At 47.3% G+C, this 1,153,433-nt stretch overlaps 13 protein-coding genes and 1 long non-coding RNA gene across 28 annotated transcripts; 7 read left to right on the top strand and 7 right to left on the bottom strand.

The window, feature by feature from the left end:
* Positions 1-226,784: 226,784 nt before the first annotated feature.
* On the bottom strand, positions 226,785-404,927 carry MORN1 (MORN repeat containing 1). Its single transcript, XM_075906074.2, is given in 15 exon segments — positions 226,785-227,730; positions 227,732-227,817; positions 249,357-249,430; positions 289,960-290,045; positions 292,723-292,856; positions 342,296-342,486; positions 344,318-344,441; positions 353,409-353,519; positions 367,067-367,163; positions 385,090-385,177; positions 393,388-393,478; positions 394,734-394,844; positions 396,700-396,798; positions 402,303-402,374; positions 404,529-404,927. Coding segments are annotated over 15 exon segments (1,536 nt in total). The 5' UTR covers positions 404,638-404,927; the 3' UTR covers positions 226,785-227,667.
* A 4,118-nt stretch (positions 404,928-409,045) lies between these two features.
* On the top strand, positions 409,046-422,725 carry RER1 (retention in endoplasmic reticulum sorting receptor 1). 3 transcript variants are annotated; one of them, XM_006124667.5, is made up of 7 exons: positions 409,046-409,195; positions 413,054-413,139; positions 415,985-416,089; positions 417,599-417,698; positions 419,158-419,236; positions 419,348-419,483; positions 421,609-422,725. In XM_006124667.5, exons 2-7 carry the CDS (start codon positions 413,059-413,061, stop codon positions 421,696-421,698), a joined length of 591 nt encoding a protein of 196 aa, XP_006124729.1. In that variant the 5' UTR covers positions 409,046-409,195; positions 413,054-413,058; the 3' UTR covers positions 421,699-422,725. The 3 variants fall into 3 exon arrangements, with proteins under 3 accessions (XP_006124729.1, XP_075762824.1, XP_006124730.1); XM_075906709.2 differs by lacking the exon at positions 409,046-409,195 and adding an exon at positions 409,272-409,292; XM_006124668.5 differs by lacking the exon at positions 409,046-409,195 and adding an exon at positions 409,461-409,657.
* Positions 422,726-427,085: 4,360 nt separating this feature from the next.
* PEX10 (peroxisomal biogenesis factor 10) lies at positions 427,086-443,949 on the bottom strand. Its single transcript, XM_025185450.3, has 6 exons — positions 443,670-443,949; positions 441,163-441,243; positions 438,617-439,014; positions 437,866-438,041; positions 436,890-437,025; positions 427,086-427,355 (listed from the first exon to the last, which is right to left on the bottom strand). The coding sequence occupies exons 1-6, from the start codon at positions 443,779-443,781 to the stop codon at positions 427,287-427,289; spliced, it is 972 nt and encodes a 323-aa protein (XP_025041235.2). The 5' UTR covers positions 443,782-443,949; the 3' UTR covers positions 427,086-427,286.
* A 19,512-nt stretch (positions 443,950-463,461) lies between these two features.
* On the top strand, positions 463,462-854,385 carry PLCH2 (phospholipase C eta 2). Its single transcript, XM_089773036.1, has 23 exons — positions 463,462-463,640; positions 508,903-509,278; positions 729,638-729,784; positions 738,296-738,541; positions 740,808-740,935; positions 760,364-760,534; positions 767,095-767,188; positions 777,708-777,911; positions 780,207-780,327; positions 787,043-787,214; positions 790,755-790,862; positions 794,767-794,925; positions 811,920-812,012; positions 812,672-812,772; positions 814,241-814,338; positions 815,824-816,006; positions 817,766-817,873; positions 821,978-822,102; positions 827,142-827,226; positions 827,894-828,040; positions 830,201-830,280; positions 844,559-844,898; positions 851,391-854,385. Exons 2-23 carry the CDS (start codon positions 509,173-509,175, stop codon positions 853,115-853,117), a joined length of 4,743 nt encoding a protein of 1,580 aa, XP_089629162.1. The 5' UTR covers positions 463,462-463,640; positions 508,903-509,172; the 3' UTR covers positions 853,118-854,385.
* A 5,667-nt stretch (positions 854,386-860,052) lies between these two features.
* LOC102453597 (putative glutamate receptor) lies at positions 860,053-884,779 on the top strand. 2 transcript variants are annotated; one of them, XM_075906667.2, is made up of 11 exons: positions 860,053-860,172; positions 863,071-863,179; positions 868,762-868,793; positions 872,612-872,674; positions 873,761-873,940; positions 875,345-875,571; positions 877,502-877,599; positions 878,156-878,373; positions 878,967-879,192; positions 881,064-881,311; positions 882,426-884,779. In XM_075906667.2, exons 2-11 carry the CDS (start codon positions 863,107-863,109, stop codon positions 882,516-882,518), a joined length of 1,458 nt encoding a protein of 485 aa, XP_075762782.2. In that variant the 5' UTR covers positions 860,053-860,172; positions 863,071-863,106; the 3' UTR covers positions 882,519-884,779. The 2 variants fall into 2 exon arrangements, with proteins under 2 accessions (XP_075762782.2, XP_075762783.2); XM_075906668.2 differs by having other exon boundaries at positions 860,054-860,172; positions 863,074-863,179.
* Positions 884,780-886,500: 1,721 nt separating this feature from the next.
* Positions 886,501-922,048, bottom strand: PANK4 (pantothenate kinase 4 (inactive)). Of its 2 annotated transcripts, XM_075906665.2 has the most exons (19): positions 921,893-922,048; positions 915,502-915,584; positions 912,403-912,611; positions 911,434-911,617; positions 909,708-909,800; positions 907,667-907,820; positions 905,603-905,784; positions 903,891-903,972; positions 902,365-902,465; positions 901,511-901,666; positions 898,910-899,022; positions 897,247-897,334; positions 896,383-896,534; positions 894,307-894,362; positions 893,178-893,227; positions 892,220-892,327; positions 890,661-890,761; positions 889,269-889,337; positions 886,501-886,915 (listed from the first exon to the last, which is right to left on the bottom strand). In XM_075906665.2, exons 1-19 carry the CDS (start codon positions 922,023-922,025, stop codon positions 886,702-886,704), a joined length of 2,328 nt encoding a protein of 775 aa, XP_075762780.2. In that variant the 5' UTR covers positions 922,026-922,048; the 3' UTR covers positions 886,501-886,701. The 2 variants fall into 2 exon arrangements, with proteins under 2 accessions (XP_075762780.2, XP_075762781.2); XM_075906666.2 differs by lacking the exons at positions 886,501-886,915; positions 889,269-889,337 and having other exon boundaries at positions 892,220-892,290.
* Positions 921,966-1,010,371, top strand: LOC102454721 (tumor necrosis factor receptor superfamily member 14). Of its 5 annotated transcripts, none has more exons than XM_089773215.1 (9): positions 921,966-921,999; positions 924,230-924,331; positions 996,301-996,406; positions 998,086-998,211; positions 999,549-999,704; positions 1,001,390-1,001,480; positions 1,003,445-1,003,629; positions 1,004,708-1,004,724; positions 1,007,028-1,010,371. In XM_089773215.1, the coding sequence occupies exons 2-9, from the start codon at positions 924,326-924,328 to the stop codon at positions 1,007,130-1,007,132; spliced, it is 792 nt and encodes a 263-aa protein (XP_089629341.1). In that variant the 5' UTR covers positions 921,966-921,999; positions 924,230-924,325; the 3' UTR covers positions 1,007,133-1,010,371. The 5 variants fall into 5 exon arrangements, with proteins under 5 accessions (XP_089629341.1, XP_075762794.2, XP_075762793.2 ...); XM_075906678.2 differs by lacking the exons at positions 921,966-921,999; positions 924,230-924,331 and adding exons at positions 985,468-986,386; positions 1,005,555-1,005,638; XM_075906679.2 differs by lacking the exons at positions 921,966-921,999; positions 924,230-924,331 and adding an exon at positions 968,082-968,497.
* Positions 924,325-927,557, bottom strand: HES5 (hes family bHLH transcription factor 5). Its single transcript, XM_006124675.5, has 3 exons — positions 927,475-927,557; positions 927,170-927,335; positions 924,325-927,053 (listed from the first exon to the last, which is right to left on the bottom strand). Exons 1-3 carry the CDS (start codon positions 927,526-927,528, stop codon positions 926,800-926,802), a joined length of 474 nt encoding a protein of 157 aa, XP_006124737.1. The 5' UTR covers positions 927,529-927,557; the 3' UTR covers positions 924,325-926,799.
* Positions 939,034-940,403, bottom strand: LOC102454225 (transcription factor HES-5-like). Its single transcript, XM_006124674.5, has 3 exons — positions 940,276-940,403; positions 939,548-939,728; positions 939,034-939,302 (listed from the first exon to the last, which is right to left on the bottom strand). The coding sequence occupies exons 1-3, from the start codon at positions 940,339-940,341 to the stop codon at positions 939,034-939,036; spliced, it is 516 nt and encodes a 171-aa protein (XP_006124736.2). The 5' UTR covers positions 940,342-940,403.
* On the top strand, positions 940,548-959,952 carry LOC102458752 (transcription factor HES-5). 2 transcript variants are annotated; one of them, XM_075906691.2, is made up of 3 exons: positions 940,548-941,715; positions 958,527-958,707; positions 958,823-959,952. In XM_075906691.2, the coding sequence occupies exons 1-3, from the start codon at positions 941,695-941,697 to the stop codon at positions 959,062-959,064; spliced, it is 444 nt and encodes a 147-aa protein (XP_075762806.1). In that variant the 5' UTR covers positions 940,548-941,694; the 3' UTR covers positions 959,065-959,952. The 2 variants fall into 2 exon arrangements, with proteins under 2 accessions (XP_075762806.1, XP_089629342.1); XM_089773216.1 differs by lacking the exon at positions 940,548-941,715 and adding an exon at positions 957,203-958,331.
* On the bottom strand, positions 980,437-986,001 carry LOC149521714 (uncharacterized). The gene is made up of 2 exons (XR_016347816.1): positions 985,886-986,001; positions 980,437-985,469 (listed from the first exon to the last, which is right to left on the bottom strand). It is a non-coding gene; the product is annotated as an uncharacterized LOC149521714 (long non-coding RNA).
* A 3,797-nt stretch (positions 1,010,372-1,014,168) lies between the features above and the next one.
* On the top strand, positions 1,014,169-1,035,929 carry LOC102455635 (tumor necrosis factor receptor superfamily member 14-like). 4 transcript variants are annotated; one of them, XM_075906673.2, is made up of 9 exons: positions 1,014,169-1,014,922; positions 1,015,291-1,015,402; positions 1,022,941-1,023,046; positions 1,025,049-1,025,174; positions 1,026,238-1,026,408; positions 1,027,700-1,027,790; positions 1,029,002-1,029,186; positions 1,030,265-1,030,281; positions 1,032,585-1,035,929. In XM_075906673.2, the coding sequence occupies exons 2-9, from the start codon at positions 1,015,394-1,015,396 to the stop codon at positions 1,032,687-1,032,689; spliced, it is 810 nt and encodes a 269-aa protein (XP_075762788.2). In that variant the 5' UTR covers positions 1,014,169-1,014,922; positions 1,015,291-1,015,393; the 3' UTR covers positions 1,032,690-1,035,929. The 4 variants fall into 4 exon arrangements, with proteins under 4 accessions (XP_075762788.2, XP_075762787.2, XP_075762785.2 ...); XM_075906672.2 differs by having other exon boundaries at positions 1,014,169-1,014,926; XM_075906670.2 differs by lacking the exons at positions 1,014,169-1,014,922; positions 1,015,291-1,015,402 and adding an exon at positions 1,031,112-1,031,195 and having other exon boundaries at positions 1,019,396-1,023,046.
* An 11,568-nt stretch (positions 1,035,930-1,047,497) lies between these two features.
* On the top strand, positions 1,047,498-1,061,279 carry PRXL2B (peroxiredoxin like 2B). The gene is made up of 7 exons (XM_006124682.5): positions 1,047,498-1,047,652; positions 1,049,023-1,049,227; positions 1,051,328-1,051,379; positions 1,053,064-1,053,127; positions 1,053,861-1,053,936; positions 1,056,813-1,056,931; positions 1,061,099-1,061,279. The coding sequence occupies exons 1-7, from the start codon at positions 1,047,590-1,047,592 to the stop codon at positions 1,061,123-1,061,125; spliced, it is 606 nt and encodes a 201-aa protein (XP_006124744.3). The 5' UTR covers positions 1,047,498-1,047,589; the 3' UTR covers positions 1,061,126-1,061,279.
* A 6,198-nt stretch (positions 1,061,280-1,067,477) lies between these two features.
* On the bottom strand, positions 1,067,478-1,142,848 carry MMEL1 (membrane metalloendopeptidase like 1). Of its 3 annotated transcripts, none has more exons than XM_075906222.2 (24): positions 1,142,521-1,142,848; positions 1,131,400-1,131,563; positions 1,113,402-1,113,542; positions 1,112,162-1,112,221; positions 1,110,740-1,110,901; positions 1,108,793-1,108,873; positions 1,106,374-1,106,469; positions 1,104,710-1,104,828; positions 1,103,867-1,103,932; positions 1,101,444-1,101,578; positions 1,098,580-1,098,669; positions 1,096,130-1,096,266; positions 1,095,574-1,095,667; positions 1,093,624-1,093,752; positions 1,090,999-1,091,097; positions 1,089,271-1,089,354; positions 1,088,591-1,088,694; positions 1,083,621-1,083,679; positions 1,079,019-1,079,138; positions 1,076,794-1,076,927; positions 1,074,900-1,074,965; positions 1,070,649-1,070,744; positions 1,070,076-1,070,152; positions 1,067,478-1,067,756 (listed from the first exon to the last, which is right to left on the bottom strand). In XM_075906222.2, exons 2-24 carry the CDS (start codon positions 1,131,551-1,131,553, stop codon positions 1,067,657-1,067,659), a joined length of 2,403 nt encoding a protein of 800 aa, XP_075762337.2. In that variant the 5' UTR covers positions 1,131,554-1,131,563; positions 1,142,521-1,142,848; the 3' UTR covers positions 1,067,478-1,067,656. The 3 variants fall into 3 exon arrangements, with proteins under 3 accessions (XP_075762337.2, XP_014429869.3, XP_075762339.2); XM_014574383.4 differs by lacking the exon at positions 1,142,521-1,142,848 and adding an exon at positions 1,131,723-1,132,405; XM_075906224.2 differs by lacking the exons at positions 1,113,402-1,113,542; positions 1,142,521-1,142,848 and adding an exon at positions 1,131,723-1,132,399.
* Positions 1,142,849-1,153,433: the final 10,585 nt, after the last annotated feature.

The following is a 1,153,433-nucleotide window of genomic DNA, read 5'->3' as shown; positions in this document are numbered from 1 at the left end:
TGATTCCCTGGGCAAGGATGTCAAAAATGGCTCATGATTCTGCATCCACAACTGGAGACAGTCACAAGAGTTTGAGTTTTCAAAGCGCAGTTGCTGGGCACTTCAAGAAAAACAGGTCCCTTTAAGTAGTCACATTTGTGCAGTAGATTTTATAGTCTTTTTCCTAGCTACAATATGTGCAGGGCTCACCACTCATTATATTACTTCAACACCTTCATTTGTGCAGAAAAACTGTGCTGCTAAAATACCAGACAAACAAAGGCCACGTGTATACTTGTGTGCTGGTGATTGATTTTCCGGTGTTTGATTTAGTGGGTCTAGTTAAGACATGCTAAATTGAATACTGAGGGCACCTCCAGTTGGTACTGGTACTCTTTGCAGTTGTGAGGAGTAAGGATATCTGACAGGAGTGTTTGTGTAATCCACAAACCTAGGCTACGTCTACACTGCAGAGTTTTTGTGCAAAAACAACCATTTTTGCGCAAAAACTTGTGGCGCGTCCATACTACAAGTGCGTTCTTGCGCAAGAAAAAGTACAGTAAATCATAAGAACACAGGGATTTTTGCACAAGAGTTATTCCTCTTTCTACAAGGAATAAGCCCTCTTGCGCAAGAGCTCTTGTGCAAAAAGGCATGTGTAGATGGGCAACAGGGGTTTCTTGCACAAGAGAGTGTCTACACTGCCATAGATGCTCTTGTGCAAAAGCACAGGGCAGTATGGATGCGCTCTTGCGCAACAATTTTTCTCTTGCTATAAGTGGTCTAAGTGCCACTACAGGGGACAGTGAACCACACTAGGGCTAGCCTATAGTAGCACTTAGCCCACTTATAGCAAGAGATAAGAACAGGGAGCTCTGTAGCCTAAACTGAGAGCCAGCTGGCTTTATAGCTCAAGCTGTAGTGACTCCTGCACTCCCAGGCTCAGAGCTGCCCAGTTGTGTTTACAAGTAGGGGCTTGTTCAGGATCTCAACTGGGTCTCTGAAGCTCCTGATGTGCTTCATCAGCCAGGGGAAGTATGTAACCCACACAGCTAGGCTATGTCTACACTGCTGGGTTTTGCGCAAGAACATCTTGTGTAAGCATTCTTGTGCAAGAACTCTTGCACAAGAACACATCCACACTGCCATGTACTTTTGCGCAAAAGCATCCATGGCAGTGTGGATGCGCTCTTGTGCAAGAAAGCTCTGATGACCATATTAGCCATAGGGTTTTCTTGCGCAAGAAACCCCCCACCGCGCGTCCACACTGCCCTCTTGCGCAAGAGCTCCTGCACAAGAGGGCTTACACCTGTTAGAAAAGAGCATAGCTCTTGTGCAAGAAGCACTCTGCTCCTATGCTGTACTGTAAATCTTTCACAAGAGCGGGTGGGCAGTGTGGACACTCTGCAGAAGAAAGGCCATTCTTGCACAAGAACCCACCAGTGTAGACATAGCCCCTGTGTGTTCACTGTCCCAGATGGTGGCATGTAGACTACTTATAGCGAGAGATAAGAACAAGGGAGCTCAAGCTGTAGTAGCTTCCATACTAAGCTCCAGAGGTCTCAAGTTTAAATCTGCCCAATGGCACTTACATTTGCTCCTGTCAGCCTCCAACTGTGAAGACAGAGCCAAGTTTGGCTTAAAGTACTTTGACTCCAGCTACACTATTTACGTAGCTGGAGTTATATACCTTAAGCCAACCTTCCCGGTCTAGTGTAGACCTGGCGTAAGTATACTCAAAGGAGAAAGCTGAACAAACTGACAATTTGTTACAAATTCCTTCAGTATTGGATGTAACAATGATTGGCGTGATGACTGGCGTGACGACATCTTTAAGCTGGAGTGGCAATGTAATTCCAGAGGAATTCCTGTGGTGCCTGAACACACTAAAACTGTCCTTGTGACCCTTGGAAGAGCCTGACTGCAGCCCAACATGGAACAAACCCAGAGTGACACACTGAGGAGCTGAGCCTTTTCGCCCACTCAAAGTCATTTTCTTTTGGTGAGCGCGTTGTCATACCGTCTTCTCCTCAGCAAAACCCAGCATTAGAGCCGCCATTCTGAGCAGTGTGATGGAGAATCCTGTTCTCTACCGCCTGTTCTCTAGAGTCCTCTTGAGACAACAACAAATATTCAGAAGGGCAGCCAGGAAAAAAAAATCATTGCTTCATGCTAACAACTAGGAAACCCACTGGGTGTAACTGAAGTTTGTGAGGGTCATGTTGCCCCATGCAAGCATTGTAGTGACGTGGTCAGCGAGGGGTTAACTAGATTACTCAGAGTAGCCACAGCCTCACTTCACTTTCCTACCTGTGTAATTTTCTCCTGTAGTGACTGCTGAGAGTCAGGAGTACACCTGGTTAGTTCCTTCCACATTGCAGTCCTCCGAAAGCGAAGAACGGGTGCCTCTTCCACCAGAACCAGGGAAGCGTGGAGCTCACCTTTGAAGGTGGGACTAATTTCTTAGCACCACGGGGACTCATCATCTCATGAAAGCAGCACTTCAGGCTGCGCTATCTCATGCCTTGCAAGGTATATTACATGCACTTCACCATGCAGCAAGCCCAAGAGGGCCCAATGAAATCAGGACCCCCCATTGTGCTAGGAGCTGTACAAACAATAGACGGGGGGATGTGCCTGACCCAAAGAGCTTACAGTCCAAATAGGCTTGATAAGAAAAAGGCAGAAGGGGAAACAGAGGCAGAGCGAGGTGAGGTGACTTGGCACAAGGTCACCTGGCTGGTCAATGGGGGAGCCAGGAATACACCCAAGGTTTCCTAAGTGCCAATGTCCAAGTCCTGGCTCCTACCCGCTAGATCAATGCTGTTCAGACACTGCTTAGTCCTTGGGGACTGAGGGGGGTTCAAGGGTGACACGCTATAAGATAATGTCTTCACACTCCTGAGATATCATTCGAGAAACTGATGGGCATCCCTCGACCCCCTGGATTATCTACTGCTAGACGTCAGTTCTGTCTTGCATGGTATCACTCAGCTCTTTCTGACAACCCATATGCTTATAGTCACCCCTTTGGCTTGTGGCGCAACACCCATCTTAGCAGCATCGTTCCAGCTTGCCAAAACTAGTAGGATAGCCTGTGGTACCACGGTGCCTCTGCAGCTGCACAGCTACAGTCCTGCCTGGGGCCCTGGCTATGTAGGCGACTGGCTAGCCTACGCCATTAACACGGCGACTCTGCTTGTAGCCCCTGCTCTTCACTAGCCCACCAGGCCGTTATTCAACACAGGGAAGCCTTGTGACTTTTTACACACGGCTGGGAGACTGGGCCTGAGGCTGCTTTGTGTGCTCTGCATTGTGCGTCAGGGCGTGTGCGCCTCACACCAGCCCCACTCAGACAAACCACCAGGAACAGGCGTTGTTCTGTAAAGAGCATAAAACAGGATTCCAGCCCAGCAGCCTCCTCTCTGCTTGCAGCCGCTGGGTTCCCCACGCAGTCCGTGCTGGGGGGCAACATAGATCCTGGCAGGAACCAGGAAATTCTCCCAACATGTCATAGTTTGTCATCCACAACTTGTAGGTCTCAGGGCTGCTCCTGAAGCCTAGTGGACCTTGGGCTACACAAGCGACCCTACTACAGTCCTGCTTGGGACCATGGCCATGTCGCTGACTGGCTAGCCTACCCCTTTAGCACTGCTAGTTTAGCAAGCTGGCTTGAGCAAAGGTAGTTAGGTATGGCTATGCTGTAGTCAGGGCTGTGGCATGTGTGGACAGATCCTAAGGCAGTGGTTCCCTTAAGGTATAAACCTTCTTTATAGCATGGCCAGCAAACCCATTCACAAACGTTTAGCGGTCCAGCAACATATTGTCATATTTGTGTATTCATAAAGCAAACTATGAATATGCAACTATGCAAATAAAATGTTGCTGGTCCGCCAAAAGCCCTAGCGCCCCCAGTGCCAGTTCCCCACCCCAGATGCTCCAGTGCCCCCCAATCTTAGCCCCCTGCCTCTTAGAGCCCCCACCGACTCCTTAGGGTTCCCCTGTACTAGTTCCACCTTCCCCCCCGAGTCCACCAGTATTAGCTTCACCACCAGTGCCAGCCCCCCCACCTCTTAGAACCCCCACTTGAGAGCTCCCCAGTACTAGCCCCACCCCCAGAGTCCACCAGTTTTAGCTTCGCCACCAGAGGAACCTAGTGCCAGCCCCTCCCCTCTTAGAGCCCCCACCCCCAGAGCTCCCAGTGCCTACCCTGCCCTCCTCACCTAAGCTCTGCTCTGCCTCCTTGCCCGGGGCATGGCTGCTCTGCCGGGCTCTGTGGCCTTCCCACTGCGCAGCAAACCACTCTTGCACCCAGGGAGGAGACCCTGCTACTGCCCAGCCTGAGAGGCTAGGTAGGATATGCCTTTCCCAACAGCTGCAGTGGGAGGGGTAGCGCTGGGCGGTGTACCCCAGCCCCCAGAGGCGCTGCGGCCTAGCAGCCAGCGGTTCTGAGTCACGGGCCAGCAGTTAGGAACCGCTGCCCTAAGGTACGGGGCGCTATGTATGAACTCGGGACGAGCTGGGTTCTTCTCAGTTACACTAGGGTATGTTTGGTGAATACGCCATGGTCAAGAACTCCCTGGCTGACTGATATGGAGTTATCCTGAATCTGCACCAGTCAGAGTGGAAGCAGAATTTGGCCCTGAAATAAAATGAATATGAAGAACTAGATGTTTTATTGCTTAAACCCACCCCCATGACTGATTATCATGGATTGCTCTAGGGCTGGAAAACCCCAGTCAGGATCGGAACCCCAGTGGTCTAGGTGCTGTACAAATGCAAGTGCCGATTGCTTGTCTTGGGCTGCTCCGTGTCTTCTGTAAAATCTGGGAAGGATTCCTCCACAACTTCCTCTGCTTCAGATCGTCCCAAACCCTGGGTAGGACCAAGGTGAGGAATCTTTTCTGGACTCTTCAATCTGAGACGCAATACAGGTCAAAGGGCGACCGCACAGGCATTTTTTAAGCTGCTGGTTCCAAGGCGTGGGCGAAGACCTGATTAACATGACTGACAGCACAGTGGACGGCAACAGCTGTGCAATCAAACAGTGATGCCAACTTATTACTATGGCTAGATCCTAGCGTGCTACATTTTCATCTTCAGGGTCATCCCCACAGCCACACCTGCATGGGCAGAGCACTGTGCCTATAGGGGAAAAAATCCCCAAAGAGCAGAATAGTTGTTAACATTATGGGAGCCCTTCTTACAGCCCCGGGCATCCAAACCACATTTTTCCCCCAACACCCGTGTACATCTGCTGCAAGGATATTAAAAGAAATACATTTTGGAACATCTGCAGGGAAGGGATAAAACTTGCCGAAGATGATAGAAAGCGGGGAAGCAGTAAAAACCCAGGAGTGTCAGAGTTAATGATGATATGTGAGTAATCCAGTTAAAAAGGCGCTGTCAGTGGGAAGGGAGCGCAAATATAATAAAACACAGCTGTGTGACGTACACTCCAGTGGAATTTTTATTAGATGGTTTATGTGCACTCTAAGTATACCTGACTGCAATGCAAATTCCCACAGACTTGCATTTGGGAGGAAAAATGTTTCCATGGGTCCCTGGATTTAACTGAGCTAGTCCAAGTGTTCTGGGCAGCATGGAAGTTTTGTTTGGCTGGTAGAGCATCAGGTTTGTTTATGCGTGCGTTTGCTGTTGAGTCCGCGCTGATCTGGGCCCTTGGGGACATCGCTCTTTCTTCTGAGTGTTCCCCGGAGCCCACCCCTGCCATAGTGCCTCCCAGTGTCTCTCTTCATCCCTACAGGGCTGCCCGAATTGTGGAAGGAAGGCAAAACCCGGAGGGGAGCGGGGGAGAAGGCAAATGGGAGAGGGGTTGCTATGCCACGTGGATGAAAAACAAATGTTTGCAATGACTCTCCACCCCCCACCTCCCAGTTAGAGGAACCAAAGGTGACTCACATGATTTGTCCCATGTTCTGCTTTGTTATTCCTGAAACCAAACAAGAAGGGAGACCGTTGACTGTGCTGGGAGAACACGTGGGTAATTCTTGTGTACAAGCTTCAATTCTGCTAACACTCGTCCCGCTAACAGTCACCAGCAGGGTTCAAGCTCAGGACCTTCAGCATCATTCTCTACAATGTCATCTAACAAGGTGTTGCCTTTAGCAGTAGTGGTGTGTTAGTCTTTGCACGCCCCAGGCCCTGGAGTGGGACCTGCTGCTCTAACATGGGTTGCACCCGCAAGGCTGATGGTCCCACACTTTGTATTTTAAGCCAGCTCACCCTTGTACAAGTGCCTTGTCTAGAACAGGGGCTCTCAGTTGGGGTCCGGGGCCACAAGCAGGTTTCAAGGTGTCCTCCACGCAGGGTTGGCATTAGACTTGCCTGGGGCCCAGAGCAAAAGCCGAAGTACCTCCGCCTGGAGCTGAAGCCAAAGCCAAAGCAGCTTAGTGAGAGCCCCCGTGGCCCTGAGCAATTGCCCTGCTTGCTACCTGCTGATGCGTGCCCTGGCTTTCCTATGCATATTGATGTGGCACAGGTGCACCATGGAGCTGTCATATCGGGTTGGGAGAGCCTTGTGAAGCGAGAGGTTGAGAACCCCTCCTCCTGCTGCTTGTCAGGCCCTGCCTCTTGGTCTTCTTTCATAGCCGGAGAAGCCAGCACCCTCTGACAGGCGTCTCCTGAGGTGACCTGGTGGCCTTTTCAGCACTGGTTCCAGAATCAGCAGGGGAATGTGTCATTTTGTAGACGGCCACTTTACAAAGTGCTCATAAATACCATTGCTTATCTACAGTCTGGATCTCGCCCGCACTTCATAAAAGAATTAGTCTCCTGCCGACAGAAAATTAGGATTTAATTACAGCCCCAACCAGCCCTTGACATAAAGAAGGTAGGTGGGGGAGGTAGCGATGAAACGGACCCACCAGCGGCTGCACCGGGAGCTGGGGTTTCCCTGCACACAGATTCCGTGGTGACGTGCATCATGCGACGGCTCTGACGCAGACGGATCCACGCGCCGCCTGCTCTCACCAAACTGCAAGTCAGTGAGATTCGGCCTCCTGCCGCACTGCGACGTTTTTTGACATGCTGGCCGCCGGGCGCCGTCCAGTCTGCAAAGGGCCTCAAGCCGGCTCGGACACATCGTTTGGGTATTTGCGCACCTGCTTACTTTCCCCTCTGGATGAAAGAGACATTCAAGGGGGGAGGGGGGAGGTAAAAAAGGGCAGTGCTCAACACAAGCCCCTGCTACCGTAACAGCAACAGCCAGAACCAAACCTGGCATCTCTGGAGCATAGTGCATAAGCCTCAACCATATGAGCTACAAGCCAGCTGGCTCTCAGTGAAACTCATTCTTGCTCTCTGTAAGTGGGCTAAGTGTCACTGCATGGGACAGCGAACCACACCCAGTAGGTGGGGGGGGGGGGGGGGGGGGGGTTACACTACCATAGCCTGAAAGGGCGCACACTGAGCAATGGGTCTGCACATGGAGTTCAGAGGTCCTGGACAAAATTCCAGCCCAGTGGTGAGGCTTAGGTGTTCCTGGTTATCTCGTGCACCAGTAAATTTGCCCCAGCAAACCTGTCTGGGGCCCTCTTCTGCAAAGGCCACAGACCACAGCTCCCCACTTAAGCAGCTACAAACTCCCTCCTCCATCCCAAAGCGGAGTCACAAGCCCCAGTACTCTCAGCCCCATGCAGCAGCGATGCCGGGGGCAGCTCTGGTTTGTGCTTCTCAGACAATCCCTCCCTGGCACAGTGATGCCCCTGGCTCCTCTCCTGGCATGTGCCCCCCGAGCTTTGGGCAGGTGTTTGGTTACTTCACTCTGCCAGGGCCTGCTGGCTGCAGCCTTTCTGTCTGGAGCTTCTGACACCCCCCCCCCACCATGTTGCCTTCCCCTCTCTCTGCCTCCCTCCCACACAGCACGTCCTCTCCCTAGACGAAATCAGCACTCCCCACCCCCTGTCATGAAAAAGATTTAAAGGGGCCACGTTCACTAAGCCCCAAAGAGGTGACACGTGGAACAAAAACATTCACGTAGGCCACAAAGCTTGTGGAGCCCCCCCCCCCCCCGGCAACACGTGTAGCCACAACCATGTCAAAAGTAGAGTGCTTCTGTTGGCACAGCAACCGTGCGCCAGGGAGGCACTGAACTCCGGCTTCCTGGTCTGCTGACACACAGGTGGGGGGAGCCCAAGGGGCCGGGCAATTCAAAGGGGTCGGAGGCACCTCAGTGATGCCGCAGCTGCTGCAGCAACAGCAGCAGCTGTAGCCCCGGGCCCTTTAAATTACTGCTGGAGCACTGTGCAGAGCGCTCCATCGGGCTCTGAGTGCTGGGGGAGGGGAGATGCAGCCAGAGGGCTGGCTGCCCTGGCCCCACCCCTTCCGCCTGAGGCCCCGCCCCTTCCAGGAGTGCCGAGTTTGCTTCCCCCCCCCACGCCTTGCCCAAGTGTCCACGGAGTCTGTTGCCCCCCCCCCACCTGCTTCTATCGGCATAGGCTGGTCTACAGTAGGGGGCTACACTGCCATAAGCTCAGTAGTGCAGACATGGCCTAACATGCTGTCAACACGCATGTAGCGTGGATGTACTCCACCGGTGTAACTCTTTGTGTGCTCAGGGGGGTTGGCAGCAAAGCTCTTGCTGTCAGGGATCGGCCCTGAGAGTCTGCCGCGTGAATATTGCCGGTGTCACTCTCATGCACCCCTCCTGTTCCCATCGCCACACTGTGGACCAGTAACCCAACAAAACTACTAAACCATCCCCCCAGAGGTGGGGAACCTGTTTTGGGTCTGGGGCCACTGACCCACAGAAAAATCAGTTGGGGGCTGGACACAAGTGAAAAGCAAAAAAAAAACCCTAAACGACCCCTCACTCTTGCGACCCCTAACTGGGAAGGAGAAAGACACTCCTCACATTCCCCTTGCACACTAGAGTCTAGGGGGCCCAGGCTAGTAGATTTTGTGCCCCCCCAGGCTCTGGGGTGGGGCCAAAAATAAGGGGTTCAGCATGTGGGTAGGGGCTGCTGGAAAGCACCTATGGGATGCAGGGTCTGGGCGGGCGGTGGGGTACAGGAATGAAGTGGGGGGTGGGGGGTTTGGGTGTGGGATGCAGGAGGGCCAGGGATTGGGAGGCGGTCTGGGTGGGAGATGGGATGCAGAAGCAAAGTGGAAGTCTGAGAGGAGAGGGGGTGCAGGAGTGAGCTGGGGTGCAGGGTTTGGGCAGGAGGTGGGGTGCAGAAGTGAAGTGGAGGGCTGAAAAGAGAGGGGGTGCAGGAGTGGGCTGGGGTGCAGGGTTTGGGCAGGAGGTGGGGTGCAGAAGCAAAGTGGAGGTCTGAGAAGAGAGGGGGTGCAGGAGTAGCCTGGGGGTGCAGGGTTTGGGCAGGAGGTGGGGTGCAGAAGCAAAGTGGAGATTTGAGGGGTGAGGGGGTGCAGGAATGGACAGGGAGTGTGGGGTCTGAGCAACGAAGGGGGGCGCTAACCTGGTGCAGCTCCTCCCAAACACACATGGCTCCGTGTCCCCTCCCACTCCCAGGCTCCATCCCCTGCTGCTCCTATTGGTTGCGATGATAGCCAATTGGAGCGGCAAGTGAATGACCTCTGGGCAGAACTTTGCTGTGCTGCCATTTCCCCAGCTGGGAGGCGGGGGAGTGGCAGCACGCGGAGCCGCTTCCTCCCCATGCCGGGCAGAGCCAGTGGGTCGGATCTAGTCCCAGATTCCCTGACTCCAGCCTGTGAGGCTCGGGTCTCCCCCATCCCCCGCATTAGCGAGCTGGCGCTGGCGCTCAAGACCCAGGGACCACAAGGCTGGGGTGCCAGTGCTGGTTCCCTGATGCTGGAAGGGGGCCCAAGCCTCAGGGGCCTTCCCCAGGCTGTAGTTTTCCCAGCCCTGTTTTACATTCCCAAAAGATTGTGGGCTCTGGTGCACAGCGAGGTGATGTTATGCTCCAATAATAACGATCTAGCGCATGGGTTCCCAAACTGGGGGGCGCGTGCCCCCCAGGGGTGTGTGAAGAAATACCAGTGGGGGTGCAAGGCGACCCAGCCTCTCCCCATCACGTTTTGCTGCCCCGCTCAGGGTATGTCTACACTACCCCGCTAGTTCGAACTAGCGGGGTAATGTATGCATACCGCACTTGCTAATGAAGCCCGGGATTTGAATTTCCCGGGCTTCATTAGCATAAGCGGGGAGCCGCCATTTTTAAATCCCCGCTGCTTCGAACCCCGTGTAGCGCGGCTACACGGGGCTCGAACTAGGTAGTTCGGACTAGGGTCCTATTCCGAACTACCGTTACTCCTCGTGAAACGAGGAGTAACGGTAGTTCGGAATAGGCACCCTAGTCCGAACTACCTAGTTCGAGCCCCGTGTAGCCGCGCTACACGGGGTTCGAAGCAGCGGGGATTTAAAAATGGCGGCTCCCCGCTTATGCTAATGAAGCCCGGGAAATTCAAATCCCGGGCTTCATTAGCAAGTGCGGTATGCATACATTACCCTTCTAGTTCGAACTAGGAGGGTAGTGTAGACATACCCTCAGTTCCTTTTTTTTCTCAACAAATTTTGCTGCTTTTTTTTGCTGGGGGGGGGGGGGGGGTGAGGGTTTTTTCAAAAAAATCAAGAAGTGGGGGCGTGATGCTGAAAAGTTTGGGAACCACTGAGCTAGTGGGACTGAAGAAAGGGAGCCTGCCCCCTGGAACCAAGACTTCGAGCTGGATGATTACAACAGACCCAGATCCTGCTTTCCTTTCCCTCCCCGCTGGGGTGCCTGGGAGTTTGGGGATGCTCAAGAAATGCAAAGGTGGGATCAGTGCGCAGGTAACCTGCCTCTCCGGTCAGCCGCGTGCTCTTCACGCGCATTCGTCCAGCTCTGACTTTCACAGTGCGAAAAGCAGGGATCCCATGCGGCTTCATTCAATCTGGCAGACAATGCTGGTGAAAGGCATTGATTTTCCCCCCCTCTTCTCCAGCCCTTTCCCCAGACAAGAGGCCTGTGGCTAGGTCCCTGCTGGTGACGGATGCCCTATAATTGCTTCCAGTGGATTATCACCCAGACATCTAGCAGGCATTGACAGTGCGGCAGCTGTAGTCAGATACAATGTCTGGCCAAGTGCAGGGACTCAGAGGAAGAGGTGGAGACAGCTGTTTCCGTTGCTTCTGCTTTGTCTCCCAGTTCTTTTTTTAATTCTAACTTAAATAAAAAGCCCATTTTATAAATAAATGTTATTTTGCAGGAGCATCCAGGGGCCTCCGCTCAGAGCAGGGCCCAGGGTGCTGGGTGGTTGCCCAAACCCGAGGGAAGAGTGTGTCTCTACTCAACGGAATTTGGAGCATCCAGGTGTTACCTGAAGACAAATAATAGTAATTTACACATGTGCAGAGCACAAAGGAGAAGTAAAATACTGCCTTGCTGAGCTGGTAGCATTTTACACCCATTTTGCAGAGGGGTAAGTAGCTGAGCATAGAGCCCAGAGAATCAGTCCCACAGAGTTTAAAACCACCACGACGATTCCTGGCAACAGCAAAAGACGGCTTTCTCACACAATTCCCCAAAAGACAGCTCCTCCTCCCCACCTCCTCAGGAAGATGATTAAACCAAGAGCTTGCCCAGTGCAAGATTTACATCCAGGTTACTTCTGCCACTGGTTACCAAGGCCAGGTCTCCACTAAAAGGGAACATGGAATTAAGATACACAACTCTAGCCATGTGAATTATGTAGCTGGAGTCAATGTACCTTGTTTCGAGTTTCCCTGCCGCCCCCCACAGCAGGAGGCCAACAGGAGCATGTTTTGAAGCTGCAGCAGCAAGGAGAGGGCGTGTGGCACATAGCAGGCCCTGTTCGCATCATGCCACGCAGCAGGACCCTGCACAGCCTGCCCTGCCGCCATGGCTGAGCCCACCGCTCCGGCCGAGCCGCCCACAGCTGCCAGCACTGCCTCTGGGCCGCTCCCAAGCCCCTGCCCGGGGCTGAAAGCGGAGGAGACCATCCTGGCCTGGTGCGGAGATCCTGGATCTCCTTGAGATCTGGGGGGAGGAGGAAAACCAGTGTGCGCTCTGCACCACAGGCGGGAATGCAGGCATTTATGGCCAGACGGCCGAAAGCCTGGCCACAAGGGCCACATGTGCTCCTAGGAGCAAGTGCTCATGAAGGTCCAAGAACTGTGCTTGGCCAGGGAGTGCAGCTCCCACTCAGGGGGGCACCCCAGACCTGCCCCTATTATGGGCAGCTCCAGCACAACCTGGGAGGAGAGGAAGCCCCATCCCTCCTTGTCGTGGATTCAGGGCTGGAGACGCCCATCATGAGCCACCTGGAGGGCCTGGCTGGGCACGAGGAGGAGGCGGAGGAGGCCAGCGTGGACATGATGCCCACCAGCCAGGAGGCCATCCTGGCCCTGGAGCCAGTACCCCCCCCCCTACACAAACACACCAGGAGATTGGCCAGGGATCAGATGATGGCAGGGAAGGCCCATCAGGTGAGTTCCATCACTTTCCCTAGACACACATGGGGGAGGCGGCGGGCAGCAAGGGGCTGCGAGCTCCTTGCTCAGCCAGCTCGGTCTAGGGATCGCATGCAGCAGCCCCTGCACGTGGGTGCACACCAATCCACAGCACACGGCCCCAGAAACCTGTCATAAAGGAACCGTGCGCTCCTGCTCACAGGGGTTCTGGAGAGGCCTGTCTTACCCCCGACTGGCACCTTCCCACCACAAGCCACCCCTGAGGAGGATGCGGTCATTGGACACACACAGCAGTGCCGCACACACCACACGGTCCTGCCTGCACTCCCAGGGCAGCATCCGCTCCTGGGCAATTGCGGTGAGGTGGAGGACACTGAGGCCCTGCATGGGAACCCGCCAGGGGGAAGGGCGTGGGGGGAACCCCCAGCAGCACTCTCCCTGCACCAAAACACCTGGCAGGAGCTGCTGCAGTGGGGCTGGGCCGTCTGTGCAGCTTTCACCATCACACTCAACCGCCTGGTGGCCACTCTTGCTTCTGCTCCCTCCCCAGCTCCTGACCCTCTGGCTTGTCCCACTTCCAGCCCCACCCCTGAGCCTCTCCTCCCCCTTCCACCTCCCTCCTCCCTCTCCCAGGTTCTTTCCCCAGTCCCTCCTCAGTTACATTTACCCCAATAAAAAAAACAGAGCTTATTGTTCCAAAACAAAAAGTGCGGTTTATTGTCTGTGCAGGAGAAGGGTGGGCGAGGAACGGAGGGATGTGGGAGGAAAGGCAAAGAGGGGCAATGCACAGGCCCCTTTGTGGGGAGGCCCAAGGGGGAGTATCACTGGGGTCCTTTTGTGAAACTCTCTTTCAGAGCCTCTCGGATACGCACCGCCCCGATGAGCCTGCTGGATAGCAGCCGTGTGTGGCTGCTCAAAGGCCCTGCCGAGACCTGTCAGCGTCTGCCCCCCACCCTGGCAGGAACGTCTCCCCTTTGTGTTCACAAACATTGTGGAGGACACAACAGGCTGCCACCATTTGGGGGACGTTCCGCTCGCTGACGTCCAGGCAGGAGAAGAGTCAGTGGAACCTCCCCTTCATATGGTCGAAGGTGCCCTCCACAACCATGTGGGCCCTGCTGAGCCTGGCATTAAAACGCTCCTTGGTGGGGGTCCAGGTGTCCAGTGTAGGGCTTCATTAGTCAGGGGAGCAGAGAGTAGGCTGCGTCCCCTACAATGCACATTGGCATGTCCACATCCCCAGCCCTGATGGTGCGGGTGGGGAAAAAGTGCTGATGTGCAGCTTCTGGAAGAGGCTGGAGTTTCGGAAAACGCGGGCGTCGTGCGCCTGTTCCGCCCACACGACGTAGATGTCAGTGAAGCGGCCTTGGTGGTCCATGAGGGCCTGCAGCACCGTGGAAAAGTACCCCTCCCAGTTGGTGTATCTAGATGCCCGGTGGTTGGGGACCTGGATGGGGTTGGGGGGCGCCATCAATGCCCTCCCCCCGCAGCTGGGGAAGCCCATGGCCACAAAGCTGGTGATGCTGGAGTCCATGTCGCCCAGGATGACGAGCCTGTGATGATGGCCCGCACCACCTGTAGAAGGAGACACGCAGAGACTCACAGGGTTGCCAGGGCCCTTGGGAGTTCCCCAAGCCCAACCTCCCCCCCACACACACACACCAGGAGCAACCCCAACCCCCAACAGCACTTTGTGAGGGCGGACTGGAAAACCTTCCAGGGAGGGAGCTTCTATCGCCCCACCACTTTGCTAGGGAACCCCATTCCAGCAATTCACCATGCTCCGGGAACAATAGCCCGAGAGCACCAGATCTGCATGTCCCCGACCCCGACAGTCGATCTCCCCACGTTGATTTGGCTCCCTACGGAGCAGTAGCCGTCTGGCATGGCCAGCTTCCAAATAGCAATGGCCACCTGCTTCTAGAGGGGGTTGGCAGGTTTTGTGGGTGTCTGGAGGGCAGGGGTGAGCCACTTGCACAGCTCCAGGAAGGTGTCTTTCTGCATGCAGCAATTCTGGAGCCACTGCTGGTCATCCCACCATGATGCTCTGGTCCTACCCATCAGAACTGGTGGCCAGTCTCCAGAAGCAGCAGTGCACGGTGTGCAGGGGAGGGCGGGTGGGGTCACGCTGCATGAGCAGTGCCTGGAGAAAGGCGATGCCCCGCAATGAGCTGAGGGTCCTTCTCCCGCAGAGCCATGAGGGCAGCCTGCAGAAACTGCATCATGAGACGTAAGAGCCGTCGACTGCTGGCAGCAGGTCCGGCTCCATGGCCCGAGTGCTGTGGTGTCCGCAAGGGCAACCAGAGCACACAGAGAAAAGGCTTTGCTTTCCCTCGAAGAGATAGGCGAAGGGGAAGAGCCTGAGACATGACTATACAGAGGGGTCTCTTGACGCATGAGCCTCAGGCCACAGCTACGGGAAATGACTGCTGTGATCACTTGCCTGAAGTGCTTCCAGGTGGCTGTAAATGTAATTCCGCGTGCAATGAGTGTGCACGCTCTATTTCGGAGTAGCTCATCACTGTTTCGATGGGCATTTGCTGTGCAGATGCGCTATTTTGAAACAAGCGACTTCGAAATATACATGCTGAAAGGGCTTACTTCAGAATAAGCAAGCAGTGTAGACATAACCTTGAAGATTCCCTGCTCTGTTCACTCCCTTTGGGGCACCTGGCATTGGCCTCTTTTGGAAGACAGGACACTGGACTAGATGGCTCTTTGGGCTGACCCAGTAGGGCTGTTACGTTAACGACTGCGACCATATCCACAAACTTCAGCCCCCTAACACGTTCTAATCAATTATCACCATAAAAGTCAATTTGCCCGTGAAACAATTTTAATCTAGCACAGCGTTTAAGCTCAAAACCGTCTCTACGACCTTCAAAAACAATGTGCGGTTTTAGTCACATGCTTAGATTGTCTGCAGGGCTGCACCAATTTTTGCCAGCAAAGGATCTGGCCCAGTATATCTGTATTGACTTGGCTAACACAGGGTTTATTGGGCCAAGAGATGCCAAGAGCCCTGGGCCGCAGCTGAAGGTTGCTTCTCCCTCTCCAGCCAGGCCTGGTATACACATGAACATTGATAAGATGCACAGGAAAGGGAGCAAGTGTTTTCAAAATGCAATAAAAGCAATTGGGTACAATACCGAGAACAGGGAGGAAGGGGACTTTGGATGTGGTAGCATGCATGTGCAGGATGACTCCACGGGACTTGTGCAAGTGGAAGATAAAGTGCTTTGCAGGTCATCAGCTTTTGAGCACTGTGTTATCTCACGGCCACATACACCTTGCTGTGTCTTTCGGCTCACTTATAGCTGATATGCAGTGTTATATGGCCTATCATTAGCCAGAGGAGGACAATTACCATTTAAGATTAAACTTTTTTTTCCTTTTTCCCCCCACAGCCAAGTCTATCCACAAGGACACTTTTCCCAAGAGAAGATTTGCATGTGCAGAACAAATCTGGTTATCTGCATGCCCCCATGATTTAGAATTCAGTCTTGTGCACTGGGGCATAGATATTGCAGGGAACATGTCAGAAAGCAGAGGACTAGGGACACTTACATGAGTAACCTTACACCAGGGGCAGGCAAGAATTGGTTTCTGGGCTGGAGGTGATTCACCAGGGTTCGCTCCTGGTAGGCCACCGGCACTTTATTTATTTGTGCGTCCACAGGCTCCCATTGGCTGTGGATCGCTGTTCCCAGCCAATGGGAGCTGCAGGAAGCGGTGTCTCGGTCTGTGCTGTTTCCCACAGCTCCCAATGGCCGGGGATGGTGATCAGCAGCCAACAGGAGCTGCAAGCAGCTTGTACCTGCAGACACTTACGTGAATAAAGCACCAGTCGCCCGCCAGGGGTGAACCTTGGTGAACCACCTCTGGCTGATTGCCCACCCCTGCCTTAGACAACGTTTAAGGCAGATAACTCATGATCTTCTACTGGGGAGAGTCCATTTTTGGTGGTATAACCACAGGCATCTCAGGCCCACCTCTCCTCCCATTCTTAAGTCCTCCCCAATCAATTCTCTTTCCATTGCTCCATCCTATCTCTCTCCTTTCCCTTCCTCCTCTCTCCTCCCTCTCCCCCCATTCTCTCAATTTCAGTACACCACCCAAGCAGTAAGGCCAGCAGCCAAGATCCTCAGGCATTACTATGTGTTGTTTCCAAACAATTGCTAGCTATGGCAATGGCTACTAGGAATGTAAAAATTGCCCAGAATAGTTAACTGGTTAAAGGATTTGTTTAACCGGTTAACCACTGGCTGTGGGGGCTGCTGCAGCCCTGCTTCTTTGTAGCCATGGGCAGCAGGGGCTGCTCTGGCCCTGGGTTGCTATTGGTGGTGGGGGCTGCTTCAGCCCTAGGTACTGGGGACAGGTCCAGCCCCGCCACCCACTGTAGCTGGGGTCCTGCTGGCTGGGCCATGATGGGGGAGGGCCTGGTACACATAGCTGGTACGTATGCTGGTAAGGCATATGCTCACCAGTTAACCTGTTAACTGGTTAACCTTTAACAGCCCCAAAGGCAACACCATAGAGCTTGCAGAGGTGCAGCTGCACTGACGAAGCTTCGCTTCCTCTAACACTGTTAATGCAGAGATGCTGAACTGCCAGGAGAGAGCTCTCCCATCATCTTAATTACTCCACCCCCGTGCACAGTGCTGAGTATGTCAGTGGGAGCAGCACACTGGTACTTAGGTTGGTGTAATTTACATCGCTCAAGGGGGTGGCGTATTCACACCTCGGAGTGACAGAACTTGTACTGGCTAACGCTGTATTGTGTACATAGCCTAGTTTATTTCAGTTGGTTAAGGGGGCTTATATAATGTGTCCATCGTTTCCTCGTCCTCCCTGCCCATCATGATGTGCTGCAGAAACTGGGCTTCAGTTTAGCAAATCACGGAAGCGTGTGCTTCATTTGAAAACTGTGTTTCAAGCCCATGTGAATGGCTCAGAAGCTGTGTCTACACATGGAAGGTTTGATGCCGAAAGTGCTGTCAACATGAAAAAGTCGCCTAAAGTGAAAACTGGTCAAACCATTTTTTCTGACTCCCTCTGTTGACATTTTGTGGCCACCATTGCTAGCATCCTGTCAACAGATAGATCAAAGCATTGTGGGGAAGCATCCCACTGTGCAGCGTTGAGGGAAGGCACAGCTGATCCCTGTGCTTCTTGGGTTCCCTCATAGCTCTGTGAGCTCTCCATGCTGCGGAATATCAAAGCAGCACAGCCGTCTTTCCAGCCTTCCCCCTGCAGCAGCAATCTGCCTGATCCTGTGTTCCTATCAGGGCAGAACAGGAGCAGTCCAATAATTTGTTCTTTATTTGTTCCCCACATGGAGCAGCTCACTCAGCTGTCAAATACTTCCCAGAGCTTTGAAAGGGGAGAGGTGCATGCCTGCTGGGCTGCAGAGATCACCAAACACTGAGCACAGCCATCAGGGCAGACATTGTGGGATAAGGGCAGAAGCCAGTTCTCTTGACAAAACAAACAGCAGAGTCCACACTGGCTCTTTGTTGACAATAAAAGGGAGGGGGAAAGACAAAAGTCTCGCGGGGTGGAAGATTTTTGTTGCCAAAACTGGGTGTTATTCCCAAAAAAAGTCATGTTGCAGTGTAAACACCCACTGTTTTATTGCAAATACCTAGAAGATTAACTACTAGCCACAATATTTTGCATTAAATTCCACCACAACAACCCAAAGAGAGACTTAACCATTGACCACGCCAATAAAGTATAAAGGCTGAATAATAATGCTGTTTCTGTAGCTCTGTTAAACATTTATGAGAGTCCCTTAGAGCAAGGAATTTAGTCTCTGAACATAAACATGATAATATACAGTGGCTCTGACTCCTGAGGTCAGAGGTCAGCAGTTTACCTCTCCTGTCCTGCAGTTTGTCAAATCCCATTTACCCAATCTGGCTCAGCGTGAGGATAGGGACACCATATAAACCTTTCAAAAAATGCCTTCTGATCTTTCACCTACAGTAGATTAAAAAGAGCACAGAGCAAAAGTGTTAGCATTTTGTCATCGCAATTTCTCTGTCAAATATGATAGATAACCAACCAATAGAGAGAAAGAGCCTAGAGACCAGATAATGAAAAAAAGCTGAAATATACCCACAAAAGCCAAGAAGTTCAGTCATGGTGGAAATCCCCATTTAGCTTACTCCACTGATCCCTGGTAAGGCAGCATGGAACCTGTGCCAAAACCCCTCCCATATTTAGACACTTTGGTCTTATTTTTATCTTGACGTACGGTGTGTACTTAAAGGCCAGGGCGTTCAGGACTCCTGGGTTCTGTCTTTGATTTTGCTGTTGCCTTGAGTGAGTTTGGATAAAACATTAAGGCCAATTTATTTTTTTAAGGCTGCTAATTTGGGGTGCCCACCATGAAACGAATTCCGCTTGGTTCAGGGAGCCCTCAGTGCTTCTGAAAAGCAGCCCCAAAATCCATCTGTAAAATATTCTAGCAATGCTTAGCTGCTCCCATCCTCCCCACCGCTACCAAAGGGATTGTGAGGTTAAAGTCCCTCAGGTCACCCTGAAGTTGCCATTGCTGTGCTGACTCTGCCAGTCTTGACCAGAGGTTTCAAAGCTCCCAGTGCTAAAGACCCTAATCTACGTTTACACTAAAGCAGGGACTCCCCCAAGAAAACAGACTGAGGCTAACGCTGGCAATTCCCGGCCACTCCTGAGCTAGTTTCAGAAGATTCAGAGATGGGATTGATTCAGATCCTACTTGAACTACGTTGAGTTGCTAATAGCGCTGGCTGGGACATTTTTCATGCACCAGATTTTCATCCGATAAGGCCTGTTTGTTGAAACTGAAACTTGGTGGCCAGGGCTCTCAGTTAGGATGTGGGAGACTTATGTTGCAGTCTGTAACCTGCCCGATTCAAACCAGGGACTGAAACCTGAGTCCGCCCCCTCCGACAGGCATGCCCTACCCATCGGGCAATGGGCAACCCTGGGGTTGGTTGGGCGGGTCTCAGCCTCTCCTGCTGGAGCTGTTCTACTTAATAGACAGTTAAATATTTATTACAGCAGGGATGTGAACCTTAGCCTGCCGCAGCCATGGTGAGTGCCTCACCCAGCAGGCTAGAGAGTCAATCTTGCTCCCTAGCTCACCGATCTATAATTATTTATTCAAAGTGAAACCACTTCACCAGGAGCTAGTGAGAGACAGCGGGACATAAGATAACTCTCTGGTTACAAATGATATTTTCCCCCATGATAAACATTTTTCCCTTCATGATTGAAATGAGTCATCACTCAGCCACACTACCATCTAGCGTGTGGTTAGAGCTAGGAAAGTGACTTGGTCAAAACGACAAGTGTGTGGTTCTTGTGTTTATTCCCTCTGTGAGGCAGATCCTACAACCCTACGCCTCCCTTTGAAGTCAATGGGAGTTTTGGTCATGAGTCAGAACTGAGTAAGGACACGGGAATCTGACCCTGTGCTTTTCACATTGCATCAGTTTTCCAAAGCAAATTGTTATGCGGAGGGGGCTGTGCCTGGATCCAGACAGCTGGGATCGTTTGTTATCTTCATCTGTAACAATGGCACCATTAGGAATTAGTTGACAGTTCTATGGGTGCTCAAGAAAGAATAAAATCCAAGGTGCTTGCCCCTACACTGCGAAATGCCTGGCCCACCTTTCGCTGTGGAGCAGGAAACATGAGCAGATCTGACTCAAGGACACTTGTATGTCTAGTATTTATGTTTACGTTTCTCCACTGGCTTTTGTGATGCCCGAGGGAGACGTTCGCAGGGCTGAAATAGTGTGGCCTTCTCATCGTCTTCTAATGTGGCCCTTCTTGTTTCCGTTCCTGGATGGGTGGAAACACCGTAAGAAGAAGCACATAGTTTCAGCCCCATAAATAGCCCTGAGGAAGGAAAAAAAAATCTGGTGAAAAAGAAAACGCAAGGATATTTGCGTTTCTTCAGATTTCGCTGAAGACTCAGCTGCCCTTTCTCCCTGAACTCGCATGGTTTTGTGCAGAAGCCGAGTGCCAAATCCTACATGCTCCCCTCGTTTGGGATAATCCCGATGCAGCTTTCAGCCTGTTTGGCTTTGCAGTGTTTTCTGGCTCCCGCTGCCATGTACAAAACTGTCTGTCATAGAGGAAGCTGTAATATCACATGCGGCGGTGGTGAGAGAGAACACATGAAAGGAAGGTACAGCTGCTAAACTTCACACCAGAACAGAATCCAAATGGAGACGGAGCAGATGCTTCAAGCCAGCCACAGAAGCATCATCAAACAGAGAATGGAAAATGAAATCAGCAGAGACCCGGGCTTGCGAGAAATATCACACACACCCTTTGCAACCTTGCTGGTTGTTTACATTAGGGTAGCACTCTCACAGCTGAGAGAAGGACTGCATTGTGCAAGGTGCTGTACAAACACAGAGCAAAAGACAAGCCTGGCACCAAAGGGTTTGCAAACTACACAGGCAAGATGTACAAAGAGTGGGAAGGGGAAGAGGTTTGACCAAGCAGATCAGTGGCAAAACCAGGCATAGCACCCAGGAGGTCAGTCCAGTGCCTACCTGTTGCACCTCACTTAATGGCCAGGCCATCACGATAGCCCTCATGGGCGCTCGTATTAGGTGTGTCCATTGTTCACAAGCACACACTGATTTTGCCAGCTGCTCTCTAGGTTTCTCAAAGTGGCCCTCAGACCCACCCAGAAAGCTGCTACAGGGCCACTCGGTTTTTTTACGTATTGGCTCCACAATCACGGAGAATCACAGCTGCCATTGGCTGCGGTTCGCCGTTTGCAGCCCAGGGGAGCTGCGGGAAGCAGCGGGTGAGGGTACACTGGTTCCTGCAGCTCCCCGTGGCTGCAAACTGCAGCCAGTGCGAGCACACTTTGAGAAACACAGCTCTGTGTTCAAAATATGCCACTCCATGAGCACAGCACCAATGCCTGCCTCATCACACTGTCAGCTTCCCTTCCCCAAGGCCCAGGGAGTCGAGTGGAGCTGGGATGGTCCCCTCTTCCAGCTCTCTGTTTTGAATCCGCGGTGCAAGTCCCTGCCTTCTTCCTTACTCTTGCCTCCCCCCATAGAACCCTTGCTCCTCAAAATCCCCAGCAGGTTTTCTTTCTGTTGCTCCCTTCTCCGCAGCACGGGTGTCCTTTCCTATATGCAGAAGACGCAACTGCGTAGGGCCCTCAAAAATGTGGGGCACCGCTGGGTCTTAACGTCCACCCACCTGCTTCTTTCTGTCCCTGATCTGTGGCTCTGCTTCCTCAGGAGAGGATTGGGTTAACTTAAGTGACAAAGCTGGCCCGAGCAATGAGCGGACACTGAACCTGTGAAAAAGCCATTGGAATGGTAATGAAGCCATTTCACAGACATTTGCCAGCCCCAGGTACATACTGTCGGTGTCTGAATTTACTGTGTCAGTCGTCAGGAGCAGAGTCTAAACTTTGCTTTGAAAATATTTCATTAGCGTGTGGCTTGAGATTAGAAAATCACATCTCCCCAAAAAAATCACCCTCACTCCCTTCCCGTCTGCCGTAGGGCAGAGAGGCACCAGTTTCATAGCACTGTGTAGGGCCTCGTAAGCCCCAAGGACGTCCCTGCTCAGCAGATCAGTGTGAAAGGTATTTGCCCCATCTCAATATCCCGGAGTTTGAGTCTCTATTATCCTGCCCCCTGGGGAGCCATTGAGACCACAGCAAAGCAGTTGCTAAATGCTACCAGGTCAGGATGGTATCGTTTTACACCCAATGTGCAGGAGTATGAATGACTGCACAAGATGCATGGAGGAAACGGAGTCAGGCCAAAGCTGTTAGTATGTATGGGCACCCTACTACTGGCGTGTGTGTGCCTGTGTTCTCTCTCCTTGGCCATACCATTTACTCTGCAACTGTTGAAAGAACAACATGGGTATGTCTACACTACACACTTAATTCGAACTAGCAGAGCGCTTAGTTCGAACTAGGTAAACCTCATTTCACGAGGACTAAGCCTAGTTCGAACTTACTAGTTCAAATTAAGGGCTGTGTAGCCCCTTAATTCGAACTAGTGGGAGGCTAGCCCTCCCCAGCTTTCCCTGGTGGCCACTCTGGCCAACACCAGGGAAACTCTATTGCCCCCCTCCCGGCCCCGGACTCCTTAAAGGGGCACGGGCTGGCTACGGTGCCCGTGCCAGGTGCAAGCCTGCCAGCACCCAGCCAGCAGACCCTGCACCTGGCACGGCTCAAGCCACCCACCCGATGCCCCCCAGCCCTCCCCCTCTTCCCGGGACCAGGCTGGCGGCTCCCGGGAGCTTGCCCAGGACCGCAAGAGGCGGGCACCCGCCTGGTCCAGTGCAGACATCGTGGACCTCATCCATGACCTCCGCACTAGGCACAGGAAAGCGGCCGTCTAGGGCAGGATAGCTGCCAGCCTGGCCACCCAGGAGCAGGTTTGCATGAAAATCAAGGTGGTCCACTGAGACCCCCGACCCTGAGCCCTGAGCTTAGAATGACCGTATTGGGTCAGACCAAAGGTCCATCTAGCCCAGTAGCCTGTCTGCCGACAGCGGCCAACCCTAGGGACCCTGGAGGGGATGGACCGAAGACAGTGACCAAGCCATTTGTCTCGTGCCATCCCTCTCCAGCCTTCCACAAACTTTGGGCAGGGACACCACTCCTAGCCCCTGGCTAATAGCACTCCATGGACCCAACCTCCATGACTTGATCTCACGTCCCTTTAAACTCTGTTCTAGTTCTAGCCTTCACAGCCTCCTGCAGCAAGGAGTTGCACAGGTTGACTATTTGCTTTGTGAAGAAGAACTTTCTGTTATTAGTTTGAAGCTTGCTATCCATTCCTTTCCTTTGGTGTTCTCTAGTCCTTCTATTATGGGAACTAATGAAGAACTTTTCTGTATGCACCCTCTCCACCCCACTCGTGCTTTTATAGACCTCTATCATATCCCCCCTCCATCTCCTCTTTTCTAAGCTGAAAAGTCCCAGTCTCTTTAGCCTCTCTTCATATGGGACCTGTTCCAAACCCCTCATCATTGTAGTTGCCCTCCCCTATCCCACCCACTCTCTTCCCCTCTCCCACCTCCTTTTCCCAGTCTCCCCCAGTTTTGTTCAATAAAGAGAGATTCTATTTTTGAACACAATTGTTCTTTATTTTGTACATCAGGAAGGGAGGCTAGGGAGGGGTAAGTGGAAGGAGGTGAGGGAGGAATGGGGTACAAGCCCCCAATGGGGAGGACTGGGCTAGCTCTGCGGGCTTCTGGGGGTGGAACCTCTCCTGCAGCCCCCCCCCAATTACCCCCTCTCCCCAGATGGCAGCCTGCGGCAAGTGCAGCCGGTCTGATGGCCGAGTGCTGTGATGTGCCCAGTGCGGGTACTCCGGGCAATCCAAGCCAGTACTGCTTTGCAAGCGGGGCACCCCTGAGAACTGTCTGTCCGGGGTGGGGGTCGGGTCCCTTTAAGCACAGCCCTTGGCTAGCCTGAGACAGCAGCTCCACGCTCTAAGTCCTCATCTGATGCCCTGCTGGCACTGCTTCCGGCCATCCTTAGCCCCGGTTCAGGGTCCACTCTGTGTGGACATGCTAGTTCGAATTAGCAAAATGCTAATTCGAACTAGTTTTATAGTCTGGATGCGCTAGTTCGAATTAGCTTAGTTTGAATTAACTAATTCGAACTAAGTTAGTTCGAATTAGCGCTGTAGTGTAGACATACCCCATGAGAGCTAGAAATAAACCCAAGCTGCTGAGCGTACCTCTAATTCCAGTCCGTACAATCTCCTCCTGGGCCCTTACCCTTCTCAGCATGCACGGCACCTCAGAGCAAAGGTGAAAGTGCTTATCAGCCCTGGCCCTGTGCCCCGACGCAAGCAATGAAACCAAGCACTAAAGCCAGACAATTGGTTCCTGGAAAGTTCCTCCACCCTTCTCACCACTGACCTGGTTTGTTTGTCCTCAAGAAGTTGAAATTCTGGGAAGCCGCCACTCCGCTGACCGCAAGCTACAGTACTCTGGCAGGAATCACCAAGGGATGTTTTCTGCTCGTTGTCAGGGGGCGTGACTTATTGCTGCTGTGGAAAGTCCTGGTCTTTTTTTCCCCCTTTCCCAGAGCAGCCTTGAATGGAAATTCAAAAATCCTGTAGCCAAGTTGTCCCCTCTCGGGGGCTGAGTGACTGTCGCCTCCGTGAGCGTGCGCCGTGTCAGAATTCCACCGTTGTTGGTTAGCTGTCTAGCTCAATTACATCAGCGATTAGAGAAATGCTGAGCGGTTCAGGCTGGAGGGCAGGGAACAGGTGACCTGCTGTTCCTTTTGCTAAGCATATGCCTGGCATGCTAATTGCACAGGCCACGTGGGCAGTGAGCCAGGGTGTCGTTCCTGGGCCTCCGCAACCCAAGACCCTTGTAAATAAGTAAAACAAATAAGCAATCAGATTTGAGGAAAAAAACCCTGATATGAATGTAGCGTTGCTTTGCCCCTTTTGTTAGTCAGTCCCCAGCATGAGGTCGGAGGGTGCATTTATGCCCCCCCAGCACGACTGTGTTAATCTGCCCAAAGCCTTTGTGCATCTTGGTGTTGGCTGGAAAATCTGGCCCTCAGCGATGTCTACCAAGCACAGGAGACACAAAATGGAAGCTAGGGGAGGCTAAGCCAAACCTCACACTTCCAGGGGTGGAGAGAGGAGGGTGAGGAAAAGTGGTGGATTTGGGGGCCCCTGGACAATCTCCCCATGCCACAGCTCCAGCCACAGGCCTGGAGACGCTCTTGTTCACTACTGCAGGCCCGGAGCCATGGCAGGGACACAGAGATTTTCCCATCTTGGGGCCACAGCCAAGGGACCTGGAAGGAGATGAAAGGGAATGGTGCTTCGGGGGGATGGAGCCGGGCTGGGGCTGCGGGTGGAACAGGGGTGGAGCCGTGGGAGTAGGGCAGAAACCGGGTGGGGCCACAGGTGGGCGGGGCAGAAGTGGGGAGCTCAGAGCTCTAGGGCAGAGAGCTCTGTTGCAATCCCAGCAGAGGCGAACCCTCAGCCCTGTGGCCTTGACTGAGCTTTCAGCCCCACATACTCCTGCCCTGGCTTATAGACCTGGGACCCCCAGGAGCCTTAAGCCAGTTGTACAGACGCAGCTGAGCCAGCCTAAGGACCTCGTGAGAGCACCCACCTGGTTTGACAGTCGTGCCCTATTTCTGTGTGGGCACAACTGCACACGTAGAGTCACTTGGGTTGCACACCTGGGGCCTGATCGGAGGAAGCACTTAAGCATATGCTTAACTTTAAGCATGTGAGTAGTTCCATTGCCGCCAGACAGGAATACACTTCCAATTAAGCATGGGCTTAAATGCTTTTCTGAGTAGTGGCCATGATAAATTTTAGTGGGTGAGCAATAATTTCTGATGCGGGAGCCACTCCAAGAATTTGTTAAGTGTTGGATCTGGGATGGAGGTTGGGTGCAGAAAGGTACTTGGGGTTAGGGACTGGGGTGCAGGAGGGGTTGTGCGATCTGGGAGGGCATTTGGGTGATGAGGGAGTTGTGACCTGGGCAAGGGACAGGGCTGCAGGTCTGGGAGTGGGTTGGTGACCTGGTGCAAGACTGGGTGCAAAGATTTGGATTGTCACCAGGGGCAGGACTTTGGGGTGCAGAATCCAGGAGGGGGTATAAGTGCAGAGGGTTTGGGTTACATGGGGTAGTGGTGCAGGAGGGAGGAAGAGGATGGGGGGAGGGAGTTGGGAAGGCAGAAGTAGGCTCTGGTTGGGAGATGCTTACCTGGGAGGCTCCTGGCCAGCAGCCCTGCTGGTTCCTCCCTGCCTGCCCCACCCCCGCACACCACTCAGGGCATTCAGTTGTGGGAGCTCTGAATGCTGTGGGGGGAGGGGGGGGAGGAGGAGAACTTTAGGTGCTGTCTGTCCTGCAAACAGACAGCTCCCATTGGCCACTTTCCAACCAATGACAGCTGGGAGATTGTGCTGGGGGCGGGGGTAGCGTGCAGAGGAGGACAAAGAGGAACTCTGGGGCTTCCGCTGGCCCTTGGGCTGAGTCCAGCTGCCCCCCTCTGATCCACAGCATCTAGACAAGGTAGGTAAGGCAATCTCTCCTTTTGTGGGTGAGAGAGACCAACAGACGTGGGTTCAATTGTCACGGGGTGTCTACCCCGCATGAGCCCTTTAAGGCTAAAACCCAGCCCTGGGAGAGAGGGCTGGGAGCAAAGCCCACAGCTCAGGCCGATATTGCTCATTAGGGCCCTGCTGTGGGCTGTGTAAATAAGGGCTCCGGGAGACAAAGAGGGACACACTTTTGCTGGGGAGCAGGAGGGACCTGGTTGCTAGGGAAGCTGGGGGCTTCCTGGGACAGAGCAGGGCTGGGGAAGCTCTAGCCAGGCAAGCTCCCAGGCTGCAGGGCCTGGAACAAGGTCTCAGAGTGCTAGGGCTGCCGGGAAGCAGCCTGGATAGGCAAAGGCAGCAGGTCATGAGTAGCTATGTGAGACTGCAGTTTGTGGCAGGGGCTAGATGAAGACCGGCAGTGGATCATCGAGGCAAACTGTGTGTAGGGAAATTGGGGGTTCCCTGGGAGGGGAGGAACCCAGAGTATGTAGATTGATAAACAACCCCCCCCACCCTGAAAGGGGCTAGGAGTCACAGGCATGGGCACTGCTGGAGGGCAGTGTCCTGAAGGGGACGCCGTAGTCTGGGAGTGACATGGGTCCGGAATGGAGAGTGTGGCGGGAGGACGCGTGGAGACACCAGCTAGAGGGAGGTGCCCTGCAGGCTAACGAGCTAATTCCCAGGGCTACCGAGGGCCGACTTATCCATTAGGCACAGTAGGCACAGTGCCTAGGGCCCACGATACTTTTAGGGGCCCACGAAAATGTTTTAATTTCTTTTAAAATCAGAAGAAAAAAATGAACTTTTAGGGTTGAAGAAAATGTTTTAATTTTTTTCTCACATCAGAAAAAAATGAAACTTTTAGGGCCCACGAAAATCTATTACATTTTGCCTAAAACAGAAAAAAAATAAAATGTTGCAGTATTTAAAGTTATATCAAAAATAATTTTTAATATTGATATTATTATGGTGGGAGGGGCCCTTGAAAGCAAAGGTGCCTAGGGCTCACGAAAGTCATAATGCGGCCCAGGGGCTACCGACAGGAGGTGCTGAGGTGGTGACACCAATAAAAGTGTTATCTCATCCACCTTTTCTCTCTGATATCCTGCTGGGACGCACACAGCTTCAGCCCCACTGCATATGGAGTAGCCAGGTCTTTTCTGTAGTTCAATGCAGCCCTGGAAACCCAAGGTTAGTGTCCAGAGGCACTCACGCATGTCAGTCTGATAAGGACCACCCTGCACAGGCTGCACGTGTCGAGGGAGACAGGGTGTAGTAAGTGGATGTGCTGGGGATATTGCTTATCTGACTGAGAACAAATGAAAATTCATCTCGACAAAGGACTCACTGCTGTAGTGATAAGAGCAAGCCCGGCCTTTTAGGCTGGATGCTAACAGTTGAGGCCCTCTGGAATACACGTCGGCAGCCTAAAATACAAATTCTGTATGGTCTATTTAGAGATTCCATGGCTTGATTTTGAGGTGCAATCTAAATGCTAATGTACTAAAAAAAATCCTGCCCTCTCCACACTAACTTTTCAAGAGCTGCTTAAATAAATTGATCCACAAATTGAGGCTTGGGGTGAGCAAAACATGGCCAATGTGGAGGAGGTTTATAAGTTCAGTTATAAACAGAATTGTTTTATGAAGCTGAAACACAACAGTTTTATGCCAGTGCATTGGTGCCCAGGAAATGAAACTGTACTAGCTGGGCTGGAATGCAGCTGCTCTGAAAATGTTTGACAGAACGTGTGAACAAAATTTGGTTCCGTCTGGGGAGAGGGTAGAGAGAAGACGAAACAAATTGTTTCAACTTTCTGGTTTTGTTTCAGAAGGGTAAAAATATTCCATTTCATTTTATGTATACTTTTATATTACAGTAAAATATTAATTTAATATTATATTTTATGTTATGTATTTAGTGTATTACATTTCATATTTCATTATAATATAAATGTCCAGCCAAAATCAATTACCAGTATTGAAATTAAATATTTGTACTTTATTAAGATTAAATGATTTGGCACTATCCAAATAAAATATTTAGACTGTCCCAAATTTTCATTCCATGGGAAATTTCAGCTTGTCATTCTGATTTGGAATATTTTTCCCATTTTGGAATTTCCCACAGAACTAAAATTTCACTTTCCAACCAGCTACTGGCTGGACTAGCCTGTTGCTAGCATTCTAGCTCCGCTGCAGCCTCACTACATGATGAAAGAAAAGTCCTTCCAGGAACATGTAAGAATCTGCTGTTTTGCAGTCCATGTTTGATGGAAACCACTATTCCTACCCTTAGATTTTTGCACCAGTCTTACAAGGTGCTGAGACACCTCAACCCTTATTTATTTAAACAGGAATTGAGGGCATCTAGGACTTTGTGATTCTTTTTAAGAGTTTAATATCCAATCGCTCCTGCATTTGGCTCTGTTTCTAGGTGTGGGTTTGGAGAAAAAAAATCCATAGGGCGCTGACAAACTGTGGCTGCTGTAATTGGAAAAGTGCCCTTGATTCTTTTCAGGGGCAGGCATGCACAGAGCATCTTGTGGGGGAGCAATTCATCACTGGAGGCAGCCTCAGAAAAGCAGGGGGCACGGCCGTCTCACTACAAGCAGTGCACAGGAAATCAATCACCGAGAGAAAACTGCCCTGCCAGCAGATGAGAGTGGCTTAGCTTCTTTGGCTGGCTGGGGATTTCTAGGCAAGGACCCTAGAGGAGATGAGAAAGGAAGGTAGGAAACCTGAAGGACTGAGTGTCTTGTTTTCTAACAAACCAACCTCCCCTCCCCCATTTCTTTCAAAACAACAAGACCCATTCAAAATAACACTGGCCTCCGGTGCTTACAGATTTCCACCTGGTATAAACCGATTGGGCCTCCTCCTCCTCAAACACTTACTGGTTCTGCGTGCGTGGGACTCACTTGCATGACTCCCGATTCACAATGGCGGGAGCGGAGACTCATAGCTCAGGTTCATGGAATTCATTGGGGTTGAGGGGAGATGTGGTGGGGTCTGTGGGTTCAGTTGGGCATCCCTGTCTCATCTGCTGTCGGGGCAGTTTTCCCTTAGGTACGTCTAAACTACATGGCTCCATCGACGGAGCCATGTAGATTTGTTGTTTTGGCAAAGGCAAATGAAGCCGCGATTTAAATGATCGCGGCTTCATTTACATTTACATGGCTGCCGCGCTGAGCCGACAAACAGCTGATCAGCTGTTTGTCCGCTCAGCACGCTAGTCTGGACGTTCCCCTTGTCGACATCAAAGCCCTTTGTCGGCAGCCCCGGTAAACCTCATCCCACGAGGAATAACGGGGCTGCCGACAAAGGGCTTTGATGTCGGCAGGGGAGTGTCCAGACTAGCGCGCTGAGCGGACAAACAGCTGATCAGCTGTTTGTCGGCTCAGCGCAGCAGCCATGTAAATTTAAATGAAGCCGCGATCATTTAAATCGCGGCTTCATTTGACTTTGCCTACAACCCTAATCTACATGCCTCTGACGACAGAGGCATGTAGTCTAGACACAGCCTTAGAGATTGCTTTCCCATGCACTGCTTGGCCAGCCGTGTCCCTGGCTTTTCTGAGGCTGCCTCCAACGATGATTAATTGGTCAGCGACAGGACGCACTCTGCTTCCCGGTGCCGGAAAAGACTCAAGGGTGCTTTGCCAATTAGAGCAGCCCCAGCAGGTCAATGGCAGATGGATTTTTTTGCTGTACTTCTCTCCAACACACGGACCCACGGCGTGCTACATTTAAATCAACCCTCACTCCCATTACACAGATGAGGAAACCGCCACGGATGGCAAGATTCCGTTACAGACCGCACAGAGCCATGCTCAGTTCGCTGGGGCTATGCTCTGTGCCCACCACAGAGTAAGGCAGATTGGTATTTAAAATCCCCGAGTGAGGAAGACCCTGGACGTGAATACATGCATCTGTAAGGGTCCGCCCTTGTGGTAAACCAAGGGAACAAAAAAGAGCTAGCTACTCGCAGAGGTGTGATGCCACAGAATGCCAGCTGTCTGCATGTCCCCACCCTGGTGCACTCTGTTTATTACCAGCCTTGGGAGCCTTGGGAAAGGCTCAACTGCCACAACTGGGCAGGGATACACATCAATGTTCCCCTTCATTTTTGTCCATCCTTGTGCAGAATAAATGTTGTTATGTGCTGCGAGGCACGTGCAGACGTGCACCACCAGTAGAAACACAGGCTGCTGGCTGTGGACGCTCTGTGGGGTGGCATTTCAATCTCTCCTGGCTGGCCATCCAAATGCTCAGCTTCCAGGGAACACTGCTATGCACCCCATCTATTCCTGGGCATGGTATTTCCGGCTTGGTACTTTTCTAAGCAGGGAGAGGCCCTTGTAAAAAAAAAATGCAGCAGGACACTGGGAATACCTGGCTGATGAGCCTGTGTAAAGCAAGAAAGGGTATTTTTTGTTGGTTTGGTTTTGGTTTGGTTTGTTTGCTGGGCACCAAAGGATTGGCTTTACAGGAAGCCAGCTGCTCTGGGAAAGCATGTGACCTCAGAGGTCTAGCCCTAGGCCACCAGTAAACCTACAATTAGAGCTAGCTTGTCCCTATTCCTTGCATGGATAAATGAAGCTTGTGCCTCCAGGGCACAGTCCTTATGGCTAGGGACTGCTACTTCCTAGCGCCCTGCGGGTTGCCAAATTTGCAGGGATACCTTCCTGGAGATTTCATCACTGACATGGTCTTTCATGAAAGGTTAATCTTTAATTCCTGGAGACTCCAGGGCAATCCTGGAAGAGTGGGTGCACATCCTCCCCAAGGGCAGGGAGAAGGAGCAGGGGGTGTAGACTGGAAGAGGTGGGGGAGTTGTCACTACCTTGCAGCCAAGGAAGAGGGGAGCACCACTCAAGTCAGAGAGGAAAGAGAGCTGCACCCCTTCCCTTAACGCTGGGAGAAGCAATGGGGCGCTAGCACCCTGGATAAGTTGCAATGGCCGGGGGAGCTGTGCTAGCCAGTGGAAAGGGCAGCCCATGTACTTCTCCCCAGAGCACCAGCACGGCTGCGGAGTGCCTCTCCCCAGGCAGGGTGACTCAGTACTGCTCTCCCCAGGTCTATGGCGCAGGCTGGCTCTTAACCTGCACTGCGCTCAAGGTGTGGCCCGCACAGCCAGAGATGTGGGCTGGACTGATAAAGGGAGCTGCAGAGAGGGGGCCTCTTGCTCCGGCACACCCTGGACGTGCAGAGCCCCCAGCACTGGTTCTCTGACCCCGCTTGCTATCTGAGGTGCGGCTGCCCCAGCTGCCAGGCTGCCGTCCGGCCGTGAGGCCCAGCAGGTGCGTGCTCAATCAGCAGCAGCATGGAAACTGCCGGTCTCACGTGGCTCTCGAAAGCAGGAGCAAGCCCCTGAGTTGTGACTGTCTCCCACGCTCCTGCCATGCTCCCCTGCCGTTATGGCTCCCTGCAAAAATAGCTTTGGTCACCTGTAGGGTGTGGCTGGAGGAGAGGGCTCAGAGCTTCCCTCTGGGCCTCGTGGCCTGGCTCAGGAACCGCAGGCTCGATACCGCATCACAGCACAGTTTGTGGGTCGCTGACTGAGAGTAAAGGGGCAAGGGGAGGGCTGGTTCCCCTCTTACTTTCCAAGTGAACGAGACAGCATCTGTAGCACGTGCAGGGAAAGCAGGGCAGGGCTGCATGGTAGGAGGGAGCTTCACCAGCAGAGGGTCAGTGCCTTCTGTGCCTCTCTTTCCCCTCTCCCAGCAACACTACCGAGAGGTGAGGTGGCATTTGAATTAATTACTGGTCTAATTTCTCCATGGAGGCCTCAGACACTGTCAGCCCCGCTCCTTGGCTTCCCCTTCCCCTCTGGCAGGTTGGTTCCTTTGCAGGGATTGGCTCCCTGCTGGCGTTTGCTGCTCTAGAGTCAGAGGTTTCTCACCGTGCTCTCCGCCCCCACCCCCATGTGTCCCAGAGAGCAGACGGAGGGGTGGAGAGCACATTCCGGTGCTGCCTTACTAAGTCCAAAGCCAAGGCATTTAATTTCAAAAAGGGGAATTACACAAAAATGAGGAGGTTTGTTAAACAGAAATTAAAAGGCACAGTGACTAGAGCCAAATCCCTGAAAGCTGCATGGAAACTTTTTAAAGACACCATAATAGAGGCCCAACTTAAATGTATACCCCAAATTAAAAAGCATAGCAAGAGACCTAAAAAAGAGTCACCGTGGCTTAACCACCATGTATAAGAAGCAGTGAGGGACAAAAAGGTATCTTTTAAGAAGTGGAAGTCCAATCCTAGTGAGATAAATAGAAAAGAACATAAACACTGTCAAATCAAGTGTAAAAATGTAATAAGAAAAGCAAAAAAGATTTTGAGGAACAGCTAGCCAAAAACTCAAAAAGAAATAACAAAATGTTTTTTAAGTACATTAGAAGCAGGAAGCCTGCTAAAAAACCTGTGGGTCCCCTAGATGATCGAGCTATAAAAGGAGCAATCAAGGACGATAAAGCCATTGCAGAGAAACTAAATTATTTCTTTGCTTCAGTCTTCACGGCTGAGGACGTTGGGGAGATTCCTGAATCTGCACCGTCCTTTGTGGGTGATGAATCTGAGGTACTGTCCCGGATTGAAGTGTCATTAGAGGAGGTTTTGGAACAAATAGAAAAACTTAATGTTAACAAATCTCCGGGACCGGATGGCATTCATCCAAGGGTTCTAAAAGAACTCAAATGGGAAATTGCTGAGCTATTATCTGTGGTTTGTAACCTATCCTTTAAATCGGCTTCCATACCTAATGACTGGAAGGTAGCCAACATGACACCAATATTTAAAAAGGGCTGTAGAGGCGATCCTGGCAATTACAGACCGGTAAGTCTAACTTCAGTACCAGGCAAATTAGTCGAAACAATAGTAAAGAATAAAATTATGAAGCATGTAGAAGAACATAATTTGTTGGACAAAAGTCAACATGGTTTCTGTAAAGGGAAATCCTGTCTTACTAATCTGTTAGGGTATGTCTACACTACCCTGCTAGTTCGAACTAGCGGGGTAATGTAGGCATACCGCAATTGCAAATGAAGCCCGGGATTTGAATTTCCCAGGCTTCATTTGCATAAGCGGGGCGCCGCCATTTTTAAATCCTGGCTGGTTCGAACCCCGTGCCGCGCAGCTACACGGGGCACGAACTAGGTAGTTCGAACTAGGCTTCTTAGTTCGAACTACCGTTACTCCTCGTTACCGTTAATCCCGGGGTTCGAACGAGCGGGGTTTTAAAAATGGCGGCGCCCCGCTTATGCAAATGAAGCCCGGGAAATTCAAATCCCGGGCTTCATTTGCAAGTGCGGTATGCCTACATTACCCTCCTAGTTCGAACTAGCGGGGTAGTGTAGACATACTCTCTGTCTCCTCTTTTCCAAACTGAAAACTCCAAGTCTTTTTAATCTCTCTTCATATGGGACCCGTTCCAAACCCCTAATCATTTTTGTTGCCCTTTTCTGAACCTTTTCCAATGCCAGTATATCTTTTTTGAGATGAGGCAACCACATTTGTATGCAGTATTCAAGATGCGGGCATACCAGGGTTTTATATAGAGAAGGGATACTCAACACATAGCCTGTGGTGCAGTTTGGGTTTACGCGGGGCTCAACACATGGCCTGTGGGTAGGAGCCAAAACAAGAATAGTCAATATAATGGTCTTCTGTTGATATGCATTTTAGTAGTTAAATTCCTGGACTGTCATTGCTCATTAAAAGTCCTGTCATATTGGGTGGAGATCGGGTAAATATTGCATTTTATTAACATCAGCAGAACTGACTTAAATGGGGCCTGTGTGTTATGTGGTCTTTCCTTAATCTTTGTATTCATGCCTGTCAGTGTGAAGGAAGCTATTTGCATATATCTGCATGTACATTTGCATGTATATGCAACCATACTTAATTTGTGGCCCTCGGCATGTGCTGTGAGTATCATTGTGGCCCCCAGGGCTTCCAAAGTTGAGAAGCCTTGATATAGAGGCAATAAGGTATTTTCTGCCTGATTCTCCAATCCTTTTTAAATGATTCCTAACATTCTGTTTGCTTTTTTGACTGCTGCTGCACACTGAGCGGGTGTTTTCAGAGAACTATCCGCAAAGAAATAAAAAGTGGGTTTTTTTAACATTAAGTGAAATGGATAGAGAAAATAACTGAAATAGGTAAGGAAGGGGATTAATTTAAGCCCTTTTGTTGTTTTTCTAAGGTGAGGAGTACCGTATATTCCGGCGTACAAGACGACCTCTGATGTTAAAAAACATCCCCCAAAAATCGGGGGTCGTCTTGTACGCCGGATGCCCCGCCGCCGGAGCCCCTCCGCGGCTTTGAAAGCCTCGGGGGAAGCCGGCGGGGGGGCATCCCAGGCGCGCATGGGCTGCGCCCCCGCCGGAGCCCCTCCGCGGCTTTGAAAGCCTCGGGGGAAGCCGGCGGGGGGGCAGCCCATGCGCGCCTGGGATGCCCCCCCGCCGGCTTCCCCCGAGGCTTTCAAAGCCGCGGAGGGGCTCCGGCGGGGGGGCAGCCCATGCGCGCCTGGGATGCCCCGCCGCCGGCTTCCCCCCAGGCTTTCAAAGCCGCGGAGGGGCTCCGGCGGGGGGGCAGCCCATGTGCGCCTGGGATGCCCCCCCGCCGGCTTCCCCCGAGGCTTTCAAAGCCGCGGAGGGGCTCCGGCGGGGGGGCAGCCCATGTGCGCCTGGGATGCCCCGCCGCCGGCTTCCCCCGAGGCTTTCAAAGCCGCGGAGGGGCTCCGGCGGGGGGGCAGCCCATGCGCGCCTGGGATGCCCCGCCGCCGGCTTCCCCCGAGGCTTTCAAAGCCGCGGAGGGGCTCCGGCGGGGGGGGGGGGGGGGGCAGCCCAGGCGCTCCTGGCGGCTTTGCTCCCGGTGCCTCTGGTCTGCTGGGGACCATCTCCAGCAGACCAGGGACACCGGGAGCAAAGGAGGCGGAGGGGCACTGGGGTATAAGATGAAACCCTATCTTTTAATTAAAAAGATAGGGGGTCGTCTTATACACCCAGTCGCCCTATACGCCGGAAAATACGGTAGCACTTCCTGAGAGCACTGTCAGCTACTGGGCCACTCATGCAGTCAACGGATGCCATGGCACCAGGCAGAAATCTCCAATCACTGGTGCGAGGATGCACCGACACAGCTGTAGTGGAGCACCCACAGGGACAGCTCTCGAAGGAGAACTACCATGAGACTCGTGGCAAAACCATGACAACGCTGCCGCAATAAATAAAGACTAGCAGCACTGGCTCGAGGCAGCAGCCCAAGACACTCAATAGCAATGCCTTTAATTCGGGAAGGGCCTGAGCTTGCAATACCATTGGGCTTGGCATTCTGAAGTGTTGGTTACCCACAGTTCCTGCTGAGATCAATGGGAGCTGCAGGAGCTAAGACCCCCTAACGATCAGGCTCCAGGTTGCTCAGGTGGGACACCCACCACAGTCCTGAAAAATTTCAGCCCATGTGTCTTTCTTTTCCCAAGCTCCAGAGCTCAGAAGAGGCAGCTGCCCCTGCTTTTCCATCCTGAGAGGGCCTCTCTGTGCTTGGGTACAAACTGCACTAACAAACGGCATCTATTACCTAGTGCAGTGGCGGGAAACCTTGTTTGGGTCAGGAGCCACAGACCCACAGAAAAATCAGTTGGGGAGGGGAGACAAGTGAGAAACAAAAAAACCTAAACAAACCCTTACTGATGTGGCCCCCAACTGGGAAGCAGAAAGACATTCCCCACATCCCCCTCGTATATCAGAGCTTGTGGGGATGGGGGGAGGAGAACTAGTAGATTTTGTGTGCTCCAGCCCCCTGGGAGATGGTGGTGGGGCTGGAGCACCAGCGCGGGCTCCCCAATGCTGGGGAGGAGCCCCAAGCCTTGGGGTCTGGATCCAGGCAGGTCAGAGGCCGCATCCGGCTCCTGGCCCTTCGGTTCTCCACCCCTGACTTAATGCAATACTGAACACCAGCCACTTCATTCCCCAGCACTGAGTTGCTTGCATTTGCTGTTTGATATTTCCCAGCAGAATGCACTGGGTTCAGTTCTCTGTGGGTTTGTCTCCCACTGCTGCGGTGAGCAAACCTGAACATTCAAAGCAAAACGTCTGTGATTTCTGAGGCGTTCCTCATGAAACAATTGCTATTCCCTCAGCATGTGCCCATCCGCACAGTATTCTCCTTAACCATGGCTAACATTTGTCTGAAAGGTTTGTAACACCTGGGGATCTGATCAGACTGAACTGGGCTACGATTTGGCTTCATAGCAAAACGAGGTAATTTTCTTCTGCTAGGTGTGGGCCTTTACTGCTTGGCAGTTTTCCTAACTCTTCCTGGAATGGGCCAGATTCTGTTCTCATGGCCTGAGAGGAGTCAAGGCCTACTGAAGGCACTGAAAAGATTCCCGTAGAGTTCAGAGTGCTGCAGATCTAACCCAAAGGGCATGTCTACATTAAAGCGAAAGGTTGACTTAAGATACGCAAGTCCAGCTATGTTAATTATGTACCTGGAGTCAACGTATCTTAAATTACCATCCACACTGTGGGAGGTCACTGGGAGCAAACACTCCTGTCGGCTTCCCTTACTCCTCGTGAGGAGCTTGAGTATCGGTGCTGGTGGGGGCGCCCTCTCCATTTAGCGGGTCTTCACTAGACCGGCTCAATCGAACCCTAGAAGATAGATCACAGCAGCATCGATCTGTGTCGCATAGACGTGGCCCTGAGTTATTTTGAAAGTGACCTGTTTTGCCTCGCACTCTGCACAGAAGTGTTTTGCGGGGAGGGCTTTCTGAGGGCAACTGTCTTCCCCTGTGCACAGATGTGACTGGGACAAGTTCCTACGAGGCTTCTGGAGCAGCAGCCATCTAGCAGCGCTTAAAGCTGCTCCTTCCTGTCAGAGGAGAGCAGAGTTAGCTCCCAAGTGGACTCTGGCATCTGACCCACCTCCTGCCTTTTTTTTTTTTTAACTAGGCCTGGTGTAATCACTGAGGTCACAGCATTAGCACAGGAGTGTAACAGTTGCCATGGAAACTGGCATCTGCTTGATGTCTTGTTTTGAAGGAGCCGAGAAGCAGCTTGTGCTCAGGGGGAGAGACCTCCCGCGAGCGTGCGGTTCCCATCATTAGAGCGTTTACCTCTCCAGTGTCTCAATTACACGTCCTGCTTCCCAGCCTTGCCCTATTATCGGAGCACCGTACTCTCTAAACACCACTGCCGGCCTTGTTTCCCAGAATCACTCAAACCCATTTGCTATCCCTCCCCTTCTTTGTTACTGGTTTTAAGATCACGCTAGAGATGGGCCTGAGCCAACTCCCCTGAAGCCAACCTGCCTCTCTTGGGATTCAAAGATGTGAAAGTCCCTCTCTAATTTATATTAACAAACCAAACAACCCCCTATCTATGATGGGAATTGTAAGAGGAGGTCAGCAAACAGCTGCCCTCTTGCATCCATGAAGCAATTATAGTCCAGGTAATAAATTAAACGTCATCCAAGAACACAGGCTTCCAACAGTTTGGAAATGTTTCACAACTGCAGGGCCTAGTGGATTCCTTCAGTCTTATTCTAAATCCTCCCTTGCCCCATTTTCTCATTGTCTCATAGACTTTAAGGTCAGAAGGGACCATTATGATCATCTAGTCTGGCCCCTTGCACAGTTCAGGCCACAGAATCTCACCCACCCCCTCCTAAAATAATCCTCTCACCTATATCTCAGATATTGAAGCCTTCAAATACTTGGAAGACCCCAAGATGCAGAGAATCCTCCAGCTGTGATCTGTACCCCATGCTACAGAGGAAGGCGAAAAACCTCCAGGGTCTCTGCCAATCTACCCTGGAGGAAAATTCCTTCCCAACCCCAGATATGGCGATCAGCTAAACCCTGAGCATGTGGGCAAGACTCACCAGCCAGGCACCCAGAAAGTTCTCTATAGAAATTCCTATCATCCCTCCATTGACCTATTTACCACTGATAATGAATAGTCATTTAGGCTGTGTCTAAACTACATGGCTCCATCGATGGAGCCATGTAGATTAGGCTGATCGGCAAAGGGAAATGAAGCCGTGATTTAAATAATCGTGGCTTCATTTAAATTGACATGGCTGCCGCGCTGAGCCGACAAACAGCTGATCAGCTGTTTGTTGGCTCAGCACTCTAGTCTGGACACTCCTGCACCGACCTGAAAGCCCTTTATCGACCTCCCTGTTACGCCTCGTAAGATGAGGTTTACCAGAGAGGTTGATAAAAGGCTTTCATGTCGGCAGGGGAGTGTCCAGACTAGCGCACTGAGCCAGCAAACAGCTGATCAGCTGTTTGCTAGCTCAGCACAGCAGCCATGTAAATTTAAATGAAGCTGCGATTATTTAAATCGCGGCTTCATTTCCCTTTGCCAAACAAACAAATCTACATGGCTCCATCGACGGAGCCATGTAGTTTAGACGTACCCTTAGTTACCAAGATCATGTTATCATCATTTACCAATGGCTGGATCTTGCAAATGGATCTGCCCGACATGTCCCTACACCTGCGTGGAACCCTATGCAAATGCAGGAGGTTGAGTTTAGATCAATTAATTTGTAGGAACTCGACTGTAAGATATTTTGGGGCACACAGTTGTTTTTTATTATGTGTGTGTACAGCACCTGACACAATGGGGGCCTGGTCCCTGACTACAGCCTGAAGGTGCTATAATACAAACAACAAACAATAGCATCACCAGCATAATGGAAAGATGCTGCTTTGCTATTGGATTGTTACATATATTTAAGATCCTGAAATGCATTTTATTCTTTGTCACTATGGGCAGAGCCTGAATGGCTGCTCTATAACACTCCAGTTTTCTTTGAAAGGCGTCTTCGTCGCTGAGACTATCGAAAGAAGTGCAACTGCATAGAAGATGTGCACATAACATTCACAAGGACATGTGAAATAATAGAGCATTCATGCTTTTTGCATTGCAAATCCAGAGGGGGAGGAGTTCTGTTTTCATGGCAGAGTCATTGCATTTGGATTATTTTCTGACTGAAGATCCCTTTTTCACATGTGTTTCAAAACCAGGATAAAATTCAAAAAGTAGTGGTGGAAAAAATAAATACAAACACCACCACAAAGATGGGAATATATATGAAATTAAATAAGAATGTAAGAACGGCCAGACTGGGTCAGACCAAAGGTCCATCTAGCCCAGTGTCCTGTCTTCCCACAGTGGCCAATGCCACATGCCCCAGAGAGGCAGTGAACAGAACAGGGAATCATCACGTGATGCCTCTCCTGTCACCCATTCCCAGCCTCTGACAAACAGAGGCTAGGGACACCATTCCCACACATCCTGGCTAATAGCCATCGATGGATCTCATCTCCATGAATGTATCTAGTTCTTTTTCGAACCCTGTTAAAGTCCTGGTCATCACAACATCCTTTGGCAAGGAATTCCCCAGGTTGACTTTGTGCTGCAGGAAGAAAAACTTCCTTTTGTTTGTTTTAAACCTGCTACCTATTAATTTCATTTGGTGACCCCCAGTTCTTATGTTATGGGAACAAGTAAATAACTTTTCCTTATTCACTTTTTCCACTCCAGTCATGATTTTATAGACCCCTATCATATCCCCCCCTTAGACTCCTTTTTTCTAAGCTGAAAAGTCCCAGTCTTTTTAATCTCTCTCCATATGGGACCCGTTCCAAACCCCTAATCATTTTTGATGCCCTTTGCTAAACCTTTTCCATTGCCAATATATCTTTTTTGAGATGAGGCAACGACATCTGTAAGCAGTATTCAAGATGTGGGCGTACCATGGATTTATGCAGAGGTAGTAAAATATTCTCTGTCTTACTCTCGATCCCTTTTTTAATGATTCCTAACATTCTGTTTGCTTTATATATTATGGAAGTTTCATTCACCAATTATTTTACTTTTATATATAAGTCACGCATACTCTGCCAGCTAAGGTGAGTGTGTACTATAGGTGCACTAGATAGTGTATTTATATTACAGTATAGATTATATGGGTGACTGATACAGGTTGAAACTCTCTTCTACAGCACCCTCAGGACTTGACTGGTGCTGGAGCAGAAAATTTGCAGAACCACACGAGGTCAATATTTTCTAGCAGCATTACCAATACTGCCACTGCTTACTGGGCTCTTAGAAGACTTTTAGGGGTAAATTAGAGCTATGTAACAGCACAGAACACTAAGAGCCAGGACTAGTGGCTGTAAACAAACTTTATGGCACTGTGGGAAATGTGGCCACACTCATGGTAAGTGGACATGTGGAGCTAAAAATCATGCTGGAGCATGGATGTTGCCAAATCCGAGAGTGGCGGATTAGAGAGGTTCCATTTGTAGTTTGTGTTTGAATTTGCAATGAATGGACGGCTGTTCCCCTTCATTTTAACCATTCTTCAGCAAGAACAGCAACATCAGTATGATTTCCCTTGATCTCATGCAGTGTCAGAGCATGCAACTGGGTGTGATTACCCCGGCATGAGAATCTATCTTTTAAAAAAAACACCTTGTATACAATCCAACTCAAGTCTGTTCCTCAGCATTATCACATACCTCAAAAATGAAGAAGGCATGAAGAGTGAGATGGGGAAGGTATTGAAGGCCTAGACTTACTAGGATTTCCTTTCACACTAAGAGAAAGATTTGCTGCTGCACCATTAGCTCCCCAGCAAAGGACATGTATTGATGTACAATGTCGGCCGAAGTACACCAGGAGGTGTACAAGCAAAAGTACCAACATACCACCAGAAAGGGATATCTTGATCCAGTTTAGAGCAAGAGGCATCCAAAAATCTCACCAAAAACCTGCTTGCACGAGAGTTCTAACCCAATTCACAAGCTATAAACAGCATAAAATAAACAATGTGATCTACTCCAGTGCTTGAGATAAACAGCCTGCAGGACAAATCCCAGCATTCTCAGCAGCACTGTGGGAATGTGCCTTCTCTAGAGTAAGACAGGGAAATCAAACCAGGAATTCATACTTACCCATGAGGAATAGCAGCAGCCAACTTTAAAATGGTCACTGGAGGGCTATAGCATCTTAGATCCACCAGATTTAGAATGCCAGGCTCAGAATGCCAAGCAAAAAGAAGGAACTCATGCATGGGGTTCTAGGCACAAAACTGTCACAGAATTACATGTAACATTCCTAAATAACAGGGCTAATCCTGGGCATAAAAGATCATCTAGTCTAGTGGATACAGATTTGGGTAATCTGAGCTCTTATTTTTAGTTAGCTGGGTGTCCACTTATCATGGGTGTGGCCAAGTTTCCCATAAAATTTATTTACAGCCGCCGGTCCTGGCTCTCAGTGTTCTGTGCTGCCATTTAGCTCTAATTTACCTATAAATGTCTCTAAGGGTACGTCTAGATTACATACCTCTGCCGACAGAGGCATGTAAAATAGGCTACCCGACATAGTCAATGAAGTGGGAATTTAAATATCCCTGGCTTTATTAAAATTAAAATGGCCGCCGTGCTGTGCTGGCTCAGCTGATCGTCGGCACAGCGCGCGAGTCAAGACGCGGATCGGTCGACAAGGGAAGCCTTTGTTGACCGATCCCTTATGCTTCGTGAAATGAGGTTTACAGGAGTGGTCGACAAAGGCGTTCCCTGTCGACTGATCCGCGTCTTGACTCGTGCGCTGTGCCGACAATCAGCTGAGCCAGCACAGAGTAGTGGCCATTTTTATTTTAATGAAGCCGGGGATATTTAAATCCCTGCTTCATTGACTATGTCGGGTAGCCTATTTTACATGCCTCTGTCGGCAGAGGCAGGTAATCTAGACACACCCTAAGAGCCCAGTAAGCAGTGGAAGTGCTGGTAATGCTGCTAGACATTAACCTCCCAAGGTTTGGCAAATTCTCTGGCCCAGCACTGGCCAGGTCCTGAGGGTGCTGGATTAGAGAGATTCAACCTGAATTCAATTACTTACTCTATGTCTACATGCTATGTCCAAGGAACGTGTCTGCTTTTCCAAAAAAAAATTCGGAAAAGCTGACACATTTTTTCAGCATCCCTGTAAACCGCATTCTATGAGGAAAAAGGGATGTTCTGAAAGAGGGTTTTTTTCCCTGATGTTTGGCCCCTGTGTAGACGGGTCAAAAGTCAGAAAAGCCTCTTTTGGAAGAAAAGTGGAAAAAGATACGCAAATTGCACTTCTCAATTTGTGTATCTTTTTCCGACTTTTCCCTGCAGTGTAGATATAGCCTTCATGTTCCCTGTGCTGTAAACAAATGAGGTTTACAGGATCTTGCACAAACGGTTTTTTTCCAACAAATGGCCCCCATCTACACAGGGCTTTTTAACGGCAAAACCTCTTCCGCAAAAAGGACCAGAAGAGGATATGCAAACAAGAGCGCGATATACGCTAATGAGTGCTTAATTTGCATATCTTTGGCAGAAAACCCCCCATAGTGTAGACATAGCCTCAGGTATATTGTTTATGAAGGTTACATAAGTACCCAGGTAGTAAAAAGTGGTAGAAGAACATAGTCCTGCTGCAAGAGTGAAGATTTTGTAGTTTTGTTGGTGCCCAGATAACAATGTGATGGGCACTTGGGAAGGAGAAAGGAGCAAAAGATAAAGATGCCCAACAGGCTCAGATGCACAGTATTTGGAGGCTTAGCCAACCCAAAGTGTTTGATGTTGGCCCTTCACTGCTCGTCAGATTAGCTGGGCCCTGTGCTGCTTCCTGAGCACTGCAGAGGTATTCTGAACGGACTGCCGAGAGTATGGGCCCCAGACCTTTCTACCTGCCATTATTCTGTAACCTCCATTGTCCCAGGTATTAGCCAGACATGGACGGAAATTACAAGCTTTCTGGGGCAGGGACTGTCCCCCTTGCTATTCATTTGTACAGCACCTAGCACAGCAGGGGAATCTTGGTCAGAGTTATTAGGCCCTCCTCTAATACGAATAAACTTTAGTACTGATAACACTGAGCTAAACCACCTTGAAGCCTGGAGCCTTCAGATAATGTGGCCTAGATCCAAACCATCTTCCTTCCTCGGGCAATAAGAGCCCACCTGCTGAAGTTCTGGGGCTAGGGAAGCACGCTTTGTTTCACCCCTCTGCTGTATTTGGAGCTATGGCTGATGATCATAGAATCACAGAACATTAGAACTGGAAGGGACTTTGACAGGTCATCAACTCCAGTCCCCTGCCCTCACTTCAGGACCAAACACTGTCTAGATAGACCATCCCTGACAGGTGCTCGTCTAACCAGCTCTTAAATATCTCCAGTGATGGAGATCCCACAACCTCCCTAGGCAATTGATTCCAGTGTTTAGCTGCCCTGACGGTTAGGAAGTTTTTCCTAATGTCCAACCTAAACCTCCCTTGCTGCAATTTAAATCCATTGGTTCTTGATGATCTTCCAGCAGCAGAGATCAGGAGCAAGCCTGCCCCAGGGGATGCTTAGCATAAAGGGATGGCTCCTCTTGCCTTTTTCACTTTCAAATGCAGTGGCTTTTTCTGGGATCTAATATTTCCTAGGAACAGAAATACTTCCTTACACTGACAACATTTTCAAGCATGCGCTGATGAGGCCATTAAGGTTTATTGTCTTGTCATGTTGAAAGTGTAAACGAGCAGCTAACTTTCACAGTACTACATTCCTTCCTGTCTTTTTTTTTGGGGGGGGGAGGGGAGTAGGGGAGGGAAATGTACCTGGCTAAACAAGCAGCAGTGGCTGTTAACACCGACAAGTGGAGGAGGGATGTGAGCAAGTCACTTGCAGTTCCCACCAAATCAGGGACTATTTTGTTGTTATTCCTGCGAGGAGCCAAAGTAAAACCACTAGCTGTGGCTGAGATAGCAGGAGGAGAGCCAATATTGGAAACAGAGTTACTGTACTGGCTTGGTCTGCGTGTGACTTGTCCACAGATCATCCCCAAGGGATGTAGCTCCTCCTAGGGAGGAAGGAGCCCTGATTTAGCGTGGGGGTCCTGGGAGGGAGGTGACGAGAGGGAAGTCAGCAGCACCAGCAGCAGGAGAGAGCTGCTTCTGTCCCCTCTTAAGGGATAGACACAGGTTCTGTTGTCACTGCGCTCCTGCCTGACTCACTGTGCCAGGGACTGTTCCTGTTTGTGCTAACCCACAAAAAAGGAGACTGTGGGATCACACAGCACAGTGCTCTGCCCATCCCATTTCCATCTCGAGCTTTCCACAAGCTGGTTAAGCCCATCAGCACCCCAGGCGGGGAGGGGGGCATGGTGAGCATCATTAACACTGCTTACAACAAGGACAATGGAGATGTTTTGGCCTTGCGGCTTGCAATGGGTGAAGCTGAACTGGTGCTAAACTTGATTTGTCTGCAAGAGTACACAAGGAAGGAGAAATCAGTTTTAGCATCATTTTGAAAACCAGCCCGGAGCAGACGGTTAATTTACCTGTGCAGTGAGCAGATACTACAGTGGTGGGCAATATAGAAAAACACTTAATAAATAAAGGGGAAGGACAGGCTTGTTGTTTGGATACTGCCTGGGTCTCAGAAGATTTAGCATCAAATCCTGGTTTTGCTACTTGTCCTTGTGCAAGTCTCTCAACCTCTCAATGCCCTCGTTCCACGAGGCGTAAAGATAGTTCGGAATGGCTTGCTAGTTCGAACTATCTAGCCTGTGCCGCGTGTAGCCACACGGCACGGGGTTCGAACAAGCCAGCATTTAAAAATGGCGCCGGCCGGCTTATGCAAATGAAGCCCGGGAAATTCAGATCCCAGGCTTCATTTGCAAGTGCGGTATGCCTACATTACCCCGCTAGTTCGAACTAGCGGGGTAGTGTAGACATACCCTACCATGGCACAGCTGCAGGGCTTCAGTGTAGATATGCACTACAGCAACAGGAAAGGTTCTCTCATCATCATCATTAACCCACCTCTCCAAAAGGCAGTTTTAAGTCGACAGAAGAACTGAATAACTCTGGCCATGTCTTCACTAAGCAGAAGAGCCACGCTGCTGTGATTGATTTTTCAGAATTTGATTTAGCAGGTCTAGATAAGCCTCTCTAAATTGAATTCAGAGGTCACCCCCGTCAGTGGCCGTACCGTTATTCCTGCTCTTGCCAGGAGTAAGGGAAGCTGATGTGAGCATTTATGGCAGGGAAACACAAATCAAAATATGCAGGGCTCGACAAAGCATTGAATCTACTCGACCGTGGCAAGTAGATTTCAGCCGGAAACAGAGTTACTGTACTGGCTCGGTCTGCGTGTGACCCGTTTGTTTTCGGCTCGCGCATGCGCAATACGGGTCTTGCACATGCGCAGTGCGGGGCTGGCGAGCGGCTTTCACCGCCGTTCATCAAGCCCTGAAGATATGTCAACTCCAGTTACGTAATTAATATAGCTGGAGTTGAATATCTTGATTCGACCTTCCTCTTTAGTATAGACCTGGCCTCTGTGGCTCAGGGGTGTGGACCTTTGAGCAGCTATGTCAATAGAATCTTTCTGCACAGGGGCTGCTTGTCTAGACTTGAAATGCCTGTAGCTCTTCAATGCAGAAAGCACTGTAGCTATGGGAGGGGTTCTCCCATTGTCACAGGTAATCCACCTACCTGAGAGGAGGTAACTAGATCAGTAGAAGATCTTTTTTGTTGTTGTTGAACTAGTTCTATCTACACTGTGGGTTAGGTTGGCTTACCTATGTCACTCAGGGTGTTCTTATTTAGACCAGGCCTTCACTAGCCCAACATAACTATGCCAGCAAGCCCCATTGGGTAGACACATCCTACACCAACAGAAGGGGGTTTTCTGTCAGAATAAGAATTCTCCCTGAATAAGAGCTACCTGAAAGGATGTATTTTCCATTGAGATAGCTGCATCTACACTGAGAATTAAGTTGGCATAGCTCCCTTGGGCCAAGGTGTGTTTCACACCCCTGGTGGAGATAGCTTAGCTGATATAACTTTCAAGAACAGACTAAGCCTGACACCCATGCTTCACTATAAGCATGTGCGTAGTCTCCCTGAAGTCAGCTAAAGTTAAGTGTGTGCCTAAGTGTTTGCAGGATCAGGGGCTTAGACTGTAAGTACTTAGGAGCACAATGAGCCTCTGATCCTGGCCTGGATGCCTAGGCATGACCCTAGTAACAACAGATGACACTAATCCGTGTGGGTTGATGGGGGAAGTTCAGCTATTCACGTCGTAACATGCTGTTATTTGATTTCATATTACAGGAAAATACGCACGGAGACTGTCCTTTCCTGTTACAGATCTGCACTTCTGGAGCTCATCCAATTTACCTTTTTATTGATGAGTGCCACATCTCCCCATGTGAGCTAAGCCCATTAATCAGCGAGGCGACCCTTTTCCTCAGCTGTCTATGACAGCGCACATCGTTGTGCAATTGATGGGACCCTTGTTAAGGGTCAGGAGTTAATACATTTCACTGGTTTTCTGTTCGCAGTGTATTTCAGGTTTATGAAGAGGTATCAGTTTGGTTAATCACTTAAGCTTTACTGTTGAGCATGAAGGAGATTAGGCTCCAGCCTGGAAAAAGATAATAATAAAAGAGACAACACAAAATCCAAGAAATGTACCCATATCAATATTGTCTTAATCATTTAAGGTTTGCCTTTGTTTTAATTTTCACGAGTTAGTGCAAACACAATTCTGTTGATTCAATTTGGGTGGGTTTTTTTTAGTGTATGTGAGGGATTACCAGGTAACAATTCTATTTCCACAAAGCACTTCTGTACCCTTTGCCAAAGGGGTACGCAGGTTCAGAAAGCGTGCAAAGAACACCATATTAAAAATGCAGTATTTGTCACTGCTCTAGTGAAAGAGACAGACCATAAACTTGTAATAATAATACCTAACTCTCATAGACTTCAGAATGCTTCACAAAGGAGTTCACTCACTTTATAGATGGGAACAATAAAAGCCCCAAAATGGAAAAGACATGGCCAAAGTCACCCAAGAGTAGAGCGGGTAAGAAAATGCTGGTCTCTTGAGTTCCAGTGTGGGTCCCTCGCCACCGGGCTACCGAGACAGTACAGGTATGTCTACACAGCAGAGCAAAAGTCGAATTAAGATATGCAACTTCAGCTACATCAATTGCGTAGCTGAAATCGCTTTTGGCGCTGTCTGCTCAACAGGAAGTTGAAGGAAAAACACTCTTCTCTTACTCCTCAGGATTGCAGGAGTTGGAGTAAGACATCCTTCAGCTTCACATGATTTCGAAATAATGGCTTGCTGTGTAGACACGCATTTTGTTATTTTGAAATAACGTCAGTTATTCCAAAATAGCACTGCTGTGTAGACATGCCCTACAGTAGCACTAACCTCAAGTATCCAAATTCTCAAATCAAGCTTCAAACCTTCCCAAGAGAATGGGTTAAATTTTAAACAAACAAACAAACAAACAAACAAACAAACAAATGTTGGTCCTTTTATTTGCCTTCTTGGCTTCTCAGCCTTCAGGCAACACTTGGGTCACATTTTAGTTGGCAACCACATTTTAAAAAAGAAAACAAGATTCTCATGACTCCAGGAGCCGGGCCTTTAGGCAAAGCACCAAATATCACGGACCTCGCAATAAGACTTGGGGACACTGCTTGAATGTGAGGTGGTGGAGTAGCATGGGCAAGTGGCGGAGGTAGCTGCTGTGTGAAGACACAATAAATAGTTTCCCACAAAATTGATTGTTTCTGGACTCAAACTAGTTTTACAGCGATTATTCCAGGAACTGAACAGCTGTGCTACCAGCTCAGTGAAGTGTGGTCTAGTGGTCTGAGCCATGGCCTGGAGTTTGGTGTTTGTCCTCATAGGGACTCTTAGGAAAACTAATCCAAATGAATTTATAAAGAGCATTAGTTAAACCACAGTTGACCCCCTGTTTTAATGTTCTTGTTCAGAATTCAAGTGGCCTTCATTTAATTCAATTTAATTTTAATTTAATTCACTTCTGACTGAATTGAATTCAGCAGGCCACTCTTTCATTCTAAATAAGAGCATCCACCACAGGCGTTCTCACGCGGTTTAATCAATACTTGTTAAATTCAGATCTTCAGTTAATTCAAATTCATTTTCTTGAGGCCAGGTCTACATGCAAACTGTAAGTCAACCAAGCTATGTGGCACAGGGAGTGAAAAATCCATGCCCCTGAGTGACATATGGGAGCTAACCTAACACTGGCGCGGACAGCTGTAGCATATCAAGTGTAGACAAGGCCTCAGGGTAGACAAACTCCTAGGTGCAATCTGCACTGTTGTGTGACTTATACCAGATCCTGCACTAGATTTCATGCAGACACATGGATGCAAGCACTAGATTAAAACTAAAGAGGTGGTTTGCGTGAATCTCTGACAACCGAATCCATCGTGTTTCAGGGTAATTGGAGATTAAGCCCCAAACTAAAATCTTGGATCCAGACACCATTCTCACTTGCGAGAAGTCAGCATTTTGATCCAAATGTCATCCATGGTGTTTATTCTGGGATGAGCTAAAAGACTGGATCTAAGCACCTTCCCAGGCTGTGGAAGTTCAGATCTGGACTTTGCTGCTCAGATCTATCTGTAAATTTAGTGCCTTGGACATTTGAATGTAAACACTAATGATTTGCCCCAAAATTGTTTTCATCTGCCTGGCATGCACACATTAGTTTGTTATTGTAGGCTTGTTTGTAGTATTATTAATAAGCAGCTCTAGGCTGCTGTTATTGGTACAGCTGATCTGATATCATTTTCCCAAAGGACATTTTCAACGAAAGTGAAATTTTCTATGGAAATTTTCTCATTTTGGGCTAAAACTCAAAAATCAAAATGTTAGGCTGAAAATGGATAGGTTTTGCCTGAAATATTTTGGTTTTGCCATAATATTTTGACCACCCCCATCCTAATCTTCCCCCCATGAAACGCAGACATGTTTAGTGAAAATTTCATTTTGACAAAATCAAATTTTTGATCGAAAAACAGGTTCAAGAGAAAATTTCAAACATCCCTATTCCTGGACTTTTCTGCTGTTGAACGTGTTAACAGTTTTAGTTTGTCTCTAATGCTACAAACAATTCCAGGGTCTCAGCAGAGGAGGATAAGGAAAAAAAAGATATATTGAAATCTGACCTAACTAGTAGTGTCAATGTCTCTTCACGTTAGGCTCTTGACATCACTGGAAAGTAGTTTGTTACTTATATCTAATAAGATACCCTAATAGTTTATGACAGAACATGGAAAATGGTCCTGTGATAGAGGAGTTAACATTTCCTACTGTGGGGATTTTCTTGCTCTTAAAAACTACTGGGAAAGTATCCTTCCTCAATTAGGAAAATATTCAAGACCAACATTTTGGCTCCATGGACCGAGGGGATCGTTTTTCATCTGGTTGGATTCTGGTGCCACTGGTCAGTGTGTAGATGTTGGGAGCGTGCCCCTCCCGCAGGCCCTGTTTGCGCTGGAATAAAAGAAGCCGGCAGTCAGGCCTCAGCAACAGATCATGCAGACATCTCCTGGAGCCACACATGGCTCCGGAGGCTGGACTTTGAAGGCAGGCTGACTGGCTGCAGCTGATCCACCAATATCATATTACAGCCCAGTCTGAACTGCAATGGAAAGGGAGGAGCGAGGAACTGGTGGGGGCAAACAGCTTAGGCAGAAAGACATTTTTATGGAGAGAGAGAGGCGGCTGGAGGGAGACCTTTTGGGCATCATGTATTTTGCAGCATTTGGGGTTTTTTTTAACCTTTTTTACAGACTGCAAGAGCTTTGCAAGCTCCCCAGCTACCTACTAAAATCTGCCTACCCTAGGAAGCGATTTGGAACAGGGCTGATCTGATCAATTCTGAGGCAAGATGAACGTGGAACTAGTGACCTGCACACAGCTCAGTTCCAGCCTTTGCCTGAGACTGCAAAGGAAAGGTTAACAGGCACAAACCAATCAGACACTCACAGCTACTTCATTCTCAGCACTCTTGGTGGGTGACTGCTGGCCCATTGCAACAAGGTGCTAGGATGCCAGCCACCAAGGTTAGAAATCGCAAAGGGTGCATGAAAGAACTAGGCCACTGTCTTGAACTTTGCGTCTTATTCTATTTTGAGAGCATAGAACATGAGAGAGGGAAAAGGCCTTTTAGACTATACATGTGAAATTCAGCAAAGGATGGAGGGTCTGACTGTCAACTGATGTAAAATGGCCAATTAAACTACATGGTTTTACACCAGATGAGAATCTGGCCTGGATTTGCTGTCAGTAGCAGCAGACACATTTCCTTTTTGCCCCCATTAGATAAGCTATCTATTTATGTTTATTGTCTGAGACAGATATATTTACACCACATAATCACCCAGTAAGACATGCTATATCGCTTGATATAAAGTCTCAGAGGGGGAGCCATGTTAGTCGGTAACTTTAAAAACAACGAGCAGTCCTCTGGCACCTTGGAGACTAATAAATATAGAGAGAATCATGAGCTTTTGTGGGCACTTCATCAGATGGGCTGGAGTGGAAAAAATATATAGTTATAGTTACCTATCAAGCTAATTTGCAACTAGTGCCTAGATAAAAATAAATAAATAAAAGGAATAAAAGCCATAAACAAAAAGCTTTGAATTTAAAACAAACCCAAACTAGGCAGACCTAAGAAGATGAATGTCCTGTAACTTCCCTCTTTGACTAGACTCATTGAAAATGACACAGCTAAACAACCACCTCCTGGTTCCAAATTAGAGAGGCATACCACACACTTTTTCCTAATTGTCCCTCTATGAAACCCCTAAATATCCGCTGACGTTATCATAAATCCTTCCTGCAAGTTAGCATTCCCCAGCCTCTACCATCTCATGCTTCCCCCACAAAAATGACAGACTGGTTCTAATCTCCCACCTGCATAAATCTCCTACAGACAACCACAAATATTCCAGCTATGCTGATTTATAGACGCACGAACAAGACTAAGCCAGAAGATCTATCCTGCATGCACTGTGATTGATGGCTCACTGCAGCTCTTTCCATTTAAAACATTGTCACTTGTGCAGTCCCATGGAGCAAAAAGAGAAAGGGAAGAACAGAAAACCCACAAAAAACAATGTGACATATAGCCGCTACGTGAAACCCTGATTTGCGTAACCTGATTTCTTACAAATTCCCCTGATTGTGATCCCTGTTTTTATCTGAAGCAACCTTAGCTAGGGCCGGGGACACAAGATGAGCTGCAAACGTCCTTCCCCTGCCTCATTATCCTTTTCTAGGTCTGGTCAACTGTAGCACAGTTGATTTACAGCCAGAAAAGTGCCAGGCATTAACATAGTGCCCCCGTTTCCATACCTATTGGTTGAACCAGATTCAGCTATAGACTAGCCAGCTTTCACAGTAGCAGGAAAGCATAAACAGGCCCCAGGCTTGCTCCATTGATGTCAATGCCGGTAATCCCCTTTGAATTCAGTGGGATGAGGTCCAGAGGTGCTGAGCATGTGTAGTGCCTGTTGACTTCAGGGGGAGGTGCACCAGCATCACTTCAGGATCTGGCCCAATTGTGGCAAGATTGGGCCCCTCACATTGACCTATAGGGAATAACCAAATAAAGACGGGGCTGTTTAGGCTGAGAGCATCTGGTCCAGTCTTTCTGAATATGGGACCCACGGAGACATGAGGGTTTGCAGGAGTTTGAAGCCAGTGAGTGGCTTGAAGGCAGAATGCTAAGACTGGCTTCCCTTTAGCATTTCTCACAAGGGCATCAACAGCTTTCCAGTAGGGGCAAATTATGCTGCAGCGGCAGCACATTATTCCTGAACGCCGAGAGCTCCAGCCTCAAACAGTTGGGCTGAGACCTGAAGTCACAGAGCAAATTAAAGAAGTTTCTGCATTCTTGGCTGCAGTAAAACCATTTTCCTTGCACTGTCCCCCCCCGCCCTCCCAATCTTCATGCCCCAGAGTAGGTCACATTCTCGCTCCTAGTCCCTGGAAAGCAGCAGAGTTTTCCCTGCTGTCACAGAGCCCCCTACTGAAAAGTCCGACTTAACAGCCCCGGCCCCCGGGGCTTCCTGTGCTAACGGGGCTAATCGCCTACCAAGAGAGGCCTTTTCCATAGCCAGCCTCCTCTGCAGGGTCTCTGAGCATTCAAGTCTGGAATTGTACTGGCTTGCCTAGAAACCCAGGATTCCCCCATTGCAAGGCACCGGTCATCCTCACTGGAGTGGGGGCACCAGCATTCCAGCTGAAAGAAGCAGCAAGGGGGATCAGTAATAAAGACGGCTTGCTAAGCCCTTTCAGCTGAGCACCGTCCCAACCGTGGAGGGACACGGGCTTATCTGCAATGAGATAGTCACCCCCCCAAGGCTTCCTGTGCAGCACAGTCCCTTAGGGAGAGAGCCGAACAGTGATTCAGGAGTCCCCTTCCCTTTCTCTACCGTTGTCTTTCTGCATCAGTAACACAAAGAAAATGGTACTTGCCTGTGTAATGCCCACCAAAGCCAGGACCTCTGGAGCTTAGTGCATGAGCCTCTAGTGCTTGAGCTACAAGCCAGCTGGCTCTCAACTCAGGTGCTAGAGCAGGAGCGGGGAACCTTTTCTGGGTCCAGGGCCACTGACCCACGGAAATTCAGTCGGGAATCACTGACAAAAGCCCCTCATGGATGTGGCCCCTGACTGAGAAGCGAGACACTGCTCACACTCCCCTCGCACACCAGAGCCTAGGGGGCCCAGCCTGGTAGATTTTGTGTGCTCCAGCCCTGTGGTGGGGCAGCAGGGAGGCCTGGACCACCAGCACAGGCTCCCCAATGCAGCGGGGGCCGTGAGCCTCAGGGGCCGGATCCAGGCAAGCTGGGGGCCACATCTGGCCCCCGGGCCTGAGGTTCCCCACCCCTGCTGTAATTCCTCATTTAACGCTGTAGATATGTTTCAGAGAATGATCGTGCTAAGTGAAAACGTGTTACGCAGAGTCAATTTTCCCATTGAAAATAATGGAAAAGGGTGGGGGTTGCATTTCAAGCGGTGGTGTCTGTTGGGACCAGGACATAAGGTTGGGGGAGCAAGGGGACTGGGTTACAGCAGGAAGGGGAGGTGTTTGGCTCTGGGGAAGGGAAGGGGAGGAGAGGGGAGGGGGATTGGGTTGGGAGCATGCCCCTGTGACGGGTCTGCCGGGACCCGCACTATGTCCGGCGAGGGGGGGTTGCTGGGGAATGGCGTGGCAAGCGGCGAACCCTCCGCTGCTTTGCAGGGAGGCAGGGGAAGTCCCGCGCAGCCGCCAGCAACGGGCCGGCTGGGGAAATCGTGTTATTCCGGGGATGGTCGTGTAACTCAAAAAACGTTCCCTAAAAAAAAAATCGTGCTATCGCGAAAACGTGTTAAGCGGGCATGTATTAAATGAGGAATTACTGTACCACTGCATGGGAAAGAGAGCAAGACCCAGTGTGGGTGACATCTGTGCTTAGTAAGGCACTTTGTAGAAAAGTGACATAAAAGAACCAATTTATCATTATTTATTATTATTATTATTATTATTATTATTGACTGGGAGTCAGGAATCCTGGGTCCCTTTCCCCATCAATGATTTAATCTCTGTCTGATTTAATCTTTCCCATCTGCCTAGTGAATACACTGATGCTTACCTGTCTCATACAGACATTAAAAACCAAGGAATAGTCTTGCAGCACCTTAGGGTACGTCTACACTAGCCCCCTAGATCGATCTAGGGAGGCTAATGAGGGCGACCGGAATTGCAAATCAAGCCCGAGATTTAAATATCCCACGCTTGATTTGCATGTTCCCGACGGGTCGCCATTTTAGAAATTGAGTAGCCCGAAGTAACTTCCGGCGTCTACACGCAGCAGTGAAACGGGCTTCCAATTTAAAGCCCCTAATTCAAATTAGGTGGTAAACCTCATTGCAGGAGGAATACCACCTAATTCAATTTAGGGCAGCAGCTGTAGAAACGAATGGGAAATCTTCATCGGAGATAGGAATAAAAGACAATTTAACAACCCCACCTGTCCTGACAGAGCCATAAGGCATTATTTGTAGTTGTGAGTGGATTTTCTGTTAGACATCACCTGGAATTAGACTCTCAAAAGGTCAGCAAAGATTCCACCAGTCTCCTTTGTTGTCTTCTTTCAGTACTGAAGTAGAGTGTGTGTTAAACAGAGACCCATCTGAGAAGACGGTATTAAAATCAAACATGGAAGAAGAGGAGGGGATTTCTCTGGGGAGAGGCAATAGTATGTAAAGACCCGGGCTCCTAGGCTAGCAGGATGTTCATCATACCACCTCCAGCTTGCCCCAGCCCAACTAGATATCTGTGAGCACAATTCTCCAGATTCAGGTCAGAATGGCAATGGGTGATCTCCACCAGGCATCAAGACCAGTATTGTTGTACTGGAGGGCCCAAAACTAGGCACCTAAATAAGCACAGTTTGATGTTTCCAAGCGGTGGGGTACATGCAGCCCCACTGAAATTAGTGGCTGAAAAGAATGCTCAAGAATTTTGAAAAATCAGACCACTGGTTAGGTCCCTAAATGTGGCTCTCCATGCCCCTTTCTAGACCCCATATTTCAACAAATTTGTCTTAATGTCTCAGTGTGTGCCAAGTCACTTACTGCCATTCCATAGAGTTGTCCATTCTGTAGAGGTCTAGCTCACTTGACCCTTCGAATACAAAAAACCAAAGACGTAGCCTAAGAGAAGCAAAGGTTGTCATTCACGTTATTCTCTGTCAAGTAGCTGCTGCCAGGAAAAAGTGAACAGAATTTTGGCTTAAGTACCCCAGGCATCAAAAAACAGCTCCAAAGAGGTCTGTGTAAAAAGCTTTATGGTAGCAACCAAAAGGAAAAAATAGTGAGGAGCTGGCCAAACCATGAAACATCAAGGAAACGGAAAGGAAGAAAAAAGAAACCAATGTTCTCTTACGCTTTATTATTGTTATTCTTCTTCTTCTTTTTGGATACAAGAACAATGACATCAAATCATTTTACATAATAGTGCTAAAGCCCTGGTCCGGTGTGTGAACTGCAACTCTGTGTTTTAGGATGATAGAAGGCCACTTTTCCTAGTGAGACCAGAAGATTATCTGTAGGTGACACACCCACACATAGAGTACAAATTGATGGTGAGGTTTCAGGGCATAGATCAAGAGCGGGGGAACCTCTTTTGGGTTGGGGGCCACTGACCCACTGGCTGCAAAAATTGGGAAGAAAAAAAACCTGAACAAAACAAAAAAAACCCAACCCCCCCCCCCAAAAAACCAAAACAAAAAAACCCTTACTGACGTGGCCCCTGACTGAGAAGGAACAAGACACTCCCCATATTCCCCTTGCACAGTAGAGCCTGGGGGGCAGCCTAGTAGATTTTGTCTGCTCTAGCCCCACGGGAGGATGGCGGGGGACTGGAGTGCCAGTGTGGGCTCCCCAATGCTGGGGGGAGCCTCAAGGGTCGGATCCAGGCAAGCTGGGGGCCACATCCGGCTCCTGGCCTTAGGTTCCCCACTCCTGGCACAGATGTTTAGATCCACATGAGGGACAGAACATCCACCCTGAAAATGTTAACGCCAACTTTTCAACTGAACTGCCCAAAAGAATGGCTTGAGGTGTCTAAGTAACCGTAATCCATGTGGGCCAATAGTTCTTAACCTTTCTATAGCACAATTTCCTTTTCCATACCTCCCTCTCAGAACCCCAGTTTCTGTTTGCCAGGATCTATCTAGGACTCCTTTCCCCTTCAGTAACAGGAGAAGGGGAGGTTGTTCCTGATGTCCCAGGAAGCCGGGAACTCGCAGACTGAAAATTCATGGTGTGGGTGATTCAAGCTGGGCTTCCAAAAATAGTGAGATGCCCAAATGTCAGAGGTCACGTGTGAAAATGCAGGCCTAAGATTTCACAGAAAGAAAAAAAAATCTGATCAATATGTTTTAAAAAGAACATCTTTGTAGAGCATGGATGCTTTCCATTAATTTTTAAAAAGTATTTCAAGTGGCCCAATCAAACCAGAAAAAATCATTTGCAAATAAAGATGTTTATTGCTTGATAGAAATGTGTTGAATTGTTATTGACCTTATAAATGAACATCCTCATTTTACTCATTATACAACAGTTTTACAGTCTAGTGTCTGTAATTTGCCATATGCCTCACACAACTTTAACTCCACAGTATTCGAGGATGTAGAGCAATTGGTCTCAATGATGGCATGAAGAGTAAAGTCTTCATCCTGCGCATCTGAAGCTATGTCTAGACTGCAGGCTTCTTTTGGAAGAAGCTTTCCTGAAAGAGATCTTCCGAAAAAACTTCTTCTGAAAGAGAGAGTCCACACTGCCACGGCGCATCGAAAAAGCAATCTGCTTTTTCGAAAGATAGCATCCACACTGAATGGACGCTATCTTGCATTGAAGCTGTGATTGTTATGGATGGAGTGGCCACCAAGGCCCCTATGCTTTTTCCTCTTTCCTCTTCTTTCGAAAGAACTCCCTCTTCCCTGTCCACACACGCCTTTTTCTGAAAGAGCTCTTTTGGAAAAAGGCTTCTTCCTCGTAGAAAGAGATTTACCAATGTCGGAAAAACCCCTCTGTTCTTTTGATTTTTTTCCGAAAGAATGCAATTGCAGTGTGGACGTAAGTGAAGTGTTTTCGGCTGTTATTCCGAAAAAAACTCTGTAGTGTAGACATAGCCTAACGCAGGTAAAACTCCCACCAACTTCCACAGGAGGTTTGTCTGAGCAAGGAGTTAGGACTCAGACTTGTTATGCTATCCCGAATGGAACTGCAGAAAGAGTCAGGTTTAAGGAAGGAAGCAGTTCAGCATAACTCCAGAGGGCCAGGGAATATACACAGAAGCCCAGTGAGCAGCTCCTATTATTACTGCTTGTATTGTGATAGTGCATAAGAACATTTATCATTGACCACTGTGCTAGGTGTTACACAAACACAGAACCAAAAGACAGTCCGTGCCCAGAGAGGCTCAGCATGTAACAGTGGCCACTTGGCATCTTTCTTACACCTCTGTTGGTCAGACATATCACTCATGACTAAGGAAACAGCGGCATCAATGTTTTCTGGTTTAAAATCAATTTGTCTATTAGGAAAGGAGATTTTCTGTTCAAACCCAGCCATCACGTTTGCCCCAAACTCAAACCCAATGTAAAGCTATTTTAGAGGTTCTGAAAAGTTTGGGGTAGAAACTGAATACATGAATAAATACTCATTCTGAAACTTCATGGACTGGTTCAACTATATCTGTCAGTGACAAAACCCGAAAAAGTCTCTCTGGGACCTGAGGAAGAGCTCTGTATAACCCTTGTCTCTCTCACTAACAGAAACTGTCCAATCCAAGGACAGTATTGTCCTCCACCTTGTCTCTCTAGGGGTATGTCTACACTACCCCGCTAGTTCGAACTAGCGGGGTAATGTATGCATACCGCACTTGCTAATGAAGCCCGGGATTTGAATTTCCCGGGCTTCATTAGCATAAGCGGGGAGCCGCCATTTTTAAATCCCCGCTGCTTCGAACCCCGTGTAGCGCGGCTACACGGGGCTCGAACTAGGTAGTTCGGACTAGGGTCCTATTCCGAACTACCGGTACTCCTCGTGAAACGAGGAGTACCGGTAGTTCGGAATAGGCACCCTAGTCCGAACTACCTAGTTCGAGCCCCGTGTAGCCGCGCTACACGGGGTTCGAAGCAGCGGGGATTTAAAAATGGCGGCTCCCCGCTTATGCTAATGAAGCCCGGGAAATTCAAATCCCGGGCTTCATTAGCAAGTGCGGTATGCATACATTACCCTCCTAGTTCGAACTAGGAGGGTAGTGTAGACATACCCTAATATCCTGAGCAGCTACATAGTGAAAATATGTAAAACAAAGCAGCTCTGGTGTATCTGCCTCATTTGGAACCAGGAGATGCTGAAGATCTCATGGGGTTTGTATGACTTCCAGGCCAAAGACATTTGGAGTCAGCCGGGGCTGCTTCAGATTACTTAGCTCTTCCAGGGATTTTTCCATCAATGATCAAAACGCATGAGAACAATCTACATTTTTAAAACACGAATGCAGTTTTTTTGCTGCCTATCTGCCATAAGGAGAATCACATTCCTTAAGTCACGGCATCTCATGGAGCATTCCTGCCTCTACTTGGGTGGAGCCCCTAGGAAATGGAGGGTGTTGCAGTCAGAGTCTGCCTTGTATGTCCATGCTGCACCAGTGGCAATACAAAACAAGGAGAGAAAGCAGAAATCATGAGACATGAGCAGAATCACAGGCCAGAGACAGACTGACATAGTGTAACCCACACACCTGCTGGGCGTGGTGCACTGTCCCATCGAATGTCACTGAGATCATTTACAGAGAGAACACGTCTGCTCTACAGCCTTTGCCACAGGCCAGCTGGCACTTAGCTCATGTACTAGAGGAACCTACATTTAAACTTCAGAAGGCCCAGGTTTGATTCTGGCCCTAACTGACAAGGATCAGAACACTCTTTCTCAGCCAGGGGAAGTCTGTAACCCACACACCTCCTGAGTGTGGTGCATCTGTCCTATCTAGTGGCACTGAGACCACATTCAGTGAGAATGAGTCTACTAGCCAGCTGGCTTTCGGCTCATATGGTAGAGGCCCATGCTCAAAAGTCCAGGGTCTGTCAATGTTACAATAGCTGCATTTAAGTCAATGCAATACAACCTACTTAGTGCAAGCTGGGCATAACTCCATAGATGTCGCTGGACCAGATACTCAGCTGGTGTCAGTGGATCTTTAAGATTTTGCCTTCCTGGAGTGACCTCTCTTAGGTAAGATGGTTGGTTGTTGTTTGGGTGGCTGTTCTGATTTTAGCAGAGCAAGCAACGAACTGAATTTATGTTGCATCCAGGCAGGCCATGCGAAGCCACGAGGAAGTAGCCAGTATCTCTACCATGCTGGGTGACAGAGTGATAAACCGAACGGCAGGTCTGCAGAGTCTTAGCAGTTCACAGGCTTGACCTACTTCAAAGAGGAAAAAAACCACCCTCAGGAAAAGGCATTGGCAGGTTCATGCTGTGAGGAAATCGTTGCTGCTCCAGCCTACGTCTCCTGATTGTAGGTCACTGCTGGGAGGTCACCTGTACAGAAACACTGGAGGATTGAAAGCTACAGAACTGACCTATTTTATGTCTGACATTGAAATGAGCAGCTAGGGGTGGTTCCTAGAGTAGAAACCGGTCCCTGGTTGCAATAGATCTTTGTGGCCTTCGCACAGCTCCAATGCCAGAGGCTCATGCCAGTGCAGCCACTAGTACAAAAAACCACATCCTCAGTGTAAGTCCTTACACCAGAGTAACCCAGATAAAAATCTGGGTCCGCTGGCCGCATGGAGCTTGTGAAATCCAGCAGCTGGCCACATGGCTGCCTAAAGGGTTTGGAGTCCATGTTCTGAATCAGACTATTGTTTCTTACCAACAATTTAAACTAGAACGTCCTTACCAATGCCTACCTGCCCCTGCAACATATGGGAATCCATATATCCAAGGGCACAGCACCACACTTGGGGCTGAATTTTCCCGTGCAGGTTCCTAAACGAGGGCTGGACTTTCTAAAGAGCCCTGGGCCCTGTGGCTCTCTGTGACCAGTATGCTGGAAGTGCTCTGGAAAATCTGACCCATCAAGTGCAAAGAGACCCTTTCAATAAGAACGGTTTATTTTAGGGTTAGGAGAACGGAAGCCTCTGTGCGAGGAACACATGCCTGCCATCCTATTGTTCATCCAGCTAAGCTTATGCTCTTGGTATTGTGGTGGGAAGCAGGGACATGCTGCCTGACTTCTTGACATGCTTTTCCTTACACCACCTGCCACTGCTTCTCTTCTTAGTCTTGGAATGTCTTTGTTGTCGCCTTTAAAATCAGCCCCATAGCATGTTTTACATATGGAGGAAGCAAGAAAACACCAAGGAGAGGCACCATGGCAAATACAGGGAGAAAAGACACATGCAGGGGAACAGCACGTTGTCTTGCACAGATGAGAAAACAGGTAATGTGAGCAGGCTCACAGACAGGTAAGGGGCATCTGCCGCAGGGCCCAGCAATTTAAAAGGACACGGGCCCTTTAAATGTCCGCCAGAGCTCCGAGCAGTGTACTCTGGACAACACGGAAGGGCTGTGTGGGGGAGGCTATCTCCTTCCACTCCTTCTGCCTAAAGGCGCTGCCCCTTCTGTCTGTTGGCCACCTTGGATGTGAACCAGGCTGGCTTGGAATCTGATGTTCTCCTCTGATGTTGACCCCTCTGCGGATATGCTCCAGGTGCACATGCCACATCCTCTAAGGAAGGCAGAAATGCAAGTATCAGCTACATGCACACCTGCCTGCTCTTCTCACTGTGAGCGGCAGAAAGAACTGGTGTTGGAATGGGCCGAATTCAAAGCTGCTCGTTCCTTTTAATAAGAGGGTGGGATGCTTCTGATCCTGAGGAAGCAAGACCCAAAGGCTAACGAACGCCCTGCAATACAGGAGCATTCAGCGTAAAAGCCTAGAGAATGTCCTTTTTGCCTGGCATTTCCCTGCTTTTCTGAAAAAGAATGGCTTAAAGGAGCCGATTTCAATAGGCATCATTAGTAAGAATGCTGTGACATAGCTCCAGGACAAACTGATCACTAGGATTGGTCAAACTGCTCCGGATACTGTAAGGCAGGGGTTCTCAAACCTTGTGATACTGTGATCCCCTTCTAAGTTGCTCATGACCCCCCCCCCCAAGTTGCTCGCTACCCCCCGTGGGGTCGGGACCCACAGTTTGAGAAACGTGGCTGCAAGGAATGACCCGACCTGATCTAAGAATACTGGCAGCTAGACCCTATTTCTGAATAAGAGCAATCAGTTCCACTCCAGCAGATTCATCGTGGGGGTATTTGAACGCCTGTGTGCCCGTGATAATGTTCACAAAGCCCAAACGCTTCATACATTTTAGCACTGACTGATATTTGTGTGGGAATTCATGACAGCACTTCATTAGGCACTTTCCAGTCATCCAGTCAAGGAGCAGAAACAAGACGTTTCTAGCGGAGAGTTTCAGAGCTGGTGCAAAAAAGAAAGACAATGTTCATTCATTTTTTTTGTTTTTACTTCCCAAATTTGTCAGTGAAATTTGAAAAATTCTGGCCATCTTTGGGACCATTTGCACACAGAAAAATGGCCAGAAATGATCAGCTGAAAGCCTGTGGGAGATACTTCTGGGCTGTGGGTGAAATACAAAACAAATAGCTCCACCAGTTTTTCAAGACGATAAATTCATCACAAACAACGAGGGAGGCCTGTCGTGGGTTTCCTTTTTGGCTTGGCTAAGTCTGATGCACCAGGCTGGCAGATGCCCTGCAGGGATACAGCATTACAGAAAGAAGACAAGGTTGGGGGCTATTTGATGAAACACCTCTTGTTAAAAATCAAGTGAAACCAAAGCCCTGCAGGGGCTTTGAGCAAGAAACTCCCATTAGCTCCAGTGGAGTGGCTGTTGGATTTGCAATATGCAGTTAAGGAGGCTGATCTCCCCTACATAAATAAAGGGCCAAAGCCCTGCCATTGTTTGGAGGAGCCACACAACGGTGGCTATTGGGAGTGGCGTGATGCTATGTCCTAGGCAGGATGGGGACCACTATGGCAGAGAGTGGGGAACATTTTTTGGGTTGGGGGCTGAACCTCAGGGCCAGACCCAGGCAAACCAGGGGCAGCATCTGGCCCCCAGGCTTCCCCACCCCTGCCCTATGGAGTGCTATTTATGGCATTTCTGAGAGGGAATGGCCTCTGGCTAATAGCCATTGACGGACCTCTCATTAGCGCCGGTTTAAATTTTTGTCTGTAGAATTCAATATAGAATAATTGTTTCCTTAGGCTTTTCAGAGCATCCTATAGAATTCACAAGAGAATTCTTTCCCTGTTATGGGGTTTTTGTTCTAACTAGGCCTATAGGGTGGATTTCATTCTCTATAAACTCCCATAGGGCTTCAAAGTAATATTGGTGGTGGGTCAAACTTAGGTTGTGGGCAGAGCTATCCAGACCCTTTTACATGTCTGTAGCATCCTGTTGGTTTCACCTCTAGTCAGTTCTTTAGTTCACAGCCATACAGAGAGAGATTTAGGGGTGGGGGACCCAAACAAAAAAATGCCTCTGAAATCTCTTAGTTTGTCAGGTTTGGGGTTCCTATGACTCAAATGCAGCTTTGTTGCTTTAATAGCTCATGTCTTGATCCTGGCAGAGTCACATAGGTAAATTTGCTCCAGCAGATAGCCCTCTTGACTTGCTGCCTGGAGTACATGCAAGTCTTTTTCAGGGTCAGGTGCCAATCTGCTGAAGGAGGGCTGTGGTGAGGATAGACGCTTTGTCTGTGCTGGAGGGGCAATGACAAGTGAACTCACTTGGAAAACACTAGATGGACAGCTTGAGTCGCATGTTTACCTACAGCGCTTATACGGCAGAAGCTGAGCAGGTTGGACAGACATCTCTCAGGGATGATCTAGACAGCGCTTGGTCCTGCCGAAAGGGCAGAGGACTGGACTTGATGACCTCTCAAGGTCCCTTCCAGTTCTAGTGTTCTATGATTCTGGCTTGAGCCAGCACAAACTGCTAAGAGCTGTCTACCATATGCACAATCAGGCTACGGGGCTAGCAACAGATCACGCCCCCTCGGGGTGATGGTACATGATCCAGAGCATGGCAGAATCTTTTGGAAACATCCCAAGATGACAGGATTGTACTCCCAGGCTGCGTCTAGACTGGCAAGTTTTTCTGCAAAAGCAGCCACTTTTGCGCAAAAACTTGCCAGCTGTCTACACTGGCCGCTTGATTTTGCTCAAAAGCACTGACATTCTACTGTCTGAAATCAGTGCTTCTTGCACAAATGCTTTGACGTTCCCATTCGGGCAAAAGCCCTTTTCCGGAAATGTTTTTGCGCAGGAGGGCCAGTGTAGAGAGCTAAAAACAGTTTTGCGCAAAAAAGCCCCGATGGTGAAAATGGCAATCGGGGCTTTCTTGCGCAAAACCGTGTCTAGATTAGCACGGACGCTTTTCCGCAAAAAATGCTTTTGCGGAAAAGCGTCCATACCAATCTAGACGCTCTTTTCCGCAAATGCTTTTAACGGAAAAACTTTTCCGTTAAAAGCATTTGCGGAAAATCATGCCAGTCTAGACGTAGCCCCAGTGTTTAGTTTATCAGCATCTTGTTCAGTCTACTCTTCACATGTTTACACATCTACTGGGGGCTTAGCTCGTGTGGGTTTTTAATGAACTCTTTGGTTAGTTCATCATTTTCAGCAGTCCATTGAGGGATAGTATGGGCCAGCATTTGACACACAAGCCTGGGGGACAGGATTCCTGGCTGTGATCTGTGATGTTGTTGCCAACTAGCTCTTGTAACGTTTGACAAGTCACCTATTCTGTGCCCCAGTTTCCATTGATAAAAGGGGTTTAGACTCTCCCTATGCCCAGTGGATGCTGAAGGATAGTTAATGCTTGTAGAGTGCTTGGAGATCCTTGGATGGAAGAAGGCCCGAGAGAAGAGAAAACAGTCACTCATTTGAGATGGGATTCAAAGCCATCTGACCTCACTGGAAAGACTCCTGATGGTCTCACTGGACTTTGGATCTGAGTCCTGGGTGCCACTGATATTGAGGTTTCTCATTATGGTGCTTGGGAAACTCGCTGAGCCAACGCACACGCTGTCCCTGTGTGGGGACCGAGGGCTTCTTCAGTCCCCAGGGCTGTCGGCATGGATGCAGCACTAACCTATGCTTTGAGCAGCTCCTGGCCCCATGGAACGTGGCAGCAAGAGGAGTTCTGGGCCTTTATTTGTCAGGTCTGCTGGCTGTGCACCATGCCAGCCAAAGCAAGGACACTAAGAATGGAGTGTGAGAGTGCAGAGGCTCTTCCTGTGCCCGGCAGACGGCTGGTGCACTCCTGCTGGCAATCATACTAATGAGCGTCATACTAATGAGCTCTCCATCACCTACGGCATTCTGCCTCGGCTCCTCAGCCTTCCAGCCAACTTGCACTGGGCTGCAGAGAATCCCAGGACCACAGCAATCTGCTAAGATCGGCCACGGCAGGATGGGGAACAGGTTCCTGGTGAGTTTTGGGGGGACAGAGATGAAGGTGCTGATGCTCTGTGCAAGGGACTAGCCCTGCCGCTTTCGTTACAGTCAGATTCAGAACAGTTGGCCAGTGGCAGCTTGCTGTGAGCGAAGATAACGAGTCTCATTCACAACGCGAGGAGAACAGACGGGTTCTGAAGAACGAACAGAGAGATCTGACGGTGAGATACCCATATTAAAAAGGTTGGGCCAAGTAACTTATGCCTGTCCAGTAATTCCTTCTGTCCTTATCTTCTCTGCTATGTAATACTGAGTGACTAATAGCTAGCCTCCTACTTCTTCAGCCTCGTCATTTCAACTGATATTTTAAAGTGTACCACATTGTGCGCTGACATGTCTCCACCCTCCACAGGCTTTCCTGTTCTGGAGAAAGAGAATGACTCATGCCCAGCTCCTACCACCCAGGCCTGTTCTGCAAATTCAAGGGAAAGTTTTAAAAGTGATCTTTTGGGTTGGGAATGCCTGGTTTGGGGGACTTTTATTTTTTTTAAAAACGTTTGTGCTGTGACTAATTCTAATTTCCCAATTCCCAAGAAGCAGAGACATTTCAGGAATCTACACATCTTTCTGACCCCTTCATCTCTTCCCCTTACTCAGCTGCATCTCAGAACACTTGGAAGCCCCCCTGTTGGCCCAGGCTCACGCAGGGCTAGAAAGGCACAAAGTGGGAATGTGGAATGAGATGCTGAGTGTCCTGTCTGGCTCTGGACTTGAGGGCTGTCTCAGAGGGTATGTCTACACTACCCCGCTAGTTCGAACTAGCGGGGTAATGTAGGCATACCGCACTTGCAAATGAAGCCTGGGATTTGAATTTCCCGGGCTTCATTTGCATAAGCCATCCGGCGCCATTTTTAAATGCCGGCTTGTTCGAACCCCGTGCTGCGCGGCTACACGCGGCACGGGCTAGATAGTTCGAACTAGCAAGCCATTCCGAACTATCTGTATGCCTCGTGGAATGAGGTGTACAGATAGTTCGGAATGGCTTGCTAGTTCGAACTATCTAGCCCGTGCCGCGTGTAGCCGCGCAGCACGGGGTTTGAACAAGCCGGCATTTAAAAATGGCGTCGGCCAGCTTATGCAAATGAAGCCCGGGAAATTCAAATCCCGGGCTTCATTTGCAAGTGCGGTATGCCTACATTACCACCCTAGTTCGAACTAGCGGGGTAGTGTAGACATACCCAGAGAGAAAGGAGTGACGGGAAGAAGTGGAATAGGGAAGATGCAGAGCTGAGAGACATTTCTTACCTGCTTCCAAGCCTAACCCACTTCCAAAGGCTGTGCACAGTGAAATAGAGCAGGTTCCACCAGTTTCGGATTGAATGCCGGGGGCGTTCATTCCAGATTTACATGCAAAGACCCTGCCCCAAGCTCTGGACACCTTGACAGTCCAGGCACACAATCCATGCAAGCAGCCAATCCCAGCCAACACAATACCCAGACCAGAGCGCTGACGAAGCCGTCACAAGCCGCTTCCAAGCAGCCTTCCAACAGACAGGTTGTGCAGCATGCCCTGAAGAGCAACAGATATGGCTCTTTTTAAATACCTCATGGGGAAATGGCCTGGCAGCAGCTTCCTTTTGCTGCTTCACCTGGAGCAGAACTGCAGTGGGATCACCCAGGGAAGGAGTTAGGTCATTCGGGTGGACAGATCCCAGGCTAAGTATGGTTTTAAAGGTGAACAATGACACCGTAAATTCAGGGACGCCTTTGGGATTTATGGGCCCCTATGCAGTCCTATTCAACGGGTGCCCCATGCCCAGTGGCAGTCGGGGAGGGGGGAATGATGGTTTTTTTAGAGATGTGATTTCAGAATCTTCAGCAACGCACCAATGAAATTATTTTAAAACACATTTTAAACTCAGGTCCTGTCGACTGACAGAGGACATTCAGAAACCGACAGTATGTACCTGGGCTGGCAAATGTCTGGGAAATGGCTTCATTACCACGTGAGTGGCTCTTTCACAGGTTCGGTGTTTTTCTGAGACAGGAGTGGGCAATAAAAAACTGACAGCCCACAGGGTTAGTCGTGGATGGGCCACCCCCACCATATTTACCTGCACCTCCCTGGGTATGGGAGGATTGCTGCTCTGATTGGCCATGAATCGCTGTTTGTGGCCAATGCAAGTGGCGGGAAGCATCACGGTCCGGGATGTTACTTCCTGCTGCTCACATTGGCCACGAACAGCGATTTGCAGCCAACCAGAGCTGCGATCCTCTGATACCTGTGGAGGCTCAGGTAAACATGGATTTGGGGGCCCACCAGGACTAACCCTGTGGAATTTGCCTCTGGCAAGCTTTTTTATTTTTAAGTGACCAATTCCTCTCTGGAGGAAGCAGAGCCATGAAACAGAGATAAGAAGAGGAGGGTAGGTGGATATTATGACCTAGCGGTGCCCACATTTTTGGGTGCAACTGTGTATTCTGCATATGTGACAACTCTGCTTAAATGTCACCTGAAACTCAAACCGGAGCCTGTGCAGATCCTGGAGTCTTGAGCCAGGTATCCATGGGGAGAAACAGCCAAACCACTGAATGAAGAAGGAATGTTTCTTCTAACACTGGCTGAGTTCTTGGTTCCTGAGCAATATTGGGCTTGTTCTTTTACTGTCTGGGGTCTCCCCTACTCTCAGTTTGGCCTGCTAATGACTCTACCCTTTATTGGGAAGGGAAAGGTGTAACAAATTGTGAAATCTCTCCATTGGGAGATAGAAAAATGTTCTTTAACTATAACTGTCAAAAGCAGCCTCTTAGGAACTGGAGATGAGAAGGACAGCACAGAGAGAACTTGGAAACCCCCCAAGTAAGGATATTGCATTGTTTTTGGAAGCTACCTCTCCAGGTGAAAGCATGATGAAAGTCAATAGGGAAATGGCCAGAAAAACAAATCAGTACTTGAATGTGCGATCTTTCACGTTGGCTCTTTCCTTCCAGGTCTTATCTTAACCTCAGACACACTCCACAGAGAAAGAACCTATATGGACAATAGTGGCTTGTAAGTCTGGTACATCATGCCTTTCCCATGAGGCTAAGTGCACTGAGCTGGCTTTGCCCCAGGAGCCCAGAGGTACATGGTGCTGGGGAATTTGAGCATCCCTAGGAAAGGTGGCACCTCTCTCATCAGCATCTCCCACCACGTTGCATAGGCAGGGCAATCACCTTGACAGCTTGTTTTTGTGCATCCCATTCTTTGCTACCTCTCTCATTTAGGGGAAGCCTCGGTATTTAATCCTGCCTTTGGGGACACCAGTGATTTTCCAAGGTGAGGTGTTGCAACGCTGAGTTTCCTTAACACCTCGGTCCCTGTGTGGCTCCAGCCTTACTGCCTACAGGGCCTGTTGTCTGTGGCTTGCAGCCCAGAACGTGGAGCTCAGACTGAGTCCTTGCAGGCCTGATTCCTCATCTGACCACTCTGTTGCTCTGAAGAATCCAGTCTTCATGCTAGGCCCTTGCCAGCTGGAGCCACCCGTAGAAGCAGTATTGCTATTGGCTTGGAGGTGGTAGGGGGGTTTGACCATCTCCACCCTGACTCTGCAGACCTCAAATGAAGTTCTCCATTCGTGGCTGGAGTTCCTTCACCATCTCTAGGGGCAAGAGAAGTGCTTCCATTTGAAGTTATTTCCATTCCAAGCTGCCTTTTTTGCAGGGAGCACTAGGGATGTCGAAGGTTAACAGGGGATGCTGAAGATCTCATGGGGTATGTTGCTCCATCAGTTGCTTACTGGTTCCAGTTAACCAGTAGGAGCTAGAGCAGCTCCCCAACTGCCCCAGCCCTGCAGGGCCCAGTGGAGCAGCCCCCAGCCGAGGCAGGCTCGGCCACCCCACCCCCTCAGCTGCAGGTTATACACAGGCTCCTGGGGAACCAGGTGCAGAGCCTGCAGCAAAGGCTCCCCAGGAGCAGGACCAGCAGGGGCTGCAACCACGTAACTGCGGAGATTTGTATCAGTTACACGGTTAGGTTTTTAAGCGCCTTTTTACATCCCTAGCGAGCACAAACTTCCCCAAATGCCTCCTATGCAGCCAAAGCTGGTGAAAAAGTTACCTCAGATTCACTTCATAGTCCTAGGCCCTTGGTGAGGGCAGCTTCCCCTCCCTGTGACAAGCACTAGGCTCTTAATCTCGTGGTCCGCGGCATTTTGCACTTCCCAAACTGCAGAGCAGCCCAGACAGTCCCAGCCTGGAAGTCTACAGAGAAATGAAACAGCCCTGAAGTGTGAGCATCTGAGTCAGCTGGCCCCGGGCCAGCTGTGAGTGTTATTTTGCTGTGTAGGCATGCCCCCAGTGGTCTGGTCTTTCTAGGTGAGGTGCTGAGCTGACTTGTCTGTGACTCATGCTGTGGCCTCTGCATATCTCTCTGCCTCTTGCCTTTTCAAGAGATCTCCAGCCTGATAAAGACTTCTAAAGAACAGAAAAGGAAGGGAGAAACCCTCCTTTCCAACCCCCAACTGCACAGGCCAAACCTTTTGTCTGAGCTGGGATGGGGATTTTTCTTTTAATCGCTTAGAAATTGCAGGTTCGACCGCAGTGTCTAGTCTGACGGCTGGCTGGGTAATTTGTCTCTCGGCTCAGGAAGAAATGATGGAAGTCAATTTGACAGCTGCGAGGCTCCCCGAGGATTCCAGGCCTGGAGTGCACAGAGCAGTGACAGACATGGCAGCGTACGGAATACCAATGAGGTTGTGCCTGGGAATAGTGCTGAGGCAATGCTCTTCGCACGCGTTGGGCCGGAGGATTAGCGTCATCATCGCTAATGATCAGTCGTATTATTTTTATTATTCCGGGGTAATGGGAGCCAGCAGCTCCTCTCTGTCTCGTAGGCAGTAGAAGAGACCCGAATGTTAGTTCCATTCTACCTCAAGTCACGATTGTGGGGGGGAGCCATTAGATATGGGGGAAAACCCCTCCCAAGTTTTCACCCCATATATTTTTCATAGCTCTATCTGCCCCACTTTTTGCTCCCCTCCAGACTTTGTAGGATATAATCCCACCTAACACTGTTTGTGTGGAGACAACCTTGCTGCCTCCTTCCTCCCCCCCCCCATCCCGAATTTTTTGGAAGTGACACCTGTGAGGAGAGAAACCTGAGCCATTATAGCGAGTGAGAGTTTTGCCACTGACAGGCTTGGGGCAGAGGTGAGGGAAGAATTTAGCTCATTCTGGGCTTGATTTGTCACTGTCTTTTACCTTGTGTCCTCCTTCGCTCCTGTGCAAAGTGAGTGTGAAAAGCTGCCACGTCCCTTCTGGCACCAGCCATAACCACTTTGCACAGCTGTAAATGACTAAACAACGGGCAAGACGAGGATGATCAGAACCTCAAGTGGGATTTCAGGGCCAAAATGTGCTGAGGTAAAGCCAGAGTGACAACATTCACCTTCATTGGATTTACCTCCAAACCCACTTCGTCCCTATCAGGTCTCAGGTGATAGCTCTAAAGAATTAAATCGAAGTCTTGACATTTGGGTCCTTGGCTGTTCAGAAGTTGGGAGCTGAAGGCTCCCAGCTGTTGCTAACTGACACAATAATAGACCTAAAGGCCAAACATAAAGTGCCTCCTTGTGCATGCTTTGCTTGACCCAACTCCTGCGCTTCCTTGGAAAGCTTTACTCCAGACTAAATCCTCAATCAATCTACTAAATATCAATCAGCATGACATTAATTCAGAATTTAACAGTTTTAGGGCAATGCCAGAGATATTCCTGTTTGCCAATTTAACAGACCCTGCTTAGACAGCAAATTTACTCTTGAAAATAGAACATTTTCAAGGAAAAACTAAGCCCAATGGTAATTATCAGTCCAATCATAAAACTAGAGTTGAAGCACAGTTGTTTGAATAAAACTATGGTAACTATCCAGATCCTAACATGCAATCCTGCTTTATTAAATCAAACCTCTAGTGAATCTGTTATCACCATAGTAACACTGTAGTATTATTGTCAGGAAACATGTTGAACTGTAGTTTGATATTTGCATCTGGTTAACATCTGCACAGCTACTTACTCACTTTACTGCAATTATAGCTGAAGCCGAGCAAGGCTTAAGAGAAACTGTGTCTTTAAGGGCAGATTCTAATCTCAGGTGTATCATATTTCAGATGCAGTGATAGCCCATGAGAGGCACCTCATATCTGGAATTAGAATTTTGATCTTGGTGTGGTTGTTAGAGATTAGTTTGGTTTGTATGTCTCCTAGGAAGCAAACACACACATACCCCGTGGTGGTAATGGCAGTAACTACGTAATAAATTGTAGCCCCACATGATAAATTGTGCTTGATCCCCTTAACAATACTCTGCCCTCCAATCCAGCTTTGCTCAGACTACGTCTAACAGTCCAAAACATGGAGGAGTTTCAAACAGTCACTGCTTTATTCTGATTTTTTTTAAAACCACCTGCCACAGCATTTTGCCTGTTGTCTCTAACAAAGTGTGAAACCTGAGTCACAAAACGACACTGACCTCGAGACAAAGTTGGGAACTATTTAGACCAAAGCCAGTGACAAATGTAAGGTCCCTAAACTGTGGCTCTGAGGGGAGAAGTGGAAGTGTATCACAAAGCTGCAAAGAGCCATTCCTGGTTTTCTAAAGATGGAAGGCTTTTGCTGAAAAATCGTGACCCCATGGCCCACGAAATGACAATATTATTCCTTATGCATAAACTATTTTGGGTTATTTTACAAGTTTCTAAAAATATCATGGTTATAATTTCCTCTCCCACTGAAGCCTGTACAATTGGACTTTTGATAATAAAGCAGCAGGGGTTATAGGCAAAAGGGTCTGGAAACAGAACCTGGAAACATTTTTCTAGCACCCTAAATGATTTCTAAAACATTTTACCCTTGCAACAACCTATTCACATCAGGGATCTGTCCTGCCTAGAGCCGCTGGCAGGTCAAGGCCCAAATCTTTGAATTAACCTATTCAGATGAATCAGTTTCCTGCCATTGTAGGTGCTTTAGGCTGTGGTGCATCTCAGGTCCTCCTGTTTTCTGCCTGTGGGATACGGCCGTTTGGTCTTTGGTGGGCGGTCATACTTTGGCCTAATCCCAGTGGTCGGGTGCAGTGTACGGCTGCTGGGTGTGGACTGTGGTACAGGAAGCCAGACTGGATGATACTTTCTGGCCTTCAGCTCTAGTGTTCTATGAAAATGACAAAATGTTTCTTTTTCCCTGGTTAGAGGCAGCCAAGGAAATTCTAACAGCCCCCATTGGGAGCTGTTCTTGGCACAGCCTCCCCGATCGATCTCCTTCCAAAGTACTTTGGGGCAGTAACACCGAGTGAGAAGCATCCATGTGTATTTCTCCACTCTGGTGAATGAAGTTTTAAGGGCCTTACCTTTAGCCCCATTTCTGCCAACCCTGAGCGCTCAAAAATCATGGGCCAGGCCTCCGGAAATCATGGGAGGAGGTTAACTTTTAATTACACACTTTGGGTTCTGTTTCTGTTCTTGCTTTTGAGCAGGGATCCAGGGGATGTAGATGCCTAACTGTCCCCAGACCTGCTGATGGAGGGGCGGGGGAGGGGACAAAGGAGGCAATTAAACCTGGGCCCAATGATTCTAAAGAGCCTGGGCCCCTGGCTGCTGTCTTTTCTACTGCCATGTGTGACGTAGTAGGGGTACCTTGCTGGCTGCTGGCTGTAGCATGGCCCAGCAGGGCAGGGGTGAGTCATTATGCAAAGGGGGCTCCAAACCTGTCTGACCAGCTTCCCCCCAGGGAGAGAAACAAAGGAAGGGGGAATGCCACCCCTGGCTGGGGGGCAGGGCTGGAAGAGAGTTAGTTAGTTTCTGTCTGGGGAGCAGAGGAGAAGGAGCTGGGGAGGGTGCTGGGATTTAGGGGCCCAGCCACCCCCCATGTCAAGGGGGGCACTGAGGCCTCCTAGCCCCAGTTCCTGTAACCGGATTACATCTGTGCTGTGCTGTATCCTGGAGAAGCAATAAGCTCCCTCTATTCTACTGGCTGGTGGAGTCTGTTCGTGCCATTACAGGGGAGCAGGAGACGGGAAAACCCCAACACGCCATCACACCATGGCAACAGTGGCCAGAGTCCTGGCCCTTTAAATCAACACCAGAGCACCACGCAGCATGCTCAGGGAGTCTCTGAGGGCGGGGAGGGGGGGCAGTGTGGCACATTCCCGGCAGCGCTGGGGACTGGCTGCCCCTGGCCCTGCCCCTTCTACTCACTTGAGGTCACAGCCCTTCTGGAAACACTGGGATGCCCCCTCCCTTGCCCAGGGATCCAGCGTGGCTGTCTGCTCCCCTGCCTGCCCATTTAGGTGCCTGAGTTCAAAATGCAAAATCAACCCTCTCTGTCCCCACTCAGCTGCTGGCACCGCCCAGTCCGGTAGGCATCTGAATTCCCCAGGCACCTGCATTTCCACTGGCATGTGCACGACCGCCTAAACCCTGATGCCCAGCACCCAACTCATCCTTCAGCCCCAGTGGGATTCATTGGGCATTCTCCCACTAGAATCAGGGCTAGAAATTTCCTTTGCTTTTCATGTGAAAGCTGATTTGCTGTGTCTTCCCATGACTCCGGGAGCTGGGGCTTTCAGAGAAACAGCAAATGAAAACCTTGTGATGAAGTTGCAAGAACTGGCGACACTATACGAGGCAGTCCTTATTTACAGGAATAAACCCACCAAAGTCAATGGGATTATGCAAGTGGGGAAGGGTTGCAGGCCAGGGCTTGAAATATTTCCTGAGTCACACAAGTAACATGACAAAGTGTGCCATAGCCGATGCCCATTGATTTATACCTACCATTGTATATTGTCCAGACACACCAGCTCTAGGCTTCTATCACCGGATTTTATATCATGGAAAGAGGGACTGAAAAACAGAAGTTGAAAGGCAGCATGGGTCACTAACCATAGTGATAATTTGCTGCTTTATAAGCCACCGGAAAAAGAAAACAGACGTTTTTTCATCTGCAGGGTCTAAGAGGTCTGCCCCTCACCCAGTTGGTTCATGTTTGAAAACATTGATGTCTAATATTGCTGGCTGCCAGTCTGTTACCACCTCCTGGTCTCTCCCAGACTCCTGTAGGCCCTCTCTGCAGGGAGACAGTCTGTCTGAAACAGAAAAACCCAGACAAGAAACCAGCAATCTCAGGACCATTTTGCAATCAGAGCAGACGGGCTGTCATCTTTCCCCTTAATAAACTCAAACTCTGATGGGTGAAAGGCTTAATTGCATAATGGTTGAATAGCAGGGCTAGATGAACAAGAGGAAAACCCAAAATATACTGCCCCCCCCTCGCAAAATATATAAAGAAATCTTTTCCCAAGACCAGGAATGCAAACAATGGGAAGGGATGGAAGCTCTTTCCGCTCCCAGCACAGAAATGTGTTGTCTGTTGCAGCATTTACTGTATGTTATTGTGCAATAGCGTTTATCATTTTTAGCACTTACACAAACATGTAAATAACATTAAAGAGAGGAAGTGTGTGGGCTGGGGAGAATATCAACATATTCTGAAGAATTTAAAAGTCTATTATAACCTGTTTGGTGAAATTATTTCTACATGGATCACACACCTGTCACTCGTAATGTCTTCAGGAAAGATGTTCAAATTGAGCGAAATTGAGAGTACACAAAGGTAATTCACAGCTACCCTGGCAAGCTGGTAGTGTAGCTGCAGAGCAGATTAGAGGGAGTGCTTGAACTAAAATAAGAGCTGGCTTGAAACTTCACATCTGAAAGCAAACCAGCAGGCTGACTGACTGACTGATTGATTGATTTAGGTGTGGGCCCCAGTTTTGCAATGCATTAAAGCAGGTGCTTGAAGTTAGCATAGGGCAGGTGATGCATGATTAAGGGCCAACTTTTTAAAGGTATCTATCTGAAGAAGATCTGCTCTGCAGCTACACTACCAACTAAAAATGCTTTGTTGAAAAGGAATGGGCTTGAGTACCTGCTTAAGTGCTTTGCTGAATCAGGGCCTTAAAAAATGTTGATGATGTTGGTTCAGGTTAGGACACAGAGGATACGTCTACACTGCAACACTATTTCAAAATCACTAGCACTATTCTGAAATAACTTAGTCCGTGTCTACACAGCGGGCAGTTATTTTGATATAGTGTCAAAATACTGTCAAGCTGGAGGATTTCTTACTCCGACTCCTGTAACCCTCATTGTACGCGGAGTAAGGGAAGTCGGAGGAAGAGTGCTCTATTTCCAAACAAGTGCTGTGTAAACGCTCCCTCTTTCAAAATAAGCTATTTCAAAATAAGATATGCAATTGACGTAGCTCAATTTGCGCAGCTTATTTCAAGTTAAGCCCTGCAATGTAGATGCACCCAAAGTAAAAAGATCAACGTGTCAAAGCGGGTGACGTAAGATCTCGTATTGGACCGATAATTGGACCAATGTTTCTGTCAGTGAGAGAGAGACAAGCTTTCCAGCTTACACAGAGCTCTTCTTCAGGTCTGGGAAATGTACTCAGTGTCACAGGAAAGAGAAGGTGAACAGACTGCTTAGCATAAGTCGTTAACACATATTTCAAAGGACCATTCATGGTGAAGTGGCCCATTAAAAGCTCTCCAGTCATAGTTGGAAAGGAGAAAAAAATGTAGGCTGGGGCTCCGAGGGGGCTATAGGTTGTTGTAATAAGACCAAGGTCTTTATTTAGTCCATAATTTCTGGTATCTAGCCAAATTAGAAATGTAAGATGTTCCTCATTTGAAGATATTTTTTCAGGTTTCCTTTGAGGATGAGGATTGTTTGATGATATCCTGTATGAGTTCCAGTGTGGGGGTAGCAGGTGACTACTGGAGGTGTGCTGGGTACATTCCCCAGTCCTGAAGAAGAGCTCTGTGTAAGCTCGAAAGATTCTCTCTCTTACCAGCAGAAGCTGATCCAATAAAAGATATCGCCTCCCCCACCTTGCCTCTCTAATATCCTGGGACCAACACAGCTCCAACAGCATTGCACACAACATGTCACAAGGTGCAGTATGGTCAGAGACGCGGGTCAGGGAATCGGGAAAACTTGGTTTGATTCCTGGCTGTTCCACTGATCTGCTTTGTGATCTTGGGGAAGTCCCTTCTGCTCTTGGTACCTCAGTTTTCCCATCTGTGTAATGGCAATAATGTTACGGATCCAGCTTTGTTATCTGTGGATGAGGGCTCACCCTTACAGTGAAGCCAGGAATAACTTCATGGATGTAAGTGGTAAAGTTAAGCATGTGCAACTGCAGGATTGGACCGCAAAAGGGAAGTATTATGATTGCCCTAATAATCATTCTTCTACATCCAGCACGAGAAATCACTGGACCTCTCCTATGGCAACTTGGTCATAGGAGGCCCACACTCAGAGAGGCACAGTTATGCTTAGGTGCTTACTAAGGAATCACAAATGAGGAAGACTTCTGAGATCATTCTGGTAATCTGTGGTTGTCCCTCCACCGTCTAGTGCAGCAAAGTGCCGAGTTGTTCAACGTTTAGTACTCTGTTGCAGCTCTCCTCTCTTGTCTAAGTCTATTTTGACGTGACCCAAGAAAGGGGGAATCTTGTGGAGCACTCCCACAGCCCAATCCGAACCAGACCTGGGGAATGGAGAGAGAAAACTTGGACCCAAACATCCCCATATCTTGCGGTGTTTTGGATCTGAGCCTTTTGGTCAGCTTGGAATAGAGCTCAGCAGTGACCACAAAAATCAGACCCAGAACTGGAAACGAACAAAGTTCAGGAGGCGTTTGAAGCTGTGTTTTTACTTCAGGCCATGTCTGGCTAAGGGTTTCTGCACTGCCAGAGCAATGAGTTTTTCCTGAGTTGCATAGTGGCTTTAATTCCTCTGACTTTAATGGGCTCAGCTCGCACATCTCCCTCCCCTTCCTTAGAAGTCTGGAAAAATGTGTTCACTTTTCCTCTTTCCTTGCTCACCACTAATGACCATCTGCACAACAATTTGGGCCTTTTCCAGTGTCTCCTACCACCTGTGGTTCAGTGGAGTTTATAATTGACGAGGACAGAGGAACACTCGAATCCATTAAATGTACAGCTGTGAAGCTTTCTGATCCTTCCAAACTGTGTCAGTTTACATGTTGTGCTTTAAAGTGGTTTCTCCAAATGCACATCGTCTTATATAAGGCAAGAGCATGGAACTGCAGCAGCTATACAAGCTCAGACGCGTCGGATGGAGTCATAGGTGTTGAGCGCAGACAGACAATTGTGATTGTCGAGTTTGACCGTCTGCATATATTAGCTCAGAGAATTTCACCCAGTAATTCTTGCTGGAGAGAGAATTTTTTTTTAAGTCCCAGCTTGACAAATCCCTGGCTGGGTTGATTTAGTTGGGATTGGTCCTGTCTTGGGCAGGGGGCTGGACTGGATGACCTCCTGAGGTCTCTTCCAGCTCTATGATTCTGTGATTCTGTAAGTGAATACCAATACTTGGTGTAATACCATTACTTGGTGTAATACCAATACTTGGTAGCAGGGATCATCGAGCCCTGGGTGGTTCTCATTGCTGGACACTGTTTTCAGGGCTGTCTGGATGTTTTTAGTGTCTAAAATGAATTGATTGACACCCTCTGGCAGGGACACAAACATTATCCTAACCCAGCTATATGCAAATGTAGTCCAAGGTCCAGGGTGCATCAGGAGCAACCCTTGGAACTTCAAGTTGTGTACTACAAACAAGCATGTTGGGAGAACTTCCTGGTTCCTGCCAGGATCTCCCCTGCCCCCCAGCAGGGTCTCAGCATGGAGACTGTAGGCTGCAAGCATTAAGGAGGCTGCTGGACTGAGATTCTTTTCTATGTTCTTTACAGAATAAATCCTGTTCCTGGTGGTTTGTCTGAGTGGGTCTGCTCTGAGGTTCACGCACCCAGACACACAACGCAGAGCACACAAAGGAGCCTAAGGCCCAGTCTCCCAGAGTTGTGTGAAAACTCACAAGGCTTCCCCTATGAACAGGAGGGGCTACACATAGAACCCTGCGTGGTTACAAAATTTGTAGCCGCATTCGCAAAAAAGGAGCCGTGGATGTCTGCATCCACATCCGCGGATGCGGGAACGTCCGGATATAAAGCAGATATCTTTGGATTTGCGGGGTTCTAGATCTGCATTATAAAGCCCACTGCAAGGGTCCAAGAAATGGAGACTCGGGGGTAGATTTAAAAAGGAAATAGAAAGTCAATGGGACTTGTGTGCCACTTAGAAGCACAAGTCCTATTCCATTGCCTTTGCAGGTCCCATAGATGGGCCCCTTTGAAAATTCCACCCTAATAAAATAAAACTTGGAATCCAACTGCTCTGCAAACCAACTGAGGCTATGTCTAGACTACATTCTTCTTTCGAAAGAGGAATATAGGTTAGACGTGTCCTGAGAGCACCGCTATGTAGGGAACGCAGGCCCTGAAGTCACCAAACCTAAGCAAGAGCCAGCGAGGAGTAATGTTCATTACACACTGGACATTAAAGCCAAGAGCTTTCACATCGAAATCAGAGAGTCAGCCTATCAGACCATGGAGGCTGATGCGTGAGAAATCAAGAAGGTAAAACAGCCCCTGGGGGAAGGTAAGTTCGAAGCTTGGATCCTTCCTCTGTTTGGTTCTGTCTCACATTTATGATTTTTGCTGTTGGGATCCTTCAGTGCAGGTCTCCAGGCCTTCCTGCATTGCTGTGGAGGAGTTGCGGGGCAGCAGAGCTGTGGGTTGGAAAGGAGGACAGTGGGCGGTGCAACCAAACCCAGCTCTGGGGCTGAGTCTCCTCTCTGTCACATGGCATGACCCCGGAGCAGCTCTGCGGAAGTCAGCAGAGTTACAGAGCTGTACGTCTGGTGCAAGAGGAGAGTCGGGCCTTTGGTTTTCACACTATGCTTGGGTTGGGCAATACACTGCAGTCACCTCGGGCAGCCAACGTCCTGTGGTTACCGAATGCTTACAGGCAAGCAAGGCATCTCATACAGGCTGCTCTCATGGGTCTTCTGCAACCATCATGTTAACCCCTGACCCGGCCTGCTGTACATGAGTCTCTAATGCTGAGAAATGATCGTCCCCTCTGTGCCTTATTCCTAGGGTTACCAGGTGGCTTAAAAAAAAATACCAGACACACTTGATCTCAGATGGGGTGGGGGACCGGCTGGGAGGGGAGTGGGGCTGGCTGGGAGGAGGTAGGGGCTGGGAGGAGGTGGGGTGGGGGAACCGGCCAGTGGGAAGCAGGGCTGGTGGGGGAGGAGGTAGGGGCAGCGGGGCTGGCCGGGGGAGATCGGGGGGAGGAGGAGGGACCGGCTGGCGGGAAGCAGGGCTGGGTGGGGAGGAGGAGGTAGGGGCAGCGGGGCTGGCCAGGGGAGATCGGGGGGAGGAGGAGGGACCTGCTGGTGGGAAGCAGGGCTGGGGGGGAGATTGGGAGCAGCAGAGCTGGCTGGGGGAGATGGGGCAGGGGCACTGGCCAGCGGGAAGCAGGGCTGGCATGGAAGAGGTCTGGGGGAGCGGGGCTGTCTGGCAGGGAGAGGGGGAGAGAATTGGCTGGCGGGGAGTGGGACTGACCTGAGCGCACACAGATCCCAGGGTGCTGCCCATCCCGCACAAGGTCCCAGCAAACCACGAGTGAGTCCAGCCCTGGGGATTCCCTCCCGCCCTGGCCCCGCCCCCCTCACGTAGTGGCGTATTGCTTGGCTGGTATAATAATAAATTTACCTAATTAGAAAATACTGGACATTTTATACGTCCAGTATTTTCTCCATTTGTTTCCCAGACAGATCCCTCAAATACCAGACTGTCCGGTTCAAAACCGGACACCTGGCAACCCTACGTTATTCCTGGTCATGTGCCGGACCCCCCCTCCTCCAGAGTTAGCTTTTGCTTTCCAGGAGAGGCTGCTGCTTCCAGCCCTCAGCTTCATAATCACCTGTAAGGGAACTTAATTGAAGTCAATTACCTGTGAGGCCTGACGAGCCACAAGCAATTACCCAGTTAGGAGATGACCTTGGGGTCCCTTCCTCCTTTCAGGAAAATGAGCTAAGTCTCTTCCTGTACCTAAAGGAAATCTTTTAAAGACAGAGCATTTAACAGAGCTCCTTAAAGGTGAGTGGCAAACATGCCGTTGAATTAAAGATGCTCTTCAAAGGGTTTAATAAGTGGGTGGGATTGGGCCATACTCTTCCTCCTCCTTCCCCTGGCCCCTCCCCCGTCATATATTTGAAAGGTCTGAATGCTGTTTTAAAACAAAATTTTGCTTTTAAAAATTCAGGTTTCATTGACTCCGTTTGCTTTGCAGATGGTAAGAACAGTAGCAGAGTCGTCATGACACTGCAATTACATCGATGTAGGGGCTGAACAGTCCCACCAACCAGGGAACAGAGGGGCATTTGACAAAGTGGCACATTTTAAATAACTTTTAAACATGTATCTCCTCTTGTTCCTTCCTGAAGAGGTCCCAGAAAGTGACACCTCAGGCCTGGTTGTTACCCGTGATGTTTGTGATGCCCCAGAAAGATGCATTCTGCAAAAGCTTCATTCAACCAGAATGGACTAAAAGGCTTTTGCAGTTGGGAACGAATTTTCTTCAAAGTTAGCTGCAGTTTCTTTCTGCAGGGATGGGCCCTGACTGCCTGATTACGGGGGACTGAAAGCAGAGAAACCAGGGATTAAATCAGGTTCTAGATCTGCTTAGAAGTTTGCCTCTAAGCTTTCTTGCTTACAATTAAACACACGGCAGTCGAGTCACTGGGGGCCTAGGATGGCGGTTATCTATGATGACAGCAGGGTTACAAATCAAACCCTGTTCCAACAACACAAAGCCTTCCCTGTGCAAGGAGAGCAGCCCTGCCAGAAGGTGTCTCGGGGACTCATAGTGACACTGTTCTGATTCCAGGTGGGAGAAATATTAACGCTCTAACATGTGTCTTCTGCACGTGCAGCACAAATGCACTTTAACCAACACTCCGGGAATTCTCCCAAGGCCTGAAGACCTTTTAGGCAGGGCCAAGCAGCATCCTGAGCAGAACAGAAAGAGCAGCCAAGTGGAAGTGGGCATATGCAAGTAACAACAACAAAAACATGGGCTGGACAGCAGCCTGATGGAAGAAGCGAGGAGGAATTCCACAATGCTGGTCCCCCACAGTTACACTCCCATGCAGCGCTATGCCTGCTCTGATGCAAGCCAGGTACCTATTTCCAATTCTGTTGGCATGTAAACAAGAAGATAAGCCCGCTGGGAGCATAAATAACAAGCCGCGGACCAGACAGGGAAGGGTACTGCATACACTGCCGTAGCAGCAGCCAAGGCAGAGCTGGAAGTGAACAACATGAAGTGGCATACCTGCAGTCTTCATTTTCTAGTGCACCTTTTAATTGACTCTGGATCAATTTCTTTAGCTAAAGGAATGAGCAGAAAAGGACCAGTGGAAGAAGTATGTTAATTATAAACCTCCTTCTCTGATGTTCCCGTCTAGTCACCCTTCACTCCCACGGCTTTACAAGACCCTCGTTGCAAAGAGCAGCTCATGGTAGTGGCGCTCTCCTATCACACATATATATGCACAGACACTGCTGAAATGGAGGCACGTCTCAGGTGGGGTTCTTGGAAACACCTGGCATACAACACCATGGCAGCCAACTCGAGTACCAATAGCTGGGAAACCATGGCACCTTGGCTGCACATGCCTGCCCAGAACCATGGAAATTACTTCGGCAGCTAGTTTGTGCTGATGCTATGGTGCAGTAGTTTCACTGCTCTGACACCTGGGATTGCTAGATCAAGCATAGCTGAGTTATATCTACTTGACCTGCAATCACTCCCTATGATAGGCGTGGGGATACACTCATTGTCAAAGTCAGTTCCATGGCATGGTAGACGCTCACACAGAAGCTCAGTTGTTGAGGTATCATCCGAAAGAGAGCCAAACAGCGCAGAATTCCATTTGAAAGCACAACAGTTTGTCTACACTAGACTTTTTGATTGCCCTAGGGTAAAAAAGAGGGGTAGCAACCCTTTGAGAAGCATCCACCATTGCTGTTACAAATGTGTTGTTTATCTTGAGTTAATTGGCAATCAATTAGCTTGTGGTTAAAAAAATTATAGTATAGACATCCCTCAACTTGTTCTTGCTGGGATGTAAGCCTGAAGTTCTAGGAGAATCAAAGACTTGCCCAATGCTGGGCCAGATCTTTAGCTGGTATAAACTGGTATAGCTGTGCAGACTTTAAAGGAGCCAGGCTGATTTACACCAGCTGAGAATCTGTTGTTCCCTGATGTTGAAATCCTTAGGTCATATTACCTACATAGCACTGTAAAGGGGCTCGTCATGAAAATTAGAGGGAAATACAAAGAAAGTGCCATAAAAACAACCCAAGGGTGCAACTTTGCAAAGTACCTAGTGTTCTAAACTCCCACCAAATTCACTGGGAGTTGAGGACACTCAAAACCTCAAAGAATTGGACTCCAACCCATAAGATGATCTGATGTGTGCAGAGAAACTGCTAGTTTAGTTTGTGCATGTGTGTGTGTATGTGTATATAGGACTAATGGATGTGTGGGAAAGTGGACACCACATACATACATGGTGTTAATAAGGAAGGAAAAGGCGTTGTTCCTCTCTAGCATCGGAGACAAACAAAGGAATAAAACAGAGACTCGAGATAGGAGTTAAAACACTGTGAAATAAAAGGAATAACACTGTGAATAAACTGTTAGGGCGAGGTGCCACCATTGCTTTTCCAGAGAGGTTTCATGGAAATCTATGCCAGTTTTGAGTGTAGGTGGATGAAAATAGTCTGGAGAATCAGCCAGCTGAAATCCACTGGAAACCAGCAGGATCTTCATCCCAGTAGCTAGCAAGGTGATGAGATGTCTTAACCCCAAGGCACCACCTTTCCATTCTCTGTAGTGAAGATGAGAGTGGGGAAATATTTCTCTGGTGCTTTAAGGTGTGTTCAGATTCTGACTGTCTCCTTAGAGCTCTCAGTGAAGCAAAGTCAAGTGGTCCTGTCACCTCAAGGATGCAAGAGGAGATGCTCTTACAGCCAGAAGAGTTCTCCAAGGCGCACTAGTAACCTGGAGAGAAGTCATTTCCATTCACTGGGTAAGTGACTATTGCTGAGAATCTTGATTTGTTTTGATCTCTTTTTAATCATCATTCAAAAACATCAGGCTTTTGACATTTCACATGGTGATATGGGAAGAGATTAACAATGAGACAGAGAGACATACAAAAGGAGAGGCTAGTTACTCAAGGGCTAGTGGAAGTGGTGGGCACGCTTTCAAAGATTTGCAGTTTGGGGTCATATCTGATTATATACTATCCTTCTCTAGCAACCTCCTGTGTGTGTGCATAGATGTCACATTTGAGTGCATTTATCCATAAAAGAAAATATGTTGATTTTTTTTTTTTTTTTTTACTCACAGAAAATGGAAGACTTTTCTTGGAAGAATTCCTAAAGCCCCGATCTACAGTAGGGAGTTATTTCAAAATAATCCCCCTTAGTTTGAAATAACAAGCAGAGTGTCCACACTCTCAAGCCTGTTATTTGAAAATAAGGGGCTGGCTGGTTATTTTGAAATAATAACTCCTGCTCTCCACAAGGAATAACTTTTATTTTAAAATAGTTATTTCGAAATAGCGGTAGTGTAGACACTCCACTGCTGCTATTTCAAAATAATCACTCCCCAGAGTCATTCAAAGTAATTACTCCCCTGTGCTTCCTGGGGCTCTAAGAGTGTGTCTAGACTACAGGGTTTTTTTCGAAAAAAAGGCCACTTTTTTTGAAAAAACTTCCCCTGCATCTAGACTGCTGCCGTGTTCTTTCGAAAGTAAATCGAAAGAACACGGCAGTTTTTTCAACCGTGGAAAACCTCATTTTATGAGGAATAATGCCTTTTTTTGAAAGTGCTCTTTCGAAAAAAGGCGCTATGCAATGCAAACTGTGCTTTTTCGAAAGAGAGCATCCAGACTGCCTGGGTGCTCTCTTTCGAAAAAGTGGCTTGCTTTTTCAAAAGTACTGATTGTAGTCTAGATGCTCTTTTTTGAAAGAGGCTTTTATGAAAGTATCTTTTGAAAAAGCCTCTTTTGAAAGAGGCTTGCAGTCTAGACATAGCCTAAGTTAAGGTAGCACGTCCACATTAATGGAGCCTGTCTTGGACTAATTTTGAGGCTTTTCTCTAGCACGGATATGCTATTTTGAAATAGTTGTTTCGGGAGTTATTATTTCGAAATAAGTTACTTTGAAATAATTTCCTAGTGTAGACGTATCCAAAGACTATCAGCTAGAACAAGTGCCATTCTCTGCATGCACCGGAACCAATCTTTATTAAATTGACTTTTCAAATTCCGTTTCTGTTTCCAGAGAAGTATGCTTTAAACAAGTTCAAAGCCACCACTATCTGTTGATCCATCTCTCCCAGAATCTTTTTGCTATGTCGAAGGATCTGAGCTTGTGAACCTGGTGTGAGTAAGGACTGCCCTCATACCTTCGGTGTGATAGCTTGTGTGGTAAGAGATTTGTCAGATAAGTTGCAGGAAAGGTCAGCTGTAGGAAACTGTCAGTTCAGATCAACGAGAGAGAAATTACACCCCCTAATGTAGTGAATTTTACAGTTCTGTAAAGCAACCTATTTCCATGGTAAAGCACTGAGGATTTTTGAGCAGTACAAATATGAGAGCTCGTTTGGCTCCTTCAGTGTAAGCAAGGTGCTTTTCTTCTGAAAACAGTAAAATATGTTGTTTAACAGCACAGATGTTCCCAGCAGCAAATGATTCCCATTAGCATCCTTTTAAAAGTTAAATTGCAATCCCATTAAAAGTCTTTTTAAAACAAGTGAAAAAAACGACAACTGATTTTTAGAATATTTCCCCCTATAGTCAGTGTAAAAAAGATGGAATATACGTTACTATGACTCATATTTTCAAGTTATTATATTAACTCGCTTTCTTGAAGAAATTTCACACGTCCATTTATTATTTACCCCGAGGACCCATGTTCATTCTTTACATAGGATGAGAAAGACATTAGCAAATCTGAAGCATGAATAACTTGCTCTATCATAGTTATCTAGTTAGAAAACAGTGAAAAGGTTTGGAGGAAAAAAAAGTTCTGTATAAAAAATTGTAATGAGCTGCTTAATGTATATGTGACTTTCTCCCCGTCCCCCACCCCCTTGGATGGACTTAACTGTGGGTTGCTATAAGGTCAAAGATTCTCCTTTTGCTCAAGTGATAGAGATCCATGCTTTTAAAGCAGCAAGATCCAAGTTCTAGCCCATGCCCAGCCAGGTAAAGTTCTAGATTGCTACTGGGTTCAGTATAGTGGTAGGATCCATGTAAAAGGACAGAGGATCGCTACTTGAGACTATGTCTAGACTATGGACTTTTCCCAGGATACCAGAAGTATCCCGGAAAAACTCCGCCACAGCCAGGGAATGCGTCTGTTCTTGCAACATTTTTTTGCGGAAGAGCAGGCATGCTCTTTCAGAAACCCTGTCTTCTTCATTCCAAGGGCTCTTCCAAAAGAGGAGGCTTTTCTGAAATTTTGCCCAGTGTAGACAGGCCAAATTTCAGAAAAGCCTCTTCCGACAAAACTATCGGTAAAAGGTATGCAATTTGTGTACCTTTTGCTGAAAAAAAGCAGCAGTCTAGACATAGTTTGAGTGTCCTGTCTTGGACAGTGCTCAGTATCACATGCTTCCATGGGAAGTGAACCGATAATAATTTCTGTGATTTGATAAGGAGCAATTAGGGAACAATCTTAGAGTTTGTCCCTAATCCCCAGACAAAAGGGGCTTTCTTAGGTCCTAAAGCATGAGGTTGACATTGCTTATTTTGAAAGTTTTCAACCCGTCTAATATATCTGAGTCTGTTCTCACTGTCATCCATACAAGTGTCTTATCTTTCCTGAACTCTACTGGGTCCTGTGCCTCGGTGGTATGTGGTGGTGAGGGGGAACACACACAGATTGAAACTAGAACACCCGCAGTAGAAAAAGGGATTGCGGAAGCCCCATGGAACAAACACCAGTGTTTGAGGGAGCTCCACATTAAGGATTACCCTGCTTGGCCAGGATGGTAGTCCCACTGCAATGTAGGGGGCGTAAAATGGATCTGAGCCGAGAACACTGGATAAACTCCTCAAAGTTCCACAGATATGAAGGGCAGAAGGGACCCTTGTAATAGCCTATCAGTGCATCCAACTCAGATGTGCATCCAACTCAGAACTTCTGGTTGAGCGAGAAAGTATATCCTGGGGGAACACTGGATCCAAGGTTTTGAGGTGTCCCTGTGGCGAGGGGAAGGCCAATTCTCAAAAGTACACAGGGCCAGCTTTTCAAGCCGAGGTGGGTGACATTTGTGGCAGATTTTTGTTTTGACACAAAAATGCAGATTCAATGACACTGACACAGTCCATGAATACGGGTCAGTTCCCCCAAACTGTGTGTGTTGAAAAAAGCAAAAACATAGTTTTTTAAAAAAGGACATTTTTCAATTTTTGGTTTGGAAATAAGGGGTGTTTTTTGCTTGGAAATGTCTGTGGATTCAAAATGGAGTGTTAAAAACGAGCACCATCTAAATGTTTTGTTCAATCTAAAATGATTTTTGTTGGCTTTTCGGAATTTCTAGCAGCCTGAAAAATCCATTATTCACCCAGTTCTATTTTCAGCGGGGACCAAGTTTCCAAATGGTACCGCATCCATCTGCTCCTACTGTGACATTTAGCAGAAGATGTTCAGCACACTCAACGTACGTCTACATGACAAGCAGAATCCCTGGCAGTGAGTTTCAGAGCTTGGGTTTACAGATTTGGACTTGTAGGGCTCATACGATGGAGCTAAAAATAGCTGTGTAGATATTTGGGTGTGGACTCTAACACCCAGAAAGAGGGGTGGCAGCTCAAACAACTGCATTTCTTTTATTTCACAGGATGGGGCATCTCCTTTCCATTCTAAGAGGGTACTAAAAAACCCAGCCCATTGTAACATGACCAGGGGGCTTTGCATGTCATCAGCAGAGCTGAAAAATGTCTCTACATTGGTCATGGTAAACACTCACATTTCCTAATTGGTCACAGATTAATAGGAAGGTCATTAAAGCTGAGCAAGCCATGTCCTTAACTCAATCACATGATTCTTCAACGGTATCATAAGTTGTGGGAAGAATAAGAGTGATTAAAAGTGAGCCTTACTCTGGGAATGGGTGACAGAGGGAGATAATAATTTGTGACCTGGGTGAGGGATCTATGCAGACCATGCTGCTTCTGCCCAATGTGCTGTTATGTTCCCAGTTTTATCCTTTGCCTCATGCTAGACTCAGCTCTCCATGGACCTGAGCAGTGGGATGTTTGCCTGAGATGGGGCATAGTTCTGTGCTGAGGTTTGGAGGACTGGTGACCAGTGAGTGGGTGGTTACATGGATCTCCACCTCAGTCAGTGAAAACAACTCAGCTATTAGAGGAATGTGCATGTCACTGGGGGTCAGGACTGCTGGGTGCTAGCTGTGGTCTCTCATTGGCTGTGAGCCCTTGGATAGACACTTCACCTCTCTGTGCCTCAACATGCCTCCCTTTGAAAACGAGGATGATAATTGTATGTTTCATCCTTCCATAGTGCTTTGAGTGTCTCATGCTGCATCTTTACCTCTCACTTTGGGTACATCTCCACTACAGAGAAGATCGAAGCTGACACTGTCGATCTTCCAGGTCTCCAATTAGCAGGTCTAGTGGAGATGCACTAATTCGAACTGAGAGGGGCGCTCAGGTCAATGCCGATAGTCCTGCTTCCACGAGGAGTAAGGGAAGTCGAAGGGAGAGTGTTCCCCCTTTGACTTCTTACAGTGTGGACAGCACCAAAAGCCGAGTTAAGGTACTTCGAATTCAGCTACACGATTTATGTAGCTGAAGTTGCATTGCTTAATTCAACCTTATCTCGCACTGTAGACGTACCTTTGAGTAGCAATGGGTTCCTCCCTCCCAGAGAAACAGCAGCAGGATAGCTGCTCAAGTAGATGCCTTAGCTGCACTTCTCTCCCACTAACTTCTCTGCTTCGTGAGGTTGGCAAGATCTTCCAGAAGAGTAGGCCTTGGTGTTAACACCCCCATTGAAATGAATGCCTCCCCCCAGAATTATTGTTTCGGGTGCTTCACAGACTTAGGCAAACACAACATATCGAGAGTACAAGGGTCATGTTTTCACATTACTCTTCTCAATGAGGAATACTAGAAACATACTTCAAAACAAAAAAACTGACAATCCCACCCCTCCCAGAAACTGATATCCTGAAGGAATTATGTGACTCAGGGAACCCTAGGCTATCATTACAGAGGCTCTATATGGGATAGTAGTGATGGGCATATTGCAAATACCTAAAATAAATAGCTAGCGTTGAAAATATGGGCTTGATCAGGATCAAGATGGCAGGCCACTGAGAGTTGAGGGCTCAGGGGAGTTTGCTGAAGGCTCAGAGGGTATGTCTACACTGCAACACTATTTCAAGATAACTTAGTCCGCGTCTACACAGTGGGCAGTTATTTCGACATAGCGTCAAAATACTGTCAAGTTGGAGGACTTATTTTGACTCCTGTAACCCTCATTGTACGAGGAATAAGGGAAGTCGGAGGAAGAGTGCTCAACTTCAGAATAAATGCTGTGTTGACGCTCTCTAATTCAAAATAAGCTATTTCGAAATAAGATATGCCATTGACGTAGCTCAATTTGCGTAGCTTATTTCAAGTTAAGCCCTGCAGTTAAGCCCTACACACGCCCTACACAAACTCTTCCTGGATAAGATCGTACATGTTTGGAAAGCCCAGGGTGCCATCTCCAGGTAGATGACATTAGTAAGTCCATTTGAAGTTTTATCAGGACATCCAAAATCTCCTGTTCACTGATCAACAACTTTTGAACAAATCCATATTGAGAGCAAAGTGTAATAAGGAGGAGGAGGGGCTAATTTAAGAATTTATATATACCTCCCCTTAAAAATTCATGAGTTTCCTTTCTCTGGGATTTGCCCAAAGGCCTTCAAGATGATAAATCAGGGAGCACGGAACTTTAGACTCTTTCCATGGAAAAGGAACACTGAGATAAAATAACTAGAACATGACGCTGTATTACGGGATATTCAGGGTCTTGTTTGTAAATCCTGAGAAGGAAAACAAAGCCAGACTAGAAGTACATAGAAAGCTTTAAGCAATTGATCTTAGTGGGAGGTTACATTGGGACCTTTTATCCTCCTGGTATCCAGATGTTTCAGAAAATGCCCAGAAGTGAAACACTTGTAAGTCTCTTGGCAGCAAAGTAGAGAATCACTCTCTTCTTTCCCTTCCAGACAGCTGTGAAGCCATCTATCTAGCCTCTATTACATGCTTAGGAGAGCGTTCTAATGCTGCACTTAGGCAGCTTCTGGCTTTTGATATTGGTTGCACATGACAAGCAGGGAAGTTGGGGTCGGTATTTAGAGGGTAGCTCCCCAGGGGGAAAAGGTGTTGCCAGACTCTTCCTGGATAAGATCGTGCTCTGGGGATGGTGTTCTGGGGAGGTGCGCTCTTCCCACTGAGTCAGCATTAATCCGCTACCCTGGGCTGAAGGCAGAGAGTGCGGTGGTTTTGAGTGAGATGTTAGACAGAGCAGCTTGACCACCTTTGAGCTTTGGAACACTAAAGACTACAGGCGTCAGATCCTTGGGTCTGATTACCCTTTCAAACTGCCTTTACAATGAGAGACAGGACTCTGATTCACTTCCTGTCCCAAACTTTTATGGAGCATTTTCAAGAGCTGTTAACCAGCTGTCATATCCTCGCTTTCTTCTCCGCCCCCAAACTCCTGAAGGGGCTGCACATCCCTGCTGGCTGCTGTCATTCCTCTACCGATTTAGGTCCAATCCCGTATCTGGATGTGCATATGCGAGCCCTGGCGCCTGTGTACTGCCCCATTGGCAGGGGAAGTCTGCTCACTATGGTCCAATTGCAAGATCCAGACCACACTCTGTAAAGCTTTACGAAAAGCACTAAGCTACAAATAACGACAGATTAGCAATGCTCCACTTGCATGATGTGCAAATCTCCTCTCCCTTTTCGATACAGTTTGCTTCTTCCAAAGAGAAATTCCCTTGCAAAAAACCCCCAACCCACCACCAACACTGGAGCATGCCTCTTTAAACTAGGCTATTTAGGCCACAGATGCTAAATGAATTCAGCAGACAGACGGAGTAATGGAATGTCAGCGTTCCAGTCTGCTGCCTGGAAGCAATAGCTTTTTTTTTATTATTAATTTCTCGTCTCATTTTCCAACGCTGCCTCTGGGCGCCATACTTTAGATGCTGTATTCTTGACAGTCTCCCTAACCTAATTTGGAAATAATTAAATTTTAAAATATTAAAGGGATTATATATACTTCCCCACCATACCCCCTTTCTTGCTGTCCATCTAAAACTGGTGAATTTTGCACCAGCATTTACAAAGAAAAAATCCCAAACTTGAAATACATTCCTAAAGAATCTGATTTGTTAGTGCAGTTTCCTTTCCAAAGGGTAGAGAGAAGTTGAAGGAAGAAAGCAGAGCTAATTCCAATCAGAGGTGATAAGGAGCCTTAAAAGGGCTTGTCTTCACTACACAGAAGATTGCCACTGCTGAGATTGATCTTCCGGAGTTTGATTTAGCGAGTCTAGTTAAGACTTTCTAAATTGAACTCAGAGGGTGCTCCTGCCAGTGTTCAGTACTCCTCCTTTTGCAAGGAGTAAGGGAAGCTGATGGGAGCATTTGTTCCTGTTGGCCTCCTGCAGTGGGGATGCTGCCAAGCTTGGCTTAAGGTAAGCCGACTCCAGGTACGTATTTTACATAGGTGGAGTTGTGTACCTTAAGCCAAACTGCTGGGTCTAGTGTAGCTCTGACATCTTAGAACCTGCTTCTGCTTTCATTGAAGTCAGTGGCAAAATTCCTAGACCTTTAAAATGAGAAGATTTTGGGTCATGTTTGAATCCTAATATCCACACGAGCAAAGAGCCATATTCCGCATAACTAGGTTTTGGTTTCCAATGTGCACCAGTGCCTTGAAGGGACATTGTCACCAACCCAAAATCCTGATACCACACATCACAATGCCGTGCTTCTCTCTGGCTCCAAGGTATGCCCTGCTATACCCAGTTTTTCCACCGAGGTTGATATCTTTCAACAAAGACTATCAATCAAACAGAAAATAGTTTAACTCAGTCCTGGACCAGCTGGCCCCATGGTTCTGGGCCACCCTGCCCAGGGTCTCTGGCACTCCTGCTCCTGGCAGCCTTCCCACTTTCGTAGGCTCTGCTCCCCTCCTGAAGTCGCCTCTGCAGGACAGCTGCCCTGAATCCCTTTTCCCAGGGGCAAGTTCTGCTCCCATGTGGCTTTTACTGCCCCAGGCACAGCCAGTCTCAGTCTTTCTTCCCCAGCTGCCCACTAGCAGCCTTTTATAGGCCCATGTGTTGCCCATCCCTGGTGAATTAACTGAACTGGGCTCATGTGCTTTGGTCCGTGCATGCTGGGCTCAGACTACCCACAGGGGTCAGCTACTTTGGGACAGACATAGATTCACTTGGAAACTGTGAGACTTCATAATGATATTTTGCTCTTGAGTAACATCCCAGAGTCACAGCACACTCTGCAGACATTGAATTTCAGCCCCACAAACCCTGGATGGGGCAAGTTCTTTACCCCTTACTGAGGCACAGGAGCGATGTGACATGCCCAGTGTCCCTGAGCAAATCAGTGGCAGGGTTGCAAATAGAACCCAGAAGTGCTGCCCTGCAGTGGCTGTTCAGATCCCCTGAAACATTCACCCCTTCCACGCATGGCAGCTTGTGACTTTTCCTGCAAACTATATAGCCCAGTGCGGTATCTTTGACAAGGCAGCATGAGGAAACGAAGGAGTCGTTCTGTTCACCTCTGAGTCGCTATGGTTTGATTCACAAGCGTCTTACTTAATTGGTGTTATCTGCCGTTTTCACCCATAGATCTGGAGGTACTTTACTGAGGGGTGGAAGAGTCAGACTCGTTCCATTTGACAGCCAGGGTAGCTAGGACCAGAATTCTCAAGCCAGCTCCTCAGCTGCAACTTGAGTGAATTCAAGAGCTCAGCCCTCGCTTGGCACCTGATTGAAAGGGCCGGCCGGTAAAAGTGTCTAGTCCCCAGCAGCTCCGACTGAGAACAGAGCATTTCTGCCCCACCACACTTATTGCGTACTCGGGAAGCTGCTGGATGTGATCTCTTTGGAAAAGCCAAGCATTTCTTTAGAGTAACAGATTTTCAGGCCAGAAGAGACAATTACGATAATCTAGTCTGACTTCCTGCACCGCGCAGCTCAGAGATTGTCACCCCTGTAATTTCGGCATCAAACCCATAGCTGTGTGAGCTCCAGCAGATCTTTTCAAAAGAGGTTGAGCCTGGTTTTCAAGACGCCTGGATGGAAGCCAAGTTCTCTGGGAAATACGGCCTGAGTTCTTCTGAGAGTCTGGCCCCACGGGCTGCAGCGAGGCAAAGTGACTCATCGAAGGTCACCCAGCAAGAGGGTCCAGCCAGAAGCAGAAGTTTGACACCCTCCTGGGTCCAACAGGCTGGACAGGACACGCAATCCACTTTGAAAAGGGACAGCCGAACCACTCCCCCCAAAACGGAGAGGAAGGTCTCCCCCGCCTGCCCAGCCCATTTAGTCCCACATTTCAGTCTCAAAGGCGTGCAGTCCAGAGACCCGTGCAGATCTGAAGCTAGTGGCTTGTTTCAACAACTGCGCTCCAGACCTCCCTTAAACCCAGCCAATCATCTTTGTTTATGGCTTCCATTTCCTGTAAGTCCTTCCCTCTGATTGCATTCCCCAGCACATGGCATATTTCAAATGGAAAATAAGAAGGGGAGGAGGGAAGAAAGGGGAACCCAGTGTGTCATGCACTTAGTGAGTCAGAAACCAGTTGAGGTTAACCAGCTCAGGAGATGGGCTCTCGAGGAACCCAAACTTCCTCCTGCTCTGCAGAGGAGCCAGTCGAATACAAAGTGCCCCTAATTTGTTTAATGAATCACATGCAGCAAATACTAATTGCCTTTAAACAAAGAAAGGATTATTCCAAAAACACTGGGAACACTTTAAAGATGGCAACTTTGTGGTCTTCCTGTGGGCAGGAAATTAGTTCATTTCAAGGGAAATTGAGACGTACTTAGTAAAGCGGCTACGTCAGAGTCCAGTTGCCGATGAGACTAGACACACAGACAGAGAGGTATGTTCATTTGCTCACTTTGTTTGAAGCTGCCCTTTGTATGGAGTTTATATGGAGTTTTTCAGAGAGGCTGAGAACCTAGAACTCCAGCTGATGTCATCATGCGTGCCGATGAACCAGCACCTCTGAAAACCGGGCCTTACGAGCTCATTGCCTCAGTTTCTCCACCACAAAGGGGGAAATTCTTTAATGTCCATGAGGTTCTCAGTTACTATGGCAACCTGGGCCACAGAAAAGCCATACATTCATAAAATATGTAGGATCCGGGGCATTCTATCCACGTTCCCGCGAAGATTCTTTGTCCGGAGTACCCACACGTCCATGTTTATTTTTGTAATTTCTAGATCCTCCTCCTCTGTGGCTAATAATCATTTGCACACAGGCGGCGATGTTCAGAGAAGTACACGCCCTGGTGAATCCTCCTCCCCGGTGGAGTTATTGCATGGCACAATTCAGATGAGAAATGAGCCTCAGAGAAAACAAAAGCAAAGGGCAGCAATTGGCAAAACAGGTAGACGGCACTTCAGACTATCTGTGGATCAAATACAGAAGGTGACCCTACGTAATACACACTCACCAATGGGTTACACTGGGGTTAAAAAAAAGAGAAGCTTTTAAAAGATGGCAAGAGGTGCAGTACATTTCCACTGCGGAGCAGGCTACGCAGGGAGTTGGGTAATTGGCTCCCACCAACCATCTGGAGAGAGACGTAGCTGAAAAGTAAGTGCTGAACCTGCTGTGCCAGACAAACGATGCCAATGAACCACTCACTTCTCTCTCTCTCTCCCCCTCCGTCTGTTTTCCTGTCTCTCACAGCAATAACTCCTTTAAAAAAATCTGGCTGCCAACTCCCAAACACCAGCTCCCGAACCCCTGCCTCCATCTGCAGAGTGCATGCCATTCCTCGGCCTCATGGACCAAATCCATCGATGGAGCGATGCCGATTCATCCCCCCCACAGGATCTGGTCCAAAGAGCGAGTGAAATGGCAAGAGAATCCGCAGCCCAGGGGACGTTTTTTCCTCTTTATCGAGCTCCTCGGTTCTCCTGTTACACCTCCGTCTCTGTTTCACATTTCCCTGATTTCTCTCCAAAGTTTAATGTCTCTTTTGACTCCCATTAAGAGCTTCCCCAGAGCTGAGGCCTTAGGAGCCCAGATAGCTCATTGACTTTGCCTTACGAAGTGTTAACATAAGTGCCAAGCAGGGGTTTTGCATCTCTGAAATCAAGCGAGCTCTCAACCGTGTTCCCATAAATTGCTTTGCTGCCTGTAGTCAGCAAGAATCAGGCTGGAGATTTTGGGTGCCGGAGGGTGTCAAGTGCTTTGTTTTTTCCTTCCGTCAAATCTATCCTTCAGTGACTTGCTTTCCACTGCAGGCAACTCGGGGATGCTCAGCAGATGCTAAATGGGGCACACGAGACATATCAAGCCTTTGGCATGTATATATATTTTTAATCAAACAGGCAGCTATGGGCAGAAGAATCTGTGCTGGCAAATTAAACACTCCCTAGTCAGCTACCTTGTCTTCAGTGATCTGGCCCCCCGTAGAGTTGGGAGATGTCTGAGTATCCGGAGTCTATACAGCTTGTGGCCAGATCCTACAAGACTCATGAATATTTTCTCCAGAAAACTCAGTGGGACTATCACGTTGTGTCTGTCCCATCTATGAATTTAGACCTGTGAAAGATTACCCTAGCTGGAGCACAAGCTAAGGAGAGGCAGAGCAGGGAGCTAGAGGTGATGTCCAGGCCAGCGACTTGTGCACATCAAGTGGGGAGCAGTAGTCACCAGTATATCGCCTGCCGCACACGGGGAGCCAGCAAAGAGGCTAAAAGACCTCGGCTGCTTGGGTCATGACTACATGTAGAAATGACGCTGGCTTGACTTGAATTGATTTAGTTAAGACCAGAGAGTTCACACACAAAAGTTGCACTGAACTGTCTCACGGGAAAGTTGCGTCCGTTTATTTAAATTGCGTATGACACCAATACAGTTAAAGTAGTGCAAGCCCTTGAGTGGATATTTATTTCACGCCAGGTCTATGCTAGGGGGATACACAACTCCAGCTACGAGAATAGCATCACTGGAGCTGACATACCTTAATTTGAATTTCCGTGGCATCCCCACTCGACTGGCAAAACTGTCCCATCAATTTCCTTTCTGCCCCACAAGCTGGTGGAGTACTGGAGTCGACAGGGGTGCAATCAGCAGTCAATTTAGTGGGTCCTTACTAGACCCACTAAATCGACCCCTGGGAGATGGATCTCTGCAGCGTTAATCTCCTGATAAGTGGAGACAAGGTTAGTGTAAGAATGGCTTATTGCATTTAACTTAAACCAGTTTCCAAGGCTACGTCTACACTGCACGGTTATTTCGGAATAAGCTATTCTGGAATAGTTATTCTGAAATACCTTATTTTGAAATAGCACATCTACACTGCAGGGAAGACTCAAAATTAGTTCAAGGCAGGGTCCCCGAATGTAAATGTGCTATCTCAATTTAGAGTCCCAGAAGGAATAACTTAAAATTGCCTTGGTGAGGGGCTATTTCTAAATAGCAGAAGCGAAGCATCTACACATGCCTTATTTCGAAATAGCTATTTTGGAATAGGTGTTATTCTTCATAGAACAAGGTTTACAGAAGCCGGAAAGAGCCATCCATTATTTCAAAATGATTTCAAAATAACGGAACTGCTGTGTAGACGCTCGCATAGATATTTTGGAATAATGGCCATTATTCTGAAATAATTTTGCTGTGTAGACACACCCTAAGTGACCTATGTTAAACCAAAACAGCCACTTTTATACTGAAATAAGAGCATCCACACAGAGGTTTGCACTGGCTTAACTATATTGGTTTAAATTCAAACCTTAGGGTAAACCAATGCAACTTCCTAGCATAGAGAAAGCCTCTTCTTATTGATTTTAAATGGGCCATATTGGTTACCTTTGTGTCTATATATTTACTGATGCTAGACACACTGATACAAGCCAGGTGTAAGCCAATATAAGTATCGTCACACATGTGAAAGAGATATAGCATAAAACCATTACACTGATATAACTGCATGAGTAGATCAGGCCTTAATCTTCCGAAAGCAGCTAGCAACAAGGAGGAGACACAGGCTCGGATGAGACTGTATACCTCTAGCTGCTAACTGATTGGCTGCAGCTCAGCTAACCCTTCTGAAAGTGCTCTGAGATGCAGTCAGAGAGGGAGAGGAAGCCCTGTTTGATTGAAGTGGGAGTCGCTAGTGTGGAAATGGCCCACATGAAGCCCGTGTTGCTGATGTTCACAATTCTCACGGAAGTCAGGCGCCAAAAAAAGCACCCGGTTAAAAAATGAAATACAATTCGACTTTTGTTCATTTGTCTTCTGATTTCAGAGCCTTTCTGGCACTCGCTGAAGCTGGGACCATGACAGCATCAGTCCGATTGAACAATTGAGGAGGAAGGATGGCTCAGTGGTTAGTGACTAGCCTGGGACTCAGGAAACCTACATTCAATTCCCTGCTCCACTGCAGACGCCTTGCATGATTCTGGGGAAGTTACTTGCCCCCTGGGCCTCTGTTCCCCATCTATAAAATGTAGACAGTAACAATGCCCTGCCTCATTGGAACAGAATACAGTACAGACAGGGAGGTGCTCAGATACTAAGATCGATAAATAAAGTTACTTGCATGAGATCACACAGTGAGTCAGTGCCAAAACGAAGACTCTAGAGCCCAGGGCTTGTGTTTAACATTTATGGCTCAAGAGCAGGGGTGGCAAAACTAAGGTCCAGGGGCAGATGTGGCCCCCGGCTTATCTGGATCAGGTCCCTGAATCTTGGGGCTCCCCCCCAGCATTGGGGAGCCCATACTGGTGCTCCAGCCCCCCTGCCATCCCTCCGTGGGGCTGGAGCACAAAGAATCTACTAGCCTGCCCCTCCCCCAGGCACTGGTGTGTGAGGGGAATGTGGGGAGTGTCTTTCTGCTTCCCAGTCAGGGCCACGCCAGTGAGGGTTGGTTTGGTTTTTTTGCTTCTTCCTTGTGTGCTGCCCCCGACTGACTTTTCTGTAGGTCAGAGACCCCCAACCTATAAAAGGTTCTCCAGCCCTGTTCTAGAGGCTGAAGGTCCCAACAGGTGAGGGTGTCCCTCTGGCAGAGATGCGGGCTGCTGTTTGGAACGGGCTCAGGACCAAACGGGTCCCGCCTGTAAGCGATGCCAGTAGAGCTACCTGCGTGACGCACTGGGGCCTCGCCACCCTGGCCTCTCGCTACTCAAACCCAGTGCGTGGCACAAACAGGGCCTGCTTCCTCTTTCGCTTCTACTCCATCCCCAGCCAAGGGTATGGACGTGTCTCGTGCGTGGGTGGGAACCACAGCAGCAAGGCGACAGTCCCTGCTGGCGGGCGGCTGCTGCAGGGTTTGGCTGGCTCCGCGGCTCAGCGACGTGAGTGATTCCTGTTAATAACACAGCATGTGCTGGTGGCACTGTGCCAGATGGCTCTCGCTGGCGCTGCGTGTTCCTAATTCCTCCTGGAGCCCCTTCTCCGAAAAGGGAACAAAGATCTCTGCGGAGCAAGCCCCTGTCTGGGCGGCTGAGACATGGAACGAGGCTGGTAATGAGCTAATGCCCCCGTTCTGATTCAGAGGGCAGCCTGGGAATCAGTCCAGGCTCTCCCGAGAGTTTGTTGCTGCTGCAGGGCTGTGTCAGTTCAGCCTTTCCTCTTCCTTCCCCTCCCCTCGCGCAGCACAGATGCTGCGCTTGTGGGCCCAGGTGTGCCCAGACACAGGAAACAGGGCCTTCAGTGTCTCAGCTGTCAGCCATCAGGAGGTCTCTATGGTGCTGAGGCTTGGGTTCCGAGTGAATCAGGAGAGAGAGAGGAGGGCAGACAAAGGCACTGGTTTATTTGGCAGTGCTGAGCAGTAGCAGTCGTCCTCAGCCCCTCAGGGTTACAATTCCTCTCAGTGCTGCATCTGGTGCCTGCCCAGGGAGGGTGGGTGTTAAGCAATTGACCCACGTCCCTGTCTGGCATGCGCGTCACTCCAGAAGCTCGACCTTTCGTCTTTGCCATGTGGAAAATCAGCTTAAAGGGAAAGAGGAACTCTAAAAAGTGTACAGGAAATGGGGGCATGGGAGAAGTGCAGCTTGGGGGAGGGAGGCTGGCCTGGGGAAATCCAGAACCTCAGTGCAACTCTTCACCAAAGTGTCCCGACTGAGACTTTACCCACCACTTACTCTAGCTAAATGCCCATTCAAGTCAATGGGAGTCTGCCTGTGTAAACGATGGTCACATGATACTTTTCCAAGGTGGGGAAACTCAGGCCAGATCCACACTACTGGGGAAGGTTGGCTGAAGGTACACAATAAGCTGGAATCAATGTACTTTAAGCCAAGATTTCATGCTGTCCTTACCGTGGGTGGTCAATGGGAGAAATGCTCCTGTTGACTTCCCTTACTCCTCATGAGTAGGAGTACCGATGCTGAAGGGGCCACCCTCAGTGTTTGATTTAGTGGGTCTTTACTAGATCCGCTAAATTGAACACCAGAAGATTGATCACTGCAGTATCAATCTTCCAGCAAGTGGAGACTTGGCCTAAGACACTGAGGTGAAGTGATTTGCCCAAGGTCATACAGTAAGGCAGTGGCAGATCACAGGTGTCCCAGTCCTGTGCATTAGCCATTAGAGCCTGCTACCTCTCATCATATCAATCTAATCACCTTTCCCCTCACACTGACCACACTGAGTGGTCTGACTGCTGCGTGTCCAGTCAGGAGGGACCGTAATGCTTATTCACTAGAAATCGGTTTCCACAGCTCCCCAGGGAGAACACAGCAGGAGACAAGAGGTGGTGGGGGAGACTGAGCTTGCTCCCTGCCGACACAGCCAGCAGCACAGTAGTTTTGCCTGGAAAATTAATCCTGGATTAGTGCTGGCAGGTCCTTTCAATCCCCACAGGAGAACAAGAGGCTGGCACAGACCTGAATGCTCCCCTGGCCTCAGGCAAATTGGCTACGCACAGAGATGCTGTCAGAGTGGCGCCAGGCAGCAAGAAATGGGTGAAACTGGGGCTGGTGGTTTGGGTTTTGCACAAATCTCCTCAGCAAAGTCTCAGGTTTGCAAGAGCAAAACAAGGGCCTGATCGTAGCCAAGCCTCATGGATCAGAATCTTCAGGAGACAGGACAAGTGCCCAGCAAAGAGTCAGAGCTGGGCCAAAAGCTTGAGTGCTTGACCCTGCGAGGTGTGAGCAGCTCTCCCTGTTGGACTGCGAACCCCTGAGGAGGTACCATGCGCCTGTCAGGATTGGGCCTGTGGAGGCCGACATGCTGTGGTACCAGTTAGCTCAGGCCTTCCGAGTGCTCCCGTTCCTCAGCGTCCTTAAACCCTCGTAACACCCCTGACATACATTGAATCATGTGTGGTCATTGCCCAAGGTCACACACTTTCGAAATTAGCTATTCCACAATAGTTATTCCAAATAGCACGTCTACACTGCAGGGAAGTCTCAAAATTAGTCCCAGGCAGGCTTCCCCAATGTGGACGTGCTACCCAATTTAGAACCGTATGAGGCACTGGGAAGGAATAACTTAGAATGGCCCCGGTGAGGAGCTATTTCAAAATAGCTGCAGTGGGGCGTCTACACCCACCTTATTTCGAAATAGCTATTTTGGAATAGGTGTTATTCCTTGTAGAATGAAGTTTACAGCTTTTGGAATATGTTGTCCGTTATTTCGAAATAATTTCGAAATAACGGAACGGCTGTGTAGACGCTCACATTGTTATTTCAAAATCACGCTAGTTATCTTGAAATAACGGTGCAGTGTAGACGCACCCGATGTGAGCCAGGGCCTGGAATTACAGCCTGGATTCCCACGTCCCTGCTGTTTTCCACCAGATCACACTGCTTTCCTCCCTCCCCTCACTCATTGCTTCCTCCATCATCAAAGGGCTTGGGGGGGATGTATTGTAACCAGCTTCCCATCAACCTCAGTGGGATGAGTCATGGAGCTAAGACCCCACGCAACACACGGAGGTAATTAGGGTCAGTCTCATTTTCCAGCAGCCAGCCGTCTACAGCCTTGTGTGCCTTCTACAACCGGCAACCGCCTGTGATGGCACAACCGCAGTAGCCTTCCAAGCCATAGGGTATGTTCCTGGAAGAGGACGGAGGATTGAGGAACAAGGGATTCACTGTTTTGCCTTGTTTAGCCAATCCCGCAGCGAGCACATGCGTGCTCAGAGACAGGTCGTCTAGAAATGCCCCCAGGAAATAAAGCAATCCCAGGGCACTAGAGCATGTCCCTCAGATCCACTGCTCTCCAGCTGCTGTGCATGGATGGGACTCGCCAGACGCAGACACTTCATCCTGGCTTCTCATCCTGCTGGAGGGAGGCTCCCAGGAAGGCTGCAATTCAATTACCAGACTATTAATTGGTTTATTTATAGTTACGGGGGTGCGGGAGAGAGAAGAAACCAATGTGGAAAACTGAGCGCCAAGTTTTTTGGAGCCTATAATTAGGCTGAGGTAGTCGTCTTAAGCCTGAAGGCTTTCCTAGGGGGAAGCTTTGGGCCAGGCCGGGCTGGGGTTTTAATTGTTCTCCTCTAGCAGACAAGAGCTGCAACCACAGATCTGCTGTCAGGAGTAAAGCAGAAGTGGGTGTGCTAGGGACGGAGCTTTCCAGCACTTCTGGCCCTGAGCCATCGGGCTTGGTTGGGCTTAGCCCTTGTCGTCTTGGGCAGACAACAAAGGCATGTCCCTGAGACAGGTGGCCAGGCTACTGCGGGGTAAACGGGAACAGAGGTATCTGAAGGCGGAACAAGCTGTGGCTTAGGACTGACCTCTCAGGCGGCTCCCCTCTCGAAACGTAGCCAGGCTCACGGCCACTTCCTTCCCTCTGGCTTCCGCTCACCCGCCAGTTGCAACATGGCGGCGATTGAGTCGCACAATGTGAAAATGACACGGCAAGGCAGTCCGGGCCAGTGGACAGAGCGGTGGCTGGAGACTCAGCCCTCCTGGAGCAAGTCTCTGCACCTCTGGGTCCTTTCCCACCTATTTTCTGGCTTGTAATCCCTTCAGGCCAGGGACTGTCTCCATATGTGTACGGCACCTGGCACAGCGTGGGCTCGGACCGCAATTGGGGCTCTTTGGGGCTAATATCAATGAAACGCAGAGAGTGGCACAGACTCGGCCAGTCTGTACTTTATATTACAGTGAGGTTGGGTGTTGGCTGTAGACTCTGCCCCGACCAGCGCTGTGGGAACGGCCTGGCAGAGGGACAATGGCTGTTTGGCTCTGTCTGACTAGAAAGTTTTGTTCTCAGGGCCTAATCCAGAGCTGCTGGATTTCCGCTGAAATCTTTCCGCCTGTCACTGAGTCGGTATTTCTGGACACACCCGAGGGACTGGGAGTCAGGACGCCTGGCTTCCTTTCCCAGCTCTTCCACTCGCTGAGTGACTCTGGAAACTCTCTGCAGGTCTGCGTGTCTCGGGGCCCCTCTAGAGACTCTGAAGAGCCCTCCCCTGCCTCCCGGGGCTGGGGAGGTTAATGAATGGACGGCCGTGGAAGTCCTAGCAGACGCGGCGCAAAGGCACTCAGGGACCGAACCCCAGGATGACGCAGGCAGAAGGAAATGGGTTGTTGTGCCAAATCAGTCACTGTGGATCAATTAACGGCAAAGTGCTTGGCCTGCAAACATGAAAGCGACGGAGGGCAGATAAGCCCGTCTCAGACTGACAGCCCGGGCTCTCACTTGGCCGGGGCCACAGCTGGGGCCGAGCCAAGGGAAAGCCCAGCCAGTGAGCCTGTTCTGGCATCACCTCTCAATAGTCAGTCACCGGTGCCCTTGCAAGGCCCGTCATTTCCTGGCACACATGCCTCCCTGCTCTGCCCCGGGATGCTCCCCATGCGGATGGGACATTCCAGCCCGGCGGGTTTTCATGCTGCCTTAGCTGTTAGACACAGGCAGTGCAAATCCTCTCTCCTGTGCCGTCGTGGTGGGCACAGAATCTCCGCAAGCGTGGCCGGGCGGGAGGGCTGGTTCTCTGGAGGAAGCCAGAATCTCTCCGTTCGGCTCTCCCTTGATTACTGTCCAGTCATCTGGTTGAGGTCCCTAACGACAACAGACACACACTGTTCATTGTTAGAGGCTGAGGCCGCCTTCATGCCAGTTTGCTGCTGTTTATCTTGCTCTGTGTCCCTGCTAGCGTCCTCTCAGCTGGGAGTTCTTGAACAGCCAGAGCCGACTGCGTTCCCCACGAGAAAAGCCTCCTCTCCCCTCGCTTTTCTATTGCAGCCAAGGCCAGGAAGGCTTTATTTGTCCGTTGCTTTCTGCACATCCTGTCCTGCTGCAAAACAAACTGAACGCCGTGCCAAGCTCTGGGCTGCCTCGCTTACTAAATGGATTGCTGGGGCAGGGCTGCGTGTAGCGCTGAGGTTCAGATGGCAGAGCCCCTCTCAGTGCCATCGATTTTCAGCGGAGAAGAGCAGGGGAGTTATTTGTGGCTGTTTACACTCTCTGTGAACAATGGCATCGGAATGGGAATGCCTCCTCCTAGAGAGGTTAGGAAATTGATGGAGGAAGTCAGGAGACCCGGAGGGTTACAGCGCTAACCCCTTCCTTTCCAGTAGCCTGGATCATTTGTGGGTCTCCTTGATGGGACTGGCAGTTGCGGGGACAGCGTAACTGCACCAGAAAAATCCCTGCCAGATGTAGCATCAGTGGCAGGCCGCATCCAAGGGGATCCCAAGCAGGATCACTGCAGATAGGGCTGAGGGCTGTGAGCAAGGTGCTCTGTGATAGGGACTGACGGGCCGAACCGCAGGGAGTGCTGTGGGCCCGGATCGAGGGGTCTGGGAATGGCTCCATGTGTGTGAGGTTTAAGGGAGATGTAAGCGCGGCATCATGGGGCTTAGGCGGTGCAGGACTGAGGCACAATGGAAGCTGCAGCTTCTGCCTACCTCACGGCGGATGCTTCTGACTATCTGTCCACCCCGCTCACGAGTAAATAAACCCAAATCAGGTCAGGGCTAAACGCGTCGTGTGTTGTCACCAGGGCAGTGGGGAAGTGTAGGGCTGAGGGAGACAAGCCCGCAGGCCCACCCCTTCCGCCCGAGGCCCCGCCCCACATGGGAACCAAGCCTCCCCTCTACCTCAGGGGCAAACCTTCAGCCCCCCATTGGGAGCGGCCCTGGACCCGGAGCACCATGGGGAAGGCGGGTGGCCCAAGTCTCCCCAGCTCTGGAGCACAAAGGAGGAAGGGTGGCTCACGGCCTGAGCCTCCTCGCTTGGAGCATCACGGAATGGCAGGCAGCGTGTGACCTGAGCCGGCCCAGTCCTGGCACAGCAGGCGTTCTGGGGGTGGAGAGAGGGTGGGGCCGTGCCTGGTTGCTGTACGCCCGGTTGTTCTCTCACAGTGGTTAGGCCAGAGGGACTCCAGACTTTGGGGGAGTTACTCTTCATTTACACCAGGGAGCTGGAGCCCAGTACCTCAGCCGCAAGTCCAGACCCATCTTCCTCCCGCTGATCGCCTCCCTTCTCCCTCAGCGAGCCACGTCCTCTCCCCCGAAGCCCGGCTCTTCCTTCGAAGATGGCAACCCGGAGTGAGAACGGCAGCAGCAGAATGGCAGGCCTCCTCCCAGGCTTCAGTCCCCATCTCCTTACCGGGAGAGCTGTGTGTTTTGTCTAGTGTTAATGAGCAGGGTTGTATTAGCGCTAATGTCATTTTCCAATTAAATTAGCAGGCACGGCTTTGCACAGACCGTGGGCGGGTGTTTGCGTGGAGATAGTAACGCCCTGGGAAGGAGGACGTCTTGGGTGCACAGATGAAACCTGCAAAGCTTTTCTGTCGGCCGCGGCTGCTGGGCGGGCTGGCGTCTCCCCAAGGGGAGAGTTTGCCTATGCATCACAAATTCGCTTTTTGGTTTCCCTTCCACCCATCCCTGAGCGGGGTTCTCTGCCAGCTTGGCTTCTCTATAAATCAAAGGGAAATATTCTCCCTCTTTTGTGTTTTTTTTCCCTTTTCCTGAACAGATTGGATGTCATTATGTGCAGCTGAGCTTGCTGACGCCTGAAGGGGGGGAGGGGGGAATAGGTGGAAAGACAGTTTTAGGGGGGAAAATATTTGCAGGCCAGGAGAGGGGGAAAACAGCTTCTCACAACATGTAACTAGCACTTCATCTGCATGCCAATTTACTGGGGTAACCCAGAAAACACGAATATTTAAAATATGGAGAAACAGCAGAAAGGCTGGAGGAGAAAAAGGAAAATCAGATGCAATTTCCTCTCTTCTTTGGAGCAAGCAGACAGGGTCCCGCTCTCCGCCCTGCCAGGAGCGTGTGGTCCTGATTGGGAGAACCCTTCTGAACGCCAGTCCCCAAAGCGTTTAGTCATGGGGAGCAGGCAGGGAGAGCACAGCCCATGTGCTACCTTCTTTCTTACTCCTGCTGCAGAAGGATTGGGAGTTCATCTGCTTGGGAAGTGAAGCCCCCCGCCGCCCCCAGTGCAGTGCAGACTGTCTCTGATCAGTGCGGAGAGGATAACGAGGCTGGATTAAGGCAGGGAAAGAGAGAGAGGAAAAGGGACGGAAGCCAGCCAAATGCATGGCATTCAAGAGAAGCAGCTTTCACAGGCTTTGGCTGAGATGCAGATCTGCAGACACGGTGGACCTATCATTCCCTGGCATACATAGCTTGCTGGAGGCGTCAATGCGCCCGAGATGCAGAATAAACAGCCGATAAAAGAAATGATCTTATGAATGCGCGTGACGACGAGGGGAGGAACTGTGCTCCCAGGCTGGCCCGTGCCCTGGAAGCTGAGCCCCAGGGAGGCAGGTCTGTGTTCAGTAGTTCTGAACGAATACGGGTGCCCTCAATAAGTGGGCGGTGGGGCGGTGACACAGTGAATAGAGACAGGGGACACGTGCCCGTCTACCCTGTCACCCATGTCTTCATCCAGGACAAACCGCAACTGAGCCTTTTCAGTGTAACTGTTTGTAGTAGTCACTTAGCCTGCCCAGCTGAGAGCAAGGCCCCATTGTGCCAGGCCCTGTACACACACCTAGCAACAGACAGCCCTCGCTCCAAAGAGCCGGCTCGCCGTACAGACAAGTCGGAGAGAAAGGAAGGGTTATTAACCTCATTTTTCAGCTGGCGAGACAAGGCACTAAGGGTATGTCTACATTACCACCCTAGTTCGAACTAGCGGGGTAGTGTAGACATACCCTAAGGGTATGTCATTTCGAAATAGGAGGGTAATGTAGGCATACCGCAATTGCAAATGAAGCCCGGGATTTGAATTTCCCGGGCTTCATTCGCATAAGCGGGGCGCCGCCATTTTTAAATCCCCGCTCGTCCGAACCCCGTGCCGCGCGGCTACACGCGGCACGAACTACCGTTACTCCTCGTGGAATGAGGAGTAACGGTAGTTCGAACTAGGAATCCTAGTTCGAACTACCTAGTTCGTGCCGCGTGTAGCAGTGCGGCACGGGGTTCAAACGAGCGGGGATTTAAAAATGGCGGCGCCCCGCTTATGCGAATGAAGCCCGGGAAATTCAAATCCCGGGCTTCATTTGCAATTGCGGTATGCCTACATTACCCCGCTAGTTCGAACTAGCGGGGTAGTGTAGACATACCCTAAGAGATTAAGGTGCAGATCCTCCAAGGTATTTAGGTGAGGGGGGGGGGGGGGAACAGTGTTAGTCTGTAACTTTAAAAACAATGAGTAGTCCTGTGTCACCTTACAGGCTAACAAAAAATATATACATAGTATCATGAGTATCATCTCATCTGAAGAAGTGGGCTGTGCCCACGAAAGCTCATGATACCATCTACATGTTTTGTTAATCTTTAAGGTGCTGCTAGACTATTAGTTGTTTTTCTCGTTTTTCTAGTTACAGACTAACTCGGCTACCTCCTGAAGCTTTTATATCTACATTTATTAGGCTCTCATGTGCCATAGGACCACTCGTTCTTTTAGGGGACTAACTCGGTTTTACCTCAGGGGGAGTTAGGCGCTGAAATACCTTGGAGGATCTGGATCCAAGTAACATGCCCAGGGTGACACAGGGAGTCTGTAGCAAAGTCAGGAATCTGAGTTCTGGTCTAGTGCGGTGACCAGAGAGCTACTTTCCTCCCTTTACTGGAAGTCCAACCCTACTTCTCTCCCTGCCTCTGATCCACTGGGTTGTTTTAGATTCATGGCCAGATTATAATGATCATTAACTTCATTAGCTTATTTTGTCAACAAAGTGCTTCCTATGGGCCATCAAGAACAATGCAGGTGTGACTGCCTCCCTTCATGTCTGTGGAGGGTGAGGTGAGGGGGGCGAGTTCTCCCCAAGGCTGCAGAGGGAGTCCGTGGCAGAGCGGGGGAACAGATCCTTACACTGGTGTGAAGTGGGTGTAAATTGCTACCATATCACCCTTCTCCCCCAGTCCGAAGGAGCACAGCATTTGCAAATGGCTCCTGCCGGTGCAATGGGGGATCCAGGCTGCAGTGCAGCGTCTCCAGGATCTGATGTACAAAAGGAAGGGACAATGCACATGCCAAAGGGTGGGCAATAGGCCAGCCAAAGCCCTGGGTTATGGCCCACCAGCTTACACAGTGGCCCATTCCACTCCGATTCTCAGAATAAAATCAGGTTGGTTCTCTGAGCCTCCCAGAGAGCCACATCAGCCCTCGAGGATTTCCCACCACTCGGGATGAGTAAGTGGAAAAGTTCTGACGTGTTTCAAAAGGCACTGCGGGGAAACGACTTCCCCCGTCTTAAAGAGACAGCCCCGTGACGGTGCCAGCTGTGGAAAATGCCATCGCTGACCGAGGAAACCGTGGGCGATGCTAGGGGCCAGAAAGGCTCCATGGAGCTGGCCCGTCATTCCAGCAATAGGCAGACTGCCCTGCGCACAAGATGCCATTTCACTCAGGAGATGTCACAGAAGTGGGGGAAGCCGCCGGGCGCTGCACCCCCCTCTGCAGCCAGAGGTGACTCTCAGCCAGCAGTAGAACAGAAGGTAGAACAGGCTTGTTAGCCTAGGAACCAGAAGAGGTTAGTTCAACCCATCTTGAGGATACAGGAGCCCCTCTCTGTATCCTAATGGAGCTGAGACTCGCTCACACACTCAGCAACCGGGCCCAGCCCGCCCCCCACCTCCTCCTTTGTGCTGCTTTCCAAGCAAAAGGTGTCACCTGGTTGCACCCCCCCCCCCACCTCAGCTCATGTTACAGAAAGCCTGCGACACTTGTACAGGAGAGTGAACCTCAGTGAAAGTCACACCCAAAATTCCCATCCCCATGTGGGCGCCCGTGCAGTGCCCAGGGAAACTGAGGCACACACACAGGATTACCACAGGACAGTAGACATCTCATGCAACAGAACAGAGTGAGCAGAGTGGAAACCATCCTCACTTCATCATAGGAGGCCACTAAAGCTATCACATGACATGCTGCCGTCTGTTGCTGGGAGGGGAGAGCGAGTCCGTGGGAGGTGCCGACGTTATTCTTGTTCTCCATCATGCTGGGGTTCCGGATGAACGGAGGAAGCTCCTGCACATGTCCCCCGCCAATTCCCAATGCCAGAGGGAACTTCTGCTATCCAGGGGCTTTTCCTTTTGCAGTGTCACTCATGAAATGTTGTTTTACTTGAAGGGCCATTTTATTAATGCAGCCTCTTGCTTCCTGCCCACTCTGTCTGCTTTGCGCTGCTCAGGAGAGGGCGGGAAGGGGGGGTTCCTCTGATTGAGGTGAGTCCCCGGGGGGAGGAAAGTTGCTACGTCTGGCTCTATGCTACCTGCTCCCAGCCCTGTCCCTCTGAGGGAGGAATGATGGGAGCAGGTCAGCCGTGGGAAGGGGTGCGTCAGGGGCACTGTGATCCCCAGCTGGCAGAAGAGTAAATACTGGCAGAATTTAGAGCAGATTTTAGTTGGATTGTTCCCTCGCCACTCCAGTCCAAAGGGTCAGGCCCATCCTTTTCCAGCAGCGGAAGAGCAGATTGCTCTATGGAAATGAGAGACAGGGTTCTGGCATGCACCATAGGTTCTGGCCTCAGAATCCCCCCCCCCCCCCCACACACACACAGCTTTTTACAAAGCATACAGCCACTCTGTTCAATTCTTTAGGGCAGGGAATGAGGGAGAATAAGAAAATCCAAATGGGAATGCAGAAGGAAAGCTCAAAGCAGTTATTAGACGTGTGAAACAGTAAGTGCCGTGAAGGTTTTACACCAGTGGCTCCTAGCCTTTTTGAGCATCATTTTCAATCTATTACAATTTTACAGACACCCCCCTCCCAATAATATAGCTGCATCTGCAGCCTGCATGTCCCTCGGCCCGCACTGTTTCCCAAGCCGCAGGAAGCAACGCATCTTGAAGGATATGCTGGCTGCAAGAGGCGCCATACGCTTATTTTAATTTCTATTTTAAACTTTCCCCGGATCCCCTACAGTACCGTCGCAGACCACCAGGGCCCGCGGAGCCCAGGTTGGGAACCACCGTGTGACATGATAGAAATATGCTACCAGAACTGGAGGAGAAAATCATTCTGAACTGTCGTTCTCACCTGCTCTGCAGGGAACGGAAAATGCCTAGCTATAAAAGGGGCCTTGATTCCTTCAGAAAATGACCATACATGTACACTAGATAGAGAGTTGCAAATCTGTCCCCGGGCATTAAAAATAGGCAGAGATCATGTACCACCGAGCAACAGCAATACACTGCTACCAAAATAGTTTACAGTATTTAAAAAAAGCTTAATCTAGAGATAGTTCTCTTGGCAGCACAAATCTTACTGGTGCCAAGTGAAAAATAATTTGCATCTCTGGTGTCAATGGTAATACTACCATGCTCCACATTTGCCTTTAGAAGCAGGGTCTCCCAGGATATGGAAAACAACATGGGGAGGAAAAAAAATCGCCTTCACAACTGCATGAGTAATGCATCCAGCGGCAGCATAGGATGAATCACTCTGCAGTTCAGGCATTTTTCAGATAAACATACAGGTCCAGGTGTTTTGTTGTTGCTGGTTTTTAATTAGTCAATTCCTTAACCAGACATGAAAGCGTTAAGTTTCCAAGAGGCTGGTTGCCTTGGTGATCAGAGACACCCAAGGAAAACCAGTACTTAGGTGCTTTTTTAAAAAAAGTATTCCCCACAGTAAAAGTGTAATTAATTAGCTTTCCCCTCCCCCCCAACTGAGCTGAGATTCACATAATCAGACCCTTGGGGACTCCCCCTTTTCTTTATCAGAGTCAGACAGTGACTAGCAACTGAATTATTCATTCAGTTGGAGGTGTAACACATCCACTTAAGTGATTTAAAGATTGAGCAGCCTGGCTGGCTTTTAGCAGGAGAAAAGTTCAGTGGAGAGAAGAGTGGAAAATAAATAAGGAGGAATTTGGAAAGTCCCCCTTCCTACCTTAAACAGTAGGTTAGATCAGATCTTCCAGTTATTTCCGACATCCACTCTTTCCATCGGTTTGGTGAACCTGATCTCAAAGGTCTACTGTGTGTAGGGGGTGTGGGTATTTTGTACACACACATACATTTGTACAAGTCTGTGACAACTAGGATATTATGTTTGCAACCACAAAGACTCAAACCCTAGAGAGTGTTCTCCTCATACCAACTACAGAGCCAGGGGAGCATTGGTTACCAAGCCAGGGAGAGGAGTATAGCTACACTGTAACTACACTGCATGTGATGGCCACTCACAATCGCAGGCAACAACAGAAATTGAGCTCAGATCTTTCTAGGAGCACAGGAGCCTGCAACTTGATCCAAAGGAGAGTCTGTTCGCTGCTAGCATGACACATGGCCGTACAATCCCTCTAGTCGAGGTTAGTCTTTATGCACATGAACCAGTGTCTTGTTATCACTTCTGGCTACGCAACAATCTGCCTTCTCCACCTCAACAGGGAAATACCCGTTGCAAGTGTAGAGACTTTATGCCAGGCACTGTCCTGACAGTCAGAGTTTCTGAAGGGGACTTCCATTCCTGGTGGAATAGTAATGATATACTAGAGTGACTCACAGGAAGATGCATGGAGGTGTCGTTCAGCTATCTGCAGGACTTCAGTGCAATATACAGTCTGTTGAACCAGGACTCACAAATGGTTCAGATACAGCCCATAGCGAGACTGACCAAGCCTGCAGGAAGGTGTTGGAAGTGACCATTGAATCACTCAGAGGGCACCTAGGGTTTGTGAAACTGCCCCTGCCCTCTAAATTGAGGGGGGAAGGTGGGACTATCTCTCTTGAAAGGCAGCTGGGGCTAGGAGCGGTGGTAGCCGCTCACCAGTGTCCACACCAGGAAAAAGAGGTGTGCGAGGTTAACCACATGTTAGTGAGCACGTTAAACCTTGTGTGGATGAGACAACAGTACTTTTCTCACATGTTGGCAGGTCGAGATAAATGGGGAGAACTTACGTTTATCGTAATCTGTTAATACTTGTGAAACTACCAACTTTAGGCCATTGGGTCTCAACTCACAGGTCACTTGTGGCCCAATCAGCAAACAGCTGTGGCCCATGTGACATCCTCAGGGCCAGATGGGTAGTATATATCTTGTGTGGATGTGGCCTCATAACACTCAGGGTATGTCTACACAGCAAAGTTATTTTGAAATAACAGCAGTTATTTTGAAATAATTTTACTAGTGTCTACACAGCCATTCCATTATTTCGAAATTAATTTGAAATAGCGGAGGGCTTATTTTGAAATTGGTAAACCTCATTTCATGAGGAATAGTGCCAATTTCGAAATTGCTATTTCCAAATAAACGCTTTGTAGACGCTTATTTCGAAATAGGGGGCCTCCAGCCCTTCTCAGGGTGCCCTGCTGGCCGCCTTGGCCACAAGGCAACTTCGGACCTGATGCCCTGGTGGAACTGTTTCCAACCAGCCTTAAATGCGATTCAACGTCCACTCAGTGTGGATGTGCTGTTTCGAAATAGAAAACCGCTATTTCGAAATGCATTTTGTGTGTAGACGTGTTATTTCGAAATAAGCTATTTCAAATTAACTATTCTGAAACAGTTTATTCCAAAATAACGCTGTAGTGTAGACATACCCTCAGAGTGCTGCATAGGTGGCCCACAATGGTAAATAGGCTGAGAACTGCTGCTTTAGACTTTAGCCACATTATCTAACGTGGTAAGAACACCCCTGTTTCTTCACATGAAACCAAGGTGAAGAGAGGAATCTGAACATGCAAAATCTGCGGCGAGAGTCCAGGCTGGAGGTTCTCTTTAGTTTCATCCCAGGAAGGAAATAACCTTTAATCTTGCACAAAGCCTGTGTAGCCTTTTTTGGGGGGCGGGGGGAGGGGAGGGATTGCACACCAATGCATAGCCCTTCCCTAATCAATCTGGGATGGTTATCAGATGCTCATATGCACCATTGTGAGCTCCGCAAATAGTTGGAAGACTCATTGGAATGAAATTTCATTGAGATCCCTAGTTATGATTTCTTCCAGCATGCCCAGAAATCTCTACAAAGAGCCTTCCAGGTAGTAGCTGAATACTACTACTGCCTGGACAGGACCGACCATGCAGAGGGCCCTGAAACTGAAGGTGGACACAGCTCTTCACCTGAGACTTCCTAGGACTTTGCAATGGGATTTGGGTTCAGACTTCTTTCTACCTGGAACGAGAAATAATGTGGAGAGGAGGAGGAACGTCTTCTTTTGAACCGCCCCAAAAGATTTTGCATAGGCATGATTGGTGTGATGGTGAAGCTTCCAGGCAACGAGTTTCTTATTGGGTCTGACCTGATTGGACATGAGTAGTACATGGCCCTGTGTGTAGGGGTGTCAGAAGATAGGATAAGTATTGACTTTGTGACGGATTCTGAAACACGACATTCTCATACCAGGGAAATATGGTGGAGATGGAAAGTGATCTTCAAATCTATAATCACAACAAATCTTTGGCCCTCAGCACTATGGTATGAGAATGCCTGAAATTGCATGTTTAACCAGGCAAGGAACTCTGGGTGTGAGCGTGTGTGTCTGTGTTGTGTGTGTGATGTGATACAAAGCTGTATTCAAAACAGCTCAGCTAGTGAGATGTGAATTCTGAATACTCTCAGTAAATGGCAGTGTCGCCAACTCTTGCAATTGTATTGCAAGGGCTGCAATAGTTGGTATTTCTACTGAAGTCCCAGCTGCTGGAATCATGTTATTCGAGGCGCTCAGGCATTTTGAAAAGAGTGTCCACGTTCCTTGTAGTTGCAACGTCAGACTTGTAACGGTGTCTCCAGCCCACAGTGCCAGAAGGCAGATAAAAGTAACCAAAAATGTATCTGTAAAATCATGTTCAAACCAGTCTCCTGACTCGGTGCACCTGACTCGTGATTTTTAAACAAAAGAGGCTGGTTATACTGGGCTCGTGTGAAGCTCACGGCTTGAAATGAGTCTGCCTCAACAATGTTTGAGTAAAGGAGAAATGAGTAAGAAATATGTGGTGGGATTCTCCTCCCACTGTGGCAGCATAAGTGGACAGTAACTGACTAATCCAGCTGGGGGTGAATTGCTGTGGGTCAGGAATGGAATATGGGTCTATGGAGGCGTGGTCCATCAATGGCTATTAGCTAGGATGGCCAGAGATGGTGTCCCTAGGCTCTGTTTGTCAGAGGCTGGGAATGGGTGACGGGGGAGGGATCACGTGACGATTCCTTGCTCTGTTCCCTCCCTCTGGGGCACCTGGCATTGGCCACTGTGGGCAGACAGGACACTGGGTGGATGGACCTTGGGTCTTATGGTCTTATGACAACAAGGCCCCAGCGGGAAGCTAGGGCAGGAAGGAAAAAGAGCGGGCAGTGGCAGATATCACTGCAGTAACTCTGCACATCTCATTTTGGGCTGCTGTAACTTAGGCAGGCCCGTGGGGCTATTTAAGGGCATCTGTTGGGTTCTCGGATGCAAAATGGCTCCTGGCATAAAAGGAGGTGCAAGCTACCCTCCTCCTCCCTCCACCTGTGCATCATTTGTTTGCACCAATCAGAAAAAGGCTCTATTCAGCCAATGAACAATGTTACTGATTATGTGCCCAGCATTCTTCAGCATCATCTTGTGTTGTCAAGGCCAAGAAAGTTCTTAGCCCTGCAATCTAACTGTAGAAACTTGGCTTTCCTAGCTACGATTCCATCATTCTCTAGCAATCTGAATTTGAGTGGCATCAGCCGCTCTCTCGTGCCTCAGAGCCCCTCTTCCCTGGAGTTGAGTTTTCCTGTTAGTTTTCTCTCTGTGAAATGCTCTATCAAAGGACTGTCATAACAAACTGTTTGCCAATTTGAAACCCAACAGTTTGTCTGGTGTAAGTGTTAAAAATGTTTTCTTGGCAGTTTTCTTGCATTCAGCAATTTAATTTTTCCCCCTATTTGCTTCCACAGTATGTCAAGCAAACTGGATCGTTTTAGTAATCACACCTGCTTTCCCCCTCCCCCTACAGCTAAAAAAATGTGTAAAACCAAAGAGTTTCTGAAGTCACCAGTGTGTCTCAAAGGGGGACAACACACCTTAAACACAACAAACCAATCCTGCAAAAAGAAGCATCACCATGCCTTACCAGAAACCTGTGTGGTTAACTAGTGACAAATAAAGAAGTGAATTGTTTTTAGAGTGCTAATTCAGGAAACACTTGCAAAATACATACTTAGGTTGTTTACCAAAGATTAAAGTCACCAACAAAGTTTCCCTTGGCTTTCATGGTGCAGGATCAGGACCTCAGGGCTGAAATAGTTAGTATTTATAAATCCTCTTTCACCTATTTTACCCTTTCATGCAGTTACCAATGAGAGATCACTTGCTTGCCCAATGATCTTAATTGGAAAATCACTGATAACATTATTATTATTACTATACTGATTAATTAATTAATGACACTTTGCACTGCTCTAGCTCCTTTCAGCCAAGGATGTTAAATCACTTTACACTAATTAATTAACAATTTCAGCTTTACAGTCCACCCAGAATGTTAAGTATTTGTATGCTCATTCTAACCTCACAATCTCTAAAAGGGTGTCTCCCATTTTCATTTTCACTCCCTTTCGGGTGCTGCAGAATGTTGACCTGAAGAGCATCAAGTCAGGGTTGTCAATTTGGTCAGGCAGTATTTTGACTTTAGAGCATGACTAGGAGCTAATTTGTCTTTAGGGTGGGCTTGGATGACCTGGAAAAGGTTATTTCTGTTATATGTTGTAGTTAATTCAGTGCAAAGCTGGGGTGGTTTTTCTGTGAAAAAACTCACAAACCACAGGGATTTATGCACACAAGCTTAATATTTTTAGATGTAAAAAACTAAAGTGTAGTTGGGTAAATAAAGCAAATTGGCAAAGTAACTTCCCAAGATGCCGCCTTAACTCAGTGGCAGAACTAGGAAAAGAATCCCGAAGTCCTGCCCAAGCCACTAGAAACACCCATTCTCACTGGCAGAAACAGAACCCAGGAGTCCTAACTCCCAGTAATACATTCTAACCACTAGGCACACTGGCTCTTCTAGATGTTCCGGTTATTTCCCTCCTTCAGCAGAACTGATAAAATATAGAAACAACAAAAAATGAACAAAAAGAAAAGGAAACAAACCTACGAAAACAGAAAAGTTGAAGATGCAATTCCAAAACCTCACAGAAGAAACTACAGCTTGAGGATTACATTCTTAAACTGAAAGTTAAAATTAACCTGGAACTCACACATAGTTTAGAGCCTGCGAGACCAAGGAGAGAATATTGTGTGGGCTACTGTGATAAAACAGGAGCAATTCACAGCTAATAATAACCAGCAAACAACCTCAGATAATAAAGAAGGAAGACAGCCCCCCCAGATGAATTAACTTAGGCAAGATTCTGAGCTTCATAGCACTCAGGAGAAGACAGCCACATGTGAAGATAAGTCAGGACAATTGGATGGCACAGGTCATCCGAAGAAGTGGGCGGTGTCCACGAAAGTTCATGATACCATCTATATGTTGTGTTAGTCTATAAAGTGCTACCAGACTGTTGGTTTTTTTTAGTTTATCCTGTACAAACTTACTCGGCTACCCCCTGAAGTTTCATTTTCATTAGTACAGGTTGAACCTCTCTAATCCGGCACCTTCGGGACCTGACTAGTGCCAGACTATAGGAGGTCCATCTTGTCTAGCAGCATTGCTAACACTCCCACTGCTTACTAGGCTCTCAGAAGACATTTAGGGGTAAATTAGAGCTAAATAGCAGCACAGAACACTGAGAGCCAGGATGGGTGGCTGTCAACAAACTTTATGCGACCATGGGAACCTTGGTCACACCCCTGATAAGTGGCCATCTGGCGAACTAAAGTCATGCCAGACCATGCATGTTGCCAGACCAGAGTGTGCCAGATGAGAGAGGTTCAACCTGTATTAAGGAAGGTTCAGATAAAACAGAAGTCCAGAAACCCAGCTCCATTTCTAGAACTGAGCTCCAAATGAGTTCTCTTATTAATATTCAACAGCAGAGCTGGGAATATCCCAGGGGAACATCAGAAGCACTGAGCACCATTCATGTCCCATTTTCACTGCCTCACATACAGGGCCATCCCTAGGCATATGCAAACTATGTGGCTGTGTAGGGCAACCTGAAAATTTGGGGCCCCAAATTTTCAGGTGCCCCTACGTGGCAGTGTGTGCTTGCATGCCCTTGGCTGGTGCAAGTCTTCTCCCTGCCCCCTCCCCCACATGTAACGTACAGCCAGCAGGGAGCTGGTTAATGAGGGCTCCCTGCTGCCAGACTGGGGGCAGAGAGGAGCCCGCAGCCTCTGTAGTTCTGCTCCAGCCCCAGGGGAGTCTCGGTAAGGTGCGAGTGTGTGTGTGTGTGGGGGGGGGGAAGCAGCATGGGATGGGCGGAGGGCAGGAGGGAAGCCCCAGCCCCTGGCAGGATCTGTGTGGGGGAAGAGGGGTGAGGGAAAGCCCCAGGAGCTGCACAAATGGAAAAGAGGGCAGGAAAGCACCAGGGCCCAGCAAAAGCGAGGGGGCGGGGTTTCAACTGAATAGAGCCCCATCCTTTATGGTGGCGGCCCTGCCCACGTACCAGGAGTAACTGCAATATTTCCCGAGAGCTAGAGATATCATGGTACCATAATGGCCATGCAGTATAATCATCACAAACTATCTGGGGTGAGCTGATCTGCACTTTTTTATGCTTCCACCCACAATGGAAAAACAGAGATTCCGTCTAAAAGCAATTTATTTTGTATCTGGGAAAAGGCACAATAGCGAATCCTCTAGAGGAGAGTGAAGCGTGCGGACCTCTTCACCGGACAGAAGCGACTCAGAACAAAATGGCCACTGAACTCTGCCTTCATGTGAAAGATTTACTGTTCCAAAACCAAGAGTGTCCTAGCGGCATATTCAACACACCAGAAACCTGAGCCTTTCTGGGGCTCCCCTGTCATGCACCGAATTGTATATCCCACTCTTTGCAACAAGGGCTGATTCTCCTCTCGCTCTCACAGGTCTAAATCTTCAGGAGCTCCCTGAAAGCCCACGGAAGATACACCAGCGTGAAACTTGTGTGAGGCAAGAGCCAGAGGTTTCTAGGGAATCACAGGCTTTGTTCTTCGCTACCTCGTACCTTGTATTATTACTTCTGAGCAAAATGGGGTTCTCCACTCACACCAGAGTAGTGCAGTGGAGCTGCACTCTTGGGGTACGTCTAGACTCCATGCCTCTGGCGACAGAGCCATGTAGATCAGGCTACCTGGCATAGGAAAATGAAACGGTGATTTAAATAATCGCCGCTTCATTTAAATTTAAATGGCTGCTGTGCTGTGCCGATCAGCTGTTTGTAAGCTCAGCGCGCTAGTCTGGACGCTCCGCGGTCAACATCAAAGGCATTTGTCGACCTCCCCGGTATGCCTCGTGGGATGAGGTTTACCAGGGAGATCGACAAATGCCTTTGATGTCGACCGTGGAGCGTCCAGACGACCGTGCTGAGCTGACAAACAGCTGATCGGCACAGCACGGCAGCCATTTAAATTTAAATGAAGCGGCGATTATTTAAATCACCGTTTCATTTTCCTATGCCGGGTAGCCTAATCTACATGGCTCTGTCGCCAGAGGCATGTAGTCTAGACATACCCTTGATGAGCCCTGAGGGACTATGTAGGCACTACCAAAATAAAGATCGGTAGTGTTATCTAGCTATCTCGGAACATGGAAGGAATCTAGGAACAATGTAGGCCGTACATATAGGATGGACACTCTGTCGTGGGAAGGAGGGACTGTGAAAAAAGTTTGGGGCTTTCTGCTGGATACACAGCTCCCAGTGCGGCACTGTGTCCAAACATAATCCTGAGATGCAGGGAGATCTTGACTAGGAGTCAAGAGGTTACTTCCCTTCTGATTTGGCTCTGGTGTGCCCGGTTCTGAGGCCCAGTAGTTAAGAAGACTTCAATGCATTGGAAAAAGTTCAGAAAAGAGCCATGCAAATGATTATAGGATTAGAACACTTGCCTTATGTGACAGTGCTAGACTCAAGGAGCTCAATCTATTTAACTCAGTGGTTCTCAAACTGCAGTCTGTGGACCACTAGTGGTCCACAACTGCCTTCCAGATGGTCCGTGGCTTGAGCTCAGCCCCCACTTCTTCCCTTCGTCCCCCCACAGCAGGGAGCCCGTGCTGGTGCTCCAGCCTTCCCCCCCTCCCTATGAGGTTGGAGCATCAGGGTTGGCTTCCCTCACCCCCTTCTGCACCCCACCTCCTGCCCAGATCCTGCACTCCCATACCTAACCCACTCACTGGCAGCCCTGTTACACACACTGATGCCCTCATTTTTGTCCCCACCCCAGATCCTAGGAGGGAGGCCACAAAATCCATAAACCCTGGAACTCCAGAAGAGTAAATCTGGCCAATGGGAAGCCCTGAACCTCAGTCCTTCCTCTCCCTTCCCATTGTCCTGTGGGGCTGGAGCGCCAGAGGAGTGAGGTATTTCAGTTGTGGGCACATCAGTGAGGGCAGAGGGTTTGGGAGGGTTTTTTTTTGCTTCTCACTTGTGTGGTCCCCAACTAATTTTCCTGTGGCTCAGCGGCCCCCAGTCCAAAAAAGGTTCCCCACCCCTGCCATGAATAAAGAAAACATTGAAATCCCTTGTGTTGGACATAAATTAATACTGTAGTTTATTTAAAATGAAGTGTGATAAACTAATGCTTGTCTCCCTCAGCCCTACCTTCACCCACCACCCATGGCTCTACAGATGATCACAGACCCTTCTGGTTTGAGACTCCACGTCTCTCTCTGTCAGGGCAGACGTGGTGCTGGGAATGAGGAGAAACGAGGCGAATGTTCTGAGTTGAATGGCCAAGCTCTGAGAACGGCACCTGAAGGCAGGCTCCTGCCACGTACGAGGTGATCTAACTTTAAAACCCACACAATCCCCTCGGCTGCAATCCAGCCCGGTGGCGAGGGCTCTTTTTGAATGGCGCTGCTGTCATTCTTCCTACCGTGGGGGTGGGAGCATGTGTGCTATTTTTTTTAAATGATTCATTACTCCCACTTCTCGCTTCATCTGCCTTTGTTTTCCTCTGCAGTGCGATGTGTCGGATACATGGCAAAACGTGCTGTGCTAATGCCAGCTCTGTGAGCTGTTATACATTAATGTCAAGGTAAAGACGTCGGCAGCTACAGCACAGTGATGTAAACAGGCTCGAGGGGACTCAGACTCAGCTCCACTGGCCTTGTGGAATTACACAAAGGAAGGACTCGAGCGCTTTCCCATTGAGCCCTTTTTCTACCGCTGCCTTCAGTGCAGGCTGTTTTCCCTGAGCGTCCTTCCAAATTAACCTTTACCACTTGCCTCTCCTACCCCCTCAGCAGCTCCCTGCCTGCCTTCACCATTACAATATCTGGGTCTTTTTTAGAATTTTTTTTCCCCAATCAGAAGATCTCAAAGCACTTTACGGAGGAGGTCAGTTTCATTAGCTTCATTTTACAGGTGGGGAAACTGAGGCATGGAGCAGTGAGATGACTTGGCCAAGGTCACCCAGCAGGCCAGTGGCAGAGCTGGCAACAAGACCCTAGCTCTCCTGAATCCCATCCCAGTGCTGTAGCCACTAGGCCACCCCACCTCCCTGTGAGCTGTTCAGCAACTTGGTGAGTTCTATGTGTATGTTTATGATTCAACTTTTGGCATGTTCTGGCAGCTTTTCTTTTCACGTTAACATGGTTGCAGGGCCCACCCCTGAGTTTCCTTTAGTAGATTTGTTCTGTAGCTATTTGTGTGGAAAACCAGCAATTTCTGCTCCACCTGCTCATAAACACAATGAGAAGGACAGAACACTGTGTTACAGCACAGGCCCTGCCTTAGCAACGGAGCACAGTCGCGGGAAAGCAAGGGAGGACTTCAGGGAGAGAGGAATGGCCTTCACCTCCTTGCAAAGCTCCAGGGGACACGCTCTGCTTTTAATTACGCTTCCTGCAGCGCGGCTGACTGCAAGAAGTCAGTGGGACTTCCAGGCAGAACGCAGTAGCAACGCACAGAACTAGCCCCTCGCCCTGCTACAGGCATGTGGGGTCTTGGGGGAAATGGGGCGCACAGAGGATGACCCAGAGGCACAGGGAGGGGGCATGGCGCCCCATTTAGCAATTAAAATTTTGGCAGCAGCCCAGGGGGGTGGGACGCACGAGTCAGTCACCGATGCCGGGGAAAGAAGATGGGGCGGGGCCACAGAGAGGTCGCGAGGCAAGCCGACGGGCCGGGGCCACGGTGGAAGTGACACAACCCACATTCTCGGGATGTTGCGGCTGCACACTACGCTGTGCGGACTCGCATTCCCCAGCCTGCGCTTGGGCAGCCCCACGGCAGTGTCCACCGGTGTGAGCAGCTGCTCCCGGCCCGGCCAGCCTGCCCCTGGTTCCCCCGGCAGACCTCCCCACTCGGGCCTGTGCCTCGACTTCTTGTGCCCGTGCCACAAAATGGCAGGGTCCACTCCCGGCTCAGCGTGGGACTCCAGCGCTGACCCCGCCCTTCTCAGGGGCCTAGGACTCAGGTTCTGAGTCGCTGTGAGCGACGGGCAGGTGGGAGAGGGGCGTGGACTGAAACCGGAGTCAGAGCCCAGGCTGAGTGCGCCGTGGTGCAGTGTAGACATACTCGTGGGCAGCGCTGAGGACAGGCGTTGGCAGATCTTCTGGAAGGGGCGTGGCCTTGGGTGGAAGGGGCGGGACCAGGGGATAGCTTCCTCCAGTCAGCTTTTCAGTGCTGCTGGGCGCACGCCACCCAGGGCTCCAGTAGAGATTTAAGGGGCCCAGAGCCGCGGCGGTTCCCATGGACGCAGTAGCAGCAGCAGGAGCCGCTGGGAGTCCCAGACCCTAAACTGCGGAGCCCTGGGGCAGCTGCAGCCTTTATCCCTCTCCCGCGTTGGCAGCCCTGCTGGGGATGCTCAGCCAGACCCTCTTAAATAATCAGTTGAACAATAACGGCTTGAGGAGTCGACGGGGCAGGCTGGCACATACAGAGACATGTTTTAAATCACAGGGGCGTGCACGTCTACAGATACCTGATTGTAAATTAACCTCCTTCCTCCCCCCTTTCTCCACAGGGCACTGGTCTGCCCTGACTGCATGCTCGCCACATCAGGGATCACTGCGGATGCGGGGCCTCGCTCCTAAATCGACGGAATCAAATCTGTCTCACAAGCAGCGGGCCTGTGGCCGCCGTGGCTTGGGGAGGGCCGTGGGCCTGCTCCCAAGGACATGGGAACTGCCTCACACAGAGATGTCACATGCTATGGATTTGCACAGGCAGCCTACATAGCCCAGCAAGTGCCATCTTTCTGGAGGAAGTCCCTCCTCTGACGCATTGCCGCCACCTGTCTCTTTACACTCGATGGCATCTGCTGGCATTTTTTTGTCTGCCAAAGCAAGACTGTCAGAACAGAGCCGAGAAGGAAGACACCAAGTTCCTGGGCACTTACAGATGCCAAAGGACCAGGCTGCAATGCTGTTGGGGACTGGGAAATTGAGTAGGACCCCTTGTGGAGGCACAACCCACACAGACTGGGGGGCTGAAGACCCATCACATGCCTGCTTCCACAAGCTGTCCAGCATCCAGACGTGTCACTGTGAAAGCCTAGGGGCCAGGTGGCGAAACACTATGCCATGGGGGCAGGGGAGCGGGGAGAGGGGGGAGGAAGAGCAAAAGGGCTGCTTTATAAAAACGGGAAAACTAAGCTGGTGGAAGGTACCAGATGGGCAATGATGAAATTCTTATGTGGTCCCCAGGAAAGGCTACAGCACACCACTTTCCCCTTCACTGATCAGTCAACATGCCCTGTGCCCAAGCATCAGCAGCCAAAGGGTCATTCCATCTCCAGATTTCTCATCCCTGGCCTCTGGAGGGACTTCTGATCACAGGGCTTTGCGACATAGACATCCGTCTACTGAGAAATGGGCTGAGACCCCAGAAACTCATTTCACCCAGAGCACCAAACTGCAGTCAGACAGTGGCCAACCTTTAGAAGAAACGTAAAAAACTTGTAAGCCCTTTTAAAAAAGAAACAAAATCGAAGTAGGAAAAAGTGAACCTACCCTGTAGAAAGCCGGTTCTAACGAATACCCTGAATGTTTTTATTCTAGTCTTCTTTTTTATAAAGGATGGGAAGGAGGCATTCCGAAACCTTAGCTGACCCTTCACCCAGAGACTCCAACTTGAACCAAATTTGCCTTGGAGGTTCCAAAATGTATGGCCAACTTTTGTTCTCATCATTCGTCCTGCGTACTTCCTGGTTTGGATGTGGTAGGTTTGCTCCAAAACTCACTGAAATCAACAGGAGTTTTTCCACTGACTTCAGCCTTCCTTAAGCAGTGACCTAATCTGAGAACAGCTCTTCTCCTGCCATTTCCAGCCTGGGTTAAGGCTTCAGCACCAGGAATCTGAAGAGAACATTGGTTCCCACAGATTTTCCAGGCTAGACCTGGGGGGTTGGATTATTCTTATGCGTTCCTGAGCTCTCTCAACTGATGCTGAGTTCTGAGGGTTTTGACGTTCACCAGTATTAAGGCCTTTATTTGTGGTGGGAAGAGGTTTACACCCCTCTCCTCTTTATCCTCATTTCTATGCCTGATCCAGCCCTTGCTTCCAGATAGATGCAGCTCAGAACTTGTGTTCCCCAGGATACACGAGGAAGGACCAAGGTACATGGGTGAGCTCCATGGAAGTCTGACTCCCTCACCTTTCGGCAGTGATTATTTTGCTGGATGTTTGCAATGTCACTCAGGGTGCATCAACCCTGCACCGTAACTTGAAACGAGACACGCCATTTGAGCTATGCAAATTGCGTATCTTATTTTGATGCTATTTTGAAATAGCTTCTGTCTCCCTGCCCCAGGTTCCTGTAATTCCCCAGGTCCCTCCCATCCACAGGGCAGTTGGGGCGGCTGCTGCAGGGCCCCCAAAAGTGCAGCCACTCTGATTTGTCCTGTGGATGGGATGGCTCTGAGTTTAATTGTTCTCTACCCTGCCCTATGCGCCACATTCCCATATCATGGGATGGCAGCGTCACTCCAGCTAATACAACCGATGTTTGCTGCTCTAGGCCAATAGCATCCACACAATTTTGTTAACATCGGACAAGATTTGCTCAAAGAGTGGGTGGCAGTTTTCCCAGGAGCAGAGAGCCTGGTTGCTTCCATGCTGCTAGCTCCTACTTGCACCAGGCAGGGCTGAATTGCATCGACCCAAGGGAGGTCTCAGATCATGACTTGCAAATGAGAGGTCTGAGAATGGTTTCGTTTCCACCACCATTGGTGTAAATTGGTCTCAGAAACAGGATCAATGTCAACTCTGGGAGCGTCCGGTCTACCCATCTGTCAGCACTCATTTGGGCACGGCCATTCCTAGCAGAGCTTTCGGAAAGCAACAGATTCGTTGATGAAAATGAATTAAACATAAAACTGGCCATGAATCTAGATTTGATTTGGTAAAATCTACCCTCTCTTGCTCGTGTTATTTTGCAGCCCCAGCTGCGTTGGAGTCCACCCTTTGCCTCAGGGCTGCACCTTCCCTTACTCCTTGTTCTTCAGATAGTTTGTTTACAGGAGAGTGAGCTGAGCATATTCAGCACCAACCTTTTTCAGAGCCCAGCCAGGTTTTAATGGTCAGCAGCCAAAAGCCATGAGCACTGGAAAGCCACGGTCTGCCCAGTGTGAAATCTGCTTGGTGGGTCTCAGTCCTATGCTTACTGGACAAGGGCCACTTAGGAAAAGAAACAGCACAGCTGGCTGTTTACGTGGCTCCCTAGCAGAGCGACCAAGGCCGTGGGGGATCGCCTGTAGCCTGGGGCGGCATGCAGCACATCGGGGTTCTAGGTGTGGCCCACAAGACTCTGGGTATGGCTACACTGTGGGTTTTTTTGAAGAAGGTATGCAAATTGTGCTCGCATTTGCATATCTTCTTCCGTTTTTTTTTCTGGAAGAGGATTTTCCGATATTTTGCCTGTCTACACTGGGCCAAATGTCAGGAAAAAACCCTTTTTTGGAAGTCCCCTGTACACCTTGTTTTACAAGGAAAAAGGGGGCTTCCAAAAGAGGGGTTTTTCCCAACATTTGGCCCTGTGTAGACGGGCCAAATAGTGGAAAATCCTCTTCCGGAGAAACCCCCCCCCAGAAGATATGCAAATGTGAGCACGATTTGCATACCTTGTCCGAAACCCCCTCCTCCCCGCCACAGTGTAGCCATACCCTCTGTGTTTACCATTGCCCACGTGCAGGGTTGCCACAGTCTGTGGCTTCTGTCCGTGTCGGGTTTTTTCCTAGTGGTATTTCTACAGTGACACACACCTAAAGTGCGGGCTCGTGAAGTGAGGTGTGCCGGGATTACAAACACCACTGACTGCAAGAGCCAGGCGCTCCCGCGGCGTCCAATCCCAGCACTGCTTCAGCTCAGTGTGCACCCCCCAAATTCTAGGCCCACAAGCGCAGCGATCAAAACTCCCCTTTCCTGGGAGACCACCTTGGTTGTGGTGAACTTGTGGCCCATTGAGTTGAAGGAGGCCTGCTCACTCGCTAGCCTCAGTTGCCCATCGCTGGAGGAGGGACTGAGGGTGACAGTCAGCAATGAAGATGGCCTGTGGTCCACGGAAGCCCACTGGTTCCTACACGTCGTGCCCAAGGCTGAACTCTTCAATGAATGGGTTACAGAGAGAGAACTGCTTTCTCATTCCCACCCCGCTCTGCCCCATCCCCTCAGTAGAGCAAAGAAGGGGGGGCAGCATGGGGAAATTTGCACTGAGATCCTTCTACAGAGAAGTAGAAGCCGCTGGGCTTTAGACATGCCGGCGTAGTTTCTTTCCACACTAAAATTTGCACACACAAAAGAACAGAAGAGGGAAACAGGCCTCACATGCCAGTTCCACCGGTCAAGCTGTCTTTGTGTGCAGCTGCATTAAGCACTGGGGGCAAGGACTGAAGGAGGATACACCAGTGCAGCCATTACACTGAAGGGGAGACCAGTGATGCTGTGGAACACGACAACGCTCTCCCGTTTTTGACTGGCAATCAGCTGACCCGCAGTCGGAAGCAGTGCTGCTACTTGGTATCTCCTGTGTGCGTAAGTTTTATAGTGCAAGATCAAACATGTCCGGGGCTTGATAGAAATGTAAACTGAGAGCACACGGTGGCAGCCAGAGGGACAGGATCCAGCTGGCGAGCGTAGATGAGGCCTGTTTATGTCAGGATAAAGCAGCTTACAACCCCAAGGCCTTGCTGGGAGATACTGCTGCATGGCCTGCTCTTAGCAAAGAGCTGATAAGTGAGAATGAAGTGTCCCTGGCAGGTGGTGACAGAGGCCACAGCTCAGTCAGCTCCTGGAAAGCAGACAGACAGACAGACAGACGCGTTGGCTGGGATTCATCGCTAGTGGGTGTCAGTGAAGTGGCGACGGTGGGGAACTGGTCTGAGAGGAGAATGGGGCTTCCTCGTCATTATCAGACGTGCAGCTACACTCAAAACACCTGGGGGACATGGCTGAACCCAGAAACAGGAGAACAATGGGGGTGCAGAGCAGCACCCTCCTTCTCTCTGTCTGTGTCATCACTGCCCCTTGGAACTGGGGCTGGCAGCAGGGCGGCAGCCAGGACCTCAGACCTACCAGCTGGGTGGGACCGTGGGATCCTGCATGTGGGGCTTGGTAGCAGGACCAGCAGCTGAGTGGGACCCGGGGCTGGCAGCTGAGCCCTTGTGCGAAGGGGCAGTAGCTGAGAGCAGACAACAGGCAGGGAACAGTGGGGCCGGTGGCCAGGAATCTGGGCAGCAGGGTCATGTGGACAGGAAGAATGGGGTGGTGGTGGGGGGGATTCAGTGCTTGCTAGCAAGATAGCAAAGGCAGTCGAGCTACTGAGGACACCCCCCTCAGCTGTGGGAGTTAATTCCTAACAGAACATGCTCATGCCTTTAGTCCTCCTATTGATTGCTGGGAGATACAGAGACAAGTGAGTAAACAGAGGGTCCCTGAGGTTGTCACAGTAATTTAAAAATTTAAAATATTGTGGAATCTCCATCATTGGAGATATTTAAGAGCAGGTTGGACAGACATCTCTCAGGGATGATCTAGATGGTGCTTGTCCCTGCCATGAGGGCAGCAGACTGGACTCGATGACCTCTCGAGGTCCCTTCCAGTCCTAGTGTTCTCTGATTCTATATGCACTATCGGATTGATTTGTACAAGAGGGATTCGCATGGCAGCATCTTTCCTTCTTTAGTGTAAGTTGTGCACAATTATGACTCACGGTGAGCAGTTCTGCCTGGGCACGTGCTTGAGCAAATAATGTGTCTTCTCTTCAGCTGCATCAGCTCAGTGTGTCCCACCAACACTACTCCATTGCAACAGGCTCCCTCCTGACCTGCCTAATGAGCAAGTATTTGATGCAGGAGTTGCACCAAGGGAGTGTCTATAGACAGGATTTCATTGGAATGATGCTATTTGGATACAGTGAGTTCATTATGCTTTGCACATCCTAAACACCCTGAAAGTGACTCATGCAGCACAAGCTACTCGCTACTAGTCAATGCAACTTCAATTCTGAGGTTGGCCACATGATTTGTTCTTGGCGAGAGCACTGTGTACGACTGGCCACAGCCTCTTGCCCTCAGGGTCACTGCTCAGCCAGTGGCGGGGCCCCCGAATGGTGGAAATCTCAGGTGGTTTCTGCCAGTCTCACAAGATCAGCCCCTCTCACAAACTTTCCGCCATGCATGGCATTGTCTGAGTAGGGTCTGGAAAGCAGGTCCCTTGCTGTTCTGCATGGATACAGAACTAGTGCTCACGAAGAGTTGGGATCCAAAGCCAGATTTCCCGAGTCCCAGCCCAGTTCCTTAACAGCAAACTCATTTCCCTCCCCTCAAATTATGTGATTGTATAACACAGGTTTTTTTTTTTTAAATCAACTAAGGGATCTGATATACAGTGTCTGTTTTTCAGTCAATTAACTACACCCAAACTACAGCATACATGATATTTGTTTACTCTTTCTGGGTAAAAGGTACATTCCAGTCAAGTTTCAGTCTCATAGGTCTTACCAGAACCCTTCCTAGATTTACTGCCTGAGAGCATACACTTGGGTGGGGTTTGTTTTCTACATTTACTGTTGTGAGCTGAAAAGCACAGGCGTTTCTGGCAGAGCTCAGACAGCTCACAGTGCAGGAAACAATGTTCTGTGCGAGGCAGCTTTCATCTATTCCCTGCAGACTGAGTGAAATCCTGTGAGCCCTTCGCTACATGGAATTCACCTCTCCAACTGTCTCAGGAGAGACTTATCTTCCATAAAACTGGCTAGGTTCCTACTGATTAAACCTGAAAGAAAAATATCCCTCGCAAGTCCATGTCCACCGCTGAAGGAATTACCAGACAGCCTGCTCTGGCTGGTACGCATGAGGCCTGCGTACATGATCTGAGCAATCCATTCCAGGGATGTAGGTGTTTCTTCAGTCCCCACAGCACGAGGTTCTGGATTGCACCTGGCTCCTCTGAGGTAACCATTACATCTAACACCACCCCCGGGCCCAATTCTAACTCCTGAATTAGTGCACTTCAGGGTAAAATAAAGAATTACAGCATAGACGCTGCACATCGCATTCTGCGGTCCTTGCTCCAGCCAGACTCCCATTCAGTTAGAGGTGGCCCACAAACAATAGTAATGGGACAAAGCTCCCTGTCCCAGATAGGGTCGCCAGATGGTTTCAACAAAAATACCGGACACACTTGACATGACATCACAATCTACGTTACATCTGAGTTAGAAAATACCGGACATGGATATTTTCTCATTAATATTTTCTTAACTTGTTTCCCGAACAGAAAGCTTAAATATTGGACTGTCCGGTTCAAAACTGGACACCTGCCAACCCAAGAGGGGCCCCCCCATGTGGTGGGGCATTACAGCAGCTTTGTTTCATTCTTCCCGTCGTCTTACACAACTCTACCCAGCTGCCAATGCCTTCTGGCCTGCTTCCATGACTTCACCCTCCAGCTACGTTACATTTACCAATGTCCACAGGCTTTCAGGCCTGTTAATACTTCATGCTTCCTTGTGTCAGGGCTGGGCCTGACACATTCTTTCTTCCTCTTGACTATAGAGGTCTTCTACAGCCCTTTCCCTAGGGTCTCTGCAAAGCCCTCCTAATTCCCCTGGGCCCTTAGATGCAGACAATAGTCCCAGTAAACCCTGGCCTCTGGACCTAGCCTTACACAGTTTCAAACAGGCCCACTGTTTTCAAGCTGTGAAATGGCTGGGTGCCATGAGGTAAGTACATCCTGTCACAGTGGGACATACCTTTTCATAGAATCCTGGAGTGTGTCTAGACTACAGGGTTTTGTCGACAAACGTGGACTTTTGTCGACAAAACTATACCTGCATCTACACTACTGCCGAGTTCTGTTGACATAACATCGAAAGAACTTGGCAGTTTTGTCGACGGTGATAAACCTCATTCTACGAGGAATAACGCCTTTTGTTGACAGAGTTCTGTCGACAGAAGACGTTATTGCATCTACACTGTCCTTTGCATCTACACTCTCATGTCGACTAAGTGGCTTGCTTTGTCAGCAGAATTGGATGCAGTCTAGACGCTCTTTGTCGACAGAAGCTTTGTCGACAATATCTGTCGACAAAGCCTTTGTCAACAAAAGCCTGTAGTCTAGACGTACCCCTAGGACTGGAAGAGACCTCAGGAGTCATCGAGTCCAGCCACCCACCCAAAGCAGGACCAACCCCAGCTAAATCATCTCAGCAGGGGCTTTGGCAAGCTGGGACTTAAAAACTTCTAGAAATGGAGATTCCACTACCTCCCTAGGTAACCGTCCCAGTACTTCACCACCCTCCTAGGCTACATCTAGACTGCAGCACTTTACCGAATACCAGAGGTATCCCAGAAAAGCAACACCGCGTCCAGAGAGCGCATCCGCTTTTTCGGAAAAAAATTCAAAAAAGCAGACGCGGTCTTTTGCCATCGCTGTAAACCTCATTTTATGAGGAAGAAGGGGTGTGTCAAAAGAAGACTTTTTTTCTGAGATTTGGTGCCGTGTAGACGTGCCAAATTTCGGAAAAGCCTCTTTCAACAGTAAAGCAGAAAAGGTACACAATTTGCGTACCACAAATTGCGTTTCTTTTTCTGATTTATCTTTGCATTGTAGACCTAGCCCTAGTGAAACAGTTTTTCTTAATATCCAACCTAGACCTCCCCACTGTAACTTGAGACCATTCTCCTTGTTCTGCCATCCGTCACTACTGAGAACAGCCTCTCTCCATCCTCTTTTCTTGCTTCTGTTTTTTTGACTGGAAAGTGCATTAATCCAGGAGAAAGGTGGTTTCTTGGTATTTCTGTGAAACTTAACAAAAACTGGGACTCACACACAAACTATGTGCTTGTGAGATTTCCAGTCTAACGTTACATACTCAAAAGGTGTAGAGAATTCACATCAGAATCCAAAGACATGGCTACTTTGCTGAGCTGATCCTGGATTTTGAAAGCAGAACCTGGATTCTCATCCTGGTGTGAGGGCATCTTTGACTCTCCACTGTATTTCTATGCCATAGGAATTTAATGATTCCTGTTACATCAATTTAAATCAGTAGAGTTAAATGGGTGTGAAACCAGTAGGAGATCAGAATATGTTCACCAACCACTAGTACACACATTTACACCCCTGCAGACAGGCACCCATACATAAATGCATGAGGGTCCCCCACAATATACTACTCCTAAATGTGCTCCAGTTTGCACTCCCCTATACCGATATGTACACTATTGTCCCAATACACAGCAATATCCATAATACCCTCTCCCAGCGGTGTAGGCACACATTGATATTTACAAGGGAAAATGTATTACAGACGGAAAACAAGGAAAAAACCCCACATTCTTTCCAACCGGTCCAATGTGAGATACTTATCGATGGGAAAAGCTTTACAAACTGAAAGTAAGGAGGGAACAGAGTGATATTTTCATAACACTTGAGAGGAAAAGCATCTAAATGGAAAATAGCTAAAGAAAAATAACCGCAGCCAGCAAGTTGAAGGAACTGTATTCACAGTGACACAGAGCAACAATAGAAGCTAATGCGAGTCATTTGTCGAAGGAAAAGTGAATAGCTGTGGCATATTTGCAAAGAATATATGGCAGGTTACCAAAGGCAAAGCTCCAAGGAATACCAGCTGGGGCATGAGAAGGGAGCTATCAAAGGAGGAGGGAGGTATAACAGCATCATGCAATGGGTTGGCACCATTTCCTTAAAGTGGTTCATGAAATGAGACGTAGCTGCTAGGAGACAGTAAATCAAGGTGTTGGCGTCACTGGCTGTAGATCATGGCAGTTGGCCAAGGAGCGTACCAAATAGAAATGCATTAGTAAGTAAGATTTGCGTGTGTGTGTGTGTGTGTGTGTGTGTGTGTGTGTGTTTGTGTGTGTGCATGTTTTATCTTGCCTAAATTGGCAAATCCACCATTTATTCAAGCAAAGCAGTGAATTAGGGAGGCAGAGCGAAACTCCAATTTCGATCAGAGGGAGTTTCTTTAAAATTGTGCTTCAGCATAATGAAAAAAGAAAAAAAATATTGCAAGCCGACCTCCCTCAGCAGAACACATTCCTTTAATGGAAAATTACATCCCATTTGCTTTGCACGTTGACCTTATTATCGCAAGTCTAGGACAGCCTATTGTTTTGTGCATCTTAGCAACACGCAGGGTCGAAAAGCTTAGTAAATAAGAAGGCATCCAAAATGCCATAGTAACATACCATTTATCCTGACGTTTGCACAAGGTTAATTTCCATGTTTGGATCTTTTACCCTTCTGGAAACTGCCTCTGAAATTAAAAAAAAATGCCCTAAATTAAAAAATTCAATATTTTTAACTAAATGCAGGATTTAATCAAAACAAGATAAAATGGACATCGTCTTAATGCCCCAGAATAGGATTAAAGTTGGATTCTTCACTGTCCTGTGTTGCAGTCAGGTGATTTGAATCCAAACATTTCCTACTGTATGTGATCACTCAGTGCCGGAAGGGGAAGGAAGGGCCCTACGCTGCATCATAAGGCAGTCAGAACAACCTTGCCCCAAGGCATTTCAGTATGACAATTATGACACTCTTCCCATTGCTCTGTCTGCATGGTTCTGTTCTGACCTTTCCAACGCCTGCATGAAGCCCCACTGGGAACTGAATTCTCTAATTGCTTGTGTGACCTTGTGCACACCAGACCCCCCCTTCCCCCACGCTAGTTTTCCCACCTAGGAAGAGGGGGAATCAGACATGCTCCTTTGTGACGCACTGTGCTAAAAATGCTCAATAAGAGCCAACTACGATTAAGATGATGAACAAGCATTGTACTAGAGGGGGGACTCTGTGAGGTAGGAAAGAGACAGGACTGGTCTACAGTGAATAAGAGGCTTCTTTATCGAGGCTGCTGCACATAGACCCTGTGCTTCTCTCTGGCTCGGGCTTTGTCTACACACAATTTGCTTCTGCTTCATTTCACTCCCTGGGTTTAACTAGGACCAACCTCTGCTTTGTTTCTGATTAGGCTAAGCTTGAGCCTAATCAACTGCATGGATCCAGTAAGAGTCCAAAGGGTGGGAAGGCAGCCTGCACACATGGTAGAGAAATCGCTAGGACCCATTTTTGTATCATGCACATTTTTTCATGGTAAATATAGAATCATAGAATCATAGGACTGGAAGGGACCTCGAGAGATCATCGAGTCCAGCCCCCCGCCCTCAAGGCAGGACCAAGCTCCGTCTACACCATCCCTGACAGATGTCTATCTAACCTGTTCTTAAATATCTCCAGAGAGGGAGATTCCACCACCTCCCTTGGCAATTTATTCCAATATTTGACCACCCTGACAGTTAGGAATTTTTTCCTAATGTCCAATCTAAACCTCCCCTGCTGCACTTTAAGCCCATTACTCCTTGTCCTGTCCTCAGAAACCAAGAGGAACAAATTTTCTCCTTCCTCCTTGTGACACCCTTTTAGATATTTGAAAACCGCTATCATGTCCCCCCTTAATCTTCTTTTTTCCAAACTAAACAAGCCCAGTTCATGAAGCCTGGCTTCATAGGTCATGTTCTCTAAACCTTTAATCATTCTTGTCGCTCTTCTCTGTACCCTTTCCAATTTCTCCACATCTTTCTTGAAATGTGGCGCCCAGAACTGAACACAGTACTCCAGCTGAGGCCTAACTAGTGCAGAGTAGAGCGGCAGAATGACTTCACGAGTTTTGCTTACAACACACCTGTTGATACAACCTAGAATCATATTTGCTTTTTTTGCAACAGCATCACACTGTTGACTCATATTCAACTTGTGGTCCACTATGACCCCTAGATCCCTTTCCGCCATGCTCCTTCCTAGACAGTCGCTTCCCATCTTGTATGTATGGAACTGATTGTTCCTTCCTAAGTGGAGCACTTTGCATTTCTCTTTATTAAACTTCATCCTGTTTACCTCTGACCATTTCTCTAACTTGCTAAGGTCATTTTGAATTATGTCCCTATCCTCCAAAGAAGTCGCAACCCCACCCAGTTTGGTATCATCTGCAAACTTAATAAGCGTACTCTCTATCCCAATATCTACATCATTGATGAAGATATTGAATATGTCCCAGAACCTTTTATACCAATCATATCTGCATGGAAGAGAGTTGGCCAAGGAATGTACTTTTTCCAATACGCAGTTCAGGGGCACTTTGTTGCTACCAAAAGTCAGAGATGAGCTTGGATCCTTCCAATAGATGATCTGCTTCATGACTGTACTTGCTTTCTATGAGCACTCGGGATTTGGGCTGGGAGTTTTTTTGGTGCACAATTCCACTGGAAGCATGAACCAGCCAAACACTCATGTGCATCCTGCACTAACACTGCTCCAATGAGGCTGACACTGATGGAAGACGAGTCAAATCTCTCTTGGAAGACAATTTAAATGACGTGGGGCCAGGCTGTGGTCAGGCAGGTGATTCCATCACTGGGAGCTCTCTGAATCTGCTGCTTTCAGGCCTTGTGGCCATAGGAGAGAGAAACAAGTTTGTGTGGAAGGATTGTCATGACTGTGGGCAATTGCAGCTCTGGCCTGGAGGTGTATAACCTGCTAGGCACAGAGCAATTCCACCAATGCTGAGGCGCCGATCTGAGGGGTGAGGACCAGCCCAGGCAAAGTCCCCTTGCTGAATCCTTCTCCACTCCACACCAAAACCCCTTCTGCTCTCCTGTAAGCCAGCCGCAGCACCTTTCCATTTCGCATTTTAAAGTGCTGCAAGCGGTGGGATTGAATCTGCCTCCTCCCAGCACCTCAGTTCTGCCATGACCACTTACAACATCTCCCTGGTGTGTGCCTGCTAGAAAGGGGCCACCGCACCGGCAGCTGTTCCCTTTCACTAGGCGTGCGTCAGGAAGCCATCCTCCCTGCACTGAATGCAGGCCCTGTCACACTGCACGAAGCAAGCTGTGCACATAGGGGTCGTTAAAAGTGGCAAAGGCAATTCTAGTTGGAGCGGGCAAGCTAACGGGCACAAGGTGATGAAAATGGGACAATGTCCAGAGCCAGAGACAGGGAAATAGCACGTCCCTTGCTAAGGCCCCCCTATGCCAACCGGTGAGGCTTTGAGAGCAGAGACGGGCTCCAGAGAAACCTCCCAGAACAATGGTGGCCCAGGGGTAGGAAAGACTCTCCTATGCCATCCCTCTCAGCCCTTGGGGAGTGGTCAGGGGAAGGAGGGTGATGTCACCGGTGCTTTGCTACAGATATTCCAGGTTATAGGACAGCCCTTGGGCAGCAGTGTGGATGCCACCAGAGCATACAGTCACCTCTAGGACTTCTCTAGCACATGTCAACAGCCGTCCCGATATGCCTCAGAATCTGGGAGACTCTGGAGGCACATCCCATGGTTCTGTGTACTGCAGTTAGCTGAGATGCTCTGTGGTTCTTTCCTAGTAAACTGTGGGTGAACTTGTCTCTTTTTCTGGTCCCCTGGGGAATTCAAAGACTCAGAGAACACTAGAACTGGAAGGGACCTTGAGAGATCATTGAGTCCAGTCCCCGGCCCTCTCAGCAGGACCAAGTATAATCTAGCTCATCCCTGATACAGCTCTATCTAATCTGCTCTTAAATATCTCCAGTGATGGAGATTCCACAACCCCTCGTAGGCAATTTATTCCAGTGCTTAATCACCCTGATAGTTTGGAAGTTTTTCCTAATGTCCAACCTAAACCTCCCTTGCTGCAATTTAAGCCTATTGCTTCTTGTTCTAATTGTGGGAACTAGGAAGGCACTGAAGGACTATTTGTATTGAAGTCTCAGAGGGGTAGCCACGTTAGTCTGTAACGTTAAAACAACAAGTAGTCCTGTGGCAGCTTAGAGACTAACAAAGATGATTTATAGAATCATGAGCTTTGGTGGGCAAAACCCACGTCCTCAGACGAGTGGAGAGAAAGAGACTTTTATTAGCATTTAAATGACTTTAGCCCCCATCCTCAGTGCAGTGGGTGTGTCACCAGCCCAAGTGAAAGAGGAAGCTACGCCCAGGCCAGCTAGCTTGGGATGAAAGCACCACCAAACTCAGGTAAGAGGGTTGTGTGTGTGGGACGGGAGAGTAGGCTGGGGCAACTCAAATTTCTTGCAGTGAAAACATTCCCTGAGGTGGTGACTCAAAGCCAGCCTGTCCTCTAATCCTCCAGGATTTTGCTTTCAATGTAACCCAGCACAGAAGCTGGCCCAGCAACCATAGTCACCAGAAATAAGGTAAGCCCTTATCAATTCCCAGTCCCTCCCACACAGCAAAGGTGGGGAGTTTCTACTCCATGACCTCAGCCTCACACAAATATTTCTTGCTGTCTCTTAAAGGGCTTTGGACTACTGCACTGTTTTTTCGTTCTAGTTTCATTAAGGGGCTAAAACGTTGCAACAAATGGTTTAGAAATGATAAAAAAGAATCCTGTCTCCCCATTTGTAGTAATTACGGATGCAGTTCAGCATAATGTGATAATTAGTCTCCTGGAAATCATTCCTCAAGTTCATACTGTGATATAGCGTGAAATAAATCTGAGCCAACCACACAGTTCTAATTCCAGTGCATGGCAGTCAACTGGTACGTTAATTCAATTAAAATGAGCTTGTTGGTACGAATAGACGTTTTAATGGTGGGGGGAGGAGAAAGGATAAATTCCATCAATATTAGTGGAATCCACTCCATATCCGCAGCTCTCTAAATTACAGATACAAGATCTTTGTTCAAATTACTGACAAGGTTACCAGCTGGGACTTTACACTCAATTCAATTATTTTATATTGTACCTTCAGGCTCTATTCCAAAGTGACTCTTAAAGAATAATCAGACTTACTCAATAGGCAATCAAAAGGAAATTACTTTATGTAAGTACAACAAGGTTACAGATTTGGTTGCAGTCTATAAGTTATATGCCTCTGATCTTCAGTGCTTTAAAATTTATACTCTGGGATACTGTGGTGTACAGGCTACAGCAGTGGAGATAGGGTTTCCTCTCATTTCCAGCTTAGCTCTTTTATTGGCACCACAATCACTCAGCAATGCATGTGGAAGGCAGCATGTTAGACTATAAATACATGCATAAAATACGTGGTAGTTATTGTGTCACATACAAAAGCACTTAGAGGCCCTCCCCGAGAAAGACACCTCATTGTGCTAAGCACCGTACAGTAGTGCTGCCATTGTTGTCTTGGGATTGCTTGCTTAATAAGCCAGCTGCTGGCAGAGGTGCAGGAACATTTTTAAGAGTGTGGGTACTGAAATCCAGCACCTTTACCCTGTCCACCCTCTCCCCCCAGCTCAAACTGAGAGAAAATCCCCGGTGCATGCGGCTGGTCCCCTGAAGGTGGGACAAACAGCAGAGCCCCTGATGCACACGGGCCGACAGCAGAGCCCCCAACGTGTGGGGCCAGCAGCTGAAGCATCCTCGGTGCCCCTAGTCCCAGTGCTTATGGCTGCTGGAGTCATGGATGTACATCAGGGTGTGTCTAGACTACAGGTTTTTTTTGAAAAAACTTCCCCTGCGTCTAGACTGCTGCTGCGTTCTTTCGAAAGTAAATCGAAAGAACGTAGCAGTTTTTTCAACGGTGGAAAACCTCATTTTACGAGGAAGACGCCTTTTTTCGAAAGAGCTCTATGTAATGCAGACTGTGCTTTTTCGAAAGGGAGCATCCAGACTGACTGGGTGCTCTCTTTCCAAAAAGCGGCTTGCTTTTTCGAAAGTACTGGTTGTAGTCTAAACTCGCTTTTTCGAAAGAGGCTTGCAGTCTAGACATTGCCTAAGAGTTTCAACTTTCATTAAAAATAAAATCAGTCTGAATGGTTCATGGAGAAAACCATGCAAATGCACCCCTGGTGCACTGTAAAGGCTCAGATACGAGAAGGCAAATCGAAACCCCAGTTTTTAAAAAGGAGCATGATTTGTCAGGGGCTCTGACGTGACTTTTCAAAGACTGGAGGCTGGCAATGGTGGGCTGCACACACAACAGGAGACAGTCTGTGCCTTTTGATCTTTGAAGCTGTTTCTTTGTAATCTCTATATCACAAAGAGTTTTGTGAGCACTCCCTCTTTCCTAGGAAGCTTTTCTGATTAAGCTGTGAGGGTCTCAGTTTTGCCACTCTCACAACTGAATGAAAAGTCTCGCAATACGTGGTGTTTTAAAACTCCCACGGCTGGGGTCATGTAATTATGTGAAAATTTCAGCTTTCACCTGCTTTATACTTGAAAGAGTTTGTCCGTGAGTGTGTCTGTCTGTATCTCTGTCTGTCCATCCATCTGTTTGTTCAAGACCTCCTTCCAAATGGTAAGAGCCAGGACCACCAAATTTGGTAGGCAACTTCCTCTTATAACTTGAAGCAAGGTCAGGGTTTGGTTGTGCCAGGACAATGGGATGTGCCGGAAATGGGATTGTTTCTCCTAAAATCATACAGAAAAGAGACCAAGCAGGTGAAAGGAGCTGGCTGGGGAGCCCTTTCTTCCTCTGGGACTGCCCCAGCCCTGAGCCTCCCGCCTGGCAGGTGTCCTTTAGGAATGGAGGGGTGTAGGGGCCGAAGCTCTCCCCCGAAATTCATTCAAGGATGAGTAAAATCATACAGAAAAGAGACAATCACCAGGCAGGTGAAAGGGGCTGGCGGGGGGAGTGTCTGAGCCTCCCACTACTGGGCACCCTTTAGCAAGGGCGGGGTGGCAAAAGCCCCCCTCCCACGATTTACATGGGAACATTGCTGGCTGTTCCCCTTTATCAGAGAGTCAGGGGCAAGTGTACCTGCATTCCTCCCTGTGGTTGGGGAGCGCAGGGGGCAGACAAACCTGGACATTCCCCAGCTGGGAGACATGCACTCCTCCCTCTGCTGAGCCCAAGGGAGCTGCAGCAGCCCTGGAGAAGCGCTTCTCACCTGACCCTAAGCTGCTGAGGTGAGAGAGGGCTGGGATTGTCCTCTCTCCCCAGGGCAGCCTGCATAGTCTCTGGTCCAGCACCCTTGGGACCTTACTGGTACCGAACGAGAGAATTTGCCGGACCAGAGGAGGTCCCCTGCTACCAGCTCCCCAGACCACCTTTCCTCCCCGCTGCTGGCCTCAGATGCCCCCTTGCTGGTCTGCTGGGCTGCTGCAGCCCCAGCAACCCCGACTGCCCTGTTCCCAGCCCTGCTATCGGGGCTACTGCAGCTGCTGCATGTCCAGCCCTGGCCCTGCTATCAGGGCTGCCGCGTCTCTGGCCCTGCCCTGCTACCACAGCTGCTACAACTGCCACGGCCCTGGCCCTGCTACTGGGGCTGCTGCGGTCTCTGCTGTGCTTCCAGGGCTCTAGTTCTGGTCCCCACTCCAGCCCCGCTGGGGTCTGTGCTGCCAGCCCTCTTGCTACAGGGCTCGCAGCCAGGACTGCCTGGTCCAGGAACACCCATGGTCCTGCTGGACCATGGATATTGCCAGATAAAGAGTCCCGGTTTTGGGAGGTCCAACCTGTACTATGATTTTGGGGCCTGACTTGTGTTTTTCAATATTTGGTGTTGGTAATACTGGGGTCTGATCCTAAGCTCACTGAAATCTATGGTAAAACTCTCTGTGACTTCAGAGTGCCAGGACCAGACCCTTAATGACATGCCCAGAGAAGGCTCCCTGAACAAATCTGTAACCTCTGCCACAGAAAAGGCTCAGACCCCAATATTATCTGGTTTGCATTTTCTGATACACACGGAACATTCCTACTATGATTTTACATATTAGGCCAATTGCTCTCTCTTCTGAGACACTTGGAGGGGAAGCCTCCAGCCCTAAATTCAATTTGTGAAATGTAGAGGAAATAAAGAAATAGGAGAAGGGAAAAAACAGTGGGAAACTAAAGCAATCCAAGCTTAACATGTGATCCATTGATAGTAACACCACTTGAGCCTGAAATGGATAACAAATAATACAAGAATCTATGTCTGAATTTGTTTAACTCTAAACTGAGCTTCACCGATCCTGGTTTCTTTCCAGTTCATTGTTATTTTAAATTATATATTCATTTTTATATGTCAATCCCTGGAAGCAGCTGCATGAGCTCCCTACCCCTTCTGGGCAGCTGTACCCATTTGCTGGGCAGAACCTCAGCTAGTGTAAGTCAACCCAGCTCCAGTGATTCCAATGTAGCTACGCTGATTTACACCAATTGAAGATCTGGCCTCACACTGTATCTCTGTCAGCCCTAGCCCGTTGCATCCCATTCAGCTTTTACATGAGCTAAGCTGTCATGCAATTTTGGCTGTTCACAGCAATGAGACTGGTGTTTGTCACAGGGCTAGCGGTGTATGGCTGAGTGGGAGCTGGAATCCTCCACACAGAGGCTTACCAGGGTCATATCACTGATTTCCATACTTGTGGCTTGGAAACCGCGTGAAGCGGGAATCACCTGCCCTTTCACTGTGAGAAGAAGGCTGCATTTAACATGCTGAGAGAATAGAACTTCTATGGTTTTTATCCAAAGCAACTCATGTACCTGAATCAGGCCCAGGGGACTCCATGCAAGACACATACACAAGGGGTGGCCAACCCGCAGCTCGCGAGCTGCATGCGGCTCTTCACCCCTGAAAGTGCGGCTCGCGAAGCCTCCCCCACAGCCGCCCCATGTGCCCCTACTAACAGCCCCCGTCTCCCTGTGCTCACCGGGTGCAGTGGATCCGTCTGGAGTGGCAAAATGGAGGAAGCAAGATGGTGGTGGCCGGCGAGAGCTTGATGTGGTTTTTAAAGGGGCAGCGTCCTTTTTTCTTTTTCTGTTTGGCTTAACAACTCTGGCTGGTGAGGAGCTCTTCCCTTTTTTTTTTGCTCAACAATTCTGGTGCTGCTCTTCACACTTTTCTGCTGCTGTGTCGGCTCTCTTTGTTTAATGGGTTGGTCACCCCTGACATAGACGATTAAGTGCAGCGCAGGAGTGATACCGGCTGGGATGAAAGTTCTCATGAAGTCCCCCATGCTGTATGTTTCATAACCCAGGAACGTGTCTCTCAGAAACACATCGGTTCCTAACCCGGATCAGCATTTCACAGATGGTTTCTATGGCTACACTGGACCATACCAAAATTGTGAGTCTGAACAACCCCCAACTCACCATACAGATGCTGGACATTCTGCCATCCTTGCAGCTCAGACCCTCTCTACTAAGCCAGCCAAGAGTCTGCCCTTTTCTAGCTCAGAGGCCATTCCCAGGTAACATTCTGCTTGGCCAGGGTGCCTGTGCATGTCTCCCTTGCATTTGGGAGTGAGCCTCCCAGGCTGGGTCCCCTGTTACAGCTGTGTGAGTAGCACTTCCACAGTGCGCCTTGGGAGGGAAAGTGGACTCTTTCGCCCCTCCCTCCCAGGCCCACAGTGGCTGCGCAGCTCTTTTCAGAGCACTAGCACAAGCGCTAGAAGCTTTATTGCCAGATGCAGCATAGAAATGTTCTCTGATCCTGGAGAGGCTCTGGTGCTGGCATCCCTCTCCTTACAGCTGTCATGGGTACGGGTACAGGTGGACAGGGACAGTTAAAACATGTGTGGTCATTACATCTCCGCTGGCTTTTCTCTTAAGAGCAATGTATATTTCCTTCTGCCTCAGGTGGTTCCGCTTCTGGAACAGACAGGTCCAAGTCTGATCTGAGCCCCACCAAATGCTTCAGATATTGGGACTCGGATACCAGGTGGGGCCCCTCATCTCTAACCCTAAAAGGCATGGCCGGGGGAGGGTGTTCTGGCGGAAAGCACCCAAACCTCCTGACTGCAGCACACATTGAGCGAATTAAACAGAGAGGGGGAAAAAATCTAAAGCTCACAAGCGTCGAGTATCTCGTTCACTGGAGCTTGCCGTCCTGGCAGTTTTTGCGGCAGCTCTCTCTACAGGAATGTAAACAGTTCTATTTGCAATGTCTATGTTATGTCTCCAGTTTGGTATAATTTCCTAAACAGTGCTGCTGCCAAGAGCACAAAGTGTGAAGCTATCAGTGAGGAGCGGCACTGACTGTAGGATCTGAACAGGCTCAGCGGGAGGCCAGGAGCACTAAACGTTCAGGACTCAAGCCCACAGGTAAAACGCAACTGTCTCTGCAGCTTTTATTTCCACGGTGAATTATGCTGAATGATGTGGGTGGTTGTTTTCAGGCTAGTGATTCTTAGATGCATTCTGGGCTGCGAGGAACCTCCTCTAATGAGGCAGAGCGCCTCTGTGCATGCTGTGCTAGTCATTTATTCATGGGGGGAGCGTTTGTTGCTGCCAGACTAGGCCATACTTCACCACGCAATCTCCGCCATGGGCTTTGGTGACTGAGTAGAGCGGTGCAAAAGTGGCAGATTTGCCTTTCAGAGCTAGACATGAATACAGGGCCCAGTTCTCCCTTGCTGGGCATTGTGGCTGTGTCTACACTACATGCCTCTGTCGGCAGAGGCATGTAGATTTGTTTGTTCAGCAAAGGCAAATGAAGCCGCGATTTAAATGATTGCGGCTTCATTTACATTTACATGGCTGCCGCGCTGAGCTGACAAACAGCTGATCAGCTGTTTGTCGGCTCGCCGCTAGTCTGGACGTTCCCACTGTCGACATCAAAGCCCTTTGTCGGCAGCCCCGTTATTCCTCGTGGAATGAGGTTTACCGGGGCTGCCGACAAAGGGCTTTGATGTCGACAGGGGGAACGTCCAGACTAGCGGCGAGCCGACAAACAGCTAATCAGCTGTTTGTCAGCTCAGCGCGGCAGCCATGTAAATGTAAATGAAGCCGCGATCATTTAAATCGCAGCTTCATTTGCCTTTGCTGAACAAACAAATCTACATGCCTCTGCCGACAGAGGCATGTAGTGTAGATGTACCCTGTGTGTCCCATCTGTGCCAAGGGGATGTGCCATACTACTCATACAGAATTTTGCATTCACTTTGCCTAGTGTATGTGGTTGCACAAGGCGCTGCACACAAGTAAGCCCCCTCCCTTTGGTTTCAGTCCCTGTGGAAGCACCTCCCTAAACTTTGCTGAGACTTCACAAGTTGAAAGAAACAGTCAAGCTCCCCCCAGATTCTCTTTGTTCTCCATGAAAATTATCATCTGGATCCAGATCCACTCCTGGTTCAGAGCCAGTTAATCTCTTTTAGGAGAAGTTCAGATCCAGATCCCATTACAATAGGGACCCACCTCTTCTCATCCAAGTTTCAGGGTGTTCAAATGCAACACTTGGATTGCTCATCTCTGAACCAGAAGAAAATATGAATGTCACATGATTTTAATCTACTGGAAATCACTGGTTCACATGGGGATGAAAACAGACCTGGAACCTCTTAGAGTGGTTGGCAAAGACGTTCTCTCTCCTTATCAAGCACTGTTCTCTTATGGCAAGCCAGCCACTGCAGTCTGGGATTTTAAATGCAAATGGGAGTGGGATTTGGACTTTCACTCTGTCCCAGTGCTGGGAATGACTGGCCAAGCGAGTCACTTTTGGAATAGTTCTCTCCATGAACGTTCCTCTTGAAAAAGGAGGGAATGTTCATTTATCGTGAGAATAGTCATGACTGGAAGTCAAGACTTACATTCCTGATCTAGGGGAGCAGTGGGGTTCTATGCTTACAGCATGTGTAAGGGGACTGTTACCCCTTACTAAAACTCTGTGGGAGTTTTTTGGTTTACCAGCTTCAGAAGGGGAAGGGTTCATGAGACTGACAGACCCCAGAGACAATGGAAAGCAGTCAACACTCCAGCTCAGCCTGACTGACAGGTTGTAAGTGGGGATTGTTCTGGCTCTCTCTCTGAGCAAACAGGGAGCTGAAAGAGCAGAGCGAGCTGTGTGCAGGAGAGGTCCTGCAAAGACAGAGAGCTGAAAGAGGAGTACAAGAAGAAGTCCTGCAGCGACAGAACCAGACACAGACAGGCCAAGCAGTGCAGACCCTGTGTTGAGCAGCAGACTGGCAGTGCTCAGAAAGCCAAAAGGAACAGAGAAGCAACACAAGGAGCTGGAACTGGCCAAGCAGCACAGCCTGCAGCTGGATGTGGTGAGCTACTGGGACCTGCAAAGTGTGGGGAAAGGCTCTGGACTGGGAGAGGGGTCTGGCCACTTAGAGACTGAGGCTGTGTGGTCACTGCCAGTGCAAGCGTGTCCAGCCTGCAGCCCCTTGCAGCACTTCCAGGGCTTCTAAGGAAGAGACTGTGAACTGTCCTTACACTCTGCAGACTGCTGTGTTGATGTCCCTGTGCTACAGAGCAGGGCTGTGTGTTCTCATTTAACCATTCTCATTGTTTCTTATTCTATTCTCTTTAATCAGTTGATGTTTAATAAATTGTATTTGCTTTGAACCTTATGAAGTGATCACTGGGCCAAGAAGGCCTGCAGTGCAAAGAGAGCACCTCGGAGTGGGGACACCCTAACTCCTGCCCCTAGTGACTACAAGGTCAGGGATTAAGCCCCAGGAAACCTGGGCCCAGCCTTGTTGGGGTTTCAAGGGCTCTGCTACTCAGGAGAGTGGAGGGGGAGCCCTCAGGATCAGGGAGCCGTGGGGTAAAGGAAGTGGGAGCGGGGACTCAGATCCTTTCGCTGGTTCATTTCACCGGGGTGTATAGAAGCCAGGAAAGTTCCCCACAAGAGCGGGACCATTCCCCCGCTTACACATGGATCCAAAACTCAGGAGTCTTTGATTCAGTTTCCAGCCTTGTTCAGTTTCAGTTTTTCACCTTGGCAGAGTCACCTGGTACTGTCCTTTACTCAAACATGGTATTTGAAGGGTACGGTGGGGATGATTCACCTTCCTCACACGTGTCTTCTATGGCCCAGTTAATTAAAATGTACAAAGTCATCTAAGATTTAATAAAGAAAGGTGCCAGCCCAATGCAAAGTTAGTAATTCAGAAATCGGTTAAAGAAATAACTGTGACTTTTCCAAGTCTTGGCAAGGATTAAATGGAGGAAACCTGCTTTCATAAAAGAGACGACGACGTACTTGAAGGGAGCAGAGACATCCCTGTTTGGATATGTACTGTGTGCCCTGTCCGCAACTGGGACAGTCTCAATCCCAGAATCCCTTGAACCTCCACAGCTCTTTGCAGAGTATGGTGCTTTGCCACACAACCTTGGGGAGCGTGGTTCTTCATGGGAGGAGAACAAAGAACACCCGCCTTAATGCTGCTGGGTGCTGCTACTGGGCCACGCCCGCGGGGTCTCTGGCAGGCAGAAGGAAAGAGCCATCATGAAATGAGCAGGAATCCTCTCTCTCTCATGCCTGCAGAGCACGGCGTGCAGGGTAATTGGAACCCAGAAGAGCAGAACACACTCCAGAGTGCTCCAACAACAATGCTGCTCAGCAGGCACTTAGCAGCCCAACCCCACTGCTGCTCATTCAGAGGGGGTGTCAGTAACCCAGCAGTAGGTCCGTGTGGCTGGGAGGGCAGATTGAAAGGGGGCGGAGCATATAAACAACAATCACATTTATAGTCCAGGAGGATAAGGAAAGCAGTTTGTTTTAATGGGGGGATAGGGTGGTACATACAGTAATGAGTAGAGATGGCTGGTGAAAATAGTGATTTCATAACTAGATCTTAAAGCGCTTCACCATCTTTTAATGTATTGATCCGTGGTCCTCCCATGTGAGGTGGGGAAGGATTGTTATCCCCATTGCACTGATGGGGAATCATAGAATCATAGAACACTGGGACTGGAAGGGACCTCAAGAGGCCATCGAGTTCAGTCCCTTGCCCTCATGGCAGGACCCAATACTGTCTAGACCATTCCTGATAGACATTTATCTAACCTGCTCTTAAATATCTCCAGAGATGGAGATTCCACAACCTCCCTGGGCAATTTATTCCAGGCTGCATCTAGACTGGCAACTGCTTTTGAGCAAAATCTTGCCGCCTGTCTACATTGGCCGCAAGTATTTGCGCAAGAACACTGACTTTGTAATGTACAAAATCAGTGGTTCTTGCGCAAATACTGCGATACTCCCGCTCAGGGATAAGCCCTCTTGTGCAAATATTCTTGCGCAGGAGGGCCAGTGTAGACAGCAACGTTAATTTCTTGCGCAAGAAAGCCCGATGGCTAAAATGGCCATCCGAGCTTTCTTGCGCAAGAGAGCGTCTACACTGGCACGGATGCTTTTGCGCAAAAGCAAATCTTTTGCTCCAAGGCACATGCCAGTATAGACACTCTCTTGTGCAAATACTTTTAACAGAAAAACTTTTCCGTTAAAAGTATTTGCACAAAATCATGCCAGTCTAGACGCAGCCCCAGTGTTTAAACACCCTGACAGTTAGGAAGTTTTTCCTAATGTCCAACCTAAACCTCCCTTGCTGCAGTTTGAGCTCATTGCTTCTTGTCCAATCCTCCGAGGCCAAGGAGAACAATTTTTCTCCCTCCTCCTTGTGACACCCTTTTAGATACCTGAAAAAGGAGCATCTAAAGGGAAAGGAGGCATAGAGAAGATAAGTAAGTTGCCCAAGATAGCACAGGGGACTGTTGCAGAGTAGGGAACGTAACATGAGTCTCCCATATCTTAAGCCAGCCCCCCAGCTATGAGACCATCTTTCCCTGCATAGAAAGTACTTCAGGCCTTCACTCTCCTCTTCCCTACATCACTATAATTCCCTTGATTTCAAAAGCTTTTTTCCTGATGTTCACCACTGAGAGAGAAGACTCAGGCCCCCTGCGTTTCCCAGTTCAGACATGAGTCAAAATGGCGTCTTTCGTCAGGGTTCTCGGGATCGTCCCCTCTGCCATTTTGCCACCTACTCAAACCAAGACTTCATGGCACTAGTAATACAGCAGGGATTTATTTTCAGCCATCCATAATCAATGCAAGGAATAGGGGAACAAAAAAAGAGGAATGGTAATTAACACTCACAAAGGAGAGCCTGCTATTTCTCACCTTTCTTGGCCTAACCAAGAGAAGGTTCAGGGGAGATACAACTGCTTTCTATTAACTCAGTAGTGCTGTGGATCCAATCTCTGCGGAGGCATTAACAGAAATCCACACGAGCAGAGGGACGATACCAGGGAGGGAAATGATTATTTAAATTCAGTGCCAATGTTAACAAAGAACAAATGGATATAAACTAGACGGTGCTTGGTCCTGCTGCAAGGGCAGGGGACAAACAGAACTGGAAAAAAAAATTAGAAAATACCAGACATTTCAGGTGTCCAGTATTTTCTGAATGTTTTTACCAGACAGGAGGCGAAAATACCGGACTGTTCGCATCAATAGCAGACACCTGGCAACCCTAGGTGCTGCATTCCTACCCTTCTTTGCTTCAAGCCCAGACACCTACTTCGCAGGCCTTAGAAAGGGTTCCCATGAACTGGGATCAGATCTCAATCTCAGAATTCCTTAGGTGGCTCAGTTGGTTTCCCCTCTGCGACCTAGGGCGTCGTGGGGGGTGAGAAGAAGTTTCCCCCATGCGTTGCAGAGAAGTAGGAGAGAGGGTGTCCACTTCCTGCTATAGCTTCATTCCTATGCCTCATGTCCCCCCCCAACTCCAGGGGAATAGCCAGTGTTATTCTACCAGTGATGCTACCACATGCCCCTTAGCTTGGCCTTTCCCTACCACATAACCTTCCTGGGTGGGGTGAGCCCACATGGAGTGTAACTTGATAGGACTCACCACCAGGGACACCCCCTGCTGGATGCTCTAGGAGTTAGCTTTTCAGCTCTGGAGCACCCCCTTTTGGCCTGGTATCTCACTTATGTTTTTCCTCCACCTCTGTGTCAGGACCCACATCCCTCCCAGACCATGGCGTCCTCCCCTCTGCATACTGCCCTGACACTGTGCCCCCACACTGTGGGGTCCTTCCCCTCCAAGAACCTCTAGTCCCCTATGCCTACCATACCTCAATAACCACTCTGAAACAGCCACTCATCATTGGCAAGGGGCTGTGGACCTGCTGCCTTTGCCTACCTTTGCTGCCTCCCTACAGTCCTAGTAGCCTCAGGCCTTGCTTCCAGCCCTGCAGCCTGAGAGCTTGCTTGGCCAGAGCTTCCCCAACCCTGCCTCCCTTTCCCAGCACCGCTCTAAGTCAGGAAGCCTCCAGCTTCCCTGGCAGCCAGATCCCTCCTGCTCCACTGCTAGCACAAGAGTGAGTTTGAATCCTTCTGCTGCTCCTGGAGCCTTTATTTATACTGCCCTCAGCTGGGCCCTAATTGGCTAATTCCTACCAGCTGCTGGCACCACGCTCCACTGCGTCAGCCCTTTCCCAGGGCTAGGTTTTAACCCTTAAAGGGCCAGTGCAGGGCAGATGCTCTGTCACATGGAGCTCCATGGGAATCTAGGGGTGTGCGCTCCCTGCCTAGGGTCTCCGCACCCTATCCTCACACATAGGACTAGTAAGGCCCCTGCAACCGTGGAGGAAGGGCTCTGCTGCCTGGGGGGAGGGTTTCAGATCTTCATTTCAGTGAAGAAGCCTGGCCACTGATGTTTCTCCACATTCATTTTTGTGGGTAGGAAGCGTGCAGGGGGTGCCACATGTCACTTGGGGGAATGGACACCTCTCTGCATGTTTCAGAACAAGCCTTGTGACTGTGGAGAATGTTGCTGCATTCTCAGTTCTCTCCTTGTTTCGAATGAGGAACCACAAAGTGGAGCCAGGCGAGCAAACAAACTGATAAAATGATTCTCACATCCATTATGTAAATGCATTAAAATCACAGACAACACAGCTAGATTTAGATTTACTGATTACTAAATTAGACACAAATCATATGCAATTCACTTGCTTACACACATACACCTGGAAATATGTAAACTTCATTCTTCATGCCGTTTTATTATTGATGTGTGTGTTTTATTCTTCAATATTTGGAATGGGCCTTACAGCAAATCATCTTATATTTCCAAGTATTGGCTTCAACCTTTACATTGAAGATTGCAAAAGAAACCCCACAGCAATTATTTTCCCTAAGAAGGCCTTTGGGTTGTTTTTTTCTTCAACATTTCCTACAATTTTTTTTAACACAAAATGAAACTGAAATACAAATGACATTACATTTTTCAAAAAGCATTTTTAGGAAAAAAATGGTTTTTTTTTACCAAAACCTAAGGGTTTTTTTTTTTTAAACTAAAAACAATATTGAGTTTTGTCTTCCAAAAGCCCAGAAAATTTCAATCAGAATAAAGGGGGAAAAAAGGTGTTTTGACAAAAAAAAAATTGAACATAAAACTGACTGGGAGGTGAAGTGATTAAAACAGTAAGTTTTTGAGGTACAAGTTGCAGGGTCCTTTGGAAACCATTATGAATAACTGCAAACATAATTAACATAAAATAAACCTGGAAGCTGCAAAAACCTATGAATCCCTTTTTAATGAGCAGAGAATATGGGTTCTTTCTTTCTGCCAGCCAACGCTACATACACAGCCAGCCTGTTTTCCACTCTAGTGCCTTCACATAAACAGAAAGCTGCAAAATAATGGGCAGCATGATTAGGGGCAGGGTCTCTTCATTCAAGCTATTAATTGACCCAAGTGTTAGTGCTTAACAGAGGAGCTCTTTGAGCCCCAATTCAGCTTCCTTAGGTGCAGTGGAAAGAAGTAATCTGAGTAATTGTAGCCAGTCACTAAGGCTTCCTGTTATCTGACAGGTGACTGGTGTCAGGCCTGGTTAACCTCCTGTGTGTCACACACTAACGACAGTCTTCTCTCTATGCAGTTTGAGTGACATTCAAGGACCCTAGTCATCCCGGAATGGAGAGGAGGGATAATGTTGCATACTGGAGCCTGATCTAGGGGCTGTCTGGAGCACAGATTCCTCTGGCTCTAGAAGAATCCCCTGAAAAGTGGGTTTGGTTTGAGGAGGGTGATAGAGCAGGAAATTCCACTAGGGATAACTGTAAAACTAGCTTCATCCATTGAGAGGGGAGAACGTGTGAGGGGGAGTGTGGATTCTACCCAGGATATCCCAGCTCACCTACTTCTCCAGGATGTGTAAAAGGTCCAGTTGCCGAGAAGGACTTTGGCTTTAGCATGGGTTTGGGGTGAGTTCAGCTCTGTAAAGCTGGTGGCGGCACAGGTTGAACCTCTCTCCTCGGGGATGCGCTGATCTGGCATTACCTGTATTCCAGCAGGACTGCGGATGTTGCTAGACCAGACAGCCCCAGCCTCAGAGGTTGTGAGCAGCTGGGAACGGAGCCCATCTTGTGGGCGGTAGCCTGCAGGGCCACTCACCTGGGGGCAGAGAGCCCCGGGAGCAGCTGCCACCTTGTGTGGGGCCGGGAGGCTGGGGGCAGAGAGCCCAGGGAGCGGGCTGGGGGCAGCAAAGCCAGGCAAGGGGGCCAGAGGAGGTCAGACCTCCGGGTTCTCCTGGGGTGGTGGCCAGAAGGGGAGCTCCGAGAGACCCTGGAGGCTTGACATTCCCTGGTCTGGCAAACTTCCTTGTTCGGGACCGCTCAGGTCCTGAGGGTGCTGCACCAGGGAGGCCAATCTGGAGTGCTACAAGGCAGTGCTCAGTGTCAAGTCTGATAGTGCTCTGCGCAAATGTTAAGTACACATGTTGGTGCATATTTAACTCTGGAGTCATATGAGCCTGTCCCAAGCATGCTCCAGCAGCAGGTTGCCCCATTACATCGCCCCGTTCACGAGCTGCCTCAAAACGTGGAGACTTTGGTGCCAAGACGTATTAACAGCAAAGATCCGCCGAGGAAACTTGCAAACCCGGAATGAGGGGTGGATGCCGGTTCAATTCTACGTAAAGCACTAAATGTCAAGGGTCCTCGTGCAAATCTTCCTCTCACTTGGCGTGTGCTGTTAGAAAAGGCAGGGTGGCCTAGTGCATAGAGAAGCAGACTGGGGATCAAGATGGTGCAGTTCCTAGATCTGCTCTGTCACCTTGAGTGAGTCTCTGTGTCTCCTCTCACCTTTGGTCTGCTTTTTAATGGAGATGATAAGGCTTTCGGAGCAGGGGCTGTTTCTTACCATGTGGATGTACTGCGCCGATCACCATGGGGCCCTGATCTTAGGCACTACTGTAATACAGGTTGGACCTCCCTGGTCCAGCACCAGTAGGACAGAATTTGCTGGACCAGGAGATGAGTCCCCTGCCATGGGCCCCGAGCCAGCTGGCTCCCCACCTCTGGTCCCCCCTACTTCTCCCCAGCCGGGCTGTCCACCCTGCTGCTGCTGGACCCAGATTGCCATGAGTGGCAGGGGCTGCTTCATGTGGCCAGATTTCCCCAGCCCTGAACTGCCCCAATCCCCATGCTGCCACAGGCTGTCAGGGTTCTTCGGCTCTGCTCTTTTGAGGGCATCCAGGTTTCTATGGCTCACAGCCCTGTGCTGCCACGGGCACCGGGGTGTTCTTAGCCCACAGCTCCACACCCTGTGTGGGCTGCCGGGATTCTCCAGCCCCTCACCCCAGCACTGCTGTGGGGCTTCTCTGGTCTTGCTTCCCTAGCCCTGGCCAGACTCCTGGCCCTCCTGCCATTAGGCTCTCGGGTTCTCTGGTGCAGGAGCATCTGTGGTCCTGCCGGAGCACGGATGTTACCAGACCAGAGAGTGCCGGTTTTCAGAGGTGCAACCTGGGCAACGTGAAATAACTGTAATGAGTCACCTGAGGAGGTGAGCAATACATGATTACTTTGTATTTAGCATCTGGCAAAAGTAGATGGTACAAGCTCTGTTATAGTCTGCCCCTTTCTGTGCTGCCTCCAAAATTAAATACAGCAGATGCCTAGGTTGGTTATAAATAAAGTATGCAGCTGTGGCTCTTGTGCTGAGTTACAGCACACTTGGCTTTGTTGGAACATTGTAAGATAAAACAGAATGGCAAGGTGGGTGAGATAATAGCTTTTACTGGACCAGCTTCTGTGGAAGAGAGAGACCAGCTTTCGAGCTACACAGAGCTCTGCTTCAGGTCTAGGACACTCACTGCTAAATACATTGGAGAACAGAGTTTTTAACGTAAGTAGTTAACACATATTTCAAGGGACCATTCAAGGTGAGGTCGGACCAATAAAAGAGATGATCTCAGCCATCTTGTCCCTTTGATATCCTGGGACCAACACAGCTACCATATCACTGCAAACGTTTTATAACCCAAGCACATTCTGGTATAAAACAAAAAACAGGACTATGCAGCACTTTAAAGACTAACAAGATGGTTACCATTAATGATGGTGGACTTGGTAAAGTCATTCATGCTTAAATTCGACACTTTACACTTAGGGTTAAACAAAGACATTAATTATCTTACCCATTACAAAGATAGCTCCCCTAATTATCACCTCTAATATCATTAGCTCACAGACATTTACCTTCCCCCCCCCATGCCCCTTCTCTTCTGAAATTTGATTTGTCCTTTTCACATGTGTTCATTTTTAAAAATTGTATCCTTTGGTATATATGGTTGTGACAATTTTCTTCCACTATTTGATCTGAGGAAGTGGGTCTGGCCCACGAAAGCTCATCACCTAATAAACCATCTTGTTAGTCTTTAAAGTGCTACATAGTCCTGTATTTTGTTCCAGCTACACCAGACTAACACGGCTACATTTCTATCTCTATTCTGGTATAAAACAGTAATGAAAGCCCCAGGGCTGAAGCAGACAAGGATGTGTTGAACCTCTGCCTCCAAGCAGCTCTGAATTTTGCAGCTCAGGCCTATTGCAGTGTTGAGGTCTGGGTTCAAAGGAGCTTCCTTAATGCCATATGTAAGGTATGAAGCAAATGTGCATCTGCATAAACAGGTCACGTTATGGATGGGGGCCCATTGTGTGGGCAAAATGCATATGTGAGAGCCGTTTAGGGTTCTACTCCTTTGCAAACCTGGCCTGTTTTTGTACTTGGAAAGAACGTCACGTATAGTTCTGAGCAAAAATATAGCAGTCTTTAAAAATCAGGGCATCCGATTCCCCCTCGTGGTGGCCAGCATCGTACCGTCAAACTGAGTGCAAGAACTGACCACCTCACCTCATCATTGGAGTCACTTTCCATCCAGATACCATCAGGGGAGCTTGCCTTCCCTCTACTGGACCGGGGTGGCATTGCACCCGCATAGACAATCTATGAGGATGGCTGGGTGCTGCTTGACCCTTCTGATTGTAGGGAGCTGATGTTTAAAAAAATGGTTGGGTCCCCAAATGAAGTTAGGCCTGGGGATGTCTCATTGCTGACTCTCTGCCTCATCGAGCTGTCCCCTCCAGCATGACTTTGAGACTGAACTCCAGTGGAGCCCAGGATGTGCAGCACAGGAAGCCAAAGACCACTGTGCCCTGCAGGAGTATGGACACTGATTTGAACTCCACATTTTAGGCCCATCTCCAGGGTGCCATCTCATTCACAACTCCTGCATGGTTCCAAGTACCCGGTCCTAGTTATCCTTCTCTTTAAGGAGTCCTGGAAACTGATTAGAATGTTATTGCCCCATTTTACAGATGGAGAAACTGACACACACAGTGGTGAAGTGACTCAGCTAAGACCACACAGTGAATCAGTGGCAGAGATGAGGACAGAATTAGCCCCTTGCTAAAGGATATTGGCATTTGAGAGGTGTTGTTATAGAAAGATCCTGAGAAGGATGGATGCAGAAGGTCACCAACGAGGAATTATATAGGAAGATACAGCCAAAAGAGAACCTACTGCAGAAGGTTATACAGTGGAAGCTACAGCTATTCAGGCATATCTGCAGAATGAATGACAAGCAAAAAGTCAAGACCTTGGTATTTGGCATAATGGATGGTTTGAATAGGAGAGGCAGACCCCACATAGAATCATAGAATCATAGAGCTGTAAGAGACCTCAGAAGGTCATCAAGTCCAGCCCCCTGCCGAAGGCAGGACCAATCCCAACCAAATCAACCCAGTTAGGGCTTTGTCAAGCCGAGACTTAAAAACCTCTAGGGATGGAGATTCCACCACCTCCCTGGGTAGATGATATAGTAGACTGGTGTGGAGCTAGTCTACAGGAACTAAGCCACTCTGCATTGGACAGGGAAGGATGGAAGGAAATAGTGAGGGAGGCATCGGACACCAATGGGCGTTGAGCCCATGGTTGTTGTTGATGATGGTGATGATAATGCTGCCTACCCATCAGGATGTGGGAAATGTACCATACATTTGTCCATGGGCTGGCTCAGACTGATGGAGAGTTGCCCACTAATCCCACATTGAAGCTAAAGAAGTTAGTTAAATGGAAATTTTGGTACAGCGCCAAAAGTCAGATCCGTGCAACCAGCATGGAAACTTTTTTTCTAAAGACACCATAATAGAGGCACAACTGAAATTTATATTCCAAGTTAAAAAACACAGGAAGAGAACCAATGCGGTACCCCCATGGGCTAAACAACAAAGTAGAAGAAGCAGTAGGAGACAAAAAAGAGTCCTTTAAAAAGTGGAACCAGAAAGTTGCAGCGCAGTAAAGTACCAGCGTAGACTTAGGCCTAGTGAGGAAAACAGAAAGGAGCATAAACTCTGTCAAATGAAGTATAAACATATAATTCAGAAGGCCAAAAAAGAATTTGAAGAACAGCAAGTCAAAGACTCAAAAAGCAATAGCAAACATGTTAAGTACCTCAGAAGCAGGCGACCAGCTAAACAATCTGTGGGGCCACTGGACGATCGAGATGCTAAAGGAGCACTAAAGAACAAAAAGGCCATGGTGGAAAAACTAAGTCTTCACAGCTGAGGATGTGAGGGAGATTCTCATATCTGAGCCATTCTTTTTAGGTTAAAAATATGAGGAACTGTCCCAGATTGAGGTGGCATTAGAGGAGATTTTGGAACAAGCTGATAAACTAAACAGTAATAAGTCACCAGGATCAGATGGTATTCACCTAAAAGTTCTGAAGGAATTCAAACTTGAAATTTCAGAACTACTAACCATAGTTTGTAACCTACCACTTAAATCAGCTTCTATACCAAATGACTGGAGAATAGCTAACGTGATGCCAATTATTCAAAAAAGGCTCCGGAATTGATCCTGGCATTTACAGCCTAGTAAGCACAATACTCCAAGGCTGCGTCTAGACTGGCAAGTTTTTCCGCAAAAGCACCTGCTTTTGCACAAAAACTTGCCAGCTGTCTACACTGGCCACTTGATTTTGCGCAAAAGCACTGATGTTCTACTGTCCGAAATCAGTGCTTCTTGCACAAATGCTTTGACATTCCCGTTCGAGCCAAAGCCCTTTTCTGGAAATGTTTTTGCGCAGGAGGGCCAGTGTAGACAGCTAAAAACTGTTTTGCGCAAAAAAGCCCCAATGGCGAAAATAGCGATTGGGGCTTTCTTATGCAAAACCACGTCTAGATTGGCACGGATGCTTTTCCGCAAAAAATGCTTTTGTGGAAAAGTGTCCGTGCCAATCTAGATGCTCTTTTCCGCAAATGCTTTTAACGGAAAAACTTTTCCATTAAAAGCATTTGCGGAAAATCATGCCAGTCTAGACGTAGCCCAACTGAAGCTTAATCAGCACAGAGTAGAGTGAAAGAATTACTTCTCGTGTCTTGCTCACAACACTCCTGTTAATGCATCCCAGAATGATGTTTCCTTTTTTTATTTTATTTTGCAATAGTGTCACACTGTTGACTCATATTGGAATAATTGTGGATAGTTCTCTGAAAACATCCACTCAATGTGCAGCAGCAGTCAAAAAAGCAAACAGAATGTTGGGAATAATTAAGAAATAAATAAATAATAAGACAGAAATTATCATATTGTCGCTATATAAATCCATGATATGCCCACATCTACATGCAGATGTGGTCACCCCATCTCAAAAAAGATATATTAGAATTGGAAGAGGCTCAGAAAAGGATAACAAAAATGATTAGGGGAATAGAATGACTGCCATATGAGGAGAGATTAATAATATTGGGACTTTTCAACTTAGAAAAGAGATTACCAAGGGGGAATATGATAGAGATAAATATAGATATAAAATCATGATTGGTATGGAGAAAGTAAATAAGAAAGGGTTATTTACTCTCTCTCTCATAACACAGGGTGTCATCAAATGATATTAATAGGCAGCAGATTTAAAACAAACAAAAGGAAGTATTTTTTCACACAACACACAGTCATCCTGTGGAACTCCTTGCCACATGATGTTGTGAAGACCAAGACAGTAACAGACTTTTAAAAAGATCTAGATACATTCACGGAGGATTGGTCCATCAGCATCTATTAGCCAAAATGGGCAGGAATGGTGTCCCTAGCCTCTGTTTGCCAGCAGCTGAGAATGGGCAACAGGGTATGGATCACCTGATGATTGTGTTTTCTGTTCATTCTCTCTGGGGAACCTGGCATTGGCCACTGTCAGAAGACAGGACACTGGGCTAGATGGACCTTTGCTCTGACCCTGTATGGCCTTAAGCATCCTACCAGCTTAGGTCTTGGTTTTGGAGCTGCTCCATGTGTGGCCCTACCCTGTTCCAAAGACGCACATTGCGTTCTCCACCTGTCTCCTCCCAAAGCAGGTGGCAGACTGTTTCATCTGGGATTGCAGACAAACACATGGCTCCTGCAAGTCTGGTTTTAACTTTTGTGAGTGTTAAACATGGAAATAGCAAGGAGCCAAACCACCCTCTCCAAAATACCCCCCAGCAAATCATGTGCTCTCTTTCCAGCTAAAGGCACAGTGAGGAGGAACCCATCCATTTTCCCTGTCCCTCTGCCATTGGAGGATGAGATGCGAGAATTCCCTGAGGTCTTTGCTGATTTTCTGTATTTCCACTGGTTGCGTCAGTCTGTCTTTATTTTGTTTCTCCCATACAAAAAGAGGAAAGTGACCTAGCAGGCTTTTCTAGTAGAAGAGCTCACAGATTTGCTTTAATCTCCCAGTGTCACTACAGTTAATTTCCATAGTGCAGTAACACGAAGAGTCCACATGACCCTAATGCATCTTTAGCCACTCTTCTGCAGGTCTTCACCAATTCCAGAAACAGTGCTTCTGCTGAGATCTTCTGGGAGCAGAGATGCAGAGAAGCACAGAACCTATGAACTCCCCAGCAGTTCGAGTTCAATGCTTTACACCCAGCAAGGAGCGACACTTCAGTTCACTTGTGACCCTGGCATAGAACATTGGGAGTCATGAGATGCGAGTGATAGTCCTGAGTTAGGCACTGCCCTGCTCTCCAGCTTTGGAATTTAACTTCACCTTTTGTATTCCCTCCCATCCCTCATTTGCCTTGTCTATTTGCTGTGCGTTGGTACAGCACCCAGTGCAATGGGGCTCTGTCCTGTGTGTTTGTCCAGCACCCAGTGCAATGGGGCTCTGTCCTGTGTGTTTGTCCAGCACCCAGTGCAATGGGGCTCTGTCCTGTGTGTTTGTCCAGCACCCAGTGCAATGGAGCTCTGTCCTATGCGTTGGTACAGCACCCAGCGCAATGGGGCTCTGTCCTATGGGTTGGTACAGCACCCAGCGCAATGGGGCTCTGTCCTGTGTGTTTGTCCAGCACCCAGTGCAATGGGGCTCTGTCCTGTGTGTTTGTCCAGCACCCAGTGCAATGGGGCTCTGTCCTGTGTGTTTGTCCAGCACCCAGTGCAATGGAGCTCTGTCCTATGCGTTGGTACAGCACCCAGCGCAATGGGGCTCTGTCCTATGGGTTGGTACAGCACCCAGCGCAATGGGGCTCTGTCCTGTGTGTTTGTCCAGCACCCAGTGCAATGGGGCTCTGTCCTGTGTGTTTGTCCAGCACCCAGTGCAATGGGGCTCTGTCCTGTGTGTTTGTCCAGCACCCAGTGCAATGGAGCTCTGTCCTATGCGTTGGTACAGCACCCAGCGCAATGGGGCTCTGTCCTGTGTGTTTGTCCAGCACCCAGCGCTATGGGGCTCTGTCCTGTGTGTTTGTCCAGCACCCAGTGCAATGGGGCTCTGTCCTGTGTGTTTGTCCAGCACCCAGTGCAATGGGGCTCTGTCCTATGCGTTGGTACAGCACCCAGCGCAATGGGGCTCTGTCCTGTGTGTTTGTCCAGCACCCAGCGCAATGGGGCTCTGTCCTGTGCGTTTGTCCAGCACCCAGCGCAATGGGGCTCTGTCCTGTGCGTTTGTCCAGCACCCAGCGCGATGGGGCTCTGTCCTGTGCGTTTGTCCAGCACCCAGCGTAATGGGGCTCTGTCCTGTGCGTTTGTCCAGCACCCAGCGTAATGGGGCTCTGTTCTGTGAGTTTGTCCAGCACCCAGCGTAATGGGGCTCTGTCCTGTGCGTTTGTCCAGCACCCAGCGCGATGGGGCTCTGTCCTGTGCGTTTGTCCAGCACCCAGCGCGATGGGGCTCTGTCCTGTGCGTTTGTCCAGCACCCAGCGCGATGGGGCTCTGTCCTGTGCGTTTGTCCAGCACCCAGCGCGATGGGGCTCTGTCCTGTGCCTTTGTCCAGCACCCAGCGCGATGGGGCTCTGTCCTGTGCGTTTGTCCAGCACCCAGTGCAATGGAGCTCTGTCCTGTGTGTTTGTCCAGCACCCAGCGCAATGGGGCTCTGTCCTGTGCGTTTGTCCAGCACCCAGCGTAATGGGGCTCTGTCCTGTGCGTTTGTCCAGCACCCAGCGCAATGCGGCTCTGTCCTGTGTGTTTGTCCAGCACCCAGCGCAATGGGGCTCTGTCCTGTGTGTTTGTACAGCACCCAGCGCGATGGGGCTCTGTCCTGTGTGTTTGTACAGCACCCAGCGCGATGGGGGCATTTAGTGCTATGAATTCTGCTGAATACTAAGCAGGTTTTTGCATAGCATTGTAAAGGTAAGTGCTATCATGTGATTGCTAAGATGGAGAAACTGAGGCCCTGAGAAGTGAGTGATCTCCCTAGGTCACACAGCCGATCCTGTGCAGAGTCTGGAGTAGATACTAGGTCTGCTGATTGGACAATGCAGCCTCTCCAGTACGTTAGCAAAAGAATCTTCCCTGACCCTCCATCAAACTGTGAGTTGTTTTCTAGGTGCAAAAACATTCCTCCTACTTGGATGATGATTATTTCCCTGCATTAAAGAAGCGCCCAGAGGCCAGTAGAATCATCAGCTTTTTGCTGAAACCCTTTATTGATGTATTGCTGAGACAAGAAGGACCAAAAGTCTCCCAAGAGAGCCCACTGACATGAGATTTCCAGTCCCCTTATACAGGTCAGGCCAGAGTTTAAAGTAAGGTAGGAGGGGGAGCTCCTCTTCCTCTCCATGGTCTGGCTGCAGTGCCTCTTCTTGGATAGGTAGTGCCACTTCCTCGCTGGCTGGCATGTGGACTTTCTGGCCACTTTCCATCTCCTTTGGAGCCTGGTACAGATCCACTAACTACAGAGGGTTTTGATAAGGTCTGGAGAAGCTCCCACATTTTGGGCCTTTCTCCAAATCAAACCCAATCGGCAAACCCAAGTGTGGGATGGAACACACTCCGCTGAACTGGTATCAAGCTGACAGCGGACCCAGCTGAGGCTGTGTGTTGGCCATCTCTGTTAGTTGCTGGCAGGAACTGCGCCACAAAAGCATTTGGGTAGAAGAAGAAAAGCAGTTAGATTTAAATAAAAGAAAATCCTTCATGCAGGGGCTCTTATATGATCCAGCCAATTGTGGAGCCCTTGTGCTATTGCTGTCAGCTCTCCAGCAAGCCAAGGGTTAATTTTGGTGTGGCTTTTGTTCTCGTGATTCTGAATAGGGCAGCTACCAGCTGCTCAGAAATAACTTTGGCTCTTCAAATTTCAAGACCAATACCATCATTGGCCATCCAAGCCCTCCCCTTTGGCCACTGCAGATAATGGGAATCACAGATCTTTAAACTGCTCTGGGGAATAGGGTACCCACAATTTGAGGGTGTTTTAAATGTTTTGTTCTTAACCCCAGTTGAGCCCATTTTGTACAAAATATAAAATGAAATTGCCACGATCTTAAACCTTTCTGCTTGGAAATCTTGGATTTTGGAGCACAAATGGTTTGATTATAAGTGAAAGATGGTTTTGAAATCTGAAATTAAATAGCTGGCATGTTTTCCCCTCCAACAGCATTGGGCAGGGAACAGAAATGCCTCTGCCATTTCTTCATCCTTTTCCCTCTGAGCTGGGGAGAAGGAAGGGATTATAGAGCTCAACCCAAGCTAGCCACATATGCAAGTGCAGGCTCTCAGCTAATTTGCAGCAGCGGGCGAAGACCAAACCATTGTTCCAATGCAACCCAGTGTGAGTCAATGGACGCAAGCTGAAACTGGCAGTCCAGAGACCTGCTTGTTGAGTGACTTGTTGAGTGACCTTGGGGGAGTCACTTAAGGCAAAATATTCAAAGCAGCCACTCGGTTTGGATTCCTTAATTTTCAGTGCTCGGAATGAGACTCTCGGGGGCCCGCATTGAAGAGGAGTTGAGCGCTGTGGGTGAGCAGGACCTAGGGATCTCAGGCAGGATGCTCAATATACCAGACAGGCTAACAGGCATCAGCATTGCTGAGTGTCGCAAGCGGACACTCTGAGATCTTTGCAAAAATGTCTCGTGGCTGTTATTACAATTATGAATCAGACGAGCCAGGAGATTGGCACCTGGCCTGGGGAGCTGCTCCTTGGGACTCCGGGCATGGTTCCTAATTAGCCCATCTCCTGTTGTGGTTTGCTGTGACTGGGGTTGTGTGCATGTTGCTAGTTCTGTCAAACCAGGCCGGATTAAGGAAAGGCTCTGTCAGGCTGGCAGCGCTACGGATGTCTGCCAAAAGTCAGGGGAATTCTCCCCCACCCCTCGAAGAAAAAATGGCTTTTCCAGGTTTTTGCTTTGCCTGCAAACCCGGCTTTCCTTCCATTCGGAAGCACCGATGCAAAAGCACACTGCTTGGGGAGATGACATTGGACCTTCCATGATGCAGAGAACAAGGCTGCCCCAGCTCCAGATTTTGATGCCAAAATGGTTCCTGCAAACCTGGAAGCCTCAGGGGTTTCTGTCTATGGCAAGGCAGCCTGGCTCCCAGTGAATAACCATAATGCAGTCTCCTCTGAGGACAGAGCCCTCTTTTTTATATTTATATATATACTTTTGTGCTTTTTAATGAATTGGACCCTGTGTTCATGCCAGGCATTTGGCCATTTGCCTTGCCTGGCTTTTACAAACCATTAGAGCTGGCTTTATTCTGCTTTCCTACAGTCCTGACATTGGAAAATGTGTATATTGAGAAAGGGCAAGGGAAGGGAAAGGAGAAAAGAAAGCAAAGCAAAGCAAAGAGTAAATTCACTTCCTCAAGTCTTGTCTTACAGTGATATCAGGGACAGGAGAGTTTTGCAAACCTAACCCCTTAACCTCAGGTGCTGGGATTAAAGAGAGAGAGAGAGAGAGAGAGTGTGTGTGTGTGTGTGTGTGTGGGGAGGGGGGGCTGTTTCCCTCCTTTTGATGGCGTAAATGAGGAAGCTGTGGACTTGCAGGGTACTGGAAAGACATATGTGCTTCATTATCTGGATTCCTTGTATTGTTTCAGCTTGTCATTGCTGGCTGGGAACATACAGCCTTGAGCTGTTCCCATTTTTAAAATGCACTTTTTCTGCCCCGGATTATTGCCAAGTGGAGATTTAAGAACACTATTACTTTTATGGGGGCTATTAAGGGTTATTAGATCCCATTAGAGCAAACTATGCTCTTTTGTAACAAGGAAAAAAAACCCTTTTCTAGATTTTTGAACAATCATACACACAGATTTAAACACGATGGCACGTTCCTATATACCCACACACATTTGCATTATATCTTAGTCCAATGGGAGTGTTCTTTGTTGTTTTTTAAAATGTCCTAATAGACTCCCTTAAAGATCATATTCTACTTGCATAACTTTAAAGCCAGTCCAAACGGTCCTTGAAAGCCAGGTGTGTTGGCTGTTATGACATGATGGTCTAACTAGGGATGATGGGGGGAAGGGATCTGAAATCCATAGAAAGCAATCCCTTTTTATTGGATTCAGATGAGTCCCCTAATGCGAGTCATTGTGAGCCCAAGGAAATCTCCTACAAAGTCAATGGAAGCCTTTATACAGGAGTTGAATAAGGCCCAATATTACCATAGGGGGGTTGCTTCATACTATAGGCAGAAGCTGCCAGTAATGATGGATGCAAACAATACCAGTTCCTGGCAGGCTCGGACTGCTTAAAGATAGGGTGAACCAGTTTGGATGAAAATGTAGACCTGGCTCACCCCCAAACCTTTGCCTTCGTTCAGCTCTAAACCTCACACCTTGCTCTATAATGTGCCGGACCAAAACCCCACATCTGGAGATGCCCCACATTTTGCAGAAATGCAGCTCCATGCCCCTCTGCTTTGCAGCTCAGACCCAGCCCTTCTCCAACCATTTTGCCCATTGCTTGTTTTCCTCACATTAAACTGAAAAGAAAAAAAGGAGACCAGAAAAGAGGTTAAAAAAATTTAAAATGAATGGAGATTGCCTATCTCCAAGAACTGGAAGGGTCCTTGAAAGGTCATCAAGTCTAGTCCCCTGCCTTCACAGCAGGACCAAGTACCATCCCTGACACATTTTTGCCCCAAATGGCCTATGCAAGAATTGAATTCATAACCCTGGGTTTAGCAGGCCAATGCTCAAACCACTGAGCTATCCCTCCCCCCTAGGTATCTCAACAGAGCAAAGAATTCTCCATTCTCCACTCTGAAAGCACTACCCCTACCTTGCTTCCTGCACCCCCACCTCTGCCCTGACTCCTGCACTCCCCATCCCCTGCCCTGACTCCCCCCCCCCCAACTCCTGCCTTAGAGAGAGGGAAGCTCCTCCATCACCCCATCAGCATCATGCCCTGCAACCAGCATTTCCAATAGCCCAGCCCTAGGACAGGTCAAAGGTGTCCTGAGCTGTGGTTTCTATGGTCTGTTTTAGGAACAATGGCATAGATCTTCCTGAAGAACATTGAGGGTTTTTTTTTTTTTGGCATCACCATGGGGAGATGACTAAGGGCTGCCACAGGAGAGGGAAAAACAAACAGAAAAGAATTAAAGGGGCCGGAGATGCAGTTCTAAAGCAAAAGGTATAAATCAGTCAGCCCTTCCCTTCCCCGGGCTGTCTTGCCGCCAGCACATGAACTACATTCCCTTTTAGGATAAGACTTTGGCATGGATGGCAGAATGCACTAATGCTCCATCGTGTTACTGCCACAGAGCATTGATTGGCAAGATGATACACCCTCAGGAAAACCTTGGAGGAAGTGAGTTGCATGCCATTGCTGGGTAGGAGGGTGGGAGGTGTCCTGGCCTGGGGAAGCTGTTTTGTGGGGAAGCATGCTAAAAATTGAGAGATTAATGAGTTCCCAGAGCATAAAACAAACCCAGAATTAGAGGTAATTGTTCAATATATATATATTCCTCAAGCAAGCTACCTGTAGGGGATTTGTGTAGGAAGGAATCCAGTTCCTTGATTTCCCCTCCCTTTGAAAGGCTGACTTAATAAAGCAATTAGCCACATGAAGAGGCAAAGAGCAGAATTCTTATGTATGTTGTTTGCTTTTCTTTTCTTGGAGACATGTGCCAGAGAAGGCAGTGGGAAGAGCAGGGTGGCTTTGCCTGGCTTTCATATCTGTGCTTGCTTAGCTCAGTAATTTTTGTTGTTGTTGTTGAACTCTGAAATTGTTGGGCCTTAGCTAGGGAAAATAGTGCCTTTTTCCAATTTTCAGCGTGGTCAAACCAGCTGAACTCAACTGAAAAGTAGTGTAGACATAGATGAATACCTTTTCCTCAATATTAGCAGGTGGAGTTAGAGCCAGGGTAGCTGGTTTGAGCTAGCTTGATAGAATAAAACAAGATTGAGGTGTGCGCTGAAGGCTTGTCTTCACTTACCTTGAGATCAGTGTTCTAGAGATGGATCTCCTGGGGTTTGATTTAGCAGGTCTAGTAAAGACCCATTAAATTGACCCCTGATGGCACCCTGTTGACCCTGGTACTCCAGTGGGTCATGAGGAGTAAGGGAAATCAATGGGAAAGTTTCTCCTGTCAACCTCCCATAGTGGGGATGCCACAGAAATTTGACCTTAGGTACATGCTACGCTATTCTTGTAGCTGTAGTTGTGTATCTTGGGTGGACTTTGTCCCATAGTGTAGACCTAGCCTGAGAAGAAAATAGGCATGAATGAGTAAGCTTCTTCCACACTCTCCAGCCCTGACATTGAGGAACCACTGAGAGGGAAGTCTAGTCTCTGTGGGCCATTCAACTTTGGCCTTTCTATCAGAGTGTCCAAGCACCATCATATTGACGGACTGATTATATTAGTGGTGTCAGTTCTGCTTGAATCCCAGTTTCAGGCCTAATCCTGCAGTTCCCCCAAACCCACTTAATGCAGTGGGATAAGCCTTCAGTTCATTGCTGGTTTTAATTGCGAAGTTCCCTCGTGAAAACTGACAAAATGGCTCTTGGAAACGTCAGGATTTTGCAGATTAATGACATACAGCAAACTGTATAATGCTGTATTTAAAAAGAACTAGAAAGCTGGCTGCTTGGACAGTAATTCTTTGCTTTCTTTTGGAAGAGAAATGTTTAGTTTTGAAGGAGCCTCTTTTTTTCTGGTGAAGCTTCCAAATATCTCCTGTCTCAAGCATGTCACTTTCTGATGTTCTCACACTCACTGCCTGGAGATTGTCTATCTTCGGCCTTCCAGCTCCACATTATATAAGGTCTCTCAGTTTCCAGTGAGACTGTTATGCAAACCTGATTGCTATAACTGGTTCAGCTTTATATCTTTATTACTGAAGCACTGGCAGTCGTGTATCCCTAAAGAAATAATTGCTCTTATTAAACTGGCTGAGTCATGACCTGAAGTAGGTGTAACCCACCGATCTTTGAATGTTATTTGTCTCCTCCTGCACCTTGGTCCACAGAGGACAGAAGTCAGGTACTGCTCTTGGCTTGACAGCTTTACTCTTTAGCTCAAACTAGAGAGACTCACGCTTTCAGCTTTGGAAGTAGGAACGAGGCATGGACGTTTCAGAAAAGGAGAGCAGGACTCAGAACTAGCAAAGGCAATCGGAGACATCAAGCAGAGATGTGGGCGGGGCAGAGTTCTGCAGGATATTGTGTATGATGAGGAGAAACTTGATCTTGATTTGGCTAGCAAGGGGAAGCCAATTAAGGGTTTGCCTTCACTACCTGCTGGATAAATGGGGCAGCAACTGATCCAAGTGAGGTTGATTTATTGAATTTGATATAGACATGATAAATCGACTGCCGATCACTCTCCCTTCAACTCTGGTTCTCCACCATAATGAGAACTGCAAAAGGAGTGGATGGGAGAATGTCTCCTGTTGATGCACCACAGTGAAGACACTGCAACAAGTAGACCTAAGTGCATTGACTTCAGCGACGCTATTCAGGTTGTTGAAGTTGTTGTAACTTTGACTGATCTCCCCCCCATACTGTAGACCTGCCCCAAGAGAGACAAATAGGGGAGTGACATGAGCTGCACTTGTGAATAGGAAAGAGGGAATGACTGACAGGTGGGACATGACAAAGGAGGTGGAAAAGAGACACGAGGCTTGGGAATGAGGGAGGCAATGAATAATTTCTTTATTTATAATGTGGTAATATCTAGAAGCCAGGACCCCATTGTCCAGGGTGCTTAGGTGACCACATGGGAAGTGTGAAAAACTGGGAAAGAAGGAGGGATAATAATTGCCTATATAAGGCAAAGCTCCTAATAGTGGCACAGTTCCAAGAATATCAGGATATCTGGTCACCCCAAGGGAACGGTACATATGTCTGTTATCTCTTCTCTTATACTTAGATTGTAAATTCCTTGAGGCAGGAGCCATTTTTAAATCTGTATCTTCTCAGTGCCTAGCACTGTGAAGTCCTGGCCTATCTCTATGGTCTACATAAGAACATAGGCACATGCCTATGCCTACATAAGAACGGCCATACTGGGTCAGACCAAAGGTCCATCTAGCCCAGTATCCTGTCTGCTGACAGTGGCCAATATCAGATGCCCCAGAGGGAGGGAACACAACAGGTGATCCTCATGTGATCCCTCTCCTATCATCCATTTCCATACAGAGACTAGGGACACCATTCCTACCCATCCTGGCCAATAGCCATTGATGGACCTAACCTCCAGGAATCTATTTAGCTCTTTTTTGAACCCTGTTAAAGTCCTAGTCTTCACCACATCCTCTGGCAAGGAGTTCCTCAGGTTCACTGTGCACCGAGTGAAGAAAAATTTCCTTTTGTTTGTTTTAAACCTGCTGCCTATTAATTTCATTTGGTGACCCCTAGTTCTTATATTGTGGGAATAAGTAAATAACTTTTCCTCATTCGCTTTTTCCACACCACTTATGATTTAGGAAAAACTTCCTAACTGTCAGGGTGGTTTAACACTGAAATAAGTTGCCTATGGAGATTGTGGAATCTCCATCTCTTGAGATATTTAAGAACAGGCTAGACAGACATCTATCAAGGATGGTCTAGATGGTACTGGGTCCTGCCATGGGGGCAGGGGACTGGACTCGATGAACCCCTCGAGGTCATTTATAGTTCTAGTGTTCTATAACTTCTCTGACTTGAAATTTTATAGACCTCTATCATACCCCCCCTTATTCTCCTCTTTTCTAAGCTGAAAAGTCCAAGTCTTTTTAATCTCTCTTCAGGGTTCCTAGGCCAGGGAAATACAAGTAAACAATAATAATAGTAATTACATCACAGAGAGACGGTCCTACCCCCAAAAACTTACAATCTAAAACTATAGATGAATGCAACAAACTCATGATGAGAGGCCAAGGGACCCTGAGAGTCTCTAACGCAGCAGACACCACTAATGCAAAATACTCCACAAGTTCCCAAAATGGTATACAAAAAGGGTTTAAAATCTCCCGTTCTACATGTTGGAAAAAATCCCCACTGCTGGCCAGTGTGTGAGCTGAGAGGAATAACAGCTGGGCAAGTCAGTGCACCCAGGAGCTGTAGCTGCTTTCACCCTGGAATGGAGCAAACTCCGGGAACCTCTCCCAGTGTTAATTGTGGTGGTTTTTTTTTCCAGGAATGGGAGGGGAATGGAAAACTGCACTGAGAAAAACCAACAAGGGCCTGAAATTCAAAGCTGAGGAAATTCGCAATGGGAAATCTAGTTGAGACAGCTGTGCTGAGGGTGACCTAACTCAGGGCTGACCGATCAACTTCCATTATGTAATATTTTGCTTTGATGGGCCATAAAAATGAATTTTTGGTCCAGTCCTTGCTCCTGACACCTGCTAAATCTGCGTCTTTCAAGGTGGAGCTGTCAAGGGCAGTGCGGCGTCGGATACTGTACAAACACATGTGGATTTAATTGTTGAGAACCAAGCAGATCCTGCACAGAAGCTGTATTTACGGAGGCCCTGACCGATTTTTCAGGATGTGTTTCTATGCATGTGCTAGGACAGTGTTAGAAAACGCAGCAGAATCATAGATGATCACCAGTTAATGCCAATTATGCCTAAAGCAATGGCTCTCAGCCTTTCCAGACGACTGTACCCCTTTCTGGAGCCTTATTTGTTTTGGTCACCCCCAAGTTACACCTCACTTAAAAACTACTCACTTACAAAATCAGACACCAGAATACAAGTGTCACAGCACCTTATTATTGAAAAATTGCCAGTGTCCTCATTTTTATCATATAATTATAAGCTAAATACATTTGAATGTCAATATTGTACTTATATTTCAGCATATGGTACACAGCGCTGTTGTTGTCTGTGTGAAATTTCAGTGTGTATCGATTATGCTAGTGCTTGCTATGTAGCCTATTGTAAAACTAGGCAAATATCTAGTTGAATTGATGTCCCCTCTAGAAGATGTCTATGTAGCTTCCAGGGGTACTGGTCTAAAGCACTGTAAAAGCTCACTTCTGACTCTGACTGTATCCTTCCACTCCCCAGAGTCATAGAAAATACCCCCTTTTAGATCAAAGCAGGAGGTGAGAAAAGGTTTCAGACAGTTTATTTTATTAAGAAGCCCCCAGGACAGAGCTTTGCCAATTTCATGCAGCGCACTACTGCCCACAGTACTCACACCAACCTGACCGACGGGGCCTGGACAATCCAGCTGCAAGGGCCCAGAATAAGACATGCATAGGCAAACGCTGTGCTGCACCTCCACTGAGCTGCCTGGATTTAGGGCCAGCAGGGGCCTGCTGTGGTCACTAGTGTAATTTAGAGCAGCCCTGAGGGCCATTTTAATGTATGGCAGCCGTTCCCAGTTCCCTGTGGGTTGTGCAATGCTTGGAATCAAGGGAGAATATAATGCTCGTTGCTATGGACACATCATCCTTACCCCTGACGTGGTCCTTCCCAGGATCCTGGCACAACTGGTATGCCGGGAGCTCCAAGAAGGGCAGCATAAAGCCATGTCTGGCAACTCTACGACACTCTCTTCTGATTCTTTATTGGTCCTGTATGTCTCTGAGACAATGTACAGGGGCTGGTACGAGAGCCAGACGTTGCTCCTCTACATATAAAGGCCTGGGTGAAATGACGTGCCCTCTAGGAAGGAATGAAGCAGCCGGTCTGAAACCTGAACCCTACAGAACAAATCTGGGGAAAGGCCTTCTCCAGTTTAAACTCCAGGGAGGGTTCTGAGGCGAGGAATCACAGGAGGTGTTTAAGAAAGGAGGAGGGGCAGCAGCCATAGGGGCACGATGCCAGGGTAACCCCCAGCACTCCAGAAAAGAGCCCCACTGCTTCTCACGGGGGGACATCACGCCAGGAACATCTCGTTCCCATAGCTGAACTCTAAAGGGCAGCACAGACCATTCAGCCAGTGCATTCAACCACCCATGTTCGTCTCTGAAGTGGCTGGTCAAAGGCAGGCCTGGCTTCGGGATTTTTTGCTTTGCAGGATCCAAACCCCTCAATTCTTGCTTCCCACCAAGCCAATCTCTTTAAATCCTCCTGCCTACCCAGATAATTCCTTGTAATCCACCTGCCCCCCCCACACCAAGTCCGTCACCTTTCTCCCCCCTCTTCCTCTCATTTCCAGTGCCTGAGAGAACAACTAGATTCCACCCATTTATCTCCTATCCCCATGCCCCCATGGTAATGGTGGGAGCATCCCAGGAATTTATAGTCTGCTCCAACTGGGTTTCAAGGTCCCATACCTGCCTCTAGTGGTCTGTACAGACCACACTACATGCTACTTGGTGTGGTCTGACTGGCAATGCTACATTCTTGTATTATCCATTGTTTCCTCCTCTCTCCTGACATAGGTCAGTTGTTTTGTACTTTAGCCTTTTAATGAAATGAAAAACAACTGGTAGTAAGGAGAACGGCCGGCTGCGACCAGTTTCCAGTGGAGGACTTGGAGAGCAGATCTTTGGAAAGGGAAGAGAGAACAAATAAAGTCATTCGGCTTGGGCAAGTAAATATTCTGCCACTGATACCCAGAAGGGATCAGCTTGTTTTAAATAAACTCACAAAGCTCCCTGAAATAAAACACAATGTTTTAAAATGGCGGAGATTAATTTTCTGACTTCAAAGTGGTATTAATGCAGGGTTTCACTACGGTTTCCTGTGCAAGTAGTTTCCCCCCCGAGCTATGATTTCAAGAATCCGCCTTGTTTTAAAGCTGGCATTTGCTGCAGCTGCAGACCTGGAGTATTTTCTATCCCCTCTGAGTGCTGGAACGCTATCCAACAATTAAACCACAACCCTGAAACAATCAAACATCTGTTTGGAGACAGGCTGCTCCGTGACTGACATCCTCCTGCCAGTGCAAACGCTGGCGCTGAGTGATTCCTGTCCTCTGTGTGTGGGTTTACATGTGTGTCTGTGCACACACGCACATGTGCATGCTGGGTGCATGTTTATTGATCTATGGGTATATATTGTCTATGCAAACATGTTTTTCTGGGAGTGTATGCTTGGAAGCATATTTGTTGATGTGTGAATCTGGACTGGATGTATGTTTAGCGGTTCATTTGTGGAAGTGTGTTTAAATGTCCAGGCTGTGTGTGCACATGTGCGTGCATGTGTTGGGTTAGCTTCGTTTGGGGAAGAGATGGTGTTTATGGATGTGTATGTGTCTAGACTATCATGCTGTGTATTTTGTGACGTGTTGGTCTGTCGATATGTCTGTATAGTTTGTGACAGGGTATGTGTGCTGTATTTGTGTGTGGCATCAAATTGTATGTTTCTGGAAGACTGTGTATTGGTGTGTTGGGAAGATGTCGTTTTTGTTTAGGCGGCATGCATGTTTGGATGTGTTTTGGAGGTGTGTGAGAGTTGGTGTTTCCGGGGGCATGTGCTTGTATCTGTCAGTGGATGACTGGGTGTATTTCCTGATATGTGGGCAATGCGAGCATGTGCAGGCGTCTGTCTGCAGAGCTGTGCGTGTTTTACCCCTGTGGTGGATATTGCATTTTGCAGTCATCATCCAGTTCCGCTCGTGATCCAATTTGTTCTCAGGACCAGAGGCCTTGCTCACTGTGGGTTTCAGGAACAGATGGCATACTGCTGGCAGCTAAGAACAAGAGCCAGGCTCGTCCCTAGTGTAACCCCTGTCTCTAGTGTATCCTCTGAGTGTGGGGGCGGGGATTTGGGCGAAGTAAGGTGGGCCAGGGAGCTCTGCCCACAGTAGGATAGCACTTCTGACTTGCTCCAGTACCTGGAACTAGCTCTGTCCTGACAGAGCTTAAAGTCCAGCCCAGCTGTAGCCAGTGGCGGTGATCCTCTCCCCCACTACAGACCGGGGTGGGTTGTTAGCTCTGGAGCTATATTCCTACTTTGAACAAGACAACCTGCCTGGCCACAGCACCGTGACAGCACCTGCCCATTGGTCTCTTTGAGTTTTGTCAGTCCCAAAGCAGAGCTTTTCAGCTGGCATTTCTCAACAAGCCTAGGGGAGTTAGGCACCCAAATCCCAGTCCAAAGGATCTAGGTGCATTATTTCCCCCTTTAGGCTCTTTTTACAATGCCAGTCTTAAGCATTTCTTCCTTGGCTCAGAGGCAGACAATGGGTTGTGCTTTGGCAGTGTTTGAGTGACTGACTATTTGGACGTGGCAGAGGTGTAACCACTGTGGGACAGAACATGCCTCTCCTCTCTCCTGGCACCGCTGAGCGAGAGACGGTAGGACTCACGCATTGGCCCATGCTATTCCTCCCATGTTTGTTGTGTGTGGACTGGGAACCAGAAGGCTCTGCTCAGAGACTTCCACCTTCCTGACAGGTAAGGAGTGAGGAGCTGAATTCAGCGCGACTTTGGAAAAGCACTTGCTCATGTAGTTATTCCCAGTGTGCCTGTCCATGGGCCTCACCGTGGTGCCTGTGATTTGCTGTCTGCCAGGTACGGAGTGGCTGCACTTTATGAGGTATGTGACAATGAGCTGACCAACACCTGATAGGCTACATTCACAGTGACACTTTTGATTGGCTGAGTTGGAACTGCTGCTAGTACTAATGTCCAGCATTCCCTATAAGCTGAGTGCATGGGTGACCACCCAGGAGAGATTTGGGTGCTGCCGAGCTGATTAGCTGGTTGCCCACAACTGCCCAAAGGCAAGTAGCATGTGTTTATCTTGGTGGTGCACATCTGCACTTGCCTTGGTGCACATAACAAAATTTCATCCACACAGCGATGGAAAAAATTTGAAGGAACACTGCTGAAGTCCAGTCCAAACAGAAAAAGGGGGGATCTTTCCCAGCAAAAGTCCACCATTCTAGAACTATCTTCTCCCCTCCACTGATCACATCCTTAGCATCCTTCAGTGCAAAGCTCAGGAAAAGATGAGTCTCCCTTAAATTGGGGCTCCATTGCATGCTGCAGGTTGCGTGTGTGCGGCGGGGTGTGGTGGATAATGAAAGACATATTGTTTCTTTTGCTCAGCTGCTGTTTGGGTTAGATACCATGGCACACTGCCTTGTATTTATAATTGTGCTTTATGTACATTTTGTGAAGGCATTGAGAGGCCCGTGGGTGCCAATCAATTAAAAACCGCCACTGCTGCTAATAACATTAATTAAGCTCGCCCTGGGCTCATAATAACCCTGGCAGATTTGTAGAACCTTTGAAGGAACCAGAAAGTCTCCTCTCTCAGCAGGTTTATTTCAATGCTGCTCATCCTATTTGCTCCTCTCCAGCTTTACCCTCTGCCTTGCAGGCACTGGTGAAAACTGCTCCTAGAGCTGTTCTGGTTCCCAATCCATTTTCCTGAACACCCCGGGATGTGCTGCCTTTTACTTGGAACTACAGTGATACACCCTGGGCACTGTAATATGTGAGCGTCTCACAGTTACTATCGGGTGCAGGCCCATATGCAGGAATTTCTGGGTGTGTTCGCTTTTTTTGTAAATATGGACTGCAAAGGTGTGAATACACCCCCAATGGGCCCCCCAAAAGAGCAGAGAAATCAGCCCCAGCCTTTCCCCGGCTGGCCAGAGCATGGGGGAGGGAGGCTTGGGCAGTGTGCCACTTCTGCCTTCCCCTGGCCAGTGGGGCATGCTTACTTGAGAGATCAGGGGGTGGGGGGCTTTTGCACCCTTTGCACACACACCGCATGGATGGGTCTGGGGTTTATCTTCCCAACACATCTGTGAAGTCGGGAAGGATTATCCCCACTTTACTGGTGGGAAATTGAGGCACAGAGCAAGAGAAGTGATATGCCCCAGTTCACAGAAGGCATCTGTGGCAGACACAAGAACAGACACCTCCTCCCCCCAATCTCCAGAATCAGTATCCACTGTCCTATGTGCTAGAGTAGACCAGTGTTTCTCAACCTTTGGATACCAGGGACTGGCTTGCTGCCTTCCTAAACTGTCAGGGAGATTTCAGGGATCGGTGTCAGTCCGCAGTCCAGCTGTTGGGAAACACTGAATCCCTTTTCATCTACACCACAGCCACATCATGGTCTAAGCACATCCACCCGCTCCATGTTCCTGCTGTGTACAAAAACCTGCACAGGAGGCACTTTCCAAGTTTCCACGCCTGAAATTCATTTGAATTGTCTTCTTTTGCTACAGAACTGGAATGCTACTTCACCTCCTAAACCCATACATGGCCTAAGAGGTGCCCAGAGGTTGGGCAGGGTAATGGAGCAAAACAGCTGCTTGCTCTGTCTCCCCCCACTGCAGGTTTGACCTCCAATGCGCTACCTTCAACTCTCCATATCAAAAGGGTGCATGTGGCCCCTTGTCGATATTACGATATTACGAGCTGCTCTTTTGCTAGACAACTTTTGGCACAAGACTAAAGAAGTGGAGGAATTGCTTATGAAGATACATGAGGTGGCAACTGGAAGCAAGCGGATGAAACAGAGCAATCGGAAAACTAACCTGAATACTGGGCAAAGTGCTATCTGTGGGACACTGGAATAATTTCCTAGTTGACATGGGGAAGCCCTGACACTTGGCTCACTAGGTGCAAATTAACAAAGGGTAGAAAACTCATGTCCATGCATGTGAGTTGTCCTTGCAAAAGAGGACCCAGCATTCAGAACACAGTTCCCGGGGCCAAGGAAAAGTACCTCCCAAAGGCAAGTTAAGGTATATGCTCAGCCAGGCACTTGCACACAGCCCCAGCCACTATTTCTCACTGTTAGTGCCGGAATATATCCCATAGGGACCTTCATACTGTAAGGCTGAGAGGGGGATTGTGCTGGGGGAAGGGCACGTGTGGTAGAGCAGCTGGTGGCATCATATTCTTTACATGGCGAGGAAGATGCAGAAAGTGGCTGATCAGCTCTGCATTTGGAGCAGGATTTGCCATGCAGGGTCCTGTCTAAGCTGACAGCAGAAGAGCCCTGCCTCCTGTTATTCTCCTCTGGAGGGGGGGGGGGGGCATCAAATCCTGACATCTGCTGTTCCAGTGCGCAGCTGTGCGAGGGTCCAGGCGAGAACCATCCTGCTTGTCCAGCTGCCCTTCCATTCACTGTCACTCGGCAAGTAGCTATTTCACAGTCCTTCCTGGAGACAATGGGACCTTTCAGGGATGAAATCAGATCCCTGACTCTGATAGTGAGGCAGCTGTGGGACACAAGCAGGCTTTTCCTTGCTGACTCTTCCTTGTCTCACAAGGGTCAGATTCAAAGGGCTGCACTGAAATATCCCCAGCCCTCTCCTCCCCCCCAAAGGTCATTGCTGCAGGGTTGGTTCTAGCAAAGGGATGGGGGGGACATTTGGTACCCGATGGATGGATGGATGGATGGATGGATAATGAGTGTGAATGGCAATAGATTAGATTAGATATTTTGAAGGAGGAACCAAAGAAGAGATTTGCAAAGAACACAATTGCACCAAAATAATCCCTTCCATTTTTAGTGCTCTGCTAATCCCAAAGGAAGGCACAGTGCTTTACAAGCTATATATAGAAGGTTTCTCTCATCACTGAAGTGCAGCCACCTCTGGAGTGGAAGGCAGCAGCTGCTTAATAGCCCTCAATAACACTACAGAACAGTTTGGCACAAGCTCCCTACAACACGCTCACAATCCCAGTGGACATTGGGTTCATTGCTGTCTGAAAAGGAAGAGTGTCACCTACTGAGTGACCACCCTTTTCCAAAACATTTCCCGCAGGTTTCCCACCCAGGTCCTGATCCAGCCTGACCCTGCTTAGCTTGCTAACAACCCAAACGTCAGGCCATTTACAGGGTCAAGGAGGAAACAGGCAGGTACAGCATAGAAAGTACTGATGGTGGCAGGGTTTTTTCTGGGAGGCACCTATGGATCAGTCAGACTGTGGGTCAGTCAAGGGCTCTTTCTCTTCAATATTGCCAAGAATTCATGGAATAGTCCACAAAATGGAGCAAACATACATGCTGGTACACACAGTTCTACAGCTGGCATTATGCTTGAGAGAGAGAGCAAGCAGAGAGACAAGGTCTGAATTCACTGCAACTTGGGCTGGGTTCCCGTCTGTATCATGGGACCAAACTAAGTCCAAATGTTCCTAGAATGAGGGGGAGTTTGGACCCCGAGGAGAATCTGAACAGCTAAAGGACTCTTTTCCAAGCCTTTAATCTTTAACCTGTTCTGGATCCCCCTGACCTCAGCAATGGGACAGCATGGTGCCTATGTAGCATCACACAAGTCCTTTCTATGAACATTCCCATCTGCTATCTTGTGGTGTGTTCCAACCCTCCAGCATTCCTTCACCTTAGGCGAATTCCTGCTGTCTTCCATGTTACACTCTGCCCTTCATTTCTCTTCTCCACTTACATTCCTTCCCTCTGCTTGCTTCCTCCTTTTGTCCTCTGCTCAACTGTCCCCAGTGGAATTAAACCCCACTCAAAACAAAACGGAAAGCCAGCCAAAACGAGCCAAAATATTCCCGGCACCAACCTGTTCTCTGCAAACCACCCATAGGCCATTCTGCTTGTATGTTATATCCCGTTCCCTTTATTTTCCAGGGCAGGGACTGTCTCTGACTCTCTGTTTGTACAGGGCCTAGCAGAATAGGGCCCCAGTGTGAGTTGGGATCATCAGGTGCTACCTTAAACAAATACAGAATACAATTAATAAAAATGATAATATTGTAATTAGCACGGAGCTCAGTCTCAAGAGCTGGGAAGAAGGCATCTTGCAGGCTTCAAATGTGATTTCTGAAGTTTATGTGGGTGCAGCTACAAGAAGGAAACTCCGCCTCAATCTGCCTATGCAAAGTTAAGAGCCACCCCCAAAAAATCATGACAGTAATTCCTCTATAAAAGCTGTACCACCCCTTATCCTTATAATACGTCCATACAGAAAAAAGCAAAATATGCACTTTCAGTGAGAAATGTCCTTCATTTCAGACTAAAGGAAATTATAAGAAAAAACAAAGTTTCCAAGAAAGAACATGGCATTTGCATCTTCTCTGTCTTTAGCAACTCTCAGAACATCACAAATTGCTAAGCTCTGCCCAGAATTTTAAAGATGTGTACGCAGAAAACAAAAGGCACGACAATTCCACAGTCACAGTGCTAACACATCTTCGAGGCTCGTGTTCCATCTTTAATTTTGGCTTTATTCTGCTTATTTAGAGAGGGCAGAAAGTCTTCAGTTAATGCCTCTAGCACGTTTATGAGCTGCTTGGTAAGGAGCATGCATCTCACAGTATAGTGATGAACAAATAATAGGAATTTCAAACATGTGACATGACAGATGCTTTCCTTATATGACACTTTTAAAGGTCTTGGATGCACTTCAGAGCAGCAGTAGATATGTTCTCCTTGTTTAGAATATTAGCCTGCCTATAACTAGTAGGTCATATTTCAAAGCTTATCCAGTGTAATGACAACCCTGAGCTGCGTTTACTCATTCTGGCTTCCTGTCTTCTACCACATCAAGTCCCAGATCCTCACCCACATCTTCAAGGCCTCTTATCTCTGCCCTATCCCAATCCTGCCTCCTAACTCCTCTCTTTGGGCCCAAAACTGAGTAACTCCACTCATTCCTCTGCTTGAGGGAAAACAAAAGGCCACACCCTGAATGTATTTACTGTTGTGAGTAACTTTACTCCCGTGAGCAGATATGTTGACACAGCATTTCTGTTGGCTACTCACAATGGTAAGTACATGCAGAGTGTGGCTTTTTGTTTTCCCCCAAGTCTCTATTTCATTTTTTCTTTTGGGGTTGCTTTTATGCTTAAAACAGATGCTGATTTCTAGCTCCTTTTCCCTCCCGAAAACCCATCTCTTTTATGTTATGTCACCGTCTACTTTTGTGGCTATTCCACAGAAGAGGATAATTAGGATACGTCTAGACTGCAAGGCTATTTTAGGATCCCGAAATAGCTACCCCGCGTCCAAGGAACGTGTCCGCTATTTTGAAATAACTTTCAAAATAACAGACGCGCTATTTCGGCATCCCTGTAAACCTCATTCCATGAGGAATATGGGATGTCTCGAAATAGTGCTTCATTTCAAAATAAAATACGCAATTTGCGTTGCACAAATTGCATATCTTATTTCGATTTCAGAGTGAAGTCTAGATGTGTCCTAAGAGTCTACAACCGGTAGTAGTTTGGGGTATGTCTACACTGCCACCCTAGTTCGAACTAGGGTGGCTAATGTAGGCATTCGAAGTTGCAAATGAAGCCCGGGATTTAAATATCCCGGGCTTCATTTGCATCTTGCCAGGCGCCGCCATTTTTAAATCCCCGTTAGTGCGGACTCCGTGCCCGCGGCTACACACGGCATGGAGTAGGTAGTTTCTAATTCGAACTACCATTACTCCTCGTTCCACGAAATAGTGGAACTTTTAAAGATTCCTTGAGGAGTAACAGTAGTTCGAATTAGAGAGCGTAATTCGAACTACCTACTCCATGCCGCGTGTAGCCACGGGCACGGAGTCCGCACTAAAGGGGATTTAAAAATGGCGGCATCCGGCAAGATGCAAATGAAGCCCGGGATATTTAAATCCTGGGCTTCGTTTGCAACTTCAAATGCCTACATTAACCACCCTAGTTCGAACGAGGGCAGCAGTGTAGACATACCCTGGGAGGTTATTCCTTTAGCTCATGAGGGAGGCTCATGCTTTTAGCACTAAACCTCCAGGTTTCAAACGCCATTGATGACGCAAGCGAGGGGCCCTTAGGCAGGGTCCCATCACTGATTTCCATCATGCCAATGTTGCCTTCTCACCATTACATATTTGAACTCTTATCCCACATATCAAATTTCTACTGAAGAATTACATTACAGATAGAAGGGGCGGTGTCACTGGAGAGTATGCAAAGTGCCGTGAAGACCCCTCTGGGGCCCTATAAATATTCATCAGTGCTCAACAATTAATAATAATAATTAAGGGATTTATAAGAATACATTCATGTGAGTATTTTTAATCCTCTCTTCTTCTCCTTCAGAACTTGATTAGCAATTTAATGGCTCGGGATTATTTATTTATTTATTGATTGATTGATGAGGGAAGGGCACCACAGATACTTTTTAAGTAGGTAACTCTTTCCATAGCAGAGATAAGAGAAAAAAAAACTTTGAACATGAGATACTATTATCTAGGAAGAACGTAATTACGAGCAGGTTAACTTTAATCCGTGGCTTTCCCCTTAATCCCAAAGGGTCGAGGCCCTTATATGGGAAGGTATTTAAGCATATGCTTCAGTTCCTTCTGGTTCAGGATAGCATTTCAACACGTGCTTCATGTTCAAACACACAAAGCACATGCTTAAGAGTTAATCACATGCTTAAATGTTGCTTAAATGTTAAAGGAAGGATGTTTTACTGAATTGCAGCCTGTGTCCTGTGTGTACCAAGCTTTAAAGGTCTCCTGATTCTGTCACAGGGCATAGTGCTTTGTTTTAACCCTGCCTTACTCTGCAACCTTTATGTTCCTTATCTGTGCTCACCTGCCTCCCAGTTAACACGCCCCTTGCTAAGGTACATGATGCCGATGTTCACACAGTCCTGGCGACATGAGTCCTGGCAAGTGCTGTGACTAGCACATGTGAACTTCCATCACTGCTGGAAAACTGGGGCAGACGTATCCCAACCGAGTGGCACATGTTGGGCTCAGCTGGAGGTTGATGCAATGAAAATCCAAGCCCATTTGGTGGACCTGTGGAGATGTGGGCTCCTGTTGGGATATTCATCGTAGCTATAACTCAAAAAGGCCCCCTCCAAAACCAATGGAAGGCTTCCTATGGATTTCAATGGACTTTGGATCAGGGCTAACATGCCTCAGGATCCCTTGGGCATGAAAGCTGCTAGAGAAAGCCAACTTACAGCCCTCGCAGATTGTTTCAAAGTGCCTTTGGATACAAAGGAAACAGCTCAGATTGTGTCTGATTAGAGACACTACATCTCTAAGAAAGAAGCTTTCTGGAAATCCGAAGCCAATGCACGAGTGTGTAATAAACTGGGACCCTCTGGGAGGCAGGGTTTGGCCAATAGGATTCTCTTTTATTATCATTGTTAAATAAATCACGGTTTGCACAGCAATTGAAGCTGCAGCTTATTTCTTCCATCCGGGCTCTGAGCTGGCACGTGGACTGGGCTCTATCCATCCGGAGGCCCCACTCCCAATGCTCTCATTTTGCAGGAATCCGTTGGTGCATCTCCTGTTGCTAGCAGAGTTGGCTGACATCTTCAGACCTCTCCAGCGATGAGATGATGCTGGATGATGCTGAAGTCTGACTGCTGTCTGCAGGCCTGCTCGCCACTCCCCACCCCTATACCTCCCCAGCAATTGTCTGGAGACTGGGAGGAGGCGACATTTATCTGCAGATAAGGCAATCTGATTTAGCAGTCTCCTCCCTTTCAATCTGATGGGTCTAGGGATTTTCCTCTGACTTTGGTTTTGAGAAGGGGTGAGCCGTTTTGGCTGTAACTCTGTTGGATTTCAATGCTGGGTGCCTAGAACGCATACCACACTGCTGCTGCAGGCCCTGCAGAGGGATTTTCATTCCATTGTTAGTGCATCATTGACGGGACGTGGCAATTCCAGGCCACATATGCTGCTTGTCTGGTCCTCCCTGTCATAGGTGTAGAATCTGTAACAAAGGGTGGGTAGGTTGGGGACAGTGTATGGAGGCTACTGGAGAGCTGGTGAATGGATTTTACAGACATCCTGCTGCATGCGCCTCTCTCTTGCAATTCATCCCATTCTCCATCACTCCAGGGCCTACGCTCGAGTGTGTGCATGCTAGAGCAGTGTTTCTGAAAGGACTCCGCGAAACCACTTTGAGAAACCCATTGACTGGCTGGCTTGGTTTGTTTATTTACTGACACCGCAGCCACAGAGCCTCGTGGCTCCCATTGGCTCCATTTCGTCCTTTGTGGCGAGCCGTGGAGAGTGGCATGGGCTTCCCGCTGCTCCGCTTGGCTGCAAAAAGCAAAACGGAGCCAATGGGAGCCCCGAGGCCACAGTGCCAGTAAATAAACAAACCAGGGCGGCCAGCTAACGTGTTTCTCAAAGTGGTTTCACGGAGCACTTTCAGAAACACTGCTCTCGAGTGTCTCTAAGCTGCTAGCTGCAGTTGTGATGATGGTACACCTACGTCCATTGCAAAGGACTTGTAGTGACCAGGCCTGTCACCGTCTCATCTTCAAGGAGATTTTCCTCTAGCCCAAGCTGCGTCTGCGTAGTCGATAGCTCTGGCTGCTTCCGCGCACAGCCCTGCCTTCTCCTTGCAGGCCACATCTACACAGCAGGGCTAATGTCGAATTAAGCAATGCAACTTCAGCTACGTCAACTGCGTAGCTTGAGTCGAAATAGCTTAATTCGGCTTTTGGCGCTGCCTACACAGCAGGGAGCCCGAGAAAGAGCACTCTTTCTCCAACTTCCCTCACTCCATGTACAATGAGAGTTACAGGAGTTGGAGTAAGAAACCCTCCAGCTCGACATTATGTCAAAATAACGGCTTGTTGTGTAGACAAGGACTATGTTATTTCGAAATGATGTCAGAAGCATAGGCTCTTCGGAGCAACACAGGAGAGTGGAACTTCTTTTCGCAGCAATCCTCCCACCATGGAAACTCACAGGCTGCTAACCTTCCTTTCAGGCTCACCTTAGCCCTTTTATTTGGGATAAGGGTCTGGACTGGAGTGCAGCAGTAGAAGACAGATGGTGGAGCAGTTCTGGGGCAAGTGGGTCTGCCAAGGCTGAGCCACATGCCTCCCTGTACTCTCAATGGCCTGTGCCCCTCACCCTAATAGGAGCATCTGTTATTTCCTTACCTTTTAAGAACTGGACCAAGACCTCACAAACTCATGTCACTTATGTGCCTGAACATCCGCGAGTGAAAGAGATGGCAAGAAGGTTCAGAGAAGCCAAGAGGTGAAGGATGCCGCCTAATAATCCTGGAAAGCTTCTCACCTCCCAGTCAGAGCAGAAGTGGAATGGCCACTGCGGGATGGATTTAAACTTGTACAGACAAGTATCCAAGTCACTCTCTGGAGCAACCTTTTGTTACCATCACTCGCATCCGTAGTGAGACCAAGATGAGCAGCTCACTCCTTTACTGGATGAAGTATAAATGGCCAGACTGGGTCACTCCCCGCTGGGGATTGGGGACTAAGAGGAGAATGGCTTGATTCAAGTGCTGAAGGGACTGGAGAGAGAATGGGCTGAAGGAGAGGAGAAAAAGATCTCAGAGTGTTCAGGAAAAGCTCTGCGATCCCGCACTACTTACTTACTTCCTCCACTTATATGGCATCTTGGGTGCTTTATGAAATGTACATCTGTGGCTCACACCAGATCTCAGAGCACTTTACTAGAGTGAGAGGGATCCCAGCCTGCCTGGTTCTAACTTGCAGAGCATTAGACCAGTTGGCCCTGGCTGTGAACCCCGGATCAGGAGATGAAGTTCTTCAAAACTGCAGGGGGCGAGTTCAACTCTAAAGCAGTAAATGTCAAAACAAAGAAGGACCAAGACTGCAGTCGAGCTGCCTCACAGGATGTGGACAGCACCCCATCAGATGAAAGTGAAATGGGGAATAGGGAAGAAAATTGGGAAGCAAATACCAAGACCAAGAGAGTCCCGGCCCAACTGGTGTGGGATAAGTATGTCAGTCTGAAGGGAACTGGTTCTACTGGGTCATTCCATCAACATGATCTATCTGTTAAATTTTTAGTCCTCACTCAACCGAGGGATGCAGAGCAGACCCCACCTCCAGCCAGCTGTCACTGCCAGATAGGGGCATACAGCCCAAGGTGACTGCTCTACCCTGCTCTTATTTGCAGTTGGATATGCTTAAATGTGAGCGGGTCCCATATTTCTCCAAGAGCCCTGATCTCCCGAGTTGGCTCAGCTTTCTCATGAAATATCCAGAACCTCGTGCTCTCTATCACATCAGAATGAACTTGAATGCAGTAGATTGGCATCACAGCCGATGGGCTGCGGCAGAACTCAGAAGCAAAAAGGGGGATGGAAATATATAGAAAAAACCCCAGGGGCTTTCAAGTTTTTATGTCCTCAACAAAGTTGCACTTGAGAGTCATTCTGAGTTTTTAATGAAAGGTTAGCCCAATTTCTATATTACTGGAACCATTTCACCCACCTCCAGTACAGATAAGATAATAGCATGATCACAAGACAAGCACCTTCTCCCTAATTTGATGGAAAGATTGTCTGTGTGTGCCGCTCAATGATGCTAGCAGGAGTGTTCTACCTGTGGGAAGTCCCTGCACTTTGTAATGAGAGTAGATCAATGACTGAGCAAGAATTTAGCAACTGCAAATATTTTCTTTCTTTGACTCAGATTGCAAAGGATGTACATCAGGATGGGATCTGAGCAGGGGAAAACTCAGAAAATAAGAAAGACCAGACCAAAGTCTTTTTCTAAAAAGATTCCAGTGGAGGGGGAGGCTCTGAGATTCTTTCAGCTCTGTAGCATGGAAACCAATCTCTTTATTTAAGGAAACTTATTCTGTTGCATTCTGAGTCATTTTCCATGGGAGAGAAAATTGGTTTCTTAAACAGGTCCTATAATGTTTTGCTAAACTCCAAAATTCCCCAGGTTGAGTTACTCCCATCCACCAAAAATACTGTTTTGGGGGCCAATGATTAGAGAAAAGAAAAGCTTCCAGGGAGCAGGTGATCATCCTTGCTTCCAGGTTGTCCCTGTCATGCCTGACTGCTGTACTAATTAAACACGACATTGGCCAGGTTTCATACCTCATTTTATTCCCTCCACCCTCAGCTTTTTGAAAAGTTTCCAAAAATATCAGGCAAGGAAATGAAATCTGCATCCCAAGGAAAAGATCCATTTCCAAACCATTAATCTTTTCTTATGACATGTTTTGGAATACAAATGTATCCAGAGGGGGGTTATTCAGCAATATGTTGTGTTCATGTAACTGATCAGATCGGGGTTTTATTATAGTGGTGCATATGTTAACAATAATTCAAACTTTTATTCACTCTGTTTCACCACCACAGCTGCTCTTGGTTTTCCTTATGGCCCCACCCGGTGACATTTGGAATGCAAACAGATACATGTATATATTACAGAGAGCTGATGTGTTTTACATTGTTATCCAAGAATTGGGCTTCCTTTTGCATGCTACAGTATTGTAACAAATTCAAGATCATGTAGGAACTGGCTGACTGTCACAATGCCACACACCATAACTACTCAGAACAGCAGGGCTTGAAGGCAGATCTAGGCCACTGTCACTTCCCACAAAAAGAATCTCTATTAACTCTTCACAGTATAGTGTCTATGAGACAATGTTGAACTATGCACATACCATCCAGCAGAGGATCTGCGCCACAAGCACAATACAAAAATGGGCCCTTAAAAAAATCATGTTACCAAAATGCACAGGGAAACACAGCAGGAAAATACTTAGTTCAACAGTGAGTAAGGGTAGTTGAAAAAATTCAAAAACATTTTCAATAAAACTAACTGGATTGAAAATTTCCATTTCAGTTCAGTTTTTTGGGGTTTTTTGCCCTCCCTCTTTTATCATAATAATGGGGAAGGAAAATAGAGAGCAGGATAAACAATGAAAAATTTCTATTTGTTTCCATAAATCAGGACAGGGCTGTCATACCAAGTGATCTGGATCACTTGATAAACTGGGCCCAGTGAAACAAAATGCATTTTAGTGCAGCCAAATTCAAAGTTACACATCTAGGAATGAGGAATGCAGGCCACTCCTATAGATGAGTGAGTGTATCCCAGAAAACAGTGACTCTGATAAGGATTTAGGGGTCATAATGGACAACTACCCATGCAATGCTGTGGCAAAAAGGGCAAATGTAAACCTTGGATGGATAAACAAGGGAATAATGAGTAGGAATAGGGAGATGATTTTACCTCTGTAGATGGCTTTAGAGATACAATATTAGAATACTGTGTATACATTTTTAAAAGAATGTTGAAAAATTGGAAAGGGTGCAGAAAAGGGCCACAAAAAATTATTCAAGGACTGGGGAAAATGGCTTACTATGCCTCCATTGGTTCCACTTAACTAAAAGAAGACTGAGAGGTGACTTGATTACAATGAATAGTACCATCCTGAGGTGAAAATATTGCATACTAACGGGCTTTTTTTATCTAGTAGAGAAAGAACATAAGAACAGATATACTGGGTCAGACCAACAGTCCATCCAGCCCAGTATCCTGTCTTCTGACAGTGGCTAATACCAGATGCCCCAGAGGGAGGGAACACAACAGGGAATCCTCACGTGATCACTCCCCTGTCACCCACCTCCAGAGAAACAGAGGTAAGGGACACCATTCCTAGCCATCCTGGCTAATAGCCATTGATGGGCTTAACCTCCATAAATCTATCTAGTTCTTTTTTGAACCCTGTTAAAATCCTATCCTTCACCACATCATCTGGCAAGGAGTTCCACAAGCTGACTGTGCGCGGAGTGAAGAAAAACCTCCTTTTGTTTGTTTTAAACCTGCTGCCTATTAATTTCACTTGGTGACCCCTAGTTCTTATATTGTGGGAATAAGCAAATAACTTTTCCTTATTCACTTTTTCCCCACCAGTCATGACTTTATAGACCTTTAATCTCCTCTTTATAGACGATATCCCCCCTTAATCGCCTCTTTTCTAAGATGAAAAGTCCAAGTCTTTTTAATCTTTTTTAATGTAAAAGATAGAACAAGAATCAATGGCTGGAAGTTGAAGCCAAACCAATTCAAGTTAGAAATAAGGGGCAAATTTTTAACAGTGAGAGTGATTAATCCCAGCAACAAACTACCAAGGGAAGTGCTGGGTTCTCTATCACAGGATGTCTTCAGATCAAAACTGGGTACCTTTTGGGAAGATATACTTTAGTCAAACGTAAATTATTAGACTACAGGAGTAAATGGCTGAAATGTAATGTTCACTGGAGATTATACTAGATGATCTAATGGTCCCGTCTGTGCTTAAACTCTGTAAATCTATATTTTTGTTTCCTTCAAGAGATCATATATTATTTGAAAAAAGTTTAAATTACATTTTTTACCAATACTATTCAATACAGGAGTTAGAATTACCCAAACCTAGTCTAAAAGTGACACCCACGAAGGAGAGTGCTGAGAGCCACAACAGAGGTACAATGGCCAGAGTTAGAATGGTAAGTACTTCAATAGCTATAATAGAAAAACTGGAAGTCCTCCTCCTTCCCTGCATGAGCCAGTCTCTAAGGAATGGGAATAGAAGGGACTTTCTCTGGAGACAGGTATTCATATAATTTCTTCTTGCCCCTTCTTTAGAAGCAGCTGGTGAGACGTGGGTATGGACTAGATGCTGGTCTGATCTGATCAGTTTGGCAATTCAACCATAATAATACCATTTGGGTGAAATTCAGCCCTGGCATAAATGGGGTGAAGACCCATTAGCTTCATTGGAATTGCTGCTGCTCCTGCCACAGCTGGATCTAAACCCTTATCTCTAGGGGCCAGGGATGCACATACCTTGTCCATGTGGTCCCACATGTTCATTCATTCCTGAGTTATGAGAACATGGTTAGCTGTGGACAACAGCTGCCTTCTCCTCTAATCTATGTCTAAAGAAGTGGGATGCTGAAGTTCTAGTGATGACCTTTTGCAGTCCTGTACCTGCTGTATTGAGAACCCACAGCTCGGATTCTATTGCTGGCTGAAGACTTGGCTATGACAACCCATTGGGATGCAACATTTGGCTGTTCTCTTACCCTTGCGTGCAATTTCAAGTTCAAACTTCCTCCTGCTGCCATTTCCTCAACTGGCAATTGTGTTTACCAAAGAGACATCAAAGGCACAGCATTCTTTCTCCTGATCAACCAGAAGGAGAGCCTCAAAGAGTGTTTGGTCTTTGGCTTAGAAAGAAAAAAAATTGAAGTCCCATTAAACATTGCCAATCATCTCCAGTTGTCTCCCATCTTTTCTGCATCCCCCCACCAACTTCTGCTTGCTGGATAAACTTCTCAGAATGCTTGAATTTCCTTTCCTTTCCTTTGCAGTCAACTAAAACCACCCAATCCATAATGCTAATGGCTCAGAGCTGGAATTCAGAAACCAGGCACCCCGCCAGCTGCTGGGTTGTCTTTAGTGCCGTTCATAAGATAAGGAGGCTGTGCTGAGCAACGCATGTGTGATGGCAGCAGCTCTTGTACAGAGCAAGCTTTTGTGCATAGGCCAGGGAATGTACCTTACTATGGCCTCAGTCCCACAAGTCCCTGTGCAAGGCACAGTAGAGAGCATGTAGCTCAAGGTTTCCCAACCTATGGGTCGGGACCCAAATATGGGTCGCCATGACATTTCAAAAGAGTTGCCAGGTGTCTCCCCAGGTGGCTCTTAAGGAGCCATTCACACATTTTTGAATTGCCCTGGGTCACCAAGTCTTCCTGAATTGTCAAAATGGGTCCCCATCTGGAAATGGTTGGGAACCGCTGATGTAGCTGCTGTGCTCCAGCAAAAGTGCAAGCGGAGAGGCAAAGCGTGGATGAAAGAAGTGTTAGACCTAGTCCTGCATATTTAGTCTCAAACTCCCCTGTCCCCACACTGCCTTGTACCTGTGCCCTCACTCACAAGAGCACAAGGTGAAACAAGAATGGGGTATGGATGGAGACAAGAGGGGCTCTGTAGAGGCATAGATTTAAATTAATGGAGATTGCCTATCTCCTAGAACTGGAAGGGACCTTGAAAGGTCATTGAGTCCAGTCCCCTGCCTTCACAGCAGGACTAGGTACCATCCCTGACAAATTTTTGCCCCAAATGGCCTCCGCAAGGATTGAACTCACAACCCTGGGTTTAGTAGGCCAAGGCTCAAACCACTGAGCTATCCCTCCCCCATTTAAACAACCCTCAGCTGAATTGCATTTAAGGCTGGCCAGAACCAGGTCCGGCAGGGCATCAGGTCAGGCGATACTCTGTATGGCTGCTGCCTGAGGCTATCCGAGGCCTCTGCTTAAAGGGACTTCCCCTGGACAGCCGGTTCTCAGCTTTCCCTGCTTGCTTGTCTACCTCGATGAGGGACAGCAAAGCATTTTGTCTGTGCGTGCTCTGGTTGCCCTCACTTGGGACACCACAGCACTCTGCAAAATGGAGCCAGAGCTGCCCCTGGGCACTCTGGTGTTTCTTGTGGACGTGTTGCTGGGAGCCTGGCTGCACTTTCTGCAGGCTGCCAGCCGGGAGGTCCATCGGGGGGATGTCAGTATCCAGGTGGCCCTGCGGGACAGCTTCCACCCTGAGGAGCACTAAGAGCCTCCCTGGTCTGCCCACTGGGGGTTTGTGCCTCATTCCTCCCTCACCTCCTTCCACTTCCCCTCCCTAACCTTCCTTCCTGATGTCAAATAAAATACACATATTTTCATGAACACAAACTCTCTTTATTTAACAAAACTGGGGTGGGAGGAGTGAAACTCTGATGAGACTGGGGAAAGGAGGCGGGAGAGGGGAAGAGAGAGGGTGGGAGAGGGGAGGGGGAAACCTGGGAGGAGGGATCTGGAAGGGGGAAGCAATGGGAAGAAGGGGGAGGGGAAGCTCAGGGCTCAGGGTTGGGGGTCTCGCAACTTGATTGTCATGCAAACCTGCTTCTGGGTTCACATGTGGCCTTTGGTGGCCAGGCTGGCAGCTATCCTGCCATGGACGGCCGTGTTCCTCTGTCTAGTGCAGAGATCATGGACATTGGGGGCATCCCCCCCAAACCTGAATAAGGTCCATGATCTCCACCCTGGATCAGGAAGGCACCCGCCTCTCTGGTCCCTGACAAGCTCCTGGGAGCTGGCAGACTGCTCCTGGGGAGTGGTGGAGGGCTGGCTGCCAGTGGCTTGCTGGCTCATGTTTTGGGGCCACTGGGTCAAGGGCAGTGACTGCTGGCTCTGGGCTGGCAGGCTTGGAGCTGGCACTGGCACTGTGGCCAGAATCAACCCCTTTAAGGGCCCTGGGAAAGGGGGAGGCAGAGGAGTGTTCTTGGTTGAGGCTAGAGTGGCCACCAGGGCATCCTGGGAAAGCTGGAGGCCCCCGATTTCGATATAAGTGTCTACACAGCACTTATTTCAAAACAGCTATTTCAAATTTGGCGTTATTCCTCGTGGAATGAGGTTTACCTAATTCAAAATAAGTGCTCTGCTATTTCGAATTACTTTTGAAATAGCAGTTTGGCTGTGTAGATGCTAGTAAAGTTATTTTGAAATAACGGCTGTTATTTCAAAATAACTTTGCTGTGTAGACATTCCCTGAGGGTATGTATACACTACCCTCCTAGTTCGAACTGGGAGGGTAATGTAGGCATACCGCACTTGCAAATGAAGCCCAGGATTTGAATTTCCTGGGCTTCATTTGCATAAGCGGCGAGCCGCCATTTTTAAAACCCCGCTGGTTCGAACCCCGTGCAGCGCGGCTACACGGGGCTCAAACTAGGTAGTTCGGACTAGGATTCCTATTCCGAACTACCAGTACACCTCGTTCCACGAGGAAAGGAGGCGGGAGGTGTACCGGTAGTTCGGAATAGGAATCCTAGTCCGAACTACCTGGTTCGAGCCCCGTGTAGCCGCGCTGCACGGGGTTCGAACCAGCGGGGTTTTAAAAATGGCGGCTCCCCGCTTATGCAAATGAAGCCCGGGAAATTCAAATCCCGGGCTTCATTTGCAAGTGCGGTATGCCTACATTACCCCGCTAGTCCGAACTAGCGGGGTAGTGTAGACATACCCTGAGAGAGGAAATAATAGCTTTCAAATACATACAAGGTTTACAAGGAGGAGCGAGAAAAAACATTCTCCTTAACTTCTGAGGATAGGATAAGAAGCAGTGGGCTTGCATCAAGGGAGGTTTAGGTTGGACATTAGGAAAAACTTCCTAACTGCCAGGGTGGTTAAACACTGGAATAAATTGCCTAGGGAGGTTGCTGAATCTCCATCATTGGAGATTTTTAAGAAGAGGTTAGACAAACACCTGTCAAGCATGGCCTAGCTGATGTTTGGTCTGTGAGCGCAGGGGACTGGACTTGAAGGCCTCTCACGGTCCCTTCTAGTTCTAGAATTCTATGATTCTATTCTATGAGGTAAGGTTAATTCCTTTGGGCGAACATTAGCGAAACAAAAAGGCTCATTATTAATGGTTCCACCTTGCAACATCTTCTTTGTCCCTTGGGCCAGCTTATCGTGTATCCCTTCAGGTGAAGGTATGGAGTCCTAGAGGCTGCTGGGAGAAAATTCCTTTCCCAAACCACTTCAGTCTGAGCAATTAAACAAAGACAAGTGAAAAAGCTACAGAAATGGACTAGAGTTTTCTGGGGCCTGTTTTTCCTTGATTGTTATTTTGACTTGTGGGTGTGGTGGTCTCCTCTGGCAGACCCTGTCTGTGAGCTCAGCAAGGGTGTTTATAGCACATACCAAAGCACAGACTAGTCTCTGGGCAGCCCTTTCTGTTTTCATTTCTGTAGCCACTTTAAGCAGCAGTAATACCACTTGATGTCACATCTCCTTGGTCCACACTCCCACTCATTGGACGGTGTTCTCCTCTCCCATGGATTTCCAAGGAATTACTCCTGATTTGCACAGGTGTTAGCAAGAGGAAATCCAGGCTTGTTCATTATGGGAGTGGGTATATTACAGATCTTAGGGAGCACAAAGGAAAAGCATAGGCTTGGATGGCTGAGAATGTGGCTTTGGCCAGCGGGTGCAATATTCATGCCTTTTCCGTGCACGGATATCATTTCACTAGCATGCGGGATAAGCTATCAATATGACCTCATCCTTGCGATTGGTCACACATTTTTGGGAGAGGGTTTTATATCTCACACGCTGAAGCCTCATCTCTTCTTCTCCCCTGGGAGGTTTCCTCTGTGACAGGCGTAATGAGAATGGGAGGGGGCAAAACAGAGGAAGCAAACACCTGGCCACCTTTTAAAGGCTCGTTCCCACCAACTCTGCAGTGCAGTAAATGACATTCCAGCTGAGCTAGACACTCGCAGGGCACGTCTACACTAGGAAATTATTTTGAAATTACTAATTTTGAAGTGACTGCTTTGGCTAAGAGCATTTAGATTGTGGCTCTGGGATGCTGAAGAGAGTGGAGTCAGAGATGTTCTCAACCTTAGACAACACTTTGCAGCAACAAGACTATCACAGTGCTCTGCATACAGTTCGTTAAGCCTTTTAGGTGAGAATTGCTGAGCGACGGTCAATTATGCCTGAAATCAGTGCACAGACTCTTGCTGACTTCAACAACAGCAGGACCAGGGCTAGGGTCAGGGTCAGGGTCAGGGTCAGGGTCAGGGTTAGGGTTAGGATCATTATCTCCATTTTACAGAGGGGAAACTGATCCACACACAGTGAAATGGCTGACTGCAGATCACCAAGGGGGTCAGCAGCAGAGCCAGAGCTGGAAGAACCCGTGTCTCCAAACACCCATTCCTCTGCTTTGGCCACAAGACCACCCCGTTTTCCCCTCCCACTCATTTCTGTGTACTTTAGAAAGGTATGATAAAAGCTCCATGTGTCCCTCTCATACTTTGAAGCACAGGTGACAAACAGGGATCATTTAAATATTTCGCTCTTGGACTGGGCTTGAAGGCGCTTTACTCCTTAAACCCATTTCTACAAGTCAGTTATTTTCCCCCTCCGAGTCCCACTGCATGGTCAGGATGTTATTTTTTGTTTATGTGCCTTGACATGCTCCTCACAGAACTGTGATGATATAAAACTTGGACAGGGAGACCGGGCTTATTTTTAATTGCCTTTGAAGGACCCCAATCAGATCTCCAAAGTGATGTCAGCATGGTAATGTTGAAACGTTATTCGATGGTGTTTATGTTACACAGAAGTAAATCAAGCTCTTGCATTTGTATTGGATCTATATTCTGAGTGCAAATGTAAGGGAGGATTGGGCCACAGCCTGCATTCCCAGAATGACCAAGATTAGATTGTGCAGAGTCCCCCTGTCCCCGGTTGCCTGACGCAGATCTCTTGGAATCGTTTACCTAGCTACAGAGTGTGCAGCTTTTCAAAACAGCTCTCTCCCCAGGTTGACAAAGCAGTGCCCCCGTTCTTTGATTTGAGTTCATGGCTTCAAAATGCTCCCATTTCCCATTCTCAATTGTGATCCCATTCTGGACCCTGAATATGGGGCACATCAGCAGAAATCTCTCAAATATGCATCCCCCCAGATAACGTACATCGGGTCAAGGGTACGATTATAGTATTATTATTTGTACTAACAGACGTACCCAGCATTGCCAGGGTTCTTCAGGCCAGGGGGCTGGCACTGGGGGAGGAGGTGCAGGAGTCAGGGCAGGGTCTTGAGATTGTGGGGGGCTCAGGGTAGGAGGCTGGAGGTGTGGCGGGGTACCAAAGTTAGAGCAGGGTTGAGGAGGGGCTCAGGGCAGAGAGTGGAGGTGCAGGAGTTAGGGCAGTGGGTTAGGAGGAGGAAATGGGGGGCTCAGGTCAGGTGTGGGCTCAGAACAGGGGGTGGCCATTGGCTTCTCCCTGGGGGTGGCCTGGGGCAGGGGAGGCTGTGCAATTTGCCTGCCAGCTTTTCCCTGGACTGGTGCTGAGGGTTGGGGGGAAAGGTTTGGGAAGGGGGACCATTTATCTGGGCCAGTGGCCAGCAAGATGGTGAGCTCCAGCCCCAGCAGGCCACCGTCTTCCATATGCAGCCACCCAACCCGCTCTCTGTGGTCATTCTGCAGTACAGCTGTCACTCCGATCAGCTCCCTTCCTTCCTATGTTATGGAAAACACTCCCATTCCAGGCACATCCTGTTTTCCTAGCACAACCAAACCCAAACTTTTCTTTAAGTTATGATAAGAGTAAGCGGCATACCAAATTTGGGAGGAGTTACCATTACCATTTCAAAGGAGTTCTTAAACAAATGAACTCACAGATAGACAGACGTACAAACCTTTTAATATGTATCTATAGATTATGGTAGCATGTAAGGGCACCATGCTGCTAGGTGTAATACAGACACAGAGTATGAGATAGTACCTGTCTTGAAGAGCTGACAGTCTACACCAGGGAACCTTTTTAGAGTTGGGGGGCACTGATCCACAGAAAAATCAGTCGGGAGCTGCACACAAGTGAGAAACAAAATAATCCTCACTGATGTGGCCCCCAACTAAGGAGAAAGACACTCTCTACATTTCCCTCACACACCAGAGCCTTGGGAGACCCAAGCTAGTAGTTTCTGTGTGCTCCAGCTCCATAAGATGTGTGTGGGAGGGAAGGGAGCTGGAGTGCCAGCTTGGGCTCTCCAGTGCTGGGGAGGAGTCCCAAGCCTTGGGGGGCTGGATCCAGGCAACCCGGAGGCCACATCTGGGCCCCAGACCTTAGGTCCCCCACCCTGATCTAAACCCACAAAGAGCAGGAGAAAGGGAGCATTAGCATCTCCAATTTAGAAGTGGGGAACTGAGGTACAGGGAGATGAAGTGACAACTTACCCAACATTGCCCCGGGAGTCTGTGCTAGGACTCACACCTATTACTTCTGATTCCCACACCAGGCACCTTATCAACAAGCTCTTGTTCACAAAGATTTGCCACCCTGAGCTGATTGCATTATTGTGGTACTGTGCAGAAGGTGGGCATGGCATTTCACAGGGGAATAAGATGTAGCAGGAGCTTGCCAGAGTTAGCAATCTCAGTGGTACTTAGTACTACTATATGGACCAGTATCCTATAGATAAAAATGACCGTTAATAACTAATGCTTCAAATACAGGTGAAAAAACTGCCTGACTCATTGTGGAATGGGAGGAAATCCCTTTCTGACCCTTGTGATTATTATGATTTATTGTTGAAGACTTGCACTGCTGTAGCGTCCAGAGGCCCCCAGAAAGGATGGAGAGAAACAGATCAACAGCTCATCACCAAATGCAAGCTACTGGAAGCAAGAAAAAAAGGGGAAATTGAGAGACCTCTGGGCCAAATACACAGGATTTTGTATAAATATTCTCTTCCGTCTCATCTGCTTCCCTATCAAAGTCCCGCTTTAAAGTGCCTCCAAGTAGCTGGGATTTGCTGCCTCCTGAACTAGAGCCAAAACATGCCATTTCCAGTGGGATGAGAATACAAAAATAAAGAGAACCAACGCGAATATTAATGAGAATTTCCACTCAGAGCCCTTTCTACTGCTCACTGTGGGGCTAGCCTCGATTTTACTTGACTTCTCGTGGTCTGAGATTTTCTTTTAAATAGTTCTAATTTCAGGGATGATTTTGGTTGGGGGATTTGTTTAGCTTGCAGCGTCTCCCTTTGTCAGTGGAGCTGCCTTGTAAGTAATTAAGCTGTTGTTCAGTCTCAGTGTAATTGCTGCTGTCTGCTGACAGGGCACTTCTGCCAACCAGATGTTTTTTATCTTGAAGAGCCTATCTGGTGTAACTATTTTTAATTGGTAAATAAAGAAGGAAAGGAAATACAGTTGCATTTTTTTCCCTTAGCACTATATCAGAGCATCATTCATATATTTGCTGCCAAACTGGGTTACTGGTTCTAAAGTTAAGCACGAAAGACTTATGCAATACTTAAGTCCCTTCTGGACTGGGGTGAATCTCCATTTGGGAATATGCAATGCCCTGATGGCATCTGTTCCTATTTAGGAAGCAAAACTGACATACCTGATGGGTGAAATTGTTTGATGGAAAGAGATTTGTCAGCGGTGGTAGTTATTTTTGGACACCGTGAACATGCAATATAATTAGAGATGATTAAACTTCAAAAGGTTCAGAGATTCAGATGCCAATAAACACCCAGTGACTTGAATGTTTCTCAAACCTTCTTTGAACATCTTTGTTCTGGACATCTTTGGACTTTCAGCTTCTCATGTGAGATATTATGCACATCTTGCTTTCAGCTTGAGCTATACATGAAGAGGAATTATTCTCTTCCATGCTATTGTAGAATTTCTGCTTCTGGTCCCAGACAATTCCATGAAGTGCAGACAACACAAAATGTTAACTGAAACCTTTTAAATCTTAAATGAATGATCATTAGTTTGATATTTAGCGAGAGTCAAAACAGGATGCAAAACTATGTCCTGCTTTGATACCAGCTGCTGAAACCCGCTGAGAATGTACGTTATTTTACATACACATTTTGCTATTTCAAAATACGATTTTATCAGCCCTGTTGCTTTATGAAAGATCCACATGAACAAGAGGGGAAACTGATGAACTACACAGGGACAATGATGAAGCCAATTGCATCTAAAGTTCTATTAAATGCAGAAAGGAAACACTGAAAAAAGAGAGAAAGAACTTTTTCTCTGAGATCTTTCTGCACAGCCCATGACCACAGCATCTACAGACTTGTCCAACTAAGCTCTCGGTTTGAGCCTCTTAGGTATTACTTGGTACAGTAATGGGTAAAAAATATCTTAGACACAAAGTCCATCTCCCTTCAACAAAGATTTGGCTTTGATTCAACTCAGGGTTTGGCTATGGGTGCAGGTCAATTCTTATTTTATCCAAACTGCTTGACTATCTTCTACCCCTATGCGTAGTCTCAATACACACTCTTTCTGTCTATGTGCCTTCCTCTTTTCTCTCCCAAACATATGCAAATGCCATGTAAAAGCACCTATATTTTTGATCCCCAACTTTTATCTGCAAATCCTAATATTTCCCTGAAATTTTGTCCATTAGATCCAGGTCAGAAATGGTGCCTTCTCCATCAATAAACATAATTACTTAAAAAAATATAACACGATTGACCCCAAACAAAATGGCAAGTTTCTGTCACTCAGTCCTGTTGGACACTCCTGTACTTCCTTTTCACATCTTTGCTCCATTGACCACTAAAGCCAATGCAATGACCTCCACTGACATCACTAAGTCTTGGATCTGGCCCCGAAGGCACAGCACAGGTCTTTTCAAGGGGTATGTCTACACAGCAAAGTTATTTTGAAATAACAGCAGTTATTTCAAAATAACTTTCCTAGCATCTACATAGCCATTCCGTTATTTCGAAATTAATTCAAAATAGTGGAGGGCTTATTTCAAAATTGGTAAACCTCATTCCACAAGGAATAGTGCCAATTTCGAAATTGCTATTTCGAAATAAGCGCTGTGTAGACACTTATTTCGAAATAGGGGTCCTCCAGCCCTTCCCAGGATGCCCTGCTTCTTACCTGATGCCCTCCCAGAACTGGTTCCAACCAGCCTTAAATGTGATTCAACATCCACTCAGTGTGGACATGCTATTTCGAAATAGAAAAACGCTATTTCAAAATGCATTTTCTGTGTAGACGCATTGTTTCGAAATAAGCTATTTTGAATTAACTATTTCGAGATTAGATATTTCAAAATAACGCTGTAGTGTAGACATACCCACAGTTACCAGAGTTACAGTCTGTGAATCTGTTCATTCCCATGCACTCCGTCAAACAGAGCCCACATGGATGAGCCATTCTGGAGTGTGATTCTGGCACTAAACACTCCTTCCAGCCTTGCCACCAGCACTCTCACAAGACCTGATACAGAGTGGGAGAACTTTAAATACATCTTGGTAACAACAAGAACAACAAGAACAACACGGAGAGCCTCGACAGTCCTCTGAGTCTCCAAAAGTGCTGCACAAACATTGTCTCACAAAGCAGTACAAACAGAGCACAGGTAAATGTGAAATGCTCTCCTGAAATTCAACATGGCACAAGCAGGGATCTTTTAGTCAAATAGAGGAGAAGAGGAAAAAGCTTTCTGATGGTAGTGGGGGTGCTAGCGCAGCGATACTTTATGTCTCTCACTAAACGCTGCAGACTGGTTTCAGCATTGGCGTTTCACGAGGAGTAACGGTAGTTCAGAATAGGAAGCCTAGTCCGAACTACCTAGTTCATGCCGCGTGTAGCCGCGCGGCACGGAGTCCGAACTAGCGGACATTTAAAAATGGCGGCGCCCAGCACGATGCAAATGAAGCCCGGGAAATTCAAATCCCGGGCTTCATTTGCAACTCCGGTTGACTACATTACCACCCTAGTTCTAACTAGGGTGGTAGTGTAGACATACCATAAGGGCATTAAAATAAAAACATCACAAACTCTTTCGAAAGCTCAAAATGGATCCAGTAAAGCTCTTGTTTGAGATTTGAAGGCAGACTTGGGTCTGTTATTTGATCTAAATCTCCATGCTATGGGGAATGCTTTGAGAAAGTTGTGACTTCTTGTAATTTAAAGCTACATGGAAGGTTTCCTCTTGACCTAGAGCCCTGAACGGCCATTGCATTCTTGCCATGATTGCTTAGATCAGTAGTTCTCAAAGGCTACGTCTACACTGGCATGATTTTCCGCAAATGCTTTTAATGGAAACATTTTCCGTTAAAAGCATTTGCGGAAAAGAGCGTCTAGATTGGCACGGACACTTTTCCGCAAAAGCACTTTTTGCGGAAAAGCATCCGTGCCAATCTAGATGCGCTGTTCCGCAAAAAAGCCCCGATCGCCATTTTCGCAATCAGGGCTTTTTTGCGCAAAACAAATCTGAGCTGACTACACTGGCCCTTTTGAGCAAAAGTTTTTGTGCAAAAGGACTTTTGCCCGAACAGGAGCAGCATAGTATTTCTGCAAGAAACACTGATTTCTTACATGAGATCGTCCGTGTTCTTGCGGAAATTCAAGTGGCCAGTGTAGACAGCTGGCAAGTTTTTCTGCAAAAGCAGGTGCTTTTGTGGAAAAACTTGCCAGTCTAGACACAGCCAAACTGTGAGTCCCCAAAGTGAGCCAGGACCTTATTTTAATGGGGTCACCAGGGCTGGCTTAGATTTGGTGGGGCTCAGGGCCCAAGCCTAAGCCCCACTGTCCTGGGCAGTAGGACTCAGGTTGTAAACCCCCAGCCTGGAGCCGAAGCCATCGGGTTTGGGCTTTGGGCCCTTGCTTGAGGCAGTGGGGCTTGGGCAGGCGCAGGCTCCTGCTCCCATGGCATGTAGTAATTGTTGTTGTCAGAACGGAGTCATGAAGCCATGACATTTGTGAACCCCTGGCCTAGATCCTGTGGCTGCAGCTGTTCCACAATAAAAGCCCTGGATGCCGGGCATGAGGTGGGCCTCAGAAGTGAGAAATTCTCAGTTCCCCAGACTAACAGAAACTTTCATTTAAATCAGGGGCGAGGAACCTTTTTTGGGTCGGAGGCTGCTGACCCACAGAAAAATCAGCCAGGGGCTGCAAAAAAACAACAAAAAACAAACAAACCCTCACTGACATGGCCCCTGGCTGAGGAGGAGACAGACACTCCCCACATTCCCGTCACACACTTTGTGTGCTCCAGGCCCACTGTGGAATGGCAGAGGATTGGAGCACCAGCGCCTGCTCTCCAATACTCGGGGTGAAGCCCTAAGCCTCAGGCGGCTGGAGCCAGGCAATCTGGGGCTGGATGCAGCCGCTGGGCCTTTGGTTCCCCACTCCTGATTTAAATTATTCAGGTGGGCCAACTGAACTTGGGCAGCCATTCTCAACTCCAGGTCCTGTGGAAGAAAACAATGACAACAATGAAAGCAATGAGAAAAGCTTCTGAAATGTCATCTCCCTTTAGGTGTCTCAAGTTGGGAACCTAAAATCGTAGGCACCCGACATCACTAGTAACTTCCAAAAATTTAGACCCTTATCTGCAATTTGAAAGAAGGTATAAAAGGGAGCAATTATTTTACCAGATCCAAACCCTGTTTGGAAACCATGAGTTCTAGATTAACAACCAAACTTGGAACACTTGAAGTCTGATCACCATCTGGCTCTGGCAGAAAGAATTCTGGGAATAACATCAAGTTTTCTTTTATTCCCTCATACAGCCTAGGAGGAGGGCAAAAGTCATTTCAAACTAAATTCTTTCTTTTTTGCAGAGTGCAGGCTCACATTCAGTTAGCAAGAAACTTTTTAATTTTAAATGTTTCTGGGAAAGCAATGGTTTAAATCAAGCGGTGTGCAGGGGAAATGTTCCATGGAAGGCAAAAAATGTTTAGTGAAACCCACAACTTGCAAAAAAGGCTCTAGAATTTGCATGAAATCCAAACTCCCAGTGAGATTGCCTGTTCCTCTTTTTTGGTAAAGAACAGCAATGGACTGAATAAATGTTGCAGAGAGACCTTTAAAAATAAACAACAATCCAGGACATTTAAAAACCTTAGAAACAATGGCTGGTAAGTAAATAGGTTGCTAATGAAAACCAGAGCAAACATCGTCAGAGTTGTTCATGGGAACAATCCGAGGATGTTTTAAACATGATGGAACTTGTCCTCCCTCCTGAGAATGAAAGGTTAAAGATGTCGGCTTCAGAGCAAGTAATGGCAGCAGAAGTGTTTTTCCATGTTTGAGCTCGTACAACATCAGGACAATCAGGAGGAAGCAAGCCCCAGGCTGAGTGTGTGGCAGATATTTTCTCAGCCTCTCCAAGTGCACAGGAAATGCTGGAAGGAGCTGGGGCTGTGCTGTGTGAGAAGGAATTATGGCAAGAGTCAGTGCTACTGTAGATTGTTGGGTTTAGTTTTTTTAATGCATCCACACACAAGAAAGACATTAATATCCTGGGCAGCTGAAGATGTGGAGGTGAGGTTTCCATCCTGAATTAGTGAGGAAAAGGCTCACAGGAAACCTTTTCTGCCTGGTCTCTTTAGACTGTAAGCTCTCTGGGATATGGACTGTGGGGCCCTGATCTTGTTTAGATTTGTTTAAGTGCTACTGTGATACAATTAATTAATCAATCAGAATGAACAACTTTCTCCAACAATCTCTGTGCTGGGGGGGGGGCTGTTTTTCAGTTCTTGCCCTCAGAGGGTACGTCTACACAGCAGCATTACTTTAGATTAGGGTTGCCAGATGGTTTAACCAAAAATACCAAACAACCCCTCCCCCCCAAAAAAAACACCGGTAAAAAAATTCTGCCGAGAAAAAAAAGGGGGAGACCAAAATTGTTGAGCAAAAAAAAAAGGGGGATCCCTGACAGCAGTTATTAAGCAAAAAACATTTTTTTTAAATTAAAAATCAGCACGGCCCCTTTAAGAAGAAACTTTTTTTGCTGGTGACCATTTTGTTTTTCTATTCCAGCCACAAGATAAGCCCATGCCGAACCAGGTAAGCAGGAGGGTGGGGAGGTCTGGGCCTGGTTGCTGACTGTGTCGTAGGGTTGCCAGGTGTCTGGTATTTTTGCTTCCTGGCAGGGAAAAAGAAATCAGAAAATACTGGACACTTGGCAACCCTACTTCAGAATAACTGACATTATTTCAAAATAGCAAAGTGCACATCTACACAGCAAGCCATTATTTCAAAATAATGTTGAGCTAGAGGACTTCTCACTTTGAGTCATGTAACCCTCATTTCACGAGAAGTAAAGGAAGTCAAAGGAGGAGGGCTCTTCCTTCGACTTCCTGCTGTGCAGACAGAGCCAAAAGCTGAATTAAGCTTTTTCAACTTCAGCTAAGCAGTTGATGTAGCTGAAGTTGTGTAGCTTAATTTGACTTTTGCCCTGAGGTGTAGACATGCCCAGAGAGGGTAGTGATGCCTGTGGAGCTCCGGGGGATGTTCAACCTGCTGGGTCTATCTATGAATATTTCCTTGACTGCATTCTCCAAATGAAAATGGATCGAGCATTTGATTAGTTACCATAAAGCTCCTTAAATCATCCTGGAGGCAATACTCCTATGAAGTATAAATGAGAACTGATGTGACAGGAGCATTTCTATTGCTCCTATGATGGCAGGCTGTTTACACTGCTCAAGCTGCAAGTCGGGAAAGACTTTTGATTTATGTAGATGCAGCCTTCTCTGCAGCTGCAGCTTCCAACCACAGGAGGGCCTCACCCCTACCCATGATTTCTATAGGCTCTCCTCCATTGCTGGTAAGCTCAGGCCTGCATACCCAGGCTCCCATTGAAATCAGTGTGTCCCCTTGCATGAGTAACAATTGCTTGTCTGAGGGAAGGCAGAATGCTCCCTAACAAATCTCGGTTTTGGGCCTGCCTCCCTTCAACTCATAATGGATACGTCTGTTCTGTAGTAAAAACACGAGGCGCCAAGTCTCAGAACCCAATCAACTAAGGCTCACGGGGCTAAAAATTGCAGTGTAGGCATTCAGGCTTGGGCTGGAGCTTATGCTGTGAGACTCGCCCCCCTCTTAGGGTGTCAGAGCTTGTGCTCCAGCCTGAGTCCAAATGTCTACACTGTAATTTTTAGCCCTGTGAGCCTGAGCCCAAGTGAGCTGACCTGGGCCAGAGGCATCTGTAACAAGGATCCTTTATTACACTGTAGACAAACAATGACTAAGGCTCCAAACCCTGATCTCATGAGACTTGATGGCAGAGCCCAACTACCAATTTTGTGCACACACCCATGGTGCACACTTGTGCTTTAGAGCACTAGCATGCCCTTGAGATAAAATAAATGATAAAGGTTAAACATGTAGCCAAAAAGCAAGCACAGGCCCTGTTATGCAGCACATCGTATTAGATGATCAGAGAGATGTCTTCTGGCCCTAAGATCTACAAATCTAGCACACTGAGATATAAGAGAGAATCTGAGTGGATTTGCAGCAGCAGAAAACTGGACTGGTGCATCGCTTACCGAGTGGGTGAAACTCTGTCTGCCCACAATGTCAGCTAATCTGATTTCTAGATCTAGTTACTAGATTTGATTTCCATTCCTAGTAAAAATCAAAGGCTTAGGGTCTATATAGACTACCACAGAGCCTCCCCATAAGAACATGAACATATGCTAAAGAATCTCAGTCTAAACATATGAACTAAGTTTGCTGACTAAGATATGAAGCAAACTCATCCAAAGGAATTGCACAATGACCTACATAAAGCATGTAGTCTGTCTAGTAACATTTGATGAGCTAAGATATCAAAAGCAGCCAATAGCTGTGAAAGCACAGAGATGAGAATCCCGCTGAGTGTGGGCGAGATTAGAAACGCTGAGGAGAGCAATGTCTTTGCTCCAAGAAAGAAGGGCTGAATCCATTATAAAGCTGATGATCATTTTGCTTTTGAGAATCAAGCTGACCAGTGTCATCTTCTTCTTTTTTAATTTTTTTAAAAGGAGCTGTTCTAGCAAAAGTAAGAAATAATGGAAATTGAGAAATAATTTGCAGTGATGACCTCTGGTAAATTCAGCCTCTTTTACAAGGGAGTTATCAAGGCAGATTTTAAGCTCCTTGGCAGTTTATCAGAAGTCACAGAAAGATTAACTGAGTGAGTGAAAAACCAGGCCAAGAAACTGAACACAGCTTTTCACAATTGAGGAAGGCCCAGGAGGGATTGAGTCTTAAAACATTTGGCAAAAAGTGTACAGATAATTTCACTTTAGCTCCCAACAAAGGGCTCGTTGAATCAAGAGGATTCAAAATTCCTTTCAGAGAGGCATAGGAATTTATTAAGCTCCTTGCTACATGTAGAGAAAGTGTGAAAACACAAGAGGGATCAAAGGAAAGTGACAGAGGAATGCTGCCTAGGAAGACTGCCACGTGTACTAGTGCCACCAGTGTATAGTACAGGAGAGCTAGTGTTACCCATATGTAGCAAAAAAATAGAGGGCTGGTTTCATGAAGAGACACTGAACTAGCTAGAACTGAGATCTGATTTCCATTCCTAGTTCCGCCACAGTCATTGGGCAAGTCTCTTAACTCTCTGTGCCTTAGTTCCATACCTGTAAAATAAGAATAATATCTCCTTTCTCCACAAATTCAAATTCCAGTTCTGCTACTGACTTCCTCTATGACCTTGAGCATGTCACTTATCCTTTCTACTTCCCCACCTGCAACAGTCATATAATATTAGATCTTCCTTGGAGTATGGAGAAGAGTAATTGCTTAATGTGTGCAAAGCACATTGAAGACAAAAGTGCCTCTTCAGAGCTAAGTATAATCCTTGCTTGGGGTAGGACATCAGTGATTTCCTATTGGAACACAACAAATGCCTGTGTGTGTCCTTGTTTAGGGTCTCACTGAGTACACCTGGCCTTCTGCAGTTTGCTGCTGTCATATGTACTAGATTTAAAAGAGAAAATGACATAATGACTTTTCTGAAGTGCTAGTAATAAAATTAGACAAAAACCATGTAATGACTTGGAGAAAAAGCTCAGATAAGGAAAGAGAACCTATATAAAACTGGTTGTGTACCTCGGACCTTCCATACAACCAACGTATGGGCAAAAATGTACGCTACCTCAAGATGCCGTCAGCCAATCAAAATGCAGAACTGCTGTCAGGGGTTCCTCAGTGATAAGGCTCTTGTGATGACTAAGTGATAGTGATGGGGATATTCTCACTGGTTGCTACATCACTCTCCACTCTGCTGGATTATAGGGCAAAAGGTCTGTCCATCTAGCAGTCGGGATGAGCTTGAAGACGGGAGTGCTGAAGAGGAAAGCTGAGCCCTGCCTGAGCCAGGCAGTAGCTAGAAAACAGCAGAAGGGGAAGTTGTCCCTGTCATTTATTCTTATGTCTGTTGTGATAGATTTTTATGAAACAAGCAAGGAGAAGTTCCTGGGAAGAGGGTGATGGGAGTGGAGCATCAAGACCTTGTCACACCAAACCTCTAAACAATCCAGTTACAGAACAGTCAGAGCTGGAGTGGGAGAGGAATTAGAGCAATGGAGAAAAGGGATGTGTGTTTAACAGAGTTTGGAAACACATGGGCAATTGACGAGGTTTCTCCTCCAGCTCAAGTGCAGCCACATTTTCCTTACAAATGACACCTGTTCTTCACCAGTCTCAACTACACTCATCCAAGTAGTATCGAAGGAACAGCTGAGAGTCTCATACTGATATTTCCAGACACACTCAATGTTCTCCCTAATCTATATTCCTACCAGCTTCATCTGTTGTCCCCGATCTGGGAACAAAGTTGCAACACTATCACACCCTAACAGTAAAGGTTTCCATGTGTGACAAAGAGAACACAAAGGTTGATTATAGTACAAAGTCATACCACGGAGAATTGCTAGACTCAAGCTCATCTGAAGAAGTGTGTTTTGTCCACAAAAGCTCATGATATATATATATTTATATATATATATTTGTTAGTTTCTAAGTCTGTGTCTAGACAGTGGCACTATTTCAGGATACTTCAGGTATCCTGAAAAAGCTATTCCGCATCTTTTAAACTAGCCCATTATTTCAGAATACCTTTCACAATAATGGGCTCACTATTCCATCGTCTGTGTCAACCTCATTCCATGAGCATTAAGGGATGTTTTGGAATAGTGCTTTATTTCAAAATTTGGTGCTGTTGTAGCTATTTTGAAATACACTAGAAATAAGCTACGCAATTTGCATAGCTCAAATTGCATAGCTTATTTTGAGCTATGGGTGCAGTGTAGATGCACCGTAAGGTGCCACAGGACTACTTCTTGTTTTTGAGAAATGCTAGAGCAGCTTCTGCTTTGGAGTCAATGGCCGTCAATCAGCCGACACTATATACATGTCATGCCACAAATTTTGCTACAGGCATGTGCCAAACAATTCCACAGTTATAATCTCATAAGCAATTTTTAAGGCTTCTTTAAAGTACTATTTCTAGGCAAAGTTTCTTTTCAAAATGACCTGACAGTACAATTGTGGTCCAAGGATATCACAGGATATGGCCTTGGCTTGCTTTGGGATGTTCTTCTGATGTTTAATTACAGGCAATGTATTTGCTGTTTCCCACTATTCCACTGCTGGCAGCCATTCTGCTTCTGATCATCCCACAAGTGCTCATTGCGAGGGTCTTACATCTTCCTTTGAAACATTGGGTGCTATTCAAAGATGTCACTCGGTAAGGTGGATCTTTGGGTCTTATCCAGACTGGTCATCTGTGTTCTAATTCAAAGCAGTCATCCATTGTTCCCAGTCCACTGGACTTCAGCACCACCCTGTTTGTACTTGGGTAGTTGTACAGGTCCAACCTCATCCCCATGACCCAGCATATTACATCAGGCAGGCCACTGTGTATTTCTCTTTGGTAAAGGCAACAGCTTAGAATGAGCCCAGATATGAACAGATTTTAGTTAAATCTATGGGTACATCTAGACTACATGCCTCTAGCGACAGAGGCATGTAGATTAGACTACCCGGCATAGGAAAATGAAGCGTCGATTTAAATAATCGTCGCTTCATTTAAATTTAAATGGCTGCCACGCTGAGCTGATCAGCTGTTTGTCGACTCAGCGTGGTAGTCTGGACCCTCCGCGGTCGACATCAAAGGCATTTGTCAACCTCCCAGGTATGCCTCCTGGGATGAGGAGGAGGTCGACAAATGCCTTTGATGTCGACCGCGGAGGGTCCAGACTACTGCCCTGAGTCGACAAACAGCTGATCAGCTCAGCGTGGCAGCCATTTAAATTTAAATGAAGCGACGATTATTTAAATCGCCGCTTCATTTTCCTATGCCGGGTAGTCTAATCTACATGCCTCTGTCGTCAGAGGCATGTAGTCTAGATGTACCCTTAAAGTATATGCATTCAACAAGCTTTTCTTTGCAAAACAGCTAGGGCTCGTCTACACTGGCCCCTTTTCCGGAAGGGGCATGTAAATTTCATGAGTCGTAGTAGGGAAATGCGCGGGGGATTTAAATATCCCCCGCGGCATTTAAATAAAAATGTCCGCCGCTTTTTTCCGGCTTTTAAAAAAGCCGGAAAAGAGCGTCTACACTGGCCCCGATCCTCCGGAAAAAGTGCCCTTTTCCAGAGGATCTTATTCCTACTTCGAAGTAGGAATAAGATCCTCTGGAAAAGGGCACTTTTTCCGGAGGATCGGGGCCAGTGTAGACGCTCTTTTCCGGCTTTTTTAAAAGCCGGAAAAAAGCGGCGGACATTTTTATTTAAATGCCGCGGGGGATATTTAAATCCCCCGCGCATTTCCCTACTACGACTCATGAAATTTACATGCCCCTTCCGGAAAAGGGGCCAGTGTAGACGTAGCCCTAGGCTTTGTCTACACTACAAGGTTTTTATGGTAGAGCGTATGCTAATGACGGACTCATTAGCATGAGTCATGATGTCATTAGCATATTTTTTGTTGATGCTTTTTGCACCAGGGGTTTTTGCGCAAAAAGCAGCAGTGTAGCTGCTTCCGTTTTGCGCAAACCTCCCCATTTGCGCAAGATCCTTATGCCTCCAGAGTTAGTTCTTGGATGGGAGGCCCCCAGGAATACCCTATACATTCAACGGGATATAAAACTCCTCGCTTCCTTTGCTAAACTGTTGTGTGTGCAATACAAAAGTTGCTGCCTATCACCCCATTCATGGCTGTTCATGCAGCTCTTCCATGCTTCCCAAAGGGGAGTTGTGAGCCCTAAAAGGTCACAAAATACTTTCGATTAAAACTGTGATAGCCTTGCTAAATATCATTACTGCCTGTCAGGAGTCCATGAATCTCAGTGCTATAGACAGATTCAAATCAAACTCCCACATCCCAATATATCCCCAAACTCTGGGGACATTCAGAGCTGAGGTTGGTGCCTGGGGCCCAGCTCTTTAGCTAAGAGTTTTTCTCTGTGGTGAGGGCGGGTGCAACCCAAATGTCAAAGAAACTTTGTCCTGCTTTTGAAAGATGAACGGGGGGGGGGGGGGGGGGGAGTGAAGCTAAAACCCCTTTGACTCTTTTTTTGGCTAGTTTCACACTGCAGGAATTCCCCAGTCATGAAAATGTTCTGCTTCAGCTAAGGAAACAATGTTGATTTTTTTTAAAGCTCCAGATGTTAACAATGTGGCGCTGAAAGCAATTTGGGGAAGGAGGGGAAGAAGGCATGGGAGGTGACCCCACCCTAGGCAGGAAGCACACAGAGCCCTGCACCCTCTCTGTGTTGGGATGCAGCCAAATGCTGAATTGCTTTCTCACACACTCACACTCCTTTCCCCTCTGGGCAGTCATTAGAGCTTTCCCAGTTTAACCCCATCAATCCTTCATGTCCTTTCTCATTTGCGCTCGGAGGTAAATGTGTGAGGGAGGTGGAATTAAAGTCTTGGAAGGAAGGAGTGAGAAATGCTTTTCTAGCTCGTAGACCACTCCCTCCCTCCCTCTCCTCAAATGCAAAGGGCTCTCCTGCCTCTCATTCTTGGTAATTGTGGGCAAAGCTGAAGCAGATGGACCAGTACAGAGAGGGTTAAAGTACAGACATTCCTGCAGGGGAGCAATGTTGGATTCCGTGGAGATAAGCGTCCAAGTGATTTACAAATCTGATTAATGAGGGTTAACCCCTTGCTGCTGTCACACACCACAGGAAGGAATAGGCCTGGGCAACCCTATGACTGTGGGGCAGGAGGAGCTGCCAAACTCACTCCTCCTGAGAGTCCTTGCGGCTGGGGTTTGGTCTGGACTCTCCCTGAATGGAGACAAGGCTCCATCAATCCGGTGTTTGTTCTTTGCCGCCTGTCAGACGCCCACTCCCCTTGCTCCGGTGTTGTGGGGAGAAGGAAGGGAATGGGAAGACATGAAAGGGCTGCAGCCCAGAGGGACTTGCTCTGCACGCCAGGACCTCCCTGTGTGGAGCTCAGGCCCGGAAAGTGGATTGCTCTAGACTGAGGGACCAGAGAAGGATAGAGGGAAATGGGCTCGGTTACATGCCAGGATCAGTGTCCAGGCTTGAGCTAGGGATATGCAATACTGTTTAATTAGTTAACTGGTTAAACGTTAAATTTAAATGGTTGAACTGATTAAATGGGGGCAGGCACTCTGTTATAACCAGGGTAAGAAAAATACCTTGGAGCCTCGGCTTCTTCCTGAATGGGACAAGAGTGTGAGAGAGGGGCTCTGCACGGCAGTGCCAGCTTAGCCTCACCTAATGTGTCACCTAAGGAGAGGTCTGCCCTATGCAACACTCCCTTGTAACCCCATGTCACTTGTTCCTGCCCCCAGCCCAGGGCGCCTTGTGCTCTCCCCATCCCCACCCCATGGCACCTTACCTGAGAAAGTCCAACAAGAAGGGGGTTAAATGCCTGGCTGCTGTGTGGGTTGCCCCTCGCTCACCTCACTGGGAGTCAGCGGGGGGCCTGGTCCAGGCGCCCTGCAGCCAGCAGGAACTGGCAATGGCCATAACCATGCCCACTCCAACTCACCCCCACCTGCATTTGCATGCTTATATTGCCATCGTTTGGGGCACCACAGCAGGTAAAAGTAGGTCAGCTCCTGCACACGTGCCCTATACAGTCGTGCATTCTGCGTACGCACAGAGATGGGGATGCCTGGCCTAAGTGCCATGCAGGGGATCTAGGATCAGGTGAGCCTGGAAGTTTGCAACAGAGAATCGTTTTAAAGGGTGGGTTGTGGATCAGCTTGTACTTGTGCCGCACACAAAGTCCTTGTGACTTTCTGGGCCTTTTCTCTTTGAGTGGAAAAAACATTCGTGAGGAAAGAAACTGACCTATTGCAGAAACGCAGGCTGGAACAAAGCACCTAGAACTAGCTCTCTCCTTTCAGATTTCCCTCCAGGAATCCCCAAGAACTCTCCTTGAGCCCACCAGCCCAAGAAACTCTTTTTTCTCCAGGTTCATGAAGACCGCATTTCCTTAGACCTTAGTATGGAAGTGTCTTTCAAAGCCTTCCGTACCCGCCAAGTGTTGCTGAAATGCTGAATAAGACTTTAAAGCTGTGACTTCTGACAATTGTGAGTTATGCACACACGGGCATGTGGAATGGTGGGGAATGCTGACCATCACCAGCTGCTCCACAGAGAGGAGAGCAGGCCCTGTAATTTGCAATGACTCAGTGGCCCTGAGACCCTTTCCATGAATGAATGACAGACAGAATGTGGGCAGCTCCTATTTCCTGTGCTCTGGAAGTTTAAAGGAGACTTTTGAAATCAAAGTAAAGAGACGGTGGTGCAGCATGAGCTATAGCAAGGGGAGGGTTTGAAGGGGGGTAATGGCACCACCAGGGAATTAAGCTGCTTAAAATCTAAAACACCAAATGGGGCCTGAGCCACAGGGCCAATCACTGAACCTCCAGGAGGTTGTTGATTCAGACCTGTTTCTCCTAAATCAAGGCAATCCTGTTGTGGATCCCAAATTCCTCATTTCTGAGTTTTGTCCCTCTTGATTAGTTGCAGACTTTTCCTTAGCTGTGTAAGGATTTGGGATGAACTCTGTGTTCAGAGCTTTGTTCCACAGAGAACCCTAGGAAGGAGATTATTATGCCCTATGCGGAGCTACCATGAAATGAAAAGAACCCAACTCTGCTGTGGAGTGTGAGTGAGCCACCATGTTGTTTCAGACCAAAATAATGATATTGATAGGCTCATTTAAGCCAAGACCTTTCATCCACTATAGAAACTGTCCATCTCTGACCCATCTCACACCACTAGTGTACTGCTAATGTCTGATCACTGAGGGGCTGCTTTTATGGGTTTTCTGCTCCCAGTTCATGACTGAGCATTCAGTTCCCCAACTATTGGCAACTGTTGTGTAGGAATGATACCTGATCTGGCAATTAACTCCTTCTGTGCCAGGGACCCTGCATCCAGTCATCTTCCGAGGTAAGGGCATTGCCTAGGTTTTTGTGTTGATGGGGTTTCTCATGCATCTGCTCTCTGTAAACTACACCAGACCTGCTCATGCCTGCCTTTGAAAAGTCATGTTCTTCTGGAAGGAAAACAGGATATGCGTATGCTGCAGTGGAAGGTTAATACAACTTCAATGAGTGGAACCTGATTTATTAGCTTAGGTCTTCAACATCTACACTCACTTGTAACCACAGCTGTGTCCTAAGCCAAACCTGGGGCTCCAAATTTGCACTGTGTTATGTGGGCCCGAGTCCATCCACCCATATCCCAGACTTCCTAGAATCGTCCATGGTGCAATGTAAAAAAACTTGGCCATCCAGAGGACAAGGAAAGTCAGCCTAGGATTGTGGAATAATTCTGGTAAGATACCCATTGCAAAGCTATAGGGCTTGAACCCTGGGTCCCAACTTGACTCAGGATTGGATCCTTCATCCCTGTGACGTCATTGGACTCAGAATCTGACCCCTGAGTTAGCATGATTTTTATGTTCTTTAAAGGAGGGTAGGCTTGAGCCTAACTTTACCTTGAGTTTACACTGCCATGTAGCCACACCCTCAGTCTCCTACATACAAGCAGATCACGTATTTAATAAATATTTGGAAATAAATCGCTGACCTGAACACCACTCTGCTCCTGTCCTAGAAGAAGGAAGGATGATCCATTTGGTGCTGTCTGTTTCACATCCTCTTTTCCACCCGGACAATAACAGTTGATCTTTGAAACATCTGCTGCAGTCCCCTCTATCCAGCAAGTCACTTACAAACTTAGGACAAGAAGCAATGGGCTTGAATTGCAGCAAGGGAGGTTTAGGTTGGACATTAAGAAAAACTTCCTTACTGTCAGGGTGGTTGAACACTGGAATACATTGCCCTAGGGAGGTTGTGGAATCTCCATCTCTGGAGATATTTAAGAGCAGGTTGGATAGACACCTATCAGGGATGATCTAGACAGTGCCATGAGGGCAGGGGACTGGACTCGATGACCTCTTGAGGTTCCTTCCAGATCTAATGTTCTATGATCTGGCACCCAGCCTGTTCCTCCTGAAGCACAAGCTACCATTAACTTCAATGAGAGAAGGATAAAGTCAAACATCCCCAAGATCTTTAGGGTAGATTCAGGGTTTCCCAACCTATGGGCCAGGACCCAAATATGGGTCACCATTACATTTCAAAATGGTTGCCAAGTGTCTCCCCAGGTGGCTCTGCCATCCCTCCTCCCCCTGTTTTTGAATTGCCTTGGGTCACCAACTCTTCCTGAATTGTCAAAATGGGTCCCCATCTGGAAAAGGTTGGGAACCGATGGTAAAAGCTGCAGTCAGGCAGATCAGCACCACACAGAACTTAAGTGGAGGGCCGGTTTTTGCCAAGGACATATGACAAATCTCACAAAAAGAGCCCGAGAGGATATTTAATGTCTGCATAGAGGATTAGCATCTGAGGCCAAAATTTTCATCTTGTTATTTTTGGATTTTGGACTTGCAATACCTTTAAGGGACTTGATTTCCATAGAGGAGCAGCCCCTTTCAGGCATCTCAGGTTGGACATCCCAAGAACAGAGGCACCTAAAAGCATCACCCCATTTTGAAAATTTGGTCCATATTTTAAGATGTCATCTCCAAGATCCTGACCTGGTAAACAGCACGTACTTGGCAAGGCTGAGCTAAATCCTGGTGAGATTTGATTCTGTGGCTTTCAGTTCCTATGCTTACACAATATTTAGTCTCCTCAAGACAGTGACTTGCTCTGTAGTGCACACACCTTTCACCCATGCTTATTTATTAGCAAGGTTCTCCTGCACTGCCCTGCAGACATCTCAACCACAGGGCCTCAGCATTCTGCCTAAATAATATGCTTTCCTTGCCATCTTCTTCACTCATCTACCTGTGGAACATGGCTTTGTAATTAGCAGCTATTGGAGAGAATTAGCAACTGGCATCACAGAGGTAGCCAGGCAAAAAGCCTCTCCCCTAACTCCCAAGTGGGTGGCAAGGACTGAGCATGTGTGCAGTCCATTTAGTACATGCGGCCTTCTAGAAATCAGCAGTGTGCAAGAATATAAACATGCAGCTCAATACAAGGGAAAATACGGAGGATTTAGTGCAGGGGAGCACTTGCACAAAGAGCAGGTGTCGACCAAAATACCCGCTGCTCCAAAAAGCAGAAATATTCAGGTAAACCCTACTTGAGGAATGACACTCTACAGAATTAGGCCTTTCATCACACTAAAGTTTGATGGAGATGGATGTTTCCAAATCCCAGCTGGATTAGGTAAATCCTGGAACAGGGTCCTAAATGCAGTTGCAATGACAAGTGCCCTTCTCTACCACCTTCCACTCAGGAATCTCACTGTGTTTTGCCAACATTAATAAACTCTACAAGAACCTGCCTCACACTATCCAAGAAATTAAGGAACCACCTGATAAGTATTTTATACAAGAAACAGAAAAACTTCAAGAATGACATTTCTAACTTAGGGTATGTCTACACTACCCTCCTAGTTCGAACTACCTAGTTCGTGCCCCGTGTAGCCGCGCTGCACGGGGTTCGAACCAGCGGGGTTTTAAAAATGGCGGCTCCCCGCTTATGCAAATGAAGCCCGGGAAATTCAAATCCCGGGCTTCATTTGCAAGTGCGGTATGCCTACATTACCCTGCTAGTTCGAACTAGGAGGGTAGTGTAGACATACCCTTAGAGAGTCTCATCTCAAGACAAACATCCACACCGACTAACACCTTGCAAGACTTCTGTTCCACCAGACAAGAAATCTACTATACACACTTCTATTCCCTACAACAAAGAAAAGACAATAAACTTTCTAAACTGCTCCACTCCACAGGCTACAACAGCAACTACCTCAACCCACCGGATAATATTGTTAACCTCTCCAGCTACAAACTCAATCCATCAGAAGATTCTGTCTTATCCCAGGGTCTCTCTTTCTGCCCCACGTCCCCCACAAACTGGATACAATTTTGTGGTGACCTTGAGGCTTTTTTTCGCTGCCTCCGCCTCTGAGAATATTTCCAAACCACCAATGAACCTCAGTCTGACCTACCAGATCCCCCCATCAACACCAAAGGAAAAATAATTCTATATGGACTCCCCCTGATGGTCGGAATTACAATCTGGATTTCTATATACAAAGCTTCTGCAACAACGCACAGACTGACATTATTCGCAAACGACAACAAGCGACACACAATCTCAGCCGCGCTGAACACCATGCCATACAGAGTCTCAAAAACAACCTGGACATTATAATCAAACCAGCTGACAAAGGGCGTGCTGTGGTCATTATGAATAAGGCCGACTATAACCAGGAGGCAACCAGACAACTCTCCAACACCTTATTTTACAAACCTCTCTCCTCTGATCCCACCTCGGAATACCAAAAGAAACTACACTGTCTCCTTAAAAGCCTCCCTACAGCTACTCGGGAACAAATCCACACAGAAACACCTTTTGACCCCCAACCAGGATTGTTCTATCTGCTTCCCAAAATCCATAAACCTGGACGTCCCATCATCTCAGGTATCTGCATGCTCACTACTGGTTTATCCAGCAATGTAGACTCTCTTCTCAAAACCTATGCAACCAACACCCCCAGCTATCTCCAAGATACTACTGACTTCCTAAGGAAACTACAAAACATCGATAACCTCCCCGATAACACCATCCTTGCCACCATGGACGTAAAAGCTCTATACACCAACATCCCACATGAAGACGGATTACAAGCAATTATAAACACTATCCCAGAGGACACCACTGCCAACCTGATAGCAGACCTATGTAACTTTGTTCTCACCCACAATTATTTCCAGTTTGAGAACAACTTATACCTCCAGATCAGCGGCACAGCCATGGGTACACGCATTGCCCCACAGTACGCTAATATCTTTATGGCTGACTTAGAACAATGTTTCCTCAACTCCCATCCCCTTTTACTCCTTCTCTACTTACACTACATCGATGACATCTTTATGATCTGGACGCATGGCCAAGAAACACTAGAGACATTCCACAGAGATTTTAACAACCTACACCCCACCATCAATCTCAGCCTGGACCATTCTACATGAGAGATCCATTTCCTGGACACCACAGTACAAATCACCAATGTAAAATTAGACACCACTCTCTGCAGAAAACCCACCGACTCATACAGTTACCTACATGCCTCCAGCTCCCATCCAGAACACACCATACGATCCATTGTCTATAGCCAAGCCCTTCAATACAACCGAATCTGCTCTAATCCCCCTGACAGAGACCAGAAACTTCAGGATCTCTACCAAGCATTTATAAACCTCAACTACCCACCTGGAGAAATAAAAAAGCAAATTGAAAGAGCCAGACGAATACCTAGAAACCATCTACTTCAAGACAGACCCAAGAAAGCCAACAATAGAACACCACTTGTCATCAGCTATAGCCCCCAACTTAAACCCGTCCAACACATTAGCAATAAACTACAGCCTATACTGGAACAGGATACTACACTCCGAGAGGCTCTGGGAGACAGACCCATAGTCTCCTACAGACAACCACCTAACCTCAATATGATTCTTACCAACTACCACACTAATACCAACCCTAGAACTTTTCCTTGCAACAAACCCTGTTGCCAGCTTTGTCCACATATTCACTCTGCTGATACCATTATTGGACCTAACCAAGTGAGTTATAAGATCAAGAACACATATTCCTGCTCATCCAGAAATATAATCTATGCTATCATGTGCCGAAAGTGTCCGTCTGCTATGTACATTGGACAAACGTCTCAGACACTTTGCCAAAGGATCAATGCCCACAAAACAGATATTAGACAGGATCACAAAGAAAAACAAGTTTCTTGCCATTTCAACCAGAAAGGACATTGTCTCAATGACTTGATTACCTGCATCCTGCTTCAAAGACCTTTTCAGACCACACTTGAAAGAGAATCCTCTGAACTGTCATTCATGCTTAAATTCGACACTTTTCACCTAAGTTTAAACAAAGACATTAATTATCTTACCCATTACAAAGATAGCTTCCCCAATTATCACCTCTAATATCATTAGCTCACAGACATTTACCTTCCCCCTTCCATCTCCCTTCTGTTCTGAAATTTGATTTGTCCTTTTCATATGTGTTCATTTTTAAAAATTGTATCTTTTGGTATATATGGTTGTGACAATTTTCTTCCACTATTTGATCTGAGGAAGTGGGTCTGGGCCACGAAAGCTCATCACCTAATAAACCATCTTGTTAGTCTTAAAAGTGCTACACAGTCCTGTTTTTTGTTTCAGCTAGACCAGACTAACACGGCTACATTTCTATCACTGGGTGAGGAAGTTAGCCTCAGTGTCATTCAACCCAACTGACAGCAGATAAAGTTTGTAAAATGAAGCACAGGTAAAACAACCTGCTCAGAGACCACAGCAGTAGAGCCAGGGTGAGAACCTGAATCTCCTGCACTAGATGCTGGACAGACTCCCCGCTCACTTCCCAAAACCAACACTCCTCCACTCAGGGCACAGAAAATACCAGATGACCTAGACGTCCAATCAAATTAATTTGTATTTCCCACCTGGAACACTCCCAAAGAACGGCTTGCAACTGAACCACAGATTAAGAATTTATCCTAGAAATGATTCCGCAAATTGCCAGTAAATCTGAGCTATTTGGAAGCAATTTGCAGACAGGTGAAATTTATTGAATAAACTGTTAGCTGACAGTTATTCACTCAGCTTTAGTTACCACAAACAGGAGGTATATAGCAGGTTTGCCTAATTACAAAGGCAATTTTCCTTATCACGTCTATTGTTATTATTAATATTTGCATTAGAGGAATATGAGTGGCTCAGCCAGGCCAGTTGAGCTATTTGCACATGCAGAAAGAAACTTGGGAAAGCCTCCTGTGGAAAGAGTTTAAGCCCTTTCACTACAGTTATTCAGAGCTAAGCTAGACAAACCACTGGAGAATATACTGCAGAGAGCAACTGTGAACTGGCAGGGGAAATGGACAAGATGACATAATGGTCTTTTCCACGCCTAATTTCTGTGATTCCATAACTCCAGCTTGGAGAAAAGTTGACAGTTCCATCTGTAGACTCTCTTGTAGAGATGTTGACTCTTTTCCATCATAGCTATTTTGTTCCTTTTGGATTTCTTTGCTCTGGGGAAAGTGTTCTCCACCCATGTAATGGAATGAAAAATCCAACAGGCAGAAGCATGTATGTTGAAAGTTTGGTTTGGGGTTAAAACTTGGGATGATAACATTTTTAAAAGGCTCGAAGTGTGAATGAAGTTTACAGTGAAAAGGAAGATCTTGCTTGGACTTGCAAAGACACAAGCTGGAGGGCGTGAAGAGAAAGGATGGCTTATTAAATGAAATTTATGGCTCACATGAAGCCACAACTAGGGGTTTTTTTCCTCATATTTTTCTTAGCATTAAAAAAAATTCCTTTCCAAGGTAGAGTTAGTTTCCAAAGATTTTTCAGGATTATTCAGCTCCTGCAGGTGTCCTTCTGTAATATATTTTTAAAAGTGTTTTTAATATTAAAATAATAAAAACTCTAATGGTGCTTTCTTGGCTATGGGAATCAGAACAGTTATGAAAGCGCAATAAAGCAGACCTTCTCTCTCTGCTGCCAACAACTCCAGGAACATGTTTGTTAGAACTTTGACCCTTTACGTACAAAACATTAAAACAACTGTAACCTGAGACTATTAACTGGTATTAGATTCAAAGTTTGGGAAGCCAAATGGCTTTTTTTATTATGTATTTCTTGGTAATTACACACTAATGGGAACACTCTGAAGTTCTGAAAGAATATATTTCAGATTGGCTCACTGTTACCTCATTTTTCAGAACAGTTTCTCTAGCAACTGCTTTTTGCCCTTAACTCTCTGCAGACAATTAAATGTAATAAGGGATGTAAGACAGACATAACAATTCTCATGGTGTGCACCTCGCAGGAAATCTTTTCAATCTGCCCACAGCTCTTCTTCAGAGTACATGTATCAGCAGTGGTAACATTTGAGATGTTATGGGGAAGGCTGCAATGTGCTTCTCAAGAATATCAGGAACACAGACATAACACTCCCCTTATAACAGCTTATTATTAGGATAGGGTTGCTGGGCTCAATCTTGACATAGGGGATTCCTCAAGTAGAACTTGCTGTATGCTATCTGCTTTCTCCTCCCTGGCATAGGCTTGATGGGGGCAGTTGGAAGTGGGTCGGGGGAATGGCTGATGGGGCCAGAGTGTATGGAACTCTTTTCAATCCTTCGTCCTCACAGCAGTCCCCATTCTACCTGGTATAACTAAGAGCAGCCTGTAGGCCAGAGGTGAGCAATAAGACAGCAGTGGTTTGCCAGGGTTGGCCCCTGGTGGTTTTCCACCACTATATTCACCTGTGCCTCTGCAGGTACGGGTGTTGGCCAGGGATCTCTGTTCCCAACCAATGAGAGCTTCAGGAAGTGGCATGGACCAGGACACCAATTCCCACAGCTCCCATTGGGTGGGAATGGTAATCCACAGTCAACAGGAGCTGCAATCACCAAAACCTGCGGAGGCACAGGTGAATATAGTGAGAGCAGCCTGCCAAGGGCTAACCAGAACCAGCCCTGGGCTGATATTTCCCCCCCACTGCTTTATACTGTTTGTAGCCCTAGAACTGGGAGAGGTAGAACGGTGGCTTAGGATGCACTATCTGAGGAATTTGGATAATGGATCTCCTGAGCTTTCCACCTCTAGTTCACCTCTTTAAAAGGAGCCAAATAACAGCCCAGGCTGATTGGTCACTGATGAATGTTCTGTGGCTCAATGGCTGTGATTTGGCGAACTGAGCCCATTTCCCAGTCAAGAGATGTTCCTGACACAGCTGACACTGACAGGGACTCTGAGTAGCCATCTCAGCAGCCAAGGTAAGGACTGAATGAGCTCTCTGGAGACCTTCCCTTGTAGCACATTGGTAAGGAAACATAGGGGCAAGCTTGCTCTATCACTTCCCATGATGAACCTATCTGATGGGTGAATGCAGATGAGCAATCTCCAGGGCTGTCACTCTGACTCTAAACTGACAAAGCCTGAAAGAGAGTCCAGCATTAGCGAGCACCCACCATAACACATGCGGGCAGGTCAATGCTTGTGGAGAGACATAAGAATTCATGTTTCATTTGTTGCCTCTCTTAGCTGATTTCTGGGCCCAGTTCATGTACTCGAGTAGTACTGGTTAACTTGGTTGGTGTTTTGCTGAAGGTCTGAATGTGGACCCAAAGTTGGGTGCATTTGAAAAAAACTGGAAAGAAGCAAATAAAAACAATCGCTAAAAGAACACAGCGCACAATGGTGGACACCGCACCCAGTCTTTCAGCATCCCAAGGGAACAACTAATTACCTTAATGACTTACACAGACACTGCAGAAAATGTGAGTAAAACTAGTTTGACTGAAACTAGTGTGAGTAAAACTAGTGTGCTCTGAGATATTCTAGTGCTACAGAATACTGTTGTGGAGATATTAATGAGGTCAGAATTTAGCCCCTTCACACCATTCTCACAAGTTTATCTATCTGTCCAGCTCATCATCCAGGGGAACTGACAGCCTCCGTGGACCCCTGGGCAAAGTGTGAGGGGCTGGCTGTGCACTCCTGGAAGGAGCAGGGCCTTGAGTGGAAGGAGCAGGGCCAGAGGCAACCAGCCCCACAGAACGCATGATGCTCCAGCAAATGATTTAAAGAGCCTAGGGCTCTAGCCGTCGCCGCTGCTGCTACAGCAGCAAGAGTGGCAGTTGAGAGTCCTGGGTCCCTTTGAATCACCAGGTCCTGGGGCAACTGGACCCTGCTGTCGGCGTGCCTGTTCTCATCCACCCATTTGACTGAACTCATTACCCTCACTCTTCACTCATCCCATGAACTTGCCTTTCTCCCTGCAGCAGGGGGTCCCTAGGAATTGCCCAGCTTTGCTTTCCTAACTTTTAAGAAACTTCCATTTCATAAGAGCAATGAGGCAGCCGAGGCAGCATGAGGTTACTGCCTCTGTGGAGCACAAAATTCTCCTCAGCTTTCTTGCACCATGCTCTGCTATAATCACCCAGAAACACAGAGGCTGTGTCTAGACTGGCCAGTTTTTCTGGAAAATCAGATGCTTTTCTGGAAAAACTTGCCAGCTGTCTACACTGGCCGCTTGAATTTCCGCAAAAGCACTGACTTCCTACTGTAAGAAATCAGTTCTTTTTGCGGAAATACTATGCTGCTCCCGTTCGGGCAAAAGTCCCTTTTGCGCAAAACTTTTGTGCAAAAGGGCCAGTGTAGACAGCTGAGATTTGTTTTCCGCAAAAAAGCCCCGACCACGAAAATGGCTATGGGGGCTTTTTTGCGCAAAAGCGCATCTAGATTGACCACGGGTGCTTTTCCGCAAAAAGTACTTTTGTGGAAAAGCGTCCGTGCCAATCTAGACACTCTGTTCTGAAAATGCTTTTAAAGGAAAACTTTTCCGTTAAAAGCATTTGCGGAAAATCATGCCAGTCTAGACGTAGCCAGAGTCTCAAGGAGCCAACAGACTCTGTGCCTTTTTGTTTGTCTTCAGGGTTATGCTGAGCTGTAGGAAATCTTTATATACTTAACCCTCTCCTCTAGCAGTATGATTTAGGATTTCTTACAATTATGGGCCAAATTCTGCTCAGCTACACCAGTCAATGGAATTGCTTTGGATTTACACCGGAATAAATGGAAAGAGAATCTGAGTACTTAGGAAATGCTACTAGAGAGAATCTGAGTACCTACTAGCCTTTATGTCAGAACCAGAATTTGTTCCAACAACCAACCCCAAAGAGTTAATTTTAGAGTCCAGCACTTGGACCAAAAGAGGACAGAACCTTGCCATCTGTGTTTCTCAGCGAGCATGTGTTTCATAGCAGGAATTCAAGTAATATCGAGCACTGTATATCACTCCTGTTGAGGCTGCCTGTATTGCAACGTCACACATTAAGTGGCTGGCTGGTTTTTTTAACTTCTCTCAAATGTACACGAGAATGATTAGACAAATGTTTCTGCCGTAACAAATAGTTTGTAAAACTCTGTGCAGATGTTGTAGTTCAGGCATCATTTGCAGAGGGGAAAATCTGAAATGCTCGTGAGTGACACAGGAAGACTTAGGTCCCAAAACATTTCCTGGGAGCAGTATATCTGCTGGGATTCTGGTTGTTCATTTTTCAGGATGCCATGTGGTAACAATGTAGGGAACCTCTCAGAGCAAGGACTGTACAGGTGTGATCTACAGGCCTCACCCTTGGCATCCTTTACTCACAATAATCACAATGAAATCAATGAAACAACTCAGAAAGACTGCAAGATCAGTCCAATACATATCTGGCACCCTAAACATATCAAACTCACTCAATTCAGAGCAAGATGACTAAAGATATGCTTTAGTCCTGCCAGCATTCCACAGAACACAGAGGCATTCCATGATACAACAAATTCATAACAACAACTTCATATCATAACCAGAATCTGTACATTGTACACAGCTAGATTCCCCAAATTGTGTCCTGACTCCTAGATCTTATCAAATATGCTGCCCTCCCTCTTGCCTTCAGACACTGTGAGGAAGTTGCAGGGGAAGGGAGGCAAAAAGACACAATTCTGGTTCATACTCTAGTAAAGGGATTTAAGGTCAGAGGACTCAGAGAGGTACCTAAGGGCAGCATTAACCTGAGAGTGGCCACAGAGACAAATTCTTCCATAATCATTCAGAGACAGGCCTGCTGGGTCTATTTAATTCACCATGTAAACAATCATATAACCCACCGTGGCCATGACATGAGCCTATGTGAAGTCTGACCAGAGTATCTCTCACTTACGTTCTTGGCCAATGACATGACTATTTATAGTATTCATAACAAAACATGTACCTTACCATGGCAACCACAGCACCCGTGTGCTACCACGGAGACAAAAAGCTTTGCCTTATAGAAAAACACTAACTGATGTCAACTTGTGCTTTTGGAACAATTTGTTTTCCAGTTTCTAAGCACATTTTCCTCCTGATTGATCATTATGGTGCATTATTTATCCATTTTCTCTACATTGCACATTTGTGTCTTGTTTTTATTTTCCTTATAATAATAAAAAAGAGCATTAGAGATGCAGGGAGATGGTTTCCATTTGGGGAGCCAATGGATCCAATCTGGGCACCATTTCTAGAGATGACTTAGGAAGATACCTGCATGAGGAAGCTTATTGGCTACGTCTACACTGGCCCCTCTTCCGGAAGGGGCATGTAAATTTCAAGAGTCGTCCTAGGGAAATCCGCGGGGGATTTAAATATCCCCCGCGGCATTTAAATAAAAATGTCCGCCGCTTTTTTCCGGCTTTTAAAAAAGCCGGAAAAGAGCGTCTAGACTGGCCCCGATCCTCCGGAAAAAGTGCCCTTTTCCGGAGGCTCTTATTCTTACTTCAAAGTAAGAATAAGAGCCTCCGGAAAAGGGCACTTTTTCCGGAGGATCGGGGCCAGTCTAGACGCTCTTTTCCGGCTTTTTTAAAAGCCGGAAAAAAGCGGCGGACATTTTTATTTAAATGCCGCGGGGGATATTTAAATCCCCCGCGGATTTCCCTACGACGACTCTTGAAATTTACATGCCCCTTCCGGAAGAGGGGCCAGTGTAGACGTAGCCATTGAGTTCTATTTTTCCAACTTTGGACCAGAACCTCAACTAGTGGAGCTATCTCTATTGAAATCAATAGAGCTATTATTAAGTCCTTTGCATTTATTATTTTTTCCACGTTGTGTTTTCTTCTGTTGTTTGTTTCCATGTCTTAGAATGTAAAAGTCAAAGCTGAGATAGTGTTTCTTGCTAATTAGTCACCATGCAGCTCCATATTATTATGTCGTTTTATCAGTCAAATGTTTGTGATTGATGCCTAAGATTTTGGTTCTTTCCTAATAGCATTAAAGTATCAGGTGAAAAGGAGTCAAACTCACAGCATTTTTTAGCCTTTATAATAGCCCTAACTAAATTGTGGAACAAACAGTCCTACTGAAATGTGTTTAATTACTTTTCATGGCTAGCACAGAAGACAGACCCAATTATTCTGAAATGCTGTGCTACTGCATATTAGTTAACATGCTATATTGTACAATGAACATCAGAAATCACTATGAAGACATAAATGCTACCAGGTTCTGAGTTGTTTCAAGAAAAGTGAACAGTGTAAACTATTAATTGGCATATGGGAACTCTCATCTCTGATTAAGTATTATTTACATATATATTTTAAAATGGTGGTGTGTTTAACACCCAGAAAATATTTAATCACACCTATGTCCCCCAGGCACACCCTTCTAGTCTCTTGAAGTTGCCTTCAATAGGATTTGTTTTGCAAGCTGAAGGAGTAATTTGTACAGACAAAAGTTATACAGGGACACAATCTGCCCTCAAATAGCATTCCAGGTCACCGTGGAATCTCACCTACTGTTTACACTCCTAGCACAGACTAAACTTGAAAGGTTCTAGGGAGAAAACTAAACACAACAATACCAACACTATGTTTCCTGGCAAATGCAGTGTCCAAATATTCTGCAGAAACTCCTCTTTGATGATGGAGTTGAGGCACAAGGAGACCTGGCAGGCCATGCTCTGTGGCCTAGTTTAACCACTGATAAGGCACTGTCTGCCTTTTATTAGTAGCTATCTGTTGGTACACCTTTCCCTCTATTCTTCAGCCTTGTGTCAGATAGGTGTGATTCAAACACTGGCCCGGGGTGAGGAATTTGGGTGAATAAAGACTGTTAGTAGTAAAAGGGAGGACTCTGGACCACTCCACGCTAGGAGAGTGGTAACAGTCTAATTATTTTACAGAACACAGACGTGCTGAAAACTAGCTATCCAGGTTTTATTTCATAGCTCCCCTATGCTTATTGTCCCATTGCCTAATCACAACGTTTAGTTTAAGGCCAGTTTAACATTATGTGAGAAAGTCAACCTAAGATACTCAACTCCAGCTACGAAAATCACATAGCTTGGGTTGGTATACCTTAATTTGAATTTCTGTAGTGTCCCCACTGTGGGAGGTCAATAGGAGAAACTCTCCCGTTGACCTCCCTTACTCCTTGCGATTCCGTGGAGTATTGGGGTCAACAGGGGTGCCATCAGCAGTCGATTTAGCAGGTCCTCATTGGTGAGCATCAGTGTTGTAACATACTAGTTACAGGACCATGAGAAATAATCATGTAATCTGTTCTTGGGTTATGAGGCACCCACAAAAATCATGTGTTTACCCTCTTGGAAAAAATACATCTGCTCAGTAATTCTTAGCAAAGTATTTCGTATTAACCATTCTATTTCATCAGCAATCTCTTCACAGTGCAATGCATTTCAATGGGGTTAAAGAAGCAACTCCTATGCCTGTCCTTCCCCACTACCCTGATGGTCGGAAACATACACAACAAATGACATGTTTAAAAGGCCTTGAGGAATTAGGCACCCAAATTTAATTAGCTTCTTTGGGTCTGTTTGAAAATGGCAGCCTACGTCTTCGCATAATACATCATAATCCACCTGAATGTAAGCTTTTTAGAGCAGGGAGCATCTCTTTCTTATCTGTTTGTGCAGGGTTTGGAATAATGGGGCCATTAGGCATTAACATAATACCTAGAAATAACAATAATAGTAATTGCACATAAAGCACAAAGGAAAATTGATTTTCACTAGATGTAAGGTACGGTAAGAAAGCTAGGAACCGTTCAGTTTTGCTCCATAAGTTTTAAGTAGATTTACAGATTTGTGTGGGAAAAAAAAAAGAAAAAGAAAAGAAAAGGCAGCAACAGCACAGAGAAGATGCTGTCATTTCCTGGCCTGGACTCCACTCCCGTCTGCTCAAAGATTCTGCTGAAAGGTTTTTTGGGTCCTCTGTTTATCTTGTTTAAAAGGGAGAATTGGTCTTGACACTATGTGATGATGATTTGTAGAAAATGTTCTCTCAGAATATTAAGGGAATCACCCTCAAAGATTTTTAAAACTTAGGGTTTATCCCTAGACCAGTGTCCAAATATCAGGCTTGGTAACCTGGGGCTCCCAAGGGAAGAGGGAAGTCCAAAGGTTTCTAAGGCAATTATTACGCTTAAGAAAGTCAAGCTCTCTCTGGTTATGGAACCATTGAAGGAAAATCTTGGACTGCCTGGTAAATGCCAGAGCTGCCCAAAAGCAAGGAAGAACTTTGTTGGTCTGGCAGAAGTTGAGCCAAGGGTTTAATGTCTTGAACTAACTGGCATGTGACTCGCATCTTGGTGAGTCTCTTTCAGACCAAGTGGTTCACTTCCTCTCCTCCAACCCTCTTCAGGGGCTCTGGTAAGCCATTCTTCCTCTCTCGCAGCTTTTGTTACCACACTGAGAGATTGCTGTGCCCTCCCTGCGCTTTCTGGAAAGGTCTTTTGGATGGCCACACCCAATCCTGCAGTAGCTGGGAAGGCAAATTCCTACTCCCACTGCTGCTGTTAGCAAACTGAACTCTTGTGCTGAGAGACTACCCAGAACCCGTGTGCTTGCATTAGTTAAATTCCAGGCCATTCATCTTCCAGGAGCTTGATCCTACAAGTTGGTAAGTGGCCTCACCTCCAGCTGAGTTCAACAGGATTTGAGGGTGCTATGTACTCTGTAGGACTGAACCCCAAATTACTCCTTATTCTTGTGTGATTATATGGTAAAAGAGGCGTCTGAAAATTTTATTCCTGTATACCTGCTTAATCCTTAACCCTTTATTGCTCTCTTCCTCTCCAGACTAAATAATTTTGGGGTTGTGCTCTCCAATTTTATAGGTAATTCCTGAATCCCCACAGGGCTAGCCCAAGATTAGACTAGTATAATTCCATTGACTATAATGGACTAATATTGTATCCTAAAACTAGGTTAACCCTGTCAGGAACCAGGCCTCCTGCCTTTAGAATATTTCCTATTTATAGTGTCCCACATGACAGATCATGGCTATGTCATGTGTTTCTGGTCTCCCCTAGTGAAACCTATAAAGTAGAATGGGAAACCACAACTGATGTGTCTGATAATATGAGCATAAAAGGCCATTAACTGCAGGAAACATTTACATTTGGGAAGAAAGAAAATCACATATCTCATGTGACACAAGTAGAAAACTTTAAATCAGTCTCCCATCAAAGAAAACCGAGTGCTGTCACATGCTGACCTTTACAAAGACAAGGGAGTTGCACACATTGCCAAGAGCCACTGAAAATCAATACACATGGGCTTCATTGTATGCTTTATGGGAGATTATTTCTGCCATTTCATTACAGTAGTTCATGCAGTTACTAGTTCTGTGGTATAGAATTTTTAGAACTGACACAAAATGCTGTTTGTGGATTTGCTTTGATAACAGACACTATCTGCTGCAGAACATGTTAAGTCTGATTGGATTTTTCATAGAACTTAGTAGAGGTGTGGGAAATACTCCTAACAAATGCTCACCTTACTAGCTGGAGTGTGACTGTGATGGGTCCTGTGGCCATGGGAAGACTCTCTATTCCTTTTTTCAGTTGTGGAGGGGTAGATCACCAAACAGGAGAGGCTGCGGCAGTGCTACATACACTCTTCCTGTTCTCCTCACCATACCTAAAGTTTGTGTGCATGGCAGAGATAGAAGATATTGCTCCTTTCTTGTTCCTTCACTCCTTTCTCTCCATCCCAGACTTACTGAAGTGTGGGGAATACTCATAAAAATGCAAAACTACTCAAAACTCAAGAGCATCTTTATCACTGTTTGCCTGTTAGGACCCTCGTCTCCTCTTACTATGAATCCATGTCTACTGCCAATAAAGGAAACACAGGTAAATGAAACACTGAGGTGTAACTGTGAGTACTTAAGGCACTATTCCAGAATACTGGACAGAACAGTGAGTTCATTACTTTTACTCAAGACTAAAGACAGACTGTTGTATCTTTCACAGCAGATTTCCATTAGAGCGGAGGTACTTGCTTTGTTGGAAATGAACCACCATCCAGTATCTGAGATGGATTAGGCTGGACAGCATCCAATTCAGTGCCAGATCTCTTTGCCATTTTGCTGGTTAACAGAGCACACTCTGTGCTGAGCCCATAAAATCAAACCAACTTATGTACTATAATTGAGGAAAAATGGAGAAGTCTAAAAAGAGAGAGAGAGAGAGCAACGGTGAAGGGTAACACTTCAATAGCATGAACGTATTAGTGGACATCTGTTTCATTTTTATGTGACCATTTTCATATTTTTCACTACTTGAATCATCCAAATATAATCACACATCTCCATCCTACTTTTATCACCTGAAATAATAATTAAAAATGAACAATTGTAGGTTATGTGTGAGCATGAAAAGTATGTAAGCCAGATCTTCAGCTAGTGTAAATCCGTGTAGCTCCACTGTCTTCACATACTTGTAGTTTATTAATGTTCACTGGGACCAAATTCTGGTTCCGTTGGAAACAAATATGAATTCTGCCACTGATTTCAAGAGATCTATGACAATTTACATCAGCTGGAATTTTGCCCTATCACTATATCTAAAATTTGGCGCACACAAAATCCTGAGGCTAGTTTCTCTACTAGAAGAATTTGGAATGTATATTTCAGTGGAGACAAAAAGAGAAAGCAAATTGCAATAGTGGTTGTGGATATAGAAACTGCACCTTCTCTCCAAAACTTCCCAACAGCCAATGAAAAAGAGCTAATTTTTAGTGAATATATTTTAGTTAATTTTCATAATTAAAAACACTCTTCATGTTGAATATATATAGTGTGTAGGGATAACAAACTGAACATTAAAAATAATTTATATTATTGCTTAGATGCCCCAGTTGATTACTGGAGCATCATTTTTCTAGGCACCGTACAAACACAGAGAAAATGATAGTTCCTGTCCCAAAGACGCAAACTAAATAGAAAAGATGGATAAAAGAAGAATTATCTCCATTTACAGAAGAGAGAGAAGATGGAGAGTGTTGGGAATATAAATATTAAATAATAATAGTAGTGAATCATGACACCGATTTTTGAAGTGCCTCCAGAAATGTGCTCTTGAGTTCTTGTTGGCAGACCTGTCTGTGTATTCAAAAGCTCACATTTGTCTGCAGAAAACAGGTTTGATATTTTTAATGACAAATCTATGGCCTGCAAAGCAATGGGCTTATCATATAAATGGAATTAATGCAAATATCTGGGACAACTTTAACATTGATTTCAATAGGATCTGAATTTGGCTCCAATATATATTAATAAAGCAAAATACATGGGGACACAATACAATTCACAACCTTTGTGGCAGGAGGATCTATATAACCAACACCTGACAAGGTAATACATTTGTCTTTTCTTTCAGAGAGAAAATGCAGCTACTATAACCTGCAATTTGTGAGGCAGTACCACCTACACGTGCTTTACAGGTATAAATTCCCATTTCATCAGTTGTGGTTTACTATTTTGCCATCATTCAGGGGAGGGGTGCGTTAATTGTCTAAAAGCGCTGTAATATAGGAAGGTCATTTATCTTAAAAACTTCCTGGAGATCATTTGTAGTACAACCCATCTGTTCTCATCACTGCCTGACAAGACAGAGCTAAACAAAGGAGGAAGAGAAAAAGAATACATATCTCTACGTAAATAAACTGTATCTATTTTGATTCAACTAGACCCATTGATTGCACCCTAAGACTGATCACTTAGGCCCACAACCTCAAAGGTAGTTAGGCATTTAACCCCCATTGAAGTCAAATGGCAATTAAATACCTAAAGACCTTTGCAGATTTCTGATGCCTTCTTACTGGTAGATTTCTGCTTGTCAGAACTCCCAGTGTTTTCTACTCCTGTTTCATGCTAAAACTATATGGTAATGTTCCATCCTGCTTTTCAGTTGGTTTAAGGATCAGAAGAACTTGCAGTTTGTAAACACTTTGCATTTATTTTAAACTTCAAAGTAAAAAATCTTCTTCTGATGTTAAAACCTGCAAAAATACCACACAAAATACAGTCCCAAGCAAGATAAAATCTTGTTTATGATCTCTAGCTTCTGCTGGTGCCATAAACAATGTTAAATTCACAATAATATGGCAACCAGCAGGAGATTCAGAAATGCCACTTTTAATTAAAACCTTTATTTTCAGGTACTGTTGACAGTTGGTAAATGCTTCTCACTAGGTGATCTCCTACTATATTTCTCTGAACAAAGTGAGGGAAGCTTTTCAAGGAAACAAAACCAAAACTTGTTGCTGGAAGTCTCTGTATGTTAGCAATTTTCCAAAGATGAATTACCCAGGGGACCATATGCCTTGAAAATTGCACACAGCAAGATCCTTCTGTGGCCTACACTATACGCTACATGTTGATGTTTGTTTAATGTATGACAGCGTGCCCAGTTTTCGTAGCAAGGACCTCCCTTTCTGAGGCAACTGTACAGACTCTCACTATGGAGGGTTTATATTTACATTTGGACAATTTGTCTGAGAACAAAGCCATTCTTAGATATATATGTGTTTATTTCCTGTAATGATCATAGGCAACCCAACCAGTCTTCTTAGGAAATGAAAAAAAGTGTAGTTTATTATCTCAAGGACTCCTGCTCACTGTAATAAGGATTGCAGTACAGTAGAAGATGGGATAATAATTTGATGAAAATTAGACTTTTAAACTGATTACTTCAAAAAGACAAAATCCTGATCTTTTATAAGGTTTATACTGTATAACTCTGACTTTGACAAGGAACATGATTTCAATGCCTGTAGATCTTTAGAGTTAGCTAATCCTGAATAACCTATCGTTAAATTTGCTTCAGTGCACAGAAAGCATAAGATCGATTCCTAGTAGTGAGAGATGTCATTAAATCAATAGCACATGTAGCTCATTGTTCTGATGTCTGACAAGAACTGCGAGTGGTCAGTTAACAAGATCTACTGACATGGAGACCTATCACACCAGGAATTTGTCCACTACAGAAGCATTCGGGGGTGGGGGAGAGGAAGGGGCGGCAGAGGAGAGAAAGATAACTAATTTGAGAGAAGCAAAAAGACTTATGACTGCATTGTTTGATATATCCTCTGGCTAGGCCCTGGCAGTAGATCATGTGTTTTATAAGGGATCCTCCATTATTCCTTTTTGGTTAATGGTAAAGAACTTGTCAGCCAGTTACCTGTATATGTATTTATATATAACAAAAGACAGATGGTAAATAAATGCTCTAGCTTTCTACTATAGGCTAAGGGAAGGGCAGGTTTAATGATTTAAGGGGCTTTTTCATGAATTCAGAAAGAAGATCTGTAAGAGCAGTTAGCACCCTATAACCACAAAGATAATAAGTACAGGGGTCTGAGTAAGTGAATTGAGTCAGGACTCCAGGTTTCTATTCCCAAGCTACCATTGACCCACTGTGTGGCTGTGCCGCAGTTACTCCTTCATGTCTCAGTTCTCCATTTGTAAAATGGAAATAACGACACTTCACAACTTTTATAGCAGGGATGGGAAACCTCATGCCCAGAGGCTGGATGTGGCCCCCTGCTTACATTTGCTTATCGGATAGTCAACTAGTTGATTAGTCTTTAACATCCCTAGTTATAACAAAGCACAGGACAGAAAATAAGGTTGGTCTTGTGAAGTAAAAGGGAATGAAGGATTTGAGTCAAGCAGCTCTGATGTGGTCTGAATGAAAGGAACAATCCTTAAGAAGTTACAGAAAGCTGTCATGATCCCTTGCAGCATATATTTATTGCCTCACCTATGTTCCCAAGATATTCATGGAAATATCTATCAAGCAGACACTCCTCAGGGTGAGCACTGCCTACCTGGTTTTGACCCTTTGATGGATCCTTCAGAAGTTAACAGAAGTTTTACCATTGACTTCAATGGAGGCAATTAAGATAAAATCCATAATATGATCTTGACTCAATATTGTGACAAGACTCTGAACTATTCCTATGGATTAAGTTTGTCTGCCTACCTTCAGATGTCATCAGGAGGGCACTAGACTTAACAGAGAAGATCCATACAATCCCTAGCTTACTTGTGATGTGAAACAATGAATGTCTTTTGGTCAGGAGATATCTGAACCTTCGAGTACGTGAGAGACAAGGTAAGTGAAATAATACCTTTTATTGGACTAGCTTCTGCTGGTGAAAGAGACAGAGGCTATGTCTACACTGCAGAGCTTTTCTGGGATACCAGAGTTTTCCCAGAAAAGCTCTGCCGCGTCCAAGGAATGCATCTGCTTTTCTGAAAAAAAATTTGGAAAAGCAGACGTGGTTTTTTGGCATCCCTATGAACCTCGTTCTACAAGGAAGAAGGGATTTTCTGAAAGAGGGTTTTTTTTCCAACATTTGGCCCCATGTAGATGGGCCAAATGTTGGAAAAGCCTCTTTCAGAAGAAAAGTGGAGAAAGATATGAAAATTGTGATTCACAATTTGCATATCTTTTTCCGACTTTTCTTTGTAGTGTAGACATAGCCAAAGTGTTGGCACTTACCCAGCTCAGTGCACAGTTTCCTCCTTTAATTCTCTCCGTATTCTGTAGTCAGTCAATGAACTTAATACAATGCTAAAAATCAGGCAAGGTTTTAACTATTTTTTAAAAAGTTAAGATGATTGAAATGGGAATTCTAAATTAACAAACAGACACATCAAAGACAATTTTCCATTTTCACTTTTACCATATTTCCCCCTTCTCTATTTTTCTGCTGAAGTTTTCATTTTAGATGTTGGCATTGGGTGGTGAATCACACTGATAGACCCTTGACAGATAGTAATGATTTTGTTTTTCTAGGAGCTCCTATTTAATGTTTTAAAATTTTTGATTTTTCTCTGATCCCATTTTACACTCAGAGCTCTGTTCTTTTCTTGTTGCATGGCAAACTTTCATGTGTTTTATGGGTATACCTTGAACTTTTCACCCAGTATGGGATTCTATATTACATCTCCAACAGTAGATGCCACTAAATACAAATATATTACAATTAGGTAAACATCACTGACCATCATTTATGGACTATTCAACAAAGACATTTTTTGAATAATTAACCCAGCTTTTATCCTCCTTAGTTTATCACAGGAACCAGTTTTAAGAGAGAAGATAGTAGCCTTGTTGCCATCTTGTAGTGGGCAGGTGTTTTTAATATGTAGTTAATGAACAAGACTTTATGCACAGACCAATATATTAGTAAACATGTCATTACAGAGGTGTTCATATACAAGTTAATTTGCTGTGAAGATTTTCTTCCATTAGGAGCCCGGCTGGTTCAACAGGTTGTATAGGATCATCATTATCTGATTAAATTGTTGCATATACTCCAGTTCATTTGAATGAAATTCTGTTAAAATACACACAGTTTACAAATAATAGAATCTCAGAGTTACGAACTTCAGAGTTACAAATTGACCAGTCCACAACATACCTCATTTGGAACTGGAAGTACATAATCAGGCAGCAGTAGCAGCAGCAGAGAGAAAGGGAAAAAATCAAATATGATACAGTGCTGTGTTAAATGTAAACTACTAACAAAATAAAGGTTATTTTCTTCTGCATAGCAAAGTTTCAAAACTATATTAAGTCAATGTACAGTTGTAAACTTTTAAATGAACAACCACAACATTTTGTTCAGAGTTATGAACATTTCAAAGTTACCACCTCCATTTCTGAAATCCTCATTCCGTGGCTCTACTATTCTGATGAAAAATAGATTTGATTAAAGTATTTTCCCTGCTTCTCATAATACAATCTGAAATATCTATTTGTCTTCTAAAATGTTACCAGACAGGACCAGTGTGAAATCAATTCCTTGTAGTCAATTATTTCTTTACTCTGATTTGTACACAATATTTAAACTTAAAGCTCAGTGTGTCACGAAGAACTGCATGGGCAAGACCAAGGCTCAAGAGCTCAATCCAACTTTCACTGCACTCAAAGGTAAAACGTCCACTGACTTCAGTGGGTGTTGGATAAGGCCCCTGACTCTTTACACATTTATGTACCTTTTTATATGGTGGTGGCTTGCACAGTTTCCTTTTTAATGTTCTTGATTTTGGTTCTCTCTGGAAAAAACCCTCAAGAGCTTGAAAGCAGGTAGGAGAGTCTGGCCCAAGAATGGAGGCATGGTCACTTCATGGACCATAATCACATACTGGCCTGGAAAAGTTAAGGGAAAGTTAGGAATTAAACATTTTACATGAAATAAAAAGCACAGAGAATTATGATACAAGTGCCCTTGTATCTAAATTCTTGCATCATCACGTTAATTCTCATATATGAAAAATAGAGGATAATGTTCACGAGAAAAAGAAAGCAAAACTTACTTTTTTATTGCTCTCTATTCTTGTTAAAGAGTATATCTAAAGAATGATTTCATAACTTACTGGCAAGTATGACTATCTATGCTGACATTTCAAAGTACTATAGATTAGCATATACAATGACTTCCCAAAGTAATACATAGTTAAAACATGAAAAAACTACCACCACAACGGTAATTTAGATGCTGCTTCATGATAATATACAATTTATAATCCAATTATGATATACAGTAATACTTTATATTTTTATAAGCTCTCAGAGAATGTAACAGACTATGACACTGGCTCTGCAAGCACTTGTGCAAATGCTGTTTTTATGCACATTTTTAATAGTACCATTGGTGTCAATGGGAATTCTCACATTGCACACATATACAGCTGAAATAGGACCTAAAAAATGCACCTCACCCCACAGAAAATCAGCCACCTCTGGGTAAGTGTACCAGAAACAAGGAGAACCTACCCACAGCACAAGGTGAATTGGGAGAAGAAAATGGGAAATTCTGACCCAGGACTCAGGGGCAGACCCTGCCTCTTATGAAAAGGTCCTTAGGATCTCTAATGTCCATGCAGAGTGAACAAGACGTATGGGTAAAAGTTTCCTTAAAGAAACTAACAAAGTATCTGCATGGAAGTCAATTTATCCACTTCTGAAAAATGGAGTTGACCCTGTAATCAACAAGTATGATGTCTTTTGTGAACTATGAAAATCAGTATCTGGAAAACCATGAAAATCATACTACCAAAATCACGTGAGTACTGCTTTCTACAGACTGTGGGACTAGAATGGACACACATTTTGGACTCAAAAGTTTCTTAGCTACTATAAATGTTGATTGGCAGCTGGGAAGGAAAGGACTCTCTATATACAGATTAATTGAGGTATGACCTTACAGTCCTTTCACGTGCAAATCTCTAGCTGACTTTAACAGAGATCCATGCATAGAGAAAGCAATACAGAAATTTCTAAGCCAGTTATACCAGCAACTTCTGTGACATAGACACTTGTCTTCTGGTAACTGGATTATGGCCACCAAACCAATTTCACACAGGCCACTACCTACTTGGGCAGAATTCCAAGTGAGGATTTATAGGGGACAGGCTCTATACACCATTAGTAACCTTCTGGGCTATGAACATGTGGTAAGTGAAGGTATTAAAATCACTGTATTTGCACAAGCAAACACACTCAGGATATCTAAGTGGAATCTAAGTGATATCTCATGGAATGAGGTGTAACAGTTTACTCGCACTAAGGACTTCGTTTGAGTTAACATCTGACTGCCACGTGTAGCCGCAGGCAGTAAGTTCGGACTAAGGGGATTTAAAAATGGCGCCCGGACAGGAAGATGCAAATAAAGCCCGGGATATTTAAATCCCAGGCTTCATTTGCAACTTCGAATGCCTATATTAGTCTCCCTAGTTCGAATTAGGGGGCTAGTGTAGACATACCCTAACTTACATCCAAAAGAGTGTCATATTCTGACTGATACCAGCAGCCCTCTTTTCCTTTCCATGGTGTGGATCTTCACTTCTCTCTTTTTCTTTATGCAAAAGAGGCACTAGATAGCAGGATCCAAGTAAAGTGTATTGTCCTGTGTCTTGTTTAAAATACCGGTTAGCTGGTCTTTCTGCTCTGTTATATTCATATGCCTAACTAGAGGTTTGCTTTTAAACATATCTGTGCTACTTATTGTGCTACTTATCATGCTGGGAACTAAAATTAACAAAGATAGCAGTTGTTGCTAGCAGTGGCCATGTATTCCAGTGAGGTAGACAGCAATGTGGTTTGCCTGTCTAGCTTTTTCACAGTAAGTGCAATATTTTGGAACTGTAAATAATAAAAAAAAAAGATTGTCTTATATTAAATAATTTCTCTAAAAATTAAGAAGGGGTTCCATGACTTCTTGGATCCTTAAGAAGTCTAATTAATTATTTCTGGATGTTGTAATCTGATAAGGCACAGAATCATTTCTTTACCCAGCTACCATGAGGTTTGCCTATAACTGGAGTATCTGGGAGTGTTGGCATTGCTGTCCTTCTCATTTTCTTTACTTCAAGTCCAAAATGTAGTCTTACAACACTAGAGGGCCTAGGATGAACTGTTAATAGCTCACTCTCTCTACCTCATCCTGCTGCCTCTACAACTACCAGATTCTCAGACACAGAAGTCTGAAGAGGCTGTACAAACCACTAAGGACTATATTATCCAGGATTAGTGAATATAATTTAAAGTGAATTATAGGAGGCTTGCCTTTGCTGATACTTTTCTGTACAAAAAATCCACATTTAGAATAGAATCATGGAAGTGCACAAGAAGCATACTAATGACAGGAGAAAGGAAGAAGAAATATGTTTCGCAGAGTTCATAAGTCATAACATAGTAATATTGAAGACTTGCAGTTATAAATGAAATACTCTGTTGATGTTTGAAAATATTATTCTGTACTAACATATGGGCGGACATTGGTGAGGTCTAGAGCTCACTAAAAGTGAAGACTTGGCACACATTTTGCAGAGATTTTGACCTTTCACCCTACCTATGGCAGCTCCCTTCACCTTGGCTTTACCTCAGAGATTGCAGCATTTTCAAAACATTGCTGTCCGCTTTCTCAAAATGTACAAATAAATCTGATCCCCATCACTCCTCACCCTCGGACAACACTCCTGGTACTCCATTCATTTTAGGGTTCAGTTCAATAGTAACTTTCTTTTCAGCATTCTCCATAGATTGTGTTTCAGTCTGCCTTAAAATCCCCACTTCTTCTCACTCCCCATTCCAGCAGCTCATCTAGCACAACCCTCCTCTTTGACCTTAAGACAACCACTCTTCTTTTACTGAGACAGTCTAATTCTGGCACTATTGCCATTTAGAACAAGCTTCCCATATAATGATGTCTTATTGACACAATGGGCCTGATTTTCATTTACACAGTAGAATGCAAAGGGACCCTAAAGTGGGTTGAAATGCAGTGCCCAGCAGTTTTAAGTGGCTTCAGTGTAAATGAGAATCAGGTTCAATCTGTTTTCAAATCTTAACTGAAAACTTCTCACTTATTCCTTGCCTATATCTGCAATTTTCTTTCCCCTTCTGTTAGTTATTTAACTTTGTATTATTTAACTTTTTTTACACCTTTTGGGAGAGACTTTGCTTGAAAAACACCATACAAAATGAAGTGCTGTGCTGTATAATTGGGATTAATAACCGTAATAAAATTGGTGTATGCTTTTACAGCAGTCACCAAGGTGCTGTGTAAACAGAGGGTAACTGCATCTGCCATTTAAGCAGTTACATTTTGGCTTAGATAAGAAACACCACAAATAAAAGACTTTCAGGAAAGAAAGTTATTTGCCCCTTTTATTGCCTGCAAAATGCCTGGAGAGTTTCAAAGCAACAAGAACTATTATAAAAGTGAGTGGGAAATGAAATAAAAACGTTTTGTTGCCTTAGAAACAGTCCTATTCTTCTTACTTTTTCTTTGTGACATATTAGCCTTCTGTATGTTTTGGCACCAGAAAACATATTAAAACAAGGCAGGGGGGAAGGGAAGTGTTAGTTCTTTTTGCAGAGACTGGGAATTTCTCTGCATATTGAAACTTATACCTGAAGGAATGAGTTACACTGTAAAAAAAAAAAAAAGAGCAAGAAAACAAAACGAAGATTCTTAAATATTCAAAGTAATTCTGCGTAGAGCAATTAATCCTGAAAATTTCCTACCATTGGAGAATGTAAAGACTCCAGAGCAGTTTTCTGGCTGCAGATGGAAGGGGTTCTCATTGATATCAATGGAAGTGCTATGCTTGGTGCATATCAAAAGCCAAAATATGGCTCCAAATGTATTCTTGCAAAACAGAACAAAGCCCACTGGGACCGCGGACAATGAATTTTTCTCTGCCCAGACAAATATTTCTTTAGGATATGAGAACTGTAAAATAAGTTTAAAATGGTTTCTGGACCAGTAAGTAGACAAAACTTTATCTGTATTACAAATTCATACAGAGATTGTATACACAAAGTAGTGGAATATTGCAATGTCTTTAAACTGGTGAGAAAATGGCACTGGCTGCCCTAGAAATGGAGCCGGCTCCCTCATGGGGAAGTCTGGATAAGGGCCACGGGGAAAGTAGGGAGGAAGGTTGGGTCCTGTGGTGGCTTAGGGGATAGGGTGTTTGCCTGGGGAACACAGGGTGGTAAAGTAGCACTTTAAAGACTAAATGATTACAAGAGGCTGAAGAGAACCATTAGTTTTCTCTTGGAAAGGAAGATGACCAACACCTGTTACAGACTCACTCAGCTATCCCTCTTAAGCTTATCTACTCACTGTCTCTTTTTTTTCTTCCTCCCCTCCATTTTTTTTCCTTCTTCCCCTTTCCCCCCATCCCTCCTTCCCTTATTTTGGATCTGGAATTCCAACACTCCTGTCATCTGAAGAAGTGGGCTGTGCCCACAAAAGCTCATGATACCATCTACATATTTTGTTAGTCTTTAAGATGCTACTAAACTATTTGTTGTTTTTTAAGTTTTTCCTGTTACAGACTAACTTGGCTACCTCTCTGAAGCTGATATAAAGTCACTTCTGGTGTGAAGTACAGAACCACACAATAATTTGGGGTTGGAAATGAAGAACACTCCATGAAATTCAAATTACAGGGGGAATTTAGGTAGGCAGGATGTTATTACCGACGCTGGAATGTGGCCAGGACACCTGGGTTAACACCCTATTCTCAGAAGTGCTGTGAGACTCTTAATAATCTATTCTAAAGATAAGAAACATTTTAAAAATCAAATTGACCAGTTCAGCACCTAAGCTATGGTTTTAATTATCCCTTTTAAGAATGAATCCATGCATGGAAAGAAAGATGTACTTATAACACAGAAAGTCAGGAAAAATGGCTTTCCAAACCAGTCCCCAGAAAGAAGTATAAAATACAGCACAGCACCATGTGGCAATGTAACACAGCATTAAAGAGTATTCTTCTAACACTGTGTGATCCTGAAACATGTGCACACAGATTTCCTATTACCTGGAAAGAAATGTCCTTTCACTTATATGTCAGAATGATTGTAGAAAGAGAGAGGCAAAGCAGCTGAAAGTATTTATGGAAAGAGAAAATTAGGGATGATGTTTTGGTAGGGGTCTTGTACTGACCACCAAATCAAGATGAGGAGGTGCATAAGACATTTTTGGAACAAATATCCAATTCACAAGACCTGGTAGCATGGAATGAAAGTAACTACCCAGACATCTATTGGAAAAGTAATATGACAAAACACAAAATTTCCAATAAGCTCTTGGAATACACTGAGGACAATCTTTTCTTTCAGAAAGCAGAGAAACTAACCAGGGGACCACCATTTTAGATTTCATTCTGACCAATGGGGAGGAATTGGTTTAGAATCTGAAGGTGGAAAGCAATTCAGATGAAAGTGATAATAGATTTCATGATTCTAAGGAAAGGAAGGAGCAAGAGCAGCAGAATAAGGATAATGGACTTCAAAAAAAGATTAGCAAACTTAGATGATAGGTAGCTAAGGTCCCCTGGCAAGAAAATCTAAGGAGTACAGGAGATTCTCAAGGAGGCAATACTGAAGACACAGCTGCAAATCCCAATGTGAAGTAAAGATAGGAAGTATATAATAAAAGGTCAATAGAACGCCATCAAGAGCTCCTTAATGACCTAAAAGTCATAATAGAGTCCACAAAAAGTGGAAAATTGACAAATTATTAAGGTGAAGTACAAAAGAATAACACAAGCATGTAATAACTCACACCTACCAAGGTACATAAAAGCCAATAAGAAGAGGTTCTTTAATACATAAAGAGAAAGATGAAGGAAAGTGTCTTCCACTCCTCTATTTAGTAGGGAAGGAGAGTGAACAGTTAATGACAAGATGACTGAGATGTTTAATGTCTGTTTTGCTTCAGTCTTCCGTAAAAAGGTTAATACTGACAAGATACTCAACATAATTAATACTAACAACAAAGGAGAATGAACATAAGCCACAACAGGTAAAGAACAGCTTAAAGAATAGTTAGATAAGTTAGATGTATTCAAGTTAGCAGGTCCTGATGAAATTCATCCGAGGGTACTTAAGAAACTAGCTGAAGCAATCTTGGAATCTTTAGCTACTGTCTTAATGAAATCATGGAGGACAGGTTAGGTCCCATAAGACTGGAGATGGGCAAACTTAGTGTCTATCTTTAAAAGGGTGAACAAAGAAAACTTGGGGAGTTTAGCCTAACTGATACCTGGGAAGATAATGGAGCAAATTATTAAACAATCTGTTAGGAAGCACCTGGCGGACACCAGGGTTAAAAGTAATAGCCAGAATGAATATTTTAAGCCATATCCAAAAGTACTGCTCCCTGCTGCCAAGTCATGGAACTCAGGGTACGTCTACAATAGCCCCCTAGTTCGAACTAGGGAGGCTAATAAGGGCGACCAAAATTGCTAATGAAGCATGGGATTTAAATATCCCGCGCTTGATTAGCATATTCCCGTCCGGTCGCCATTTTGGAAACTGACTAGCCCGAAGGTTAAACAGGTTAGTTTCCAGGTTAAACTAACCTGTTTAACAGTTAATTCACATTAAGGGGTTTATCTCGGAATTGCGCTTCTCTGCTGCGTGTAGATGCGGGCAGTTACTTCGGGCTAGTCAGTTTCCAAAATGGCGACCGGCTGGGAATATGCTAATCAAGCATGGGATATTTATATCCTGCACTTTATTAGCAATTTCGGTAGCCCTCATTAGCCTCCCTAGTTCGAACTAGGGGGCCAGTGTAGACGTACCCTCCAAGTCAGAACCCAACAAGCAGACATATGGTTACAAGGCAAAATAAAAAGAAGAAACAAACACAGCAACATACCCTCTCCCTTGCCTTAGAATTCAGTGTGATAAGCAACTATAAAGGCCAAGGCTTAGCAGCCAAACTTCAACCACCATATAATCAGGAGAAAATGCACAATCCTCTGATATTTTAGTTGCTTGGGCTGGGTCCTTCATAATGCAGATTTCTTATTTCCTTTATAGAAAAATTCACATTTAACACCAAAAGGTGAGGCAGTTGGGCATTTACATTAATAAAGAAGATTAAATTGTACCTTGCCCTGCAGTGTCATACTGAGGAGTGGAGAACACAGGAGGCTTACCCCGTATCCCAGGATATGCCCTTAGGTGCCATGTAGAATGCTGTCATAAGCACTCCCTGACAGATGGAGTGGCTGGCTAGAGTGCCAGTGGTATGCCAGGGACCTCAGCTAGGCTGGGCACAGTCAGGCCACACCCTAAGCACCTGCTACAGAGGAAAAGTTCTTCTTGCTGGTTTCCAGAAAACGTGTAAGAGCTGCTGTTATGTAAACTCCACTGGATGTCCCAGAATCATTCTTTCAGTGTCAGGGCAGGCGGTATGACTTGAACCTGTACTTGAACCTGTAGAGCTACTACTCTATCTTGGTCTTCAACATTCTTGCTAAAGTAGAAAACAGGATGTGGGCCTTTACTATGTTGATGGAAGTTATACACACAAATTTAGGAGAGAGAAAATACTTGTGTATTCTTGTGATGATGCAATGGGCAATCACTCATTGCCGAGTATGATCATCTTCCATGGGAGTTGAGGACCCTCAGATGGCTGATAAAGCCAGTCCTTGAACCACAAGTTCTATTACAGTGGGAACAGATATTTCCAGGTACAGCAGGGCTGTGTCTACATTGGCATTCCTTTCCGGAAAAGGGATGCTAATGAGACACTTCGGAATTGCAAATCCGCGGGGGATTTAAATATCCCCCGCGGCATTTGCATTTACATGGCTGCCGCTTTTTTCCGGCTCGGGGTTTTTGTCGGAGAAAAGCGCCAGTGTAGACGCGATTTTCCGGAAAATAAGCCCTTTTCCGGAAGATTCCTTATTCCTAGGGAAGTTGCTGATGGATGATCATTGTCTCAATACTGGTGGACTTTGCCTCTTCTAGAACACTGATGTTAGCATGCCTATCCTCCCTTTTGATCTTCAAGATCTTGCAGAGGCAGTGGTGGTGATAACTCTCAAGGACTTTCAAGTAATGTCCAGCTCAGACAATGTTAGATTTCTACATAAATATCTGCCTTGGATGACAGAAAACTTCCAAGGTAGAGAAAATGATTGACACTCTCCAGTATTTCTCCATTGATTTTAATAGATGGGTCACATAGTGCCTAATTTGGAGAGGGCTGATGGAACACTTTGGTTTTCTTGATGTTGAGGGTGAGACCAAGACATGTATAAGCATCAGCAAACACATTCAAGATAGCCTGAAGATCTTTCTCAGAGTGGGCAAACACTGCATTGTCATCATCATACTGAAGTTCCACTGCTAAGCCTAAACAGCTTTCCATCCATTCTGTACATGATTTCAATGCCAGCTGGGAGCTTCCCAGCAATTAGGTTGAAAGTGATGGCTATCAAGACTGCAAACATGGTTGGGGTGATGACACAGCCCTGTGTGACTCCTGCTTTTACTCTGAAAGGTTCACTCTGGGAGCCAGTGCTGCTCAGAACAGTCACTTTCATGTTATCATGAAGCAACTTTAGGACATTCATGTATTTATCAGGATATCCAAACTTCGAAAGTACAGTCCAAAGGGCACAGTGATTCATTGAGTCAAAGGCTTTAGTTAGATCAATAAAAGCCATGTACAGTGGTTGGTTTTGCTCCTGACACTCCTCTTGCAGCTGCAATGAAGATTATATCCGCAGTTCCGTGGCATGGTCAGAAGCCTCTCTGTGACTCTAGTAAAATTTCATCTGACAGGCAGAAGACTGGTTGCAAGGACCCATTCCAGAACTTTACCTGCAACAGCAAGGAGAGAGATACCATAATAATTTCCAAAGTCTGTTTTATCCCCCTTTTTAGAGGGTGACTATCAAGGCATCCCTCATTTCACTGGGTATCTCCTCCTTTATCCAGATTTTAAGGATAAAGGAGCTAAGCTTCCGAGTTAACTCTGGCCAATCATCTTTAAAGATTTTAGTGGGTATCCCATCTAGACTGGCTGCCTTGTTGTTCTTAATCTTCTTGATGGCATTGTATACCTCATACAAAATGGGAGGGTCTCCGAGTTCATCCCTAGAAGGTCATTAGGGGATTTGCTCAAGAACTTCATCATGGAATTATGATTAAGGGCGAAAATTAAGGGCTTCATTGTGCTTCAAAAGTGCGGTTCCATCCTTTGACCGAAGGGGGTTCATGCCATAACAAGCTGGCCTATAAACAGTCTTAATAGCACTAAAGAAACCATGTGTATTATGGGTATCCACAAAATGTTGGTGTTCTTGCACTGTCTCAGAACACCATTTGTTCTTGAGTCCTCTGGTTTTACGCTGGACTTCCGCCTTTGCCTTAGCATGGGATTCTCTCTTTGTCTTGCAATTTATATAATTCTGTCAAGCTCTAAATGCTATTCTCTTCTCATTCATGAGTTGCTCAACTTCAACATCATTCTCATCAAACCAGTCCTGATGCTGTCTGGTGTGGCAGCCAATGGTTTCCTCACAGGTATTGATGATTGCTGCTTTCAGCTGGCTCTAAAGTTCTGCAATTTTTTCTGGAAACTCTGATGGAAACTTTTCTTCTAAAACTGCTTGGAAGTGGTCACACTTAATGGGGTCCTTCAGATCTTGAATCTTCAGCTTGCACCTGATCTGTTTAGTTTGCAGCCTCCATTTGGGGGTGATCTTAATTTTAATTGCAGATTGAATGAGGCAATGATCAGCAATCATCAGCACTTGTCATTGCTCTTGTGAGTATTACGTAACTACGATCTTGAACACAAACTAAGACATAATTGAGAAGATGCCAGTGCTTTGAACATGGGTGTCTCTAAGATGTTTTGAACTTTTTGTTGAAAAAGGGTGTTTGTGATAAGTTCTTGTTCAGCACACTTGGTCAGGAGCTGGATTCCATCTTAGTTGCTTTTCCCAACTCCTTCTTTCCTGATTGTTCTTTTCCACAGGTCTGAGTCTCATCTAATGCATACATTGAAATCTCCCAGAAGAATGATCTTATCTTCTTTAGAGGTCTCTGATAAAATGATTTCCAGCTGAGAGTAGAAATCTTCCTTTACATCCTCACTGATGTCCATTGTTGGTGCATAGGTGCTCACAATGGTTACCTGTTGTTTTCTGGTGAGCCTCAGTCAGAGTATCATAAGCTGCTCATTGATGCTTACTGGCAGGTCAGAGAGGCACCTTACAAGCTTGTTCTTAATAGCAAAGCCTACTCCATACACTCGAGCTTCATCTAAAGATTTTCCCTTCCAGAAGTAGGTGTATCCTCCTTTCTCCTCCCTCACCTGTCCTTCATCAGCTCTTCTAGTTTCGGACAAGACAACAATATTGACGTTAAAACAATTCAATTCAGGAACAATGATAGCTGTATGTTGCTCTGGTCGGTCACTGTTTGAGTTGTCCATCAGGGTATGTATGTTCCAGGTTCCAAAGTTGAAACATTTCTTACATTTTGGATCACTGGGGTGGAGATTCTGTTTCATGTGGCTATCCAGCCAGGAGGAAAGAGGCAAGACTATTTGAGGGCACTTTTTCTAGCCCGCTCCCCATGTCGGGTGAGCAGAGTGGGTCCTAAAGAGGACTGCTCAGTCTTGAGTGCAGCAGCCGAGATGCTTGACCAGCCTCAGTCCTCGAGCAAGAAGACTGAATCACATACCTATTGCCTATGTGTTGGTCTGTGGCTAGGAACTTCTGGATCTCGCTGTCCTGTTCCCGTCACCACTCGCCGATTGCCACAGCTTTTTTGACTTGTACAAGTGTTGTTTTCCCCAAACCTGGAAGATGCCTATGCGGGACTTCTTTTAAAGTGGAGAGACTGGTGCACAACAGTCACCACACTGTCCTTGACAGAGAGAGGGCTTGAAACCAATAGCATGTACACTACAACGATTGGAGATCCAGTATCTGCAGCCTTCATCCGCCTTCACAGCCACTGTATCATTACAAAACAGTTTCAACTCCATTGTGCAGTTCTCCTCTGTCTGCTCTCCTGTTGAGGACTTCTTGGATCACACTTTATCTGGAACCTCGCCCATGACCATTCTGCCATGGGTGGCCCTAAGAAAGTACATGACTCCAGACAACGTTGCTTTCAGGGGTCACTGGAACATGCCTTTGTACCACTACATGATGATCCATGGAGATGGTATTCTTGTACTCTTAAAGCAGATGTAAGACTTGAGAGACCAAATTTTCAGCTTGGTTTCAAAGCAGCCGTTGTTCGTACAATACTCCACAGATGAACATGTAAAGCAGAAAATTAAGCATTTATAACAATTTGTTTACTTGCAGTATAATATTCAACTACAAGGGGTCTTTGTGTGACCCTGGTAAAGAAGAGAACACAATCTGTATGCAAGCCTATTTGTTTTGTCTGCATACTGGAATAAACAACCCTTGATTAGAAAGATCTGTGATGTAACGCTCCACAGTAGCCCCCACTTTTTTCATAGATTCCTAGGTTTCAAGGTCAGAAAGTACCACTGTGATAGAGGCCAGGTCTACATTAGATAAGCTGAAATTAAGATACACAACTCCAGCCATGCTAATTGCGTAGCTGGGGTCAATGTGTCTTGATTCGAACTTTGTTGCTGTCCCCGCAGTGGGAGGTCAACAGGAGAAATGCTCCTATTTACTTCCCTTACTCAATGTGAGGGTTAGGAATAATGGCACCTATTGGGGTATCTCCACTGTTCAATTTAGTGGGTCCTTGCTAGACCTACTAAATCAAATGCCAGAAGATTGATCTCCATAGCATCCATCTGTGTGTAACTATAGATGTGGTCCTAATCTGACCTCCACTATAACAAAGGCCAAGGGACCTCCACCCATGGCATAACTTTTGGAAAAACATCCAATCTTGATTTAAAAATACTCAGAGATGGAGAATCTACCATGACCTTTGATTAGTTGTACCAATGGTTAATTACTCTAACTGTTAAAAATTTAGGTCTTATTTCCAGTCTGAATTTGCTAGCTTCAACTTCCAGCCATTGGATTGTGATAGAGCTTTCTCTTCTAGAGGGAAGAGCCCATTATTAAATTTGTTTCCCATGTACATTCTTATAGGTACTGTAATCAGGTCACCCTTTAGCCTTCTCTTGGTTAAGACTGACCTCTTGGAGTCATTACAGAAGCACTTTTTTTTATCCTTTAATCATTCTTTTCTGAACCCTCTCTAATGAATCAACATCCTTCCTGAATTGTAGCCAATACTGAACATGGTAGCAGGCACACCAAAGGCAGATACAAAGGTAAAACAATCTCCTTACTCCTATTTAAAATGTTTATACATTCAATGATTATATTTGCCTTTTTGTAAGCACTGTTAAACTGGGAGCTCATGTCCAGTTGTTTATCCACCACAACTCCCAAATCTTATTCCAAGTCACTGTTTCCCAGGATAGACTCCCCCATTCTGTGTATGTGGCCTATGTTCTTTGTTCCTGGATGTGTGCATTTACATTTAACCATATTAAAACACATGTTGTTTGCTTGCACCCAGTATACAAAGTGATCCAGATCACTCTGTATCAGTGACCTGTCCTCCTCATAATTTACAACTCCCCCAGTTTTGGGGTCATTTGCTAACTTTATCTGTGATGATTTTATGTTTTCTTCCAGGTCATTTCTAAACAGTTAGAGACCATATCTAAAAATTCAGCTTTGAGTATTATAAAAACTTAGACTTGACAAAGAGACAGAAAGATAGAGTAGGTTCTCATGTGGTCTCCCATTCTGCATTATCAGGGTATCTTCCAAGAATTTAAAATTATCATTCCTATCTACCATGCTAAAATTAACATGTTAAATGCTTTTCCAATCTTATGCATCAATAAAAGTGTGTTCTCTCCAGTTATGGAGAAGCTGTAAAACTTTAATTCTGACAGTATATCTGTCAAAGTACACAAATATTTAATATTCCCCCCCAAATGCAGCAGTTCTGCTTTTAAATAACATGCATCATAGCTTGTCTCTAAAATAACATTTAAAATATCACTGAGGTTGTGATAGCTTTTAGAGCAATGTACAAATACCAAGAACTAGCATTTTACATGTTGAAGAACTACCCCAACACATTAAAAAAGTTTTTTAATTCAAGGAACAATCTTTAAATATTTAAAATTACACTTTAAAGCATCTTTTGTTATCCTCTCAGGATCTAGTATAAAGGAGTGATTCCTTAAAGACATGCTTAACTCTATGGCCCCATTGATTTCTATAGGGCTAGTCACCGTGCATAAAGTTAAGTATGTTCATAAGCCTTTACAGGATCTGGCTTAAGACTGCAGTACCAGTTGTTTTTTGTTTACTGAAACACAATTGTGCATTCAGCAAACTTCCAGCCACATTGTTTGAAATTCAGCTCTCATCAACTGAAGAAGCATAACAAATTTTCCGGGGAATTATTAATGTGTGTTGGGCCTCATTCCCCATCCTTCGCATATCCTAGAGTTGTATTGTATAGTCTTAGAATTGCATGCTATTTCTATGTGCATAACCATCAAAACACTGTTATTTTCAAAAACTGGAAAACTGTCCCTCTGTTTTCCTTAGTGTGGTATTAATTGTAAATGCATAACAGTGGACATTGAACAGCTAGAATGCATTTTTCCATGCTTAAGGAAGCTCTTAGATCAGTTATGTTTTGATCAAATATTTATTCCATATTTCTATTTGCAAATGTCATTAGTTCCCTCATATTGCTTATGTATACACATATAATGTACCTTTCACTCTTTCTCCTCCAAAAAAAATCTGCCTGTAAAGGGTCTCAAAAAGGTCCTCAGTATAGAGTCAGAAGAACAGACTGTATACTAAGGTTTACACCAAGTATCAAGGCTAAGGGAAATGGAATCCTCTACTCCAAGCTATACAACAATAGATCTACAAGCCCTGACTGTCCCTCCCCATCACTGCTCCAGAGTGCAGGAAGTCTCAGCAAACCACAGATCCAGAATTTGCAAAATTCTATGCTGGAGTCTACCATTTGGGACCCACACTAGTGCACCAGTTCCAGTGCTGCTATGGCCCTCTGTGACCCTGTGCAAAAAAAGAGCAGTTTGCTCTATTACAATCATTAGCATAACAGCAACAGTTTCTCCACAGACTTCCCCACAAACCTCAGTTCAAGTGTACTGAAATCTAACAGCTATGTGATGGATTGTTCACCCCAAACTTGCCTGGAAAGAGTTAATGTTAATGTATTGAGAAGGGAGCTAATTAAACTGGCAGGCCATAGGTGAGGGTAGTCAGGTGGCTAAGTAATCCCTTGAATGAGTGAGGGAGCCCACCTGATGATGAGCAAGGTGTGCTGGATTTATAAAGGCAGGAAATTGGCAAGAGGGGAGGAGGCTGGTGGGAAATGGGCTGCAGTCACTCCCTAGAAGAGGGAGGTGGGTGTTGGGACTACAGACAGAAGTAGTCTGCAGTTGCTCCCTAGCAGTGTGCCAGGTAGTAAGGAAAGGGCACAGGGAAAAGCAGTAAGGTCCAGGATGGAACAGGCTTTGACTTCTGGATAGAGGGTCCCTAAGAGTTGAGGTCAGGCCAGTCACTGAGGGAGACAGGATTGTTGAAGGAATCCTTTGGTACCCCAGAAGGTGAAAACACACTGGCTGTGTCTAGACTGGCAAGTTTTTCTGCAAAATCATCTGCTTTTGTGGAAAAACTTGCCAGCTGTCTACACTGGCCGTTTGAATTTCCGCAAGAACACTGACGATCTCATGTAAGATCGTCAGTGCTTCTTGCAGAAATACTGTGCTGCTCCCGTTCGGGCAAAAGCCCTCTTGTGCAAATCATTTGTGCAAGAGGGCCAGTGTAAACAGCACAGTACTGTTTTCCGCAAAAAAGCCCCGATCGCAAAAATGGCGATCAGGGCTTTTTTGCGGAAAACCGCATCTAGATTGGCCACGGACGCTTTTCCGCAAAAAGTGCTTTTGCAGAAAAGCATCCTGCCAATCTAGACGTGCTTTTCTGAAAATGCTTTTAACAGAAAACTTTTCCGTTAAAAGCATTTTCGGAAAATCATGCCAGTGTAGACGTAGCCATATAGTAACCTGGCTGGACGATCAAGTCACACAGAAGAGACTGCAGCACCCAAAGTGAGGGAGGGACTGAAGACTAGGGAGAGATGGCATGCAGCTGTGGGAGGGGGCATTGACTCTGTGAAGCTAAGCCCCAGACTGATCAGGAGGAGGTGCCATGATAGGGGTGAGTGGAGCACACCATCACAAGGTAGGATGAAACATCAGATATATGCAGAACTCTATGGAAACCAATGGCTAAAGTTGAGATTTTGTTATGGGTATTTTTAGTAAAAGTCAGGGAGAGTTTACAGGCAATATACAAAAATTCAATGGAAGCCTGGAACCAGCCCCTGACTTCTACTAAAAATACTAGAGGGAAGGGGAACTAACAAACAGGAGAGCCAATAATTGCTCCTGCCCTGGCATATAACCATTGGCTGCTGCTCCAGCCCCCCTGCTCTGGTGTGGGCTGAAGCCAAAGGAGTCATGGAGGTCAGTCAAACTCACAGAATCCACATGACCTCATGTGCAAATTGTATCTGTAGGAATGGCTGTCAAATATTTGAATTCTGTGATCAATTTGAATTCTGTGACATGCCACAGAGAGGGCAGGCTCCAGGTTTGGGGTGGAGGGCTCCTTACCCAGTCTGGTGGCAGGCAAGTTGGCAGAGCCCCAGCCCTGCTGCCCACTCTATTGGTGCTACAGCTGCCCCCAGTGGCCACCCTCAGTATTGTGTCCCTCCATTCTCTGCCCCCTCCCTTTCCATGTTATGCAGAACAGCCCCATTCCTGGCATTTCCCACTGTCCAGGCAAAACCCCGACCTTGATTTAAGTTAGGGTAAGAGGGAACTGCCTACCAAATTTGATGGTCCTAGCTCTTACGGTTTAGTTGGAGTTCTTGAACAAACGGATACACAGATGCACAGACAGACAAACACTCTAAAATATATATATAGAAAATGAAAGGCTGTTGTTGAATTTTGTGGTATACAAATCTTCCCTCCCCTATTTCTCTTCCCATCTGTTCTGAAAAATACAATGACATTCAAAATGGAAATAAGAATACAATATCACATCTATCTGGAATTTGGTTTTTTTAAAGCTCTGCAAAGCAGTACAGTATAAAATGCCTTTGCTACTTTTTAAAACCCATCTAAACATGGGGGGGTGGAGAAGGAATACAACAGGCGGCATACTCTGTAATATCATGCAAAATCAGCCTGATTCATTTGAATGGATTTCTGTATATGATTTATAAATGTTAGTGAGATGTTTCTTGACAACAATGTCAAGACAGGGCATTCTGTGTTGTGGAGTGTTTTCTTGACAACAGCGAAAACACAGAACCCTGAAATAAATATATATACACTGGATGTATAAAAAGTATGCATTTGCTATCTTAGCAATTTTTGTCCTTGAGATCTCTTTACATTATACTGTTTATCCTGTCTTGGAATGAGGTGATTATTTTTACAATGCATCAGTTAAGAACATTCCCTGGAATACAGATCTGTTTATAAGGATTAAGTTAGCTGCCTGGAACACCTTGCCTTATTCAAGGAAGAATTCCTACCAGGGAAAAATAAGTTGATTTTTTTCTCTTTGTGCTATGTGATGTAATTGGCCCTATACGCAGACCTGTGGGTTGTAATTCTAAAAGCTTTAAACAGCACAAGAAGCCTATTCTTGCAGTACTGTCAAATGATCCCTGAATAGACTGCACGAAGGGCTTTGTGGGGAGGGGTGCTCTCAGTTGCTTTCAGCTGCTTTCAGCTGCAGCTTTCTGAAGAGTAATTAAAATCAGCTCTGGGAAAGTGTTCTGCTCCAATCTTAAAATAAAAGATACAGTATTTTTGCAATAAACCACAAATGCAAGAAGACTGCTAATTACCAGTGAAGGACTGGTCAAAACTTTCTTATAAAACAGAGCCTAAGACCACTGGGTTGATTTTTACTGTAAAATATATCAACTGTTTATTTTCAGTTACCTAATTAAAAAAGCCTTTGGGTTTTTACTTGAGAAAACCTGAAGCAAGGTATTTTTTATTTAAATTCTGCTTTCTGAACATCTTACCAAGAGATCTTCTTTATTAGAAGCACCCATTCAACTTTTATTACTTCAGTGTAATTGCAGAGTAGCAGTCAAACTGAGCAGAGAATATGACCCATAGTAGCATTCAAATAACAAACAAAGGCCAGATCATGAGTATGATCAATGGGGAGAGTTTGGCTTAAAAATCAGCAGCACAGTCTGGCCCAAAAGGTGTAGTTTCAGTTACAGACCATCAGACACTTTAATTCATTCCATAGGAAAGTCTTGTATTCCTTTAGCTATGTCTTCACAGAATTAAGCTATTTACACTAAAGTTCACTCTTCTTGAGTTAGCCCAGCTTGACTGACAGTGACCATGCTGTGAAATAACTTTTGAGCAGAACAGAATGCTGGATTACTGTTCCAAGATTGTGTTAGTAGCTGACGAGTTGTACTAACTTGTGTGGTAGCCTGTGCCCCTTGACAGGGCAGCAAACCGAGATAAAAGCAGCACCATTCTTGAGTTAAGGGGTGTTGTTTGTTGAGAGGATTTAAATTAGGGACAACACTTGAATTATGATTTGAGTTAATTTTGCAATAAAGACAAATCCTCTATACTTGATGGAATATTTTTATATAACCAGTGTTAGCAATGCGACACTGTGTACTATTTTTTTAAAAAATGGAGTGCTTGTATTAAAATAGGGAAAAAATGTGAAGGGGAAAAACCCACCGCAATTCATTTCGGGCACATAGCAATTTTGCCATGTCAGTTTCTAATTTTTTATATAAATAAAGTTGAGGCCTTTACTAATAAAAATGCATGGAATTTAATTAATATAATATAACCTACATTTGAGTTAATGACGGTCTTTGTCATCTACAGCATCAACGACTGCAATTTGGCCCTTTGAGGATCACTCAGATCACTCAGAAGCTGCATCAACCTGCCTGCTTAGAGCAGCCAACTCTTGGAAGAATGGAATATCTGGACACACTGGACATTGTCCTAGTTCCCCGCTGAGTACAATGCCCTATCTGACGGAGACATGGCTGGGTAAAAGACTGTGGATGAAATCCTAACTTGATTGAAGTCAATGGCAAAACCCCCATTGATTTCAATGGGGCAGGTATTTAACCTTGCATCTGTCCCCGTGCACACTTCAACCTCTAAGGTTGAAAGGCAGGATATACTTATGGAGAGTCTTTGGCTGTGGAACACTCCTCACCTGGTGGTGCATCAGAAAGACCAAGTTATTTTGGTGTGATGCACAGCTCATTTTTTTTAGCCAACCTTTCCCTAGACCACATTAGAATCTCTATAGACACTTTCTTCTTTTGTTTTTTTCTTGCTTTTGGAAGAGTTGGATGGGACTCAGCAAATGATGACTCTTGTACGGGGTCCCTTGGCTGGAATCTGGAGTAGTGGTTGGGCCCAGTTTTCTGCCCCACTTGCTACTGAGGAAGTACCTGGACTGAGGGACTCTGACACTATCCCCTGGAACACGAGGTGAGGGAAAGGAGGAGGGACACTGAGTGTGACACAATGGGAGGATTGAGTCATGAAGACAATGCAGTAGTCCTGGGAGTGAGGTACGTCCCTAGAGCAGAATTGATGGTAGTTAGACATCACCAGAAGAGGGTGCACTGGCATACAGAGCAACCCCAGGACAGCCAGCAGGACCTGTCAGAGTAGTGATTCACAACCTATCACAAGCACTCAAGTCTTTATGCTGACAAGTACTTAAAGTCCATTTTAAATTTCTTTGTCACAAGTTTTTTTTCTCCCATTCTTAGTCTCCACTGATTCACTGTATGAGTGTGTGTGTATGCCATCTAATCCCTCATCGTACATTGGGCCAGAATAGAATAGTTTCTTACATCACATCTAGTAGTACTTTGCACTCCCGATCCTACAACAATATAAACATACACTCTTTTTCTTTCTTTGCATGAATAGTCCCATAGTTTTCAGTGGGGCTACTTTTATAAGTAAAGGTTATACATGTGAAATAGCATTTACTAGATCAGGTTCAGGTCAGGTCTACACTAAAGGGAAAGGTCGAGTCAATATACACAACTTCAGTTACGTTAATTACACAGCTGCAGTCGACATACCTTGATTTGAGTTTCCCGGCCGTCCCCACAGAGGGAAGACAATGGGAGTAAATGCTCCCATTGGCTTCCCTTACTCCTCACATGAGCAGGAGTACCAGCTGCTGACAGGAGAACCCTCTGAGTTCAATTTAGCAGATCTTAACTAGACCTGCTAAATCGAACTCCAGAAGATTGATCCTGGCAGTGTTGATCTTCCTTAGAGTGAAGAAGACATGGCCTCAAAAAACTGATTCCTAGTGTGTACCAACTGCTCTGAAAAGCCATTGATAATCAGATCAGGGAGGAATTGGTCCCAAACAAACTGAGTTTCTTCAGGTCAGTACAGATTAAAATATTTTCAAACCAGAAAGAAAATGAATGGAATTTATGAATGAATTATTGCAGATCCCCAAGAAATCATTTCAAAACATATATCTTTCCTTATACAGAATTAGTCTTGGTTTATAAAGACAGCCTTTGTAACCTTAATTTTTAATAGAGATTGCAACAATTACTACACGGTATTAAAGTACCTACAAATTAGGCTTTCTATGTGATTCCCTCTCTTTTCAATGGACATTTTTGGGGATCATAAATAACAGTAAAATTATCATAAAAACTAATACTACTGTACTTAAAGAAAATCATTATGTAAAGGTTTATGAATTTTTCAGCCATTAACAGACATAAGTTAATGGGCCATAGGCTTTCCAGAATATGATACCTGGTATTTTTCCATCAATGAAACTTTCAGAGATGCAAAAACCTTCAGAGGTCACTAACTTCAAAAGTAAAAAAGAAAGTTATAGTTTTATAGTAATGAGTTTAAAAATGAAATAGAATCAAGAAAGCAAGTATAGCAGATGACAATGATCCCCTGAATAGACCAGTCAAATTATGGCCTGCAATTTATCCCTTTAACAACAGTCAATAAAGACAGAAACGTAATATACAACATCAGTCACATACATTTTGAAACACCTATTTTTTGTGTATTTTTTAATTCACAATGCATAGATTTTAAGCAGGTGTACTTAAAGTTATGATCATATATTCTGACTTGGTGGAACTAAGCTAGAGAATAATTTAGACAGACATACAATCCAGGTTTAAGGACTCCAGGTGATGGAGAATTTACCACATCCCTTGGCAATCTGTTCCAATGGTTAATTGCCTTCACCATTAAAAATGCACATGTGTGATAACAGAATAGTAGTTAATAAAAATTGGTCTTCCACTTCATCACTGAGTCTGTGTGCTTGGGAAGCTTCAAGCATAGAAATGCAGAAATGTCTTTCACTTTCAGAAGAGTGAGAATACTACGCTAGCAGCAGTCTTTTTGATGAACACTCACAAGAATAGTTTTTATAAATGGATACAATAACAAGTTTTTAAAATGGAAAATGTAACAATCTACAATGTATGAAGAAAGTCTCTTCTAATCCCAGTAGGATATTTTTTTCAATCTCTCCCATCCAATCAGGAAATAGTAAAGTGCTGCCTCCCCCTACCAACACACCTTGGACATCAAGGGCTAACTCCATGGGTGATGTAAATATGTGTAGCTCAATTGATTCAACTCAGATACACTGATTTACATCAGCCAAGGTTCTAACCCCAAGAGATCATGAGATAGCAGAATACATTACTTATTCCTCTTAAGTGTGGTTGAAAGAGAAAACATCTTTTCAAATGCAGATTTCTTCCTCTCCCACCATGCTATTGCCACACCTCCACAATCACTAAAGATTTTTAAAGTAAGCTCCTACTATGAGAGCTCCCTTCCATGTTTCATTCTGTTTACTTTTTGGTGTCACTGAGAGTGTGAGGTTAAAAGGCTTCCATGTCCTTGCTTATAACCAGATCCAAGACAAATCATAAGGGTTGTGGAGGACACCAAACAAACAGTAATTTAAGAACAAGAGAATCATTACTTCAGAAGAACCTAAAACTATCATAATTTTGTGATACACAACATATTGAGGAAATAATGTGGTTTTGAAACAACACTCTAGGAAATTACGAGTAGCCTGTCACTTAATGGTGTGCAAACGTTATAAAAACAAGTGGTCATGATCATCATCATGGCCCAGTTATTCTAATCCTGAAATCATACTGTACTCAGCTTCTAAAACACTTCACTTGATATAACACAAACAGTTAGAAATAATTACCAGGCAATACCCTAAAGTTCTTCATGGAGTGCTGATCTTGTTTTGACTTGTACCCTTTAGCTGTCAATTCAGACCTGCAGAACAAAGGGGAAAAAAGGTCTAGTTATCGTAATACTTATACTAAAAATGATACTAATAGAAATTGGAGCTTGAGAGCCACCAATGTGACACACAGGACTTTACATTACAATATACTTTTTACTGCTTTATTCAGTTTCTAACTTTTCTATAGTATAACAGCATTTCAAACATCCACCCAAGTATCATACATGTTAAGTATGTTCACACACATGTGAACATATATATGAGAACATATACAGTCTCTACGCTAAAAGATAAATGGACACAAATCAAACATCAGGAAAGGTAACACATAAATCTGTAGAGGAACACTGAATAAAGATCTTAACTGATTAATGCATTAGAAAGGTAATGTCCCCCCTTGTGATATTCACATCACCACAATACTATGAATGAACCACATCCACCCTGACTTGATTAGTTTTATTAACCCAAATAACTTCTTTCTTTTGTTGCTCTTATGTATACCTCTGCGTCTGTAACGTCCACTCCAATTCACTGATAAAGTGGATTTTACCCACGATAGCTTGTGCTCTAATAAATCTGTTAAATCTCTAATGTGTCACAGGAGTCCTTGTTGTTTTCACATATAGAGTGATCAGAAAACCTATCAATCAAATTTACATTTCTTAACCACTTTTCAAAGAGACACTCCAAGACTTGGTAAAAAAAACATTAAAAGAATGAAAAAGCCCTAAAATTAATATGATTAGTTTTGCATACTCCAACTTGCCTGAGTATCATGACAGTACTGGCTAGAGGAAATCAGAAGCAAAGGTGTGCTTTACAGGTCCAACCCTGCTCCCACTGAAATAATTACCAAAAATTCCATAATGAAGGAACAAACCCCTATATACAGGCAGTCCCCGGTTTACGTACAAGATAGGGACTGTAGGTTTGTTCTTAAATTGAATCTGTATGTAAGTCGGAACTGGCATCCAGATTCAGCCGCTGCTGAAACTGATCAGTTTCAACAGCGGCTGAATCTGGACGCCAGTTCTGACTTACATACAGATTCAACTTAAGAACCCCAGGCATCCGCAAGTCAGCTGCTGCTGAAACTGATCAGCGGCTGATTCCAGGAAGCCCGGGGCAGGGGCTTCCTGTAGTCAGCCACTGGTCAGTTTCAGCAGCGGCTGACTTGGGGACGCCTGGGGCAGAGCAGCTGGGGTGCTGCTGGGTTGGTCCAGTCGCGCTGCCGCTCCTCGGCGCTACTGGACCAACCCAGCAGCACCCAAGCTGCTCTGCCCCAGGCGCCCTGATTCAGCCGCTGCTGAAACTGACCAGCAGTGGCTGAATCAGAACGCCTGGGGCAGAGCAGCTGGGGTGCTGCTGGGTTGGTCCAGTAGCGCCCAGAGCGGCGCTATGGGACCAACCGGCAGCGCCCCAGCTGCTGTACCACAGGCGTCCGAAGCAAAGCCGCGGAGCACGGGGGCAGCGGGACAGCCCAGACGCGCCATGGCTGTCCTGCTGCCCTCGGGCTCCGTGGCTTTGCTCTGCTTTGCTCCCCGTCTCCCTGGTCTGCAGACCAGGGGGACGGGGAGCAAAGCCGCGGAACACGTGGGCAGCGGACAGCCCAGACGCGTCTGGGCTGTCCGCTGCCCGCGTGCTCCGCCGCTTTGCTTCCTCTCCCTGGTCTGCTGGAGACCAGGGAGACGGCCCTGTTTGTAACTGCGGATCCGACATAAGTTGGATCCGCGTAACTCGGGGATTGCCTGTACTCACGTGCATGCTGATTTTCACAATGTTTTTACCACTTTATAGCTCTCTCCTAGCAGAGCTCATACCTGATACACTTGAATTTTTCAGTTTGTATTTGTTAGTATGTTACATTTTACTTTTTGCATTTTGCAAGATTAGTTTTAAAATGGATGATTTCAATATTTTATTAACCAAAGTAACTGAACTCAACAGCAGGATAAAGGTGCCTGAGCCTGATTATCTACTGCTCACAATGGCTATAAATAAATGCAATCATTTATACCTATGCAAAATGAGTGAAATATGAGCATATTGCACATTTTTAAATGACTGAATAAGGTTAAAGGCAGTATAAAATCAAATTAACACAACAGACCATCAGCTTGCACAAATAGGAATAGCTCCATTGATTTACACCACCTGAGAATCTGGCCCAGGTGTGCAAATGTATGTGATTCTTCATGTGTCCAGTCAGTAAAGAATTTAAGCACATGCTTAATTTTAAGCATATGGACCCTGATTGAGGAAAACATCACTATTCAGGAAAGCACGTAAATAGATGCTTAAAGTTAAGCAGGTGCATAAGTCTTATATTGAAGTCAATGAGACTATTCACATACTTAAGCATGTACTTTCTTGCTTTATTGAATCAGAGTCCTTATAGGAAGTCTGCACACGGACATGCTATATCCTGAAAAGAGAACAAAATGGGGTAACATAATGAAAAGACTTAAAACTAGCAACTAATTTATACCCTGATTCAGTAAAACATATAAGCATGTTTAAGTCACACCGAAGACAATGGGAATTTGTGTTGCTGAGTAGAGATTAATTTACATACATGCTTAAAAGTAAAGATATGATTAAGTGTTTTACTGAATCAGGGTCTTACCCACTAAATTTCCTACCAACTGCAAAAGTTGGCGAGTAGTAGAGGTTAAATCTCTCTAATTCGGCACTCTCTGGTCTGGCAACATCCATGGTCCGGCACGATTTCGTTAGCCGCATGTTCATTTATCATGAGTGTGGCCAAGTTTCCTGCAGTCCCATAAAGTTTGTTTACAGTCACCAGTCCTGGCTCTCAGTGTTCTGTGCTATTATTTAGCTCTAATTTACCCCTCAATGTCTTCTAAGAGCCCAGTAAGCAGTAGAAGTGTTGGTAATGCTACTACACAATATTGACCTCTCAAAGTCTGGCAAATTCTTTAGTTTGGCACTGGTCAGGTCCCAAGGGTGCCACACTAGAGGGGTTCAACCTCTAGCTAGAAGATTTGTAGCAAAGCACAGCAGTGATCAAGATGACAAAAATTTCATTATCCTAAAATACACAGCTCACCTCCAGCCTGAATTATGTAACCAAATGTAGCATATTTACATATATCATTGTTGCTAACTTCCAAACAAATCTCAGAATCCACACCAGTTTCAAAATCATCTAAAACAAGCTGCCATCAAAAACAAGCACTTCCAGAGAGACCTAAGATCTCTGCTTTAGAAACATATCAATGGTTTATCTGTGTTAGATGCCAGAATATTTTCATTAAGGTAAACAATACAAAAATGCCCCATTTCTTTCTGTTAGTCTGGACAATTTGTCTTTCTGCTTTGGAAGAATTCTTCAAATAATATACAGCTTGGCAATGCTTATTCTTACAGCCAAAAGGAGGTATTTTATTTTTTTGTCTGTGTTGCTCTTACATTCTTTACCTATATAGCACCAAAAATGCAAAGTACAATAATACAGTTCTTCAAAATATCAACCTAACAGGTTTTACACTGATCACAAGTGTAATATATAACTCTGCAGACTACAAAACTATCTATCTTAAAATGCTAAATATGTTATTTGTACTCTAGGAAGTATACTATATTCCTGTCTTCATGCACAAGGAGTTACATGCATTCAAATCCATCAGCATCTATGGTTAACTCTGAAAAATTGTTTTTAGTTTATAGTTATGTTTGTTTAATACAGGCAGTCCCCGGGATTCATGGATCCGACTTACATCGGATCCCTACTTACAAACGGGGTGAGGCAACCCCGCACTAGCTGCTTCCCCCCAGCAGACCAGGGAGATGCGAAGCTAGCGCCCCCCACAGCAGACCAGGGAGATGCAGAACAGCTTTTCTCAGCAGACACCTCAGCTTGAGAATAAAGGACTGAGGGAACTGAGGTGTGGGAGAATAGAACTGAGCTCTGGAGAAATGTTTGTCTAGAGTTTCCCCTACAATATGTACCAGTTCCGACTTACATACAAATTCAACTTAAGAACAAACCTACAGTCCCTATCTTGTACGTAACCTGGGGACTGCCTGTATTTTCTGTATTTCTTGCTACTATTTTTTCAATACTAGTAACATTTGCATGAAAGAAGATCTTTCCCGCTTCAAAGTTTGTGCTATTACTTCCCCACCAGAAATCATTAAGGCCCTCGTTCAGCAGTTGAGTAATACCATTCCTATTCAGCAGAGTACTTAAGTGTGTGCTTAAGTCCCAATAAAGTTCACTAACCACTTTCTAGTCCAGTGATATGCCCAAAACTATTATAGAGCTGTAACATTAGGTTCAGTAGGATGCTGGATTTAAAGGATCAAATGTATGTTCTGGCATGGTAAATCCTGTTTTACCTGTTGTATAGTATGTATACAATACGAATATACATACTATAAACAAAGACTTAGTAACTGTTTTTTTATTTGTGCCTTGTGGGGAAATAACCTTGGAACTGATCTAGCATACATTATAAAAGATAGTACTGGTGCCCTAAAAAAAATTCAACACCAGATACTACTGCTGCAGTGATTTCAGGTGGTGAACTAGCTGTCATAAACAAGTTAAATTTGAAATTGTCCTTTATGGAGTAAAGTTAGTCTACTGAAAATGACAATAAAATAAAATCCAGACACTGCACCTTTAAGATGCAAAGTTTGAATATCTAAGTATGTACAATCTTCATGATAAAAATTTAAAGACAAAAGATGAAAACTGCTTTTTTAAAATGGAAAAAAGGCCCCAGATATATCCCAAGAGTCAAGTTAAAGATTCAGAAGTCAGGGCTGGGAAGGAAAAGGAAGATAAATAATTTAGCACTAAGAATAACTAAAGCCTGTCAGTCTGCCAACTTTAAGAGAAATAAAAGGGTTTACAAGAATCCTAAGAGTTTTTACACAACCTCTAGGGCTTTGAAAAAATAAACCCAGAACAAGAAAAAAGTTCAGATGTATTGCGTGTACGTAGATTTTAAAGGCACTGATTAAAATATGAAAACAATGGTATATATGGATTCCATTAGCTCACAATTAGGCTGTTCCTTTGGCGTTTTGTTTTCCCTGCTGTAACTGTATACTGCAGCATCAACACTACTGTCTGTTTAACAGATGCATCTGCCTGTAAGAGGCTAAGAAGAATGTGATTAAGGAGTGGCCAAAACAAACTAGCCTATCATTTCAAGAGACATGGATAAGCTTATCTGGTATTATATGTATCGGCATTCAGCAATGCTCACTCCAGCAACCCATACTTTCATGTTCTAAAGGCAAAGAAAGATCAATTACAGTTGCCTTTGAGTAGAATGAATAATTTTTATGTGTTGCAGTGTCAATTTACATGGCTTAATATATCATACAACTATAGAAATAAAAACCTGAAGATGCCTCCTCCACTAGTTCTTCTGTTTGATTTCCTTCAGTATGATTTCCTTCTACTTGAGAATGTTTTTTGATTCAATCTAGTCTGGCAATGTGAGTAAACAGGGAGGCCTATTTGAGTTGCATTAAAATATGAGTTAAGTAAGAAAATGTACAGCTACATGAAGATTTTTTTTTCATTCTGCAATCACAAGGCTGTATTTTTTCAAACCTAGATGCAACCTTGTACTTTGCTGCTCAGACAACGTTAACTTTAAAAACAGAATTTCAGGGGAAAGTCAAGTTCATGTTTCAGCCATAAAACTCTTTTGAATTGCATTGATTATAGTGATCATTCTATCACTTCAATGTCATCTCTGCATGTATTAAAAAGACATGCATGTGACAGCCCATTGATCCTTAATGCTGGAGCAGAGGGAAAGAGCCTGTTAGCAATACAAGCTTATTTCTTTAATTAGAACTGGAGTATCATTTCCTTTGTTAAAACTAGCAGTAATATGTTGCATACAACATGGTAAAAATATTAGAATGAGTTAATGAGTTTTGTTAAAAACAACATAACTCAGGCATAGGAGAACTGTGCACATAAACGATGGACATGGGAGAGAACACGGTACAAATCTCTTGTAGCCCTGGCTCACTGTGGTTGAACAGAGAGTTCTTGTATGCAAAATGCTTTTTCTCTCTGGATTCTCTCATGAGCAAAAGCTAGGGCAGAAAGGATGAAGTCATTTCTGCCTCAGGTGCAGTCCTATATCTTGAGTTTGGTGATTAGAGAACTTTTCCAGTAAGTTTGCACTCAATTTTTAAATGAATTCACTTTGGCCACACACAGTTCTTTGGCATTAGCTTTGCTACTGCAAGCAATTCAGTAGTACTGGCTCAAACATTTGCTGAAAATGAATGGCAGAGTCATGTCTGGAAGGTATTTACTGACCCTGAATTTTATGAAAGAATTTGTGCTGAGAGTACTTCTCTCAGTATGTATTCAGAGAGCAGAAGCTAAGTCACATGATTTATCCAGCCAATCGTAACTAACGAACACAAAACAAAGAGGTAATTCTTAATAATCAATCTTCAGAAATATAAATAATTTTAGAAAAAATGTATGAATGTTTTGCTTTCAACTATCAGATACAAGTGAGAATCACAATCTGTGCTCACAGATATTCAATGAACAGACAAAGAGGTTGAGTTTGATGCATTACTCATTCTCATTGCAAACTCTGTTACATCTAGCAGGATTCTCTGTAGGTGTGAAGAAGCATGAAGCGAAAAGATTAAACCTGTGTATCACTTCTTTGGAAAACACCACTAATATAATCTATAGAATCTTTCTCCAAAGAAGAGGAATAATTGTACAGATAACCAGGGTATGTCTACACTACAGCGTTATTTCGAAATATCTAATTTCAAAATAGTTATTTCGAAATAGCTTATTTCAAAATAACGCGTCTACACACAAGATGCATTTCGAAATAGTGTTTTGCTATTTCAAAATAGTGCGTCCATGCTGAGTGGACGCTGAATCGCATTTAAGGCCGGCTGGAACCAGGTCCGGCAGGGCATCAGGTCAGGAGTTACTTTGTGTGGCTGCTGCCTGAGGCTATCTGAGGCCTGTGCTTAAAGAGACACTTCCCCCCCCCCCCACGCAGACAGCCGGTTCTCAGCTTTTCCTTCTTGCTTGTCTACCTCGATGAGGGACAGCAAAGCATTTTGTCTCTGCATGCTCTGGTTGCCCTCACTCGGGACACCACAGCACTTGGCAACATGTAGCCGGAGCTGCCCCTGGGCACTCTGGTGCTTCTCATGGACGCGTTGCTGCGAGTCTGGCTGCACTTTCTACAGCTGCCATCCGGGAGGTTCATTGGGGGGCTGTCAGTATCCATGAGGCCCTGCGGGAGAGCTTCCACCCTGAGGAGCACTGAGAGCCTCCCTGATCTGCCCCACTGGGGGCTTGTGCCTCCTTCCTCCCTCACTTCCCCTCCCTAACCTCCCTTCCTGATGTCAAATAAAATACACATATTTTCATGAACACAGACTCTCTTTATTTAACAAAACTGGGGTGGGGGAGGATGAAGCTCTGGTGAGACTGGGGAAAGGAGGTGGGAGGGGGAAGAGAGAAGGTGGGAGAGGGGAGGGTGAAACCTGGGAGGAGGGAGCTGGAAGTGGGAAGCAAGGGGAAGAAGGGAGAGGGGAAGCTCAGGCCTCAGTGTTGGGGGTCTCGCCGGACCAACTTGATTTTCATGCAAATCTGCTCCTGGGTTCACATGTGGCCTTCGGTGGCCAGGCTGGCAGCTATCCTGCCATGGACGGCCGTGTTCCTCTTTCTAGTGTGGAGATCATGGACATTGGGGGCATCCCTCCCAAACCTGAATAAGGTCCATGATCTCTACCCTGGACCAGGAAGGTGCCCGCCTCTCCAGGCCCTGGCAAGTTCCTGGGAGCTGGCAGACTGCTCTTGGGGAGCGGTGGAGGGCTGGCTGCCAGTGGTTTGCTGGCTCATGTTTTGGGGCCACTGGGTCAAGGGCAGTGACTGCTGGCTCTGGGCTGGCAGGCTTGGAGCTGGCACAGGCAGTGGGGCCAGAGTCAATCCCTTTAAGGGCTCCGGGGAGAGAGGAGGAAGAAGAGTGTTCTTGGTTGAGGCTGGAGTGGCCACCAGGGCACCCTGGGAAGGCTGGAGGCCCCCTATTTCGATATAAATGTCCACACAGCACTTATTTCAAAATAGCTATTTCGAATTGGGCATTATTGTTCGTGGAATAAAGTTTACCAAATTCAAAATAAGTGCTCTGCTATTTTGAATTAATTTCAAAATAGCGGTTTGGCTGTATAGACGCTAGTAATGTTATTTCGAAATAACAACTGTTCATGAATCACACTCTTACACCACGGATTTTACATCATTAATGTTACAAAAGTCTTTTGGGAAAACTTCTCAGGCCTCTTTATTTTAGGCTACGTCTAGACTACAGGGTTCTTTCGGAAGAAACTTTTTTTGGAAGAGATCTGCTTTTTTGAAAGAGAGTGTCCAGACTGAATAGACGCTCTCTCGCATGTAAATTGTGATTGTCACCCTTCTGCCGGGTAGGCCTGGCAGTAACCAGGGCTGGGTTCAATATCTTGGGGTCCATCTCACACAGAACCGGCTCAAGCCCCCATCCAGTAATCTGGGAAATTCACACACTCGTGGGTGCCTCTGAGAGGCAATGCTTCACCACTTGAAAACACTGAGACTGAGTGTAGGAAAGAAACATTTAATGAGACAGAGAGAAGTCATACGGCATTAACACAAACAGAGTTCATAACCCAAACATGAGCTAAGCCCCCCACCCCAGCCAAGAATCACCTGAAGTCCAAAGAGTCCGACACCCCAAAAGTCTGTCCCTGGTCCGTGCCAGCCAGAGTCCCAAAGTTCACCCACAGGGTTTCACCTCCCAACCTGGGTAGAAATGGGGGTGGGAGGATAGATAGGGGGCACCTTACAACACTCTGCCACGCTTCACCAACTGATTCTTCCCATGCCACAAGACGGCTCCGCTGGTCGCCACTCCTTGCCTGCTGCCACTCCACGCCACGCCGCTGGTCACCGCACCACATCGCTGGTCACCGCTCCTCGCCTGCCGCTGGTCCACACCACGCCGCTGGTCGCTGCTCCTCACCTGCCGCTGCTCCACACCACGCCACTGGTCGCTGCACCTTACCTGCCGCTGCTCCACACCATGCCGCTGGTCGCTGCTCCTCACCTGCCCCTGCTCCACACCTCGCCGCTGGTCGCTGCACCTCACCTGCCACTGCTCCACACCACACCGCTGGTCGCTGCACCTCACCTGCCACTGCTCCACACCACGCCGCTGGTCGCTGCTCTTCACCTGCCACTGCTCCACACCACGCCACTGGTCGCTGCACCTCACCTGCCGCTGCTCCACACCACGCCGCTGGTCACTGCACCTCACCTGCCACCGCTCCTACCAGCCACGGTACACCACCAGCCAGCGATTCCCACCAGCCACTCTGCTGGCCACCACTGCTTCACTGGCTGCAATGGGTCTGGCTCTCAGCCAAACCAGTGATTTCAGCTCTCTGATTTCAACTCTTTAGCCACCAGCTGGACTGGCAAAGGAATCCAGCTTCCACTAGGTTAGCAAAAGAAAAGACTCCTCAGGGAGTCTGCTTTAAGTCTGTCCTTAAAACAAAGGGGGGGGGGGGGCAAGGGCAGGTTGGGTCAGTTTTACAGCTCACACCTGGCAGGTGTGAAGCAGGCTGACTCAAGCCCTTTAAGCCTTCCCCCCAGCTCTGTTCACTCAACTCTGCAAGGGGGGAGGCTTGTTCCTCCTAGATCTCTAACCATGATGGTGGTGTCTCTCCTGCAAGTACTGGTGGCATGTTTTACAGTTCCCACATTTAGGGGTAGCATGATTAGTGACCCCCACAACAGTCCCAAATTATTTACAATTCTCCACATTCCATTCCAACACTGACCCTCCATCAGCCCTGGCTGAATGGGATTTACATAGACACACCTCATAGTCTCTCCTGAGCTGTATTTACATATCAACAGTTAACAGCTAATTACCTTGCAAAGCTAAACAATTGTAGCGGGCACACCCACCCCTCCTTTTAGCTAGCTGAAAGCAAGCAGCAGTTCAGCTCCTGCTTACATGATTGTTAAGAACGGAATGGTCTCCACAGCACCTGTGCTTTTTCTTCTTTCCTCTTCTTCGGAAAGAACTCCCTCTTCCCCGTTCACACATGCCTTTTTGCGAAAGAGCTCTTTTGCAAAAAGACTTCTTCCTCATCGAATGAGGTTTACCAATGCCAGAAAAAAACCCTCTGTCTGAGGAAGTGGGTCTGGCCCACGAAAGCTCATCATCTAATAAACCATCTTGTTAGTCTTTAAAGTGCTACATTGTCCTGCACTTTGCCTCTGTTCTTTCGATTTTCTTGGGGAAGAACACAATTACATTGTTGACGTTCCACAAGTTTTGTCAGAAAAACGGCTGTTTTCCCGACAAAACTCTGTATTATAGACATACCATTTCAAAGTAATGCACTTCCATCAGTTTGCTACAGAAAAGCAAGTCTCTCTAAATTCTGCAGAAGTGCAGAGTGTATGGTCCTGTTCTATTATCCTGTTGTCATCAATACACACTCCGAGAATCGAAGAAACCTTTGATATGTGGGTTTGAGAAGGTAAAGTTCATGTTCTGTTGCTTTCCCTGCAAGATGATAATGTGATTCTGAATAGCTTTCTTCTTAGTTCTTTTGATATAAGTTAAATTTTTGTAAGCACTCAGCATGTACAAATCACATCAACAATTGATAAGATAGAATCATAGATTCATTGAACACTAGAACTGGAAGGGACCTCGAAACATGATCAAACCCAGTCCCTTACCCTTATGGCAGGACCAAGCACCATCTAAACCAATCTGATAGATGTCTGTCTAACCTGCTCTTAAATATCTCCAGTGATGGAGATTCCACAACCTCCCTAGGCAATTTATTCCAGTGTTTTACCACCCTAACAGTTAGGAAGTTTTTCCTAATGTCCAACCTAAACTTCCCTTTCTGCAATTTAAGCCCATTGCTTCTTGTCCTATCCTCAAAGGCCAAGGAGAACAATTTTCCTCCCTCCTCCTTGTATCACCCTTTTAGATATTTGAAAATTGCTAACATGTCCCCTCTCAGTCTTCTCTTTTCTAAACTAAGCAAGCCCAGTTATTTCAGTCTTCCCTCATAGCTCATGTTTTCTAGGCCTTTAATCAATTTTGTTGCTCTTCTTGGGACCTCCTCCAATTTCTCCATATCTTTCTTGAAATATGGTGCCCAAAACTGAACACAATACTCCAACTGAGGCCTAATCAGTACAGAGTAGAGCAGAAGAATGACATCTCATGTCTTACTCACAACGCTCCTCTTAATATAGCCCAAAATCATGTTTGCTTTTTTTGCAACACTGTCACACTGTTGACTCATATTTAGCTTGTGGTCCACTATGACCCCTAGATCCCTTTCTACAGTACTCCTTCCTAGACAATTGCTTTCCACTCTGTTTGGAACCTCCCTTCAGGAAGTTGAAGGCTGCTATCAATCTTCTGCAGACTAAATAAGCCCAAATCCCACAGCCTCTCCTCATAGGTCATGTGCTCCAGCCCTTTAACATATAGTTATACTATTGCCACGCACTGCACTGAAAATGTATCCTTACCCTAAAATCTATTGGCAGATTTTGACCCAAAAACTACTGATTTTTGTTTGCTTGTTTCTAGTCCTTTGTGGGACTGCCTAGTTCAGTTTGAATTTATCCAGGACAAGTCCTTTTGGAGCTTAATAAGTGTTAAACATCAGGATCCCTGTTACCATAGGCAAGTGTTCTGATACTTTTCAAACATACTTTGGGTTCCCAAAAGGCTCAATTTTTGAACTATGCTCTTCATCATTTCAACCTGTCCTCTTGGTGTTTTAATTTGAAAGCATGATCTTAATTATCACTGTGATACAGAAAAACCCCCACTGGCTGCATGGGACCATCTTTGGCCTGCTATGGTGCTTTATCAGGAGAGATGTAAAACAGAATAATTTGAATACTGGCAGACTGTCAATACTTAACAGTTTTCCAAATGCTGTCTCCTGCTGAAAATGTCAGGCAGCAAATACTGCAAAAGCTGCAATTAATTTATAAAGTAGTTATCCACTGTGATATGGGAGCAAATTGAAAGGTGATAAAGATTCACTGTTAACTTTTGTTGGAACTGAATGCGAATTCAAACAAGCAAGCAGACCACACATCTTGATTTATTCAGATCACACTGCACAGATTGGTGCAGGCTATTGAGCTACATTACTACCCTTGCTGAACCTTTTAAAGGATGTGAAGGATTTTACTCTCTTAGCCAACTTGTAATTTTAATGTTAATTTTTCTTGAGTTTTTCCTTGTAGATAACATGGTTAAAGCTAAAAGTAATTGTTGAGTGTCAACTGCCCATTTCTTAGCTGGATGCATTATTTTGGTTTGTGTTTTGTAAAAATTCCAGATTAAATGATTATTTCTAACCACAGTTTGCTGGCCTCTTACATTACCTACATTTTTTGCTACAGTATGTAACCTTTACTAGGTACTTAAACTGCTGGGTACAAATAAACTCTACCAATAGCTCCTCATCTATTAATAAAAATAACTTAATTGGGCTGCTCTTGGATATTTAATTGTTTTTACCATGTTTGTACAGCACTTGCCTGTAAAGCTTTGAATAATATTGCCTTAACTCATCTGAGTAAACTATCAATTCCCTTACGACAACAGACAAAAATCTGCATTCCACTTTTAACTTTCCCTATGGTGCAAATTAAATCTTTCAGGGGGCAGGTTTTTATTTTGTTGTGACCTATCTCTCTGGCACTCCAAGCCCTCACAGATGATGGCTGTTGAGACACTTAGGGTAAATTTTCAACAGTGTGTTCAGGGAACAAGAGCTGTTCAAATTACTCCCTATACACTGGTTCAAAAATGTAACCCATAGAAATGCAGATTTCATTGGTTCTGATTATTCTCCATACTATCTAGGTTTCTGCTTTAATCAGACCCAAGAGGCCAGACCCTGAACTATTATAAATCAGCATGACTCCTCTGACTTCAATAGGGTTATGCTGATTTCCATCAGCTGATGGTCTGGCCCAACTTGTGTACAGCTGCTTGCAATGTGCTACTTTGGTGGATCACTGACCATTTTAAAATCAAGTTTGGATGTTTTTATAAAAGCTATGCTCCATAAATTATTTTGGGGAAGTTCACTATAGGAGGTCAGACTAGATGATCACAATTCTCTCTTCTGGCTTTAGAATCTATGTTGCTGTATGAGCTGCAAATTAATGGATTGGCTAATTGACTGTAAGCTGGGAAAAGGAATAAGCACATGTACAATACATTCAAATTCAAGGTGTTGGTTTTAGTCTATAAATTTAGGAATTACAAGTGGATCCCCACTTCAGATGATTTGAAATGGCAGTTCAGGGTTAGTTCAAGACAAGATTCTGAGTTTTTACGTTTTGTGATTTAATTTCAGTATACAGGCCCAGAGCTGCATAAAAGTGCACTTACAAATAAACAAAATCTAAAATAAATAATTCTAGCAAATGATAAGTTTTTACAGCTGTAACCTAAGGAAATGACACATCAGACTTGAGAAACAAGAAGAGTCTAGACTAGCATAACAGTTTGTTTAGTAATATAGTTTGATATCATCCTTAAAGATGATCACACAAAGGTCACAGAAATCAGAGAAGATGGATGATTTAGGACACAGCATATCTGGTTTCAGTTCCTGGCTCTGGCATTCACTCCCCATGTTCATCTTGGGCAAGCCATTTACTCTCTCTCAGCCTCTATTATCTACCAAATGTAGGTAATAATATCCTTTATCCCACCTTCAGTCTGTCCTGTCTACTGACACTCTTGGGGCCCTGTAGAGATGAGAGTCATTCATATTACGTGTATGTACAGGGCTCTGCATAGTTGTACACCAATTTTGGTTACTACTGCAATACAAATGATTTATAAAAAGCACATAGAATGTAAACTCACTTCTGAGTAATGTAGAATATTGAACCACTAGATTTCATCAGGCACGATGATCACCAATTTGAATCAGGCCAGGAGAAGAGAAGGTGAATTATATGCAGAGTCTTGTATTCCTTAATGCTTAACATTATAATCCAAGAAGCAAAGTAGTTTGTGATCTTGGTGCACTCCTAACTGAATATGCTCTGCCCTCCTCACAATATAGTTTCAGTCTCAAATTATTCATTTTCCCTAGGAAAGTTTGAATCTCCATTAGCATGGAGGTATTTGAGGAGTAATCCCTACAAGTCAGAGAGGATGTCAGTGAGAAAATGTAACTGCCTGGATCACGTTTGACCTGTGGATTAACAAAGCACTTTGGTTTCCACTGTGCAGATCATTTTTAGACTCTCTAAAAGAGACTTACCAGGAACTGAATTGCTTTCACTTCAGACTTTGGGCCAGATTCTTATCTCATCTTTGGAGTGTTCCTGCAGTGACGGCACTTTGGGTCAAAATGTAACTTTAGTTAAGTGACACAGGTGTAAATGGGAGGGCACTGCAAATAGTTCCTGTAAGGGATTAATTTAGATTTCCGTATCTAACCAAATGCAATAGTATCCATCACCTGTTCCACTCCTATCCCATGTGGAATTCATTATGTGTATCGTGGAAGTATCAATAACCTTTATGGCAATTTTTCCATCCTGGTGTAATGTAAAGCCTCTTTTGCACCTCCTAGCTAGAATGTAGATGTGTGCTTATCAGTATTCGTTCACAATACTAAAGCACTTGCCATCATGTTCAAAATGCCAAAACTTGTCACTGCCTGATTGTTGGGCAATATGTAAAGAATTCGTAATATAAAACTTTCTTTTCCACACACAGTGAGCTCAACTGCTGCCCTGGATAAGAATAAAAATGTGTGTGGATGACTAATATGACATAGTGTGTGTATTATGACACAATCCCCTTGATTCCCATCAGTGGCAGTTGTGAGTTAAGGCAGAGGTTCAAGATTGCAGAAAAGCTTTTAGGGCTGCAGAGATAGCTGCACTTCAGTGCTTGTAAGCTTTGAGATCCTGCACGAATGTAAGGTATACTAGCTATCAGAGTTGAGGGCCAAGTAACCCTAGAGAGGGGAAGGCAGGCCAGAGATCTTAGAAAGGGGTCATACATTTTTGATAACTGCAGTAACCTCTTTCTTTTAAAAGGCTATTTTGTGGCAGATAATTGAGGTAGAATTTCCTGAAAACATCAATCTGTTCTCATTGTCCTGGATAAAAATACCATGCATGTCTGTAGGAACAGAGTTAAGCCAATGCTAAGCACTTTTGAAAGCGCTGCTTTTAAAAAGAAGGCAAAAGTACAAAGAAACACATTCAGAACCAAGGGACAGCACAACCATCCACTGCACCTACTGGCCCTCATCCTCAAACAGCCTTTGGCATGAAGAAGGCCTTCCAATGAAAGGAAAAACACTGCTACAGATGCCCAGAACTGCAGCAATGCCAGCTCCAAATCATCAGGGGCAGAATCCTCCATTGTGGTGATCCTTAAAAGGTGACCTGTTAGTGCCTATAAAACTTCTGTCAGATCCCAAAAGCAGAAATTATTCAATGTAACCAATTCTGTCTAATTTACATTGTAAACAAGTACCATTTACTAAGAATCTTGAGATATTTGAGAGGGAGGATTTCCAAGGTAATGAGTGAAGTTAGGCATCTATCACCATTGGGCACCCAGTACCCCTTAAAGTTGTTGATAATCTCCTCTAACTTGTAAATGTTTTAGTTTTTCTGCCACAAAGAGTGACACCACACCAGCCGGGAACTTAACTTAGAACTGCCATTGCTGTTTCCAACAATATTTCCAACAATATTCCTTTACAGATTAACTTTCTTGCACCTAATCTTAGTTCAAAGGTGCATTTTCTGCCGAGAGAGTAGGGATAATGGTCTTGAAAGATTCACCTAAATTGGTTTCTCTTTTTTGAGTTACAGTATGAAACACATACATATGGGCTTTCAAAAAAGAATTACATCTAATGATTTAAAGCTCAACCTCTCCTTGAGGTAGGTATTTATTATATTATTATTTCCAGAAAGGGAAACTGAGAAAGAGAGGCCAAGTGACTTATGGTTGCACTGTAAACCAATAAACAAACCAAGGAATGGAGCATCTAGGAATCTTGGCTTCCAGGTCCCTGGCTCTAACAGCTAGTCACAACTGCTGTACAGAACCAATGATGTGTAGGGGAAAAAATTAGATGGCCTAATGTGCGCCATAACTCCAGAGACTATCATAGGATCACACTAATGCCATCTAATAATATCAGGATCACAGATGTCTGGAACAGGGCATCCAATTTTAGGTCCTCTTTATCTGCAGCTGTGTGAATGTATAATGAATTCTGGCTATTGGCTCCCTGTTATAAGCTGATGACTATGCAGTCTACAACAGCAGTTCCTACAATTTTCTTTTTGGCAGAATCTGCTTGGAAGCTCTGACAAAATTGTGAGGAGTAGAATGCCCTTCAAAATATTCTGCTTTGATCTACAGTTGGAGAGATTACCCCCCCCCCCCAAAAATCCTGCCAGAGTTCTGGGAACATAACAGACAAGAGGAAAAGAACCCAATCTCCAATTCTCAAGAGAAAGCATTCTTTGCAACTTTCTTAATAATTCTTTGCATTCACCTAACACATTTCACTCAAGGATTCAAAGCATTTTACAGACATAGAAATTAAACAACTATGGATTAGGCAAGTATTGTATTGTATCTGGTATTTTTACATAGAGTCCAAGAGATTGTCACTCCCACTTGCTCAAATGTATTTAGGCATCTGCCACAAGAGCTACTACTCATCACTGGTGGTGCCCCCTACTGGCCACATCTGGGGATTAGCTCTGTCAGCCCAACACCCTCTTCTTGCAGTTTTTCAGTCCATTGTCTCGCTCTTTTGAACTCTGTGGCTTAGCTCTCCAGTTAAGTCACAAAACCCCTCCCATTCCAGGGCACTATCATAGTCTTCCACACCTTCTCAGGAGGGCCCACTGCTCTCACAGAGCCACTCAGTCAGTGACTGGACAAATAGAGCCAGCATGTCTTCAAGTTCAGTACCCAGGCTGTGCCACTAACCCAGGTCTGCCCTCTACTCTGGGTGTCAGTCCAGGGGTTGTATCTCCAGCAGCTAAGATTTGTACTAGCACAAATCTTCTGGCCACTCCCCTGGACTACTTCCTACTTTGTCTACTGCAGGCCTGCATTTTCTAACCTTCTAACTAAACTCCTATTTCCTAGACTGCTAGCAAAACTTTTCCTGTTGGTTCCAAATCTCTTTTACCCCCTTGTCACAGGAAGTGTGACTGCAAAGCGCTGTCCTGCAGCCTCCTTTCTGTGGTCAGTTCCCTGGTTTTACAGCATCTTTGCCTGCTCCTGCACAAGTGAGCTTCCCTTAATTAGGGCTCCCCTTTTAGTCTAACTATCCCCCATCCCACAGCCTAATGGGTTAATTGGCCAATCTGGCCTACATTAATCCCTCCTGACAAGTGTGTGGAACAGACCCCATGACTTTAATAGGAGTTAGGGGCCTAACTCCTTTTGAGGATCTGGGATTCAATGACTTCCGAAGGTCACAAAAAGAGTCACTGGCAGATTCAGCAACAGGACCCAGGACTGGCTTTAACCATCAGACAGTCCTGACAATATCCTAATTCCATCCTCCCTTGCTCATCAGACACTGTGGTGGAGAGCACTGTATAAATGAGACAGAGACAGCGATGCCACATATTGCCTTTATCAACTTGTTATTGTCTCTGAGGCTAAAAATGTCAGGGCTTCATTTTCACAGAGATAGGCACTATACAAAAACACGAGCCAGACAAGATACTCCTTTTTTATACAGACCTTACCATCGTGAGCTAGAACTTTCTAACTGCAGCTAGATTGCTGCTTGATGTTACTGGTGAGATACATGTGGGAATTTCTAGTAGTTAAAATGTATTGGGCTTGTCCCTTGGGTGGAGTGAGCCATCCTAACATCATAATACTAGCCATGCCCTGCATTGGTTTCCTAATCACCTCTGGATGCACTTCAACATGTTGGTCACAATATAATAAACCTTAAGCCTTGGCTCCGAATATCAGAGAGTTTCCTCTCTCCCCAAGTACCACCATGATGGCTCTGATCGGCTCAGCTGCTCTTGCTACTCGTTCCTTGGACTGTGCTCTCCAGGGGAGGTGGCAGGGTGTTTTTGGTGGATGATCCAGTTCTCTGGAATCTGTTTCACCTAGCAGTGTGTCAGAGCCAGAGTCTGGCAAACTTTACGGCCCAGGGGGCATCCTATCTGTTTGTCCAAGCTTTTGACTGACAATTAGATAATTTTTAATAGCAGGGAGTAGAGTGTTTTTTATTGGGATTTACACTGTCGATGCAGTGGCTGTTTCCACTGGTAAGGTGGTGAGGCCATAAGGGGCCATTACACATTTTAAAATAAATAATACAAACACTGACATTAAAAAGATATTGTCCAACTGCAACACACAATACCACAGTGTTTCTACTGAGAACCGTTGAAGTATAAATGATATCTTTTCAGTCATCTTTTTTCCTTTTAGCGACCAATTCCTTATTGCAAACATTTACTCATTAAGAAATGGTAGCACATGCTGCAGAAGGTTACTGAGGTATGGAGGACGGAAGAGCAGGCTTTTAAGGAGTTAACTGTGGTTCCCTCCCTCCTTCCTCAGCCTTAGGAACCCCTCCATATGTTGTGTTCCATTTATTATTTCTGCATTGCATCAGGAGGGAAATATTCACACTGAGCCACAGGGATTAAAGACTGAAGCTCAAGAGAAGTCAGATCACATCCGTCATATCCAGCTGTTTCCAATTCCAACCCTTCACACCTGCTTTTATTTATTATTCCTTGCTTAGACAAGACAGGGCTCATTTTTCAATCTTTAAATCTTTTCTTAGGAAGAAGAAGAAGAAAAAACAAAGAAAAAGAAATCAATCTATTCCTTTTTCTTTTGTCTCTTTGAGAAAGCCCACCAAGAGGAGATTAAAACAAACTACTGATATGGTGAGGCTCTGACCTAATGGGAAGCCACACAAATTTTGAGGCTGGACAGCTCCCTAAACCATGTCTCCAGCATGGAGGGGACTTCATGATGGAGCAGAATCTGTATCAACTGCAAGTATTTACTGTTAATGGAGATTCCCGTTACAAGTTTTCTTATGCACATTTATACTAGTTTGTCAAGTTTTTGCTTCAGATATACAAATAACTACAAGGGGCTTAGGAAGAAGGGAGAGATCTCACTTTAGATGTTTCCTTGCTCCTATAGAACTCTCCACTTTTACTTATCCTAGGCTATCAGGACTTGTTTGGTCCTGCTGTGAGGGCAGGGGACTGGACTTGATGACCTCTTGAGGTCCCTTTCAGTTCTAGTACTCCATGATTCTATGATTATTCCATGCCCCATGATTGTATCTTGTTCACAATCCATTCCAACCACTCCCTTTTTCTCAGTTTGGACCCTTTCCTCTCCTCAGGACATGGACTGCTGTGCTCATTAAATAACTCTGCTGACTTTTCAGACAGTGACTGATGAACCTTTCTAGTGGAAACCCAACCTATGTTACCTCATCCTTTCATGGTCTTTTCAGTACATGTAGTCATTTTCATTAACTGTTCCTCACTTTCTAGTATGCAGAACTTCAAACATATACCAGATACACAAATGCACTCAGGCTTATTGCACAAACTCTTCAGATTCCCATCTGCAGTTGCTCTTGTAGCATACCCCTAACATACCAGCCTATCATTTCATGGTGCAAGTTTCTATCTTGCTGGCAATCCATAAAGTCACTTTGTGGGAGGAGATATGCCGATTATACTCCCTTCCCCCACACTGGTACTCTAGGCCTATTCACTAGTTGGACTGTCCCACTCACCAAATAACTGTGCTAATTGATCAATTATTTATGACCAAAAACTTAGAGTGGGGTTTTCAACAGCACCTAGGGGAATTAGAAACCTAACTGACACTGAAAGTCAAGAAGAGTTGTGGGGAGGGTCAACTTCCTTTAGTTGCTTTTGAAAAATCTCATGTCCAATTAACTTTGTTCTTCTTCATAAGCTGTATGACATATGAGGAGAAATTGTTTTCCAGGGTTTAGTAATTTCATTTTTCAGGGTTTGTTTTTAGCAATTTTTTAGTTTTGTGTAGATATAAAAAATAGGGGCTTTTCGCGACTCTGATACTATAATGAGAAAAAAAAAAGTATTTCCCAAAATTCTTGTGTAAATAGGATATATACTTAATATCTATCTATCTATCTGTTAAAAGTATAAATGTTTGTGTCAGCTTTGTATACGTGTTATTGAGTTCCTGGTTTAGCATTTGGTGCATTAATCATCTAGGGTGTTTTAACACAGAACTGTTTCAAACAGCACTGCATTACAGCACACTTGCAAATTTTTACTGCACACCAGTAGTGTCTACCTGTTCCAATTAATGTGTGACATATTAGTGAGCTTTAGAAATCACACCCTCAGTAGATCATATTATGCTCCATGTAGACAAGCTCAAAGGGTATGTCTAAAGCAAAATGCAGGACAATGTAGCACTTTAAAGACTAACAAGATGGTTTATTAGATGATGAGCTTTCGTGGGCCAGACCCACTTCCTCAGATCAAATAGTGGAAGAAAGTAGTCACAACCATATATACCAAAGGATACAATTAAAAAATGAACAAATATGAAAAGGGCAAATCACATTGCAGAACAGGAGGGGGATGCTGGGGGGGGGGGGGAAGGAAGGAAGGTAAGTGTCTGTGAATTGATGATATTAGAGGTAGGGAGAGTGGGATGTTTGTGAGTTAATGGTATTAGAGGTGATAATTGGGGAAACTATCTTGGTAATGGGTGAGATAGTTCAAGTGTTTGTTGAGTCCTTTTTGTCTACACAACAAAGTTAATTCGAACTAACATCTGTTAGTTCGAATTAACTTTGATAGGCGCTACACACGCGAACCACTAGTTCGAACTTAATTCAAACTAGGTAAACCTCATTCCACGAGGACTAACGGCTAGTTCGAATTAACTAGTTCGAATTAAGGGCTGTGTAGCCACTTAATTCGAACTAGTGGGAGGCTAGCCCTCCCCAGCTTTCCCTGGTGGCCACTCTGGGCACCACCAGGGAAACTCTTCTGCCCCTCTCCCGGCCCCGGAGCCCTTAAAGGGGCACGGGCTAGCTACGGTGCCCGTGCCAGGTGCAAGCCTGCCAGCACCCAGCCAGCAGACCCTGCACCTGGCACGGCTCGAGCCAGCCAACCGCTGCCACCCAGCCCTCCGCCTCTTCCACAAACAAAGGCCAGGGACACCATTTCTACCCCCTGGCTAATACCACTCTATGGACCCAACCTCCATGACTTTATCTCACTTCTCTTTAAACTCTGTTATAGTTCTAGCCTTCACAGCCTCCTGCAGCAAGGAGTTCCACAGGTTGACTATTTGCTTTGTGAAGAAGAACTTTCTGTTGTTAGTTTGAAGCCTGCTACCTATTCATTTCATTCGGTGTCCTCTAGTCCTTCTATTATGGGAACTAATGAAGAACTTTTCTTTATGCACCCTCTCCACACCACTCATGCTTTTAAACACCTCTATCATATCCCCCCTCAGTCTCCTCTTTTCTAAGCTGAAAAGTCCCAGTCTCCTTAGCCTCTCTTCATATGGGACCTGTTCCAAACCCCTGATCATTTTAGTTGCCCTCCCCTCTCCCACCCTCTCTCTTCCCCTCTCCCACCTCCTTTTCCCAGTCTCCCTGAGTTTTGTTCAATAAAGAGAGTTTCTATTTTTGAACACACGTGTCCTTTATTTTGTACATCAGGAAGGGGGGCTAGGGGGGGTAAGTGGAAGGAGGTGAGGGAGGAATGGGGTACGAGCCCCCGATGGGGAGGACTAGGCTGGCTCTGCAGGCTCCTCGGGGTGGAAGCTCTCCTGAAGCCCCTCAATTGACCCCCCCCCCCGGATGGCAGCCTGTGACAAGTGCAGCCGGGCTGATGGCCAAGTGCTGTGATGTGCCAAGTGTGGGCATTCAGGGCACTCCAAGCCAGGACTGCTTTGCTGTCCCTCATCGAATTAGACAAGTGAGCGGGGAACCCCTGAGAACTGTCTGTCCGGGGTGGGGGTCGGGTCCCTTTAAGCACAGCCCTCGGCTAGCCTGAGACAGCAGCTCCACGCTCTAAGTCCTAATCTGATGCCCTGCCGGCACTGCTTCCGGCCATCCTTAACCCCGGTTCAGGGTCCACTCAATGTGGACATGCTAGTTCGAATTAGCAAAATGCTAATTCAAACTAGTTTTTAGGTCTAGATGCACTAGTTCGAATTATCTTAGTTCGAATTAACTAATTCGAATTAAGTTAGTTCGAATTAGTGCTGTAGTGTAGACATACCCATAGGTACAAGCCAAGGAGAAGGGACATCATCTGTATGAACAAAATGCAGTGGGAAAGAGGTAAAACCAGCATGAACTGAGTAACCATTTCTGGTGTTTTTCCATTACTTGTTGGCTATATAGCTGTTTTTTATTGATTGATTGATTTTATTTGTACAAGTGTATTTTATCCATGTTTATCAGTGAAAATATAAAACCAGAAGCCCTATATCTGCTCTATAATTGGAGGTGCTGTATTGGTCTAAGCACTTACAAGTACACACAGAGTTCTAAAATGTCCATTATATACTTCTCCAGACAAAACAAAAACACACACTTATATGTGCTCTCCTTCCCCTCCACTACTGTGAGATTTCCATTGCCACTCCACTCCTGCCAGTCAGAGAAGCAGAAGTTCCAGCCCTTGGACCTTATGGATCTGCCGAGGCTAGACAATCTCTTCTCTCTCCTGCCGCAGGCTGTGCTGACAGTGCTCTGCCAGTCCTGGAACTCCCCTTCAGAACTGTATGAATACCTGAGCTGGTTTGGAAGCTGCCCAGTACTGTCTCTGGCTTGCGTATCACCTCATTGCCCCCTGGAGATGAATACAGGCCCTACAGAGAGACACGCTACACAATCTTGGGAAATGAGAAACAGGACAACTCATTCTCCTTTTTGAGTGGGTAAGAGAAGATCCATGCAAAGGTAAGAGGCATGGTGTGAATATTAGACTTCATGTGATGTATCCACTTTGGAATATTTCCTCATGCTTCGATCTGATAGCATTTCCCAGCTATACGAGCACACATTCAGTATAGATCAATGTTTCTCCAAGTGCTCCGTGGATCCACTCTGAGAAAGCTGCTATCAGGCCATGCAGGTTTGTTTACTTACTGGTTCTGCAGCCATGGAGCCTCGCAGCTCCCAGCTCCCATTGGCTGTGGTTCGCTGTTTGCAGCCTAGGGAAGCCATGGGAAGCAGTGGGACCCAGGCCGCTGCTTCCCGCAGCAGTCTAATATACCTTGACCCTTTATTTATGACTTTTTTTAAGTCTCATTTTTGGCATCTATATATTGAGAATATAACAGACATATGAGGAAATCTTAAATCTTTTTGTGTTTTTTTCCAAAGAGCAAGAACACAGTAGATTGATAAGAAGTTTGTGGATGATATCAAGCGAGGAGGAGTTGCAAATGCTTTGGAGGACATGATTATAATTCAAAATGATCTGGACAAATTGAAGAAATGGTCTGATGTAAATAGGATGAAATTGAATATGACAAATGCAAAATACTCCACTTAGGAAGGGTTAATTGTACTCATACAAAATGAGAAAGGATTGCATAAGAAGGAGTACAGAAAAAAGGGATTTGGGGATCATATCGGACCAAAAGTTAAATGAGTCAACAGTATAACACTGTTTCAAAAAGAGCAAACATCACTCTTTGATGTATAAGCAGTAGTGGTGTAAGAAATGAGAAGTAATTCTGCTTTATTTCATACTGATTAGGCCTCAAGTGGAGTATTATGACCAGTTCCAGATGCCATGTTTCAGGAAAGAATTAGACAAATTGGAAAAAATTCCAGAGAAGAGCAGCAAAAATTATTAAAAATCTAGAAAACAAGACCAATGGAGGAAGACAGAAAGAACTGGAGTTGTTTAATGTAGCAAAGAGAAAATTGAGAGGGGACATAATAACAGTTTTCAATACTGAAAAGGTTTTACAAGGAGGAAAAAGAAGGCCTTTCCTTGTATTCAAAACAGAGATGAGAACTGCCTACCATCAAAGAGCGTCACAAAGCTTAATTAATGGTCATGAAAGACTAAGATTCTTGCATAAAAGGTGTACCTACAGAAATGCAAAGTACTAGCTTTAGTAATAGTAACAACAACAACAAGCTACTGTATGCATTTGATTCAAGAGGTGACTATTCCACTAAGGCTAAGGGGACTAATGGATGAACCCTAAGAAGAAAATACACCACACTGAGCCTATATCTACACTCTAGCCCCAATCGATGCTCTCAGATCGTTACATCAGCAGTTGATTTTGTGGGTCTAGTTAAGACCCACCAAAATGACCACAGATCACTCTGCAGTCAACCCCTATATTCTATTCCATATGATAAGAGTAAGGGAAGTCGAAGGGAGTATTTCTCCCATCAACCGCCCGCAATGTAGACCCTGCTGTAAATACAATCTAACGCACATCCAGCTATGTTATTCACATAACTGGAGTTGCGTAACTTAGGTTGACTTTCTGCAGTAGCGTAGATGTAGCCTTAAATCACAGCTGGAGCTGTGCCCTGTAGTCTGGATATGTGCAATAAGAAATCCCTATATCAGCTGTACTACTGATACACTGTGGTGGCTACCCAGACTCTGTAAGAGTGACATACATTGACTAGATATACTGCAAAACAATTGCCATGATACAATGCTAAAAAATAGACTGTATGGTTTGCAGTAGCATCAAGTGTCTATTCAAGTGTAAAAAAAAATTAATTGACTCCATCTGTATTGGGCTAATGACTGATTAAATGACTAATCACGGAAGTCTTAATTAAAACCATTTTTCTGTACAGAAGAGGATGGGGGAGGTAGGTGCTCATTAATGTGTTACAATGTGTGTCAGATTCCGTTTGTGTAATTTACTAAGAGCCGTCAAATGAGTAATTATGCACAAGGTCATTTTGTGTAAACTTTTTGCATACATCATCAGACTGACTGGATTAGGTCTTGGTGCTCGACTGGGTTTTGCATGTGGCTGCATTTTTCTATCACAAAATAGACAATTAAGATTGCTGAGAATAACCAATAAAAGAGGTTGACATTTCTTCCACCTCCCTTTTCCCAGCCCCCAAGCCAGCCAAAACAGTCTTGCTAGACTTTCATGTATTGTTGGGTAAAGCCCCTATCCATGTTTACTAAATCAGGCCCATCCTCAGCAGCTGACACATTTTAAGATTATTCAGGAACTGACAGTGATATCTATCATATTATGAAATTCAGTAATATGCAAAGAATTTCTCTACATGAATCATATGACCAGGCTACTAAAAAAACAGTCCTTTTTAAGTAAAGGAAGATGGCAGTGTAAAATTAAGAGATTATTTTAGATTTTATTGGCCAGTCACTTGACTACCCTGATGCTTAGTGACCTTTGCTATGGAAAAATAACAAACTCCCTTTGCTTTGACAGCTGAGTGCAATCTATTTAAAACAATATATGAAAATATAAGTAATAGAATAAAAAAGGTACATCTTGAGCATTAAATAAGCCAACTTTCTATTTGCATGTAACTCTATCTATACTTTTTAATGAGAAGTGTTGCATATAAAATGCTACAGCTGTGTTAATGCAAGGGAGGAATATAAACTGAATAAACTGTAATATAGAAATACATTGTTTGCTCTGACGTCCTCCAGTTTCTAACAAGCCACTGCTTCAGCCACCAGAAAAAATGTTACATCATAGTTCTAACACAGCACTGCATGTCTTTTTTTTTTTGTAAAATAAAGCAATAAATACATTGTGTGGGTGTTTGTGTGTTTGTTTAAATAAGATAATGTGTTGACAGTTTCTTATTCAGCCATGTTACTACTGTAGCAATGTAAGTGCCCAGTCCCATACATTATTCCCATAAGTTTGGGAATGATGTCAAGTGTGGACTACTGTGACGGGGCGGCCCTGCCCCGCACTCAAGCCCAGGGAAACCACCTGGAGCAGGGGGTGGAGAGGGCCACACCCACACAGCCCTACTGGGCATGCTCCGAGGGGAGCCAAGATATAAAAGGCTGGACCCAGGTAAGCCGAACTATGCCCCGGACGGGGGTGGCAACCCCAAACCAATGGGGAGCCCTCTGACACATGGTGGAGAACGTGGGTACTCGACCCCGCCCCTGGGCAGAGGGGCTGACAAAGGGGGTTGGTAGACCAGGGCGAAAAAGGCCCCGGAGGTGGAGGGAGTGGTTACTGGCTTGGCAACAGCAGCAAGAGATGTGCCTCACCGGACTGCAGAGGCAGCTGGCGGGGTTACGGGACCGACAGGACTGCTGGGAGCAGAAGGTCTCGGGCCAGATGGGGGCCTGGGGAAAGGGGGGACCAGAAAGGGGGCCTGGAAAGGAGGAGCCCCTCATGGTTTGCCCCTTTGGAGCCTGGAATAGAGCCAATAGACCACATGCTGGTGAGACTCAGGGTAGAGGGGATCCCCATGGTGGCACTGGTGGACTCGCGGTGTAGCCAGACCCTGGTTAGGACAGACCTAATACCTGACCCCAAGCCAGCTGGGGCCACCATCTAGTTGTTGTGTGTCCACGGGGACGTACGGGCCTACCCGACAGCTTGGGTGCAGCTAGATGATGGCCAGGATGCCGGGGTCTACAGCGTGGGGTTGATCCCGACATTAGCCTACCCGGTGATATTAGGCCGAGACTGGAGAGGCGTAGGCCGGGTGCTGCGAGAGTGGGGTCAGCAGTCAGCACAAGGGGCCGGTCCCCCTTCACCCAACCTGAAGGAGGCCGGTCTCACCGCCAACCCACGGAAATGTCAGCTGGGACGCCCAGGAGGTGACCTACTTGGGGTACACTGTCGGGCAGGGGACGGTATGACCACTAATAGACAAGGTGAAAGCAGTGCAGGAATGTACAACACCTACGACAAAAAAACAGATACGCCAGTTCTTGGGACTAGCAGGATATTATCGCCGGTTCATTCCAGATTTTGCGAATATTGCAGCCCCCCTATCAGACCTCACTAAAAGTACCCAGCCAAATAAGGTGCGATGATCAGCAGAGTGCGAGGGGGCCTTCAGGGCCCTGAAGGACAGACTTACGAAAGCCCCTGTTTTGTTCCACCCGGATTTCTCAAAGCCTTTTCTGCTGCAGACAGATGCTTCTGCAAGGGGCTTAGGGGTGGTCTTATCCCAGCAAACAGAGGGGGGGAGCACCAGATAGTATACCTGAGCCGCAAGCTCTTCCCACGGGAACAGAACTATGCCACCATAGAAAAGGAGGCACTGGCAGTGAAGTGGGCTATAGATGCTCTCAGGTACTATTTATTGGGAAATACGTTTCAGGTGGTAACGGACCATGCCCCCCTGAGGTGGCTAAATAGCATGAAAGAGACTAACCCCCGTCTAATGCGATGGTACCTGTCTTTGCAGACTTACGACTTCAGTATAGCCCATCATCCGGGGAAGACCCACATGAATGTCGATTTCCTTTCCTGGGTGGGGGAAGAGGAGATGGGAACAAGCAAGGGGGCAGGTACCCACTAAGGGGGAGGCTGTGTGACGGGGCAGCCCCACCCTGCACTCAAGCCCAGGGAAACCACCTGGAGCCGGGGGTGGAGAGGGCCACACCCACACAGCCCTACTGGGCATGCTCCGAGGGGAGCCAAGATATAAAAGGCTGCTGGCCTGCTCAGAAGGGGCAGACCACGGCCCGAGTTGGAGCTAGCACCCAGCTGCCAGGACTGCTGAACGCGCTGCTGCCAGGCCCTAGCCGGGCTCGCCCCCAGTGACGGAGCCACCGGCTGGCCCCCCGTGACCCAGGCACCAGACTGGACGCTGCCGACCCCGATGCTGACTGGGGAAGTGTCGCTACAGCCACCCGACCAACGCCGACAGGTGGGACCGCGCTGGGCTGGGGGCCGGGGGTAGGAAGTGACCCAGGGCAGGGAGCTGGAAAAGCCCCTGAGGGCTCGGTGCGTTGCGGGGAGGAGCCAGTGGTGGGAGCCACCTGCCGCTCATAGGGCCCTGGGTCGGGGCCCGGTGGAGAGGGAGGGCCCAGGCCCCCCTACTCCTCCTGCCCTGAACCCCGGCGAGTGGGAAGCTCAGCCTGAGGACTAGGCCGCAGAGCCTGCATAGGCCAGTGGGCCGTATTCCCCCTGATACAGGGGCAGCCGACTTTGGGACTAGGCCAGTGGGCCATAGTCCCCCTGATACAGGGGCAGCCGACTTTGGGACTAGGCCAGTGGGCCATATTACTCCGAAAAGAGGGGCATTGCACTTTGGGGCTAGACCCAGGTGAGCCGAACTATACCCCGGATGGGGGCGGCAACCCCAAACCAGAGGAGAGCCCCCTGACAACTACTCAGGTAACTAGAGTTGAAGGACAAGATTTTAATTCAGTTCCTTGAGAATCAAACCAACCTGCTAATGTGGATTAAGACTTCTTCATAAATTACCACTTTTTTAAAAAAATCTGTTTTTCTGGCCAATAATGGTGATTGAGAGAAATGGGCAGTAACACATTTTGAGTGGCCAAGGGGATAGGGCATTTTCCTGGAGAGTACAGAGGAGTAGGTTCAAGTCTTAGCTGCCCTGAGAGCAGCTGGGCAGCCAACACTAAGATAATGACAATTTGTATAGAAGTGGCTCTGTGGGCTAGTTTTTTCCAGAGAAGAAGGATAGCTCAGTGGTTTGAGTATTGGCTTGCTAAATCCAGAGTTGTGAGTTCAATCCTTGAGGGGGCCATTTAGGGATCTGGGGCAAATCTGTTAGGGATGGTACTTAGTCCTAGCATGAGAACTGGACTTGATGACCTTGCAAGGTTCCTTCCAGTTCTATGAAATAGGTATATCTCTGTAATTAACCATTCACTACAAGCAAATTCTTCAGAGAAACTGTGGCATGATGTTTTAGAGCAGTGGTGTCTGCAAGCACCATGGTGCCCATGGGGGCATTTGTGTGCACCCGCCAAGTGCTCAGGGCTGGCCTGGCCCCAGGCACATGGTGCATGCATTGTGCCGGAGCCGGCGCTTGGCGCACTGTGACCGCCGGCCCCGGGAGTGCCACAAACTGACCGCCCGTGCTCTGGGCGCGCGGCGCATGGGGGGAGTGCTGGCCCCGGGCACGCAGTGCTTGGAGGGGGCGCCGGGCGCACGGCGAATTGGCCGCCCACGCTCCGGGCGTGTGGTTCTTGGGGGGGGGGGGCGCCAACCCTGGGCGTGCGGCCCTTAGAGGGGGCCCTGCCCCCGGGCACGCGGCTATGGGGGGGGCTCCCGCCCCCGGGTGCACAAGCGTCCCCACCCCCTGGCGCTTGGCAGACGAACGGCCATGCCCCCTGGCACCTGGCAGCCTCAAATGGTTGGAGACCACTGTTTTAGAGTATACCTAATGGAGTCCAGACTATTGCTCAGAATATTGATGAAAATATTACAGGGACAAAAAAGACGAAAAGAATCTTAGTCATGACTATGGAATTTCTGATTATACTTTTGGCTTCATTAAATGCTCTTCTGTCTAAACTCTTAAAATCGTGAAGGTTAGATGAAATGTGTATATATAAAGCATTATAGTTTGAGAGTCATTTGAGAAATTTAGCTGTAATACCAGCTTCAATGAAATCTCAAAAACAGAGTTTTAATTAATTAGACTGTAAAGTTTAGTCAAATTTCACTCAGCATACCAAGTAACTGAAGAAAAATAAAATCAGTTACCACATCCCTGATGATGCTTAACACTGTCATCATCTAAGAAAGAAAAGTTCATTTAGTAATAAACCAAGGTGTGGAATTTATTATAGGATATACTGAGGATGAATTCAGCTGTGGAGTAAGCAGGCATAACTCAGGGGTTAATCTGGCTTCCAATGCCCAAAATAATAACCAAACTCAAAGATGAAATATTTCCTAATTTTGCTGATAAACATAACTCCTGTTCATTAGAAGAAAAAACACTTTCATTTTTAAAAATATAAAATTCCTGTGAACTCCAAAAATAAGTAACCTATTAGTCAGAGATCTTTCAAAACCTGAAGTGAAATTTTATTTTAAAAAAATGGAACAATTCAGCATAATCTGCACTCCCCTTCTAATGCAAATGAAAAACTATTGCACAACTACTTAAATTACAGGGTGGTGTGTCATTCTTAATCTTCTTAGAAATGTAGGAGTTCCTGTTTCAATCACTTCTATTGTTTGAAATATACCAGATGATAATGGAGTGGCTGCCACTGTGGGCAGAGATTGATTCTTATGTGAAGCTAATAAATGAGTTAATATATAACTTGCTGTAGGTTATGAAGAATTACTAGACAGTGGAGAAGATCAATGTATGAGACAGCTGCAAGTACATTAGGTGACCTAATTGTCTGAAACTCCAGCATAGTGGATTATATAGGTTATTCATTAGCTTTGATAGTTTAAAAAAGAATTCAACCAAGTTAAAAGCATTAAGGGCTAAATTTATCCCTGGTGTACCTCCACTGAGTACTGCATCATGGTCAGGTTAGGAACTATGGCATACAATTTCTGATATTTTACAGTAATTATAACTTCACGAACAAACTTAATCAGTTCTTGAACAATAGTTATGGGACATGGTTACATAAATCTGATTGTGTATACAGGAAGTTGACTCAAAGGACAAGAATTAAGAGCACAAAAATCTGTACTAGTATTTACTATATTGAGCAAATACATAGCAATGAAGAGAACCTCTTAGCTGTTAAGTGACTGTGCACATTGGGAACAGAACCATTCTCGCCACAGAGAAAATAATTAAGAAGCATGATTCTGATAGTACTCTGCTTGGGAACCTACTGTCAACATGAAAAAACATAAACAAATGGTCCTGCAGCACTTTAGGATACATCTGTATAGCAGGGCTAAAGTTGAATTAAGCTACACAACTTCAGCTATGTCAATTGTGTAGCTAAAGTTAAAAACTTAATTCAGCTTTTGGCACTGTCTACAGCAGGAAGTCAAAGGAAGTCCACTTTTCCTTCGATTTCCCTTACTCCTTGTGAAATGAGGGTTACAATGAGTCAGAGTAAGAAGTCCTCCAGCTTGACATTATTTCGAAATAAAGGCTTGTAGTGTAGATGCGCACTATGTTATTTCAGAATAACATCTGTTATTTCAGAATAACAAGAGTTATTCCAAAATAATGCTGCTATATAGATGTACCCTTAGAGCAGTGGTCCCCAACGCGGTGCCCGCGGGCACCATGGCGCCCGCCGGGGCATTTGTGTGCGCCCGCCGACAACCTGGGCCGGCCCGGCGTGCGGCGCACTGGAGGCGCCGGCCCCAGGTGCGCGACACGCACCAGCACCTGGTGCGCAGCGCTCGGGCGGCCCCAGCTCCGGGGCACATGCGGGCGCGCGGTGCCACCCCAGGCGTGCGGCTCAGGCGGCGGCGCCGGCCCCGGGCTCACGGCACAAGGCGCTCGGGCGGCCCTGTCCTTGGGGCACATGCCGGCGCCGGGTGCAAGGGCATCCCCGCCCCCTGGGTGCCTGGTGCGTGAGTGGCCCCACCCCCGGGCGCCCGGGAGCCTCTAAAGGTTGGGGACCACTGCCTTAGACTAACAATAAATGTAGTATCATGGTGATACTACCACATGATGGAAGTTCAACCATATTTCAAAACAACATCAGACATAACTAAACCACACAGTGCGGACATGGGTAAAGAATTTCAGAAAATATCACAAACCAATTAAGTATGTTTGCCAAGAAGATGTGCATTCAAAAGATTTTTATGACTTCTCACTTAGTATGACATAGATTTGATATTCCCAGTCATTTCATTTTGCTCTCTGTTACATGCACTGCCATTGAACTCAAAAGGAAAACCGTCTGCTTTCAAGCTTAGTTTAACCATGATAAATACAACTGTGACTTTTTTACATTTATGAAAAATATCATGATAGTGTATTTTTCACTGAAATTTAAAAAGAAACAGGGAACAAGAAAATTGAATCTATTAAGTGTATTTCCTGCAACAACTTAGCCTACACATATATGTGAAAAACTGTTTTACAGATTTCTGCCTGTAAACATGTCTTAGATTGGAACAAAGCCTAAAGTTTATCGATTTACACTCCTCAAGAAGTGCAATACGACACAGCTTGGAATTCATAAGCATAGACATGGTCACAGTTAAAAACATATTTCTTAAGCTTTCTTTCCAAGCTTGTATACCATGTCTGATACACAAATTCTCTGAGGCTACATCTATACCGCAGTGCTATTTCGAGATACTGGAAGTATCCGGGATATCCTGAAATAGCTATCCTTTATCTTAACAGCAAGCCCATTATATTTCGAAATAACAGGCTTACTTATCTGACGTCCCTGTAAACCTCATTTCACGAGGAATAAGAGATGTTTCGGAATAGCAGGTTATTTTGAACTTTGGTGCAAGTTACAAAATAAGCTATTTTGAGACTGACTCGAAGTAAGCTGCACAATTTGCATAGCTGAAATTGCATAGCTTATTTTGAGCTACGGGCGAAGTGTAGACGCACCCATAGTGATCAATATAATAACTGCCCTTGTTTTTCATATTAAATGGGACATCCTAATTAACAAAACTGCAAGATCTACATTAGTAGAGTTTTAAGGATCACTGCCAATATGCTAATCACACTTTCAGAAAATAAATTCCAAAGATTCTGTTCCAGACAAGACAAACTATTTCTTGAATAAATATTATATTAACAATTAGAGAATACACAGGGGCTGATTTCATTTAATTTACCAGCTCTTCTGGGCAGAATTCTTCTTTCTGTTCTGTCCTTGTACATATCTTATGTAACGGGGACCTGGTTCATAAGTGGGGCTCCTAAATGTACCTCAACAGAAATAAATCATAGTAGCAATAATGCTCAGAGTTGCTGAGTACCAATGAGAATATAAGAACGGCCATATTGGGTCAGACCAAAGGTCCATCTAGCCCAGTATCCTGTCTTTCAACAGTGGCCAATGCCAGATGCCCCAGAGGGAGGGATCACAACAGGTAATTCTAACGTGATCCCTCCCCTGTCACCCACCTCCAGAGAAACAGAGGCTAGGTATACCTTTCCTACCCATCCTGGCTAATAGCGATTGATGGACCTAACCTCCATGAATCTATCTATCTCTTTATTTTAACCCTGTTAAAGTTCTAGCCTTCACCGCATCCTCTGGCAAGAAGTTCCACAGGTTGACTGTGTGCTGAATGAAGAAAAACTTCCTTTTGTTTTAAACCTACCTCCTTTGCCTATTAATTACATTTGATGACCCACTAGTTCTTTTATTGTGGGAATAAGTAAATAACTTTTCCTTATTCACTTTTTCCACACCAGTCATGACTTTATAGATCTCTATTATATTTCCCCTTAGTTTCCTCTTTTTTAAGCTGAAAAGTCCAAGTCTTTTTCATCTCTCTACATATGAGACCCATTCCAAACCCCAAATAATTTTTGTTGCCCTTTACTGAACCTCTTTTTTCCCTCTTTTTCCATCCATAAATGGAATGATTTTTGTAATATGCACCAAAGCATGTGCAGATGTGCACCACCAATAGAAACATATTCTGCCTGCTGTGGGTGTTCTGCTAATCAACCGGGCAGCATGTGAATCTCTTCTTAGTGGCTGCCCAAGCGCTGAGATTACAGGGAACACTGTTGAGCACTCACCACTCCTACTGACTTCAATTGCAATTATAATTGTGCAACATTTTAGAAAATCAGGTTCACAGTGGAAAAAAAAGAGAACTGGAAAAGCATATTTAAAACTATTGCCTGGTATTCCAGTTTCCTCCTTATGATCTTTAAATATTGATTTCTTATTTACATTTGTTCCTACACTCATTTATTGTTTCCTTATTCATCTCTCTAAGGCTATGTCTAGATTACATTAATCTTTTAGAAAAAGGTATGCAAATTGCGCTCCGCAATTTGCATACCTTTTTCCGTTAGCTTTTTCGGAAGAGGCTTTTCCGAAATTTGGTCCATCTACACTGGGCCAAATTTCAGAAAAACCTTCTCTTTCAGAAGAGCCCTTCTGCCTCATGAAATGAGGAAGACAGGGCTTCCGAAAGAGGGCATCTGCTCTTCCACAAAAAAAAGCGGAAGAGCAAATGCGTTCCCTGGATGCTGCAGTTTTTCCGGGATACCTCCAGTATCCCAGAAAAATCCCATAATGTAGACATAGCCTAAATATTTCTTGGGTGCCTTATGTGTCTGATACATTTTCTTAATGAGGTACATTTCTAAGCTAACTTTGATTACTAGCAAGATACGCATGTAGATTTCCCTCTTCTAGGTGATAGGTCTTCCAATGTGTTTTATCTTCCGATACTGCCTTATTCTTCCATGCAGGTTTTAAGGTTGATATATTTTTTTTTCACTTGTTCAGCTATGTTTTCATTTATCCTGATTTCTTTTTTGTATCTGTTGAGCATTATCTCCATTCAGCACATTTGCTGGCCCAGAATTTAGGTCCTCCATCAATTCTTGTAGCTCATTTATATTATCAGGAACTAGGACAATAGCTTATGCAAAATGGACGTGTTCTGGCAGCTCCTCTGTTTATGATGATACTTTTTTCTTTCCAAACCTATCTCTGGAAGACATTCTGTAGATACACTATAAAAAGCTTGGGAGAGCTTTGGTCTCCAAATCTTTCTGCATATCTAGGCATCCCGTGTGATACACATACAAAATCACTGACACTGAACATACAAAAGTCCGAACTCTAATGTCTGACATCAGCCATCATCTGAGGTCAGTTTGTCATTTTAAATCCTTTTGGCACAAGGCTTTCTTTTAATTTAGCCTTTACAAAGCTTTGGAAGTAAAAGCAGTTAATTTTTCTATTTCGCAGATGAACTTACGGGATTTTCATCTAGCTCTAGAAAGGAATCACTCAATGAATCTTCTCCCAGTACTTTCTCTTCCTCTTGGAATACTAGTTTGATTAGCCATAGAATGCAATGATGAAGACAATGAGATCAGATATTATTAGTCTGGATGTGCAAATCTGTCAGAAGGGCACATTTCCCACCTGAAAACTGAATTTCTGTGATTGAGACACTTGTATTTTGAAAGCAGAGGTGGGATGATTATAGGTTACTTTGTGTCCTAAGATACGGAAACTCTTTAAGCTCATCAATATACTGTACTCGTGCAATAATATATTTGGTAGTGGGAATAGAGGAGTTGCCATACTGGATAAGACCAGGTGTCCATCTAGTTTAGTCTTCTATATCTGATAATGTCAACATTAGATACTTCAAAGAAAGGCAAAAATCAGAGGTCTGCAAACTGTGAAGCTCCCTCTCTTGGCAGGGGGGAGAGAGGGAAGGCGCAAATGAACATTTGGGGGTGCAGCTGGGGAAGGGGGAGAGTGCCACCCAGCTCCATTCCTGACCCCAGCCACTGGCCCCATACCCAGAGTCCAGACTGTTGGGCCTTGGTCCCCAGGATCCAGCCTCAGCTCTACTTCCACCCATCCCCGAGTGTGGTGCCAGCCTCAGTCCCCTTATACTTGCCTGCATCCCCACTCCTGGAGCTGTAGCCCTGCTCCCAGTCCCAAGGTAATCACAGAAAGGATTAATATGGGAAAGAAGATCAAAAAATTGTGGCCCACTGGTGAATATGGAGAGTGAATAGTTATAGAAAATAACCAACCACAGGGGAATTTTCTTCTTAAGTACTAGTGAATGAGTTGGCATAAAACAGGAACCTGATTTACCTTCTCTATACTATTCAGAATTTTGCTTACCTCTGTTATGTCCCCTCTAAACAAAACAATCCCACATCTTTTTGATATCTCTCTATATGGAAGTCTGTCAATGCCTCTAATAGCTTTGGTTGCCCATGCTGCATTGCTTTGTGCATGACAAGACTGTCTTCTTTAACCAGTTTGAAAGGTCATGATGAGGTGCCTTGTTCAATATCTAGAGGCCACTGAAAATCACAAAGAGACTAATCCTGCAACTCTTATGGACACCAAAGTCAATGAAGCTGTTCATGTAATTAATATTTACTAGCATGAGCAGACAAAGCAAGATGGGATTCCATGATTGTTACTTTATGCTTTGCTATTATTCCGTAACAGAAAGAGGAAACGAGATTCTGTGCACCAGCAGATTTCCCTAATGTCAAGATTTCAAACAACTACATGTATATCACCTGTAAGCCCTTAAAGAGCTAGTAAATGACTGGAAATGAACAGGAAGATTATAGCTAATGTCACCTCCATCACGATCAAAATAGTGAAAAAGGTACACAGAGTATCGTAGTCTTGCAGATGACAACTCTACCATCTGCTCCAGAAGATGTCGCCTTAATCAGTTTGTTGGTAAGAAGAGATGCAAATTAGATATCACCCATTCTTCTATTTGTTTTGTACAGAGAGCATAAATTCTGCAAGAATGTCCAACTGTGTTCTCATCCTCTTTATGTCACAGCAACCTCATTTATCAGTCATTCTTCTCCATATGAAAAGATCTATAATGAGGAGTCTGTCATCGCCCAGCAACTCTGAGTCAGGAGTTTTCATTTTCCCTAATATTTGCTGCTTCTGCTGCAGTTTAATTTGCTGTTGTCTCATACCCCAGCATTTACGCAGTCACATCCGTGGACAGAATATGGAAAAGGCTTAGTGCTTGCCTTCAGGGTTACAAATGGATTAGATGGCACTGAGAAACCAGATTCATGATCTGTTACATTTTCAAAGGAACTCAAAAGAAAGTTTGATTCACTGTACTGAAATTACTGTGTAATTATTCTTGTGTAAGAAGTCATGGTATTTAAATATTGTTTTTCCAGGGGGTCAGCTGGGCAAGAACATCTGTAGTGTGAGGCTGTTGAAAGAAAATGAAGTCCAGAGCATATTACATTTTTTTCTTTTAAATGAAAATCTCAAAAAGGCAATATATTATCCATAAAATTGCTTTTGCTTGCACATGACAAATGTAACATTCTGGCACTCCTTTCAAAAATGCTATTTCTAGGGGCATAATATTATGCAAAAGCCAGAAATAGTAATTAAATTTCTTTCTTGTTTCACATCTAAGCAACAAGGAACAAACCTGTGACTTTGTATTCTGAAGATGACATTGTTATTTAATGAAAGCAATTTCTACTAGGGTCTCTAGATTTCAGCAAACATCTGAAGCAATTTCCACACACTGAGACAAACAATAATATAATGCCAGAATTCAATTGTACTGGAATGGATCACCTTGATCTAAGAAGAATGTAGGTGTCATGTGTTCTTTGCTAAGAGCCAGAATTTCAGTTATATAAATTCTACCATCACATTTTCAACTTTTAACATAATCACTACCCTACCTATTGATAATGCATACTAGAGAGAATGTCTATACTTTCAGCACCAAAAGCATAAGAGCTTTTCCTCTAACATACAGATAAAGGTTGCAGTTCTATCTGAAAAACATAGGCTGTGATTGCCTCTTTATATCTAAACAGAGACACACAGAAAATTAATGTAGCTATAAATTCTCCAAAGCTCTTCATAGCTTGTCTAGAGAATGTCTTCTAGAGTTAGAACAGGAAAGAAAAACACAATTATCATAAACACAAGGCTGCCAGCTATGAGTGACACAAACAGAAATAGGATCCTACTATGACTGCCTGAACAGATATATATTAAAATTGAAACTTTCACCCTTTTTTCTTTTCTGATTTTTCTGACAACTTCAAAACAGTTCCATGCTGATCAGAGAGGATAACCAATGGGACAGGGTAAAGGCTGGGGTATTCAGAGAAGAGATGTTCTAATAGGTACATAAGAACAGCCATGCTGGGTCAGACCAACGATCCAGCTAGCCCAGTATCCTGTCTTTTTAACAGTGGCCAATGCCAGGTGTCCCAGAGAGAATGAATAGAACAGGCTGGATCAAGTGATACATCCACTGTCTCTCATTCCCAGCTTGTAACAAACTGAAGCTAGGGACACAATCCCTGCCCATCCTGGCTAATAGCCATTGATGGAGCTATCCATTAATTTTTCTAATTCTTTTTTTCATCCCTGTTACAGTCTTGGTTTTCACAACATCTTATGGTAGGGGGTGCAAAATGTTGACAGTGTTGTATGAAGAAATATTTCCTTTTGATTGTTTTTAAACCTGCTGCTTATTAATTTCATTTGGTGGCCTCAAGTTCTTGTGTTATGGCAAGGAGTAAATAACTTTACATTTCATTTCTCCTATTTGTGTGTCTGTGACATTTACTTGGCAAAAAATGCATTTCTGGAGGGAAAGGTTGTTTTTCCTGATTAGAGGTCTGTTTTAGTCACTGAATCTCAGCTCTGATGAGACAAATGTTTTGGGGGCCAAATATAGGGTCTTTTATAACAAGTGCCCATCCCAAGAGAGGTTGAACCAGCAGAAATAAGACAGTGTATTGAAAAGGGAGGTGAGAGGGCACTGGTGAAGCTAGGGGACGAGGATGGCTGACAGGTGATTGTGCCTGCCAGCCAGGTATATTTAAATTCTGCTTGAGCTTTTCAAGGGCTGTTGGACCTATAGATGACGTGTCCTTCCTCCACTTAGTTGTAACACAGGAGCTGAATTTTTCTGGATGCTATGGGTCTGACCAATCACTTGTTTTGGGATCATAAAGGAATTTTTCCTGTTAAGCCACACTGACCTAGATTCAAGTGTGTGTGTGTGTGTGTGTGTGAAGATATCCTATACCTTCATGAAAGCCCAGTTGGATTGAAAGGAACAGAACTTGAAAATTTAATATTAGGAAATGTAAGACTGTTAAACTTATCACTACTTGTGGCCAGTATGGATAAAAGTTGAAATGGCCACCTCCAAATGCTGAGACCTGGGATTTCAGTGATGGATCTTGTGCCTCTAGGAGAAGGGGAAACCTGAAGTCTTTGAAGACTGAAGTCGCCCTTGTAGCTTTAGGGACGGGGGTCTCAGAAGTAAACTGAGACCTAGAGAGTAGACTGAGAGATTTTCACCAATTTATACATGTAACTTGACCACAATGGACCCTGTTAAATGCTGGGTATGTAACAGCAGGGGTTAGCAAACAGTGCCCCTAACCAATGATAATTTAATAAAGCTGAGGGCAGCCCGATGCCTAAAATCTGTCCCTTGTGGCTGTGGTTTCTTTGCTGCTGTGTTCCAATCAACAGCTTTTTCTCAGAACTGTCTACAGAGTCACCACTACAGGGGGTGGAAATAGTAGGCAGCCTCAACATTGTCACAGATGTTTCTATGACATAAATTGGAAAAAATTAACAGTTACTTCTGGATACTGTAAATATAGTAGAACTATACAATGATGAAACCAGTACAGCTACCATGGAATATCCATGTGACTGGGAGTCAATGAGATTGCTTGGTTTTCCCACCTTTTCCTTTAATATATGATGATGTATTTTTGCTGATTTTTCCTTTATGAAATCACAGTTATTTTAATTATGACAGAAAGCAGCTATCATCAGGGTTACATGTACTGTATGAGTCCCCAGCAGGCGAATCTACCACTTGTCTATCCTTTGCTGCAAAAAATTGGCTCCAGAATCTAGATTTACATGTGAAACACAATCTTTCTAGCCCTTTTTGGGTTATGAAGATAACCTGGAAATTGTGAAACAAATGTGAACTGGTGCACTGTCTGCCTGAAACAATAGCTCTGAGAAAAGTGCCACATTTCTTATCAAGCTGACAAATTAAACACCAATATTGTTAATTATTTCAACGCTGACCAAAGGAGGTAAGACAGGAAAACAACAATCATGTTTGGAAGACCTGTATGAGCAGAGTCTCAATTTGAAGTTCCATTTTGAATGATGGGAGTATTGTGCTTGAAAGAATACCTCTACTTTTCTTTTCCTGACTCCTCTCATGAGCCATGAAAAATATGATTTCTGCATGATCATTGATGGCCAAGCCAGCTCTGCAAAACTTTACTTTGCCACTTAGTCCAATGAGCCTTTTAAAAAAACATTATTTTTTTCCATTCTAACTATCATCACCACGACAAAGTGACAACATATCTGGCCTGGTAAATATGAAGCAATTTTAGAAGCATGGTCTAGTTCTCCTTAAGTATTTCTTTTCAAATTGTCATAAGAGTTTATTCTAAAAACAGTTTTGAAGTTAAAGCAAATATGTATACACACACTTCCTCTGCAACTTGCCCTGTTACATGCTCAGTTAATGATGAAATCCAAATCAAATTTGTACAGATATAAATGTCCAAAGTAAATTATAAAGGCACTAGAATATATTGATGTAAAGCCTGAAAGGCATTATTATATGATAGTTATGGCAGTTGTCAACCAAGAGAAAACAGAGCCATTTCACATTGTAGAAGCACCTGTTGCTTGCTTCCGGCAAGCAAACACTGCTTTAAGTGGAAAGCATCCTCCAGCTGAGCAGCCGAAATACTGATTCACACATACCTGCTGTCTACAATTTTCTCCTGTGAGACTGTCATCTTCTCAGCTTTCTCAGCAGATATCCTTCCACTTGGCTTTTTGCCTCCTTCCTACAGTGGAAAAAGGAAAATGAATTTCTATACTGCTCAAGGGACTGCCAAAAAATGAGATTGTAATTTATAATGTGCTAATGTTTTCCTTTGCGTTTATAACTGAAAATAACTACTAATGCAAAATCATCATCACTTGGATTTGATGGCTTTTGATTTGCATATATGCTCCAGATTCTGCTATACCTTCATATCACATATTCATTCTTGTAAGCAAAATCTGGCCTCCACACCTAAAACAATCAACATTCCTTACATTTCCTTTAGCCAAATCACAATAAGGGATATGATATTTTATAGAGCTCTGCATTTTTAAGAATCTAAGATAATTTGGATCATCTAGTCCAGTGGTTTTCAAACTCTGTTGCACTGTGAACCTTCTGACAACAAAAATTTCTATACAACCTCCAGGTTCAACTGAAGCCTGAGCCTGCCCAAATCCTGCCCCCCTCCCCACCCACCCAAGAAGGAAGACAAAAGCCCCAGCCCCACCACTTACAGCTGGAGTTCCCAAAGCCAAACCCCCAGGCTGCAGCAAGTATAATGCCAGGCGTGGCAACTCCCTTAAAACAGAGTTGTGACCCACTTTGAGGTCTTGACCCACAGTTTGACCCCTCTTAGCTGTTACTGCATTTTGTAGGATGCTGTCTACCTTATTCCCACTATGGTTCTATCTGAACAGTACATGACAGTTTGCAGTGATGGAGTTCCATTCACCTTCTCTGATGTAGTCTTCACCACAACAGTATTAATTATTAAATATCTTCTCCAGAACTTTTCTTTCTTTAGTTTCAGAGCCTTTAGTTCTTGTCCTACCATCTTTTGCAAGTATCTTATAAACTACAAGCCAAGTGCTACCTCACTGTGCAAACATACAGGTGTCATTTCACTTTTTAAATTAACGTCTTCCTTTCAGTTTCTCTATTAAAGCCATTGTGGCTGATCAAAGAATTCTGTTGTTGGTTTTTTGATTGGGCTGATATTTAAAAAATATCAACAGACTAGGATAAATTACTTTCAAATTATTTTTGGAATCAATCATTGTTTTAAATATTTTTCCACATTCACACTGTACTGTGTTGTAGAGCCTATTTGTACTGCTGTAGGTAATGTTGAATCTAACAAGCATGAGAGGTTGATCAGTTTCACATGTCTTTTTTTTTCTGATGCATTGCTCTGGGTCCCATCTTGCACTGATTTATTGCAAAACCCAGGAACTTACAATCAGCGGCATTACCTGAGTCAGATTTTTTTTTCTAGGAAAGATGTTATCTTGTATTTTTTTTATTGTTACAATCATTATAGCGAGCAACTGAATATTACAATTTTTTAAGGCTAGTTTACAGTCAATTAAATTTCAGGAACTGTCAGCATTATATCTTACTATGGCTCAAATCTTAAAATAACTTTTGACTGGTTAAAAAGCTATAATTTGGTAGTTACCTATTCAAAAAGAATACTGTTTGCATGAAAAACAAATGTTGTATTTATGCCATAGGTTTACTCAAATTTTTGACATGGAAGATTGGTCTTCCAGGCTCATGTCTGGTAATTTATTATATTATTTATTATTATTATTATTATTTCTATCATGGCAGTGCCTTGAAGTCCTGGCTGAGATGAATGTCCCATTGGAAAAGCACTTGCCCTGAAGAACTTATAACCTAAATGGGCAAGATGGGAAAAAAAGAGGGAGGAAAAAAAATTTTTCACTATTAATGTTAGAGGTAAAACTGAATCCAAATACCCTAAAACTCAGTCAAGCATCTTATTATCTTATTCATGAGATTATCCTCCTCAAACATACTCCCCAATTTCATACCACTAATATCCTATCAATACTATGGATAATTCATTTTGGCTCCATTGCTGCTGCTGCTGAATCAAGAATACTTCTGATAAGCTAGAGATTAGTGTTTTTGCTCATAATTTGAACATACAAAGCTATAGATATTGTTGTAATCTGTATGAACATCACACTAACTATGAAATCACTTGCAATGTCCTTTTCCCAAAAACTTGCAAAAGAACAACTATGTATTAGCCACTATAGAATATTGCAGGAAGTTATATGGACTTTCGAGAGGACTTAAAATCCTGTTTCAAATATGAGAGCAAACATGGGGTCACCACTATAGTCCTCACATTATTTCTTGTTCAACATGTAAGCGATTGTGTTTGAAATATCCTGGAATATCATCATTTGGAAAGTGTCACTGGAGATAGCGTGCAAACCCAGTCTCTCCCTGAATCTTGAGAAGTTGTCACTAAATTACTGGTTTATAAACAGGACAAATGTTTTTGGGTACCAGATTTCTGCAAGTTTCAGAAGAACTCAGTTGCTCTCTTCTCTTCCTGATTAATATAGGCACCTGGAGGGACAAAGATGCCAGGAACTGAAACCCTAACTAACCATGGACATTAGTTATTCTTGCCTTGGCAACTATGACTTGCTCAGGGCCAGTATTTTTTATGCGAGTGCAAAGCAGTTAATTTTTATTCTCATCGACATCACTACCATGAAAGAACAGATGTAGTAGTTGGGCTTGTATAATTATCCAATGATTTTGCATGGATGAGTTAACAGTATTGATTTATAGAAGGAACTCAGACAGCTCATAAAGTGTCCAGTTTGCTTGGGACAAATTTAAAATATTTTATAATAAAGTCTTCTTACTTTGTATAATTCATCCGAAAGCATGAATGTTGGATAATTAGCCAGAAGAGGCCCAAGCATGATGTTTCTGAAAACAGCACAGCCATGCTCCACTCTCTGATGGGCTGGAGGATGGAGATTTTCACCTTCAAATCCTGAGAAGTGAGAAAGAAAATACATTTAAGAATCCAGCAACAAAATGCTATGAGCATAATTAACGTAACAGTTGGTAATGCTTCCTTATGTGCCCCATTCTGCCACTCTTATTCACACTAATACTTTACTCCATACGTGACATCATCACTTCTTAAGAAGTGAAGATACTACTCAAAATAGATCTTAAGATCTAGAATTGGGCCATTGTATTTTTGCAAAGTAATATACTATAGATATTGTAGGAACTGTAGGAATTAAAAGTACTGTACGAAACGCAATTGTTTGCCTTTCATATAAGTATCAAATCTTGGTTTATTGGTATCTATATATCTAATACCCTACTGAAGACCTGTAATTCACTCAGCAGATGTGTTTTTATATTTGAGAGGGAGGGGAAATTTTTGTGACCATCTGCATCTTATAGAGATCAAGAGAGAAGATATTTTACATTGTTAATTTATAGTACTCATCATTTGGAATTGGCTGAAGTAGACATGATAAGGCCAGGCTATTGAAAAGTTCTTTGTTTGCTTAACCAAATAGTTATGCTCAGAAACAACAAGTGTTTTCTGCAGAATAGAAACAAACCAAATATTTCTAAAAAGCTAATATGGATTTATTATATGTATGTTTACTCCCTCTACGAAGAATGACAGCAAATAAAAACATATATTCAAGGGTGGTAAAACATTTTCCAGACCTTTAGTAAGTCACACCAAACCCCTGAAAAGTGATAAATATTATTAGGCTCATTTGCAGGGAGGTAAACTGCGGTACACAGGGGTTAACGAATAGAGAAAGGCAATGATATACCAACGGTATAGCTGGATTAGAACTCCTACATGATTCTCCATTCTACATGAACTCTGTTCAAGTACAGTGAAGAGGAGGCTGGCAGGGAGCTGATTGTGTTCCCTTAATTTAAACCATATTACACCCCCTCCCCCATCTCTTAGAGTAGCAAGGGAACAGCTGTAACTTACACTGGTGGCAATTGGACCCTCAGTTCTTATGTCAATGGAAGACTGGAATAGTAAAGATCTATGCTGCCATGCCCTGCCCCACCTCTATAATGCCATCTTCCTCTCATTACACTGAAGACTGGGGAAAGATAGTTGAAGGATGGAGACTGTCTCTGATAGCCATCTTAACTGATGCAGTGCAGAATGGATTTAGCATACCAGAGAATCCAGCCTCCTCTTCCCTAGGCTTCCAATCTATCAGATAACTCTGACTGAAAGACAAATGTACACCTTACACATTCCAACAATTAGGGCAAGTCTACACTAGACCTGGCATCTCAGATTAAGGTATGCAAGCCAAGCTACATGAAATATATAGCTGGAGCTATCTTACCTTTAAGCCGAGCGTGGTGGCATCACCACAGCAGATGCTCCCATCAGCTTCCCTTACTCCTTAAAGGAGGAGGAGTACCGGACGCCAACGGGGGCACCCTCTGAGTTCAATTTAGCAAGTCTTAAATAGACATGCTAAATTGAACTCTGGAAGATCAATCATGACAGCAGTGATCTTCTTTTAGTGTAAATAAGACCTGATTACAGTATACAAACTATACAGTATGCAAAAAAATTCAGTCTCTACTTAATTGTAACTCTTCTGACAAAATATTGACTCTACCAGGAATGCTATAGGGGAAAAAAATACCACCTGCTTGGCAGAAAAAAACCCAGAGATAGAAACAGAATAGGAGAAGACTAGTGGCAGTGTGCAAACCATACACACTACTGTATATTTACCTAAGAATATTACAGTAGATTTAATTCTGCAAGGCAGAGTGCCCTCCACTCCAAGTGACTTCAGTAGTACCTCTAGGACTTACTGAGCACCTTGCAGCATGCAGCTCTCTATGAAAACCAGATGTGCACCTGACAATTATTTCCCTTAGTTCTTCAACTTGCTTTGTTAATGGCTGAAATGACAGGTGGTTAACTGCTTAATGTTTTCAAGCAGTGATGCCTGTCATGTTTGCCTGGTTTAGCCTCTCATAAATTGTGTGTAAAATAGTGATCAAGTTAATCTAATTTGTATGGCTGCCTTTCTAGAATGGCCACCTCCACAGTAACAGCCAGGCAAGTATCAACATAGTCAGTCAGGCTGGGCATCAACATGTAGAAAAATAAGAAAGAAAGTTAGAATAAAAAAAAGCCACTAAAACGTACATGATGCATTCATTAGACTAGCATTGCAATGTTTATCATTTACAAACTGTCCTGAGACATGGAAAAATAGGAATTAAATGATCTCTGATCATATGTAGCATTTCAAAAGTTAACATTTTCATGAACAACATAAATATCTCAAATATTATTTTTAATTTGTGAAAGAGTTCCTGATGTATTTCCTATTTCTTCTAAATACTTTACACACAAACAAACATACATATTCATACTTGCATAGTTTCTTTTTTTCCACAAGTAACTAACAAATAACAAATCTAAACTATTTGGTGAAAATTTCTCCTTTTCTTCATTTATTCAACAGATTAGGGCTGATTCTAATCTCACACTACTACAGTTCAGCAGTACAACTGCACCAAAGTCAATGAATCATAGAATCATAGAATACTAGGACTGGAATGGACCTCAAGAGGCCATCGAGTCCAGTCCCCTGCCCTCATGCAGGACCAAATACTGTCTAGACCATCCCTGCTAGACATTTATCTAACCTACTCTTAAATATTTTCAGAGATGGGGATTCCACAACCTCCCTGGGCAATTTATTCCAGTGTTTGACTACCCTGACAGTTAGGAACTTTTTCCTAATGTCCAACCCAAACCTCCCTTGCTGCAGTTTAAGCCCATTGCTTCTTGTCCTATCCTCAGAGGCCAAGATGAACAAATTTTCTCACTCCTCCTTATGACACCCTTTTAGATACCTGAAAACTGCTATCATGTTCCCCCTCAATCTTCTCTTTTCTAAACTAAAGAAACCCAATTCCTTCAGCCTTCCTTGATAGGTCATGTTCTCTAGACCTTTAATCATTCTTGCTTCTCTTCTCTGGACCATCTCCAATTTCTCCACATCTTTCTTGAAATGCGGTGCCCAGAACTGGACACAATACTCCAATTGAGGCCTAACCAGCGCAGAGTAGAGTGGAAGAATGACTTCTCGTGTCTTGCTCACAACACACCTGTTAATGCATCCCAGAATCATGTTCGCTTTTTTTGCAACAGCATCACACTGCTGACTCATATTCAGCTGGTGGTCCACTATTACCCCTAGATCCCTTTCTGCCATACTCCTTCCTAGACAGTTGCTTCCCAGTCTGTATGTGAAACTGATTGTTCCTTCCTAAGTGAAGCACTTTGCATTTGTCTTTAGTAAACTTCATCCTGTTTACCTCAGACCATTTCTCCAATTTGTCCAGATCATTTTGAATTATGACCCTATCCTCCAGAGCAGTCGCAACCCCTCCCAGCTTGGTTTCATCTGCAAACTTAATAAGCGTACTTTCTATGCCAATAGCTAAATCGTTGATGAAGATATTGAAGAGAGCCGGTCCCAAAACAGACCCCTGCGCAACCCCACTAGTTATACCTTTCCAGCAGGATTATGAACCATTAATAACTACTCTCTGAGTACAGTTATCCAGCCAGTTATGCACCTACCTTATAGTAGCCCCATCTAAGTTGTATTTGCCTAGTTTATTGATAAGAATATCATGAGAGACCATATCAAATGCCTTACTAAAGTCTAGATTTGTCCTTTTCATATGTGTTCATTTTTTTAATTGTATCCTTTGGTATATATGGTTGTGACAATTTTCTTACACTGTTTGATCTGAGGAAGTGGGTCTGGCCCACGAAAGCTCATCACCTATTAAACCATCTTGTTAGTCTTTAAAGTGCTACACATTCCTGTTTTTTGTTTTTACTAAAGTCTAGGTGTACCACATCCACCGCTTCACCCTTATCCACAAGGCTTGTTGTCCTATCAAAGAAAGCTATCAGATTGGTTTGACATGATTTATTCTTTACAAATCCATGCTGGCTGTTCCCTATCACCTTGCCACCTTCCAAGTGTTTACAGATGATTTCCTTAATTACTTGCTCCATTATCTTCCCTGGCACAGAGGTTAAACTAACTGGTCGGTAGTTCCTGGGTTGTTCTTATTTCCCTTTTTATAAATGGGCACTATATTTGCTCTTTTCTAATCTTCTGGAATCTCTCCTGTCTCCCATGATTTTCCAAAGATGATAGCTAGAGGCTTAGATACCTCCTCTATCAGCTTCTTGATTATTCTAGGATGCATTTCATCAGGCCCTGGTGACTTGCAGGCATCTAACTTTTCTAGGTGATTTTTAACTTGTTCTTTTTAAATGTAGTTTTCTTTGTACATGGTTCTATATTGGTAAGTTTCACTTTTATGATAAAGAAATTGCATCACAGTACTTGTATCAAGTGAATTGAAAAATACTGTTTCTTTTGTTTTTACAGTGCAAATATTTGTAATAAAAAAAATGAAGTGAGCCCCATACACTCTGTATTCTGTGTTGTAATTGAAATCAATATATTTGAAAATGTAGAAAACATCCAAAATATTTAAGTAAATTTATTCTATTATTGTTTAACAGTGTGATTGATTGTGTGATTAATTATGCAGTTAATCACTATTAATTGTAATTGCTTGGCAGCCATTATCAAGCTTTAAGCTTTTTCTTTTACCACTTTATTTTTCTGATATTGATTCAATCATAGCTTCCCAAATAGTTTTGACTCCATTTTAATACATAAATTGTCTAAATGTTAGGGGTTTTGCAGCTGTCCTGGGGACTCTGAAGCAAGTCAAGGAAGATAATGCCACAACATGAAAGAGATATAAGAAGGTAAGAAGAGCCTAAGGAGGAAGGGGGAGGAGGTGGGAGGACTTGGTTATAGATAAGGAGGCAGTTGGAGTCATATAAAATATAGGCAAAGCGTGGTTAGTTATTTTATTTTTGTGTATTTAGTACCAAGCAGGAGAAGGGTTAGATGAAATAATAGTCTTTGTTGTTGTTGTTGTTCTAAGAGCTATTGTCCTTAGTCCTTTTGAAGCACTTTCTTTATGTGCTAACATTAAATAACCCTCAGATCCCTGGTTAGGCAAATCAGTACTATTACCCTGATTTAGAGATGAGGGAACTGAGGCACACAGGTTGAAATGACTTGCCCAAGGTCATTCAGCAAGTCCTTGCCTTCAGCCAGGATTAGAATTCAGGAGATGTTGGCTCTTCATCCTTGCCCAGACACAGTGTTGTGCATCCTGAGCCCTTAATTCATACCAAAAGGTGAAATGCATAATAAAGGATAATATTAGTTATTGGTAAACCTTATGTGGATTGATTCAAACACTCATGCAGAAGTTTGGAGGTTCATTCCCATTTGGGCCTTCTCCACTTCCTTCTCTGGAAGGTCACTATCACCTTTTACCTCCATATGATCCTTCATTATAAAAGGGGTAGGTTTGATGTAGACCAGTTATTTTTTTCCAAGATTTTTTCCCTAAGTTTCCCCATCCCTAATTAATATTATACCAGTTCTTCCATTAAAATGCAGTATTAAGGGTGCTTTTTCAGTGTTAGAAACTTTATTGAAAAATGTTATTGCACTACAGTTGTCAATAAAAGGCAATCAAATTTAATACAGAGTCTTTACTGAAACTATTAGTGCATTAAGAAATTGAAATTATGCTGCAAGCAGTGTAGTTCCCATTCATTGCCCAGAACATAAATACTGCTACTACAGCAAAAGCTAATGGAGAGAGATGTTAGTTAAAGAATGTCCTTGCAAAAGTAAAGCCTTAACTTTTTATAATGTCACGTAATGATAAAATTAAGGCACCACAGAGATAATTGCATCACTTGCTATTAGAGGTCCTTGTTTTAACATTTTCTTCTTAGGATGAAGGATAGTAGCTACAAAATAATTGTTTTCCTCCCTCTCCCAGAGAACTTGAGCCGAATTGTTCAGGAAATAAGACACAGGTCATCTTCTTCTCCTCCACCGTAAACACAGAACATGCAAATTATTCCTTCCAGGATGAGAAGTTACATGTGAGGCCACTCCCCAAGTCCTACACACCAGGCTGGACTGTCCCACCAGAGTTCTAGCCTGAGAGCAATCTGTCTACTGGTTTCAGGAGGAAGTGGGGTGTACTCAGAACAGGGTAGGAAGCCTCCTGTCCTGTTCTCCTTTCTAGCTACTGCTCTTTTCGTGTGCATGGAAGTATAAATGACTACCATTTGATTCTTTTTCATTTGAAGAGGAGGGAAACTGCTCTATAATTCATCTTCTTATGCTTTAGAAGACAATGACCATAATTTTCACACCTACAATTAGTCTTTTAAATCTGTAGTTAGGCACCTAAATAAGTATCTGATTTTCCACTTTGAAATCTTATGGCAATGAACTGGAGCTTGTAGGTGCTCAAATCATTTGGAAATCAGACTGATTTTATTTAGGTATCCAGATATACATTTAAGCAATATAATGTTAATCACTCAATTTTGAACACGTGTCTGAGTCTCCTCTCACCTAAGTTTTACATCATTTTAACTTCATGTAAATGATGGAAAACTTCCACAGGGGTCTGTTTTGGGACCAGCTCTCTTCAATATCTTCATCAACGATTTATATATTGGCATAGAAAGTACGCTTATTAAGTTTGCAGATGAAACCAAGCTGAGAGGGGTTGCGACTGCTCTGGAGGATAGGGTCATAATTCAAAATGATCTGGACAAATTGGAGAAATGGTCTGACGTAAACAGGATGAAGTTTACTAAAGACAAATGAAAAGTGCTTCACTTAGGAAGGAACAATCAGTTTCACACATACAGACTGGGAAGCAACTGTCTAAGAAGGAGTATGACAGAAAGGGATCTAGGGGTTATCGTGGACCACAAGCTGAATATGAGTCAGCAGTGTGATGCTGTTGCAAAAAAAGCGAACATGATTCTGGGATGCATTAACAGGTGTGTTGTGGGCAAGACACGAGAAGTCATTCTTCCGCTCTACTCTGCCCTGGTTAGGCCTCAGTTGGAGTATTGTGTCCAGTTCTGGGCACCGCATTTCAAGAAAGATGTGGAGAAATTGGAGAGGGTCCAGAGAAGAGAAGCAAGAATGATTAAAGGTCTAGAGAACATGACCTACCAAGGAAGGCTGAAAGAATTGGGTTCGTTTAGTTTAGAAAAGAGATGATTGAGGGGGAACATGATAGCTGTTTTCAGGTATCTAAAAGGGTGTCATAAGGAGGAGGGAGAAAACTTGTTCATCTTGGCCTCTGAGGATAGGACAAGAAGAAATGGGCTTACAGCAGCAAGGGAGGTTTAGGTTGGACATTAGGAAAAAGTTCCTAACTGTCAGGGTAGTCAAACACTGGAATAAATTGCCCAGGGAGGTTGTGGAATCCCCATCTCTGGAAATATTTAAGAGTAGGTTAGATAAATGACTATAAGAGATGGTCTAGACCAGTGGTCCCCAACGTTTTGGGGCTGCCAGGCACCTGGGAGCAGGGCCGCTCACGCGCCGCATGTCCGGGGCAGGGCCGCTCATAGGCCATGTGCCGGAGGCGGGGCCAAGCATGCGCCGCGCACCCAGGGCCGGCACTGGCATGTGCCGCGACCCTGGGCAAGGGTCACCCGGGTGCCGCGTGCCCGGGGCCAGCACCGGTATGTGCTGCAACCCCAGGCAGGGGCTGCCCAGGCGCTGTGCGCCCGGACGCTCTGCGCCTGAGGCCAGCACCGGCATGTGCCGTGCACCCGGGACCAGGGCTGGCACCAGAATGTTGTGCGACCCCGGGCAGAGGCCGCCCATGCGCCGCGTGCTCGGGGCCAGCACTGGCATGTGTCGCGACCCCGGGGCAGGGGCCGCCCATGCGCTTGGAGCTGGCACCTGCCGCACGCCCAGGGGCGGGGCCAGCCCAGATTGCTCTGCAGGTGCACATAAATGGCCCGGTGGGCGCTATGGCGCCCGCGGGCACCACGTTGGGAACCACTGGTCTAGACAGTATTTGGTCCTGCTATGAGGGCAGGGGACTGGACTTGATGACCTCTTGAGGTCCCTTCCAGTCCTAGTATTCTATGATTCTATGACTCTATAAAACAATGTAAAACTTTAGACTAGACCATAAAGTCCACTCAGTCCTATTTCTTGTTCAGCCAATCATTCAGGCAAACAAGTTTGGTTATAATTTGCAATTTGGTTATAATGCTGCCCCCATCTTGCTTATAATGGCACCTGAAAGTAAAAACAGGTGTATGGCATTACACCCCCATATTCTTTATGGAAATAATAGAATATGATTATGCCTGACTCAAATATGTTTTATGAAAAACGTAGCATGTAACATGTCATTGAAAAGTTTGTAAGATGCTGAATGTGTATATAACTCTAAAATATACAGCAGATAACATGCTTATATATCTAGATGTGCTAATAAAGGCCATTAGTAGTATTCAAGGAATTTAGTAGTCTGGTAGTCATACAATAATAGGTGAATAGTCTTGCTCTTCCTATAAGTATGGACTATGGTTGGTCCTGCCAAGAAATAAACCCAGATTACCTGATGCTGGAACCCATTTTGGATATGGTGCTTTCCCACAGGAATGTGGAAGGATTGAAACCGAACACAAAGGATTTCTGCCCTGGGCAAAATATATTTATAGGAAAGGAAACCAAAGAGATGGGGCATCTGCAAGACACCAGGACACCCCCTGCTTATCACTGAGATGACTGATGAAAACATCTAAGAAGGAATAGGCCTAAGTTGGGAGACTTTCCAGCTTGTGAGAAAAGATTATTAGAATTATTGTTAAAATAAGAAGTTGCATGTTACAAGTTGCTTAGACCTGGTCTACAGTAAAGGGGAAGTGACTTAAGATACACAACTCTAATTATGTGAATTAGGTAGATGGAGTCAATGTATCTTAAATCACTGTCTATACAACAGGAGGTCAATGGGAACAAATGCTCCTGTTGGCTTCCCTTATTCTCTTGAGGAGCAGGAGTACTAGTGCCAATGAGGGTGCTCTGTCAATTTGAATTAGTGGGTCCTCACTAGACCCATCAGAGATGGGCAATAATTTTCAAAAGGGGGCCACTTCATAAATTTCTGAAGTGGCCCTGGGCCACCCCGGAAGGGGCAGGGCCTTGGGTGGAAGGGGTGGGCCCAGGAGACTTCTTGTGCTCCCCATCAGTGACCCTGATTGGCCTGGGGGTGGAAGAGCACATGAAGTCCTCCGCCTGCCTAGAGAGAATTGCCAACTGATTTAAAACAGCTGGCGGTTCCCTTTAGGGTGCCGCAGTGGGAGGAGACCTTGTGTGCTCCCCCACCCCCAGACCAATCAGGGCCTGGAGGGTGGGGGAGCACATGAGGTCTCTTGCCCCCTGCCTCCACCCTGCCAGGGGTGTGCGATGGCTAGAGAGAAATACTGGCTGTTTAAAAACAGACGGCATTTCTCTCTAGCTGCTGCACACCCTTGCAGGGGGAGGAGGGGGAGACGGGAGAGGAGACTTTGTGCACTCCCCCGTCTCCAAGTTTCAATTGGTCTGGGGGCTGGGGATTGGCTGGGTGGGCACAGGCTGGATTCACCAGCTTGGTGGCCGGATACAGCCTGTGGAGGCTCCTTTGCCCACCCCTGCACTAAATCAAACTCTGGAAGGTCACTTGTGGAAGCGTTGACCTTCTGGGTAGTGTAGACATGGCCTTAGAGTATTACGCTTAGCTGGCATATTTTGTTTTATTTTCCTTAATAATTACTTTGATCTGTCTGTTATCACTTGCAGTCACTTAATTCCTACTTCTAATATTTAATAAAACACTTATTTATTATTAAACACAATGTAAATAATTGTTAATGGCTGGAGGGGAGGGACAACAGCTTTGCATATCTCTTTCATTGGTAAAGGGGGTGAACTTAGGAGCTCACTCTGTATAAACTTTATGCATAGGGAGATGGATTTATTTGGAGGTTTGGTTTGATTGGGGCTGTGCACCACGGTGCTGTGTCAAGTCCCTGTAACCAGTTCCCAGATCTGAGCTGCTCTCAGTGCCTGTGTTGCTCTAAGGGTTGTGACTCCAACTCTGTGCCTTCACTGTGGGAAACCAGAGGTCTGGCTTAGGAGGACAGGATGGTGCTGGGGCATCATCCAAGACTGATAACATACTATAACATGAAATATATGGCAGAATACAGGTAAAACAGAAAAGGAGACATACAATTCGCCCCCCAGGAGTTCAGTCACAAATTTAATTAATTTTTTTAATGAGCACCATCAGCATAGAAGCATATCCTCTGGAATGGTGGCCAAAGTATGAAGGGGCATATAAAAGTTTAGCAAATCTGGCACAAATATCTTGCAACATCGGCTACAAAAGTGCCATGCAAATGTCTGTTAGAACTTTCTAGTGATGCTGTAAATCAGAAGCAGGCAGCATTATACTCTGCAAATTGTAACCAAACTTGTTCGTCTTAGCGCTTGGCTGAAGAAGAGGTAGGACTGAGTGGGCTCTAAAGTTTTACTTTGTTTTAGTATTTTAGTACAATTATGTAGCAACAGGGGTAAAAATAAGTGCCTGGACTTACCGTTATGCTGGAGTCCTATGCAAGGTGGGAAGGCTGGTCTGGGCACCTAGAAGAGCGGAGCTTCAGGCAGAAGAGGTGGGGCTAGGGGACCAGAATCTCCCAGCCAGCCCTTTAAACTGCTGGACCCTGGGGCAGCTGCCCCTTTTGCTCACCCCACCCGTCAGCAGCCCTGCTAGCAGGGACTGGCAGTGCCACCAAAAAGAGGGAGCAAAAGGGGCAGTGACATGAAAGTGCTGTTGCGACAGTGCTTTAACATTGGCCGTGTATGGGATGGTTCCAGCAGCTTGCTTCTTACTGGTATGCTGCAATGGCCCATTTAATCTGGGGGGGGAGGGGGAGTAGGAATTCTACATTTGTAAGTTACACTTTCATGATAAAGAGAATGTACAACACTACTTCTATTAGCTGAATTAGAAATACTATTTTTTAAAATAATTTTCACTGTACACAGTGTATTCTGTGTTGTAATAGAAATCAATGTATTTTGAAAATGTAGAAAAACAATGAAAATATTTAATAAAATTCAATTGGTGTTCTCGTGTCCAACAGTGCAATTAATCACAATTAATTTTAATTGCAATTAAATTTTAATGACTTAATAATGTGAGTTAACTGCGATTAATCGATAGGTCTGATGATTTCAAATTGTCTGGCAGGATTCCACGTATTGGTTTGCTCAGAAACCTTGTGTCCTTGTTTATTTAGAGACATCTCCATTCATATCTTTGTAATACCAGATTACTGATAACACTACATAAAACAGGTATTGACAACAGAGGAAATACTGTCATAAAGGATGAATTAGAAAAACAGCAGGTAGAAAGACAGGCAAACTTTCTGTTAAGGTCTACAGATTCTGGTTTCTCATCCTTAAACAAAGCAAAGTGGAGCCAAAGCATCCAAACCATTCAAGTTACTCCTTTAAATCCTCCCTTCATGTCTACTTTAATTATGACAATTATGACTTGATCAGCAAGATAAAGGTCATCTTCTCACCTGGGGGGGGGGGGGGGAGGGGTTGAGAGTCAGCAGGATAACGGGGCTCATAATGACCACAGAAGATAGGGCAGCTTGACCTCTCTGGGAGTGAAATGTCAATTAATTATCTTTTTACAACCAACTCAATTATAGCATACTAATCACCTGTGTAGGACATCAAGCTAGAAGGTATGAGAGAGGGTGGGGGAGCAATCATCAGCAATAAGCACCCTTAGAGTGACAAGGGTGAAACTACAGATGTGACACCTGATAATGGGGCGTAAATAGTTATTAGCTGTTTATAGCACAATCTAAATGCCATAATAATTTCTTCATTTAAGTGAACGTTTTTAAAAATAAAATGTTATCGGTCCTAGGGGTAATAGACATTTCTGATTTAAAGGTGACCAGATACACTGCATTAGTCTTTAATGCTAGACTCAATTAACCAAGAAGTGTCGTTAATTAAAGAAAGGATTGGTCAGGGTTGAGGGAAAGGAAGAGAAAAGTTAAACACAAAACAAATCAAGTAACAAATATATGGAAGGATTTAGGAAAAACGATCAAGAAATAAAGCTTTATAATAACTAGTTACAACGGGGATTACCTCAATGTCACACTGAGCTCATGGAAAAAGTTTCTCTACAGTGTAGAGATTAATCAGTACAGCTGCTGCAGTAACTTTCCTATGGGCAGAACATACATTAATGTGGCTCATTTCCCTAAACATATGTACCACCCCATGATTTACCATATAAGACTATCTGAAAAATGATATATGCAAATTGTAAGAGCTACATTTATGATCCCCTTAACTACTGGAACCAAGTTATGCCTGTAAAGAATGTGTATGCATGTATACATAGGCAAATGCATATGCAAAATACACATAAATATTGTCACAAAAGTGCATATTTGTACATATAAGTGTGGTTTGTATGTGCACATACTCTGTAGGCACAACAAAGGCCCAATGTCCAAAAAGAAACAAAATAAACCACAATAAATTCAATATCACCTCTTTCTAACATTATACATAAAATGAAAAGAATTTGGCCGTTTTATGAGAATTTCTGTTAAATGAATGTCAGACAGTTTTGCTTTGTTTACTTCAACATAGATGTTAGAAAGAATAAGAAAACATTCTGAAGTTTTAGAGATGTAGCCGTATTAGTCTGTCTCAACAAAATCAAGGAGTCCAGTGGCACCTTAAAGACTAACAAATTTATTAGAGAATAAGCTTTCATAAGATACAACTCTCATCTTCAGATCCTCAGATTCTTGACTGATGAAGTGTGCATCGCCCCCGAAAGCTCAAGATATATTTGTTAATCTCTACGGTGCCACAGGACTTCTCATTGTTTTTAAAATTACAGACTAACTAACACGGCTACCCCCTCAGACATTTACCATTGATATGCCAAAGACAATAATATCAGGTCCAGTCCTGCAGGGCACTGAATTCCTCCTGGAACTTGCTGAGTGCCCTCAACCCCTACAACTTTGACAGTGCTCAGTACTAGGGATGTTAGATATTGTGTAATTGAATAGTCGAGTAATTTCATGAATTCTTAGTAGTTAGTCAACTCTTCTATAGTTCCCCGGGGCGTGGCCGGGAGCCAGTGCACTCCAGCCTCATTCCTGGGGAGCCCCTTGCCACCCTGCTGGTTGTTGAGGCAGCAGTGTATCAGAGACAGCAGTGTGGGGTGGCAGGCAAGGGCCAATCTATGAAGAGAACCAGTTTAAAAAGCAACTCCTCTCACAGACCAGCTGCCTGCCACCCCACACTGCTGCCTCTGATACAGAGGCAGCAGCACAAGGTAGCAGCAGTGCCTGTGCACAAGGTGTTCAAGCTCCTTGTGGACAGAGGCTGCTGGGGGAGAATGGGCAGGGGGGCTGCTGTGAAGCAACCACTGTCCAGAGCGGCCTGGACTGGCCACGGACAGAGGCTGCTCTGGCTCTGGCTCCCCCTGGACAGAGGCTTCTCCAGATAGAGGCAGCAGCATGAGGGGTGGGGGCAGGCAGCACCATGGAGCCAGTGCTTGGTGTAACCATCTTTTAAGTTGGCTTGGTTCCCCCTGCACTGGATTCTGCTCCCCACTCCTCTTGCTGCCTCTGATACAGCGGCAGCGGGGGGTGGGGGAGAAGAAGGAGGGGAAATGCAAGTAGTGAACTAGATTAACTGATAAGCCTAAGCTTACAGGTTAATCGTCTAGTCAACTACTCATTGACATCCCTACTCATCACCATGTAGGAGGCATTCAGTACTTGCAAGAATCAGGATCAGTGGGGAGAGCTTTGGCTTGAAGGAGTTAAAGGTTTAGGAATCTTAGCTCTGCAAACACAAATAAATCTGTAGCATTGCAAAAGACAGAAGGCAATCTTGATCTTTATTCTATTCTTTAGCACTGAGAGTACATTGTTTCTAAGGAGAGGCTTGTCACTGCACATGGCTCTTTATAGGTATTCTGAAAGGAAGAGCACTGTTTGTTCCACCTGCACTTTCAAGAGCATCCTGCTAAAACTTCCATTGTATTCTATATAGATTCTTATACCATAATATTCACTGTAGTGTCTAAGCGCCTTGCAGTAGTGCACTAAGCAATGTGACTAACATCTGTCACATGTTATTTCTTGAGTATTGCATTACTTTGGAGACACTGAGCTTTTAAAGAGTTGTTTAAAAAAAAACAGAATTGTACAAAAAACTGCACCTAACCCAGAGTTACCAATGCTCTCTTTTTCCAAGTTTATTCTGTATTTATATTTTGTTACTACCATAATAGTAAGCTGACTCATGCTTGCCTTATAGAGAGGGTTCTGATATGGCAGACGTGTAAATGGAACAAGCAACAAGAAAACACTTCTGCTGGTAAACCTCTTTATTCAGGTATATAATTAGGATCAGCCTCTGAATCAGAGGTACGGCATTGCGATTCAATCCAGAAAGCACAATGCCATGAACAAATACAGGCAACAGTTTTCTGACTCCCTTGCACTGCTTCCAGAAAGCCAGCCAAAATGGATTTTACGGAGCTTAACAATACACAGGTTTTATAAGTCATTTTAGATCACATTCCAGATTACCAACATCTAAAGGAAAGAACTAATGAACATTATCTTCTGGGTGGAGACCCGATCTGTAAAGAAGCTGAGTATATCGAATATCCATTGCAGCAAAGGGGAGTTAAGGATGATCAGCATCTTGCAGGAGTGGCTGAGCACCTTTCATGGCAAGGTCATGGCATCCACAATTTGATCTGAGGAAGTGGGTCTGGCCCACGAAAGCTCATCACCTAATAAACCATCTTGTTAGTCTTTAAAGTGCTACATAGTCCTGTCTTTTGTTTAAGGAAAAAACAGAGACTGTTCAGATTGTTAGGGATAATAAAAGCACTGGAGCAATATATGCATATCCATATCACTCACACATGGACATTTTCTTGAGAGTATGTTCTCTGTCAGTCATGAAGATATTATGTTCCATAAAATCCTAGGCTGTGTCTACACTGGGCCACTTATTCCGGAAAATCAGCCGCTTTTCCAGAATAAGCTGCGAGCTGTCTACACTGGCCCTTGAATTTCCAGAAAAGCAACGACGCTCTACTATACAAAATCAGCCACTATTCCGGAAAAGATACGCTGCTCCCGCTCGGGCATAAGTCCTTATTCCGGAACACTGTTCTGGAAAAGGGCCAGTGTAGACAGCCCAGTAGTCTTTTCCAGAAAAAAGCCCCGATCGCGAAAATGACGATCGGGGCTCTTTTCCGGAAAAGTGCGTCTACATTGGCCACAGATGCTTTTCCGGAAAAAGGGCTTTTCCGGAAAAGCAGCCTGCCAATGTAGACGCTCTTTTTCCGGAAATACTTATAACGAAAACTGTTCCGTTTTAAGTATTTCCAGAAATTCATGCCAGTGTAGACACAGCCCTACTGTCCTCCAACCCAGCGACTTAGCTCTGACTTCAAACTCCACAGTATAACATGCTACATGAGAGCCCTACAAAATTTTGGGACAACAGCACTCAACTTTTGCAATGGTGTTCTAGTATTAGGGAGGTTATTCCTTACCAGCGTATGTTAAACATTTGGCACCAATAAACTTTTAAACAAAAGTGAAAGATAAATAGTGATTATATTGGCTGTGGCTCTTATATCACAGTTTCAATAATGTCTCTGACCTTTGGCCATATTTCAAAGGCCTTCTTCTAACAAATCAGTTGCTATGTTTGCAATAGTATAATGGTGCTAGTAATGCCTTTGGGTTTAGATTAAGATGGTGTTTCCATTACACCCCCAATTGTAGTGTCAGATAACTTGATTATTCCTAATTGCACTGAGTGGAAAACATGCCAGTGGAAACCTAAGGAGACAACATTGTAAGTGTGAAAGACAATGGCAAAACTGTGCCAGTGGAAGCCTCTGGAGACCATATTAGAAACTGAAGGCAATAACCAAGAAATAATTTAGTATTTTACACATTGATCTGTAATATATATTAAATACAAACATTGTGTTTAAGCCAATGCTAAACAATGTCTGTAGCTATGCATGGTTGCTAACATATAGAATGCTAATGTCATTTGGGTCAAACAATGGAAAATACATGTACAGTATACACATTCAAATAAGTTTAAACTATTTAATTTTTTTAAAGTTGCTGTATTTTGCCAATGTTCTCAAATGGCAAGATCCCAAATACAGTTCAGCTGTAGATTTCTTCTGGGACAGATAACTGCTTGATACCTAGTGACCAAGTTTGTTAGTATAAGCTTTGAGAAATGACAAGTCTGTTTCTAGTTTAGTTTCCAGACAACAGTTTATATCAATCCAATATGATGCCACCAGAATAAAATTTGCACCTGGCACAAAAGATCCCTTAGTGGCTAATCACTGTCTGTTTTTTTCATTTGAAATGGCTCCATCTGGTGTAAATTGCACAGGACTAGTATCATTAGCTAGGACCCATGCCTAGTTTGCTGATACTGCTTAAACTGGTTTAATTTTGTTCATCATAAATCCTGTCTGGAAAGCTGTTGACGTAGCCAAACTGGTATTCTATTAATTAAAGTATATATAAAAATAAAAATATAATTAAGGTGAATTTATCTCTTGGTACTGCTTAAAAATAGAGTTGATGTTCAAATTGCCTATAATAAAAATGAGCCACACAGAACTAAACTGCCAGATTTTCCATAAGGAAAACACACTGCATGTTTCCAATAGCAAAACCCAAACTTCTCTAATGTAAAACACAGGCAGCAGATTTAACAAATAGTTTGCTTTCACTGCTGGCTCACAAACATGAAACAATGAAGACAGAAATTTCAACCAAGCATTAACTTATAAAATTATGTTCCATCTGAATCCTGCAAAACCAATATCGATTAACAAACAAAAACCCCTCTGATATGTCAAAGCCAGGTTGTAATTTAATTTGACAAAAGCTAAGAAATTAAGAGCTAAGGCTGCTACTCCATCTTTAATTCATTCTGTTGAGTTCGTGCTGTCTTGCCAGGGGCAAGGAGCTTATTGAATATATTGTATGTGTTGTAATACCTATGAACAAAGGTGGTGTTGGTGGAGGGGAAATATACCACTGACACTACTTCAATCTCAGTGGACATAAATAGGCGACTAGGCCCTGGTCTACACAAGGGAGTTATTTTTAAATAACTCCCCCTATTTCAAAGCGTCCACACTACCAAACCCGTTATTTTAAAATAACTCCCGCTTTCCATGAGGAATAAAGCTTATTTCAGAATAATTGTTTCAAAATAGTATTAGTGTGAATGCTCCACTGCTTCTATTTCGAAATAACTAATTCCCAGAGTCATTCAAAGTAATGACTCCCCAGTGCTTCTTGGGGATTTAAGTTGAGGTAGCGCATCCACATTTAATGAGCCTGCCTCGGATTAATTTTGAGGCTTCTCTGTAGTGTGGACATGCTATTTCGAAATAGTTATTTTGGGAGTTGTTATTTTGAAATAAATTCCTAGGGTAGACATACCCTAAGGGCCTGGCTCTGACAGTGAGAGCCGCAGGTGTTCAGTACTAAACAGGTTGAGGTCCAAAGACTGGATAGGTGTCATGACTGCATTGGAATTCTCTGAGTCAGGACATGCCTTGAGAATGATTTAAACTATAGGTTGGACCTTCCTGGTCCAACACCCTCAGGACCTGACTGGTCCCGGATGAAGGATTTTGCCAGAAAAGGGGAGGTCATTTCTGGATCCCTGCCACCGGCCCCCGAGCCTGCCCACTGGCCTCCAGGCTGGCTCCCCACCTCCTGCTGGCCCTGCTGAACCCATTGGTGCCATGGCTCTGGGACCCGCCATGCAGCCATGAGCACTGCGCTGGGGCTCCAGGACCTGCTGGGCAGCCTCATGCCGGGTCTCCCAACTCTGCTGGGCAGCCCTGCAACCATGCACTGGGCAGCCCCACCATCAGCTTGCTGCAGGCAGCCCACTGCCCTGTGATCCCTGAAGGGATCCATGCCGCTGGCACTCCACTAGGACTCTCTGGTCCTGCCACATCTGTGCCAGACCATGGATGTTGCTGGACCAGAGAATCCCAGTTAAGAGAGTTTCAACCTGTATGTTAAAGAGTTGGAACTTTAGTACAACTTTCTCATATGTAAGACCCATTTATCTACATGGGTTAAAAACATTCAGTTAAATTAGTGTAACCGCCATGTGTGGACAATCTTATTTTGATTTAAGAATGCCTTGCATCAAGTTAGCTTAAAATAATTGATTTAATACACTGTAAAACAGGTAGAACCCTGCATGAATACTAAATTGGTATCCGCATCTGCAAAAATGATCAGCACATATCTGCATCCACAGCCGTGGATATAAAGCAGATAGCTACAAATTTGCAGATACAAAATTTGTAGGCATGTCCCCAAAAATGAGCCATCGATTGCAGGGCTCTATAAATAGAAATAAGCATCCACACACGGAGTTGCACCAATTTAATACAATCTAAGGACAATGCTTTGGTGCACTATGACACATCTCTGAAATGCCACAACAGGGCTTGAAAAAGTGTTAAATAAATAGTCTTCCAGTGACTATAGTGACAACTGGCTGGAACAGGACCATATACTGCCATGCACTGCACAGAATAGGAGCTTGTGTTCAGTGGATCTGTGAACGTTTACTTCGGGCTGAGAATAATCTATTCTATTTCATAAAATACTCAGAAAAATTACTGCTTTTGCATCCTAACAGGAAATTAAAACATTTAATAAGAGCCAGCACAGGGTAAGTACACTCTATCACATATTGCTCCCCTCAAGACAGTAGGCACACAGAAGCCCCGTGGATTCCAGTTGCCTCATAAGCCCTGAGAAGTAGCAGAGGTCCTTCCCTATTGTCATCCTCTTCTCCCAACCTGGAGAAAAAAAATCTGCATTAGCTTAGTCTCTACCTGAACAATGCAACAAGCTGAGCTCATTAGGCTGGAGAGCACGATACCATCTCATAATCCATGCTTTCAAATCCTTCCTGGTATTGATCTGAAAAGGGCTCCTTAACAAGTATCATAGAATCATAGAACCATAGAGCTGGAAGAGACTTCAGAAGGTCATCAAGTCCAGCCCCCTGCCCTAGGCAGGACCAAGCCCAACTAAATCAACCCAGACAGGGCTTTGTCAAGCCGAGACTTAAAAATCTCTAGGGATGGAGACTCCACTACTTCCCTAGGTAACCCATCTCAGTGCTTCACCACTCTCCTAGTGAAATAGTGTTTCCTAATATCCAACCTGGACCTCTCCCACTGCAACTTGAGACCATTGTTGCTTGTTCTGCCATCTGTCACTACTGAGAACAGCCTCTCTCCATCCTCTTTGGAACCTCCCTTCAGGAAGTTGAAGGCTGCTATCAAATCCCCCCTCACTCTTCGCTTCTGGAGACTAAACAGACCCAACTCCCTCAGCCTCTCCTCGTAGGTCATATGCTCTAGCCCCCTAATCATTTTGGTTGCCCTCAGCTGGACCCTCTCCAATGTGTCCACATTCTTTTTGTAGTGGGGGCCCCAGAACTGGACACAATACTCCAGATGTGGCCTCACAAGAGGAATAAAGAGGAATAATCGCATCTCTGGATCTGCTGTCAATACTCCTCCTAATGCAACCTAATATGCCATTAGCCTTCTCGGCTACAAGAGCACACTGTTGACTCATATCCAGCTTCTCATCCACTGTAATCCCCAGGTCCTTTTCTGCAGAACTACTACTTAGCTGGTTGGTCCCCAGCTTGTAATAATGCTTGGGATTCTTTCTTCCCAAGTGCAGGACTCTGCACTTGTCCTTGTTGAACCTCATCAGACTTCTTGTGGCCCGATCCTCCAATTTGTCTAAGTCACTCTGGACCCTATCTCTGCCCTCGAGTGTATCTACCTCTCCCGCTAGCTTAGTGTCATCTGCAAAATTGCTGAGGGTGCAATCTATCCCCTTATCCAGGTCATTAATAAAGATATTGAACAAAACCGGTCCTAGAACCGAACCTTGGGGTTCTCTGCTAGAAACCAACCGCCATCCTGACATCAAGCTGTTGATCACTACCCGCTGGGCCCGACCTTCTAGCCAGCTTTCTATCCATCTTACCATCCATTTATCCAATCCACATTCCCTTAACTTGCTGGCAAGAATATTGTGGGAGACCGTTTCAAAAGCCTTGCTAAAGTCAAGGTATATCATGTCCACTGACTTTCCCATGTCTACAGAGCCAGTTACCTCATCATAGAAGCTAATCAGATTGGTCAGGCATGACTTGTCCTTTGCGAATCCATGCTGACTATTCTTGATCACTTTTCCTTCTTCCAAGTGCCTCAAAATGGATTCCTTAAGGATCCCCTCCATGATTGTTCCAGGGACCAAGGTAAGACTGACTGGCCTATAGTTTCCTGGATCGTCCTTCTTCCTTTTTTTGAAGATGGGCACTACATTTGCCTTTTTCCAATCATCCAGGATCTCTCCCGATCTCCACGACTTTTCAAAGATAACGGCCAAAGGCTCCTCAATGACATTTGCCAACTCCCTTAGTACCCTTGGATGCATTAAGTCCAGACCCATGGATTTGTGTACATTTCGCTTTTCTAAATAGTTCCTAACTTGTTCTTTACCCACCACGGGCTGTCCATCTTCATCCCGTCTTGCGTCACTTAGTGCGTTAGTCTGGGAGCTGACCTTGTCCGTGAAGACAGAGGCAAAGAAAGCATTGAGTACTTCAGCTTTCCCCACATTGTCTGTTGCTAGGGGTATGTCTACACTACAGCACTAATTCGAACTAAGCTAATTCGAACTAATGCATCCAGACTAAAAAACTAGTTCGAATTAGCGTTTTGCTAATTCGAACTAGCATGTCCACGTTGAGTGGACCCTGAACTGGGGTTAAGGATGGCCGGAAGCAGTGCCAGCAGGGCATCAGAGTAGGACTTAGAGCGTGGAGCTGCTGTCTCAGGCTAGCCGAGGGCTGTGCTTAAAGGGACCCGACCCCCACCCCGGACAGACAGTTTCAGGGGTGCCCCGCTTGCAAAGCAGTCCTGGCTTGGAGTACCTGGAGTACCCACACTGGGCACATCACAGCACTTGGCCATCAGACCGGCTGCACTTGCTGCAAGCTGCCATCTGGGGAGGGGACAATTGGGGGGCTGCAGGAGAGGTTCCACCCCCAGAAGCCCGCAGAGCCAGCCCAGTCCTCCCCATCGGGGGCTCGTACCCCATTCCTCCCTTACCTCCTTCCACTTACCCCTCTCTAGCTCCCCTTCCTGATGTACAAAATAAAGGACAATTGTGTTGAAAAATAGAATCTCTCTTTATTGAACAAAACTGGGGGAGACTGGGAAAAGGAGGTGGGAGAGGGGAAGAGAGAGGGTGGGAGAGGGAAGGGCAACTAAAATAATCAGAGGTTTGGAACAGGTCCCATATGAAGAGAGGCTAAAGAGACTGGGACTTTTCAGTTTAGAAAAGAGGAGACTGAGGGGGGATAGGATAGAGGTCTATAAAAGCATGAGTGGTGTGGAGAGGGTGCATAAAGAAAAGTTCTTCATTAGTTCCCATAATAGAAGGACTAGAGGACACCAAAGGAAAGGAATGGGTAGCAGGCTTCAAACTAGTAACAGAAAGTTGTTCTTCACAAAGCAAAGAGTCAACCTATGGAACTCATTGCTGCAGGAGGCTGTGAAGGCTAGAACTAGAACAGAGTTTAAAGAGAAGTGAGATAAAGTCATGGAGGTTGGGTCCATGGAGTGGTATTAGCCAGGGGGTAGGAGTGGTGTCCCTGCCCAAAGTTTGTGGAAGGCTGGAGAGGGATGGCACGAGACAAATGGCTTGGTCACTGTCTTCGGTCCATCCCCTCCAGGGTCCCTAGGGTTGGCCGCTGTCGGCAGACAGGCTACTGGGCTAGATAGACCTTTGGTCTGACCCAGTACGGCCATTGTAAGCTCAGGGTCGGGGGTCTCAGTGGACCACCTTGATTTTCATGCACACCTGCTCCTGGGTGACCAGGCTGGCAGCTTTCCTGCCCTAGATGGCCACTTTCCTGTGCCTAGTGCGGAGGTCGTGGACGAGGTCCACGATGTCTGCACTAGACCAGGCGGGTGCCCGCCTCTTGCGGTCCCGGGCAAGCTCCCAGGAGCCGCCAGCCTGGGTGGCTGGCTCGAGCCGGGCCAGGTGCAGGGTCTGCTAGCTGGGTGCTGGCAGGCTTGCACCTGGCATGGGCACCGTAGCCAGCCCGTGCCCCTTTAAGGGGGCCGGGACCGGGAGGGGGGCATACGAGTTTCCCTGGTGTTGGCCAGAGTGGCCACCAGGGAAAGCTGGGGAGGGCTAGCCTCCCACTAGTTCGAATTAAGGGGCTACACACCCCTTAATTCAAACTAGTAAGTTCGAACTAGGCTTAGTCCTCGTGAAATGAGGTTTACCTAGTTCGAACTAAGCGCTCCGCTAGTTCGAATTAAGTTTGAACTAGCGGAGCGCTAGTGTAGCGCCTATCAAAGTTAATTCAAACTAACGTTCGTTAGTTTGAATTAACTTTGTAGTGTAGACATACCCTAGGTTACCTCCTTCATCCAATAGGGGCCCCACACCCTCTCTGATCACCTTCTTCTTGCTAACAGGCCTGTAGAAACCTTTCTTGTTATCCTTCACATCCTTTGCCAGTTGCAATTCCAATTGTGCTTTTGCCTTCCTGATACCCCCCCGGCATTCTCAAGCTATACATTTATACCCTACCTGGTCATTTGTCCAAGTTTCCACTTTTTGTAAGCTTCCTTTTTGTGCTTAAGTTCACCAAGGATTTCCCCTGTAAGCCAATCCAGTCTCCTACCATGTTTGCTTCTCTTGCTACGCATCGGGATGGTTTCTTTCTGTGCCTTTAATAAGGCTTCTTTAAAATCCTGCCAGCTCTCCTGGACTCCTTTCCCCTTCAAGTTAGCATCCCAGGGGATTCTGCCCATCAGGTGTCTGAGGGAGTCAAAGTCTGCTTTTCTGAAGTCAAAGGTGTGTATTTTACTACTCTCTTTTCTTCCTTTGGTCAAGATCCTGAAATCTACCATCTCGTGATCACTGCTTCCGAGGTTGTCATCCACCTCTACTTCCCCTACTAGTTCCTCCCTGTTTGTGAGCAGAAGGTCAAACTGTGCATGGTCCGTGGTCAGATCCTTCAGCACTTGTACCAAGAAATTATCCCCAACATTCTCCAAAAACTTCCTGGATTGCCTGTGTACTGCTGTATTAGTCTCCCAACAGATGTCAAGTCGCCCCCGAGAACCAGGGCCTGCGATCTGGAAGCTTCTCTCAGTTGTCCAAAGAAAGCCTCATCTACCTCATCCAGCTGATTCGGTGGCCTGTAGTAGACACCAACCACAACATCACTGTTGTTGTTTGCACCTCTAAACTTAACCCATAGACTCTCAAAAAAAATAATTGCTGATGCGACTGAGGCGAACTGACGGCAGCCTTGGCCCATGGCGCACACAGACGTACTCTCCCCCTCCCAAAGGGTCCCCCAAGTAGTACCTTGGAACATCTTTTGCCCATTTTATTGCTGTCTAAATAAGTCCTTCTTCCTTCAGGACTGCTCTGAGATGTTGTAGGTGTTCTTTCCAGCTTGTGTTGTAGACCACAATATCAGCAACACAAGCTGCAACATATTGGAAGTGTGGCTGCAATAAGTAGTCCATCAATCGCTAGAACATAGCCACCACCCTATCCAACCCAAAGGGCATGGCAATGAAATGGTATAGGCAGAAAAGTGTTGGAAAGACTCTTTCCTTAGGAAGTCAGAGTTAGGGGTATTTGCCAGGCCCTTTGGTCAAATGCAGTGTCACTAAAAACAGCACTGCTCACCCATTCCAGCAGTTCTTCTACCTGTCACATCAGGTAGGTAACAAGGCAGAAGATGGCACTGACCCCCCCTAAAGTCTATACAAAACCTCACAGTCCCATTGGGCTTTGTGACCAGGACAATAGGGCTTGTCCATTCACTCCTCAACTCTTCTATTATCCACAGGGCTACCATTGCCTGGAGTTCTTTCTGGACCACGTCCCACATTTTCTGGAGAAGTGAGTGATGTTAGTGGTAGTCCTTTAGTCTGGGAACGGTGCCTCCGTGGTGGCTAGTATGCTAATCCTAAAACAGAGAAGAAGTCTTGGACCAACTGCTATAGGCTCGCTTGTTGCTTGTTGCAAGGCCTGCCCCAATATGATTAGTGTTGGGTCAGGGACCCCACTGGCCACCAATCCCAATTTAGGTTCTGGGAGAATATGGTGCAATTAGGAGGCTTTCCCAGGCCTTCCGGGTCTTCAGGAGCTTTACATGGTAGATACAGAAGGCCTTCCTTTGTCCAGGGAGTCTAACCCTCATAATTCACTGGTTCTGCAGGATCACAATTTGGCCTCTGCTGTAGTGGCGTTCTTGGGTCTGCTAGACCTGGAGAAAATTTTCCTAGGCAAATTTTCCAAGTTTCCACAGGCGTTCTCACAGCAGCAGGATACAAGAGACTGAACCTGTAACCTTTGACTCTTGTTACTCTCAGATCTCTCAGAGGAGGACTAGGAACCCCCTTTGGCTGTCTCCCATAAAGGAGCTCAAATAGGAAGAATCCTGTTGAAGCTTGGAGGATTTCATACACAATGAACAGTAGTGAGGGGAGCAACCTGTTGCAGTGTCATAGGTCATCATCCACAAACTTCCTAAGTATAGTCTTTAGGGTTCCATCAAATCTTTCTACTAACTTGCTGTTCTGAGGGTAATATACTTCTTCAGGACATGGATGTTTAAAAGATGACACAATTTGGCATCCCCCAGTCAGTCTGTATTTCTCTGGGTATCCCAACTCTGGCAAAAAAGTTAAGAAGCTCTACAGTTTTGACAGGTGCTATAGTGGTTCATAGCAGGCTGGCTTCTGGGTAACAAGTTGTGTAGTCAACTATTATTAAGATATACTGAAACCCAGAGGGATTCTTCTCCAATGGTCCCACTAAGTCTAGGCCAATCCATTCAAAGAATAATCCCACTACTGGGAGTGGAATCATAGGCACCTGCTACACCTCCTTTGAGCCGGCATGAAGCACAGAAGTCCCTCAACTCCTGGCAGAGTCATCCATCCTTAGGAGCAGCAGCAGGAAAGGGCCTGCAAGGGGGGATTGCCCTTGGTCCCACACATGAGGGACTGGGGGGGCAGGGCTGGTAGGGATGCCCCAGGCCCAACTTGAGATGGCCCTGCCTCCTGGTATATGCCAGGCCAGAAGAACCTCAGTACTAACCATTGCAGGGTTTTTTTTCACCCCATGTGTCCAGCCCAGAGCACCAGATGGGCCATAATAAATTGCAACAGAACCTCTTGGGAACCAGCAGTTGGCAGAGTTCCCTTCCAGTCTGTGGCATTTGGATTACCTAATAGCAGCAGTCATGGTGGACCTCAAAGCGAGGTCCCTGAGGTCAACTTGGATCGGATACCCCCCGGTCTTCTGCATCCTGGACTTGTTCCCAGGCTTGGGTTAAGGTTGGGTCTTCCCTCTGTTTCTGCAGGAAATCCCCGTCTAGCTACAGCCACTGTTGTCTGAATCATTCTATTGTCTTGGACCCTGTAGGGTGTGGCATAGAGTTTCTAATCTGGTTGGAGACACTCTTTTCTGGGTTGTCCTGCTACCCTTGGCCCAGTAACTCCTTCTGTACCAATCATGATCTCTCCTGTTTCAAAGTCCAATCCCCCTGTTTGCAGGACTTTCCTGAACCAGGGCCAGTCAGGCCAAAAGATCATCACATACGCCACCTCTCACTCTTCCTTATGTTGGCCTATCTCCAAGCACACCTTGGTGGTGGGTAATGGCTGCACATCGACATGGATGCACTGCCACCTGTGGATCTAGGGAGTCCACCAGTCTGACCCAGGTCAGCATCTGAATGCAGCCTTTGTCAATGAGAGCCATCACCAGGGTACCAACCACCTGCCATGGACACAAGGAGTTTGATCAGATACCTTTTTTAGGCCTAGTGGTCTGCTGTTCACAGATGACCATAGGCTCAGTCCATAAAAAGGCAGTCCCTCCAAAAGTGTCCCTCTTTGTCCATACTCAGAGCAGCACCTCCTAGAGCCTTCAGCCCCTGGGTTATGTCCTGGAGCCTCGAATGCAACTAGGGCTGTTCCTTTTCCCCACGGAGTTAAGCGTACAGCCCAGCTCCCCCGGTGATCTATGGGTTTCCTGCTAAGATGGGTTGACAGTGAAGTCTCCCCATTCCAGGTCTCAGTTGGCAGGCATCTGGGTTCCAGCCTCATCCCACTGGCCCATGTGATTTGGGGTATTGTCATTCTGCTCCTTCTGTGGCCAGGTAATCTTCCGTCAAAGAGACTGCTTCATTCAGGATTGTTGGGCAGTGGCGTTGCACCCACCCCTTCTCCGATGGTATGGCCTCCGCCAACTGGGGCCTGGTTAAATTCTCTGGATTCAGCCATTTCCAGCAAGAATCCTGCAAGCATTAGGCCACGGTCTTTGGCCAAGCTCCTGACAGGCAACATTCTTTGCAGAACCGCTGTCGGACATCTCCAGGCTAATGCCGGTGTGATCTAATACAGCTATTTTCACACAAAATGAATCCAAGGCCTCCCCAGATTGTGGTAGGCAATTTGTGCCTGGCTGATCAAACAGGGAGCCAATATGGTGGCTTAATGTTCTGGAAGTCAACAGGCAGCCATAGCGACCCATTCAAAGGGTGTCACCAGGCCTCCCTTGGTGAGGTGCACAGGTAGCCCTATCAGTGCATTTCCAGGCCCTGCCCCTGCAGAGATGGGCCTTGTCAATCCAACCACCTGTAATAGTGTCCCCCTCTGTTGGACCAAGCATTCCTTCTGGGTCTGGTGCTGGGCTGCCAACTCTTGTAGTTGTTCCTCCCTTACTACAGCTCCCAAGACCTGCCCTTCTCACACACACCCCAGAAACTGGGGGGTCCTGAGGCTCCTCAGGCAGCACAGATCCTGATGGTGCAGCCTCCTCCCAGGGTTTTTCAGGCAGCCTGGAATTCACTGGGGCCTCTGTGTGCCTTGCTCTGGGGCTGCTAATTGTTGCCAGTAGGGTATCCGCCATGGCCCCTTAGTAATTTAAACCCATTGAATTGTAATGCAGGTGCTGATAATTGCAGAACTGTTATTGTCTGACTGGCTGCAGCATATATGTTTCAAACAATTCCCTGGGGAGAGCCTACAGTTTGCACCTTCTCCTTTCAGCAGCCTGAGCCTGCCCAGAGTGAGTTGAGATGCTTCCTTTCATATCCTGTCTCCAGGCTGACCATGCCCAGCAGGAGCAAGGGGGGGGGGTGGCTTCCTCAGCCTGCAATGCACAGTTAACCCTTTCAGCACCAGGGCAGAGTAGGTCTATCCCATCACCCACCCATAGCAAAGCACTTTGTGAAAACGAGTATTCCACTTTGAGAAGGGTCAACAATCAATAATTACTTTATTTCACAATATATGGTTTCTTAGACTTAAACAACAGATCATTATACATTCAGCACTACTTCGAATATAGTTTCTTAATGTAAATGCCACCACAATCACATCTGAACTTGAGATACACAAAGCTGATACAAGAAATTAAAAATACTTAGTTCTTAATGGGCCTGATGCACAGTTCTGAAAGTATTTTAAAAAGGAATGTAAATATTGTTATTCCCACTTACATCTGGGAAAACGGGAAAAAGGAAGTAAAGTGATTTATCACAAGTCACAAAGAAGATCAGCAGCAGATCTGAGACTAAACCCCAGATTTCCCAACTCACACTTCTTTGCCTTATTTACTGGACTGGGCTGCTATACAAGACCTGATTACATTTTCCGGAAACTATTAGCTATAAATTCCAGTACATTTGTAACAGGAATGAACTAATAGGGAGGTTTTTTTTCATTACCTAATTGCTGTCAAACCCCTAGAAACTGTCATGCTGATGAATGCTTTAATGCCAAAATACTCCAAAATGTCTGTCTTACAGATGAGAAAGACAATTCTGGAATACAATTCCAGGTTCTTTTGTTGTTGTTGTTTTAAAATATAAACTTATCTTTAACTATGTGATTTTTTAAAATGTACTCAAATCCAATTTGCAGGGAATTGTTTGAAACATATATGCTGCAGCCAGTCAGACAATAACAGTTCCGCAATTATCAGCACCTGCATTACAATTCAATGGGTTTAAATTACTAAGGGGCCATGGCAGATACCCTACTGGCAACAATTAGCATAAAAATTGTTCTACAGTTTAAAGCTGTGGGTGGGAATTACAAAAGGTTAACAGACTAAATATAAAAATCTTTTTGAATATAAAATCAATGTGCTTTGTTACTAAAATCTGGGTGCTGTAATTTAACCAAAATAGGGTTTAGAGTATCTGGCAATCTTCCATATGTATGAGATAGGCTTTTCTTCAAAGCAAAATGCAGAGCAGCCAATCTGAAAGTTTTTTTTAAAAATGAAACAAAACCTAAACAATGAAAGTGTTTCACATCAATAAAATATTCTATTGTATAATGAATATGAAAGGAGGTCTCTTGAGAGATATCTTTATCTAATCTCACTCATTAACAATGTTTTCACTGGCCATTCAAAAAGAGGCACATTATAAGTGGTCACAGCACTGAAAGCTAGACATTTCAGGGTTCAACTCAGTACTACTACTAACTTTCGCTGGGACTTCAAGTCATAACAGGACAAATTTTTAAAAATGCCTATGTTTAAACATTCAAGGCCTTGTTTTTAACAACTACAGATCTCAGTGACTTGAACTGGAATTATGTACAGTAGGATAGATGCGAATGGAGAAGTTAAATTCTGATTATGAATATGACTGAAATATGTTATGTGAGACTCTGCCTCTTAGTTCGGTCCAGAATTATGGCGATGTTATACAGTAATTTGGTTTGATAGGACAACGATTGGTAGATAATTCTCCAGGAACTTGATCCTAAATTAGTGAGGACTTTGTCTATCAATAAGGAAACTTTGATTTCTTTTAAAAGGAGAGTCATTTCAACTATCATTGACTAGCATGCTCCTTCATGTGTCATGTCAGACACTGGTTGGTATACATTATCCTTCATCTCACCCATATTATAAGATGAATGTTGAGATCTTGTGCTGTAGTTTTCTTGTTACAGAAAACTGGATGGACTCTCAACAGAGATTCATTGGCTTAAGAGATCACTACTGGAGTAAACTGAGTAGATTAATTCCTAACCTCCCAACAATGCATGCATTAAGCATCTAGGGCATGTCTATATTAGGAAATTATTTCAAAATAACTGAATTTGAAATAACGCCCGCAATAATAAAATCAAAATAGCATGTCACCACTACAGGGAGCCTTGCAATTAGTATCAGGCGGCTTCGTTATTGTGGATGTGCTTCCTTGACTTAGAGCCCCAGAAAGCACTGGGGAATATTTACTTTGAATTACTCTGGGGAGTAGTTATTTTGAAATAACAGCAGAGCATCCACACAGCAGATATTCAAAATAACTATTTCTAAATAAGAGTTATTCCCCAAAGAAAGCACGAGTACAGATTTCGAAATAACAGGCTTGGTAGTGTGGATACTCCCCTTATTATTTCAAAATAAGTGATGTTATTTTGAAAAAACTCCCTAGTGTAGACTAGCGCCTATAGTGCTAAAGTGCAGGTTCTCTCAGAGAAGAAACCAAAAAAGAGAAGTGAGCCCACGTCCATCACTATAAGGCAGAGTATAAGGCATTATATAGGCTAACTCAAAACTTATTTCAGGAAAGTATGTATCATTATAAATTCTAACTCACCACACACACATTATATACTGTTTTCAGGACATAAATATTTTTAAAGTATCATTCTTATGTATAGTAACTCCTCACTTAACATTGTAGTTTTATATTCCTGAAAAAAATGTTAAGTGAATCCAATTTCCCCATAAGAATTGATGTAAATCGGGAAAAGGGTCTGGTTCCAGGGAATTTTTTTCAGCAGACAAAAGACAGTATATACATATACACTATACATTTTAAACAATTTTAAACAATTCACTACTGTACACAGCGATGATGATTGTGAAGCTTGGTTGAGGTGGGGAATCAGAGAGTGGAATATGTCCCCAGGAATGTCTCGCTACTAAATGATGAACTAGCACTTGGCTGAGCCCTCTAGAGCTAACACGTTGTCAATATAGCTCACACTCTAGATGCAGCATGGACCGAGGCAGGAGGGAGGAAACACAACAGACACACGGAAGTGGTTGCAAATATTTCCCTGCAGCAACTGAGGATGATGATGAACCCACACTATACTGCTGGAGCGCACTACTCTCTCCTCCGCAGCATGCATGGCTGCATGGTGCCAAGATGTGTGCATGTGTGCACGTGCACGCTAGTGCATTTGAGACATGCAGTGCCCCTTTAAATACACTGACCCCACTTCAAGTGCACTGTCCTTGTAAGTACACCACGAAGTCCAGACACGGGACTCGGTAGCTGTGATATCTTGCTTTGTGGAGATGGGGAATGGAATAGAGGGCTTGAGGGAAGGGGGAACATCCTGACATCAGCACCATGCTCCCACTTCCACCCCAGTCCCCTCCCTGCCGAGCAAGCAGGAGGCTCCTGGGAGCAGCTCCAAGTCAGAGGGTAGGAGCAATATAGCAGTGGGGGAGAGCAGCAGGGGAATTGCAGCTGCTCAGCCGCATACCTTACAGTGGGGCTGGGCATGATACGGCCCAGGGGCTGGATCCAGCCCACCTAACACTCTGAGCCGGCCCATGGACTGCATCTGGCTGCTTTCTATTTATATCCTGCTGCCCATGCTACTGAATTACCAGGTGGTGGTTCAGGCAGCAGGATCCTATTTAAATGGGCCCCGGTCACGGTGCTGTCCTGGCAGGGGCTGGAGCAGTGAGCCTTTTTTTAAATAGCAGCATAACCCCCAGTGGCTGCCAGGGAATGTGGTAGCGATGGAGCCACGAGCCCTTGCCCATGTTTTTAATTCAAAGCCTCTGATCTCAGATAACTCTAGGAGGAGGCTAGTCCCTAGTCCTGCCCCTTCCACCCCAGGCCCTACCCCTTAAGCGGGGGGGAGGGAAGCTGGCCCATGACTACATAGTAAAATTCATTAAGTGGTCCCCCTGGGAAACTTACTGCCCACCACTGACTTACAGGAAACTTAGAGAAGCTGATGGTTCCACACCCCCACAAGACCAGGCTGCTTTTCCAGATAATCCAGTAATGGACAAAACAGGCAGCCAAATCGTGTTATAAAGGAGTATTACACAGCTTTAAATGAACGTGTGATCTAATAGATAAGCAACATAACTTTGAAATGTTAACCAGGACAACCTTAAGTGAGGAGTTACTGTATAAAGGTAGCAATATAAGTGAAAGTGGAGAAGAAATTTGTATAGCAAGATTCTAATTCCAAAGTGATGCCTCATTAAACAGAGCTAATGGGGATGTGCTTAAGAAGCACCAAGACCCCTTTTATCACAATTAGTGCCATGTCTCTGGCACCCCCTGTTAATCTAATAGAATCAGCATGTTCAGGACTAGCCCAGGGTTTTTAATTGCAAAATTGGCAAACACATTAATCATCACTTTATAGCCTTGTTGTTATGGTGGAGAAATGAGATTGCAGAAGTGTATCCAAGGTCACAGACAGGGGAACTCTCACAAGCTTATTTAGACTTTTAGTCAAACAGAGAAAAGAAATATAGACACATCACTGATTACTGTAAGAGGCTTCTTTCTCTTCCACTCCACCTTCCCCCTTAATTCTTTTATACACATGTGGGCCCAGGTCACTGACTTCGCTATGCTTTCCAGATATAAACCTGTGCAAGCAGGATTTCTCTTCCTCTTTGGACAGATGGCGTGCCTGCCACAAAGGTTTTCTAACATTATAATGTACTTATTTTTAATAAATGTTAAGACTGAGCAAACCACAGATGGAGTGTGACCTCATAACCTCAAAAATCTTTAGGGGAGAAAGGAATAAAAAATGAATGCAGAAAAGTGTTAACCCCCTGAATTCAAGAACAGCAATTTACCATTTTCCCCCACTAGCAATGATTTCTGGTTAGATGGCCAAAACTTGGTTACATTTAAGTCAATCAACATTTTGCTAATATCTGAAATAGAACCAAGGTTAGCCCCAATCAGGATAACCTGACCCCTGGTCACAAAGAACTAGCATAATGCATTGAACTTTGAGCTCTCTCATGGTTGTAAAGCATGTTTCTATTCAGCCACTGCATCTGTTAGCTGATCAGACATTTTTCATAGACTCAAAGGCTACAGGCCAGATATGGTCTGCCTAGCACAGAGAGGTGCAAACTAGACCTCGCTGTTCTACAGAGGACCTGGGTGCTGGAAAGAAGATTCATCTTGAATCAAAGCAAGGAACATTTCTATTCTCTACCTGTTAATTTTTTGTATTCCTTAACAGCTCTGTGAACTCTGAGGTGGAGGGGTGGAGGTGGGGGCTGAATCTGATGTCACCTATGTAAGGTGAATGATTAATCCCTGAACTTAAATACCACTCAATTCTTTCAGGAACAGAAATAGAGCAAGTAGGGCATATACTACAATAACATAACCCTTTTTGTGCTGTTTTCTTGGCTGTGTAGCTGTCTAACAAAAGAATGGTGACATGCTATCTATACTGAGACAGAACAAAATTATCTTGCTGAAAAAATATAGTTGCATTTTATATTTGCCATTTAAAACTTTCCCCCGTCCCCTGATTACAAGGTGCCTCTGAAATACTTCAGTAATTACAATTTTGGGCTCTGATTACTCAGCTGCTCCCTTGAAGAAATGTTACTCTGAAATCTTACTTGCTAAAGTAAGGATTTAGAGCATCTTGGCTTTGTTTTGTTGATCTTTCCCAATCAGTAGGCAGGATTTTGTCAACTGAGTTTCTCATCTTTGGAATGGATTCCCCTTGACCATCTGTTATAGTAAAAGTCTGGGGGGCATTAGCGCAAGACTCATTTATTTCATTTAGTGCTTTTCTGCTGGGTCAGGTATTTCTCTCCCCAACAGCCAAGATACCAATTTTTGATAAAGAGCAGAGATGACAGTTTCTATTTATTTCCATCTCATATCATAATGCATGTAATTTGCGTGTTTTAATTTTTGCAATGTATACTGGTAGCTGCTAAAGTGATCAGTACTGTAACAAATAATAAAGTAAATAAAATCCGATATGAAAAGCATACTAATGTGTCGGTAACACACAGCAATAACATTTTAAAGAGAGGCAATAGGATTTAGTAGAAATAACAATGGTCTGGGATAGGGAGTAATAGTATAGTCGATAAACCAATAAGCAAAAGCTTAAAGGTTAATGCTATAGACTACGCGCATTTGCCCCCCACCCCTTGCCAGTAAATTTTTTAACAGACTGGCCAGCAGCCCAGCTCAGTCCTGGCTTGCACTGGGTCTGGGAGCTACCCCTGCTGCGGCTCTGAATTTAAAGGGTATTAGTAGCTGGGTGGGCAGGCAGCCCAGCTTAGTTCCAGCTTTCGCCACGTCTAAGAGCTCAGACACATACACCTCCCTCCCGCTGGACAGGGGCTGCTGCCATCCCATGCTTCTACCTCTGTATCAGAGGCAGCAGCGCAGGGTAGCAGGCAGTTGGCCCACGCGTTTTAAAACTGACTCCCCTCATGGACCAGCTCCAGCCTGGCACTTTGCGCTGCTATCTCTGATACAGAGGCAGCAGCGTAGGGTGGCAAGGGGCTCTCTGGGAGTGGGGCCGGAGCGCACTAGCTGCCAGCCCCACCCCCGAGGACTATAGACTAGCTGACTAACCGATAAGAATTAATGAGGCTAATCGACTATTCAATTAACCAATATTTAACATCCCTAGTCTGGGATACAAGATATCTAGTTTCTATTCCACCATGAACAAGTCCCTTCACTGCTCAGTGCCTCAGTTTCCCACATGTATAATAAAAACAATGATATTTACTTCTCTTGCGAAGAGTATTATTATTATAAAACAATTTTCTTCACAGTTCCATTTTTCCATAGCTTCTTTTAGGCACGCAAATATTTTCCCCTTGCAGATTATTTTTAATCTGCAAACACAGTTTTACTTGTGCACTAAATGGAATTGAAATGAACATGGTAATTTTTCTCTATGCATTCCTCCAACAAAACTTCTAATGTCAAAACTTCTTTATGTTTACATAAAACTGTGAGAATAAGAGCCTGGTATGAGAATAGCATTTTTCATATTTTGTTCCAGCTGCTGTAGAGGCAGTTGAGGGAGCATTCAACGTGTCCTTTGTGAGTCCAATAAAATAAGCCTTTTATAATTATTTCTGAGTGGCAGAGTTAAAAGCATAGAAACTTTGAATGCAGAAGATTTTCCCCAACTATTGTAATATTAAGATAAGTCAATTCTGGGGCTTATAAACCTTGACAGTGTCATTTTAAGCAATATTAAAAGAAATTATAGTGGAAAAAGCAAATGCTGTATTGCTATTACCAGTGTTACTGCAAAATCTCATGAGATTAACAATGAAATATTACAACAGCCACACTTCGCTCAAATGAGTATAACAGAGATAGAGTAAACCTCATGAGATATTGTGCAAAGGCTATGAAATTACACTCTAGTCCTTGTACACTCAAGAGTGGTAAATGTATCTCTTAATATTCATAGAGCTCATTTACGCTAGATCTGAATTTGGCTCTTAGGCCACCTGATTTCAGGCACAGGATAGTGAAAAACAAATGGAAAGATCAAAGATTCTTTGGAAGGTGCCATACAAAAATAGTATTAATAACTATGTGGATTTCAGCAGTTCCTCATTACCACAACCTTAATAAAGTTATTTAAACAACTTTCAAGAAGTAAGGAATGTACAGAGAATAAGATTATTGTAGGCATATTAGTTTCTCATCCTATTACCATTGTAAATCTTAGGTTTTGATAAATGCATCTTTCATTTACATGAAAGAAAAGTCCTAAGCCTAAAACTTCCAAGTTTCAGAGTGGAAAGAAATTTTTCTGGAGAAGTTAGATATAGTGACAATCTCTAAATCTAGTAAAGCTAAAATAACTAGTGAGTTTTCCTGGAGAACAGAATCCTAAAAGACAAAACCTTTAGAAAGCCTCAGTACTTATGGGCAAACTCTATATAGGGCTACATCTTGCTAGCTTCACATACACAGGGTGAAATTCTGGCCCTACTTAAGTAAGTGGGAGTTTTATTATTGAACTTAATGGTTCCAAGATTTCACCCATAAATTCTATTTCACTGGAAATGTTGTGAGAATAAAACAGATGGGATTTGGTCCACAGCAGTCATGGGAGAAAGGATGATTAAAAGAAAGTGCTGATATTTAAAAAACCAGGATTTTGCACACAAAATGTACCAGATTCACAGCGATGGAACCATACAAGAATCTAGGTAGACAAAAGCATAATCAAAATGGCAGTGAAAACTGGTTGGCCAAAATAAGTGGCAATTATTGGTTGAACAACAGAATTTGGGTAAAAACAAAGCTCTAAATAAAAGCCACAAATGAAAGAAAAGTTAAAAATATATCTGCAGGATGTAGAATTCTAAGCTTCTTCACAGGAAGAGATACCTAAGTACCATATTTCAAATCTAACTTCTTAAGAATTCTTTATTCACCATGACCCAAGGGAAATAGAGGGTGGAGTTGAAAAACTTTGCAGCAGAACATTTGTCTGTAGTGGAAATGAATATCATGTCTTCAAAGAAACATTTGATGATCCTCAGGCAACCTACATTGGTGATGTCAAAGAGTTTTAGCTCTGAGGACTTCAATGGCGGAGTGGGAAGCACTGATGGGGAGAAGTGGGCTTTGATGTTAGCTATGAGGATCTGGAAGCAGGCATTAAAGTAAGCAGATTAAGAGCCTGATCATGTTAATATAGAAGTCAAAGGTAAAACTCATGTTGACCTCAAATCTGAGCAGGATCCTCAATGGTAATTTTAAAGTAGCAGATTCAGCTCAATCTATTTTAGATTTAAAAAATCTTCACGGCAGATTTAGAAGGCTTCAGACTTTTTTTTTTAATATACATGTTTATAGTAGTGTCTGTCTGGTCACGTCTAGACAGAGAACTCCCAGCAGTGATTAGATGAGACACTCAAACAAGGTCTATTTAAAATAAAAGATAAACTTTTCTGTTATTTTTTCTAATAACGGTTAAGGAATGAAAAAAGTTTAGTCACCTAATCTGATTAGCAAAATTATAACTTGTTAAATGTCAATCTTAACATCAGCGAGAGAATGTGTTAGTTTTGCTAATTTTTTTAGTGAAAATACTACAGAAAGCATGAAACCGCATATATTTTCTTGGAGAAATGGTAAGTGAGTTGTTATAGTAACTATAATTTTTTATTGAATATCATGCAGAAAGCATCTATGTATCATCAGCTGCTTGTGTTGCAGTAAATTATGCATCTACTTCTGTCAAAACATTCTCAGAACATATTTCTTTATTAAATGTTCATTCTACCATTTTATGGTTTACTTTATCAGTTTAGAAATTACAACAGGTTGTACCTCCCTTACCCGGGACTCTCTGGTCTGGCAACATCTGAGGTCTGGCATGACCACAGATATTCCTGGAACACAGAGTCCAGGTATAGGGAGGTCTTGCCATGGGGCAGTAGCACGGTGGCGGGGGCAGGGACTCACCCAGGAGCCCCATGGTGTGTGTGGGGGGGGGGGACGGGTGGCACCGTGGGGAGATCTGGCCCCAGTAACTAAGCAGTAGCAGGGGGCTGGCAGTGGTTGCGCAGCTCTGGCCCTGGAGACAGCTAGGAAGCTCCAGCCCTGACCATGCAGCTCTGACTAACAGCAGCGGGGCCAGTGACAGGTGGAGAGTGTCAACCCAGGGAGTAACCGCTGGCCAGGCAGTGGCAGGGCAGACAGCGAGGGGGTGGAGGAAGCGGGTTAGCATGAGCCATTAGGGGAGGGATTTCCCCTGATCCAGCAAATCCCCTTGTCCAGGACTCATCAGGTCCCCGAGGGTGTTGGACCAAAGAGGTCCAACGTGTATAGCGTAAAAACAACTCTTCCCCCCTTTCCCAACACACTGACAATTCAAAAACTTCTACAAGTCAAACACAGTATAGTCAATTAAAAGGGCAAGATAAAAGTACCGTATTTTCCGGCGTATAAGGCAACTGGGAGTATAAGACGACCCCCTAATTTTTTAGTTAAAAGATAGGGTTTCGTCTTATACCCCAGCGCCCCTCCGCCTCCTTTGCTCCCGGTGTCCCTGGTCTGCTGGAGACGGTCCCCAGCAGACCAGAGGCACCGAGAGCAAAGCCGCAGCAGCGGCGGGGTCCTGCGCCTCTGAGGCTTTGCCAGAGCAAAGCCTCAGAAGCGCAGCACCCCACCGCCGCTTTGGCTTTGCTCCTGGTGCCTCTGGTCTGCTGGGGACCGTCTCCAGCAGACCAGGGACACCGGGAGCAAAGCCTCTGTGGACGCCCCGGAAGCGGGACAGCCCCGGCGCGCCTGGGCTGCCCCGCCGCCGGAGCCCCTCCGCAGCTTTGCAAAGCCTCGGGGAAAGCCGGTGGCTGGGCAGCCCAGGCGCGCCTGAGCTGCCCCGCCGCTGGAGCCCCTCCGCAGCTTTGCAAAGCCGCGGAGGGGCTCCGGTGGCGGGGCAGCTCAGACGTGCCTGGGATGCCCCGCCGCCAGCTTCCCCCGAGGCTTTGCAAAGCCGCGGAGGGGCTCCGGCGGCGGGGCAGCTCAGGCGCACCTGGGATACCCCGCCGCCGGCTTCCCTCGAGGCTTTGCAAGCCATACCCGGTGTAGAAGACAATCCCCGATTTTGGGGGGATGTTTTTTAACATCAGAAGTCGTCTTATACGCCGGAAAATACGGTATATTATGCTCCCCAGTTATTTCTTTAGTAGACAAAAGCATTCTTTATTGAATTACTGCCAAAGAAACTCTTTTGGTACTATTAAAACTGCTACAAAGAATGTACAGGCAGTCCCCGGGTTACGTACAAGATAGGGACTGTAGCCGCTGCTGAAACTGACCGCCAGTTCTGACTTACATACAGATTCAATTTAAGAACCCCAAGCTTCCCCAAGTCAGCTGCTGCTGAAACTGATCAGCAGCTGATTCCAGGAAGCCTGGGGCAGAGCAACTCTGCCTCGGGCTTCCTGTAGTCAGCGCTGGTCAGTTTCAGCAGCGGCTGACTTGGGGACGCCTGGGGCAGAGCAGCTGGGGTGCTGCTGGGTTGCTCCAGTAGCACCGCTCCTCGGCGCTACTGGACCAACCCAGCAGCACCCCAGCTGCTCTGCCCCAGGCGTCCTGATTCAGCCACTGCTGAAACTGACCAGCAGCGGCTGAATCAGGACCTGGGGTAGAGCAGCTAGGGTGCTGCCGGGTTGGTCCAGTAGTGCCTAGAAGGCGCTGCAGGACCAATTGGCAGCCCCAGCTGCTCTGCTCCAGGGTCCAAAACAAAAGCCTGGTCTGCTGGGGGGGGGGCACACTAGCCGTGCCCCCCCCCCCAGCAGGCCAGGGATACGGGAGCAGAGCCGCAGCGGCAGCGGGGTGCCGCGCCTCTGAGGCTTTGCTCTGGCAAAGCTTCAGAGGCGCAGGACCCCCCCGCGGCTGCGGCTTCAGTCCTGGTGCCTGTGGTCTGCTGGGGACGGTCCCCAGCAGACCACAGGCAGGGGACTGAAGCGGCAGCAGCGGGCGGGTTCCCCCGCTTCTGAGGCTTTGCCAAAGAAGCGGCAGCAGCGGCGGGCAAAGCCTCAGAAGCGCGGGAACCCGCCCGGTGCCCCTGGTCTGCTGGAGACGGTCTCCAGCAGACCAGGGGCACCGGAGCAGCTTACGAACAGGGCTTTCTCGCCCCGGAGCTCGCAGGTAGCAATCCGCTACCTCGACCTCCAGGGCGAGAAAGCCCCGTTCGTAAGTGCGGATCCGACATAAGTCGGATCCGCGTAAGTCGGGGACTGCCTGTATTTTAAATATAAAGATACATAAAATATCATATTTTACAGATTTGATAGTGAGATCTACTGTTTTGGGACCCAATTCCTCATAGCTATGTACATGTTCAAGTACTTTGCTGGACTAGAGTCTCAGACACTGTGAAATGAAAAGAAAAGTAGTTTGTTGTTGCTGTATTTGAATTTTGTTAATAAAAATAACATAGACTCACAAGAACTCCAATTGTTCGAATTCCCAGCTATATCATTTGTTGCTTTTGTATTCTGCATGTGAGGTAACTTTTATTTTAGCAGCATGTAGGATTTCTTTTTAAAAAGTTGAGTATAAGTGATGGCTCAGTAGATAATTTCTGTGACTTTTGTTTCCTATTTAAGTTTAATATATCACCAATTGAAATGACATTCTGGTGAAATGAGAAGAGAATCCAAGAGGATTCAAACCAAACCAAACCACTCTCCTTTTTGTGATTCAGCAGATTGAAGGACAGGATTGCACATTTAATGAAGTTAGTATGGTAAACCTTTAACAGCAGGCATGAATTAAGATGCAATAATTAAAACTGAATACTAATGGCATAAAAACAATCAGCAAGAAAGAGAGAGAGAGAACCGGAACTTTTTAAAGTGCCAATCTTCTAAACAATCAACCAGTGATACATTTGGGTTGGCTTGAATATGAAAACTTTACACATTCCTAGACCTGCTTTCAATTGAAAACTTGTTGCTCAGTCTTATAATTCCCCCAAATGTAAGACATATAACATAATAAATTGAGTTCTTCATTCCACAAATATGAGAAATATTTTAGCTGATACAGCAGAAAATGTGATGCTATAAACCAAATTTAAATCAGAGAGATTGAGAGAAGCTGGACAACCAGCAAAATCATGTTACTGTTATCAATGCTGTATAATCTCTTTCATAATACACGTTGAAGTCTTGTAAAAACATCAAGAACACAACAGGAATATTCTTCCTTAACATACATGCGTCACTTCCATTAGCGTTACATAAACTGAAATAAACAAACTACTATTGCTGCTCTGATTCCATTTGGTAATTTGTCTAGTGCTATTTTAAACAGCCATTATTAACTTTTCAAAAAGAGTCTTGGAAAATTATTCATAATTCAACATAAAACTGTTGCTACTATGACTGATGTTTAAGAAGAAAAACAAAACTAAAACCCAAAAAGACTCATTTTTACAAAACTAATTTATTTCTCTAACATCAGGAAACAGCTAGGAATGAATTGGTAAATCTGAGATATGTATAACTATACTGTTACTAAGGAGACTCTCTAAAGGAATTCCATCTAATCCATCTTTGCTAAGTTTGGATCTCATTACCTTTTTGAAATACGGGAAAATAGCCACATTTGAAATAAAAGGCTACATATGTGTTACTACTATACAACAGAACCTTTCAGAATTCTATTTCACTGACAGTTCATCAATAGTGGATAGAACTGCATGAATTTTCATTATTTCATTATTACATCCATACTCCAGACTGTGGTGCATGAAAGCCTCAAGGACCTCATAATTTACCCATCAACAGAAGTTATTCTTGAGGCATTTTGAGAGCTAGCCAGCATTTCTCTCAAAACCAGAGATGAAACCTGCTGAGAAGAACGAGAGTATAATCAATGAAACAATGGCCAGGAAAACGTCTCCATGGCTGAAAGTTGCAAACCTAATAGTCAAATGAATCTTTAGGAAGCAATAATCTACTACATATTTGAGAGAATATGTCCGTTTCTTCAAAATACCCCTTAAATGGTAAGAGTTACGACCACCAAATTCAGTATACAGCTTCCTCTATCATAACTTAAAGCAACAGAAGGGTTTGGTTGTGCCAGAAAATGGGATGTGCCTGGAATGGACTGCTAGTCATAAAACCATACAGAAAAGAGACAGAATCATCAGCCATGTGAAAGGGGCTGGCTACGGGTGCCCCACATCTGGAACAAGCCTAGCCCCAAGTACTCCACCCCCCCCCCCACTCTCCTTGATGGGGGGAAGGGGGTCTGAAGCCCTTTCCCTGATTCATACGGGGACATTACTGGCTGTTCCCCTTCACTAGGGAGTGAGGAGAAAGACAGTTTGCTGCATTCTTCACTCTAGCTGGGGAGTGCAGGAGGCAGACAAACTGTACGCTTTGCTCTCGCTGACAGGTACAGGAAGAGCAAGTGGAAGAGCAAGTAGCTCTGGTATGAATCTTGGGTGCCCTCCCTTCACACTCCCTACACGCACGTGCATGCACATACACATGGACAGCCCCTGCCCTGAGCCCCTCCTTAAGGACCCGAACAACTCAGGGTAAATGTGCTACTTCAAAATATAACAGCTGTGCTTTGACCCCTTTTCTTATTACATTCTCCATACCTGTCCACACAACAATGTTGCATATTATATGCCTTATTTATTTTGGGTGAAATTCACTGATAATACTAAGTAAGCTCTCTCCATTTGTTAAGTCCCACATAGGGCTGCACAAGGAAATACATGTGAAGACCCCTATACACTAAGCAAAGAGTCTCCACATCTTCATTATCCCCACAAAGACAAGCACAAAAGACACAACGATGCAGGCGAAAGAACAGGCTATTGGTTTGTGTTTTGACGGATCCAATTACTTTCAATATTCATGCAACTAGCATGGCAGAGCTGCAACAGTTATTCCAATCCACAGCAGCTATGGGAAAGGGTGGATTTCACTTCATCCCTTTCACACTCTACCTGCATAAAGCCTGAATGATCAACTCAGTAAATGATGACATGATAAAAAGAGTACAAAATTATGAAGAAATAATGTGATCTTCTATTTATCTCATAAGACAACAACAAAATGACAATTAGTAGAACTGAAGTGGAACAAATTCAAAACCAAGAAAAGGAAATACATTCCCACAAAAATGTATAATTAGACTGTGGCTCTGACTGCCACAATACACCATGGAAGCCAAGATCGGGTTTTAGACATTTAGGGTATGTCTACACTGCAGTTAAAGCCATGCAGCTGGCCCATAGCGGGGGTCAGGATAAGAGGCTGTTCAATTCTAGCATAGATGTTCAGGCTTAGGCTGGAATCTTAACTCTGAGACCCTCCCACCTTATCGGGTCTGGGGGCCTGAACATTTACATTGTAATTAAAACAGCCCCTTAAGCACAAGCACAAGTCAGCGTGAAGGGTCAGCTTCCAGTGTTAAGCCACAGTGCAGGTATGCCTTTATACGACTAACAAGAGTCACTCCTCTCCACCCATCAAACAAGAACAACAAACTTATCAAGACTTTTGGAAGGGACAAACACCCTCCTATTTCAGGACATAAAGCAGTCAAGAGGTGCACCACGACACACATGAGCATGACAATGTTTTCCTGCACACCAGGCTCCATGCTCATGCTGCTTTGGCACAGGGCAAACAGAGTAAAAAAAATAGGTGTGAGTGGACTACCTCTCGCTGATATCACACAAGGGGGGAGGGAGTAGACAAGTGCCTTCTGGGACACTGGCAATATGAGCGTCTGACCACCCGCTGCAGAGTTTTGGACCCAGTGGACACCATGAGCAGAGCCCAGAATGCACAGCTGCCCAAGTACCTCGTTCTCCAAGTTGACAGTAGTCTCCCTAATGGGGGCGCACTACTTTGGACTACATTTGATTCTTCCCCGCAGTGAGGACACGGCCCTTTTACTTTGCAAAATCAGATGGCAGAAAATTGACCATGCTAGATTCAACCTTATCTCTTAGTTAGATGTACCCTCTATTAGCAGTGCTAATTAGAAATAGTTACTGTTGGGCAGGCCCTGGGAAGCATGTGGAGCTTGCCTTGGATGAATTTCACTATGTGCTTCCCAGACATGTCCCTTTTTTAATAAACAAAGGGTCAGTCATTGGAGCATTTTTACACTAAACGTATTATTAATTACGTAGTATGTTGAGCTTACTTATCTCTTTCATGCTTTTTCTTCCTCCTCTTTCTCCTTGGCCTTCACTCCATTTTTTTTGTACCTTTCATACTGTTTATCTTGTTGCTTCTTTCCTGGATCATCTCTCTCATACTTAATTTATTGTATAATAATTGTTCCATCTCCTGCTATCACACTCTTCTGTTTTGTATATTGCCCTTCAATCTCACCTACTGTCCCGCCCTTTTCTTTTTTTCCCTCAATCTCTTTCCTCCTCTTCCTACTTTCTCCACACTTTCTCACCCCATCACTGACTCGCTTGTTAGTATTTCTTTCTTTTCTCATCTGTCACACACACTCACAACCCACTCACAGGTCTGTGAAATTATACCAGGGCCAAATGGTCTCATTGTTTGTCTTTGCTTCTGCACACTCAGGCAGATGGTACTGTACAGGGTCATATCCAGGAGGTGTTCTTCACAACCAGAAGAGTTAAAAATTCATTTTTCTTTTTAAATCAAAGTCAACATTCTGCAAATCCTGAGGGGGTCATCCAAAACATGCTGGTATACCAATTTATGCTCAGTCCAGCTACTCCATAAATGTGATCCCCACTTATTGTTAAAGAAGACTGGAAAGGAGAATTGTCAATTATGGGTATGCAGCAGGCAGAGGATTATACATTCATTACACATACTAGATGAAAAGGTTAGCTAATGGGAAAGTTACAAGTTTCTGGCCTGCACTAATGTCCTTCTACATTGCTCCAGAGGGCATGTCTGCACAGGGAAATTTTGGGTAAAAGGGAATGTTTAGAGAGGGACACCAGATTGAGTTGTGCTTCACAGAACCTCATTTCCGTAAAGCCCATTCAAAGGGACTATTACAAACTGGCACAATTAAAGCAACCTTTCGGCTGCTCCAATTTGAGCAGGGGCCCAAGAGCTGTCCCAGTACAAGGGGCCGGGTAGGGAGCAAAGGTTGTTCAGAGTCACATTTGTCTTGATTTGGCATGATAACCTCTGCTTCAGTGAAGCTGAGCATTTAGTCCTCCCTCTATAAAAAGATACTGAAATCAGCTGAACTAGATGCAAGACTTCCATCCCTTCTAGCTGAAAAGTGCTGTGTTCTATAGAGAATGAATAAGGAGTTAAAAATACAATATTGTTACTATTTACACTTACAAGGATGATCAGGAACCAGTCATCTCCCTGACACTTCTTTTGTGGTAACTAACACCCTGGATTATGGTTGTACCAGGAAAGGTGTTAGTTCCATATTGTAGTGGGGATTTCAACTCCAACCGTCATATTTTTATCTATAACCTAAAATATCACTAATCAAATGCGCTAGAGAGTGAGCCAGCAAAAGTGAGATACATTTGTTTAATAACCGTAATCTTGTGATGATAACTTGAGAGTTCCTTCATGTGGTACATATGGATTCTTCTTCATTATGAACATTTACTTTGATGAGTTAAAAAGGAAATGACAAATGACAAAAACATTTGCACAAACTCTTGAGTTTTTAAAACCATAAGTGTCACACAAGCTAGGGCTATCAAATAAACCTCTTTGCTTACTAAGGTGGATGGTATTTATTTTGTTTTTTCAACTAACTCATAACTGCCCCCAGCTTTGTTATTCCATTTACCATATTAAGATGCAAATCACGTATTTACACTGTATCAAGTTATATGGGAGGATTTAATATTGCTGTTCACAATAAACTGCTATGATTAAACTATGATTCAACTCCCAAGCTTCAGGATTAGACTCCCATGAATAATAGGGTGGTAAAGCAATGCTAGCATGTTTATAAAGAAAGTGTTAGTTCAATTGTTACTCCCTGTCCTGTAGGAATATGGAATAACAATCTAAGTATTGAATATGTACATAGGATGAGACTTACTGTGCTATAACTCCTTCAAAGAGTAATGAAATGGACAAAAGGACATTAAGACATTAGTGTAGGATGTAGGAGTTTAAATCCCTGATCCATCATAAACTTTGTGTGTGACCATGGGCAAGTCATGGAGCCTTTCTGTGTCTCAGGCTATGTCTATACTGCCGCCTCTTGCAAAAAAACATACAAATGAGACAAAGCGTGGAATATCACCACACCTCATTTGCATAATTAATGAGGCACTGTTTTTGTGCGAGAGGATTTTGCGCAAAAACGGAGCCTCATTAATAATGCAAATGAGGCATGGCAATATTCCATGCTTTGCCTCATTTGCATTTTTTTGCACAAGAGGGGGCAGTATAGATATAGCCTCAGGGTATGTCTACACAAGCCACGGGCGTGCTATTTCACCATCCTGGTAAGTCTTGTTGCACGACGGATACGGGACGGCTTGAAATAGAGTGTTATTTTGAAATCTGGCGCTTTATAGATATGCCATATTTCAAAATAAGCTATTTTGAAATAGATTTGAGATAAGATGTGCAATTTGCATATCTTATTTTGAGTTTAGGGTGCTGTGTAGATGCACCCTCAGACTCCTGCCCATTACAATAGGGATAACAACACTGAATATATGGAGATATACCTATCTCATAGAACTGGAAGGGATCTTGAGAGGTCATCCAGTCCAAACCCCTGCCCTCACAGCAGGACCAAGTACCATCCCTGACAGATTTGCCCCAGACCTGTAAATGGCCCCCTCAAGGACTGAACTCACAATGCTAGGTTTAACAGGCCAACGCTCAAACCACTGAGCTAAACCTCCCCCCACTGCCTGCCTCATGGGGTACTGTGAGAATAAGTATAGTAAAGAGTGTGATACTCTCAGATCCTGTGATAGTGGGTTCCACTTAAGTACTTTAAATAGGCGCCCTTTAACTCCAAAACCATACCTGATGTCACCAGCAGACTGTTCTGTAATTCCACATTTTCTTATTTTAATTTTATTTCATTTACAAACTTAATGTTTAAAAACAGTGTCAACAAGCAGCTTTTCCTCTCTGTATTCTAGGCATCTATACCTCCCAAATTCAGCTGAAATGGCTCCCCTCGAAATGAACACCTTGTCAGGGTATGTGACATGCCATCCACAAAAACGAGACCTTTTTCTCCCCCGAGTGAACCTCATGATTCATACACACATTCACAGATGAGAGCACACTACAGTGAACCATTTGTGATGCTTTTTACATAGGAAAATTTGTATTTTTTTTAATACAAAATTCTGATACATGAAATGCCCAGGAAAGAATGGCAACTCTGTTGTCAGATTTCCAACTTTGGTGATTTTATCATGAGTCTTCAGATATTTTATGATTTTCTAAAAGCCCTGACTCCAAGAACTGAGTGATTATGTGAAAATCTATTTTTACTTTCTAAAAAAGGAGAACATTCTAATCTTTATAACTTCAAGGTAAGGCTTGATGATGTGGACACCAATTTTTCAAACCCAATAGGCAAATAGAAAGATCCCAAATTTGCTCTTTTTAAAATCATATGACTTAACTAAATGGGATTGGGAATACTGGACTGTGGTTCCGTAACCTCAAAATAAGCCCACAAGCTAAAACTTGTTGGCCATTCCCTCAAAATTCATACACCAGATATTGCAAGCATCTGGAACAAAATGGAGAGGGGAAAAATTAAAGATATATTTCTGCTTTAAAAGTGTTTATCTTAAACTAAATTCAATTAATTAAAGAATATCTTAAAGGAACTAGAGGCTTTAGGATCCAACACCTCTATTCTTGCAGAAAATAGCACTTTCACTTTACTGAAGACACTGCACCAGCTACATTTGAAATTATAGCCTCTCGCAGAATGAAAGTTGTTACTAGAGACAGGCTGTATGTTGCTGGTGGGAGGGAGGTTCCAAATTCTGGATTAACATTTACATTTCAGGGTTTAGGCCCTTCTTTCATTCTACCACCAGTGAATACACAGCAGCATTATTTCGGAATAACTGACATTATTCAAAATAATAAAATGTGCATCAACACAGCAAGCCATTATTTCAAAATAATGTTGAGATGAAGGACTTCTTACTCCGGCTCCTCATTCCATGATGAGCAAGGGAAGCCGAAGGAAGAGTGTTCTTCCTTCGACTTCCTACTGTGTAGACAGCACCAAAAGCTGAATTAAGCTATTTCAACTTCAGCTACGCAATTGACATAGCTGAAGTTGCGTATCTTAATTCAACTTTTGCCCTGCTGTGTAGACATATCTTTAGGCTGTGTAAGTAATTCTTGCAGCTCCTTTGATCTAATTCAGTGTTTCCCAATTGGTGCTCCGCAGAACCCTGGGGTTCCGCAAAGCAAAAGTAGGGGTTCCATGAATAGCCGGCACTCCCCCGCCTCCTCTGAAAGAGAGAGCACCGGCTAGCTTGTTTCTAGTTCCTCCCTAGGGAGGCAGGGGCAGAAAGAACAGTTGCTTCTGGCCGGCACACTAGGGGGGTGCCAGAAAGGGGTGTCTCCATGTGACCCACAGCGGGAAGGGAAGCACTTCTGCTCCCCAAAGGAGCCGGCTCACGCTGCCTAAACAGCTGGGGCTATGGCACGCGGCAACCTAGTTCCGCCGCCATTCTGCACAGGGGTGGGGGGCAGGAGGACAGGAGGGCAGGAGACCCGGGTCTGTGCAGTTCCGACTGTGCAGGCAGCGCGCTTTGCCCTGGGACTCACTGCGTCCTCCCCCCCACAGGATGGCATCGCGGAAGTAAGTTGCTGGCACGCAAGAGCCCCTGCTGCTCAGGCAGCGTGCATGCCAGTTATTTGGGATGGGGAAGTGCAGTCGCACACTTCCTGGAACCCAGAGGTGCTGCAGGATTGCCAGATATTGGTCCCAGTTGCCCCTGTCCCCTGCCCAGACCCCCCCCCAAGTACCCTGTCCCCTGCCTCCACCAGCACTGTTCCTAGCACCCAGCAGCACCCTGTCCCCGGCCCCAGAACCCTGTCCCCAGTCCTAGCACCCAGCAGCACCCTGTCCCCGGCCCCAGAACCCTGTCCCCAGTCCCAGCACCCTGCCACTCACCCCAGGACCCTGTCCGTGGCCCCAGCACCCTGCCACTCACCCCAGCACCCAGCAGCACCCTGTCCCCAGCCCCAGCACTGTGCCATCCACCCTAGCACCCAGCACCACCCTGTTCCTTGTCCCAGCACCTTGCCACCAACCGCAGCACCCAGCACCACCCTGTTCCTTGTCCCAGCACTCTGCCACCCATCCCAGTGCCCAGCAGGACGATGTCCCTGACCCCAACATCCTGTCCCAGCACCCCACCACCTGTGCCAGCATCCTGCCACACAGCAGCACCCTCGCCCCGGCCCCAGCACCCACTAGCATCCTGTCCCCTGCCCACACCAGCACAGTTGGGACCACATTAGTTAGGATTGGGGAGGAGGGGTTTGCATCTCACTTGTGTTGTGCCAACTGACTTTTCTGTGGGTCAGTGACCCTTGGCTCAAAACAGGTTCCTTGCCCCTCTCAAAAATAAAGACAATGCTAAAACCTTTTGAGTTTGACATAATATTTTATTTAAAAATGAAGCATGGCCAACATGCCTCCAATTGGGGCCAAATCCCCATTTCACTGCAGCATCATAACACTCCTGCACCACCTGACCCCAAATCTGAGCCGATCATACACTGGAACGCTCTGTCCTGAGCCTCTTACATCCCCTAACTCCTGCATCCCCACATCCTCAGTCTTCTGCCACAACACTCCTGCACCATCCTCACATGGCAAATCTGTGTCCTGAGCCCATCATACTCCCAGCCTCCCTGCCCTGAGCCCCTCACATATCCAATCCAAACTCCTGCACCCTCACATCCACAAGCCTGTGACTTGCTCAGCACCCCAACCTTACACCTGAGCCCAACACTCCCCAGCCTGAAGCCCCCTCCCCGAGCCAGCACCCCCTTCTCTTGCATCCAAATTCCCTCCCAGAGCTTACACTTCTCTCCCCTTCCCAGACCCAAAACCCTCATTCCCACTCCAGAGCCCGCGCCTCCTGTCTCAGTCCAGTGAGAGTGTATAAAGGCTGGGGAAAGCAAGTGATGGAGAGGAACAGAGAGGATGGGGCCTCAAAAGGGGTGGGGTCTTGGGGAAGGATTGTAATTTTCATGCATTGGTGGGTTCCCCTCTTTTTTTTTTTGCTTGACAAACCTAGGGGTTCCTTGAAATTCTGAAAAGCTGAAAAGGGTTCCATGGCCAAATAAAATTGGGAAACACTGATCTAATTCATTGAGAACCAGTGTGTTTTGACTGAACAAAATAACTGAAGCAGAAGCTTTGGAGAGGAGGTAGTTTTTTATAAAATAGAAATTAAATATTTCTATGAAATTCATTCTATTTATTATAAGAAAGTCAGTGGAAATCACTTCTGCTGTTAAAATGCTTTGAGAGCCTCCTATTTGCATTACAAAAGCAGTCTCCTATTTTTTTGAGTTGTTTTACTGCTGTGTAAAGATACCTTTTGTTTCTCAGTTAACTAAGACGCTGAGCAGTTGACTAATCCATTATCTCTACTCACCATCCTCATTGCTTGGGGCATCTCCCATTCCATGCAGGGTGTCTGATCTGGATTCTGGCTCTGTATCTCCCTTAGGGATTGGTAAATCAGCCAGTGCAAATCCAGATTTACCAGATACAGGGGCAGCAGCTTTCAGTTCCCAGCTTCCAGACACTGCATCCATCAAAGGATAGCTAATACACTCAAATCCACTGTGAAAGAAAAGAGTTGACATTTTATTTTGTTGGCACTGATAGTTTTAAGGTGTTAATGAAATAATCAAGATATAATATGGAACTTCCCATCAGGGTCATAAAATATCCACTGTATGAAAGTTACAGTTGTGTATATATGTTGTCATGTATGGAACATAACATACAGTACAGATAAATTGGCTTATTTCCCATAATGTTAGTCTATCTGATTTTGTCAACAAACAGTGTAGTCCTAAACCTTTGTACACCAAATTTATTTGGATTACTTATCTCATGTCCGTCAGGTCCAGGTGAACTGGTGCACAAAGTCACAATGATGACCTGTCCTGATAATTATCATAAAATGATAATAACTGAGCAACTTGAAAGAGAATTTTTACTGTGGATTCCATTTCATGTGGTAGAGTGCTGCAGAGAGTAAAGATTTTTAATTGGTTGGCTAGATAAAAGTTATTGAGTAATATTTTCGCTGATGGTCAGCAATTATCCTTGAAAGAAAAAAGAAATATATTGAGCAATATGTTTCCAAAGGAGTTAAGGATTCAACCAACTTTAAATTTCAATGGGAGCTGGGTGCCAAATTCATTAGGCTCTGAAAATCCTAGGCACGAATCCTGATTTAGGATCCTAAATATGAAGGCTGATTTTCAAAAATACTGAACACTTAGCTGCTCCCATTAACTGCAATGGGAGCTGCTGGGTGACCATCACATTGAAAAAAATCATACAACTTTTTTTCTAAATTGAAATATACACTTTCAACTTTAAGGCTCTTGTTTTTAAAAATCTTAGCTGTTATATTTTCATAGTTAAGGAATCCCTTGATTGAGCAGCAATAATTTACTTTTTTTTTAAATCTTCTCAAAGGACTCCATGCCATGTTATGAAGGAAAATACTTAAACAACCATGAGCAACATTTTCAAGAACATAGCAATGTAAGGGGATTTATTTTTTTAAAGAAAGTACAGCACATACATGTTTATTGTAAACAATTAACTTACAGTGATTTACCAGTCTTTGCCAAAGACAACAGTCAAAGACTATTTTAAAAAATGACTATGGAAAACAAACTACCCAGTAATCAGAACATAGGCTCATTTTAAATCAAAATTATCATAAAGGATACAATTTTCATCACTGCCTAAAGTGATTTAGGAGCACAAGTCCTATTTTCAAAAGTGACTTACAAATAGAATTAAGGGTTTGTCTACATGGAACAATTTTACCAGTTATAACAGTAGAATTACACTAGTTAAGATAACATGGGCATAACTTTCCCATGTTTTAGCCTTTGAAGTGCCTAATCTATTTTTGAAAATGGGACTTAGGCTATCAAGTCACGTACTCAATATATTTTTGTACCTCACTGGTAATATCTGTAGAATATAATGACTGAAAAACAAAATGGCTTCTTTCAAAATACTATACCAAGGAGTCCTGAAAAGTGATTCAGATATAAAAGGGGAAAAAAAAGACTACAGAAGATCTACCATATGACTCTCACATTCAATGTCAATGAAGACTGCTGTAACTTAAGAGGAAATACAATCAGAGTTTATGAAAAGAATGTTAGCCTCTTTACCCAGTGTGTGAACCAAGGGCCACCGAAGACAATAGGTTTCCTTTTACTGATTTCAATGAAGTTCCTAGTATCTTCTGGAAGTCATGGACTTGGGAGGAAAGCAGAAACCAGTAGAAAGTAACTGGTGAGGGCACAAGAAAAATCCAAGAATCTGGCCTGAACTAGATGATAGGTCAAACACTACAAGGGAAAGTCAGGGAAAGTAAAAACACTTCATGAAATAGATTGTTCCACACATTACGTACAAAGGGGTTTTCACTGGCTTCCTCTCAGCTTCTTCAATTAACTTAAATAAACTGGTAGAAGAATTTGCTGGAATTTGCTTGGTTTTGACTCCACACCAGATCTCCAAAAGTCGACCATTCTCATCTTCCCATCAAAAGAGCAACCGGCAAAAAAAACAATTAAAAAGTCATAATTGTGTAGTAAAAAAATGAAATATTTTTTGCAAATGAAAAATATCATCTTAGGTAAAATAAACCACCTAGTAAAAACACTCATCATATTTGTAGCACAGAATATGATGAGTGATAGAATGATCCAGGGTTATTTTCTTGATTCTCTGTCATTGTAGCTAATTCAGTTATTATCTAAAATCTCTTTGATTAATACCCCTTTAAAACTTCTTACTCATTCACTTTAATTTTAATCCTTCATCTTATATTGTTTATTTAGCAATGCACTCAAATGGTATGTCTTTCCATCTCTCAGTTTAGTTTATCCTTTCAGTACTGTGGTTTCATTTTGTGATGTGCTGATAACAACTGTAAAAAAAGTTTTCTTGTGACAGAAAAAAATATATTGCCTGGTAAAAATTAGGACCCAATTCTCTGCTGGCTTAATTCCACAGAATTTGAAGCCAAATTCAAGTCCAGGACAAGATAGGAAAAATTATACTTTCTGTTGTTCAACATCCAAATAAAGCAGATAGAGAAAATTTAGGATCAGAGGAACCCCAGCAGTCGTTGAATCCCTTGCAAAATTTCAAAGAAAAATTAGCAAACATGCATAACTCTGCAGGGGCCTTTGGTACTTAAAGCTTCCAATCCTTGCTTCCCAAAAGTCTTCTTTTACTATGCCACGCGCACAACAGAGCTAACACTATCATTTCTACTTTGAGTTGGGAGATCACAATTGGAAAGCCAGCTTGTCTTCTCAGCAGGCTGGAACAGAGAGTTTGTATTCACTATTTCTAGTAAAGGCAAATATGGGGAATAAATATTTCAGTTTCCTTGAACATTTTCTACTCAAATTGTGAGGAAAAGAACAAAGACATACTTTAACCTTTCCAGAGGATTCATTTTAAATAACCTTCTCGGATTTGTACTTTGAAAAGATATAACGAAGCTGTCATGTTTTCTGAAATATGTATCTAGGTACATTCATTTAACTCCACAATGCTGTAGATAGCCTTGACTTCAACATAAATGATTTTAAACAGAGGTTACAAAGACCAAGTGAGTTTTAACTGTCAACAGGAAGCTTTTCTTTTCTGAATACAGAATTTAAATGAATGTACTGATTGTGAAAGGGCATAGATTGACAGCACTGGAAAATGACGTCTTCTCTCTCTCCAAATAACAAGTACAGTACAAACTTTCTCTCTTCTAGTCTATCCTAACACTGACCTAGAGAAAAAGCCTTCTACGGTTGAAAGGAGAGTTTTGTCTCTATTCAATCCCTTACCTTTCTGCTCTTTCGAAAGAGCGCGTCTAGACTGCACGCGGAACTTTCGAAAAAGCAAGCCGCTTTTTTGAAAGAAAGCACCCAGTGAGTCTGGATGCTCTCTTTCGAAGAAGCCCTATTTACATTCAAGAACGCCTTCTTTCGAAAGAGCACTTTCGAAAGAAGGCGTTCTTCCTCGTGAAATGAGGTTTACCACCGTCGAAAGAAAAGCCGCATTCTTTCGATTTAATTTCGAAAGAACGCGGCTGCAGTCTAGACGCAGGTGAAGTTTTTTCGAAAAAAGGCTACTTTTTTCGAAAAAAACCCTGAGTCTGGACACAGCCAAAGAGACCAGTTACTGTTCACTAAACATTAGACTGAGACCATCAACTCATGTACACATGCCACCAACAAGCTTTCAGGTGCTTATAATTTTTTATTATTAATGACCTGGACTTCACTGTGAAAAATTGCATTCCATTATTAATCTCCATAACATGGCAGTCCCACATTGTAAGTGCTTCTAACTATAAAGACTTTCCACTTTGAGATTTTGAAATTAAGACTAGCAAATTATGTGCATATATAATATTAAGCATGGAATTCAGAAAAAAAATAAAATTCATAAATGTTTAGGGATATTCCTAGATTTTTTGCTCAATTTATGAAGAAGAAGTTACTCACCTTGTGCAGTAACTATGGTTCTTCGAGGTGTGTGTCCCCGTGGGTGCTCCACTGTGGGTGTCGGGCTCGTCCCAGCACAGCAGTTCGGAGATGTTTCAGCTGTTGTTTGCTGGACCGCGCATGTGCGGCGACCATCTTGCTGCTTTTTGCGCCGTTTTGGTTCATGTGGTCCAGCTCCTGCCAGTTCCTCTTGATCGTCGAGATCTGCAAGACAAAATAACAGACTCCAAAAAGGGGAGGAGGGCGGGTCGTGGAGCACCCATGGGGGGACACACCTCGAAGAACCATCATTACTGCACAAGGTGAGTAACAACTTCTTCTTCGGGTAGTGTCCCCGTGAGTGCTCCACTGTGGGTAATTCCACAGCAATAGCCGACATAAGGCGGAGGGGTGGAGTCAATTTGTTGCCGCTGAAGAGAGGACCTCATTGGCTACTGCTGTGTCGGAGATGATGATCTTAGATAGTGCATAGTGGTTTGTGAACGTAAGCTCAGAAGACAACGTTGCCGCTCAGCAAATGTCTTTGATGGGAACCCCTTTAAGGAAGGCTGTTGAAGATGCTACTGCCCTGGGAGAGTGGGCTCTGACCATATGACGTAGTGTGACATTTCTTATTACATATCATTTAGTAATACATGAGACTATTATTTTCGATATTCGCTGAGATGATAATGGACAACCTTTAGAGCGGTCAAGTGAGATTAACAGATGTTGAGTTTTTCGTATATTGCGGGTCCTTTTAATATAGAATGCCAGAGCTCCCTGGATGTCTAGCAAATGAAGTACATGGTGTTTTGAGGAATGCGGTTTTGGGTAGAATACGGGTAAAAAGATAGGTTCATTTATGTGAAAGCTGGAGTTGACCTTGGGCAAAAACAATGGCTGTGGTCGTAGAATGACCACCTGTGGTGTGAAAATGGTGTAGGGAGGTGATGCCGACAAGGCTGCCAGTTCTCCTACCCTGCATGCAGATGTAATTGCTAACAGGAACACAACCTTCATGGTAAGAGAATTGAAGTCGGATGTAGACAAGGACTCTTAACGGTGGCCGCATAAGAGTATCTAGGACCAACTCCAGGTTCCAAGGATCTGGAGGTTGCTTGTGTTCAGGAAACAGGTTGGTCAGTCCTTTGAGGAATCTTCTTGTAGTGGGATGCGAGAAGATGGTATAGCCCTCAATTGGTCAGCAGAAAGCTGTGATAGCCGCTAAGTGCACCCTAAGAGACGATAGAGAAAGTCCACGGTGTTTGAGGTGTAAAACGTATTCTAGAATGGAACATAAGGGCTTTCCATGAGGATCTGAGCCTTTGTGTGTGCACCATTCAGTGAATCTTTTCGACTTATGCAGGTAAGTGTTTTGGGTCGAAGCTTTCGTACTATGTATAGAAGCAGATGGTCAACAGCTGCCAAACTACCTAGTCTTTCTAGTTGGCATGTGTCAGGAGCCAAGCGGTAAGGGAGAGGCAATCCAACTGCAGATGAAGTAGCCTCCCATGATCTTGAGTCAGAAGAAGCAGGCCGACTGGGAAGGTGATACGGGGGATGAGGCAACATATGGAGTAGGTAAGGGAACCAAGTTTGGAGTGGCCAGAATGGTGCAACTAGGATTAGTGTTGCTCTGTCCACTGCTGCTTTCTCTAGGACCTTGTGTATTAGGGGATAGGTGGGAATGCATACAGAAGCTGCCAACCCCAGTTGTATAGAAAGGCATCTCCCTTCGATGCGAAGCCTATGCCCGTTCTGGAGCAGTAGTGATCGCACTTTGCGTTGTACTGCGTGGTGAAAAGGTCCGTAGTTGGGTGACCCCAGTGACAGAATATGCTCTGTAAGACTTCAGGGTGTAGCTCCCATTCGTGTTGTTGCGCAAAGTGTCTGCTGAGCATATCTACTGTCGTGTTGTCGTCTCCCGGAAGATATGCTGCGGTGATTATGATATTGTGTCAGTTGCACCAATTCCACAAATACACGGCTTCCCTGCACAGTGTACAGGAGCGGGTTCCCCCCGTTTGTTTATGTAATAGACTGTTATCATATTGTCTGTGAGAATTTGCACCATCTGGTTGTGTATCCAGGGAGGGAAGTGGTTGCAAGAATTGCACACCGCTCGCAACTCAAGCAGATTAATATGGCAGAGCGATTCCTGGGCCAACCAACAGCCTTGAGCTTGTTTGCCCTGCATATAAGCCCCCAAATCAAGCAGGGAAGCGTCTGTTGTCACCTGGACAGTAGGTTGAGGAATGCAGAAGGGGATGCCCGCTGCAGTTGTGGGGGACGGTCCACCACTTCAGAGATTGCCTGACTGCTTGGTACAGTGACCATTCTGTGCACGTCATGCATGTGAGATGTGTATACTGTCAATATCCAGTGCTGAAGGCATCTGAAATGAAGGCAGGCGTGGGAAACGATGTATGTTGTCACTGCCATGTGCCCCATCAGTTGCAGACAGGTGAGCACTGGAACTGTGAGACTGGTAGTGAGAACCTGAATGAGATCTTGAATCATATGAAGTCTGGAAATGGATAGGTAAGCGCATGCTGTAACGGAATCAAGACAAGCGCCTATAAAGTCTATAGTCTGTTGAGGTACAAGGGACGACTTTTGGATATTGATTATAAGGCCTAAGGCAGGGGTGTCCAAACTTTTTTCAAAGAGGGCCAGATTTGAAGAAGTGAACATGCGTGAGGGCCGTCCCCGCACCCTCAGCCCCAAGGCGGAGGGCCCGCGGGGTCGGAGGCGGGCGGAGAGCGCAGGACACGCCGGCCTCACAGCGGCCCGGGGGCAGGGCGAACCCGCAGCCGAGCGGGGGAGCGGGGCTGCAGACGTGCCCTACAGGGCAGGCTCTAGGACCGCGGAGGCCATGGGCGGCGGCGGCGCGGCCAGAAGCAGCGCGCTGAGCACGCCAGTTCAAAAGAGCGCCGGGGAGCCAGGAGAGGGGGAGGAAGCGGGGGCCGTATTAAACCGGAACACGGGCCGCAATTGGCCCGCGGGCCGGACTTTGGACATGCCTGGCCTAAGGTATCGAAGAGCCATCTTGTTGTGGTGACCGCATTCGAGGCCCTGAGGAGGCAATCGTCCAGGTAAGGGAAGATAATGATCCCTAGGCAATGTAGAAAAGCTGCTACTACCGCCAGTGTCTTGGAAAACACCCTTGGGGCTGATGAAAGGCCGAATGGCAGCACCTTGTACTGGTAGTGCTCGGAGCCTACCAGGAAGCACAGGAAGCGCCTGTGGGCAGGATGCACTATGACATGGAAATAAGCATCTTGTAAACTGAGGGATGCAAACCAGTCTTCTTGCTCAAGCACCAGTATGATGGTTGTGAGGGTCACCATCTTGAATCGCTGCTTCCACACATAATAATTGAGACGACAGAGGTCTAGTATGGGCCTCCAACCGCCGGACTTTTTCTGTGTCAGAACATAGCAAGAGTAATACCCTCTCCTCTGAAAGGATTGCGGCACCCTCTCTATTGCTGCGATATTGAGGAGGTGATCTATATCTTGCTTGAGGAGGAGCTCATGAGATGGGTCCCTGAAAAGGGACGGGAGGGGAGGGGTGGTTGGAGGATGGGATGTGAAGGGGATTACGTAGCCCGTTGTTATGAGCTGCATGACCCATCTGTTGTTGTTATTGCAGCCCAATGATGTTGAAAGGGACGCAAGCGGGGGTGGAGAACTGCAGTGCTGGCAGTCGAGGCAGACAGTATTGGAATGGTTTGCAATCCCTCAATCAACACGTCAAACTTGCTGTTTGAATTGTGGCTGAGTTGTAGGTCTAGTGGCCTGGGGGCATCGTTTTTAAGGACGCTGCTTAGGGCGTTGTTGGTCATATTGCCGTGGCTGTGCGTAAGGGAACGGTCTCTGTCTTTGATAGGATGTATACTTTTTGCATCAGTATGGCAGCGTATACATTTCTAAGATACTTAGGGTGGTACGCGAATCCTTGCCAGAATGAAGCAACTGGTATGTTTTGTCTGCAAAGAGACCTTGTGTGTCGAATGGTAGGTCTTCAACCTTCGACTGAAGTTCCCTCAGAACAGCCACTTTGTGGAGCCACGAGGCCCTGCGCGTTACTACAGATGTCACTGTCGTTCTTGCTGCTGCATCTACTGTGTCAAGGGCAATGTTGAGCGCTGAACGAGAAGTGGTATAGCCTTCTTGAATAATAGCCTTGAGAAGCTGTCTTTTTGTGTCAGGCAGGTGTTCGAGCAGTTGGACTAACTTCGTGTAATTGTCGAAGTTATGATTGGCTAACAGCGCTGAGTAGTTGGCCATTTGGAGTATGGACGTGACTGAGGAGTACACATTCCTTCCAAAAAGGTCTAGGCCAGTGGTTCCGAAACTTTTCGGCATCATGCCCCCTTTTGATTTTTGAGAAACCCTCACGCCCCCTCCTCCAAGAAAAATAGCAGCAAAACTTGGGGTGGGATTGATGGGGGGGGTGAGGCTGGGTCGCCTTGTGTCCCCCTGGAATTTCTTCATCGCCCCCCCCGTTTGGGAACCCATGGTCTAGGCACTTATCATCTTTATCCCCAGCAGTCGCTTTGTACTGGAGGGTTTTAGCCCGTTGTTGCGCCGTGTGGACAACCAGCAAATTAGGTTGGGGATGGTTAAAGAAGAATTCCATCCCAGTGGCCAGGACAAAATACATTTTGTCAGCCTTCTTATTTGTCGGTGGGGCCATGGCAGGGGTCTGCCATACGCAGTTGGCGATTTCAAATATGGCCTCGTCCAGAGGAAGAGCGACTTTAGATGAATGGGAGGAAGGATGTAAATTTCTCAACAGACGGTGTTGTTTTTGTTGAACCTCCGTTGGCTTTACATTCTGTGTATCGGCTACCCGGCGGAAGAGGTCTTGGAATTCTTTGAGGTCATCAGATGGTGAAGTATCTCCGATAAGGATGGCATCGTCCGGTGAAGAGGAAGTTACATCCATGGGGGAGGCTTGTTGTGATGCCTCTACTTCTGAAGTTTGTGGTATCTCCATGGTGGGCTGTTCTGCTGGTGCCTGGTCACTGGATGGAGTTGGTGGTCTGAGTAGTGTCGGAGTGGAAGATCTGCTCCTGCAGTGAGTGGCCACTGATGGAGCTGGTGACGGTGAAGAGCAGATAAAGCAGGAATAACTGGCTTGGTGGCCATGGTGTGAACGCCAACAATCGCCATAGCTAGGATGGTATCTGTGCCTGTAGTCATCCCTGTATCTCGAACTCCTCGAGTAAGTGGGAGACCTTGGAGAGCTGGATCTGCAGTGAGAGCAGCAAGGAGATGGTGACCGGTAATAATGGTGGTAGTAGCGTCTTGGTGGAGGGGAGACACTACACTGTGGTCATCTTGAGTCATGTTTGGTTGAAGGTGGAGAAGGAGGTTCGGGGGATAAAGTCGCCAGTTCTGGGATTAGTGGTCCCTGACCGCGCGTGGATGAAGGAGAACATTTCATCAAAGGTGTAGGTGGAGTTGTGCCAGATGTTGAACTCCTCCAGGAGTATGGTGGTATTAGAGAAAAGCGAATCAGCATCAGTTGCTCCAGCGCCGTGTGCGTCAGTTCCGACTGTGTCCGTGACCGTGATATCAGCACCGATGCTGATGTTTGATGAGATGGCACAGCTCATTCCGGTGCCGAGGTTATCAGTGCTGGAGAGAGAGGTGCCTGTTGTATCGATGGTGTCTCTGGTGCCAGCATCGGTGCTGGGAGGCTGGGCACCGGAGAAGTGGGTGCCGCATGTGCCAGAGTCGGTGCCAGGAGATTGCATGCCGGAGGAGAAGGCGCCGACCTCGCCAATGTCAGTGCTGGGGGCGGTGCCGGCTTCGGTGCCAACTTGGTTCTTGGTGCCGTATTCACCGCTGAGCTCAGTGCCGATGTACTTCGCATCGGCTTCTCTTTATGCGGCTTTCAGGTTGCCGCTGTTCCAGAAGTGCCCAGTTTATCTACCGTGCTCACACTCAGCGCTGGCAAGGAACGAGACGGGGAACGACTCCTTCTGGAGCTTGTTGCTACTGGGGAGAGCCGACGAGCTGTGGCTGGGAGAGATGGCAGTTGAGCTGTGGTTTCCACCCGCAGACGAAGTGCCTTGTCAAATAGAAGCATTTTAAGCCGCATCTCCTGGTCGCAGCGTGCCCTTGCTTTCAACTTAGAGCAGTGCTGGCACTTCTGGGGGATGTGTCCCTTCCCAAGATACTTTATACATGAAGTGTGCCCGTCAGACACAGGCATTGAGTCCCAGCATGTTAGGCATTTTTTGAAGCCTGGTGAGCTAGGCATGGTGAAGGAACTTTTCTTTTTTTAAAGACGATAACTGACTGAACTAACTCTAACTACTATAAGAACTACAGAAACTGGCTAATTAACTAACTAATAAGCTATGTACAATACTCTCCTCTCTCAGTCCTGACAGGATTAACATGAGAGAGAGCTGTTTCTCCGTCTGCGCCCGAAGACGGTCAGGAAGAATGGCGAGAGCTGGACTGCGAGACCAGAAACGGTGCAAAAAGCCGCAAGATGGCCATTGCGCATGTGCGGTCCAGTGAACAACAGCTGAAACATGTCCGAACTGCAGCGCCGGGACGAGCCCGACACCCAAAGTGGAGCACCCACGGGGACACTACCCGAAGAAGAACTTTATTTCTTCAGATGCTACCAATATGATACCATTGCCTATTGCATAGATTACTTACATATTATTGTTTTCTGAAAGAAGGATGTGTGTACATTTGTACCTTTGGGTAATTCGCAATGACTTCTGATGCCTTGCAACAGAATTACAGAACATCCCAAATTTAAACGATTCTACAAACCATTTCCTTTGAGGTAGCAGCTATATATCTGAGTGGTACAAAGCAAAATTATAGGCACCATAAAAGGCCTGGAACAAAAACTATCATAAATGTAAAAGGAAAATATAATTTAATGACATATTTTGGTATTTTCATGCTCTATTTATAATTTTGAAACATTTTATATGGCAGAAAATATCTCTATACATGGTCTTACATTCTGAAACCTCTCCTTCTTCATTCTGTAGCTGGACATGAAGGGTGATAGCAGACCCTTGAATTACATCAATAACTTCTGGGCCCAAAATTACTATCTTCTTTGCTTGAGCTGCAACATGAAACATATCTGAATTATTCTCTAATTAGCAGAGAAAATGCTCCCACTCCTCCAAAGAAAGCGAAGTTAATCACCTTGGTGCAGTAACTGTCATTCTTCGAGATGTGTCCCCCCGTGGGTGCTCTACTGTGGGTCCTGGGCTTGCCCCGGTGCCACAGAATGGAGATGTTCAAAGCTGTACTTGACCGGACCGCGCATGCGCGGTAAGGCGTCTTGCGGCATTCGCTGTCTCCCGTGCTGCGCGATCTGATCCCAACCAGTTCCTTTGACCCGCCTCAGGATCTGCAATAAAGAGAAACAGACTCCAAGGTGGGGAGTCAGGTGGGTAGTGGAGCACCCACGGGGACACACATCTCGAAGTATGACAGTTACTGCACCAAAGTGAGTAACTTCGCTTTCTTCTTCGAGTGATGTCCCCGTGGGTGCTCCACTGTAGGTGACTGAGTAGCAGTACCCACCCATGGAAAGAAAGGTGGGGATCGGAGGCTACTTATTTATTATTGGAAGAAAGGACAGCATATGCTACGGAGGTAACCGGGAGCCATCTGCATTGAATGGTGTAATGTTTGACAAACGTGTCATGAGAAGCCAAAGTGGCTGCCCTACAAATATCAGAAAGAGGGACACTCTTTAAAAAATCAGTGAGCTCTACGGCGTAGTGAGAGTGGCACATTTCGTGCAGCATAGTGTTTGGTGATGCAGGAAACAATAATGTTGGAAATACACTGTGAAGACCGTCTCCATTGCTGAACGCTCAAAAGGGGAGCCCCTATTAATCTATCCGTCTTCCTAAGAGTCCTAGTGCATTCTATGTAAAAGGGTAGGGCCCTACAGACGTCAAGAGTGTGTGGTATGCAGGTAATCAAGTCGTTGAGACAATGCCCTTTCTGACTTAGAACAACGTTTCCTCAGATCCCGTCCCCTTTTACCGCTTCTCTACTTACGCTACATCGTTGACATCTTTATGATCTGGACCCATGGCCAAGAAACACTGCAGACATTCCACAGAGATTTTAACAACCTACACCCCACCATCAATCTCAGCCTGTACCATTCTACACTAGAGATCCATTTCCTGGATACCACAGTACAAATCACCAATGATAAATTAGACACCACTCTCTACAGAAAACCCACTGACTCATACAGTTACCTTCATGCCTCCAGCTCCCATCCAGAACACACCATACGATCCATCGTCGATAGCCAAGCCCTTCGATACAACCACATCTGCTCTAATCCCACTGACAGAGACCAGAAACTTCAGGATCTCTACCAAGCATTTATAAACCTCAATTACCCACCCGGAAAAATAAAAAAACAAATTGAAAGAGCCGGACGAATACCCAGAAACCATCTACTTCAAGACAGACCCAAGAAAGCCAACAATAGAACACCACTTGTCATCAGCTATAGCCCCCAACTTAAACCCGTCCAATACATTATCAATAAACTACAACCTATACTGGAACAGGATACTACACTCCGAGAGGCTCTGGGCGACAGACCCATAGTCTCCTACAGACAACCACCTAACCTCAAGATGATTCTTACCAACTATCACACTAATACCAACCCTGGAACTTTTCCTTGCAACAAACCCCGTTGCCAGCTTTGTCCACATATTTACTCTGCTGACACCATTATTGGATCTAACCAATTCAGTTATAAGATCAAGAACACATATTCCTGCTCATCCAGAAATATAATTTATGTCACCATGTGCCGACAGTGTCCGTCTGCTATGTACATTGGACAAATGTCTCAGACGCTTCGCCAAAGAATCAATGCACACAAAACGGATATCAGACAGTATCACAAAGAAAAAACAATTTCTTGCCATTTCAACCAGAAAGGGCATTGTCTCAACGACTTGATTACCTGCATACTACTTCAAAGGCATTTTAACACCAGACTTGAAAGAGAAACCTCTGAACTGTCATTCATGCTTAAATTTGACACTTTACGCTGGGGTCTTAATAAAGACGCTAATTATCTTACCCATTACAAAAATAGCTTCCCCAATTATCACCTCTAATATCATTAGCTCACAGACATTTACCTCCCCCCATCATGCACCCTCTGTTCTGAAATTTGATTTGTCCTTTTTATGTGTGTTCACTTTTTTTGATTGTATCCCTTTGGTATATATGGTCGTGCCAATTCTCTTCCAGAATTTGATCTGAGGAAGTGGGTCTGGCCCATGGAAGCTCATCACCTAATAAACCATCTTGTTAGTCTTTAAAGTGCTACATAGTCCTGTTTTTTTGTTTCAGCTGGACTAGACTAATACAGGTACATCTCTATTACTATTCTACATGCAAGAGTCTGTAAGAGTGTCTCATGTGGTGATGCATGAGGTTTGAGGAAAAAAACAGGTAGCACTACTGGTTCATTAAGGTTGAATTCTGAGGACCCCTTAGGGATGAATGCCAGGTGATGTTGGAGGATCACACTGTCTCTTTTGAAGGTGGTATACGGAGGTACTGCCATCAGAGCTGAAATCTCACTCGTTCGTCATGTGGAAGTTATGGCTATGAGGAAGACCAACTTCATTGTAAGAGTCTGGAGAGGAATCGTAGCTTGGGGCTCAAAGGGCGGTGCTGTAAGAGCCCAAAGGACCAAGTCTAGGCTCCAAAAGGGAGGGGCAGCCCGTGTGGGTGGATCTATGTTCATTAGGCCCTTAAGAAATCTCTTACTGAGAGGATGGGCAAACACCGAAGCACCGTCAATCGGGTGTCGAAAAGCTGTGAGTGCCACGAGATGAACTCTAAGAGATGCCAAGGTTAGTCCATTCTGTTTTAGGTGCATTATATAGTCCAGGATGACATGGATGGGGGCTGCATGAGGATCTATACGTTGCTGAGAACACCAAGAAGTAAAATCGTGTCCACTTTGCAAGGTAAGTAGATCACATGTTGTGCTTTCTGCTGTGAAGGAGAATGTTCTTTACTTAGAGCAAAGAGTCTCAGATTCATTTAGCCAACTAAGTACCATGCTGCAAGGTGCAGGGAGTGTAACTGCGGATACAGGAGAGAGCCCCGCTTCTGAGCGAGGAGGTGCAGGATTAACGGGAGATGGTACGGAGGGTATCGCACTAGTTGGAGGAGGAGTGGATACCAATGTTGGCGTGCCCACGCGGGGATATTAATATCATGGTTGCTTTGTCCATTTTTTTTGGAGGACTTTAGAGACAAGAGGCGTAGGTGGAAAAGCGTACATGAGGGGAACCCCCCCCCCAGTAGTGTAGGAAGACATCCCCCAGAGAATTGGGGCCGAGACCGACTCTGGAGCAATAACAGTGACACTTTTTGTTGGTATTCGTGGCGAATAAGTCCACTTGAGGGGTGCCCCATCGCCGAAATATGGAATGAAGGACTCCGTGGTGAATTTCCCATTCGTGGTCTGTTGCAAAATTCCTGCTGAGGGAGTCCACTATTGTGTTGGTGATGCCAGGTAAGTAGGATGCCACAAGGGCTATGCCATTGGCAATGCACCAATTCCATAATCGGATTGACTCTGCGCAGAGCGATTGGGATCGTGCACTGCCTTGATGATTTATGTAGTACATGGTTGCTATGTTGTCTGTGAAGATAGTGACCGTAGAATTGAGGAGGTGTACGTGAAAATGTCTGCAGGCATTGGTGACCACTCTGACCTCTAGAAGATTTATGTGTAGCAGAGACTCCTGTGGAGACCTGCAGCCTTGAAAGGAAAGATTGCCCATATGGGCCCTCCAGCCGATAAGAGACGCATCTGTAGTTATGTGGTATCGAGGTGGGGGCTGTCTAAACGGGGTACCAGAGAGCTAGCTGTTGTCCCTGGTCCACCAGTGGAGGGATGCTTTGATTGTTTCGGGAATAGTCATTGTTCGGTGCATATTGTGCCTTGTCGGATTGTAGATCTTTAGGAGCCAACGCTGTAGTGGTTGGAAGTGTAATCTGGCATAGGGTACAACTTATGTTGTTGAGGCCATATGGCCCATCAGCTTGAGCACTGTTATAACCTGGACGGATCATTTGTTTGTAGAGGAGCTCATCCAGCAGTGCTTGTATTGCCTGAAATCTGTCAGTAGGCAGGTAAACTCTTGCTGAAATGGAGTCCAGACGAGACCCTATGAATTCTATATTTTGGGTTGGTCGAAGAATGGATTTGTCATTGTTGATAAGGAAGCCTAAGAGAAGGAAGGTTTTGATTGTAACTCGCAGCATTTCTCATCCGTCAATGAGCATGCTTTGAGGAGGCAATCATCTAGGTAAGGGTATATTATTACCCCTTTGCGTCAAAGATGCACAGCAACAACTGCTTATGTCTTTGTGAAGACCCTGGGTGCGGAAGCAAGGCCAAAGGGCAAGACTCGGTACTGAAAGTGGTCTGTATCAACTGTGAATCATAGAAATCTCCTGTGGGTGGGATGAATTGTTACGTGAAAATAAGCGTCTCTGAAGTCGAGAGCGGCAAACCAATCGCCCCACTCCAATGTGGGAAGAATGGAGGCCACGGTCACCATCTTGAAGTGCTGTTTGCGGAGGTGTTTGTTTAGCTGTCAGAGGTCCAATATAGGTCTCTATTCACTGGTTTTCTTTTGAACTAGAAAGTAGTGGGAGTTGAATCCTCTCCCTTGGAATTCAGGAGGAACCTTTTCTATGGCACCGATATGAAGCAGGTGAGTAATTTCGGTGCGTAATAAGCCCTCGTGAGATGGGTCCCTGAAAAAGGACAGGGATGGTGGGTTTGTGGGAGGGAGAGATAAGAATGGGATGGCGTACCCTGACCAAATTATTTCGGGAACCCATCTGTTGGTGGTAATGTTGAGCCATTGATGGTAGAAAGGCCTCAGCCGGTGGTGAAACATATGGAGGTCTGATGGGGTTGCCTGCCTGCTCTCAAGCAACACCTCAAACGTGCTGCTTGTTGCTCAATTGAGTTTGCACACGGTTGGCCAGATTCCTATGTCTCAGAGGTCTCTGTTGGTGTGGGTGGCGTGGTTAATCGAATTGTTGTGGCTGATGCTGCCACTGCTGTCTGGTGTGAAAATAATCATAACATCTTTTAAATGGAGTATAACGTCTTCTCCTGAACGGTGGGGTGTACATTCCTAGTGATCTAGAATTGTTCTAGAGTCCTTACTGGACTGTAATACAGAATCTGTATGCTCACCAAATAATTTGTCTTTATCAAAGGTTAAGTCCTCTACTTTTGTTTGTAATTCTCTAGAAACTGCAGCTGACTATAGGAAAGAGGCCTTTCTCATCACCACAGCAGTGGCGGTGGTTCAAGCTGCAGTGTCGGCGACATCCATCGCTATTTGTAGGCTTGCTTGCGTGGATGTGTAACCCTGGACGATGGATTTGAGAAGCGGCCTTTTGGACTCTGGCAACGCTTCCATTAATGGAGTCAAGTTAGCATAATTGTCGAAATTATGGTTGGATAGGTGAGCAAGGTAATTCGCTATTCTTAGTAGTAGACTGGAGGAAGTGTATACCTTTCTATCGAATAAATCCAATCTTTTCACCTCTTTGATGGATTAGTTTTAAATTGAGGTACCTTTGCCCTCTGATGGGCTGCATCAACTACAAGGGAGCTGGGTTGTGGGTGAGAAAACAAGAACTCTGAGCCCTTAGTGGGGACAAAGTACTTTTTATTGGCATGCTTGTTGGTTGGGAGCATTGTTTGTAAATTTTTTAACAGGCGATGCTGTTTCTCTTTAATTTCTTGCAATTGTATTTGCTGTGAGGCCACAACTCTTTTAAAAAGATCTTGAAATGTCCTCACATCATCTGGTGGAGAAACACCACCAGGTATAACTGCCTCATCTGGTGAGGAGGACCGATTCACTGGGGATGCCTCCGGTGGCTGTGCATCCATCGTATTCGGTTGCATCTCACTCTGCTCAGATGGGGGAGGGTAGGTGGAAGGTGGATCCTGTTCAGAGAATACGGTAGCCGAGAGTGAAGAATGCGTGGAGGATGAATATCCCATCGTGGATCTCGGTGGGGATGCAGAAAGGTAACGAGGTGGGCAGTCCCTACAATGGCGATAAGAGTCATAGCGGTCTCTATGATGGCATGAGGACTGAGATAGACAACGCCTATATGGGTGGTAGCTGGTATAATCATGCCTGGAGTAAGATTTCCGAGAGTGAAGTGATGGAAACAGAGAATAAGATCGTCTAGGAAGAGGTGATGGAGAAGCAGAGGAACAATGACAGTCTCATGGCAGCCCTTGCATGCATTAAGAACGGTGATGGTAGTCTATCCGCTGAAGTATATATTCGGGAAAGCCATGGAGATCTTTTGCTCGTTGGTGATGGTGGAGAGGGCGATGGAGCCGGTGAGAATGTCAAAAGCGGCAATGGCGGTGATGGATTACGGAGATGATGGGTCTTCGCTCGTGCCTTAGCCGGTGCGGATGTTTGCGGCATCGAGGGTACTGGGTGTGCCGAAGCCGGTCCCATGTGTTCCGGCACTAAGAGGGGGACCGCGTGTTAATGAGGCCGAGGCGGTGCGTCTCGTCTCCGCTCCGTATCACGGCCGCAGGCCGATGGTGCCGCGGAGGAGTTAGTGGCTCACAGTTCCGCACTGTAGACGGTGCCATGTGGTCTCGAACTAGGGCAGGTTCCTCCAGTTCCGGTGCCGGCGTCTGGCTTGTTTGCTCCCATGCCCAAGTCGGTGCAGAATCCAGTTCTGGTGCTGGAGGAGCTCTGGTCGGTGCGATTGTGTTTGAGGTTCCACTGTTGCAGACGGTGCCGATGGCTGCGGTGCTGAAATTGTCGGTGCCGCTGTTGTGGAAGCAGCAGCTAAGTGACCCGATGTTCCAGGCAATTATGCCTTTTTGGAAACCTTAACAGAAGGCTGAGCAGTGCTAGAGGAGGCGGCTGACTTTGCTCCTGAACTAGGCTTGCCCTGAGATAAGGGCAACAATCTGGCTGGGGATGGCTTAGATTTCTTTGGGGGTACCCGAGTTGGGGAGGAAGCACTCCTCTTTTGCGGCTGTTGATTTGTGCTCAGTGGTGAGGGAGATCCCTGGGGCTGAAGGGCTTTGTCAAATAAAATCATCCTCAGCCACATTTCCCAGTCACGGCGAGCCCTGACTGTTAGCTTAGAGCAGTGCACGCATTTCTGCAGCACATGGCTCTCACCCAGGCAATGGATACATGACTTGTGGCCATCGGAGGCCGGCATGGCGTCGCAGCATTGGGAGCATTTTTTTAATCCAGGGGGTCCAGACATCTTAGGAGAGAGTGAAAGACTTGTGTTATTGTTTTTTTTTTTTTAAACTATATACAAGAACGGTAATGGGGGGAGAACAGAAACTTAGCCGTAGAGAGTTCAAATAAGATATATGAAGAAATTTTTTTTTTTAAACGTGAAGAAGAAGAAGAAGAAGAAGAAGAGTAATGGGAACAGGTATTAACTAAAGGTAAGTTGAAGAATTAACAGTTTTGTCTCACAAACAGTGGATAACAAGGAGAGAAGGTCTGCTCCATCTGCAGCCTGAGGCGGTTGAAGAGGAACTGGTTGGGACCGGATCACACAGCGCGGGAGACTGCGAATGCCGCGAGACACCCTGCCACGCATGTGCGGTCCGGTCGGGTACAGCTTTGAACATCTCCATCCTGCGGCACTGGGGTGCTACAGTGGAGCACCCACGGGGACATCACTCGAAGAAGAACCATTGGCCTAGGACAGCGGTGGCCAAGCCGAGGCTCATGAGCCACATGCCGCTTAAAAAAAAATAAAAAATTGCGGCTCCTGACGGAACCGGGATGGAGCCTGGACCTGCTCGGGTCAGCCGCTCTCACGGCTGGGCTGCTGTGAGCTGCATGCGTGCTCACAGCCTGCGCCATTCTGCTCACAGTCCCCAGCACACTACATCATATCCTGCACGTGCAGGTCGGGTTGCACCCAGTGTCCCAGCCTTCACGTGCTAGAGCTGGCTGCTAAGCACAGGCAGCGGCAGTGGCGAGGGCCTCAGGTGCAGAGGTGGCGCCAGCGGTGGCTCCAGGACCTGGGCATAAGGTTAGTGGGGGAGGGGAATTGGGCTAGAGCCAGGGGGGAGATGCCTGGCTCTGGAGAAGGGGAGGGGAAAGGAGAGGAGGGGGATTGGGTGTGAGGGATGTGCATGGCATCCCGGATGTGCATGGTGATAGCAGCAGCTCTGGCTCCAGGACCCAAGCATAAGGTTGCGGGACAGGGGGATTGGGTTACAGCGGGGAGGGGAGGTGTCTGGCTCTGGGGAAGGAGAGGGGGATTGGGTTGGGAAGATGCGTATGACGTGCTGGCTTCTCAGCGCAAGCACCCGAGTGCCTGGAGGGAGATGTACGGCTGTAGTGGCGACGGCAGCTCCGGGACCTGAGGATTAGGTTAGAGCGAGGAGGAAGGGGATTGGGTTAGAGTGGGGGAGGGGGGGGAGGTGCCTGGTTCTAGTCTGGGGAAGGGGAGGGGAGAGAGTTTGGGTTGAGGGGGGTTGCGCATGGCATCCCAGCCAGCATGTTTCAAGGCCAGCCACTCAGCGCACGCGCCCCAGCACCTGGAAGGAGACGCACATGGCTGTGGCAGCGGCGGCTCTGCCTACAGGACCTGAGAAGTAGGTTGGGGGGGGGGGATTGGGGCAGGGGCAGTGCTTGGCTCTGGGGAAGGGGAGGGAGATGGGTCTGAGGGGGGTCAGTGCCTGGCTCTGGGGAAGGGGAGGGGGATTGGGTTAGAGCAGGGGGTGCCTGGGGGAGGGGATGGGAGGAGAAGAGCAGCCAGTGCGCTTTCTGAGACCAACAAGTCCCCAAATTGGGGCCAAGCCCCCATCTGGCTGCAGCATCATAACACTCCTGCACCCCCCCCCCCCGACCCCAAACCTGAGCCTATCATACACTGGAACCCTGTCCTGAGCCTCTCACATCCCCAAACTCCTGCACCTCCACATCCTTAGTCTTCTGCCACTATACTCCTGCACCATCCACACACTGCAAATCTGTGTCCTGAGCCCATCATACTCCCAGTCTCCTTGCCCTGAGCCCCTCATGCACCCCAGGCCAAATTTTTGCACTCTCTCAGCCACAAGCCTGAGGCTTGGTCAGCACTCCAACCCTCCACCTGACCCCAACACTCTCCAGCCTGGAGCCCCCTCCCTGAGCCAGCATCCTCTTTCTACTTCCTCCTGCACCCAAATTCCCTCCCAGAGCTTTCACCACCTCTCACCCCTTCCCAGTGCTTTTTTTGTGATCGTATGCCCTGGGACGGTGTATCGGCACCCTAGGCGTGGGGTTTTTTTTCTCAACAACTCCACTCCCCCCCGGTATGTGGCTTTTCGCACTCTATCCACCACTATTTTGGCTCTTTGTCTCTAACGGGTTGGCCACCCCTGCTCTAGGAGCATCCTTTATGATTGTATCTCCCAACCAGATTAATGAATTGCTGGTAGTAGACCTCAGGCATCAATAGCCTTACAAGTTGCTTATACATCTTCTCATTGGCGGTTGGTAAAAGATCAGTCACGCCCTTTAGTGGACATAGGTCAAACAAAACGTGCAGAAATAGGGGTGGAGAGTGTCTTAGGTCCTAATATAACTCCTACTGAAGTCAATGGGAGTCTCTCTTCACTTGTTTTCATAGGAGGTGGATGAGATTTTTGGTGATTAAGAGGGATACCTAGATTCTCAACAGCCCCAACTTCAGGTCCCAAGGTGGTTAATTTAGCCCTTCATCCTTCAGAAATAGTTCCATTACATTTACTGTGTGTGATCATTTCAATTAGAACTTTGAAATTAAATGGTTTTATCCTTGTGACCCAAGTCAAAATTTATCTTCCCCACCTTCATTGAAGTATGCTTTATACTATTAAGTGCCCCCTTCCATCACAGAGATTAATCATTTTGGTAGTGCAGTTTGTTTACCATTTGGGGAGAAATTTTGGATTACGTGTAAAGTACAATTAAAAAGCAGTGTGATTTTTGCACTAGTGAAAAAACATGTCTGTCGATCAGATATCAGTCTGAAAACTGGAATGACAGTTGTCTAGACTCGGTTTTGTTTACAGTGCTTATTATTTTGCCATTCTCAGGCAAAAAAATCAAAATAAAACATAGATCTCAACATGAAACTGCTGATCTGGAATTCATATGCAAATTTGACACAGTCAGAAAGAATGGCTCTCTCATTACAATAAGTAATTTCCCCTTCATGTTTTCCCCTTCAGGTACGCTTAGGCTATTTCTAGACTATGGGGTTTTTCCGGGATGCGTCTAGGAAACACGTCTGCTCTACCGCTTTTTTTTGTGGATGAGCAAACGCATTCTTTTGAAGCCCTGTCTTCCTCTTTCCATAAGGAAGAAGGGCTCTACTGAAAGAGGAAGATTTTCTGAAATTTGGCCCAGTGTAAACAGGCCAAATTTCAGAAAAGCCTTTTCCGAAAAAACTATCAGAAAAAAGTATGCAAATTGCGGAGCGCATGTTGCGTGCCTTCTTCTGATAGATCAGTGTAATCTAGACATAGCCTTGCTTCCTCATCACTGTTGGAGGGGAGCCACATCCACGCTGATTTAATTAGCACTGATGGTACACTCCCATCTCTGTATCCTGGCCTTTCTTTCACTTCAAGCCTCTGAGGAAGTGAGCTGTATCTCACAAAAGTTTATGTCCTAATAAATTTGTTATTCTTTAAGGTGCCACCAGACTCCTCATTGTTTTGGCTGAAATAGACTAACATGGCTACCTCTCTGAATGCTTGTCAGGAAACGGTATCATAGGGAAGGAGGGGAATAAGCTAGTTGACCTTTATTGCTCTTTTGTACCTCTGATTTTTAGGACTGGATTAACCTTGTCTCAGTTTCAGATTCCTGGAAAAGTGAATGATATTAATGGGCATTTCACAGGGTGAGGGAATTAAATCAATCCTTTTCCAGCTTACATGCATCCAGGATTACCCTGGCTAGAGGTATTAAAATATATAGCTATGTCATATGAAAGGGACATATACACTATTTTTTCCTATCTATCCACACAACTAAAAATCTCATCCAAGCTTTTATCATATCAGGTCTTGATTGCAGCAACTTCCTTCTCTCTGGCCCTGACAAATGCAACCTTGCCCTGCTCAGATACACTCAGAATGGTGCTGCAAAGATCACTTTCCTACCCTGTTGTGTTGGCTGTCTTACTTCTTTCCACCCTTCCACTGGCTCTCCCAACTGTATGGCATCAAACATAAGCTACTCCTCTTCGTTTTCAGTGCACCCTGCATATCATCTCTCATTCACTACCACAAGATCAACTCTTGTCTCTGACTGACACAATATCGGTCTCTATCATTCACCAGGTAAATTTTCGAACAAGCACCTTACTGTCTTTTCCCATGCCTTCTTTTATGCCTGGGGGGCACCTCCCAGAAACACCTGAAATTCATTATCCTCCTTCAAAAAATTCTCCTTTTCCATAACGCCTACCAAAAAAACAAAAACCCAAACCTTGAGAACATTAGGCTGTTGGTGTGCTGAGACAATCATGCTGACTGATTCTGCCTCCTATTTTTCTTATATGCCTCGTTCTGTTGATTGTTATTTATGTATTGTCTCTTATCTCGTACTTAGATAATAATAGAGAGGTAGCTGTGTTAGTTTTTCCTTTTGTTTTAGCAAGATCAGACTATGTAGCACTTTAAAGACTAACAAGATGGTTTAATAGGTGATGAGCTTTGCCCACGAAAGCTCATCGCCTATTAAACCATCTTGTTAGTCTTTAAAGTGCTACATAGTTTTTCCTTTTACTTAGATGCCTAGGACAGCGGGGTCTGATTCATGACTATAGCTATACAAACAATAATAAATAATAATAATAATTCTACAAATTATAGTACCCACTTATTCTCTTCTACAACCCATTTCAGATTTCCTTCATGCTACTCCTAACACACATAGAACAACCTCCCCAAACAGCTCCAACAGGCCACTAAATTGTCCTCTTCTAGTCTTTGTTAAAATGTACTTCTTATATATTTCTAGCTAACACCAGAAGGGTTGAGGAGAAAACATGTATAAATTATGTGTATCTCTGAAACTGCTGAGAAGTCAAAGGTGCCGTAACTATGCTACACACAAGAGATTATTTCCTTTGCCCTAGATTTCTCCCCTTTCCATCAAATGAGGTATGAAAGCAATACTGAAACTCCTTCTAGAAGTTTGACACCATGAGCCATGTGCATTTTCTGTGTCAGATCCAGTCATCAGTTATAAGAGGAGGCTGGCTTGACTCAGGGCCCTTGAAAGAGGAAAATGGAAAAATTCTAGGGGTCTTCTCTTCCATCCAGCTTTAGCTATTTATTAGGTTTTCAGCAAATAAAACCTTTCCATATTGCAACTACTATTTCCAGGATGAAAACCATGATATATTATGTTCTAAAAGCTACCAGAATTTATTGGAAACATAGTACACTAGAAGATTTACCCAGCATTGCTTGGGTCCTTAACTCAAATAAGTTTTGTTTTTCTTCATTTAAACCATTGCTCATGGGTGGGGGTGGGAATGATCCTGGATGCAGACTGCCCCAGGGAGAGAGGACAATTACAGCTCTCTCTCAACGCAGCAGCTTGGGGCCAGATGAGGAGTGCCTGTTCATGGTTGCTACAGCTACAGCAGGTATATCCGAGGCAGGGGTACATGTCCCTCAGCTGGGGGACAGACAGACAAATTGTCTGAAATATCTAGTAGATAGCCATGCATTTCTCCACCCGTGTCCCCTGCTGGCCCTATGGAGTTATAACAGTCCCAGTCCCCATCTGTGGCCCCTTGCTGCCCCCTGTGGACATTCTGCAGTATAACTGTCCCACCTGTCAGACCTCTTCTTTTCCATTTTATGAGAAACAATCAAATTCCAAGCACATTCCATTGTCCTGGCAAAACCAACCCCTGACCTTGCTTTATGATAAAAGGAAGCTGCATACCAAATTTGGTGGTCCTGGCTCTTACTGTTTAGGAGGAGTTCTTGAGCAAACAGACTCACAGTCGGACATACAGACTACAGAGTGGCACATTTCTAAAACATGAAGTAAGATGATCTCTGAATTAATTTTTATCTAGGGTGGTTTGTGAAACAGTACAAAAAGCAGCTAGGAATATGCTGAAGAATGAAGTGTGGAAGAGATGAATTTCAATTTGCAACCTCTGCTTTCTAAGCAGGACAATTTAATACTTGTTTTTTAAAGTTACTCTATTATTAATTTTGTGAATAAGGTAATAGCCTTTAACTCCAAAAATGTATGCATGATTTGCTTTAAAATGAAAAGAGCACATTAGTCTTAAAAAAAAGATTCCAAAGCTACATTTTATACCATTGTGGTTCTACATTTAGTTCGAATTAATAGCTTTACCCCCACGAATGTGCCACTCAAATAGCTACCGCTTTTACTCTTATGAACTACATGTTCCAGTCAAACTGACTGCACAGAAGAGGCTAAAACTATAGCCAGATCATATTAATCAACAGAGAGACAGCCAAAGCATTATGTTGAGGTCTTGTTAATAACTGGATAGCATAATGAATGAACGTACCAGCAGGGAAGCCATTGATCCACAGTCCATCATAGATGACACCAGAACAATGAGTTATAATGCCCTGTCCATTGAATACATCATTTCTCCACTGTCCCTTGAAATAGAAACACATTGATTTCAAATTTGCAACACAGACTAATTTATATTGAAGGGATTATTCCAGAGGGTTCTCAATAGCAGGGTGGGTGGCCCTCCAGGTTCTTTATAAATACCCTTCCAACAGTTGTGTGGTCCCCCATTCAACATGTTCACACAACGGTCAAGGATTACATGGCACTCCATAGCACACCCTCTAAGGAAAATGGAGAATCAAGTATTTCTTGCTGAAGGTTTGTTACTGTGGGGCGTTATTATGAGAGGTGCTTCTGTGAAGATATTACATTGTACTTAAATTCAGAGAATGAGTTACCACTTGTCACACCATTTCCTACGCAAGTCTTAGAGACATTGTCGTGTTAGTCTGTAACTTTAAAAATGAAGAGCAGTGCTATGGCACCTTAGAGACTAACAAAAATATTAAGGCATGAAGCTTTCGTGGGTAAAACCCACTTCATCAGATGAGCTGGAGTGGAAATTACAGAATCCAGGGTCTATATAACAGCAAAACCAGTTACATGTCACTTGTAGAACCAGTGTTAATGAAGCTAATTAAGTCAGGCAGGATGTGTCCCATTCATAGCATTAACTCACCCTGACTTAATTAGCTTAATTAACACTGGTCCTACAATTAACACTAACTGCTTTTGCTGTTATTTAGACCCTGGATTCTGTAATTTCCACTCCAGCGCATCTGATGAAGTGGGTTTTACCCATGAAAGCTCATGACCTAATATTTTTGTTAGTCTCTAAGGTGCCACAGGACTGCTCATTATTTCCTTATACAGGCTGTGAAGAGTGGCTTACTAGGAAAAATTCAGTCCCAAAGATTTCAATGACTTACACCATTGCTGAATTTGGCCCAAGTTATATAATATTATACACAAAAAGAAAACCCTGTTTGCAAAATCAAACACTCAAAAGTTAGGGTATGCCAGAACTGAGTTGCGGCCCTGGGGTTCATTAAACTACAAGATCAGATTATTTTTCCATAGGACCTCTGCCTCTTTCAGCAACTGGAACCTTAAGATCCCCAGTATTAAACTATCACCTTCTGTTTGGATCAGTACTAGAGGGGTATGAGAGACATCCTTTTCCAGTCGGATTCACAGCTATTTGCAATAGAGGAATAGTGAGACAGTCTGTCATAGGCGGGGGAGCAGTAACTCACACTTGCAACACAACAAAGATGACCAAAAGTTCAAGTGTGGGAAGTGAAGTGATACTTCTATAATATTTGCCAATAGCTATATGTAGTGTTAAAAATATGTAGTGTTTCAGACTCTCTCGGTCTATGGCACTTACTCCATAAGTTTCACAAGGTGTGAGGAGCTGCAAAATAAAAACCTTCTAAAGTCTTACATGCTCTTACTTCTGCTATGCTGATCCACTGCAAATTAAAATTTATTTTATGGCAGGTTGTTCAATTTGTGACTCTACAGAAAACAAAGTGCTACAATAACTCAAAATTTATGTAAGCCACCTTAATATTCCAAATGGACTTAAAGGTAAGAATTCTTCAACTCTCTTTCCACCTTTAGCAACTAGTATCCAAATCAGAGAACACGAGTGAGTGAGCACAGGCAGTTAAAAACAGTTTTACAGAAATGTTTCTGTAGCAACTCACTTTAATTTTTCTATCATTATTTCCATGGAAATAATTTCAAAACAATTTGCTTCAGAATACAATTTTTACAAAACATGGAGTGAAAGGCTCATGATGGTCCAGAGAGCAGGCTCTTCTATTGTCCCACCCTCTTAGCAGGTGCTGAAACCCTGTAGGGCAATGCCAGTTTATTTTTATTGATTCATTGATGGCAGGTACAACTCATTAACTCCATGTGGGACAGAGAGGTGGGAGTAGCTCTTTGAGCAAAGATCTTGGTTTTAGGACAGAGGCCTTTCAGTGGAGAAACTACAGGGATAGTTATTCTTGGAGAGAAAGCTTAAGTTTATTTATTGGTTAATATTAGCTGAGTTACCAACAACTATAGATGTCAGGAAGGGAGTACATTTGGATGAAATATGATCTATGTATATAAATGGTATGTATGTTCTGTATAGAACAAGCTATACCCGCTTACTAGTTACAAACATAGTGGTTATTAAAGCTGTAATTTTGGACCTGATTCTAATTCCTTACTCACACTGAGTAACACCTTATTTCACAAATAGTCCCATTAATTTCAGTGGGACTATTTATGTAGTAAAGTACTATAGAATATGAGTTAAAATGTAACCTTTTGCTCTTGTATAACCAGTGCCTCTCTTCCTATGGTTAAAACAAGTACAGTAGTTCAAAGAAAAGATGTAGAACTCATTTTGAAAATACTGAATACGCCAAGTCCCCCAAATATGTCTTTGCATAATAACACTTGAAATGGTGCTCATAGGTCTAAACTTTCACTAAGAAGTATATGAAAGATATCACACAGATGTGAATTCAATCTGAGAAGCAGTTACTGGGGAAAAGCTAGTAACTTCAACACTGCTATGTTACTTTCAGTAGAGTTAAAGATCATGCTTAAAAGAACATCTAGAAAACAAGTGGTCATTCAATAACGACACAGGCCTGTGGAGATTTGGCAATAATTCTTTAGCTTTCAGAGGGAAAAATTATTATTACTATACTCTAAATGTATTGAAGAATAAATCATCTCAATTGTAAAAAAGTGTGTGTAGGGGATGAAGTTAGAGGAAAGAGAGAATACTATGCAGGGCACTCTTCTGAAAAAAATCCCACCGTTTCTACAGCAATGTAGTTTCAAACCAGGAAGTGATGATGGTAACTAGTATATACATACTGTAAGCAGACACTTCCATTTCCGCCACAGTGACATCTACACCTGCTCTGAAGAACATTAGATAACACAGTCATTAAAATGTCTGTCAGCCAGCCACCCCATGCTAGACTAACATAACTGCATCCACCAACAGAGCAGAACAGGTGACAAATCTGAATTTAAGACTTTTCACAGTGACTAGCGTAGATATCTACTTGGTATATTATGGTGTATTGAAAAAGAGGAGACTTTCATCTTTCTTTACTATATGCAATTGTGCCATTGTGATGGGGTATTCATCCCACACATGGTGGGAAAGAGTTAATATGAGAAACAATTAACCATCCTGCTCACACCTGAAGTGTGGGGCAGGCCAAATTAGAGACAGAGCCTAGCTGGAGGAGAATAGGGCTTATTTACATAAAGGCCAGGTTGGGAAAGGGCGAACTAAGTTCTTCCCTCTATGTAATAAGCACCGTGAAACAAGGCTGAGAAAGCAGCGGAATAGTCATGCTACTCCAGAGGTAAGCTAGAAGCCAGACAAGGGCCCAGAGAAGATCTAATTTGCCTCAATCCCAAGTGAGAAGAAGAGTGAGTGTGCCAGCACTTGGAGAGTGGAGCTCCTGAAGGCACAGGAACTTGATACAAGGCATTGGGGCAAGCTATAGTGGATTAGTTTCACTTATGAGGAAGAGGTGGACAGCTGAGTACAGCTTGTTTGAAGACTTTTTTTGTTTACATTTATTTTTGACTTTGGTAGAGGATTCTGTGGCCTGGAAAGGGGCATGACTGCAAAGTGATTTGGCTGGAAGACTTAGACAATCTTATGGTTGAAGTAGACCAAAGGGATAGTAATGAGGACACTGAGGCAAAACTTGCTGCAGTGCAACAGCCAACAGGAGGGAGTATTTTGGTGCAGCAACTTAACAACAGCCATAGAGTTCTACTCAGCATGCCTCTTTTTTCAGCAGCTATCAAGATGCAAGATTTCAAAACACTTAAAAAAGACAGTGAAAGTACCAAGATATGCAATCATTCTTATGGTCCATCATCCTCATCCATAAAAGTTCCTGTCCACCTTTTACCAACTGTCACGAGTGCTCTCTGTTTGGGTCACTTCCTCTGCAATATAATTAAGCCATCTCTTTCTCTGATTTGCCTTCAGCTTCTCCTTGGCATACTTCCTTGTATCATCCTCTCTTCCAGATGGCATAAGGATGGGGGATAAGCATTGCTAAAAGTTGCTTAGCAATGCAACACATGTAAGGCTTGGAAATGCTGACGTTCACAAAAGCACCATCCACACATCACGTGTTAATAAGGAAAGCCAAGAGCGTGAACAGCCGGAGCCACAGAAGGGCACTCCAGAAAACAGCCACCAGTCAGCCAGCCAGCAAGAAAAGGGAGGAAGAGGTGGAAAAAAAGAAACAGAACAAGTTTCCAGATACTGGCTATATCGTGCTCTTCAAGTAAAATCATTTATTGATCTTAATAGGTAGCTCTACTTTTTCAATATTTTTAAACAAAATAAAGCACAGCTGGTAGGTACCATTTTTGGTACCATTTCCATCAGCCTATGGAGACCAAAACCAAACAAAATAGTTCCTGATTAAGAGTAAAAGGAAGGATTTGTCAGTTAACTTTCAGGTAAAGGCCTTTATCCTACTTAGTCAGTAACCAGAATTACAATCTCATATGTTTATAATACCAACAGATTTTTTTAAAGTCCAAATTGAACGCATTCACATGAAATCTATTTTAAATACAAGTAACAAATGTTAGAATAAGAACATTTAGCATTTGCAGACAACAACTTTTCCACAGTGCCATATTATAGTATTAATTAATCCTTATCACATTCTTATGAAAAGGACGTTATCCCCGTTTTAAGAATAGGAAACTGAGAAACAGAGGGGTCAAGAGATCTACTAGAAGACACCATAACTCAGGGTGCGTCTACACGGCACCCGAAACTGGAAATAAGATGTGCAATTTGTATATCTTATTTCGAGTCTATTTTGAAATAGCTTATTTCGTTATTTGGTGCTGTCGATACAGTGCAAAATTTTGAAATAAAGCGCTATTTCGAGCCATCCCTTAATCCTCATAGAATGAGGTTTACAGGGATAGCGAAACACTGCGTCCGCTATATTTCAAAATAGTGGATGCATTCACAAGATGCGGGGTAGCTATTTCAGGATACCTCTGGTATCCCAAAATAACTGTGCTGTGTAGACATAACCTGAGAAACAACTATCTCCCACTCAATGAAACTTAATCAACAGAAGCATTATTACAAAAAACACTAATGCAATCTACTTGAGGCAGCTGAATGTTATACAACTTGCTCACTAACAGCACATTTTGATTAATATGCAGATTTTCTGTTTTAATGTAGGATTTTTAAAAAATTTTATACTAATTCTTTTCTGCAGTGGTGGGTGGTAAAAAGGTATGTGCTTATGAATAAAGAAAAGGTATTTTCAATGAATCGCAAAAAACAAGTACTTAACTTTTTTATTTCTGCAAGCAATTTCCAGTTAATTGATGGTGTTTCCATTTCTAAATGAGTAGCTATTATACTATTATTATAATTAATTTTGGTTACTTGAGTCTCATCTTGTATGTTACTGACAGTATATTATTTCCATATGCTCTAATTTGATTGATAAAAGCCCAAACATCTCCATTATCAAGCTTTAATCCATTGATCAGACTTGTTTTCATTTGTATTGGAGTTTTCTTATTTAGTAGGCTAATATTATTTCTGTCCTTCAAACAATGACTGAAGGATGCATTGCTTTAAAGAATCTGTCATTAGGAGCCAGATACTCAGATGGTGTAAATTAGTCAGTTACACTGAAGTATGTGGATCTACAGCAATTTATACCATTTGAATATCTGCCCCTTTATGTTTTAGCTATTTCATGACTTACTGTATATTTCTTCCTTTTCTTGCAAGCTGTCTGGCAAAATGTAATTTATCCGTAACAATTCCAATACCTAGACTCTTATTGGTAATTGATTAATGGTGAAAAGTTTACAACTTTTTATTTTCCTCACTGCACACCATCCTGGAAAATATTTAAGTTATATTAGTCTAACATAGATGATAAAACTGTACAATGTCCATTTACCAAGCAATACATCAAGACTTCAAGTGCATTTCACCCTTCCATGAAATAAAGCAATGTATATTCTTTGTATTTAAAAATCAATAAATAAGAAAAAAGTACTTCATTGACATCTTTCCTATAGAAATACATGGGGACCTGGCAGACTCCCTAGCTAGCTCTCAAAATAGAAAACATCTTAGTGTCCAAAACTCAATTCCCTTTCCTGGAGTTTTAACTTAAAAACATCTGCCATAACTATATCTTGAATATCCTCCTCAGTTGACTGTTCTCGAGGTTTTTCCCTGCCGGAGCACCTGTCTCACACCCTGGCTTCTATTTGACTTCAAAGACTCTCCACTGTTTATCTTCCTGAATTGGAACTAATGAGATGTGCCTAGCCTTGCTGATAGGTTGAGTAAGCAAAACAGGTAAAATATCCTGTCACAGTACAAAATAGTACCATAATGCCTTATCTTAACCTACTGTATGTTACACACAAATTTGAACTGAATGAAAAGAGTGAAGAAAGAATTTTGCATGCACAATTGGTCTGTGTTTTGACACAATTATTACTGGTTACACTCTCCTACGGTCTTCTTCTTGAAAATATTGTATTATGCACATGCCTTTGATTGTACCATAAGGTCACTGAGCACTAGAGAGAAGTATTAGAAAGACCACATATTCATATGTTTGGAAAGTGCCTAATACATTGTCAGCACTACAGGTTGGACCTCCCTGGTTCAGAACCCTCAGGATCTGACCAGTCCCAAAAGAGGGAGTTTGCCAGATCAGGGAAGGACAATTCCGGTCCTTCTGCTGATGGACTCCAGGCTCTCCTGGGATCCATTAGCAGACCTGGCTTGACTCCCCTCCTGGCCTCCAGACTCCACTGCCCCAGAGCAGCCGGGGCTTCGTAGATAGCTCCGGGACTGCTGGGGCTCTGCTGCCCCCAGCTTCCACAGGGCTCCTCCACCCCCCAGCCTCGAGGCACCCCAGCTCCCTGGCTAGCCCCAGCTGCTGGACTACCAGGTCCACTCCCTGCTGCCAGCCTCCTGGGGCACTCTGGGCCAGGTGCTCTCTTCTCCAGCAATATTCGTGATCCTATTGGCCCACAGATGTTGCTGGGAGGTTCAAGCTGTACTGGAATACAAATAATATAAACATTATATTCATGAGGGAAGCAACAGCCAGTGATGCTGTCATGGCCATGAGGGATGGCCAGCAGCCTGGGGACTAAGGTGTTAACTGTACCTAGCCATGTAGCAGTCAGCCAATAGAAATGCAGATAGGGATTTCAAACTGAGACAAAGGAATTTTGGGGTTTTCCCTCCTTTGTCTCTGAGCAGTTAACTCTCCAGATACTGAGGGGGACAGACAACATGTCCATCTCCAAGAAAAGACTCTTCACAATCTGTAAGTAGGGCAAAGTCTAGATAAATCCATTAGGTTTTATTGTTCTATGGTTTGAGAATGGGAATCTGATGTCTGTGCATTTAGAAATGAGTTTTCCTCTCTTTGATAACTAAGTTCTGTTCCCATGGGAAAATTCCCCATGAGTTTATTAATTGGCGGCTCTTAAAAACTAGCCAATCCAACTATGCTTGTAAAAGGACTATTGTTGTGATAATAAAAGTTTTTTCTTTTTCTTTATTAACCTGGTATTGGTTCAGTTCTGTGTCCTGAAAAATCTGTCTGTGGGATCTGCATGCCTCTGACTAGGGGACAGCAGCCACAGACTGCAATTTGTATTTTCCCTTTTCTTTTTCAAGCTCTTTAGAGAAAAGAGGTTGGGGTGCTCTGGAGTTGGTTTGAAGTGTCCACCCCTGTTTGTGGGTTCAAAAGCACTTGATGGTGGCAGCGGATTTTTATTCCCAAAATCTAGGTTTTTAAGATTTTGGGGGGAAGCTTTATACCAAAGCCTGGAAAAATAATGTTTTGGGGTACTTTTGCGGGCCCCCACTTCTGCATTCAGCCCCCTAATCATTTTCATTGCCCTCTGCTGGACCCTCTCATGCAACCACATCCTTGCTGTAATGGGGGAGGGCGGGAGGCTAGAATTGGACGCAATACTCCAGATGTGGCTTCTCCAATGCCAAATAAAGGGGAATCATTTCTCTAGATATGCTGGAAATGCTCCTCCTAATGCAACCTAATATGCCATTAGCCTTCATGGCTACAAGGGCACACTGTTGACTCATAGTCATCTTCTTATCCACTGTAATCCCCACATCCTTTTCTGGTGAACTGCTCCTTAGCAGTCAGTCCCCAGCCTGTAACAGTGCTTGGGATTCTTTTGTCCCAAGAGCAGGACTCTGCACTTGGCCTTGTTGAACCTCATCAGATTTCTTTTGGCCCAATCCTCCAATTTGTCTAGGTCACTCTGGACCCTATCCCTGCCTTTCAACATATCTTTCTCTCTCTGTAACTTAATGTCATCCACAAACTTGCTGAGGGTGCAATCCATTCCCTTATCTAAGTCATTAATAAAGATGTGGAACAAAACCAGTCCTAGAACCAATTCTTGGGGCACTCCGCTTAAAACCAACCACCAAGCAGACAATGAGCCGTTGATCACTACCTGTTGAGATGGACAATCTAGCCATCTTTCTATTTGCCTTAGAGTCTATTTATCCAATCCATACTTCCGAAATTGCTGGCAAGGATATTGTGGGAGACAGTATCAAAAGCTTTGCTAAAGTCAAGATATATCACACCCACCAACTTCCCCATGTCCACAGAGCCAGTTACTTCATCATAGAAGGCAATCAGGTTGGTGAGGCATGACTTGCCCTTCGTGAATCCATGTTGACTATTTCTGACCACTTTCCTCTCTTCCAAGAGCTTCAAAATGGATTTAGGTTGTTCTAACTGCACTCATCATCATGTTAACTTAGTGTCAAACTGGGGGTAAGTTTTACTGTATCTATACATTTTCAGTTTTCCAGTGGTATGAGGTATAAATCAGAACTACTGAAATCTGGTAACTTAAATATCAACCAATTAAACTTAAAGAATCTGCATAATTACTGAGACTATTACTCTTCAAAACAGATAACGAAACTCAAATGGATATTAGAAAAAACATTGCAGGTGAAAAAGCCCATAAGGCTAGCCACCTGTTTAGTGCAGTTAACAGGTGTATCAAACAGCAGGCCTTCCTCTGGGAAAGAAGACAAACTGAACTCAGCCAAAACACACAAAGCAGCAGCAACAGGGACAGAATGGAACACAGCATCTGCTTACTGGGATCTATGCAGCTACCAAAGAAGAGTAATCATAGGTAGGAAACAATTTTCAAGTGGAAAAATAAATGCTTTATTTTATTAATCTATGTAAACTTCACATGTATTTCATTATATTGTCTCCCAATATCAACTGTGTCTACACATTCACATGTTCACACTGATGTTGTAACAATATAGGTCAATTATGGGAGTTTTTATGCTTTGAAGCTTTCAATGCTCTAGTCTCATTATAGATTCCTCAGCACTCCAGTTTAGTTTCCATGCTCTTACCTCTTGGCAACATTCCTCCCACCAGTGTGAAATTAGTTTTTATGGTTAAGCAGATGATAACCTGAGTTATTTTGCCATTAACAGCATCCTCTGTTATTGTAATTTTGACTATTGCTTGTTGACCGGAAATTTAATCAAACTGTTAGTGAGAAACATTTTTGAAAAATCTAAACATGCTTTCAAAAGGTTGACCCAATCTACTTACTAATTTCTCTCTTTCTAAAAGTTGTCCTAAAAGGAAATCCAGCTCTAATATTATTGCAGCTCAGAAATGTAGAGCAGCTACATCAAATGTAACAGTGCCATTATTCAATCAGAAACAAAAGACAGGACTATGCAGCACTTTAAAGACTAACAAGATGGTTTATTAGGTGATGAGCTTTCGTGGGCCAGACACACTTCCTCAGATCAAATTGTGGAAGAAAACTGGCATGACCATATATACCAAAGGGATACAATAAAAAAGAGTGAACACATATAAAATTGACAAATCAGATTTTAGAATGGGTTCTAAAAACAGGGGTTCTAAAATCTGATTTGTCAATTTTATATGTGTTCACTCTTTTTGATTGTATCCCTTTGGTATATACGGTCATGCCAGTTTTCTTCCATAATTTGATCTGAGGAAGTGGGTCTGGCCACGAAAGCTCATCACCTAATAAACCATCTTGTTAGTCTTTAAAGTGCTACATAGTCCTGTCTTTTGTTTCAGCAAGACCAGACTAACACGGTTACATCTCTATTATTATTCGATCAGTCCTTTGACACCTTAGAAATACTGCTATGTAGAAGTGCCTCCTTTTGCATACAAAAAGTTTAAATATTTGTCCATGCCCTTATTTCTCTGAATTGGTTATTTTATGCCTTTGCTGATTTGGCTTCTTAGGTCCACTCACCACTCAGCTTTTTCAAAGTACTGTCTCAATAAGGACCATAACCATTCAAAAGCAACCTAGAAAGGTGCATCCAGCATCTTTCACATGCTTTTTTCATGAATAATGCTGCTGTGTGCGAATTAGGCAAAGCCCTAGCTAACTTGAAACAAAAAAGTGTGTTCATAAGTATTCTGAATGCACATACACTAAGCCAGGAAAATGTACATGAAAACTTTTACATGGGCAAAACAGAGAGTTGAGGATCTCTGTGCTTGATACAGATAACAAGATTTGTTCTAGCACCATGACTGGTTATGAATCTATTCATTGCCTATACACAATCTCTGATTAGGTTTCAAATTAGGTTTTCAAATTGTACTGCTCATTTTTACAAATTCACATCTTGTTGATTTTAATCGATAGTATCACAATACTATCTTCAACTGTTAGAGCACAACCTGCCTTTAGATATTTCCATGGTGTGAGAATAAATTTGACCTTAAGTTCTTCATTCCTTACTTCCAGCAGCAACTGAAAAACCTAGTCTTCAGATATTTTTGTATCTGTCTTTCTAAATTATCTTAACCATATTGTTGGAAGTTTTCTTCCTGCCAAAGCATTGAAATACATTGTGTAAGAGATGCTACATACATAAACATGATGACTAACTCATCTAAGAATATTCAACCCCCATAATTTTTAATGTAAATAACTACAAACTAATTTTGCATTAATAACTGCTTAAAATATTAAACAGCAGAAAAATATTTGCTACAGATTTTCTATACACCTCCAACAGAGTCTGTTAGAGGATTTTTTTAAAATCAATTTAGAGAAGAGATTTTCTTTGTATGATTAATTTGAATGTTCATCTCTAGTTTGCCTAGCCCCTGAAAAGTTAATTGTAATGTAGAATGAATGGGATAGAGGGGTTAGAGCAGAATGGAAAAAATGAGAGAAACCTCACAGTTTAACAAAACAGCACTGTAAGATGTACAGAGAGGCTTCTAGCTGGGACAGTTCCTATTGATTTGGCCAGTAGGGAAAATCTTTTCAGCTTGCCTGGAAGTGCCACTTAATATAAATCATAAGGGTCACTGAGTTGAAATGCGACTTGGATACATTACGATGTACTCACATAAGATCTACAAAGCAGATGGTGTATTCTACTAGTTTTTTACATCAGGTAACATGCATGAAGTAGAAAGGATCCTTTCACCTCTCTAAGGTCTATTTATTTTTTCTAACTTAGAATGGAAGAGACAATGTCCACAGACAACCTCGAAGTTCAATGGAATGTGGCTAAGGATAGGGTCTACTAAAAAACATAGGCCTAAGTACTCATTGTTAGGCACTGCTGAAATCCACAAAACTCATCTCATGCTGCAAGTGCTTAAATTCACTTGGTGCCTAGGTTTTATTCCTCTGGGCATGAGTACTGCAGCCTCACTTTTGGTAGCTGGTCTCCTGCCTGATCATGTGTGCTGTAGCCCCATGATAGACAACCAGATGTCTATCTCCTGCCTAAACTCCAGAGTGATTCACAGAGAGAAATGAGTTCAGCTGCCCAAGTCACATGTGGGCACCTTATCTGGGAGGCAGTCTCTGAACACTCCTACTGGACCAGGCCCCTAAAGCACATTTAAACAAAACTGCCCAGGGAGCAGGGTAGGAAGAGAGCAGCTCCCTTAAAATGTTTGGCCCTAGAATTAGGGTACTCACCCAGGATGTGGGAGACCCCTGGTTTTTATCCCAACCGTCACATGTTTGAACGGGAGAAGGGCTTTGAACAGCTGTCACTTCTCAGCTGTGTGTGCTCCAATCAGTGAGCTATGGTGTGAGGCTCTGTTTCTCCTACTGAAGTTATTCCACTTTAATCAAACAATGGTATACTCAGTTACTTGGGGGCAGCAATAGTGTTCTAATGACACTATAACCTTGTAGGTAGGACACTTATATGAGAGGCAAGAGAGCCCTGTTCAAATCCCTTCACCCCCTCAGAAGGGAGGGGAATGAACTAGGGGGTCTCATATCTTGGAGAAGTATTCTGTCCACTAGATCAAATGTTACAAGGGAGCTGCTCGCCCTCTTCCTCTATAATTGTCAATTCCAGCACACAACTTAGGTGGCTGAGTGCCTATCTCCTCCCAGTTTCTGGATCCTGAGCACAACTAAGGGCCTTCATTCCATTTGGATTTGACATTTATCTTCATGAGAGAATGCAGCTTATCACCCACCGCTCTGATCAGTATCTCCTACTAGGTGGCTTCCTACTTAGTATGCTGATTTTGATCACTGCAGTATAAGGGCACATCTACACTGGGAAATTATTTTGAAATAATTTATTTTGAAATAACTCTAAAAATAACTATTGTGGAATAGCATGTCCACACTACAGGGAAGCCTCAAAATTAGTCCAAGGCAGGCTCCCTTAATGTGGATGCGCTACCCTGACTTAGAGCCCCAGGAAGCACTGGGGAGTAATTAGCTATTTAAAAATAAGCATTATTTCTTGTGGAAAGCAGGTGTTATTATTTTGAAATAACCAGCCCCTTATTTTGAAACAATGGGCTTGGTAGTGTGGGTGCTCCACATGTAATTTTAAATAAGGAGAATTATTTTGAAATAACACCCTAGTGTAGACCAGGGCTCGGGTAGCTATCTCTCCATTCATTATATAGGGAGTATAGGTCCCTAATTTAGTCTTTGTGGATTGCAGTGTTGTTCTTGTGATTTTGCTAGGCACCTAAAAGTTAAGCAACAGTATTGCAATGCTTAAATCTGTCATGGATCTCACACTAAATGCCAGGAGCAGACAGGGACACATTTATTTTGCTATCCTGTATACGAATGAAGCTTTAGGTGCAGCATGTGGAAAGAACTTCAACTTGCGAGTGTGAAAAGATTTGACCATCTGATTGTGCTGTCACGTCTAGATCACAAGGATGACTTGGACAAAGATTCTAGAAGACTGATCAGCTCATTCCAAATGATAAGACAATATGTTATAGATTAACTGTAGAAGTTAAACTCTGAGGCTATGTCTACACTGCAGACTTTTTGCGCAAGCACAGCCGTTCATGCGCAAAAACTTGTGGAGTGTCTACACTGCACACGCATTCTTGTGCAAGTAAGTTTACAGTAAAGCATCAGAACAGAGGGCTTCTTGCGCAAGAGTTATTCCTCTCCCCACAAGGAATAAGCCCTCTTGCACAAGAAGGCAGCGTGGATGGGCTAAAATGGCCTTCAGAGCTTTCTTGAGCAAGAGAGCGTCCACACTGCCATGGACGCTCTTGTGCAAAAGCACATCTCTTGCGCAAAAGCACATGGCAGTGTGAACACGCTCTTGCACAAGACCTTTCGCACAAGAACTCTTGCGCAAAACAGTTCTTGCGCAAAAAGCCTGCAGTGTAGACATAGCCTGATAGTAAAATTAAGTTCCTTAGCTTTTATTATTTTATACCAGAATATTTATAAACTCTTTAAAGTAGTGTGTTGGATGGATACTAATAGCAATATTGGGATGTTTGTTTTGATCTACTCATTTCATAAACTTGCTTGAATCAACTAAAATGCTGAATTAATCAGCAAAGTATTGTTGATAGAACTGTAAGATTTTTCCTATCAATTTTTCTGGCTTTAAGTACATATCCATTGTACATTTAAGTACAATACTAAATATTTACAGCCATGCAGAGCAGTCCAGCAACTAATGTAACCTGATCAAAATTTGGGGAGTTTAATAAATAAATCTGTATACAAATGTTAGAGAGCCACCTAGTGGTGCAAAATAAGACACGATCCAACTCAATTTATCAAAAATGTCATGCACACATATGAGACAGTGAATAGGTACTAATATGCCACCATATTAAAAATATAGTATAGTATAGTATAGTCAATTAACCAATAAGCAAAAGCCTATAGGTTAATGCTATAGACTACACACATTTCCCTCTCCCTGCCAGTAAATTTTTTAGCAGGCTGGCCAGCAGCCTGGATCAGTTCTGGCTTGCACCAGGCTCAGGAACTCAGGCCCTGCCAAATAGACAGGGACTACTGCCACCCTGCACTGCTGCCTCTTTCTCAGAAGCAGCAGCACAGGGTGACAGGAAGCTGGTCTTCAAGGGGAGCTGGTTTTTAAACTGGCTCCCCTTGCAGATCAGCTCCCACCTGGCACCCCATGCTGCTGCCTTTGGTACTGTGGCTGCCAGCTCCACCCCCAGGGAACTATAGAATAGTGGACTAATTGATAAAATTTCATGAGGTTACTTGACTATTTAAGTAACTGATATGTAACTTCCCTAGTATAGTATAGTGTAAGTATTCTTCCCATGTGCTAGTCTGGTTCCTCCGCCCTCCCCCCCCCAAAAAAAGTTAACTTCTACAGGTATCATTAGTGTAAGGGTAGCAGTAGAGTTCTTTGAAGTTTTAAAATAAATAAATAAACCAGAGATCTTTGCCAAAAATTTAAAAAAAGCCTTTCTTCTAGGAGGGAAAAGAGGAAATTTTTGTCATATCTCTTAAAATTAACCCCGGTTGTACTTTGGAGAATGTGAATGTAGCAGACATGTTTACAGACAGGCAGAAATTGCTCCTGCTCATTATCTAATTTCCTACATTAATGGCATTCCTGTACTTCCTGAGCAACAAGACACCACAGACTATGCATTGTGATGGATAGCCAGATTGCTTAATGCTGTTGTGGTCACGTTGTATCTGCATGTTCATTTTTGTCAAATTTCTTTAGAAAAAGGCTCTATTCAGTGGGAATCTTCCTAATGACTGCAATGGGATTTGTATCAGGCCCAAAGTCAATTAGAGAGAGAGTCAGAAAATGAAAACAGAGCTTGCTTTTGGACATTTGCTTTGGAATTGTGTTTAGACACGAAACATTATATAACTGAGCTGTAAAACAGAGTGATAGAAATGTCCACAGATTCCCCCCCAAGTAGGAAAAGTAGCTAAACAATACTATATCTCAATTATTCCTATGAAATGATACAGTAGCAAAGAAAAAAATACCGCTTTTATTTTAAACTAGCATATACAGCCAGGATTGCTCGGGTCTTTAACTGAAGTAATTTTTTGTTTTTTGAAAAATAAATGAAAAATGTACATGCTTTATTTCAATGATTGCAATTTGTGAAAATGAAGGCTGGAGTGAGGGTTCGGGGGTAAGGAGAAGCAAGGGGTGGGAGGCTTAGGGCAGAGGGTTGGGAAATGGCATGGCTCAAGGCAGGTGGTGGTGGCCTCAGAGCAGGACTCAGGGCAGGGGGCTTACCAGGGCAGCTTCTCTCAGGGGGCTATGGCAGTGCTCCCCAGCCAGCAGCTCCTCCAGAGAGGCCAGCAGTTCCTCCTGGGAGGTGAGGGGAATCTGCTTCTGCGTGCTTCTCGGGTTGGGGTTGGGGCTCTGCAGGCCAATCCTGCCCTCCAGCTACCCCCAAGCCTGCAGGCTGTTCGAGGAGTCAGGCTCCAGGGGCTGCCCCTGGCCTTCAACAGCTCTCCTACAGCCTGAAGGCTGCCTAGGGTGAGGGCGAGGCTGGGAGGGGCTGCTCCACATGTCTCTGCTCCAGCACAGGAAGGAGGAAGTGAGGGAAAGAGGAGGCTTCGCTCGTTGCCTCATCCCCAGCAAAATTTCTCAGCTCCTACGAGCTGAGGGATTTTGCTAGGGGGCAGGAACAGCATAGAAAGCCTCCCTGTCCCTCGCCATCACCCAGAGTAATTAGCAGTCAGCATTGTGATGTGCTATGTAGTAAGGGTGCTGGCAAGGTGGACACAGGCTGTATCCAGCGGCTTGGCGGTCCAGATCCGACCCACTAGCTGCCTCTTGCCCACCCCTGGTTCAGGAGGAATTCTTGAACAAACAGACTCACAGATGCACAGACAGACAGACTCACAGACCGACATATTCTGAAATATATACGTATATAAAGAGAGGTTAATGAAAACACTTTGAAGCCTAAGACAATGCTAGAGTACAGCCTTGTCTCTCCAGACACTGGCCATGTAAACCCAGTTTCAGGAAAGTGATTTTTTTTAAACAAATAAAGGTTCTAAATCACATATACACATAAAATTGTCCTGGTTCAGATTCTCAACAGCTCAAAATTAAAATTGGAGACTTTTTTTAGCCTCCAGACATCCTATAATTGCAATAACAAAACTCTATCCCTGATTTATTGTATAATAATACACATCTATACATGATATGATAGCACTTGGTCTTCAGCTTCCTCCTGACAATGCACCTATTTGTGAGTTATTACAAAATAATTCACAACCTGCCATATCTTACTGCTTCATTTACACTGGAAAAATACTCACCTTTCTATGTTGGAATATTGACTTCATAAGCAACTGAATATCTGTTATTATAAAAAGAGATGACCTGGGCATCTTTTAATTTCTTTTAATCAACATTTGTTGCCAGGTTGTCATTTATATTATAAACAAATCCATCAGATTCTAATGGAAAGTCATGTATATATTGGGGACAGAGTCAGACGAGACAAGACTTAATTCTGCCCTGCTGTAATCTTGGTATAAACTGCATTTGTACACTGGGGCCTGATTCTGTTCTCATCTACACTATTGAAAAAAGGAGTAATTCCACTAAAATTAGTAGTGTCTTACAAGTAAGAGAAACAAATGGACCCCATAGCTGAATTTGGTGCCAGATTTGATTCTTCTTCCATCTTCTCCTTCTTTGGTTTAGCAGACAGTGAAACATTTGGCATGCAATCTGTCGGGCCTTTGCAATTCATGCTACACTCCATAAGGACAGAATCCACAGCATTGCAACCACTTGACCTTACCAATATCATATTTGAAATGAATCAAAGAAGTGACTCGGTTCCTTTGGTTTTTTAATTCCTGCAATATACATACTAATGATTGGCGTATAAATATAGAGAACCTGATTCTCCACTGTCTTGAATTGTGTATAACCATTTGCACTTCTGCAAAGTCAGGGAAAATATTACCGGGCATATTTGAGCAAAGAAGTATCAGGTGGTAAGCATTCAACACACACTTTGAGTGCTAGCAATGAAGAATCAGGCCCATTCTAAAACAACACTGTATTAACACTGTTCATGGGTGGCATCTTATAATTCCTTATGTGTCACTATGTTAACTATGACTTTATCTGTTTTCTGTGGATATTCATATGCTCAATGGCTGTGAAGACAAAATGTTATGATATGTTTACATGAATTTTCACAACAAAAGAAAATTATTCGGTTACTCACCCTGTTTATAACATTTTCAGGTGTGCAACCAGGCAGCAGAAGTAATACTGTCTTTAAGGGCCAGCCATACAGAGCAAACAAAGATTTGCAAACATTGCAATAGTCATAAGGAATAATTCCCAAATAAAATATGGCTGAAGTGTATTTAAATAAAAATAGTAGAACAATATCAAATAACTTGAAAATGATAGTCTCACTATTAGATAATTCACGATCAGAAATAGGAGCTAAATTTGTCACATGAACGGATTGCTATGAACAGCATGCCTAGCTCTAGTCATGTAGTTTCTGGACTATTCATTTGAAGCACAATGTAAAATTCTCCTTTGTACTTTCCTAGTTATAGCATTACTACTTCTCGTATGTCCTCATTATATACCTCATATACAGTTCCATCGGCACAGTGTAGTACACCATGACCTTGTCGCTGGTCCTGGATCCAGTCTCCTTCATACTTATCACCATTCCTGAAACAAACAAACAAAAAAAAAAAACATGAAAAAATTGTTGTTTACATGCTTTTTGTGACTTGGTAGATAACTTAAATGTACTATCCTGTAAAACCAGGGCCTACAAACCTGCAGGATAAGCCACTATAAGTAAACAATTGCAAATGATAAGAATGGTCACAGAGAAGTCAGAACGATAATGCCCATAACTTTCACTTCTGGGAAGCAGGCAACCATCTGGAAGTGCTTAATTCAGCCAGCTCCCTACACTGTCCTTGAAACTTTTTCATCTGAGAGACAAAGGCTATATCTAGACTGCAGACTTCTTTCAGAAGAAGCTTTTCCGGAAGAGATCTTCCAAAAAAAACTTCTTCCGAAAGAGAACATCTACACTGCCAAAGTGCATCGAAAAAGCGATCTGCTTTTTTGAAAGATAGCATCCCTTCAGTGTGGATGCGATCTTGCATTTAAGCTGTGATTACTATGGACAGAGTGGCCACCAGAGCACCTGTGCTCTTTCCTCTTCTTTCAAAAGAACTCCCTCTTCCCCATACCCACATGACTTTTTCCAAAAGAGCTCTTTCAGAAAAGGGCTTCCTTGTAGAAAGAGGTTTACTAATGTTGGAAACCCCCGCCCTGTTCTTTTGATTTTTTTCCGAAAGAGCGTAATTTCAGTGTAGACGTAAGTGAAGCTTTTTCGGAAAAAATGGCTGTTTTTCCAAAAAACAAAACAAAACAAAAAAACTCTCTGTAGCGTAGACATACCCCCAATGGATAATACATTGCATGAAATAGTTCTAAATGAGACCCTTCTCTTTATTCCATGTTTAAGTCTGATCATGCACGATACCTTCTGAGAAGTGCTCAAAAACATGGAGCCATTTGTGAGTCAGAGGCACAGGTAAGACACAGCTCACTTGGCAACCAAGGTAAGTCAATAGACAGAGTAGATCAGTATGGCGGGCAGTGGAAATGGCCTGTTAGCAGACTCTAATGATCATAGAATACAAGAACTGGAAGGGACCTTGAGAGATCATCAAGTCCAGTTCCCTGCCCTCACAGCAGGACCAAGCATCATCTAGTTCATCCCTAATAGATGTTTATCTAGCCAGCTCTTAAATATTTCCAATGATGAAGATTCCACAACTTCCCTAGGCAATTTGTTCCTGTGTTTAACCACCTTGACAGTTAGGAAGTTTTTCCTAATGTCCAACCTAAACTTCCTTTGCTGAAATTTAAGCCCATTGCTTCTTGTCCTATCATCAGAGGCCAAGGAGAACTATCTTTTCCCGCCTCCTTGTAATACCTTTTTTGGTACTTGAAAGCTGTTTGTCCAGATCATTTTGAATTATGACCCTAACCTCCAAAGCACTTGCAACCCCTCCCAGCGTGGTACCATATGCAAACTTTATAAGAATACTCTCTATGCCATCATCTAAATCACTGATAAAGATATTGAACAGAACTGGTCCCAAAGCTGACCCAAGGGACCCCACTTGTTATGGCCTTCCAGCATGACTGTGAACTATTTGATACTACTCCTTGAGAACAGTTATCCAGCCAGTTACGCACCCACCTTATAATAGCCCCATCTAGGTTGTATTTCTCTAGTTTATTGATAAGAAGCTCATATGAGACTGTATCAAATGTTTTACTAAAGTCTAGGTATCTCACGTCTACTGCTTCCCCCTTATCTACAAGACTTGTTATCCTGTCAAAGAAATTATCAGACTGGTTTTATGATTTGTTCTTTACAAATCTCTATTAACAAAAGTCCCCTCTAGTTCCCTATTGGATAAGAATGATTGATCAGCTTCTACTATGCTGTCAAGCCCTTTCTAGTATTGTCATTCTTCTTTCATGGTATGCTTACTTATATGTTGATAAGTGATTAGTGGGCACTCGTATCCATGTATAGCCAATATAGGAAGGCGTGCCATGTTCCATGTTAAATTAGGAGTTGCACTCAGAAAAAGAAAAAGTGCAAAGCATAAGTACAGGGCCGGTTTCAAAATCCACTGAAGTCCATGATAAGATTTCCACATTGACCTCTGAGGCTCTGGACATAAATTAAAGCATATACAGTAAAACTCCGATGGTCCGGCATCTGACGGTCCGGCACCATCAGGAACCTGGAAGTGCTCCGGGCAGCCAGACCATTGGGGCTGCTCTGCCCCCAGCTTCCCCAATTCAGCCGCTGCTAAAACTGACCAGCGCTGAATCCAAGAAGCAGGGGGCAGAACAGCTGGAGTGCTGCCGGGTAGGTCCAGTAGCACTGCCCCTCGGGGCTGCGGGACCAACCCAGCAGCACCCCAGCTGTCCCGGATTCAGCCGCTGCTGAAATTGACCAGCGGCTGACTCCAGGAAGCCTGAGACAGAGCTGCTCTGCCCCAGCTTCCTGGAATCAGCCGCTGGTCAATTTCAGCAGCAGCTGACTTGGGTACACCTGGGGCAGAGCAGCTGGGGTGCTGCTGGGTTGGTCCAGTAGCACCGCTCCTCAGTGCTGTGGGACCAACCCAGCAGCCTTCCAGCTGCTCTGCCCCAGGCGTCCTGATTCAGCCGCTGCTGAAATTGACCAGGGCTGACTCCAGAAAGCCCGGGGTAGAGCAGCTCTGCCTCTGGCTTTCTGGAGTCAGCCGCTGATCAGTATCAGCAGTGGCTGACTTGCGGACACCTGGGGCAGAGCAGCTGGGGTGCTGCTGGGTTGGTCCAGTAGCGCCGAGGAGCAGCGCTGCGGGACCAACCCGTCAGCACCACAGCTGCTCTGCCCCAGGCATCCCCAAGAGCAGCTGGGGTGCTGACGGGTTGGTCTCGCGGTGACAAGGGTCGGCGCTACCGGACCAACACAGCAGCACCTCAGCTGCTCTGCTGCAGGCGTCCCAGATTCAGCCGCTGCTGAAACTGACCAGCAGCGGCTGAATCGGGGACTCCTGGGGCAGAGCCGGACTATCAGAAGGGAGGGCTATGAGGAAGTCTGGGGTAGCATCCCCCACCCCATCCCAGACCCCTCATAGCCCCCCATTCTGATAGTCCGGCATATCTGATAATCTGGCACCCCCTGGGTCCTAAAGGTGCCGGATTATCGGAAGTTTACTGTATTTGTTTTGCTGAACTATCTTTTGACTCTGCAGTCAATGGTACATGGAATCTCTGCAACTAAAGCTTCAGGGCTCAGAATTCCAGACATATTCCAGAACAATTTTTTACAAGGCTGACCTTCTTTGTAAATATACTGAATGTAGACTCTCTCATTACATTTGAAAGATGTTTTAATCTAAAAACCAAAAAGATGTTAATTAATGGGAGATCCAGAGCTAATCAAATTAATTCTGGGATGCATTAATAGGAGTGCTGTGAGCAATTCTTTTGCTCTACTCTGTACTGATTTGGCATCAGTTAGAGTATTGTGTCCTGTTCTGGGCACCACATTTAAAGAAAGATGTGGAGAAATTGGAGAAGGTCCAGAGAAGAGCAACAAAAATTATTAAAGAGCTAGAAAACATGACTTCTGAGGGAAGACTGAAAGAACTGGGCTTGTTTAGTTTAGAAAAGAGAAGACTGACGGGGAATATGATAGGAGTTTTCAAGTATCTAAAAGAGTGTTAAAAGGAAGAAGAAGAAAACATATTCTTAATCTCTGAGGATAGGAGAAGAAGCAATGGTCTTAAATTCCTGTCAGGATGATTAAACACTGGAATAAATTGCCTAGGGAGGTTGTGGAATCTCCATCACTGGAGATATTTAAGAACAGGTTGGATAGACACCTGTCAGGGATGATCTAGACAGTGCTTGGTCCTACTGTGAGGGCAGGGGACTGGACTCAGTGACCTCCCATCCAGTTCTAGGATTGTATGATTGACAGAGCTGTGTGTTACTGGCATAGCTAAAGCAGGACCACAGTGAAGTACTGGTGATTTACAAGAAATTATAGCAGCAATGCACATACTATGATTGTCAGCATTTCCTGTAAATTCATCTTTTTAGGAGTTCATTGTATCTTAAGCTTAGGCTCTACAGAGTGAAACACTGCACAGAAAGTATCAGAGGGGTAGCCGTGTTAGTCTGAATCTGCAAAAGCGACGAGGAGTCCTGTGGCACCTTATAGACTAACTGAAGTGTAAGAGCATAAGCTTTCACGGGCAAAGACCCACTTCGTCAGATGCATGCATCTGACGAAGTGGGTCTTTGAAATGAATATGAATTTTCTGTGCAGTAGCGACGAGGAGTCCTGTGGCACCTTATAGACTAACTGAAGTGTAGGAGCATAAGCTTTCGTGGGCAAAGACCCACTTCGTCAGATGCATGCATCTGACGAAGTGGGTCTTTGCCCATGAAAGCTTATGCTCCTACACTTCAGTTAGTCTATAAGGTGCCACAGGACTCCTCGTCGCTACTGCACAGAAAATTCATATTCATTTCACTTATGGCAGATTATGTATTTTTTAAAGAATTCTGTAAAAAATCCATCAGTAGTGCATGTAGACTTGGTAAACATGTCCAAAAGCTGAACACCACAAACAATGGACAAACTATAGACCTCATGCTGAGGAAATCTGTGCAATGCCTCACAAGGAATGAAAAATTTACTTCCAAACCTTGCACAGATTTTCATGGTGTGGAAGCTGCATGATTTTTTTTCTTCTTCTTTGGATCCAAAGATTTTTTTATGTACAATATTCACTAGGACTGAAAGCAATGGCTCCAAAGGGATCAGACAAATGACAGTGTGCTTGAGACAATTTTTAAACCTTCACATTTCCACAGATGTTTTTCTTGCTTTGATTTAATAAAACAACAATAAAATGACATTAAGAATTTGTGGTTTAACAAAAATGTAATAAAATTTAGAATTAGTGGGAAACTTAAAATATTGGAGAAGATGTAGTTACTTGTTATAAGATCCAAACCAAAGAATAATCTTTTATAAATGCAAAATGTGAACAGATAGATATAGGCATACCGGGGTGAGTTTCACATCAACTCACTTTCTCAATTTTTACATAAAAACATAAGAACGGACACAGAGTCAAACCAAAGGTCCATCTAGCCCAGTATCCTGTCTTTTGACAGTGGACAATGCCAGATGTGCCAGAGGGAGTGAACAGAATCAAGTGATCCCTCTCCTATCATACATTTCCAGCCCCTGACAGAGGCTAGGGACACCATTCCTACCCATTCTGGCTAATAAATATTGATTGACCTAACCTCCATGAATTTATCTAGTTCTTTTTTGAACCCTGTTAAAGTCCTGGCCTTCACAACATACTCTGGCAAGGAGTTCCACAGGCTGACTGTATTCTGCATAAAAAAAACCCTTCCTTTTGTTTGTTTTAAACCTGCTATCTGTTACTTTCATTTAGTGACCCCCTAGAGTTCTTATGTTATGGGAACAAATAAATAACTTTTCCTTATTCACTTTCTTCATACCTGTCATGATTTTAAAGAACTCTATCATATCCCCCTCTTAGTTTCCCTTTTCCCTGGTCTTATTAATCTCTCTTCATATGGCAATGGTTCCAAACTCCTAATCATTTTCGTTGCCCTATTCTGAACCTTTTCCAATTCCAATATATCTTTTTTTACACGAGGCGACCACATCTGTACGCAGTATTCAAGGTGTGGGTGTACCACGGTTTTATATAGAGGCAATAAGATATTCTCTGTCTTATTCTCTATCCCTTTTTAAATGATTCCTAACACTGTTTGCTTTTTTGACTGCTGCTGCACCTTGAGTGGATGTTTTTAGAGAACTATCCAAAATGACTTCAAGATCTCTTAAGTGGTTATAGCTAAATTAGTCCCCATCATCTTGTATGTATAGTTGGGATTATTTTTTCCAGGGTGCATTACTTTGCATTTATCAACGTTAAAATTCATTTGCTATTTTGTTGCCCAATCACCTGGTTTTGTGAGATCCTTTTGAAGCACTTCACAGTCTGTATGGTTCTTAACTATCTTGGCAGCTTAGTATCATCTGCAAATTTTGCCACCACACTGTTTACCCCATTCTCCAGATCATTTATAGATAGGTTAAAAAGGATTGGTCGCAGTATGGACCATTGGGGGACACCATTAGTTACCTCTCTCCATTCTGATAACTGATAATTCATTCCTACCCTTTGTTTCCTGTCTTTTAACCAGTTTTCAGTCCATGAGAGGACTTTGTCTCTTATCCCATGACAAGTAACTTTACATATGAGCCTTTGGTGAAGGATCTTGTCAAAGGCTTTCTGGAAATCTAAGTACACGATATCCACTGGATCCTCCATGTCCACCTGCTTGTTGACCCCCTCAAAGAACTCTAGCAGATTAGTAAGGCATGACTTCCCTTTACAGAAACCATGTTGACTTTTTCCCAACAAATTATATTCATCTATGTGTCTGACTATTTTATTTGTACCCATATTTTCAACTAATTTTCCCTGTACTGATATTAGACTTACCTGTCTGTAACTGCCAAGATCACCTCTAGAGCTCTTTTTAAATATTGGCGTCACATTAGCTATCTTCCAGTCATTAGGTACAGAAGCTGATTTAAAGGATAGGTAACAAATCACAGTTGTTAGTTCCACACTTTCACTTTTGAGTTCTTTCAGAACTCTTGGGTGAGTGCTATCTGCTCCCGGTGAATTATTACTGTTAAGTTTATCAATCTGTTCCAAAACTTCCTCTAATGACACCTCAATCTGGGACAATTCCTCAGATTTGTCATCTAAAAAGATCAGCTCAGGCTTGGGAATCTCCCCAACTTTTCAAACAAATACTAAAAAATAGACCTTCAGAGGAGTAGCTGAGTTAGTCTGTACAGGATAAATTTAAAAAACAACAAATAGTCTGGTAGCACTTTAAAGACTAATAAAACATGTAGATGTCATCATGAGTTTTGTTAGTCTTTAAAGTGTTACCATACTACTAAAAATAGAGACATTAGGAAGATGTGTGTGCACGTGTGTGTATGTCATTGTGCTACACTCCTGTTAGATACAGAAAAAGTTATACCTTGTGCACAATTGTAAATTACTGTAATCTGCAGAAGCTCAGCAGGATGAATCCTTTCTAAATATACAAAAATATGGACTTGGTAAATGTTACCTCAGGATATGATATAGATAACAAAATTTCTAGCCACCATGAATTACTGCCACTTGGAACAGCTAGTCCTGGAACCACAAGGGGAGACATAATTCTTGATTTAGTCTTAAGCAGAACACAGGTTCTGGTCCAAGAGCCACTCAGTAGGTATGTCTACACTACAGCACTAATTCAAACTAACTTAATTCGAATTAGTTAATTCGAACTAAGCTTTTTCGAACTAGTGCATCTAGACCTAAAAACTAGTTCGAATTAGCGTTTTGCTCATTTGAACTAGCATGTTCACCCATCTTATTATTTAGACTTCTAGCATTTATGTATAAGCACTTTAAAAATTTGTCATTATTTAACTGTCTGCCATGTCCTGATGTGTTTGAATGGCATTCTTTTTTATTTGACTGTTTCTCATCTGATATTACCCATATTTTATCATCTTCCATCCTCTCCTCCTTATTAGAACATAGAGAATCTCTATTAACAGACTCTTCCCTAAGAGATAGCTCTGTCTGATCCATCTGCTCCTCAACACCTGTCGACTTTCCCCCAGCCCTTAGTTTAAAAACTACTCTACAACCTTTTTAATGTTAAGTGACAGCAATCTGGTTCCATTTGGGCTAAGGTGGAGCCCATCATTTCTGAATAGCCTCCCCCTATCCCAACAGTTTCCCCATTTCTTAATAAATCTAATCACCTCCTCCCTACACCATCGTCTCATCCATGCATTGAGACCCTACAGTTCTGCCTGCCTACCTGGCCCTGCAAATGGAACTGAAAGCATTTCAGAGAATGCTGCCACTGAGGTCCTGGATTTCAATCTCCTTCCTAGCAGTCTAAATTTGGCTTCTAGGACCATTATGTTATCCTTCCAGGACCTACATGTACCACAACTACTGTCTCCTTCTCAGCACTCCACATCTAGAGATCTGCAACCTTCACACCAGGCAGGCAAGTCACCATATGGTTCCTCTGGTCATCACAAAACCAGCTTTCTATGTTTCTAATGATTGAATCCCCCATTATTAACACCTGTCTTTTCATAATTTTTGCATATTTAAGCCCCTAAATATTATTTATACCAACAAGAGCAAACAATTAATACAATAAGATTTAAAAAAAAAAAAAAAAAAAAAACTTACTTGAAGGTCATATTCCCTCCTCCGTGTTTCTTATTATTGTGAAAGGATCCTTGATAAGTTTGTCCCTCCTTGTCAACAAATAACCCATATCCTAAATAACAATAAATAGAAAATCTACAGAAACACACCAACAATCTCTCGAGGAAGGAAATTTCCTTATATGTCCCTGCAATAAAATGTCTTAACTATATTCAAAAACACATATCAACTTCCAAACTGTACAGAAAATATCTACTTCAAGCTCACAGCACACCCAATTGATTTAAGTTTAGCAAAAACAAAACAAAACAAACATAAAAATTAAAAAAAAAATCAAACAGCTTATCTAGATTTTAATTATCCAGTGTTTCCCCAAATTTTGGTGGACTGCAAATCAGGTTGCATATTGTTTTTTTCAGTAACATCCATAATGTGCTAGACGCATAACAACTGAAGTCCCAATCCTACAGAGAGATATAAACACACTTAACTTGATGCATTGAGAGTAATCCCATTAAAATAATCAGAACTACTCACAATGTGAAGTGGTCCTGCCTCAAATACTTGAATATTCTATTGACTCGGTCTTGCAAACCGTTACACTAGTGGGTAGCTTTACTTCAGTGGGATTAATTGCAAGTATAAATGAGACTACTCACATGTGCAATTACTCCTCTGTGCAAATAACTGCATGATTAGGACTTTAGTTATCTCACAAAAAGAACACCACAAATTTTGCAGGAAAATCTATCATATTCTAGCTGAATAAAGATAAGAATGGTCTTACTTCAAATCTCCATCAGTTTGCATTATAGTGATTCTCATCATTCCAGATTTTCACTCTAACAAGCACCAATGACAGTGTGAAAACAGTCAGTGCCAAATTCAGTTGTAGTGTAAGTAGGCTCAATTCAACTCAAATTAAGTCAATGGAGTTGTATTTAATCTGGATTGGCTACCAAAATGAAAAAGTCCCTGGCTAATCTGTTTTCTAACTAAGTTTGCTATGCTTGATGCTCCTGGGGTAGAGGAAGGGAGACAGACAGTGAAGGAATTTGACCTCAATTAGTAAAAAAGGCCTATTTCAGCAAGGTACTGGTACTTAACTATGTGCTTAATGTTAAGTGAACATAATGGAATTTAATGGAACCATTCATATACTTAAAGTCAGGCCTATGCCTTGCTGAATCAGGAATTGTCTATTATTCTGTTTGTGTAATGCCTAGCACACCAGGACTCCATTCTTGGTTGACTCGTAGGCACTGCTGTCATAAATATGATGACTAATAATAATAATAATAATAATCAGGACTTCAGTTACTTCGGAGTGAATTTTAATCAAAGTTTCCTCTCTGACTTTAACTTACCTGCTCTCATTCCACAGGAGAACTCCCCTTCATATTTCTCACCATCTTTGTACTGCATTACTCCATGTCCATGCAGCTCTCCAGACACAAACTGACCTGAATAAGTGTTTCCTTAAAGCAAATATATGATAAAGTGGAAAAAAGAATTCATAGCCCTGTCAAATGTGATTTAATATTTTTTAAGTCTAAGGTGTGCTAAGAAAGCAAGCATACCACTGACCCTCACTTACAGAGCAGTAGTAGAAGATATCTTAAAAGTCATAAAGTGAATAATTAATAATGGCTTTTTATTATCAGTACAGTCAAGTGAAGAAAAAGCCTGTTCATTAAGTCTTCATCTTAAAACTAATGAATCATAATCCATATTCCTTCAGGTCTTTAAAACTGAGGCATCTTAAAAATTGCAGTAACTTGTTAAAAAGATTCATAATATGTTCTTTTATGGTTAAGAAACCAATAAAAAGTACTTTAATTTCATAGTCAACTTAACAGCTTTTTGATGACATCTAGTCATTCAAATCTGTATGAAACCTGGGAAATCAAGAGCGTGGTACTAAAAATATAGTACTGTACAGAGAATGTGTCTGTGCCTATACTATCTCAGAAGAATTATATTCTTCTGTCAAGTATTTACCCAATATATCCATAAAATAGAAAGATTACATCAGCTTCACCCCATAACTCCTCCCTGGGAGCCACCAGAGATGGCCTATCACAAGGTCTGGGAGTAGACAGAAAGTGGCCACCCTCCGGTCAAAAAGGAAGCAGAGGTAAGGACTTACAATACCTTCCCAGAGTTTCTCTTGGGGCAGCACAATTACATGATGCCTCGCATTTAGGTTGAACTTAAATCATTTTTCAAGAACTACTCCTTACCCAAGAGTTTCTCTCTATTCAAGAAAGGAAAAGGGAGAGATCTGTCATCTGGGGTGTAGGTTCAGGGATACATTCATGTGTGAGAACATGCACAAGATCTGTTAGCTAATCATGGAGTGATTAGTCCTTTATTTTATTACAGGACCGGGGCTGAAGGAGTTTGATGCAGGGATCTGACTATGTGGAAATCCTTCTAGGACAAAAATCCTTATTGTCAAAGGTAAGAGACATGCTTCTTACACCATTACTCTCACCCACCACTATATACACATTGCTTGGAGTTAACCAAAAGTCTACATAATCTATTATATATTTGAGAGAGAGTGTGTTTGAGAACTCCTCATAACCTCATAAAATGGCAAGAGCTAGGACCACAACATTTGGTATGCAGCTTCCTCTTATCATAACTTACACCAAGGACAGGGTTTGGTTGTGCCAGGACAATGGGATGTGCTTGGAATGTGATTGTTTCTCATAAAATGGAAAGGGAGGGCACTGCTAGCAAGGAAAGTTATACTGTATAATGACCATAGAGGGACAGCAGGGGCCAGAGATAGGGATCCAAACAGCCCATTGGAGCAGCAGAGGACAGGGGTAGAGAAAGGGACAGATACCTTTCAAAGAGTTTGTTTGTGTGTCTGTCTGTCCCCCAGCCTGGGGACATACACCCCCCTCTCCTGGCTGTACTTGCTACAGCTGTAGCAGCCAAGGACAGGTGCTTTTCATCTAGCCCCAAGCTGCTGTGGTGGGAGAGGGCTGGGGTTGTCCTCTCTCACCAGGGCAACCTGCATACTGAACCCCTTACTCCCAGCCCCACCCCCCAAGGAATGCTTTATATGAAGAAAAACAAAACTAATTTGAGTTAAGGATGCGAGCAACACCTGAAAAATCTTCTAGTCCTCTAAAAAACAACAAACACATAAAAACCTGAAAAGTAGGCTTTACAATGGAAACTTGGAAAAACTCTTGTATGGAGCAATGTAAGCTAACAACTTACAACACAATAAATATAGAGAACGGAGTACATAACTATCCTTGTAAAAATTGTATTGTATTAAAAATATGGTGTGTTTCACGGAAAAGAACTAACCTGTAGATGCCCAGTATCGTAATCCATTTCCCATAATTTCTCCATCTACAAATTCGCCTTCATAATAACTTCCATCCTTAAATAACAGCTTACCATGACCTAGGAAACAATATATTCATTGAAATACTTTCTGAGTAATAAAAAAGAATTATTATAATAATCTCAGAGAAACATCTAATACAGGTTGCACCTCCCTGGTCCTGAACAAGGGATTCTGCCAGACGAGAAGTCATTTGCCCAGCTTTACTCCCAGCCCCAGCAGCTGCCCCCAGCCCTGCCTCCACCCCCACATCCATCCCTGGCCGGGCTCCTGGCCGCCGGCCCCAGTTGGGCTGTCAGCCTCGCTATCACCAGCCCTTGCTGGGCTCCCAGCCATCAGGACTGTGCCGGCTGCTAGCCCCACTGCCATCGGCCCCAGCTAGGCTTCTGGTCACTGGCACTACTCAGGCTGCTGGCTCTGCTGCCACTGACCCCCACTGGATTTCTGGCTGCTGACCCCACTCAGGCTTTCCACTCTGGTTGGGCTGCTGGCCCCACTGCTGCAGGCCTAGGTAGGCCACTGACCTTGATCAGGCTGCCTGCGCTGCTTGGGCTGCTGTCTCCAGCTGGGCTCCCAGCCGCTAGGCCACTGACCCTGCTCAGGCTGCCCATGCTGCTGGGCCTGCTCTCGCCAGCCCCACTCCAGCTGCACGAGGAGTAACGGTGGTTCGGAATAGGAATCCTAGTCCGAACTACCTAGTTCGAGCCCCGTGTAGCCGTGCTACACGGGGTTCGAACAAGCGGGGATTTAAAAATTGCGGCTCCCCGCTTATGCAAATGAAGCCCGGGAAATTCAAATCCCGGGCTTCATTTGCAAGTGCGGTATGCCTACATTACCCTCCTAGTTCGAACTAGCGGGGTAGTGTAGACATACTCTATGATTGAAAATTGGTATAGAAGAGTACAACTTACTCAAAGGACAGGGAGAGAAAAAAGGGAGGAGGTATTGCTTTATATGTTAAAAATGTACATGCTTGGACAGAGATTGAGATGGAAATAAGATAAATACTTGTTAAAAGCCTCTGGTTAAGAATAAAAGGGCTAAAAAATACAGCTGGTGTCATGATGGGGTCTACTACAGATTGCCTAGTGGTGGAACCAACAAAAATCATCCAAAAAACAGGACTTGGTGGTGATGGGGGATTTCAACTACCTGCACATGTGCTGCGAAAATAACACAGCAGGCCAGAGATTTTCCAACAAGTTCTTGGAATGTACTGGAGACTATTTTTAATTGCAGAAGGTAGAGAAAGCTACTGGGGAAAGACTTTATTAGATTTGATTTTGACAAATAGGGATAGATATGTTGAGAATTTGAAAATGGAAGGCAGTTTGAGTGAAAGTGATCATAAAATAGAAGAATTCATGACTAAGAAATGGCAGGAGGGAGAACGGCAAATGAAGACAATGGATTTCTAGAAGGCACACTTAAACTCAGGGAACTGGTTGGTAAAAGCCCATTAAAAGCAAGTTGAAAGGAGAAAACAATTTAAGAGTAGCTGGCTGTTGCACTCTAATGGAGGACAGATATGCAGGGCACTGGATAAAGTGTTCTGTTCTGTGAATAAACTCCCAAAGTCTGCTGCCCTGTAATTAAGGCAGACAGATACCTGAGGCTAATTAATAGCTGGCCTGAAGGAGCAGGCTAATCAGGCACCTGCTACCAATTAAAGTCTGGAGTGATGCTTTAAAAGGGATTTTCCAAGTAAGGCAGGGGGAAGAAGAAAAGGGATGGACTGAGAGGAGACAATGTGTTTGTGAAGAAGCTGATATAGGAGACATTCAGTCGGGCTACATCTACACCAAGTTTTTTGCACAAAAACAGCTGGTTTTGCGCAAAAACCTGCAGAGCATCCACACCTCAAATGAGCTCTTGCGCAATTAAACGGGCAGTTAAACGGCAGAAGAGAGGGCTTTTTCCGCCATAGGTAAACCTCCTTTTCTGAGGCATAACTGCTTTTAGCGCTACAGCTATTGTACAAGAAGGCAAATGTGGATGCTCCAGAGGGGAAACCCCTATGGGAAAAAGCACAGGTGCTCTGCCATTTACAGAATGTCCATCAATCAGAGCTTTCTTGCACATGGCTTTTGCGATGTGCTTTGAGGTATGGACGTGCTCTTGTGCAAAAAGTTTTTGTGCAAAAGGCTTCTTGCACAAGAAGCATGTAGTGTAGTCATAGCCTCAGGTACCAGAGAAAAGGCACTAGAGAAGTCGTTCTCAAAGTGCAGTCTGCGGATCACTAGTGGTCTGTGGCTTGATTCCGCTCTCCATTCATCTCCCATGAGGTGGGGAGCATGTGCTGTCTCTCCACTGTGTGGGAGTGGAAGGAGGGCTGAGCCCCCCCACTCCTCCTGGCGGAATGGCAGCAAGGCTTTCCCTGCTGCAGTCATTGACTGGTGCTACCTGGGCAGCAGTCTCAATGGGGGATGCAGCAGCCCATGCACTGCTGCCAGGAGCCCTCTAGTGCCGCCACAGCCTGGCCCCCAACCCTGCCTGTGGGGAGCCAGCTGTTAGACAGGAGATCAGCATCCTCCTCCCCGTGCTGTGCCATGCCACCTACCTGCAGGCCCTGCTGTGTCCAGGTACTGCCTGAGGGAGGTGCTGTAACGGTCACTGGAGAAGCCCTGGAAGTGGCAAGGATGCCACCATTTTGCTGCCTGGAGGCCTTTCCCCTGAGGGACCTGCCCATCCTGCCTTCTGCTCAGTGATGCAGGCAGCTACATGCCTGAGGTGGGGAGGGCTGCATGTAGGGCAGCTGTGCAGAGCAGGGCTCCTCCAGAAGCCATGGGGGGGGGGCTGCCTGTCTTCCCAAGGAGATCTGGGGGTGCTACCAGAAGGAACAGGGTTACTTGGGGACTTTGTCCCCAACCTTCACCCCACACCGAAGAGCTGGTGTAAACCAAGAAATGCTGCTTTATTGTGTTGTGCCCAGTGCACCCCACCCCATGGTTTGCTCTGTACCACCATGAAAAACTCTCAGGATTTCCTGTTCTGACACAGTACCACTTGGGTTGCCATAAACACAAAGCAAGTGCAGAGGACAACAGAGGAGCCCCCCTCGCACCCCAGCGCTGAAATGGGTAGCAATTCTAAACATTTGGTCTTCTGTTTAGAAACAATAGTCTGTGACTATGTCTACACTGGTGGCTTCTTGCGCAATAACAGCTGTTCTTGCGCAAAAACTTGCTGGGTGTCTATACTGCACACACATTCTTGAGCAAGTAAATTTACAGTCTAGTGTCAGAAAACAGGGCTTCTTCCGGAAGAGTTATTCCTCTCCCCACGAGAAATAAGCCCTCTTGTGCAAGAGCTCTTGTGCAAGAGGGCAGTGTAGACAGGCACCATAAATTTCTTGCGCAAGAAACCCCTATGGCTAAAATGGCCATCAGAGCTTTCTTGCGCAAGAGAGCATCCACACTGCCATAGATGCTCTTGCGCAAAAGCACATGCCAGTGTAGACACGCTCTTGTGGAAGACTTTTTGTGCAAGAACTCTTCCGCGAAACAGTTCTTGCTCAAGAAGCTGCCAGTGTAGACGTAGCCTATAGGATTGTGCTACTTCTGGTCACAATATATTACAGGAATAATTCCTGCTACCGATAGCACAGTCTTACAAGGGAGCAGCTCTCTACAAACCAGCAGCCAATGGGAGCAATGGAAGTGCGAAGTCAGATAAGCATCCCCACTCATGTCCAGACCCCAATCCCTCTTCCCCCACCAAGACCCTGCACCCTCCCTTGCGCCTGCCCTCTCCCTCCTAGCCAGATACCCTACCCCAAACCCCTCCTGCACCCTCCTTTGGTCCTGCATCTCCCCCTTGGCCAGGCACATACCCCCACCCTGCTCTCGCATCCACCATTGCTCCTGCACCCCCTGTCCTGGCCACAAACTGCATCTTCCCTTGCTCTTGCTCCTTCCCCCCAGCCAGACACTTTACTCCCAGCCTGCTTCTGCATCACGACTCCCGCACTGATCCTGCACCCCCCATCCCTATCCCACTTGCTGGTAGCCCTGTCCTGCACACTGAACCCCTCATTTTTGTTCTCACCCCAGAGCTTATAGGGGTTCACAAAATCCACTATCTCCAGAATCCCAGAAAAGTAAATCTGGCCTATGGAAAGCCCTGAACCTCAATCTTTCCCTCAGCAATAGGGCTAAAGCACCAGAGGAGTGAGGTGTCTCAGTTAGGGTCCATCAGTGAGGCTTGGGGTTTTTTTTTTTGGAGGAGTGTGTTTTTTTTGTTTTTGTTTCGTTTTTGTTTCTTGATTCTCACTTGTATGGTCCCCAACTAATTTTTCTGTGGATCTGTGGCCCCTGACCCAAAAACGGTTCCCCACCCCTACCATAAATAAAGAAAACATTGAAATCTTTTATGTTGGACATAAATTACTTTATTTTACTTTATTTAAAATGAAGTCTGAAACTAATGAGAGTTTAAATGCTTAATCTGTTTAATAATTTAAATTAAACCATTTGCCCTAGTTGCAGCACTAGTAAAATGGCTGGGGCATACTGTAATTATGTAGTTAACAGTGAGTTTCCATTAGCAACTGGCAGTCCATGGAAAGATTTGCATTATGCCAGACAATCCAGAGGCGAAAAAGTTTGAGAACCACTGCCCTAGGGGGAGCAGCCCAGGGAAAAGGCTATTGTCTTGGAGCTAGAGTGAAAACCTGAGCAGCTGCCACTGCCTAGGGTCCCTGGGCAGGAACCTAGAATAGTAGGTGGGCCTGGGTTCCCCAACCTCCCTGCACCAACCTCCCCACACCACAGAAATAACTAGTTCTGGGAAAAGGAGGTCCAGGACTACGGAGGGATCTCCCTTTCCCCATTCATTGACTTCGTCAATGATGAAAATAGCTCAATAAGCTGTAACCCCGACCTACAGAAAAACACAAGAGGCAGCATATAGAGTTACAGCAAGCCTCTGAGGCATATAATAACCACGTAAGGAGCGTAGGCCCCATGGGACACAGCCAGAACTTGGCCACAATATGCATATAACATAACTGAGATACATGAGCCATCTTGCATAAAGACAGACATCACTGGAAAGGTTATGATTTACTGAATGATTAAAAAAGATACATGCATACAAATGGAATATACCTGAAGTTACCTGTGTATCTGTATTTCATATTTGATGTTTTGGATCACTCTCACTGCTAATACTTTGGGAACTACTATGGAAAAGATAGACCGCGCCAATGGCCCACAGCTAGAGGTGGGGAACCATTTTGGTGTAGGGGGCTGCTGACCCACAGAAAAATCAGTTGGGGGCCGCATTCAAGTGAGAATCAAAAATAAACAACTAAACCCTCACTGACATGGCTCCCAACTGAGAAGGAGAAAGACAGTCCCTGCATTCTCCATGCACAATAGGATTTTACTGAAATAATGTCTGGGATGAGAAATTTAGTTGTAATCAGTTTCTTTAGTGACTATAGATTAGAATGCTTCAGTGCATAACAGTGTTTCTACAGATATTTTACAAACTAAAAAAAGTTAGATAAATGAAATAAAGTGTCCGTTCAATGTTTATGAATAAAACAAATTCCCCTTACCATGTTTTCTTCCCTGTTTCCATTCTCCTTCATACTGAAAAAAAGAATTAGGATAAACATACAGCCCAAATCCTGAAAAACAAGATAAATACAGTATTAGGTAAAAGGATGAGATTTCTGGAACTAGCTCAATAATCAAAAGTCCTATTTGAATGCTGAAAAGACTGGTAACAGAAAAGCAACAATCATTTTCTGTAGATTTTTATACACATCTGCATAGAATTGTTTGTCTTGAACCATTAAATAACATTTATGCCAAATATAAGCATAGGGGTTTAGTATTTACATACACATCTTATAAACATGAGCATCTGGATCTACATCGGTTAACTTATTAAAACCCTTTAGAACAGGGGTGGGCAAAAGCCTTTCAGTGGGCTGCATCCAGCCCACCTAGCTCTTTTATCTGGCCCATGAGGCAGTTCCTGGCCATGCTCACTAACACAATGCCTAAGAGCCGGGACGCACAAGCCCTTTCAACTGCTTCGATTTAAAGGGCTTGCGCCTTCCCAGTGGCTGTCAGGCAACAGGCATGGGGAAGGCATGAGCCTTTTAAATAGAAGTAATTGAAAGGGCCTGCACATCCCCAGCTCCCAGACAACACACTAGCAGCGAGGCCAGGAGCAGCAAGCCCTTTAAAATAGCAGGAGTTGAAAGGGCTTGCAGTTCCTGCCCCCCATTAATGTGGTGCCTGGGAGCTGCAGGTGAGGCATGAGCCCTTTTAACTTCTGCTATTTATAGGCCATGCCCCTTGCACCCAAGCCCCCACACCTTCCACACAAGATCCCACCCCTTCTGGGCAGCCCATGACCACTTCAAAAATTATTGTCCACCCCTGCTTTAGAGCATATCAACTCCACCTACATCTAAATATTACTTGGCATGTCATAACTTGTATAAATCAAGAATAAACACACATAAAATGAAACAATTGCTGTAAGGGGAAAACTTTTTTTGAATTGTGTTTAAAATAGCTTAAATGCCAGAAAAAGGGCACACTCCTTTATTTTAGCAAGAAACAAGTTATCCTACTTGTACTGTGTTTTAAACCTATACTTTCAAAGTGTTCTCCGGAAAAACAGCCCCAGTGGGTAGAATCTAAGTATGATAGATAGCGGGCAGCTAGTGTGCTCCGACCCCACTCCCAGGGAGCCCCCTGCCACTCCACGCTTCTATATCGTCTGTATCAGAGGCAGCAGTGCAGGGTGCCAGGCAGGAGCCAGTCCACAAGGGGAGTCAGTTTAAAAACCAGCTCCCTTTGTGGACCAACTGCCTGCTGCTCCCTCTGATACAGAGGCAGCAGCACAGGGTGGCAGCAGCCCCTGTCCCCAGGGACTTTCTCCATGCCCCAGATAGACTCCCCATGCCTCATTGCTTGGACCCCCCACGAACAGGTGCTACTGCCCTGAAGTAGCCTCTGTCTGTGGCGGCCCAGCCTGGCTCACCATGGACAGAGGCTGCTCTGCATCCCACTGAGCAGCCTCTGTCTCCAGGGAGCTCAGACCCCCCGTGGGCAGGGGCTGCTGCCACAAAACAGCCTCTGTCCACAGGGAGTCAGGGCCCACCATGAGCAGAGGCTGCTTTCTGCAACCTCCCCTGCCCCTGCCTCTAATAGAGGCAGCGGGTGGGTGTGTGGGGGGTGGGAGCAAGGCAGCACCGCAAAGCCAGTGCAGAGTGGGGGGAGCCTGGCTTCTAAGCCGGCTCCTGCTCCCTGTCCCGCTGCCTCTGATACAGCAGGGGCGCCAGGGGCTCCCTGGGGAGGGGGGGGGATGCACGTAGTCGACTGGCCCAGGCTTCCTGGTGACTCACCTAACGCACTAAGACATCCCTCGTGGGGCGGGACCGTGGAGCACGGTGAGTGCTCGTGCTCGAGGCTCGTTCAGTCCCTTCCCCTGCCCAGTGTCCCCTTTCTCCGGGCTCAGCGCCGTTGCCCCCTGAAGCTGTTCCCCTCCAGAAATGAGAGCGGGGCCGATTCTGGGCTCGGGAGACGGTGACCGCTCCGCCCCCTCAGAGAACAGACCCCCCCCCCGCCAGTAGCTTTCCCCATGGCCCAGACAGACTCCCCCCCCAGTGTCCAGACGGACAGAACCGCCCCCAGCTCGCCTCCTCCCGGGTGCCCAGACGGGTGCCCAGACAGACTCCCAGACGCCCGGCCCCGCCTTCGCGGCGCGCTCCCCTCAGGCGCCCCAGAGAGACCGCCCCTCCCCCGCAGAGCGCGGCCCTCACCTTCCCGCCGCTCCGCCTTCGCCGCCCCTAAGTAGCGGCCGGGCCCGGGGGCCGCCATTCCCCTCCGAGCAGCGACGCTAGACCATGGCAACCGCATCCCACCGCTCATTGGCTCCCCGGTAGCTAGGGGCGGGGCGGGGCGGGGCTGATTTCCTCCCCTCCCCTCCCCGGAAGACTGGTGGTGTCTCTACAGCTGCGTGAGTTGGCTGAGAGCAGCGCTGCCCCCGCTATGAGTATGCAAAGGATGCAGCCCGGCCGCGCCTGGAGAGCCCCCTGGGGAGAGTGCAGGCCCCAAATAACGACATACAGGGTCCCTGCCCCCCGAAGAGTTCATAATCTGAGGACCACCCAGCCCCTGCAAGCTTGTGCACAGGTGGCACCTGAGTGTCTGTCTGGCTTCAGCGGCTTTCCACGTGGGAACAGGAGTAGGTGGCAGAATCAATGAAGCCCAGATAGGGCAGTGGGGAGGTCCCCCTAAGTACAACGAAAGTGAACCGTTATTAGCTACTATGGACATACGTGGTGACAGTGCCAAAGCATTCAGAAATCGTGAGTCAAAGGAGGAAAAAAATCTCTGTGAAAGCCATGAAATGTAATAAATATATATTGGTTCTTTTTATTTGCCCTCTGGTTTTGGAGGCTTTGTTTAGGGGAATAGATTGTTGAAAGAAAAACAAAATATCTAATCTAATTAGACAAACACCGGGGTTGAAAACTTACTTTTTTAAAATGCAAAATAAGGTTGTCCTATAGTCTCATGACTCAAGGGGGAGGCTTCAACAAATCACAACTTTAAGCAAAATACCAAATATCAACATTATAAAACTGCATCTCCTACAATAGGCCAATTTCAATCACAGAGGTTTGACTATTTTTAATGTGGATTTTAATAGTAGGAGCTTCATATTCTGATTCCTGCATTTAGTTGAAAACATAAAACATGTTTTTGTGGGGGGGCTTTTACAAGCCCTAAGTGAAAGCAGAAGGCAAATCCTTACCCCCAACAGTGGCAATTAGAAAAGAGAAATTTGAATTGGATTTCCTCAAATCCATTTCTAGCTGTGCTATTGATTTATTATGTGGTCTTGGAGAATCACTTTCCCTTTCCCCATCTGTATAATTATGATTTATTATTTGTATTACAATAGTAGCACAGAGCCTCTTACAAACCTCTTTGTCCTTGGTGTACTGGACCTGATAATGCTTAGCTACTTCACAGGTATTGTGAGGATATAAACCTTGTAAAATATTTCAAGATTCTTTGAAGAAAAGTGCTTTGCATGTTTAAAGTTATGATGAGCATATAGTGGTGCAACATGCAAGCAAGCCATTATTAATTGTTCTAACATATGAAGGAAAATATTTTGGAAATTAATTTAGAAAATCACATTTCATCAGAGAGCACTGGATGAGGGATTGAAGGGAAATTCTCAGCCTAGGAAAGCAAAAATGGTAGCGAGGGTGCATATTGCAATAAGACACTTAGGAGATCTTTCAAATACAGTATGATGAATTTTAAGCCACTTAACTTTTTATAAATATTTTAACATATCTATGTGAATTAAAAAGTTTACTATAAAATCTGATATATTTTTGTAGTTTACTTTTGAGGTGAAACAAAAATCTTGCTAGAATCCAGAGACTGTATCAGCAAAACTGTACTTGAGTGACTTTTTGGACATTGAGTATTTGAGAAGAAACATGAAAGAATCCCCTTAGCCACAAAGTGACGAACATTTTGAATTAAGCATCCTCCAAAACTAGCCAGTAAGAAAGGAGTTTTCTTCAATCTTTCTAGGTGTCATTGATGTCAGAGATATAAAGCCAATGAAAGAATGGTAGTTATGTCTGAAGAAAAGTATTTTTATATATATTCTTGTCTAATAAATATCTATACTATAAATATTCTTATCTAATAAATACCTAAGGTGTTGGAACTAATCACTCTATTTTTCCTTTAAAATGGCAAATTTATAGTGGTTTTATTTCAAGCTCAAAAATGTATCATACACTGTAGTGATATCAATATTTCCGTTCAAGAGCCACATTCAAATAGACATTTTCATAAGGTTACAGTAGAACTTCTTAGTGTAGTATTACTCCAAGAAGTGATGATATACAATTTTTCATTTCCTTGTGCAGTTCTGATTTCTGCAGACTGAATCAGAGCCACTTACTTCAGTGACAGCAGTATTTTTTTCTTTTATTAGCCTTGCAAAGATAAAGCAGCTATGGGAGAGGAAGCTGGATTCTATTCAGTCTACTGTCTTACCCACAGAATTATTAACTGGGGCCCTGACATTAAAACTTATTTCATACAGGGGAACCCTTGCACTGCACAAAGCCAGCTGCAGGATCTAGATCTAAACTGCAATGGTGTAGGGGAGTCTAGACGGCCCTGCCTTGACCAAAACAACATCTGCATTGTCAGGCCCTGTCCTGGCATTGTCCAAAGTACGGATCTTTAACAAAGCAGAACCTAGACCTGTCTCAAGTCTGGTGTGCGTAAGCACGCAGGTAAGATTGGGGGAGCTTTGAGAGGCAGGAATGTTTTGCACAGTCATGCAGATACTACAAGGCACCACGAGACTATGTCAAGAAGACCAGAAACAACCTGGTACTGGTACATACCATTTCTGATAAGTGAAAAATTCCTGATACAGCCATAAAACTGTTAATTAAGCACATAGTTTTGCAACATCCTGAGTAGCCGGATGAACCTAAATATGGTCATAATAGGTATCTTACACAATAAGTAATTGATTGGTAGATATTATTAAAACGACCAAGTTGAGTATAAATAAAGGAGCAGAAAACATAATCAGTGGGAGGGATTAAGTGAGGCGTCCTCACTGCAACTCGAAGGTGAATGTGTTCCTACCGCCTGATGCATTGTGGATGTGTCTGCATGTGGGGAAAGGAAGAGGCCATGACCTTCCATCCAACAATTGTAAGGGTCTTAACGTTGGAACTGCATGTGATTTATAGAAATAAGTACATGTACATTCATATCCTTCAAATTGCATATCTTGTGTATTGTCCTAAGTGTCGGTATTATTACATTGTCTGTGCCAATTATCCTATTTATTGGAATAAATCTATGTAACTTTGCATTGCTGTTCTTTACTATTCTGTGCATAATAAAGTTAGAGTTTTTCTGAGGTATTTACTGGCTCCTTTTGAATAAAAAAATAAATCAAATCACATGACAAATGGCAGTTGCTAATGTTTTCTCTTACAAACGTGAGGGAAATATTTTATCCTTCAGAATCTTTATTACTGGTGATGATGTGTGCAAAGAAATAGTTCGTTTGATATTTGGATCCCTGGTTGAGTTTGCCAGTTTTACCCCCATTTTTTAAATATTTGTAAGCAAATGTGATCTCAAATTGAGAAGTGACAAATGGGGAAACCCTGCAAATGCCGTATTTTCAAGTCTCATGACAAACTGCACTTCTAGGAAACAAACCAGCATATCGTTTGGAAGACTGGGGAAATAACTGCCTATACTTACTTTACCTAGAATCTCAGGTGCATGATGAGCACGTCTCAGATCACAACACTGATACCATGGCACGTAGGACTGAATCATCACTTTAGCAGTGTTCAACGGGGCAGTGCTGCATGGAGCCTGGGATCAGCTAGAGTTCCCAGCTGACCCTGGGCTCCATGCAGCGCTGCCCCTTTGAAGCATCAGGGCAGCGTTTCCAAGGGGCAGCACAAGGCAGAGCCCAGGATCATCTGGAGTTCCCAGTTGATCCCCAGCTCTACAATGGGCTGCCCTTTTGAAGTGGACTAGTTCATGCCTCCCCTCCCCCCACCCCCCCCACCCCCCTTTGCTGCCTCCTGGTGCTTCAAAGGGACACTAGAGCCCAGGGTCAGCTGGGAACTACCCAGCTGATCCCGGGTTCTGCTTTTGGGTAAATGCTGCATGGTGCCCAGGATCTGCTGGGGACTCCCCAGCTGACCCTGGGCTCTATGTTGCACTGCCCCTTTGAAGCACCACCCCGGCACTTCAAAGGGGCAGCGTAGCATTAACACCTGCGATTAACGCATTAAAAAATGAACATGTTAAGCCTGGACTGCATTAATGGCAGGCGTTAACACATGTGAATCGACAGCTAAAATACATACGTCTGTATATATGTAAATTAGTATCATTAGTGTATGTGTGCGTATGAATTAGTATCATTTATATGTATATATATTTGTTAATTAGTATCATGAGCTTTCGTGAGCAAAACCCACTTCTTCAAATGAGATGATCTTGACTGTTTGCAGCTTGCACGTTGCTCCTTTGCAGGAAACCGGCTGGGACTGAGCCCTCCAGACCCAACCCGCCTCTTGCTCATCCTAGTTCAGTCCCTCCTCCCAGCCACAGGCCCCCTCCCCCTCAAACGGGCCTCTCCAGCCTTTACACGTAACCCGCGAGGCCAGAGCTTCGGCCCCAGCGCGAGAGGCGGTAACCCCAGCAACCCCCCCGCGTTCCCACCATGGGGCCGCCCCAGCAGCCTGGGCTTCTGGGAAGGCTGAGCCCCTCCCCTGCCTGGCCCCCGGAAGCGGAAGTGGTTGTCTCTGACCCCTCCGCCATATTGGATGCTGTGGTGGTGGGTGGGGGGGAAGGCGGAAGGAGAGACTTGTCCCCGGCTGTAGCGGCTCCGGCACCCGTGAGTGAAATATTTCCCCCCTCCCTCGGGGTAGAGGCGGGAGCGAGGGCCCGGGGCGGGTGCCGGGAACTGGGAAGCGGCCGCCGTGCCGGAGATGGTGAGGTGTCCCCCGGGGCGGGGATTCTCGCACAGGGCGCCGGGAGGGGGCGCCTCAGGAAAGGGGCCTGCCGGCCGTGAGGCGTGCCGGGGGCAGGGCGGGGAGAACGGCCCTCGGGTGTGGCAGGACGGGAGGGGTCACTCGGTGCGTGGGGGGAGGCGGGGCGCTCCTGGCCCCAAGCCGGCAGCGGGATCCTTGCGGCCCCTTCGAGCTGGCTCCGCGGTTCTTATCCCGCTGCCCACCGGGGCCGGTTCTAGCCACAGCTGGGGGCCGCCTGCATCTCTGCTTCAGATGAGCGTTCCCGTGGCTTACCTGCCTGGCCTCCCCTCTCTCGTCTCTTTCCTGCCTCGCCTCTTTTCACCAAGGTTAAGACCCCGCTAGACTTGAGCGCCCGTGGAAGTTTGTTTCTGACAGTGCAGAAATGTCATAGAGCTGCTGGGAATGTCTCTCTGAAGGGCCAGGTGCATGATGTGTAGGAGGATAGGAACAAAATCTGCTGTAAAAGGAAACTTTTACTTTTAGTGAAAAGTAGAAGTATGCTACAATGCTTTACAAAGCTTGAGATCAACTGGGCTGCCTTGTGCCTTTGGCTGTTCGCTGGGCAGTCTAGCAGAACAGCGAGTCTGTTACTCATGAAAGCCTACTCTTGTACTAACACAGGGAATTGCATCCTTTTCTTCAGCTCTCATTCTGTTTGTTTTGTTTGTCTTTATAATCAGAAAAAAAATTTAATGTCCAGAGAGTTCTCTGACCTATTTACACTGCATGCTATTAAAAGACATGTATGAAACTCCTTCACTACAAATAAAATAAGGAAGAGAATTGAGGGATGGGTAATGCTTGCCTAGTGAGCCAAAAATTAATTTATTCTAACTCATGTATTTGTAAGGTAAATATATTTTTCAGGTAGTACAGTAATTTTATAGAACCATATTTTATGTCGGTAGCACTCTGTTTAAAGGTTCAGCCTCTATTAAGTTGTTCATTAGACTAATTTCAGTCTACCCTGGCTAGTGGCTACTTATTAATGGGACTGGATTTTTTGATAACCTCTCACTGTAAGGAAAAGAGAAATTTTATGCTATGTTTTAATGGCGTGGTATCACAAGTAAGCCTTATTTTGAGTTTTCAGATTAGAGATCAGATTTAAGTCTGTAATTGTGAACCAAGTGTTGTTATGCCAATGAGAGAGAGTTCTCCTGTGCACATCATAAAATTAGCTTAAGGAATGACAGTAGAGCCATGTTGACATGAGAGCATTTCCAACTAATATAGTGCTGTGCATATGTGTGCTTATACTGGAAAATCTTATGTTGCTCAGGAGTGTGTTTTTTCACACACTTGAGCAACAAAAGTTTTGCTGATGTACACGTTGGCATAGCCAAAGCCCTAGCATGCATAACTGTGTGCAAGATTGGGATGCTGGATCCTGTTGCAGATTTGATTTTTGAAGACCGCATGAATGATTGAGTAGAACACATAATGAGAACATTAGATTCTCACATGGATATTGGTATTATTGATAGAAAGGAAACACTTCTTCTGTGATGAAAGATTTCTGTCTTTGTAGCCATTATGGTTCTGCTTTAGATTAGGTTTGAAAAATCATCAGTTTTGAGGCTAATAATAAGGTAGTAAAAACTTAAACAACTAATAGTCTGGTAGTACTTTAAAGACTAACAAAACATGTAGATGGTATCATGAGCTTTTGTGGGCACAGCCTACGTCTTCAGATGACCAGAGTGTTCAATGTCCAGAACCAAGAATAAATAAGGGAAGGAAGGAACGGGGAGAGGGGGGAAAGGAAAAAAAAATTGGGGGGGGGAAGAGGACATTGGGTAGATAAATATCTGAGGGATAGCTGTGTTAGTCTGAATCTGCAAGAACAGCGAGAAGTCCTGTGGCACCTTATAAACTAACAGATGTATTGGAGCACAAGCTTTTGTGGGCAAAGACCCACTTTGTCAGATGCATGACTTCTCGTTATTGGGTAGATAAGTTTCAAAGGGATAGCTGAGCCAGTCTGAAACAGGAAAAACCTAAAAAACAACAAATAAGTCTATTAGCACCTTAAAGACTAAATAGTTAAAAGAGGCTGATAGGAACCATTAGTTTGCACTAGGAAAGGAAGAGTACTAACACCAGATTCTGCATAGACATCAATAAGGTAGTAAGTAATAAGAGAGGAAGTTCTTACAAATAAAAGCATGTTGGGTGTTTGAGTTATCTTCCTCCCCTCCCCATCCTATGGAGTTAACTGAAGAAAAAAAATTCCTATCTGTTGCCCTGGATATCCGACGGACACTTTTGTATTGTCAAATTCTAAGAGTCTTCCTTTGGAATACCATCTTGTTAGTCTTTAAAATGCTACATAGCCCTGTTTTTTGTTTCAGCTAGACTAGACTAACACGGCTACATCTCTATTAGTATTCTATCTCTACATAGCTAGGGTCGAAGTGGAACTGAAGTTCTGGATTTTCATTATTAATCCTCTGATACTGTGATAGTGACTCCTTCCCACTATTGATTATTGTTCCTATGTAAGAGAGAAATAATGCATACCTTTTGGATTTTTATTGTGCACCCAGAGAGAAATTTAGAGTTGTAGCCTTTCATAAATCTCCATATTATCGCTTCAGAGGGTAGCCGAGTTTTGTCATTAGGACCAAAAGCTTTCTTCCATCTATTTGTCACTCCAATACAGGATTTAATACAATTTAATCTTCCTTGGTTTACTAATACTTCATATATCTGTATTGCTTTAAGATCTTCAGGTGAAAAATACTTTCTAAATGTTAATTACTGTAAAGCTAAAATTGCTCACAGTATCAGAGAGCAACATAGTCCTGCCCACAGATGGGAATCCAGGAAGTAATATGAGGCATTCATTACCTTTGGTGATGTGGCATGTCTGCTGCTGCTTGGATTCCATATGATTTTGTTTGTGTCTTGAAGCAAACTACAGAGCTTGTTTGTTTAACTAGGGTGGAGAAGAATCCTGAATCAATAGCGAAAGTGTGTGCTTTAAAAGTATTGCATATATTAACAATATTTTTCACCTGAGTTCTGGGTTCTGACTCTTACAGTGTGAGGGGGGAAGGCAATATAAGCTCTTAAAGGTAAACATTTTTTTTAGGCTGTTGCTGAGATGTTCATTTTGGCAAAGATACAGCTGACAACATCAAATGCTTCAAACAGTGCAGGAAGATGTTTCAGTTTAGGTGCTTGTGATGCCTGCTCTTGGATGGAACCCAAAGTACAGAAGCCAGAATTGAACTTATTTAAATAGTTCATCACTTACTGATTTTGGGGGTAGGGAGTCTTAAATAGGTTTCTTAAATTGTTGTTTTGCAGTTTACCTTAAGATATTAAGGGTGGGGAAAGACTAACATCACACTACATCATGTCAGTGTTTCCAGATTATTCTGACTTATGGCATATCAGAGTGAAAATATCCCTTAGAGCCCTTACCGCTGTTACTGTATATAATTTTTCCTAAAATGTCTTGGATCCTTTCCCTCCCTTTGCAAAACATATTTAACCCTTTTCTTCCTTGACATTTCCCTTGAAATAGAATGCATGAATGTATTGTCTTCAAAAATGTTTCACAGACAATACTAATTTGTTTCAAGCAATATCAGATCAGCAAGATATGAAATCACACACCTGAATGCTGGCGCATGTGTAAAATATCTTAAAGTTTCACCGTGTTAAGTTCTTATCTTTAATATGTTATCTGTATAAATGTTTTGTTTCCTCAGCAACAATGTCAGAAGGGGACAGTATTGGAGAATCTGTTCATGGCAAATCTTCAGTGGTCTATAGATTTTTCACAAGACTTGGACAGGTTAGTTTTATGTGCGAGATCATGTTGGGAACTAGGATCACTGGATTTATACAACTTTTTTTAAGTCATGGCTGTTTCAGTTTAAGGGAATAATTAAGTTACTGATTACTGTAAAAAGCATCCTTAAAATTTTGCTTTTTAAAAATGGATGGTCTTGCAACTCTGATGACATACATAATTTAATTAATGTTTCTATCACTGTTTAAATGTTTAACAGCATGTATGCATATTTATTATTGCTTTAATGACATCATCATGTTAGTTGCTCTCAGTTGAAGAGTCAGTCCCAAAAAGCTTAGTATAATCATAATTAATTCAAGCAATTACTGTCTGCTAGTAAAACCTAAAATGTATGTTTTACTAAACCATGAGTACTTACGAAGATTAAATAACATAATACACAAATATTTAAGTGATGTGTGACTTTTAGATGCACAGCCTAAGCTATCTTAAAGAAGGCTGGTTTTTTGTATTGGTATTTAGCACTTTCTGAACATTTTCTCCCTTCAAGATGTTCAAAGTTAGATACACACAACTTATGATTTCCAGAACACTTATAACACAAATTTTCTAATAAGCATATTTTTGTTTGTGTCCTCTGGGTTGCTTGGGCTCAAAATCTGTTTTAAACCAAAGGTTTAAACATAACATTATTATAAATGTATTTATGAAACTGAAAACAGATCACCTTGCCAGTTACAGCTTTAATCTGGTAGCCAGTATACTAGGGTATGTCTACACTACAGCACTAATTCGAACTAACTTAATTCGAATTAGTTAATTCGAACTAAGCTAATTCAAATTAGTGCATCTAGACCTAAAAACTAGTTCGAATTAGCATTTTGCTAATTCGAACTAGCATGTCCACATTGAGTGGACCCTGAATCGAGGTTAAGGATGGCTGGAAGCAGTGCCGGCAGGGCATCAGGTTAGCATGGAGCTGCTGTCTCAGGCTAGCCGAGGGCTGTACTTAAAGGGACCCGACCCCCATCCCGGACAGACAGTTCTCAGGGGTTCCCCACTTGCAAAGCAGTCCTGGCTTGGAGTGCCCTTAGTGCCCACACTGGGCACTTCACAGCACTCGGCCATCAGCCCGGCTGCACTTGCCGCAGGCTGCCTTCCGGAGGGGAGGTCAATCAAGGGGCTTCAGGAGAGCTTCCACCCCGAGAAGCCCACAGAGCCACCCCAGTCCTCCCCATCGGGGGCTCGTACCCCATTCCTCCCTCACCTCCTTCCACTTACCCTTCCCGAGCCCCCCTTCCTGATGTACAAAATAAAGGACATGTGTGTTCAAAAATAGAAACTCTCTGTATTGAACAAAACTCAGGGAAACTGGGAAAAGGAGGTGGGAGAGGGGAAGAGAGAGGGTGGGAGAGGGGAGGGCAACTAAAATGATCAGGGGTTTGGAACAGGTCCCATATGAAGAGAGGCTAAAGAGACTGGGACTTCTCAGCTTAGAAAAGAGGAGACTGAGGGGGAATATGATAGAGGTCTATAAAAGCATGAGTGGTGTGGAGAGGGTGTATAAAGAAAAGTTCTTCATTAGTTCCCATAATAGAAGGACTAGAGACACCAAAGGAAAGGAATGGGTAGCAGGCTTCAAACTAATAAGAGAAAGTTCTTCTTCACAAAGCAAATAGTCAACCTATGTAACTCCTTGCTGCAGGAGGCTGTGAAGGCTAGAACTACAATAGAGTTTAAAGAGAAGTGAGATAAAGTCATGGAGGTTGGGTCCATGGAGTGATATTAGCCAGGGGGTAGAAATGGTGTCCCTGGCCTCTGTTTGTGGAAGGCTGGAGATGGACGGCACGAGACAAATGGCTTGGTCATTGTTTCGGTCCATCCCCTCCAGGGTTCCTAGGGTTGGCCGCTGTCGGCAGACAGGCTACTGGGCTAGATGGACCTTTGGTCTGACCCAGTACGGACATTCTAAGCTCAGGGATCAGGGTCAGGGGTCTCAGTGGACCACCTTGATTTTCATGCTAACCTGCTCCCGGGTGGCCAGGCTGGCAGCTATCCTGCCCTAGACAGCCACTTTCCTGTGCCTAGTGCGGAGGTCGTGGATGAGGTCCACGATCTCTGTACTAGACCAGGCGGGCGCCTGCCTCTTGTGGACCCGGGCAGGCTCCTGGGAGCCGCCAGCCTGGTCCCAGGAAGAGGCGGAGGGCTGGGTGGCAGTGGGTAGCTGGTTCGTGCCGTGCCAGGTGCAGGGTCTGCTGGCTGGGTGCTGGCAGGCTTGCACCTGGCACAGGCACCATAGCCAGCCCGTGCCCCTTTAAGGGCTCCGGGGCCGGGAGGGGGGCAGACGAGTTTCCCTAGTGGTGCCCAGAGTGGCCACTAGGGAAAGCTGGGGAGGGCTAGCCTCCCACTAGTTGGAATTAAATGGCTACACAGCCCTTAATTCGAACTGCTTAATTTGAACTAGGCGTTAGTCCTCGTAGAATGAGGTTTACCTAGTTCGAATTAAGCGCTCCGCTAGTTCAAATTAAGTTCGAACTAGCGGTTTGTATGTGTAGCGCCTATCAAAGTTAATTCGAACTAACTGCTGTTAGTTCGAATTAACTTTGTAGTGTAGACATACCCCTAGTGCTTAAGAACCAGAAATTGAGTGACTAGAAATGAAAGTGAAACTGAATTTTATTAGCAAAGCTTGACCTGAATGAAATGAATGTAAGCAAGTAACCAGTCTAAATAGTGCTAGGTAAACCAGAGCTCTAAAACTTTTTTTTAAATTTAAATTATGATGTTTAACCAAAAGTTCCTTAAAACTTGTGGTCTCTCTGAAACAGTGAAATTACTCTATAAACAATATTTGTGTATAAAAACACTTTACATTTTATTCTAGATCTACCAATCCTGGCTGGACAGATCTACTCCATATACAGCAGTACGATGGGTTGTAACTCTGGGTCTGAGTTTTGTCTACATGATTAGAGTTTATCTACTACAGGTAGGAAAATGAAAATTATTGCATTTGTCATGCTGTTAAGAATAACACTGTTACTTAAAATATTAATTTTTGTTAGACTGAATAAAATATTTCACTAAAACACTTGCTAAGAAATATGTTTATATGAATAGACATGGAACAAAATAATTTCAACATAGAAAAAAGTTTTTGAATGAACAGATTCTTAAACTAGCAACTTCCCCCAGTGTCATGGAGTAATAGTCAAGTACATATTAGGAATGTTAAATTTCAATTAATCAGCTAATCGAGTAGTTGATGGAATTTCACAGCTCTTACTACATTTAAAAGGCAGAAGAGCAGCAGGGAAGCTGGGGCGAGCGGGGACTCAAGCAATCCCCACTCGCCCCACATTCCGACTGCTGCACTTCTGCCTTTGCAATCTAGCAAGATCCCTGTGGACCCTGCTGTTTCCCCACTGTGCCTGTGCCTCCCCTGCCTACCCGTCCCCAGCCCAATGGGACGGGGGAAGTGACTAGGTTATGTTTATCAGGTAGTCGACTAGTCACTTGCATCCCTAGTACATACACATGTCTGTTTTAGCTATTCTCTTTTCCATAGGAAAAATAATCACAACTTTGGTATGGTGTAAAGTGAAAGTGTACTGTGTTTTTACTCCAATTAATAGCAATAGTAATTTGAGCTGCTACATATACATAAACTGTAGGCTGAAACATAATCTGGAAAAGGATGGTTAAGACTGCTGTTTTGTAGCAGACAGAGGGAAGCACTACTGCCATGTTCTAATGAAATTGCATAATAAACTTCTGAAAACTCTCCATGTTTTAGCTTCCTGTTTGCATCTCATACAGGGACCAGCAGTCCTCTCATAGCTCCTCTACACTTTATAATTTACAATGTCTAAACTACATTTCAAGGCTAACTAAACTTTCAGATTTTTCCTGCTTTGCTTATGTGTCCTCTAATTCATAAGTCACTTTTTTTTACATAGCTGTAAGCAAAAGCAGCTAGAAACATTCCATAGTAAATTTTAGCACAATCTATTATAGTAAGAAATACTAAACAAAAAGAGCAGTTGAGTTATAGGATCCAACTATCAAACTGGATCATATATTTTTTAAAAAGGCACCCTTTTTATTCATCTGTGTGCGTGTGCATGTTTGTTCGTTCTCCTCTTGAGATGTCTTAGCAGGTTTTATGTCCCCCTAGGGTTTCACATTTTAATTTATTTATATAATATATAGTGTGTTTAAAATTTTGTAAGCTACCATGAATATTTTAAATAGAGTGGGGCAAAAATATTTTAAATAAATAATACTTAGATTTAATGCAAGACGAGTCTTTCGCCCATTGTACATGAGCTGTTAAAACGGAGTCCAGAAAACTTTTGACTTGTAGATAAAGTAATTAGGGGAAGATACTAAAACCAGGATAAATGTTTTTGTCTTAGTCTTGATAAACAAGTATTTGAAGCTATTTAGTGAGAAGTTTTCAGTCTGACTTTTTTTTCCCCCCCCTTTCCTTTCCTAGGGTTGGTACATTGTGACATATGCCTTGGGAATCTACCACCTAAATCTCTTCATAGCTTTCTTGTCGCCAAAAGTAGATCCCTCTCTAATGGAAGACTCAGGTATAGCGGACATGACTCCCATTGCTATAATTTTGAATATAAACTAAACTATTCTCCAAATCACTTTACCAGTTTCACATATCTTCATGTGAGCAGACATCTTCAGGAAGAGAAGAAAATCCTCAATAGCGAGAATGGAGTTTGAATTTAAAAGTTGTGCTTTAGTAATTATTTGAAAACTAGAAATAATTGAGTCCTTAATTTTTTGCGGTTGTTTTTTGGAAAATAAAATGAAAATGTACATGCTTCATTTAAATCATTGCTTTGGGGGTGGGACTGGGGATGAGGGGTTCAGTATGCAGACTGTGCTAGGGAGAAAGAGGACTACTCCAGCCCTTTCACTGCAGCAGCTTGTGGCAAGGTGAGAAGCACCTCTCCGTGGCTAGCTAAACTTGTTTTTCCCAGCAACATTCAATATAGCAAACAGCTTGGGAATTTATTTGTTAAAGCACACTAATAAGGCAGAGAAAGTCTTAAAGTATGGTGCTTTGCAAAGCAAATTATTTATTAACCAGTTGATCCACATTGTTTTTCATACATATCTATATTTTCATCTACATCATTTTCTCCCAATACACAGTTTTCCCTATGTTGATTCATTCTTGCCACTAGCCCTGCATCATGATTTTGCACTGCTTACACTTGACACATTTTCCTTTTTACTCAGTGAATTAATGTCTTCAAAATATTCCCAGATAGGGTTGGTCTGATGCCCAGAAGCCAAGAACTTTCAAGAAGCAAGAGTTGGTAGCTGGAGATGATAGAGCCATTAATTCATTTTTATGAGATTATAAGTATGGGTGTAGCATGTTTGTGATGAGATTTAATTGTAACTTTTTAAATTAGAAATGTAGTTGTTGTTTTTAAAAAATAACAGTCTGATTTAAATTTTAAAAAAATTATTTTTTTGGTTAAAATTGTTTAACCCACCCTGCAATCTGTCAGATCCTAGAATCCTGACTCCCAGCTCTGCACTTCAACTGTATCCACAAAAGCTTCTGTATAACTTTAATAATTTGTTACTGTCCAAAACAGGTTGTACATTGACTGTTCTGTGAATACTTAGAGGAATTAAATAATATATTTTTTTCTCCTATAGGTTCTTCCTTGACATTGCTTATAAATGATGGCATGTGTAGATGTATAACCTGTCTGTTTCCACTGATAAGGACTGTGGGGCTTTAACATGTCCTCAGATGTTCACTTCCTCAGAGTGAAATTTTTTTTGGAAGGTTGGAACTACGTTCCATATTGCATTAATACTCTGGACTTTTCTGGAGATCTGGGTTCAAATGTGACATCAGTCTCAAAACAAATATTATTTGATCAAGCATTAGCAAGATGTCCTTCCTTGATCAGGATTACACTTGCAAAAAGCTCTTCTATTCTGTAGCTAGGCTTTGAGAATAATAGTGATAATCGGGTATTTTATTTGCTATTTTTTGCTTTTTTTATCCAGATGATGGTCCTTCATTACCCACAAAACAAAATGAGGAATTTCGACCCTTCATCAGAAGGCTGCCAGAGTTTAAATTCTGGTGAGTGGATACATAAGTCTGTTTTTCTTAAAATAAAAAGCATTTACATGAATGTGTCATAAGACGCTTCCAGTGTGTGGAAGGGATTTAATTATGCCTTTTATTTTTAAGGCATTCTGCTACTAAAGGCATTCTTGTTGCAATGGTATGTACGTTCTTTGAGGCTTTCAACGTTCCGGTGTTCTGGCCAATCCTTGTGATGTATTTCATTATGCTGTTCTGTATCACTATGAAGAGACAAATCAAGGTAATGTGCTGAGATTGGATTGAATCTTCTGAAGATAAAATATCACTGCTTAAAAGTGTTTTTCCATGTTGCTAGCCAAGGAGCACTGTGGATGTTTATCTGTGGGTATAGTATGGCCAATTTTTTTAAACTTAAGTACCTAATCTTAGGCAAAATTAACCACAAACTGTAATTGGAAATATAAATGTTCAGTATTCCTGAAAATCAAATTAGTTTAAACACCTAGACCTGAAATTGTTAGCCCTCTTACATTCATTCTTCAGAGGATTCTGAGCTAGCCAAATAATACCTTCTGAAGTAAAATTTGGTGTTTATGATGGATAATATGCAGCATTCATCCAGAGCATTTCTGCATTATAATGTGCAGATTGTTGGGATCTCACATTGGTGATGCATATTGTGAAAGACAAATGCAGCAAAATAATTCAGGTTGGCTTTTGTATATTTTCTATAGCTTGTTTTCTTGTAAATAGAAATTTAAAAATAAAAATTTCAAAATGTCACATTCTGAATTTAAGTACAGGTTGGACCTCCCTGGTCCAGCACACTCAGGACCTGACCAGTCCCGAACTAGGGGATTTGCCAGACCAGGGGAGGTCTCTCCCCTACTAGCCCATGCTAAACCACTGCTGCTCCACTCCCCTGGACTCTAGTTCAGGAGCATCTGAGGTCCTGATGGACCACGGATATTGCTAAACCAGAGAGTCCCAGTTAGAGGTACAACCTGTAGTACAGTAATTCCTCAGTAACATGTGCCCGCTTAACACGTTTTTGCGATAGCATGATTTTTTTAGGGAATGTTTTTCAGTTACACAACCGTCCCCAGAATAACACGATTTCCCCAGTTGGCCCATTGCCGGCGGCTGCGCGGAGCTTCCCCCGCCTCCCTGCAAAGTGGTGGAGGGTTTGTCACTTGCCGCGCCGTTCCCTGCTGACTCCCCCTCTTCTCCACCCCCGCTTGCAGGCTGGCGGCTGGGTTTCCCCAGCTGGCCGTCGCCAGCAGCTGCAGGGGGCTTCTCTCGCCTCTCTGCAAAGCAGCAGAGGGTTTGCCACTCACTGTGCCGTTCCCTGGCAACCCCCCCTCGCCGGATGCAGTGCGGGTCCCGGCAGACCCTTCACAGGGGCATACTCCGAACTTAATTCTCCTTCCCTCTCCTTCCCTTCTCCAGAGCCAAACTCCTTCCCTCCATGCTGTAACCCAGTCTCCTTTTTCCCCCCAACCTCATGTCCCGGTCCCAACAGACACCACTGCTTGAAACACAACCCCCACCTTTTCCATTATTTTCAGTGGGAAAATTGACCCTGCATAACACGTTTTCACTTAACACGATCATTTTCTTAAACCTATCTATAATGTATTATATTAATATGTCTCTGCTGCTTAATCCTTTAACCATCTTGACTGTATTATACCGTATCTTTTTTTGATACAGACTCTTAAATGAGGTTGGTTAAAGAGTTTTGGAATCTCATGACTGGTGTGGAAAAAGTGAATAGGGAAGAGTTATTTATTTATTCCCACAATATAAGAACTAAGGGTCACCAATAGAAAATAATAGGCAGCAGGTTAAAAACAAACAAAAGGAAGTTTTTCTTCACTCAGTGCACAGTGGAACTCCTTGCCAGAGGATGTTGTGAAGACTAGGATTTTAACAGGGTTCAAAAAAGAGCTAGATAGGTCCATCAATGGCTATTAGCCAGGATGGGTAGGAATGGTGTCCCTAGCCTCTGTTTGTCTGGAAATGGATGACCAGAGAGGGATCACGTGATGATTATCTGTTGTGCTCACTCCCTCTGGGGCATCTGGCATTGGCCACTGTTGGCAGACAGGATACTGGGCTACATGGACCATTGGACTGACCCAATATGGCCATTCGTTCGTGTGTGTGTGTGTGTGTGTACACTAATACAGAAAAAAGTGCCATTTAAATCTTTTGAGTCGCTTGTGACTGAAAATAGCATCATAAGAGAACATTAACATACATCTTATCAGTTTTAAACTAGTGAATATACTTTAGAGCTTTGCATATTGTGGCTTAATTTGCATATTATGGTGTTTTGATTGAAATATTAGATTGTCAAACAGTTCTATTTAGCAGCTAAACTGATATCTCTTTATTTACAGCATATGGTAAAGTACAGGTATATACCCTTCACACATGGCAAGAGGAAATACAAAGGGAAGGAAGACATGGGAAAGACCTTCGCTAGCTAGAAGCTGGAGCCTGTTGACTGACTCTACATATAACTAAAAGAACGGTTTTGAGCCATTGTAACAATGCCTTTTTTCTTCATATAAAGTAATTAAGAGGGTGGTGACAAAGCAGTTGAATTTATTTTAGGAGGATCTTTCTATTTTTGTCTGAAGTATCAGTTTCTTGAAGAAACTGGCATTCTAACCAAATTGCATTAGGTTAATTATCTTTCATAACAAGTTGGAGAATCTTCGGTATCCCACTGATTTGGGATCATGTGTTGCTTTCAAGGTCCACTGCAGACATTGTGGCATTGAGGATGCTAATGGTACAATTAAGATTTTTTTACATGGTGTTCCTGCCCCGTATGACTGAGGTGCTGTGCACATATATGGAGGCAAATAGTAGGGTGGCACACGTGATGCTGTTGTCTGCTTCATAATTGTGTGCTAAGTTCATACACAAGTCTGATAGGCCTTAATATATAGAATTTCAGCTGACAAGGTACATGCGTGGTATCGCTGGGGTTTCTCCAAATTAGTAAAGAGTAGATACGTTTTTTAAAAAAAATCCTAAATTCTGTTTGTTCCAGAAGGGAAATAACGATCCGTATAGCTCCTAAGGAAACTCATTTATGTTAGGTTCTAATGCCAGTTTCCCTATTGCATCTCATGGCAGATGCTGAAATTGGGCTAATTCATAATGACTCAAAACTTTGTTCTTAAACTATCATGATTTCTTTTGAGGGCCTGGAATTATAAATATATATATTTTAACTGTTATTAGTTGGAGAATATTTTGACTTGTTTCTTTGATACTTAAGGTTTTTTTGATTAACTTAAGTTTGCTTAATGCAGCCCATTGAGAATACACCCAAACTGGCCATAGCAGACAAACTTTGTGGGTTTTAACAGCTTTTCATTTTCTATGAAAAAATATAGAAATAAATGACCTGCATGTAAACTTTTTGATGTGATACAGGAACAAACAATTTTATTAAGTGACTTTTTAATTCCAAACTTTATTAAAAGACAGTTGTCCCCCTTTCTTGTTTTAGTCATCTTTATATAAAATATATTGGGCTCTACTATTTATAGATTTGTCATTTTTAAATGATGTCAGTACTTACATTTTCCTTCTATTTAATTCAAGAAACACACTCTTAAGAGATCATTCGGTAGAACTAAAGGTGCTAGTATGAGATAAGTCCTTTGAATGACTACATAACTTAGTGGCAGCTTCAACAGATACCTTTTGTGGAACGTGTACAAAGGAATGGCTGTTTGGTTGTGCAGAATGAAAAGCCAAAAGGAAGCCCTGTATATCCTTAATTAGATTCAGCCTGCTGTAACATTTAACTGGTATCGTGGAAATCTTTTTTTAATTTTTTATAAAGTGAACTTAAACCTGAAGTTCCATGTACATGTGATTAAAAAAAGACTGTATAACTATAAGTCCTTATCAAATACCAACCATGAATGCTATTGCTGCTAAGAAAAACTAAGTCGTGAGTTTAAGAAGCTGTAATAGTAATTTGCAGTAATAGTTTTTGTAGTTTAACTTATGATTGCCTGCAAATCAGGGACATACGGGAAAATAATAATTGTATTTGCATTCATTTACCTACAGCAGGGGTGGGCAACCTACAGTCCTGGGATGGATCTGGCCCACAAGGCTCAGGACTTAGCATCTCCTACCCCGGCAGAGTTGCAGGCTGGTGTTGGCACTCCTGCCATTACCGGCTGGCTCATGTTGCTGCAGAGGAGGTAGGTGAGGGCAAGCCCTGAGCTTTGTGGGCCCACTCAATGCAAGCCAGGGCCAGATTGGATCTGCGGGCTCTGCCTGTGAGAGGGAGGAAGTAGCTGTGCCAGGTAGGGGCCCCCAAGCCTTGCTTCTGCATTTTTCCTCCCAGCCAGATCCTCCCGCCCCACCCCCTCCCAGCCAGCTTTCCAGCAGCCACCTCAGCACACTGAAACTCTAATTTTTAGCCCCACCCCAGAAAGGAGGAGGGCTCGACAAAATCCATCAGCTCCCGGTCCCCAGAAGAGTTAATTTAGCCATGGAGGTAAGCACTAACCTGTCCTCCCCATGGGGCTGGAGCTTGAGGGAAGTGAAGGTTTTTTCTCAGTTGGGGCAATACCTGTGCAGGTTATTTCTCTCCTTTTCACTTGGGGAGGTCAGGTCAGTGAGGGTTGGCTTTTTTGTTTGTTTTTGCTTCTCATTTGTGTGTGGTCCGACTGATATTTCTGGGGATCAATGGCCTCTGAACCCAATAGAGATTTCCCCACTCCCAGCTTACAGAATTATTGGAGGTACAAAATGAGTGGCTGACTCCATTTCAACATCAAGCCCCAATGGTGAATTAGACTTGTTTATTAAAACATGGAAATGTAGCACCTTTTGCTCACCTACCATGTTTTACAACAACACTAAAGGTATTGATACCAAGGAGATAGCAGTAGCTTGCTCCCTATACACTGAGATTGTAACCATGTTCAAACAATGAGTACCCCAAGCCCAAGCAAGGGCAAGTCTAAACCATGGTTTCTTAAAGATATAAACAAACACCACAAACTCTGTGCAGTTCAGTGAACTATGCTCAACTTATTTAAGCAGGCATTTTCTTAAATCACTTTTTAAATATTTTCTTAGTGTTAAGTTCTATACCTTCATCAATTATGGCTGAAGAAACCTAGATCTTGACAGATACAAGAATAACTAGTGCAGATTGTAACTGCCTTATTTCTTGGCAGCATTCTCCACGTTCTACCATCAGCAATAGCTTGCTACATGTTTCTATGTGTAATTAAATGTGTCGACAGTGATTCCTAAGCTGCATATGCCTTGAGTGCTGGCACAAGTCACCTTTCTTCCTTTGCTGAACTGCTGGTTTAAGTTCAGGTGGAGTTTTCCTAGTGAGCCTTTGGTATGAGAGGTGGGAGGGTAGGGACAGGGTATTCAGCAGCTTTCACTTCCCTCACTTATCCAGCTGAGTTAAGTGTCTTGTTTGTCTGTATATTTCAGTACCTCTCTCTTCTTTCAGGCTCTCTGTATATATGAAGAGAAGGAACCTACCTATTATATGGGAGTTTTACAACTCTTGCTATGTTACTTACATGGCCAGGACCTCTGCAGTATAGTTATTCTAACAGAAGTGCTCTTAAGTTAGTATGGATTCAAGATCTAATAAGGTTTTCCAAGGCTTTTTCTAATTTTTAGAATTTTTTAAAGTTAATTATGCATGTCAAAGACTTATTGAATTTTGGATTCCCCCCCTTAGCATGCATAGCAGTCTGAGTGGTAATTTGTAGTTATCATGCAAGAGCAGAAATATAAACCACAATGTTTTTCCTCTCAAACACTAAGATTTTTGGATAATCAAATAACTAATGATATCTGGAAAAAAAAATCTTAAGCAGTGATGCTTTTGTAACCATCCCCCTTGATTTTCACTCCAAAATGTGTAATCAGCAGAGCTGAGAGTACTTATTGCCAAAGGGAAGGGGCTCTGGGTAAGAGTATGATGCTTACAGGTTGAACCTCTCTAGTTCAGCATCCTCAGGACCTGACTGGTGCTGAACCGGAGTTCGCCAGACCACAGGAGGTCCATGTTGTCTAGCAGCATTACCAACACTTCCATTGCTTACTGGGCTCTTAGAAGACATTTAGGGGTGAAGTGGAGCTACATAACAGCACAGAGCCAGGAGCAGTGGCTGTGAACAAACTTTATGGGCCTAAGGAAAACTTGGCCACACCTATGAAAAGTGGACATCTGGCTAACTCAAATCATGGGGGACCAGGGATGTTGCTAATCTACAGAGGTTCATCCTGTGCTAATATTGTATTTTTGGCAATGGGAGATACCACTGCAGTATGTGTATATATAAATGAATTAATATAAATTCATGATTATTACAGGAAGTATCCATTACTGAACTTGTTCCTAGAACTGTACATTCAATGAGCTTTTTTAAAACAGCACATATTAAAGCATTCTGTATGCTACTGTGTAACAAACTGTTTAGTAATTTAGAATGTTTAAACTTACTTTAAATGACATGAAGGGTCTGATGGTATTTTCCTTTAGCAGTTACGGGGCCTGTTTATCCCATCCCTCAGAGGGGGCCGACAACATAGTAGATTCATGGTTACATCATTCCACTTGTGCCCAAAAACCCAAGCATCTGGCCTAGCTGCCAGAGTCAGTAGGGCTTCCTGGGGCTGCAGAAAACCACAGCCTAGTGGGCAGAGTCAAGGTTTTGCCACCCCTAATCCCAGGACAGTGTTGCTCAACTGGAGGCAAGGTATAGCAGTCCCCTATCAGAGGGCCATGTGGCCTAACGACCAATAGCCTGGGATGGGGCTGCCACCAGACAGGAGGCAACATGGCAGGGACAGGCCAGCCTACTTCTGCTGAACCCTGACCCAGGGCCCTAATCGTGGCAGAGTGGTTTATCACTGGGTCAGCGGGGAATCCTATGGAAACTTGCTGTGTCTTGTGAGTGGGATATGCCCCTCATGCACCCTCCCTGGGTCACTTCCTACCATGCCTCTTGCTGATGGGATGCTCCGGGGTCTTGGAGCTCCTCTGGTGTCGGCTGTGCTCTCCTTAAGGCATCCATGGGGGCCTGCCTGGGGATCAGTCTCCAGCTCCCACTGTCCAGGTTCAAGGCTGATTCACAATGGGGGCAAACACTGCATGTCCTTCCTTCTCAGCAGCCAGGCCAGACTGAGCTGGGCTACTCCCTTTTATACTGTGGCAGTTTGAACATGCCCAACATGGAGCAGAGCTACCACATCCCCTTCTGCACCAATGTGGGGCTGATTTGCCTCATCACGGGTACAGAAATGAACCTGATCTTTAGCACTTTTCACTAGCGTTCCATTTACATCAGCAGTTACGTGTGCAAGCTGTGATTGTTCTATTGGAATTTGAGTTTAAATTGATGCTGAGAAGTTTACCTTACTGTTAACCCGGTCTGATGCTAATTATATGCTGTAAAAATAGAAGGTGCTGTTAGGATTCATATTTCTTATGAGAATTTCCATTGTGGTTGGTCATAACTAATTTCTTTTACTGTAAGCATTTGCATATGTGCTATTTCCACCTTAAAATTCAGCACGGACTGTTGCAGTTGTAGAACAGAAAGGCAGCAAAGGCCCAACATTTAGATGCAAATCTTAATCCTAAAGCTTTTGTAATATTAAAAAGCATGCCATGAAAGGTTGCATGGATTTAAGTCCTGCCTCAGTGTTTGCAACTTACTTCAAGAGCAAATGTTTAGTCATTCTCTAGCTTCCTTATTGTCTGCATTTCACTTTGAAAACAAACATCCTAAGCAATTTTTAGGAACAATGTTTAACACGGCATGGTGAAGGTCTGAGGTAGAGGAGCAAGCAGGGAAGGTAGTGGACTGAAGTACTTCAAATTTATTTTGTAACAGGAACGAGAAGTGTCACCCTTAGCTGCTTTTACAGCTTATACAAATTTAAGATTTTAAACTCAAAATAAAGTCTTGCTCATAAGTTAAACTGTATTATTGCATTGCTGGCTGATAAGGATAATTAAGCTAGGATCTTGTCAGGTAACAGTAGTAGCTTAATACAGCTATCGATAATGCCGCAGATAGATCAGTTTCTGAGGATGAAATTTCTCTCTGCATAATGGACACTCTGCCTACAAAAAGGAAAGATTAAATTAGCAAGTGTTAATGAGATACTTTAAAAAAATTGTCTAGATTCCTCCAAAGAAATGAATAACCCTACCGACTTAATGCTAAATCTTTCCTTCTGTCCAGTTTTCAGTGCAAGGTTAACTGTAAAAAGCACTATCTTCTGTTCAAATTAACTGCACCTAATTTAAATGACTTAATGTTTTGCTAGTACAGGATCTGACATTACCGAGCTTTATAATGCATGGTTAATGAACAAGCTGTACGTTACAGTGGCTCCTCAAGGTGAACCTTTATTAAGTGTGCAGACAGCGAAACCCTTCTTCAGATACTCATTGCTTCAAGGAAGAACACATGCAGGAGAACCTGGTCCAGGATGAGTCATGTTAAATGAAAATATTAGAAAAGCTAACATGTCATCTCCACACTTAACCCAAGGCAAGCCACAGGTAAGGTGGAAAATGGTCAGAATTCTCAGAGGGGTGCTATTGAAGGTTCTCTGATACAACTTGGAAGAGAAGAGGCCAGTGGTTTACACTGTCAGTTGACTCTCAGCTACAGACTGAAGTGATCCTTTCTGCTTCTATACTATGAAATAGATTTCTCAGTTTTCTAGGTCAAATGAAAGGCCCAGTTATTACCCAAGTTAGTCTTTTCCAACAAATTAAAGCATGATGTCATTTTTGGCTGTTCAGCTAGGTTGTAGGTCTCTAATTCCTAGCTAGGCAGGATCACATCTGCATTCCCTTTAGGGTCACATGAGAGAATCAGGTTATATTAAACAGGTTGCTGATGCTGTATGAACAATGAGATCTTAACAGCAATTCACAAAGAAAATAATGCATGGGCAAATGTTCATTAAAGAGACCTAGTGAACTAGAATATTTTTTTCTCTTCAGAATGAGTAAATTGCTATTTCATTTACTATGGAAGGCAGCTTTCAGATCCAAAAGGTAAATAGGTGGTTGCTGGTGCTGACAAATAGAAGCCATTACTAAAATATTAAAAGCAAAATAAAGTTAGTCTCTCAGTAACACTTCCTAATAATTGCATTAACTCAGCCACAATGCATAATTCTTCAAGAATGCATTAAAATAGCTCAACCAGTAGTAAGATCTATCTATATATACATACACAAGTGCAATATAAATGAGTTAATATAAAAGTTAAAGTTCTTTATAGCAACATTGAGTTTTGGCATTCCTAAATTGTTCACTAATGTATTAAAACCCTGGCTGTTATGTAAACTTGGTTATTTTACAGGTTTGGGCTTTTAAAAACCAAATTGCTGTCGAGTTGTATTTAAAGAGTTACCAATTACAGAGACAAAAAATTTACAGCTGCTGTGTAACACGTGAAAATGAAGTGTCCCAACATAAAACTACAACAAGCACTAACACATGATGCTGCAGAATCTAGAACAACCCTAAGGCTATGTCTACACTACAAGCTTTTGTGGCAGAAAATACGCTTGAGGGATTCATTAGCATAAATTGTGACATCATTAGCATATTTTTCCCATTTCTTTTTGTGCAGAAAGAAGCAGTGTAGCCACTTCTGTTTTGCGCAAAAAGCCCATTTTGTGTAAGATCTTTATGTGATCCATATGCAAGGCATAAGGATCTTATGCAAAACGGAAGTGGCTACACTGCTTTTTTGCACAAAAAGAAATGGGAGAAAATATGCTAATGAGCCCCCCATTAGCATATTTTCTGCTACAAAAGCTCAGTGTAGACAAAGCCTAAATCAGCGGTTCTCAAACTTTTTGGGTGCTGGAGCCCTTTACATGCATAAAAATTTATGCGGCGCCCCAGCGGTTCACTGATTGTATGGGTTGTACCTATTGATGTTTCCAGTTTGTCAACCTCGTGGAGCCCCTGGAGATGCCAGGGCTCCGCGGAGCACAGTTTGAGAAACACTGGCCTAAATGATCAGTGATCAGTCAGCTGCAGTTCCATGCACATGAAAACTGTCACCTGCGGAGGCAGATTGCTCCTACAGTGGTAACCAGATTAGTGGCCCTTTAAAATGAATTTCTGTGCCATCCACAAGCCAGAATCAGTTTTCTTTAGTGGGCAAAACAATCCTCCTTTCGGAAGTTCATTAAAACCAGTAGCTCAAGTAGGCTGCTACTGCAGTGCTATGGCTTACAGAATACTAAAAATGTAAGGGACTAAGCACCATCTAAATCATCCCTGACAGGTGTCTATCCAACCTGTTCTTAAATATCTCCAGTGATGGAGATTCCACAACCTCCCTAAGCAATTTATTCCAGTGTTTAACCACTTTGACTAAGTTTTTCCTAATGTTAAAACTAAGCCTCCCTTTCTGCAATTTAAACCCATTGCTTCTTGTTCTATCATCAGAGGTCAAGGAGAACAATTTTTCTCCCTCCTCCTCGGATATACCTTGGCCAAAAAACTAATTCCCTCTTACTCCAATTTTCCTATATACTAAAATACCTCCCTCATAGCAAATAATGTTCAAGATAATTTTATTTGTAACTGCACATACTTGCTGGCATATTCACTTAAATTTTCTTCAAAATTACTTTCAAGTAACCTACACCCACTTCATTCAGCGTGTTATAATCCAGTTTATTTATTCAGAATCTTATGATGTAGAACTATTGATGTTTTGGTTTTCCAGTTAGAGATGCATTCAGTAGGCCAGTAGAGCAAGTGATGGGCTATATATTAGCCAGACTGCTTGAACCATCTGAACATTCTAGGCAGCTTATAGCTATTGTTTGAGTGTCATCTGTCATCTCTGGATTTCACTCAAATCTTCTCTTACATGTGCCAAACTTTTTCTTGCCATCGATTTAAAAGAAGAAAGTACTTGCTAATGCACCAAGCTGAAAAACTTTAGAGACTGATCCTTAACTAATAGCTTGTGTGGGAAAGGCATCTTGATGAACTTTCCTTTGCCTAGACCAGGACTACTCAGCCTGCAGCCAGTTTGTTTGCAGCCCACGGTGCGGTTTGGGTTTACGTGGTGTTCAACACATGGATCTTTTGAACACGGCCTCCGCTGGGAGCATGCTCCACAATGGTGAGGTGTCTTCGGAGATAGGGCAAGCACTGAAAGATGCAAGCTGTTTCTAGCCCCCAAGGAGGAGGTACTGGGTCATTGTGGGAAGTGCTTTGTATTCATGCCCATCAGGGTGAAAGAAGCTATTTGCATATATATTTGCACATATATGCAACCACACTTTAGTTGTGGCCCTTGGCATGTGCTGTGAGTATCACTGTGGCCCCCGGGAATCTCACAGTTGAGTAGACCTGGCCTAGACTGTTTAGTACATGTTTTACTCTTAAAACAGAGATAGCTATTGCTTTTCCTATGCTACTGAATTCAGACACTAGGCCCACAGGAAACAGTTGCAGATCTAAGAGTCATTAACCACCCATGGTCAAATTACTGTAAGCATCCATGGAAGTGCTGAAGGCCACATTCTGTTTGTTCTCAAGACAGAAAAGCTTAACTTTAAACTTTCCTGGTAACGTACAGATTTGATCTGAAATCCTTTAGATTCTAAGTAGGTTGTGCCAAGGACTTAAAATTTCACGAGGCAAGTGTCAGACTGATTGCAGTATGAAATATGACTGCTAAGCCAGGGTAGTCAATATGTGAATCATGGGTCAGATCTGGTCACCAGATGCTCTTGAATGGCCCATGAAATCATTACTCATTATTTCACTGTGAAAAATGTTTCTCTGGAACCTGGACTTTGGATACACCCTAGCCAAGAAATTTGGATTTTGACATAACAGACTACCACTGCACTCAGCTGCCTATGGAAAGATGTTATAGTATGCCTTGTAGATAGCCTTGAAGGCTTCTATGATGCATATTTTTGCCTGTTGATTTAAGAGGGCCAAAACCTAGCCTCTAATGTGCCACCTGCCATCAGATGTGGGGATATTTGGATCTTTGTATTTATAACAGACTGAAGGTGCAATATTAGATGCACCTTCTAATATTTTTGGTGCTCAGTATTCATGCATTTCAGACTCTGGGTGTATGGCACACATTGCCAGTAGGCTATGTGTATAATTGGCATCTAGGAATTTCACCTCTAACTTAAAATAGAAGAGCTTGCTCCCATAGGTGGTAAAGTGTTGGATGTACAGTAAAAGTTAACTCAGTTGCAGGAAAAGAAGAGGTTGAGTTACCATTTTTGTTTTGCAAGAGTTGTTCATGTTTTCCCATATTTATACACTGCACAGTCATAGAAAGTCTTAATACAGTTTGAAAAAGAGGGCATGAATAGTGTGATTCAGGAAACCACACTGGACAAGTCTGAGGGTTAAACTTCTATCTACCGGAAGGAGGTACAGCTCTTTGGTGGATAGTTAGCTGGTTAGGAAAGATTGACATCTGAATCAGTTACTTTTCTGAAAGGTCCACTCAATGTAATAAACAGTGTTCCCTACTCAGGGATCTAACTTACATAAATGGGTACAGGCTTTCCTCTCAATTCAGTGTCAGCATGTAGTAAACGCTAATGTTCAAGTGGTGTGGTTAGAGCCTGCATTTGCCTGCTTGTAAACTCATTTTAGCACAACCATTCATCCCCAGTGCCTTACAAGGCATAGGAACCTTTAAGCCACATGGCTGGGACCATGTGCCAAAATCCATCAATGCTGGGACAAAACCAAGGATAATGTTCAAGCTGTTACCCACACGGAGCCAAACAGCTTTTTCAGCTTGTAATACAGTTAAAAACAGAGTAGGGCTAGCATGTAATAGTTTATAATTTAATCTTGGAGCCTGGGAACGATGCTGTTTAACTGACAAGATTAGAAGAGTTAGACCCTTCTCCATGGAGTTAGTGTTAACTTCATAACATGTGTCAGCTCAGGCCTGATCTACATCTAAAACTAAGTCATAGAATCATAGGACTGGAAGGGACCTCGAGAGGTCATCGAGTCCAGCCCCCCGCCCTCAAGGCAGGACCAAGTTCCGTCTACACCATCCCTGACAGATGTCTGTCTAACCTGTTCTTAAATATCTCCAGAGAGGGAGATTCCACCACCTCCCTTGGCAATTTATTCCAATATTTGACCACCCTGACAGTTAGGAATTTTTTCCTAATGTCCAATCTAAACCTCCCCTGCTGCACTTTAAGCCCATTACTCCTTGTCCTGTTCTCAGAAACCAAGAGGAACAAATTTTCTCCTTCCTCCTTGTGACACCCTTTTAGATATTTGAAAACCGCTATCATGTCCCCCCTTAATCTTCTTTTTTCCAAACTAAACAAGCCCAGTTCATGAAGCCTGGCTTCATAGGTCATGTTCTCTAGACCTTTAATCATTCTTGTTGCTCTTCTCTGTACCCTTTCCAATTTCTCCACATCTTTCTTGAAATGTGGCACCCAGAACTGGACACAGTACTCCAGCTGAGGCCTAACTAGTGCAGAGTAGAGCGGCAGAATGACTTCAAGTTTTGCTTACAACACACCTGTTGATACAACCTAGAACCATATTTGCTTTTTTTGCAACAGCATCACACTGTTGACTCATATTCAACTTGTGGTCCACTATTTCTCTAACTTGCTAAGGTCATTTTGAATTATGTCCCTATCCTCCAAAGAAGTTGCAACCCCACCCAGTTTGGTATCATCTGCAAACTTAATAAGTGTACTCTCTATCCCAATATCTATATCACTGATGAAGATATTGAACAGTACGGGTCCCAAAACAGACCCTTGCGGAACTCCACTTGTTATCCCTTTGCAGCAGGATTTAGCACCGTTAACAACTCTGACTACGGTTATCCAGCCAATTATGCTCCCACCTTATCGTGGCCCTAAGTTATATTTGCCTAGTTTATCAATATGAATATCATGCGAGACCGTATCAAATGCCTTACTAAAGTCTAGGTATATGACATCCACCGCTTCTCCCTTATCCACAAGGCTCGTTATCCTATCAAAGAAAGCTATCAGATTAGTTTGGCATGACTTGTTCTTCACAAACCCATGCTGGCTATTCCCTATCACTTTATTACCTTCCAAGTGTTTGCATATGATTTCCTTAATCCCTATCCATTATCTTCCTTGGGACAGACGTTAAACTGACCGGTCTGTAGTTTCCTGGGTTGTTCTTATTCCCCTTTTTATAGATGGGCATAATATTTGCCCTTTTCCAGTCTTCTGGAATCTCCCCTGTCTTCCATGATTTTTCAAAGATCATTGCTAAAGGCTCAGATACCTCCTCTATCAGCTCCTTGAGTATCCTGGGATGCATTTCAGTAGGACCTGGTGACTTGCTGACATCTAACTTTCCTAAGTGATTTTTAACTTGTTCTTTGTGTATCCTATCTTCTAAACTTACCCTCTCTCTGCTTGTATTCACTACGTTAGGCACACCTCCAGACTTCTCGGTGAAGACCGAAACAAAGAAGTCATTGAGCATCTCCGCCGTTTCCTGTTATAGTGCTCAGTTATAGTGCTCAGGAGTATGAACTTTCACTAGCTGACTCAATGTCCACTGTAGACTTAGTTAAGTTGGCAGAAAAATTCTTCCATCAACCAAGCCACTGCCTCTTGAGGTACAGCAAACAGAAAAATCCCTTTTGTTGCTGTAGTAAACAGCTATGCTGAAGTGCTGTGGATGTGCCTCTGTAGCACGGACATGCCCTAAAATAGCAGGAGAGCTGTCCTCTGGGAAAATGCATTTCCCGGTCCCCAAGAAAACACACTGTTTAAGCTCATGGACTTAATATATTTACTTGTTCATCAACTTGCAAACCCTTGTAGAATGAAGATTACTTTCAGCTGTTTTAGTAGGACATTTTACACTTGTAAATATCACCCTTATGAGTTACAGGCAGTCTCCGACTTACGCGGATCCGACTTTTGTTGGATCCGCACTTACGAATGGGGCTCTCTCGCCCCGGAGGTTGAGGTGGCGGATTGCTACCTGCGAGCTCTGGGGCGAGAGAGCCCCGTTCGTAAGCTGCTCCGGTGCCCCTGGTCTGCTGGAGACCGTCTCCAGCAGACCAGGGGCACCGGGCGGGTTCCTGCGCTTCTGAGGCTTTGCCAGAGCAAAGCCTCAGAAGCGCTGGGAACCGCCGCTGCTGCCGCTTCAGTCCCGGTGCCTGTGGTCTGCTGGGGACCGTCCCCAGCAGACCACAGGCACCGGGACTGAGGCAGCAGCAGCGGCGGTTCCCCACGCCTCTGAGGCTTTGCTCTGCTCCCCGTGTCCCTGGTCTGCTGGGGGGGGGGGGGGGGCGCAGCTAGTTTGCCCCCCCCCCCCCAGAAGACCAGGCTTTTGTTTTGGACCCTGGGGCAGAGCAGCTGGGGCACTGCCGATTGGTCCTGCAGCGCCAGCGTTGCTCTGGGCACTACTGGACCAACCTGGCAGCACCCCAGCTGCTCTGCCCCAGGTCCTGATTCAGCCGCTGCTGGTCAGTTTCAGCAGCGGCTGAATCAGGACGCCTGGGGCAGAGCAGCTGGGGTGCTGCTGGGTTGGTCCAGTAGCACCAAGGAGCGGCGCTACTGGAGCAACCCAGCAGCACCCCAGCTGCTCTGCCACAGGCGTCCCCAAGTCAGCTTCTGCTGAAACTGACCAGCGCTGACTACAGGAAGCCCGAGGCAGAATTGCTCTGCCCCGGGCTTCCTGGAATCAGCTGCTGATCAGTTTCAGCAGCAGCTGACTTGGGGACGCCTGGGGTTCTTAAGTTGATTCTGTATGTAAGTCAGAACTGGCGGTCAGTTTCAGCAGTGGCTGAATCTGGACGCCACTTCCAACTTACATACAGATTCAACTTAAGAACAAACCTACAGTCCCTATCTTGTACGTAACCCGGGGACTGCCTGTACTTACTGGAAGATTTAACTTTTCACAAAGAAGCTTACCATATCCCATGAAAGAAGCCACAGCATGGAAAATTAATCCATAGCAAAATGCAACCATTTATGCCACTAAGAGTATGAGAGGGAGAACAAAATGTTGTGGCCTAAAAAGAAGAAGGGCTAATAGCTCCATCCTGGACTGAGCCTATCAGCTTACACGCTCCTGGATTTTTCCATTTGTACTTAAGCCACCATATTATGTAATGTGGATAAATGCTCACTGGAGTCAAGGAGAATACTAAGTTTATCTTCTTGGTTCACTGAAATCAGGACTGGAACCCAAGTCTCTGAATGTTAGTGATACGCTAATCCCATACATTATGGAAATTCATAACTCCAATAAAAATGAGTAGTCCTGTGGCACCTCAGAGACTAACAAATATATAGGATCATGAGCTTGTGTGTGTAAAAGTCACTTCATCAAGCTGAGTAAGAATCAACTTATCTGATGAAGTGGGTTTTACCCACCAAAGATCATGATCCTATATACAGGTTGCGCCTCAAATCCGGGATTCTCTCATCCAGCAACATCTGTGGTCCAGCATGACCATGGATGTTTCTGGATGAGAGTACCCTAGAGCAGGAGGGCCAGCAACCGGGAGCCCGGTGCAGCCCTAAGAGTCTGGTAGCAGCAGAGCTGCAGCAGCCTGGGTGGAGCGCAATTGGGACTGTCTGCTGCCTAGCAGTGGGGCTGGGATCACAGCAGCCGAAGAGGGGAATCCTGGTCCAGCTGCCTCAGCCTGGGAGACAGCGGGGTGGTAGCGTGATTGGGGCTCCCGAACACCCATCAGTAGGGCCAGGACGGTGGCCACAGCAGCCCAGCAGAATCAGTGTTAAGCCCAATCGGGCAACGTGCCTTTCGGCAGTGGGGCTGGAATTACCCGGCTGGCCAGCAGCAGACCTGGGTCTGGCCCACAGACAACCCAGCCAGGTAGCAGGCTGAGGGGCTGGTGTCAGGAGACCTCCCGTTGTCTGGCAAATTCCCTTATCTGGGACAGGTTAGGTACTGGACAAGAGAGGTCCAACCTGTATTTGTTAGTCTCTAAGGGTATGTCTACTACTGGACAAGGTCGAATTAAAAATAGCTGAAACTGCATATGTCAATTGTGTAGCTGAAGTCGATGTATCTTAACTCGATTTTTGGAGCCGTCCACACTGCAGGAAATAGAAGGGAGAACACTGTTCCTTTGACTTTCCTTACTCCTTGATAAGCAGGACTATTGGCATCAACCAGAGTGCCCCTCTCAATTTGAATCAGTGTGTCTTCACTAGACTCGCTAATTCGAACCCTGGAAGATTGACAGCAGGAGCTTCGATCTTCTCCGTAGTGTAGATGTACCGTAAGGTGCCACAGGATTGCTTGTTGTTTTAAAGTTACAGACAAACACAGCTACCCCTCTGAAACTTCAATAAAGTTCAACAACATTTCTGAGTTTAGCTAGCCTGAGTGGGGCTGTAATCACAACACACATGTCCTGCTTCCCTCGTTACTGTACTACAGAGAACATTTACATGTTTGTTTACTGCTTTGGTCACCTTGGTAAGCACATGGATGGAACTTCTGAGCCTCTTAACTAGCAGAGCAAGGTTATTTTACTACTAAGGCTGAAAATTGTTCTAGAATAAACATGCAATAGTTTTTCCACATTTTCAAAGCCAACTCTTTCCCACTTACTTTGGTGTTGCACCATTCTGTGATGCATTCCCAACAGAACAGGTGGCCACAGGGAGTGGCTGTTGCATGCCTACGTTCTTCTAAGCACAATGTGCACCGGGAACTGCGTATAACAGATTTTTCCTCCGTCTGATTTCTGATTGAATAATAAATTTAGTTACATTTTAGTTTAACAGACGGAATATATAAAATACCCTTCCTGAGAATGTATGGTAACAGACCCACTTATGCGCAAGAGTTATACATATTCCATCATTAAGAACATTTCAGAAATGTCAGTGAAACAGACATAGAATGAAGTATGCAGAACACAGCCCGAGATACCCAAGACAACCTGGACCATAATTCATGCTATGTTTCTAATGAAGGGCACAAGTCAGAGGGGAATAGAGTAGGGATGTTAGCGTATAGACATTTACATGATTAACTGATCAGCCTGGGCTGATCGGTTAATTCAAATAATTACACACACCTCCACCCCACCCTCCACCTCGGTATCAGGCAGCAAGTGGGGGGACAGGGGAAGGTGGGAGCTGGTACACCCAGGAAGCTGGCTTTCAAGTTGGCTCCCCACAGAGGCAGTGGAGGGGAGGAGGGAGGAAGAGAAGCAGATGGGAGTTGGTGCTCAGAGGAAACCAGTTTAACAGCCAGTTCCCCACAAGCGCTGGCTCTGCAGAGGGCCCTGACCCCGCTGCCTCTGTATCAGAGGCAGCAGTATGGAGGGGACAGAAGGGGAAGCAGGTAGCCGGAGCAGCCTGTCTGCAGGGAGCTCCACCACAGAATTAGAATTAGTAGGGTAGTTTTCTACTTAGCATCTGAAAAAGTCCCTTCCACCTACCCTGTAGTATTTATGTTATCATGGTGTTTAGCTGTGAGCAGAGCTCCACCACAGAATTTCCCGTTAGTTATAGGTAAAAATTCCCACACAATTATTTCTGCTTCAACCCCCCTTCCCAGCAAGTTAGGAACATCATACTTTGGACAGGAAAGGTTGCGGTGTAGTTTCCACTCCTGCCTTGCCCTTTGCCTTTGTTGGAAGCTGTATATCTGAACACCAACTGTCAGTACAAGATGCAGCAGTGAAACTATCCCAAGAAGCTTGTAACTTGATCGAACGCTCTGGTCATCTCCAGGCAATCCTGGAACACGAAGCTGCATAGTTCAGACAAAAACACAGAAGCTAAGTTACCATCCAAAATGTCATGTTTTCATGAATGAGTCTCACCATTGATCTGCTAGTGCCTCAATTTTCATCACTTCCTCCCATAATCTTCACAGCGGAGTGTTACATTACATTACATACGTTACACAACTAGCTTGAAGAAGGCAGTTTAAAAATGAGAACTTAATGAAGATTGTACATATTCAGATTTCCCATTATTATACAGTCATAGCAGTTGATTATCAATGTTTGCATGCATACTAGCATTGCATGCGTGTGCCCCACATATAATTTTGGCTAGATTCACTTGTTTTCTAGAATTATATTGACCTGGTCTCCAATGAATCTAGATTTGTTAGTAGTGACCAGAAAAAGGAAAGTGGGGGAGGGGGGACATGACCCTCTCCCATGAATTATTAAACACTCTCTAATGTTATTAATCACTGCCTAATTTACTGGTCACCATAAGCAAAATTCTATTTCCTTTTACATGCAGTACCACTGCTGAATCCAAAATACATTACGTTAAGAAAAGTGTCTTTAGCCAACAAATCCTTTAACATACATAAGATATTCCAGTGATCCTTTTAGAGATGTGATAGAAGATGCCATTTATATAAAATATTGCCAGATGCAGCCTACGGAACAGGGGGATGAATTGCTTGAGGACATACACAATTTGTAAGAGGCTTTTCTTCTGTTTTTCTGTCAATCTGCCAACTTGTTTCTGAATCCAGCTTCGTACCAAAGTACGGCTGCATAAACCACTGTTTTGCAAGCCTCTAAATCCATCAGTTTCTGTTTGCAACTCGTGTTCCAGATGGAGTAATCCTTTGTCCAACAAATAAGGCACAACAGTATGAAGAGAAATCAAAATGGCCCGTCGAAGCAGAGAAGGGATTCTCTTCTTGGAAGAATCAACTTGGACAATATTAACATACTCTTCACCAAGAGTTTGATAACCTGAAAGATAACATGTACAAGAGTAGAAGATGGCATTCTTATTTCCATTGTTGAAATGCACTATTAAAACAGATGCCATGTTTAGGAGCTCCAAAGGAGGCTAAGTTTCAGTGCCAAATTATGTGATCGTTATGTTTAAAGATTATATCTTTATGGGCCCGATCCTGCAATTACTCAAATACCAAGCTTGCTCCCACAATGCATACTTTCTTCATGGCTCAGGCCCTGTTTTCATGTTTCCAGAAAGCATTCTTCCAGTAGAGCAGGTGGCAGCAAGATGGTAAATGATGGATTCTTTCACATGGATTTTGAATAAATATGTATCTTAAACAAACCTAATATTTTATCTCTCTCTATATATAAAAATATTTCCTGTAGGATGACAAAGTGATGTCAGCACGTCACTCACATAGCCCCGCCCCCAGCTCCAAGCCCCGAACATCTCTTGCCATGCCACCAGCCCTACCAGCTACAGCCCCTCCATTCGCCATCCCCAGTGCCCTCAGTCAAACCTCCACTAAGGGTGTGTCAGAGGAAACCCAAGTCCAGCCAGTCTCCCTTCTGCCTAGCCACACACCTGCAAGGCAGGTGAGGAGGCACCTGGCAGCACTAACCTAACCGGCCTGGGTCCCCTTCGCCTGGCACCCTAGAGCGCCACAACTTGTTCCTGGCAATGCCGCTGTTGTTCTTGGCGCTCACGGACTGCTGGGCCAGAAGGCTCAGGAGCAGCACCAGGCACAGAGCAAGGGACCCCATGTCCCCAGCCACCCACCGCTCCATCTTCTCCTGCATCCTGAGCCCAGCGCCGAGCCACCCCCGTCGAACCTGCCACCGCAGCTCAGCAACCAGTGGCCTAGCTGCACTCGGAGCAGCTGCCAACCCAGTTGAATGGAGGCAGGGCAGCAAGGGTAGGGACGCCTGCCTCTGCATGAGGGTACCGAGACTCCCCGCTCACTGCATCCCCCCTTCCTGGTCCCCTCTAGCGGCTCTTAATACGTTTAAAAAGCAGAGGTGCAGCTTCCAGGACCGAACTCACGCTGGTCCCCCACTATAACTTTGCCTCTTTTGCCCTTCAGATGGAGCTTGGGGGGAGGGGGGGGGGGGGACGACACTGGCTTTTAAGCTGGCTCCTCCCAGCAGCAGCTGCTGCTCTCACCCCTTGCTGACTCTCAAGTCGAATCACTACTAGTTGCTTACATCCCTATTGCTTCCCCTGGGGTGGGAGTTGGTAAGCGTTGTGAGCAGGGGATGCCACCCCCTATTTTACCTTTAATAATAAGCCGCATCCATAAAAATAATGATTCTAGTACCTTGTGATGGGGTGGACTAGGCCCGACGGAGGCTGGAGGCCTTGCCGCACCGTGCTCCAGCCACAGGAGCAGAAAAAAGGTCCTCCAAGTAGGATAGGGTGGCGGCCTCTGTGGCAGCCAATCAGGGCCCAGCAGGCTGATATTAAAGAAGCTGCTTGGCCAGGGCCTGACAATTCCTTGCTGGAGCTTGACCCAGGCAGACCTAAGAGCTTACTGGGAGAATAGCAGCACTCCAGACAGCTCTGAGTGGGAGCTGGATTTCAGACCTGGTCAGAGCCAGGTCCACAGGCTGAAGACTAGCCTGTAAGTCAACAACACCTTGCAGAGCCCTGGACAGAGTCCAGATAGAACTTAACCACAAAACCAGAGAGAAAAGGGTTGGACAGAGCAGCTTCCCAGGGAATGTGACAGCAACCAACTTCTTTAATATGCGGCAGGTAACTGCTACTTACAGGGTTCCCTGGGCCGGGACCCAGAGGAGTGGACGGGCCTGGGTGCCCCCCCAATCCCCAGCATCCACAACAGGGGATAAGAAGAAGCCTGGTCCCAGGCCACATACCGGACACTTCCTCTCCTGCAGACAGCCGGGCAGAGAGACTACAAGACTCCCCTGAGACAGAGGGGTGCTCACAAGAAGGGCTGAGCTCTTTACAGACCTCTAATTATATTTGCAATAATGACAGTAACCCAGATGCATTAAACATTTGTAAGTAGGTAATTAATTCAGCTAACAAATATCAAAGAAACATTAGCTTCCCTTTTCTTCACACCTGAACCATATTCTCAACCTTCCACCACAAACCATGTTAAATAAATGGTTAAACTTAATGAACGGTACCTGACAAAGTGGTGAGGCTGAAGTATGCTACATCAGAAAGAAGTTCAATTTCTTTCCTCCATTCTAGCCATTTCTTAGCACCTAAAAGGTAAGATAAACAACACTGTTTTTAAAATAAATTTTGCTTGGATTTAAAGCACTCTTCAGTAAGGATGTGAACAGATAATCATTTACCTAGTAAACATCACCCTGAACATATGATGTGTCAGCTAATGGTTAACCCTTACCTGGAAGCAGCCCTCCACCCATGGCAGCCTCAAGGGGAGAGACACTGATTCCCAGCCTGTGAGCCCATGAGCCAGTAGCCCAGCTCTACCCTCCCCCATCTACCCTTGTTTAATCAGTTAACCAGTTAAACTTAATGTTGACATCCCTTTCCCCAGCAGTGATTACTGCCCAAACTTTGCAGCGCTGTGTCTCAGAAAGACTACTCCATTTTCATTATCCAAACTAGAAGACGTGGCATAGGTAAGGAAGGGATGAAGCAACATTGCCAGCCTCATGATTTTATCGTGAATTTTGTGCTATTTGGGATCCTACTTACAGTCTCAACTTCTGAAAAACCTATCACCACTGACAATTTAAACTCTCTTTTCAAATTAAGTTTCAAGACCCAATGGTTTCAGAGAGATGCTGGAAGATGAGAACCCTAAAGGCTCAAAAATGAGAAGGCATATTACAAAAGGCCAAATTTATCATTTTAAAGAACTACATGCTCTTTTACCCAGTCACATTATTTTTGGGGGGTGTGGTGGGAGGAAGCCTAACTCATGGATTTTGGTGTTGGAAACTCATAGAAAAAGAGGAAGGAGTTCATTTTGCATTCAGGTTTAATAGCCTAAACATCTGGGAAGTAACACAAGTCTATGTTTGCCTCCTGAATAAGCAATATCCCATTTGCCAGGAGTATTTAAGAACCCACGAGTAAAGCTCTCATCAGCCTCTTACAGTGATTATTAAGGGCAAGCTTCAGAGGGGTAGTCGAGTGAGTCTGTAATAGGAAAAACTTGAAAAAAAACAAAACAAAGGCTGTGTCTACACTGGGCCACTTATTCTGGAAAATCAGCCGCTTTTCCGGAATAAGCTGCGAGCTGTCTACACTGGCCCCTTGAATTTCCGGGAAAGCAACGACGCTCTACTGTACAAAATCAGCCGCTATTCCGGAAAAACTATTCTGCTCCCACTCGGGCATAAGTCCTTATTCGGTAACACTGTTCCGGAAAAGGGCCAGTGTAGACAGCCCAGTAGTCTTTTCCGGAAAAAAGCCCCGATCGCGGAAATGACGATCGGGGCTCTTTTCCGGAAAAGCGCGTCTACATTGGCCATGGATGCTTTTCCGGAAAAAGGGCTTTTCTGGAAAAGCAGCCTGCCAATGTAGACGCTCTTTTTCCGGAAATACTTATAACGAAAACTATTCTGTTTTAAGCATTTCCGGAAATTCATGCCAGTGTAGACACAGCCAAATAATCTAGAAGCACCTGAAAGAGTAACAAAACATGTGGATGAAGTGGGTTGTGCCCATGAAAGCTCAAACCACCATCCACATGTTTTGTTAGTCTTTCAGGTGCTACTAGACTATTTGTTGTTTTTTACGTTTTCCTATTAAGGATAAGGGGAGCCAGGGACTAATCAAGGCTGGCTACGCATCAAACTTTGAAGTGGGGATAATAAACTTACCCAGGACAGAGGGAGAAAGCAGGTATAGCTCAGAAACTGCACTAAGAACATTAAAGTTTAGCCATTTAACCTCAGTTACTTAAATGGTTGAACTCACAGGGACCCCATCAGGAGCGGTGCCAGCAACCAGATCAGGGAGAGGGGCAGAACATGTGGGGAGGGATGGTGACGCTCCCGCTGCATCTCCTAAAATATTTTATTCATGTAATAGGGATGTCAACTATTGTTTGTGTAAACACGTAACCACTGACATAAAAGGTTTTAAGTGGTTACACGTGGGTCAGGGAGCCAGTGCTGGAGGAGGCACCTTGGGAGCTGGTGCTTGTGGGGAGCCGACTTTTAACCATGTAACTGACTACACGCTAACCTCCCTGTCATGTAACCAACAGAATTTTTGATCGGTTACATGGTTAATGTTTTTCTACATTTTTTACATCCCTACTATACACAGGGACCAGGCCCCCCCCCCACTCAATACCCCACGGCGAGCCCCCTTCATACCAGCTCCACGGCGAGCCCCCCTTTTACCCCTGCCCCCCAGGGCGAGCCCCCCTTTTACTCCTGCCCCCCAGGGCGAGCCCCCCTTTTCTTCCCCTGCCCCCCAGGGCGAGCCCCCCTTTTCCCCTCCCCCCAGGGCGAGCCCCCCTTTTACCCCTGCCCCCCAGGGCGAGCCCCCCTTTTACCCCTGCCCCCCAGGGCGAGCCCCCCTTTTCCCCTGCCCCCCAGGGCGAGCCCCCCTTTTACCCTCTTCCTCAGTCCCACGGCGAGCCCCCCTTTAGCCCCTCCCCCCACGGCGAGCCCCCCCTTATATCCCCCCATTATCCCCTCACCCGTCAGCCCGTGCAGCGCTGCGCCGGCCCCGCTGCGCAGCCCGCTCCGGTACAGCTCATCCTTCTGCCCGCAGCGCACCAAGTGCGCCGGCCCCGCCGGAGCCAACGGCATCACTGAGATGGCTACGGGGCCGAAAGGCAGGAAACGTGTCCTCTTTCGGCCACCGTCCGCAGCGCGCGGCGCCCCGACTATAGCGCCGGCCACTAGCAACTTCGTAACACGCTTGGCTAAGCGTAATGTTCGGATTCGCCCAGGCACGAGGCGCAGAGTTTATGCGTCATCACCGCTCCACGCTGGGAAGGGCGGGAGTAGGCTGCGGTCTGCCGCGACCAATACCCGCAGTTGGTACCCACAATTCCTTGCGGCGGCCACCCGTGCGTGTGCGTGATCTTGCCCTTCCCGCCAGAGCGCCTGTGGCTGTTGCCATGGCGACGTCCCCGGGCACTGTCCGCCGTGCCAGAGCGCCTGCAGGGTGCTCAGGATGGGCCCATGGTAAGGAGGCAGCAAGGCCTAATGGAGGGAGCGCTGGACTGGGAGACCCTGGGCAAGTCCCTTCCCCTCCCCCGTCGTCCTGCTGTCAAGTGGGGGCAACGCTACTGGCCTCCTCAGGCAGGACTCGGGGCAGCCAAGGCGGCGTCCTGTGGCGCTTAGCAGGCAAGTAATAGAGTAGTGATTAGCCAATAAACTGACAAGGAAATGCTGATCGGTTACTGCTATCGACTACTCACATCCCCCCGTCGGCACCTTTCTTAGCCGGCTGGCCAGCAGCCCAGCTCAGTCCTGGCTCACACTGGGGGCAGGACCTGCCCCCGCTGCGGCTCTGCAGTTAAAATGTATCCGGGCAGGCCTGCTGCCACCCCGCGTTGCTGGCTCTCCTCACAAACCAGCTCCCGCCTGGCACCCATGCTGCTGCTGCCTCTGATACAGAGGCAGCAGCATGGAAAGGCAGAGGACTCCTCGGGAGTGGGGACAGAGCACACTGGCTTCCAGCCCTGCCCCCCGGTGACTATAGCATAGTCGAGTAAACGATAAGAATTCATGAAGTTAATCGACTATCCAATTAACCAATATTTAACATCGCTAGCGCTCAGAGACTAACACATTTCTTTGGGCAACAGCTTTTGTGGGCTGGAGATCAGTTCATCAGCGGCATCTGACCAGAGTAGTTTTGATCCACAAAAGCTTATGCCCCAAATCGTCCGCCACAGGGCTCCAAAATACTCTGGGAAACTGCCACAGAAGAACTAGATATTATTGCCATTAACATGTGGCATCAGGACCCTTTCCAAGCAGGGGCAATTTTTGCCATGGCCAATGCTGAATTATACCAACTTACAGTGTTCAGAAACCACAGGTTAGCCTCCCTCCCCCTAAAAAGATTGGTTTACATACTACACTTTTGAGTTTCTTGCCTTCCAATTCCTGAGCATCTTGTAGAAGGTGCTCAAGGTTTTCTCAGTAGCTATTGGCAACTGTGAATTTGACATGGAGGTTTTTTAGCAAACTTCATGGCAGAGATGTTGGGGAAATGATAAATCACAGTAGGCTGGGGGTGTTTGAGGCAGAGCTCATAACACGCTCACCTTGCAGTGGTAGCTCCTGCCCTGGCTCCCCATTTTGGGTGTTGTAACCTAGGGATGTTAAATTTAGATTAATGGGCTAATCAAATAGTCGATGCAATTTGCATCGATTATTCAATTAGTCGATTAGTTGCCTTTGAAGTGTAGCAACGGCCCCAGGGGGACCCCGCTGGCCCCGTGCTCCTCGCAGTGTTTCAAAGTGGCAGTGCTGCATGGAGCCCGGGTCAGCTGGGACTCAAAGTCCTCAGCTGACCCTGGGCTCCATACAGCACTGTTGCTTTGAAATGCCACGGAGAGCACAGTGTCAGGCTCCATGCGGCATTTCAAAGTGACAGGGCTACATGGAGCCCAGGGCCAGTGTGGGAGTTCCCAGCCACCCCGGGCTCCACACAACACTAATGCTTTGAAGCACTCTCTTCTGTCCCCCACCCCTTGCTGCCTCGTTTTGATAGAGGCAGCAAAGGTGAGGGGAACCGACTAGTCGACTAGTGTGCTGACTATCCGATAAGCAATTGCTTATTGGATACTCGACTAGTCGTTCACATCCCTACTGCAACTTGGGACAGATGGTTGAACCCTGCTCAGGTTTGGCATCTGCTAGTGTGTCTCAATCTACTGAGAGTGGATGGACCAAATCTGAGTTGCTGCAACCACATGTTCTAGGTTGTGACACCAGGGATTGAGAGCCAGGTCTAGCCCTGAGGGACAGGAGCTATTGAGGTAGGCAAGTATGAGGTGGGCTCATCATGGATTTTATTCAGATTTATGATTACTGTGAACATTCACCTCTATGTCCAAATTGGAGCCTAACCCATGGGAAGATGCTTACTTCCTTTAAAAGTCTCACACACTCCCATGATTCCAGGAGCTGGGTTTAAAAAAAATCCACCACTGAATATCTCATGTTTTGTAATCAAATTGCAAGAGTTGGCCACTGGAAGTGTGGATAGGAACCTAGATGGGCTAGGCTCCTTCTCCTTGGTGCTGCCTGCTCCCCTTTCCCCCATGCTGCTGCCTAGAGGGGGCGATGCAGGGGAGGCTGCTACAAAGCAGCCTCTGCCTGAAGTGGGCCCAGGCTTGCCATGAGCAGAGGCTGTTCTGCATCCTAGAGAGCAGCCCCTGTCCATGGGGGTTCCCAGTGGAGATCTGGGACCCTCCGCGGACAGGGGCTGCTGCTGCAGCAGTCTCTGTTCGCAGTCAGCCCTGGCCACCGCACAGAGAGGCTACTTCGTGACAGCACCTCCTGTCAAAGGGGGGTCCCAGTGTGGAGCTGGGAGCCCCTGTGGACAGTGTGGAGCTGGGAGCCCCTGTGGACAGGGTGCTTTGTGGCAGCAGCCACTGTCTGCAGCGGCCCAGGCTGGCCACAAACACAGGCTGCTCCGGAAGCGGCCTGTCTGTGGGGAGTTCCAAGTCCCTGCTATGACACCTCCTCTCCCCCAGAGGCTGCTGGACCCAGCGCGAACTGGGACTGAGCAAGCCTGGCTCAGTCCCGGCTTGTGCTGGGTCCGGGACCTACCCCCGCTACGCATCTGCATTTTAAATGTAGTAATAGCTGGGTGGCTCTTCCTACATTTAAAATGCAGTGCCACAGTGGGGGTAGGTCCTGAATCCAGTGCAAGCTGGGACTGACTTGGGCTTGTGCAGTCCTGGCACTTACCCCCACTGTGGGTATGTCTACACTACCCCGCTAGTTCGAACTAGCGGGGTAATGTAGGCACACCGCACTTGCAAATGAAGATTTGAATTTCCCGGGCTTCATTTGCATAAGCCGGGCGCCGCCATTTTTAAATGCCGGCTAGTTCGAACCCCGTGCCGCGTGTAGCCGCGCGGCACGGGGTTCGAACTAGCCGGCATTTAAAAATGGCGGCGCCCGGCTTATGCAAATGAAGCCCGGGAAATTCAAATCCCGGGCTTCATTTGCAAGTGCGGTGTGCCTACATTACCCCGCTAGTTCGAATTAGGAGGGTAGTGTAGACATACCCTGTGGCTTTTCAGTTTAAATGTAGTAGGAGCTGGGCTGTCTGCACGCTCAGCTCCTTCTACATGAAGGCTGTCTCTATACTGGCGCTATCTTGCGCCAAAGCAGCCGCTCTTGCGCAAAAACTTGCTGCCTGTCTACACTGGCCACGTGTTCTTGCGCAAGTAAACTGACGTTCTACTGTATGAAATCAGGGCTTCTTGCGCAAGAACTATGATGCTCCCACTCAGGAATACGCCCTTTTGCACAACTGTTCTTGCGCAAGAGGCCAGTGTAGACAGGCAACATGAATTTATTCGCAAGAAAGCCCTATGGTTAAAATGGCCATCAGAGCTTTCTTGCGCAAGAGAGCGTCTACACTGGTATGGATGCTCTTGCGCAAAAGCACGTCAGTGTAGACGCTCCCTTGCACAACTACTGTAATGCAAGAACTCTTGCGCTAAAGAGTTTTTGTGCAAGATCACACCAGTGTAGATGTAGCCTGAAACTGCAGAGCCACAGTAGTAGTAGCTCCTGGACACAGTACGAGCTGGGACTGAGTGCCTTCCTTTATCGACTAATATGTAATTGATACAAATTGTATCGACTACACGATTAGCTGATTACCCACCTCTTAACATCATTAGTATGAACCAGATGTCTCTCTCTGTTTTGTGATGAAGAATTTTATATGAATTTCAATAATTCATTTAAAGCCTTCCTTTATTATGTGTGTTTTAAGATTCACTCATTCAGACTGTTGTGACTTGGCAGTCCTTCACTCACTCTGGGCAGTATTACATATCTTCAGAATAGGAGTCAGATCAGCACTGTCTGTTAGCTCCTCACATTCATGAAGGCTTCATTTATTGTCAAAGAAGAAAAAACAAAAAAACCTGGGGGCTAATTGCCCGAAGCTGGTTACTTCTGCTGGCAGCTAAACATCCATCAATAAAGCTCATTTCAAGACTCAGTTCACATGGATTGTTCTTCCGTCCCCGACTACTGCTGCTCCACTTAACATTACTGCATTAAATGTGCAAGCAGGCAGAATAAATGTACAAAGATCTTGATCTCTAAAATGCTGGTGTGCAGTGCTTCAGAGGATGGTTCTATGGTTTCACTTTAAAGATTAATTCCTGTGTGGCCTACAGGGAGCCAGCTCTTGCAGAATATAGTGTTTCTTTCTGACCAGGCTTCAGGGCTGTTTGTCTTCACTAAACACACATCTGCCATAGTGCAATGCCTGAACCTTTTCTCTGCATGGAAGATTCATTGATGAAAGACAGGACTTGGAAAGATGCAGAAAGATGAGTGAACATCAATGTAACTATTAAAATCACCAGCCTTGCTGATAAATTACCTTTGAAATCATACACAATCCCTGGTTAGCTTACAGTGGGGACTTGAATAACTGTGTTCTGCTACACAGAGTCCAGTAAATCATGGTCACTATGATTTATTGGAGTCTGCAGGGAAGATGTTAAACAAAAAACCAGCCAGCCTCATGTTACACATTTTGAGGCTGATGGCAGTGTGGACAGTGTGATTGTTCTACAGTGTGCACCTTACAGTCAACGGCCTTTTTCACAAAGGAAACAAAATAGCAATATTTATTCCTTGAAAAACAGATAACTACAATTATACATCTTGAAACCAGATATAGCCCTTTTATTTGCCAAACTGTGTTTGTGCTTTTCTTCTGAACAGATTTTAAATTTGATGAAAATGGGATTGTAAACGGATGTGGATTGTCCCCTTTCAGAGTTTGTATTTATTCCCTCTCTGTGGTTCCACATCCATTTGGCGAATGGGTAATTTTCCAGTTGCAATTCAGGTTATTGAAGAGTTTTTCAGGACACTGGAAGTAATAGCTCCTGCTCACATAGGCAGGACTCCCCTACCAATCCCCTCACCCTGTTCACATACCACAGGGTAATATTAAAACAAGACAGCATTTTGGCACTTAGTACTGTCTATTGGTGGAGGCACTGTCCCCAGCCAGTGGCGGGCAAGCTGCGGTCCATCAGGGTTCTACGTGTGGCCTGTGAGACATTTTGTTTATCATTGCCTATGTGCAGGGTTGTTAGATTCTGCTCTTTCCACCTGTGTCGTTTTTTTCTTTCTGATATTACTAAAGTGACAAGCACATACAGCAAGGACACGTGAGGTGAGGTGCCTGCTCATTGCACACAACATTGACTGTGAAAGCCATGAACTCCCTCTGCATCCAATCAAAGCGCTGCTACAGTTCAGTTGGCACAACCCACAAGTTCAAGGTACACAATAGGGATGTGAATGACTAGTAGACTATCCGATAAGCAAATGTTTATCAGATAGTGGACACATCTGTTGACTAGTTGCTTCCCTCCCTGCTTGCTACTTCTATCAGAAAGAGGTAGCAAAGGGGGAGAGTAGAGTGTGCGCATGGGGCCAACGGGACTGCTTGGCTATGACTACATTGGTGGGTTCTTGCGCAAGAACACGTCCACACTGCCATGTGCTTTTGCGCAAGAGCATCCATGGCAGTGTGGACGCTGTCTTGCGCAAGAAAGCTGTGACAGCCATTTTAGCCATAGGGCTTTCTTGTGCAAGAAACCACTGACGTGCATCCACACTGCCCTCTTGCGCAAGAGGATTTACACTTGTTAGAAAAGAGTGCAACTCTTGCGCAAGAAGCCCTGTTTTCCGACGCCGTATTGTAAATCTTCTTGTGCAGTGTGGACGCTCTGCTGGTTCTTGCGCAAGAACGGACATTCTTGCGCAAGAACACCCGAGTGTAGACATAGCCCTTGAGTCCCCTGCTGGCTCCGTGCTCCCACAGCGCTTTCACCTTTGAAGTGCCCTTATCGACTAATCGAACACTCGATGCAAATTGCATCGACTACTTGATTAGCTGATTAACCTAAATTTAACATCCCTAGTACACAAGCGCAGTTAGCAGAACTACCCTATCCCAGGAGACTGTCTTGGTTATGACAATCTTATGGCCCACTGACATGAAGGAGGGCCCCTCATGCAGTCCTCTCACTAGCCTAGGTTACCCCATCGTTGATCCACACTAATCACTACATTGCATTATAATACACTAGTGATGTAAGCGACTAGTCAAGCACCCAATAGGCCTGGGCTTATCAGATAGTCGAGTCACTACTCAACTAGTTGCTTCTCCCCCACCTTGCTACCTCTGTATCAGGCACCAAGTGGGGAGGGAGCAGGAGCCGGTGCTGGGGGAAGAGTCAGCTTAAAGCCAGCTCCTCCCAGCACCATCTCTGCAGGGGCAGGGGGAGGACAGGGGAAGTAGGAACACAGCAGTGGAAATAGTGTGAGCAGGGACTGAAGCAGGGGTTTGCATGGGGTCCTGACTGCTGTGCCTCTCCCTTTGAAATGTACAAGGGCAGCAAAGGCAGAGCCACAGTGGGATACCAAGCGCCTCCTTTATCAACTAATTGAGTAGTTAATGGAATTTCCATTGAAATTACTCAATTAGCTGATTAATTGGAATTCAACATCCCTAAAATATGCTGGCTATGCCACATTCCACTGGTGGAGATTGTGGCAAGGTTCTCGCCCAGGCCCCTTGCCTTGGGACCCCTTCTTGGGTCACAAACCAACCAGAGACCCTTTCTGGTGCAGTCACCTGTGCCTTTTATTGTCAGTGCCAATTTGCCACCATCTTCTATTGACAGAGCTTTGGTTTTCTAGCAGCTAACTCAGGCAGCCTCTCCTTCTGGCTTGGGAGCACACTCAGCCACACCCTGGTTCCTCCCCTCTGGCTGCTTTATATAGCCCTCTGGCTAATTAGGCCCACAGCTGCTTCCATTAGCCCTTCAGGCCTGGGTTTGCTCAGCTGGCTGTAATTGGCCTTTTCAGCCAAGCTATAGTGGCAGAGCTCTGGCTTAGCCAGCAGTCTGTCACAAGGTATGTAGGGCATATGTAGCTTCATGCCACAGTGAAAAGCCAGCTGTGACCATGATGAAGTGTGCAGCCACCTGATTAACCAGTTAACGTTTGACTGGTTAATCAACTAAGCAGGGCTCCCTCTACACTTAGGCTATGTCTACACTCACGGCTTCTTGCGTGAGTAATATGCAAATGAGGCTAAGCGTGGAATATCGCCGAGCCTCATTTGCATACTTGATGAGCCACCATTTTTTTAGAAGAGGCTCTTGCGCAAGAAGGAGCATCTACACTCTCCCTTCCTGCACAAGAAAAACCCTCTTGCGCAATGCCCTTCTTCCTGAAAAGTAATAGGTGTAACGGCATTGCGCAAGAGAGTTTTTCTTGCGTAAGAAGGGGCAGAGTAGACACTCCTTCTTGCGCAAGAGCCTCTTCTAAAAAAAATGGTGGTTCATTAGGTATGCAAACGAGGCTCGGCGATATTCCACATTTAGCCTCATTTGCATATTACTCGCGCAAGAAGCTGCGAGTGTAGACATAGCCTTACAGTACTTCAGTGGCACAGCTGCAGTGTTTCAGTGTAGACCAGTCGTCACCAACCAGTAGATCCAATGGTAAATCTTGGTGTTTCTGACAGGTGAACCTGACTGGTTTGGCCAGGAGGCTATCACTCCCCCTCCCCCCGCCTCATTGCCATGCTGCTCCTGCCCTCTACTTTGGAGTTGTTCCTTGGGAATCTCCTGCCAGATCTGCCGAGTTGGGGAGACAAAAGAGGGTAGCACTGATGTTAGGGTGTCTCCCACACCTTTCAGAGAGGAGGGACACGACAGAGCTTGGGATGGAGAGAGCTTCCTGGCAGTTGCTCCTATGTCTGAACATGCCCCATATACTTAAAGGGGCAATGTGAATCTTTGTCATTCTGGCCCCTGGATCAGGGAGTTCATGGAGTCTCCTCAGGCTCTCCTTGCCTGCCAGCACCCCATGGCTCCCGTTGGCTTGGAATGGAAAACCATGGCCAATGGGACGTGCGAGGGCAATGCTTGCAGACAGGAGCAGCACATGGAGTCACCAGCCCCTCCCCTTTGGGAGCTGTGCTGGACATGCCAGAAACTTTCATGAGTGGCAGAGGAACAGGGAGAGGATGAGCCTTCCTTAGCCCCACTACCCCACCTCCCAGGAGCCAGCTGAGGTAAGTGGTGCCCAGCCAGAGCCCGCATCCTAAACCCCTACCCCAGCCCTGAGCCCCTCATCCATCCAAACTCCCTCCCAGAGCCTGCACCTTGAACTTCCTTCTGCACTAAACCCACCTGCCCCAGACTCTGTCCAGAGCCTCTCCCACTAAATCACTCAGCTCAAGACCACAGCCTGCACCCCAACACCCTTCTGTAGCCTGGTAAAAGGGAGTGAGGATGGGGGAGTGATGGGGGTAGAGTGTTTAGGGTGAGGGCGGAACTGCAGAGAAGGTGGGAGGTGGGGCAAGGGTATTTGGGTTTGAGGTAGATCTTGGATTACACTTAAATTCAGAAAGTGATCTTGTGCTTAAAAAGTTTGGAAACCACTTGTGTAGACACTTCCTGAGCCATTAGCATAGACAATCCAACTCCTCGAGAGGCATCAGTTAGCTTGATGTATGGCTTAAATTCATTCAGAGTGTTTTCTAGAGTTCCCTTCTGTCCCCCCACCATGCTGTAATAATTCCAGGGGGATTGAGAATATTTACCAGCACTCTAATACTGTCTATGTATGGACTTAGGTCAACTTAACTGTGTCACGCAGGGTGTGTCTACACAGTCCTGTTACTTTGAAATAAGCTATGTAATTTGTGCTACACAAAATGCATAGCTTATTTCAAGGTAATTTCAAAATAGCTTATTTTGAAATTTGGCGCTGTCTACACAATGCCAAATTTTGAAATAAGGCACTATTCCGAAACGTCCCTTAACCCTCATGCAATGAGGTTTACAGGGACGTCGGAATAGTAAGCCTGGTATATTTTGATAAAACAGGCTTGCTCTTAAAACATTGAATAGTTATTTTGGGATACCAGAGGTATCCTGAAATAGCTCTGCAGTGTAGATGTCAGTGTTGTCTTCAAGTCATCATTGTCAAGTCCAATTCGAGTCTCGAGTCCCTAAAGTCACTTTCGAGTTAAGTCCCAAGTCGAGTCTCAAGTCTTAATTTTAAAAATGTCAAGTCACTTTTGTACAAGCCATCAATATCGGCATTTTCGGGCAATTTTTTCACCAAGTCGATTTAACAAAATTAGCAAGTCTCAAGTCACAAACAATGAACCCAAGTCAAGTCACCTAGGCGACTTAAGTTGGACTTGAGTTCAAGTTGTGGGACTTGAGTTAACAACTCTGGTAGATGTAGCCTCATCATCTTCATCACCTTCATCCCCACTGGCGTATGAAGCAACAAAGGTCCTCCACATCTGTCTGTCTCTGGCCAGCTTCTCAATAGGGCCCCAAGTGTGATTTCATGCTCTTCATTTCTACTTCAACAGTCCAGCGCCGTGTTGTCTTGGATTGTCCTTGTTTTCGCTTCCCTTCCGTGGTCCGGTGCACAGCAGTCTTTGTGGTGGATCTTCCATCTTTCCTGAGCATGTGCCCAATCCATCTCCAGTGTTTTTTCATAATAATGGTAGCTATGTCATCTTGTTTGCACCGTGCAAGCAGATAATCTGCACAAGCTTACCTGTTTCATACATGGTACATACATTCCAGATCCCAATTCTGGTCTTAATCTTGGTGCTCAGGACTTCCATCTTCATGTCAGTAGCTTCATTTCTGCTTTCGCCACTGGCAGTCATACAAGTCACTGTAAGGCCGTCACACACAGTTGAGAAGGAATTCTTTGTTGCTGTTTCTGCAACAAAAGCTTTTTCTTGGTCAGGATTGTTAGCCCTAAGCCAGACCCCCAATCCTGACTCCTCCCCCGTTGACCTTTCCGGCTTGGTTGAACCTACCAGGAGCACTAAGCTCCCGCCGGCATAGCTCCTGGGATCATAAAAACATACAAGATGCCCTGCCCCAACAAGGCGCATGCACAAGGGGCAGATATAGCCTCCGTACTGTAGTTTTTCCCCCTCAAACTTAAGTCATGTGGCAGGATTGAGCTAATTTTCTAGTTTAGACTAGCCTACACGGTCTTTCTAGCAAATACTACTGGATTTGGCTTTACCCCGAGTTGTCCTGTTGAAGTTAGTGGAAACACTTGTGTTTAAAGTTAATTGCCTGTGTGCTTGCAGGACTGAGGCCTTAACACACTGAAAGATGTTATACACAAAAGGTGCTCACTGATTACATTATTTACCATTGAAATATAACTACCTTTGGCATAGAATGTGATAGCTATCAAATGGCCGATAGTTACAGAGTCTAACCCACCTTAACTACTGTGTAGTGGTCATGGATCTCACTGAAATTATATGAGGAATTTTAGAAAGCAGAATGGCAGATTGGAATTCTGCCAAGACACTGACTCTTTCGAAAAGTGCCATGCTCAGATTTCCAGGTTAATGTTTGAAAAGGTGGATCTGAAAGTCTCTTGCATGGGCTATTTTATTTTACTGAACTGTTGGAAGGTGAGTTCCCAAGCTGCAGGCGTGTTCCCAAACTGCACAGCTGGTTGGTCATGCCATCCTGGCTCATTCTGCTTTTTTCCAACTGCTAAATTTCATTGAAGGATGGCTAAAAATATTTTAAACAGAAGCCTCTTTGGGACAGTGTTCCTTGTAAAATACAATGCTGTGAAACCCCTACTCTGACTGTCGTTCTGTGTGCTACCACTGGACAAATTATAAGTAATAGTACTTGCCTAATATTTCCATCCTATGTCAGCAGTTGATGTAGCTGCACTTGGGATTTTATGTGAGCATGTCAGAAGGTCTGGTCCATTCAGATGTAGAAGGCTTGCTGGGGAAACAGCCATGGAACCATCTGGCGATGAAGTTAAGGGCTGCACTAAGAAAATGTTTGAGAACCCCTTCTCGGGAAGAACAGTAGGTGGGGTACTTGCCTCAAATAATGCAGTGTCTAGGCTGGTCAGTATTTTACAAACAGCATGGCCTCTCTTCACTGCTCGCCTGGGCTACATCTAGACTGCAAGCCTCTTTCAAAAGAGGCTTTTTCAAAAGATACTTTAGAAAAAGCCAGCCGCTTTTTCAAAAGAGAGCACCCAGGCAGTCTGGATGCTCTCTTTCGGAAAAGTACAGTTTGCATCACATAGCGCCTTTTTTCGAAAGAGCACTTTCAAAAAAAGGCGATCTTCCTCATAAAACAGGGTTTTCCACGGTCGAAAAAACTGCCGCGTTCTTTCGATTTACTTTCAAAAGAAATGGGAAGTTTTTTCGAAAAAAGGCCACTTTTTTCGAAAAAACCCTGTAGTCTAGACACACCCCTGGTGTGCCAGGACAGATCTTTACTGAAGGCAAGAACTGTCAGGCACTTATTACCTCAACCTTTGCATTCTTGGAACACCACTGCAATACTGCTAACCCTAAGTATTAAAAACAATGTGTCTGCACCTCAAAAACTGAGTTTGGTTCAAAAAATTATGATTTTTTAAAATATATTTGGCGTACCTTTTATTTATGCTCTGGTTCTGAGCCTTTAGGCTACACTTGTGCCACATTTTCACAGGTTTCTCTGCACCCACAAAGGCTAGAAACTTACTTTTTTAAAATGGAAGCTTTGATTCCCAGCCAATCTCATGATATCAATTGCCATTTTTATTTTATTTTTTTTAAAGAAAAACATCAAATATTGTAAGACTCATAATAAGTTCATGAGACTTGGCGACACTGTCAAAATAACAAAAATCCCTAACATTTTAAACACTCAAAAAACAATGCATCACATTCATCCCTGGCATGATGAATCTGGCTCCTCAGCAGTTTAATCCTCATAATGTCTCTGAGAGGTATTTGATATGTACCTTGTGCAATTCTTTCCTCCATCAACCAAATGGTTAATTATCTTTTGACTCAGTTGCACATGGGTAGAGCCCTGCAAATCTGCAGATATCCACTTTATATCTGCAGGTATCCTCAGATGTGGATGCAGATATCCCTGCTCATTTTTACGAATGGGAATACTCATTTTGTATCTAGAACCTGGCAAATTTATATCTATGGGTATCTGCATCTGTGGATGCAGATATCTGCAGATCATTTTTGCAGATATGGAAACAAATTTTGTATCCATGTAGGCTCTACACATGGGTCAGTTAAAATACTAGTTTGAGTCTAATGGCTCTAGGGACAGCCACACAATGATAGGTTTTTGGAGAGTATGCTATTCTCTTTGTGTGTGTTACATCGCAGTATATGCCAGGTATCAAGAAATCTGAGTGAAGGCTTAGTGATCTTTGTAAAAGTAGCTGGGTATCATTCATACTAAATTCACAGATGGGAAGGTTGAGGCATGATTGTGGTTTCTAGATGCTACTGTACAGGTTGAACCTCTGTAAATCTGGCAACATCCATAGGCTGGCAATTCCAGAGAGCCCCGGAAACTGGGAGTCCAATGGCAGGCGGGCCGGCAGCTGGGAGTCCTGCCAGGGCAGCAACAGCGGGGCCGGGAGCCCAGCCAGGCCGAGGACAGGGGGCTGGTGTTGACCTCTCCAATCCAGCAAAGTCCCTCATTTGAGACTGATCAGGTCCCAAGGGGCTGGATCAGGGAGGTCTAACCTGTAGTACAAATAATTAAGTGACTTTCCCCCAAAGAATCAGTGTGAGAGCTGGAATTATGGCCTACGGATTCCAGACTCCAAGTCATCTGATCGGGCCTCTCAGAGATGCATCTCTTCCAGATTCAACAAAAATGAGAACTGCTGGCTGCTGAAGAGCCTCCTTTTGTCCTTTACTCAGAATTTTGCTTTTCTTGTGAATTGAAGTTGAGCTCACATAATATTAGGTAATTGGTGGTGAGTTTTTGCTTTTGGTCCATGAACTTAATTGTTTTTAAAGATAGCATTAAAACAGGTAGAAGAAGAGAAAGAAAAATGTATCTAACAGCAACATAAAGTCTTCCTTACAGTCTATTACATATTAATTAATTCAGCTCTTCAGAGATCTTAATTTTCACTTCTGTGTAAAGTGACTAGCAGTTAGCTGGTGCTAATAAAAATAATTATGTGACATTTTATACACATAAAAGTCCCAGTCAGGAATTTGCAACATGCTGTAGGTAGTGTATGTGTATATATTTGTAGGGATGTCAAGTGATTTAATAAATCGCGATTAATTGCACGATTCAAAAATTTAATTGTGCGATTAATCATGTGCACTGCCCCTTTGAAACTCTGTGGCGATGTTTCAAAGGGGTAGTACTGCAGAGTACTCAGTTGACCCCAGGCTCAATGCAGCTGCCCCTTTGAAATGCAGTGGCAACATTTCAAAGGGTCACCACCGCGGGAGCCCGGGATCAGCTGGAGTCCCCAACTGACCCCGGCTCCATGCAGTGCTGCCCCTTGGACACACCGCCACATTTCAAAGGAGCAGCACCGCGGAAATACCTGCAATTAATGTGTTAATTGTGCTCTGCATTAATCACAGGTGTTATAGTGCGTTAATTGACAGCCTTGTATATTTAGTTTTTTCTTTGCATCAGTGGTTCAGCTTTAAGGGTGAACTCACTAATATTAGTTTCACTAATTGTGAAAATGTATGCACACACCCTGTAGTGCTCAGACCTGTTAAGGAGCTGATCCTGCAACAACTTAAATGGGTGCTTAACTTTATATGAGTGATCCCATCAAATCCACTGGATTTCATCAAGTTAAGCTCATTTGAAAATCTTTGAGGAATCAGGGCATTTCCCAAGAAGTTTGGGACTTTACTAAATATAAATTCTGTATTCCAGACCTAGTAATGTGACACTCACATCTGAAGGGCAGTTCCAGCATTTTTTATTTAAACCAGAATAGCTCCTTCATTAGGCCCAGACAGCTGCAACATGTGCCCTTAAACAATTTCTGGTTCATTTACAAATTCAGTCATTGGTTTTGTCTTCTGTGAGATCTCGCTAGTGCGCACATTGCAAGAGTGAACCTGTGCAAAGTTTTTAATTCACACCAAATTCCTACAATGCCACGTTTTTACATGTTTAAAACTGGGTGAAAGTTAGCAAGTTAAACTGAGTTTCACTTTGGGATTTGAACCTCTTGTTTCACAGTCCTCCATCTACTATGTATTTGGAGAGTTTACCTGTCTGTCTTTCTGTTCGTTCAAGAAGACATCTTAAGTGGTAAGAGCTAGAGCCACCAAATTCAGTAGACAGTTTCCTCTTATCATAAATTAAAGCAAGGTCAGGGTTTGACTGTGCCAGGACAATGGGATGTGTCTGTAATGCGATTGCCTCTCATAAAACCATACTGAAAAGCCACAGAATCAGCAGGCAGGTGAAAGGGGCTGGCTGGGGTGCACCCTTCTCCCCTCTCAGTCTGGGATTGCCTCTGCCCCAAGCTTCCCATCCTCCAGGAACACTTTAAGGAGGGCGGGGGTGGGGCTGAAGCTTCCCCTCCTGTGATTTGTGCAGGAACATTGCTGGCTGTTCCCCTTCATCAGGGAGCGAGGGGTAAGTGCACAATTTGCTGCATTCCTCACTCTGGCTGGGGAGCTCAGGGAGCAGATGAGCCTGGATGTGCTCCAGCTGGAGAACATGCACTCATCTCCCGGCTCTGTCCACAGGAGCTGCAGTGGCCATGGAGAGGCGCTTTTCACCTGGTCCTAAGATGCTGCAGAGAGAGAGGGCTGGGGTTGTCTCCTCTCCCTGGACAGTTGTGTACTGAACCTCTCTTCCGAGCCCCATTCCAGAGCAACGATTCCAATGAAGCCTGGACATCTTCATTTTATTTTCCAAAAAACAAACGTTTCCTGCACTGGATATTCCAGAGGCTAATGAAGCGCTGTAGCTCTTTTGCCATCTCTAATTTTTATTGGACCCATTCTTAATTTGTTCACTTCCATCATTGTGGACTGTTAAACAGTTGAGGTGTCTCAACCAAGAAGAGTTTTTATTTGTGGTAGGTGAAATGTCTAGTGGATACAATAATATCTAAATATTACACTGCTTTTCATCAGTAGGTCTCAAAGTGCTTTACCTTGGAGGTCAGTTTCATTATCCCCATTTTACAGATGGAGAAACTGATGCACTGAGAGACAAGGTAACTTGTCCGCAGTCACCCAGTAGACCATTGGCTGAGCCAGGAAAAGAACCTGAGGTTACTGAATACCAGCTCTGTGGCCAGACTGGCTAGATCTTATGTCCATGGCAGGATTGGGTTATAATTTGCAAAATGTCTAGAATCCTTATTTTGTAAACGTAAGATGATGATGTTATAAAGCAGGGGTGGTGAATCTAAGGGAACCTAAGGCTTCGGGGCTTGGATCTGGGACTCAGAGCTTCCTGCCCAATAGGGGGGAACCTGCACTGGTGTTCTAGCCTCTACGCCACCTCTCTATGGGGCTGGAGCACACGTAATCTACTAGCCTGGGTCCCCCTAACCTCTAGTGTGCAAGAATGTGAAGATCTGTGTAAGGATAGTTTTACTTCAGTATAAAAAACCCCCATGCTGTGAGAGGAAAACAGGTTTAATCTGCGGTGCCGGGGATTTGTTTAACCTCCCAGCAAGTTAATATTTGTACAGTGCTCTGAAGACATGTAGTGCGGTGTAAGGGCTAAGTACTGTTCTTTGGTTAAAAATAAAGGAAGGCAACATTCTAGAGCTGCCTAGGGGGCAGCATTGACTTGTAATGTGCTTTCCTATGTTACCTTAAAAATGAACAATTGCTAAAACAAATAGCCTATCACTTGCAATGCACATAATTTCCGAATGCTTCCTGAACAGTAACATATTGGGAAATGTAATCAGGTGACGCTTTTATATTGTATCAACAGTTTAAATGTAGACAGGCTTGGGGAGGAGGGCGTTTATTGGAAATTTTTCCTATCTTAAGATCTTAACTTCTCTTTTGCAGAAAGGAACCAGAATCTGAATATATTACAACTTTTAACACAAAAGGAAGGTGCGGTTGTTATGGGGGGAATTTGGAGATTTCTTCTTAGACATCCTGGATCTGAGCCCTAGATAGGAACTGAGGTCTTTATAACTTAGGGCCAGCTTGTGAACCTGTTTTTCCATTGATGAGCAGTTATTTGCATGACTGGTCTCCTTAGCTTTAGTGAGGGCTACTCATGCAAGTAATTCCTCCCACTGGGAGTAGGCGGTTAATGACCTGATCCTCAGTTCATAAACCCAGTAAAAATTTACTAACAAACTTGTGATCACTCAGCTTGAAATATTAAGTGCTCACATTTCAGAAAATACTCAAAGTTAAGTCAAACTTGCACACAGGATAAACTTAAAAAACAACAAATGGTCTGGTACACTTTATAGACTAACAAAACATGTAGATGGTATCATGAGCTTTCATGCACAGCCCTCCCATACAGACTAACTCGGCTACCCCCTGAAGCTTTTGAACACAGGAGTAGCTGTTTGCAGGACAAGGCCACTAGTTACAAGGTGACTCTCAGAGGTAATTGAATGGTTCTCTTTAAAGTACTTTAGATACTCAGTTAATGAAAGCACATACCCTTGCGGGCTGCCTCCTGTTCTCACCTGCCTATTTATTCTCTGCCTCATTTTGTTTCTTGCTGTCCTTCGTTTCACGGTAGCTCCGACTTTCTCTGCTCTTAGGAGCAGGCTGGGGAAGGAACGGAAAGCAAATTCTCTGCTTCCCTGAGGGCAAATGACAGGCTGCGGGGGTCAGTCCAAATGCCAGCTTATTTTCCTCTCCACTTATTTCTCATCACTGCACTTTTCTTCTCTAGGAGAGCAGTGGGAATACAATTGTGCAGCTGTCCTTCTCTTGTAAAACTGGCCTTTCCAACAGAAAGGTCTGTCAGTGTCAACTTACATACTGCCAGTTTGTTGGTATGGATTCATAGCCCCGGTGGGGCAAATAGTTTGGAATGTGATGTCTGGCCTGGTGGACTTATCAGTTGTGTTTATCCCCCAGCCCCTTGGAAAAAGAATCACTTTAAAAGAGCAAAGCCATTGTAATAAAATGGGTTAGTAAATAAATGTCTTTTGTTAGCAGTGTGACTGAATGGCACAAAGTTAGTTCTGGCTGTAAAACTTACACAGCATTTGGCTTTGGTGTTCTGTTTGCACACCCCTGACATGCATCCACATCAATCCCTATTTTCTCAGGTGCAGCTGAGAACAGAATTTGGCTCAGTGGATGTTGCAACATGGACAGGGTCTGGTGATATACACAATAGAAATACGTAATTAGTCAAATTCTCTTATTATCTGTGAGTGGGCTCATGCCTCCCAAAAACTCCAGGCTGAAGGGTGACTGTAGGGTATAAATCTTGCACTCTGAACCATACTGAAGAGTTTGGCTGGGATCCGGTTTTGGGAATATTAACTGCATGTTTCTGGATCAGATGCTTTGTGACCTGCCTATCCCATATGTCTCATAAATTCCTTCCTCCAGCAGGATTACACTGCATTGGAAGATGCAGAATAGAGAAGTATGGCTGGTCCGAGTATGGGCCCACATTTTTGATGCTTATGTGTGTCTAACCGAGTATATATCTAGCATACTGTAGGAAGAAGGCTGACGGTGGAGTGAGAGGGATATTAGGGATGTAAAATCCAGTTTGATCCGTTAACCAGTTAAATGTTAGGTTAACCTAACATTTAATCTGTTAACCGACTAAGTGGGATCCTGGGCAGGGGACCACTCCAGCCCGTGTGGAGCAGCTCCTAGACCATGGTGCTACCGGCTCCTTGCCCTGCCAGGAGCTACAGCTGCTGGTCCCACCTAGGATTGCCACTTTCAGCCCTCTGCAGGGCTGGTGGCTCCCAGGCCACAGTAGCTGGGAGATGACAGCCCTGTTCTGTGGCTAGAGCAGCTCTCTACCCGCAGCAGGACAAGGGTGGGGAGCTGCTCCAGGGCACTGATTAAGCATTACTCAGTTAGGGTGATACTTACTGGGTAACTGATTAACTGGTTACCCGTTCACATCCCCAATGAATATACTGTCTTTATACAAGATATGGAAGTGTGTTCATTTTTTTTAAGTTGGTAGCTGTTACCCCTATTGTGCTAGAGGAAATAATATGGTATAGCACATGAGAGCTAGGGGCTTGTCTACATAACCACTTAAGTTGGTGTAACTTAGTCACTCAGGGGTGTGCAAAAGCCATCACTCCATAGTGCCACAAGTTACATTGACCTAAGTCTTGGCTTGACAAAGCGCTGGCTGGGTTGATTTAGTTGGAATTGGTCCTGCCTTGGGCATGGGGCTGGACTTGATGACCTCCTGAGGTTTCTCCCAGCTCTATGATTCTATGAAATGATTTCCACACCAGTGCTAAGTTAGCAGGAAACACTCTCCCGCCTACATATCTTCCCCCTCTTGTTGAGGAGGAATAATTATGCTGATGGGAAACTGCTCTCCTTTGAGTGTAGTCCATCTTCACTAGACATGCTACAGCTGCACTGGGGCAGCTGCGCCAGTGCAGCACGGTAATATAGACTTGCCTCTAGTGCATTCCAAACATCAACTGATAATCTGCTCAAAAGCAGCCTGGCTATTCTGATATTAGATCATTGAAATTGCCACAGCAGGTCACAGCTGTGGCTCATCATATCTCCTCCCTCCAGAAATAAAGCTTGTCTGATGCTGCAGAGGAAGGTGACCCCCCCCCCCCTCCCCCGGAATTGCACCTGTCTAATTGGTTTGTACTGTGTGTGGTGGGGGAAACAGTTCTTTCCTGACCTGCGAAGTGATCATTTTATGCCCTAAAGCATAAGAGAGATTTTTACATCCCCCCCTCTTTGCACTTACCATGTGACTGCAAATATTGATCAGAAAACTATTCGGGCTCTTAAAATTCTGCCACCCTATAGGACTCAAAATTTTGTAATACTGAAACATGATCATTGTTGAAATCTAACATCTTGTCCTCTGCTGTTGCTTATACTAGGTATGACAAGGGATTTACTCCATTAGCAATTTTACAAGGAAGTCCAAAATGTAAAACAAATGCAGTATATGCTAATGATTAACTTGTTCTCTCATGAGCTGCCTGAATGTGCGTTATTAAATATGGTTGTATCTGCATGAACTTTTATCATGGAAGAAGTTTAGAGTGCAATATTCAAATAAGGCAATAAACAGATCTTTCAATTTCCAACCTGAAGAACAGGTTCCCCTGATATAATAGGGGCTTAACATGTGCCCAAGAGACTGTTACCACCCTCTGCTTCCCTTTGCCTCCTCCCACTCTGAACTTGTTACCCTGGAGCTGAACTGTTTGAACAAGGACTAGGAGTTGTTTTGTGATCAGTGAGCGGAGAGCCTTTACCATGTAACATGCAGGGGTGGAGCCTTTAGCTTCAGATTGTTCTGAATTGTTGTTGTTGTTGTACATATGAAAGACTCCAGATACACAATGCAGAGACACTGGAACAGAACTGACTCTGTGCAGTCCAGAGAAAAGAGATAAAGGTGTGTTCTTCATTTATTTCTCTTTCTTTCTCCTGTCCCCTCTCGCCAAAGTCTAGATGTTTTTCTTTGTACTGCTAACACTTCTTCAGCTCTCTGGCATGAGAGGTTTGTTCAAAACTTCTAACAAGCTGCAGCAGGAATATCAATAGCTTTATGGTTGCAACAAAACTCACTAATCCTATTGACGTCTGCTGTTACCTAAGGAAAATGGCATGGGAAATCATCCACTTTGGATGTGAAATATATTTTTGAATATGCTTTTCCTTACTAGGAAAATGTGTTAAGCTTTGGATCGCGGTTAGCTCTAGATTTCAAACTTCTCACCACATGGGAAAGACAGTGACTGCACTTTTGTATAGACCAAAACAGTATCAGCAGGTGTTTCTTTTTAAACTGGACAACTTTTTCCAACAAGATTTGGTGCACTCATTTCTCCAAAACGACAGTCACTTCTGAGCACTGAGCTTGTGCAAAGATTGTGAATCTAATGGGAGGTAGAAAAGTTTATCATAAAGGGATGCTAAGAGAGGAAAATAAACAAGTAGCAGTTAGATAAAAGCAAACAAACAAGCCAGTCTGCTGCTGTGACGGAGCAGTATGTGAAACTTGACTTGGAAATAAATGCCGGCACCACTTTTTGTCTCTTTTGCTTTTGAAAAACATCTCATACAGCATGGCAAAGGAATTCCCAGCTACATTCCAATGCCAAGGTTGCAAGTAGAATGTTGGAGACATGAGAAAGGCAGGGGTAGGCAAACTCCTGTGTACTGTGTGTACTGGAGATGAACTTAAGCTGTGAAGTCTGGATATAGATCTTAAGCATATCCAAAGTTCTATAGTGTTCAGCTCTAACGTCTTGCTTTGACCCTTGTAGAGAGGGGGAACAACTGTGAAAATGCACAGGTCTTGGTTTGGATTCCCTGCAAAAGCTGGGGATGTTGGACACTCAGATTTTTGTTGGGGGCCCTGTGGTATCAAGCTGTAATTCCATGTAACTGTTGGAGAGTAAGTGGTCAAAGTTGGTCTATTTAAGAGAGAAAGTCTCTACTATGATAGGTGGTGGGGGGAGGGGAGGAGTTGGCTGAGTAAAATTCCTGTTGTTGTTGATTGTGTACTGGAGAGAGAGATGGTCGGGGACTGTTTGATCTGATAAAGGACAAGAATTTGATCCATGATGAGCGGAGGTCAATGGCTGCAAGTGAAGTATGCTGCTTGTGTAAACACAAGAGAGGCGGAACAGAATCACACTTCACATCCTGGCTACTGGGAATGGAGCAGAACATCTGGCTGTGCATAAAGATCTCCTCTCGGGTAACTCACTTCCCAGCTCGAGAGAGAGAGAGAGCGCACTTGGGCTACCAGGGCTTGCCAGTTATTGTGTGCTGGTATAATGCAGAAGAGAAGGATTGGATTCTATGAGAATTTGAGATTTTTGTCCAACTGTGTGTGGGCTTTTGTGCTTCATTTAATGAACCAGCAGGTTCACCAGACCCTCTTATCTCGCTGTCAGACACATATCTGACTTGTATTTGCATGATGGGTAAACCGAGAGGCCTGCATAGCTGAAAGCATTAAGTGTCTGCCCCCCTGCTCACAGACTGTTGGAGAAGGATCAGCTGCTGTCATGCATTGAAGTTCTTTGGCCTGCTTGTGCAGGATGTCAGAGTAAATGATCAGAATGGACCCTTCTGACCCAGTCTGTCCTGTTCACTGGAAAAAGATTGCAAGAGAGTTTGGGGCTAAGGAAAGGGGTTGCATTGGTGGCCCCAGGGGGGTAATATCCTCTGCCTAGCCCCAGGACAGGAGCAGTGGCAGTGCAAGCTTCCCTCTCTGCTGCTGTCAATGTGCTTCACTCTTGCGCTGCCAGAATCACTGGCCCCGCTCCATTCAGGCCTGGGTACCTCTGCTGATTCTGCTAATGAGTTTATGGTAATGGTGTTATGATACCCAGCTATGAGGAATGGATCAGCACTCACTAGACTTCTTTCACATAGGGCACCAAGCAGCCTTCAGTCATTTCTAGCAGTGGGGTCACTTGTGTGATGGGTTTGAAACCATGGCCAACGCTGTCTGATCTACTCCGAAGCTACGGAGCCATGAACTCTGCCCTGTCCTGTGCAGAGACTCCTGCCCTCCTCTAGAGCATTGTTCTGACTCCCTTGCTCTGAAAGTCCAGTCTGGTCTTTTCAGACTCAGCAGGTGAGAGCGCCTTGCGGATGAGAGTCATTTCCACAACACGGGCTTATTGATAGCAGCCACGAATTAGCAAAAGCTAGCCACGAACACACTTCCCTCCCCTTGCTCTGCATAGCTGCTTCCCCCGCCCCTCTCATGCATCTTTGCCCAGGCTCCCTGAAACGGATCCGCCTCTGGCCTGCTGTCCAGGCTTCCCGACGTTGACCCCAGACTTGCCCATCTCAGGTTTGTCGGTCAGCCTGATCTAACAGGGTGTGTATGAATTTCTAACTAACGCAAACCAGTGAAAACACCGCCTGCCAGCTGCTTCTCCTGTATCCCTTTCAAATGGTTTTAAAGCTCCCTGGTACTTTTCAAAGGGTTCCTTTTTATGAGTGCAGTACAGTGAGAGAGGTGAAAGGCTGGAGAGCTTTTATAAAAGGGCTTTTTCTTCTTGCTAAGAATATATGAGATACCGAAGAATACATGAGATACTTTATGTATGTTTCTTTTTAAGAGCCTGCTTTATCTCTTTCACAAGGCCACAGAGGCACTCCTCTCCCGGCCTAGCACGAGATCATTAAAGTTGTTTGGATTATGGTGTTCGCTTGATTTAAATTGAAATTTGCAAAAGCATTCGACCCCTAACTACAATCCAAGGGAACCTTCCTGTCTGTAAATGTCCCTGGAATCTGGTAATGGATGTAGATAAATAGTTCATAACACAGACTGCAGCAAATGGTTGTACAGGTTGAACCTCTCTAGTCTGGCACCCTTGGAACCTGACTGATGCTGAACCAGAGAATTTGCTGAACCATGGGAGGTCAATAGTGCCTCGCAGTGTTACCAACACTTCCACTGCTTGCTGGGCACTTAGAAGACATTTAGGGGTAGTTTAGAGCTAAATAACAGCACAGGACACTGAACGCCAGGACTGGTGGCTGTAAACAAACTGTATGGGACTGCAGGAAATGGTCACACCCATGGTAAGTGGACATCCAGCTAACTGAAAGCATGCCAGACCATGGATGTTGCTGGACTCAGAGAGTGCCGGACTAGAGAAGTTCGACTGCTAGCAGTATTACCTGGGTGGGTTAAGTAAGACGTGGATTTCTTTGAGTTTTTTGAGATTGCCTGACACTTGCTGCAGTTTATTGGGCGCCTAGCAACAATTGTGATGTGTCCAATTAATGATCATGGAATTAGCTGATTAGAAACACTCTACCAAGAGACTCTGGGATTGGTGTAAAATCCCTTCCAGATAGGCACCACCAGCAGTTCAGTTCTCTATTGGATTGCATTGTCCTGGAATGACACACAGGGCAGTTCAGGGCGAGCCCAATGGATTCTGAAGCTCTTTTCTGCTGAGAGAGATGGCAGAGTACCCAGTTGTGAAAGTGAAAGGGAGATTATTTTGTGTGATATAATTAATGACCGGTGTGGGCCAGAGACTTGTCTCAGCTACCCTAGTGGGAATCTGGAGCTACGTCAGTAGAAGCAAAATGCAGGACAATGTAGCACTTTAAAGACTAACAAGATGGTTTATTAGATGATGAGCTTTCATGGGCCAGACCCACTTCCTCAGATCAAATAGTGGAAGAAAGTAGTCACAGCCATATATACCAAAGGATACCATTAAAAAAAATGAACAAATATGAAAAGGACAAATCACATTGCAGAACAGGAGGGGGATGCAGGGGGGAGGGGGAGGGAAGGAAGGTAAGTGTCTGTGAATTGATGATATTAGAGGTAGGGAGAGTGGGATGTTTGTGAGTTAATGGTATTAGAGGTGATAATTGGGGAAACTGTCTTGGTAATGGGTGAGAGAGTTCAAATGTTTAAGTCTTTGTTGGAAAGTGTCGAATTTTAACATGAATGACAGTTCAGAGGATTCCCTTTCAAGTGCAGATGTAAAAGGTCTTTGTAGCAGAATGCAGGTGGTTAAGTCATTGAGAGAGTGTCCTTTCTGGTTAAAATGGCAAGAAACTGTTTTCTCTTTGTGATCTTGTCTGATATCTGTTTTGTGGGCATTAATCCTTTGGCGAAGTGTCTGAGATGTTTGTCCAATGTACATAGCAGACGGACACTTTCGGCACATGATAGCATAGATTATATTTCTGGATGCGCAGGAATATGTGTTCTTGATCTTATAACTCACTTGGTTAGGTCCAATAATGGTATCAGCAGAATGAATATGTGGACAAAGCTGGCAACGGGGTTTGTTTAATGGTATCCTTTGGTGTATATGGCTGTGACTACTTTCTTCCACTATTTGATCTGAGGAAGTGGGTCTGGCCCACGAAAGCTCATCATCTAATAAACCATCTTGTTAGTCTTTAAAGTGCTACATTGTCCTGCATTTTGCTTCAACTACCCCAGACTAACACGGCTACATTTCTATCACTATTCTACGTCAGTAGAGTTATTCTTGGTTTCATACCAGGCTGGCAGAAGGCAGCATCTAGGCCTGTCTTGTTCATCTGGCTCATGACCAAGGCCAGATTGTACACACCTTTACGCTTGCACAGTCCTCTTGAATGAAGTGGGGCTGCCAGTCTAACAAGGGGGTAGAACCGATGTCACGGAGTCTCACTGGCCTCTGGAGTGCTCCCTTGTCACAAACCCAGAGGGCAGAGGGCTCTATTGTCTTGCACCCATTATCGGAGCACAAGTGGGTGTAAAGGGCTTCTGTCCTCATTTGGAAACATTCCACCTCCACTCTGCACTGGGGGAGTAGTGACAGTGAGACTCAGTCCCTGGGTTGCAGGACAGGGTGGTTTCCATAGCAATCTATTTTGGCAACCCTTGTAATCAGACCCAACCTCAGATTTGTGGCCCGGTGTGAAGACAGAAGTCCTTGGGCTTCACCTGTAAGCAGTGCTGTGATAGGGAACAGTTATATGCTCATCCCCAGGGACTCAGAGGGTTGCGTAGGGCATATTGGGGATGCAGTTACTTATTATCTGGGAAAGGGAGTGCTGGTTTCTCAAGCTTTTTCAAGGGGACATGAGGAGGTGTTTGTGGCATGCTAATACCTGGGGAAGGTTGTGGATACGTGACGGGAGGGACAGGCCACCTAAAAGCAACACTCTAGCTCCTCCCATATTGCAAGGTGGCATTCTCCTATAAGGACCAGGGGGCTGTATGCCTTGCTCAGATAGCTTCTCCCTGCCACACGTGGGCATGGTCTGGATCTTGAAGAAAGCCCAGGGGCGGGGCAGTAACTGGGAAGGGTTTTGACTGACTGATCTTTCCTGAGGGCTGGCTGAGGATGAGACCAGAGGGAGAGTAGGGCATCTCCCAGCAGCTACACACTTGCTCAGCTCTGAAGTCTTTCTGTGCGTGTGGGGGTGGGGGGGAAAGAAGGGGGTGTCTCTTTTGGGAAGGGCCTGGGGAAAAAACCTGGGTGAGCCTAGGACCAGGCGCTCATAGATCCTAGTGAGAGGGGTGGAGAGGAACTTTCACAGACCCTACTGAGAGGGAACATGGAGAAAATGCAGGCTGAAGAAGACCGAGGACACGCAGAGTGGATGTTTCCTACCCATGTCCGTGAGTGATGAGGTGAAAGATGACCTGGTAATGTGCTGTGTTCTATAGCGGGAGAAAGAACAAACTTGGAAGAATTCAGGAGGGACATGAAACTTCTATTAAGTTCAGGGAAGGGAGATACTGTTGGTTGTTGCTTTGTTTTGAAGGAAGATGAATTAATGATTAAAGGTCTAGAAAACATGACCTATGAGGGAAGATTGAAAAAATGGATTTTTTAGTCTGCAAAAGAGAATTTTCAAATACAGGCAGTCCCCGACTTATGCGGATCCGACTTATGTCGGATCTGCACTTACGAACGGGGCTTTCTCGCCCCGGAGGTCGAGGTGGCGGATTGCTACCTGCAAGCTCCGGGGCGAGAAAGCCCCGTTCCTAAGCTGCTCCGGTGCCCCTGGTCTGCTGGAGACCGTCTCCAGCAGACCAGGGGCACCGGGCAGGTTCCCGCGCTTCTGAGGCTTTGCCAGAGCAAAGCCTCAGAAGCGCGGGAAGAGCAAAGCCTCAGAAGTGCGGGAACCCGCCGCGGCTGCCGCTTCAGTCCCGGTGCCTGTGGTCTGCTGGGGACCGTCCCCAGCAGACCACAGGCACCGGGACTGAAGTTGCAGCCACGGTGGGGTCCCGCGCCTCTGAGACTTTGCCAGAGCAAAGCCTCAGAGGCGCGGCACCCCGCTGCCGCTGCGGCTCTGCTCCCCGTGTCCCTGGTTTACTGGGGCGGGGGGGCGCAGCTAGTGTGCCCCCCCCCAGCAGGCTTTTGTTTTGGACCAGGCTTTTGTTTTGGACCCTGGGGCAGAGCAGCTGGGGCGCTGCCGATTGGTCCTGCAGCGCCGCTCTGGGCACTACTGGACCAACCCGGCAGCACCCCAGCTGCTCTGTCCCAGGTCCTGATTCAGCCGCTGCTGGTCAGTTTCAGTAGCGGCTGAATCAGGACGCCTGGGGCAGAGCAGATGGGGTGCTGCTGGGTTGGTCCAGTAGCACTGAGGAGCGGCGCTACTGGAGCAACCCAGCAGCACCCCAGCTGCTCTGCCCCAGGCGTCCCCAAGTCAGCTTCTGCTGAAACTGACCAGCGCTGACTACAGGAAGCCCGAGGCAGAGTTGCTCTGCCTCCGGCTTCCTGGAATCAGCCGCTGATCAGTTTCAGCAGCAGCTGACTTGGGGACGCCTGGGGTTCTTAAGTTGATTCTGTATGTAAGTCAGAACTGGCGGTCAGTTTCAGCAGTGGCTGAATCTGGACGCCAGTTCCGACTTACATACAGATTCAACTTAAGAACAAACCTACAGTCCCTATCTTGTACGTAACCCGGGGACTGCCTGTACATAAAAGGTCTTTACAAGGAGGAGAGAGAATAATTGTTCTTCTAATCCTTGGAGGACAGGATAGGAAATATTGGGCTTAAACTGCAGCAAGGGAGGACATTAGGAAAAACTTCCTAACTGTCAGGGTGGTTAAGCACTGGAATAAATTGCCTGTGGGGCAGCTGGGTTGTGGAATCTGCATCAATGAAGATTTTAAAGAGCAAGTTAGACAAACAGCTGTCAGGGATGCTCTCGATTGTGCTTGGTCCTGCCATGAGTGCGGGGGCCTGGACTAGATGACCTCTCAAGGTTCCTTCCAGTCCTAGGATTCTAAGATTGTGGAGTGAAGAGGAGCACGAGGGACAAAAGGTGTCAAAGCCCAAAGGGTCGAGAGTTACAGTCTGGGACCTCACAGTGTGCTTTTGAGGTAATAGCATCCCAAGTGGGTTTAGAGTGATCCCAAGAGGGGAAGAAATGAGGGGATGCCCCCTCAGGAGTGCCTGACATGTAACTTCTTCTTCCCCACCGCACCCCACCCCCGGTTTCCTAGCATGCCCTGCCTTCTCAGGGTCTCTGATCTGGTCTGCAGGCGCTCTGGGGCAGGAGTGGTCTCTCTCATCATGTAGAGAATGTTGTGAGAATAGTAATGTATGCTTAAGGCTGGGCTGTGTCTGTACGGAGAGGAAACTCAGTGCATCTGTTTGTTTTGGGGAGGGGGAGTTAAATGTGTTTTCATAACTGAAAAGCCTCTTTCTGCTGTGCTGTTTAAATCCCAGTTCCCTGTGTCTAATAGCGGTACTCTGGGACAGAACGGGGAGCAGCTGTGTGCAGTTCTAGAAGGAGACGAGAGTCAGAGGAAACAAGTCTCCTGTTTATAGCTTCACGAGTAATATTCTGTATTCAGCCCAAATGCAACGGATTTTTTTAATAGCGAAATGTGCCTGAGTTGCTGTACCCGGAGGGCAGCAGTGCGTTATGCGGGCTCTGCTTTTCCGTTTGCTTTTTTATGCAGTCACAAATACCTATTTATCAAGACAACCCCTGCCTCACCTGGGGATAGCAATGAAGCAGCTGCCTTCAGGTGATAGGAGGAGGAACTGTGCTGACATGTCTGTCTTGCAGCCGGCACGCAGGCAAACATCCCATTGGCTTCACTGACGCGCAGATGATTGTGCAATATTACACAAGAGAAAAATTATGCTTGTGCACGTATACAATTTTTCTCTGTGTCTGTGTATATGTGTTTGTTGTATTTATTTATTTCAAAATACCTCATCTGGGGGGCTATAAAGTAAGAGTGAATCTGTACTTACAGCATGAGAATATTTGTGGGCGTGAATTGCTACAGTAAACAGGCTGGGCTGTGAATTATGGGCAGGTCTAGGTTCAGTCCATCCTAAACATCTGTTTCCCTTTTCTTGTGTGATGAAAATAGAAATATTAATTGCATGGGGTTGATGCATGAGCTTTAACAGCATTCTGTAGCCTGGTCGCAGCCAGTGCTGCCTTTATCCATTTCCATCATTATCATCATCCCTGCCACTCTCTGGAAGGCAGAGCGCCTAAAGGATATATAGAGTATGCCTGCATGTGTAGGAAGTTTTGCATTTGAAGTAGGATGCATTGCCATTTTTGGACTAAATGAATAGCTTATTTTTGATTCCTTGTGGAACAGAAGGAATCTGCTGCTGCTTTAGATTCAAGAAATATCACTACTATTTAGAACTGTAACTTCTCAAAGTACTTTTGCTAATCATATCTAATCCTCACAATAGTCACTGTGAAGCAGGGCAATATTATTATCCCCATTTCACAGATATGGAAACAGAGTCACAGAAATTAAGTGACCTCTCCAAGGCAGTAGATGGAGTCAGTGTCAAAGCCATAATTGGAACTTGAAAGTGTTTGGTTCACAGGTTTGTGCTCAGGCCCTTAGACCACATCTAATAGTCGTAAAGCCTTGACAGCACCTATCTACGGCGTGAACCATTGGGAAAATCTAGTTTATTACCTGCAGATATGTGAATTTCATGTTCCCTCAGCAGTAAATGGTGCCTATGTTGGTGGCAGAAACAAGTTAGGTGCAGTCTAGTGTGCAGAGAGAGTGATTTCTACACTCAGCTCCATTTACCATGTGGCCTTTTACAAACTACTGTACTTCTCTGTGACTTGGTTACCCTACTGGTACAATGGGGAGCAATAATTCTCTACACAGTCTCTGTATAATGCCCTCAGATCTGTGGAGAAAAAAGCAATGTAACTTTAAAACTGAATTATTAATAATCGGCTCTGTGTGGGAAGAACCTGTAATATTTGCTCTAAACAGATTGTACCAGATGTCTCTCTAGCTTACTCCATGCAATCATTTTGACGGGTGTTTATAAATCTGTAAGTAATGTTTACTGATTTACATTACTTTTTAAGTATTTCTACTGAAATATGGAATAGCATTCCTGTTGTACTTACTGTCATCTTTTCAATTTATTGAGATTTTGCTTGAGCTTGTTACCCATCATGGTAGAAAGCAGATAAATAAATACTGTGGTTACTTGCCATAAATTTAGCTTCTGTAGAATGCAGTGACAGAGAAGACTGATGAAAGAAACAGTTTTAAATGGCCCATTACAACATTTGCCTCTCTAAAGTGCTAAAAAATCATGGAATCGTAGAATCCTAGGGTTGGAAGAGACCTCAGGAGGTCATTGAGTCCAATCCCCTGCCCAAAGCAGGACCAATCCCAACTAAACCATTCCATCCAGGACTTTGTCAAACCAGGACTTAAAAACCTCCAGGGCTGGAGATTCCACCATCTCCCCAGGGAACCCATCCCAGTGCTTCACTACCCTCCTAGAGAAATAGTTGTTCCTAATCTCCAACCTAGGCCTCCCTACTGCAGCTTGAGACCATTACTCCTTGTTCTGTCACCTGTCACTGCTGAGAACATCCTTTTTGGAACCCCCTTCGGGTAGCTGAAGGCTGCTATCAAATCCCCCCTCACTCTTTTCTGTAAGCCCAAATCATTCAGCTCTCCTTATAGGTCATGTGCTCCAGCCCTCTAATTATTTTTGTTGCCTTCCACTGGACTCTCTCCTATGTGTTCACATACTTTCTGTAATGGGGGCCCCCAGAATTAGATGAAATACTCCAGATGTGGTCTCACCAGTACATAATAAAGGGGAATATTGACTTTCCTAGAACTGTTGGTAGTACTCTTACTAAAGCATCCCAATATGCCATTGGCCTTCTTGGCTACAAGGGCACATTGTTGACTCATATCCAGCTTCTCATCCACTGTAATCCCCAGGTCTTTTTCTGCCTAACTGCTGCTTAGCCAGTTGATCCCCAGTCTGTAACAATGCTTGAGATTCTTCCGTCCCAAGTGCTGGACTTGTCCTTGTAAACCTCATCAGATTTCTTTTGGCCCAATTCTTCAATTTGACTAGGTCACTCTGGCTCCTATCTCTACCCTCAGCGTATCTACCACTCTCCCTAGCTTAGTGTCATGAGTCAGATTCCCTGAAAAATTACATTGCCTTGAAGGTGACACCCCTGCCTTGAAGGTGACACCCCTCCCTTTTTGCCCATAAACTTCTGCAAGCCCAAAAGGGAGAAATCGATCCTCTTTAAAAAGAACAAACCCTTCACCAAGAAGAGTTTTGACCTTAGAAATGCCAGCCAGAGACTTCATGACATCCATTACACACTCTGCTATAGCTAGTAAGTACAGGACGTGGGAAACACTGAGCAACTACAGTGATGGCAGCATAATGAAACTCTAAAACAGGTTAAAAGTGGCCTTCTTAATTGGATTTTAATCAGTCATATTTTCAAGCTTTTCTTTGCAAGGAGGAGGATCTGGAACTTCTTAAAATGAAAGCTGAGGTCTCTTCTAGTAATTTGTCTGCAAGGAACTGGGGCTTCCAATAAAAGCACTGCATGCCATGGGACTTGCAATCAAATCATGAGATTTACAACATTGCCCTTAGCTGAAAAATCCGTGAGGTGACATACTGAAGTAGGGAACAATGGAAAGTATTAACTTGGCTTACTGTGTCAAACAGAAGATTTGGAAGGATCATCTGAGTTGATGCGAGAGAATCCCTTTTAAAGGCCTTGTCTAAACACAGAAGCTGCACCAATGTAAGGACTAGTCTGCACACAAACGTGCATTGAAACAATGAACACAGTGCAATCCCGGCATGTACACTCTTATATTAGGCTATGTCTACACTGTGTATCTTACAATGCTTGCAGCCACGCCATTGTAAAGTGTGCAGTGTAACTCTTGTCACCGGGCGAGAGCTACAAGCAAGGGATAAGAACATAAGAATGGCAGTACTGGGTCAGACCAAAAGTCCATCTAGCCCAGTAGCCTGTCTGCCGACAGTGGCCAACACCAGGTGCCCCAGAGAGGGTGGACCAAAGACAATGATCAAGCGTTTTGTCTCCTGCCATCCTTCTCCAGCCTCTGACAAACAGAGGCCAGGGACACCATTTCTATTCCCTGGCTAATAGCCTTTTATGGACCTAACCTCAGCAATAAACAGCTGTAAGCAAGGTGCAAATCAATTAGATGTAATTAAATCAGTCTTAAAAATGCACTTTTACTTCCACAATAATTTGGGTTTGACTTCTGTTGCTCAGGAGTCTGAATAAGCCACACTCTTCAGCAATGTAAATTACACCAACCTAAGCTTCTCCCGCTGACACAAAAGTAGGAGTTATTGAGCCACATTATGAAGCTGCACCAGTGTAAATAGAGCACAGATAGAGCCTTAAACTGATGCAGGTTTCTGTGGGTGTGGACTGGGCTAGGATGTATGCGAGGGGACTTTCTCAGACCTGGTGTACATTGGAGTTCTGATCAGTGTGAAATTCCTCCTCAGGTCAGGAGGCCAGCTCAAGGCCTAGATGCTATTAATTCTCATGTTATGGTTTAACATTGGGCAGAGGAATTTCATGCTGACTCTCTGCACAGACTTGATGAATTTCACCCTTGCTTTTCAAAGGTTGCCTCATTGTGAAAGTGGCCATAATATCTCATAGGAAGAACCTTGCTGTGACTGAAGACATTGTCTCTTACCAAATGTCCCTCTATTTTTACCATTGATTTACTAGGCAGGTCTTTAAGCATATTTAATTTAAATTCCAATTACATCCCTGCCACTCAGTCAAAAATATCTTTTTTTTTTTTTCAAAAAGAAAACGTTGGAAGTCTGGAAACTTATGTGATAATGCCATAATTGTGTACCATATATAGATAGAGGACTGTTTGTTCCTTCTTCTGTACTCAAGCCAGACATAATAATAATAATAAAACCAAACTATTTGGGAGAGAAAAACTCTGTTTAAAAACCTGGACTGTCTGACTTGAAATCATTTAGATTCCAGTGATAGAAAATAGTCAGGAAACAATGCAAGGATCTTAAAATCCCTGTAATTCACAGTTTATGTAATGCCAGGCAAATAGAATCTTTCCTGACATTGTTGTAAAGCAACATAATTTGGATTGGACAAGGCTTGTGTATCTTTTTTTATGGTTATCTCCTTTGCCATTTGAGGATATAGTCCAGGGGTCCCAAACTTTCAGCTGCTAGGACCACATCGCTCAGTCTTGCTCTCATGGTGGTGCCAGAGCAGGTTGGTTATAGAAAATAATATGTACATTATGTACATAACTCTAAGAACTTGTGATTAAGTTCTTTGTGGGAACCTCATGTTTTCCCACTGCAGTTCTACAGGACAGTGAAATCAGTGTTTGCATCAAGAGCAGCATATCCTGAAGGGCAAGTGACCCAGTGGTTAAAAGCTCTATTAAATATGCCCATGTGTTTTAAAACTGGAGTTCTGTTAACTTAGTATCCAAAAAGAACTTAAGAACATAAGAACGGCCATGCTGGGTCAGACTAAGGTCCTGTCTGCTGACAGTGGCCAATGCCAGATTGCCCAGAGGTGGGAACACAACAAGTAATCGTCACGTGATCCCTTTCCTGGCATCCATTTTGAGACAGAGGCTAGGGATACCATTCCTACCCATCCTGGATAATAGCCAGGGCTCGACAAATAATACAATCTACTCGCCATGGGCGAGTAGATTAACCTGGAAGAGCTGGGTTCGGGCAATCTGCGCATGCACAGAACGATCTGTGCATGCACAGATCGCCGGAGAACACGGCTGGAGAGTGGGGCTCGCCGCGGTTCGACGAGCCCTGCTAATAGCCATTAATGGACTCAACCTCCATGAATCTATCTGGCTCTTTTTTAACCCTGTTAAAGTCCTGGTCTTCACAACACCCTCTGGCAAGGAGTTCCACAGGCTGACTGTGTGCTGAGTCAAGAAAAACTTCCTTTTGTTTGTTTTAAACCTGCTACCTATTAATTTCATTAGATGATTCCTAGTTCTTATATTGTGGAAATAAATAAATAACTTTTCCTTGTTCACTTTTTCCACACCAGTCGTGATTTTTATAGACCTCTATCATATCCCCTCCTTAGTCTCCTCTTTTCTAAGTTGAAAAGTTCAGGTCCTTTTAATCTCTCTTCATATGGGAACACGGCTTGCACAAGCCCCATTTGGACTGGATCACACCGCATCCAAAACTCTTGAGACTCCCACTACTCATCAGAAGTGTGTCCTTGAGCATCCACGGGTGCTTCACCGATCCTGGCCAATGGGAGCCGCAGGACTCAGTGGCCAGCATGTCCCTGCAGCCTGTGCCGCTTCCTGCAGTTTCCATTGGCTGGGAAGGTGAACTGTGGGTGCTTAATGTAATCAAACTCTCACAGTCCGCCAGTGGATCGACTCGTAATGATAATGCCACTGGACTCAGCAGGCCAGTCAAATTCTGATAGTGGGTCAGATGTGGTCCACGGGCCGTAGTTTGGGACCCCCGATACAGTCTTTTTTTTGGTTTGTTTTGAAATGAGGGCATAGTTTGTCCTGAAGAGCAAATGTGATATTTTAACAACTGGCAAATAGTTTTCGGAGACCATATTTGCCCAAGAGGGGAGGGAGAGTAGAAATCAGAATTAAAAGTAGCTTCCTTGGAAGAATGGGTGATCACTGAATCATAGACTCAAATAAAATTAGCAGGAAGTAATATTCACACTGGCCTAAGCTCATCCATGTTGTCCCCAGAGTCACAGCAGAGATGGGTCTGACTTGGATTTGTCCCCGCAGTGCATTGGCAATACAGCTTTCACCACTCCACCAGGGAGGCCATTCCCCAGTCTAAGGCTACGTCTAGACTACAGGCTTTTTTTCAGAAGAAGCTTTTTTTGGAAGAGATCTGAAAAAACTTCTTCCAAAAGAGAGTGTCAACACTGCGAAAGCTCATCGAAAAAGCGATCTGCTTTTTCCACAGATAGCATCCACACTGAATGCACACTATCTCGCATGTAAGCTGTGATTGCTATGGATGGAATGGCCACCAGGGCACCTGTGCTTTTTCCTCTTTCCTCTTCTTGCGAAAGAACTCCCTCTTCCCCGTCCACACACGCCTTCTTCCAAAAGAGCTCTTTTGGAAAAAGGGTTCTTCCTCGTAGAAAGAGGTTTACCAATGTCAGAAAAACCCCTCTGTTCTTTCGATTCTCTTTCAAAAGAACGCGATTGCAATGTGGACGTAATTGAAGTTTTTTAAGAAAAAGTCAGTTTTTTGGAAAAAACTCTGTAGTGTAGACATACCCCCAACTGATCTCGCAGTGATGGTGGTTACTGCCAATGTATAGCTTGAATTACTTTTTACTCCCATCCCCTTGTTCCAAGTTGTGGGCTGAACTTTGCTGCCCTGGAAATTATCGGGAAAACTCTACGGCAGCAGGACTGTCCTGTATGTTGCTCGTAGGACTATAAACAATTCCTTGGTAATTAGAGATGTGAATGGGTAACCAATCAACTAGTTACCTGGGAGCAGCCCCCCTGCCTGCCATGAACGGAGAGCTGCTTCAGCCCCGCCAGGTACCTGTGAGGGGCCGGTAGCCTGCCCCACACAGCTGGTAGCTGGGGCCACAGCTAGCAGACAGTCCCGCGTGGGGCTGGAGCAGTCCCTGCCCGGGATCCTGCTTAGTCAGTTAACTGGTTAAACATCAGGTTAACCTAACAATTAACAGTTTAACTGATTAATCGGGATTTTACACTTCTTTTGGCAATGGAGTATGGGGCTAGCCATGGACGGCTTAAGGCGGTAACGGTTACCATCAGACGGCAGTTCAGAGGCCTTTGTGGCACAAGTGGTATGCCAGGGTCATACTTCCTAATGGACAGCTGCCTGTGTCACTAACCCAAAGGCAGGCAGCACTACCAGGGGCCCTTGAGTTGTTGATCTCAGCCAGCAGGCCTAGGTTTGCAGCTCGTCAGCAGGATGCTCTAATCAGGTTACCACTGTAAACACAGCCTCCAGCAGTGCAGAGAATTTCCAAATCTTTAATTCACCGTGTTGCCAATTGTGCCTGTGGGGTGGGAGGCATTTGCCCCTAGCGCACTTAATACTCACCAGACTCCTTGTCTGTCATGTCTTCAGTCGGGAGCTGTGTGCATGGCCAAGGCAGGATGCCTAGGACGCTGCAGGCGCTGACACAAGTGGTTACTCATTCTAAGAGGAATCTCTCTGTCTTGCTCTTCCTCCATGTCTGTTGCTTTCCTGTACCCTGCTATTTGACAGTTTGTGTGTGTGCTGTCAACGGCAATTTCAGCAGAGACACTCCAATAACTTGGCAGGCAGGCCCAGCACTCCAGGAGGGACTGCAAAGTTGGTTTGCACCGTGCAGCAAGATGTTTAGGAGCTCGCAAAAGAACAGTGACAGCTGGAGTCAAGCCCCACATGTGTTTGTGGTTTCAAAGGTGAACGGCATTGGAGCTGTGCAAAATATTCACTGGTGGGGGGCTGTGGGGTTTAGGGGATAGAGCACCGGACTAGCACTTGGGCGACCTGGATTCTGTTGCCAGCTGTACCACTGGACTGCTGGGTAACATTGGGCAAGTCACTTCAATTCACTGTGCCTCAGTTTTCCCATCTGTGAAATGGCTGTAATGATATGGCACTCCTTTGTAAAGCACTGTGTGATGGACTGATGAAAAGTGCTATAGAAGTGCTTGGTTTTTATTTATGTATTTATGACACAGCCTCAAACCAGGGGAAACTAGCTAGCTGTCAGTAACACAGAATTCAGATCCAGTTGGCCAAACCCTGACATCAAACCTTGGCCTGGTTTCAAAGCCCAAAGCTTCGGCTTGACATTGAAATCTCCCCCCAAACTTGTGGCTTCCCATTGATGCGAAACCCAGATGCTTTGGCTGAATGGAGTGATCATTTGAATCCTGAATTTGAAAAGTCAAAATGGAGCTCATGGTATATGCACATGCACAATTCCCGTCTGGGTCTGAACTACCCCGGAATGTGAGGCAGCCCAGATTAGGGTCAGTGCTAGTGCTGGGCTAGTTCAGTGGTTTTCAAACTTCTTTTCTTATGACCCAACCGAAGAAAATTGTTGATACCGGCGACCCAGAATTTGACACGAGCAGGGGTGGGCAATAATTTTTGATGGGGGCCACTCCCATGGTTTTGGAAAGTGGTCGAGGGCTGCACTCTTCTATGGTATTAATGGAGGAAGTGTGGGGTCTGGGATGGAGGTTGGGTGCAGAAGGGAGCTTGGAGTAAGAGAGTGGGGTGCAGGAGGGAGAATGGGGTCTGGGAGGGAGTTTGGGCGAAGGAGGTAGTTATGACCTAGGGCAGAGAACTGGATGTGATGTAGGTTAGGAGGGAATTGTGATCTCGGGCAGGAGATGGGGTGCCAGATCTGGAAGGGGATATGGGTGCATGTGGAGTACCGGGCAGGAGTGTGAGGCAGAGGGTTGGGGAAGGGAGGGGCTGAGGTGCCAGAGGCAGGTTCTCACCAGGAGACTTACCAGCTTGCCTGCCTGCAGAACTAAAGGTTTGCAGAGCTTAAAATGTTTCTGCCTGCTCGGCCATGTGCTTGAGTGAGTGAGCAGGAGGGTTGTACTTTGTGGCTGCCTGTTATTCAAAATTGGCCAGTGTCTGTCCAGAAACCTGTCAATGGGATTGTGATGGGGGCAGGCTCAGCATCTGAATCTTCCCCCCCCCCCTCCTCCAGACTTAAAGAGAAAGTGTCCCACAGCCGCATTTCTGAGCTGTGTACGGGGCTGCAGGGCAAGGAGGGGAGCCTGCCTGGGGCTCCCCTCAGCCTCTGCAGGCTGGATCTGGTGGCTTGGCGGGCCACATGTGGCCTGTAGGCCATATTTTGCCCAAGCCTGGTGTAGGCTCTGGGGTGAGGCTGAGGATGGAGCTTTGGGGTGCAGGAGGGGGGTCCAGCATTGGGGGGTCAGGGCTGGGGCAGGAGGGGCTAGGGCAGTCAGCTGTAAAGCTAAGGCAGCTTTCTGCCTCTACGGGTACCACAGACCGTCCTGCACCCCAGAAGCAGCCAGCAGCCGGTTCCCAGCCAATGGGAGTGTGGAGCTAGTATTTGGGGCAGTGCATGGAGTCCTGTGCACTCTTCCCCCTCACCCTGCCCCAGGAGCTGGGCCTGCTGCTGGCCACTTCTGGGGTGCAGTGTAGTCTGTGGTACAGGATGAACATGTAGCTGCCTTAGTCTCCCCCCCGCTGGTCACCTGATCCGCCTGCAGCAATGAGACCCAGCACCTGACGTTCCACCCCCCAATGCTGGGCCATGACCCGTTGTTTGAACACCACTGGGCTACACTGTCTCTGACCCTTGACCAGGGGGCCTTGTGGAACGCCCTGAGTGTGCCCATGCAAGAGACAGGGACAGGAATCGGAGAATTCCAGAACACTAGAACTGGAAGGGACCTTGCGAGTCCAGTCCCCTGCATTTCATTCGCACACCACGGTGCACAATTTGCCACCACAGGGGGTTGGGGCCAAGGTGAGCATGGCCCTGCTCCCTCCGCAGCAGCCTGTGCAGCCAGCTGGGTGCACTGAGGTAGCACTTTGCTCCAACCAGAATCTATCCAGAATCTCAGTCCTTGCCTGAGCTCCCCCGAGAGGTGCTGCCCTGCACTGCCCCCAATGGGAGTGCTGTGGCTTTCAGTTCGTCCATTAGATTCAACTGGCTTCTGAAGCTTCATCTGGCTTCCCCTCAGGCTGACATCAGATCCTGAGTGCCTTAGGGTAGGTCTACACTACCCCCCTCGTTCGAACTAGGGTGGTAATGTAGGCAACCGGAGTTGCAAATGAAGCCTGGGATTTGAATTTCCCAAGCTTCATTTGCATCTTGCCGGGCGCCGCCATTTTTAAATGCCTCCTAGTGCGGACTCCGTGCCGCGCGGCTACATGCAGCACAGACTAGGTAGTTCGGACTAGGCTTCCTATTCCGAGGAGTAACGGTAGTTAGGAGTAGGAAGCCTAGCGTGTAGCCGTGTGGCACCGAGTCCGCACTAGCAGGCATTTAAAAATGGCGGCGCCCGGCGAGATGCAAATGAAGCCCGGGAAATTCAAATCCCGGGCTTCATTTGCAACTCTGGTTGCCTACATTACCACCCTAGTTCGAACGAGGGTGGTAGTGTAGACCTACCCTTAGGGAGTGGAATAGAAACAAGGTGGGAAGAGGACGGCGACAAGCGTGACAGGCTGACGGCTCCCTTCCCTCCAAGTCTAGGTTGCTGAGGGGCATTGCGGGGAAACGTACATTGCCACTGCTCATGGTGAACTTGTTTGATATTGGGGCTTGGCTCCCCATGGCTGTCAGTCCAGGACCAGTCGCCCTGCAATGTATGAAAGGAGCACTATTTATTTCACCTGTGATTCCAGATTTCCCAGCAGCTTTTCTACACCATAATATAACTAGCTGAGGGCTGGGGGTGCACTAATGCAGTATTGAGAAGTTTCTTATGTTGTACTCATGCCTCCTTACATCAAAATAAAACTTAGGATTTTTAAGAAACAAACAAAACTTTTTCTAACTCCTTGTTTTTGAGACCAGTAGCTGGTAGAACTGTAAGTGACAAACAGCACTTCCGTGTGATAATCCTCTGCTTTCAGTGGAACAGAGCCGCAAGTACAATTTGTTTTACTGCAGCAACAATTATTTTGTTCTTTACCCCCCAGATTATATATATATATATATATATATATATATATATATATATATATATATATATATATATATATATATATATATATAACACCCCAAACTGATGCTCCGTAAGTGCTGAATTTTCATATTATCTACATTCATAGAAGTCTGTTTTCTATGAATTCATTATACAGGCTTGGCCATTAGCGCCAGAATGTTTAATCAAAGCTTCTTTTGATCCTGCAGTTGAAAGGAGAACTTAAACAGGGAGGAATACTGTAGATTTGTTACTTCTATAAATGAGAACTTTCACCTGACTTTCCTTTGATGTTTTTGGCTCTTTGTATTCCCTTCTGAGCTTCCTGGGCCCGATCCAAAGACTACTGATGTCACTACTCCACCGACTTCAGTTGGCTTTGGATCAGGTGCCTTCATGTAAAACAAGAGCCAGGAGGCACTCAATGAAATCAATAGGCAGCAGGTTAAAAACAAACATAAGGAAATACTTTTTGTTAACCTGGAGAACTTGTTGTTAGAGGATGTTGTGGAGGCCAAAAGTATAATTGGGTGCAAAAATGAATGATGTAAGTTCATGGAGGATAGGTCCATCAATAACTATTAGCCAAGATAGTCAGCGATGCAACCCATATGCTGCGGATGTCCCTAAACCTCAGGCTGCCAGAAGCTGGGACTGTACACCAGGAGATGAATCAGTGCCCTGCTCTGTTTATTCCTTCTGAAGCATCCAGCCTGGGGCACTGTTGGAAGAACAGGTTATGAGGATAGATGGATCACTGGTCTGACCCAATATGGTCTTTCTTACTCTGTATGGGTATGTCTACACTACAAAGTTAATTCGAACTAACAGACGTTAGTTCGAATTAACTTTAATAGGCGCTACACATACAAACTGCTAGTTCAATCTTAATTTGAACTAGTGGAGCGCTTAATTCGAACTAGGAAAACCTCATTCTATGAGGACTAACGCCTAGTTCGAACTTACTAGTTTGAATTAAGGGGTGTGTAGCCACTTAATTCGAACTAGTGGGAGGCTAGCCCTTCCCAGCTTGCCCTGGTGGCCACTCTGGCCAACACCAGGGAAACTCTTCTGCCCCCCTCCCGGCCCCAGAGCCCTTAAAGGGCCACGGTCTGGCTACAGTGCCCATGCCAGTTGCAAGCCTGCCAGCACCTAGCCAGCAGACTCTGCACCTGGCACTGGATGAGCCAGCCACCCGCTGCTGCCCAGCCCTCCCCCTCTTCCCGGGACCAGGCTGGCAGCTACCAGGAGCCTGCCCGGGTCCGCAAGAGGCAGGCACCCGCCTGGTCAGGTGTGGAGATCGTGGACCTCATCGAGGTTTGGGGGAAGCCTCCAATGTCCACGATCTCTGCACTAGCCACAGGAACGCGGCTGTCTACAGCCGCATGGCTGACAGCCTGGCCGCAAGAGGCTACATGCGGACCCGGGAGCAGGTCCGCTGCAAAATTAAGGACCTGCGGCAGGCCTACTCCCGGGCCTGCCAGCCAGGGGCCGACCTGGAGGCCTGCCCCCACTTTGAGGCCCTGGACCGCATGCTGGGGGCTCACGCCGTCCGTGCCCCCCGGGTGGTGATGGACCCCAGGGCAGAGGGCCCCGTCCCTGACACCGAGGAGGAGGAGGAGGAGGACGCTGAGAGCCAGGAGCCTGCAAGGAGCCTGCCCAGGACCCAGGACCCCCGAGGCACCCCACAGAACACATCGCCTGTGTCGTCCGAGGCCGGGGAGAGCTCCACATGTGAGTACCATCATGCTCCCCTTATGTGTACGGGGAGTTGGGGGGAGAGGGAGCCCAGGGACCGTGCGCCTGGGCCTTGCCCACCATAGAGCAGCAGCTGGGTGTCATGCAGGGGCCCTGGCCTTGCAGAGGGGGGCTGGGTTTTACCCACCTTGTTCCCAGGGAGAACTGACTGCTGCTCTTGTTTCACCACAGCCGCAGCACCTGGGACTGCAGGGCGCACCATCCCGCCTGCAAGAGCCACCCGCACCCAGGCCAGCAGGCGCACCAGGAACCAGGAGGAGTACCAGCGGCAGCACCTGCGGTTCCTGGAGCACCAGCTCCGCACCCAGGACCACTGGGTCTGGGAGGACCTGTGGCTGCGGCAGCGGAGTTTGGAGGCGCTGGAGGAGCAGGGCCGTGCCCTCAGAGGCCACCTCCAGACCCTGGTGGACAGGTTCCTGCCTCCTCCTGCACTGACCCCTGCGGCCGTCCCAGCTCTCGCTCCTCCTCCCACCCCTTCTCCCCCTCCCGCTTCCTCTGCACCCCCCGTCCCTCCTGCCCCACCCTCCACACCCGCTCCCCCCCGACGCCCCCGCACCCGCAGTCCTGCGAGACGGGAGAGCCAGCAGGACCCCCAAGCCTGAGCTTTCCCTTCCCTTCCTCCCCCTTCTAGCTCCCTCCTCCCAGGTTTCCCCTCCCCTCTCCCACCCTCACTTCTCCCTCCCCCCATCCCAGTTATGTAAAATAAAATGAGATTTTTGTTGGCAAAACAGGTGTCTTCATTTGACATTAGAAAGGGGGGTTAGGAAGGGGAGGGGGGGAGGGTGGAAGAAGGCCCCAGTGGGGCATGCAGGGAGAGTTCAGTCCTCCTCCTCCACCTGGAAGCTCTCCTGCAGGGCTTCCCGGATCCGGACGGCCCCCCACTGGGCTTCCCGGATGGCGGCGGTACGGGGCTGAGTGTAGTGGCCAGCCATGCGCTCAGCCTCAGCCATCCAGGCTGGCAGGAAAGCCTCCCCCTTCCTCTTGCACAAATGGTGCAGCACACAACATGCTGCCACCACGGGAGGGATATTGTGCTCGGCGAGGTCAAGGCGGGTGAGGAGGCACCTAAATCGTGCTTTCAATCGTCCGAAGGCCCCCTCCACCATGATGTGGGCCCTGGTGAGCCTGGCATTGAAGGCCTGGCGGGAGGGGTTGAGGTGCCCCGTGTACGGCTTCATGAGCCAGGGCTGTAGGGGTAGGCCGCATCCCCCACCAGGCACACGGGCATGTCCACATCCCCGACCCTGATGTGGCGGTCAGGAAAGAAGGTCCCGGCCTGCAGCCTCTGGCACACGGAGGAGTTCCGGTACACCCGTGCGTCCTGTGCCTTGCCGGACCAGCCCACATTAATGTCCGTGAACTGGTCCTGGTGGTCACACACGGCCTGCAGGAGCACGGAGAAGTACCCCTTTTGGTTGACGTACTGGGAGGCCTGGTGCTCTGGGGCACGGATGGGGATTCCTCCGCAGTTGGGGAAGCTGAGGGCGCCGAACCCCCGGATGACGGCATCCGGGTCGGCAAGGCGGACCACCCTGCGGAGCAGCACCCGGTTGATGGCCTTGACCACCTGCAGAGAGACACAGCAAACCGCGAATCACTGGGGCGCCCGGGTGGCTGGACTGTTCGTGCCCTGGCACTGCCCCGCACCCCACTCCCGGAAGCAACCCCCCGGGCGGCGTGTAGTACAGCCAGGACAGACCGACCCCTCCGGTGCGGGGCACTTTCACCTCCTCCTCCTCCTCCCCCCATTTTCCCTGGGGAGGCCCATCCCCTCCTTGCAGCTCCCCTCCCCCCCCCGGCCCAGTGGCCGGTGAGTGCCGTACCTGCATGAGCACTGCTCCGACGGTGGATCTCCCCACACCGAACTGGTTCCCGACGGATCGGTAGCTGTCTGGCGTGGAGAGCTTCCAGAGGGCGATGGCCACCCGCTTCTGGAGGGGGATGGCAGGCCTCATGCGAGTGTCCTGTCGCCGCAGAGCAGGGGCGAGCCACTCGCAGAGCTCCAGGAAGGTGTCCCTCTTCATCCTGAAGTTCTGGATCCACTGTCTGTCTCCCCAGCGCTCCAGGATGATGTGGTCCCACCAGTTGCTGCTGGTGTCCAGACGCCAGATGCGGCAGGGCACGCTGGCGTCCGGGCGCTGCTGCGGATCCTCCACGGCCCCCAGGGAGGCCAGGCGGAGAGGCAGGGGGCTGACGTGCACCAGGTGGTGCCAGGCAGCCTCCAGCCATTGCTGGCAGGCTTGCAGCAGCAAGTCCACAAACTGCACCAGAAAGCCCAGGGCAAGCTCTGGCTCCATGTTGCCAACTGCGGCAGCGGCCCCAAAGGGAAGCACCGACACAGACAGGCGCAGAGAAAAACGCTTTGTCCCTCGGCGAGGTAGGCAAGCAAGTGGAAAAGCTGAGAACCGGCTGTCCAGGGGGTCCCTTTAAGCACGAGTCTCAGATAGCCTCAGACAGCAGCCACACAAAGCAACTACTGACCTGATGCCCTGCCAGATCCGGTTTCAGCCGCCCTTAAGTGCGCCCCAGCGTCCAATCAGTGTGGACGCGCTAGTTCGAATTAGCAAAACGCTAATACGAACTAGTTTTTAAGTCTAGATGCGCTAATTCAAATTAGTTTAGTTCGAATTAACTAGTTCGAATTAGCGCTGTAGTGTAGACATACCCTATGGTTGTTCTTACTTTTTTAAATTTATGGGAGCGGAGTGTTGGGGTATATGTTTGTGTTTTTACTAGGGATGTTAAGAAGTGTGTATAATTCGTTAGCTGAGTAGACGACAACATGATTGGTCAATCACTGCTACCCCTCAATCCCAACTCCTGCTGGGTCCAGAAACTACCCCTGCAGTGGCTCTGCATTACAAGCACTTGTAGTGCAGAGCTGCAGCGGGGGTTGATGGCCAGGTCTCGGCACTGAGAGCCAGCATGCGGGCAGGCCAGCTTAGTTCTGGCTTGTGCTGGCACCAGGCATCAACTCCCACGCTGGCTCTTAGTGCTTGTAGTGCAGAGCTGCAGTGGGGGTTGATGCAGGGTCCTGGCATGATCTGGGACTGAGCCAGCTTGCCCTCGTGACAGCTTAAAAATGATAAGCTTATCAGTTAATCGTTCAGTCGACTACACTATTGCATCCCTAGTTTTTACTGTATATTTTTTTTCAGTTCTTCACCCTCTGGTTTTAATGTTGATAATTTTTCTTAACCCATTTTGACTTTTGTAGAAGGTATCTCTCTCTCTCATTGCATCTGCTTAGATTCCCAGAGATTTCTTTGGATTACCAAAGAAATACATTTGTAAAATAACAATAGCTCTATCATTAATACCGGGGACAAAATCTCACTTCAGACTTTCACCAGCAAGCCCGCCATTCAAGGACAGTTTATATTGGTAGCAAATAGGTGTCCAGATTATAAACCTACCACCCAGCTGGTGCCAAGTGGCACTCTCCCTAGAGAGGTCAAAGACTGAATAGGCCATAGAAACTAAGCTTGCTTGCTCATGTCAGGGGTAGCTCCTCTCTGTCAGATGTGGACATGTTGTTGGGGTAAACTGGATAGGCCTGTTCTGATGCGAGGGATTCAGTCTCGACTGTCATGTAGCTTGTTTCCTGGCTACGAAACTGACACAATGTTTTAAAAAATGCCAACAAATACACACAACCACAAATCTTGGTCTCTAAAGCTTATTAATGCTCTGAGGTGTTTTCTGAGGCAAGGACTGAAATGGTCATTAGCTGATCAACCTTTCTGATCACTGTTGCTGTGGGTTTCAAATAATGGCTTTCCCCACAAATGTGTGGTAAACCCTGCACGTAGCGCTTCTTAACTGAGTTGATTAACTCATCTCTGGGTTTCCCATGTTGTGGTTTGTGGCTAAGTAAGCAGACATCTATTCCTTAACTTTCAGTGAGCAGTAGACATACTCCATCGCTTTCTGACAGCAATATAACATTGTTTATCTTGGGTAGCGGATGAACTGATTTAAAAAGAGAGATGCCTGCTATTATCCCCTAATCCTTCTCCAGACTTTTCTGTGGCTTTTGAGGATGTGCGACTAGTTCACAATTTCAATACACACAACTCATTTGAAGCAGAAATGAATTAATTTGCTGGGCAAAATTAGACCATCTGATTGCTAGGTGGAATTGCTTACTCAGGGCATGTCTACGCTAGGATATTATTTCAAAATAACTTATTTCGAAATAATAACTCCTGTAATAACTATTTCAAAATAGCGTGTCCATACTACAGGGAAGCCTTGAAATTAGTCCATACTACAGGGAAGCCTTAATGTGGATGCTCTACCTCAACTTAGAACCCCAGGAAGCACTGGGGAGTTATTACTTTGAATTACTCTGAGGAATAGTTATTTTGAAATAGAAGCAGTGGAGCATCCACACTACTGCTATTTCGAAATAACTATTTCAAAATAAGTGTTATTCCTTGTGGAAAGCAGAGTTATTATGTTGAAATAATGGGCTTGGTAGTGTGGACACGCTGCCTGTTATTTCAAAATAAGGGGAGTTATTTTGAAATGAATCCCTAGTGTAGGCCAGGGCAGAAAGGGTAAAAGTTATCAGCTCGAACAGCACCTCAGGGGAGCGCACAATGGTAGGTGCGATAGATAGCAAGGGAATGACATAGAACTGGAAGCAAACAATTCATGTGCATTTTGATGCTGTTACTCAGAATTACCTTCCTGGAAATTGCCTTATCAGACCTTTTGACACACAATTTTTGTCCCTGATTTAAACACTGCCTACTCTCTGTGGTGTAATCAAATCATGGGGACCTATATAAGGCTACAGCAGTACGCTCAGGAAGCGGAAAGGGTAAAAGGAATGGACAGAAAGAAGCAGAATGCAGGGCTGCTTCTTGTGAAGGGCTATGAACTGGGTAGGAAGTCAGTGCGGTTATTTCCACGGGTTGGGGAAGGCTTTATGGCCATGGAATAGACGGCCTCATGGCTGGGCTTTGCTCCCACAAACAAAAGGATTAATAGGCAGCAGGTTTAAAACAAACAAAAGGAAGTTTTTCTTGACTCAGCGCAAAGTCAACCTCTGGAACTCCTTGCCAGAGGATGTGGTGAAGGCTAGGACATTACAAGGTTCAAAAAAGATTTAGCTAGATTCATGGAGGTTAGGTCCATCAATGGCTATTGGTCAGGATGGGTAGGAACGGTGTCCCTGGCCTCTGTTTGTCTGGAGGTGGGTGACAGGGGAGGGATCACGTGAGGATTCCCTGTTGTGTTCCCTCCCTCTGGGGCATCTGGCATTGGCCACTGTTGGAAGACAGGACACTGGGCTGGATGGACCTTTGGTCTGACCCAGTGAAGGGCCGTTCTTATATTCTTATGTTCCCTGGGAGGAGAACTGTTCTTTGTACCCTACAGTTTCTGTATCCATTGTCCTGCTCCCCCTCCTAGACAGACCCTATAGCCTCTCTCTGGGGAGTGGATCAGCAGTTCTGATGTGTCCGACTTGTCTCTTGTGTCCTGAGGCGCCCAAAACACCTCTCCCCACTCTGGCTTGGAGAAGGACTTCTCTCCCGTGTCTGGCGGGACGATCGCTCCCCAAACGGAGACTCCTGAAGTGGGAACAGTGGGTTGAGCAGCCAGCCCACCAGCAGATGGAGCAACAGCACCACCACCTTCATGGTGCAAGAAAACGCCCCGTCCACCCCCATCCCCTGACCTCCACACAAAGATCTGGCTCCCCTTCTCTGCAGGAGCAGAGAGAGAAGAGAGGCGGGAGATGCTGCTTTTGCTCCTGGGGAGAGAAGGCAGGCCTGTAAGAGAAGCACTGTCTCCACTCTCTCCCCCTGGTGCTCCACAGGGCTGCCTGGGCTGAGCCTGGGGGAGATGGAGTGGGAGCCCATGGAGGGAGGAGTGGGCAGAAATGGAAGGGGCTTGGGATGGAGGACTAGACGGGGACTGTGAAGGGACCAGGGTGAAGGGACAGACCCCAGCAGCCTTTCTTTGCTCTACATTGCCACCGCAGGCCCATGCCTGCTGCTGGTCTTGGTTGCAGGCCAGCCAGGGAATGCCAGGTAAGGACACGGGGGGCACGTCTACACTGCAGGGCTTCACTCGAAATAAGTGACGCAAATTGAGTTACGCCAGTTGCGTAGCTTATTTCAAAATAAGTGCGGTGTGGACTCTCCCTATTTCGAAGTAGAGCACTCTTCCCCCGACTTCCCTCCCTCCCCGTACAACGAGGGTTACAGGAGTCGGAGTAAGAAGTCCTCCAGCTTGACAGGATTTCAACACTATTGCGAAATAACGGCCTGCCATGTAGACGTGGACTAAGTTATTTTGGAATAGTGTTGCAGTGTAGACGTACCGTGGGTGGGGAGTGCAGAGGAAAGGGGATGGAGAGAACGGAGGTGGCAGGGGAGTGAGGGATTATGGGCTAGTTGGATAAAATGGGAGGAGAAAGCACAGAGAGTCTGCCTGGGAGACCTAGCGAGAGAGCTCTGTTGCTTAGAGAGGCCCGTGCTGGAAGGACTGCAGTGAAATGAGTGATGCTGCTCGCTTTGGGTGCCAGAGCTATGGCTGCATAGAAGGAAGAGCACAGAGATTGGTGGTGGACTGGAGATGGGCCCAGTATGCTGGCATAGGCCAGATCTGCACCAAATCCCATTGAAGTCAGTCGATTCCCATTATCTTTAGCGGACGATGGATCCAGCCAGGGTAATGACTCACGATTGGCCATGTACATGCTAGTCTTCTGCCTAGCCCAGTGTGACTAGTAGGGAAGGCAGAATAGGATCGGGGCCCTCTGCTTTGCCTGAAGGTTTGAACTCGGATGCAGCTCACCACTGGCAGAGTCCAGGCTGTGGTCAGGATTCCGGCACATCCCAGGTTAAGTGGCCCAGGTGGCAGCTTTCTCTCCTCACCTTCCAGAGAACATGACATGGTTGGAAGCCTGACGAGGTTCCATGTGGGGTGGGAGTTATTAGAGCAGTAGGACTCAGACTGAGGCATGTGCCCCAAATGGCTCTTTAACGTGCCCCCCCGCGGCTCTCTGCAGACCATGATATCAAAGCACGGTGTGATTCCATTATTAACCCATCAGGTTGCTTTCGTTGTTATTAACCAACTAAAATGCACACAGGTGAAACAATGCATTCACACGACGGTGGCACACGACCGTGGCTCTTTTGAGCCACGTTGATCTCTAATTTGGTTCCTAAACCACAGTGGCTGGAATATCACTGTACTAGAGTAATTGCTTCATTTTATCAACTAGCAAAATACCAAAGTCAATGGCCAGAACCATAAAGTAAGACAGAGGGATACTTTGGCAGTTACAGGCTAGTGCTGTTTAAAATTCCCTTTCTTTACAGGGAATGCAATGCTCCTTTGGGCCCCTGCCCTCTACTGGACAAAACTAGAGTGGCGCAGCCATGTCCTAAGCCTTATACTGCTAACAGCTAATGAAGATTCTCCTTTGGTTCAAATGGTAGGGATTCTGAACTCTGGAGCAGGAGGATTTGGCTTCTCTCTCTCTCTCTCTCTCTCTCTCCCACTTGTTGCCATGAAGTTCCTAGAGGTGGCCATTTATTCCTTCCAACATGCACATACGCTGCAGTCATTTTAAAGGCCCACTTCCTGTGCTGATGTTACTATGACAGGGCGGGGCCAGGAAATACCCACTTGCGCTTTAAGCACATGTCTGCACTGTAATGGGATAATGGTGGCTGGCCCTTGCCCGCTGACTGGGGCTCATGGGGTTGGGGTGTGGGGCTGTTAAACTGCAGTGTAGATGTTCAAGCTCAAGCTGGAACCTGCACTCTGGGACCCTTCCTCCTTGCAGGGGTCCTAGATTCTGGGGTTCCAGTCCAAGCCTGAACCCCTCCACTGCAGTTAAACAGCCCCTTCTCCCAAGCCTGCCATCCTGAATCAGCTGTCACGGGCCAGTGGCGGGTTTTTAATTGCGGTGTAGGCAAGCGGGCTCTTGATCTCTGTTGGCTTATTTGTAGCCAGGAGGGGGGACGGCTCTGCTACGAAAATCTGACTGAAACGTTGTATCTGTGTCTGCCCTTTCTTAGAGGGAGTCATTCCCTGAAAGCATGGAAAAGAGCTCTCAGCCACTGCCAGGGTAGGCAAGGCAATAACAGGGACACTCAGAGGGTGGAGAGAGTCTCCTTTAAGGCCAGAAGAGACTGTCAGATCTTCTAGCCTGAGCTCTGCTCATCACAGGCTATTAATTCTCACTCCGATATCCTCTCGGTTGACCCCATAACCTTAGGTAGACGTCAAGGCAGCTCAGTTCTCAGGAGACTGTCCTTTTGTGTGCTGTCAGTAGAGAACAGGAGGGCCTGAGGTGTCACCATTAGGGACGTTCACAGGTAACTGGTTACCCGGCTGCCTGGTAAGCATCCCCCTTCACAGGAGATGCTTACCAGGTAACAGTTAACTGGAACCCAGGACCAACCCGAAGGCTGCTACAGCCCTGCTGGGCCCCTGGGCTGATGGTTTGGGATGACAACGCCTTCCCCGGCCTCGCATACCCACCGCCCATGGTTGGGACCTCTGCAGTGCCTCCTGGCTTCCTTTCATTTCGCCGCTCCCGGGGCTGTAAAGCAGTGCTTAGGTTGCCTCCGAGAGAGGGGAAGGAAAGAATAGTGCAGCTCCACTAGTCAGAGCCAGAGCTCTCCTAGGGCTCTTCACAGCAACACCTACCAGCAGAGCTTCCCAGGCAGGGCCAAGGAAGGAACTGCTGACAGAAACAGCCTGTGGCAATGGAAAAAGAAAGACAAGTGAGAGAGAGCGCAGGGGCGCACACAGAACGACTCCAGCAGCACCCTCTCTCTGCACTGTGTGGCCTAAAGCTACCTCTGGGCCACGCTGCCTGCACTACAGACTACACTCTGCTGACTCCTTTGTGCTCTTCACAAGAGCGTGAATGCAAATCAGTGGTCAGTAGGAGAGCCAGCGATATCGGCCCTAACTTCCATGGAAAGAGGTTATAACGGAGACATTCAAAGGGGCCAATGAGAACCAGGCATCAAGTTCCATTAAGCTCCAGTGTGATTTGGACCCTAAACTCACTTGAGTCTCCTAAAAAATCTCAGCCCACATGTTCAATCAATGGGAAAGCCCAAGAGTCCAATGGATCAGGTCTGGGATCAGTGTTCCCTGTAGGCTGTGTGTGTGGGTGGCTGCCCAGGAGAGATTCAAATGCTGCCCAGCTGATTAGCAGAGCACCCACAGTGCCCAGAGCCAGCAACATGTGTTTCTATTAGTGGTGCACATCTGCGCATAACAAAGTTTATTCTGCACATGGATGGAAACGCTTAGAGGGACAGTTGTCTGGGACACTCCTCACCACCACCAGGCTTGCTGGTAAAGACTCTTCTTTCCAAAGTCCATTTGTCGGTCATCAGACCATCCGCTGTCCTCTGTTTAAGTCTCTCAGTCAGTGTTTCAGCATGGACTCAGCGCTCTTTTCATGCCCTCTTCTGCAGGACCCATTCTGACCTCACTTTCATCTCCAAGTTTGCGGTCTGTCATGACTCACCTATATTTTGACTTCCTTGCAAACCAGATGCAGTTTTTTGCACACAAAAGCATGTGACGTATTATGTCCATTTTACAGGTGAGCAAACTCAGCCATGGAGAGCGGAAGCGACTTTCCCGAGGATAGGTAGTAAATTAATGGCAGAGTTTAGTGCTGTTAATTAGCCCTGCCGTAAGACTTGCATCCCAGTCCCATGCTCTCATCAGTCCCTAGACTGTTCCCCTTGTAGCTAGAGGACACCTGCTCTGAGACTATAGTTATCTGCTGCAATGAACTGTACTGATATCTCTCTGCCTTTGAGATCCTCCTATGGGAAGTACAACTCATAGATGTGCAAGTCATTCTGCCCCTCCCCCTCTCAAATGGAAGATTGTCTGAAACCGGCTCCTGCCAGTGACTTACTGATGCAGACGGCGCATTCCAGCTCTGCTCCATTATCAGCCCTATTTCAGGCTTCCCTGCAGGAAATAAAACCAGGCTCTTCTCTTGCACGTGAAAGCTGAGGTGAACCGAATACCGTGGTTTCCTGTCTCGCTCAGTGAATCACGTTCAGACATTGCACAGGCTGTGACTGCAGGTTGCAGCGACACATCCGGCAAGGGGTGTGATTTCCAGCCGGAGGAGGTACAAAGGTTAGCTCTGATTGCGGTAGCGTGCAAGGAATAGAAGTGCGGTGCTGGTTGCAGAACACTCGAGTACATACTCGGATGGGGTTGTCTTTGGGAGCGCTAGCCCCCCCCCCACTACCCACGCTGCCATGGCTACATGGCTGTGGTGGTACATCAGCTCAGTCCTAGTGAGCAGTGCCCTGTCTTGAGTGGAAAAGCACCTCCAGCTCGGAGTGTCGCCATACCCAAATGTTCTTGTTTCACGTCGGCACTGGCCCTGGGTAAGCTCTTTGGGCTGGCCTGGCGTTTTGTTTCTAAAGTGCCACGGGCCTGGGGTGAAGCAGCAATATAAAGAATAAATATTCAGAATAACCAGACGGACTGTTCAGAGCCTCAGTGTGGTCAAGAATGCCCTGGAACGCTTGGGGCTCACTTTGGTTTAATTGCCTGATATAGTCCAATCTCAGATTCTAATTCTGCACTTTAATTTAATGTCACAGATTGCACCTCCCCCACCCTGGTTCTGATGAGTCCAAGATGGGGGATTTTGCTTGACGAAGGGAGGTTATTTCTGGCCCCCCTGCTGCCGGCCCCACCCCCATTGTTCCACTGGGCTTCCTGGCTTCTCCTGCTGCCCAACTGCACCACCTCCTCCTCCGCACCCCAGCTGAGCCGGGCACTGGCTTCCCAGCTCCCAGTCCCACCCCACAGCCCAGCTGAGCCATGCGGCACCCCCCCCCCCGCACACACATACACATCTGTTGGGTTCCCGGCTCCTTCACCTCCCCACAGCGTGCTGGGACTCTCTGATCCTGGAGCATCGGACCACGGATGTTATCAGAGCAGAGAGTTCCGATTTATAGAAGTGCAACCCGTAGACTTGTTTCCGCTCCCCAATATTGCTGGACATCTCCTGGGCTACCACTGTGTGTGTTTGATACTCATCGCTGAGTATAGGCAGCCAAAGCTGGTCTTGTCAATCTGCAGGCCGTCATCCAAATGTCATCAATTGCATCCAAAGTTTTATCCCTTCTCAGTTCTCTATGAATAGGCCAGATAGGCACTGACTAAAGCACTCCGGGTATGCAAGTATCCAGTCTGTTCAAACCATCAGGCTGCCTGTGCTGGGAAGTGCAGTCATCATCAGTGTTGTTAAACCTCTGATTGCTTTGTAGGTCTATTGATGTGTATCGAAGAGGTCGTTAATTTAATTGGGTTTTCAAATTGCCTAGATATATTTCTGCTGTAGAATTTTGTCTCCCTCGTAATATGGCCAAATGATGCAACTAATAGATAATTAAAATTATGTGCCAAAAGATTGCTGGAGCAGTGCAGGCAACACAAGATCTTGTCTTGTATGCAGGTTGGGTGATTTATTGTTATTTTTAGCATAGATTCGGGAGATGTAAAATAGGCTGTGTCTATACTAAAGGGAGGATTGATGCTGCAGAGGTCGATCTTCCGGCGTTCAATTTAGCGGGTCTAGTAAAGACCCACTCAATCAAATGTTGAGGGCACCCCTCTTGACTCTAGGAGTAAGGAAAGTCGATGGGAGGACCTCCCGCTGTGGGGCCACCAGCGGAATTTCCCTTAACGTATGTCGACTCCAGCTACGTTATTTACATAGCTGAAGCTGCATATCTTAAGACGACCTTTCAGTATAGTATAGAGCTGCCCATAGACACTGGTTTTAAAAAGTGATAGCAAAATGTTTGTTATTCTCTCTGCTCTCCTCATTCCCCTTACCTGAGCACCGCCAGGGGAGTGCTGCATGCCCTTAACTTCTACTGACTTGAATGGGAGTGTAGGATTGCTAGAATGGGCTGTTGCTCTATAGCCAAGAGACTAATAGCTACTATGTTGGACTGGTGGATGGAATTGGAATGGCTCAACTAGATGTCATATGCCCCCTTGTGCTAATAGAGATTCCCTTTTAGATGAAGTAATAGGGGGTCAGAGGCTGCTAACCAGATTTCAGTGGTATTGGAACATGAATATTATCCATATAGGTTGCCCCTGAATACAAACAGCATCAGACCATAGAGCCTGCTCACCCTGCCCTACTGTAACCTGCTAATCCATTGTGCAGGGTAAACCTCACTTTTCATGCAGACCTCCTCTCCTGCAGAGCCGGCCCAGTGCCTCTGAGTAATGCCTGGACTCAGAACACCTTAGGGAGTGCCCCCAACCCTAAGCCTCCTGGGAAAGGATCGAATTGCTGAGCCTTCTCAGGAGCTGAGCCTGAATGAATGGCCTCTCTTTGCGCTGGTTCCCGGGTCTGCACAAGGCATTGCTTAATTCCTATTCATCCCATCCAGGCTGGATAACAATGCTGACTGATTTTCTAGCCTTTGTTCTGGGGCCCCCGCATGACACTTGTTATAGGATCACTCCACTCTGGGCATCTGTGTTCACTAGTGAACAGCAGCATTTCAAAGAAAAAAAAGGGAGAAAAGAAAGCAAAGAAAATGAGAGGGTTAAAAGAACCTTCCAAAACAAAACGGCAAAGGGGAAGTAGGGTTGCCAGATGGTTTCAACAAAAATACCGGACACGCGTGACATTACATCACAATCTACATTACATCTTATTTAGAAAATACCATGTTCTTGTTTATATTTTTTCAATTTGTTTCCCGAACAGAAAGCTCAAATATTGGACTGTCCATTTCAAAACCGGACACCTGGCAACCCTAAGGGGAAGATTAAAATAATAGGGAAAGAAAGAAAAAGGGTTGTGTGTTGTGTCTTTCCTCCCTCCTTCCATCTCTTCTGGCTTTATATGTTGTCTCCTGAAACTGTGAGCTCTTCAGGGCAAAAACCTCTCTTCTGATGGGTATGTGAAGTGCTTTACAGGCGTTAAGGTACTACAGGCTAAGGGTCAGACTTGTCTCTTTAAGGCACGTCTGGAGCGGCAGCAGGTAGCTACACTTCTCCAGGGGGATCTGAGCTAGGACAGGAGCCCTGGAAGCACAATTCCCCCCTCCTCTTCTTGGCTTGCAGTATGCATGGTCAGGTTGGGCAGTGGTTGTCAAACTATAAGTCATGACCAAGATGCCCTCTAAGCTGTGGGGCAGCACAGCCCCACCCTGCCAGGGCTCAGGGCTCCACACACAGAGCTGCCTGACTGGGCGGGGCCGGTTCAGCAGCTGTGGGGCCTTGCAGCTTAAAGAGAAACTTGGTTGCAACCCACAAGCACAGAGGGGGGGAATGTCAGGCGCCGGGTCTGGTTGCTGCAGGGCAGTCAGGTGACCGGGGGGCTAAGGCAGCGACCTGCCTGTCCTGGTACCACAGATTGCGCTGGGCCCCAGAAGTGGCAGTAGCTGACCCAGCTCCTAGGTAGGTGAGTGGGTGAGGGAGGAGGAAAGCACACAGGCTCTGCGCACTGCCCCTGCCCTGAGCACTAGCTCCACACTCCCGTTGGCTGAGAACCGGCTGCTGGCTGCTTCTGGGGGCAGCATGGTCTGCAGTGCCAGGAGAGGTGGGAAGCTGCCTTAGCACCCCCACTGCACCGCTTACTGCCCCAGCTCTAACACTCCCCCAAGCCAGAGCCCCCTCCCACACATGAAAGCTCTACTCCTCCGCCCCACCCCGGAGCCCACATTCCAATCAAATGATGTTGGGTCATGGCATCAACGACGTTCTTCAACTGGGACATGAGAAAAACAGTGTGAAACCCACTGAGTTGGGGGCATTCCTTGGCTTTGGGGGAATCTCGATTTACATTAGAATAATCAAGGTCCGCGTTTGGTTTTGGGGTAGAGTCGCAGACGGGCTGGCGTCGCTTGTATCACCCTGTTCAAATCCTTAAATACAAGGACTTCACAGGAAGACTTGCAGAGTTCAAATTGTACCCTGCAGAACGAAACCTGAAACTTCCAAGTGCTTCATGAAATGAGCTATCAGCCAACACCTTACTGAATGCCAAACCATTCTCTGTGCTTTCTGATTCTTCCTCCCCGCTGCTCTGCCTTCCCACCCCCACTGAGAAATGCAGGTGCTTTGGGGAGATCGCGTCTCTGGCCATTGTGCGATGTGCTGTATCACCATGTCAGTTTCAAGAGTAAGGTGTCTGTGAGTTGGCTTTCAGCAAGTAGAGGCTGAGAGGCCAAGCAGCCTTCTGGTACCTCTTGGTAAGTAAGAAAGCAGATCAGATGATGCAAACAGAGCTGGCTTCTGCATATTCACTTCCCCTGGGTTCACCTTCCAAAAACTGCTGCCATGTTAAATGTAGATTTGTAAAGCAGATGCTAAAAGGCATGTTACATAAGCTTCTTGGTATAATTGAACTTTTCAAGCCTGGACTGAATATTCTTTCGGTTAACTAACCACGTTTAATTATTTGAAGAAGGAATGTGTAATTATATCATTTGCCAAAAATGCAGGGCTGGTATACATGCCTCTTCAGCTCTAGCGGTGAGAGAGGCCTGCCAAGATTTAGAAGGTGTTCTCCATAGGTACAATGGATCAACTGTCTCTAGGTTTTAACTGACGACCTGGCTGCTAGAGAAATGCTTCAGTGCTGTCATCTTTGTCTTTGATACTTGGTTATTTGATTTTTTAAGCAGATCGTTTTACACCCTGGTTCAGTGTGATGGCAATTTGCAGCATGTGTCTCCTGTCCCCATGGAAAGAGAATGCGCTATCCCACGCTAAGGTGTGGGTTTGCCCATTCATTTCAGACGATGAAAACAGCCTCTTTTCCTTCTGCAGTTGCCTTGGATGTGAAACAGCTTGCCTGGGCTTGTAAATATCTCCATTGGAATTGCCCGAGCAATGATGTGGCATTTTTTTAACTGAACCCTGTGTCATGGAGAACAGCGGCAGAAGTTAAAAACAAACCCCAAATCTCTCTTGCTACTGCTTTTGAGTATCTCTATAGTATCTTATGTTTCTGATCTCCCTTCCTTTTGATCTGCGTCTTGATCAGATTCAAATTAACCTGGTGTCTTGTGTTTGTGAATGTTGTGCATGTCACGTACTGTGGCTTTTGTATTATTTACTCCGAGAAGGAAATCAAAGTTGATCTCTGTGTCATTAGACGCCAGGCAGTAGCTGTCTAAACACAAAAAAATGGCATTTTTCAAACGAGGTTTTAAATACTTTATTTGCAGTGATCAAAACAATGGCAGTGGGGATTGGTTAGTGAAGCGATCTGCAGCCTTTCATCCCCCAGGTTTCTGTACCCTGCCCTGAGGAGTCCATTCCCTTTGTCTTCCCGGGGAATGTCGGATGTAACACAATGCGAGGAGATGGCCCTGAGCCTGGGTCACTAGTTCAAATCCTGGTCAGATGGGTCTGACCAAAAATTGTTAACCTTTGCGGGCTTTTCGATAGCCTGTGTCAATGAGCTGGTGGGTCTCAGAGACATTGTCATTAACAGCGATTGTGGACTGCGATTCAGGGTACATAAGTATGCGCTGAACTCCCATGAAAACCAGTGGGCCTTTAGCACATACATAAAGTTAAGCACATGCATAATAATTGCCTGAACGGGGGCACCAAGTTTAGTGCCGTTGTTTAAGTTCTGAACCAGGAAGCTCTGAGAATAAGCCCAGAATTAACACTCCTCTTACTATTAGTAGTGGCTCCTTCAATTCGTGGTAGCAGAGGATGGGGGCGGGGGGAGACAGAGATGCTCTAATTGTACCAAATCTGTCTCCATTCTGGGGATTCACACTACCAGCTCAACAGTCGCCTTGCAGGCATGGTTCCATTGAGATAGGTACTGCACAAACACGATAAATAGCAGCCCCTGTCGTAAACATGTTGTGTCTAAAACACAAGTCAGAAGGAGGCTGAGGCAGTTAAGCCAACTGCCGTGGGGAAAGATGGGATGACTACCATACTGGGGTGCATGCAGTTCTTAGCCAGGCCGAATGAGTGACTGAAGGAATAAGCTGTGGACTTCACTTTCCGGCTGAAGTCCATTTGGCACCTTTGCAAAAGGTTGGGTTTTTTTTTTTACTTAGTTAGTTTGCACGCAATATTTATTGATTTGGTAAAACAGAAAGTTGGTCACTTTTTTAACACTTCCTTTTAGGCACTGCAGGTGTCGGGCAAGAACCCGGAAGACTGGTTTCTAGTTCCAGGTATGCTGTTCTGACCTGCTAGATGACTTTCTCTGTGCCTCAATTTCCCCTTATGCAAAATGGGGATACTGATCTCCGTGCTTTGCGCTCCACTGATCCAAAGCGCTAAACCAGAGCCAGGTGGTGGGACTGTGTCTTGCCTGACGTGGCAAAGGGGGCGTTTCGGGTGCCTGTAGCTTTGGCCTCGTTGCAGTGAAGCTTGTGAAGCCCAGCAGTGGAAGAACATGAATGGCCCCAGACTAGCGAGAGTGAATTTTTTTTAAGGTATATCCCCCGGAATATAACTGTGAACACCTTCTGGCAAAACTCCCGCATGCAGCAGGAGTGTAGCTAGGGATGGGCCTGAGCGGGCCCCAGTCCACCCCTTATCCAGGCCCACCCAGGTGGGGGACTGAGCCCTCTGAATCCACAGCCTGGCCACCTCGTCTCTAGCCCTGAAGGGGATCTACCTCCTGGGGGAAGGTCTGGGCGGGGGCAGTGCTCAGGCTGGACAATGAGGCAGGAGAGCAATGCAGCAAGGCTGCCTGCTGAGCAGTAAGAGGGAGGCGGGGGGAAGCGGGTCCTACATTCCTTCTGTCTCCTTTGGCCAGAGCCCCAGATCCATTCTGCCCCTCCCCCCTTCCTGCCCCTTCCTTCAGGGCACCGGATCCCTCCTGTCCCCTCCCCAAGCGACTGGATCCCTCCCTCACACCCGATCCTTCCGCTCCCCCCACTGAGGCCTCCACTGCACTCTGCTGCCTCCCATCCCTGCCCGCCCACCTGAAAGCTGCCTCCCCCACTTTTCCTGTCCTGGCTACGGCAGAGGCATGTTGTCAGAACATATTTGCCGGAAGAGGGAGTTCAGACCTGAGCTGAGCTGCTACCTTCTGCGATAGCTGACTTTAGTAAGGTGTTTGACACGGTCTCACATGACCTTCTTCTCAATAAACTAGGGAAATGCACCCTAGATGGGGCTACTATAAGGTGGGCATGTAACTGGCTGGATAACCATTCTCAGAGAGCAGTTGTTAACGGTTCACAATCCTGATGGAAGGGCATAACAAGTGGGATTCTGTGGGGGCCTGTTTTGGGACCAATTCTGTTCAACATCTTCATCAACTATTTAGATAATGGCAAAGAGAGGATGCTTATTAAGTTTGCAAATGATACCAAGGTGGGAGGGGTTGCAACTGCTCTGGAGGATGGGGTCATAATTCAAAACAATCTTGACAAACCGGAGAAATAGTCTGAGGTAAACAGGATGAAGTTTAATATGGACAAATGCAAAGTGCTCCACTTAGGAAGGAACAATCCATTTCATGCATACAGAATGGGAAGTGACTGTCTAGCAAGGAGTACTGCAGAAAGGGATCTAGGGGTCATAGTGGACCACAAGCTAAATATGAGTCAACAGGGTAACGCTATTGCAAAAAAAGCAAACATGATTCTGGGCTATATTAAGAGGAGTGTTGTGAGCAAGACACAAAAAGTCGTTCTTCTGCTCTACTCTGCCCTGATTAGGCCTCAGTTAGAGTACTGTGTTCAGTTCTAGGCACCACATTTCAAGAAAGATGTGGAGAAATTGGAGAGGGTCCAGAGAAGAGCAACAAAAATGATTAAAGGTCTAGAGAACATGACCTCTGAGGGAAGACTGAAAGAACTGGGCTTTAGTTTCGAAAAGAGAAGACTAAGAGGAGACATGATAGCAGTTTTCAAGAACCTAAAAGGGTGTTACAAGAAGGAGGGCGAAAAATTGTTCTCCTTGGCCTCTGAGGATAGAACAAAAAGCAATGGGCTATAACTGCAGCAAGGGAGGTTTAGGTTGGACATTAGGAAAAGCTTTCTGTCAGGGTGGTTAAACACTGGAATAAATTGCCTGGGGAGGTTGTGGAATCTCCAACACTGGAGATATTTAAGAGCAGGTTAGACAGACATCTATCAGGGATGGTGCTTCATCCTGCTGTGAGAGTGGGGGGCTGGATTTGATGACCTCTCAAGGTCCCTTCCAGTTCTAGGATTCTATGATTTGCGTCTTGTGTCCGTAGCTCAGAGTAATCACGCTGTGTGGATGTCAAGTGCTCCATTTGTCACTGGGACAGACAAGGCATGAGCAGCTCATTACAAGCTTCCCCTCACACCATCCTGTTCCTGCCTCTCAGCTCTGCCCACGAGGGACCATTTCTTGGCCAGAGTCTAGGCAGTCCCCCTTTCTGCCAAGATTCCCGATGTGGCAGGCAATTCTAGTGGTGGGTTTGAGATACGGATACCAGGGGCCAGATCGTCACTGGTGTACATGAGCAGTGCCCCACGGACTTCACTGACATTTCATCTCTTTACACCAGCAGAGGGTCTGGCCCTGGGAGCTGCACTGAGCTCATCAAAGAAATTCACCATTTGCCTTCCGTTAAACTGTCTGCAAAGCTTAACAGTCCGCCCTTCCCTTGGGGACCCTTGGCTCAGACATGGCTGCCTGGGAAGGAGGGCACAGAGCTATGTCTGGGGTTCAGAGGCATTCACGCAGCTTTGTCACAACTCCAGCATGAGAACCTGGCCCAGTCTCAGGAACGGGGCCCAGTTCAGGGCTGTGGGTCCCGACTCTGAGAAATGACCTGCAGGCGGATTTCAGGGAGTAAGAATCCTACCGGCTTCCAAAGCAAAGAAAATGTTCCAGTGAGCGCCTTACGGTGCCCAGACACGGGGCCAGACTGGCGCAAGGCACAGGAGCACAACTGGCAGAGCTCGAATGAGGACAGTTGACACTAGATGCTGAACTTTGCCCGTGTCTGAAGGGCGTACAGCCAGGCGTGTGATCACTCACGGCGACTGCACTTCATGGAATGGAAGGTCACTCAAACAAATCCTAAAGCAAAGTGTTAGGAGTGTTTGGCAAAGCAAGTGGCACCCTGCTCCGCTCTCCCAGATCCTGAGTCATTGTTGGGCATTTCCTTCTCCCCCTGGGAATCAGACAGGAAGCCGCAGTTCCCATCGTTAAACGTGCCGTGTACACATCCCACAGCAGTGGTGTCGCTGAAGGGGTGCACAACTCGCTGTGCAGGGCAGGCTGGGAGAAGTTACTGAAATGATTGAAGGCACCAGATGAACTCTCCTGCTCTTTGGCCAGCCCTGTTTTTCAACTCAGGTCCTCACTGTGCACCAGGCCACCCTTACCCATATGCAGTATACACAGCTATGTAGGGCCCCTGAAAATTTGGGGCACCCCTGGGTCTTAAGGGCCTTCCACCTGCCTCTTCTGCTCCCTGCTCCCTGGCTCTGCTTTCTCCAGAGAGGCTGTAGTTAACTGACAGGTGACAGAGCCTGCCCGAGTATTGGCAGAACATTGAACCAGTGAAAGAGCCATTTGAGTGGTAATGAAGACAATTCACAGGCATTTGCTAGCCTAGGTACATACTGTCTGTGTCTGAATTTACTGTGTCAGTCAACAGGCGCTGAGTTTAAAATGGGTTGTAAAATATTTCTTTAGTGTGTGGCTGAAGACGATAAAATCTCATTTCTAAAAAGTCGTCATCCCCCGCCAGCTGCCCTCCCGCACAGGGGCCCCAGTTTAACAGTACCGTGTAGGGCCCCGTCCATCCTGAGGACGGCCCTGGTTGCACAGATGTATGGGACAGTGTGCTAGTGTCTTCACCTCATACTTTTATGTTTCTTTCTCCGTTTCCTACACAACTTGGCTGAACTCCAGAGGCACTTCTATGCTCTCAATTCTCCCCCAAAGATCTAAGAAAGCTCCGTGGCCTCCCTCTCTCACTCATCTCGGTGTAAGTCAGGGATCCCTACACTGGAGCAAAGGGAGTTAGCAACCTATTAGTGAGAGCAGCGTCTCTCTCTCTCTGTCCCAGGTTTTATCTACCCTCATTGGATAATTGCCCACACTGCTCAGCAGTCTCTGAAGAGGTCCCCTGGGTGGGCTGTAGTGAAATGAGACATGGAGTAATTAATCTGTTGCCACTTCCCAAAGCATGAGACAGGCATGAGGTGTTAGAGCAATCAGAGAAAGATCCTGACCCAGGATCGTTGCCTGAGGCCTTTTCGGAGGCAGGTTCTCTGTGTAAATTCGCCGACTTCAGGGAGAGGTTGCACTCAGTCCTGAGTCAGGCAAGCCAATGCAAGGAGCGAAGTGTCTGGCCGGCGGTGAGTATAGCTGCAGTTACCTAACAGCTGCTCTGTTCTACTGTATAGCCCTTGCATACCTTAGCGATGCATCAGCTCTGGATCGGGTGCTGCCGCTAACAGGCCTCAGCAATGGTTAGACGTAAGCATGGGGCATCCTTTACTGATGTTAGGCCTTGGATTCCAGCAAGGGTGACAGGGTGATTAGTCAGAGTGAGAGAAGTATCCTGTGTGCTGTAATTCCTAGACCTACGCTGAAGGGGGGCTGGCAGCCTCAAATGTGGAGTCTGACTTTTTAAAAACCGGATGCACAATTGCTTGCTTAATGTGTCTACTCAGTTATAGCAACTGCATGTATAAATAGCCACTTGTGCTCCCAAATGGCTGCTTTCCGTTTGCCCTCACAATTGCCTCATTTGCATGTGTAATTGCAGCTAAACTTTTCCAGGTTGTTGAGTGGGGGTTTTTAGTATCTCATCACAGCGTTATTGCTCTGTGTGTAACAATTAACACACAGCTCCTTAAGGAGGTTGCTTATCTTTTGTACAGTATTACTATTTGTATTTCGGTAGCGTTTCGGAGCCCCACTTCTGGACCGGGGGCCCACTGTGCTAGGCATTGTACAAACAGATAACAAAAAGCCTTGCCTGGCTCCAGAGATCTTGTAATCTAAGTATAAGACAAAAGAAACTAGATGGACGCAGTTGGGGGAGCACAAAGAAATAAGGCAATGGAATGTGTTTGTTACACGCGGCTGTGTATTTTGACTATCCGTTTGCAGAATGCGTGGCAGTTAGAATCAAAAGCAGCTTCAGATTTTCCTCCCTCTTCTAGAAAGCGTGTGCGCGCGTGTGACAGACAGATCGGGCACTGCGTTCCCCCACGACTCCCACACTGCAAGGCAGACACAATGCCGTTCTTTCTTTGACTACCTCTTCATCAGCTGCTTAGGATTCTCGAGTGCTCCACAAATGCCGTTGCGGAGGACTGCTGGTGGGAGGTGGGGCAGTGGTTGTGTGTCAAAGTCTCTTGTGTTCTTCTGTTTGCACTAAGACGTAGTTAGGGATCGGTGTTTGGAGACAAGCTGATGCTTGCAGCAGTTGCCTTGCCCTGGGCAAATGCAAAGCAAGGGGCAGTGTATAGCCACATTTAAGGAAGAGCTGGGAACTCGGTGTGAATGGAGGAGAGTCTGGGTGTCCATTCAGTGAGGTGAGTGGTGTGTTGGATCCCTTAGCTGAGGAGCGGTAAGCATTGCTGGAGGGACAACCCTGGAGACTGACGTCTTCCAACCTGTGAACAGACACAACCCAGGCTGGAATTCGTGGAGCCCTGTGCAGATACAGCATTTGGCATCTGTAGTCACAAAAACGAGCCGCAGATTTGCAGGGCTCTAGGAATCTGCTCTCCATCACCCCTTCGCTTTCCCACCTCTCAGGGTATCTATCTCCAGGGTGGACACTGTCCTGCTCCCACTTTTCCTTTGAGGCAAACCCTGAGAAAGGAAAGGCTGTAGCCTTGCACTCATCCGGGAACATCTAGATCAGCGATGGGCACCTAGGCTAGTGAGTGGGCCACCTGGGCAGCCTGCCTTCATCTCAGCAGGATGCAAGATTGACACTCTACCAGGATAGGGTGGTTGTGCTCACTGTGCTTGCGTGCCTCGAATTTGCAGGGGGTGACGACTGAACCGTAGCCGCGCTTGGATTGGATGCAGAGGGAGCACCCGGATCACGTGCTCTTTCTTTAAGCATGTGTCACTTGAGTAGTACAGCGCATCCCTGCTATAAGTCACCCTGGCATACATCCGTTCTGCACCAAAGTCATTGACCCTTGTAGGAGCCGATGCATTATAAGTTCTCCCATTCCCCGCTCTGAAGAGGCACAGGAAAAAAAAATGACACAACTGGAAGTCAGCCTCAGGAAAAAAATTCCCCACTTTAAGTTGTTTCTTTCTAAGTCCACGTTTTTTGGAACGTAGTTTGGACTTATAGCCAGGACGGCCTGTACTGGTAGGGAAAAAAACAATGTGGACAGAAACCAGTGGAATCCTGGGCAACAGTAAACAAAATGTCTCGTGGGCCACACCTAGAACCCCGCCCACCATCGATCTAGACAGATAATAAATGCGCACGTGATTTTAGCGAGGTCCACGGGAACGGGACCAAATGGTTCTGAGCTTGCCCACTCAGTCCAAGCAGGGGACCATCACGCCCCAGTGAGAGCCAGCTCCTGGGAGGGAGAATGATGCAGATGAGTCTGATCCACAGAGTCTTGCCCCCTTTCCCCTGGCACCATGGCAAGGGGTGGAGGGAGCAGCTGCAGTATACAGATAAGGAGGCTGCGGGGCTGGGAAGGTCTAGCGAAGACGTACCTGTGGCAGGCGGAGAAGGGTCAGGAGTGATTGTATTGATTACAAAGGGCGTATAACAATTCTCTTGAGCACGGCTCCTGGATGCAGACAGACTCTGGAACTCGGGGAGGGGATGGGGCGGGTGCAGGAGTTCTGGTGCCAAGAGCAGTGGAGTCCCAGAGGGAGTGGCCAGCGGACGGGAGTGGAGGGGCCTTACTAGCTCCCAGGCTGACTGCCTGCTGTGCTCTTGGACGCCACCACACGGGGTTGCTGCAAGTCCTGGGCTGGGGCAAAGAGGGGGCAGATGTGCTGATGGGAAGAGACGGCTGGGATTGTGGGTTGGCAATGAAAGTCCTGGCACCTCGCAGAGCCTGTGGTGTGCTTGACTGCTCATGCAATGTATCAGGATCTCTCTGCACCCGTCCTGAGACCTTCCTGAATGAAGCGCCCCTACAGCCAGAGGGTGCCCTTGTCTCTGGTGAGAGCCTATTCCACACGGGGGTGAAAATGCTGCCGTTTTGGCGGCTTTCCCATTTCCCACTGCATAAACATCGCAAGGCCCTGATGTCCCAATGTGAAGGACCTGTTCCTTCAGCTCATTCTCCGGGGATTGATGGCTGAGGCCTTCCTTCCCCAAGGTTCCTGGGATAGGACGGAGTGTGGCGACAAGGCTTGCAGCCTTTCAGTGTGGGGAGGAAACGTCTCCATGCTGTAGTTGGACACGGGTGCGAATGTGGCAGGCCCCTCTCTTTGGCTGGCCCCCGCAGTAAAAGGGAGGCCTTTCAGCTAGACCTTTGTTGTGCGACAATCAGAACACCTTAATAAGTCCCTCTTCCCCTCTTACAAGTTCTGGATGATGCCTCCTTGCTATCTCTGTCCTGAAGTTCACTTCAGACAAGAGCACTGCTTTTACAGCCAAACCTGTCCGGACAAGGTCCCGGGCTCAACTTGTAATTAAAGCTGGAGAGACTCCCATGGAGTGGAGGCGACGCAGTGTTAAGATGAGAAGGACAGAGCTTTCTCCCACAGCCTTTTCTGATCCTGGCCTCACAGCTGGCTCTCTCCTTTCTTTGGGAGGAAGGAGGCCCAGGGAGGAGTGAGCCCAGCTGAAAGCCACATTCCCTGCTGCCAGCAGGCTGTCTGGTTTGAGGGGGCAGCGGGAATGGAGGGACGGAGATGAGGTGCCAGCAGTTACGAGGAAGGGGAAATGAAGGGAGGAACGCTAAGGGGATGGGTGGACGAGCAAACCTACATCCCAAGAGAAGCTGCTCCCAGCTATTTGTGTCCATTAGGGACTCCTGAAATATAGTCGTATTTGAAATATATGTAATAAACTGCACCTGCAACAAGATGCATTGATGGTTCATTGGGAACCTATAGCTTGCAGAACTGATCTCTGTGCTTAACGACTTGAATGAAACACAAGTGTACAAGGGGGGGGGCTCACCAGTGTGGGTGAGCAGAAGCTCAGTGTGAGCCTTTGTGGATAATCCCGCATGGCGCCGTTATGAGCTAGGCGCTCCAGGAGGGACTAGATAAAGTTATTTCCATTAAGGCTGTCTTCCCTGGGGGTGTAGCATGCCGAACGTCCTGAAAGATGATGCTGAATTCCAGCTCCTCTCTGAGTTCCTGGCACGCCAGGGCTAAGGGCTTCACGGCATCGAGGCAGGAGACATTGATAACCCCTCTTTAGCAGCAGCATCTGAACATCTGTGCCTTCCTCTTGTGTTGCAGGTGTCAGTCGGACTGAGACAGGCCGGTCTGCTGGGCCTGGCAAGGCGAGCCTGGAAGTCCAGAGAGGAGATGGTGAATGGATTCTGTAGGCACCTGGGAAGAGTCTCTGAATGGCAGGCAAAGCCCCTGACCTCCTGAAGATTGTTCGTATCGCCAGAACTGACTCTTTTGCGCCAATATGACATTTCCCATTTTCCAGTCTGACAACTGAAATACCAGGCTGCGTGGCTTGGACTGGCCGTTCTGGCGCGGCGACGTTGAGAGGCAACAATGGCTCTGGCATCTCCAAAGGCCACGCTGGGGGACCTGGTACAACCAGAAGAACCATATTGCGAAACCTGTCGTCACTTCCTGTCTGTAAACAGCATCGCAGTAGGTAAGTGAAAGCTGATCAGCCCTGATTCAGTGATCCTTGTGAGCGGAGCGCTTGGCAGGCCACCCAGGAGAGATTCAGGTACCGCCTAGCTGATTAGCAGAGCGCCTATTGCCACCCACAGCCGGCAGCGTGTGTTTCTCTTGGTGGTGCACATCTGCACATGCCTGGGAGCACATAAAATGTATTCTGCACATGGATGGAAAAAATTACAGGGACCGTTGCCTGGATTTTGTAGTTGTTGGGTATTTAAACCTTCTTTTCTTGTGGGGTCTTTTTTTTTTTTTTTGGCAGCCAGTTTTCTTGATTATGGGCTGCACTGGAGCAGTGGCTTTCAATCTTTTCAGACTACTGTATCCCTTTCAAGAGTGTGGTTTGTTGTGTGCACCCCCAAGCTTCACCTCACTTAAAAGCTTACAAAATCAGGCACAAAAGTACACAAGGCTCACGGCACGCTCTTTCTGAAAAATGGCTGACTTGCTCATTTTTACCATGGAATTCTGAACTAAATCAATTGGAATATAAACATCGTACCTACTTTTCAGTGTATTGTGAGCAGAGTAGTATAAACATGGCCTTGTCTATCACATTCCAGTTTGTACTGACTTGGCTAGTGCTTGTTGTAAAACTGGGCAAATATCTAGAGGAGTTTGTGTCCCCTGTAGAAGACCTCTTGAGTACCCAGAAGGGTGCGTGGTATATACCTAGTTGAGAACCAGTGCACTAGAATGTTTTACTATGGCCACGGGCAGTTGGTAATGCCGGCAAGGGAAGGCAGAGCCTTCCCAAAATTACTGACAGGACTGACCACCTAAGGCTGGGGCTGCTTCTGGGGAAGGGAGCTCGGCTTTCCCACCTGCCAGGGAGGCATCGGGCCGCAGCTCGGCAGCCCAGCTTCCCCCAGCCACCAAGGAGAGCCAGGCTGGGGCTGCAGCATGGCAATTGTGGCTCTCCATATAGCACAGAAGGGGCGTGGCCTCAGGAGGAAGGGGCGTGGCCTCAGGAGGAAGGGGCAGGGCTGGGGCTGGCCTTTCACCCGACATCTATGACTGTGGCTAGTTTACAAACTATTGTGGCAGACACTTTGATCTGTCCCACTCCCTTTGCGCCACTCAGACAGTGCAGAGGGAGTGTGTTGGGACATGAAGGCAGAGTGGCCAGAGTGTGATCTGTTCCAGCCGTCCCCAAGGGTACATGGTCCCTAGGAGAATGTGAAGCGCTGACATAGCCCAGGACTCAGCAGAGAATCTCATCTCTGATATGTCACTGAAAAGTAAATGTTCTGAATAGTGTTTGTGACCAGTCCTAGCTGTGTATAAAACACAACCGACCGGTCGGCCTGTCTCCTCTCCTTCACACACAGACTTTGGAAAAGCCTCTTGCCCTTTTCCAAGCCTCCTATTAGTAGAAGGTTGGTTAAAACTTTCACTTTCCAGCACCTTTCACCTGATCATCTCAAAGCACTTAGGCCAGGTCTACACTGGACTTGGAAGGTTGGCTTAAGGTACGCCATCCAGTGACAGAAAATGCGTAGCTGGAGTTGCCTTGCCTTAAGCCAAGCCTTGGTGGCATCCACACTGCGGGTGGCCAGCAGGAGCTGCCCTCAGCATTCCATTTATGGGTCTATACTAGACCCGCTAAAGCCAACTCTTGAAGAACGACCTTCGGAGCATCGACCTCCCGTTAAGTATAGACTTGCCCTCAAAGCATAAAACCTCAGATCCCTGGCTGAGGTGCATAAAGGTCATAGAGGGATCACATCTTACAGCAGCTGTTTGATAGATGCATGTTCTAGGATTTTGAATGCATTGCTACCATCTCTAAGACTGCAGCAACACTGCACAGCTGTTCAGCCTAGGGGCTGAAAAAGGATGGAGAATCCAGTTCGTAGAGACTAGTGTAGTTGAATGTGTCTGGATTGGAACTTGCCCAGATGCCTGGGTTAACCCCTGACTCTTACCAAGAGAGGCCCGGGATCTTCGGTGACCATGAGCGGACACCCTAGCAACACAATTCTTCATAGCACTATGCTGGGCCCGTTCTGATTTGGAGGGAAGAACGTCCAAGGACAGAGTCAATTAATGCCACTTCCCATAGCATCTCTTCATTTCTTCAAGATCCCCTGCCCAAGTTGTGGCCCAACCCAAGCCTATCTTACCGGGGGAAAGCTAGGAGGATCACTGCCCGTCATGCCATGGGTACACTGTAACTGGTTTCCTGAGCCTGGCTCTTAGTGTCAGCACAGTGCACAGAAACCTCACGGTAACTAACATGTGGACAGGTTGAGTCATTTGTCCCAAGCGGCACTTTGGGTGGGTGTTTCAGACAGGCTTAAAACCCAGCTTTTATTTGGCTTGCGGTGTGTTGTGCTAGACCCTAGTCTATAACTCCTCCTAAATGCCTGTGTGACTGGCTGTCGTTTAAGGAGACTGAAATTGGATCGGTTTATATATGCTGCTTTGCATAAAAGAGCTGCTTTGCGTTGTCAGTGTTCATAAGTGCATCCTGTAGAATCTGTGGGATAATTGTGTTTATGGATTTGTTGTACCTAGTACCGTAAGATTATTGGGGTTATAAAACCAGATTAGTGTAGCAGTAAATCTAGCTTTCATATGCATCTTGAGCCGTGCTAAGCCTAATAATCATTTTGTGTAGGCAATCGCATTTAGACCTCAATAGACTGTCTTAATGTTTTTTGAGATGCACTTGAATATATGGGAGAGTAAACTGTGGTCACCAGAGCTTTAACACAGTGTTAACCAACAGCACAAACTGGGCATTCCAGCTCACTGGAGCCTTACAGTGACAATCCATATTTGGTGTCATCCCCTGATGGGCCGAAATTGACAGGCCTTGCACTAAAAATGTCATGTGCCTAATAGGGATGTAATCGTGTAGTTGATTAACCAAATCGTGTAGTTGTTCAGCAAAAGCTTATCGGTTAATGCTATAGACGACACGTATTTCCCTCTGCCCCCATGAGTAATATTTTAGCAGGCTGGCCAGCAGCCCGGCTCATTCCTGGCTCACGCTGGGCCCAGGATCTATCCCTGCTGTGTCTCTGCATTTAATGTGTATTAGAAGGCGAGTGGGCAGGCAGCCCGGCTGAATTCCAGCTCACATCGGGTCTGGGAGCTCAGACCTCCCCCCGCAACAGGGGCTTCTGCCACCCCATGCTGCTGCCTCTTTATCAGAGGCAGCAGCACAGGGTGACAGGCAGCCAGTCCGTGTTGGGAGCTGGTTTTTAAACTGGCTCCCCTCGTGGACCAGCTCCCGCCTGGCACCCTGTACTGCTGCCTCTGATACAGAGGCAGCAGCACGGAATGGCAGGGAGCTCCTTGAAAGTGGGGCCCGAGCGCATTGGCTGCTGGCCCTGCCTCCGGGGACTATAGAATAGTCGAGTAACCAATAAGAATTCATGAGGTTAATCGACTATTCAATTGATCAATATTTAACATCCCTAGTGCCTAAATTCACAGGGAGATTGGGAAGGCAGAATAAAAGTACCTTACCTGCTTACTAGTCTTCAGACTGCATTAGACTGTGTGGGGCAGAGAGGCCATCAAACCAGCTGTGATCCACCATCTCCAATTCATGCATGGCTTAGGAAGGATGTGCTTTTGCAACAGAAATTGGTCTTTATGGGAAATGAGGTGACATATCTACACATGGCCCAGATGGGGCAATTTGTCCCCTCACTTGCTAAATGGCTCAGTATAAACGTGAAGAGTCTGATTTTGAAAGAGGGGGCGGTTGGTATGCCTAGACAAAAGCATGCCTTCCCTTGTGCCCACAGAATGCACGAGCATTCCCAATGTGTCTGCGAAACCTCGTATATGACTGTGCTCCTGCAAAAACATAGCAGAAAGGTGTGCGTGTACAAGAATCAAAATGCCATCCGATACAGCCACAAAAACAATGCATTTGCCCATACAGATAAGCACTTTCAAATACAAAGCCAGGCCGCTGTACACATAGGCATCTACATATCTGGCATGTGTACCCAAATGCAGGTTGTAGCAGGCAGTGGCAATATGCTAATCACCCTCCTTCCTGTTACAATTAGGTCTGAAGTGTAAATCTGACTAATAGTGGTTCACAGTTTTCTGAGGGAAAAGCGGAACAGTTCCTGTTAAGGGTTACCATCGGAATCCCTCCCGTTGCATGTTCAGCAGTCTTGGGAGCCTGGTTAACAGGGATGCCCCTGACAAATCAGTTAATTAACTGAAACATCCTCACTGGAAAGTGGGCAACTTGGTGACTTTACTAATTAGTTGATGTAGGCGGAAAGTAATTAATACTAGATGTAAAAATGAAGCTGGCAGGAGAGTTAATTATAGGTAAGGAGTTAATTTCTCCCCACTATGAGAGATGAGGAATTTAAGGTTAAATCATAACAGTCCTCTGAGGTCACCATTAGTGGAACGTGCATCATTTCTTGTTCAGGGTGTGTGCTCTCTAGAGACCTCTTGAAATCAGATTCCAGAGATGAGACCTGCTGCTCAAGTTAATGGGCATGATCCCTAGATGGCGTAACTCCATCCAGGTTGGTATGGGCACTTCAGAGAACAGAGACATAGAAAATGATGAAATCGCCCAGGCAGGGTGTGTTGAATTCTGTTAGGCACCTTAATCGTTGACTTGTCCAGCAAAAAATATTCATTAGAAACCACTGGACACCCCCTTAAATTGTGACACTTAAAATGGTCAGTAAACGTAGGAACAGTTGACCCGATGCATTGTGTATGTGTGTGTGCGCTACCGGATTCTCTCCATGTGTATTACGTTTTGGGGAAAAAATGGATGTTTCACAAAAGTAATAAGCTGGTGCCAGCATGAGTTACGTTAGAGATCTTGGGGACTTGTACGTTATAAGTAAAACCAGAGAACAACTTCTGCTTTGAGCAAACTTGATAGAGTTTCAAGGACTAAGATGGGAAACACTGAGAACTCTGAATGCTACCAAATGGTATGTTGTCCTAACCTGGGATGGGCAATCATTTTTAATGGGGGGGGGAGGGGCACTCCAAAATTTTGTAAGTAGTCCAGAGCAGAATTCTGTGGAGGGGGTGCAGGATCTGGAACGGAGTTTGGGTACAGAGGGGAGCTTGGGGTAGCGGCCTGCTGGGGCGCAAGAGAGGGTGTGGGGTTTGAGAGGGAGTTTGGATGAAGGAGTGGGCTGTGATCTTGGGCAGCAGCTTGGGGTGCAGGGTCTGTGTGGGAGTATGGGTGCAGGAGAAGATTCTGGCCTGATGGAGGAATGTAAAAGGGGGTGCAAGGTCTGGGCAGGAGTTGTGACCTGAAGGAGGATAGGGGCGAGAGAGGGTATGGAAGGTTTGAGTGGTGGCCTGATGCAAGTAGTTAGGGGGAGAGAGGGAGTAGCGTGCCAGAGGCAGCCTAGGCAGCTCCCAGCCAGCAGCCCTGCAGGAACCTGAGGCAAGCTCCCTGCCTATATGCTGCAGTTCCAGGCTGCTCCAAATGGCTGGCTGCTCCATGAGGCTCTGCTCTGGCAGGGTGAGAGGAGAAGGAGGAGGCTTCCCTGCCCTCAGCAAAATTTCTCAGCTCCTATTGGCTGGGAACTGGTCAAGGGGAGCTGAGAGATTTTGCTGGGTGGCAGGGGCAATGCACGAAGCTCCCCCCTCCCTGTCCAGAGCAGAGAGCAGCCAGCTGTTTAAAGCGGCATGAGCTGCCCTGTGGCTAAGGGTTTTGTCGAGGCAGCCACAGGCTGGATCTGGCGGGTTGGCGGGCTCATTCGGCCCGTGGGCTGCGTCTTGCCCATCCCTGTCCTAACCGATCAGACAGGCCTTGAAAGGGTAACGTGGGTAACTCTTTGAAGACATGGTTCATTGATGTAATTATTTTTTTGTTCTTTCCTCTCCTGTCTTGGGAAGTAGCTTAGTAGCCTACCTTAGAAAAAAGATCTGTCTTGGTATGTGTACGGCCAGCAAGGCTATGTCTTTGGCTTAGCATCCCTACGGCTGCATTACATATGGAAAATACAAAGTTGTTAAAAGACAGGATGTGAACTGGGGCCCTGATGTGGCGAGGTTAATGTACCGATTGCACTTTAGCCCCAGAGACCATAGCAATGTGTAGTTCCACTTCAGCAGCAAGGCTGAGGAGCTGGCTTTGCAAACTCCTTTAGCTCACAGTTCACTGTTTCTCTGTGTTCAGGGGTTTCTGCTTTTCTGGGTCTTGTGCACACGGAGCTGTTGAGGCCCTCGAGGGAGAGGAAGAAATGAGGCCAATCCTAGTCATTGTTCCAAGAGGAGCATTAACCTTTAATCTACCATGAGCCAAATCCTAGTTCACTTCTTTATTGATTGCTAAACTCCCATTGACTCATGGGACTCTGTGGAAATTGGCTTAGCTTTGAGCCATTGGGAAGCCTGGGCTTGTTTACTATAGAGCAGGGATGAGTAAAAGAGAACATGATAAAATAATGAATGGAATGGAGACGGTACCAGTAGAGCAAAAGTTTCTGTTTTCTCTCTCATACCACAAAAACAAGGAGAAATTAAACAAGAAATTAGTTTACGAAATTAAAAGGGGGCAAATCTAGTCCTGATACAAGAAAGATCTTTTTATACGAGTAATTAGACCATGGGACTCTTGGAAATTCTAGAAGCAAAGAACTTAGCAATATTCTAAAAGGGACTGGCCATCTTATGTGGATCAGCTGCTCTCACATCTGCTCTTGCAAAGTTCTTAGACCTTCCTCTTAAACCTCCTCTGATCTGGCCACTGTCATAGAGGATACGTGGCTGGATGGATCTCAGGTGTGATCCAGTTCGGCAATTTCTGTGTTCCTAAAGTCTGTGAACACTGTAAGGAACTCAGTAAAAATGTTTGTGCCTCTGGTTCCCTCATAGTCTTTTGAGCAGGGGAGCACTGGGCATGCTCTGTCTGTCTGCAAACCCGCTCAGACTTCATCCATTCTTATGGTAGGAGCAGTTGATGCTAATAAAAAAGAAATGTCAAAAACCGTATGACCTTATGAAATGTCCCTTTTTATGGCTTCCAGTGCTGCCGGAGCAACCCCTATCCGCGGCAGGCCTGGGCTCCCCACAGACAGAGGCCGCTCCGGATGCCTGCGGGGTACCCAGGCCTGCCATGGACAGGGGGTGCTCCAGATTAAAGCAGCTCCTATCCACTGCAGGCCTCCTGCTGGTTGCTGGTTAATTGGAACCAGCAAGGATCACCGGTTTAGGGTGATGCTTATTGGTTAACAGGCTAACCGGTTAACCTTTGACAGCCCTAATTAAAACACAATATGATTTAATTCTTAACTAATCAGGATGTTTTTACTATATTATTAACTAATTAAGTTATAAGAATTTAGGAACAGCCAGACTGGGTCAGACCAATGGTCCATCTAGCCCAGCATCGTGTCTGCTGACAATGGCCACTGCCAGGTGCCCCAGAGGGAACAAACAGAAAATGATCCCTTCCCTATTGCCCATTCCCAGCTCTGACAAACAGAGGCTCGGGGCACCGTCCCTGCCCATCCTGGCTAATACCCATTGATGGACCTAACTGCCATGAATTTATCTAGCTCTTTTTTTGCACCCTCTCAACTAAGTTATTCATTGATTGGATACATATACACAGAATAACATACCATACATTAAATGGTCCCCCATCACGCTGTTTCATATGAACAGTACTGTAGTAAATGAAACAATGAATTCACATGGCGTGGCTGTTTTGGGTAATGTTGATTGCTACTTTGGCTCCTGAACCACAGAGGTTGGAGTGTCCCTGCTCAAATCAGTTACCTCAGAAGTAGACGGACACTTTTGTTTCAGAAAGTGTCTTCTGCCATCAGCAAAGCTTTGTAGCAAGAACGGTCTCTTATTAATGCTGAGATCCAAAGTAATTGATAAATAGCCTACAATATCGAGATGTGGTTCCCAGGAGTAGCTTATATTTAGTGCCGTTAAAATTTACATGGATATCTCACTTCAGAGCTCTGACAGCAGGTGCATGGACGTACTCTTTCTCTCTCTCCTAGAAGTCTTAAAAATCTGCCTTTATTTTATAAATAAGACTATGTAGGAGTCGTGGAATGTGCTGCACGTTGAGAGCACTGGGCAGACATTTAGGACTGGATCCTTCATCCCCTTAAGGGTGCGCATCTCTTTCCTTATGTGAGCAGCCCCATTAACTTGAGTGGTACTCCTTTCCTAAGGAAAGGTCTGCACGCATTGTGGTGTTTGCAAGATTGGGACCTAACTAACTATTCTGTCTTTTTCAGCATTGTTGTAAGGTAGCTGGGTACATAGTAGTATCTTCATTGTATAGGCTTTGTCTACAGTAACTTTCTTCTCCCCACCCCCATCAATCTAACCTAGGCAACTTCAGCTATGCAAATAGCAAATAGCGTCGCTGAAGTTGATATAGTTATCATGGTGTCTTGTGTGCCGTAAGGTCGGTGGGGGGCTGCTCTCTGGACGACTCTGGCTACTCTTCTCATCCTGGTGGAGTACTGGAGTTATGGATAGAGCGCTCCAAGATTGATTTATAGTGTCTAAGCAGATGCGACAAATCGACTGCCCATGGATCAATCGCTGCAGTGTTGATCCACCGTGTAGTGAAGACAAGCTCATATAGACAATAAAACTGACACCCAGGGGTCGGGGGTGGCTTGCCTTAGGCTAACGAATGAGTCAGAGGGAGAGACAGGGTTAGACTGCAGGACGACTTCTCCTATTTTTGAGAAGATTCCAAGGCAGAGCAGGGAGCTAGAAATGGAGACGTGGGATCTGTCACTATGTCTGTCATGACTGTGTTTGAGCAAGTCCTATGACCTCAGCGTAGCTCAGTTTCCTAATCTACAAACTGGGATAATTCTCAAGATACCTACCTCATAGGAGGGTTACTAGGGTTGTGCTGTGACCCATTGAGATGTGCAAGGTATCTATATAATACACTCTGTTACTGTCCTCTGCTGGATGGAATGTCTTGTCCATGCTGGCAGGGGCCGATGTAATTGTCTCTCACTAGTGGCTGCCACATACAAAAGTGACCTCATATAGTAGCAAGGTAGCGCTGAGATTATTATCCAGTGTATTTCAGAGGTTTAGCACCACTTCTCAGATGCAAATATCTGTCATAGTGCTGTTAGTAGATCGACAGTTCTCAAACTGTGGAACAGGGCCCCACTTTAAAAGGGTTGCCAGGTCTAGCTTAGTTTTGCTGAAGCCCGGGACAGAGGACTTGTGCCCTGGCCAACAGGGCTTAGGTTACATGCCCCTTGCCTGGGCTTGAATCCCTTGGGTTTCAGCTTTGCTCCCCCCCATCTCACAAAGCAATGGGTCTCAGGCTTCCCCTCCCACCACACACCTAGGTTTGGGGACTTTGGTGGTCTTAGGCTTCAGTCCCTCTCCTGGGGTTGTATCATAACTTTTGTTGTCAGAAGGGGGTCATGGTGCAATGAAGTTTGAGAACCCCTGTTCTAGATTGTCAAAGTTTAAAGGTTTATGTTACAAGCCTCAAGTGCTGTAGGTTGTATTATCCTTTAAAAAAAATCTAATGTCAGTACCTTTGGTGTTCTAACACATAGCGTGCTGTGGCTGTCCAGAAAACCCTGTTTCCCCTGAGATCTGTAATAGCTTTTAGCTTCTTAAATAAAATGGCTTTGGATCAGAGCTGCACAGCCGCTGACAGATCTGATTATTATTATTTATTCACTTTAGGATTTCTGTCCATTTTTATATTCTATTCAAATTAAGTTCTACGATGTTGCAGACCTCTCTCTCATTTGCAAATGGCACTGACAATGATAGCTTTCTTTCTCGTGCTTGTAAATTGGGTTTGCAAGGGATTTGAAAAAAAGAGATAATGGAATCACAGAAACGTAGAGATGAAAAGATGCATTAGATCATCTAGTGACTGTTCCCCGTGCTCCCAGCACCACAGGATTTAAGGGGAGCTATTCTGCTTGCTGTTGCGTTATATAAACTATCTTGCAGGAGGATATTTTTATTTTTAGGATGGATTATATTTTTGGGGCCTCTCAAACAATACGTGCTTTTTATATTGAGAAACGTTACAGATGGCTGAATGCACGTGTGTTTTCGAGGGGATGAAGGAAGGAAGGGTGTAAAGGGATGCCATGAAAAATAGCTGGAAGGAGCCAACAGTATCTTTATTGTTTCTGTGCAGCTCTTGCGACATTCCAGGGAAAGTGGGCCTGATCCCAAACAACAGCTGGCCATCTGGAGATGAATCCTTCTGCAGCCCAGCTCATGACTTTAGTAGCAACCACTAGGGTCTGTTCTGTTCTTAATTCCTAAGTAGCTTTTGTAACTAAGGTCCTTTCTATGCTATTGGGGTAAATCACCCTGAGTTTCACCCCTCCAGCTATATGAATCACAGAACTGGAGCTGACCTTGCTTAGTGGGGGGGAGAAGGGAGTCAGCTCCCGTGGCGCTCCCGACCCCCATGCAAAGGTGTATTTTAACATTCACTAGGGATGTGAAGGGTTAACCAGTAAGCCTCACCCTTAATGGAGGAAGCTTGCTGGTTATGGCTAACCGGGGGGAGGGAGAGGGACACACCGTGGACCTGGGCTGGAGCAGCTCCTACCTGCCGTGAGCCCAGCGCCCCACAGGCAGGGGCTGCTCTGACGTCCCGGCTGGTGCAGTCTCTGTATGCGGTGGGGCTGGGCACCCCACAAGCAGGCCACAGTCAGGGGCTACCCTGGCTGGCCTGGTGCAGTCCCTGCCTTTGGTGGGGGAAGGGGAGCTACTCCAGCCCAGTGGGAGAGCTTCTTTCCCCACCCCTTAATCAGTTAACCAGCCGAACAATATGTTGAACCAGTTAGCCAGTTAAATGGGATTTTACATCCCTAGTCTTCACCAGATCTGCTAACTCAGCCCCTGCTGGATCGTTCACAGACAGTGTGGAGCTGAGGCCCAGGCTGACAGCTGTGTGGCTGTCACTGTCTTGCTGCTCATTTCAGCCTCCCCGTCCCAGTGAGTGCAGCGCAAAGCTGCCCTTACTGCAGTGATAATGGTGCTGGTAGGCCTCATTCATTCAAGGAAGGCAAAAAATTCTCTCCTACGGCAACTGGCCAGGTGTCCCATCTGGCACCTGGGGAGGTGCCGGGGTGACTTCGAGACCCCCACGTTGGTGAATCAGTTCTTCCTCTGCAATCTGAGGCTTCCTTTGGCTCAGCGAGGCACACATATGCACGAAGGAAAGGAGGTGGAAGGTTAGATCCGTAAATCAGTGTAGCTCCATTGATGCTAACCAGACTGCCGGCAGATGCCTACAGACTGCTCCTGCTTCTTGATTCATTGCTCATGGGGGGGGGGAGCCTTGAAACTCAGTGTTTTCTTTGATTACCCCTCCTTCTGCTTTTGTTGGTAAAGAGCCGTCATGTCCTAAGGGAAGGAAAATGCCCCTTTGCGGTGTAAGTTATGACTTACTGGTTGATCACACACATTAGTAAGTAAAAAGTAATGGAACCTGGATAACGAGCTGCTACTGACAAGTTCTCTGTCTAATAGCTACGTGTCCTTAACAAAGTAGCATTATTAGCAAAGTCAGCCTCAAGACGGAGGTGGCACGTTCAATAATCCTCTATTTCTAAAATACGCTCTGACATGTCCTTTGCCCTGTGGCCATAATGAAAAATTGCTATGCACAGACATGCAAAACCCCATCCACTTTGGGTTACTGTGCACCAGGCCGGAGGGAGAGGACTGGTAAACAGCCTTGCCTGTGAGAAAATGCTGCACTGCTTGTCCACAGGAGTGGCCATACCATTAGCATAGCAGGTTTTCGCATCCAGGGCTGCATGGAGCACAACGGCATGAATGAAAGGCTTTTTGAATTGACATCAGCGCACTGAACGCAATGTGAATTGAAGTCAGATCTTCATGAACTCCCTCTGTGTCAGGAGTGAGATTTCAACTAATGCTAGGATTATGCTAGTGACATGTGTAGCTGCGAGGCTACTTGCTTGAATTTAGATGACATATCTCTTTATTGGTAACGTTTCTCCAGGGTATTTCAGTGGAGCTGAAACCAGCTTATTGTGTTGCTAATGTGTAGTCAATGGACATTGTAGAATCATAAGGTCTTTATGAAGTCTTTATTCAACCATTACTCAAGCGCAGTGAACGCTCACTGGCTTAAATAAGAATGTTGTCTGGACTGAGGCTGAATGAAAATGGAGTAAAGGTTGTAATCCAGTGGATAAAATGTTAAACTGTGAGTCGGCAAATCCCAGTTTCTGTTTCTTGTTCTATCTTCTGCGTGACCCTGGGCAAGTCACTTTGCCTTTCTCCTGCCATCCTTTGTCTTGTCTATTTAGCTTGCAAACAGGGACTATCTGTAAGGCTTTATCGACACTTACCTGCACTGTCAATCTACTTCAGCTACGCAAATACTGTAGCTGAAGTCAACATAGTCACCGTGGCCTCTTGCGTGCAGGATGGTCGGTGGGGGCTGCTCTTCCATTGACGCTGGCTGTTGACACTCCTTTGTGTGACAGGTGTGCACCTGGAGATTAATTTATTGTGTCTACAGCAGATGCAATAAATCAACAGCCGGTGGATCGATTGCTGCAGTGTTGCTGAACTGCACAGTGTAGAAAAGGCCTGACTGTGAATTAACGCAGTGCCTAGGGCCCTATTCCTGGTAGGGGCATCTAGTCAGGACTAAAATATAAATAATAATAATAAAAATAAAGATAGCAGGACTTGACGCAAAGGATTTAGAGATGGGAAACGCATGGGAGGTTCCACGGTCAGATGGAATTGGCAGAGATTGACTCAACCACCATTTGTGAACCAACTGGCAGGCTATTGTTAGTGAGTCCTGAGCTCAGTCCTGTGGGGTTTGCAGAGCTACAAGGAAGTACAAGGGAGCCTTTTTAAAAAGCACTCCCCTCATACAAAATTTGTCTAGTACAGAGACCCAAGAAAAATGGTGGCATGTCTTTTGTAGTGAATAATTATAGAGATGTAGCCATGTTAGTCTGATCTTGCTGATATTGCAGTGAAGACTGTGTAATAAATGAAGAGCCTGTTGCAAAAAGCAAAGATTGATTGACCAAAATCATGGTGTAACCCTGGAAACATGCAGTTTAGTTTCGAGTTACCTCATCTCATTTTGTGAGTGAGATGATGTGCAAAGAATGGAAAAAAGAGGCAATTAAGTTTTGTCAACATGAAGAGTAAAAGTCAGAGAGAGGCACAGAGGTGAGTTAAAATAAACAACAAGCAGCCCACTTCTATGAGAGGCATACAGTCTTGTGAACAGAGCATCAGGTGGGGAGCCGGGAACTCCCCAATTCCAATCCCCACGCTTGTTCCGTGTCAAAGTCTCCGTCTACACTGCATCATTTTTGCGGAAGAGGAAATACAAATGAAGCACTCATTAGCATTTCTCATGCTCTCATTTGCATAGTCTCTTCCGATCCTTTTTGCGGAAAAAAATGCAGTGTAGATGGGGCCATTTTGCGCAGAACCCCCTTTTTTGCGCAAGAACCCTTATTCCTCATTTTTTGAGGAATAAGGATTCTTGTGCAAAAGGGTTTTTTTGCGCAAAATGGCCCCGTCTGCGTGGTGTTTTTTTCCACAAAAACCTCTTCCGCAAAAAGGATCGGAAGAGACTATACAAATGAGAGTGCAAGAAATGCTAATGAGTGCTTCATTTGTATTTCCTCTTCCGCAAAAGAGAGAGAGAAATGACTTATCCAAGTCAGAGTTGGGAGAACTCGCAAGTCCATTAGAGATGTGAAAGGTTAACTGGTTAATTGGTTATGCATCACCCTTAACAGGTGAGGCTTACCAGTTCTTGTTAATCAGTGGGGGCTCAAGCAGCCCCGCGGGGCCCGCTGTGAACAGGGGCACTCCAAACTGGGTCAGGCACACCACAGGCAGGGGTGTTCCAGCTGCCTGAAGCAGCCCCTGTCCATGGCAAGGGGCTGTGTTCCCTGTAAGTTGAGTGCTTGAGTGGCCAGCCAGGAGAGATTCAGGTGCCACCCAGCTGATTAGAAGAACTTCCACAGTGGCCACAGCTAACAGTATGTGTTTCTACTGATGGTGCACATCCACACATGCCTTGGTGCACTTAACAAAATTTATTCTGCACATGGATAGAAACAATTAGAGGGAACCTTGGAGGGGGCGGGCCCCACTCCAGTTCACCCACTCCCCCTTTAATTGATTCATCGGTTAAACATTACGTTTAACCAGTTAACTAATTAAATGGGATTTTTCATCGCTGGTGTCCATAGTCCCAGTCTAGTCCCTTTTCATCTGACAACCAAAGAACACGGGAAGACATGATGAATGTTCAGTAGTCCTTCATCAGACAGCAACAGGTCTGTGTCTACTGAAGTAGCCTGCTTTCCTGTGTTTTGTAAGCTGCAGGTATGTATCCAAATAGCCGAATTTGGCCTGGAATATTTAAAACTGAAGGTGAGTGATAAGTGGAATCAAGAGTGATTGCATTGGAGGAACACCTCCTCCCCCAGGAGGCTGCTAATGTGACGTGCCGAATTAGTGACAGATTGTTTTATCAGCCCAGGGAGAGCTGGGCCCCTACGTGCTATGCATAGTGTGTGCACATCCAGTCTCAGAGTAGAGCGGGATCCAAATTAACCCTCTGGTCTGAACACCCCCAAATGAAGGGAAATTGGGATCCAGGATGACACTGGAACTTTACAGCTGGGTCCAAGCTCTATGGTGAGTCTGCCCCCAGCTGAGGGATGGATATTGGGTTAGTAGGGAGCGAATGCTGGATTTGTATTCGGTTGCTGGTGCCTCTTTGTAGCTGGCAGTGCACTGAGGCTGTATTTCTGGCATTTCATGATGCAGTGTCCACCTATCAGTTACAGATCCAGCCAGATTTTCCACAGGCCTCACAAAACCCCAACCTGTGCAATTTACAGGTGCATCTGTGCCTGCAAGCAGGCAGCCAGACACATGAACTCCACCTTTGCATGAGCAGGCACAAATCGATGCATGACGGTCTCAGGTTCTGGCCTGAAATAAGCGGGGGGATCCTGCCAATTGAAAATCATTGTGCCGTTAAATTAATATACCTGCAGTTTGTAGTGCAGGAAAACCTTTCCTCTGAAGCACTGTTTAAATTCCTTCCCTTGGTGTGGGATAGAAAATGTTCGGGATCCCCTATGCCCAGCAGGAGTGAGTTCCGGCTGCAAAATCATCCGAGACCTCGTGTCGTACCTTCTTTTACGTCCCACTGTGAAAATCACTCATGAAATGGTGCCAAAGTGGTTCTAAATTGGGCCTCTTAGTTAGAGTGGTGTATAATTTTCATGAGTAAGAAGGGAGGCTGTAATATATCAGACCCTTGGGGGTCACTTTGCCGTGAAAGAGGCAACACTTTCTAAAAAGTTAACACTGGGGGCAGGGTGTTTGTAATTTTGATGCTCAGTCAGATATAGGACAGAGAGTTACAATCCAGATATTGGAGGAGGCACCAGGAAGATGTCGCGTTTATATTCTATTCTTCTTGGCTTTTGCCAGAGTTGACCGAATCTCGGAAGGGTGTGATTTTCAGCAAGGAGAATTCAGGTGGAATCACCCAGCCCATAAAAGGCATCAGAACAGATTTTTACAGCAGGGGTTTTCAAATTTTGGGTTGTTGCTCATAAGGGCAATCCGCTAACTGGCCGTGAGACACTTTGTTTACCTGTGCTTCCACAGGTACTGCCGATCGCAGCTCCCTTTGGCCGTGGATTGCCGTTCCCAGCCAGTGTGAACTGCGGGAAGCAGCACGGAGCAGGACACCGCTTCCTGCAGTTTTCATTGGCCAGGAACAGCAATCTGCGGCCAACGGGAGCTGCAATCGCCTGTACCTGCGGAGGTAAACAAAGTGTCTCATGGCCAGCTAGCAGCCATATTGAGTCAGACCAAAAGTCCATGTAACCCAGTGTCCTGTCTTCTGACAGTGGCCAATGCCAGGTGCCCCAGAGGGAGTGAACAGAGCAGGTGATCCATCCTGTCACCCATTCCATATTCCCTAATTTGCAGGATTGGTTCTATCGTTATTGGGACTAGGTCTCCCTTCCCTCCCCCGTTTTATTTTTATGAATGAACTTTAGGATGTAATGGGGAGAAATCTCAGAGACCTAAACACATGCTTAAGTGCTTAGCTGAATTGAGACTTTAGTGATGCCAAATACCTTTGGTTAAGTCTACAGATGGTGCTGCAGAAAGAGAAAGCTGTTACTTTACAGTATGTGGAGGGGGATGATAAAAGTAGAGGCCCAAGCCCTCAGAGCAGATACCTTGAAATAGCTCAGATGTTAGCACTTTTCTAAGCAGCCTCCTCATTTGTGACTTTTTGCAGACTCCTTGCACTTGGCTTGCCAGGGGTTAGTGATCAAACCATCTGTGCGTCACATCATTTTTTTCATGCGGCCAGAGCAGCCATTGTTTTCTAACATCGAGCCCTACTGTTGTGTCTGCCTGCCCTAGTAGTTCTGCTAATGGGCTCTACAGGATTCATTCCTCTTAACTGCTTTTGACAAACACGCATTCTTTTTTGGCATAGAGACAGTATTTATGTCAAAAGGAAATGAAACTGTGCAGTGTCGCCAGCTGAGGAGGGACTTATGGTCCCAGCAAAGAAACTTGGATTGTCTACCTGGGGTCCGACCCTGAGGTTCAAATCCTTTTCGTGCTAATTGCCGCCCATTCTCCATCTGTAGCAGAGGAGTTAAGAAGTTATCAGTTCACCTGGAGATCACTTGCTGGAAGATGCTACAGAAATGCAAAGCATTTCTTACAGTTGGTTAGGGCTGAGAGAGAAAATTCAAAAGTTGAAAAATTTAAGCCTAAAAATGGAAATGTTCATGAAAACTTGGTGCAAGAAAATGACCATTTTTCTACCAGTTCTGAAAGTCTCGCCTGGATCCAGTGTGTGTGTGTGCACGTGCACAGGTCTGAGACACACACACACATGAATACTAACTTATTACATAAGTTATACTAAATTATTACATTTTAAGACTTTTTCTTAATAGCAACTAAATTCTTCACAGAAAGCCTCCCTCCTAGTTTTCTAGATTTAACTGTACGGGAGTTTCAGGTGGTACCAATGAACCATTCGTGTACTAGAAGGACGATAGACACAGCCAAATTTCAAACTGGGATAATCTTTATTGACCTACAATTCAAAATCAATCTGATCAAATTTTCCAGAAAACTCTCTTTTGCCCCCAGAACAAAACTGGAATATTTCAGGCCAATTCAGTTTTTCATAATTTCCTAAGGCCAGAAGGGACGAATGTGATCATTTAGTCTGATTGTTTTGCATAGCACATGCCTTACAATTTCTCCTAATGATTCTTCCATCAAGTCTAGTAACACATGGTTATGCAACGAGGATTAAATTAGGTTTATAATAAAACCTGGCTGCACCCTGAGGGATGGATAGATGACTCTGGTTGTGTTGTAATATGCAAGCCAGACTCCAATGATCTGGATAGGAGGGCTGGATTTAATAAATGCCATTGGCTTACCTGTAAAATATTGCCAGTTAAAATGCACATATTCGGGGACAAGCAAAGACTGCATTCAGCAGAGGATAGCAAAGAAACAATCAGAGCAGTGATATGCACTGAAAAGGAAGTGATAAATGATTGTCCCTACTCATCTCTGTACATGTCTCTAGACCAGGGGTGGGTAGGATATGGCCCACGGGCCAAATCCGGCCCACTAAGCCTTTGGGCCCAGTCCTTGATTGGCCTGGGAGTGGGAGCAGAGCTCAAAGTCCTGCGCTCTCCCCCACCCCCCCCCTCGAGCTGTGCAGAGCACAGAGGCACATGGAGCAGCTACGGCAGGCAGGGAGCCTGCCTGAGGGTCCTGCTGGGCTGCTGGCCGGGAACTGCCTAGGTAAGCAATTCCCAGCCAGATCCTGCCTCTGGCACCCTCCTCTCCCCCCCCCCCCCCGCATCCAAATTTCCTGTCCCAGGTCACCACCCCCACCTGACTCAAGTCACCACCCAAACCCTCTGCATCCCTCCCCCCACAGATCACAACTCCCTCCCAGACTCTGCACCCGGTCCTACACCCCTCCCCCAGGTCAGAATCCTCTCCTGCACCCATACTCCTTCTTGGATCCTGCACCCTAAATAACCCCAGGGCACAGCCCCTCAAGCTCCCTCTCAGACCCCACACCCTTTCCTGAATCCCAGTCTCCTACCCTGAGCTCTTGTCTTCACTCAACCTCCATCCCAGACCCTGCGCTCCCTCTACAGAAAAGCGTGACCCTTGACCATACACCAAAATCTTGGAGTGCCCCCCCCATCTGAAATTATTGCCCACCCCTGCTCTAGACTGCACTAATCTAGGGAAAGATACAGACAGGCAAAAAGAGAATTAAGGGAAAAACCCATCTACTGCAGCAGTGCATCACAAAGAATCAGGTGGATGATACAAAACTGATTTTTTTTCTAGCTGCCCAGGAACACCATTTGTCTCTCTCTGTATTATCTGACAGCTCGTTGTGTTGCTGGCTAGCAGCAGTGCATAATTTAAAAATAAATCTCTTACCCAGGTCAAACTTTTTTTTAACAACAAAAATAATACCACAGCTTATGAAACACATTACCAGTTTCTCCTGGGAGATTCTGCCATTTGCTTTTACTCAGTCTTCCTCATTCATCTGATGCTGTTTTCCATTCTCCTCTGAATCTGCAGGAAAAAGGCCGATGATTCATTAAGAGTTCGTATATCTTAATAAGCAGAGTTTGTTTGTTTTTTCTTTGAAGGAGCAGAAAGTCTGTTTGCTTTGCCTTTGTCCGCTTAATAGCCTGCCATGGTATCAAAACCTTCCTGGGGAATGGTCAATGGGAAGTATTGATCTGTCTTGGTAGCGAAAAACCTGTGGGATGGAGACTGGTGGAAGGACTTGGAAAATTCCAAGCATATTGTGAACTGGTTGGAATTTTACTGCTCAGACCATTTGCAGTTAAAAACGTTGCTTGGCTTTTTTTGAGCGAAGTGCGTCCCATATCTGCCAAGCGAACCTGTTTCCTGAGCCAGTTTGTACCCACATTAAAGAGGGCTTTGAAGTAAAAATGTTCAAAAATTCATATTTTTACTGTGAAAAGTGACTCCTCTTAACTTCACGGTAAAGCAACATTTTGGAGACTGTAAATGTGACAACACCCAGGGATTGGATTGGCTCCGTCCCCTAGTGCTGAACTGCATCTACCGTCTGTCTTCATTAAGACTTCGGGATCCAAAGTAAATGAGTTTGGTTTTGGCTGTAGATGATAGGCCCCCATGTGACATACTCATTAACATTCGCAAGTATATTCCTCGGGCACCGTCATCTTTCATAAATAATAAAAAAAATTTGCTTTTAGTGCTTTGTATCAAATTGGCAGGAAGGATTATGCAAATTTATTTCTTGGGCTCAAAAAAGTAATCCCTGACTGCAAATTAGAGTCCGGCTATCCTTTAATCATGGTCTGGACGCCAGAGAGATGTTTGCTGAAGTCCTTCTTTTATTGCACGTTCGGTATTTGTAGCCGAGTACCTCTTTGCCCGCATACAGCTGCCCACACACTATTATGCACAAGTGAGTGCTTGCACACGCATTTTGAGAAGGAGCAGAATTGATTGTAGTTTTTAGACACACAAGTGAGTGCAGTGAAGAAGGTTCAGCCCACATTTCCTTTGACTCCTCTCGCAGAAGAAATGAGACAAGTACAGTGCAGGGAAGATGGGATAAATGTTAGGGATGTTAAGCTGTTAACTGGTAAGCATACCAGTAAGCAGGAGGCTTTCCAGTGTGCTTACTTCTTAGCTGGTCCTTGCCTGTGAACTCTGGCGGCAGCCAGCCATGCCAGGCCGGAGCAGCCCTGGCCACAGAGAGGCCAGTGGCTCCCATAGCTGCAGCAGGACCTCAAGGCTATTGTGGGCCAGATGGCAGGCGCTATGTCGTGGTGGGCAATAATTTTTGATGGGGAGGAGCTACTCCAAGATTTTGGTGAGTGGTCAAGGGCTGCACTTTGCTATGGAGCGGGTGACGGGACTGGAGGGGGGGCAGCAGGTGAGGTCTCCCCTCTTCTCCTCCCCCTCCCCCGGCCAGGGCACATGGTGCCTAGAGGGAGCCTCCAGCTGTTTTGAACAGCCTTGAGTTGCAGCAGACAGAAGAGCCTGCCTTGGGGTACGAGTAGGGCAGGCCACAGGCTGGATGAAACGGCTTGAGGGGACGCAGCCGGCCCCTGGGCCGTATCTTGCCCACCCCCACCCTATATTGAACAGTTAACTGGGGTAAGCGCTGTCGTTTAACTGGTTAACGGTTTCAACATTCCTAATAATAGCAATCCCGTATGGGACAGGGTGGGGGAGGTCGTGTCTTTTCTTGGACCCATTTCAGTTGGTGAGAGAGACGGGCTTTCGAACGACACAGAGCTCTTACATCTGGGAAAGAGACGCCGCATGTCGCAGCTCAATACAAGTTGGAACAGAGAGCTGAGAGTACGGAGTTAGCACCTACTCGGGGATCTTTCCCAGAGCTAAAGAAGGGCTCTGTGCTGCTTGAAAGCGGAACCCTCTGACACACGAGCGGGTCCAATAAAATATTACCTCACCCACCTTGTCTCATCGTATCTGGGGCTGGCACACAGGGCTTAATTTGTAATGAAAGAGGTGCCAGGGCCCACACAGTTTATTTGTGTTCATAACTGATGCAGCAAGCCGAGAGGTGGTGGGGCTATGAACTGCCAAGTCTACAGGGTGCTGGGACTCCCAGCCCTGCTAACATGGTAGGAACATTGCCTACAGTCCTGTATTGACCCAGCCTAGGTTTCACATTAGGGATGTTAAATATCGGTTAATTGAGTAGTTGATTAATCTCATGAATTCTTATCGGTTACTCGACTATTCTATAGTTCCAGGGAGTGGAGCCGGCAGCCAGTGCGCTCTGGCCCCTCGCCGAAGGAGCCCTCTGACACCCTGTGCTGCTGCCTCTGCATCAGAAGCAGCAGTGCAGGGAGCCGGGCGGGAGCTGGTCTGCGAGGGGAGCCAGTTTAAAAACCAGCTCCCCTTGCAGACCTGCTGCCTGTCCAGAGGCATGGCTGATCTCCCAGAGCTGGAACTGAGCCGGGCTGCCTGCCCCCCGGCTCCTAATACACTTTAAATGCAGAGCTGCAGCAGGGGTAGGTCCTGCAGCAGGGGTAGGTCCCGGACCTGGTGCGAGCCAGGACTGAGCTGGGCAGCTGGGCAGGCTGCTAAAAAATGTACTGTTGGGAGGACGAGGGGGAAATGCGCGTAGTTGATAGCATTAACCTATACACTTTTGCTTTCGGTTAATCGGTTACTCGACTGCACTATTACATCCCTGTTCCACATTGCTCCCAGCAGCACCAAACCACGATGTCCTTGGCTCTCCTTCTCCCCCTGCATGGGTCATTTACCCCCATGTCACATGAGCTTCAAATGGAACCCGTTTGGTTTGGAAAGGTTTCACACTCCCTTAGCCCTGGTGGGAATGTTGCCACGAGGGGCAGGGCAATGGAAAATCTGGACCCAGCAGCCTAGTGGACTGAATGAGGCACAAGTTGGCTATTTGCTCTTCAGATTCCCCTTTGGCTTTGCCAGGATTGTACATTTTTCCTGCTGTTATTCATGCTCCTTTTCAGTGGCTTCACTAGGGGCTGGGTTTCCAGTGCTGGAACAATAGTCATTTGACTCAACTGATCTCTTGTACGTGACCATTGAAACACATTGACTCTCTTTCTGGCCGAGGCACCTGGATCTCTCTTGCCTGGTTTTCTTGACTTTTGTAAATGGACGTACATCAGCAAGCTCTCGATTAGGCCAAAAGAGAGGAGAGGAAGGATTGCAGAGGGATAGGTTTCAGCCTGGAGCTTGGGAGACCAGTTTAATTCCTCGTGTAGTAAGATGAGAGCCTAAAACATAAGCCCATCCAGCACAGGCTTGGTTTGAGGCCTAGTAACAATGGGCAAAACATGGCTAACATAAAGCAAAGCTAAGCTGTGAGCAAGAGGCGGGCCCCAGCTCTTCGAACTTGGTACGAACAGGGCTGAGAGTGCAAAACACTCATTGGTAATAGGCCCAGGGTTCGGGCCTATCATTGGTACTGGTCAGAAGTGGAAAACACAGAATATCACTGGCTCGTTAAAAGAGACCTTGGTACCCACTCCTCACAGATACCGACTCAGGTTCAATAGAGGGTCTAAAATGACAGATGAATAGAGATGATCTAATCAAACCGCGAGGTACAGGGTGGTGGGTGGTCTCTAAGTAACGTCAGAGAGTGGTAACCTGACAATGTCGGGGGTGGCAACCTGATCCGTCAGCAGTGAGGCGTGACTTGTCCCTGTATATAAGGTGGTGTCTTGGGGGGACAGCCTTTGAATGACCTACAGGGCAGTGGGACCTCCCACCGATTTAGCATGTCCTTACTGGACCCGCTAGATCAAACCCAAACCCAAACCCTGGGAGATCAATCTCCATAGCGTCAACCGCAGGTAAGTGAAGACAAGCCCTTAGTTTCCAGGCCTTAGTTCCTCCCCTGTGAAATTTAGTGGTAGTGACACTGCCCTGCCTCACCTGGGTGTGTTGGAGATAAAGACGTGAAAGGCACTAAAGCACAATGGGAAGGTGAATCACAAAAGAACCTAGATTGATTTCAGGAGAGTAGCTGGGATCAAGTCTCTGTTATTGGAATGAAGTTTGTAGTACCGATGATTTTCTCCCCAATCTTGGGGAAAATCTACCTAGTGCAGACATGACTGACAAAAAGATGGAGGCTATTTGTTCACCTAACCCAGTTTCTCACATTAGTTGCCTTTCTCCTGTATACGGCTCTTCGCTCATTTTGCAGTTGTTATAACCTAGAAGAAAATCTGTCTGCGAATTTATGCTGGAGAATCCATTTTTTCCCTGTGAAGTTAAAAAAGTCTCCCCCGATGCCACATGTACAAATATAGCCATATGGCTCTGTTATGGGAGAAATCTGTGTCTTAGTCAAATTTTGGGTGCTGTCATTTTAAATCCTTATGTTGCCCTGGCTACTTTTGGATTTAAAAAGCAAATGAACACATGGCAGGTGGAGGGGATCGCTCTCGCTTCTACTGTTCAGGAGTTACCTCTTCTGCAGCTAAGACCCGTCAGCCCCTTCCATCTGCACAGAGCTCACAACAAGACCCAAGGGATGGATGGTACCCCACAGCTACCTGATTGGAACAATTTAGGGTTGGATGTTGAGTTACGCTCCCCCCCACACCTGTTTTTGCCCCTCCAATCATTGACAGCTCTCACGAACCAGACCGAGCAGACACCATTTGCAGCAATGTGTCTAATCTATCAGGTCCAGGAGAGCTAGCAACTTTAGCCCCGTGCCACCTGTGGCTAGGGCTGCAGCTGGGGGCATCAGAGCCCTGAGTAGGCAGCAGGGCCCTGGGTGGCAGCAGAGCCTGGACTCCAGGGCTAGCAGGGATGGTGGGCTGCAGAGCCTGCAGGTGACAGGACCCCAAAGGCCAGTGAGGCCCTGGGGTATGGTGAAGCCAGTGGGCCCTGGAGGCCTGGTGGGACCCTGCAGGAGCTGCATGGAGGCTGGTACCCAGGGCTGGTGAAGGTGGTGGGTGCTCAACCTCAGGGCCAGTCTCTGGGCGCAGGGAAGCTGGGTGCAAAATGCTGGGGTCCTGCAGCACTTTCCTCATCTCCACCTGTGTGCTCCATTGAAAAGTTTCAGGCTTGGCAAGGCCCTCGGCCTTCCTGCTGTGTCTTCTCAGGGGAGGTGTCTGCCCCTTTTTATGCTCCACAGCAGCCTGCTTTGTGCTGCTTGATTTTTTTTGGAGAGATGCACAGGTTGAAAGATGTGTCATGCTTCAAAATTCCTCCTCAGCACGCTGGATAGTTCATTCAGCCTGGGCTTTGATGTCAGTAATAGGATCATTAGTGGACAGTTTTATAATTTGCTCTCACGCATACATCTGTGTTTGGCAGTGCCAGGCCTTCAGAGTGAAGGGCTGGCTGGAAAACGCTCCTGCACCAGTTATAACACTCAGCGGGGAATAGCTTTTCCTGTCACACTTACAAAAAGTGCCAGTTCCGTTGTGAAACGAGAAGAAAAATCACCTCGCTCCACAAAGCTGTTTGGAAATAATGCTAGTGCTCACGCCTTAGTGGCTCTCCAGGGCCAAAAGAGATTTCCAAACCCAAATGTCATAACATTTGTCTCTGGTTCTACAGGAGAGAATCCTCATTTGCGCAGGACCATTGCTGGCCTCCTTTGGGCCTGGCCAGCGGAGCGGTACGAAGTTCATCGCTTTCCCTTCTCTGGGATTGGTGGCTCGGAGCTTGACTCTGAATTTTGTGCGGAACAAACTCTAACGCGCAGCACAAAACTCGGGTGAAATGACAGCGTTCAGAGGAGGCTCAGCTTCACTTGAAACTGGCCTCTGCTGTCAGGTGCTGTAAGTCAATGTAGCGCTGTTGAAAGCATTGGTGCTATGCAGGTTTAAGCTGATGGAGGATCTGGCCTGGTAAGCTTAAATCCGTGCACATGGAAACGGACGCGTGCATGTAGAGTTCCTTTGGCCGTGTTGCTGTTTTTGCAGGGTTGTTAGAATTTGGCTCCCACCTGAGACTCCTCTCTTGTATCCTGGCAGTATCCAGAAGGATTGGTCACAATAGGCTTCCGAGCCTGGTATTTTGAATGAATCCCATCGGCTCTGAGTCAATACCATCAACGGAGCAGTGACCATTATCTGGCTGCTGCTTCCTCTCTGCCAAGTACTCTTGGGGGAATTCTGCAGTTTTATGCTGGCTCCAAAGGCAACAATTTCAGAATTCCTCCTGGACTAACCAGGGCACAGCCAGAAATCACCCGGGATGTTTGGACATTAGACTCCTCCCTGGGCTGAGCTGTTTATCTCATGCTTTTCCCCTTGCTCAGGCCATGCACACACAGACGGTCTGAAAGAGGACTTGTACTATGCTGCACTAGTCAGAGCCTGTTGTCTGTCTCTAACAGGGAACGGCTCATGCCGGTATTTGGATGCGGGTGTTGGTACATCTCTCCAAGTAAAATTATTCACACTCCAGAGAGATGGGGCCATGACAAAGGGCCATTAACAAAGCCCACTGTGACTGAGATAAAGCAAGTACCACTCCTGTCGAGAGACATAATTCATTTAGACTTTGATTCTCCAAGGAAGGAGGTTTAACTGAGCAAAGGCCTTTTTTAATTCCTGTGGTGTCCTGGATTCCTTGCTGAAGCCACTGCAGTGCCCATGCTAAATGGCTAATTAATTCTTTGTACAATATAGCATTTTGTAGCTGCATTTTAATTCCTTTTCTTTCTACTGTCTATGTTGCTCCCTGAAAGCCTCATGACGATAAGGTTTCTTACTGCTCTGCGGTGACACCTATTGGTATGGGCTGGAAATACAGGCTCCCCATTCTGGTGCTCAGAATGCAAGGGTTGCTGTTGCGTCTGCTTTTAGACCACTGTAATATTATGTCCCATCCCCTTAGGGGATAGATAGAAAAATGAGCCCTTATGTGCTTCTAACTACTTTGTGGTGGCTGAGCAGAAGGTGTAATTGACTTCTGCCCTGACATATTTAATCGCTGGACAAAATTAAAGCCATTTACTGCAGGCTTCAAATAGGGTGATTTATTTATACACCTGCCTGTGGCGCTCACCAGCATCGTGTCCAAGCACAACAGAAGCATGAATGGATTTTTTTCTCCCAACACCCGTGAGGGAGAAGTGGTGTCATTCTCAATTTTCCCAGTTGGGGAAACTGAGGCTCAGACCTTATGACATGCTCAAGGTTAAGAACATAAGAATGGCCATACTGGGTCAGAGAAAAGGTCCATCCAGCCCAGTATCCTGTCTGCCGACAGTGGCCAGCACCAGGTGCCCCAGAGGGAGTGAACAGAACAGGTAATGATCATGCCATCTTCTCTCCTGCCATCCATCTCCACCCTCTGACAAACAGAGGCTGAGGACATCATTCCTTACCCATCCTGGCTAATAGCCATTGATGGACTTAACCTCCATGAATTTATCTAGTTCTCTTTTAAACCCTGGTATAGTCCTAGCCTTCACAACCTCCTCAGGCAAGGAGTTCCACAGGTTGATTATGTGCTGTCTGAAGAAAACCTTCCTTTTATTTGTTTTAAACCTGCTGGCCATTAATTTCATTTGATGACCCCCAGTTCTTATATTATGGGAACAAGTAAATAACTTTTCCTTATCACTTTCTCCACACCACTCATGATTTTATAGACCTCTATCATGTCCCTCCTTAGTCTCCTCTTTTCCAAGCTGAAAAGTCGTAGTCTCTTTAATCTCTCCTCGTATGGGACCCGTTCCAAACCCCTAATCATTTTAGTTGCCCTTCTCTGAACCTTTTCTAATGCCAGTATATCTTTTTTGAGATGAGGAGACCACATCTATACACAGTATTCAAGATGTGGGCATACCATGGATTTATATAAGGGCAATAAGGTTATGTAGGAAGTCAGTGATAGAATAGGGAATACAGTTAAGATCACCTAACTCCTCTACCTAAAGTGCATTGCTTTCCTTTCTTCTTCTTCTGTATGTTTGCTGCATGTGGTAATTGCCTTTCCCATCTGCACTGAAAAGCAGAGTGTTAAAAAGTCTGCTTGAAAAGTGCTATTAAATGTGGACTCACGTGTCATGGGCCTGAAACTGCTAGCAAAGGTAAAATTAAAGCAACAATCCACCTGTCACCTCACTACCCGTTCCTACAGAATCCAAGCAAGGCCTTCTCTTAACAGATTGATTATTATTTGTCGTGTGATAGCAACCAAAAACCCCAGTCACAGACCAAGGGTCCGGTTGTGCGAGGCACCAAAAGAGGGCCTCTGCCAATGACCTCTTGCAATCTAAGGATTGTCTGTGCAGCAAGGTCTTCTGTAGCAGAACAGTGTGACTCTATGGAGCATTAGGTTGCCACTCAGTGACATGGAGTGAGGGCACACTGACGGTGTTGGAACAGTGCACACCCATGACAAGAGGAGTTCAGCTGGAAGGTCGCTGTAAGTTTTACTTTGCTATGTGGTTAGCTGTTGCTGCACTTCCTCAAGATACCTCGGTCATGAGTTTACAGCTAAACTGGTGTGTTTAACAAGTTGATAAATGCAGCAGCATATGCTACTGACAGATCTCACTGGGCATGAAAACTCATTCATGGCTACTAGGCCAAGCCACAGTCTGGAGCTTTTGTTGGGGCGTGGCAGGGTCCTCGTAGGAGATTACTGCATAGCAAGTGTGTGCACTGTAGATTCACATCCTGCTTTGATTTCTGGTAACTTACTTGTGTAGTCAGGCCCTAAGTAAATCAAATCAGGCCCTCTGTGTTTTCTAAACAAGAAAAGTCAATGCTGTACAGGAAATAGCTCCTGTCATTTGGAACTTCAGCAGCCTGAAAATAGCTAGTGAGACGTGAGCATTCATCTTCCCTCTGCTTGTCCTGGCATTTAAATGTATCATCTGTACTAAGGTTTACAGCGAAGGCAGCAGGAGAGATTTTACCTCCCCTTACTGATAAAGAGATGCAACCATCCCTCTACAACACACAGCTTTTTGGTACTCTCTTAATATTGTGCCAGTAAATGCCATTTTCAAAGAGCAGGGAGTTTGTCTTTATTTTTTGCTTTGAAGGCTTCAGATTATGTACGGATTTGTTGTATTGAGACTGAAGGTTGCTGGCATTTCAAAAGCGTCAGCATGCCATGTAAACAGAAGGTGCAACGTAAGTACAATCCCATTGCAGACACCGTCGGTTCTCCCCCTTCCTCATCCATCTTGGGGAAAGGATCAGCCATCAGAATGTCTGTCTGGGGTCTTGCTGCTGAGAGCGAAAGCTATTTTAAACACCTCGGCCTCCTCATTTCTGGACTGCCGTGGAGTAGTCAGCGCCACTGCAACTAGCTGTGCTGCCACTGGAGTGGCCAGCGGTTGGAACATAACAAGGCAGGGGGTCAGGAATGCCTCCGTCCTAACCCTGGTTAATATTGGGTTCCCAATTTTTGCCTCTGTCCTTTCATGGAATCTCAAAGGATCAAAACCAGAGAGAGGGAGGTAGAGTAGTAAGAGGTGTTAGTCATTTATAGTGTTTACATATCCAATACTCTAAACCAGTTCTGTCTGTATCCTACGTTTAAACACTACTGGTCTCTGAAGATTGTGGCATCACATTCTTACAATACTGGCTGTGCTTAGCTAATGTAACTGAGCAACACATTAGTGTCTGACACAGGCTGTAATTTATTTGGCATACTATGAAATCTGCAGTGTATTTAGGGATGATCTGCGATACACGTCAGACTCTGACAGGCATTTTTGGGGGGGAAAATACACCTCCCATTAAGCTTCCTTGCAGCTGTTCAAGTGCTGATGTTAGTGACAGGTGAGCCTCCTGACGGCAGACGCCGGCCCCAAGCAGTCGGGAGCACGCTGTCCATTGGCCAGGAAACGTGGGAGCCCCAGAAATGTTCCTCCTCCGGCATCCACTTCAGATTCCCTAGTTACTCTCCTGTCCCCAGCTAAGGAGGAGAAGGAGCTCTGGAGACAGAGAGCTCCACAAGTGGAGGAGTTAGGCGTGCACTCCAGGGTGTAGTATCATTATGGTAGGAGTCACTAGATGGCACTGATAGTCTTACAAGTTCTTTTTAGCATGCAAGAATTAGAGTCCTTGAAGAAATGCTGTACTGTTGTTAGTTTTCTGACAGAGGTACTTTATGGGGACCTGTTGCAAACAGCAGAGAGATTGCCCTCTGCCTTAATGTCCTCTATCTAGTGTCAGTTCTTGGGGCAGAGTTACTCCCCAGAAATGGGGTAAGGTGTAGTGCACTTTACATAAGAACGGCCAGACTGGGTCAGACCAAAGGTCCATCTCGCCCAGTGTCCTGTCTGCCCACAATGGCCAATGCCAGGTGCCCCAGAGGGAATGAACAGAATAGGGAATCATCAAATGATCCCTCCCCTGTTGCCCATTCCCAGCTTCTGGCAAACAGAGGCTAGGGACATCATCCCTGCCAATGCTGACTCATAGTCATTGATGGACCTATCCTCCATGAATTTATTTAGCTCTTTTTTAACCCTGTTGTAGTCTTGGCCTTCACAACGTCCTTCAGCAGGGAGTTCCACCGGTTGACTGTGCATTGCGTAAAAAAATGATTCCTTTGTTTGTTTCAAACGTGCTACATATTCATTTCATTTGATGACCCCCTAGCTCTAGTGTTGAGGAGTAATAGCATTTTCATATCTACTTTTTCTACACCAATTATGATTTTATAGTCCTTAATCAAATTCCCCCTTAGTCATCCCTTTTCCAAGCTGAAGAGTCCCTGTCTTATTAATCTCTCCTTCTATGAAAGCGTTCTGTATCCCTAATCATTTTTGTTGCCCTTTTCTAACCCTTTTCCAATTTCAGGGCTTTGATCCCAGAAAGGGGGATTGTCTGCTTGCACTAAGAAAATATCCAGAAGACTGCATCCCTGACTTTTTGCCTTCCATTGGGAAACTAACTCACAGGGCCCCAACTTTTACTATTGCTCTGCAAAGGGGCAACATTGTAGCTCAGGGCTGGGCTACCTTTTTTGGATTGGGGGCTGCTGAGCCACAGAAAAATCAGTTGGGGGCCTCACACAAGTGAGAAGCAAAAAAAGCCCGTCCTTGTCAAGTAATGAGAGAGACACTCGCCAAATTTCCCTTGCACACCAGGGACTAGGGGAGCCCAGCCTAGTAGATTTTGTGTGCTCCAGCCCTGTGGGAGGGCAGCGCGGGGGCTGGAGCACCAGCATGAGCTCCCCAACACTGGAGGGGGGGAGGGCCCTGAGCCTTGGGGACTGGATCCAGGCAAGACGGCAGCCGTTTCTGATTCCCGGGCCTGAGGTTCCCCACTCTGGCTGTAGCTGAATATTTGTGGTAGTGCTGAGACATCTTATTATGCTAAGCACTGTGCGTACTTAAAACACCCTCTGCCTCAAGGATCTGCCTAAGAGTGAAGGGAGACAGAACAGGAGGCTACAGCAAGCAGAGGGAGGATGGAAGAAGCCCAGCCATGCTCAGGAGTTGTGTAACTAGGGATGTTAAAATGCACATAATTAAGTAACTGTGTAACCACTCGGTTCCATGGGGGCGGGGGGGCATCAACTGGCTCCCTGGAAGCCAGTATGCGAAGGGACTCAGCTTTTAAGCCAGTTCCCTGCACATACCGGGAGCCTGCGTGTAACCATGAACGTTAACCGATAAGCCCAGGCGTACCGTTTGCACAGTTAAACTCTCACCTCCCTATGTGTAACAAGCAGCAGTCCAGGCCCACAGCTGCCTAGCCATTGTTGACGGTTCTGAACCCCAAACGACATCACTGAGTTTAAAAGAGGATCTGAAGGAGGGGTTTGCAGCTGTTCACAGATAGCTGCCCTGGATAAGCTACCAATTGGTAGCCTGTATTGCAGGTTCCCTGTGGCACAGGTGTGCCTGAACTTGGCTTGCTGGAACTTTCTCATGACTGGTGCCACACAAGGAGCAAGCAATGTGAATATTGCTCTCCGCCTCTCCTGCTTGTAGCCTTGCTGCAGAAGCATTCCTGAATGGCACGCAGAAGATTTAATTAAGTATTTTTCTTCAGTTCTTCCCAGTGTTAGATCTGAGAACAGGACATTTTTTTGAAGGTGAAAAAGCATCCTAAAATTAGATTGTTGTGAATTCCACATTTTTCTTCGTTAGCCAGATTGATTTCATTCCATCTTTTATTGTGTTTTTAAACACAGACTTAGAGTAGGCGGTAAAGCTCATGCTATCTCAGGGCCATTCCATATCCGACAGTTCTCGAGGGCTGCTGCAGATACCAACTGTTCTTCAGGCTCTACTCTAGCCTGACAATGGACAGCACATTGAAAGGGCACACCATGGAACTATGACAGGAGGAAGGCACATTTGTCTAGGTCTGATCCTTAGGAAATAATAATCTGGAAAATGTTTGGTCAGAAGCTTAAAATACGTGCAATATGTTTCGAGTAAAAACTGGAATGAATAATCTAATTTCTGATTGGCTGAACTAGCGGTGAAATAATTTCTCTCTGAGCCAATCAGAAAGCAATTCTCCAATAAAGATGAACATTGTAACTTCTCCTTCTTTTTCCATATAACTTAAGGTTGCTGGAACTTCTGGCCAGGAAGTTCACTTGGATATTTGTCTGTCAGCCAAATCCCTGGCATAGCCTCTGCATTTGCCCAGGAGTGAAAATAAAGTTTTATTCCGTTGACATTATTGCGAAGGAGTTGTTAAGATCTGGTCATAAATGTGAATAAATCTGTCAATCACATGACTGGCAAAAAGATCCAGTACTCATAAGTATTGTAAATAAAAGGCAACTCTCTCTCCCTCATGGATATTTTCTTACACATGAATTACTTGTATCTGCTGATAGTTCTGGTGAATTTAGTCCTCTAAAAGTCACTGAATGCAGATCCAACCAAGCTATTCTTTGCAAATCTGCCTTGTAACATGGACTCTTGCCTGGCTTCTAATTTGCATTCAAAGTTTGGTAAATCCCTTTTAAAGATGCAAGCCATCCGTCTCCGTGGCTCGTGATAATGGAACACGGCCAACATCTAGATCCACTTACCTGCCAGAATATAAATACCATTAATCTCTGTGTAAGGATTTTTCTTTTTATCTGTGTTCATATCAAGTCTTTTCTATCAGGCAGGTCTAAAGTTAAACAGTTCATTGGGGGTTTAACAAAAGGCTTTTCCGTTCTGGATTTCCTCCAGAGCAGATAATGATGATTTGCAATTGTAATTAACTAATTAATGAACTGGTCTGTGTGTGTGTCTGTGTTATGTGCAACTGCTCTTCAAAAGATGGAATTGGAATTTCTGAATTGTGTCTTAGACCCTATATGGCAAATAGGGGCTAGGAGACTATTTAAAGTCAAGTGGTGTGAAACTGTGATGTTAGAGGAGGAAACTGAGTTGCATCCATGCTTTCACCTTGAAATAGCAACTGCTTTCCTATGAATCCTTCATTTGCAAGAGGCTGTGCATGGAAGCAACTGCTGGTAATAGTTCATGGAACTGGGGTGAAGGGAGTTGGGTTATATTTGACTTGTTTGCTTTGATTTACTCCTTGTTCTGAGTGTGGCAGTGGTAGAGCTCCAGTGTCAGTCTGGTACAGGGTCTGTGCGCCCAGCAGAGTTGTAGTGCAAAGGCCTGTTCTGTTTTTATTTTAAAAATCTCCATCCAGTGAGCAGGGTGAGTTTTGGGACCTCGTGCCTGCAGTGACAGGGGATTCTTGGTTTGTCGGTTAACGTTCATAGTTACATGCACAGGGTCCTGGGGAGCCAATTCCCGCCCCTTGTGTAACCATGCAACTGCTGACATTTTCAGCGGTTACACCGTTACTTAATTACACCCATTTTGACATTCCGAGTGAATACAATTCTTGGCTTATACTAGAAGATCAAGCCCACAGTCTCATAAACAACTGGATATAAAGATCAGGTCTCATTGGTGCCATTCAGGTCTAAGTGGAATGTGAGGAGTTGACCCTCGCAAGTGGGGACACGCTGATGGATGGAGCTTTCTGCTTCAGCAGAGGGGTCCCAGGTCTAGTTCCAGCTCCCTCAGGTCTGTGATGGATCTAGCAGTTGTCTGTTGGCTGTGTAGGTCACAGTCCCACTAGGTCAGGCGGGAAGCGTATGGGTGAGAGCGTCTGTCTGTAAGCTGGCCATGGCATTGTTTGCCGTGTATCCGTTCTTTGGTGCTCAGAGCTTTGCAGCCGGAAGCACCACGTTGTCTCCGTTGGTTAATTGATGTCTTTGAACGAGTTCTCACTTCTCTCCTTCTGGAAGGTCTGTGAAGGTGAATCCCAACATTAAGCTCCTCCGTGAATGCCCAAGGAGGAGCATGGTGCCCTGGGGACCTCAAGATCGTGAGATGCTGAAATGCCTCATCCCATCAATTCGAAAGAGCCCTTTTGGGCTGACATGTCGCCGCTAATAAATTAGCACTGGCAAGAACAGCAAAGTGGGCCCAGGAGAGTAGCAGCAGGCGAGGGGTTTGGCACAGCTACAGGTCCTGCGAGGTGCTGCCGCTGTTCCGAAAGATGAAGGATTTTTGCCGGTACTGTATATTCGGTGACTGTTGTTTTCGCTGTACTATGCCTGGTCCAAGTCCCCTTAGATGAGGGCTGGCCGAGCAGCGCAGCTGAGCATTTGGAGGGTTCACCCAAAGCACGCATGGAACTTGCTCAGTGTGTGTTGGCGTGTAATGGCCAACGCGAAGCTCGCCATTCTGCAAACTACGCTTATTAAGGATGCCCCTCGTCAATCTACCTGGTGGTTAGACAGCCCTTTTCTAGAATGGCAGGTGCAGCTCCAGTCCCTCCTACCACCACTCCTGGAGTGCCTCTGCACAGATTTTGTCTCTTACCCACAAAAAAGAAACTCTGAGGCCATTCTGTTAATGTTGTAATGTGAATAGTCTTCCTTGCAATTCTGATTTAGTGGTAGCCATGGGAAGAGAGGCAAAGCCAAGGCTGTTGTGGTTTGTGCCCATTGGTGATCTTTTGGCACTTCTTGCAGGAACTGAGGGTATTAGTATTAGTCTCTAGGGTCTTGACCAGATTCCCGCGGAGCACTGCATTTTGCCTCTTTAGAGTTGGATTTGGTAGTTCCCACCACTTCCTGTTCTAAAGCTCCCATTGGTCAGACCCTAATTTGTCAATTACCATCTGCAAAAAAATAAAAGAATCTTGGGAGCCTTCTCTGCCAGCGAGGTGAGTGAATGAATGAAGTGGTTTCCCATTGAGTTACGCACACCTTACGGCAGAGATTAACACAGTACACAGCGGGGGCAACACTTACTGTGGCCCAACTTTCAAAAGTGCTCAGCAACCTGCAGCTGGTTTTGAGCTCAACGTCCCTGAATATCTCCCCAAATGTCACAAATCCTCAAAGTTCAAGACCTAGCTACCTGAGACATCTCTCACCCAGTGGGAACAGTAGAGCTGTTCAAGCCAGAGTATTGTTGTAATAAATGAGATGGTCAGTTGGCTGGGCAAAGTCTGGTAGGACCATGTGGCTTTAGAATTCATGTGCTCTTTTTTGGTATGGAAGCGCCTGCATCTGAAGACCTTAAGGTATGCTGAAAACATGTGTTTCTCTCCCACTATTCTTCATCTCCCCCTTCCTCCTGCCTCAGCGTGGAAAAATGAGAGAGAAGGTAACTGTAATTTATAGGAGGTAATTGTTGGACAAGGAGTGGGTTTGAGCATCTAAGTTACTTACTGGTGGTGAGTTACCTGAAATGTCTCTGCTGCACTTAAAGAGTATTGAAGCTACATCAAAGACACCTCCATGCCAAGGACACCTCCAGTGCATGGAACAGGAGCTTGTTTTGCTGTAAAACTAAATACCCACAAGCCAGCTTCTAGTAGCACAGGCTTCCTGGGTAACTGTCGGGGTCGATCTATATGCATCGTTGTAGCTCCATCCCACAATAGCAGACATCTCCTGGAAGTCAGTCCGTGTGATTTGAATGGGACATGTAGGTACCATTTCAAGAGAGAATATATTTGATGTTGTGATGCTTAATGCAGCAGGCTTTCCCCAGAGCGAAATGGTCATTCCGGGCAATCTGTTTCTCTTGACCCATTTTTACTGTGCAGCTCTCCATAAAAGTATGCAGCTGAGAAATGTTCCCCCGGGATGGGGATTACAAACAAAGCTGAGTCCCTGCCTGGAGAGGTAGATCTCTAGCAAATGTACAGTGTTCCCATGAAAACGGGATTTCAAAGGCTCCCACTCTTCTGAATGACTGCAGTGAACTGAGTGAAGGGAAATGCCAGTGCTAGCATCTTTTGAGACAGCGTGTGAACTGTACCTGCGTTGTCAAAGCCTGTAAGTAAGGGAGTGTACGAGTCAGAGCAGTGCAGCAAAAGCCTATTTCAGTTACACCAGTGTAAATCAGGAGTAATTCCACTGGCATTATTACACTCTGTTAGCTTGGGTTAGAAAATGTTGAAGAGCTTTGGATGAAAGGTGCTATAATAGAGCAAAGTGTTGCATCTCTTTCTCTCTTTCTGATCTGTCCTCTCTCACTTTCTTGTCCTTTTTTGAAACCGATATGATCAGTCATCTGGAGTCTAAAAGGTTAAGAAATTCCTTTTCTAAAGGGAGTGAATTAGTTTCTTGAGGAATAGTGTATGCTGTATTATTTTTGGCTGTTATGCTAAGACGTTATTCTAAGACATTTTAAACAATTGACCGCTAGGAAATGAGGAGCACTTAGTCAGTTGGATTCGTGCTCCTAAACCACTTAGGCAGTTTTGAAAAGGTCACATTAGCTAGATTTGTCCTGGGCAATTCTGGCTGTGTTGTATTGTCCTGATGAGCAATGGAGGAGGGGGAGGGGGGCGATGCACTGGAGATCTTAAAGTAACTGCAATCAAAAACAGAAAGAAGAAAAGAAAGGGGAAAAGAGGACCATTGTTGCCTTAGAAGAATTGCTTCCTAGGCACTGGAGAGCATATCAGTAAGAAACAGTCATCAGGCTGTGAAGGGTTAATCATTCTAGCAAAAAGTAGTTTAGATAAAACCCTGCCCCTTCCCTCTGCTCCAGTGTTGTCTACAGCAAAGGAACATGTACCATCCAGAGAGGAGGAAAGGGAAACTGACAGTGATTCCTCAGTGGCTGAGCTAATAAATGGGATGAAATTTAAACTACCTTCTCTTACAAACACAGACACACACACGAGCTACAGCAAAAGAGGGAGCGAGATAAGAGAGAGAGAGAATGCTGGGAGTATTTATATTCTAATCTAGGCAATTGAAAAAAAAGTCTTATCTCTAGAAGACAATGGATTTAGGAAGCCTACCGCAGAAGCACAGTAGGTGGATTTATTTTTTCTACTGTATATTTCTTATTTTTTAGCCAGAGGGTAGATTGTACTCCTGCTTGAAAGATATGGCACAATTGGTCTCTCTAGCCTTACTCAGGTTGATAGCAGAGCATTTTGTACCCCGCTTTTTCTATTCTGCACAGATATTTGCCTAATTGAAAGAATACCTGTTACTTTTGGGGATGTAAAGGTGCATTTGTAAAAATTATCAGTACCGTAGTTGCTTCAGAAGCTCCTCTTTCTCTAAATAGATATGTTTTATTAATTGTGGCAATGATCTCCAGCTTAAAAAAAGTCTCCTCTAAATAAATTAGACTCCATTCCACTGCTCAGAAACCAAATATAGGCAGCTGCAGTGAAACCTTGGTGGTAAAGCAATGCTGCAAGTTAAAATTTTCAGTCCAATTTCAGCTGCTCCAGAGGAGTTTCAGCAGCTGTGGAGACTGCATATAAGTGTGTCTTGCAAACTTTACCCACGGAGGAAGCAAAAATTTGGTTATAAGTAGGAGCTTTGCGAGGGGATAGCTTTTAAGGAAGAATCTTGCATTGCATTCCCCAAGGGGCTATGAGTTGGTTCACATTTTGATAGCTGCATTATGATGATTGTTGCCACTTGGTAAACACAAAGCACTGTGTCACACGCGGGACAGTCACTCCGATGTGGCTGCATCCTTTCTGTGGCTTTGCTCGTGTCGGTGACGCTGATACCTTTTGACGGCACAGGCATTCTTATCTTTAGTCATAGTGCATCTTTCACCTCAGCATTAAATAGACATCTTAAATCTTAAATGAGATTTCTTCTTCAGTACCACGTGTGCACGCGTGCTGGCTGCCTGCTATGTGACACCAGGCATTATCCAGGAGACAGCCTTTCTCACATCTGTGCGTTTGTTTAAGATAAGTCACTCAGATCTTTGGTGGCAGTTGTAAAATGTCAGGCATGCTGTGTGATAAGCCATCTTGGGTGGATAATTAGTGAATAAATGACTGACAGGTGAATTGCAGTACCAGCTGGTATACATCTGACTGGGAACAGTACCTGTAGGCATTAAGGCACAGTGTAATGGCAGTAATGCAGAGTAGGGAGATGCAAGTGCCCAAGACTGTTGGAAATGTACACTAGGATGCTCACAGGACAGTGATATTGTATCATTCTCTCCATTGCCAAGAAGGCATATGTGATCTTAGAGAGACCCTTCCTGTGGAGAACTCTTCTCACATCTTACTTCTGCCTTCAGGCTTCCGATTTTAGTGATTTTTGCTCCGAGTTCCTAATGAGTTTTAGATCCTCTATTAAAGAGATGTCTGATCTCTCTCAATAAAACAGGGATGAGGAACCTTTTTTGGGGTCCGGGGCCACTGACCCAGAAAAAAATCACTTGGGCTGCACTCAAGTGAGAAGCCAACCCCTGGAGTTGTGTATCTTAATTTGAACCTACCCCCTAGTGTAGACCTAGCCCTCGTGTTGTAGGGGTGCCGCAGTAAATGTGAGGCTAGTTGTTCAGCTACTTTGTCCTCAGTGGGGCTATGCCAAGCTAATAACCCAGACCATTGTCTTTAGTCTCTCGGTTAAATTCCGATCTCATGGATGTCCGTGTAAACCCAAAGTAACCCTGTTGATTCCACAGAGTGAGCTGCCATTGTTCCGCTCTGTCCAAGTTACTAAATGGTACTAAATAGCATCGAGCTATGCGAGACCTGAATTTCCCTCTTAAATCAGAGCCGATGAGTTCATGGTAGAATCATAGGAACTGGGAACGAAAGAGAGCGCCAGTATCAGGTTAGCAGCTGTCTGCACGCTGGTATGGAGGTCGAAGTGTCCCGGGCACAGGAAGTTTCATCTAATGTTCTGAATTTCTTACTGTCATTGCATCCCTCTCCAGGCTGGGGATGCTGCTATTAGAGGTGGGCAAATATTTTTCAGTGAATAGTTTATCTGTGTTGACCTGAAATCACCCCCCTCCCTGGGATTTTTTGGTTCAGCTACTGAACTGAAAAATCAATTATTTGGCCAGCTGTAGCTGCTCCAGGAAGGGAGGCTTAAAATGAGCCTCAACTCCCAGGGCAGTTAGTAATCCAACAGAAGTAAGCCAATAGAAGCAGAGAGCCTTTGGAGGGACTTCGCTCTCAGGTGTAAATGTGGAGTAAATTCACCAAAGGCAATAAGAATTTGGTCCTGCTCAAGGACTCTGGGCATTGCTGCCTTTCTCCACTTGCACTGGTGTAAATCCAGAGTCACTGCACCCATAGCCGTGATGTTACATGCGTGTAAATACGGCACAAGAGCAGAACTGTGCCCCTCACTGTGTGTGCTGCAGCCATCCGCCTCTGTACATTCCAAACGGCTGGTTCTGATTGCTGTTTTTATACCATGTTTTTATACTGGTGGTTGTTGCTTCACTGGAGTTGCTCCTATTTTACATGGGTGTGAGTGAGAGGAGAATTCAGCCCAAAGACCCCAGCTGGTTAAGATCCTGTGTCCTGTTCCATCGGAGCAGCTGCCCTGTAAGTTTGAATGCTCTGACTCCCTCATATCTTGGCACTTGAGAACAGGTAGAAGTGCATATTTTAAAATTAAAAACCAAACCCTTCTGGCGTGGCTTGGAAAGCTCCCAGGAACCCCCAGTTTTAAACTGGTTGGTATGGACTCAGCTCTTACCCTTTGGTAGCTAGATGGATATCATGCTGCTTACAAAGTGGCAGGGCTTTATGCTTTTTTAAGTGAGGCCCTGTCTAGTCAATGTGGATATTAGAGATGTCCAGGCACTTAATAGAAGAACAGGGGTGTGCATTTATAGCCTGGAAAAATCTCAGGAGAAGAAGCAACGGGCTTAAATTGCATCAAGGGAGGTTTAGGTTGGACATTAGGAAAAACTTCCTCACTGTAAGGGTGGTTAAACACTGGAATAAATTGCCAGAGTTGTTGACTCGAGTCCCACGACTTGAACTCTAGGCCGACGTAAGTTACCCAGGTGACTCGACGTGAGACTCGACTTGGGTTCATTATTTGTGACTTGAGACTTGACTTGAGGCTTGCTAATTTTGTTCAAATGGAGTTGGTGAAAAAATTGTCTGACAATGCCGATATCGATGGCTTGTACAAAAGTGACTTGACATTTTTTAAATTAAGACTTGAGACTCGACTTGGACTTGACAATGACGACTTGAAGACAACATTGTAAATTACCGAGGGAGGTTGTGAAATCTCCATCACTGGAGATATTTAAGAGCAGGTTAGACAGACACCTGTCAGGGGTAATCTAGATGGTGCTTGGTCCTGCCACGAGGGCTGGGGACTGGACTCGATGACCTCTCGAGGTCCCTTCCAGTTCTAGTATTCTATGATTCATGCTTTCCACATCGCTCCCTGTCTCTAGAGGCTGCCCTCCAGCCTGTAGGTGCAAGTAATTCAGTCACACTGCATATTTGGGGGCAGGGTGCGTGAAGTGTGTTTTTTTGACACATCAAAGTCACTCCATCCAAATCAACAGTGTTTCCATCATTTGGGGAATCTAGCTTGGTCTCTGGATGGCAGAGCCCTGCAATTGAAGAGCTGATTGGCTGCCTTTGTGTCCAATAGGCCCTGATTCTAGGGTTGCCAGATGGTTTCAACAAAAATACCAGACACACTTGACATTACGTCACAATATACATTACATCTGATTTAGAAAATACCGGACATTGATATTTTCTCATTGATATTTTCTCAATTTGTTTCCCGAGCAGAAAGCTCAAATACTGGACTGTCTGGTTCAAAACCGGACACCTGACAACCCTACCCGATTCCAGGAGTAGGTCCATTGTGGAGGAAGCTGTGTCTCAGGGGGAGCCAAGGGGACAGAACTGGGTGTGTGAAGAGCTTCAGAAATGCAGATAATTGGTTTGGACCCTGGCTGTAATATTCTGAGGAAAAGCTCTCCAAAAGCCTGCGGGGACGGGCCTGAAGAGTCCGGTCTGGATTATTGAGTGGGAGGGGCGGGAGACATGGAAGCGGTGCCGGGCCGGTGAGGGGAAGGGCAGCTTTGTAACTAAGTGGCTGGGTTGGGACTTTGGATATGTCTACACTGCCAGTACAAACCCATGCCTGGCCTGTGCAAGCTGGCCCAGGCTTGGGGGGCTGGGGCTAAGGGGCTGCTTGTCTGAAGTGGAGACATTTAGGTTCAAACTAGAGCCGGGGGTTTAGGAGCCTGCAGGGTACGAGTGTCCCCAGAGTTTGGGCGGCAGCCTGAGCCCAAACACGACCAGTTAAACAGCCCCTTAGCCCGAGCCCAAAGCAGCTGGCACAGGCCAGTCGTGGGTGTCTAGCTGCAGCATCGGCTTGCCCTTAGGAAATCTGGGTTCAGTTCCTAAAACATAAGAACAGCCAGACTGGGTCACCTGTACACATGAGCAGGGGTGAGTCAGACTGCCAGGTAAGACCAAAGGTCTGTCCAGCCCAGTGTCCTGTCTGCCGACTGTGGCCAATGCCAGGTGCCCCAGAAGGAGTGAACGGAACAGGCAATCATCACGTGATCCCTCTCCTGTCATCCATTCCCAGATTCTGACAAACAGAGGCTAAGGACACTATTCCCACCCATCCTGCTTGCTGTATGTGAATGCTGGCAGGTCACTGTGTGTCCAGGCCTCAGTTCCCTCTCTGTGAAATGGGGATAAAAATCTTTTCTTTCTGTCATCCTTTGGTTGCCTTGTCTGCTTAGACTGTAGGCTCTTCAGGGCAGAGAATCTTCTGTGTCTGCTGCTCAGCACAATGGGATCCTGATGCCTGGTGGAGCCTTCCGGTACCATTGTAAATACAAACATACTTAATAGTGGTTATGGGTCCATTTCTCAGCATTGCCAGCCCCAAATATTAACAAATCATGAGTCAGCCCTGGGCTGAATTCAGAGTCCTGCTGTGCTAGGTGCTGTGCACATTTGAGTGAAGGTCCCTGTCTGAAGAGCCTACAAGCTAAATAGACCCTCAGAAGTTAGAGATATAAAATCACTTCACAAAATAGTTTGTATTATTTTTCTTAACTTTTTGGTTTTTAGCCTTTTGAGTATGCTGGAGATTTCATACTTCTAGCCATGAGGGCTGAGAACCTACTCCCTCTCCCTAGCGAAAGCCGAAATTCTCATTTATTCACAGGACTCCAGCAGCTGGAGCTTAATCAAAAGAGCAATGATCAAAAGGCTCGTGGTAAAGCTGGCAGAGTTGGCAGCCCTGATCTGTCTGCCTTCCCGCAGGAAATCTGACTGTTGTGGGTATAGGTATTTCCCTTTGCCCCTGGCCACTCACAAGTCCCTGAAACAGAAGCTTGCATCTGCTATGCTGTCAGGTAGACACTGTCTCCCAGAGCTTCTGCCAAGCGATCAGTGGTTCTGTCCTCTGCTTGTCATTCTTCAACCATCCCTCCAGCTCAGCAGGAAGCAGCATCTCCAAGCAGGGAATAGCCTCCTGTAGCAAAGCGGGATGTTTGCAAGGACTGTGAAATTCGTTTTGTTTTCTTTTCTGGCTTGTTTGGGCTGCAGATTCTTCAGGCTCGATCATGTCCTGACATTCAATTGCTCCAAGAGTCTGTTCTGCTGCCCTTTGCCCAGAGCTGGTCTGTGAATTTTTTTGTCTCTCTCTTTTGATCTTGAGACACCTGTGAGCTGTGATGTGTGGAAAAACATTTCTCGGGGATTGGAAGTACATTTTACCTTCAGATCTATAGGTAGGCAGGAGGAATGGCTTATAGTGTCTGTCCCACACAGGGTGCACGTACAAGGACTAAGACAACAGTGATTTCCCTTTCCTTGGCATTGGTTTGATCATAGCTGGAGAGCTGCATGCAGTCCTGGACGCTGTCCTATAGGAGAGACAGATAGGAGGAGCTCAGAGACTGGGATAAAGATGAGAGGGGATTCAAACACAAGGTGCTATGGGAAAAGGGGGCTGGGGAGGATGGATTTATGGGTAGAACACAAGGTTGAGCATTTTCCTTTCTATGTCTGTCTCTGGCTAGATGTATGACCTTGTTTAATGCACTTAACCAATCTGTGCCTCAGTTTCTCCATCTGCAGTTTCATTTGGTGTAGTATTCGGATCAGCTTCTGAACTGTCCTGTAGTGTAGCCACATGCTGTGAACCAAGAGGTGGCTGAATGTCAGGAGCAAGTGAAGTGTTAAATATTTGTTTGTTTTCAGCTGTGCTTTGTGATCGTTTGGTATGACAGGTGCCATGTAAAAAGTAAGATCCACTCTACAAATATCTCACTGTGGTTTTATCCCCTTAACACACACTAACTAGCACAGTAGCTGAGGTGGGTAGGTTAAGGTTTGTGTGATTACAAATTTCAAAATGTTCACTTGACTCACATCAGAGGTGACAGAATGTCAAAGTAAGCACGAGCAAAGGGTGACACATGCAAACGTGTTTTCAGTTTAAAGACCCAAGTACCTTTTAACTGAATTTTCTTGGTAAAACGGAGGACCAGATCCTCCCTGATGCAACAGCATTGACTCCAGCGGAGCTGCACCGAATATGTGTTTGGCCCACAGCGTTTAATACTATTTTTTTATTATCCAGTTATCAGACTGAGAGTGCTGGTCTAATAACTCGCAGTGTGTTTTTATTTGATATCAGAATCCAGGTTGATCCGGTGTTCCTACTGTAACACCACTGCAGCACGCGTCAGCATTTGTTTCTAGCGGCAGTTAAGCTCTGCAAGACCAAATAATTTCTGCTCCACTTTCTTTTTGCAGTGGAGAAACAAATGTGATGCCTCCTGCCCTCAGCACCTGACCGAGTGACGCTTATGTTTTCTGAAGGAGGCTGCAGACAATGGAATATGCTCAGAGGTTTAGTGCATGACTCCCTTGCAGACGGAATGACTATAGTAACGAGCTTCCTGTGCGTGTTCGAGATGCGGGAACAGGGTTAGAAGGACGTCTCTCAGCATTGATTGTCATGCACTGTAACCGGCCATTTACAATAATAGTTGTAATTTAGATTTTAATTTTTAATGTTTCGGAGAGTTTAAGAGCTGTGGCTGGGTTTGAATCTTTTCAGTTATCATTAGTGCAGTGACGGTAACGATGAGCTGTTTGCTGTTAAGATCGGCAGTACGCCACCCCCAGGAATGGGACCCATTGAAACAGAAGCAGACTTTGGCAATCACCTCAAAGAAAGTAGCTTAGGCTGGCGCAGTTTGAGGTGCTTAAGAATGAAATTGGCGCAGTGGATTGTATCCGTGAAGAGCAGCACCCGCCTTCCCGGTGAAATAATTAGAGGCATCTTTCCAGCCCCTGTGATTCTTGGGGGTTCTGCAGACGTGCCATTGTGAGACTTATTTAACTCCGCCCTTGTCCGTGGCCAGACGGTGCAGTCTGATTCAAAACTCATTGAAGCCAATGGGACTCTTTCCTTTCACATCAAGAGCTCCTGGCTCAGGACTTTAAAGTCACAGCTCAGCTTTACACACATACAGAATGGGAACTCATTGCTGCGAAAAGGGATCTGGGGGTCATGGTGGATGACAAGCTAAATATGAGTCAATGGTGTGACACTTGCAAATATCTATCATTCTGGGGTGTATTAGCAGGAATGTTGTAAGCATGAGAAGTAATTCTTCTGCTCTACTCTGTGCTGATTAGGCCTCAGTTGGAGTTAGGGATGATAAATTTAGATTTATTTATTTATTTATGTCCATTGACTATTTGATAGTCTACAAGGGCTCTTGCTACAGTTCAAAAGTGGAAGCCCCACAGGGAGCATGGGGCCAGCAGGGACTGGCCCCCTGCATTCTGCAGCGCTTCAGCCTTTGAAATGTACAAGAGCCCCGTTAGTGCTCTTGCTACAGTTCAAAGGCGGAGGCACCTTTATAGTCCCTGCAGGGCTCTTGTACATTTCAAAAGGAAGCCCCACAGGGAGCGTGGAACTCCCCTCCTGGCCCCATGCTCCCTACAGGGCTTCTGCTTTTGAAATATACATTTCAAAAGGAGAATCACAGCAGAGCGGTGTGAGCGGAGACTGCTTCAGGTCCTGCTTGTGCCGTTTCTACCGTACCTCTTCTTCTCCTGCCCCCTGCAGAGATAGTGCTGGGGGAACCGGCTTTTAAGCCAGCTCCCCCCAGCACTGGCACCTGCTCCCCCCCTTGCTGCCTCTCTCTGATAGAGGCAGTAAGGGGAGGGGGGGGGAGAGCAACTAGTCGACTAGTGTCTTACATCCCTAGTTGGAGTAGTGTGTCCAGATCTGGGCACTACATTTCAGGAAAAATGTGCACAAATTGGAAAAAGTCCAGAGAAGAGCAACAAAAAATGAATAAAAGTCTAGAAAACATGACCTGTGAGGGAATTTTGAAAAAAAACTAGTTCAGAAAAGAGAAGATGGAGAGGGGACATGATACCAGCTTTCAAATACCTAAAAGGAGGAGGGCAAAAAAAAACGTTCTTAACTTCTGATGACAGGACAGGAAGCAATGGGCTTAAATTGCAGCAAGGGAGGTCTAATTGGACATTAGGGAAAACTTCCTAACTGTCAGGGTGGTTAAACGCTGGGATACATTGCCCAGGCAGGTTGTAGAATCTCCATTATTGGAGATTTTTAAGAGCAGGTTAGATGAACACCTGTCAGGGATGGTCTAGACCAGGGCTACTCAACACGCGGCCCATGGCCCGTTTGTTTGCGGTCTGCGGGTGGGAGCCAAAACAAAAAAGTAGTCAATATAATGGTCTTTTGTTGATATGCATTTTAATAGTTAAATTCCTGGACTGTCATTGCTCATTAAAAGTGCTGTCATATAGGTGGAAATCAGGTAAATATTGCATTTTATTAATATCAGCAGAATTGACTTAAATGGGGCCTGTGTGTTGTGTAGTCTTGCCTTAACCTTTGTATTCAGGCCCGTCAGTGTGAAAGAAGCTATTTGCATATAGATTTGCATGTATATGCAACCACACCTAAGTTGCGGTATCATTTGTGACCCCCGGGGCTTCCAAAGTTGAGTAGCCCTGGTCTAGACAATACTTTGTCCTGCCGGGAGTGCCGGGGACTGGACTAGCTGACCTCTCAAGGTCCTTTCCAGTCCTCTGATTCTGTGATCTCTGATGTTTCACATGGGGCTGTCAGAGGAATGCCATGGAAGTGCCATGGTGGTATACCTGAAAGAAGAATCAGCACCACTGAGTCTGTTTCGGCAGCGTCCGGCAGTGGATTAAAGCAGGATCTTTGAACCCTTGGGATCTAGGGAGCGACATTGAGTGAGGGTCCAGATGTAGCTGGTGGGGACCCGGAACAGCCCAACCACTATCTACTGATGGGCAGGACCCTCCCTACCCTCTCCCAGGTGATCTGGGTGAAAGGGGTCAGGCAGTCACATGTGGCAAGAGAGTCTCTCCCCATGAGCAGGGAAAAGGCTGGGGAGAGGAAGGTCTGGAAGGCAATGCTTTTCGTGGGGAAAGCTAAAGCTTTGGTAGATCTTAATCCACCTGCGGTGACAGCGTAATGAGTCTGTGGCTACTTGCTGCACACAGTGACCACTGATAGAGTACTGTTCCAGATGCACAAGCCCCAACCTGAGCTACAGGAGAATCTCCAGGCGCTGGGCATGCAATATGGAGCCCATGACACACAGCCAAGCATGGAGAAATGCTGACAATTCTCTTAGGAAAGGCCCTGAATCTACATCCTGATGCGTGGTCCAATGAATAGGACCCAGGGCAAGGAGTCGGGGCATCTGGCTTTTATCCCTAGCTCTGCCATTGGCCTGTGTGACCTTGAGATAATGGCAGGGCTGGTCAACACATGGAAATTGCATCGATTTTAACGACATTGGTTTCTAAATCACTTGAACGAAATCAGTGCAGCCTCTTTGCTAAGCTACATCAGTATTGGAAAAACTTAAAAACCAACAAATAGTCCTGCAGCACCTTAGAGACTAACAAAACATGTAGATGGGATCATGAGCTTTCGTGGGCACAGCCACTTCTTCAGATGGATGGAGTTATTAAAGATCCAGTTTCTAAATAAATAGTAGATGGGGGAAGGAAGGGGAAGAGAAGGGAAAAAAAAGGGAAAAGAACAGTCAGTTAGAGTGCCCATGCTACATGGAGCTGATGGAGAAGGTACTAAGTGTTCTTAAGGACCCATTGTTTGGTTTTTTATGTTATTCGGATGTGGAATGTAGCGAGACATCCACCCAATATCTTTGTTCATACCTCTGTTGAAGGAATCAAACTTGTAAATGAAGTTGAGCTCTGAGGCCTCCCTGTGGAGTTGGCTTGTGCAATTGGCCTGAAACAATACGGTGACTTTGAGATCCATTAATGAGTGCTTGGGTAAATTAAAATGTTCCCCAGCAGGTTTCTGTGTGTTGCCTTTTCGGCTATCTGATATGTGTCCATTCATTCTCTCTTGTAGAGGCTGTCCAGTTTGGCCAATATACATGGCAGAGGGGCATTGCTGGCATTTGATGGCATAGATCCCATTAGAGAAGGCTCAGTTGCATGAGCCTCTGGCGCACTGGCTTATGTGGCTAGGTCTTATGATGATATCACTTGTATAGATGTGTGGGCCGAGTTGGCAACAGAGTTGATTGCAGGGGTGGGTTCCTGGGTTGGTATGTGTGAGGTGTGAGGTGTGGTTACTGAAAAGAATTTGTCTGAGGTTAGGGGGCTGTCTGTAGGCGAGGATTGACCTGTCCCACAGGGCCTGTGAGAGTGAGGGGTCATTTTCCAGGACAGGTTGTAGATTGTTGAGAAGGCATTGGAGTGGTTTAAGTTGGAGGCTGTAGGTGATGACAGGTGGTGTCCTGTTGTTTTCTTTTTGAAGTAGCTGATGTCTGGGTACTTGCCTGGTTCTATCAATCTGTTTTTTCACTTCTCTGGGTGAGTATTTCAGTTTTAAGAATGCTTGATATAGATCCTGTAGGTGTTAGTCTCTGTCTATGGGCCTGGAGCAAATCCAGTTGTATCGTAGGGCTTGGCTGCATACAATAGATTGAAAGATGTGTCTGGGATAGAAGCTAGAGGCATGTAGGTAAGTGTAGTGGCGGGTAGGTTTCCGGTATAGGGTGGTAGAAATGTGCCCATCATGTAATTGTACTGTAGCATCAAGAGAGTGGATCTCTCATGTGGACTGGTCCAGGCTGAGGTTGATGGTGGAGTGGAAGTTATTGAAATCCCTGTGAAATTCTTCAAGGGTCTCTTTCCCATGGGTCCATATGATGAAGATGTTGTCAATGTTGCATAAATAGAGTGAAGGTTTTAGGGGGCAAGAGCTGAGGAAACGTTGTTCAAAGTCAGACATAAAGATGTTGGCATAGTGGGGGGCCGTGCGGGTGCCCATGGCTGTGCCTCTGACTTGAAATTGTCTCGAAATCGGAAATAGTTGTGGATGAGGACAAAGTCGCAGAGCTCTGTAACCAGGTGTGCAGTGACCAGGTGTGCAGTGGTGCAAAAAACTGAACAATGGGTCCTTAAGAACACTTAGTACCTTCTCTATCAGCTTCATGTGGCATGGGCACTCTGATTATTTTCCCCTCTCTTTCCCCCTTCTTTTTCCTTCTCTTCCCCCCCCCCCATCTGCTATTTATTTAGAAACTGGACCTTTAATAACTCCATTCATCTGCAGAAGTGGGTTGTGCCCACGAAAGCTCATGATCTCATTGACATGTTTTGTTAGTCCCCATGGGGCTGGAGCACACAAAATCTACTAGCCTGGGCCCCCCAGGTTCTGTTGTGGGCCGGGAATGTGGGGAGGGTCTTTCTCCTTCTTAACCAGGGGCCACGTCAGTGAGGGTTTGTTTTGGGGGTTTTTTTTGCTTCTCGCTTGTGTGTGGCCCCCAACTGATTTTTCTGTGCGTCAGTGGCCCCCGACTCAGAAAAGCTTTTCCACCCCTGCTCTTCATCTCCTCCTGCCTGGGGGCTATAATGGTCACTTTTTGGAGCTACCCAAGGTAAGCGTCGACCTCCTTGCCCCCTCCTGTGCCCCAATCACTTGCCCAGCCCAGAGCCCCCTCCCAGTCTCCCTCCTCTTCCTTAGACCCCCTCCCTCACTCCAACCCCTGCCCCAGCATATAGCCTGCACCCCGCACCCAAACTCCCTCCCAGAGCCTGACCTCATGCCCCTTTCACACTCAAACTCCCACCCAGAGGTTGCACCCTCTCCCGGGCCCCACCCCACTGCCCCAGCCCGGTGAAAGTGAGAGAGGGTGGAGGAGAGAAGCCACCGAGGGAGGGGTGATGGACTGAGCAGGGGTGTGGCCTCAGAGAAGGGGCGGGGCAAGGGTTGGGGGGTCTCTATGATTAGATGGTCAGTAACCCTGCCAGGCAGGCCTGTGGAAGCGCTGGCAGGGCAGGAAGAGCGCCTCCAGCAGCGCAGGCACAGCCCCACCAAATGTCAGGTGGACGGTGTCCACATGGATGCAACTTGTGCATGTTAAGGGATTACACAACTGTTCTCCCCTAAGGCCCGGAATTGCTGTCGGGAGGCCTGGTCACCAGGGCTACGTCTACACTGCACAGTTATTTTGTAGCTTATTTTGAAATAGCACGTCCACACTGCAGGGAAGCCTCAAAATGAGTCCGAGGCAGGCTCCCCAAATGAAGATGTGCTATCTTGATGTAGAGCCCCAGGAGGAGTAACTTAGAATGGCCCTGGTAAGGCGCTATTTCGAAGTAGCAGAAGTGGGGCATCTACACATGCCTTATTTCGAAATAGCTATTTCAGAATAGGCATTATTCTTCATAGAATGAGGTTTACAGAAGTTGGAATAAGCCATCCATTATCTCAAAATAATTTTGAAATAATGGAATTGCTGTGTAGTCACTCGCATAGTTATTTCAGAATAACGGCCATTATTCCGAAATAACTTTGCTGTGTAGACTCACCCCAGAACTGCTAGATAAACAACCAGCTTCTCCCAAATCAGACACTCTGTTCTGCCCTCCATCACCGGTTTTGACAGAACTGGTGGAGAAACTAGTTAATTATGTTCCTGAATCCTCAAATCTGCCTTTGCGGGATTTAGGAAGATTTCATTCCCTTTTTTCTGCCCCAACTTTCTTATAATACACCTGGGGAGAGGGGAGAAGAGGCAGGGGACAGAGAGTTCTGTAGTTCCCATGCATTTTAAAAAAATTCTCCAGGCATATTTGTGATTTTTATCCGATTGTACAGATTTCTTTATGGTTTGCGACTGACGAAATCAAAGGCTCTGAATATGCAGAGATGGCTGCTGAGGCTGCGAGAAATCTGTAAAGAATATACAGGTCGCGGGAAGTCTTTTATGTTCGGCTCCTGCAAAGCAGAATCCGACTAGCCTTTGAAAGCGATGGTTCAATCTATGGTCGGAAATCTCAGTGTGAACCCCATGCGCACAGAGAAAGCAATCAGCTCTGGCCTAAATTTATGTCAAATAAATTCATGGCTGAGCTGCTTTAAGAAAGAACTCGTCACAGAGGGGCAAGAGCCAGGGTCGCTATTTTAGTGTTTGATGGGGGTGGGGTCTCTAACAAGAGCACATCGTCACTGGAAGGAGCTTGAAGGTAGGGAGAGAAAAAAATCTTCCTCCGGTTCATCTTCCTTCCGCTTCTTATACCTTTCTCAGTCCTGGATCAGCCCGAGAGCTGCACTGAAGCAGGGGGCATGCTGGGGACAGAGTGTGGGGTGGGCCACACCTGGCAGTTTGGGAAGGCAGTGCCTTCCCCTGCCTCTTATATCTGCCATGCATATGCCAATAACCTCTCTGGCCAGTGGGACAGGCATTATTCTGTCTCAGCCCGGGTGCGTTATTTCTTGGAAGGATGAAACACGCAGTGTCTCCCATGCATTCCCTGCCTTGGGGAAGTATTGGTAGCAAAACTGTCTGACTTGCCTGCCTCTTGTGTTCTGAGCTTCCTACAGCCCAAAGCCATCCTTCTAATGAGGGCCTGGCCCTTTTGTCCTTTAGGATTGTTTACAGCTGCTTAGGTGTTGAGTTTGACGTGATATTGGATCTGTTGGGATAGCCAGGAAATGATTAGGTCACCAGGATAACCAAGTGAAGAACAGAGACATCAAGTAGCTGGCATGAGCGGCTCGTTTGCCAGAGGTGGAGCAATGGATTTGCACTCAGAAGCCTGGGGCAGGGATTTTTTTGCGGGGGGATGCTAAAATGATTGACTTGGATCATTTCAGTGAGCCCTTTGGAGACGGGGCAGAGACAGCCTCCCACACGCACAACAGCTGTAAAAGCACCTCCAGCTCCTTTCCTGCTCTTGATTCTTTCACTGAAAAAAGTCTGTGGGGTTGGGAAAACTGCCAGATAAGAGAGCCATGAAGGTGTGCTGCGATGCAGGTTAGGCCACACGGGCACTCAGTGTGCAGCAGCAGTCAAAAAGCTAATAGAATGTTAGGAATCCTTAAAAAAGGGATGGAGAATAAGACAGAGAATATCTTATTGCCTCTCTATAAATCCTGGTACTCCCCACCTTGAATACTGAGGGCAGATGCGGTCACCTCCTCTCATAAAAGATGTATTGGCATTGGAAAAGGTTCAGGAAAGGGCAATAAAAAAGATTAGGGGTTGGAACAGCTACCATATGAGGAAAGATGAAAAAGACTGGGACTTTTCATCTTAGGAAAGAGGAGACTATGGAGGGACATGATAGAGGCCTATAAAATCACAACTTGTGTGGAAGAAGTGAATAAGGAAAAGTTGTTTACTTGTTCCCATACCACAAGAACTAGAGGGTTGCCGAATGAAATTAGTAGGTAGTAGGTTTAAAACAAACAAAAGGAAGTACTTCTTCACACAACCCGCAGTCAACTTGTAGAACTCCTTGCCAGAGGATGTTGTGAAGGCTAGGAATTTAACAAGGTTCAAAAAAGAACTCGATAAACTCACAGGAGGTTAGGTCCATCAATGGCTATTAGCCAGTGTGGGTAGGAATGGTGTCCTTAGCTTCTGTTTGTCAGAGGCTGGAAATGACAGGAGAGAGATCATTTGATAATTCCCTGTTGTGTTCACTCCCTCTGGGGCACCTGGCATTGGCCACTGTCAGAAGACAGGACGCTGGGCTAGAAGGACCTTTGGTCTGACCTGTCCGGCTGTTCTTATGGTCTTAGGAGTTTCTCCGGTGTTTCCTGACTGTGTGCCTCACCTCTGCTCAAGTGTATAGCTGAAAAGATTTGGACGAGCAAAAAGGTATCGCCAGTCTCTACTAGGGATGTGAATGGTTAACTGGTTACCCGGGAAGCATCACCCTTACAGGGTAACGGTTAACTGGTGCCTGGGAGCAGCTCTCCCCGCCCCCTGGCCCACTGCCCTGCAGGCCAGAGCGGGAGCTAGGAGCCCCATATGGTGCGCAGAGTCAGTAGACCCACAGGCCAGGCACTGCTCCAGCCAGGGTGCAACGGTCCCCAGCCTGGAATCCCACTTACTCGCTTAACCAGTTCAACTGATTAAAAGAGATTTTACATCCTAGTCTCCACAGCCTCTTTGCTGGGACTACCAGCCTGGGTGTAAGTTGGTGCCAGATAGTCTCAGTGAATTTCCTAGCAGTGTATAGGCTGCCCTGCAGCCACCAAATGGAAACAGCTTCTAGTGTGGGACCCACTTAGAGCCAGTGAAGAGGTTTGCGTTCACTCAGTCCTGTCCCTCTTACACAGTCATGGAACTGGCAGTGCAGAAAGTGCCTTGTGTTCATAACTTTCTAGCACGCAGGTTTTCAGCTCCGCAGCGCCCGCCCAGCCCAGGTGGAGACAATAACGAGAGCGGTGGCTGAACAATAATGGAAGAGCCTGTTCCAAGGAGACAGCTTTTGGGATGGTTACTCTGCATTTTGGTTTTTGAGTTTTGGGGACAGATTTTCCCTTCATTCTGACACCTCTGGGAGCTGAGTTTGAGCTCGAGGAGGTAATACAATGAAGACTTAGCAATGATCTGAAAATTCTTAAAATAAGTTACCCGTTCAGATCCCAGCTTGCTTACCGAATACACTGTCCAGGTAGAAAAATAGTGGAGACTCATTTCCAACCTCTGCTTATCTGCGAATTCAGGAGAAAAGGCGGCTTTTCCTCTGCAACGGCGGCTTTTCCTCTGCAACGGCTTACAGTTTACTCACAGGCTATGTCTACACTCACGGCTTCTTGTGCAAGTACGGCCGTTCTTGCGCAAGAATCTGCAGAGCATCCACACTGCCCACCTGCTCTTGCGCAAGTAAATTTACAGTACGGCGTGGTAAGAGGGGGCTCCTTGCACAAGAGCTAGCTCTTTTTTGACAGGTGTAAGCCCTCTTGCACAGGAGCTCTTGCGTAAGAGGGCAGTGTGGACGCTCAGCAGGGATTTCTTGCGCAAGAAGGCCCTATGGCTAAAATGGCCGTCGGAGCTATCTTGCGCAAGAAAGCGTCCACACTGCCATAGGCGCTCTTGCGCAAAAGCACAGCTCGCACATGGCAGTGTGGATGTTTTCTTGAGCAAGACTTCTTGAGCAAGAAGCTGCGAGTGTAGACATAGCCACAGTGTTTAAATCCTCTCTCAGATAAATAGTATACTAGTGGTCCGTGCATGACACAAGGAATATGTATGATTTACTGGGTGGTTTGGGCGCCTGAGAAGTTACATATTTTCAAAAGTGCCCAGCATTGGCCTAATTCTATTCCACTGAAGTTTGAGAATTATACCATTGACTTCAGTGGTTGTAGTTAGATCAGTGCTGTGTGCTTTTGAAAAATCTCACATCGGTATATTTTCAGTTTGTGTGTCTGGAAATGAACTTCTTACATGGAGCTGTCTCTGTGTAAAATAATATGTGATAGGCATACGCTCAGCCAAACCAGCACTTGCTGTGAATTTATCAACTTATATGAGCAACAGGCGGTTGGACTGGGCCAGAACGTCAGATGAAACGCCTTGTTTTTTTGCCCCTCAGTCAAGTGCTGTCATAGAGAGGAGGACGTTGCAAGAGCGCCTGCTTGTGTCTCAAGGGTTTTAAGAGGATGATGGCTCTGTACACAGCCCAAAAGATTATTTTTATAATTGTGGTTGCTGTAGACTGCTGTCAAAGCCCATGGGAGGTCTGTAGTGTGTAGGAACTGGGCTGAAATGTGGGTTTAGATGAAGGCAGCAAGGAGATAGACTTGCTATGACAGCTGACAAACAGTGTTGCTCCTCCCTGAATTATTATGTTCACACGGTAGATTTCTGGCACCTCCAGTCCTGCAGTGGTTGCCCACTAGAGCTGTATAGCAAATATTGTTGAAAAACCCCTCATTTGTAGGGTCAGGCTGAGGCTGCGTTAGATTCCATGCATCTGGAACCTTGCTGGTCATGCAATGTTATGTAGGAAGTGAATTCCCAAAAGAAAAGGATAAAGTCAAGCAGGTAATAGAACTCCATATGCAAAGATCAGTGGGGACAGTCATAGTGGTAGGTAGCCACCATGAAGACGAATTCCCAAGCAGTGCTTATCATTAGCTAACTTTCCCTTACGCCTTTACAATGGGTTTAATAAATGGATCATCCATCTTTAATAAGAATTTAAGTCTATTAATAACACACATCATCACTGCGAACAGCTGCAGTGGGCAAAGCAAAGGGGTTTTCATGGAGAGCATTAGAGTCAGTAAACATAGCCTTAAGTCTCATTTTAATCAAACATACGCTTCCCTTTTATCTGCAGGGGGAAAGAGGGGACCTCAAAGAGAGAACATTGCTGTAAGTTAATTGCTCTTGGTAGCAGGAAGCAAGTTCAAAGTTGCTCCGTTTGGATCAAGAAGATGGGGGAAGATCAGAAAAAGATTATGCAAATCTAATTGGCCCCTTGATGGTTGCAAATTTATGTGGTTTTTATACAACCTATTACATACATTGGGAAAAGAGGGTTTGTTCCTCCATGTTATTGGCTGGTTTAATTCATTCTATCTGTACCGACCAGGGTCCAGAGCAGAGGTGGTGGGACGATAGGGCATGCAGGGCACACTTATCACTGTTCCTACTCCGGAGTAGGTTTGGAGTGGCCAGAGGTGATTACTGTGGGAGGATTGTTTCAAGGCCTGTATTTAATACATTAGTCCATGTTGTGGGTGCTAATTAATGCCATTGACAGCTGGGATGTCATGGATGGAAGGACCCTCGACTAAATCACTTTCCATCTGTTGGGGTCATTTCTCTGGGCAGATTGGTGAGGAAGCCCAGACTGCATGTTTGACTTTAAAGGTGCCAATGTGGCATGTTTCAGGCTAATGGACAAATTTCTATGCCTTCGTAACTTCATTGCCCTTGATGGAGTTATGCTTGCAGAGAAGTTGGCCCATTGTGCTTCGGAAACTTTATTCCCTGTGATGGAGCATTGTCAGTAGAGAATTTGGCCCTTAATTATTAAAGGATTTGGTGAGGAGGAGTGTCAGCGGCCCTAGTGGCCACTAAACCTGTGTGGGGTGGAGGCTCCCCTGGCGTAAGCCGATGGCAATCCGTCCCAGCTTAGTTTAGCCCTGGCTTCAAGGGTTGGGCCACCCGTATCCTGGGAATGAGGCTTAGTGCCGTTGCCCTGAGAGGGTCCCAACCTACAGGGGCTGTTGGGTCGCTGGGGAGATTCTGCTCTCCCTGACTGCATGTCCCCTCCCCCCTTTCCACTGCGGAGGTTCCCGCCAGCAAACAGCCTTTCAGTTCCTGATCTGGAGTCTGACCGGATTGGCTCAGCCGGGTCGTGGGTCCCTTGTTGTATGAAGAGGGGTTGGTGGGGTAGGGGAGCCCGGGCCTGCCCTCTCCTCCAGGCCCCGGCCCAGGGCCCTCGAGATGGCGAGTTGTCCTTCAGGGGTCCCTTTCAGGAGCTGATGCCAACTCACTCCTGGACTCCCCTTAGTCACTCTTTCCCCTGGTCTGCTTCCTACCCCGTCACACCGTGTGTCTCCGCACACCCCCGACTGATGCACCTGCACCTTACCGCTGCACTGTCTTCACGGTTCTCTGGTTGCCATAGGGTCTTGGCCACCATGGTGCTCACTCCCTTGCTGTACCCCCTTGGGGTGCTGCCTAATGGGGGGGCAGTGGTTGGTGTCCTGGCTGTCAAAGTGCCATGCGTCACCCTGCTGTTCCCTCCCGGAGGGCTTCCTGGTGTGGGAACGGCCGTTGGTGGTCCACCTGCTGGTACTGTGGCCTCGGTCTCGGGTCCCTGGAGCTGGTCTCCCTTGTTTCCCGCCCTGGCGGCCCCTGTACCTGCTGCACTTCTGCTGGCCTCATCGGTGGCCAGTGTTCCCCCCGCCTCCTGGGCTCTTTCAACCGCTCACTGCCGTTCCTCTGCGGTCTCTCTCTCTCTTCCCCTCCAGAAGCAGCCCCTGCCTCCACTCCTGCCCCTGCTCTGGACACCTGGCCGGCGTCCTCGGTGTCAGCCAGCTTGCTCCCCCCGTTCGGGCACGCTGGCGTTTCTTTTGAATGGCCCACCGGGCCGCTCGTGAATGCACTGTAGCTCCTCGGCGCGCCGCCCCGCACACCACTCAGCACTGCGGCTCGTTTGCAGAGGGGGCAGGGCGACGGCGCCTCGTCACAAGGAGCAAGGGAAAAGAAAGTGAAGGGGGAGGGGTTTTATTGTTGGATTTTGTACGGACAGCGGCAATTTATCAACAATGGTCTTCAAACATTCAGAACTGTATTTGATGCGCTGCTTTTGTCAGTAATGGGTTATGAAGGAAAATCAATATCCTTTTACATGTACAACTTAGTACCTTTATGACAGGTGCATTTCCTTCACCACAGCCCTTTAAATCCATAGTATCTCTGCCGAGTCAATGGCATGCACAGAGCGGGCTGTCAGCTGTACTCACTTGAGATGACTCCATCCTCATCTCATGTCCAACAACATGACCGTTTCTCTTTGCTAGCTTGTGCCTGATAGAGTCGTTAGAAACGTGTCCCTTGGTTCAAGAGGTGAAAATGATCACAACCAGGTTTGGAATCCAGCATCTCTTGCTGAAGCATAGTGTGGCTCTGCAGAGTTTATGGAAAAAAACAGAAAGTGCCACAGTTTATTCCGAGCTCTGAACCCAACACTGTATCACGTTTTCTGAATATAGGATGTTTCCTTCTACCTGGTATATCTCAGATCTGATGTGTCAATAAGAGAGAGAGAGAGAGATGACAGAGCCATTAGGTATTATTCAGTTTTTTGGTTTTGCTTCCAATTTTCAGCCATGTTTTCAGACACCTTAACCTCATTGTCTGTTCTCAAGCACACACACCTTTTTGTTGTATGTACTAATGCAAATATTTTCCAGTACAAATTTTTAAAGTGCACTTTAGGAGGCTCCTTTTGAAAATGTGGGCTCTTCTGTGGGAGATCAGTAACCTATTTGTGTAGAGTGCCATGCCGAGCCTGTGAAATGTTGCTGAAGGAGGAACATGGGTTACATGGTCCATCAGGTGCTGTCTCACCTCTACAGAGAGATCTACACTGGAAGCATCAAAGAAAGGGGATCCCTTACACCAGACCTGGGCAAAATACAGCCTGCAGGCCATATTTGGCCTGCCAAGCCACTGCCAAGCCACCAGATCCAGCCTGTAGAGGCACTGGGGAGCCCCAGGCAGGCTCCCCTGCTTGATCTGCAGCCCCGCACGCCTCTCAGACACACAGCTGTGGGGCGCTTTTATTTTGAGCCCGGAGAGGAGGGGGGAAGATTCAGACACTGCTCCCTCCCCCAGTACAATCCCATTGGCCAGTTTCTGGACAGACACTGGCCAATGGGAGCTACCTGTTTGAATGACAGGCAGTCCCAAAGTACAACCCTCCTGCTCACTCACTCAAGCACATGGCCAAGCAGGCAGATACATTTTAAGCTCTGCAAGCCTTTAGCTCTGCAAGCAGGCAGGCAGACTGGTAAGTCTCCTGGCATGAACCTGCCTCTGGCACCTCAGCCCCTCCCTTCCCCAACCCTCTGCCTCACACTCATGCCCCGCTACTCCACATGCACCCATATCCCCTTCCAGATCTGGCACCCAATTCTCCTGCCCGAGATCACAACCCAAAACCCTGCACCCCAGTTCCCTGCCCTAGGTCACAACTACCTCCTTTGCCCAAACTCCCTCCCAGACCCCATTTTCCCTCTGCACCCCAATCCCTTACACCAAGCTCCCTTCTGCACTCAACCTCCATCCCAGACTCTGCAACTCCACCATTAATACCATGGAAGAATGCGGACATCAACCACTTTCCAAAATCTTGGGAGTGGTCCCCCATCAAAAATTATTGCTCACCCCTGCCTTACACTGTAGGTGCCTGGTGAATTAGGCAGTAGTATTCTTTGTGTAAAGCTGGGAATTCTTTTCTGAGTCTTGTGGTGATCAGTGTAGGCCTTGAAACTAGGAGTGTAAACGGTTAACTGGTTATCCATTTACCTGGTAAACATCACCTTACTGGGTGATGCTTACCGGGTGAGCAGTTAACCGTGGCCCGGCTGGGCGGGAGCAGCTTCCCACCCGTGGCGTGACATGGTGGACTTGGCTGAGCTGGAGCAGCCCCCCCGCCCCACCTCTAAGGGTCCCTTGATGCTGCGCAGCAGCACAGCCCCACAGCTGCTTAATGAGCCCCGCCCAGCTGAGAGTGCAGGGCTCCATGCATGGATCTGCCTGTCTGGGGGAGGGGCACTTCTCCCTCAGCTACAGCAGCGAGTCTCTCCTCAGCAGGGAGAAATGCCCCTCCCCAGCCAGGCAGCTCCGTGCATGGAGCCCTGAGCCCCTGGCTGGGCAGGGCTCACTAAGCAGCAGCGTGGCCGTGCTGCCACACAGCTTAGAGGGAACCTTGCCTGCAATTGAGTGTGGCTGGCACAGCACTGCCTGAGCAGCCCCCGTCAACAGCATGGGGGTCTGCTTCAGCCCAGCCAGGCCTGCCATGCTGTGGGGTGGGCAGGGGGCTGCTCCAGCCTGGCCGCGAATCCGGTTAACTGATTAAATGTAATGTTCAGCTGGTTAACTTTTTAAATGGGATTCTACATCCCTACTTGAAACACAAAATGTTAATGCCCTTCTCTTGATGCATTGAACTAAAAATATTGTATTAGTAACAAAATTATTCAGCTCCTTTTAAAAGCCCAGCCACAGCATTTGCCTTCGACCCCCCTCAGCAATGAATATTTGTTGAATGTGATTTTAATCACAGTGCTTAGGTGTGAAGCCAGCTGATCACCTCAGTACCAGTGTCTTGTATTTAATTTACTGAGTCCCTTGTCCTCATTATGATGTGTTGCTTAGACATAATTTTCCAATGTTTCAAAGGCACTAGGTCGTAGTCACCCCTGGTGTGATGTCACTGTAGTCATAATACCATAAGTCAGTGGAATAACACTAGAAATGAGTTTGGTTTATTGCATTTAAAACGAAATAAATGTCTCGCTGGAATTTTGCTGCATGTTTGGTTTCAGAATGCTCAAGTAAAAGCCACTATTTGGCTTCCACTATTTGATCTGAAGAAGTGGGTCTGGCCCACGAAAGCTCATCATCTAATAAACCATCTTGTTAGTCTTTAAAGTGCTACATAGTCCTGTATTTTGTTTCAGCTACACCAGACTAACACGGCTACATTTCTATCACTATTCAAGTAAAAGCCTGTAACTAACTGTTCATTATCGATTTTGGTTCATGTTTGGGAATATTTATATCTGTTATAAAACATCCTTTGTGTTTTCCACAAGATTTTTTTTGACTCTCTATAAAAGTTGAGAAATTAAAAAAAAGAAAGTTTTAAACCTTTCCAAGAATCCTCCTGAATTACAGAAAAACAAATAGCCCAAGCTCTGGACAATCATATTTCCACAGTGTATGTGGAAGTAAGTGGAACAGCATGAGCAAGATAACTCATTTTGACAATTCAACCTGTGATCTTTCATATGTGCAATATTGTAAGGAGATATTTTGTAATATTTCACCCAGAAACTAAACCTAAAAATCAGTTAAGATAAAATGAATCTCGGTTAGAATAGAATCAATCTAAAATCTCAGAAACAATTTCTTCAGTATTTTCACTTATAACTCCTGTGAATTTGAGAGAGGCACAGAAATTGCTGGAAAGGGGTGTTTTTTCATATGTAACAGTGATTAAAGTCCATATGTGTATTTTAACAGGTTTTTTTCCTGCTTTACTCTTTCCTGCATAGTAAAGGAGGAGTTTTGCAATGCACATTAAATGTCTATATTTTTTTCTTTTCTCCCCAACATTTGCATCAAGCCTGTTTTACATCTTACATTGCTGCACATCACTCAAGTGGCACACTTAGTATCTCATTATAGTGTAATGAAAAGTTCCATATTTATGAATAATTTTACACAGATAACTATGGCTTATAATTTCCATTAATAGAATTTCACCAAGAAAAAAAGGCAAACATGATTGCCTGTAGCACTAAGATGTCTTGCGGGACACTTTTTGTGTTTTGCTTTCATGAAAATGTAAAAGAAACATTTTGTTAATTTAAAAAAAAAAGCCATATCATGATGCATTTCTAAAGAATTTGAGATCACTTGTACCTGCCCTCCGGCTTCCCTATGAGTTTCACTGGCAAATATTGTTCAGTATTCCATTGGTTGCGAGAGCATTTAGTGTATTGAGTTGTCAGAGAGTACATATTTCTTGTCAATTTCAGAGTAGCAAGGAGAATTGGGAAGATGTGATATCAGTTGTGTTGACTGTCCATTAAGTAGATGCTTTTCTGCTTTTGCTGCTATTTATATGTACATTTTGCTTTCAAATTCTCTTGACACTAGTTTGACACATCACGAAAAGTGACATGGTACTGAAAATCTAGCAGTTTTTTTGGCATGATGATTTACAAGATCAATCGGAGTGGAGTTTACAGAGGCATGGGTGTGTGTGTGTGTATATATGTATATAAGGGCAATAAAAGAATGGGTACAATTCATGTGATGAAGTGGGTTTTACCCACAGAAGCTTATGGCCTAATAAATCTGTTAGTCTCTAGGGGTACATCTAGACTACATGCCTCTGTCGCCAGAGGCATGTAGATTAGGCTACCAGACATAGTAAAATGAAGCGGCAATTTAAATAATCGCCGCTTCGTTTAAATTTACATGGCTGCCGCGCTGAGCCGACAAACAGCTAATCAGCTGTTTGTTGGCTCAGCGCGATAGTCTGGACGCGCGGGTGGCGACATCAAAGGTATTTGTCGACCACCCAGGTAAACCTCATCCCAGGAGGCTTACCTGGGTGGTCGACAAATACCTTTGATGTCGACACCCGCGCGTCCAGACTATTGCTCTGAGCCGACAAACAGCTGATTAGCTGTTTGTAGGCTCAGCGTGGCAGCCATGTAAATTTAAATGAAGCGGCGATTATTTAAATTGCCGCTTCATTTTACTATGTCTGGTAGCCTAATCTACATGCCTCTGGCGACAGAGGCATGTAGTCTAGACGTACCCTAAGGTGTCACTGGACTACTTGTTTTTGCAGCTACAGACTAACTCAGTGGCCCCTCTGAGACTTTTCAAACTTCTAAGAATGATCTCCAGGGAAGTCAGAGCTGTCATTCTGCTACACTTTAGTAAGAATTAAAAAGTGGCACAGATGATGACCTCCAGCGATTTCCAGGTGTTTCAATTTTGCACCTCCTCCACTATAATGAGTTTTCCATCTCTATTTGAAATTTTTTTCCCTATAAATAGGCTCATATGAAGAGCTAAACATTTGAATCCACTTGCTTTTCACCATTTTCCATTTAAAAAAATTAAATACTGCAAAGAATTAGCTTAAGTTATGTTCATCAGTAACTTGTATTTTTTCCCACTGACATACATTCGCCTCTGTGGGGGTAGGTGATAACTGCTTAATCCCTCAAAGAATTGAGGAACACTATACCAAATGAAACTGCAGAAGGGATCAAAATAGGTTACAACTCACTGGAGTACCAGGGCCAAAATCCCCAATCCAGCACAGCGCTGAAACAAGTGTTTGACTTTAAGGGCAGAAGTGGTCCCACTGGAATCTCTTGTAACTCGAAAACTTCTTCCTGCCAATCCAAATAAAACACATGCATATAGAATCAGGTATGAATCTGACTAGCCAGGCAGTGTGTTAATGGTAATATTCCCAACTTGAGTTTGCTTCTGCTCAGTTGCAAAATAAAACTAAAAGTTACTATAACTTAGACTGAATTTATTTATTGGACTAAATAATTCAGGAAGGTTTTTGGTGACGGCATGTACTTTCACTGAAATTCTATCACCTAGGAAGGCTGTATGTGACATTTCACACTCTTCTATATACATAATTTACACTGCCTCCTAAATATGTGATAGCACTCTTATGCCTGCATAGCCCTCAAATCAGCTACTTTCAGTACGTGTTTACATTTTTCTATTCTTTCTGGAGATCCTGCATATTTTTGCATAAATAATAATACTAAATTTAACTTCCAACTGAGATTTCTTTTGTCAGTGTTCTGTAGCATGCTTATGAAGGGAATTGCGTGCCATCTTCCATAATGGCACACCTTGCAATTTGTATATAAACATTTCAGGATATTCCTGCTGCTTTATTACAAGCTGGTGATCAGTTATAAATTAAATCAGACTGTGCTAATTGCTTAATACAAGTACATGCCCCAAAATAACAGTTCACTGAGAATCTTTTTTAAAAGGTTACAAATGTATTTTGTGAAAAGCTTTGAGAGCTTAGCTCCTGGATCCCACTAATGATAGATTTTAGTAATGAGAAAGTGAGATTTTGGCATCATTTGAATATGTATCATGCCAGCAGATATACTGGAATTGAATTGAGATTGTACAAGGAACTTCTGGAGAGCTCTCAAGCTGTTGGCATATCTTACAGCAAGGGATCAAATAGCTCAACTTTCTTACTGTATCATATTAGTGTTTTATGAATTGGCATGATTTCACGCTAGTAGATTTTAAATGCTTTGTTCCTTTGATCTCTTTGGAGCTTCACTCTTTAGAGCTCTGCTTTCTGAGGTCCCATTTCTGCTGCCCTTTATTGATTCCACTGAGTGTGCTTGTGTAGCAAGGTACAGTTTAGCATGAATAATAAGGAGAGAATCAGGGCCTATATGTTTGAGCAAGAACCCTATTATTCCCTCCCAGATGATTGCTTTTGTTCAAGGAACTTTAGATAATATTGACTCCTCCGGATTGGGGGTTTGTGTGTGTGAAATTTTCATTCTGCGTTTTTTTAGATGAAAAATTGGGTTTACAAGTAAATGAAAAATTTCCCAGAAAACACGTGTTTTCCTGAGTACCGTTGGATTTTTCATCAGAGAAGCACCAAAATATTGTGAGTGAGACTGTTCTGGGGAACAAGCATGGCTATTTGGTGTGTTGTTGCTAAGGATGGAATATGTTTTGGTGCCCCTCTGAACAGCTGAGCAAAACAATAACAACCACCCAGATTTGGCTCATCTGGAACTCCAGATGACTGCCGTGATTGCGTGCCCCTAAGGCCAGCCCTTTCTGGGTATGTCCTGCCCAATTAGAAGGAAAACTAGAAATCTCATGCCTGAGCTTATTCATGGGAGTTTACCAGCCTCTTCTCCCTGTCCTGTTGCTAATGGGAGTGAAATCTTGATCACTGCTGCAGTCAATGGAAACGAGTTTAGCCACTGCCTTCAACAGGAATAGTACCAGGCACTAACTTGGGATAGTTAGAGGGAACATCCAAGCTTTGGTATATTTACACAAACTTTAAAGTTTACCCATTGCTCCTGCGGTGATTCATTCCACTCCCTTGTCCCTTGTTTTCTCCTTTGATGGTTCTGGAGGAAACTTCTAATGTATCCCCGAACTTTAAAACATCACATTGTCTGGAAAATGGGTAGAAAATGGAAATTCTTTGTTCATACAAACATCCATTGAAAATACGCAGTAGCTGCACTGCTCGCTCAGGGCAGCGCCGGTTATGGCAAGGTGTCTAAGTAGCAAATGTCTTGTGACCCTGCGGAGGATTATTTGTATAAAGTATTTCCAATTGGGTTACAGCATGCCTCTTCAATAGTTTCATTCATGAATAACAAGCATTCCAGTTGCCTGATGAGCTATGTGCATTCTGAATATGCAAAAATCTGATTTGACTAAACATGTGGCTTTAATATTGGTGATGAACCTTTTCATTTGAACAATTGCAATGTAAATCAGTTTGGTGCTAAACAAATGTCTGGGCATCAGTTAGAGAACATGGCATGTGTTAGGGTACGTCTATACTACATGCCTCTGTCGGCAGAGGCATGTAGATTTGTTTGTTCAGCAAAGGCAAATGAAGCCACGATTTAAATGATCACGGCTTCATTTACATTTACATGGCTGCCGCACTGAGCCGACAAACAGCTGATCAGCTGTTTGTCGGCTCGCGCGCTAGTCTGGACGTTCCCCCTGTCGACATCAAAGCCCTTTATCGGCAGCCCCGGTAAACCTCATTCCACGAGGAATAACGGGGCTGCCAACAAAGGGCTTTGATGTCGACAGGGGAAACGTCCAGACTAGCGCGCGAGCCGACAAACAGCTGATCAGCTGTTTGTCGGCTCAGTGCGGAGGCATGTAAATGTAAATGAAGCCACGATCATTTAAATCGCGACTTCATTTGCCTTTGCCTATCTGTCTAATCTACATGCCTCTGCCGACAGAGGCATGTAGTCTAGACACAGCCTTACAGGCTTCACTATTTGAAAGTCTCATTTTTAGTATGTGGTTTCCTCTGACATACATGGAAATCAGTGGAAGATTTTCACAGAGTTAGACTGGCTGGCTGGTGGAGATTTGCATCCTACTAACCTTGAAGGACCCCTGTTTTGGGTAATTGAATAATTAATCAAGGAATAAACTGACATTTTTTATATTGCATCTTTCACATTAAGGGACCTCAAAGTCCTTTCCAAGTGTATACTCACAATACCATTGAACTGGTGAAGGGGAAACAACAAATCGGTATAAAGCTCCGGGGGCAAGAGGAAACCTGGGCCAGGACATGGGAGAAACACATGCTCATGTACAGTGTTATGGGACATTCACTGCCGGGGTCCAGCACAGTTTATAAGGTCTTATTTGGTTGGAGAATCTGCAGCCTGGATACATTTACAATTATCTGCTCCGACTATAGTAATACACAGAGCTCGTCAAATTAGTCAATCTACTCGCCCATGGCGAGTAGATTTTAGCCAGGCGGGGCCGCGCAGCGCGGTCTGTGCATGCGAATTGTGCGCTTCCACACGGCTGGCAAGCGAGGCTGACCGCCGCTTGGTGAGCCCTGGTAATACATCTAGCTTGGCTCCTCCCCCTTTCTGTCAAATAGACTCCCTGCTAAGAGATATTGCAATATTCCTTTTAATATGGAAGCCCATTGCTTCTTTCCCTATCATCAGAAGCCAAGGAGAACAATTTTTCTCCCTTCTCCTTGTAACACCCTTTTAGATACTTGAAAACTGCTCTCATGTCCCCTCTCAGTTTTCTTTTTTCTAAACTAAACAATCCCAGTTCTTTCAGTCTACCTTCATAGCTCATATTCTCTAGACCTTTAATAGTTTTTGTTGCTCTTCTCTGGGCCTTCTCCAATTTGTCCACATCTTTCTTGAAATGTGGTGCCCAGAACTGGACACAATACTCCAGTTGAGGCCTAATCAGTGCAGAGTAGAGCGGAAGAAGGACTTCTCGTGTCTTGCTCACAACTTTCCTGTTAATGCATCCCAGAATCATATTTGCTTCGTTTTGCAACCGTGTCACACGCTTGACTTATGTTTAACTTGTGGTCCACTATGACCCCTAGATCCCTTTCTGCAGTACTCCTTCCTAGACAGTCACTTCCCATTATGTGTATGTGGAACAGATTGTTCCTTCCTAAGTGGAGCACTTTGCATTTGTCCTTATTAAACTTCATCCTGTTTACCTCAGACCATTTCTCCAATTTGTCCAGATTATTTTGAATTATGACCCCATCCTCCAAAGCACTTGCAACCCCTTCCATGCTGGGTATCTGCAAACGTAATAAGCGTCCTCTGTGTGCCAATGTCAATGTTGTTGATAAAGACATTGAACAGAACTAGCCCTAAAACAGACCCCCAGCGGAACCCCACTTGTTATGCCCTTCCAGCATGATGCTGATCCGTAGATAACCACTCTCTGGGAAGGGAAGGGCCAGAATCAAGTAAGTGACTTTGCGACCTGGTGCATGGAAGTGTCTCAGGTTCGGACTTGTGGCCTCTTCGGAGGTGTTGTGGGGCCGATCCTGAGCATCACTGTGACATCTGTTCACTCAATCACGCTGACATGTGCTCAAGTTTGGCCACATCATTCCCTCATGTTATGACAGAGGGCCGGTGCACCCCAACCTGAGTGGACAGTGGGTATCCAGAGCTGGGAACAGCATTCAGGCCTCTATGCTACAGTTGGAGAGTCCCATAGACTGACCCCTACAAGTCTGAGTCAGCTGGCATGGCCCAGCCATGGGTTTTTAATTGTATCTTAGTCGACATACTCTTTGAGTCCCAGACCAATGCACTGACCACTAGAGAACACTGCCTCTGTCTTACCGCTCTGGTATTTTCTCTTTATTTTCTCTACAGTTTCAGTTAATGCAATCTGTTTTAGCTCACTCCTCTACTTCCTGTCTAGTAATCTTTGGGGGTGGGGGATGTCACGCTGCATTTCGCCAGAGTATCTAGTGCTGGAGAAACTGTTCATCACAAACAATAAATATGGCGGATTAGGCTCTTTTCTCAATTTGCAGATGACCTGGGAACAGTCTTTGATTTTATATGAATGGGCTTATTCAGTGAATATAATAATAATGCTACTGTAAATTAACAGATTTCCTAATGTTTCTGCATTTGGCTTGTATACTTGTTTTTATTTAACCTTCTGCCTTTATTTGTTTATATTTTCCTTTGCAGTAAGTTTGACTGTTGTGGTTGAACAACTGTTTAAATGAAGCAAGATTTCTTGCACCACAAATACTCCCAGTTGGTGGCTTTTTGTTTTTGTGTTCTGGTGTGTATCTTTGTTTACCGTAATGCATGCAATTTTGGTTACTGCTAATCTCTTTTTGTAGGCTGCAGGTAATTGACTTTATAGGGCTAGATTCACAGCCCAGTGTAAGACTCCTTTTGATGTCACTGGGCTTCAGATCGGGCCCCTACTGTTATACCTTTCGAAGATCAACCAGTCTGTGTGTCAGTCTGTCTAATCCTGCTTTCTGGTCCCTTATGAGAAAGTCCTATAGAATTTTATAGACAACTTCCAGGAGGGTTTTTTTGGCTTTAAAATGATATCCCTTCTATAGAGAGGTTAACATTTTCTGCAAATTTCAGCAGAGCTATGCTGCTTTACACCAGTTGTGGATCTGGCCCTGTTGATTTTTTGACTCCTGTAATTCCTGTTGTGTCCAGTGAATGTTTCTACAGAATTGTAGCAGGGATGTCAGTCCAGTGTTGGCAGCTACATCAGTTTCCCTTCTTCCTCTGTTAATCAAGCTTCATCCTGGTAGTGTTTTCACAAGCACCCTTCCTTCTGGGAGTGTGGGTGATTAACACTAATGTCCCAGCCTGCTGGGTCTCAGCCCTGGCCGCTAGGTTCTCTGCTAGAGCAACCTTTCTCCTCTTGCTTTCCTCCCAGTTTTCCTAGCGGACTTGTGCTCCTCATGGGTTCTGCCTTGGAGCGCTGGAGAGTCTACTCCACTCAATGGGATCCCCTTGCTGGCTTTGACCAACCCTGCAGGCTCCATTGAATCTGTAGCCTTACAAGACCTAAGTCCTGCACCTGTCCCATCACCTGTCCTAAACAAAGCACAGGAAAGACTGAGCCTTTGAAACGGATGCTAGGCTGTGCGTACCACCTGGGACCAGTGCCGTCTGACAAGGACCAGGGCCTGTTCAGTGACCTAGGACTCTTCTGTAAGGGGTATTACCCCTGGGCTATAGCTACTGCCTGGAAGGAATCAGGCCACCCAGCCAGTGAGGAAGTCACATTGCAGAGTGTCTAGGTAATCAGCATGTTGTGCAGGTGTCCAGGGCAGCAGGCATTGATGTAATTTCATCTTTGACTTAATTGTAACAGCATAATACAAGCAAGGCCTCTTTATCAGGTTGAAAACATTTCAGATTAATGGGTTAACATGTCGTCGGGGCCATTGTTCAGAAAGCCACCTGCCGTTTGTCACTGACTGAAGCCTAGAATAATAGAGTGAAACACTTTTTCTCCCTCCCAGGGAGCCTAGAAGGCAAGACGGAATGACTTCATCTGTCTTCCCACTGTCGCTCGCGATGTTTACTATGCAAGATGCATCGGAGGACTTAGCACAGCTTTACTACACTGTGCTTTTGGGAGTCAGCTCTTCCAAGCTCCGAGAGCTTGGGTTGGTTCAGGAGTGGCTGTCTGATCCTGTTTTACCTGGCTGATATAGTAGTAATAGTTCCTGTCTGAGATGAGGAGGCCAAATATTATTGTGATAAGCACAATAGGGATTATTATAAATATAGAAGTGAGACATAGGTTTGGTTGATGTGATGCCACTAAAGGACACATGGCACATCTGACTAGCAAGGAAGTCAAGATCTGAAGCTATGGTACTGAAGACCACATAGGTACATTGACTGACAAAGGAAATGCTTCAGGGTCCTCCATCTCTGCTTCTGTGACTACAGACAGTGATTCATTTATTGACTCTGTCGCATGCTAAGCTATGACAATGAGAGGCCTGGGAAATATTCGGAGGAGATGGAAGACTCTGTGAAATCAGTGTGTCCACTGAAAGCCAAGATGGAAGTGTCCGTAGTAGACAAACATGCCCATGTGTTAACCAGAATGTAGGTCATGCCTGAAACTTGTACAAATCAGGAAATGGCAACCCCAAATTGTATAGACAACTGAGGACTTGTGGCAGGATCAAGCACCATCTAGATCACCCCTGGCACTTAAACATTTAAGAATTTTACGGAAACATATTTGTGGAAGTCCTTGCCAGAAGAGGTTGTGAAGACTAAGACTTTAACAGGGTTCAAAAAAGAATTAGGTAAATTCACGGAGGTTAGGTCCAGCAATGGCTGTTAACCAGGATGGGAAGGAATGGCATCTCTATCCTCTGTCAGAGGCTGGGAATGGGTGACAGGAGAGGGATTTCTGGAAAATTCCCTGTTCCATTTACTCCGTCTGGGGGCATCTGGCATTGGCCACTGTTAGAGGACAGGACACTGGCTAGATGGACCTTTGGTCTGACCCAGTATGGCCATTCTTATTTTCTTATATTCCCTGCTTGAGGAATAACTGACATTATGTGAATGCGTGTAACTGATTGCAGGGAATAATAATCCAGATGTTTAATCCTCATGGAACCTTTTGTCAAGGAAGGTTTCCAAGGAGAAATCTGTCATTTAAATTCATCCTTCCTGTTACAGTTACCAAAGGGCCATGTTCTATTTTCATCCATTCACTGCTCACACTATCACAGAAATCAGACCCACAATCGCCTCCTATTCTGGTTTCCCCATTCACCCATGGAGGATCCTGCATAAGAGCAGTAGATACTCCGGCTTCATCAGAGGGGCCTAAGCATTGCAGTGTATCCCGTGTAGCCACAACATTTCATAAAAGGTATCAACTTAGTTCAGCCCAAGTAACATTCAATCACGTATGCTACATGTAACAAGGACATTTTCCTAGAGCTGAGGAATGCCACAGATGCTGACGCTGTTGTGGAAAAAGATGACAATAATGATGTGCATAATGGATGGATTTCAAGGCGGATCCTACCAGATTGATAAATGGGATGAAACTTTACCATTGCCCTGGGATAAGGTTTAAATTGGTGCCCCCAAGCTCTACCCACTTAGGAGCAGATTGAAAAAAATATCTTTGATGAAGTATTCAGCAAGCAGGCAAAGCTCCAAGCCTATCTCCTGGCACGTTGGCCATGGGCAAGCTATTGTAAAATATGTAACAGCATGAAAGCAAAACAGAAAAATAAAACGCTCTATGGAAAATCATCCGTCCCCCCTTTCCTTACTTTCCTGATCACAGGACACTCCACCCATCCTTTGGCCTATTTGGTGTCTGGGGAAACATGTCTTTGCTGAACATGCTTTCATGGAGGGACGTGCCTTGGTGATGTTTTGCGTGTGGTGGTTGTGGAGATGCAGCGTAATGCTTTCCAAAGAGGCGCATGCCAAGCAGGTGCTCTTTTCTCCAAGTAAGATGTTGTTTTGTAGAATCATATACAATAGCTTTATGCAGATTTTTTTTCTCCTGAAGCAACAGTGGAATCTGGTATAATAGCAAGTACTTTTCGGCACACACCTGTGTGTATAAACTCATGAGGACTGATCCTGGACCACTGAAGTGATGAAAAAATTGCTAATGGCTTCAATGGGAGCAGAATTGAGACCCTAGTGATCTAGATAAATATTATGATGTGGTGTCCCCTTAACTTGGCCCCTTTGCTTGTAACCCTTCTCTCTCTTCCCCTTCCCCATTATCTTTGGTTTGCCTGCTTGCCTTTTTAGCTACTGATCTCTTTGGGGCAGGGACATTGTGGTTGTTCCCAGAAATCAATTGTGCCAATAACCCTACTGCGGCTTCCGGGACAAGGCTATCCACTAGGGATGTACAAAGTCGTTTAAGAAGGTAACCGTGTCACGGCTAAAAATCTTCGTGGTTGCACGTACCACGGGCTCTGCGGTATAACATTTAGCTTGGCTTTGTACTGTAGAGCCTGTGGTGCAGCCTCCCTGGGAACGGGGCCACCGGCTTTGTTGCCACAGCAAAGCCCCCTCCCCAGGAGTGTGGCCGGCAGGGGCTGCTGGCTCCACTCTTGTGGGGAGGCTTCAATGTGGGCTCTGCAGCCATTTCCCTGGGAGCGGGCCGGCAGCCACTGTTGGCCCCGCTCCTGGGGAACCACAGTGTGTAACCTGTGGCTGGTGGGCTGGGCTGGGCCCGCCACAGACCAGGGCTGCCCCTGCGTGAGGTGGGCCTTGCAAGGTGGGAGCAGCCCCCTGCCCAGGGTGGGTGAAGAGCTGCTCCAGGCACTACTGGTTAGCCGGAGCCAGGTGTGGCTTACCAGTTAACCGGTGAACCTTTTACATCCCTAATAGCACCATACTAGTGGCGGGTTCCGTTGGGCCCTTCCTCAAGATCTTCCCGCAAAGGTTTGCCTCCCTGCATGCCATCTTTACCCTCTCTATTTCTCCCTGTATCTTTTGTGAGTCAGTCACTTTTATGTGGGGCCCCTGCTGCCCCTGCCATTCATGTTCATTAAATTTAGCGTTAGCCTTTCTTTAAAAAAAAAACCCAAAACAGCTGGGGTCAGACCTGATAGTAAAGCTTTGATGCTTGCTGCTGTCGCACACCATTCAAAGTTCAGTCCCCACGACTCCCTTGACTCACTCAGGGCTCTTTGTTTATTCATGTATTATTTAGCTAGCAATTTGAGTAGAAGATGCATATGGGCAGCATTCATAATTGATCACTGAGGATGAGCACACAGTGGTCTATAGACGCGGAGAGGGGACTAAATCAACATAGGATAGGCTTTTTGTTAAAGAAAGACTAGGACTGACCATAGAATCATGGATCACTAGGACTGGAAGGGAGCTTGAGAGGCCAACAAGTCCAGTCGCCTTCCCTCACGACAGGACCAAGCACCATCTAGATCATCCCTGACCGATGTTTATTTAACCTGCTCTTAAACATCTCCAGTGATGGAGATTCCACAACCTCTCTAGGTAATTTATTCCTGTTCTTGGCCACCTTGACAGTTAGGAAGTTTTTCCTAATGTTCAACCTCTCTTGCTGGAATCTAAGCTGGAGGTGAGGGGCTGCTCCATACCATGGGCAGTTAGACACTTTAAACCTATAATTTAATTGGTTAACATATTATACAGGATTTTACATCCCTGTTACTTAGCATGTGTGAAGGCCTAATCCAGTGTCAGCTGAAATAAGTGGAAAACCTTCCATTGACTCCTTTAGGTCTTGGGTCAGGTACTCCCGACCTGTAGACCTGAATGCACTTGAAGACCCATCTTTTTCCAGGAAGTTACATTTTGCTTTTGCCCTTTGGTGACAGCTCAAGTAGAGTTTATTTAAAAGGTACTAATAACCTATCATGATCAGAGATGTTTGAATGGAACCATATTCTGTCAGAGTACGTTGTTTTGTCAAAATCAAAATGCTTCACGAAAGCATGTTGATTTCACTGGAATTTCATTTTGGAAGAAGACCACACGAAAAACGTTCTGGCAGTGTCATCATCTAGACGGCAGTGTTCCAATTCCTTGTTTGACAACAACTTTTCATTTTGAAATGTTGTGCTATTCTAGAATGCAACATTCTAAAAAGTTGAAATGGAAATGTAACAATTTTGTCAAAGTGGAACATTTTAATTGACCAAACTCAATATTTGTGTAAATCCACATGAGTGTAAGAAGTAGTCAGATGTTAGACCTGATTTGGACCAAAGCCAATTTCAGAATCTTAGAACTACAAATTGGAACTTCTGTCCTCGTCACAGCTCTGTGGCTTGTGCTCTGTTGTACCCTCCACTGATGCTTACGAGGCCTTGGAGAAGAGGCAAGAGAGGGAACTTATGAAAGAGGCTGGAAACCGCATTCCCCAACAAAAGGCAAACTGAGTTTGTGACAGGAGTGGGATCAGTGGAGCACTTTTGAACCAAAGTAACATGGCAGGGGAGGTCTTATTTGAGCCCATCCTTCCTTTTGGCCTCTATCTGTGCTAATCTGTAATTTCCTTAGAGTCTCCTTATTGGAGATGATCCTGAATGAAGACCTCAAGCTGAATGCGGCAGGCCATGAGAGGGGCTTTGAGATTCAAACCTGTATCCCACTTCCATCCTTGTCGTGGAGTCCATCTGCGAACACACCATCCTCTGGGGGCTCCAAATCCAGATTTTGAAGCTCAGGCCCATCTTGGCTCCTTAAATATCTGTGCAGGGCAAAGCCCAGTGCCACACCAAACAACACAAAATGACCCTGTCCTCTTTCTGCATGGTATTTTTTACATGGGCGTGTAAGCGCCTGAGGTCTGCCCAGGGCTCTTGGAGATTCGGAACGCGGGACTGGAGGCAAAAGAATATTAAGCTGCACAGCAGCAGTTTAGCTTGTTTGAATTATTCATACCGTCCATACGGGGTGCCAGAAACACTAGTGACTGGGAGGAATATAAGCACAAACAAAACGTGTAAGTCCTTTCCCATCCTGACCACTCTCTTCAAAAGCATGATGTGTACGCGGGGGGAGAGATGAAGGAGTTCTCCCCCCAAATAGGGATATAAATACCCCTTTAAATGGTTAACTGGTTAAACAATGTAATTTTAATAGTTTTACTGCTTAACCTGGGTCTGGAGAGCCCACATCCAGCCTGGCTCTCTGCAGGTGGCTGCACTTACGGGCCCGGTCAAGGGAGCCTGGCCAAGCTGGAGCATTGGGCCGGGGGCTGCTTCAGCCCAGCTGGTCCGCCAGTTAACTGGTTACCTGGTAAGCATCAGTAGGTAAGGGTGGTGCCTATGAGGTAACCAGTTAACGGGTTAACTCTTTGCATCCCTACCGGCAAAGGATGATTTCTTAAGTCATTTGCTCCCCCCAAAGCACTTGGGAGGAGCTAGGCAGGAAAGGGAGTGTGGCGGGGTGGCCCCAGCTCAATATGATTTAGTAGCGATGTTCGTGCTGTTCATTTACAGGGAGCCCACTGGCCTGCCTTCGTAGCAGGAGGCAGGTTGGGCAACCTCACCCACGTCTTTGCATGTGCATAATTCAACATCCCATCGTCCTCACGGTTGGACTCTGATCACTGTGCTCCCAGATCTTGCCGTGGTAGGCTATTTCCAGACTCTGTGTGGCTATGGTTCTTGTTGGCCCTCACCCAACCAGGGTTTCCCACTGGAGACTCCAAATTCCACTGATATCAGGATATGCTACGTGAGCCTAGGTCAATAGAGGGATGATAGGAATTACTAGAGAACTTTCTGGGTGTCTGGCTGATGAGTCTTGCCCACGTGCTCAGGGTTCAGCTGATCGCCATATTTGGGGTCGGGAAGGAATTTTCCTCCAGGGTAGATTGACAGAGGCCCTGGAGGTTTTTCGCCTTCTTCTGTAGCATGGGGTACAGATCACAGCTAGAGGATTCTCTGCATCTTGGGGTCTTCAAAGTATTTGAAGGCTTCAATATCTGAGATATAGGTGAGAGAATTATTCTGGGAGGGGTGGGTGAGATTCTGTGGCCTGCACTGTGCAGGGGGTCAGACTAGATGATCATAATGGTCCCTTCTGACCTTAAAGTCTATGAGTCTATGAGAAACGCACCCCGCGGGACGGAGCGTGTCACTGGGTGACGTGGCGATAGGGGTGGTTGTAAGAACCACCATGAAACAGAGCCATTCTTAGCAGAGGTATTTGTCAAGGCTTCACCTGACCCTGCTCCACATGGGCAGACTCCTGCGACTCATGGAGCCTTTGCAGCTTCCATTTGGTTCCAGATGGGTGTAAAAACCTGGCCAGGCAGTTGAGCTGGCGGGATTGTGGCCTTTGATTGTTGATGCCTTGTGTTGTACGCGCCTCTGCACGGGGGCCGGGTCTTCCTTAGTGCGTGTACAGTGCCAGATTTACACTTTGCACACCTATAAGCACAGCATCTTCCATGCCTCTCCCCTCGGCCTCCAGCTGACCTTTGTGTTTCACACTGTTTTAGAGGCGTAAGGTGCCCCTGGAAAGCTGGCCCCCAGACTGCTGTGCCTAATTGGAGATCGGACCCTGCCTTGGTCAATATAATACTAGCAAGGTACGCAATCTCTCCCCTGGGTGGGGCTCAGACTGTTGTCACTCCGAGAGTGCTGGGATACTCACCTCTTCTTTTGGGGCCACTTAGGGTTTGTTCACAGTCTAATTTCCAGGAGTGGCTGCTAGTATTGAGGGTCAAGTCTCTCTTTTGGCCTCTAGTTATTATCGGGCAATATCACAGATAAGAAGTTAGCAGGTCTGCAGCCAGTGTACGATCCACAATGGCCCTCCTTGTAGACTTGGGTGGGCAGAACAATCCTCCATAATGGGACATCAGCGGGCTCCCAGGCAGTAGGTAATTAACTTTGTGCGTCTGTGGGTGTGGAACCCTGCGTGTTCTGGATCCATTCCTGCCTCCTTGGATCAGTCTAGGAAAAATACTCAGTATGAGAAATGGAGTCACAGCCCGTTTTAAACAGGGGCATTTATTTAATAAGGTAACTACCGACACAAAGAAGCAGGTTCCACACAGCTGTAGCTGTAGCTTTGGCTCCTTGGTTCACCTTCCTGGGAACTCTTGTACATAGGGACAGGAAGTGATGGAATAATGTACTGCAAGAAAACTTTTTACTACAGCTGGTTGGAAGTTATTTTCTGAACGTTTTTCATCAGACAATGCCAGTTAGTCAAAACAAAGTTCTGTGGGAAAGGGTCAAGTTTGGCAAAAGCTCTACAGGAACACTTTTCAGGGCTAGGATGGATATGTTTGGCCATATTGAGATAAAGCACTACCCATACTCTTCTGCCTGATTTAGAACAGGGACTTAAACCTGCGTCTCCCACCTCCCAGCCGTATGCCGGAGAGATCCAACGAATTTCTCTTCCTCTTGCCAGCTGGTTATTTAATTATTTATACAAAGTGGAACAGCTCCACTAGGAGAGATTTAGAAAGACTGACTTGATAGACTGGTAGGCAGTTACCTGGGAGACCTGAATCAGGCAGAGCAGGACTTTGCACCTGGGTTTCTTACATCCTGGCTGAGTTCCTGAATCACTCAGGTGGGCTGGTCTTTTCTCAGGAGGCATTTTGAAACGTTTTGTCCCAGTGTGGAACCAAATGAAATCGCAAAACCTCCATCTGGTTAACAGAATGGAATTCTTGTTTTGTGCTCAGCCTAATTGTTGCATTCTGGCTTCCCAGTGGAACTGGCACGCAGTCAAGGTGAACACCTCCCATGCTCCCTGCGGGAATTCAGAGCACCTCTCAACCACCTCTCTCACCGTGCAGGCCTTTTGCTTGGTAGCTTTGCACGCTATGGATCAACCCATTCGACTGCCTTCTCATGCCACCAAAGCTGTAGGAAACTTGACGCAAGCATTGTGGAGCGCTTTGATTCATAACACCTCGGGTCCCATTGGGTGTGTCTCGCAAGCCGTTCCAGCTAACCTTACAATGATGAAAGGACCCCTGGATCCTGGGTACATCAAAGGGCTTCCAGGCAATAGGTAATTAACTTTGTGCGTCTGTGGGTGTGGTACCCTGCCTCTTCTGGGTGTTCTGGATCCATTCCTGACTCCTTGGATCAGTCTAGGAATAATACTCAGTATAAGTGATGGAAACTGCAGCTTCCTTTCACCAAACAGATGCCTCCCACTTTGTGTTTTACATATCTGGTATCATTTCACATTGGGGGTGGGACTCAGGATTTTTTCTCCTGAGTCCCAAGGGAACCCCTCTGTCATCATGATATAGTCTGTGTGCACTCCAGCCAGCATTACCACTGGAAAATATTGATGTAATAAAACAAAAATCTGCATTTTATTGCTGGAAGCTTCCATGGTACAACAATCCATCAGGCAAATGAGGCTTTATATAAAGTGTCTTCAACGCAAGTAATCAGATACTGATTAACTGCCTTCCCTCCCTCCCTGGAAGCCAAAAGCAAACATGCCTTGGAAGACTAATCTTTCACTTCTGGCCCCCAAAGCTGAGCTATTTTTATTACCTTTGCTTACTTATCATGTTGAGCACTCCTGCACGCCCAGGATGCTCTCCACAGAGGGATTACTGGAGGTTTATGGGAAATTGTCAAGAGAATCTCAACAAAATAGATCTTGGACTTGTTAACATGGTGCTTTTCTCTGGACTGGGGAGTGTGTGTATATTTTAGTCTGCATTAGTGGGCCATGCACTAACTGGCCAGTGTGGTCCCAGCTGGCAGGCACAGAAAGTTCCCTTGTGCTTACCAGCAGAGTCCAGTTTAGCCCTTGCTGGTGTGGACTAATTTGGCGTGTAGATGAGCTCTGTCCGTTTGGATACGTTTCCTTTCCATACTAGGAGGAAACTTTGGGCTGGACCCATCAGCTGCGCAGAGCTGAGTGTAGCGGAGGGGGACTGTAAAGGAGCTGTCTGCGGCTCCTCTGTCTGGATAGGTCTACACTAGCCACCCTAGTCCGAACTAGGGTGGCTAATGTAGTCATTCGAACTTGCAAATGAAGCCCGGGATTAAAATATCCTGGGCTTTATTTGCATGTTTCCGGGAGCTGCCATTTTTTAAATGCCCGGTAGTTTGGACTTGCTACACACAGCACGGGCTAGGTAGTTCGAATTAAAGCCCCTAATTCGAACTACTGTTACTCCTCCTGCAATGAGGAGTAACAGTAGTCAGAATTAGGGGCTTTAGTTTGAACTACCTAGCCCGTGCCGTGTGTAGCAAGTCCAAACTACCGGGCATTTAAAAATGGCAGCGTCCGGAAACATGCAAATAAAGCCCGGGATATTTTAATCCCAGGCTTCATTTGCAAGTTCGAATGACTACATTAGCCACCCTACTTCGGACTAGGGTGGCTAGTGTAGACATACCCTCTGGGAGTTTGATTTGAATAGACATCAGATACAATTAGTTCAGGGCGGCTCTAAACTGGACCGGCTTGCTGTAACCACCAGCGGCTGCTTCATCAGCCGGGAATGGAAAGGTAGCAGTGCGCTGGCAACACCCTGTGTTCCAGAGACTGTGTTGTCAGAACCAGCATTGCTGGCTCTCTTGCATCCAGCTGGCTGGGTCTATTGGCTTTGTTGAACCCTTTGGCCCTGGTGGAATGGAGGAAAGGGGCTGTGTTGAGGGGGAGAATCTCTCTCTTGAAGTTCCTTAGGTTGCACCCATCTTTTCCTCATCCACCGGCCTTTCCCATCGGTGAACCAGACCTCAGAGTTTACCATGGCTGTGCAGCAGAGACCCTAGGGTTTGGGTGCAGAATTGGGGTCCAGGGAGCACAGAAGTAGCAGAGACATATCCTACATTGAGCAAGTCTATCATAATGTGTTTGTGCAGTTTACTGTAGCACATCCTGCAAGTGGGCTGGCCCCATGCTCAGTGCATCTGCATTGTGTGGTCTCAACCCCCGATTTCTGCAGCAGAGCTGTTCATGATGGGTTTTTGCTATGAAATGTGGACATCAGTTTCAGGCTCCTTCCATGGCAGCATTTACTGAATGGAATATGAAAAGAAAGAAGGCATTTGCAGAGTGTTCCCCCTAGTACAACAGCATGGGGCACGTAAGTGTGAATGCCCCAAATGGGTAGTAGCACCACACGCAAAGTAGTCTCTGGGTGCAGTTTCAGAGACTGCTTTGAAAATTTGCCTCCTAATCTGAACCACTGAGTTCCACTGCAGGGAAATAGCATTGGAAGAACGGACGTTTTCTGGCTTGCACTTTTCCTGTCTCAACGATCTGCTGCTGCCTTACTCTGTGCACCCAGAGAGCCTGCGTTTAGTTTTAGAGAGCCCTTTGTGTGCGAAGCCCCCTTCTTTATCCAATGCATTGCGGAGCTATCCATCCGCAGGGAATGCAGCTCTAGCTATGTTATTTTTAACTTGGGTGTCACTGCACATGTTTGGAATGTCTGCAAAAGAGGGTGAATGGGTTTTCACTGCAAACAACAACGGCTGACAATGGAATACAATTGTGCATTCTCATTGAAATAATTTAACACATTCACTCAGTGGCGCATAGTGTATAGCAAAGGACGAAGATGCTTTCATATCTTTAGGACAGTATATTATGAAATGGGATAAGAAAGCCATTGATTCCCTAATGGGATATGATTGATTCTTTGGGAGCTAGGACTTGCTTTTTAGAAAGCGCTGCATGCTAATAACTTCAGATGAAAATGAAAATCAATCTCTTTATAATAGAATGCAAAGATCAAAGTTAACATTTGGCCCAGGCATGGAAAAACAACAGTGCTGGCCTCATATAGGATGTCCAGTCACCAGGAAGTCCATTAGGCACTCACAACTGTGTTAATTCACACCAGGGACTCCAGGTTTATAATTTTTAAGAAAAAGTTCAAATGATTGAACTTCTAAGACCTGTTAGTGGCTCAGTTTTTCAGATTCCTAGATAATACCGTATCCAGATTCACTACATTTTACTGCCCTTCTAGTAATCTTAACAAAAATTATATAGTAAGATGACCAGTATCTTCAGGCAGCTGTCTTCGCTGGAAGTGTTGGACATTTTCTGTGGGTTAGCCAACTAGCCTATGGCTTTGCAAGGTCTTCTTGTGAAAGTTGGATGGACAGTCACTTCAGCCACTTAACACATGGGCATGTAAAGGAGAGATTGCCACGTCCTAACCAAGCTGAGCAGCTTATTCTTTTGAAGCCTTGCTGTTGAACCATAACACCCCCTCATTCTTATTTTGGAGAGCAGATGGTGCAGATTTTGGTCTTGAGGATCTGGAACATTTTAGGGGTGGTGAGTATCCAAGCACAACTGATGGTTGGATCCTTTGTATTAAAGGATCCATGGAAATCTTTTGGAGTTGAGTAAGATTTTTGTTGTGTTGCTTATACTGCCTGGAGTGGAGCATGTCCATTCATTTGCAAGCGGTTTCAAGGCCTGGACGACTGTGGTCTAGCTTTTTCTCCCATTTGCTGCTTTGGCTCAGAAACTAGGAAAAGAAAAGCAAACTTCCCTGGCTATAAAAATGCAAGGAAAGTGGAGTTTGGTGGTTTGAGGCTTTCAGATTTCAGGGTGAAAGACTTTTCAAAATACATTTTGACACAAGTGAAATCTGTGTGTTCTTGGAGAACACAATATTGAGAAGCATCGTGTATTTCCAGAGCTATTTTGCATCCACAGTTGTCTGGGCATATTACATTACTTCAGACAACTAGCTACCAGATCAGAGATGTCTACATTGAATCATAGAATACTAGGGCTGGAAGAGATCTCAGAAGGACATTGAGTCCAACACCCTGCTAAAAGCAGGACCAATTCCAGCTAAATCACCCCTTTGTCAAACTGGGACTTAAAAACCTCTAGGGATAGAGATTCAATCATCTCTCTAGGTAACCCAGTCCAGTGCTTCAGCACCCTCCTAGGGAAATAGTTTTTCCTAATATCCAACCTAGACCTCCCTCATTGCAACTTGACACCATTGCTCCTCATTCTGTCATCTGTCACCAATGAGAAGAGCCTCTCTCCATCCTCTTTGGAACCTCCCTTCATGTAGCTGAAGGCTGTTGTCAAACCCCCCCACCCCCACTCTTCTCTTCTGTAGAATGAATAAGCTCAAATCCCTCAGCCTCTCCTCGTAAGTCATGTGCTCCAGCCCCCTGATCATTTTTGTTGCCCTCCACTGGACTTTCTCCAATGTGTGTGTTCACAGCCTTTCTGTCATGGGGGCCCCAGAATTGGACACAATACTCCAGATGTGGCCCTCACCACTACATACGTCGGGTATGTCTACACTACCCTCCTAGTTCGAACTAGGAGGGTAATGTAGGCATACCGCACTTGCAAATGAAGCCCGGGATTTGAATTACCTGGGCTTCATTTGCATAAGCCGGGCGCCGCCATTTTTAAATCCCGGCTCATTCGAACCCCGTGCCGCATGGCTACACGCGGCATGGACTAGGTAGTTCGGACTAGTCTTCCTAGTCTGAACTACCTAGTCCATGCCGCGTGTAGCCGCGCGGCATGGGGTTCGAACGAGCCGGGATTTAAAAATGGCGGCGCCCGGCTTATGCAAATGAAGCCCGGGAAATTCAAATCCCGGGCTTCATTTGCAAGTGCGGTATGCCTACATTACCCTCCTAGTTCGAACTAGGAGGGTAGTGTAGACATACCCTTAACTGATCCCAGTGAGAGTGGGAGCAGGTTTGTGGAGACAATTTCTCTTTTATCAGGCATAAATTTGTGACTACAAAACTCCAAGACTGGTTTGAGGGGAAGCCTTGGTGGCTAAAATATAGTATCTGTAAAACTGGCACCAAAACCAACCAATGAAATCCTTCTGCTTTCTATGCATTTAGACAAGGGATCACCACAAGCCAAGAGTCAGCCTATCATATCCACTTAGTCCTTCAGCTCTGCTGGAAAATGGTGTCTACATTACTCTAATACACCAAACTTCTTGATTTAATAAGCGCTACATTATATTACTGTTAAATCAAACAAATGAACTGATTGTGTATGTGCATTAGTACAAATCTACCCAAAATAAAGGCTGCTAATGGGACTAGTAGAAAGATAGCTTAGATGAGATTAATTTACCTCTGAGCATTGTAGATGAGTTGTTTTATACAGTACAATGCATCAAGGGTTTTTTGATACTTGTAGCATGTACTTTCCTTAATTAGAATTAATTGAAATAGTAATTCTCACTACCTGGTTTATTATTAAAATACTAAGTGCCTTATTTTTGGAAGTACGTGGGCATGGGGCATGCTGTTGAATTATGACAACTCTAGATAGAGTGGAGCACTAACTGTGACAGGATTAAAGGGGACAATACAATTATAGGCTCCGGCGGATATAGCAGCATTTGTAGAAGGAGAGATGCAGGGAATGGTACATATAATTCCACTCTTTACCAGTTTTGGAAGTTAGTGACTAGCTACCTTAGCCCGGGATAATATGGTCCAGATACTATGAAAATTGACTACCACATTCTCTATCCAAGTTAAATCCATTGCTTAAATCACCTAGATACGTCTACGACCAGGGAGGGGATTAAATGTATAGCTCAAGAATGCCGGGGGTTACAAGGAAGGCGAAAGCGCAGATGAAATTGCGACTGGCTAAGGATGTGAAGGATAACAAGAAAGGTTTCTACAGGCATGTTAACAAGAAAAGAGGGTATGCGGCCCCTACTGGATGAAGGAAGTAACCTTGTGACAGATGATGTGGGGAAAGCTGAAGTACTCGATGCTTTCTTTGCCTCTGTATTCACGGACAAGGTGGGCTCCTGGTCTAATGCGCTAAGTGACGCAAGATGGGATGAAGATGGACAGCCCTTGGTGGGTAAAGAACAGGTTAGGAACTATTTAGAAAAGCTAAACGTACACAAATCCATGGGCCCAGATTTAATGCATCCGAGGGTACTGAGGGAGTTGGCAAATGTCATTGAGGAGCCTTTGGCCATTATCTTTGAAAAGTCGTAGAGGTTGGGAGAAATCCCGGATGATTGGAAAAAGGCAAATGTAGTGCCCATCTTCAAAAAAGGGAAGAAGGATGATCCAGGGAACTATAGGCCGGTCAGTCTTACCTCGGTTCCTGGAAAAATCATGGAAGGGATCCTTAAGGAATCCATTTTGAGGCACTTGGAAGAGAGGAAAGTGATTAGGAATAGTCAGCATGGATCCACAAAGGGCAAGTCGTGCCTGACGAATCTGATTAGCTTCTATGATGAGGTAACTGGCTCTGTGGAGGTGGGAAAGTCAGTGGATGTGATATACCTTGACTTTAGCAAGGCTTTTGATATGGTTTCCCATAATATCAGACGGGGAGAATGGCAAAATAGTAAGAGTCAATGATTCAGCTGGTATAAACTGGTGTAACTCTGTGGGAGTCAGTGACCCTGGATTTATCAGATGGGGTAATAATCAGGTCAATATATCTAGGCTGATTTACACCCACTGAGGATCTTGTCCTATGCAGTGCTTTTTTTCTGATGGTACTGCCTGGTACGCAGTACCAGCACCTCCAATCAGAGCTTACCTGGAAAAAATGGAGCGTACCAGCACCTCTGTAAGCAAATGTCCGACGTGTCTTTTTTTTTTTTTTCTCAACAACTTTTCCCCTGGAGTACCAACACTTTACCTCTCTCTTGCCAGCCAGCATTCTATAGCCACTAGCCAGAGATCTGGAAAGCTCTGCTTCAAATACTAGACAGACCACTCGACCTTTTCATAAAGGTCACCAAACCACCATGGATGATAATAAATTCTTAGTGCTGCTGACGTGGGCTGGCTGGTTTTAGATCAGCGACCTAGGTTTGAAGGTTCATGATCCCATAAGCAACCTCCAAGCCAGCCAGTCTTCCAGGTCAGTGCCATGTTGCCAGACAAGGTCAGTGTCTGTAACACAGACCCTCCGTTGACATTTAAGTGTCGTTGGCAGGCTCATTTCATTGCAAGGCCCCAGGAATGTTAACACTTCTCAGCATGTGGCAGATGTTAGCTCAATGAAAAATAATTGGGTGGCTTGTTCTTACCAGAGAGTGGGGGCTGTAATTGGCAAAGACAGATTTTTTTCTCCCTGTTAGCCACTCAGGGTATGTCTACACTACAGCACTAATTCGAACTAACTTAATTCGAATTAGTTAATTTGAACTAAGATCATTCAAATTAGTGCATCTAGAACTAAAACCTAGTTCGAATTAGCATTTTGCTAATTCGAACTAGCATGTCCACATTGAGTGGACCCTGAACTGAGGTTAAGGATGGCCGGAAGCAGTGCTGGCCTTAGGACTTAGGACTTAGAGCGTGGAGCTGCTGTCTCAGGCTAGCCGAGGGCTGTGCTTAAAGGGACCCGATCCCCACCCTGGACAGACAGTTCTCAGGGGTTCCCCGCTTGCAAAGCAGTCCTGGCTTGGAGTGCCCTGAGTGCCCACACTCAGCACATCACAGCACTCGGCCATCAGCCCGGCTGCACTTGCCGCAGGCTGCCATCCGGGGAGGTCAATCGGGGGGCTGCAGGAGACCTTTCACCCCTGAGGAGCCCGCAGAGCCACCCCAGTCCTCCCCATTGGGGGCTCATACCCCATTCCTCCCTCATCTCCTTCCACTTACCCCTCCCTAGCCCCCCCTTCCTGATGTACAAAATAAAGGGCACGTGTGTTCAAAAACAGAAACTCTCTTTATTGAACAAAACTCGCGGAGACTGGGAAAAGGAGGTGGGAGAGGGGAAGAGAGAGGGTGGGAGAGGGGAGGGCAACTAAAATGATCAGGGGTTTGGAACAGGTCCCATATAAAGAGAGGCTAAAGAGACTGGGACTTTTCAGCTTAGAAAAGAGGAGACGGAGGGGGAATATGATAGAGGTCTATAAAAGCATGAGTGGTGTGGAGAGGGTGCATAAAGAAAAGTTCTTCATTAGTTCCCATAATAGAAGGACTAGAGGACACCAGATGAAGTGAATGGGTAGCAGGCTTCAAACTAATAAGAGAAAGTTCTTCTTCACAAAGCAAATAGCCAACCTGTGGAACTCCTTGCTGCAGGAGGCTGTGAAGGCTAGAACTAGAACAGAGTTTAAAGAGAAGTTAGATAAATTCATGGAGGTTGGGTCCATGGAGTGGTATTAGCCAGGGGGTAGAAATGGTGTCCCTGGCCTCTGTTTGTGGAAGGCTGGAGATGGATGGCACGAGACAAATGGCTTGGTCATTGTTTCGGTCCATCCCCTCCAGTGTTGTCCCTAGTGTTGGCCACTGTCGGCAGACAGGCTACTGGGCTAGATGGACCTTTGGTCTGACCCAGTACGGCCATTGTAAGCTCAGGGCTCAGGGTCGGGGGTCTCAGTGGACCCCCTTGATTTTCATGCACACCTGCTCTTGGGTGGCCAGGCTGGCAGCTCTCCTGCCCTAGACAGCCACTTTCCGGTGCCTAGTGCGGAGATCGTGGACGAGGTCCACAATGTCCGCACTAGCCCAGGAAGGTGCCCGCCTCTTGCGGTCCAGGGTAAGCTCCCGGGAGCCGCCAGCCTGGTCCCGGGAAGAGGGGGTGGGCTGGGGGACATCGGGTGGGTGGCTCTGTGCCGTGCCAGGTGCAGGGTCTGCTGGCTGGGTGCTGGCAGGCTTGCACCTGGCACGGGCACCGTAGCCAGCCCGTGCCCCTTTAAGGGCTCCGGGGCTGGGAGGGGGGCAGACGAGTTTCCCTGGTGGTGCCCAGAGTGGCCATCAGGGAAAGCAGGGGAAGGCTAGCCTCCCACTAGTTCCAATTAAGTAGCTACACAGCCCTTAATTCGAACTAGGCGTTAGTCCTCGTAGAATGAGGTTTACCTAGTTAGAATTAAGCGCTCCGCTAGTTTGAATTAAGTTCGAACTAGCGGTTTGCCTGTGTAGCGCCTATCAAAGTTAATTCAAACTAACGTCTGTTAGTTCGAATTAACTTTGTAGTGTAGACATACCCTCAGAGAAGCTCTGTGATGGAGAAAACCTCCTTGTCCTAAGAAGCCTCTGTCCAGTTCACTTTCCCGGCAGGTGCAGTGAAGCAGAGCACATTCCTGCACTTTGTAACAGCACTCCAAAGTGGAGACGCTTATCACCCAGCTATGGCGAGTACAGAAGAAAGAGTAGAGGGAATTATTGGCATGAATATTAGGCCTAACCTTATATCCCTTACCATGGACGGTGGGTAAAGGACCAACTGCGGAAGGCAAGCCCCAGCCCTAGCCCTGCCCCTTCCGCCCAAGGCCCACCCCTAGAGCCAAGCCCCACCCACCTGCAGCCTGATCCTTCCTGGCTTCCTGCTGCACCGCAGCCCCAGCTCTCCCTGGTGACCGGGGAAGCCGAGCTTCCGTGCCATGGCCTCAGCCTTCCTGGGGGCTGGGGCATGTAGGCACTACAGGGAAGAGAAGCACAGACTCCCTGGAGAGGGCCATATTGGAACAACACAGGGAGGGGGAGAGAGAAGACCCAAGGATTTCGAGCCCCGGCACCAGTGATTTCCCCCCGGCCCTGCTAGCTGTAGTGGGACTGGAGCATGGTTGTGGGGCCAGAGAGAGTTTAGCTAGTGAAAAGAGAGACAGAACAGTATCCCCTTTGCACTCTCCTGGCAGCTTCACCCCCTGGGCCCTGCTGAGAAGAGGAGACAGTTGGTTTTTTTCACTCCCCAGTGCAGATATGACTCAGGGGAGGCACAGGCAGGAGCGCACCTCTCTGTTACTCCTCACTGAGTGTGCCACTCACTTCAGGCCCAGATTTCCTCCAGCCCACACAAACCTGCTGGCGCCTCACGGCTTATTTCAGCGCTTTCAGTGACTTCAGCAGAAAGGCTGACTCTTGAGGCTGGGGTTATGGGAAAGCGGATGGCAAGGCAGTCCCTCTGCTAATGTATCTGCAATGTCACTGGAGGATGGGTGGGGGGCAGAGGGGAGTCTTTCTCACATATTCCAAAGGCCAGGGTGTCACATTTCTGTTTTGATGGACTGGGAACTGTGGTTGTGTCTACACTGGGAGGCTACGTCTACACTGGCCCCTTTTCCGAAAGGGGCATGCTAATTTTACAGGTCGTAATAGGGAAATCCGCGGGGGATTTAAATATCCCCCGTGGCATTTAAATAAAAATGTCCGCCGCTTTTTTCCGGCTTTTAGAAAAGCCGGAAAAGAGCGTCTACACTGGCCCCGATCCTCTGGAAAAAAGCCCTTTTCCGGAGGATCTCTTTGAAGTAGGAATAAGAGATCCTCCGGAAAAGGGCTTTTTTCCGGAGGATCGGGGCCAGTGTAGACGCTCTTTTCCGGCTTTTCTAAAAGCCGGAAAAAAGCAGCAGACATTTTTATTTAAATATCCCCCGCGGATTTCCCTATTACGACCTGTAAAATTAGCATGCCCCTTTCGGAAAAGGGGCCAGTGTAGACGTACCCGGAAGGGTTGGTGCTGAAAGTGCTGTTGACATGCAAAAGTCGCCAAAAGTGAAAACTGGCCAAACCATTTTTTCTGCCTCCCTTTGTTGACATTTCATGGCCACAACACTTGCACCCTGACGACAGACAGAGCAAAGCATTGTGGGCAAGCTTCCCACCAGACAGTGTTGTGGGAAAGCAGAGCTGATCCCTGTGCTTCTTGGGATTCCCTTGGAACTCTGTGAACTCTTCGTGCTGAGGAATGTCAAAGCATTACAGCCGTCTCTCCAGCCCTCCCCGTGCAGCAGCAGCCTGCCTGCTGCTGTCTTTTTAGTCCAGGGCAGAACAGAAGCATTCATTTTTTGAGGAGTAACGTTAGTTCAAACCAAGGGGTTTGATTTGAACTAACACGTCCCAGAGCACACTTCCTGGTTCGAATCAGTTGGCGAGTGGAAAAGCGTGAGGGCAAGATTATGGTAATGAATCGCGGGATATTTAAATCCCTGCTTCATTAGCAATTTCAGTCGGCTACATCTGCATCCCTAGTTTGAATTAGGGAGCAAGTGTAGGCGTACCCCCAGTGACTTGATCAAGATCAACCCAGGGGTCCATGGCAAAGCAGGTAACTGACCCTCGTTCTCCCAGGCTAGCACTTTACACACTAGGAAGTCATTCTGCCTGCAGCTAATGTAGGAAGAAATATTCCTACATGATCATAAGGAGCTCACTGGGGTACATTTTCAAATACACATTTCAGGTGCCAAACTTGACACAGCAACCTGGGCCAAATTCTGCTCTGGCTCTGCCAGCATAAGGCTGGAGTAACTTTGCTGACTTTGGATTTACACTGGTGTCACTGAGAACAGAATTTCACTATTTCCATTCCCTCCAGGGTTGCTTCCAGCTTTCCACTCCTCTGGGGGGGTGGGGGGGGGGGGGGGGTGTCCTCAGCATAAGGCTTCCTCTGGGATGCCAACCTATTTCTGGGCAGAGCTCTTTGGGACTGCCTTTCTGGGCTGTGTTTTGTACAGCGCCGAGCACAGTGAGGTCTTGGGATATGTTGGGGCTTCCTATGACAAAGAATAAATAATAACTCATGGATTGAGTGGACCAGAGCTCACTCTGGCCTTTGGAAGGGGCCTGAACTATAAAGAGTGAAGAGTCAGCTTCCATAAAGAGGATGATGTCTGAAGAGAATGAAATTGTATTGCCGACAGGAGATGCTGGGTAGCTCACTAGACGGTAGCTCCACTGGACTCAGAAGTCAAACCTCATTGACTTCGGTAGGGACAGGTTTTCATTCCAGAACTATAGAAACATGGACCTTCCCTAAAAAGAATCTGACACACTGGTAGCAGGGGCACGCTCTCTGTGGGCCAGCTTTCAAGGTCAGTATCCCATGTGAATGTACGCACAGCGAAAGACCTAGTCACTTGCATCTTGTACCCCACCAGTGGTGGGTTATGTCGGTTTTCATTGCTCAGAAGCCCAGCAATGTATGTTCTCTAGGATAAATCACCTGCAACAGGCTGCCAGGGTCCCAGCACACAAGATGTTGACCTCACATGCCCTCTTTTTGGACAGGCATTCAGAAGAAAGGCTGGTGGGGAGCAGGTTCAGAACACCTGGGGAAGTGCGGAAGGGGGCAGGTTCTGCTCCGCTCTGATTGGAGGGTTCTGTAAAGCTGCCAGTGGGGGACGTTTTTGTTGGCTGATCCTACTGTGGGTTACCTAGTTCTGATTTGGGTTTCTGCCAGTTCTCCACTGGATGGACCCTTTTTTGTCCCTGTTGTCGTGTGACTGCACCTCCTCACCCAGCCTCACACCGTCTTCCAAAAGCAAAAAGAAAATGGTTACTCCGAGTCTCCAGCTCTGCTCAGCATCTGCTTTCTTTGGAGTGTCGTGAGCAAAGAGGCGTAACAGACAGGCTAAGCAGGCTCCCGGCGAAGAGTCATCAAAGTTCCTGATTCAGCCCAAAGGCCTGCAAGCAACACAGGCAAACGCTGTGTGTGGTCTGTTAGGGTAGAAACAGCTCGCGCGCTTCTCGCAGCGTCTCAGCGGGAGCTCCCATCGTTTTCGTCCGTCAAGGCGCGACTGCCAGCCGTGTGTTGCATGAGGACCGGAGCAGCCCAGCAGGGGCCCTGCAGATAACTGCAACAGCCTTGCTCCCATTATTTGTTTCCTTAGGCGACGTGCCCTTTCCTTCACACTGGAGATCAGAGCATCTTCACTCTTCAGAAGGAAAAGGAAGGAAAAACACTGATTGGGAGGGAAGAACTTTGGTTTAAAAACAATGAGCATTAAACGAATAGGCACATTTTCCTACTTGGATGCCTCATATTCAGGTAGCTCAGTACGGCTCAGCAGTGCTGAGTAGCTACACGTCCCATTGAAATCCACGGGAACTGCAGGTTTTCAGCATCCCTGAAAAGTCCCCTTTTATTTTGGTACTAGGCATGAATGTAGGTTGAGGGTTCAGAAGCTCACAAATAACTTCAGAGCACAAATTCAGCTGTCAGTGGGGCTGGTGTTGCTAACTCACATGGATGCTTTTGAAAAACTCACCCTTCAGGGCTAACTTCATGCACCCCTGGCTTGAAAAGTCTGACCTTTGTTTGTACATGGAGGAGTTTGAGACATAGCGTATGTGCCTAGATCAAATCCAGCTCAGGCTGGTGGTAACCAAAAACTGTTTTTTGGAGTTTTACATGAAATAAATCCCAGAGGGAGTTCTTGATGGCCAAATATATATATATATATATAATCTCCAAACCACAAAAGTCACTATCGTCAGAGGCATGACTTTTGAACGTGTGGGGTTTGCAGTACTGATAGTTCCAGTTAACACACTTGCAAAGTGTTTTGTCATCAAAGGATGGAAAAATGCTATGTGACTCCTAAATACTAGGGATTTAGAACTACATTTGCTTCCATTGCATGAGAACTACTATGTTGCTTTCATGATTGTACCCACTATGCTAGTACAAAGGTCCATCTAGCCCAGTGTCCTGTCCTCCAACAGTGGCCAATGCCAGATGCCCCAGAGGGAATGAACAGAATAGGTAATTATCAAGTGATCCCTCTCCTGTTACCCATTCACAGTCTCTAACAAACAGAGGCTAGGAACACCATTTCTCCCCATCCTAGCTAATAAGCATTCATGGATCTATCCTCCATGAATTTAACAGCATTCAAAAAAGAACTAGATAAAGTCCTGGTCTTCACAATATCCTCTGGCAAGGAGTTCCACAGATTGAGTGTGTGTTGTGTGAAGAAAAACTTCCTTGTGTTTGTTTTAAATCTCTTACGTATTAATCTAATTTGGTGACCCCCTATTTCTTGTGTTATGGGAACAAGTAAATAACTTTTCCTTATTCACTTTTTCACACTAGTCATGATTTTATCTCTATCATATCCCTCCTTAGTCTCCTGTTTTCTAATCTGAAAAGTCCCAATTTTGTTAATTTCTCCTCATATGGCTCCCTAATTATTTTTGTTGTCCTTTTCTGAAATTTTTCCAATGCCGAGATCTCTTTTTTGAGATGAGATGACCACATCTCTACGCAGTATTCAAGATGTGGGTGTAGCATGGATTTGTACAAAGGCAATAAGATATTCTCTGTCTTATTCTCCAGTCCTTATTCTCTATCCCTTTCACACTTAAAATAATTTATCCCACAACAACATTTTAACCTCCTTGGTCTTCACAATCTTAGCAGTTGAGCAGTAAAGATGGATAAGGTATTTGATCATGTATTTTGCAAGGAAATTTTAGAATGCAGCTTTGTGAGGGCTGGTTGCTCCTTGCTTATCCAGGAGCTGGTGTGTTATAGATGTAATTTTGAGCTCAGTGTGATTTGAGAATTATTATATTTTCAATTCAAAAGGTAGTTCCAATGGCTGGGTGATAAATCAAGCTGAACATTGTCGAAAAGGGAGTTATTATTTGGTGAGGTTTTGCATTAGCTAGAAACAGCATGGTGCGATCATGTTAATAAGTGTCAGAGCCGGTAGTTTATTGAAATATTCTAATTATGCCCTGAAGGCCAGGTGTAGTGCAGTAAAATATTATCAATATGAATTTTCTATCACCTCATACTCACTTCTTGTTTTGTCTAATTTATGTGCAAAATTAAGACCATGGAATTTCAGATTTCATTCACATACTAAACCAATTTCAAATGCTCACACACAAAGTGGCTGGAGGAGTGGAAAGAAAAGAAAGGCCTTTGCCAATAGTATGGAGGCTTATGCACATGGTAATGTGGAAAACCAGGCCACAGCTGAATTGTGTTCCAACTAATTACTGGATAATTGAAGAAAAAATGTTTCATTTGCTGCCAAAAAATAGTGTGTGGTTGTTGAAAAATCTATCCACCCATCCATCCTTCTTCTTTGTCCCAGGATCCATCTCCTCTGCCTATTGTGTGTGCCTGTCTAATGCACATTTGATTGTGTATGCCCTAGGATTGCTTAGAACAACTATCTATCTCCCTTTTGCTCCCGTAAATTAAGCAGGGATAGCAAACAAGAGAATGACTGACTGGCTGTAGCCTGCTAGGATTTCAGAATCCCTGTTCTAGCCTTATTCCAGCCCTGTCCTGAATAGCAAAATGAGATGTGGGCAGAGAAAGGCTTAGCCTTTAACAATCTGTGGCTTTTGAGTGTCAGCTGTATGGAGAAAAGAAGCCTAAGGACTTTACAGTGAGACTGTTTGATAGCTGTCATCTTCCCTTTTGTCTGCTCCTCCATTCCAATCTATCGTTCTCTCTTCTCTCCTCTTACTTTTTCATCCCCTCACTTCTCTTCTCCTCCTCCTCCTCCTTCTGGAGGTTCCCAGGATCAGAGGAGCAGTCCAAAGCTCAAGAAAAAGTATAAAAGACATCCCCCTAGAAGAGAGCAACTTTGGTTTGAGAGTTCTCCAGTGTAGTACACACACATGCATTTCTCTTTCTTTCTTTCTTTCTTTCTTTCTTTCTTTCTTTCTTTCTTTCTTTCTTTCTTTCTTTCTTTCTTTCTTTCTTTCTTTCTTTCTTTCTTTCTTTCTTTCTTTCTTTCTTTCTTTCTTTCTTTCTTTCTTTCTTTCTTTCTTTCTTAGAAAAGAGGAGACTAAGGGGGGATATGATAGAGGATAGGATAGAGGTCTATAAAATCATGATTGGTGTGGAAAAAGTGAATAAGGAAAAGTTATTTACTTATTCCCACAATATAAGAACTAGGGGTCACCAAATGAAATTAATACGTAACAGGTTTAAAACCAAAAAAAAAAAAAAAAAAGGAAGTTTTTCTTCATAAAGCTCACAGTGAGCCTCTGGAACTCCTTACCAGAGGAGGTGGTGAAGGCTTGGACTTTAACAGGGTTCAAAAAAGAGCTAGATAGATTCATGGTGGTTAGGTCCATCAATGGCTATCAGCCAGGATGAGTAGGAATGGTGTCCATAGCCTGTGTGTCTGGAAATGGATGACAGGAAAGGGATCACATGAGGATTACCTGTTGTGTTCCCTCCCTCTGGGGCACCTGGCATTGGCCACTGTGGGCAGACAGGATACTGGGCTAGATGGATCTTTGGTCTGACCCAGTCTGGCCGTTCTTATGCTCTTATCCTTCTACAAAAAAACTTCAAAACCAGATCACAAAGAGAAACAGCAGAACTGCAATTCATTTGCAAATGTAACACAATCAAATTAGAAGTGGATAAAAATTGAGATTGGACACCTTCCTATCAGCTGCTGTGAGTGAGCCACATCCACCCTGACCAAACCAGCCTTGTTAATCCTGGTTCTACACTTGATAAGTAACTCCCTTCTTTTATTATACTTGTACGTACATGTATGTCCCTGCCTTTGTAATTTCCATTCCAGTTCATCTGATAAAGTGGGTTTTGCCCATGAAAACTGATTCACTAATAAATCTGTTCATCTCTAAGGTGCCACAGGGATCCTCGTTCGTTTTGCTCTGATTGAGAGACACAAATTAGGAATCTTTGCAAGAATTGCTTGCATGTGATGTTCCATTCACAGATACGGGCTTGCATGCTTAGGGATGAACTTGCGCTAATACCTATTAAAAATGTATTATACTTGTTTCCTGCTCCAGCTGCTGCTGGGAGTTTTCTGTACCATCCTCCTTTCCTGAATGGCGATACCCGTGATAGTCTCACAGATTGCTGGATTCATGTATTTTTATGGTAAACTCTACCACCTCTGTCTGCAATGCTGAGGCCGTGAGGTTCTTTTCCCTCCAATTTTAGGTTTTATGCTTTTCCAAACATATCCTGGGCAGAAAATTCATTTCTAGAGTTTGGCTAAATTGCAGCACAGCTTTCTGGTTAAATGGTTCCCTCCCTCCCCCAATAGAAACTGGAAGTTTTAACAAAATGAAAATGTTTGCAGGAAGGGTCAGCTTTCTCTGAAATGCTCCATCTTTCTTGGATGGATGTTGTCCAACTGAAAACAAAACCTTTTTGTTTTTTGCCCGAAAACTTCAGATTTTGGTCAAATTTTGGAGGGAGTTCAGTTGCTGAAATAAATGCCCAAGTGGCGCTGGTTAAATGTTGCTTTCTCCATCAGCACCACATTGTTGGAGGAACGTGTCCGGTTACATGATGAACAAGGCCGGCACCTGCTACACATTCAGCACTTCACTGATGGGACACACCCGTGGGGCTTGCGACCCCACTGCACAGCCTTTATGATCCCTGACATGAATGGAGCTATGCGACTTGCATAGGGCGTCTTCCCCTTAGTGATTACCAGCCGATCTTTGCACACCCTTGGGTGACTTGGATTCTCTGGAAATGGATCATTTGGGTCTCCACGCCGTGGCCCGCTGGTGCAGATGCAGGCAAGGGTGGGATTGGATTCCCTGGGGCCAGGTCCGGAGAGGGGCTGAGCATCTGGAGTGTAGCTAACTGCATGATAAACTAGGTGCTGTATTCCCTGAGAGCAGAGCTTGAAAAGAGCGCAGTGAACTGGTCTGTTCCCCTGGCTTTCTAGCGCATCCCTGTAAACAGCCCAAGAGATCGGCTGGCGTCCCACCTCCCGGTCAGAGAGGATTCTCGCTCTAACCTCTAAACAAACATGCGTTGTCAATGAAATATCAGGGTTGCAGTACGTGTGTGTGCGTGTGTGTGTGTGTGCGCATGCGCGCACTGCACAGTGTGAAAACACAAGCTTGATGCTTTCCAAACACTCAAGAATGGTACAGCCCTTTCTCCCAGGAGCTCACAATCTGAGGATAGACAAATAGAAGTTTAAGGGGACAGCGTGGAGGCAGTAGGCAACTGACAGTCCTCTCAACTCAATGCAGTAGCAGAAGTGGGTCTGTAAGAGGGACCTAAATGGGGCCAGGGTAGGTGGATCGTGGATGATCTCCTAGAGGTTGTACCATACACAGGAAGCCCTGTAAAGGAAGGCACATGGGTGATTTAGGATTTGGGCGGGGAGGGGGCTGGCAAATGAGCACATTCTTTAATATAATGGGATGTCGCATAATTGGAAAAGGATCTGTGATTGACCATTGGAAGCAGGGAGAGAGAAGAGGGAGAAGGAGAGAGAGAGACCCAAATGTAAGGGCAAAACAGCTCCAAATTTTAGCTCCATGGGGTAGAATCTCTGTTCTCAAACATCCCTCTTCTCCCTGGGAGAAATTCAGTTCTTAAAACCTCCATAAGGCTTCACGGAGGCAGGAGATGCTAATTTTAGAAACACGTGGCAGCATGTCTCCAATTCTCCTCCCCCCCTCCACAGTGCGCTGAAAAATCTGTATCAAAATAAACACTGCAGCAAACAAGCGGCATAAAGAGCAACGCTGAGGATGCTCAGGTCACCAGCCTCCTGACAGTGGCATCTTCAGGGAAGTTAGAACGGCTTAAGGCAAAACCCAGGAGCTCTGCATGTCCCCCCGCCCCTTTTCTGGGTCCAAAGTTCACAGGAACGCATGAAACACAGGAGCAATAACTGAGCTGACAGCCTTCAAAGGTGCAGTCACTAGGACTAGTCATCCCCTCCTGGCGACCTGCTTAATTATGCAGTAGAACCAGAGGGAGCTCCAAGATTAATATTTTATTTCGGCGGTGCAAAGACGAGAGCAAGACGAGAGGCTCCTGCCCCCAAAGAGTCCATAATCGGGGCTGATCTAGCTGTAGAGTTGTTATTCAGCAGGGACTAGCTGCATCACTTACAGAGCTCCTGGTTTCTGCCTTACCCAGTAATCCCAATTCAAGCAGGTGCTGTTAGCAGGGATTGTTTGTTAGTATGCATGCATTCCTGTACTGGGCAGAGACCAAATCAGTTGGAGGGAGCCTTAGCCTTCCTCGTCTGGTCTCTCCCAGTTCCTGACCGAGAATGGTAGAGTCACAGAACACTAGAACTGGAAGGGACCTCAAGAGGTCATCAGGTCCAATCCCCTGCCCTCACGGCAGGACCAAGCACCGTCTAGATCACCCCCGATAGATGCCCCAATACATGGTAAGAATGATGGGACGAAGCAGGGAATACATATTCTCCGTCCATCTACAAAACAGTGGAACAGAAAGGGTGAGTGCATTTGGGACCCGATGAATAGTAAATAGTCACCCAGGGCAGTTTTCCTGCTCTCGTATTCTATTCCTCTGCACCTTAGGCGCTGGAGGGCAGCCTCTGGGCTTGGCACCAACATTGTGCTAACACTGCGGGCTGGAGCCACGAGTTCTCAGGGCCACGTGTCACTCCAACACCACTCCATGGAAGTCAGTGGGGTTACTAGTGCAGCAGCAATGATTCCCCCTGCGCTGGTTCAGCTTTGTTAGTCAGAGCCAGGAGCAGGTGGAGCCAAAACGTCTCCTAGCTCCCCTGCTCGAGGACCCAGGAGGTGAGGGCCTGTGTCAGGCTCCTCAGCCCAGGTACTAGCAGGCGTGCAGGGTGTGGCCTCCTCCTCCAGATGGTTGTGTAATCCAAGCCGCGTTCCGGCTCCGACGTCTGCCTGGGGTGTTCCAGCTTTGGCTTCTGCTGGCCTCTGCCCGTGCAGGGAAACATTCCAAGTCTCTTTGGAGAGCCCTGGGCTCTGCTAGGAACCTAAATGAAGTGGGTGGTTACAGTGTGCGACTCAGCCCTTGGCAGCTCACATTGCCTCGAAAGCTCTCTGTGCAGAGACTGGCTCCCCTGGCAGCCCTTGTGCTTTGTCTCCGAAAAAGAAGCCCGAGACCGAAGAGGAATGGGGAGCATCAGCTGTCTCTCCGGGGCGCGGCGGGTACTCCGACAGAGGGCCAGCTGTATGGTAAGGAGTGCGTTCTGATCTGGTGGGAGAACAGCCCTTGTCCGAGTGTTTCCATTGTGCTGGTGCTCTGCAGTGGTAGCGTACCTTGGAGCAGGTCAGGCTGAAGCTTAATCCCTTAGGACAGAGGACATCTAAGTGACCCCCCCTCCAACGATGATGGAGTCTCAATGTTCTGTGCATCACACTCTGCTTTTTAATGTGGCCCAAGCCGCAGTGCCTTCAGCCATACAAGAAACTTGCAACATAGACTAATCGCAGGCGCCAGCGCTGCTGCTGCATCAGTGTGTGAGCTGCAGGATGGAAACAGGTTAGGGAAGAGGAAAGATTAAAGGAAATGTTTCTGGCCATGCGGGCCCTCCCTGGCGCCGTGAGAGAAACCATGAGGTTAGTAGTTTATTATTATTGGAGGGAACAGAAGCTGAAGTGCTGAAGCAGAGAGGATAACAGCAAAGAAAACAGGAACAAGAATTGTATCTAAAATGCTAGGTGGTTAAAAGACGTGAGGACAAAGAAAGGAGATCACGGGGGAAATGCCCAAGGATTATAGAGGGTAAAACGGAAGAGGCTTAATAGAAATGGACTCTGGATCTGCCCAGATCTGAATTTTGGGAAAGACCCAGACTGCTCCCCTGCCCATCTCTGCAACAAACCCGTTTTCCAGGCTTCATCTCAGGAGGGTGAGTGCTGTTGATGTAAATGGAAGTTGAGGTGCTCAGCAGCACACTGGTTGGGCCCTAAAAACACAGAAAATAAGACCCCCACATTCTGGGGAATATCCAGGATCACGCCAGCTCAAACACTGCTGAGGTTTTGGTGAGAAATGGAAGGTTTAGGCCTCCTTCTTGCAAAGCGCTTACGCCCGCACTTGAGTTTGAGAGCAGCCGCAGTAACTCAGTAGAACCACTTGCATATCAAAATTTGGTACTGCTTAAGTGCTTGGCTGGAGCTGGATTTCAGTTCCCTCTCTGTTCCTATTCCCACTCTCAAAACTTAAGAGACTTTGACTTAAGAGTATCCATGTATGGGAGGTGAGAGGGCAAATGTTGCTCTGTATAGTGATCAGGAAGCTTTAAGTGCATGTCTGTGCTGTAAGTGAAGGTATTACTGTATCACAGATACATATGCTAGCTTTACTCTAGCTAGCATAAAAACTATGGCCCATCCTAACCAATTGCCGGCCCCGGATGACTACCTGGCTCACCTGTAGAGTTGCCAGATGGTTTTAAAAAAAATTGTCAAAATAAAAAACACGGGGGAAAATTTGTCGAGGGAAAGAAAGGGTCGGGGAGTGACCAGGGAAACCTGGGGAAAGGATTCGAGAGGTCGGGCCAAAATGCAGTCACAGCTCACCCCTTAAACCGGCTCTGTCAGCAGCTCCTTGAAAAAGGTACTTGTCAAATGTAGGACCAGTGCTAATGAGGCAAATTGAGTTGGCTGGAGATGTCCCATATTTCATTTTTGATGTAAAAATGAGGTATCAAATGCAGGGAAGACTGGCTTTATAATGCGACATCCAGTTAATGTCTGTGTTCAAGCCCAGGGAAATAGTGTCAGATTTGCAGATGAACATCAATTCCACACTCATTCTCTGTAGCTGGCTGATGAAATTCCTTTGTAGGAGAATGGCTACTGTGACAGGGTCAGGCCAGGGAGCTGCTGCAGAGAGGAGAAAAGGCAGCCTAAAACTCGTTAGAAAAGCAGAGAACTGCAGCACAATTAAGTGCAGCTGGGAGGGAGCTGGCTCAGGCAAATTGGGGCCAGCTGACTTCTCTGCTGTCTCTCTGAGGGCCTTTAAAAGCCTCAGCAGTTGGAGGCTGGAGAGAGGAGTGAGAGGATGAAAGGAAGGTGGTGGAGAGGCAGAGAGGAAGAAAGGGAGAGAACAAGTTGGACCAGCATTAGGTAAAGGCAGCAGGGGAGGGAGCCTGTGGGCCCCTGGCTTGGGCTCCCTACCACTGAGACCCGCTGCAAAACCCCAGTAGTGGCTTGGAGAAGAGGGGCCCTTGCCACACTACTTTACATCCATGAATGAGTGACCAGGCAGGTTAAAATGTTCCCCTGTGGGTTTATGCGTGTTACCATTTCTGATGTCTGATTTGTGTCCATTTATCCTTTGTCACAGAGACTGCTCAGTTTGGCCAATGTACTTGGCAGAGAGGCATTGCTGACACTTGATGGCATAGATCCCATTAGACGATGTGCAGTTGTTTGAGCCCCTGATGTAGTGTAGACACGGTGGCATAACTTAGCACTCATGGTTCCTGGTGGGTTTATAACCCCAGCGGAATTGCACAATTGTTGCATCTGGAGGCAGAGTAAAATTGCAGAATTCTCCCAGGACTGTGCATTTGTACTCAAGTTCCTAGCTTCTGTTGAAGCCCATGCTTCCGATGTAACCCATACATCATTGGGCAGGGTACACTGTTCCATCTAGTGGCACCAAGACAACTCACAGAGAGAATGAGTCTGCTCTACAGCATTAGCTCCCAGTCAGGTGGCTTTTAGCTTATGAGATCGAGGCTCATACACTAAGCCTCAGAGGTCCCAGATTCAGTTCTGCCTGCTGACATGTCTACACTGCTGTTGTTGCCAGGGCTATCTAGATGAAAGCTGTCATAGGTATGCCTAGCCGTGCAACAAACACACTTTTATTTGGAGGGTAGACAGACCCTGGAAGCACCATGCCAGATCTAGATGTGAAGGAGTCAGGATCCCTGAGGGACCCCTTTGACTCTGTGGAAGAATAAAAAACACAGTTCATTTGTGCTTCGCAACATGCAGCGATGGTGTCCTGTTCGTGAAGCATAAGGCTGCAAATGCCTAAAACAATTTCAAGAGCTTACTGCAAAGGCTTACGCATAATCCTGTTGAATCGGATGTATGAGTCAATCACAATGTGTAATTTAAAAAGAATCTAAATTCAGCATCTTCTTTAGGGGAAAATAAACTTAAAAATAGGAAACAGAAAACTCCTAAATCCAAAATGCCTTTGTGTCTCTTATCCAGATTGTAGCTCCAGGGACTTATCAGATCCTAAAACTCAAGTAATGTGAAAATTGTGGTTATTCCCCAGGTCCACATTTTATTTGTGACTGAAGCAAGTGGTTTCTTGCATTATTTTGCTAGTGTTTCATGCCTCTGAGCAGCCTGATGGAGGATTGGTCTGTTGCAAAGTCTGGAGTAATCAAGCTCTAAGTCTGAGTGGATGAATGATCCTACTTCCTTTAATGTAACTTTTGCTTTCTGCCTATACTTGAGTCTCTTTCATTAATACGCAGTGGGAGGCAACATGTGTGCATACCAGCTGTGTGGTTGTCAACTCTTGTCAAAGCAATCAGCAAGCCTTCATTACAGGAATGATCTTTTATTGCTTTCTATCCCAGGCAGAACTTAAGAAAGAATGGTGGTTACCTTTTACTTTCCATTCTTTCTGGCTTGTGGCCTTGTAATGAGGTGAATCTGGAGTAGAGTATCACCCCAGCCTTGTTGGAAGAAGCTGTCCAAAAAGACGAGATAGCAGGTTCTTGGGTCACAGTTCAGAACTCTGGATGCCGGCTAGAGACACGTGTTGCTCTGTCTTTGATTAATGTAGCCCAGTCAGAAGCCTGCAGAATTGTGCAGGGTCAAAGCCAGTTCCGGCATGACTCCACTAACTTCAGTTACGCACTTCCGAAATGGCTGGCAGATCTGCATCCTTGGTGAAGCTGATGGGAAGTGTGATGTGAAACACCATGAGACATGAGGGAGACTTTCCCAGTGAGGCAGGAGAATGCCCAGTTATTTGTACTTTCCTTTAGGACTTGGGGGGCAACAGCGGTGTAGCGGGGTGCACTCACCGGCACAGCGCCTCCTGTTGGTCTCCTTGGAAATTAGCTCTTCCAGCCCTGAAGTGCTCCCTGTTGACAGTGTCTTGCCCTCCGTTACCTGTCCCCTGTGCTACTTCAGGCTTCATGTCCCTTCTGCCCCCTGGTGCCCTTTCTTCATGGTACTGCCCCACAGCAGTGCCCCACATTCTGGGGTCCTCACCTCCCAGGGAACTTCAATCCCCTACACCCACCAGTGACCCACCGCCAGTCATCATCTAGCCCCTGCCTCAGAGGCCAACTGCAGGCTGAAATGGCCACTCACCACATTGGCAAGAAGGTGTGGACCTGCTGCCTTCTGCTGCCCTGGCTGCCTCCCTGCAGCCTTAGTACCCCTCAGGCCTCTAGGTCAGGCCTGAATCCTGGGAGTTGGGTCAGGCCACAGCTCCCCAACTCTACCTGCTCTTCCCTACCACTGCTCAGTCTCAAGGACCCTTTCTAGCTTCTCAGGCAGCCAGGTCCCTCCTGCTCCACAGCTGGAGCAAAAGTGAGCTACTCTCAGCCCTTGCAGCCTTTTATAGGGCCCAGCCTGGCCCTGATTGGCTGGCTGCTCCCTGCCCTGATTGGCCAGAGATGTACAAGCCTCCCCTGGCTTATCTTTAACCCTCTCCCTGCTGGAGTGGGCGTTGTTTTCTTATTTAGCAAATATGTTTTGAATGCATACAGCAATGAGGGGCAATGCCTGACTTTGGCAGGTTTTTATGGGCAAGTATGGCAAAGCCTTTATTTATGAAATTCTAATTGCTCGGCCACCCCTTTTAAAAAGGAGGAGTATTCACCATGTTTCAAGCACCTAAAATCTGGATTAGGGATGTTAAAATGCGTGTAATTAAGTAACCGTGTAAATTTCAGTGGTTACATGTGGGGAGGAATTAGCTCCCGGGGAGCCAGTGTGAAGGGGGAGCTGGTTTTTAAGCCAGCTCCCTACATGTCCTGGCTCCCACTTGCCCGCCCCACTGGGAGCCTGCATGTAACTGTGACTGTTAACCAATGAACCCAGGTTCATCAGTTAACCGTTTACATGGTTACACTTTCAAATCCCTAATCTAGACCGAATGTTTCTCACAGAGGGGCCAGGAGAAGAGGCTTTCCAGAGGTGCCTTTCATAGGGTCACACAAAGGAACAGAACTCTCCCTCTCGCTGTTTGAAATCTTTCTGTGGCAGGGTTTTTTCTCCCAGCTAAGGAACTCAGTGATTCCGCAGATGCGTTTCCCATTCCTTGGATATTAGTATGGAAAGCCCATATTTACATTATTGTGATAACCAGAACAAATACATTTAAAGCTCAGCTCAACCCCAAGCAGCCAGTGTTGCTCAAGAAGCCTGCGAGTACCGGGATCTCCTTTCTGATTTAATCTCTATGGTTTACGTGACAGTTATTTTCAGTGTGGATCAAAAAAGTTCCTAAATCTTCAAATGTGTTTCATGCTGGATAATGTATATTTTGTCACTTCCTTTCATGGAGATGAGCTCACAGAGCCTGTTCTGCATAGATTTTCCTATTAGCTGAGACAATGATTTCTGTTATTCCAGGCGATTAATTGACAAAACAATTCTGCAGTGTTTTAACCATTTCTGTGCTCTTTATAGAGACTCTGGGGACAATGGATAAGGCAGGAGGTCTCTGTCCAGCCCCCTCGAAATGCCAGTAATCCTCAATGAAGCAACATCTGAGGCAAGGTCTACACTGCAGGGAAAAGGTTGGCTTAAGATATGTAACTCCAGCTAATGTAGCTGGAGTTAATGTACCTTAAGCCGAGCTTGGCACCGTCTCCACATTGCAAGGTTGAGGGGAGAAACACTCCCATCGACTTCCTTTTCTCCCCACGACAACACGAAGTACCAGCGTCAACAGGGACACCCTTAGCACTCGATATAGCAGGTCTTTACTAGACCCACTAAATTGAACCCCGGAAGATCGATTGCCAGAGTGTTGATCCTCCAGGAAGTGGAGGCGTAGCCTTAGTGTGATGGAAGCTAATCCTGTGTCAGGTTGAGACGCTGAAAGGCATTTGTAAAGGTGCTTAGGCATTGCTGTGCTCAGCTATAGGAACCTCAATGTAAGGTCCAACTCCCATTGAAGAAACCAGTGATCTCCAAAGTCCATTCAGTTTCAGTGGGATTTGATTATTTCTTGCCCGTAGGCACCTCTGACAATCCAAGCCAAAATGCATATTCATTTCTTTTTCATCTTTACTGTTTTAGTCTATAGACGTCCACTGATCCCTTAAACTAGTCCCTCCTTGGCAATTCTCTTTCTCTGCCCCCTCCCTCCTCTACACAATCCTGGCTACAAGGACACTGTAAACAATCTGTAATGTACTTAACCATGTGAGGTCAAGGTCGGAGGAGCATTAACCCTGTGAGGTCAAGGTCAGAGGAGCACTGATTTCCCCTAACTCCTCCTCCACCATAACTCCCTACCTGAAGAAAGAACAAATGTGATATGAGGAGCGTGGAGGGAGATTTTAGCTGCACTGTCAGGTTTTCAGCCTGACAAAGTGACTCCCGTCCTCCCCGAGGGATTTCTTAAAAGAAACTTTACTCACAGTGCTTCTGAATTATTTTTTCTTTCAAAAATAGAAGCTACTGAAGCATTTGCCTCTGAGGGCTAAAGGAAGGTGAAGCGTGCTCGCTGGCTCTCTGTGGTTCTTACACAGCCAATAATATTTAACTCTTTGCCTGCTGAAAATCATATTTAGCATTCTGACTTTAGCTTAGGCTCCTCATAGTCACAGCCATCCATAAGGTCCCAATCCTCAGACACCCCAAGCACTGACCCTCCGGACACTTGGCTCATCCTGTGTTCCTGGGGAGAAACTACAAAGCAACCAGGGAGAGTTGGCTGTGAAATCCAAGCTCGGAGACTTTCTGAGGTTAGAAAAAGTTTGTTTAACTTTATTTCCATTGGTTTTTTTTTGGTCTTTTGATCGGTCACTCAGGGCATGTCTACACAGCAGGGCTAAACTCAAAATAAGCTACACAACTTGAGCTACGCTAATTGCGCAGCTTAAGTCAAAATAGCTTATTTTGACTTCTGGCGCTGTCTACACAGCCGTTATTTCGAGATAGAGCACTCTTCCCCTGACTTCCCTTACTCCTCATGCAATGAGGGTTACGGGAGTCGGAATAAGCAGTCCTCCACATTATGTCGACATTATGTCGAAATAACTGCTTGTGTGTTGACATGGATTATGTTATTTTGGAATAACATCAGTTATTCCCAAATAGCGCTGCTGTTTAGACATAGCCTTAATGTTTTCAAGGTGTTTGGAGTCTAAGAATTCTGTAGAATCTCTGTTGAGATTGAGTTGTGTTGGTTTCAAAATAAAAATGAGTGAAAATCCGTGGGATCTGTAACAAAGTGGTGAGTTATTTTAGACATCCATAATGAAATCCTAGATTTCAAGATGTTGGGAGGCAGAAATTTCAAGTTCATCCATATGCCAAGAAGAGCCTTGAAGATTGAATATACCCAGAGTTAATATACTCAGTCATGCTATTGTCATGAGTCTCATTATATGTTTTTCTCAGCTTCTAGAGTCATAGGAAGAGAAGAGAATCTTGGCTTTCATTTTTGGAGGGAGTTTCTAGCTCTCTTGATTGCAGAGAAAAGCTTTAAAACACAACATGAGAGTATCCCAGAGGGTAAATAAAAGGAATCCAAGATGTATTTTTAATCACATGATTTAAATCAATCTTATGATTTTTGGCGTGGGGCTGACCCGTGATTTTTGACTGCTTGGACTTGGAAATAGTAGACTGTACTACACTAGCCTTGAAGTATGTCTTGTAGTCGAAAGCTTAAAGGAACATCAGCAGTTTGAATTTGGCTCAACCTTTAGGCTTTGTAAAATCAAACCTGAGATTATTAGACTGACCGTATCCCTTTAATGTTGTGCTCCTTGTCATCCTGATTATCCATAATTAGTACGGCTCTGATCTAGGCTGCAGTAATTGTTTATTCTCTGAAGACATCTTCATTACAAAGAGAATAATGCCTAAGTGAGCTAAATTAGGAGGCTTTGAGGTTCTTGTTTTTTTTTCCTTTGTGGTTTTGGAAGTGCAAATTTTGTTGTTGAAAGTTCTTCATCTCCAGTTTTAGTGCAGCCTCCCGGAGGTCATTATGGATGGTAATTCAATAGATGCTGATTGCAATTGCTCATGCACCTTTTGTCATTGTTACTCCATTGATTTCAATGGAGAAGCTCTGGATTTACTCCAGTACAAATTAGCACAGAAATCAGTCTCTAGTTTGTGACTTTTCAAAGTGAGTAAGTGTAAGGAATCGAAGCTGCTCCCATTTACACTCCCAAAGCCTGTGTTGTGAAACATAAATCTGTCTTGAGGTCTGAGTACACAGCACCTCCGTGGACTTGGCTTGACAGTGACTATGTGATTAGAGCTCTGCAAAACTGTGGCTATCTGCTTTATATCCCTGGGCCATGTTTACAGATTGTGGATTGAATGTGGGAACAGATTTTATATCCACGTGGGGTCTACACATAACTGCATGTGTGGCTTAAGAGATTGCCTGTCAGTTATACTTTATCCAAAAGGAGTTCCCCTTTGGCAGTCGGTGCCTAAAACAGAAATAACCAAATCTGCACACTGGTACTGAGCATGACTGCTTTTATTCTCTGCATGATTGGCTAGCATAACTCACAATAATTGCTACTGTGTGCAGAAAGCCAGGAAACACAGAGACTTACACAGAGTGGAAGAAATGAGATGAAAATGTATACTCTTTGGACATTCCACTAGGCTAAGAGGGGCAGGATGGTGGTTAAGCTATAGGAGGAGCAGAAGGAGAGACCCTTTTTAGTAGAACTGGTTGAAATTTTTCATTGGAAATTTTTTTTTCAATTAGCAATGGGGGGGGGGGGGGGTTGGTCAAAATGGAAATTTCTGCAGGAAATATCCAATTTTAATGCTATTTTTCAGGATTTAATTGACCTCCCCCCCAAAAAAAATGTTTTATTTTTTATTACCAAATCCTAAAATGTTTTTTATCTGAATGTTGGTTTATTTGACAGAAATCTGAAAACATTTCCATTCACCTCCACTTTTTCCATGGGAATAAAAGCTCTTTTCCAGTCAGATCTACATCTGAGACTGTGAGTTTCAAAATCATTTGGAAAGGTGTCTGTGCTCATGGGAGCTACCCTAGGAACCACCCAGTTTATTCTGCTTTTAATTTAGCAATGCGCGGTGCTGCAGTAAGGGTACAGAACCGTACCTCTAGCCCATATACTCAGCCCAAACCATTTTTTTTACTCCAGGCCATTGACTGCTCCATAAGGAGTGTTTTTTCCATGCCAAGTTGTACCTCTCAAGCCTGATCTATTTTATAAGAGCTTACAAATAATTGTTTTATCACAGGAAAACAATACCCTCCTCCCCCACTCTTCTCTTTTTCCAAAATGACCGGAATCATTTTTGCCCAAACTTTCCAAAACTATGCCTGGAAAACGCTTTCATGGAGTTATGGCCATCTGAGACTAGGGCTTTATAATGGAAAAAAAATTGCAACCGTTTTTGCTGCTAAGGTGCTGGGTTTGTAGGTGCTAAGCAGAGCTGTTCAGAAACTGCCCACTGACACTGTTGTCTGATGAAAAAAAGCATTTTTGAAGGAAAAGTACAATTTTCACAAGAAGCATTGTGTTTGCCTAGAAAATGTTGACTTTTTGTTGAAAAACAGAAAAGCTGAAAACTGAAAATTTTCGGGTCCTGTTCCTTTTTGATGAAAAGATTAGATTTTCCATGGGGATAAAACCCTTTATCCAAATAGCTCCAGGGTCGAATACCCAACATTCACCCCATTCTCACGTGGCTGCAGGTGCTTGGCTCTGTGATAGTGGGTCCCTTTGTGTTTAGTGCAGTTACTTGTTAGGATTTGCCATTGCAGGATGAAGGTGTTGTGTAAAATAAGGCCTCACCAGTTATTTCAGAGCAGTTGCATTTCTCAGTGTGTTTTTGGTTTCCCACAAGATCCACATCATTGATTTTTTTTAAGTGTAAACATTGTTAATGAGAGGTCTGGGTAGGAAGGACTTTTCCCCTCCCTTTAGAGCTGGAAATGAAATGCACCAAAGTGCCCATTACATGCAGAACACAGTGAGAACAAATCTGAGTAAAACTTACACACCTCATCGTTTTAAACACCCTCCAGTCAGTGTTTGCAAGGGGGAACAGAGCAGGGATCCGGCTTCACCATGCTGACGCAGAGCAACATTTCTCTGTCTCCTCAACCTGTTTGGGGGGGATGAAATTGAGCATTTTGCAAATGCTACATGCGCCTAAACACATCTTCTGTTCCGTGGCTAACTTGGATTTAGAACAACATGGTTGCACAGTCAGCAAATATTAATAGCCCAGCTATTGACGGACCCAAAATAGGTATGTATTAACCTTTCACAAAACACTGCCAGTATCTTGCAGATGCTTCTCTGAGCATCAAGGACATCCAATTATGCTAGGAACCATAAATCTGTGTGTGTAAACTTTCCTGCTGTAGGCTACATGCCATCTATAGGTTTAGAAGATAAAATAAAAAAAGAACAAGTTAAAAATCACTTAGAAAAGTTAGATGTCTGCAAGTCACCAGGGCCTGATGAAATGCTTCCTAGAATACTCAAGGACCTGGTAGAGGAGGTATCTGAGCCTTTAGCTGTCATCTTTGGAAAATCATGGAAGACGGGAGAGATTCCAGAAGATTGGAAAAGGGCAAATATAGTGCCCATCTATAAAAAGGCAAATAAAAACAACCCAGGAAACTACAGAACAATCAGTTTAACTTCTGTGCCAGGAAAGATATGGAGCAAGTAATTAAGGAAATCATCTGGAAACACTTGGAAGATAATAAGGTGATAGGGAACAGCCATCATGGATTTGTAAAGAACAAATCATGTCAAACCAATCTGATAGCTTTTTTTGAAATGATAAGTCTTGTGGATAAGGGAGAAGCGGTGGACATGGTATACCTAGACTTTAGTAAGGCATTTGATACGATCTCACATGATATTCTTATCAATACACTAGGCAAATACAACTTAGATCGGGCTACTGTAAGGTGGGTGCATAACTGGCTGGATAACCATTCTCAGAGAGTATTTATTAATGGTTCACAATCCTGCTGGAAAGGTATAACAAGTGGGGTTCTGCTGGGGTCTGTTTTGGGACCGGTTCTGTTCAATATCTTCATCAACGATTTAGCTATCAGCATAGAGAGTACGCTTATTAAGTTTGCAGATGATACCAAGCTGGGAGAGGTTGCAACTGCTATGGAGGATAGGGTCATAATTCAAAATAATCTTGACAAACTGGAGAATCAGTTTCACACATACAGAATAGGAAGCAACTGTCTCGGAAGGAGTACGGCAGAATGGGATCTAGGGGTTATAGTGGACCACAAGCTAAATATGAGTCAACAGTGTGATGCTGTTGCACAAAAAGCAAACATGATTCTAGGATGTATTAACAGGTGTGTTGTAAGCAAAACTCGTGAAGTCATTCTGCCGCTCTACTCTGCACTAGTTAGGCCTCAGCTGGAGTACTGTGTCCAGTTCTGGGCACCACATTTAAAGAAAGATGTGGAGAAATTGAAGAAGGTCCAGAGAAGAGCTACAAGAATAATTAAAGGTCTAGAGAACATAACCTATGAAGGAAGACTGAAAGAATTGGGCTTGTTTAGTTTGGAAAAGAGAAGATTGAGAGGGGACGTGATAGCAGTTTTCAGGTATCTAAAAGGGTGTCACAAGGAGGAGGGAGAAAACTTGTTCTTCCTGGCCCCTGAAGATAGAACAAGAAGCAATGGGCTATAACTGCAGAAAGGGAGGTTTAGGTTGGCTATTAGGAAAAAATTCCTAACTGTCAGGGTGGTCAAACACTGGAATAACTTGCCTAGGGATGTTGTGGAATCTCCAGCTCTGGAGATATTTAAGAGTAGGTTAGAGAAATGTCTGTCAGGGATGGTCTAGATAGTACTGGGTCCTGCCATGAGGGCAGGGGGCTGGACTCAATGACCTCTTGAGGTTCCTTCCAGTCATAGTATTCTATGATTCTATGATTCTATTAAGTGATATGGACAGGAGGAAAGTTCCTCTCTATTCAGGTTATTCCATAATTGTCCACGTTGGGATTTTCTTGCACAGCATCTGAAACTGAGCACACAGAGAGAGACACCATGTTAGGTGAACCAAGCCCTGGTCTGATCTAGGCTAACAATTCCTGTGTGCGAGAGCCAGTTCACTGGTGTGACTGTGGATGAGCCAGGCAGTAGGATGCTGCAAAGATGACTCTTAGCTCAAAGAGTGTCATTACGAACCTCTTCCCCTCACAGCACACTCCTGTGCCCAGAAGACATTGTTGTGTTTATTGTTTAATAAAGGTTGGGCCTCCCCAGCACCCCTGGGACCTGACCAGTCCTGGATGAGGGATGTTGCAGGATCGAGGGAGGTCATATTGCTTGAGAATTCCCTGTTCTGAGGCACCCGGCATTGGCAACTGTTGGCAGACAGGACACTGGGCTAAGTGGACCTTTGGTCTGACTCAGGATGGCCATTCTTATGTCTTGCCTTTGCACTGCGAGAGCGTTCCCTTCCTTGTGAGAAGAGATCTGTTTCCCTCCCATCCCCCACCAGCTAAATGTAGTTCCAGTATCCCAGTGCTGGTTTGTGCTCCAGACGCAGCTCTTTGCTGGAAACACAAGTGTACCCCAGGTCTTGGACATACAAAGGCAGGTAGGTGCCTGCCTGCAAACAGCGGGGTTTCTGAAGATGCGCAGTACTTTATTGTATTTTCAAAAGCAGCCCTGGCTGGCGGCACTGGTGTCAGAGGTATCTGCATATTCATCCTCCTTCCTGGGGTTCCCTGTGATTGATTTTTTTCACTTTCAAGAACAGACCAACCACGGTCTTCTATAGATGGATGTTTAATGATGCGCCTCTGGGAGCATTTGCTGTCTCCAGAGTCATATCAAGCCACATTTGACTCATTAATGATAAAGCTGTGGGTGTGGAGAGAGGGGGGCTCAGAGAAGGGTGAGAAGAGCAAACAGAGGTTTATACATTTCTCTCTTTAGCACCTGAAAGGAAGTGGCACACAACCCAGCAGGAAGTGCCCTGGATCTGTTTGTATGCGGCAGTGATTAGAACAGCTGCAGCCTTCCCATGATTTTCTGTAAACTTCACCCAAAGTCTCTAGAGGCGATCCACTGCTTAAACAGGGTAAACACCCGCTTAAACATCTTGCTACCATCATCCAGTCCCTATTTGTGAGTATTAAAATTGATGGGAAATGTGTTTATTCAACAGCCTGGTCTCCAGGAGTGATGTGAACTTAAAAAACAACCAATAGTCTAGCAGCACCTTAAAGACCAACAAAACATGTAGCTGGTATCATGAGCTTTTGTGGGCACAACCCACTTCTTCAGATGGCTACCCCTGTGTAGCTTGTGAACTAAAAAGACCAGGACAAGAATTCATGGTGTTATGTGCTACTAGGGCAGGGCTACTCAACTTTGGAAGCCCAGGGGACCACAATGATACTCACAGCACATGCCAAGGGTCGCAACTTAAGTGTGGTTGCATCTACATGCAAATATATATGCAAATAGTTTCTTTCACACAATGCGCCATTGCTCCCGGCAATGCTCCTCCCTGGGCGCTAGAAATTGCTCCTCCCTGGGCACTAGAAATGCCGACACCCTGTACCCGTCTGTTCCAGCCACCCCATCCACTTGCGTCTTTCAGTGCCCACCCCGCCTGGGAGACGCCTCGCCATTGTGGAGCGTGTTCCCAGTGGAGGCCACGTTCAAAGGATCCCACCCGCAGTCTGTGTGTTGAACCCCCCGTAAACCCAAACTGCACCGAGGGCTGCAAACAAACAGGCATGTTGAGTAGCCGAAACACAGGATCTTTTGACTCTCTTCATAACCAGAACTGAGGAAATCTCCACAGTTTGGCTCCGCTGGGATTTGCGTGATCGTCTCTTGGGTTCAGTTTCAGTGCTTGTGGCCTTGCAAACTAGGAAGGAGTTTTCTTCATTCCTTGCTTGCTTCCTTCCCATCAGCCTTCTATAATTTGAGGTTAGTTGGAATACTGTAGATGGCCTGAGGTCCTTGAATAGCTGGGGGAGTTGTGTCTGTCTGCTAAAAATAATGCAGACAGTTATTAAAGTGATTTCTTCAGTTTCTGAATTAGGAAAGGAAATAGGGCTGAGATTATCTGAAGTCCCTCTCTGATACACTCAAGGCATACCATAGTGTAAAGAACAAGGCCACGCTGTCCCTGGAGCAATGGCCCCCTTTGCCACCCTCTGACCCCATCGGCTCTGAGACCTCCCCCTCGCCAGGTGTCAGGGCCTGGGCTCCCGCCGAAACCCAGACCTCAACACTGCCCTTGTGAGCGCCGCAGCGTGAGCCCAAGTTGGTGGCTCTGGGCTCCGAGACTCGCTGCTGAGGGTGTTTTCCCAGAAGGCTTTAGCGCTCTACTCCCTGTACGAGGTTCAGCCACAACGCCTTGGCTAAGCAGCGGCTGTTCTGTGCAGGCGCTAATCATGCCCAAGCTAAGGTGGTGGTGGACACCGTGTGAGACGCAGGTAGGAGGCGACAGGGAGAGATTAGGCAGATTTGTTTCTCTTGGCTTTTCTCTTAAGGGGTTCCACCCTCCTAGCCCCTGCATTGTGTCTCTTATTCTTCCTTGGTTCTAGCACCTGCTTTTTCTTCTTCCTGCTGCCTGTTTCTTGCCCCTTCTCTGGCCCCCACGGCCAGCCCAGTAGTGGGGGGTGCTGGCACCCTGCTGGGCATGAAACACTTGTTTATCTCATTGGCATTATTTCTCCAGCAGAACTGGCCAGTGAGCCAGGATTTTTCTAACAGTCATAAGAGAAGCTGCCCTTCTCCCCAAAAGGAAACCCTGCAGCTTTAGAGATCAGCGGTAACAGCAGACCGTTGCAAGAGGAAAAGCCACCGAAGCAGCACTCATGCTCTGCTCAGGCAGGGGAGTGTAGAGCTGATGAATTTGGGGGCAAAACACATCCTGCTTTTAATGCAGTGTCCTAGAGGCCCAGCTAGATCGCAAGGCACCTGGAGAAACACTACAAAAAAGTACTTAGGCCTTGGATGGAAAGATAATGAGACTGAGAACCAAATGGTGGCAGAAACCTACTGCAGCCTGTTGGGGTGGGAGGGCGGAGCCAGTTGGGGTGGCTAGTGAGGCAGGAGTTGGGGATGTCAGCTCCACTCTGTGCTCCCTGCCATGGCATATTCCTCATGGGCTGCAAGGGACACGTGCTATCTTTTATCTAAGGCCAGAGCCGTGCGCCCTGTTTGGGGAGGAGGGCTCTGCAGCCAGGGTATTGCAATGGAGATGGCTTCTCGGTTGTCACCAAGGCATTAGCAGGAGAAGCCGGGTAAGGTATTTTAATGAATCTGGAGTCTATTAACTGAAGCTGGTGTCAGGACTAGATTTCTGCACACACAGAGAAGCTTTTTACTCCTACCGGGCTTAGGAGACAGCTTTGGTGAATGGAAAAAGTTGCGGGCAAGTATCTGCAAAAGGCTTTGGAAGAGTGTAAAGTCCTTCTGAATAACCGTGTGTGCGTTTTTAACGAGGCTGAGGGGAGCATGCTCATTGACCCGGGCATGGCTGCTGTCCCCAGCTACAGTCAGCGGCTGACACTGCTATCAGTGGGCTGTTTGGCCCTGTCCATTACACACCAGCTCTGCAAATGTGTGTTTGCCCAGAGCCTCCCGGAGATGTCTGACAACACTGCAGGTGCCTTCCGCCTCATAATTCCTACAAGGTGGCAAAGTGGCTCCTCCCGCTCTTCTCTTGAAGGCACCTGACTTGCTTCTACTTCTCTCCCACTAGAGTTTAGATTTCCTTCCACAGGGGCGTTAAACACTTACAGATGTTAGCGGCGGGCTGGCCTGTTAGTTAGTCCTTTAACCTCGAGACTGTGCATGACTGAGCTTACGCAGTTGTGATTTGAGTATAACTGACTAAGGGTACATTTAGACTATGTTTTTCTATTGAAAAGAGATATTCAAATTCGGTGCTAATTTGCATATCTTCTGATCGCTTTTTGAAAGTGTTTTTTTTTTTAGAGAAAGCAGTTTAGATGTGATTCTTTTGAAAAAAAACACCCTTTTTCTTGAAAGAACCCTTCTTCCTCAAAAAATGGTGTGCAGCGTTCTTTTGAAAAAGGGTTTTTTTTTCGAAAGAACCGCATCTAAACTGCTTTCTTTTTTGAAAAAACCCCACTTTTGAAAAAGCGATCCGAAGAAGATATGCAAATTAGCACAAAATTTGCATATCTCCTTTCGAACGTAGTCTAGATGTACCCTCAGCGTTTAACTGTTAAGATGAGGCTTATCGGTTAATGGTCTCAATTTCACTCAGCCGGCTCCCAGGGAGGTGGTTTTGCTGTGGTAGGGCAGCAGAACCTCCTCTCCAGGAGCTGGGTGGGCAGGGGCTGAATACCTGCTAAGTTGATGCCCCCATCAGCCTCATAAGGGAGGTCTCCAGGAGTGTTTCTCCCGTCAACCTCCCGCTGTGGGGCCACCCCAGAAAATTGATGTAACTTACCTCGACTCCAGCTACCCCATTGTCGTGTCTGGAATTGCGTATCTTAGGATACATCTACACTGCACACTTATTTCACAATAAGCTATCCTGAAAGAAATACTCCGAAATAGTTTATTTGAAATCGCAGGTCTACTCCACAGGGAAGCCTGGAAATCAGTCCGAGGCAGGCTCTCCTAATGTGGACTCGCTACCTCGATTTAGAGCCCCAGGAAGCACTGGGGAGGAATTACTTTGAATGGCCCTGGTGAAGGAGCTATTTCGAAACAGCAGCAGCGGAGAGTCCACACTACCATTATTTCGAAATAGCAGTTTCGGAAGAGGTGTTATTCTTCACGGAATGAGGTTTATAGAAGTCAGAATAAGCTGTCTGTTTTTTCAAATTTATTCTGAAATAATGCTGCTGTGTAGACGCACCCTTACGTCGCTTTTCTCCACCAGTGTAGATCTGGCCTCAGTGTGTGACCTCAGGCAAAGGACTTCACCTTTCTCCTTTCGGTGGCTAAGATTCCACCTCTCTCCAATGGAAACCTTGATACTGGCCCCTCTCTGGGATAAGCTGCGATTTATGGATGGTCATTGTCATGCATTACTGTTTTATGAATACCTGGAAGCTTTCCAAAGCTCTAATAACATTCTCTAAATGTCAGCACTTGCCAGCACCGTTCAGAAATCAATTTCCAGCTGCTATGGGCTACATGGGAGCACACAGCATTTGCTGCTCATAGGAAAATATTGTTGCCATTTAGTTGTCCCTTTGTGGTCTGAGCTGCAATGGAATGTAAAGTTGGTCTGGTTGCCTCTGTTCTCCGAGCTGTTGCCTTCATTGAAGCAAAGAGTGAGGTATTTGTATTGGAGATGGGATTATGAGGGAGACAAGGCATGTGTGAGAATGAGGAATATAAACAGTAGAGGGGCAGGGGTCAGTTTCCTAAAGCAATGTCCTGAATGCACATGTGTGTGTATACACACACACACACACACACACACTCGCTCGCTCTCCTCCCTCTAGGGATAGTAGCTGTCTGGCAGCCACTCCGTTGGTTTTTATACAGAACTAGCCAATTAGCCCGTCATAAGACGGGATTGTCAGGTCTCTCCTCCATGTCGGTTTTCTCTCCTGAGCCTCCGGTCTCTCTCTCTGTCTCCTTCTCCTCCTACTGCCTCCCCCTCTCTCTCTTTCAGCTCTCCTCTGCCTCCTACCTCTATCTCTGTCTCTCTCTTTCTCTTCTCCTCCCCCTCCTGCCTCTCACTCGGGAGACTGCAGAGTCCAAACGGTCATTTGCACCACTTGCTCCCGAGTCAGCCGAGTGCCACGGCGGAAGGGGAAGGCGAAGGGGGGCAGTGATGTTCACGGCCAGGGGGCGAGGCCTGGAGCCACTGTCATGCTGCATGTCACTGCCCCGTCCCCCTTCACCTCCCGCTGTGGCACTTGGCTGACTTCAGCGCTGCTCAGCCGGGCCGTCGCGGGGCAGCAAGCAGCCGTTTGGGCTTCCTTGTGGCGGCCCGGCTGAGCGGCGCAGAAGTCAGCCGAGCACCACGGCAGGAGGTGAAGGGGGGCGAGGCGGTGACGTATATGGGCAGGCCCCACCCCCTGGGCATGTACGTCACCGCCCCACCCCCCTTCCCCTTCCACCGTGGCACTTGGCTGACTTCTGTGCCGCTCAGCCGGGCCACCGCGGGGGAGCAAGCGATGCAAGCAGCTGTTTGGGCCCTGCACTCCCCATGCAGCACAGGCCGCCCAAAGGGAACAGCCAGCATTTCGGCAGTACAGACTCTCAGACACTGGGCTACTATATATATGATGCCAGCTGCGATGAAGCCAGATGCGACTCTCGGTCAGGCTGTAGAATAGAAGGTTTATTTGCTTCTCAGAGATACAGGGCAGCACAGGCTCAACCTTGCCACAGGAGCCAGGGCATACAGCCTGGCTACATCTACACTGGCATGATTAACCGGAAATGCTTTTAACGGAAAAGTTTTCCGTGACAGGTGGCCTTTGGTGGCCAGGCTGGCAGTTAGCCTGCCCTAGACGGCCGCATTCCTGTGCCTAGTGTGGAGGTCGTGAACCTCGATGAGGTCCACAATCTCCGCACTAGACCTGGCGGGCGCCCGCCACTTACGGCCCCGAGCATGCTCCTGTGAGCCACCAGCCTGGTCCTGGGAAGAGGAGGAGGGCTGGGTGGCAGCGGGTGGCCAGCTCATGCCGTGCCAGGTGCAGGGTCTGCTGGCTGGGTGTTGGTAGGCTTGCAACTGGCACAAGCATTGTAGCCAGACCATGCCCCTTTAAGGGCTCCGGGGCTGGGAGGGGGGCAGAAGAGTTTCCCTGGTGGTGCCCAGAGTGGCCACCAGGGCAAGCTGGGAAGGGCTAGCCTCCAACTAGTTCGAATTAAGTGGCTACACAGCCCTTAATTCAAACTAGGTGTTAGTCCTCATAGAATGAGGTTCACCTAGTTCAAATTAAGCGCTCCACTAGCTCGTATTAAGTTTGAACTAGCAGTTTGCATGTATAGATGCTATGAAAGTTAATTCGAACTAACGGCTATTAGTTCAAATTAACGTTGTAGTGTAGACATACCCTGAGTCATGCTTGGCCTCTCCTACTCATTTGGAGAGAGCTGCAAGGGGCTGGGAAGAAACTGAGGTATACACACACACACACACACACACACACACACACACACACACACACACACACACACACACACACACACACACACACACACACACACACACACACACACACTACAGAACCTGCCATGACGTCACAGACTGCTAAGCGCTGGCTTAGGGGCTTAGCTGTAATGAAGAGTCTGAGTTTCCCAATGTATCAGTGCTAGAGGATGGATAAATAATGTCCAGGTATCTAATAATGTACATTCATGAAGACAGTGAAGAATATTTCTCTGTTATTCAACAAATGAGTCTGTGTTCTAGGAGATCAATGATAACAGTCTCTGGAGTCTCTTTCGCACTATGTGCAGGAAGAAAACACATTACAAAATCATCACATTACAAAATTATCAGTCCACATAGAATCTGAGAGCTTCAGCATCAGGAGCATTCACCTTTGTTGTTTGAGCTAAAGGGGCAACTTCATTTACTAACTGGCTCCAGTAAAAGTTTCTTATCCTGCATGTAGATCATCCTCCAACTGGGACATGACTGTTACATTCTGTTGAGCTCCAGTCTGGAATGTCCATTTGATTCATGCAGAAGCTACATTCATGAGTTGGAAAGAAATCATGCATTTCTCTAGTAATGGGAACCAGACAAAGAAAACTTCAGGGGTGGGAAAAGGTGGCTTTGGGTAAAGAAGAGTTGCTTTATTTTAAGTGATCACTTCTAGGATTCACAGATTTATTAGGGCATAAACTTTTGTGGGCATAACACACTTTATCAGATGAATTGGAGTAGAGTTTAGAGAGGCATGGTTATATATAAGGACAACAAAAGAAAGAGAGTACTTGTGTAAACGAGGCTAAACAAATACTCTCTTTCTTTTGTTGTCTTTATATATACTCCTGCCTCTGTAAACTCCACTCCAGTTCATTTGATGAAGTGGGGTTTTCCTATAAAAGTGTATGCCCTAATGCGTCTGTTAGTCTCTAAGGCTAGTTTACACCAGGGGATAAACTTGAATTAAGATACGCAACTCCAGCTGTGTTAATTTTGTAGCTGGAGTCTAAGTACTTTAAATCGAATTTTGGCACTGTCCACACAGCGGGAGGTTGACAGGAGCACACGCCCCCTTCGACTTCCTTTACTTCTCATAGGAGCAGGACTACTGGTGCCAAAGGGAGTGCCCTCTCAGTTCAAATTAGAGTGTCTTCACTAGACCCATTAATTTGAACTCCGGAAGATCAACTGCAGCAGCTTCAGTCTTCTCTGTAGTGTAGACAAGCTCTAAGGTGCCACAGGACTCCTCATTGTTTTTGCAGATACAGACCAACATGGCTACCCCTCTGAGACATCTAGAATTAACACTGTTTGGAAACTATTGCTCAGTAATTTCTAGGATTACAGTATGCTTTATACGCTGACTAAATCCAGGAAATTAAACTGTCCCAGCGACCTGTGTGAGAAACTGTCTAGCCCATTTTATCCCTCCACTAACATCTTAAGTCTGACCCAGGTTCAAACTGTACTGTATGCAGGTTTTATGTACTGTGGGACTGTACTCACAGGAATCAGTAGATACGGACATTTACCATGTGACGGAATATAAACTTTTGTAACACTGAGAGAGGCAGAAAAAAAATCTCATCAGAACTCCTGCATGCAACACCTTTAGTGTAAGCAGAATCTACCCCAGTCTTGTAGTAGATCTTGTCATTTTTGTACTACATTTAGATTTTTGCTTGTGCACAATCCATTATATACCATTTTGAATTCAGCTGTTGCATGTCAAATCAAGGGAATCAGAAACCCCTTTGCTCCTTAGATTCAGCTGTTTTACTGCCCAAAATATGTAACTGTATGTAGCAATTAACATTAATTGGTAGGGATTAAAGTTAATGTGCTAACGCTGATTGTTATTTATGAATGATAATAACTTACAACAGCAATAATAATAGTTAACATATTCTGTAAACTACTGCCAAGCCCAACTGTGGAAAGATGAGATTTTTTTTATATCTATCTATCTATCTATCTATCTATCTATCTATCTATCTATCTATCTATCTATCTATCTATAATGTTTTTATTTACCTCCCTTTTGGGCCTTTAGGTTACATTTGCTTTGTGTTTTCAAGGTTTTCTCTGCATCCAGAAGAATCTTACTTTCTTGAGGGAAAATGGACACTCCTATACCACATGACTCCAGGAGCAGGGGCTTTAAGTAAAAGACAGGTATTGCAATAAAATTTCAAGAGCTGACAGCACTGCTTTCATCCCAGAAATTTCCAAAGCAACACCCCTTTAAGGTTCAGCGCTTGACAAGCTTTCTAACACTGCTGTGAGCTAGGGAAGGATGATTAGACCTCTGTTACAGGAAGTGTTCAGTGTTAAAGGACTTACTCAAAGTCCTCAGAGGGTCTGTAACAGAGCTGTGAATGTAATAAAGACCTCCTCAATCTCTTCAGGACAAGACTTCCCTTACCTCTGATGGTACGTCAAAGTAGAAATAGCCCAGTACATCTCTCATGGTCTCTCTTGACTAGTACCAGCACATGGAAACAGGAGAGCCATGAAAATTCTGCTGCTGGCTGTATCTCTTCCCAGGCATAAAGTGGAACAATAACTCAGGCAGGGGTCTGAGCATGATTCCGTAAACAATGCTATTTTAATAGGCATTTCTGGCTTGATTGCTCAGCTACACCATGGTTGCGGGCCACATTCATCTCTAGTATAAGCCAGTCCCATTCCACTGCCTTCAGTGAAGTTGTAGCAGCTTATACTGGGCTGGTTCTGGATATCTGTTGTGAGTATACCATCAGCCCGCAAAGCCACCATAGCAAGGAGCTATTCCTTAACGGTCAACAGTGTGACACTGTTGCAAAAAAAGCAAACATCAGTCCAGGATGTATTAACAGGAGTGTTGTAAGCAAGACATGAGGTCATTTTTCTGTTCTACTCTGCGCTGTTTAGGCCTCTGCTGCAGAATTATGTCCAGTTCTGTATCCTGTCATTTCAGGAAAGATGTGGAGAAATCAGAAAAAGTCCCCCCCCCCAAAAAAAGAAAGGTTTAGAAAATATGATTTGTAAGGGAAGATTGAAAAAAATGGGTTTGTTTAGTCTGCAAAAGAGAAGACTGCGAGGGGACACAACAGCTTTCAAATACCTAAAAGATTGTTATAAGGAGAAGGGAGAAAAATTGTTCTCCTTAACCTCTGATGATAGGAAAAGAATCAATGGGCTTAAATTGCTGCATGTGAGGTTTAGGTTGGACATTAGGAAAAAATTCCCAACTATCAGGGTGGTTAAGCACTGGAATAAATTGCCTAGGGAGGTTGTGGAATCTCCATCACTGGAGATATTTAAGAGCAGGTTGGATAGACACCTGTCAGGGATGATCTAGATCAGTGGTTCCCAAACTTTCAGCATCATGCCCCCTTTTTGATTTTTGAGAAACCCTCATGCGCCCTCCCCCCCCCAAAAAATAGCAGCAAAACTTGTTGAGGGAAAAAAAACCTGACCTGGGCAGCAAAACTTTATGCGGGGTGGGGTGGGTTTCCTTGTGCTCCCTCTGGAATTTCTTCATGAACCCCCAGAGGTGCACCCCCCAGTTTGGGAACCCATGATCTAGATCCGTGGTCCCCAACACGGTGCCCGCGGGCGCCATGGCGTCCGTGGGGGCATTTGCATGCACCCGCCAGGTGCTCGGGGCTGGCCTGGCCCCGGGCACATGGTGCGGCGCTTGCGGGGAGCGTCGGCCCCGGGCGCGCAGCGCTTGCGGGGGGAAGGAAGCACCGGCTCCGGTCCCGGGCGCGCGGCGCTTGCGGTGGCCCCGGGCATGCGGCTATGGGGGGGCCGCCCCCGGGCATGCGGCTATGGGGGGGGCGCCCCCGGGCGCCCGGTGTGCGAACGGCCACGCCCCCGGCGCCCGGCGGGCAAACAGCCACGCCCCCTGGCGCCCGACATCCTCAAAAGGTTGGGGACCACTGATCTAGATGGTGTTTGGTCCTGCTGTAAGGGCAGGGTACTGGACTCTCAGGGTGGTTATTAAATTGCTTAGGGAGGTTGTGGAATCTCCATTATTGGAGATTTATTAGAGCAGGTTAGGCAAATGCCTGTCAAGGATGGCCTAGAATGGTGCTTGGTCCTGACATGAGAGCAGGGGACTGGACTTGATGGCCTCTCAAGTTTCATCCAGTTCTGTTATTCTATTAATATTTCCTTGTCAGCATTTCTATTGTTTATAGAAGCCCATCACAGCCTTAGTGTATCAGTGACATTTGGAAGCATTAAATCAATGCACAAGACCATAGATTTCAGTGGCGTTACTGCTGATGTACATTAGAGCAGAATCTTTAATGCTATGTGACATAGCATAGGAAATGTAAACATTGCAACTAGTCCACCTGCGCCAATACCATCTTTCCACCAGGGCCCCATGTTTCAGAAGAATGTGTTAGAGCTGCAGCGAGCAGCTATGTGATAATCTGTCCCCCAAATTAGGTATGATTCTCATCTAAGGTAGTTGGAGATTGGCTTTGCCCCCAGGCAGGGTGAACATTCAAAGACACGAGCGGACAGGCTGGATTGAACAGACGGGTACAGGGTGTCAGTGTTTCTAGCCTCCAGAGAGGAGGTGCCGGGAGCGCCAGGGCATTGTGGGAAGTGCTTTGTATTCGTGCACATCAGTGTGAAAGAAGCTATTTGCATATATTTGCATATATATTTTCATGTAGATCCAACCACACTTAAATTGCAGCGCTTGACATGTGTTGTGAGTATCATTGTGGCCCCCGGGGCTTCCAAAGTTGAGTAGCCCTGCTTTAAACCCTAGTATTCAGAGCTGTTGAGGCTAAATCTCTTCAGAGGTGAGGCCTCTGAAAATCAGACCACAAGCGCTGAAGAGGTCTGATAAGAGGTATCAAAGCTGAGCTCTGAGAGTAGCTTGAGTGGCAAAATTCAGTTCTGGATGTGGGCTGAGACTTTGACTTTGCTTCTCATTTTGAGGCATGAGTGCACCAGTGTTTAATTCAAACTAATTCCTCATCAGCACATGAAATGTACCTGAGAGATTTTTGTGACCCTTCCACAGGTGACGTTTGGAAAAGGAGCAGGGCTGAGTAATTCTGTCTATAACCTGTTTTTTTATGTGTTTGTGAAGAAAAGCTGGGCATGCTAACGAGTTCTGAGGCATTGCTTTCAACAGCCCAGCAATACACATCCCTGCTGTAAGCACCTTTGCATGCACCTGTCCTGTTTGATCAATTTTTCCACTATCCTCTTTGTGTCCCAAATCTGCAATGTTTTGACTTTTTTATGGCTCTCTTTTTTCCTGTCCACATCCATCTGGCGTGACAGATAATCTAGTTAGTCTCATGGGCTAACTTACTCTGGAATTTAGGTCGCGTTGATGCAAATTAAATAAATAAGTTAGCCTCGATGAGATACGAAAGTCTGGATGTCAGGACATGAAAGATGAACCTCTGGTAGTTTGAGTCGAGGGCTGCCTTCCTCTTACTGTTGTGCCTTTTTCTACATTGCCCTCAGTTCACTTTTGAGACATTTTCTTTAGTCCTGTCTACTGCGGCTATGTCCACACTACAGTGCTATTTCAGACACCGGAAGTATTCCAAAAAAAGCTATTCCGTGTCTTTTGAGCATGCCCATTATTTCAAAATGTAACAGGCTCACTATTCTGATGTCCCTGTAAACCTCGTTCCACGAGACGTAACGGACATTTTGGAATAGCGCTTTATTTCGAAATGTGGTGCAGTGTAGACTGTGCCAAATTTAGAAACAAGCTATTTCAAAGTTCACTTGAAAGAGGCTACACAATTGGTGTTGCTCAAATTGCGTAGCTTATTTCAAGCTCTGCGTGCAGTGTAGACACACTCTGAGTGAAAGAGATACCTTCTGTTAATCTTTTCTCAGGCCCTTTGTTATTGACACCCTCCAAAGTAATCCGATTATGAAAGATCTGCAGAAATGCCTCAGATGATGGGCACATATTCATCCATCACTCAGCAAATTTAGGAGTGTGAATCTGAAATCTCGGCTCTTGTGCTCAATGGTCTGCCTATGGTAAATATGAATTAAAAAGAAACTGATTCTCATGGTCTGGAAACTCTCCTGTGTACAATGTGTTTGTCAAAACTAGGGAAGTAAAAATGGTTAATAAAAATAACTGTGTAACCTTTAAAATCCTAATGATTACACACACGGCAGGCTCTGCAGTATAAAGCTTGCACTGCAGACTGTGCAGTGCAGGGTGGCAGCCGGCACCCTGGAAGCAGGGCCGGCCACCGGAGCTGGTGCACACTGGGAGCTGGCTTACATACAACAGCTATTGCTCCATGCCTTAGCGATGGGACCCTGCTTAAGCAGGCTCCTGGTGCGTAACAGCTGCTGGCCCTGCTCCCCAGGAGCCAGCTGTGCTGCAGCCTAAGCTTTACACTGCAGAACCTGCAGCATGGGGCGACATCCAGCTCCCCGGGAGCACGGCCAGCAGCCGGGACCGTTGCACACTGGTGAAGAGTTTGACGATAATGGAAACCGATACGCATCAACTCGTTTATACGGTTAAACTCTTACATCCCCCTACTCATAAGCTGTGCCTTTGTTTTGGGGAAAGTCTTATTGCTCTGAGGCAGCAGCAGTTTGTATTACTGGGCAGAGGGAAGGTGGCGTCAAACATACACTCGCGGCAGATCTGCAGCCTACCGTGGAGGCGTTTAGGGAGATGGTAATTTGTGCTGCCGATAGCCACTGAGGGAGGTGGGGGGGTGGTAAAAGCAATGTGACCTACTTCTGTGCAGGCAGATTCAGGTGTATGCCGCAGACAGGAAAACACAGGGGCTGTGTCTAGACTGGCCAGTTTTTCCGGAAAATCAGCCACTTTTCCGGAAAAACTTGCCAGCTGTCTACCCTGGCCGCTTGAATTTCCACAAAAGCACTGACGATCTCATGTAACATTGTCAGTGTTCTTGCGGAAATACTATGCTGCTCCCATTCAGGCAAAAGGGCCAATGTAGACAGCTCAGATTTGTTTTCCGCAAAAAAGCCCCGATCGCGAAAATGGCGATCGGGGCTTTTTTGCGGAAAAGTGCGTCTAAATTGGCATGGACGCTTTTCCGCAAAAAGTGCTTTGCGGAAAATCATGCCAGCCTAGATGTAGCCAGGAGGTTTATGGGTTGGCTGTTTCAGTGGCCAGTATCCACTGGGGCTGAGGATAGTTGTGCATAGGAATGCCAGTTCCTAGGCTTCAGAGCCCAAGGGCCACCTACAGCTGTAATGTTGCCACAGCTGTTTCTAGCACCTTAGTGCAAGCTCCCTGAGTCTCATTCGGTCATCCCGGGCTCTGAGCCTCGGCGCCACAGGCTGCTGCTTGCAGTGGAGCCCTAGCGATGGGAACCTGCAACAGAGCCAGGACCTGAACCCAAACGGTCTAGTCCCAAGACTGTGCCATCATGACAAGCTCATCATTCCTGCACTCAAGCCCTTCTGTAGTCGTTGGACGAGGCCAGTGGTTCTCAAACATTTTGGCCGGTGGCCCTCCCCACTCAACGCAGACCTTCCTGCAGACCACCAGCCAACCACCTCCTGGCTGGGAGCAGGAGCAGGTTGAGGGTGGGGGGTCTTGGCAGGTGGGGCGGGTGCAAGAGTGGGGTGAGTCTGGGGGGCGTTTACCTGGCTCTGTGCCGCCTGCCATTCCCAGGCACCGCCTCCCACTGCTCTGAGTGGCCAGGATTCCGGCCAATGGGAGCAGCAAGAAAAGCCTCCAGATGAGCAGTTTCCTACACTGGTATTCCCCAGTGTAGGGGGCGGGGAAAGGGAGCAGCAGCGCACGGAGCCACTTCCTTCCCCCACAAGCTGGATCAGGCCCACAAGACTCTCCTTCCCCTGCCCCCATAGTAGGATGAAGGGGGACAGGGCTGCAGTGCCAGGGCAGGCTCTTCACTAGCAGGGGGGAATGAGCTCGGAGCCCGCTGTTCACCTACAAGACCACACTTTGAGAACCACGGGACTAGCTTCAGTCTCACTCCGTATCCATCTCTGATACAAGCAGAAGGCCATGGACAATGAGCAGTGCCAAGTGATCTTATTTTATCTGTGTGAATGAGGCAAAAAACATTGCCAATGAACTCCCGACAACATGGTGTTATTTGAAGCCAATTTAATCTCAGGGTAACATGTCACAGCATTTTACCTCTGTCCTCGTTGCAAATGACAAAGGCAGGTAGCGGCTTGCAGGCAGTGATAGATTTGACAGGCACTTTCAAGGAAATGGTTAGGTTGGGCAAACAGATTGCTTGGATATGTTTTGACTGTGATTTTTTTATTATAGGGCTAATTTCATTTCAAGAAACCCAACTATGCTGTTCTCCACGTAGCTGGGTTTTTAGCTTGCTCACCATTTCTCTGCAGAAAGCCCATGAAAAGCATTGGTCAGAGCTAGTGGTTAGTGCTTAGTTCCTGTTAACATGGGATTTCACTGTTGTCCAGTCTAAAACCCAGAAGTGATTAAAATGCCTATAATCTTGTGGAGATAGACTCCATCTCTGAGACAATCAGTGGTATCTGAGGAAGTAGGTTTTGCCCATGAAAGTTCATGATACTCTGTATTTTTGAGAGCTTCAGAGGGATAGACAAATTAGTCTGTAACTGGAAAACTTAAAAAAACAATGAATAGTCTTACAGCACCTTAAAAATTAACAAAACATGTAGATGGTATCATGAGCTTTTGTGGGCACAAAGCACTTCGAATACTCCAGTCATCTGAAGAAGTGGGCTGTGCCCACAAAAGCTCATGATACCATCTACATGTTTTGTTGGTCTTTAAGATGCTGCTAGACTATTTGTTGTTTTTTAAGTTTTTATATTTTTGGTAACTTTAATTCCAGGGTAGGTCAGTCTTTGCATTTTCTTAAGTAGTCAGGATCCTCTTGATAGGTAGCAATACAAAGGGCAACTGTTTTGGTCAGCTTTATTGGAGACTCAAGTAGGGATATGAACGACTAATCGACTATGTGATAAGCAAATGCTTATCGGCTAGTCACCACACTAGTTGACTATTGCTGGCCCCAGTCTCCACGTGGCGTTTCAAAGCAGCAATGCTGGGGTCAGCCCTGGGCCATTGCTAACTTCAAAGGCGGAGGCGCCCTTATTGTCCAAGCGAATAGTCGATGCAAATTGCATCGACTGTTCGATAAACCTGTTAATCTAAATTTAACATCCCTCGACTCAAATGAACTTTTCCTTTTCCTGTGTTCTAAAAAGGCAAATAGGCTTTGGATGATGAGATGTGATGCCAAAATAGTACCATGGAGTCCAAAAGAGAACTAGTAATTGTATAAACAATGCCATTTGGGTTAATCCTGCATTAGCTTCCTCAGAGGAATCCTATGAGCATGGCTGGCACCTAGAGACCAGGGAGAACGTGGTAAGTGAGCCTGCCATCTTGCCAGCATTGGGGAGAAGCCCAGGAGATCAGCAGTTACGGAGTTAGGCATGTAAGGCTGCAATCTGCGGCAAGCGGGTGGTTTCTTTAGCTTTGACTGTTATTTGGAGGCCCTGCCTCCAGTTCTTTGATCTCCACTCTTCTTTGGGGGCCATGCCCAGTTCTTTGGGGTCTGCTCTGCTGTACCAAAGTGCAAATACAGAGAGCGAAGTCGGCGGATATTTCTTGGAAAGAAGAGAACCCGTGGGGAAAAAAAACAATCACAATTACATAGAATTAGCAGCTGAGAGTCTTTTAACAGTCATAAAAGAATCAAGCCATTATAGGAGTGATTGGTTGTCGTGTTACTACTTGATAGTAATTAAACATGAACGTCTTCATTTGCCAAGAAGTGAATTGACTTCTCTTCTCTTGTAGGATAAATATTATTTTTGTTAAGTAATTCCATGGTGCAGTCGTTTTCCAAAATGTGTATTTATTAATTTTAATTAGCTTCAGATTAGCGGGAGTAAAGAGCCAAGTAATTGGGTTTTGTTAAGTAGTGGTAAAATCATTCTTTCCCCCATCTATGTCCCTTACACATGAGAATTTCAAAGCATCTTCAAAAGAATGAATTTCCTCCTTCGGGAGAAGTAGGTTAGTGTTTGTAACCTCCTTTTCCAGGCAACGCGTAGGTGAAGCCGCTGAGTCAGGAATAGAACGCCGACTCCATCTCTGCGTCGCTTGAAATACTAGCTCACACTTCTTCCTGGAAGCAGGAACCCGACTTCAAGTCCTATGTGCTAACTGATAGTTCACTCTCCCCAGGCTCCTCAAGGAATTTTTGTGGCTGCATTTTCATAACATGTCCCCAAGTCCTGCATGTTCCTTCGCCTAACTATCTGATAAGCAAATGTTTTATAGCACGTGCATGTTGGCCCAGCAATTTGTAAATGTCCCCAGCTCATCTCCTTTGCTTCCTAAGTGGCAGGAGCAGCAGTAGGTAAAATCGGAGGCAAAATTTGGTTGGTGCAATGAATCATATTTTATCTTGGCAGGTTATTAAGAATTGTTTCCGTGGAGGTTTATGTGGAATAGAGGCCAGAACCAGAAACCTTGGAAATGCAATATTGGGTTCATGAGGTGGAATATCTCCTGATTTTATTTACAAAAAAAATGTGAACCCCCTTCATTAAATGTTATGTGTAAGTCTCCTGAGTTTCCCAAAGTCTGAAGGATAAAGCAGAGGATGCTCATCTCACCGTAGTGCAAAGGAGAGCTGGGGGGTTCAGTGCATTCTGCTGTTGCTTGTTTCCATGAAGAAATCGGGGCTCCATGGTTATATCTGCTTCTGCTAGTGCCGAGGAGCCCAACCCCATGCAGCTGGCTGATGAGAGGCGCTGTGGGGGTGGGGGTTGGGGAAGGGCAGTGTTCCTCACTTCCCTTCAGTCCTGCATAAGGCCCTAAAGGGATCCCTGGACTTTGACCGGGCGCTAGGTCCCGGCAGTTCTCCCAGATCGGCAGGGCATGTAGAATGTAGGCACTGCAGCCCGTGGGAGGTGTTGCCCATCATGCCCGTCCCCTGTCTGAGCAGGGCTCTTGGGCAGTGAGCAGGCAGGAAAGGTGGGCGCTATTTGGAGGGAAGGGATCTTCAGGCAGAGGCCTCCGTAGAGGCCCAGGAAGTAGGGTTGCCAGGCGTCTGGTTTTTGACCGGTACCACCCAGTTGAAATGGGTCCCGGGTGGCTCCTGTCAGCACGACTGATCGGGTCATTAAAAGGAGCTGGCGGGCTCCATCCCTGGCTCTGTGCAGCCCCTGGAAGTGGCGACGTATCCCTCCAGCTCCTAGGCCTAAGGGTGGCCATTGGAGCTCCCTGGGCTGCCTCCTCCCCCAGCACCTGCTCTGCAGCTCTCATTGGCCAGGAACTATGGTCAAAGAGAGCTGCAGAGATGGCGCCTCTGGGTGAGGTCACTGCACAGAGCCCCCAAGGTCACCCTTGTGCCTAGGAACCAGATGGACATGCCAGCCACTTCCAGGAGCACCTGAGGTAAGCACTGCCCACAGCCTACGTGCCTCACCCCGTCCTGCATACAAACTCCGTCCCAGAGCCCCCTCCCACACCCTTAACTCCTCATTTCTGGCCCCACTCCAGAGCCTGCACCCCCCAGCCCAGAGTCCCCTCCTGTTCCCCAAGCCCCTCATCCAGCCCCACTGCAGAGGCTGCACCCCTAGCTGGATCCCTCACGCCCCTCCCACACCCAACTCTCTGCCCCAGCCCAGTGAAAAGGAGCTAGTGAGCAGGGGTGACACAGACCATAATCCCTTTGGGCCCTGTCCCCTCAGCTGTCTTGTGGGTCGGAGGTGACTTGACCACCTCACAAGCAGCTTGTGAAGCCAAACTGATCAGAACCTGAGCCGCTCACAAAGCCGCTCACCAGGAGGTGGTGGACCCCCAGATGCAATGTTCTCCTGCAGTCTGTCCCCTACTGCCCAATGGGACCATTGCTTAGTTAAGCCACAATACACATGCTGCTTGAACATGCTGGTTACCTCTGAGCATCAAGAGTTCCGGTTGGGCAGTGGATGGGCAGTCTCTGATCCCGGGGGCACAGCTGAGGTTGGGGCTGGAATCCCCTCGTTTGTCTGCACAAAGCTTTCTGGTAGATGGGACCCCTTTGCCTCTGTCACGAGCTAATATCCAGGGGTTCTGCTGTGGCTGTAACCGCTCCAGCGACTTTGATTCCTTCCCTGTATAACTTGCCCCGTCCCTACATCTTGGTCCCCGGCCACCTGCTGCCTTGAATAACCTCACAGCTTGTGTACTGGGCTCAGCCTGCTGTCAGAAATGACCACCCCCGTATGTACACATGGGCCCGCTGGGTGATGGTGCCCATGGTGCACACAGCTCTGGGACGCACATGCAAAATCAAGGGGCTGCTACTGAATACTGGTTAAGTGCCTGAGCAGACACCCATGCCAATTTGCAGATGGACCAGTAGGGGGTGCTGTGTGTTAGAAGCAGCCTCTGTCCCCTTCCTTTTCCTCTTGTCCAGGGTACATGGGGTGGATCGGTAGATTTCTCGGCTCCTCCCCCCCAGCAAAGGAGTTAAAATATGAGCTCTGGGAGAGCTGGCTTCCAAGGAAGAGAAAAGCCCTCTGCCTTATTTTATTCCAAATGGGATTTCTGTATTTAAACATCACGAATTCATATGAAAAATCAATAATTGCATTGAGAACCCCCTCCCTGCCTTTGTTTGCTGTGCAACTAACAGAAGAAGAGGATGCTGCTGTCTGTGATCATCCTTTCCCTCAATACATATTCAAAGCTTCCCTATGAGAGAGGTTTATTGCCTAGCACTGCTGGCAGCATCTAGATTAGGGGTGGGCAATAGTTTTTGATGGGGGGGGCACTCCAAGAATTTGGACAGTGTTCGAGGGCCGCACTCTTCCATGATACTAATGGAGGAGGTGCGGGGTCTGGGATAGTGTTTGGGTGCAGACGGGAGTTTGGGTGAAGGAACCAGTTGTGACCTGGGGCACTAGACTGGAGTGCAGGGGGTTGGATTGTGACCTAGGGCAGGGAATTGGGGTGCAGGGATTTGGGTTGTGAGCTAGGGCAGGAGGGGACCATGATCTGGGGCAGGATTGGGGTGCCGGATCTGGGAGGAGATATGGGTACGGAGGGGGACAGAGGATTTGCATATGTGGAGTAGGGGGCAGGAGTGAGGGGTAGAGGGTTGGGGAAGTGAGGGACTGGGGTGCTAGAGATAGGCTGTTCCAGGAGACTTACCAGCCAGCAGCTGTTCCTGAATCAGGCCTGATCTGGATCCTTTGCAGTCTTCTAGGCAGGATGGGTGGATGAGGACAGAGAGGTTTGTCAGACTGACATTGTTTAGCGTGTAACCGGTTAGCTAGGTCACCTTGTATTTAGGAATGTCTGGGATTGATACATTTCTGGAGATAGATTCATTGGGAGGTTTCTGGGCAGGATTTCTTGAAGGAGAAGAATGTTTCATCCGCTTTGGCTAGCTCTGTGTTGGGAGGGGTGCTAATGCATGTCCCTTATCGGGCTGCTTTCTGCCCTCAGCTATACTCATGCTTTTCCAGGTAAGATCAATGGGACTTGCACATGCTGATGTGAAGGCAGAAATTGGCTCATAGAACACCACCTCTCAGCATATCCCACAGTGCTTTGCATGAACCCAGAGCAATACATTCAGCCTCACACTGACAGGTAACACAATGTCCACATTTTCAGAAGAGGGGCAAAGATTTTAAGTCTTCATTGCCCAGGTTCTAATGAGGAAGCAGAGGCAGAGCTAGGAACGAAACCTCAGGAGTTCCGATTCTCAGTCCCATCTGCCAGCCAGTAACCGTCACTGCTCGTTTCCTGAATGAAGTCATCAGCAAGAGGTGGAGCTCTGCATTCCCCCGCCCCCGCTTCATCCTTCTGCTCTGACCTCTTTCCTACCCCTGTCCCAAACAAACATTTTTAGAAATGGCCGGCTCCAAAGCCTACTGAAGTCAATGGAAAGATTCCCCTTGACTGCAATATGGCCTGAATTGCAGGGCGGGGGTACTCCCCAGCCAGCCCAAAGGTGAATCAGGGCTTTATTGTAGAGCTGCTGTCAAGAGGGCACATGAGAAAGGGATGGGGGGTCTTGTGGCAAGTGGGCGGAGATGGCTGGAGAGTAATTCGAACAGAGCATGGGAAGGAGAGAGCCAGACAGTAGGAGCTGTCTTCTGGAGCCGTTGGGGAATGAGCAGTGAGATGCTGCAGCCCCTTGTGGGATGCCCACGGGGGGTAACTAACCCAGCAGACCGAGCGTTGCAGGGACCTGCCGGGGTTGCTCCAGAATTAGGATATGCTTGTGTTACTGTGCTGCCACCTGCCTTCTCTCTGGCCACTCACTTGATCAGGCAGGAGAGAGAAGCAAGGAGAGGGGCAGGAAGGAAGATGCGGCACCAAGGGCTCCGTGAGAGAAAGGCAGAGTCTCCAGTGGACCTGATGAGCGAGAGTGGTCGGTGCATGCCACAGGCCACCAGCCGTCTGTCATGTGCTCAGCTCAGCTTCCTCTTCCTGACTCTCAGGACCCTGTTCTGTCATGTTACTGGATTTTAAGGGGAGCAGCCAGATCACTGCTGCACCCATGGGGGGGATATTTGCCCCAAAGTGTATTCAAAGGGGGCCATGTGAGGTGTCACATGAAAGCTTCTGTTCTACTGATTGTGTATATGCTATTCCTGTACTTGTATAATGTCTGTATGTGGAGTCATAAACATGTACTCTGCATGGACGCTGGAAGGTTCTCTGTCTGAGGCAGAGCAGTGCGCAAAGAATGTTCAGCCAGTGGCGATGCTAATTAGTGAGGCTCCGGAGACAATAGATCTCTAAGTGCCAGAGACACACTCAGGAATGTGACTGATACCTGCAAACCAGCCAGCACAGAAGGGCTGCCAGCATGGGACACAGGAATAGGTTGTTGGACCATGTGACCTGCAGTGACCTGTTCTGGCCAGGAAGATGCCAGGGGAGGTATATAAGTGCCATGTGGCACCCTCTTTCTTGGTCTTTGAGTTGAGCTCCTGATCCCAGAGGCAGCCTTGCAGGGAACAACGAGCCGGAAAGAACCGTGGACCCATCCTGACATAGGATGTACACCAGAGACTTTTAAGATAGCAGTTTATAACATCTCTGCTAAGAGCCTGTATCGAGAACTGGGTGATTTGATGCATGTAATGTATTATCCTTTAACAACCTTACTCTCATGCTTTTCTTTCTTTTAGTAATAAACCTACACTGGCAAGTTATTCCGGAAAATCAGCCGCTTTCTACTTGCCAGCTGTCTACATTGGCTGCTTGAATTTCCGGAAAAGCACTGACGATCTAATGTAAAATATCAGTGCTTTTCCGGAAAAACTATGCTGCTCCCGTTCAGGCAAAAGTCTTTTTCCGGAAAACTGTTCTGGAAAAGGGCCAGTGTAGACAGCACAGTAGTGTTTTCCACAAAAAAACCCCGATCGCGAAAATGAGGATCGGGGCTTTTTTGCAGAAAAGCGCGTCTAGATTGGCCATGGACGCTTTTCCGGAAAAAGTGCTTTTCCAAAAATGCTTTTAACGGAAAAGTTTTCTGTTAAAAGCATTTCCGGAAAATCATGCCAGTGTAGACGCAGCCTTAGATTTTAGATTCTAAAGGATTGGCTCAGCATGATCTTGTGAGTAAGATGCAGAGTTTAAATTGATCGGGACCTGTGACTAGTTTCTTGGGAACGGAAGAACCCGTTCGGGGTAGGTGAGATTGGGTTCTATAACCCCTCACTTGTGTATTAGGCCCGGGGCTGATTGGGGCACAGGAGAGCTGGGGTGTCAGAAGGGTTTTGCTTGTGAGGCTTCTGGCTGGCCAGATTGGAAGCTGAAGCGCTCGGTGTGACTGGTTTGTGGCCTATTTGGGAAGGTCTCCAGTCTGGGGCTGTAAGGAGCCCTGAGTTTGAGCATTTCTCCCTAAGTGGACGCCCTCATCCGTGCCCAGACCTGGCCCGGCCCGTCACACCTTCCCAGATCAGTGTCCAGTCGCTGGAAATTCTAGCGAGGTCACATCCCTCTTGCTGTGTAACCACCTTCTTTCCTAGGTTGGTTTTATGTCCCTGGCATGTCTCGCTGTGTGCTCCCCATGCAACAGCAGAACTGGTGGGGAGGGAAGCGCTACAGCAGAAGCAGAGGAAATCCCTTATCTAGAAGCAGAAAAGTCACGGCGATTTTGCATGGGACGTCCGGTGCTGCCAGGCTGTATCACAGGGCACATTGCTCTGCCAGGCTCAGTGCTGCAAATGTGTACATTTATTGGCAGCTTGTAAACTGACTCTCAGGTGAGCAAACAGATGAACCGGGGGGAGGGGGGTATGCTGCAGGTTGCTGGGCCGAGTGCATTTCTCCTGGGGTCGTATCACAGCATTTCCTAGCCATTTAGCAATGAAACCCTTTTGCGGAATCTCCCCATTCCTCGCATGTTTTGTTGCTGCCCTGTGTTTTGCTTATGTATTTTGTGCTATTTTTTTTAGCTGCCCTCTGCTTCTCCCCCCTCCTCCCCCAAAGTACACTCGTAACTATGGGAACAAAAGCACCATTGGTGAGGGGGGACTTTGTGACACCCACAGGTGCCAAACCAAGTCAGCTCACAAAAGGGTTTTGAACTGATGCCATGCATTGTGAGGTCTGGGGTAGGATCCAGCAGCTTTCTGTGGGAGCGAGGTGTCTGATTTCCCTTAAGCTCTTTTGAACAATCCCAGGAAGAGTCAATACGGTGTTCTCCACGTTCTGTCCTAACGGGGGGGGGGGGGGGGGGGGAGGGAGGTGTTCTTGTGCTCCATCAAACAGCTGCCGCATTTAGCTCCAGAGGTAGCAGCATTGCAGGTTGGGGAATGATTTCTGCCCAGTTGAGGCAGGACAGTTGTGCAAACTGGGACCCTGAGCATGGGACCGAATGGCAGAAACTTGCACTGCACTTTGGGAGCCTTTGGGTGGAAAGTGCTAAATGCATGTAGGGGAATAGATAGACAGGTGCTCGTGCTACCCAGTTTGTGTCACAAGTCCCTGCACAAGCTGAGTCTGTTCTTGTGCCGCCTAGTGAGCATAGCTCATGCTTTTAGCTCTGGAGAGACTCCAGTTCGACCTCTGGACTGTGGAGCTGTCAAAGTGGCTCTGGAGATGAAATTTTGAACTGCTAGAGCAAAAGAGCCACCATGGCTCAGTAGCTGAGAACTGCAGGGAGTTCTCGTCCTGTGTGCATTAGGCAGCTCGAGGGACCTGGAACACACACCAGTGAATATCAGAACGGGTGTTGAGGCCACAGTTGCCGAGAGAATGGCTGTGGTGTTGCAAACAAAGGAGATGCCGTGCATCAGCTATGGAGCCATGTCTTTCAGCCTCAGAACAGAGCCTACACGTGTCTGGCATGCACAAAGTCAGTGGATTCTTCTTCCCTGTCTCTGGTGTTTGTACTGACGGCTGCTGCCTTTGCTCCCCGCGCCCCTCACCTTGGGCTGCGGAGTCCCGTCACTCTCCGAGAAGATGAAGTGCCCTGTTTGGCTGGTTTGAAAGACGGGAAGAATGTCTCTGCTGTCTCTGCTGCCACCTGGGCTGTGCCCTCGCTGTTGTCTGACACTTCTCCCCTCATGGAGCTGTCGTGCAAAGGGGAGCGTGTCCCAGGGCCTGCCATGAGTGGGGGGGGGGGGCAATGAAGATGGACAGCATGCCCCGAACAGAGTGCACGTGGGGGTGACCCATGGGCCCAGAAAGCAGGAGTAGCATCCTATGCTGCAGCAACAGAGACGTGTTAGATCACCAAGTCACACTGTGCGTCGCACGCAGAAACACATGATTCTGCAGCCCTGGTTCAGGATTCAGGGTGAGTGGAGGTTTTTGGAGGTAGCTTCTGAGACCACGGCAGACGCGTATTGGGTGGGATGAGTCCTCATTCTGCACACGCAGCCGACACCAGGCTGAGCTCTGGGCCTGTTCTGTTCCATCTTTGCTGAGCTGCTCTCCAGCATCACAGAGCAATACATTGGAACCCCAGCCACCCCACGAGGAGAAGACGGGGGAAAGAACAGGGTTGCAGCCGCAAGTCCCTGGGGGATGGTGGTGGTAAGACAATGTGTTCACACCAGCAAGGGACAAGGCCTAGAAAGCCCTCAAGATTCATCTGTGTCTCTGGACAAGTCAGCACAGCAGCAAGTGTGGAAATTTCCTTTCTAGCTAGATGTCCGGGGCTCCCTGGATTCATGAGAAAAAGGAGAGCTGTTGGGAAGCTCTCTGCTGCTCAAGCGCCAGGATAAAACCCTTGCCCTGCGAGATTGCAGAAAGTAAAACCACTTAGCCACATCCTCTCCAGGAAACCCCAGGTTTGCTAGGGCCAAGCACGGTAAATGAGCAGGGATACAAGCACCTGCAGAATTTTTCTGCTGGATGTCGTGCCGGGGAACTGAAGAACATCCCAACGGGACCCGGAGCCAAGTCACATTGTCACCAGCAGGGTGGTGAAAATCAGCTGTGTCTCCCATCTGTCTGCCCTTGCCCCTCGTCCAGCCTAAATCGATCTGTAGTATTGCCTGGGGCAGCTTCTAATCCAGTGTTTGCCCCTGCCTGGTGCTTCCTACTGGAGGATCTCAGTGTTTCAGGATACTTCTGCAGCTGTCATGCCCACAGGCAGAATTGAATCTGGGACCCCTGGATCTTAGTGCATGAGCCTCTGTCGCATGAGCTAACAGCCAGCTGACTCTCAGCTAAGGCTGTGGAGCAGACTCGCTGTTCTTTCCGTAAGTGGTCTTGCTGCCACTACATGCGATAGTGCACCACCCACTAGGTGTGTGGGTGATACAGGCAGATACACTATTTCACAGCTAGCATCTGCAGACCTGGTGCTGTGTCCTGCAGGTATTATCAAGGCCGACTAAATGTGGGGTGCAAGCTAAATAGCTTGCCCTGTTCTCTGCCCGGCGGAGGATGCATCTGCAGCTTTCTTGTGGCGTTAGACTAGATAAAGGCTGTCCAGGCTGCAATGCTACAATTCAACATATGGGCCATCGTCGCTGCTGTGCAAGAGCTCACGGACTCATGATCTCCCATGGATCATTCCCACTGTCAGCCGACAGCCGCGTGCTCAAAGACTCTCTGTGGGAAAGGGGGGTCATTTCCCCAGGCAGCCGCAGGGAAAGGTTCCGAATGACGCGAGTCGGGACAATTGGAGGAGAAGTCTGCTGCGTTCTATGCTGTTCTCCATAGGTGTGTCCCATGCATATCACCTTCCTAGCTGAGCCACTTCCAGCAGTGCATTAAAGCAACATGACTAACACCTGTCACACGCTGTTTGCTCAGTCACTGGAGTGCAGCCATCCACAAAGCTTCAGCCTCCCCAGCCTGCTTCTTGCAAGGGGACAAATGATTCTTGTCTCTTTGTATCTCGCTGTGGTTCAGATGAGCAGTCAACACAGGAACCAGCCCTCTCCCCCCGTAAGTCACTACTGAAGCTGAAATCCATCGCTGATTATATGTTTGAATGGAATCTAGTTCAGGCCACCCTGCGAGGAAAAATAAATAAACGGTGATGGCTACAAAGCTGTGGAGTCTCAATGCAGAGCCAGGCAAGCCAGCTGAAGTTAGCCCTGGTTCAGAAAAGGCTGCCCAGGCGGAAAGCTCTCCGCCGTAGGAAGGTGACCAAAGGTACGTTGACATCAGGAGACATCAAGTCCCAGCGCGTGATGCTCACAGCACTTTCTCTGTTCTGTGGGACGGATTCCACGTCTGCATACCGGTGCTGGCTGCCATTTTTCAGGTCACTCTGGCTACGTCTACACTGCATGCTTTTTGCGCAAGAAGCTTTTTGCAGAAGAGATCTTCTGCAAAAACTTCTTGCGCAAACGCACGTCCACACTTTGCGATGCGCTTTTGCGCAAGAGAGCACCCACGCTGCATGGACATCCTTGCGCAAGAAAGCTCTGATGGGCATTAACAGAATGGCCATCAGAGCACCTGTGCTTTTTCCTGTTGTTCATCCACACATGCCTTTTTGCACAAAAGCTCTTGCACAAAAAGGCTTATTCCTCAAAGAAAGAGGAATAACTCTTGCGCAAAAAGCCCTGTCTTCTGACGATCTTCTGTACATTTTCTAGTGCAAAAACCTGCTTGAGGTGTGAATGCTCCGCAGGTTTTTGCACAAAAATGGCCGTTTTTGCGCAAAAACCCTGTAGTATAGACGTAGCCTCTCTGCAGAGCCATTGCTTCCAGCTCTAACGGACAGATCTAGCTCCTCCCAAAGAAACTAAACTACAAACTTTCTGCCCCGCATGGCAATCCCGTATGAGCCGGGAATCTTGCAAGGCTAGACGGTGACTGGGACTTGGAGGGAGCACCGCAGACTTCTGGACAGTGCCGGAGAGTTCTCCACGTAGGTCTGCATGGGAGGGAGAGGGAAGTACAGCCAGTTCTCCACACGTGAACCTTGCTGAGCGACTGAATAATCTGCTCTTTGTAAGGGGCTGTAGCATCCTTCTTCCCCTTGGCGCCGAAGGGGAAGTAATTGGATCTCACAGCATTATATAATTCCTTTCCGGAGCCCCTCTGGGGCTGTGTGCACAGCCAGGCACTGAGCAAAGGCAGTGGGGTGGATTCTGTCTTTTCCTTCCAGGAGCAAAGGAGGCTGTTAAGCCTCCTCATAGGCTAATCTCCCCAGTGGACTAATCTACAGTTTATGCCCCATTCCAACCCCATCCACCATACCACTATTCCAGGGTGACTTCCTGGGGCTGCACACACCAGGCCCACGCTGCTCCCTTGCTGGGGTTGTTCCCCCAGAGCCCATTGTGTCTTCTTTACGGGACAGTCCCCAGAAGCTGCCAGGATGGCATGTGAGGGCTGGGCTGGCCTGGAGGGTCAGAATTTGACCATCAGTCTAGCCCAGAGGTTTTCATCCTGGGCAGTGGGATGCTGGGCGCTGCAGGGGATCAGGTGATGCCAGCCCTGCCCTGCCCCCGAAGCCGAAGCTCTCATCCTCAGTCCTACTCCAGAGCCTACACTTTAGTCAAATTATTTTGGGTTGCAGCATTGACAATTTTCTTCAACTGGGTCACGAGAAAAAAAAATTGAAAACCGCTGAACTAGCTGTATCGGAGGAGTTATTGAGATAGGACCGAACCCCGCCAACCTTCCACTGCCATATTTTTCTCCTCAAAGAGCCCCGAGTACTGTTGGTCGTGAGAGCAGCAGGACTTGGTCCTTCTTGTGCAGACTGTGGTTTTCTCTGTGCAGGCTTTTTATCCTGCCCTGGGGACGTCCCCCTAAAGCAGGCATGTCCAAAGTCCGGCCCGCGGGCCAATTGCGGCCCGTGTTCCGGTTTAATACGGCCCCCGAGGTAATTTGGCAATATCTATCTTTTATGGCCCCCAACAAATCCATATGTATTGAGATGAATACATTGTAAAATCTCAGTTAATGTCAGTTGGTCTAAATCAGTTATAAATATATTTGGACACAACATGTATACTTGGTGTTATGTTTCTGTTCATATTTTTTGAACTTAAAAGTTGACAGACAACCTTTATTACCAATAATATGTAACGTACTTTACAATGTTCCTGACATATATTTCAGCTTCCTGGATTTTTTTTTTCATGTGGCCTTCAGATATGAAAGGCAGAGTGATTTAACACCTGTTTAGATTTGTCATCCATGTGACGAAATGAAAAGTATGCCGTTTGCAATAAACTTTGCATAAAATAGTTAATTTGCATTTAATTTTATTGGTTCAAAGAATGTCAGGCAAAATGGTCGGCCCTCACGCATGTTCACTTCATCAAATCTGGCCCTCGTTGAAAAAAGTTTGGACACCCCTGCCCTAAAGGAAGATGGAACACTGGAAATGAAAATCCTCATGAGCTGAACAGGTTATCTTTCCCGATGACACAGTTTATTTCCCCACCCATTTTGTAAACCGCTCACTCATCCAGCAGCCAATGATGATTAATTGGTGGCATTTTACCTTCAAAGGCAAGACACAGCTTAAATACCCAGGAAGAACATTGACAGCATCAGAATTTTAAGCATATTAATATAAAATATAGCCTGCCATTTCTAAATGAGATGCCTTAATCACAGGGACTGGCATAAAAGACATAATCTCTCTCTTTATGTCAGTTGTGTGGCTCTGGACTGGCAGCAGTGGAGATATTATTTAATCTAAATTCTGCAGATGTTGGTTTGGTTTTGTATTCTGTGCAGGGACGAGGGCAGAACGTAACATCAACGATAGACGACTGGTGCCCGTCTGGCTGGAGGGGCACCAGCTAAAGGGGAGGATTTGTTCTCGCCCCATTTCCACCCCACCCCATGTTACTGGGGAGGGGAAGGCTCTGTGCTCCCTCCGCACCAGCTACCCCGGAATATTTGACTGCTCTCCTAGCAGCCAGGTCCCAGAGCTGCTCCCGGATGCTGCCTGGTGCAACACAGCAGCTGCCTAGGAGTCTGTCTGCTGCCTCCCCGCTGGGCTTGGCTCAGCAAGTTGGAGCCTCTAGCCCCAGCTTGCAGGGTGCCCAGCACTAGCTGGCTGCAAGATCCAGCCTGGGGAGGGGGCAGTGGCAACTTGAAGTTTGACTTCTGGGGACAGGAGCTGACATGGAACATCTGGTGGGGGGCCCTTCCAACTCACTCAGTCACTGTCCCCAGAAGCTGCTACTCTGTACTGGGCAGCATTCCAGGCAGCATTGCTGGAAGAGGATCTGGCTCCGCCTCTTCTCTTCCAGTTCTGGCCCCACCGCTTCCTCCCCCCGCCCTCCACTTGACTCTTCTGCCCCTCCCCAAGTCATCTCATTTATTTGTCACCATCACACACTAGAGAATTCCTTCCTTCCTTCCTTCTGTGAGTCAGCTGCCTGCTTTTTATATCAGGACTCCAGCATGTGCCACTGTGTTTGAGGAATTCTCTCACCAGATCCATCTATGACCCTAGTAGGGTCTTGGGGATATTGAGTTTATTGATGGGTATTTGGTGGCACTTCTTTTTATCCACAGTTATATTTAATGGTCAGAAAATCATCCAGTTCTTTCTGAGGATGAAGCTTTCTCGTGGGACTATGCAAAGCTTTATCCTAATCGAATCCTGGGCAGGGTCTAAGATAGGAGACAAAGGTTCCCAACTGCACTAGGGACCTGACTTTCCAAGTTGTTCCTTGAAAAATTGTGCCATTCTTGCCCTGTAAAAATAATTCCAGGTTCTATAAAAGGCCGAAAGAAAAGAAAGGAAGGAAGAGAATCATACAGATTCTAAAAACATCTGATTTTTACAAAGATCTATATAAAAGAAACTAGCCTCTTAAAACAATAAGCCAGAGATTGTATTAACCCGTGCTCCTGTAACAAGACCTCAGGGCTGGCAACCTGGATTGCAGAGCCGATCTGAGCTGATGGGGGAAAGCCCATCTTAATCCTCTGTTTGTTCTTTGCTTAGTCTTTCAAAAAAGCATCCACAAACCTCCCTCAGGGACCCACTCATCTAAACATACCTCCTGTCATGTAATCGCTTCCCTCCAGGATCCGTTGAGGTGGGAGGGAAGGCTTTTGTCTCCCAAGAGCTGGCCTATAATTTTCTTATCAAGTGGCTGTTTAACCAAACACTCTGAAGTGGGTCTGAGATCTGTAGGCTCAGAAACTGGATCGCAGGATACAGGGAGGGAATCCATCCCTATAAGAGAATAAGAGCACACAAGCTAAAATCCTGCCGGATGTGCACACGAGACTGTTGCTTATTAAAACAGCAAAAGTTATGGTGGGTGATGTGATCAGCAAGGCTCACAGGGCAGTACGGCTAGCATCCTTTGAAAAATCTGCACTTTTAATGAAGAGGAGATGGAGAGCAGTCTTTGCCCCTCTGCATATTGAACTCCCATAGCATTGGCCTGCCACCTGCTGAGGTCTAGATTTAGTTCCAGTGGCTTAATTAGACAACATTGGTAGGATTGCACAGTCAACCTATGGAACTCCTTGCCAGAGGTTGTGGTGAAGGCTAGGACTTTAACAGGGTTCAAAAAAGAGCTAGATAGATTCATGGAGGTTAGGTCCATCAATGGCTATTAGCCAAGATGGGTAGAAATGGTGTCTCTAGCCTCTGTTTGTCTAGAAAAGGGTGACAGGGGAGGGATCACATGAGGATTACCTGTTGTGTTTCTTCCATCTGGGGCATCTGGTATTGGCCACTGTTGGCAGACAGGATACTGGGCTAGATGGACTGTTGGTCTGACCCAGTATGGCCATTCTTATGTTCTTGTGATGCTTTGAGATCCTCACCTTGGAAGGAGCCAGTTTCACATTACAAACTGGTTTTCAGGAAATGCTTTGGGCCCGAGGCTCCTTGTGTTGTCATGTTCACGTGTGCAAAATGCTATCATAACATAGCGGCTGCCTTTAACTCACCTCCCTTGGCAGAGGTGTAAATGACGATAGAAGGTTTGAGGCAAATGGAGAGGACTTTGGATTTGTTTAGTGAGCCAGAGAAAGTCCATGTGGTGAATTCTGAATGTGTCGGAGTTTACCGGAAGCTTAAACATTATTTGCTTGACACCTGTTTGCATGGCAGCCATTAAGTGCTGATGAACTCAGAGCTTAATTCTTCTCTGCTTCATAAGCTCATATTAAAATTTCTGCAAGGTATTTGGCACCTCCTCTGAGCAGTTGCTTTGCAGTGGTGTACATCATTTGTTTGCGTCAGGCCGTGTCTCTTCGGATTGCTTTCTCCGTCTTTTTTTGCTTAGCTTACTCCCAAGGACATCGTTCGAGACTTTACATCTAGAATTTAATTTCTGATGTGTCAATGGGGTTCCAGTGAAAAACGGAAGGAGGTCTTTGAATGACTCATTTGTATTCCCTTTAGTGCCAGAGACCAGAGCAGTATCGGAAGGCCAGGGTGAATAGTGGGAGGTGGAAGGAGGAAACCATGCTCATCAGAGGTTGCGATGGCCTCTAAGCAACCAGAGCAGAACTGCATTCCAACATCCCGCTCTGAAATCTGGAGCTCTTTCTGGACTGTTATAGATTTCTTTGCGGCACAGGGTCTTCTGCAGTATGGCCAGGACACTACAAGGCCTTAGAAGTCAACAGGAGATTTGCCGTTGGGTGTCAGTAGAACACAGGATCAGGCCCTCAGTGGGTTATAGATCTGTGTACTCTAGTCTCATTACAGGCACAAGCCAGTCCAGGCAGTCAGGGGTAGATTGTGCTTGCATGGCTGTGAAAGGAGAGAAGGGTGCTAGGACTGTGTTTTCACCTGTCCAATATTCAAACCCCTGTGCACAAAAGGATGGGAGGGGGGGCTGTCATGGACCCACAAAGTGGACAGGAAGGAGAATGCAAATAGGGCAAGACCATGCATCGTGCCACCCCTCCTCCCTGTCCAGCGGGGCAGGACAGATGCGGAAGGTATCATGGCAGCTCAGCCTTGTGTTCTGCTAAGCATGGTGCTTTGTGAGGTAGGCATCCTCCAAGAGCAGCTGCCAGCCCCAGTCCACCCACTGCCCTATGTTATTTCTTTGAGCCTGATTCAAAGACAGTGGGTAGACTCCTAGCCCACGTCTTCGCTATGCGGAAGATCGATGATGCCACGGCCGATCTTCTGGGGTTCGATTTAGCAGGTCTAGTGAAAACCTGCTAAATCAAACTCAGAGGGCGCCCCCCATAGGCACCAGTACTCCTGTTCCTCACGAGCAGTAAAGGAAGCCAATAGGAGCATTTGCTGCTGTTGGCCTCCCACTGTGTGGGTGGCATGGAAGCGCGATTTAAGGTATGGCAACTCCAGCTAAGTAATTAATGTAGCTGCAGTTGTGTATGTTAATTCGACCTTCTGCTGTAGTGTAGACCAGGCCCTATTGAGATCCAGGGAGAATGGATTGGGCTCTTCATGCATAAATCTCCCATGCTTACAGCCGTCATCTTGCCATCCATGGAGGGCATCTTCACTTGAAGAATGATCATTATAGGGCAGCCTGTTTCTCTTTGCCTGCAAAACATTCCCATGTATCAAAATGTTTTGTGAGACATTCACTGCAGGACCCTTCTATAACCATATGGTGGCAAAGAGAAATAAACCGTCTTCCTGCAGCTTTTTGAGTATTTATATGTAGATCTGTAATAACCCAGTATTTATTTTGAAGATGCAATGTCCTCATAGGTTAGATGTTACCATTTAGAAACGAGCCATCCCCCAGGAAAGCAGCAAACCATAATGAGTTTGGAATTAGCTGCTCACCAGAGAGCAAATTAGCCTGAGAGATTTGGAGCTGGTGTCTTGATTTTTCTCTGAGCAAACTTGTGCAGCAACACAAGGCACTGAGGGCAAGACTGTTCTGTAGGCACCTCAGAGGTGCTGTGTGTTAACGACACCCCCGACAGCCGCAACTCCGGCCCTGCACCTCCCTTACTAAGGGGAGCAATCATTCATCGGTGGTCCCTGGCCTTGTGCCCATGTGTTGACTCAGTTTACTCTGGTGGTTTTCCTACCTCTTCCTGTCCGCTCCCTGCCCACTTCCTCCAGGAAGGGAGCAGGTAGGCAAGTAGCCCTACTTATTTTTACATGGGTGGAGCTGCCTCTCCCACTTTCCGTGTCCCTCTCTTGTCAGCCCTGCCAAAGTCTAGGCAGCCTTTCCAAGAGTCTGAGTCACAGCCTAGCCCTGAAGCTATGTCTACATTGCACATTTATTTTGGAATCAGCTACTCCGGAATAGCTATTCTGAAATAGTTTATTTCAAAATAGCATGTCTACACTGCAGGGAAGCCTCAAAATTAGTCAGAGGCAGGTTTCCCTAATAGCCGAAGTGGAGCATCTGCACAGCCCCTATTCTGAAAAATAACTATTTTGGAATAGTGATAGAAATGTAGTCGTGTTAGTCTGGTGTAGCTGAAGCAAAATACAGGACTATGTAGCACTTTTAAAGACTAACAAGATGGTTTATTAGATGATGAGCTTTCGTGGGCCAGACCCACTTCCTCCGGTCGGAATAAGCCTCCTGCTATTTTTGAAATTATTTCGAAATAACACAGTTGCTATATAGATGCTCTCATAGGGTATGTCTACACTACAAAGTTAATTAGAACTAACGGACGTTAGTTCGAATTAACTTTGATAGGCGCTACACTAGCGCTCCGCTAGTTCGAACTTAATTCGAACTAGCGGAGCGCTTAGTTCGAACTAGGTAAACCTCATTCTGTGTAGCCCCTTAATTCGAACTAGTGGGAGGCTAGCCCTCCCCAGCTTTCCCTGGTGGCCACTCTGGCCAACACCAGGGAAACTCTATTGCCCCCCTCCCGGCCCCGGACCCCTTAAAGGGGCACGGGCTGGCTACGGTGCCCGTGCCAGGTGCAAGCCTGCCAGCACCCAGCCAGCAGACCATAGGAAGCTGCGTTCTGGCAGGGGCTGTAGTATGTCCTGTCTAGATAGAGAGTGTGTGAAATGCTTTGGGATAAAAGGTGCTCTGTAAGGGTGCGTCTACACAGCAAAGTCATTACGGAATAACGGCCATTATTTTGAAATAACTATGGGTATGTCTACACTACAGCGCTAATTTGAACTAACTTAGTTCGAATTAGTTAATTCGAACTAAGCTAATTCGAACTAACGCATCCAGACTAAAAATCTAGTTCGAATTAGCGTTTTGCTAATTCGAACTAGCATGTCCACACAGAGTGGACCCTGAACCAGGGTTAAGGATGGCCGGAAGCAGTGCCAGCAGGGCATCATATGAGGACTTAGAGCGTGGAGCTGCTGTCTCAGGCTAGCCGAGGGCTGTGCTTAAAGGGACCCGACCCCCACCCCGGACAGACAAGCAGTATATTGACACAGAAATATTTTTATACATGTCCAAAAATCAGATCAAATCTCCATCCACTTTGTGCACTGAGGAATTAGGATCTTCATTTGTGTTAGTTAAGATCACACTCATTAATAACTTCATTAAACTGGCCATCATTTGATGTTGGCTTTCTTGGAAACTTTGAAAACAGAATAAAAGAGAAATCCTTTTAAGCCTCCATGGAAATCTGGAAGCTTCACAGGATGAAATGTTTCTTCCCGAGTGCTTGTTTTTATCAATATCTTGCTTCAAGAATCTAAGCGTCCTTCTGTGGGGTTGAGTTTCCTTCATGAGTTCTGGGAACATGAAAGTGCCACATGCCATATAACGGACTTGTGTTAGCTAGTTGCAGTGTTGGTCCCAGGATACTGGAGAGACAAAGGGCAGGGGCCCAATAAAAGATAATACCTCCCCCACTGTGTCTCTCATGCGAGCTGTGCAGGCTAACGTGAATTACTTATGCTGGACCTTGACATCTGAAAGATCCCCCTCCACGAAGCTGAATGGGACCCATCTTTTCTCCTTCAGCAAGATGGAAAGGTGACCTGGGCTTCCAGACAGCATAAGGCTGCCATACTTCATGTTTAAACAGCAAAACCGCCTCCTGTTCTTGCCTTACCCTTGACGGGGACCAGCATCTGATAATAGCAACCCATTTACCAACCCAGCAGGACAAGTGATGGGTACGGGAGATATATTCTGCTCCTCTCTTGTTGTGCGGAGCGTTCAGGAGGGATGTTCCTTTTTCTCCTTAAATCTCCCCAAATCACTCGCAAACCCCCAAATCACTCGCATTGTGTAATTACATCTCTTGAAAAGCTTTGCGGGGTTCTGCATAGGGATCGGCTGCATCGGTCAGCATTACGCCTGCTGTGGTTTTTAACGTATGCAAGTCACCAACATGCGAACCGGGGCAGCCTGAGCATTTCCCCAGCTGTTGCTGCTTTTTTCACCATGTAAGTTATAATCCTCCGTTTTAGTGACACTCAGTTATTATTTATATGGGACCCTGGGTGTGCTCCATGCATACAATGGGCGAGGCAGTTGGCAGGCCCCTGCCCGGAGGAGCTCCCATTATGAAAGGCCCAACAGACACAATAGGAAACCAAGCAAACCCTGAGCAGTGCGAGTGCAAGATGTCCCAGCGGCTTCCTGCCGTAAATGCTCCTATGGTGATAGGTTGCTGTGGAGATGGTTGCAGTGTCTCAGAGGGCCCAGTGGCTTTAGGGGACCAGTGAGCAGCAGAGATCCTGTTTTCATGCAGCTGGGTGTGAGCAAAGTCCCGAAGTCCTTACCCAGGCGCTGATGTCAGCGGGAGCGTTGCAAGCGTGAGGATGGAGCAGCACGTAGGAATTGCCATATCGCAGTAGACAGACCGATGGGCTGTCTAGTCTCCTGTCTCAGCCAGGGGTGATAACCAGACCCTGCCGTGACGAGTGCCTGAGACAGATGAGAGGGATTGAAAACCCAGCCGAGCCATGAGTGTCTAACAATGGAGAGTAATACGAATGCGTTTCGTGCCATTCCTCTCGCTTGACAAGGCTGAATAGAGTCCTCACTCCCTAGCAGCTTTCAAAGCAAAGGACCTCACAGACCTTCTTGCATCCACCACTGCAATGCAATGAAGTGCCACAGCAGGGCAACGCCACACAGCCCTCCAGGGAAGGAATGGCTCGATCCTGCAAGGACGCGCATATGTGGGGATGCTAAGAACCCACAGGAATCGGCCTCCATCTCATTCCCTGAAATCAATAGAAACTGAGTTCTCAGCCCCTCTCAGGATCAGAGCGAAGAGGAACTGTGGGCCTGTTGAAACCTACAGGGGGAAAAGAAACGGGAATTCTGCTCCTGGCTTTGTTGTGGACTTCGCGTGTGACTCTGGGCAAGCCACTTCCTCTCCCTGTAAAACAGAGATGGTCGCACTTCCTTTGCCACAGCTCATCTGAAGAAGTGGGGTTTGCTCACGAATGCTCATGATACTAGATACATATTGGTTAGTCTCTAAGGCCATGACTGCACTACAGAGAAAATCGAAGCTACCGCAGTTGATCTTCCAGGGTTCGAATTAGTGGGTCTAGTGAAGACGGGCTAATTCGAATGGAGAGGGCACTCCCGTTGATACCGGTAGTCCTGCTCCTATGAGGAGTAGGCGAAGTCTAAGGGAGAGTGTGCTCCCAGCGGCCTCCCACAGTGTGGATGGTGATTTAAGATACTTTGACTCCAGCTTCATAATTAACATAGCTGAAGTTGCGTCTCTTAATTTGAATTTATCCCCCAGTGCAGACCTGGCTTAAGGTGCCACAGGACTACTCGCTGCTTTTCAAGTTACAGACTAACATGGCCGCCCCTCTGAGTCTATTTGATTGTGTGCTCTTTGAAACAAGAACTGTCTCACTCTGCATATGGGTACAGCACCTAGCACAAAAGCAGCCTGTTCTGGGGTGGGCCCAGTAAGTCTTCACTGTACTATAAAGCAGTGAGGCCGAAGGTATTTGGTCCAGTTACAGATTAGCCAGGACACAGATGTTCGTGCCCACCTTGTGAATTGCATCTCGGGACACTGCAAACAAAGTACCAAGCCTGTGCATCATTCCCTGGCCAGTATCCATCCGTTTGGAGTGAATATTTCCTGGCAAATTCAAAAGGAGAGAAACGGGTGGTTTGCCAAAAAAATTAACAAAAAATGAAAAAATCAAATAAGCAAGACAAAAGACCAAAGATGACAGCTTGCGTGTCTCTGTGAGTAACTCTACACTTGCCTTCTGAAAACTAGCAGAATAGGAGAGAGGCTCTCCAGGGACGGTAAGGTACAGAGCTGGCTCAGGGGAGGTGCTAAAGCATAAAACATCAGAACAAGCAGCGAAGACCAAAGTAACTCTAATATTAAAAAAAAAAATGAACTGACTTTCCGCTGGTGAGAAGTGAAATTGGTGGCAGCTGCCTATCGAATGAAGCAGATCCTAGGGGAACATGACTGTCAGTTACCTGTTTATTTATTTCCTTGCATCCACCATCCTTCCCCCGGTGCTGTCATGAGGGAACCAAGTGAGACAAGCTCCCATATCCCAGTGGAGAGTGGGGAGCAAAGAGTTAATACTCGATTATCCCAGGTGGCTGAGCACTTGAGTTGCAGGGAAAGGCTGGTAAAATTCATTTAACTCCTGCGCTGGTTTCTACCTGTCAGTGGCTCCCGATTTAGTATAGAGGAGTAAAATGAGCTGGCACAATCCAGAGGGAGAAGAAAGCGTTTCTTGGAACTTTCTGATGTTGAATTAAAGACCAATGTGCCTGCATTATTATTATTTCAGAGGATGCTTTTAAAGGCTCAGTGATGAGCATTGCTTTGGTCCTCTTTGCTTCCCCTGGTGTTTCTTTCACTTGAGTCTGGTTGGAATATGGATGATACAAGCACCGTTAGATGCCTCAGTCAAGATAAAGGTAAGGGAAAAAAATTTAATCACCTTTTCAAAGATTTAGTTACATGGAGAAGGAATGCTTAGTTCATCCCACATTCAGAGAGGACGACTGTGTCTTATTCAAACTGAGATGCCTAGTGCAAAGCTGTAGCCATTTCTTAAGTCAGGCTTTACAGTAATTTGGCTTTTCCTGACATTAGCAACAATCCTTAACAGATGGGCACATGCACACATATGTGTGTAGTCAGGCTCTGCCTCTCGCTGCTGAGCCCAGAGGAGACACAAGTGGTATCGGTCTCCCTTTTCTCTTGTCTAGGTAGCTGGCTCGCAGCGTAGAACAGATTTCAGTTTTTATTCTCAGACCTTTTGCTACCCGCTGCAGAAGAGAACTCTCAGAACTATTGAAAGTCAGATGTTTGCTTCTCAATGAATACGTGTGATTAGTTTTATCTTGTTTCTTTTAAATCTAACAGCCTTGCATCCTTAGAGCCATAGTCATCCCTGATGGTACCCCAACTCCTCTCTGTGAATTGGCGCCAGCTGGTTTGCTGCTGCCATAGACATTGTCAGTCTCGAATTTGGGGCTTATACCCTCAGCTCCTGTGGTCCCCTGGTGACATTATAATAATTTGAGCAGAAACTTGTGCAGTCTCTGGGCAGATCTACACTTAAAATGTTCACTTCAGAAAAGATGCAACTTCACTGAGGGTTCAGTGCAGTTAACCCACCTCCCCAAGAGGTGATAGCTATGTGAGTGGGAGAATTCTCCTTTCGATTTCTCACTGTCTACACTGGGGGTGAGATTGGTTTAAGTGCATTGTTCAGCGGTGAGGATTTTTCACACCCCTGAGTGTCCTAGATAAACTGATTTAATTGCCTAGTGTAAACTTGCCCCCCTCTCTTTCTTTATTTTTAAGGCTGTATCATTGTTATTGGCTTCTTTGGAAAGAGTCCACCCAGAACCAGCAATCCTTAGTTGCTGTAACATTGTTAATGGAGACAAATGCCTAACTGACTTCTCTACATATTTTATGAAAAGTAATAGAGAGGTAGCTGTGTTAGTCTGAGCCTGGTAAAACAAAAGGAAGAAAAAGATGTAGCACTTTAAAGACTATCAAGATAGTTTATTAGCTGATGAGCTTTTGTGGGGCAGACCCACTGAAGAAGTGGGTCTGCCCCATGAAAACTCATCAGCTAATAAACTATCTTGTTAGTCTTTAAAGTGCTACATAAATTTTTTTCATTTTGTTTTACATATTTTATAGCACTGTATTTTATGCCTGGGAGCCATGTAGTATTGTAATCATTTTGCAGGAAGTAAAGAGATGTGACTTCTTGTATGGCTTCTCTGTGTGCACTGGGTGGTATACCAGTGATCTCCTTCACATCGCTGGATTGCCCGCAGCAAGGCATGATTCCCTAGATAATGTCTGCTTCAGATTAAGAGAACATTAGGAGTCGCAGTGGCCATCCCAGACCAGGGACATATTTACTTGGCTTACGCCCCTTTCATACCACTGAAGAGGGGTCCTGGCTGGAAACTTCAGATCCAGACTCAAACTTCCCCGAAGTTACCGCAGACCGGTGTGTCTGGGACTGGTTAAGTCATTCTTCAGCAACCTGGGGAAGTGTCTTTGGAAAAGAAAACAAACTGAATAGATAAAGCCTTTGTTACACTGCAGCATTTCAGTGGCGTTAGAATAACAAGGGAAGACTGAGGGAAATCATCTATGACTTGACATCTTACCAGAGCAAACAGCCCGCTTGGGCACCTTACGATGTTGAGCAGAAACTCACCCATGTCATTCACAGCCTGGCCCCGGGTGACTTGGACACTCAACATAATTCCTGGAGACCATCTCAGCAAGGGGTAGGCAGGATACAGCCCGTGGGCTGAATGCAGCCTACCCAGCCTTTTGAGCTGACACAGCCCACATTGCTCAGACCCTGAGGCAGGCTCTCCATCTGCTGCAACCCAAGTCTGCTCAAAATGGCTGGCGGCTCCCTCTCGGCACCGCATGCCCATGATGGGTAGAGGAGGGAGACTTAGTGCACTGCCCCCACCCCCAGCCCAATCACCCCTTCCATAGAAAAGTGCGGCTCTTGACCACTTACCAAAATCTTGGCGTGGCCCCCCCATCAAAAATTATTGCCCATCCCTGATCTAAGTTGTAATCACTATCCCATGCGGCTTGCAAAGAATTAAAATGGTAAAACTATTTGAGATTCAACAGGGGGACGTGCTTTAATGATGGCATCAACTGAACTTGCTACCACTGTGACCACTCTGAGTGCGATGCAAGAGTACCAAGAGACTGTTCGTGCTTTGGTTTCGTGTTTTAATATGGTCAACTTGGTGGAAATACGCTAGCTAAACTCATCCTCTGAAAACATGTTACTGTTTATGCAAAGTTCTCAAAATCAGCCTAGCTCATGTAAGGGTTAATTTTGTGTATGGCAGTAGAAACAGTGCTTGTGAGTCTCATGTGGTGGTGCAAGGTAACAGCAGGGATTTGGAGCATAAAAGGTTTAATCCTGCCAGGGGCTAAGAGGAGCTTGATAAGAAACAGTTTCCATTTGCCACAAGCATTTTTGAGTTTTTTAAAAATTTCCTATCCCAAACTGTCACGAAGAGTCAGTCCTGAAGATCTGAGAGAATTTTTGGAGTGTGTCAATGGAAACATTGTTAGACAATTTTGAAAAGTTTCAATTTCAACTTTTGTTTCATTTGATAAATGAACTTACGCTTCTAAATGGAAAGCCATTTGGCTCCAAACCCCAGAACTTTTCATTTTCCAAAGTGTCAAAATGGGCATGTCAGCCGTTTTGAATCTTTTCCCCGCCACGTGATTGTGAAACAGGAGAGTTGTCAAAAGTTTCCGACTTGACAGAGCCACATTTTCCGATGACAGAAGGTTTTGTTCAAAGATTCCCAAACAGTTCTAGCGCTGAATGCCTCAAGGAAGATGCCATCTCCTGGTAACCCGACAAGAGTTTGACAGCACTCAGCATGCTTCAGGATTGGTGTAATCTTTGTTTTCTGAGGTCAGCCACTTGCGAAGCACCTTACCCTCTTAGTTGCATCCCTGCTACTGTTTGCTAGTTTGTCTGGGAAGAACAGACTCAGGACACATTGGAGACAAGAGCTCTCAGACCCACATCTCCCAAGTCCTGGGGAAGCAACCAATCGCAGTTATTTATTTGAATTCCGTTGTTTAATCCCCACGATTGTCTGACTGTGGTTTGCGGATATTTCCCAAATCTGCATTTTTGCCTGCAGGGGTCATTCTAAGCCAGTGATAGGAAGCATCTTGGAAGCAGAGGGTGATGGGGCAGTGATGAAAGTTGCCAGCTTGACAGCTCTACAGGCCAAAGCCTGTGACTGACCCACAAGTTGGCAAGAGACACTGTAAGGCTGCCCTCGAATTGGTTTTTTTTTTAAACTTAATTCCAGGCAGGAGAGTCCCAAATTCTCAGCAAGTGCTCAGGACACAAGGGAGATTGGAAACAATCATCAGTGGGAACAGGATTGGACCCAAATGCAACTGAGCCCAAAGTCTATGGAAAGGACTTCACAGTGTTGGGAATTTCCTATCCATTGGGCATTGTAAGAAACCCCACTGCCTGGATATGCAACCCCTTGTGGGCCATAGCCGGGGAGTTGGTTAGGAAATCAAGTATATTTTCCCATTAGGCGTGACCGCAGAATCCATCTGGAACTGCAGCTGTGAGCAAACATCTGTAATTTGTGAAACACCAATATTCTGCTCCGAGTGAAACCGAGGTAAATCTGAGTAACTTCACGGAAACGAATGGAGCTTCTCTGGATTTACACCATCTTAACTGAGAGCAGAATTAGGCCCCCAGTATACAATGGGCTAGGAGCCATTGATTGGATATGAATGAGCATCTTTTCTGGGCATTCTACTTGCTCCAATTAGTTCGGCATCTCTTTGCTGCTGTCTGACATTCATCTCACTGTACTCAGTGTCGGCTGTCAGTTTAGCTGGTGTCAGGTGGAAAATGCCTGTTGTGGTTCTCGGTGTCCTTTCCTATCAATCTATCTAGCTGTTGTAGCGAGCTAGCTAACAGGACACTTTGAAACAGCATTCCAGGATCCGTTTCTGTTTTGAAGTCTTTTACTTACTACACACCTCACAAATGCTCCTATTTGCATTACTCCCAGGAATGGAATCTGATAACATACTCTATTGATGTGACATAGGGTCAAGCCAAGGAGCTGGTGTTGGTCTGAGACAGGGATTCAGGTTTTAGGACTGAACGAGGTCTTGGATTGACGGTGATGAAATTTCATGAGCTGCTGCGAGGTTGCTGCCCCCAAATTATAGCAATCTGCCAGAACAGCTGCTTTTGTGAGATTTTTGCCATCTTGGGCTGAATCCAAATCTGATGTGGAGAACAGACTCCTTCCTGTCTTGGATTGTCAAACAAAAGCAATGGGGGCAGGATTGGCTTCTTGGAGCTAAATCTGAATCAGCCACTGCAATTTGAGTCCCATCACTAGTAGGAGTTAAATATATAACTAGCCTCTTCTATCATAGGTAAAAGTATCCTTTTTGGTGGATCTTCAGTGCCTACTCCACTCAGTCATCTACACAGAGCTTCCATTTTCTTCCAGGTATCGTGATTGAGGCAGTACATTTGTCTTCCAACAGAGAAAGATATTGAGGAGGAAGGATGGTCTACTGGGTAAAGCACAAGTCTGGGTCTTGGCACACTGGACTCAGTTCCCAGTTTGGCTACAGACTCACCTGTGTAAAGTCATTGAGCTTAGCCTGCACCTTGATCTATCAGATGGGATGTAGCCAGACTGATATTTACACTTACCAGATTATTTATTGAGGTGCAATGTGCACACAAACATTGAGCTCCAGTTCATTCAGACCAATTTAACTGAAATCATAAATACATCAATATACACAACGATAAGAATAAGGAGTACAGTAACATAGTTTCCAGGGTTTTTTCATAGTTGTAATCTGGCATTGTGTGTTCTTGCAATTTTATGGAGAGCTTTGGATACAAAGTAGGAAAAGCAAGTTGAGCTCATCAAAAGGGAGGTTCTGATTTGGGTTACACGGTCTCAGGAATCCAATGAATTAAAAAATAGGCAGCCAAGTTTTATTCCCTTGGGGGAAAGGCCAATCCTTGCTTACAGACAACCTCCTAACCTCAAACAATTTTTTTCCAATAACCATGCAACACACCTCCATCATAATCATCCAGAAACACACCCCTGCAATCAGCCCCAGTGCCAACTCTGCCCACACATCTACACAAGCGATCTCATCACTGGACCCAACCACATCAGCCTCCAAATCAGAGGCTCATTTAACTGCACATCCACTAATGTGATCTATGCCTTCAAATGCCAACAATGCCCCACTGCCATGCATATTGGCCAGACTGTACAGTCTCTATGGGAAAGAATTAATGGACTCAAATCAGATATCCAAAAAGGCAATACACAAAAACCTGTTGGAGAACACGTTAATCTGCCTGGACACTCATTAATGGATCTCCAAGCCACAGGCCAATTCCACAAGCCAAATACTCAGAGAAGGATTGGAACTTAGCTTCATTTACAAGTTTAATTCTTATGCAAATAATATGAACAAGGACATCCTCTGGCTCCCACACTACCTTCCACGTCCTAATGACTAAACCAACCAACCCAACAATGGAGGTGCTAATTGTTCTTAGCCTCTTGTAACTGTTTGGACCATCTACTCACTGTCTCTTTTTTTTCTCTCTCTCCTTTCCCCCTCTTTTTTCACTTTTTTTCTCTCTCCCTCCTCCCCCCTTCCCTGATTTATTCTTGGATCTGGATTTCTAATACTCCAGTCATTTGAAGAAGAAGGTTGTGCCCACAAAAGCTCATGATACCATCTACATGTTTTGTTAGTCTTTAAGGTGCTACCAGTCTACTTGTTGTTTATTAAGTTTTCCCCCTTCTTAATGTAAGTTATCAGCTATGCAACCATATCTGACCAATTTCCATGCACACAGCAATGTTAATACCTGTCCCTTATCCATGTGTGGCATTCCAGCTTTCCATAGGTACAACTTTAATCATGAATATTGATTAACTCTATCTCACGTTTCTGAATAATTCCTATACATTATTATTGTCTAACTATCTAGTTGCCTAGTAACCAGATTTTGCTAAAGCCCCCCCCCCCATTCTTTTCTTGCAGAATTCTGCGGCAGACTGTACTTTTTGTGGTTACTTGTTTGTCTCTTGAAATGACAGGGAGGAATTTGTGACCTGGGATTATCTTCTTGGGCCTACCAGATTTTAGCTAAAATTCAGCCTTTAGTGTGACTACTCCCACACAGCCGAACATTAATAACAGAAGCCTTTAACTACAGCAAAGCCTAATAACCCAATGATTTGTTCTCCAGCTGCTGTTACAGCTTTGTTTGATACCTTCCATTAAGCATGCTTAACAAAGAAATTATTCTTTACCCAAAACTAAAAACCAGGGATGTGGAACCAATGACCTATGGGCCAGATCCGGCTCCTGGCTTACCTTGATCTGGCCCACGGAAAGGCTTGCAGCTTCTTCCTATGGAGGGACAGGCCCTGCAACAAGACTCTGGGCCTCATCAGCCCTTCCATGGGGCTGGAGAATTAGCACCATCTTGCCCTGCTGTGGGGGGTGGGGGAAGTCTTGAGCCTCAGCACCCTCCACCACAGGGCTGGAACATGAGGAAAGCCCCAGTGCCCCAAGTTGTGTGAGAGGAGACCAGGTCAGTGAGGTGGTTTTTTGGGGGGGCGTTTTGGGGAGAGGGGTAATGCTTCTCAGTCAGGGACTAGGTCAGTGCGGTGGTTTTTGTGTGTCTGGTGGGGGAGGTTATTGATTCTCAGTCAGGGATCAGGTCTGTGCAGTGGTTTGGGTTTTTTTTTTTGCTAATTCTCACTTGTGTGTGGCCCCTGACTGATTTCTTCCGTGAGTCTTTCGGCCCTGACTGAAAAAATGGTTCCCCACCCCTGTATAAACCCTCCAGAGGCAACAGGGGATGATGCCTCCCTACCACAGGGTGGAGTTTTGAGATGACAAAATCCACTAATGGCTGGGAGCTTCACAGTTACTATGGTGATGGGGGCCTGGGTAGGTTGATTTATAAACTAGGTGCAGTGGGCTCTTATGAATGGATCTACTGCACTCTCTGTTCTCGCAAGGTCTTAGCGGGGTCGATGTCTCAAGAGAAAATGCTCTGTTTTATTCTGGGGAGCAACATTTCTGATATTCCATCTGTGGAGCAGGTAAAACGTGAAAAAGTGATAAAATTCCACTTGAAGAAGCAGACACAGCCCTCCCTGAGCTTCCTGTGTGGTGTGGGTCAGAGTGAGACGATCAATAAGTCTGATACATCCAAGAGCCTGTTACATTTGCCAATGGTCAGTGAATTAATTAAAGTGGAGGAATCTACTTTTATCTTTAGGAAACATTTAGGCCTGATTCTCTGCACCCTGGCACTTTGTGTGGTCACCTGTAGCTGTAAACTATGGTTTTAAAAAGTTCTCCTCTCACATCAAGGGATAGCATTCTCAGACTCAGATTAATCACCTGTGAAGCTGTGCTGCCACGCACCTTATAGGGAACACTGGAAGACATAATTCCAACTATAGGTATAAAATGCTGCTGACTAAATTAGAGAGATCTTGGAGTCATTGCACATAGTTCTCAGAAAACATCCACTCAGTGTGCAGCGGCAGTCAAAAAAGCAAACAATGCTAGGAATAATTAAGAAAGGAATAGAGAATAAGGACAGATAATATCTTATTGCAACTAATATTAATCCATTAAACCTGCATCCTGACTCCTGCATTCAGTTGTGGTTGACTCATCTCAAAAAAGATATCTTAGCATTGTGATTTTTCAGCTTGGAAAAGAGTTGACTAAGGGAGGGTATGAAAATCATGACTAGAGTGGAAAAAGTGAATATTAAAGAGCTATTTACTACTTCCCATGACATAAGAACTAGGAGGGGTCACAAAAGAAATTAATAGGTAGCAGGTTTAAAACAAACAAAAGGAAGTATTTTTTTACACAATGCATAGTCAACCTGTGGAACTCCTTGCCAGAGGGTGTTGTGAAGTCCAAGTGCATAACAGGTTTTTTAAAAGAGCTAGATAAATTTATGGAAGCTAGGTCCGTCAATGGCTATTGGCCAGGATGGGAAGGGATGGTGTCCCTAGCTTCTTTTTGTCAGAAGATGGGAATGAGTGACAGGAAGTGGATCACTAGATGGTTACCTGTTCCATTCACTCCCCTTGGGGCCTCTGGCATTGCCACGGTTGGAAGACAGGATACTGGGCTAGATGGACCTTTGGTCTGTCCCAGTATGGACATTCTTATGTTCTTATGCTGCTTTAATGCAAAATAAATAAATTAAATAAATAAATAAAAATTAAAAAACCTTTATGAATCAGTAACCTTTCCTTTGTAAAGCTCCAGAGCCTCAGTTATTTCAAACAGGGCCTTGAAATTTGGCAGGAGGGTGCCTTTTTGTTAGGGATGTGCTTTTTGCCTTCCCCTTGAGAATCTGCCCAGGACTGACCATGTTAGGCATGGGTGCTAGAACTCCCGGGAATGGGGGCTGCCACAGCTCTGGTTTGAAATGGTTTCCATCATATAGGGGCTTTGCGGTTTGGTTCAATGGCTTTCAGCACCCCCACGATACAGATTGTTCCAGCAGCCTGATTATAAGTCTGGGAAGAATCTTAATTTGCACATGTTGGATTGCGACTCAGATTTTAGAAGCTAAAATCTCTGAAATGCCAGAATGAAGATTGTCTGGGCAGCGTGCCTTTGGTGGGTGCACTTTAAATGATGATCATGTGCTATTTTATCCCCAGGATCCCTGCCTCAGAGAGCACAGAGGCTGGACCTGTTCTGGGAATGAGTCAGGACTGTGTAGTGAATGAGGCTTTTGTGGGAAGCTTTGTTTCTTGCAGAAGCTGAAAGGCATGTCGTGTCTGTGGCAGAGACTACAGAGGGAGAAAGGATGGTCTGGTGTGTAAGGTAGCTGAATGGAGAACAGGTTTCTATCCCTACCTTGATCACAGTGTTCCTGTACGATGCTGGGCACGTTGATTAAACCAGACTTCTTACAGGTGGTCATTAACTGTGTCCTTCATTTTCTGGGTGTCTGGCTTGTAGTCTGACGCAGAAGTGCTCGGACAGTGGCAAGTGAAAGCTGACAGAGCTGTGCTCAGACAAATAAAGTGCTATATAATGGTGAGGACTGAAAAGCCAGGTCTCAAATTGGGCATCTAAAGCACTCTCTGCACCTCAGACGTAAAATAGCACCCTTTCATTGCACAGGAGAGTCAGGAGGGTAAGTTAGTGTGCGTGAAGCACTAAAACATCATAGTTCTGAGTGCCATAGAAAAGCCAGTAGAGAAGTTTTTGACTGGGTTTAAACAGCGTGCGGTTGTAATGGGGCGGCACTCACCTCCTGCGAACGCCCCCTCTGGCTGAGTGCGTGCTTGCTCCCTCTCTGTTAAGCCTTCTTCAGCAACTCTGCCCTCCGGCTGAGTCACATACCCTGTGTGTGATCAAACCACCCCCTTTCAGGGTACGCTTTTAACAGGGCCTATCTCAGTGCCCTCTGTAAAGTGTCTTTCAGTCCGTTCCCTCAGTCTGCCCCCCACTCCAGAAAAGAGCGGTGCCCCCAGGCCTTCCCCTTCTGAAGACAGCTTCCTGGCCCTTATCTCAGGCCTGAAGCTCAGGATCCCATGGTGTCCATCAGCCTCACTAAGCTCCCCACACGGAGCTGTCCACGGTGCTGCCATTCCCTCAGCCAGCCAGTCACAGGGTCTTCACCGCTCCAGGTCTCCAGAGGCAGACTTCACCTCAGGGGGCTGCAAGATTGTTTTAACTCCTCGGATACGGCAGGTTTGCTAACTGTGCTTGCGTATGTAGAATGTGCGGGGTGTGCCGAGTGAAGTGTAGCTTTGATTGGGTGCAGTGAGCATGAATCTCAGTACACGTGCCCTTACTTATGTGTGTACCGCCTCAGAATCATAGAATCATAGAATCATAGAACACTAGAGATGGTAGGGACCTCGAGAGGTCATTAAGTCCAGTCCCCTGCCCTCATGGCAGGACCAACTACCATCTATATAGGTGTCTGTCTAACCTGCTCTTAAATATCTCCAGTGTTGGAGATTCCACAACCTCTCTATTGTTGCAGTGTTTAACCACCCTGACAGCAAGGAAGTTTTTCCTAATGTCCAACCTAAACCTCCCTTTCTGCAGTTAAAGCCCATTGCATCTTGTCCTATCCTCAGAGGCCAAGGAGAACAATTTTCCCTCTCCTCCCTGTGATACTCTTTTAAATACCTGAAAACCACTATCATGTTCCCTGTCAGTCTTCTCTTTTCCAAACTAAACAAGCCCAATTCCTTCAGCCTTGCCTCATAGCTCATGTTCTTTAGACCTTTAATCATTTTTGTTGATCTTCTCTGGACCCTCTCCAATTTCTCCACACCTTTCTTGAAATGTGGTGCCCAGAACTGGACACAATACTTCAATTGAGACCCAAGCAACGTAGAGCAGAGCAGAAGAATGGCTTCTCGTGTCTTACTCGCAACACTCCTGTTAATGCATCCCAGAATCATGTTTGCTTTTTTGGTAATTGTGTCACACTGCTCACTCATATTCAGTATTACACCTTAGTAATACTGATAGGAAAAAAACTACCTGGATGGATGCCAGCAGAATCTGGCAATGCTGAACATGGGTAATGGTAAACAAAATGTCTCGTGAGCCACATATAGAACTCTGATGGGCCACATGCAGCCCATCAGTGCACAAGAGGGCTGGATTAAGATTACAGGTACACAGACAACCTTATTTCTGACTTTCCCTAACTTTAGAGGGAACTTTGTAAACTTAGTGTTCTATTTGACATAACTGTTTTGTGAAGATGGTAACGATCAGTCTAAAATTTGTAGAGGTGTTAAAAAAGGCGAAAGCATAAGTTAATTACAAAAGCACAACAAACTAATGTGTTTCTCATTTAATGAAGTCCCTAAGAAGCACATAAGGGATAATTCTCAGAATCACAGCCCTTTGTGGGCCTCCGGGAGAAAATTTAATGTTAATCTAGATTTCTAAACACATTAGCTGTACTATTTATACACCATTCCTTTCTTTAAAAATATTATCCGTGTATTTATTGCCTCAAAAAAAGCTGACTTCCCTTGTTAATAATACATGTGTTGAATCAAGCAGTGTGCCAGGCAATGGATGAAGGAGGAAAAATTGCAATTTTGAAAGATTATATATCCTGTGTTACCGAGGAATGAAATAGGGAAAAAGAATGTTGACAGAGCAACAACATGGGGAGGGAAAAGAGGGAGGAGGAATCCTCTGAATACATTACACTGTGCTTTATTAAACAACAACACAGCCAAACCAGATTACCTCGGTGAAATTCATCACTATTCATGAGAGATAATGCATAATTCCCTACATACGTCTCCAAAATAGGGTGTAAGTGGTGCCTAAGACTTAACGGTTGTCCTTGTTCACTGGGTGATTTGAGAATTAGGACCACTGTGTAACTGATATCAGAACCTGGCCTTTAGACTCTGCCTGAATTTCATTGACCCTGCAACAGCTACTATGCATGAGCCAAGTTGGCAAACAATTCTAGCAGAAAAGAACTTTCTGTGCTATGTTTCTTTTTTCTTTTGTTGTGAGCAAATTGGACTTGGTTTACAGAGGACAGGGGATCACCGCACAGAAGTCAAATACAAATAAATGCTGCCCTTTCAAGATTTTTACCCTTTATGGGGGATTTGATTTTTAAAGATGATTGGCAACAAAACTTCACAGTCCGTGGCATACAGCATCCCATAAACTGGGCAAATAGCTTGCAAATAGTCATTTCTTCATCTTTAGCCTCCTTTTAACTTCAAAGGAGACAGTGCTCCTGAATGGGTATCTCTGTCAAATTTAAACAACAAATATCATTTCAGATTTTTGTTCTCCAGGGATTGGTGATGGATACTTTACATTCCTACTGGGTTGCTTAATTTTGATTGGCCAGATAAGTCTGTGTACTGCGACCTGATTGGCTGAGCTGGCAATACTTCCAACACAGATTTCCTTATGTATAAATTTCACGTTTGGTTTCTGTGGATGTTCACATATGCAAGCTTCAAATTTGCTTCCCAGCAAACGTTATTGTTGAACATGTCTGAGAAACATGCACAAAATGGGCGTGACCATTGCAAAGTGAATTCTTGTCAAAAAGACTATTTGCCTTATTCTCTCCCAGAGATATCTGTAATCAAGACTGTCTTAGCTGGGGAAATCATTGCCTGTTTGCCTGATTCATTGCACAACAGACATTCCCTGCACATAAACTGGTGGATTAGATGAAGCAAGAATCAGACATTCGGAGCAAACTGTCTTTTCTCACTTTGGTTGTTTAGTTTGGCCCTCTGAAGTAGAAGTCTTTAGCACTGGAAGGAAAGGCAATGAAAAATGTCTTTCTTTTGAAAGGAGGAAAGTACTGTCATTCATAATATACGGCAGCTCCTAGGAATCTGTGTCTAGCTTTAGGACTGTAAATCAGGGTTTCTCAGTGGAGAAGTTTTACAGTCTTTGGTGTAAATCAAGAGCAGTCATTATCTTTAGTAAGAGATGAAAGAATAGGAGAGATACTTGTAAGCTGTAATATATGCCCCATTTCCTTCCAGTAGCTTAAAAACCCTCTTTCTATTCTCAGCCCTCTTAAACTGTAACTAACTCAAATGAATAATGCAACTCTTAGCTTTTTAAATTTAAAAAGATTTTTAGATCCCAAAAGATTTTAGACCCCATTAGGTCATGCAAACTCTTTAAGTTTAGTATGTTCCCTGAGACTGAGTGGTGGGGAACAGGGATAAAAGCTTCCCAAGAAATAGACCTTGTGACCTTTATTTCCCTTCTGGTCATATTTATTCTGAGAGATCATGTCATGGCCTTTGAGCTAAGCTCACATTTCTGATTCTTCTCTTACTCTTCTTTATAAGAATGGGTGATAACAAATTTACTGGTTAAGTGACAGGTGAGCCATGCCCCAATCATGCAATGATGGGGATGGGTGCATCTCAAAGAATGTGGAGGTTTGCTTCAAATCCAAGGGTCTGAATGGTTGCCCAGATGTCTCTGGATTTCTTTGGTCTTGAATTCAGGTGACAGTTCCCGTAAGAGGATCCTTAGTTCTGGTAACTAAAGTTACAGTTCGGTTGGAGATATTGCAAAAATAGCTTCTTTCATAAGAGTCTAGCATTTCCACTTCCTATACCAGCCGAAGCCAGCTAGTGCAGAGACCACACAGATTTTCCCAAGTCTGCTGAACTTTTTCAAACATTGGGAAGAGCTAGGTTCACATTCAGGGAAGGTTCATGATCGATTTTGATTGTGTCCCAGCCCTTGCTAATTAACAGTTACCAACTCTCTATTTTTCCTGCTTCATGAGGAAAAGGATTCACATCTAGGGGAAGTTCTTCCAGGGAAATCAGGAGGTAAAGCAAGTCCCTGTAGAAGAGTTAAGAGTAATTTCATGCTGTGGATGGAGACTTTAACACTCAGCCAGCACCTTGAGATAGAAAACAAAGATGGCAGGAGTTAAGCTCGGCGTAGATATAAAATTGGTATCCGAATCCAATACGCAATCCACAAACAATGGTCCATAGAGATCCGCATCCGCAGATATAAAGTGGGTAGCCACAGATTTGAGGATCTCTCTCTATCAGGACCCAGGACGTTATGTTCCATAGTGGACACAGCTCTGATAAAGGACGTCTGCTCAACTTACCACCTCCTATTTCAGGGCAGTGCTCAGATGTTGCTTAGAAGTTAAACAATTCATCCATCTGCTCACGTGTTGGTTTCCTTATTTCTAGTTGGATATTTGAGCTCGCCGAGATCTCCTCAAGAGCCTTTCTGTTCCCTCTAAGATGCTGTCGGAGTAATTGTGGGAGAGTAACGTTTGCATTCGAATCCAGTCTCTGGTTACATGATTCAGAGCTTGCTATTCCTCAGCCGTTCAAACCTATTTCCAGTGAAACATCAAATAACATCACCACAGCTCTCACTGGCTTCAGTGGAAGATGAGGGGACGCAGCACATCAAAGAATCGGGACCTGGCAGATGGCATGCTGTGTCTTCTCTTGCAAGGAACTCGCTCTTGGATCGTTTCAGCTGCTTTTTTGTATGCACCTCTTGAACTTCTTAGTTACAACTTGCTTGTGGTGGTGTTCTCAGCTCAGAGACCATGGGAATGGGGGTCATCTCTGTGCTCCCTGCACCTTTTCTATCCACCTGTTGCCTGCAGTCTCATACCCAGATTGTAAGCTCTTCAGGGCAGAGACTGTCTCAGTAATTTGTTTGTACAGTGCCTACCACCATAAGTTGGGGCCGTGGGGCACTGCCATGCTACACATCCACACTGGTAAAACACCTGTCCAGCCACTCATGATCTCACACCTCAGCTGCTGCAACATCCTTCTGTCTGGCGATGACAAAGGCAGGCTTGCCCTGCACAGAATGCTGCTGCAAAGATCAGGGCCTGGGGGTGGGGAAAGCGTATGAAGTCTCTTTGCTCTCTTCCCCCCCTCTCCCACCGCAAGGAGCGCATGGCACTTAAAGTGAACCGGTCCACTCTGAGCACTGCGCACCCATTGCAGGGTGGGGGCAGGGAGCAAGAGGCTTCCCGTGCTCCTCCCGCCCCCAGGTCCTGATTGAGCAGGGGTGCGGGTGCCTAGAGCAGCTGGCAGTTCTCTTTAGACAGGGGGAGGGGAGGGACAAAGACTTCACGTTCTCCTCCAGCCCCAGCCCAATCGGTCTGTGGGTGGGAGAAAATGGAAGTGTCCTGGCCCCGCCCTTTCTGCCTGAAGCCCCGCCCCTTCCGGGACAGCTCAGGACCACTTCAAAAATTAGTCATGTGGCCGGCCCCTCCATTTAAAATTATTGCCCACCCCGGTCTACATGGCTAGCAGATCCCTGGGGTGGTGAGTCTCAAGCCCAGATCTACGCGCTTGCAGGGCTCGCGCTAGAGCTCTAGAAATACCCGCGTAGATGTTTGGCCTCAGGAAGGAGCGCGGGCTCTCAAGCCTCGGGGGAAGGGTGGCCCTCAGGTTCCGAGCACCACGCTGAGCCCACGGCTATTTTTAGCACCCCAGCCTGAGCCTTGCAAGCCTGAATCTTTGGCTTGGAGACTCAGGGTTCTGATAGCCCTTTAGACTTACCCTGCGGTGCTACTGCAGTGCAAATAAGTCACTATTAATAGCAGAAGATGCGTGTAGCTGGGTGAGGTTCATTACATGAGGAATTGCACCTTTCCAAATACGTTTTGGCGGGGGAATAAAAAACAATGACATAGGGCGTGAAACTGTGCTTTGCGCTTTTCTCCCATGTGAAACCACGAGCAGGTTGTATTTAGCAGGGGACAATATTCTGCTTTGGCATCGCGCTTTTCCCCTTTTGAGCCTTCAGTATCTCACAGGCAATCAAGGGAAATCTTCAGCACAGATGCCACATGGGGTCCTGCAGCCAGTTAACTGCTGGTCTCCTCTGAAGTTTTGACCATTCTTCTCCACAAGATATCATGCAGACAGCTTCACTGGGGAGTCTTGGTTCTCTCTGGACTACAGATGAATGAAGAGTGCGGATAAAATAAAACCAACTGGGACCTTAATCAAAAACTCAGACTAAATCTGAACAGATAGTAGATGGTTAGTCACTTTTCCAGGCTTTTGCTTCTAGGTCCTGGCTAAGATGGGAAGTGTAGATAGACATGAAAAATGATGTTTTCATGTCTCTCTGGCCCAGATACAAGCAGGAAGGTGCAGAAAACGTTGGCTCCCAGAAGTAGAACATTTTTGGCTGATGCTCTTTTTTAGGGGAAAATGCAGATTTGGCAACAGCAGAACAATTCACATATTTTGTATCTATTTTGAAAGAAAAACAGGAAATTCTGGCAAAGAACACTTTCATTTTTGATATTTTCAAAATTAAATGTTGCAATTTTTTGGGATCAAAATTACTCTTCATTTTAAAAAAATCAAAAATACTTTAAAATGGTGAAAAGCCAAGTGAAGCATTTCATGTGTAAGGAAACCATTTTTTCTTGAACTTCTAGATTTGCCAAAAAATGTGAAAAATGTTGGTTTGGGCTCAATCCAAAATTCTTTTTAAAAGTTATTTTTTAGAATTTCCAGCAAACTGAAGACTCTTATTCATGCAGCTCTGCCCATGAGACTTTCAGGTCTGGATAGTGAAAAGAGGCATCCAGACCTCCAGATGCTAACCCCATCTCTGGCCCTGTGGAAACTCATTGTTCAAGGCATGCCAGAAATCACAGACAATTGTGCAGGAAAGAACTCCTTTGATAACCTGCTTGATTTACAGAATTGAACCAGATGATTTGTGAAGTCCTGTCCAGTTGTATCACTAAGGAGACTGAATTATTCACCAGAACTATATCTATCTCGCCCTCGGGATTAACTTGTATCAATAAAGAGCAAGATGCTGGCTGTCCAAGTGGTGGTTAGTATACTGAAAGTTCATTTCTAGTAGAAATATGGGCTGAATCTACGCTGATTCCAGTTGGCTTACATAGGGTGTGCATCCACACTGAATTTGGCCATGCAGCCTTTGTTGTTTCTTGATTATTTCATTATTTTCATTTGTGGCAGAAGACAGGGAGTTGTTCTGCAAAACGAATGTTGATAATTTGCTCTTGGCTTTGCAGAACTTTGTGCTAATAAAAAAAGGAATCAGCAGTAAATTATAAACCAAATGGGAATGAACAGGAAAATGTTGTATGAGCTGTAATTCCATTTCTAGTTATTGCAATGAGAACACCGTCCCTATGGTCGCCCTGCCTGACGTCCTTGGGAGGCAGCTTGCTCTGGTCAGAAGACTAGATTTGTTCTAATCCTGTCTTTGCCGCTAAAATGCCATATGACTTTAAACAAGGCTCCTCATCTCTTCGTGCATGTTCCCCATCCTGCCCTTTGTTCTCTTGTTTATTTCAACTGTAAGCTGCCCGGGTCAGGGACTGTCTTTGTTGTTTGCATGGGCAGCATCTAATGCTTTGGGTTCTGATCTCAGGTGAATCTTGGAGCTATGGAAACACGAGTATATGAGAATAATAAAGGGGCTGAGTACTGTGAGCATGGGAACTACTTCCGGGCATAGTGTTAGGCATGTGTGTAAGCTCTTTGCTGGATAGGGGAGGGAATGCTTAGGACCTTGTGCGATCAAGCTCTAAATTAAGAAAATCTCAGGGGCTAGGAAGGAATTTTTCTTTTCCCAGTTATCACTCAGCAGTGTGCGTAAGTGGGAGTGGTTTCCTTGGAAGCATCAAGCATGAGCCAGATACAGCAGACAGACTCGATCCAAAGGCAGATCCTGTGGAACAGACACACCACTGCCTGTGGTTTCTAAGCAGATACGTCCAGTGTGGGTGAAAGGTCCTGGGTCGACAGCCCTGGAGACTGAGGGTCTGGCTGGGCTGCTGTTGGAGGAGTGATTGCAGTTCAGGCAGGCATGTTGTAAAGGGGCTCACCCTCACGCACACCCCTTTGTGGCTGAGAGCCTGTGTCCACAAGCTCCTCCCTCTGACAGGGTCTGGGAGTGGCGGTGTCCCAGATGGCCTTTCTGGTCAGTTGCCTGGAACCAGGTTTCTTCTTACCACCTTTTTGTAGCTGCTGGAAGGGTGCGGAGGGGCACCCAGGCCTGTCCACTCCTCTGGGTCCTAGGCCAGGGACCCCATAAGTAGAAGTTGCCCCCTCAGTGTCGCTGCTGTCCACTGCTACCTCGCTCCCTGGGCCACTTCCCCAAGAAGCTGCTCCGTGCAGCTCTCTCTCAGGGCTTTGGGGTCAAGTTGCCTTTGTCTACTACAGCCTGTCTTCAGTCAACGGACCTGGGCTTCAGCCAGGTGTGAAATCCAGCTCAGACTCGAAGCTGTCCAAGGTGCCACTGTCTTCCCAGTCAGTCAGGCTCTGGGTCTGGCTGGGTTGAGCTCCACCAAGGAATTGACAGGCTCTGGTCCAGCAGCTACTTTATACCAGCTTGCTGGACTCTGATTGGCTGCAGCAGAAGCAGCCACTCTAGCCTGCCTGGAGGACCTATCTTGTGATCTTTTCCCTGGGACAGGGTGTAGCGAGGCCACCCTCCTCCAGTAGGGCCCATTGTGCCTCGTCCATCCCATCACACATACCCACATTAGCTTTAATCTAGCTCACATAGCAAAAGTGCCAATGAAGATATGGCGGCATGGGCCCCAGTGCTGGCTAGCATATGCCCAGGGGTCCAGGCAGGGCTGTGCTGTGGTGTGCATCACCTCTTATTACAGATGGGGAAATGATGGCCCAGAGTAGGTGACTGAAATGGCTGAGTTCACCTTGCCTGGTGGATGCCAGCTCTGGGAATAAAATCCAGGAATCCTGATGCCCATTCTTCTGCTCTAGCCATTAGGGCAGTGAATCTTAAACTGGGGGGTGGGACCAGTGTTCCCTGTTAGCTGTGCACTTGTGCTGCCGCTCAGGGGAGATTTGCATGCTGCCCAGCTGATTAGCAGAGTGCCCGCAGCTAGGGTTTTTCTGTTGGTGGTGCACATTCACACGTGCCTGGTGCACATAAAATTTATTCTGTACGTGGACGGAAAAGATTAGAGGGAACGTTGGTTGGGACCCCAAAGTGGGTCAGGACCCCATTTTAATGAGGCAGCCAGAGATGGTGTTAGATTTGCAGGGGTCCATGGTCCAAATGCCAAACATAAGGACTGGGATCAGGGTTACAGGCCCTCTGTCTGGTGCTGAAACCCTTGGACTCTGGCTTTGCACACAACCTCCTAGGTTGGTGGGGCTTGTGCTTTGGCTCTGGCCCCCTGCCTAGGGTAGGCTCAGGCTCAGGCTCAGGCTCAGGCTCAGGCTCAGGCTAGGCTCAGGCTCAGGCTAGGCTCAGGCTCAGGCTAGGCTCACATAACTTTTGTTGTCAGTAAGGGGACACGGTGCAAGGAAGTTTGAGAACAAAATAATGTATAAACCGTCTGATGGGACTCCTGAGGCCTTGTCTTTTAAATGGGAGGGGGGGCATTCTGAATGCCAAGGAAAGACTTCAGAAGACTGCGATATAGGCCTCTCTGCCATCACCTCGGCCTATATATTTTAGAGATTTGTGCGTCTGTGAGCCCGTCTGTGTGTCTGTCTGTGAGTCCATTTCTTCAGGAATTCCTTCTAAATGGTAAGAGCTAGAACCACTACATTTGGCAGGCAGCTTCCTCTTACCCTAACTCAATGTTTCCCAAGCAGGGTTCCATGGAACCCTGGGGTTCCACGAGAAATCGTGGAATAAATAAATAAATAAATAAATAATCTTACAATGTAAGCTGACATAGGGTATGTCTACACTGCCACCCTAGTTCGAACTAGGGTGGCTAATGCAGGCATTCTGAGTTTGAAATGAAGCCCGGGATTTAAATATCCCAGGCTTCATTTGCATCTTGCCGGGCGCTGCCATTTTTAAATCCCCGTTAGTGCGGACTCCGTGCCTGCGGCTACACACGGCATGGAGTAGGTAGTTCGAATCAGGCTCTCTAATTCAAACTACCGTTACTCCTCGTGGAACGAGGTATACTGGTAGTTCGAATTAGAGAGCCTAATTCGAACTACCTACTCCGTGCCGTGTGTAGCTGCGGGCACGGAGTCCGCACTAACGGGGATTTAAAAATGGCGGCGCCCGGCAAGATGCAAATGAAGCCTGGGATATTTAAATCCTGGGCTTCGTTTGCAACTTCAAATGCCTACATTAGCTACCCTAGTTCGAATTAGGGTGGCAGTGTAGACATACCCATATATATAAAACGGCTCTTTACAAAGAAATGTTCTTGACAATAATTTAGCAGTCATTGAATTGCGCTCCCCGCTGTCAACTTTCTCTGACCAAGCAAATGTTTTCATAGGTTCCTCGGGATACGAAAAATTATTTTAGGGGTTCCTCCATTGGAAGAAGGTTGGGAATCACTGCCCTAGCTTAAAGCAAGGTCGGGGTTTGGATGTGCCAAGAAAATGGGAAGTGCTGGGAATGGGACTGTTTTCATAGCATAGAAAGGGAGGGGCACAGAGAGGAAGGACTCAGTGTGAGAGTGGCCGCTGGGGCAGTGAGCCCACAGAGGAGAGCTGTCCTGCAGCGTGTCCATGGGGGTGGCCACATTGCCAAGCGGAGTGTCCAGCAGGGCTTGAGCTCCACCATCTTGCCTTTAATCAGACTGGGCAAGTAGCTGCCCTGCTCCAAACCTCTCCCCATAGCCCTTGGCCACAGCACCTGGGATTGGGGGAAGGCCGTGGCCGTGCAGGGGGACGAGGGAGACAGAAGGCCCCTGGCAGCTGGGGGAGACAGAGGGCCCATGGCGGCCAGAGGGGCTAGGGGAAGACAGAAGGTCCCTGGCAGCCAGGGGGGTTGGGGAGGGAGGGAAGAAGCTGGGGGGCAGGGAAAGTGTCGGCCAGCTGGGGAGGAAGGGAGAGAAAGCCCTGCCGGATGGGATCCCCTTCTCACCCTCACTCGCTCATACCCCCACACCCTTAGCCTCTTGCCCTGCCCCTCCCCCACATTCATAAGGCCCTGCCTTGACTCCTACCCCCTCTCTCCCCCCGCCACACACCACCAGCCCCCTGCCCTGAAGGCCCTGGGCAGTGCTGGGTACGTCTTATCTGGCTGGGTTATAAATCAAGAGTAATACAATCAGTGCTGCGCTTTAAAGCTGTATTTTATAGTCTTGTGAAGAAACCCAGTGGAGGAGGGATGAGCGCAGAATCCCAGAGAAAGCCAGTGTAACTGATGCTTATGACAGTATCCAATGGAGGGTTATTAATATGAAGACTCAGGCAGTGCATAAAGCTGTGAAATGGGCTATTTAAAGTGTCAGTTTAGTCTTGATGGGCCTGTCGAACATGATTTATGTGAACAAGAAGGCTGTCCATGCTGAACCTGGCTACACGCTGCAGATCTACCCAGAAGAGATTTATGGGGGAAAAAGAGAGAATTTTGATCATAGACAAAAATGTCAGATTCTGAAGAAAGTTACCACCTGAGAGTAAAACCCTAATTACATCAGATACAGAAACTTTGTCAATGTTTTAACAGGTATTTAAAAGTCTTCATTCAGATCAAGGTTCTGTCTAGAGAGGAGAGAATCCACTCAGACACACAGGGGCACCCTTGAGACAGGATACACCATAAGATGCTTGGAGCATGGGCTTCTGTTTCTGGCTTTGCTATTGGCTACACATGTCACCCTGGGCATGTCACTTAACCGATACATGTCTCAGTTTTCCCATGTGTGAAACGAGGATAATACCTGCACTTGGGGGTTTCTTATGAAGCACAATTCTTATCTGTAAAGTGTGTTCAGGTCTTTGAAGGAGAAGAGCCAAGTAATATCACTTTGAGTAGAGCCAGGGGAAGGCATATTTGCACAATTCATGCCAAAAGTGCACCTACATCTTCTTGGGAAGAGGATAAAGCGCATTCAGACTAAGGCACACTTACTCCAGAATAACAGCATTCACGAAGGCCATGTCTACACTAGGAGATTATTTAGAATTTGCTAAATTCGACATCTGGGCACCCGGTTTTACAAATTCGAACTTGCGTGTCCTCACTACGGGGAAGCATCGACTGTAGCTCCAGGCAAGCTCCGTGAATGTGGAATCGCTACCTCGGACTCAGAGCCTCAGGCAGCACTCTGAGAAGCTATGGGAGGCCTCCTGGAGGCCAATTAGTTCGAATTAGCAGCTCCGGAGCGTCCACACTAACGTTATTTCGGATTTACGAGCTTGGGGATAGCATTACTCCTTGTGAAAAGCAGGACTACAGGTTTCGAATTCTGCGGCCCCTTATTCTGAAATAATGGGCTTGGTAGTGTGGATGCATTGCCTGCAAATTTGACCTTGGGAGTGGGGGGTTGTTTCGGACGAAGGTCCTTATGTAGACCAGGCCACCTGGAGTTAATCAGGAGGAGTTAATCCCATTTACATTCATACCAATCCAAATTCTGGGTTAACTTTCATAGACAGACAAGCCCTAGGTACCTGACAAGAGATCACAAGGTAACAGTGAGATGGCTGTCAGGCATCAGTCCCAGCTCTCCAGACGCCCAGATATTGGTGGACTGACCACTGCATTACACCATTACATCAGCATGGGGCCATGCATTCCTTTAACAGATCAGCAGCTCGCAAGAGTTGTTTCCTTGAAATATGCCTTACTCGGCACTTTTGTTGCTTTTGGTGTCAAAGGGTTTTGATTTTGAAATAATTGGTGCTTTTGGGGGCAGGATTGCAGCAGAGGAGTATTCAGATTTCCACATGTTCTAGTTGAATTATCAGCTTGTTACAGGTTAATATTATGGGTTGTCTTGATTCTTTGCATGGTTACAGCTTTGATTTTCAGAGAGAATTTCTTTACAAGGATTTTATTGCTGTTTTTTGCGGTTTGTACTTATTTTGCTCTGAGTTGATTAAAGCAGGGAGAAAGGAGCCGTGTTTGCTCCCTAGCTCAAGCAACTCACATGGCTTTGAATTAAGCTGGCTTACCCGAGAATGATTTCTAGCGTTCGATGCCCCCTTATCAAACATTTCTTCTGCTTCGCTCTTTGCAAAGGCCCTTTGAAAGGCTTGCAGCGAGCAATCGAAGAAAATCAAGGGGATTATTTTTGGAGGCTCGGTTGCCACACTGAATCTGTACACAACTATTCTCTCTTTCCACTTCCCCCATGGCATCTTATTGCCTGATGTTTCGTTCGTTCTTAAGCACACACGCGCCGTGCTGTACTTGGGGGCTGAAATTCAGAGAGGGCTGCGCACTTCGTGCCTTCATTTTGCAAAAAGAAGTGAAGTTTTAGGAGAACTTCATGCTGGTGCATGACTGGCAGCATTGGAAATGGATCTTAGATCCAGTGTTTGCCCTTATCTGTAAAGCCCTGCAGATCCGCAGATATCTGCTTTATATCAGTGGGCATCCATGTGGGCAGCGGGTATCATAGCAGGGGAAGGCATTGCCTTCTCAATCCGCCAGGCATGGCCCTGCCACACTTGGCCCCCAGGACACCTACTGCTTCAGCTGGGCTTCAGTCAGGCCACTGGGGACACTGGGGCAGTGTGCCCTCCCTGTGCTCCCAGGTAGGGGAGGCTGGGGTCACGCACTGCCCACCCTCCCCATGGTGCTTGGGGCAGGGAGGCTGAGGCCGCACAGTGTGGTGCTCCGGGGTGCGTGGGGCCGCACTGCTGGTACTGGGGGGATGTTAGGCTGGAACAAGGGCCAGCAGCCAGAATGGATTGGGGGCAGGGAGCAGCAGCCACAATGCAGGATGTGCTGCAGTGGGCAAGAAAGGGTGGAAGGCGGAAAGGGCAGGGCTGGGGGGTGCTAGCCTCTCCAGGACAGCCGTTCACCTACCGCGGGTGGGTACCTGCTTCCATGGCTATGGATACACATATCCATGGTTCATTTTTGCAGCTAGGGATGCAGATGCCAATTTTGTATCTAGACTCCTGCACATTTGCAGATATGAGCAATGTTTGCAGATGCGGCCGCGGAGCCCAATTTGGATGTGGCTACCAAATGTTGTGTCCGCACAGGGCTCTGCCCATCAGCATGCACCAGGCTTGCTCTAGGGCAGGCATGTCCAAAGTCCGGCCCGCGGGCCAATTGCGGCCCGTGTTCCAGTTTAATACGGCCCCCCAGGTAATTTGGCAATATCTATCTTTTAAGGCCCCCAACAAATCCATATGTATTGAGATGAATACATTGTAAAATCTCAGTTAATGTCAGTTGGTCTAAATCAGTTATAAATATATTTGGACACAACATGTATACTTGGTGTTATGTTCCTGTTCATATTTTTTTAACTTAAAAGTTGACAGACAACCTTTATTACCAATAATATGTAATGTACTTTACAATGTTCCTGACATATATTTCAGCTTCCTGGATTTTTTTAAATCTGGCCTTCAGATATGAAAGGCAGAGTGATTTAACACCTGTTTAGATTTGTCATCCATGTGCCGAAATGAAAAGTATGCCGTTTGCAATAAACTTTGCATAAAATAGTTAATTTGCATTTAATTTTAATGGTTCAAAGAATGTCAGGCAAAATGGTCGGCCCTCACGCATGTTCACTTCATCAAATCTGGCCCTCGTTGAAAAAAGTTTGGACTCCCCTGCTCTAGAGGGAACAGATTGGAAAGGAGAGTTCTATCAGGCATCTATCAAGTTCTATCAGGCCTTTAAAATGGGATGCAGATTCAAGGGTCTGTCCAGAGAAGGAATCCAGTCACACATGCAGGGCGCCCTTGAGACAGGGCACTCCACAGACTGCCCCGTCCTCTCTGCTGAGACAGCCCTGCGGGAGCCAGTCTGGCTGGGTTTGGACGAGTGGATTTGTTCATGAGTGTGACTCAGTTTGTGTAAAAAAACCAACGAATGGTCCTGCAGCCCCTCAGCGACTAACAAACCACGTTGACGGGATCATGGGCCATCGTGGGCACAGCCCACTTCTTCAGAGGACCGGAAAGCGACTCAGTGGCCTGCAGATGGCAAGAATTTACAGGGCCAAATTCAAAGGGGCCAGAGACGGGGGAGGTGTATGTTACATTTTGGTAAGTGGGGGGAAGGCAGCTCCTCTCACTAGCCAGCCTGCTTTTGAGCTGTGCAACGCCATGCTGGGGGGGGGGGGGGAGGGGGCTCTGGGGGAAGGAGCCTTGAAGTTAGCGGCTGAGTATAAAGGCCAGGGCTCGCTCTGGCAGGGGATGCTGCGCACGGGGGTGTGGAGACAGCTGTCCGGGCTGCACAGGAGGCTTCAGTGAGAGCGGGAGGTGCTCAGGACTTCCCAGGAGTGGGCCTGAAGGGTCCAGCTGATGGGATGTGGGAAAGGGCAGAAGTTCTGCTCTTGGGCTAGTTCCTCCAGGGAGCTTCCCACACACAGGCTCCTCTGCACGCCGAGTCCCAGCCGGGGCATGTTTTCACCCACTTTATCGCCTGCACCTCCTAGGAGGTCGCTCCAGCCCATCGCAAGCAGGGTACTCCAGCCTGGCCGAAGCAGCCCCTGTCCGCAGAGGGCCCGGGTGCACTGCAGACAGGGGTGGCCCATGAGGCTAGGCAGACTGGGCAGTTGCCTAGGGCGCCACCTGCCTGGGTGCCCGATGATGACGTCATGGGGCGCTGGGGCACCCCATGATTATGTCACGGCCATTGACAGCCATGCAGGGGGAGCGCCAATCGCGCCTTCTGCCTGGGGCGCCTGCTGCCGCAGCTGGCCTCGGGCCACTCCTGACTGCAGGCTGGGGGGGGGGGGGCTGCTCCAGCCCACCCATCCCCCCTATAATCGGCTAACCAATTAAACAGGATTTTACATCCCTACTCAGGATTCCCTTTTTGCTTCTTCCTTCTCTCTGTGCTTTGCATTGCGTGTTCTTGCCCTCCCACCTCCACCCAGCACCTGCTCTGGTGAGACCTCTGCTGCTAACGGCGCAGCGGGGAGCTGGGCTGCTCTGTTCGGGAAGTCAGAGCCGTCACTGCCGCTACCTGAGAAGGAGAGGGCAGGGCTCCATTGCTCCTCACTGATTCCATGGCCTCCGCATTGGAAGCGCCGAGCGCTCGGGCAGCTTGTCCCATGTCCCAGCTCGACTGTGCAGAAAGAAAGGGTGGGTTCATGGAGACTATGGGGGCACACGGATGCCTGGTTCCAGACCAGCCTAGGCTGAGTCCTACGTGAACCACTGCCATGAACTGGAACGTCTCAGCCTAGCTCCTAGCGCCCAAACGTCTCTGCCATGAGACCCTCCAAAAAATGACCCCCCTTTGATAGTTGTGTCATAGGCCCACCGGACAAGAACTAGCACTCGCCTGGCCCCCGGCCTGCCGCCAGTCACACGCTTGGGATGGAAAGCAGTGTGTGTGGGGGAGGGGGAGCTGGCACTGCCTTGCTCCTCCATCTCACTCCCTTCTGGAGATAGAGAAGAGACTGTTTTCTAAGGCCACCAACAGAGCCCGTGTCACCCGTAGGAACTTCCCTTGGGGCCAGATTGTTGATCCCTTACTGGCAAAGCAGCAACGTGCTCCTGAAGCTCCTGAGCTGCTCACCTGGGCAAATGAGGCCTTCCTATCACTCTTCAGGGAAAACTGCACCACGCTAAGGTGATCAGGTCTGAGTGTAGCCCTTTCAAGAGCGTCCACAAGTCAGAATCAGGGCGTGTCAGCAGATTGTGCCATTTGCACCCCAAGGGTCTTGCATTCTCCTTCCTACTCCTCAGTAGATTCAGTGCTCGTTGCAGGGTATTCTGCTGTCCCTCAGCATTGCACTGCCCAGGGTCCCATGCTCTTAATCTAAGCAGCGAGCATCCCCTTAGCCTTATGTTAGAATGAGCTTCCCAACAAGGAAATCATAGAATCACAGAACACTAGAACTGGAAGGGATCTCGAGAGGTCATCGAGTCCAGTCCCCTGCCCTCATGGCAGGACCCAGTACTGTCTAGATCATCCCTGAGAGGTGTTTATCTCACCTGCTCTTAGATATCTTCAGTGATGGAGATTCCACAACTTCTCTAGGCAATTTATTCCAGTGCTTAACCACCCTGACAATGAGGAAGTTTTTCCTAAGCCTCCCTTCCTGCAATTTTAAGCCCATCACTTCTTGTCCTATCATCAGAGGTTAAGGAGAATAATTTTTCTCCCCTCCTCCTTGTAACAATCTTTTAGGTTCTTGAAAGCTGCTACCATGTCCCCTCTCAGTCTTCTCTTTTCCAGACTAAACAAGCCCAGTTCTTTCAGTCTTCCCCCATAAATAATGTTCTCTAGACCTTTCATCATTTTTGTTGCTCTTCTCTGGACCTTCTCCAATTTCTCCACATCTTTCCTGAAATGTGGCACCCAGAATTGGATACAATACTCTAGCTGAGGCCTAATCAATGCAGAGTGGAGGGGAAAAATTACAACTTCGTGTCTTCCTTACAATACTTCTGTTAATAGAGCCCAGAATGATGTTTGCGTTTTTTGCAACAGCATCACACTGTTGACTCATGTTCAGCTTTTGGTTCATTATGACTCCCCACCCCCGTTCAGCAGTACTCTTTCCTAAGCAGTCTCTCCCATTCTGTATGTGCAAAACTGATTGTTCCTTCCTAAGCGGAGCACTTTGCATTTGTCCTTATTGAATTTCCTCCTATTTTAGCTTAGAGCCTTTGTCCAGGTTGGCCAGATCATTCTGAATTATTATCCTGTCCTCTAAAGCGCGTGCAAATCCTCCCAGCTTAGCATCATCCAAAAAACTTTATAATCATATTCTCTATGACATTATCTAAATTGTTGATGAAGATATTGAACAGAACCAGTCCCAAAACTGATCCTTGTGCAATTCCACTTGTTATGCCCTTCCAGCATGACTGTGAACCATTGATAACGACTCCCTGGGAACAGTTAGCCAGCCAGTTATGAATGAAGCAGCATATCCCATCTGCTGTGCTCTCTCTTTTGCTTTGGTTTGTTTATTAGCAATGTTCCCAGTTGCCAACATGGATGATTAAGGAAAGTGCTGTCTCGGGTTGTAGATCTGAATCGGCAGCCACCCGAGGTGCCAGGCAGCAAGTACATTCTCGCGTTTGCTTGTGAAGAATGGGAGATGGGTTTGCAGCTACCCAAGTCTGCATTTTTCCCTGCACTAACCACTGCAGGGAGCTGATGGTTCCTTGCAGCTCTCCTTTAACAATGAGCAAACTTTAACAGAAGCAGTCTCAAGTCCCTGTGGCTATGACTCATGAGTGACCTGGATTGGATTCCTTGGGCCCATCTCTGTTTCACAAGGCCAGCAGGAGATGCAACTGCCAGGGAGATGCCAATTAGCATAATTAACACTGGTTCTACAATTGACAGGTAACTGCTTTTGCTGTTGTTTGTACTCTGGATTCTGTCATTTCCACTCCAACTCATCGAATGAAGTGGGTTTTACCCAGGAAAGCTCCTGATGTAATACATTTGTTAGTCTCTAAGGTGCCACAGGACTGCATGTTGCTTTTATACTTCAGCATGGTCTACACTACAGTGGAAGGTTGAATTAAGGTACACAACTCCAGCTATGTTAATTAAGTAGCTGGAGTCAGCATATCTTAAATCACAGCGGGAGGTCGATGGGAGCAAATGCTTCCCTTACTCTTCATGAGGAGTAGGAGTACCGGCGCTGACAGGGGTGCCCTCTGAGTTTGATTTAGCGGTTTTCTGTTAGACCCGCTAAATCAAACCCGGAAGCTCAACCACGGTAGCATCAATCTTCTGCATAGTGAAGACATGGCCTGAGAGAGAGAGCTCCCTGTCCTAAGTGCAGTGAGCAAGCGCCCCCTGCCTTGGGAAAGGTGCAGGCTGTAAGGAGAGCAAAAGCTCCTTGCAGGAGAGCACTTGAGAGCTGTAATTAGTGTTTCTATGTGCAAATCAAATGATTCCCTCGTGAGCCCGTGGCGGGATGTGCTGGAACCAGCATCGCTGTGCTCCAGGAAGTTCAGGAACGCTGTAAAATCCAGATCTCTGCTACGTGCTATTCCCAAGAAGCCCACTTCCACAGTTCAGCCAGCGAGCGGACTCTCAAGCTGCAACCAGCTGCCTATCTTCTGCTCGCACAGCCCAGAGGGGAATGTCCGTCTAACAGTGAAGTTTCAAACTGAAGGGGTTACTGCGGGCCCTTGCAAAAAATAGAAACGCTTTTCCCTTAAGAGCCCAGAAGCAATTGCTTTCTCTCCTCTGTGGTTTCCCTAACTGCTGCATCCAAACCTCATAAATATTCTGCAGTGAGTCTTATTGACTTTCAGCCATTGAGACAGCAGTGGGACTTGAACTCACAAATGTCAGGCTAGTGCTTTATTTGTTATCAGTTTCAACCACAGTAGAAAGAACCAGCGTTCACCTTTCCCACTCCACACCATCATAGCTATATAATTTTGTTAACATTTCCCATTTGGGACTATAATAGATGATTGCTGTGAAAGGGAGGCTAAAGTACAGTCATATTCTTCATCCAAATTATTACATAAAGACCCATGATTGAATCCCAAGAGCTGCAGACTTTGGCTTCTCAGAAGCGTAATAGTTTGTGACCTAAGGAGAGAAAGAAGAAATTGCTGGGTTTGGCTGGGTTTTTCAAAAAGAATGTGAACGAAGTGTTTAAACATGTTCCTTCCCATGAGCTCTGGGGGGACCCGCACCTTGAAAAGCAGAGTCATGAGAAAGGCCAGTTCTAGGCATTTCCTGAGTCTAATCTCAGGCTTTTAGGGTTCGGACACTCCTAACTGCTTCTTCCGTGTAACTTCCCAGGCTTTCTGCTCCAGCATGGTGCCCCATCACTCTACCCCAATCCCAGACCCTGATCGCAGCTATTGAAGCCTACCCTGGTCCCGGAGTAAAAAAGTACCATGAAGCCCCTCTGTGTTGACGTAGCCTCCCAAACACCCTGTACAGATGTCTTCCTGAGACTCCTGGCAATTCTACTTGCAAAGGGTAGCCCTAATCTGGGTGAGGACTCTAAGGCCAGCTATGGGACAGCAGCCTGGAAGGCAGGTGGGTCTGAGGTGCATTTCCAGATCTGGGAACTCAGCAGAGAAGAAGGACTTGAACTATGCTAGCAGAGCAGTCTGGAGGAAGCTAGCAGAGTGCCTGCCTGCCCCATGTCTCGTTTCAGCTATTGCTATCCATCATTCATTTTTATGAGCATGAGATTCACCCAATTAAAACTATAGAGCATATATAAAAGCCATAAATTGTGTTTGCTGGGCCTGTAACACAACCACGTTCCAAAATGACAAATCTAACGTGTCATGGTTGCCAAGAGAGCAGAAAACGAGAACAGTCTATTAACATTCAGTAACTAAGGATGGCGCCATGAGCAGGAAACACTTAGTTCATGATTCATAAATATTTTGCATCTGACACAGAACCCCTTAGGGATCCTCAGGCCATTGATAGTCGTCCTAACTAGGTCAGCAGTGGTCAACGATGGTTTCATCCAAAAGCTGTTTTGTGACATGAGCCAGCTCTTCTTGCATATGGCCTTGTGTCCACTTAGTTCTTGACTTCCTAGCCGGCCTACTCAGCACATGGGCCTAAGGGAGACTGGACATGGAGAATGGAATGGCCAACTCAAGGGGTGCCTCTTTGCTACATCAGCTGGGGCTATGTGTCTGGGTCGCTTACTCTGCTGCTATGCCAATTCCATGGCAAAAGTCTTCATCTCTCTTCCCTTGAGCAGGTCCAGGAAGCCCGTTTCTTTTTGGCAGCAAAATTTGAAACTAGGTTTCCCTGTGAAATTATCATTTTTCCAAAAGCTGTTTTCAGTTTTCAAACAAAGGGGGCAAGGAGTTGGTTGAAAGGATCGTTTTTTGTAAATCAAACATTTTTGCTGAATTTTTTTCCTGATTTTTTTTTTTAATTTCAGAGGTAGTTTATTTGGTTATAAAACCAGGCAGTTTTGACCATAACGAAATCTTAAGTGAAAATATTCAGTCTGGTTAAAAAATGTCTTTCAAGAAAAAATTTCTACCACTGCACTCTGCACAAGGGCCAAATTCACTTAAAATAAATACATGCAATCAATTTGCAGGGGCCTCAGGTCTCACAGTGGGTTGATAGTTTTATTTCAGAATATCACTGATTGCATTAATTAAATGTAGTGTTTCTCAGGAGGCTAATAGAAAAATACTGTGCCCAGAAGGATACAAATGCAGATCTACACATTTTGCTGCACTTTTTAGAAGATAGGTCAGTCCCGCTCTCTGATGTGACATAAATCAACAAAAGCAAGGAAGTCAGAGCTAACGGTGCGTTCGTTCCTTTTCTTTCTAAGGGTATGTCTTCACGACGGGACAAAGTCAGATTAAGCTACGCAACTTCAGCTACATTAATTGCATAGCTGAAGTCAAAGTAGCTTTTGGCGCTGTCCACGCTGCAGGAAGTTGAAGGAAGAACACTCTTCCTTCGACTTCCCTTACTCCCTGGGAAAGCAGGGTTATCAGCATCGACCAGAGTGCCCCTTTCACTTTAAATTATCTGCCTTAACTAGACCGCTAATTCGAACCCTGGAAAATTGACAGCAGCAGCTCCAATCTTCCTCTGCAGTGTAGACGTACCCCAAAGCACCTGGATATGCGGCTGATTATCTTAATGGCTCTTGCCACTGTCTCATAACGATAAGGTCTGGCTTGTTTCCCATCAGAGCACAGGAACTGCCATACCTGATCGGACACATGCTCTATCTATTCCAGACTCCAAGGCTGCGTCTAGACTGGCATGATTTTCTGCAAATGCTTTTAACGGAAAAGTTTTTCCGTTAAAAGCATTTGCGGAAAAGAGCGTCTAGATTGGCACAGGACACTTTTGTGTAAAAGCACTTCTTGCGGAAAAGCGTCCGTGCCAATCTAGTCGCAGTTTTGCGCAAGAAAGCCCCAATCGCCATTTTCGCCATGGGGGCTTTTTTGCGCAAAACAGTTTTTAGCTGTCTACACTGGCCCTTTTGAGCAAAAGCATTTGCGCAAAAGGGCGTTTTCCCGAGCAGGAGCAGCATAGTATTTGTGCAAGAACACTGATAATCTTACATGAGATCGTCAGTGTTCTTGCGCAAATTCAAGCGGCCAGTGTAGACAGCTGGCAAGTTTTTCCGCAAAAGCGACTGCTTTTGTGGAAAAACTTGCCAGTCTAGACACAGCCCAACTGTGGCCGGTTCTAGATGCTCCCGAGGGAGTTGTAATAACATGCCTTTGGAACAAGTTTCTCTCTAACCTGGGAAGTCAAGCTGGGTATGTCTTGAGTCATGAGAGTTTGTCATGAATTTAGTCCCTGTTCCAAAGCTGCTAAAGTCTACAGAAATCTTTCTGTTGATGTCAGTAGGCTTTGAAACTGACCTGTACCTCTTAGTAAGTCTAACTGGGGATGATGGGTTTTATCATTTATAGAATATGTCTAATCTCTATAAAATCCTACGTGATCTTTTACCTGTTTCCCTCAGGAACTGGAGACCCCAGCGGTATTGGGGGCGGGAGGGAACAGGGGTATTTTACAGTTCAGCATTCAAATTAAGAAAAGGAAGGACTTGGGAAACTAGACTACTTGGGAGCAGATTCCTGTAAGCCTGAGATGATTGGCATAAGAATGAGGATATATCGGCTTAGCAACGTGCATTTAATTGCATGCATGAGAGTAGGAGCAAGAATAACTTCTAGACATGTATCCATCTCATTGGTATAAAGGTCACTGCGTGGGACCGCTCTGTTGTTTGCCACAGCGAGGTGTGGATAGGAGCACAAAACACGCAGAGTCAGAATGTGAAGTCCATTCCACCTGGTATTAATGTTCATCATGTGGCGTTCAGGTAAAACGACGTGCAGAACAGAGCCACATGCTGCCTTTGATGTGCATTTGCCATGTCTGTTGACATGTAAAGCCGTTTGGACGGAGCAAGGCCTGTCGTGGTCCTCGCTGGGCTGAGAGTTTTCAAGTTAGTTAACGTCTCCACGCTCCTGGCCAATGTGTTTGTTCGGCTCGTATTTTTCACCTGTCTCCAAAGTGCCACCCAATTTGGTACCATTCATCCTGCCTCACGCTCTGTGCTCGTAGAGGGCCCAGATAGGAGATGCTAAAGGGCAAGTCCAACAACCAGTTTGACACTGCACATCGTAATGAAAAATTCTCTCTCGTTACTTAGCTATTGAACAATGGGCCACATTTTGTGGGTCCCAGTGAATGGGTGTCCATGACATAGAGAGGCAAAAAGCTAGTTTTGTGAGCAAGTTTGTGGCCAAGGAGCTCTGGGTGCCATTCCTGGCTATGCCACAGACTCCCTGGTCAACCTTGGGCAAGTCACTTGATCTCTGAGCCTCAGATCCTGGTTTGTGTAATGGAGTGAGGACAAAAAGGAGTTCAGAGTACAGGAGGGAGCTCCAGATGGGCGCAGAGGGTTGGAGTGTGGGGAAAGGGTGAAGTCTCTGGCTGGGGTGCGGGCTCTGGGATGGGGCCAAGGGGTTTGGAGGACAGGAGGAGGCTCTGTGCTGAGGCACGGGGTTAAAGTGAGGCGAAGGGCTCAGGGGAGCAGGCTCTGAGCTCGGGATGTGCACGGGTGATGTTTACTGGAGTAATGAATGGGGGAGGGGCTGCTTCAGCCCAGCCACTTGCCCCCAGTTTAATCAGTTAACTGGTTAAACTTCACATTTAACTAGTTAGCTAATTAAATGAGATTTTACATCCTTACTCTGGTCTGCGCTTGCTTCTCCAAGCAGCTCATGGAAGCACCAGAAGGCCCTATTCCCGCTGGCTCCCAAATGGAAGCACAGCAGGGTGGCCATAGTTCCCAGCCAATGGGAGCGGTGGGGACAGTACATGGGGTGGGGTCAGTGTCCGGAGCCCCCTGACTTCCCCTACACGTAGGAGGTGGAGGGGGGGACATGCTGCTGCTTCCGGGAGTCATGCGGCACGCAGGGAGCAGGGGGAGCTGGAAGGCCAGATCAAACAGCTGACAGGCCTGATGCAGCCCATGGCCTGTAGCTGCCCAGCCCTGATTTAAAGTGTAAGCTACTGGGGAAGGGGATTGTCCATACAGCAGTGGGTGGAGTGGCACCCTCTGCTGGGGCCTGCAGACGCGACTGTAACCCACAGCATATGCAGCATGTGTCCCTGGGATGGTTTGGTACCTTGGTTGGGAGTGTCAGCAGGGAGGCCGAGGGTTTGTTAAGAGTTCACGGCCCATGAAGATTTGAGCCGAGGGAGGAAGGGCAGAGTGGGGAAGCCAGTGAGGATGTATTTGAAGCCCTTGTACTTGTTGCATGACTGAAGAAAGGACTTCATTTTCCTGGCCTGTCAACAACCTAGCACCTTTCCCGAGGAGCAAAGTGACAGTCTCATCATTGGCACGGGCAGGTTGCTTGTGCAAGTGGTTAACAAAATCAAATGGCCTTCCCATCTCAGGAGAGCTTTTGCATCAAATGTCAGGCTGGACACACTTTTAAGATTTTACAAACCTTTGAAAATAAGGAGTTTTCTACTGGGAACAGAACCAACTCTCAAGCAGGTGCTAACACAATACTGCAGCAAATACAGAGATGCTGCAATACCGTACATCATGTTCTGCACAAAACTCTCTGGGTACGACTACATTAAATGCTTATTTCAGAATAAGCTATTTCAGAATAATAACTCACAAAATAACTATTTTGAAATAGCACGTCCACACTACAGGGAAGTCTTGAAATTTGTCCGAGGCAAGCTCCCTTGGGCCGTGTCCAGACTCAGGGTTTTTTTCGGGAAAAGTAGTCTTTTCCCGAAAAAACTTCCCCTGCGTCCAGACTCAAGCCGCGTTCTTTCGAAATTATTTCGAAAGAACGCGGCTTTTCTTTCGATGGCGGTAAACCTCGTTTCACGAGGAAGAACGCCTTCTTTCGAAAGTTCCTCTTTCGAAAGAAGGCGTTCTTCAATGTAAAGAGGCCGTCTTCGAAAGAGAGCATCCAGACTCGCTGGGTGCTCTCTTTCGAAAAAGCGGATTTCTCTTTCGAAAGATCCGCCTGCAGTCTAGACGCGATCTTTTGAAAGAGCCTCTTTCGAAAGAAGCCTGCAGTCTAGACATAGCCCTAATGTGGACATGCTACCTCAATTTAGAGCCCCAGGAAGCTCTGGGGAGTAATTACTTTGAATGGCCCTGAGGATGAGCTATTTCAAAATAGCAGCAGGGGAGCATCCACACTACTGCTACTTCGAAATAGCAATTTTGAAATAGGCGTTATTCCTCGTGAAACGAGGGTTTATTATTCCGGAATAGGAAGCCTGTTATTTCAAAATAATTTCAAAATAACAGGCTTGTAGTGTGGATGCTCACCTTGCTATTTCGAAATAACGTGAGTTATTTCAAAATAACGCTGGAGTGTAAACGTGCCCTCTCAGAATAAGAGGTTAAAAGTTTGCATAAGAAATCATGTTTTAGCAAACCCAAAGGAGGATCCACTGCGCTGCTTTATGCATTAATCACCTGGAAGAAAGGCTGGTTCATTACAGAGGACAAGTCGAATCCAGAGCAAGTGTAAATCGGCATGGTGCCATTGATTTTAATGGAGCTATGCTGATTTCCACCACATGAGGGCTGAATCTTCATTCTCCCACTTCAGGATTTCAGCTGGATCGTGGTTTTTAAACGGAACATTCCAACTCAAGCCAGTCTTCCATCTTCGTTAATCCACAAAGGGCCATAGAAATTGGATGTGACCTGTTAGGGCAGCCAGCGCAATTCAGTGAGTTCTAGGAGAATGCGTTCTCCAAGACCTTGAGACAGCTGCTGTAAAACAAACCGCAGAGAAACCAGCAGCACCCAAAACAGAACGATCTCTTTCAGGGCTTAATCTTGCCCTCTTGGAAATCAAGGTCCAACTTCAGAGTGAACCTTTTCCAGCAGTGTGGGAGAGGACCCCAGCTGCCAGAACTCTGGGTACTTGATAGTTTTGCCTCATTAGGGCTCTGTCTGTCTCTCTCTGCATGTCAGGTTTCTCTCTGTAATGCCCCGGCCCTGGTTCAGCAAAACTCCTAAATGCCTGCTTAACTTTGTGCATAAATCCCAGTTGTCACTGAGCCTGGAGCACACGCGGATATTCTTTGCTGAACGGGGATGAACTCTTCTCAGTCTTAGTCCAGTGCATTAGCCTCCAGACCAGAAAAGGGCAACCGAGGCTAGGGAGGGGGATGCATGAGCGGCCTCCTACCCAAGATGTTCACCCAGGATAGGGCAGTTTTGCTCACTGCGCTTGCGTACCTAGAATTTGTGGGCGGTGCCGATGGAACTGTAGCCGTGCTGTGATTGGCTGCAGAGGGAGCGCCTGGCTCTCACAGGCAGTGTTGTGTGCAATTAGCACTCTCCTCACTTCCTGTGCCCCTGCTGTACATGCGTGTCACTAGAGTAACACAGATAGGAAAAAACCTGCGCAGATGGAAACCAAAGAAACCTGGCAACCCTGCATGTGGACTTGTGGGCCACACGTAGAACCCCAATGGGTCACAGGTTGCCCTCCCACTGCTCTAGAACATTCCCCCCTCCTGTCCATAGAAACAAACGTTGTTAGAGGGAAGCAGGTCACACCCACCAAGCCTTGCGGGGTGAGCCTGGCAGGAGGGAGGGAGAGCATCTGGATGGCTGCAGAGTAGCATGTTGTGGCCAAACTCTTGTGGTTCCCCTTTTACACTGGCCTATTTTAATTATTTTCCATTAAAGATGCAAAGCTAAATTTAAAGTCGGGAAGGGAATTCGCTCTGATCTTGTGCTTCATGCAGAAGGCAGATTTGCTGCCTGTGCCAATTGTTGCTGAAGCTTTGGGAGCATCTTTCCGCATCCTGCTTTGTGCTGACGGCTCTGTCCTGAGACTCACGTTGCATTTTTTGATGGTGTTTGTCTCTGCACTTTGCCAGGAGGCTCTGATCTAAATATTTCAAAGGAGCCATCTCAAGAGGATGCAGTTCTCAGTGGAGCACGTTTCTTAGCTGGGAACTAGAAGTGCTAATCAGGTTCGGTAACAGGGCTCAGACAGACACAATGGCCGCAGATCCAGCCTGACTATGGGTTTACATGGGTAACCCTCTGGGTGCAGTGTGCATATGGATAGCACAGATACGCTTGCTTTGACGTTGCTCTTTGTAATCCTGTGTGGATCCCTCTGCTCACGCTAAACACCTGAAAACATTTTGGCCGTGTAGCTGTTAGAGCACATCTCCTTGCTGTCTGTGTGTAGTTAGATTGGGATGGTTTACCCTTCAAACTTGCTAGGAAATGAAGATCCAGAGAGGATACTTGTGCTGGGGGAGAAGGGTGGTCAATGAAATGCTTAGGATCAAGGTTTCAGAACTCCTGGATTTTATTCCTACTCCCTCTGCACCCCCACACAAGTTACTCTCCTGGAATATACAGAACAGCTTACGGGATTTAACTGTCCATCTCCCACTGACAGTCAATTTGAGTCTTTGAAAATCCCAGCCTAGTCTGCATATTCAAAGTTGGGAGCCTTCAGTTTACCACTGAAATCAGCAGCCAGGCCGCTAAATAAATGGGCTGATTGTTAGAAGTGCAGTGAGCTCCCTCGTCTCCCATTGTCTTATTCATGGCCTACTTATGAATGGAGATGTCTAAGATCAGGCATCAAGATTTGGACTTAACTTTCCTGTGCCATAGTTTTGCCCTCTATAAAAGGGGTATGAAAATACTTAGCTACCTGGTGTTTCTTTCTCTCCCTACATTGGAGCTCATTATAGGATGCTTGAGATGAGAAAAGTGTTCTAACGTGTGTCTGCGATATCACAAGCGGTGGAAATGGCTTGCACCAAAACAAACAACTGACTAATTAACTGCATAAACAAAATGCACGTTTCCAATCCCCGCCTCTATACGAGATTGGCTGTGCCCTGCAATTAACTGAACAGAGCCGCTTCCTGAAAAACAACCCCCGTCTCTTTCTAAGGTACCCGCGTACATTCTGTCTCATTTGAACCTTAACTAGGAGACGGAGACCCGCAATGTCTCGTGGAGCACCGCCGAGATGCTCCAGCGAATCTGTAATCTGCACTGACAAGGTTGAGATGAAGCCGAGATGCCTGTGTCCTGCCAGAGGCCAGGGCAGGCTCTGAACTCCGAGTGATACTGTGGTTAAAGGAAAATTGCTTTCCCTCCTGCCCTGAAGATTGGAGCCATCAGTAGCTGTGCTCCGATTTAATCATAACTCCCTGAGATGGATTGAGGTGGCCCGGGGTGCTTCTCAAGCCTTGATTGTATCAAGGGGATAAAATAGATTGTCTGGTGGAGATAGAAAAACTTGGCCTGGACGTTAGCGCTTTGTGCACCAAGCAGCTGCTTATCAAGGCGGCCGAGCGAGGGATGTGCTGGGCCTGTTCAGCACAGTATTTAGGCCCAATCCAAAGCCCTTCGCATCACTCAGAGTCTCTCCATTCACTTCAGCAGGTGTTGGATGGGCCCCGTAGTGCATGATTCTGTGATGGACTCAACATCCTAAGCTCCCATGTAAATGTCCGAGTGCTCAGCACCTTGCAGAATCTGGATTTAAGAAGCCCAACTGGTCTGAGACAGCAACGGGCCCATCTCCGGGACCCGGGAGAGGTGTAAAAGTCCCTTTCGGGGCAGCGGAGGGTGTGTTTTTGGCTGTTATTTTGGGAATGGGTCCCTGGATTATCTTTCCTCACAGTCCAGCGGGGTATGTTGCTGGTACGTTCCATCTAAGGACTGCAAAGCACTTTATAAGCGTGAATTAAACCTCATGGCATAGCATTATTATTCCCATTTTACAGATGGGGACACTGAGGCATGGAGTAATGCAGTGAGTCGCTCGAGATCACACAGCTGTTAATGTCAGAGCTGGGGCTAGAAGCCTCGCGTCCTTTCTCCTGGCCCCCTGTGACAGTCACAATCAGTGAGCATGGTGAACTAACAAAGGACTTTCCTAGGAGTAATAACTAGATTTTGTAACACCTGGGGCCTTTCTGTTTTGCCTCTGAAATATTCATCGGTTGCTATTCTGCCGTTTTAGCCCCCAGAGTCTCTGCTCGTCACTGCCAAACTTCAGAACATTGTGTATCCCATTTCCAAGCGGGCTTAATACAAAGAAAGACAATGCAGAGAGAAGGGTGGGATCATCCCCAGCCAACAAAGCACATGAACATGGAACAGAATTGCTGGCAAGGAAGCAGTTTGCTTGGAGAGAGCCAACCTATAGGCATTAGCCGACAGTAAAATCATGACATCACGTGAGGAGCCTTTCATCACAAGTCTCTGAATCATCTCCCCCCTTCACTGGAATACAGCTTCCTGCGCGGTGGAACAGAACTGATTCATTGCATTTTGCAACTTCCTTGCCCATTGGTGCAGTCGCTCATTATGGTCTCCCTCCCCCCATGCCTTATGAAAGTTGCCTTATGAATAGGAATCTGCATAACTCAAAGCTGCTTTAGCAAAACAGGTCATGTAACATCATGTAACATATTGTTAGAGCTACACGGTGCTGGCTCTATTTGTGTGCAGGTCTCATTCTTGTGTGCAAAGTTAGGAATAAGACCCGTGGATCTGTATATCGTTCTAATATGTCAGTGAGGGCCATCATGGATGCCCGGAAATCTATTGGCTTGGTGAGCAACTCAACAATCTGTAAACAGCCTTGTTTGTCTGGTCATTAGCCCAAACAATGGCTGGTCTGAAAAAGGCATGTGACCATGCCACCTGGTACTGGAATCCATTCTGAACCTGGTCTTTTTCCATGGAGGGGGGAGCCAAACAAAGGGTTCCCTCCCTGGGGGAAAGTCTATCTAAGCAATGGGAAGCCATCAGCTTTTGTCTTCAGCTGGCCTTTGAAACTGTCCAGCCCACCCTAAGAGGAGACAAAGAACTTGAATAAGCTGTAGCTCCAAGTCAAAGTTAAAATCAACTCTGCTTTGAAGTTCTTTCACCTGAAATAAGAACAGCTGTTTAGGATAAGCATTTGCATGTAACAAGTTTCTTAATGGATTAGAATTAGTGATGCGTTTTCTGTTTGTTTTAATTTGGTAACGTACTTTGATCTGTTTTTACTCGCTAACACTTAAATCCTACTTTTTTATACTCAGTAAAAACTCTTTTGTTTATTATCAAGCCCAGTGAAAAATAATTATTACTGGGGACGCGGGGTCAGCAACCATTGTGCATTTCTCTCTTTCATTGATGACGTGCTGACCTTGCGCACTTTCCCTGGGTAGAACTTTTACACAGAGAAACACAGATTTGTTGGGGTTTTGGTCCCTTTTGGAGGCTGGTTTCCTGGGTGCTGGGCCCTGATAGCCGAGCCCTCTTGGAGCTGAACTGGTTCAGTGTCTGTACTGCTCTGCAGGACGGTGGTAACTCCTACTCTGTGCCTTGTCTGGAGGTCCCCAAAGGATGTGGCCCAGCCAGACAGGGTGATGGGAAGCCCTGGAGAGCAGAAAGGCAGGTGTCAGGGACGTGATTAGCACCGTGGGGGACTTCTGTGATTTCAACTCGTCATACTCATAACTTGGCTAAGTGAGTGGAGAGCGGGTCTCTGGTGGTATTAGAAGGGCAAATAAGGGAAAGTCTCAGGTGTGGTATCACTACGTGATAATGTAAGCATCAAGCCAGGGGAGAGTCCAGCCACTGATGTTCAGCAGCATGTATCAAGACTAGGCAGCAGCTTAGGCCCGATGGCAAGAGAAACATTGACTTCAGTAGAAGCTGCAGAGGTAGCTAATTCCCTTTAGGAGATGGGCAGGATAACAACCCTGCTCTTGTTCAGAGTGCTGTGCAGGGCTGGGTAAGAGGCTGTCAGCGAGCTGGTTCTGGCCTGCCTAGGACTTTCATCCGGCCCGTGGCAGCTCCCGGCCCCGCCCCCTAACGTGTTGTCTGGGAGCCACCAGGGAGGCAGGAGCACTCGCAACTCCTGCTACTAAAGGCTCCGCCTCTCCCGCCAAAGGCCCCATCCCCTCCGCCCAAAGCCCCGCCTTGTGCCCAAGGCCCCGTCCCTTCTGCTCGAGGCCCCGCCCCTTCCGGGGCAGCCCACAACCATTTCGGAAATTTGTGAAGTGCCCCCCCCCCAAAAAAAAATTATTGCCCACCCCAATGTTGTGGGTTCTTTAATGGGCACACGCAGTCAGGAAAGTTTCAGTTGCTAGCACAGTGTTGGGCATCGAGTTTAGGGCTGAGTTATAGAGAACTATGCCTAGCTTGCCACCTTCCCTGCTCCTGCAGCCATCCCCACTTGGAGGGTCCCCTGTTCAAGTGCTGATCCAGCCCAGCTCTGAGCTGTAACAGCTGAGCTGCACAACGGCTGAGGCTACCGAGCACAAGACAAACACAGGGTGCACCCCTCATCAGATGCCTCTTGACACACGGAGGGTCAGCTCATGCTGGAGACCCTGTTTGGATTACGCATCCGCTGACGGCTGCCTGTGTCCCAGGCGGCACCGAGGCCTTGGTAAAAACACACCCTGTTGCCTTTAGACTGCCTGAGTGACAGTCAGCCAGCGTGCCCCTGGGAGGAGCCATGCCAGGGCACCTGTTGGAATAGCGGAAGGGAGCATTTCACAGGACAGGCTGTCAGGATGAAATCATTACCGCAGCAGTCCACTCGGACACGCTTTGGTGCCTGAGGGCGTCATGTCATGGCCAGGGCAGCTCAGAGCCAAGCTGCCTTTGAAAAGCCCAGAATAGTGTCTGCCGCTGCAGGCAGTGAGTTTATGGCTCGGGTGGTTCAGGCTTTATGCTCCCGGTGGGGGAAGGAAGGGGTATTAGAGAAGTCTCAGCTTTTCCCCATGCCTCTTGCTACAGAATAGTAATAGAGATGTAGCCGTGTTAGTCTGGGGTAGCTGAAGCAAAATGCAGGACTATGTAGCACTTTAAAGATTAACAAAACGGTTTATTAGATGATGAGCTTTCGTGGGCCAGACCCACTTCCACTATTTGATCTGAGGAAGTGGGTCTGGCCCACGAAAGCTCATCATCTAATAAACCATCTTGTTAGTCTTTAAAGTGCTACATAGTCCTGTATTTTGCTTCTTGCTACAGAGATTTCCTGCTCTTGGCAAAACAGGTTCCATGGTGAACACGTCTGGAGAGTGCTGGCCATGCTTTCCCTTGGGTTCCTGAGGCGTCTGTGCTGGAGACTGTATAACTCAGTGCTTACTTTGTGCTGAACAGGCCCAGAGCTGCACCCCCTCAAGAGAAACCGCCAGACAGGCCGTAAGAATTCCTTGCTGCTTGTATAAAACTTGGTGTGATGGGAGCCGTGCCTGTGCAAGAACTGAATCAATGGAGCCCTGCGTGGTTACAAAATTTTGTGTCCGCATCTGCAAAAAAGAGCCGTGGATGTCCACATCTGCGGATGCGGATACCTGCGAATTTGCAGGGCTCTGTGAATAAAAACGGGTGAAGGACTTCAGCATAATTCGTCCGAGGGGTGTGACTTTCTGAAGCGCCTGTGAGATTTAGGAGCACAAGCCCCACTGGCTTTCAGTGGGAGTTGTGTTCCCAAAGCACTTTGGCTCTCCTGAAAATCCTATTTCATATTTGCAGTATTGGTCGTTTTCCGGCCAGACTCACGCTTAAATAGCAAAGGAAGTCAGTGAACACTGAGCTCTAGCACGGGGGAGCATTTGCCTGAGGAAGGTGCCAAGCAAGGGCATATAACAGGAATGTAACTCTCTGCTGGGTTGAGTAATCCAGCCGTCGGGCTCAGAAGGCCGATATGGGGCATATTGGGTGCTTCAGGGGCTGGCCAAGGGAAACGGAGCTTTTTACCCGCTCTGGGAAAACATAGCCCAAGGTCCTGCTGCTGGAAGTTACTGGCTCCAGGTTTCGTGAGTGCTGAGGAGTGCACAGAGTCTAGCCAACAGGCATTCCTGCCCTCACAAACACCCATTCACCCGGCGTCTGATGGTACCACCCTCGGCAGCCCAGGGCCAAGGACAGACCAGGCCGTGGAGGTAAACACCTCTCTTGTCCCCAGAGCTGATACCTGGACCATACCAGTGGGACCACAGAGGGTAGTGTGCGCTGCTAAGCCCCTGCAGGTCTCATAAACAGAGGGTCAGGTCAGTTCCTTCTCCCCTTTGTCACGGAATGAGCAGGCCAAGCCAGAGCTTGCTTCGTTCGGCTCCTGGAGAAGCCTGCGGGTGAGCCTGCTGGAGCCATTCCTGCTGCTGGTTGCAGAGCAATAACTCCCCTGGACTCATGGGAGAGACCCTGGCGTGAGAGGAGAATCAGGCCCCATGATGAAGCCATTGCCTAGAACTGCAGAGCAAGACCCAGGCTGGGCCGGGATCAGACGAAGGTCCCATTGGCCTGTACCATGCACCGTCTGCTAAGCATTGCACTCGCAGGGGATACCCACCAGGGGTTGACTCAGCCAGCTGGAAGTGGGCAATGAACGTTTCCCCCGCTGACAGCGTATGTGCTAAAACAGCTGGAATGGCTGTTGGTCAGTGACCGGTGCTCAGCGCTGCCTTGGCACATTGCCCTGCCGCCGAGGGGGTGCCAGAATTTAAAGATCCCATTTTTCTCTGTCTGGCTCTGAATGCCGCACACTCTGCTGGGGATAAACATTAGCAGTAGGGCCCTAGCAGCCTTCCGCAGACTGAGAGGGTACGGCTCCGGCCCTAGCCTGTTTATGCCGCCTGTTGAGTGATCGTCCATTAAAATGTAAATGAGGGATGTGAACCTGAGCCTGACATAATGTGACAGATGAGGAACAACTAACGAACGTGTCAGCGGAGCGGATTAATAGCTAGGCAGAGTGGTGCTGTGATTACCCTGCTGCTCTAGCCAGGCTGCCTCAGCCACAGGCCCTCGTGGCGGGCTGGAGGAAAGGGCAACACTCGAGCTGGTGTTGACTGGGTGAAGCCAGAGCCCAGGGGTGCCCAGTCCCATGGTACCCAACCCACGGCAGTTTGACCAGTTCTGATGAGGTGTTCTGGGTGATGCTGCCTGCTAGCAGGACTGTGCTGCAGAGGAGAGGGTGAGACCCTTGAAAAGCCCTGGTGGTGGGAAAGAGACCAGACTTGGCTGTAATGGGTAGGAGTACGCTCAGGAGAGTGGAGGTGTAAAGTGGGCTCCTCCCAAGGCAGGTATCGTCCCTGAGCTCTCAAGGAGCTGCTTGCTTCATCGGGCACGAGGGAAACCAAGGTAAGATAACTGAGTCCCCACACGCTGCCCGCGGCTGTAGGTCAAGTCCCACCCTTGCAGTCTGGAGCATCACTTCCGTGATTGAAAATGTGTGTTCCTTTTGGATGAGGCATAAAACTCTGCTAGAAAAGGCCTGACAGAGCGAGCTGTTGCAGGTGGAATAAGCCGATGCTGGAGCAGCGTGAGTGTGTGTTTGTGTGTGAAAGAAAGAAAGAAAGAAAGAAAGAAAGAAAGAAAGAAAGAAAGAAAGAAAGAAAGAAAGAAAGAAAGAAAGAAAGAAAGAAAGAAAGAAAGAAAGAAAGAAAGAAAGGGGGAGGAGGGAGGGAGAGAGGGAAAGAGAGGGGAAGGAAGGAAATAAATCCCACTGGGGAGTCAGTGGGAACGACCACTCCAACCACTCCTTTTGGGAATGGAGGCTTGAGCGGCAGGCAAGTTCTCTGTCCATGCTGAGGCCACTTGCCTTGGGCTGAGAAAGCAGCCGAGTGACCAGAGCTGGTGAGCTCCAAGAGCCATGCAGGGCAGGACAGGTGTGGTGCAGCTCTGTGAAGAGGGCTTCGCTTGCTCTCTCTAAATCTGTCTTGAGCTCTTGCTCTGACTTTGCTCCATTTTTGTAGACGTGTTTTAGTGGGAGGCAAGTATTTCCGTAGTAGGGGTGGGTTGTTTTTCTTCTCATTTAAATCCCCCTTCCCCTGTCTGTTACTCGCATCGCTGAACAGATGGTAAAAGTGTCAGGAGCTCTTTGGATGTAAAGGCTGCGTCTAGACTGGCATGATTTTGTGGAAATACTTTTAACAGAAAAGATTTTCCGTTAAAAGTATTTCCGCAGAAGAGCGTCTAGATTGGCACGGATGCTTTTGCAGAAAAGCATCCGTGCCCAGCATAGACGTGCTTTTGCACAAGAAAGCCCCGATGGCCATTTTAGCCATCGGGCTTTCTTGTGCAAAAAATTAAGATGCCTGTCTACACTGGCCCTCTTGCGCAAGTATTCTTGGACAAGAGGGCTTATCCCTGAGCGGGAGCGTCGAAGTATTTGCGCAAGAAGCACTGAATGCTTACATTAGAACGTCAGTGCTCTTGCGCAAATTCAAGCGGCCAGTGTAGACAGCTGGCAAGTTTTTGCACAAAAGCGGCTGCTTTTGCACAAAATCTTGCCAGTCTAGACGCACCCAAAGAGTTTAAGATCTTACCTCGGTGATAGTGGAGGGTATCTTATTCTCCTGATGGGAGCGTGGCAAACAAGGTGACCTGAGGATGGAATTTATAGCCCCTATTACAGGCATAAATCAGGAGAAAGAATATTCTGGCATTTCTCTTGCAAACACGCAACATTCCCCTTTTACAGTTTGTGTGCAAAATAGCAAATACACATTTTTAAATTGTTTCACTAAAAAGATCTTGAATGCTGAACTGTTTGTACCAAATCTCAGTGGCGTTCATTAGTAGTTCTCTCTTTTTTAGATCCTTGAAGGCAGAAAGCTAGATAAATATGGCAAGGTTGATGTGTATCTGAAAGGGAGAAAAGGATAATGCTGCTTGTAGTGATAACAGAATTTAATTAAGGAATTTTAAAATGTCAGACCCTGTTTCTTCCCACTCTTTTTAATACCTTAGGGACAAATCCTTGGCAGGCCTTAATTGGTAAAACATGATAAAACCTTAGCGTGTATTTATTAAAGCAACAGCCTTCCTCTAGGCCAGAAGAGTTATTTGGAAACTTAAAAATCCAGGGCTAAATACTCACTTAAAATAAATTAGGGATTTTTATTTGACTATTTTGGAGTATTTTAGATGCCATGAAAGAAGGAAACCTACAGTGATTATCAATGGATGTATCAATAATAGAACTTCATCTTGCATATGCTCAACCATTGCATGGGGCTAAATTTGCACAAGGGGCTCAAGTGTCTACAGGATCAGGGGCTGCTTTTTAATAACAAGTTAAAGGTGTGTGTTAAATGGGGAGGATGGGTGCTGCAGCCACACATATCCGGACCCTGTTGCTTTTTTTCTTCTTTCTCTGACTAGGGAGTGAGGGGAAAGTGCCTAGCCTGCTGCATTCCTCTCACTCCCAGGGGAGGGGCAGAGGAATGCAGCAGGCTGTGCACTTTTCCCTTACTCCCTAGTCAGAGGAAGGAGGAAAAAAAGCAACAGGGACCTGGGACTGACTGAAGTCCCCCCCTGCCCTGACTCCTGAACTCCCACATCTCCCAGCTCTGATACTTACAGCCCCCACACCTCCAGCCCCCTGCCCTGAAATTGTGTCATGTCCGTGCTCTCTGTGGAATGATTCTACGTGTCCAAAGTTATTTCATGAATCGTAATAAAAACCTGGCCAGAGAGGAGCTGCTGAGCTTTGTTGCTTTCACTATCCAGAACTAGGCAGCATAGGCCCTGGCCAGAACCCCTGAAACTCCCTTGGCAGTCAGGGGGGCTGCAGGCTGACACTGTTACCATAACGGCCAATATCTGCATATACTAGTTAAGGTACCAGGAAGTTACAGCGGGGGAGGTCTAGGTTGGATATTAGGAAAAACTATTTCCCTGGGAGGGTGGGGAAGCCCTGGGATGGGTTCCTTAGGGAGGGGGTGGAATCTCCATCCCTCAAGGTTTTTAAGTCCTGGCTTGACAAAGCCCTGGCTGGGATGATTGAGTTGGGGTTGGTCCTGCCTCGGGCAGGGGGTTGAACTCAATGAGGGTATGTCTACACTACCCTCCTAATTCGAACTAGGAGGGTAATGTAGGCATACTGCACTTGCAAATGAAGCCTGGGATTTGAATTTCCCGGGCTTCATTTGCATAAACCGGGCGCCGCCATTTTTAAATCCCGGCTAGTTCGAACCCCGTGCCGCGCGGCTACACACGGCACGGAGTAGCTAGTTCGGATTAGGCTTCTAATCAGAACTAGCTGTACTCCTCGTGGAATAGGAAGCCTAATCCGAACTAGCTACTCCATGCCGCATGTAGCCGCGCGGCACGGGGTTCGAACTAGCCGGGATTTAAAAATGACGGCGCCCAGCTTATGCAAATGAAGCCCAGGAAATTCAAATCCCGGGCTTCATTTGCAAGTGCGGTATGCCTACATTACCCCGCTAGTTCGAACTAGCGGGGTAGTGTAGACATACCCTGACTTCCTGAGCTCTTTTCCAACCCTAGGATTCTATGAAATGGCAGTTGGGAATATTTGGTTGTGGTCCTGGGATTTGTAGGCCCAGTAAAGCTTGTTCTTATGTGCACTGCAATTCATATTCTGCAACGCAACTCATCGCATCTCTTAAAAGCAGAAGGATCTGGGTACATGGCTCATTATAGGACTGGGACCTTAGGTCCGCTACCTTTCTTAGGCTCTGCTCTGTGACTCTGTTGCTCTTCTACTTTCTTGCCAGAAAGAAGAGCAACTCCCTGAAAAGAACTCCTGTTATCAGCACGGTTTGACTGGGATTTTCAGAAGTGCCTCTGGGAACGTCTACACAGCAGTGTTATTTTGGAATAACTGACATTATTCCGAAATAACATCATGTGCGTCTCCACTTTAAGCCGTTATTTCAAAACAATGTAGAGCTGGAAGACTTCTTACTCCCGACTCCTGTAATCTTCATTTCAGGAGGAGTAAGGAAGCTGAAGGAAGAGTGTTCTTCCTTCAACTTCCTGCTGTGTAGACAGTGCCAAAAGCCAAATGTAGCTATTTCGACTTAAGCTACACAATTGACATAGCTGAGGTTGGGTAGCTTAATTCGACTGTAGCCCTGCTGTGTAGATGTACCCTCAAAGAGCTAGACACCTGAATCCCAGTGACTCTGAAACTCCCAGGGGGCTCTCCTGAAAGCCTCTTTCTGCTTGCTTGCCTTTGCCTTGCTACAACATAGATGCTGGTACTTTCACTATTTTAAAATGTATTAACACATGCTCCCCTCTGCCCTGAGCGCTTCCACTCCCATTTCTAGTTGGTATGTGTCACTCATGGTCAAAATACGAAAGCTTTACAAAGCCGGCCACGACAGGACGTCCCCAGCCTGGCCAGCCTGATCCCTTTCCCAGCAAACGCTTGGAGCTGAGGAAAGTTTGCAAAGCGCATCTGCTTGACCCCTACGGGGCAAGTTCCAGAGTCAAAGGCCATGTCCTCAAAACCTGCATTATAGTGCCATCCGTATCCAGGTGATTGCACATGAAATGAGACGAGAAACCCTGTAAAACTGGCAGGTGACGAGCAGAAATAAAGTCAATGAGCCCTGAGAAGGAGCTTCCTAATGTGGTGAGAGGGGCCACTTCCTGCAGGCTTGTTGTCAGCATACCAGAGAAGGAATTCACTAGCCCTGGGGGAGCAGGCACAGCCCCTGTGCGTGTATTCATTTGAAGTATCAGAGGGGTAGCCGTGTTAGTCTGAATCTACAAAAGCGACGAGGAGTCCTGTGGCACCTTATAGACTAACTGAAGTGTAGGAGCATAAGCTTTCGTGGGCAAAGACCCACTTCGTCAGATGCATGTAGTGGAAATTTCCAGAGGCAGGAATAATTTATTCCTGCATATTTATTCCTGCCTCTGGAAATTTCCACTACATGCATCTGACAAAGTGGGTCTTTGCCCACGAAAGCTTATGCTCCTACACTTCAGTTAGTCTATAAGGTGCCACAGGACTCCTCGTCGCTTATTCATATGAAAACGCCCTCTCTGCTTCAAGTGATCTGCTGAGGCCCTGCCACGGTGCTGACGAGAGGTGCAACACCAGATGGCATCACAGTCTGAAACGCTCTCCTAGTGCTTGTGGTAATGGCTTCATGCCCAAGCCCATAAAACGAGGAAACCAAGCCAAAAAGGAAACCTAAGGACTTGGGGGTGGCACATGGCTCAGGAAGCCTGTTAGCCAGGAGCTGCTAACGAATTAAACTGACAGTATCTCTGGCCTCTGGTAAGTACTGCCGCACTGTGAGCAGACACCCTCCGAGCTGAACTGCTTGGTGCATGATGGGTTCTTAGGCTCCTCTCCGTGTTCTCCCGTAGCAGCAAAGACCACTATGTCTGTCCATCCACATGCCCCTTCTCTCTTATTCTTTTAAAGTGGCTTTGCTTTATGGCTCCCCCAAATAGCAGGAGCTGCACTAGAAGCTCCCTCCAAAAGCTTACTGGCGCTGCGCGGAGGGAATGCACCGTTCCTTTCTTCTGCTGCAGTAACTGTACTGCCGGAGAACTCCCATGGGTACAAGTCCTATGGGGCCAGACAGTCTACTGGAGCAAGGGTCAGGCCGCTGCTAGCTCTGCTTTTAGGGCCTCATGGTTTTTGAAGCCTAATTCATGCACATTGCTGATCATTCTTCAGTACTCAAAAATCTGAGCAGTCTTGCTCTGCTGAGTTGGCCCGTTTTTTTCAGCTGACAAATAAATAGATTCTTCTTACAAGCCTCCATGTGAAGGGGACGTAGCTTTACGTGTGGGTGCAGTGTGTCTGTCAGAAGGAGTTCCCCTCCCTTTGGGCTCATTTGGTTGCAGAGATACCCTAGAGTGGGCATCTCACCCAAGGATCTGCCCGGCTGGGATGTTCCTCTGCCTAAAGACATGCGAAAGTTGGCTCCCAAGAAGGAGTGTTATGGGTTCTCTTTCTGGGGAGCAGAGAGGTTGCAGGTTGTTGGACCCACACCAAGAAGGGTAAAGTGGACAAGAGGCACTTTGAGCGTGTCTACACTGCAGAGTTTTCCGGAAAACTGGCCATTTTCCCAGAAAAACAATACTTAGGTCCACATTGCCACAGAAAGTTGAAAGAACGGAAGGGTTTTTCTGGTGGCGGTAAACCTCATTCTACGGGGAAGAAGCCTTTTTCTGAAAAAGATTTTTTGGAAAAAAGCGTGTGGGGACGCGGAAGAGAGTGTTTTTTCGAAAGAAGAGGCCTCCAGGAAAAAGCACAGGTGCCCTGATGGCCACTCCGTCCACAGTAATCACAACTGAAATGCGAGAGAGCGTCCAACCAATGTGGATGCTATCTTTCGAAAAAGCACATTGCTTTCTCATCACGCTCCTCCTGTGTGGATGCGCTCTTTCGAAAGAAGTTGTTCTAGAAGATCTCTTCTGGAAAAGCTTCTTCCGAAAGAAGCCTGTTGTCTAGACATAGCCCAGCTTGGATGCTGAAAGAGCCCAGCTAGTTAGCTAGGAGCCATGTTCACAGCCTCATCCCTAGTTCCTGCACGTTTATTTTGTGACAGAAAAATCTTTAGCGAAAGATACCGGTTACGGTTTGGTGTCTTTCTTAATAAACCTGCTTGGTGCAAATGAGACCTCCCTAGGATCTATAACACAATTGCTGGCTTTAGTTGCATGGCTACACGAGGAGGGCAAAATGCATCTGTTCTTGAGAGCACCGGTGAGCTTGCCCTGGTAACTCTCATATTTCCCCTTCCTCATTCCTCACTTTAGTGATTGGCTTCCGTGGGGCTGGTAGGGAATATTCCTATTAGCTGCCCTACTTACTGGACAATTATAGGCTAATTCCTTCTAATCCGTTAGCAGTTAAGTGGGTAGCTGGTGCTTTGTATGTGCAGGAGGCTGACTAGTCCATCTGGGGTTCTAAAGAGAAGTAGATCATATAGATTTAGAAACCTCAGTACTTGGGTACTCGTCGGGCATGCCTGGTTAAAAAGGGACGCTGGCAGCTCTGGTCGGCACTGCTGACTGGGCCATTGAAAGTCTGGTTGGCTCTGCACGGGGTCCTGGGGCTACCGCAGGCTCCTACCTACCCTGACACCACGTGGCCCCTGGAAGCAGCGACTAGGTCCCTGTGTCCCTTAGGTACAGACAGGGGTGATCAGGGAGGCTCCGCACATTGTTCTCACCCACTAGCCAACTCTGCAGCTCCCATTGGTCAGAAACTGAGACCAATAGGAGCTGGGGGGTGGGGAGCATGCTGAGCCTTCCAAGCCACAGGGATTTGGTGGCTGCCCCCTGGAAGTTGCAGTAAGCGCTCCTGGGACCCTGCACCCCCCACCTCAGCCCTGCCCCATCCCAGAGTCCCCTCCCTCCTAGAGCCTGCACCCCCTCATCCCAAATCCCTACCTCAGCCCAGAGCCCCCTCCTGCACTCCAAGCTCCTCATTTATGGCCGTACCTGGAGTCCTCGCTTCCAGCCCAGAGCCCTTATCCCCTCTCACCTCAACTACCTGCCAAGAGCTTCTTCCCACATGATAAACTCCTCATTCCCTCCCACAACCCAACCCCTTGCCCCAGCCTGGTGAAAGGGGGGGAGGGTGGGTGGGACTGAGTGACAGAGCAAGTAGGGGAGGGCCTCTTGGAATGGGTGGGACCTTGTGGAAGGGGTGGGGCAGAGCTGTGGGTTTTGTGTGGTCAGCAAGTCGGCAACACGAGTTGGAGGGTTTTGAGACAATCTGTCTCTCTGGGCTTCTTGGGTATGGCAGCTCAGGCACAGGCCATCCAGAGGGGTCCAACGTCACTGACATGCTTCTGACCCCTGTTCCGTTCTTTCCTTCCCTCTCCCACATTGCCACACGTCGGCATCCTTTTGTCTGCAAAAGAGGGTGGGAATTGCAGCCTATCGTGTAGATCCGGGCCAGCAACCGATGGCTTGCTGCGGGACCACATGTGGCTCTTCTGGCACCCTTTGGGAGCCCCCTCTAGGGTGTGCGCCTGCGTGGGCATGCACAAGAATTGTAACCCCGCCCACCTCCTTGTGCGGCAGCACTCACCTCCTTGCGCATGGAATTAAGCTGCTGCTGGTGGTGGTGATGGGCTTGGTGGGAGAGTGGGGAGCCAAGGCGGTGTGGCAGGCCGCTGTCCCAGTTCCAGCTCCAGTGGCCACTGTGTTGCCCAGCAGAGTCGCATGGCAGGCAGCTGCCCCATTGCCAGAGCTGGAGCCAAGCCACACGGGACAGCCGCTCGTCACACGGCCTTGCCTTGGGAGCAGTCAGACAGTCGCCATGCAGCCCTGGCCCCATCTTCAGCCTTTCCCCAGAATACACAGGGAGGCCGCAAACCCTTGCCACCCTCCCCACCCCCGGAATAGGGATGATAAGGACTAGTCAGTCGACTAGTCGATTCCCCGCCCCTTGCTGCCTCTATCAGATAGATAGAGGGGGCACGTCAAAGCAGCAGCTCCGCACAGCTGATCCCCAGCTGAGCCCGGGCTTCAACATTCAACATTCCGCCTTCAAAGGATGAAAATGGAAATTCAATCGACTACTTGACTAGTCAATTAACCGTTACTTAACATCCTTATCCTGGACATGCCAGGGGGACTGCAAACCATGGCCCAGAGGCCCCCACTCATCCCATGACATGCCAGGGGGCCAAAATTGGGGCCTGGCAGCTCCCCTTGTCCCCAGGACAAACTGGGAGGTCGTGAATTACGGCCTCGCAACCTCCTCACATCCAAGAGACACTGGAGGGAGCACAGAGGTCCCTCCCAACCCCAGGGGATGGCGGCGGGGCAGGTCAACCGGGAACTACAGCCCACCCAAGACACACCTGGAGAAGGCCAGAAACCACGGTGCCCCCAGAGGAGATGCCAGGGGCCAGAAACTGCCATCCTCTCCTTCCCCCAGAGGAGATGTCAGAGGGGTGCAGAAACTGCAGCTTCCCCCACGGAGCAGCACTATTTTTTCCACCGTGGGCAGCCCTGGTAAGCCCCACCCCTCCACCGACCTCCCAGTCCCCTGCCCTTAACCCTCCCCCCCCGCCCTGATTCCTACAACCCCTCTGCATTAAGCCCCACCTCATACTCAACCGTCTACCCTGCACCCCCCACCTTCCAGCCCCCTGCTCTCACTCCTGCACCCCCTCCCCCTGCCATGAGCCCCCCAGCCACTGCCCTGACTCCTGCACCCCCATCCCCTGCCCTAGCCCCCCAAGGCCTGTCCCAACTCCTGCAGCCCCCATTCCCTGTCCTGAACCTTCCCACACAACCAACCCCTTGCCCTGAGCCCCCCAACTCCAATGCCCCCCTCCGGCCTGAGCTCCCCCCACCCCACACAAACCCCTGCATCGTCTAAGTGCATTCTGACTCCTGCATTCTTATATGGCTCTTTGTTGACCTCTTGCTCTGAATGTTGATGTACTTCGGCTATTTGGTTTGACAAGTTTGCCTACCCCGATGCAGATGGGTTGCAATGTCTTTGGAGGGGCTGAATAGTCCAATCCAAGATTTGCATGATCCGTGGCAGTGGTTACAAATACGTTCCACTGACTGGGTGTCCATCGGCATCAGATACATTCTGAGTCTTTAAGAACGAGGCTGGCAGGCGTCCCCCGGCTGGGCAAAGGAGGGCTCTGGTTTTATTACACACATCTGCACTCCACAGAGGCCTGCCTAGAGTCTGACAAATGTTACAGTGCACTCAGATGGCTTGCAACTAAATCTTCCCGTTCAGATTCCAGCCCGCAGTGAGATGTGGGTACCAGCCAGCCTTAATCCTTCACTTCTGTGCTAACGAGCGCTGGCTCTAATCCTCCGAGTGACGCGTCCCCAGCCTTGCAGTGTCAGTTTTCAAACCCAGACTCAGAGCAGACAATAAAGATGCACACCATATGGCTGTGGAGTAGGGTGTATTTAGTTTGTAATAGTACCCCAGTATTTGGCAAATGCATCCATTGGAGTTGGGATAGGGGAAAGATTGCCAGCCCGTGAGAAATTTTGTTTTTTTTTCTCCCTGTAGCAAATCAAGCTGAAAAGTCAAAACTTCATGTCTTTTGTTGTTATCTTCTCCCACCCCCTTTGCCCTTAGATGATCAGTTCTTAACATTTTTTTAATCTGGACAGTCAAAACCTTTCCTATCTATTCTGACCTTTTCATTGTGTATAGAATCAATGTAATGCGTTTACCTTGGTATGAAGTAACTAAGAACATAAGAACGGCCAGACCGGGTCAGACCAAAGGTCCATCCAGCCATGTGTCCCGTCTTCCGACAGTGGCCAATGCCAGATGCCCCAGAGGGAGCGAACAGAACAGGGAATCATCATGTGATCCCTCCCCTGTCATCCATTCCCAGCTTCTGACAAACTAATTTTTCCAGAGTAATTTTTAATTTAACCGCCCCCTTCCCCAACCCCTCCCTTTTCATTTCAAAAACATTGAAACAGGACATTTTGACAATTTAAAAACGTATTTTCAAAACCTCAGTTTAATTGGCAGTTCAGATGCGGAAAACTGACATTTTCCAATGGGGAGAGAAATATTTCATGGGAAAATTCCTGACCCGTTCTGCCCTCCACCCTGATTCCTGGGCTGGCAGTGGGAATGTCCTTCACTGTATCTCTTCATTAGAATAGTGCCCAGCCTCCCTTAAATCACATGCACTTTGAACTGGCTGCAGGTTGCTTTTAAGATCCTGTGCCCATAGACTAGATCATGGGTCACAAAACACCTTTCAGGTCCCAAAGTCGGTTTGAGAGCCTTCCCATTGAAGTCAGTGGTGAATTGGATGCTGGTTACATGCTGACTAAGCAAAGGCAACCGCACTTGTCATTTATATGTAGAGCCCTTTAAACATTATTCTGGTTCTCTAGAGCTTTGGCTGGTGAGTGAGGGAGTGTGAGAAGTGACTTGGGGACTGTTCCCTCTTCACATCTTATTCTAGGCCATTCCAGAGCTCTGCAGAACTGCAGCCTGGACCTGCGTGCGTACTTTCTCCAACTGTTGTTCTCCAGTTCCCATGGTTAGAGTAGAGGCTGCAGCTGGCAGCATGGCTCTTTCTCTACTACTGGACTCTTCCCTCCTCCTGCTGGAGTAAGGGATGCTGTTCAGGAGCCATCTGAAGTGGAGCACCCATAGGTTGGTCCCTACCAAATTCATGGTCCATTCTGGTCAATTCCAGTCATGGGGTTTTAAAAATTGTAAATTTCATGATTTCATTTATTTCAATCTGAAATGTCCCAGAGTTGTAAGTGTGGGAATCCTGGCTCCTGCCCCAAAAAGGAGTGGTGGAGGGTTGCACTATTGCTAATCTTCTGCGTTGCTATGCCAGCTTGACAGCAGGACAGCTGGAGAGGCACAACTGCTAAGCAGGAGTCCAGTTTTGAAGGCAGACCCACTGCCGGAAGGGCAGCATGGGATGGGGTTGCCACCCTTACTACTGTGCTGCTGCCTGCAGAGCTGGGCCCTCCATCAGCAGCTGCCGCTCTCCTGCTGCCCAGCTCTGAAGGCAGCAGCGCAGAAGTAAGGGCGGCATGGTATTGGGTTGCCACCCTTACTTCTGTGTTGCTGCCTTCAGAACTGGGCACTTGGCCAACAGCTGCCATTCAGCCCTGAAGTGAGGGTGGCAATAAGACCCCCCCTAAAATAACCCCGTGACCCCCTGCAACTCCCTTTTGGGTCAGAATCCACAGCATCCAAAAGACCAGATTTCACAGGGAGAATGGAGATTTCATGGTGTGTGACACATTTTCATGGCTGTGAATTTGGTAGGGCCCTACACAGAAGCAACTGTAGCACTTGGTTTCTCTCTGCTCGAGGAGCGGATTGCCTTCAACTCTCTAATCTCTGCTCCACGCTGCCTGTGCTCGCACAACATTGCTCCAGCTCCTCTCATTTATTTCCCCAACAAGGCACTCACTAAACCATCAGAAAATCTAAGTAAGACTCCACAGCTCGGGACAAAATAAGGTGGACCTTGTCAGCTCATCCCACCCCAACAGAAAAGAGTCAGAAGCAGGAGATGCCATTAATATCTGGCTGCAGATGCGTAAATTTGGGGTTTCCTCAACATTGACGCTCTCCAGCTTAGCTAGAGATGCTCCTCAAATAAGGAGTGTGCCTCCCAATCCAGCCTGTCCAGAACCAAGCCTCTTTTGCTGCAGTGTGGGCCAATGGATCACTGGCTATTGAAAGTCTTGGATGACTGATTGTAGTTCTCTCCTTACTGCCGATCAGTCCCTTCTAGAGTCTGATCATTTTATACCTCACCACATTTTTTGCTACTCCTGCAGAGATTCATAATTGCAGGGCTGCTAGATGACCAGGCAAGGCATTGAGGGTGTGGTTTGATCCCATGGTGCACTGCCTGCTTCCTGGCACCAATCACTTGCTTATGTGCAAGCTTTAGGAGGGTTTTACCTCATCCAAATTAAGAAATAGTGACCTCCTCCCCATCAGAAGAGTTTGCACTACTTGGTAACAGGAGAAAAATTGACAGTAGCTGGTCAGCTCAGCACATGTCCTTTCTACTGGCCTGTGATGGGCACATGGATTAATAGATACAGTGAAACCAGGGCCGGCCCGCAACATTTTGGCACCTCAGATGGGGAGCTCAAATGATGTCCCCATGCTCCCTTGCTGCACTAGCAGCAGACACAATTTTCTACATTCTGTGTCCTAGTGGCCCCCCCCCCCCCCCCCAGTCTGGCACCTGAGGTGGCCGCCTCAGTTCGCCTCATGGTAAGGCCGGCCTCGAGTGAAATCTTTGTTATCCGGTACTCTGTTAACCAGAAAACGTTGTTAACCGGCATTGCCCCCAGCCACAATACTGCCTGGCTTGGTTTACCATGATTGGCTTAACAACTTTTTATTGAAGAAGTACTAATCACCTTTAACTCAAAATAGAAATGTGAGACCGACTGCCTCACACTACAAAACTACCAATATTAAAAACCTGAGTTTTATTATTATCGTCCATTGGTTTTTCCTTGTTGATGGGACCCTCAGATAACCGGAATTTTTAGATAACTGGAATGCCCTAATCCCCGAGCGTGCTGGATAACACAGGTTTTACTGTAGTTGCCAGCTAGTCCACCCATCCAGCGTTTCTCTGACTTCAAACTCTTTTACACGGTTGGGATTCACACCAAGACCTCATCCACTTGGCTTATCCACAAGACCTCATCCAGTCCTGGGAGAAGACAAGTACCTAACAGGGTGTTACAAGGACAAGGGAGAAAAATTGTTCTCCTCAGCCTCTGATGATCGGACAAGAAGCAATGGGCTTAAATTGCAGCAAGGGAGGTTTAGGTTGGACATTAGGAAAAACTTCCTAACTGTCAGGGTGGTTAAGCACTGGAATAAGTTACCTAGGGAGGTTGTGGAATCTCCAATACTGGAGATATTTAAGAGCAGGTTGGATAGACATCTCTCAGGGATGATCTAGAAAGATGGTGCTTGGTCATGCCATGAGGACAAGGGACTGGACTTGATGACCTATCTGTTCTAGGATTCTAGGATTCTACGATTCTAAAACTTCCTCCAGCTCTCTGGGCCTGAAAAACTGGTCAGCTCCAGCTCGTCTCTCCAGTTATTTCATTAGGTATGTAACAGCTTTCTGCCAAGGCAGGCTAGGTCCAGACACAGGTGGTTTAGGTACAGGGCAATACCACAACTCCAACCCATCACACACCACCCAGTTTCTATACATCTTTCCTTGCTATTAACATTTCGAGTTCTTCCACCTAACGACCAGCTGCTTCACAAACTGTGGAAGGCAAGTGTATCAGGTCGGAGACTTTCCACCAACTTTGTTTTGTTTGTTTCTGTCTCCCTTATTTATTCTAAACACATTCACCCTAGTTTCTGGGGCTCATTCAAGCACGTCTTGTCTTCACTGGGCCTGGGCCTGTCGGCTAGGCCAGCCCTACGTACATACGGCAGCAGAGCCTGCTCATCTTGCAAGAGAAAGCTCCCAGACGACAGAGAAGCTCCTTAGAGGGAAGGTTTAAATAATCTCAGAGAAGACAGCTGCTCGCTAATGCCACAGCTCAGCACTGGCTCCCTCCTCTCCAAACCACTGCTTTACTTGACATTTCCTGGTGATGTGCCCGTTAGGGTCATTAGGATAAATCCCCCCTATTAGAGATGGGCCAGTTGGAGTCGTTAAAACCAGACCATGGCCAGCTTATGTGGTCATAATATTGCCCTCATCTGAATGGAACTGGTGCTCAGCTGTGTGTCACATGCCCTATACTGCTAGAAGCGAGCTTGCGATCTTCAAGCAGGTTGATGGGAGTTGTGTCACTGTGGACAGCTGAGTGACTACAGTGTGTAGCCCCATCACAACAATGAGATCTTGGCTGGCTTTTGATTTGTCATAATCCACCTTGGAAATGTCCCTATCCCAGGCACAAAATCTGCTTACCTGGCCTCTGCCATGACAAGAAAACTGCTTCATGAAAATTGCCTCCGTTGTAACAAATTATTCACCCAACAGGAGACTGATGAAGCAGGGTTTTACAAGGCTCGGCTCGCACTCACATACTTACCTAGTTGTGTGTTTACTCAACAACTGGAATTTCCCTGCGTTTCTGCCAAAGCTCAGAAGTGCCACGCTTCTAGCAGAGACACCAGGGGACTAATTATTCGTAACTTTGGCTGAAATCACGGGCGCTCTGCAAACTTAGGGCTGCTCCTCTGAAGTGACCCTCTGGAGGTTTTCCCCGTCACTAATTCCACAGCCGAAGTTGTCTGAGGCTGCAGAACGCAGTGGAGAGTGTCGGGCTGCAGCTGTAACCTTGCTCCCAACGGGACGGCATGCCATTTACAGCTGTGCGAACTAAAGAGGTGTATTGTGGGACATAGCTCAGCCACTTAGGTCAGCGCTTCCTCTGCATGAAGTTGCCGGGCTTTGGCTTAGCTCCTGCTGGGTTGAATACAGGGTGAGTGTGCATGAGACAGTAAACAACACAATCCCCACCTGCTCGGGGGGAGATCTGTGGCTTCAGTCATGAGCCTGGATTGATTAGAGCGCTTAGCGCTGCTGCCCATCTGGTGTCGCAGTGTGCAGTCGGCTATTGCTCTGATCGTGTTCCTGCTGAAGTTCATTTAAAGACACATCGCTGCTTGAGTTAGGGGAAAGGCAGCTTATACACCGTCATGGTATTGCTGAGACCCAGCTGGTCCTGCGAAAACACCGCCTCAGCCTGTGAATTCATGAACCTGGGGGCGCAGGAAACTCAGACAGACTCCGCATGTGTCTTCAGACAGCTGTGGGGACTTGTCCCCCCGGGAGTCGAAAGTGACAGCCCAGGGAATTTTCAGTCCGAGAGAACTAGTTGGAATCCAGACTGGGAATAACATACGTCAGTTTACTAATGTGCATGGTTGCAGTTGCATTGCCCAGAAAGGAACCAATCCTACAAATGTTACTAATTAACAGCCTTGGTCCCCTGGCGCATTTCTTTGTCCTTAATCCTCTGCCTCCCATAGAGAGGGCTACAGCCTTGACAGTCGCTGTACTTCTGAGGGACCCAGTGGCCAACTCAGTGATGGATTTGTCACCAGCACATGGGCTGACTTCTCTCAGAAGAGAAAAAAGTTAGAACTCTCACAGAAAAAAAATAAATTAACCCCCCCCCCCCCCCCAATGTCCTTTATTGCTGCGGATGGTTCCTTTTAGCTCTATAGTTCATGGAGGATCTCAGTAGCTGAAAGACAGCACTTGGGGTGTAGTTTGTAAAGTCACATGTACATGAGGAAGGAAGAAAAATAGCTGCGTGCTTTTAAAACTGGCCAATGACAGACAATGAAACCCAATATAATTGCACCCGATGCTGTTCTGGAAGAATAAAAAAGCATTCGACCATGCTTCTGAAGCCATCAAAGCAGGAACACGGACTCAACAGATGTTTCAGATCCCAGAGGGACATTTCTGGAATCTTATTACACATCAATAAACTGAGGGTTAGGACCTCTAGGGTGGCATGAGTGAATGCCCTCTTTGCTGTCCCTTGGAGACGGATAACAAGCAAAAAGGCTACATGACCTGTATTTCTTTGTTCTCTGGAAAAAAAATTGGCAGGGGGGAGAGTGTCTAGAAATCTCACGAAACATCAGAACCATCATTTTGGAGAGTCACCCATCAGTGCTTGGGGTATTGTGTCATGCGTCCACTCGCCCTGAGGGGTCTCCCTTCATTGCCCTTGGTTTACATGATCCTGACTTATCTTCTGAGAGGTGCCCATGCTGCTCTAAAAGACGAGGAGCTGAGTTTCCTAAAACCAAGTGGCCTCTCTAGCAAGACTTCCCCACATCCCAGCCCTGCTCCTGAGGCCTTTTGAGTTCTGCTACTGGCCAGCGAGGGCCAAGTTGGACACCACCGTTTAAAACCAAAATACTGTTCCTAGCATGAAAAGCCTCGGGTGCCTGCTGGGAAGTTTCTGGAAGTGCCATGGAAACGAGGCGTTAAAGCTGTGCGTGGGATCACGCGAGGAAGACTTTTTTCTAAGGATGTCAAGTGAGGTAAGAATAGAAACCCCTCTCAATAGGCTTATGTCCTAAGTACTTCAGCTCAGGGCGAAGAGGGGTTTAACCCTTTGGAGTTCCAGTTTCCTCCCTGCATGGCTGCCTAGCGCTTGCCCTGCATGAGCAGTGGATGGAAGGGAGGTGGTTTGCATTTAAAAAATATTTTTGCTCTGTGTGATCCTCTGTGTAAGTGGCCTGAAGGACTTATGTCACCGACGCCGATTACATAGATAAAGGCTTCCTCTACGCTTGTCTTACAAATCTAGCTGTGGCTGTATATGAAGCAGGGCTGGATTAAGGGGGGGGGCTAGCCAGGCAGCTGCGCGCCCGAGGCCAGGGGCCATACGGCACCCCTTAGAGCTGCCATCAGGTGCCGTGCGCCTGATTGCAGCTGTAAAGTGCACAGCACGTTGGTGGGCGGGGCCACACATGCACCGTGCGTCCGGGGGCAGAGCCGTGCACGCGTCGCGTACCTGCTGCCCGGGCCGCAGGAATGGCTCGAGCCGGCCCTGATATGAAGATGGCTTTTTCCACACCTCACCCGCACGGGGCTCACAATCGCCCGCAGGTCTGAGTTCTGAGCTCTGGAGAGACCCGATCAAATATGGGAAGGCTGCTGGTTAGGAGCCCGCTTGCAGGAAGGGCAGTCTCCCTCAGGGCTGCTGTTCCGGCTTGGGCACTGCTGCGAGCGGAGCTGCGTCCCACCACCCTGTCCCCAGTGATACCGCATGAATGGTTAATGCTGGCTCCAAGGAGTCCCGGCTGTAAATGCTGCCGCGCCGCGTGCCTGGCCAGTCAGTTGCCCTAGAATCATAGAACACGAGAACTGGAAGGGACCTTGAGAGGTCGTCGAGTCCAGTCCCTGACCCATGATGTAGCACCTCTGGGCACTGCCAGCCCTGGCCTCTCCCCAGGCATTCACACGTGCCATAAAAGTGGGGCCCTGTCCTAACCATGAGGGATGGCCAGCAGCCTGGGGACTAAGGGGTTAACTCTGTCCTCTGTACCTAGCCAGGTATCTGCTCAGCCAGTAGTAATGTGGATAGGGATTTCAAACCGAGACAAAGGAATTTTTAACTTTTCCCTCCTTTGTCTCTGAGCCAGTTTGCTCTCTAGATACTGAGGGAGACAGAAGACATGTCTCTCTCCAAGAAAAAGACTCTTCAAAATGTGTAAGTAGGGTAAAGTCTAGATAAATCCATCAGGTTTTATTGTTTTCTGGTTTGGGAATTTGGATCTGATGTCTGTGCTGTTAGAAATGTTTTTTCTTCTCTTTTACAACTAAGTTTTGGCTCATGGGGGAATCCTCCGACAGTATATAAATTGGTGGCTCTTACCATCTAGCCATTCCAACTATGCTTGTAACTGGGGTATTGTCTTAATAATAAAAATTCTTTCTTTTTTTTTCTTTAACCTGGTATCGGTTCAGCTCTGTGTCCTGGAAAATCTGTCTGTGGGATCTGCATGCCTCTGACAGGGGGACAGCAGCCACAGACTGCAATTTGTATTTTCCCTTTTCTTTTCAAGCTCTTTGGAGAAAAGAGCTTGGGGAGCCCTGGGGTTGGTTTCAAGTGTCCACCCGTTTGTGGGTTCAACAGCACTTGATGGTGGCAGCGGATTCCCCAAAATCCTGGTATTAGGATTTTGGGGGGAGTTTTTGTACCAAATCCTGTAGAGATCAGGTCTTGAGGTTGCTTTTGCGGGCCCCCACTTCTGCATTCATCATGCCAGAGTGGGGAACAGCCTTGACAGGCCCGAAGGTGCTTGATGTGACACCCCATCTTTGTTGGGGGGGGTGAGCCCAGCCCTAACTCTTACCATGTGGCAGAACACCCCGCGGGGTACGGACACTTGGGTTACACAAAGATGAGGTCCGGTACTGCAAGCTCAGATGGTAGTGTAGATGGGGAGACCAGGCTGGAGATGAAAGGAGGCCTTACCCACCTGAGCCCTATGGTGTGTTCCCTACACAGCCCTCGACATGCCCACACAGAGCCCCCCCACACTGGCCTACACTGCTATTATTTGCTATTATTAGTGCTGCTGCTGGACTCGTTCCCTGCTACCTGTGACTACAGGCACCCTACACATTGATGCAAGCATAGGCGGAATCGTAGGTGTCGGGCATCTTTGATACTCCAGCAGAGTAGCAGCTGAGCACCTAAGTCCTTAATGTAGCTCCCTTCACAACAGCCCTGTGAGGCAGGGTAATGCTATTGTACCCATTATACAGATGGAGAGCTGAGGCCCAGAGAGCTGGGATTTGTGCAGTAGCCCAGTAGTATCTGATGGGGCTGGGAATTGAATCCAGTTCTCTCAAGTCCCAGACAGGTACCCTGACCACCGGGCAATTAACCCTTCAAAAAGCCCTCAACTTCCTTTAGGGTCCCTGCCTCTTGGTCTGATATGGCTGGTTTTCATCCATAGATTCCTGAGCACTCCACAAAGAAAGTTCCAATTCCTCAGGTGGGGAGCTTGAGATCCAGAAGGTGGGAGGGGAAAGTGACTTGCCCAAGGTCATCCGCTTATGTCAGTGGCAGAGCCAGCTGTTGACCCCTCCCCCCCCCCCAGGTGTCCTGACTCTAACTTGGTGCAGAATCCTCTGCCTCTCGGATGTGAGACAGCAGGCAGGATGTGGCTTGGGTGGCTGACCAACAGGCAGCCGCAAGGTGTCTGTGGCAAGCTCACGCCCATGAACATCCCCCCAGTGCCAGTCAGCAATCTCCCCGTAGTGCTGTGCCGGTTGTACTCGATCCTGCTAAGAACAGCTCTCCACATGGGGTGAGGTTGGGAGGCCAGTGCCCCATCCCAAGTGGTGGCCTTCCCCGGGGATGTGAACTCTGGACTTGAGGCAAAAAGACCATCCAACTCCCTCCTTTTAGAGAGTCACTTCTATCTATGGGTATGTCTAGACAACATCGCTCTTTCCAAAGAGGGATTTAAATGAGACAGATCGAAATTGCAAATGAAGCCGGGATTTGAATTTCCCGCTCTTCATTTCCATAATCGCGTCACGGCGTTCTTTCGAAAACGCTATTTCGAAAGTGAAACCGCGGTCTAGACACAGTTCTTTTGAAAAGAAAAGCCTTTTTCGAAAGATCCTGTACTCCTCAAAATATGAAAGAACGCCGTGACGCGATTATGCAAATGCAGCGCGGGACATTCAAATCCCGGATTCATTTGCAATTTCAATCTGTCTAATTTACATCCCTCTTTCGAAAGAGGGCTGTAGTCTAGACAGTGTAGCTATTCTGGAGCGCCCCTGAGCTGTGCATGAGCAGTAGAGGATATTGAATTGGTGCTGCTTCATATGCAATACAGTAGCTTAAGCAAAGGCTTGCTAGGGCCCCAGAGACGTTCTTAAGTAGAACTGACCCTTCTCACGCCTTTCTCCCCTCACCCCTCTGCTGCCACGGAAGAGGTGAGAGGCATAGTAGCCTCCCCAGCTAGGCCAGGGATGATGGGAATAAACAGGCTGGGTCCCTGCTCTATTGTAGGCACAAAAGTTTTGGCGCTGTCCCAAAAGGTGAGTGCAGCGACTCTGAAGGTGGAAGGTGACGTTTCTATCGGGAGGCTCCCCCGGGCTGGGACAGGCAGCTTTCTAGTTTAAAATAACGTTGTTTCCAGCTCTGAGCTCTGCCTGTCTCCATGCACTCAGGCTGCACTTTCCTCTCCCCGTGAGCTGTGCTTGGGCTGTGCTGGCTGGTGTCCTGAGCAGGCGTCTTTTGTGGACCTGTCAGCTCATCAGGGCTTGGCACTCTTGAATGGGTTGTGCTGGGGGAGAGAGGCTGCCAATTTAGACTGGAGGAAAAATAATCGGAGGATGGTTTGCTGCTGTGGGATTTTTTTCTTTCCCTCCCTCTTCTCCTTTTTCTACGGCTGGAGCACGTGTCCCCGAAATGCCATGACGGGATAGGGCAGAAGCCACAGCTTTCGGATTAGTGCGTAGGGAGGATTTAGGATTACAGGCGGCCATGTGTTGCTGGGTTTGGATTGTGTGTGGTTTCCCCTGGCCGGAGACAAACAGTCTTCCTCTTCGAAACGTGCCGATGGGAGACCTCAGAAGGTTCCTCTGAGCCTTGAAAGGGAGGAAGGTTTGAAGCCAGACTTGGACAAAGCCCCAAGCGACGGCTGTGGGAGCAGAAGGAGATGGGAAGAGAATGAAGAATTTGGGCACCTGGATGGACTCGCGGCGCAAGGCCAGGGTGTTTGCGAGGGGGAGTTGTGCTGAGCAGCATCTTCTGTGTTTATTCTGACAGACATTATTGTTCCTGGGTGCAGGAGACAGAGGCTGGTCCTCACATGAATGAAACTTCCAAGCAGGTTACAAATCCAGCATGCGTGAGGGATAAATTCACCTGTGCGTAAAATTGCAGTCGAAAGGGGGAAGGGTAGTGCAGACTCCCGACAGAGGAGGGCTTGTGTAATGGCATGCTGGCTTCCCAACAGCTGATGACTTTTGGAAAGGACACAAAACTGTGTTCAAGAGGTCTTTCTGTGTACCTTGAATGCATTCTTTCAAACGCTGCCTTGCCTCTGGGACCCTCGGAGCCCCTCGTGTTGCCTCTTTAAAACAGCAAACTTGGAAAACACCTTCCTAACGGCAAGATGAAAAGCCCCATCACATAGAATGACAACGGAGAGTATTTCAAAATTCAAAGTTTTGCAGCAGATGGGAAGAGTCTCAATTAAACCATGAAACTGCTGTAACAAAACAGCCTGAAGAAACATCGGACTCCTCCTTTCACTGATTAGCTTGAAGACATTTTTTTAACCTTTTTTTTTATGGTGTTGTACGGGAAATTGCACCCACAGAACATCAGCCTCTGCTGGGAGGGGGAGGGAGCAGCTGCCTGGAGCCCTTGCATACAATTCAGAGGCTCCGCTTTTGTCTCCAACATGGACACCTCCAAATCTCCCTTGCTTCAGAATAAGTTTTCGGTCGCCCGCTTGGCCGAGGAGTTTTTCTGGATTGGTGGCAGCATTGTGGCTACGCCGAAATGGAAAATGGGCCAAATTGGTAAGCCAGGGAATGTCAGAGTCCCTCCTGCTTAATTGCTCGAGATAATAGGGTCTTAAAGGCTTTCACATTTCAATCTTATTTAATGACAGCTTTGTCTAGCCATAGCTGGGGTGGGGAGAAGGCTGTTGGCACACATCCGCACAGCAGGATGCTCTTTTCTCTTTGCGTTGCTTTAGGAGCGCATGGCACCTCTCTAGTTTTGTGAAAGAGTCAATAGCATCTCAAGGATGTTTGGACTCAATTTCACTTTTACTTCCCTGACTGCTGGAATCAAATGTGTTCGCGGTAAAGCACACAGGCTTCTGAACACCCATCATTTGTGTTTGTCGTAGCTTTCCCCCGTCCCTCCAAAACATACAGTAAGTCGGTCGACGGAGCAGATTGGGTGTTAAAAAAGCCAGGTGACCTGTTCCTCCTGCCTTGTCTTTTTTCAAGCTGCCCGTTTTCAGCTCACGGAATCCTTCGCCCATGTCCATTGGAAGGGGCCCCTGGTGCCTTTTCCCAGATTCAGATCCCTGCCTGGGCTTTGAATTGTAAGTGCCGATGAGCCGTAGCCTAATCCTTTGACCTCAAGGTTGAAATTCTGCCCTGGATGAATGCTCTTGCTCGTTAGGGAATTAAAGGAGGACGTGTGGCTGGAAAGGGTCTCGTAAATGTTCTATCACATTACTGTACTGCACTGCAGCAGAGCCTCCTATTACATGGGTGCATTGTCACCTGATAACAAGTGGGTTTGCCCAGGCGTAACTGAGACTCTGTAGAAAGGGGGTTTGCCTACAGAGCCTTCTGTCATGTACAATAAAGATCCACTGCTTACAAGGAATCCTGGGTCGGGGTTTGCTTGAAAGCTGATCAGAGCTGCCTCTGCACTTGCCAGAAACACCAGGGTGAGCTGGGCACGCTGCTTCGGCATTGCCCCTGTCACCAGGGGGCTGACTGCATGCTCCAGCTGGATGCAGCAACTGTGGAATCACCAGCTTGCCCACAAATTAAGCTTTTTTCGATGTTATTGCTGGGTTTCCATTGTCTCTCCTCCCTTTAGCCTTTCTTCGTTAATGAGGGTGCACTTCAGGAATGGAGGCCATCCAGTACACTTGGCTTTGGATAGTACCACGTGTACAACCTTCCACGTGCAGGATTAAGCAGCCACAAACGCTATTTTGGGATGCTGGAGGTATCCCGAAATAGTGCCGCTGTCTAGACGTACCCTAAGAGAACAGCGACTAAATCCAATGTAGTCATAGGCTCCAATTCCGCACAGGGGGAGGCCGGTTTTACACAGCTGCAGTCCCATTGCCCTCAGAAACATTAGCTCCAATTTCCACTGGGCGGGCAGGATGCAGGGAGAGGAAGGAGGCCCATGCGTAATTCAGAACCTGGTGGGGAGGAGAATTGAGCTGGGATTGGAAATGAGACGTGAGTTAAGGAAGGCAGGAACATCAGAGCAGAAGGCTTGCGCCGCAAGGGTGAGGAATTGTGGAGAGACAAAGGAGACACGTTTATCCAGCACTGAGGGAGCAGGGAGACAGGCGTGCCAAGAGAAACCAGGCAGAAGGGAGCTGAAGACGTCGGAGGAAGGCAGTGGGTTTTTTTGGGCTGGGTCCTGTAACCAGGTTGTGCACACGGCTCTCAAGGCGGCCCTCTGGGCCTGGTGCAGCAGTGACCTGAGTCCCCACAGCTCTGCCACTGACTGTACCAGTCACTGCAACACAACCGCCCATTCTGTCGGAAATGGAATCTACCCAGCGAACCGCAGCCCGGGCATTGTGCAAAAGGAGAGTCCCCGCTCTGACTTCCCGCCGCAATGACAAGCATTTGCCCGGCATCTGTCCTCCACTTCCATTGGATCCAGAGCCTCAAAGACTCTAGGGCACAGGGGTTGCTTAAAATAACACATCCGTGTGTCGAATAGCTGGTGTAGCGACGAATGCCTGGCCATCGCGTAGGGGCCTCTGAGGCCGGCGGCAAAAGTCAGTCTCTGCAGCCAGATCATCAAGTGTCTGTAGTAGCACAACTCGGGGCGAACTTCTATGGGGCAGGCAGGAGAGGAACGCTGGGCCCTTCCCCTGAGCGCTATACGGTGAGTTGCCAGGAACGGGTAGCTCCCAGGAAGCCATCGTATCGCTTGTGGGCTGGCTTTTTAAGGGCCCCTGTTCTGTGGTCCTTCACTGGAACAGAATTCCCAGCCAAAGGAGACCACCAGGCTCTGAATTACACATGGGCATCCTTCCTCTCCCCTCACCCCGCCCCCCAGTGGAAATTGGCGCTAATGTCTCTGAGGGCAATGGGACTGCCGCTGTGTAAAACCAGCCTCCCCCTGTGGGGAATTGGAGCCTATGACTACATTGGATTTAGTCGCTGTTCTCTTAGGGTACGTCTAGACAGCGGCGCTATTTCAGGATACCTCTGGCATCCCGAAATAATGTTTTCCGTGTCTTAGCAGCACATCCATTATTTCAAAATGCAGTCAAAATAATGGGCTTGCTATTCCAACGTCCCAGTCAACCTCGTTCCACGAGGATTGAGGGTACGTCTACACAGCAACATTATTTCAAAATAACTTAGTCCGCATCTGCACAGCTGGAAGTTATTTCAAAATAGTGTCGAAATACTGTCACGCTGGAGGACTTCTCACTCTGACTCCTGTAACCCTCAGGGAGTAAGGGAAGTCAAAGGAAGAGCGCTCTATTTCCAAATAAGTGCAGTGCAGACATTCCTGATTTTGAAATAAGCTATTTCGAAATAAGTTATGCAATTGACAGAGCTCAAATTGTGTAGCTTATTTCGACCTACAGGTGGAGTGGAGACGCACCCTTACTGCCCACAAAACTTCCCACAATGGCACCCTCAAAATGGTACCACTTGTTAGCTGACCCCCGGGGTGACTTGCGCACTGGCTGTGTGAGGAGTTGAATAGTTCTTGGTTTGGTTTCTTCTTTTGAAGGAACAGGCTGACCCAGGAGGCATGGGCGTTAGACCATGCAGTGGCTGCTTGGGGCTGGCATGTATCACATGCTTTGAGATCCCTGAAAGGGAAATCTGACTCTTGTTAAGCTCGTGTTTTCTCTCCTTCTCTCTCTGTCTTCGCTACCCCCTGCAGGGTCCAGCTGAGCAGTTGTCAGGCAGGATACAAGAAAGAGGCACTTTGTAGGTTTCCAAGTCAGACTCTGTTAACAAAGCTGGGCTGAAAAGTTCAGCAGAGCTGTGGGATGCTGGGCATCCGACCTTCCTAGCACAGCCAGTCCCCTTCGCAAAGCTGCGTGAGGCATCTTGCAACCAGGCCACCTTCTGTTCCTGAACGTTCTGACAAACCTTATCTGAGGGGCAAAGATTCCCCTTTGCTCCCTTCCCTCTGCTTCTTTGCAGCCAGTACAGGTGTTCTCCCTTCCCCGCCCCCGAATGAAGAAGAATGCTATTGAAACAGCTCCTGAGAAAGGGAGGTCAGAGATGCATCAAGTCACAATCACAGAATTAGGGGCCTCGTCTCACATGTGGGGAGATCCTCAGGGGCGTTAGTAACGTCCTGTTATTCCCACCAAAACTCAGTGAGGGCCCATCTACACTGCACCCCAAGGTTGAAATACGATAGGCAGTTTGAGCTCCGCAAATTGTGTATCTTATTTCTACCTAAGTTCAAAACAGATTATATACGGCACCAGATTCCAAAATAAACTGCTATTCCAAAATGCCTCTTACTCCCCATGGAACGAGGGTTACAGGGACGTCAGAATAGCAAGCCCGTTATTACGAAATAGATTTTGAAATAACGGGCTGGTTCAAAAGATGTGGCATAGCTATTTCGAGAGCCCCCTGGTATCTTAAAATAGCGCCGCAGTCTAGACATACCTCTACTGCTCCTCTAGGGCTGCCACATCCTGCACCGTGGCAAGCTGAAACTTGCTTGGCAAGAGCCTTTTTCATCCCCGTTAGTGTACAGGAGTAGGGCCTGTGTCTAGTCCTCGCGCTGCTGCTGGCTGGCTTTTTGCCCTGTGGCAAACTGAGTCCTCTCTTTCTCTGCTTGGGGTTTTCAGTGTGTAAAATGGGACGGCCTCATTGGATCACAGGGGTACTGGGAAGCTGCATTAACATTTGCAGGAAAGTGCGCGGGGGTTAGTGACAGGGCAGAAAGAGCAGCTCAGGAAGCGAGCTGAGCTCTGTGCGAATATGAATATTTAGCCACCTCCTCCGTTACAGTTTAAAGATTTTTCCACCTTGGTAAATGTCCTTGGTGTAAATACCAGCATGGAGCTCCCTTCTGCACAGCTGCCTCATCTCCTCTAAAAATAATGAGTTGTCCTGTGGCACTTTAGAGACCGACACTAATATATATTATCATGAGCTTTTGTGGGCAAAAGAAGTGGAGTTTGCCCATGAAAGCTCATTGTGATTGTGTGTGTGTGTGTGTGTGTGTGTGTGCGTTAGTCTCTAAAGTGCAGCGGGACTACTCACTGTTTTTAAAGTTACAGGCTAACACAACTACTCCTCTGAGACTTTTTAACATCACCTCTAGACATTTGGAACTCTAGATCTTTGGAGGTGCCTAAGAAAGGCTTGTGTCTGTGTGTTTGGGCTCCCTTCCCCACCCCAGAAATTCCTCTGTTCTCTCTAGCACACCCCTTCTCTGCTACTCACAGGCCTCCTAAGCACACCCCTCCTTTCGAGTAGGAATTTGGCTCTCTCGCTTGTTCTCTTTCCCCTAAAGCATGAACGAGACACTTTCTTTGCCTGTCTATAGACACTTTCTTTGCCTGTCTTTCCCCTTTGCCTGTCTATAAAATTCAGACGGCAAAGCAAGACCGAGAAATTCCCAGGCAGGCTGAAGTGGTGCTTCAGTATGAACTCTGGGCTTGACATGCAAACAGTAATTGCATGTGTGCAGTGAGCCATCAGACGGGAGTGGTGCGTTATTTCAAATCAGAGAGAATTGCCGGCAGCATTGTGTACGGTGGGGGGATTTGGCGAGCAGTCCCGCAGAAGGAGCGAGTGACCCTCTCCGAAAGAGCCATTGGTTGGATACATTTTAAAATAATCACAACTGGAGTGATCTCCAGCTCGGTAACCATATAGCTCGAGTTTCCGGAATGGCATCAAGGCGATGCAACCATTGTTCCGCATGCGTTTATCTGAACTTCTGTTGGGAGATACCTTTCAGTGCTGCCTGTCCCTTCTGCAAGGGAGCCTGTTTGCCTGCTCCCCTGTCTCTTCTCCTCGGGCTGTAATAGGAACCTTTATGCTTATTGTAATCTGAGACCAAATCGGGAAAGTGAATCTCCCCGAAGCATTGTAGCATGGCACTGTAGTGAATCCCAGTAAGATCTGGGCTGTGCACTACACTGCATGTCTGTATAAGTGGGAACTATAGTGTGACCGCACGGACTGACGTTGCTCATGCATGCTCTGATTAAGGTCTAGAGACCAGCTTTTAAATACAAGGGATTATGTTGCCTGTGTCATTTATAAATAAACAGACACTTCCACCCAAATATACTTCTTTAAAGTGAACAAACAAGCCCACAAGACGTAAAGTCGAAATTCTCTAGACGTATTGACGATTTGTCTACTCAAAGTAATTGATAGTGGCCCAAGAAAGTGATTTGACGTTGTCTGGTTTTTCGTTTTTAGCTTGCAGGGTTTAGGCACCTCTGGATGCTCTGCTGATGTGGAATTTGTAGACTCCCTTGGTACTTGTCTCATGGGACTGTTTACCAGTTGAAAGATGGGGCCTGAATCATCAAATTCACACCTGCCCGCTTGGGGGGTTTGAATCACGTGGGGTGTCTGACTCTCCCTTGCAGTGAGAATGCTCCAAATGCTGTACGAAGGCGGGTGAGCATTGTGGTTCCCCCCATTTTCTGATGGGGTGGGAGCAGTTGAAACAAGATGTCGTAGAATTTAGTGGCTTGCTAAGGTCAGGCAGGAAATCAAGGGCAGGAAGAGAATTTGGATCTTCTGCCTCCCCGTCATGCAGGCCACTGTGCAGGTCGGGTGGAAGGACTTCCGGGCCCTAATGGGAGGTTAATTATGAAAAGTTTCCTGATATCTTGCCATAATTACACTTGCTTAGCACTCCTGCAGGCCCCTCCTAATTTCTATTCATTCGATTCGAGCAGCCTTCACTATGACTGCAGATCAAGTGGAAATGATCGGTGTGAGTATCATTCTTGGGGCTCCATCCCCCTCCTCAGAAAACATTTTGGTATAAAATATAACCTGTCAGATGACAGCTAAGCGACTGACTCTGACAAGAACGGGGATACATTGCGGCACTCCCTCTTCATGCCCCACGGGAAAGAGTTGGCTACAGCCTCCATCAGCACAGTATCCGAGTGTGGTGTGGGGAACACGCTGTCTCCAGTACGCCCCAAAAGAGGGTGTTTTGAGCCATCCGAAAGAAGGAGAAAAGCTCTAGCAACTCATTTGTGGTTCACTGACTCTTGAGTTAATCCACAGAAGCGAGGAGAAGAAAAGCTGATAATCCATTTTGGCTTTCCAGAGTATTAATGGTCTAACCTAAAAGAGCCTAAATCTCTTTTTTTTTCTCCCTCTCTCCCACCCTTGAATCTTGGCTTCTTTGAGTCAAAGTCAAAACATGACCATTGGACAAAACTCTTATTACAGGAGCTCCTGCACCAATTGGGCCAGCTGTGGGAGTAGATATTCAAATACGCAAGAGCAGTTATGCTCCAGCTTAACCTGACTTTCAGTGGCAATTAGGCACTTAACACCTAGCTTCCTTTTGTTGCCTCTGGAAATCCATTCCATGAATAACAAATAAAAGTACAGGTTGAGCCTCTCTAGTCCGGCATTCTCTGGTCTGGCAACATGCGTGGTCCGGCTTGATTTTAGTTAGCCGGACGTCCACTTATCATGCGTGTGGCCAAGTTTCCTGCAGTCCCATAAAGTTTATTTACAGCCACCGGTCCCAGCTGTCAGTGTTCTGTGCTGTTATTTAGCCCTATTTTAACCATAAATGTCATCTTAGGAGCTCAGCAAACAGTGGAAGGGTTGGTAATGCTGCTAGACAACATTGACCTCCCATGGTTTGGTATATTCTCTGGTTCAGCACCTGTCAGGTCCCGAGGTGCCAGACTAGAGAGGTTCAATCTGTATTGCACAAGTACAGTACAGCAAGATAGCCCCCCCCCATGACGTTGGATGGCCTGTGTTATATTGATAGAGGTACCTTTACTTCTGCATTGGATGCAACATTTGTAGAATTTTCTTAACTTGGAAAGAATCACAGCTTTGAGAAGCAGACAGACAGACGAACAGAAAGGAATTTCATCGGCAACATTATTTTGACAATTCACATTCTCTGGGGTATCCGAGCACCTTCCAGTTAGGGCATCAAGCTACATGACTAACATCTGTTCTGTTCTGTTCTCCTTCCCTCCCCCATCTCCCAGAGGAGAAGCGTGTGCAGTTGAGCAGACTTATTTTGTTTTATGGTTTGGATTTTTTTAAATGATGCATGACACACATGGCTCTGTCTCAAAACAGGACTATGCAGCACTTTAAAGACTAACGAGATGGTTTATTAGGTGATGAGCTTTCATGGGCCAGACCCACTTCCACAGATCTAATAGTGGAAGAAAATTGTCACAACCATATATACCAAAGGATACAATTTAAAAAAAAGTGAACACATATGAAAAAGACAAATCAAATTTCAGAACAGAAGGGGAATGGGGGGAAAGGTAAATGTCTGTGAGCTAATGATATTAGAGGTGTTAACTGGGGAAGCTATCTTTGTAATTGGTAAGATAATTAATGTCTTTGTTTAAACTTAGGCGTAAAGTGTTGAATTTAAGCATGAATGTCAGTTCAGAGGATTCTCTTTCCCCCTTCTGTTCTGAAATTTGATTTGTCCTTTTCATATGTGTTCACTTTTTTTTTAATTGTATCCTTTGGTATATATGGTTGTGACAATTTTCTTCCACTATTTGATCTGAGGAAGTGGGTCTGGCCCACGAAAGCTCATCACCTAATAAGCCATCTTGTTAGTTTTTAAAGTGCTACCCAGTCCCGTTTTTTGTTTCAGCTACACCAGACTAATATGGCTACATTTCTATCACTATTGCTCTGTCTGTGAGAGGAGGCGGGGCAAGGAACTGTGCCTGGCACTGAGGGGAAGGAGGAGAGGTTTGGATTCTTCGTCCCCAGGGTCTATGGATTTGGGCCGGCTCCCGAGAAAGCTCTGTCTCCTACCCCAATGAGCTTTATTTCCCCTTACCGTGGAAAATCCCAGTGTGTGTTGATCACAATCTTCACCCTGGGGCTTTAGTTGATCTTTTAGATATCTTGGGCCCAGGCTGTGAGCACCTTGATTAAACATTCTTAGAGAAACTAGCCTCTGCTGCCTTTTGCTATCAGGCTGTCACAGCTGTAAGCAGCCCACGTTTAATGATCCTCTTTAGAGCCGTTCAGCAGCAGACGGGAACGTTTTATTGTCTGCTGGAGTTCAGAGCTCAGAGCTGTAACCGGAACATTCAAAGAAAGGCAACTGCATCTTTATCGCCCCCCTTTCTAAGTACTAGCCCTGAAGCTGGCGCATTAGAAACTCACCCCATCGCAGATTTAGCCGCTGCTTCATTACTGCTGGTTTTATGAACCAATCTGCCTCACTTTTCTCTACTAACTTACCTCAGATGGCCCATGAACATGGAGTGAGTCTGAGAATATTAGCATCTCATTCCCAGCCATGCCAAGAGTGATGCATTTAGGGATTTTTTTAAAACCTTACAAAAGTATATGATGCATAATAGGGATGTTAAAATGAAGGGGGTTTTGTAAACATGTAACCACTGAAATTTTTGGCAGTTACACTTTTACACATGGGGGAAATATGGGAAGGCAGATGTCTTCTGTCTGCCCTTCCCCCGACTGCTGCCTCTGATGTAGAGGCAGCACTGTGGGGGAGGGGGAGGCATGCAGCTCTGTGTGAGCAGGGAGCTCGCATTTAAACCAGCTCCTTGCATTTACAGGCTCCTGCCTGCCCCTCCTCATTGCTGCTTCTGTATCAGAGGCGGCAGCAGCATAGGGTGGGGGGGAAGGTGGCTTCCCAGGAGCAGGTGCTTGCAGGGAGCCTGCTTAAAAGCTGGATCCCTGTGAGCACCCGCTTCCTCTTCCTCCTCCCCACCCCATGCTGCTGCCTCTGATACAGAGGCAGCAGCGTGGAGGGAGGGCCTTATGTATAACTGTGAAGGTTAACTGATTAGCCCAGGCTCGTTGGTTAACCGTTTAAATGTGTCCCTAATGCGTAATAAGAATGAGCGGGGTGACAATATCATTACTGTGGTGCGCTGCAAACCGATGCCAAACTCTAGTAATAATCACATCAAACTGACTCGCAGCTTTTGCTGTGCAGTCAGTTCCTAGCAAAGGGCTGCAGGAAGGGCAGTGATACAGCTAAGTTTGTTGTTTGCGCCTTTGAAGAGCAGCATCTTGAGGGAGGCGGGGACCTGTTTTGGAATGCCTTGTTCAGCTGTGCGGCTCTCTGGCTGTTGTACAAAGCACTTGACATCATGCAGAAGGTAACTGCAGCCTCTTTCCTAAGAATGTAGCCTCTGAGGCTGGCTCCATCTTAGCAGATGGCCCTTTTTGATAAATAAATATGTAAATAAATAAATAAATGAATTGCATCCAGTGTGTGTTTCTAATAACCTTTGTGCAGTTAATTTTTAATGCCTCCCCTCCACAGTGAAAAAACAGTTTAGTTCTAAAGCAATTTGTACGCTAAGGGCTTTTGTGAATTATTTATAGTGTTCCAGAATATTTGCTGTATGCTGCGTGGCCAAGTTGGGTAATTAATTTTTTTCCCCTTTAGTTAATTGGGCTCTGGGTAGGCAGGATGCTAATTCAGCCACTTTGCAGGAAGTGAATTTATTTCTAACGGGAGGATGCTGCTGCCCAAAGCTTCTGACTTGGCACTGAGAAATGGGAGGGAGCTGAGTTGACAAAAGAGACAATTGGAAGTTTAAGGGTCAGCTGTTCAGCGGGTGTAAGTCCATGTAGCTCCCCTGGGGTAACAATTACACCAATTTTACATCTGTGGTTAATTTGATCTAAAGGGTGAAACTCCCCCTACTCAGAGTTAGCAGGAGGCTTAGATGTCGTAACAGTCAACCAAAGTCCTGCTTGGTCCATGTGCAGACCTCCTGTGCGGGAGCGGATTCCACCTTAGATGTGTAGGAGGAGCTTTTCACAGACATGGCAGGGAGCTGTTGGCCAGAAGAGACCCATGTGATCATGTGGTCTAACTCCCTGCACTATCGAGGCCAGAGAACCTCCCGCGTTGGCTTCCTGGGGAGTTGGGCGCCTCACTGTGCATTGTGCCTTTCCCCAATGTCCGGCCTGATGGCAACTTTACAAACAAAGTGGGACGGGAAGATCCCGTGTCTAATGTGGCTGCCTTTCATTTCTCTCTGCAGTGGAAAGATGTATGAGCTCCATGCAAGCTGGCACCCAGATGATCAAACTCCGCGGCAGTTCCAAAGGGCTAGTCCGGTTCTATTACCTCGATGAGCACAAGTCGTGTATTCGCTGGAGACCATCGCGCAAGAATGAGAAAGCCAAAAGTGAGTGCCGGCCGCTGGGCCTTTCTGCTGAGTACGAAAGGTTTGCATTGGCGCTGAGCAGCCACCATGAGGCAGTGGGGCCGACAGCCACAGCGGGCCCCAGGGCAAGGTGTGGGGGGGGAGCTGGCTCTGGGCCCCCAGAGGGGGCGGGGCCTCAGGCGGAAGGAGCAGGGCCAGGGCAGCCAGCCCTCAGCGTCGCCTGGACTGCAGTGCCAGCCCCTCCCCCCACCCTTCACAGCCCTGTGGAGCAGGTGGTGCCACAGAGCGCACGGTGCCGCACTCTGGCGGCAAATTAAAGGGGCCCAGGACTCTGGCCGCTGCTATTGTGGCAGCAGCTGGAGCCCTGGGCCCCTTAGAATTGTCAGACCCCAAGGCACTTGCTCCTTTACCCTCCTTCCCCCCTCAGTTGGCAGGCCTGCCGCGAGGGGTTTGATAACATGGAAGGTGACCAAGGCAAATGCTGTGGCTGGATAGGCAGGACTTGTGTGTGACTGGTACGAACCCTGCTGCTAGCTGAGGGCCACGCTAACCTGACAGACTTAGAGATGAGCTCCCAGGAAATCCTGTGTGGATAACCCCAGGTTCAGGGGGGTGCCTGCAGGTGGAGGTTTGGGTTCTCTATAAACGAGCGTGCGAGAAGGAAGCGTTGCTCCTCTCCTCATTCCTATCCCATGCAGCACAGCCAGCTAGGCGTACTGAGGGTGGAGGCCATGTTTCCCTGAAGCACCTGTCACTGCTGGAGATGGGCTCCAAGGTCTCATGGACCAGTTACCTGATGAACCCAGGGGGCAGCGCTTGTAGGGTTTATCATGCACCAGAAAGGTAGGGATTATAGGTTGCAAATAAAGACCCCCAATCCTGCAAGCGAGTCTGTGTAGACAAGACCACGTTAGAGACAATCAGGAGCCATTCAGATCCCGGGATCTGCCTTTGCAGGTGCATTCTTCTGGCCGTCTGTGCTGATATTTGTCTGCATGCAGTGTCATGGGGGTGTATTATGGCCATGTTGAGAGGCTCCCCACTGAAATCAGGGCTCCACTGTGCTAGATGCTGGAGAGAGGGGCTTGTGATCGAAACAGACCAGAGGGGCGAAAGGTGGGAGGGGAAGCAGAGGGGACTTGGCCAACGTCTCCCCGTTGGTCAGTGCAGAGTCATTCATAGAGCCCAGCTCTCCTCCGTCCTAGACCAATGCCCGGCCCACTGGCTTATGTTGGATCTCATTTTTGCTCCCCCCCCCCCAACATCTTCCTGTGATCTAAGGATGGGAGCGGGGTCAGGACTTTTCTTCCCTAACCTGGAGCCACCTGTCACTGGGAGGAGCAGGGAGACAATGAACTTGTTGGACCAAATTAACCTTATTGTTGCCCCTTTCAAAGCTAAAAATAGGAGTGTAAATGTTGGCACCATCTGTGGCCCTGCGTGTGGCCTGTTGGATGGTGTGTAACGATGCACAGGGAGGGTACTTTACCTTAGGGAAGTGCTTGCATAGTGGCTAGGGACATCGTGAATTAGCCCTTGGAAGATCTAGGTCGATCCCCAGGTTCTGCAATAGGGCTGTTTTGTGACCTCTCGCAAGTCACTTAATCTTTCCCTGATTTTGTTTTCCATCTGTGAAATGGGAATAATAATCCTCCCTACGTCTGGTTTGGCATTGATTTTTTTTCAAAAACGCCCATTGCTCCCTGGTGAGCTCCACGGGCGGTAGATGAGCACTTTGAAAATATGGCCACTGACGTGCTCATGTAGCACCAGGCACAGTGAAGCAGCAGTCTGAGCTGGGGCCTCTGGTGTCGACTGGAATACAGATGACTAATATTAATGCCCCAGAATGAATATTTAATAGTGAACTTCACCTCTACAGAAATCTAGCTCTAGACTTTTCCTTCTGCCTCCTGTTGCCTTGGCGCCATGTTCAGAGCCAGCTTTGGAAACTGCACACCAAAGACCTAACCATTCCTTTACATGCATGAGTTAGAATTGCTTGCCTGGGTGTTTAAGCAGAGATGATAACCCTAAGAGATATAACACACACACGTCTTCTCAAACTAAGCGGTAACCGTTTGTTACTTTACCTGAATGGCAGCTGGTTAAAGACGTGTAGGGAATTGGTATTTTCAAAGTCTGTATCTCCTTGTAATGGAGTGGCTCCCGTGAGCGCCCCCATTTGGCTGAGTGCATGTGCCTGCACTGCCTTCAGTCTTCAGCCTTTTCGGCCACTCAGCCCTCCAGCCGAGTCACACAGCCTTGTGTGAGATCACGATTCCTTCCGGGGTAGATACTTTATCAGGCCCTCTCTAGTCTCTCCGTTTCTTTCTTCACTCAGGAGACAGTGCTGCCTCCAGCACCTTTCCTCCTAGGGATAGTTTCTTGCCCCTGGCTCCGGACTTTACCTCAGTTTATCATAGTTTCACAACAGCTCTCCACGGGGAGCTGTCCATTGTACCAGCCTTTTCCCTCCAGGTCTGGGCCTGACCTTCTCCCTTCCAGGTCTGGGCTGCAACTGAGCTGCCCCTTGTCCTGCAGTTCCTTTTGTAGACCCTCCTGGCCCCTGATTGGCTGGTTCCTCCACAGCCACTCTAGCCTCCTAGAGGACTTGTTGATGGCCTTTTTCTGAGGCAGGGTGTGGCAGGTTCACAGGGCTTCCAGCAGGTGGCCTCAGAGCCTGGTCCACCTCGTCGCACTCCTTGATGAGGGTTTTTTTAATTTTGTGTTGCACGGCCCAGTAAAACTACAAGCATTAGTGCACCAAGCCACCTAGATAGTGTCCAACGAGTTACATTTCTGTCCCATTTTAAAAACAACCACACATAACAAAGTATCTTAGGGATACTAAAGGCTGCTTTTGGCATTGACCTTGTTCTTGGTGTGAGTTGTGCCATCAGCGTAGCTAGATCATAAACCAGATGTCAAGTCTTTTTGCATTTCCTCTTCTGACATTTGCTTGATCTATTTGAGCACTTTATCCGTTTCTCACTGCTCCACACCCCCTTGCTAAATAACAGTAACCCCCAAGGCAGGGATATAACCAAACACAAATGCAGTGCTTTTTGCGTAGTTTAATTTCAAATGAAGAAAATCTGCCCAAGACTGTAGTCTGTGTTGGATTTTAAATGTTCTCAGTATGTCAGCTTGAGCTAAACTGCTTTCCCTCTAGAAACGGTTAATGATGCAGTCTGGATTTTTGCCCTGCTGCAACACTTTTCCTTTTTTAAATCTTTAAACTTCTGGCATGTGGGGATCTGTGTAATATATACTCAGTGGCTGCACAGTACACATACCCTAGCAAACAGATGTCTGCTTCTAGGGAGAGCCATACTTCTGGTAATCTCAGGAGGACACTGTAATCTGCAAAATTACATTCCGCACTGGGTTTATTTTATTGTTAAAATTTCTCTTCTTGATGCTCCGGATCTAGGATCTTTAGAAGGGAAACAAATGGTTCAAATAATTATAGAAGGCGCTAGCTCTGAGTGGATGTGGATGCTACACGCTGTTTCATTAAACCAACAGACATTCTTTAATGTATGAAGATTTGTATATTCAAGGGGAAGAGGAATGAGGTTGACAAATGTTACCAATATCTTGGTAATTTACACCCAAACCTACATGCAGGCAGGAGCCGGGTAGCTAGAGATGTAAATCATCAGTTGGACTAGGTCCTAAAAAGGGAAGAATTAGTTCCTGAGTAAATGATGCTCGGATATAGGAATGGCAGTGTGGTTCAGTGGCTAGTCTAAGAACCAGGATATCTGAGTTCTTATCCTGCCACTGTTGTTGTGTGACCTTGGTCAAGTTACTTCATCTCTCTCTTTTTTTTAATCTCCTTTTGCCTTTCTTGCAAAGTCTGACTTGTTGTGTGTGTACAGTGCCTCGCCCCAGGGATATGAGCCGAGGGCTCTAAGCACTAGGATAGATACTGATACTGTGGTTAGTCAGCGCCAAGAAGATTTAGAGGGCGGTTGAGGACAGACCAGAAACTGCCTCTTCTATTGCTGCCGCTGTCCCTTGTTGGCTGAGCTTGCAAAGGCCGTAACCCAGCTCAGTGGCATTTCTCTGCCTGTAATATAGGAGAGGCAGAGTGGCTGTGGTAATATCGTTTGTTGCACCACCTGCTGTTGGGGGCAGAGACAAGCTTTTGAGCCACTCCTGGTTCTTCTTCAGGTCAGGGAAAGGTCTTGGAGCATCACAGCAAAACACACGGGGAGCAGACATTCGGTACTGGCATTTTCCTGAGATGGGGGAACACCTTTCCTAGGCCTGAAGAAGAGCGCTGGGCTTAGCCACACTGCTCAGCTTGTGCAGCTGCGCTGTTGGAGCACGTATTGAAGACACCACGATGCAGAGGGGGGAGGTTCTCCCATTGGGGCAGACCCGGCTTCCCGTCCAGCTAGAGCTATCTGCACCAGGAGTTCGGCCAATAGAATTGTGGCGCTCAGGGGTGTGTCTTGTCCACACCCCTGAGTGATGTCATTTTACTGCCAGAAGTTGGTAGCGTAGACCAAGCGTGTCTCGCGCCAACAGCAGTCAGTCCTATAAAAGATGCTGCCTCACCCGCCCTGCTGGCTAGGCGTGACCTGGCTACCAGAGCACTGCCTGGATCTGTAACATCGCAGCCCTTCCGAGCCTCACGGCCTGCTCCAGGGATCTGTGGCCAAAACCCTCCTGATTTGGAGGAAGGGGGAGAAATGGGAGCAGTGAGCTCCAGCCTCCAGCATCTCTGCAGTGGCTTTTGTAGCTCAGGCAACTAGTGGACGGGTGCCCATTAACAGCCCTCCGCGTAAGACCCCATCTCGTCGCCACTCATCCTCCCACAGAGGGCAGCGTGCTGACACGCAAACGACTCAGGCCACAGTGCAGCGTGACTGCCCCTGCATTTCCCCAGCAGCCCAGCAAGCAGAAATGTCCAAGGTTAACAGGTGGGGGCTGGAGCAGCTCCCTGCCTGCCGGGGGCACCGGGCTGCTCCAGCCCCCCGGGGGACCCATCATGGAAGGGGCTACTCCAGTCATCAAGAACAGTCCTTGTGATGCACGTAGGCCCGTCACAGACAGGGCTGGGCTGGAGCAGCCCCTGCCTGTGGTGAGGATCCCCCCCGCTTCCCCTTTAATGGGTTAATCAGTTAAATATGATCTTTAACCGGCTAACCAATTAAACAGGATGTTCCATCCCTGCCAGCAGGGGCCCCCACTCGCAGGTTTCCCGCTCCCCGGCCATCCCTTCTCTTGGGTGGAGACATGCGTCTCTCCCTTCTCACCGGGCTATCTCCAGGCGTATCTGTTCCCTGCCCGCACGGCGGGGTGCCCAGCGGAGACAGGCTGCCCACGCAGGCCTGCCTGTGTTTTCTTCAGCGACGGCCAACAGGCTGACGTGCCCACAGCTCGAGACACCTCCCCTCCTCCCGTGCTGGTTGTGCCGGCCCATTTGATTCTGAAGGGAAAAGCACCACGGAGAAGACACATCAGAATACTAAAAGAAACTCCCTGCACATTGGCGATCGCCCCGAGCCCGACACTGGCTCTGCTAGGAGCAGTCTGTCCGCTCTCCATCCACAGGCTTTCCTCTGTGCTCACCAGTTGATCACAGCTTTGGCTCGGGAGAAGCCAACCGTTTAACGAACCTTCAGCCAACCGTTTAACGAGTCCTCAGTAGGCCTGGTCCTTCCAGCCATTCCTTGAGAACCGTGGCACTCCGTGAAGCAGGGGGTCCTGTCCGTTTGCTGCCCGGGGAAGAAGAGCCTGAGTCCCGTGACAACCAGGCTGTTTATCCAAAGATCCTTTCTTGGTCGGGTGCCTGGAGAAGGCGGTTTGAGACCAGGGGTGGTTTCGAAGGGGCTGATAGCCAGAGGGGTTTCCCCCTCGAGGAGCAGCGCGCAATGGCACATACACAATTGTGCCTCTGGTACCATGGACCCCGAAGGTACTAAACCTCGTTCCCAAGAGGCTTCACTTCATTGAGTAGTGGGGTGCTAAGCAGCGGCGCCTGGCGCTGTCCGCACCCTCCGGAAGGCACTGACTGAGCACGGTGGGGGCTGGCCTGGCTTCTCCTCATTTTCAAAGAACGAAAAGTTTGGCCGCAGGCGCCCATGTGGGAGCCGAGTCTGAGTCGCCTCACTGCCTTGCACCTGGGTTGGGTTGTAAGGAAGAGGGTAGGTGGCCTGCAGTCTCACAGGCGCTCCCTGGGTGTCTGTCCAGGGGCCTGCCCTCCTGCTGGGGTAACCTAGGGCAGATTCTGGGGTGCTCTGAGTTACCCTCCGCTTCCCTAGGCCTCTGTCTGGTGCGAGCCCCAGTCTGGGCTCCACTTGGGTGCTGAGCATCCTCGGCAGAGCAACAGGCCTGGTGGGGGACGGATCTAATTTCAACATCGGCAGTGTGCAGAGCCGCCTTTCCTCCTCCATGGCCCCTTCTCCCAGCACTGAGCTTCTTGGCCAGGTTCCCCAGCTCATGCTGCATCGTAAGTGACCCCGCAGTAAGGGAGAGGGGCGCGCAGGAAACAAATGTCCAGGATACAAGAGCTGAACAGAAGCCGCTCTCGGTTTGATGGTGCTGGGACCGTCGTTTACCCATTACTGACAGCACGGAGGATGGGAAGAGCCGGTTCTGGCGAGGATTGGGGGCTGGCTGCTTTGTGGCGTTAGTTTGCATGGCCCCCTCAGAAAGGAGGCCTTCTGGCCAAAAGCCAAACCCTTCCCTGTTGCCCTGGTGTAGATCTGGAGTTACTCTGGGTTTATGCTGGTGTAATCAAGAGCAAAGATTGCTCCTGAGTTATACTGAGAGTTCCTGCCTTTGAGGTGCTCAACAGACACAATGGGGTTCAGGACTCGGGCTCGGAGACACTAGGCTAATATCACCTCCATAAATGACTGACCCAAGGGAGCGGGTGCCTCTTTCTCCCGCAGCCAGGTGCAGCTCAGCCAGCCCCTCTGCAATGACACGTCGGGGTTCCCCCGACTCTGGACCCCTGTAGCAGCAAGAGCAGACTCTCCAGCCATTAGAACAGAGGGTTTATTGCTTCTGCAGAATACAGCAGAGCACAGACGTGACGGGCGTACAGGAGTCAGGGCCAGGATGCCTCCGACCCCTGGGGTTAGGGTCCATCACCCCTAGCCCCTCAGCCCTCAGCTTAGGCTGTTCCCTTCATGTTTCCCAGCCAGGGACTGACCCTTCCCCCATCTCTCACTTCTTTTGTTCCATCCCTTCCCTTAATCGGTAGAACTGGTCCGGTCACTGTCATGGGGGCCCTCAAGACGCCCCCCGCTGGGCAGTGCTCACAGACAGAGGCCAGAAGGGGTCATCCACAGCCCAAGCACAGCAACCAGCTAGGTACTGACACAACATCACAGCCACAAAGAGGACAGAATATGGTATTCGAGGGGACCCCCCTTGCTAACACTGAACACACTGGCAGCAGAAAACGCCACGTGCTGTTGAAGATGCAGGCAGGAGGGAGTCTGTGCTTGCATTTCTCAGTGTGGGGAAACTAGCTTTTTAAGAGCAGCTGTTCCAGGGGGAGATTCTCCTGAGGCTTTGGCTCATCAGAAATATCAGCTTTTAATGGGAAGAGTGTTCTGAAATCTGGAAAGGAGTTTTACCCAACTCTCTAGTGTCCGAGTCCTCGGATATTAACTACATGCTGCAGTAATTGGAGGTAATGTTGGTGGGTGAGGAGGGGCGATTTAATCCACCATGCTGCTGCATTGCACCTCAAGAGAGGAGATGGAGCCTAGATCTGACCTTTGGGGAAGCCTTCACCTAAACTTTCCAGCGTGGGTCTAGCTCTATGAAGGACAGGAATGAAAAAATCCCATTTGGTGCGGCTGAGTAGCAAGGCTGGCTGTGTTTGGGTAGATCAGCATAAACAGCATCCAGCTGCATTTCATGATAAACAATGAAACGTTGTGTGTGCTTAGCAATCCTGTCTATTTCCATATGCCTGTGTAAATGCTGGTGAAGATATGGGGGTGGGGGGTTGCTGGCTTTCAGAGAAAATGTGTAGGCTCCCATTACAATGGATTGTGTGTAGGGAAACAATTGTAATGTGCAAACGGTTCAGTTTTGTTCCTAGCTGGAGGGAACAGAAAACCAAATATATCTACAAAGAGTAGCGGGGAAAGAGTGGCAAGGAACTGAATGTCAATTCAGACGCGTTACAAAAGCTTAAAGGAAAGACATGTGCGTGCTAGGAAATGAACTGTGGGTATAAGGCCTGTATTAATATGCAGATTGCCTCCTGCCCCTTCGCCTTCTCAGACTAAAATAAGATCTGGCTGCTTGTCTGGGCTCATTTTATGGTAGCGCCTTTATTTTTTCCCCAGTGGCAAAACTCTCTCATTTGTTAAGTCCCTGGCCAAGTGGTGATGCTCAGCCGGGAGGATGCGGGGGATGGGGGTGATGTCGTTATTGTTTGACAAAGTAAAGGACCCTTTCCCCTCCAAGAGGCTGCTTGTGAGCGGCTCACCCAAATGGTCTTCTCCTGGCCACCTCTAACGCGGCCTTCCGCCTCTCTTGTTCTTCCAGTTTCCATTGACTCCATCCAGGAGGTGTGCGAGGGGAAGCAGTCGGAGATCTTCCAGCGCTATGCCGACGGGAGCTTCGACCCCAACTGCTGCTTCAGCATCTACTACGGAGACCACATGGAGTCCCTGGACCTGGTGTCCTCGACCGGGGAGGAGGCCCGCACCTGGATCACAGGGCTCAAGTACCTGATGGCAGGGATCAGTGATGAAGACAGCCTGTCAAAGCGGCAGAGGACGAGAGACCAGTATCCTTCCGAGCTGGGGGGAGGTGTCTGGAGGGTGGCATGGGGGCGGGGTGGCATCACTCCTAAAGGAATTTGTGGAGCTGTCCTTAGTGCTTATTTCACTAGCAGCAAGTGCAAGGCACGTGGGGCTCCGGCCACACGCTCCTGTTCCCAGAAGGCCCACACATCTGAGTACGGGATGCAGCGTTTCAGCCCAGAAGAGATTTTCCCTTGCTGTGCTCTCCCCTTTGGACCCCTCCTTCAGTCCAGCCCAGCTGCCCTGTTTTCTGTCTCTCTTCCACGCACATCCTGAGAGAGCCAGGGGTGATTTTCAAAGGCCCAGATTATGGCACCGCTCCCCATGACGTTCAGAGGGAGATGGGTTTCTTTGGGTCTTTGACAATACCCTTGGCAGTAGTTCTCTGCCTGCTGAGTTGAGACTAGCACACGAGTGGGAGGAGCTAAGGGTGGATGGACATCTGTGGGGCTCTACCACAAGTTGTCATCATGGAGGGAACTCTCACCAGCTGACACTTTGCAAGAGGATGAGAGGCCTGTGCTAGGCATCTGCAGAAGGGAGAGGGGTTTTAAAAAATCAAGGGCCGCATTCTGCCTTCGGAAGACCGATGCCTTATCCATCTCACCAGGGACAGAATCCAACCCTAAGTTTATACTTGTTCAGAGCTTAAAATAAAGTCTCATTGTGTATGTGTGGGGAAATAGCCAGCGCTGCTGCTGAGGTTTGCATGTGGAGGATTTTAATAGGCATCATTTTAAGCTCATGCACAGACAGACCACAATCCTCTCTCCCACACCTGAATGTCAGGATGCATGGCCGGAATGGCATCAAACCCCAAATTAGGCAGCACCGTCCTGGCTCAGGGCTACTGCTGAGATGCTAAATGCCCCTTCTAAATGCTGGGCTATTGTAGGGTGTCTACTGCGGTCACCACAGAAAAACAGCGTTTGCTGCTAGCGATTGCAGAGACGCCCTCATTTTCTGTCCCTGTCCTCCGAATAGGACACATTGTAGGCCAACTATTGTCTCTTTGGTGATGGCCACAGGATATGTAAGATTATTAACTGTGGCAGGTAGGAAGCCTTTGCTAGCCCACCTGCTTGTTAGATCCTGTTCTGGAGAGGGAAGTCTGCTCCCAATACTGTTGCACATAGCCAGGGAATGTCCTAGTGCTGGTGAGAGGAAAAGGTGATTGGGGTCCCTATAGGAAACAGTGGCCAAGCAATATTAGGCCGAGCCAGTGTGAGCTCCTGGTCTGGGAAAGAGATGCTGGAACAAAGTTTGTAAGAACTCGTTAGCCTTCGGGAATGCCGCTGAGCACTGCATGTCTTTCCGGGACCAGTAGCGTGTTTCACGCGCGTCGGCAAGAAAGGGTGCTGGGAGCCTGTTGAACATGCGTGGATGGTGCCTGCGGTGCACTTGCATGGTTTGAATTGTGAGGGGTGGTACCTTGTTCCAGCAGTCAGGACTCCCAGGGACAATAGAGCTGCTCTATTGTCTTTCTAGTTAAGCTAGCTATTAAGAAAACCTTGCTAATGATGAGTGCAGTCAAGCTCTGGAACAGGCTCCAAGGGAAGCAATGGAATCCCTGTCGATGAAGGTTTTAAAACAGGTGGGACAGACACTTATCAGGGATGTTCTAGGCGTACTGGAGCCTGCCTGAGCACAGGGGGTCAGACTCGATGTGCTCAAGAGTTCCCCCCAACCCTTGTTCCTGTGATATTTTTTAATGTGAGGTTTATAGCCTTGGCAGAGAGGGCAAGGCCGATACCAGATCTGCACTAGACCTGGAAGGTCGTCTTAAGGTACACATCATCAGCAACGTAAATTTCGGAGCTGGAGTTGACATACTGTAAGCCGAGCTTGGTGCCGTCTTCACAACAGGAGGCCTATAGGAGCAAACACTCCCATCAGCTTCCCTTGCAACTGAGAAGTACAGGTGCTGGTCAGAGCTGCCCTCAGTGGTTGATTTACGGGTCTTAACTAGACCTGCTAAATCAAATGCCAGAAGAGCGATCTCTGGCACAGCCCGAGTGTAGACTGTTGTGCTACATTTGTGCCACTTCAGTGCTTAGGGTAGATCTTTCCTACAGTGACGGGGTTTGTTTTTTTCAGCAATGCAGTAAATGCACCACCTTGAGAGGTGGTAGCTAGGTCAATGGAAGAAGAGTCTTCCATTGACCTAGTTATGTCTATGCTGAGGGTTTAGAGCAGCTTAACTGTGTCTTTCCCTTGATGCTCCCTTGCCTTTCTTAACTCCAACTAAATGTGGTTGAAGCAAACCTTTGATGAGGCCGATAAGAACGGTGACGGCAGTTTGAGTATTAATGAGGTGCTCCAGCTGATGCACAAACTGAATGTGAACCTTCCCCGGCAGAAAGTCAAGCAAATGTTTAAGGTAAGAAGTGAAAATGATGGTTTCTAAGAGAGAAAGGGCTGAGCTGCAAAGCCCTAATGCACAACACAACCAGGCTACGTCTACACTGGCCCCTTTTCCGGAAGGGGCATGGTAATTTTTGAGATCGTAATAGGGAAATCCGCGGGGGATTTAAATATCCCCCGCGGCATTTAAATAAAAATGTCCGCCGCTTTTTTCCGGCTTTTAGAAAAGCCGGAAAAGAGCGTCTACACTGGCCCCGATCCTCCGGAAAAAGCGCCCTTTTCCGGAGGATCTTATTCCTACTTCGAAGTAGCGCTGAACCGATCAGCTGTTTGTCAGCTCAGCGCGCTAGTCTGGACGCTCCGCGGTCGACATCAAAGGCATTTGTCGACCTCCCCCGTAAACCTCATCCCACGATGCATACCGGGGAGGTCGACAAATGCCTTTGATGTCAACCGCGAAGCGTCCATACTAGTGCGCTGAGCTGACAAACAGCTGATCGGCTCAGCGCAGCAGCCATTTAAATTTAAATGAAGCAGCGATTATTTAAATCGCCACTTCATTTTCCTATGCCGGGTAGCCTAATCTACATGCCTCTGTCACCAGAGGCATGGAGTCTAGACATACCCTAAGTGCAGGTGAGACCAACACCTGTCAGAGATGGTCTAGATGGTGCTTGGTCCTGCCATGAATGGACTTGATGACCTCTCGAGATTCTTTCCAGTTCTGTAATTCCACTAACTGCAGAAGTAAGGAACTCATTGGGCCCACTCATGGAGGACAGTGATAGTCTGTGAGAGAAAGGGTATCAACATTTGACCAGTCTTGTTATAAACCTGGTCTTCTTTGACAATTGATTGCCCTTGACCATTTCCAGACATGAAGCGAAATGGACATTCTTCCACTTGCAGTGGACCGCTCCTTTGGTGACTATATGGACTGTCTCCATGAATCATGTGTTCTATCCAGAAGTCAGCTGCTACCTCTCACCAACTAGTTTCTGTTACCAGAACTATCTCTCTACAGTACTGGGGATGCCTTTCCTAAGCTGGAAAGGGAGACATGACTCTTACGGAACACAGCAGGAGGGAAAAGCAGACACTAATTTAAAGATCCTATGAACTGACTGAGAAATATCTTAAATAGCAGAACTTGGATTTAATCATAGAATCATAGAACACTAGAACTGGAAGGGACCTCGAGAGGTCATCGAGTCCAGTCCCCTGTCCTCACGGCAGGACTAAGCACCATCTATATCATCCCTGATAGATGTCTGTCTAACCTGCTCTTAAATATCTCCAGTGATGGAGATCCCACAACCTCCCTAGGCAATTTATTCCAGTGTTTAACCATCCTGACCATTAGGAAGTTTTTCCTAATGTCCAACTGCAACCTCCCTTTCTGCAATTCAAGCCCGTTGCTTCTTGTCCTATCATCAGAGGTCAAGGAGAACAATTTTCGCCCTTCCTCCCTGTGACACCCTTTTAGATCCCTGAAAACCACTATCATGTCCCCTCTCGGTCTTCTCTTTTCTAAACTAAACAAACCCAATTCTTTAAATCTTCCCTCATAGGTCATGGTTTCTAGCCCATTCATCATTTTTGTTGTTCTTCTCTGGACCCTCTCCAATTTCTCCACATCTTTCTTGAAATGTGGTGCCCAGAACTGGATACAATACCCCAACAGAGACCTAATCAGCACAGTGCAGAGCGGACGAACAACTTCTCATGTCTGGCTCACAACACTTAGGTCCAGTGACTTTAAAAGCTACCCACTCCAAGGGAGCTAGGTTCCATTGACCTGACCTGTAGCCAGATCCCCATTTCACTAACCTAACTGCCCTAATTTTCAGTGGTTGCTAATGGCTCAGAGCTGTTGCTAACTAGGATGAGGTGACTCGAGCATGATGCCAGGTGCTGTTGGCAAACAGGGAAGTCGCTGTGTTGCTGTGGTCGTGGGGTGATTGCTGTGTGGGTCAGTGGTGTTGTGGCTTAACCTGCCTTCTCTGCCTCTCCCATGCCTCCCCCTTCACTGGCGTTAAGCTTGGCCTAGTACTAGGTCACATGAGTCGCTGGTTCATTATCTTCCTCTCCGCTCCAGGGATCTCTTCGCATTTCCCCCTTTCTTCAGAGTGCTCTGGCTGTTCTTTCCAACGCTGCCCTAACCTCCCTGCCAGATCTCCACTGAGTCCTTGTCTTCCTCGCCCCCCTTTGCACAGCACTGTGAAAGGCACTGCTTCCAGCCGTACACTGCCGGACATCAGGTAACCTGCCTCACCTTTCTCCTCCCTACATGCTGGGTGCTTCGCCCTGAGTAGGCAGAGGAGAAGGAAAAGTTCTGTGGGCTTGGAGCCACACGCTGGTTAAATGTCCACTTGACCTGGGCGAAAATGCTCCTGCAGCTTCTAAGAGGAGTGAAACATGAGGGGAAGGAATTAATTGGCTGTAGGAGAGGGGAGTGAGAGAGATGGAGACTGTGACTGGCTTGATCCAGCATGATAACTGGGTGTCTAAACTGTTGCATTTTTATGCTGCTGTTAATCTGCCCTTAAGCTGCCAGGCAGCAAACCCCAAAAGCCACCCCAGGACCTTCTTTTTGTATATGCAAGATGTGGCGGGAAGGGATTAGTCTCCTGAGGGGCTGACTTGTGGCCCACAGTTTGATTGGCGGTGAACTCTGTGGGCACCTACGTGGTGTGGTGGTGAACCTGGTAAGCAAGTTTTTAATTAAAATTCAGTCTGGGGAAGATGGTGAATGTAGAAAGATGGGAATTTTTTGTTTTAGCTGTGACATTAGTTGGGGGGGAACAGCTCTCGGAATCCCACATTTAATATCTGCTCTCTCTTTCGGTTGGGCTGGGCCGGCTCTGACCATCACTGTGCATCAGTCTGGTTTGTACACTATGGACCAAATCCAGTCCGGAAGCAGTCGCTTCGTGATATTTTTTTTTCCTTTTAAAAGCCCCAAAGCATGGGAAGACATTCACAGAAAATGTAGCTTCCATCCTAACGAGTCCTCACCGTGCAGCCGGCTGCTGGCAGAACAAAAGCAGCCAGGAAACCTGTCTACGGGAAGATCTTTGTTCTTTGGACTGAGGCGTTGCTGATCTCGGGGGCTGTATCTTGCGTGTTTTGTTTCAGAGCAGCTTGGCTGGTAAGATGCAGCGAGTTCCTCTGAAAATTCTCTATTGAAGGAAGGACATTGGTAAGGGGCATGTGTTTTAGCATCAGACCCTCCGCTGGTGTAACTGCCGTCGCTCCATTAATGTCAACTGAGGATCTGGCCTCTGAAGTTTTCACAAGGAAGAACTTAGCCAGTCATGTCTTCCATTCAGGGGCGGCCCATGAGCCTAGGCAAACTAGGCAGTTGCCTAGGGTGCCGCTGGCCCGGGCGTCCGATGACGACGTAACGGCCATTGACGGCCGTGCAGGCGGGGATGCTGATCGCGCCTCTGCCTAGGGCGCCAACTGCCGCAGCCGGCCTCAGGCTGCTCCTGCTTCCATTATCCAGCAGCATTGTAAAAACTGGCTTCTTACAGTCTGGTCTGGTGGCGCACTTCTCCGCAGAGAAGCGTAAAGTCTGGTTCTTTCATATCCAAAGACAACCGCTGGCAAAAAAGTGTATAAGTCCATTCAGTATCAGATGACTTGATGGAAAATGTACCAGAGTTTCCTGTTGGAGAAGCCAGACATTTGCTAGATGTGGTTGTTTATGTAGATGGGAGTGGGCAATAATTTTTTTGGGGGGGAGGGGGCACAATGAATTTTGTACGTGGTCAGGGCCAGCTCCACCCTCAGAAGGGGAGGGGCCTGGAGTAGCAGGGGCGGGTCTGGGGCTAGCCTTCCGGGGGGTTGTGTGGGGCTGGAGTTGACTGGGGAGGCTTTGAATGAAAAACAGCAAAGGGCTCGCAGCTCCCAGCCCCACCGATACCGCGTTGCCTGGCAGCTGTCTGGGGCTGCTGGGGCTATTTAAAAGGCTCACAGCTCTGGTCCCTGCTGGGGTAGCCCCGCAACCGGGAGCCATTTGAATAGGATCCTGCTGCCTGAGCCACTGCCTGGAAATTTGGTGGCAAGGACAGTGGGATATAATAGAAAGTGGCCAGATGCAGTCTGAGGGCTGGATCCAAGTGTTAGGTGGGCCGGATCCAGCCCCCGGGCCGCATCTTGCCCAGCCCTGGTGTTGATAGCTGTGTTCTCTGCAGTGGTCACTCTTGACCTACCAGTGACTGGAATTCAGAGCAACGAACATGGTGACCTGCGACAGTCTGTTTCTGTTGAAGTCAAGCAGCGTAGTGTGTCTGCAGATCTCTCCTCTGTCGTGCTGACACTGCTCCGCATGGCACACACGTCGGTGGCTCTGCAGGTAGCTGCTCCCTGGCAGTTAGTTCTGCTGGTGTCATGGGCCTACTGTCTTGTCTGATTGAACCGGGGAGCATTGAAGATACATCTCTGCCTCCACACCTATGACCAGAAAGCTGATTTTGCAGGGGAGCCTGATGGGCAGCAAGTCAGCCTGCTGGTTTTATAACAGGCAAACAACTGCAGCCATCACTGTATGCCAGGTGCCCTGGAAACCTGCTGCCAGTAGCAGAGTTTTAAAGACACGGCCTTGCTGAGGAGATGGAAGGAAAGAACGTTTAAAAAAAACCCGTAAGTGGTGGGATTTCCGAGGAAGTTATGTGCTCAGTCCCCAGTAGTGTTGTCTGGAATTTGGGGCTCCTCTGAAAACCAGCCTAAATCCCCCCGTTTTAGATGCTGACATGGCTCCTGCAATAGTAGCATCTGAGCACTTCCCTCTTGAATGTCGTTACTCTCGAAGTATCCAGGAGGTAGGGCAGGGCTATTAGCTTCATTTTACAGTTAGGGAAACTGAGGCAAGCTAAGTTACTTACCCGGGATCACATGGGAAATCTGTAGCAGAGCAGGGGATGGAACCAAAGTCTCCCAAGGCACTGATTAGGGCTGTAATCACAGGACCATCCTTCTTCTCTTGCCGTTTGCCGAGTTAGTAGCTCCAGCTCCTGTACAAACTTGTACAGCTCTTGTACCGACTGCAGTCACTTTAAGACTTAATGGCTGAAGATTTCTCCCAAAGTCCATCCCTTCATCTTCCCAGGGTTTTTCTCTCAAGTTTTCTGGATTCTCTGCATTTGTGTGGGTCCAACAGAACTGGGATGAATCTGCCTTGACATGAGGGATGTGAATGGTTAACCGGTTAACGAGTGGGCCCGGCCCGGCCGAGCAGCCCCCAACCGGAGCAGCCCCCAACCTGTCTGTGGCAGGCCTCGCCCCCCACAAGCCCACATTAAAGCAGTTAACCGGTTAAACAATAACCATTAACCGGTCAACTGATTGAACTGGCTTTTACATCCTGCTTGACATAATGGGCCTCTCCTCGTGCTCTGTCGGTGGACTAACAAGCAGTCTTTGGAGTCACCACCCATGTTAACCTGCCTTGGATCTGTATGCGCAATCACCTGGGCTAAGGCTATTCCAAAGCTGCAGCCAGGGAAAAGCAGCGGAGGCCCACACAGTCTGAACAGCTGCCAGATTCCTTTGAAATCCTCGTGTGGTTGGGACCATGCCGGGAGACCTTCCCGGGCTGAGCTCTGAGGCTTTGTATCTCAGTGGGGAAGAACCCCCAAATGACCTTCCCGTAACCGTTCTGGAGTAGGCAGTGCCAACCCCTCCTGCAGCGTTCCCTGGTAGATTTTGTAGGGACTTCTATAATTACATCCCTGGGGGTGCAATGTGTCCCCGTGCAGAGGGCTAGACATGGCTTAAATCCTCTTTCCAGGGCTCACGTGGTGCATAGGTTCACTGGGCTGAGGTTTTGAATGGAAGGCACAAGGGCAAATGGATTCACTGCTAATAGCAATGACAACGGGCTGGCCAATTGCCCTGAGGTGGGAACAGGGTTCAGAAGGAAGGGTCCAGCCTAGATTTTTCCTAGCTCTCTATGGGTATGTCTACACTACCCTCCTAGTTCGAACTAGCGGGGTAATGTAGGCATACCGCACTTGCAAATGAAGCCTGGGATTTGAATTTCCCGGGCTTCATTTGCATAAGCGGGAAGCCGCCATTTTTAAATCCCTGCTGGTTCGAACCCCGTGCAGCGCGGCTACACGGGGCTCGAACTAGGTAGTTCGGACTAGGGTGCCTATTCCGAACTACCGGTACACCTCATTTCACGAGGAGTAACGGTAGTTCGGAATAGGAACCTAGTCCGAACTACCTAGTTCGAGCCCCGTGTAGCCGCGCTGCACGGGGTTCGAACAAGCCGGCATTTAAAAATGGCGGCTCCCCACTTATGCAAATGAAGCCCGGGAAATTCAAATCCCGGGCTTCATTTGCAAGTGCGGTATGCCTACATTACCCCGCTAGTTCGAACTAGGAGGGTAGTGTAGACATACCCTTCGAATCTCTCTTGTCCGGGAGAGTGCTCAGCGCCCCTTCCTGAGTGGCTGGTATTGTTACTTCTAGCCACTCCTTTGGAAGCTGGCTCCTTTGGCAGCGGGGTAGCTGCTGAGGTGAGCCCCCAGAAATAAAGTCCATCAATCTCTTTTACAGACATCCTAGCTGGAACCACAACACGCTTCCCCAGCCGGCTTTCCTAGCCCTCCCCCCAGCGGCAGGTCTCAGAGCTCTTCCATCCGGTGCCTGTGCAAAGTTAACCCCTTGCTTACTGGGAAGCAGCCTAACCCCCTGCGCCTGCCACAAGTGCGTAGATTTTCTGGCCTCTGGTTATGCTTTGTGCCGTGAGTTTTCTAGGAAACCAGGAAGGGAGACAATGGCCCTTTTTAAATGATCCGGCTTGGTTCTGGGGTGAAAAGACGACGCCTCTGAATTCTTCCCTCTTCCTTGTGACTGTGGGAGAGGAATTATTCTGGTGCCTCCGGGCAGAAAATATTTTTAGCTTGCGACTCTTTCTGCTGTGTTTTCTTCATCCTGCTGACAGCTGATGCTGAAGCCTGCTCTGCTGTCTCTGGTGTCCAATGCAGATTCCTCTGCGGAGCTACACTGGTCGGATGTGCTCAACTGGAGCATGGAAAACAGACTGGCTCTGTGGCTGGCAGCAGCGCAGGGCTGGGGGAAGGGATGGAGAAGCTATTGCAGAGGCTGAGAAACCTCCCGCTGCAAAATGCAAGTTACCCTGGCACCTATGTGGGGTATATGGACCTATAGTATCAGTGTCTCTGCTGTCCCATGGGCATAGATGTTGCTGCACTGAGAAGAGCTCACAGCTGAAAGATGGAAAAAGCAGGCAGCAGCTGCATATAGGGATGTCTCTTCAACCGTAAGCCTCACACGTCTACCAAGTTTGTCTGCCTCCCTGAATAAAGACTTGGTGAATAAAATAGGAGGGATTTCAAAATGATAGCCTGAGACTTCTTTTCCCAAAGGTGCCCTCGAGATTTGGGCTCTCTCTTCCCCTGGTGAGCTTTGATCATCACAGCCCCGACCTTTTATCACCGGTGGTGCTGTTTCAGATGAATTAAATGCACTTGGGGATGGAAAGTTAGTGCAGGTTAAATCTCTCTAGTCTGGCACTCTCTGGTCCGGCATCATCCATGGTCCAGCTTGATTTCAGTTAGCCACATGTCTACTTATTGTGCATGTGGTCACATTTCCCGCAGTCCCAAAACGTTTGTTTACAGCCACTGGGCCTGGCTCTCAGGGTGTGTCTAGACTACATGCCTCCTTCGACGGAGGCATGTAGATTAGCCAGATCGGAAGAGGGAAATGAAGCCGCGATTAAAATAATCGCGGCTTCATTTAAATTTAAATGGCTGCCCCGATCTGCCGATCAGCTGTTTGTCGGCAGATCGGGGGAGTCTGGACGCGATGCCCCGACAAAGAAGCCTTTCTTCATCGACACAGGTAAGCCTGGTTTCACGAGGCTTACCTGTGTCGATGAAGAAAGGCTTCTTTGTCGGGGCATCGCGTCCAGACTCCCCCGATCTGCCGACAAACAGCTGATCGGCAGATCGGGGCAGCCATTTAAATTTAAATGAAGCCGCGATTATTTTAATCGCGGCTTCATTTCCCTCTTCCGATCTGGCTAATCTACATGCCTCCGTCGAAGGAGGCATGTAGTCTAGACACACCCTCAGTGTTCTGTGCTATTATGTAGCTCTAATTGACCCCGGTACGTCTTCTAAGAGCCCAGCAAGCAGTGTAATGCTGCTAGACAATATTGACCTCCTGTGGTCTGGCAAATTCTCTCGTTTGGCACCAGTCAGGTCCCAAGGATGCCAGAATAGATTCAGCCTATAGGTGTGTTCCAGGACTTGTGCATTAGAATCATAGAACACTGGAACTGGAAGGGTGATAGAAATGTAGCCATGTTAGTCTGGTGTAGCTGAAACAAAAAACAGGACTATGTAGCAGTTTAAAGACTAACAAGATGGTTTATTAGGTGATGAGCTTTTGTGGGCCAGACCCACTTCCTCAGATCAAATAGTGGAAGAAAATTGTCACAACCATATATACCGTCCTTTTCATATGTGTTCATTTTTTTAATTGTATCCTTTGGCATATATGGTTGTGACAATTTTCTTCCACTATTTGATCTGAGGAAGTGGGTCTGGCCCACAAAAGCTCATCACCTAATAAACCATCTTGTTAGTCTTTAAAGTGCTACATAGTCCTGTTTTTAGTTAGAACTGGAAGGGACCTTGAGAGGTCATCGAGTCCAGTCCCCCGCCCTCTCAGCAGGACAAAGAACCATCTAGATCACCCCTGATAGATGTCTGTCTAACCTGCTCTTGAATATCTCCAGTGATGAAGATTCCACAACCCCCCTAGGCAATTTATTCCAGTGTTTAACCACCCTGACAGTTAGGAAGTGCCACGTCCGGGCTCACAGCGCTGCGCGGGATACTTCTCCTCTTAGAAGTAAGCGTAAACGGCATGGAAACATCTTAAACCGTTTCCAACACAAGCCCCTCCGTCGAACGCCAGTGACAGCAAGGGCTGACGTGTGGAGTCGTGTCATTCTCTGCTCGCTGCCCTGCTACCACAGCGAAGGGAGAATTCTTTGACCTCTCAAAATCCCAGGCCAGCGGGAGGGGAGGAAGGTGAGGGCCATTTCCACAGGCGTGCATGCTGCTGTGTTGGGTAACTGCCTGTGAGCTCGGGGCCTGAGTTCGTGTCAAGCAGGGCTCATTCTGCTCCCCTGAAATGCATGTGACCAACATCCTGCTCCCCCTGCACTTCAGGGGGCAGTGCTGCTTCTTGGGCAGAGCACTGGCCTGTGGGGCTGCAGATCTGGGTTCTGTGTCTGGACCTGTCACTGGCCTGCTGGATGACCTTGGGCAATCGTTTCCCTGCCTGGTGCCTCAGTTTCCCCATTTGTAAAGCGTGGGGGGGGGGGGGAAGGTGATACTAGCCTCCTTTGTGCGGTGCTCTCAGCTCTCCGGAGGAAAAGTGCTGCGGGAGTGCATTCCAGCGGGGTGTTGTGTGGTATGAGGTAAAGAAATTCTTCTCCCCAGTGCAGCCTCCTGAGACACCCTCAGCGTTTTCATGCCTCTAACCCCATGGGGCCTGAATTCCTCCTGAGCATCTTTACGCTTGGGCTTCAAGCGAGTGTGGTAGGCACATGCACACGCTTGTCTAGTTACCCCGGCTTTAGCCAAAAGCCCCAGACGCGGCAGTGCACTGGCTCCCACTTGGGAGCAGGCTAAGAAGCTTTGTAGAAATGTCCGCACACAGAACAAGAGGCCCTGTCAGAAGCTGGTTGGAGAACAAAGGCTCTTCCCTCCCATGGCCGTGGGAGGATAATACTCAAACATCTATTAACATGCACTCCTCCTGGCAGCACTGTAATCCGCTGCTACCTGTGTTATTAGCCCCTGTGCACCAGCTACGTCTGCTCCACTGAGAATCCCGCCCTTTCGTCAGTTGTCCTGGACTGTAATGAGGCTTTTGGATGGGGTGGGCAGGCCCTGTGTCTGCACAGGCAGAACGCTTTAATAATGTTTTAATAACACTTCTTTGCAATGCCAGCAAATACCACCCTCACGAAGGCAGCCCTGTGGAAAATGAAATTTCAAAACTCATTAAAATTAGTGGATTAAAGAGAGTCGCTTTCTAGAGCAAATCATTTGGATTGACGGGAGCCAAAGAGTAGAGACGGGTAAAACCTCTGGGCCCAGAGGATGGGTTTCGGCAAGTCGTGTGCTAGGCTCTTGTCTTAAGAGTTTCAGATGAATGACAATAATTGTGTAGGCCAGGCACTCGAGAAATCCGGGAAGGGAGAAAAGAATGGATGTGTCTTTTCCCATATGAAAGTGTATAAATGAGAGAGCAGCCTGGTCTGAAGTGCAGATATAATTGGTGCTCTGTGCTATAAAGCTCCTGATATTAAGCAGCCTTGAATTGCCTAATCAAAGTAGAAATCTCAGTCTTGGCTAATGAAAGAGCTGAACAGAATGTTGTTTAAACTAACATTGTTCATCATGCGTGGGGTTGGAAGGCTCTCCCTTTGGGTTTAATTTTTCTAATGAATATCCTTTTGCTGACTCTGCTGAAAGCCTGTTTTTATTAAAGGAGCGTATTTTAATTGTACCCAGGACTTCCTTTGCAAAGGAGATGAATGTCATGGATTTGTCATTCCTTCCCTTGTTCATTCATGGCAGTGGTAGGGAAGAGGGCAGTTTTATTATTATCAAGGTTTTGCTCTCAACTACGTTCAGACTTGTTTTGCTGGACTCCTTTAATAAGTTCAGTGTCTCTGAACTGATTGACCTGTTTTGCATTAGTGCCTGATTCTATTAACCATTTCGGAGCCTACCCAAAAGTTGTCTTCAGTTACTACAAATCTACAGTTGGTAAAGTATCAGGCTGCTAAATAGAAATTAAACATCCAGGGTATCCAAGGCTTAGACAGTGTGTGTGGATTCCTCAGGGTCTGAGAATAGACTAGGCAGCTGGTAATATTTCACTGATAATGTGTTGAGAGTGTCTGTCTAGGTAAGTAAACGATTTTCAGTTTCGCCGTGTTCTTAGAGAATTAGCTGTGGATAGGGACTTCACCCTGGTACTCCTGAGTGGAATTTGTGCTGTTAGTTCAATGCTGCTGTCCATGGTCTTGGTGTGTTATGTTCCCTAAGGCTTTTCCGAGCTAAGTAATAAAACTACATCCTTCCTGGCCCCAGGCCAAGGGACTGTGGTGAAGAGGTATTATTTGGACTGTACAAGAAGCCTGAAACTTTCCGTTTCTGATCTGTAATGTGCTTAGTCATCTCTCTTCCAAAAATGTGCAAAGCAGCCGGCTGACAACTCAATTGTTGGAAAACAAAGTGCAGGAGGTGGAAGGAGTTCAGCATTAAAACAGGTCGGCAGGATCTTCAGTCCTGACACTGTGTGAGAACTTGATAATGCAGCAGTTTAGTTCCAAAGGACACTGTCTGAAAGGGATGGATAAGATCCGTCTGGCGTAACTAGGGCCCTACCAAATGTACAGTCCATTTTGGTCAATTTCATAGTCAAATGGGATTTTTAAAATCATACACGAGGGCTACGTCTACACTGGCAGCTTCTTGCGCAAGAACTCTTCCACAAGAGAGCGTCTACACTGGCATGTGCTTTTGCGCAAGACCATCCGTGCCAGTGTAGACTCTCTCTTGCACAAGAAAGCTCTGATGGCCATTTTAACCATAGGGGCTTCTTGCACAAGAAATTCATGTTGCCTGTCTACACTGGCCTCTTCTGGAAGAGCTCTTGCGCAAGAGGGCTTCTTCCTGACAGGGAGCGTCAGAGTTCTCGCACAAGAAGCCCTGACTTTCTACAGTACAATGTCAGTTTACTTGTGCAAAAACGCGCGGCCAGTGTAGACAGGCAGCATGTTTTTGTGCAAGAGCGGCTGTTTTCGCACAAGAACGCGCCAGTGTAGACACAGCCTTAAGGATTTCAGCTATTTAAATCTGAAATGCCAGTGTTGTAATTGTAGGGGTCCTGACCCAAAAAGGAGTTGTGCAGGGGTCACAAGGTTATTGTAGGGTCATTTATGGTACTGCGACCCTTACTTCTGCACTGTTGCTGGTGGTGACGCTGCCTTCTGAGCGGGGCAGCTGGAGAGCAGCGGGTGCTGGCCGGGAGCCCAGCTCTGAAGGCAGAGCTGTCTACAGCAGCCGTGCAGAAGGATAGCATGGTATGGTATTGCCACTGTTACTTCTGTGCTGCTGCCTGCACAGCTGGGTCCTCCATCAGCAGCTGTCACCCTAGCCACCCAGCTCTGCATTTCTAAGCTTACTTCTGTGCTGCTGCTAACAGGGTGCTGCCTTCAGAGCTAGGTACCTGGCCAGCAGCTGCTGCTGTCCGGTAGCCCAGCTCTGTCCTATCAAGATAATTATTGAACAATTTTGATTCTCATTTCAAAGTTGCTTTTTCAGACTTGCAACAAGATACACTTCTCATTTTGTCTACCCAGTGGGTGGATTCTCAATCTGCACTGAAAGGCACATACATAAGAACAGTTAGGGTGTCTGGTTGGATCGTGTGTTGTTCTGCCTGCCAGCTGCCATACTGCTAGCTGCAATTTCTCCTAGTCAGAAATGGAGGTGTTGTAACCAAAGGGTACGGCCACACTGCGGTGAGGAGGTGTGTAGGTGTTCCCAAGTTAGCTTAGATCTAGCTAGATGAAGTTGCTGGGAGATGTTCTTTGGACTGAGATTTTCCAGAACGGTGTTTTTCGTGGGGACCATGCTCAGAAAACTAAGAGCCAAGTTTGGATTTTTGAATATTTTTAAGCTTTTGATCGGTTCGGGTATGTCTACAGTACAAAGTTAATTCGAACTAACAGATGTTAGTTCGAATTAACTTTGATAGGGGCTACACATGCAAACCGCTAGTTCGAACTTAATTCGAAGTAGCGGAGCGCTTAATTCAAACTAGGTAAACCTCATTCTACGAGGACTAACGCCTAGTTCAAATTAACTAGTTCGAATTAAGGGGTGTGTAGCCACTTAATTGGAACTAGTGGGAGGCTAGCCCTCCCCAGCTTTCCCTGGTGGCCACTCTGGGCACCACCAGGGAAACTCGTCTGCCCCCCCTCCCGGCCCAGGAGCCCTTAAAGGGGCACGGGCTGGCTACGGTGCCCGTGCCAGGTGGAAGCCTGCCAGCACCCAGCCAGCAGACCCTGCCCCTGGCATGGCTCGAGCCGGCCACCCGCTGCTACCCAGCCCTCCGCCTCTTCCCGGGACCAGGCTGGCGGCTCCCAGGAGCCTGCCCGGGTCCGCAAGAGGCGGGCGCCCGCCTGGTCTAGTGCAGACATCGTGGACCTCATCCACGACCTCCACACTAGGCACCGGAAAGTGGCCGTCTAGGGCAGGAGAGCTGCCAGCCTGGCCACCCAGGAGCAGGTTGGCATGAAAATCAAGGTGGTCCACTGAGACCCCCGACCCTGAGCCCTGAGCTTACAATGCCCGTACTGGGTCAGACCAAAGGTCCGTCTAGCCAAGTAGCCTGTCTGCCGACAGCGGCCAACACTAGGTACCCTGGAGGGGATGGACCGAAGACAATGACCAAGCCATTTGTCTCGTGCCATCCCTCTCCAGCCTTCCACAAACAGAGGCCAGGGACACCACTCCTACCCTCTGGCTAATACCACTCCATGGACCCAACCTCCATGACTTTATCTCACTTCTCTTTAAACTCTGTTCTAGTTCTAGCCTTCACAGCCTCCTGCAGCAAGGAGTTCCACAGGTTGACTATTTGCTTTGTGAAGAAGAACTTTTTGTTGTTAGTTTGAAGCCTGATACCTATTCATTTCATTTGGTGTCCTCTAGTCCTTATATTATGGGAACTAATGAAGAACTTTTCTTTATGCACCCTCTCCACACCACTCATGCTTTTATAGACCTCTATCATATCCCCCCTCAGTCTCCTCTTTTCTAAGCTGAAAAGTCCCAGTCTCTTTAGCCTCTCTTCATATGGGACCTGTTCCAAACCCCTGATCATTTTAGTTGCCCTCCCCTCTCCCACCCTCTCTCTTCCCCTTGCCCACCTTCTTTTCCCAGTCTCCCAGAGTTTTGTTCAATAAAGAGAGTTTCTATTTTTGAACACACGTGTCCTTTATTTTGTACATGAGGAAGGGGGGCTAGGGAGGGGTAAGTGGAAGGAGGTGAGGGAGGAATGGGGTACGAGCCCCCGATGGGGAGGACTGGGCTGACTCTACGGGCTCCTCGGGGTGGAAACTGTCTTGAAGCCCTTTGATTGACCCCCCCTCCAGATGGCAGCCTGCGGCAAGTGCAGCCGGGCTGATGGCCGAGTGCTGTGATGTGCCGAGTGTGGGCACTCAGGGCACTCCAAGCCAGGACTGCTTTGCAAGCGGGGAACCCCTGAGAACTGTCTGTCCAGGGTGGGGATCGGGTCCCTTTAAGCACAGCCCTCGGCTAGCCTGAGACAGCAGCTCCACACTCTAAGTCCTAATCTGATGCCCTGCCGGCACTGCTTCCGGCCAGCCTTAACCTCAGTTCAGGGTCCACTCAGTGTGGACATGCTAGTTCGAATTAGCAAAACGCTAATTCGAACTAGTTTTTAAGTCTGGATGCGCTAATTTGAATTAGCTTAGTTCGAATTAACTAATTCGAACTAAGTTAGTTCGAATTAGTGCTGTAGTGTAGACATACCCTTCTGGTCTGTGATTTTTTTTTTGTAGGGGGGGAGAGGAGGTTCAGGCAGATATTTAAGCATTTTCCCTTCCTACATTTCTGAGTTCATCTGTGGCTGCAAGTGGTCCTGATTTTTACAGTGACTGCTGCAAAAATGAGCCATGGCTGACTTGGATCTGTTGTTCTGCAAACTTATTCAGCAGCCATCTTATCTTTCCCCTGGCATAATCCACAGGCGTGCCTTATTAGAGACTTCAGACCCGGTTCCTGAGGGTCCCCAGATACAATCAGATCATGTGTTGCCAGACAATGCGACTGAGTCCTAAGGCCTTCAAGCAGCTCTTCATCATTACAATTTACTGGTTAGGGGGTTGTTTTTCCTCCTCTCCTCTTCATCACGGCAGCTCAGCTTTCACTGAAACTTCAGTGTCGGTGAGGTAGACTCTAGATTGAATCCCCAGCTGCTTTCAGCTTGCTCTCGCTGTTCAGGAGATCTCTGTCCGTTCCGGATGGTTGGCTTTTTTTCATTATACCCCAGAGTCCTTCTCTGCCATTGTATTGACTTCACTCCGCCTTATCTGCCCTACTTTTTAGACCAAGCTCTGTTTGCATAGTTCATATGGCTGCATTGAATGAAGTATTTTCCCTTCCATCTGCCCATCATAGACTGTTCAGAATTCATTTGTAGGGAGGGATTACCTGGCGGAAGGGTGGACCGTTTGTTCCGAATAATTTCTGCCCTTGGTATTGCTTAGCCCAGCAGCTCTGGGAGATTTGATTAGTCCTTTTCGCTAGGCACAAAACCGCGTGGCACATATCAGCTGTTCTTTCTCTTGAGAGGCTTGATGGCCACACGAGAGCCCTCCCCTCCACTGAGTTTGTGGGGTGAGGGGTCTTTCACAGCTAGCTCCCATTAGCTGACATGCAAGTTAACAGCTGTATTTACATTTCAAAAAAGAGCTAGGTAAATTCATGGCAGTTAGGTCCATCAGTGGTGATTAGCCAGGATGGGTGGGAATGGTGTCCCTAACCTCTGTTTGTTAGAAGCTGGGAATGGGTGACAGGGGAGGGATCACGTGATGATTCCTTGTTCTGTTCATTCCCTCTGGAGCACCTGGTATTGGTCCTCTTGGCAGATAGGACACTGGGCTAGATGGACCTTTAATCTGACCCAGTCTGGCCGTTCTTGTGTATCTGAGCCACTTCTAAGGGTGGGTGGGTGGCCTCGGAGGGGTAGTGGTACAATACTCACCCACCAAATTTCTCCCTGTGCTTTCTTTAGGCTTGCAGTTTGTGGCAGGTAGAAATCTGAGAACTTTACTGGACAGCGACCTGCCTGCAGTCCCAAATCTGGTGCATAGCCCCCTGCGTAATGGGGCTTTGTATATTCTGCATCTCACAAACGCAGGTGCAGTTTTTGCCGTTTGTGATTTGTCTATCAAAAAAAATAACCAGTTAAAAATTAGCCCTCGTGCAAACGGTCCCTCTTCCTCCCCCTGAAAAATCAATCAGAAAATCATCAAGACTCTTACCTAGGGGACACAGAGCTGGATTTTGTTTAGTTCTGATCATGGTTGTTTCCCTGACTCCATAAGCATCCCTGGGGCTCGCTTTACCCGTCTGTGGAACTGCTGGCTGTAATTTATCTACTTACCATGTTCTTGGGAGGCTTAATGCCTGGAAAGTGCCTTTGAGGCTGCTGGCTGGAAGGAGCGGTAGAGGTGCATTGCTGGTGGCAGTCCAGGTGCCAAATTTCTTGCCTGTAATTTTCTACACTTATCCTATCATGCTCCCCTCTCATTTTAGGATACATTTGCACAGGGGCTCTCAAACTCCATTGCACCACGACTCCTCTCTGACCACAAAAAATACTACAAACCCCAGAGGGTTCAAATCCAAGTAGCCCTGGAGAAAATGGTGTCAAGACTCATTTTTGGGTCATGCCCCACAATTTGAGAACGGCTGCGTTAGTCCCCAAAGCTTGGGTTCCCTTTAGCATGGAGTAAGAGGATGGAAGTGACGGAGAGGACCAACCCTGGCAATCCTTCTTGGGGCTGATGGGTGACAGGAATGAGAGCTGATCTATAGTCCAGAGGACATCACAAAGCGTTATCGCACAGGCGGCCGGTGTCATTAGCACAAATGAACACTAATGGAGCGTGAGGGCGAGGTGATGGCAAAGTGAAAATGGAATCAGATTTTTGCACTTAAAGGAGTTAGAGGTGTAAAACAACTCTTAATAGCTCAGTGATCCAGTTAAGACACAATGTGAAATTGCTAATCCAAATTGATTTTTTGTTGTTGTATTGTTGAAGCTGCATTCCAACAGGCTCCGATATAATGGCCTCTGCTAATATTTGAACTTCATCCAACTTTAAAACCCTGTGAAGAATCCTACTGTGTTTGGGTCTCAAAGGGGAAAAGTACTTGCCCCCTTTGAAACATCCGTGAATAATCGGGGACAACGTAATGGAGAGAATTGAGTTGTGTTCTGTGGTGTGAGGTTTTTAATGGATATTTTATTTCATGGGACATTTTCGCACTCCTGTAGCTCTGTGTATTTCTAATTGATTAATAACTGTTTTTAAGTCTCGGGCTGTGTCTAGACTACGGGGATTTTCCAGGATACTGGAGGCATCTTGGAAAAACTCCGCCACATCCAGGGAACGCGACTGCTCTTTGTCTTTTTTTTGTGTGGAAGAGCAGACGTGCTCTTTCGAAAGCCCTGTCTTCCTCTTCCCATGAGGAAGAAGGGCTCTTCCAAAAGAGGAGGCTTTTCCGAAATTCGGCCCAGTGTTGATGGGCCAAATTTCGGAAAAGCTTCTTTCGGAAAAACTATCAGAGAAAGGTACGCAAATTGCAGAGCACAATTTGCATACCTTTTTCCGATAGATCATTGAGTAGTCTTGTGGCACCTTAGAGACTAACAAATATAGTATGTCAGGAGCTTTTGGGGTTAAAACCCACTTCTGTGGAAGACTTGGAGTGGAGCTGGGTTTTTAAGTTGTGTTGTTCACAAAGAATGCCAAGGGAGAAACATGCTGAATGACTGAACAGCCTCTCTGGAGATGGGGGAGAGGCATGACTCACTGTCTCAGTGGATAATGGGCTGAATCCTGCCACTAGACAGAAGAGGCAGAGCCTCATGGTTAAGGCACTGGCCTGGGATGCAGAGGATCCTCTCCTGAGCTCTTCAGTAAAATGGGGAAGGTATTTCCTGTTACAGATTTTGTCTGGCCTGTTTAGATTCTAAGCCACCCCTGGGTAGGGAGGGACGGTCTCTTGTATCATGGGTTTGCACAGCACCTAGCATTATGGGTCCGTGAACTCTGCTGGGACCTGTAGGCCGGCACTACTGTCATACAGAATGCATGTCAGTGGCCTCCAGCTACGGACACACTCAGGGTATGTCGACACTGGGAAGGTTTGGCGCTGAAAGTGCTGTCAACATGTAAAGTCGCCAAAAGTGAAAACTGGTCAGACCTCTCTTTGTTGACATTTCATGGCCACATTGCTAGCTCCCCTGTCGACAGAGCGAAGCAATGTGGGTGAGCATTCCACAGTGCAGTGTAGTGGGAAGGCAGAGCTGAGCCCTGTCCTTGGAATTCCCTCATAGCTCTGTGACCTGTCCGTGCTAAGGAATGTCAAGGCAGCACAGCAGTTTCTCCAGCCTTCCTCCTGCAGCAACTGTCTGCCTGCCGCTGTGTTCCTAGCAGGGCAGAGCAGGAGCATGCCAATTATTTGTTCTTTGTTTGTTCCTCAAAGGGAGCAGCTCACTTAGCTGTCAAATACTTCCCAGAGCTTTGAAAGGGGAGGGGTGCATTCCTGCAGGGCAGCAGAGATCACAAAACATTGAGCACATTGATTGAGGCAGGCATTTTGGGATACTGGTGGAAGCCAATTCTCTTAACAAAACAAACAGCAGAGTCCACACTGGCTCTTTGTTGACAATAAAGAGAGGGCTGGACAATAAAGAGAAGTCTCTTGCAGGGCTGGAAGTTGTTTGTTGCCAAAACTGGGTGTTTTTTCCAACAAAAGTCACCTTGCAATGAAAACGCTCTCACTCCTTTGCTGCCAAAAGGCAGTTTTGGGCATCAAAACATGCCAGTGTAGATAAGGCCTCACTCAGTTGCTGGTGCTCTGAGGACACAGTGATAGACATCTGGCTGACCTCACTGCTGCCCTGCTCATGCATCAAAGGGAAGGTCTTGTGCCTGGTAGGCTGGTGCAGTGGGGCAGAGTTGAGAACCGCTGAAATGCATGTACTTGTTAGCCTGGATGCAGTGTGTTTTGCCGCTCCTAAGTTTCCTCTGTGGGACCCTATTAAATTAAAGTGTGTGTGTGTGTAGGTACCGCTGCTCTATTAATTCACAGGTGAACTCCTGCGTGAGGGGCTTCTGGATGGGATGGTGTTGTTTCTAGTGACCTTCTCAACAGCTGCATGTCCTCTCCCCTATCCTGCATTACACAGTGCCCTGCCTCATTGCCATGGATGGGAAACCTCTCAGATGAGGGGGGGCTAGTGGATGCCGGTGCCTCTGGGAAAGCAAGCCCTGGGAGCTCACACTGATGCATGTTTGTAGGAAGGTTAAACGGGGTGGGTGTGGGGGTTACAAGCCATTCGTGAGGCCAGTTGCAGCCCAGGGAACCGATCTTCCTGAGCCGAGCAGTACGCGGTGAGACTGCATTCAGGTGAAAACCCACTTTGTGCTACAATGCGAGGGTTTGCGCGGTTCAGTTGTGGTTGCAGTTTCTTTCTCAACTCCCTCGGGTGTAATGATCTTGCTGCAGACCAGGGCACCCTAATGGCTCTGTGTGGTTGTTTCTTGCAGGAGGCGGACACGGACGATAACCAGGGCACGCTGGGCTTCGACGAGTTCTGCGCCTTCTACAAGATGATGTCGACGCGGCGCGATCTGTACCTGCTCATGCTCACCTACAGCAACCACAAGGACTACCTGGATGCTGACGACCTGAAGCGCTTCCTTGAGATTGAGCAAAAGGTGGGCTGCGCAGACCCCTGGTTACTCTCCCTTAGAAAAGCTACAATGTTCCAACCTTCCATTCAGAGGTGACCTTTTAATGTTTCCCTCATGGCTTCATCCCAAGGTGGATTGAAAGCCTATCAAACCGTGACATTTTATGCAATAACAAGGTTACCTGCCAAGGTCTTGGAGCTTGTCCAAACCTTGTGCACAGAAACTTAAAGCCTGTTGCCACTCAGTATGATGTATCTTGCTGAGATCTTGGTTTGGAGGTCTTAAAGTGGAAAGAGGACTCTGTTAAGCTAGTGCTGGCTCATTTTCTTTTTACGTACAGCACCCTTGAGAGGGGTGAATGATTGGCCTACTCATTTAGGGCACGCAGGAGAAATGAATACTCTCCATAAGCCAGGAGAGCAAAGATGGGCTAACCATCTAATTTAGCATGGAAGATGGATTGTGTTTTATTCCTGCAGAGCTCACCAGGTATGTTGATTTCTTAATGATCATAATTTGCACGCCCCACCTAATCTTCAAATTGGATGTCATTGTACACAGCATACTCTGCATGCAGGGGACAGCTTGTGGGTTGAGTGCTAAGTGGCGCTTTCTCGTTTTTTAATTTAAATTCATTTTTAAAGCAATACTAATGGAGTGCTTCAGGTGCACACAGCAGAGCATGGGCATGACTCCTCATGGCAGAGGGAATAATCCAAGCAAGATTTAATTCTTGCCCTGTGTTTGATTCAAGGCCTCTCCCTAATACTGTTTTATGTAAATACAGCGATTGTAAAAGAGAAGGACAAATAGAACTGGCTGAAACTGGGCAGGTACTATAGAAACATGCCGTTCATATGTCTGACTATGTATCACAAGGTGTCCCCTTCTGATTAGGACAAATTCCATACGGGCTAGAGAAATGAGTTGCTGTCCACCTCAGACACTGAATTCAGCTTCCCCATTTCCAGTGACTTTTGGAGGCTATGTCTAGACTGCAGAGCTTTTCCAGGATGCTGGATTCTGAGATAACCGTTTACGAAAAAGCGGACGTGTTCTTTCAGCATCCCTGTATTCCTCTTGGTGAGAGGATAAGGAATGTTCCGAAAGAGGAGGCTTGTTTCTGAAATTTGGTCCTGTATAGATGGACCAAATTTTGTAAAAGCCTCATTCGGGGAAAAAAGCGGAAAAAGCTATGTAAATTGCGACTTTTCCCGGCAGAGTAGACATAGCCTAAATGAAGACTTAGTTTCGTGCTGATGACTGTAATAATGTTGTGGAACGAGCAATAATTGTCACCGTAGGAGCATAGAATCATAGAATAGAATCCTAGGGCTGGAAGAGACCTCAGGAGGTCTTCGAGTCCAGCCCCCTGCTCAAAGCAGGACCAACCCCAAGTCAATCATCCCAGCCAGGGCTTTGTCAAGACGGGACTTAAAAACCTCGAGGGGTGGAGATCCACCCTCTCCTGAAGGAACCCTTCCAGTGCTTCCCCACCCTCCTCTGCAATATCATACCTACCAGTTGCTTTGGTGGCCACTGCCTCACAAGTGTGGTTGACAATGGCTTTTACTCCACTAGATACTCATTACTGAAAAAATAAAGGGCTGGCTTTATGACTAAGCATTACCGTTACGAAGGCTTCTGACCAGCTCTGACTGCGCCGTGGGATGAATGTTTAATTTGTTTCAAGTAGAGCATTTCTGAGACATGATTGGAAAGTTGAAGTAGCTACCTACGCATGGCCACTCCAATCCAGCAGTAGGTGGGGCATTCAGGCAGTCGGATGTCCTAGACAAAAGCAATTGAATTTGTAACATGACTGCTGGTCCCACTTCAACCCTGGTGTGACGGTTTCCTGAAAGCTCCTTATTCCCTCCCTGTCTCCCTAATGCAGATCCTTCTGCGGTAGCTTCCTTCCTTCCCTGTACTCGTTCCTTTAGAAGAATCCTGAGGCCATATGGCTAGATGGAGACATTTGACTCTTAACAGTAGGAGACACAAGGGAGCAGGGGAGAGGCTATATCTTTTATTGGGCCAGGGAGAGAGTTGGTGAGAGAGAAGCTTTCAAGATCCAGAGAGCTCTTCAGGATTGGGAAGAGTACTGAGTATCAGGTGGAACAAATTTAGCACAAGTAGCTAATACATGTTTCAAGGGACCAGTCCAGGCGAAGCAACCTGTTAACATCTCTCCAGTGAACGCCTTCCCCTTCCCAGCATGAGGTTCCTGATCCAATGGTGCTGTCTTTTGTGCTCTCAGTGTCTTTGCTGCATGGCCTTGGGCAGGTCACTTAATTACCCTCAGTTTGGGGTTGGGCCTGCTGCCCAGAGCTATCGAGAGGAGTTGCTGCTGCGGTGGGAAGTGCTTTGAAGATGGAAAGAGCTAATTCTCTGGTCCTTCTCTTGCCACCATAGTGGGTATTAGACGCCACTTGCTGTGATGTCCGGTCATCTGATTTGGAACAGTAGAAGAGTTCATGAGCGACTAGAACTAGAAGTGGTTCTCTTCAAATAGAATTTTATTCTTGGCCAATACCGAATGCTGTCCTGACCTTTCATAGGTCTTCAGAAACGTTAACTCCAGGGCTTATAGGCTTTACGAGTCAAGTGTTGAATGTTGCCTAGATGCCCTCATCATAGTTATTTTATGGGGTGTCAGTTAAATGGCAGCCAACTCATCTCCATGCACTCGGTGACAGTAGCTGGTACTTACAGTGGAATTAATTATTTGTTCCTTGGAGGCAAGGGCTCAGCAAGGAGGCTGGCATTTGTTATGCAAGGTAGTCACATCTATCCATCAGCCACTGCTGCGGATTGAAGACGCTGGCTCTCTTTCCTGACAGCTCTGTACTGCTTTTGTGAGACAGACACAAATTGAGGTGTCGCATGTTTTTGTTTTCTCATGGCTCAAGCTAAGCATCTTCCACGCATCCGTACTGACGTGTACACAAGCACATTGATCGATGCCATCTTCTGCATCACAATTCAACTGTACTCACCTTGCTGGGAACACTCATCTGTCAGTTAAGTGATCATCTTGGTTATGGGCAGCATCAGTGGGTTGATCATTTTAAAATAAGCTCTGAATGACGAAAAATATAAATGTTTTCTGAGGCCTTGTGTCTAGTAAATGGAAGATCGCCGCTGTCGCAATTGATCTTCTGGAGTTTGATTTAGCGAGTCTAGTTAAGACTCGCTAAGTTGAACTCAGAGGGCACCTCTGTTGGCATCCGATACTTCTGCTTTTGTGAGGAGTAAAGGAAGCCGACTTGAGAGTTTTCTCCCATCGGCCTCCTGCTGTGGGGACACCATCAAGCTCGCCTTAAGGTCAACTGACTCCAGTTATGTAGCTGGAGGTCCGTACGTTAAGCCAAGCTTCCAAGTCTAGTGTAGACCTTGCCTGAAAGATAAAATCACCACTCCCTTGGCGGCCATAGGAGCTGGACAAAGGGCACTGCACAGTAGGGCATCTCTCCCTGCAAACACCTGTATGTGCCGATGACTGCCGCAAAGAGCTGGCATGCCCTGCCGGAGGTGCCAGCTACACAGACTTTGTGACCCACTCCTCTGTTGCTTAGTGTGAATGGTCCTTACTCGTACCTGGGCCTTGCCACTTTTTCTCACCAGGTTCTGAGTGGCTCCTAACGCGTAGCTGTCCGAACCCTTCGGCCTGCCAGGCTGTGGGCTGAGTCTCTTCTGGGAAAGTTCAAGCCCATTGCAGTGACGAAGCTGCTGATCCTTTCAAGTCGACTGGCAAAGGGGGAGAGATGTAGTCAGTGCCCCTAGCAGTGGGGGCAGGGAGACCAACGGAAGGAACAGGAAATGAATGCCCATTTTGCGCTGCTTCAGTGAAGGGGCAGTGGGGAGGCACCTGGCAGAAGCTGAAGGAAACATGCTCTTGGATCAGCGAGACCCCAGAGGTGGATGAGTTTGGTAGCGCTTAGGTAAAACCAATCCAAAGAGCCCGGAAATTCAGAACGTACGGAGAGAGGGATTCCCGTGGAATCATTTCAAGATTTCACTAAGGCTGAGAATTTGTCATCGTTTGGTTTCTCTCTTCCCCAAGTCGACATCCTCTGTGGAAAGGGAGCATTTCAGCTGCCCCTTGTCCCATCCCGACCCACCAGATATAATCCCCGAGATCTCTCCTGTCCCTCTGCCTGTTAGGACAAGGCTGGGATGTTTCTGGTCATAGGTGGCACGGGGAGGCAGCAAACTGGTAACTTGGCCAGGACTACTTTTTTCTCAGTGGAATTTGGGAAGTCGATGGGGTGGGGAAGACAAGGTGATGGGCAGCAATGGTGAAGTCAGCATGAGAACACCTAATCCGGGCTATCTCTGTCCAGGTGCCTCTGCTTTTTGTACTGGAATAGAGTCTCAAGAGTCCCTGGCAAAGGAAATAAATGAATACATCTCCCTCCCCTTTGTGCCTGTTGTCTCCCAAAACAACTTCCGCTGTTTCTGTTTCACTGGGCCTATTGATCCTCTTCATGCTGAGAGAGGAAAATTAACTCCGGCCACAAGACTCGATCTGCTCAGCTGATCACTGATGCCGAGAGCAAAAACCGCTCAGGCTCTCCTCTTGAATTCCACGGGGATAGAGCGAGCAGGTGTTGTAGACTTAGGTTTGAGCCTTGTCAAAACCACAACAAAAGCCTGCTGCAGCATTGCTGCGCAGGGAAAGGCCTTGCTATGGCAGCGGGACTAGAAGTCTCATGAAAACCAACAGGTAGGGAGAAAGTGAATAAGGAAAAAGTTATTTACATATTCCCATAACATAAGAACTAGGGGTCACCAAATGAAATTAATGGATAGCAGGTTTAAAACAAACAAAAGGAAGTTTTTCTTCATGCAGTGCATAGTCAACCTGTGGAACTCCTTGCCAGAGGATGTTGTGAAGACCAGGGTTCAAAAAAAAAACTAGATAAATTCATGGAGGTTAGGTCTATCAATACTTATTAGCCATGATGGGTAGAAATGGTGTCCCTAGCCTCTGTTTGTCAGAAGCTGGGAATGAACAACAGGAGAGGAGTCCTGTGGTACCTTATAGACTAACTGAAGTGTTGGAGCATAAGCTTTTGTGGGCAGAGACCCACTTCGTCAGGCCACAGGACTCCTCGCCGCTTTTGCAAGATTCAGACTAACATGGCTACCCCTCTGATACTTAACAACAGGAGAGGGTCACTTGATAATTCCCTGTTCTGTTCATTACCTCTGGGGCACTTGGCATTGGCCACTGTGGGAAGACAGGACACTGGGCTAGATGGACCTTTGGTCTGACCCATTCTGGCCGTTCTTATTTGCTTCTGTTCTTATCTTACCTTTGCTGGGCATGGCCAAAAATGTAAATGCTGCTAGCACGGTTTTCTGGTGGGGAGACTTTTGGCCTGTTGTGTCTCAGCCCGGCTTCACCAGGACAGTCGGTGGAGGGACAATACTTTTTCCACCCTCCTTGAGCTGTTGTGCTTTGAACCTCACCACAAGAAGGCTCTGCTCCGTGACCCAAAGTATTGAGTTCCTGTTGCCCAAACGGCCAGCACAATTAGCTCCTTGTCAGCAGGCTCCACAGAGGGCATGAAGACAGAAAGATCCGATCCCTCTGAAGTCCCCTTGCCAGTGGTTTCTCCAGGTCAGGATTGCCATGGCTGTTTGTGCACTTCGAAAGATGCCTGTCCTGCCACTGCCAGGCAGCAGCTCTTCTTTGGCTGAATGAAGAATGTCCATCTCCAGGCATCTTCCGTGAGACCTTAACTCGGCGTCCCTGTCGTTCTAGGCTTTCCTTTGGTTTTACGGGTGTAGTTTTGAGAGTCTGCTTGTCTTTTTCCTTGGGGCAACTCCATTTGGCTGTGTATGTGCAGCCCCTCGCACGGTGACCCTGACTTGTAGCAATCCTGGTGACAGCAGTGGTGAATCAATGGCCACCCAGCTCTGTTTACAGAATGCAGGGCTCTATCATTCTTTTAACATAAACAAAGCTGACCGGAAATGACCTAACTTTTAATTGCCAACGTCTCTGAACATGCAGAATTTGTTCTCTGCACACAACTTGAGGACCAGAATGGAATCCTACCATTGATCAAAGTAATGGGTGACCAAGGAAGGCTTCTAATAATCTCCCATCCTTCTGATACCTTGACAAATATTATAATTCATTCGTCTCGCCACTGGAGTTCTGTTTCATTGCATGCCTCTAAAGTGAAAACCTTTTGACAACACAAATTAATCCTGCAGCCAAAAGGCCCTATTGGGCCGTAGCAAAACATGTGCTGTTTGAGTGCCCTGTGGGCTTAAAAACACTAAACAAAAATTGACCTACAAAGCAGAAATCGGGCTCTGTGTGTTATTGTGAGTGATCAGGCAGTGGCCAATGGGACAATAACTTTTCACTGAGCAGCCTGATTCTGATCTGACCTGACACTGAGTGGCAGGAGTGGGAATTTTAGTGGGCAGCTGAAAAATTGTAGTGCTAGTGTGGAAAATACAGCCAGCTCTCCAACGGCGTGGAGAGAACAGAACAAGGGGAGCAGCGGACGGTTATTTCGCTAATGAGATGCTCTCTGCTTTATGTTTTGTTCCCTTTCTAGATGACAAATGTGACCAAGGAGTACTGCCTGGAAATTATCAACCAGTTTGAACCGTGTCCGGAGAACAAGAAGCAGGGAGCACTGGGAATTGACGGTAGGTTGGCTCTTCCTGCTGTTATGGAAAATGCCCCATGGCTGGTGTGAAGTTGAGCCATGTTTGAGTGCGGGACGATGTCACTTTGCATGGGGAGATGCTGTATGTGCTTTGCTGTTACAGTTACTGACGTGGCTTGGGATTTTCAAAGGAGCCTAAGGGAGTTAGACACCTGGAGGGAGGCGGCATCTGTCATTTCAGATCAATGGGTGTTGGGTGTCTGTCTGGGCCTTTGAAAGTCTCTCTGCAGGTCCTACAGGTTGGACCTCCCTGGTCTGGTACCCAGGACCTGACCGGTACCGGACAAGGGAGTTTGCTGGACCAGAGGAAGGCTGGGAGGGCCTGCTGGGCTCTCTCTCTAGCCATCTGGCACCGCTGCGCCCAACCCCCGGGCTGTGATAGCTCTGCACGCTCTGTGGCCCTGGGAGCTCCAGCTCCCCCAGGCTCCACTGCCCCACTGGCCCAGCCAGCTGGCTCCACTCCCAGCCTCTGGCAGCCTCTGCCGCTGGGGTTCTTCAATCCAGCGACATTCGTGGTCCTACCAGACCCCGGATGTTGCTGGCCCAGAGAGTTCCGGACCACAGAGGTTCACCCCGCATTGAAATGCAGTGTGATTAGGCCCTTCACTCCTCTAGGCATCGGGGACAATCCCAGGCAAAGTGCTAATCTCCCCCCGCCCAGCAGCCCCGTGGTGTGAGCACGTCTTGAAATGTTCAGTGGGGCTGATCAATAATGCCCCCAAGACCTCTGCTCTCAGTCGGCCTGGAGCTGAGGGGTGCTCACTGAGCCCCAGGTGCTGCTGAACAAGACTTCCATGGGGACTGGGCGGTACATGGTGCTTTGAAGCCTGAGTCTGAATCCCTTACTCAGTATAATGGCCCCTTCTCCACAGTGGTCCCATCAACGCCAAGAGCGTGGAAGAAGTCTAGTTAGGCCCTGGAAATGGTGGTTGGTTATACATTGTACGGGACGGGCTTGAGCTGCGTGCGTCATTTTAATAAACGTGGCCTCCACTTGTGTGGCTGTGCCGAACGGAAGCCGAATGGCCACGTATGAATTGATACAGTCTGTTTTTCTACCCGACTAGACAAGGTAGTTTCCAATATCTGGAGTCCCCTCTTTGATGACAGATGGACCCCGTATCTCCCCTGCTCTGGGGATTGACAGCTCTGTTTCCCTGTGCCTTGTGTTCTCTTCTACACTAGAGCAAAGGGAACGCTCCATGTGTGGGAGTGGGAACGGAGAATCTGGTCCATCAGGCTGGCTTCCTTGCGTTTGGACATTAGCCGGATCCTATCAGAGATCTTGAGATGTAGTGTGATTATCTATCTGCCTTCCTGCATAGCAGATTCATTCCTGCATTGAGCCCAGGTTGTCTGGGTGAGGGAGAACATCTGACTTTATGTTTTAACTTCACTTCTCTTCCACATTGAACTCAAAGTGGCGTGAGCGGGGACTCCACTGCAATCTGTCGCTGTGCTCCAAAAACAGATTGCACAGATATTAGCTCTATGGTATTGCATGTTCGGTTCTATAAGCATTGCGTACGGAGAAGTCAAGCCTATCAGCAACAGTACTTACATATAACAGGCAAAGCGTATATTGCGGGGTGACCTTGACAAGAGGCACACAACTACATTACTCACGGCTGCTTGCGCTGCGGAGAGAAAATTTCGGAGCACAGTTGTTATTCTACCATGAAATTGAAGCCTAACACAGGACCCAGTAGGTTGGGCCTCGTTTGAGAAGTTATTGCAGAGGAGCTCGGTATGATTCCCGTGTCTGTCTTTTATAGAGCTGCATTGTCTTAGGGGTGGAAAAAATCAATGCTCTTGTGCTCAGGGCACAAAACAGGGAGTCAGATTTAGGTTCTGCTCTGAGATCCTAGGAAACTAAGTCTCAGAGGGTATGTCTACACTACCCTCCTAGTTCGAACTAGGAGGGTAATGTAGGCATACCGCACTTGCAAATGAAGCCCGGGATTTGAATTTCCCGGGCTTCATTTGCATGAAGCCGTCCGGCGCCATTTTTAAATGCCGGCTAGTTCGAACCCCGTGCCGCGCGGCTACACTAATCCGAACTAGCTACTCCATGCCACGTGTAGCCACGCGGCACAGGGTTCAAACTAGCCAGTATTTAAAAATGGCGCTGGCCGGCTTCATGCAAATGAAGCCTGGGAAATTCAAATCCCGGGCTTCATTTGCAACTGCGGATGACTACATTACCCCCGCTAGTTCGAACTAGCGGGGTAATGTAGACATACCCTTAGAGACTAACAAACCAATTACCAAGGGAGACAGCTGAACTGGCGTCCTTTGCAAGTTCAACACAATCCACTTAGGGTTGAATAAGGATCTCAACTGGTTCACACATTACAAAGGCAATTTCCCCTCTTTGGATATTCACATCTTCAGACCAAGTACCGTGAAAGACCCACTTCCACCCTGACTTGATTGGCCTCGTTCACACAAGCAACTTCTTCCTTATATAGATCCCTGCTTCTGTAACTCCCACTCCAATACCTCTGATGAAGTGGGGTTTACCCATGACACAAATAAATCTACTAATGCACTAATAAATCTGTTATTCTCTAAGGCGCCGCAGGACTCCTTGTTGTCATCTGGGACTGTGGGTTTAGATCAGTCTGCAACAGTGTACCCACCTGCAAATGGGACTTTGAGTCTTCCTAGGAGGCTGTAAAGCTTGGCTTTGCTACCCTCTTACAAAGCACTGTGAGATCCTGGCCCTGCAGAAGCACACAGAGCATTGCCCTTGGCTGTTGTTGGGATCTGAAAATCACGTGCGAGTGCTTTGGGGAGCTGCAGGGGTTTATGACAAAACATGCTGTCGTACCCCACCACTGCTTATTGATAGTTGGCTGCAGTTCTCAGATCCTCCTTGGTATTGACCAAGCATTTGGCCTGTCAGAAGCTGCTGAGAGAGTGAGTAAGTCTGGGAAATGTCTTGTCTGGGCTGCAGATCAAGGAAATATACCAGCCGCTGTCTTCAAATGTGCCAAAGATTGACAAGCCGTAGGCATCCAGGCCTCTTGTGGGCATGGGGAGCAGGTATTGCAATTGTTTTTGCTGGTCTGCACATCTCATGTACCCATGTCTTATCCTCTGCCTTGGTTTTGAGAGGCTGGGTGCACCTAATCAACTAGTTAATATATTTTGGGGCTGGGGAGGAGGTTGAGAACACACCTTACAAATTGCCCATTTTCAGCACAATCTAGCAATAGCCATGCCTGAGAGGAATGTGTGAGCTCCAGGAGTTATTCTTCATTAGGCTGACGGAGGGATAGAGGAGACAAAGCCCCGCTCTACTGCTCAGGCAGCATCCGAAGAGGGCCATGTAGCGCTGGTTTTTCCCAAGCGTTCTCCCTCTTATTCCACAGCCTCTTTTAAATTGGCATCTTCTTCAGGGAAAAGTTCATGTGTCCATGTCTAGCGAGCCCTGTGTCCTCCACATGGCTCCTCCCACAGAGACTTGTATTATCTGATAACTTCCTTAGACTGCCGAACGCTGCTGCAGATTGAATGTTTCTAGTCTGGCAACATCCCTGGTCCGGCATGATTTGAGTTAGCCGGACGTCAACTTATCATGGGCGTGGCCAAGGTTCCAGCGGTCCCATAAAATTTGTTTACAGCCCCCAGTCCCGGCTCTCAGTGTTCTGGGCTGTTATTTAGCTCTAATTTACCCCTGAATGTCTCTTAAGAGCCCAGCAAGCAGGGGAAGGGTTGGTGATGCTGCCAGACAATATTGACCTCCTGTGATCCGGCAAATTCTCTGGTTCAGCACCGGTCAGGTCCCGAGGGCGACAACCTAGAGAGCGACGAGGAGTCCTGTGGCACCTTATAGACTAACTGAAGTGTAGGAGCATAAGCTTTCGTGGGCAAAGACCCACTTCAGTTAGTCTATAAGGTGCCACAGGACTCCTCGTCGCTTTTGCAGATTCAGACTAACACGGCTACCCCTCTGAACCTAGAGAGGTTCAGCCTGTGCATTGTGACGTAGTGGGGTGTGCTGTACACACTGGTGGCCCTGAGCCCGCTATGGCATTCCCTGCTTGCTGTGTTGTGCTGTGGGTGACCCCTACTGGCCTGTGTATGTAAGCACTGCCCAGCGGGGGTCTCCCTGAGGACAAGCCATAGCTAGCAGCTTCTCACCTGGCCAGGGGGAAGGGGTTTGAACAAAGGAAGGGGTGTGGCTACCCGGGGGATGAGTGTTGTGTGGTTTGGAGAAGGGGCAGTCTGAGCATAGGGAAGCATGGAGGAGGCAGACTAAACCCAGTCTAGGGGGTTCAGGGGCCTGTGAACCCCTTCCCCCCAAGGGAACTAGGGCTGTCGGCCTATCCTATGCCTACATCGAGCCTATGCTGTGCAGTATCTTTGAAAAGCAGTAAACTCATTTTTACTCTTCTGGCTGGCGGAGAGTTACATCTGGTTGCAGACGGGGTGCAGGGTCGGGGGGCTCCCCGTCACGCCGTCACCGCTTCATGTATGTATTCTAGTGCAGAGTGGTTCTTATCATGGCTTTTTGTTACCTAGACATTAGCTTTCTCGTGCCCTCTACCTAGGCTAAGAGGGCTAAGCTAGAGAGGCTGAATTGTATCAGCACTGAAGACAGAAGACCACTGTTTGCCCCCACAAGCAATACGGCCACACACAATGCAGTGCAAGTTCCCTGCCACTGCCTTGGAGGGCCTGTTAGCTCCTGCGGTTCTCTGATTGCCACGTAAGGCCCTCGTTTGTGTCCTCCGTAGCGGATGCTTCTTCTCACGTGGCACCTGACTGCTAGGAACCGGCCTGAGATGATCCTAATTTAAGAGGATCAGTGTTTGCTCTTGAGCAAAATAACCCCCCTTGTGTGGCAGGAGGCTTTCCTCTTGGGGGAATGGAGCCAAGGTCTCGGGGTCTGTTTCACACTGCCAGCCGCCCCCCGAGGCCATCCTTTCTCTTCATGCCGGAGCCGACTGACACAGTTAGTGTTAGCTCATTATGGCAATTTCAGCACTAAACTTCAGCAAGTGTACGAAACAAGCAACGGGGCCAGTTCACAGGGTGCCCAATTAGCGAAACGCAGGCCCGCTCCTTCGGCAGTCGCATCTATCTTCCAGAATGAGGGCATGATTAATTTGCTCTGAGCAGCTGGTAGTATTTTTGCTCGTCTGCAATGCATCCTATTGATTTTTCATCCTGGCTGATCTTGTTCGGGTAGCCGCCTGCTTTTACGCAAGCTATGGGAATGGGTTGCTGGAGGGGGTGTGCCAATCAGGGTTTATTCCGTTCTCCTACAAGATGGCCTGACACTGCTGGGTCTTGGTGTTGGCTAGAGGAGTCGTGAGCCTGCCGATTTGAAAGTGACTCCCTACTAGAATGCGTCCCCCATAGGCTGCCAAATAGGGTGAAATACGTGGGGGAAGTAGGGTGGCTAGAGCTATTACTGGGCCTGATTGCTTGTTTCCAGGCGAGACGTTTGATGGAAAGGGAAAATGCCACAGTGCGGACATGATGCTTAGTGACATGAATGCAAACAAAGAGCATAGCCACAGTTGGGTCTGAGGTGGGCCATGCCCCACCCACTTTCCCCATGTCCATCCCCTGCAGCCCACCCGGGGAACCAAAGGGGAAGGGGCCGGGCCTTGCTCCCCTCTGCTCTGGCTGGGCAGCGGAGCAGGGGCTTATGTCCCCTCGCCCCTCCTGACTCGCTTTCCCTGTCCCCCAATTCTTGCCCACCCACCCAAATTGGGGCCCACTCAACTGGGCCCTTCTGGCTATGCCACGGATGCAAACCAAGAGCATAACGATTTCAACTAGGCCAGTCCCTGGCCAGCAAAGCATATCGACCTTTTTCTCAATGAAAATCAGGAGTCAGTTTATCTGCACAGATCCACAACGGAGCGATTCAATCTAATCCTAATTAGTCACCAGTTGTTTGGCTTTCGACATGGACTAACCCAGTTACTCAAATGGAAACGTCCCTCTTGCATTTATAGGAATTAAACCACTTGGGCTCCTATAGAAATTCTTTAACATATAGAATGTTAATAGATCATGAGAACCACTGGTCTAGATGGTGGCTGGAAAGTCTCTATAAAATGGATACTCTTTTCCATTACATCCTATAGAACTCTTCCCTAAGAGGAGGGTGACCTAGCTTAGGTTTTGAACCTTCATTGTATGTCCTCTAGAATTGTATGGAAAGGGAAGCCACAGCTGAAAGCAACTAACAGTCTCTGTTAGGAGTGTTGTTACATTTTTGCAGGTTTGCGTGGGAATTTGCCGACTTTGCTTTGAACATGACACTTTTGATGTCTAAGAGGGCATACTGGGATTTTCCTTGCTGGAAAAACATAAAATCCCACAGAGACATCTGAAAAATTGAGCTTTGCCCATTGTGGCAATTCGGTTTTTCCCATTTGTTACCGGCATTATTCCCAGCAAGGAGGCATCGGAGCTAGAGTTTGCAAGTTCGATTTTTTTTTACACAAGTGTTTGCGTCCAGCCCGGCCCTTTTCTGGGCAGGCAGGATTGGCTGGCTTTGCGTGTGTCTATGTAACTCCCAATATGCCCTGTTAGGATTGAGGAGCTGTGTAGGAAGCCCTGGTTTACCCAGCACTTAGTGCATACTCATGGGATTAGTCACCTGCTTAAAATTAAGCCAGGGTTTATGAGCCAGGCGTTGGTCCAGGGCCTACCCAGAGTTTTGAGGCTGTCCAGAGCTCTCAGTGTGGATTATTCAGCTCTTAATTACCAAAGTTCTGGTTGTAGCCTGTGTTTAGCAGCTCAGTTTAATTCGTGCACTTAACGCTCAAAGTCAGAATCTGAATGAGGCGAGAACTATCATAATGGAGATAGTTTTGCAGCAGTTCATCCCCAAGTTAATTTTCCCTGCAGCTCGAAGGCCAGTTTTGGGAAGCTGATTCAGATGATTGCTTCTTTGTGTTTTCGTTTCCTGGGCAGTCTTCTAGCTCTGTGACAGATTGATGTATTGTTTCACTAGAAACGAGTGTGTTAATGTATTCAGGAGGTGGCAGCATCTTTATGGAGTCACCACTTTGCTTATGGACTAATAAGAGAGATGTCAGGAGAATGATTCATGGCAAAGCTGAGATTTCAGGGAATTAAGGCGTCAGCATGGTGGACCCAGTTGCAAATAAGGAAATTGCAGCGTTTCAGTGGGGGTGAGCAAAGGGGAGTTGTAGGGCACTTGGGATAGAAGGTGTGGTTTTTAATGATCGCCTCTCCTGTAAAGGCTCTGTGTGTGTGTGTGTGTGCATACAGGCACAAGCATTGGGGTGTGGGGTAACAGTTCATCAATGAGGAGACAAACTCATCATCTCTGCTCCTCCCATCTCTTTCTCTCTCTGCTTTGCCCCAGTTCTCAAAAGGAACAGTCTAAAAATGGCTCGCTGGATCATGGTGCAGAGTCCTCCAACATGAGCTTTGGGAAGCTAATTCCTCAGGTGGCATATCTGTGCAGAGCCCAGCTGACAAGAGGCATGGGGCCAAATCCGTGGTCATGCAAGCTTGATAAAGATACAGACAATAATGCGCGACTCGTCTCTGTCGGCACGCATGTGTGGAAACGTGATGGCCTGTTAAAACGGGGAATTAAAATGTCTGCAGGAGCCAGGCAAGCGGCCCCGGCACTGAAGGGCAGACCTAGTACCAATGCCCAGCCATCCCAAGTGGGTTGGGCGGGGAGCTGAGGCTTTCTCAGGAAGACTCCCGTGGGAGTTGGAGGAAAGAGAAGAATCCTTTCACATTGTCTCTGGCTGTGGCTTGTCTGCACGGATCACAGTCTCTCCTGCCCACACCCCCTTTAACTGGATAATCAATTAAACATAATGTTTCTGCATAGGGCCCCAGAAATCCTAAGGATGGCCCTGCCAGCAGCTAATAAGAAAGAGGCCCTCAAATCCTGCCTCTTTGTGGCGTGAACCCACGCTGCATTTGCTAAGTTAGTGGGGTGAGGTTTGGTCCAGACAGTCTCATGTAACACCTCCTCATGGCATGCAACACTCTTCCCCAGCATCTAACTCCTGATTGGAGGGCTTGTGACTGTGCCGTGTCCCCCAGAGACGGGGACAAGACTCTTGTCCCATCTCACTGATAAGCAAAGGTCTCCAGAGGCTTCCATCTGCTCCACCCTTGGCCAGCCTCTGAGGCCACGTCTCCACTTGCTGTGCCAGAGATTGAGCTTCTGGCGTTCGATTTAGCGGGTCTAGTTGAGACCCGCTAAATCGAACGCTGACGGCTGCAGTTGGCGCCGGTACGCCTCGCAGTTGTGGGAAGTTAATGGGAGTATTTGCTCTTGTCGGCCTCCCACTGTGAAGATGGCACCAAGCTTGGTTTAAGGTAAACTGACTTCAGGTATGTATTTTACCTAGCAGGAGTTACGTACCTTAACCCAACTTTCCGGGTCTAGTGTAGACCTGGCCTAATAAAATGACCCTGAATCATCAAATCTAGGCAGTAACCCTGTGCAGCAGAAGGCAGTGCAGGAGAGCGTAGCAGACATCCAAGAGATATTCCAGACACTTTTTCCTTTAACAGGGCTTTCTCAAAACTCAGTATCAGATGCTAATAGAGTCATAGTTTTTTGAGTTCTGTCTTTGCTGGGGCTTAGGGTTGGTTTGTTTTTAATGCAGACCTTCAAGGTGAATGTAAAGATGCCTTTAAGGACTGGTTGCTGGGAAGATTACAGCAACAAAGTAGATAAAGCTGTCACCGCCCAAGTACAGACACAAAGTCAAACAGCAGCACTGTTGGGAAAATTGGGATGTAGCTCGAGCAGGCAGCATCAGAGCTGAAAAGATACAAATGCCATCACTGAAAAGTAAGTAAAAGGAGTATTAGACAGGTTGATGGAAGGTGTATGTAGGGCCTGAGCCTGTATTTATGAGCTGTGGTTGTTAAGAGCCACTATTTGTAGTTTTATAGGGAGTTCACAAGAAAGCATCTGCTGCCCTGGATGGAACACTAACATTTCTGAGCGTGCCAAATAAGTTTCAGATTCTTAATACATTACTGTTCTAAGGGTTTCTGTAACTCTGACTTGTCTTGCCTCCTCTCACTGCCAAATGTGACATCTGGGTCAGCTTTTCTAGCCTAATTAACTCTCCGTAGAGCTGGCTTGGAGGGCATTAGTCCGTTGTGCCATATACCGTCCATAGAAAACATTAATTGTCGAAAGTCAGCCATGGAGATAACTCGCTTGTTCGGTAGGGATTAGGATTAGCCTCACAAATGGAATCTGGACACAGTCTGTCATGAATGATGAGCAGAATCTGTGAGCTATCGCATACAAGCCTTAATGAACCTGCTCTGAAATAACACTATGGCATACGGCCAGATTGCTTTCACATGGCCTCCGGTTCTGTTGCCCAGCTACCTGTGCCACACGGGCAGCCTGTCCCATCGCTGCTGTTGTGATTTATTCCCTACATTTTCGTAGCACCAAGATGCTAGGTCCCTATGATGCTAGGTGTTGTGCAAACTAAGGATGTTAAAGACTAGTCGACTATCTGATAAGCATTTGCTTATCGGATAGTCTTTTGACTAGTCGACTAGTCTAAATCCCCCCCTGCTGCCTCTTTGGGATAGAGGCAGCAAAGGGGGGGAAGGGTACTTCAAAGTGTACCCCTTTGAAGTCACTTTGAGACCCCAAGGTGGCCGTTGCACAGCTGATCCATGGATCATCTGTGCGGTGGGCTGCCCCTTTTAAAATGCTGCTTCTGCGCAATTCAAAAGGAACTCCCCAGCTGATCCCTGGCTCCTCGCGGCATTTCCCTGGAGCCCAGGATCAGCTGGGGACTCCCTTTGTCTCGTTGGGTTCAGACCTGTATGCCCAGTAATTCCCATCAGAGCACTGTTGCATGGCAAAGGCAAGTAAGGGTTTCACCAAGCCACCATGCAGGAAAAGAACCGGAGCATTTTGATCTTGCGTCTATAATTCCCATCAGCTCAGCTACTGACATCACAAGGAGTTCTCCTGCGCGGGGGGGTTAGTATTCCCCAGTCAGGGGACTGAAATGACTTGGTGTTGCCATTTAGGGGCTGTTGGCCTGGTGGATTTACACATGTGGATTTGCAGGGAGGCAAAACTGAATTAATGGCTGCCAAAGTGGTCAGTGACCGAGGTTTAGACTGCGTATTTCTAAAGCATGTTTGCAGCTGCTCTTTGATTGCAGATTTAGAACCATGAGATGAGGGGTTCTTGGCTTCCAAGTTTCTTTGCTTGCTGTTTCTTGAACCTCAGTGAGCCTACTAGGCATGGGAAAAGTCCAAAACTTCCGTCCTGCAAAAGCAGAACTCACCACTACCCTCTTGAGAGTTGGCGTACCGACTGTTCAGCAGCAGACAGGCTGCAGAGGTGTTCGTGCCAGACCAGTGTGCATTGGGAAAAGAAAGATGTACAGAAGGGGGAGTTGATGCGGAGTGATCCGTGATTCACATTCTGTTAACACGTAGAAGAGACGACTCTGATGCTGGACTGTCTGTTTTTCCTACAGGCTTCACCAATTACACCCGGAGCCCATCGGGGGACATCTTCAACCCAGAACACCACCAGGTGAACCAGGACATGACCCAGCCTTTGAGTCACTACTTCATCACCTCGTCCCACAACACCTACCTCATGGGGGATCAGCTGATGTCTCAGTCCAGGGTGGACATGTATGCCTGGGTGCTGCAGGCAGGCTGCCGCTGTGTGGAAGGTAAAGACAGACGGGAGTCGCTATGAGCGAATCAGAAGGCTCCGTAGATGGCGTGTCCCGTCTTTTAGGGAAAGGATCATGATTTATCTTCACAGGGCAAAGTCGGGGGGGGGGGGGGGGAGGTTGAGCACCAGGTGCATTTCCTGAACGAGCAAAGGCAAAACAGGGCTTCTCTGACCCAGTATTTGTGGCCTCCTCGCTGACACGTTTTCCATGGCACAGGAATAAAGAAGAGACTTGAGGGCAGGGTTCTTGTTTATACTTGTAAAAATTAGGACTCCGTCTTTAAGGCAGAAGGCAGTTCCCGGTGGCGATTCTATGCTGGTTCTCCCTTAGCGGTGTAGGGCCTATGGCACATGGCTGGGCCATTCTGATTCCATCTACTAAAGGGCATCAGTGAACTAATGTACGAGGCTGAGATCTGCAGCTGTTTTGCTGAGGGGGGAGGGAATCCCGGCTATGGAAAAGAGGGTCACACTATGAATACCTAGCACCCCCCCCCCATGGGTCTGATATTTGTTGTTGAGAAGTCAATCGTGGAGTCTGTTAGCTGAAAGAATCCTCCAGGGAGCAGTACCCGTGTTGTCCCTGTCCCCAAAGTCTTGCCCAGTATCATGGGAGGTGGGTGAAGGCAGGCCCTGCCCCCAGCTCCGCCCCTTCTGCCTAGACCCCGCCCCCCACGGGAGCCAAGTCCCCTCTCAGCACCATGGGGAGGACAGGCAGGTGGTGCGTGGTCCCAACCTCCCTAGTCCCAGAGCATGGGGAGGGCGGGTGGCCCCAACCTTCCTGGCCTAGCACACTCTGCCCTCAGTACGCCATAGTCATTCTGGGGGCGGAGTCTGGGTGGGGTCAGGCTGGCGGTTTGGGAAAGCAGTGCCTTCGCTCGCCTATTATACCCGCCACCCCTGCCCAGCGTAGACGGTCACAGCCTCCAGACAGAGGCCTGTGGGCATGATAACACCTTCTCAGGGGCTGTGGAAATGCGCCTGGCAGGAGTGTAAGGCTAGGGAGAACCCACAGGAGGGACAGGCTGCTTAGATCTTGGCTTTGCTGCTCTCTTGAGGGGCTCTGCTGAGAATCTGCCCTGTTCTAACACTGAGCCCAGATGGGATTTTGGTGCTTTACTAGCTGTCCCCAGGAAGGTATTCCTCTGTGCTCGCCGAAGAACATGTTCCACTTCGGGCTCTCTCAGCAGGAGGGCCCTAGGTCTTCGGTTCACAACAGAATCCCCAGGCAACCAAGGAAACCACTCAGTGACCTGTAGGAGAGACACGAGCAGGGGAGGCAAGTCTGTGCTGTTTTGAGACCGTGCGGGGGCTGGGTAATTCAGGGGCGTTGCAGATTCTCAGTGCCTCTCACAGAGGCTTGGCCCTAAGTCATTCCTGGAAGGATGACACTTCTGGAATGGGGAGTTAGGCTGTTTGGCAAGATGTGCCCAGTATCAGGAAAATCTCCTTTCAATGTGCGTGAGCCTGGCTGTGAATTCTCTGTTCTAACGGGGTGGCTAAACGTACTGACCCGCCAAGCCGCATACAGCAACCTTCAGAATTTGGAGAGCAGGGTCGTGCCTGCCAGGGGTCAGGGGTTCACCTCGCTCCTGTTGAAGCCCCAAGCCCTGACAGGAGCGCCCCTTGGGATGAAAGCCCCAAGAAGCCCCTGGCAGCTGGGCAGAAGCTCCTGTTCCACCCTGCTGCTGCGAGGCTGAGGTCCCAAGCTCTCTCCTCTCTGTCTGGTAGGTGAAGGGGGGCGTGGGGGGCTGGCAAGCAGCAATTCAACTACAGAAGAGCTGCCACCATGGTTTGGCCACCCTGGGTTTTAGTCTATGACCCTTAAGTCTAAAGATCATAGACTCATAGAACATTAGAACTGGAAGGGACCTTGTGAGGTCATCAGATCCAGTCCCCTGCCCTCACGGCAGGACCAAGCACCATCTAGACCATCCCTGAGAGATGTCTCCACTGATGGAGATTCCACAACCTCCCTAGGCAACTTATTCCAGGGCTTAACTACCCTGATAGGAAGTTTTTCCTAAATTCTATCTTAAACCTCCCTTGGTGCAATTCAAGCCCATTGCTTCTTGTTCTAACCTCAGAGGCCAAGGAGAACAATTTTTCTCCCTCCTCCTTGTAACACCCTTTTAGGTTCTTGAAAACTGCTCTCATGTCCCCTCTCAGTCTTCACTTTTCCGAACTAAACAAACCCAATTCTTTCAGTCTCCCCTCCTAGCTCATGTTCTCTAGACCTTTAATCATTTTTTATTAATTGATGAATGGTACCTTTGTTTCCCCTCTACAGTTGACTGCTGGGATGGACCAGATGGTGAGCCCATTGTCCACCATGGATACACCCTCACCTCCAAGATCCTCTTCAAAGATGTGATTGAAACCATCAACAAATACGCCTTCATCAAGAACGAGTAGGTACCCGGCCAGCTGAGAGCTCCCTTGGGATACCCTGGCTGCGAGGACCTAGGGAGATAAACTGGACTCCCTGTTTAGACAGCCTGTGTGAAAGGCAGGATCCAGTGCGGACTGGGTTCTGCACGAGCCAGATGCGCCTGCATGTGCTTGATTCTTCCTGCAGTGAATAATTCATGCACGGGAGGAATGATGAGGCAGAAACACCTGTTGGTCTGAGTTGCCCTGCTCTGCTCATTCCTTCTAAAGCCCCTGACACTAGCTGCTGTCGGAAGACAACACACTGGGCTAAGGGAGCCGGGGGGAGCAAAATTTAACTGGATCCTGTGGGGTTTGCCACATTCTCAAAAAGATCTCTTGGCATTGGAAAAGGTTCAGAAAAGGGCAACAAAAACGTTTAGGGGTTTGGAACGGGTCCCATATGAAGAGAGATTAAAAAGACTGGGACTTCTCAGCTTAGAAAAGGATAGGATAGAGGTCTATAAAATCATGACTGGTGCAGAAAAAAGTGAATAAGAAAAAGTTATTTACTTATTCCCATAATATAAGAACTAGGGGTCACCAAATGAAATGAATAGGCAGCAGGTTTAAAACAAACAAAAGGAAGTTTTTCTTCACTCAATGCATAGTCAGCCTGTAGAACTCCTTGCCAGAGGAGGTGGTGAAGGCTAGGACTTTAACAAGGTTCAAAAAAGAGCTAGAGAGATTCATGGTGGTTAGGTCCATCAATGGCTATTGGCCAGGCTGGGTAGGAATGGTGTCCCCAGCTTCTATTTGTCTGGAAATGGGTGACAGGAGAAGGATCACGTGAGGATTACCTGTTGTGTTCCCTCCCTCTGGGGCAGCTGGCATTGGTCACCGTGGGCAGACAGGACACTGGGCTAGATGGACCTTTGGCCTGACCCAGTCTGGCCGTTCTTATGTTCTTATGGATTTAATAGCCGCGGACTCTAACATGGTTTGACAGTGAGAGTACCCTGCTTTTTTATGTGCCAGTGGTACCAGCTCTGCTGGCTGGCAGTTGGCTGCACCCCAAAAGATGGGTAGGAAATTTGTCAGCAGGCGTATTTGTTGATGGCTAGACGAGGGGTGGGCTAAATACAGCCCACGGGCCGGATACGAGCTGGCTGACATTTCTGTTGAGCCTGCGATGACTCCCGGCAGCTGTGAATCCAGAGCCGCACGTGGCTCTTTGGCTTCCCCCTTACGATTGCCAAGATGCTTTAAGTCCTGCAGCACAGCGGGGCGCCCAGGCACTTTGCCCTCCTGACGTGGCCCCACAGTGTTCCCACGAGCAGCCAGCTGCTTCTTGCATGTCTCTGTGCAGGAGGGGGAGCTGGGTCCATGCGTTTCCCCTGTCTCTAGTGCTGGCCTCCCATTGGCTGGAAATCAGACAATGGGAGCTGTGGGAGCGGTGCCAGGGGCATGGGCAATGCACAGAGACCCACTTCCGCTCCTCCTCCCCAACGGGCATACGGAGACATGCCAGCAGCAGCTTTCCACTTCCGGGAGCAACATGGGGACCCGGCACGCAGGCAGTCTGCTTGAGTCCTGCTGTGCCACCAGCCAGGAGCCGCCTGTGATAATCCTCTCCCAGCCAGAGCCTGCATCTCACACCCAACTCTGTGCCCCAGGTCAGAACCCCATCCTGTACCCCTCTCCCAGACCCCGCACCGCCTCCTGCACCCCAGTTCTCTGTCCCAGCCCTGAGCTCCCTCCTGCATCCTGCAACCCCCTCCCAGACCCCGCACCGCCTCCTGCACCCCAGTCCTCTGTCCCAGCCCTGAGCTCCCTCCTGCATCCTGCAACCCCCTCCCAGACCCCGCACCGCCTCCTGCACCCCAGTCCTCTGTCCCAGCCCAGAGCTCAATCCAATTGGTGGATTGACTCCACTGCAGAAACTATTGCCCACCCCGAGCTAGCCAGAAGCCGTCGCCCGAACCCGGGTCCATTCAACGGAATGGGTTCGGTCTGAGTCCCGTGTGTGGCAGGAGTCTGGAGAACCACCACCTGACTTCACACGCACCCCCTGCTCTTAAAGTGATGCATGGGGGTGCTCTGTATGGACGTGGAGACAAACGGGCAGAGCAGCCGGCCTCGCGTCTCCAGAAAGAGTGCTAGGAAAGGGGGGGAGCAATGCCTATGGGAGGGATCTGGGGTTTTTCTCTTACCTTGAATCTTGGTTGGACGAAGCAGTGTGCCTGTTGAAGAGCGCTGGGGTCAGGGTGCAGCGGCGGCTGCTTCTCTGAGCTGTGTTGCTCATGTCCATTCCACGGCCGTGGGCACAGATCGTCGGAGAGTTTTCCCTCAGTGGTACCTGTCGGGCTGGCAGGGAGCCCCCTGGAGTGGCGCCTGCATATGCACGTGTATAATCCCCTGCTGGCCTGCCACCCCCTCAGTCCCCACTTACCGTAAGCCCCCCATCCCAGTGGTTTGTCTCCACGGCTGACAGGATGACGGGTATGCCAGCGTTCGTGGAGATCAGCTTCTAGGCGGTGGATGTTCCCAGTCACGTCCCATGTTACCAATGGCAAATCTTTGCCTTTCCCTGGGGGGGCGTGCTGTACCTGGGTAGAGCGCTCCCGGCGGAGAAGGATCCTGCAGATACCAGCCCTTATGCCACCCTTTTTTAGAATGGGCCGGAGGGTGCTGATTCCATTTGGGAGGGTTCAGAACCCGTTTTCAGGCCGCACTGGCATGGCAGCCAGACCTTTCTAACACGCCTGTAAAATCAGAGTTGCGTCGATGCTCACTCTGATCAAAACCCGCCTGCATTAATTCAGAAAGGTATGCTGGGGTCTCTCTGCCACCGGGCGGGTAGGCCTGAGATGTGGGACACCTGGTTTCAAGCTTTGATCTGCCTGATTCAGAGCAAGGTTTTACATCTCACACCTGTTGGATTCAGAGTAAGCAGAGAGTTGAACAGAGATCTCCAACTTCCCATGCCCAGGCTAAGATGTGAAAGAGACTTCTTGGCTCTCTTCCCTCCCTCCCAAAAAACCAACCTGTCAAAACAGACCACTCTCCAAAACATTTAGGCTTTGTCTAAATGAAGTTTTGTCCATCATGTGCTGCCCAGATCTGGCAGGGATTTTAAGGGTCTGATAATCTGATCCAGAGCTCACTGAAGTCAATTGGAAGACTCCCATTAATCCAAGTCCCTAATTGTGCCCCGAAGCCAGTCAACCATCCTTAATAGAGCTAAGCTGTTCCTGACATCTCAGCCAAAGCAATGTTAGTGTGTGAGCTGGTGACTTGAAAAACCCAGCTGTTTGCACCGGGACTTTGGAACACAAAAGCACAGAAGGCAAGAAAGTTAGCTTCCAAAGTGCCTTTCAAATGTGGGTAACTCCTAATGCCATCAAGGAAAGCTGCCTCGTTTGGGGATAACCGGGACCCGTTACCATTAATTATTAATGTTTTAATTTATTTCTTAGTAAGGCCCAACAGCTGGCTTACTAAAGAAAAACAAAGATGTTGAGACTTGTAAGTCTCTTCCTCCCCAGTGCAATTCTCCCAGGATAGCACAGAGTGATTCAAACGCAAATTAAGAAGCGAGCTTTTGGCAAAAGCTCTAAGACCAAATTAGCTACCAGTGAGGTGGGTTGTCCCATGTGGGATTTTTGTCCAAGTCTAAATATATTTTTTCCTTCTAATGTAGGGCTTTCAAGGGCCAGGTGACCATCTGCATTACTTCCAGAAATCACATTTTATTCAAAAAAAATCTTTTTTGCGTGGTTAGCTTCCACACTTGTCCCAGAATTGTCACCTGTGAGCGAAACAGGAGTCCACCAAGCTTTGGTTTTTACATAGTGCTGATCCCCTTGGTTTCAAAATTCTCAGATTTGTGCTTGATCATTTCTAAGAAGCACAAAGTGAATTCTGAGCCTCAGCCAGAAGGACCCAAAAATAAATGCTGAAAATGAAAAGTAATGCAGAACATGGATTGGCTGCCAAGGCGTGTCCGTTACGCCATGCTATCTAGGTTGTTAGACCTTGATAATTAACTTGTTTTGGCAACAGTCTCTTTTGTGTGCATCTGTCTGTTACATGGTCTTTCTTTAACAATAATCTAGAACTAAGCTTCAAACAGAGTGCTGGCCACCATGTGCCATTGTAGGTATTCCACATCGTCTTGGTGCTGCTCCCTTTTGGGTGCAGGGCTCCCTGTGGGAACAATCTGGCCTTAATCTTTGTACATCCTAAACCTTCTGGGTTTGTTTTCCAACATGGAAAAAAAATGGGCGAACTCTAGCATGGTCCCAAGCCCATTGACATCATTAGAAACTGTCCGCTGATTGCGTGGAGCTTTGGATCCGTTTGTTAGCAGACGCATGCGCATCCCCAGGAGCATCCACAGGAATGGCGTCTTATAAATAGCTCCTGTCTGATGGCTCTGGTTTGCCCACTTTCCATTTATATAGTGAGGGGGCTGGTTCTAAGTAAGACCAGTGGGTGTCTCTGCTTGGATAAATTGGGCGGTACGTCAGGCTGCTTTTATCTAGATGCCATCATTAGTATGAGACTTTCCAGCTCAGTTTATCTCCCCCGAATGTCCTGTCTTCAGGAGAGTGGTCCATACCCATTTTTTAAAATGGCCCCGCAGCCCTGCCACAGAATCATCAAATCCTAGGGCTGGAAGAGAGCTCAGGAGTCATCGAGTCCAGCCCGACCCCAACTCAATCATCCCAGCCAGGGCTTTGTCAAGCTGAGAGTTAGAAACCTCTAGGAATGGAGATTCCACCCCTCCCTAGGGAACCCATCCCAGTGCTTCCCCACCCTCCTAGGGAAATCGTTTTGCCTAATATCCAACCAGGACCTCCCTCTCTGTAACTTGAGACCATTGCTCCTTGTTCTGCCACCCGTCACTACTGAGAACAGCCTCTCTCCAGCCTCTTTGGAACCCCCCTTCAGGAAGTTGACCGTGAATAGCATGAAGCGCTCTTAAGATTGAGCTGGGTGTTTCTCAACAAGCTGCTCACAAGTCCTGGAGCTACTGCACCACTGTTAGACGATAGAGATGCTATGAGTGAGGGGAGGGCGGTTGGTAGAGCCCAGGTGCATGTCAATAGAACAAGCCTACGGGGGTGGGAATGAAAGGCTCTGCCTGCTTCGTGTAATACTGACTGAAAATCATGTTGATTTTTTAAAGAAATGAAGCAAAATGTTTGGTGCAAACCCAATAAACAAGTACAGTAAACTTCCGATAATCCGGCACCTTTAGGACCCAGGGGGTGCCGGATTATCAGATATGCCGGACTATCAGAAGGGGGGGCTATGAGGGGTCTGGGGTGGGGGGATGCTACCCCAGACCCCCTCATAGCCCTCCCTTCTGATAGTCCGGCTCTGCTCCAGGAGTCCCCGATTCAGCCGCTGTTGGTCAGTTTCAGCAGCAGCTGAATCGGGGACGTCTGCAGCAGAGCAGCCGGGGTGCTGCTGGGTTGGTCCGGTAGCGCCGACCCTTGGCGCCGCGAGACCAACCCGTCAGCATCCCAGCTGCTCTTGGGGATGCCTGGGGCAGAGCAGCTGGGGTGCTGACGGGTTGGTCCTGCAGCGCCGCTCCTCGGCGCTACTGGACCAACCCAGCAGCACCCCAGCTGCTCTGCCCCAGGTGTCCCCAAGTCAGCCGCTGCTGATACTGATCAGCGGCTGTCTCCAGAAAGCCAGAGGCAGAGCTGCTCTACCCCGGGCTTTCTGGAGTCAGCCCTGGTCAGTTTCAGCAGCGGCTGAATCAGGACACCTGGGGCAGAGCAGCTGGAAGGCTGCTGGGTTGGAACCACAGCGCCAAGGAGCGGCGCTACTGGACCAACCCAGCAGCACCCCAGCTGCTCTGCCCCAGGTGTCCCCAAGTCAGCTGCTGCTGAAACTTATCAGCGGCTGACTCCAGAAAGCCAGAGGCAGAGCAGCTCTGTCTCGGGCTTCCTGGAGTCAGCCGCTGGTCAATTTCAGCAGCGGCTGAATCTGGGACTGCTGGGGTGCTGCCGGGTTGGTCCCGCAGCCCCGAGGGGCAGCACTAATGGACCTACCCGGCAGCACTCCAGCTGTTCTGCCCCCTGCTTCCCGGATTCATCGCTGGTCAGTTTTAGCAGCGGCTGAATCGGGGAAGCTGGGGGCAGAGCAGCTCCAATGGTCCGGCTGCCCAGAGCACTTCCAGGTTCCTGATGGTGCCGGACCATCAGGAGTGCCGGACCATCGGAGTTTTACTGTAAAACCAATTTTTCACCACAATATGATGACTAGCAGTGTGAACAAGTGACAAGGGTGCTGGCCGGGCGCTCAGAAAAGCCTGGGCATGTCACTTCACCACTCCCTGCCTCAGTTTCCCCGAACAGGATAATAATGCTGACTTTGCTTTGTAAGCGCGTCTGTAGATTGGTGATGAAAATCTCGAATGGAGGGACCTTTAAGTGTCTCTTTCTACAGCGCGTTTATTTTCTCAAGTCCAGGACCAGTCTCCATAGGGCCTCTCTGTGAGAAGCAAGTAGGCAAGCATCATGTCCAGACATGGAAACCAAGAGGTTGCAATTGCAATTTGCATCTCTAACAGGACACCCCCCCTGTGCCCAGACTACCTGAGCCCATCCCAGGAGAGTGTCCACAACTGTCCCCAGTCAGACTGAACCGCCGAATTGGTTGGATCAAATGGTTCTCTCTCAATTAGCTCTGTCAGAAGCTGGCTAGGCAGATGATCTTCTCTGGTTGTTTCTTTTCCAGGTATCCTGTTGTTCTGTCCATTGAGAACCACTGCAGTGTCCTCCAGCAGAAGAAGATGGCTCAGTATCTTACTGAAATCCTAGGGGACAAGCTGGACCTGTCTTCTGTGCACAATGAGGATCCCACCAAACTCCCTTCCCCCGAAAATCTTAAAGGAAAGATATTAGTAAAGGTAAAAGACCTGCTTGTATTTTGCTCTCTAGCCCTCGTCTTCCATGGCTTGGAGCTCTTTTGGGTTATAAACCGCTTGCACCTTTGCTGAAATCAACTATTCTTAGGGTCCACTTGGGTCCTCCACCAGAATGAGAAGAGTAAGGGGAGTTGATGGGGGAGGGTTTTTTTTCTGTCGACCCAGCATGGTGTGGTCTGCGCAGTAAGTCGACCTAAGCTATGTAGATTTGAGTTACGCTAGTAACGTAACTCCAGTTGCATAGCCTTAAATCAGCCTGCCCACATAGTGTAATCTTACCCCTAGAAGCCAGATCACTTCTGTTTGTGGGAGATTTAAATATCAATGTAGCCACACAGCCTTTCCCACTCCACTCTGCCAGCCTTTCCCCACTCTCCAGTCTGGGATACTAAAGGGTTTTGAGCACCTCTTTTATCTTGGGAATCCAAATCACTTTATAACTGCTTGTTTGTGCCCTCTGCTACACCTGAGTTACCTGGACTGGTTCTGTGGTTCAAAGACGGGTTTTTCTTTTTCTTTTAAGCCTGCCTGGGTCTGGGTTTCCTTTGTGGCTTACAGGGCGTGCACATCTCTGTCAGACACAGCAGATGAATCTCAAGGTACCAGCATCCATTAGATTCTTAGTACAAGTACTTCAAACCTTGTCACCGGCCAGGCACCAGCTAAGAAGAGATAACTTTCAGCTGCTTTTACTTAGTCAAGGCTAATCTATCAAAAGGGCAACATGTCAAGGATGTTTTCAGAGATGGACTTGAACCAGAATAAAATGGGGTGAACGGTATGTTACAGCAGCATTAGTGTAGACACTTCCTACGTCTCTGGAAGGGATTTGCCCATGAATGGAGATGGCCTGCCTGTAGGAGAGGGTGCTAGGACAACGGAAGAATCCTTTCATCACCTCACCGAGTCTACACAAGTGGTCATGTCAACCTACTCCAGTGCTCAGGGTGTGACATTTTTCAGAGCCCTGAGTGACATACAGATCAGTCTAACTTTTAAAAGTAGATCAGGATTAATATAATACCGGATCAAAAGGAGAGACACGCTGGTGTGTGCATTGTGGTGAGGACCTTGGGCGTGGGATGAGCTGTGAGCTAGGCTCCAGTCAGCTACTTTCTGAGTTCGGATGGTCACCTGGCTTACAGCAATTAAGAGACTGTTTGAAACTCGCGCTAGCCTTCAAGGGTTGAAAAAACCCTAGAATAAGTTATCGAGGGCTCTATTTCTTGATCCCCTGAATTCTTCACATCCTCCTCCATTCAGGTTTCATCCCAAAGTGGAACTGCCCAAAGACGCTTTCCTTGTGACATTTCTCACCCACCCGGTGACAGAAAGGGGTAAGGAATCTCAGGAGAACAATGGTTCTCAGCAGGGGATGGACTGCCCTGGACTGACACAATGGCCTCAAATCCTCATCTGTGCCAGAAATGAACACTACTTGCCCACCTCTGATTCAGTCTTCGGGAATCTTCACACCGCTACTGATGTTAGCTGTTTGCATAGCCGCCATTTCAATGTGAATTACTTTAGCCATGTTCTGGTGGCATCAGAAATGCAGGGACGCTGGTTCGGGCGATGGGAATATTTGCTGCAAGGGCTGTACCGATTAAATGGATTCATTGCACCTGCTTGTGCTGGCAAATACCGGGACTGCCCTTTTGAGTGAAATGAAATCTCTTTCCTGTATAGACGGAATGGACAGGACAGCTGGAGACTCGTCTGTTTAAATAACATCACCAGCTCTTGTTCTTCCTTTTGCTACCGTTTTAGCTATTGCAAAGGGCGATCAGTGTCTGAGGTGATTTTAGCTCCCATTAAATCCAGTAGCAGTGATGGCTCTTAGTCCAGGAAGCTCTGAAAGGTTCCATGACCGTGCCCCTTCTTGAGAAAGCCCCAAGCCCAGGTCACCGCCTGAAGTGCTCATTCCCCGTTGCCACTCTTTGCTCTGTGCGTTGGTGCGCACATTGAAAGATACTATGACATTTAGAGTTCCTACTCTGTGAGGGCCAGTAGCCACCAGTGTTTGGTGGGGTTTGGAATGGGTGTCCTATGAAGAGAGATTAAAAAGACTGGGACTTTTCAGCTTAGAAAAGAGGAGAATAAGGGGGATATGATAGAGGTCTATAAAATCATGACAGGTATGGAGAAAATGAATAAAGAAAAGTTATTTACTTGTTCCCATAACATAAGAACTAGGCAGTCACCAAATTAAATTAATAGGTAGCAGGTTTAAAACAAACAAAAGGAAGTTTTTCTTCCCGCAGCGCACAGTCAACCTGTGGAACTCCTTGCCAGAGGATATTGTGATGACCAGGACTTTAACAGGGTTCAAAAAGAGGTCCATCAATACTTATTAGCCAGGATGGGCAGGGATGGTGTCCTCAGCCTCTGATTGTCAGAGGCTGGAAATGGGCGACAGGAGAGGGATCACTCGATTATCTGTTCTGTTCACTCTGTCTGGGGCATCTGGCATTGGCCACTGTCAGTAGACTGGACACTGAGCTAGATGGACCTTTGGTCTGATCCAGTCTGGCCATTCCTATGTACTTATGAGGAAAGAGTGGGGAATGAGCAGCAATGGGAAGGGAAGGTATCACCTTTGGTCAGGCAGGATCGATGTGCCGTACCTTTTTCTTAGGTGGGGACAGAGTCTCTCCTTGAGTGGCCATGGCTTGGAAAAGCCTAGCTTCTTTCTCCCATTACTATTCATTCTTGTGCCATCCCCAGTCGAAGGTGGTGGGGTTACCAGCTTGCCTAAGCTCATCACCGACCCTTTTTGGTCTGAGATTCCATGGCCAGCCGGTCAGAATTGCTCATCCTGCATGAGCTCCCATTGAGAACGGCTGGCGTGGCTGGAACGGAACATACCCCAAACATCCAGCCAAGTCATTTAGGGAGTGTCTAGACTACAGGGGTGGGGGATTTTTTCTGAAAAAAGTGGCCTTTTTTCGGAAAAACTTCCTCTGTGTCTAGACTGCTGCCACAGTCTTTCAAAAGTAAATTGAAAGAACGCGGCAGTTTTTTCGACAACGGAAAACCTCATTTTACGAGGAAGAACGCCTTTTTTCGAAAATGCTCTTTCGAAAAAAGGTGCAATGTAATGCAAACTGTGCTTTTTCGAAAGTACTGGTTGTAGTCTAGATGTAGCCCCAGATACCAACTTTTCTAAAGATCTGGCCCTGCCCAACACATTTCCTCCTAGCCATTTCCTACCTTTGTTTCTTGCATCAGTTCGGTCTGCCTTGGGATTAGCCAAGGCAAGAATTGCAGCCAAAGGACCGAGGAGGTGGAAAGCTTTCTTCTCTCCAATATGGACTAAAGGAGACTCCTTGCTTGTTCTTGAGCTGGGTCACTTAACAAGCTTAAGCTTAATTGAAGCTATGATATATGGACTCCGCAGACCTCAACAAACCTGTCTGGACTCCCAGCCCATATCATGTCTCCAGTTACACACGATCACTTTCCTCTCATCCTACCAAGAGCGGCATGTTGACCTGTCCGCTTAACCCTTTTGTTTTCCAGGGCAAGAAGCTTCCAGCCACCATTAGTGATGACGCAGAGGAAGGGGAAGTGTCTGATGAAGACAGCGCTGATGAAATTGACGACGACTGCAAGCTAATGAATGGAGATGTAAGTAAAACGGGTACAAATGTACATTGACCTGTTCCACTGGGGTGGGAGGAATGCCGAGTTCTTTGGCTTCTGAAACATGACAGTAGGTTCAGGCTCATCGGGTTCTCAGACTTTTCTGTAAGTGGGGGGAGGTGTGAAATTGAATTGGCCTGAGGATGGTGAATCTGTTTCACAGCAACTTTCAAGGCTTCAAAGTTGGATAAATCTGCACTGGGATTTGGAGAGGGGAAAACGAAGTTTTCAAACATTTTTCACCAAAATGGAACGGTCTAAATGTCTGTCTTGGAATCAAACCCTGAGGTTTCCAATTCAGGCAGAGGCACTTAGATGGGGGTGGTCTCCTAGGAAGGACTCTGGCCCGGCATGTGGGTGACCCCAGCTCAGAGCTCGGCTCTGCCTGACTCAGAGCAGAGTTGTTCATCCCACATGACTGATTCAGGCAGAGCAGGGGCATGAACCTGGCTCACCCATGCTGTAGAGTTAAGAGAGTCTCACGTTTTGTCAAAAACATTGGGACACAGTCTGCGTCCAAACCCATTGGTTTGGCTTTGACAGAACTGCCCATTCGGGTGACATTTTATTTGATCAAAACGGTTCTGACCAATTATCGTAATAAATGTTCCAGAGAGAGAGGGACCTAGTTTATTTTCCTTTCTTCTTTGCAGAGGTGCTGAGCACTGACCGCTCCAGCCACCTGCATCTGGAGCTGGAGATGCTCAGTTCTTCTGCAAATCAGGCCCACGGGTGCAGGGTCTCTGGGGGCGTGTCTACACCAGGAAATTATTTTGAAATAACTAAATTCGAAATAACTCCCAAAATAACAAAATTGAAATAGCGCTGTTTCCCGAAGAAAGCAGGAGTACAGATTTAGAAAAAAACAGCCCCTTATTTCGAAATAATGGGCTTAGTTGTGTGGACACTTTGCTTATTATGGGTTATTTCGAAATAACTCGCTAGTGTAGACCGGGGCTGTGTGTGCATGGGAGAGTGAGAAAGACATACAGTGCCTGTTTATGATTGGATTTTCAGAAATGCTGCCAACTTAATCTCTCATTCAAGTCTTTTAAGAGCTACAAGTCTGAGAACTTCTCAAAATCGATCCATGAATATACATCACACACGTTGGGGTGTATAGAATAAATGTAACAAAGATGCCCTGTGGAGGGGGGAGAGCTGTACCTATGTGTGTGTGTCTCTCTCTATATATATACTTTCTTTGTAATTCTTAAACTTGAGACTCAGAGAATAGATTGTAAAAAAAGAACTGCAGTGACTTAATCAATGAGAAACGAAAGTGTGAACCAGAGTCCAATTGCTTTTTTCTAACTTTCCTTTGTATGTGTTTAAAATAAAAATGTCGTCTTGGTACCTTGGCGGGGTTCATAAATATGAGCCCGTTTCAGTGCTTCCCATCCCATCTCAATCTGAGCCTTCTCTGGAGAATATTTTTCCCAGCTCTGTGGGCCTTTTATTAAGCACTTTTTGACATGCTGAATGCTGTGCTTAGTTGGCTTTCACTGTGTAAAAGAGGTAAAAGGAAAAGAAGTTATTCATTTCTGCTTACTTCAGCCTGAGAGCACCTTATTCATCCCCGTCCCTTTTTAGAAGCAAAATTCTTCTGACACTTAATCTTCTCGCATGCAGTGTGTATGGCATTGCAGCTTATGGAAACTTAATATAAAAGGGACAGCCGAAATCTTTAATAACATTATACATGATTGCCTTAGACGCGTGTCACATTTGCAGTCCTTTATTTTTGTCCTGTAGACTATTGCCTCCTCTCCTATTACGGGTGCAATTGTTTTTGTTTTCATTCTCTCCTTCGAGCTGTGCTAGCCTGAAAGGGGGAAAGAACCTGGAAATTCACCTTAAGGAGAAAAAATAATTTTGTTGGGTTCTGTTTCTACTGTAACACTCTTCATTTTCCCCCTTTAATTTTGAGATCTGCAATGTTTTGACACTTTGCTCCTATGGTTTCTCTCTCTCTCTCTCTCTCTGCCTGGCATTACGTTCATTCCAAGTGGAAGGTACTGTGCACCCAGGGTAGTAGTAGAGGTTAGCCTGTCGGGCTTTACACTATGTGGGATCAATCCTGTTACCAAAGAATGAACGTGTGGAGCAGGGAAGAAAAAAATTGCTTGAGGGTATTGAGGTGAAGGACAAACCAAATTGTACTACAAGTCCTACATTCACAAGAACTACAATCTGGCCCCCCTGCCTTTATGGTTGTGTGTTCGGAGCAGCTCGAGACGGACAAATTGGATAAAAGAAGGACCAATGGAGCACTCCACATCTGCAAACTTCAGCCCAAACAGAACTGAACCTTTCTACTGCCATAAGCCAGGTTCATGCAGCTTCTTGCTGTTCTCCCTCATGTTTTCCCACATACCGTTATCTTCACTCCCGGACTCACCCAGGTAGTGCCACATATCGACAGGGGAGCCGTTTCTTCATCCCTGCTGGAACTGGGAAGTTTTTTCAAGAGTCACTTCTTGCAGGATTTCTAGCCTCATTTGTTAGGGGAACACGTTCCTGGATGCTTGGTCAAAAGCAAACTTCTGTGGCTCTCCCATTGATAGCTTCTCTCAAGCCCTCTTTGACACCACTCTCGCATGAGCTTCTCTTTAAAAGGAAGATGACAAAATTAGTTTTCCTCCCTTAAACAAGCAGAGAGAGATGGAGGCTAGTAACAGAGTCATCCTTCCTTATAAAGCAAGCCTGTTTTCCTTGCTACATCTCATAGCTGGGCACATTACTTTTCATAAAAGCCCTGTAGGCGCTGCCTTGCTTACATCTTTGTCTTCATTAACTAACAATTTGTTTTAGTCTGACTTGTACCGACATCTGGGATTCCAGATTTGCTAGACCTGGCTCGCTTTAGAGGGAGGCTTTGGAAAGCATGGGAAATGACAGCTTGTTTCCTGATGGAATTAATCAGGACATTCTAAGGCCCGTTAAGCAAACACAATCTGTGCAGGGTTTTTTTTTAAACCTTCCAAAGATCTGAAGTTGTGAATCGCTCCATGTAAACGGTGTAGCTAGCAAAGAGAGCTGTGTTTCCATCTCTTTCCCCTCACACCCCTCTTCACCCCAGTTGTTCAACAGCCTGCATGGAAGAAGGGATCGGGAACATGCAATAAATGCTGCCTTTTCACCGTAGAAGTCCTCATTCTCCAGCTGCTCCCATTCCAATTGAATCCTGCCACCACAAGCTCTTACCTAGCAAACAGCTGATGGTTTTGAGCTCTTTAAATTCCCTCAGATTCAATGTGCAATAAATGCCGTGTTCTATTCAGCTGTTTGGGGTGCACAAAACTTGAACCGCCTTGAGAATGGCGAAGTGCAGTCGCTATCGTGAAACAGACCAGACTGTTTTTGTGAACAGACACTGAAAAATAGAGCCGGCACTGACTCACCTCAATACCAGCTGTTTCCAGGTCGCACATCAAGGGTTTGGTAGCAGCCTTGTTGACAAGCGGGTCTGGGTTCCATTCATCTAGAAGTTATTCTCTTTTTATTGATGTGTTCATTTATTTCTTTTGCAAAATGTTTGACTTCCATTGCATTGTGGCTTCAGGATTTTTATTTATACGTTGTCACTAAATTTCCAGTTGAGGGCTTCACATGCCTACATATCTGCTGTGAAGCACACACTGGGCACTCTTATTGTTGCGGATAACTCACAATGGTACTGTATTTCAGTGTACAAACTGAAAGGTGGCTGGCTGGGCTATTAGCATGTGGAGTGGTAGTTAACAGTCGTCTGTTAGAGCAAAGCCTCTGTCCATTTCTTTTGCCTCATCTTATTTTGCCCCCCCTTGTAGTTTGTGTCCTCTCCCATTGGCGTAATGAAGATTTCACACCATTGTGCCCTCATTGAATGACTATCTTTCATTGGTAGGCTTCCACCAATCGGAAGCGAGTAGAGAATATCGCAAAGAAGAAACTTGACTCGCTGATAAAGGAATCCAAAATCCGTGACTGTGAAGATCCAAACAATTTTACAGTCGCCACTCTGCCGCCATCTGGGAAACTCGGCCAAAAGTCAGACGTCAAGAAGGTGAAAAACTTTTTGTTTTGCTCCACCCAAAACAGAGTCAACTTTTCATTTTTATCTCTCGTCCCTTGTTGTATGTTAAACATGTTCAGAACAATAAAGATCTATATTTCCAGAGCTATGGGCTTAAAGGTAGGCTCCTAAACACACATTTAGGCTGTGTCCAGACTCCATGCCTCCGTCGACGGAGGCATGTAGATTAGCCACATCGGAAGAGGGAAATGAAGCCGCGATTAAAATAATCGCGGCTTCATTTAAATTTAAATGGCTGCCCCGATCTGCCGATCAGCTGTTTGTCGGCAGATCGGGAGAGTCTGGACGCGATGCCCCGACAAAGAAGCCTTTCTTCATCGACACAGGTAAACCTGGTTTCACGAGGCTTACCTGTGTCGATGAAGAAAGGCTTCTTTGTCGGGGCATCGCGTCCAGACTCTCCCGATCTGCCGACAAACAGCTGATCGGCAGATCGGGGCAGCCATTTAAATTTAAATGAAGCCGCGATTATTTTAATCGCGGCTTCATTTCCCTCTTCCGAGCTGGCTAATCTACATGCCTCCGTCGACGGAGGCATGGAGTCTGGACACAGCCTTAGATTCCCGCATAAGAACGGCCATACTGGGTCAGACCAAAGGTCCATCCAGCCCAGTACCCGGTCTGCCAACAGTGGCCAGTACCCGATGTCCCAGAGAGAGGGATCCCAACAGGTAATCCTCACGTGATCCCTCCCCTGTCACCCACTTCCAGACAAACAGAGGCTAGGGACACCATTCCTACCCGTCCTGGCTCATAGGCATTGATGGACCTAACCTCCATAAATCTATCTAGCTCTTTTTTGAACCCTGTTAAAGTCCTAGCATTCACCACATCCTCTGGCAAGGAGTTCCACAGCTTGACTGTGCGCTGAGTGAAGAAAAACTTCCTTTTGTTTGTTTTAAAACAAACATAGGGAAGTGAGTAGGTAGAAGGGTGGGAAAATCTTCAACTGCATCCTGTTGCAAGGCAGACAGGTCAGGTCTTAGACTTTTGGCTTACTGAGGTGCTGAGCAGGTATTGGAGCATACATAACCCCTTTATTAAATCAGGTCTCTTCTATTTAGGAGCTTGCTAGTACATTTAGAAGCCTAACTTTAGGCCCTCAGCTTTAAAAAATTCAGCCCTAAACTTCAAAGGCCACTGAATCACAAAGTGATCATTTACCGTACCCCTAATGTGGTCCATAAGAAAGAGGAGGGGATTGAGGGGCGGAGGACAAAAAGCTGATGCTTCTGATTGTTATTTATTTATGCTTAACTGTGCCCATTTTCCCTTTTTTTGGCTTATTCTGCATCTCTTGCTTTTTCCTGTGGAAAACCAATTGTCTCTGAGCAAGGTGTGTCACTGGAATAACCAGTAAGACTTTTGACTTGGATCCATTCCAGTGTGCCTTGATCTCTTCCCTTATAAATCATGTTTAAAGTATAATAGACGGCGATTGATATTTTTGTTTGTTAAAACTCCTGGCTGCGTGGGAGGCCCGACTGCCCATTTGAATCTTCATTTCACAGAATTCTTGTTCTGTGGCACTTTCTGCAGCAGACGAGACTGCGGAAAGGCTGAGAATATACCAGCTGTTGACTCCAAGTCCCACTGAAATCCCCTGTTCCCTCTCTGAGTGGCTGTTGCAGTGGCTGCTGTGTGCATGGGAGACGTCCTAGCCGGCGATGTAACAAATGTGCACCTCGTGTGGAGTACGCTGTGTTGAACCTCACCATATGCAATCGCTAAATATAGGCTGGAGTCACTCTGCGTGCACAAAAAGACATCGCATCGTGGGAATTTAAAGCCCCGGCAGCCGAAGCTTGCTCTCATCTGGAATCCACGGCAAAACTCCAGTCCGTGTTTGATTTCAGTGAGGGGGAATAATGAACCATATTAATTCACAAGGGTTGAACCCCCTCCACCTCTAAAACTGTGGTAAATTGCAAATAAGGCCAAACCTCCCCCTTTTTAAAAAAAATCAGCCGACGCTCTTAGGATCAGAAATCAGAAAGAAACCATATTGGTGCCTCAGGCATTCAAAAACCAGGTGTTTGCCCTGCCCCCTGACCCCAAGTTAAGAATTATTAAAATATATTTGAAGGATTTTCTTATTTGCCTTCAGGTTTTGAGCCTTCTATCACTCACATTGTCCAGCTTTTCTCTGCAACCATGAGATCTAAACTCTTAGCTTTTGTTACCGAAGGGAGAGTCTTGTCTAATCACATGACTCCGGGAACGGAGCCTTTACAGGCAGACTTGAAATAACATCTCAGGCGTTGGCAACACCTAGGAGTGCTAGAGAGTCCGCTTCCGTGGGATAGTTCTGTTAATGTTTGTTCTAGTGTCCTTTGTCATGCAAGAAAGTTGCATGGAAATCACTGCAATTGACTCCTCTGATTGACCCTCACGTAATTAACCATAAGGGTCCTAGGGAAATGGGGAGAAGAAATAAAAACTTCAGTGAATCTCTTTTTTCTGATTAGCGCCAGTTAATACCATGGAAGTAGCCAGGCAAGTAGAAGTGAATCATCGGGCTAGGCCTGGAATATTTGCATCCTGCATCTCCTGGAGGACCTATCAGCAGCAGGTTGAGAAATTGTTGTAATTGACAGATATTCCCCAAACAGCCTGTCTCTCTGTCTCTCTCTTTCTACCCCACCAACCCTTGGTCTCTTGCTTGTAAGTCTAGAGCAGCCTCGACACTGTGTATAGAAACCAACAGGAAGCTGAGGAGGTGATTGGGAAGTGAGTACGTAGAAGGGTGGGAAAGTACAGGCCTGGGGAATTGTGGGATGGCATTGGAGGTCTGTCAAAACTGAAGCTCTGCTGAAGCTCTGTTGCCAAGTAGACAGGTCTCAGCCTGCCCTACCCGGGCCCTAAGTTATACCACCAGCCGAGCGCGTAAGCTCCCTTGGCTCTGGGGATCTTGTGTGTGGACAGTAGGGCTGTGTCTAGACTGGCAAGATTTTCCGCAAAATCATCTGCTTTTGTGGAAAAACTTGCCAGCTGTCTACACTGGCCGCTTGAATTTCCGCAAAAGCACTGATGATCTCATGTAAGATTGTCAGTGCTTTTGCAGAAGAACTATGCTGCTCCCGTTCAGGCAAAAGTCTTTTTCCGAAAAACTTGCGCAAAAGGGCCAGTGTAGACAGCAGAGATTTCTTTTCCACAAAAAAGCCCCGATCGCGAAAATGGCGATCGGGGCTTTTTTGCCGAAAAGCGCGTCTAGATTGGCCACGGACGCTTTTCTGCAAAAAGTGCTTTTGCAGAAAAGCATCCTGCCAATCTAGACGCTCTTTTCCGAAAATGCTTTTAATGGAAAACTTTTCCATTAAAAGCATTTTCGGAAAATCATGCCAGTGTAGACGTAGCTTAGGGGTGTGTCTAGACTTCACCTCTCTGTCGACAGAGAGATGTAGATTATGCACATCGAAATTGCTAATGAAGCAGGGATTGAAATATCCGCACCTCATTAGCATAAACATGGCTGCCGCTTTTTTTCAAAACTGAGGTTTTTTGGAAAAAAAATGGCAGACTAGATGCAGATCTGTCGAAAATAAAGCCTTTTTTGACAGATCCTGTAAACCGCATTTTTTGAGGAATAAAGGCTCTTTTGAAAAAGGGTTTATTTTCGACAGATCTGCATCTAGACTGCCGTTTTTTTCGAAAAAACTCCGTTTTGAAAAATAGCAGCAGCCATGTTTATGCTAATGAGGCACGGGACATTTAAATCCCTGCTTCATTAGCAATTTCGATGTGCTTGATGTGCAGTCTAGATGTAGCTTAGGAGGATTTGGGCTAAAACTGACGTGAGAGGTCAGTGGTTGAGCAGCCAAATGCAGGGCAAGTGGAGGTGGCTGGTGTCACTAGTGTGAGTTGTGTTACTGTGGAACTGTGCGGAGATGCCCTGGGCGGCAGTTTGAGGGCCACAGCACGCTTTTGTTTGTGAACCGGGACCCCCGCCTTGTGGCTTAGACTTACAGAGCAGCTGAAGCTGCCCAGAGAACTCTGAAAACCCTCCTCTTTAAGGCAGCTCGGTGCTCAGGTCACGCTCCCTCTGGCATTTCAGCGGGGGACATTTGGTTGCAGAGAGCTCCTGTTGTTCTTTAGCAGGCTCTGTCTGTGGACCACTTCGGGGTTCCACTTCGGCACCTGCAGCTGAGTCGGTCCTTCGTCGGGATGTGAATGTCTAACTGGTTAGGGTTAACCAGCGGGGGCAGTTCCCCCTACCCGCCACAGACAGGGGCTGCTCTGGCCGGGCTGCCCCCTCTTTTAATTGGTTAACGAGTTAAGCAATATGTTTAACCAGTTAATCATTTTAATGGGATTTTACATCCCTAGGCCCTGTCATTCTGTGGCAGCACAGTTGGGCTCTGTGGCAATGACTAGGGATGTTAAATTTAGATTAATTAACTAATTGAATAGTCGATGGGATTTCCATCGACTATTCGATCAGTCTACAAGGGCGCCTCAGCCTTTGAAGTGTATAAGAGCCCTGCAGGGAAAGGAGAGCCTGCAGGGAGCACGGGGCCAGGTCTCAGAATCGCAGCAGAACTGGCACAAGTGAGACTGCTTCGCACCATTTCCGCTGTGACTCTACCTCCCCTGCCCCCTGCGGAGATGGTGCTGGGAGGAACCGGCTTTTAAGCCAGCTCCCCCAGCACCGGCTCCTGCTTCCCCGCTTGCTTCCTCTCTGTGATAGAGGCAGCAAGTTGGGGGGGAAGTGACTGCTCACAGCACGAGCCGACTATTCAATAAGCTTCTGCTTATCGGATAGTCACATAGTCTCTTACCTCCCTAGCAACGACTGCAACGAAAGTGTCCATACGTCCCAAATGGAAGACTCTTTAGCCTCGTCCTAGTTCATGCCTATGCCCCGCCCCAGAACTGCAGTAGAGTGAGCGGTCCCTGTTTGAGGCTAAAACAGCAGGGATCTGGTGGCTCCCAATCACTAGGGCAGGAAGCGCCACACACTGCTGGCACCAGAACACACGACTGGGAAAGCTGAGGGAAAGCGGGACGGGGGAGGGGGGTCCTATAAGCTGGGTAGGAGAACCATGCACAGTGCCTGTCCCTTCTGCACCCAGCGCCATCCATCCAGAGCTCCCTTTCCATGCTATCTGGCGACTGGCAGTCTCGTCTTCCGAATCCCACCGCTGCCTGAAAGCCAGTTTTGTTTCATGTAGCACACACACTTGAGTTCTTACGAGGCCCTTCCATGAAATAATTGTGTCGCTGAGCAGCAGGGGGCTCTCTGGTTTTGGAAGGGGCCTGAGCTACGTTTCAGCAGACACAACACTCGTCAAGGGAGAGAGCATTTGTCCGTTCGTGTTTTGTCATTGGGGAGGCTTCTTACGATGGTGGAGTCAGGCGCGTAATCACGGTTAATCCTGAATGATGGCGGGGAATCGGGTTGGCTGTGTGGCGCTAATTTAGCTTGGAGCGTTAATGGCACTATTTATCTTTCCCCTTCATCACAATCGATATTTTTCGGTCCACATCCACCATCACTGTTTAGCATGCACCATCCGATGCTCAGGGCTCAGTGAGGCATCAAAGCCTTTCATTTTCCTGTAATAAACCATTAATATCACTTTTCGGCTCGCTCTCCTGGGGACGCCGCCCTTGCTACGGCACCGGATAGGACGCAGGGAATGTGTTTCCCTCTGGGCAGAGGAGGGAAGGAGAGCGTGAGGGCAAGAAAGCTATGTAGTTAATTTCATTCAAAACCCCCGTTGCTATTGGGAACTTGCGTTCAGGGCTAAAAGGTAGGAAACTGCCCACAGCTATTTCTGGGCAGGAATGGGAGAAAGAGGCAGACTGGGATGAGTTTTGTCAAAGGGCTGGTATCTGGAAATAGCAATGCGCATGGCAAGTCCAATCCAGCTTTATAAAAAGGATATAAATAAAATGGTGCCAGGTTGTCTCATTAAAGAAGAAAAATGTGGAGAAAACAGTGGGTGTGAGCAACAGCCTGGCCCAGAACCGGCACATAATGGAGAAAAATGATTTGCATCGATAAATGTCATGTGCAACTTAGGCTTTGGTTTATGGGAAAGGAGGAGTGTTGCTGTGTGTGCGCACGCTTACAATCCATGCCTAGCGTTTTTATGGATGAGGCTGTTGAGAGGAATTTCTGACGCTTTGCTGGACGGCTGGAGGTTTGCTTGTAAAAGGAGGAGGGAGAAGAATGGCCTCCAGTTTTGTGTGCGGGTCAGAGCCGGGGTTGTGATGCTAATGCCGGGGGGAGATGCATTCCAGATATGGGTGTGGCCTCTTTTAGAAACCTTATATATACTCTGTGCCCCCTCCCCAGGTTGGAAATAATTGTTCTAATGGGATGGAATTGAGCTGTCCAGATTAGAAAAAAAACTAAAAGGCCAGGTCTACACTATAAGAGAAAGTCAACCTAAGGCACGCGTCTCCAGCTACAAGAATAATCGATGTGTCTTAGATCAAATTTCTGCAATGCCCCCACTGCGGGGCGGGGATTAAGGGGGAGGGGTCAATGGGAGAAACTCTCCCATTGGCTTCCCTTACTCCTTGCAACTGGGTGGAGTACCAGGCTCATGGAGGGGGGGGGGGCACCATTAGCATTTGATTTAGCAGATCCTTACTAGACCTGATAAATCAAACCCCAGGAGATTGATCTCCAGAATGTCGATCTCCCTAAGTGAAGACAAGCCTTTAGTCTTAGCCCTTTGCCTTGCTGGGATGAAGGACAGTGTTGCGGTAAGGTACTAGAATGAGACTCAGCAGATCTGGTTCAGTTCCCACCGCTTCTACAGACTCCCTGGGGGTATGTCTACACTACCACCCTAGTTCGAACTAGAGTGGTTAATGTAGGCAACTGAAGTTGCAAATGAAGCCCGGGATTTAAATATCCCGGGCTTCATTTGCATCTTGCCGGGCGCCGCCATTTTTAAAGCCCCGCTAGTTCGGACTTCGGGCTTCATTTGCAACTTCGGTTGCCTACACGTGGAACGGAGTAGGTAGTTCGGATTAGACTTCCTATTCCGAACTACCGGTACACCCCGTTCCATGAGAAGTAACGGTAGTTCGGAATAGGAAGCCTAATCCGAACTACCTACTCCGTGCCGCGTGTAGCCGCGGGCACGGAGTCCGAACTAGCGGGGCTTTAAAAATGGCGGCGCCTGGCAAGATGCAAATGAAGCCCGGGATATTTAAATCCCGGGCTTCATTTGCAACTTCGGTTGCCTACATTAACCACCCTAGTTCGAACTAGGGTGGTAGTGTAGACATACCCTAAGTGACCTGTAGCAAAGTCACTCAGATTTTGGATGTCCAGCTCCTTAGAAAATCCCAGTCTTGAAATTAAAAAAAAAAACCTGCCTCAGTTTCCCAATCTGTGGAATAGAGATGGGAACAATTCCTTTCTCCCACCTTTTGTCTTATCTATTGAGATTTCAAGCTGCTTGAAGCAGAGACTCTCTGGCCACGTGTTTGGACAATTCCTACACAATGTGGTCCTCATCTTGACTGGGACTTGCAGGTGATATTGTAATGGAAACAATAGCAAACATACCTTCTTTCTTCACTCCCACCCCTGCCAACATCACAGTGCATCTCCTGGCTCTCTCTAAATGGGGCTTTGGGGGTGAGGATGGAGTCAGTCATTTGCATAAGGTGCCTCTCCCCCGTCCACCTTCAAACAAGTCAGCATCGTTTGAGCTGTATCCCATAACCGTTGCTACCCCAAGTGATACACAGCAGTGTAGTCATATGCCAATAAAACAGGGGATGCTCATCCAAAGAACCCCATCGGAATGCTCTATTTATGGAAGGTACAATGGACCAGTGAACTCATTGCTTTTTGCACCGCTCCAGTCCTGTGTACAAAGGCGGAGAAGGGAACTACCTCTGCTTCGAAGGGCAGCTGCTGTCGGTGGCCTTGTTCCAGCAAATAATTCGGTCGCAGGATGAGGGGAAGTGCCGGGCAGACGGGCTCAGCCTGTGGAGATACAGCGGCAGTCATTTAAAGCTTCGGGCGCCGAGAGGCCTCCGCACCAATTTGCACAAATGGGATCAAGCATTACATAATGCTAAATAACTATCTCCTGTCAGCTAGGAACCGCGTTCCAGCAGAGGACTCTTCCCGTGTTAATATTTTGGGGGTGTTGCTTTGCAGGAGGCAGCGTCGCATCCAATCAGTGCCAACCTCCTCTTCCCCTTTCTTGGCAGCGGAAAATAAAGCTGTTCCGATGTGGAGTAATGGCTTTCCGTACCCCTGGGACGGCACGTTTAATCCGCTCTCTATCTCCAATTTTCACTGCATTAGGGGTTGAATATGATCTTGCATATTCAACACATCCCTGTGCCAGGAAAACTCTGTGCTCGGCAGAGGAGCAAGGAAAAGGAGAGACGTGCTCCAGACTCGGACCTGGGATTTGCATCTTGGCTGCCCTACGGGGTCGGACAGCTCCCTCAGCTGGCTGTGACTCCCAGGAGACCAGACCACAGCACGGACACAGGAAGTGTGAAATGGGCTGGAAATTCTGAGGGGGCATTTTCTGTCTGAAAACGCCACTTTGCCAGCAGTGAAAAGCGTTTCATGAAGATAGTTCGCTTTCAATGACGTTTTGGCCAAGCCCAGGTAGGATTTCACGGGAGCTTTGCCTGGCTTCCCCGCCTGCTCAGTGGCCTGGCTGCTTCACCGCCTGGCTGGTGGCATGCCAAGGAGCTGAAAGCCCTGCTCCCGGGTTCACAACTCCCCCCCAATCTGCACTCACAAAGGGTGAGGAGCAGCATGCCAGGCAGACTCCCCTGGTGCCAGGCTCCAATTCCATTCACGGAGAACGTCTGCATTTTGGGGGTTTGGCCTGATTTGGAACGAAGCCCAATTGTAACATATGAGAATCTTCCATGCAAGAGAATAACGCTTTATCCAGCCCTGACGGGACACTTTGGAGACAGGAGCACAAAGGGGCTGATAGTATGAAGTGGCAACAAAGCCCTGAGTATAATTTATCTATTGCAGCTGCAACTGAACATCAGGTGGAAATTGGTATTGAATGGACTGTGTCAACCCGAGGCCACTGGCAGTAATGAAGCTACAGGATAATCTATCACTGCTAAAGCTGAGCTGCTTCTCTTGCTCTGCAAAGTGATTGTTTCTGCCCTGAGACTGTACACTCTAAACAGACAAGACACCGAGAGGCAGGATTCTTCTCCTCATTGAAAGATGGGGAAACTGAGGCGGGGGGGGGGGGGAAATCGGGTTATTTTTTTCCCAAGGTCACACAGTGGGTTGGTGACAGATCTGGGAAATGAGTTCAATTTAACCCCAATACCATCCTTCCTCTCTGGATCCTTTTGATAGAACTGAGTAGGATTGAGATCCCCATCCAAAGGCCCCTCCACCTTTGAGATCTTTCCAAATTTAATCTTCACCTGGAGGCTCTTGTCTCTGAGGAAGAAATTTCTAACTCTGTTAAATCTAATTGATGAATGAAGGGAAGAAGGTCCCATTTCTTTCCTCCTACATCCCTGTCCAAGAACATGCCTATGAAATGACTCATTTAATCTGATATAAGAAACACTGGTCTAGAGACCTTCAAGGGCATGAAAAGCAGGTTCCTCACACCCTACTGATGTCCTGGCTTGGTCATTATGATCTTAATGGTAAATGACTTGTTTGGCTTTTATTTAACATTTTGCACCCCTGCTCTTCAGAGGCATTTATCTCACTCTAGGATTTGTAGGTCAGGCTTATTTAGCTTCTTTATTTTAAGGCCACTGATCCCTGGTCTACACTAGGGAGTTATTTTGAAATAACTCCCCTTATTTCAAAATAACAAGCGGAGTGTCCACTTTACTAAGCCCATTGTTTCAAAATAAGGGGCTGGTTATTTCAAAATAATAACTCAGCTTTCCACAAGGAATGCCGCTTATTTTGGAATGGTTATTTTGAAATATCGGTAGTGTGGACGCTCCAGTGCCGCTATTTCGAAATAACTACTCCCCAGAGTCATTCAAAGTAATTACTCCCCCGTGCTTCCTGGGGCTCTGAGTCAAGGTAGCGTGTCCACATTAAGGGGGTCTGCCTCAGACTAATTTCAAGGCTTTTTTGTAGTGTGGACATGCTCTTTCGAAATAGAAGCTTCAGGGGGTAGCCGAGTTAATCTGTACAGGATAAACTTAAAAAACAACAAAAGGTCTGGTAGCACTTTATAGACTAACAAAACATGTAGATGGTATCATGAGCTTTCGTGTGCACAGCCCACTTCTTCAGATGACTGGAGTTATGAGTTTAGGATGTGCAGACCCAAAATAAATAGAAGAGAAGGGGGGGGGGGAGGAAAAAGAGAAGGGCATGGGAAACAAGGAGCAGAGGGAATGAAAATATCAAAGGGAAAAACAAGAAGGCAGAGCTGGGGCCCATAAACACCCGAAGATTGGATAGTTAAAAGGAAGCAGATAAGGATCAAAGGGAACTAACACAAGAATCCACACAGAGCTGTTGGTACCTTCACTGGTAATGTCCCAGCCATCCATTGTTTTGTTAGTCTATAAAGTGCTACCAGACCTTTTGTTGTCTTTCGAAATAGTTATTTCAGGAGTTATTATTTCAAACTAGGTTCTTTTGAAATAATTTCCAAGTGTAGCCATGCCCTGAGGTATTTCTGAGCCTCTTTGTATTTCACTTCTCTAGTGAGGTTTCAAGTCTGGCAATGGCTACAGGTTGGACTCGAGCTCTAGGCTGTTCTATAAGACCCAGGCATATTCTGGTGAGCTGTCGCTCTGGGAATTAAGAGAGGAGGGACTTCCACAGAACCTGGTAGGAAATGCCAAAAAGCAAAAATTCTCCATCTAGGGATGGGCAAGGCAGTGCAGATTAACCCTGGTCAACCCTTCACCTGAAGCATGGGCTTCTCTGTCTCCCTGTCCCCTCCGTGCTCTCCCCCTGCCCTTTCTAGCATCCTGTGGAAATGGAAGAGCTGAAACACTGAGAGAGAGAGGCCAAAGTTGAAATATCTTTTCTGGTGAATGTTCTGTTCTGATAAAGGCACACCCATGGAATAGTTTTATAGAGATAATTTTGGAAATACAGAGGAGAATATTGTGGGCGAGGGTGGATAAGCTGTGAAATTCTTGAGCCTCAAGAGTATGTAAGTATGTACTGGCAGTGGATTCTACAGCTAACTCAAAGCTCTGGAGAGAGAGTTTATTTCCTTGCCTATCCGTTTTAACCTTGCTGCCTCTGCATGTTGTTGGATGTCCCCTAGTGCCTGTGTTATGGGGAAGGTACACAGAAGCATCATCTCTACCCTTCACTGCCATTCATTCTCGCATAGACCTCGCTCGCTTAAGTCTCAAGCGTTGGGATGAAGATCCAGATGTTTTGGATTCTTCAGTCACAGCTCTGAACCTGTGGGGTTTGCCTCTCACCCTGCACTTGTGAGAAGACATTGTGTGAGGGACCCATGGCTTCAGACTCGTCCACCTCGTTCGGTCCTGACTGGTTCTTTTTGACAAAGACGAGAGAATTATTCCACTGAGATTGCGACAGTACAAGGGGCGCAAGCAGATGCCATGTTGGCTTGAAGGTTCTGCCCTGACATGACGTTGTCGGGGGATTTGAAAACCTTTAACAGACCTTGTGTGTAACCTCTGATGCTTCCTGACAGAGCAGTGTTTGGAGGGGGGGGGCACTTTTAAAGTCAGGGGAGGGGGCTCACAGATCCTATGTTTTGTGGGCTTCTTACAATTTCCAAGACCTCTTCCCCTGGCATAGAACAATTCTCCTGTTCCTGGAAACATGGCAGTTTGCAGGAGCACTCTAATGACACTCCTACAAAGACTCTAAATAATTATGACTGGAGCTGGGTGAACCTTTTTTTTCAAAAATGCAAATAGGATGCCACTAAAACCCGTAGTAAATTCGTACCGATTCTTCCAAAGCGTTGCGGTCGAAACAAATCCTGAAAAAAGTCTAAAATCATCTAAATAGGTCATTTCAACATGTTCTAAACAAAATCTTTCAATTTGGGGTTCAAACTTCTTTTTTTATTTCAGCATTTCTCTTAATTTTATTTAAAAAAAATGAAAAGTATCTATAAATGGTTGAAATCACACTGAAACGTTTCGGTTTTGACCCAAAGTGATTTTTTTAATTGCTGAAAATTTGGGAGATAAATGTTCCTTTTGGTTCAACCCTAAACTGACTTTTTTATTGTTTTGGGAATTGCCAGTGAACCCAAATACTGTTATTCATCCACTGTCACCAGGTACGTGGGTTAGTTCCCTTATTGCTCACCCAGGGGCACTGTTGAGCTCCTGGTGCCAAACCCCACGTCTTCTGCCACACAGATACGGCTATACCCCAAAGCCCCTCTTCCCTGGGCGGTACAGCCCCCCGGCCTTCGCCAGGGCAATATGGCCTAGCGGCCGGAGTCTCTCGGAACAGCCCCCTTCAACAGGGCAGTGCGGCCTAGCAGCCAGAGTCTCTAGCAACACCACCCTCCACCCTTCACCAGGGCAGTGTGGCCTAGTGACCAAATCATTAGTCCAGGTGTAGTGTCCCCCTTGAGGGGATAATGAGGTGGGGTAGGGGGACCCAGGCCCTCCCTCTCCACCAGGTCCCAGCCCAGGGCCCTGTCAGTGGTGAGCGGGTCCCATCACTAGCTCAGTGGGAAGTCCGCCCGAAACATTCCAAGCTCTCGGGGACTCCAGTTCCCCACCCTGGGCTACTTCCTACCCTGTCCCGGATTGCTGGCGCCTTCCCCATCTGTCTTCCGAGGCCCTTCCGTGTCCGGTCTCTTCAGCGGCATCTGTTTGCTGCTCCTCCTCCGGGCTGGACGCCTCCCTGGCCGGTCCCGCTGCCTGGCCTCCCAGTCAGGTCTCTCAGGCGGCTCCCCTGCAGGAGCTCAGGCAATACATCCTTCCTCCTCAGCAGCTGTCCCAGACTGAGCCTCCCTCCAAGCTTTTATACCTGGGCTGCAGTCTGAGCATGCCCAGCAGGGCTGTAGGGGCAGAGCCTTTTCAGCCAGGTGAGCCTGAATAGGCTGAGCTTTCCCAGTGTGGGGCTGGTCTTCCCCATCACATCCACTTTAACAGCTCAGAACGCCACACCGAGCAGCAGAATTTGAGCTTGGGCTCTAGAATTTTCAGTTGCTTTTTATTCAGATTTGGCCCCTTGCTCTTGGCGAGGTCCGACCACTATTGCGTTGTCAGCTGTCTGCAGTTTGTATAACATGGTTAAACAGCCTGTCTCCATGTGCACTGAACACACGAGCATTTATTTTAACAACATTCACACCTGCTCTGACAGATTGTCAGGAATCAACTATTTATAAAAAAGGCCGCCTTGTGATATGCTTTTATAAGTTATTAAAGAGACCTTAATAAATATTTTATAACTAAAAATAACCATTTTAAAAGCGCTTTTTTAATTTTCAGGAAGAGAACCATTTAAGTCATTCATCCCCCAAATTCGCCCATGTATATAGGACAAACGTTCTCTCTGTTCTTACAATGAAGTAGACGTGTGTTGAGGGAGGTCGTGTCTGATTGCTTCTGAGAGAGGAGAGAGATTCTTGATGGTGATGGGGGTCAGACCTGAGAGATGCTATCTCAGGAATTAGATCCCTTTTTTCTTTGCAATGGTATGGTAGCTCTGTTGATCCCAGGGTATTAGAGGCGTAGAGCAGGTGACGTCATATCTTTTACTGGAGCAACTTCTGCTGCTGGAAGAGACAAGCTTTCAAGCTACAAAGGGTGTTAATGGGCCACTTCACCGTGAACGGTGCCTTGAAATATGGGTTCATTACCTATGCTAAATAATCTGTTCCACTTTGGGCACAAGCTTGGGTGGGCTGGAGACACTTCCTCAGATGCATGGAGTGGAAACTTCACGCATCTGACAAAGTGGGCTCCAGCCAATGAAAGCTGATGCCCAAAGTAATCCATCCATCTTTATGGTACCACAGGACTCCTAGTTGTTTTTGCTGAAAGAGACTAACACAGAGACCCCTCTGAACCCCCTTTTGATACTTCGAGTCCCTCTCCCAGCCAAAGAAGAGCTCTGTGTATCTCAAAAGCTTCTTGCGCTCACCCACAGAAGTTGGCCCCATAAGAACATACCTCCTACACCTAGACCTATTTTCTTCACCCATATTTTTTAAAAATATGGTCCCCCCGCCCTGTACACACACCTCATCCTTAATACTATCAATGACCGTTGAGTGGGTAGCATAGCTTTCTGTGTGGGGGACCATTGCCCTCTAGAGGAACAAAGCTTTCTTAGCTTGGAAAATTAAGTGCTGTATGAAGCGTGAGGATATTCTAATCCTTCCTGAGGGAGCTATCCTGCCAATTTGAATAGAAAATAGCTGTTCTGGCGGGGGAGAGGGGTGGTTGAAGACGCCCAAATAATTCTCTCCATGCTATCGAATTCTCTGAGTGTACAATTGAAATGTTATATTTGTTTGTATAGTACTAGATCAACGCTCTTGGCTTCATCACTGTTCAGCGCTGCAGGATTTTTCCATGCACCCTGAAGCCCTTTAGATACATTCAGTTGGTTTGCAGGGCACCCTGGTGTTCTTTAGGTGATCCAGTGACGTTTATCTCCTCTCTGTTTTGGAGAGCTGCTTGGGTGGCATTGCGCTGAATATGAAAGTGCTTTGGTGACCACTGCAGATGGGTCTCATGCTCAGTGGCTTTAGGTTTGAACTGGTATATGCCAGTTTTTCACTCGTGAAATACAGATGCCTCTGAACCAGCAAATGTTGGTTAAGTCAAAATAGTTCCTACCTGTCACTGTCTTTTCCTTTGGTCCTCATCTCGACTCACTGCTGGGTTTGTTCCCGTGATCGTTGCTGCACGAGAAAGACCCTTTAACAGTGGGGGTGGGTGTATCCGGAGCAGCAAACTATGTGATGGAAATAACAGAATGAAGCAAAGACTATGGAATAGTGTCAAATTCAGTTTTGTGATGTAACATATAAGAACCAAAATGAAATCCCCTAAGGTATATTCTCCCTCTTTCAGCTTCAGGATATTAATTTTCTGTCATCATTGGCCAAAGATATGACAGCAATCCTGTTTATACTATCAAACTCTACTTTTTCCTGCTTGTGCTGTTTGGTGTCTTTCTGCCTGCCCCCAAAGATAGGAGAGAGGCTGATCTCGGGTGATTACAAATCCAGAGGTACTCTCCTGGATTGTTCTACTTTGACAAGATTTGCTTCTGGCTGAGAATACTAAGAAAATAGAAAGGAAAAGCATGTTTCCCTCTGCTGTAATGTTTTGACATGGGTCTTTGTAGGTACTTTACATTGTTTATGTAAAAGCTATTTAATGAAGAAAAATGTCTTGCCTGTCCATTTAGAGGTCTCTTTCTGTTTTTTAATGATGAGATATTTTATTAGCAATTGTTCTGGCGAATGCTTTGATCAAGGAGAATAATATCTCATTGCACATGAATAATGGAACATGGCAGGCTCTGGAAATGTAAATTGGGACTATGGAGGAAAAGGTGTTTAGCGATCTATTTTGTTGGATTTGAGCAGCTTTCTAAATAAATTGTTTATTAATGACTTCAGCTTGCATAGCTGAATGCACACAGTTAATGATGATGCCAGGTGAGCAGCATTGTTGGAGACCCAGGGCTTTTCTGTCTCCAGAGCAGAGCAACCGAAGCGTGAAATATACATGGGCGACTTTTTTTTTTCTTTTGAGCAAACAGAATTTGTTTTCCATTCTAGAATAAAGTGCATTTAAAACTGTGGGCTTTTTTATGCGAGAGGAAAAAAGTGCCTATCCTATGATTTCACATATTTTAATATTGTAATAACAGTTATTTATAAAAATATGCTCAGCCCACTGACTAAAATGCATGAACTTGAAACAGTGCCACTTTAGAGCTTATAATTAGCCATAAAGGGCTTAGGGGAGGGTGTTGCCTGCAAATTAGAAATGTTCTAGACAGGTTACTTAGCAAGCATCTTGGATCTAAAGATAAGTTAGACTTAGGAACAGAAATCTGCTTCCCATGACTCACCGCTGCTTGAGTTTGTGCATATTTTTAATCCACGATGGTTTTGTAGTGTATTGTGGAGTGTAGTCTGTGGTCCCTTCCATTACTACATAGTCCAAGTTGGGACTTGGCAAGTCTCTGTAGACAGAATAGGGTCTGTGGAGCCAATCAGAGAGACAGAGAACCCCAGGGTTTTGTCTCCATCCAGTGGTCTCAGGCCATGTCTTCACTAGATGAAAGATTGATACTGCCATGATCGATATTCTGGAGCTCGATTTAGCTTGTCTAGTTAAGACTCAGTAAATCAAATTCAGAGGGCACCCCCCAATACTTTTGCTCCTGCGTTTGCTCCCCATGGCCTCCTACTGTGGGGACGATGGAGAAAGTCGAATCAGGGTACGTCAACTCCAGCTACGTAATGAACATAACTGGAGTTGCGTATCTTGAGTCAACGTCCCCTTTTATGACTTCAGTGATTAACCTTCCTTTTGAGTCATCAGATTGTTTTCCTTACTGTGAGATATCATCCCATTACGCATCCTAGCAATAATATAGCCACTCAGACAATAAACAGGATTGCTTGACCAGATCCTGTTAATCCTAAAGAGGAGACGGGGCAGCTATAGTGAGAGAAGTCAGTCCCAGCAGAGTCAGCCATGCAGAACTGTGGCTGCAAAACAGTCAAATATTAATGCATGGCATGTTGTGCTTTTGCCCCAATGGATGATGTAATGAAGTTATCAGAGACTGGTGCACGGGGATTTCTGTGATTCTTGTGAAAGCGCAATGTGACTATGACAGCAGAACAGAGCAGTGAAGACTGCTGGCTTCAGAGGTCTTGCGTTGAACTGGTGGGGGAGGTGTTGGTCTCCAGCTGAGCAAAGCTGAGGTTTTAAGGTGGCTTTTTCAAACTTCCGGCTGTATGTCCACCTGCTGCCCTCTCTCAGTCTCAATCTCTCTTGCTCTCTTGTTGCTGCAGAACAAACTTGAAGATGATGTGGCGTCTGGGGAAGACGCAAGCACCAACAAACGGTACAGCCGATCGCTGATGGGCAGCTTTTCCAAGCGCAAGGTTAGTCTCCCAGCAGATAACTTGCAGTGGGTTGCAGGAGAAGCACGGGACTCCCAGATGTGGCTTTGTGTGTGTGCACCTGCAAGAGAGAGAGAAATACGAAGAAACAGCACACACCATCTGACACGTCCCAGCCCCCAGGTCCCTAGTGGCCAAGCAGGCAGGGTGCCCAGTTGCCGTTATTCTTAACAACTTGCATTAGTTCACGCCGAGTGCTGACAGCTGTCCGAGATCCCACCTGGAAAGTAGCTAGGTTCATTTAAACGCTGAGGGTAGGTCTACACTACCACCCTAGTTCGAACTAGGGTGGTAATGTAGGCAACTGGAGTTGCAAATGAAGCCCAGGATTTGAATTTCCCGGGCTTCATTTGCATCTCTCCGGGTGCCGCCATTTTTAAATGCCCGCTAGTGCGGACTCCGTGCCACGCGGCTACACACGGCACGGACTAGGTAGTTCGGACAAGGCTTCCTAGTCCAAACTACCGTTACACGAGGAGCACTCGGGCTCCACTCTGGAGCACTCGGGCTCACATGACTAAATCCATCTTCATTTTTCACACCTGCCCCCCTTAGACATTTACCTGATGCCCCAATGAAACTTAACCCCCTTCTGAAGAATGAGGCCTGGCTGGTCCCATGGTTTTGTTTCCTTTCTGCAGAAAAAGGGGAGCAAATTGAAAAAAGCATCCAGCTTGGAAGAAGGGGAAGATGACCAAGATTGTCAAGGAAACTTAGCCCGGGGCTCGGTGCACTACAGCAGGTTGGTAAGAAGGAGCCCTGGCAATGCAGTGCTCGGCAGAGGTGGGGCCACAAGTGTAACAGGTTTGGGAGCAATGGTAATGTGAGGGGATGCTCATGTATGGGAAGCCCCAAAATGTTTGTGACTCCATCATTGGATTTGTCACCCGATGTGGCTCTTCCTAATTGGTCAGGCCAGGTCTACACTAAGGGGATAAGTTCGAATCAAGATACTCAACCCCAGCTACGTTAATTGTGTAGCTGGGGTCGACGTTCTTTAATTTGAACTTTGGTACCATCCCCACAGTGTGAGGTCGATGGGAGAAATGGTCCCGTCAACTTCCCTTACTCCTCATGAGGATTAGGAGTTCCAGTGCAGATGGGGGCACCATCAGCATTTGATTAGTGGGTCCTTACTAGACCCACTAAATCAAACTCCAGAAGATTGATCTTCGGAGCATCAATCCGCGAGTAAGTATAGAGCTGGCCTCATTGGATGACTGAGCCAAACATGCTGCTCAGATGTGGTTTGAGGTTTCACTACTTCACCTGGCTCTATTGTGAAGATGTCTTGTGTAGCATTTTAGCCATGGGAGCCCCATGGCTGTTTAATTTGTTAAACGGGCGTGCAAAGAAAGAGTCAAAGTGTTGCTTTGATTTTTGCTTTTGAAAATCACCTCATCAAAACACCAGATGCCAAAAATGTTGATGAGATTCTGACCGGTTTTAACACTGGATGCAAGAGGTCAGGTGGAGATCGGGTTGGGATGCTCTGGAGAGATTCACTGAGGTTACCAGGAGAGCTGAAAAGAGGGCATAAAATGCGTGTTTGGGGGGGGTGGGAAAGGCCAGTGGAGCAGCCAGCAGAATTGTCAGAGCGCTCCATGCCAAGACCATAAACCCACTCAGCACACCCTGGAGTTAGCCTAAAGCTAGTGGGAAGGAGGAGGGCACCAAATTCTTTAGTATTAAAACATACGTCCTTTAAGGAGTAGCAACATCAAAGCAGTTGGAGGTGAAAAACTCCTGTTAAAGAGCAAGCCCACAATTCCCAATTCCTGTCTAGCAGCACAGACTGCCTGCAACACACCAGACCTTAATGTATCATCCCAAGGCAGCAGCTCAGGTCTTTTCTTTGCCGTTAACATACGAGAAAATGAGGCTCTTTGGTCCCCATTTTAAAAGCTATCAAGGCATTGCTGTGCTCAGTGTTGGGATGTCTGCGTCTCTCTCCCAAAGAGAGTTAGATGCTCAGAACCAAAAGTCCCTTTTCAGTCTTTTCTACCAACTTCCCAGAGACAGTTCAATCAGAAACCTGGACTTTTACAGAGAGTTGTCACACATTGGCCCTCCAACACTCTCAGTGGGAGAGACTCCTCTCAGAGTTTCTGTACCTGACTAGTTATTTAAAAAATTAAAGTTTCTGTTTAAAAATAGATAAAATTGCCTCTTGGTCAGTTTATGGGAAACCGTTTGTTTTATTCACCCAGGATAAGCAGACAGAAGAAAACAATGAAGCTTTCCCGGGCTCTCTCTGACCTGGTGAAGTATACCAAGTCTGTTGGGATCCATGATGTTGAAACTGAAAGTAGGTTGAATTAAGTGTTTGCTAAAAACTAACTGCGATGCGATGAGCTGGAAAACTGGCCTGGAAGGTTTATGTTCCTGCACCTGATTTATATGATAAACACTTGATTCCAAGAGGAATTTGACAGCAATAAATCTGTGTCATTTCCAAGCGGCCAGACACCTTTTGTTTTGACTTGGGGTCTGCAGTGCGAATGCGATTTATGGAGCAGCTTCATTACCAGTGGATTACAATAACCACTTCCTGTAGTAACCCCTAGGCGGCTGCCAGTTGCTATAAAGGCTGCCAGACTCCAGTTTACACTTTAAGGTGCAGGAAAACTTGGAAGGACATGTATGCTGCTCCCACTTAGAATGCATGGTGTTTGGAGAGGAACAGCTCCATGAGAAATTTTAATCTTCATTACCAAGCAACAGGAAATGCTCCAGAACTTTGGCTAAGTAGCTGAAAGTTCAGGTGCTCCTTCAAACGAGTTGATTCTGCAGAATGAAACTGCTGGGAGATTTTAGCCCTCCTTCTCTGTTTTCTGCACTGGATCCTGAGCAGAATCGGGAAGTCCAAATGCCATCGGTGGCTGTGAGAAATATAGAGGGATTAGGGCGGGGGGGGGGAACCTTTTTTGGGTTGGGGGCCACTGCCCCACAAAAAAGTCAGTTGGAGGCCGCACATAAGTGAGAAGCAACCAATCCGTCACTAACATGGCCCTGGAAGGGGGAGCCCCGAGCTTCAGGGGCTGGATCAAGGCAAGCTGGGGGCCGCATCCAGCCCCCGGGCCTTAGTTTTCCCACCTCTGGATTAGGGGATTTAAACTTTCTTCAAGCATCTTCAAACTTCAAGATATGGGTGAGGTTCTGTCTGAGGGGTCAGATCACTTATTGTACCTGACCTGGATTTCTCAGCTGTAACTCTACCATGTAAGAAACAAAATGGCTGCATCTAGACTTGCATGATTTTCCGCAAATGCTTTTAACGGAAAAGTTTTTCCATTAAAAGCATTTGTAGAAAAGAGCGTCTAGATTGGCACGGACGCTTTTGCGCAAAAGCACTTTTTGTGGAAAAGCGTCCGTGCCAATCTAGACGCGGTTTTGCGCAAGAAAGCCCTGGTCGCCATTTTCGCCATCGGGGCTTTTTTGCGCAAAACAGTTTTTACCTGTCTACACTGGCCCTCTTGCGCAAAAGCATTTGCGCAAGAGGGCTTATCCCTGAGCGGGAGCATCATAGTATTTGCACAAGAACATTGACAATCTTACATTAGATCGTCAGTGTTCTTGCGCAAATTGAAGCGGCCAGTGTAGACAGCTGGCAAGCTTTTCCGCAAAAGCGAATGCCAGTCTTGACGCAGCCAATGTGGTGATGGAAGAGAAAGAGAACCATATCTGATCAGGTGGTTTTTGCAAAAGAATGATTAGTAACTGATGGTATGTAGGTGGAGTGGATTTTTTTCAGGGGAAGCCATCCCCTTCTAACTTCCTTCTCTCCTTGCAGTCTCTTCCAGTTGGCAGGTCTCATCTTTCAGCGAGACAAAGGCCCACCAGGTACTCCAGCAAAAGCCAGCACAATATCTGCGTTTCAACCAACACCAGTTGTCCCGCATCTACCCATCTTCCTATCGCGTTGATTCTAGCAATTACAATCCCCAGCCCTTCTGGAACGCTGGCTGTCAGATGGGTGAGCAAAAGGGACTCTTTTTTTGTTTTAGTTTTTGTTTTTTTTAAATCTTGAGTGTCAGTGGGAATCGTAGAATCTTTCTTTGGAAAATAGGCTGAGCAAAAAGCCTCACCAAACACACCAGGTTAGTTGGTTATCCAACTCCCTGACATCTGGGGCTTTGATACCTGGGATATTGTCTGTTTCTCTAGTAGGGCGGGATGCAACTGGTGGCCAAGAGAAGGAAAGTAATGCCCTCCTGCTCACATGCAAGAAACTCTCCAGACAGGAAGGCTGTGTCTACACTGGCCCCTTCTTCGGACTAGCCATGCTAATTTAGAACTTTGGAATAGGGAAATGCGCGGGGGATTTAAATATCCCCCGAGGGCTTTAAATAAACATGGCCGCCGCTTTTTTTCCGGCTTGGGGAAAAGCCGGAAAAGAGCGTCCAAACTGGCGCGATCCTCCGGAATAAAGCCCTTTTCCGGAGGTTCTCTTATTCCTATTTCAAGTAGGAATAAGAGATCCTCCAGAATAGGGCTTTATTCCAGAGGATCGCGCCAGTCTGGGCGCTCTTTTCCGGCTTTTCCCCAAGCCGGAAAAAAAGCGGCGGCCATGTTTATTTAAATCCCTCGGGGGATATTTAAATCCCCCGTGCATTTCCCTATTCCAAAGTTCTAAATTAGCATGGCTATTCTGAAGAAGGGGCCAGTGTAGACGTAGCCGAAGTGTAAGACTCTTTGTGGAAGTCATAGAATCATGGAATCCTAGGGCTGGAAGAGACCTCAGGAGGTCTTTGAGTCCAGCCTCCTGCCCAAAGTAGGACCAACCCCAACTCAATCATCTCAGCCAGGGCTTTATCAAGCTGGGACTTAAAAACCTCTAAGGATGGAGATTCCATCTCCCTATGGAACCCATTCCAGTACTTCCCCACCCTCTTAGTGAAATAGTTTTTCCTAATATCCAACCTAGACCTTCCCCACTGCAACTTGAGACCTTGTTCTGCCATCGGTCACTACTGAGAACAGCCTCTCTTCTTCCTCTTTGGAACCTCCCTTCCGGGAGTTGAAGGCTGCTATCAAATCCCCCCTCACTCTTTTCTTCTGCAGACCAAATAAGCCTAAATCCTTCAGTCTCTCCTCATAGGTCATGTGATCCAGCTCCCTATTCATTTTGGTTGCCCTCCGCTGGACCCTCTCCAGTCCGCCCACATTCTTTCTATAGTGGGGGGCCCCCAGATCTGGACACAATACTCCACATGTGGCCTCCCCAGAGCCAAATAAAGGGGAATAATCACTTCTTTGGATCTGCTGGCAATGCTCCTCCTAATACAGCCTAATATGCCATTCACCTTCTTGGCTACAAGGGCACACTGCTGACTCATATCCAGCTTCTCATCCATTCTAATCTCCAGGTCCCTTTCTGCTGGACTGCTACTTAGCCAGTCAGTCCCCAGCCTGTAACTATGCTTGGGGTTCTTCCGTCCCAAGTGCAGGACTCTGCACTTGTTCTTGTTGAACTTCATCAGATTTCTTTTGGCCCAATCCTCCAATTTGTCTAGGTCACTCTGGACCCTGTCCCTGTCCTCCAACGTATCTACCTCTCCCCCTAGTCACTGTCTCTAGAGCTGTGATATCTTAAGCATTGGGTGGGGGAGAGTCCCAGTTCCAACATTTCTGGCTAGCTGTCACCAGAGAACAAAGTTTAAAACACATGCCGGTTTTCTTTCCTGTGAACACTCTCAACGGACTTAATATTGTTGCCTCCTTCTTTGCCACAGTCGCATTGAACTATCAGTCTGAGGGGCGAATGCTGCAGCTGAATCGGGCCAAGTTTAATACCAATGGGAATTGTGGCTATGTCCTCAAACCAAAGTGCATGTGTCAAGGTAAGGACCAGCCAGTTGGTGGGGACCACAGAGGGAGGGGGAGATCCTTGGGGTTGGGATTGGTACTTCAGGAGGGAAAGAGGCATGGCAGTGCTGTGCATTGTGGGATACACCAGCAAGTGATGCTGAGGCCATAGGAGTCAGTAACTCGTTATGTCCGGGTGTGGGGTGTGGATTTTCCAGCGGTTTACAAGGTTGCGCAGGAGTGTACGTGTGCAGCTGCTGGGGCCTTTCCACCAGCCATCGGAAGTCCTTTGGAACTTCAGGTCAGATCCTGCTCTTCCATGGGCGTGAGCTCAGTTGACGTCATTGACGTTGTTCCTCAATTACTCTGCCGTAAGTGAGAGCAGGTTTGGCCCCTTAACCCCAATGGTCTCTGAATACATTGAGATGGATTCTTGTGTTCCCAATACGTGTACCAGAGACTTATTCATTAACACTCTTGGGGTACGTCTATACTGCATCCCTAATTCGGACTAGGGATGCAAATGGAGACGACCGAAGTAGTTAATGAAGCGGGGATTTAAATATCCCGTGCTCCATTAACATGATCTCGCCGGCGCGCTAGTTCAAATCACAGCTGATTCAAACCAGGAAGTGCGCGCCGGGATGCGTTAGTTTGGACGAAAGCCCTTAGTCCGAACTAACGGTACTCCTCATTTTTTAACCCCCCCCTCAAAAAAGAGAGACTCGTCCTCCCAAGAGTTTCTATCTTGCATGCTCCGTAGAAGCAGCAGGGATGGGATGGGGATGTAGAAGCTTCCCCTGAACGGAGTTTGGATGGGCTTGCTCCAGGGATGGTGCACGACTTCATTAAGGCACCTACATCCCTGCCACGACAAACCAACCGCTGCTTGCATCTAAAGCGGTACAGGGACTGGGGCCAGCACATAAAATATCCATTTCCTGGATCTCTAGAAGGCTCTCACTCCATAAGGCACCAGCTTCTCCCCATCAGCCTAGCCGAGTCGGGCAAGAATTCACAACCCCCCACAGCACTGAGTGCTGCCCCAGTCTTTCTCTTTTATGGAGACAGAATCCCAGCTGAGAGTATCAGCTGACAGGTAAATGTAAGTGCTGCAGGCCTGGTAGCCTGGAGGGGTAACAGATTGCTCTCCCAGTAGACGATCATGAAACCCAGCAGAGGGAACTGAACATTATCCCAACAAAGAGATTCCGTAGTCAGTAAAGCTAGAAGAACATTGATGGCATGCAAAGCGGGACCAAGTTTGGGGGACACATCCTGGGTCCTGCTGCGTGTGGGCTTATATCATCGTTTGCTGTCATAATCGTAAAATTTTAGGGTAGGGTTTTCAAAAGCGCTTAAGTGACATAGGAGCCACAAGTCCCATTGAGTCAAGTATCAGAGGGGTAGCCGTGTTAGTCTGAATCTGCAAAAGCGACGAGGAGTCCTGTGGCACTTTATAGACTAACTGAAGTGTAGGAGCATAAGCTTTCGTGGGCAAAGACCCACTTCGTCAGATGCAAGTCCCATTGAAAGTCCACAGGGCCTGGGTTTCTAAGTTAGGGAGGCCATGTCTACACAAGAAAACTATTTTGAAATTAGTACAGTCAACTTACTAATGTCCATGCTATGGGGAAGCTTTGAAATTAGTCCGAAGCAGGCCCGTTAATGTGGATGTACTACCTCGGCCTTAGAGCCCCAGGAAGCCCTGGGGAGTAATTAGCTCGAATTACTCTGGGGAGTAGTTATTTCGAAACAGTGGCACCGGAGCATCCATACTACCGTTACTTCGAAGTAACTAGTTCAGAATTAGCGGTACTCCTGATGAAAAGCAGGAGTACACATTTCCAATTAAGTGGTCCATTATTTAAAATAACGGGCTTGGTAGTGTGGACGTTCTGCTTATAAATTCAACCTAAGGGGGGTTATTTCGAAATAAAGCCCTAGTGTAGACCTGGGCAGAGAGTCTGTCTACCCTGCAGTGACAACCTGTGGCTGGCTGTACCAGCTGACTCGGGCTCACGGCACTTGGACCGAGGGGCTGTTTATTTGCAGTGGAGACATTCGGGCTCAGGCTGGAGTTGGGCTCTAGGACCCTGCAAGGCGGGAGGGTCCCAGGACTCAGGCTGCAGCCTGAGCTGGAACATCTACATTGCAATTAAACAGCCCTTTCACCCAAGACAGATGACAGGATCCAGCCATGGGTATCTCACTGCAGTGTGAACCGAATCTTAGACATCTTTATCAATTCTACTTTGGCACATATGGGGAGGAGGGCTTTTTGTTTGTGTGGTGGTTGTGTACAGGAGGGATGTAAGCGACTAGTCAACTATCCAATAAGCATAAGCTTATCAGACAGTCAACTAGTGACTTGACTAGTCGCTTCCCTCTCCCCCGCTGCCTCTATCAGTGACAGGTGGCAAAGAGGGAAGAGCAGGAGCCAGTACTGGGGGAAGCCAACTTAAAAGCCAGTTCTGCCCAGCGCCGTCTCCATGGAGGTGCGGGGACCCAGCGGGGAACTGGTGTTGCTTCTGCCTTTGAGATGTAGCACATTTCAAAAGCAGAAGCGCTGCAGGATGCATGGGGCGAGTGGGGGACTGCTTGAGTTTCTGCTGGCCCCGTGCTCCCTGCAGCACTTCTGCTTTTGAAATGTACAAGAGCCCGATGAGGCTCTTCTACATTTCAAAGACGGAGGCGGTGTTATCGAGTAATTGAGTAGTCAATGGAAATTCCATCGACTGTCTGATTAGTTGATTAATCTAAATTTAGCATCCCTAGTGTACAGTGCTCACCACTGAAGTCATAACATCACTGTGGTGTGCATTACCACTTCCTAAGGGAACGCAATGGTAACCTGATCGACTTGCCAAAGCAGATATGTAAAGATGGTACCTCAATTGCTATTGCATGCACTTTTATTAAGATTAGATTAATTAAATCGATTACACTAGTGCGCTTGTGATTAGAACAACGCTTAGGCAGAGCCAGGTGGGTGCGGGATATTTTAGGGTTGTGCATAGGGCTGTGCCGGTGAGGTCCTCCTGTAGGCCTTACTCTACACAGGCGCCTTTGAGTACCCAGAACACCTCTTTATAGGAGGCGTAATGACTATCTCCCTGGAAGGCACCTTGCTGGTAAGGACAGGGTCTCTGTGTTTGTTTCAGGCTTCGCTCAAATAGATTTGTCCCTGAGAAAGATGAAGCCCTCCTTTTCCACTGTGTCGATTTCCCGTTGAATTTGTCACTTTCTCTCTATCTGGAGTCCTGCTTATTTCTGACAGTGTGGCCTTGAGCAGAGTATTGTAATACTGCCCTAGTGTTTGCACTGTTGTATGTAAACAACTCTCGCTGTTCTCCGTTGGGTTGGTGGCTGCCTACGCCTGCACTGTTTAAGTAAATGGAATGTATTTTCCTATCTCCTTTGCTGCAGCGTCCCATCTCCTCCCACTGCTCTATGGCAGAGCCGTTCATTACTATCCCGTGCTTGATCTTGTCTTTGAAATGCTCTTTTAGCTTCCAACTGGCTGCCAACTGACGGTTTTTTTCTGTTCCAATAAGCCAGGAAAGACACAGCAGAGCCCTTCCCAGCACCCAAAGCCAATGGTGTCAGTGTGTTCTGAATTAGTTCCCTCCAGCGAATCCCAGAGTTTAGGCTATAAAAGCAATCAGTGATGCTTCCAAAGCATTCAGATCTGGGTTTTGAAAGCCACCCCACAAAATTATGTGACACACACATCCAGGTTTTGGTTCGCCCCCACCGCTAAGTGCCGCTGGCTCAGTAACCTGCTGCCTGGTGATTAATTTGGCAACGTGCGATATTTGCAGCTACTGCTCTTTCCATCAGCCTTTGTGAGCAATTGCCTTTTTCCTGGAGGCTCACTGTGCTCAAAAGTATCCAGATTGCCGTGCCAGTGTGTCACTTGCTTGTAAAGATTTTAGCGACAACTATGGCACAGTTTTGATTGTTGGATCTGAGTACAAGTGCTTGAGGCAGCCGGGTGGGGCACCTTCCTAAGTGTAGTTTGTAGTTGTAGATGCAACTAAACAAGGAGAAGAGCGAGGAAGAGCTGGAGGAAAACGTCACCATCCGTAAAATGGTGCTGGTCTCCCTTTACGTTCTCTGGATTCTTGCCCCCACAGGTGTCTTCAACCCAAATTCCGAAGACCCTCTCCCCAATCAGATGAAGAAGCAGCTGGTGTTGAGGATAATCAGTGGGCAACAGCTACCAAAGCCACGGGACTCCATGCTGGGAGACAGAGGAGAGGTGGGAAATGGTGAACGGGTGACGTGGCTCCCCGATCGGAGAGTGTCTGTCTGTCTGTCTGGCTCTGTCTGTCTGTCCGGGAGCCGGTCTGGACCAGGCTTTAACTGTTTTGCATTTGTTTCTATGGGAAACCCGACCCTTTACTTTGAATGTATCGTGCAGCTCATTAAGCTTCCAGGAGCACCAGGTGCCTTTCCTCCCTCAAGCATTAGGGAGCCCGTTAGGGTATGTTAGCTAGAAGAGCCAAGATGCTCAATTCACTGTCGTGCTCATCAGCCCCCAAACAGAGCCAGCGAAACCGAGCGCCTGGTCTTAAAAACGCATGAGACTGCGGAGCTCGTCAGTCAAGACAAATAAAATTCCTTGAGGGTCCTTCTTGTCCTTTGCCTATCCAAATGCTATTCCTAGTCTCCAGCGCATGTTGTGCCCTCTTGTCCCGCCCCTTCTTCAGTTTGAATTGTAGAGGGGCTAGGGGTGTATGGGGGGGGGGATGAAGCAACATCAGCCAGACTGAAATGAGCCAAAATTGTAGCCTTTTGTCAGTATTGGGGCTTCTTATTTCATGTGCGGTTCTGTATCGATTGCTTGCGGAGCACGGCCCGCGTGCCTTTATTAAACACTAGTCTTCAGGAAATGCTAAGACTGAGCAGCTACCTCCAAGTAAAATTTCCCCTTGGCTCTTTAGCCCATTAGAACCAGAACTGAACCTCTGAGTGGAGAAATATTTTTATGTCCTTTGGCCACTAAGTCGGATTGATCGTAGAATCATAGGACACTAGAACTGGAAGGGACCTCGAGAGGTCATTGAGTCCAGTCCCCGGCCCTCACGGAAGGACCAAGCACCTGTCTAGACCATCCCTGACAGGTGTCTATCTAACCTGCTCTTAAATATCTCCAGAAATTCTACAACCTCCCTAGACAACTTATTCCAGTGTTCAACCACCCTGATAGGTAGGAATTTTTTCCTAATGTTCAACCTAAACCTCGCTTGCTGCAGTTTAAGCCTCTTGCTTCTTGTCCTGTCCTCGGAGGCCAAGGAGAACAATTTTTCTCCCTTCTCACATCAGTGGAAAGCAGTCGCCCAAGGGTCACAATAAAGGCCACCGTGAAGCAATTTAAGATTTCGAATACATTTGCATTCCCTCTTTTCTCCGTAATTCACTTTCTCTGATGTTGAGAGAGGTGTCCATCGGCTGTGGTTGTCCATAATCCAGATGAAGATTCTGGCCAGAAGCAGTTGAGTAGCTGGATTGTCGCCTGGCAGATGTTGTCCTAGTTTTTCCACAAACTCCCATTGGGAGTCACATAATCTCCTCACGTGTGAGAGCGATTCGCATCTGTGAAGCTCTGATAATATAGTGTCCATTTTCCCGCCTTTTGTCCGCTTGTGTGTTGAGATTGAAAGCTCTTTGGGTTAGGAAGAACCTCTACATCTCTGTGGGTGCCTGGCATAATAGGGTCTTAGAACCATAGAACTGGAAGAGACCTCAGAGTCATCAAGTCCAGCCTCCTGCTCTAGGCAGGACCAATTCCAACTAAATCAACCCAGCCTTGATCTCCGGTGTGGCCTTTAGGTGCTCCCAAACTATATTCATTGGTGGGGTGGAAGGAGCAGCAGCACATCTAACACAGTAGTTTCAAGTAACAGATCTTGAAAGATTAACTGGCCATGGCCCCCACATAAAATGAATCAATTCTTTCACTTCCCATTTTTTACTGCCAAAGGCATGTGGGCTGTGCACAGGTTGTCTTCTCCTCAGAGAGGGTGTTCATTTCTTTTCTCTCTTGCCTTCCTGCCTATTCCCTGCCCTCGGGTGAGGCAAACCTCCGTGTGTGACATCACACTTACATTCTCGGGAGAGGTTTTTGGCTTCACAAGCAGAGGGTAGTGACAAATGGATCCTTTGGGCAGGAATAATTCCCTAATAAAGTTTTTAAAACAAAACCAGGAAGGTTTTAAGGGCGGGGAGAAGCCGAAAATGGCTGAGCCGGGGTTGTCCCAGTGCCTAAGATAGTCAGCATATCTGGCAGAAATGTGGTCATTCTATCCCATGGGAGATTACAGTATTTCAACATTTGTTTTTGTCCCAAATCAGGATGAAACACCTGCCTTGGAATTCTTCCTCAAAGGGAAATACAGGGAAAGCGTTGCTCTCCAGCACTTTTGGGGAATGGGGGTGCCCATTCTACGGGTGATTAATCAGCCCCACCCAGTCAGAGGCTCAGGGCTCATGCAGGGAGCTGACTGACTGGGCAGGGCAGATTAATCTTCTGTGAAGCTGGGCTGCCACACACCTTAGAGCAATGGTCCCCAACCTTTTGGGGCTGCCGGGCGCCCGGGGGCAGGGCCACTCACACGCCGGGCACCCAGGGGCGGGGCCACCCATATGCTGCACTCCCGGGGCTGGCACCGCTCCTGTGCCGGCCCCTCCTGTGCCACACGCCCTGGAGCCGGCATCACCCACGCGCTGCGTGCCTGGGGCCGACACCGCCCATGTGCCACACGCCCAGGAGCCAGCAGTGCCCATGCACCACGTGCCCGGGGGCAGGGCTGGCCCCTATCACTTGGCGGGCGCACAGAAATGGCCCGGCGGGCACCATGGCGCCCGCGGGCACCGCATTGGGGACCACTGCCTTAGAGGGAACACTAGTTAATGGAATGAGCTGGATCACAAAGCTTATTGCTCTGGCCTTGCCCCCAGTGGCAGATCCGGTCATGGCAGGCTGAGGAGGAAAGAAGCTCCCGCTGATGAAGTCAGAAGCCCTGCAACAGCTGGCCGGACAGGGAGGAGTCGGGTGCACAGACACACCTGAAGACGTGGCAGTATTATGGCTGGGGGCAATGCCAGTTAACAAAGCTTTCCGGTTAGCAGAGTGCCGGACAACACAGCTTTCACTGTAGTTAACGTTTTAACGAGTAGAGCTGAAATGAAATGTTTGGATACTTTTGTGAACATTTTGAAGGGAGCGATACATTCCCATTCAATGTTTAGATTTTCTAGAATCCTCTTTTGTTTTTCTGGAAGCAAATAGTTCTGCCATAACATTTTCAACCAATTTGAATCTTTTGGGATCGCAGTTTCACAGCTCGGGTCTATCTTTATGTAGCCCACACACCTCGTGCTGCTGTTGACTTTCCAGTGTAGACTAGCTCTTAGCTCTTTGGACAACCTCACCCTTTTCTTTTCTTGGCCTTGTGGCAGGACCTAGAGGCCTCAATCAATGATCAGGATTTCGCTCTGCTAGGTGCCTTATACACTTTGCGACAAGAGAGGCCCTGCCCCAAAGCCCTTTGCAGAACAGAACTGTCTGAACAACATGGGCGGCCAGCAATGCAGGCAAGAGAAGGCACAGCCTTCCCAAAACTGCCTGTGTGCCCAACTGCTGAATGCTGGGGCTGCCAGCCGGGAGGGGATGGGCCACGGCGCGGCAACCCGGCTTCCCCCAGCTACCGAGGGGCGATGGGGCCACGGCATGGCAGCATGGCTTCCCCTAGCTGCCGGGGAGGGCCGGGTCAGGGCCACAGCACAACAGCCCCAGCCCTCCACATGACCAGGAAGGATAGGGATGAGGATGGGCGGGGCTTAGTTCCAGGGGCGGGGCAGGGCTGAGACTTGCCTTCCCCAGTTGGGCTTTTACCCCCCGCCCATGCTGAACAAGGTTATTTGTACTGGAAGTTCAATTGTCTTGCGAGCAGTAAGGAAAGGAGGCAAGATGTTTGTGTTTGTCTTTAGTGACAAAGTATCCCTTATGCTTATAGCTTGTGCTGAACATTTGTTTCCTGCTGAACAGCAAAACTTTAGCCTACAACCATTACTCAGTCTAGCCAGTCTGGTTTGGTTTTTGTTTTTTTGTCTCATTCCAGTTTAGTTGGTCCCAGATTTGAGATGATTCCTTATCCTTTTTGTCGGCTTCTTAGACAGCAATTACTGGAAAGGCCTTTCTCCCTGCTAAGACAGTATTGACTGGTGGTGGTGTGCACTCTGTGTTTGGTGAGAAGCACACACTGGTAGAGAGCAGTAGCAAAAGGATCTACCTAATTGTTAAGTTACTATTCCTCATCCTCCCTATTGTTAATTTTAGTTCCTAGAGTTTCCAGCTGAGACTAGGGCTCCGTTGTTCTGTGCAGGTGTAAACCCCCAGCAAGACACATGCCCTGTCATAAAGACCTCCCGTCTAAAGAGATAGCGGGAGGGGAAGAGGAGGCACAGCGAGCAGAAGTAATTTGCCCAAGGTCAAAGAATGGAACAGAATCCACGTGCCCTGAGTCCTCGTCCATTGTCTAATCTACTGGACCAGGCTGCTTCTCCAGACACACAGATCTTCAGCCGTGTCTACGCTAAAGGGGAAGGTCAAAGCAAGATACTCAATTCCAGCTATGTTAATTATGTAGCTGGACTGAACATGCCTTGTTTTACATTTCCCCACCATCCCCACAACGGGAGGCTGACAGGAGCAAATGCTCCTGTCTGATTCCCTTACTCCTCACACAAGCAGGAGTACCGGTACTGACAGGTGCACCCTCTGAGTTTGATTTAGTGAGTCTTAACTAGACTTGCTAAATCAAACTACAGAAGATTGATCGTGGCAGTGGTGATCTTCCATTTAGTGTAGACGTGGCCTTTTACAATCACACGCTCTCCGAACTCGCTCAGTATATGTTGTTTTGCAAGTCATCTCTTTACAACTTCTTTGCAATGGTGACCACCCTGAAGAAATTCTTAAAGCTTCTGCTTAGATGTACACTGATTTTCAAGATATTCCCATAGAGATGGCTGTTAACTTGCAGTTAGCTGTAACACCCATTTTGAATCAGTGGGGAAATGGTCGACGGATGGTGATTAAGGCAGTTACTGTGTGTTGTATTAAGGCAGTTAGTGTGATGTAGTCTTATGTCTTTTCACTGCAGAGCAACAAATTACCCATCTGCCCATGGCTCTTTCATCTGCAATAGTGTGTGATGCCTTTGCGGTGAAGATCAGGATATTACTTGATTTCTGTTTAAACTGGTTTACTAGCCTTTCCTGTCTCTTTTCCAGATTATAGATCCATTTGTAGAGGTCGAGATCATAGGGTTACCAGTGGACTGCTACAAAGAGCAAACTAGAGTGGTTGATGACAATGGTGAGATCATGTTTTTGTTTTATTTTGTTTTGTTTTCCCCCTTGCTATCTAGCACACGCTTGGACATGAAGTTTGAAGGGTCATTTTGTTACATGGAGATTCAATGGGCCAAACGTGGGATCCATTGTAGTAAAGCATTTAAGCACATGCTTGCGTGTTAACTTCAAAGATGCTTACACATGTTCCTATGTGTTTTGCTGAATCAGGGTCAAGGTAAGGGTGTGTTGGGTAGTTTTAGTCCAAATGCCATGAGATCAGACACGAATAGATCAATCTGTAGATTCATATCACACTCCTCTTTGTCAGAGAAGGGCCGTGGTCAGGACATGAGACGGGAAGCCGGCAACTTCTCGGGTCTACCTGCTGCTTGTTCTGTTGCTCGGGAGACCTTCAGAGAAGAGAAAAATGTTTATGAGAAAAGTTAAAGTCTTGTCTTTCTTACACCACTGTGGTTGGAGTTCCAGGTGTGTAAGGAATACCTTGAGGGTCCCTCAGAGCGACCATCACTCTGTGGGAATGACAGTGTAGACAGCTGTTCGTCTCCTCTCTTGACCACGTCTCTTCAGCACAACAAAACAGGAAGAACTAAGTGGGTTTCTGGCCCATCACGGGGGCTGCCACGTGCCACTGAACTATAACTAATAAAGCCTGACTCTCCGATCCGCAGGTTTTAATCCGATGTGGGAGGAGACGCTGGTGTTCACAGTGCACATGCCAGAGATTGCGCTGATACGCTTCCTCGTGTGGGATCACGATCCCATTGGGCGGGATTTCATTGGACAGAGGACGATCGCGTTTACAAGTATGATGCCAGGTAAGGCCATGCTCTCTCTCTGGATGACGTTCAGGATTCATTGGCTGAGGCCTTGCTCGGTAACAGCGACGGGCAACCAAGGCTAGTGAGTGGGCCACACGAGTGGCCTCCTTCAGCTCCGTGGGCCGTCCACGGGTCGGTCTCCCGGGACAGGGCAGTTTTGCTCACTGCGCTTGCGTGCCTAGAATTAGCAGGGGGGTGCCGATTGATCCGGAGCAGCGCTGTGATTGGCTGCAGAGGGAGCGCCCGGCTCTCATGGTCAGTGTTGTGTGCAATCAGCCCGCCCCTCCCTTCACGTGCCCTGGCTTTACGTGTGTGTCACTTCAGTAATACCAGCAGGAAAAAAAACCCCAGACAGACAGAAACCCTGCGTGTGGGCAACGGTAAACACAGTATCGTGCGGACCACACATAGAGCCCTGATGGGCCGCAGCTTGCCCACCACTGTTCTGTTCAATTCCTTCATTGCAGGGGTGAGAAATCAACGGTTCAAGGGCCGGATCCAGCCCCTGGCTTCCCTGGATCTGGTCCTGGAGGCTTGGGGCTCCAGCCCTTCAGTCCCTTGCCTGCCCAGAATCCGCTCCTCCACTCTGCTCCTGCACCCTACCACCCTCCCAGACTCCCCGACCCCCAACCCACTCCTGCATCCTCCTTCCTGTCCAGACCTCACTCCCAAGCCTGCTTCCTCATAGCCCTCTCCCTCACACTGATCTCCTCATTTTTGTCCCCACCCCAGAGTGTAGGCGGGGGGCACAATCAACTAGCCTCTCCCCCGCCCTCCCCTCCGGCTCTGGTGTATGAGGGGAATGTGCTGGGTTTTTTCTTCTCACTTTTGTGCGGCCCCAGCTGATTTTTCTCTGGGTTAGTGGCCCCTGACCCAAAAAAGGTTCCCTGCCCTTGCTTAATTGTGACAAGTAAAATATCTCCCAGGGGAGCTTTTCCAAGCATGTACACAAATACACATGTGCAGTGGGGTGTTTTCATGAGGCATTTTTGTGAGCTGGTGGCCTAAAGCAGGAGACTGGATAGTTAAAACTCCTAGATTCTAGACCCTGGTCTGACCAAATTTCATAACCTCCTTGGGCCAGATTTTCAAAAGGGTGCAGCGTCCAGAATTTCCTACTGTGAACAAATTCTAGCTACTTATTTAGGTACCTGTGTGGAAGTAGGCGTTGATCTCTGTTGGCCCTTCGAGTGTCAGTTTTCCCACCTGTAAAATGAGGGCAATAACACATGCCTCTATCACAGACATTTTACGCAGATTAATGAGTGACTGTCTCACGAGGCTCATGTTTAAAAGTGCTGTTGTTCAGAGGGTCAGGAGGGAATGAAGAAAGCTCTCTAGCTAAGCATGCAGGACTGGACAGACTATGGTAAATTAGCTATTTCTTGCTTTCCTGTTGTTCTGGGACTTTTATTTTTTTTCCTCAAATGATTATTTGGCAGCAGTTGGCTTTTGACGGTATAAATGAGAAACGGGGACTTTTCTATGCAGTGGGGCAAACTTCAAAAGCCTTCCTGAACCAAGCTGGAGTCTCGTTTGGTCTTGTGTTTGCTGGCAGCTCACCAGTGACCACAATTCTCACCGGACCTAGTTGAATGGAAAGCAGCCAGCTAGTTGGGCTGTTGGTGAGATCTGGGGATTGGTTTTTGTTTCCTGTGTGTTTCTGATTTTGTTTCTCTTTCCAGCTTTTTGTGCAAACTTATTTCACATAAAAAGCAGCCGAGGTGTGCAACTTTTCCCCTCTATCCTTCAGAACTTGGGTTTATTTGGGGGGAGCCCCACAACCCCCATCTGGATAATGATTGTGACATGTACTGCAGTATTAATAATGGCCCCAAGCCTGCCAAGGACACGCTAATCAATTATACATCACAGAATTGACAGCAGCAGCAGTGTAAATTGGAAAAAATAGGGTGACTTTTTTTCCCCTGTAATAAGGAAGGGACAGGGGAAAACATCAGTCAACTTGGAAAATGGTGCGGCTCTCACACTAATCAAGTGTGGCAAGATGATGGACGAGTCTGATTGCCCAGCGGTTGGACATGGCCGGGAGAAAGCTTGTTAATTATTTTCCCCTCTGGTTAGAAATGGAAAGTCTATAGAGACAACAGTCTCTCCTCTCGCCTGCCTGTCAGCTCTGCTCGCTCTGTGTTTCAGGCTATCGGCACGTGTACCTGGAAGGCATAGAAGAGGCGTCCATCTTTGTGCATGTAGCTATTAATGACATCTGCGGTAAGGTGAGTGACAGCAGCGCCGTAACGTGCCCTTCATTTGTCATTGTGCGGGTGGGGGATTGGACCACGCAAGGAGGGAGAGAACCCGGGGTGGAGCCCACGCGAAGCTGATTGTGGAATCCAAACAACAGCTGCTCTGTGGTTTTACTAGTAGCCTGCGATCTCTTTAAACAGCCATGCAGCATCCGTGGGTGGTATACCCAGGTGATAAGGAACCCATTGCACGGCCAGTAGAGTCCAATCTCCCTACCGCCCTTAAACGGCTCTGGTTCTGGGGCATCCTTCCAGCATTCCCCGCTCTGCGGGGCTCCAAATGAAGGGCCAGATCCTGCTCTGACTCACGCCTTTCAGGCGGGCACTCGGGTGTCACTCTGGAGTGCGCTGGAAAGGCAACGCTTAGCCCATTGTCTGAGCCAGGCCTCTGGGGTTTCGCCGAGGAGTTCCGCTGTCAGTGCGGCCAGAGATCGCAGCACTAACAGGCAGGCCCGGTGCCTGCTTGTTCAGCGCGCGGGTTCTCTCTCGCTCCATCCCCACACGACTCCCCGGACAGGACTGTGGGGGGGTATCGGAAGAAAACGGAACATTTAGACCATATACAAATGCGCTGGGTTGTCCCTAGGTATTACATAACCCATCTGCTTGCTTCCCACCCTCCCCTGGGTCACACTGACGCAAACACTCTGCCTTGCAAAATGAAGGCCAAACCCACCCCTGAGGCACTGTGTAATTTCTGAACAGCTCCTACAGGCCCCAAAGGGGACAGCAGCCCCCTGGTGAGAGCTAGAATTTGGCAGGCTGGGTTCCAGCACTTCAGCGCACGTGTGCAGGTCGGTATGGGTGTGGCTACTGCATTCGGTGCCGGGGTGCTGCGCCGAAAGTAAAACTGCAGCCCTGAACTCTCGGGTGCTTTCTGGCTGCAGAGTTGATGCTGTGAGGGCCCTGCCGCTCTGCCTCCCCGGTGCTTCAGCATTTTAAATGTGGTGCTGAAGGGTTGCAGCACTTTTGTTTTTGAGTGTGTCTTTGGTCTGAGAAGGGCGCTGAGGAACCGGCCTCCTGGTTCATGGTGCTCAGTGATCACTCCCCACCCCGCTCAATCTCTGTGGCCTTTGGCTTGCCTTACAGGATCTGCCGACGAAGGGTTCTGGGGTCGGCAGATCCCCGTCTAAACTGCCGCGCTGTGCCGACAAACAGCTGATTGGCACAGCGTGGCGGCCATTTTGATTTAAATGAAGCGGCGATTATTTAAATTTCCCTTTGTCGTCCTGCCTCATCTCCATGGCTCTGTCAACGGAGCCATGTGGTTTAGACGTACCCCCAGTGTGCAAGTTGATTGTCTCTTTCCTGACCCCTCTTGCCCCAGCACGCACCTCGAGCTGGGGGGTAGGCAGGGCAGAGGACAGCGGCTGGTGCAGGCTGAACTGGGCAAGGAGGGAGAAGCAGAGCATCTCAGGACCATGTCCATCACCCGGCCTTGCCAATCTTTCCCACAGGGATTGCCCCAACCAAGCCCCATCCTGGTGCTAACTCTCCTGAAGACAGGCCATTTACCAAAGCAAAACCTCTCCTAAGTGCGGACTCTCCTCCCTGCCTCAGTCCTACCACAAAACAGGGAAATTCTCCCCTCCTTCCTGATGCCATGTGGGTGCTGCAGGGATCGTGCAGCGTGGGGCCCGCCCATCAGAAGATGCTGCAGGTGTCTGCATTGCAGTTAGACACGCAGGCAGCTGGCCCATGCCAGCTGATTCAGGCTAAGGGGTGATTTAATCGCAGTGTAGACATTCCATGTGGGAGAGTCCGAGAGCCTGGCCTGTCTCCACCACAGTGAAACAGCCCTTAGCCCAGGCCCAGATCTGCTGGCACGGAGCTGCCATGGGTTTCTGCAGTGCAGTGTAGACAGGTGTCTGGCTAAGCCATCCAGACTCGCTCCTTTCCCCCTGCTCCTTTCACGGACCCTGTTGCTGGGGCCAGGTGTGAGATCTCCCTACCGTTCCATAAACATGAGTTTGCTGAGGGAAAACAAAGCCGCAACAAAGGCTTCTGTCCCAAATCCAACCCCTGTTGAGCTCCTCTGTTTTCTCTCTCACACACGCACACGCTGATTGTATGACTGTTCATCTGCCTCCGCAGCTCTCCATTCTCAGAGGGGAAGGTAGAAGAGCCAAGATCATAGTAGGAGAGCAGGGGCTAGGGTGCGTTCTGACCCAGCCCGAGCTTGGAAACATACAGAGAGTTCCATTGTGTTTGCTTTGGGGCCTCTTGTCCTGGAGCAATTCCCAGAATGCTCCATTTCACCCATACGTGACCTGCCCTTTTTCCCCGCGTCTCTCCCCCGCCCCTGCCAAAAAAACCCAGAAGTGAATAGCTGACACTATCCCTGCTGCAAACCCAAGGCAAGGGAGAGAAAAAGGCCAAGTGGCTTATTAGTGCTGCTCGTCCAAGTGCCCAGGGCTACCTCTAGACTGGCATGATTTTCCGGAAATGCTTTTAACGGAAAAGTTTTCTGTTAAAAGCATTTTCGGAAAAGAGCGTCTAGATTGGCACGGACACTTTTCTGCAAAAGCACTTTTTGCGGAAAAGCGTCCGTGGCCAATCTAGACGCGCTTTTGCGCAAAAAAGCCCCGATTGCCATTTTCGCGATCGGGGCTTTTTTGCGCAAAACAAATCTCAGCTGTGTACACGGGCCCTTTTGCGCAAAAGGGACTTTTCCCGAACGGGAGCAGCATAGTATTTCCGCAAAAAGCACTGATTTCTTACAGTAGGAAGTCAGTGCTTTTGCGGAAATTCAAGCGGCCAGTGTAGACAGCTGGCAAGTTTTTCCGGAAAAGCGGCTGATTTTCCAGAAAAACTGGCCAGTCTAGATGCAGCCCAGGTGATTATTGAACTCCAAGAGGGCTTGGTGTATTAAGTAGCAGTGTCTGGAGCATACACTAGCCAGCACTTAATTGGTGCAAACTCCAGAATTGTAGAGGGAGGGGCTGTCTTTTTTAAGCTGGAGGAGTGTGCGGGGCAGGGGACTCGTGTTTTCTTTGACAGATCTGTTTGGGAGCGTCAGGACTGCCTCAGTGACCCCCAGGTGATTGGGGAGAAATGTCGAGAGAAGGAATGTTCCTTCAAGGGACTACTCAGCTTTCCTTACTTCCTGAATTTCTTCCCTCTTTAAAAAAGCTCATCTTTCTCCACCTAAAGAGGCCAAGAATGGCTGGGCATGAGGGCGCAAGATAAGAAGAGACTAAAAGAAACCGGAGGCTGTATACCTGTGAAGGCAAAAGGCCTGCTATACCCTTCGCATTCCCCTGAGCCATCCAGGTTCCCCAGAGCTCTCAGACTCCCTCATTAAGTGAAATCTTTGCCCCCCTCAAGTCCAGGGAGCTTTGTCATTAACCTCCAGAGGGTCAGCATTTCACCCGCTGGTTTTAAATGCACAGCCGTTCTCAAGCTTGGGAGTCAATTAATTTCAGAGAGCCCATTTTCCAATGGTTTTCCTCTTTCTGTTTTTTAAAGCTTCTTCAATATGCAGTGGGGCTTTTTTTTTCTTTTACATGGCCCTAATTAAAGGCAGGGGAAAGTGACAGGAGATTCTAATTAGGGCAGCAAGGAATAACAAACTAAACAATAAAGACTTTGTCTCGGTTCAGAGAAGTCCGAAGGGAGCGTCTGATGCCAGCCACTGATGGTTTGAGGGTAAAGCTGTTTTGAGGGTAAAGCTGCTTCAAGTGTTGCCAGGCAACAGCCTCAAGGGACAGGGAAGGAAAATGCCTACCTGCCCAGCCATGTGCTGGGATCGGACGGGATAAAAGGGAGCAGTAAGATGAAGGCATCTAATTTTCAGTTACATTTCTTTCTGTGTGCCTGCTTCCTTGCAGCCCGGGCTAAGCTGTAACAACTGGCTGCACTGTTAGCTACCGGAGGTATGGCGTGTCCTCTCTGCTTTTGTGTCCATTTGCCTTGTGATTCTTTAGCTGCAGAGAAGTTGTGTGTTCCAGGCCTAGTCATCTGCCAGTCCGGTTCTACTGTCCCTCCTCAGTGCGCTTGGTTGTGGTACAGCAAGAGGAGGATAACTTCTTCTTCGGCTCCTCAGAGTCCATCCCTCCTCCAGACTTTTTGTGAATGTTTCCTCTGAGGAGGCCTTCGCTCTTGGGTGGCAGTTTCTTGGTTTAACTGCTCCTCGGAAACGTTTTCATCTGTCTAAACTTGCCCTTCTTTAGTTGAAGGCAGGCGCTCCCTTTTAATACCTCTTTGGTCAGTCCCACACTGTTATTTGCTTTTCTTGTTTTCTCCTTTTTCCCCTTGAATAACTGTCTGATAGATCGTATTAATTTGCCGCCAGGTGACACATCTGTCTAAACCTTTACAGGAACTTTTGGGCTGTTGTGGATGTGTCTGAGAACGCTGTCCTACGCAAGTAGTTATCTTTAAGCACATCAAAGGAGCCCAGGGTGCCTTTGCTGTTTCATCCCCTGTCTTTATCTCTTAGCTTCCAATCTGCGGCGCTGATTTGTTTTCTGATTGCTTTATTTCCTTTTCATGTTCTCAATATATTACACACCGCTTGCTGCTCCTCATTACCACTGCAGTCTCTTCAGCTTTGCTGGTGTTAATATGCTTGGGCTGAGATCTAACCCCGCGAAGGCTCAGCTTTTTAATGAGCCTGTGGGCACTCCCATTCGCATAGCCTTCTACAAAATGGGAGACAAAACTCCCCCTGCCCAGTGTCTCCACCTCACAAAACATCTGTGCACCCACTCTCTTTGGGCTGCATCCCGCCACCTTCATGTTAGGGAGTATTTTGACCTGTACGTAGACTCCTTGTAAGCAACAGAACTGCAGATCGAGTCGGTTTCAACTCGACAAGAGCAAAATGGAAGTATCAGACCCACTGCCTCCTTCTGGAATGCTCCCCAGTTGGTTATTAAGACAATAGTTCACATGACTGTTAGCCTCCAACTGAACCCTTCCCCTCTTGTTAGATTGAACTCCTTAGTTATTTGCTTTGCTAGTGGTTAGAATTGAAGATTCTTCCATTTCAACCTCAGCCATGTTGCTTCCCGTTTCAGTGGTTTTGTCTGGTCTCAAATCAGCTCCTGTTGTTTAGATTTCGAGCCAGGCCATGAAAGGGTGTAAATCACTGTATTCATTGGAGCTGTGCCCAGGTTATACCTGCTGGAGAATTGGCTTACTGATGCCAGCGAAGCTATTCTGTTTTATACCAGCTGAGGAATGAATCTTTAAACTGAAAGGATGTGGACTCCAGCTTCTGCTCTGCTCCATGTTTTTATCTGGATGTAAGTGCTAAAAGACTCAGCAGGCATTAATAGATGCTGCTGTTAGACATCTGAGCTGTAAAATGTCCCCATATTTCTACACAAGAACCAAATGTCTATGCAAGAACCAAACTGCCTCTGAAAATGAAGCTCATTGTATCCGATAAAAAAAATCTCAGTGGGGTACTCATCTGTAACTTTAAAAATGAGTGGTCCTGTGGCACCTTAGCCAGGTCTACACTAGGGCATTATTTAGAAATAACAAGTGGAGTGTCCACACTACCAGTCCCGTTATTTCGAAATAAGGGTCTAGTTATTTCAACATAATAACTCCTGCCTTTCAGGAGGAATAACACTTATTTCGGAATAGTTATTTCAAAATAGCGGTAGTGTGGATGCTTCACTGCTGCTATTTCAAAATAACTAGTCCCCGAAGTCATTCAAAGTAATTACTCCCCAGTGCTTCTTGGGCTCTAAGTTGTGGTAGTGGTCCACATTAAGGGAGCCTGCCTCGGACTAATTTCAAGGCTTTCCTGTAGTGTGGACACCCTATTTTGAAATAGCTATTTCGGGAGTTATTTCAAAATAATTTCCTAATATAGACATGCTCTCACAGACTAACCAAAATATATAGAATCATGAGCTTTAGTGGGCAAAACTCACTTCATCAGATGTATTGGAGTGGAAATTTCAGAAACCGAGATAGATATATAAAACAGCAGAAAAATTACCTGTCAATTGTTAATGGAAGGAGACACTGGCTTTGTATCTGATGTTACTTATAAATAGAGATGATTGAAAAATCTGTGAATTATTGTTGTTGTTATTCTTAACTCAAAATTGGGAACATTTTTAGACAAAAATTTTAACTTTCCCCTCCTGCCATTTTCCAAATAACTTTTCTTAACAATTGTTTCAGAGGGGTAGCCGTGTTCAACTGTAGTTGAAAAAACTATAAAAATGACAAATAGTCCTGCAGCACCTTAGAGACTAACAAAACATGTCGATGCTCTCATGAGCTTTCGTGAGCACAACCCACTTCTTCAGATGAATGGAGTTTAAGGGGTTCTCTGGTAGGAACCTGTGTAAATGGCTTGATTATGTTGTACATTTTCAAAACCAATTATCGATCAGTAGACATGGGTCACAACCAAAACTGTACATCTGACTCTTTCCCCATACACCTCCGTGAAAAGCATGCCATGTCTCCAGATAACCATAATGAACTTCTGGTTTTGTCTGTCCTTACTGATCCATTTGCATGAGTGCAAATGTTGTTCTTCATGAGTGTTCTCCTAAAAATAGGTATTGTAGCTTCTTCAGTAATTTCACAGTTGTAAAAATAACTTGCCCCAGCACTTCCAGTTAACCTAAAACTTCTTTATGGACTGTTCTGTCTCCAAGATTTGATCTTCTGTTTCTGTCTTTTCTGAAGTCTATTCATGTGTTGTGGAATTTCTCGTGTTTTTCTAGATGTGCATATCTCTGAGCTCTTCCCTCAATGTTGTTTTCTGTCTGACTTGCCTTTTACTCTGTCTGTTTGTGATTTCAGTGGACTTCTCTATGTCAAAACCCGTCTCCTTTTAGAAGCAGAGCATTTTTAGGAGCCTTGAAGGTACCCCCTCCTGATTCAGGAAGCTGTAGTGAGCACCGCCACAAGCCTGCATGCCTCTAACCAGTGAACTCATTAGCATTGGTGTTTCCTTATTAGCATTTTGGAACTGTTCAACTCATATAACATGGATTGTGACATTTGACTTGGTCAGTTTTGTCCAGAGAGCCCACCATTTATGAAGCAGATCCAGGATAAAAACCTTTCTCTTTTTTCTCTCTCTCTCTTTCACTTGCTGTCTCTTCTCCCACACCCTAATATTTTTTTAAAGCGACAGTTGAAACCGCCTCCTTCAGGTGTATGTGATATCTTTTAATGGAATGTGGTTACATTTTGGGGACAGTCGACTGTAAGGACTGAAAGGTCTGGTGCTGATTTTTGTAGGTCTGCTCTGGAGAAGGAAATGGCCAGCACAGTTTGCAAAAGCTAGAATTGGAGCTGAAAGCAGATATTCTGGATCTTCTTCTAAATGACTTGGTTTTCCTTTTTTTTTTTTAAACCAAATTTGCACTGGATTTGGGATCTTGAATCAGTAATTGGATTCAAGCATTAAGGGCTAATCTAACAATGATGCACCAAATCAGCTAGAATGAAACCTGGGGCCCTTCACTGCATATCACCCATTCCATCAGTGGACCACTTTCTTTCGTTTTAAGTGGGGTTATTTGTGTATGTGTGTGTTTGGCGATTTTGTTCTGAATTATGCAAGTACTTTCTAAGGGGTCTGATTATCATTTTATAGAAGGAAAGGTGTGCACTTGCCAGCTTGTCTCAATTGGATTCTGCTACGAAATGTCATCTTTTGATTGGTGCAATTTTTTTCCCTACGCTGGTTATTAGCAGGTGCAGTTGCTTAACAACAAATATTTAATCTAGCATTGAATTTCTCCAGTGGAGGGGAGTCTGCAACCTCCCTTAACAGACTGTTCTATTGCCCTAAATGTCACAGACGACTTCTTTGTTTGTAGCGGTGTTATAGCCCTGATGGTCCTAGGATATTAGAGAAACAAGGTAGATGAGGTGATATCTTTTATTGGATCATCTTCTGTTGGTGAAAGAGGCAAACTTTGGCACTACAAAGCTCTTCAGGTCACTTTTGCCCACACAAAGCCTAACAATATTTAACCTCAGTTTTCCATGCCCTATACCACTTGTACTGCCCTTGTTGGCTTATGGGAATAATCAGTCCCTGTCCCCTTTCAATCAAGGTATGTCTACACAACGGGGCAAAGTTGAATTAAGCTACCAACTTCAGCTACATTAATTGCATAGTTGAAGTTGAAGTAGCTTAACTCAGCTTTTGGCGCTGCCCACACTGCAGGAAGTTGAAGGAAGAAGATGCTCCCTTTGACTTCCTATACTCCTCGTGAAAGCAGGGTTACCGGCATCAACCAGTGTGCCCCTCTCACTTCAAATTAGCTGTCTTAACTAGACCGCTAATTTGAACCCTGGAAGATCGACAGTGGCAGCTTTGATTTTCCTCGCTAGTGTAGACATACCCTTACATTTCTTCTTGGTCATCTCTCCTTCACATGCTTACTTTTGCCATGTTAAAAAAAAACAAAGGAAGTATTTCTTCATGCAGCACACATTCAACCTGTGGAACTCCTTGCCAGAGGATGTTGTGAAGGCCAGGATTTCAACAGGGTTCAAAAAAAGAGCTAGATAAATTCATGGAGGATAGGCCCATCAATATCCATTAGCCAGGATAGGCAAAGATGGTGTCCCTAGCCTCTTTTTGTCAAAGACTGGGAACGAGCAACAGGAGAGGGATCACCTGATGATTCCGTGTTCTGTTCACTCCCTCTGGTGGCTCCTGGCATTGGCCACTGTTGGAAGACAAGATACTGGGCTAGATGGACCATTGGTCTGACCCAATATGGCTGTTCTTTTGTTCATGTATAAGACTGATCCAAAACTCACAGAAATCGAAAGAAAAGTTCCCATTGACTTCAGTGGCTTTTGGATCAAGCCCATAAACTCGTGGTTTTTATGGCTAGATTCCTAGGGTGATCTGGCTACCCCCTAGCTTTAAACTCAGCCTGGCTGATTGAGCTGATTGTACTGATGCTTTCTAGCTCTGAAGCCAGGCTACGCAGAACGAGCATCTTGGTGAATCTGAGCCTGTGTTCTGGAGCAGGAAAGTAAATCACTTAAAATCAAATTGGACATGGCGACACTTAAGGTATGTCTACACAGCAAAGTAATAACTTTACTAGCATCTACACAGCCAAACTGCTATTTTGAAATGTATTCAAAATAGCGGAGCGCTTATTTCGAATTTGGCAAACCTCATTCCACAAGGAATAACGCCAAATTCGAAATAGCTATTTCGAAATAAGTGCTGTGTAGACACTTATATCGAAATAGGCGGCCGCCAGCCTGCCCAGGGTGCCCTGGTGGCCACTCCAGCCTCAACCAAGAACACTCCTCACCCTCCCCTCTCCCCGGAGCCCTTAAAGGGATTGACTCTGGCCACAGTGACTGTGCCAGCTCCCAGCCTGCCAGCCCAGAGCCAGCAGTGACCTCCCTGACCCAGTGGCCCCAAAACGTGAGCCAGCAAGCCACTGGCAGCCAGCCCTCCACCGCTCCCCAGGAGCAGTCTGCCAGCTCCCAGGAGCCTTCCAGGGCCTGAGAAGGCGGGCGCCTTCTTGGTCCAGGGTGGAGATCATGGACCTTATTCAGGTTTGGGGGGATGCCCCCAACATCCATGATCTCCGCACTAGACGGAGGAATGCGGCCGTCTATGGCAGGATAGCTGCCGGCCTGGCCACCAAAGGCCACATGTGAACCCAGGAGCAGGTTTGCATGAAAATCAAGTTGGTCCGGCGAGACCCCCAACCCTGAGCCCTGAGTTTCCCCTCCCCCTTCTTCCCATTGCTTCCCTCTTCCAGATCCCTCTTCCCAGGTTTCCCCCTCCCCTCTCCCACCCTCTCTTCTCCCCTCTCCTGCCTCCTTTCCCCAGCCCCACTAGAGTTTCATTTCCCCCACCCCAGTTTTGTTAAATTAAGAGAGTTTGTGTTTATGAAAATACGTGTATTTTATTTTACATCAGGAAGGGGGTTAGGGAGGTGTAAGTGGAAGGATGTGAGGGAGGAATGAGGCAGAAGCCCCCAGTGGGGCAGACCAGGGAGGTTCTTAGTGCTTCTCAGGGTGGAAGCTCTCCCGCAGGGCCTCCTGGATATTGATAGTCCCCCGATGGACCTCCCGGCTGGCAGCCTGTAGAAAGTGCAGCCAGGCTCGCAGCAACGCATCCACGAGATGCACCAGAGTGCCCAGGGGCAGCTCTGGCTCCATGTTGCCGAGTGCTGTGGTGTCCCGAGTGAGGGCAATCAGAGTACGCAGAGACAAAATGCTTTGCTGTCCCTCATCAAGGTAGGCAAGCAAGCAAGGAAAGCTGAGAACCGGCTGTCCAGGGGGGTCCCTTTAAGCACAGGCCTCAGATAGCCCAGGCAGCAGCCACACAAAGTATCTCCTGACCTGATGCCCTGCCGGACCTGGTTCCAGCTGGCCTTAAATGCGATTCAGCGTCCACTCAGTGTGGACACACTATTTCAAAATAGCAAAATGCATTTTGTGTGTAGAGGCGTTATTTCGAAATAACTTATTTCGAATTAGCTATTTCTAAATAAGATATTTTGAAATAATGCTGTAGCGTAGATATACCCTTATAAGTGTTATTGCTGAAATGTGACCTTGGCTGTGACATTCCAGGGCAAAGGATGCAAAGTGATTGCAAGCTATCTTCTACTGGTGGGGACACTGAGTCATTTGCAACCTCACCTCATCGCTAATAAATGTCAAGAGCTGCCGTGTGGAACCTGTGATAAGAGCAGGTGGCCTCCTCTTTACACTCCAAACAGAGGAAAGAAATTACCTGCTACTGCAGGGGAGTCTAATCAAACTGCAAACATGACAGAGTTCAGGGAGAGGAGAAATTCCTAAAGCAGATAAGAGAAGCAAATTATATGCAAGATGCTCCGAACACAGAGTCAAAACCAAAGGCGCCCTTCCTTATGCCTGAGCAGCTTGGTACTTACAAAGTTGGCAAGTGCACCTGGAATGTTTACAAGAATGCAGAAACTTTGTAAAAGTCACTTACTTGTAAATCAGAAGGGGGAGGATGCGGGGAATTGCTTGTGTTTGATACTTGGATAAGCATTAACAAGTATGTATTACGGCTCTGACTGCCTGCGCTTATTTCTAATGTGTTTCTCCAAAGATGAAAATGTGCATGAGGGACGTTGGATGAGGTGGAATTGATTAATGCCATCAGATGGGTGGGGAGGGGCGGAATCTCTCCTGGAGACTGGAACATTTCAAGTGCTTGGGACCTGGTCGCCTCTGTGCTACTATAATAAGCGTTCTCTAAGCTGTAGAACAAAACGTAGCCTGTTAAAGCCATCTTAGACCTCCCTACAGTTACGAAACAATGTAAAGATCAATTTAAACGACAGGGCGGTTTTGTTTGTTTGTTTGTTTGTTGTTAATGAGGAATGCAGTTTTTTTAAATTGAAGGGGCCTTGTCTGATTAAAAGAGAAACCTCACCCATGTTACTGAGCATTGCCTTGGACGATTAAAATTGGAATGCGTGTTAAAAGTACATCTTTAACTTGACTCCATTTCTGTTTGCGCTTTCAGCTGTCGCGTGTCAGGTGTTCTGAGCCTCTCGGTTCTGCTTTGGACCCTGACTGTCTCCTGTCGTGTGCTCAGTTACTCCTGTGCAGTGTCAGGGGGGAGAATTCTGACTGGAAGCCTTAGAACGCCTCTCCTGCACAGCCGTGAACTGACAGCACAAGATGAAAGGCAGTGGCAATTCAGGCCCCCTATTTCTGTTCACTTTCACTGCCTGGTTCTTGTCCAGTGCGGTTGTGTCAGGGTTTCCAGTATTACAGGTGACATATAATAGCAAAACCATCATTTGTCATTGACTTTAAAAAAAAAACGTATTGGGTTTTCTGATCTAGGCTAGAGCCGTGTCGACACTGGGCAGGTTTGGTGACACAAGTGCTGTTGACATGCAAAAGTGAAAAATGGTCAGACTGGTTTTTCAGCCTCTCATTGTCGACATTTCATGGCCACGTAGCTAGCACCCTGCTGACAGCTAGGGCAAAGCATTGTGGGGAAGCATCCCACTGTGCAGAGTTGTGGGAAGGCAGAGCTGAGCCCTGCGCGTCTTGGGATTCTCTCGGAGTTCTCTGGAATGCTTCTGCCTGCCACTGTGCTCCTAGCAGGGCAGAGCCGGAACACTCCAGTGATTTGCTGTCTCCAAACGGAACAGCTCACTCAGCTGTCAGATACTTCCTGGAGCTTTGAAGGGGGAGGAGGGGTGCAGGCCTGCAGGGCAGCAGAGATCACAAAACACTGAGCAGAACCATCAAGGACGGAATTGTGGGATACTGGAGGAAGTCAAGTTCTCTCAACAAACAAACAGCAGAGTCCACAGGGACTCTGGAGGGGAAAAGACAAAAGTCTCCCACAGGCCTGGAAGTTTTTTGTCACCAAACCTAGGTGTTTTTCCTGACAAAAGTTGTATTGCAGTATAAATGCTTTCACTCTCCTCCGTGGGCCTGGCCTGGTGGCACCTGGCACAAGGGGAATGGCCTTGGCCCATAGCCAAGGGAGAGGTGGCCCAGGACGAGGGTGAAAGGAAAGAACCCTGAGAGAGGCTGGCTAAGTCTGTGCTGTCAGCGCTGGCCCAATGAGGCGAGGTCCACTGAGACCCAGGGAGCCTCTGATTTTAAACAGTGCCATGCAGTGTCCAGGCTCACAAATTGACACCGCCAGCCCTGAGGGGCTCTTTCCCCCTTCCCACTGTCCTGTAGCAGAGCCAGTTACCAGTGTTTGGCCTGGCTGGAGGGGGAAGGGACATCAGATAAGCCAGCTACGTGATAGCGCTGCGGTAACAGAACAGCAGGCTGATCCCTGGACACACACAGCTGACATCTTGCTGAATATGAGCCAGCACCTACCCGCTCCCTTTTCTAGGAAGCTTTGCATAGGAGAGGCAGGGAAAGGGTTACTGGATACAGCAATAGACTGTGAAAGAGCTCTACCTAGCAAGTAACTCACAATACTCGGTACTTTTTTTAAGTTTCTCATCCAACTCCCATTGAGGCCAGTGGAAGAACCCTGCGGGCTGCCATAGGAGGTGGATTCGACCCTAATGTCATAACCATCACTGTGCTTTGCTGTCACCATTACAGGTGGAATGACAGTGTCTGTTTGTTGAGTGCCATCATTGTGGGACTCAAGAAACTGGCATCTCAGGGCAACCGGAGACGTTCAAAGTTGCTGTAATAATGTACCTTCGTAGTATGTTTTGTTAAAATTTGGCGTTACTAGTGCTAACGTTTGGCTAAACATTAAAACACTTTCAGGGTTTGTTCAAATTAAATATAAATTAACTTTAAGAAGTTTTATTTTGGCAAAGGAAAGCAGCAGCCTTACAACACATTTGTAAGTCTCTACTTACCCCGTGTTCCAGGGATGGCCTCTTCTCCTCTCCCGCCAAGTTCTGTTCCGCAACTGCATCCTCCTAATGAGCCTGTGGGTGTGAACCATTTCCACTTGCACATCACATTGGAAGGGAAGGCTGACTCGCCATCTGTGGCATGCAGACAGTAAAACAACAACTCGTATTTTGGGAAAGTTCCTTGAAATTCATCCTTAGGAGCCCCAAGGCTGTACATTTCTGGGTACCCCAAAGCTTGCGGCTTTCAGCAGGCATTGGGACATTCTGGGCACGTCTATACTTCTCGGAAGATCGATGCTCCGGAGGTCAATCTTCTGGCATTTGATTTAGAAGGTCTAGTATAGACCTGTAAATCAAATGCTGAGGGCAGCTCCTACCAGCATCCGGTACTCCTCCTTTTGCGAGGAGTAAGGGAAGCTGACAAGAGTGTTTGCTCCCGTTGGCCTCCCACTGTGTGGATGCTGCCAAGGCTCGGCTTAAAGTCAGCCGATTCAGCTACACATTTTACATAGCCAGAGTTGTGTACCTTAAGCCGACCTTCCTGATCTACTGTAGACCAGGCCTCTGTGCCTTCCAGATTTCAGGTCCCCACCCCATATCTTGCCCCTGTGGATTTCCTTGTGAGGAGATGTGTAGTGCTAATACAACGATTATTCGTGCAAAAATAAAGCCAAAGGCAAGGCTATTAATAAAGGGATAAACCTGGTTGGAAAAATGTGAAATAACATTTTAATGAAAAAAAGCAACAAAATTCTGCCAAATCATTTGCCTTCCTCCTCCCCCCACTTTTCAGCCTGGGCTGGTGCTGGGCAGGGACAATTTGGCAGGAACTGGGGGAAGAGCACTCCTTTGCACGTTAGTGCACCTCAAGGACTTGTGCGCCGGGGTGGAGAAGCACATCTTCTATTACGGGGGTTTCTTTTATTTTCCAGGTCAAGCAAGCTCTGGGCTTAAAAGGTCTCTTTCTCAGAAATCCAAAACAGGCCTCTCTAGACAGTCATGCTGCTGGTCAACTCCATCGCAAACACTCCTTTAGCAGCCACATCTTACGGCGGACAGCCAGCGCCCCCACCAAGAGCCAGAAGAAGACCAAGAAAGGCTTTCCCGAGATTGCTATCGACACCAAAGACAATAGCTCGGAAGGGGCCAGTGAAGACCGTGAACTGGAAGATTCTTCCCAGCCTCGCTTTGACAAAGAGCCGGAAAGCTCCTCTCCAACGCTGGCTCCCGGAGTGGGGGCCAATGGGGAGGTACATGGCAAAGGGTTGAAAGGTAAGGCCCATGGTTCTGGTAAAGGTAAACCCCAAGCTCGTACTCCTGGGGGTGCAGCTTTCAGCGAGCCCACCCGGAGGTCCAACAGGGTCCGTCTCCAGGAGCACCAGGACGAGAAACAGAGCGTCTTTGCACGGTGTGCCATCAATGGCTCCGGTAGGATTGGAGTGGCAACCAATTGCATGAGATGCATGATTGGTTGCAAGGAGAGCCCCGATCTAGAATGCAAGTGGAGTGACCCGGTGGCCAGGCCGAGCGCTAAAGAGACGCTGCACCGCGATCAGTATAGCAGTCTCGTGGGAGACGAGAGGTTAGAACTAAAAAATTGGGGAATAGTAGAGCAACCTAGACCCCGGTCAGACTTGCAGATTTGCAGCAGCCTCGGAGGGGTCAGTGACCAACCAAGGAGCACTCAGCCCTTTGTGACTCCAGGGAAGAAAAACGGTGAAACTAAGTGTCACGGGATGAAAGCTCATCCCCGGCAGAGGTGGCAGTGCCAATCAGGTGGCAAGTATGGAAGCACTGTCAACTTGGTGACAGCTAGCAATGGCTCCATATCCTCCAACTCCAGCAGCCTAGAGAGCCTTGGAAGCCCCGAATTCCCCAAGCGCTGCTCTGAGAATTCCCGAAGGCAAGTGGGCACCCTTCAGAGGGAGATGAATGCCTTGTTCGTTCAAAAATTGGAGGAAATTCGAAGTAAATCCCCTATATTCTTTACTGGTAAGACCAGATTTTCTTCACCCCGTTTGCCTTAGATCATCTCATTGCCTTGGCTTCCTCATAGCGCCTCCCTCTAGAAGCTCCCACCTTTTTATTTTGCCCTCGTAGCGCATTTTGGTTTTCAGTGAAAGAAAAACATTTCTGCATAAATGTGATGGGCTTGTCGCCTAGCTGTGTCTGTCGTAGGCTGGTTCTTTCCATACCTAGCGAACCATCTGCCGTTGCTCACCCATCCGTGAATGTGGCGTGGAGACTTTCTGATTAGAGTGTGATACTAAGTAAATGTTGAAACCCCTCTCCCTCCAACCAGAGCATCGCCTAGAAATTGAATGGGGGAAGCAACACTGCTGGCCACCCTAATTCTCCTCCTCCTCGTGTGATTGGTATTGCAGTAGAGTGCGGGGGCGCAGCAGGCTAAGGACTTCGCTGTGCACAGCACTGTATATACACACAGTTAGACAGTCCCAGCCCCGAGGAGCTTACAGTCCAGAGCAGGGGGTTCAAACTTTTTTTCACGTGACCTAGGTGAAGAAAATTGTTGATGCCAGGACCCAACATAATGTGAGCCCATAGTGTGGGCTCCGGGGCGGGGCTGAGGATGGAGCTTTGGGGTGTAGGAGGGGGCTGCGGCCTTGCGGGTGTTAGGGCTGGGGCAGGAGGGGCTTACCTTGAGCAGCTCCCGGTCAGCAGTGCAGCGGGGGCTAAGGCAGCTTCCTGCCCCTACTGGTACCACACACCATGCGGCACCCAGAAGCAGCCAGCAGCAGGTTCCCAGCCAATGGGAGTGTGGAGCAAGTGCCTGGGGAGCTGGGGGGGGGGTTTGCGCTCTCACACCCACACACCTAGGAGCCAGGCCTGCTGCCGGCCACTGGAACCCAGTGCAGTCTGCAGTGCCAGGACAGGCAGGGAGCTGCCCCCCCACTGCTCACCTGATCCTCCTGCAGCGAGACCCAGCACCTGCCATTCCACCCCCCAGTGCTGGGCCACGACCCCTAGTTTGAAAGCCACCGAGCTGGCTAGTCTCTGTTTCAGCTGCTAGTTCTGGGCTAAATGCAGGAGGTCAGACTAGTCCCCTTTGGCCTTAAACCCCATGAATCTATACGGCCCCCTATCACGCAAACACTGAAACACGTTTAACTTTACGCAAGTGATTTCAGTGCCACTTACACACCCGCTTTAGAGTGAAACATTTCATAGAATCATAGAATAGAATCATAGAATAATAGGACTGGAAGGGACCTCAAGAGGTCATCGAGTCCAGCCCCCCGCCCTCAAGGCAGGATCAAGCTCCGTCTACACCATCCCTGACAGATGTCTATCTAACCTGTTCTTAAATATCTCCAGAGAGGGAGATTCCACCACCTCCCTTGGCAATTTATTCCAATATTTGACCACCCTGACAGTTAGGAATTTTTTCCTAATGTCCAATCTAAACCTCCCCTGCTGCACTTTAAGCCCATTACTCCTTGTCCTGTCCTCAGAAACCAAGAGGAACAAATTTTCGCCTTCCTCCTTGTGACACCCTTTTAGATATTTGAAAACCGCTATCATGTCCCCCCTTAATCTTCTTTTTTCCAAACTAAACAAGCCCAGTTCATGAAGCCTGGCTTCATAGGTCATGTTCTCTAGACCTTTAATCATTCTTGTCGCTCTTCTCTGTACCCTTTCCAATTTCTCCACATCTTTCTTGAAATGTGGCGCCCAGAACTGGACACAGTACTCCAGCTGAGGCCTAAGTAGTGCAGAGTAGAGCGGCAGAATGACTTCACGAGTTTTGCTTACAACACACCTGTTGATACAACCTAGAATCATATTTGCTTTTTTTGCAACAGCATCACACTGTTGACTCATTCAACTTGTGTTTGCAAGGTGCGTACCTACCATGGCTGTGCCCTTTCATTCTCTGAAAGGACGCTGTCAAGATTAAAAACAACCCTGTATCTTCTGTAAAAAAAGATCTTGCACATCACGCTACTGCTGTAGATTATTAAAACAGAAAGATTTTTTTTTTCAGACCATACTATTCCCAGGCTTTGCCGTCTGCCACCTTAAGGTTGTGTGCCTGGGAGTGTAAAGCCGCTAAGGCAGTTAGATATCCAGGGTGAAATTTCAGAAACAAGTCAGTTAGGTACTTTGAAAATATTACTGCCCGCTCCCATTACATTTCACCGCAGGCTCCTGTGAGAGCCCCAGCCAAAACCTGGAGCACTTCTAGACGTGAAGCCAAGATGGAATTAGGCTGCTGCTAGTATTTTTTTTTATTTCAGTTTTTAATTTTGTTTTAAATTGATCTGCTCTGAACATCTGGATGATGTTTTATCACCAAGCATCAGAAGATGAAATTAAACAAAACTGCAGAACTCTTCGGCTGTGTCTACACTGGCATGATTTTCCAGAAATGCTTTTAATGGAAAAGTTTTCCGTTAAAAGCGTTTTCGGAAAAGAGTGTCTAAATTGGCATGGACGCTTTTCCACAAAAGCACTTTTTGCGGAAAAGCGTCCATGGCCAATCTAGACGCGCTTTTCCACAAAAAAGCCCCGATGGCCATTTTCGCGATTGGGGCTTTTTTGCGGAAAACAAATCTGAGCTGTCTACACTGGCCCTTTTGCGCAAAAGTTTTGCGCAGAAGGACTTTTGCCTGAACAGGAGCAGCATAGTATTTCCGCAAGAAGCACTGATTTCTTACAGTAGGAAGTCAGTGCTTTTGCGGAAATTCAAGCGGCCAGTGTAGATAGCTGGCAAGTTTTTCCGGAAAAGCGGCTGATTTTCCGGAAAAACTGGCCAGTCTAGACACAGCCTTCATGTGTATCAAGTTCTCATAAGCTCCAAGAGATGTGACATGACACCATTGTGGCCACCCTCTTCCTCCAGCCTCTTAAGGACAGGTGTACACTACAAGGACAGGTCGATCAAAGCTACACATTTTGAGTTACATTAGTAGTGTAATTCCAATCAATGCATGGTAGACCTACTTACCGTGGGATACATGCTGTCCTGTTGACTCCTCTGACTTATCTCATTCTGCTGGAGAGTCAACAGGAGAGTGATCGATCGTCAATTTAGTGGGTCTTCACTAGACTCACTAAATTGACTGCTGGTGGATCGATCACTGTAGCGTTGATCCACCCCCTTGTGGAAACAAACCCTAAGTCACTGAACAAATATTTTAACTTAGATTTGAAATCTGATTAAATCCACCTGACCTCTCCAACGTAGAACTGCTAAGTTTCAAAAGAATAAGAAAGTTACTTGGATTGGATGGTGTTGAGCTAGTGACCAAAAGCTGGAGTTGCATAAGCTGGAAGTTTTCTGCATTTACGTCCTATGTCAGTGCAATGCGCAAGGACATGTAGGGAGCTAGCAGGCTACATCTAGCAACACTTCAGAAATAAACGTTGCCCTGATTAAAGGAGCTGGGAGGGTGGGACAGGCAACTGAAGGCCTCTGCTTGGACCCAGACTAAGGAGAGCCCTAGCAGCAGCAGCCTGAGCCTTGGCTTTTGCCATGCTACCGTGCCTCAGCCCATACTGACCAAACAGAGTGAACGGGCAAGAGGAGAGTTGATTTTTTATGGAACAGCCCTCGGGCGCTTCTGAGCACCCACAGCAATAACGACCAGTACTGCTGATGGGGCCTTTTTCCTGGGGTCATTTGCCTTGTAGAAACCAGACTGGGATGTCCCTCCCCCTGCTGGCATGTAGGCCACTAAACAGCCATCTTATGCCGCCCATCACTGAGCTAGGATGAAGTCAAAGCTTAGCACACTCGGCCCCTGCACTGGGCAGTGCCAGAATGAATAGCTCGTGTAGGGGATCTACCAAAGGGATGTGTGGAGGGGAGACTTCTGCCCATCCTGCAGCCCAATGACTTGGCCTGGAGTCAGTGTGCAGGGGCTCTGCAAGCGTCCAGGGTCCTTGGCTTCCCCGGGGCAGTCCAGGCAACAAGCTGATGTGGGCCTGATCCAGGAACGCTGACCTCAATGGAAGATTTGGGCCCTTGGGGCTGCTTCTACCTGGCAGGAAAAGGGCTGGAGAGAGAAACGGGAAGCTACTGATCAGTCCTCCTAGAAACCAGCGAGATTGTCTCTGCTTTCATGCAGCTAGACCACGAGGCTGATTGACCCCCCCCCCCCCCATCACCTAGGGACTGTGGCTGGATTGATCAGATGACTGGGGAACACCCAGAAGCCCGCAGGAACCTGCCCCTTGCCTGTCTGAGACATCTCGCCTGTTGCTGGTTTTCCTTGCCCTGCTTGTGTGCTCTGCCATTTCTGTGTGTCCTGGCGGTGTGGGAGTGGTGTGCTGCTCCCCCCCCCCCCCTCCCCCCGCCTGATAACTAGCTGCCTTTGTGCCCAGGGAGCAGGGCTGCTTCGGGATGTCAGGGAAGGCAAACATCACAGAGGGGTTCAGACTCGGGCAACATGTTTCCAAAACGCCTTTGAATGGCTGCACCTTTTCAAACAAAAGCGTTTAGGCCCTGGTCCAGTGGATGCAATCCAGCGTGTGCTCTGGTTGGTCAGAATCCTGCTCCTACAAGAAATGTGTCCCTCTCTGTGTCTGTTTCCCTCTCCCTCCCCACTAATGGATCCTTTTATCTGCTCCTGCCTTCCCTATATTAACTGGGTTTTTTTCCTCTGTTCTGTCCTGTTCCACATGCACACTCTCTCTCTCTAGTTAAGAACTGAAAGGACAAGCAAGTTCCAGGTAACTGTTTATTGAGTGTTGCTGATGCAAGCCCTTGTGTTGCCTCTGTTCCTTTTTCGTTTTCAGGCATCTTGTAATTACCTTCTCCTTGTGTGCCAAAGACGTCTGCGTGGCTTCTTTCTGCTGCTTTGCTAGTGCTTGGAGCATGTTTGCATTTTGGTCAGCGGGCAGCCTTTGTTATGGTGGGTTTTTTGGGAGGGAGGGGGTTGGCATGATTGTTTTGTGTCGCAGGATATGCAGTGTGAAGAATGCGACCCGAGCATCTATTTTTTCAGGCAATTGGCTACTCCAACGACTCCTCGGGAGTAGCCTGTCATCTCTTTTCATCAGTTTGCCTTGGTGTGTGGCCTTTGGAAAAAGAAATGACAAATGCATTTAGCAAACTAATATTATGCCACTGAGAAGTTCCAAAAATGGGCAAATTGTTTTAAAAGATTTTTTTATAAATCGCTTCAAGTTTTCATCTCCTCCGCTGCCCCTGCACCATCTCTTGAAATATAATGGATTCCAATCACGTCCCCACTGGGTCAACCAGCAAGTGTCTTGACTTTGGTTTGGTTTGGTTTGGTTCTTAGGGCTGCAGAAGGCTAGAGCAGTTCAAATATTCAGTACAGAGGGATTTCAGAGGGGCAGCCGAGTGAGTCTGTAACAGTGAAAACTTAAAAAACAACAAATAGTCTTGCAGCACTTTAAAGACTAACAAAACATGTCGCTGGGCTCATGAGCTTTTGTGGGCACAACCCACTTCTTCAGTACAGAGGGGAGCAGGGCTGTAGGCAGCAATACAAAGATAGGCAAACGCGGCTCCTCTTTGGGTATGGATGATGGGCAAAGTAACACGCTACAAATAGGGTCAGAAGTGAGTAGTGGGTTTTGCATGTCTCAGATTGGAGTCTCGGTGCTCTCTGAGCATTGCCCGATGAGTTACTTTTGGAAATTTCGGCCAGCCTAGCTAAGAAATGATTGCTTTCATAGCAAAGGGATCTTGTGTTAGTGAATCTGCATTGTTAATCCTTTGCTTTGGTTTTTACATCTCCCACATATTTTTCTTTCTCTCCCTCCCACTAGATGTCTGCCAGCTCTCCATGCAGAGGTCAGTCACTTCTTTATGCAGTCTAGAAATTATCACCGAAGAGCCCGGCTTTGCCAATGGAAAACAACGTGCTGGTCCCTGCACCTTTCTGCCTGATACCTCTACTAGTGATTCTGAACAAGGGTTGGTGTCTGATCATCCCAGTGAATCTAGATCGGCAGGAAGTAGCCCAGCTGACCAGCCTGAGAAAGCTCTTCTTGCTCATGAGCCACCAGCAGAAGACCAAACGGTTGTAAGTCCCAGGGCAGCAGCCACAAGCCTGTTGGGCCTGAAAGATGAAAGTGGACGCAGCGAGGGACCACTCGAAGATGGGGGTGACTGCGGAGAGACCCACGGGAGTGGTGGAGATCGGTCTAGTTTGGCAGCGTGTCCTCAACAAAGCGGGGGGATGTTGGCACTGAGTGATGCTTCGGTCCGTTCCACTGAAAACTGCCAGAAGCCAAACGACTGTCCAGTGTTACCTGATGGGAACCACGCTGCCGAATCCGTAAGCCAGAAGGATGGTGCCGCAACTAGCCCACCCCAGATACATCACAGGAACAGCAGCACACAGCCGACTTTGCCTCCAGCAGCTTTCCAGAAAATCCAGCCTGCTCGGGCTCCGGCTGCTGCTGCTTCTCTGACCAGCTCTCACGTGTTACTGAGAAGGTCCAAAAGCGAAGGGCCCAAGAATTCCGACTCCTCCGCCTTCACGAGAAATCCCAACAGCCTCTCCCCGACCGCAGAAGTGTACTCCGATGCCACTGTCCACGACCAGATCTGGAGCAAGCTAGATGCCAGCAGTCACCGGGACAGCGTGTCTTCCTCCTCCAGCATGTCCTCCAACGACACTGTGATAGACCTCTCTCTGCCCAACCTCGCTCGCAAAAGCCTTCCAGATCTCGGGACCCATCGCGAAAACAGTGAGACCGTTGCTGTGAGAAAGGCCATGCGCCCCCGGTCTGCAACGACCTCTGGGAGCGAAATGCCAGTGGTGACCAAGAGCAAATCCAATCCCAACCTGCGGGCGGACCAGACGCCCATGGATGAGCTTAACCCCAGGCCTCTGGCCAGGGTTCCTCAAGATACATTGGCCTCCATCCCCAGGAGGCATACCTGGAGCAGACTCTACATGGAAAGTCTCAGACAGTCGTCTCTCAAGTCCAAAGCCCAAGATAGAGCTGGAACTGGCCAGGCAAAATCCAAGAGCCTTGGGGATCTCACCTCCGACGACATCGCGTGCACTTTTGAAAGCAAGTACCGGAGCATCAGCCGGAGCTTCGTCACTAGGTCGATGCGAGAGCAGCGCCGCTTCTCGGGCACACGGTCTTCGGCCAAGCCCCAGGACCATCTGACCGAGCAGCTGAAGAAGCTGATGGCCTTTCAGGAGGAAAATGACATCACCTCCCCCACTAGCCTGGAGCCAGTTGAATCCGAGGAGGAAGCGGAGGGCTTGCTCCTCCGCAGGTCCTCCTCCCGCAGCCAGAGCAGGGTGCGGTACATTGCCAACCGGGCCAAGCAAGCCCAGGAGAGGCAGCGGCTGCAAAGCCTGAGTCAGATCAACGGGAGCCCCATTGAGGAGAGGGGAAACCCCGAGGGAGCCTGCTGCGTGGTGAGAGGGGTTTGTATGGACTCAGCTTCCCCCCCTCTGTTTACGCCGCAGCTAAAGAACCAAACGGACTTTAACCAGGACACTGAGGTTTTCTTCATGCTGAAACTTTAATGCTGGGAAGCGCTGAACAAGGTCGATGCTTACATTCCTGTCCAAGCAAAACTTGAAAACCCAAGAGCATGAAATGCCCACACGCAAGATAACATTTCTTCACCCCTGTGGAAGATAAAGCAACCAAAGAGATTGGCTGTGAAGAAATGGATGCCAGTGGATTGGACATCCAAATCAGAGCCAGCCTAGTAGAGTCAGTGGCGTGCCGAGCCGGTTACAGTTCACAGGTCTAGGGTTTGGGGGTGGCTCGTTTTGTTTTTGCAGCCTTTTTTTCTATCTGATCACCGGTTTGCCCCTGCAGTTATCTGTGTGCTCAAGCCACATGGTTTCCGCCTGCCAGGTAAACCTCTGCATGACGCTCCCAGGGCCCACCGCTGCTTGCTCTTGCAAACTGCAGGTCCATAAAGGGAAACCAGGCTTTAAAATCTGGCCCCTGGGCTGTTTTTCCTGAAGAGGTGTCTGAGGGTGTCTTTTCTTCCCGAGAGTCAAAAACAGCATAGCCGTTTTCTGTGTTAATCATCTAACCAGCAGAGTCAACTGCCCAGCCTGATCTTATAGTTTCCAGTGAAAGTCCCCGTTACCTTGGTTTTTTATGCTGAGGAAGAAATCTTTCCATGCTTAGAGGCAGTGCTTTTTAAACCAGTCTGTCCCGATGTACAAACTGTCCAAGTATTATTTCAGAACTTAATGTGGGGAGAGGAGGAAGGTGCTAGAAAACAGGCAGGAAATGTCTTCTATTGACTTTGTTTAGCTCTGTGGTAGCAAAAATGAAGGCTACTAGTCCTTTGGAAAGAGAATTGACCCTGGTAGGTGAGATTTTGACCAAGCTGCTGTACACAGCACCGTCAGGATGCATTTTACTTTTTTTTTTCTGTTATGCACTGCCAGGCAAGATTTTGTTTTAAAAAGATAGATATCTATATCTATATATATATATATACATTTTTAGATGAACATATTTAGAATTGAACCCAACCTGAACAGAATATTTTTTTTCATTTTATAACCTTTTTTATTTTTAGTTTTATTTTTGTCAGGATTATCGTTTGTTTGAGCCTAAATGTGCATTTTGTGGGTGGAAGAGGAGAATGTTGGTCGAGATGTGGTTTTTAAAGTGAGAGCTAACACTTTCATTTTAATTTCTGACGGCCTTGTCCCTTTGATGGGGGATAGTTTTGTTTGTAACAATCCCCCTCTGGATATTTCAAAATTTTAAAATCTATTTGTAAAACCATCTGACGCTACTCAAATAAAAGCATTTAACCTTTTTCCAGCTTCCAGACTCTTGAGCTGCAGCTAAGGAAGAGATGCTTCCAGGGTTTCTTATGCTCCCTATCTGCATATTATGGAAATGTGGCCCCTTTTCTGACTTGTTTGGTTCATGACATTTGAGGTACCACCCAGTGGCTAATGTACAGTTCCCTGAAGTCAATGGAAGAGTCCCACTGCAGGGCTGTTTGGTGATGTGTTTCTATTGCTGCATTGGAGCCTCCTACTAGAATAGGCAAGACACATGCCTGGCCAGCTGCAGCCTTCTGAGTCATTTGTTTGTAAGAACTGCTCTGTTACAGCAACAGCTGTGCATGTTGAGTGGGTGGGGGAGGGCGCCCAAAAGAGATTTAAATGCCACCCAGCTGTTTAGCAAAGGTCCCACAACCTCCCACCGCTGGCAGCATGAGTGGTGCACGTTTGCCTGTGCTTTGCTGCACAGAACAAAATGTGTTCCGCTCACGGATGGAAAACATTAGAGGGACCACTGGCCACAAGCTGTTCAAACCGGGATAGTGGGTCATGAAGCCACTGTTTTGGGCAATTGCTTTATGTCTCTGATACCTTAGCTGGTGATTTGATCACAATCCACAGAAGGGGAGCTAAGTCCACCCTCCTTACATTGTCCCCTCGCTCCCTCTCCCGAAGTCAGAGTCTTATCACTCCACCTGCCCATTGGCCCAAAGCCTTGCTTGGCCCCAGGGGCTATGGCAACCGTATTGAAGTGACCCAGTGGGGTCTTCTGACTCGGAAGAAGAATGCAGACTGGCAAAGCAGAAGGCGCGGCTTGCCAGGGCTCGTCCTCAATTGTCACCACCACAAAGCAGCTTCCATTAATATTCACCAGACACCAAGTTGGACTCTCAGGCCATTTATCATTGGCCTGAAAAGCTGCATAGGGGGAGGGAGGCATTCACACCCATAGCGCAGTGTGTGTCCGTTTACAAATGTTAATGGTTTATTGTAAGCTCCCCTTGTGGGTTCAGGTAAGGACTGGGGAGAGGTGCTTAAAATGCATTTTAGTTTGGGGCTTTTCTTTAATACAGTTTCATCCGATCTGATTCTCTGTCGTCACTCCAGTAAGTACCTTTTTATTTAACGACTGCACCATATACAAGCCAAACCCACGCAGACCCTCCAACCACTTGGCTTTTTTCACAGGGATGTAACCTGCATGTTGTTTTAACACCTTCCGGTTCACTGGGATTTTGTCACCTGCTTGTAGGGCTATCGCAACTGCCTCTTAAGTACATTTGGACAATTCAGCCTGTTCCAGGAAACTCAGGGGACAGCGAATGCTGGTCCAGAGAGGACTTTTAATGATGTGTTCAAGGATCTAGCCGAGTGGAATTTTCTTTCATGGTGTCTATAAAAGTTTAATAAGACGCTTAATTTACTTTTCGTGTTGAATCTTGTTGGCTGGAGCATTGGTTTCTCTGCACCCTCTTCTGCATTCCTGCTCGGCTGCTTGGATACTGCTGTCCAGAGCTCGTTTGCAGATGGAAGTCAGGGAAAATGCTGTCACCCTCCCTACTGCTAAAAAATTGTGTGCCGGTGGGGAAGTTTTTCTAAGGTAAAAGTAGGAGTCATGTCCCCAAACCTCACTTCCCCTGGGAGCTAGCGGGCACCTAATTGCACTATGGACCTTAGAAAAATCTGCCTTTCCATCAGTATGGCAGCAGCCACAATGAAAAGGCGGGCCCTGGCTGATGGAGATCACAATTGGTGTTTAAGGACAGGGGGATACTACAAATACAGCACAAATGAACAGTCAGATGATGATTGTAATAAGCAGCAGCTACAGGACCTCCCTGCCTTGCCAGGACCGTTTGCTCCCAGACGTCCGTAGCATTCAGTAATAGTCATAAATGAGCAGTAGCTGCAAATATTCCTGTTACTCTAGCAGGTGAAGGGTTCTACGGTCTGGCCGGATGGGAGACACTCATCTCCTGGGTATTCCACTCCATGGACCTGCCTGGCGCCCTGGCAGACACCCCTTGTTTTGCTGGGCCCTGTTTAGCTTGTTGGGCAGCAGACTCACAGCCTGCCCGCCGGTCTGGAGTCAGCATGTGCCGGAGAGAGAATGGCAACAGGCAGGCAGAGGGGGAATACGCCAGAAAGGCAGGTGACGGCAGCATCCCTCCACAAGGCTCGTCCCTGAAAGGCCAGAGAGCGAGCACTGCCGCTCTGCTCACAGGTGTGAAGCCTGCAGCGGCGCCGTGTTGGTTCAGTACTTTCAACTGACTTCCAGCTCAGACCTGCCTGGTTTCCAAGTCCATACACGACAATCCTGCAACCTCCCCGTGGGAGCAGAGGGGGAGTCCATTGAGACTCAAGCTTCCTCATCACTAATTCAGACCCCGCAGGTCAAATTCCAGCCGCGATAACAGGTTGAACCTCTCTGGTCCAGCAACATCCCTGGTCCGGCATGATTTCAGTTAGACAGGTGTGCATTGATCATGGGCGTGGCCAAGTTTCCCGCAGTCCCATAAAGTTTGTTTACAGCCCCCAGTCCTGGCTCTCCGTGCTCTGTGCTCTTATTTAGCTCCAATTCACCCCTAAATGTCTCTAAGAGCCGAGCAAACTGCAGAAGGGCCGGTAGTGCTGCTACACGACACTGACCTCCCGTGGCTCAGCCAATTGACTGGTCTGGAACCAGCCAGGTCCCAAGGGTGCCGGACTGGAGAGGTTCAACTTGTACTAACAGGCAAACGTCATTGTTGGCTCATTTATCTCCAAGTCAAACCCGAGCCAGCCCATTGACATCAAAGCATTGGCACGGGGGGCGGGGATGGATGCAGAGCCTGGCCTGGCAGATAGAGCTATTGTACCAATTTTGTTCTACTAGGTGCAGGCCAGACCAGTGAGAGGGGGCCGATGGGCCCATGCTAACTCGAACTGCTCAGCGGACACGCGGGAGAGAGCAGCGCGGGCAAGGCAGCTGAACTAAGCAGGGAGACCCCTGTACTGGTGAGAGCTGCTGGTCAGTCGAACAACTCAGTGAAGCTCATATAATCAACGGGCTGGCTCCTCCCTCAGAGACCGTGGCCTCCACCAGGCACAGCAGAAACTACACACACGCGCGCACACACACACACACACACACACACACACACACACACACACACACACACACACACACACACACACACACACACACACACACACACACACACACACACACACACACACACACACACACTCTCTGCCACCAGCAAATGCGGGTGCTGAGTTACCGCGTATGAGGAGACGTCTCTTCCCGCCTTCCACCAGCACCTGGCACCCTCCATTGCTCTGGTTCCTGCGCCCATTCCAGGCACAGCAGGAAGGGGGGATGGTCTGAAGGAAGCAGAAGCCACTTTCCTGTAGCGCCTGTCACGTAGGGCTTTCAAACCCCCAATGGGGCTGCATCCAGCTGCCAGGTCCCCTCCTATAATACGGATGGGTATCAAGTGGGTAGCAGGTTAGACCTTGTCTACACTGGCCATTGAGTGCCAAAGCTTTGCTCGCCAGGTGCATCTTCCCCCGCCCCCTCCCTAATGACAAACGCTTTGCATGGGCACAAGGCTGCGTCTGCAGGCGGGCGCTCCAGAGCAAACACCGCTCCTCCCAGCTGCAAGATTTTGGTCCCCAAAAGTGCTGACAAACCGTGTTCACACCACCTGCCTTGTAGCCACACTGCTGTGGACCCAGACGGGTGGCTAAAAGCCAAGTCCTGTAGACATCCCCTGAAATGTCCAGGGGGTCGGTCGGGCATCTACATGACCGGGCACGAGCGTCACGGCGTGGCTAGCACAGCCTTTCAAGTGGGCTCTTTCTAGCGTGGAAACATGGCAGAGGCGGGATTTCCCACCCGGCAGGGTGTGATCAGATCTTTTAGCGCGTCTCAAAATGCTGCGGGGGTCACCCCTATCAGCTCGCGCTCATTGTGCCGGCTTCTGTAGAAACCTTGTAATAAAATCTCCAGTAACACTGTTCCTCACAACACAGCGAATTGACGAGGGAAGGCTGCAGTTACGATTGACTAGTTGGGGCGAAGGAAGGCAAAGCCCCCAGCTCCAGCCAGCCCTAGAGCACGACATGTTCAGGGCGGTCTCAGTCAGAGAAGGCTCTTTGTCCATTTCCACGGGGCTTTTACCCTCACTGGCTGAATCCACTGGAAGGCTCCATGGGGCTGCTTTTTACCGGCCCCTCCCATGGCCCTTGCCCCTATCATACCTCAGGGCAGTCCTGGGCCAATGTACACTGGCTCCCCCCCTTCCCCCCCATTCTCCTGAGATGGGCCGGCCTCAGGGCTGGGCAAGCTGCCCAGGGCACCGTAGCCGAGGGTGGGCATGGGTGTTGCTGGGCAAAGGGAGGTCCTGGACTAGGAGCAGTGTGGCAGGGCATGGGGGAAGCACAGCGCTGGGCTTGGGGGCACAGGTGGGAGGAAAGTGCAGGGGTTGGGGTGAAGGGGGCTCTGTGCAGGGGTTAGGGGCACAGGACGGGGGTGCAGGGGCTGGGAAGCCCATAGGTGCCAGGGGAAAGGGGTGGCGCTATGCCCTCAGGGGTCAGGGGCACCAAAACACAAGTTCGCCCAAGGTGGTATTTTCCCTAGGGCCAGCCCCGCAGCCCAGGTTTCCTCCGCTGCATGCCGGGTCTGAGTTCTTTGCGGCCTTCCCAAGGCGACAGGATGGGGTCCATACCACACCCACCTTCCCCTTGGGACCAAGGCTTCAGCTAGAACGAGGGTCTCCCTGCAGCCTGACAAACAAAGCAGCCCTTGCTAGGTGGCTGTCACCTTGGCCTCTGGGCATGTTTTTCGGGGCTGAAATGTGGGCTGTGAATCTGCCACAGCCGAGGCAAGTCAGCTTTTCCCTTGCATGGACACGGAATTTCCCAGCGGTCGCTGCTCGGAGCAGGCCCTGGTCCGTCTGGCAGAGCCATGAGCGTCTGTGGGAGCCGGTGTCCTGGTGCGTGACGGCAGCGAGGGGGGTTTATCCTGAGAGGTCTGGTTCGGGCGTCTCCCTTCCCTTTCTTTGTAGGCCCCACGGCCTGGCTTAGTGCTGGCAGCCCTGCAGGTGTCTGTGTGTTTGCACTGGCAGGACCGGGTCCTGACGCCGCGGGGAGGTAGGGCTGCCAGGTGTCCGCTTTTGAACTGGACAGTCCAGTATTTGAGCTTTCTGTTCGGAGAAACAAATTGAGAAAACGGAAATGAGAAAACAGAACTGTCGGGTATTTTCTAACTCAGATGCACTGCAGAGGGTGAGGTCATGTCCAGTGTGTCTGGTATTTTTGTTGAAACATCTGGCGACCCTATGGAGGCGTCTGGGCCCTGAGGTGAATAACGACCGGTCGCACGGTCCAGCCCACCGACTGAGCTTCACCTCGGCGCCGGCCCCTCGCCTGCGGCTCCTGCGCCTCTCGGAGCGGAGATGAGCCGGAGCCGCCGCTGACGGTTTCTGTGGCAATCCGGCCTCCTCCCCACAGAGCCCCATTGGGCGGGGGGTGGCACAACCCCCCCAGGAAAACGAATGGGCCTGGCGAAGCCGGCCAGCCAACAGCAGGTGGGCAAACTGAGGCACAAAGCGGGGACGTGCCCGAATAGAGCCCCCCGTGGGCTGAGCCCTCGGCCGCTGCGTGGGGCGAGCCCCCCTCCCCCGGCCAGGCCAGGGCCCCCGAACCAAGGCCAGCCCTGTCCCTGCTGCGCCCTGGCTCCTCCTCCGGCGTCCGACCCTTTATCTAGGGGCCGGGGCGAGCCAGCCCCGCGGTCGGTGCCTGCGAGCGGCCGGGCGAAGGGGATCGCGGTGAGTGGGAAGCGCCGCGGGGGGGTGGGAAGGGCCGGGGGGGGGCAGCGGGGACGGTGCAAGGACTCGCCACGGGGCGTGTTGCGAGCCTGGCCCCGCGCAGCGCCCCGCGGCCCTTGGCACCGGCCCCCCGGGGCAGACCCTCGAGGGCTGCTCGGCTGCTAATCCGGCTCCACCTGCCGCGAGGTTCCAGGGATCGGGCCCCCCCCCCCCCCCCCTTTGCCGTCTCGCTGCACCGTGAGCTCCCCAGCGGCGGCTTTGCGAGGCTTTGGGGTCCCCGCTCCCGGTCTCTTCGGAGGGAGGGCGAGAGCCTGGGGGGGGGGGGGTAACAAGCGAGTCGCTGTCCAGGCGGGGGGGGGGGGGCTGGGCCCCGCGTGGGGAGAGCATCACTAGCACCGCGAGGGAGGCGTAAGAAATGCCCTGAACTTTAAAAGAGGGGGTCGCACAGGCGCAGAAGGGGCCCCTGGGGGAGCGATCCTGGGAGAAAATATGCGCAGAAGAGCGGCCAGACGGGGCCAGACCAAAGGTCCATCCAGCCCAGAGTCCTGTCCTCCCACGGTCGCCACTGCCAGGTGCCCGGAGGGGGGGACAGAACAGGGAATCCTCTGTCCCAGCTTCTGGCAAACAGAGACTAGGGGCACCAGTGATGGACCTGTCCTCCATGAATTTATCTGGCTCTTTTTTGAACCCTGCTTAAGTCCTAGTCTTCACCACATCCTCTGGCAAGGAGTTCCCCAGGTAGACGGTGGGTTGCATGGGAGGACTGGGTTTGTTGTTTTATCCCTGGATCCCTTCCCCCTCTGGTCTCCCCCCAAGCCCCAGCTGCCAGGAGCTGTGTGAGTCTGCCCAGAACCAAGACACCTGGCTGTCAAGCTGAAAGTCTCTGGACCGGATCCCAAGTGGCGCTAAGTGCCTCCGTTAACGGGCACTGCAGCCACTGAACACCTCCCTGGATCAAGCCCCCTGTCTAGACCTGCCCAGTGCTGAGTCCCGGGTTTAAACATGAGCAGCTGCTGCCGGTTTGTCCAGTTGAAGGCTGGAGCTTTCAGAGCCAGGCAGAGCTGAGGCGCGTCCCTTCCCCAGGCTAAAGCGTTGAGCGGAGGATAGGAGCTGCTGCGGCACCAAAGGCCAGGTGCTGTTCTGGGAGGCTGCGCAGGCAAAGGTCACTCAGCCAGGGAGATTGGGGGGGGGGATTGAGAGTGATTCAGCTATTGAGAAAAAACAATTTTTCTCCCCAAAGAGGAGGCTTGGGCTGTGTCAGGGAAAGAGAAATCTGCTTCCCCTTCCAGCAAGAGGGGATGCAATGGTTGGGGAGCTCCCCCCTCCTCCCCCCCAAGGCTGCTGGTACTACCAAGCTTTGCCTGGGGAGCTCAAAGGTGTGGGCCGGGCCTTGGAAAAGCTTGTGAGGATTTTTACGTGGCTAGTCCTTGTGGGCGCTGGGCTGCCAAGGGCCCACGGGAGGCGACACGAAGCAGCCTGACTCCTACCGCTGTCTGACTGCAGAGCGGCACCAAACCGAGCATCCAGTCTGCCAAATTGCTTCTGAAAAGCTCGGCCTTACCCAGCTGCTCTGCCCCCTTTTCTTATGGCAGGAGACCCGAGGGCCGGCGCCTGCCGGGATCTCTGAACCAGCTAGTTCTGCCCACACCATTTCCTGGCCTGCTCTCCGGGCGTGGCAGCGCTCTGCGAAAGGTGGCTTCGTGCTCCGGCATTAGAAGGCATAGAGAGAGCAGGCCGCAACGGCGAGTGTGTGACCTGGCCTAATCCAGCACCTGGCGGCCACAGCGGGCTGCACGCTTTTCAGCAACGCTTTTCTTATTTCCCATGACATGCGGCTACGCAAATGCAAGAAAACTCCTGGTTAAAAAAAGCCACCTTTGGTGTGAGGTACAATTGCCGATGCAATAGGGCCCTTGTGCGTGGCCGCAAAATAAAAATGTTTGCGTGTTTCCCGCCCCCTCCCCTCCACTCTTCCTTTTTCCCCTGACGAAGGAAGAGGAGGTCTAGAATCAGACAGGGGCAAAGGGGATCCGAAATGCACAATGGTTTCTAGCTGGCTTGGGGCAGAATGAAAATGTTCCACTTCCAAGCAGGTTGGTGACAAACTTCCGAAAAGTTTTGCATGGAGCGAGCCCTGGTTATCGTGCTACTTCTTGCCAGGAAAACACCCCTCCCCTCCCCTCCCCTCCCCTCCCCTTCCCTCCCTTTTTTTCTATCCTGCCCTAATTGCAACTCAGGCTGCAGCATAGAGCAGCAAGGTGCTTGGCCTGTGTCCGGTTGCTCTGCCTTCACCCTCCTATCTTCGCCGGCTAATGACGCATAGCTTCCCCGTTAGTGCCTCATTACCATGCACATCTGCTACCACCTCCCTTCTGCCCCTGGCATGCTAATTACGATGCAGGAGGAGCTGGAGACCCTCCCATTTTCCCTCGCCCTCTGGTGCAGGGACCCCAGCTGGAGAAAGCCCTGCTTATGGCACTGTTCTTTCGCTACAGTGACATGCACTGGGGAGTCGCGACCCCTTGCTCAGGGGCCTCGACCAATGTTCCTGCTACTGTTTTCCATCCATGTGCAGAATAAATTTTATGTGCATCAAGGCATGTGCGGATGTGCACCACCCAGAGAACACATGCTGCCGGCGGTGTGTGCTCTCCTGATCAACGGGGTGACATTTGAATCTCTCCTGGTTGGATGCCCAAGTGCTCAGCATATAGGGAACACTGGCCTAGACGGGCGTATTGGTTATGTCTGGGGCCCAGGAGTCACTGCACTGTCATCTGGAGACCTCTCCTTTGAATGGGGGCTGTTTAAAAACACAGAGCCTCCGGGACACTGTGGCACTTACCCAGCTGGACTGAACTGTGAAACTGACTTGACCTACCTGCCTTTTGTCTCCAGCAGGGATCCCTCTGGGCACCAGCTGCTTCCGCCCTGATGATGGAAGCTTTTCGCTTGGCGTTCTATGTGTCCCTGGGCCAGCTGCTGCTGGGGGAATCACGCCTGGCAGGTGAGAGAAAAGTCTTCCCCCAAAGTGCTAGGGACCATCTAGATCAGGGCTGGGCAAGATGCGGCCCAGGGGCCGTATCCGGCCCCTCTAACACTTGGATCTGGCCCATGGACCGTCTCTGGCCACTTTCTATTTATATCCCGCTGCCCGTGCCACTGGATTTCCAGGTGGCGGCTCAGGCAGCAGAATCCTATTCAAATGGCTCCTGGCTCCTGGTTGAGGCGCTACCCCAGCAGGGGCTGGAGCCATTTGCCCTTTAAATAGCTGCCACAACCCCAGGCGGGTGCTAGGCAATACAGTGGAAGCGGGGCCAGAAGCTTGCGAGCCCTTTGCTGTGTTTTTACTTCAAAGCCTCCGGCCCCAGACGACGCTAGCGGGAGGCTAGTCCGTAGCCCCGCCCCTTCCACCCCAGACTCCGCCCCTTCCGGGGGTGGAGCTGGCCGGTGATCATGTAGCAAAATTCATTAAGTGCCGCCCCCCCCCCTTGCAAAAATGATTGCCCATCCCTGGTCTAGACACGTTCCCGTCCTACTCTGGGATGAGGTGACCTGCGCAGCTGCCTCCTTGATGGTAGCGCATGGGACTCACCCTTGTGTGGCGTATTCTGGTGTGTGCAAGGGTTTAGCGTGGCTAGAGGTGCAGCCAAGTTGTCGTCAGGTAGGACAGCAGCTTTCAAACTAGGTTGTGGCCCAGCACTGCGTGGGGGAATGACGGGCCCTGGGTCTCGGTGCTGCCAGGGGATCAGAGGAGCAGTGGGGGGCTAAGGCAGCTCCCTGCCTGTCCTGGCACCACAGACTGCGCTGGGCCCCAGAAGTGGTCAGCAGCAGGTCGGGCTGCTACGTAGGGCTCCCCGCACTGCCCCTGCCCCCAGCACTAGCGCCGCACGCCCACTGTCTGGAAACCTGCTGCTGGCTGCTTCTGCACCAACCCTCCCCCAAGCCAGAGCCCCCTCCTAGAATTTAATAATGGAGATTGCCTGTGTCCTAGAACTGTCCCCTGCCTTCACAGCAGGACCAAGTACCATCCCTGACAAATTTTTGCCCCAAATCCTTAAATGGCTTCTGCAAGAATTGAACTCACAACCCTGGATTTAGCAGGCCAATGTGCAAACCACTGAGCTATCCCCCACCCTGGAGCCTGCCCTCCAGTCACATGATGTTGGGTCGCGGCATCAACCATTTTCTTCCACTGGGTCATGAGAAAAAAAGTTTGAAACCCGCCAGGCTAGGAGACACGCGGCCAAGTCCCTGGCCCTGTTTCCATTGTAGGGTGGTGGCAGGGGCCAGGACACAAACTCTGGCTGGAGAGGGAGGCTGGGTTTTGCCACATTTCCTCAGAGCGGTGTCTGTGGCTAACGCCTCCTGTGGCCCACCAGTCCCCACTTTGGCCTGCCCCGGGCCCCTGGTATTGTCGAGCCAGGGGGAAGGGAAGGGTTAGACTGCAAGCGGCTGCTCTGCCTGGCCTCCCCAGCATGCAGTTTGCCTGAGGGGCGGTAGGCGGGTGTTTGAGAAGAGCCCTGGGCCGATAATTGATGCTGCCTTCCCCGGTGCTATCCAGAGGCAGCCTGGAGAGCTTGGCAGCAGCTTGGCACTGCGAGGAACTGGTAGGTTTGCCCCTCAGCACCAAGGGTCCGTTTGTTCTCCTCCGCCCTGGGAGCCAGGGGAGCTGATGGCCCAGCCCAGCGGCTCAGGTTCCTTCCACTTCTAGGTCGGAGGTGGGAATAAGTGGCCGGGTGTGGTTCACCAGAGTGAAGGCTTAGTGGGCTGATGGGTCTTTATTTACCTGCGTCTCTGTGGGTCTGGCTACTTGCAGCTCCCATTGGCCATGGGTCACCGTTCATGGCCAATGGGAGCTGCTGGAAGCAGGGTCCCAGTTTGCGCTGCTTTCCGCAGCTCCCATTGGCTGGGAGCAGTGAGCTGTGGCCAATGGGAGCTGCTAGCAGCCGCACCTGCAGACATGCAGATAAATGAAGTGACCAATGGGCTTCCCGGGGATAACCTTGGCAACCTGCATCTGGCCTGTGGGCTGCCTAGTGCCCAGCCCTGTCCCGGGGGCTTCCAAGTCTTCTCTTCAGTAACACACTCATTCCAGCAGGGAGGGGGTGGGACATTGGGGTCAAGCCCCCAGCTCTGATCAAGGCACGTCAGCCAGCCGGGGGAAGGCCTGAGAAGATGAGACTTGCTCTTCTCAGGTCTGTTGCTGAGGGACCTGAGGTGCCTTCTTGCCCCTTTGAGAGGCTCGAATTCCAGGGGACCGTGGGGGCAGGGGAAGCTTTTCTCACCTCTCCTCCACAACCTCAACATGGGCTCAGGCCCAGGAGTCTCCCCTCTTCGGTGGCCTGTGAAATCCGAACCCGCGTTTCATTCCAGGCCTCGCGCCCTGGTCTGAGGTGCGGGAAATGGCTGTGGTGGTTGGGCCTGTGAGCAGAGCTAGTTGCCGTTGAAGGGGCATGGATCAAGCGCCTACGTCAAGAGGGGACCTTTTTTTGGTCTGGGGCCAGTGACCAAGAGAAAAATCAGTCGGGCACCACACACAAGTGAGAAGCAAATAAACCCAACAAACCGGAAACCTCACTGAGTTGGCTCCCAACTGAGACGCCCTCTCCCCCCCCCCAAAAAAAAGCCACTTCACTCAACTTTGGGGCTCCCGCCCAAGTCACTAAGGCCAGGTGTACACGACAGTGGAAGGTCGAATTAAGATACTCAACCCCAGCTATGTTAATTAAGTAGTTAGAGTTCCCACACAGGCTCCACAGCGGGAGGTCGATGGGACCAAATCCTCCCGTCAGCTTCCCTTACTCCTCTCCAGGAGCAGGAATACTGGCACTGATGGAGGTGCCCTCTGAGTTCAATTTAGTGGGTCTTTACTAGACCGGCTAAATCAAACTCCAGGAGATCGATCATGGCAGTGTCAATCTTCCACATAGTGAAGATGTGGCCTCAGACATAGGGTGTGTCTAGACTACTGAGTTTTGTCGACAAAAGTGGACTTTTGTCGACAAAACTATACCAGCGTCTACACTACCGCTGAGTTCTGTCGCCATAACGTCGACAGAACTCAGCAGTTTTGTCGACGCTGGTATACCTCATTTTACGAGGCATAACGCCTTCTGTCGACAGAGTTCTGTCGACAGAAGGTGTTATTGCCTGTAGGGTTGCGTCTAGACTACAGGGGTCTGTCGACAAAGCAGCTTGCTTTGTCGACAGAACTCAATGTGTCTGGACACTCTTTGTCGACAGAAGTTTTGTCGACAGATACTGTCGACAAAACTTCTGTCGACAAAACCCGGTAGTCTAGACGTACCCTTAGAGACTTATCCCAGGGCACAGCCTCACCACAGGCCAGGTAAGAGTTAGCTGGGGGCTGGATCCAGACCGTGAGGCATAGGTTCCACACCCCTGCTCACTTCAGCCTTCCCCAGCAGCGGTCGCTGTACGTCCAGGTGGCTCGTATCACCTGTTTGTCTCTGTTTTCCTCTAACCCTCTATTTTACGCTGCGTCCTTGGCATCTCACGAAGGGCAGACCATGGAGTTGGGTGCCAATGTCGCTGCCTTTGAGCAAGTGCTGTCCCCCTCTGTTATTTACGGTCCTATCACACGATGAGACCTGGATACGCTCCCGCAATGAAGCTTTGGATGCCCCCATGCAGCGCCACTGCAGGGGAGCTGAATACTTCACCTCGGACGCTTGTTTTCTTCCACGAGTTCCCAGAAACTTCACAAAGGAGCCCAAAGGCTCGCGCTGGCTCTCACTTCTGGAACAAGAGAGCTGCTTTGAGGCGGTTCCAGCTCCCCGGAGCCCTGCGGCAGCGACGGAGAAAGCCGGGTTTGTTCTACAACAAGCTAGAGTTCAGCCTAAGAACAGAAGAGGCAAAATTGCTGAACCTTTGTTAAATGAAAGAGCCCAGCTGCTTCCATTGGAAAGTGCCCTGGATTCTTCTGCTCTGGGTTTTTCTCCGCAGCCTGGCAGGTCGGGGTCTCTCGCCTCAGCCTTGCGTTTTCCCGTGGAAAAGTGATTCTGGGCAGCGAGTAAACAACGCGCTGGACTTTTCGTCCAGCACCTCCAGGCACTGCCACGTAGCCCCCGCAGCCCTGGGGAGAGAGGTGATCGGGATTAGTGGGAATTATGCAGAGGCTGAGGGTCACGTGGTCAAGCTGGGGGTAGAACCCAGAAGTGCTGATCTAACCACAATGTGCACCTGGCTTCTCAAAGCTCTTCACAAAGGAGGGCAGGGTCGTTATCAGTGTTCCCTTTCCATCCAGGTGCGGAATAAATGTATGTGCACCAAGGCATGTGCACCACCAGTAGAAACAACACCTAGCTGTGGGCTCTCTGCTAATCAGCTGGGCAGCATTGGAATCCCCCCTGAGCAGCTGCACAAGCACTCAGCTTACAGGGAACACTGGTTGTTAGCTCCATTTCACAGATGGGGAAACTGAGGCACAGGGAGCAGAAACAACTTGCCCAGTATCAACCTGCAGGCCAGAGGCATTACCCAGAAGTGAACCCAGGTCTGTCAAGTCTGGTGCCCTGCCTACTAGGCCATGCTGTCCCCTACTGTTCAAAACTCCTGCAGCAGTAACTGGCATTTCATTCTGTGTGCTCTGGAAGGTGGCACAGCGAGGCGGCAGCTCCGGCTGAGTCTGTTCTCTGCTCAGTCACCACAGGGGTCCTGTCTTCATTTCACTCACTTTCCAAAGAGGGCCCCGTGTGCCACGCCTGGGCCAAGGGGCTCTCCCAGGGGACGGAAACAGGACGTGGTGGGGTCCCAGCGGCTGCATGGCCAGGTGCTGTCTGCTGCCACAACCCTGTTTCACTGGGAGTCTCGCTCTGATGTGATTTTTTGACAATAACCCCCCCCCCCGCCTTGCAGACTTGTCATAGGGAAGATGATTCAAAAATGCCCAGGGACGTGTCTCCATGAATCAGCTTCAGGGATCCCGGTGAGGATGCTAGTGACATCCCTGGGCAACCTTTCCTGGAGCGAACATTTAGGGTCTTCTGTACCCGGCGCAGCTGGGATGGATACGTGTGGCCCCTGCATTGGTGGGTATTTGCTGCTCACCAACAGTGGGATGAACAGAATAAACCCAGCAGGTGTCATCGAGCCAAACTCTGAGCCTGAAACCGCCCCAAGTCCCCACAAGTCACAGGGAGTCATTCCCTGGATCAAATGCCCCCGATGACACATGATCATGGCCTTGTAAAAGCAGCGTCCTAGTGCAGCTTGAACCTTTCTAGTCCTGGCGGGTGCTGAACCAGAGCATTTGCTGGACTACGGGAGGTCAATATTGTCTAGCGGCGTTACCAACCCTTCCACTGCTTGCTGGGCTCTGAGAAAACATTTTGGGGCAAATTAGAGCAAAATAACAGCCCAGAACACTGCACGCCAGGATGGGGAAGGGGGGCTGTAAACAAACTTTATGGGACTTTGGGAAACTTGGCCTCCCCCAGGCTAAATGGACATGCGACTAACTGAAATCATGCTGGACTGTGGATGTTGCCAGACCAGAGAGTGCCAGATTAGGGAGGTTCAACCTGCAGCATATCCCTCACCAAACTATCTCGTTTGTATTTGCAGGCGCAATCGAGACTGGAAACACTGTCAGTAAGGTACGTCGGCGTTTGTTACTATGCAGAGGGGAATGTTAATGCAAAAAGGCCTATTTCGCTCCAAAGGGGGATGCTGGGTTCAGTGCAGAAAATGTGATCAGGAAGGATGCATTTTTGTAATGAATGTTCATGGTTAATGACATTTGTTTTTCTCTCTGTGTTTTTAAATGGATTTTATTTGTTTGCCTTATCAAAATAAGCCAGCTAAGCCTGAAGGAAAAACCCACCTTCAGCTATTATTATTTCAGGACGGTAGAAGTGGCACTTCACAAATAAACTCACCGATGATCATAACACACTCTTGCTAGTCTGTGGTTTTAGCAAAATAGAACGCAGCATTCTTAGCCAGACAGGCACAAAACCCTTGTTCTTAGCCCGCCGGTCGCGTTTTTACTGCCAGTAATGACAATTCACAATAATTCAGGGAGAAGGGGAGCCAGTGCCTCAGGCTTTTGCATGAGGGAAGAAATAGGCAATTAAAGGACATTTGTTAATTAAATCTAATCCTACCAAGCCTGCTCAGAAATAGGCTGCAGGTCTGATAGCAGTGCCGATGGGCATCCCCATCCGAGCTGTGATCTAGCCAACGAGGCTCAGCCCGGCCATGAAGACATGACGGTTTCATACAATCCTAGGGCTGGAAGAAACCTCAGGAGTCATCGAGTCCAGCCCCCTGCCCAAAGCAGGACCAACCCCAACTCAATCACCCAGCCAGGGCTTTGTCTAGCTGGGACTTAAAAACCTCCAGGGATGGAGATTCCACCCCCTCCCTAGGGAACCCATCCCAGCGCTTCCCCACCCTCCTAGGGAAATGGCTTTTCCTAATATCCAACCTAGACCTCCCCCGCTGCAACTTGAGACCATTCTCCTTGTTCTGCCATCCGTCACCACTGAGAACAGCCTCTCCCCATCCTCCTTGGGACCCCCTTCAGGTTTGCATGAGCGTGCCTGGAACCAGGGGTACATACTCCCTCCCGTTCCCACCACCATGTCTTCTCTCCTGTTTGAGTCCTGCTGGCTACATTCAAACTAGCACGGCTGGATCTACTCAGCTCCGGCAGCCGGGTAGACACACCCTATCTCATATTGATATTAGGTGGTGTCTGGAGGCCCATGCCCAGCGCAGGATTCCAGTGCATGGTGCTGTACACACAAAGGGAGGGGGAAGTGACTAACCCCAGGTCACTCAGTAGGTCTGAGCCGGGGAGCAGGACCCAGCTCTCCTAGGTTACAGCAACACCCCACAAAACAACCCCTTGCGGCACTGAGTCTGCGTCTGGGGGGGCTGGCGCTCGGGGGCTAAACGTAGCAGTGTGGACGCTCCCACTCTGGCTGGAGGCGGCTACACAGCCCAGCAAGGGGAGGGGGTTTTGCCCTCGCACCCACTTCAGCAGAAATGTCTGCTCTGCTATTTTTAGCCTTGTAACATGAGCCCTGCCCGCTCGTGTCCGTTGCCGGGGGGCCTTTTTGGCAGTAGAGATGTGCCCTAAATTCCCGAGCAGGTGTTCTATCCACTACACCACTCTGCTTCTGAGAGGGAGGCCGGCGAACAGACATCGATCCATTCACTGGGTTGCTGATTAAAACACCGTGCCGGCTTTTAACTTCTTGCAGGATTGCTTACTTCCTCCCCTGGTCATGTGACTTCCCGATGGGCAAGTTTTTGTCCCTTCCTCTCGTTCTGTGTTCTTTAAATGGCCCCGAAAAGACTGCAGCTTGTCTGACAGCGCTTGTCTCTGGCAGGGTCAGCATGGCCTGCCCGGGTCTTAGCCCTGGTCTACACTAGGGCTCTAGTTCAAAATAACCCCCCTTAGGTCAAATGAATAAGCAGAGCATCCACACTACCGATCCCGTTATTTTGAAATAACAGGCCTCTCTCAGAAATCTGTACTCCTGCTTTCCTCGAGGAATAACGCCAATTCCAGAATAGGGATTTTGAAATAGTGGCAGTGTGGACGCTCCGGTGCAGCTATTTCAAAATAACTACGCCCCAGAGCATTCATACTATTTATTCCCCAGTGCTTCCTAGGGCTCTAAGTCAAGGACGCGTGTCCACATTAATGGAGCCTGTCTCGGACTCATTTCAAGGCCTCCCTATAGTGAGGACATGCTATTTTGATTTTGTTTTGGGAGTTATTACATCGATTTTAGTTATTTCTAAATAGTTTCCTAGTGTAGACATAGCTGCTGACGGATGACACCCAACTCAGGAAGTGATCTTGGGAGGTGCCCAGCGTTTTCCGTTCCAGGGGTGCTCAGCACTCTGGGAGATGAGCCCCCTTTTCCTGTTGGCCCTCCTGCAAAAATAGCAGCTCTTAGGTTTTCTTTTGGCAGCAAAGTAGGAGACACAAACAAGTCTTATAGACTCTGAGCTGTTTCCAGGCAGAGCTCAGAAAAGCTTTAGCAGAGGTCTGGCTCTGGCCCGAAAACTTTGACAGGGTGGCCAGGCGAGGTTTATGAACGTCGAGAAACCGTTTCCCGTTCTGTGCATTCCATGCCTCCCGCTTAGCTAATGCTCCCTGCTGTTCTGTGCCTCCTGGAAATGCGCTCTAATGAGGCCTTAATTGGCTTCCAGCTGTTTTGTGAGCCACGGAAATTGATCGGTTTTGAAAGCCCGTGTATGTGGCATGTATTCTAAGAAGCGAGACAACATTGAAAGTGATTTTTGTTTGGGTAAAACATGTTGGCAACACAAGATGCACGGGAGTGATTTGTGAATTGCCGTTGGGGAGCGAGTGACAGACGACGGAGACAAGGGGGAGACCTGTCACTGGGAGCGCTCTGCTGCGAGGGAAAAGCTCTGTGGCTACGCTGACCGCAGTGGGTTTGTACTGGCTTGCACCCGCTGGGAATCCAGCCTGGTGAGTGTAGACACTGAGTGCAGGCCACACATGAAATGTGGGCCCCCGGTGCTCCGACTTCAGGGAGGCTGCAGATGGGAGGACGTGGCCTTCGGAGCTCCCGCAAAACCATGCGGCAAGTGCCTGGCTGCAAACCCTAGGCCAGGTGGTGCTCTGATGCCACCAGGCGCTCAGGACCCGCCTGCCCCAGTGTGGATCTGCCTTTATCAGAGCCGTGTCACACATGCCTGTGGAATGCATTCGCCCCCCAAGTCCTGGTGCAGAGCACAGCCAGGAGCTGGCTTCCTTCCGTCTCCACGCCGAGCACCTCGAAAGGAGCAGCTTAGTGCCCAATGGCTTTGGCACCACTGTGTGCCTCAGTTTCCCCATCTGTCACAAGGGGCTAATGCTATTAAACTGCCATCTTTGGAAGGAGAGGGTATGTATCAAGCCCGTTGCAGGCCCGTGTTGATCAGTGTCTGGCTGTGATGCTGCCTTTTTATTGGTAGATCTCAAAGCCCTTTAGGAAGGAGGGCAGTATCGCGAGCTTCACTTTACAGGTGGGGAAACTGAGGCACGGAGTGGCCCACGGTCACCTGCTAGGCCAGTGGCAGCACTGAGAATAGCGTGCAGGTCTGCGAAGTCCATTCTAGGGCTCTATCCACTACCCCGTGCTGCCCCGTTACAGCGAGCGAAGGGGGATTCACTCACTGCAGTGAGGAAGGTGACTGAATCCCGGCGCTCGATGCCTGGCTGGAAGGTGGAATTGGAGCATCCCGCAGCTTGAAAGCCGACGTGTTAATTCCGTGGCACCTGTCAGCTGGTGAGGCCCAGGGAGAGGGACCGTTTGTGTTCCGGGTTTGCCTTGCACCGTGGGGGTCTTGCCCGGGACCCAGGCCCCGAGGTCCAATACACATTGGAAATCCCCGCGGTTCAGGTGGAGCTCCAGTGGCTCACCCCGAACGCTTTGCCCTGCAGGGCGGCGATGCAGAAGGACAAGGGGGAACGGACGCTCAGATGCTGACGGTCACAACGATCCTGGTAAGGCCACGGTGCTGCTAGGCCTTCGCCCCACCCTAGGCCCGCACAGGGCTTGGTCTGTCTTGAGTTCAGACTCCCCTCCCTGTCTACAGTGCACTCAGGGACCAGCTAGCACAGGTGACTGGCGGCTTCAAGGACCGAAGGATCAGCGGGGGGGGGGGGGGAGGGTGATTCTTTCACACACGTTCCCTGGGGAGAGCCGGGCCTTCTCCCAGCCACACGTGGCTGACGCCCGCTGAGCACGGCGCAAATGGCTCGTGCCCCGCCGCGGAAGTCGGTAGCCAGGCCCAGACGTGTCGGTCAGCCCTGCCAGGAGGATCAAAAGCAAGAAACAGACCATGGCTATGTCTACACTACAGAGTTTTTCCGCAAAAACTCGAGGTGCGTCCACCCTGCAAGCACATTTTTGCACAAGTAAATCGAAAGATCGGAGGGATTTTTGCGCCATCGGTAATCCTCACCCGATGAGGGAGAAGCCTTTTTGTGCAAGAGCTCTTTCGCAAAAAGGCGTGTGTGGAGGGGGAAGAGGGGTTTTTTGCGCAAGAAGAGGGCACAGGTGGCCTCTCCGTCCTTAGCAATCACTGCTCCTTGCGAGAGTGTCCATGCAGTCTGGACGCTCTTGTTCGCAAAAGCCCATCGCTTTTTCCGTGCGCTTTTGCAGCGTGGACGCGCTCTTGCACAAGAAGTATTTGTGGAAGATCTCTTCCGACAAAAGCTTCTTGCGCAGAAAGCCTGCAGTGTAGACATAGCCCATGTGACAAGCCAATACAACCCTTAGGGGTCAAAAATAAGGCTGCCCAGCTGTGAGAATACAGGGGCTGGTTACGAACTCAGCATTTCCCTTGGAGGAATGAGTGATGGCTAATGGCTCTTACCAGCCAGAAGGGGCGTGGGGGAGCCTCGGGGGCGGGGGGTGGGATGCCCCACAGCTAAATCCCGTGTTCTAGCAACAGACTTTGCATCTGCCAATGTGGGGCACAGCCCTTTGCCAGGCAGAGGCGGGCGGAGGGTGCCGAAACGGGGCGGGATCTCACTGGTGGGGGATGGTGGAACAGGCCGGTTTCAAACCTCCCCCCTCTGGTGCAGCAAGACCCCTACGCGATGGCGAGAGGCACAGAGCTGGAGGGGTACTGCCTGGATCTGCTGGACGCGCTCGCCAAGATGCTGCACTTCAACTACAAGGTGACGCAAGTGAAAGACGGCCGCTATGGGGCTGTCTCCGCCGATGGGAACTGGACCGGGATGGTCGGCGAGATCGTCAGACAGGTGAGTTTCCTTGGGACGTCCCCAGGTGGAAACAACTATGGCAGTGGCTCTTTGAACAGCACCTTGTGCAGGGGGGGTTGCTGGCTGTGACAGACCCGTGCTGCCCCTGCAAGGGATTCTGGTTTCCCTGAGAACAGGAGAGAGCAGCTCCACTGCCCACTTCACCTCCATACCAACAATCAGAGTGCCAGGCGCATCTCCTTTTCACACAGCACTTGGCCAGCTGTAGCATTATCCCCATTTGACAGATAGGAAAACTGAGGCCATTGAGGACTCTGGGAATAGAAAGAGGACTGCCTGGCTCGCTGGGTGGTGCTCCGACCCACAGGGTGTGCTGCCTCTAGGTTGCAGTCCAGTGCCTCTCGGTAATCCCCATGAAGCTGCAATGTTCCACTCGCTTTAGGATGCTCAAGATAAAGGAAACAGTCTGAAAGCCAAAGTGCTGGCTGAAATGCACCCGAGACGGAGTCTTTGTTAGTGGGGATTGCGGAGTCAGAAGGAAACTGATGAAAACCCCTTAGAGGCTGGGTTGAGTGCACTTGCCAACATTCAAAGATGCAAGATCGGTGAGGTAACAGGTTTTATTGGACCAGCTTCTGTTGGTGAGGGAGACAAGCTTTCACGGCCCACAGAATGACCAAATTAGCTCCAGAGCTTGTCTTCTTCACCAACAGAAATCTGCCCAGTAAAAGCTCTGACCCCACCCACCTTGTCTCTCTGATTTGCTAGGACCCACCTGGGTAACTTTTAAAAACTCTTGAACACAGCAGCGGCTCCCCAAGGGTGTGTTTGCTGCACACATCCCGTCTTGCAATGTCCATGGGTCTGTCTGGATACGTGGCAGGGCTGGTTCCAGAAATTAAGGGCCAGCCCAAGTTTGTGCCCTTGCAGGTACATCTGTGGGTGGGAGAGAGAAAACAGGCCCCTTGGCGAACCCAGCTATGGTTTTGTCTACACTGCTAGATTAAAAGCGCAGCTGCGGCAGGGTGGTCATGGCACCAGCGCTGGGATCCTGTTTACACCAGCGCTTTGGAGCGCTGTCACTTGCTGCACTCGGGGGGTGTGGTGTGGGGGTTTACACCCCTGAGCGAGAAAGTTACAGCGCAGGGAAGTAGCAGTGTAGACCAGCCTGAAGTCAACTGCTTACCGACTCGTTGGAATGGGCACCTTGTCCTGTCCTTTGCTGCCACCTGGTGGCACGAGGCAAGTAAGCGCCTCTCCTGGCTCCTCCCGAAATGGGGGTGGTCGACGGGGTCTCCACGGCGGGGGAGGTGGCCAGAATGGCAAACAGGAGGCTGCGACGAGGCACCACGACGTGCTTTCTCCTGCGGCCCTGGGAACGGAGAAGCCTCCAGCTCGCGGCCCGCCCCCCGCGTTGCTGAGGCGCCCCGGCTTGCCCTGCAGGAAGCAGACCTCGCAGTGGCCCCCTTGACCATCACGTCGGCGAGGGAGGAGGTGGTTTCCTTCACCACGCCGTTCCTGTCCACGGGGATCGGGATCCTGTTCAGGAGAGACGCCGCCTCCCAGGACACCTCGTTCTTCGGCTTCCTCGCTCCCTTCAGCAAGGAGACCTGGGCCGGCCTGCTGGTGGCTTACCTGCTGACCTGCCTCTGCCTGTTCCTTGCGGCCAGGTAAAGAGGCATCCGGGGTGCTGTACAGTGTGTGTGGCCTTCTCGGGGCCCTCTGTTTTCCCCAGCCCCCGAGCAGGCTAGCCACAGCCCCTGCACCCCTCAGAGCCGCTCGCTCGGCTACAGCGCAGCCCCTAGCACCTCCCTTGGAGGCTCATAGAATGCCAGAGACCACGGCAACATCAGAGTCTCTTCCCCTCTCGCTAGGCACAGTGCAGCACGTCTCTAACACGGTCAGGCGCTTTGCGTGGGCCATTCAAACCAGGGCTGGGCAACCTGCCGCCCATCGGGGTCTACGTGCGGCCCGCGAGACATTGTATTTACTACTGCCCGGGCTCGAAGTTGCCTGGTTCCGATGGTTTCCTTCCACGTAGATTTTTTTCCTGCCGGTGTTGCTAGTGACACGCACTGAAAGCAACGGGCGTGTGAAGCAGGGATGTTGGAGTGCAACCGCCTAACGGTGTACCCGATACGCTGCCTGTCGGTTAATGGTGCCGGCTACACTCAGCCGGCTCCCGGAGGCTTCGCTGTGGGCTCGGTGGTATAAACCTTATTCAAGCTTAACGCTTGATACTTTAAATAAGCGTTAGACTGCAGAGCGCACTGCGTGTACCCACTGAGATCTTCAGCAGGCACACGGTCGCCTGTGGAACCGACGTAACGTCCCTCACGTGACGCGAGGGGTGTGTGAATTGCACAGCACGTTGACTGCGAGACCAATGAAAGCGCAGGTTCAGTCAGCACGCCCTGCTAATTCTAGGCTCGCAAGCACAGCGAGCAAAACTACCCTGTCCCGGGAGACTGTCTTGGTGATGTCAATCTTGCAGCCCACGGAGACGAAGGAGGCCCACTCACTAGCTTGAGTCTCCCGTTGCTGATTTAAACATCATTTTAGCCCCATAGTTTCACCTTCATCTCCATTAATTTCTCTCCTAAAATCTGGCCGTAGTTGTATCTAAGGCTCAACTCCTGCTGCGTTGCATCTCCGGGTGCTTCTGTGGGTGAAATTCTCTCCCCTCCCGTCCCCCGCTGAGCAGCAGTATCCGGGCATGTCGGGGGAAAGGAAGGACTTCAGTCCCCACCTGCAAGCCGGCTGCCATGGAGCCCCGGTGCAGCCTCAGGCGAGAAGCGCAGCAGCTGCTTTGCATCCCGTGCGCTGGGGGTTCGCTGCGGGAGCCACGGAGTCGCAGACCCAGCCACCCGCCGGCGAGGGCAGCGCCGTGTGCATGGGGCGGGGGCTGGGCTCCCCGCTGCAGTCGAGTTGAGGATGCGTACGGCCCGTCCTACCTGCCGCGAGCGAGGCCTCTCCGGCGCCAGAGGCCTCGGGTTGTTCCTCCTCCTGCCTCCCTCACTTGGAACTTGCCGCATGGAAGTCGCTCTTCCTTGAGGCTGTGTAGCCTGGGCTGGAGAGCTACACCCCCTGGGGTCAACGCACATCTGCCAGCGTCCGTGCACAGCCCGCTCCCTGCCCCCCCAGTCCCCAGGCAGAGGGGTCTTGTGGTAGCGCCCCGGAGATGCTCCGCCACCCTACGCAGCCACCAAAAGTGTAATTGTAAATGGTGGCCCCCACATTCCCCCTCCCCCTCTGGGTGACACCCCCTCACCAGGGCTGACTGTGCTCCATGTGCTGGGGCCCCTCCCGTCGCTTTGTATCAGCCCTTTCCCTTCAGTGCCGCCCCTCTTCCCGCGAAGGGCCCGACGTCGCGTCCCCGCGGTTGTTCCTTCCAGCTGGCTGCCATCGTGGGCAGGTGGGGAGAACGAGGCGCGTCCCCAGGCTTCCTAGCTCTGTCACGCCCCAGCGGGAGGGCAGCATCCGCTGGTCTCCTCAGAGGCAGCGTCCCCGGTGCTCCCCGCAGGAACGCGCTCCCTCTGAATCGGGGCACAGCAAAACCCCAGCCCCGCTGACGTCGTGACACGGAGTTGCTTTCCCTAGACTGAGCCCCTGTGAATGGAAGGAGCCCACGAGTGAGGAGAACCGCTTCACCTTTCTGAACAGCCTCTGGTTTGGAGCAGGTGCTCTGACCTTGCAAGGTAGGACCCCACTGGGCCTCGGGGAGAGACCAGCTCGCCCACCGGCTGTCGGGGAGCCGACCGGACCATTTCAGCCCACGTCCCTCGGGGTGGAAAGGCTCTAGAGTGCCCTGCCTAGCTGCGTTTTATTGAGCATGCCGTCTAAGCAGGGAATCCAGCAGCTAACGCTGCCCATGGGACCTGCCATCCACAGGGCTCTGTCGACGGCCAGCATCTTAGGAATCTCTCCTCGTAAGTGCCCGAGCGGGGGAAGTCTGGCTTCCTGTGAGGGACGTTCCGGTACAAACACCCGTGTGCGTGCTCCGCGGGTGGCAAATTCCCCTTTGCGGTTGGTGATCGGCACAGATTCCCCACCGCGGGCGAGAGTCTGGCTGACGCAGCGTCGCGTTGCAGGGCTCGTGTGCTCCGGTGGGCCGGCGTCTTGCGTCGCTGACCAGAGACGCGCTCGTTGTCGCGCGACCCGCGGCCCTTGGAATACCCGTGCAAACGTAGGCGCTGCCCTGGGCCCTTCTGCGCGTTGAGCGCCTAACGGCGCGGCTGCCTTGGCTCTCCACAGGTGCAGCGCCTCATCCCAAAGCCCTCTCCGGGCGAATAATCGCAGCCATCTGGTGGGTGTTCACCATCTCTCTGCTGGCGGCCTACATTGCCAACTTCACCGGCTTGCTGCGCGCTGGGGACGAGCCGCTCGCCATCCAGACGTTCGAAGACCTCGTGAAGCAGAGAGAGCTCGAGTTTGGGACTGTGGAAAGTTCCTCCACCTTCCAGTTCTTCAAGGTGCTGACCCGCTAGCGGAGTCCCTAAGAGCCCGGGAGAGGGGCTTGGGCTCAGCAAGGCCGATGCGAGCCGCGTTTTCAGGAGCTCCTTTGGCTGAGCTAGTGAACACCCTGGATAGGTTAGGGAGGTCGACAGACTTGCCGGGCCCCTGACCAAAGTGGTGGGGTGGCTCCATGTTCCCAGAAGGGGCGGAGCCACCGGCAGAAGGGGTGGGGCTTCAGGCAGAAGGGGCAGGGTTGGGAGCAGCCAGCCTTCAACATTGCCCGTTCCGGCAGCGATTTAAAGGGGTGGGGGCTCCAGCTGCTGCCGCTTCTGTCACAGCAGTGGTGGCAGACTGGAGCACCTTTGGATGGTCGGCCCTTAGGGCAACTGCCCCCTTTGCCCCCAACTCCGTCGGCTGTGTGTGTCCCTGCCCCGGCTGGAACGCTTTACCCTTGATCTGAAACCGCTCTGCTTTCCCGAGAGACGGGGGCGCTTGCCAGCCAAAGGAGGTACCTGGGCAGCTCTCAGGGGGGTTCAGCAGGCGCCTGTGGATTTTGTACCGCGGCGCCCTTGCTCGCTGGGAGGGCTGACACGTGACTTGTGGGCTGCAGAACTCCCGGAATCCCACCCACCGGATGATCTACGAGTACATGGACAAGAGGAGAGACTACGTTTTGGTGAAAAACTACCACGAGGCAGTTCAGCGGGTGCTGGAGTCGAACTACGCCTTCATCGGGGAATCCATCTCCCAGGACCTGGCCGCGGCCCAGCACTGCAATTTGATCAGGGCCCCCGAGGTCGTTGGAGCCAGGGGATTTGGCATCGCCACCGCTAAGGGTAAGACAGCGTCGGCCGCTTCGTTTCCACCCCTCCCTTTCCTTGCAGCCGTGCCACAGCGCTAAGGACCCCGCGTTTCCAGAGCCGCCTCAGGGCCCTTCTGCCAAGGCACGTAGGACAATGCCAATGGGCCAGGTCTGAAAAGTGCAACCAGCCTGTCTGGTACCTTACGACTCTAGGGCAGCTCTGTGATCTGGAACAGCGTCGAAATCCAACATATTAACCCTACTGTTGACTCTGGCCTCACAACGCGTTGCTCTCTGGTACAGACTCTTCAGTAAGGGGTGGAAAACACATGGCCTGGCCAGCCCAGGGCCAGATCCCCCAATTTTTTACCCCACCTCAGAGCCTGGGGGCTCCCCAAAAATCTACTAGCCTGGGCCCCCCCAGCTCTGATGTGCATGGGGAATGTGGAGTGTCTTTCTGCCTCTCAGTTGGGGGCCATGTCAGCGACTTTTTTTTTTGCTTCTCACTTTTGGGTGGCCCCCCCCAACTGGTTTTTCTGTGGGACAGCAGCCCCCAACCCAAAAAAGGTTCCCCGCCCCACACTTTAGAGGCTAACACATCCTCTGACAATCAGCAATTGGGTGATTTTTTTTTCTGTAGCCCCAACGTCAGAAGCGCAGACAACATAATTTGGAGCCCTAAAAAAGGAAAATTAAAAGGTCGCTACCGCCTCATGGGAAGTCTTTGATGAGTGTTCCCTTCTCTTCAAGGGCTGGTTGCTCATCCTTTTTCCATTGCCCTTTCTTGGCTCTTTTCCATTATTTTTATGCAAACTGGCATGAGGCTAGCATAGCTGTTCAGCAGCACCCATCCTTAAGCTGCGCTGTTTTGTGAGACGACTGGTTTAACGAGGCAAAAATGTACCGTTATCTTTCATGCCTACCCCATTTTCCTCGCCCAGCGCTTCAGAAATTCCACACTCAGGGTACAGCTAGATGTGCTTTCATTTTCGAAAGAAGATATGCAAATTCAGCGCTAATGCGCATATCTTTGTCTGATCGCTTTTTCAAAAATGTTTTTTTTCAAAAGTGAAAGCAGTTTAGACGCGATTCTTTTGAAAAAAAAAAACCTTTTTTGAAAAGAACCTTTTTCCTCAAAAATTGAGGTTTACAGGTTCTTTCAAAAAAAGTTTTTTTTTCTCCAAAAGATCCGCATCTAAACTGCTTGCTTTTTCGAAAAAAATAAAACACTTTCGAAAAAGCAATCAGAAGAAGTGATGCAAATGGCATATCGTCTTTCGAAAGTGAAAGCCAGTCTAGATGTACCCTCACGGTGCCTTTGGGCTGCAGCCAGACCTCAGGGGGGTGCATAGCAGCCAACCGCCCGCATATTGGCTGTGTCTAAACTGGCCAGTTTTTCTGGAAAATCAGCCGCTTTTCTGGAAAAACTTGCCAGCTGTCTACACTGGCCTCTTGAATTTCCACAAAAGCACTGACTTCCTACTGTAAGAAATCGGTGCTTCTTGCGGAAATACTATGCTGCTCCTGTTCAGGCAAAAGTCATTTTGAGCAAAACTTTTGCGCAAAAGTGCCAGTGTAGACAGCTCAGATTTGTTTTCTGCAAAAAAGCCCTGATCGCGAAAAATGGCAATCGGGGCTTTTTTGCGGAAAAGCGCATCTAGATTGGCACGGATGCTTTTCCAGGAAAAAGTGCTTTTGTGGAAAAGAATCCGTGCCAATCTAGACGCTCTTTTCTGAAAATGCTTTTAACGGAAAACTTTTCAGTTAAATGCATTTCCGGAAAATCATGCCAGTCTAGACACTGCCATTGTGTATTTATGGGTGGGCCCTCCGCCGCTACCATTGAGCTGTGCGTGTGTGTGTGTTGTATAATGCTCCAGTTCATGTCTCTCGGCTACCCTCCAGGCTCAGCGTGGGCCAATACACTCTCCGTTGCGGTCCTGAAACTGGGTGAATCGGGTGACCTGGACTACCTACGCAATAAGTGGTGGGAGACCACCTGTTTTCGGAAGGGCCCGGACCCGTGGAGTCCTCTGAAACCCCAGGCCATAGGTGGCCTCTTCTTGGTTCTCGCGGTCGGCCTCGCACTGGGAGTGATTGTGGCTTTGGTGGAGCTGTCGAACAAGAGCAGACACACTGCTGAGCAGGAGAAGGTAAGTGGCACTGACACGCGTGCTTCCCTGGGCGCTGCCTGGCTCTCCTGCGAAGGGCCTAGCGCCGCCCAGCACAGCCGCCCCTCTTCTGATGTAACTAGTGAGTCAGTGAGGGGTCTGGGACCCCCACCCGTGTTCCCTATAGGCTGGACGCTTGGGCGGCTGCTCAGGAGACATTCTAATGCTGCCCAATGGATTAGCAGCACGCCCACCGCTAGGTTTTTGTTTCTGCGGATGGTGCACATTCACACATGCCTCAGTGCACAGAAAAAAATTATTCTGCCCATGGATGGGAAAAAATCTGCACCTGGATGAAAAAGATTAGCAGGAACATTGAGCCCCCTAGCTGGTGGAAAACCTTTGATGCAGTGTATGTCTGCACTGCAAGCGGAGATGTAAATTCCTGCTTAGCTAGGGGCTGAGTCTAGACCTAGGAGCTCATAGAGGCTTGCACCATGGCCATGCCATCTTTAGCTCGCTCGCTCTCTTAAAGCCACCGAGGATGCAGCTGTCTCAGCTGGACAGTATCTCTCTAGCTGCCAGGTAGTTCTCCCTTCAGAAACAGCCTTGCCTTATTCCCAGGGATCTTTGCAGTTAGCTCTCCATTATGGAATGAGCTGTTTAGTCCTCACGGGGAACGATGATTGTAACATTTCCACAGCCTGTGATTCATGAGGATAGGATTGAGGGGTAGCGAATCAACTGGGAGAAAAGGGTGAAAAAAAAAGGTTAGATTTTTTTTTTGTTTGACTATAGTATCAGTAATGTCCATGAGCCTTTTAACGTATTGAACGTGGATAGACAGAGGACGCCAGGGTATGTCAGTGGTAACGTCAACTGAATTGCTTAAGTCATGCTGCAGTACAACTAGTGCAAGTGGTACACCCACTTGCTTTGCTTCTTCTGGCCTGTTTCCTTGGCAATGGTACATTTGTTCTAACGTACCAGTTGTTCCCCACAAATGCTCTGACAAGCAAGGGAACCACTGCAGAGACGAACCAGCTCTTGCATTGCCTGGATCACAGGTCTGTGCCCAGCAGATTCCTTGGTACCACCAAGGTGCCGTGTACATTCAGCCGGCCTTCTCCTCCCCCGCCCCCTTCCTGTCTTTCAGAAGTCTTGCTGCTCTGCTCTGCTCGAGGAGATGAGTCACCGGTTCAGACTGAAGGAAGGTGCAAGAGAGAATCCAGAAAAAGTTAAACCATAGGAAGCGCTTTTGGGAGCAGTCTCTCAATGTTAATCAATTTCTTGCCTACTGTGTGTAGTCAATAGTGGCTGTTTCTCTGACTGCGTTTTCTGCATTGGCCTATATCTCTGTAAGCCTAGAGGGTAGCTTCCTTATCACTAGGAAAGGTCAATCTCTAGAACGATTGAACAGCACATGGGGACCTAAATAGCTCTGAGGCCTGACTCCAGATCCTGGCTGCTCTAGAGCACTAAATCCAACCTAGCACTGATGAACGACGGCAGCATCTGACGGGTACTGGGCGGCTGACCTCGGTCACAGCTCACAGGTGGAGGCCTGAGCAGATGGAGGGAAGGGGCTCGTCTTTCCTAGAGAGTCTGTCTACACAGGGCTTGGAGATGTGACCTCACAACAGCAGTGAAGCCACAGTAGCCGGGGCTGGACAGCCCTCCCCCATGTTCTGGGTCTGGATTGAAGCACCTAGGCTTTGTACTCTTAGCTAGGCAGTGTGCCCGCAAGCACAGCCTTACTCAAAGCAGCTGGTGACAGTGCAGCTGGGGATGCAAAGAGCATCTTCGATAGCTGTGCCCACACTAGCTCACCCACCCTCAATAGAAAACATAACACCAGCTTACAGGCCTGCTTGTGTCGCCTCTGCGGGAAGTAGCAGCCTCCTTACGGCGGAAGTGTAGCGAGCTAGCTCGAGTACCAGCTCCACAGGCCAGACCCACCCTTGGCTGCGGTGTAACCGGACCTGAGGAAGTGGCTCCTTTGGCTCCGAGTTGAGATACATAAGCAAGAGCAGCTGCGGTGTCTGTGCCCTGTGCTCCCCACCCCCTGCTGATCCTGTTCTGTGACTAAGCCGAGACTTGTAGCTGGCAAACTCGGCATCTTCCATCACTGGCAATTGTTTGGTTAAATGCTCAAAACTGAATGTCACCTGGGGCTGCGCTTGAAGGGGACCAGTGGGAATATGCCAGGACCAAGTGCAGGACGACTAGAATGAGCCACATTTTCCATGTTGGCGCCTGTCAGTTTTCAGTGTGACAGAGATCACGGCTGTACAGGGTTTTGAAGGCTGAAAATGCAACCTGAGTCAAACAATAGCGTTGCTGGACAAAGACCCTTCTTTGGATCCAGTGCATGGGAACGGCTTTCTTAAAAATAAACGGGTAGATTTAGCCTTTAAGTTAATGCAGCTGCTTGGCACCTGCTAATGTTTATCAATATAACTTACTCCAAATAAGATTTAAACAAGTCTGCCAACTGGGAGCAGATAGAAAGGCATAAGGGTTGCAATTCACGCAGAACTTCCACTCTGGGTCAAAGATCATTTGCTTGCCTACCACCAAAGGTGAGTTTTTCCCAGTGCAAACATGTGGCATCAGCCTTTTTTAGGGGGTTTTCCAATATAATTACTCACTTAACATCCGCCACCCGTGGAGAGAGTGCCTTCCATGGAATGTTAAGGGGTTATGCTAAATTTGAACTAAAGCTAAAATACCATAAATCAGCTAAAATACTCTGGCTCTTAAGTCAGCAGGGCCATTTTAAAGGATCACAGTTCAACTACTGGGTACTAAAGCAGAAGGTGGCTGTTGCCTTCACTTGGGCCAAGTCTACACTAAAGAGGAAGGTCAAATCAAGATACTCAACTCCAGCTACGTTAATTACAAAGCTAGAGTTGACGTAACTTGAGTTTCCCCACCATCCCCACAGTGGGAGGCCAATGAAAGCAAATGCTCCTGTTGGTTTCCCTTACACCTCGCAGAGGCAGGAGTACCAGTCACCACTGTGGGTGCCCTAAGTTCAATTTAGTGGGTCTTAACTAGACTCGCTAAACCAAACTCCGGGAGATCAATCACAGCAGCCGTTGATCTTCTGCTGAGTGAAGACATGGCCTTGGGCTCTGGGTGTTGCCTTTCAGCACATCAGATCAGGGATTGGTGGCTGAGCAAGTTAAATTCCAGTTGCATTTCCCTCCTGTATCTGCTGCTAGTTTTGCTTGGCCATATTGGGAAAGGGTAAAGAGGCAGAGTTTCATTAACATACAGAATTCTGTGACAACTGCATAGCTTGAGAAACATGCCTGCATTGCCTTGTGGTAGCATGAACACCTGTAGAGTATCTTTGCACTTGGCAACAGTGCCTTCAAAGCATAAGGGGTTGCTAAAAATGTTAGTGATACAAGCTGATCACTTGGTTGAAGTTACATAAGGGTATGCCTGATTCCAGAGATTAGACAGTAGGAATTTTCAAATTAAACTCTCAATGTCACTGTGCATCTGGTTTGTTTTGATTGATATAAAGGATTGATATAAACCTTTCAAAGGAAGATAAAGGAAGGGGTGATCTCCATCTACCCCCAGAAAGGTAAGAGACCTTCGTCTACCCTTTGGCTGGGTGGTGAAGGAAGAACGAGCATGTTGAGTGGTTCCTGTTCCCTTTCCAGCTTCCTGGATTTTACTGTGCAACTACACGGTGCTTCGGGGGAAGAGCAGACTTCTGGCCCAAGACTATCCTTCCTCTGTAAGGATCACACTGGTACTTTAACACAAGGCTCAGAACGATAGAGCAAATGCTATTTAAAACAAAGCTATGAAAGTCTGTCACCACTGCAAAGTATGGCACTCGGTTAAAAGTAACTTCAGTTAGTGACAAGTGGACGCTGGGTCCCGTTAAGAAGTAGTAGCAGGGTTGTACTTTTCCCTTCTGTATGCCACATTCACATACCTCGTAACAGCAGAACAGCTTGGGGCCTAGGTACTGGGCATTTCTAGCTCAGCAGGCCAGCAGTAAATGAAGAGGTGCTTCCCCACTCCTGCAGCGGTGGATGACTTTTTTTGAGCTGCTCAGGGGTGGGTAAGTACGTTCCCTAGAGAGAGACTCACAGGGAGTTGAAGTTGAGGTGCCGTCTGATACTGCTGCTACATGTACAGTGAAAGTCAGTGGAGTATCCTTCCTTGCAAGCTAATGGAGATGTCACCAGCTAGCAGGCCGACATCACTACACAACTTAGAACATCAGAAGCAGAGGAAAACCAGGCATCTTCTCCCAGGTGTCCTGGGACAACAGCCAGGTAGGAGTCATTGCCATTCACTCTGACTAGCTATTTGATGCTGAATGTCTGGCCATAACCCTCCCGTTTAAGGGAAACCAGAGCAGTGCTGAAATGAATACGAGCACAGCCTGAAGTCATTTGTTTGTTGCAAAGCATGTAGGCCCAGTAGTTTGAGCTGATCAACAAAAGGCCAAGAGTCAAGCATGGATGTGTGTATGTTTAGTCAACACCTGAGAGCTGGGGAGGGTTTTACAAGCAGAACAGACAAAGATAAACGTTTATTAGCTGATTTGGCCTTAAAGATTCAGGAACATCAAATGGAAGGAGAGATTACATAGCAACTCTTGATGGCCTTGTTCCAAATAAATTCCTGATGTAACTGAAGTAGCTGTAGGAGTGAGGAATTTAATCTTGCTTTGGTTCAGGCTGAAGAGACAAATTAGCTAAAGAGACTGGTTTTCCTTGTAGTTTTCTGGATCCCGTCAAAATGTTTTAAGAGCCAAGAGTGGAAGTAGGTAAGCTTCAGGAATTTAACTTCACTGTGTAGCAGTTGGGAGAAATCTCAGCAGCAATAAACTCTCCCATCTGCTACTCTCATTGATGCTCAGATCAGTTACTAACTATTCTAGGCTCCTGTGTCAGAAATAACACTGCTCAGCTTGCAAGGGAGTAAGTCTCTTCCTAGCTTAACTACAGAGAATTTTAAAAAGATCTAAAGTGTTTCATCAACTAAAGTATTCAAATGCAAAGTCAAACGCTTTCAGCATTTTAAAAACTCTATTTGGTATGTGCCAAGTCACGGCTGGCATAGTAAGCAGAGATATAAAAAGATTTCATTGACATTTAAATATATTTCTATATGAATGTCTCACAGAACAAAAAAATAAAGTCTTTCCATCACAAATACTGCAGCATTAAAATAAACACTTACCAAAATAAACAGTGAGTGATATACATATATATTTTGGGTGTATCATTTTATATAATGAATAATATTGTTGCTTTCAGTCACAAAGCACAATATAAATATGGAATTTCATGTGAACTCATTTTCCCTGTAGTAATAAAAATACATTCTTTACAATTAAAGTAACACTAGTGCAAGTCCATTGCTGCTGCCACTCGTCAGCCCCTCACACCCAGTCACTTGCATGGCACTTCATATTTAAAGATGACACTGAAGATTTTCCCACCTAGCCGATCAGCCAGCCAGGAGTTTTTGATGACTGCGAGTTTGAGGCTCTCGCACTTCAGAGCTGCATAGTAGTTTGTATGGATAGCGCGGCCCATCCCTTCGATTATAACCAAGTCGGTCTTCCGCTCCCTGACCAGCAGGGCCAGGCCTTTGTCCAGCCGGCTGTAATGAGATGCAGATACATGACTTCAAACAATGTCACTGTTCAGTTATGTAGTATGGTCTGCCTACCCAAAATCTCAAGGCGACCTTACATTGTTCAGAGCTATGAAAAATGTCACGCTGCATGACGTAGTTCAGTAGCCATAACCTCCACTGAAGATGCAGCTGGAGGAATTCTACTGACCTAGCCTCCAGCTGTCCGAGGTGGATTACCTTTGTGGAAAATCCCCTACCATTGGTTCATGAAGCACCTACCGTACAGCAAAGGTGCTATGCTAGCGTAGTACAGACACACCCTTGGATGTACCTGACAGACCACGGCTCTAAAGTCCATTTGGCTGGCAGGGAGCACTTTCAGGAGCTCCAGAGAATTTACCCTGCAGGGCAGGCAGATTTAGTATTTCGACACTGCCATTGTTCAACATACTCTAGCTAGCTGTGTCCTGGTGTCAGCAAAGGCTACAGCTGCATTCCCAAACCCCAGGAAGTATTCAGGTGGCTAGCCTGTACTACTGTGGATTTACTGCTCCAGTATCTGAGCTAGCGCCATTGGAGCTAGTGCAGGTATGTCTACACGGCCATAGAGGTGGTACTGCTAAGAGCTCCTACAGCCAGTTCTCTCCTTCCCTCAGGGCAGGTTAGGACTCTGGTGATTCCAAGAGGATGAACCTCTTTTAAAACCAATCAGTCCACTAACTAGTAAAAGGGAAATCACGTTTGGAAAGATCAGCTGAGAGAAGCCAAGAGCTACCAACTTATAGTGCAGGGCCTGTGAGACGTGCTAACTGAACTCTCCCCGCTGCTGCGCTCTCACATCAGGCCTACAGAGCTCTAGCTGCCTTCTCAAGAGACAGGCAGACAGCAGCAAAGGGCTGCAGATAACCACGTCAGAGAGAATAAGGGGTGCCAAGGAGGGATAGGAAATCCAGCATTACACCTAGCTCCCAAGTGACAAGTTGCCAGACGTCTGATTGTGCCAAGTACAGATGGGGGCAGGATGTTAGAAAGAAACCAACCACTAGTGGCTTTCAGTTTCTCAATGGGCTGCTGAAAAGGATCTTTCTGTATCAGCAGTTCCAACTGCCAGTACACAGTGGTGCTGGGGCTGGGATATACCCCCGAGCACCTCCCCTCCAACCGTGGCATGTCCTGCCCTGCCTCTCAGCCAACCAGCACCGGGCAGGGGCAGAAGAACAGTTCACTGCGCGATGGGAGGGCCATGCGGAGCCTGGCATGGCAGCTTTAGAGCAGCTGCGACCTCGGCAGCAGCGCTCAGCTGGCAGCTCGGAGGCAGCACAGAGTTAGTGGGGGTGGGGGCTCCTGGGTGGGACTAGCACTGGGGAGCTCCAAGAGGTGGGGGGCGGGGAATCTCACACTAGGGAGTCCGGGATGGGGAGCTGTCAGAGAAGCTCTGGACGTGGCAAGTAGTGAGGGGACTACGGGAAGCAAGGCTGGCACTGGGGACGGGGCTGGCACAGGGGAGTTGGGTGCAGCAAGGCTCTGGGGTCAGTAGCTGGTGCTGGGGAGTAGTGGAGGGGCAGAGGGCTCTAGGGGTTTGGGTTGGCTCTGGGGCACTCTGGGGGCCAGGGCTTTTTATACTTCAGACCAGCAAACCCATTCACAAACTTTTGACGGACCGGTAATGCTTCATTTGCATATCCGTTATTTGCATAATGAATATGCAAACATGTAAAATGCAATGTTACTGGTCCACCAAAAGTTTGTGAATGGGTTTGCCGGTCTGTGGTATAAAAAAGGTTGGGACTCATTGTTCTACATTGGCACTTGGCAATAGGAATCTGAAAAGAGACTGAATCTTGGGGCTAAGTCGCCTTTTCTCTGTCCAGGAGCAAGGACTCGAGTTTGTTCTCTGCCATACATATGGTTGACTGTGCTTGCTAGCAAATCCCGTACATAAGGCACATGCCCCTGAGAAAGCAACTACATTAAGACAGAGACAATTCAGGCAGAACTGCCTACTGTGACGCCAGGGTTAGGCCTATTACTCTTAAGAACTATTTTTCATTTCCTGAAATAGCTCCCTCATTTGATGTATTTTTATTTTAAAAATTCAGAGTGGCTCAATCATCGGAGCCAAAGCTTTTAATGTTTAATCCACTGGAGAGGGTGAAAGTAGATGTGTTTGCTGCAGCAGGAGAGCATTAAGACATCAGACAGACAGCAGGGACTGGTTATCATCATGCACGCTTGTCTGCAAGTTTCCGGATTTTAGAGAAATGCTTTCTATTGAAAGAGCGACTGGGTGATTATTATACTGAAGTGCAAAATCTACCGCACTGCATGACAAAGGCAGAGAATTTACAATACACATTTCATCCACTTGTAAACTCACCTCAGATCTAAACACGGTGAACTCGAGCCTGTTTGTACCAACAGTAGCCTCTCTTCCGTCAATGCAGACCTTTGAAAAAAACAGACAAACCCCCTCATGATTTCTTACACTACCTTCTAAACAAGGAAGTCCTGACGGCTAGGACCCTGGTGGAAATGAGACACACAATGCAGCCAAATGACATTAGTGTAAAACAATGCAAGATTTAATCCTGCACGCCAGAGCCAAGCTCTAACTCCATGGAGACAGATAGGGCAACTTAGGCACTTGGGGTGAATATCTAGCTGCATGGTTGCAACATCCTCTCTCACCAAGGTGCTCTGTGCCTGTTGCTGCTTATTCTTGTTTCTCAATCTTACATACACATTCAGGCTGAGCAGATAGAGTGTCCCGTCATCCTTTTCCAGAATTTCACCTTCAACATATTAAAAGGCTATGAATGAACCAGTAGCTTTGACAATGGGTAAAAAAATTCACTCATGCACCTTTGAAGGGACGCTTTGTACATGGCACTAGGGATGTTAGAAATGGTTTATTTTACTAACTGTGTAGTCACAATTCTTAGTTGTTACACGATTAACGAAATGCTCCCTATCCAGGGGCAATACTGGCAGCCAGAGTGCTCCCAGCCCTCTCCCAGGGAGCCCCTCTGCCACGCCGCAGAAGCAGCCCCGTCTGCAGGGCGCCCTGTGGGCAGGGGCTGCTGCTGCCCTGCACTGCTGCCTCTGTACCAGAGGAAACAGAGTGGGCTGGCAGACAGCTCTCCCACATGCTATTCATTTAAAAAACTCAGAGCATGTGGGCCAGGGAGAGTGTTGTGGTTAATCAAGATTGTTAACCGATAAGCATTTGTTCATCAGGTAAACGGTTAGCCGACTAGCCACTAACATCCCTACACTGCATTAATATGCATTTCTCTTGTTCCATCATTCAAAACAGCTAACATCTGTAAGGATTTGCATGGCATCATTTAAGGGATCCCCAAGAACAGTTAAAAGTATTTCTTTGGTGTTATCACTTTATATTATGAAAGCTGAATGTTTTGGAATTCTAGATTGTTGCAGAATAGGCAGTTTTGAATTTCCACTGTTTTCTTTGTTTCATTTCAGTGTTTCCCCTTTATTTCAGGTCTTGGTTTTCATACTGTAGCCAAATGGGGTTGAGTAGGAGCTACAGCCATTACAGGGGGTTTTCCCTTTTCATCGACATTTCAGAAGTTTCAGAACTTGCGTACATCATGTACTGAACATTTTTAGCACTATCTTATTTCCTTTTAAGAAAATGACTAGGGAGGGGATAGGTCAAACCGCAGAATCTAGTTTTAGTCATTTATAAAAGTGACTAGATTTCCTTTTTATAATAGCATGAAGGAAAAAGGCTAAGATGACTTACTGTATAATGGGATCCATTGCTGCTATCCATTCAGCAACAATTAAGGATTCACTGTAGGTAACATCGTTTAGTGCAGGGCCAGAGTTACAAGCCAGTATAACCTGCAGCAGCAAAGAGAGCAGAAGATTCCTCCCATTACTTAAAATAGAATCTTAGAACTGGAAGGGACCTCGACGGGTCAGCAAGTCCAGTCCCTTGCCCAAGCACCATCTACATCATCCCTGACAGGTGTCTGTCTAACCTGCTCTTAAAAATCTTCAGTGATGGAGATTCCACAATCTCCCTAGGCAATTCATTCCAGTGCTTAACCATCCTGACAGGCAGTTTTTTGTTCATGTCCAGCTTAATCTTCCCTTGCTGCAATTTAAGTCCTTTGCTTCTTATCCTATCATTAGAACAATTTTTCCTCCCTCTTCCTTGTAACACCCTTTTAAGTACTTGAAAGCTGGTATTATATCCTCTCTGAGTCTTCTCTTTTCCAAACTAAACAGACCCAATTCCTTCAATCTTCCCTCATTGGTCATATTTTCTAGATTTTTTTTTTTTGCACTTCTCTGGTAGGGTTGACAGATGGTTTCAACAAAAATACCGGACACACTTGACATTAAATCACAATCTACAATGCATCTATTTAGAAAATACCGGACATTTGTATTTTCTCATTTATATTGTCTCAGTTTGTTTCCTAAACAGAAAGCTCAAATGCTGGACTATATAGTTCAAAATTGAACACCTAGCAACTGTATTCTCTGGTGCTTGTCCAATTTGCTCAGATATTTCTTGAAATGTGGTTCCTGGAACTGGACTTTGCTTTCTCCCTCCCACCCCCCCGTCAGAGGGTGAGCGTGGAAAAATGTTTAGTTGAAATCCTAATTTCAAAAGATGGTCAAGATTGTTTCATGTTCTATGGCTGCCCTCAAATGTCCCTGCTAAGTTTTGTGGTTTTACAATTACATTTTGGATTGGAGTTGCCAATTTCATAAAGTTAGTCCTTTTAAGTGAGGCTAAGAGTATCAGAGAAAAATTGAGGAAGTCTTGGTAAAAGTTATGAGGACCTCAAATTTAACAGCCATTTTTTACTCAATTTACCTGTCAGTATTTCTTACGGTCCTGTCACTTCACCCACAACTACCTTATGGGTAGTCAAACACATAGTGTCAGACTAAACTCAACATTAAGTGTATTAAAAACATGATTGTCAGAATTTTATTACCACTTAGTTACTTCTTAAGCTTCTCTAGCACATCAACAAAAGAGGTCATGGCACTTTTAGATTAAACCCCCAAAATAACCTACTGCAGGCGACATGAAGGTATTATACCTATTTTACAGCTCAAGAAAATCCCCACCCATCTCCTAAGTCAGAACAGAGATAGAGTTAGGACTCCTGGCTTCTAACTAATCACCTGACCACACTCCTCCCATTAGAATTCCTAGTACACAGAAGTGCTTCAGCAGACATCAGTGGGAAAAGTGTTAAGTCTTCCACTAGGAGTGGACACCTCAGACAATCATCAAGACCCCATGAAGCATCCGTATTCCAGAGAACTAAAACTTACCTCTGTACCTCTACAAAGTAGCTCTCTGACAAAGGGGAAGACTCCTAAAATGATGTCAATTCCACTGTTATCTGCGAAAATTAAGGCACATTTATGAGGGGGACCCTCCTGAAAGAGAAAACCAGTGCATTCAGGGTTGAGTTGCCAGTTCTCATAAGGTCAATGACTAATTTGTGTTAACTACTCAAAGATTCACAACAAAAGCCAGACTCCTAGTATCCAGAGGTTAATGGCATCACTTGCAAATCTCTGCATGGGCCACCTCTCCTCTCCTGCAAGTGCACAGGGCTGGACTGACAGTCCTGGAAACAGAAGCCCTATCCATAGTACAAGCAAAGCAAGATTTCCCCAACGTAGTCCTGCCAATGAGGTTTAAAGCAGACTTGAACTACTCTATTCCCTTGGGGGGGGGGGGGGAGGAGGATCTTCAGATGCTAATCTAGTCATTCTAGGCCGACCAACTAAAGTGAACTATGGTAATTTGTCATCTCAATACCAACTGAGACTTTGATACAGCCAGAGATGTAACTACTCCAGTCATCACTGATCAGGACTGAATTAGTCCTAGGCAACTAAAATGAAAGGCTTACTGCCTGATCCCACTGCCTTTTAGTTCACTCCACTTCCAATGCAGTTAGGTCACTGGGATTCACGCTGCTTAAAGTACTTTTGGTAAAAAACCCTGGAGCAAAGGATGCTTATAACGCCTCATCAAAACCTCCATCAGGGTGTAAGTTGTACAAGGCAGGTAATAGGTTTGCAAGTTTAAAATGCACAACCTCAAAATGTGACTCATCAGTAATTACAGAGCTTGAGGATTTGGATTTTAAGGTGGAAATTTACACCTAAACATTGGTTGCATTTGTGCAACTCAAAAGATGATCAGAGTGATTTCTGTGACTACTACAGAAGTCTAAGTAAATTACTCATAGCTAAAGTCACAATGGACCAAGCATACCTTAAGTCGTTGTATCCACTCACTGTAGGAATCTTCTAGCCAGGGGCGCTCTGTAGAGTTGACAAAATCTGTAGGTTAGCATTTTTCGGACAGTAATCTTTCTAAGCATTGTTACAGCAAGTATACATGCAACCTTTTTAATAACATTATGAAGAGTCAGGTCAGGTATATCTATATCTACTTTAACTTTAAAAGATTTGAGCTCTGGACTATGCCGTAATATTAAATTTATGCATTCAAAGAATTCTTGGGCTCTTAACTGTGAAAGAAGATTCAGTTCTCCTGAAATAGCACTTTATAAAGAATACAAGACAAGTCATAAGAGATTAGTGTCAGTGTCCCCACAGGCACTACATTACTCCTTGTAAGATAACCATCGTGACCACTTTCTTTTTGCCATTGCTAAGCAGGAGGTATATTTAGCATAGCAAAAGCATGGAAAGGATGGCTGACCTTCAGGGGAGCGTTCATTAGACCTTTTTTGATCACTGAAAAAACAATTTTACGTGTTCTGGACTAAGAGGAAACGGGTCCCTGTCATAGAAAGCAACAATTCAGTGAAGTACTGTAGCATAGTTATCTGGAATAAAGACTAAACACTACCGATTTCATGTGACCTGCCTTGATAGAAGCATCTCCCCCTAGACACCTTCTTGCCCACCTCCATTTTTATTCTGCTATCAACACACCAAGGCAAGATGCTGTAGAACAGGGGTGGCTGACCCATTAAATGAAGAGAGCTGAAACGGTGGCGGAAAAAAATGAGAAGAGCCGCAACAGAATTGGTTGGGGGGGGGGGGGGGGGGGAGGAAGAGTTCCCCACCAGCCAAAGTTCTTGGGGGTGGAGGGGAAGGACGCTGCCCCTTTAAAAACAATGGATTAGGCTTTTTGGCCACATCAGACTCCCGCCAGCCAACACCATATTGCTGACACCATTTTGCCATGCTGGACGGCTCCCCTGCACCTGGTAAGCACAGGGAGCCAGAGGCCGTTTGTAGGGGCACATGGGGCAGCTTTGCAAGCCACAGGACGGGTGAGGCTTCGCGAGCTGCTCTTTCAGGGGTGAAGAGCCACATGCGTCTCGCAAGCCCCGGGTTGGCCACCCCTGCTGTAGAATGATCCTTTATACCTTGCAGTTTTTCCTTGGCTTCTTCAAATCCAAATTGTGGCTCAGATTCCAGCACTCTGCATCAGAAGAAAGACAAATAGGAGAGCATTAAACAAGCTCATCCCACATAGAGGCCTTGTGCAAACAATTCTGCAGCTGAACAAATAAATATCAGATGAGGATTTTATAGCATCAGTTTTAGTGGGGATGTGCAAGTGCCCACTGGTTGAACAATGGATGCTTTGTATTTTCAAAAACGAAAGATTTGGAGGTGTTAAACACTACACACTCTTATGCTATAAAGGCAAAAGCTGCCAGCGCCATATAAAAACATGCAGACATTAACAATAAGTTCTAAGAAAATTATCAATGGTATTACCTACATTCTCATGTAAACATAGTTATGATTTATACATAATCATGAAAAAGTGTGAAACAAGCTTTGGAGATTTTCTGAACAGTGAGCAATAATTTGCCATGTTTAGCTGAAAAATAGCAGCAAAATGAGTATCGAGCATTTTGTCAAACTTTTCAACAAAGCCACTATAATATGTTGTCGACCAGTTTTCTAACTTTGTAGACTTCCCTATCAGCTAGGCATTTAAAGCCAAAAGCCCAACAACAGTTAAGTGATGGTGTGGGTGATGCGATGGGGTTCAGGGATGTGTGATGCCCTGGTTTAATTTCAATCAGTAGTGAAATGGAACTCTATTTGGTGTCTCCACCATCCTTGATACCCTCTCCCTTTCCCATTAGATACTGTAGATATTTCCTGCAAACCACTTCCCACCAACATAAAATTCCCCAAGCCACTTGCGAATGACATTAGCTTGGATATCTTCCCTTAATCCTCTCCTCTGCAGGAAAAGAACATGCACTGTTGGACAGGCGTATGACCAGATCTATATTAGCAACTACAGTTAATCATTTTAGGAACTGAAATTCTGTGAAATACTAGTCTGAATTTGATTGGTCATGGTAACATTCTCAGAACATAAATCTGTTTAGTGTGCTTTCCAAAAATAATTTTCTGGACGGGATATAAACCAGCATGTTAAGGCTATCCAGAAAACCAAGGAGCCAAGTCATCCTGACAGATGCACAAGGTCAACTACTGGTTTCAAAGGGGAGTTTCATATGTGCATCTCCCTGTAGTTAAACTCTCTCCGGCCACTAGCTGCTCAAACGGATGCTTTAAACAAGTTTATTTTATAAAAAAATTTGGGGGGGGGGGGGTGTAAGAAGGTGGGGGTGGGGAGGGAATGGATTTCTGACAGTTAAACTTTGAAGTCTACATTCCAGCAAGATCTCATTTGACTGATCAGGATTAGAATGGTTAAAAAAAAGGGGTGGGGGGCATAAGAGTTGGTAGGGAAAAGGAGAAAAGAATTAACAAATATCTTAACAAAAAGCACAGGTGTTCACATGCCCACACGCTCCAGTTACATACACTTATGTATAGGGTTTATATAATGATAGCTGAAAATCAGACCCACAGCAACATGCTGTTGAGACCGCTAGTTTTAAAGAGTCAAAGATACTGAGAATGCTGGTTTTCATGTATTTAGAGCTAACAGAAATTGGGAATGAATTAATGTGGAAGAGTTTAATAAAAGGTTTTCCAAATTACAATAAAGAGATTTAGTTTGAACAAAGTATTTGTAGATTCCCATTATATCCAAACCCGTTCGGCCATCTCTAATTAAAAACCAGTGAGTGAACATGTAATACAGGGACCACACAGAACGGCAGTAGGAAATATACATTCACCTTACAGGAACACAATGCCAAGGTAAGTGGAACATACCCAAAGCAGTGCTAAAGATATCCTCAACAAGCAAAGTGGGCGAACTTTCAAATGTGAACTCTGTATTATTACTACTACTTCATTCAAACATTCATACTAACATATCTGCCTGTTTTAAGGGTTGATAATGGTGAATTTCCTACACCTCAAGTCTTGCACAAAAGCAACCAGCATTTGAAGGTGAAATACAAGCTATTCAATTAAAATTGGATTGGTGCACTTGAATTTGTTAAAAGAAAGATGGAATATTAAGTTCTTAAAATGGTGTTTTTAAAATATTTAGCACCTACTCTGAGACTGCTTTTGCTCCCCAGTCAAAGACATTCCCCGCAAGAAGTCCTTTCACCAGAGCAAACTGCCTCTCCTCCCAGCCTAATGAATCCAAAGATTCGATTACGCTTGGAAAACATTTTAACGCTATGCCATTTTCTTTCTGCTTTACCTGTAAGAAAGATATGAGACATTGAATTTATAGATGAAAAATTCTTACCCATCATTGGTTGCCTCAGTCCCAAGACCACCTCCAAGCATTCTCCTCTAGGTTCATGGCCTCTAATGGACCAACAAGTTACTGTTATCAGCATGCTTAGTATGAACAAATAAAAATAAAATATCTCCTGGGCTGCTAATAACGGCATGAATGCTAGGAAGAGAGCAGAAACTGCTCGTGTTTCTTTTCAGGACTGTGATGCGGCAATGGAGTTTGGCCAGCAGGAAGAAGTAGTGTCAAATGAGCCATCAAGAACAAAACAAAAGTCACCCTAAGCAAAGGCATTGCCAGAATATGCAATATGCATGCATCCCCTTACATTTGCTATAAATGTAACAGTAAAAAAACCCCAATGATAATAATTAGCCTATATAATTTGTGTGTTTTGAGGGGTTAACAGAATATCTGACTTAACGGGGAAAAGGTGTGCTGGGTATAGGGGGAAAACAAGATTTTCTTTGGTTTAGACTGCAAGAAAAATTTGCAATGCCTTGCAATCAACCTGACTGCCTTCCATGACCCCTGGAGGTAGCAACCCACCAGCTGAGAAACTTTTCCTCTCCTCACAATGAGCCACTATTTACCTACATCAAGTGTGAGAGTATGCAAAAGGGATCTTGAACTTACATTTTTGTCCACGCTGTAAAGGAAGAAGAATACTTACCTTTGAATAGGGGTCTGGAAAGTTGAATTCATTTAGACAGTGTTCTCTTGTATCCAACAAACTTCTAACTGTTAGGGTGCCATAAGCACTGAAAGAAAGAGAATGGATCAGCTGCTTCAGAGAATGGAGGAAGAATTGTTTCTCTCCCCATGCCCACCATCTTCAGAATCAGATTCTGTAACTGACCCAGATATAGTACAGTGCAATTCTACTATATCCTAGATTCTCTACATCAGTCACTACTGTATCTGAGCACCTAAAGCAGGGTACACTATTACACACAGGCTTCTTTGACTCAACTGAGAAAAGTCCTATTTTAAAAAGAGGCAAGGATAGAATTTTGACCAAGATACTGGCCATTAAACTAATCTAACTACTACCTCCAGGAACGTTACGGTACCTACACCATCAAGTTTTATTGTGTCATAAAAATTAAAATGTCTTTAATTAAATTCTAGTCATTGTGGTCAGATCAATATGGTTAGCTAGGAGCAAAGGAGTCTCTGATTCTAGGAAGGCACTACAAGATAAAAGGCTACCCTATGCAACACTGTCCACTGTGGTTTGTGCTAGCACAGTTAGCTAGGAGGAGACACAGTAATGACCAGCGGGATATTGGACTCTAGAAAGACTCTTAATCTCTTCTCATAAATCATCTCTTAAAAGTATCAATCCATAGTCTACTCTTATTATGGGACAAAATCATCAAAAATGGGTGCCTATGGCAAGATTTGCTTATGGACATGCAATGGAATGTTGGATTCCTACCACAGGAGGCAGTTGTCATTTAGGAAACAAAATACTTGTAATCCAACAGAGAGTGGGAGCACCCTGAATATGTATTAAAAAAAATTCTTTCAATATCCATCTGAGACAGGTGACCTGTCACTTTAAGGGTGGCTAACCCTGGGGCTCCTTAATCTGTTCAGATAGCCCTGCCCTACCACACCTGTGCAGGATGAAGGCCAGTTCTCAAGGGGATTGTGGTGAAAGAGCTATGCAGTTGTAGAGCTAAGCCATGACAGTAGAGCAAACTCCTACAGTGGGTCACAGGAAAAAGGGGCTAAGCTCCAAGGAGGCAGTCCTTGGGCATAAAAGGAGACAGAGGAACGAGAGGCTCCAAGCCTGGAGAGGGGTGAAAAGTGCCTAACCTAGCTTTGTTTTGAACTTTACCGAGAGGTTACCAGAAATTGATGGAAGAGAGCATGAAGTTAGAAGCACTTGCTGCTGGCCCATGGAAATGCCAGGTGAAGGGATGCTGAAGAAGCCACCAAGAGAAGCCAAATGAGGGCCTGACTAATTGCAGCTGGATTTGATTCCCAGGAAGGGGACTGAACTCTTAAGTGAGAGCTGGCTGGAGGGCCAAATCACTCAGCCAGACCAACAGAGGGTCTGAACAACCATTTGAAGAAGGCAACCAAATGGAAGGCCCAGCAATGCTGCACCCAACTGTGATAGGGTGCCAGTTGGCGAGTTAGTCACCTCTGTATGCACAGAGTTCACTCTGGGGCAGGATCCTAAAAGAGCAGTATATTTAACTTTATTTCCTATGCACATTTAGCTAAATGTAACATGCAGGGAACAAATCACAAAACAGGCTAACAAATGCATATTAAACATACATCTAAGTTAACTGTGCTCACAGGAAAAAGCCGACACTTACAAAGGCTGCTGTCTGAGTGTCTGAAGCTTATTCCAATACTTCTGTCTGAACTTTTCTGCTCGCTCAGCTGCATCGGTAGAGTCTGGCTGACTGGCGATAGCACGTTTCACTACCTGGCAGAGAAACAAAGAGGCTGGATTGGAGATGCCATATGATTTCTACTCTCAACTTGTCTAATGCGAACAATCTAAATGGTTGAAACTCAGGGTACGTCTAGACTACCGCGTTTTGTCGACGGAAGTTTTGTCGACAGATACTCGACAAAACTTCCGTCGACAAAGAGGGTCCAGACACATTGAGTTCTGTCGACAAAGCAAGCTGCTTTGTCGACAGAACTCTAGTCTGGACGCAGTGTTACAGGCAATAACACCTTCTGGCGACAGAGTTCTGTCGACAGAAGATGTTATGCCTCGTAAAATGAGTTATACCAGCGTCGACAAAACTGCTGAGTTCTGTCGACGTTATGTCGACAGAACTCAGCGGTAGTGTAGACGCTGGTATAGTTTTGTGGACAAAAGTCCACTTTTGTCGACAAAACTAGGTAGTCTAGACACACCCTCAGGCAAATATTTATTCTGTCTTCTGAAATGTTAAGCGCCCCATGCCAACATCAAAGAAGTTTACACTTGAGGTTCCCCCCAAAGATTCAAGGATATACATTCAAAGAAGAAAGCGGCATCTAAAACATTCTACTAGTCTGTTACAGAAAGTTCAAATCATCAGCTCTTAGTTAACATGCAATATAGTGAACTGTTTTTATAGCTCGTAAGTTCTTAGGATGGGCATGCTTACTATGGATACAGACACTCAGGAGTGATTTATGAACGCGGAATCAGTTAAGAGCATGTCAGTCACGTGACTCATTAAGTAAGGCCAAATCCTATTCATCTGGCTCACATGAGTAGCTCCACTGTGGTCAGAGCAACTGTTTAAAAGAATAACGACAGCAGGATTTGGCCCTTTAAACATAAAATGATGATGCTTAACAACAAGGAGTGCACAGTGGTATTTAAACAATAACATGCTTTGGAAATTATTCAAAGATGTCACAAGAAAAGAAAGTAATTCTGATTCTGCTGAGGTAAGTGTCCACAGGACCTCCACCAACACACCTGGAAGGAAAGTCCTACGAATTTTACAGCCATGAAAACCAGGTCACGGACCACAACATCTGATCTCCCCCAAATCAGCCGAGCTGAAGAGGGACAGGAATCCTCCCTCTACTCAGCTGTTACTGGAGAAAGATCAGAGCCACTTGCACACGCAGTGCAGCAGTGAGGTCACTTTGGTGGGGCAGCAAGCCCAGCGCTGGGCTTCAGGTGCCTGCCCAGGCTTGGGACACCCAGGCTGGGGGGTGCTCCTGCGAGTCTCAGCTGGTGCTCTCTCTCCCCAATGCAGTCCTGCCCAGCCCTTCCCAGGCTCAGGATGCCTGAACTCTGGGGCTGCTGCTGCCCTTCCCTCCTCCTGTGGCTCCTGCATGGGTTTGGGATGCCTGAGCTAGGGGACTGCCGCTGCCTTTCTCTCTCCAGCTCTAGGATTGCTGCCACTAGCCCTCTGCTCTCCCTTCCTCTCTGCCCTGTAGCTCCTGCTGGGACTCGACAGCCCCAGGACGTCTGTTCCTCTCCCCAAGCTCTGGGGCTGCTGTTGCCACCCCCACCCAGGCTCTGGGCTTTTGCTCCTGCCGGGAAGCACCTTGGCTCCAGCTGAGACTCAGGGCTTCCACACCCTGCTGCTCATGCCCGAGCTGGGACCTGCCACCCTTTACAAATCCAGCTGGGACTCAGAAGTCACATGGGGTGGAAGCCCTACCTGGATTCAGCTGGGGATTTTGCCCCCCCTCCCCGAGCTCTTGCCGGAGTTCCTTTGTGGCTCCGATTGGGTCTTGGCATGCTTGAGTTCAAGGCTTCTGTCCCCCACCGCAGCTACCACCCAGGCTTGGGACTTCCATTCCCATGGCTCCTGCTGGGATTAAGGGCTTTGCAGCCCCTACAGCACCTGCTGGGTCTCGGGACTTCCACCCTGTGGCTCAAACTGTCCGGGCCCCTGGGCACAGGCATCCTGTCTGTGCCCATGCATTAATCTACCACTTGCCCTGAGTCTGACTAGCAGTTAGGAGCACCTGTTTGGGGCCCTCAGCAGCACTGGGGAAATCACACCTACCTCCTCCACCTCTGGGAGCCTCCTCCAGCTGCAGAAAACTCCGCCTTCAGAGCTGGGCTCTGCAGATAGCACAGACGTGAGTATGGCAATCCTGCAGCCCCCCAATGCAGCTGTGGGACTCTCTACAATCCCCTCTGGGATCAGGACCCCCACAGTTACAACACTGTGAAATTTCAGACATAAAACATCTAAAATCGTGAAACTGACCAATTTTAAGACCCTGTAGCCGTGAAATTGACCAAAGTGAACTATAAATTTGGAGGAGCCCTACATATAAGAATTGCAAGACCATCAGTTTACATGGGACTGGGAAGGCTCCATTTCTCCACCAAGTGTGACTGTGTGGTCAAGCTGGCAGTCTGGGGTCATCCATATTTTTCTGTGGGCTATATGCCAATTCAAGAAGCTCTTTAGTCAAAATGCAGTATGTGTGTCCCTTACCCCATCCAAAGCCTCCTCAAAGCAAGTGAGCCAATATTTCCTGGCCATGGCATCATCAGTGAGGTCAACGGTGTCAGGGATGTATGTGGTTGGGTCCTTTAGCAAGGGCAGGTTAACAAGTGGTCGTTCCAACCGATCCATTTCAAACATATCAAACTGGGAAGTGATGGGGTAAAAATAAAGATCCAATCAGACTTCTCAATTAAGCTAACTCAAACAGGCTGGTCCAATAAGATTGCTTTGTAATGGGACTAGCCCACAGCTGCATTAGAGTGTGCACACAGTATGGGTAAAAGAATGGTTCTACAATTGCCAAAGCTTTGTCTTGAGATCTTAGAGGAGTTTTTCCATTTAAAAACAAAAACAAAAACAAAAAAAAAGTGCACCCCTTCTAATAATTCTCTTAATGAGAGATGCAATCATTCTGAAGAATTAGTCAAGCATGCAGCCTTCTCTTCAGTAAAAATGTGATTCCCCCCATTTCAGTTTACACATTTCTGTTTGCTACCCTTCCCCCAGAGCCCTTAAACTTATAGGGAAAAACAGCATTTAGGGTCAATTGTTTAAGAACATGAACACGCACAAGTAGTTAGTTCCACATATGCAAATATTCTGTTGCATATTAAAAAAAAAACTAGCTAAGTGCATGGATTTATTGTGCAAATGAGTGGGGAGAATCAGGCTACAACTGACTTGTTTACTTGGGATCTGGAATTATTATTTAAGTTGGGGAGTCTGTGTCCACTATAGGTGGATAAGAGTTTGTTAGGTTTATTACAGTCCTGAAGACCCCAAGGGTTCCAAATGATCTCTCAGGGAAGACAGCTTCTGGTCCTAGGAAGACCGTAACTTACCGTGCCACTCCTTGCACGTTGCATGGGACAGAAATCGGGCGAAGTGCTCATTAGGCCAGAACTCCCAGCATAATTCTCTCCCCAACTGTACTGGTTGGGATCTGGAGGAACAAAGAGAGGCCATAAACTAAAAGTAAGACTGTCTATACCACGACTGATTTAATGCCTATATGCCTTTGTGTAGGTTTTTAATGCAGACAAATGCAAGGGAAAAAAGTCATGGAAATAATGTTTACAGAAAGTGTAGCGTTACTCAAACATCCCATTAATTAGAAATTTGGGCTGCTTATTAAAATAAAATGAGCAAGGGCCAAGAAACCCTAAGTTTCAGAAACTGTTACCCCATCACTTTTGACATTCTCCAAGCCCCTCTTTTTATTTCCAAGCCTAGTATCTCCATAGATGGTGTACTGAAGTGCTTAGTAAGAATGCATTACAACCAAATAGTTTAACAAACAAGTCATTTCTAGGGAGAACCAGCTCTTCTGATAAACAGAAAAAAAATTAGTCAGAGTGTGGGAAATAGAGCTTCAGAAGCATGCCTTGTGTACCAGGGGATTCCTAGTTATTCTTCCCAGATCTACAGAACCTCTGCCAAATTACACAGCTTCTTAGTACCTAAATTTTCCCTCTCTGTAAAATGGATAGGAAAACTTCCTGCTTTACAGGGCATTATGAGGATTAATCATCTTTGTAAATGCAGAGATCACTGGATAAGTTTTAACCACCCCAATCAATCTGGTTCTGTTTTCATTTTTAAAATACAAACTGAATGGCTTGCTCATACAGCGGTGAAAAATAGTGGTTACTAATCAGAGAGATCAGCAGCATAGAGCTCTCTTCTCAGCGAAAGCAACCTGTAACTGAAGAACGCTAAAAAGTTCCAGAGGGGTAGCCAAGTTAGTCTGTAACTGGAAAAAACTTAAAAAACAACAAATAGTCTAGCAGCACCTTAAAGACTAACAAAACACGTAGACAGAATCATGAGTTTTCGTAGGCAAAACCCCATCTGAAGAAGAAGTGGGTTGTGCCCATGAAAGCTCATGATACCAGCTACATGTTTTGTTAGTCTTTAAGGTGCTGCTAGACTATTCGTTGTTTTTTAAGAATGCTAGGAACAGACGCACACTCTAACTACTGGGGTGTTTTCATGGGCAAAAAAAATGCAAGTTCATAATTCCATCATTTCTACACTAGCACTCTGACCATAGATTCAGAAACTGTGCTCTCTGGAGAGTAAATCATCAGAACCCTGGCTTTTCCTTCTGCCTTTAGAGAGATTGCTTTTGGCAGTCACAGGAGGGGGAAGAATAAGTAAACCCACCAGGCACCTTCACGTGGAGCAAGGAAATCGAGATCTCCTTGCCAGAAGAAAATAAGTTAATGTTTACAAAATAAATCTGTGCTGTTAACGACAAACATATTTGATTAACCAATGATTTACATGCAGCCTCTTGAAAGAAGCTTCGACTGACACTAACATTTCAGAACACTGCATATACAGAACATAGTGATGCTGTACTTACTGTCTTGTTCAGCTCCTTTTAAAAATGCCCCAATGGCTCCCAGGTAGCCTTCATGTCTCAGGAACAATGCCTGAACCTCTCCCTGCCACAATATGAAACATTGCATTTGGATGGCCCCTGGTTGCTAACATATACTTTGTCACTAATTTACACTTAAGTATAACAGACAAACCAGCTAGAATATTTTATTGTACCCATGCTACATTCTACCACACCTCAGTAATTTCTATGGTGCTGCAGGAGGTATATTTGAAATGTCTCTTTTCAGCATGTACTACTTACACCTACCAGCCCAGGATTATCAGACAGCGAAGGAAGATACAAGGAGGAATATGCAGTTTGTTCTAAGGCTGAATAGAAGTGTAATTAGCCAGTGCTTCAGTACAGAAACCTACTGCAACTTCCCATGGATATTCAACTCCTCTTGCCTGAAAGTGCTGTAAATTTGGCACATTCATTCATCTTTGGCAGCGCATCTCTCAGACATTCTAAACCATGATTCTCATTTCCTTCCTCTACTTTACTCTCTCTCTTCACTTTGCACTGGCTCTCGAGCTCTAAGAACACACTGAAATGTCCGTGCAAATGGAGAGAGACAAAATGCCTGGGCGCGGCAACACGTTTTGTTAAACCAGTCAAGGAGATGTTCATTCATCAAATACAAGAAAGCAACACCATCCTTACAATTCAGGAATCTGAAACTGCAAATGAGGTAGACCCATTATCCACCAAATCCTTCACCTTCCTAGGCAATGAGAAATGTTGTGGAAACTGGGAGGAGGCAGCAAAAAAAAAAAAACCACAAAAAAAACAAACACACAAAAAAATCCACAACACAAAAAAACTAGCTCTCCCATATAGGTACTCACAAAAGAATGTTAACATTTGCTTGTTAACATAAGCAAAAGACCAGTAATGACAATTCACTTATACTAGTTAAGGAGGAAACTAGCAGTTTCCTGAAGCTTGCCACTAATCTATAAAAAGACATTGTCGGGGTAAGACAAAAGGAGATCACAGAAATTTAAGAAAAGGTGCAGATACCCAATCCTTGAGGGCTGAGTTAACAGTGAAAAGCCTAAGCATCGATGCCTAGAAAGTCCAAATACCACTAAGTTTATAAAGTCATCACGCAGATACAGTCTATTCCCCACTCCAACAGATCTCAAACCAGCTCTAGGCTTTGGGTTTTACCTGCCCTCTCAGCTCACAACTCTCTGAAAGCAGGGAAAGAATATGTAAAGGGGAACATTACACTATGAAGTGATTTCAGATTAGCTATTTTAGAAGGAATGACAGTTTGTATTTTTAAAGCTGGTATTAGCTGCAGGTTTTATTGTAGAAGAATCATCTCACTAAATTTGACAAGGGAATGTGAAATTAGCAAGAGGAATTGAATAATCAATCATGGTATCATGTGAGGAAGATGTATAGGATCAATGCTGAGCAGCTACAGTATTACAGACTACTACAAAACCCACAGACATCTACTCTATCAACTATATGCAATTGATCTTTATAGCAGTACTTGACCTTTAAATAAAGGTTGGCTCCAGTCAGTGGCCATTCATTATTAATACTGTGTTAGAGATTCATTGCATTACTTTGATCGTGCTGCCAACTTGGTACATTGAAAAAAAGAAACTATGTTAAGGTCTTGCAGCAAATTAGGAAAGATACCCAAGACTTCCTGAGAGCTTAATTTTTATTACCTTGGAGAAGAAGTTAATACTGAAGGTGATTGTGCGCATGGTGACTGGGTGACCCCGAATAAAGAATCCTCCAAAGTAAATTTTGTGTAGATTATGGAGTTTAGCATAGAGGCAGGCAAGCTGTCCAATGTCATTGCTGATCATGTGTAGTAAACTCTTTGCCATATCATCTTTAGAAAATTCTAAAGGAAAAACAATTAAAAAAAAAACACATTAAAGATGGTTGAATCATGCCCAAGTGGATGTTATTTTTAGCCAGACAATAAGCAAAAAGTATCCCTAGGGGAGCTCCACTGGCTTCCTTAGTCTACAAGAGTGATGAATCTGGCTTCAGAGAAAAAAAGTTTAGCCTTATCACAGCTAGTAGACCTGGACAGGAATAAATTGTTTAATTAGGAAATACCAATCAAAACATTTTGTGGGAAAGGGTCAGTTTCAGCAAACTGATTTTAGTTAATTATTTAATTCATATAAATAAATAAAATAAAAAGAGACAAACTTTGAAACGTGTTTCTTTAAAAGTTTTCTAAATGTTTTTTTCCTGGTTCAAAAGTACTTTCAAAATTTAAGCAAACCGTAGTAAACTTTAAAAAAAATATTTCAATATATAAATGTTTCCATTATCGGTATCAACTTTTCAGATTTTTAGTTTGTGAAAATTTCTCTCTCTCCTGATTTCATACTCTGATAAGACAGAAAAAAAACAATTTTCTGCCCAGCTCCCAGAGCTAGTTGTATGAAATTAGCAAAAAAAAAAAAAAAAAAACACAAACACACACACACAACCCACCCACACACACACACACACACACCCCCACACACACACACAACACACACACACACACACACACACACACCCCCGAAGTCTCCAGGATAGAAACTTTAATTTGTAGCCAATAACTTTGCTTTGAAATAAAAGTCACTATATAAAAGTACTTTTTGAACTACATATACAGGATCACACATGTATGATGAGGGGAAATTTGTTAAGAAGGAGAATGTGGCAAATTCCAGTTAAGTAGAGTGCTCTGGGATCTTTAACATCCTTGCTGGGAAACAGCACAACCTTAAAGGGCCACATATAGTAAAGCATATGAATTTAGTTTGTTTCTTTCAAAAGTAATGAGTGCCAAGCTAACCCTTCTGCGACTTCAAGATTTCAGTGACTCTGAAGGTTTCAAACAAGACAAGACAAAAAACAACCCACACACATATGCAGCAAATCCTAAAACTATTTAATATTTAGGCCTTTCCTTCTAGCTCCAGCCAGAATCCGTTAATGCTGCGCTTGGGTTAACCAAAGTATCACTTCTGTCTCTCTCTAAAAATCTGTGTAATCCCACCACTGCCTGGCAAACTGAACTCTAAAGGCATGTCTACTACCTTATTTCGAAATAACAAGGCGAGCGTCCACACTACCAAGCCTGTTATTTTGAAATAATGGGCTTGTTACTTTGGGAAAAGGAATGAGCTTATTTTGAAATGGTTCTCCCAGGAGTTATTATTTCAAAATAACCTGGTAGTGTAGACCTAGCCCTAGACTTTTGTGACCATATAATGCACTTTGTGAATACCTTTCTAAGCCAGGTTCATTTGGGACTAGATTCAACTGATATTCTAGTTCCCAGTGCTCGTGGGGACAGATCTAGGACAAACTGTTTGCAATCACCTGTGCTGTTAGAGCAACAAGACAGATTCTAAAGGCATTTATAGCAGAGCAGGAAAGGAGAACCTTAAGCTAGCCTACTCCTTTGGAGACAGATACCAACCTTAAGTCTTCAGAGGGCCAAGGAGGATATGGTTGGATCCATTCCTTTCCACTAGCTAGAAACTCTGAAGAAGCAAGTCAGTACAGACACTGTTCCTTATAAAGTCTCCACACCCCGACAAAAACCCATGCCACAGGGAAATGGTACTGGGGAAGTTCACAACTCTCTCATCCTCTCACTATATGGGAGTGTCACAAACATTCATACAATCAGCATATTAAAGTTATAGGCAAAATGCAGTAAGATTTATACTGCAAATCTCAGACTCCACTCCCCCCTACCCCAGTGTTGATACCTTTATCTGCTGTGGCAGATTTCCCAAAGCTGCTAGCTATGAGATTTCCACTTAGCCCTAGTGTATGGTAGGCTCCACCATACACATCTTTCACCAGCATGTCGACATTTGTATGCTGTCCCTTTGAAGCAAGCTGCAGCAGTTCATCAAATTTCTGAGGAAGAGAAACAAACCATGTTACACCAGGTTTTCTGGATGGCCAGATAATCTTGTCTGAACCTCTAACTTCTGCAGAACTCTTCATAAGAGCAGTCATTCAAACAAACAAGCAAACAATCCAACCAAACAAAAACAGCCCATACCAAACAGATGTTCCTTCTATTTCAGGCCATAGGGAAGAACTACCCAATCTAAGAGTAGTGCTTCACAGTCTCACTGTAACCACTGCTTTCAGAATCAGACCAGAGACAACCATATGCAAATAACTGATCGAAAGAGATTCCTCCTGAAGACTGGACGTGAGGAATGTGAGTGCCCTCCAAGTCTGCTTGCAACCCCTTTGAATATTACTGCTTCCTGCAGAAAACCTCCATCCTAAACTAGCGTGGTGTGGAACGTGGCATACATTCCACCCAGACAACTCCCATGAATGGCTCAGAATTCAAATAGGATTGTATAGGCACAAATAAATAGAATGTTACCCAGTACCTTTCGATACTTTGGATTCTATGCTGTTTCAACGAGCAGATTAGCAAAAAACCTTTAGTTCAGTAGCCTCCATATCACCCTGATTACAGGGATAATATGGTCCTAAGTGAACACTGTAGTGAAGCTCATAAAAGTTACTCTGGATCAACTTAATATTCAGCCTTCTTTCCTGTTGCTTCCCTTGTAAGTAAGACTGTTGCTGTAGCCTAGCAACCATTCAGGTAACAGCAGGAACAGAATTCCAGCCAGAGCCTGCCAGGCACTGTACCTATCCTCAATGCAGGCTGGGAGGCCAAGTGGGCTTATGTTTCAGAGGCATTTTAGTTCAAAAAGTAAAACTAAAAGAAAGGCTGCCTGTCCAGCTCAAGAGAGCTATGAAAAGAAGCATTAAAATAAAATAAACCTGGAAGAACTAGTCTTGCCCTTTTGGGCTCCCCCACTGCTTATAGCTCAGCTATGAACACTGTTCCAAGTTGAGACATGTGCCTCCAAGTCCAGTAAAGCAGGAAACATTGAAAAGACTGAGACTAATGAATGTATCTGACAAAACACTGCAAACAGGGACTTTTCCCTTTGATCTTCTCCTGACAGATTCTCGATACGTAACTGAATCTCCTCCTGCATAAGCTAACACATACATTACCCAAGTCACATGGACCTTTAACGACATAGGCTTCAGTTACATGAACATACAAATCCCTAAAAAGCAATAGGAACTGAGCTACCCCCTTTGCCTCAGATATACTGCAGTACTCTGGCTCTCCTCACTTTACTGCTCTTCAGGACTTTAGACTGAACCTGGAGAAGGTCCGAGTAGCTCATTCATATTTGAACACAAGGCAAAGAAAAAAAAAACCCAAACAGGTAAGATGGAGCAGACTGTATTCAAACCGTACATAGTCAGGGAAAAGACCATTACAGAATAAAAGGGAACTGTACACTCTTCTCCTCCTCCCGCCTCCAATCCTAGAAGCTGGAAAAAAATCCTGTATCCTAAACAGTCTTTTGCCTACTTGACAGGTATTTCATTATCTCCGGTGTTTCTAATGGGGCTTTTCTGGTTTACTGCATGGATATCACAAAGGATGTCAGCACAGCTCAGGAGTCCAGGTTCGTTATTTAATAACAGCAGCAGATACAACAGGGAACAGAAGAGCATTTAACAGAGAATACAAAAATACATAGCAGAATGTATTAATGGCAATTTTAAAACAAAATCTGTGGCAGAACAGTGGCTCAATGTGCAAGGTTCGAAATCATAGTTATTACAATCTGGCAGAGAATTAACTTTGGACCTCAGGTTCCATAAAGAAAACACAATTTCAAACAAATAGGATTTTCCTTTTTTTAAAGAGGAATACCACAAATGAAAGCCTCTCAGTAGCAATAATACCTTTGTTTTTGTGAGTAAAGTTCCAAGACCCCAGAAGGTTCCCCCTCCGATTGAACTCCCTCCAATCCATTCAAATTTGTCCTCTGTTTCCACCTATCAATTACACATGGATATCATTATGAACACACTTATAAATAAATATAACCTCTGGATTCCGAGTAATGGAAGGGATGCATTCAGTATGAATAAATGCTGCCAACAGGACAGCTTAATGATCTACTTCTCTGGATCATGTTCATATGTTTCACACCTATCTCAGTAGGAGCCATTTAGCCCTTAATCTTTAGAGATAAACGAATTTCATGCACAAGTCTATGGCCATCAGGAGGACTCCCTAGAATTCAGAAGTACATTCAGATTCATGCTACAGAATGACAGATGTGCTTCTACAGAAAGTTGCTTTAATGGACTGACCATGATTTTAACCACGACAGATGTGCATGGGAATGATTACTTGGTTTAATGTAGAGAATATTAACACCAACACACTTGTTACAAGCGGAGAATTGGAAATTGTTTGTCACTTGCACAGCTTACTGTTCTTTTGATCATAACTAGTCCTTTAAAACTTCTGAAACAGGCAACCATTGCCAACCCCATACTCTCTTTATACACTGAGAAGTTCAGACAAAGAAATTAGAAACGGATGCTCTGAGCAGAATAAGAATGCCTATCTCATGGCTAATGGCTTGTCTACCCTAGAAATGCTGTTACAGAATGCTACTGCGTTAGTGCTTCAGTCTAAACCAGTGGTCCCCAATGCGGTGCCCACCGGGGCATTTGAGCGCGCCCGCCGACAACCTGGGCCGGCCCCGGCCTCGGCACGCGGCGCATGGGAGGCGCCAGCCCCAGGCGCGCAACACGCACTGGTGCCGGGTGTGTGGCGCTCGGGTGGCCCCAGCCCCGGGGCACATGCGGGCGCTCGGCACTCAAGCGGCGCCAGCCCCGGACCCAGCGGCGGCGCCAGCCCCGGACCCAGCGGCGGCGCCAGCCCCGGACCCAGCGGCGGCGCCAGCCCCGGACCCAGCGGCGGCGCCAGCCCCGGACCCAGCGGCGGCGCCAGCCCCGGACCCAGCGGCGGCGCCAGCCCCGGACCCAGCGGCGGCGCCAGCCCCGGACCCAGCGGCACAAAGTGCTTGGGCAGCCCCAGCCCTGGAGCACATGCCGGCTCCGGGTGCAAGGGCATCCCCGGCCCCTGGCGTGCTCCCGTACACGCGGCCCTGCCCCCGGGTGCCCGGCGCGTGAGTGGCCCCCACCCCCCGGGAGCCTCTAAAGGTTGGGGACCACTGGTCTAAACACTACCTATGGCTGACAGTAGGGGGTACTCCTCAGCAAAGGTAATCCATCTGGCACTCCACAGACATAGATATGTCTATGTATTTTCCCAGTGTAGACAGCCTTAAGCTTTTATCCACAAGTGGCTGCCAAAGGTGTTATTCTCTCTTTTTCTGGTATTATGAATTTGTCATTTCCAGCTGTTACACTTTAAGCACAGCATTATCCAGTTAACAAGGGGACAGATTGTAGTCCAATGGAAAAGCAGGTAGAACATACATTTAGACTGAAATCAATATTTATGCTTTTTGTTTAAAACTTCATATAAACCCAGAAGGGAAACAAATGTAAATCTGACAGTGTTACATGTAGATCTAGAGTACCACCATTTATCAGTTTGAGGACATATCACACACTCACACTCAATTAAATTGTCTATTGGCTTACTCACCTTCACTATAGAAACCCCAGAGCCAATATTGACTAGCAAATAAGGGAAAATATTCGGATGATTGGTCTGAAATCGGAATTCAGGATCTGAATCTTTCTGATATGCAAAGGCCTCATGGGGTATATTTTTTAGCACAAAGTTACAACCTTTAATTAGGCAAGTCATTACATCTTCTTTATCCACCCTGAAGAGAAAACACACACTTAAACACAAGAAAATGTCCTTTTAAAAAAAAAAAAAAAAAAGTAATTTTAAGCGCACACACACAAAATACAATAATTAGGCTAAAGATTCCAGAGCTTTGCAATTCCTGTTATTTAAGAACATTTTAGGGCTTCATTTTTTAAAACCTACTGTGATAGTTATTTCAGAGATAGGAATGACAGGACTGATTTTGAGGAGAGTTCCTATAGAAGCTAAGCCCTTGTAACTGATAATCACCTGCCTACAACTGAAATGTAGCCACCTCTAAAACAGAGTGGAACTGTCTAACAGAGTGACACTACAGTGTTTAGGACACACAAGTAGGATTACAATATGCAGTTGAAATAGTAGGGACAGTTTTAAAGAAGCAGAATATATTAAAAAGGCTACAGTTTAGCCAGGACCAGAGGTTAACACCCCTATAGTGTCAAACTGTCAGATCTTTAGTCACCTTAGTTATTTGTCAACTGAAAGATAGCATGAGTAGCAGCACAGCACACCCTAGCAACTAGTGATACAAGATGGAAATTCAGTCCCAATTCAGAGGAAGAAATATGTCATACTGAATTACAATCACTTGATCTAGCACTCTGTTATTTCTTGATGTCACCAGTGCAGCGGGGCCTTGCTAAGCTTTTGAGGTCCTAGAAGATTACAGTATGAGCACATAAGGCTGCAATCTAACATTTACTGGAGACAGTATTTTACCTTTCAGAAAGAGTTCTCCTCCTCAACTCTAATGAGTTTCAACCAATTTCCACTTACTTCAGTCCCAGCTTCTTCTCAATAAGATCTTTGAATTTGTAGGCACCACCCCCGGTAGCTTTGAGCACTTGAGTTTCTGTGTTGACAAGATGGTCTTTAATGAAATCTAAGCAGGTTTCAATGTAAGTGTTCTCAAATTTAATGAAGTGCAGTCGAGCTGTGATCTCCTCTTGAACTGTGATTTCATAGGGAGATTCATGTTCCACATCCTAAAAAATTCAGAGTAAGTATTTTTCTTTTGGCTTCACTTCTCAAGAAAATGTCTGACAAGAAGAGTTACTTAGTAAGCTAGGGAATATTTACATGCATTGAAAATACAAATGGAATTAGCTTATCAGTACCAAAAGCACCCCTTGAACACTCAATTTTATTCACATAGTTTTAATACACACTAATCATAAAAAGTCTCAGAGGGGTAGCCATGTTAGTTGTAACTTTAAAAATGAGTAATCCTGTGGCACCTTAGAACTAATTTAGGAAGAACAGAAACCAAGATATATATAACAGCGAAAGAAGTCAATTGCACAACCTGTGACAGGTACTACTTTTCTTCTTGTGCTGTTTTTATTTATTATATATATATATATATATATATATATATATATATATATATATATATATATATATATATATATATATAAAACTGCAAAAGTACCTGTCACAAGTTATACAACTGACAGGTACTTCTTTTGCTGTTATATATATCTTGGTTTCTATTGTTTCCACTGCAACACAGCTGATGAAATGGATTTTACCCACAAAAGCTCATGATACTACATATTTGTTAGTCTCTACGGTGCCACAGGACTATTAATCATAGTATCCATTCCTCTGTCTTTGCTCAGGCATACACAGAAGCCACCAGTGTACCAGACAGAGCTTGTGTTTAGGACTGACTCTGCTTCTCAGCAGTCTTATATTTTGTATAGAAGATGGTGACTCTAATGTTGAATACATCAGCTACATAGAGTCTAGCATTCCTGAATACCGAAGCCTATGAAGTGCACGTATAAACACTGGTTTGATAGATGAGAACCAACAGCAAACGATCAGTTCAGAAGAAAGCACCCACCTTTTTTATTCTAAGACCTAACTAGGCTTAGTCATCCAACTGTATTTTTTATTTGCACAGTATGTCAAATAAGAGTTTCAAGCTATATCACGCCTAAAAAGCAGATAGTTGGGAGGTAGAGTGAGGACCTTCCTTCCACCCCATAAATGCCTCAGTAAAATTATTAAATTGTGATGATCTTTGCTTTGAAAAACTCTTCCCTGCTTTGAAACAAGGACTTGAAACTTGTGTCAGGAACGTGCCTTTTGCCATCCTTTTGAAAATAAATCAGCCCTTAAGAGGGTGGAGCTGAAGAAATTAAATAAGGCAGGGGTCATGTGGGGAAAAAAATGTGATCGTATAATCAAAGACAGTCATAATGTGCGTCGACATGGTGGCTATGTTAAGGTTACCTGTGCAACCTGAAGTCTGGCGTTTCCTAACTGTTAAGGGTTGACTTTGCAGCCTTAATAGCCTTTAAATAGGTTTTTTGTGTTTGCGTAACGTGTTCTTCGTGCAAGCTTGGAACTAGAACAGTAATAAGCTTCTGCAGTTAAATACAATTGTCAGTTGGCAAACCTCAGCCAAATGGTTGTTTCACCTGAAATACTGAATCAAACTCTACAGGTGTGAACAAAACCCAAAATCTCTCACTCACTTCTAACCTGAAATGCACACATCTACAAGTGCTTAGGTGCACACTGAAAACTTCCCTCATTACAAGGTGTAAGGTATGACAACTGTGAGGCTACATCTATACTGCAAGGTTTTCGTGCAAAAACCCGTGGAGCGTCTACGCCTTAAATGCGCTTTTGTGCAAGGAAATCAAGAGTAAAATGGTGGAACAGAGGGCTTTTTCCGCTGTAGGTAAACCTCTTTTTATGAGGCATAACTCCCTTTTGCGCAAGAGTTCTTGTGCAAAAAGGCAAGTGTGGACATTCCAGAGGGGTTTCTTGTGCAAGAAACCCCTGGGGAAAAGCACAGGTGCTCTGATGGCCATTCCGTGAATGGCAATCAGAGCTTCCTTGCGCAAGAGCATCTATGCAGTGTGGATACTCTCTTGCTCAAAAGCACATTGCTTTTGTGATGTGCTTCGGGGTGTGGACGTGCTCTTGCGCAAGACATTTTTGCGCAAAAACTCCTGCGCAAAAAACTTCTTGCTCAAGAAGCATGTAGTATAGACGTAGCCTAACTGATAATCTCTTAGGCTAAGTCTACGAATTCTCAGCAAAAAATATGCTAATGAGGGACTCATTTGTATGAGTCGCGATCTCATGTCCATATTTCCTGCCGATCCGTTTTTGCGCTGGGGTTTTTGTGCAAGAACAAGCAGCATGGATGTTTTCTTTCTGTGCAAAAAGAAAATGTCCACACTGCTTGTTATTGCACAAACACCCCAGCGCAAAAATGGATTGGCCGGAAATATGCAAATGAGATTGTGAATCATGCAAATGAGTCACTCATTAGCATATTTTTTGCCGACAAAACTCTTAGTATAGACGTAGCCTTAGAAAATTCCAGGGCAATTATCCTACCTTTCTGGCCCCCATCTGCCCAACTTCCACCTGTCCCTCCAACTCTCTTCTCAAAATCTATTTCAAGGTGGCTTAAGAAAGTAGACATTATTAAGTTTGTTTTTCATTTCAGATATGTGCACTGCTCATCTGAGTGAGAAGAACAACTTCACCGTCATTAACTACAATTCTACCTTGAGCCAAGCCTCCTATTTTGTTTTTAAATGATCCTTAATTTAGGGTCCAAAATTGTAAGCCCGTACCAGAGTGCTTCAGGTTAATGGCACTCCTCACAGTAGGAATCATTAAAGGTTTGCAGGAGTGGACTTGAATATTATGAGCAACTCATGGCAAGGGCTGTGTTCTGAAGAATCATGCATGTCTATAGTGCTGTATAATTAACAGATTCATATTGCTGGTGCCATCTGGAAATTGATATTATGGAAAACTGCCTGTATTTCAAGTTTCCCTTCTGTGTTTTCTAATGCCTGCATATCTTAGAGGCTCTGGTTTGTTATATAAAGCAATTCTTACCTTTCCGGAATAATCAAAAGATCTCACTCTGGCTACTTTATGCTGCACAGTTGAATAATAAGCCAACTTGGTTAACGATCCACCTGTTATCAAAAATAAAACAACATGCATCTCAGATTCAGGCAGCAGACAGAATGTAGATACTTGTGTGTACTAGTTACCTAGCACAGTTTTAAGAATGGCTTGGCTGCAAGCAGAGCTGATTAGATGAAGCTCTTTATTCAGTGAACCAAAGGACAGTCATTTGGGGATTGTCTTGGCATAGCTAGATGCAGATGCATTGCTTGAAGATAGAAGCTTCACAGGATGCACTCATGCCCAACTGATGCTGGGGTGGCTGAAGAGGTCAGTGGAATCATAAATAAGATTACTTGCTTGAACAAAGGCTATTCAGGTGATTAAGGACTTGTAGGATTGGACTGTTTAGTACCTCCCCCTCACCTCCCAAGATGGCTAGACTAAGCAGGGAAGGTGTTAAAGGCCATGAGGTGACAGCATATCAGGACAGGAGGATAATTCAATTCTGTTTGTGCTCCAACTAGGCCTTAGCTGCAAAGCTCTAAGGAGGAGTATGGATGGGAGGGAAAAGTCACATATCCACTGCTTCTCTTTGTTACATTTGTTTAAGAAATGCATAAAATCCTGCATCTTCATAAGTAAGTTTGCCATGTTTGTTGTAGGGATGTGAAAGGTTAACCAGTGGGGGTTGCAGCAGCTCTCCACCCGCTGTGGGCAGGGGGCTGCTGCAGCCTCAGGGGGCCTGCTGTGGACTGGGGATGTAAAATTCTGTTTAATTAGTTAACCAGTTAATAAGTACAGGATGGACAGTGACTGTACAAGTTTCCACTGATATGTCTTGCCAACATGCCTCAACACTTCCCTAAAGGGGTGACAATCACATCTAATAACAACAGGGTAGTTACATATCCATATCCATGTACTCCTCTGGTCTGAGTGTAAAACATCACAAACTCATTTCACTTAGGTGAAAAACAGTTCTACTGATGCTGACTGTTGGTTTCCTTCAGTCAAGTTTAGGTTTGACCCTAAGAGCAGAAAGCTCTTTTCCCTCATGAAATAAACCCCTTAGCACAACCAGGCCCTCTACCTGCAGTAATGAAATCAAGCTTTCCAACTTAATGTGATCATTTTAAGATTGTAAAATAAGGAATTATCACTTCACTAGACAGAATAGATGAGGACTGGGGAAAAAAAAAAAAAAGCTTTTAAACAAGTATCCACAACATTTTTGCCAACAGCATTTATAGAACAGTATTTTATAACTGCCAAAATAATTTAAAAAAACAACAAATAGTCTAGTAGCACATTAAAGATAACAAAACATGTAACTGGTATCATGAGCTTTCGTGGGCACAACTCATTTAAGATTACTTGTTTTAGGAAAATTACAACCTCTTAAAATGAGATGAGAATGTCATAAATGCTTGGACCTTTGCATTATACAGAAATACTGTGACAGAATGCACATTAAAATGTGTTTTCAGCATATAATTGAATCTGGTTTCTCCTGCTTTGGTTGATTTCTATTTAGTGAGGCTGTCATCACAAGTGATGGGAAACACTTCATGTAAGTGAAACTTTTTTGAAAGCGCCACTTTATTTCAAATTCATTGGTAAATTCCAAATAAACAGAATGTGTAAACTTCAAGAAATCTTAAAAGGTGACCTGGTTATCTAACACACCATTCTTGCATTGAGCAAAGACAACCTTCCTGCTAGTCTTTCTCCAGTCACATCCCATACAGGGATTTTGCCCACTCTGACAAACCTACCAAAAGAAAAAAAATTGAATAAAGCCAAAAGCTACTAGGGTTGCTGAATGGATACAAACTCAATCTTCCCACAAATCAAATCCTTATTGACAGTCTTGCACATAAAACTGTAACTGGAATTCACATTTCTGAATTCCTTTTTTTAACATCCTGATCACTGATTTAGAGGACTTTTGGTAAGATTATTTATTATTTTCAAAATGGATCAGCATTGCCTATGCCCTAAGAAAAACAGCATCAAGAACATACAGAGAACAAAAATCTGAGCAGTGACTGGAAATCATTTTTTAAAATCCTTTAGCCACTACCATCCTAGTTGATTAGCTTCCTTCATAATTTTCTTTTAGCTTCTCTGGCTGTTGGACAGAGTGTTAGTTTACAGAACCCAGTGCCCAAAACCTTCTGAGCAATGTGAGAGGGAAGAAAACCTATTTTAACTACAAGTTTAAAAAAAAAAAAAAAAAAAAATCTAATTGTCAAATGTCTTATGGGCTATACACCATATAACTTCCTCCTCCACCCCCACACAAAGAAACATCTTGAACCTTGCACTGAAGAACGCCAGTGAAATGTTCTAGTCAACACAGATGGGAAAAGCATCCAGAATCACAGATCCTTAAGGAAGATAGTGCCTCCTTTCCTCTTAGAACACTGCCTAAGAAGAATTCTGTCTCACATTGCTTTTTTGCAAATAACTACAATTAATTCTTCACCTCATGTCTCCCCACTAAATAGTTGGGTGAGCGTTCCCTCAGTAAGGCCTGTATTTCTCTTAGGCTGTGTCCAGACTCAGGGGTTTTTTCGAGAAAAGTAGCCTTTTTTCGAAAAAACCTCACCTGCGTCCAGACTCAAGCCGCGTTCTTTCGAAATTAAATCGAAAGAACGCGGCTTTTCTTTCGATGGCGGTAAACCTCATTTCACGAGGAAGAACGCCTTCTTTCGAAAGTTCCTCTTTCGAAAGAAGGCGTTCTTCAATGTAAATAGGGCTTCTTCGAAAGAGAGCATCCAGACTCACTGGATGCTTTCTTTCGAAAAAGCAAGCCGCTTTTTCGAAAGTTCAACGTGCAGTCTAGACGCTCTCTTTCGAAAGAGGCTCTTTCGAAAGTACCTTTCGAAAGAGCCTCTTTCGAAAGAGGCTTGCAGTCTAGACATAGCCTTAGAGAAAAAAAAAAAAAGCACTTACATGGTCCAAAACGCTGTTTTGGATGCTGAACTACCAAATCTCTCAAACATACACCCTGTGATTTTCCAAACTCCAAATGAAAATGGCTGTGCACTAAGCTATATCGTATTGATTCCTGGACTGCATACATCCCATTGGGAAATTCAATGTCACACTTCCATGAACTAAAACTTGCAGCACTAAACATTGGTAATCTAGGCAAACTAGGAAAGTTTTGAAAGAAGTGGTACAAAGGACAGTGAGTCCCAGACAGATTGACCATCATATACTGCTCCATTTCACATGACCAATGACCATCTCTGGTAACAAAAACAACAACATTTACTAATCCTCAGACCTTCTGAGATCCCATTCTGATGCATCAGCTGAAACTGTCACTTTCAGTTGACAAGAAAATAACTTTTTACCTTTTGACTGGTTTTGAACATCAGAAATAAAAATTCAAATAACACAAACTTGATGGATTTCTGCGGAGAAGTATCAGAGGGGTAGCCGTGTTAGTCTGAATCTGCAAAAGCGGCGAGGAGTCCTGTGGCACCTTATAGACTAACTGAAGTGTAGGAGCATAAGCTTTCGTGGGCAAAGACCCACTTCGTCAGATGCATCTGATGAAGTGGGTCTTTGCCCACGAAAGCTTATGCTCCTACACTTCAGTTAGTCTATAAGGTGCCACAGGACTCCTCGCCACTTCTGCTGAGAAGGTACCCTTAACTTCCAAACCTCTAAAAAATGCTCTGAAATTGAAGTGGTGTTTGCAAAGCACTTTGAGATCCCTAGATGAAATGCATTAATGAGCTATAAGGTTAATTTTAATCAACTAAGTTGATTTTAGTTTTATTTTCTCAATTTACAGAGACTTAAAATCCTGCATTAGACACCTGCTGTGCTGGGTTTATGGCTAATCCACTGCTCTAATTCTACTCTGACCCACTGAAAGGGACACTATGCAGTAATATATAACAGGAGTTAAAATAAAAATAAATAAATAACTGTCCCTTTCAGAGGAATTACACCCCCAGTCCCTTTTTCTTCATCCTCAAACAAACACATACACCTCTCATGTGATTAGCCTGTAATTCTGTACAATGTCTCAGGCTTTTATGCTACAGACCCTGAACTGAAACCAACTGCAAATCTAAGAAAAAAGTGCTGCTTAATAAACAACCCAAAACATTTCCTGTGATTGTAAAAATAGAGAATAGGAGGGAAAACCTAAGTGGTCCAATTCCACTCCCTTTGGCTTCTATGAATGAAGCAAGAGTGGTCCCTATCTGCAGGAATTTGACCCTGAGCTGCTTCATTTGCACCTCAAGGAGTTTCTTGCAGTGATCAGGAGCTGTAAAGGCAGAGGAAAATCTACCTCTCTAGTCTCTCTATTCCTTGGTATAAAGATTCCACAATGTCCTAACAAGGAACAGTTGTTCCATCTTGTGTATCTAGGCTTTAAGTTTTCATTTTTTGATTGTACTGTGACAAACTATGCACGTTGGTCCAGGATGTTATGACTTTTGTGTAAATTACCACTGGGGTTTTACTGACACTTGCAAAGAGAAAAAAAACTGATCTCCCTGAGTGCAGCTGTGGGAAATATAGATAACAGTCAGCTGTTAATATAGTCAGTCTATCAGAACCCTACCAATTCAGAAACCAGCCCTTCCTCTACCAGTATCCCCACAGTCCTTACATTTTCCTTAGAGAATGGGGAGAAAGAAAGAAAGCAAGCAGGAGGAAAATCAGGAAGAAACACAGTCCTCCTGAATGTACGGGATTTTTTTTTTTAAGGGATGGGGGAAGGAGAGACAACAACCTCAGAGGTATGTCTACACTACCATATAAGCTCCACTTTAGTACAATTCAAAATTAGCGGCCATTGGGGTTCTTAACTTAGGGTTTGAATGTCTACATTCACTTGTAAACCCCCTCCCCCCGTTAAGAAAAGTTTAACCCTGAGCTCAACCTGGGGCTCCAACATCTTATGTGGCCCAGAGTTCAGGCAGGTATAAGGTGCCACAGGACTACTCGTTTTTTTTCCAGATGTGTTCCAGACTTCCTAGCACGCTCTCAATGTAGGACTATTCTAGCCCTTTGTCTACGGAGCAGCACGGGAAAATTTGACTGTCCATCAAACTTACCAGTCCAGAGGTCAAAGAAAGTCAGTCAAGGGGATTGTCAGATAATTTTGGTGGACCCCAGATAGGGATGTGAATGACAAGTCAACTACCCTGTAAGTGTTTGCTTAGCGGATAGTCAACAGGCTAGTCGACTAGTCGCTTCCCTTCCCCTTGCTGCTTCTATCAGAACCCAGGCTCCATGCGGTGCTGCTGCTTTGAAATGCTGCGAGGGGCCAGTGGGACACTGCTAGAGCCCCTCCCGCTCCCGTGCTCCCCACAGCGCTTTCACCTTTGAAGAATAGTGATAGAAATGTAGCCGTGTTAGTCTGGTGTAGCTGAAACAAAATATTTGTTCTGATATTTGATCAAATAGTAATCAAATCACTTTTTGATCTGAGGCAGTGCGTCTGGCCCACGAAAGCTCATCACCTAATAAACCATCTTGTTAGTCTTTAAAGTGCTACATAGTCCTGTATTTTGTTTCACCGTTGAAGTGCAGCAACAGGCCTGGCGCGGTTGATACACTTCAAAGGCAGAAGCCTCCTTATCAACTATTCGATTAGCCAAATAAGCGACATTTTACCTCCCTAACCCCAGAGCTCAAGCCTAAGGGGGCTGCAGAGACTGTGGGACCCTAGGTCCCGAGTGGGAGGCTGGGATGAGCCTGGGTTAGCATGAGGTCCGAGGCTGGAAGGGGGGGGGGCTGACTGGGCTTGAGCCTGAGCCCAGGGTTCATGGGGCAGTGCAGACTCTTGCTGGAGCGGCCTGTTCCAGGGGCTAAGGTGGGAGGAGACCCCCCCCCCCCGAGGTGAATGCCTCTTCCCATGGGAGGGGGGCTCGCACCCACCCAGCCCCTCCTGGGCAGCATCCCTCCCCCACACCCCAAATTCTGTCTCCCCCAACAACCCCTGCGCCCACCCCCCCCTTCATCGCCTCCTCAATGGGGCCCATCCCTCCTCCCGCGCTGGCCCCGCCAAGGCAGGAGCAGCCTGTTTACCACCCCGGCCCGTTAGCAGCCCCGCGCGGCACGCTGGGGCTCGTAGTCCTGTCGCCCGCCGCCCGCCGCGCCACGGGAGCGCCGCCGGACTACAACTCCCATCAGGGCCCGCTCCGCCCTCCCGCCTCGGCGCACGCCGGGCGCTGTAGTCCGCGTGCCGCTCCAACCGCTGGGCGCCGCGCCCAACGGGACTGCGTTTCCCAGCGTGCCCTGCGCGCCGCCTGTCCCGGCGGTTTCCCCTGAGCGTACAGACCCAGCCGCCGCCCGTCCTCGCCCGCTGCCGCCTCCGAGGAGCCCGCCCGGTTACCGATATCTATGGCGAAGCGCTTGGCGTTCTCCAGGTTGCGGAAGATCTCGTCAGGCGGGAGAGTGATGCTCTTGTCCAGGCTGCTGTCGCCGCCGCTGCTGCTGCTGGTACCTCGCCCGCCCCGCTCCGCCATTTTGAACGCCTCCCACCCCTTGCTGGGCTTCATCGACATGCAAATATATGCGCATATATTTACATAGTAATGTAACGTGTTGCATGTATTATGCAAATGAGCGGCCAGGTTGGCGCTCCCTGCAGCTTTGCCAGCATTCAGCCTTTTTGCCCAGGGCGGGGTGAGAGGGTGGGGCTTGGCCCCATTACATCTGAGTACCCTCTCCTGCCCCCCCCCCCGAATTAAGGGTGTGTGGACCATGGTCCCATTTTATCTGCAATGCACAAACTGTGTGTGTGTGTTGGGTTGTTAACGATTAAGTGGTGGACTGGTAAGCCTCACCTCAGCGTGTGGGGGGTACTAGTTATGGTTAACCAGTGGGGGCTGGAGCAGCCCTTCTCCCCCCAACCGCCACAGACATGGCGCTGTTCCAGCCCCTCGGGGCCCGATGCAGACTGGGGGCGGAGGGGTGCTCTAGACTCCCCCAGTTAATTGGACAAACTTAACGTTTAACCGGTTAACTAATTAAATGGGATTTTACATCCCTAGTGTGGGGGGGACAGGGCTGTGTGTTTTTTACTTTTCAGAGTTATTGGTAGGTTGGATTTTGATCCCAAATAACCAGCCCCTCCCCACAAAGTTATGGGGGTCTAGCTCTATGGTTTGCAATGTTATCGGGGTGAGCGGATCCGGGTTAATTTCTGTTTGCACCTCAGAGCCACCGAGAGGCTTGTCCCTGGTGCCATTTCATTTTCACCACCCCACAGTCGGTGTGGGGTGTTTGTGAGATTTGTGTTCCACTTCATCTGAAGTCCCAAAGTCATTGAGGGGAAAAGGCATGCTGATGCAAATAAATCTCATCTCTAATATAGCATCATGGTCTAGCTTTCTTAGCCATGATACTTTCTATGGGATCTCTCATCCAAGGATCTCAAAATACCTTATGGTCATAAATTTGTTGCTAAGAATACTAGCAATTAATAATATCCTTACTGAAACAAAATACAGGACTATGTAGCACTTTAAAGACTAACAAGATGGTTTATTAGATGATAATATCCTTACTGTTCTTCAGTGAGTTCGTACCCCCAGCTCCATCTTTGGTGTGAGAGAGGAGATTTTTTCCAGGCACTACATTAATAAAATTGAGGATAAATTATTACTAATGGATGCATTCTCTTTTCATTTATAATATGAAGACCCCAAACTCATCCTGATGAAAAGGCATTGCAATTTACAGTAGTGTACAGTGTTGCTTTTTCATATAGGCACAGTGCTTGAATTTGGCCACAAGGTGGCACAGTACAATTGACGATTATAGTGCTGCTTCTGCAGTAAACATCATCACATGATCCTTCCCTGAACATGTGCAAATGCAAACTGGAGTGATAGCTTAATGTGGGTAAAGAAGATTAGAGTTGTTGGAGGGTTATTTCTATGGGAAGCCAGAGTCAAACAAATAGCTCTACTAGTTATAATCTAGTAATGGGGCAGAGAAGTGGCGATACATAGAGCTTACACTGATACAGGGGCCTTGGTGGAACCACTACAATTGAGATATTAATACAGGAATAGACAAAATACTTGCAAGTGTGCCGCAGGAGACCCATTTGATAAGACTGGGCAAACCTCTAGTTTCTGTGATTCAAGAGGAGATATATTCCCTTATTGCAAGCACTATTTTCTAGCTTTGTGCATATGTGTTCTGCAGTTCTCAGGTAAAATATTTGCATTAAAAAATAGGAGGTGAAGGCAGGTATGGAATGGAGGTAAATCTGGGGTTAACTGAAAGGAGGGAGAGTACCGTCGTCTTAACAGCGCCTAATATTCCTCTTTCTCTGAGCAAACGGATAGCTTTTATTAATCTAACATATAGTTTGAGTTTTGTGGTCTTGAATTTCCCCACTCTGGCCTTAATACTGTGCCCATTCATGTCAGTGTTTCAGGTTCAAGCTCCGTATATACTGGCTTTCACCCTGCAAGAATCAACCTAAGTAGCTAGCTACAAATAATTCTGCTTTATGTAGAAAACTAGTTGGAGTTAAATTTCCCTGCATCTCTCACTAGTAACTGCTGCTGCCCTGCATCTATTTAATATACGCAAAAAAGGGAATTAAATATTAAGTGCCTAAGCAAGGTTTATTTTCACTCAGGAAGTTGTTTTTTCCTTTCTTGAAGTGGATTTTCTGCTTTTAAATGATGGCCTTCATTTTTCTCATTCATAGATAAATCAGAACCACCTTGACGCAGCAATCTGAATATAGGACTGAGACCCAGGAACTCCTGAGGTAAATCCAGCTGTGACACCAGCTTTTTTGGTGATGTTGGTAAGTCACATGGGTCCAAGTCTCTAGTGATGTTTGGTTGCCTTCATTTTTTGGGTGTGACTGAGTTGAGACATCTAGGACTTGATTTCTGAAGGCACGGATTGCTCACAACTCCAGTTGAAGTTTGTCAATCTGTGTTCTTTTATCACCTTGGAAAATCAGGTCTTAGGTGCCTGAAGTTGGACATCTGAAGATTAGAGTCTTGTTTTGAATATTTTTACTTTAATCTTGGTCTTAGTTCTTCTATATCTAAAGTGGGAATCATAATATGTAAGGGCTTAATTTTGTTTTTGGATGTCTGCAAAGTGTTTGCAATTTTTTTGTTTGTAAAGGAGTATATCTAGTTTGTGAAAAGAATCAGTTAAAAGTACAGTGCAGGTTGAACCTCTCTAATCCAGCACTCTCTGGTCTGGCAACATCTGTGGCCCAACATGATTTTAGTAGCCACATGTTCATTTATGGGTGAGGCCAAATTTCCCACAGTCCCATAAAGTTTATTTACAGCCACCAGTTCTGGCTCTCAGTGTTCTGTGCTATTATTAGCTCTGATTTATCCCTAAATGTCGTCTAAGAGCCCATTAAGCAGTGGAAGTGTTGGCAATGCTGCTAGACAACATTGACCTCCTTTGGATTGGCAAATTCTTTGGTTTGGCACCGATTAGGTTCTGAGGATGCCAGTCTAGAGAGGTTCAGCCTATACTATAGTTGTGTCTCCATCTTTGAACTAATGTGTTCTTGTGAGCAGCCTTGAAAGTTTACTACAGAATCCTATTTGTTGGACTCTTCTTCCCCTTACCTAGGACTTTGCTTTCCCTATTCTGTCTCCTGGCACATTCCCAACAAAACAGGGGCACAAGCCATGACTTCACTGGATCTGGCATCTGCCTTATTAAACCCAAAGGCAGACAGCAAATGGCTTGTGAAAATATTACCCTTCTGAATTAAAGGCATCCTCTGGTGTTGGATAGGGAGTTAAAGAGTGAGCTTGCTGCTGCATTATAGAATGTGCATGTTGATCCTGCAAACCCGTACATGACTGGTCCCTATTCATGCTTTCCCCATAGTTGAGGAAGGCTGACTCTGGCTGCTTCTGAACTTGTCAGCGCCACTCTGTATGTTAATCAATAGGAGTCATTCAGATTACTGTGCCTCAAAGCAAACTTTGCAAACCTGGTTTGCTCCACAGGTAAACTGTGATCTTTGTGTATCTATCATCATGTCTCCTGCATTAGTTGTTTAAGTAGCACTATCCTGCAGCGGTGAAAGTAAGCGACCCGGTGTGCCGCTCCAGCAACACCTGGCTGAGCAGCAGCAAAAGCTAGCAAGGAGCTATTTAAATAGCTGGCAGGAACCCGGGTTGCAATAGGACAGTGCCTGTAAGAAATGTTAAGTTACTGTCACCACTGCTGTCCTATGAAGCCTCTCTCAAAAGGGCATCAGTGAGGGATTTCTGCACAGGGGAGAATAACTTGCTGCATATCGATTCAATAGTCAGATTTTATTTTAACTGTGTGCAAAGTTTCTGCAGGTTTGAAATTCAAAAAGGTTTCAAACACAGATCCCACAATCGGTGCACCTGGCACATACACATCACACCATCCTCTGAGGATTATAATAAACAGACTACCTCCCATAACATTATGGTACAAAAATGTAAATATAATTCTTACGGTTGCCTTTCATGAAAGACTTTGCAAAATATTTCTTGTAAAACCGACAATACAAGCCGTTACTTTTCTTCCTATGAGGATACAAAACAAGTTATTGCCTTTATAAAAGGCATTGCATAGCCTGAGCATAACAAACAATACTCTGCTTTTGAGAGTAATACATCCAGAAGAATCTCCTCTACGTAGCTTTAGTTATGGTGTAACATTTTCCCGAGTACACTCAATAAACTCTATAAACATGATAGAACCCCTACTACACCAATAATGAGATCCAGATTTTCCAAGGTGCCCACTAAGATTGGATGCTAGCCTTGTGATTCGTAGGACATTGATTTTCACAAGTTCAAGTTGAAGTCAAGTGGCGTAAGATGCTGCATGCTTCAAAAATCAATGTTCTATGAGACTCGGGCTGCTAAAATTGAAGGCACTCCAACTGAGTGGAAAGTTTAAAAAGGTTAGCCTACAACTTCCTAGAAGTTACTTCTTTCTAAACAAACACACTCAAAAACCTCAGCAAGGTTACCAAAACATATTAAATATTTCATTTTGAACAACTACTTAGTCATCCTACCATGAGGATTACTTAGTACATTCTTTTAGAATAGCTACCTCCTCACATGGTGGGAGCATTTAGAGCCTTCTAGGAGAAGGGAAACTGACATCCAAGCATAAATATGCCCTATAAATGGAAAGCATTCTTCCCTACTCATTAGAGGAGTGACAGGACTTGTACAGCAAGTCACAGTCTCCTCTGGACTACAAGTGACCATCCAGAAACAATAAAAAAGTCCTTCAGATCTACCAGGGTCTCCACAGTCTGCCTGTGGGCTTCAGTGCTGCTTGTGTTGCAGACATTTGATAAGCTGCAGAGGATGCAGCTGGAGCTTTCGAGTCTGTGGCTGTAACTTCAGGCTTCTGGAAGTGGCACAGCAGTTTCTTCTGTGTATCTGTGCTCGCAGAATGGAGAGACAGGAACTGCAGAGCTTCTTTGAGGCACCAGGAATACCCTTCACTATAATCCTGCTGCAGGCTTGTAGAAGAGGGTGCAAAAGCTGGGAAGAGAGAAAAGATGGAGATGGGTTTTAAACAGGGACATTTAGGCTGGCGTTTGGACCAGGGGTAAATGCAGGACAGGACAATTCTCCAAAAGCAAGGGGAAGGCACTTACCTTGCCTGTATTTCAGGTAGCTGACCGTCATCTCCAGGATGTCGGCCTTCTCCAGCTTGGAGTTGGGCTGGTGTCTCTGGAACTCCTTCTCCAGCAGGAGCTTCAGCTGCTCGATGCTGCTGTTAATCCGGTCCCGGCGCAACTTCTCTACAATTGGCTTCCTCAGCTGCAAAAAACACAAGAGGGGAGAGAAAGTTAGTGATCAGTTTCCTTTTCCCTTCGTTTGCCATCTTCTCTGTAAGCAGCTCAGCCAGTATCAGCCGCTTGCCCCTTAGTGCACGTTGCAGAAAGCAGGGAGTACCTACTCTGTTTTTCTCCTTGGGGGTTAGGATTTCCAGCGAGACAGCGTTCGGTGCCATTATCCCAAAATGTTCAAGTGCAGATCCTGCTGTTTAGCCAGTGCAGAAAGGAGCTGGAGAGCTCTTCTATTTATACTCCTAAGCTGCATACAAATGTCTGGGTCCTAAGCTTCTTTCAGTTTCCCACACTCACTAGCCAATCCCTGCTTTTACTAGGACAATAGAGAAAGCATCTATTACAGCATGGTAAATTGACTGTGAATTGCCAGGGGATAATACCCTGCTCCCAAAGGAGCAGGTGGACTGGGGAGTGTGTTACACAATAGGGACTGGCTTTGGAGGGACAGAGTAAGAACGTGGGAAAGCGTTTGCCGTCATTATAATCAAACTTGGGCCTGATGTGGGGACCGTCAACATCTCAATATGTTGCTTTTTCCCAGGCTGTAGTGAAATTAAGCACAGAAGACAGCTCCCAGGAAGGGAAAATGTCCCCTACTTTCCTGTGCCCAGAAGAGACGCTGTAAAGGAAAAAGTCCAGCATTAGAGGGACTAAACCTTTTCATTGACATTAAACCGTGCTTCGATGAATACAGTGCTTGTCAATTTCCAGGCAACTGATCAAAATCAAAAGGGAAAACCCCTGTTGGTGGGGAGGGGATCTTTTTAAGGATGATCCCGTTCAAAAGGCTTTTCTCCCCATCTTTTATATAAATTCTGTTTCCTCTGTCACTCTTTTCAAGTCTTAAAAACTTTTTTTTTTTTTTTTTTTGCTTTTTTTCTGGACAATCTCAATTCCTCCTATAATGGCAAATCTGTATAATAATAATTAAGAGTAGTTTTGCCCTTCCCTGGCATCTTCCATTTGGTATCTTAGAGCATTAGACCAATAGTCATGAATTAAGCCTCACAACTGACTGCATATGACGCTGAGGCATAGCAATAGGGGAATCTCCTCCTGAAACACTCTGCATTCGGAAACTGAGGTACCAAGAAACTCATGCCCTGACCCGTACTGGGCCACAGCTGTTCTATCTACAAAATAGCTGTAATACTGCAGGATTTCCTGACTTCAGTTCCAATCTCTGACTCTCTCACATGCACACAGAGGTTTTCAATATGTTTGACTGTTATATACCCATGCACATTAGATGTTTTTGGCACAGTCAGCCAGCCACAGGGAAGCGTGAGAACGGCACGAGGTGGGCACTCATCTGACCAAGAGACTACTTTCTAAAGAATTAAGTAATATTTGAGGGGCAGCCGTGTTAGTCTGGATCTGCAAAAGCAGATGGATTGGAGCATAAGCTTTCGTGGGCAAAGACGCATCTGATGAAGTGGGTCTTTGCCCACGAAAGCTTATGCTCCAATACATCTGTTTGTCTATAAGGTGTCACAGGACTCCTTGTCGCTTAAGTAATATTTGTTTTTTTTTCATCTGACCTGATGCCAGAAATCCTGGATCCTGTTCCAGAGAGGTTGGCTGGGTGGTTAAAGAGATTTAGAGTAATGTTTTTCTGATCACTTCTTCTGCTCTTACCACAGGTCTTGTGCTCTTGAATATTTAGACTGTTAACAAAACATGTAGATCTAGGTTCATGTTTCTTTCTTAATTTATATCAAAGTAATCCTAATCATCACTGTTTAGTAAGCATTGCTTGCAAGCGTTCAAGTACATAAAATGACAAAAAAGATTGTTATAAAGAGGAGGGTGGTAAATTGTTCTTCTTAACCAACAAGACCAGGACAAGAAACAATGGGCTTAAATTACAGGAAGAGAGGTTTAGATTGAACATTAGGAAAAACTTTAACACACACATGTACATTCAGGGGCTGGACAGCAGTTTAATAGTATAAACTTAATCATCAGAAGTAATGTACTGGAAAAAAAACCACCCTCACAGTCACACAGCGTACCCACAGGAAATAAGGGGGGAGGTCAGAGAGAAAGGACTCACTCACGATCACACTAAAAACACCTTTGGGGGGGAAAAGGCTACAGATGTCGGAGAGTTTGACTCATTACCACACCAGAGGCAGAGTCACGTGCTGCCCTGAACCATGATGTTAGAATCTTTCCAGCAAATGGTGTCAGAGCCAGCATGTGAGATCCTGTATCGACAGGTGCCAATGCTGCTCTTGGTCATGTGTGGTCAGACTGCCGGGTTTGCTTGGGGCACCATTGATTTTGGTGGAGTACCTTGTGGACATGGCTGTCCTCTCAGGCACTGTACAGTCCAGAACTGGAAGTTGGGAATAATACACTTAGCACCTACAGAGAGCTCATCAACAGTAGCTCTTGCAGTATCCCTATTCCCATTTTAGAGATGGATAAACTGAGGTACAGAAGGGGAAGCGACTGCCTTCCTCTGCGGGTTGGGGCATGGGTCTTCTTTTTCAACTAGAGTAAATGGGGGATTCTCTGTAATTTGAAGTCCTCAAAAGAAGTTTTGAGGACGTTGGTAACTCAGAGGTGATGGGCCTGCAACAGAGTGGGTGAGAGGCTTGGGTCTGTGCTATGAGGGAGGTGTGATTAAATAATCATGATGGTCCCTTCTGGCCTTAAAATCTGAGTCTAAGATCATATGACAGGTCAATGACCAAAACAGGAACAGAATACAGATCTCCTGAGTCCCAACCCAATGCTCTATTCCCAAAGTCAGCCTTCCACCCACAGACCCTACTTCTTCAGCTCTGCTGCTCAGAGGTTAAGGAGCTGATTTGCTATGTGCCTCAGTTTCCCATCAGTACAAAGATGTTAATGACAGCCCCAACTAACACTCTTTGGCAGCCTTTTAAAATGCAGAGAAAAACAATAAATAAACCTTTTGTCTAACCTCCCTTGGTAACCTCAGGCAAGTTATGCCTTTCTGTGCCTCAGTTTCCCCTGTGAAAAAATGGGGCTAATAATGGTATTGCATATCACTTGCTGCATGTAAATAATAATTCACAAATGTTGAAAGGGTGAATCTGCTAGAATCTGAGATCCTGCAAAGTTTATTTTACTGGTCACATGATTTTGCCATAAAGTTATCTAGCTGTCTTTATGACTCAGTTGCTGCTAACTCCATGACTTCCTGTGACAATGAGTTCCATACGTCCTGGCATGTTATACGTTAATAGCATTATTTATTGTTTTTCAAAAGCACCAAAGTGACTTGGCAGTGCAGGGCCCATTAAAAGTTTGCTTCTAGGTTACTTTGTACCTTTTGAATCGTTATGATTGTTATTTTATAAGAGCCAATGCAGTGCCACACACACTTGGACCATTGTTGTAGCTCACAGTGAACATATAATGAAGCTCAGGGTACAGACCCAGCAGTGTGTCAGCTGCATTGGGCTGTATGTCAAGCCGTACGCTGGATGAGACTGAGATGTGCTTTCCGCAGCAGAAGGGCACTGTGGGGTGGGAGGTTTCCTTTGGCCTGGGAAGCTTTGATCCAATTTCCAGTTCTGGAACTATGAAACGAGTGGTTTTAGATAACGCCGTCCTCCCCAGCGCAGTGCCCGGGAACCCAGAGGGCTGGAGCAGCCCTCATTGATTAAAGCATTATCCCTTGCTCTGAGTGCTGGCCAGATGGTGTAGAAGGCATTAGCTTTCCGCTCAGGACTCGCAGCGGCACACTTCTATTGTTGACAGTTTAACAGTGTGAATGGGGCAATGTGTGGGAAACTCTCAAAATCCCGGACTCACACCCTCTGAGGTGAATGGTGAACCAGGCAGGTTGCCTTGCATTGCACGCACAAACAACAAGCCTCTGGGGTTACAAACGCCAGCGTCTCTCTCTCTCTGTCACCAGTTGGGAAAGACCAGAACTCTAGCACCAAGTCCCCCACCTCCTCGCAAATCAAAGAAATGAACCATTCCTTTTGCAGCTGCTTTGAGTGACTGTATTATGCAGATCTATATACTTTACGGTAAGAGTTGGTATTTTCTGACATGGTAACCTCAGTTTAATAAAATCCCTAATTTAAGGCTTCTACATGACTAGATTCCTTGTGGAAATAAATGCAATGTGCATTACACACGGAAGCAAACGTTGACTATATTGCCATACGCTCATTATAATCACCTCTGGATGTGGGAAATCAGGATGATTAGAGTGGGATGCTACTGTCCTATTCTGTTCCCTAGGCTAGATTCTTCTCTATGGTGTAAGTTATGGATTGTTGTAATAAGCCATAAATCCAGTGTCTCTATGCAGTCTGTGATTTTTCATGTCAGGCAAAGTTATTAATTTGAGCTCCCGGGCTCATCTTTTGAAGGATTTGTGCAAGTTCCCTTTGAGGATGAGGCCTGAGAAGTCAGATACAGTGAGATGGCTTTGTGAAAAGTACTCCCCCATGGCTGACATGACTTTTTTGTCTAGTTTTTATCACTAGACAACTTACCTGGCCTTGCCCGCGGATGGGGCTCATACTCTGGCTGCTGGCTTCTCTCTCGGTGGGCCTGGGCTGTCCGCTGGTGCTCCCTAGGACAGGCCTTGGAGTGGTGGGGACCACACAGTGGCTGGCAGCTGCTCCATGGGGCTGAGATGTCAGGTGCTGCTGGTCAGTGGCTTCTGGCTGGGTTGCTTCTGTTCCCCTGTGGTCATTCCACAGTATAACTGTTCTTCCAGCCAGATCCCTCCCTTTGCATGTTAAGAGAAACAGTCAAATTCTAGGCACATCCCACCGTCCTGGCACAACCAAACCCTGACCTTGCTTTAAGTTAGGATAAGAGGAAGCTGCCTGTCAAATTTGGTGGTCCTAACTCTTACGGTTTCGTTCTTGGACAAACAGACTCACATACAGACAGAAAGACAGATGCACATTTCTGAAATATATGGCTAGATTTTTCTGGGAGAGTTCATTCAGAGCACAGTGATTGTCTTGTTTCACCCACATGCTTGCTAGTGGGGGCATTTGGTGTGGTCTCTTCATTGTAATACTTCCTGTCATGTTTCATTGCCGTGAAATAAGGACTGGACCTTGAGAGGGAGACTGAAGGTCAGCGCTTAAGCCACTGCACCTGTGACGTTCGTTTTCTTGGGGGACTTGTTCAATCACGAGTTATGTTGACAGTCAAATCGCTGCACCCCGAATATAGCACAGCTTCAGAACTCTGATCACAATCCCCCAGGAGAGTGGAGGGGTTGGTCTATCTCGTGACACTTGGCGTTTTGTATTGATTAAAAATTGGCCCCAGAAATAAGTGACATTGCTAGAGTTCTAAGGCCTGGGTCATGTGACCTTGCACTGGCACCCACCCGTGCTAGGGCCAGGTCTCAGTGTAAACGAGAATCCGGCTTGCAGCATTTTATCAGTCATAACGATCAAACGCATACAGGGTTGCTTCTTTTTTCTTTCTTTCTCCCATCTTATCCTGTGGGTGACTGTGCCTTTTCTCAGTGCTCTCCCGCCCTTGCGGAGCGTGGTGTTTATTATGCTGATCCCACAGCCCAAGGATACTCTTTTGACAAAGACCCTATTAACCTCAGAGTGTGGGCCTGAGTTTCTCTGAGTTTCCCACACTTTCTTCCCTATTTGTGACATTCAAGGGGCTCACAAAAGAAGCGTGCCTCACAACAGCTCCCATTAGTGACGCTCTTTGACGCCGCATTGTGATTACCAGCAATTCCTGTCCCAATAGACCATCTGGAGAGCTATTTTCCCAAGGAGCACGTTGATCGATCAGTATTATCCAGGCCTTTTGAAAACTTGGGAATGTTATGCTCTTTGACACAAAATAGGTGGCTGGACGAGGGATTGTCAGCTAGATTTTAAGCTCGCTAAGGTACAGAAAAAGACCGTAAGTGTTCCTGTAATATGCACATGCGTATGCAGTATTGATCCTTTTCAGGAGGCCGGGTGACATGAAGTCAGGAAGTGGCACAATATGAAAAAGGGACGGGTTATGTGAAGATAGCCCTGGATGCACAGTTCGGGGGGGATGCATTTATGTTCTCCACAGAGCAAGCGTAACCCTGGCAGTGAAAATGCAGGCATCTCTCTTCCTGATTTATACCAGTATGAGTGGCAGGAGATGCCAGCCTTATAGGCTGGATTCTCATCCTACACCAGTTTTCCAGAGGTGTAAATTTTCTGACTTGTTTCTGATTTACACCAGTGCAAGTGAGATCAGACGTAGACCCAGAGGCCCATAAACTCTGGTTCTCAAAGTTTATCTTTTCTGTTTTTCCGTTTGACTTCATCAGCTTACACTCAAGCAGCGTGTGATGTGGCTCATGGCTCAGTTTACTCCCAAAAGATGCATATTAGCTGTATGAGATAGTTATACACATACTAGCAGTTTACTCTAAGTAGATCTATAATAGCTAAGAGAAACGTGAGTGATTCTATTCCTTGTCTGTATTGAGTACAGTCTCTCTAGAAGGTAGCGTGTGGTAATATCAAATTGCATTACTACTTACCTTCTTTCTAGGTAGAGCAGAATCATGTCCCCTGTCTTCATTTGTAATCTCAGTTCATTAGAATTGGTTTGTTAATTTAAAAACCCCCACACATGCATAAACAAACAGCTTGAATCTGATTGACTGATATTTGAGCGAGGAGTTTCCTTGTGCTTTTTAAATATGTGACTTCCACTTTTTATAAAAATGTTTGCAAACTTTTTATATTTGTACTGAAACGTGGTATTCATTAATCACCCTTCTCATGTTAAAAAAGTTTCGTTCAACCAGTCTGGGAGCAGAATATATGCCATATGAACCATTAAATACTGCAAAGAATGGTGAGTTGCCATAACAAAGAGCTTGCAATTAACTAACTAAATAATAATAATTTTTAGTTCTTATGTAGCACTATTTTATTGGTAGAGTTTAGGGCTCGCCGAGCGGCGGCGAGCCCTGCTCGCCAGCTGTGCGGTCCTGCGCTCTGCACATGCACAGATCGCTCTGTGCCAGCTCTTTCAGGGTGGATTACACTATTTGTCGAGCCCTATGTCCACTGCCCATGACTGGGGCTCTCAGGCACTCCAGCAGTCCAAATAATTACTAGTTTTACAGATGGGGAAACTGAGGCAGAGAATGTGACTTTCCTATTTTCACACAGCAAGCTAGTGGATGAGCAGGTCTTCCATGTCCCAGCTCAGTGATCAATCTGGGTCCACTACAGTTTGAAGATTCTTCAATTTGAATCATTTGGTGAATATTTATGAATAATTAATCTAGTCACAAAAATCAGGATCAGCCTTGAATTAAATCACAAAAGCAGCAAGAAAAAAAAGGTATACATATATTGAATTACTGCAGCCGGCTCCTGACATTTATTGAATTAATGCAGCCGGTTCCTGTGTTCATAGTACAAGAATAACATGAAGGGCCCATGTAAACACATGGAGGAAAGGCAAAAAGATTCTATTGTCCGGTTACTTTTTTTTTAATTCTTTCTATAAACATAGCAAAGAAACTTACTGCAGATTCCCTGCCAAAGCTAGGTGGGGACTGACCAATCAGTGTTGTTCTTGGCAGTAAACCATTGACTCTGGGTTGTGCTTGGCTGGGAGACTGGGTGTGCTCGGTTAACCCTGGGTTTTTAAAGAGAAATTATTTCAGTAGAAATTCAGCATTTCAAGGACATGTCTTTCATGGAATCACAGGGGAGATAGGCTATTTGGCCAATGATGGGAATCATCCATTCTCAATGCACGATGATTCCTTACCATATACGCTTATAAATATACACAGTACAGGAGCCACCAATAATTTTTAGAAATAATACGGCAAGCTAGCATTTTTGATAATTATCTGCACATTTAATTTAATCGGGAACCTCAGACAGGGAAGGTAAAGCATCAGCATTCCTTGCTGAGCTGGCTAGTGAGTGGGATTTCTCTGGGGAGTAGCACTTCTTATATGCAACGAGACGCGTACTGCAGGTAAGGGCTGGAGTTTAAAAGTTACTATTGAAAATGCTGTTTACCTCTGTCACAGGGTGGCTGGCTCTTTGACAAGAGATGGGCTTAGTGCCTAGGAAAAGAAAGAAGAGGGCTGAGCGAAGCTGAAGGACTCTCTGCAGAGAAGGAGGAAGAGCACAGGGAGGGAGTTGCTGCCAGTGCTCAGTAAAAAAATAAGCCAGACCAGACCTCCAGGACAGGAGGACTGGGTCTATCTTGCAGCTGGGATGTAGATGCTGTGAGTTTTTGTGTTTGTTGGTTTGATGGGTATATCCTAGAAAGGGCGGAAGTCTGTCTGGTAAATGGCATAGCCAGAGGACCAAGTCACTGCAACAGCCAAACCAGGCTGGAGGGCTTTATGAGATGCCCTGAAAAGGGGAAACCAAGGCAGGTTTGTCCTAGAGACACGCTAGACCGTGAGGGGGCGCTCACTGGTAAGGATCTCTAACACAGGTGCAGTCAGCAGGATTTGTTCTGTGCATGCCCCTTAGTGATGAGAGGAGAATGGAGAAGAGGAAGCCAAAGAGCAGCGCGGCCTTATCCGGTGGTTAAATAGTATATGTGGGGTCAGCAGTAACTGCTATGGTTCCTGCTCCAGATGGCACGGGCCAAGCCAGGAAGTTCTGCTGAGGAACAGAGAGGCAGCAAGAGGCACAGTTTTCTCTGCAAAGGCAGCTGGCAGTCCTGGAGAAGTAGTAGCAGCAGCACATATCGGGAACGCTGCAAATGCAAATATCCGTAGCCACAGACCTTTGCCTGTGGGCAAGTGGGGCACCTGAGAAGGGTTTACTCCTATGGCACCATTGTTGAGACTGACTTTGGGAAGTGGAGCACCAAGTTGCAGGATGCAAAAGCGTGGCAGACCAGAGAGGCTCCTGCTGGGAGAAGACCCCAGGTTGGAAGGCCTCCCCTGGGGGCGAGCTAAAGAAGAGCCCAAGCAGAGTGGAAGAACTCTTGTTTGTTTGGACTTTTGTGACATTGAAACCTCGGTGAGGGGAAACTGAGGCAGGGTGCTGCTGCACCACCCTGCCCACAAGATGGCTGAGTCCATGACAAATTCTGTAAAACATTTTTGTGAGAGAGTGTGGAAGGTGCTCCAAGCTGGCTTTGCGTTACCCAATAAAGTCCATGCTTAGGGGCTTGATAACCACTCACACTCTTCTCTCTCCCAGCTTCAAATCTTCTCAGTCTGTCTTCCTTCATTTTCCATAGCTGTCCCTGGACAGAGGAGTGACTGGCTATTACACCCACATCCGTGGTTCACAAGTATCCTAGCAGCCTGGATTCGTTTAGCTTGACTCACCATCTGCATGTTTTGTTGGTCCCTAGAGTGCTGCTAGACTGATTGTTGTTTTTTAAGTTTTATCTACTCACTATCTCTCTTTTTCTCCCCCCCCCCCCTTCCCTTATTTATCCTTATTTATCTTGGATCTTTGGTCATCTGAAGAAGTGGGTTTTGCCCATGGAAGTTCATGATACCATCCACGTGTTTTGTTAGTCTTTATAGAGCTACTAGACTATTCGTTGTTTTTTAAGTTTTTCCTAATTAGCATGGTGGGGTTTTCAGGGTTTTGTAAGCCCTCATTGAGGAGGGCATGCAGGGCTTGTTTTCTTTATTGCTATGGTGGGAGGGATCAAAGGGGACATGTCGCTGTTATATTTTTGTACCTCAATAGGGTCTGGAGTGTGGCAGCATTTCTTTGAAGGAAACAAGCCCATGTTAAAAATTTATAGTTAGTACAGAATAACCTCTAGCATTTGTATAGAGATTGACCTTCAGCTATCTCAAAGTGCTTTAGAACAGGTGGGACAATGTTATCATTCCCAAGTCTACAGATAGGGAAACTGAGGCAGAGAGATGAAGTGACTTGCCCATTTAGCACATCAGTGGCAGAGCAGGGAGTCATATCAAAATCTCTTGAGTCGCAACACTGCTTGATCTTCCTGGACTAATGCTGACTTTTTGAGGCTTCCTTGGATTCCTTAAAGATGAGAATGAAATGCTTATAAAAAACAAGAGAAAATAATTTGAAAAGGAAATCCTTACTTGATGGTATAGACATGCAGCTTATATTTTAAAGGAGAAAGGAGAAGCTTTTTGTTTCCTTCGAGAACCTGTATTCAGGTTTCTGTGAACAGAAGGTACTAATATTAAAACACCATGTGATCCCTGAATTTTCACCTATTAAAGAAAATGGGAATTTTCCTTTTTGACCTCAAGGGGGGCAGGTTCAGGGCTTTAAAACAGAGCAAAGTGCTGAATTCTTCATAGTTCAAATGTGTTTTCCATGCCACCAATGTCTGGAGGAGAAGGAAGCATTGGGTTGTGAACTCAGGGCATGGCAGAAAAATTAACTATTGGTGAGGGAGGGCAGTGAAATGTTTTTTTGATGTTTTACTTTGAAGTCTGTGCATGATCCGTTAGGGAATCTTACACATCTGTTTATAGCATTTTAGTTCACCTTTAATACACAATAGGCCTTTGTGACTTTATTTTTAGTAGCTTTTTTGTTTATCTTTTTAGGCCAAATCCTGCTTCTTTTCCAGCTGAAATCTGTGTAGCTGCTTACATGTGTGTGCGCACTGGAGAGCTTATAGCATTTACAAAGAGCAACATCCCTACACAGCCTCATTCTGTATATAGACTAAAATAGGGGGGTTGTCTGTCATAATCTGGGAGCAGCAGCATTTAGAAGACAGTGCTGAAAGCCAGTGCCCTAAGCAATCTGGCTAGATTCTGAAAAAAATGTTTTTGCTTGGTCTCCCTGGACCCCTTGTGACTCTCCTCTCACCCGGCACACTTCGAGTCCTGATGTTACCCTCACATTGCCCCATAAAATTCCATGTTTTAAGGACTTCAAACAAAAGATCAATGAATAAAAAGCATTTTATTGATATTTACATTGATGGAACCAATGTCACTTTCAACATCACAGACGATGAATACGTGGCAACTTTATAAAAGCCTATTAAGCTCATCAGCATATTCAGTGAATGACTGTAGAGTACACATTTTCCACCTTCCATTCCCATTAATTAAGATACACAGCAGGTACTTCCTTTACAAAAGGCATCAATAATCCCTCAACTGAGATCAACCCATGCTGCATGTTGAGAGAATTTCTCCTACAGTAAATCGTTATCATAATAACTTTGCACAAGAGTTTATACTACGATAGCGTAGGGACTTCAGAAGCATCGATATTTCGGAATCAAATCTTTCACTCAAAAGGTAAAGTCTAGACTCTCTTTGTCATACAAATTACATCTTCACATGGCCCTTCTGCTTGAAGGTCAATACCCAACGTAGGGCCAAAAAAGCTCCTGATTCAATGCCCATGGAAATCCATGGAGATTCCCATGGACTTCAAAGGGCACTGGAGAGAGAGCCTTCTCAAGCTAAACTCTGATGGAAGTCAGTCAGAGATTGACTCTGTAAAGTGCCAACGGGCTTAGCCCGGTATTGAGCTCGGAAACACCCATAAGGGCAGTGTGCTTGCTGCAAGATACAGACACCGTCCTTCACTATGAAGGGAAACTGCTGCTGAGACCATTTCTCAGGACAAACCATAAAACCCCTCCTGGAAATCAAAGTTTCCTACTTTAAAGAGGGACCATTCACTCAGAGATCCCTTTGGTTTTGCAGTGCACCCCGCCTCCAAAAGTCCAGTCTACCATGGTCTCCAGATGGCAGCAACAGCTGCAGGGGTGTTTTTCTGGACAGGATGCTTCCTAGATACCAGACATGGCAAAGGGGGTGAGCTGTGCATGGGGGGTGAGCTCAGGTTGTCTGGAATCATCTGAGCTCTGCAGAAATGCTTGATCAGCTGTGCCTGAGCTTCCTTCTTAGGCTCACAATAGGAGAGGAACCGCAGGGCTTCCTTCAGGCACTGCAGATAGCCAGTGCTGAAATCCTGTTCAGGGCACTTCGGGCTGAACACTGGAAAAGGAAGGGGAGAGAATCAACATGTTAATGGTCGGTCCAAACTCCGAGCAGTCTAATACATCTGAAGGGCTCAACAGGAGGTCCCACAAACCCTTGCTCATGTGGCTAGTCCTTACGCAAAGGGTCCCATTGACTCCCCCAGGAGTAAAGTCTACTCATGTGAGCAAAGGTTTGGAGGAGCCGGCCCTGGCAAAGCAGCCCCAGGTGGGGTGGAGCGATAAAGCATGCTGCATACTCACTTTGTGCCTGCAGCTGGCTCTGCTGTTTCAGGTAGCCCACGGCCACTTCTAGGATGTCGGCCTTCTCCAGCTTGGAGTTGGGCTGGTGTCTCTGGATCTCCTTCTCCAGCAGGAGTTTCAGCTGCTCAATGCTGCTGTTAATCCGGTCCCGGCGCATTTTCTCCACCACCGGCTTCCTCAGCTGCACAAGAGAGGGGCCAGTTTGTTAGGGATACACTTGGATCCAATTTATTTACATAAACTTGGTTGAATCCCACCCACGTCCATTAAGACAAATTCCTACTCTGTGGAAAGTCGGTGGTTCTGAGCGTGCGTCCATCTATCTTCCTCTTTTACCTCTATCTCCTTTACACCAATCTTTAATCTCGTTCTTTACATGGTGGTTTTTTTTTTACTCGCTCACTATCTATTTATCCTTATTTTCATGCATGTATGATCTCTCTGATGTTCCGGTATAAAATTAGTTAGGTAACACGCAGCTGGCTTGGAAGTTTCAGATGCATGAGGAGTCCTTAACCTAACACACACTTCCCAGCCTTGCATGTTTAAAGGTCTCAGAGAGGGAGCTGTGTTAGTCTGTAGCTTTAAAAACGAGTAGTCCTTAGAGGCTAACAAACATATTGTTTTGTCCACGAAAGCTCATGATACTATATGTATATTTTTGTTAGTCTCTAAGGGGCTACAGGACCTCGCGTCATTTCCCCAGCCTTATCCATTGCTCTACTTACTTTATTCTTCTCTTTTGGAAGCAGTTTCTCCTCCACGTGGGCCATGAAGCTGTTGCTGGGAGCCATTCTTCTCCCTGTCTGTTACGGGCACAGATCTGTGGGTGAGTGCCAGTGCTGAGCCCAAGGCGGTGTGACAGCCTCTATTTATACCCCCGAAGGGCCCAGCCGCGATGTGAGTCTCAGGCTTGTTGATGTTTCCCACACTCGCTCAGCCAATCGGGACACATGGGCAAACAATAGAGGAGGCATCTATTAGTGCATGCTACATTGATTCTAAATGCCCCGGAGAGAATAACCTTTTGCCCAAACCAACTGGTGGAGTGTGCAGCGTAGTGCTGCAGGGCTACGCGAGGATCTGGGAAAGCCCTGACCCTCCAGCTGGTAGTCTGGCAAGGATCAATTGCATTCCAGAGTCACAGCATGTGCCACTCGCATTCATCCTGGGGACAGAGGCACACGTTTCGGGAAAGGCGGGAAAAGGAGTGGGGTGGTGCCCTCAAGGTTAGAACAAGCCGTTCTCTAGCCATCTCTCTGCTCTTCCTGGAGAGGGCATCGGACACCCCGCTCCATTATTACAGTGTTTGCCTGCTTAGGGTTCTGGTTTGGAAGTGCCAAGTGACTGACCGATGAGCAAAGCCGGCCTGAAGGAGCCTCTAAGGGGATTCTGACCGCTGCATGGCTGGATGGGGGAAGGTGTCTGGGCCTGGAGAGGGTTTCTAGGGATGCCTAGGCAGGGGTGTGTAAGGGGATAGATACCGCTCATGGGGGTGGCTAGAGAGATATACATTACAACCTCATTTTCTGTCTTCCTCATTGATACTACGCGTATCCCTACAGCGCTCCGCACCCAGCCACTTCCACGGCCCTCGCTCGGGCTAGGTGGATGCTCCTGCAGGCCCATGATTAGCCAGGCTTGTGTCTTTCTTCTCCCTCTTCTCTTTTGGCTCTCCTAAAGGTATTTTCGGGGGCTCAATAACAGAGGGAGGTTCTAGTCACAGCTCAAATCTGTTCTCACCAGCTGAGATGCCAGAAAGGTTCAGATCCAGGTGGGGATAGGGATTTGATACCTTAGCCCCATTTCTAAAGTCCAACATGGAGGGAATCAGTGAGCTCGGAGCTTTGGCTTGGCTCAATTAAATCATCTAAAAAATGCAAAAGCTTCTCAGCCCATAGGAGACCCCCAGGTTGTAAATCTTGACGATCAGGCTTGTTTCTAAGTTTTCCAGGGCATCCAGTTTTCAACCAGTCTACTAATTGCACTCTTTTTCACTGTAGATGAATAACTCTAGTCCAGAGGGTTAAACTCCATACTAAGAGCCAGCAGACTCTGCCACTGACTTCCTGTGGGACCTTTGGCAAGTCACTTCATCTCTGTTTCCTGGTCTGGAATAATAGTACTCAGCCCTCTTTGTAACGGGCATGGAAACAAATGGACGAGAGGTATGTTCTGAATTGTTGGGTTGAAACCAACAAGTGCAGAGACACCTAAGAATATTTTTATTATGCTGTTTTTGAACCCGAGCACTCCCTTTTCATGTTCACACTTGGGGGCCGCCAGTTCTGATTTTTATCCAAGTAGATACATTTAATGTCTGAGTTTAATTTTAAAGACAGCGGTAAACATAGCATAGGATCACATCCCCTACTGGCGTAAACTGGGATTGCTCCAGTGACATATGATAGAGGTATACAGGCAGTCCCCGAGTTACGCGGATCCGACTTATGTCGGATCCGCAGTTACGAACGAGGTTTGCTGCGTGTCTCCCTGGTCTGCTGAGACGGGGAGCAAAGCCTCTGAGGACGCCGGCAGCGGGACAGCTGCGGCGCGTCTGGGCTGTCCGCTGCCCGCATGCTCCCCGGCTTTGCTCCCCGTCTCCCTGGTCCGCTGGTCTCCAGCAGACCAGGGAGACGGGGAGCAAAGCCGCGGAGGACCCGGGCGGCGGGATCGCGGTGTGTCTCGGTCCGCCGCCCGCGTCTCCCTGGTCTGCTGGGGGAGGGCGGGATGCAGCTAGTAGGCCCCCCCCCTCCCCAGCAGACCAGGCTTTTCTCCGGACGCCTGTGGTAGAGCAGTTGGGGTGCTGCCGGTTGGTCCCGCAGCGCCTCTCTGGGCGCTACTGGACCAACCCGGCAGCACCCCAGCTGCTCTGCCCCAGGTGTCCTGATTCAGCCGCTGCTGGTCAGTTTCAGCAGCGGCTGAATCAGGACACCTGGGGCAGAGCAGCTGGGGTGCTGGTGGGTTGGTCCAGTAGCGCCGAGGAGCATCACTACTGGAGCAACCCAGCAGCACCCCAGCTGCTCTGCCCCAGGCGTCCTGATTCAGCCGCTGCTGAAACTGACCAGCGCTGACTACAGGAAGCCTGAGGCAGAGTTGCTCTGCCCCAGGCTTCCTGGAATCAGCCGCTGATCAGTTTCAGCAGCAGCTGACTTGGGGACGCCTGGGGTTCTTAACTTGAATCTGTATGTAAGTCGGAACTGGCGTCCAGAGTCAGCCTGTTGAAACTGATCAGAGGCTGATTCCAGGAAGCCCGGGGCAGAGCAACTCTGCCTTGGGCTTCCTGTAGTCAGCTGCTGGTCAGTTTCAGCAGCGGCTGAATCTGGACGCCAGTTCCAACTTACATACAGATTCAACTTAAGAACAAACCTACAGTCCCTATCTTGTACGTAACCCGGGGACTGCCTGTATATGGAGATAGATTAAAGAGGGCTACATTTGGAGCTATGGAAGGGCTGTGCTTGGAGCTTATCTCAGTAAAGCCATGCTGATTTCTGCCAGCAGCAGGTCTGGTCCATATTGTGTAAGATAGGGGCTCTTGTTTTTTTACAAACGATATGCGTGGAGCATGGAGGCAAAGCAGATAAGCAGAAAAACGGAACTGTGTGTAGTTGGAACTCGGCAATGGTTAAAGAAAGCCAGTGACTGTTGCTGGTGTGGAGAGCCCTGAAGTAACGCCTGAGTTTAATAGGCATTTGTCAGGAAAGGAAGTCGGGGACGTAGCCAGCTTCATGGTTTTCATTGTACAGGCCTGAATGGGCTTAGTTCTTTATCAGGGACAGATGTTGTCCTCTGAGCCTTTTATTCCCTGTGTTCTGGGAAAGCCAGGAGATCGGTCATCTCATGAACATTTTGAGCCAGACGATGGATTAAAACATGAGCTAAGATGCATCCAAGGGATGGTTTGTCGGCCCCACTGGCTTTTGCCAGCTCTAATAAGATGCTGCCCTTTGCCTTGCCCCATTTCACTGCCCTGTCCAAAAGGCTGTGTCCCATGTCATCTTTCCCAGAGTGCCGGAGTGAAGGCCAGGGACCTTGAAGCTAGGGCCTGACAGATAGTCGTTGTACCAAGCTGGTTAAAGAGACTATTCAGTGTCAAAGAGCATCTTTTTCCCAACTCCTGAGAGGCAGCCCTGGCCTTTATTGGCGTATTATAACTGCTAGCCAGATGGTCTTTTGGGAGTTGGATTTTTTCCCTTGAATTCATTCAGGCTCAGGCACCGTCACTAATGTTGCAAGTAGTTGCAAGGCACACGTCTATTGTCCACACAAGAAATGCTGTCAATAGAGGAAAAGTGTGGGAAACTCGGGGAAATTCAAACCCACACAGCTTGGTGCTAATAACTCCTTTGTGGAGCTTGCGCTTCTGTCAATGCACCGTGAATTCACGTGGCTTTTCTCTGGGCGTCAGGAAAGAGTGCCTGGATGGCCATGTGGGGCAGAGCATTTCAGAGAGCTGCGTTTGCCAAGGCTTTAAAGGGCAGTGTGGGGGGCCGGGTGCAAAGTTACACCTCTCTCGGATCGCGCGCAGGGCCGGGAGTTTGGAAATCTAGGCTCTGCCACTGACTCCTGTGTGGCCTTGGATTAGTTTGGAGATGCCTTTCTGCCTCAGTTTGCCATTCCATAAAATGGGGATAATAGCACTGACTCTCCTCAGAGGGGTTCTGCTACGGCTGTGTGTGGTTTACCTGCCCGCCTCAGTGTTGAGCACATCTCTGCGGTGCCTCTAGGGCAGGTGAGGCATGCTGAATACAAGCCCCAGAGAAGAATGACAGCATAAGCACAGGAAAGCACTTCCCTGGAGGTAGAAAATACCATGAGTGGCTTCTTCCTCCTACCCATGAGGCAAAGTCTGGCAGAGACATCTTCTGCCTCAGTACGCACCAGGGTGGTAACAACCTCGCTTGGGCTGTGGTCTTGAAAGGGCATTAGCGTCTAATTTGGGCCAGCTCTGTATTAGCAACATTGTTGACCGACTAATGCTCTAAAACAGTGGTTCTCAAAATGTGGTCTGTGGCCCACTAGCAGTCCGTGTCCATCGTGCAGGTGGGCTGCAGGCTCAGAGCTCGGCTCCCCCTGCAGCAGGGAGCCTGTGCTGGTGCTCCACCCCGCAGCCCTCCCCCCCACGTGGTTGGCGCACCAGTGCCAGCTTCCCCCTGGGGAGGAAGTCCCAAACCTCGCAGGCTGGATCCAGCTCATGGGGGGAAGAAGAGGCTCCCTCCCCCCAGCTGGGAGAATGGCAGCACAGGAAACCCCTCGACTGGAGGCTTTCCCCGCTGCTCCCATTGGCTGGAATCATGACCATTGGGAGCAGCGGTGGGGTGGTGCCTGGGAGTGGCAGGAGGCGCAGAGCCAGGTAAGCGCCCCCCAAACTACCACATGCCCAGACCCCACACCTCCATGGCTCTTCAGGCACCTCTCCCACCAGGACCTTACACACACACCCCGCTCCTGCTCCCACCCTCCTGCCCAGAACCCCCCACCCCCAGCCCACTCCTGCACCCAACTTCTTGGAATGACCTCCCACCTGCACCCATTTTGTCGTCATGGGTGGCTGGCTGGTGGCCCATGGAAAGGTTTGCATTGAGTGGGATGGGCTGCAGCCCAAAGAGTTGAGAACCACTGCTCTAAAAAGCTTCCTAGGTTTTTAGGACGACAGGGTCAAGTCCTATCAGGGTCAACTCATCTCTTCCCCTTCCTGGGTAGATAAACCAAATTCCATACGCTACTCTGCGTGAGGGTCTCTTGCATGAGACCTGGAAAAACTCATTCCCATCTAGCATGCATGACCATTCACGAACCGTTGGCACTTTCTCTGGAGGGAGCCGTTCAAACTGGTGTTGTTGGACAAAACCCATGCTGCCTCCGTGGGCTGATGCCTGCCCCTCCAGAGATGGTGTTATTTTAGTTGTGTTGTGTATGGCATACAGTGTCGGAAGTGCGTTAGTGTCAGAGGTGCTGAGGAAGACCTGATCCTGTGGTCCGTAGGTAAATTCCATTCTGGGCCAGATGCTGCTGCTGTCATTCATGTTTCCTTCTGCCACTTTCATTCATTCACTGCACAACAGACCAGAGGAGCCACGCAATGTAAGTGTGGCAGAATCGGCCCTTTTCAGAGGAAAAGACGTTCTCATTGGGCACATTATGTGTAATTAATGATTACTGTGCCATTGTCTGGACTACCTCACCTCTCACCGTCTGGATGCAGGAGGCAGGTACAGACTTTTTAATGCGGACCACCCTCCCCCCCAAACGAGGAAGACCTTTTGTAATGCAACAGCTATAAGTCACCCTCCCTGTACATTTAACCTTCATTTTCTTCCTTGATCCCGCCTTCTTAACTAGCATCATTCCTAGGTTCTTCAGGGAAGGTTTTGATCATCGGGGAACACAAAACACATGATACAACCTGATCTGCATTTCCAAGATAAAAACAAGTCTGGTGGCACCTTAGAGACGACAGGACTTGTTTTTGCAGATACAGACTAACTCGGCTACCTCTCTGAGAATTTCCAAGGTAGTTAGAAGTGAAATCAATTTCCCCAGCTGCTTCAGTGAGTGGCCGTGAAATATTTATGGGCCAATGACCTATTTTCCTTACAGCAAGTATTAAAAATTATTTAAAATGAAGCAGTTATTATTTTTCTGCCTAGTGGAAATTCCCACAAGTCACCTCTCGGGATATTCAAGGGCGCACAAGAGGGATTTATTATTTCCTGGTATATTGACTGTGAAAGGCCGGGGATTACAGCTGCTTTGCACATGAATAGATGAAGTGTGTTGTACAAAAGGCAGGGTCTGTAGGATAATGCGTTTGGATGTGGGAAAGCAGTGACCCTCCGGGAGAGCAGGGTGGTGCCTGATGGCAAGAATCAGTTACATCTCAAAGGAACTCATTGCCCCGGGAGCAGGGGTTTATCAAAGCATCAGATTATGTATTTATTCCCTGCTCCCCCTGTCCCCTCCGAAATCAGTGAGATCTCTTGTCAAACCTCATCCCTTGCATCTTTAAAATGGCTCCAGCAAAGATGCCCGGTAGAAGTCCTTTGGCACGCTCTAGAAATATGGGCACCAGCAGGGCAAACTCTCCCCCCCCCCCCCCCCACCTCTCAAGCTAGCAGAGGTGACAGAGCCATGTGTGGATGGTATAAGGATAGGGCCAGATGGAGGCATGGGCGAGCCGGGCAGCTGCCCAGGGCGCCAACCGATGCCCGATGGCAGCTGTAAGGGGCATGTGGCGTCCCTTACAGCTGCCATCAGGAGCTGTGCCCGGCTCCCACAGCGCCAGCCCACCCGCATCCCTGTGGCGCCGGCGAGGAGTGCCCTTCCCCCCACGGCTGCAGGGCCCTTCCCCGTCCCGGTGCGGCGCCAGCAGCTCTGTCCGGGCCAGCCTGGGCAGCGCATGCGCCGAGCGCCCTGGGGGCAGGCTCTGGGCTGTGTGCCAGTGGCTTTGGCCAGCGCGCGCATGCACCGTGCACCCCAGGGGGCGGGCCAGCGCATGCACCCTGCATCCGGGGGTGGCGCCACGCGCCCGGGCCCAGGACGCCAAAAGGGCTCGGGCCGGCCCTGTATAAGGATTAATGCTACAAGGATTATGTCCAGCCAAGGCCGCTCCTGAATATTCTGTGCAAGGCCCTTACCCTTCACATGGGCAGCCAGTGGCCTTTAGCCCAGCCCTTCTGCAGGGCTGCCAGGCAGTGTCATGATAGTGGTGGTTTGCATCTAGTGCCTGCTAAGGCCAGGTCTACACTAAAAGTGAAGGTCAAATCAAGATCCGCAACTCCCAGCTATGTTAATTATGTAGCTGGAGTTGACAAACCTTGTTTCAAGTTTCCCTGCCATCCCCACAGCAGGAGGCTGAGGGGAGCAAACACTCCCGGCTTCTCTTAGTCCTTGCAGGAGTAGGAGTACCTACCAAACCTCTGAGTTTGATTTAGCAGGTCTTAGCTAAACTCTGGAAGATTGATCATATCAGTGTCAATCTTCCATTTAGTGAAGACAAGGCCTAAGGATTCAAACAGGCAATCAAGCATTACTCTGAGCCCGTTGCTGTCCCCATTGATTTAAAGGGGAGCAGAATCGAGCCCTGTATCCCCAAGTACTTGGCTGAAGGTTTCTCCTTGGGCCCTTAACTTGGCCTGGTGAGAAAAATTGGGGAGGGACAAATGTTTCTGAGCAGCCCCCAGATCCTGAACAGAAATGATCCCTGGAACACAGGGAGCGGGTGAATCAGGCTATTGGTTCAGCTAGCTCAGTGTCAGGTACCAGCTGCCTCAGGGGGGATGCATGAAACCCCCATAACAGATAGTCATGGGATAACTGGCCTAGCAGGAAGTTTCCTTTTAACCCCTTTTGTCTAATGTCACTGTGGATGTTCACATTATCCAGATCAATGACTTGTTCTCTTTAATTATGTTCTAAATATTGAATCTGTTTTAGTCTTGAGCAACTAGCCAATATTCAGGCCTTGCTACCATCTCATAGAGCTGGAAGGGACCTTGAGAGTCCAGTCCCCTGCCCTCACAGCAGGACCAAGTACCATCCCTGACAGATTTGCCCCAGATCCCGAACTGGCCCCTTCAAGGATCAAACTCACAACTCTAGGTTTAGCAGACCAGTGCTCAAATCGCTGAGCTGTCCCTCCCAAATGCTGGCTTGGCTCCATTAGGAAGAGAAATGGATGAGGGAGTCGGCTCCAGGCAATCTTGTTTGTTTACAAATGTATTTGCGCAAGAGGGCCAGTGTAGACAGCTAAAAACTGTTTTGCGCAAAAAAGCCCCGATGGCGAATATGGCGACCAGGGCTTTTTTGCGCAAAACTGCCTCTAGATTGGCACGGACGCTTTTCTGCAAAAAGTGCTTTTGCACAAAAGTATCCGTGCCAATCTAGACGCTCTTTTCCACAAATGCTTTTAACAGAAAAACTTTTCCGTTAAAAGCATTTGCGGAAAATCATGCCAGTCTAGACGTAGCCCATGGGAGCTATTTTGGCTTTTACATAATTATTTTGGCAGGTTTTTTTTTAATTTACTTTGTGGTTTCTGAGTGTCTTGGCTTCATTTTGGTGTCACGCTCAAGTTTTCCTCTGAAACCGTGTGGGCTAGAAACTTTCTCTCTCTGTGGTTTAAAGAGAGTGGGTTCGCTGAAATTCTCATATAGTCCCACCTAAGTAGGCTAGGTGGTGTGTAGAAAATGTCATAGGAAATGTTACTTATCCCCTCACATAACACAAGAACCACGGGGCCACCAAACAAAATGAATAGGCAGCAGGTTGAAAGGAAATAAAAGGAAGTACTACAGACAGCACCCAGTCAGCCTATGGAACTTGTTGCCATGGATAGTGTGAGGTCCAAAAGTGGAGCAGGGTTCAAAAAAGAATCAGATAAATTCCTGGGTCTGGGTATGGCTGTTAGCCAAGATGTAACCCCATGGTCTGGATGTCCGTAAGCCTCAGACTGCCTGATGCTGTACTAAGCAACACGGAAGGGTCATTCGTTGATTTCTCTGCTTTGTTCATTCCCTTTGGGGCACCTGGCATCGGCCACTGTCGGAAGACAGGATCCTGGGCTAGATGGTCTGACCCAGTGTGGCTGTTCTTATGAGAGATTATTATAAAAGCCTTAGCAGGGTTTTGCAGCAGGATCACTGAATGCTCCTAACATGTGTTGAGCCTGGATGGCAGGTGCTAGGTTGGTGGAGAATATTGGTATGAGGCAATGCCTCCAGAATGGAGATTAGGGATTGGGACAGGTTAGTTGATAACCCAATCCTGTGTGTCTCGGTTTGATCCCCCCCGGCCCTAGCCCTCTGGCATCCCAGCCCCGGTCTCAGCATGTGAGCTCCTGAACTTCCTTGTGCTCAGTGGCTGTCAGTCTCAGAGCTGGCGAGAACAATGGAAGTGTGTCTTGTGAACCTGCCTTTTACACCCTGCTGCACAGGTAGGTTTTGTGGGACCCAGGGAACATGTGCTCCACGGGCAATAGCGGGAGGAGACTGCACCTGTTCAGAGCAGACAAAGCAGAAGAGCTTTGAAAACCCAGGAAGGCCTCTGAACCTGCCCAAGTCCCAGTCAGGGCTGGCCCAAGGGTTTTTGGTGCCCTAGGTGAACTGACTTAGGTGCCTCCTCCCATGTTCAGTATAGAAAAAAATGAGAAGTCTAAAATGACCTTTTACCGTCATTGGCCTTCAAAATGAACAATGTGAAAATCAAAATTGTAATCTTACAAGTACTTGTGATTCTCCTTTTACAATCTTGTTAAAACCTCTTCCCATCCAACACAATACGAAGTCTTCATGGACACAGCATCTTCAGGATCACGGCTCGGAACATGGCAGAACAGCTGTTGCAGGTCATTGACTGGCCTTCACTAAGCAGCAAGCAACACTCGCAACTGTGTGACTGGCCAACACTGGGCTACTGAGAGAGACTGAAGCTGCCAGACCCCGCCCCAGGCAGCAAACCCAGGGGCTGCTCTTTTGAAGCTGGGATGTGACACTTTTTACCTGTATTTCCATACACAGCCTGCTCCACAATGTGAAATAAATAACTAGAGCCCTGCGCGGATAAAAAAATTTGCACTCGCATCACAAATGAGAGAGACCTGCAGATTTGTAGGGCTCTAAGTACAACTCAGCGTCTGACATGGCAACGATGCACTGCTTTACACGTACAATCGATGATGCTTTCCTTTATAAGAGATAACATATTAATAGATGGTTTTTAATAGAGGGAAAAATCACTTCTGCCTAAGTTGGCCCCTCTTAAAGGCTGGCGCCCTAGACGATCGCCTAGTTCACCTATATGGATGGTCCCGCCCTGGTCCCACTCTCTGATACGTGGGGGGAGTGTGCCATAGTTCCCGCCCAGGACTTGGGCATTCTAAAAGCTCGGCCCCATGTGCTGAAAGACACCCCCCCTCCCGCACCTGTCCTGCTCCTTGCACTGCTGGGATACAAGCCCAGTGGAGTCTAGTGCAATAAACAAGCCAGGCTCCCAAAAGCCAGGCCCCTGGCTTACCTCCTACAGCACTGATTATAGGGCTGTGAGCATCCCCTGCTCCCTGGAATAAGCGGCAACTGTCGGTGCTGAGGTCCCCCTGTACAAAGCTACAACTCACCCTTAGCACAGTAGCTGCATCTGGTGCTGAGGACTTGATGGCTCCACCAGCTTGTAATGGACTGAGCAGCCTTTCACCTCTACGGGCTGCTCCACACTAATAAGGTCCATCTCACTACATCGTTCAGCGGAGTGAACTGGGAGAAGTAGCTACACCGACCTAAGCCCCAGTGTAGACTGAACTGGATCCATGGAAGACCCCCTCTATTGAGTTAGCTACCACCTCTGGATTAGGACAGCGGCAGAAGAACACTTCCCACTGCTGTAGGAAGTCTGGCGCGAAGGAGATGGACGTTTACAGAGCAAAACCCAAATTGTTTTCCCTAGAGAGAGCTAGTCCACTGTTACTGAAGATGTTGTGTACTTCAGAGAGAAGTGTCAGCAGAGCCTTGGGGGCCAGGACGTCCTGCCCTGTCATCCCAGCTCTCACCCTTACTCCAGCTAACATTTTCAAAAATGGCCTCTGATTTTTGGGTGTTCAACCTCAAGGCCTCATTTTCAGAAGCATCAAGTTAAAATGATAACAGGTGCTTTGGATTTCTGCAAAACACATGTGAAACTGAGCACCCAAAACCACCAGCTGTTTCTCTTGTATCTTTTGGGTTGATCCTGCCTGTGTCTCTGCAGAATGCAGCTACAAGTCGAACCTCTCTAATCCAGCACTCTCTGGCCCAGCAATATCCGTGGTCCGGCATGATTTTAGTTAACTGGATGTCCACTAAGCATGGGTTTGGCCAAGTTTCCCATGATCCCATAAAGTTTGTTTACAACCTCTCCCTCTCCTGTGTGCTCTATTCCAGTAACTCACCTGTTCTCTGGGAAGCAGGGAACCTGGCGCCAAGATGGCAGCCTTCATGAAAGCAAGATGGGCGATACCTTTGTGAGAGAGGGAGCAGAATGTGAGCAGTCCTGTGCTGTTATTTAGCTCTAATTTACCCCTACATGTCTTCTCAGAGCCCAGCAAGCAGTGGAAGGGTTGGTGGTGCCGCTAGACAATATTGACCTCCTGTGGTTCAGCAAATTCTCTGGTTTGGCACTGGCCAGGTCCCAAGGGAGCCAGACTAGAGAGGTTCAACCTGTCCTGTACATTCCTGTCTCTCCAGGGAGTTCTGAGACTTCATCGCAACTCTTTGGAAATTACTTTTGAAATGCAAAGCACTAGGTATTATTCCCAGTGTGTGATCTCTCACCACATCATTAGAATCAGAAGTTCAGACAATCCCCTACAGATTGATGACAACATCCAAAAGTTTAAAAAGAAGTGAAATTGTTAAGCCATCAGCTGCACCCTTCCTCCCCCCAGGCCAGATGTTAAGCTCTAAAGAACTGAAGTGGCACAAGGAATTACTTTCCAAAGTTCCCCCAGCTCAAGCTGACAGACCTTGATCAATGTTTTTCTCCACAGTAAGTGCTATGCAGATGGTCTACCCAGAACAGGGCTTCTCTGAAGTACAAAGGGAAGTCAAACACCATTTCTAATTCAGCTTGTAGGTCGGCACACTTTCATTATCCTCTGCCTGAATGCAGTGAATAGGGAAGCAGTGTGGGAAACTCAGAGGAACTCCAAACTCACACAGTCTGTGACATGCTCCTATCCTTGGTCCCACATCTGCCTGGTGCTGACGCAGGGTGAGAGAATGACAGAAAAATCCGATTATAAAAACCAGCCAGGATGGCGGTTGGCGGGAAAACCCACCGCCAACTCGGTTTCCTGTCGCTGGAGAGAAATGGCTGGAAATTCATACTGGGAGTTCTAACTGATGTTTAAACCCTCATTACTCACAAGCAGAGCAGGGAATGCAATGTCTAGGAGAAAAAGGCTTAATCGAAAACCCATCCAAGCCCAAACAGTCCCAATGAGTTCAGTGGAGCAGGATTGGGCCTGTGTGTGGTTCTCTGCTCTGTGCATGTGTACAGCCTACTGCGTGCTCTGCCCAGGAGTATGCAGCATGGGATTTGCAAATGATTTTGTGTGTGCAGCTCCGTACGCCAGCTCCGAACAGAGAGAGCGCGAGCTGAGGGCCCAGCAAGGACAGCACTCCACGTGTCTGATTCCTTTCATGCAAAGATCTCAAAGCCCAGTGCGAATGTTAATGGACCAAGCCGCTTGGCCCTCTTGGAAGTGTTATTCTCCCGGTTTTACAGTTGGAGAAACTGAGGCACAGAGGAGCGATTTGCTTAAGGCCACACAGTCCATTAGTGACAGAGCTCAGAAGTCCCCAAACTGCCAGTCCATTGCTCCAGTTTCCTGAGGTTGGAGAGTAATGGCTGGATATTCAAACCGGGAGGTCTGACTGATATTTAAACACCTGGAATTCAGTCACTGAGGGGTCGTCGTGATCCTCAGGGGGCCGGGAGGCTATTACTTGGGGATTCGTGGGCTGTTAGACTCCACCCCAAGCTGCACTTCTCCTTCAGCATGTAGAATAGTGTTAAATATTTAACAAGGGTTTTTCATTTCTAGGGAGCGTCGCGCTTGGAGGCTTGCTGTGGGCAAGGGGTCACCAGTACAAACGTTTGAGAATCGCCACTCTGACCACTCCCAGCTCTGTCAGGACGGCTTCTGCCATCAGGGAGGAGTGTGAGCAAACATCACCACCCTCTGCAGAGCAGCGTGAGCACCAGGGGTACTTACTGGTTTTGCACTATAGTCCAGGCCTGCATTCTGCCCCAGTGAACTCAGGGTTCCCAAAACTCAATCCATGGCGAGTCGTTTTTCACGTGGATGCCATCCCTGCAAAACCACAGACTGAGCCCAGATGCCCTCCTGTCCGGCCCAACGTTTGGAAGTTGTAGCAAAACAGTTGCCAGATGCAGGCTGAGTCCTGAGTTGGCAGGCGAGGCGGGAGCCTGATTTGCAGTTCACAGATTCACATTTGTTGCTGTTTTTTTCAAAGTTGACGCCCACTTGCATGTCGGTTTTATGTTTGTGCTTACTGTGGGTCACAGGCCAACTACAGATTTGCATATGCAAGGACCTGTTTAGCCACCTGCGTGTGCAAATTATGTGATTTGGATACACACATGTAAATATGCTCAAAAAAATAGGCTCAGATCCTTATGAAAATCAGACTCTTACCCTACTGGATCCTCAGTTATCCTGGGAAATGGGGTATCCTACCTCATTTGTTCATAAATGCTTGAAAAGGGCTCTGAGCTGCGTGGATAGAAAGGCCAGATTCTGATCCCGGTTATGCTGGTGAAAATCAGGGAGAATTCCCCTGCAGATGACGGAGTCACTCCAGATTTACATTGGTGTAGCTGAGATCAGACTGTGGCCCTGGAAATGCCAAAGGTTATGGGTCAAATTTGTAAGTCCCACTCTGGCTTTATTCAGGCTGAAATTCCCATTGGCTTCAGTGAGGGTTTCACTTGGGAAAAGGTTTCAGGATTTGGCCCAATGGGAGTTTTCCCTGAGTCGGGTCACCAGGGTTCACGCAACGTGGTCTATCCACGTCCACTGAGATCTTGCCGCCTTTCCCATCTCTCACACAGAGTCTTTGCCTCTCCTTTTCTCCTAAGTACCCTACGATGGTAAGCAGCTTATTAACATAAGGCTGTGGAAGTTTGTGTACCTCCAAGTTTCCCACACCATTTCTTAACCATATTCATCCCCCACACAAAAGAAGTGTGCCTGGCTACAAACCACATTAGCAATGGTGCTTGACTTTGCATTGTGTTCAGTGGGAAACCCTGCTCCCAAAAGGCCATCTGGGTAGCAGTTATCAGAAAGGAAGCAATCAGAGCAGTGAAGCTCGCTGAAGACTTGAGAAAGCCGCAGCGCCTTTAAAACGCCTTGAAAGCTAACATCTGGCAGAGACTCAGAAGGCGGGATATTGCTAACTGCACATTTCGAGCATGGTACCTATAGGTAGGATCTTACCGTCATCATCTGTTTGCTTCCCAATGCCATGTGCTCTGGTCCCACAGTAGAAAGCAAATCATTCTGACTTGGGGACATAAATATTCCAAATTCATGATCCCTGATATAACTCCAGTGACACCTGTAGAGCTGAATTTGGCTCCTTGCCCTGCTTTGGGATTTCCAAATCAAACTGGTGTGACAGTAGGTCAGTCTTGCAGCATGCCAAAGTGGTGGTCTCTTCCAAAGCTAGTTCTTCACTGGTTAATTCATTTTCCTTATTGATTGCAAAGCCTCAGAGAAAACCATTGAGCCATTTATTTTGTTTATTTTTCCTGAGACTAGAACATTTTGTTTCAGGGAGGCCAGGAAAAGCTGCTGTCAAAAGTTAGAGAGACTTTGCACTTTTATCATTTACATACAATAGAGGAACCTCACAACAATCAGTGAAACTGACCAAAGGATCATCCCTGGTTCACATCCAGAGAAACAGAGGCCCATAGTAGCTAAGTGACTCATTCATGGCCAAAGAGCTAATATCAGAGGCAAGGACAGAACGTGGGATTTCCAGGGCTCCCAGTCCCAATCTTACCAGAACCAAAGCAAATGACTCTTGCAAAAAGGTCCGTCAAACCACAGAAGTCCAACAGGAATTGAAAGTAATTCCCTTGCAGCGTCTATTGGCAGGGAGGAATGAAGCAGGCATTGTATGACATATCACTAATTTCCTGCAAGTGTCGGTCAATTTCCGGAAGCCTGGGGGAGCCGGTGCAGGTTACATATTTTGTTCTTTTTTCAATGGGACAAATTCTGCAGTCTTTCATTGAATGAAATTCCCATTGCCTTCAGTGAGGCTATAGCAATTCATGATTTGGCCCTATGTGATTTGTTGATTATTCAGGCTCAGCTAGGAAGTAAAATTCCTATTTGCAAATTGTATTATTTTTAGACTATGTGACCTAGAAACACGCACCGGACCCTCCGTGGGGGCCAATGAGTAGAGCTCCATTGACATGCATGGAATTATATGGATTTATACCAACCGTGGAGACAAGTGACTCTAATCACCCTAGCACAGTCAACGAACAGCTTGGAGGCTCTGCCAGTTCTGCCTGAGTCTAACCCCACGGTTCTCTGTTAGACAGAACATGTGTTCCGAGTCATGGCTCAAAATCCCAGATGTGGCCAGAGGTCCAGACTGTGATAGAAAACGGGCAAAGGCAGCACAGGTCACCTGCGCACCCTCACCCTTGTTCTAACAGGCCTTCCCTTTGAAAAGTCATTTGTCTTCCACAAAAACAAAAATCCTGATTGGGCCAGAAAACTCACAGGGCACAGATGCTCCCGCCAAAGGAGGGTAAGCGTGGAAAGGCTTGTCTTGTCCTGTACAACTGGTTATTACAGGGCAGGGGTGTCTGACGCTTAAAACAGCTTTGTTAGATTCAAACCTGGGGCAGGCGTGTGCATGATGGATGTTGAAGGGAGACTAGATGGCTCTTCTCACAGCTGGTTATTGGAAGGCTCCTCTGCAAAGCAGGAGCAATCTCAGGCAAAGCTGTTAGGTGAGGGTGTGGGCTGGGGAACCGGCAGGTTTCTCCCTATGTGTCCTTGGCTAATCAGCCCTAGAAATGAGTGTGCTGCTTGAGAGGTTCTGTGTCAGAGCTGTCCCCCAGAGGAGAGCGGGAGGAGAAACAATGGGATCCTAGGTGGCATTACGTGGGCTCGGAATTAATCCACACACTTCGGGGGAAACATGTAAGATGGTGTCACAAAACTTTCCCACCACTTGGCATAAAAGACTCAGAGCTCAACAGCTGCTGTTCTGTACCAGAGGAGGGGGCCTATTCAAGGGCAGTACAATGGGGGAAGGAAAAGCAGATCCTGGAAGAGGTCACTTAAGCCTTACCTGGTTTTGAGAATAGCTGAATTAGAGAGTGATGGCTAAGCGTGTGCATCTGTATTCGCTGTCATATACATTGCATACAGCTTTCTAGCACGTTCCATGGCATGGTCCCCAAACTCTTAACAAATATAAACTGAATCGGATAGTGAGAGAAGGGAAAATTATAATCCCCTTGGCATCCATGGGAAACTGAGGCACGGAGAAGGGACATGACCTGATAAAGTTCATACAGTGAATCTGGAACAAATTTGGGAACAAACCCTGGTGCTTCTGCAGCCCGGCTCCATGCTTTAACCAAAGCCTTATAAAGTAATGAATTGGAACGGAAGATGTGTACTGTTTTTATCAGCCTGACTCCATGCAATTCTTAAACATACAGATGGTGCAGAAATCTGCTTCCGTTTGAGCCACAACCTAGGTTGGTGCGAGTTAATTTAATGCTCCGAAAAGTGAGCGAGGATTCCTTGCAATTCAAGCAGGCAGGGTGTAGTCAGGTGCAATTTATTAATGATTATGATAATGATGTATAGTTCTAAGAATGCATCTTAACATCCAAAACAGCAGCATCTTTTGCTAGTGCAGTCCTGGGTCTCTCTAGAGCAGAGACTGCTAATAGGATCACATCCTAGTGTGGAATGTAGCCTAGGGAAGGAGATTGGGATTCTATTTTCAGTTGTGTTTCTGACTTGCTATGTGACTTTGCTTTGTGCCTTAGTTTCCCCATTGGTAAAATGAGGATAATCCCATGAAAATCTGCCTCATGATGGGAATGGAAGGGGGTGGGTTGTAAGGCTAAATTCATGTTCATTATGTTTTGAGGTCCTTTGACGAAGGTAGTGCATACATGCAAACGTATTAAATATTCAGCACCCACTATATTCCCTCTTTCACCTCCTATTTAAGAACAGATAAATAAAGCATTCTTGTGACTGTTTTTCCTATATGGGGAAATTAAAGCATGGTGGAGTGAAGTGCCTAAAGTCGCGCAGGACGTCTGAGAACAGAACTCAAATCTCCCTCCTCGTCCTCTGCTTAGACACAAGATTGTCCGCTGCACCAGTGAGCAAGTAGTATTCTGTCTAGATGCGTGTACTCACAATGACGAGCATTGTTTATTCTGAGCTGGACCATGGAGTCCACACTGTAGTTTGAGTCTGGTGACACACATGTCAGCAGAGGAGGAATGTCAGAATCTGACTCGTGATTCAAACAAACCAACCCAAACTTTCAACCCTGGTTTAAAATAAGCAAAACAAAGTCGACGGTTTATTTTCAGCAGCTAGTGATCTCAAGCAAGGGTGCTGCTTGCCTCCATCGGTGTGTCCCGGGTGTGTGCACAGCCAGAGTGTGGGTTTGGGCGTGTGCTTTCAAACGGGATACAGTCCCATCTATTCCTCTGCACAGATGCGCTGCCTTCCCGCCATCAGCAACTAGCTCCTGCCTTCACCATTGTATGTGAGCTGAATCTTGTTCATGCCCAGAAAGCTATTGATCTGTGGCGTCAGTCAGCAGGCTTTTCTCACTGAGGGCCAGCTCTTTCCCAGCTTCTAACATGTAATTTGGATCCCAATCTTTCCCGTAGCACATACTCCCCACCTGCTCATCTGGGAGAAGGTCATTATCCCCCGGCTATTCACTGCCGATGGAGCATGCAAGAATAGATGCTTCTTCTATTGTCCTGCCTATCTCTGATTGGCTCCGGAGTGTGGGAAACTCAACCAAGTCAGAGACCCACAGATTCTCAACGGGGTTGTGCCATATAAATAAGGGCAGAGCCAGCTTCCAGCAGCACGCTTCCACGGGACTTCAGCCCGACTGAGATCTGCCTCCTTAGCTCAGGACAGATGGCTCCCAGCACTGTTTTCATGGAGCACAACCTGCTGACACCAAAAGAGAAAAACAAAGTAAGTACCGGCACCGTCTGCTTTGCTGACTGCTTCAGTGAAACAGATGGAACTAGCAACTCAGCTGGTACAAATAAGTGTGGTTCTATTTCGGTGTCAGTTTCACCAGCTGAGCATCCCGTGCTAGGTAGAGATTCAGAGATGTGGCAGAGTTAGGATGTTTTCTAAGCAAATCTTTTGTCCTGCTTTGTGCAGCTGAGGAAGCCGGTGGTGGAGAAAATGCGCCGGGACCGGATTAACAGCAGCATCGAGCAGCTGAAACTCCTGCTGGAGAAGGAGTTCCAGAGACACCAGCCCAACTCCAAGCTGGAGAAGGCCGACATCCTGGAGATGACGGTCAGCTACCTGAAACAGCAGAGCCAGCTGCAGATGAAGAGTGAGTATCAGACTTGGCTTCAATCCAGTGATGTGCTGTAGGAAGTGCCATGAACATGAGCAATGAATCTAAATCGTGGTCTCTTTTCTCCTCCCCTCACTCTATCCTTCTCTAGCTGCCGGAGCCGTCCATAAAAACGCTCAGTTCGACTTCAAGGAAGGCTATTCCAGGTGCCTGCAGGAGGCTTTCCATTTCCTGTCTCTCCATAAAGTCCAAACAGAAACGCAGAGCAAGCTCTTGAGTCACTTCCAGAAGAGCCAGGTGACTGCTCCAGAGACCGTCTGCTCCCCTTCCAGCCAGAACACCCCAAAGCAAGCATCCCTGAAGAACATCAGTGCTCTCTGGAGACCCTGGTAGACTGTGGGTGGGAGGGCAGAAAATGCTTGCTCTATGGACCTTTCTCTTTTATATTCCAGAGGATGGGTATGACTGCATTTGATAGTCCAATCCTGATCCTCTCTATGTAGGGAATATTATTTCCCCTCTTTTATTTATATGTGGGAAGAATGGAATACGTTTGATTTTTCAGTCTCACGTGGATCCTCTGAAAAAGGTTCAAGTATTCTGTTGAGTGGTATTTAAGCTGTGCAAAAACTGGTGACAGTAACGTACACCAGGACTCCGGGTGGATGGGCATGTGTCTTCACAATGAAGGAAATTTTTGTAGGTGGCTAAATGTTATCAGTGTTACAGTTGGGTTAAGATTGTGACAGATAGCAGTCTCTGTAGGAGAGAATTCTCTGATTTTCCTTGTAAAAGCTGTCAGCTTTGCTCTGGCTTTCTGAGCCATGTTTGCTCACTCTGAATTTAGGGCCTCACTCTGTTGGTAGATGGTGTTACAAGTTCTGTTGCTCTGTTGGCTTGCCGCTTGCATAGCAGCAAAGATAGATTCCTAGCTTCTCTTCACCCCATCACACTCTGTACATTAGAGCTAGCAAGAGGTCACTAGATAAAGCTGTGTGGGATATTTCTACCATGTTGCTGCTTTTTCTGTTTAGGAAAACGATACCTGAATGCTTTATATTAAAGAAAAAGGAAAGTAGACGCAGAGTTTGGTGTTTCAATGTTATACGTTTTGGCTGTCAGGCTAGCTCTTTCCAGCATGTTCATTATTATAATGATGGTCTTTGTACTGAGCAGTTTCATTCCTTGTGGATGGTGGGTTTCTCCCCCGGCTGGGAAGAGCCCTATGGGCACTGTGCATACTGTGTATGCAGTAGTATCCGGTCTGTAGAGAGAAATAAAAATGCATTTGTGTGCAATTGCCAGCTTGGTTTCCTTCTTGTCAGCTCTGTGCTGGGATACTCTCTGCTAATGTAACACCACCACATGCATTACAAGAGCAGACTTCCCAGACCAAAGGAGTTTGCTCCTGCCTGTCCTAGGCACTGACCCAGCCCTGTCACTGAGATAGCTCAGCACCACACTGTCTGTAACATATTTACCTGCATGACACCTCTGGGAGGTGGAGCAGTGCTATGATCCCAGGCTCCATGCCCCTTCTGTTACTAACTGTCTTGCCCAAGGTCACACAGGAAGTCAGTGGCAGAGCAGAGAACTCAACCCCACATTCTCCAGCCCTTGGTTGGAACCTTAACTGCTGGCCCCTCCTTCCTAGAGCATGAAGAGGGATGGAAGCAAAGGCGAGACACCCCTCGCCCACTCAGCCTCCCTTGGTCTCTCTTGCCACTGCCCAGGAAGCATAGGCAGCTGCACTGGCGAGCCACTCGTGGTGCCATTCTGGTCTCTCTTAAAATCCAGGGTCCAATGAGGGCAATGGATTTACACTGGCATAAAACTGGTGTAACTGTAGAGCAGTGTTTCCCAATTTTATTTGGCCACAGAACCCTTTTCAACTTAAAACAATTTCAAGGAACCCCTAGGGTTGTCAGGGTAAAATTTGTCAAAAAAAAAGACCCACCAGAATTGGTCAAGCAAAAAAAAAAAAAAAAAAAAAGTCTGCAAAATAGACTCTGTCTCTTTAAGAGGGGGCTGGGGGGTGCCACATTCTCGCAGAACTCTTACTTTCGCTTCGCGGAACCCTGGGGTCCCACGGAGCACCAATTGGGAAACACTGCTGTAGAGGGAAGCGCCCGGGCTCTCCTCCCTCCTGCTTTACACTGCTGAATGGCTAAAGGACATACATGTCACAGGTAGGGATGGTTCCAGGGACACACCTGCCCTGTTCCTTTTCTCCATTGCCCAATGGGCTACCGAGACCCGATGTTCTGCAGTAAATCCCCAGTGGCACCTCCCAGCCAGTGTAACCTCAGGGCCAGGCAGGACTTCTAGACCTCTCCTGGCAAGACGCTATGCGAGGTCCCCTTGTATTAGCCAGCACTGTTCGGCCCTGGCTTTCCATGAATGGATCCAATACAGTCAAGCGCCATGAGCCAGAGGCCTTTGAGAAGAGCCCCCTGCCTGTGCCAGGAAGAGCCCCTGGCCTGGCTACAGTTTAAAACCCCCCAAATCACTTTCCAGTTTTAAAAAGACTAGAAAGGCTCAGCGGCGGGGCAGTGCCCATTCCCCTCCCATCACTGCCCGAGGCTCCGGCTGGGCCTTCGCAGAACTGGGCTCCGTTTCCAGCTCTGCAGCAGCCTCTGTGTGGGCTGCTTTTGTTCTCTGACAGCCGTCCCGTTAACCAGTCATCAGACTGTCCGGGGTTTGCACAGCCCCCAGAGGCAGCACCTTAAGTTCTGAGCCAGGCCATGGAAGCGTTGTGGCAGGGGTGGAGTTGCTGGCAAGGGCAGCGTGTTCTGAGCAGGAATGCACCCCTGCTAACAAACCCTGAAACGCTGCCTCACTCTTTGCTTCCCCCGGGATGGAGGCTGGTTCTTGTCATTACAGGGCCTGGAGGGTTCCGTTCCATTCCCTTCTTGATTCGGAACATGGTGCTTTGGGTTGATGTGTGTGGCTCTAGCTGCCAGGCTGCGGGGGCCTCATGAATCAATCAGATGAATACTCCCTGGTCTCTGAAGGTGTGTACAGCACCGAGCACATTGGGGCCTTGATCTCAGCTAAGGCCTCTGCCGTAACGCTAATAATCACAACGAGGAGTCCTGTGGCACGTTAGAGACTAACGAAAATACAGCTAGTATTATGAGCTTTCGTGGGCAAACCCCACTTTAGCCCACGAAAGCTCATGACACTATCTACAGTTGTGTTAGTCTCTAAGGTGCCACAGGACACCGCGTTGTGTTTAAAATAACAGACTAACCTGGTTACCCCTCGGAGACTAATAATCACATTTTCCAAGCAGTGGCCGGACCTCAGCTGCAGAGATGTTGTCGAGCTAAACAGGCGTAGTTTGACTTCTGTATTTGGGTGGAGTGGGGAGGCTGCTACGCTAGTGTGACCAGATGTTCCGATTTTATAACAGTCCTGGTATTAGGGGCTTTTTCTTATATAGGCCCTTACTACCCTACCACAACCTCTGTCCTCATTTTTCACACTTGTTCTTGGGTCACCCTAAACCAGGCCAATGAGGCTGCACATGGTGAGGAAATCCCATACCTGTCTGAAGCTCATAGTCTGGGGCAAATGCCCCCTGTATCAGAGGCTGCAAGAAGGAGGCGGGGGGAAGAACAGGAACTAGTGCTGGCCAGGAGCTGCTGGTTCCCCCCACTGTCTGGAGGGAGGCAGGGGAGGCAGAGGTGCAGCGGGGGACCAGGTGTGAAACCAACCCCTGCGGCTCTGCCTTTTAAAAAGGCAGAGCTGCAGTGGGGGTAACGAGTGCCTCCCCATCTACTAATCGAGTAGGTGATGGAATTTCCAACAACTACTCAATTAGCTAATTAAATGCTACTTACCCTCCCTAGGAAAAACCACACCACCATGCAGCTCTTGGTGTAATATTTACACTAATAATTATTAGACCTTATTCAAGGAAAACATTAGCCAGTGTCTAGGCTGTTACTTTTGCAAACAATGAGAATTTTAACGTCATGGCTCGAAAACATTAACAGGAATTTGAAACCAGATTTGAAGAGAGCACTTCTCCTTTCCCCCGCCAGGTGTCTCAGGCTTTGTCCGGAGACTAGAGGCCGGACGCCTGTTGTTTTTCACAAATATCTGGCAGTGTCTTTGCGGAAGTTTAGCCTGAACCCTTAGGCTGCTCTCCTTCTCCAGGCTGCCTACAGCTCTCGGGGGAGGGAGGTGGGGACGTGTTCTAGTCCAGACTGTCCTGGTGGGATTTGTGTTTGTTTAGAATGGCTGAAAGCAGGTGCGGTCGGCTTAGTCTCCTGAGAGAACAGGGAGACGTGTAGGAGGCAAACAGCCGTCTCCCAGAGCCTGGACAGCTCACAGCACCGGGCGACCCTGTTCCAGGCAATGAGCAAATGCGAGGAGGAAGTGGGGGTGGAAGTTGGAGTTGTTACATGAGCCTCCCCTGCAGCATTTATGGCCTTGCAAGTCATTTCCACAGCACCCGCTGCAGGGCCACACCCAGGATAGTTTGGTATTCAGGAAAAGATGCGGGGGAAAGTCTTCCTGCCCCAGGCAGTGGGGTCCTGTGGATGCCCATGGCCCATTAAACGCTTTGCTCTCCTCTAGGTGTTTGTGCGGCCCCTCTCACGGCAGTGTCTGCGCAGGCAGGCGGATGTGGGCACGAGCTGTCCCACAGCTGATATGAAATCATTGCTGGGCAGATTGAAGTTAGGAATAGAAGTGAGTAGTCAACAAGTCCCTCAACTAGTTGCTTCCCCTTGGAAGAAGCAGGAGCAGGGGCTGGAGGGAACTGGCTTTAAGCTGGTTCCCCCCAGCACCGGCTCCACGGGAGGCGAAGGAGGCAGGAGGATAGCGGGGACCGGTGCAAGCCGGGAATCAACTGGGAACCAACTGATTCCTGACTCGCGACCAGTCCCAGACACTGCACCTCTGCTTTTTAAATGTCTAGAGCCTGCTGGCTCTTAATACATTTAAAAACCAGGAGCACAGCGGAGGGGTGGGGGTGGAACCTGGCGCGAGTAAAGACAGCTGATTCCCAGCTCTCACCATGTCCCCCCTGCTGCACACCAGCCTTTTACATGTATTAAGAGCCGGGAGCAAACCCCGCTGCGGCGCCCCTGCTAATTGACTGAGGTGCTAGTTACAACCTATCTCAGCCCTTAAGGAGAACATTAGCCAGTGTCCAGGCTGTTACTTTTGCAGACTGTGAATATTTTAACCGTATGGCTGGAAAACACTGACAAGGGCTGGAAAGCAGATTTCAGGAGAGCACTTCTCCTTTCCCACCGCCAGGTGTCTCACGGGCTTGCCACAGTTACATTTAAAAAGCAAATGTCCTGAAGAGAAAGGAGGAGGAAGTTGGATGTTACATAACCTTCCTCTGCAGCATTTATAGCCTTGCGCAGGGCTACTCGACATGTTTGTTTGCAGCCCATGGTGCGGTTTCGGTTAAGGCAGGGCTCGACACGCAGCCCTCGGGTGGGAGCCAAAACAAAAGCAGTCAATATAATGGTCTTCTGTTGAGATGCATTTTAGTAGTTAAATTCCTGGACAGTCCTTGCTCATTAAAAGTGCTGTTATATGGGTGCAAATCGGGTAAATATTGCATTTTATTAATATCCGCAGAACTGAGTTAAATGGGGCCTGTGTAGTCTTGCCTTAATCTTTCAGGCCCCCCCCCCCCTGTGAAAGAAGCTATTTGCATATACTTTGCATGCATATGCAACCACATGTAAGTTGCAGTCCTCAGCACGTGCTGTGAGTATCACTGTGGCCTCCAGGGCTTCCAAAGTTGAGTAGCCCTGGCTTAGCAAGTCATTTCCACAGCACCTGCTGCAGGGCCACACCCAGGATAGTTTGGTATTCAGGAAAAGATGCGGGGGAAAGTCTTCCTGCCCCAGGCAGTGGGGTCCTGTGGATGCCCATGGCCCATTAAACGCTTTGCTCTCCTCTAGGTGTTTGCGGGGCCCCTCTCACAGCAGTGTCTGCGCAGGCAGGCGGATGTGGGCACACGGCATCTCGCTGGGCCCCGCGTGCCAGCCCAGGCACTCCTCCCTGCTCTGAAATGTGGGGCTCTGACGGTGCGTGCCTCACCCCCACATTGCAAATGCCCCACAGGGTGTCTCAGCCAAATGGTCTGGCACTAGAAGGGTTTTCAGTTTACCGGCTTCATGTCTCCTCACAGAGAAACGCACTCAGCTTGAGAACGACGCTTCTCTCTTCCGTCTGCACGGGTCAAGACAAGACTTCTGGCTCCCTGAAGGGGACCATGGTTCGAAGGAACCTGATTTCCTGCTTTACATTCTTGGTGCTTTCGACACCACTTGGGGGCGAAAGGGGAAAGTTGGGTGTGCAGCACTTTTGAAAATCCAGCCCCATTCTGTAGGTACTTACAAGGGCCACTGAGTGCTGCTGAGAAATGCATTTGTGTATTGTCAGCTTCATGCTTCCCCACTACTCCTCGTGCAGATATGTCAGGCTATGTCTACACAGCGGCGCTATTTCGGAGTACTAGAGATATCCCGACATATCTATTCCACGTCTTTTAAACGTGCCTGTTATCTCAAAATAGATTTTGAAATAATGGGCGCGCTATCCCGACGCCCCGATGGCTAGGGGAAGTTTCGGAGAAGTGCTCTATTTTGAAATGAGATCAAAATAAGATACACGTTTGCATAGCTCAAATTGCGTCTCTGATTTCATCGTCCAGGTGCAGTGTAGATGCCCCTCACACAGTGCCAGCAGACAGGGATCCATTGAAAAGAAGAGGCATGTGTATGGGCAGGTTAAGTCCCTGCTCACATGGCTCACTTGCTTTTAGAAAGAGATACAACTTCATGTGGGCAAACTGCAGCTTATGCAATAACATCCTGTTTTGAAAGGGAAAAGTTCAAAGTTCTGGCTTTGGGTCTGAAGAGCGTTAGCTGTCACCTTAACTGCCTGTGTGCGAGTGGCAGATCTTTAGTAAGGCCCTCTGAGACCCTCAGCTGGGGACGTGACCTACAGCTGATAGTAAATGTTCGAAGGACAGATTGAAGGGCCTGGGTTTGAGAAGATCCACGCAGATTTCTGTGAGCTACTGCTCAGTTACTTTCCTGCCATTTCACCCTTGCAAATCCCAGTTATTCCAAATTGTCTATTTTTGTATTTTAAAGAGTAAAAATTAGCTTCACAACTTCCTCATGCAGAAATCGGTCACTTCTCCTGCACTCAGTCCTGTCGGCTTCCTGAACACCGTGGCTGAGCGGGCGGAGAGCGGGACAGGCATTTGGCCAGAGCAGATAAGCAGAACAGTCTGTCAGGGCCCCAGTTTTCCTACTTGCTTCAAGTTTTGTTTAACTCCTTTCTCCCAGGCCCTCGATTATGTTACTCCTGGTTTATTAACAACACTTAACCCTTTGGGGCTATGTCTACACTGCACAGTTATTTTGAAATAAGCTATTCCGGAATAGTTATTCCGAAATAGCTTATTTCAAAACAGCATGTCTACAATACAAGGAAGCGTCAAAATGAGTCCGAGGCAGGCTCCCCTAATGTAGACGTGCTATCTCAAGTTAGAGCCCCAGGAGGAATCACTTAGAATGGCCCTGGTGGGGACCATTTCGAAATAGCAGAAGTGGAGCGTCTACATGCGCCTTATTTGAAATAGCTATTTCGGAATAAGTGTTATTCTTCATAGAATGAGGTTGACAGAAATCGGAATAAGCCGTCCAATATTGCTGAGTAGATGCTCACATAGTTATTCCAAAATTTAGAGCTGGATATTTCCTGCGTTAGTTTGAGTCAGACAGTTCATGCCGGCTGCTGTAAATTGGCTGCATCAAATGTCAATTCCAGCCCCAGTTTCTCCTGCTCACTTTTAAAGGCCATCAGCCTCTGCTGTGATTGATCCAGGCCCATTGTCCCCTGATAATTATTATCCTCAGATGGGGAAATTGAGGCAGAAAAATTAAGGGATTTGCAGAAGTCCATGGAAAGTAGCAGTGTCAGAGACCAGATTAACGCAATTAGAACAAATGGATCTCTTCAATCATACTGGCTTTGAATAATATTTCCCTGTGATATGTTTTCACTGGTCTCACAGCAGTTTCTGACTGCCCCTTGCTCCGTTGTGCATCATGCACAGCAGTGAAACTCCTGTGGCTGAACTGATTTGTGATTGGAGGCGAGGGCTGAGAATCGGGACTGCTGGGTTCTTCTCTTGGCTCCGTTGCTCCCCCTCTTTGGTCAAGTCACATCACCTCACTGTGGCCCTGCTTGCGCCTGGCAGTGAAAAAGAGAAACCAGCACCTCACTGTGTCACAGGGGGTTGGGAGTTCGGGTGCTTTGAGAGCCGCAGGCGAGAGATGCTCTTTGAAGACTCAGAATAACATTTTTATTGGAGCTGGTAAAAAAATGGTCTCTCCCCCCCCCCCCCCCCCAGAAAAAAGTGTCATTTTCAGCAACATATCAATACGTGAAATATTTCATCCAAAAGCTGGAAATCCTCAATCCCGTTTGGCTCGTGGCGCACAGGCTGGAAAGCACAAGAGTGGGAATGTCAGCTCCTTCCCTGCTTGCTCTGCCCAGCCAGCCGTGTCCGCAGGCAAGCGGGGATTGTGAGGAGTCTGAGCTCCGGGATCTCTTCTCTCAGCATGGAGCAGAGGGGTTAGAGCAGTAGGATTTGGGGCTGTTGTGTTGCACATCGTGTCTGCTCCTGCCTGGCTGGGATACCCTGCCTTGAAAGGACAATGTTATAGTGCAGGGGTGGCCAACCTGTGGCTCTTCTGAAGTTAATATGCGGTTCCTTGCTCAGCACTGACTCTGGGGCTGCAGCCACAGGTGCCAACTTTCCAGTGCTCAACTCCTGGCTCCACCTCCTCCTCCATGCTCCTTCCCTCCCCCACACAGCCTCCTGAGGGCCATGAAACAGCTGACTGCAGCGGGCAGGAGGTGTGGGGAGGGGAGAGGAAGTGCTGATCGGTGGGGCTGCTGGTGGGCAAAAGATGCTGGAGAGGGGAGAGGAGGCACCTGATGGGGGACTGCTCACAAATTACTGTCGCTCTTTGGCAGTGTACATTGGTAAACGGTGGCTCTTTCTCAGGCTCAGGTTGGCCACACTTGTTATAGTGAATTCCTATCTGCCTGAGGCCTTTTTCCTCCTGTGCCTGTGTGTGTGTGTGCGCGCGTGTGAGAGAGAGAGAGAGGCGTGTACATCAGTGTGTGTGAAGCACTTCCAACTCTTGGCTGGGACAGGGCACTGCTAGGTCGATAAATAGCAGCGCGAAAGCACACACATGTAAGGGCTGTCTCTGGGCAGCACACAGTGGATTCCAGCAAACCCCTCCCTGGCGATGTGCAATTAGACATTTATTCCTCGGCGCCTGCTATCGGCCGGTATTTCAGAATGCAGCCGTTCTGCATCGAGAAGGCTCATTCTCTCCTCCCTCGCCTGCTCCCCAAACAGGAAAGTGACTCACGCCTCGGGAATATCCCTTTCCTGTCCGTTTCTTGCCTTTCTCGAGAAAGAGCTGGTGAGTTTTCAGTCAAGATGTATCTGCGCAGCCGGAAGCTGCTGTTGTGAGAGCCTGGCTCCTTGTCCATGGAGGCTGCAGGGCAGGGCATGTTTGGTATTTGTGCTGTTGTGAGGAACTCAGCCAGAAGCCCCTCCTGGAATCCAAGCCTGGCTGGAGAGATGCTCCTGGGGCAGAGCTAGAAGGAAGAAGCTGCGGGAAGTGCTGCTTGGCCAGTTGTTGTGATGGTCCTGGAAACACAGCCGAATGCCCAAGTGAGGAAGGATGTCTCTGCTCGCCTACTCCCCAGAGGAGCTGTGCAGCCTTGTGTGCCCAGCTAGAGCCAGGAGCAGGTAAGGCCTATTCAATAGGGATGCTGGGGGTTGTGCTTTGACTCTGGTGAGTTGCACAGGGTAGGAGGGGCACAGGCTGGGCGTGCTGTCATGCAATCTTGCTCTGCTGCTGCCACTGCAAAGAGAATTTCCCTAGTGTGAGTGTGACCTCATCATGTCACGGGCTCCCTTGCACCAAGCGGACACTTGTCTCTGCTCGCAAGGCTCTGTGCAACCTCTCTCGCCTGTGCCGTCCGGCTGGTGATCACCACTCGTGGACCAAAGTCGGAGAGGGGAGGGCTAAACCCCATCCTTGAGCTGGCAGTCACGTGACTTCTCTCCTCTCACCCTGAGTCTCTGGTTCTGCATCTCATCCCAGAGTCAGGCGAAAGGCAGGAAGCCTGCAGCACCTCAGTCCTCGCAGAGTTAATATTGGCCTGTCAATCACCTGACTTGCCTCCTGGATGGGCTACATCTATCCTGTTCTTACCAGGTCTTAGTACTTGTGGTGCATCTACACAGCACCCTAAACTCGAAATGAGATAGGCAATCTGTGCTACGCAAATTGCGTATCTTATTTTCAATCTATTTCGAAATAGCTTATTTTGAAATGTGGCGCGTCTATACAATGGCAAATTTTGCAATAACGCACTATTTCAAGACATCCTTTAATCCTCATGGAACGAGGATTACAGGGATGCCGAAATTGTGCGCATGTTATTTTGAAAAATATTTCAAAATAACAGGTGACTTGTTAAGACACGGGGTTGCTATTTCGGGATACCAGAGGTATCCCAAAATAGCCATGCAGTGTAGACGTAGCCTTATTGAGGTGTGACTAGGCATGACAGTAAGGTGAGCGGGCCCAACCCAATAGTTCCTATTGCTGTATTTTTGTGATTGGGAGGCCGAGTTGCACCTCGACAAACCACTCTTCCTCTGGTGCTGTAATTGGCAGAGGAAGTGGAACCGAGTGTGTTTTTTTGATTGGCTAGAGGAGACTTGTTGCTAGGCAGAGTAGCTAGCCCATTGTTGGGGGTGCTTGCGGAGGGTGGTTTTGCCATGGCTGGATGTATGACATCTAGGATTGCAGTTCAACCCTGTCACCTCTGATTGTTTCATGGCTTCCTTGGCCCTTGCCATCTGTCTGTCCATCTCTGTGTAGTGGGACTCAGCCGATGTGACCAGTGGTGGCTTGGTGTGTTCCCAGCCTATACAGCGCCTGGCATGAAGGGACTGGGTCATGATTAGCCCCTAGGTCAGTGATGGGCAACTTGTGATGGGCAAGTTCTATGTGTGGCCCGGGAGACATCGTGTTTACCGTTGCCCACGTGCAGGGTTGCCAGATTCCGCTGGTTTCCATCCATATCGTTTTCTTCCTCTGGGCAGCACATAAAGTCAGGGCAGTGAAGTGAGCTGTGTGCTGATTGCACACAACGCTGACTGTGAGAGCCAGGCGCTCCCTCTGCAGCCAATCACAGCGCGGCTGCGGTTCCCTCTGCTAATTGTAGCATGCAAGCGCAGTGAGCAAAACGGCCCTATCCCAGGAGACTGTCTTGGTTACAATCTTGTGGCCCACGGAGATGAAGGAGACCACTCATGCGGCCCACTCAGTAGCCTGAGTTGCCATTGCTGCCCTAGGCACTGTGTTAATCCACATCATAACGAACCAGAGACGAAGGTGAGGGTGGGCGGGGAAGGAGGAGAAGAAAGCAAAATGGTGGAGATGTTGCTTGTGTCTCTGCTGGGTGCTATTCCCTGGGCACAATTGGCCTTAGGGATCTCGGTTGTAGTGGGCAGAACAGAGATGTTGAAATCAAAACAGGCTGCCCATTTCCAGTTGCCTTTGGCACAACCAATTCAAACGTCTCTTCTCTGATAATCACCAGTTCTGGATGGGGAAACTGAGGACTGGCTAAACGAGTTGCCCAAGGCCGCAGGGAGTGTCAGTGTCAGGGCCAGTATTAGCACAGTCACAATGACGGGCGCCCATGGGTGGCTTTGTTAGTACTAACAAACATCCTTAGTCCTGAGAGCTGCGGAATCAGGATGGAAAAGAGAGCTGGAGTCGGCTCCCAGAGCGAGCTCTGCTCCAGTCTGTGGGGCCAGTTCTGCTGTCCAAGGGCGAAAGTCCCCGACCACCAAATCAGGTCTTGACTACAGGTTACACAATGAGTAAATGGGATCCAGGCTTGCACTGGGCTAGACTGGAACAATCCTTTGCCAGCCACTCAAGGGAACAAATCTAACTACTCCCTCCCCCATCATGATCTGGCTGCAGTGAGCAGAGCAGGAGGCATCTGCCTCATAAAGTTCTGCAAGCTGGTGGACTGAGGGGTAGGGATGTTAAATTTAGATTAATCAGCTAATCGAATAGTCAACGCAGTTTGCATCAACTATTCAGTTAGTCAAGAAGGGAGCCTCAAGGGCTGTTGCTATACTTCAGAGCCTTTGAGCCTGGGGCTCAGACACAAATCTGGATTGGCCCTTTGAAGATCAGCTTTGCCTTTGGTTTCCTACACGGCAGTCAGTTGCACGCCTTCCTGCCATGCACCTGAAGAACACGCCATCAAAGACACCCCAAAGGAAGCCCCAGAAATACAGCCTTTGCCTTCGCATTAGTGTTTGCAGCCTGTTTTGCACCTCTGTGAAGTATGCACGTTTCCTGTGTGGGTGAGGTGACGGTACAGACATCTGCAGGTAAATCAATCTCATGGTGCACATGCAAGAATCTTTTGCAGTTTGAGAGGCTGATAGTGTGTCTTGGGGAAATCCAGCTTCAAACTGAAATCACTCGAACGAGTTTTAACAAGCCATTTCCAAACACCAGTTCTCTTCCAAGGACTACGGCCAGTCACCAAACCAATCTCTGGAAACGTAAGTCTTTTTTTCAGAGTTTGTCAGGCTACTTCCCATATTTTATTGGTATTTCAGGATCCTTAGCACCCTACTGAGATCAGAAGCCTGCTGTGCCAGGCGATGCACAAACACATACAAAGAGGCTGCCCCACAAAGAGCTTGCAGGCTGATGAGACAAGACAGACAAAATACGAGTGAACACGATCCAGTGGCTAGAGAGAATATGATCCTCCCCGTTTTACGGAAGACACAGAAGGACGAAGCGTGTGTGACCATGACACAGCTGGGAACAGAAGAACCTAGACAGATAATGTCCAAGGCCCGAAGGGACCATTGTGATAATCTCTCTTACTTCCGGTATAACGCGGGCCCGAGAACTCCCCAAATAACTCCTAGAGCAGAGCTTTTAGGAAAACAGACAATCTTGATTTAAAAATTGTCAGTGATGGAGACTCCACCATGACTCTTCTTCCAAATGGCTAATCACGCTCACTGTTCACAACTTAAACCTTTTTCTTCAGTCTGTCATTGTCCAGCTTCTACAGCCAGTCAGCGGTTCATGTTACACCTTTCTTTGCTAGCTTGACGAGCTCGTTAAGTACATGGTCTCTGTGTAGGTACATAGGATGGGTTGGATCACTGGAGTCCTCTGACGGGGTAAGCATACCCGGCACTGGGCAGGAAGGGGGTAGCAATACACTATAGATGGAGGAAGTCCCGCCCCTCTGGCTTTACTGAGCATGTGCGAAGTGCTGGGCTCGTATAAAGGGAAGCCGCTCAGCTCAATCTGGGAGGACCAGTAGTAGGAGCGCGAAAGGTGGACCAGCCACAGATCCTAACAGAGCTGGAGATCCAGGAGACTGGGAGGAAACTCCTGAGCTGGCAGAGCCACATGGCGTGACTTGTGCTGCGGAGCCTGAGGATCCCAAAGCTTCATGGATAGCCCTGCTGTCAGGGACAGTAGGAAGTGACTCAGGGAGGGTGTCTGAGTGATATCTCCCACCTGAGTGAGCTTGGCGTGTTTCAGTGCGATTCCCGGCTGAGCTAGTGGTGGATCACTCCACCACGGATAGAGCCCTAGGTTGGGGCCCAGTGGAATTGGGTGGGACTGGGCCCCTCTTCCTGGGGTTGCCACCCCACCCCCTTCTCACAACAGTCCCTCAGCATGGGACATTAGGCCACACTGCCCCGTGACCAAACGCTACCCTGTCGACTGGCTGCTGGGCCACACGGCCCTGGGGGAAGTAGGTTTTGCTACTGACTCTGGCTCCTGACAAGGCTACTGACAAGGCTGGGTGGCCTTGGACAAGCAAGACAAGTGAGGCTTTGCTAGCGACTGAGGCGCCCTGGCTGGGTTATCCAGATAGTAAGGACGGGGACAGAGACGGGGCCTGGTAACCTGTGTGGGGTTGAGTCCCACTCACAGGGTCTGAGGCCATGTTGTCCGCTTCCAAGTGGGGCGGGCATACCGACCCTGTGACAAGTCCCCCTGGAGCTGTCGCCCAGTGTGCTGCTCGTCCTGCCACTGAGCTGCCTACCTGCCCTCTGGGACTCCCCACCACTCTGTCCTGCTGGGCCAGAAGCTCCGGCGTTCCCCAGCAAAGCACAGGGTTGGGGTAGCAGGCCTTTAGCAGAACCACATGGACACAGACCCAGCTCAGCTGAGGGAGGGCTCCGCTGTGGGGCTTTGTCAGCACCAGGAATGCAGCCCCAAGAGCACCAAGCCCTGAAATAAATCCGTCTTCCTCTGAGTGGACGGTTTACACAGCAAGCTCATAAGTTCACCCTGTTTGTCAGTGCAAGGGAAAGATGCACGGTGGTTACTCCCCCATGATCTACACCGGGTTTGATAATAAAGGAAAATGTTTTTATTCAGTATAAAAAGTAGGATTTACATGATTACAAGTAAAAACAGACAGATCAAAGTAAATTTTCACCAGAGAACCATGGCAATGCCTGGGCAGCTATAAGGGCTGCCTGGGGAGGTACGGGCACATGCGGCGTGCTCCAGGCAGGACTGGAGGGTGGGTGCCGTGGTCTAGGCAGCACTGAGGGCTGGCCACACCCCTTCTTCCTGAAGCCCTGCCCTTTCTGGGAGTGTAGAGCTGCCCCCCAACTTGCCCAGGGGCCCAGCATGGCTATCGGCTCCCCTGAGCCTAATACACCAAGGCTACATCTACACTGCAGGCTTTTTGCACAAGAAGCTGTTTGAGGAAGAGATCTTCCACAAAAACTTCTTGTGCACGAGAGCATCCACACTGCATGGATGCTCTTGCGCAAGAAAGCTCTGATGGCCATTCACAGAATGGCCATCAGAGTACCTGTGCTCTTTTTGCACAAGAAACCCCTGTTGAGCGTCCACACACGCCTTTTTGTGCAACAACTCTTGCGCAAAAAGGAGTTATTCCTCATAGAAAGAGGTATACCTACACCGCAAAAAGCCCTCTGTTGTGTTTTACTGTACATTTTCTTGTGAAAAAACATGCTTGAGGTGTGGATGCTCCATGAGTTTTTGTGCAAAAACTCTGTAATGTAGATGTAGCCTAAGAGAAATTTTCTCAAAATATATGACTCACTCTTATCCTTATTTCTGGTAAAATGCTTCAAGACAGAATTGATTTTTTCTCTCGCCTTGGTCTACAGCTCTTTATGTCTTTAGAGTTCTTTATTTCCAGGTTTCTTCATCTGTATCCTCTTAGGGTAGGGAGGCAATGTCAAAAGCTAGCTGAAGACAAAAGACTGATTTCTGTCCATTCCTTAAACAGACTTCCCCCATGTTGGGAATCCTTTGTTTTACACTCCTCATCCCCATGGAAAAATACCAGATTCAAGATGGATTCCAGCACCAGGCGGCATGGTCACATGTTTTTTTAGGACCATCCACAGTTTGGACATACGGGGAAAAAAACCATTTACAGATTATTTTCTTGAGCACTGGGCCATTAAGTTTCATTAAGTACCACTAATGGCTTTCACTAGAAGACTTTAGATTAATAAATGAGGCTCACACTTCATATTTCTAACTTCACATACAAGAATGATACATGCACACAAATAGAATCTGCTGAATGTTTATATTCTAACTTTAAAAATGATGTTACATGATGCATTGTGCTTAAAGCATCTTTGAGATAGGCATATTCCTATGCCAATTTTCATGACAGTCTGTATAGATTGTAGTCAGGTTACCAGTTAGCCTCCTCTTGCTGAAGCTGAATAGAGAGACCAAAGGAGCTTGGTCACCATCAGGCTTGTTTCTAATCTTTTCATCATTGTTGTAGCCCTTCTCTTAACTTTCTCCAGTTTATCGATACCGTTGTGTTGTAAGCACCCCAACTAGACACGCTATTCCAGCAACAGTCGCACCAGTGACCGATAGTGAGGTAAAATAACCTCTCTGCCAGCTGTGGTGAATGGGGAGGACACCATGTCTCTGGACACTACAGCCATTCAGTTAGCTAAAATCTTTCCTCAGTAATTAACTCTCTGAACCTAATTCCAAATTGACTTGCCTGTAAACAGTGAGTCCTAGAGACACCCCAGGAAGAGAGGGAAGGAGGAAGTAAGTTGGCAGGATGCCAGGAGAGCCAATGAAAACAGAGTGTGGACATTGGAAGCAGCAGCCCTTCGGCTGTGTCTACATTGGCAAGATTTAGTGCAAAAGCGGTCACTTTTGCGCAAAATCTTGCCGCGTGTCTACACTGGCCGCAAGTATTTGCACAAGAACACTGACGTTCTCCTGTATGAAATCAGTGGTTCTTGCGCAAATACTCTGACGCTCCCACTCAGGGATAAGTCCTCTTGTGCAAGAGGCCAGTGTAGACAGGTAACATCAATTTCTTGCGCAAGAAAGCGTCTACACTGGCACAGATGCTTTTGCGCTAAAGCAAATCTTTTGTGCCAAGGCACATGCCGGTATAGACGCTCTCTTACTGAAATACTCTAACGCAAAAACTCTTGCGTTTAGAGTATTTGCGCTAAATCTTGCCAGTCTAGATGTAGCCCAGCTATATAAGTAGAATAGGGACTGCTTAGTCAGGCAGCCAGGTTTATTCTTTATTTTTAGGGGATTGTTTTCACTTCTCTGGGCTGAGCACATCTTACTTCCCCACGACAGAATCCTAGGGAAGCAATTCTGTGTTTTCAATCCTGTTTTCAGTTGCTCTGTAACACCCAGCAACGTTTTACCAAGTGTGTTCTCTTTTTTTTCAAATACAAATCACTCTTTTAGGAACATAATCTGATTGCTGTGTCCTAGAACCACCTGCCTTCTGTGTGCACATGCCTTAGACTGCACAGCCACGCTACCGAGAGAAACCAAACTTCCACTTTCAGCTTAGCTCTGCAGCTGGGTTTAGTCTCCTCCAGAGGGCGGGTAAGAGAAATTGAGGGCACCTCACAGGAAGGAATTCCCAGGTACATCTTCTGAGGTTCTCAAAGGGGTTTTGCATTTGGGTTGTACTAGGCCACAGCTAGGGGATCTGTGAGCTTGGGGAGTTTTAACACAAGCCGTCAGTGGCAAAGTATTGTACAGTCTCGTGGGCTGCCACCTTGTGCACTCGAAGTGCCGGGGTGGGGAAAGGGGCCTTGACACCGTTCTTAGGCACGTGCAGCATAGGGCACAATTGATGCCCCAAATTTAGTTGTGACCTGTGCTGCATAGGCCCACGGCCACCACCGGAGGAGACCTTAAGCAGGTAAGGTAGGCAGCGCCGGCTCTGGCGGCCCCATCCCTTGGACTCCACAGACTGCACCCAGCTGCTGCTTACTTGCTCTGCCTCGCTGGGACCAGGAGCAGGGCCATGCCTCCAGGAGGGAGGACCTGGACAGAGCTGGGGGCGGCTGGGGCTGGGGCCACAGTTGGGGCGGGCCCAGTGGCAGAACCCCGGGCTGGAGCTGGGAGCTCAGGCACAAAGGGGGTGGCAGCTGGGACCCCACATAAAACGTGGGGTGCTGCAGTACTGCTCTCAGTTCCCACGTCTCTGACTCCCTGTTCTACTCCTGTCCCTGCAGCCCTCAACACGGGCCCGTCCAGCATGTTGTGTGGCTGCCCCTACTCCTTGTAGGGCCCTACAAAGCTTAAGGACGGCCCTGTGTGCATCCCAGGGGCACGTTGGCCCTCTGAGCAGTGCTGAATGGTGAGCTCACGTGCGGGTGATTATCTGCCATGACCACCAGGGCTCTTACCGAGTCACTACTTCCCCTGCCGTGTACGAACAGCCCAGCTCTTTGTTCCTACACAGACCCAATTAGCCCCCGACCATCCCCTGGGATTCCAACAGGCTTAGCACCTTGCCCCCGACATAACCGCAGGATCACCCCAGTGACAGTTTCCTCCCGTGCCACGGTTCCCTGGCCGTGCGTGTCTGGCTGAGCGGGCGCCTGCGGTCAGGAGGTGCCAGGCGGTTTGTAAGTCCCAAAAGACACCCCCGTGCTCTCGCAGACACACAACTGGCTGCTGCCCTCTGGGGACTGCACGTTCCAGGCTGACTGAGTCACAACAGCTGAAACCACTCGTGCAGGTCGGGGTTTGTCACAATGAGTCGAGCCAGGCCGAGGGCACTTTTCAGGCGTGGCCCAAGGCAGGCGGGTCCCTCTCCAGGAATGCAGAAGGGACAGGAGCGAGCTGCCAGTCAGGCTCCGTGCGCCAGTGGCAGGCTCCACGCACCAGGTCTTCCCGTGCTCCTGGCTGTTTGCTGGTGAACTTTGGCCAGGTTCATGTTTAGGCAGCAGCTAATTCATTGAATTATCTCAGCTCATCTGCGGTTCCCAGAATGTGGCTGGCTCCTCCCTGCGTGGTCTGTCAGCCCAACCCTGCCTTAACTTCAAAGGGCGGTCTGCACCGCTGTGAAATCCTGAGCTGCCAGCCTTGGGAGAGCTGGGGTAACAGACAGCAGCCCCCAGGCTGCTCCGCTCCAAGGGGCTGGGCAGGCCAGCGTCGGAGGGAAGGCCATGTAGATGAACGGTGGCATGGAAGTTGGCATTGTTTGCAGCTTGGTAGCCATGGGGGAGAAATGGGAGCCCATCCCATTGCCCCCTTACCCAGAGACTGCTCCCAGTCTGCACCGTGAGCTGCACGTTAACCTGGGCACTCCCGTTACCTCCCCAGGAGCCATCGACAGTGGCTCCCCGGGGTAGAAAACGGGCCGGTTTCCTGTCTGAAAACGACTTGACTTAGCGATCCGTGCGAAGGGGATTGGAGGTGCGAATCCCGCCAGCCACAGGAGAACATCGGCGTGTGGCGTGGGGCGTGAGCCCCTCTGGCTGCGAGCCCTGGCTCATCAATGCAAGCTGGAATCTGACCAGGGCAGGGCTGCACAAGCCCAGCTCCTCTCTGTTTGCACAAGCTCACGGTAGCCGGCAGCTTTTCTTTGCAGCAAATGGCCCTGCTACTTCCCTGGGCTCCCACCTCCCAGCAGGGCGGCATGAAGGGGTGCGAAGCTGAGGCAGCTGCAGTGCATAGAAACACCCTGTATCCCCCCAGAGTCTTTTCACATGTAATGCCTATCATCCGCCCCTCCCCCGCCCATAGGTACTTGGAAATCCCCTGCCCCCGCAGTTCTCATTCTGAAAAGAAAACTGAAAATGCTGGAAACATATGACCTTCCCCTTCCCCTCATGGGTATTTCCACGGTGCCCTCGTGTTACTCAACCCCTGAGAGTCTGGCAGAGGGACGTGCAGTAACCAAAGACCAGCCATCCCCTCCCTCAGGGCTCTCGGTTATTTGCCTGTAACTGGGTATTAAACAAGCAGCAAAACTGGACTTTGGAGCATGAAACCCGAATAGAAGCCACAAGCGACCCTGCCACTCCCGGCACAAGGTGCCGTTAATGTGTGCGTAAGGAAACATGCAGAGAAGTAGCAGGCTCTGGCTGGCGCTCTGGGTTCCCAGCGTTCCGGGCAGGAAGGGTTTTGCCAGAGGATTCCTGGGGTCTTTCTTACCAGCCTCCTACCCAGACCTCCCGCTCACCTGAACGGTAGCTTGACTGGCAGGTTCTGTCGGGTGCCACGGATTCTCTTGTTCTCCATCATCGCCAGACAGGGCTGGATTAACTCTTCTAGTGCCCTGGGGATACTAATTAGCATTGTGGGGCCCCGTAGGCTCCACGGTGGAGACAAAAAGGAGGGTTCAGTGTGCGGGCGGGGGCTGTGGGTTGAGGCGGGAGGGGGTAAGGGCACCGACTGGGGCTGTAGGCTCTGGGTTGGGGGTGATGATGAGGTGTTTGGAGTGCTGGAGGGGGCTCCATGCTGGACCCGAGGCTGGGGGCAGGGAGACCAGGCAGGAGAGGAGGTGGGGGTGGGATTGTAGGGTCTGGGCAGTATTTTGAATAGAAGAAGTGCCCCAGGGCAAGAGGCGGTGGGGGACTTAACAGGAGGTAGGATGCAATATGAGGCGTGGGTCTAGGAGGAAGTCAGGGTGCTGGAGTGGGCTTAGGGCTGGAGTTCAGGGTTGGGGTGCAAAGTCTGGAAGGTAACTGGGTGCAGGAAGGACTCAGAGGATGGAAGAGGATAAAGTATGGGCCAGATCAGACAAAAAACATTCCCATGAAAAAGAATTTGACACATCAGAAAAGGGCAGACAAATAAACAGCGACAAAGTGCTTGTATACAAATGCTAGAAGTCTAAGGAATAAGACGGGTGAACTAGAGTGCCTTGTGTTAAAGGAGGATACTGATATAACAGGCATCACAGAAACCTGGTGGAGTGTGTTACCTACCAGCCCTGAGCTCTTGGGGAGCCAGGGAGTGACACTCATGGAAAACCATTTCCCTCCCCCAGGCCTCTGCTAGAATCAAAGACAAAGCAATGAAAGGGCCGGGGAAGACCCACCTAAACTGCTTCAGACAAGGGTGATAGAATTAAGGAAACACCCCAGCCTCATCTGCATTGAAGATAGAACCGAGAGTCATCTCCATTAGCATACAGAATGGAGACCAGCTCTTCCAAAGCAGGAACCGCACTGAACTATGGGATACTGAAAGCACAGAAGCACTGACTGATGGAAAATCTCTGCTCCAGATGCTAATGAACCCAGGCCTGCTCACACCCAAATTAGTCATTATCAGACCAATTCTAGTAAAGGATCCTATTGACATCCAAAATACTGAAACTGTGGCTTTGTGAGCTCCTTCAAGAAACATTACCCATCACCAGATGTGATCAGTCTCTATTGTCTCGCCTCTGTTTACCCATAAACAAATCCAGTGTTCTCTTCAAACTATTGTCCTATCCCTATAAAAACTCCTACCCTTGCCCAAGAAAGTGTTCTGATTCTGTCAGCCGACGGTCAGGGCAGTGTGTGTGTGTATGCTTCTGAGAAAAGGTTTAACGTCCGTGTCTTTACTGCTAGGACCGGGGTCCCATCGCAGAGGGTGGCCAGCAGGCCAACAGACGCCCTGTTATATAGGAAGAGCTTATTACACCTTAGATTTTAGCTGCTAGAACACAGGGGTTCCTTCGCAGCGGGCAGCCTAGGAAAGGCTGAAAAGGTGCCCCAACGGATCTTGTCACCTGGGAGTGACACAGATCCAAACGCCCAAGCTCTCCCTATGTCTGTCCCTTTATGACCGGCTGAAGTTCTTTTAAATTGTGCTTGGTTCTATTACAGCAACTGAAGGAGTCAGGTTAAAGCTTAAACAGTTACAGGTTTATTAAAGAAGCTTATAAATCATATGGTTACAATGGCTATTGCTCTATTTCTTAAATGCTAGCAAATATATATATATATATATATATATGTCTTAACAATGATTACAGGAAAAAGGTAAAGATAGAAAATAGAAATAATGGTACCAAGTGACAGCTTAATCTTTAAAGAGCTCTAACACTATGTATATATATACTTAAACAAAGGACCACATCCAGGTACAATTTTTACCCCTTTCTGTGCCTCTCGACTCCAGCGTGTCAGGCCAGGGCCGGTCTCTCAATTCCTAGGAAAGACGAATACGAGGTGGGCGTCCCCTTTGGAACCTCTGGAGATCAAACACCTAACCCGACCAGCAGATACATGGTAGATTGACACTCAGAGAAAATGCGCTGCTGGACCCATCTATATGCCCTTGGGGCCCGTATCCTCTTTCTTATCTAAGATGCCAAATTGTACTGGTCCGTTTTGTGGCGCCAGTTCTTACAAGCAAGTTTCAAGTTAATTTACACTTGCAAGAGAGATAACTAAATTGTGTGTACTAGACATTTTTTTACTGGGCGAGAGATTCCTCCCCCCGCGGATGGCTGTGTGTTTGTATCAATATGGGTTTGAGTCAAGGGCACTCCTTGGCAGCCTCTTGGTCAGCAATTGGCGTATCTCTGTTTACAGCCATTCATGGTCACAGCAGCCTGGGCCTTCTGCTCTGTGTGCCCTGCATGCTCCAGGCAAGCAAAAATTGATGTTACAAGGGGGGGTTCCTGTCTGGCTACAGATACCTGGATTTAAACTGTAACCATTGAGACTTCTTCATCTCCTGTCTGATGTGCTGAAGGCTCTGCTCTGCTTGTCTCCTGCCCTCTGGACCCCTCTCCCCCCAAGCATAGCGTCCTGACTCTGCCCTATGTAAACTGTTATATGGTTAGCTAGCCCTAACATTTGTAATCCGTTTCAATTTAGATTTAATATTGTAACTGTTTTGTGTGTTTGTTTGTCTGTCTGTCTCTATATATATATTCACTGCCCAGAAATAAATAGCTTTCATTATTAAGCTGGTTGCTTCTCTCTTTTTCTTTCTCTTTTGCTCACTTTTCCTCAAGGGGTGTTGTTTTGGCTTCCCCATTCGCTCTGCAACAACGTTTCTTGTACCCAAGCTAAAGATCCCTGTAGTGCCCAAAATCAGGTGGGGTTTGCTCATTGTGTGGTTTACCAGTGAATGACTGTGCTGTGAAAGCGGGGATAGGGAAGTGCTGAATCTGGGGGCATAGGAGGATGGCAGTTTAAAGTGCTGTTTAATCCAGCCCGCTGAGTCCAAAGGCACATGAGGGCGCAGTGTGGCATTGCTGTTAAACCAGCCTCCTGAGTCCGGGGACAAAGGAGGGGTCAGTTGGGAGTGCTGAATATTCAGTCCTCTCAGGCGTGCTCTGTTAGTGGATGTGAGTGTTGCTAAGGTGGGAAGAACCACATCCTGAGGAACATAGTTCCTGCAGGAGAGCTCCAGTGGGAGGGGGAATTGGAAGCAGGGAGAGTCAGCTCCATAGGAGAGCACAAGTAAGCACAAGCAGCCCCATCAGAGTAACCCTAACAAATGAGCATACCCCAGAGTATTGGGCAAATCTGGTAACAAGTGAGGACAATCAATGGGACACAATCATTCCGGGGTACAAAATATATCGGAAGCACAGAACAGGTCGTGTGGGTGGGGGGAGTGGCACTATATGTGAAAGAAAATGTAGAATCAAATGAAGTAAAAATCTTAAATGAATCAATATGTTCCACAGAATCTATGGATTGGTCACTGTCTTCGGTCCATCCCCTCCAGGGTCGCTAGGGTTGGCCACTGTCGGCAGACAGGCTACTGGGCTAGATGGACCTTTGGTCTGACCCAGTACTGCCATTGTAAGCTCAGGGCTCAGGGTCGGGTGTCTCAGTGGACCACCTTGATTTTCATGCAAACCTGCTCCTGGGTGGCCAGGCTGGCAGCTCTCCTTCCCTAGCCGGCCACTTTCCTGTGTCTAGTGCGGAGGTCGTGGACAAGGTCCACGATGTCTGCACTGGACCAGGCGAGTGCCCGCCTCTTGCAGAGCGCTAGTGTAGCGCCTATCAAAGTTAATTCGAACTAACGTCCATTAGTTCGAATTAACTTTGTAGTGTAGACAGACCCTGAATGCCCCGGTGAAGGTGGGAGCCGAGGGAGAGGCAGGACGCTAATGAGGATCCTGTGTGCCCGTGCTGTGATCAGTGACCCCTGCAGGGGCCTCAGTTCTGTGTGCTGCATAAGGAATCGGCCAAGGCAGCGGGAGCTGGGACTCCAAAGCTCTGTTCCCAGCTCTCCCACTCACTTGCTGAGGCTACGTCTAGACTGCAAACCTCTTTCGAAAATGGGTGTCTAGACTGCAGCCAGTACTTTCGAAAAAGCAGGCCGCTTTTTTGGAAGAGAGCACCCATGCAGTCTGGATGCTCTCTTCTGAAAAAGCACAGTTTGCATGACATAACGCCTTTTTTCAAAAGAGGACTTTCAAAAAAAGGCATTCTTCCTTGTAAAACGAGGTTTTCCACAGTCGAAAAAACCCTGAGTGATCTCTGGCAAATCACTGTCTCCATGCCTCGGTTTCCCTCGCTAGCCTGTGAGGATCATGCTGTTGAGACACTTCCCATCTCAAATCTCGCCTTTGCCGTATCACAAAGACCGTGTCAAAAATCGCTGTCGGTTTGACAAACATCTTGATTGACAGTGATTAGGCTGCTGGCGTGGTAAGACCAGAGCCCATCACGCCAACCGGTATTGTCTCAGTGTTCCCTTTTGCGTATCCATCCGTCCATCCGTCTGTATCTGGTGCCTCTTGTTTCCTGCCTAGATTGTTGCCCTGTGGGGGAAGGGACACTCTGTGGGTTCCGTATCTGCAGCACCTTGCACCATGCCCTGGTGCATGACTGGGACCCCGAGGTGATACCACAGCACAGATACTAACTAATCAGCAGGGATTTGTTCAAAGGGCCAGAACCTTGTGTCACCCTCTGCCCCAATGGCTGCAGCAGGCACAAGGAGAATCAGCCGCTCTGTGTTTCAGTCAAGCTGAACTTCATCCATTGTCTGCTGCCCCCCATTCGAGTGTGTCTGCCCCGACCAGCGATAATCTTCACGGGGGAGACTCAAGGGCAGCATCGAGGGGACCGGCACCCAGGCAGCAGAGGCACAAAATGGAGGAGGTAAAGCAGCACTAACTGTTCGTTTGTGGGGTGGAGTCCTGGGAACCCTCCCCTCAGGATTTGACCCTACCAAGGTGCCTTGTGTGAAGGAATCCATCCGTCCCAGTGGTGGAGAAGGAGAAAATCCCTCAGTCAAACAATTGCTCACCTGGCCCGGCTCACATGCTCGGTGTGAAGAGTGCAGCAAAAAGGGACGTAAAACGTATTCAGGACCAAAGTGGCATTCTGCGGAGTATAGTCTTGGGCTACATTTACACTGCAGGCTTCTTGTGCAAGAACTGTTTTGCGCACGAGTTCTCGCACAAAAGGTCTTGCACAAGAGTGTGCCCACATTGCTATGTGCTTTTGTACAAGAGCATCATAAGAAGATAAGAATGGCTGTACTGGGTCAGACCAAACATCCATCTAGCCCAGTAGCCTGTCTGCCAACAGTGTCCAGCATCAGGTACCCAGGAGGGGTGGACCGAAGACAATGATGAAGCGATTTGTCTTGTGCCATCCGTCTCCAGCCTCTGACAAACAGTGGCCAGGGACACCATTTCTACCTCCTGGCTAATAGTCTTTTATGAACCTAACCTCCGTGAATTTATCTAGCTTCTCTTTAAACTCTGTTATAGTTCTAGCCTTCACAGCCTCTTCTGGCAAGGAGTTCCACAGGTTGACTATGCTCTGTGTGAAGAAAAACTTTCGCTTATTAGTTTTAAACCTGCTACTCATTTGGTGTCCTCTAGTCCTGATATTATGGGAACTAATGAAGAACTTTTCTTTATTCACCCTCTCCACACCATTGATGATTTTATAGACCTCTATCATATCCCTCCTCAGTCTCCTCTTTTCTAAGCTGAAAAGTCCCAGTCTCTTTAGTCTCTCCTCATATGAGACCTGTTCCAAACCCCTCATCATTTTAGTTGTCCTTTTCTGAACCCTTTCCAAGGCCAAAATAACATCTATGGCAGTGTGGACGCTCTCTTGTGCAAGAAAGTTCTGATGGCCATTTTAGCCATACGGGGTTTCTGTTGCCCATCCACACCACCTTCTTGTGCAAGATGCCCTCTGTTCCACAGCACGTGCAGTGTAAACACGCCGCACGTTTTTGAGCAAGAATGTCCGTTTTTGCACCGAAAGCCTGCAGTGTAGACATAGCCCTAATGAATAACAGCGACTCGAACCAAAGGCCTCCCATCAGAATTCTTTTCCCAGCAGCCATCCCTCTATCCCCTCCCTGCCCTGATTCATGGCTGCAAAAGCCCAATTCTCTATCCGGCAACCCTTTCTCTACCTCCACAACCCAGAAATGGTTTCTTCCCCTTCCATGTCACTCCCCAGGGAAGCAGCTGTAGCAGGTGGCCGTTAGCACAGCTGTGAGGTTTTTGGAAACAAAGAAAAACAAATGTTGTGTGTTTCCCCAGAAGTTTTTATTTTGCACTAAACAACCCACACCAATCGCTCTGGCCTTAACCCTTTGGATCCATGGGAACGTCTCACTTAGAGGCAGGTGAGCAACTCACCCCCCCGCCCAGAAATGTCTGGCCCCCCCATTATCAGCGTGGCCCCTCAGAGCTTCCCTGATATAGGTGGCCACCCTATGCACTCCTTAAGTGTGGTTGCATATACATGCAAAGTACATACAAATAGCTTATTTCACACTGACAGACATGAATACAAAATTTAAGCCTTAAGCTGTGGGGCCAGATCCAAAGGTGGCCAGTTTGAGTCAGTCAGCACCTCTCAGGCTCTGCCCACAAGGCTAAGCAGCCAGCATTTCCCATAATGCCCCGGTGCTCCCAGCACATGGTCCCTAGCGGCTAGAAACGCCGACTCTCTGTGCCCGTCTGTTCCAGCCAGCCCGTCCGCTTGCGTCTTTCAGTGCTCATCCCGCCTGGGAGATGCCTCGCCATTGTGGAGCGTGTTCCCAGTGGAGGCCACGTTCAAAGGATCCCACCCACGGGCCGTGTGTTAAGTCCCGCATGAACCCAAACTGCACCGTGGACAGCATGCAGTCCGAAGCCCCATGTTGAGTAGCCCTGGTCTAGAGGCTGTTCAAACTGTGTGTCCAAGTGCTGTCCTCGGTTCTTCCCCCACAGGCAAAAACTTCACCTTTGCTCTCACAGAAATTGTGTAAGCAGCAGCATTTGGGGACAGGCCCAGCCTGCCATAGAGACACCTCCATCGTCCTTTCAGTCGTCCAAAGCACATTCAACAACCAGTCAGCAGCAGCTCAGCCTGTTCTTGAACTGCTCCTTCCACTGTCCAAGTGCATCTTCATGAGCCAGGGCTGCAAGGGGGAGGCCGCGTCACTCAGGATCACTACGGGCATTTCCACATCCCCCACTGAAATTTTCCAGTCTGGAAAGAAAGTCCCAGCCTGCAGCTTTCTGCTCAGGCCACTGGTCCAGGAGAGGCTGTGTCATGATCCTTTCCAGGCCACCCCCCACCTACGGTGATTCACAAGAGAAGTGCCCCTTACATCTGATGTGTCTGAGGCAAGGGGAGGTGGAGCTATGGTGGGGATATCCCACCACCCCTGACCCACAGAGCTGGAGCCACAGGAATCTCTGAGCCGGACTTGCCTGTAGCATTCACATCGCCAGCCGGGGCCCAAGAAAAACAGGCGGAGGGGCTCTTAACTCCACACGGCTGGGGCTTTGCTGGGGACAAGCAGCAGGTGTGTTTTTTTATGGAGACAATTACCTGGATTAAAAATCCTAATGAAGCCCAGGGCAGCACAAGCCGTGTTCCCCTCGGTGTGAGCCTGCAGGGTTAACACTGTCTGCTGCCCGCTGCACTGGGGGGTTATTTTAATGATCTTTGTGTTTAAAAATTCAACTCGAGACTCGCCTCGCTGGAAAGTTCCTGTTGCATTTTTCACTTTCACTTTCTGTAGTCGGGCTGGGAGGTCGGAGCTCGCTGTTCGTCTGGTGCTGGGCCGTGGGGCTTGGATTTGGACCCTGATCTGGACCAGAACTGTGGAATTGTGTCCTGCTGGAGCGCCCAGGGGGCTCCCAGGAGAAGGGGGCGATGGATCCATGGGGCAGAGCCCCGAGGACAGGGCAGTGGCATCGGGCTCACTACGTGCGGTAGCTGGCAGTGGTCGGGAGTCGGAGGCCTCGCTGAGCTGTGGAGGTTGGAGACTCCAAGCCCTTGGGGCACAGAGGCAGACACACTCGGTCTGTTCCCAGGACCATGCTCTGGGTAAGTGGGTCCCCAAAAGTCCGGAAATATTCCAGAGCCAACCAGCTTGGGCCTGGCCAGCGCACACAACAGAAATCCTGTGGGAGGTTTGGGGTGCAAATGTGGGGGCAGGGGACGGTAAAGGGAGGGATTGTGGGAATCGACTGTGACCGATAATACGATCTCGGGAAGCTGAACCTTTTACATTTCTCCTTTTGACTGACTCGGACGAAACGCTTGTTGCCTGCCTGAGTCGGACTTTGTCCTTTGTTTGAGAAGCTCGACCTGCGCTTGAGAAGCCGTTTGGTTCCACCTGGTGGAGACAGCAAAGCCCAGCAAAAATGGATCTGGCCAATGTAGCTTTTTGCCTTTAATTTAGTAGGAAAACACACGGCTGGAAAATTTTGGTTTGTTCTCATCAGCTGATCCTCAGCCTGGAACTGGGTGGATCTAAGTGGAATGACCTTTGGTTATGTAGATTGTCCATTATGTCTTTTTAATGGACACTGATTTTAGAAAAACAAATCATCCTACCCCAAAGTTGCCATTTGCATGGGGAAGTGTTTGAGGATTCTAACTGGGCAGCACCTCGCTGTGGTGTGTTGCATTGAATTTGCTGCTGCTGTAGCCTCATATTTTGTTGGTTTGTATTTGCTGTTTGCGTTTATGTTTGACTCTATCTGGGGACAGGTCGGCACAGGCCTGTATGGAAGCTTTGCTGCTGTAGCTCAGACTGGGGCTTTCCAGAGCTCGTGATCTTTCACTTCTTCCATTGTGGGGGTCTCAGTGTAAACTGAAACCGGTGCTAATTTCAACAGTATTCCAGGCACTCAGAAAACTGTCCCATGGGTACAAGGGGAGGAGACTGTTCTGCTAGAAAATGGAATGTGGTTTCTAAGTGGCTCTCAAGTTATCTCTCATACCTCAGGAGTTAGCCACCTTCTCTTAGGATTTTCTTTAGCTGAAATGTGACAGGCCAGGTCTGTGGCTCCAGCTCATCTCCTTGAGGCCTGTGATTAGACTCAAGCTGAGCTGAGCACTCACATGACTCTGGGAAGGTGGATCATGTCCTAGGCTGTGCAGGAGGATTCTAGGCAGACGAGGGACAGGAGAGTTATTTAAGGTTTCAATGAGAGCAGAGTTTGACCCACACTGTGGAGAGTGGGAATGAGGAGACTGAGAGTAGCGGGCTGACAGCTGAGCAGCAAATGCCTCCAGTTTGGGCTTCATGTGCCTTCTCCACACAAACGCATGTCATCCCTCCTTTGGAAGCATCCTGTGGCTGGGAGGTAGGATGTGGAGCTGGCAAGTGGTGCTGTTACTATAGAAATGGGGGGGAAATAATGACACGATCATCCCTTTAAAATGAGCACTTTGAAATTTAAATTTGTTTCTGTTTGTTTAATGACTTAAATTATTATTATTAATGATTATGGTTTCATTATTTCAAAACATAACTTTGGATTTCTTTGTAATGCCAAAGCATCCCAGCAATGTACTAAAGCAGGGGCCAGGAAGCTTTTTTGGGTTGGCCATTGACCCACAGAAAAATCAGTCGGGGGCTGCACAGAAGTGAGAGGAAGCCCCCTCCCATTGATGTGGCCCCTGAGAAGGAAAAAGACACTCCGCATGCACCAGAACCTAGGGGGCCCAGCCTGGTGGATTTTGTTTGCTCCAGCCCTGCAGTGGGGTAGCAGGGAAGCTGGAGCACCAACACTGGCTCCCCAATACTGGAGGAGACCCTGAGCGTTGGCGGCTCGATCCAGTCAAGCTGCAGGCCTAATGTTCGATAATACACTTGTACGGGTGTCATGGAAGTGTCATATCACTGGTAACTCTTCTAGTCAGCATCGTTAGCATCACCTTCTGCATCATTATGGCCTCCTTTGAAGGTGCTTGCACGACCAGGGTCTTCCTTGTCTTGGCTTGAACACACTTCTGTCCAGGGAAGACTGGTCTGACTACAGACACAGTTGACTGTGCAACAACCCCTGCTGGTACGGACACAGATAAAGCCTTGGTGGAGTGAAGATGCCTTCTGGACCTTGAACTGCAAGTAGTTTGTCATGAACATTTTATCATCTGCATTGCAATAATGGTCCGATACCTGGATTACGTGTAGGAGAAGGCATCCAGATCTTTGTCTGCCAAGATGCTCTTTTGACCTCCTCCTCAAAACTGTCCTTATATGGCGGGAGTTTGGCCAGTGACTTGTCCTTTGTGATGGGAGACTGAGGCACAAATAATCCAGTTGTCTGTGTGTCCCTTTTTCTTTCTCATGCTGGTTAGAGAGCATGGACACGAACGGGGCCGTCCGTACTCATATGCTGAATACCTGGTTACTTAGGGCACCTGAAAATTTGGGGCACCACTGGGCCTTACTGCCTCCTCTTATCCCTGTTCCACGGCTGTTTCCTCCAGAGAGGATCTAATTAACTTAGAAGTGTAAACAGCCTGCCAGAGCTATTGGCAGAACATCAAACCGGTGAAAGAGCCTTTCAAGTGGCAGTGAAGCCAGTTTCTGAATTTACTGAGAGTCCACAGGACCTGAGTTTAAAATTGGTGTTAAAACTATTTCATTACCGTGTTGCTGAAGATTTTAAATCACATCTCTAAAGAATTGTCTCCATCTCCCCACGACCCCCCGCCTGTTGTTAGGCACAGGGACACCAGTTTAATAGTATTGCGAAGGGCCCCATAAATCCGAAGGACGGCCCTGGCTACAAACTCCCTTCCTGCAGAAATTTTGGTTTGTCCACCTCCCTCTCCCAGTTTGACAAGACCTTTGAAGTGTTACGCTCCCTTTGTTCTGATGACATTAAACACAGATTTCCCCCCCCCCCCCACACACACACACACTCAGTAAGGATTACACAACCACACATCCCATTAACGCGTGTACAGGAGGGGGTTTGTTGCAGAAATCAGGAATAAGTGTGTCACAAATTGCATGCAGAGGACTAAAGCGATGCAGATTTGCTGGTATCGGTGCCTGTTTCAATGCCTAGGTTGTCTGTGTTTGTGTTTTTTGGTAAACGGTGAACAGCAAGGAGCAAAACATCCATATCAGGGGATCTAATTACTCCAGTTCCTTGGACACCAAGAAACACACAAGCCATATACACACACACAAAGCCTGCAGATCATCCTTGTGCCGGCTTCCTTCTGACAGCTGTAGGAGTCTTGGGTTGCTTCAGCATCTCCACTGGTCATGGACTTTGCTACTTCACCACTGGAAACGCCTCCAGCATGAAGGGGCATTTGTGCTGGGTGGGAATGTGAACAAATAGTTGACAAGATGACTATCCAATAAGCGAATCATAGAATAATAGGACTGGAAGGGACCTCAAGAGGTCATCGAGTCCAGCCCCCCGCCCTCAAGGCAGGACCAAGCTCCATCTACACCATCCCTGACAGATGTCTATCTAACCTGTTCTTAAATATCTCCAGAGAGGGAGATTCCACCACCTCCCTTGGCAATTTATTCCAATATTTGACCACCCTGACAGTTAGGAATTTTTTCCTAATGTCCAATCTAAACCTCCCTTGCTGCACTTTAAGCCCATTACTCCTTGTCCTGTCCTCAGAAACCAAAAGGAACAAATTTTCTCCTTCCTCCTTGTGACACCCTTTTAGATATTTGAAAACCGCTATCATGTCCCCCCTTAATCTTCTTTTATCCAAACTAAACAAGCCCAGTTCATGAAGCCTGGCTTCATAGGTCATGTTCTCTAAACCTTTAATCATTCTTGTCGCTCTTCTCTGTACCCTTTCCAATTTCTCCACATCTTTCTTGAAATGTGGCGCCCATAACTGGACACAGTACTCCAGCTGAGGCCTAACTAGTGCAGAGTAGAGCGGCAGAATGACTTCACGAGTTTTGCTTACAACACACCTGTTGATACAACCTAGAATCATATTTGCTTTTTTTGCAACAGCATCACACTGTTGACTCATATTCAACTTGTGGTCCACTATGACCCCTAGATCCCTTTCTGCCATGCTCCTTCGTAGACAGTCGCTTCCCATCTTGTATGTATGGAACTGATTGTTCCTTCCTAAGTGGAGCACTTTGCATTTCTCTTTATTAAACCTCATCCTGTTTACCTCTGACCATTTCTCTAACTTGCTAAGATCATTTTGAATTATGTCCCTATCCTCCAAAGAAGTCGCAACCCCACCCAGTTTGGTATCCTCTGCAAACTTAATAAGCGTACTCTCTATCCCAATATCTATATCATTGATGAAGATATTGAACAGTACGGGTCCCAAAACAGACCCTTGAGGAACTCCACTTGTTATCCCTTTCCAGCAGGATTTAGAACCGTTAACAACAACTCTCTGACTACGGTTATCCAGCCAATTATGCACCCACCTTATCGTGGCCCTATCTAAGTTATATTTGCCTAGTTTATCAATAAGAATATCATGCGAGACTGTATCAAATGCCTTACTAAAGTCTAGGTATATGACATCCACCGCTTCTCCCTTATCCACAAAGCTCGTTATCTTATCAAAGAAAGCTATCAGATTAGTTTGGCATGACTTGTTCTTCACAAACCCATGCTGGATATTCCCTATCACTTTATTACCTTCCAAGTGTTTGCATGTGATTTCCTTAAATGCTCATCGGATAGTCGACACATTGGTCGAGTAGTGGTTTCCCCCTCCGCCCCCACCACCTGCTGCCTCTATCAGAAAGAGGCAGCAAGGGGAGGGGAAAAGGAGGGGGGGCTTCAAAGCCAGGGTCAGACAGGGACTCCCCACTGACCCTGGGCTCCATGCGGTGCTGCTGCTTTGAACTCCACAGGAGTATGGGGCTAGCGGAGGACTGCTTGAGTCCCCTGCTGGCCCCGTACTCCCTACAGCACTTTCGCCTTTGACGCGTCACAACAGTCCCAGGGAGGCGCCCTCATTGACTAATCGAATAGTCGATGCAATTTGCACCAACTATTCGATTAGCCCATTAATCTAAATGAAACATCCCTATTATTGGGTGAGTTCCTACACTCTTAGGCGCATCTTGAGCTATATATTCACAGAGGAATTTTACAAGTGAAGCCTTATTGGATGCCACATTTAGAGACGTTTTCCATGGAGGCAGAGGGCACCCACCACTCAGAGGGCATTTCTTGCATCCAGCCTTAGAGCCCGTCTCTTCAGTTTTCACGGCATTACTGTTGCCATTTCTGTTCAGAGGCTTCGGTTACAGCAGTGGAGCTCAAACTTTTTGGGCCATGTCCCACCCTGCTCAAGGCAAATCTTTCCGCAGACCACAAGACAACCACCCACGATGACAAAATGGGTCCAGGACAGGGCTGAGGGTGTGAGGTCTGGGCAGCAGGGAGGTACAGGAGAGGGCTGGAGAAGTGTCCAGGAAGTTGGGTGCAGGAGCAGGCTGGGGTGGGGTGGGTCTGGGCAGGAGAGAGAGTCCAGGAGTGAGATGGGTGCAGGGCCTCACCAGGAGGGGGTGCGTGGAGTCAGTGGGGTTGCAGGGTCTGGGCATGAGGTGGATGGGATGCTTCCCTTGCTCTGCAACTCCTGCTGTTCCCAAGCACCACTCCCTGCTGCTCCCATTGGCCTCAATTCCAGCCAATGGGAGCAGCAGGGAAAGCCTCCAGGCGAGTGGTTTCCCATGCTGCCATTCCTCCAGCTGCAGGAAGAGGCAGTGGCAGCACGTGGAGCCACTTCCTCCCCTCATGTTTAGGATCTAGCCTGTGAGGCTCAGGGCTCTCCCGAACGCCCCCACAGAGAGAAACTCAGCACAGGGGCTCCAACCGTGCAGATGGGTGTGTGGTTTTAGTGCCAGCATAAGATCCATGCTGCGGGGGGGAGCTCTGAGCCTGCGGCCCACCTGCACAATGGACACGGACCACTTGTGGTCTATGGGCCACACCTTGAGAACCACCGAGTTACAGAATCAGTTTGTCAAATCGTGTTAGGACCCTCCTCAGGTGCTCAGTCGCCAATTCACTGTGCGGAATTGGTCGCCAGCCATCAATTACGTGACGGCCCCGGCATCTCTGATGTGCACTGCGGTTACTTTGCGGCATGCTCTTGGCTCGTGGTTTCTTTTGGTGCTGTGATCACTGGGGTGCAGATGGACACTGTGCGCTCTGCAGTTGAGGCAACTTCTTTGGGTGTCTTCGGCAGGATGATGCTGAGTGCTGACTGAATTCCATCCCTCCTTATCAGTCACCCAACGGACAAACTTCAGCACTGACAGGGCACAAAAGTAGCTGATCTCTGCAAACTACAATCCCCCGGCTCAGGGTAACAGTCTGCGGCTTCCGTTTTGGCTGTTTCAGACCCCAAGTTTGGAGCAACATTACTCAAAACCATGTTCATTTGAAAGTGGATCATCGGGCTCATTCACCAGAAGAACATCTACAAAACACTCGGATGCCTCCGTTCCTGCTGCAGATGACTGGCAGCTTTGGTGGCATCAGCTACCAGCACTGTGCTGCACAGAACCAGGGCAGGCTTGCTGTGCCCATGCTGCATATGGAATGAAATTGCAAAACCGTAGTAGTTTTTCTAATTTTACCTGGCTACTGGTAATGAGGTGACCAGCCTTGTGTGTGAGACCGATCTGGTTAGGAAATTTTACTTGGAAATGCAGACATCTAGTAGTTATCAATGGTTCATTCGTGCAGGGAGGGCATAACAAGTGGGATCCCGCAGGGATCAGTTCTGGGTCTGGTCCTGTTCAATATCTCCATCAGTGATTGAGATAATAGCATGGAGAGTACATGTATACAGTTTGTAGACAATATTAAACTGGGAGGGGTTGTAAGCGCATTGGAGGATAGGATTAAACGTGAAAATGATCTGGACAAATTGGAGAAACTGGAGAAATAATATGAAGTAACTAGGGTGACATTCACTATGGACAATCAGGGTACATCTAGACTACAGGCTTTTGTCAACAGAGGCTTTGTTGACAGATACCATCGACAAAGCTTCTGTCAACAAAGAGCGTCTAGACTACATCCAGTTCTGTCGACAAAGCAAGCCGCTTTGTCGACATGAGAGTGTAGATGCAAAGGACAGTGGAGATGCAATAACGCCTTCTGTTGACAGAACTCTGTCGACAAAAGGCGTTATTCCTTGTAGAATGAGGTTTTCCACCGTCGACAACACTGCTGAGTTCTGTCGACGTTATGTTGACAGAGCTCGGCGGTAGTGTAGACGCAGGTATAGTTTTGTCCACAAAAGTCCACTTTTGTGGACAAAACCCTGTAGTCTAGACTTCCCTCTGTTGCAAATGTACAAAATGGGAAATGACTGCCTAGGAAGGAGAACTGCAGAAAGGAATCTAGGGGGTCTAGTGAATCACGAGCTAAATATGGGTCAACAGCATGACACTGTTGCAAAATAATGTGGGCATCCTTCTGAGATTAGCAAGAGTGTTGCAAGCAAGACACAAGAAGTAGTTCTGCTCTATTCCACGCTGCTTAGGCCTCAATTGGAGTATTGTGTCCATGTGAGGCTACATCTAGACTGCATCCCTCTGTCGACAGAGGGATGCAAATCAAGCTCATCGAAATTGTTAATGAAGCCGGGATTTAAATATCATGCGCTTCATTAGCATAAATGTGGCCGCCACTTTTTTGAAACCGAGTTTTTTTTCGAAAAAAACCTGCAGTCTAGATGCGGATCTGTCTAAAATAAACCCTTTTTCGACAGATCCTGTAAACCTCATTTTTTGAGGAAAACAGGATCTGTCGAAAAATGGTTTATTTTTGATAGATCTGCATCTAGACTGCCGTTTTTTTTTTGAACAACTCAGTTTCAAAAAACGAGGCTGCCATGTTTATGCTAATGAAGCGCAGAATATTTAAATCCCAGCTTCACTGGCAATTTCGATGTGCCTAATCTACATCTCTGTCGACAGAGAGGTGTAGTCTAGACACACCCTGACAGAGTAAACTAGGTCCTGAGGCATCCTGCTGAAGACCTTGTGATCCTGCCACACTCTGCCCTCAGGAAAAAAAAAAGGCAATAGAGAGGGTCCTCCAAGCAGGCTAGGGTGGGTGCAGGGGAAGCAGCCAACTGGGGGCCAGAAAGGCCATATAAAAGGCGCTGGAGACCAGAAAGCAGCAGTCGGTTGCTGTGTAGTGCTCAAGGAGTGAAAACTGACAAGAAGGAAGGAGCGAGTGAGTGAGCCAGCCAGTGTCTTGTGTCCTGGTGCTCCTGTGGGGAGCTTCAACATCGATTTAAAAGTCTTGGAGCTTCATCCAGCATTGTTAATGCAACCGTGGTGGTGCTGGAGCCTTGGGCATCTTTGAATTTCTAGGGCCTGGGGCAGTTGCCCCATTTGCCCCTCCCCCCATCGATGGGCCCGAGACTGTGCAATGTGGAGAGATTTCATACCATAAAATGGTGATATTTGCCCTTTTTGGTACTTACTAAACACCTTAATCGTTGCTGGAAAAAAGTCCAGGCTCATTCAAAGCCAATGCAGATCTTTGAAGACAATCTCGTAGAGTAGCTTCGACCAACAGCCGGTACACTAGGGAATGGAAATAAACATAAACGCTGAAGTCACAGTCATGTCACAGTGTGTCTGGAATGGTGGAAAAACTCAAACTGTCTCGTGGTGCCAGTGTTCCACTTGTCCTGCCAGCTGACTGCACCACATGACAGCTGCACATCATCACCCGCCCACACGTGAGCTCAGCTTTCCGATAATATCTCAGAGGGGGTGGGGAGTGCAGGGTGGACACACTGAGCTCCCAGGCATAGCACTTCTTGGAGAGTCACTGCCCAGTTACTGGCCTGTGTAGGGATTAATTGCGGAAGAACTCTGTATGTGTGAAGTATAGGGGTGGTGAGGCCGGCATTCCCCCCTCCTCCCCTTCCCTGCTACTGATGAGCCAGAAGCAAGCCTCTAGGAACATACGCCACTGTAGCAAGAACGAATTGTAGATAAGGGCAGGAAAATAACAATCCTGTTTACCCAAATGTACTGATCATGTAAACAAAGTCTAAGGACAAGCAGTACAGCTGAGCCAGACTGTAACAAGTGATGAGCAACTCCTGGAAATTTCCAAACTGCCAAAGAAAGTAGAGACACCGTATTTAAAGCAGCACCAGAGCACGACACTTTGTGCTAAATGATCTCCAGCTTCATCCGCAGCTGAAACGGGGTCCCCAGCTCTCAGAAGAGATGTAAGATGCCACTTTTCCTATCATGTTCTTTAGTTAAGGGGCGCAGCTGATAGTGGTCAGAAAATAAACTGCTTGTGTTTGGCAGATACCTGTGCAGCGTGTTTTTGTACTTTGAGAACCCAGTGTAGGACCTGAGACTTACTCTTGCCAGCAACAGCCTGGAACTGAGCCTCTCAAGTCCCACTGGAATCAACAGCAAAGCTCATGACCTCAGTGAGACCTCAGATTTGGATCTTCCAAGGTTGCAGAAAAGGCCTTTAGAGTCCAGATTCCTCTCCTCACAGTCTGATTTCCAGCCTGCTGTCCCCGCACACGGACAGGCTGCCATGGCGGGTGGAGTCCTGGCTGCAGCTGCACGCTTAGCCCCATCACTTGTGGTCTGCTACACAGAGCGGGGAGAGGGCGCAGGGTCTGTTTAAAGGGGTAGCAGGGGAACCAGGAAGGAAATGGGTGGAGGAGGCTCTATCTGGCCGCAGGGGTGGTGTTTTCCTTGTTCATATAGCTCCTAGCTACTTTCAGGGGAGAGCAGCTTGTCACATGACCCCGGGGCCCAGAAGTGATCGCGGTAACAGGCAGCATGAGAACCCTATGGCAAAGACGCGTAGGGGCCTGATCCTCACTGCGTCCAGGGCAGAGAAAAGACCTTTCCAGGAGTGTCGTCACTGCTGAATCCCTGCCTGGCACCTGGGGATTCCTAGGGATCCAGGCCCCACTTGCGTGTGATGCAAATCAGAACCTCTTTCTTCTCTTCTTCCCTAAAGATTTTCTGCATTGTCCTCATAACACAGCTACCTCACCTGGCCGCTCTGCAGTGCTTCCCAGGCGAATACGAAATAAACGGCGAGTGCTGCCCCATGTGCAGTCCTGGTAGGTGCACGTTTGCTTCTTTTCAAAATCAAGACCCTTCCCTAGAGAGACCAATTGTCTGGCCTCCTCCAGGATCCTCGTCCCTATTGCTGAGAATGGGACTGGTGGTTGAGCTGCAAACAAACAGGGCTCTTACGTCACCTGTCACCGGGACGGGGGGGGGACGGGGGGGGACGTAGAGAGGATGGTTTCTGAGGCCTGGGACACAGGAGATCCGGGAGATGTTCTGTGATACTTCCGGCAAGTCACTGTCCCGGCAGCTCCTCCCTGCCTCGCCCGGGGAGGCCTTTCAGGGCATGTCTGCACTAGGAAATTATTTCAAAATAACTAAATTTGACTTACTCACTCCTGATCATACAAAATCGAACTAGCATGTCCCCACTACAGGGAAACCTCACAATGAGTAGGAGGCAGGCTCCGTTAACGTTAATGCTCTACCTCGACTTAGAGCCCTAGGAATCACTGGGGAGTAATTAGTGCAAATGACCCTGGGGAATAGTTATTCGAAATAGCGGCACCAGAGCATCCGCACTACCGCTATTTCGAAATTAACATTATTCCCTGTGAAAAACAAGAGTAGAGATATTGAAATAATCGGCCTGTTATTTTGTAAAAACAGGCTTGGTAGTGTGGATACTCCACTTATAAATTTGACTTAAGGGGAGTTATTTTGAAATAAAGTCCTAGTGTAGACCAGGGCTCAGAGGCCAGGCCAGCGAGGAGCAGCTGCCGGCCTGCTCCCTTGGGCTACGTCTAGACTTTGGGGTATCCCGCAAAAATCCTGCCGCATCCAAGGAACGCCTTTGCTCTTCCTCTTTTTTTCATGGAAGAGCAAGCGCGCTCTTTTGTGGAGCCCTGTGTACATTGTTTCACGAGGCATAAGGGCTCTGCTGAAAGAGGAGGCTGTCTAGACTGAGCCTAATGGCAGAAAAGCCGTGGGCAGCCACCTGACTTCCGTTGTCCCCTGGCCCTTTCTAGTCGTAGGATCCCTTCTGTCACTTGCCTCATCAGTGGAGTCTCCATCCTTCTAGGTGTAGGAAGGACAATACTCAGAACTGCCTCTTTTAAAGGGCCAAGGTCCCAACTAGGCACAGTGGGGACACAAGCATCTGTCCAAGGTCCCATGTCCTGTCACAGAATCTAAGCACGACTGTGCTAAGAATACACTGGAAAGGGAGGGTGGGTGTGAGCTAATGATACTGTTCCTGTCTATTCTGTACCTGTGTCATGCAGACACAGAGGATTTCGGGGATGGCGATCTATTCCTGGGACATTTAGGGTATGTCTAGACTACATGCCTCTGCCGGCAGGGGCATGTAAATTAGACTTACCGACATAGTTAATGAAGCGGGGATTTAAATATCCACCGCTTCATTAAAATAAAAATGGCCACCGCGCTGTGCCGGCTCAGCTGATCGTCAGCACAATGCGGCAGTCAAGATGTGGATCAGTCAACGAGGAAAGCCTTTGTCGACCGAACCCTTATGCCTGCGCAGAGGCATGTAGTCTAGACATACCCTTACTGTCTATTTCTAGGGGTAGTGGGAGCAACGTATAAAATCCATACACGGAAGGTGTGTATTTGCCAAGACTAACACCCAGCTTTCGCAGTCTCTGTATTATTGCATTGGCTGCATGAGCCTGATTTACACAGGAGCGAATTGTTTTGTTTGCTTCAGGGAGCAGAGTGGTCAGACACTGCAAATCAAATGTCAGCACGACGTGCATCCCTTGTGTGCATGACACATACACGGAGCATCCCAATGGCCTAACAGAGTGCCTGAGATGTAAAGTGTGCGATAAAGGTAAGGAAGCAGCTGTTCAGGCACAGGGGGGTTGAATAGTTTTTCTGAGTTGTCTCCCCTGGCTCGTACCCACAAAAGCAGGCCGGGATAGGACACAGGACTGGAAGTCAAGGGGCCTGCGTGCTGCTCACTGCTCTTTTACTGAGTCCCTGACAACCATGGGCTAGTCACCGAAATGGGGATTTCTTGCACAGAGCCTGGGACTTAGTCACACCTCTTCCATGAAGGTCTGTGGGTCCTCCCCGGAGACTGTTCTCAGGGGGAAAGTGGGTCTAGAGTGAGCAGAAGTGGAACACACACAATAGACAATGATCATAAAATATTTCAGATTAGACTCAGAGGAGTTGCCGTGTTAGTCTGTTTCAGCAAAGACGAGTCCTGTGTCAATTTAAAGACGGGTGGATTTCTTTGGGCACAAGTTTCCTCAGCTGCATGACGTGCAAACTTCTACTTCCTACTTGATGTATCTGACAAAGTGGGCTCCAGCCCACGAAACCTTGTGCCTAAATAAATGTTAATCTTTAAGGAGCCACGGGACTCCTGGTTATATTTCAGATTTTGTCCCTTGTCCTAGATCAGCAGCAACCCCATCCTCAGGATTTGTGTTCTACTCAGGGCAGGTGGTTAGAACCTTCCCTTCTGTATCACAGATCCTGAGCAGTGGCCGAGGAACACACACCCCTCTTGGGGGCTGGAGTGACACACGAGACTGCAAACCGCCACTGCGCTCTTCAGCTCTGGGGGCCACCAAGACCAAGTCCCCATCCTGAATTAGAACAGCCTGCAGGCTTCTCTATTTCCATCAGCAGCCTCTGGCCCCATAGGGCTATCCCAGCAGATGAGGGTCAGGAGGACAGCCAGGAGGAGGGATTGTGTAGCCTGTGCAGTGACAGCTCTACCCCACCCCACAGTCCCCCTCCAGTGGACTGCTCCTCCAGGGACCCACTGGGCCAGAGGTGAGGTGCTTTGTATGTTGCTACTGGGAGCCTGATTCTCCACCGCCTTTGGCATTATTATACCTGTGCAGATGACGGCAGAGTGGGTGCAAAGCAGGATTTCAACTGCAGCTGAGCAGAGAAGTCTGAATTGGGAGCAAATTTGCCCGCACCCTTTGCAGAGATGTAAATATAACACAGGGTGCAGGGCGGCTGAGAATCAGGCTCCAGATGGATCTGTGTACATGGCAACACTTGTTAAACGGAGTCATAACAAATCCTTCTAGCTCCTGTGCCGTGTAGTAGTGGATCCGTGAGGACTGAGGGTGCACATTAGTTTTTGTATCTGCTCGATCTGTTTCCTGTATAAACGTCTTTGTGGTGCATGTTGCTTTGCCTTAGGAGCCAGGCTGACGATAAAGGAGAAATGCACGTATACGAAGAACACCGTGTGCGGCTGCGCACTGGGGGATTTCTGTGTTCATCATGGAGACGGAGAGTGTGAAATGTGCCAACTCTCCACTGTCTGCCTCCCTGGCTCTAGGGTGAAGGTACCAGGTAAGGCAATAAAACTGCTGTAATAAAACCTGTGGCCCCAGGGCGAATGTGGAGCAGGACAAAACGGTTCAAAGCCAGGCCAGGCTGAGGTGAGGCAGGTGAGCCAGGGCAGTAGCAATGGAAGAGTTGCTGGGCTGTAGATGGGCTCCCCACACTGAGGAGGTGACTGCCACGTGTAACACACCTGCACAGCCAGCCAGGCGCCAAGCAAAGACTTGTCAGGGGGTAGCCGTGTTAGTCTGAATCAAGCAGAGAGTTGTCACCCAAGTCAAGGGCCTGGGCTCTCAGCTCCCCACACTGCCCTCCTGGGTGGGTAGACACGCTCCTGGTTAGGACGTGCACCAGTGACCCGGGCATAGTTGTGTAAACATGCACCGCCGAGGTAAGTGCTGGGGTGGCTGTAAGTTGACTTGATATGTACAGTGAAAGCCTTGTTATCTGGCACTCTTGCGGAATGGGGGTTGCCGGCTAAGTGAATGTGCCGGATCACAAAGATTATTGCTCTGCCCGGCCCCCTACCACAGATCCGGCTCCCAGCAGCTTGAGGCAGGCAGAGGGGGAAGAACGTGGCTGTTGATGATGTCAGCCAACAGTACCGCTTGTCAGAAACCCCACAACAGCTGGCTGCACAGGCGGGAGTCAGGCGCAAGCACATAAATACACGGCAGTATTGTGGCTGGGGACAATTCGGTTAACAGATTTTTGCGGTGAACAGAGTGCCAGATCACAGAGCTTTCACTGTTCACAGATCAGCTAGTCCAGTTCCCCAGACCCACGTGCCCTCCTTCAGAAAACCTCACAAAGCCGCACTTTGTGAAATGCACTGAAAAGCAGGAGCTGCCGTGTCTTGTTCAGGAATCGCTTTGTCCAGGCCTGAGATCTGGGGATGGAAGAAGGCAGCTCGCTAAGAGAACCCAGCCTTGCATCACGCTAGATCAGGAAGGGAAGAATTGTAGAGTCAGTTGATTAGGAGTGGAATGTGGGTAAGTGGAGTGTAATTCTCCAGACAGGAGTGTGGTAAGATGTGCCTGGGCTTTCCGAGGCACAGGGACACCAGACTGGCTACCTGCTTCCATGACCCATCACCAGAGGGTTTTACAGCTACTGGGTGGTAACATCACTTGCTGACAATTCTGGGGTGTAATCCTGGCCCCTCTGAAGAGAATGGGTTGGGCCAATGCCCCAGGATTTCACCATGTCTCTGAGTGAGCACCAGCTCAGCTGTGAGCACTGACCCTAGCCCAGCATAAGTCGGTAGCACAGCAGGAAAAGCGTTACATGATTTCAATCTCCAGCTGCCGTATCGTCACTTGGTGTCCTTTGGGCATGTGACCCTGCACTGCTGTGTCTCCTGCAGCTTTGTGCTATTACACAACTCGGCACCGTTACTTGGTTTCACTGTTCCTTTGGGAGTTTGGCCCTTGTCATGGCCCAGGTATGTGGTGCAGCAGGAGGTGCCTTTTTCTCCACATGTCCGTGCTCGATGGAGTGCTGACATGTTCAAGTGCCAAGTAGGAATAAAATCTCAGTGCTTAAAGTGCTACTTCCCGGACTGACCCCCGGACTGGGGGTGCAACATGGTGGGGGTGCTAGTGGGGAGAAGGGGCTGGGGAGCTTCCTGAAATCAAAGCTCCCTTAGGCCACGCGTTCGGGAGAGAATCCAGTTTTGTCGTCTTCTTTCATAGGCACCGAGTTCAGTGACAACCAGTGTGAGGTTTGCCCCGATGGAACCTTCTCAGCATCCAATATGTCCCAGGCCTGCCAGCCATGGACCAAGTAGGTGACCGACTTCATGTGGCCTTTTCCCGGAACTGACTTTACACTCTGTGCTCTCCCCTTACAGCCAGGGTGATTGCTTTGTACCTCAGTTCTGGGGCTATGTCACGGGGTGGGGAGCCCGTCCCCCCGGGAGACCAGGCAGGGTGCCTCATGCCATTATTTAGCTCTGGCTATAGCCTCTGTCGGCGGGGTGTTACGGCACAGCGTTCTAGTCTGTAGTAACCCCCCCGTCAACAGGGCTCTAAGGCCCAGCAGCCTAGTTTATAGCACCCCAGGCAGCGGAGCAGTAAGGCCCAGCGGCCAAGTCTATGGTATCCCAGTCCGTTGGGCAATAAGGCCCCATGGCCGAGTCTCTAGCACAATAGGTTCACCGCCCTCTGAGGATCAAGGGAGGCAGGGGTAGAGGGACCCAGGCCCTCCCTCTCCACTGGGCCCCTGCCCAGGGCCCTGTCAGTGGTAGGTGTTTCCCACAATTGGCTCCGCAGGGAATCTGCCTAAAACACACCAGGCTCACTGGGAGGCCTCCAACTCCTTAACCGGGGCTACTTCATGCCCTGGCCACCATCCAGCATATTCCCCAGCTATGGCCCCTGGGTTAGTTTCCCTCCTGGTCAGCTGCTTGCCACGGTAGCTGCTGCGGCAACGGTTGCTCCTGTGTTCGAGCTCCTTCCCCTGCTGTAGTCAGCCCAGACTGAACTGCCCCTCTGACATTTATACTAGGCCTGCAGTTGGAGCGTGCCCAGCGGGGCTGTGGGGAGGGGCCATCTCAGCACAGCAGGCCTCGTTAACCCCTCCCAGGCCAGTGTGGGTTTGGTACATCCCGGTACAGGCTACATCAGGCCTGCTTAGATTTACCCTGAAATTCAGCAACTGGGAAACAGCCCTGAAGCAGTGAAGGCGTGAGCTGTGCTTTGGGAAACGCTTTCTCCAGGAATCCCTTTCAATACCCAGCACACTCCGTTAGATCTGGGTTGGCTTCAGGCCTGTTTGGAAATGTGACTTTGGATGGGTTCCAACGGCAGCCCCCTATGCCATGTCCTCACTGCACAGGGCGCAGTGGTTGGTGAGACACTCTGTGGGACCAACCCTCATACCAGATTGGGCTGGGCCCCCCTGGCAGTGGGGCATCCCCGGTCCATGGCCAGAGAGCCCTGTGGCCACGGGAGGGGGCAGATCACAGGTTCCAAATACACGTGGCGCATTGTAGAATGAAGAGCTGACATTCAGCTTCTTCAATTATCCACCCCGGCCCAACGACCTTCTGCCTCCTTGCCAGGGGCTGCTGGTGCCCGTGCAGCCACTCACACAGGCTAGGTCAGTTCTGAGGCCTACTAGTAGGCCACTAATGGGGTTCTAAGCTGCCCTGGCCATGCCCCCTCCCTCAGCCAATCCATCTCCAGCCACGGCCAGCCCCCAAACCATGGCCCAGCTGTGCCAGGTGAGGCCCATCCCACCGCACAGTCCATTTGCCCGCCGAGCCATGCAAAGGGGGTGTTGAGCAATGGAGAATCTAGCCCTTTGGCTCAGTCAGGGTTCGCTCACAATGGACGGTTGTCCGAGGAGCACCCAAGTCAGCGAGGGAGCCCCACTCTGTGCCGCTTGGGTACAGCAGGGACACTGGCGCTAAACACAGAGCCTTGCGCTGAGGTGTGGGCAGGAAAAGTGTCCGAGAGCAGTTCTGTGTCTGTATTGTGTGTACGTTCCCTGATAACCCTAATCCTATGCCCTGTTAACAAGCTGGGCCCTGAATTCTTTAATGTCCCGGCTTCTTCTGCTCCTGAAGCCTTGAAATGTGTGGGAGTTTGGCCTGGCTAGACTGCAGGCTCGGGCCCAGAATCCAGGTGGGGTCTTCTCACATTGGATCTGACTATATTAAGGTGTTCAGCTGATGGACCGACGGGTGAACCCAGACGGCTGTGGACACACTGACGTGTACAGTAACATGTCGCCCTTCATCCTAGGTGCGAAGAGCAAAGGATGACAGAAGCGAAGGCCGGGACACGTATTTCTGATGCCGTTTGTGAGCAAAGCAGCCTGTCCGGCGCTGTGATAGCTGTGATAATTATCCTTCTAGTCTTACTTGTGGCTTCAGGGGCCGGAGGCTACTTTTTATGGCCGAAAGTGAAGAGGAAATATAATGTAACATGTAAGTCAGAAAAGCGAGGGGCCTGTGAAAATCGTAAATGGGTGTATGGCGGGGGGAGGGGCGAGGTGTCAGACTGACAGAGTCTGCATTTGGCACAATGGTCTTTGTTTCACCCTGGCACATGCCAGCCTGTTACCTGACAGCCTCTTGTCACTGAGGATGCCCAGGAGGGTCCAGATCTCCCTTCTGGGAAGAGTTGCCAGTAGGAGCCACTAACCCTCAATGGGGCCTATTTTATAGGGTGACCTGGCTGATCCCAGGCGAGGATGCTGTGCTTTAGCACCAGCTACTGTGGCCATGGACCCTGTCTATCTGGGGAAGATCCTCTCTCTTCCCAGCTTGTGCCTTACACTGGCCCTTGCCCCAGGCCAGCTTCTGCAGTGGCTAAAAGTACCAGCTGTTCACATCCTCCCAGCAGCCTGGACCAGTTCTCCCCTTCCCCTGATCTGCCCCATTGCCTGGGGGATCTGCTCCCAAAGTTCCCTGTTCCATTTGCCGGGGGAGCAGTGATGTTCATGGAGCAGGAGTTTGCGTCCTGTTCAGAACCTGTTCCTGCTTCAGAGCTAAGTGCCTCCGCTAGGCCCTGGCCTTTGTCTCCCAGGAGAAGGGCACCGTGCTCAGGTCTAGGCGGGAATGTTCTTTGCTGCGCATAGCTGGGACTGGGACCCAGGGCTCCTGGATTGTGTCCTCAGCCCTGCCACGGCCAGAGTGTGAATTTTGGCCAGTCACTCAGTTCCGCTGCGGTGTCTGCAAATCGTTTTGCGTTTCCTAGAGGTGAGGCGCTATGTAAATGCAAAGGATTGTTAGAGCCCCAAATCCCATTGGATTAGCAACGTCACCAGCCCCCTTCCTCTCCCTGCGGGGTTTCCTCAAGTTGCTGCTAAGTGCAGCGCAGCGAGCGGTTACAGTGCGGGGGGACCCCGTTCTGTGCAGGCGCACACATGGCCACCCCTGAGTCGGAGAGAGCAGCTGGGCCTGCGTCTAAGGGCAGGACATGGCACTGGGACGGTGAACTGATACATTTATGTATTAAAGTGCACCGGAGTTTTCTGACGAGCTGGTTTCTTTTTCTTTGCAGGTAAACAGGGGACAGAGGTGAGTTGTCTGTTCTTTTATTTACTGGGACAAAGCAAGAGGAGCAGGGGCCTGCTTAATGGGGTGGGGGGTGGGGAGTGTGTATGTGTTATAAATTGAGACCTGGGTTCTAAATCACTTCATCACTATGATCCCGATCCTCTTTGATCTGAAAAATATTTTGACTCCTGGTGTCCGTGGGAGCCCGGAGCCTAAATCATAGAACCATAGAGCTGGAAGAGACTTCAGAAGGTCATCAAGTCCAGCCCCCTGCTCTAGGCAGGACCAATCCCAACTAAATCAACCCGGCCAGGGCTTTGTCAAGCCGAGACTTAAAAATCTCTAGGGATGGAGACTCCACTACTTCCCTATTTCGGTCTCTGAGTGGATCTGGGCCAATGCACCTTACTTTCTTCATCTGTGAAATGGGACAGTGCTTACCTTGGGACATTCCCGAAGACGTGACTCAGAAGGAACGAGCCCCTTCCCCCACCTCTCCTGCACTGACACATGCACATTCTGTGGCTGTGCAAGGCCCTGAAAATGGCAGAACCAATGACCTGGGCTGTGCATAGACCCTGATTGCTCCAGGCTGTTTGTAAAGTGCTGTGTGATTCCTGAGTGGAAGGTATCATAGAAATGCAAAGTTCAGCATTTAGCCTGCCCCAGGGTAAAGGACCCCACTAAGTGGACAGCCATAATCCAAACAATGTAATAAACCTTAGCAAGGAATGGCTTGACTGCGTCTTAATTCCAGTTTTATTGAGAGCACAATTGAAAGCAAAATAATCTTTAAAATCTGTAAATTAAAATGGATTTTTTCCTTTTCTTTTGGCCCTTTAATCTCTCAGGCATGCAACCCGGAGCCTGTTTCCCAAACTGCTATTTCCCTGTTACCGGGAAGCTAATATCTCTTACTGGACCAGCTTCTGTGGGTAAGAAACTCGGTTTTGATCCTCACAGAGCTTGTCTACAGGTCTGGAAAAGGGAACTGGAGCATCATAGCTAAATACAAGCTGGGGCAGATTTTGGTGTCTCTCATCCACAACCATGTGGGCGATACCTGACAGTCCTGGCACTCTGGAATGGACTTGCACTAGAAAATGATCAAAGACCAAAACACCCTGTGACCCACATGAGTGACCGCTGGTCACAAAGCAGTCACTCCGTCCCTGGCTTTTCATTCCTCGCCCTCAAACGACATCGGACGAACCTGGAGCTTAGGCAAGGGCTGCACTACAAACTTACACCCATACAGTCACCTCGCTGAGGAGGGAAAAATCCCCCCCGCCTCCTCCGCAGATTGATGTAGTTCTACCGACCAAACCCGTGTGCAGACAGCGCTATGGCGACGGGAGAGCTGCTCCCATTGATGCAGCACCTGGCTCTCTCGGGGTGATTAATGACCCGACAGGAGCTCTTCTGGAGGGGTTGTAGGGTCTTCACTAGAGCGCTACAGCAGCTCAACCCACCAGTGCAGTCTTGCCCATAATGCATCACTCTGCTAGAGAGTAAAAACCATGGAGACAGCAGGGACACTGGTTACACTGGTCATCACTACGATGTGTAACTGACTAACCCTGCATTGTCCTGTGGCTCACAAAGGGTGGTCATTGCCCACTTTGTTTAAATGGTTTCTTGCAACACCTGTTAACCTCCTACGCTGAACAATCTGGCCCACCTTGTATTTCTGTTACACGCGGGTTACTTTTCCCAGTTCTGAAAGGGAGCTCTGGGAAGTTCAAAAGCTTGTCTCTTCCATCCCCAGTAGTTGGCTCAAGAAAAAATATGACCTTTCTTCCCTTGTCTGCCTTTCAGCGTATTTGGTTTGGAAACGGGCATCTCTAGCCCAGCGGCTGTTTTATATCAGGTACTTTAAGATGACCTGAAAGCCAGTTACAAAGTCTAAGATCTGTTCTGCAAGTATTGGATAGGAAAAAATTATGCCTGAGAGCAACATTCCCTCCTCTCTGTTCAATCCATGTGCGGAATTAATTTTGATGTGCATGGAGGCATGTGCCAATGTGCACCACAAGTAGAAAGAAAACCTAGCCATGGGTGCTCTGTTAATCAGCTGGGCAGCATTTCACTCTCATCTGAGTGACTTCACAAGTGGGACACTTACAGGGAACACTGTCTGACAGTGTAACTTACACTTTTGTCCTAAGTGGGGAACTACATTAAAAAGTATAATCCATTGTAATGAATTGAACAACATACTGTAGGACAGAACTCCAGCAGGTGATAGGTAAATGTACCAGCTGTTTCATTGACAATAACTGAAAGTTCATAATGTCTTTGTTTTACTTTGTCATGTTTTAAAGGACGAGCAAAAACAGGCTGAGCCTTTGAAAGACAATAGAGCTGGTACACTTCCTGTTCAGGAAACTGTTACAGAAAATGCAAAATCCTCTCCCGGAAGCATCTGAACAAGCAAAGACAAGAGCCGACGCACTGTTCCAAGTGGGGGAAGAGAGCAAGCAAAGCCATTCGTCAGCCCTGCCAGTGGAAGAGGGGGACCAGAGAGAGGAGTCCTGACTAGAGAGCTACGGGAATTGGGCACCAGCTCTGGTCTCTTCTGCAGCATCAGGGCTACTCTAGAAACCTGAGTGATCAATGACAGAGAATTGCCCCGAGTGTAATGGCTGGAGGCCTCTGAAAATCCCTCTTCACTGGATTCTAGTGAACCTCATCGTCACCTTAGTCTCCATGGCTACCTCCTGTTACTCTGATGCCTTTCTCACACAGACACTGCTGTGGGTAATGTCTGCAGACTGTGGGCTCGTGGATATTTCTGTTTAGTTACTGGATGCAGAGCTGGCCCAAGCTACAGGCTGACCGGGCTACTGCCCAGGACACTGCAGTGTAGGGGACTCCGCGCGGGGGCTGCTGGACCGGATGGGCGCGGGGCTGTGCATGCGCCGGTTCCCCAGGGGTAGGACTGCTCATGGGCCTGGCACCTGGGGTGGGGCCGCCACACTCCTGGGGCCCGGGGCGCATGAATGGCTCAGGTCAGCCCTGACTTGATGATATAGTAAATTGCGGGTCTGTAACATGGATTCAGCAGGCCTCTATTGAGGCCTGTAACATGAAAACAGCCGGTTACCTGGTGAGCAAGACTTTGGTTCAGTAACACGGCAGCCACGAAAGAGGCCCTATTGATAATTGTGTGATTGTGTAAGTTAGATCGAACATGGAAGGATATAGGGAGGCACCGGGTACAGACTGTAAGCCTAAGGGGAGTAGTGGAACATCTTAATAAGACATGTCTTGGTATAAAGAATCCCCAAATACTAATGTACATAACGACCTAGGATCAGGACTGGGCTGAAATTGACAGCATGAAGGATAGTAAGTAAGCCCCCCTTCCGTAAGGTGAGGGGTGGTAACTAGGCAACAGAGGGTGGCAACCTTGTGCATGAAGAAGTGATGTAAGAAGTTTGTACATATCTATAAAAGGCCACCACAAACAGCGAACACTGACCGACCTTGGGCCAGAGGGATGCACTAGGCATCTGAAACGACAGGTGTCATTGCCGACACTTACAGAATGCACAGTGGCTGAACGCTGGCTAGCCGCTGTTAATATGTTATTTGGCAATAGGCCTGCTATGTGTTGGTACATTGTCAACATGCCAAATGCACAGTGGTTTAGGTTTGAGAATTTCTGCTAACAACTGTTAATGCATCGCATTTGATAATAAATCTGCTCCATGATTTTACCCTTGCCAGCATCTGTCGTTTCCGAGGGCTCTCAGAGATCTCCTGTGTTGACCCAAGTGCACGGGGTCTAACACTCTAGATAAAGGGTGTGCTGACATTGACGCACGCAGCCGAAAGTTTATCATCACCGATAGAGTAGAGGTTCGGTCAGGAGTGCACTGGGACAACCCTGAGAACCCTGACCAGATGACACTGAGACACGGACAGTATGACAGATGAAACCATCTATTCATTAAAATGTTTGAAAGTTTCTTCTCAGGCATCATGCTGGCTCTCCAGACACAAAAACTTCCTGGTATCCAGGAATTTCTCCTGGACCCTTTGCTCTTTGGTCCATATTGAACCAGGAGAACACAAAACACATCATCAAAATGATATAATACACAGCATTAGTTTTATAACTAGACAGTAGACTATAGAATCAAGTGTTGTAGCGCAGTAAATATTAGCTGTTAATATCTCACCCTACATTAACCCTTTACTTTTAATGTCCCTTGTTTATCAGATTGGCTTTGAACCTTCTTAGTGGCTAATATAAAATCCCAGGTGAGAAGAAGGGTTGGAAATAAAGCAAAACCTTTGCGTAGTAGGGATTGGAGGGTGAATGCACCATCTTGCTGCCCTTGACAAAGCAGCAGTCAGATGGCTGGATAATAAGAACATAAGAATGGCCATAATGGGTCAGACTAAAGGTCCATCCAGCCCAGTATCCTGTCTGCCGAGAGTGGCCAATGCCAGGTGTCCCAGAGGGAGCGAATCGAACAGGCAATCTCTCTCATGCCATCCATCTCCACCCTCTGACAAACAGAGGCTAGGGACACCATTCCTTACCCATGCTGCCTAATAGCCGTTTATGGACTTAACCTCCATGAATTTATCTAGTTCTCTTTTAAACCCTGTTATAGTCCTAGCCTCCTCAGGCAAGGAGTTCCACAGATTGACCACAGGCTGACTGTGCAGTGCGTGAAGACAATTTTCCTTTTATTTGTTTTAAACCTGCTGCCCATTAGTTTCATTTGGTGGACCCTAGTTCTTATATTATGGGAACAAGTAAATAACTTTTCCTTATTCACTTTCTCCACACCACTCATGATTTTATAGACCTCTATCATATCCCCCCTTAGTCTCCTCCTTTCCAAGCTGAAAAGTCCCAGTCTCTTGAATCTCTCCTCATATGGGATCCGTTCCAAACCCCTAATCATTTTAGTTGCCCTTCTCTGAACCTTTTCTAGTGCCAGTATATCTTTTCTGAAATGAGACGATAAATGTATCGACTTGTGATGCATCTGACAGAAGAAGATAATGGAGTCACATTTCCTGCCTAGCACCTTTTTTGTCAGCTTTTTAAGCCATGCAGTGATTGGATGAGAGACATTACAAGCAGAAGGAGTGGTTTGGTTAAGAGCTATGACACAGTGTAAGCGCCTCAGGGGAGAGAAATGAGGTAAGTATCACTGCTGTTCACTGACCTTTTGAGCGGCAATTTCACTCACTGAATCCTAGACTGGAAGGGGCCTTGAGAGTCATCTAGTCCAATCTCCTGCCCTAAATATTATCTAGAGCATCCCTGACAGATGTTTGTCTAATCTGCTCTTAAAAATCTCCAGTGAAGGAGATTCCACAATCTCCCTGGGCAATTTATTCCAGTGTGTACCCACCTTATACCAAACCTAAACAGCCCTTGATGCAATTTAACTCCATTGCTTCTTGTTCTATCATTGGAGGTTAAGAAGAATAATTTTTCCTCACTTCTTGTAAAAAACTTTTATGTACTGAAACTGTTGTCATGTCCCCTCTGGGTCTTCTCTTCCCCAGACCAAACAAAAATCTGTCAAATCATGTTTTTCTAGACCTTTAATCATTATTGTTGCTCTTCTCTGTACTTTCTCCAGCTTGTCCACATCTTTCCTGAAATGTGGTGGCAAAAACTGAACTCAGTACTCCAGCTGAAGTCTAATGTCATGCTTCTAATGTATTTGAAGAATGTTTTCTTGTTACCATTGATGTCTCTAGCTACTTTTGTCTCACTGTGTGCTTTGGCTTTTCTAATTTTATCCCTAAAGACTTGTGTTATTTCTTTGTATTCATCCTCTCTAATGTGACTTAGTTTCCACTTTTTGTAGTACTCTTTTCAGTGTCAGATGGTTGATGATCTCTGTTAAACCAGGGTGGCCACGAAGGGGTGTTCCATATTCTGTATGGGTATGTCTACACTAGCCCCCTAGTTCAAACTAGGGAGGCTAATGAGGGCGACCGAAGTTGCTAATGAAGCGCGGGATTTAAATATCCCGCGCTTGATTAGCATAATCCCGACCGGTCATCATTTTTGGAAACTGACTAGCCCGAAGTAACTGCCCGCATCTACACGCGGCAGAGAAGCGGGATTATGATATAAACCCCTTAGTTTGAATTAACTGTTAAACAACATTCCATGAGGAGTAACAGTTAATTCGAACTAAGGGGTTTATCTCGGAATCCCGCTTCTCTGCCACATGTAGACGCGGGCAGTTACTTCGGGCTAGTCAGTTTCCAAAATGGCGTCCGTCCGTGATTATGCTAATCAAGCACGGGATATTTAAATCCTGTGCTTCATTAGCAACTTCAGTCACCCTCATTAGCCTCCCTAGTTTGAATTAGGGGGCTAGTTTAGACGTTCCCTCAGGAAATAGGCTTATGAATATAGCTAACTGAAACATGCTTTGTGCGATATACTGTACTTCATTTGCTATATCATGGAATGGTTATGAAATCATGAATATAATTATCCTATTTGTATGCATGGATCATTTCTAGATCTGAAGTCAGGAATAGTGACTAATCAAATCTACTGTATGTTCATGTTTGGAAAAGCCTAGTTAACCAAAATGCAGTATTTTATTGTTGGTCTAAGAATATAAGTATAATGATGGCAATAAGTCCTGTATAAGGATTAATTTTGTAAATTCTGTTTGCTTCTGTTTCATCCTGCCAGATAGGGGCTGTGTCCAGACTCAGGGGTTTTTTCGAAAAAAGTAGCCTTTTTTCAAAAAAACTTCACCTGCGTCTAGACTGCAGCTGCGTTCTTTCGAAATTAAATCGAAAGAATGCGGCTTTTCTTTCGATGGTGGTAAACCTAATTCCACGAGGAAGAAGGCCTTCTTTCGAAAGTGCTCTTTCGAAAGAAGGCGTTCTTGAAAGCAAACAGGCTTTTTAGAAAGAGAGCATCCAGACTCACTGGGTGCTTTCTTTCGAAAAAGCGGCTTACTTTTTCGAAATTCCGCGTGCAGTCTAGACGCTCTCTTTTGAAAGAGGCTTGCAGTCTAGACATAGCCAGGGTGATTAGACGACGTTTACTATAAGATCTTGCTTCTTGTTATCATTACAAATTAAGTTGTGCCTCTATGATGCAATGCAGATTAAGTTGTATAAGATCTTTTAATTATTTTTTTTAGTAATTATATAATCCTTTCTAAAATTATTTAACAAGAAATTCCCTGTAAATTGTTTGGTCAGGATGCGAGCTTAGTTAAGGATAATTGTGAAAGCCACCACAAATGCCCAGAAGAAGTGAGAACCTTGAAGACAACCAGGAAGAAGGCAGACATCCCCAAGAGTAAGACAACAATCTGATAACAATGGGAAGCCTAACAATAACCATCAATGGATAGCTGTGGAATACTCTGACTTGAGCCATGACAGACTGGTCACTATAAGATCATCCATAGCACCCATGTGTGTGTGATGCATTTAGTGCTTTTCATGTTGTATTTTCAATAAACACAGCGTATTACCTTTCCTCCTTTGTAAGCATGACATTTTGGGTGGAGACGTGAAAAAGGAACGGTATGCACTGTGGCTATTGGTAAAAGTTGCTAAAAGTGGTTGTGATAATATGTAACTATGTATAAATTAGTTGATTATGCAGGTATGCACACCCCCAGTTATAGAACTACCAGGAAAGAGAGAGAAGAATTAGGTTTCTTTGCTCCCACTTTGGTAGACATGGGTGGGAGGGTTGGGGGGGGGGGGGGAGTACATTTGTCCAAGGTGTACACACTCTCGGTTGTAGCAGGACTGAGCAAGGGAGAAAGATTCAGCATCCCTCTCTCCAACCAGGCGGCTCGGGGAATGACGGTGAGGATACCTTTGGCCGTAGCAGGACCGCACTCAAAGGAGGAAGGGACTCGGCCCCTGTTAGAAGGATGTTGGGTTTGTGACGATTATTAGAATAACTTGTAGGGTGAGATATTACATGTAGTGTAGTAAGCCTAGTTCATGTGCTTTATTTTGCTTAGTACCCTACTTTGTTCTGTCTGCTGTATCTTACAATCCCTGAAATCCCCAACTTTTTATACTTAATAAAAATCACTGTTTTATGAATAATTCCAGTGTAAATAATTGATACCTGTGACCTTTTCTTTCCGAATCTGACAAGTCATCGTTCTCCGCTAGCAGGCCCATCAGGAGGTGCGCAGCAATGTGGAGTGTCTCCCGCACAGCTCACAACACGGGCCAGAAGGCTAGGATCCAGGTCTTCTTGCCACGCATGCTCAAGTTGGCGAGAAAGTGAGCCAGGAGGCCAGGGCCATCTGGGAAGAAAGGGGGGACTAATGGGATGGTTTTCACGTTCACAACATGCCTAGGGCTACGTGGCACCTGCTCACAGGGCTCAGCAAGTGAAGGTGACACAAGGCACTGGGATGCATGCACAGGCTGTTGGTGAAGGTAGGGCTTAGGGAGGCAAACCCCCAGTCTCAGCCCTACTGCTTCTGCTGGGGCCCCATACCCTATGGGAGCCAAGACGCCCTACTGCCCCCCACCATGGGGAGGTGGGGCAGCCCCCTAATGCCACAGGGAGAAACTGGGAGGCACACAGCCACACATCCCCAGCCTCCCTGGCCTGGAGCATGGGGAGGAGGGAGGACATGTGGCTCCAGCCTCCTCAGCCCCAGAGCATGGGGAGGGCAGAGGCCAGGTGGCTCCAGCGTAATGGGTCTGGAACACTGGAGAGGGAGGAGGGCAGGTGGCTCCAGCATCCCTGGCAGGTTCCAGGACAGCAACACCACCCCAGAACTCCTGCAGTAAATGTAGCCTGAGCCTGACTTGTCTGTAGCGTTCACATCACCAGCCGGGGCACAAGACACATACGCTGAGAGGGGCTATCACATGACACGGTGGTGGCTTTGCTAGAGGGAATCAGGTGTGTTTTGTATAGATAGTTATCTGGGGTTTGCCATGTTGATGTAGGCGTTAGCCGGGAGAGCTTTCACGCTGTGGATACATGGCCACAGCACTTCTCTTGGAGACACCTTCCCGCGGGACAAGGCGCTTCTACCTGTGGGGCTTATTCCGCCCAACCTGCCCCCCATGTCCCAGAGAAACAAGCTGTCCTGGCAAAATGCTGCTCTGCCTCCATAGCTCCATCTGTCCTGGGGCTTTGCTCCTCAGAGCTCCCACCACCCCCTGAGCCACAGAGCCGGGGCCACAGGAATCTCTGAGCCGGACTTGCCTGTAGCATTCACATCACCAGCCTGGACCCAAGAAAAACAGGCTGAGGGGCTCTAACTCCACACGGCTGGGGCTTTGCTGGGGAGAAACAGGTGTGGTCTTATGTGGAGATTTTCCAGTCTGGAAAGAAAGTCCCAGCCTGCAGCTTTCTGTTCAGGCCACTGGTCCAGGAGAGGCTGTGTCATGATCCTGTCCAGGCCACCCCCCACCTACGGTGATTCACAAGAGAAGTGCCCCTTACATCTGATGTGTCTGAGGCAAGGGGAGGTGGAGCTATGGTGGGGATATCCCACCACCCCCTGACCCACAGAGCTGGAGCCACAGGAATCTCTGAGCCGGACTTGCCTGTAGCATTCACATCGCCAGCCGGGGCCCAAGAAAAACAGGCTGAGGGGCTCTTAACTCCACACGGCTGGGGCTTTGCTGGGGACAAGCAGCAGGTGTGTTTTTTTATGGAGACAATTACCTGGATTAAAAATCCTAATGAAGCCCAGGGCAGCACAAGCCGTGTTCCCCTCGGTGTGAGCCTGCAGGGCTAACCCTGTCTGCTGCCCGCTGCACTGCGGGTTTATTTTAATGATCTTTGCGTTTAAAAATTCAACCCGAGACCCGCCTCGCTGGGAAGTTCCTGTTGCATTTTTCACTTTCACTTTCAGTGGTGTCTGGCTGGGACGGTCAGAGCTGCTGTTCGTCTGGTGCTGGGCCGTGGGGCTTGGATTTGGACCCTGATCTGGACCAGAACTGTGGAATTGTGTCCTACTGGAGTGCCCAGGAGGCTCCCAGGAGAAGGGGGCGATGGATCCATGGGGCAGAGCCCGGAGGACAGGACAGTGGCATCGGGCTCACTACGTGCGGTAGTCAAGTATCAGAGGGGTAGCCGTGTTAGTCTGAATCTGCAAAAGCGGCGAGGAGTCCTGTGGCACCTTATAGACTAACTGAAGTGTTGGAGCATAAGCTTTCGTGGGCAAAGACCCACTTCGTCAGATGCAGGAAGTGGAAATTTCCAGAGGCAGGTATAAATATGCAGGCCAGGATCAGGCTGGAGATGACCAGGTGGAGCCAATCAGGGAGGATGAGGCCCACTTCTAACACCTGATCTGGAAGTGTGAATTCCAAGAGAGCAGAAGCTGCTTTTGTAGTTAGCGAGCCATTCACAGTCTTTGTTTAATTCAGAGTTGATTGTGTCAAACTTAAAGATGAACTGTAGCTCAGCAGTTTCTCTTTGAAGTCTGGTCCTGAAGTTTTTTTGCTGCAGGATGGCTACTTTTAGATCTGCAATTGTGTGTCCAGGAAGATTGAAGTGTTCCCTTACAGGTTTTTGTATGTTGCCATTCCTAATATCAGATTTGTGTCCATTGATTCTTTTATGTGTGCTAGCTGGCAATGGTCGGGAGTCGGAGGCCTCGCTGAGCTGTAGAGGTTGGAGACTCCAAGCCCTGTGGGGCACAGAGGCAGACACACTCGGTCTGTTCCCAGGACCATGCTCTGGGTAAGTGGATCTCCAAAAGTCCGGAAATATTCCAGAGCCAACCAGCTTGGGCCTGGCCAGCGCACACAACAGAAATCCTGTGGGAGGTTTGGGGGTGCAAATGTGGGGGCAGGGGACGGTAAAGGGAGGGATTGTGGGAATCGACTGTAACCGATAATACGATCTCGGGAAGCTGAACCTTTTACATTTCTCCTTTTGACTGACTCGGACGAAACGCTTGTTGCCTGCCTGAGTCGGACTTTGTCCTTTGTTTGAGAAGTTCGACCTGCGCTTGAGAAGCCGTTTGGTTCCACCTGGTGGAGACAGCAAAGCACAGCAAAAATGGATCTGGCAAATGTAACTTTTTGCCTTTAACTTAGTAGGAAAACACACGGCTGGAAAATTTTGGTTTGTTCTCATCAGCTGATCCTCAGCCTGGAGCTGGGTGGATCTAAGTGGAATGACCTTTGGTTATGTAGATTGGCAGACGACTTTTTAATGGACACTGATTTTAGAAAAACAAATCATCCTACCCCAAAGTTGCCATTTGCATGGGGAAGTGTTTGAAGATTCTAACTGGACAGCACCTCGTTGTGGTGTGTTGCATTATATCTGTTGCTGCTATAGCCTTATATTTTGTTGGTTTGTATCTGCTGTTTCTGTCTATCGCTGAATCTATCTGGGAACAGGTCAATACAGGCCTGTATGGAAGCTGTGGTAGAATCATAGAATCATAGAATAATAGGACTGGAAGGGACCTCGAGAGGTCATCGAGTCCAGCCCCCCGCCCTCAAGGCAGGATCAAGCTCCGTCTACACCATCCCTGACAGATGTCTATCTAACCTGTTCTTAAATATCTCCAGAGAGGGAGATTCCACCACCTCCCTTGGCAATTTATTCCAATATTTGACCACCCTGACAGTTAGGAATTTTTTCCTAATGTCCAATCTAAACCTCCCCTGCTGCACTTTAAGCCCATTACTCCTTGTCCTGTCCTCAGAAACCAAGAGGAACAAATTTTCGCCTTCCTCCTTGTGACACCCTTTTAGATATTTGAAAACCGCTATCATGTCCCCCCTTAATCTTCTTTTTTCCAAACTAAACAAGCCCAGTTCACGAAGCCTGGCTTCATAGGTCATGTTCTCTAAACCTTTAATCATTCTTGTCGCTCTTCTCTGTACCCTTTCCAATTTCTCCACATCTTTCTTGAAATGTGGCGCCCAGAACTGGACACAGTACTCCAGCTGAGGCCTAACTAGTGCAGAATAGAGCGGCAGAATGACTTCACGAGTTTTGCTTACAACACACCTGTTGATACAACCTAGAATCATATTTGCTTTTTTGGCAACAGCATCACACTGTTGACTCATATTCAACTTGTGGTCCACTATGACCCCTAGATCCCTTTCCGCCATGCTCCTTCCTAGACAGTCGCTTCCCATCTTGTATGTATGGAACTGATTGTTCCTTCCTAAGTGGAGCACTTTGCATTTCTCTTTATTAAACCTCATCCTGTTTACCTCTGACCATTTCTCTAACTTGCTAAGGTCATTTTGAATTATGTCCCTATCCTCCAAAGAAGTCGCAACCCCACCCAGTTTGGTATCATCTGCAAACTTAATAAGAGTACTCTCTATCCCAATATCTACATCATTGATGAAGATATTGAATAGTACGGGTCCCAAAACAGACCCTTGAGGAACTCCACTTGTTATCCCTTTCCAGCAGGATTTAGAACCATTAACAACAACTCTCTGACTACGGTTATTCAGCCAATTATGCACCCACCTTATCGTGGCCCTATCTAAGTTATATTTGCCTAGTTTATCAATAAGAATATCATGCGAGACCGTATCAAATGCCTTACTAAAGTCTAGGTATATGACATCCACCGCTTCTCCCTTATCCACAAGGCTCGTTATCTTTTCAAAGAAAGCTATCAGATTAGTTTGGCATGACTTGTTCTTCACAAACCCATGCTGGCTATTCCCTATCACTTTATTACTTTCCAAGTGTTTGCATACGATTTCCTTAATTACCTGCTCCATTATCTTCCCTGGGACAGACGTTAAACTGACCGGTCTATAATTTCCTGGGTTGTTCTTATTCCCCTTTTTATAGATGGGCACAATATTTGCCTTTTTCCAGTCTTCTGGAATCTCCCCTGTCTGCCATGATTTTTCAAAGATCATAGCTAAAGGCTCAGATACCTCCTCTATCAGCTCCTTGAGTATCCTGGGATGCATTTCATCAGGTCCTGGTGACTTGCTGACATCTAACTTTCCTAAGTGATTTTTAACTTGTTCTTTGTGTATCCTATCTTCTAAACTTACCCTCTCTCTGCTTGTATTCACTACGTTAGGCACACCTCCAGACTTCTCGGTGAAGACCGAAACAAAGAAGTCATTGAGCATCTCCGCCATTTCCAAGTTCCCTGTTACTGCTTCTCCCTCCTCGCTAAGCAGTGGGCCTACCCTGTCCTTGGTCTTCCTCTTGCTTTTAATGTATTTATAAAAGGTCTTCTTGTTTCCCTTTATGCCTGTAGCTAGTTTGATCTCATTTTGTGCCTTTGCCTTTCTAATCTTGCCCCTGCATTCCCGTGTTGCTTGCCTATATTCATCCTTTGTTAGTTGTCCTAGTTTCCATTTTTTATATGACTCCTTTTTTATTTTGAGATCATGCAAGATCTCCTTGTTAAGCCAAGCTGGTCTTTTGCCATATTTTCTATCTTTCCTACACAACGGAATTGTTTGCTTTTGGGCCCTTAACAACGTCCCTTTGAAATACTTCCAACTCTCCTCAGTTGTTTTTCCCTTCAGTCTTGCTTCCCATGGGACCTTACCTACAAGTTCTCTGAGCTTATCAAAATCTGCCTTCCTGAAATCCATAACCTCAATTGTGGTGGTCTCCCTTCTACCTTTCCTTATGATCATGAACTCTATTATTTCGTGATCACTGTCCCCTATACTGTCTTCCACTTTCAAGTTCTCAACTAGTTCCTCCCTATTTGTTAAAACCAAATCCAGAACAGCTTCTCCTCTGGTAGCTTTTTCAACCTTCTGAAACAGAAAGTTGTCTCCAATGCAGTCCAGAAACTTATTGGATAGCCTGTGCCTCGCTGTGTTAGTTTCCCAACATATGTCTGGATAGTTGAAGTCCCCCATCACCACCAAATCTTGGGCTTTGGATAGTTTTGTTAATTGTTTAAAAAAGGCCTCATCCACCTCTTCCACCTGGCTAGGTGGCCTGTAGTAGACTCCTAGCATGATATCACCCTCGTTTTTTACCCCTTTTAGCTTAACCCAGAGACTCTCTACACAGCTATCTCCTACGTTCATCTCCACTTCAGTCCAAGTGTGTACATTTTTAATATACAAGGCAACCCCTCCTCCCTTTTTTCCCTGTCTGTCCTTCCTGAGCAAGCCGTACCCTTCCATACCAATATTCCAATCATGCGTCCCATCCCACCAGGTTTCTGTAATACCAATGATATCATAGTTGTATTTATTGGTTAGCAATTCCAGTTCTTCCTGCTTATTACCCATACTTCTCGCATTTGTATATAGGCATCTAAGATACTGATTTGATCTTGCCTCCCTGTTGTGCCCTGACCCTCCTTTCTCCTTGCCATTATAGGCCGTAGTCCCCCCCATTTCCAACCCATCTCCCAGTCCCGCACATTCAGCACTTACCTGTGGGCTTTGCTCACCTGCCCCCGACAAACCTAGTTTAAAGCCCTCCTCACAAGGTTAGCCAGTCTGTGTCCAAACAAGGCCTTCCCGCTCCTGGAAAGGTGAACTCCATCTCCGCCAAGCAGTCCTTCCTGGAAGAGCACCCCGTGATCAAGGAAGCCGAATCCCTCCTGGCGACACCATCGTCGCAGCCAGGCATTCACCTCCAGGATGCACCTCTCTCTGCCCGGGCCCCTACCTTTGACAGGAAGGATAGAAGAGAATACCACCTGCGCTCCAAACTCCTTCACCCGTACTCCCAAAGCCCTGTAGTCACACTTGATCCGCTCAGTGTCACACCTGGCAGTATCATTTGTGCCCACGTGGATGAGTAGCATGGGGTAGTAGTCAGAGGGCCGGATAATCCTCGACAATGCCTCCGTAACATCTCGGATACGGGCCCCTGGCAGACAGCATACCTCTCGAGATGAGCTGTCAGGGCGACAGATGGGTGCCTCCGTTCCCCTCAGAAGAGAGTCTCCAACCACCACTACTCTACGTTTCCTCCTCGCAGTGGTGGCAGGAGACTGCTCAACCTTGGTGGTGCAAGGCCTGGTCTCCTCCACTGTGGGGGGTGACTCCTTGTCTCCTGCTGAAAGTAAAGAGTAACGGTTATGTAACAACACAGTGGGAGGGTTAGGAGCAGGGGTGGAACACTGCCTGCTGCCGGAAGTAACCAGCTGCCAGTGCTCACCCTGCACTACTGCCTCCTCCATAAGTGGCTGGTCAACAGTCCCACATCCTAGGACAGTGATCTCCGTGGACTCCACAGGAATACTGTCCAGGAATTCCTCATGGCTTCGAATGCTCCTCAGCCTGGCCACCTCCTCCTGTAGCTCTCCCACCTGCTGCCTGAGAGATTCCACCAGCAGGCACCTTTCACAACGGTTGTCTCCCCCAGCCTGGTGGGGTCGCTTTGCTCTCCCTCTTCAACTCCCCTGTCTGCAGTCCCCTGTCCGCTTCGCTCCCCTGGTCGCACTGCTCTGGCTTTTTAAAGCCTGCTTGCCTAGGTCAGGCCTGCCCCCTTCTGAGTCACACAGGGGAAGGCTGAGCCTGAGGCTAATCAGAGGCAATCAAGGGAACAATGGCAGGCTCTCAGTCCCAACTGCCACAGAAGCTGAAACTGAAACTGCTAGCACTCACCTGGAATCAGACTCTCAATTCACACCACTTCAAACTGTAAAATTCAAATAGTCAGGCACAGGCACAGGCACACACTCACACCACAGCTTGTACTCTCACCGGGTAGCCTCTTCGGCGGTGGGGTCGCTTTGCTCTCCCTCTTCAACTCCCCTGTCTGCAGTCCCCTGTCCGCTTCGCTTGTAAGTACTGACCAAATTGTCCCATCCATGCAAGGGGAAGAGACTGTTCCTCTAGAAAATGGAATGTGGTTTCCAAGTGGCTCTCATGTTACCCCTCATACTGCAGGAGTTAGAAAATCCTAAGAGAAGGCGGCTTTAGCTGAAATGTGAAAGGCTACATCTGTGACTCCAGCCCATCACCGTGAGCCCTGTGATTAGACTCAAGCTGAACTGAGCACTCACATGACTCTGGGAAGGTGGATCATGTCCTAGGCTGTGCAGGAGGATTCTAGGCAGACGAGGGACAGGAGAGTTATTTAAGGTTTCAGTGAGAGCAGAGTTTGACCCACACTGTGGAGAGTGGGAATGAGGAGACTGTGAGTAGCAGGCTGACAGGTGAGCAGCAAACACCTCCTATTTGGGCTTCTTCATGTGTCCTCTCCACACAAACACAAGCCATCCCTCCTCTGAATGCGTCCTATGGCTGGGAGGTAGGATGTGGAGCTAGCACGTGGTGCTGTTACTACAGAAATGGGGATAAGCAGTGACACCGGCCACATGTTAAAATGACCTCTTTGAAATGTGAACATAATACCAAAGAATGGACAGACTGCATCAGACTAACGGTCCAACTAGCCCAGTGTCCTGTCTGCCGACAGTGCCCAATGCCAGGTGCCCCAGAGGGGGGAACAGAACAGATAAAAATCAAGTGATCCCTCCCCTCTCGCCCATTCCTAGCTTCTGGCAAACAGAGATGAGGGACACCATTCCTACCCATTTTGGTGGATAGGTTTTGATGGCGGTAACATCCATTAATTCATGCAGTTCTTTTTTAAATCCTGTTAAAGTCCTAATCTTCACAACATCCTCTGGCAAGGAGTTCCCCAGGCTGACTGTGCAGTGCGTGAAGACAATTTTCCTTTTGCTTGTTTTAAATCTGCTACCTATTAATTTTATTTAGTGACCCCATGTTCTTATGTTATGGGAACAAGTAAATAACTTTTCTTTATTCACTTTGTTGGGGGACACCTCTAGTTACCTCTCTCCATTCTGAAAACTGACCATTTATACCTAACCTTTGTTTCCAGTTCTTTAATAGATCGTGAGTAAGGCCATCTGGCCACCCCACCCCATAAACACAGACAATGACCCCAGGCCCTGGTCTAGGCAGGGCAGCAAACAGTTCAGGGGCTCAGGCCGATGCTCAGGCCCAGGAAACAGTCAATATGCCCAGGCCCTTGTGCAGAGCAAGACAACAAACTGTGAGGCTCTTGGCTTACCTTTTGCCTCCTAGCTCTGGTGGAGAGCTGATAAAAGTGCCCAGGCTCCCTGTCTCCCCTGGCTTCACGTGGCTCCCAGAAGCGACATGTCCCTGCGGCCGTTAGGCCCAAGGTAGCTGGAGGCCAGCAGGGCTACAGGGGTGGTAGATGAAGACAGGGGCGGCACACAGAGCCCTCCTGGCTGCCCACTGCGCGTTGGAGCTACAGGAACATCCCGCTTACGGAGGTAAATGCCACCAAGATTCTGCACCCTGCACCTCCTCCCACATGCTAACCCTTTGGCCCAGGTCACAACACCCTCTGCACTCCAGCCCTGAGCTCCCTTGTGCCACCCCACAACTCCTGCCACAGCCTCATGAAAATGAGCAGATGAATCCAGAGGGAGCAAGCATTGGAGGGGGGAGGTTGGAGTGAGTGGGGGTGGGATCTTGGGGAAGGGACGGTGCAGGGGGCAGAGCCGTGGCGCAGTGGCAGAGCAAGGGTGTTCTGTCTTCTGCAATCACAAAATTAACAATCCAGTTCCAGGTTAGTCTCCTTTCAGTCAGACTTTTAGCAGGGGCCGGGAAATTCAGTTTAATTAGTTAACCTGTTAAATTTTAAGTTTAACTGGTTAACTGATTTAACAGGGACAGGCGGGGGCTATTCCATCCCAGCTACTCCGAGCTGGTAGCCCCATGTGGGTTGGGGACAGAAGTGGCAGTAAGGAGGGTGGGGGCGGACAGGCTGCTGGCTCCCAGCGGCGCAGGCTCGGGGCCTGGTGTCTGCAGGCTCACACTGGGTGGAAGCGGCAGGGCAGGGAGGGCTCCTGTGAAGGGTGATGCTTACTGGGCAACCAGTTAACTGGTTACCAGTTCACAGCCTTACATCTAAGCTGCTGTCCCCTCGCACAGACAGGCTGCCATGGCGGTTGGAGTCCCACCTCCAGTTGCACCCTTAGCCCAGTCACTTGTGGTCTGCTACACAGAGCGGGGAGACGGCGCAGGGTCTGTTTAAAGGGGTAGCAGGGGAAACAGGAAGGAGATGGGCGGGGGAGCCTCTAGCTGGCTGCAGGGATGGTGTTTTCCTTGTTGGAATAGCTCCTAGTTCAGTGTCAGGGGAGAGCAGGGTGTCACATGACCACGGGCCCTTTTATTGCAGTAACAGGCAGCATGTGAACGCTGCTTCTTATGGCAAAGGAACCTCGCCCTGTCTGCTCGGGAGCCTGCGCAAAGCCGCTCAGACCCTCTTTCTTCTCTTCCTCCCTTAAGGTGTTTGGCATTCTCTGGATAACACAATTGGCTCATTCGGAAGTGCCACTGTGCCACCCCCATGAATACGAGGTACCGGTTGACTGCTGTCGCAGGTGCTTTGGAGGTACGTAATGTGACTGGGTCTTTCTAAAGATTGACTCTGTCACTTAAGGACACACCCTCTGCTACTGGGAATGTAACTCGGGGTGGGCAATAATTTTTGATGGGAGGGGTCACTCCAAGAATTTGGACATTGGTCGAGGGCCGCACTCTTCCATGATACTAATGGAGGAGGTGCGTGGTCTGGGATGGAGGTTGGTGCAGAAGGGAAGTTGGGGTAAGCGAGGGTGTTTGGGTGAATGAGTCAGTTGTAACCTGGGGCACTGGACTAGGGTTGCAGGGGGTTGGATAGTGACCTGGTGCAGGAGGAGGTCCAGGGGTTTAGGTTGTGAGCTAGGGCAGGAGGGGACTGATCTCGGACGGGGATTAGGGTGCTAGATCTGGGAGGGGGTATGGGTGCAGAAGTGGGGCAGAGGATGTGGGTATGTGGAGTAGCGGGACAGAGGGTTGGGGAAGGGAGGGACTTGGGTACCAGATGAAGGTTCTGACCAGGAGGATTACCAGCCAGCAGCCCCTTCCTGAATCAGCCTCGCTGCCTCCCCCATGCACCACCCTGAAGCCATGTGCTCTGTGAATAACTACGGGCCCCTTGTGCTTCTTGGCTGCCTGTTCTTGAAACCTAAACTAGCCAATGGGATTGTGCTGGGGACAGGAGCAGCATCTAAGTTTCCCCTCCTCTCCGGGCTCAGTTGTTAAAGTGAAACGACTGCACAGCCTCGTTTCTGAGCATGGGGCAAGGAAAATGGGGAGCCTTCCTGGGATTCCCTGCAGTATCCATGGATTGGATCTGGCCCACGGGCTGTATTTTTCCCAGGCCTGATGTAACTGGTGGTGAGAACACAGAGATCTGTCTCTGTTAGGGTTGCCCTGTGTCCACTATTGACACGGACAGTCCGGTATTTTCGCCTCCTGTCTGGTAAAAAAAATTTAGAAAATGTCCGGTATTTTCTGATTTTTTTTTTCTCGACCAGGAGGCGAAAATACCGGGTGCTTACCGGGTTCCGTAAAGGAGTACAGGATCTTTTTGAATGAGGAGTACAGGATCTGTCGAAAATGCCCCGTCTAACCTGCCATTTTTTAAAAGACTCGTTTCGAAAAAAAGCAGCCAATATGCAAATGAAGTGTGGGATATTTAAATCCCGGCTTCATTTGCACTTTCAATACGTCTAATTTACATCCGTCTGCCAACAGAGGGGTATAGTTTTGATGTACCCATACAGAATTGGAAGTGACTGTCAAGGAAGGAGTACTGCTGAAAGAGATTTAGGGGTCATAGTGGACTCCAAGTTCAATATGAGTCAACAGTGTTGCAAAAAAAGCAAACATGATTCTGGGATACATTAACAGGTGTGTTGTGAGCAAGACACGAGAAGTCATTCTTCCGCTCTACTCTGTGCTGATTAGGCCTCAGTTGGAGTATTGTGTCCAGTTCTGGGCACCACATTTAAAGAAAGATGTGGAGAAACTGGAGAAGGTCCAGAGAAGAGCAACAAAAACAATTAAAAGTCTAGAAGAAATGGATTTATGAGGGAAGGCTGAAAGAATTGGGTTTCTTTAGTGTGGAAAAGAGAAGCCCGAGAGGGGACATGGTCCATTTTCTAGTGTCTAAAAGGGTGTCACAAGGAGGAGGGAGCAAAATTGTTTTCCTTGGCTCCGAGGATAGGACAGGAAGCAATGGGCTTAAACTCCAGCTAGGGAGGTTGAGGTTGGACATTGGAAAAACTTCCTGTCAGGGTGGTTAAACACTGGAATAAGTTGCCTGGGGGGTTGTGGAATCTCCAGCACTGGAGATATTTAAGAGCAGGTTGGACAGACATCTATCAGGAATTGTCTAGACAATACTGGATCCTGCCGTAAGGGCAGGAGACTGGACTCAATGACTTCTTGAGGTCCCTTCCAGTTCTAGTGTTCTATGACTCTATATATAATTACCTAATTTTGCAATCTCTGTATTAATGCATTGTATAACTTGGCTTACTCAGGAGCTAATGTTTTGTTTGTGTTAGGGAACACAGTGGCCAGACGTTGTGCACTAAAAGTCACCACGACTTGCATCCCTTGTATGAGAGACAAGTACACGGAGCATCCCAATGGCCTAACAGAGTGCCAGAGATGTGAATTGTGCGACACAGGTAAAAGGAGTGGGGAGGAGGGGATGGGAGAGTGAGAGAGAGAGAGAGAGAGTGTGTGTGTGTGGAAGGTGGATTTTAATTAGTTTTTTGAGTCCTTTTGCCCACTTCACACTGACAAAAGCAGGGCCAATTAGGATACACACCTGGAAGTCCAAGAGCCCGTGTGCTGCACTTTAAAGACCTCTTCCATGAAGGTCCGTGGGATCCTCCCAGGAGTTCATTTGCAGTGGAAAAGTGGGTCTGTAGAGTTAGCAGAAGTGGAACAAACACAATAGATAATAATAATATTCCAGATGGAATGCTCTGTCCTAGACCAGCAGCGCTGTGGCTGCGCCCTCAGGGCCTGTATTGTACCCTGGGAAGGGCAGAACTTCCCTTTTCAGGGCCTGGATGCAGAGCCGTGGTCGAGGGGCACTGGCCTATCTCAGGAGGTGGGAGAGACAAAACACCACCTTGCCGCTCCTCTGCCACTGGGGCCAGCAGGGTCTGGTGGTCCCCAGCATTAATTGGAACAGCCTGCAGGCTGCTCTACTTTGCACCAGCTGCCTCTGGCTCCAAAGCCTGGTCTCAGCAGATGGGGATCAGCAGAGCAGCCAGGAAGAGGGTTTGTGTAGCTGGTGTTGTGACAGCTCTACCCCACCCCACAGTCCCCCTCCAGTGGACTGCTCCTCCAGGGACCCACTGGGCTGGAGGGTGACGTGCTTTGTATGTGACTACAGGGAGCCTGATCCTCCACCACCTTTGTCATTATTATACCTGTGCAGATGATGGCAGAGTGGGTGCAAAGCAGGATTTCAACTGCAACTGAGCAGAGAAGGCTGAATTGAGAGCAATTTGCCCGCACCCTTTGCAGAGATACAAATACAACACAGGGTGCAGGGCGGCTGAGAATCAGGCTCCAGATGGTTTTGTTTACATGGCTACACTGGTTAAGTGGAGATATGATAAACCCCTCTAGCTCCTGTGCCATGTAGCAGTGGATCTGTGAGGATGGGGGGTGCACTTTACTTTTTGTATCTGCTCGGTTTGTCTCCCATTTGTGGTATTTGTTGCTTTGGTACAGGAGCCAGGCTGCCGACAAATGAGAAATGCACGTATATGAAGGAGACTTTGTGCGGCTGCGCCCCGGGGCATTTCTGCAGTTACACCACAGACTGGAACACCACAGACTGGAACTGTGAAATGTGTACTCGCTCCACTGTCTGCCCCCCTGGCTCTAGGCTGAAAGTACCTGGTAAGGAACAGAACTGCTGTAAGTCCAACGCAAAGCTCTGTGGTCCCATGGCGAATGTGGAACAGGGCAAACTGGCTGAGCCTTGGGCCAGGCCAGGCTGAGGTGATGGTGGGGAAGTGACTGGAAGAGTAGCTAGGCTGTACATAGTTGCACGGCTCCAGGGTGGTGTTAGAGCACATGCTGACCTGGATGGGCGGTTAACAGCTGTAGCCAAGGACACTGCTTTCCCTCTCTGCCTGGCTAGACAAGTGGGACTGTTTCACAAACAAACTGCTGAGCTGTGAGCCCTGACCTAGCCCAGCATAAGTCGGTAGCACAGCGGGAAAAGCGCTAAATGATTTCAAACTCCAGCTGTTGTATTGTCACTTGGTGTCCTGTGACTCTGCACTGCTGTGTCTCCTACAGCTTTTGTGCTTTTATACAACTCAGCACCATTAGTTTGAGTCTCACTGTTCCTGTTAGGGTTGCCAGATGGTTGAAACAAAAATACCGCCCCCCCCCCCAAAAAAGGGGAAAAAAATTCTGTTGAAGGGGGAAAAAAAGGATGGGGAGAGACCAAAGTTATTGAGCAAAAAAAAAAAAAAAAAGACTCCAAGTAAGCCCCCCCCCAAAAAAAGTTAAAATAAATCATCATTAAAACAGCATGTCCCCTTTAAGAATTAGTGCAGGGATAGGAACAGGGGAACAGTTGAGCATTAAGACCTAGGGGAAAGCATTGCTTCCCCTAGGTCATTTGGCTGGCAGCTATTTTGTGCCAGCAGCCTTGGGGAACCAGGTAAGCATAGGGGCTGGGGTCAGGGAACTGGGGGTGTTGGGGGCCGGGGGAGGGGGAAGGGAAGGCCGGGTGCTGAGTGTTTCTAGGGTGCCTGGCATTTTCGTCTCCTGGCCAGGGAGAAATTCAGAAAATACCGGACATCTCAGGTGTCCAGTATTCTTTGAAGTTTTTACCAGACAGGAGTCAAAAATACCAGACTGTCCGGGTGAATACCAGACACCTGGCAACCCTAGGAGGCTGGTCCCTGTCATGGCCCAGATATGTGGTGCAGCAGGAGATGCATTTTTCTCCACGTGCCTCTGCTCAACTGAGTACTGACGTATTCAAGTGCCAGGCAGGAATAAAATGCCAGTGCGGCTCAGTTCTTAAAAATGCTAGCTCCTGGACTGACCGAGGTAGGGGTGCAACAAGGTGGGGGTGCTAGTGGGGAGAAGGAGCAGGAGAGCTTCCTGAAACCAAAGCTCCCTTCACCCACGCATTCGGGAGAGAATCCAGTTTTGTCGTCCTCTTTCATAGGCACCGAGTTCAGTGACAACCAATGTGAGGTTTGCCCTGATGGAACCTTCTCAGCATCCAATATGTCCCAGGCCTGCCAGCCATGGACCAAGTAGGTGACCGACTTCATGTGGCCTTTTCCCGGCACTGACTTTACACTCTTGCAGCCAGGGTGATTTCTTTGTATCTCAGTTTTGGGGCCACATCAGACCTGGTCTGTGATTCCCTGAAATTCAGCAGCTGGGGAGCACAACCCAGGATCCCCAGCAATCCCTTTCTGTACCCAGCACTCTCTGTTAGATCTGGATTGGCTTCAGGCCTGTTTTAAAACTTGACATGGGGTGGCTGGTGGGTTCTAATGGCAGGCCCCTCTGCCCCGGCCTCACTGCATCAGTGCAGTGACATGGTGAGAGACTCTGTGGGACCAGGCCCCATGCCAGACTGGGGCAGGGCCACTGGGCAGTGGGGCAGCCCTGGTCCATGGCCAGAGAGCCCCGTGGCCACAGGGGAGGGGGCAGATCACAGGTTCCAAATACACGTGGCACATTGTAGAATGAAGAGCTGACATTCAGCTTCTTCAATTATCCACCCCGGCCCAACGACCTTCTGCCTCCTTGCCAGGGGCTGCTGGGGCCCGTGCAGCCCCTGGCACAGGCTAGGTCAGTTCTGAGGCCTACTGCGGGCCATGGCCCTGTTGGGGTCGCTAATGCGGGTCTGAGCTATCCTTGCCAAGCCCCCTCCCTCAGCCAATCCATCTCCAGCCACCGCCAGCCCCCATACCATGGCCCAGCTGTGCCAGGTGAGGCCCTATCCCACCACACAGCCCATTTGCCCGCCGAGCCATGCAAAGGGGGTGTTGAGCAATGGAGAATCTAGCCCTTTGGCTCACTCAGGGTTCGCTCACAATGGACGGTTGTCCGAGGAGCACCCAAGTCAGCGAGGGAGCCCCACTCTGTGCCGCTTGGGTACAGCAGGGACACTGGCGCTAAACACAGAGCCTTGCGCTGAGGTGTGGGCAGGAAAAGTGTCCGAGAGCAGTTCTGTGTCTGTATTGTGTGTACGTTCCCTGATAACCCTAATCCTATGCCCTGTTAACAAGCTGGGCCCTGAATTCTTTAATGTCCCGGCTTCTTCTGCTCCTGAAGCCTTGAAATGTGTGGGAGTTTGGCCTGGCTAGACTGCAGGCTCGGGCCCAGAATCCAGGTGGGGTCTTATCACATTGGATCTGACTATACTAAGGTGTTCAGCTGATGGACCGACGGGTGAACCCAGATGGCTGTGGACACACTGACGTGTACAGTAACATGTCGCCCTTCATCCTAGGTGCGAAGAGCAAAGGATGACAGAAGCGAAGGCCGGGACACGTATTTCTGATGCCGTTTGTGAGCAAAGCAGCCTGTCCGGCGCTGTGATAGCTGTGATAATTATCCTTCTAGTCTTACTTGCGGCTTCAGGGGCCGGAGGCTACTTTTTATGGCCGAAAGTGAAGAGGAAATATAATGTAACATGTAAGTCAGAAAAGCGAGGGGCCTGTGAAAATCGTAAATGGGTGTATGGCGGGGGGAGGGGCGAGGTGTCAGACTGACAGAGTCTGCATTTGGCACAATGGTCTTTGTTTCACCCTGCCACATGCCAGCCTGTTACCTGACAGCCTCTTGTCACTGAGGATGCCCAGTGTAGTCCAGATCTCCCTTCTGGGAAGAGTTGCCAGTAGGAGCCACTAACCCTCAATGGGGCCTATTTTATAGGGTGACCTGGCTGATCCCAGGCGAGGATGCTGTGCTTTAGCACCAGCTACTGTGGCCATGGACCCTGTCTATCTGGGGAAGATCCTCTCTCTTCCCAGCTTGTGCCTTACACTGGCCCTTGCCCCAGGCCAGCTTCTGCATTGGCTAAAAGTACCAGCTGTTCACATCCTCCCAGCAGCCTGGACCAGTTCTCCCCTTCCCCTGATCTGCCCCATTGCCTGGGGGATCTGCTCCCAAAGTTCCCTGTTCCATTTGCCGGGGGAGCAGTGATGTTCATGGAGCAGGAGTTTGCGTCCTGTTCAGAACCTGTTCCTGCTTCAGAGCTAAGTGCCTCCGCTAGGCCCTGGCCTTTGTCTCCCAGGAGAAGGGCACCGTGCTCAGGTCTAGGCGGGAATGTTCTTTGCTGCGCATAGCTGGGACTGGGACCCAGGGCTCCTGGATTGTGTCCTCAGCCCTGCCATGGCCAGAGTGTGAATTTTGGCCAGTCACTCAGTTCCCCTGCGGTGTCTGCAAATCGTTTTGCGTTTCCTAGAGGTGAGGCGCTATGTAAATGCAAAGGATTGTTAGAGCCCCAAATCCCATTGGATTAGCAACGTCACCAGCCCCCTTCCTCTCCCTGCGGGGTTTCCTCAAGTTGCTGCTAAGTGCAGCGCAGCGAGCGGTTACAGTGCGGGGGGACCCCGTTCTGTGCAGGCGCACACATGGCCACCCCTGAGTCGGAGAGAGCAGCTGGGCCTGCGTCTAAGGGCAGGACATGGCACTGGGACGGTGAACTGATACATTTATGTATTAAAGTGCACCGGAGTTTTCTGACGAGCTGGTTTCTTTTTCTTTGCAGGTAAACAGGGGACAGAGGTGAGTTGTCTGTTCTTTTATTTACTGGGATAAAGCAAGAGGAGCAGGGGCCTGCTTAATGGGGTGGGGGGTGGGGAGTGTGTATGTGTTATAAATTGAGACCTGGGTTCTAAATCACTTCATCACTATGATCCCGATCCTCTTTGATCTGAAAAATATTTTGACTCCTGGTGTCCGTGGGAGCCCGGAGCCTAAATCATAGAACCATAGAGCTGGAAGAGACTTCAGAAGGTCATCAAGTCCAGCCCCCTGCTCTAGGCAGGACCAATCCCAACTAAATCAACCCGGCCAGGGCTTTGTCAAGCCGAGACTTAAAAATCTCTAGGGATGGAGACTCCACTACTTCCCTATTTCGGTCTCTGAGTGGATCTGGGCCAATGCACCTTACTTTCTTCATCTGTGAAATGGGACAGTGCTTACCTTGGGACATTCCCGAAGACGTGACTCAGAAGGAACGAGCCCCTTCCCCCACCTCTCCTGCACTGACACATGCACATTCTGTGGCTGTGCAAGGCCCTGAAAATGGCAGAACCAATGACCTGGGCTGTGCATAGACCCTGATTGCTCCAGGCTGTTTGTAAAGTGCTGTGTGATTCCTGAGTGGAAGGTATCATAGAAATGCAAAGTTCAGCATTTAGCCTGCCCCAGGGTAAAGGACCCCACTAAGTGGACAGCCATAATCCAAACAATGTAATAAACCTTAGCAAGGAATGGCTTGACTGCGTCTTAATTCCAGTTTTATTGAGAGCACAATTGAAAGCAAAATAATCTTTAAAATCTGTAAATTAAAATGGATTTTTTCCTTTTCTTTTGGCCCTTTAATCTCTCAGGCATGCAACCCGGAGCCTGTTTCCCAAACTGCTATTTCCCTGTTACCGGGAAGCTAATATCTCTTACTGGACCAGCTTCTGTGGGTAAGAAACTCGGTTTTGATCCTCACAGAGCTTGTCTACAGGTCTGGAAAAGGGAACTGGAGCATCATAGCTAAATACAAGCTGGGGCAGATTTTGGTGTCTCTCATCCACAACCATGTGGGCGATACCTGACAGTCCTGGCACTCTGGAATGGACTTGCACTAGAAAATGATCAAAGACCAAAACACCCTGTGACCCACATGAGTGACCGCTGGTCACAAAGCAGTCACTCCGTCCCTGGCTTTTCATTCCTCGCCCTCAAACGACATCGGACGAACCTGGAGCTTAGGCAAGGGCTGCACTACAAACTTACACCCATACAGTCACCTCGCTGAGGAGGGAAAAATCCCCCCCGCCTCCTCCGCAGATTGATGTAGTTCTACCGACCAAACCCGTGTGCAGACAGCGCTATGGCGACGGGAGAGCTGCTCCCATTGATGCAGCACCTGGCTCTCTCGGGGTGATTAATGACCCGACAGGAGCTCTTCTGGAGGGGTTGTAGGGTCTTCACTAGAGCGCTACAGCAGCTCAACCCACCAGTGCAGTCTTGCCCATAATGCATCACTCTGCTAGAGAGTAAAAACCATGGAGACAGCAGGGACACTGGTTACACTGGTCATCACTACGATGTGTAACTGACTAACCCTGCATTGTCCTGTGGCTCACAAAGGGTGGTCATTGCCCACTTTGTTTAAATGGTTTCTTGCAACACCTGTTAACCTCCTACGCTGAACAATCTGGCCCACCTTGTATTTCTGTTACACGCGGGTTACTTTTCCCAGTTCTGAAAGGGAGCTCTGGGAAGTTCAAAAGCTTGTCTCTTCCATCCCCAGTAGTTGGCTCAAGAAAAAATATGACCTTTCTTCCCTTGTCTGCCTTTCAGCGTATTTGGTTTGGAAACGGGCATCTCTAGCCCAGCGGCTGTTTTATATCAGGTACTTTAAGATGACCTGAAAGCCAGTTACAAAGTCTAAGATCTGTTCTGCAAGTATTGGATAGGAAAAAATTATGCCTGAGAGCAACATTCCCTCCTCTCTGTTCAATCCATGTGCGGAATTAATTTTGATGTGCATGGAGGCATGTGCCAATGTGCACCACAAGTAGAAAGAAAACCTAGCCATGGGTGCTCTGTTAATCAGCTGGGCAGCATTTCACTCTCATCTGAGTGACTTCACAAGTGGGACACTTACAGGGAACACTGTCTGACAGTGTAACTTACACTTTTGTCCTAAGTGGGGAACTACATTAAAAAGTATAATCCATTGTAATGAATTGAACAACATACTGTAGGACAGAACTCCAGCAGGTGATAGGTAAATGTACCAGCTGTTTCATTGACAATAACTGAAAGTTCATAATGTCTTTGTTTTACTTTGTCATGTTTTAAAGGACGAGCAAAAACAGGCTGAGCCTTTGAAAGACAATAGAGCTGGTACACTTCCTGTTCAGGAAACTGTTACAGAAAATGCAAAATCCTCTCCCGGAAGCATCTGAACAAGCAAAGACAAGAGCCGACGCACTGTTCCAAGTGGGGGAAGAGAGCAAGCAAAGCCATTCGTCAGCCCTGCCAGTGGAAGAGGGGGACCAGAGAGAGGAGTCCTGACTAGAGAGCTACGGGAATTGGGCACCAGCTCTGGTCTCTTCTGCAGCATCAGGGCTACTCTAGAAACCTGAGTGATCAATGACAGAGAATTGCCCCGAGTGTAATGGCTGGAGGCCTCTGAAAATCCCTCTTCACTGGATTCTAGTGAACCTCATCGTCACCTTAGTCTCCATGGCTACCTCCTGTTACTCTGATGCCTTTCTCACACAGACACTGCTGTGGGTAATGTCTGCAGACTGTGGGCTCGTGGATATTTCTGTTTAGTTACTGGATGCAGAGCTGGCCCAAGCTACAGGCTGACCGGGCTACTGCCCAGGACACTGCAGTGTAGGGGACTCCGCGCGGGGGCTGCTGGACCGGATGGGCGCGGGGCTGTGCATGCGCCGGTTCCCCAGGGGTAGGACTGCTCATGGGCCTGGCACCTGGGGTGGGGCCGCCACACTCCTGGGGCCCGGGGCGCATGAATGGCTCAGGTCAGCCCTGACTTGATGATATAGTAAATTGCGGGTCTGTAACATGGATTCAGCAGGCCTCTATTGAGGCCTGTAACATGAAAACAGCCGGTTACCTGGTGAGCAAGACTTTGGTTCAGTAACACGGCAGCCACGAAAGAGGCCCTATTGATAATTGTGTGATTGTGTAAGTTAGATCGAACATGGAAGGATATAGGGAGGCACCGGGTACAGACTGTAAGCCTAAGGGGAGTAGTGGAACATCTTAATAAGACATGTCTTGGTATAAAGAATCCCCAAATACTAATGTACATAACGACCTAGGATCAGGACTGGGCTGAAATTGACAGCATGAAGGATAGTAAGTAAGCCCCCCTTCCGTAAGGTGAGGGGTGGTAACTAGGCAACAGAGGGTGGCAACCTTGTGCATAAAGAAGTGATGTAAGAAGTTTGTACATATCTATAAAAGGCCACCACAAACAGCGAACACTGACCGACCTTGGGCCAGAGGGATGCACTAGGCATCTGAAACGACAGGTGTCATTGCCGACACTTACAGAATGCACAGTGGCTGAACGCTGGCTAGCCGCTGTTAATATGTTATTTGGCAATAGGCCTGCTATGTGTTGGTACATTGTCAACGTGCCAAATGCACAGTGGTTTAGGTTTGAGAATTTCTGCTAACAACTGTTAATGCATCGCATTTGATAATAAATCTGCTCCATGATTTTACCCTTGCCAGCATCTGTCGTTTCCGAGGGCTCTCAGAGATCTCCTGTGTTGACCCAAGTGCACGGGGTCTAACACTCTAGATAAAGGGTGTGCTGACATTGACGCACGCAGCCGAAAGTTTATCATCACCGATAGAGTAGAGGTTCGGTCAGGAGTGCACTGGGACAACCCTGAGAACCCTGACCAGATGACACTGAGACACGGACAGTATGACAGATGAAACCATCTATTCATTAAAATGTTTGAAAGTTTCTTCTCAGGCATCATGCTGGCTCTCCAGACACAAAAACTTCCTGGTATCCAGGAATTTCTCCTGGACCCTTTGCTCTTTGGTCCATATTGAACCAGGAGAACACAAAACACATCATCAAAATGATATAATACACAGCATTAGTTTTATAACTAGACAGTAGACTATAGAATAAAGTGTTGTAGCGCAGTAAATATTAGCTGTTAATATCTCACCCTACATTAACCCTTTACTTTTAATGTCCCTTGTTTATCAGATTGGCTTTGAACCTTCTTAGTGGCTAATATAAAATCCCAGGTGAGAAGAAGGGTTGGAAATAAAGCAAAACCTTTGCGTAGTAGGGATTGGAGGGTGAATGCACCATCTTGCTGCCCTTGACAAAGCAGCAGTCAGATGGCTGGATAATAAGAACATAAGAATGGCCATAATGGGTCAGACTAAAGGTCCATCCAGCCCAGTATCCTGTCTGCCGAGAGTGGCCAATGCCAGGTGTCCCAGAGGGAGCGAATCGAACAGGCAATCTCTCTCATGCCATCCATCTCCACCCTCTGACAAACAGAGGCTAGGGACACCATTCCTTACCCATACTGCCTAATAGCCGTTTATGGACTTAACCTCCATGAATTTATCTAGTTCTCTTTTAAACCCTGTTATAGTCCTAGCCTCCTCAGGCAAGGAGTTCCACAGATTGACCACAGGCTGACTGTGCAGTGCGTGAAGACAATTTTCCTTTTATTTGTTTTAAACCTGCTGCCCATTAGTTTCATTTGGTGGACCCTAGTTCTTATATTATGGGAACAAGTAAATAACTTTTCCTTATTCACTTTCTCCACACCACTCATGATTTTATAGACCTCTATCATATCCCCCCTTAGTCTCCTCCTTTCCAAGCTGAAAAGTCCCAGTCTCTTGAATCTCTCCTCATATGGGATCCGTTCCAAACCCCTAATCATTTTAGTTGCCCTTCTCTGAACCTTTTCTAGTGCCAGTATATCTTTTCTGAAATGAGACGATAAATGTATCGACTTGTGATGCATCTGACAGAAGAAGATAATGGAGTCACATTTCCTGCCTAGCACCTTTTTTGTCAGCTTTTTAAGCCATTCAGTGATTGGATGAGAGACATTACAAGCAGAAGGAGTGGTTTGGTTAAGAGCTATGACACAGTGTAAGCGCCTCAGGGGAGAGAAATGAGGTAAGTATCACTGCTATTCACTGACCTTCTGAGCGGCAATTTCACTCACTGAATCCTAGACTGGAAGGGGCCTTGAGAGTCATCTAGTCCAATCTCCTGCCCTAAATATTATCTAGAGCATCCCTGACAGATGTTTGTCTAATCTGCTCTTAAAAATCTCCAGTGAAGGAGATTCCACAATCTCCCTGGGCAATTTATTGTAAGTGTGCACCCACCTTATACGAAACCTAAACAGCCCTTGATGCAATTTAACTCCATTGCTTCTTGTTCTATCATTGGAGGTTAAGAAGAATAATTTTTCCTCACTTCTTGTAAAAAACTTTTATGTACTGAAACTGTTGTCATGTCCCCTCTGGGTCTTCTCTTCCCCAGACCAAACAAAAATCTGTCAAATCATGTTTTTCTAGACCTTTAATCATTATTGTTGCTCTTCTCTGTACTTTCTCCAGCTTGTCCACATCTTTCCTGAAATGTGGTGGCAAAAACTGAACTCAGTACTCCAGCTGAAGTCTAATGTTATGCTTCTAATGTATTTGAAGAATGTTTTCTTGTTACCATTGATGTCTCTAGCTACTTTTGTCTCATTGTGTGCTTTGGCTTTTCTAATTTTATCCCTAAAGACTTGTGTTATTTGTTTGTATTCATCCTCTCTAATGTGACTTAGTTTCCACTTTTTGTAGTACTCTTGTCAGTGTCAGATGGTTGATGATCTCTGTTAAACCAGGGTGGCCACGAAGGGGTGTTCCATATTCTGTATGGGTATGTCTACACTAGCCCCCTAGTTCAAACTAGGGAGGCTGAGGGCAACCGAAGTTGCTAATGAAGCGCGGGATTTAAATATCCCGCGCTTGATTAGCATAATCCCGACCAGTCATCATTTTTGGAAACTGACTAGCCCGAAGTAACTGCCCGCATCTACACGCGGCAGAGAAGCGGGATTATGATATAAACCCCTTAGTTTGAATTAACTGTTAAACAACATTCCATGAGGAGTAACAGTTAATTCGAACTAAGGGGTTTATCTCGGAATCCCGCTTCTCTGCCACATGTAGACGCGGGCAGTTACTTCGGGCTAGTCAGTTTCCAAAATGGCGTCCGTCCGGGATTATGCTAATCAAGCACAGGATATTTAAATCCTGCGCTTCATTAGCAACTTCAGTCACCCTCATTAGCCTCCCTAGTTTGAATTAGGGGGCTAGTTTAGACATTCCCTCAGGAAATAGGCTTATGAATATAGCTAACTGAAACATGCTTTGTGCGATATACTGTACTTCATTTGATATATCATGGAATGGTTATGAAATCATGAATATAATTATCCTATTTGTATGCATGGATCATTTCTAGATCTGAAGTCAGGAATAGTGACTAATCAAATCTACTGTATGTTCATGTTTGGAAAAGCTTAGTTAACCAAAATGCAGTATTTTATTGTTGGTCTAAGAATATAAGTATAATGATGGCAATAAGTCCTGTATAAGGATTAATTTTGTAAATTCTGTTTGCTTCTGTTTCATCCTGCCAGATAGGGGCTGTGTCCAGACTCAGGGGTTTTTTCGAAAAAAGTAGCCTTTTTTTCGAAAAAACTTCACCTGCGTCTAGACTGCAGCTGCGTTCTTTCGAAATTAAATCGAAAGAATGCGGCTTTTCTTTCGACGGTGGTAAACCTAATTCCACGAGGAAGAAGGCCTTCTTTCGAAAGTGCTCTTTCGAAAGAAGGCGTTCTTGAAAGCAAACAGGCTTTTTAGAAAGAGAGCATCCAGACTCACTGGGTGCTTTCTTTCGAAAAAGCGGCTTACTTTTTCGAAATTCCGTGTGCAGTCTAGACGCTCTCTTTTGAAAGAGGCTTGCAGTCTAGACATAGCCAGGGTGATTAGACGACGTTTACTATAAGATCTTGCTTCTTGTTATCATTACAAATTAAGTTGTGCCTCTATGATGCAATGCAGATTAAGTTGTATAAGATCTTTTAATTATTTTTTTTAGTAATTATATAATCCTTTCTAAAATTATTTAACAAGAAATTCCCTGTAAATTGTTTGGTCAGGATGCGAGCTTAGTTAAGGTTAATTGTGAAAGCCACCACAAATGCCCAGAAGAAGTGAGAACCTTGAAGACAACCAGGAAGAAGGCAGACATCCCCAAGAGTAAGACAACAATCTGATAACAATGGGAAGCCTAACAATAACCATCAATGGATAGCTGTGGAATACTCTGACTTGAGCCATGACAGACTGGTCACTATAAGATCATCCATAGCACCCATGTGTGTGTGATGCATTTAGTGCTTTTCATGTTGTATTTTCAATAAACACAGCGTATTACCTTTCCTCCTTTGTAAGCATGACATTTTGGGTGGAGACGTGAAAAAGGAACAGTATGCACTGTGGCTATTGGTAAAAGTTGCTAAAAGTGGTTGTGATAATATGTAACTATGTATAAATTAGTTGATTATGCAGGTATGCACACCCCCAGTTATAGAACTACCAGGAAAGAGAGAGAAGAATTAGGTTTCTTTGCTCCCACTTTGGTAGACATGGGTGGAAGGGTTGGGGGGGGGGGGGGGGGGGAGTACATTTGTCCAAGGTGTACACACTCTCGGTTGTAGCAGGACTGAGCAAGGGAGAAAGATTCAGCATCCCTCTCTCCAACCAGGCGGCTCGGGGAATGACGGTGAGGATACCTTTGGCCGTAGCAGGACCGCACTCAAAGGAGGAAGGGACTCGGCCCCTGTTAGAAGGATGTTGGGTTTGTGACGATTATTAGAATAACTTGTAGGGTGAGATATTACATGTAGTGTAGTAAGCCTAGTTCATGTGCTTTATTTTGCTTAGTACCCTACTTTGTTCTGTCTGCTGTATCTTACAATCCCTGAAATCCCCAACTTTTTATACTTAATAAAAATCACTGTTTTATGAATAATTCCAGTGTAAATAATTGATACCTGTGACCTTTTCTTTCCGAATCTGACAAGTCATCGTTCTCCGCTAGCAGGCCCATCAGGAGGTGCGCAGCAATGTGGAGTGTCTCCCGCACAGCTCACAACACGGGCCAGAAGGCTAGGATCCAGGTCTTCTTGCCACACATGCTCAAGTTGGCAAGAAAGTGAGCCAGGAGGCCAGGGCCATCTGGGAAGAAAGGGGGGACTAATGGGATGGTTTTCACGTTCACAACATGCCTAGGGCTACGTGGCACCTGTTCACAGGGCTCAGCAAGTGAAGGTGACACAAGGCACTGGGATGCATGCACAGGCTGTTGGTGAAGGTAGGGCTTAGGGAGGCAAACCCCCAGTCTCAGCCCTACCGCTTCTGCTGGTACCCTATGGGAGCCAAGACGCCCTGCTGCCCCCCACAATGGGGAGGTGGGGCAGCCCCCTAATGCCACAGGGAGAAACTGGGAGGCACACAGCCACACATCCCCAGCCTCCCTGGCCTGGAGCATGGGGAGGAGGGAGGACATGTGGCTCCAGCCTCCTCAGCCCCAGAGCATGGGAAGGGCAGAGGCCAGGTGGCTCCAGCGTAATGGGTCTGGAACACTGAGGAGGGAGGAGGGCAGGTGGCTCCAGCATCCCTGGCAGGTGCCAGGGCAGCAACACTCCACCCCAGAACTCCTGCAGTAAATGTAGCCTGAGCCTGACTTGTCTGTAGCGTTCACATCACCAGCCGGGGCACAAGACACATACGCTGAGAGGGGCTATCACATGACACGGTGGTGGCTTTGCTAGAGGGAATCAGGTGTGTTTTGTATAGATAGTTATCTGGGGTTTGCCATGTTGATGTAGGCGTTAGCCGGGAGAGCTTTCACGCTGTGGATACATGGCCACAGCACTTCTCTTGGAGACACCTTCCCGCGGGACAAGGCGCTTCTACCTGTGGGGCTTATTCCGCCCAACCTGCCCCCCATGTCCCAGAGAAACAAGCTGTCCTGGCAAAATGCTGCTCTGCCTCCATAGCTCCATCTGTCCTGGGGCTTTGCTCCTCAGAGCTCCCACCACCCCCTGACCCACAGAGCCGGGGCCACAGGAATCTCTGAGCTGGACTCACCTGTAGCATTCACATCACCAACCGGGACCCAAGAAAAACAGGCTGAGGGGCTCTAACTCCACATGGCTGGGGCTTTGCTGGGGAGAAATAGGTGTGGTCTTATGTGGAGATTTTCCAGTCTGGAAAGAAAGTCCCAGCCTGCAGCTTTCTGTTCAGGCCACTGGTCCTGGAGAGGCTGTGTCATGATCCTGTCCAGGCCACCCCCCACCTACGGTGATTCACAAGAGAAGTGCCCCTTACATCTGATGTGTCTGAGGCAAGGGGAGGTGGAGCTATGGTGGGGATATCCCACCACCCCTGACCCACAGAGCTGGGGCCACAGGAATCTCTGAGCCGGACTTGCCTGTAGCATTCACATCGCCAGCCGGGGCCCAAGAAAAACAGGCTGAGGGGCTCTTAACTCCACACGGCTGGGGCTTTGCTGGGGACAAGCAGCAGGTGTGTTTTTTTATGGAGACAATTACCTGGATTAAAAATCCTAATGAAGCCCAGGGCAGCACAAGCCGTGTTCCCCTCGGTGTGAGCCTGCAGGGCTAACGCTGTCTGCTGCCCGCTGCACTGCGGGTTTATTTTAATGATCTTTGCGTTTAAAAATTCAACCCGAGACCCGCCTCGCTGGGAAGTTCCTGTTGCATTTTTCACTTTCACTTTCAGTGGTGTCTGGCTGGGACGGTCAGAGCTGCTGTTCGTCTGGTGCTGGGCCGTGGGGCTTGGATTTGGACCCTGATCTGGACCAGAACTGTGGAATTGTGTCCTACTGGAGTGCCCAGGGGGCTCCCAGGAGAAGGGGGCGATGGATCCATGGGGCAGAGCCCGGAGGACAGGACAGTGGCATCGGGCTCACTACGTGCGGTAGTCAAGTATCAGAGGGGTAGCCGTGTTAGTCTGAATCTGCAAAAGCGACGAGGAGTCCTGTGGCACCTTATAGACTAACTGAAGTGTAGGAGCATAAGCTTTCGTGGGCAAAGACCCACTTCGTCAGATGCAGGAAGTGGAAATTTCCAGAGGCAGGTATAAATATGCAGGCCAGGATCAGGCTGGAGATGACCAGGTGGAGCCAATCAGGGAGGATGAGGCCCACTTCTAACACCTGATCTGGAGGTGTGAATTCCAAGAGAGCAGAAGCTGCTTTCGTAGTTAGCAAGCCATTCACAGTCTTTGTTTAATCCAGAGTTGATTGTGTCAAACTTAAAGATGAACTGTAGCTCAGCAGTTTCTCTTTGAAGTCTGGTCCTGAAGTTTTTTTGCTGCAGGATGGCTACTTTTAGATCTGCAATTGTGTGTCCAGGAAGATTGAAGTGTTCCCCTACAGGTTTTTGTATGTTGCCATTCCTAATATCAGATTTGTGTCCATTGATTCTTTTATGTGTGCTAGCTGGCAATGGTCGGGAGTCGGAGGCCTCGCTGAGCTGTAGAGGTTAGAGACTCCAAGCCCTGTGGGGCACAGAGGCAGACACACTCGGTCTGTTCCCAGGACCATGCTCTGGGTAAGTGGATCTCCAAAAGTCCGGAAATATTCCAGAGCCAACCAGCTTGGGCCTGGCCAGCGCACACAACAGAAATCCTGTGGGAGGTTTGGGGGTGCAAATGTGGGGGCAGGGGACGGTAAAGGGAGGGATTGTGGGAATCGACTGTGACCGATAATACGATCTCGGGAAGCTGAACCTTTTACATTTCTCCTTTTGACTGACTCGGACAAAACGCTTGTTGCCTGCCTGAGTCAGAGTTTGTTAGAGAAGTTCGACCTGCGTTTGGATAAGCCGTTTGGTTCCACCTGGTGGAGACAGCAAAGCCCAGCAAAAATGGATCTGGCAAATGTAACTTTTTGCCTTTAATTTAGTAGGAAAATACACGGTTGGGAGGTTTTGGTTTGTTCTCGTCTGCTGATCCTTAGCCTGCAGCTGGGTGGATCTAAGTGGAATGACCTTTGGTTATGTAGATTGTCCATTATGGCTTTTTAATGGACACTGATTTCAGAAAAACAAATCATCCTACCCCAAAAGTTGTTATTTGCATGGGGAAGTGTTTGAGGATTCTAACTGGACAGCACCTCGTTGTGGTGTGTTGCATTATATCTGTTGCTGCTATAGCCTTATATTTTGTTGGTTTGTATCTGCTGTTTCTGTCTATCGCTGAATCTATCTGGGAACAGGTCAATACAGGCCCGTATGGAAGCTGTGGTGTTATGGCTCACTTTGGAGGTTTCCAGGGCTCATGATCTTTCACTTCTTCCATTGTGGGGGTCACAGTATAAACTAAAACAGGTGCTAATTTCAACTGTATTGTAAGTACTGACCAAATTGTCCCATCCATGCAAGGGGAAGAGACCGTTCCTCTAGAAAATGGAATGTGGTTTCCAAGTGGCTCTCATGTTACCCCTCATACTGCAGGAGTTAGAAAATCCTAAGAGAAGGCGGCTTTAGCTGAAATGTGAAAGGCTACATCTGTGACTCCAGCCCATCACCGTGAGCCCTGTGATTAGACTCAAGCTGAACTGAGCACTCACATGACTCTGGGAAGGTGGATCATGTCCTAGGCTGTGCAGGTGGATTCTAGGCAGACGAGGGACAGGAGAGTTATTTAAGGTTTCAGTGAGAGCAAAGTTTGACCCACACTGTGGAGATTGGGAATGAGGAGACTGTGAGTAGCAGGCTGACAGGTGAGCAGCAAACACCTCCTATTTGGGCTTCTTCATGTGTCCTCTCCACACAAACACAAGCCATCCCTCCTCTGAATGCGTCCTATGGCTGGGAGGTAGGATGTGGAGCTAGCACGTGGTGCTGTTACTACAGAAATGGGGATAAGCAGTGACACCGGCCACATGTTAAAATGACCTCTTTGAAATGTGAACATAATACCAAAGAATGGACAGACTGCATCAGACTAACGGTCCAACTAGCCCAGTGTCCTGTCTGCCGACAGTGCCCAATGCCAGGTGCCCCAGAGGGGGGAACAGAACAGATAATCATCAAGTGATCCCTCCCCTCTCGCCCATTCCTAGCTTCTGGCAAACAGAGATGAGGGACACCATTCCTACCCATTTTGGTGGATAGGTTTTGATGGCGGTAACATCCATTAATTCATGCAGTTCTTTTTAAAATCCTGTTAAAGTCCTTATCTTCACAACATCCTCTGGCAAGGAGTTCCCCAGGCTGACTGTGCAGTGCGTGAAGACATTTTTCCTTTTGCTTGTTTTAAATCTGCTACCTATTAATTTTATTTAGTGACCCCATGTTCTTATGTTATGGAAACAAGTACATAAATTTTCTTTATTCACTTTCTTGGGGGACACCTCTAGTTACCTCTCTCCATTCTGAAAACTGACCATTTATATCTAACCTTTTTTTCCAGTTCTTTAATAGATCGTGAGTAAGGCCATCTGGCCACCCCACCCCATAAACACAGACAATGACCCCAGGCCCTGGTCTAGGCAGGGCAGCAAACAGTTCAGGGGCTCAGGCCGATGCTCAGGCCCAGGAAACAGTCAATATGCCCAGGCCCTTGTGCAGAGCAAGGCAACAAACTGTGAGGCTCTTGGCTTACCTTTTGCCTCCTAGCTCTGGTGGAGAGCTGATAAAAGTGCCTCCCCTGGCTTCACGTGGCTCCCAGAAGCGACATGTCCCTGCGGCCGTTAGGCCCAAGGTAGCTGGAGGCCAGCAGGGCTACAGGGCTGGTAGATGAAGACAGGGGCGGCACACAGAGCCCTCCTGGCTGCCTACTGCACGTTGGAGCTACAGGAACATCCCGCTTACGGAGGTAAATGCCACCAAGATTCTGCACCCTGCACCTCCTCCCACATGCTAGCCCTTTGGCCCAGGTCACAACACCCTTTGCACTCCAGCCCTGAGCTCCCTTGTGCCACCCCACAACTCCTGCCACAGCCTCATGAAAATGAGCAGATGAATCCAGAGGGAGCAAGCATTGGAGGGGGGAGGTTGGAGTGCATGGGGGTGGGATCTTGGGGAAGGGACGGTGCAGGGGGCAGAGCCGTGGCGCAGTGGCAGAGCAAGGGTGTTCAGTCTTCTGCAATCACAAAATTAACAATCCAGTTCCAGGTTAGTCTCCTTTCAGTCAGACTTTTAGCAGGGGCCGGGAAATTCAGTTTAATTAGTTAACCTGTTAAATTTTAAGTTTAACCGGTTAACTGATTTAACAGGGACAGGCGGGGGCTATTCCATCCCAGCTACTCCGAGCTGGTAGCCCCATGTGGGTTGGGGACAGAAGTGGCAGTAAGGAGGGTGGGGGCGGACAGGCTGCTGGCTCCCAGCGGCGCAGGCTCGGGGCCTGGTGTCTGCAGGCTCACACTGGGTGGAAGCGGCAGGGCAGGGAGGGCTCCTGTGAAGGGTGATGCTTACTGGGCAACCAGTTAACTGGTTACCAGTTCACAGCCTTACATCTAAGCTGCTGTCCCCTCGCACAGACAGGCTGCCATGGCGGTTGGAGTCCCACCTCCAGTTGCACCCTTAGTTCAGTCACTTGTGGTCTGCTACACAGAGCGGGGAGACGGCGCAGGGTCTGTTTAAAGGAGTAGCAGGGGAAACAGGAAGGAGATGGGCGGGGGAGGCTCTAGCTGGCTGCAGGGATGGTGTTTTCCTTGTTGGAATAGCTCCTAGTTCAGTGTCAGGGGAGAGCAGCATGTCACATGACCACGGGCCCTTTTATTGCAGTAACAGGCAGCATGTGAACGCTGCTTCTTATGGCAAAGGAACCTCGCCCTGTCTGCTCGGGAGCCTGCGCAAAGCCGCTCAGACCCTCTTTCTTCTCTTCCTCCCTTAAGGTGTTTGGCATTCTCTGGATAACACAGTTGGCTCATTCGGAAGTGCCACTGTGCCACCCCCATGAATACGAGGTACCCGTTGACTGCTGTTCCAAGTGCTTTGGAGGTACGTAATGTGACTGGGTCTTTCCAAAGATTGACTCTGTCACTTAAGGACACACCCTCTGCTACTGGGAATGTAACTCGGGGTGGGCAATAATTTTTGATGGGAGGGGTCACTCCAAGAATTTGGACGTTGGGCGAGGGCCGCACTCTTCCATGATACTAATGGAGGAGGTGCGGGGTCTGGGATGGAGGTTGGTGCAGAAGGGAGGTTGGGGTAAGCAAGGGTGTTTGGGTGAATGAGTCAGTTGTAACCTGGGGCACTGGACTAGGGTTGCAGGGGGTTGGATAGTGACCTGGTGCAGGAGGAGGTCCAGGGGTTTAGGTTGTGAGCTAGGGCAGGAGGGGACTGATCTCGGACGGGGATTAGGGTGCTAGATCTGGGAGGGGGTATGGGTGCAGAAGTGGGGCAGAGGATGTGGGTATGTGGAGTAGCGGGACAGAGGGTTGGGGAAGGGAGGGACTCGGGTGCCAGATGAAGGTTCTGACCAGGAGGATTACCAGCCAGCAGCCCCTTCCTGAATCAGCCTCGCTGCCTCCCCCATGCACCACCCTGAAGCCATGTGCTCTGTGAATAACTACGGGCCCCTTGTGCTTCTTGGCTGCCTGTTCTTGAAACCTAAACTAGCCAATGGGATTGTGCTGGGGACAGGAGCAGCATCTAAGTTTCCCCTCCTCTCCGGGCTCAGTTGTTAAAGTGAAACCACTGCACAGCCTCGTTTCTGAGCATGGGGCAAGGAAAATGGGGAGCCTTCCTGGGATTCCCTGCAGTATCCATGGATTGGATCTGGCCCACGGGCTGTATTTTTCCCAGGCCTGATGTAACTGGTGGTGAGGACACAGAGATCTGTCTCTGTTAGGGTTGCCCTGTGTCCACTATTGACACGGACAGTCTGGTATTTTCGCCTCCTGTCTGGTAAAAAAAAAATTTAGAAAATGTCCGGTATTTTCTGATTATTTTTCTCGACCAGGAGGCGAAAATACCGGGTGCTTACCGGGTTCCATAAAGGAGTACAGGATCTTTTTGAATGAGGAGTACAGGATCTTTTTGAATGAGGAGTACAGGATCTGTCGAAAATGCCCCGTCTAACCTGCCATTTTTTAAAAGACTCGTTTCGAAAAAAAGCAGCCATTATGCAAATGAAGTGTGGGATATTTAAATCCCGGCTTCATTTGCACTTTCAATACGTCTAATTTACATCCGTCTGCCAACAGAGGGGTATAGTTTTGATGTACCCATACAGAATTGGAAGTGACTGTCGAGGAAGGAGTACTGCTGAAAGAGATTTAGGGGTCATAGTGGACTCCAAGTTCAATATGAGTCAACAGTGTTGCAAAAAAAGCAAACATGATTCTGGGATACATTAACAGGTGTGTTGTGAGCAAGACACCTGAAGTCATTCTTCCGCTCTACTCTGCGCTGATTAGGCCTCAGTTGGAGTATTGTGTCCAGTTCTGGGCACCACATTTAAAGAAAGATGTGGAGAAACTGGAGAAGGTGCAGAGAAGAGCAACAAAAACAATTAAAAGTCTAGAAGAAATGGATTTATGAGGGAAGGCTGAAAGAATTGGGTTTCTTTAGTGTGGAAAAGAGAAGCCCAAGAGGGGACATGGTCCATTTTCAAGTGTCTAAAAGGGTGTCACAAGGAGGAGGGAGCAAAATTGTTTTCCTTGGCTCCGAGGATAGGACAGGAAGCAATGGGCTTAAACTCCAGCTAGGGAGGTTGAGGTTGGACATTGGAAAAACTTCCTGTCAGGATGGTGAAACACTGGAATAAGTTGCCTGGGGGGTTGTGGAATCTCCAGCACTGGAGATATTTAAGAGCAGTTCAAGGGTTGCCACCACAGCGGTTCTTCTGACTGCAATAAACTTGGCTGGATGTTTTAGAGTGTGGTCTCAGAAGGTTGGTTAATGTCAGTGAATGAGGGGGGATATATCTACACTACATGCTTCTTGTGCAAGAAACATTTTGCGCAAGAATTTATGTGCAAAAATTTCTTTTGCAAGAGCACATCCACATTTCAAAGTGCATCGCAAAAGCCATGTGCTTTTGAGCAAGAGAGCGTCCACACTGCATGGATGCTTTTGCGTAAGAAAGCTCTGATGGCCACTTACAGAATGGCCATCCGAGCACCTGTGCTTTTTCCTCAAAGGGGTTTCTTGCACAAGAAACCCCCCTGGAGCGTCCACACTTGCCTTCTTGCGCAATAGCTGAAGTGCAAAAGGGAGGTATGCCTCACAGAAGATGGTTTACCCACATCGGCAAACGCCCTCTGTTCTGCCGTATTACTACCGATGTACTTGTGCAAAAGCGCATTTGAGATGCGGACACTCCGCAGGCTTTTGCACAAAAATGGCTGTTTTGGGGCAAAAACCTTGCAGTGCAGACTAGCCTCAGTGAAAGAAAGGAGCGAAGTATCGCTGCTAGTCACTACCCTTCTGAGCAGCAATTTGTCCCTAGTGAGATCCACCCAGGGAGCAATATGCCTGTGGCTCTGAGGTCACTTGGTGCTGGAAGCCAGGGAGCAAGGCTTGCAGGAAGGAATTTCCTGAGCTTTATCTGCTGTCTTCCCCCATCATGGGCACAGTTGGGTGAAACTTCCACCCAAGCCCCAGTGGTCTGCAGGGCAAGCGCCCAGAACCAAGCTCAGGATTGCACCCCCCTAGCGTGGGGCTCTTTCTATATTCCAGGCACTGCCCAGACCCCTTCGTGCAACCCTGCAGCGCCTTTGCCCTGCCCCAGACTGGTTCCCTCTCTTGCCCCCCAGCCTTCCACGCAGCCACTTTGCAACACTCCCCTTAGCACGTGCGCCCCGAATTCAGTCCCACGCGGCTTTTGCAAGGCGCGTTACACAACATTGACCACACCCCGATTTCCTTTCCCCAGGGGGGCTGCTCACAACAGGCCACGCGCCTCCCATGGGGCACGGCCCAGATCAGCCTCTGTGCCCCCAGATCCTCCCTCCGCCCCTTAGTCCACCCCCAACGCGTTACACAACCCGGGCGCCTTTCCCTGCGCCAAGCTCCCTGCGCTACTAACCTTTGCTCCGGGCCCCCCGCCCCTCTCCTGGGCTCCGCCTGTGTCTAGCCCGGCTCGTACCGCCCCCTGGCGGGGCCGCGCCCGACCGCAGGCGCTGATTGGTCGGCAGCTCCTGCATACAGATGAGAAGGGCGTGCCCCCGGCCGGCGGGGTCACATGTGGAGCCGGCCCAGCTGATCGCTCCGGGGCGCTGCGAGCCATGGCCGCTGTGGATCTCGCCCGGGTGGGGGCCAACCCGCTGAAGCATGCCGTGAGCGGGCAGGTGAGAGGGGCGGGGTGTCGGCCCCCTGCCCCCTCCATGGGCGGCCCCGAGTCAGAGCAGGGCGCACGAGCCTCGCCCTGCAGCAGCCCCGGGTTTGCCCCGAGCTGGCAGCCGGGGCCAGCCCCCTGCCCCCGGGAGAGGCCGCTCCGCAGCTAGCACGGGCCAAATCCCCTGGGGAAGAGCCAGACCCGGGCCAAGGGAACCCGGTTCCGAATGACCCCTGGAGATGTTGCGGGCTCCTGGTCACGCTATGAACCTCTGGTGCTCCCCGCGTTGGGTGTCTGGCTGGGCCAGGCCTCTGCAGCTCTCAGCCAGCTGTCTGCCTTAGGCGCCTGAAAACTAGCCCCCGAGCGGCCCAGGCAGCAAGGAGTAATCCCGCTCTGGCCGGGTGATGATGTGTCCCTAATACCTGCAGCAGGTCGTCTTCGGTGCCCTGTGTGATGTAAGGGCAGAGGTGAAAGGAAGCGGGTGTGTCCTGCTGCCCAGTTCGATCTGGCAAAAGCCAGCCCCAAGCTATTTCCCTAGGAGGGCTGGGAAGCACTGGAATGGGTCACCTAGGGAGATGGTGGAATCTCCATCCCTGGTGGTTTTTAAGTCTCGGCTTGACAAAGCCCTGGCTGGGTTGATTTAGTTGGGATTGGTCCTGCCTTGGGCAGGGGGCAGGACTTGATGACCTCCTGAACTCTCTTCCAGCTCTATGACAGGGCCCTGGGTTGCAACAGGACAAGTACCTTTAAGAAATTTTAAGTTACTTTCACCGCTGTGTGGGTTCCTGCCTTTGTTTTTGACTTGCCAGAATAATAATGATTGGCTCCGTCTGCCCCCTGTGGCAGGGACAAGCTGGGGTAATAAGAACCCGTCTTGTTTTTTTATACTTGCCTGTCCTCCTAGGCAAGTAGCGCATCCCCCCCAGACTCTGTCTTCTGTCCTTCAGAGAGAAACCTTCTCAGTTCATCTTCTGTTGGCCTGTTTTCCAAGAGAGCTCAGTTCTCAGACAGGCCCTGTTGTTGGCTGCACCCAGCTCCCACGGAGAACTCTCCCTGCTAAATTGTCCCTGAGGGTGGATGCTGAGTGTGCTTGATCATTAGGCCTCTTCTGTATCCACCTTGTCATGGCTTTCTGCGCGTCGCTTCTGCCATGTGTCTCTGCTCCACTAAAATCAGACGACGCAGCTATAACCCACCAGGTGGCGCAGGGCTCTTAGTCCCTCTGTTGCTGTACCTGGGAACTCCTCTGAACTCCTGAAACAAACCGTCAGCCAATGGACAGTGGCCCCGGAATTGGAGGTTGCTATAAACTAAGTTCTGCTGTGAGGGTGAAAAAGCTTTCCCAGGGCTGGGCCTGTGGCTACCGGTCCTACCTCTCTGCAGGTGGTGGAGCTGCAGGCGCTGTGGCGGGACCAGCCCTGCGTGGTCTTCTTCCTGCGGAGGTTTGGCTGCCAGGTTTGCCGCTGGATTGCCAAGGAGACCAGCAAACTGAAAGAGCTGCTGGACGGTCACAATGTCCGCCTGGTCGGCGTCGGGCCGGAAAGCGTAGGCCTGCAGGAGTTTATCGATGGGAACTACTTCAAAGGAGGTAGGACTAGGGAGGGTGCACGGGGGCAGCTTCTACCTCCAAGAGCTGCTACGCACTTTGTTAGCTCTGCTCTCACAGCTGGGGAAATGCTGCACCCAGTCCGTAATGCAAAGTACAGGAGCCTTTGTTCATATGAGAACGGCCACGCTGAGTCAGACCAAAGGACCATCTAGCCCAGTGTCCTGCCTTCCGACAGCGGCCAATGCCAGGTGCCCCAGAGGGAGGGAACAGAACAGGGAATCGAGTGATCCCTCCCCTGTCACCCGTTCTAAGCCTCTGACAAACCGAGGTTAGGGACACCCATTCCTGCCCATCCTTGCTAATAGCCATTGATGGACCTGTCCTCCATGAATGTATCGAGCTCTCTTTTGAACCCTGTTAAAGTCCTAGTCTTCACGGCTTCCTCTAGCAAGGAGTTCCATAGATTGACTGTGGGTTGTGTGAAGAAATAGACTTGGCGGGACTTAGGCTGGTTCTGAAATATGCAGCCCAGGTGCGGGACCGATTACATAGCTGCCACATGCATGTCCTCCGTGCCGGAGGCATTAACTAGGAGGGGCTGAGGTGTATCAATGCCTGAGGCTCCTGCAGTGGCAGGGAAGTAATTAAGTGAGAGATGCAGTGTTGGTGGAGCTGTACCTGACCAGGATGTTGGAGACAAGGGCGGGAGGTAATGTCTTTTATTCGACTGACTTCTGTTGAGGAGAGGGACAAGCTTTCGAGCTTCCTGGAGCCCTTGTTCAGCTCTAGGGAAGGTAGTTGGTGTTGCAGCGAAAGAGGAGATGGAACAGATAATTTACCTGCTAACAGTCCAGACAAGCTGGCAGGTAGCGCTCCTGTCTCCTGGGGCTGCCCTAGCTTGCGTGTGGCCCCTGTGACCCATGTCATCTGGGTAATAGCCACAGTGCCCCAGCATAGCCTTTCCCGGCCGGATGTGCTGCCCTCCTGATTCTGCGCTAGGTGGGGGCCTTGGGGACTTGCCCACACAATGGGGATAGGATAGAGGTCTATAAAATCATGACCGGTGTGGAGAAAGCGACTAAGGAAAAGTTATTTACTTATTCCCACATTTTAAGAACTAGGGGTCACCAAATGAAATGAATAGGCAGCAGGCTTAAAAGAAACAAAAGGAAGTTTTCTTCACTCAGCGCACAGTCAACCTGTGGAACTCCTTGCCAGAAGGTGTGGTGGAGGCTAGGACTTTAACAGGGTTCTAAAAAGAGCTAGATAGGTACATGGCGGGTAGGTCCATCAATGGCTATTGGCCAGGATGGGTAGGAATGGTGTCTCTAGCCTCTGTTTGTCTGGAAATGGATGGCAGGAAAGGGATCGTGTGAAGATTACCTGTTGTGATCCCTCCCTCTGGGGCATCTGGCATTGGCCACTATCCGCAAACAGGCTACCAGGCTGGATGGACCATTGGTCTGACCTGTATGGCTGTTCTTATGTACTTGCGGCTGCAAGTCTGGCCCACTCTTGGCCTGACTTCCTCCTGGATCCCCACCACCCCTCTGATGGCAGCTCTTCTGTCAATACCCCCAAATGGACCTGGCTGCAATCCAAGCCAATGGTCCAGTCCCCTGGGGAACAGTCACACTGCACCCTCCAGTGGAAAACTGCGCCACGAATCCTCAGGCAGCTCCTACTGGGGAGTGCGCCTTGCAGCACGTGGTGCTGATGCGCCCGGGGTGCTCCTAGGGGAGCTGTCTCCGGTGGATTATAGGCTTGGGCCAAGGGGGCGGGGAGCAGCAGCAACTAGGTTAGAGGCAGTATCTGGCTCGGGCCTAGTGATGGGAGGGGTAAAGGGAGGCAGTTGCCCCAGGCCCTTCAAATCGCTGTGGGCACACTGCTCCGGGCGGCTCTGAGGGCTGCATAGCAGAGGGCCCAGCACTGCGGTGCTGAGCCCTTGGGTCGCCTCGCTTGGGGGGCCTGTGGAAGCTGTCGGTTCCCTGGTCTTGCCCGATAAAGGCATTTTGTGCGCTGTGCCTGGAGACTAGGCGTGTGGTTGCCACTAGCTGCTTGTCCCGGAGCTCTCCGAGCATGATGCAAATACTGCGGAGACCCCGGCTGGGTTGTTAACCTCCCTGTTCCTCCCCCCAGAGCTCTACCTGGACGAGTCCAAGAAGTGCTACAATGACCTGGGTTTCAAAAGGTGGGTGGCTCCTACTGTTCTCTTGTCCCTGGCCTGCGGTGACCTCAGCCCTGCCTCCGAGCCACGTGAAGGAGGCTAAGGAGGGTGGGGCCCGGTGTAGCAGGACACAGCACCCCCCTGCTCTGGGGCAGAGCTGAATTCAGGGTAGGTCTGGGAAAGGGCTGCCCTGTGGTAAACCTCAAGGCTCCCTCCACACAGACCCACCTGGGACGCCAGCTCCTGCCTATTGCTTTATTACTTTGATAATCGTTAATGTGTGAACAGGGCACCCAGGGCAGCCCCGCCCTGCCCCCCCCCAAGGCCTTGCCCCCACCATACCCCTTCCCACCTCTGCTCTGCCTCCTTCCCCATGTGACTGGGGGATTTCTGGTGGCCAGGCACAGGGCAGCACCCCACACGCTGACCACGGTGGCTGGAGCCAGGGCAGCCCGGCAGCCTGCTGTGCTCTGAGCTGGGAGGGAAGTGGGAAACCGAGCGCTGTGGGGCCAGAGCACCCTGCTTCCTGCTGTGGCGGAGATGCCACCGGCAGCAGGCCGGGAGCGGGCGGTGAGGCGGAGTGAACTGGGCTGCTCTGGTTCCTGCCCCTATGCTACAGGGAATGGTGGTGGGAGTGGCAATCTTAGGACAATTGAGGTGGCTGTCGTGGGGCTCCCCAGACTGCAGGGCCTGTGGCAGCTGCCCTGAACCAGCTCTGCGTGGCTTGAGCAAATGTACGGGGCTCAGAGGAAAACAGAACTCGGTGACTGGGCACGCCAGAGTGATCCCAGATCCAGTGGCTCTGGCTGGCCTTGTGCCAGGCTACTAGAACTCGCTCGTCCCATGGCTCAGTGGGGTGTTGTCACATCCAACTCTCTTCTCCCCTGGGGCACATGCTGCTGCTGGCCATGCAGCCTGCCCACCAGCTCCTCTGCCCCAAGGGAGGAAGAGGCTGGGTGCAAGGCCTGTGCCGATCCTGTGCAACCGGGGGCAGCATGACTCGGGCTAACGAGCACGTTCTCCCATCTGGTCGCTCGGCAGCTACTCTGGCTACAGCCCTGAGGTTCAGGGGCTCCCTTCCTTACTGATCCCTCACTACAACGTTCCCATGCAAAGCCAGTCGCCTGTCACACACTCAGCTGCGCTGGCTGGAGGAGGCGTGGAAAAGGTGATCCTGGGCAGTTGCATTTGTTGCTTAGCTTAATACCTGCCTCGGTCCTGACCTCTGAATTCTCAGAGCCTTGCGTCTAGCCCTAGCTCTGCCTGTCTCCCTGGTTATACCCCTACGTGCCAAGAGGACAGGCTTGTCCGTTACACCGCTTGCCCTGTGCGGGTGTAGAGAAATGGCCTACAGTTCTCCCAGCAGGCGGACCCTTTCCGGAGCCAGATTGTGTTGGCAGAGCGCTGCCACCATCCCATGGAGTCCGAATTAACTGATGCCCAAACAGTCGGTCCTCAAGGGCAGGATAGAGCGTGCACGTTGGGTCTTTGGGGGGTGTCTGTCTTCAGTGTTGGTCTGTGACAACATTCCATAGCCAGCGTCCTGTAACAAGCGAGTGGATCTCCCTGAGAGGGCTTGAGTCTTGACGCCAGCGGAGGATTTGCTCCCAACTCCATTGACTAATCTGAATTACCCGGCAGAGCTGTGTCTCCTCCCCCTGCACCAACTTTTCAGGTGGCCAGTGTGAACGTTCATTCTCCTCCCCAGGTACAATGTCTTGAGTATCGTTCCCGCTGCTCTGGGGAAACCTGTTCGAGAAGTCGTCACCAAGGTGAGAGACTAGCCTAGCTAGCCCAGGGGGGTTTCAACCTTTTTTTTTTTTCCTCCCCTCCTGACCTAAGTGATGAAAATTGTTGCTGCTGCAGCTCAAAATAGTTTGACTGGAGGGTGGGCTCCGGGGTGGGGCTGAGGGCGGGAGCTTTGGAGTGTAGAAGGGGGCTCCAGCTTGGGGGTCCAGGGCTGGGGCAGGAGGGGCTTCCCTTGAGTGGCTCCCAGTCAGCCGTGCAGCGGGGGTGCTAAAGGGACGTCCTGCCTCTCCTGGCACCGCAGACCAGGCTGCACCCGGAAGCAGCCGGCAGCAGGTTCCCAGCCAGTGTGAATGTGGGGCTAGTGGTGGGGAGCCCTGTGCGCTCTTCCCCCCTCCGCCTAGGAGCCGGGCCTGCTGCCAGCCGCTTCCAAGGCCAAGCGCAGCCTGTGGTGCCAGTACAGGCAGGGAGCTGCCTTAGCCCCCCCACTGCTCACCTGATCCCCTGCAGCAACGAGACCCAGGGCCTGGCATTCCCTCACCCGGTGCTGGGCTGCGACTCATCGTTTGGTAATCCCTGGGCTGGACCGGCGGCAAGGCACCCGCTGAAGGCCTGCCCACACCTGTGCGGAGCTCTTGCGGGACTTCTGTGGGTGCACGCGGGACCCTGGTGTCCCACAGGCTGGAGTGGCCTTGAGCAGCCTCAGGATGAGGCCTTTGTGTCACACTTGCACGGGACTCGGGCTTTATTTCCCCTCAGGCGAACGCAGACGGCATCCAGGGCAACTTCAGCGGCGACCTCTTGCAGAGTGGAGGGATGATCGTAGTCAGTCGAGGTGAGCAAAGGAGCGTCCCTCCGTCGAGACGACGGGGAACTGGCTAGGGATGCGAACGGGCCCTGCTCACCACGGGTGGACGGCTGCTCCAGCCCCACCGGGCCCCACTGCAGGGCTGCTGGCTCCCAGCCCCACTTCGTTGGTTAACTGCTTCAACGCTACATTGAACCGGTTAACCAAGTACCTGGGATTTGACATCCCTATAGCTGCTCGCGAAGGACACAAGTTTCTAGACAACCCACTCAGAGCAATTTGGCTGGTCAAAGAACCTCTGCCTAGAGAAATCAAGACCACTGGTTCGAGGGTGGGGAGGTTTCCCAGATAACTAGGAGGGGGCGGGTGGGGAAATACATTAGGCCCGTTATGTCTCTTTTATGGTTTTCTCAGACCCTGGAAAAAGCAGGGTCTCTACTGCCTACAAATTGAGATCTGCCCTCCAACAAGCCCTGCTTGGCAGGTCTGCATGGGGGTTCATGCATCTGGTTTCCACAGTCTTGAAACCATTCAGTTAGCAAGAGGCTGCATTCAAGGGTGGGGAACCTGTTATGGGTCGGGGGCCTCTGACCCCCAGAAAGATCAGTTGGGTGCGGGAAGGGGGCCACACAAAAGTGAGATGCCAAAACACCCCCACCCCTCCCTGACTGAGAAGCAGAAAGATACTCCCCACATTCCCCTTGCACCCCAGAGTCTGTGGGGGGGGGGAGGCTAGTAGACTTTGTGCCCCCACCCCCCCAGGCTCTGGGATGAGCCCAAAACTGAGGGGTTCAATATGTGGGAGGGATCTGCCGGGAAGCAGGAGTGTGGGGTCTGGATGGGAGGGAGGGTGCAGGAACAGGCTGGGGGTGGAGGCTCTGGGGGAGGGCTTTCCTGGCACAGCTCCCCAGGGACACACATGGCTCCATGTCACCTGTCACTCTTAGGCATCGCCCCTGCCCCCACCCGCCCTTCCCTGCCCCAGCATAACCTGTGGGTCAGATCCGGCCCTGGCTTGGCTGACTCCGACCCACAGTGCTGCAGTGTGGGCTGTGGGGCAGCCGCAGGGCTGGAGCACCAGCATGGACTCCCCAATCCTGGGGGTGGGGGAGAGCCCCAAGCCTCAGGGGCCAGCTCACACAAGCTAGGGGCTGAGTCTGGCCCCCTGGCCGTAGACTTCCCCACCCCTGGATGGTCTCGGAGGGAAATCTCTTCTGGCTGGAACTCAGACAGTGCAGCTAATGCTGACACATGGCTCATCTCGCAATGGGATTTGTCTGTAGCTCAGTGTCCTTCAGCCTATTTAAGATCCGGGCGTGCTGACGTCTACGCTGCCCCCACCTCTCGTAGCTTTCTCGGAACGCTGCGTTCCCGTTTTTTACAAGCCGGGCCCAGTTCTTACCACCAGGGGGCAGCATGGTAAAAAGCATCCAAACGCTTCCTTAAAACAAGGTCTTAACAAAGCCCCAAACGCTCCCTAGCTAAAATGCTGCCCCTTCTGTGGGACTAAAACCGTTGTTGCTAACATTTAGATGCTGGATTGTAAAGCAGCAGGCAATCCAGAGTGCACCTGTCCCACGTGGGTGTGTGGAACGGCTTACCTCCCGGTGCAGGGCGTGAGACCCAGGCTAACATCCGGGTTTGTAGAAGGCTTTTATTGTGAAGAGGAAGTTTCAAGTGACACTGCAGGTTAAACCTCCCTGGTCCTGACCCAGCAGGCCCTGCTTCCCCCTGCACTCCAGACTGGAAATGGTCCTGGCCCCATCCTGCCAGCTCATCCCCGTGAATACTCCCACGGGGCCACCCCAGTGATGGCGGACGAGGGGTGTTGCCGGACTAGGGAGTCCAGATTAGAATTTCAACCTGTCTGTCCGGGTGCCCTCCATTCTGCAGCAGAGCCGTCTTCCTGCCCTTTCAGCGGGGAGCTGGCAACCGCGTGGAGCTGAGCAATAAGGGGGGGCTGTTTGCCAAGCCAGTAGGGACATGCGGGCTTTGGAGTTGCAGGAAACCTCCTACAACCTGTAGCAGAGGGCGTCCAGCGTCTCCCCACTCCAGAGCGGCTGCAGCTGTCATTGACGTGAGCACGTGGGTCAGGCCAGTTTGCTGGGGGTTCCTGCACACTCGTGCTGCTTTGGTATCCTTGCTTCGGGTGTCCCCGGAGTGATCTACGCTTCCCCAGCCACCCTGCTAGTTGGTACAGTGTGCGCAGGGGGGGAGAGCGTCTCCCACGGATGTAGCCGCGGTGGCATCGTGACGTCAACAGGAGAACTCTTCCCCCGTCAGCCCAGCGTCTGCGCTAGCAGTACTACCGCTACCTTGGCAAGGCTGTGCCGCTGCAGCGATTCTAGTGTGGCCTGGGGCCGGCTGCCTGGGCTTGATTGGGGCACGGCAGACAGTCTGATCTGCCCCCCTAGGAGTGTGGTGCTGTCTGGTTCGCTCTCCTTGGCGTGCCCGGGAGCTAGGCATGTAAAATCCCATTTCATTGGTTAACCAGTTAAATGTGATCCTTAGCCGATGAAGAGGTGGTGGTGGTGGGGTGTTCGAGTTGGGGTAGCCCACTACAGCCGGGCTGGAGTGGACCCCCTCCCCAACACGGGAGGTGTTGCTCCGCGCAGGGGGAGCAGCTCCTGCCTGCCTTGTGCCTGAGTCCACCACAGATGGGGGCTGCTCTGGGCAGGCGGGGGGTTGCCCAGACCCCACTGGTTCATAGGAACCGGAAAGCCTCCCCCTGCTAAGCCTCTCCATTCCCAGTTAACTTTCCTGTCCCTAAGGTGAGCTGCCCTGCTTTGGAAGTGGGCGGGCCTGGCTGCCCGTCAGTGGCTCCTTGGCATGTGTCCACTCTCTGCCTGGCTGACGGCTGGCTGTCCCTCGTCGTGACCTTTCTGCCCTTCCTGTTCTTTCAGGCGGCGAGAAGCTGCTCCTGCACTTGGCGCAGGATTCCCCTGGTGACTATGTTCCCTTGGAAACCATCCTCAAAAGCCTCGGGATCTCGGCAAGCGTTAAAGAGGGCGCGAAACCTCAGGTAAGAGCTGCTGCTGCTTCCTCCGATGGGAACTGCGCTACCTCTTCAAACACGCAGGGATCCGTTGGCACCAGCTCACGCCGCACCTGGCCTAGCTCTAGCTCAGAGCCCTGTGCCAGCCCAGCCCGTCTCCAGGGGACAGGAACGTGTGCTCCACCATGTGTCCGCTGAAGTGCGCTAAGTGATCAGTGTTGCAGGGCCTGAGAGTCTGAGGGGGAACCGTGTTAGTCTGTAACGAGTGGTCCTGTGGCACCTCAGGGTATGTCTGGACAGCGGGGCTATTTCACGATACCGGAGGTATCCCACATCTTTGAAACACGCCTGTTATTTCGAAATAACTTTCAAATATTTCGGCCTCCTTGTAACCCTCGTTCCACGAGGGATGTGGCGAAGTAGCGCCAAATTTCAAAATAACGCATTGTGTAGATGCACCAAATTTTGCAATACAATAGAAATAATGTGCAATTTGCGTATCTTCTTTCGAGTTTCGGGTGCTGAGTAGACGCACCCTTGGAGAGTAACACAAATGGAGATGGTATCCTGCGCTTTCGCAGGCAAAACCCACTGCAGATGAACTTGAGTCTCAAACTCCTCTGAAGAAGCGGGTTTTGCCAATGAAGGCTCAGAGCCTAAGCGTGAGCTCCCGGCTGGGCGTTCTCGTGGTGCTGTTTCATACCACGCAAGTAGACGCTGCTACTGTTTGCCAAGAGATGAATTTGAACAGGACGTTAAAACGCACCAGGGGCCTCAGCGTGCTCTAGCAGGGTCGGCACACGCCTGTTAGTGCTCGCTCTCGAAGTCACGGGCTGTAGCGCACGCTGCTGCGTCACGTAGACCAGCTGAGCTCTCCGTTCGCTACCAGAAACAGGGCTGTCGCCGAGATCCGAGGGGCACAGTGTTGTAAGAACTGCAGTCAAGGGCCAGGCTGCAGGGAGTGGGGAACCGGACCAGTGGCCTAGCACATCCCCCTCACGCTAGTATTCAGATAAGCACTGAACAACTGGCATTTTCATTTTCAGAACTTGTGTGGGGAGAAAGCAGAGCACATCTTGCTGGCTGAAGGATGCTTCTCAGCATGGGGCTCCGGGAGCTGTTGATCCTGTCGGCCAGGGGGCTGGGGGAGATCAAGTGCCCTCGCCCTTCCCCCACATCCAGGTGCCGAATGGGAGAGGAGGCAGCAGCAGGGTGGGGGTCAGAGACCAGGACACCCTCTCCCAGATGCAGACTCCACAGAGCCCCTCACTCTCCCCCCCCCCCGTATTTCCCAGCTCCCTTCCTCAACATGGACCCAATGTCCTGCATCCCATAAGCTTTCCCCACTCCTCTTGCCCCCCTACAGCCCTGCCCCACAGCGAGTGCCCCTGGGAGGCAGCTCCTAGCCCCTCACCTGGGGATGTGTGACGGGGGAGGGGGGGAGGCATGGAGGTGCCGGCCTGAGCGATGCTCATCTTATAATTAACTGTAAGTTTAGGACATTCTGTGGTTAGTTACCCACATTCTGAGGTGATTTTGAGTAGGCCCCAGCCCCGTTTCCAGGGGCCCTCTTTCCATCTGGCTGATGGAGTTGACTCGTCCACTCCTTGTCTGAATTCAAGTCCCCCTCAGACTGCTTATATTTAACATTGTACAGCGTGTGTAAATACACCACTCCACTTGGAGTGACTGCTAGTGGGCCAGCATTATAACCTTTCCTCCGCTTACTGTTGGGGAGCGAAAATTGGTGAGTGTTCTCACCGCCGGCTGTGTGTGTGGGGAACCCTCTGGCCGAGGTGGGGCCAGGACAGCGAGATTCTGGTGGGCTTGCTGCCAAAGAGGATTAGCGAATCGCTGGGCGGCTCGTAAGGCTAATGCTCTTTGGGACCCGAGCACAGCGTAATGCAGTCTGCCTGCTCCTAAACTGCCCTCAGCTTTCCAGAACATTCACTCAAATAGCTGCCTGGCCGCGGAGATTTGTAGGTGCCACCAACTCTCTCCCCGCATCAGAGACTTCTTAGGAAAGCCTTGGTGCCTGACTGCCAAAGGCATCGGGCTCTCCCTCGGGTGGGTAGGAGAGGAAGGATCAGGCTGTGTTAGTGCCTCCCCCGGAGTATACGGCACTAACAGCTTAGCCTCCCACTGTCCTCCCACAGGTTCGTCGTGTCAGGGTCAACGATGGCCGCTCCGGTGAGGCCCACAGTGCCTCGGATTGCCAGAGGAAAGTGCTTTTAGACGGGCAGAGCAGCAATAGGCCTGAAAAGGGAGGTGGGGAGACTGCCTGGGCTTGAATGCTTGGCCCTGATTCAAACTCACAGATGCAAAGATTTCTCTGCCAGCAGGAGGCTTCCTTGATGCGTGTGAGAAATGCAGGAGTAACGTCCATCCGCCGGGGTGCCTTGGCACGCGCTCCTCCTTGGCGCGTGTGCGTTATCCCTTGTCACAAGGGTGCCAGGCTTGCGAATGGCACTTTTCTGCACAATCATTAAATTCTGAAGTAACTAAACTGTCAACCATCAAACTGCCCCCTGCCCAGTACAGCTGTCGAACGCTTCCCCTTCAGTGTCCGTGTCCCAAGAAAACAAGGCTCTTACTTGAGATGCCAGGCTGCTACCACGGGTCAATGAAGGGTATGATAGAGACAAATTCATGTCCAGACTCTTCCGAGCCTGTAAAATGGGGCTTTTTGACTTCCTTGGTCAAAACACAAATTTCCCTCCATCCCTGAGTTACTGTGAGCTTGTAGCACTCTGGGGTTTGCTTGCAAATGAGGGGAACGTGTGTAAACTACTTTGTGTTCTTGCAGAAACAGGCCGAGGCTGTTCACTCTGGGATCAGTCCTGTTGACTAGCATAACCAATTCTAGGCGGATAGTGTTGCTGTGGCTGTCAGACACCTGCCTCTTGCTCTGTTTGTGCAGCAGGCCAGAGGAGCTGGTCTTGGGAGACAGGGATTGGTCTGCCATGGTTTGCCCCCGTACACTCAGAATTCATGCAGGAAAGGGGCAATCCGAAAGTTGAGGGCAGCCATTGTTGCAGCATAAGGAAGCGCCCAACTTGAGGGTGTCTGTGCTTTCAGGGGAGGGAAAGCAACCTGACTCTGGGGACTAAACTAGCTGCTACCGCTTGAGAGAGATCTTGGAGTCACTGTGGATAGTTCTCTGAAAACAGCCACTCGATGGGCAGCGGCCATCAAAAAAGCAGACAATGATAGGAATTGTTTAAAAAGGGATAGCGACTAAGACAGAGAATAGCTTATTGCCTCTGTATAAATCCATGGGACGCCCACATCCTGAATACAGCGGACAGATGTGGCCGCCTCATCTCCAAAGATCTCTTAGCATTGGAAAAAAGTTTAGAAAGGGGCAACAAAAATGATGAGAGGTTTGGAGCAGCTGCCATATGAAGAGATTAAAAAGACTGGGAATTTTCAGCTTAGAAGAGAGGAGACTAAGGGGGGATAGGATAGAGGTCTGTAAAATCATGACAGGCCTGGAGAAAATGAATAAAGAAAAGTTATTTACTTGTTCCCATAACATAAGCACTACGGGGTCACCAAATGAAATGAATAGGCAGCAGGTTTAAAACAAACAAAGGGAAGTTTTTCTTCGCACAGTGAACAGTCAATCTGTGGGACTCCATGCCAGAGTTGAGCAGAGTTCAAAAAAGAACTAGATAAATTCATGGAGGATAGGTCCCTCAATGGCTCTTAGCCAGGATGGGTAGAAATGGTGCCTCTAACCCTCTGTCAGAAGCTGGGAATGGGCGACAGGGTGGGATCACTAGATGATTCCCTGTTCTGATCATTCCCTCTGGGGCACCTGGATTTGGCCAGTGTCAGAGGACAGGATACTGGGCTAGGTGAACCTCTGCTCTGACTCAGTATGGCCATTCTTACGCTCTTGAGAGAGCCCAGGAAGGCTGCTTAGGGTTTGCTTGAACTGGTGGGAATGGCTTTTGAGGCTTGAGGTTTGGCATGTTCCGAGTGGATTCCAGGCACAAGGGCCTCTAGGGAGGCCATGAGATGACGCAGAGGCCTAACCTGGTGATTTAGAGAAGCTAGGAGAAAAGGGGGACCAGGACAGAGAAATAAAAGTAGCAAAACAGTTGTGTGTGTAGGACTTCCTGGGTGGCTCCCCTGCCCACTTGGGCTTGAGGGAGCAAGTTGGCTAACGTGCTCTCTGTCTCTTTACAGTGCGACGAAGAGGCCTGTACCAGATGAAGCAGGAGACGAGCAGGACTTCTTTAAGAAGCTGGCGTGACGACCTTCCCAGTTCTACCACTCGGTAGCGGTTGAAACCTCACCCCTCTGTATCTAGCCGTACCTTTGTACAATAGCCAAAGCACTGACGTGTGAGTAAACGCCCTTCGGCAAACTGGTGTCAGACTGTCTTGGACCAGCACAACAAAGCTTTCTCCGTTGCGCCGTGCTGCAACCAATAGCAGCGAATAGGCTGGCTTTCCCATTGGATCATTTGTTCCTCTGCTGGTCATGTGATCTAAGCTTATGCGCTGAGGATTCTGGGAGGAGATCCCCTCTTACTCATGGCCACTGCGCATCGTAAACGTCCCCGTTAGCTTTCTTCCCGGGATAGAAGTCCTCTTTCTGCCCATGTTTCCCCTGCTCTGCGGGGACGCTTTAAGAGGTGGTGGCGATGTACCTTTCCCAGCTGTGTTAATGTCACGTTCTCTAAGGCCTGGCAGCAGAGCCTGGCCACTGACGCTGGGCATAGTGTCTGGACACCACCTTTCTGAAGTGGGGGGGCAGTGTCAGGATGGTCCGATGGCTGCTGGAGTCTATTCCTTAGCCAACCCCAGCTATGGGAACACCTCCTCGGGGGGTAAGGGCAGTGAGTGACCATGCTGATGCATCCACCCCAAACAGACTGCTTTTCCAGCTAATAAGAACCCCAGCCTGCCACTAGGAGGGAGGGCAGTTGTCCTGGGCCCCAGTGATTAAAAGGGATCCGGGGTTCCCAGCTGCTCCTGCAGCAGCACCCTGAGCCCTTTAAATTGCCACCAGAGCACTTGGGGCAGCTCTTGCGCTTCCTTGGGAAAGCGGGGGCACTGAGTGGCATGCTCCAGGCAGTGCTGGGGGTGGGTCTGGGTCATGCTGAAGGCCCGCTGCCGTCAGCCCCCCCCCCTCCTTGCCAGAAGCCCCACCCCTTTTGCCTGAGGCCCCACCTTTTCTGCCAGCACAGAGCTGCCCCTTCACCTTACCAAGGGGCTTAGCCTTAGCCTGGGGAGTCAACATCTACACCATATGCTCTTGTCCCCTGCCAGGCTGTGCGCACACAGATCTGCTCTGAATAGCGCAAATCCAATTGCTGCAGCTTCAAGAGGTTTTTTTCCCCCAATGATGCAGAGAAATAAACTGGTGGTAAATGATGTTTCACAGGCCCCCGTGTTGTTCAGAAGGCGCTGGGGAAAGCCTGCTTTATAGCCCTGCCTGACTTGCACAGAGCCGAGCGCTACCGTATCACCCGACCTGTCCTTCAAGCTCTTCCTCTGGAGGAAGCCCCAACGCTCGCCCTGAATCCTCTTGCGACCCAGGAAAGCTCAAGAACATGAGCTTTTAGGGTTACTGAATCCAAGCTCTGAGGAGCAAAGAATGACCAAACCCAGAGAAAACATTGCTCACGACCGCCGCCTCCTGAAGTCAGAGCGTGTTAACTGAGGGGCTTGGAGCAAAGGCAGCTTTTGGGGTCAGCAAGGGCCATTCAAAGAGCAACATTCTCTCTGGAGATGTACCCAAGAGCGTAGTTTTAGTGTGTGTGTGTGTGTGTGTTCTCTTCGTTATGTGACCTTATTGCATTAGGCTTCCTGGTCTGGAAAATGTAGGTGAAAATGGACAATTGTTGCTTTATTTTCATGTTTATTATTCTGCCTACTACCATACACAGCTGCTGATAAGCTGCTTTCTGAGAGTGCCTTACACTCCTCTTTAACTAGTCATTTAATTAAAAACTGCAGGAATAGGGAACAGTCGGAGAAATACCAGCTTGACTTATACACACTAATGATGCACTTAAATATGATGTAGATTAATTGCCTGGTATGTATGCAGCAAAACCTACAGCATTTTACCTGCCAAGAAGGGGGAGATGCTTTATTTCTACTATGCACTAGCAAGGCATAGCACTTTGCAAAGACAAGGGTGGTGCCCTGAAGAGGCTACAACATCAGAATTAGGAGCAATTGCCAAGCCTGCCTAGCTGTAGATTCCAAGAGACCAGTGTGATCATGGAATCTTGATCTCCTCTCTAACTAAAGACATGGGCTTCCCTCAAAATAATTTGCAGAGCAGATCTTTTTAGAAACATCCCTGCTTGTCAAGAGAGGACGATCTTGAGTCTTATACTGCATCATATCTGCATTTCAGGTTAATTTATCAGCTGAACAGGAAATCACCTCGCTGTGAAGGGAGTAGAAACCAGTCTTAAAGAAGCAGTCAAGTTGGTTTTTTTTGGTTTTTTTAAACTGAGAATTAAAATATTTTGCAAGCTGTCGTAGTGCAGAGCTGAGAAGACGTCTGGGTTCTGGTGGTATACCAGTGCCTTGATCCTGGTAGAGGTGTCAACATATGGCCTAGCACTTCATAAAATGGGAGAGTACGGGGTCTGGTTCACTTTTGAACGTTAGCTGCAGTAGCATGTTGGATGGTACCCATTGTCTATAGAGTCACAAAGTGCGGAGTGGAAACTAATGTCTTATGCACCAGGCATAAGAACTGTATGTTAACTGAGAGGTTAACAAACAATGCTATTGGGGCTTGGTGCTTAATTTTAACAAGGCAAGGGGCTATCCACCCCCATTTTCTTCAACTAAACCACCTTCCTGGTGGTTAGTCATCTGCCTTGCCTTAACTGAACATCTAACAGCCCAAGGATGAGATCCAGGTTCTTAACAGGAAGGCTAACTGAAAGTTGCCAAATAAACACAGAGATGCTTCACCACATGTAGTATATTATCCTCCAAGCTAAGCCCTTCCCCCCTGTAAAAATGACCAAGTGTCTTGGTGATAGGAAGATGTGCTGGGTGCCCCAAAATGCTTTGTCTCTGAAAACTACCCCAAAGAGGACTCTGCAGAGAGCGCCTGTCAGCCAGGGTGGGCACCTGCAGCTGTCATTTCAATAAGTAGACCCTTAGGCCATTGACTCAATGAAGGTTTTGTTTTCTGCATCTTACAGGAGGGCAGGAGAGACCCATTTTCTTTCAAAATAAAACTAGTGAAGCTCGTCAGTAGACTCAGCTGTCTGGCTCTGTGCCTCTAGACTCATGGGGCGAGGCTTTCAAAGGCCAGCTTCTCAAATATACTTGGGATCCTAACTCACATTGATTTTTTTCTCCCAGTGGGAGTTAGGCACTTATATGCCTTTAAAAATCTGGCTTGTATTCTACCAACCTCATTAGTGGCTTGAATCTAGTTGTGGACTTCTATTTATTTACAATCTGTTTTGATCTAAATACTCCAATGTGCATTGGACCACGTTGGGTCTTAAACCCCCCATTCTCTCTAGCGGCTGTGTATAAAGACCAAATCAGGAGCACTAGAAGTTGAGAGCATTCTTAGGTGTGCATTCACTACTTCTGCCTGTGCAAGCATCTCTAGTGCAGATGGCCACGTGTGTTTGAGGGCCAATAAGTAATACAGCTAAGTCTGAAAGTAGCGCATAGCCACATATTACAAAGAGCTTCACCCTCTCCTTGTTTAGATCTCCTGCAGTACCCATGGCTATGTCTACATTGCACAGTTATTTTGGAATAAGTTATTCTGGAATAGCTATTCTGAAATAGATTATTTCGAAACAGCATGTCTACATTGCAGGGAAGCCTCAAAATGAGTCCGAGGCAGGCTCCCCGAATGTAGAGGTGCTATCTCAATTTAGAACCCCAGGAGGAATAACTTAGAATAGCCCTGGTGAGGGGCTGTTTTGAAATAGCAGCAGTGGAGTGTCTACACTCGCCTTATTTCAGAATAGGCATTATTCATAGAATGAGGTTTACAAAAGATGGAATAAGCTGTCTGTTATTTTGAAATTATTTCAAAATAACAGAATTGCTGTGTAGACACTCAGTTATTTTGGAATAACGTCAATTATTGGAATAACCCCAAGGCTACGTCTACACTGGCGGGTTCTTGCGCAAGAATGGCCATTCTTCTGCAGAGCGCCCACACTGCCCGCCTGCTCTTGCACAAGAAGATTTACAGTAAAGCGTAGGAAGAGAAGGCTTCTTACGCAAGAGCTATGCTCTTTTCTATCAAGTGTAAGCCATCTTGTGCAAGAGCTCTTGCGCAAGGGGGCAGTGTGGACAGGCAGCAGGGGTTTCTTGTGCAAGAAAGCCCTATGGCTAAAATGGTCGTCAGAACTTCCTTGTGCAAAAGAGCGTCCACACTGCCATGGACACTCTTGTGCAAAAGCACATGGCAGTGTGGAGGTAATCTTGTGCAAGAGTTGTAGGACAAAAAGTCTTGCACAAGATGTTCTAGCAAGGCATAGCACTTTGCACAAGATGTTCTAGCAAGGCATAGCACTTTGCACAAGATGTTCTTGTGCAAGAAGCTGCCAGTGTAGACCTAGCCCAAGTGAATAGCCACCGTTTTGGTGCTGTATGGTGCTGAGCAGTTTCACTTTATCTGGGGGATCAGGCATTAATTAACGACCGAAGGAGCTCATGGACATAAGGGAAGGCAACTGCGCATGTTACTACAAAGAGTACACAATTCCCCTTGACTTTGTGGTACACAGGAGAGAGATTAGATCCTGATAATATAGGTTTTATAAATGGGCGTGTGTATAAGAAATCAAATGAACTCGTCTAATGTAGAAATTCAAGATAAATGAATTGCAGGCTCTCAGCTGTAACATGCTCTCATTAATTTACAGTTGAACTTCATTTGGCCAGGAAAAGGTAATGCCTTACATGAACATGTAAAGCGTGCCCATAATTAATTTGCTAAGACCATACTACTGCAAAATATCTCAGTGACAACTAGACACTTACCTTTCACTATATATATAAAGCTGTTACTGGCTTGGGACTTTAATTTCCTTCCATGCTATCACAGTATTCATAGTACCGATTTAATGAAGTACGACTTTAGTGAAGTCCGTCAGTTTCTTTTGTTTTTAATTCCATGACTTTACTTCTGAAGATTCTTCTAAGATCATATTTTTAAAGAGTTGATGGAATTAAGTTTATTTTGTTAATGACACTTGCTTGTTAGATGGACACTAAAAAACAGAACTTCCAAAACAAGACTGACACTGGATGCAAGTCACAAACCATAAAAATAAAAGCTTTTCTTAATTATAAATTAAGTAGCTAGAAAGTAAATTAATAATTTGGTCTGAGGTGTGTGAAGACAAGCATTCCAAACGTTAGATTATGAAGAATTAAGGGAGTTATGCTTTCCAGTGGCACATACACCCAAAAATAAACATTTTCAGTGAAAATTGTTTAAGATTGTTTCTGGCAATGGATGACAGGAGAGGGATCACATGATGATTTCCTATTGTGTTCCCTCCCTCTTGGGCACCTGGTAGTGGCCACTGTCGGCAGACAGGATACTGGGCTAGATGGGCCTTGGGTCTGATCCAAGATGGCCGTTCTTAAGTCCGAGGTAAAGGGCTGCCCATTTCAGGTTGTGGTTACTCTGACATTTTCACATTCATCAGAGAAAGCAACTCAGACCTGTTTCTACAGATCAATGCCTGAGCCGTTTGCTGCAATACAACTTTTATTTATATAAAAATGAACAAGACTTGTGCATTTTTAAAAGTGTAATAACATCCAATCTTTAAAAGCAGACTAGAGCAAAATAAAGAGGCCCAGGATTAAAAATAGTAGTGTCCCTGTGTAACTGTTTTGCTGTTTACAGCAAGCGACAAGCTTTTGCCACTAAAAATATTCTAAAGATTTACTCTTACTGGAAGAGTGCGCGTCCTCTCAAATATACTTCTGAAGGGAAGAGAATTGTGAACCTGGCGATGCTAACGCATCTCCTCTTTTAAAAGTCCCTCTAGATCTCATTGTGTTGAGATCAGCTCAGACGTGCCCAGGCGAGCAAAACAAGTGCAGAAACGTGGCTCAGCTTTGCTTTTAAGTCAGCAGCCAGCAAGTATTTTAACATACAGCTCACCCTGCAAAATATCAAGACAAATTACGATCTCTTACAATAAAGCAGGCATTGAAGTGCAAGCAGACAGTGGCACATGGACAGCACACATATTGAACTAGCTCTCCCCTGGATCTGGGGGGACGTGCACTAGAAGCAGAATTAGAATACTGGAAAATAATTAATGTGGTGAAAAGTCAAGACAGATTTACTGACTCGCGCAGGGATGAGCGTGTGGTAAGACATATTAAAATTAATATTCCTTGCTGAAAAATAGATCTGCTTTTTCTTTTTAAATTGCTAGTCTTTGTAACCCTGATGCGATCTCTTAATAACAGTCAGGATGTCAGTGGAAACAGTCATTTTCTTGTGAAGTGTGCTGTCACGTTCAACACAGCCCTGTCAGACAACATTGCGAGGTGCCTGCGTACATTCCAGCCGAACCACAAAAGCCTGACAGCTGTAGCATCTTTAATTTCTAACTACAGTAGCTGCACCATTCACCGTGGCTGGCACTGAACAGGAAAACATCAGGCACATCATTGGCTAGAACTGTTCAGCAAGTAGCCACACGAGTTCAGTTTGTAGACGGTGCCGTCTAAGTAATATCTTCAGCATCGTTGTTCGCTTTGGCTACCACACTCTGCACTTCTCTGCAGGGTGCATGGATGTGCCCTTCTTACAGTGGAATGCCTCTGAGAAGGCTTCAAAGTTTTGCAAAGATCCCATCACCCTAGACACAACCCAAGGGAGAAAAAGAAAGGGGTTTATTTTAGCCCTGGTGGAATCCGGCAATTGTTGCATTTGGGGAACCAGAGTAACATTGCAGAATTCCCCCAGGACTGTCTGCATTTTGGTAGCATGCAGAGGACACAAGTGAAGCAAGTAAGCATGCCCTTAAGAGAAACAGGGCTCCAGGCCTCACTCATGTCCTTATTGGGCAGGGCACGGTCTGTGACCCAGAGGGCTTATACAGTCTAGGCCTTGTCTATACTTACCCAGAGTTCAGTGCTCTGGAGATTGATCTCCCAGGGTTTAATTTAACAGGTCTAATAAGGACCTGCTAAATTGACCACTGATGGTGCCTCCATCAACCCCAATACTTTGTGGGGTTGTGAGAAGTAAGAGAAGTTGACAGGAGAGTTTCTCCCGTCTGCCTCTTGCAGTGGGGATGCCAAAGAAATTTGGCTTAAGGTACGTCGGGTATTCTCGTAGCTGGAGTCGATCTTATAGTCGACTTTCTCCCCCCCTCCCCCGTGTCTCCCTCAGGCTATGATTCTACAGTCTGCGTCCTGCTGGCAGGCTTTTGACCCTGCATGGAGCCTGTCGGTCTATATGCGGGTAGACTGGTGCAGGATCTAGGTGTAAGACTTGATGCCATATCCGTAGTGGCACAGTTAGTGGTGGGGCCAAAGGGAGGCCAGCAACCAAAAAACTCCATGAAGTGGAAGTCCCGCCCTCAGCTTGAAACAGCAGCCAGCCAAAGTCAAGCACCCACACGGGGTACAGTCTAGACCAGGGATAGGCAATTTTCATAGGGGGGCCACTTAATGAATTCTGGTACATGGGCACAGGCTGGCTCCACCTCCCTCCCCCAACGTGGTGGAGTCTGGAGTGGAAGGGGCGGAGCCTGGGGTGAACGGGGCGGGGCTGGGACTGGCATCACCCCCAGAGTTGTCTGGGGCCAGAAGCTTTGAAGTAAATACACAGCAAAGGGCTTCGGGCTCCCAGCCCTGCTGCTACCATGTTGCCTGGCAGCCGCCTGGGGTTGCTGCAGCTATTTAAAAGGCCCATACCGTGATCAGGAGCTGGGAGCCATTTAAATAGGATCCTGCTGCCTGAGCCACCGCCTGGAAATTCAGAGGCACAGACAGCAGGATATAAATAGAAAGTGGCCAGATGCAGTCGGGGGCTGGATCAAAGTGTTAGGTGGGCCGGATCCGGTCCCCTGGGCCGCATCTTGCCCAGCCCTGGTTTAGTCACAGGCCCTGTTCCTGCAATGTGAACTCTTGTGTCTGCACGGACCCACAATGAAATCAAAGGGGCTCACTGCAGTTATTAGGACTCTACCTTTTAAAATACTCTTCCCTACCTCCTTTGCTTGCAGGATTCTTCCTCAAATACACAGATATGGCTGAGTCTAGACTGGCATGATTTTCCGTAAATGCTTTTAATGAAAAAGTTTTTCCGTTAAAAGCATTTGTGGAAAAGAGCGTCTAGATTGGCACGGACACTTTTCCGCAAAAGCACTTTTTGCAGAAAAGCGTCCGTGCCAATCTAGACGCGGTTTTGCGCAAGAAAGCCCCAATCGCCATTTTCACAATCAGGGCTTTTTTGCGCAAAACAATACCGCGTTGTCTACACTGGCCCTCTTGCGCAAAAGCATTTGTGCAAGAGGGCTTTTGCCCGAACGGGAGCAGCATAGTATTTGCGCAAGAACACTGACAATCTTACATGAGATTGTCAGTGTTCTTGCAGAAATTCAAGTGGCCAGTGTAGACAGCTGGCAAGTTTTTCCGCAAAAGCAGCTGCTTTAGCGGAAAAACTTGCCAGGCTAGACGCAGCCATATGTGTATACTCATGCATCACTCTCCTCTTCCCCTCCCCACCCCATTCCCTTGAGGGTCAGTTATACAGACAAGACTCCTAGGGAGTTTGTTTTCAAGCTGGGTTTCAAACCGTCAGGTGGAAGGATGCAATAGAATTACGTTTTCAGGTGAAGTGTCAGACTTTAAAGCCAATGTCTGGGTACTCATGGAAGAAGCTGCATTGCCTAATAATCTGTGTGCTTTATCCTGCTTTTCCATTGCAGGTTCTGGAGGGATGCAGATCTGCTTATCCGTGTGGCCAAATGCCCTGAGCTCAGCAAGGGAGTGCGTTTCTTTTCAGGTGTGTGTGGGGTGGTGGATTTCCAGCAGAAATTAGCACAGAGGGAGGTAAATCAAGCCGCCACTAGCTCCATAAACCAGCTTCAATATTCTCTCTCTGTGATGCATGTCCCTGATGGGCTGAAATGGGTTACGCGCTGTTAGTCTAAGTCCTTCCGACTCACCTGTATTTCAGAGGGCTGTGAACATCTGTCTTTATAGACTGACTGGCGTATTCAGGTCTGTAGGAACCGCACCACACCTAGACAAGAAGGAATATGGAAAACTCCTGGATCAAGCGGTGTGAGCGAGTGCTGCTCTATTGGGTTAGATGGAGGTGCAATGGCTGAAATCCTGCCCTCATTGAAACCAATGGGAGTTTTGTCACTGATTTCAATGACGCCAGAATTTCACTAAAGATGTCAAGCCCCAAGGGGTTAACACTATGAATCGCCTTCTTGAAGCTTCCTGTCATTGGGGAGTCACTTGTCCCAAACCCCCACGCTCCCCAGATGTCAGTCCTGCACGGTTTGCGAAGGTGTGGTAAAGACTTTGGCCCTGTCTATAGTAGTAGCTAAACCATCCCTGCATTGGGTCAGAGGGCTCTTTGCTGCCCAAAATGGTCTATCAGAGGGCGTTTCCTCGGGGCTGGCAAGGCTGAGGGGAGTTTTGACCCGTTCCTGGTCCCTACGCTTCCACGCATTACAATCCCGTTTATCTTTTCATGCAACTCTCAGCAAAGGCCGATGGGTTCCTACCTGGGCAAAGTTGAGAAAGAAAAGTTGCTTGTGAGTCAGGTCGAGTCCGGGTAACATTGGCTCCTTCCCGTCATGTTCCAGCCATTTTAAATAGGCCTACAAAGGATCACAAGTTCATTTAGCAAAAGGCCTTCGCATTCAGACATGACGGCTACTCTGAATGTCACTAGGCAGAGAGGGCAACTCCGGCCTGAAAACACATGGTCCCTGCTACCTTTTACCTTGCTGGCTTAAGTAATTGTTTCTATTAGGAAGCAGTGATTTGGAACTACTCTCATAACGAGCTTTCCATCCTCAAGGCCTTGGGAAACTTTAGATTTATATTTAACCATGTCAAGAGCACTTGGCACATCGGCAGCCGCTTCTGGGCTGGGCCAAAACGTGACCGTTCCCGTAGTGTTGTTGTGCGCTGTGTAGGAAACAGAAAAACACAACTCCGAAAGGAACTGCAGGGGCGATTTTAGATCAGCCGTAGGGAATAACTTACCTGTGAATTTGGCCAGCTGATGGGTTAACATATCTTCAGGTTAGATAAACAGCTGTTAGGAATGATCTAGTTCACAGGCAGGGTGGTGGTAATAATTTTCACAGGGGGGCCACTTACTGAATTTTGGTATGTGATCATGGGCCAGCTCTGTCCCCAGAAAGGGCGGGGCCTGCGGTGGAAGGGGCGGGGCTGGGGACCAGCCTCCCCTCCCCAGAGTTGTCTGGGGCCAGAGGCTTTGAATTAAAAACATAGTAAAGGGCTCGTGGTTCCTGGCCCTGCTGCTGCTGCTGCTGCTACTGCATTGCCTGGCATCCGCCTGGGGTTGCAGTGGCTATTTAAAGGGTTTGCGTCTCTGGCCCCTGCTGGGGTAGCGCCTCAACCAGAAGCCGTTAAAATAGGATCCTGCTGCCTGAGCCACTGCCTGGAAATTTGGTGGCACCCGTAAGGGCAGGGGACTGGACTTGATGATCTCTCGAGGTTCCTTCCAGTTCTAGTGTTCTAGGATTCTATGACCTCTGACTTTAAACCAACTTATCTTTAATCCTCCTGATTTCTCTCTGAAGCGAATCTCCACTAAGGTAGCACAGTACCATGGTCCAATCTGCCGTACCAAAGGTTCAGTGCATGTACCACAGCAAACAGGAATGCCAAAGTGGGACAGATGCTACTGCTCTGAAAAGCCCTGACTAAAAGACACCTGAGAAGGTAGCTGTAGATCAAAGCACTCAACTTAGCCTGCTTGCACTTGATTGTGGTTTCAAATACCAGCATAGCGGCCGATTGCTCATGGCTTTTCCATATGACCATGGAATGCGAAGGAATGCAGGTAGTTAAATTTCTGCCTCACATTTGTGAGGATGGTGTCTCTCTCCTCAGGTAACTGCTCATAAAATAGCAGATAATAACCCTGAACAAAGTTAAATCCATTACCTTTTACCGTTGCATGCTAATTGGCCAATTTTCTTTTTTTAGGTCCATAATGAAGACAATTTAATGTGTCTCATGCCAGTTAAATCTGAACATTTTATTATCATATCCTCTCACTCACTGAGCTATTCCCCAACAAAAGGCTTTACAGGTAGTGTGAAGGGGGGAAATACAAGCATTCCATGCCGAAAGAAAAATTAACTGTAGGGGGGCATTAACTACCAGTATGCCATTCTGTTTCCTGTATTTCCAATGTGTTCTACAGCAAAGTTACCATTTAATTTTAAAGGCTTCCCAGATATTCAGAATATTTCTCTTATTAGGGGAAAAAAAAAATCAAGGAATTCCGAGGCAAGGTTACACAAATACCCTTAACTCTGACCCCATGCTTCCACCTACCATCCCTTGAAAGTTACCATAACTTTAGAACTGTTTCACGTTCGTAACAGTGTTCCACAATCCCACAGTTTCTCCACATGGAAGGAGCATCCAGAGGGGTGAATACAGTTCTCATATCTGCCGCCCTTGCATGTAGAAGCAGGAGGGGCACACGTACAGGGGTTGTCACTTTTGTCCGCAGTGGCACATCTCACAGCCGTTTGCAGGGCAGTGGGGGAGACGTACAGTGGGGTATCTAGTGTGTATAAAGAAGGCGGACAGGCCAGGCTGCATGGTCCCACTCATAGTGGGATGAGCGTCTCCTGGAATATAAATGGTCCTTTTGCTTAGTAAATAACTTACAGGATTCAACACTTTTATCCTGGGAAGGGGCAGGTGGTTGTTGACATATATTATGTACTGGGAGATTTATCCAGCATTGCTTGGGTCCTTAACTAAATTCATTTTATTTCCTCCCTTCCTCCCCCCAAAAAACCACTAAAAGGTCCAGGCTTCATTTGGATCATTGCTCTGGGGTGGGGCTGGGGAGGAGGGGTTCATATGCAGGCTGCCCTGGGCAGAGAGGAGCACCTCAGCCCTCTCTCACAGCATCAGTGTGGGGCCAGGGGAGAAGTGCACCTCCATGGCTGTAGCTCCAGTGGGCATAGCCAGGGGAGGGTGCATATCCCCCAGCTGGGGTAGGTCCAGGTTTTTCTTCCCCCCGCAGTCCCCAGCCAGAGTGAGGAATGCAGCAAACTGGGCACTTCCCCCTCATGTCTTGACAAAGGGGAGCAGCCAGCAATGTTCCCACGTGAATTTGGTGGGGGCGGGGGGTGTTTCAACCTCCCCCTGCAAAGAGTTTTCAGGGGGTGGGGGACTCAGGGATGGGGCAGTTACAGATGGGGTGGGGGGCGCTCCAGCCAGCCCCTTTCATCTCCCTGGTGATTCTCTTTTCTGTATGGTTTCCTGAGAAGCAATCGCATTCCAGGCACATCCCATGGTCCTGACACAACCAAACCCTTATGATCAGGGCTCGACAAACAATACAATCTACTCGCCCGTGGCGAGTAGATTTCAGCCGCGCACCCCGTTCATTCGCGGCGTGCGCATTGCGGCTCTTGCGCATGCGCGGTACGGGGCTGGCAAGGAGTTTTCGCTGCCATTCGTCAAGCCCTGCTTATGTTGCTTTAAGTTATAAGAGGAAGCTGCCTACCTACCAAATTTGGTGCTCCTGACTCTTACCATTGAGGAAGAATTCTTGAACAGACAAACTCTCTCAACTATATATCAATGTAGGGCCAGTTTGAGTCCGCTCCAGAGGAGCATGGGAAATAAAGAGCAAGAAGATGGAGGAAACTTCCATGCACCATTTTGTAAAAGATCATCCAACTCGCAAGGAACGTAAAAGAGACTGAGCAGTGCCCCGGGCTGGATTCTGAATCTGGGGGCAGTGATTGCTCTGAGAGGATTCTTCTTTCTCTGGGGAGCAATGCGATATCTCTGTCACTTCACTGACACCTGGCACGTTGCGCTAGCTTAAGGAGGAAATGTGCAAGAAAAGCAAACCGGGGAGGGAAGGGGAAGGGAGGAGGCTGCACTTTAAAACCATCCTCAAACCACGTTGCTGGGAAACTAACGCTCTGTTGCCAGATAATATTTGACAAGTTGATGGAAGTTGCAGCAAGAATCTCCGTGTGAGGGGCCCTGGCGAGAGGCGGGTTCTTTCCCCTTTTTTCGGCCTATTTATCACCACGTACATTGCTTGTTCTTCTGAGCCGTTTGCACAGCACATACCATAGCGGGGCCTTGGCCTGTGGGTTGGGTCTGGGCAGTACCGCAGTAGAACAATAATGATCCTTCTTGATCGTGTGACTGAATTCATGTGGGTGCTAGGGTGTGCTTGCAGGGATCCCAGTCAGAGCATTGGTGTGAGGCAACGGTATTCACCACATTCCATATGGAACCAAGAACATAGGAACGGCCACACTTGCATCTAGCCCAGCGGCCTGTCTTCCGACAGTGGCCAATGCCAGGTGCCCCAGAGTGAGTGAACAGAGTGATTCCTCCCCTGTCAACCAAGTGATTCCTCCCCTGTCACCCATATCCAGCCTCTGACAGAGATTAGCGACACTATTCCTACCCATGATGGCTAATAAGCATTGATGGACCTAATCTCCATGAATGTATCCAGTTCTTTTATGAACCCTGTTAAAGTGCTGGCCTTCACAACATCCTCTGGCAAGGAGTTCCACAGGTTGGCTGTGCACTGCATGAAGAAAAACTTCCTTTTGTTTGTTCTAAAAACCTGCTACCTATTAATTTCATTTGGTAACCCTAGGTAGGGCATTAATCTTTACCTCTCAGTCCCAGGTGAGATGCCTGTAACTCCCACCTTAGCCTAATGAAAATAAACACATCTGGGTCTTCAAAAATGTACTTGCAGTATTTTAAGGAGTTACCTTGTAAGCCTGTCGGACTCCTCCGTTGTCTGCAATATTCTCTCCCAGGGTGCTTATTCCGCTGACCTGTAACACAGCAGTTGTTGGCTTACCACACATAATGTCGGTCACTTCAGAAGCATTTTACAAATGGAAACCACTATGCTCTCCCCGCTGAAATGCAGCCACCTCTGGGGTGGAAGGTAGCAGCTACACTACTCCGATGATTGAGGAGACAGAGACAGGAAAGGGAAGAATACCTATCATCACTGAAGCAACAGAGCAGTGCGTACAGGGTCTACAGAATTGGACGGTGGCTGGGAAAATAACAGCCAATATGGGCCGGGGAAGGTGTGTGTGTGTGTGTGGGGGGGGGGGGGGGGGTATATTTTCAATCAGCTGTAGCTGTTCTTGGGACAAACCCTTTTGGGCATGATGGATGATAAGGAAAGTCAGTTTGTGTCTCCAAAGCTTCATGGGGTTTTGCCGCAGAAACAGTGATGAACTCAATTCATTAGGGTCCCATTGTATCCTTTCCATCTCATTCTGCTGCCCCACTGGCCTCATCCCCCAAATTAGGAAGCACCCTCTCTCTATAATATTTCCAGAGTACCCATCAGGATAGCATCTAGGTTCCTATGGCTCCAGCCCTGAGCCTTTTTTTCCCCCTTTGGAAATGGGGCTGAGCTAACTGCTTTTAAAGGCATGCACCTGTGGTGGGGTGTGGCAAGGTGGGGGTCTGGGGGAATGCCCTGATTCAGCAGAACTGCAGCTTTTTGTGGTTTGCTCTGGGTTGAGTTTGCTGCCTCTGCATGATTCGGGAGGGCTCCTGTGGGCCACATTTAGAGTGGAAAACCCCCTTTAAAAGCAAAGCTGCACTGGGCTTCTGTTGGTTTGCCTGCTCTGCAAAGCATTGTGGGAGAGGGAGGGTTATAAAAAGGTGAGCCCAAAGGCAGTAGAGGCAGTGTTAGCTGGGGGTGTGGTTAGGGAAGGGCTCTAGGATTTTGGCTTTGTGTTTGGAGGGGCCTGTATTTCCTATCTCTGTTCTGTTTATTCACTGTTTCTCGGTTCTAGCACCAAAGCTGCCTTTAGACCTGACTTTTTTAGAGAGGATTTCTGAACAGACTTTGGGAAGATGAGAGAAAAACATTTCTCCTATTCCCCTGTTCTACCACTCTCTTTAAACTCACCTGATCTTCCTTAAATCCCCTCTGATCAAACAAGAACCAAAGACAAGCCAAATGCACTCCTAACACTGGGGAAGGAGGAATCAAGCTTTTATTAGGGTCATCAAGCAGGAATTTGGGTTTTTTCTCTTTCCCTAATGCTCTTGGCTGGTTTAGATCTAGTAGCTTTAGAAGAAAATAAGAAGTAACGTTAAGACTGGGGCGGCTACTTTATGCATTAGAGTAGGGGCAGGGAACTGTTTTGGGGGGTTGAGGGCTGCTGACCCACAGGAAAATCAGTTGAGGGCCACATGCAAATGAGAAGCAAAACAACAACAACAAAACCCCTCTCCGATGTGGCCCCTGACTGAGAAGGAGAAAGGCATTCTCTCACACCAGAGTCTAGGGGGCCCACGCTAGTAGACACTGTGTGCTCCAGCCCTGTGGGGGGACAGCAGAAGGGGGGATTGGAGCACCAATACAGGCTCCCCAGTGCTGGAGGCAGGAGCCCCAAGCTTTGGAGGCTGGATCCAGGCAAGCTGGGGGCTGCACCTGGCCCCTGGACCTTAGGTTCCCCTGCCTACATTAGAGGCTTAGTGCACTAGGCTTAAACCTGGAGAGACTTTGATTCCAACTCTCCATAGCAGAGTTGACTTCCAGCGCTCAGACACTCTCGCTTTCAAACCAGCTGCACCTGTCCCACCTGCTCCATTAACTCTCACACGCCCCATCCTGCAGCATGTACTCACGTTCTGCCCTCCAGCCAGGTCCCAAGTGTAGTTTCCATACTGATACACCATGCAGCGGGACTGCTCTTTGAAATGCATGGCGGAGAAATTGCTCCACCAATCAAACATATTGCCGTCTTTGTCAAAATTTCTTCCTGGTTGGGAAACCAAAGAATGGAGGAGAAACTGTTTCAGGCAGGGGTGGTGGGGTAATTTTCATAGCTGGGATTCTGGGAACTATTGAAGTGTAATGGAAACAGTTCCAAGCAGGGGTGTGTGCTCCCACACCCCTAAATCCATCAGCTCTGGTTTCAGGATATACTGGTCTGTGTCCTTAGAGACCCTGACGGATTACCAGCTTTAAATATTGGTGCACAGTTGCTACACTTTAGCAGTCTAACCCAAGCAACTTCTAGCCGTGTTTCACTATGACACTTGTCTTCCTACCTGCCTCTCTTCTGTGTGTTTGTTACACCCACTTTTATCTTGTTTGTTTTGAGTGTCACCTCGTTAGGGTAGACACTGTCCCCTGCTGTGAAAATGCAGCATCCCCTGCACAGTAGGGTCTTCATCCTGATTGCAGCCCTTATGTACGTCTGTGATACAATTAATAATATTCCTAATTAGCCCATAAATCTTCCAAACCCCCCTGCAAATACAGAAAGCACACGTGTCAATTGACAGGGGGAACCCAAGGGTTCAAGTGAGTTAGTGATTTTGCCAGAGCCATGGAAGGAGAAAACCAAGACAGAAGTTGCAAAACAGACTCTCCCTATGGCTTAGAACATGCCCTTTGCTCAACATGGACCAGCTACAGCATGGCTGTGTCTAGACTGGCAAGTTTTTCCGCAAAAGCAGCTGCTTTTGCGGAAAAACTTGCCAGCTGTTTACACTGGCCGCTTGAATTTTCGCAAAAGCACTGACTTCCTACTGTAAGAAATCGGTGCTTCTTGCGGAAATACTATGCTGCTCCCATTCGGGCAAAAGTCCCTTTTGCGCAAAACTTTTGCGCAAAAGGGCCAGTGTAGACAGCTGAGATTTGTTTTGCGCAAAAAAGCCCTGATGGCGAAAATGGCGATCGGGGCTTTTTTGTGCAAAAAGTGCTTTTGCGGAAAAGCATCCGTGCCAATCTAGACGTGCTTTTCCGCAAATGCTTTTAATGGAAAACTTTTCCGTTAAAAGCATTTGCGGAAAATCATGCCAGTCTAGACGTAGCCCATGTGTTTTAGGTTTACATTACATAGGGCCCATAGCATCAAAGACCACATTCAATAAGCCTATGTGCAAAGAATTGCTGATTTTTTTTTTTAAAGAAGCATCAGAACTGACTCTCAACGTGCACAAGCATTTTGGGCCCCTCTCAAAGATAATGACAAAATGAATTATTTTGTTTAACCAATGGGTGGGTTGGGACACTGTTCTGCCCCCACAATGTGCTTCTCAGAGTTCATTTTGTTTTAAAAGGCAGCACGCAGGTGAGCAGTGACAGTGGTTCTGATATCTTACTGCTATAGAAGTCATAGGCTATGCCTATACCGGCGGGTTCTTGTGCAAGAATGGCCGTTCTTGCACAAGAATCTGCAGATCGTTCACACTGCCCGCCGGCTCTTGTGCAAGAAGATTTACAGTACGGCTTGGTTAGAGGGGGCTTTCTTGTGCAAGAGCTATGCTCTTTTCTTATAAATGTAAGCTCTCTTGTGCAAGAAAGCCCTATAGCTAAAATGGCCATCAGAGCTTTCTTGCACAAGAGAGCGTCCATGCTGCCATGAGTGCTCTTGCGCAAAAGCACATCTTGCTCATGGCAGTGTGGACATGTTCTTGCGCAAGACTTGTTGCACAAGAACCCTTGTGCAAGATGTTCTTGTGCAAGAAGCTGCCAGTGTAGACATAGCCATAGGGTTTCTGGGGCATTGCCTTTCATTTCATCTGCTTCTTTAAACCCATTTGCCTCATTGTCCCCAGATAAGGTTCAAGGGTCATTCTCCCCAAATCACACATCTGGAGTATGCGATCACAGTCCGTGTATGTGTGTGAGGCAGAGAGAGCCAGAGCATGTGTGTTTTGCTCACAGCAATCACTGCTCATGCTCTGCTTTGGGCAGGGGGTTGGACTCAATGACCTCCCAAGATCCCTCCCCACCCTAGGATTCTATAACCGTTACCACCCACATCTAGTTCTCCTCAGCATGATCGATGCAATTACAAAAGGAATATTTTGCTTAGGGTTTCTTTTTAGCCTCTTCTCACCATTGTCATCAAAACCATGAGTAATTTCATGCCCAATTACCATCCCGATCCCGCCGAAGTTCAGTGCCTGTGGCTGGTGTTTGCTAAAGAAGGGAGGCTGTAGGATTCCAGCAGGAAACACTGCAAAGAGAGAGAGAGCGGTTCAGATAATTTCATCTGTGTGTGCCCTGAAAATGGGCCAGCCTTTGGCCGCAGAGGAAGCAGAAAACAATCCATGTTGAAAAGGGATGTTTCCTCTGTTTATGCACCTTATACCACAGTAATGACGCTCATGTGAATTGATCTTTGCCTACAGGGTGGAGTTCTTAAATGTAGGGAACCTGTAACCATAAAATCTCCTTAAAAAACCCTGAAAAAACGAATAGCCCTGCAGCACCTTAGAGACTAACAAAACATGTAGATGGGATCATGAGCTTTAGTGGGCACAGCCCACTTCTTCAGATGACCGGAGTTAAGGCATCCAGGACACAAATAAATAGCAGAGAAAGAGAGGGGGTGGGGAGGGAAAGAAAAGGGGGAAAATATTGTCAATGAGAGTGTCCATGCTAAATGAAGCTAATAGAGTGGGCTCTAAGTACTCGGTGCTTGGCTTTTTATGACGTTAGGGTATGGAACAGCAGCCCATCCAGTTCAGGTCTTTGCTCAGATCTGGATTCCAGGTATCACGCTTGCAAATGAAACCAAGTTCTGCAGCGTCTCTCTCCAGCTGGCTTTTGAAATTGCTTTGTAATAATATAGTCACTTTTAGATCCATTAGTGAGTGCCTGGGCTGGAGAACTCAGCCAAATTTCCTTTCCAGCACAGCTTGCTTAGTCGTATACAGCTTGTGCATTAAGGTGCAGTTATAATTAGAAAAGAGACTTAGAATCACACAGCAGAATCTCCCTATTAATTCCCTTGTAGGGAAGCAAGCAAAGAACTACTTAGGTGACACGTTGAAAGATGATTCCCCTCCCAAACTGACACACTTAGCCTGGGATCTGAAGAACCACCTGGCGTTGTCTGCTCCTAATATCATCAGGAGAGCGGCAACCGTCACAAGTAGAACTGGTTGCAAAATGAAGCCTATTGGCACCAAACTGCTTCAGAACTGATTTAAGTTTGAAACGTTTAAAATGGATCAACTGGCGGCGGCCATTGGTTTTGGCAGGTTGTTGTTTTGGAAAATTTAACCAAAGCAGACTTTGGGGTGAGGCAACAAAAAATGGCACTATCGATATTTAGAGAAAAGATTTAGAGAAAATATTGAAAAGAGATGATTTTTTAAAATTAAATACAAATAATTTCTATAATCCCGTCAACTGATTGCCAAGAAGAGAGTTATTTGAAAAAAGGCTATTTAATACAGATGAAAATACTTCATTTAAGAAAAAGGGAGTGCTTTTAATCAGAACAGCACTGAAAATCCTTTATAGGAGGCAAGAGGCAGAATGGACCCTCTCCTCCTTGTCTCCCTCGCTCCAGTTGTGTTAAATTTTACGGGACTGGCAGAGGAGCAGCTCAAATTTTGTATTTGCCGTTAAAGGCTACAGCTCTGATTGAAAGACACAACAGGCACTGTGTGTTACCATTGCATGTGAATGTTGGCTCACCTGCACATTTTTGTCCTCTCGCTGTCCGGATGAACTATGTTCGGTTTGTGGTGTAGAGACATTTTATGGGGGAGCTAATGGAGGTTTTATTGCTTTATTTTTGTGAACAGAAAGGTTAACAACCATTCTCAGCCTACAAATAACACTGAGGCTTAATGTTTAAAGCACACTCCATAGGCATTACTGCCGTCTCCCAAGTGTACTTTGGACAACCACCTTGGAAAAAATAGTTTTAGCAGCGTCCACACTACGGACCCAATTGGCAATGGGTTTATTTTTCCTTTCAAGCATTAAAGAAGCAACACATGTGCCCTTCACAAGGAAAGAACGCTGCAAATGGGTTATTCTGATAAGATGCCTCCTAATAAGTGAAAAATGGGAACCACATAGCAAAAACTGGTGTAGGGCGATGCAAAGCCCTTTGTAAAGAAGGATGGTTGCACAGTTCACAAGAAGAAAGGGAGACAGTTCCCCCTAAGACAGGAGCAGGAATTTCAACATTGGGTGAAAAAACAAACTAGAACTCAATGGGTACATTTGCTGAGGGCCCTAGATTCAATGAGACGTGGTTTTATTGGCCAAGCAGTTTGTGGAAGGAGGGAGGGGGAGGGAAGCAAGAGTGTTTATAGAAGGAGTTGGCACTTCATAGCATCCCATATGCGCCAAACCCAGTGAAGGATGTTTTAATGAAAGCTTTTACTACATTTTCATTTAATAGCTTCTTGGAGCATCGACAGAGGTCTGGATATGGAACCCTTTGGAGGCTGTCAGAGATAGTGAGCCAGGCACCAGGTTTTCAAGGCTCCTGGAGGGATGATAGACTCAGAGTATTTAATGATAATATTCAGTCTAAAGAGAAGACTTAGCAGCTATTTCTGGTTGGTGAATGATTTTGTTCCTGCGTGAAATTTCAAAAAGTGAAAAAAGATTCTGTTTGATGAAATTTGGGTGGGGCGGGGGAATTTTGGGGATTTCATTGAAAACCTGGGGGTATGTCTAGACTACATGGCTCCGTTGACGGAGCCATGTAAACTAGTTTACCCAACATAGTCAATGAAGTGGGGATTTAAATAATCCCCGCTTCATTAAAATAAAAATGGCCGCCATGCTGTGCTGACAATCAGCTGATCCGGCACAGCGCGGTAGTCTAGACATGAATCGGTTGACAAGGGAAGCCTTTGTCAACTGCTCCTGTAAACCTTGCGGTGGCCATTTTTATTCTAATGAAGCGAGTATTATTTAAATCCTTGCTTCATTGACTATGTCGGGTAGACTAGTTTACATGGCTCCGTTGATGGAGCCATGTAGTCTAGACATACCCTGAAACTGCACATTTATTTGCGTTTGGCAACAAAATCCCCAGAAGATGTTCACTATTTTAAGGGATTCCTAACAATGTCTTTGGTCCAAAATGCACATTTCTCTCTGAAGCTTCTGCCTCTTTAAAGACTTGTCTAAAATGCACCACACAAATCTGAGGAAGAGGTCGGGAATCCGTGCGCACAGGACCACAGAGCTGGCATCTTGGAAAAAACAGAAAAAAGGTTAAAAAACAAAGAAAGTCCTGGGGATCCCTGCCTCTTGATGGGCCACATCACAGCTCGGAAGGACATGCCTGAGTGACTGCTTGACATTTGGCTTCCCTGGCAAAAAGGAAGCCAAATTAGTAGGCAGAAGGGGGCTCTTTGTCATCACACTACTCATGGTGGAGACATGCCCCTCAGGATGAATGCAGGGGCCTGCACATTGAGAGAAACCCAGCGCCTATCTCAGATGGATTTCAATTTCAGGTTATCCCTGCCCTCTTTGCGTTAGGACCCTCAAGCTTGCCGAGCAATTCCTTGTTGGTGAGGGGAGTCAGCGGTGTTGTCCCTTTGAAAGGAATGTCTATGCCATGGACAGTAAGGTGTCGAAATAGCTGCCGGTGACGCTGAGGCCTACACAGTGTTCTTGAGATTAGAGTGGTTGCGACTGCCAGGTGAGGACATGTGTTTTGGTAAGGGTAAGACTTTGGCGACACCAGTAAACACCCAACCTGAGTAGCATGTGGCCTTCTGGCACGTATGGAGGGGAATGAGATCACTTAAAAGTAATAACTATAGAAATCCTTTAAAAAATCACAGGCACAGAGGGGAGAAGAGGGACCATGCACAACATGAAGGAGGGGGAAGTGGAGAGAAGGAAAACAGTGCCTGGGTGCTGGGTATGATGGGACCTGGAGCTTGCAGGTTTAAGCTGCATTAAGAACGTAAGAACCACCAAAAGTCCATCTAGCCCAGTATCCTGTCCTCAGCAGCCAATGCCAGGTGCCCCAGAGGGAAGGAACGGAACAAGGAATCATCAAGCGATCCCTCCCCGTCGCCCATTCCTGGCTTCTGAGAAACAGGCTAGGGACACCCTCCCTACCTATCTTGGCTAATAGCCATTGCTGGCCATTTTCACCAGCTCAGCATTCCGGTAAGCATAGGGCACAGAAAAGCAGCTGGGTCTCTCATGACTGAAGACCTTACTGCCCATTAACACTGGTGGAGATCAGGCCAGCAGATCTGGGAGCCCTCACAGGTCCGATGTCCCAGGAGCAGAGGCAAGTTCCTTCAGCCGTGTGTGTCACTCATGAAAATAACCTCAGTGCCCTCTGCACGAACAGCAGCGAGGGGAATTCTGCATACACTTCCCGGGCGGGCGGAGACATTCGTTTCAACAGCCTCCGCTGTGTGGTGAGGGCTCCCTGCTCCCTGAAGTTGGCACTCGTGTCGTGGCTATTCCTTTCAGGGTTTTCAAACACAAGGCTATTTCAGTGAAGGAGCGTAAACCGCTCCTGCCAAGATTAACTGAGCTGAACATTCACCAGTCATCCAAAGGGTTGGGCTGAACATCTGGAAATGCTACAAAAGTTAAGTCTGGGCTGTATCTGGGCAACTGCACGGCCCTCTAGCGTGCATGGCTATTGCCTCTCCCCCACAAATAATCCTTAGCGTCCACTGATCACGTACAATGGCTTGAAACCTACCTATCTGATTTCGGTTCGGGGAATAGAATGCGTTGACCACTGCAGCACCAATTATCCATCTGGAAAGAACAATAGGTAAAGATATAGTCATTTGTATAAGCATACTCCTGGTTGAGTTAATCTCTGTCAAAAAGCATGAGGGGTGGAGAAGAAAAGAACTGAGGAATGATTCAGCAAGGACACTCCAACTGGAAAATGATAACAATCTTTAGTGTGTATGACACTGTTCATCCTACAAGATCAAAGCCAGGTCACATTTTGCTCTCTACTGCTAAGCAGCCACCTCTGGGGTGGAACGTGGCAGCTGTTCCACACTCCCAGCATTGCAATTTAACAGTTTAAGACCAGCAATGAAGAATACAACATTTAAATAGAAATGCAGAGAGGGTGTTTAGGGCAGCAGAATGTATCAACCCACACTGAGAACTGGGGCCAAGTGTATCTACTGAAAATGTTTAATTAGAACAGTCAGAGAGTAAATCATCACAAATGTAAAGCCAGACAGGTACTGCCATCTATATCGTGAAATTGATTTTTTCACTGACAGTGAGTAATTTTGATAAGTAATTCTTGTTTGAAGTACTCAGTTTTGGAATTTTTCATTAGCCAGGACACTCACTGTTTCTTGGATCCCCACTTAGCACATGATAATGAATGGCTACATTACAATATGGTTACACAGCATCTCCCAGATGCTTTATATGTCCTGAAATAAACAGGTAACTAGTCAAGAGACCTATAATAACAAACCTTCTCTTTTACTTTAAAAGGGGACAGTCCTGGGACATGAACATAGTCTTTCTGCCTGACTGTGATTATTAGTGGATATGATGCTGAATAAGATTAGTTATGAATTCTCCTTCAATTTGGGTCTTGACACAATGGACTGTTAATGATCTAAAGTAAGAAGTAGTTTTATGCCTGAGCGGGGAAATCTTCCAAGACTGCAAGCAGACTTCTCTGGATGTCTACTAATCATAAATGAAAAATGAAAAATATAATAACTCCACACGCTACCAAATTACCACACAAAAGAAGTCCATTAAGTGAGTGAAATAAAAAAGGCTGCTTTGAAGTCCAATAGGCTTTCAACCACGCCTGGAATGAGTAGAGATAAGGAGAGATTTGGCTGCCAACACATTTAGTTGCTTCTAGACACTGAGGTTATGTGTATACAGCAGGGCTAAAATCGAATTAAGATACGCAACTTCAGCTATGTCAATTGCGTAGCTGAAGTCAAAATAGCTTAACTTGGCTTTTGGCCTGCTGTCTACACAGCAGGAAGTCGAAGGAAGAACACTCTTCCTTCGACTTCCCTTACACCTTGTGAAATGAGGGTTGCCATAAGTTGGAGTAAGAAGTTCTCCAGCTCAACATTATTTTGAACTAAAGGCTTGTAGTGTAGACACGCATCAGTTATTCCGATATCACGCTGCTATGTAGATGTACCCTGACGGGTAACCATATTCCTGTTTGAATGGAAAACAAACCAACAGTCCATGGATATTTGTGCTGCTTAAAGCCCCCAGGTTTGGTTTATTGTTATTCCCAAAGGTTTAACTGACCAAAGTATTGGAATCTCAGAAGTTACACATCGAGCCAGAATGTTTATACATCAAAAATTACGCCTTGAAGTTTGTTGGCTAGTCTCCTATTTTAAAAGTTTCACATGACCAACCAGGGTGCAGAGACAATGTGATATCAGTTAGCTGACCTATCAGAAAACACGAATAATAAATAATTGCAGCAAATATTTGGCAAACCACCCACAATTCAGAAGACTATTGAGATAATAAGTCTGAAAGATGAACACAGTGGCAGACATTAGGATCAATTCATGAACAAAAAGAAAAAGAGGTCTAAATTCACAAGGAACGTTATTTGCAATAAGTAATTCAATCAATTCTTCCCTTGCATTTTGCTTTCTGTGTAGCAAATGATTTTCATGGCTTTGTAGAAGTTTCAGATGGAAAAGATCACTGGTCCATCCTGTCCCAGCCACTACAAGATAATTTTTCTACTTTGTCCTTGCCAGAACTTTGCCCGCACTCATTTTCAATCTCTCAAACGATTCAACTTTTCCCATTGTTTAATACATCTCAACTCCCCAAATAGCAACCTGTGAGTGATAGATGCTGTAACATACACAGGTTTTATTAGGTATACTCTGCATATTAGATGAAAATAAAATGGCTGCAGTGCAAGGTACTGACATCCAGGCAGATATCCCACATCTTAATCTGAACCCAGTGGCTTTGGGCCAAACTAGCCCAATGCAATGCTCCGTAATATCATTGTTGATGAAAAGATCATGATTTTAGGCTTGAACCTGCTTTCTGGGAAGTTCGTGGCCAAATTCCCACTGGCTTCAAGAGAAGCAAGATCCCAGACTTTGTTAACAGTGTTACATAAACAGAGGTGTTAATCAAACGCCAATTGGCGTTTGCTTCTGCCTTTCCTTTGTCTTGGAAACATCCTCATGCTGGATGGAGCTCTGCTAAGCATGCAAACGTCTGATTAGTTGTTGGCTTTCTTGCTGCTGCCTGTAACCAGCAAAACCTCTCACGCTGAAGGCTGATGTTGGGGGGAGGATGCTCCTTTGGACAGCAGTTTGCTTTGCCAAGCATAATGGATGTGGAGCTTATGAAAACTGTATGTTCCCTATATATTGGGCGACCCGACAGCAAGTGAGAAAAATCAGGACAGCGAGTGGAGGGCTAATAGGTACCTATATAAGAAAAGGCCCTGAATACGGGGATGGTCCCTATAAAATCAGGACATCTGGTCACCGTCTGTGTGCGTGTCTAATTGGCATGAGGGATGTTTGCTCCATGGATGTATTGAACTCCGTTAACAACAGGATGGATAGGCAATGCACTCAGAAGTGAGGGGAAATCAGAGATACCTGTCCCTACCCTGAGCCATTGACTTAAATGCTCTGGCTCCACCCCACTTTTTGCGGCCCTCTTCAAATCGGAGGCAGACAGAAACAAAGACGGTGGGCTGGATTCCAAGGCCAGGGAGGGAAAGCTGATGTGAATCCAGACTCCGGAGGCTGGGGGATCAAAGGGGAAGTTAGACCTCCTGGGCTCCTCAGGAAGAGGATGGCGAGAGTCGAACCACGCGCGCGTGGGCCTTTCACTCTTTGAACGTGACTCGTTGTTCTTGTGGCCAAACAGACAGTGCTTCTGTTTTAAGGAAGGGTGTGGGGGTCCCTGTATTCCCTGCTGGTTCTAAGCTCCCAAAGGGAAGAATTGCAGGCACAGGAACCCAGGGGAACGCTGTAGCATGGGACCCAGCCCAGGGAAAGGGAAGTTGTCAGACTCCATCTCACAGCCTGAGGGAAGAAGACAGAGAAGGGGAGATTCTGAAAGGGGCTGCAGCCCAAGGCTGAATTCCCCCAGGGATGCTGCCACTAAAGCCCTTGTGTGTTGTATTGTGGGTTGGCTCTGCCTGGCAGGAGAATGGGGGGAGGTGGCTCTGTGCACCGCTGCACCCCTCCCCCGTGGCTGGAGCCGTGTTGCTGTGAGCGCAGGGAAGCTCTGTCCTCGCTCTCACCTGCAGGCTTTCCCCTGCTGCTCCCATTGGCCTGGAATTGTGGCCACTGGGAACAGCAGGGGCTGGTTCTTGCACGTGCAGGGCTGTGTAGAGTCACCTGTCCCCCCTCCCACCCAATAGGAGCTGCGCCAGGTAAGGGCCTCAATCCCCTGCCCCCTCACTCACCCTTCCTGCCTTCCAGACCCTGCAACCTCACCCCCAGCCCACCCCTACACCTACGTCCTGCGCAGACCCTGCACCCCCAGTCCCAGCCCAAGTCCACTCCTGCACCCTACCTCCCACCCAGACCCTGCGCCCCAGCCCATTCCTACACCCTACCTCCCATCCATCCCCGAAAACCCAGCCCCTCCTACACCCTGCTTTCCACCCACCGCCTCCTGCACCCTACATCCCACCCAGACCTCCACCCACAACCTGCTCCTTGGCAGCCCACTCCCACACACTTATCCCTTTATTTATGGCCCCCCTGGAGCCAAGTGGGACCCTACAAAATCTACTAGCCCCGGGCCTCCAGAAGAATTAATCTGGCTCAGCCTGTAGCCATAATATTGAGATAATGAAAATTACATTTTCATCCTAATAAAATCACATTTCTAATGGTTGGGGTGAAAATGTTGATATTTAATTGCTTCACCACCCAGAGCAATACATTATCTTAATTAAAGATGGGCCTGGACTTAAAAGCTCACCTCTGGCTCCAGATCTAAATTGCTACAAAGCACAGACATGCTGGGAGCTGGACTTTGAAAGGCAATTGAAACCATGGTTTTTAACCTCCTTTCAGTTTTTCATTTTCCACGGTACAGACTGGTCCCTCCTCATTGCTCTCCTGCCAGGAAGATCAGTCTCAGTGCTTGTGATAAGTAACTCCATTGTAATATAATCCTTCAAGTGGTTCTGTGAAGGATTATCTGAAATTCTAAAAAGTCTGACTGATCCCATGTAGCCACTGTTACGTGCGTTACCACTAGAGGTAGGCAAAGAGCTATTTATTCATTCATAAGCTTGGTCTCCACTACCCCGGGCCATCGATTTAAGTTACACACCTTCAGCTACCGGCATAACATAGCTGAAGTCGATGTCTTTAGATCTACTTACCACGGTGTCTTCACTGCAGTGAGTCTATGACAGACGCTCTCCTGTCAATCCTGCCTATGCATCTCATTCTGCTGGAATACCAGACTCTATGGGAAAGCGCTCAGCGATTGATTTATGATGTCTATATTAGACATGATAAATTGATCGCTGCCCATTGATCTAACAGATAGTATAGACATACCCTGTGACAATCGCAAACAAAAATATTCTGAAGTGTGTGGAAGGGCAACACCACCATTGGGGCACCAGTGTGATACTTAACCATTATTCCAGGACTTAGGGTGTTTATATAGCCATGCAGTCTGGACACTCACATCTCTTGGTCAACTCTCTCTCGAAGTTTTTTCAAGCTTTTCTGAGCTCCTGCTCTCAGGTTTTCCAGGATGTTTTCAAAATACTTGTGCTCACTGAAGTTCAACTAAAGAAATACAAATCCCAGTGTATTAGTGGGTTTCATTTAATGGAGAATTTCCTTCCACCAGGCAGCTCTGAACTATTTGTCCTGTAGTTATGCATCGTATAGAAACAGATGGCCAGTTCTTAAATAGGGAGTTGTTTGGGGCAAGGACTGTGCCTTCGCATGAGATATATAGAACTTAGCCAAATGGGGTCTTGGTCTGATTGGGACATCTGGGAACAACAGGAACACAGGTATTTAATATTGTAAATGACAATGCAGTATGTGTACCAAAGGATTTGCCAGACCACAGGAGGTCAATATTGTCTAGCAGCATTACCAACACTTCCACTGCTTGCTGGGCTCTTAGAAGACATTCAGGGGTAAATCAGAGCTCAATAACAGCATGGAACACTGAGAGCCAGGACTGGGGACTGCAAACAAACTTTATGGGACTGCGGGAAAGTTGGCTACACCTATGATAAGTGGACATCTGGTGAACTAAAATCATGCTGGACCATGGATGTTGCCGGACCAGACATTGCTGGACTAGAGAGGCTCAGCCTGGACTATTTCAGGTACATGCCATGTACTTACATTTGCATATTCCTGATCCAGTTTTTCATTCTGATCCTCCAAAATATAGTCTGGGTAGCCAATTTGTTCTTTAATTGCCATTGCCTACAAGAAAAGAAAGCCCACAATGGTCTCGCAATAGAAAAAAGATCCGGGTCGCACTAGACAATGGATCAAATTCATTGCTGGTGTCGGTCCACTAGTTTTGGTGGAGTTACCCAGGGCTGAATTCTGCCTAGTAAATATTCATATGAAGAGCTCACAAAGAATCTATTTGATGGACATATGGAGATGTGAGCAGATGCTCTTCCGGGGTCAGAATTCATCCCCTAGGCCACGCGGGAACCCGCCCCACCACCTTACCTCAGGGAGGACCTTTATCCCGCATGCCCTATGTTGCCACTCACTTGTGGCCTGCACCCACTGAAGGCTTGACCTTACACCTAGGGATGATTCCCATTGACTTCAACAGCAATTAGCTCCAGATCCAGTTCGTGTAACACCATTGAAATCAATAGTCTGACCAGCTAGGAAATTAACATGGGTGCCTTCTGCTTCCTCATCTCACATGAACATTGGGCAGCATTATGCAAATATGTTGTCAATTTATGCTACCTTTGGCTCCCTTGGAGAAAGCTCAGGACACAAGGCTCTCTGCAGTGAAAATCCTCAAATGCCTGCTGGCTGAAGAAGAGCAGCCTTTTGCCGTGGGATATAGAGCCACCCAAATCCTATCTGAAGTGAGGCAACATTACCGAGAAACAAGGCATTTTTAATGGGCAAAAGTTTCCATTTGGGAAACATCTGAATACCTTCCTCTTGTGGAATAATGCCTTGCCCGGAGGCACTGGCTAACACCAAAATGGATGTTTTTCATCCGCTTCACACACAAGAAGAATTTAAGGAAACTTGGTCTAAGCTTTTGGACGTTTATTACGAGAAATTGAACCTCCCTGGTCTGGCACCTGATCGGTCCCAAACTAGGGAATTTGCCAGACTGGGGAGGTCAATGCAGCCAGCTGTGGGGCTCCGCTCTGGGGCCAGCATTGACAGAGTACGGATGGACGGGTGCTTGGGGAAAGGCAGGGTGACTGCAGAGCCCTGTGGCTGGGGGCGAGGAGTGAAGCCCAAAAATTATGGAGCTGTGGTCCTGGCCGTGGGCTCCGAGCTCCCAGCTGCTAGCCACAGGGCTCCACTCTTGGTCCTCAACTGCGGGATTCCACAACGGCCCTGCCTTCCCCCCCCAAGAATACCCTCCCCATCCCCACTCCTCTCCCTCCCTCCCTAAGCTTGAACTCCACCAACTGGCTATTTGTGGCACTCCGGGATCTCTGGAAGGACAGGGCCCCGAGCTTTCACCCCATGAGTGCTCCATCTCAGAGCATCCGTGGACGCTGGACCATGGATGTTGCTGGACAAGAGAAGCCCTTATTATAGAGGCAAGTTTCTTTTTAATTGGATTTACCAGTTTGGCTCTTTTAGGTAACTAGTAGTTTGGGTTTCTTTGGTGCACCACTTTTATGTGACATCACTTTAGAGTCTCCTGTGTTCTGCAATGCAGTTGGAGTGCTAAGCAAATAAAGGATCAAAGGCAATAGCCTGGAGAAAATGATGGATATTTGTGAAAGTGGATTTTTATTTCTCTCTCTCTCTCCCTTCTTTTAAGGGATGGAAAATAAATCTCGCAAAATTGGACCCGATCTTCTGATATTGCTGCACAGAATATTGAGGTTTCTTGTCATTTCTGACCTTCTCACGAGCTTTCTGTTTTGATGTTTCATCCATCCACTGTAATTCATCTAGTGTTTCGATGAACACTTCCCGGATTTTGTTTATTAAATCTCGGACCTAAAATAGAGACAAGTAACTAAATGATGAGTGACATGCAATTTTTTTCTTCTCAGCCACCGCTAGCGCCCACAAGAAGGAAAACACACGCTCCGAATGCAGCTGAATCTCCTCAAATGCTTAGTGAGAGCACCGGGCCCCCAGCATTTAAACAAGCATCATAAAGGAGTTCCAGCGGCCTGCTCATTTCTGGCAGAGCGGCAGAGGTCCCAAGACTCGGTTATGTGCGTCTCATGACTTGATGGGATGGTCAGAGACCTGAACTGGAGAGGAGAGGCAGGCAAGGGACACGTAGTCTGCTCAGCCTCTAACCATGCTGCGATGCCTGTTGTGAGACAGGGCACGTGGAAAGTCACAAGTCCAATATCTGGACCCGTCTGAGCAGCGTCTGGCCTAGTGATGATGCATTGGCAAGCGGGATCTGTTCTCAGCTTTCCCACGGACCTGCTGGGTGGCCGTTTTCTGTATTTCCCAACAAAACAAAGAGAGGATGTGGGGCTGGAAGTTGGTACTCTGTCAGAAAGTGCACCCGCTCCGTAGGGAGCTCATGCACAGCATCAAAAGCACTGAGCATATGCTGATGGGAGGCTCAGCAGAACCCCTCATTAGCATACTACTCGGGTTATTTAAAGGCAATTGATAAGGGGCTTTGGAGTGTAAATAGCTTTAAGGATTTTGAAGTTTATTTTGAACAGTTGTGTGTGTGCAGACTGGTTTATGGGCTTTAAATTGCAGCAAGGGAGGTTTAGGTTGGACATTAGGAAAAACTTCCTAACTGTCAGGATGGTTAAACACTGGAATAAATTGCCTAGGGAGGTTGTGGAATCTCCATCCCTGGAGATATTTAAAAGCAGGGTAGATAGACACCTGTCAGGGATGGTCTAGATGATGTTTGGTCCTGCCATGAGGGCAGGGGACTGGACTCGATAACCTCTCGAGGTCCCTTCCAGTTCTAGTGTTCCATGATTCTATATCTGAAGTTTTAATCTTTCTATGGTAAAAAAGGGAGATGTGGATTAGTTACTGCTTTATTTGGTCCTCCATAGTAATGGGGATCTTAATAAACTGGGGAACTTCCTGGTACGGGAGACCTGTAGCTGCTGGCGACAGCTTGTTTCTCTGTGTTCTATACACACACACACACACACACACACACACACACACACACACACACACACACACACACACACACACACATTTTTCATTCCTGCTGGGGTTTACAATATTTTGAAAAAGAGGCAGGTGTTTTCCATCGCTGGAAAACTGACCAAAAAGCCTCAATGCAATTCTCTTGGGGAAAATTCATTTTTTTTTTACCCCAGTAGAGAAATGCCACCTTTTTCCCCTCTACCATGTAGCTATATATACATAGTCAGGCAGAAATTAATAAACTTCACGAATATTCATTAGGAGATCTGTTTTCACAGACGTATTATTGTGAAACAAACATCGCTATTTTCATGCAGTTCTTTCTATAAGTTTCAGTGCCATCATATTATCCTGGTAGCAGCCTTTAACCATTTATCTCCCTTAGGGTTTTGTTGCTGCCTGTCACCATCAAATCTCAACAGCTATGTAGAATCTATTTGCAATGGTAATGTCTCCAGACAATTTGATGAACTCTCTGACTGCTCCCAGTTAGAAGTATAAAACCCCGCTTATTGTCAGGTTGTATTCTTGTTTGGTTGATTTGTTAGCTCATTTGGGGGTGTATTTTTTTAATTGGGGGAGGGACAGGTAAGAGGAAGATCTTTAGTGTTGAGTGTCATTGTTATAGACCATTTTTATCTTGGCTTAAAGCAGAGCAATAACACTATTTGCATATATACCTAAATTCTTGGCTACAATGACCAATCCAGAGGCAATGGTTGCACCAGAAGAGCATGGCCAATTAAACGCAGAAAACAAGCTCAGTCCAGGACAAAAGTGTAACTAGAGACCCGGAAAGCATGTCATTGGTTCACATCTAAGAACTGGATTCAGAAGAAGCGTCCAGGCTTCAGAAATGGCAGAATTGCTGGGGAAGCAGTCGCCACAAAGTATTCCATTTACAGCGAATGCTGACGGAGGAGGATCGCTCCTTGGACACTACGGCCATCACACCAAGAGCCATCAGGGTCAAGCTAAGAAGCTCTTTGCTTCTCTGATACTGATGTGGACCATATTAGCTTACGGTTTTCCTTCCCCTTGGTTACTGGTGTCCCCAGATGGGCTACATGGGCTCCTTTTCCACGCACAAGGCAAATGATACCAATAAAATTACATAGTTTGGAGACCGTACAGACACCCGCTTCATATTGACAGACCCTCTCAAGAGCCAGTGACCACCTGCACAAGGCATCACCACTCTCGGGAGGGAAAGTCCATGTTCCTCTGTCTTAGGAACAATGAAGCCCCCTTCCTGTCTGTCTCTCCCCAAGTTATGTTAAACCTCTGTTCTAGGTACATGAGATATTAGGCCACAGGTCTGGGGCAGGATCCATGGGAATTGGGGGCTCATGATACCATGAAAGGCAATCTACATACCATCCTCTTGCTCTCACCAGCAAATGTCTCCCTAACATACAGCGCTCCCACCGCGTTCTCCATGTTATTGTTGACGTAACTCACGCATTCCCGCCAACGGGCCTCTTCCAGGGTTGTCCCATAAAGTGCCTGGGGGAAAAATGGAGGGAAATCAATTTTGCCTGTTGTACCATCCCCTGGGTCCCTCCTCCAGTTGTTAAAGGGCAAGAGGGCTAATCAGAAAGAGAGGCCATTCTACTTTTGTGCCCTCACACTTCAGCTTTGTTTCTTTGGACGCTCTGGTCTTCCAGTGGTTCATGGTGCCAGGATGCTGTTTGGAGGTGATATGGGTACAGCACAATCTCTATCCCACCACTCGGTCATTTCATGTCTTATCTGTCTCTTCCTCCATTTGGATGCCTGAGGCTTTCTGCAGTGCCCCTCAGCTTGGTTGCCCACCTCGTCCCCAGATGCATTGTTGTTGCCAACGTTCTCCACCAAGGTCCAGGAATGTGAGCAGGTTTCTGGGTTCCACCAAGCAGAGCTGGCATCAGACTGGCTGGGCGCCAGGACTGAAGCATGTGGCTGAAGCCAAAGCCTGAGCAATTTCACCTCATGGGGCCCTGGCAATTTAGCTGATTGCTAATCCCCAAAGCCAGAGATGGCCATTTTACATAGAAACACCAGTTGTGGAGGCACAGGTAAGTTGAATAGCATGTTGGGTATGAGATCAGAAAGAAAAAGGTTGAGAACCTCTGAGTTTCGCTATATATAGGCGGTGAAGGCATCTCTGGCTACATCTAGATTGCATCCCTCTGTCGACAGAGGGATGCAAATCAAGCACGTCAAAATTGCTAATGAAGCCGGGATTTAAATAACCCATGCCTCATTAGCATAAACATGGCCGCCGCTTCTTTTCGAAAAGGAGTTTTTTAAAAAAAAAAAAACCAGCAGTCTAGACGCGGATCTGTCAAAAATAAAGCCTTTTTTGACAGATCCTGTATTCCTCAAAAAATGAGGTTTACAGGATCTGTCGAAAAAGACTTTATTTTTGACAGATCCGCATCTACACGGCCCTTTTTTCCCCAAAAAAGCTCTGTTTCGAAAAAAAAGCAGTGGCCATGTTTATGCTAATGAGGCGTGGGATATTTAAATCCTGGCTTCATTAGCAATTTTGACATGCCTGATCTACCTCTCTCTGTCGACAGAGAGGTGTAGTCTAGACACACCCTCAGGGAGGGTTCCTGTCCTTCTGCAATGGTGGCTCAAAGAAATGGTCTGCTGGAAGAGTTGCCACTAGTGATGGGCTAATGTCAAATGGTTTGGAGGATATGTGCCCAAGAAGGCTTTAACTGGAAAGCCTGAGCCTATGGAGAGCAGTTTGACCCAGAGTTCCCCTGAAACAGACTATCACGGCTACCTCTCTGAAACATGATAATTTTGCACCTCCATAAAAGGCTCATTCCAGTTCCCATCTTGAGTCTAATACTGAAGTTGGTGTGTAGTGTGTCTGATCAGATGTGTCTGTATCTTCCTAGTACCCCGATGGGGCTGTTGTGTGGGCCCGTCCGCACGGGAAGGTCCCAGGGAATTGCAGAACCCATTTCTCAGTGGGGCTGAAAGAAACGGCAACCTCTGAGGTGTTCGTTCAGTTCTCTTTGCACTTCTCATGCCTGGGCCCCCACCGCAACGTGAACCCAACGAAGAACCGACCTTGATAACAGCACTAGGGACAGGCCTGCCCCTGAACTCCAGATTCTCACATCTCCAGACTTGGGCTGTGCTTGGATCCACGTTGGGCCCACCTTTCCCAAAGCAGGGGCTAGAATGTGGACTCGGCTACAGTCCCTTGTGCCCAGAGGGACTGGCTGCCCTTCCCCTAGCATCGTGTCATCCTGCAGCTGAGGAGGTCGAGGTCAAGAAGGAGGATGTCAGAGCTGAATGGACTCTTTGAGGGGGGAGGGTCCTTACCTTTCGGTAGTCGGCTCGGGCGTCCTTGAAGCGCCGACTCAAGCTGCTGACCCTGTCAATCACCAGGCGCCAGACTAAGTAGTTCTGGACGGTGCTGCGGGGTACAAAGCGGAGTTTCACATTAATGCAGGTGGTCACAGGGCAAGCTTCTGCCCGAATGTGCAGGACAGGGGTTGGCAATGCCAGCCAAGTTGCTCGCAGCCCCCATGGGGCGCTGTGCCGGCTGCTTTCATTTAGCTCAGAGGTGCCGGCCATTCAGTATCACTCCACAGGGTCCCATTCCATGCTGCTTTGGGGGACTGACTAACTTCCACATGTAATGGGAGCTAAACCACGTCCTATTGCTTCTCTTCTAGGGTGCTCGTGGCTGAGACCCGCCCACCTGTCAATGTATGTTGCCTGCCACCAGCCCCGTGCGATTGTTATAGAGGAGAGAACACGATTCCACTGTGGCATAACCAGGAAGAAACCCGCCTCATCCCCACCCGAGCCCTTTGGCGGTCAGTGGGGGCTCCTCTTCCCTCCTCTAGCTCCCGTTCTCTCCCAGCTTCGTTACCTTGCCGAGTAGCTGGAGATAATCGCCTTGAGCTCCTGCAGGTAGGGCAAGCCGTACACCACCACCTCCTCGTCCAGGGGGATCTGAATGTGCACTGAAGACATGATGCCTTGGATGAAGAGAGTCCAGTTAAACTCCTGTGAGGGCAGAGAGGCAGACACACCGATTCCAAGCTTTTCTTGATACCTGTTCCAACGGAATCCTGCCGTCGCTCACTGGGCACGCTGGGACTGCATAGGGGCCAGTCATCAGACATATCCAACTGTCTATCGAACCCTAGAGGTTTTGAAGTCCCGACTTGACAAAGTCCTGGCTGAGATGGTTTAGTTGGGGTTGGTCCTGATTTGAGTTGGGGTTGGTCCCCTGCGGTCTCCTCCCACCCTACGATTCTGTGAGTTTCAGGATCAGATACTGGTCTGAACATCTCTTGATGCATATATATATTTTGCCCTGTTGTGCACTTGACTTGGGCATAGGCGTTTCTCAATCATGATAAGACAAGCTTGTGATGCACACCAACCTGAGCACACTAGAAGTCTTGGGCTTCCCGCTAGAAGTGAGTAGTCACAGAGGAGTTCATGTTGGAACCAAATGAAAGGGCTGCAGTCTAGCAAGACTGACCCATGGTGTGCAAAATGGCAGGCTGACATTTAATGTTGCCGGGGGTGTGTAAGGCATAGAACTAACAGCCTGCATCGTGGCACAAAAGTGGTCGAACCCTTTGGATAACTCTCCCCTGAGTTCCCCAGAGGCTGTAATTTTCAGGCACTCCCTACCCTTGATGGCTGAGATCGTAGTATGGAGGTGAACAGGTTGGTTTTGCTCCCCTCCCTTTTTTTTTGCACAGACCCCCTGAGTCTCTGCTCTGTTCTACAATTATGAGCTGTATGTTTGTATCGCAGGGCTGGGCAAGAAGCCGCCCATGGGCGGGATGCAGTTTGCCAGGATTAGGATGCTTTATTTACCTGCGTGCCTGCAGGTACAACCACTCGCAGCTCCTGTTGGCCACGGTTCGCTGTTCTTGGCCAACGGGAACCACGGGAAGTGGCAGCCCAGCCCGCCCCGCAGCTCCCAATGGCCAGGAAAGGTGAACCGTGGCCAATGGGAGCTTCGAGCAGCCGTACCTGCGGGGGAGACAGGTAAATAAAGCATCGAGCCCTGGCGAACTGCATCTGGCTGGCAGGCTGCTTAGTTCGCACCCCTGATATAATGACTAAGATCATAAAAAATCCCTTGTGTCTTTGAAGGACAGAGCCTGCAGTTTGAAGCATGTTATACACAAACCTCTCCCTCCTTTGGCTGGGCGGTCTTTCCTTGGGATCTTTTTGGACACATATTGAAATTGCCACCAGAGGGAGCCCGTAGAGCCTTTGATTATATCATATTGAATGCCATGAAGAAAAAAACAAACTGTACATACATTCATCATTCAATGTACCTCAATCTCCTACTTTATATACCTGTTTAGACGCACTCTGTTTTCCCCCACAACTGGGAAATAAAACTTGACTTCATTTCCTTTCTGTTTTGCTACTGCAGCATGACAAGTCCTCCTCTCGGTTATATTTTCTCATGCTGTGCCCAATTAAAATGAGGTTTAGGTTTTTTTAAATGGGGGCAAAGTCTGTCCTTTTAGTCCCACCGTGCCCACTGTATGTAGAAAATGTATGTCGCAGATGGGAAGAGACCTTGCCCTTTAGAAAGATTCTAACCTGAAAGTTGATCGTTTTTTGGATTCCCATCCAATTCAGTCTAGTAGTGATGGTAAAAGTACAGACAATATTTTTCCAACTAACGTGGCTAATATTGCTACTGTGCTATTCCTCAATTGATAGATATATCACTTGCATATCTGTGCTAAAAGCTCCTTAAAATAATATTAAACCCATATTTAGTGAAGAGTTTCCCACTACTTTTGTCGCATCAAGGCATTGCAAGCCAAAATGTAGATAGGGTTAGTTCTTGTTTCTTCCACTGGAAGTTTAAACATTGCTGGGAGAAAGCAAACGAATTCTCTGGACAACTTGTGGCCATGATTGCTTGCTGCATTTTCAGATTTTCAAAATGATTTTGACGGAGATACTCCCATGCAAAAAGAGAGGAAGGAATCATTAAAGTTTTACCAAATGATTATCCCAGCTTTGCACCAACCACGTGGTATACCTGTTTCTTCTGTGCATAGAACTAAAGGACTTTAAACCTTTCTTTTTGGACTGGAGTTTGCATAGTTATGATTCTGCATGGGCCAGAGATTTCAGGTCTGGCAAATGCTTCAGTTGTGGCTTTGTTGAAAAGGAAAAGGCCTTAAAAACCTCTTAGCTTTACATGAAGAAGAGACTTGACTTTAGATCCCTTTTGTTTTGCAAGTACAAAGAGTCTGCAAAGCTGTTTTTCATGGACTAGACAGTGTGAAGAGCGGGGAGCCATTACATTCTGACCAAAACACTTACATTCATGGCAAACTTTTCCTGTAGCTCTCTTAGGGTCATTTTGTTGTACAATAAGGTCACGTCATGCCTTTCTTCAGCAGGAGCAGTAGCCTATGGAGATTCACATAGTTACCTTTTGAATCGACTGACAAGAGTTTCAACAGCAGTCACACAAATGCAGGGGCATGCTCTCTCTCTCACACACGTATGCACACTTCAGTGCTTCTTAAAATACATTCAGTGTTTTTAGAAAAAGAAAATTCAGAGTCCCACGCTGAGTTCTTTACATTTCAGTGTCTCAGTTAACAGCCAAGACCAGTTAACTTTCAAGACCATTATGCTATTTCAGTAATGTGATGGACAAGAAATTCCCTCCATCCTCTGCAGAACCAGCATGGAAAATTACAGCAGCACTGCGGCATTTGCAATGCAAAAATCCCAGCACCAGAAAAATCTTTGGATTCTCTTCTATACTCAGTTAAAGCAAATACACATGTAAAGTCAGGACACTTATAAATATGGGAAATTTACACTCCATGAAGTTCTGGTTTTGGGAAAATACCGTGTTTGATCTAAATGTGGTTGGGATTTGTGGGAAATACAACCAGTCTGCGCCATTGCTGAACTTTATGGCCACCTCTATCTGACTTGTTCCTACAATACATTTTTTAGTCTCTATTGTCTAGTCACTTATTTGCTGCATACTCGCATCTCCACCTCAAATGCTATGAATGGGACACATGTAGCCTAACTTAATTAGCTTCATTGACTTAATTAACACTGGTCCTATAATTGACAGGTAACTGCTTTTGCTGTTATATATATATACCCTGGATTCTGTAATTTTCACTGCAACTCATCTGACGAAGTGGATTTAACCCACAAAAGCTCATGCTCTAATATATTTGCTAATCTCAGACTTTTTAACTGAGCTTAGATAAACTATTCAACATGGCAGAACAGAGACCCTATCTTTAAAAAACTGCATGGAAAATAAAGATGCATGTTTATAATCATAAACCATTTTTAAATACTCAGCTAATCCAGATTTTTCACAACTTTGAACTCTTTTGTTGTTGGTGTACTTCTGGAAAGTTTTGCCAGGTCTAAACTCTAATAATTATAAAGCTTAATTGAACTACAGAATATGGGTATATATACATATATTTTTCTCTCATTATTTTGGCAATATGGCTTTGCACTGCTAGAATGTTTAGGAATGGTTAGATATGATGTTCCACACCCTGTGTTCTTGTAGTAAATTAATCAGTCATTAGAAGTCTCTACGTTCCATACAGAGATCCAGACAGGCTCTGGTCTTTGTTAAACAATAGAGACAAAGTTGGAACTTGAACTATGTGGACGACTGTCGTAGTGGTAGATTAAAAAAAAAAATTCATGTCTTTCAGGATGCTTTAAGCATCAGAGGGGTAGCCGTGCATCTGACGTGCATCTGATGAAGTGGGTCTTTGCCCACAAAAGCTTATGCTTCAACACTTTGGTTCGCCTATAAGGTGCCACAAGACTCCTCGCCATTTCAGCAATTTAAAAGCACTGAAGGAGCCCTAGATCCGGCCGGGGAAATGCCTCGTTGTGTACACAGCTGCGTAGGGCACCACTAAATTTAGGGCACCACTGCTATGACTATCTAGGGATGGAATGTGAAGCAGCTGGCAGCCCCATCCCCTAGCTGCCCTCCCTGTAGGCTCAGTGCTAGCTCCAGCAGCCCCCAGCCCCACCCCTCAGCTGCCCCACCCCCTGTGGGCTGCATCCAGCCCCCACTCACCAGGCAGTGGTGAGGGTCATGTGTGCGGGCGGAGGACTCCAGAGGAGCAAGGGGTGACCGAGCAGCTGGCGGCTGGAGAAAAGCGACTGTTTCCCTTCCCAAGCTCCGCTTCTCCCCAGCCAGCCATATGGCCGCCCGCTGCTCCTTTGGCTCCCTTGTTGAGATCCTCCCTCCTTGCCCTGCTCCAGTGTTACCAATCTCCTGGACTGGATGCCATGGCAACCCTAGCTCCTACCTCCACCGCTTCTGGCCCCATTTCCCCTCCTGTGGAGTGGCTGCCCCCCTCTGTTGGTGTTGGGTTGTGTAAGGCACCAGCACTGGTAGGGACATTGCATAGGTTTTGCAACAGGCAGCTTATGTTGCCCTGCAAGGCCTCTTCTGCAAGTCCCAGCATAGGGGCCATGGCTGGGGGCAACATAAATGATGAGGGGGCTGGAGCACATGACCTATGAGGAGAGGCTGAGGGATTTGGGCTTGTTTAGTCTACAGAAGAGAAGAGCGAGGGGGGATTTGATAGCAGCCTTCAACTACCTGAAGGGGGACTCCAAAGAGGATGGAGAGAGGCTGTTCTCAGTGGTGACGGATGGCAGAACAAGGAGCAATGGTCTTAATTTGCAGTGGGGGAGGTGTAGGTTGGATATTAAGAAAAACTATTTCCCTAGGAGGTGGTGAAGCACTGGGATGGGTTCCCTAGGGAGGGAGTGGAATCTCCATCCCTGGAGGTTTTCAAGCCCCAGTTTGACAAAGCCCTGGCTGGGTGATTGAGTTGGGGTTGGTCCTGCTTTGGGCAGGGGTTGGACTTGATGACTCCTGAGGTCTCTTCCAACATAGTCAGCACTACTATGGCCATTCCAGATTGTGCTAGTGAACAATCCACAAACCTGCTTCAACTTAGCCCATCACCCAGGGTTGGCAAAAGAGCAATAAAACCACCTTTGCCCTGCCTCCCTACGGGTGCTGAGTTTTATGTTATGCCTCTTAGAGGTGCAACACGAGCATCTCTCCACTCTTGTTCAGGAGAAGCCGTGATTCCGATATCATGACAACCCATCGCTCTGTCTCAGTTCCCCTATCAATCCTCCCTCAGACACATACTCACGTTTGCAATCTCAGTTTCAAGCTTCAAAACCTTCGCCATTTCCTCTTGGACAAAAGTGTCATCTTTTGACATATTCCTGTCTTCTCGGATCATTTTGGCGATGGTGATCATGAACTGCAGGTAGGCATCCCGCACCTAAACACATGGGAAAGGAAACCGGGTACATCGGTGTCATTTTTAAAAGATTAACAATCTTCACGGTCTCCACTTATCAAGCACATTTTGCCCAGAAATTCAGGGTTACAGTAGCATCGGTGTGAGAGATTTTCCGTGCCCTGTCTTGTTGAGGAAGTTCTAGAGACATCAGCCAATGTGTGGAGAAAGAACTCTAGCGCTAAATTAAAATGCAAAAAGTTGTCATTGACCTTTTCCTAAAGATGGGTTTGGACTAAGACCCTGGATCCTAGAGACTCTGAAAATGTTGGCAAAATGAGGTTCCCAAGCCAAACTTTGCAGCTCACCCTGCCCCCCCCCCCGCTCTTGGTTTTTTCAATGCAAACTTCCCTAGCCCATTTAGCTTGTCTCTCTTTCTATTGCTATTATCATAAAGTAGCACAGCAATGCCTCTTCCAAGAGTGAGAGTCCATTGTAGCTGACACGCTCCAGATACAAAGTGAGTGAGAGCACCCATAGCCCAAAGCTGTAAAGTAGACAAGACAGATAAAAGGTGGCTGGAAAAACAGAGACATCGAGAAGAGAGATGATTTTACCTCTTTTGTTATTGGCAGAAGTGCTTTTTGGGAAGACTGCATAGCAGCTATCCCTGTGAAGTCTCTTTTTAGGGGATTCTCTGGGGTTTGGGAACAGGAGAGAATCCATCCTCCCTCTGCCTCCCTGGAGTCTTTCTAAGTTTGACCTTGGGCATGATGCTTCATTTTCACTCTTCCCTCCCCCTTAAAAAATGGTGAACATGCAAATGAAATCTGCACTAGGGGAGCTCACTTCCAAGAGACGGGGCCCTGCCCACTGTCAAACAGCCCAATGCCACGTCCAGTACAATTTTGTTTCCCTTTTAGGCAATATCCAGCCTTACAAAGTACCTGGTTTGTTTTGCAGGTGTCACTGTGTCTCTGAGAAGTTCTGTACACAATTGACTTCCCACATGCTCCGTAGCATCTGTGACTGTCTGCAGACTGACCACATTCTCTGGACAGGTACCTTGAGCGCATTGCGCTAGGTCACATGCTGAATTCCATGGTCAGCACGATATGGGACAGGGGCTGTAGGAATCACTATTTGCTAAGGTGACTAAGGGGGGGGATGCCAACAGATACTCTATCAAAACCTAAAGAAATCCTCAAAATTCTGACTCACGAATGGCCTGTTCCAAAACACATTGAAATTCACAGAAAGACTCTCCGAGGTCTCCGCAGGCTTTGGATCAGTGCCTACGATGGTAACATGGAACCGAGTCTGAAATGTTTGATCATTGTCTACATGGTTCCCCTTTCATTCGCATTAGGAAATTCAATTTAATGCTAGGCTGCAAATCTACTTAGTTAGCATGAAATAATTAAGAAAAGAAAAAGAACTTCAAAAGGATTTTCAGGCCTGAAATTGACAAATTATCTCTATCCATCTCCATTTGCAGCGGCTCAGCCAGGCATTTACAAAGAAAAGCAAGCAAGGAGGGGGAAGCGAACACATTTGCGCTGTGCAGTGGAGCAAAATAGCATCTCCAAACTTTCGTGCTGTTTTTGGAACAATTCGCAAAAATATAAGGATCACCCAAAACATACAGGGCCAGGTTCTCATCAATCAATGATTCGTTCCATTCATTTTCCTTCTATTTATTCAGGTAAATCCTGATTTCATGAATGCAATTGTCTGTCTCGGGGATATCTGAAACCTCCTACAGTTGGGTTTCATCGGAATGAATTTGGGGGTTTAAGAAATCTCCATATCATAGAAATCTAGGAATAAAGGAACTGTTGCATTGGATCAGACCGCTAGTCCAGTGGTCACATTGGATCAGACCTCTAAGTCCCTCTAATCCAGTGTCCTGTCCCCAACAGTGGCTGGTACCAGATGTTTTCAGAGGAAAGAGCAAGAAACCCTGAAGTAGGCAGATGTGGGATAATCTGCCTCATCTGAAGTGTCTCATCCCTATCCCCCAAAATTAGAGATTGGTTAAAATCCTGAAACACAAGGTTTTATTTTCCTTCCATTACTCTTTTTGCTACCATTAACTAACACAACTCCAGATAGTCTTGTTACTCATTTAAGTGCCCAATCTATCTGAGTCTTGCTAAATTTTTGGCCTCAGTGACATCCTGTGGCAATGAGTTCCACAGTTTAAATGCCATGATTGGAGGCCATGAAGATTCAGTTACTGTGGTTTGGCAAAGCCATGTTCACCTGCAAATGATTAGTGAAAAGCAATGTTTAGTAAAACCCAGTATACAAAATCCAGGAATACTTACTCTTTGGTAATTGCCACCATTAAAGTAGTAATCTCTGGATGGCATTCCCAAAGTAGGCTGGTCAATCTGAAGGAAATCAAGTACATATCTCTAGTGAGTGATGAGCACAGAGACTGGTTGGTAAGAGGGGGTCACTCAAGGGCAATGTGAAAAGCTGCATAGACGGCCCCTGTAACACTGGAAGGACCGGAGCATACTAGTACATGACAAACCCGCTTAGCTTATTCTTCCTAGGCGCTGGAAGTGAGATGGAAGCCAGAATTATTGACTTCCAATTCTTAGAGCTTCACGCATGGGGCCAAGATCTGACCCTCACTCTCCAGGGCAGTATTGGATGGATTCTCATCCATGATTATAAGGCAAGATTTTTCAGTGACCACTGAGAATCTCTGAAAGACTAAATTATAGTAACTCACCAGAGAAAATGTTGCCCATTCCAGAGCTAGATTTCATAGGTAACAATAAAGGATACGAGACGAACTACATGGTTCACTATATGGACTATAGTTCATATACGGACTAGCTATGTTTACTGGATATCTGCAGTTGACTTTCATGCTCCATTTTAAATACTGTTGATGAATTATAACATTAAGCAATGGCCCAGACCTTTATTGTGGGTAAATCCATATAGGAGATGCCTCAGGTTGTGTGTGTGATACTCTTTGGGGGTACCCTGAATAGTAGCTTTGTAGATTTAAAAAAATATATACACGTTCCCCCCATGTTCTGAATGCCCACCAATACAAATGGGAAGCTTGTCTAAATGTGATGCAAGTAGCTCCCCCATTGTGAATCTGGGGTACCTGGCCCTATGGAGCGGTAGTTCCCTATTTGTCTTACATAAATTATATGTCTGCTGGAATCCCGGTCGTCGTTCCATACAAACATGTCAATTAAGACACGCTTGTTAAATCTGGAGTTCAGGGTGGCGAGTTTCTCTTCCATGTGCCAGTGTGGCCCTGGGGGAATAAAAGGGAAAAAAGAGGCTTTGTTTATTGATGTGTATCAAGAGAAATGAAGTTTCATCTAGGGTAAGCCTATTGCTTATGTAATTTTAAATTGGACTGGACAGAGCCCTTGAAGATAGCGTGCAGGGAACAATCCTGCACTGGCTGGGAGTGGATAGACCAAGTGATCCTACAGGAGACTTCTCTGTCTGTAACTGATTATTTAGCATCATTCTTACTAGTGTTGCGCTGGACAGTTCTGCCTTGTACCCAGCACCAAGGAAACCCTAATTCTTGCTCCAAGTGCTATGCAGACAAAACACTTCAGAGGCATAAGGCATGCAGGTGAGCCCGCTGATGTCCCTGTTTTAGTGTCTGGCCTGGCTTTTGCTGGATAGATTTAAGACAGGAGCTCGAAGCTGGGGGGTCAATGCTTTGTGGAAGAGGTGAGCTTTTCAGGAAGGACAAGAAAGAAGAGCAGGATGTTTTTACCTTGCACCTCTTGGATTGGAAGGTCTTCCAGGAGCAGGGGCAAGAAAACATAACAGGAATGGACATTTCTTTAGTGCCAGTTTGGAGATTAGGAGAGGGATTTTCCAAAGTTACCCGTGTTGGTCCATGGAAGCCAATCATTGACGTAATCCATTGACGCCAATGGAAGCTGAGTTTGGCTAATGCGGAACGCTTTGAAACTCCCAGGGTACATCTACACAGTAGCGTTATCTCGGAATAACATTCGTTGTTCTGCAATAACGTATTGCGCATCTACACAGCCAGCCCGTTATTTCAAAATCAATTCAAAATAACGGGTTTCTTACTCCAACTTCTGTGCGAGAAGGAAGGGACGTCAGAGAAAGCGTGCTCTATTTTGAAATAAGTGCTGTATAGACGTACCCCCACACTGAGGCACATACTCCATGGATCACACCAAGAGCTTGTAATCTACCTGCCCTGGCTTTTTGAACATGCCTATCACTGTGGCATCTAAGTAGACCTGTTCTTTTTTCATGTGTCTGATGACAGATCTTTGTTTGATAAAAGGGAGGTTCACTTTTATCTATGTATAGCATTTGCAAAGTAACTGACATTTTGGAAACTGTCAAAAATGCAAATGTGCACATGCAAAAAAAGCATATGCAATTGCATACTTATTCTCCAAATCACCATCTTGTCGGGGTGCTTCAAGATCTACTTATGATAGTAGCATGTCAAAATATAGGCACATAATTTTTGCGTGGGTGTGCCCATTGGAAAGTTGCATCGAATATGAGACTTTTACTTTCACATTTTGTGATTGTGTCGTGAGGTTTTTATGTGGGTGCTCATTTTATCAGTTAAAATATGACATTGTCTGCCCTTGAGAGAGATTATTTATTGCAAAACCAAAATTTGGTGTGTATGAAACAGGGCTATGGAATCGTTAATCGCAGGCATTAAATTCCTCTCTTCTTGTGTATGTTGATGGTGTGTGACTGTCCCTCAGAACTTTAGTAAGGGAAGCCTCAGTGGAGATGTGTTGCAATGCCATCAACCTCTTTCGCTCCCCAGCCTCTTTACCTCTGGTGATATTCCAATCGGCGGAAGCCACCGGCCAATCTCCAACCACAGCTAAAACCTCTAACAGGGGCAGTGAATCTCGCTGTTCTATGAAGCCTGAGGAGGAAGAAGAAAGAGATGTAAAACATCCCCTGTTTTTTCTTTACTAGTGAAGGCACATGGATGAAAATTTAGACTAAACTAATCAGCCGAAGCCCTTGCAGCCAGGGAAAAAGATTTGAAAAGTTCCCTATGAAGCTGGATGCTGTTACACAGCACGGTGTCAACTTTCAACTCCACTGGGCAGTAATTGCATCCTAACAAGGACCCTTTGAACGTGAAAGGTTCTGTTCCCAGGGTGAAAGAGTTAGTGATTTGTGGGGTGTTCTGTGACTCATTTGGGGGTTCAACCCCCCCCAGTCATCTGATACTTTGTTTGGTGGGTTTTGGCTTGTGAGACGGATGAATTCCATGCAAAGCTCTTTGTTTATCACTGACGCCTGTGGGAAGGGAGAGTAGGTCTCTGCAACCTCAGCTTCTTGGGCCCTTATTTGTTAGAAAAATTTTTGCACCGCTTCAGTAAATCATTATAAAGCCTGGGCAGCGAGCACAGACGGATGCAGACTGAGGCAGTGTTTCTCTGTACAAATCAGACGTTCTTATCCAAGGATCAGAGTTCTTTGGGATTATACAGGACAGATGACCAAGTATTTAACTGCAGGTGGATTTGCCACTCTGTGTCCCTTATCACATTCTATACTGAGCCTGGTCCTAGACTGCAGCCTGTTAGCACCCCCACAATATAAATGTGATCACATAATAACCTCGTATCACGGTCATAAACTAGGGCTATGACTGCACCATTTTTCTAAATTCTCACACACAGAGTTGTTTCTAACACATTGTATGCAGAGGGCTGGAGCAATTTGTACAGTGGGGGGTGCTAAGAGCTGTTAATGCAAACCACTTCAAGCTAAGGGGTGCAACAGAACCCCCCCGCACTCCGCGATCCAGCCCACATGATTGTGTATGTGCTGTAAATCCATACCCTTCATCTTCAAATCCTTGCCAACACACCATCTGCCCGTGAAGACAGACTTGGGTAAAATGTAGGCATCGAGGAGCTTGGTTGACCTTCAGAGACACGTAGGGCTCCTAGATGTCTATTTTCCTTTTGAACATGTGCCCGGGATGCTTTAGGCATCCTTACCCTGTGCCCTAATCACATTGTGTTATGCTTATAGGCGACTTCAAAAGCAAAGCACATTTCCTTTCAGAAACCACATGGGGTTGCTAAGTGACAAGTCACCCACCGTGTCATATACAAATCCCAAATAATTCAGCGCAAGACGATGATACTATAATATAATAAATGTGTATATACAATCTAGGAAATGCCTGCTCAGTCTTGCACAGTCCACATACAACTCCAAAAAGGGTTTTCTTAGATTGTTCCTAAAACAGCTGAAGAAATTCTCCTTTGCCTTCAGAACTACCAGATGGCCCTTGTTACCTTGATTACTTGAACAAAATCCTCATGATAAAATGCTGCTTTCTGGGATGTAAGTCCCATTGTTTTTGGAGAGTGGGAGTGGACAACCCATCCCCCAGCCTAATTTTGTCATGTTTGCCCAAGAGTTGGTTTTATAGCTGATTCTCGGGGGACGTGCGCCATGGGTGGCCAATCCTGAAAGTACTAGGGGCCTGATCCAACTCTCACTGAAGCCAACAGAAAGACGCCCATTGACTTCAGCGTGGGACGTGTATCGGGTACCAGGCAGTGTCCCTTCTAATTTTTCCAACTGTGTGAAGAATAAATTTTGTTATGTGCACTGAGGCAGGTGCAGATGTGCACCACCAGAAGGAACACCTGCTGCTGGCTCTGAGTGCTGTGGATGCTCTGCTAATCATCTGCGTGGCATTTGAATCTTCCTGGATGGCCGCCCAAGAGCTCAACTTTCCGGGAACGCTGGTCTCAGGAGAACATGGGATAAGGCTAATACCTGGCTTGTGTTCAGAAAGGCAGGTGTAGAGGTGTGTAGCCCTTTCCCTAATGGCCCGGAATCATGGGCAGTGGGTGAAAGCTCAGGTGGGGAAGGCAAGTCCTAGCCCCGCCCCTTCTACCCAAGGCCCCACCCCACTCTAGCCGGGGAGCCAGGTTGCCATGCCGTGGCCCCAGCCTTGCCCTGCGGCCATGGAGTGCGGGTATTTTTGGGGAAGGCAATGCCTTCCCTTGCCTACATTATCCACTGCCCATGCCCAGAATTCACACCCTGAAGCTCTGTGTGTGCGCTCAAGTCATCTACCTGCAGAAAGACGGGTTTTTCAGGGGAGACCCCGGGGAGGGGGCGGGGGAGGGAACATGCTGCCTGGAAGGCTTTGCCAGAGGGTTGGGTTTGTTACTTTCACAAGTCTAGGAGCGGAAGAAGAGGAGACTTACTCTCATTCATGCAGGAAGTGTAAAGCATTTTAGCTTTCCGAAAGGCTTCTCGATCGCTGTGCTCCGGAGCCTCCAGCACACCTGGAGGAATGGAACCGCTGCAGTAAGACAGTGCCCCGGGGCGCCTCTTTCTCATCCTCCGAATCGGGGTAATGCAAGAATGCCAGCCACACACAACACCCACTGGCTCCATCGGCCATGAAACCAGAGTGCTCTGTACTGGAGCTCTTGTACAGGAAGGGAAGAGTGTGAAGGGAGACACCCCCCCCCACACACACACGGCTTCTCCTACTCCCACTGAACTCAATGCCAACACTCTAGTCGATTTCAGTAGGATCAGGAGTTTGTGTGTGGAGGGGCAGGAGGAGAAAGGTCTGGACAAGTGATTGGACACAGTAGGTATCAGGGCGTTCATCATTTCGCATGTCAGCGCACCCCATCCTGATTTTTTTTTACATACAGTTGCCGGCTGTTACCACAAGCAGAACCAAGGACAACACACCGCTGTGGTATGTCTGTAACCGTGAGGTCAAAGGTGGGGGGGGGGGGCTTTCTGGTGCCTACCATTTTGAGAAAAAAATGACATAGGCCAATGTTCCCCTTTTATTAAAAAAAATCAGCGGTGGTGAGAAATCTGCAATATTATGTATGATACCAACACAGCCCTCATCCCCCGCTCGGATCTAGTGCTGACCAAGACTTAGTCTACGCTAAATAAGTTTTGCTGGTCTAGCTCTTCAGACAAACTGTGCCAGACACACATTACACAGTGAGCTTTTGGGAGCAGGGGCTATCTTTGTATTTGTACAGCACCTAACGCAATGCATCCGGCTCCAAGGCTAAGGCTCTCAGGCACTATGTAATATATGTAAGCTACTGCTCCTGCTAATATTCTGGCAAAGGAGTACTTTGGCCGGCATAGCTTATGCCAGTTCCTCATGTGAAACAAGCGATCCTGCCCAAGGAAGCTTTTTACCAGTATAAGTGCATTGACACAAGGGTTGTGGCTGGTATAAAAATGTAGTAAGAAATCACACCCATAACTGACATTACTGTACCAGCAAAACTATTAATGGCTAGACCTGGCCTGAGACACAAGGCTTTTTTCAAGACTCAGGGTAAGATCATCCGATGGCATGAAGCAATGTTGCGCCACTGACTTGAATGGAGCTCTGTCTAGTATACACGTGAGAGAGTTTGTCTGTCTGTGAGCGAGTGAGTCTGTCTGTCTTTGGAGCTAGGATCTCCAAATTTAGTAAGCAGCTTCCTCTTATCCTAATTTAAAGCGAGATAACAATTTGGTTGTGCCAGGACAATAGATGTGCCTGGAATGTGATTGTTTCTCATAGGACAGAAAGGGAGGAATCTGCTAGCAGGGACAGTTATACTGTATATTGACCACAGGGGGGCAGCAAAGGGCCAGAGATGGGGACTGGAGCAGGAGGGGAAGGGGTGCAGAAAGGGACAGCTATCTACTATATAGTTGAGTTTATCTGTTTGTGTGCCTCTCTGTCTGTCCCTCAGCTGCAGCGTCCATTGAGAGGCGCTTCTCACCTGGCCCCAAGCTGCTGCGGTGACAGGGGACTGGGGTTGTCCTCTCTCCCCAGGGCAGCCTGCATACCAAACCCCTCATCCCCAGCCCCACCTGAGCCTCCCACCTCCCAGGTGCCCCCAGGGTGACCCAAACAACGCTGGGTAAATCTTCTAGTTAATTTATAAAAGGGGCTCTAGCAGAATGACTTCCATGCCCTCTTTCCTAGTGACTAGTCACAGACTATGCGGCCAATGCTATTTTGGGGGGCAGGGGAGTGAATGCAATGGTTTAGTGCAGATTTCATTGGGTTGGCTGCCACTTCTGGGGGTGGGGTGGGGACATATCTTTGGATCAAAGCTCTGCTGCTCAGTCTCGCTATTTTGCCTATGTGCTCCAGCCCCTCCCCGTCCTACCTTTCAGGATGATTTCCAGTTCATCTCTCAGGATGTCAAAAATGCTGTATCTGGAGCTGGTTTCTGGGATGACATGCCGGTTCAGCCAGCCCCCGCAGGCGTACTGATAGAAGTCCGTGCATGGCTCGGTCGTCGGATCCATGTTCTGAAGTATTCTAGCAGCTACAGATCACAAAAGTCAGCTATCGGAGTGCATAGGAAGTCCAAGCCACATACAACCCTCCGTGATTGTTCAGCCAGGGGTCTCTGCTTTGTTCCCGCCCACGGCACGGGTACAGGCCTGTTTCCAAGGAAGTGCTCTGCAGAACAGTTCACACTGCTCCTCTGGGGTGAGAGATGCTCCGGTGCTATACGGCTTCAGAAAGCCCTAAGCGCCATGTCAAGTCCAGTTAAACCAGGGGTCTCAAACTCCTGGCCTGTGGGCAATCCCTGACTGGAGCAGTAGTGTGATCTGCCTCTAGGAGTGTGTGTGTGTGTGTGTGTGTGTGTGTTCAGAAATGCCACTTGAAGGATTTTTCACAAGCAGTCACTGGTTGGCCAGCGCTCGGTGCAGTGCAACAGGATTGCTCAGTTTCACACGAGAGGTGGGATTTTTCAAAAGCACTTTAACAGCTCAAGTCCCATTGTGCCTAAGTGACTTAGGTGCAACAGTCCCACAAAGTGAACAAGACTCGAGTTCCTAAATCATTTGGTTACTTTTTGAAAATCCCACCCAAGTTTCAAATAGGTTTTGGCAATGTTAGCCTTAGAAATGCAGCAAAATGGGAACTTTTATTCCTTAGAGCTGCCAACCTTCCTTTCACTCTTCTTTTCATGTCCGTTTAAAGCAGGGCTGGGCAATAAGCGGCCTGCGGGTTGGATATGGTTTACCGGGGTTAGCCTCTGGCAGGCCACCAGACATTACATTCACATGAGAGTCTGCAGGTATGGCTGCTTGCAGCTCCCGTTGGCTATGGTTCACCATTCCCGGCCAATGGGAGCTGTGAGAAGTGGTGGCCCAGTCCCATTGGCTGGGAACGGCGAACTGCGGCTAATGGGAGCTATGAGAAGCGGTGGCCCAGTCCCATTGGCTGGGAATGGCAAATCACGGCCAATGGGAGCTGCGAGAAACGGTGGCCCAGTCCCATTGGCTGGGAACGGCGAACTGTGGCCAATGGGAGCTATGAGAAGCGGTGGCCCAGTCCCATTGGCTGGGAACGGCGAACCGCGGCCAATGGGAGCTGCAAGTGGCCGTACCTGCAGATGTGCAGGTGAACAAAGTGTCTGGCGGCCTGTCAGGGGCTAACCCTGATGAATCACGTCTGGCCCACGGGCCCATTCCCGTTTTAAAGGATAGTCTGTCATTGGGCGGGGGGGGGGGGGGGCGGAGGAGCAGTACCCACAGCTGACAGGGCACTTCTGCATACAGTGAGGAATGATTACCTGCTGTGACACATCCAGGAGTCGTGCAAATGCTGCCGGAATTGGTGCCGTAGTGCATATCTGTGGAGAGAATAAAACCGCACAAGAGCGTTAGTCATTCACGAGAGGCACCACAGAGCACCGCTGGCCACTCGACTGCCTCCCAGCCTCCACCATAACGACCCGGGCTCTTGTTTTATTTGGAAGTAAGTGAATTCCAGTGCTGGGAGAGACGCCGGGATGACAGACTTTTGTTCAACTGGAGAATCGATACCGTAAGGGCAGCTCCCCTCACGATGTCCTGCCAGCACACCTCCGTTCCTATGACGACGGGTTTGGGGGACTACTGCCATTCCCAGGCTAATCCCCTCCGCAGCCTCGGCGAGACCGTTGTCTATGATCACACTGAAAGCTGGATGCCACCTTCTCCGCTTCCTAGTGAGAGACTCAGGGCACAAAGCACTGGATTGTACTTGTTCCTATTCAGTGTTGCGGCTCAGAACCTTTGTCAGCCCTGGAATCCAGAGATGGTTTTATGTTCCCCTGCTAAAGCCGCTCTCACAATAACTGGCTTTGAAAGCCAAATAAAGCCACGTGCTTCTAGGGCGCTATGAGCTGAACCCCTCGGGGCTCTTTTTTCTAGTCTGTTGTTCACTCTCTTTTGGTGAAACTTACCTCAGGGCAGTTCTGGCCCAGAGGCATCAATCTAGACACTGCTTAAGTCAGGGTAGGGAATAAGATGGCGGCACTTTGATAGGGTTAGCCCCCAGAGGGCTGCCGCGGCTTTATTCACCTGCGGCACGGCAGGTAGGGGGCCATTGCAGTGGCAGCCAATGGGAGCTGCTAGAAATGGCGTGGCCTGGGACACTGTTTCCCACAGCTCCGTGGCCAACGGGCACTGCAATCACCCGTACCTGCAGAGACGCAGGTAAATACAGCGGCGGTAGCCCGCCAGGGGCTAACTCTAGTGAACCAGATCTGGCCTGGCCTTGTGCGTGGCCAGGCAGTAATCACTTTGTATCTCAGTTTCCCTATCTGTAAAATGGGTACTATAAACACTTACTTTACAGGAATGCAGTACCATTTATTTTTCCTTAGTGTTTAGAAATTGCTCAGAGAGCTTCTCATGAAGGAAGGGGCTATGTTAGCAAAGGACATTCGTGTCATTAATCACACATTTTTAAAACAAGACTAGGCCCAGGCCACAAAGCTGGGATCTAAATCCAAATTCCCCAGAGTTTGGGATTATTTGGTCTTTTACCACGTTTGGCCTGCTTCCCAAATCTCGCGGGGTTGTTCTTGAACGTTTGGGTGCTTTGTGCCTGTGTTTGTCCATGGGATACTTTCAGTCTCGCTGTGCGTGGCTGCTTTCGGGTAGGCAAAGGATCACTGAGGGCCCTCCCTGGGAAAAGCAACAAAAAATCACTTTCCAAATGGATTAAACGTGGTTCTCATGTGCAGCGGTACGGGGTGAAGTGATTCTAGTTGAATGCGAATGTTTGACAAGGGCAGACACAATTACAATAATTCAGGTAGACATAGAACAGTGGGGAGGAGAACAGTGCTGTGTAGTTCATCACTGGAAACAACACCCACAGCACCGTCTGTGCCTGGGAATGTAGCATTCAGGGCTAACCCAAGTGGGAGTACATGTGTAGACATCTGCAACAGACAAACGTCTCAAATTAGGGCCTAGTAATTTGACTGGGAATCTCAAGTGGAGGTGATTAAAGCACTTGTGACAACATACAAAACTACCCCAAATTCAAGGGTTTTGCCCATTGTACAAACTTGAAGACAGACCCATTTTTGTCATGTTTTTCCCAAATGGCACAACTTTTTGAGCTAAAAGCCAACCTCCTTTTTAATGCAGGCAAGCTGCTTACTGTACTAATGGCATGAAAATTCATGGGGGTGCACATTGAAATTGCAGATAAAGGGGGAAGAGGAGATGGGCAGAGGAGAGGGAAATAGAAAAAAGCAACACAGTCACCGCCCCTGAACTGTGTGTATTTTGCACTGTTCTCGTCAGTATCGTGGGGACCCCACTTTTGTTGGTCTTGTTTCTTCACTGCCTGAGATCATTTTACACCACCGCAAGGGAAGAGGGGACTCAGACTCCTGCTCTGGGATGTGTTATGAGTTCTGCTGGATTCTGTGGGAGTGAACATTGCCAGGAGAATCAGATTCCTAGGTTTTTTTGCCTAAGTTACGCTGTTGACTATTAGGTCTCACTAAGGGGCAATATTGACCGTATGCATACAGTGAATACCGTAGCGAAGATGAAGTACTGTTGGTCAAATTGCGGCAGGATCTCCACTGCAGGGGGTTGATGGGAGAAACTTTCCCGTTGTCTTCTCTTATGCTTCTGGAGTACTGACATTAACGAGAGAGCAATTGGTGGGTGATTTAGTGGGTCTTCACTAGACCTGATAAATCAACCCCCAGAGGATCGATCGCCGCAGCGTGGCTCTCCCAGTAAGCATAGACATGCCTAAAAGAGAAATTCACCCCTGTGGAGGACAACAGGATGCCTATATGATATCTGAGGGTATGTCTACGCTACAGCATTATTTCAAAATATCTAATTTCAAAATAGTTAATTTGAAATAAGATATTTTGAAATAAAGAGTCTACACACACAATGCATTTCGAAATAGCATTTTGCTATTTCGAAAGAGCGCGTCCACACTGAGTGGACTCTGAATCGCATTTAAGGATGGCCAGAACCAGTTCTGTCAGGGCACCAGGTTAGGACTTACTGTGTGGGGCTGCTGCCTGAGGCTAACTGAGGTCTGTGCTTAAAGGCCCTCCTCTCCCACCCTGGACAGCCAGTTCTCAGCTTTCCTTGCTTGCTTGTCTACCTCGATGAGGGACAGCAAAGCATTTTGTCTCTGCGTGCCCTGGTTGCCCTCACTCAGGACATCACAGCACTCGGCAACATGGAGCCAGCTGCCCCTGGGCACTCTGGTCCTTCTCTTGGATGCATTGCTGCGAGCTTGGCTGCACTTTCTACAGGCTGCCATCCGGGAGGTCCATCGGGGGGCTGTCAGTATCCAGGAGGCCCTGCGGGAGAGCTACTACCCTGAGGAGCACTAACAGTCTCCCTGGTCTGCCCCACTGGGAGCTTGTGCCCCATTCCTCCCTCTTGTCCTTCCACTTACCCCTCCCTAACCCCCTTCCTGGTGTAAAATAAAATACACGTATTTTCATAAATACAAACTCTCTTTATTTAACAAAATGGGGGAGGGGGAGAATGAAACTCTAGTGAGACTGGGGAAAGGAGGCAGGAAAAGGGAGAGAGAGGGTGGGAGAGGGGACGGGGAAACCTGGGAGGAGGGAGCTGGAAGGGGGAAACAAAGGGAAGAAGGGGGAGGGGAAGCTCAGGGTTGGGGGTCTCGCCGGGCCAACTGTCTCCCAGCACCGTGTCCCCAGGGGGATGCGAAGGGGATGGAGGGTGTGGAGGAGGTGGAGGGAGAAGCGGGAGGGGGAGAAGGAATGGGAGGAGGAGCAGTAGCTGGGGAGGCAGCAGGCGCTGGAGCGGCAGGAGGCAGCAAGCTCTACTCCAGGGTCTGCAGGTGCTGGCAGATGGCATGGCCCCGGGCAAGCTGCTCACGCCGGAGCTGAAGGTCTTCTTGCACCCAGTGCTGGTGGGTGCGGTGCAGGGCTCACAGTGCCCCCAGGTGCTGCTGCTGGTACCCCTCCACTCCATGGGTGGTTCTGTGGGCGGGTGGTGCACCCTGCAGGCGCAGCTAGTGCGGCTGTGGAGAAACAAGAGTAGTGGTCAGTTCTCCCTGGGGACACAGTGGGTGAAGCCCAGTCCCCCTCTGCAAGGGGAGGATGACCGTGCCCTGCACCATCAGAGCCGATGTGCTTACACAGAGGCCATGTTCGGAATGTCCTGCTATCCCCAGGAGTGGGAGCTACCTCGAGAGCACACCCCTGCCCCCTGTGCTATATAGAGTGTGTGTATGGGGGGAGGTGTCCCCTGCCCCTGTGGAGAGGGGCCGTGGGAAGGGAACACTTCCTGCTGTGTCCCACCTCGGAGTCAGGAGAATGTCATGTCTCTTCTAAGGCCCCTGTGTGGCAGCCAGCTGGGGCCACGTGCCCAGGGGTGGCGCAGCACATGCTCGCACATGCACGAGTTGCTGCGTGATCCGTGGACAGCGAGGCCCACACGCACAGTCCCTGGTTTCTGTCCCCCCTTCCCCTCCTGCATAAGGGCACACTGATGGCACTCACCTGTTGTTGCCTCTCTGGCCTTGGAGGACACCGGCGACAGGCCTGCTGGGCTGGCCTGGGGGAACCTGGCTGCTCAGCACCCTCCACCTGGTCTGCTGCGTCTCCTGGCTTGCCTCCTCCTCCTCCTCAGTGCCCTGGTTAGGGCCCTCTGCCCCAGGGTTGACGATCACCTGGGGGGCACAGCCCATCCCGCCCCCCAGGATGTGGTCCAGGGCATCGAAATAGGGGCAGGTGTCTGGGTCTGCCCCTGGTTGGGAGCTGCCCCTGTGGTCCTGGCATACGCCTGCTGCAGCTCCTTGATTTTCATCCGCACCTGCTCCTGGGTGCGGCTGTGGCCCTTGGTGGCCAGGCTGGCAGCCATCCGGCTGTAGACGGCTGCGTTCCTCCCTCTCGTGGGGAGAGCATGGACACTGGAGGATTCCCTCCAAACCTCAATGAGGTCCACGATCTCCGCACTAGACCATGCAGGTGCCCACCTTTTGCGGCCCCTGGTAGGCTCCTGGGAGCTGGGGGACTGCTCCTGGGGAGCGGTGGAGGGCTGGCTGCCAGTGGCTTGCTGGCTCATGTTTTGGGGCACTGGGTTGAGGCAGGAAAGACTGTTTCCTGGGCTGGCAGGCTTGGAGCTGGCACAGGCACTGTGGCCAGAGTCTACCCCTTTAAGGGCTCCAGGGCGGGGGGGGGGGGGGAGAGGGGAGAGGAGAGCTCTTGGTTGTGGCCAGAGTGGCCAGCAGAGCATCCTGGGAAGGCTGGAGGCCTCCTAATTCGAAATAAGTGTCTACACAGCGCTTATTTCGAAATAGCAATGTCAAATTTGGCGTTATTTCTCGTGGAAGGAGATTTACCAATTTCAAAGTAAGCGCTCCGCTGTTTTGATTTAATTTTGAAATAGCGGTTTGGCTGTGTAGATGCTAGGAAAGTTATTTCAAAATAACTTCGATGTGTAGACATTCCCTGAGCTCCTCTGTAGTGGCTTTTAGTGGTGCCTAAGCCTAGAATCTGTCCTCTTGATTGGTGTGAAAGAACTTCACCTTGCACAATACACAGGGGCTACGTCTAGACTGGCATGATTTTCCAGAAATGCTTTTAACAGAAAAGTTTTCCGTTAAAAGCATTTTCGGAACAGAGCGTCTAGATTGGCATGGATGCTTTTCCACAAAAGCACTTTTTGCTGAAAAGTGTCCATGCCAATTTAGACGCGCTTTTCCTCAAAAAGGCCCCGATCGCCATTTTCGCTATCAGGGCTTTTTTGCGGAAAACAAATCTGAGCTGTCTACACTGGCCCTTTTGTGCAAAAGTTTTGCGCAAAAGGACTTTTGCCCGAACGGGAGCAGCATAGTTCTTCCGCAAGAACACTGACAAACTTACATGAGATCGTCAGTACTTTTGCGGAAATTCAAGCGGCCAGTGTAGACAGCTGGCAAGTTTTTCCGGAAAAGCGGCTGATTTTCCGGAAAAAATGGCCAGTCTAGACACAGCCTCTAGGGTGAATTACCCAGCCTTTCAGTTTGCCCTTCTGCAGCATATAGGTAACTTCTGATCTACTTGTGAAATGGAATTGATGTTCGTACCATGTTCTATGATCCCCAGAAAAAGGTGAGAGCACAACGTCACCAACACACACAGTGGCTACGTCTACACTGGCCCCAAATTCCGGAAAAGGGATGCAAAGCAGGTAAGTCAGAATAGGGAAATCCGCGGGGGATTTAAATATCCCCCACGGATTTAAATAAACATGTCCGCCGCTTTTTTTCCGGCTTGGGGAAAAGCCAGAAAAAAAGCGTCTAGACTGGCGCGATCCTCCGGAATAAAGCCCTTTTCCGGAGGATCTCTTATTCCTACTTGAAATTCCAGTCTAGACCGGAAAAAAAGCGGCGGACATGTTTATTTAAATCCGAGGGGGATATTTAAATCCCCCGCGGATTTCCCTATTCTGACTTACCTGCTTTGCATCCCTTTTCCGGAATTTGGGGCCAGTGTAGACGTAGCCAGGATGTGGCTGTCCTTTTCCAGCTGACTCTTCAATAGCACTCCATGGAGGAGGTGACCTATAAAATGGCAGATAAACACATTCCTTAACAGGCATTTTCTCTCTTCTGCTTGGGCTTGTTTAAAGTGATACCATTTGAAGACCGTATTTTGACCGGGCAAACCCTCTGGGAGGAATAGAACACCAAGTAATTATAATCACATTTGAGACAATCAACGAACTATGTATAAAATAAATAACAGAGGGGGTGTGGGGGGGACATTTGACAGAAATCTGGCACAAGTCAGATCTTCCTCCGCTTTCAGCTCACAATCGGGGAAGTTTTGATTTCTGGAATAAGAACACAAGAGCGGCCATAGTGGGTCAGACCAGTGGTCCGTCTAGCCCAATATTCTGCTTTGCAACAGCGGCCAGTGCCAAATATGCCACTTGCCTAATTGCTCCTCAGATGTTTTGATTTGTGTGCACACGTTGATCTCTCTTGTTCTGGAAGGAGGCCCCTGCGTTTGATCTCTTCATGAACACGGCTACCTGCAGCGGGCTAACAAAATTAACAGCAGAGGAAGCTCAGATTGGGAATTATAATTGGGAAAGAAATCAAATGAGATTAAAGCAGAGAGGATCTTTTTTCCTGGCTGCTATAAATAAATGGTGGTAGGGAAAACATGGACAAAAAAATTCTCAGGAGACTCAGGCATTTGATTTTTACATCCACGGGGATGAGGATGGATTAATTAGAATGAGAGTCACTTCCACTTGAGATTCACTTAGTATGTTGGCAGACAAAATATATCCGACAAAGACAGAGTAGTCTCATTACTCAGTGGTTTCTCCTCCAGTAATAGTGAATATAAAATCTGGACTGTTGGTAATAAGATTGTATCTCCTAAAATCTTCAATTCCTTAACTAGGACCCAAGATGAAAGATCAGAGTTTAGTGATTTTGCTTCACCACTACGTAGCTACATAGAGTCAACCTGTGGAACTCCTTGCCAGAGGATGTTGTGAAAACCAGAACTTTAACAGGGTTCAACCAAAAAACTAGATACATTCATGAAGAACAGGTTCATCAATGACCATTCCTGCCAGGATGGGTGGGAATGGTGTCTCTAGCCTCTGTTTGTCAGAAGCTGGGAATAGGAGACAGGGGATGGATCTCTTGGTGATTCTCTGTTCTGTTCATTCCCTCTGGGGCACCTGGCATTGGCCACTGACAGAAGATAGTATACAAGGCTATATGGCCCTTTGGCTGACCCAGTATGACTGTTCTGATGTTCTTATCCTACAGGTCCATCCTGTGAACCTGCTATCTCCTAGTAGAAACTTTCCAGCAGATCATTTTTTCTGTTTGAAAATGCTAATTTGTTGGAAGCAAAACCTTTTGTGGAAAAGTGTCAAGTTTCAATGAATTTTTATTTTGAAAGAAACATTGGAAAAGAAACATTTTGATGCCGGGGGAAACACTCCCTTTTGAACGACTTGGAACAAAATGTTTTAATTGTCTGTTCCGCAAATGAGGGGCTTTTTTGTTTTAATTTTGTAAATGTGATTTTGTATTGTATTAATCTATCAAATTAGAAAAAAAGTCAAAATCGGAACAAAACATCTTGATTTTTATCAACACAAAACATTGCCATTGACCCCAGATGAAACACTGGGGGCATTTTATTTTGTGGGAAAATTTCAAATGTTTTGTTTTCACTCCGCTTCGGAATGGAAGAAATGTTTGAAATCGCAGCTTTCCTTGTGCAATGGAAAAATCTGGGTCTACTTATTCTTTGAAGTAGGAATAAGAGATCCTCCGGAAAAGGGCTTTATTCCGGAGGATCGCGCCAGTCTGGACGCTCTTTTCCGGCTTTTCTCCAAGCCGGAAAAAAAGCGGCGGCCATGTTTATTTAAATCCCGTGGGGGATATTTAAATCCCCCACGGATTTCCCTATTCCAAAGTTAGAAATTAGCATGCCTATTCCGGAGAAGGGGCCAGTGTAGACGTAGCCTACGTGTATTATGGTGATGCCTAGATCCCTCACCCATCGTGCTAATGGTTGTCCTAGTCCAAGGCATTTACCCCAGATGCAACCTTCCTCCCTCCTTTGCAGCTGTGTGCATCTTCGAGGCAACCTGGACACCGCTGCGGTTCACAGGCCCACAGAAACGTCCTTCATCCAGCCTGTGCCAGACACGCACACTTGCTGGTTCCACACATGGCTGGTTGGGAGCCTTCATCTGAAGTGAGGCCCTCTTAGGAGCTTGGCTTTTCTTGGAAGCCCCATGCTTGAGGAAAGCATCAAGATTCAAGAGCAGTTTATGTCCCGGCTGATACTCCAGAGCTGCTGTGATTCATACTTTCCTAGCTGTCTAGAAGGGTGGGGCTGCCGTGCTGGCACCGGCCGGGGTGTTGTAAAATGCTGCAGTTAGCTAATGATGCTTTATACGGAGGGCACTAACCCTTTCATCTCACTCCATTCCTGGAGCACCCATAAACGCTCACCTGTGTGTCCAGGATTGGCAATAGTGGGCAGGGGGTTAAGGAGGCAGCTGGCATAAGAACATAAGAACGGCCGTACTGGATCAGACCAAAGGTCCATCTAGCCCAGTATCCTGTCTGCCGACAGTGGCCAGCACCAGGTGCCCCAGAGGGGGTGGACCAAAGACAATGATCAAGCAATTTGTCTCCTGCCATCCATCTCCAGCCTCTGACAAACAGAGGCCAGGGACACCATTCCTACCCCCGGCTAATAGCCTTTTATGGCCCTGACCTCCATGAATTTATCTAGCTTCTCTTTAAACTCTGTTATAGTTCCAGCCTTCACAGCCTCCTGCGGCAAGGAGTTCCACAGGTTGACTATGCGCTGTGTGAAGAACTTTCGCTTATTAGTTTTAAACTTGCTACCTATTAATTTCATTTGGCCTGGGGCCTGGTGATTTAAAAGGTCCTGGGGTCCAGGCCACCACTGCTTCTACCTTGGCGTTGGCACCAGCTAGAGTCTTGAGCCCTTTAAATTGCTTCTGGAGCCCCCGACAGTGTGCGCCCAGTGGCCTCAGCAGCACTGAAAGGGGAGGAGGGGCCGGGTCCCAGTCCTGCTCCTTCTGCCCCAGACCCCACCCCTTTCAGGGGACCCAGAGCCAGCTCATCCCAGGGCCCAGCCCAGTCTCTTGTCAGTCCTGTGTGTCCCGGCACCACTTTCCCACACCTCTCTGTCTGCTGCATCTGCCAGTTTCTCCTCACCTTTCTGTGGCCAGAGCAGCCTGTATGATAAAATGCCTCCCCTGGGCGCCTACAGGTTGGACTTCCTTGGTCCAGCACCCTTGGAACCTGACTGGTCCTGAATGAGGGGATGGGCCAGACCAGGGGAGGTCCCCTGCCACCGGCTCCCTAACCCGCCACCTGCTCCGCTTCCGGCTCTGGCTGGTCACCCTGCTGCCGGCTCTGGCCAGGCTGCCTGCTGCTGGCCCCAGTTCGGCTGGCTGCCGGGTTGCCACGGCGCCCATTCCCTGTCAGGCAGCTGCGGCCCCGGCTCCCGTGCCAGGCTGCTGTGGTGCCAGTTTCCCTGTGGGGTTGCCATGGCTCCCTTTTCCTCGCCTCAGCTTCCCTGATAGGCTACCGCACCACAGCTTCCTTGCGGGGCTGCCCTGACCCTGACCCCAGCTCTGCTGCTGGGCTGCTGCCAGTCCCACCAGGTTTCCAGCTGCTGGCCCTTCTGCAGCCTGACTCCTGGCCACCTGGGCTCTTAGCTAATCCATGGCACGGCCGGACAACAGCTGTTGCGGGACCAGAGAGTCCCGATGTCGGGAGGTGCAGCTGTACTTGTCACTCACCATCCTGTGAGGAAAACTCTATTCAGGCGGGTCTCTGACATGTTACTAAGTCTTTTAACACTTACGGGCCCTGTCTCAGGGCAGGGCTCTGTTGTGCTGAGTGCTGCTTGTTCACCGCAGATGCACCCAGAGATTCTGTAGTGCCTGGCCCAGGCTCATACAAGAAGTGTGGACAACGCTGAGACTTGAAAATAGATTGCTCCAGGCCCAGGCTGGTGAGTTACTCGGGTCCCTGCCTCATGCCGGAGGATGGACAGCCTCATGGCTAGGAAGGACAAGAACTAAATGCATCTTGGCGTGGGCTGGTGGAAACTGATTTCAGGGGTGCTTCGCTAAAAGTTAACAAATAGTCCCGATAATTGTCTCCAAGCAACTGAAACCTGCATTTACTGACAGTGGCCCCTGAGGGGAACATAGGTTGAACATCTGGACACAGTCCCTAAGTGTAAGTGCATTTGATTGCAAAATATGCCCGATGAGGAAGGACAGAAAGATTTGACGGGATCGGAATGGAGAGCGAGGTAGAAAGAGAGACTGGCTCTGGCCTAGCTATCAGTGGCCCATTGAAATACAGAGCTGCTGTCCCCTGGATTGGAAACTCGATGAGAGAGTGACCAGGCTGACGTGCACCCGCGCTTGTTGCTGTCAACACCACTACTCACGCTGAACCACATGACAACCCCACAGTGGCCTGCGCCAAGGGAGCATCTGCTGAGGTACGTCTCTCTAGCATAAAAGGCACGAATCATATACACGACTTACTGGCATTTGGCAATTTTTGTGGGTTACCTTCTTTAGTGCTATCATCTTTGCCAACTCAAAGGAAAGCCGCCTTTTCTTCTTTTTATGAGACAATCAAAGCACTGCTTTTTTACCTGAGCTGGGCTTCTAGTGGTCCTATAATATAGAAGTGACATGCATCTTGGACAGTCGACGTGTGTCTGTATCCACATATGGCAGAACTAAGGCAGCGATGCCTAGTGGATAGGACATTGGACTGGGCCTAAGGAGATCTGGGTTCTATTGCTGGTTGTACCATTGCCCGAGTGATTCTTGGGCAAGTCCTGGCATGTCTCTGTGCCCTCAGTTTCCCTATCGGTACATTGGGGATAATGATTCTGAACTTCTCTGGGAAGTGTTTTGAGATCTACAAAAGAAAAGCAGAACTTCACAGCTAGGTATGTAATTGCAGTCACACTACTCTGCCTTTTATCCAATGACATTTGATTTCGTGTTATATCCAACACAAGAGCGCTGACAAAAACTTGTCTCTGTCTTGATTATACCAATGTTATCTGGCGTCTCTGTCCACTCACTGTCTGATCATTTTTATGCTCCAGTCATAGCTTCTTAGCATCAAGTAGCCAGATCCTGCAGGAGGAGTGGAGGAGACTTATCCCTTGGCAGGATTGGGCCCTATGTCTGGACTCAGATACGCGCCTTTTTTCAGATCAATTATTTCTTTTCAGTTGGAAGTGTTCTGCCCTCAGCACATGTTTACCAACCTCTAACCGACTAGTTGCGGTGTTGGCCTCAAAAGAACTCTGTTATTTCGTTGCTCGGTAACACCACTAAAATCTAACCCCAAAGTTCAGATAAACAGCTAGTTTTGGACAGGAACTGTGTCTAGGTGCCTCCGGGAATTGGAACGGGGTCTGAACTCAGATCCCAAGTTGGAAAAAGCCACTACTGAATCTTCATAACATGATAAATCTTAACTATGGAGCTAAATGGCCAGGATTTGTAGCTCAAATCACTCACCCGTTCAGATCAACGAGCAGTCCCATGGCACCTTAGAGACTAACAAAGGTATGGGGTCATGAGCTTTTGTGGGTAAAACCCACTTCATCAGATGAGCTGGAGTGGAATTATAGAATCCAAGATATATATAACAGCAGAAACAGTTCCCTGTCAATTGTAGAACGCTTGTTAACATCTGATGAAGTGGATTTTACCCACAAAAGCTCATGATCCTATCCTTTGTTGTCTCTAGGGGCATGTCTACACTAGGAAATTATTTCAAAATAATTTATTTCTAAATAATAATTCCCAAAATAGCTATTTCAAAATAAGCTTTTTCCCCCTGGAAAGCAAGAATACAGATTTTGAAATAATCATCCCGTTACTTCGAAATAACAGGCTTGCTCGTGTGGACGCTCCTCTTGTTATTTTGAAATAAGGAGAGTTGGGGCTAAAATGGTGTCCTTGGCCTCTGTCAGAGGCTGGAGAGGGATGGCAGGAGACAAATCGCTTGATCACTGTCTTCGGTCCATCCTCTCTGGGGCACCTGGTGCTGGCCACTGTTGGTAGACAGGATACTGGGCTAGATGGACCTTTGGTCTGACCCAGTACGGCCGTTCTTATGTTCTTATTTTGAAATAACTCCTGAGTGAAGACCAGGACTAAGGTGCCATGGGACCACTCCTTGTTTTTAAAGTTACAGACTAACATGGCTATCCCTCAGAGACTCGTTTAGAGCAGTTCATAGTTTTCAAAGCCACTAATTGATCACATCCCAGCTGCACCAGAGTGAATTTCAGTCTATAGACCAGTGAGGTAGACATGCTTTTCTGGGACAAAGCCAATCACAAAGCACAAGGTGAATCCTATGAGAGCTAGGGACAACCCGTTCTTGTTTGAGGGGATCTAGCCAAGGAACACACTTCCAGACGAGATCAGATAAATCCAGAGTCTCACCATCCTTTTCAAAATGCCTTTCCAGCATAAGGATGAGAGTAACAACACAGACAGCCTTTTTACCACCCAATCCCACCCAGCCACACTACCAACAAACCAGGAAAAAAGTCATAGGTATTTTTTTTAAACTATCACAACACAACCACTATCTTGGATGGAACTTAGACCCCACAAAGCGGAAGTGCTGAAGACTTCAGACCTTCAGCTAGGACTTCACCACTGCATCTGATTTCCCTTGAAAGGAGCTCCCATGCCAGGGTGATGGGCAAAGGTATAGACTGGTCAATATTTCCCCAAAAGATTGGCACCCATGTTTTCTTCCATCATTTCCCATGGACCAGATTGCACCAAATGGCAGGTTATTTTGTTATGCCCTGAAAATCCTTAATTCAGAGGCTGGGAGCGAGCCTCTATCAGCAAGAATCGGCCTCCGTAGCTCCAGAACATGGACCTTACGATGAAAGTCTAATTGAGCCGAATGAAGCAGAGAGCACAGATCTGTTGTGAGCACTCTGGAGCAGACATGGAGTTCTAAAACTTTGCCGCCAAAGCTGATCACTAAAAAGGGCCCGTAAAGGGTTCTCAGCTTGCTTCCAAAGTGGTTCTTTTGTTCCATCAATTATCTCAATGATGCCTCTGTATAATTCCTGGCAAAAACAAGCTGAGTCAATGCTTTCTGTGATATAACCAATGCCACCTGCTCTAACTCCACAGCCTGCTCACTGGGCCTTTGCAGACTAATCCGACTAATGCTCTACACAATGCTTTGTCTTTGCTGTTTCCCCAAACCTCACAGGAGAGTACTTGAAATCAACAATAGCAGTGGGAAATGGACACTCCGAGACTACACCGCAAAGCTCTCCATACTGCATTGTCCAGCCTGGCTTTGCCAGGAAAGAAAACCCCTCTTTTATCACGCGAGGCAGATCTTTTCACTGGTGTACTATGAGGAAAGGGATTGTGACACTTGTGTGAGCTGTAACCAAATACTTAGATGAAGATTCTTAATTAAATGTCCTCCGATTAAAGCTGGTAAATACAAATGCCCAGTATATACCGGGAGGCTGTTAATGCCCAACCTGGGGTGACTTACTGGTATAATAAGGGTTAATACATTTTCTGTAATGCCCCAAAGCCAAACCGAAACAAACGTCTCGCTAGATTTAGATGGCTGCACTTTGAAATGGCCAAGAGTAACATCACAATGTGAATCATGCCTGAGCCAATGTTTATGATACTAATGTTAAGGCTGTGGCTTGGACATTACACTGGGGACAATCTGTTAGGGTGATGGTGTGAATAAAGCCGAGTTCACGTCTGATTGTCTGGCCACAGTGGATTTTTTTTTTTTGCTTTTTCTCAGAGACAAAAAAGTAAAAAATAAAATAAAATAAAAATGGGGCTAAACGAAACCTTTCAGGTGTCGTTTTGAAAAGCCAGTTCAAAGCAAAATGTCACTTCCACACAGCGTTGCTGAAACAGTTCAACACTCCCCCCTTTTTTAAGTTGAAACGATCCGACTTGGATTTGAAAATAGTTTCAATGCCCCGAAAATGCTTTTTTGAGTCAAATGTACTATTCACCAAACAACGCCACCCAGCTCCAGCTGTGAATCCCTTAGCCCCGCTGGTGAGCCATTAGTCAGAGCCTGAGCAGGGATGGGATAGTCCATCAAAAAGACAACTCGAGGGACAAAATGTCACTAGCGCATCACTGATTTATACCCGCCGAGAGTCTGCCCCAAAGAGAGAGAAGGCAGTTTAATGTAATTGGGGTAAAAGCTATTCTAGATTCAAAGGTCATCTGTTATCAGAGACATGTCAAAGTTCTAGAGGAATCTAACCCAAAACCCAGTGGAATCAATGAAAAGAATCCCTTTGTCTTAGGTGAACTTTAGAGTGGGATTCACTTTTAACATAGTAACAAACTGTCAGGACTTATAAATGACACAGTGATATGTTCAAAGCAGACTCTGGCCGCGTGCTCTGGGTTTGTTTTTTAAATTTTCCTTTGCCTGAGTGCTTCCTCCTGTGAGCTCCCCCTTTCTTCAAGGACTACAGATGGTTGTGGATGGCACACATTAAAGCAATTAGACCTGCAGTTGTCATTTGGCAGGCACGACAACATTCACCTATCAGCATTTTATCTGAATTTGTTTCCCACACAGTTCTCATTTTAGAATGTTGCTGCTCTGTTTACAAATATTTAAAAATCTATTGGCTGGTTATAGGCTGCTCTAGGCAACTGTTGGATATTCTATATACATGCTGTATTGGTTAGTTGCAACTGGTCATTATTTTTATAACCGTGTTAGGTGACTTTGCAAGCACTTATGGCCTAAATACCTGTGCATGCATATTTAAAATTCATGCCCCATAGATGTTTTGGAAATTATCTCTCCGTGGCAAATAGAGGTGGATAAAACTTGGTTCCACAAATGTCTGCAATTCATCTCTCTGCAGACAGGACTGGGACACTGTTTTAAATGGGAGTTAAGTGGTGCAACTTAGCAGGCCTTTGACAGGTGAATATACTTAACAAGCAAACACAAGCTATCTTAGGGCACAGCTGAAGGAAGTGAAATTATACATTCAAGCAAGAATTAGCAGATGCTGTATATTCATCCACCTTGTGTCATTCTAGAGCTGACCATAGGCCATATCTTCACTAAGGGGAAAATCATAGAATCATAGAATCATAGAACTGGAAGAGACCTCAGAAGGTCATCAAGTCCAGCCCCCTGCTCTAGGCAGGACCAATTCCAACTAAATCAACCCGGCCAGGGCTTTGTCAAGTTGAGACTTAAACACCTCTAGGGATGGAGACTCCACTACTTCTCTAGGTAACCCATTCCAGTGTTTCACCACCCTCCTAGTGAAATAGTTTTTCCTAATATCCAACCTGGACCTCTCCCACCACAACTTGAGACCATTGCTCCTTGTTCTGCCATCTGTCACTACTGAGAACAGCCTCTCTCCATCCTCTTTGGAACCTCCCTTCAGGAAGTTGAAGGCTGCTATCAAATCCCCCCTCACTCTTCGCTTCTGCAGACTAAATAGACCCAAGTCCCTCAGCCTCTCCTCATAAGTCATATGCTCCAGCCCCCTAATCATTTTGGTTGCCCTCCGCTGGACCCTCTCCAATGCGTCCACATCCTTTTTGTAGTGGGGGGCCCAGAACTGGACACAATACTCCAGATGCGGTCTCATCAAAGCCGAATAAAGGGGAATGATGACATCTCTGGATCTGCTGGCAATGCTCCTCTTAATGCAACCTAATATGCCATTAGCCTTCTTGGCTACAAGGGCACACTGTTGACTCATATCCAGCTTCTCATCCACTGTAACCCCCAGGTCCTTTTCTGCAGAACTACTACTTAACCGGTTGGTCCCCAGCTTGTAACTATGCTTGCGATTCTTCCGTCCCAAGTGCAGGACTCTACACTTGTCCTTGTTGAACCTCATCAGATTTCTTGTGGCGCAATCCTCCAATTTGTCTAAGTCATTCTGTACCCTATCTCTGCCCTTAAGCATATCTACCTCTCCCCCCAGCTTAGTGTCATCTGCAAACTTGCTGAGGGTGCGATCCATCCCCTCATCCAGATCATTAATAAAGATATTGAACAAAACCGGTCCTAGAACCGAACCTTGGGGCACTCCGCTAGAAACCGACCGCCATCCTGACATCGAGCCATTGATCACTACCCGCTGGGCCTGGCCTTCTAGCCATCTTTCTATCCATCTTACCGTCCATTTATCCAATCCACAATCCCTTAACTTGCTGGCAAGAATATTGTGGGAGACTGTATCAAATCAATGCTGCCGTGATTGATCTTCTGGAGTTCAATTTAGCAGGTCTAGTTAAGACCCTCTAAATTGAACTCAGAGGGCACTCCTGTTGGCAGCCAGTACTCCTGCTCGTGTGAGCAGTTAGAGAAGCCAACAGGAACATTTGCTTCTGTCAGTCTCCCGCTGTGGGAATGGTGGGGAAACTCAAATCAAGGTAGGTGAACTCCAGCTACATAATTAACAGAACTGGAGTTGCATATCTTGATTCAACCTTCCCTTTTAGTCTAGACCTGGCCTACCTTTCTAAGTGTTGCAGTGCAGGGACTGTCTTTGTGTTCTCTGTAAGTACAGTGCCTAGCCCAATAGGGTGCTAGCAGCGTTCCTTGTAAGCTGAGCGCTTGGGCAGCAGCCCAGAAGAGATTTAAATGCCTGCTCACTTGATTACCAGAGCACCTGCAGCCTCACACAGCCAGTAGCATGTGTTTCTATTAGTGGGTGCACATCTGCACATGCCTTGGTGCACAGAACAAAATGTATTCCACCCATGGATGGAAAACCATGGAGGGAACATTGGGTGCCAGGTGTTACGGCAATACAGTGAATGAATACATTATCATAATATTAACTCTTCAGATTATGGAGAAACATTACCTGGGAGCACCCTGACAGCTCTGAAACAAGAAGGCAATTAAAAAAATGAATTTCGAGCCATTTGGGGTTGGCAATAGTGGTAGAATTAGACTTTTTTTGTTGAAATATCATGAATATTTTTGTAAAGGTTCATTGTGGCTTGACATTCTTGGTTATGGAAGGGTCAATGCTAGGATGCCTTGGGGACCAAAATCCTTTGGATGATGGGGAGGGGAAAGCTGGAATTTTTGCAGTTGTGCAAAAACTCTCAAGCTATGAGAGTGTCTCAGAGGTTGATCCTTTGGGAAGGTAACACATGGGAAAGACCATGTAAAGGACACAGGCCTATTTGGAACAAAGGATGTGGTTTCCCATTTGTTTTCCTCCCTCTCTGCCCTCCTCCCAAGAACATTCTGCTCTTCTCTCTTTCCTCTGCTTTCGGACTTACTCACACTGGTCAGTGGGGCTATAACAGGCTTCTACCGAGGTCAAAAATCCCCCAGGTCTCTTGTGAAAAGATTCTTCAGTGTTTACCCAAACCAGGGTGGTCACAGTGCTGTGTAAGCGGCAATGTTTTGCACCATCGCTAAGGAACAAGGCGCCTTCCAATCCTGTGCATTTTGCAGCTGGTTCAAATAGTATTTCCTGAAAGGAGCATGTCCAGGGAAGTGTCATTTTGATGAAGACTGTATTTGGCCGGGACTGTGAATCTGTGCACCCACCCAGCTTTTAATTGGAGAGCTAGGACCCTGTTCCCCTTCCCAGCCTTCGCCTGTGTGCAATTAACACAAAACAAGTAAATAGAAAGGGAACGTTCTTGCTTCCCGCATGCACACTCTGTCCAAACTGCATTTAACTCCGGAGGCCAGACCCGAGCAACTCCTGCTCCCCACACGTCCAAGGAGAGAATTAACCCCCCCAAAACTCGGCTCTGGGTCCGGAGAAAGCTTTCCCAGCGCCCCCAAGGTTGTCCAGGTGGAAGCAGGCCAGATTAGCCACGATACTCCTGCCTGAGTTTTTACTCAACAGCACACAAAGCCTGGGATATTTTTTTGCTCACATCTCTAACAGATTAAATACGAGCAACTTTCTGCGGCACATGAGGGGTGTCAGATGCTACGGGGCTCTGGCCAGCATTGTCACCAGTGCTGATACCATTCCTTTGAGAGTGGAAGAAGGATCCAAATCACAACAAAAGGTGTTTTTTTTCACGAATTGCTAGTTGCAAAGGGGCAGCGCTGGAGGACCGAAGAGCGCCCCTCACTGCAGGTTGGGACTGCAGGCCCAACGCATGGAGAAGAAACCCTGCCTGGCTTGGGTGTTGACCTTACAATGGGTTGATTTCATTCTCAAGGATCTCAACACAGCTCTGAAACCCAAAGGCAGTCAGGCCAGGACCCAGGAGGCAGGTAGTGCTAGAAATCCTGCCAGCCTTGCTTAGAGGAACACGTCAGAAAAAATCGTTTTGCAATCGAGGTGCCTGTGAAACCCGCTGAGCAGGGGGACACTGCCCATTTCATGCATGCAGGCAACGTTCCTGGAAACCCTTGGCACAATGCTCAGGTGAAAGTCACTGAATCCATCGCTCCTACAGTTCGAGCAGCCCTAGCGCCCGCCTGGATGGTCCCTCCCTGGCAAAGCATCGCTCAGAGCAGCTTTTCCGCGGACACACACCAGTCCCCAGGTAGCTCTGCGAGGCAGCGGTTGCTTTCAAACTTCTAGGAGGAATTTACCGCCCGGGCTCTCACAAAGCGCCCCACATACTCAGGGTGAGAATTTACACGCGCCCCCGCTCTAGAAACGCGCACACACAACGCCCCCGCGGTGCCCGGGCAGCCCGAGACGCATTTCGTGCGGCTGCTTTGGAATCCCGCAGCCGCCTCTCGCCCTGCACAGGTGTAAGGCCCAGCAGGTGTCTACGGAGATACACGTCTCCGTTCGTGAGCGCAGAGCAAGGCAGAGGGGTGAAGCCAGAGGCTCCCCGAGAGAAGCGATTGCACCTTCCCTCCCGTTTTTCGATGCAGGGCTGCAGAGAGGACTCCGCTGCGTGTGCGGACCGAGGGGCTGGGGAAGGGAGCCAGCGGCCGGTTCCTTACCTCGATGGCTGGCATACAGGACCACCAGGGCCACCACGGCGCAGGCCATGAGCAGCAGCAGGACGGACAGACCGACGGTCACGAAGCTCCAGGATTTCTTCCCGGATTTGGTCGATTTCTCCACGATATCCATTTGGCTTTCCGACTTCCCCATGATTGTAACTCTGAAACGGGAGGGGTGAGGGAGGATCAGACATTCATAGCGCCAGGCAAGTCACCGGGCGGGTGCGGGAGAGGGAGATCCATGCTTGCTCAGAGGAGAGGGGGCACAGAGCATCCCCGCAGGGGCGGGCGGGGAGGGGGACCAGGCACGGCATGGTTACATGTACTTATCCATTTGGTCGTCCACAGATTTCCCCACGTCGCTCTCCATCTTCAGTGTCTGCAGCACAGCCGGGGCTCGGAGTGTGCGTCTGGGGGCTTCCCTCCGCAGCCCCGGTCTGGGGGGAGGGGATGGGGGAGCGTCTTAAGAATCCTCGTTTGGGGGCTGTTTGGCGAATCTCATGATCAGGCTGGTCCAGTCCCTTCCCCCCCAACGGGGAAGGTGGGCGAGAGACGCCCCCCTCCACCCCTCCGATCCGCGGCGTGCGGCTCCTCGGCGAACTTTCCCCGGGGGAAGCAGGCAGCGCTGGGAGGCTCCGCTAGAAGACGTGGACTCCCCAAGCGATGCCTCCAGGTGCCAGAGCCTTCGCGGGGCTGGCTGCGCTCCTCGCCGGGCAGGCGGCTGAGGAATCCGCCGCTCCAGGCTGGCCAGCCGGCTGGGGCGCGAGGGCTTCCAACCTCCCGCTTCTCGGCCTTCCCAGAGCCATTCCCAAACTTCCCAGCCCGGCCGGCTGCTGCTCCGCGCTGCCTGCGCCCGACCCCGCGCGGCCCGGGGGGAGGAGGGCGTGCGCTGCGGAGAGCGGGGGCAGGCTGTGCGCTCTGGCACCGTGCGCGCTAGCCGCCCGAGACGCACCGCCTGCCGCGGGCTCTGCGCAGTGCCCCCGCGCTCCCCAGGCACCCGCTGGCCTTTGCTGCCCCGGGGTGGGTGGTGCGGGGCTCTGGGCCGGGAAGCCAAGCGATGTTCCGCGCAGAGGCGGCAGCCCCTCTCCGACCCGGCTGCTTCTGGGCGCCGCAGGCAGCGGAACTCTTTGCTTTGAAAACACTTTGATTTATCGGGGTGGGGAACTTCAGGCCCGCGGGCCGGATGCGGCCCCCAGTTTACCTGGACCAAGGCTCAGAGCTCCCTTTCAGCACTGGGGAGCCGGCACTGGTGATTCAGCCCCCTCCCCCGCCGCCCCACCATGGGGCTGGAACACACACATCTACTAGCGTGGGCCCCCCAGGCTCTGGTGTGCGAGGGGAATGTGGGGAGGGTCTTTCTCCTTCTCAGTCAGGGGCCACGTCAGTGCGAGTTCAGGTGCTGCCCCCCCCCCACTGATTTTTCTGTAGGTCAGCGCCCCCTCCGACCCCCAAAAGGTTCCCCACCCCTGTGAAGCACAGATGCTAGCCAAGGGGTGTTGCTCCCAGGGGAGCCAGCACCCTCCATGGGCCCCTGGGCAAGGGGAGGGGTCCCATGTCCGCACTCTTGGAAGGGGCAGGGACTAAGGTGGAAGGAGTGAGGCAGGGACAGCCAGCCCCCCCTCAGCATGGTGCACCATGGTCCCAGCCCCTAGAGCTGCCCAGAGTGTGCAGTGCAGAGCTCCAGCCATGATTTGGGCCCGGGGCTCTGGCGGCTGCTGTTGCCGCAGTAACAGCAGCCGCATCCGGGACCCCAAGGCCCCTTTGAGTCACCAGGCCCCAAGGTGATTACCCCCTTTGCTCCCCTCCCCCGGCGGGCCTGGCTGCTGCACTCTCTGGCTCGAAGTGGCTTCCCTCACACACAGGGTGTGCAGTTTGGTTCAGTGGCTCTCAGCATCCCCCGAGACACGCTCATAGACTCATAGACTTTAAGGTCAGAAGGGACCATTCTGATCATCTAGTCTGACCCCCTGCACAGTGCAGGCCACAGAATCTCACCCACTCGTCCAGCACCTCTTCTGAAGGGCCCGGAGCTCCTTACTCCGCTGCCTTTGGCAAGGCCTTGAGGCACGGGGGGTCCAAAGGAGAGGGCAGCTAGGCATGTGGTTTCCCCTCAGGGCCCGGGGCAGGTCATTGCCAGGGTTAATAGCCTGCTAACCTTGCGGTTGTTGCCCCTTTGGGCCCAAGTGGTGAGCAGGTACTGGGGGTCTGGCCGATGGTTTCCATGGGAAGGGGAACTTGGGGACGGAGTCGGGTATCCCTTCACGGCACAGAAAGCGCAAAGTCCTGTTTCCCTGAACACCGCAGGCATCACCCCCGAGGCAGCGGTTCCCTGTGGCGCGCCCCTTTTCCCAGCCAGCATGCTCGCCCGGAAAGCAGCCTCTTGGCTTCCTTGTCAGCTCCCGTGACAAGCGCTTCTCGGGCGGGGGTTGGTTTTCTGCTGCCGTCTCTGCTCACTTCTGTCATGTGTCTTAGCGGCTGCCCTGCCTCTTTTTCAGACAGAGACACGCGCACACACACGCAGCTCCGCCACATGTCCCTCAGCCCCCTGGATTTGCTTTCAGCCCGCACTGACGCACACAGCTCAGCTCCTGTCCTTGTGTGGGGCCTGTGTTTTGGAAGGGGGAGGCGCCTATTCTTTCAGCTGTCTACTTCCAAAAGATGCTCAATTGCTTCTTACGTGTATAGTGAAGGGCTGCCAGTAATGCCCACCTATTTCACCAAGGGTTCCCCAGCCCCTGAAATAGCAATAAGTACACAGCTGTGTTGAAGATAAGGTACAATTTCCTGCAAGGTTAGATAAGTGTAACCCACATACCGAGTGTGGTTCACTGTCCCATGTTGTGGCACTCAGACCACTTAAGAGCTCTACAGCCTAAGCTGAGAGCTAGCTGGCTGTATAACTTAAGGGCTATGTCTAGACAGGCATAATTTTCCGGAAATGTTTTTAACGGAAAAGTTTTCCGTAAAAATCATTTCGGAAAAGAGCGTCTAGATTGGCAGGGCGCTTTTCCGCAAAAGCACTTTTTGCGGAAAAGCGTCCATGCCAATCTGGACGCGCTTTTCCGCAAAAAAGCCCCGATCGCCATTTTTGTGATCGGGGCTTTTTAGCCGAAAACAAAGCTGAGCTGTCTACACTGGCCCTTTTGTGCAAAAGTTTTGCGCAAAAGGACTTTTGCCCGAACGGGAGCAGCATAGTATTTCCGCAAGAAGCACTGATTTCTTACAGTAGGAAGTCAGTGCTTTTGCAGAAATTCAAGCGGCCAGTGTAGACAGCTGGCAAGTTTTTCTGGAAAAGCGGCTGATTTTCCGGAAAAACTTGCCAGTCTAGACACAGCCAAGCAGTAGAGGCTCCTACACTAAACTCTGAAAGATCCAGGTTCAAATCTACCTGGCACTTACATAAGCACCCTCAGTCCTATGAGAGTGCCTGAGGGCAATTTGTTACCGAGTTGTAGCCTAGGATGAAAGAAACAGGCTCTTGCCCTCAAACCCATCAGCTTATGCATCTGGTTTACCTCACATCTAGGCCTTCTGTAGGGAGGAGTGGGGCCTACTCTGCAGTTAACCTCTGTTAGCAGAGATGGGCCTGATGAAAGATCAAACTGGGGGGCTGTTTGGAAACCTGACCCACTTCCGGATCCTGGAGGCCTGTGAGCGAGAGACCCACTTACGGAGGGAAGCCGCGCTGCAGCACTGAGCTTTGAATACGGGTCTGAAGAAGTGGGCTTGTCTCCCTCACGCACAAGCTTTCCCTTCCCCCCCAGCCGTTTCATTGTTGCAGCAGAACGTAACGGGCAAGGCAGGTCTATCTACCAAGGCACCTCACCAGAGCCCAGGGTCTCTAGCTCCCAGCCCATGGACCATGCCCACTCTCAAGAATTGCACAGTCTGGCCTGGGACTCCAGTGGGCTTGGCTCCATGGGGCAGGGAGAGGTTGCTGAAGGGGCGGGGCCTTGGGCAGAAGGGGGCAGGGCTGTGGCTTGCCTTCCCCAGCCGGGCTGTCGCCCAAGACGCCCAGTGGGCCAGGGGAGGCCTGTGCGCTATTGGCCCCCAAGCCCTGCCCGTTCCCCGGCTCCTGCAGCCATGGGGCATGCGGGGGGGAGGAGGGAGCACAACTGCTGCTGAAAGACCAGGCCCCCTCCCTGCGGTGATCCCCAGAGCTGCATCTTCAGAGAGAGGGCGGGGTGATGGCAGGAAGGGAGGAGCTTGGGGGTGGTAATGGACAGGTCTTCCCTGGCCCTCTGGGAATTACGAGCAGCAGATGAAGACACAGCTGGAGAAGGCAAGCCCCAACCCCGCCTCTTCTGCCCAAGGCCCCTCCCCTTCAGAAACCTCCCCCTCTTGTGGAGCCAAGCCCTGCCACTTCTTTCTTGAAATGCGGTGCCCAGAACTGGACACAATGCTCCAATTGAGGCCTAACCAGCGCAGAGAAGAGCAGAAGAACGACTTCTCGGGTCTTGCCCACAGCATAGCTAGCAAGATCTTCCTAGAAAGGTTTCAGGTCTCATTCTCAGAAAACTTGAGTCACAAAAAGCATTCTGCCTACCAGTTCCTTCTACTGGCATGAAGCCGGGTGCTTTCAGGAGTCTCTCTGGTGCCTTTCCCCAACAGGCAACATACGTTGTCTGTATCCACGGTGTTAGAGAACTTGAGTCCAAAGCTCTCAGGCCAGCCAGAACTTTAGACCGCGTAGTCAGGAGTCATGTATAGTTTGTGCTTCTATTTACGCTGTTCATGAAATAGGCAGTCACTACAGCTCCCACGCTTATTGAAGTCCAAAGGAATTTTGCCACTGAGTTCAAAGGGAGAAGGCTGGCTTGGGGACATGATGTTGCAAGTGTATCTCCGAACTGACCTCTAAAGCAATTTCATCCTCCAGTTTGTTTCACGTGACATTTTTGCAACCTTCAATTCTGCCATTTCTAGCCCACCTACCACACTTTCCACAGATTAAAATCTGCGCATTTACAGACAGGGATACTTTGAGGGTCTATAAATATGACTTAAAAAAAAGAGGAGCCCTGTGGCACCTTAAAGATGATTTATTTGGGCATAACCACTGTGTTAAATGTGTCTCTGCACATCTGGCAAAGTGGTTGTTACCCACAGAAGCTGATGCCCAAATAAATGTGTTAGTTTTTGAGGTGCCACAGGACTCTTTGTTTTTACAGATACAGACTAACCCTGCGACCCCTCTGAGACTTGCCACCTTTTTTCAGAATTATCCTTGTAGCCTGAGCCCGTTAGTGTGATCATCTAGTCAGATCTTAGTAGCTAAAGAGGCTATTCTTGGTCAGAGCTTGGATGGGGAACATCTGTGATAAACGCCTGCAATTAATTGTCTTAGTGAACGACATGTTACCTGCCTGTCTGCAGTATTTTCTATAGGGAACTGTAGAGAATGTCAAGCAACTCTGACTTTTTTTCTCAAACAAATCTGACAATAGACTTAATGGCAACCACTGTGTATGTCCTAAGGGTACTTTTCTAGAAAAACGTATTTTTCATTTCCGTGTGCACATTTGCCTTGGTTAAGGTTCATTATATGACAGAACTAATATTGAGGCTGATTTAAATTAGGGTGGTAATTAAAATACCAATATATGCATGGAGCGCATGCTTATAACATTTGTGGATGACGCCAAGTTGGGAGGGGTTGAAAGCACTTGGGAGAACAGGAGTAGAATTCAAAATGCCTTGGTCTGAAATCAATAAAATCAAAATTAACACGACAAGTGCAAAGAACGTCACTTAGGAAGGACAAATCAAAGGCACAGTCACAAAATGAGCAGTACTTGGTGAGATGGTAGTATAGGTTGAACGTCTCTAGTATGGCACCCTCAGAACCTGACTGGTGCCAAACCAGAGAATTTGCCTAGCAGCATTACCAACACTTCCTGGGCTCTCAGAAGACATTCAGGGGTCTTTTAGAGGTAAATCACAGCACAGAGCACTGAGAGCCAGGACTGGTGACTGTAAACAAACTTTATGGGACCACGGGAAACTTGACTACACCCATGATAAACGGGGATCCAGATAATTAATGCCGGACCATGGATGTTGCCAGACTAGAGAGTCCTGGACTAGAGAGGTTCAACCTTCACTGCTGAAAGGATCCAGGAGTTACAGTGGACCACAAATTGAATATGAGCACACAATGGGATAGGATTGAAGACAAAGGCTAATATTCTGGGTTGAATTAACAAGTGTCTTGTATGTAGGTCACGGGAGGTAGTTGTCCCACTCTAGCTGCACAACTGAGGCCTCAGCTGAACCATGGTGGCCAATTCTGGGCACCACATGTTAGAAAAGATGTGGATACATTGGAGAGAGTCCAGAGCAGAGAATGAAAAATAATGAAGGGTTTTGAAAACTGGGCCTATAAGGACAGGTTTTAAAAAAACTGAGCATGGTTAGTCTTGAGAAAAGAAGATTGGAGGGTGGATAACAAACTTCAAATACATTAAGGAACGTTATAAAGAGGATGGTGATCAGTTGTTCCCTATGAAAGTAGGACCAGCAATAATGGGCTTAATGTGCAGCAATGGAGATGTAGGAAAAAAACTTTCTAACGATGAGGGTAGTTATGGGCTGGAATAGGCCTCCTAAAGGGGATGTGGAATGCCTGCTAGTGGAGGTTTTAAAGAACATGCTGGACAAATGTCCCTGTCAGGGATGGTCTAGGTTTACTTGGTCCTACGTCAGGGCAGGGGCCTGGAGTTGGCCTTTTGAGGTTGCTTTCAGCATGATTTTTCTATGAGTCTATGGGCAGTTCAACACTTACTGGGAGCTCATCGCTGTGGCAATCGATCCCCCGGTGGTTGATTTAATGGGTCTAGTAAAGACATGCTAAATCAATGGCCGATTGCCCTCTCATCGACTCCAGTACTCCACCAGAACAAGAAGCATAAGGGAAGTCAAAAGGAGAGTTTCTCCCATTGATTCCTGCAGTGGAAACTGGGCAGCAACTTGACTTAAGGGTATGTCAACTCCAGCTATGTTATTCACATAGCTAGAGTAGCATACCTTAGGCCGGCATTGCCCCCGCAGCGTAGACCTGCCCTAGAAAAGATATATGTCAAATGAGTGAGCAACCAATCTGCTGACACAGACATTTGAACAGAACAATGAATACAGAGAACAGCTAAGAACGAAAAGGGATAAGGCTAAAATATATCTTACCCGATAAACTAGAACTTTGCCTTCAAGTGCAAATTTGACACTATCACTCACGGCTTGAACAAAGGCATGAACTAGATGGGCTGTTCTATTCAACACCCAATGGACATCAAAAGCTAAGTTTCGGGCACTTACAGCCCACTTTATTAGCCTCATTTAGCATGGACACTTTAATTGACAGGGTTTTTTCCCCCTCTCCCCTCTTTTTCTGCTTCATATTTGAACCTCTGTGCCTCTGAAGAAGTGGGTTGTGCCCACAAAAGCTCATGATACTGTATCTCTCTCTATTTTTTGGTTAATCTTTAAGGTATACAGAACCATTGTTATTTTAAAAGTTTTTTTTAGTTACAGATTAACACAGCTACCCCTCTGAGACCAATAACATGAATCATCATTCTTAATCCATCAGCAAAAGAGTCTATAATTTAACGGAAGCAATTACAGCTAATACAGACAGCAAGTGGCTAAATTGAAACAGATGATCCTTAAGAGGGCTCTTTGCAGCTTTAAACTCAAGCTGGCTGATAAGAAGAAATTCAGTAGGCACGATAACAAAAATACGATTTTTCCTCGCTGCTTCATGCAACTATGGACAAATTCTGTCCTCCGCAGAGGCCCACAGAACTGTCGTTAATCAATAGCAGCTGTGAGCATAGATCGATCTGTGAGCAGAATTAGATATTTAAGTATTCTCACACATAATATGTAGCTATTAGGAGCCTATCTATCTATCTATCTATCTATCTATCTATCTATCTATCTATCTATCTATCTATCTATCTATCTATCTATCTATCTATCTTCAATAATGATACAAATCAATATATTTATTAAGGCTTGCACCAGTAAGAACGGACCCTGTTATGGTTATTTGCACCTTTTGATTCGGACAGAATACAGCTTCTGTTTGTATTAGGGATTTGCCTTGTTGTTAACTATGACATTAATCAAGGAAGACTTAGTTAATAGGTACCGAGGGGTCCTGATTTTGACTGAAGATAGCCTGTCCCTTGATTTTTACCAGCTGTTTCTCTTCATGTTGGGGAAATCTGGTACTCAAGGTCTTCAATTGTTTTCTTTAAAATAAGAGTGGGAGAGCTTCCTTTTTCTTGTGTGTCAGGAAAGGGTTCAGAAACTGTAAAGGACACTTTTGCAGAATCATTAATGCTGTTGATCTTGAGCAACATCTGTGTGCTCATTAGCACAGGGTAATTGGTCTTTCTGACAGTTCTCAAACAGAGCCATGATCTCCCTGTTCTGTTCATTGCTTCTGAAGGAGAGGACTTATTTTGGCCTCTGTCAAAGTGTCAATATTATTGAATGGCTTTTATGGCAAAGAGGATGAGATGATGCAGACTGCAACAAAGGTCACAAGGAATATAGTTCACCGTGAGTGGCACTAAACTCTTATACGGCTCCCATAGATCTCAAAGCACTTGATGAAAGCAATGTAGTATCATTCTCCTGTTGTTACAGGTGGGGAAACCAGGCAGAGAGAACGGCTGTAACTTTCCCAAGAGAAGGAGGAAAGAGAACGTCTTTGGTGGAGGCTATACTAGAACGCCAGTCATGTGACTGCTGGTCTAGACCATCTGCAATTCATCTCATAAAATCAAAACCACTAAGGTTAAAAGCTGTTAAGGAACAATTCTGCCGGGAGTTTTTCTTTTCTAGCAATGGCAGTGCCGGGTGAAGTTTTCTCTGACTGGAAATTGTGTTTTTGGTCCCATTCTCTACATGATTTCCAGGGCTATTTCAGCGGAAAGGCAAGGGGACGGCAGTCTGCATGGTGCTGTTCTGAAAGGATGCTTTTTTCTGGGCTTTCTTAATGAATAGAAGGGGCTTTGTAGTCATGTGTTAGATGAAATATGGAGCGCACACAATGAAAAGATTACATACAGTTCACAATATAGCCTCCTACTATGGTTGGCTTGGAGTGGCTGGGCCCTGAGCAGGTAGGCTACTGGTTTTTTTGGTGATGAGTCTCAGCGGGGTCATTTTTAATGGAGGGGTCGCCGGGTTAGTTGCCAGGCTAGTCTGGCTCTGCAAAAATGACGAGGAGTCCAATGGCCCCTTAAAGAGTCACAGATTTATTAAGTGGAGACCTGCTCATGGACTCAGAGAAATGTCATGCTGGAAGGGACCTCAAGACTCCATATGTCCGGCGCAGCAGATTTTACCCATGAAAGATGATACCCAAATAAATCTGTTAGTCTTTAAGGTGCTGCAGGAATCCTCATTGTCTTTTGATTGGGGCCATTTTCACCATGGCACCGAGTCTCCAGAAAAGAGATTTTTCAACTGAAGAACCTGTCTCTTGGGTCCCAGAAGACCCCAAATGCAGCTAGACAGACTGGGGCATGTTGGGCTTTCTTGTAGAGCACCATGGACCATTGTGCCCTAAGGGCATCTGTGTCAGACTCTCAGGCTACGTTTACACTACACCCCTCTGTTGGCAAAGGGATGTAAATGAAGCACTTCGAAAGCGCAAATGAAGCGGGGATTTAAATATCCTGTGTTTCATTTGCATAATCACTTCATGGTGCGAAAGTGAAACCGCAGTTTAGATGCGTTTTTTCCGACAACGGGGCGATTTTTCGAAAGATCTTGTACTCCTCAGGAGTCAGGAAAGGGTTCAGAAGTACAAGATCTTGTACTCTTCAGGAGTACAAGATCTTTCGAAAAATCGCCCTGTTGTCGAAAAAAACACGTCTACACTGCGGTTTCAGTTTCGACATGGCACTTGTTTGAAACAGCGCTATGACATGATTATGCAAATGAAGCGTGGGATATTTAAATCCCCGCTTCATTTGCACTTTTGAAGTGCTTCATTTACATCCCTTTGCCGACAGGGGTGTAGTGTAGACGTAGCCAAAGAGTGGTGGAGTGTGGGGAAAGGACTTTGCCTTTTATTGATCCATAAAGCAACAGGCCTCTCCACATGGGAGGTGGGCGTGTGAGGCAGGGAAAGGCGTTGCCTTCCCCAACTACCAGCCTGGCCCTACCCACACTCTGCCCCTAGGACGCCTACAGGCATACTGAGGGCGAAGTGTTGCTGCCCCTGAGCGGCCCGCACTCCCTACGCTACAGGGCCGGGGTGGCTGGGGCCATGCGTTGCCTGCCCTCCCCATGGTACTGTGTGTGAGGGGAGGGGAAGAGGAGAGAGAGGCGTGACTCATGGTGGGAGTGGGGCTGGGGCTACCTTCACTTACTGCCCATGTCTCGCTTGAGTGCTGTACACAGCAAATAAAGGCCTGTCTTCACTATCTGCTGAATCGAAGGGCAGAGGTTGATCCAGCAGAGGTCGATTTACCGTGAAGACCACGAAGCACTCTCCTGTCAAAGCCCCTATTCCACCAAAGCAAGAAACCGAGGTGGTGTCGCGGGGAGAGTATCAGCTGCCATGACGACACCGTGGTGAGTAGATCGGAGTGTGCCGACTTCAGCTCGGTAGCTGAGGTTGAGTCACTTAGCTTGCTGGCCCGCGGTTGGGCAGACTAGGCCCTAAGCATGGTGCTGATTAGCCCAGGACTGCCCGGTGTGCGTACGAGAGAGCAGTGCGAAGCAGCAGCCATGCAAGCACCAGGTGTGTGTTGGGTCTCCCCCACAGGGTACACAGACCCTTGAGGTGTCAGGGGTCCCACCGGTTCTCGGCACGGGGCTGAGTTGCACTCTCCGGGCACTGCGTGGATCACAGCAGCGGGAGCTTGTCCCTCACTCCGCCATGCCGCCCAGCTGCTCCAGAAGGAGTGCGAAGTGGGCACACAGGACCTTGTGAAGGTAAAACCCAGCCTCCTAATGCAAGCCGATGGGGTGCAGTCTTGACACATTCCGAAGACACCGTGTGTCTGCGGCGGCTCCATCCCTATAAGCCAAACCAACCAAGCCCGCAGAGACAGAGACAGAGACCCACGTTCAGAGACAGAGAAAATGGAATACCTCCGGTTTCGTGTCTGGCCCCCTGCTGGCCTCCGTGAGCCCAGGGAGCTGGTGCAAGGGCGACGTTAGAACTCTGGACTCTTCATCCCCAGCCTGTGGAGAGACATGTGACTAGCTTGGCTCTTGGGCGTGCGCCTGGTCTGATCCACTCAGGAGCAGGAGGGGTGTGGTGAGACCCGGGGCAGAGCTCTAGGGCTGTTTTTCTACCGCTAGCAGCCCCTGGCATATCGTGATGCCCCTCTCATCGCTGGGGACGAGGAAGATGTGGAGGTGCTCAGATGGGCCCTGGGTGTGGCAAGTCTCAGTGGGGCATTGCACAGCCAGCAAAAGCCTTAGCCATTGTGATGCAGGCTGGGAGGGTTCTGTGCAGTCGCTCATGGCCAGGCGAGATCTGCCATTGTGACCCTGGCCTGTTTCCTGCTGACCAGGGCAACAGTCATGAGGAAAGAGCCTTCCTCTCCGACGGGCTCTCACTTGTCAGTCCCGGCGAGCAAACGCGCATCCAGCTCGGTGGAACACAATGAGCAAGACGAAGGAGGCACCAAAGTCCTGCTCTCACTCACGGAAATGAGGCTTGGCCACCTTGCGAATGAGGAAATTCAGGGAATGGGTCAAGTTTCTGGCAAGTTCACTCCTGACTGGAGAGCAACCTGGACTCCCAACCCTGCACCCAGCAGAGCCTCACGTTTGGATCGGGACCTGCATGCCAGCTCCCCGGCTGCCTCTGTGCCCAACGATGGTCTGAGCAAACACCTGGGCAGAAGCGTCTGACTCCTAGGCTCTGGATGCTTGCGATGGCGCTCCTGTGTTATGAGGCCTCACAGTCTCCTTACGGCTGGTTTAGTGCAGGCAGAGTCCCTGGACCAGCAGCCAGGAACCGCCTCTGGGTGTCCCTGGAAGAGAATCCAGTAGCAGCTGTCTCCCGGGCGCTCATGTTGCAATTAGCAAGCAGTTTCTCTCCCTCTCCCACCGCGTCCCGCTCACGCTGGCATCCAGAGCTCATAAAAATCCTGCTGCGGACCAACGGCCTTTCTTGTCAGACTGGGCCAAACACGCTCATGATCTGTGCATAGACCCCCACTCCTCCTTGCCTCAGGCCTCCCTTTTCTTGCTTCATCCTCGTACACTCTGTTCAGACAGGCGCTCTTCACTGAAGACCAGATTCTGTTGCCCTTAATCACTTTAAAGAGCAACTACATTTCTCAGCAAAGAAGTCCAATGCCCTGAGGTGCGTCAATGGCTATTAGGGTGGGTAAAGATGGTGTCCCTGGCCTCTGTTTGCCAGAAGCTGGGAATGGATGACAGGGAAGGGATCACTTGATGATTTCCTGTTTGTTCACTCCCTCTAGGGCACCTGGCATTGGCCACTGTCGGAAGACAGGATCCTGGGCTAGATGGGCCTTTGGTCTGAGCTATATAGCCATTCCTATGTACTTAGAAGCTGCAAGACTTTAATGGGATTTTTTGTGGCTTTCAGTGCTACCTATCATGGGTCAGAAAATTGGAACCTGGCCTGTAGGTAGCACATCTACTTGCACCAAAGTTTGTTCTTGAATCATGCTGCTTTTCATGTGTCCAAACACTTGGTACCATTGGAACTGGTTGAAACTTGGATTGTCATCTTGCCAGAAATAATGACACTTCCAAAATCCCTTTTGTCCCAAATAAGAAAAAGTTGACATTTTGAAATTACAAATATAATAGTATTAAAGTTGAAACCATAATGTCCAAGGTAAAGCATCTCGACTTTATTGAAACAAAGCACTTTGAGCATCGTCCATCAGTCATCGTGATGCAATCAGTGCGTTCCCGGAAAATATTAAATTTTTCACATCAGCTTTTTCTGTTGGAAAACAGAATTTTTTGGCTCAGTTTTGGGGTGTGGCACATTGGTCTCTCTGCAAAACCATCCATAATGTAGGCACTTTCCAAGCTAAGACTGACAAAAATCTACACATAGTGAAATAATTCCTGTGGAAACCATGCAAGGAGGCTCTCACTTCGTACAAGTGGCCAGCAAGTACTTGCATCTTTTGCTTGTGGAAAGGTAACAATTGATCCTTAAAGCTGTTCTATTTTATTCTTACTGTCTCTCTCTCTTACTCCTGCCTTTTATATCTGCATTTCCACATCAAAAGCTATGTGTGGGACACATCCAGCCCACTTAATTAGCATTGTTAACACAGGTCCTACACTTGACAGGCATTGTAAAGGTACTTCGACCTCAACTACACAATTAACATAGCTGGAGTTGTGCATCTCAATTCAACCTTATCCCGTAGTGTCGATGCACCCTAAGGTGCCACAGGACTTGTTGTTTTTGCAGATACAGACTAACATGGCAACCCCTGTGAGACTTTGTCTCCCTTTGTAACTCCTATGTTCTCAGCACACCCACAGAAGTGCATATAGAGTGCCCCGCTCTGACACACTCATGTCAGAAAGAAGCACATCTCAAAGTCCAGTGAGCAAAAATTCAGTCTGTGATCTTTGGATGGATGGTTTTCATCCAACGGTTGTTTAACAAGAATTGCTGTACAAGGATGCATTTTCTTTAACTCGGATGGAAATGGGGAGAGCAGCATCTTATGAAAATTAATCTATAGTCAAGGAAACAACAAAGACAAGTTTTTTTTTGCCAAGAGTTCCTTGATTATGTGCATGTCTTGTCACTGTCTTTTTCTAACTGTTTTATCTTTCTTCTTTTTAAGCCCTCCCTTCAATAAAGCTCAACTCGGGGATATGATTCTGTGTCTTTTTTGATGCATAAGGTTTTAATGATTGACCTGTTCCTTGAGCCCGGGCAGAAGGGGTCCATAAAGACTTTACATGAATAAATTGCTATGCAAAACATAGTCGTACGTTGGCTTGAATCACAATTTTGCTTTTCATGATGTATTTCTGTTTTCCCTGCTTTTGATTTTTTTTACTGAACGACATCAAGTATTGGGCCTTAGGAACATGCACTTTATTATCCCGGGTCAAGTTTTTGTTTTTTCCTTTAAAATCATGGCAGTTCAGCGTGTACATTCTGCCAATTCCAGGAACCCCAATCCAGGTAGAAATGTTTAATGTGAAAAATCTCTGAAACCACTCAGGGGGATGGGACATATTTTCATTTTTGTCTTTGATTGCTGAATACAAAGGACAACATGTCAAAAGGAAGGAAAAACTACCCCAAACAGATGATAAGTCCATCAATGGCTGTTAGCCAGGATGGGCAGGGATCGTGTCCCTTGCCTCTGTTTGTCAGAGGCTGGGAATGGGAGACGGGGAAGGATCACTTGGTGATCCCCTGCTCTGTTCATTCCCTCTGGGGCACCTGGCATTGGCCACTGTTGCAAGACAGGACACTGGGCTAGATGGACCCTTGGTCTCACCCAGTCTGGCCATTCCTATGATTTAAAAACTGGTTTGTTGGACACACAGCTGCATTTGGTGCAATAAAAGCTACACATCTGAAAAGCTCAATCTTCCTGTTCTGACTTGGGCCCCTTTGCATCAAAAGCACAAAAAGGTGGAAGCTTTCTGCCAATTTGCTTCAGAAATACTAGTGTCAGCTAAATCCAGATCTCTCCAATGCACATCTCAAAGCACGATAGTTTGTTCACACACGTATTGGATTTGCTAAGGACTAGAGTTAGCGGCTGTGTCTACACTGGGCCACTTATTCCGGAAAATCAGCTGCTTTTCCGGAATAAGCTGCGAGCTGTCTACACTGGTCCCTTGAATTTCCAGAAAAGCAACGATGCTCTACTGTACAAAATCAGCCGCTATTCTGGAAAAGCTACGCTGCTCCCGCTCGGGCATAAGTCCTTATTCCGGAACACTGTTCCGGAAAAGGGCCAGTGTAGATAGCCCAGTAGTCTTTTCCGGAAAAAAGCCCCGATCGCGAAAATGACAATCGGGGCTCTTTTCCAGAAAAGAGCGTCTACATTTGCCACAGATGCTTTTCCAGAAAAGGGGCTTTTCCGGAAAAGCATCTGTGGCCAATGTAGATGCTCTTTTCCGGAAATACTTATAACGAAAACTATTCTGTTTTAAGCATTTCTGGAAATTCATGCCAGTGTAGACACAGCCAGCATGTCCTATTCCCAACCTGCATAATGTGAGCACATTTCATTTTTGAATCCCAGGGCTGTTTAGTACCCCCCCCCCCGCTCTCTCTGTTTTCTGAAACACAGAAGAAATGTTTATATTTAAGCAATGATGCTCCGAATGGATCTTCTCTGGACACTAACAACATCGTAAGTACCAGCTGGAATGCTGAAGAAAGCACGAAGCCAGACCATAAGCTTAAAAGAAGGACCATGACAATCCAGTAACATTAAACAGGGAAACTCCGAGGCAATCGTTTGATTTCTCCTTGTGGGCTGATTGTCTAGCAAATGCAGTGCTCGGAAAGATGACTCACAATGTGCACGAGCGCAGGTTTGCCTCCGAGCACCAGTGTCACTTAACGAGACGTAACTGGCACTTTGAAAAATCTTGCTCACAGATTCCCCCGCCTAGCCTGATGTGTGTAGAGTCATTGAGCCTCACTCCACAGATACATTTTGCCACACCAGAGCCGATTCAGGAAAACCTCCAAGTTCAGCTGCTGCCTTGCCAATCTTCTCCACGTTGAGAGAACTGATCTCTTGCAAATCGTTAGAACAAAAGCTCCGCGCGCTTGCCATGCGAGATGCAGGCTGTGTGCTATTATGAGATTTTGCCCCCCGATTCCAAATGCATGCACTCCTGAACGAGTAGAACTATGAAAGGGGTGAAATGAGAAGTTTTCTTACCTCTGCCTTGTGGCGGCTGTTGTTTGTCTCCGCTGCAGAAAGCAGGTCGTGACGGTGGTTTCTGCGGTGACACTGTGAGGGTTACATTTTCTGGCAGTGGGAAACGAAGGCTTATTATCAGCACCGATCTCTTCAATGAGCTTGCCTGCAGAAATGGGTTTGCAAAGTACAGGCTGCTTCTCCCTCCCTCTTTTCCTCTCGCACACAGGTGGCTTAGGATGCCCAATGAATTAAAGCTCTGCTCAGCAATTATGGAACGTGAGAATGAAAATGTAACCCTTTCTGCTGTGTTGTGTGGTGGGGAAGAGGGAAAGGGACTGGAAGTTCTGTAATTTACGGGACCTGTCAACCTGTCAATGTCAAAGCTGATTTTCTAGCTTTTTCCGCATTTACAGATATCTGTCCTCTAATGATCATTAGTGATTAAGAAGGTTACCCTTGATAACGATATATTTAATCTCTTCTCGAGAGCTTTTCACATAACTAGTCCAGGGAGACTTCTGCTCCATAAAGGGAATGTCTTTCCCAGCCATTTAATTACAACACACTGGGATGCAGATAAAATATACTTGTCATGGTGCAAAGTTCTCAATTTACATACATAGAAATGAAATAAAGGATAAATATAGGTGACAAGGTAGGACCCTGTGTGGAGATGGAGTAAAATGTGTCTGGTTTAATTTAGCTTTGTGAAGTTTATGCTTGTATGAACCCATGTGTAATTCTCACAGAGTTCATATCAGGATCAAGATACATGTTAGCTACGTCTAGACTGGCATGATTTTCCGCAAATGCTTTTAACGGAAAGGTTTTCCGTTAAAAGCATTTTCGGAAAAGAGCATCTAGATTGACACGGACGCTTTTCTGCAAAAGCACTTTTTGCAGAACAGCGTCCATGGCTAATCTAGACGCGCTTTTGCACAAAAAAAGCCCCAATCGCCATTTTCGCGATTGGGGCTTTTTTGCGCAAAACAAATCTCAGCTGTCTACACTGGCCCTTTTGTGCAAAAGTTTTGCGCAAAAGGGACTTTGCCTGAACGGGAGCAACATAGTATTTCCGCAAGAAGCACTGATTTCTTACAGTAGGAAGTCAGTGCTTTTGCGGAAATTCAAGCGGCCAGTGTAGACAGCTGGCAAGTTTTTCCAGAAAAGTGGCTGATTTTCCGGAAAAACTGGCCAGTGTAGACACAGCCATTGAGTTATATCAGGGGTGGGCAATAAAACATCAGCCGTTCACCAGTGTTAGCCCCTGTTGGGCTGACTGCTGCCTCTATATTTACCGGCACCTCTGCAGGGATGAGCGATCACAGCTCCCACTGGCGGGGAACAATAATCTGTGGCCAAAGAGAGCTTTGATCTCCCATACCTGCCCACCAGGGGCTAATCCAGGCAGACCAGTTCTGGACCCTGGGCCAGTATTTGCCAGCCGCTGAGTTTCACTGTGTAAATAGCTTCACATGTTGGCATCTGACTATTATAGCAGTCGCTTTGTAGTGACTGCAAATGCACAAGTTACAGAAGGGGTTCAAATCCTGTTATGGCCAGTGCAATAGAGTGCCGGTCGTGGGGACCATGTAGGTGTCCCTGCATCCTCGTTCCACACTCAAGACGCTTAATACTAAGGGGACTGAGTTCAGGGAGCAGTCTCTGAGTCGCATTCCCCTCTAGACGTGTGGGAAATCACTCTCAACCCAGTAAAGATGGTGAAGCTGGTAGCAGGCCTGGCCTGAGCCATTCTTGTGCCCCGGGCAGCGGGCACGCAGCGCATGTGCAGCCCCGCCTTGCGTGTGCAGCACCTGATTGATGTGTAGGGGGCGCCGTGCCCCCAGGCGCATGGCACATGCACGGCCCCGGCCCCAGGCAGCAACCTATGGGGGGTGCCTGATGCGGCACCCCTTACCACTTCAATCAGGTGCCCCCCATAGGTTGGCGCTCCAGGCAGCTGTCTGGCTAGTCCCCCCCTTAATCCAGCCCTGGCTGGTAGAAAGCCTGCGAGTGCAACCATGGCAAGGTTGTATGGGATCATGTCGATTTTCTCCAAAACTCAGGTGCATTATGTTTAATCAAAGAAGGCCACATGCAGATTCCTTTACAAGGCTTGGCAGTATCTTAATCAACAAGTAACCCTATTACTTTGAATGAGACTGTTCAAAGGGTGAGGTCTGGATCCATCAAAGCACATCAGGGCAGGCTTAAGTTTAAGTGTGCCCTTAAGTCTATCCCTGTGCAGCAAGGAACTTAGGATCCTGTTCCAGGAAGTATCCACTGCTAGGACTGCACTTAAGCACAGACTTAAACTTCTGCGTGTGTGTAAGTGCTTGTTATACTTACTGGAAAATCGACACTCTGGAGATCGATCTTCTGGGGTTTGATTTAGTGAGTCTAGTAAGGACCTGCTAAATTGAACTCTGATGGCATCCCCCATCGACCCCAGTACTCCACAGGGCCACAAGGAGTAAGGGAAATTGATGGGAGAGTTCAAATATTCAAACTAAGCTGTGTTGACTCCAACTATGCTATTCTCATAACTGGAGTCATAGATCTCAAATCCAATTTATCACGTAGTGTAGACCTGGACTAAATGTTTTGCTCTATCAAGGCCTAAAGCACTACTGGGTATGAGATGATATCACCACCTGGCCCAGAGCAAGTATCTCAAAAATGTCTATTTCTCCTGTATTTTATATGCTGTTTTATTTTACAGTGCAGCAAATCTGAGGGCTAAGGGGTCACAGTGATGCTCTTTACTGTGTGCCCCTGTGCCCCTGAAGCAATAGCATGCATGCCTCTTTGTATCTACTGGGTTCCCAGTGGCCCAGAAAGAATTTTCCTGTGGCCTGTGATGGTCAGTTGCGAAAGGCTTGGAGATATCGGTAGAGCAGGAATGAGACACGGGCAGCAACTTTACCTTTCGCCAGCCACTATCCAGATTGTCCAGCCAGCTTGCTGCTGCGTCTTTGAGGGTAGCAAGGTGTTGCAATTCACCTTCCAATCTTCTACTGATGTGCTCTTCCATCATGTGCTTGATTGTCTGGGTTACTGCCCACAGCCACTGTCTGGGTTACTGCCCACGGTGAAGACTGGGCTAAGCCAAACCCGAGCCATTCCACTGAGCAGCCTGCTAAGCCTGGTCTAGATTCAGCGTCCCCGGCTGCAGACAGATGGGTGCCTTCCCATGGTATCCTGTGTGAGTTGAGGGAAGTGACATGAGAGCAGACAGACTGTAAATGAACTAAGACCTTAGCCACTGCCAACAAATAAAACACACACGCTGCACCAGTCAGCAAAACAACCACTTTGATGTAAGCCAGGGATACTTAATTTTGGAAGCTCCGGGAGCCACAGTGATACAGCCCATGCCGAAGGCTGCAACTTAAGCATGGTTGCACATACATGCAAATATATATGCAAATATATTCAAATAGCTTCTTTCACACTGACGGGCATGAATACAAAGATTAAGGCAAGACTACACAACACACAGGCCCCATTTAAGTAGGTTCTGCTGATATTAATAAAATGCAATATTTACCCGATCTCCACCCGTATGACAGCACTTTTAATGAGCAATGACAGTCCAGTGATTTAACTACTGAAACTCATATTAACAGAAGACCATTATATTGACTACTTTTTTGTTTTGGCTCCCACCCACAGGCCGCGTATTGAGTAGCCCTGGTGTAAGCAGTAGTAGTCAGTACGGCATAGCATGTTCTTCTAATTCAAAGGCATTTACTAGTCTGATGTTTTTCAACTTTCTCTCATGCTTTCCCCGTTTCCTACGCTAAGGGCCTGATTTCCAAGAGGTGCTGAGTGCAGAGGAGAGGGAAATGGTTTTCCTGCCCTATGAGAGTTTGCAATTTTTTTCTGGTACTGAAATGGGAAGAAAAGTTAAAATATCAGACTATGTTTGCAAATTTATAATCAAAATATTTTTGGATTCAGGTCAAAATTGAAATATTTCTTTTTGTGTATATTGAAATGTTTTGCTTTAATTTTTCCCTTTCAATTTTTTCAACCCCCTTTTTATTTGATTGACATTTGTACAGGACAAACACCAGGCAGAATGAGGAAAGGGCTGGCGTTCCGTGCATTCCTCGTGAGTTCCTTTCACCAGCCAGATGTGCGAGGCATGCAGGGAAAGCCTTAGTTCAGATACGCTGGCATCTCACTGCAAAATAACGTAGGCATCTGTGTCATCTTCTCTCTTCAGGCATTCGTTCGTTTCCATGCCTGGCGCATGGACCTTTGGGGTAGGCGAGTGCAGGAATCAAAAGACCGTTAGTGCTCGGAAACAATATCTTGGCAAGAGAACTCGTCAAACTGGAGCCAGCTATTCTGGGTCCGAAGAACGGGGCGGGCCGGGGAGAATCGAAGCCAGGAGCTCAGTGGGGCCCTGATTCAGCCAGGGCCTGAAGCACATCCCTGAGAGCTTTGCTGAGCCAGGGAGTAGATGGCAGATCCAACCCCAGCTGCAGTCAGCTAGAAAGGTTCCCAAAGGCAGCTGGATCAGGTGTTCAGTCCAGGGCTGACCTTAGGCATGCCGTGTACACCTCAGCCACCACCAGCTGAGGGCAGCACCAATCCCCTGGCCTCTGTCCCATTGCTCCGCCTCTCAGCCCCGATGGACCCAATCCCCTTGTCCTCTGCCTCCTAACTCCGCCTCCCAGCCCCGTCGGACCCAATCCTGCAGAGGAGTTAACTGATCTTGAGTGGTCTCTTGCAACATTTGTTAACTTCTTGTGTTTAACAATCTGTTTTACCTTGTGTTTGGCCGTGGCACTCTGGGTCCCCTTCCTAGAGCTTATGAATAGTTTTGGATACCTCCAAAGTGTGTCCCTTTCACCCCCAGAAGTTGGGCCACTAAAAGATCTTACCTCACCCACCAGGTCTCCCACAAATCTTACTGTCTAATGTAGGCTGTAGAGGATCAGCACTCTGGCATTTCCCTCTGCCTCTCTGCTTGATGCGTGTTTATGCTGCAGTTCATCAGCCAGGTTGATTAGGAGGCTTAATTGGATTCCATTAGCAGACATTTAAGCCAGTCCGAAGCAGTTGAGAATGCAATCAATTAAAGCATCTAAACTCATTAAGGATGTGGACACAGGATAACCTTTGTAGGAGGCTAATTACCCGCTTCGTTATGTAGAATTCATTGCCCCAGGATGGCAAGAAGATGCCTGAAAAGAAAAGAAATGTCAGTGCAAAAAAGACGTTTTCACCACCTCCACAAAGCAGCAAAGAAGCTAAGGGTGGGGCAGGAAAGGTGCACCAGAACCAGCCCTGCACCGCTGTCCAAAACACAGATGGAACCCAAATCTAGTCCTAATGTCACCAGAGTGTAATGTAATGTTTTGAAAAGCTATGGAGTGTATTGACAGACGTCTAGAGTGCTTGAATGGTGCATAATATTAGAGGTCACCAGCTTCTGTGCATTCAAGGACACCTTAGGAGGAATGGAGCGTCTGAAAAAATTCACCCCATCTTTTTCATGCCAACAGTGGCTTGGCTGGTTCTCTTGCCCCAACCTAGTGCTAAACATTTTGCTTGGTATGGCATTGTCACGTTTCCGTGCTAGGTGCCCAGAACAACAGCCACTGCTCTTCAGCCGCTTAGCTTTGACGTCACCACAGAAATAAGGAAGGCAACACCATAACCCTCTAAAATAATCTTGTGATCCCCCCTGCACTCCCTTTTTGGGTCAGGACCCTCCGTTTGAGAAACACGGGTATCCCCATGCAATCGGTATAGGCTAGGGTAAAAAGAACACAAAAGACCAAATTTCACAGGGTGATCCATGAGGTGGTTTTCATGACTGTGAATGTGGTAGAGGCCTACTTACCTCCCCCTCCCCCCGGTGCTCTACTGGTTTCCTTGGCGTCACACGAGATGCGACACCAAGGACCACAGAACCCGTGGGCTTGGTAGGTCCATTGCAATATGCTTTGAGGGGCCATGACCAAAGAGAGGCACCTAACATGTAGTTCAGTCAGCTAACTCTGGTCAGATCGTGAAGCAGGTCTACCACTTGCCGCTGCCCTGGGAATGCAGTAGGCATGGCATCCACACATGGCCCCTGGACAACCAGGCTCTGGGTAGGCCTCAATTCTACTCTGAGCTTTGAAG

Source organism: Pelodiscus sinensis, chromosome 24 (assembly GCF_052426305.1).
Source record: "Pelodiscus sinensis isolate ZL-2025 chromosome 24, ASM5242630v1, whole genome shotgun sequence".
NCBI classification, from domain to species: domain Eukaryota; kingdom Metazoa; phylum Chordata; order Testudines; family Trionychidae; genus Pelodiscus; species Pelodiscus sinensis.
The sequence above is the reverse complement of the archived record's forward strand: the minus strand, read 5'-3'. Positions and strand labels throughout refer to the sequence as shown.

Excerpts from the sequence above, each read along its gene's own strand:
- RER1 (XM_006124667.5), top strand. The coding sequence starts at position 413,059 with ATGTCAGAAGGGGACAGTATTGGAGAATCTGTTCATGGCAAATCTTCA. Across the intron at positions 416,090-417,598 it reads TTAGAGTTTATCTACTACAG|GGTTGGTACATTGTGACATA; the intron begins GTAGGAAAATGA and ends TTCCTTTCCTAG. Across the intron at positions 419,237-419,347 it reads CTGCCAGAGTTTAAATTCTG|GCATTCTGCTACTAAAGGCA; the intron begins GTGAGTGGATAC and ends TTTATTTTTAAG.
- PEX10 (XM_025185450.3), bottom strand. The coding sequence starts at position 443,781 with ATGCCGTTGGCTCCGGCGGGGCCGGCGCACTTGGTGCGCTGCGGGCAG. Across the intron at positions 441,244-443,669 it reads AGCGCTGCACGGGCTGACGG|GTGCTAAGAAATGGCTAGAA; the intron begins GTGAGGGGATAA and ends CTTACCTTTTAG. Across the intron at positions 439,015-441,162 it reads CAGCCTCACCACTTTGTCAG|GTTATCAAACTCTTGGTGAA; the intron begins GTACCGTTCATT and ends GTTATCTTTCAG.
- PLCH2 (XM_089773036.1), top strand. The coding sequence starts at position 509,173 with ATGGCTCTGGCATCTCCAAAGGCCACGCTGGGGGACCTGGTACAACCA. Across the intron at positions 740,936-760,363 it reads AAGTCAAGCAAATGTTTAAG|GAGGCGGACACGGACGATAA; the intron begins GTAAGAAGTGAA and ends TGTTTCTTGCAG. Across the intron at positions 812,773-814,240 it reads GGCTCGGTGCACTACAGCAG|GATAAGCAGACAGAAGAAAA; the intron begins GTTGGTAAGAAG and ends TTATTCACCCAG.
- LOC102453597 (XM_075906667.2), top strand. The coding sequence starts at position 863,107 with ATGATGGAAGCTTTTCGCTTGGCGTTCTATGTGTCCCTGGGCCAGCTG. Across the intron at positions 872,675-873,760 it reads TGACGGTCACAACGATCCTG|CAAGACCCCTACGCGATGGC; the intron begins GTAAGGCCACGG and ends CCTCTGGTGCAG. Across the intron at positions 879,193-881,063 it reads TGGCATCGCCACCGCTAAGG|GCTCAGCGTGGGCCAATACA; the intron begins GTAAGACAGCGT and ends GCTACCCTCCAG.
- PANK4 (XM_075906665.2), bottom strand. The coding sequence starts at position 922,025 with ATGGCGGAGCGGGGCGGGCGAGGTACCAGCAGCAGCAGCGGCGGCGAC. Across the intron at positions 903,973-905,602 it reads GTATTAACTTCTTCTCCAAG|GGAGAGGTTCAGGCATTGTT; the intron begins GTAATAAAAATT and ends ATATTGTGGCAG. Across the intron at positions 890,762-892,219 it reads TACTTTGTAGAGGTACAGAG|GTTATACTGGCTTGTAACTC; the intron begins GTAAGTTTTAGT and ends TTGCTGCTGCAG.
- HES5 (XM_006124675.5), bottom strand. The coding sequence starts at position 927,528 with ATGGCACCGAACGCTGTCTCGCTGGAAATCCTAACCCCCAAGGAGAAA. Across the intron at positions 927,336-927,474 it reads CCCCCAAGGAGAAAAACAGA|CTGAGGAAGCCAATTGTAGA; the intron begins GTAGGTACTCCC and ends TGTTTTTTGCAG. Across the intron at positions 927,054-927,169 it reads CTACCTGAAATACAGGCAAG|CTTTTGCACCCTCTTCTACA; the intron begins GTAAGTGCCTTC and ends CTCTCTTCCCAG.
- LOC102454225 (XM_006124674.5), bottom strand. The coding sequence starts at position 940,341 with ATGGCTCCCAGCAACAGCTTCATGGCCCACGTGGAGGAGAAACTGCTT. Across the intron at positions 939,729-940,275 it reads TTCCAAAAGAGAAGAATAAA|CTGAGGAAGCCGGTGGTGGA; the intron begins GTAAGTAGAGCA and ends TCTCTTGTGCAG. Across the intron at positions 939,303-939,547 it reads GAGCCAGCTGCAGGCACAAA|TGTTCAGCCCGAAGTGCCCT; the intron begins GTGAGTATGCAG and ends TTCCTTTTCCAG.
- LOC102458752 (XM_089773216.1), top strand. The coding sequence starts at position 958,272 with ATGGCTCCCAGCACTGTTTTCATGGAGCACAACCTGCTGACACCAAAA. Across the intron at positions 958,332-958,526 it reads CACCAAAAGAGAAAAACAAA|CTGAGGAAGCCGGTGGTGGA; the intron begins GTAAGTACCGGC and ends TGCTTTGTGCAG. Across the intron at positions 958,708-958,822 it reads GAGCCAGCTGCAGATGAAGA|CTGCCGGAGCCGTCCATAAA; the intron begins GTGAGTATCAGA and ends ATCCTTCTCTAG.
- LOC102454721 (XM_075906677.2), top strand. Across the intron at positions 998,212-999,548 it reads ATGTAAAGTGTGCGATAAAG|GAGCCAGGCTGACGATAAAG; the intron begins GTAAGGAAGCAG and ends GCTTTGCCTTAG. Across the intron at positions 999,705-1,001,389 it reads CTCTAGGGTGAAGGTACCAG|GCACCGAGTTCAGTGACAAC; the intron begins GTAAGGCAATAA and ends CTTCTTTCATAG.
- LOC102455635 (XM_075906669.2), top strand. The coding sequence starts at position 1,022,860 with ATGGCAAAGGAACCTCGCCCTGTCTGCTCGGGAGCCTGCGCAAAGCCG. Across the intron at positions 1,026,409-1,027,699 it reads CTCTAGGCTGAAAGTACCTG|GCACCGAGTTCAGTGACAAC; the intron begins GTAAGGAACAGA and ends CCTCTTTCATAG. Across the intron at positions 1,027,791-1,029,001 it reads GCCTGCCAGCCATGGACCAA|GTGCGAAGAGCAAAGGATGA; the intron begins GTAGGTGACCGA and ends CCTTCATCCTAG.
- PRXL2B (XM_006124682.5), top strand. The coding sequence starts at position 1,047,590 with ATGGCCGCTGTGGATCTCGCCCGGGTGGGGGCCAACCCGCTGAAGCAT. Across the intron at positions 1,047,653-1,049,022 it reads AGCATGCCGTGAGCGGGCAG|GTGGTGGAGCTGCAGGCGCT; the intron begins GTGAGAGGGGCG and ends ACCTCTCTGCAG. Across the intron at positions 1,056,932-1,061,098 it reads AAGAGGGCGCGAAACCTCAG|TGCGACGAAGAGGCCTGTAC; the intron begins GTAAGAGCTGCT and ends GTCTCTTTACAG.
- MMEL1 (XM_014574383.4), bottom strand. The coding sequence starts at position 1,131,772 with ATGGAGAGCGACGTGGGGAAATCTGTGGACGACCAAATGGATAAGTAC. Across the intron at positions 1,103,933-1,104,709 it reads CCAGCAGACATATAATTTAT|ATTGACCAGCCTACTTTGGG; the intron begins GTAAGACAAATA and ends GATTTCCTTCAG. Across the intron at positions 1,079,139-1,083,620 it reads CCCGAACCGAAATCAGATAG|TGTTTCCTGCTGGAATCCTA; the intron begins GTAGGTTTCAAG and ends CTCTCTTTGCAG.